Consider the following 1,023,493-nt stretch of genomic DNA (forward strand, 5'->3'; position numbering starts at 1 on the left):
CACACCCCCACTGCTCAGCCAGTGTTACACAACACACAACTGCTTCCATTCAAATCCTCGCCTCAGGGCCAGCTTCTTGGGGGACCCAGTCTAAAACGTCCCGTTCCCACAGTCATGGTGGGAACCTTAGAAGAACTGAAAACCATGTGCTGTTCTTGCGACCATTCAGATTCCCACCACCACACAGTCCCAACGACACACAGGCTTCTGGGATCACTGATGCACCTGGGTCCAGCATGGCCTTTGTTCCACTCTGGCAGGCCAGTCCATTGGAGGAGCTGGAACACAGACTCCAGTACAGCCATATTGGAATCCAGCAATCTGACAAGCTGATTCCAAAATCCATAGATACCTGCAAGGACCCACGCAGCCAATACAGTCTTGGAAAAGAACCCAATTTCAAAACTGGCTACAAAGTAGCAGTAATTGAGAGACTACAGTGCTTGCACAAAAGAAACAGAGTGCAATGGGTGGCAAGAGTTAACCCAAAGTGAATCAAAGACCTACATGGAAGAGCCAAAACTATCACAGTCTTAGAAAACATAGGCTTTGCATGGTGGCCCATGCCTTTAATCCTAGCACTGTGGGGAGATTAAGGTAGGAGGATTTCAATTCTAGGCTAACTTGGGCTATACAGTGAGACCCTATTTCAAAAAATAAAAATAAAAATGAAGACAGACAGACAGACAAGGAAATTAATCTTACTAGTTCTCTCCTGTTATTTTCCTAGGCCCCATCCTGTGGGATAGAGCTGCCATGGGCAGGAAGTTAATCGTCCCTGGGATCATCCTCACAATTGCACCCAGAGATACTTCGCTAACTCTCTTAGGTGCTTCTCAGTCCAATCAAGTCGACAGACACAATTAGCCATCGTATCAGATTTGATTTACAAATATTTTCTCCTATCCTGTAGGAAATAGAGTAGCTGAGATTATAGGCATGAGCCATGGTGTCTTTTTATTTTTATTTTTTTGCCAGTCCTGGGGCTTGAACTGAACTTCTTTTGCTCAAGGCTAGCACTCTACCACTTGAGCCAAAGCACCACTTCTGGCTTTTTCTGTTTATGTGGTACTGAGGAATGGAACCCAGGGCTTCATGCACACTAGGCAAGCACTCTACCACTAGGCCACATTCTCAGTCCCTTTTTATTTTTTGAGATATGATCTCACTCTAGAGCCTAGGCTGGCTTCAAACTCCCCAACTCCCAGTCCTTCTATCTCAGCCTCCCAAATGCTGGGATTACAGACACGCACTACCAGCTGTTTTCTGTTTGTTCTTTTAAATAATGGTTTTGGTTTACATTCTAAATAGAGTTCCCCTTTCTTAGCCTTGGCAGCATTTGTCTTTTTTTTTTAAATCATAGCTGTCCTACATGAGCTAAGCTAACTGGATTGTTGGTCTGGGTTTTGTTTTTATCATTCCCCATCCCCTTTTTTTTTTTTGGTCAGTCATAGGGCTTGAACTCTGGGCCTGGGCACTGTCCCTCAATTCTTCAGCTCAAGGCAAGCACTCTACCACTTGAGCCCCAGTGCCCCTTCTGATTTTCTGGTGGTTTATTGGAGATAAGAGTCTCACGACTTTCCCACCCAGGCCGCTTTGAATTGCAATCCTCAGATCTCAGCCTCTTGAGTAGCTGGGATTACAGGCTTGAGTCACCAGCACCAGCTCATTTGCCCATTTTTAAGTCAGACTGTTTTGTTGTTAGCTGTTGAATTAGCTTGACTTTTTAAAAGCATACTTCAAAGTTAACAATTTTACTGTTGCAATTGATATAATTTGCTACAATCACTAATCTGTTCTAATCATAGAAGTGGTAAACAACAAATTTTTTTTCCAGTTCTCTAAAAAAAAAATCTCTTAATAGCTGGTATTCTTCAGTTTGATTATCATATATCTGTGTATGGACTATGTTTGAGATTGCCAGAATTCTTTAATTTGAGGATTAAAGAAGATTAGTATGGGAGTTTGTTTTTGCAGGGATTGTGCCAGTTCTGGGGTTTGAACTCAGGACCTTGAGGTTTTTTGCTTAAGGCCAGCCCACTGCCACTTGAACCCCAACTCCACTTCTGGCTTTTGTTTTGGTGGTGAATTGAAGATAAGAGTCTCACAGACTTTCCTGCCTGGGCTACTTCAGACCACAATCCTCAAATCTCAGCCTCTTGAGCAGCTAGTATTATAGGTGTGAGCCACAGGCACCCAGCTTATGCTTTTTAATAATCATGGAAAAGGGCTGGGAAGGTGGCTCAGTGGTAGAGCGCTTGCCTTGCATGCATGAGGCCCTGGGTTTGATTCCTCAGCACCACATAAGCAGAATAAAAAAAAAAAAAAGCCGAAAGTGGCGCTGTGGCTCAAGTGGTAGAGTGCTAGCCTTGAGCTGAAGAGCTGAGGGACAGTATCCAAGCCCAGAGTTCAGGCCCCACGACCAGACCCCCCAAAAAAAAAAAAATCATGGAAAATCTTCCACTACTATTACTCTGAATATTTGCCTCCTTTCCATCATTTCTATAATTGCTTAAAAAAAAATCAATTATAGCCAGGTGCCAGTGGCTCACGCCTGTAATCCTAGCTACTCAGGAGGCTGAGATCGGAGGATTGCGGTTCAAAGCCAGCCCAGGCAGGAAAGTCCCTGAAACTCTAATCCCCAATAAACCACCAGAAAACCGGAAATGGTGCTGTAGCTCAAGTGGTAGAGCACTAGCCTTGAGCTGAAGAGCTGAGGGACAGTGTTCAGGCTCAGAGTTCAAGCCCCATGACCGACAAATAAATAAATAAATAAATTATAGTCAGGTAATAGTAGCTCACAGCTATATAGTTACTCAAGAGGCTGACTGGGAGAAGTGCAGTTTGAAGCCAGCCAAGGAGAAAAGTTCAAGAGATCCTTCTCAATAGAGAGCTGCACTGTGGCATATGCCTGCTATTCCAGCCACAACAGAGAACTTAACATAGGTGGATTGCAGCCTAGCTGCACACCTGGACAGGAAAGGAAGACCTTGGCTCAAAAATAACCAGCAGAGGGCTGGGAAGTTGGCTCGTGGTAGAGCGCTTGCCTTGTATGCTCAAGGCCCTGGGTTCGATTCCTCAGCACCACACAAGCAAAAAGAAAAAAGCCGGAAGTGGCGCTGTGGCTCAAGTGGTAGAGTGCTAGCCTTGAGTTGAAGAGCTGAGGGACAGTGCCCAGACCCAGAGTTCAGGCCCCACAACCGGACCCAAAAAAAAAAAAAAAAACCAGCAGAGGGCTGGAAATGGGGCCTAGTGGTAGAGTGCTTGCCCAGCATGCACAAAGCCCTGAGATGGATTCTTCAGTACCATATAAACAGAAAAAGCCAGAAGTAGACTGTGGCTCAAGTGGCAGAGTGCTAGTCTTAAGCAAAAGAAGCTCAGGGACAGTGCCCAGGCCCTGAGTTCAAGCCCCAAGACTGTCAATAGTAACCATCATCATCATCATCAACAGACAAAAGGGCAAGAGGAATAGTTCAGTGGTCAAAGTGCTTCCCTTGCGAGGTCAAGGTCCTGAGCTCAAGCCTTTCATATTTCCCATTTTATGTGTAATTATCCCACTATATATAATTTTTCACATCTGTTTTCTAGTTTACAAATTCTACCTCCAGCTGTGTTTATTCTATTAAACTGTTTCATTGAAAAAATTATATGAAGTGAAGTAAGCCAGGCCCAAAGAAACATAGGTCCCATGGTTTCCCTTATTTGCAATATCTAGTATATGTCTGAGACAAGCAGAAAAGGTCAGATAAGTTGATGTTAGGGAAATGAATCCTAAGATATGTATTCAAATATTTTTTTTTCTTTCATGCAATTGTTTCTAGCACATTTATAAGATTATTTTTTTGTTGCTTTGTATGTCCCTCCCCCACAACCTAACATTTAACCCCTGCTTTCACTGTATTTGATGTCGGTATAATTTGTGGAGGGGAAGGGGAAAAACAAATCATTTAAATGGGATACAGGAGGACCCATTGCAACAATGAGATGTACAAGTCGTTATGTCGAAAAGGAACTTTACAACTTTGGTGGGGGGGGAGGATTAGGTGGGGGGGGATGGGAGGGAGGGAGGCTGGGAAGGGATGGGAAGGGGAAACAAAGGAGGAGGCTGTAATGCTTGATAAGAAATGTACTCATTATCTTGCCCATGTAATTGTGACCCCTCTGTACAGTACTTTCACAATAAAAAATAAAATAAACTGTTTCATTGAGGGTTTTTTTTTTTTTTTTTGGGGGGGGGTCCGGTCCTAGGGCCTGAACTCTGGGCCTGGGCACTGTCCCTCAGCTCTTCAGCTCAAGGCTAGCGCTCTATCACTTGAGCCACAGCGCCACTTCCGGCCATTTTCTTTTTGCTTATGTGGTGCTGAGGAATCGAACCCAGGGCCTCAGGCATGCAAGGCAAGCGCTCTACCACTGAGCCACCTTCCCAGCCTCATTGAGTTTTTCATGTGTAATATGTTAAATTTCTAGAAGTTCTGTTTGGATCTTTATCAGATGTTCCTGGTAATTATCATCTCTTGCTTCTTATGCACAGAGAAGACTCTGGGGCTGGTTTGAAATCTTCAAGATATAAGGTAGTGCTGGGTACCTATAGCTCACACCTGTAATCCTAGCTACTCAGGAGGCTGAGATCTGAGGATCCCGGTTCAAAGTCAGCCCTGGCAAGAAAGTCCATGAGACTCTTACCTCCAATAAGCCACTCAGAAAACCAGAAGTGAGAGCCACAAGGAGATGTTTTTACCTTGTTCCTGGCCTCTGCTGACCTGAAGGAGATTTCAAAAAAAAATTTTTTTCTAGTAGTGTCACATGGTTTCTACTGGACAGGTTTGTAAATGTTTCGTCATCAAATACATAGTTAAAATCCTTTTTTATCTTTGTTCAAGTGTCCATCCTTTGAGCAAGTAACTATTATTCAGCAAATAATACCTACAGTGTTTGGCAGAGGATCCAGGGGAAAGCAAGAATGAGCCTGCCCCTGCTCTTAGGCTACTCATGGTCTCCAGGAAAGCCAGACACTGAGCCTGGCAACGACGCCTCACGGTGATTTTCTGAGGGAGCAACAAGGCATGTGGAGCGCCATGGAATCCAGCAACACTCTCAAATTCAAACTGGTGCTCTTCAAATAAACAGCCAACATTTCTTCAAGGGGAAAGGACATCCCACCAAGCAAAATCCAAGCTCTTTTCCCACTTCAAAAGGGAGCTGGGTGTTGGGAAGATGTGGTTCCCAGCCCAAGCTCTGTAGAGAATCAATAATCTGCCCAACATGGAGTAGCCTCATGGAAGGATTTCCTAGCAAATGTTGTTCATCTCAAGATGATTTTCCACTGGTGCTTTAGCAGCAGACCCAGATTTCCCTGAGTTCTAGTGTCCCAGGTAACCATTAGACAACACTCTCCAAATGATAGCTAACTGCTGAGTTGCACTCAGTCTCTCCCAAAGACATACCTTTATTTTGAGATGTGTTATTAGCATATATTAGTTGTCCAAGGGAGAGGGTTTATTGTGACATTCCTATACATGCATAGCAATGTACTCAATCAAATTCACCCCTGCCACCTCTCTTTCCCATACGCCTCCCTGCTCTTGACAGAACTTCAGCAGGTTTCATTGATCTATTTTCATACAGGCAAAATAAAGTACTTGGACCATATTCTCCTTCATTCACCTTCTGCATTGGCCCTCCTGCTGGTACCTGCCTTTCAACATAGCCTGTTTTATTTTCCTGACATTCTTTTTCATTTTTAGTGTATGTTCATTGTACACAGGAATTTCATCATAGTAATTCACATGTATATGTGCTATAACTTAATCAGGTTAACTTCACCTGTTGGTACCAAAGTTATATTGGAATCCTAAACACCCAGTACTTCAGAACACGGTCTTGAGTAGAAACAGAGTTATTGTAGATATAATCACTAAGATGAGGAGGGGAATAGGGTGCCCTAATACAACATGCTGGGTAATCTTGTAAGAGGGAAAATCTACATGGCCTGCTTTAACCCAACCTCCATGTCACCTGCATCCCTCCCACCATATTGTGTTCAGAAAGCCATCCCAGAGGCTCACCCAGGTTCAAGGCAGTTTTTGTTGGGGGCGGGGAGGGGGGGGCTTTAACTCTGGGCCTCTTCAGCTCAAGGCTTGCACTCTACCATTTAAGCCACAGAGCCACTTCTGGCTTTCTTAGTGGTCTACTGGAGATAAGAGTCTTGTGGACTTTCCTGCCGGGGCTGGCTTTGAACTGGATCCTCAGATCTCAGCCTCCTGAGTAGCTAGGATTACAAGCTTGAGCTATTGGCGCCCAGTAGATCCTGGCACTTTTGTTGTTTCTGTTTTTGGTGCCAGTCCTGAGGCTGGATCTCAAGGCCCGGGCACTGTTCCTGAGTTTTTGTTTTTCTCAAGGCTGATGCTCTACCACTTGAGCCACAGCTCCACTTTCAGCTCTCTCCTGTGTAATTGAGGATAAGACTTTCATGGACTTTCTTTCCCTGGCTGGCTTCAAACTGGAAGTCTCAAACCTCAGCCTCCTGAGTATCTAGGATTACAGCCTCTGGCACCCAGCCTCTGCACAAGTTTCAAAACCACCATGATCATCCGGGGCTGAGTAACCTGCCTGTGGGACTGGGGAGACACCAGGGACAGCCCTCCCCCCTCATGCGGTGTGGGGAGCTGGCTGGGTGGGTGGGTAAGCTCCAGGGGACACAGCCCTGAGCCTCCTGACTAATGCTGGAAAAATGGCCTCCCTCTGTCCTTCCCCCACCAGCTTCCAGGCCTAATGGAGCCACAGCTCAGAAATACTGTCTGAGACACTGGCTTGTGCCAGGCCAGGCGATAGATGACCCAGACTCTGCCATCTTGATCTTGATCTCCCTGGTAGCTGAAATTAGAGGCATGAACCACCATACCCAGCCTGGACTTCTCTGACTTCAGAAGGGTCTACTTAAATCTTCTCCTTGCTCCATTTCACCCTCTCTGTGGATTATGAGAAAAGGCAGAGACCTGCAGCGCCCCAACGTTCGGCTCTGCCCGTGGGCTGATTCCATGTGCACAGGGGTTGAGGGGGGTCAGGGGGCTTCCAGCAGCCCAGGCCACACCACAGGCTTTCCAAGCTGGAAAGACGGGAGAAGAGTCTACCCACTCTCCAACACAGGTGGAGAAACTGAGGCCCAGGGTGCAGTGATTGCATTACACTCCTTCGGCAGAGGCAGGCCAAGGATTAGTAGTCTACATAGCTCTCCACAGAGGCGCTCAGACCTGGACTCTCAGGTGTCTTCACTGGGTCCCTTGAGGCAGTCTGTCCAGGGGGCTTCCTGAAGGGACAGGAAGCGGAGACGGAAGGAGAGGGAGGAACAGGGGAAGGAGAGAGGAGGGGAAGAAGAGGAGCAGGTAAAAATGTGAAGGGGAAGAGGAGGGAGGCAGGGAGGCAGGGAGGACAGGAGGCAGGGAGGGAGGCAGGGAGACAGGGAGAGAGGGAGGCAGGGAGGGAGGGAGTGAGGGAGGCAGGGAAGACAGGAGGCAGGGAGGGAGGGAGGCAGGGAGGCAGGGAGGGAGGCCAGAAAGCTGGGAGGCAGGGAGGCCAGGAGGAGGCAGGGAGGCCGGGAGGCAGGGAGGGAGGGAGGAAGATGGGAGGGAGGGAGGGAGGGAGGAAGGGAGGGAGGGAGGCAGGGAGGCAGGGAGGACAGGAGGCAGGGAGGGAGGCAGGGAGGGAGGAAGGCAGGGAGGCAAGGAGGGAGCGAGGCAGGGAGGGAGGCAGGGGGGAGTCCGGGAGGGAGGGAGGCAGGGAGGAGGCAGGGGGAAGGGAGGCAGGGAGGCAGGGGGGAGGGAGGAGGCAGGAAGGGAGGCAGGGAAGAGGCAGGGAGGCAGGGAGGCAGGGAGGCCGGGAGGGAGGCAGGGAGGGAAGGAGGCAGGAAGGAAGGCAGGGAGGAGGCAGGCAGGAAGGGAGGCAGGGGGGAGGCAGGGAGGGGGCAGGGAGGGAGGGAGGCAGGGAGACAGGGAGGGAGGGAGGCAGGGAGGAAGCAGGGAGGGAGGGAGGCAGGGAGGAGGCAGGGAGGGAGGCAGGGAGGGAGGCAGGGAGGAGGCAGGGAGGCCGGGAGGCAGGGGTAGCAGAACAGGGCCCGGCCGGCCGGGCCAGCCGCGGTCTCGGCTGGAAGCCTGGCACCGGCCGCGGGCCACGCTCCGCCTCTCGCTCCCGGGCTCCTCCCGCATCCCGCCGCATTCCCAGCGCGGGGCCGCCGGGGCCCGGGGACCCAGGCCGGTCCCCGGCGGCCCCGCGTGCCGTGGGGAGGGACAGCTCCCCCCAGTCCCCCCGGCCCCGGGCCCGGCCGTGCCTCCCCGGCCGTGCCTCCCCGGCCGTGCCTCCCCGGCCCCGCCCCCCGGGCCCGGCCCCGCCCCCCGGGCCCGGACCCGCCCCCTTACCCCTGCCCCAGCCCCGGCCCCCGGCCCCGCCTCCCCGGCCGTGCCTCCCCGGCCCCGGCCCCGCCCCCCCCGGGCCAGGCCCCGCCCCCTTACCCCTGCCCCAGCCCCGGCCCCGCCCTCCCCGGCCCCGCCCCCCGGCCGTGCCCCCCCGGGCCCGCCTCCCCGGCCCCGCCCCGGCCCCGCCCTCCCCGGCCCCGCCCTCCCCGGCCGTGCCTCCCCGGGCCCGCCCCCCCGGCCGTGCCTCCCCGGGCCCGCCTCCCCGGCCCCGCCCCGGCCCCGCCCTCCCCGGCCGTGCCTCCCCGGGCCCGCGCGGGAGGAGCCGGAGCCCGGGGGCGGGGAGCAGCCCTGGCCGCGCATGCGCCCTCGCCCGCCGCCCGGCGCGCCCCGGGAGTCCGTATTTCTTCCAAGGTAAGTACCACGGCCACGCCGCGTTGTCAGTAAATTCATTATCCCATTACGGAGGCCTGAATTATTCAGCGCTGCGAGGCCGCTCCGGAGCGCCCGGGCCTCGCCGAGGCCGCGTTAGTGGGATGGATGGAGTCAGGCCCAGCGCATAGCTGGTGCCAGGCTGACAGATCGGGGCTCAGCAGCCTGCCAGGGCACAAGGCCCGAGGGGGTCTGGCCAGTGGTGCCCGGTATCCCTGGACCTGGGCCGGGGGCTATATACAGCAAGCAGACCCCCCCCCCCCCCATCCTCTAGGATATCCTCTCCACTGGATCTACCCATCCGTGTTGTGTGGCCTTGAGCAAGTGGTAGCCCTCTCTGGGCCTTGGTCGTTTCCATTGGTAAAATGTTCCGATAATACTAAATGTGCCCCATAGGCATTCTTCCTTTAACTCTAATGACAGGACTGACGTTCCTTTTGAGCACATCATCACTAGAATTAAAACCCCATTTGTGGCACCCATTGTTCCTACCTGTCATCCTAGCTACTCAGGAGGTTGAGATCTGAAGATCAGAGTTTGAAGTTAGCCTGGGCAGGAAAATCCATGAGATTCCTATCTCCAAATAACCAGCAAAAAAAAAAGCCAGGAGTGGAGCAGTGGCTCAAGTGGTAAGAACTCGAGCCTTGAGCAAGAAAGCTTAGGGACAGTACCCATGCCCTGAGTTCAAGCCCTAGTACTGGTGTGTGTGCACACCACACACACACACACACACACACAAATAACTCATGTGTTAGGTAGTAACTAAGTTTGGGTCAAAGGAATGCAAGAAAAGTGTGTACGCTCTCAGGAAAGTTTTCCAGTTTCCAGAAGGCTGAAAAGAGTAAATCCTGTTTGGTTCTGACCTTTCTCCTGAAAACTGGAATAAGGATGCAGTGACTGGCTATCAAGCAGCCATCTTGCTCAGGGGAAAGCACATGAGGAGGAGGGCATTTCCTCCCACACTGTGTGGCATTTAAGAAACCATAAGCCCTGAAACCAGCAGATCTGGATTCTGTCATTCCAGCTTGAAGAAAAGCCAACCAGGGTTATCAGGCAAGTTCCATCCCCCCAGAGGTGGGCCCACATTGCTTGAGTGTCTGTTTCAGTGTGGGCTGCTTTGAGATTCGAAAGAAAGAAAGAACAAAAGAAGGAAGGAAGGAAAGAAAGAAAGAAAGAAAGACAAGACAGCTAATCCCTGCTGCAACACAAAGAGCTCCATCCACAAAGGGCCTGGGGTGGCTGGAGTGGTTCTGTGGCTTGGCAATGTCTTCAAGGTTCAGCGCCTCACCTTTCCTCTCACCATTCTCACTGTTGTTAGGGTTTTGGTTTTTTGATGCTGGTTCTGGGGCTTGAACTTAGGGTCTGGGCTTTGAACCTAAGCTTTTCTGTTCCAGGCTAGCACTCTATTATTTTAACCACAACTCTACTTCCAGCTTTTTGGTGGTGAATTCAAGATAAGGGTCTCATGGGGCGGGGCTCTGGTGGCTCACGCCTGTAATCCTAGCTTCTCAGGAGGCTGAGATCTAAGGAACACAGTTCAAAGCCAGCCTGGGCAGGAAAGTCCATGAGACTCATCTCCAATTAATCACCAGAAAAGCAGAAGTGGTGCTGTGACTCAAAGTAGTAGAGCACTTGAGTGAAAAAGTTCAGGGTCAGTGCTTAGGCCCTGAGTTCAAGCCCCATGACCACCACCACCAACAACAACAGAAGTCTCATGGACTTTCCTTCTCAGTCTGGCTTTGAACCATGATCCTCAGACCTCAGCCTCCTGAGTAGCTAGGATTACATCAGGGATGAGCCACCAGCACTGACAACTGTTGGTTGTTTACTATTTTTTCTGTTTTTTTTTTTTTATACCCAGTCTAGTTCCCTCATGGCCAAAAGATGACTGCTATGGTTCCAAATATTTCATTTTCATAAAACCTCATCCAAGGTAAGAAGGGGCTAAACAGGAAATGGGAGCTTATCAGAAAACATGCTGAGAAATACCCCATTATCCATGACCAGAAATGAGCCACATGGCCTCCCTTCATGACCCAGTTGAGTAAGACAGCAGATATGTTGGGAAAAGAACAGGAATGATTATGACCATAAGGTGGATCACAGTTCATCCCCCAGAGCTGGGCACACTTGCTGCGTGAGTAACATCACACTCATGCTGAGAACGCAAGAGGGTGGCGTGCTCTGAGGCGGGCAGTAACAGCGTTGGCTAGAGGACCAGGAATCAGAAGCCACACCAAGGACTGTGGGCCAGGCAGGGCTGTTAAACCACAGAAGCCACCTGGTGGCAAACAGCAGGTTCCACTTGATCGGAAACAACTGAACTCACTTTGCTGCCAAGTACTTCTCTACTCTGGCAAAAACAAAGACGACAGAATCAGGCTGAGATGCTGAGGAATAGCAAACAACTCAGCATGGAGTCTTGTCTCTCCGTAGGACTGCTAATAAAATGCAATGACCACTACAGCCCACTGCGTGGTGGAGCTACCACCACAACCACACTTGCTTACCAAATCACCATTCTCCTCCATGGGCTGCTGGTCACATTGTGATTGGCAGAAGCCAACCCCTGGACCTGCAAAGGAGTCTGGGAGAAGAGTTTGTCTTCTTTAGGGAAAGAGGAGACTAGACAAACTATGAAGAGACTTTCTTTGGCAGTTCTCAAAACGGAACAAATAAACCAAAGTCATCACCACCTTGAAGCCTCTTGAGCATCAGCCAAAGTGTCCAAGAAAAGCTTGTTATGACAGCCTTGGTGGTCATCAGTCAGGGAGGAGGACACAGGAAATACCATAAAACCCGTGTCTCAACCGCTGGGACCTGAATTCATGCAGTGAAATCATATCTTGTGTAAAAGACTTGTTCATAGTGGATCCTGCCTGAAGAGCAAAAGGAACTTGTGAAGGATGCTGAAGCTGGATTTGAGCCTAGTGGTGAAATGACAAGCCTCGACATGAGGCTGAGACAGAGGAGGTTCATATGTTGTCTCTGCCAGTTGTTTCCTGACATCTGGATCCTCAGCTTGCACATCTAGATCATAGAGACCACACTAGCTCTTTCAGAAGGTGTGAGACACCTTTCCACCCAGTGACTGGGAATTGAGTATTTAAATATCCAGCACAGATGGGTGCTGGTGGCTCATGCCTGTAATCCTAGTTACTCAGGAAGCTGAGATCCGAGGATCTGGGTTTGCTATCAGCCTGAGCAGACAAATAAGAGAGGCTCTTCGCTCCAATTATACACCAAAGACGCTGGAAGTAGAGCTGTGGCTCTAGTGGTAGAATGACAGCCTTGAGTGAATAAGCTAAGAGCACAAGGCCTTGAGTTCAAGTCCCAGTGCTGGCACAAGTTAATTAATTACACTGTGCTCAAGAATGAGGGCGGGGTCTGGGCAGGGGCTGGGTAATCATTACAGGAGTTCTGAGAGGGCAAAGGCTGTGGCAGGTGGAATTGATCTCCATCGACTGGCTGTTAGCTTAGACAGCAAAGAGGACTTCACAGATGTACCTGAGGTTACTAACCAGCTTCCCTACAATTAGGGAGATTATCCTGGCTTACCCAGGTGGGCCCAGGGTGATTTCATGAGCCATTAAAGGCAAGAAAAGAGTACGGAGCCATTTGAAACAGCCAAAAGATTCTAGGTGCCTTTGTTGGCCTTGCTGGAAACTGCCATGAGAAAGAACCAACTTGTACCAACCACCAGTAAGTCCGGAAGACCCATACACTGAGCTGCAGCCCCTGACTTGAGCCCAGGGAACCTGTCAGAGAACCCAGCTTTTCTCAGCTTTGACTGGCACACTATACGATATCTGGGTACTGTTTTGAGCTAGGATATGCGGGCAAGAGAAAACCAAGAGATGTATCTGTGAGAGGTGCGTTTCCATCACTGACAAAATACCTGAGGAAAAAATTTAAAAAGGAGAAGCAGAGCAGCAGTAATGCCAGCACTCGGGAAACAGAGGCAGGAGGCTCCCAAGTTTGCCACCAGCTTGAGCTGCATAGCAGACTTTCTCAGATAGACACAAAAAGAGAAAAGGTTCTTTGGGCTCATGGTTTTAGAGATTTAGGTCTGCGGTGTACTGGCTTTGGGCCTGGAGCGACTTAGTACCTCACAACCGCGGAAGCCTGAAGGAAGGATTGAGAGGAAGGGGCAGGTATCAACTCCCCTTCAACTTCCTCCTGCCTCTTAAAGTCCCCACCCTTTAAAGGTTCTACCACACTCCAACATTGATTGTCATAGGCTGGCAATCAAGCCTTTTGCTTATGGGCCTTTGTGGAATGTTTAAGATCCAAACCAAAACAGTCCTCACTTTATTGACTTGAGAAACTGTGTACTCATCTAGAACAAACCACCATGGAATCTGTCCACTTGATTGCAGAGCTCATATTGTCACTTTCCCCATTCAGCCCTCCACTGAGGAAACTGAGGCACTAGAGGAATGGCGGTGGGACCAGGCTTGCCCTCAGCCTTGCCAGAGCCCAGGAGCCCAGAAGCCCCTGAATCGTGGTCTTTCTCTTCAGCTTACTGACTTGGATTGGTCCCTGGAGCCCTGATCTTAGATGAAAAGGTCCCTAATGTGGACCCCCCCCAACTAGGGCTGGGAATGTGGCTCAGTGGTAGAGTGCTTGCCTAGCATGCATGGAGCCCTGGGTTCGATTCCCTGGTACTACATAAACAGAAAAAGTCAGAAGTTTCAATAAAACTAGAGTGACTGTTCAATTAAAAAAAAAAAAAAAAGCCAGGGCTGGGAAGGTGGCTTAGTGATAGAGCGCTTACCTTGCATGCATGAGGCCCTGGGTTCGATTTCTCAGCACCACATAAGCAGAAAAATCCAGAAGTGGCGCTGTGGCTCAAGTGGTAGAGTGCTCGTCTTGAGCTGAAGAGCTGAGGGGCAGCGCCCAGGCAGGCCTTAAGTTCAAGCCCCAGGACTGTTCTTTATGAAGAGGCCTAGACCAGGCCATCCCCAAAGAGTGCCAGAGGCACACCCTGGGAGCCTATGGCTGGTGAGGAAAAGCAGATGGAAGGTGTGAAGGAGTATAGGGCTCCAAATCAGGGCATAGTGGGATCAGCTGGGCAATAAAGCCCTTCTGGAACCCCTGAGGCTCCTGTTCATGGCTTAACAATGAGTCCGAAAATTCAAGCCTGCATACCTTTTAAGCCTGCTATCTTTAAATAAAAACACAACAACCACATACTCACTAGTCACTATGTTGAAAATGAACTATACAACTTGTGGATGGGGATGGGAGGGAAAAACTGGAAAAGAGCAAGAGAAAGGGTGACATTGTCCAAAAAGAAATGTACCCATTACCTGACTCATGTAACTATAATTCCTCTGAATATCACCTTTACAATAACAATAAAAAGCAAGCAAGCAAAGAAAAACAAAGGACTGCAAATGTTTATAAGTTACTATCAGGAATCCTACCAAAAGCCGGAATTCCAACTTTGCTTGAGCCAGAAGATGTTTCAGGAGATGGCCACACTGGGTCCATCTTCTTACCACACAGTAAGAGATAAATGGCTGCAATATCCTCTGGAGGGCATAAGATCTAGTACTACAGTCACCACCACCTGCTGGGGCCCTCCCCTCACTTCCCTTACCTGCCTGCAGAGGTTCCACTTCCTGTTCCTTAGGCCCACCCTGATTCTGTGGCCTTCCTGTTCTGCCCACTTATTTATTTTCAATACTGAAATTTGGACAGGGCTTGGTACTTGCTAGGCAGGCCTCTACCACTTGAGTTCTACCCTTAATCTGTAACAGCCATTTTCTTGGCCTTAGTGAACTTGCTGCTTTCCCCGTTCTTTTCTTTTCCTTTCCTTCCTTCCCCCCTCTCTTGCTCTCTTTCTCTCTCTTTCTTTTTTTCTTTGCCTGTACTTTCTTTCTGTGCCTGTACTAGAGCTTGAACTCAGGGTTATCCCTAAGCTTTTGTGCTCAAGACTAGTGCTCTAACACTTCAGCCACAGTTACACTCTGGCTTTTTGGTGGTTAATTGGAGATAAGAGTTTCCCGAGTTTTCCTGGCTTCAAAATTCGATTTTCATATCTCAGCCTTCTGAGTGGCTAGGATGACAGGTGAGAGCTACCAGGCCAGGCTTCGGTTCTGCGGCTTTCTCACATAACAGAGGAGTGCCATTTACGGGAAGAAAAGCAAAGAAAGAAAGAAAGAGAGAGAGAGAGAGGGGAAGGAAGGAAGGAAAAGCAAGCAAGCAGCTGGGTATTGATGGCTCACGCCTATAATCCTAGCTACTAGGAGGCTGAGATCTGAGGATCACAGTTAGAAGCCAGTCTAGGCAGAAAAGTCCCCGTGAGACTCAGAAGAGTGCCATTTATGGGAAGAAAAGGAAAAGAAAGAAAGAGAGAGAGAGAGAGAGAAAGAAAGAGAGAGGAAGGAAGGAAGGAGGAAAGAAAGAAAGGAAGGAAGAAAGAAAGAGGAAGAAAGCAAGCAGGAAGCTGGGCACTGATGGCTCACGCCTATAATTCTAGCTACTAGGAGGCTGAGATCTGAGGATCATAGTTAGAAGCCAATCTAGGCAGAAAAGTCCCCGTGAGACTCAGAAGAGTGCCATTTATGGGAAGAAAAGGAAAGAAAGAAAAAGAGAAAGAAAGAGAGAGGAAGGAAGGAAGGAAGGGGAAGAAAGCAAGCAGGAAGCTGGGCACTGATGGCTCACGCCTATAATCCTAGCTACTAGGAGGCTGAGATCTGAGGATCACAGTTAGAACCCAGTCTAGGCAGAAAAGTCCCCTTGAGACTCTTATCTCCAATTAACCACTCAACAAATACTAGAGGAGCTGTGATTCAAAGGGTAGAACGCTAGCCTTGAGCAAAAGAGCTCCAGGGCAGCACCCAGGCCCTGAGTTCCAGCCCCACAACTGACAAAAAAAAAAAAAAAAAAAAAAAGCAACTGACCACATAACAATGATCCTGCGATGCCCTGGAGCCGCTGCTCAGGGCCACACACTCCCTACCCACATTTTGTCTTTAGCCCTCAGCCTTCAAGGAAAAACTCTAATACATTGGCGACATTTTGCTGTGAGAGAAGAGACAAGAGCAGCACAAGGCAGGGGGAGGTGGAAAAATTAAATTTTGCGTGATCAGCAAGGTTTCAAACAATCGCTCGCCAACTGAAGTGGGTGCCACGTCCATAAGTCATTCTGTTTTATAGACCATTAGGATCTCCAGAGAGAACCTGCATGGAGACCACTGCTTTTTGTTGAAATTAAAATGTCAGAGAAAAAGAAATAGAACAAAACAGGGAATCTGCAATTAATTACCAGGCCATAAAAATTCAATAATCAGGAGGCAGAGCGGCCGCAGGCCCAGAGGTATCAGAGCCAGTGTAACAAGAATGGAATACATTAATCTTTTCAAATTAGTTTTTTAATCTGACGGGGATATATGGTGACATGCCTCCCCTCCCGGCCTGTTCCCTCCACTTCTGTGGAAGCCAGCCTGCAGCGAGGCTGGGGGAGGCAGGCTCTGGCGTGAGAGCAGGGCTTAGAGACAACCAAGACCCCAGGACAGAGGAGAGTGGACCCAGCCGAGCCCCAGGCCCCCTGCCAGCCTTTCTGCCAGAGGCACCCAGAGGTGCCAGGAAAGCCTATTTGGGCTGAGCCGGATGCAAAAGGTGCAGGAGGCCCAAGGGTTTGGGAAAGCCAGACGCCATCTGGGGAGCGAGCTTGGCCAGGTGCCTGGCACAGCTCTGACCTTTCATTTTCTTCCTGGAAAATGGGATGCCAGCATTTGGTACCCAGTAAGGTGCTCCATGAAGTGCTCCTGCTCCACTACTGTCCTTTCTCACTGCTGGCAGCTCCGGCAAGGAGCGTAAGGCACCACCTGGAAGCTATTCAGAGAGTATTTATTTAGCACCTGCTGTGTGCTTAGCCCAGAAGGGAAGACAGCAGCAAAGCAGGAGATGGGGTTCAGAATAAACCTCTAAGCCTGCTCCTGCCCCCACCCTGTCTTGGTCCCTGAGGGCAATCATTGATTGGCTGAGGGGAGGCGGGGAGAGTAAGTCCATCCTGTTTCTGATTGGAGAAGAGAGCCTCAGCTCCAGGAGTCCTGCCCCAAGTCTTGACTCCAGTTGCACATCTGCTTCTGAGGTGCAAGTTTTAGGGTTTTGATCCTTAGTCAAGTCACTCTGTCGCTAAACACCTCTGCCTCCCCCAGGAATGGAGGCTGGTGGAATTCAAGGCCTCACCAGTGTAGTTACTAAACAGTCATTGCTCCTGGATACCTCTACAGGGCAGGCCTTAGGATTTCGACTCCATCGATCCTGCACTTGGATTTTCCCACAGAGGCTCTGCTGTGGGCGGTGGGGACTTCTCATTGTACAGAAGTGGGAATGGCAAGGCTTGGGTTGCCTACCAGTTCTGCTGGTCTTGTTGCCTTGAAACCACAAATCAGTACTGCATGTTTCACCTCTGCCAGAATTCAGCACACAATGTGTTAAGTGGTTATCAGTGTTCTGGCAGAACAGCAATGGATCCTCTCCTGCTGTCCTGTCATTAATGCCCCAAGATGTCTTCCCTCCAACGTAATAGTAGCTGCCATTATTGATCACCTACTATGTGCCAAGTTGTAGAATCTGGCACCTTTTTCAGTAAGATTGGGAGCGCCACTTTACAGAAAGGAAACTGAGGCTCAGAGAGATTTGATAGGCCCAAGATCACTCAGCCATGCCTGACACCCTAAAACAGAATCCCAGCCGCTAGAGAAGATCTGTCAGCACCCTAAGAGCTAGGTCCCATATAAAGCTCCTGAATCCTACCTCCAGTTCCTAACCAATTTTTCACTCCAACCTTGGACTCCTTCCTTAGAGGCACTCTTGATTCTCTGGGGAGAGTATTGGTTCCATGCTCGTTAAATGGACAACACACACACACATACATACACAGCCTAGGTACTTATCGGAAATTGTACCGAAAAGAAAGAAGCCTATCCAGGAGGGGCACTGGATCTGTGAGCTCGCAGCCACAGATGTTTGTCTAGACAGTGGACACAGAGCAAAACAATGCAGACCCGGCTGCAGGGCCCCGGCCCCGGCCCGGCGCAGTTCCACGTCGTGCCACCAGATGGCGCGCGGCGCTCGGGCGGAGCGTGCAGTGTGGCGATGTGGTCACCAGATGGTGTCCTAGGCCAGGACTCTGCCTGCAGAGCCAGGACAAGGTGGAGCCCGACTCGCCCGCGGGTCGGAGTCGAGTCCCCGCGGCTCCGGTGCTCGTGACCCGCCGTCATTTGCCATCCGCACCATGAACCAGCTGGTGCCCCGGCTCTCGGTTCCTGCCGCGCTGGCCCTGGGCTCGGCCGCGCTGGGCGCCGCCTTCGCCACAGGGCTCTTCCTGGGTGAGCAGAGCAGGTCCGGGCGCGCGGTCCCCGCGAGCGGGCGGCTGGGCGGACCGCTGTGGCTGCGGAGCCCCAGGCCCTGACCCTGCGAGCCCGATCTCTGCAGGGAGACGATTCCAGCGACCGCAGCGCCTGCTGCCCGCGGAGGACCACCCTCTGTGGCAGTATCTGCTGAGCCGCTCCATGCGCGAGCACCCAGCGCTGAGGAGCCTGAGACTGGTCAGTAGGGCTGGGAACAGGAACGGGCACCACCTCGGGCTCCGTGGGTCCCACGTGGCTGTGTGACCTTGGGCTGGGCAGTGGCCCTCTCTGGGCTTCCGGGTTTTCCTAGCTCCTTGCTGTGGACCTTCCTTGGGGGCCTGGCCCCTGCCGGCCACGCCCACGGCCGTGCCTGGGTTGGGGGGACTCGGAACCTGGTGGCGAGGATGGGGGGCTGGCAGGGCTGGGGTCACCCTCTCCCCACACACAGCTGACCCTGGAGCAGCCGCAGGGGGAGTCCATGATGACCTGTGAGCAGGCCCAGCTTCTGGCTAACCTGGCGCGGCTCATCAAGGCCAAGAAGGTCCTGGATCTGGGTAGGGGCGCGCAGCCCAGAGCACTGGGGGCCCGGGTCACTGGGGCGCCCGCCCAACCCTGGCTGAACCTGCCCGTGTCCCCGTCCTAGGCACCTTCACGGGCTACTCTGCCGTGGCGCTGGCCCTGGCGCTGCCCCCGGCCGGGCGCGTGGTGACCTGCGAGGTGGACGCCGGGCCCCCGGAGCTGGGCCGGCCGCTGTGGAGGCAGGTGAGTGGCCCGCACACCGGGGCCACGTGGGCGCGCGCGGAGGGGGCGTGTGCCGGCCCTCACCTGGCTCCTTCCCCAGGCCGAGGTGGAGCGCAAGATCGACCTGCGGCTGCGGCCGGCCCTGGAGACCCTGGGTGAGCACCGGCACGGGAAGGGCCTCGCTCCATTCCCAAGCAGGGTCACTGGCCGGAGCCCGCGGCCAGGTCTGCCCGGGGACACTGACGGCGCCCCCAACCGCCCGGCCTCATGGTAGGCGGCCGCGCGCGCCGGGGCCGGCCTGGTCCGGGGCTCCCGGCCTGGGACCGCAGCCTCAGCCGCGTCTGTCCCCGTGTCCCCGGCTAGACGAGCTCCTGGCGGCGGGCGAGGCCGGCACCTTCGACGTGGCGGTAGTGGACGCCGACAAAGAGAACTGCGTCGCCTACTACGAGAGGTGTCTGCAGCTGCTGCGCCCCGGAGGCGTGCTCGCCGTACTCAGAGTAAGGGCGGGACCCCGAGAGCACCCCTAGCCCGGGGCCGGGCCCCGGGGGCTGGGCCCTGCGTACCTGTGACGCCCTCCCGCACGTACGCACACCGCGTAAGCTGCGTCGGCTTCAGTCCCGGGTCTCCAGTGCTTGCCCCGCCCCTTCCCGCCCCGCCCCCGCGACGCCCCGCCCCCGCGACGCCCCGCCCCTCCGCAGGTCCTGTGGCGCGGTGAAGTCCTGCGGCCGCGGCCAGGGGATGCCGAGGCAGAATGCGTGAGAAACCTGAACGAGCGCATCCGGAAGGACGCCCGGGTCTACATTAGTCTCCTGCCTCTGGGCGACGGCCTCACCTTGGCCTTCAAGATCTAGGGCTGGCTGGGAACCCCCAGGCGTTGTCCCTCCAAGTGTGACAATAAAAGCAGAGTGGGGACGCGTGACTCTGTGAGCCTCCCTCCCTGGCGGCGAGTGGGAATGGGGAGGCCCAGGACAGCATTTCTAGTGGGGTGCACGGTGCGCCCCGCCTCCTGGACGTCAGGGCTGCGACCCTGAGGGATCGGTAGACAGGATACTGATTTAATGGACCTAGCCACTGAAGTGAGCCAGAGGCCACAGTTCCGCAGGCTGGTCTCCGCTGGCAGGGCTGAGGACTAGCCCCTGACCAGGCCGCCAAGCACAGCCCTCTTAGTTTCCCTACTAAATCTCTTGGGGTGAGGCACAGGTCTTAGCTCAGTACAGCCTGGGCTTCTCCAAGTGCTGGTCAGTGGCCATCACTAGGAGGGCCTCTACCTACACCTGAGGGCTCAAGGGCGGCTTGGATAGAGATCTGCAGTTCCCCTGAAGGGAAACGAAGTGACTGCAATCCTAGGGGTGAAACCTTCACTATATATTGACACCTTTCCCTGAAGCTACTAGGCTTTGCCCCCAGCTTTTGGAGTGGACTGTAAGCCTGGTACTGTTATTCAAAATTCTCCAATCCCACAGATTTTATCTCCCCAACAAAGGGCAGGTTCTCTCACTAAAACTGCCTCAATCAAGGGGCTGGGAAGGTGGCTCAGTGGTAGAGAGCTTGCCTTGCATGCATGAGGCCCTGGGTTCGATTCCTCAGCACCACATAAGCAGAAGAAAAAAAAAAAGCCGGAAGTGGTGGTGTGGCTCAAGTGGTAGCATGCTAGCCTTGAGCTGAAGAGCTGAGGGACAGTGCCCAGGCCCAGAGTTCAGGCCCCACAACCGGACACACACACAAAAAAAAAATAAATAAATAAATAAAAACCACAGGCAGAAGTGGCACCCCTACCAAATTGGTGGAGTGGAGCAATGCCAGAAAGTGCCAGAACCCTGGCATCAGAGAGCACATACACACATTCACACACACAAACATCCATCCCTACAACACAAGACTTGCCACCACCTGGTGGTAAGAGGTGATGGAAACCCAGCCACAGAAGCTACATGAATCCACAGCAGAGATTTTCACACCCCACTTACCTTGCATTCTTCACAATCCTCAAGGCCCATACTCTGCCCTTTCTCTCTTAACTCCTAAAAGCTTACTGGAGTCTGACTTAATAAAAAGATCTACCTTCATAAAAAGATCCTTGGGGTTTAGAATGCGGCTTAGTGGTAGAGTGCTTGCCTAGCATGCATGAAGCCCTGGGTTCAATTCCTCAGTACCACATAAACAGAACACACCAGAAATGGCACTGTAGCTCAAGTGGTAGAGTGCTAACCCTAAGCATGAGCAGCTCAGGGACAGTGCCCAGGCCGAGTTCAAGCCCCAGGACTGGCAAAAAAAAAATCCTTTCCTGGAGCATATTGGAGTCATCCATTACTCCAGTCCTCCCTTTTTATTTCCTGAGCCTGGCTTGGACCTTGGCATTCCGTTTGAATTCCTTCTTCTAACTGGAACATTTGTGTTGTATCTGTAACACTGGCACTGAAATAAAGACCACGTAGTTAAAGAAAAAAAAAAAATCCTTGACAAAATGAGTCACTTGTGTACTTCACTTGTACACTTGTTTACTAGGAGCAGCAGGCCAGCATGGCTATAGACTTCCAGCCTGCTAGGCACCACCAGTAGTGGTAGATAACTTACACTTATCCACAGGTCTAGGCTACTCTGCCAGCATGAGGTGCTATCTTATATCCTATCTAGCTAACAAGATACTTCTGTATCTCTATACTGGAGGTCCTGACCAAATCCTGACCATTGAGGCATGCATCTGAGACATCTGAGAATCTTCAGATTTATGTAGCCAACACAGCCAATCCCTTTCAGTCTCTGTATAGAGAGTTTTTAGCATATATCTTTATAAGGGCTAAGTCCCAAAGTACTCCCAATTTTTTTCTTTTTTTTGTTGGTCGTAGGGCCTGAACTCTGTCCCTCAGCTCCAGCTCTTCTGCTCAATGCTAGCACTCTACCACTTGAGCTATAACACCACTTCCGGCTTTTTCTGCTTATGTGGTGCTGAGGAATGGAACCCAGGTCCTCAGGCATGCAAGGTAAGCACTCTACCATGGAGCCACCTTCCCAGCCCCACATATTCCCAGTTTCTTACCTGTTCTCTAACTTTCAAATGGAACTTCAGTTCTCATATTCCAGATGTGCTCAATAAAAAAAATCTCCTTTCTCTAAAATTTCATTTTATCCTTCAAACTACCTCTTCCCACCTGAAAACTTGTTTTCCTACCTTTCCAAACAAAGCTATACTTCAATCACTGATATACCTAGATGAAATCCAGGCAAAGGCCATGGGGTTTGCTCCTGGTATGACCTTAGTCCAGCTTTCAATTAGTTATGTCTCTTGAAGGAGATGAGTGCTGTCTTCTCATGCCCCTCCCAGCCCTTCTAGCTAATGACACAGCCAACACTTTACTCCATCCACTTCCCATTCCCCAATCTACCTGGGGCCTACCCAGCTCATTTTCTGCAAAAGCTAACTGGTATACAACACTGTAAGCCCACTTTATCTGTGGGTTACACAGTTTTAACCAAATATGGTCAAAAGGTAATGCCAAGTAATGGGCTTAATTTAAATGATAAAGTGAAAATATTACACTTGCTGAAAGGCAGAGCATTTTTAATGAAAGCTGGGTAGTGTTATAGGAAAAATAAGTAAAAGTTGTATTAAAGATAGAGCACTGAGATCCAAGTTTTTGGTGAGTACTATTAATGGGTACAAGAGTTATTTTGTGAAAGTAATGAAGCCTACTCCATGTGGTTTCAAGTTATGGATGTTCAGACCCAGTGTATGAATGGTATCAGTAATTTTTTTTTTTGGGGTCCGGTTGTGGGGTCTGAACTCTGGGCCTGGGCGCTGTCCCTCAGCTCTTCAGCTCAAGGCTAGCGCTCTACCACTTGTGCCACAGTGCCACTTCCGGCTTTTTTCTTTTTGCTTATGTGGTGCTGAGGAATTGAACCCAGGGCCTCATGCATGCAAGGCAAGTGCTCTACCACTGAGCCACCTTCCCAGCCCAATTTTTTTTTTTTTTTGGGTCATGGGGCCTGAACTCTGGAACTAGGCATTGTCCCTCAGCTCTTCAGCTCAAGGCTAGCACACTACCACTTGAGCCACAGCGCCACTTCCAGCTTTTTCTGCTTATGTGGTGCTGAGGAATCTAACTCAGGGTCTCATGTATGCAAGGCAAACGCTCTACCACTGAGCCACCTTCCCAGCCCCTGAAATAGGTAAATTTCTATAAAAATTTGTAGCAATTTTAGAGCACTGAGTTCTGTCCTTAACATTTAGGTTTTCCTCAATGGCAATCTCCCTGCAATAACATACCCACAGATACTAAGGATCTACTGCACCATACTACGTTTTTCCTTCATCACTTAGTACTTCCCATCTTTGGGGTCATCAATAATTTAATATGTGTACAAGCTTAGAAACTGTAAGACTGTGGAAGCATGTGTCTTAAAAAACTCCATTACTCGAAGGGCACAGGGAACCTTGTGGCACAAATTTACATAAAGAGCAAAAATGCTCACCAGCAAAATAAAGTATGAACTACATACCAGAGAGATTTAACTCTAGCTGGAAAAGTTTTAATTCTGCAAGTACTTGGAGCCATTAATTATGTATACTTGTTTTATTCATAATTTGTAATGTTCTTGTATAGCAAAAGTAATTCTAATGATGGCTGAGTTTAACAAAAAAAAAATCTTTAACCCCATCTTAAAACATCCACTGATCTATTTCATTCAATGGCAATAGTCAATGTTAAAAGAACATAAAAACGAACATGCACACAATTGCACAGTTTTCATAAAGGTCTATTTCATTATTGGTGGGTAGCGCATTTAACAGTTAAATACATTTAAATAATGTATAGATGACTGCACGACTGCAGCATTGGTAACTAGATAACCAATTGAACTAGAAACCAGCTAACAAGTAACTGTCTAATATTTAAAATACAGCTCTTGTTTAGATTATCCTTTGTTTTGATCACCTTCTTGGGGGAAGAAAAAAGCCTGCTGGTCACAATGGAAATTTAAGGCCAAATCTTCTGATATTCATTTCCAGAGGTTTCTTTCAGCTGGATTAAGCCTCCAATTCCAGGGCAAGCCCAAGTTTATGGCCTCCAGCATTAATGCTCTTCCCATCTACCAGAGCAGACAGTGTAAGCTTCACACCTGTATCAAAGCAAATCACCATGATGAGCTGAAACACTTCACTACCAGTGTGAATCTTCTGCTGAGGCCACAAAGAGTGTGGCTTTCCATCACTTCCTCAGCCTGCCAGTTAAATATCCTAGTGCTAGCCACCAGATGGCGCTTGGAAGTAGAAATACCAGGAAGAACTGTTGGTAAGGTACCAAAGTCACATAGCATAAAAAGGTTATCAACAAATAACAAGTTCAAAATACTATCCAGACTAAAAGATATACTGTAGATTCTGAATCTTAACTGGATCCTAGAAAGGACAACCCAGAAAGACCCTTGGGGGAAATGTGACAAACTGACACAGATTACCTATTAATTTTCTTAGATGTATCAGTATATTGTTATTGTAATTTCTTATTCTTAGGCTATGCATACTATGAATATGTATCCATGTCTATGAAACATACATTTCCTAAGCTTGTGTGAAAAAGTTATGTGTAGAGAAAAAGTGAATGTAGACAAAGACTATTAACTAATTATTCTCTCAGTAGGTTTCAAAGTAGTCATAAATAGGGAGGGAGTATTCTATTGAGAGGGAGAAAAATCTCTTGACAGGTTTTTTAGATTTATTTTTGTACCAGTACTGGGACTTGAAGGCCCTCTGGTTTTCACTCAAGGCTGGTGCTCTATACCACTTGCCATACCACCAATTCCAACTTTTATTCATTACTAGAAGACTCAAGATTTTTCAGCCAGGGTTAGCTTTGAACCTTGATCCTTGGTGTTTCAGCCTTCTAAGTAGGATTACAGGTATGAGCCACCAGCATACCCATCATCGCCTGACACTTTAGAACTTTGTCAACAAATGGTTTAAACTGTGAACTGGGGAGCTTACTCAAATTACAAAACTCTCTACACACCTGTTGTATCATGAACAGACTTCCTAGGTGATTTAAAACCCATACTTAACTCTAAAAACTTAACTCCAGAAACCAGTACTAGATACCTGGGGGACAAATGTCATGATAAGCTGCAACTGAAACTTCCAAAAAAAAAAAAGAAATGAAAAAAAGAAGCAACTCTTCTACATGCTTACAATGTTTGCAAAGTAAGTTAAAAATCAAAAAATTTAAAATACTATCTACTTATCAAGAATACTTACCAGGCCTCAGAGTCTGAGTATAGCCCACTCCAATTAAACTAGAGTTGTTTACCTTTGCCTAAAATAAAAAATAAAACACTGTAAGAAAATTTTTTAAATAGACACAGCTACTACATGGTTTGAACAGTAAAACTCTCTTATTCATGTGATAGTTAAGATACAGTAGTATGAACTCAACCAAACAAAAATCAAGTGCCATTTAAAGTTATCCAGCAACTAAGAATTAGTTAGTATGTGTCCACAGGCCCTCAATTTGTCCACCTAGCACAAAAAGCCTACCTATTCACACTGGACTAAAATGGTAGCACTCCGGCCATGATCAAAAAGGCTGAGCAATGGGGCTGGGAAGGTGGCTCAGTGGTAGAGCGCTAGCCTTGAGCTGAAGAGCTGAGGGACAGTGCCCAGGCCCAGAGTTCAGGCCCCACAACTGGACCCCAAAAAAAAGGCTGAGCAAACTACCCTGAGTTCAAGCCACAGTTCCAGTACCCTTTCCCCAAAAGGCCTACCCATTCTCACAAAAATCATTCTTTTTTTTTGGTCAGGTCCTGAGGCCTGAACTCTGGGCTTGGGCGCTGTCCCTCAGCTCTTCAGCCCAAGGCTAGCGCTCTACCACTTGAGCCATACCGCCACTTCAGGCTTTTTTTTCTTTTTGCTTATGTGGTGCTGAGGAATGGAACCCAGGGCCTCAGGCATGCAAGGCAAGCGCTCTACCACTGAGCCACCTTCCCAGCTCAAAAATCATTCTTTTATTTAGTCTAAATATAAAAACAGGCATAAAACATTTTTAAAAAGTACTTGGGGCTTAAGTGGTTAGAGTGCTTGCCTAGCATGCATGAAGCCCTAGGTTTGATTACTCAGTACCACATAAACAGAAAAAGCCAGAGTGGCGCTGGGGCTCAAGTGCTACCCTGAGCAAAAGAAGCAGAGTTCAAGCCCCAGGACTGGCAAAAAAAAAAAAAAAAAAAAAGAGCAATGATTTAACTGTACAAGCCAAAAAAAAAAAAAAAAAATCACACAGCAGTTATAAGTCAACACTATAGCTAAGTCTTCATGAGCTACCCATGACCATGTGAGTCGTCTCAAGAATACCTTCAGTTTTGTTAAATGACAATTCCTTTGTACAACTAACTACTTAACGACAGTAAAAATAAAAGGCAAATGACAAGTTAAGAAATCACTCTATTTTATATTAATGGAAACAAATATTCTACAGTTAGCGATAAAAATCCAAATTTAAAAAAAAAGCCAGGAGGCTGGGAATGTGGCAATAGTGCTTACCTAGCATGCAAACCCTGGGTTTGATTCTTCAGTACCACATGAACAGAAAAGGCCAGAAGTGGTGCTGTGGCTCAAGTGGTAGAGTGCTAGCCTTGAGCAAAAAGCTCAGGGACAGTGCCTAGGCTCTGAGTTCAAGACCCAAGACTAGCAAAACAAAACACCAGGCACCGGTGGCTCACACCTGTAATCCTAGCTACTCAGGGGCTCAGATCCCAGGATTGAGGCTTGAAGCCAGCCTAGGCAAGAAATGCCATGAGACTCTCATCTCCAATACTTAAAAAAGCCAGAAGTTGCACTGTGGCCCATGTGGTAGAGAAGCTCAGGGACAGAGCCCAAGCCCCAGGACCAGAAAACAAAAAAACAACTTCACTAATGACCATCTTCTGCCCAACAAATTAACAGCTAGAAACAGCTGGATACAAGTTCCCATTATTTAACAGCACGAGCCAACCATCATAAAAAAAAACATTAGGCGATGCAAGACTGTTAGTATTAATGGATGAATAGCTGGCTCTACCTAGGTGAGATTCCAAACTAATTTCTCAGCAGTCACTCAATGACATATGAGTACCAAGGCACTTCTGAAGCTTGGCATTAAATCTGTGGTGGTCCACAGACATACATTTAATGAGAACAGCAATGAGAATAGTGGGCTGTGTGAATCCTGAGGTATTTAGTACAGTGAAAAACAGAAGAGGAACAATAAATGAATCAACCTTGCCAATGGGAAAAGTATTCAGGGTACTTCTTGTACAATTAGGGCTAAAACAACTAACTGCCTAGACTACAGAACTCATATGCAGAGCACTGACTTCCCATTTGAAACAGTGAAATATAAGCTTCCAAAGTGTTTGGCAAATGTAGGAAGCACTGTTTGGGGATGATGGGAATTTTGTGTATTTATGGTGGAACTAGCTTATGAATTCACTTCATATTAAAAAACAACTTCCAAAATAATAAAGCATTGTCCTCTTTTGCAACAGAAATTTAACTGTGATGGGTGGCTTAACTTTCATTGCCAGTGTATACAGACCAGGCAGTCCCTGACCTATAAGCAACTGACACATAGGAACAGCTGCTGAAATGGAAGCCAGACCCTCTGCACCCTCACACTGCACTCTCTCCCACTCAACCCACTAAGTACCCTGAATACTTTTCCCATTGGCAAGGTTGATTCATTTATTGTTCCTTTTTGGTTTCTCACTGAGCAGATTAAAGTATGAAGAACCTAGGATAGGACCAGAGTGGCTGACCATCCCACACTGAGAAAGTGGAGGGAGTCCTGAAGATACAGGGCTTTAAAGGACAATACCAGGCACTCCAGACGGACTGAAATCAAGACATGAGTTCACACTGGCTCTGTTCCCTTCCCCACCCAACAGCGCTAGTCTGAAGTCCTTTCTTTGCCAAGCTTCAGCTTTTTGCCTGCAAATCTGTCATTTGTACCAATGAACTCTTAGATCAAATCTGGAGATACTGCATAAACTAAGACAAAGTAAAATTAATCATAAAAGTACTACTATTCCCTAACACTATTATTTCCCCAAAGACATAAAACTTGGCTATATCCAGACTTGGAACTCATGGGTAATATCAACTTAAGAGTTTTTTAAATTAAACACAGAAATCCACTCTCTAACACTGTCTCCATAATAAAGTCAGCATTCCAAATTCTAAACCCAGTCAATCTGCTAATAGGACAATGTGTGTGAATCACAGTTCAAATTTTCAACACAATTTAACATACTCCAAGATTCACTCCCAAAACCAAAACCCCACTGTAAGCCCACAGAAATACTCACAGAAATGGAAGCAGTGGGATCCAACTGATATTTAGCTGCAATGCCAAAACGAGTGCAGTTGGTACCTGATGTCCAAGCAAGGTTTACTGAAGTATCAAGATCTTCACAAACTTTCTGATAAATTGATCCTCCAAATTCTGTCCCATCGTTGCTGTATTTTAAATTGGTAAATTCAAAACAGACAATGTTATCAATTCTAAGATGTGGGCTAACATTGTAGCATTTCTTTTAAATGTAAGTCACTGCCAGCGCTCATTAGTATAAGATTTCATCTCCAGAAGCAGTAGGGGGAAAACTCTTTACTAATGTTGCTCTCTAATGCCCACTGAAATTTTTAGTCTTTCTTTTTCTAACTGTATCTCCAATGCAAGGATTAGAAAAACAAATCACAGTACACTTATCCACTCTACTAATCATGTTCTAAAATGAATACTACTACTAATCAAATTATCAAAATATTCCAAACAAGATGGGCACTGCTATTGAAAAAAAGTAACAGTTTGAAGCCAACCCAGGCAGAAAACCTGAAACTTTTTTTTTTTTTTGGCGATTGTGTGGCTTGAACTCTGGGCCTGGGCGCTGTCCCTCAGCTCTTCAGCTCAAGGCGAGTGCTCTACCACTTGAGCTACAGCACCACTTCCAGTTTTCTGGTGGTTTATTGGAGATAGGAGTCTCACGGTCTCTCCTGCCCGGCTGGCTTTGAACCGTGATCCTCAGATCTCAGCCTCCTCAGTAGCTAGGATTACAGGCGTGAGCCACCGGCGCCCGGCAAACCTGAGATTCTTATCTCCAATAAACTACCAAAAAGCTGGAAGTGGAGCTGTGGCTGAAGTGGTAGAGCACGAGCCTTGAACTTCAAAAGAAGCTCAGGGACAGCGCCTAGAACTTGAGTTCAAGCCTCAGTTCTGGCACAAAAACAAAAAACAAAATTTACCCAATAGAGAAAGTTCTAACCTTTTGAGCATTCACACTCTGGTGAGCTAGGGAAATGGCTCAGTGGTAGAGTGCTTGTCTAGGCTCTGGCTTAATCCCTATTATTAAATATATATGAACAAAAAAAACATCAGATAATTAATCAAAAATTTTATATGCTAGCTGAAAGTTATGGCAAAAGGTTTTTCTAAATGTTTCTCTGGGGGCTGGGAAGGTGGCTCAGTGGTAGAGCGCTTGCCTTGCATGCATGAGGCCCTGGTTTCGATTCCTCAGCACCACATAAGCAAAAAGAAAAAAGCCGGAGGTGGCGCTGTGGCTCAAGCAGTAGAGCACTAGTCTTGAGCTGAAGAGCTGAGGGATAGCGCCCAGGCCCAGAGTTCAGGCCCCACGACCGGACCCAAAACAAAACAAAACTTCATACACTTTAGGCAATCCTACCAAATCCGTATTGAACACAAATACTGGCCAGGCACTGGTGGCACATGACTGTAATCCTAACTATTCTGGAGGCTAATATCTGAGGATCATGGTTCAAAGGTCAGCCAGGGCAAGAAAATTCATGAGATCTCCAATTAAACACACACACACACACACACACACACACACACACACCCCACCCCCACCCCCACCCCCCACCCCCGCAGAAGTGGAGCTGTGGCTCAAGTGGTAAAGCGCTAGTCTTGAGTAAAAAAGCTTGAGGATGGCACCTAGACCCAGAGTTCAAGCCCTAGGACTAGCACACACACATACAAAAGAACACACTGGTAGTTTACCAATGTGTAAATGCCTCTCCTAAAAGCGTATCATAACTCAAGTACAGTGAGTATTTATTCTTTCTGCAACCAAAGTCAAACTAATACTTTTACTACCTACTTCTGACGAACATTCTAGAAATGGCCAAGGGCATTTCCAAACAAACAAATAAAGAGAAATCCTTTGGGCTAAAACTATAGATTAGTAAGAGATGTCCAGAGACAAATCAAATGCCATCCTCTAAGGGTCTGTATCACAATACCCTACAGCAAAACAAATACTTACACATTAGTGTGTAGCTGGAAATCCCCAGTCCTGTAGCCCACTGCAAAATTATTCCTTGTCAGCTTTGATTTGGCGCTGTCAAAGGTCATCTGGTACCCAGCAAGCCAGCCTTCATAACCAAAGACAGCTGAACCATGGATTGCAGGTCCGGCAAAATCAAAGTCAACATCACAACCAAGATTTATACATTCCCTCTTGTAAGAAGACTTGATTTTACCACTTTTCTTTCTGGAAAAAAGAACAAACTCCCTTAATAGTGATACCAGTGACAGATTTACAATATGTAATTTACAATATATAATATACAGTACAAGAGTACATAATTCTATTTAAATAAATTACAGTGTGATTGGAAAGCAACACATTACAAAACAGTCCAATGGTTAAAAGTAAGGGCACAGGAGGTAACTGGACTGCCACTAGCACAGAACTGCTTCTAGAAATAGCAATTGGTGAAACAGAAGCATCTTAGAACAAGTTAATTACTTAAATTAATGCCACAATGAAAAGAGGCATATATCTGAAAGCAAGTCAATGAAATCAGGTTAAAATATCCATGCTTACCCAGTATTTGGTGAGAAGGTAGTATCAAATGTCAGTTTCAAACCTTGACAAATCTATTTTGGAAGGAAAAAAATGTTTATATTCAGCTTTATACACTACATGAAGCCTAAAAGTAAAAATTAATAAAGCACACTTTTGAAATGTTACCTGGTCTTCAATGGCGATTTCTGTTCCCAAAGTGTTATCAGTGTTCCATTTTTCTGTGAAAGTCAGACCATATTCACACCATTTATATTTGGTCTCCAAAGTCCCGGTAACTTTACCAGTGTCTGTATTAGATGAACCAGATGTTGAGAATTCCTAGTAAGGCAATACATAAATTTAATGAACCCTCTCATAATCTTGGAAGAAAGTACTACCTAACTTGTTTAACATCAATAACTTTATGTTATATACAAGAATGATAAAGACTTCATCTAACTGACTGCCACCTTACTTAAGGGCTATTTCCAACCAGTCAATTACAAATTAACCTGTAGCTAATTCAAGGAAACAACAATCTGTACATCTTTTATTAAAACTACTAAGGCAGAATTATCTAGGATAAAAAAAAAAATCAGCCAGGTATTGGTGGTTCAAGCCTGTAATCCTAGCTACCTAACAGGCTGATATCTGAGGACTGAGTTGAAGCAAGCTCACACAGACAAATCCCAGACTCTTATCTCCAATTAACCAGCAAAAAGCAGGAACTGAAGGCACAGCTCAAGTGGTAGAGTGCCAGTCTTCAGTGAAAAAGCCAAGTACAAGCACAAGGCCCAGAGTTCAAACCCTATTACCAGAACCAAAGAAAACTTCAATCAGAAATTGTGACACCTGCAGAATGAGGGGAAACAGGAGTTACTGTTCACTTAGAAAATAGAGTATTTGTCAGAATCTCCTAAAATTAGATGCTTTTGTTAACAAAAATGTAAAATCTAAGCTTGGCATTCAACCCTATAATAAAATACACTCAACTAGATTACGTTAAGAAATAACTCTGTGTATGTGTGTGTGAGCGTGCGCAGGCGCACATCAATCCTGGAGCTTGAACTAAGGGCCTGGTTCTTGTCTCTGAGCTTTGGTGCTCAAGGCTAGTGCTCTACCACTTTGAGTCACAGCTGAGAAAATCTTGTGGCCTTTCTTTGACTGGCTTCAAACCGTGATCCTCAGATCTCTGCCTACTGAGTAGATAGGATAACAGGTGTAGGCCACCAGCACAAAGCAAGGAAATTACTTGTGATCTAAAGTTACACGTTCTGATAGCCAGTTTAGATGTCATTTGCTAAATGTGTAACAATGAGGAACACAAACTTTTCCTATCTGTGGAGGGTTAAATTGAACTAACATTATGAAAGCTGTGCTCATTTGCATGTACTTTACATAAAAGGAAATCACTATTAAAACAGTGAATTTTAAAATGGAAAATATGTACAACTTTTTTTTTTTGGTGGGTTGTAGGGCCTGAACTCTGGGCCTGGGCGCTGTCCCTCAGCTCTTCAGCTCAAGGCTAGTGCTCTACCACTTGAGCCACAGTGCCACTTCTGGCTTTTTCAGCTTATGTGGTGCTTATTGTGAGCCCACAAGCAGTAATTTTTAATCAGCCCGACCTGCTGTCATCCATCAGTCCACAGATCAAGAACCAGTCTACACAGACACACACATATCCCAACACTGTAAAGTCAAAACCTATGTCCATATTACTTTCCCTACTATTACTTTCCCTATCTACAATATGCCTTTCCTTTTCAATGACTTGATTTACCCATCTAGTAATTGATATTACTCAATTCTTGATATATTCCCAGTTTTAAGTTTGTCTCTCTGACTCGAAAGCTTTTAAGAACACAAGCATTGAAATCTTTTTCCATTTTTTTAGGCCTTTGATGTTGAAACACACACACACACACACCCCTACATACATACCCACACAGAGCCAGGTGTCTGTAAGGAGCCTCAACAAATTTAAGTGAGAACATGCACACATACACACGCGCGCGCACACAAACACACATGAAAAACCAAGCTTGGGAAGTAGATGAGTGGTAATCAATCCCCAACAAGAAATGCACTAATTCACAGCTCCATAACCTGTTAACTTTACCAAGCCACTGACCCACAATTAAATGCCAAAGAAATCAAATGACAGAAATCAAATAACAAACACAAAATCCCAGAAACTTAACAAGTCTGGGAACTGGGGAAAAAAAAAAACAACAGGATTAACATATGTCAGTTATATAAACTACAGCAATAATTTGTCAAAACTATCAGTAATATTTCAATTAATGATACATCCACCCATAAAACAATCTCAAAAAATTTTAGAAAATGTAATTACATAAGCTTAAATTTTACTTTAATCCTTTTATAGGAATTTGTGAATTGAAATCTACATAGAAAAATACAAATACTAAACTGTTTAAAGATACTCAAATCAGCCAACTCCATAAACTCTCAAAATCCATGCAGAAATTTTCATGCAGGACTGCTGAAATATGGCACTACATAAATGGTTACTATACTTAACTTATTAGTTATTCACTGAATATTTTTATGCCCACAACTGATGGGCATTAAGAGAAAGTGAGCTATGCACCAGTAGCTCACGTCTGTAATCCTAGGTACTCAAGAGGCTGAGATCTGAGTGAGGATAGCAGTTCAAAGCCAGCCCAGGCTGAAAAGTTAACATGAGACTCTCAAAAACTGGAAGTGGTGCTGTAGCTCAAGTGATAGAGCACTGGCCTTGAGCACAAAGAGGTTCAGGGACAGTAACCCAGGCCCTGAATTCAAGCGCCACACTGAGAAAAAGAAAGAAAGAAAGAAAGAAAGAAAGAAAGAAAGAAAGAAAGAAAGAAAGAAAGAAAGAAAGAAAGAAAGAAAGAAAGAAAGAAAGAAAGAAAGAAAGAAAGAAAGAAAGAAAGAAAGAAAGAGAAAGAAAGAAGAGAAAGAAAGAGAAAGAAAGAAAGGAGAGAAAGAAAGAAAGAAAGGAAAGAAAGAAGAGAGAGAGAAAGAGAGAGAGGGAAGGAAGGGAGGGAGGGAGGGACAGAAAAAGTGCTTCTAAAGAGAATAAGAGAAAGCCGGGCGCTGGTAGCTCAAGCCAGTAATTCTAGCTACTCAGGAGGCTGAGATCTGAGGATCTAGGTTCAAAGTCAGCCCAGGCAGGAAAGACCTTGAGACTCCTATCTCCAATAAACCACCAGAAAACCGGAAGTGATGCTGTAGCTGAAGTGGTAGAGCGTTCACCTTGAGCTGAAGAGCTGAGGGACAGCGCCCAGGCCCAGAGAATAACAAGCTGTCTGCCTGTTATCTGAGTACACAGAGTCCCAAATGACCACTGTCTTTTCCAAGTTCTTTGTACACTTATACACAGTAAAAGGGAAAAGACTTTTTTTTAAAGAAACATCCAGTGCCAAAATAAACCAGGTTACATGTAAATCACTTCAAACAAATTACTATTTGCTCAAACAAATTTCTATTTGCCTCTTCAGGTAAAATAGTTACACATCTTTCAGCTATGACTTTTATGGTTAGAAATACTGCAAAGGATCATCAGATTTTTTAGGTAGCACACTCACCACACCACTGCATGACTTTGTTTTCACATCCAGTTTCACCAATCCAAAGCCTTCAAAAAAAGAGCAGAAAATAATAAAATGCTTTATCTGTACAAAAGATAGTCAAGTGTGTGTGTGTGTGAGTGAGTGTGTGTGTGTGTAATTTTCCCCCAGTCCTGGGGCTTGAACTCAGGGCCTGGGCACTGTCCCTGAGCTTCTCTGTGCTCAAGGCTAGTGCTCTACCACTTGAGCCACAGCACCACTTCCGGCCTTTTCTGTTTATGTGGTACCGAGGAAATCAAGCCCAGGGATTCATGCATGCTAGGCCAGCACTCTACCACTAGGCCAGATTCCCAGCCATGTCGTGTGTGTGTGCATATATATATGTATTTTTGTTTTTGGGGGGGGGGGGGTGTCCAGTCATGGGGCTTGAACTCTAGGCCTGGGTGCTATCCCTGAGCTCTTCTTCTCAAGGCTAGCACTCTACCATTTGAGCCACAGCACCACTTACGGTTTTCTAGTATTTAATTGGAGATAAGAGTCTCACGGACTTTCCTGTCCAGCTGGCTTTGAACTGTGATCCTCAGATCTCAGCCCCCTAAGTAACTAGGATTACAGGTATGACCCACCAGCGCCTGGCTCCTATATATTTTTTTAAATTCCACAAAGGGAAAGTGATCTAGTGGGTGAGATTGGTTGGAATATATTGTAAACAAGTGAGACAATATAATAATGAAATCCCCTTCTGTACTGTTAAGCTAATTAAAGATTTTACAGCCCAGTATTGGTGGCTGGCTCACACCTGCAATCCTAGCCACTCAGGAGGCTGAGATCTGACTATTGCAGTTCAAAGCTAGTTTAGGCAGGAAAGTCCACAAAAAGGCCTTGAGTTCAATTCAAGCCTCAGCACCCCACTCTCCCCTCCACACACATACATGCATGTGGGGGAAAAAAAAAAAAAGAAAAGAAAACCTGTTTGACTTAAATCTTCAGATATCCAACAGTTCATCCTAAATGTTTAGGACATTTATCTAAAAGAGGTGTGGGGAACAAATCTTTGAGAGGCAGGCATTTAGGAGCAACTACACCAAATGTGAAACTGTTATAGATCATAACTCTGTCAACAAAACTTAAGCTATATATAACTAAAGCAAATGAAGCCAGGTACCGGTAGCTCATACCTGTAATCCTATATACTTAGGAATCTAAGATCTGAGGATCATGGTTCAAAGCCAGTCCAAGCAAGAAAATGCAATGAGACTCCTATCACCAATTTACCACAAAAGAACAAAAAATGAAAAATGGAAGCAGAGTTGTGGACCAAGTAGTATAGTATAACGCTAACCTTGAGAGAAAAAGCTCAGGGACAATGGCCAGGCCATGATTTTAAGCCTCAGGACTGGTACGCTTTCGCACAGGAACACACCACACCCACACCCACACCCACTCAGACACATACATGAGCACAGAAACTGTCTTAAGGGTTAAAATGCATAAATGATATATTCTGAAAAAACTTGAGTGGACTGTAATCTACTTGATAGAATTTTAATTTAAAAATGTACCTAACAAAGGGAGGGGGAAGTCAAGAAATGAAGATCCAAGCACATATTTTCATTTTTTATGTAAAATTACAGAAAAACACTAAGTTCTTACCAAATCCTTTGTTGAAAATATCTCTGGCAGCTTTGCCAAGGTCAGCATATGATGGAGGGATACACATTGCTGGGGAAAAAAGAAGAATCCAATGTTAATGTTCCTGTTCTCTTACCTACACTCCAGAGGGAAATAAGCTATGAGACATGCTAACCTTTAAATTAAATTAGTCCAAATTCACTGGAAGCTCAGAAGCTACAATAAAACTACAATGATTCATGAAGGAGTCAGGCCTAACAATGGCTTCTAAAATGGATAACCATGTTGTACAAACTTGGAAAAGACCTTTCAAATAATATTAATAATAAAAACTTTCCACTCCTAAATTTTAACAGTGTCTACACAAACTTCACTGCAAAGAACCAGACTGGAACAAAGAAATATCTACATCTGCCAAGTTCACCAGGATGAGCTAATTCAACTTAGACAAAAAGCAAAACTTAAGAGGCATTTTCGGGGGGGGGGGGGGGGAGGGGGGGGGTATGATGGGGGGGAAATAGGAAGGGGAAACAAAGGAGGAGGCAACAATGCTTGATAAGACATGTATACTCATTACCTTGCTCATGTAATCGTAACCCCTCTGTACGGTATTTTCACAATAAAAAAAAATTAAAAAAGAGGCATTTTTCCCTCTTTAGCACCCTCCTTGAGATCCAAACTAACATTCAGAGGTGAGAAGGGACCCTAACGCTCTGAGTACCTTAGTATTGAGACCTAGAAAAAACTGCGGCCGTCTCTATTTCACTCAAGTGCCTACATCAACTAAATATCAAATGGCACTTTAAATGTATAAATACCACTCCTAACTTGGGCCCAAGCAGTAAGGCTTAAGGGCAAGCAATCTGAGCTCTCCCACTAGCTCATTCATTCTACAAAGGCACGTCCACGCCCTTCGGAGCACAAATAATGACCTTGCGCTCTCCCTAAGCAGATAACTACTTCCTCTCCCAAAGTAACCCCTCCGCTACCCCAAAGGCAGAGAGCCTCACAGTTGCTCAAACTTCTGGCTTCCGAATTTGTCAACCCTACGTCCAGAAACTGTAGGTGAATGCTGCCCCAGACCAACGCCCCCCCGCGGCCCTCTATCTGGCCCCCCCAATCCCGCAGCCCGGCTCCTCCTCTGCAGAGGTGATGGTCCGACGAAGGACCGGAGTGGCCACCGACAGGGACTGAGAGTCCCAGTCCCCCGAGGGGTAAGGGATGGGGTGGGCAAGTCGCGGTCCTCTAGCCGACGGGTTTTGACTCCCGAACCCCGACGCCCCATCCCGCAGAGCTGCCCGCTCCACTTACGCCGCACGCAGGGCTGTACGTAGGTCGCCATGGCGAGGCCGCGGGAAGAGGTGATCTGCGGGAGAAGGGGACAAGAAGTGCGGTCAGCTGGGGGAGGGGGTCAAAGGACCCAAAGAGGGTCTCGGACGGAGAGGGGCAGGGGGCTGTGGGGCCGCGCGGCCATCTTAGGGAGCTAGGGCCAACCCCGAGTTCGGCTCGAGCCTCCCGCTTGGCCGTCGCGGCCTAGGCCCCCCGGGGGTCGGCGTGAGGCGACCAGGGCGGTACCTGGTGGTCTCCTGAGGGCGCCGCTGCCGCCGCTCGGCTCGCAGCTGAGGCCGCTCGGCTCGCTCAAGGTCCGGCTGCAGCTGCCGCGGCTGGAGGGCGAAGTGAAGGAGACACCGTTCCGCCCGCCGCAACCCTGTCCTCCCCCAGCCAGGACCCCGCCGCTGCCCCTCGGGCTGCCCGCCGCGCCTGTCCCCGCACAGCCGCCCGCCGTCCCCTTCAGCCTACACCTGAGCAGCCCCGTGGAGCGAGGGTACCCCTGCCCCCCGGGCGAGCTGCCTCCGTCCGTCGACGGGGGCTGGGGGAACCGAAGCCGTCGGGCCTCGGGTCAGGCAGCGAGCCGGGCAGCCCCCAGAGGCCAGGGGGCGGGGAACGGCGGAAGCAGCGCGACGGCGTCCGCGCGGGCGGGGGGGTGGGGCGGAGGCTCGGCGCGCGTCACGGGAGGGGCGGGGCTTCGGGCGCGCCCCGCGGGTCACGTACGTCTCTCCAACGCCCTCCGGCGCTGGTGCGCAGGTTCCGTGGCCCGGCGTGCTTCTTCCGGGGGGGGGGGGGGCTTCCGGCCCGAAGTTAGCGGGCGTCCTCTGGTCTGCGCGGAACTCGTGCAATGCGCTAGTGAAACACCCTCCCTCAGTATCGGTACGGGAGGTGCCTGCAACCCCAGCCGCGCCGGCTTTGGTCCGTCGCGGTGTCTGGGTCACGGGGCGGAGCTCTGCGGCCTGAGGGGGGTCTCCGGGGCTCCCCCTCACTGAGCACCTTTCAGTCTGCACCTGCCCCTCGGGGTCGCTCTGTGGCCTCCTCCCCACCCAGACATGGGGCTGCTTTACCAGCACGCAGAGGGAGCCCCGGGGAGGACTGCGGGTTAGGCATTATAATGCGGTACCCACCCCAGTGATCTGGGTGTGCAGGAAGCCAAAGGAAGAGGGGGCTGGGGGAGAAGAGCAGTCTTGAGGGGAAAGGTGGGGTTGGGGTAGTTGGGAGGGGGGAGTGTTGCTGAAAGGGGTGACATCTATGCGTTGTACATGCAGATCGATACTTTGAATTGAAGCCCTTTTGTATAATAACTATTTTTAAAATGAACATTCTAATGAAATAGAAATGGCTCATTTAGGGCTTCAAATTAGTCTCCTGCCTCCGTTTTAGCCCATGCACCTCAGTTTCTTTATAAAATAATAAGGTTAAGTGAAATTATTTTTAATAGCCATTCAGCCATACAATTACAGACTGTGCCAAGTCCTCAAACCCTACCACCACCAATTTATTTCTGAAAGCCTCAAATGCCTTCACAGTAATATAATACTCTTCTAACTAGTTGACAAGGTAAGATTTCCATAATCCAAAACTCAAAACTTCAACCTGGTAAATTTTCCCCGTGTGCAAGCCCAGCCAGAAGTCTTGCTGGGTTATAGCTAGGTTTACTAATGTTCTAAAAAGATAGAAGGGAAGTATTTACTTGTAAGAGACTCCAGAAGAATTGATATTTTCCCCCTCATTCAATCATTCTGGCTCCAATAGAAGCTAATCTTCTCCATGTTTGATGCTATTTGCAAGGCTGTTGGGCAGAAACTGGCATCCTCATCACACTTACTCTACAACATACCCACCAAAAAACGCAGCTAAATTACCTCCATTTCCTGCAACACCCCTGTACAAAAGACAAGTTAACAAAAGAGAAACAGATTAATTTGATGATGCTTTTAATGATTTTTGTTGTTTGCTTGATGTCTTTGTATATGTGTGCTGTACTAGATTGGATTCAGGGCATTGAGCTCTTCTTGTTCAGCTTTTTTCCCCCCATCACAACAGGAACTCCATACTTCCATTTCTGGCTTTTTTCTGTAACTGTAGATCAGAGTCTCTTGAATTTGCCTGCCTAAGCTGACTGAACAAAGATCCTGATTGCAGCCCCCTGAGTAGCTAGTATTACAAGTGTGAGCCACCGGCACCCACCTTTTCCATGGTTTTATCATTCTTTTCTTTGTGTTTGGTCCTTGATCTTAAACTTCAGGCCTGGAAGCTGTCTCAGAGCTTTTTTGCTCAAGTTTAGTGCTCTATTACTTGAGTTACAGCTCTACTTCTGGCTTTTTGATAGTTAATTGGAGCTAAGAGTGTCAGACTTGGGGCTGGGAAGGTGGCTCAGTGGTAGAGCGCTTGTCTTGCATGCCTGAGGCCCTGGGTTTGATTCCTCAGCACCACATAAGCAAAAAGAAAAAAGCCAGAAGTGGCGCTGTGGCTCAAGTGGTAGAGCGCTAGCCTTGAGCTGAAGAGCTGAGGGACAGTGCCCAGGCCCAGAGTTCAGGCCCCACGACTGGACTGAAAAAAAAAAAAAGTCTCAGACTTTTCCCTCCTGGGCTGGTTTCCAACTATGATCCTCCTGAGCAGCTAGGATTACAGGCTTGGACCACCAGTGCCTGGCTCATCATGGTTTTAATGAGACAAAGGAGCCTTTGAGTTGAAGACCCCAGATACTCAGAGTATATGAGTTATCTGGGTGTCTGGGGTACATGAGTTTGTATGTTTAGGTTCAAGTAAGCATAGATAGCTGCACAGAAGTAATGTCTGAACAAAACCAGGCCCAGTGGCTCTCACACCTGTAATCCTAGCTACTCAGGAGGCTGAGATCAAGAAGACTGTAGTTCAAGGAAAGAAAAAAGTTCACAAGATCTCACTTCATAAAAGCTGGTCATGGTATCATGCACCTGTCATTCTAGCTACAAAGTTCAAGATTGGGCAAAAGTAAGAACCTATTCAAAAATAAACAAAAAGAGGTGTGGCTCAAGTGGTAGAGCAGCTGCCTAGCAAGCACATGACTGAGTTTAAACTCCACTACTACTAGGTACCAGTGGATCACACCCATAATCCTAGCTACTCAGGAGGCTGAGATAGGACTGAGGTTCAAAACCAGCCCCCACAGAACTCTGACAGATTCTTATCTCCAATTAACCTACAAAAGGCTGAAAGTGGAGGCATTCCTCCAGTAGTAAAGCATCTGATAAAGCATCAGCCTTGAGTGGAAAAGCTAAGGAATAGCAGGAGGCCCTGAGTTAAAGTCCATATAATATATATATGTAGCATATATATTGCTGGCTGCTGGTGGCTCACCTGAAATCCTAGCTACTCAGGAATCTGAGATCTGATTATTATGGTATGAAACCATCTCAGACAGGAAAGTCCATGAGATTTTTTTTCTTTTCTTTTTTTTTTTTTTTTTGCTAGTCGTGGAGCTTGAACTCTGGGCCTGGGCACTGTCCTGAGCTCTTCAGCTCAAGGCTAGCAACTCTACCACTTGAGCCATAGCACCCACTTCCAGCTTTTTCTGCGTATGTGGTGCTGAGGAATCGAACCCAGGGCCTCATGCATGCAAGGCAAGCACTCTACCCCTGAGCCACCTTCCCAGCCCTGAGTCCATGAGATATTTATCTCCAATTAACCAGCAAAAAGCCTGGTAGAGTACAGGCCTTGTTGAAAAAGCCAAGCAAGAGCTAAAGGCCTTGAGTTCAAGCCTTAGTACCAGAAATTTAAAAAAAAAAAAAAATCAGGGAGGGCTGGGAAGGTGGCTCAGTGGTAGAGCGCTTGCCTTGCATGCATGAGGCCCTGGGTTTGATTCCTCAGCACCACATAAGCAAAAAGAAAAAAGCCGGAAGTGACGCTGTGGCTCAAGTGGTAAAGCGCTAGCCTTGAGCTGAAGAGCTGAGGGACAGCGCCCAGGCCCAGAGTTCAGGCCCCACGACTGGACCAAAAAAAAAAAAAAATCAGGGAATGGCTTAGTTGTCTGGCTCTGGCTCTGGCTCAGGGCCTTTCATGAGGCTATTGTCATAGACAGGTTGACACTACTGTCATTTCTGCTTGCTTTGGTTTGCTAGAAGAGATGTGACTAAGCCAAGAACTGGTGGCTCGTGCCTGTCACTGTAGCTACTCAGGAAGCTGAGATCTGATGATCATGGTTCAAAGGCAGCCTAGGAAAGAAAGTCCATGAGACTCTTATCTCCAAGAAACTACTCAGAAAAAGCTGGAAGTAGTGCTGTGGTTTAAGTGGTAGAGTACTAGCCTTGAGCACAGAAGCTCAGGGACAGTGCCCAGGGCCTGGCAAAAAAAAAAGGAGGAGGAGGAGGAATAGGAGGAGAATGACCAAGACCCAACCATACTCAAGGGGAGGTAAATTAGGCTCCATCTTTTGAAAGGAATGTCATAATTTTTGGCTATGTGTGTGTATGGTGAGAAAGAGACAGTGATAGAGATACAGAAGCATGTAAGATTTAGCAGTGGGCCATTATGGGTGGTGAGCAGACACAGAAGTTTGGTGTGAAAGGAATTCTGAAGGTTGAGGTGGTGAGACTAGGATGTTGGCACTGTCTACACCACACAAACTAACATACAACAGTGGGATAAATACAGGGTGTTGACAGCTGAAGTCACCAGGGTGTTACTAGGATGGGAGGTATAGAGAACAACTCTGAGTCAAGTTCCAAAGTCCTCCAGGAACATGAATGAATAACCAGGAAGCTGGTCTTAAGTGATAACAGGCTGGGGGTAGCTCAGTGGTAATGTGTGAGGCCCTGGTTTGGATGCCTACCATGGAGAATGGGAGAAAAGAAGGGGGTAGCAGAGGACAGCAGAGCTGATGGTATGAACCTCCAAGGATGTGATCCTGTAGGAGGATGGGAGCGTAAGCAGAGTGGCAGGCAGCCCTTCCACCTTCAAGCCCAGACCAAGGGATGGACAGGCTAGAGAAAAAGTATATACATTTATCTAATTTGGGGAGGGGAAGGGAAATAAAACAGAATGCTGAAACAAGGATACAGATGACTCATTGCAACAATGATACAAGACACTATGTTGGAAATGAACTTTACAACCTGGGGAGGGAGGAGTGGGGAGTGGGAAAGGTGGGGAGGGAAGGAATAGTAGGGAAAAAACAAAGGAGGGTGTAAACAATGTTGACAAGAAATGTACTCATTACTCATGTAACTGTAACCCCTCTGTACAGCATCTTTAAAAAAAAAAAAAAGCAGTATTCCTAGGCATCCAGGGATCCCAGGGAAAAGGAAGACCATGAAAGTGTTCAGTGGTGCAGCTGAGGACTTGGCAATTTGTTTTCAACAGAACTTGGTTCTAGAGGGCCTTGCGGGATTGGGACAGCAGGGAAAATAGAGTGGGAGTTCAAACCTGGCAGGAGGGAGTACAGACAACTTGGCGATGAAAACGGGGGAGCAGAGAGATTGTGTTTCAGGGAATTACTTCTCATGACCAGCTAGCTGTAAAGGGTAATTGGGCCCAAAAGTTTGTTGGTGGTGGTAGTGGTATTGTTCGTTTGTTTGTTTGTTTTTTGTCTTTTTAGAAGGGTAAAAGGGGTACAGAAATGGAGAGAGAAAGGGTGAACAAATACAGGCATGGTACTCAGTAGACACTATGTGGAAAATGAACTATGTAACTTGTGGGCAGGGACAGTAGGAGGAAATGGGAAAATGAAGGAAGGATGCCATTGTCCAAAAAGAACTGTACTCATTACCTGACTGATGAAATGCTAACACCTCTGTACAACACCTAAATAATAACATAAATTTATATTTATAAAAAAGTTAAACCAGGGCATGGAATGTGAATTATTGGTAGAGTGCTTGCCTAGTATGCACGAGGTCCTGGGTTCAGTTTCTTGGTACCACATAAGCCATAGATAAATAAAATTAATAAAAGGAAAAATAAGCCAGAACATGTGAAGACAAACACTTAAGTTGTACAAGAAAACTAGTGCCCCTGAGTTTGTGGTATACAACCTTGGGCTGCCATTCTTGTATTATTATTTTTTTTTGTCATGACTCAGATTTCAACTCAGGGCCTGGGCACTGTCCCTGAGCTTTTGCACTCAAGACTGGCACTCAACCACTTATTCTACACCTCCACTTCCAACTTTTTTGCTGTTTAATTGGAGATAACAAGTCTCACAGACTTTCCTGCCCAGTCAAACTGTGTTCCTCAGATCTCAGCCTCCTGAATAGCTAGAATTACAGGTGTGAGCCACCAGCACTCAGCTAGGGCTGCCATTCTTAGACACACTAAAGCTTGTAAACCACTGATGAGACTGTCAAGTACCAACAGTGAATGAGGGAAAAAGGTGCATTATGTAGCTTGCCAAATCACATGCAGTGCAGAGCCACACTGATTTACTGTAAGATGATGATTAACAGGACACAAATTAAGTACAAGCTTCATGAAGATCCATGCAATTGATATTCCAGAGTATAGTGATTATAGGCTGATGTGGAAATTGATGTAAAGGGACTTCAGTGTTTACCATCTAGTTAGCAACCTGTAGTCTTGCTCAGATTTACAGGTAGAACATTGACAAAACATTGCTCCTTGAAAAAGTTCAGCCTTTTCTGTGGAAAAGCTGAGAGAAATGTTGAAGACTTCAGCTCAAGAATCTTCAAAATCAGAGTTCAGCCGCGCGCCGGTGGCTCACGCCTGTAATCCTAGCTACTCAGGAGGCTGAGATCTGAGGATCACGGTTCAAAGACAGTCCAGGAAGGAAAAGTCTGTGAGACTCTTATCTCCAATAAACCACTAGAAAACTGGAAATGGCGCTGTGGCTCAAGCTGTAGAGTGCTCACGTTGAGCTGAAGAGCTGAGGGATAGCGCCTAAGCCCAGAGTTCAAGCCCCATGACTGACAAAAAAAAAAAAAAATACCCTGAGCTGGTGCCAGTGGTTAATGCCTGTAATCTACTCCAAGAAACTCATTACCAATTAACCACCAAACATGCTAGAAGTAGAGTGTAGCTCAAGTGGTAGAGTGCCAACCTTGAGTGAAAAAATCTAAACAAAAGCATGGGATCCTGAGTTCAAGCTCTAATACTGAGGCATGCATGCATACATGCATACACACACACACCTCTGCTTTCCCTATTGAACTCTTTTTTTTGGGGGGGGGGTCCAGTCATGGGGCCTGAATTCTGGGCCTGGGCACTGTCCCTCAGCTTTTCAGCTCAAGGCTAGCACTCTACCACTTGAGCCACAGTGCCACTTCACTTCCAGCTTTTTTCTTTTTTGCTTATGTGGTGCTGAGGAATCGAACTCAGGGCCTCAGGCATGCAAGGCAAGTGCTCTACCACTGAGCCACCTTCCCAGCCCCCCTATTGAACTCTTTAATAGTAAAAACTGTTTCTTAATTATCCCATCCACTCATTCACCTACTCAATATTAGTAATGACACTATTTCATGAATAAACATAATCAAAATAATAGTGAGATGCCAGGCACTGCTTTTGTTCCAAGCATTCCTCCAAGCCCCTGACCGACAAAAAAAAAAAAGGATGACACAGGGCTGGGAAGGAAGCTTGGTGGTAAGAGAGCTTGCCTTGCATGCATGAGGCCCTAGGTTCGATTCCTCAGCACCACATAAACAGGAGAAGCCAGAAGTGCACTGTGGCTCAAGTGGTAGAGCACTAGCCTTGAGCTGAAGAACTGAGGGACAGCACCCAGGCCCAGAGTTCAGGCCACACAACTAAAAAAAAAAGGATGACAAAGCTGGGTGTAAATGGCTTATACCTGTAATGCTAGCTACTCAAGAGACAGAGATATGAGGACTGCAGTTTGAATCTAGCCTGGGCAGTAAAGTCTATGAGACTATTATCTCCAATTAACTGCTAAAAGTGGAGTTGTGGTTCAAGTGGTAGAGCACTAGCCTTGAGCAAAAATTCTCAAGCATAGCTCCCAGGCCCAGACACAATCAACTGCTACACCAGCACAATCAACTGCTTTAGTTGATTCTTACATCAACCTACTGAGGTAGTTATTATTGATATAAAACACAGTTAAGGGGGCTGGGAAGGTAGCTCAGTGGTAGAGTGCTTGCCTTGCATGCTTGAGGCCCTGGGTTCCATTCCTCAGCACCACATAAGCAGAAGAAAAAAAAAAAGCCGGAAGTGGCACTGTGGCTCAAGTGGTAGAATGCTAGCCTTGAGCTGAAGAGCTGAGGGACAGCGCCCAGGCCTAAAGTTCAGGCCCCACGACCGGACCCAAAACAACAACAACAAAAAAAACACAGTTAAGTACTGGACTTGGGTATAATAATTAGTTCTTCAGGTAGTAGGGACAGAATTTAAGCCTGGCTTTGTTGGAATCCAAGGCATGTGTTCTCAATCACTGCCTTCCATCATCAAAACTCTATCCACTGAGGATGAATGATAATGAAGGAACAAGAAGTCAAGTATTTGAACCATCACTGTCATGACTTGCATTCACTGACAGTTGCCTTTAAAACTTTTCCCTTCTAAGAAGTTTATGGTGAGGGCTGGGAAGGTGGCTCAGTGGTAGAGCGCTTGCCTTGCATGCCAGAGGCCCTGGGTTTGATTCCTCAGCACCACATAAGCAAAAAGAAAAAAGCCGGAAGTGGTGTTGTGGCTCTAGTGGTAGAGCGCTAGCCTTGAGCTGAAGAGCTGAGGGACAGCGCCCAGTCCCAGAGTTCAGGCCCCACAACCGGACCCCAAAAAACAAAAAAAGAAGGTTTATGGTGAGCCACGAATGACACAAGCTTATAATCTCAGCACCCAGGAGGCTGGTAAGAGATCACAAGTTCCAAGCTAGACGGGACTATCCAAAGAGAGCCTGAATAAAAAATTAACAATAAACTTGTGGTGAGAGCTTAATCCTCCACAATGAAGGTAAGCAAGGAAGGGAAGAGGCTGGATTCTCTGCACATCCATCAGTGGTTGACTGCCAAGAATACCTCGTGACTCACATCCCACGCCTGGCTGCATCTACTATGTGACTGCTCTGTGTCTCTGGAGTGGCTGTGGGAGGCAATGGAAGGAGGGAAGGGAGAGCTCTGAGGCCTAGGAAGTCACCAGGGCATTTTGGCTGCCAGCCGCCTGGACACTCTAGACAGAGGGAAGCTGCTGAGGAAGCTAGAGGGACAATGGCCCATTATTTTTCGCTGTGGGAGGGTTGTCGGTTTGATACTGGATGACCCACCATTCCTCCCCCTCAGCCTTGGCTCTCCTGTAGTTTTGGTTGAATGTGAAGCAACTGGATTTCAAATGAATCATGTCATATGATGAGAGACTAGGAACCCCTCAGGGCTGACTTTGAGGGCCTTCCTCTTCTCCAGTCCCCACTACACGCCACTGTCAAATAGACACAACTCTAGGAACATGACCCCCTGCTTCAGAAACACCAGGAAGCAGTTGACACAACAGGTTAACTACTGGCCAAAACCCTCCATAAAATGGTCTAAACCTAACTTTCTAAGCCAGTTTTGCTGATCAGTAATTACACAAGGCATTCAAAGAATTTACACATACAGAAAGAATTCTGAGCTGGTGGCTCACACCTGGTAATCCTTGTGCTCAGTGATAGAGTGCTTGCCTTGCATGCATGAGGCCTTGGGTTTGATTCCTCAGCACCACATAAACAGAAAAAGCCGGAAGTGGAGCTGTGGCTCAAGTGGTAGAGTGCTAGCCTTGAGCTAAAGAGCCGAGGGACAGGCCCAGAGTTCAGGCCCCATGACTGACAAAAAAAAACAAGTCCAGTGTCTGTGGCTCACGCCTGTAATCCTAACCATTTAGGAGGTTCAAAGCCAGCCTGGACAGGAAACCTGTGAGCCTCTCATCTCAAATAAACCACTCAGAAAACTGGAAGTGCTGGTGTGGCTCAAGTGGTGGAGTGTTTGCCTTGAGCTAAAGAGTTGAGGGATAGCACCCAGAGTTCAAGCCCCACAACCAACCCCCCCCCCAAAAAAAAAAAAAATTCTGAGCACTGAGAAATGAAGTTCAAAGCTAGCCAGGGCAGTTAAGTCCGGTGAGACTCTTATCTCCAATAAACCACCAGAAAACCAGAAGTGGTGCTGTGGCTCAAGTGGTAGAGCACTAGCCTTAAGCTGAAAGCTCAGGGACAGCACCCAGGCTCAGAGTTCAAGCCCCATGACCAACAAAAAAAAGAAAGAGAAAGGAAAGGAAGGAGGGAAGGAAGGAAGGGAGAGAGGGAGGGGAAGGGAAGGAAGAAAGAAAGAAGGAAAGAAAGAAAGAAAGAAAGAAAAAGAATTCTGACCAAATAGCTTGGGGAACTGTGAGATTAAACCAATATTATCCCATTTCTTCAAGTGGCATTTCTCAGTCACATTAAGCTGTATGAGAGATGACCCCACTCTCAAGGCCTACAGAGATGAAAGGAAACATCAAAGCATGAAGCACAGGGCAGATAACAGCAGAAGGCTCACAATCAGTTATTACTATTTGTGTTGTTTTATTTCTACTTTTTTCTATTAGATTATAAACTTTTGAGGGTGGTTAGTGATCTTCATTTATTTAACTACCTGAAGTGCCTGAGATATAGGCCTTTTTCACAATGGGCAAACAATGGGCATGGGGGTGGGGGAGTTACTTGCAGAAGGTCAAGAGTATCTCAGAGAAGATGGACGAGTACTTTTCCAATCAGGAAAATAAGTGATTCAGGGAAATGTAAATACAGTTGGTCATTATATCCATTAGTTCCTCACCCACAGTTTTAGCTAACAACAGATCAAAAATATTCTAGGGGCTGGGAAGATGGCTCAGTGGTAAGAGTGCTTGCCTTACAAGCATTAATGAGGACCTGGGTTCGATTCCTCAGCACCACATAAGCAGAAAAGGCCAGAAGTGGCGCTGTGGCTCAAGTGGTAGAGCGCTAGCCTTGAGCTGAAGAGCTGAGGGACAGTGCCCAGACCCAGAATTCATGCCCCAAGACTGACCAAAAAAAAAAAAAAACTAAAAGAAAATTGCAGGGGTTGAATGATAGCAGAACTGACACTGATTCTCATGCTCTGTACTCCTAAGTTGACGCACGGAACTGAAACTCCTTTGTAAAACTAAATAAATAACTTTGTCAGTCATGGGGCGTAAACTCAGGGTCTGGGTGCTATCATTAAGCACTTTTGGCTCAAGGCTAGCGTTTTACCACTGAGTCACAGCTCCACTTCCAGTTTTCTGGTGGTGAATTGGAGATAAGAGTCTTACGGACTTTTCTGCCTGGGCTGGCTTTGAACCGTGATCCTTAGGTCTCAGCCTACTGAGAAGCTAGGATTATAGGCATGAGCCACCAGCGCCTGGCTATAAAAAAATGATTTAAAAAGGAAATTACATTGTACTGAGCATGGACATTTTTCTTTGTCATTTCTAAAATAATGTCATACAAAAACTATTTACTCGCATTTATACTAAATTAGGTATTTTCTAATTTAGAGATGATTTAAAGCATAACAGAGGAGGTATATAGGCATATCAAGTATTATTACTATTTATGTATGGGACTTTAGCACTCAGATTTTGGTATGGGGAGCTGTACCAATGGATATTGAGGAACAAATATATGATGTTAGATTGTCAGCTTGCTAGGATTAAAAATGCCTAAGGGGGGGGGGAGGGAGGGTGCAAGGTGGGGGGGGGGGGAGGATGGGAAGGGATGAGAAGGGGAAACAAAGGAGGAGGCTACAATGCTTGATAAGAAATGTACTCATTATCTTGCCCATGTAATTGTAACCCCTCTGTACAGTATTTTCACAATAAAAAAAAAAATGCCTAGGGGCTGGGAAGGTGGCTCAGTGGTAGAGCGCTTGCCTTGCATGCATGAGGCCCTGGGTTAGATTCCTCAGCACCACATAAGCAAAAAGAAAAAAGCTGGAAGTGGTGCTGTGGCTCAAGTGGTAGAGCGCTAACCTTGAGCTGAAGAGCTGAGGGACAGCGCCCAGGCCCAGAGTTCAGGCACCACAACAGGACCAAAAAAAAAAAAAAAAATGCCTAAAAGGGCTAGGAAGGTAGCTCAGTGGTAGAGTGCTTGCCTTGCATACATGAGGCCCTGGGTTCTATTCCTCAGCACCACATAAACAGAAAAGCCAGACGTGGCACTGTGGCTAAAATGGTAGATTGCTAGCCTTGAGCAAAAGCAGCTCAGGGACAGCGCCCAGGCCCTGAGTTTAAGCCCCAGGACTGGCAAAAAAAAAAAAAAAAAAAAAAAACCTAGAAGATTAGTAAAGCACACTTCTGGGGGTTGGAGGCATGGCTTATTGGTAGAACACTAATCAGTGAGCAAAGGGCTCAGGTACTGAGTGTGTCCCAGTCTTGGACCAAAAAAAAAGAAAAGAAAGACAGACAGACACTAACCTTAATCAAAAATGCTCAGGGATAGCTCCCAGGCATTGAATTCAAGCCCTACACCCACACAAAGAAAGAAAAGGAAAGGAAAGGAAAGAAGGCACGCAGGCAAGCAGATCTTTGGGTACAATTATGATGTCATTTCCAGGGACTAGATCTTTCTTTAAATTTTCAAGCATTTGATCACAGTAGCAACACAAATAATAAACAGAAACATGTAAATATGAAATTTAGATATATGTACAGATATATGCACATATAGAACACATATATTGAGTATATTAAATATACCCATATGAAAGAACCATGAGTTCAGACATGACAGATAATGCAGGGCTGAGAAGACCACAGCTGTGATCCAGGACCTGTCATAGAGCCAGCCCTGTCTTGGAGCCTAGTCTCTTTAAACCCTATCAATCCACATCCCAGAAAGACAATTTTAGCAGAAGCAGAAGCTCAGCTCAGTGGAGCTAGAAAAAAAAAAAAATGACAGGAAACCAAAGGAAGGACATTACAAAGACTGGTAACCACAAATGTGGCAATACAGGGACACAATTAGGATATCTAGAACCTGGGCTTTCTATCTTTATTCAGTAGTTTCGGGTATCAGGCCACCTTGATTTTAGGGTTTCCCCAGGAGTTTAAGTTGGGAGGGGAAACCACAGCTCTTCAGTGATAGACTCCAAAGTAACCTTTTGAAGGCCTACAGGGAAAACTTACTGGAATTCCTGTGCTTCTTACCTGTTACCCCACTGTACCTCGTCCTCTAGAGAGGCTCAATAAAGGATTTCACCCTATACCAGGAGCCCAATATTGTTCTCTGGTGGAAGGGAGGATTTTCTCAAAGTCTTATTATTCTTTGAATCCATGCTCCAGGCCATATTATCAGCATTATTATTATTACTATTATTATTATTATTACGACTATTTTAAAAGCAAGCCAGGCACAGGTGGCACAGGCCTGTAATCCTAGCCACTCAGGAGGCTGAGATCTGAAGATCACAATTTGAAGCCAGTCTGGGCAGAAAAGTTCCCATGAGACTCTTAACTCCAGCTAACCACTCAAAAACTGGAAATGGCACTCTGTCTCAAGTGGTAGAGTGTTAACCTTGAGTACAACGAGGCTCAGGGACAATACCCAGGCCCTGAGTTCAAACCCCCCAACAGACAAAAAAAAAAAAAGCAGTAATAAAATCTGGGTATAGGGGCTGGGAAGGTGCTCAGTGATAGAATGCTTGCCTTGCATGCATGAGGCCCTGGATTCGATTCCTTAGCACCACATAAGCAGAAAAAAAGCCAGAAGTGGCACTGTAGCTCACGGGGTAGAGTGCTAGCCTTGAGCTGAAGAGCTGAGGGACAGTGCCCAGGCCCAGAGTTCAGGCCCCACAACTGACAATAAATAAATAAATAAATTTAATTTAATTAAATCTGGGTATAATTCAGAGGCCCTAAGTTCAATTCCCAGACATACCCAGGGGTGGGAAAGAGAGACAGAGGGAGGGAAAAAAGGAGAGAGAGAGGGGAAAAGGGACAAAGGAAAGGAGGGAGGAATTCCCAAGGCCCTATGTAGAGGCAGAGCTCAGCACCAATGGCCCCTTTGCTCTCCTGGAGACAAGTGTAGTGGCTGGAGAGCAAAGTCTCCTCCCCTAGGCAGCCCCCTTCTGTTCTCATGGGACCAAATTTATTTTTCTTCACTAAAAGCCTGTATGCTTCAGGAAAGTTCTATGCGTAGTATAAAGAGATGAATGTGGGCTTTTGTTGTGGAATTGCGTTTGTTTGTTTTTGGATGTTGGGAAGCAATACCATTAAGAAGAAATCCACTGAGCTCATGAGGTTCCAAGGTAAAGGCCAAAGTGAAGGCCAAAGTGGGCTAGGGACCTCTCCTTCAAAGCAGTGCCAATTTTCTCTGTTTCCAGCAAGTTTATGAGACAAACGATAGAGACACACTACTTGAATGAATCACTGCTCTCCGCAGTGCCAAGAAATTCACCTATAGTAAGTTTAGAATAATGAGGTCCAGCTGACAAGAGCTGGTTTGACTGAATCAAAATATAATAATAAACTGTGCTTATTACCTTCAGGAATCTAGTGGAACAATGCTAATAGCTCCTTAAAGGACATCTGTTTCAATAAACAGACAAGAATATTTTCTAATTCAGTTCATGAACTGTTGATGTGGAAAGGGTTGACTTGTTAAGCTTACTACACATGCTTGCTGTTGTTTATATTTTAGTTTAACAAACGTTGTTTAAATAAATGATATGCCATGGGTTTAGTTTAACAGACCTTGTTTAAATAAATGATATGCCAGGCGCCAGTGGCTCACACCTGTAATCCTAGCTACTCAGGAGGATGAGATCTGAGGATCGCGGTTCAAAGCCAGCCCAGGCAGAAAAGTCCCTGAGACTCTGATCTCCAATAAACCACTAGAAAACCGGAAGTGGCGCTGTGGCTCAAGAGGCAGAGCACTCGCCTTGAGCTGAAGAGTGCAGGGACAGCACCCAGGCCCAGAGTTCAAGCCCACGACCGACAAAAAAATAAAAAAAACCTCAAAGTGCTGTAGGATAGCTGTATGAAAAAAGTATAACGGGGCTACAAAGGACTCAGCTCATCTGGAAGCATCACAAAAGCTTCAGAGTTAAATAGACTCTTAAAAATGGACGATAGGCTATATATGATGTTGGTATATGTAGAGGGGAAGGGAAAAAACAAATCGTTAAAACAGGGATACAGGAGGACCCATTGCAACAATGAGATGTACAAGTCGTTATGTCAAAAAATGAACTTTATAACTTCGGTGGGGGGACAGGGGAGGATGCGAAGGGATGGGAAGGGGAAAAAAAGGAGGAGGCTACAATGCTTGATAAGAAATGTACTCATTATCTTGCCCATGTAATTGTAACCCCTCTGTACAGTATTTTCACAATTAAAAAATATGTTTATAAAAAAAAAAGGAATGATAGGGGCTCAGTGGCAGAGCGCTTGCCTTGCATGAATGAGGCCCTGGGTTCGATCCCTCAGCGCCCCATAAGCAAAAAGAGAAAAGCCAGATGTGGCGCTGTGGCTCAAGTGGTAGAGTGCTAGCCTTGAGCTGAAGAGCTGAAGGACAGCGCCCAGGCCCAGAGTTCAGGCCCCATGACTGGACCCCCCCCCCCAAAAAAAAAAAAAAAAGGATGATAAAAGCTGGATGCCGGTGGCTCACACCTGTAATCCTAGCTACTCAGGAGGCCGAGATCTAAGGATCAAGGTTCAAAGCTAGCCCAAACAGAAAAGTCCGTGAGACTCATCTCCATTAAACCACTTAGAAAACTGGAAATGGCACTGTGGCTCAAGAGGTAGCAAGCTAGCCTTGAGCTAAAGAGCTAAGGGGCAGCCCCCAGACCCAGAGTTCAAGCTCCACGACCGACCAAGAAAAAAAAAAAGATAATATAGGGCTGGGAAGGTAGCTCGGTGGCAAGAGTGCTTGCCTTGCATGCATGAGGCCCTAGGTTAGATTCCTCAGCACCACATAAGCAGAAAAAGCCAGAAATGGCACTGTGGCTCAAGTGGTAGAGCACTAGCCTTGAGCTGAAGAACTGAGGGACAGCACTCAGGCCCAGAGTTCTGGCCCCACAACTAAAAAAAAAAAAAAAAAAAGGATGACATAGCTGGGTGTAGATGGCTTATACCTGTAATGCTAGCTACTCAAGAGACAGAGATATGAGGACTGCAGTTTGAATCTAGTCTGGGCAGTAAAGTCTATGAGACTATTATCTCCAGTTAACTGCTAAAAGTGGAGTTGTGGTTCAAGTGGTAGAGCACTAGCCTTGAGCAAAAATTCTCAAGCATAGCTCTCAGGCCCAGAGTTCAACCCCAAGAACTGACAAGAACAAACAAACAAACAAAAAAGGATATAAGGTTGGGTGGTAGCTCATGCCTCATGCCTGTAATCCTAGCTACTTCAGAGGCAGAGATTGGGAACAATTCAGTTTGAGACCAAATGGAACAAAAAAGTGACCCCATTTCAACCAATACACTGGCCAAAGTGGCACCTGTAATCCCATCCATATAGGAGGCATAAAAAGGACTTTATTCCAGACCAGTCAGGACAAAACTGTGAAATCCTAAAACTCAATTTGAAAAATAACTAAAGCTGCCTGGGTGTTGGTAGCTTACACCTGTACTCCTAGCTACTCAGGAGGCTGAGATCGGAGGATCTTGGTTCAAAAGACAGCCAGGACAGGAAAGTCTGTGAGATGCTTATCTCCAATAAACCACCAGAAAATGGGAAGTAGTGGTGTGGCTGTGGAGGTAGAGTGCTAGCTTTGAGCTGAAGAGCTGAAGGACAGCACCCAGATCCAGAGTTCAAGCCCCAGGACAGTCTGGAAAAAAAAAAAAAAAGCCAAGTGAAAATGCAACAGTGTCACTAGTAAGACTGCATTTAAAATCCAACAGCCTCAGAGCCAAGGCTACCCTTGTGAAAAGGACTTCAGGGAGGAGTGAGGGTGATAGAATGAGACATACCAAGGCTATCTGGTCTCTAGGCTGGGTGTGAAACAAATCCCTGGGGTGGGGGGGGGGGGGGGTGCAGGAGAGAGGGAAAGCTGCTAGTGGACCATTCGAGGAGTTCTTGCATCTCATCCAAAACACAGAAAATAGAAATACAGCAGAATAGAAAATTGTTCTTCCCTACTTCACTTAGAGGAGTGGGCATCTCCACTAAATGAAAAGTTCTTTTTTTTTATTTTTGGTCCGGTCGTGGGGCCTGAACTCTGGGCCTGGGCGCTGTCCCTCAGCTCTTCAGCTCAAGGCTAGCGCTCTACCACTTGAGCCACAGCGCCACTTCCGGCTTTTTTTCTTTTTGCTCATGTGGTGTTGAGGAATTGAACCCAGGGCCTCAGGCATGCAAGGCAAGCGCTCTTCCACTGAGCCACCTTCCCAGCCCTAAAAAAGTTCTTTGTCACAGAGAGAACATTCTCTCTTACTTTTAGGTGCTGGGAATCAACTCCAGGCCTCCTGCATACTTGGCAAGTGTTCTACCACTAAAATACATTTCTAGCCCTTAGCTGTATTTATATGGTTCCTCAGGAAAAACAAACAAGCAAACAAGATTCTGAGCTCAGGACCTGATTCAAACAAGAGTTTGAATGTAGAAGAATGAAAAGCAATCTCTCTCATGCTCCTGGTCATCAAACAAACTAAAGAGCAGTGTGGCCAAACTTCTTCAGGCCCAACTGGAGCTTTCACTGAATATGATCTGGAAAACAATCTAGAGAAACTTCTAGACAAGGCAACTATAAAGAGAAACTGATGTTAAAGAATTCAGGCCCCACAACCAACTAAAAAAAAAAAAGAAAAAAGCGCCGGGCGCTGGTGGCTCACGCCTGTAATCCTAGCTACTCAGGAGGCTGAGATCTGAGGATCGCGGTTCAAAGCCAGCCCGGGCAGGAGAGACCGTGAGACTCCTATCTCCAATAAACCACCAGAAAACCGGAAGTGGCGCTGTAGCTCAAGTGGTAGAGCGCTCGCCTTGAGCTGAAGGGCTGAGGGACAGCGCCCAGGCCCAGTTCAAGCCCCACGACCCACAAAAAAAAAGAAAAAAGCATAATAGAGAGGAAGAGAGGATCAGGTAGAGTGATGAAGGCCAAGGTACATTTTATGCATATATGGACCTGTCAAATAAAATCCCCTTGTACAACTAATTGATGCTAATAAAACCATGGGAAAAAATAATGGGGGAGGGGGAAGAGCATACTGCTTACCCATATATCATGAATCTTTGTAGAACTCACTTTGAGGTTTTCCTCAAAGAAAAAGTTGATACTGCCAGGCACCGGTGGCTCACACTTGTAATCTAGCTCAGATCTCAGGAGGCTGAGATCTGAGGACCACAGTTCAAACCAGCTGGAGCAGGAAAGTCTGTGAGACTCTTATCTCCAGTAAACCGGAAGTGGTGCTGTTGCTTAAGTGGTAGAGTGCTAGCCTTGACTTGAAGAGCTTAGGGACAGCTCCCAAGCCCAGAGTTCAAGCCCCACAACCGACAAAAAAAAAAAAAAAGTGATACAATTATATATATTATACATACACACATAGATCTCAGCCTCCTGAGTTGCTAGGATTACAGTTATGAGCCACCAGCGATGGCTTTGATCATTATTTTGGAGAGGGAATCTAGAGGATTTTTCTTCCCAGTATTGACTTGAATAGCAATCCTCCAGATCTCAGCCTCCTAAGTAACTAGGATTACAGATGTGAACTACTACTGGCACCTGGCACAAGAACTTTCTTTTTCCTATCTGGGATCTATGAACTCATTGTCCTCTTTCGAAGTACTTATGAAATGAGCAGAACAAAGACTTTTGTTCCTTTAGAGACAATGGCTTGCAGATCACTCTCTAGGGCCCTAGAAGGTTGGCATAAGAACCAGGCTTCTTCCAGGTTCTTTTTTTTTTTTTCCTAGTACTGGGGCTTGAACTTATGGCACTACCCCTTAGCTTTTCCCACTCAAGACTCAAGCCACAGCTCCAATTCTGGCTTTTTGGTAGATAAATGGAAATGAGTCTCACAGATTTAACTGCCTGGGCTGGCTTCAAACCACAATCCTCACATCTCAGCCTCCCAGGTCTTATCCTCACTTTTACTGAGGCTCTCCTAACTAGTTCCTATAGCATTCTCTGGGAAGGTGATGTCTTTAGTTGTTTTTTTTTGGTCCGGTTGTGGGGCCTGAACTCTGGGCCTGGATGCTGTCCTCAGCTCTTCAGCTCAAGGCTAGCACTCTACCACTTGAGCCACGGCACCACTTCGAGCTTTTTTCTTTTTTGCTTATGTGGTGCTGAGGAATCGAACCCAGGGCCTCATGCATGCAAGGCAAGCACTCTACCACTGAGCCCCTTCCCAGCCCATGTCTTTAGTTCTTAATTCAGCAGTATCTTTGGCTCTGTATAAATACTGACTGGGGACTAGTTTGGGGGCCAAGCAATTGCCTAGGCAAGTGTACATTCTCAGGGCTTTGAAAAAGTGAAGCTCAAAAGAGCTCCCCTAAAGCCAAGTGATGGTGTCTCACATCTGTAATCCTAACTACTCAGGAGGCTGAGATCTGTGTTTGAAGCCAGCCTAGTCAGGAAAGTCCATGAGACTCTTATATCCAATTGAGCACTAAAAAGCCTAGAAAGGGAAATATGGCTCAAATGGTAAAGTGCTTGCTTTGAGCAAATAGCCAAGGGACAGCGACCAGGCCTTGAGTTCAAGCCCTAGAATTGGCACAAAAGAATAAAAGCTCCCCTCAGCTAGCTAAGTGTAACTAACTCCAGTGTGAGTCCCTTTGGTAGTAGGGTACTAGCGACAGACAGCTATCAGTTTCATATTATGAATTGAGTAGATTCTTTTCTTTTCTTTTTTTTTTGGGTCCGGTCGTGGGCCTGAACTCTGGACCTGGGCGCTGTCCCTCAGCTCTTCAGCTCAAGGCTAGCACTCTACCACTTGAGCCACAGCGCCACTTCCGGCTTTTTGCTTATGTGGTGCTGAGGAATCGAACTTAGGGCCTCAGGCATGCAAGGCAAGTGCTCTACCACTGAGCCACCTTCCCAGCCCATGAGTGGATTCTTATAATGTAATAGTAAACAATATCTAATATGTTTGAGGTGCCAGGTACTATTTTATATCCTTTGCACATTCAAGTTGAGCACTCCTAATCTGCAAATTCAAAAGTTTTATTTTATTATTTTTTTGGGTCTGGTCGTGGGCCTGAACTCTGGGCCTGGGCGCTGTCCCTCAGCTCTTCAGCTCAAGGCAAGCATTCTACCACTTGAGCCAGAGCACCACTTCCGGCTTTTTTCTTTTTGCTTATGTGGTGCTGAGGAATCAAACCCAGGGCCTCATGCATGCAAGGCAAGCGCTCTACCACTGAGCCACCTTCCCAGCCCCTTAAAAGTTTTAAAGTATGAGTTTCAAATTTTGTAATACTGAGATTTAGGACTTGTAGACTATGCTATTCAACTGGTAAAGTCTATGGAAAATCTGAAGCTATTCTTTCTGGTTACAAGCATTTTGGAATAAGAGATACTCAACATATGTTAACTTACTAACTTTCATAATAAGTACTATTATAACCTCAAAATGGAAGGACAGAAAAGTAATTTCCCCAGGATATACAGCTACATGAAAGACAGGATTGAAGATAGGCACCTGGGTTCCAAAATTCATGTCCTTAGACCACCATGCAGTGCTGCTTTCCAAATGCTGCCATCCCTGATAGCAAGTTAGGAAATGATGATTTGGTGATCTACCTAATACATTATGACTAAGACAGGAACCAGGTCTTTGCCCTAACAGTCAAGCCTTGTTACAGGGTGGCAGTGAATTCCCATTTTAAATGTTTACCTCACAGGAAAGGTTACTGGGAGAGGGAAGTGAGGGAAGGAGGGTTGGTAAGGATGAAGGACAGAGGTTATATCCAAAGTAGGAAGCCCAAAAGCAGTATAAATTTTGAAGCCATTCCAAAACATGCCACCTCAGCTAGGGAAATGAAAACCTAAAATGTTTTAAATATGCTAATATTTCCCTCAAGAATACAATGGCTGGGCTGGGAAGGTGGCTCAGTGGTGGCTCATGACTATAATCTTAGCTACTCAGGAGGCTGAAATCTGAGGATCACAGTTCAAAGCCAGCGTGGGCAGGAAAAGTTATTTTTAAATTATAAGCAGAAGGAAGGATGAAGCTGTGAAAATGGAAGCATCCAAAAGCTAGTCCTAGAATAAGAAGCACCATACAGGGAGAGCCAAGGAAGGTCATGCTCCCAGTAACCCTCTATGAAGGCACCAGCAAGGGGTAGAGAAGCAGCACATACCTTGCTCCTTCGATGTCATCATTTATGCCATTCCAATGCTGCCCAGAAAAATGGATCAACTTACCCTTCCCTGCTCCCTAGAAGCCTAGCCTAATGCTTTCCTTTTGGAACCCTCCAAGAGAACACAACTACCAATTCCCACTGCCATATGGAAGAAGGGCTACTTCCACCTCTATAAACGCTGGTCTGTTTAAGTCAGCCCAAGAGTCCTTCTGATGCCACAAGTTGTATGCCTGACCTGCTCAGAAGCTCCTGGCCCACAGTAGAAGATTGTGTTTATAGATAGAGCCTAAAGTTTCCATCATGAGAAGATGAGGATTCTACTACCTAGCTCTGGACAATGAGAACAAACTATCTCACCAAGGCATGGTTTCCTCTCAGGGCAATACCTGTCACCATTTCCAATGTTTTTCCCGTAAGCATTCTTGGTGGTCTTTGCTGGCTTAAAAGTGCCATCCTGAATATCACAGCAGGATGGGGTCAGTAGCCCTAGTTTTGGCCATCAGAGAAAACAAGGGTTCAAGATTGAAAGGGAGAAAGACCGAACCATAGATGAGGTGATTGTCTAGGATAGGTAGAAGTCTAAAGAATTTACAGAAGACCTCATACAACTATTACACAAATTTGGCAGTATCACGGAACAAAAGGGCAGTACTCAAAAATCTATATTCTTTCTTTATGCTAAACTGTACAACTGGAAACTTAAAAGCCTTGAGCAGAAAAATTCAAGACAGCTCACCGCCCCCAGTACCTCCCTACCCTGAACAAAAATAAAAGCTTGTAATCTGTATAGTGCTTTACAATTTAGAATACATTTATAACAGCCTAAGAGAAAGAAGGAAGTATCTACATTCTCACTCTAGCCTTTCAAAAATGCTCTAAGGGAGATGACTTATGTGTGTATGTTAGAAAGGTGATTGTAGCTATGACCTCCCATTGGAGAAGCACTCTGACAGGATACCTCAGCATCACCTGGAAACCTGTTAGAAGTGAAAATTCCTACCACCTACTGTATTAAACTCAGCACAAAGAGTCTAGCAATGTGTTTTAACAGGCTAGATAATTCCAAATAACTTCATACATCATTCTGTGCCTAAGTGACAAGGGCACCCTCTGCTGGTAGTCATCTGCAAAGACCAAATTTTGACCCCAAACCAAGATTTTCATTACTCCACTTTGCATTTTTTTTTTTTTTAATGAACGAAATTAAAAATCTGCTTCCTCGGGCTGGGAAGGTGGCTCAGTGGTAGAACGCTTGCCTTGTATGCCTGAGGCCCTGGGTTCAATTCCTCTGCACCACATAAGCAAAAAGAAAAAAGCCAGAAGTGGTGCTGTGGCTCAAGTGGTAGAGTGCTAGCCTTGAGCTGAAGAGCTGATGGACAGTGCCCAGGCCCAGAGTTCAGGCCCCACGACCGGAGGGCCCCTCCCCCCCCCCCAAAAATCTGCTTCTTCTTGCTGGCTCCTTCTACTAGTATTTCTGAGTTCTTCTTGCATTTCCATCAGTTCCGCTGTAGCTTCTATTTCCTTGTGTCTCCTTCAGTTCTCCTAGGCCCCTAATAAAGGATCCTCAGGGGCTTCACAAAATTTTCATTGGTAACAAGCTGCAGGGCCTGGCAAGTTGCCCCTTACAGGCGCTGGGTGGAAGCTTTCTCTGCCCCTTTTTAAGTGCAGTATCATTCTAGTTGCAATGGAGAGGTTTGGGATGAGGATGAGTCATGCCCTACACAATCCTCCAATGGCTAGTGTTTACTAAGATCTTCAAGGTCTATACAACTAGAAAGAACCCTAGTTACTTCACTAAGTCATTTCCAACCACCCTTCCCCCATTCTGTTTATACTACAAACAAGGCTGCAATGCCCACAAGGGTGTGCTGTTCAATGTATGCAAGACACAGTACCAAGACACCAGACTTCATAAAAAAAAAAAAAAAGCAGCAAGATTTCTTTGTAGCAAGGCCAACCAGCACAAATGGCAGGAGTAAAAGCTCAAATTTGCCTCCCCTTTAGCTGGTATTGAGGGAATTTATAGGAATAGAGAAGATACTTAATTGAATGGCAAGAAGGGGAAATTTTAGGGTTTTGTGAAGATGTAGATAACCATCCTGCAACTTTACAGTTGTGTCATTTCTTTTCTGGGGTAGTTATCATGGGGGGGGGGAGATTTGGCTTCTGAAGTCAAAAGATAATCAACCAGTTAGGTGGTGGTGGCTCATGCCTGCAGTTCTAACTAATCAGAAAGCTGTGATCTGAGGATTGAGGTTCAGAGTCAGCCAAAAAGTCCACTACACTCTTATCTCCAATTAATCATCCAAAAGCCAGAAGTGGAAGCATGGTTCAAATGGTACAGCCCTAGCCTTGAGTGAAAATGCCAAGTAAGAGTGCAAGGTGCTGAGTTCAAGACACAATACTGGGGCTGAGAAGGTGGCTCAGTGGTAGAGCTCTTGCCTTGCATGCCTGAGGCCCTGGGTTCAATTCCTCAGCACCACATAAGCAAAAAGAAAAAAGCTGGAAGTGGTGCTGTGACTCAAGTGGTAGAGCGCTAGCCTTGAGCTGAAGAGCCGAGGGACAGCGCCCAGGCCCAGAGTTCACCCCATGACCGGACCCCTCCCCCCCAAAAAAAAGACACAATACTGGCACATACACACAAAAAGAAGCTGGGCACCCAAGGCTCACACCTGTAATACTTAGAGGCTGAGATCATGGTTTGAGGGCAGTCAAGGAAGCAAAATCCATCAGATCCTTATCTCCAACAAACTACAGAAAAGCCAGAAGTAGAGCTTTGGCTCAAGTGGTAGAGCACTAACATCGATCAAAAGTGGCTCAGGGACGGAGCCCAGGCCCTGAGTTCAAGTCTCAGGAACTTAAGCACACACATGGACACACACACACACACACACACACACACACACGAATAGGCCAGTCAAAAGGTATTCATTTTTGAAAAAAATCTATCATCCCTGAATAGATTCTGAAAGTACTGCTCAAAAATAAGCAGTTAGTTAAGGAATTTATGACTAGGTGAGTCCAAGCCTACCTGGTTTCAACTACTCAAAACCAGTGTACTTGCCATCTTTCTCCTGTGGTATTTACCTGCCCTTCCTTCTCTTCAGGTATCTGCTTAAATGTCACCTGTGCAGAAGGCCTTGCCTCCTATCAGACAGCAGATGCACCCTGTCACTTTCTTTCCTTTTGCCTGCTTCTTTACTTATGTATTTATTTTTTCACCATAGCACTTTTAGCTACCTAAAAAAATCAATACCAGGCAAAAATTACAGACACACCTTAGTCCAATAAAGTTAGTTTATTAAACTTCCTTCAGCAAGAGAGTAAACACCATGAACTAGAGGGAAGAGGAAAAAAAAAATCTTGATAAGAGAGAATAGGAGAATGTCTCTTTTGCTCTGAGTCTCTCTCCCAAGGTCACCTTGGATATTAAAAATGGCAACAATGATGCCTAACACCTTTATGACAAGGGACTGAACTACCTCCAAGAACAGTGAAGACTGCAGGACAGACCACCCTCCAAAATGAGGACAATAAGGCTATATACTGGAACAGGAGCAGGAGTAATCCTTCCATTGGGACCAGATTGCTCCCCTCAAGTAATTAGAGTAATAACATCTCTTTCTGCCCCAGCCCAGCTAATTTGTGTTTGTGTGTGTGTGAACTGGAATTTGAACTTGGGGCCTCATACCAACTAAGCAGGCACTCCATTATTTGAGTCACTTTTTTTTTTTTTTTTTTTTTTGTCGGTCATGGGGCTTGGACTCGGCCTGAGTGCTGTCCTCAGCTCTTCAGCTCAAGGCAAGCACTCTATCACTTAAGCTATTGCACCACTTCTGGTTTTCTGATGGTTTACTGGAGATAAGAGTTCCAAGGACTTTCCTGCTGGGACTGGCTTTGAACTGTGATCCTCAGATCTCAGCCTCCTGAGTAGCTAGGATTACAGGTGTGAGCCACTGGCGTCCAGCTTTTGAGTCACTTTTTTATAGTGGTTATTTTTCAAGATAGGATCCTGTTTTTATGCTACATGGGCCAGCCTACTCTGTGATCCTATTTGTGCTTCTACGTTGCTGGAATGGTAGGTGCAGGCCACTATGTTTATGTCACTGAACTTCTCCATAGCTTGGGATGACAGACACAGACACTGGTTGAGAGGGGAAGTATCACTCATAAATGTGGCTGGCTTCAAATCCCCAGCCCTACATCTCTGCTTCCAAGTAAGTAGGATTACAGGATTGAGCCACTGTGCCTGACTTGTCCCAGGTTTTTTTTTTGTGTCTGTGTGGTTTTTTTTTTGTTGTTGGTCGTGGAGCTTGAACTCTGGGCCTGGGCACTGTCCCAGTGCTCTCCAGCTCAAGGCAAGAGCTCTACTGCTTGAGCTACAGCGCCATTTCCGGTTTTCTAGTGGTTTATTGGAGATCAGAGTCTCATGGACTTTCCTGCCTGGGCTGGCTTTGAACCACGTTCCTCAGATCTCAGCCTCCAGAGTAGCTAGGATTACAGGCGTGAGCCACTGGCGCCTGGCAGTCCCAGGTTTTGAGTCTCGTGTGTGTTTGTGTGTGTGTGTGTGTGTGTGTGTGTGTGTGTGTGTGTTTCATGATTTTCCCACTAATAAGTTTGATAGTTTTTGGTTAATATTGTGATTTCATTTCAAAGATTAAAATTATTGAAAATTCAGATGAAAAAATTAAATGTTACTAGGTTTTTAACAAAGTATGACAGTTGGGAGTTTAGTTTTCCAGAAAGGTTGGTTGGCATACCACTGAAGTTGTAACAAGTATTTAGAAGCTACTTTAGCTGGAATGCACTGGCTCCTTACTTGAGCCTACCAACATACTAAAAGTAAGAGAAAAGCTTGGCATTCCTGATTCCATTTTATATTTATCTCTGATCTAGGCCATTCACTTTGTGGTCACCTTGGGATATAGGAAGAATAGGACTGATAACATCTTTTTTTTTTTTGTCGGTCGTGGGGCTTGAACTCTGGGCCTGGGCGCTGTCCCTCAGCTCTTCAGTTCAAGGCGAGCGCTCTACCACTTGAGCTACAACGCCACTTCCGGTTTTCTGGTGGTTTATTGGAGATAGGAGTCTCACGGTCTTTCCTGCCCGGGCTGGCTTTGAACCTCGATCCTCAGATCTCAGCCTCCTGAGTAGCTAGGATTACAGGCGTGAGCCACCAGCGCCCGGCAGGACTGATAACATCTTTATAAGGAGGAATGGACAGAACTGCCCACAAGAAAAGAAACTATAGTCTCCTTAGAACCCCACTGCCAGGAAACAATAGCTTGTTTATCCTGGTCAAAATTGCTTCCATCCAGTGACAAGCCATTCTTTTTTTCCATCCATTGAAACTGTTCAATAATTATGCATACCTTTCTTCTACTGTCCCACCACCTTAGTTCTTTTTCTATTTAAACCTAAAGCTCATGTCTGCACCTCAAAGATGGCTGAAGATGGGCCAAACTGCCTGCTTTGCCTCGTCCTATGGTATGTTCTGTCTCTGAGCCCTTTCTGTTCAAGGATAGTGCTCTATCAATTAGCCACAACTCTGCTTCCAGCTTTTGGTGGTTAATTTGGTGGCTGGCTTTGGAAAGAAATCTTCAGATCTCAGCCTCCTGAATAGCTAGAATTACAAGTGTGAGCTACCCACATCTGGTCAATTTTAGCACTTTTAAAATACTGATGCAGCTTACTTTTTTTTTTGCTGGTCGTGGGCCTGAACTCTGGGTCTGGGCGCTGTCCCTAAGTTCTTCAGCTCAAGGCTAGCGCTCTACCACTTGAGCCACAGTGCCATTTCCAGTCTTTTCTGCTTATGTGATGCTGAGGAATCGAACCCAGGGCCTCATACATGCAAGGCAAGCACTCTACCACTGAGCTACCTTCCCAGCCCTGCAACTTACCTTTGTAGAAAAGGAATCAAGATGCCATTCTTGGCAGGGGGTGTATCTCAGTAGTACTTATCTAGCATCCAAGTGTTTGCTGGAAAGGAAACTGCTACATGTTTCAGGCAGAAAAGTTTATTGGAGGGGAGGAGGGGGAGAGCAAACTGCCAGTCTGCCCAAGGTAGAGGTATGTGGAGACAGAGGAGAAGAAGAGAAAAAGAAAGAGAAGGGGAGTCGTGTTGAACCGGATTATATAGGGAAAGGTGGAAGGCAGGACCCCAGCAAATGCAGAAGTGGTCTGAGCCAGGGAACCTCTCACTGTCTGAGAAAGGAATGACCAGGACAGTCCAGGAAATGACCTCAGCAGATGAGGAAGTGACTTCAGAGTCTGGGGTCCTTCCCTGATTCAGTCAGGTGAAGAGGCTGGGGGGAGGGGCTGTTCTCCCAGGCAGACCAAACACCAAGAAGGCCTGGATTTGATCATCAGCACTATACAAAAAAAAAGGGGGAGGGGAGAATGAAACCTAAGAAAGGGAGGGCAGCTGAACACTGTGGTGCATGGTTATAATTCTGCTACTCAGGAGACAAGGAGGTTCTCGAGTTTGAAACCAACTTGGGCTTGTTGTAAGGTGAATCATCCTAGAAGCTACATTTTAAAATATAGAATATTGGAGTCTTTATTCCACAATTAACAGGCTGCAGGCAGCCAGTTGTTACAAAGGCCTGCAGCACACAAATACACATAACACAGATAGGAAACATGCTAAAGAGGAAAGAAATAACAAAAACAATACCAACAAGCCAATTCAGCTCCAATGTCTAGCTGAATTGGGACGCCATGATGACTGGAGATGAGACAGGACACAGGACACAATCACAGAGACACACTGTGGCATTGTGTCCTCAGGGCTAGGCTGGCCAGAGCCTAAATAGGTTGGCACAGGGGGCAGATCCTCAGGAAATTCCCAGTTCCAGGCACTGGACAGATTTGGTAACCCATCAGCCAAGTGCCTGCCCCTGCCTCCAGGAGTCTGGGCATGCCCATTACCTGGGAGGCAGGTAATGGGGGGAAAGGTGCTTTCCTTCTTCCAGCATGAAGATAAGAGGCCAGACCCTACCATCTACCATGTGGTCAATATGGCGCCAGCCAGACGTGACCTCCTTACTTCAGGCTAAATAACAATACCCTATCTAACCTCATTAGACCATTAGAGTTGCTTTGGGACTCAAAGTGTCAGAGTGCTAGCCTTGAGCTGGAGAGCTGAGGGACAGCACTAAGGCCCCGAGTTCAAGTCCAGTGACCAGCTAAGGGAAATGCCAATGAGGCATTTATCCCAGTGTGGAGAAGACACTCCTGGGACAAAAGTAATGGTGGAGCATCCAGAGGCAGTAAGCCACTGCTTGGATGGCAGAAATAATGTCAGGTCCTACAGTCATTTGTGCGTGGCCCTTCAAAAATTGGTCAGTCAGGAGGTCATGGGAAGATAGTTTGTAAGCATGCCTAATGTCCCTGACTGACTACCTTGTAAGGGATAGGAACTTGCCAGTCCTCTGTGATAATAGTAAAAAGCTAAAATTATCAAATGTGGGGGATAGTTTAAATCCCAACCCTGTATGTGCCAAAAGCCCTAACTGTCAGTAACTGAGCTGACACCAGCTACATGAAATCTGTTCAAAAAAAGGGCTTACAAACCTGAGAGTGTGTTTCTATTGACATCTGTCTGAATGCCTGCACTGGGAACTTAGGCATTGTTAGGGTCACTAGAAATCACATTCCTAAGCCATCCAAAGAGATGCTTTTGCAAAACAGAGTGCTAAACAAGCTACACTGCTGAAGCCAGAGAAGAGGTCTGTGCATTTGCCAAAAGTTAAAATATTGTTCTTAATGACATCTAACCCTGGTAACCCCTTTGTAAAATAGGCTAAGGTTATAGGTTCCCAGCTAGGTAGGATCAATGCCCCTGAAGCCAGCTTGAAGAAGTTACAGAAGATAGACCTTCGTCCATCAACCTCCTTTTAAGATCAAGAGTCCAGAGTTAGTTTTGGAAAAATGAGGCAAAATAAATAAAATAATTTTTTTTTTAGTTCGGTCGTGGGCCTGAACTCTGGGCCTGGGCGCTGTCCCTCAGCTCTTCAGCTCAAGGCTAGCGCTCTACCACTTGAGCCACAGCGCCACTTATGGCTTTTTTCTTTTTGCTTATGTGGTGCTGAGGAATCGAACCCAGGGCCTCAGGCATGCAAGGCAAGCGCTCTAGCACTGAGCCACCTTCCCAGCCCCTAAAATAATTTTTTTAAAGGCATAAAGAATAGTGGTAACAAGTGTGCAAGTGTGTACATGCACCTGTTGGAGATGGTTACAAGACCAAGCCTTCTGTTTACAAAAATATCTGGTTAGTAAAAGTTGTCATCTTAGTAAATTGTCCTGGGCTATTGTCTAAACGGTCTTAAAAAAAAAAAATAGGGCCACAGCCTGCCAAGTCTATGTAATGTATCCGTAACCAGTCTGTGTAGGAATTTGCAGCCCAGCATGAGGTATGACAGTCCCTTGGAGCCACTGAAAAGACCCTGCTGCTGCTACAGCAGGAAATCTGGAGGAAATCTACATGTCACCCCTCAACCATGGAAAAAAGCAGACTGAACTGCCTGATTTCATCACCTAAGACTGCTTCCTGGTGGAAAGCTGCTTTGAGTCTACTAAACTAAAATCTTGTGGGACATTCTTTTGGTGATATCCAGTAACCCTCTCTATTCCCACAGTGGATATTGGGGGCAAGGACAACATCACTGGCTTGCCTTAGGCACTTCAGGGCATAGTATAGTCACAGCCTAGTTTAGCTCTGGTATGGTAATAACCTGTTCCTTCTGGGTGTGTGTTAAAGAGCAGTAACCCCACCAGATTAGCCCCTGTCTCATTGGATGTGGGTGAGCTTAGAATATCATACCCCTTATATCTCCTACCTTGTGTTTCCTACCGGGCAGCTACCAACAATGGCTGTGAAGGAGAGATTTTTATCAATTGGAGGTAATAAGAGGAATGAGACCCAGCCCTGCTCTTAGCCTTAAAATCTAGCAAGCTTCTCCACCCCAGTGGTACCTTGAGGCTGTTCTGAGATAACTTGGTTCCACAAGCCAAAGGAAAAATTGGGCAGTTTTAAATTCAAGCCACAAAAGAAATTCAGGGAAAGAAGAGGGTAGTAAAGAAAGCCTTCGGAAAGAAATTGGTGGTCTATGAATAAGAAAGGATTTAAAAAGCATTGTCTTAAAATGTTTGTATCAGAGCGAAAAAGGGAATAAGACAAACCCCAGAAAGTTTAAGTATGTAGCAAATGGAATGAGTGTATCTTCAAATTGGAGCTTATGAGTAAAGCTGGTATAAAATTAGCTGTGACATACATAGAGTCAGGATTGGTGCACTGATGTGGAACATTCTTTATGTCTATCTGTATGGTTGAGGAGGAAGGATGGGCCTACTTCAATCTAGATGCTGGTTTAGTGAGACCAGCCAGGTAGATGCATTGGTAGAGGTAGTTCTCTGAAATCACTGAGTCAATGATTTGACTCAGAAGTGGACCCTGAGATGGGGCTCAAGCTTGTATGATTCCATTTTGAGCTTTGTCTTTGTTTTAGGGATTTTAGACTCCATTTTTGAAGGGTGGTGACTAAAAACCTTTAAACAATGTTCAAACTAGAAAAAACAACCTTAATCACAGGGCCACATCTTGGCTCGAACAGGCCTCCTTCCCAGAATGAAAAAAAAATGCATCTGGTCCTCCTCCCCTTAACAACCTAACTCACCCTTGATTGTTCAGTTAAAGACTGACCAATAAAGTAGATAGGTTGTAATCTTGCTCAACTGGCAGTAACACTGCTAACTGTAAACCTCACCTCTGCCTGCCAAATTTGCATGCCAATTCAAAACAAAATGATAGGACAGTTTAAACAACTAGTATAAGACCGACTGTAACTCCACTGGCCACCTGCGTGTGGCCTAACATGACTATGCAATCCTTTGTGTGTGTTGCGAACCTATTGGTCACCTGCGTGTGGCCAGGCATTTTGCCTTTAAAAACCAAAGAACGAGGGCTGCTCAGGGTCGTAGTATCAGCTCCCAAGCCTGTGCTGTGGCCCTGACCGACCGGCCAGGGTAGGAACCTTCTCAGTAAAGTTGCTTCTGTGTTAACAACTTTGTTGCAGTGGGCTCTGTCACTCTGGACGACTAGGTGGGCATGCCTGCCTGAGTAGGGGTCTTCTAACTACAATACTGGAAGACAGCCTGCATTAATAAGCAAATAGCCTGCACTAATAAGCAAAGAAGCCATCTTTTTTCTTTTTTGGTGACTAACTGGGGCTTGCACTCAGGGCCTCTTGCTTTCACTTTGCTTTTTTGCTCAAGGCTGATGCTTTTATCACTTGAGCCATGCCCCTACTTCTGGATGGCTAATTGGACATGAAAGTCTCGGTTTTGTCTGCTTAGATTGACCTCAAACCTCAATTTTCAAGTTCCAGACTCCCGAATAGCTTGGATTATTCTTGGCTAGTGAGGCAGGCCTATAGTGATAGGAATCTGCTTTGTTCTCATAATTCACTGTTGTTCCATGGCTTGGCCCACTGACTACCCCACCTCCCCAAACACATCCCAACCTGAAATTCTCCAGCCCATTCTCCAATCTTAATTTAAATGTGAAAGCCCACCCTACCCCTACCCCTCAAGCACCTGAGTTCCCCCATTTTAAGCCATTACCACTAACTTCTTGCAATTCTCTGGTTACATTTGACCCCACCCCCACTCATTACTCCTTCACCCTGCCCCCATTATGCCTAATGTCTCCTGACTCTCCTCAGGTCACCAACCATGGTGACCTCTTCAACTTTCACTAAAATTGATCTGGTCTGGCTGGCGCCATATTGGCCACATGGTGGATGGTAGGGTCTAGCATCTTGTCTTCATGCTGGGGGAAGAAAACCCCTCACCCCCTATCACCTGCCTCCCAGGTAATGGGCATGCCCAGACTCCTGGAGGCAGGGGCAGGCACTTGGCTGATGGGTTACCAAATCTGTCAGTCCAGTGCCTGGAACTGGGAATTTCCTGAGGATCTGCCCCCTGTGCCAACCTATTTAGGCTCTGGCCAGCCTAGCCCTGAGGACACAATGCCACAGTGTGTCTCTGTGATTGTGTCCTGTGTCCTGTCTCATCTCGTCATCAAGGCGTCCCAATTCAGCTATCCATTGAATTGGCTTGTTGGTATTGTTTTTGTTATTTCTTTCCTCTTTAGCATGTTTCCTATCTGTGTTATGTGTATTTGTGTGCTGCAGGCCTTTGTAACAACTGGCTGCCTGCAGCCTGTTAACTGTAGAATGAAGACTCCAATATTCTATATTTTAAAATGTGGCTTCTAGGAAGTGGCGCTGTGGCTCAAGTGGTAAAGCAGGGACAGCGCCCAAACCCAGAGTCCAAGCCCCCATGACTGACCAAAAAAAAAAAAAAAGTGGCTTCTAGGATGATTCACCTTACAGCATGCTGAGTTCACTTTCTGTTCTTTATTCTATTACCCTTATAACTCACTTTCCTAACATACTGAACATAAAAAATTCCACAGAGAAAAAAAATTCCACAAAAGCTGGAGCACTGGTGGCTCTTGCCTGTAATCCTAGCTACTCAGGAGGCTGAAATCTGAGGATCACAGTTCAAAGCCAGCCTAGGCAGAAAGTCCGTGAGACTCTTATTTCTAATAAACCACTAGAAAACCGGAAGTGGTGCTGTGGCTCAAGCAGTAGAGCACTCGCCTTGAGCTGAAGAGCCAAGGGACAGTGCCTAAGCCCAGAGTTCAAGCGCCCATGACTGACTAAAAAAAAAAAAATCCCACAGAACAATAGATAAGGAGATTAATGATGAAGATAAGAACAATACTTCTAAGAGGCAAATGCAAACATTATCGAAATCATAATAGGTAGAAGTGATGGTGCACACTAAATTTCTAGTAATAGGGAGTGTAAGAAATGAGAGGCCAGCGAGAGTGACCAATGCAAGCTCAAGGTTTTATTGGGGAACAGACCTGCCAGGCTGCTGCAAGCAGAAATGGAGGCAGCAGCCATGGTCATGTGTAGGCTGAATTTAAACAAAATTTTAGCGGGCAGTCATATTACAGGGACTATGGAAATTCAGGGTAGGGTCAGTTCGAAGAAGAGGTGCTGTGGTGTTATGTGACTACAGAATTGGAGGGAGAATCACATTCTCAGAAGGAGTGTAACAAAACTGTTGCAACTGGGATGGGAGTTTTTTGTTGTTGTTGTTGTTGTTTTGGGTCCGGTCGTAGGGCCTGAACTCTGGGCCTGGGCACTGTCCCTCAGCTCTTCAGCTCAAGGCTAGCGCTCTACCACTTGAGCCACAGCGCCACTTCTGGCTTTTTTCTTTTTGCTTATGTGGTGCTGAGGAATCAAACCCAGGGCCTCAGGCATGCAAGGCAAGTGCTCTACCACTGAGCCACCTTCCTAGCCCATGGGATGGGAATTTTTATGTCACAGTGGAAAAACAGTATAGGGAAATAGTAACATATTTTTGTAAACAAATGGATACAGAATTGAGACTTAGTCATCAGCAAGCTGACTCTGAGACCTTAGAGGGAGGATGAGACCAGAGAATCTCAATTGGAGGCCAGTTTACAGAGCAATCCTGTATTAAAGAGAGAAAATAAATATGGTGGCTTGAGCCTGTAATACTAGCTTCTTGGGAGAGATTGGGGGGTTATGCTTCAAGGCAAGCCTCAGCATAAGAGTTTGAAAGAAGCCGGGCACCGGTGGCTCACGCCTGTAATCCTAGCTACTCAGGAGGCTGAGATCTGAGGATCTCGGTTCAAAGGCAGCCGGGGCAGGAAAGACCATGAGACTCCTATCTCCAATAAACCACTAGAAAACCGGAAGTGGCACTGTAGCTTAAGCGGTATAGCGCTCACCTTGAGCTGAAGAGCTGAGGGACAGTGCCCAGGCCCAGAGTTCAAGCCCCACAACCGACAAAACAAAACAAAAAAAGTTTGAAAGATTCATCTATATCAATGGCTGGGTGCAGTGGTATGAACCTATTAGATGTAGAGGAAACACAATGACTGGGCGGAGTTGCTTGCTTGTCATCCCCAGCAACAAGGGAAAGCATAAATAGAAGAAGCATAGCCCAAGCTTGCCTGGGTATATAATAAGACCCTACCTTGAAAATAACCAAGGTAAAACAGGGACTGAAGGCATGGCTCAAGTAGTACAACATCTGTCTTCATGCACGAGCCTCAAGTTCAGTCTCCAGTACTGCAAAAGAAAAAAGAGAGCAGGAGGCATGGTGATTCATACCTATTATATAATCTCAGCTCTTTGAGAGGTAAAGATAGGAAATTTTTGGTTTGAGACCAGCTGGGCAAAAATAAAGTGATCCCTCCCTCCCCCCAAAAAATGATTTCAAAACCGGTACTCACATCTATAATCAGAGAATCACAGATCACAGTTCAAAGCCATCCTGGGCAGACAAACTAGAGACTCTGTCATCTCCTATTAATGCTGGAACTGGAGATGTAGGTCAGATGTCAGGTCATCAGCCTGGCGGTGAAGCCCCCCCTGCCCTTTCTCTCTGCCCCACACCCACACAAAGACAACAGTGGTTGACTCATAAGCCCAGCTGTGTGGGAGGCATAGATAAAGGAATTATGGTCTGAGGTCAGGCTGAGCAAAAAGTGTGAGACCCTAACTGGAAAATAACTAAAGCAACAGTGTTTGCCTAGTAAGTAGAAGGCCAAGTTCAAACTCTAACATCAAGAAAAACCAAACAAAACACACCACATAAAACAACCAATCATCTCTCTACAGTAGCTAATGAGAGAGTTCCTGATATTTCTTACTAGCTTTATGACTTTCGCTTTTATTCATCCCTCCTGTCTTGGTAAGATTTATTAATCCTTGTACCTATGAGTTTAAGGGCTACGTAATGGGATCTTTTTTCCTTTTTTTTTGGTTCCGGTCGTGGGGCCTGAACTCTGGGCCTGGGCACTGTCCCTCAGCTCTTCAGCTCAAGGCTAGTGCTCTACCACTTGAGCCACAGCGCCATTTCCGGCTTTTTTCTTTTTGCTTATGTGGTGCTGAGGAATCGAACCCAGGGCCTTGAGCATGCAAGGCAAGCGCTCTACCACTGAGCCACCTTCCCAGCCCACGTAATGGTATCTTATCTAAAAAAAAAAGGGGGGGAAAGATTCCTAATCATAGAAATGTCTGCACATTCTGAAATCACCTAATTAGTATAAATCCTTACATCCTTCCTCAGAACTCATGGAACCCAAGCCTTTCTCACATTTCCTACAGAGATAACCTACAATTCCTTATGGTGCTCACTGAAATGATCAATAATTCCAACTCAAGTCATCTAAGATGTGTCTTGGGTCTTTGTTATGTTAAGTGTTATAAATAAGCAAGGTGCAAAACCATGTTTACATGTGCAAATATATGTATATAATTTGTGTGAAACAACTTAAAAAAATACACATTTGCTTTTATATGCACAAATACCTAATTAAAAATGGTGGCCCATCGGAAGAACTAAAGACTAGGCATGAAGGTGAGAGAAAAAATTTTAATATATAGCTTGATATCATGTTCATAAATTACTGGCTTAAAGGTAATAATTTTTGAAAAAAGATAAGGTACCACTGTGGAATCAACAGCAAAGAAAATTTAGAATCTTGCAAGGATATTTGTACTTATTGAATTTCTGCCTGAGATTTCCTCAAATTGCATCACTGCTGCCAAAATCCTCTCCAGCTGGGCCTCCAAAATCAGTCTTCATGGAAGAATAGGTTCTAATTTCATACAATTGCACTACTTCTTAATGAAGGTTGCTTATTAGTCTGTATCAAAAAAACGATTAAGAGGGCTGGGAAGATGGCTCAGTGGTAGAGCTCTTGCCTTGCATGCCTGAGGCCCTGGGTTTGATTCCTCAGCACCACATAAGCAAAAAGAAAAAAGCCAGAAGTAGCACTGTGGCTCAAGTGGTAGAGCTAGCCTTGAGCTGAAGAGCTGAGGGACAGCACCCAGGCCCAGAGTTCAGGTCCCATGACCAGACCCCCCGCCCCCCCCCCCCAAAAAAAAAACAAAACGATTAAGAACAGATATTCTCTTCATACAGATCCAGGGCTCTTAAGGCTAGAATATGAATAGTTCATGGGGATTTTCTGTTTCTGGCTCATGTGAACACTGAGCTGAGATCACACAGCATTTAAATATCAACTCCAGCACAGGCCTCAAAAGTACCATTTCATTATCTTTGAGGTTATAGCCAAGGGACATAGCTGACCTCCTCAGAGGTACTCTCTTACTCCAGCTCTGTCCTCCTAACATTTCTGCCAAGACCAGCTCCCATTCCACTTCATGCCTAGAGCACAGCATTCCAAGGAGGTTAGGTTTATCAAAGATGTCATTCAGAATCCAGAATATATTATATCCTAGATTCATGCTATACCATCCATAGCAGTTGGCAGCTTATTTCTTCAGTGCCTTGATACTCCTTGACTAGAGACAAAGACTTTCCTTCATATAAGCTGTGATTAATCTTGGATTCTTTTTTTTTTTTTTTTGCCGGTTGTGGGGCCTGAACTCTGGGACTGGGCGCTGTCCCTCAGCTCTTCAGCTCAAGGCTAGCGCTCTACCACTTGAGCCACAGTTCCACTTCCGGCTTTTTCTGCTTATGTGGTGCTGAGGAATTGAACCCAGGGCCTCAGGCATGCAAGGCAAGAGCTCTACCACTGAGCCACCTTCCCAGCCCTTGATCTTGGATTTTTTTTTTTGCCAGTCATGGTGCCTGAACTCTGGGCCTGGGCACTGTCTCTCAGCTCTTCAGCTCAAGGCTAGTGCTCTACCACTTGAGCCACAGCACCACTTCCAGATTTTTCTGCTTATGTGGTGCTGAGAAATCGAACCCAGGGCCTCATGCATGCAAGGCAAGGACTCTACCACTGAACCACCTTCCCAGCCCCCCCCCCCTTTTTTTTTTTGTTGGTCGTGGGGCCTGAACTCTGGGCCTGAGCGCTGTCCCTGAGCTCTTCAGCTCAAGGGTACCACTCTACCACTTGAGCCACAGTGCCATTTCCAGCTTTTTCTGCTTATGTGGTGCTGAGGAATTGAACTCAGGGCCTCATGTATGTGAGGCAAGCACTCTACCACTGAGGCACCTTCCCAGCCCCTGATGTTGGATTCTTGACCAGGAGTCTCTAGCCTTTCCTTCATCTTCAGTTTGGTCTTTTTTGTACTTTTACTATCTAACTCCCGATTTTCAACTTTGGACTTTTCCTGCCCAGGCTGGCTTTGAACTGCCATCCTCAGAACTCAGCCTCCTGAGTAGCTAGGATTACAGGCATGAGCCACCAGCGCCTGGCCAAATAAACTTTTTTTTTTTGGTTGGTCGTGGGGCTTGATCTCTGGGCTTCGGTGCTGTCCCTGAGCTCTTCAGCTCAAGGCAAAAGCTCTACCGCTTGAGCCAAAGCACCACCTCCCCAAATAAATTTTTTAAAAAACTTTTTGTGCATTGTAATTATTGCCTTCTAGGCCTTGGATCCTGTGATCAACTTGTCCTTCAAAGAGGGTTCTGTTCAAGTTTCACAAAGTGATCTTGTGGATCTCCCCAGTCCTAAGTGAGCAAGCTACTATTGGATAAGACAGTAAGTTTGTCGTTTCAGTGATTTCCAAACATTTTCTTCCCTGAACCAACCCTTTCTGTAATAAGCCCCATTAGAAAAGTTAAATATGTAAAACATCACCTTCTAAATGAAATGTACCAGCAAATCCAAAGCTCTAATGCCATTCCCCCTGAAGACATTCAGTCAGATAGTCTTAAATACTGCCTGAATTATTCCACTGAAAAGTTGTTTGCTGTATTTTTATGTCATCATCTAGACAGACTATTAATTCTCTGGGGCAGAGGGCTTATTTTATAGACCTAATTCAACTAAAATTTCCATTTTTTTTTTTTTGGGTCCAGTCATGGGGCCTGAACGCTGGGCCTGGGCACTGTCCCTCAGCTCTTCAGCTCAAGGCTAGCGCTCTACCACTTGAGTCACAGCGCCACTTCCGGCTTTTTTCTTTTTGCTTATGTGGTGCTGAGGAATCAAACCCAGGGCCTCATGCATGCAAAGCAAGTGCTCTACCACTGAGCCACCTTCCCAGCCCTAAAATTTCCAAATTTATGTATTCAGTATTATGCTAGCAAGGTTACAGGATTTTAATAATCCAGTCCTTAATACACCTATGAGATGAGGTAGGTAACTCCTCTACATTTTTTTTTTTTTTTTTTTTTTTTTTTTTTTTTATTGTAAAGCTACTATACAGAGGGTTACAGTTACATGAGTGAGGTTATGAGTACACTTCCTCTTGAACATTGTTACCCCCTCCATTGTTTTCCCCCTACCATCCCCTCCCTCCCTCCCTTCCCCGAGGTTCTTTTTTTTTTTTTTTTTTGATTGTGATTAAATGATTACATAATTTCAAAGTCACAAGTTCATTCTAACTTCCCTGGAGCAAATTGTCTACCACAGTCTGTAATATATAACAGTGTTCACATGTTATGTACCATATTTGTGATCAGCAGCATGAGGATATTTAGTAGTGGTTCAACCAGATGAGCGGGAGTTCTTTGTTTCTTAAGTCCTGTTAGTTTTGTCGTATCACCTAACCTTTTGGATTTAGCATCCACTTATGAGGGAGACCATGTACCGTTTGTCTCTTCGTTCTTGGCTTACCTCGCTCAACATGATTCCTTCTAGCTCCATCCATTTCCCTGCAAATGCCATTATTTTGTCATTTCTAATGGCTGCATAATATTCCATTGTGTATAGATACCACAATTTTTGGATCCATTCATCTGTGGTGGGGCACCTAGGTTGTTTCCATATCCTAGCTATTGCGAACAGTGCTGCAATAAACATGGAGGTGCACGTGTCCTTGTATATTGGTTCCTGTTGTTCAGGGTAGATGCCTAGAAGTGGTATGACTGGGTCGTAAGGGAGGTCAATCTTTAGCTTTCTAAGGACCCTCCAGACTGCTTTCCAAAGTGGTTGTATAAGAGTACATTCCCACCAGCAGTGTAATAGGGTTCCTCTTTCTCCACATCCCCTCCAGCATTTGTCGTTGGCTGATTTGTGGATGTGGGACATTCTGACTGGGGTAAGGTGGTATCTCAGGGTTGTCTTTATTTGCATTTCCTTCACCACCAGGGATGATGAACATTTCCTCATGTGTTTCTTTGCCATTTTTATTTCTTCATTTGAGAAGTCCCTCTTTAGTTCCCTTGCCCATTTAGTAATTGGTTTGTTAGGTTTGGGAGGGATTAGTTTCTTGAGTTCCCTGTATATACAGGATGTTAACCCCTTGTCTGATATATTGCTGGTAAATATTTTTTCCCAATTAGTTGGTTGTCTTTCTAGCTTAGTTGCGATAGATTTAGCTGTGCAGAAGCTTTTTATTTTAAGGTAGTCCCATTTGTCGAGTCTCTCTCCAACTTGTTGTGACCCTGGGACTCTGTTCAGGAAGTTCCTTCCTGTGCCTATTAGTTCAAGTGTCTCTCCTACTCTGTCCTGCAGTAGTTTCAGAGATTCAGGTTTAATGTTAAGGTCTTTAATCCATTTTGAGTTGATGTTGGTGCATGGTGATAGGCTGGGGTCCACTTTTAGTTTTCTGCATGTGGCTGCCCAGTTTTCCCAGCACCAGCGGTTGAAGAGGCTGTGTTTCTTCCATTGTATGTCTTTGGCTCCTTTGTCGAATATCAGCTGGCTGTAGGCCTGTGGATTTATATCTGGATCTTCTATTCTGTTCCATTGGTCTTCGGGTCTGTTTTTGTGCCAGTACCATGCTGTCTTTGTGATTATAGCTCTGTAGTAGAGTTTGAAGTTCGGCATGGATAGCCCTCCCATATTGTCTTTATCCCCTAGAATTGTTTTGGCTATTCTAGGTCTTTTGTTGTTCCATATAAATTTTTGGACTGTTTTCTGTATTTCAGTGATGTACGTCATTGGGATTTTAATAGGAATTGCATTGAATTTGTATATTAATTTTGGAAGTATCACCATCTTTACTATATTAAGTCGGCCTATCCAGGAGCATGGGAGGTCTTTCCATTTCCTAGTGTCTTCTGCAATTTCTTTCTTTAACTTTTTATAGTTCTCATTAAATAGTTCTTTTACATCTTTGGTTAGGTTAATTCCTAAATATTTTATTTTTTGGGAGGTTATTGTGAATGGGGTTGCTCCCTTTATTTCCCTCTCTTCCTGTGCGTTATCAGTGTATAGGAAGGCAACTGATTTTTGTGGGTTTATTTTGTATCCTGCTATTTTGCCGAAGTGACTTATGATTTCTAAAAGTTTGGGGATGGAGTTTTTGGGATCGTGGAGGTATAGTATCATGTCGTCTGCAAAAAGGGATAGTTTCACTTCTTCTTTCCCTATGCGGATCCCTTTAATGTCTTTTTCTTGCCTTATTGCCCTGGCTAAGGGTTCTAGGACTATGTTGAAGAGGAGTGGAGACAGTGGACATCCTTGCCTTGTTCCTGTTTTTAGGAGGATTGGTTGTAGCTTTTCCCCATTAAGTATAATATTGGCTATTGGTCTGTCATAAATGGCTTTTATTGTTTTTAGAAATGTTCCTTCTATTCCTATTTTCTCCAGAGCTTTTAGCATGAATGAATGTTGAATTTTATCAAAGGCCTTTTCTGCATCTGTGGCGATAATCATGTGATTCTTGACCTTGGCTCTGTTGATATGCTGGATTACATTTATTGACTTACGTATGTTAAACCATCCCTGTGTCTCTGGGATGAAGCCTACCTGATCATAGTGTATTATTTTTTTTATGTGTTTCTGGATTCTGTTAGCTAGAATCTTGTTAAGGATCTTTGCATCTGTGTTCATCAAGGAGATTGGCCTGTAATTCTCCTTTTTGGTTGGGTCTTTGCCTGGTTTGGGGATGAGTGTGATATTGGCTTCGTAGAATGAGTTTGGGATAGCTCCCTCCTTCTCTGTTTCTCTGAAGAGCTTGAGGAGTATGGGTATTAGTTCTTCTTTAAAGGTCTTATAGAATTCTGCTGTGAATCCATCTGGTCCTGGGCTTTTTTTTGTTGGAAGACTTTTGATAGCTTCCTGTATCTCATTATAGGATATTGGCTTATTTACTTGGTTAACTTCTTCTTTGCTCAGTTTGGGTAACTTGTATTTCTCTAAAAATGCATCCATTTCCGCCAGATTTTCTTCCTTTAGAGAGTATAGCTTTTGAAAGTAGTCTGTTAGAATTGTTTGGATATCTTGTGTGCGTGTTGTGATGTTTCCCGTGGCATCCCTAATCCTATTAATATGGGTTTCCTCTCTTCTTTTTTTAATTAATCTTGCCAACAACTCCTCTACATTTAACATATACAGTTAAAGAAAGCTGAAAGATAAAACCTGATTTTGTTAGTGGCAGGAATGTAACACAGATCCTTGGGAGTCTAAGACCAGTGTGCATTTTCCATACAAATAAGCTTGCTTTTAGATCAGTTCTGGACTTTTTCTACAGTTGCCAAGACAAGGCACTACAAAGGCCACATTATCAGTGGTGATCAAGAAGACATATTCAGATTTGGATAAAGTTTCTGTGGCCCTGTGCCTGTGACAGGCTTAGCATAGCCATGGTTGTAGGCTACTGGGCCCCTAATAACTCTTTTTCCTTTTCCTACTTCATCATCCTTTCCAAAGCTCATCTAACAAGTTGATGCTCTGCTACCCTTCTTGTTTAATCTACAATAACCAAAACCAAACAAAATTACAGGGCTTGGGATGTATTCTTCCACTTAATGGCAGAGCTCTTGCCTACCACATTTGAGGGTTCAATCTTTCAGTTTACAGAAAACCAAAAGGAGAGGGAAATTGTTTATCTAATGGACAATTAAGAATTAGTAGACTCCAAGTATTACATACTATACATTTAAAGATGCAAATATTAAAATTCACTGTATAAAAATTACATGGTGGCCAGGCGCCAGTGGCTCATGCCTGTAATCCTAGCTACTTAGGAGGCTGAGATCTGAGGAGGATCAGGGTTCAAACAAAGTCAGCCTGGACAGGAAAGTCCATGAGACTCTTATCTCCAATTAACTACCAGAAAACCACAAGTGAGGTGTGGCTCAAGTGGTAGAGTGCTTGCCTTGAGCTGAAGAGCTGAGGGACAGCACCCAGGCCCAGAGTTCAAGCCCCATGACTGACAAAAAAAAAAAAAATTACATGGTGGCTCAATGTTGTGGTGCCAGCACTTGGGAAACTAAGACAGGAGTATCTCAACTTAAAGACCAGAGGTTACAATAGCAAATCTGAGTCAAGCGAGGACTATATATAGCAAGACCCTGTCTCAAAAAAAACAAAAAACGGGGCGAGTGAAGGAGAGAAAATATAGACATGCTGCATTAATAATGCAAAGACTTGAAATAAGAAACTGCAAGGCAACTTTCAAATATTTTATTTTTAGTGTTTTTAAACATTTTAATACAACAAAGATATAAAATAATATATTAGTTAAATCTGGATTTAATTTAGAATCAAAATTTACTTATGTACAATACTGTGCTTCAGGTATGGCTACCACAGAAGCTTTCATATCTTCAAGTAATACTAGCTTTTCTGTGGATGGGAGACTTTTAAATAGAATTCTTAAAACTAAACATGCCCAAGCTAACTTTCTTTCCCCACTATGAGTTTCCACTTCCCTTGTTCCATATCAGAAATATTTCACTGCTGTTAACAATCCATAGATTCTCTGAATGAAAAATCATTAAAATGAAACATTTTAAAGATAATCTTACTAACTGATAATATTACTGATAATTATAATATGTCCTGGCTCTGTTGAGTTGTTCAGACATTCTAGTCCAGACTGAAACTATGCTATTTTCTTTGTATTGGGTACAAAACTTCCTTATGCTGAGGCATGGAATACATTGAATAAAAAGTCCTTTGGTTGACTTGGAGCAGAATGTATTCTAAAACCCAACTTATTGAAAGCTTAAGTAATGGCTTATAGATTTCATATATTTGTGTTAAACTTGATACAAGTAATAATTCAGTTACTCAAAATTAGTATGCTAATTTTATCCATGCTAATGTTAGTCATTCAATGTCACTCACAGAGAGGAAACAAAAACCAATTCACTCATCTCTAGAACTATTCTGACCTTTGATGTTATTAACATATCTCCACTATAGAGATACAGGAGAAATTCAGGCTAAATTTTTATTAATAGTATTTCTATAAAATGCCAAGTAAAGCTGGTATTAAAACCTCACCTCGTTACTTTCAAACTAGCTTTCAAACTGCCTAAATGAAATCAACAGTTTAAGAAAGTAAATGTACTAAAGAGCTTTCTTGTCTCAAATGCCTGAATATCTTAAAGAACTGACAAAAAACTGCAGATCATAAGAATGAGATAATTGCAATTGTATAAAATCAATGAGTTTAAATAAAGAATATGATTAACATTCTTAGCTGGGTGTGGTGACTAGCTACTCAAGAGGTGGGGATTGGGAGGATAAAGGTTTAAGGCCAGCCCTGATAAAATAGGGGAACTCATCTTACCCAGTTAGCCGAGTGTGGTGTCATGTGCCTGTCATCACAGTTACGTGGAAAATGTAAATAGGAGGATCAAAGTTCTGGCTGGTTGGGCATAAATACTAGACATTATCCCAAAAATAAACTTTAAAACAAAATAAAGCAAAAAGAGTACAGAGGCATGCCTCAAGTGGTAGAGTGTTTGTCTAGCCAGCTTTTGGCCCCAAGTTCAAGCCCTAATATCACCCAAAACAAAAAAGGAATATGGTTAACATTCTTAAGTATTTTGGATCAAGAACCCTTCAAATGAATGATGAAATTGCCTTTTGCTGAATAGTCAAAGCAAGTTTATGTTATACATATAACTTTGTGAATGTATGAATGATACTTTTAAAACGTATGTTCCTAAAAGACTGTCTTTTTTTTTTAATCAGCTATAAAAGCATTTCCTTCCTCCTCGATTACCCATTTACAAATTATAGAGGCTGTGTTTTCAGCAGCTCTCTCAGGCAGTATGTTTGTTTGGGACTAGTCTACATTTATTTAACTGGCTGGTTCTCAGGCTACCTCATTGCTTTCTCATTTGGAGACACAGGACTATACAGAGCCAGCATTTAGAAGTTGCATTTTATCATTTCTGGTCAGAAAGAATTATGAAGAGCCATGTTGAGAGTGATGTAGCACAGACAAAAAGGCTTTTTCTAAAAAAATCTGGTAATACTGCCAAACTTGCCTTCTTTACAACCTCTTATTCCCCACCAACTTCAATTACCTTTAAGTAATACTATACCCTGTCTGATCTTAAAAAAAAAAAAAAAAGATGGAAAAAGGGGAAAAAAGAAGAGAGGCATCACTGCTCTCAGGAACACAGAAAATGCATGAAAGACTTTCAATGTAACTTCCAGTGTCCATTCCTGAATCCAAAACTTTTGGTTCCTTCTGTAGTAAGGAATCAAAAGATAGTGTTTTTCAAAATATACAAGACTACAACTGCAGAACCAAATAGAACATTAAAAAAAAAAGTAGACCAAAGTCACATAGCTTCTTCACCCAGCCACATCCAAAATGTAAACATAAATTCTACCTTCACTACAATTAACATTTTAACAATAAAAGCAGTAAAAACAAAAATCTGGAAACTTCTGGACAAAGTAAAAAACAACTAAAATGCATGTTTCTCATAAAGATAAACAGCTGAAAATAATTCGGTCTCAAAGGTTTCTAAGAAAGAAATTTCTGTAAACACTGCCTTATAATAATTGTTATAACAATAAGTGATAAGTCTAGCTTACCTTTTTCTCAAAACAGACAGTAGTAGTACAAGGCTGAAAGTTATCTTATAATCCTCACTGCAGTCTGTAGTTAGGCACTCTCAATGTCAATAGCTCTGCAAAGTTAGCTGCATTTATTTTTCTATTTTGTTCTACAATAGAATCCACATGAAGGAAAGAAGACTGATGTTAGGACGTTTACCATCAAGAGCTATTAAACTTCTTAAAATTAATGATGACAGTTTTTGAACATTTTTTCAAAAGCTAACATCAGTCTCTCCCTAGCTAAACTCAATCTTGCTCTGTCATTTGAAGGGGAAAAAATAGTAGTTACCATCTTCCCCCCACTCTGATACTCAGTCTTTAACTCAAGAGATCTCAAGCTCACTCAGGAGCTTTCTTGCTCACAGCAGGTGTCATACCATTTTAACCATGCCTCCAGCCTATTTGCTGGTTAGCTGCAGATGGAATCTATCAGACTTTTGTGCTCAGGCTGGCTTCAAACTGAGATCCTCCAGGTCTCACCTTTGAGCAGCTAGGATTACAAGCATGAGCCACTGGCACCAGGCTGTTAATAGACTTTGACTTCAAAATACTCAGAGTATATGAAACATCCTTTATTCTTTAGCAGTAGCTAAAACGTACTTTCATTATATTTCTTCCCTATCCAATTTATCTAGGCTCTTCGGTAGCATATATAGGAGGGTTAGGACCATTACTCAAAGTGCAAAATTAAAATATTTCACCCAGATAAGGAAGGAGCAGGTTTCTGCTATTGTCTAATTTTAGACCTCAGTCTGCCAGCATCTTCTGCAATTCCATAATTTAAAATGAAATGTAAAAACCACACAATATGTTCACCGTCTAAGTACATCAGTTGGGAAATCAACTTCCAATTCTACAGCCATACTAACACTGCTAGTAATGTAAAAATCCTTAAAATAAAGTGACAAATGTTATCAGAGGTGAAATTACTTACTATACTAAATTTCTGGATTGTAAACAGGAGTTATATAATTTTCTGATTGCCAATTAATACTATAAAAATGTATTTACACATTAAAAAAATAAAAAACAACAAACTTTCTTTTTTGTATCCAACTATGTCTCAGATTATTTACTTCTGACAGTTAAGAATGAGAAATTTCAAAAACAAAAAAAAAATTAACACTATACCTACAATCTTTTCATTTCTTTTCAGAAGACGAAAAAATCTGCATGCAAACTTCCCTTACTGACAAGAACTTTTAACATTTCATAAAACACTCTTATTTGGCTCATTACATAACACCATTAAAAAAGTGTTACATCGTGCTGTCATCTCTCTAACAATTACAGCACAAAGTTATTTCAGGTCCATACACCACCTAAATTACATCAATTTATTATTATGAATGCAGTCATCTTTCCCTCATGAATACTTACTGATGTTCTCACTGAACCTTCAGCACAAAATAGGAATTGCATTTTTTGTTGCATCTTTGGTGGAAAATGCTAGCCCTACATGTGCATTAATGAGAAGGCCAGTGACATCCTCATCAGTGTTTTGTCATTTCATGCGTGGCTACTCGCATTCTCTTGTTTCAGGCTTACTAGTTTGAACTCAGGACCTTGTACCAGTATACTTTGCTTAAAGATGATTCAGAAAGCAAAAAATATTTGTCAATAAAACACTTTCTAGATAGACATAGAGATTAGCTCAAAAAGCAAGTAGTGTTCACTTAGTAAGGTGTTTTCCTTTTGAAGATAATAAAGAGGTTAAAAAAGTATTATTTCTTAACTGAAGTCCTACTAGAAATCAATAAAAACTCTTCAGCCAACAAGCTGTTAAAATTGGTTTGCTTACGTTCATTCATTAAGCAAATACTCAATAAGTAAGAGTAATAGCCTGACAAGAATCAAACATGAGTCTTCCTAAAGTGAAAGGGCAGAAAAACTCTACTTAAACTTTCTGTTCACACAACTAAGTAAGAACTCTTATTCATTCTTTTTTTGTTTGTTTTTTTTCTTTTTCTTTTTTTTAAATAATTACAGGCTTGCTCAGAACTAGCAAATCTGTCAACATGTAAGCCAAGATGCAATACATTCAGACATCCAGGAACAACCTGGGAGAGAAAGCAAAGTTACTCATTTTTAACAACTATGTATTTAACCATGAACTCATTACAAAGAAGATACAGTCTTCATCCAATTAGTCTTTTCATTATTGCTGGTTTTGAAAATGGCCAACAATATTCATTAGGTACTGTGCCATTAACATTGCATTCAAAAAAAGAAAACATGGGAAACCAAATTCTTGCTCTCCTACTCTGCTGATAAGCTCTGGTATTGGCCAGGGTATGGTAGTACAAAAAGAGTCTTGTTGTTATATAAAAGGCAATAAACACATCAATTGAATAATGTTCATGAGCAGCCAAGATGAAGAAGATTCCAAAGAGGTTGAGAACCCAGGATAAAGTATGTAAGAAATTCCAGCTTCTTGGTGTATCTATGGAAAAGACAGAAATATCATTTTAAGACTACATTCCTTCCAGAGCTTTTAAGACACATAATTCTTAGGCTAGGCTGTTTAGCATGCTCTTTATATAGAATTTTAGACCCTCCCCAAGCCTCCCCTATAGTTAATTGTCTACCATGTACAGAATTAAAGAGATACTTACATTCTGTGACAAAGAAATTCAGCATTGTTAGGACAACAGTGTGGCCACTGAACATGTAATCTCCACAAGTATGCACGCCAGTCAGGGTCATACCAAAGCCACTCCAAATGGCAAAGGCCCGGTGTAATTTCTCCCATACACTGCCATATATCTATAAAGAAAGCTGCAGTTTAGTGTTTCAACCACTAAGGGAGATAAAAGTTTCCCAGCATCCATTCCCAGAGAAACTCAAATGAGGAATGACTTAGAAATAATCGAATCAAAAGCAACCAGTGTCCTAACCTAATTAGTCCTAGCCTAATTAATTCCACATTTATTTCAAGAATGAATGGTCAAAATTTGGCTATATCCAGAAAGAAATGTGAGAATTAAGTGGAATCACTGTAATGCAAACTCCTTTATAATAAACAGGTTATTATAACACAAGAATATCTCTAAGTTTTTAGTTCAATATTATTAGAACATTAGTGCTAGACACACTGCATTTTCCAGCATCTCTTGCAGCTAGATGTGGCCAAAATTTTGTAATAAGATGTAAGAATAATTACAAAGGATTTCTTTTTTTTATTGTGAAAATACTGTACAGAGGGGTTACAATTACATGTGCAAGATAATGAGTACATTTCTTATCAAGCATTGTAGCCTCCTCCTTTGTTTCCCCTTCCCATCCCTTCCCATCCTCCCACCGCCCCCCAATTATAAAGGATTTCTCAGAAGAGATTTATAAAGAAATGAGATAATAGCTCAGGAAATCTTTTCTACTATTATGTCTTTCCTTCTTTAGGTCTGTTCCTCAGACATGATAGCTAGAGCTCTAGTAGCTACCCTGGACCACAAGTGGCCTTGAAGATGCAAGCCAATTATTAGGTAGGATAGACTAAAGGTAGAGACTAATAGGTTTCTGATGACTATTCTATAGTTATCATGCTAGGCCTGAACTACCTATATTCAGACTTCATGCTTATTACCAACCAGCCATTTTGAATTTCCAGCTCTCAACTCTTATATATACACTTCAAAAAAAAAACATTTTGAGGAAAGGCTTGAGCTCAGAATAGCTTAAAAAGGGGCTGGGAAGGTGGCTCAGTGGTAGAGTGCTTGCCCTGAATGCCAGAGGCCCTGGGTTCGATTCCTCAGCACCACATAAGCAAAAAGAAAAAAGCCGGAAGTGGCGCTGTAGCTCAAGTGGTAGAGCATTAGCCTTGAGCTGAAGAGCTGAGGGACAGTGCCCAGGCCCAGAGTTCAGGCCCCACGACCGGACCCAAAAAAATAAAAAAAAAAATAAAAAAAAGAATAGCTTAAAAAGAAGAGAGTTACTTTTTAAAATGGACTCAACAGGCTGGGGGGCCGGTGGCTCATGCCTGTAAACTTTGCTACTCAGGAGGCTGAGATCTGAGGATTGCAGTTCAAAGCCAGCCCTGGCAGGAAAGTTCATGAGACTCTTATCTCCAAATAACCACTAGAAAACCGGAAATGGCACTATGGATCAAGTGGTAGAGTGCTCGCCTTGAGCTAAAGAGCTCAGGGACATTGGCCAAACCCAGAGTTCAAGTCCTGCACTGACCAAAAAAAAGGCACTCAACATATAAAAATGTTATGAAAAGCTGCTAAAATTGTATATCCATTTATTACATACAAAGCATACTGATAAATCTTTAATATGCTACTAGACGTAATCTCTGAAAAAGTTCTATAAAGTAATTCAATTTGCAGATGAGCAAAAGGCTATCACACAACTAGGAAGTAACAAAGTCAGGACATGCACTTGGGAATCCAATTCCAAAGCCATTTGTCTTTGCTTGGCAGCACTAAGGTTTCAACTCTCAGGGGCTCATACTTATATACAAGTGTTCTACCATTTGAGCTACACAAAGAACCCTTATTTGCTTTCATTTGTTTTTCAGATAAGAGTCTCATGATTTTGTTAGGCCTGCTTCAGACAACAACCATTCTACTTCCACTTTGCAATATCTGGGATTACAGGCATGAACCACCATATCTAACCCCCCCCCCAAAAGATTCTACTGTGGCTAATACTGCTCCCCTCAAAAACAAAAACAAACAAACAACAACAAAAACAACAACTTTATTAGATGTCATAACCTCATCAGAAATCTTAACTGTTAGGCTGGTGGTGCAACCCAAGTGGCAAAGTGTTTGCCTTACATTTGCAAAGCCCTGAGTTCAGTACCATCACAATCACCATACCATCATGAAAGAGAGAGGGAGGAAAATCTTATTTGCTGATTGTACACTGCTCTGATTTGTTTACCTTTCTGCCTCAGCTGAGTCAGAGAGGTAGCAAATTTTTTACTAGAGAAAAAGAAAGTATTAACAAATATATGTCATTTGGTTTTTTCATGACTGCTATAATCAGTATATAAAAGGTTATACTTGGGGGGCTGGGAAGATGGCTCAGTGGTAGAGCGCTTGCCTTGCATGTCTGAGGTCCTGGGTTCGATTCCTCAGCACCACATAAGCAAAATGAAAAAAGCCGGAGGTGGCGCTGTGGCTCAAGTGGTAGAGCGCTAGACTTGAGCTGAAGAGCTGAGGGACAGCACCCAGGCCCAGAGTTCAGGCCCCATGACCGGACCCAAGGGGAAAAAAAAAAAAAAAGATGTTATACTTGGAAGTGGCGCTGTGGCTCAAATGGTAGAGCGCTTGCCTTGAGCTGAAGGGCACAGGGATAGCGCCCAAGCCCAGAGTTCAAGCCCCATGACCGACAAAAAAAAAAAAAAAGTGCAAAAAGATGTTACACTTAAGAAAGTAAAAATCATGTAGAGAAGAAACTGTTAGGAAACTATCTCACAAGAACAGGGAACAGTGATATCTCAGTAAGTCTCCCATCCTTTTCCATTTAAAATATGTCACATAGGGGCTGGGAAGTTGGCTCAGTGGTAGAGCGCTTGCCTTGCATGCCTGAGGCCCTGGGTTCGATTCCTCAGCACCACATAAGCAAAAAGAAAAAAAGCCGGAAGTGGAGCTGTGGCTCAAGTGGTAGAGCACTAGCCTTGAGCTGAAGAGCTGAGGGACAGCGCTCAGGCCCAGAGTTCAGACCCCACAACCGGACCCCCCTCCAAAAAAAAAAATCTCATATATTTTTATAGAAAATCAAAAGGGAAAAAAGCAGAATGAGTAGGATACTCTAATCAGACAGGCATAGAAATTTGCTTTAGGTATTCCTAAATTTCAGAAAAAGGAATATTGTTGATTCTGTCTTGGTTCTGTGATTTCAAGCAACTTATTAATTACAAAGAAAATTACAAAGTTCAGTTTAAGGAATTTTCATTGCTGGCTGCTATCTCCTTAATTTTCTATTTTTAATGCTTATTGCAAATAATACAGGTCAATAAGTAGGTTATAATATAATCAAAGCAATTAACAGTATTTAGGGCAGATTTGAATAGAAATACCCATATATAAGTGATAATGGAAAAGAGTCACCAGAGACAGAAAAATACTGCTCACACTGCAGAGGAATGGTATCTAATTTACTTTTGTAGCACATTTCAGCCTTACATATACACCCATCCTTCTCTTTCAGTGGCTGCTCTAAAATTACATCCTTCAGTAACAGGAAAATCTCTTGTTTTGTAGAAGAGTAAAATACCTAACTCCAAATATACTTACTTGGGATATTTGGAACTGGTTATTCAGAGAAATTGCAAACAGAAACATAGGGGAAAAAAAATCTTTTCTTTGGTAAAAGAATTTTACAGCTATCAGTAAACATAAGCAACATATACACACCAAGTTGAGATTTTCTCTGAAGTGAGCCTAGGAAAGACCTTCTAGGAAGACGAGATTGGGGATCTGATACCTATCCCAGACAGAAGGAACCACAGGTGGCATCATGAGATAAACTTTATTTGCGACCACCTTTAGCTGAATGTGGTGGCACATGACTACAAACCCAGCATTCAGTTGTCTGAGGAAAGAAAACAAAGTCAAGGCTAGCCTGGGCTACTCAGAGAGCTCAAGGCCACCCTGAAGTACACAGCAAGACCTTGTCTCAAAACCAAAACAAAACCAAGCATACAAAGATAGCCTTTGATGGTCATGTAGTTCCTCTCTCCTGAACCTCCCTCTAGGGCTGCTTCTCGGAGAACCCCAAGTCTTAATTGCTTTGTGTAATGCAAGATGGAAACTTTAATCATCTGGCAAGTCTCATACTTTGTGATAGCTGATGAGCTTCTGTAAGTCTGTATGACTTTTTCTCCTGTTAGTCTATTGCCAACTTATTTCCTGTTCTAGTCTTACTTTCACTCTGCATACAAGAAATACATTCAAAGCAGATTACATATAAATATTTTTTTTATTTTTTATTCTTTATTTTTTTACCCTAACCCTAACCCACATTTAAATATTTTTAAAAGACCATAAAATTATCAGATATAATCTTTTATGTATCAGATAGCAGACAAGGAGTAGGAAAATCCATGTGCACAAAATTAATAGCAGTAAAAAACTGCTCTATTTTGAGTTTTAGATCAACCTTTGTCAAAGGTTGTTTACAGTTGCTGTTTACATTGTTTACAGTGCTTACAGTGTTTGCCTATTTTCTTTTTTTGGGTCCGGTCGTGGGGCCTGAACTCTGGGCCTGGGCGCTGTCCCTCAGCTCTTCAGAAGCTCAAGGCTAGCGCTCTACCACTTGAGCCACAGCGCCACTTCCGGCTTTTTTCTTTTTGCTTATGTGGTGCTGAGGAATAGAACCCAGAGCCTCAGGCATGCAAGGCAAGCGCTCTACCACTGAGCCACCTTCTCAGCCCCTGCCTATTTTCCTTACAGGGAAAAATAGACATAGCCAAAGAATGGGGTCAAGATAAGGTTACACTATCTTCATGGTAAAATACTAAATGTTGCTCTGAACAGTCTCTTTTAATGTAATATATATTCATGTCTACTTTAACGTAATATATATTCATGTTTTATACAAAATATTAAAATAACTAGGTCCTACATTTATTTTCTTTCCTAATCTAATTTCAAAAGCAGAGTTTAAATTTCTTTTCTTTTGTGGTTTCAAAAGAATGAGTTTTAGAAAAAGGCCAGAAATGTCTGACAGAGAAGCCTATAGACATATGTATATATATGAAACAAAACAATATCAGAAGAATGAGTACCACTCTGATGACTGTTTTTGAATGATAAACTCATTATCAATGTATGTGGAACCCAAAGGAAACATACCTGAAGGCTTAATGTCATTCTTCAGAAAAAAGTCAAATTATTTAGAAATGTGAAAGTATCTTTGTCCAAATAAGTGGCCTAGAAACTCAAATGGGCAATTTAGGAATACATATCAGATTTTTTAATGTGCATGCTCTCTAACTCCACAATTTTACTTTCAGTAACTTAAGGAAATATACAAAGTACAAATGAATGTGGATGTTTACTACAGCATTTCTTATAAGTAGTAAAATTTGAAAAACAACTAAAATGTATGCCATCTAGAGACTGGAAAAAAATATTGCACATCTGTTAAGCTAAATATGGTTACATGCATTTCTTCTGAAAAAAGATACTGACATTATTAAATTAAAAACAAGATACTTAGAACAATGCTGTAATAAAATATTTTAAATGGATCTATCTAGCTAAGCTGGACACTAGTGTCTCACACCTGTAATTCTAGCTACTAAGGGAGGTAAGATCTAGAGGATGTAGGTTTGAAGCCAGCCTAAGAAGAAAAGTCAGAGAGACTTCATCTCCAAAAATAGTCAGCCAAAAGCTGGGTGATGGTGGCTCATGTCTATAATCCTAGCTACTTAGGAGGCTGAGATCTGAGGATTGTGGTTCAAAGCCAGCTTGAGCTTGGGCAGGAAAATCCGTGAGACTCTTATCTCCAATTAATCACCAGAAAACTGGAAGTAGAACTGTGGCTCAAAGTAGTAGAGCCTTAACATAGAACAAAAGAGCTAAGGGATAGCACCTAGGCCCTGAGTTCAAGCTCCGGGACTGACAGAAAAAAAAAAGCTGTGTTGGGGGCAGGGCTCATGGCTCAAGTGGTAGAGTGCCAGCCAAGTAAGCTCAGAGCCTTGAGTTCAAATCCCAGTACCAGCAACAACAAAAAGAAAAAAAAAAAGAGGATCTACCTATATAAACTTACATAATCAGTAAGTCTGCTTAATAAATGGTTACCACATTAATAAAAAAAAAAAAGTCTCTATGGGTATACACAATACTGTTAACAGTACTGCTTGTAAAATGAAAAAAACGGATTTTCTTTTTTTCTTTTTCTTTCTTTCTTTTTTTTTTTTGGTGCCAGTCCTGGGCTTGAACTCTGGCCCTGGTTGCTATCCCTGAGCTTTTTTGCTCAAGGCTAGAGCTCTACCACTTGAGCCACAGCTCCACTTCTGGCTTTTTTTTCCCTTTGGTGGTTAATTGGAGTTAAGAGTCTCATGGACTTTCCTGCTCAGGCTGGCTTCAAACCTCGATCCTCAGGTCTCAGCCTTATGAGTAGCTACAATTATAGACATGAGCCACCAGTGCTGGTCTTCTTTTCACTTTTTAATGCATACATTTCTATATAATTTGAATTTTTATAGTAAGCTTATAGAACTTTATATTAGTAAAAAAAAATTTCCATTTTGACGACAAAACCTCCAAACATCTTTTATCTTAAATTTTTTTTTTTTACTTGTCATATTACACCATCTCCTTTTCCTTAGGGCTCAACCTAAGTATTCCTAACACCTGGAGAAGTTTGTTACCTTTTAGCTCAAGGGTATTATTTTTAGTTCTTGATCTCCTTTGGATTCATAATCTTTCTTAGAGGCACATCAGCTATTTATATTACAGTACAGAAACTGATATCTTATTTTGTCTTTCAAACACCATTGAAACATCAACAAGACTGTTGATATATTCATCTAAATATTTGGGAACTAATACATCAAAGTTTAAACACAATAAATTTTTTTCAAATTTAACCAGTCACAATAAACCATTTCACATATCAAAAACAACTGAGACAGAAGCGAAAGTATGACTCAAGTGGCAAAGGACCAACCAGCCTGATCAAAAAATGAACAAGTGAGGGGCTGGTTCCAGTCTTGCACAGGCAATCCTAGTTATTCCCAAGGCTGAGATCTGAGGATGGAAGTTAAAATCCAGCCCGATAGAAAATCCAAGAGACTCCAACCAGCAAAGTGACAGGCAATAGATATGGTTCAAGTGTGAAAAGTGCCAGCTGTGAGAAAAAAAAGCTTCAGGAGAACTACAGGCCCTCATTTCAAGACCCACTGTGTGTGCACGTATACACACAGACACAGACACACACACAGACAACACACACACAGAGGCATGAGATAAGTTTAAAAACTTTTAAAGTAATTCATAACCTTCTTTTTGTGTTCCCATTAGCATAATTTCTCATCTTCTGTTTAACCAGAGACATAATATATCTATAGCACATCACAAGTCACAAAGTACAAAAAATAAAAACTATTATTTTGCATATCCCACAAGGAGTTTAAGTGGAATCAAAGTACAAAAAATAAAAACTATTATTTTGCATATCCCACAAGGAGTTTAAGTGGAATATGCTCAAACTACAACATCTAAAAAATGGGAGTGAAGAAGACAAAGATGGGACCAGAATAAGTCATACGCAGATGCAAAAATGCTGAGAATAATGAGAAAAGAAAATGTAGGAAAAGGAGATAACTGAAACCTTTTTCTTTAGCTCAAAAGCATCAAACTAATGACCATAGATAGAAATAACAGGGGGATAAGTGTCCAGTTTAAGATTGTTACCCGATTATTTCCAAAGGTTTACTAAAGATACTGCAAATACCAGAAAGTATATTTTATAGTAAAAGCATAATCTTAGCACTATTACATATATTGTGCCATCAATTCAAAAAGTAGGTAGCAGGCTACCTTTCCAGTACACTGCAGGTGCTGTCCTGGCACGGAGAGGGAGGTCACAAACATGGTAAAGCAGCGAAGCAAGAATACAGTGCCCATCAGACTACAGAGCCTTCGAAGAAGAATTGACCTGTGAACAAAGTGACCAAAGGGGGAAGATCAGAAGAAACCACACCAAAAACAAAACAAAAAGCGCAGTCATTAAATGCTTGCCTAAAGAGAAAGCAAGCAGAAAAACTACTAGTGTTTTGAAGAGGTCCAGGATGTTAAGAGATAATCAAGCATCATTATCCAACAAAATTCTTCAGTGATAGAAATGTTCTAACTACATTGTCCATTCATAGAGCTGCACTGGCTCTTAAGTACTTAAAATGAGGCTAATATAACTAAGAAATTAAGCCTGAAAATTTTATTTCATTTTAATTAAATCCAATAGCTGTATGTGGCTAGTGTCTGACATGTTGAATTTAAGTTAGATCCTTTATGGTTAAGTGAATTTAAGTAAGAGGTAAAATGCTGCTCAGATTTACTGGCTATCTAATACTCAGTTTTCCTAACTTAAACATAAGCTATAAAATAATAAGCCCTTTTTTAAAAAACATCAAGTTTTTTTTGTTGTTGTTGTTTTGTTTTTTTGGCCAGTCCTGGGCCTTGAACTCATGGCCTGGGCTCTGTCCTTGAGCCTCTCTACACTCAAGCTAGGGCTTTAACCCCTTGAGGCACAGCGCTACTTTTAGCTTTTTCTATTTATGTGGTACTGAGAAATCGAACCCAGGGATTCATGCATGCTAGACAAGCACTCTATCACAAGCCACATTCTCAGCCCTAAAAAGCACCAAGTTTTTTGTTGTTGTTTTTGTCAGTCGTGGGCCTTGAACTCTGGGCCTCAGTGCTGTCCCTCAGCTCTCTCTTCAGCTCAAGGCTAGCACTCTACCACTTGAGTCACAGCGTCACTTCCAGTTTTCTGGTGGTTTATTGGAGATAAGAGTGTCATGGAAGTTTCCTGCCTGGGCTGGCTTTGAACAGTGGTCCTCAGATCTCCTGAGTAGCTAGGATTACAGGCGTGAGCCACAGATGCCCAGCGAAAGTACTAAGTTTTATAGTAAGTATATCTGAAAGAAATTGTTGATTATTGTAATTGGGTAATCATGAACTACACGAACTACACATTGAGACTCTCTCTTCCTTCCCCCCTCCCGTATTTTTTTTTTCATAAAAACAATGTCAATGCATTTATTGTCACCTGATAATAATGTAAGTTATTAAAACTGTATGAACAGTAGTGTCTCAATAACAAGGCTCATCAAAATAATATAAACAGATGTGTTCATTATTTTCCCAGCAAAGAACACTTTATGTATAGGATTCTTTTTTGTATGTGTTCTGGTCCTGGGGCTAGAACTTAGGACCTAGGCTGTCCCCTGGAGCCTTTTTGCTCAAGGCTAGACCTCTATCACTTAAACTGTACTTCTAGCTTTTTTTTTTTTTTTTTTTGCTGGTTGTGGGGCCTGAACTCGGCCTGGGCACTGTTCCTCAGCTCAAGGCTCAAGGCTCGCCCTCTTACCACTTGAGCCACAGTGCTACTTCTAGCTTTTTCTGCTTATGTGGTACTGAGGAATCAAACCCAGGGCCTCATGCATGCAAGGCAAGCACTCTACCACTGAGCCACCTTCCTAGTCTCTACTTCTAGCATTTTTGGTAGTTTATTGACCATAAGAGTCTCCCAGACGGGCTGGGAAGGGGCTCAGTGGTAGAGCACTTACCTTGCATGCATGAGGCCCTGGGTTCGATTCCTCAGCACCACATAAGCAAAAAGAAAAAAGCTGGAAGTGATGCTGTGGCTCAAGTGGTAGAGCGCTCGCCTTGAGCTGAAGAGCTGAGGGACAGTGCCCAGGCCCAGAGTTCAGGCCCCACGACCGGACCCCAAAAAAAAAAAGAGTCTCCCAGACTTTCTTGTCCCAGATGGCTTTGAACTGCGAGCCTCAAATCTTAGCCTCCTTCGTATTAGTAGCCTCCTAGAATTACAGGTAGGAGCCACCAGCACCCAGCCCAGTTGTTTTTTTGAGTTTGTTTTAGACTGAATTTTGTTTGTATCATTTAACATAAGGTTCATATACCCATCAAAACCAGTAATACAGCCCCCTATCCTCATATTCACTTGTTTACAAAGCCACACCTGAATCTGAAATCTGTTTTTGTAAGATCTGAAGATGAGGTTGATGAGCTGCACCATTTGACCCTGGCTGCAGTATGTTCTTTCTCCTAAATTCAAATGAACTGAGATGTGGGGAATCTTTTGCTTTTATATGTTTAAAAATGACCCTCCCCATGGGGCTGGGAAGGTGGCTCAGTAGTAGAGCACTTGCCTTGCATGCCTGAGGCCCTGGGTTCGATTCCTCAGCACCACATAAGAAAAAAGCCGGAAGTGGCGCTATGGCTCAAGTGGTAGAGTGCTAGCCTTGAGCTGAAGAGCTGAGGGACAGTGCCCAGGCCCAGAGTTGAGGCCCCACGACTGGACCCCCCCCAAAAAAAATGACCCTCCCAGGCCAGGCGCCAGTGGCTCATGCCTGTAATCCTAGCTACTCAGGAGGCTGAAATCTGAGGATCAGGGTTCAAAGCTAGCCCAGGCAGGAAAGTCCATGAGACTTTTTTTTTTTTGTCAGTTGTGGGGCTCCACGAGACTCTTTTCTCCAATTCACCATCAGAATACCAGAAGTGGCACTGTGGCTCAAATGGTAGAGCGCTAGCCTTGAGCTGAAGAGCTGAGGGACAGCGCCCAGAGTTCAGGCCCCACGACCGGACCCCCTCCCCTAAAAAAAAATGACCCTCTCTTATTCAAGAAAAAAGTATTGAGAGTTGGGTGTGGTGACACAAGTCTGTAATCTTAGCATTGGGAGACTGAGGCAAAGGATAAAAAGTTCAAGACCAGCCTGCCCAAAAGAAACTCTGCCTTAAAAACAAAACAAATGCATTGAATAAATTCTATGTATGTTTCAAATTTTGTGTGTACATCTGGAATGGAGTCCAGCAATCTGCTTTAACAACTCTAGATATGATTTTTTTTTTTGGGGGGGGGGGGGCCCCGGTCGTGGGGCCTGAACTCTGGGCCTGGGCACTGTCCTTCAGATCTTCAGCTCAAGGCTAGCGTTCTACCACTTGAGCCACAGTGCCACTTCTGGCGTTTTTCTTTTTGCTTATGTGGTGCTGAGGAATCAAACCCAGGGCCTCATGCATGCAAGGCAAGTGCTCTACCACTGAGCCACCTTCCCAGCCCAAGATATGATTCTTATAATACTAAGACCACAAGTAAAAAATACTTTCTTAACTAAGTAAATATTACACTTGTAGTTACCTGTACACTATAATGCTTTGCTGAACCTGCTAAGGATTCCTATAATGTAAGCTCTTTACTTTAAAAAGTGGGTAGTTTAAATGCACTAAATCTTGCGAGATAACAGAAAACAGTAGTGATACATGTATTTTCTTTTTTTGGTACTGGGGATAGAACCCAGGATGTTGCACTTGCTAAGCAAGCACTTTGCCACTGAGCTACATCCCAACCCTGATACACGTGTTTTCTAACCACCTCTAATTTTAAGCTACCCACAATTTAAAAGAGGACAAAATGGGATAGAAAGGCTCAGTATGGCCTCAAAGCACGACAGAAATAGCTATCATCAACCTTTCTGTTCACCTTCAAAGCACTGAAATAGCTGTAGCGTAGAATATCACAGCCATCACTCAGTACCTCCTGGTAAGAACAAAGAACCAAAAACTACAAGTGTCCTTATTCCCTTCCAGAATGTCAGAGACACTGGACAACACAGAATCACAAACTTTACAGTTCTTTAAAAATTGATCACTATGCCTTGGTTTCTACATAAAGAAATAATTCCCATTAAAGTAGGAAAGGAGACTCCCTCCCCGTGTATTTCCCTTATTAAATCAAAAAACTTCCTCTTTATATTCTTTGAGAAAGTGCCAAGAAGCATTCTCCCTATTTACCAACTTCCTATATCATCTGAAGCAAATCACACTTCAGATATACATGCTATGCAAAATAATCTCTCTATCTCTCTCTCTCTTTTGGCAGTAGTGGGGCTGGAACTCTGGGCCTGTGTGCTGACCCTCAGTTCAGCTCAAGGCTAGCGCTCTACTACTTTTGAGCTACACCTCCACTTCCATTTTTCTGGTGGTTAATTGGAGATAAGAGTCCCACAGACTTTCCTGCCAGGCTGTCTTTGAACTGCGATCCTCAGATCTCAGCCTCCTGAATAGCTAGGATTACAGGCGTGTGCCAGCAGTACCCAACTAATAATCTCTTCTTTTATTTTTTATTTTTATTTATTTATTTTTTGGGTCCGATCATGGGGCCTGAACTCTGGGCCTGGGTGCTGTCCCTCAGCTCTTCAGCTCAAGGCTAGCACTCTACCACTTGAGCCACAGCGTCACTTCCGGCTTTTTTCTTTTTGCTTATGTGGTGCTGAGGAATCGAAACCAGGGCCTCATGCATGCAAGGCAAGCGCTCTACCACTGAGCCACCTTCCCAGCCCCTAATCTCTTTTTTTAAATGGGAATTCTTCAAGCAGAGAACAAAACACTGTCTTTGGAGGAAATTTCTATCCTACAGAAAGTAACATCATTTCTGAATGTTTCTTTCATTAAAAAAAAAGAAAAACCGCCAAAGAAATGAAAAAAAAAAAAAAGAAAAACTTGAAAGACTATAACCATGGATGACCACTCCAACTCTCACTTTTTGCTGCAAATATACATTCAGAATATTATTAAAGGTATTTGGAGCTGAATACTAACCAAACACCAAACATTTTCCTTTGTCAAAAACTATGTCACATGGGGCTAGGAAGGTGGCTCAGTGGCAGAGCACTTGCCTTGCATGCTTGATGCCCTGGGTTCGATTCCTCAGCACCACATAAGCAAAAAGAAAAAAGCCAGAAGTTGCGCTGTGGCTCAAGTGGTAGAGCGCTAGCCTTGAGCTGAAGAGCTTATGGACAGCCCCCAGGCCCAGCATTCAGGCCCCACGACTTGATCCCACAAAAAAAAAAAAACTATGTCACACTGACCAGAAAAGGAAATGAAGCAGTAAAATACAAAGGGAGAGATGGAGTATCATGACTTGAGACAGAAGGGTCAAAACGCTTTCAGTCTTTAAGAGTTAAGCGAAGTACCTGTGCTTGTGAAGAAGGAGGACCAGAAGCCAAATATAGCACAGAATCACACCACACACTTCAGTCATCGCAAAGGCCCATGGAATTCTAGGAACACTGAAACACACAAAAAAATTTTTTGAACTGAATAGATGTTATCTTTTTCAATAAGATACTTTTCTAAAATTGTTCTATGTAACTTTTGCCTCTCTTATGGGAAAGATGTTTGGAAAGCATTGTTTCATAAAGTATCCCATCTATCAGAATATGCTGATTTTCTTGATTTCGAATCATGGTTTCCTTTAAAAAGGCACAACACTCTTTCCCATTCTGTAGTAAAGCTGACTTGGACAGAGTCCACAAAATAATGGGAGAAAGAAAAAGGCCTGTTTTCTGAACAATGTATATTTAGATACCTAACAATGAGGACAACTCTTTTTTTTTGTCGGTCATGGGGCTTGAACCCTGGGCTTGGGCGCTGTCCCTCAAGGCAAGCGCTCTACCACTTGAGCAAGAGCACCATTTCTGGTTTTCTGGTGGTTAATTGGAGATAAGAGTCCCACAGATTTTCTTGCCCAGCTGGCTTTGAATTGAGATTCTCAGATCTCAGACTCCTGAGTAGCTAGGATTACAGATATGAGCCACCAGCACCTGGCTCTTAACTCCTTTTGTTTTGGCAGTAATAGGGTCTGAACTCAGGACCTTGAACTTGCTTGGCTATTGCTCTACCACACCATCAGCCTGCTTTTTAGTAGTTATTTTGGAGATGGAATCTTACAGACTTTTCTGACCAAACTGGCTTAAATCTCAAACTTCTGAATCTCAGACTTCTGAATAGCTAGGATTTATAGGCATGGGCCACCAACATCTGGATCTATTTTTTTTTTGGGGGGGGGAGGGATGGGGGATAGTGTTCTGCTAACTTCCCCAGTTGGCCTCAAACTCTGGATCCTGCTGTCTCCAACTATTGAATAGTTGGGATTACATACATACACCACCACCATGTTGTTGAACTAGACCTTTTTTTTTTTTTGGTGCCAATACCAGGGCTTTAAATCAGGGCCTCACATTCTTGCTTGGTTTTCTTTCTTACAGCTGGCACCCAAATACTTTAGCCAACTCCAATCCACTATTTGCTAGTTAACTGGAGACTGAGTCTGGAGAATTTGCTGCCCAGACTGACTTCAAATCTTGATCCTCTAGAGTTCAAACTCTTGAGTGGCTAGGATGTCCAACTAAACTTGAAGTCATTTAAAGGAATCATTATCTGAAAATATCTGTTATGTGAGATAACTATTTTCACAGTAATGAGATAAATTGGCTTTGCTTACAGTCAGAAAATACATTTTTTGTTCCTGTTTTTAACCTACTTTGTCTGTCCTCCCTTAGTTTGCATCTTCTTATCTAATCCACTATGATTACCCACTAGTAAAAGTCAGGTCCAATTTCTTAAGTGAGGGATGGAGAAAGAGAGAGGAGGAGAAAGAAAGGGAGGAGGGAAGACACAACCTTTGGGTCTGGAAAACACTTTCTTTTGGGTCAGTTCTGGGGGATGAAGGGCCTGGGCAGCGTCCTTGAGCTTCTTTTGCTCAAGGCTAGCACTCTACCACTTGAGCCACAGTGCCACTTCTAGCCTTTTCTGTTTATGTGGTACTGAGGAGTCAAACCCAGGGCTTCATACATGCTAGGCAAGTACTCTACCACTAAGCCACATTGCCAGCCCAGAAACATTCTCACATGATACCTTAGATGATATTTCTCTTCTTTTCTCTATGAGTCTTTCTGTACTCCAATCTGATTAATTATTGGGACAAATGAATTGAGCTAACCTTTATTATTTTCCATCTCTTTGTTCTGTGTGCTGAATGATTTCATCAAATCTATATTCTAACTGTCCTATTGGATTTGAATTTTTCCTTCATTATTTTCTGAAAGCGTTTTCCTCTGAATTTTCCTTTTGTTGTTGTTGGTCATGGGGCTTGAACTCTGAACCTGGCCACTGTCCCTGAGCTCTTCAGCTCAAGGCTAGCACTCTACCACTAGAGCCACAGCATCACTTCTGGTTTTCTGGTGGTTTATTGGAGATACAAGTCTCACGGACTTTCTGCCTCGGCTGGCTGTCAAATATATGCTCAATCCTGCATACTAATTTTGGTGCAAAGCTTTCAAAAATGCATTATACATGTATTTGCCTTTTTTCTGTACTGTATGTAATTCTTATGTATGTATGTATTTGCCAGTCCTGGGGCTTGAACTCAGGGCTGGGGCATTTTTGCTCAAGGCTAGCACTCCACCACGTCAGCCACAGCACCTTGGTTTTTTTCTGTTTATGTGCTGAGGAATGGAACTCAGGGCTTCATGCATGCTAGGCAAGCATTCTGTCACTAAATCGTATTCCCAGCCCTCTTTAGTTTTTTTTTAAATCAGTTGTGGGGCTTGAACTCTGGGCTTGAATGTTGTCCCTGAGCTCTTCAGTCAAGGCTAGTGCTCTACCACTTGAACCACAGTGCCACTTCTGGTTTTCTGGAGGTTTATTGGAGATAAGAGTCTCATGGACTTTCCTGCCTGGGCTGGCTTTGAACCATGATCCTCAAATCTCAGCCTCGAGTAGTTAGGATTATAGGCGTGAGCCACCAGGCGATCCTCTTTAGTATTTTAAGGTCATCACTGTCAACATTGATTATATTATACTATATATAATAATGACTTTAGGGGCAACAGAGAAATAAAGGACAGTAAAGTACCAGATTGATGTGACTTTCCATTATTTATTTTTTCCATTATTTATGTTTGTTTTATATAGTGCTTCTGTGACTTCTCTTCCAACTATCAGGTATTCCTCACTGAAGGCTGTTTGGTCTCAAAAATATACCTGTCTCCTAAGTTTCTGCTTATGTGCTAAAGCTCTTAGAACTATGTAAAATAGGCTTCAGAAGCACACATGGGGACAAAGATTGGTGTGAAAAGAGATTTATGAGGAAGGAATTTATGAGGAAGGAAAAAAGCTACAGGGTAGTAAGATATGAGATCTGGAAGGCAGAGAAACAAAGCAAGGGTGAGTCATCAAATAAAACCCTGTGGCTAAGTCCCATGGGCAATTTGGTAGCTTGTAGGTCTAGGCTAACAATTTTATTGTAGTTAAAAAAAAAAAAAAAAAAAAACAGAAATTTGGGCTGGGAAGGTGGCTCAGTGGTAGAGTGCTTGCCTTGCAATGCATGAGGCCCTCCTGGGTTTGATTCCCCAGCACCACATAAGCAAAAAGAAAAAAGCCGGAAGTGGCACTGTGGCTCAAGTGGTAGAGTGCTAGCCTTGAGCTGAAGAGCTGAGGGACAGCACCCAGGCCCAGAGTTCAGGCCCCACAACTGGACCCCCCCAAAAAAACCAGAAATTAAATATTTGGACCCCACTTTATCAGTCTTTGGTTAAGGACTGATCCTGGAAGGATGTAAATTTCCAAGTGTTTTATTTAATTTATTATTATTTTGTTGTTTTAGTTAGGGGGCTTGAACTCAGGGCCTGGGCGCTGTCCCTGAGCTCTTCGGCTCAAGGTTAACGCTCTACCACTTTAGCCACAACTCTACTTCTGGTTTTCTTGTGATTAAATGGAGATAAGAAGGGCTCATGGAATTTCCTGCCCGGCAGGTTCTGAACTGTGATCCTCAGATCTCAGCCTCCTGAGTAGCTAGGATTACAGGTGTGAGCCACTGTTACCCTTCCCAAGTATTTTAGACTCTTCTTATAAGCAGGCATAGTATATTCCAGTAGTTCAAAAGCAGTCCTCTACCATAGTTATATCTAGTGGGTATAGGTATCATGAATATGGAGGAAAATGAGAAAGATAACTGAGGGGATACAGGAAAGAGAACACAGAGCTTCAGAACTGGTCTCTGATAAATGAAATTCAGATGCTTAAGAGTATTAGAGCTTGGGCTAGAAAAAATTCAAGTGGTAGTGTACTAACCTAGCAAGATTTAGGTCCTGAGTTCAATCCCCAGTGCCACCAAAAATATAAGAGCATGTGGCTTTATAATGATGAAAGTAAAGGAAAAATATGGTTTATAATACCTATTGTGAATTGAAAATATATATTTATACGAAAATTTAGACCAATGTTTACAGTAGTGTTACTAACAGCCAAAAGATGGAAACCACTTCACTGTCAATAAACTGATGTATAAACATATTATTTTCTAGTAAAATGATACGTGCTACAGTAAAGATGAATGTTAAAAATATTATACTAAGGGCCGGGAATGTGGTTTAGTGGTAGAATGCTTGCCTAGCAAGCATGAAGCCCTGGGTTCCTCAGTTTTGCATAAACAGAAAAAGCCAGAAGTGGAGATGTGGCTAAAGTGGTAGAGTGCTAGCCTTGAGCCAAAAGAAGCTCAGGGACATTGCTCAGGCCCTGAGTTCAACCCCAAGACAGGCAAAAAATTTAAAAAACAATATATATATATATATTATTCTAAGTAAAAGAAGCCGGACAAAAAGTGCCACATAAGCCTGGAATCAGTGGCTCACGCCTATAATCTGGGCAACTCAGGGGGCTGAGGAATATAGTTCAGAGCCATCCAGGGAAGGAAAGTTTGTGATACTTTTAACTCCAGTTAACTACCCCCAAATAAGCCAGAAATGGATCTGTAGCTCAAAGTGGGAGAGCACTAGCCTTGAGCATAGAACTCAGTGACAGTGCCCAGGCCCTGAGTTCAACCCCAGAATCGCGGGCGCGCGCACGCACGCACGCACGCACGCAGGCACACGCACACGCACACACGCACACACGGCCACATATTGGAAGTGGTGCTGTGGCTTAAGTGGTAGAGCTCTTGCTTTGGGCTGAAGAGCTCAGGGACAGCGCCCCAGTCCAGAGTTCAAGCCCCACAACGGACAAAAGAAAAACAAATAAAACAATAGTTATTGGGGCTGGGAAGGTGGCTCAGTGGTAGAGCGCTTGCCTTGCATGCCTGAGGCCCAGGGTTCCAGCACCACATAAGCAAAAAGAAAAAAGCCGGAAGTGGCGCTGTGGCTCAAGTGGTAGAGCGCTAGCCTTGAGCTGAAGAGCTGAGGGACAGTGCCCAGGCCCAGAGTTCAGGCCCCACGACCGGACCCAAAAAAAAAAAAAAAAAGGCCACATATTATATTATTTCCTTTATGAGCTGTCTAGAACATACTCAGAAACAAAGTAAACTAGTGGCTGTAAGGATATGTGGGAATGAAGTATAATTTTGTTGGGGGGTGGGGTAGGGGACAGGGTCTTGCTTGGTAGCCTAGGCTGACTATGAGTTCATTATCCTACTGTGTCAGTCTGCTCCGAGCAACTACTATTATAACTGGGTAAACTAATATTTTCAATGGGTATGAGTATCTTTTGAGAATGATGAACATGTTCTAGAATTAGTGGTGATGACTGTACAATTTTGAAAATGTACCAAAAACCTCCTGCCCCCCTACTCTGTGGTATTAGAGATTGAAACCATTTATGCCAGGCAAGCACTCTGTTACTTGAGCCACATCCCCTCACTTTTGTCTATATTTTGTTATTGAGACAGAGTTTGCTAATTTTGCCAGGGCTAGCCTTAAACTTACAATCTTCCTGCCTCTGCTAGGGTGTTAGCTATCATGCCTTGCAAACTGTACCATACTATTTATTTTTTGGTGGGGGGGAGCAGTGTTGAATGCAGGGCCTTGCACTTGCTAGGCAGGCACTCTTCCATAATTCACTCCCCATCGTAAATTGTACAGTTGAAAACAAAATCCTCATTGCTCTATTAAACAATGTTCACCTTCTCTTACACCTGGTTATAACCATTCATAGAAGATCAGCATCCATACTCACTTTAAACATTAAAAACTGTTTTGGCCAGGGGCTATAGCTCAAGTGGTTAAAGCACCTTGGTAGCAAGTATAAGGGCCTGAGTTCAAACTCCAATATTACTTTCCCCTCTATGTTTTTTGTTTTATTTTTAGCATTTGGATAACTCTTCTGCTTCTCCAATTTAATTCGTGTTTCTATTCACGTCTATTTTTACTGCTCTTCCTATGATTTTTTTACCCTACTGTTACAATCTAAACTCATGGCTATAATCTAAAACTTGTCCCTCCTAATAAGATCCCTCATAAGCTCAATTTCCAGAATCCTAGTTGTCTAATATTCCTATGTCTTACCCACTTAATATTTTATAGGGTGTTGAGGACTGAAACCAGGGCCTTAAGCATGTTAATAACATGCATTCTACTACTGAGATACATCTCTAGATTACATTTCAAAATTGTTTACTTTAAAAACAAAGACTCAAACAACAACAAAAAAACTCTTTAACTTATTTTTACAGCATGTTCTTTCTAGCTCCAACTTCAATTATCCTGAGACCTAAAATTCACTAATTCTGTAATATTTTCACTGTCTTTCATTACCTACTTCATATCTCATTCCCTTCTATCCACAGTCTCACATCATCATCACTCCCTTCTCTTTCCTTTCCTTTCTCTCTTCCCTTCCCTCCTTCTTTTTTTTAATGCTAGTACTGTACCTTGAACTCAAGACCTAGGTGTTGTCCTTGAACATCTTTGCTTAAAGATGAGGCTCAACCACTGGAGCCACAACTCCACTTGGCTTTTTGGTGGTTAATTGGAGCTAAAAGTCTAATGTACTTTCTTGTCCAGATTGGCTTTTAACTGGGATCCTCAGATTTCAGCCTCTGGAGTAGGAAGGATTGCAGGTGTGAGCCACCAGAGATCCACTCTGGTACCATCTTTTCTACCCATCTGTCTAGAAGAGGATGCCATACTATCACCAGGACAACAAACATGGTACAATAAAATCCATCCAAAACAAATAAACATAACCTCCCCCATCATCTACAAAGTACAACTCCATTTCTTTGTAGCTCATATAGGAAAAATCTGATTGTCTTCAATTTTTTTGCTCCAATTCTGGTCTCAGTCTCTCTTCTCACCCTGCCCCTTTCCTTTCCTCTCTCTCCTTGATTTTCTCTCTCTTTCTCTCTCTCCTCTCTCTCTCCTGCTCCCTCTCTTTTTCTCTCTCTCTTTTTGGTCAATCGTGGGGCCTGAACTCTGAGCGTAGGTGCTGTCCCTCAGTTTTTCAGCTCAAGGCTAGCACTCTACCATTTGAGCCACAGCGCCACTTCTGGCTTTTTCTGCTTATGTGGTGCTGAGGAATCAAACCCAGGGCCTCATGCATGCGAAGCAAGTATTCTACCACTAAGCCACCTTCCCAGCCCTTTCCCTGTCTCATTTAACTGATTAGTTTCTTTATTTTGAGAAAATCTGATTCTACTACAAAATTTCTAAGAATAAACACTTTCATCGAAATCCTTCACATTTTCTCTAAAGATTTTGATGTCTATCTCCAAGAACAAATATATCCTTTTCATAATCCAATATACTAGTATACCCTGGGAAACTGTAACAGTGATCTAGTATAAAATATCCTACATAACATTGTTTTTCCTTGGCATAGAAGCCAATTAAAAAGTTTATATATTGCTCTTAGTTGTCTCTTCAATTTCTCATATAATTTTCTCTGGTTTTGTTTGAAATGACTTTGAAATTTTGGGAGAATCCAAATCATCTGTCATGTAGAATGTTCCATACTTTTTGTCTGATTACTTCATGATTAAAATGAAGTTGAAGGCAGGCACCAGAGGCTGTAACCCTATCTACTTCAGAAACTGAGATCTGAGGATTGCAGCATCCTATTTTTGTTTTAATAAGTTTATTTTTTTATTGTGAAAATACCGTACAGAGGGGTTACAATTACACGAGCAAGGTAATGAGTACATTTCCTATCAAGCATTGTTGCCTCCTCCTTTGTTTCCCCTTACCATCCCTTCCCTCTCATCTCCCCCCACCTCCAACTGCAGCATTCTTAACTCCAATTAATCACCAAAAAGCCAAAAGTGGAGCTCTGGTGCAAATGGTAAAGAATAAGGCTTGAGTGAAAAAATTAAGCAACAGCACCCAGGCTCTAAGTTCAAGCCCTAGTACTGGCACCAACCAAAAAAAGAAAATATTTAGATTAAACATATTTGAAGGGGGCAAGATTATCACAGAGATCAGTGATGTTGCAAACGTCACACCCAATGCATATAGTGCTATTCTGTTGCACTGTGATGCTACTTTTTTTTTTTTAATTGTGAAAATACTGTACAGAGGAGTTACAATTACATGGGCAAGATAATGAGTACATTTCTTATCAAGCATTGTGATGTTACATTTGATCATCTGGAGAAGATGATGTATACCATATCTTGTAAATACCTTATTCTCCCTATGTAAAGTAATATGTAAGATGATTCTTTCAAATCATGTGACTATGTTGCTCTTCAGTGGTCATATACCTAATGTATTTGAATATCCCTAATGACTTGCCTAAATTAATCACATATTAAAAGCTGAAAAAGTCACATCATCCAAATTTACTTGCTCTTGCAGGACTTTTTCTCTCATTTACACAACTTTTTTATAGGATTACTATGGATTCATAGATTATTTATTTTTCTTACCCAAGATATTATAATCCAGTATTATCATTTTTTGATGTCTCAAATGTCTTAATATTATTTGAATTTAATTAAGCTTTTTCTTTTCTTTTCTTTCTTTTTTTTTTTTTTGGTCAGTCGTGGGGCCTGAACTCTGGGCCTGGGCGCTGTCCCTCAACTCAAAGCTCAAGGCTAGCGCTCTGCCACGTGAGACATAGCGCCACTTCCAGCTTTTTCTGCTTATGTGTTGCTGAGGAATCAAACCCAGGGCCTTATGCATGCAAGGCAAGTACTCTACCACTGAGCCACCTTCCCAGCCCATGATCAAGCCCTTTCTAACCAGTTCTTAAGTTCTATTGTCGGTCGTGGGGCTTGAATTCTGGGCCTGCATGCTATCCCTCAGCTCTTCAGCTCAAGGCTAGTGCTCTACCACTTGAGCCTCAGTGCCACTTCTGGTTTTCTGAGTAGGTTTATTGGAGTTTTATGAGTCTCATATACTTTCCTGCCTGGGCTGGCTTTGAGCCATGATCCTCAGATCTCAGCGTCCTGAGTAGCTAGGATTATAGGCATGAACCACCATGCCTGGACAGCTCTTAAGTTCTTTTGACATTTTCCATTGTTTTTGTGCACAAGGTCTTTTTCAGGCTTATTTTATATTTTCGTATACTTGATCCAGACAAAATCAGCCACCTCTTCCAAGGATCCCCAGTCTAGCCTTTAGTGGAGAATTATTATTTAGAAGCCATGAACTATATATTTGTGTTCAATGCTTGCGACTTCTTACAAATGACTTCATACCAATTCATAGAACTTGTCTGCATTCTTTTTTATGGTTGAATAGTGCTTCACTGTATAGATCTGCCATGGTATATTCAGCAGTTTCACAGATTAAAGTATTTAGACTATTTCTAAATTTATAACTACTGCAAATATTGATATAACAGATAAGAGGAAAAAAGAACCTTCAGGTAAATTCTAGTACATTTCATATTTCCTTGAACTCATTACAATTAAACCTTATTAACTATTTTCTTCTCTCTTCATTTCTGCCTCTCTCCCTTGGGCTTCTCTTTCCCTTCTGGTCTTACTCCCAAGAAGACCTAGGTTTACTTATACTGCTAGCTCCCTAATCTTAGGTAAGTCTTTCCCCAAATTCAAGCTCAAATTTCTATCTCTTGACATCTGATTTGTTGTAAAATAAAATCTCAAACATTATATCCAAAATTGAAGCTTGACCTCACCAAATCAGCTCCTTTCACAGTCTTCCCTTCTCTATAAATAGCACTTCCATCATCCTCCCATGTGCTCAGGTAAAAAAAAATCTTAGAGGGGCTGGAAGGTGGCTCAGTGGTAGAGCACTTGCCTTGCAAGCCAGAGGCCCTGGGTTCGATTCCTCAGCACCACATAAGCAAAAAGAAAAAAGCCGGAAGTGGCGCTGTGGCTCAAGTGGTAGAGCGCTAGCCTTGAGCTGAAGAGCTGAGGGACAGCACCCAGACCCAGAGTTCAGGCCCCACGACCAGACCCAAAAAATATATTAAAAAAAAAATCTTGGAATAAAGTTGGGCATGGTGGTACATAACTTTAATTCTAGTACTTGGAAAGCCAAGGTAGAAGGCTCTTGAGTTTAAGGCCAACCTAGGTATATAGTAAGACTGTCTCAACTTCAACCTCTTAAAAAAAAAAAAAAAAGCAAAAAAACAAAAACAAAAAACTTCAAATCCTTGACACATCTCCCCCCACCTCATACATTACTCTCAATTCCACTAACAAATGCTTCTAGCTCTAGAAATTAAAACCATTCTATTACCAGTCTTCTTCAATCCAATATCTTCTCTTTCTATGAATTCAGCTGTTGCTGAACTGATCTTTGCTTCCTCTCTACAGGTTACTTTTAATACAATTACTAGAGCAACTTTTAAAATGGAAGTTAGAATACTCTACTTATCAATGCTTCCTAATTTTTTTTTTGTACTCAGAATAAAAATTAAAGTTCTTTTTTTGGTTGTGGGGCTTGAACTCTGGGCCTGGGTGCTGTCCCTCAACTCTTCAGCTCAAGGCTAGCTCTCTACCACTTTGAGCCACAGACCACTTCTGGTTTTCTGGTGGTTTATTGAAGATAAGAATCTCACGGATTTTCCTGCCAGAGCTGGTTATGAACTGCGATCCTCAGAGCTCATCCTCCTGAGCAAGCCAGGATTACAGATGTGAGCCACTGGTATCTGGCCCAAGTTTGGGATTTTTTATAGCTTGCTGTTTCCCTAGACACTAAATGTTTTCTTTCTTAGTTTCTGAGGATCTTCTGTTTATAGGTGGGAAAACTATAGGATGGTTCTCCATTTTTTCCATTGCTTTATTTTTGTGTTTATGTTGCTGAGGATCAAACCCCAGGCCTTAGCATATGCTAGGCAAAAACTCTATACTGAAGTCTATCCTCAGCCCTTCTCTCCTTGATATTTTAGAATTAGGTTTGTTTAGGTTTGCTAGTCTGCCTTCACATTTACAAATATCTACAGCTGTTTTCTCCTATTGTCCACCCTATCCTTTGGGCTTACAACTTAAAAAACAAAAACACTTAAAAAATAATTTTAGTTGGGGTGTGACAGTAAGAAAAATGTGATATATATGTTATTTTATCATCTTAATATGACATTTTAAAATCATTTATCTTAAAATACATACTGCAAGGCACTTTCAGAAGTACAAAACAAAAATGAACGAACAAGGCACTACAAATTTTACAAAGACTTTAAAAATAGTTCTGAATATCTGTTCATTGTTCTATTCTTATTTAATATATATACAATCCTTGTTTTTTTATTTAGTATATATACAATACATATAGTATATATGTATTACAGGTGTGAGGTGTTTGTTTTTGTATGCTAGTCCTGGGGCTTGAACTTAGGACCTGGGAGCTGTCCTTTAGCTTTTTTTGCTCAAGGATACAGCTCTACCACTTCAACCACAGCTCTACTTTCAGCTTTTTGGTGGTTAATGGGAGGTAAGAGTCTCATAGACTTTGCTGTCCTGAATGGCTTTGAGCCTCCTTAGATCTCAGTCTCCTGAGTAGCAAAACTTATAGGCATGAACCACCAGCACCTGGCAATTTCTATTTCATTTCACTTGGTATTTAATACAACAGAATACTATCATTTATAAGTGGTAACTTTAATTCATCTAGTAATATAAGAGACTACTCATATTTTGGAAGAAGCAGAATCTTATCCATCATTTAAACAAACAAAATTGACCAAGCTCCATTCTTTGCAAAAATCCTTCTAGGAAACCCTTTTAAAATCTGAGGTGTCCAAAGAGTTAAAAACTATAGAAAGTCGAATTAGGCAGTCAGCTTTCTGACTCACCCAGAATTATAATTTACTTCAAGCTAGTTAAATGATTTAAAAACATTGTTTTCTTTTTCCTTTGGTGGTACTGAAGATTGAACACAGGGCTTCACATGCTTGACCAGTTCTACAACTGAATTACAGTCCCATCTCTTTTTATATTTTAAATTTTGAATCACAGAATTGTCTCAAACTTGTGATCCTTCTGACTTAGTCTCCAAAGTAGCTGGGATTACAGGCATGTGCAACGAGCAAAGCATATCCTTTTATACCACAAGATACAGCAAATGTAAAGTATATATTAACTATAATCACAAAAATAACATTATCACACCTATATTATCATTGTTGGTTTTTTTTTTTGTTTTTTTTTTTGATGGGGGGTTGTGTTTCTTTGCCAGTCCTGGGGCTTGAACTCTGGGCTTGGACTCTGTCCCTGAGCTTCTTCTGCTCAAGACTAGTGTTATACCACTTGAGCCACAACACCACTTATGGCTTTTTTCGGAGTAATTTATTGGAGATAAGAGTTTCATGGACTTTCCTGCCTGAGCTGACTTTGAACTGTGATCCTCAGATCTCAGCCTCCTGAGTAGCTTATATTACAGGTATGAGCTACCGATGCCCAGCTATCATTATAATTACAGCAATCTTCTATACACTTAGCAACTAAAAGCAAAACTTACCTGTCTAAGAATATATCTGGGAGTGGTGGGTAGGTCTGCATGTCAGGTACTCGCTCATGGACTATGACCATAATGAAAGATGTAAACCCGAATACTATAAAAACATATATACAACTCAGTATGGTCTTCCAGTACTCTGGATCCAATCTTCGAATACAGTGCTTGTTTTTGCCATTCATGTACTGGTATGGATCAGAATTCAAGTCAGTGATGGGTCCGTCACAGTCTTGTGAAGGCTCTCCATTACAGAGCCAGTCTGTACTCTGAAGAGCACTGATGAATGGGGTCATAGAACCCATGGGACTGTCACTATTATAGCCCATCTCTTCTAAGACATCAATGTGTATTTTCTGTAATTTTCTGACTGACAGCATTAACCTTTTAATGTCCCCTAGGACTTTGATCTCCAAAGGAGGAGATCGAAGATCATACTCAGTCAACGTTAGCAATGTGATTCCATCAAGTCGGTGCTTGTTACATAAAATGTCCACATATTCAAAAAAGCCTTCATCTTTTAGCCACACAGCCACATGCTTAGTAGTCCAGCGGCGAATGCAGAGTTGATTAGGAACCGCCATTTCTTCCTCAACTGCCTGCAGTCAAGGCAAAACAAGAAAGTAAAACAAAACTTTCATGTGTCCAAACCACTTCTTTGAAGACCAAGTTCACATAAACATACCCAAATCAGCAATTTACCTGTATTTTCTTATCTGCCTTTAGAGTCAAAGAAACAAAAGTTATCCAATAATGAGTAATTTTTCAACAGATGCACATTTTAATAATTTTATGCATACAACCCAAAGAAGAAAAGCCAATGATGTAACTCTTTGTTTTCCTCCCTCTTTTTTTGTTGGGCTGGTGCTACAGATTAAACATAAGAATTCACACAGGTTAGGCAAGGCTCACCCACTAAACTATACCACCAGCCCCATAATCTAACATTTTACAGAGTTTTACAAATGGCTTTTCTACAGCATGTCAGCTATAATTAACTTATAGACTACTGTTGAAAACAGTGAAGAAATATCCTACTTTAATACTTTTCATAAAATGAGATCTATCATGGTCTTGTTAAATGCAAAACAAATCTCTGAAATTTTCATTTGTGAAAAATTACCTCTCTACCTAAATATGGAAAAACACAGAAGAAAATAGGTAACCGTAATCCTTGAAAATTTCTTGCTATAACTATATATTTATAAGTATACAAATATATAATATGAATATATTTATACATTATATACCTCGAAATAAATTTAAGTCTTATAAGAATTTAGTTCTTCCTAAATCTTGAATATTATAGAACTAAATAAGGCATTTCTTGGGCTCTAAGTGATAAAATTTCTAAAAGAAAACTGTCATTTCACTTTGCTCACAAATTTGATGAAGCTCAAGAAAATGTGGTATATATACACAATGAAATTCTATGCCTCCATCAGAAAGAATGACATTGCCCCATTTGTTAGGAAATGGAAAGGCTTGGAAAAAATTATATTAAGTGAAGTAAGCCAGGCCCAAAGAAACATAGGTCCCATGGTTTCCCTTATTTGCAATATCTAGTATATGTCTCAGTCAAGCAGAAAAGGTCAGATAAGGTGATGTTAGGGAAATGAACCCTATGATATGTTTTCAAATGTTTTTTTCTTTCATGCAATTGTTTCTAACACATTTATAAGATTATTTCTTTGTTGCTTTGTATGTCCTTCCCCCATGGTATACCCCCTGCTTTCACTGTATTTGATGTCAGTATAATTTGTGGAGGGGAAGGGGAAAAACAAGTCGTTTAAATAAGGATACAGGTGGACCTGTTGCAACAATGAGAAGTACAAGCCGTTATGTCGAAAATGAACTTTACAACTTTGGTGGGGGGGGCAGGGAGGATTGGGTGGGGGGGCCGGGGGGAGGATGGGAAGGGATAGGAAGGGGAAACAAAGGAGGAGGCTACAATGTTTGATAAGAAATGTACTCATTATCTTGCCCATGTAATTGTAACCCCTCTGTACAATATTTTCACAATAAAAATTAAAAAAAAAAAACAAATTTGATGAAGCTTACATCTATCTATCTATCTATCTATTACCGCTATAAAGGGCCAATAATGTGCTATTTTAAAAAATACTTGCAATTTTTACTGCTCTGATCCTATTCAGTTGTTTTTATGTCTTTTTTTTTCTATTGTAAAATTTTGGTACATGTGACTTAATTGGGTTTATAAAGTATACCGGACACATGGATGACAAAAAAAAAAGAACAGAAAAAAAAATCTCTAATGTATTATTCTCTACTACTGAAAGTTTGTGTGTTTTCTGGCACTTTCTGAATCTCTAAATTAGACTATGTTTCCTCCTGAGATTATGGTGTTTAAAAATACAATAGGCAAACTTTAAAACATACAGGGCTAGATGAATGAAGAGGGAGAAAATACAGCCAAGAATCCAATTTATTCTACAAAATTAAGAGTGAGGGAAAGGGTGGGGAGGGGAGGAATGGGTGAGAATGATGAAAGACCTGACATTGACCGATAGAGGTATTCACAAGCTGCTTTTTTAAGTGGCAACCCCCTTTGTACAACTACTTAAAGAAAAAAATAAAATAAAACATACCCAATGTTGAAAAAGATCAGTTCTAATACAAATATCTTCCCTCCCTTCTCTTACATCCCTTTTCCTTTTTTTTCTTTTCTTTTTGAAACAGGGTCTTGATACTTGCCCAAGGCTGACCTGGAACTTGCAATCTTCCTGATTCAATCTCCTGATTGGCAGGATTACAAGTATGCATTACCAGGCCTGCCATGTTCTAACATTTACCATCAATCTGGGTATTTATCAATTAAAATGGATGTGCTCCCTTTTGTGAAAATTCGTCAAACTATATACACTTATAATCTGTACTTTACATTAATTTTTTTAAGAGTTGGCTTTAAAACAAAAGGACAAATGTATATTTTTCTAACCCCATGGACAAGTGAATGTCATTTACAATGTCATGGATAGTATTTTCTTTCTCTTCTCCCAGTAATAATATCTTATTTGGGTATTTATCATAAGCTTATTAACATGAATTTGGGACTATGAAAACCCTCATTTGGGCGGGAGGAGAGTGTAGTTGTGGAGGTGAGAAGAAAAAAAAAAAGAAAACCCTCATATGCTTTCTTAGGCAGCAGAAAGTAAAAGGCAGATACTGTTGTGCATTCCTCCCCTATCCACATGACAACTTATAATCATTCAGAACAAGCAGATAGATATTTTAATGGCCTCCCTATATCACCAAAAGTATTCAGAAAACAAGAAATACTTAATAAAATTTACTCAGAGATGAATACCATGGAAATAACAACTAATCAGTATTTAATTACTAAAATAGCTAGTTATATTTGATTCCAATTCCAAACATAGCTCTTTACATTGCCAATCCACATTGTTTTCAGTCTTAGAAAATTAACATCACATCCATCTATAATGAGTTTGTCTTTTTCTAAATTTTCTGAAAAATTACAAAAATTGTCTTTTTTTGCTACAGTTTATTACAATTTATTACATTTAATTCATTCAGTTTAACACATGTAATTTACACACTGACATTTAATATCATTTATTATATAGTATATAAAATATTCTACTAAAGTATGATTCTGCTATATTTTAGTTCACATATATAGTTACGTTTTATCTTTTTTACCCTATTACATTCATATCATCTTTTCCTTCAGGTATGTCTAACTACCTATGATATCATGGATGCATACATATCAAGAATGATACACCATCCTTGGCTATTCAATGAACATATGCAACAAACTCAGCAGTAGTTACGATATAGCAAATCTGAATAAGAAAAGAATCTCACACAAAACTAGGTCAGATTTTTCCATTTTATATATTTCTAGTCTACTCTCTTTGCCCTGTTTCTAACAGCTTACCACCAAGGGGTTCCAAGTTACTCCCATCCTTGTAGCATTATTCTTTAGTATAGTTTCATCTGGTACTCTGCTCAAAATGATTCTTCTCTTCTTTCATGTCCCCATCCACCTCCAGCTTAACTAATTAGATCTTTACAACGTCAGTAAAGCTATCAGGCTTTGATGCCAATAGTTTAGCTACTAGAAAATATGAGTGATTATAAATAAATGTCGCCTGTAAGTCTTTGAGCTTGTTGTGGGAATGCCCTAAAAGCATGACACACTTGACTGTAAGGCTTCATCAGGTCAGTGCATGTCCTTTAATTGTATGATACTATATAATAGTTAGAGACCTCATTAAATAACTACTCAGTTATTATTGAGAAAGCCTACATTAAAGAGGCATATTGAAAGATGATTTAAAAAAAAAAGCTTTGGAGGGGGTGGGGGATAGGAAGGGCTAGGAAGGGGAAACAAAGGAGGACACAACAATGTTTGATAAGAAATGTGCTCATTATCTTGCCCATGTAATTGTAACCCCTCTATACAGTATTTTCTGAACTGGATCCAATACAAGATAATTCAGCATCTCCATTTCTCCTGTTTGGGGTTGAGACAAACTAAATCACACTATCTCCATGTTTCAGATTTCAATCTAATATGTAATGTGATTAGTTTGCTTTTTAGTTATATCCCTTCTTGAAAACTTAGATGAAATATGACTGTTAAACTTAGATGAAATATGACTGTTCCTAACTTTGCATCTTCCTGTGTATGACTTAAGTGTCTGAGATGGTTGCTCTGCTCTACAAGTGCTTTTCTAATGTTTGGCTCTGACAGCTTTCTTTTTCTTACCCAGTATTATCTTGGGGTGGCTAGGCTAAGGAAGATCAGCTTTGAAATTTCTTCCAGGTCCTGTTCCACTTTCCTACCACTTTCTTTTTTGTTTTTTTTGGGGGTCTGGTTGTGGGGCCTGAACTCTGGGCCTGGGTGCTGTCCCTCAGCTCTTCAGCTCAAGGCTAGCACTCTACCACTTGAGCCACAACGCCACTTCCAGCTTTTTTCGTTTTGCTTATGTGGTGCTGAGGAATTGAACCTAGGGCCTCAGGCATGCAAGGCAAGTGCTCTACCACTGAACCACCTTCCAAGCCCCTCCTACCAGGTTTCTAAGTACCAGATGCTTTCTTCTTCTACCAGCTTCTCACTTAGATCTTCAGGCTGGTTTTTTGTTTGTTTTTGTTTTTTGCTATTAGAGTCTACGAGGATTGACTGATTCTGTTCTAATATATGTCAGGGTTGAGCTTGTTTGTTTTCTGTTAGTTCAAATAAACTTTTCAGGCTTTACTCTCCTGTTTACTCTCTGTGTTCTTATTGTTCCAATCTTTGGAACAGGACTGAATGTCTTCCTTAGACTGCTGCCTCAGACAAAATTTATTCCAACTATAGTTTTCTACCTTTATTAGGGTATATCTTTTGTTGATAGCTTATTGCCTGAATTCAATTAGATGAAAATCCTCATGCCATGAGGGATACTTAGAGAAATGAGTGACTAACATAAGGACAAATAAGGAATCAACTGTCTCAGGAAACCAGATGGCTAGCAGAGGGTGGGTAACAGAAAAGATGGCTGCTCCAATCAAACTTATACTCCCAGAAGTAAGTTGGTTCCAAGGCTGAGTGAGAGGAAATTACATTGGTTTTTTTGACTCATCTATACTCTGAATCTCTGGGAGGCAGGAAAATCTTGAGGTATCTTTTTCTCATCTTGTCTTTTAGATGAGTAACAAAACCACTATGGTGTGTACTCCACTGGACTGCATCATGAAACACTGGATTCCTTTGACTATCTGAACATGAAAAAAATGGCTAACATTTTTCTGGAGGACTCACATTCTTGAGTTGCTTTCTTTTTGGCATGGCCAAATTTACGAACTGCCAAATCAAGAAGTGTGGTCTTACTAGATCTGTGGTCATGGACTCAGCAGAAAAGGAAAGAAAATACCACTGCCATTACAGGGCCATCATGCTTCCTACAGCAGCTGACTCACAATGGCCATCTCTGGTATGACGGTGTTAGAATAGCAGATATAAGATCTGTATCATCTTGTTACCCCACCTCTAGGGAAAATGCTAATCAGCCCATGTCTACACAGTCTATCTGAGAGTACTCTAAATTAATATACTTAATTATAGATGCTATTTTTGTGCATTGGCTTATCAAGCAGTAGCCAAAGACTTCATTTGCCCCTGGAATTCCAGAAAACAAGTGATCAGTTATTATGGTCAGTTTTCATGGTTATTATCTTTCAGTTGTTGTTTTGTTTTTGGTGCTAGGGCTTGAACTCAGGTCTCTATCAGCTTTTTCCACTTATGACTGGTATGCTAATACTTGAACCAGTCCCAGATTTTTCCAGAGTTTCTCAGATTTGTTTTCCCTAGTTGCTTTAGGACCTCAATTCTCAGATCTTAGCCTCCAAGTAGCTAAGATTACAGAGGTGAGATAGTGGTGTCCACTTACATTCAACTTAAGAAAGGAAGGACTTAGTCCATAGGTACTGCTTCACTGCATCTGGCCCATGTGTGGCAAGATCATAAAGGAACCATGTGGTAAAGCAATGTCTTACCTCATGGTGGACAGGAAGCAAAGAGACAGAGGGGAAAGGTTCCAGGAACCAAACAGATCTTTCAAAGGCCAGTCACTAGAGACCTATTTCCTCTAGTAAAGCCCCAACTCCTAATAGCCTATCCAGCTAAGAATTCATCAATGGATTACCTCACTTATCAAATTACTAGTAATCAAATCACCTCTCAACACTACCACCAGCTAGGAACCAAACCTTTTGGGGGACACTTCATATCCAAACCATTATACACTTAAAAAAGTAGAATGTTGGGGGCTGATAATGTGCCTTAGTGGTAGAGTGCTTGCCTAAATGCACAAAGCCCTGGGTTCAATTCCTCAGTAACACATAAACAGAAAAGGCCAGAAGTGGCACTGTGACTTAAATGGTAGAGTGCTAGCCTTGAGCAAAAGCTCAGGGACAGTGCCCAGGCCCTGAGTTCAAGCCTCAGGACTAGCAAAAAAATAAAAGTGGAATGCTGCCAGGCACCAGTAGCTCATACCTATAAATCTGTTAGGGAGGCATAGGGAGGAGGATGGAGGTTCAAGGCAGTTCCTGGGCAAAAGTGAAGACTCTACCAGAAAAAGTAAAGCAAAAAAGGGCTGAAGGGGCTAGGAAGGTGGGTCAGTGGTAGAGTGCTTGCCTTGCAATGCATGAGGCCCTGGGTTCAATTCCTCAACACCACATAAGCAGAAAAAGCCAGAAGTGGCGCTATGGCTCAAGTGGTAGAGTGCTAGCCTTGAGCTAAAGAGCTGAGGGACAATGCCCAAGCCCAGAGTTCAGGCACCACAACTGACCAAAAAAAAGGGCTTGAAAGTGTGGTTCAAATAGTAAAACAAACAAAAAAAAGCAAATAGTAAAGGTGCTTTTAGTAAGGCAAAGTCCTAAAATGGGCACATGGTTCAAGTGGTAGAACTGAATACAAGGCCCTGAGTTCAATCTCCAATAGCAGGGAGGGAAAACAAAGTGAAATATTAAGATAAGAAATATTAAATAATTATATATAGGATCTCTACAATGAATATTAAAAATTCTAATAAAAGAAATCACAGAGTTCAAGCTCCACGACCAAAAAAAAAAAAAAAAAAGAAAGAAAGAAATCACAGACCATTAGAAAGAGATAAATCCATGCTCATGAATTAGCATACAACATAGTAAAGATGTCAATTATCCCACAAATTAATATACAGGCTAAATATGATTCTCACAAGAACACCTGTATTTTGTAAATAAGAAATTCTGTTTATTTGTTTGTTTTTTTTTCTTTTTGGTTGGTCGTGATGCTTGAACTCAGCCTGGGCACTGTCCCTGAGCTTTTTTACTCAAGGCTAAGGCTATACCACTTTTGAGTCACAGCACCACTTCCAGTTTTCTAGTGGTTAATTGGAGATAACAGTCTCTTGAACTTTCTTGAACGGGCTGGCTTTGAACCGAGATTCTCAAATCTCAGCCTCCTGAGTAGCTAGGATTACAGGTGTGAGCCACCAGCGCCTGGCTTGAAAAACTAATTTTGACAAAGACCAAGAAATTTAATATGGATCACTGAAAAATAATGCTACAGAAACTGAATATCCAAAGACAAGAAATAAAGGAGGGGAATAAAGTGGGGGAGAAACCAAATTTCATACCTTATGTATAACTTAATTCAAAATATATCATATTTAAATTTAAAGTATAAAATTACAGAAGGTTTTATACAATGGCATAAAAGAAAACCTTCACAAAACCTTTCACTTCAAGACTGTAAAGAGAATGTAAAGGCCAAGTACAGACTAGGGAAGATATCTACCTCATTTATAAGCAATATGCCTGAAAAAGACTAATATCTAGAATGCATAAAGAATTTTCAAAATTAAACAAGAAACAGAAATCCAATTTAAAAATGGTCAAAAGTGCCAGGCGCTGGTGACTCATGCCTATAATCCTAGCTACTCAGGAGGCTGAGATCTGAGAATCAAGGTTTGAAGCCAGCTGTGGCAGAAAACTGAAAAAGTACCTGTGAGACTCTTATCTCCAATTAACCACCCAAAAATGGGATGCAGTGCTGTGGCTCAAGTGGTAGAATGCTAGCCTTGAGCACAATGAAGCTCAGGGCCTGGGCGCTGAGTTCAAGCCCCACAACCAACAACAAAAAAAGGGACAAAAGTAGTGAAAAGCCTTATCATCAGAACAGCAAGTAAGTTTTTGAATACCACTCACACCTACGGAAATGCAAATAAGACTTTGATGAAGCTGGGCATGGTCTATAATCCTAGCACTCAGGTGGGGTAAGGTAAGAGGATCTATGATCCAGGCCTGCCTAGCTCATGTCTCAAAACTAGAGGATGAGAGAGGAAACAGGAGGGAGGAAAGGAGGAGATAGGAGAAGAGGAGAGATAGAGATGACTATGAACTATGATGAAGCATTATGTACACACCTATTAGAAGAGCTAAAATAAGTTGTGACAATACAAAAATACTATCAAGCCAGATGCCAGTGGCTCACGAATGCAATTCTAGCTACTCAGGAGGCTGAGATCTGAGGATCTCAGTTCAAAGCCAGCCTGAGCAGGAAAGTCCTTGAGACTCTTATCTCCAATAAACCACTAGAAAATAGGAAGTGGCACTGTGGCTCAAGCAGTAGAGAGCTCACCTTGAGCTGAAGAGCTGAGGGATAGCGCCCAAGCCCAAAGTTCAAGCCCCAAGACTGACCAAAAAAAAAAAAAAATACTATCAAGGATGTAGAGACATTAGATCTCTAACACACTGTGGGTAGGAATGCTGGAAAACAGTCTGGCAGTTTCTTAAAAAAACAGAATATACACTTCTAAGTACATTTACAAACATATATTTAAAACCCAGCAATTACATTCCTGGACATTTATTCCAGAGAACTCAAAGTAACAAAGCTCCATAGGAAATGTACTCATTACCTTACTCATGTAACTGTAACCCCTCTGTACACTCTTTTTACAATAAAAAAAGAAATGAAAGTGCATAAAAAAACCTATACACTCTTCACAACAGCATCATTTGTACATTTTTAATGTGTAAAATAATATCTGAAATATCCTACAATATGTGAATAAACCAGTATGTGAAGATGGAATATTATTACTCAGCAGTAAAAATGAACTAAATAAGCCAGGCACCCATGGCTCATGCACGGCCTGTAATCCTAGCTACTCAGGAGGCTGAGATCTGAGGCTTGAACTCTGGGCTTGGGAGCTGTCCCTGAGCTCTTCAGTTCAAGGCTAGAGCTCTACCACTTGAGCCATAGGACCACTTCCAGTTTCCTGGTGGTTAATTGGAGATAGGAGTCTCACAGACTTTCCTGCCCAGGCTGGCACTAAACCATGATCCTCAGCCTCCTGAGTAGTTAGCATTACACGCATAAGCCACTGGCACCCCACTTCTGAGATTCTTATTTTTTAATCAGAGAAAAAGCTGGCAGTGAATCTGTGGCTAAAGTAGTGGAATCTTAGCCTTGACAAAAAGGAGCTCAAGGACAATATCCAGGCTGAGTCTGAGTTTGAATACCAGGACTGGCCAAAACAAAGAAGAAAAAAAGAACTACTGATACACACACTAACTGGGATGTAAGTATCAGGGCATTAGGCTGAGGGAAAAGGGCCAATTTCAAAAGGTCACATATTTTGTGATTCCCTTTTGCAATACTCCCAAAGTGACAAATAGTAGTAAATAAAGATGGAACAGATGAGTGGTTGTCAGGATTAAAGATGGAGTGTGCCTAAGGGTATCTGGTAACTCTAAAGAGATAGCACAGAGAGATCCTCATAGTAATGGAACACTTTGTATCTGAACTGGGGCAATAATTCTATAGATCTACTCATGATAAAATGTTACAGAACTATATGTACACACACACAGTGAACCATAACCAGTTTCTTGGTTTTGATACCATATTATAATTATTTAAGATATATCAGGCTTGGAAGGTGGCTCAGTGGTAGAGTGCTTGCCTTGCATGCATGAGGCCCTGGGTTCAATTCCTCAGCACCACATAAGCAAAAAGAAAAAAGCCAGAAGTGGCACTGTGGCTCAAGTGGTAGAACGCTAGCCTTGAGCTGAAGAGCTGAGGGACAGCACCCAGGCCCAGACTTCAAACCCCATGACCAGACCCCCCCAAAAAAAACAAATAAAAAATAAATAAATAAGATATATTATATATACTATAGGAAACTGAATGAAGGTATATGAGATTTATGTAACACATTGATAATGCCTGTAAATCTAGATTTCAAAAGAAAAAAGAAAAAGACTTCTTTAAAGAAACAGAATATTTTTGTAATCATAGCTAATCTGGAGGCTGAGCTATGAGGAACACAATTTGAAGCCAGCTGGGCAGAAAAGTCCATGAGACTCACATCTCCAACTACAAGAGAAGGCATGAAGTGGAGTTGTAGCTCAAGTGGCCTTGATTGAAAGTTGAAGGAGAGAGCTTGAGGCCCTGAGTTCAACCCCAGTACCAGAGTCTGTCAGTCTGTGTGTCTGTGTCTACACACACACACACACACACACACACACACACACACACACACACACACACACACACACACACACACACACACACACACACACACACACACACACACACACACACACACACACACACACACACGGGTTCACGCCACCAGGAGACAGAGATCTAAGGATTGTGGTTCAAAGCCAGCAGGGAATGAATGTCCATTGAGTCTTATCTCCAAGTAACCACCAGAAAACAGAAAACAGGAAGTAGCACTGTGATTCAAAGTGGTAGAACAATAGGCTTGAGGTGAAGAGTTCGGGGACAGTACCCAGGCCCCAAATTCAAGCCCCAAGACCAACCAAAAAATGTGTGTGTGTGTGTGTGCGTGCGTGCGTGCATGTGTGTATAAAATTTTTGTTGTTGTTGTTGTTGGTCATGGGTCTTGAACTCTGGGCCTGGGCGCTGTCCCTGAGTTCTTCAGCTCAAGGCAAGTGCTCTACCACTTGAGCCTACAGGGTCACTTCCCGTTTTCTGGTGGTTTATTGGAGATAAGAGTCTCACAGACTTTCCTGCCCAGGCTGGCTCTGAATCCAGGTCCTCAGGTCTCAGCCTCAGAGTAGCTACGATTACAGGCATGAGCCACTGGCGACCGGCTATAAAACTTTTAAGTAAATTTTAGCAGTAAGGTACTTCAACTCAGGAGCCTGGCATGCTACCACTTGGGCCATTCATTCCTATCAGCATTTTGCTGACTAACTGGAGATAGAGTCTCAGCTTATCTCAGCCTCTGGAGTAGCTAGGATTACAGGTGTGAGCTATCGCATATGTGTATATTTTTTCTTTAATATATGTACTTTGAATTTAAAAAATTAACCATGATACCTGTCAAAAATGTCCTTAAAAAGGGGGAAGAGGGGCTGGGAAGGTGGCTCAGTGGTAGAACGCTTGCCTTGCATGCATGATGCCCTGGGTTCGATTCCTCAGCATCACATAAGCAAAAAGAAAAAAGCCAGAAGTGGCGCTGTGGCTCAAGTGGTAGAGCACTAGCCTTGAGCTGAAGAGCTGAGGGACAGCGCCCAGGCCCAGAGTTCAGGCCCCACGACCAAAAAAAAACACCAAAAAACAAAAACAAAGTGAGGATTTAAGGGGCTGGGAAGGTGGCTCAGTGGTAGAGCGCTTGCCTTGCATGCCTGAGGCCCTGGGTTCAATTCCTCAGCACCACATAAGCAAAAAGAAAAAAAAAAAGCCGCAAGTGGCGCTGTGGCTCAAGTGGTGGAACGCTAGCCTTTAGCTGAAGAGCTGAGGGACAGTGCCCAGGCCCAGAGTTCAGGCCCCACGACTGGACCCAAAAAAAAAAAGGGGGGGAAGAGGGAAAGAAAAATAGGATTAATATAGATAGGGTAAATTTGTTCAAAGTGCATTATGTGTATGTTGTAAACATATAAACATAATTATATTATAAATATGTATTAATATAATATATAATAGTCATATAATATATAGTAAAATATAAATTTAATTAACTTATGCTCATAAAAATGCCAAAAGAGAAAATAAAGTACCAAAACATTCCCAGATACTTTTGGGGTGGGCTTTTACTCTACATTAAAGATTTCTAAAATCTTATTATACGATGACTACATAATACTAATTAGAAAATGATTTTATTTTTTATTTTTGTCAGTTGTGGGGGCTGAACTCTGGGCCTGGGCACTGTCCCTCAGCTTTTTAGCTCAAGGCTAGCGCCCTGCCACTTGAGCCACAGTGCCCACTTCCACCTTTTTTCTGCTATGTGGTGCTGAGGAATCGAACCCAGGGCCTCATGCATGCAAGGCAAACACTCTACCACTGAGTCACCTTCCCAGCCCTAGAAAACGATTTTTTTTTTTTTGCCTGTCCTGGGCTGGGCTCAGGGCATGGTTGCTGTCCCTGAGCTTCTTTTGCTCCAGGCTAGCACTCTACCACTAGAGCCATAGCACCACTTCTGGCTTTTTCTGCTTATGTGGAGCTGAGGAGTCGAACCCAGGGCCTCATGCATGCAAGGCAAGCATTCTTATCACTGAACCACCTTCCCAGCCCGAGAAAACCATTTTTAAGAAAATGAAAAATATAATTTCTTACTGTTTGAAGTAAATTATCCTTAAATAGATATAAATAGAAAATTTTAAACTTTCACGTTTACACACACTGAACAAAATATAAAAGATATCAAGGTAAAAAACCATGAAGTCCACAAAAAGATCTGATTATAGCTCCAGCTCCATCATCCATTAATAAATGGACTTTGAAAAATGGCTTAACCTTTACACTATAAGGAGTCAAGAGATTATAGTTATCTGCAGTTTTAAGCACATCATGCTTTGTACATCAGTAGGACTGAATTCTTTCACTATCAGAACTGGAAGTGACTTAAGAGATCTAGCACAAGGCTGGGAAGGTGGCTCAGTGGTAGAGCCCTTGCTATGCATTCATGAGGTCCTGAGTTCCATTCCTCAGCACCACATAAGCAAAAAGAAAAAAGCTGGAAATAGTGCTGTGGCTCAAGTGGTAGAGCGCTAGCCTTGGCTCCCAGAGTTCAGGCCCCACAACCAGACCCCCACCCCCCACCCCCCCAAAAAAAAAAGATCTAGTACAATTCTTCAATTTACTAATGAAGAAATCTAGGTTAAAACTTAGGTCACACAGTTGATGTTTAGAGAACTCTTAGTCCGGCTGGGAAGGTGACTCAGTGGTAGAACGCTTGCTTTGCATGCATGAGGCCCTGGGTTCGATTCCTCAGCACCACATAAGCAAAAAGAAAAAAAAAAGCCAGAAGTGGCGCTGTGGCTCAAGTGGTAGAGTGCTAGCCTTGAGCTGAAGAGCTGAGGGACAGTGTTCAGGCCCAGAGTTCAAGACCCCACGACCAGACCCCCCCCTCCCCCCAGAAAAAAGAGAGAACTATTAGTCAACAGAATCCAGTATGAAGCCCAGAAGGCCTAGAAGTTAAAGAGTTCTAGCTCTGGTTTAAAGTGTAGATGTACCAACCTACACACAGCTGTGTCTCCTTTGCAAAAGTTTTGGAATCTACTTGGTCCTCACTTTTCCTTTTTTTTTTTTTGGTCAGTCATGGGGCTTGATTTTGAGTCACCATGCCACTTCTGGTTTTCTGGCGGTTAATTGGAGATAACAGTCTGATGGCTTTTTCTGCCTGGGCTGGCTCTGAACCACGATCCTTAGATCTCAGCCTCCTGAATAGCCAGAATTACAGGTGTGAGCCACCAGCACCTGGCATTTTTTCTTTTACTTTGTTGTCGTTGTTAGAACTCAGGATTTGTGCTTGCTAGTCAGCATTCTACCACCTTAGCCACCCTGACTGCCCTTTTTGTGTTATTTATTTATGCTGATCCCGGGGCTTAAACTCAGGGCCTAGATGCTGTCCCTGATGTTTTTTGCTCAAAGCTAGCACTCTGCCACTTGAACCATAGCTCCACTTCTGACTTTTCTGGAGTAGTTAATTGGAAATAACAGTCTCACAAACTTTCTTGCCCCAACTAGCTTTGAACCACGATTCTCAGATCTCATCTTCCTGAGCAGCTGAGATTACAGGTGTAAGCCACTAGCATCCAGCAGTGTGTTGGTTATTTCTGAGATATAATCTCCCTTTATGCCTGAGCCACAAGTTGGATTGCAATCACTTACCAGTGCTTCCCCAAGAAGTGGCAATGCCAGGTGTAGGACACAGTACTGGAATCTCAAGTACTCTTTTGGCTCAGCTTGGCTGGGCTGGAACCATGATCTCCTGATCTATATCTCCCAAGTAGCTAGGACTACAGGCTTGAGCCACCTATCCTAGTTTGTTCTCATTGGCTTGATCTGTAAAATGAGAATACTAGTGCCTATTTCAAAGGCTTGCTGTGAGTTTTATTTTTATTTATTTATTTGGGTCCGGTCGTGGGGTCTGAACTCTGGGCCTGGGCGCTGTCCCTCAGCTCTTCAGCTCAAGGCTAGCGCTCTACCACTTGAGCCACGGTGCCATTTCTGGCTTTTTTCTTTTTGCTTATGTGGTGCTGAGGAATGGAACCCAGGGCCTCATGCATACAAGGCAAGTGCTCTACAACTGAGCCACCTTCCCAGCCCCTTGCTGTGAGTTTTAAAGGAAATACATCAATGAATTTACAATAATGCTTGGCAACTGGAAACTGCTCAATAACCACAAGCTGGCATTGCCATTGTAATAAACTCCTTTGAGCCAAGAGCTGATGGCTCACTCCTTAGTTGAAGCTTCAGCACTAGCACAAACAAAACTCTTCTGTCTGGGGCTGGGAATGTGGCTTAGTGGTAGAGTGTTTGCCTAGCATGAACAAAGTCCCGGGTGAGATTCCTCAGTACCACACAATCAGAAAATGTCAGAGGGGTGCTGTGGCCCAAGTGGTAGAATGCTAGTAGCCTTGAGCAAAAGCAGCTGAGGGACAGTGCTCAGGCCCTGAGTTCAAGCCCCAGGACTGGCAAAAACAAAATAAAATAAAAAACTCTTCTATCTGCTATACAACATTGCTACAGGCTTGAAATTATAGTCATATATCAATAAACAGTCATAAGGCAAGAGAAGCTAAAAGCCTGATACCTTTAGGCTTATAATAACAAATGTTAAATCACATATAAGTTTTGCCTAAGATTAAATTTCATCAAAATGACTGTAATAAACTAATATAAACTGAAAGGAGAGTAATACATGACTCCAATTATTCAATGTAGAATCCTATACATGGACATGAGTTTCTCATATTATTTATTTACTATAAATTTTAACTGAATAAAAGTATTTCAACAGGTGTATATCACTAATGATCAATTTTTTTTTCCTGTGCTGGGGCCTGAACCTAGGGTCTCATGCATGCTAGGCAAGTATTTCACCACTGAGCTAGATTGCCCAGCCCTCTCCATTTTTAAAACTATGGCACACAGGACCATAAAAGCACAGGCAAAATAGATAACAGGATTTATTAAACCAAGAAGCTTTTCACTACAAAAGGAACAATAAAGTGAAGAGACAATATGAAGAATGGCAAAAAAAAATGTCAAGCTATTTATCTAACAAAAGACTACTTATCTAGGGGTTGGAGACATGACTCAGTTGGTAGAGTGCTAGACAAAGAACAAAAGTGTCAGTTATTGGTGGCTGGGAATGTGGCTTAGTGGTAGAGTGCTTGCCTAGCGAGCATGAACCACTGGGTTCAATTCCTCAGTAGCCATAAACAGAAAAAGCCAAACTGGTGCTGTGGCTCAAGAGCACTACCTTTGAGCACAGAAAGGCTCAGGGACAGGGCTCAGTCCATGAGCTTAAACTCTAGGACCAGCAAAAAAAAAAGTGTCAGGTACCAAGTTTGTTCCATTGCCAACCAATAAAAAAAAGGGGGCTTCTATTCAGAATGAGGAACTAATAGAACAATACAATTCAAATCATCAACTTTGAAAATTGACAAATGACATTAGACTTCACAAAAGGAGAAATTCAAATGCCCAACAAATGTGTGAATAAAATGTTCAACATTATTAGTAAATCAAACTCAGAATGAGGTTATCATCTGATCCCTGTCAAAATGGTTATCAAACCCAGGTAACCAGTGTCTCACACCTAGTAACCCTAGTTACTCAGGAGGCTGAGATATGAAGATAGCAGTTTGAAGCCAGCTATAGCAGAAAAGTGTGTGAGACTCTTCTCTCCAATAAATCAGTAAAAAAACAGAAGTAGAGCTGAGGCTCAAGTGGTAGTGTTAGCCTTGAACACAAAAACTCAGGGGTAGTGTCCAGTCTGAGTTCAAGCCCCAGTAGAGGCATATACGCACAAAAATCAAATAATGTCCATAATCAGGCACACTATTATGTACCTATCATCCTAGCTGCTCAGGAGCCTGTGGCAAGAGGATTGCTTGGATGAAGGAATTTTGGGTTAGTCTGCACAACACAGAGAGACTGGGGGTAAAGGGGTATTCTATCATTTGCAGCAACATGACTGGAACTGGAGACATTATATTACATAAAATAAGTAAGACACAGAAAGCCATCATGTTATTTCTCTTATGTGGATGCCGTAAAAAGTCAATCCAACTGTAGAATAGGATTATCTGAGGCTGATAAACATAGGAGGAAGGGAGGAGAGAAAGAATGGGTACCAATACTAAGTTGGATCAAAGTAGTAAGTTCTGGGGCTAACAGTGTAGCTCAGTAGAGTGTTTGTCCACCATGTGCAAGACCCTGTCCATGAGTTCTGAGGAAGGCTTTAAGGATGTAAGGATTTATACTAATTAGGTGATTTCAGAATGTGCAGACATTTCTATGATTAGGAATCTTTCCCCCCCTTTTTTTTGAGGTAAGATCCCATTACGTGGGCTGGGAAGGTGGCTCAGTGGTAGAGCGCTTGCCTTGCATGCTCAAGGCCCTGGGTTCGATTCCTCAGCACTACATAAGCAAAAAGAAAAAAGCCTGAAGTGGCGCTGTGGCTCAAGTGGTAGAGCGCTAACCTTGAGCTGAAGAGCTGAGGGACAGCGCCCAGGCCCAGAGTTCAGGCCCCACAACTAGACCCCCCCCCAAAAAAAGATAGAAATGCTAACTACTTTGATTTGTTGCACAATATAAAATCATCACTGTACCCCACAAATATGCATAGTTAAGATAACACATTTTAGAAAGAAAAATTAAAAATTAAAGTATAAGTATATATAAAAGTATATTAAAGTATAAAGTATATATAAAGGTATGTACACAAGAGAAACCAATTATATGTTTTCAAACCCATAAAAAGAACATTAGAAATTCTTATGAGGCTGGATGCCAGTGGTTTACACCTGTAATCCTAGCTACTCAGGAGGCCGAGATCTGAGGATCATGAGTTAAAGCGAGCCAGGGTAGTAAAGTCCTTGAGACTCTTTATCTCCAATTAACCACCAGATAACTGGAAGTGGTGCTGTGGCTCAAGTGGTAGAGCGCTCGCCTTTAGCTGAAGAGCTCAGGGACAGCACCCAGGCCCAGAGTTCAAGCCCTACAACCAACCAAAAAAAAAAAAAAAAAATTCTTATAAAATCAAAAAGTAAAAGCCAACCAAAAAAAAAAAAATTCTTATAAAATCAAAAAGTAAAAACTAGCCAGGCACCAGTGGCTCACACCTGTAATCCTAGCTACTCAGGAGGCTTAGATCTGAGGATCATGGTTTAAAGCCAGCCCAGGCAGGAAAGTCTATTAAACTCTTATCTCCAATAAACCACCAGAAAACCAGAAGTGGTCCTGTGGCTCAAAGTGGTAGAGTGCTAGCCTGGGTCAGTGCCCAGGTCCAGAGTTCAAGCCTCACAACTGATCAAAAAATAAAAAAGTAAAAACTACAGGGCCAAGAATATGGTAGAGTGTTTGCCTAGCATGCATGAAGCCCTGGGTTCCATTCCTCAGTACCTGGAAGTGGCATCGTGGCTCAAGCCTTGAGTAAAAGAAGCTCAAGGATAGTGCCCAGGGCCTGAGTTCAAGCCCCAGGACTGACAAGGAAAAACAAAACAAAACAAACCTACAATGTAGTAAGATAAAGCTTTAAGTTGCTGCATCTAAATCTTGTAGTAACTCGGTAGTTTATAGTACTTTGGACTACTTATCTTTTTTTTATTCCATCTAATTTATTTTTTGGCCAATCCTGGGGCCAGAACCCAGGGCCCCAGCACTGTCCTGAGCTTCTTTTGCTCAAGGTTAGCACTCTACCACTTGGGCCACAGAGCCACATCCGACCTTTTCTGTTTATGTGGTACTGCGGAATCGAACCCAGAGCTTTATGCATGCAAGGTAAGCACTCTACCGCTAAGCCACATTCACAGCCCCCATCTAAAAATTTTTTTTTGTTTTTTGTTTTCTCTTTCTGCTTATGTGGTGCTGAGGAATCGAACCCAGGGCCTCATGCATGCAAAGCAAGAGCTCTACCACTGAGCCACCTTCCCAGCCCCCCCCATCTAAAAATTTTTAACCCTAAATGAAAACATGTTTTTGTGAGCAAACATAAAACTATTCTTTCTATATCCAAAGTTCAAAGATAACCTTACTTTTTCCTTACTCAGCACAAGATATTGTTTCAAAAACATTTAAGAAATCTGCAATAACAAATGGTTCCAAAGACTGAGCCAGTTCTGCTATCCATTTCTGACACTCTTTAATACTGATTTCCTACTGTTGCACATTTGAAAATATTAAGTTCCCGTTGCACATTTGAAAATATTAAGTTCCCTCTTCTGTTACATTCTCTTGGCTGTACTTCATTTCTGAGACTTTTTTTTTTTTGCTGTCCTGATCTCTTATGTCTACTACTCAAACACTGCCACCTACATCAAAGAACACAAATCTTTTTTGGCTCCAACTTACCTTCAAACTAAGATGTCCACTATCAGTGGTAATTCCACACAAGAGCCAGAACTGTCTGAACTCAATGAGTAAGAATCTTAACAGATACCAGGCCCTGCTTGCTCACATCTGTATCTTAAACTACTTAGGAGGCTGAGATCTGAGATCAAAATTCAAAAGCCAGCCTGGACAGGAAAATCCCAAGACTCTTATCTCTAATTAACCACCAAAAAGCTGGAAGTGGGCCTGGGACTCAAGTGGTAAAGTACAAGCCTTGAACTAAAAAGCTCAGGGACAGCACCCAGGCCCTAAGTTTAAGCCCTAGAACTGGTGTATGAGCACGTGTACATGCACACACACATGCACATGCACGCGCTCATACACACAACACAAATCTCAGAAATCACTGCTCACTTTATATACTCAGTTATACCGAAAGTTTTCACATGACAATCAAAATTTAGTGATGGCTCCTGGTCTGGTCCCATGCCACAGCACACTAGTAAAAAAGAAGTGTAAGCCAGGTGTCAGTGGCTCACACCTGTAATCCTAGCTACTCAAGAGGCTGAGATCTGAGGATCACAGTTCAAAGCCAGCCCGGGCATGAAAGTCTGTGAGACTCTTATCTCCAATAAACCACTAGAAACCGGAAGTGGCGCTGTAGCTCAAGCAGTAGAGCTCTCCCCTTGGGTTTAAGAGCACGGGGATAGCGCCCAAGCCCAGAGTTCAAGCCCCACGACTAACAAAAAACAAAAACAAAAAACAAAAAAAAAGTCTACAAAATTCTAATGCTTACTTCAATGAGTAGGCTAAGCAGTCTGACATAATGATGGGTAAAATTATTATTTTTAAATAATCTTACATCCCTAAAACCCAATCACATAATGGAAAACTATAAACTGGCTCAAGTCTTCATATTCCATTTCCTACTATGATAATATAGTGGGTTTGAGTTTGGAAGGAAACAAAAGAATGTGTGCTAGATTTTGCTTTCAAGGGTAGAAATGTAAGACAGGAAACACTTCCATCTTTTAGTTAATGACCATGCTAGGTACCCAACTACTAACATTACATTTTACATCAGGCTTGGAAATAAAAACCTTGAACTAAGTTTGAAGCTAGCCTGGGAAAACAAATCTGAAAGACTCTAATCTCCAATTACCCAACAATTAGCTGGATGTATAGCTCAAAAGGTAGAGTGCTAGAGGCAAAAAAAAAAAAAAAAAAATTGTATGAGAGTGGAAGGCCTAGAGTTTCAAGCCCTGGAATTGAGTGCATGAGCACACAGACCCACATCCACAGAATAAAATCTTAAAGTAGTAGCTAGTTAACATACCTCTCCCTCCCCAAGTACTGGAAACAGAACACAGAACCTCTTGCATGCTATTTTACTACTGAGTTACATTCTCAGCCTAATAGAGCATTATTATAAGACAAAGTAATAATATTACAGCCCTGGGGACATGAGAAATTATATAGGACTCTGGACACTCATACACAGTGAAATCAAAGTATATAAAATATTTATCGAAATGAACTCCAGGAAATGGAAACAAGGGTTTTATTTGTATTTCTTTGGTTGGTCATAGGGCTAGAACTCTCTGGGCCTGGGAGCTGTCCATCAGCTCTCCAGTTCAAGGCAAGCACTCTACCACTTAAGCCACAGTGCCACTTATGGTTTTCTGGTGGTTTACTGGAGATAAGAGTCTCACGGATTTTCCTGCCTAGGCTGGCTTTGAACCATGATCCTGAGATTTCAGCCTCCTGAGTAGCTAGGGTTACAGGTTTGAGCCACGGGCGCCTGGCTAGGTTCTTTTTTTTTTTTTTTTGTCGGTTGTGGGGCCTGAACTCTGGGCCTGGGCACTGTCCCCCAGCTCTTTAGCTGTAGACCAGCACTCTACCACCTGAGCCTCAGCCCCACTTCCGGCTTTTTCTGCTTATGTGATGCTGAGGAATCAAACCCAGGGACTCATGCATGCAAGGCAGGCACTCTACCACTGAGCCATCTTCCCAGCCCCGGTTATTTCTTAATTGTTATTTTTCCTTTCTTTTTTGTCTTGTTTGTTCATTGATATGTCTTTGGAGAATAAGAGGGGACACAGAAATGGAAGGACAAAGGGTGAACAAATGCAGCAGTAGTACCCACTAGACACTGTTGAAAATCAACTTTACAACTTGTAAGTAGGACGGGAGGGAAAAACTGGGTGAAAACAAGGGAAGGAGTGATATTGTCCAAAAAGAAATGCAGTCATTGCCTGACTTATGTAAAACCTCTTTATACCTTTATAAAAATTTTTAAAAATATTATTCAAATATTCACGTTTTAAGTTTCTCAAAAACAGTGCTCAAATTCCAATTTAAAAAAAAAACACATGAAAACCAAAAGAAAGGGGTTTACAACCAACTATGGAGTGAATAAGTCTATGCAGACTGAAGAGTATGCTACTGACATCTAAACCAACTTTTGTGTTTCCACAAGTTCTGTCATTATAGTTGTAATAGCTGCTTCTGCCTTACAAAATGTACTTTATAATAATATGGATTATCTTTTTTATTAAGAACCCTTGAAGCCGGGTGTTGGTGGCTCACGCTTGTAGTGCTAGCTACTCAGGAGGCTGAGATCTGAGGATCGAGGTTCAAAGCTAGCCCGGGCAGGAAAGACCAGGAGACTCCTAGCTCCAATAAACCACCATAAAACCGGAAGTGGCGTTGTAGCTCAAATGGTAGAGTGCTCACCTTGAGCTGAAGGACAGCGCCCAAGCCCAGAGTTCAAGCCCCACGACCAACCAAAAAAAAAAAAAAGAACCCTTGAGAACTGACAAAGGGAAATGAAAATATGATAATCATTAGACCTGCTAATCTATTAACAGTTCTGTCTTTAATTTTGCAGTAACACTAAGATGTTACCTTAGTAGAGTCTTAGTATTTCATGCCAACATATAGAGCTAAGTATGGCATTCCAGTGATAAAAAAGCAGAAACATAAGCAGTGATACTACGTGAACTTCTTCAACCAAAGACATTGATTAAGGAAGGGAAGTTAACCTTTTGATAACTTCAAAAAACAAAGCTAAGAAGTCACCTCTCCTCTAACCCAATATCATGATAGTCTAGTTACATAAACTAATAGCTGCTTGCAATCAATATATTATCATCTTATTAAGATTAAACAGTAAATACTTAGATTACAAAGTACTTGATTAAAAGTTTGTTTTGAGATGACCAAATTTATAATGAGATTAAAAAGTTGTAAAAGTTATGAGATGTGGCTGAAGTCTTCATGGAGTCAAGGTATTATAATTCAACAACTACAAAAGGAAATTATCTTCTATTAGTGAACATAAAATTTTGCAATCACTATTTTTCTTGCACACTTACGGTTTGGGTACTGTGTTTTCTATAAAAAGCAACAGTGTACTCATCTGTCCCCATTCTTTTTGCTCCAAACTACATTACTTTACTAAAAATATTCGTATAAAACCTACAAAATAGCACTTGAATACTGTCAATGTCTCTCAAACTTTTGTGTGTGCGCGTGTGTGTGTGTGTGTGTGTGGTGTGTGTGTACGTACTTTTTTTTGTTGTTTGTTGGTCATGGGGACTTGAACTTTTTTTTGTTGTTTGTTGGTCATGGGGACTTGAACTCTGGGCCTGGGCGCTATCCCTCAGCTCTTCAGCTCAAGGCTACCACTTGACAGTGGTGCTGATACCACTGTCAGCTTTTTCTGCTTATGTGGTGCTAAAGAATCAAACCCAGGGCCTCATGCATGCAAGGCAAGCATTCTACTACTGAAAGCCACCTTCCCAGCCCTGTGTATGTACTTTTTAAAATAGGGATTGTAAGGGTGATTACAGAGGGGTTAGAGTTACAGAAGTCAAGAAATGAGTATATTTGTTGTTGGACAACATTACCCTTTCCCTCAGAGGTCTCTCCCGGTTTTTCCCTCTGGTCCCCACCCCCAAGTTGTATAGTTCATTTTCAACATACTGTCTAGTGAGTACCAATACTGCATTTGTTCATCTTGATCTGTGAGAGGAAGTTCTGGCAAACTCCTGGAGGGCAGTGTTTTCCATTCTAGATTTACGTGCCCTCTTAACCCAGCACTGACCATACTTTTACCCAGTGGCTATATATATGTGTCATCTCAAACTGGGAGGGATCACCATCATTTGTATGCCCAAATTCATTTTAATAATTTGAACTTGGGGTTATGGATATATGGATTGGGCTTGCACTTGTTAGGCAGGTGCTCCATTACTTGAATCAGGCTTTTTGTTTTGTTTTCAAATAGACTCTCATTGTTATCCCACACACATACACACTGGCCTGGACTGCAATCCCGTTTTTGCTTCCCAGATGTATCTGGAATGAAAGGGGCATGACACTAGGCCCAGCTTTGCAATTCAGATGGTCTCTTGAACTTTTTGCTTGACTGGACTCAGAGATCCTACAAATCTCTGACTCCCAAGGATTATGGGTGTGAGCCACTGTGCTTGGTCTCCAGTTTAACTTTTAATTTTTTTGCCGGTCCTGGGGCTTGAACTCAGGGCCTGGGCACTGTCCCTGAGCCTATTTGTGCTCAAGGCTAGAGCTCTACCACTTGAGCCACAGTGCCACTTAGGCTTTTTCTGAGTAGTTTATTGGAGATAGGAGTCCCACATACTTTCTTCCCCGGGCTGGCTTCGAACCGGTATCCTCAGAGCTCAGCTCCTGAGCAGCTGGGATTATAGGCCTGAACCACTGGCACCCGGCCTAACTTTTAAAACTTAAAGGAAATTCGTAAGATCTTTTCCAGATTTAAACATGTCTAATACTTAAACTTATTTAAGAAGGCACAACCAAAGAGTACATCCTTAGAAGAAATCTGAATGACATCTTTTATTTTCAAAATCACGCCACCTTCTTCAAATCTCACTTCCTCTGTACTACTCCCCACATTCCTGTAGGCAAATCAGCGATGAACACGGCTCCTCGTACTCCGGATTCTTAAAATGATCCACCGGTTCACGAACAAGAAAGCCTTATAGTCTAAGCACTGAACCCTAGTAATCTATCACGCCTTGAAAATGCCCAAGGTCCTAAATTAGATCCCCAAACGCTCCTTTTCTCTCTTGCCCATATTTCTCTTTTTCATTGCTTCTCAGCCCTTTAGGCAGGCTTCTTCCCATCCCGCAGCCACTCCTCCTTCCAATCACCCCAAATCCTTGCCCACCCCAACCACTACCCATCCCCGGTTCCGGGACGACCCCAAGCCTTGAGGCCAGCACCGGTCCCGGGCCCGCCCTCACTCCCACCGCCACGGCTCGGAGCATTTCCCCGTCAGGGTCCGGACTCCCGTCGACCCCCGACCTTCCTTCTCTGCGCGGCTCGCAAACGCCCCAGGCCGCGTCCGACCCCTCCGTCCCTGCGGACCCCTCGCCCCTCTCCTGCGCCCTCGGCGTCGTCTGTCCCCAGGCCGTCAGCTCAACCACCTCCACAGGCTACAGATTCCGTTCTAAGCGGATTCGGGGCTCCCGCAACCGTCTCCCCCGGCCCGTCTGGCTCCACCCCGGACCCCCCCCCGCCCTCACCCTCGGCGGTCGGCGGACCCCCCCCCCCCCCCGCCTCAGTCCCGGCGCCCGCTCACCTCCGCGGCGGGAGAAGGGCTCCGGGGACCCAGCACAGGGTCCGCGTCCGAGGCGTCCGAGGCGCCGTCGGAGTCGGGGGTCCGGGGCTCCTCGGAGGAGCGCAGCGCCTCCAGCGGCGGGGGCGGAGCCCGGGGCGGGGAGCCCGAGGGCCGGCGGGGGCGGGGACGGAGGCGGCCGCGCGCCGGCATTGCGCCAACGCCGTCAGCGCCGCGCCGGCACCGCTCCAATCCCGTCAGCGCCGCGCCAGGCAGCTGCTGGGGCCGGACCGGAACTGCTTCGGGAGGAGAGGCTTAGGGGCAAAGGGGCGGGGCAAAGACCGGAAGGGACTCGGCTCCAAACTGCCTGAGAGAACTGGGGAAAACCGGGCGGGGGGAGCAACGCGGTGGGGGGGCGGGGGGGGGGGGGGGGGGGAAGGAGAGAAACGTACTAGGGCGCATGCGTCAAACCATATGCCTACCCTGAAGAAGAATAAAGGGGTCACGGAGCCACAGGATTGGTAAATGGTGCTAGGGCCTAGGAAGAGGTTATTCTGATTCCTTCAGAAGGAGCTAGCTTCTCTTCAAGAGCCAATCACCAATGATTATTATTAACATTTGCTGCCCCTTGACCCTACCAGTGCCTATGCTCAATGCTTTGTATCTCTTTCAACCCTACAAAGTAGATAATTCAGTAAGATCAAGAAGCATGCTGCCTGACAGATCACAGTTAATATGTGACCAAGCTAGTATTGCAACCCAACTCTACCGTGAGAACCTAAGGTTTGCATTCTTCAAATCTACCCAACCAGTAAAGATATTCTCCCAACCCAGGCTGGGCACTGGCAGAAACCCAAGTCCACAGCCAGCAGCCCATCCTTGACTATCTCCCTAAGCAGGGCAGGATCAACTTTGGTGGATCTGGATGAGGTGGGAGAAGGTTCTGAGGTAGGTAGGGATGACCTGGGGTCTTTCCCCTCAAGCTGTACTTAAGACCCAAGGGCAGTGGGGAAGCCTGCAGACTGAGGTTCACATCTCTGGGCCCTTTGAAGTGAGAGAACGAGAGTCTTTTTTGCTGATAATGATCTCTGGCAGATTGACTACTCGACCTTTTTTCCTTCAGTTGCTCCTGATAGTGTTAAGTATATTAGAGGTGCTATAGGTCTTTGTGACAAGAGCACCTGTGGTCACTGGCTCTCTAATAAAGACTCCCCCAATTTGACCTCTCAAAATTGGGAGGTGGCTTTTCTGTTTCTCAGGACTGAGTTCCCATGCAACAAGAAGAGAACAAAAGCTTTTATAGGCAGAAGCATCTCCCTCCCACCCTGAAAACATTTCTGATGTCAGGCCTTTGGGATCTCAAATTTTATTTATTTATTTATTTTATTTAATTAATTTTTTTTTGGTCGGTCGTAGGGCTTGAACTCTTGGCCTGGGCGCTGTCCCTGCGCTCTTCAGCTCAAGGTGAGCGCTCTACCGCTTGAGCCACAGCAGCATTTCCGGTTTTCTAGTGGTTTATTGGAGAGTCTCACAGACTTTCCTGCCCGGGCTGGCTTTGAACCGTGATCCTCATATCTCAGCCTCCTGAGTAGCTAGAATTACAGGCATGAGCCACCGGCGCCCAGCTCAAAATTTATTGTCAGTGCTCACCTCTTTTATTTGATATATAAAGCACCTTTAGCCTTCTCTTTTGAGATATAAGACGCCATTATAAGGGCCAATGTTCAAACCTTTCCCTACAAACATATGGAACCTTTTAGATGCTTTCTTCCATGTTACATTTCTCTGGCTTTTAAACTCTGAAAACTTCCCCTGAGCTATGTAATCCAAATATTTATCCAACAAACATCCAGTCCCCATTCTGCCCCCATGAGTTTGTGAAACACCCAGACCTGGCAAGTTTTTTCTGTCATTCATCCTTGGAGCCAGCTACTTCTCCACTCTGGATCTCTGTTTTAACTCAGTCCTCAGAACCAAATTGCCTTTTATTTATTTATTTAGTCGTAGGGCTTGAACTCTGGGCCTGGGCGCTGTCCCTCAGCTCGTCAGCTGAAGGCTAGCTCTCTACCACTTGAGCCACAGCGCCACTTCCAGTTTTCTAGTGGTTTATTGGAGATAAGAGTCTCAAGGACTTTCTTGCCTGGGCTGGCTTTGAACCTTAATCCTCAGATCTCAGCCTTCTAAGTAGCTAGGATTACAGGCTTGAGCCACTGGCGCCCAGCTCCAAATTGCCTTTGTAGGGTCTAAATATAAGAGATACTCAGAAACTACTTTTGTAGAAAGCCATGAATTCCTCTCTTAGACCCAAAAAATAACGGAAAGCAGAAGAAAAGCCTAGCATTTTTCAGTTTTGCTTTTTTTTTTTAATTTTTTTTTGTGATGATCTATTATCACTTGAAATTTGAGCTTTATTTATTTATTTATTGCCAGTCTTGGGGCCTGAACTCTGGGTCTGAGCACTGTCCCTCAGCTCTTCAGCTCAAGGCTAGCTCTCTACCACTGGAGCCACAGAGCCACTTCCGGCTTTTTCTGCTTATGTGGTGCTGAGGAATCGAACCCAGGGCCTCATGCATGCAAGGCAAGCACTCTATCATGAGCCACCTTCCCAGCCCCCAGTTTTGCTTTTTGTTTTGTTTTAATAGTGTACATTAGTTATAAAGAAGGTGATTTCATTGTGATATTTTCACAATGTCATTTTTTTATCTGTCTTTTGCTCTGAACCATTCACCTTGAAATGCAGGAAACACAGGGCTGCTTGGTAACAGCTTTACAATTTAGAATGGAGTAAACTACCCCTAGAAAAAGAATAGCAGAGCCTCTACAAGACAGGAAAAAATGACTTGCTTATCCTGACCAGATTACTTAACAACTTCTCCAAAACACCTACCAGGACTGAGATAATGTACAACCAGTCCACAGTTTGACCCAGGACTGTTTTATAATTACATATCTTTCACTTCAGCCCCCAAATTCTTTGGCTATTTAAACCTAAAGCTCATGCTTGTGCTTGGAAGATGGGTTTGAGTGCTTACTTTGCTTTTACTGTTAGTGGGCCCATGACATATAGTAAACTTCCTTTCTCTGCCCTTCAGGTGATTTGTCTCTTTATTTAGTGTGTTGGGGTGAATGGCTGAACCTGACATGTGGTACCTCTGGAGATAAGCCTGTGGCTGAAAACTCTGGTTTTATAAACCAGAGTTCAACAAATGTTGCAAAGTACCTACTGCCCAGGGCCATTTCGATATTTGTAACATCATTCTCAGAGGTCAATATAGCAAGATGGCTTTGACCAGCCCAAAAGGCAAAAAAGAAAATGATACAAGGCTGTCCAAAGGACCTTATTAGGCCCATGAACCAGAAGTTTCTCACCTTTAACAGACACCAAAAATTCTTTGTTTTGTTAACCCTCACAACAATTCTCAGACAGGTGTTGAGTCAGGATAGATGAGGCAGGAAAATTACATTTTTAACAAATATTGTGAGAAAAAAAAAGTATTCTTTTCTGTCAAACTAAAGTGTAAGTTCATTGATATTTCCTGGTTGCTTTATTTACTTCAATTGTAGTTATTGTCTGTACTGTTTGGTACTAGTTAGCCATGCTAGGAAGAGAAGTTTTGTGTTGAAAAGGTTAAAATAATAAATGGTATTTGCTAAGTGTGTTGCTTGTTACCAGCTACCCATGTTAGTAGATAAAGCTTGCCTTGAAGAAGGTAAAATCATGAACTGTAATTGTTACATAAGAAAAAAACAAACTTTTGATAGGAATTAAGGAATTGGCCCCCTTTCTAACTTTGGTAATCAACTATACTTAGAATGTGAACATAACTCCTTGACAGTTCGGTTTGGGATTAAAAAAAAAACCTAATGAACTGCCCTGCATGGTGTGTTTGCCTAGCTCTGGGTAGAGTAATGGTATTGCACCTTTTTGCATAAAAGGAAATTGCCTTGATGAAATCTCCTATATCTCATGTGTCCATTCATTTCTCAAACTGGAGAGTCGTGCATTTCTAATAATAGCAAAAGAGCCAATGGAATATATGTTAGGCCTGCCCGGGAGAACAGTCACCCCCTCACTCCCCCACCCCCAACATTCCTCTTCCTGAAGAACAGCAGGTAACCTTACCAGAAATCACCTGTAGGAAACCAGTAATCACCTGTAACTGTCAATCACCTGTCAATCACCTGACTGTGAGTCAGCGAAAGGACACTCCCTACCCCTTCCCCTCCCCCCCCTCCCCCCCACCTCTGGCTTTGAGGTTACTTCTTCATCTTCTATAGTTACAGGGCCTTCTCATCCTTCCCTACAACTTACCCTAGAGGGCAGCCCAGAAGTTTGACCCTTCCAATAAACTCACTTCTGCCTTAACTGTGTGGCAGTCTCTTTTCAACAACCCTTATATCTGGTGCTGAAATCCTCAAGGGGATAGTGTCAGGAGTCACTACATCCCATCTGCTTCTGTGAGGGTCAATTCACCTTAAAAACAAAATAAAGATGGGGCTGGGAAGATGGCTCAGTGGTAGAGTGCTTGAAGACAACATATGAAACCTGCCAGTTTTGAGTTTTGAACTCCCGTTTCCTGCATGTAGATCAGTGTATGCAGGAAGTGTCTGTTTCTTCCTACTTGACCCTTTTACACTAAAACAAATCCTTGCCAAAACTTTTCACCTTATGAGACTCTTTCTTGTGTTGGTCATGGGGCTTGAACTCAGGGGCTGGGCACTGAGCTCTTTTTTGCTCAAGGTAAATGCTCTACAACTTTGAGCCATAGCACCACTTCCAGTTTTTGAGATAGGAGTCTCATGGAGACTTTTCTTCCTAGGCTGGCTTCAAACCATGATCCTCAGATCTCAGCCTCCTGAGTAGCTAGGATTACAGATGTGAGCCATGGGCACCTACTGAGACGTTTTTTGTGGGATTCCTTGTTGAAATTCATGTGTGGATCTCAAGGCCCTGTGCTTTTGTGTGGAAATGGGGAAGCTGAGGAACAGCCTCCCTCATCATCTGGTGATGGTATGATTAACCTTACTCTACAGATGAAGAAACTGAGGTTTATCAAGGTAGCAACATTCAAGGTTCTGATTCCAGGTGAAATATGGATACTGGATCTAAGTAACACCATCTTGTCCTCATCATAGTCTTGTCCTGACTACGATCTTGACATCTTCATAGATGATGGTGACTTTCTAAGAACTATAGAGGTGATATAGGTCATTTGTTGAATGGCAGATGTGTCAGTTGTTTAGCTCCAGGAAAGTTTTGCTCCAGAGTGTACTTGCCCTTGGTTGTCTTTGATTGTTCCTTTAGATAACTGGCCCTTGAGTGCCCTAATTGTTCCCTCCAGATAGTTTGCTTTGCTTCTGTAAAATACAATTTTGTTAGGTGTAGTTTCTCATTCCAATCGTGTGAATTTTGCCTTTATAAGCTTTGTATTAACTGCATACAAGGCTGCAAGTTTTAGGGGATATGAGTCCACTTGCAGTTCTTGGCTTTCTAATAAAGACTGCTGATTTGATCTCTCAAGGTATGACTTCTGTGTATCTTGCTGATCAAATTTCTGTATAACACAGGTTCTCAGGGAGTTTGGAGACGGGAACCAGCTTGAGAAAAACAGGTCTTGTCCTCTCGGGAGGCCTCTGGTACTTGCTGAGTCACTTGCTCCTGTCCCACCTGCTCCTGCCAATCTCTGAGAAGGGGAATGACACTGGAGAAGCAGAGAGGAATGACCACAGAGGTAGAGGGGTGAGCAGACTGGCCCATGGCTGAAGCCTCGCTCCCAGAGCCAAGGGAAGACTTGGAAGCCACTCCTTGTCCCAGTGTCCTGCAGCTAGAGGAGCTCTTGAGAGCGGGGAAGGCCTCTTGCAGCCGAGTAAATGAAGTTTGGCCCAATCTTTTCATAGGAGATGCGTGAGTAGTCGCTGGCACTGAGGTAGGGGGTGAGATGAAAGAGAAGTGGCCCTTAAGCTCTTTTCTGGGCATAGGCGTATGTGAGAAGAAGGGATAATTTTTCTATTTAGAGAGTCCCATGGCCAGATTTTCTCCAGGACTCTTACGCCCCAGACTCAATGACCAGGTTCAGCCACTAGGGGGACAGGATTTTTGCAGAACTTCCCCAAAGTCCCTGGAATCTTCTAGCTTATCCAGGACAATGAGCTAATCGGTGGGATAGAGGTTAGGGAATAGTACTTAGGGTAGGAGATGAGGATAGACCAAGATCCATCCCTCCACTTTCTGGTCCTAGCCTTCGTCTTCCTGATAGAGTGGGTGGAGAAGCATGACTGCAGGTGAATCAGAGAAGGTGTTACCTCTAAAATATTTGCAGATTAGAGTCAGGTATGAGGTGGTGACCAGCAGAGGCTGGATGTGGGATATGTGTGGGATGGCATAGGGCAAAAAGGGTGGGGCAGCCATGTCCCAGGGCTGAAACAATCCCTTTTCTCTGGGCTGGAGATAGAGCATCTGAGGGAGCAGAGGGTCTAGAGATAACCCCTTCCCACCAGAAAGCTCTGGGGGTGGAGCTGTGGCCTACAAACCCCAGTTGGGGATTGCCAGATTCTAGCTTCATTTGGACCCTTCCAGTTTCATACTCCCAAAGCAGAGAGAAAGCAAAGCTTCCTTCCTGGACCCTACTGATCAGCCAGCACCCAGCGCCCTTCCTGTCTTCCCCAGGGCCACTGCAAACAACCGCTTTGAGCTGTGGAAGTTGGGTATCACCCATGTGCTGAATGCTGCCCATGGGGGCCTCTATTGTCAGGGGGGCCCTGACTTCTATGGCAGCAGTGTGAGTTACCTGGGGGTGCCAGCTCACGACCTCCCTGACTTCGACATCAGCACCTACTTCTCCTCTGCAGCTGACTTCATCCACCGTGCCCTCAACACACCTGGGGGTAAGATTTGGGGCCAGAACCCATAGCCCATCCTTCTCATTAGTGGGGAAGATGTTCTGTTTTCAGTCAGTCATCCGGGTTCTCCTGTCCCTGGTCCTTAAAGTCCTCCACTCAGTGCTCCAGCTTTGTGTCAATTCTGGGGCTTGAACTCAGGGCCTCATGCACTTGGTTATTTTACTCCAGGCTGATGCTCTACTACTTAAGCCACAGATCCAATTTCTGTTTATATTGCTGGTTAATTGGAGGTAAGAGTCTCTTGGATTTGTCTGTCCAGGTTGGCTTTGAACCACAATACTTGAATATCAGCCTCTTGAGTATTATAGGCATGAACCACCAGCTTTAGACCTATGCTCCAGCTTTTTATTTAATCCTATTGCTTTCCAGTTGTAGAAACAGGCTGAAGTAACATCATAAATTTGGGACAGCCTTGGGACTGGAAGCTAAATCTCCCAAAGAGCAGAGCAATTCTTTCATTGCTTCACTCAGGCTTGCAGAATCACTATTTGATACCCACATGTTTGCCCCAAGGTACTTCCAAATGAAAAAAAGCAAGGAAATTAAATACCCCAGGTACCATCAAGGAGCCAGGGACTCCTGGTTTGTGTTCATCCTGGACGACAACTGTGCCCTTAGTACATGACCTTGGATAAGCCAGTATCCTTCTCTGGACTTGTTTCTTCCTCCATATGATGGAAATAAGAAGACTATAACTCACGTTGCTTCACATCCAAAACAATGTGGCATCTTTTTTGTTCTCATCCATTCAACCATCAGCTATTTATTGAGGATCTTCTTTTTGTTGTTGTTTTTGCTGGTTGTGGGACTTGAATTCAGGGACAGTGCCTTGGCCCTTGAGCATTTTTGCTCAAGCCTAGAGTTCTACCACTTTGAGCCACAGTACCACTTCCTATTTTCTGGTGGTTAATTAGGGATAAGAGTCACATGGGGACTTTCCTGCCTAGGCTGGCTTTGAATTGCAATCCTCAGCTCTCAGCCTCCTAGGTAGCTATGATTACAGGTGTGAGCCATCAGCGTCTGGCTTATTGAGTAGCTTCTGTGTGCCAGGCCACTAAACTAAATTCTAGGAATCCAGACTTAAGCAAGGCAGGTTCCTCATGGAACTTGCCAGTCATATTGTAAAATGGTGGTACTGATATGAGAGAACACATGTGAACACATGTGCTACAGGAACACAGCCCAGAGGGTCAGAGAGACAGGGATACAGGGACTTCCCTCTTAGCAATTTCCACTTAGGCCATATGCAAAAATGAAGAGCTGCTCTGTGATTCAAGTGATACACGAGCGGTGAGGAAAGCCTGTGGGAGGAAGCCATGTCTCAGGCTGATGGATTTCATCCATTTGATGGATTAGTAGTAGAAGTGTTAGTCAGACTAGGGGAAACATTTACCAGATAGTAGGAATAGCATGTGGTAGGACTAGAGGTCAAGGACCATAACAGCTTCAAAGGACCAAAGGCAAATCTGTGTTGCTCATGCCGAAGGCTGGGAGTTCTCTGAGGTGATGATGCTCAGTCATATGCAGAGTCCTGATTGCATCCCAAGATAAGTCAAAACAGGTGATGGTTTACCTATTTGAGAAACTAGGAAACTGAGGCCCATAAAAGCTAAGTGACTTGCTCAGGGTCTCAGAGTGTACCGAAGGCAGAGTCAACCATGGAAGTTGGGTCTCCACCCCAGCCACTGGGTGGGTCTTTCACTGTGATGTCTTCTTCCTCAGCCAAGGTCCTGGTGCACTGTGTAGTAGGCGTGAGCCGCTCTGCCACCCTGGTTCTGGCCTACCTCATGCTGTATCAGCAGCTGTCCCTGCGCCAGGCAGTGGTCACTGTGAGGGAGCACCGATGGATCTTCCCCAACCGTGGCTTTCTCCGACAGCTCTGCCAGCTGGACCAGCAACTGCGGGCCACAGGCCGGAGCTGAGGGGCCAGGTAAGGAGGGACAAGGGGATGTGAAGCTGTGTGCTGCTGGCAGTGAGAAGTTGGCTGAGAACCTGGGCAGGGAATGTGTGATGGGTTTGGCTGGCAGGGTTGAGTGTGGCTGGAGGTGAAGGTAGAAAGGGTTCCTTTCTGGTCCACTCCTCAAGCTGCTGAACTTCTTTAGTCTACCCGAGGTCTCATTTGGGCCTGGTAGGACCCTTGCCTAGTGTCTCTCGAGCCCTCCAGACAGAAGAGGAAAGTGAAGAAGGGTTGAGGTGGGCCTTTCAACCTGCTTTGGGCCACCATCACTTCCTACTAAGGGAAAAGCACAGCCAGGCTGGGTCTGTGGTATAGGTGAGCAAGCTCTATGGTATAATGACCAAGAGGGAACCTGTTCCCATTGGGAACGGTAAGTTCCTAAGCCTGCTCTGTCTCCACAGGACCGGATTAAGAAAGTTGGCAGAGCAGCAGATCTCTGATCATATCTAATCACCCTATTTCCCCAGCCTGGAGCCTAACACACCCTGACCTCTGACTTCAGCATCTTGCCCATCAGGCAACTGGTAATTCATTGGTTGCAGCATTGCACAACCTGTGGAAGTGCCATCCAACCAATTGTGTCATTGGAGCTCCCAAGAGTGGTTCAGTGCACAGCCTATGCAGCTGTACCCAGCAGATGAGGGGGCTGTGGAGGGAGGATCTTTCTCTCCATAAACCATGGACACCAAACTTACCTCATCTCTCCTTGTACCTACATGCCCTTGCTTGACTTTACAAACAGGATTCAAGGCAGAAGCTAATTTAGATTACAGCCAGCCTAGGCCTTTGTTTACGAGCTTATAACAAAAACTCTATCGCTCTTCCAGAGACAGCCCTTACTCCTGGCCATAGGGCTCTGCCACTCTGCCGCCCTGGGACTGGCCCTGCTGATGCTGCTGGAGGCTCTGGCCCCAGTGGATTCCCAGAAGACAGTGAGAGCCTGGCATGGGGCCCATTCTGGAGCCCACTACTCCATCCGCTTCCTGTGTCCTTCCACTCCTCCCAGCCACTGTCTGCAGTCTCCACAGGTGAGAGTCAGCTGACCTCTCAGCCAAGCCCTGAGAACCCTTGGCTAGGGAATCCCCTTGTTCCCTAGAAGGAGCCTTCTAAGTGCTTCTGACAGCCATTGACCACAACCACCTCCCCCACTCTCCTAAACCCGAATCTAAGATCTTTAAGCCACCCTAATCAGCCTTGGGGAGCCCTTAAAGAACAGCTTCCTGGCCCCATGAGAGAGTAGGGCCTTGGCCAGGGATGTCAGGGATCATTCTGGGATTTGGCATCCTTGAGTGGAGAAAGCATGACAGAAAATAAGACTGGTTCTTGGACCAATCTTCTGACTGCAGAATAGCATTGGTCTAAAGTCTGGCTCTGTACCCACTTGTGCCTGGCTGCATTGCCTTCCACCTAAGTCTGACTGATATTGATTTCTGGCCAATCCTGTCATCTTCAGTCCCCAACTAAAGGCCCCTGAGACTGGTGCGGCACCAGTGTTACCCATGCCATCAGTTTGTGCATGCTCTGGACTCGGTGCTTCTCAGTCCCCCTCCATAGATCTATCCAACTCTCACTTTCAACCCTGGCTCTGCACAACCCTCAAAGGCCAAGGGAGAGTTTCTTTTCCTTTCTTTCCTTTTCTCTCTCTTTCTTTCTTTCCTTTTCTCCCTCCTTCCCTCCCTCTCTCTCTCTTTCTTTTTCCTCTCCCTTTCCTCCTTTCCCCTTCCTCCCTTTTCCCCTTCCTTTTCCCATTTCCATTTCCATCTCTTTCTTGTGCCATTACTAGGGCTTGAATTCAAGGCCTAGATGCAGTCCTTGAGTTTTTTTCACTTAAGACTAGCACTCTACCAACTTGATCCATAGCTCTATGTCTTAATCTTTGGTGGTTAATTGGAGATAAGCATCTCATGAACTTTCCTGCCCGGGCTGGCTTTGAACCTTCAGATCTCAGCCTCCTGAGCAGCTGGGTTATAATAGGTGTGAGCCACTGTTGCCTAGACCAAGGGAGATTTTCTTCTTTCTTTCTTTTTTGTTGGACGTGGGGCTTGAATTCTGGGCCTGGGCGCTGTCCCTCAGCTCTTCAGCTCAAGGCGAGCGCTCTACCAATTGAGCTACAGTGCCACTTCCGGTTTTCTAGTGGTTTATTGGAGATAGGAGTCTCATGGTCTTTCCTGCCTGGGCTGGCTTTGAACCACGATCCTCAGATCTCAGCCTCCTGAGTAGCTAGGATTACAGGCTTGAGCCACTGGTGCCCGGCACGGGAGATTTTCTGTTTGTCTGGTTTATGTATTTTTCAATGCTGAGATCAAATCCAAGCTCTTATGGGTGCCAAGTAGGTGCTCTACCACTGAGCTAAAACCCCAGCCTACCAAAAGGGATCTTAAGATGGATTCGTCTTTCTTCTTCCTGCCCAGCTGCCCACATCTAAAGATACACATACCCCTGGCAGACCTCTCTGAGCTGATGCCCAGAAAGACTAGGACTGAAGCCTGGACCTAGGGAAGGTGCTTGGCTGGGCATGGCTCTGACCATGATACGGGACCAGTGGACAAGTTGGGAGTGGCAGGGGGAGGATGAAAAGGGAGAGGGAGCAAACAGCATGCTTTATAATTGAACTCAAATCAAAAAATAGAAACAGCATCAAGAGTGCAGACACAGGCGGCTGGACACTGGCAGCCCAGACTGCTCATCAGAAAAGACCACAGCCTGGGCCAGATACCATCACAGGTGAGTGATTGCTCCTAATTCAGGGGTCCCTGAGCATGTTGGGTAATGGGGTGTGCCTTTAAGTGATGGGCAAGTGAGAAGAATGCGTTGGGGACAAATAACTCAGAGGCAGAGGGACAGATGAAGCACGAGAGTCAGAAAGACCTTGCTGTAAGTCTTAACTCTGATACTGATTGGCCATGTGAACTTGAGCATATTGCTTAATCTCTCTGAGCTTCAATTTCCTCATCTATAAAATGGGGATGATATTACATGCCTCATAAGAGCACTGTGAAAATTCAGAGAGAGGGCTGGAAATGTGGTTTAGTGGTAGAATGCTTGCCCAGCATGCATGAAGCCCTGGGTTCAGTTCCTCAGTACCACATAAATAGAAAAAGCTAGAAATGGTGCTGTGGCTCAAGTGGTAGAGTAGTAGCCTTGAGAACAGACTCTGAATTCAAGCCCCAGGACTGGCAAAAAAAAAAAAAAAACGGCGGCGAGGGGGGGGAAATTCCAAGAGAAAACATAAGCATTGAGCTTTGTCTGACATGTAGTATATATTTTCTCAATAGGTAACAAATATAATTGATTTTTTTTTTTTTTTGGTCGGTCATGGGGCTTTAACTCTGGGCCTGGGTGCTGTCCCTGAGCAATTCAGCTCAAGGCGAGTGCTCTACCACTTGAGCCACAGAACCGCTTCTGGTTTTCTGGTGGTTAATTGGAGATAAGAGTCTCATGGACCAGCACTGGTGGCTCACACCTGTAATCCTAGCTACTCAGGAGGCCGAGACCTGAAGATCACGGTTCAAAGCCAGCTCAGGCATGAAAGTCTGTGAGACTCTTATCTCCAATAAAACACTAGAAAACCAGAAGTGGCACTGTGACTCAAGTGGTAGAGAGCTCAAAAAGAGTCTCATCGACTTTCCTGCCCAGGCTGGCTTTGAACTGTGATCCTCAGATCTCTGCCTCCTGAGTAGCTAGGATTTCAGGGCACCCAGCTAGAATTGATTTATTTTTATTTTTTAGAATTGAATTTTTAAACATGATATTGCGGTTTGAACTCAGGGCCTTGCCCTTACTAGCCTGGCACTCACTCTACCACTTGAGCCATGCCTCCAATCCTGCTTTTTATTACTTAGGAGATGATCCCGACAAACTTTTTTTCCTGGGCTGGCCTTGAATCATGAGTCTCCATATCTCAGCCTTCTAAGTATGAAGCCATGAGCACTCAGCTTGGTGCATGTTGTAATTACTGCTAGAGAAATAAACCTCAATATAACATTGGGAGATACAGACCAAACCTCCTCACCCCATAGGCAAGTGTCCCTTTACCTGGAATATGGCCAAGGCTTGAAAGGGTAAAAGCAATTCTGGTGTTGATAATAATAAAGCGCGCTATTTATCAGGCACTAGTGTGAGGGAGATCATGTAGGTAGCACTTTAAATTTTGAATTTTGGAAGGTAGTAGGTCAGAGAAGGCCACATAGACACAAGCAGAAGACCTGAGAATTTTACTCATACCATTTCCCCTCCAAGGCTGTACCATAGTCCCCACCTGACAGCTGCCTGTCTGTCACTGTTATGGAGATTTCCCCAGAGTCTTCACTACTTACCCTGAGGTCTCTACCCTGGCCTGTTCTGTGTCTCTCTACAAAGAGGGCTGGCAGCTGGGAAAATGTCTCTGGGAGTTGCAGCTGAGGTGGATGGCTAACAGCTACCCTAGAGGCTTGGGGTTGGCCTGAGGATAAAATGGCAGGCAGGAGGTCATGTTTGGGGGTGGAGGGTCGGGGATGGGGAAGACAGGCAAAGGGAGAGCAAGCTAGAGAGGAAACTTATATGGAGACAGAAGGCAAGGGTATGTCCTTATAAGCAACAGCAGTGCAGGGTCAGGGTCAATGAAAGGTAGAGCAGGGAGCAGGCCAGCACCAGAATGAGTGGGAGTATAGCACTCAGGGCCCTAGCCCTGCTGGACATCAAGGTCCAGCTTCACCCTGCTGAGGCTGAGGACATACAAAAGTTTAGACAGGGCCCTCTGCAGGTCAGGGCCAGGGGTGGTAGAAACTAGAGGAGCTGTAGTTGAGAATCCCATTCTCTGAGTGCTGCAGGGTAGGTGGTTCTGATTGACAAGGTGGACTGTGACCCCAATGGGCCAGAGCAGTTGGTTGGGGTGAGCATCTGGAGTGAGACTTGAGGGGGAAATGACCAGGAGTATTCCTAGGTCCAAATAAAAGCTCCATTATCTAGACCAGTGCTAGGTCTTCTAAGAAGCTGAGGCAGCTCCTCATCCCTAACCCCCTGGAAAGAGCAGGATTGGGTACTCAGCCAGAGCCAGGCTGCCCGCTCCCAGGAATAACTGGGATGTAGGGCATCTATTTGGCCACCAGGGGGCGACCTTACCCCATGACAGGCTCAACAAGCCTGAGCTGAAAGCTTGTGTGGCCCTGGCTGAAGCTAAAGCAGCCCCATCTATTGGTTCCAGATGAGACTGCAGGACTTCCCTGGATTCTGTCTTTCCCTGGTTCCCACAGCTCCCCTCTCCCTCACTTCCTCTCACAACATAACTCCATTGCCCTCTGCCTGTCCTTACTTCAAACAGATACTTCTCTCTCTTGCTGGGGACTGAAGCCAAGAGAATGGAAGATCAGGCAAAGCCATGATCTTTATTTAGCTAATCAAGAAAGGGAAACTGGCTTAGCCAGGAACCAAGACCTGCTCCTGGCCACAGAATCAGTTATGGCTGAAATCTCAAGGGACACAACCAGTGTCTCCACCCTCCCTTCAAAGTTCCTCCATCTTCAGGGGGTTACTGGTCAAAAGCCTTCTACCACAGAGACAACAAGGTGAGAGAGGGCCTAGGGTTTGAAAGACCCATTGCTTCAGTCCACAGTAGCCTAGATCTGCTTTTAACATCACCTCCATGGGCACCTCAAACCCTATCAAGTCCCCTACCTCTATGGTCTCCCTATCTCTACAGGCTTCCCACCCCTGTATGTTCCCCACCCCCACAGGGCTCCATAGTCATCACCTGGAATTCTAAGCGCTTCACAGCATCTGTGTTCTAGGTAGAATCTGACTGACCCTGTTCCGCTCATCTGCTAGTCCTGTCCCTGTACCTAGTCCCCCATTCCCAGCCCCTAGACCATGCCCTAATTAGGTGGCAGGCCATTTAGCCTGCCCTGAGAGGTCACAGTGGGGGATGAAGGGAAAATCTGGATCTTCACTTCCACCCTGCTCACCGGCCCCCCGATGCTGGGTGAGCCTGGCCAAGCCGGTGGCTTCCTGGGTACCCATTTCTCTTTCTGGTCCTGGCACTGCCTACCAGAGGGAAAAGATGTTCTTTCCAGTTTGTAGTTTCCCTAGTTACTGGTTGAGGGAACCAGGGACAGTTGGCCAAGACAAGCCTTCCTTCCAGTCTCGGCACCAGACTCAGGTTTTGGTGCCGCTGCCAGCCCAGCCTTGCAAGGTCTCGGATACCCTGAGTCACCTGACTCCAGACATATCCCACCCCACCCGGGTGAGGCCTACGGAGCCACATGGGCCTGAGTCGTGGGGGTAAGAAGGACAAGCCCAGGGCCTGGAGGAAGATGTGTAGCTCAGCTAAGCTGGGGTCCCCTGAGAAGACACACTGGTTAGCGATTGCTTTATGGAATCCCCAAACATGGCAAGTGAAATGTTGGGGCAGGAAATTAGGACTTAGGGGACTGGATTGAAACCCCAGCCCTACTCAGTTACATGATCTTGTGTTGTCACTTAAGAAACCTGGAACTTCAGTGTCCAGCTATAAAGGATACCACAGGGAGGCCTTAGAGAAGGGAGACCAGCTCCTCCAGTATAGAAAAGTTAACAAAGCTCATATGCACTGGCCTGTATCCCGGAGAGGGGCTCTGATCTCATGCACCTGAAAAAGGGAAGTGCTGGGGGCCTGGGTACTAGTCCTGGAAACAGTCGTGGGGGGAAAAGGCTTGAGATAAGTTGCCCAGATTGGGGTAGGGGGACTTTGATATATCGCCTTAGTCATTTGGGGCTTCCATGTCTACAAAGTCCCAACTGACCAGCCACTTAAGGGTTAAGATCTAGACTAGTACTACCACCAGAGAACCCTAAAGTCCCAAAGCCAAAGTTTTCAACATCTGTGGCCCTGGGTAAGGGCTGGAGAGGTATCTGTCCAATGTCATGGCAGTAACAGGGAGTTCTGTTTCCCTTGTTGCTGAGGAGAAGGTTCTAGGTCTTAGCCCAGCTCAGCTAGTGAATAACCTCATCTGAAATCCTTCCCACACCTTCCCAGGGGCCCCTGGGAATAGTTTTCTGGGCCTCCCTGTCAGCAGGACCAGCCCTGGAGTACCTGTCTCCAAGCCACTGCAGTGTCCCCTCTGTTCCAGGATGGAGTCACTGCAGAAGTCGAAGATCCAGGGGGTGAGCCGGGGGACCCTCTACCAGCCGCCCACACTGGCCTCCCTGCAACGCTTACTGTGGGTCCGCCGACCCTCCACACTCAATCACATCAATGAGGTCTGGCCTAACCTCTTCTTGGGAGATGCGTGAGTAGTATCTTGGGGCATGGCGTCTCCATGTGAATGGCAGCATCAGTCTCTACCTTGAAAGACAGAAATGACACCTTCTGCATCCCACCATCTCTTTCCACATTTTCCTTTCCTCTTCTATTATTGGCACTTTTTTTTTTGTCGGTCATGGGGTTTGAACTCTGGGCCTGGGGCGCTGTCCCTCAGCTCTTCAGCTCAAGGCAAGCACTCTACGCTTGAGCCACTTCTGGTTTTCTGGTATTTTATTGGAGATAAGAGTTTCACAGACTTTCTTCCTGCCCGAGCTGGCTTTGAACTATAATCCTCAGATCTCAGCCTCCTGAGTAGCTAGGATCACAAGCATGAGTCACCAGCACCTGGCTATTATTAGCACTTTTAATGGTGGAAATAGAACACAGATGAGGGTGGGCCTGGTGACGTAGGACTGTAATCTTTGCTACTTAAGCCAAGATTGGAAGAATCACAGGTCTGACGTGGTGGTCCTTCTGTAATCCCAGTGACTTATATGTCTTTATTGAAAAAAAGTTTGTAGCAACACGTTCTGTAGCTTGTAGTTTCACAGGTACTTGATAAGCATAATGGTCTTTCTTTGTTTACCTCCATCTACCAACCACATCTTATTGGTTGCAGAGTATTTCTAAATGTAGCTATACAGTGTTCCCTTTTACCTGTGGGAAGTATGTCACAAGGTCTTCATTGGATACCTGAAACGGAAAAGAGTACCAAGTTCTATCTATTCATACATACCTATTAAAAATTTAATTAGCCAGGCACTGGTGGCTCATGCCTGTAATCCTAACTACTCAGGAGGCTGAGATCTGAGGATCACAGTTCAAAGCCAGTCCAGGCAGGAAAGTCCATGAGACTTTTGTGAGTGTGTGTATGTCTATCCTGGGCTTAAAATCAGGGCTTGGGTGTTGTCTCTGAATTCTTTTTGCTTAAGGGTAGAGCTCTACCACTTGAGACATAGCTCTACTTCCAGATTTTTTTGGTGATTAATTGGAGATAAGAGTTTCACAGACTTTCCTGACTGTACTGTGCTTGAAGTGTGATCCTCAGATTTCAGCCACCTGAATAGCTAGGATTATAGAAGACCTGGCTTGTGAGACTTTTATCTCCAATTAACCACTGAAAAAGCTGCAAGTGGAGCTGTGGGCTCAAGTGGTAGAGCACTAACCTTGAGCACAAAAGCTCAGGAACAGTGCCCAGGCCCTTAGTTCAAGCCAAAGGACCATCATCAAAAGAAAAAAAGAATATAATGAACTAAATTAGACAGGGTAAGGGAGTAACAAAATAGAATGATTATTCCGTTCAGTAAGGATCACTTGAACATTGCATTACCATGGCAGTTAAACTGATAGCTAATGGCTTCTAAGTGACTAAAAAATGGAGTAGAATATACATAGTGAACACTATACACAACAGGAAGATTCATATCCTGGGCATGGCTTAGCAGGAGAGTGCAAAATCTAACACATCACTCACAATAGTCAACAATTTTAATTTATGACTTGTTTATTCCTAGAATTTTCCATTTAATATTTTTGGACTATGATTGCTTGAGTTAATGAAACTGTGAAAAACAAAACCTTGGAGAAAGGTTAATATTTTATCGTAGGATACTAACAGGTTCATACTTTATGATTTTTAGCTGTCTTAAATATCACTTGATTCATTTTATGCATGTCTGTGGGCATACTTATTATCATTTTTTAGGCAAGATTGGGGTCTGAACTCAGGGCCTTGGATTTGGCTAGGCAAGTGCTCCACCACTTGAGCCATACCCCCAGCCCTTATTGCTTAGTTATTTCTCAATAATTACATCCAGCTTTTTATTGGTTGAGATGGACATTTTACCCCCACTGGTCTCAAGCCACAGTCCTAATGTTCACCTCCTCAGGAGTTAGGATTACAGGTATGAGCCACTGATCTCAGCCTCATGGGTAGATGTCATGCTTTGATTCTATTCCTTGAGGAATAGTTGGGGCACACAGTACATGTAGTGTTCTATAGCTTTTGGTAAATACAGGCAAACTGCCCTTGAAAACAAATGCTCCTAGAGGAGCCCCTTTATCAGGAGAGTTGACTGGTTCCAATCTCCACCCTTCAAGAGGAACAGTGGGGTGACAGGCAAGGTCCAAGCCAGTCAGAGCTGACCACTGAGATCCTGATAATTCCTCTCATGCCCCTCCTTCAGGTATGCTGCCCGGGACAAGAACCGGCTAGTCCAGCTGGGCATCACTCACATTGTGAATGTCGCTGCAGGCAAGTTTCAAGTGGACACAGGTGCCAAGTTCTACCGTGGGTTGCCCGTGGAGTACTATGGCATTGAAGCTGATGATAACCCCTTCTTCGACCTCAGTGTCTATTTTCTGCCTGCTGCTCAACACATCCGAACTGCCCTCAGCTCTCCCCGAGGTGAGCTGCTGGGAAGGCAGAGGGTGGGTGGGGCCAGAGAATGCTAATAGGCTAGGATGGGTGGGTTGTGTAGAACACCAACCCTGTCAGCAACCCTATGGGGCAAATAGCTTCTGCCATTTAGTGTCTCTTCGGGGACACCCTGGAAACTAACAATGTCAGATGGTCATCAGGAAGAGGGCAGTAGGCAGAAGGCACAAAACCTGGCAAAGACCCCTAGCTGGCTGGCCCAGGATGCAGGGGGAGGGAAGAAGGGGAGCAGTACTAGGGGAAGGTGAAGAAAGGAGGGAAGTAGACATGTAATCTGATGCAAATCTAGGAGGCCCCAGGAGTTCAGGAATCTCCCCTTCAATCTGGTCCCCAATCCCAAAGGATATCAGCTAAAGCAGCCTAGACCAAGAGAAGGGAATTCTGTTTCTCACCTCGATCCTGCTGCTTCTTACTGTCTTTAAGCCAGTCTCCTCTCTGTCCATCTCATTTGCCTACCTGAGTGAGGACAGTGTAGGTTTCCCAAGATGCTGGCTAAAAAAGATGGCTGTAAGCCATGGGTTGGTTGGCTCATTCCTAGCTCACTCAGGAGGCTGAAATCTGAGGGTCACAGTTCAAAGGAAAGTCTGTGAGACTCTTATCCTTAAGTAACTGCCAAAAAAAAAAAGAAAAGAAAAGAAAAAAAGCTGTAAGTAGAGCTGCTGGCTCAAGTGGTAATGCTCTAGCCTTGAGCAAAAACAAAACAAATGTTCAAGGGCAGTGCCCAGGCTGTAAGTTGAAGAATCTATGCATGTGTGTACACGTGCACACGCGTGCACACAAACACACACACATACACAGAGATGGCTACATGTCTCTTTCCCCAAGGCCAAAAGAGGTAGGTGAGGCTGGGGGCTAATGCTGGGTTGGGTCTCCCCACAGGTCGTGTGCTGGTCCACTGTGCCATGGGAGTGAGCCGATCTGCCACAATTGTCCTGGCCTTCCTCATGATCTGCGAGAACATGACGCTCGTAGAGGCCATCCAGACGGTGCAGGCCCACCGAGATATCTGCCCTAACTCAGGCTTCCTTCGTCAGCTTCAGGTTCTGGACAACCGGCTAGGGCGGGGGACAGGGCGGCTGTGACTCAATGAGCAGCCAGGAGCCCTGACCCTCCATCAACACAGTGTGACCCAGTCAGTCTGGTCCTGGGAATGGTTGCCTCTGCTGTTTCCAGAGGCCCTGAGATGTCAACAAGCAGGCTAAGGGGAAGGGAGGGGTTGAGGGACTTAGCTGAGGCAGGGGCAGGGAGAGCCAGCCTGGTAATCTTTAGATGGTGAATCCCCCGACCCAATCCAGAGATTCTTTATGCAAAAGAGAATTCAGTCTGTCTCTATAATAAAAAAAGTTCATCATAATAAACACAGGAGATCGTCTGGTGGTTTGTAAGACAAGGCTTAATATTCCCAAGGGCTGCAACAATCCAGGTTGCTTTGGCAGCCTACCTAAGGAAAATGTCTAAGTCCATGCTAAGCCCTAATGGGGGAAGGAGGTCAGGGGCATATAAGTGATATTGGTTCTGGGTGCAAGAGAGAGGATCTGGGGTTCAGGTACTGAGGATTAAATGATTTCTTCTTCATCTTGTCCTGCGACCCTATCCAAAAGGCAGCTTTGTCTGAGAAAGACCAAAGTTCCACGTGTCACATCTTCTCCATGCCAGTCCTGCCTAAATCCAACTTCAACAACCAAAACTTGTATGTGGAGGCAGCCATTGGCTCACACCTGTAGTCCTCCCTAATCAGGAGGCTGAGATCTGAGGTTCACAGTTCAAAGCCACTACCAAAAAGTTGGAAGTGGAGTTGTGGCTTAAGTGGTAGAGCACTAGCCTTGAGCAAACAATAATAACAACAAGAACGAAAAACCCTCAGGTACAGTGCTCAAGCCCTGAGGTCAAGCCTCAGGACTAGCACCAAAAAGAAAAAAAAAAAGAAAAAGGAAACAACTTGTGCTTGCAGCCAGAGATGTAGCTATGTGCTTGAGTACTTGTTAGCATGCACAAGGCCCTGGGTCCAGCAGCATGACTGCAAAAACCAACAACAAAGCATTTGCTGTGTTCAAATCTTTTGGAGCCAGTCAATGTTTTCATTTACACTGTACTTCTAAAAGGACTGTGCTTCATGTTATACAAACCTCAGAAGTAGAGACATTGATCAAGAGGAAAATGGGGGTGTATCGGGTGGGGAGAAGTAGACATGCTAGAAGTCTTAGGCCAAGGACTGTTCTGTGATAGGCTAAACATTGAACTCAAGTTTTAGTTTCTTCTCTCATAAAATCAGACCAGAAAGCCACTCTCCAAGTTCCTCACACTCAGAGGTTGTGAGGGTGCAAGCTTTCCTCCTTCCCCTCCAGCTGCTCCTGCTTAGCCTTTGTCTCCACTGGTTGACCTGAGAACATCAAGGTTGCTGCTCCATACTTTGTCTCTTGTCTCTGTCAATGTTCCTTCTTTTCTGGGGGACCCTCTGCTCCCACAGCCTTGGTGAGAATTTCTAAGCTGATGGTCCCAGATAGAGTCCAATTCTCTTTGCAAAGCCCCAAACCTCCGTATCTCACTGGCAACTGCCCTTGAACTTCAAAATCAGCAGACCTCGTCATCCTGCAATCCAGACCCATTCCGAATTTCCTTGTTCAATAAAAATTCCCCTAGCCATTGCTCCCAAGCCAGGGACAGAACCATCCTGGACTCCACAGTACTACCCCTAACTTTCTACTTCAATTTTCTCACTTAGCTTCATTTTCCTCATGACTACCCAAGTTCAAGTCCCCCCACCTCTTACCTGGGTTCTCATGACACCCCCACTAACAGTCTCTCTGGCTCCAGCTTGCCCCAGCAAGGCAGAGATCTACTACTAAATTGAAAATCCCATCACATTATCATTCCATTTCTGTACTTTACCGAAGTACAAACACCTTGATAAAGATAAAGGTGCTTCTTTACCCAAGATCATCTCATATCTCCAGCCATATTGTAATTCAGTTCTCCCACATATTGTGCAATTGAGAAATGGTGAGCTGGAGGCTAGTAGCTCAGGCTTGTAATACTACCTACTCAGAAGGTTGAAATCTGGGGGAATATCAATTTAAATTCCTCAGGGGCAGAAAAGTCTGTAAGACTTCCATTTCCAATTAACCAGCAAAAAGCCAGCTGGCAATGTGGCTCATGTGGTAGAGCACCAGATAAGCAAGTGATCAGAGGGAGAACACAAGGCCCTTAGTTCAAATCCGAGTACCAGCACAAAGAGAGAAAGAAGGGGATGGGAAGGTGGCTCAGTGGTAGAGCGCTTGCCTTGCATGCATGAGGCCCTGGGTTCGATTCCTCAGCACCACATAAGCAAAAAGAAAAAAGCTGGAAGTGGTGCTGTGACTCAAGTGGTAGAGCGCTAGCCTTGAGCTGAAGAGCTGAGGGACAGCGCCCAGGCCCCACGTCTGGACCAAAAAAAAGAAAGAAGAGAGAGGAAGAAAGAAAAGAAGAAAAAAGAAATAGTGCAGTTCCCAGAATTCACTTCACTGTCTTACCTTGCCTGTGGAACTGTGCTGGTGGCACCTCTGTCCTCCTCCCCAAGGTGCATAAGGAGCTTTTGCCCCATCTCTTCTGTTCCTGAAAAACAAGTACCCTCCCTCTGTGTATATTTGGAATAGGTGTCTCCTGTGAACAAACCAAATTTTCAGGCATAAGCAGCCCTGGTCAACTAGTAGTTTAGTAAAGAAAAATATGTCCCTTCTTTCCAAGTAGACATAACCCCAGATCAGAGTACCTAGGTGGGACAAGTTGGTGACAGGCAGGGTTTTAGCTTCCTTTCACCCCTTTTGCAATTTATCATCTACATCTGGGGACAGGTTAATGTCCCCATTTTTCAAACTGAAGCTCAGAGGACATGAGAAAGGGCTATGATGTGAACTTTCCCTCATCCCCCCTGCAAAGGTCCAGCATCTCTGGGTTCTGGCTCCTACTGCTCAGCCAGCTCTTCTGCTTACCTGTCTGGGACACCAAGTCCCAATCTCAACCAGCTGAGACTGGCTGTTGGCTGCTTTGGATGTTCTATATGTTCTTCTATAGAGGGTGTGCATATGTCCTAGCTGAAAGTGACAGAAGGCTGGTGCTTCTGTGCCCAGCTTTATCAAAGTCCCAGGCCCAACCTCATAGGGCCTCTGCTCTTCTTGGGATAGAAAGCTGGTCTCAATTCATCCTTGGGTTGGTGGGATCTACAATCTCCAGAGCAGACAAAGCCTGGCCTAGCTCAGCAGACCAACCTGCTCGCCCCCAGTTCTCCAGGATTCTCACCCCTAGCATGATAGTTCAGTCTTTGTTGCTATTTCTTGCGACTGCACCATCAGCAGGACCCAAAATAGTGACTTCATACGCCAGTCTCTAAATTATTACCCTGGTCTCTCATGTGGCAGCTTGCCCCTGACAGCTGGAGCAGGATGTCCTAGAGGCTGGGATAGATTCCCAGTCTGTGCCTGGGGCTTGGATTTCAGCACCTCTTTTGGCTGTGTGAATTAGGCTCAGAATCATGAGCTTCAGGGGGAAGAAAGAGGGAAGCCTTAAGTGGCACACAGCGAGAAAGTCAAGTCCTTGCCCCCAAGGTCCTGAGGAAATAAGAGGTGAGCTCCAAGCCAGCACCTCCTAAGAATGCTTTCCTTCTTGCCACACTAATGGGAAAGTCTGGGTCAATGACTCACTCTTCTCTGGGACAACCTTGTTAAGGAAAACAGTGCTTTATTCAAGGCAATGGAGCCAAACTCCTTGGTTCAAATTTTACCTATGACCCTTACCAGACATGAGACCTGAGTTAATCTATCTATACTTCAGTTTCCCAGTCTATAACATAGGATAATAACACCATGGAAAACTATTAAGCTGGGGGCATAGAAAGTGTTTTACACAGTATTTTCAAAATTGACAACTGTAAACTGGGTGCAGGTGGCTCATGCTGTAATCCTAGTTACTCAGGAGGCTGAGATCTGAGGGTTGTGGTTTGAAGCCAGCCTGAGCAGGAAACTCTGTGACTTAGCTCCAATAAAACTACTAAAAAAAGACAGAGTGGCACTGTGGCTCAAGTGGTAGAGCACTTGCCTTGAGCAAAAGAAGCTCAGGAATAGCACCCAGACCCAGAGTTCAAGCCCCTGGACCAGAACACTGACAAAAAAAACAACAACAAAAAAGGTAATTGTAGTGTCTAAAAGTATAGCTCAGTGTTAGAGTGAATGGTCAAAATTCAAAAGACCCAAGTTCACTAAAAAAAAAAAAAAAAAAAAAAAAGGCCAAGTATCTTAGTGTCTTTAGCCAATGCCTATAATCCCAACTACTCAGGAGGTTGAGATCTGAGTATCAAGGTTTAAAGCCAGCCTGGGAAGGAAAGTCTATGAGATTCTTATCTCCAATTAACCACCTGGAGCCAGAAGTGGAACTCTGGTTCATGGTAGAACACTCACCTTGAGTGAAAAATGAAGGGACGACATTCAGGCCTGAATTCATGCTCCAGGATTGGCCAAAAAATGATGATGATGATGATGATGACGACGACGACAATGATGATGATGGTGATGAAGGAGGAGGAGGAAGAAGAGGAGGAGGAGGAGGAGAAGAAATAATAATACTAATAATATTAGGTATGATTTAAATCATAGCATATAGTACAGAGGGTCCTATAGTCATTTGCTACCCAGAATAAAAAGTTGGCAGTGTGCTCAGCATGGTAAATTAATTGATGAGGGACTAAAAACATACTGGCTTACATGCAACATGGTATTCTGGAACAGCTGAAAGAACTAAGTGGAAAAACCACTGAAATCGGAATAAAGCTGATGCTTTATTAATAGTGTCAAACCAATATGTTCTGATGTTAATATCAGAAAGCCAGGTGAAGGATATACAGTCTATGTCTCTGTTATCTTAATAAGTATTCTCTAAATCTCATAGTACTGTAAAATTTTTAAAATGAGTTGACTGCTTTATATGCCAGGCACTGTACTAAGTGCTTTAGGTACAACTTTCTTCCATTTCTTTAGGAAAAAACAAAAACACCATGCATCAAATATAGCAAAATTGTTAAGATTTGGCCATTTTGAGTTGTGGGAAGGTAGATTTTCTTACACTTTTTCTTGCATTCTTTAAAGTTATATCACAGTTTAATAAACAAAATAAATCCAACCTACTTCTAAATTAGAAACATCTTACTCTATGTATTTAGGTTTTGAAACCCATCAAGTCAAATGGATTTTAGGAAGTATTCCAAATGAAAACAGTACAATCATTGCTGGCTCCAGGCCTGAAACATTACACATGCACATTTTCCTTTTAAAGCCTAGAAGAGGCTTTATTATGAATAATCTTGCTTTAAGAAAAAAGACAAATTTAATGACACATCTAAACCTCCTTGAAAAAGAGCAGCAAGATAAACCCCAATCCAGTAGACGGAAAGAAATAATCAAAATTAAATCAGAATTAAATGAATTAGAATCCAAAAAAACTATAGAAAGAATCAACAAAACAAAGAGTTGGTTCTTCGAAAAACTTAACAAAATTGACAGACCCTTAGCAAATCTTATCAGAAAAAGAAGAGAACACACCCAAATTAATAAACTCAGAGATGAGAATGGAAACATCACCACGGAAACAACCAAGATTCAGAACATTATAAGGGAATACGTCTCAAAACTTTATGCTAATAAGTTTGACAACTTGACAGAAATGGATCTCTTCCTAGCAAATATTGACATGCCAAAACTAAACCAAGATGAGTTAAACTATCTTAACAGGCCCATATCAAGCATTGAAATAGAAACAGCAATAAGAGACCTCCCAGCTAAGAAAAGTCCAGGACCAGATGGTTTTACAGCGGAATTTTACAAGGCCTTCAAAGCAGAGCTCACACCAATTCTCCTCCAACTCTTTAATGAAATTGAAAGAGAAAGCTCACTACCGAACACATTCTATGAAGCCATCATAACCCTCATCCCAAAACCATGCAGGGACTCATCAAAAAAAGAGAACTATAGACCCATTTCTTTGATGAACATTGATGCAAAACTTCTCAACAAAATTTTGGCCAACCGACTTCAACAATTCATCCAAAAAATCATACACCACGATCAAACAGGATTCATTTCAGGGATGCAAAGCTGGTTCAATATACGCAAATCTATTAATATTATTCATCACATCAACAGGAGCAAGAATAAGAACCACATGGTTATCTCAATAGATGCAGAAAAAGCATTCGACAAGATCCAACACCCCTTTATGATGAAGGTTTTGGAAAAATTAGGAATCCATGGAACATTCCTCAATACAATAAAGGCTGTATATGACAAACCTACAGCCAGCATTATACTCAATGGTGAAAAACTAAAGCCATTTCCCCTTGACTCAGGAACAAGACAAGGATGCCCACTCTCTCCACTTCTCTTCAATCTAGTATTAGAATGCCTAGCTACAGCAATAAGACAAGATGCAGACATAAAGGGGATCCAAACAGGGAAAGAAGAAATAAAACTCTCCCTCTTTGCAGATGACATGATCTTGTATTTAAAGAATCCCATAGACTCCACTCCCAAATTACTCAAGCTGATTCAAAACTTTGGCAAAGTAGCAGGTTATAAAATTAACCCCCAGAAATCAATGGCTTTTCTGTATGCCAACAATGAGAAAAGTGTGGCTGAAATTAGGAAAGCAACTCCATTTGTAATAGCCCCACAAAAAATAAAATACCTAGGAATTAACTAAAGAAGTGAAGGACCTCTATGATGAAAACTTTAAAATCTTGAAAAAGGAAATCAACACAGAACTTAAAAAATGGCAAAACCTCCCATGCTCCTGGATTGGAAAGATTAACATCGTGAAAATGGCAATACTTCCCAAGGCTATCTACAAATTCAACGCAATACCTATCAAAATTCCACCCTCATTCTTCAAGGAAATAGAAGAGGCAATCCAAAAATTCATATGGAACAATAAAAGACCCCGAATAGCAAAAACGCTCCTCAACGGAAAGAACACTGCTGGAGGAATATCAATACCAAATTTCAAACTCTACTATAAAGCCATAGTAATCAAAACAGCTTGGTATTGGCATAAGAACAGACCTCAGGACCAATGGAATAGAATTGAAAACCCAGAAATGAACCTACAGACCTATAGCCATCTAATTTTCGATAAGGGAGCTAAAACAATAGAATGGAAGACAGCCAGCCTCTTCAGTAAATGGTGCTGGCAAAACTGGTTAACTACATGTAGAAAACTAAAGCTAGATCCTTATATATCACCCTGCACCAGAATCAACTCCAAATGGATCAAAGACCTTGAACTCAAAGCAGACACTCTGAAAACATTACAGGATGGAATAAGAGAAACCCTGGGTCTCCTTGGCTCAGGCCGAAATTTTCTGAATAGAGACCCGGAAACACAACAAATCAAAGAAAGGTTGGACAAATGGGATTCCATAAGGTTGCAGAGCTTCTGCAGGGCAAATGACATAGCTAGCAAGATCAATAGAAAGCCCACGGATTGGGAGAAGATCTTTACTAGCCATATAACGGACAAGGGTCTCATATCTAAAATATACTTGGAACTCAAAAAATTAAACCACCCAACAACAAATCCTCAAAGAAACAACTGCCCAATAAGTAAGTGGGCGAAAGACTTAAAGAGAAGCTTCTCTGAAGAAGAAAGAAGGATGGCCAATAGACACATGAAGAAATGTTCAACATCCCTAGCCATAAAAGAAATGCAAATCAAAACAACATTGAGATATCACCTCACTCCAGTTAGAACAGCAAAAATCAAGAACTCTAACAACAACAGATGCTGGAGGGGATGTGGACAGAAAGGAACCTTACTTCATTGTTGGTGGGAATGTAAACTTGTTCAACCACTTTGGAAAGCAGTATGGAGGTTCCTCAAAAGACTTCACATAGAACTCCCCTATGACCCAGCAATCCCACTTTTGGGCATTTACCCTAATGTTTACAAAAAAGACCACACTAAAGCTACCAGCACAACTATGTTTATTGCAGCATTATTTACCATAGCTAAGATATGGAACCAACCCAGATGCCCCTCAGTAGATGAATGGATCAAGAAAATGTGGTATATATACACAATGGAATTCTATGCCTCCATCAGAAAGAATGACATTGCCCCATTTGTTAGGAAATGGAAAGGCTTGGAAAAAATTATATTAAGTGAAATAAGCCAGGCCCAAAGAAACATAGGTCCCATGGTTTCCCTTATTTGCAATATCTAGTATAGGTATGAGTCAAGCGGAAAAAGTCAGATAATGTGATGTTAGGAAAATGAACCCTCAAATATGTATTTTAATGTTTTTGTTTCTTCCATGCATGTGTTTCTAACACATTTATAATATTATTTCTTTGTTGCTTTGTATGTCCCTCCCCCACAGTGTAACCCCCGCTTTCACTATATTTGATGTCAGTATAACATGTGGAGGAGACGGGGACAAACAAGTCGTTTAAGGATTCAGGTGGACCTGTTGCAACAATGAGAAGTACAAAATGTCATGTCAAAACCAGCTTTACAATGTCGGAGTGGGGGGGGGGGGTGAGGGGGGGTATGATTGGGTGGAGGGGAGGGGGGAGGCTGGGAAGGGAGGTGAAGGGTAAACAAAGGAGGAGGCTGCAATGCTTGGTAAGAACTGTATGCATTATCCTGCCCATGTAATTGTAACCCCTCTGTACAGTATGTTCTCAAATAAAATAAAATTAAATTAAAAAAAAAGAAAAAAGACAAGCTAGGTGTTGGTGGCTTGTGCTTGTAACCCTACCTAGGTGGAAGGCTGAGATCTGAGGATTGAGGTCCAAAGCCAGCCTGGGCAGGAAAGTCTGTGAGACTCTTACCTCCAATTAATGAGCAAAAAACCAGAAGTGGAGCTGTGGCTCAAATGGTAGAGAGCTAGCCTTGAGTGAAAAAGCTAAGGGACAGTATACACACACATACACATACACACACATGGGGAAAAAAAAGGAAAGGAAAATAAATTAGGTAATGTCTAAAGTATTTAGATGGACTGGCTGTAGTTGAAGAGAAGCTAAGCCAGTGAGTTAAACTATCCATTGTTTCTGTTACTCCTGGTAAGCCTGATATAGGTGTGTGTGTGCAGGGGGGTCCTTTTCTCCCTGTTACTAGGCGAAAACAGGGATAGTGAATTTAGGTGGCCACAAAAGCTGACATTAACTGTGAGCTGTGTAGGAACCAGTGCTAGTGTGTCATGCTAATATCTCTGACAATGCCAGCGCTTAGTTGCTGACAGTTAACCCAGTTCTCCTGTTGATTCACAATCAAAGGAGGGATGGAAGATGGAGAAACTAGAGATAGGACCTCTCAAGTTTGTGGGGTAGATGCCACTTACATGCTCACACCTATAGGGGAGGATGGAAAATATTTTAGGATGTCACTTGGGGAGAAAAAAAGAAATTGTAGGTATTAGCATGAGCAGGCCTTCCACAGTAGGTATTAATATATATAATATACACATAATATATATTCTATATATTATGTAATACACATGTATATATAATGTGTACAATAAATGTAATATATTATGTAGATACAATATATGTCTACTTAATTGTATATAAATTGTGTATATATAAACTATGAGCTTTTGTGTTAAGGCTAGTGCTCTACTTGAGCCACAGCTCTCCTTCCAGCTTTAAATGGTTAATTGAAAACAAGAATCACAAGGATTTTCCTTCCTGGGCTGGCTACAAACCAGGATTCTCGGATCTCAGTCTTCTGAGTAGCTAGGATTTCAGGATAAGCCACCAGCACCGAGCTATACATTTCTTTACACTTACATTGATATAAATTTCTTTAAATATTACATAAGTACATTGGACAAATTATAGTATATACCTAACTCATATGTTTAGTTATTACATAAGTCTTTCCTGACCTTTTTCTTGGAGAACAGGAGTAGGAGACACAGAGTCAAAAGTAGTAGGATAGGTAGGAGGAACCTGGAGAGAAGAAGGAAACAAGAGCCACATGGCAGCAGAAGTCAGAAGTGGACAAGCAGAGGGCATAGGGTGACAGAAAGAGTATCAGAGGCAAGGCAGGGGAGAGCAGAGTCTGTATAAAGCCAGCCAGAGAATGCACAATATCTTAACGTGAGACCCTCCTCACTGCCCTAGTCATCATTGGAGCCAGTATCTCCCAGGACACATTCCTGTTCTTATGAGAGCCCTTTTCTTATGAGATTCTTCCAGTGAACCTGAGGTTACCTGAGTGGGAGTCTATTTTTTTTGGGGGGGGGGGTCCGGTTGTGGGGCCTGAACTCTGGGTCTGGGCGCTGTCCCTCAGCCCTTCAGCTCAAGGCTAGAGCTCTACCACTTGAGCCACAGCGCCACTTCTGGCTTTTTTCTTTTTGCTTATGTGGTGCTGAGGAATTGAACCCAGGGCCTCAGGCATGCAAGGCAAACGCTCTACCACTGAGCCACCTTTCCAGCCCTGGGAGTCTATTTTTTTGGTACCCAAAAGACGCTCTTCAATTCATGTGTTGATCTTCAATCAGATCACAGGCACTATCTGACATGACTGTGTACCTTTGGGTGGACAATGGCTTAGTAGGTTCAGGATGGTTCCAGAAATAGCCACAAGCAGGATTATGCAGCCTGGCCTCCCCCTGCCCCTTTTTTTTTCTTTTTCTTTTTTCTTCGCTGGCATTGGGTTTGCTTGGCTTACTTTCTTATGGCAAGTAAATATATGACACCCTACTTGAGCCGTATCTCCTGCTTTATTTTGCTACTTAATTGAAGATGGCATCTCATGGAATTTTCTGCCCGTGTTGGTTTTGAACCTCAATCCTCAGCCCCTTGAGTAACTAGGGTTATAGGAGTGAGCTAATGGTACTCAGCATGGTCTCTTTCATTCTTGATCCAGCTTTGTCCTTCCAGAGAAGCAGTAATATATCTCTAGACAAGGAGATCATTTACATCTGATCACCCCTACATTGTGACCACCACTACCGCTAAGCTGAGCCAAGCTGTTGTGTGGGGTGGAAATGGAACAGATTCCCTCCACTGTCTAGCCAGCTGTAGAAACCCAAGCAGATGTGAAATTGCATCTATGCTGGATGCATTTTTTTCCTGCCACTTCTTAGACCACTGGGACACAAGAGGGACAAGCAATTGGCTTGTTCCTAAAAGGCCATCAGATGGATTTAATTTTATCTCCTTCTAAATATGTGTGGAAGATTTAGAAACTTTTGCCAAAGTAGTTTTACATGCAGAACTAACTCTGTATTCTGTTGCAGTTTTCTTAAATATGGTTGTAAACTTACATTAGGATGTTAGGCTGTAATGATAAATGCAGTCCTTCTCCGTAAAACCCCAATCCCCCAACTACTAGAGTATTTGCTTTAATGAAAAAGGTCTTACAGGCACTTTGGACTGCCAGCTGATCTTTATTCTGATCCTTAACTTGGGGAAGATGAGAAAAAAGTTAAATATCTTACATTAAAAACCTCCTTATTCTTTCCACAAAAACTCTGATGTGGTCTAGCCAAACACACATACATACGCATGTGTGTGTGTGTGTGTGTGTGTGTGTGTGTGTGTGTATGTATGTGTGTGTGTGCACACAAGGCTGAAGCAGGTTTATGAGAAAAATCTGGAGTGTCTAGGAATTTTTTTTTTTCCTTTTCAATTTCAGCTCAGTAAAAATGTCCTCATAAAAGTAGTAGGTAAGTAATTGCTTGGCCAGTGTGATGAGGCTTCCACACCTCCAGGAAGCCTGCTTGCTGTGGCAGGGGAGGTAGGGGGAGATGCAGGAAGCCAAAGTTGGTTCCCTCCTTGTCCCTCTAATCTTCCCCTTCACACACAACATGCACAATTGGCTCCCCTAAGGCCTGGGAACAGCTTGTGCCAGGAGGTAAGGCGGGTAGCCTTCTTCCTTCTGAAGCCCCTCTATCTAGCTGAGAGAAAGGGTAAGAGCTGTCTGAATCATGCTCATTTTAAAGATATCAAATAGCTGTTTTTTGTTTTTGTTTTTTGTCAGTTGTGGGGCCTGAACTCTGGGCCCTGGGCACCATCCCTTAGCTCTTCAACTCAAGGCAAGCACTCTACCACTTGAGCCACAGTGTCACTTCCAGCTTTTTCTGCTTATGTGGTGCTGAGGAATCGAACACAGGGCCTCATGCATGCAAGGCAAGCACTCTACCACTGAGCCACCTTTCCAACTCCTGGTTTTGTGTGTGTTGGTTTTGTTTTGTTTTTGTGCTAGTCCTATGTAAAAGTCCTTGAGCAGCAGCTCCTTCTCCTCCTCCTCTTTCTCCTCCTCCCCTTCTTCCTCCCCCTCCTCTTCTTCTTCTTCTCCTTCCTCTTCTCCCTCCTCCCCCCCCCCCTCCTTTGCTCAAGACTAGCACTCTACCACTGTGTCATAATACACTTCTGGCTTTTTGGTAGTTAACTTTCCTGGCTGGCTTTGAACAGAAATCCTCAGATCTCAGCCTCCTGAGTAGCTAGGATTACATTTGTGAGATACTGGTGCTCAGCCCCTAAAGAGCTGGGGGGCCGGGCACTGGTGGCTCATTCCTGTAATCCTAGCTACTCAGGAGGCTGAGATCTGAGGATCTCAGTTCAAAGCCAGCCCGGGTAGGAAAGTCTATGAGACTCTTATCTCCAATTAACCACCAGGAAACCAGAAGTAGTGCTGTAGCTCAAGTGGTAGAGCGCTCACCTTGAGCTGAAGTGCTGAGTTCAAGCCCCACCACTGACCAAAAAAAAAAAAAAAAAGAGCTGTTTTTTTTGTTTTTGTTTTTTTTTTGAGTCATGGGGCCTGAACTCTGGACTTGGGCACTGTCCCTCAGCTCTTTAGCTCAAGGTGAGTGCTCTACCACTTAACTTACAGTGCCACTTCTGGCTTTTTCTGCTTATGTGGTGCTGAGGAATTGAACCCAGGGCCTCATGCATTGAAGGCAAGCGCTCTACCACTGAGCCACCTTCCCAGCCCCTAAAGAGCTGTTTTTAATCCTTCTTCCTCATAAGCAAGTTTCCTAGAAGTAGGATTGTCAGGGAAAATATAGGACATCCAATTAGATTTGACTTTTAACACATTTTTTTTGTGAGATTGAAGTTTGAACTCAGGACTTTGCACTGGTTGGCAAATGCTCTACCACTTGTGCCATGCCTCCAGCTCTTTTTGCTTTAGTTATTTTTCATAGAGGTTTCATGTTTTTGCCTGAGTTGGTCTCAGATCACGATCCTCCTATCTATGCCTCCCTCATGGTTGGGATGACAGACATATAACATTTAGGCTTCTCTTGTTTGTTGAAATGGGGCATCTCTTTTGTTTTTGTCTGATCAGGACTCAGACCATGATTGTTTTGATCTCTGTCTTCTGAGTAGCTGAGATTGCAGCTGTGCACTATTACACTCATCCCTAACAAATATTTTCATATATCAATGTCCCAAATATTTCATGGAACATATTTATACTAAAATGTATTTATAAACTGGTTAACTCTTTACCTAGGAGTCACTTCACCACTAACATCCCAGAGAAAGGGGAAAAGAAGTCCAAATCCAGTAGGAATAGACCAAGAGGGTGTTCTGGTAAGGAAAAAAAAAAGAGTAGGTAAGATACTTTAAAAAAGGAGGAAAGGAGCTGGGAATGTGGCTTAGTAGCAGCGTGCTTGCCTAGCATGCATGAAGCTCTGGGTTCAATTCCTCAGTACCACATAAACGGAAGGAAAAAAAAGCTGGAAGTGGTGCTGTGGCTCAAGTGGTAGAGTGTTAACCCTGAGCACAGAGAAGTTCACAGATAGAGCCTAGGCCCTGAGTTCAATCCCCATGATCTGCAAAAAACAAAAACAAAAACCATAAAAAGAGGAAAGGTTAATTTTGGCTGACAGTATTGGAGGTTTTACTCTATGGTAAGTTGACTAAGTTACTTTTGAGCTTGTAGCAAGACAGTTCATTATGGTAGAAGCCTATGGCCAAAGAAGCTGCATACTTTATGACAACCAAGAAACAGAGAGGAAGGGTTCAGAATACCAATATCACCCTCAAGGTCATGTTCTCAGTGACTTAACTTCCTCCAACTAGGCTCCAACCTCCCAAACACACCACAGGCTAGATGGGGACCAAGCCTTTAACACATATGGGCCTAGGGGGACATTTCAGATCCAAACTATCAGCAGTGCATGGTTGAAGAAGATAGGAGTAGAGGAAAAGGCAGCCAGCAGAAAGGCTGATGGGTAATAACCACCACCTCCCTTCTCTAAGACAATGTGTCTGATACAGGTGGAAGAACCACACAGAAAAGGGAAAAACAACAGAGAAGTAGGGATGGGTGCTAGTGGCTCATGCCTGTAATCCTAGCTTCTCAGGAGGCTGAGTTCTGAGGGATGCTGTTCGAAGCCAGCCTGGACAGGAAAGCCCATGAGTCTCTTATCTCCAATAAACTACCCCAAAGCCAAAAGTGGAGCTGCAGTTCAAGTGGTAGAGAGCTAGTCTTTAACAAAACAAGCACAGGGACAGCCAAGCCCCGAGTTAAAGACCCAGGAACGGCACCAGAGAAAAGAAGGAAGGAGAAGGAAGAAACCAATAGTGATGTACTAGGGCCTGTATTGAGTACTTAGTATTAGTTTATTCCTGAACCTACAAACCTACAAAGTCAAATTTATCAGATAATTCTAATTTGCCAATAAAATACATCAAAAATCTTACCCACTTATGATGCCTGCTCCTTCCACCCCTGATCAAGGCAACCCAGCACCTTTTGTCTTGAGATCCCGAAGAGGCTCCTCAATGGCATGGAGGCCCCACACTGGTCCAGACCTTAACTTTTTCTTGCTGTATTCCAGTTTCCACCCACCATACTGTCCTTTTTAAATGTAAACCAGATTAAATAGTCATTCTCCCTAGAATAAAATCCAAACTCTTTGTCCTTATAAAAGCCTGTGGGATCTTAGTCCTCATCTGCTAAAACTTCCTTACTCACCCTATTCTACCCATCATGGCTTGTGAGTGAATTAGGGTACAGGTTGGGTGGCTGTCACAGAATTCAGAGGCTTAAACAGACAGTCACCTATCTCTCTTATGTCCTATACAGAGATAGGCAAGTATCCAGACAGGTGAGGTCACTTGGCTCAAGTTCATACACGAGCCCAGGTTCCTTCCATCTCATTGTTCTGCCACCTCTTGAGAGCTTTAGTCTTAATCTACTGGGCACAGCCACATCTGTATCCCATTGCTTTCTATGGTGGCCACTTTCTGTAGACTTCACCATCCCTTATTTGTTCCTTTAAGCCTATACACCCTTTGCAAGTAGCACCCCATTAATAGTTTTTATTGCTTAAACCATCCCTGCTAGATTCTGATCAATACAGGATCCATGGCACAATGTATCAAAGTCAACTCCTTCCTAAAATTGAGCTCATCCCAACCTATATGTTATCCTTTTTCCTCTTCCAATACCTCTGAAAACTTTGCTTGCTTTACTTTTTTGAGGTGCTGAGGATGGAATCCTTTGCACACGCTAGGCAAAAACTCTGTCACAGAGCTATATTTCTGGCCAACAGCTCTTAAAATTTAACTTGGATTTGCTCAAGGTGTCTGTCATGTCTAAATTACCATAGTTTAGCTAGTGCCTATCCTGGAGCCAAAATATTCACAGGAATTTGGCATAATGTAAGTGTTTGCTGAGTACCTACTGTGTTTATGGGGGAACTACCACGTGATTACCTGTTACTTCCATCTAGATTTCTTCCCCCAATGCCAAGTTGCCCTCCTCCAAAACTTCTTTTCTGAATCTCCTAGCCCTCCCACTTTGTGCACCCGTATTGTAGCCCTGAAGCAAGGCAGGGCCAGTGTGAACTCAGGAAGCTGGCTCCCCACTGAACAGCAACTCCACCTGAGGGCGGCCCTAACATCCTGCCTCCTTCTGCTGTCTGCTAGATCAGGCACTGAATACCAAGTAGGGCCTCATAGTCACTGTCTGAGGGATTCACAGGGAGATCCCAGACCCCATGGACTAGCAATTTAATTCTCTTTAGAGATTTCTTAACCTGTCCAAAGGGTTCTGTGAATTGAAGGAGGAAGAATGCCAACAGCTTGTATGTTTTGGTTGCTTCTTGCAAAGCAGGCCCTTTATTTACTGCAGTATATTATTCAACCATCATGATAACCCTACAATCCCATTCCTTTGTTATTTCCAATGTACAGATAAGGGTGTAACTTGGAGACACTGGGCCTCTTGTATCAATGCAGAGCTGAGTAGCAAATGAAGGATTTGAACTTGGCTCCTTGTATTTTGAGGGCATGTGTCCTTCATTCCTGAGCTTTCCTGCCTGCCCAGGCAAACGGTCCCCCTGTCAAACCTCATCAATGTCACTGTGATGTGCTAACAGGCTGTGAAGAGGAAACAGCCGTCTATCTGTAAAATAAACAAGCCCAGGCACGCACACAGAGGTGCTAATAGAGACGCAATTGACCGATTTGCTGAAAATACTGACAGGCTTGAGGAGAGCTAAAAGGCACTGGTTCCTAAATAAAGGGGGAAATTTGTGGGAGTGGGGGGGAGACTCCCTCCCACAACCTATACCCTGGGACCTAAGGGCTCCAACATCCCCCAGCAGAAGGACAGCAGCAGACATATCCAGTGTTTTGACAGCAGGGTGATAAACAGAGGTATCAATTTCAGGGAAACATTTTCGGTCCTTAGACTTTCTCTCCAAACACATGTCCTCACATAGCTCAGCCATCAAAGTCAAGAGTGACAGCTCCGCAACAGACGTGGCCTGGCCAGCTGCCAGCAAACTCCAGGCAGGCCACAGAAACCTCCAGAGGCACCCACATCACCAGCATTAAGAACTGAGCAGACTAGGCTGGCGGAAAGGAAAGAGTTGTATTTACTTAAGAAGAGCCCTTCTGGTGGGAGGAGGGTGAAACAGGCCTGAGCAGGAGGACAAATGGAAGCCCTCCCTGCCTCGCTGCCCCCCCCCCACCCCCGTCTCCCCCTTCTCTGCCCATGTCCCTGTCACCACACATCCATTGTCACCATTGTTAGTGATCTAGGCCTGGACCACCAGCCCATAGGGCCACTGAATTTTTGCAATGTGGCTGGTATAAATCGAGCTGGATGTCAAAGATTCTAATAGATTTCAAAGACTTAGTATGGAAAGAGGAACAATGCCAAATAGCTCATTAATAATTTTGCATACTCACTACACATTGAAATGATAATATTTGGCTATCGTCAGTGAAATGAAATACATTATTTGAATCAGTTCCACCTGTTTCTCCATAGTCTTTTTAATGTCTCTACTAAAACATTTAAATTACATACATGGCTTACATTATGTTTCTATCAGACAGCTCTGCTCAAAAGAACTAAAAATAAAATGATTCACTGAATTCAAAGTGAAAAAACATGAATATGTTTTCTTTTCCTAGAACACAAATAAGTGAAAACAACAAAAAGCTAAAATTATCCCTTGTATTTTTTCAAGAGTTCTTTTACTTTTTAAATATTCTAAATTTCTTCAAAGGCAAATAGAAGCTAGGGCCAGTGGCTCATGCCTATAATCCTAGCAACTCAGGAGGCTTAGATCTGATACTCATAGTTTAAAACCAGCCAAGGCAGATGATATACAAGACTCTTATATCCAATTAATGAGCAGGAACTGAAGGCATGGCTCAAGTGGTAGAGTACAGACTATGAGTAAAAAAGCCAAATGTGAGTGAGAGGCCCTGAATTCTAGTCCTAGTACCAACAGACACACACACACACACACACACACACACACACACACACACAAATGAGAATATATAATTATTGTATACCAGTGTCAAACCTTCCTATTTTTTTTGAAAATTATCAGAAAAGCCTCATCTCCAGAGAATCCATTCTTGGCCTCTCCCAGCTTTTACAGCTGGCTTGGAGCCCCTTTTTCTTTTCTTTTCTTTTTCTCTTTGTCAGTCATGGGGCTTGAACTCTGGCCCTGGGCACTGTCCTTCAGCTTTTCAGCTCAAGGCTAGTGTTCTACCACTTGAGCCACAGTGCCACTTCCAGTTTTCTGGTGGTTAATTAGAGATAAGAGTCTCACAGACTTTCCTGCCTGGGCTGGCTTTGAACCTCGATCCTCAGATCTAAGCCTCCTGAGTTGCTAGTATTCTATAGTCCCAGCTGGAACTCCTTTTTCTATCTTCAAAGTCAGCAGCAGGGAATTCTGTCCTGTTCATATCTTGTCAGTCTATCCCTTCTATCTTCCTTCCACTTTTAAGAACCTTTGTGATTATAGTGGGCCCATATGCTTAATAGGGACTTAATCAAGATAATCTTCCTATTTTAAGGTCAGATGATCAGTTAGCCTTCATGCCATCTGCAATCTTAATGCCCCTATGCTAGGCAATACAATATACTGGCAGGGGATTAGGAAGTAGGCATCTTTGGAAGTGGAACATTGTTTTGTCTCTCACTCCTTGCCATTGAGCTTTAATGAGCCTCTGATCCAGAGAAGTTGGGACAAAGTACAGTATTTATAACTCTTTGAAATTAGAGAAAAAGGTTTAAGAAAAATGGGATTCTGAGGCAGATGCCAGGAATCCTAGCTACTTAGGAAGCTGTGATGGGGAGAATCATGCCGCAAGGCCAGCCCACAACAAAAACATCTCCTAAGCTACTCCTCACATGGGCATGGTGGTGCATAGGAGGATGAGTTCAAGGGGGTCAAGAGTTGAGGCTATGATAGACAAAAAAGTTCATGAGACCCTATTTCTAAGAAAAAAGAAAAAGCTTGGCATGGTGGCTCACACCTTTCATCCTAGCTACAGCAGGAAGCATGAAATAGGACTATCATGGTCTAGAAATGGACCTGGGCCAAAAGTGAGACCCATCTGAACCTTTGTTCAGATTACTTTTAACCACAACAAAGAGTTAGAGGCAGGGAAGAGATTAGAGTCAAACACTGCTGCAGGTAAGGTCTTAGAAAGCTATGTGAATATAATACTGGCTCAGACTTCTGTACTATAGTAGCTCACTGTTGTATACATCCTGGATAAATCTCCTGGAGTTGGGACTACCTGGATGTACCTCTGAGCCAGCTGATGATGGTTGCCTTTCTTGCTCCCATCCTAACAGAATGATGAATTTGCTTCATTCACAGGAGGCAACTTTTGAGGTATCTACTCATGACTCTGCTCTTAGAGTTATACAGAGAATATTGTTGTTCCTTATAGGCCAGCCCTTCAACCAGTAGAAGATAAACCAGGTGTCCTGTCAACACTGTCACTCTTCTGATAAAATCATTCCTGAAGGGCTGGGAAGGTGGCTCAGTGGTAGAGTGTTTGCCTTGCATGCATGAAGTTCTGGGTTCAATTCCTCAGCACCACATAAGCAAAAAGGAAAAAAGCCAGAAGTGGTGCTGTGGCTCAAGTGGTAGAGTGCTAGCCTTGAGCTGAAGAGCTGAGGGACAGTGCCCAGGCCCAGAGTTCAGGCCCCATGACCAGACCCCCCCAAAAAAAAATCATTCCTGAAGTTCCTCATACAAAATTACATGGGCGGCTGGGAAGGTGGCTCAGTGGTAGAGAGCTTGCCTTGCATGCATGAGGCCCTGAGTTCAATTCCTCAGCACCACATAAGCAGAAAAAGCTGGAAGTAGCCAGGCACTGGTGGCTCACGCCTGTAATCCTAGCTACTCAGGAGGCTGAGATCTGAGGATCGCGGTTCAAAGCCAGCCCGGGCAGGAAAGACCGTGAGACTCCTATCTCCAATAAACCACCAGAAAACTGGAAGTGGCGCTGTAGCTCAAGTGGTAGAGCACTCGCCTTGAGCTGAAGAGCTGAGGGACAGCGCCCAGGCCCAGAGTTCAAGCCCCACGACTGACCAAAAAAAAAAAGCTGGAAGTGGCACTATGGCTCAAGTGGTAGAGCGCTAGCCTTGAGCTGAAGAGCTGAGGGACAGCACCCAGGCCGAGTTCAGGCCCCATGACCGACAAAAAAAATAAATAAATAAAATTAAAATGACATGGTCTTCCACCCTTCTCCATCCTTGCCACTCTATTTTGGGTGCATTTTCATATGATAAGAATTGAGATGGGGCATACAAATGGGGTTCACCATTCCTCTCGTTAACCATATTTAGGGACTACTCTAATAGAAATAACAATACATCACCCTCCAATATTTCTCTTGGCTTTACTTACTTAAGCATCCTCCTAGGTGGTATGAAGCATTATCTCTGTCTCTCTGCTAGGGAAAAAATCTTTACCTAGTATGTCAATTCTATCATCTCTGACTGGTAGATTTTGGGGTAATTGCAGAAATGGTGTGTGTGTGTGTGTGTACCCACATACCACTACTGGAGTTTGCTCAAGGCTAGTGTTTTACCACTTGAGCCACAGTACCACTTCCAGCATTTTGTGGTTTATTGGATATAAAACCAGGTACTGTTGGCTCACACCTGTAATCCCAGCTACTCAGGAGCTAAGATCTGAAAATTGCGATTCAAAGCCAGCCCAGGCAGAAAATTTCCCCTAAGACTTATCTCCAATTAACCAGCAGAAAACTGAAAGTGGAGGTAGCCTTGAGCAAGAGTGCTCAGGGACAGTGCCCAGGCCCTGAGTTCAAGCCCCACAACTGACAAGAAAAAAAGAAAAAAAAAGCATTTCACAGACTTTTCCTGCCACAACTGGCTTCAAACCACCATCCTCAGATCTCAGTCTCCTAAGTAGCTAGGATTACAAGTATGAGCCACCCATACCTAGCTATGTAGAAGAGGTTTTTTTTTTTTTGAGGGGGGGGGGAGGGGGGTCCGGTCATGGGGCCTGAACTCTGGGCTTGGGCGCTGTCCCTCAGCTCTTCAGCTCAAGGCTAGTGCTCTAACACTTGAGCCACAGCGCCACTTCCGGCTTTTTTCTTTTTTCTTATGTGGTGCTGAGGAATCGAACCCAGGGCCTCATGCATGCAAGGCAAGTGCTCTACCACTGAGCCACCTTCCCAGCCCCTGTAGAAGGGTTTTTGACCATGTTATCTCAACCCGAACACTTGACAGCAGGGACATCTGGATCCTGATATTTTGATTTCATTGAATGCTCAAGCTCTGTGTATTTCCTTTATGAATATTCTTTGTACCAAGAAATCAATAAGAGCTAAATTATTCAGCAGGTTCCCAGTGAATAACACTAATATAAACAATTACTTCACATAACAGAAACAGGAAGTTAATCTTGCAGGTTGTGAGGTCTTTAATTTGCTGTATACAGTTGCAAAGGGAAGTATAATGGGCCCTAATGATCCCCTACTGAAAGATGTGGGAGACTGCTGCCCCTTCCTCACAGGCTTTCACACATTAAAGTGTGCCCATAAAGAGGTGACAAGGACAGGTAAGAACGGAAATCTACATCATTCTTTATAAAGCACTGTAGAAAGCCTTAATTTTACTAGAAAATCAGAGGAGATTAGGTAGAACTCTGTTCCTTGATATTTAAAAGGCAATCTATATTTGTAAGGCTTGGGAGGGGGATTATGGAGCAAAAAGAAGCTAGAGCTAATGAAGCAAGAGGTTGGGAAGAAAAATGCAACAAGAGGCTCCTGGGAATGTTGAGTCAGGAATATTTTGTCATACTTGCACCACCTAGCATTTTATTATCATTTATTTTTATTTTTTATTTATTTATTTTTTTTTTGTCGGTCGTGGGGCTTGAACTCTGGGCCTGGGCGCTGTCCCTCAGCTCTTCAGCTCAAGGCGAGCGCTCTACCACTTGAGCTACAGTGCCACTTCCGGTTTTCTGGTGGTTTATTGGAGATAGGAGTCTCACGGTCTCTCCTGCCCGGGCTGGCTTTGAACCACGATCCTCAGATCTCAGCCTCCTGAGTAGCTAGGATTACAGGCGTGAGCCACCAGCACCCGGCCTTATCATTTATTTTTAATTTGGGGGAGGGATGTTGGTACTGGGGCTTGAATTTAGGGCCTTGTGCTCTCAGTTGGCTTTTTCGTTCAAGGCTGGAAACCTACTACTTGAGCCAAACCTCCATTTCTAATGTTTTTGCTGGTTAATTGGAGGCAAAGAGTCTCAATGTACCTTCTGTCCAAGCTGGCTTCAAACTGTGATCTTCAGATCTCTGCTTCCAGAGTAGGTAGGATTACAGGCTTGAGCCACCAGTGCCCAGCACCATCTAACATTTAAAAAATGTTTACCACATGCCAATCCTTGCAGCAACTAAAGAGGATGGGATTATGATCATTATTGTGCCTGAGACTATAAGGTTGAGAACTTTGGGGCATGGCGGAGGTGGGGGACGTCTCACAGAAAATGGCACAATATGATCTATGCTTTCTTTGCGTTTCATTGACTACTACCTTGTATGATACCCAGAGATACCTATACAAACTCTAGAATAAAGCATTCTTCTCTATGCTGGATGTTCCCAGGCCTCCTTTGGATTCTGCCAGCAGACAAACTTCCCCTCTGAGCCATTCTAGGACAAAGCCCGGGGGAGGACCCGAAGACACCTTGTCTTGTCCATCCCAAATAAACAAAGCTAGGAAATTTCCCATTGTTTGTCTCCATCCCACATGTCCTACATCCATGGCTTGGCCAGAGACAAGCATGTGGGTCACAGGTACAGGACTTTTTAAGTCAAGAGTTTCAGGTCACACTGGTGAATATTTTGCAAACAAATGCAACAGATCTGCTCTCAGACTGGACAGCACACAAGGACAGCGTCAGCAGGTCTGACCCTAAAAATAGGAACTCTGATGCCAGTTGGGGAGGCTGGTGTGCAGCTAGCTGCCACATACCCGATGCACAGACCAGGACCTCTTGACTCAGGCAGGTCCCAGCATACACAGGTAAGGCCTTTAAAAGGGGTGGCTGGCACCCCTTGGGTTCAGCTAGGTGTTCTTTGGGGTCCTGGGCATGAACACTGGAAGATCTTTTTCTACCATCTCTGGAGCTGTGGGAAACAGCTGACATCCTTCTATTATGAAAAGTCTGTTGTTACCCCAGCATTCTCTGGAGACACTACTGAACTTTCTCTACTTTCTTCCCACTAAATCTGAGTTTCCAGTTCAAGGACCATTTCTAAAGGATAATGGAGTGGGCTAAAGCTCACTGGGCTTTTCTGGGACATTGGATGTGTTGTATCATATTTCACATTCCAGCAAGGTTCTACATGTGTCTATCTCTTGTTGAGAGGAAAAAGTCTAGAAGCAGGGGAGACGGAGGCATGAGCGTACCCTGGATTGTATGTAGGGCGGCACGAATTACAAATAAGTACTTAGGCAGCAAGGCTAAGAATTCTATGTCCTGGACAAAGTGTGACTCTACAGCTTTTCTAATCTTGGTGGGAGGCTGGGGTTGAAATGGCACTGCCCTGGAAGAGACAGGGAGACTGGGTCACAGATGGATGGGTGACTCAACCAAAAGAGCACTGTGTGCAGGTAGGAAAGAAGAAGGGATCTGTCGTCTCAATCTGAGGGTTTTTATTTAGACCTCAGTATCCTGGTCCTGTGGGCCCAAAGGTTGTTCAGGGCTTGTAATCTAACAGCTTTTGGAACCAGGGGGCTGGCACTATTTAGGTAATCTGAAAATATTCCAAGGGGGATGTTCTATAATAAGATAGATGCTTTTTCTGTTGCCCTGACATTTTTTTTCTTGTGGTTCCTCCTTGTTATCCTCATTTTGGTCCCACCAACAAACTGAGGACTCCCAACATTTATGATCAACTCCTCAAGGGCTTCTGAGCAAGAGCCCTGGGCATGGGGATGGGAGGCAGGAGAGGGTTGAAGATTACAGGCTGACTTGAGGTAAGGCTGCTCTTCAGAGTGAAAGGATGATCTATGCTGAGGATGAGAGACTCCAGGTCCTGTTTAAGGGTGTAATTCTTGTGTCCAATGCCAATCACCCCAGCAGATGGGGGCCACAGGAAAGACACTGAGGCAAGAGGGTTGACTATTACATTTTCTGGCAATCCCACTGAGACCTAGTGGGTTCTATTCAAGGTACAGCAGGCTGACCTCTGCCAGCCTCAGGGTCAGGGCTGGCCTTCCCAGACATTACACAGGCCTGGTCAATCAGCAGCACTTTCTGGAGCTGACTACATGCCCAATTCTAAGAACTCTCATTGAAAATATGTACTCACTTCCTCCACTAGAGATATACATCATCGTCCCCATCTTCAGATGAGGAAACTGAGGCACCAAGAATTTGATGGTATGTTCCAGAGCACACAGCCTAGAAAGTGGTAGATTCTGGAATCCAACATATCTTAGAATCCCATGGCATAACCAATGGGGCCTAATGGTCTTGGTAAGGTTGGGGACACCAATCTGGGTCTGGGAACAGCTGTGCCAAGTGCTGGGGCAAAGGGTCATAGCTCCTCAGTCTGACTGTAGAGTCAGTTGGTGTTTAATTTTTCTCCTTCTAGTGACTCTTGATGGTCTGGGGGCCTCTGTTCCCATAGTAAAGGGGGTGGGTAACAGTTCAGAGGGGCCTGATTCAACCATAAGATATTAACTAGCTGGAGACAGTATTTTCTCTTACTCCCAAAAGCCTTCTTTGTACTTCACATACATCACCCAAAGAAAGGTATTCAGGCTCCTCACAATTGCCCTACTGAATTCTCTGCCCCAGTCAAAATGTTCCACTCTTCCTGTTCTTGGATCAGAACATAGCTCCACTCACTTCTCTGCCGCCTCCATTTATCTGCTTCACACTATATTTGGTGTTTCTTCAATGCCTATGTTGATGTGTCAAGAACTCAGATTATCTCATTCAATCCAGCTACCATTGAGGTGGATTTTATCCTCCAGTTACACATGAGGAAGCTGAATCTGAAGAACATGAGACCTCTTGTCATGACTTCTTCACATCACTCTTCTTCACAATGGGGTAGAGGGCGTACCAAACCGAAAGGCCTCAGGAGCTTATACTGTGTGACCAGGATATAGTGAATTAGGTGCTGACATGGACTGCTTGGACGGATGTACCCCCATTACTAGCTTGATGTTGTTTTTCTTAATCTTGCTGACACCCATTTTCTCACCTGTCTTCATCTAGAAGGTTTAGAGAGTAGATACTCAATACTTAAACTCACACAGTAAAAGCAAGCACCTGGGGCCGGGTACTGGTGCTTATACCTGTAATCCTAGCTACTCAGGAGGCTGAGATCTGAGGATCACTGTTCAAAGCTAGCCCAGGCAGGAAAGTCTGTGAGACTTTCAGTCAATTATCTCCAATTGAGCACCAAAAAGCTGGAAATAGAGCTGTGGCTCAAAGTGGTAGGGTAGAGCATTAGCCTTGAGCAAAAAAAGCTCAGAGACAGCATCCAGGCCCTGAGTTCAAGCCCAGGACCAGCACACACACACACAAAGTAACCACCTCCAGGTGGCCAGATCTATCTGACTTCTCTGAGAACTCAAGTAGTGGTCTTGTCCTGTAGTCTCACAAAGCCCAAAGCCTTCCCTGTGTGGCATCTGAGAGACAAGCTACTATGAAATAGTGGCCTGGATGGGGAAGTGTAGGGGCTCATGTTGCGTGAGGGCTTACCTCAACACAGTCTGAAACCTCTTCTGCCCTTCTCACTCAGTGAGACACAGTTCTTAAGAGGCACAGTGTTTCCATATATTACCAGAGGAGGCAAAGACCCAGCTGCTAGTCAGGAACCACAACTGGCCTATCTCCCTCATCAGTGCTCCCTCTGTCCGGGTAATGTCCACCCTGGCTGGCTCCTCTGTCTGAGAAGGAAACTGAGTGTGGGACTCCAGTCCCTCACATTTCCGGGAGGCCCATTTCTGCCAAACCAAGATTGGGGAAATCAATTAGGAGTTCATAAATTACCATCCCAAAGTACTTAGAAATCATCTGAAGAGTTAATCAAACAAGTTCATGACATCAATACTATTGCAGAAGGAATATTAAATTTCCTTTTAAATGAAGACTTTTCTGTTTTAAGTAGAAGGATGTTATATTAGTTCACTAAATTGCCTATTAGCACACTCGCCAGAATTCAAAAGGAAAAAACCAATCTGTTAAACTTGGATTATGTATGATACATAAGTTAGAGGCAACAAAATAAACTCCTGAATTTTTAAGCCCAAGTTTTAAGTTTTCAAAAATCCATGGCTTGGGGCTGGGAAGGTAGCTCAGTGGTAGAGTGCTTGTCTCACATGCATGAGGGCCCTGGGTTCGATTCCTCAGCACTACATAAGCAGAAAAAAGCCGGAAGTGGAGCTGTGGCTCAAGTGGTAGGCGCTAGTTTTGAGCTGAAGAACGGAGGGACAGAGCCCAGGCCCAGAGTTCAAGCCCAATGACCAAAACAAAAACAAAACAAAACAAAAAAACCATGACTTTAGGCACCGGTGGCTCATGCCTGTAATCCTAGTTACTCAGGAAACAGATTTGAGGATCATGGCTCAAAGTCAGCCCAGCAGGAGACTCTTATCTCCAATAAACTACTCAAAAAAAGGGCATTAGATCTGTGACTCAAGTGGTAGAGTACTAGCCTTGAGCAAAAGAAGAACGGGGACAGTGCCTAGGACCTGAGGTCAAGCCCCATGCCCAGCACCAAATTAAAAAATAAACCCATGACTTTCATTTTCTAGTTGGGATTTTTTTGGTAGATTTAAAGTACATAAAGACAAACACAACTTGTAGCAAATTAAAAATAAGTATATATTTACATAATTCCATGCGCTGGATTGTACCCCAGCAGTAAATATTACTCAACTAGTAGTCATTTACATGACCACAATAACATTTTTACTATCCCCCTTTGTCAAAAGCATACTTCAGGCCCAACTTGGCCCGACTTCTTTCATGGAAGAAATCTTGTAAACACACAATACACTAGGAATACAAATATCCATAGATACAAAATAGAATTTTTTTAAGGCTTTCCAGGCATGAATTACGTATCTGTAGTGTAAGCACAGGTTGGCTGAGGCAGTAGGACTGAGGGTTTCAGGGCAGCCTGGGCTATACAGAATTCTAGTTTAGCCTGGGCTGTGGTAGTGAGACTCTGTCTCAAAACAAATCTATAACAAATAAACCAAAACAAGACCCTTAAAATTAGATTATAAATTGCTTGGCTAAACTAAAACTTCTAGAAGACAGAGATATCTTTGACTCAGCTTGTTCTACCTTTGCCCAATCCCCTCTCACCCTGTCTTGGCTCAACCCTCCTCTGTATTTGACAGAGAAGTAGAGCTTTGGGGACAGGGGCAGGCCCAATGTGAGGTCAAGTCAAGGAGGAAATGATCTGTTTCTATCCCCACTTGTGACTCCACAGACCCTCTGATGCAGCTGACTTAGACTAAACCAAGCCCAGGCTAAAGGGGTCTTTGCCCCAGCCACCCTCACAGGGAAGATATACTCTCTGAATCTGAAATAGGAAGGGGAAGGAGTTTCCCTTAAAGGCATTCCCTGAATGCCCCACTTGCCCTAGACTCTGGCCCTGATCCTTAAGCTTTTTCTTTTTTTTTTTTGGGTCCCATCGTGGGGCCTGAACTCTGGGCCTGGGCGCTGTCCCTCAGCTCTTCAACTCAAGGCTAGCACTCTACCACTTGAGCCACAGCGCCACTTCTGGCTTTTTTTTTCTTCTGCTTATGTGGTGCTGAGGAATCGAACCCAGGACCTCATGCATGCAAGGCAAGTGCTCTACTACTGAGTCACCTTCCCAGCCCGGCTTTTTTCTTCTTAAAGAAACTAGGTGAGCTTCAGGATCCATGTAGCCTAGATTCTCCAGGAAATATGGGGGGTAATTTAGGAAAGATGGTTACTTGAAGGAAGGAAGGAAAGACAAATCATACATAATTTCATTACCCTAAACCAAGCAGACAACCAGAGTTGATAGTTTCATGCCATATATTTTTGTGTAAGAACAGGATTATATTGCATATACAGCTTTAGACAATTCTGATCTATTCTCTTCACTGGCACAAGTCTCTTCTTCTTGATTTTCAAAACCACCATTAACATAGCTATTTTGTGTAATGAATGGTTTTGCTGAAGGTTTGAGAGAACTAACAAGAGAGGGCTGGCAGAGCTATGAAGTTCTCCAAATTGACACTGGCAATCCTATTCTCAGTAGTCTGGTAGTTCACTTCTAAAAATGCCTTTCTCCAACTTCCAGGACCAAAGGATCCTTGGAAACTCAAAACACTCCTGCTTTACTATAGAGCACTTTCTTTAGTTCATTCCAACACATTGAGGGGGAGGGAGGCTATAGGACTTATCCCATCAAAACGATCCTCAGATGATGTGTTTTGTTAAGCAAAAGGCCTATGCTGTGGGTGTAGAGTGAAAATGACCCACAGCATAACATTTTGATGTTTAACAAACAAAAATTTAGCCAGGTATGGCAGCCCACACTTGTAATCCTAGCTTCTCAGGAGGTAGAAGAGTGAGGATACAGGTTAAAGACCAGCCAAGGCAAAAGCCAGAGACCCTATCTGAAAAACAAACTAGCAAGTGAGAGGCCATGAATTCAATTTCCAGCACTGGAAAGAAAAATGTATATGTGTGTACATATGTATATAAGTTTAAAAATACATGTGTGTATAAATATACATATTTCTTTATATATAAATATATATTCATTATGTAAGAAAATAAAATAATATGTCTGTAGCTTTGGTGTATATATATATATATATATATATATATATATATATATATATATTTATTTATTTATTTTTGTTGGTCCTGGGCCTGAACTTGGCCTGGGCGCTGTCCCTCAGCTCTTCAACTCAAAGCTAGTTCTCTACCACTTGACTACAGCTCCACTTGTGGCTTTTTCTGCTTTATGTGGTGCTGAGGAATTGAACTCAGGGCCTCATGCATGCAAAGCAAGAACTCTACCACTGAGCCACCTTCCCAGCCCCATATGTATAATTTTATATGTTTTTATATATAGTTTTATGCATATGTTTATGAGCATGTTTTGTTTTTTGCTATCAGTCAAATCATAGTGGCCAAACTTTAATTTTTAATTATGAAAATGTAATAATGAAAGATATTAAAAATCACTTTAAAATGTGGGGGTTGAGAAAGAGAAGTGAGTTTGATACAAGTATATTGTATATTTGTATGGAAAAACCTTTGTACAACTAATATACATTAAAAAAAGTTTTGAATTCAGATGCCTTTACTCCCTGGGAAAAGGAAAACTTTAGTCACATGTGAACTATACAATCAACCATTCCTGAAAGTAGGTCTCTCAAACCAGGTCTGTTTATGACAGGATTGGTAGGCACTCCAGGCCTCTGGGTCAAGGGCTATTAGCCTCTTACATCCTCTACTATCATAGTATCTTTGTCAGCTTTCCCTTCTTTAATTTTCACTTTTTTTTTTTTTTTTGCCAGTCATGGGGCTTGAACTTGGCCTGGGCACTGTCCCTCAGCTCTTCAGCTCAAGGATAGCATGCTACCACTTGAACCACAGCGCCACTTCTGGCTTTTTCTGTTGATGTGGTGCTGAGGAATCGAACCCAGGGCCTCCTGCATGCAGGGCAAGCACTGTACCACTGAGCCACCTTCCCAGCCCTAATTTTCACTTTTTTGTGTGCTGGTACTGAGGCTTCTATTCAGGGCCTACACACTGTCCATTAGCTTTTTCACTCAAGACTGGTGTTCTATTACTTGAAACACAGCTCCAATTCCAGTTTTTTGGTGATTAATTGGAGATAAGAGTCTTATGGATTTTCTTGCCCAGGCTAGCACTGAACCTCGATCTTCAGATCTCAGCCTCCTGAGTAGTTAGGATTATAGGCATGAGCCATTGACACCCAGCTATAATTTTCACTATTAACTGACAATAAGAATTGCATACATTTACAGGATATATGTAATGTGTTAATATATAAAACCCACATATATGGGCATATTTTTAAATTAACTCTTAATTTAGGTTCCCTGAAATGCAGCCTTCAGGACCACGGTAAGGGTTTAAGCTGTTTATAGGGTTAAACAGGGTGCTCCAGGAAGCAGAGTCCTGGGTGCAAGGGACCTAAGGGGGACAAGGCTAGTGAAAAATGTACAAATGAGGTCATCTCTAGAAGACTTTGTAAGCCAGGCGCCGGTGACTCATGCCTGTAATCCTAGCTACTCAGGAGGCAAGATCTGAGCATTGAGGTTCAAAGCCAGCCTTGGCAGGAAAGTCTGTGAGACTCTTATCTCCAATAAACTACCAGAAAACCAGAAATGACACTGAGGCTCAAGAGGTAGAACGCTACCTTGAGCTGAAGAGCGCAGGGACAGTGCCCAGGCCCAGAGTTCAAGCCCCATGACCGACCAAAAAAAAAAAAAAGAAGAAGAAGTAGAAGACTTTGTAGGACACACTTTAAAACTGATTCTCAGAGTGAAGAAGCTGCCTCTTTTTGGTGATAACTTCTGGGATGTTCCTCTGCTTCTCATCAGCCAAAACCAAAAACATGCCATATAGCAGAAACATAAGTGCTTTAAGTATGAAGCTAGGTGTGGATAAGGGATCTGCCCACTAACATCATGGTGACTTGAGCAAGGAGTGGGAAAATACAAAGATAACGTCTGCGACAGCTGCCTGCATTTAAAAATCAGCACATTGCTTACAAAAAAATCTGGCTTTCTGGATAGTCACAAAAATATCAGAAAATCTGGACTTGTATTCCTACGTGGAATGGCTGCTGTTCCCATGAGAGAGAACGTTTACTTTTAATGTGACACAGTGCCCACCCCTCCATAATGTCTTGCTTAAATTATTGTCCTATTTAACTACTCCTGGGCCCTCCATAAAGGAATCTCAATTGGCTACCCTCTGAGAAGGGTGCTCACATAAGGCCAAGTAGCCTTCAGAACTGGCATTTGATTTCCTAGGACAAAAATCTTTAAATATGAAGCTGTAATAGGAACCTGGAGGCCTTTCTTGACAGCTTGCCCAGCTCTCATTATGACATTTAGCTTGGAATTGATATTGCATGTGTCATGGAGACCTTGGCAGTCAATCTCTGGGTTGAATCTATGGAAACCAAACAGAATAGATTTGTCTTCCCTTTCCATTTTGGCTGTGATCTGGGAAACAGGCTTTTCCTGGCCTGTGTGAGAACGAGAGACTTGGGAGCCATGCAGAGAGGGATGCACACAAGCCGCCTTCAGGATTTGGAAAGATTACAGGTCTGTGGTTTCTGGACAGCTCTGTGCTTTGTTCTCTTCCCCCATCAAATCTGCATTCTGGAGGATAATAGATCCCAGAGCCCCCTCTGCGTGCCAAGTGGCTCTGGGCAGACCGCACTACTTCCTCTTCTGTCTGGAAATCCAGCCGAGGCTTTCAGCGCAGAGGTGGGGCCAGTGATGGCTCCCTCCACAGCATAATGAGGGGGAACAGCCTCATTGAAGGGGGAGGTCAGCTTCAGAGATCAAAGGCAGCAGATGGAGTTGTCAGAATAGAACTGACTCCAGTCTCCCTGAAATCACCTCTTCCAAAAGCAGGCCCCACACCACAACTTTTAGGTATATGGTGCCCAGGTTCCATTCTTGGGGAAACAAAAACAGTGGGAGCCCCTGTGGGTCTGAAGCAAGCAAAGCTATGACTTAGGACACTGGGGGTCTGTGCTGCTCTTGCAAGAGAAGTTTCTGACTATCCTGTGAAATAATTTCTCTCCTTCTATGGAAACACCAGTAGGCAGGCCTCACAGTGAATTTCAGGCCTGACCAAGTTCCCCTGAGGAAGGCACAGTCCATGCTATGTCCTGAACATGCCTCCTCTATCCCTAGCCAGAACCTCAGCCTTGCTTAAGTGGCGCTGGCTTTTGAGTCCCCAAAAAGGCCTCACAGGTTTGCAGTGTTTATTCAATTATTTCCCAGGCCATCCATTCACCAAGTAATTCTCTCACCTAACACAGATACTTTCTCTTTTCTTTTTTCTTTTATATGTTGTAGGACTTGAACTCAGGACTTGGGCACTGTCCTTGAGCTCTTTTGGTCAAGTCTAGTGCTCTACCAACTTTGAGCCACAGTGCCACTTTTGGTTTTCTGGTGGTTAATTGGAGATAAAAGTTTCATGGACTTCCTGTCTGGGCTGGCTTTGAACAGTGATCCTCAGATCTAAGCCTCCTGAGTAGCTAGAATTACAGGTGTGAGCCATCAGCACCTAGCTCCAACACATACTTTCTAAGCACCTCTGCATTTCAGAACTGAGGTTGGACTATACAACAGGCCCTCTCCTCCTTGCTCTGTATTTTCATTTGGAGCAATGATATGTCCCCACCTTAATAAGAAGATGTAAGGTACCTTGGGCATGGTTCTCTGCGAGAAATAGCTCCTTACTGGGTATCAATGGCCAATGCCTTTAATTCTAGTTACTTTAGAAGGCTGAGGTCTGAAGATCCCAGTTTGAAGCCAGCTGAGACTCTTATTTCCAACTAAGCCAAAAGTGGAGGTGTGGCTCCAATGGTAGAGCATCATCCTTGAGCAAAAAAGCTAAGTGAGAGCATAAGACCTGAGTTCAAGCCTCAGGAGTAGTACAAAAACAAAAGAGAAGCTGAGGGCTGGTGGCTTATGTCTATAATCCTAGCTACTCAGCAGAATGAGATCCGAGAATTTCAGTTCAAGTCCAGCTCAGGCAGAAAAGTCCATGAGACCCTTATCTCCAATTAACCACCAAAAAGCCAGAAGTAGAGCTGTGTGGTTCAAGTGGTAGAATGCTAGCCTTGAGCAAATAAGAGTCAGGGACAGCACCCAGGCTTTGAGTTCAAGCCCAGAACCAGCAAAAACAAAACAAAAAATGAAAGTGAAAAAGAGAAAGGGACAGAGAGGAAGTAAAAGAGGAAAAGAAGGGAGGAAGGGAGGGAGGAAAGAGAGAGAAGAAAGAAGAAAAAAAAACCAGCTCCTGACTCTCTAGTCCTTGAGGAGTTATTATCAACCTGTAGTTGAGCTTGTTAAACTACAGACTTCTTCTTTTCTTTATTATCTGGAAAACTTTATCAAAAAGAAATTTTTTCTCATCTACCAGTTGTATAGCTTGTATCAAGAAGGATAAAATAAATACATGATACATTCTTTTCCCTTAACCATCTTCAAAATAACAACTCTCAAGAGATGAAATAAAAAAGACTTGGAACAGTGTCTGGCACAAGTGCAACTTAAATACAATTGTCCCTGTGTCCATGGGGGATTGGTACCACAATCCATCGATGTTCATGTTCCTGATTTAAAAAGCTGTAGAAGCTGAGCACTAGTGGCTTATGATGCTGAGATCTGAGGATCAGAGTTCAAAGCTATCCCAGGCAGGAAAGTCCATGAGACTCTTATCTCCAATTAACCACCAGAAAACCAGAAGTGGTGCTGTGGCTAAAGTGGTAGAGTGCTAGCCTTGAGCACAAAAGCTGGGGGACAGCGTCTAAGCCTTGAGTTCAAAACCCATGACTGACAAAAGTGAAAAATTTTTTAAAAATAAAAAATAAAAGGTTGGGCTGGGAAGATGGCTCAGTGGTAGAGTGCTTGCCTTGCATGCATGAGGCCCTGGGTTTGATTCCTCAGCACCACATAAGCAGTAAAAGCCAGAAGTGGCACTGTGGGTCAAGTGGTAGAGTGCTAGCCTTGAGCTGAAGAGCTGAGGTACAGTGCCCAGGCTGAGTTCAGGCCCCATGACTGACAAAAAACAAAAACAAAACAAAACAAAAAAAGATTGTATAATTTGTTATAACCTAAGTACATCTTACCACATTCTTTTTTTTTTTTTGGTCGGTCGTGGAGCCTGAACTCTGGGCCAGGCTGGCTTTGAACCACGATCCTCAGATCTCAGCCTCCTGAGTAGCTAGGATTATAAGCGTGAGCCACTGGTACCCGGCATCTTACAACATTCTTTACATCATTTCTACATGACTTATACCTAATACTGTGTAAGTAATTGTTATATTGAATTGTTTAGGGAAGAATGTCAAGAGCATTTTATCTTTGTGGGTTATTTTCAACCTTTGGTTGGCTAAATCTGTGGATTTGCAAGAAGTGGCTATAAGAGCTGGTTGTATTTATCGAATAAGTAACACTCCCTCCCCACTGCACACTTCTGTGCTTTCGTCATTCCATCCTTTTCTCCTTCCCACCAGCCACAGGGCCTGAGCACAGCTTCCCTTTTCAGGTGTGATCAAAGCTGTTGTACTCAGCTCAAGGAACACACACTGCCCAATTCCACAGAGAATTCATTTCCTTGGGAACAATGGAAACTCTTCTCCCACATTCTACTCACAGAGCATCACCAAGTTCTGATTCACCAATACATGATTCAATCCGCAGAGCTCTCTAGCTCAGATAAGGTAATATGGCCATAGCCAGCCTTCTAGGGTGAGCCATGAAGGCCTCTGAGCATGGTTGTCCACACTCAGCCCACACCTGCTCTGGACTTAGCCACATGCCCTTTCTACTGGCCACCTTCTCCCTGTGGATGTTGGGAGAACGACCGACCTGAAATGCCAGGAGCCCTCTGGTCTTCTATTTGGGGTCAAAATAGCCCAAACTAACAGGCTAGTAGGAAACTAGCAGGAAAAAGTAGGTTGGAAAGAGGGAACAAAGCAGCCAAGCACTGGTGGCTCACACCTGTAACCCTAGCTAATCGGGGAGGTTGAGATCTGAGGATCGAGGTTCAAAGCCAGCCCAGGCAGGAAAGTCTGTGAGGCTCCTATCTCCAATTAACCACCAGAAAACTAGAAGTGGCTCTGTGGCTCAAAGTGGTAGAGAGCTAGCCTTGAGCCAAAGAACTCAGGGACAGTGCCCAGGCCCAGAGTTCAAACCCCATGACCAGCAATAACAACAAAGAAGGAACAAAGCCTAAAAGAAAGGCGCGAAGGGACTGCCTGCCTGAAGGACTTGTATGCCAAAAGCTGCAAATCTTCCTTAGGAACCAGCACATTTGTTTTGGGACCCTGGAATTCTGGGGAGCATTGTTTTTAACTGTTACCATGGCCTTCTTGGCTTACCTGTGTGGCTTGGGCCCAGCAAGTGGGAACAGAGGAGATGAGGCTAGGGACCTACCAGCATATTTAAGCACTGTTTCTTTCCACATTTTTCTGTAATACCTATTCCCAACCTCAGTGCCTTTCTGCTAACCCCTGTTCTGCTAACCCTCTCTCACAACCAGCTGCAGAAAAGGAAGAATCTTTGGGCTCCAAAATGATATCCGGACGTACAAAGACAAGACTCAAGAATGCTTGCCCGTGTCCCAAAGGGCTGTCCCTGAAAGAAAAGAAAGAGAAAAAGGAGGAGAAGAAGAAGGAGAAGGAGAAGAAGGAGGAGAAGGAGAAGGAGGAAGAGAAGGAGAAGGTGGAGGAGAAGGAGGAGAAGGAAGAGGAGGCAGAGGACTACTGCACACCTGGAGCCTTCGAACTGGAGCGACTCTTTTGGAAGGGCAGTCCCCAGTACACCCATGTCAACGAGGTCTGGCCCAGGCTCCACATCGGAGATGAGTAAGTGCCATGTCCTGCCTCACTCTGGCTTCCTCCCAGGTCACCAGGCATCTCCTCCTAGCCACAGCTTTAGTTTTTTTGGTTAATTGTTCTGTGAGAAGTCTATGAGCAAAGGTTAGGTATTTTACAGAAAACCCAGAAAGGGGTTTTAAGCAAGATAGAGATTTATTTCTCTCATGCACTTAATGTAAATCTGGAGGAAGGTTTGCTGGGGCTGACAGGGTGAACTGCAGGGTCATCAGAAACTCAAGCCCCAGTATTGTGTGTCACCATCCTGAGAGGCTGGCCTCCTTCCTCAAATTGTTTCAGGGTACCAGATTGCTGCTAGGGTCCTGGCCATCAACTGTAGGATCTAGAGAGCAGAAAAGTGGAGAAAAAGAAGACAAAAGGGACAGTCTTCCAAGAGGAAGTCCCACCTAAGTCTGCTTAACTATAAGAGAGTCTGGGAAATGTAGTCTCACATTTTAGCTAGGTATAACAATAACAAGAATAAAATCAGTTCTCTGGTTGACAGCAAAGGAGTCCACCAACCAATGTGTCTGGAAGGATGATAAGCCAAAGTTGAAGTTTTCTAGTTTTGTTTTGTTTTGTTTTTGCCAGTCCTGGGGTTTGAACTCAGGGCTTGGGCACTGTCCCTAAGCTTCTTTTACTCAAAGCTAATGCTATACCACTTGAGCCACAGTTGCATTTTGGCTTTTGGGGGGGCAGGAAGGGGATAATTTATCGGAGATAAGTGTCTTACCAACTTTCCTGCCTGTTCTGGCTTTGAACAACAATCCTCAGATCTTAGCCTCCTGAGTAGCTAGGATTACAGGTGTGAGCTACTGGCGCCCAGTTGTTTTCTAGATTTTTTTTTTTTTTGGATCCGGTCGTGGGGCCTGAACTCTGGGCCTGGGCGCTGACCCTCAGCTCTTCAGCTCAAGGCTAGCACTCTACGACTTGAGCCACAGTGCCACTTCTGGCTTTTTTTCTTTTTTTGCTTGTGGGGTGCTGAGGAATCGAACCCAGGGCCTCATGCATGCAAGGCAAGCGCTCTACCACTGAGCCACCTTCCCAGCCTCTGTTTTCTAGATTTTTATAGCCACATCCCCCAAATAGAAATACCTACTATACATATTATTAGTAAAGTGATAGCTATCATTTATGGAACACTATGCCAAGCATTGTACAAAGTACCCTGTACATGCGAACTTATTTTATCCTCATGTTAACCCAATGAAAAGAGATCACATAATTTCTCCCATTTTAAAGATAAGGAACCAAGGTACAGAACAGTTTAGTAAGTACCCTATAATCCAACAGATTGATGGGTAGGGTTCTATTATGGTTTTGTTCTACCCAGAAACCTTAGTCATAGTTACCATTCCAGCTGCTTCCATATCCTCTGAAATATAGCTATGTTCTGCCTCCCCATGGAGAACCCTGCCATGTGTGATCTTAATCCACACCATGATACTTAATAAGATAAACTGATTTAACCACAGCAGTCACCAAAAGACACTATCCCTTGTCTCATCTTTTTCATTTTTTTAAATGTGACAAATTATAAAAAAAAATTACATGCATTTTAAAATTACTAAATTAAACTGAATAAGGGGTCAGAAAAACTGCCTAACTACTCCTTTTTTTTTTTTTTGTATGTGTGCAGGTACTGGGGCTTGACCTCAGGGCCTCAAGCTTGCTCAGCTTTTTTGTTCATGGCTGACCCTCTACTACTGAGTTATGCTTCCTCTAATTCTTGCATTTTGCTGGTTTAATTGGAGATAGTCTCTAGGGCTTTCCTGCCCAGGCTGGCTTAGAACTTTGATCCTCAGATCTCAGTCTCCTGAGTAGCTAAGATTACAGACATGAACTGCTGTTACCCTGCTAGCTCTTTGCTTCTGTGAATCCTACCACTAAGTAGTACCTAAGTTCATGCAAACTTACTAGTTCATACAGCTATTGTAAACATAAAGAATCATAGTCACACATACAGAGGATTTACATTTCTTTTTAACATTTTTAAAGGAATCATACTATACACACGATCCTGTACTTTTAATATTCCACAGTATAACTGTGGTACAATTAATCCAGTCAATGCCCTGTGGAGAATATTAGGGAGTTGAGGGAGAGGACTGCATAGGAACTTTGTGTTTTTCTCTTTTGCTTTCAGCTTTATTGGGTTATAATTCACGTATCATAAAGTTCATCCTTTTAAAGTACACAATTCAGTGGTTTTATTATATTCAGAGTTATGCAACCATCACAAGTATCTAATTTCAGAACATTTTATCACTTCAAGAGGAAAACCAGAATCCATTAAGCACTCACTTCTTATTCCCCTGCAAGTACAAATCTGCTTTCTGTTTTTAATACATTCTCTTGTTCTGGATATTTCATATATATGGACTCAAGATGATCTGTGATTTTTCTTTCACTTTGCATACTGTTCAAGGTTCATCCAAGTTGTACCAGGTATCAATATTCATTTTAATTATGAAACAATCTTTCTTTTTTTAACCAGTACTGGGGCTCAGGAACTGGCTCCACTTGACTTTCCCACACATGGCTAGTCCTCTACCACTTGAGAGATGACTCCAGCCTGGCATTGTATTTTATTATTTCAATTTAATTATGCTGATACTAAGGCTTGAACTCAAGGCCTCTCAGTCTTGCATAGCATTTTCTCTCAAAGCTGGCATTCTACCATATGAACCATTCCTCCATTTTTAGTTTCTTGTTGGTTAATTGGAGATGAGGATCTCACTGATTTGTCTGACTGGGCTGGCTTTAAGCTATGATCCTTGGCCCCCTGAATAGCGAGGATTACAGGTGAGCCACTGGAGCCTGGCCTATTCTTGAACATGCAGGTTGCTTACATGTTTCCCTCTTTCATAAACAATGCTTAAGTAGACAACCTCATGCATACATTTTTCCCCATATGTAGAATTATTTCTTTTTTGTTGCTGGTAGTGGGGCTTGAACTCTGAGCCTGGTTGCTGTTGTCCCCCAGCCCTTCAGCTCAAGGCAAGCACTCTTCCACTTAAGCCACAGTGCCATTTCCTGTTTTCTGATTGTTTATTGGAGATGAGTCTCTTCCAGGCTGGCTTGAACCATGATCCTCAGATCTCAGCCTCCTGAGTAGCTAGGATTACAGGTGGGAGCCACCGGTGCCCAACAGAATTATTTCTTTAGATCTAATTCAAAAATAGTCCAACTGGGGGAAGAGGGCTTCAGGTTCCAGGCTTACTGTATCTCTATCTCTTTGTTTATGCTATTTCTTTATAGCTTACCACAGTGTCCAGATTCCACACCTTCTTGAAAGTTCACTCAAGTTACTTCAGTCATAAAGCTAGCTTCCTCTAATTCCCACAATAAGAAGTACATTTATCTCTCCATATTATATACTTTATTGACATATAATAATAATAATAATACTAAGTTTTGTTGAATTCTTATCCATGTTCCACATGCTAGATATTACTGAACTCTACAACAACTCTATACAGGCACTACTGTTATTTCCATTTTACAAGTGGACAAACCAAGGCTCCAAGAGTTCATTCATTCAGTCCATCAGTCACTAAATATATACTGGGCACCTTGCTGAGGGGATGGAGGCTACAAAGAAAAGACAGACTTAGGGCTGGGAAGGTAGCTCAGTGGTACAGTGCTTGCCTTGCATGCATGAGGCCCTGGGTTTGATTCCTCAGCACCACATAAGCAGTAAAAGCCAGAAGTGGCATTGTGGCTCAAGTGATAGAGCGCTAGTCTTGAGCTGAAGAGCTGAGGGGCAGTGCCGAGACCCAGAGATCAGGCCCCATGACTGACCAAAAAGAAAGAAAGAAAGGAAGGAAAGAAAGAAAGAGAAAGAAAGAAAAGAAAGAAAGATGGAAAGAAAGAAAGAAAAGAAAAGAAAGAAAGAGGGGCTGGGAAGGTGGCTCAATGGTAGAGCACTTGCCTTGCATGCATGAAGCCCCGGGTTCGATTCCTCAGCACCACATAAGCAAAAAGAAAAAAGCCGGAAGTAGCGCTGTGGCTCAAGTGGTAGAGTGCTAGCGTTGAGCTGAAGAGCTGAGGGACAGCACCCATGCCCAGAGTTCAGGCCCCATAACCGGACCCAAAAAAAAAAAAAGAAAGAAAGAAAGAGAGAGAGAGAGAGAGAGAGAGAGAGAAAGGAAGGAAGGAAGGAAGGAAGGAAGGACAGACTGACTTAGTGGGCATTACCAATAAGTGATGGAATTTGTACTCAAAGCCCAGATCCAAAACCTATAATAAGAGAAAGAAGCTGTTCTCCAGTTGAATAAAGACAAAGATACATGGAGAAATGTAACAAGGAAGTAGAGTGGAAGGAATACTGCCGATTGCCGGTTTGAACTTGAACAAGTTATTTTACTGCTCTTCACTTTATCTCGAAGTGTCACTTGGGGGAAAAAAAGGAATCAATACAAAAGGGGCTGGCAGAGTGGTTCAAGTGGTAGAGCACCTACCTAGCAAGTAGAAGGCCCTGAGTTTAAACTCAATACCATAACTAATGTGCTAGCATGTGATCAAAGTGTATTATATACAGATTTGAAAATGTCATAATAAGACCCATTGTCTTATAAAATATGCTAGTAAAAATGTTAGTGTAACCCTTGAGCAAAAAAGTGCAGAGACAGCATCCAGGCCGAGTTTATGTCCCAGGACTGACTGGCACACACAAACACACAAATGCTTGAGGACTATCTAACCATTGTAAGTATTCAGAAAGCCTGGCATTATAGTGCTGAGATAGATTATAAAAGAGGTAGACTACAAACCTAGTCTTGAAAATGGGCAGGATTTCAGATACTCTACAACAGAGGGAGCAGGATAAAAAAGGCCATGTAGGTGAGAAGAGAGTAATCTATCTGGAACACAGAGGCAAGTGGGGGAGAAAGTTTACTTTCAGGAAGTCTAGGACTAGGGCAAATTCTACCACTCTGGTTATCTTAAATTAACATGGCTAATCTAACAGACTATTCTAATATCTCCATGGTCATCCCAATACTGGTTTATTTCTTACTTATGCTATAGACCACAGTGGGCCAGCTCTGATTGCTCCACTGGAGTGCCCTCTAGAGAGCCTGGCCACAGGGCCCAGGCAGGTGAAGCAGCCCTTATCTGTGATACTGATGAGATTTGCCTTATCCTAGCTACTCAGGAGGCTGAGATCTGAGGATCGCGGTTCAAAGCCAGACCAGACAGGAAAGTCCATGAGACTCTTATCTCCAATAAACCACTAGAAAACTGGAAGTGGTGTTGTGGCACAAGTGGTAGAGCACTCGCCTAGAGCTGAAGAGCTGAGGGACAGTGCTCAAGCCCAGAGTTCAAGCCCCATGACCGACAAAAAAAGAAAACAAAAACAACAACAACAAAAACAATTTTTGAAAGCCAAGTGCCAGGGCTGTGGAAATGAAGGCAGTCTGGGAAAATGTTCTGGGAAAGCCAGGTCATCATCTCTTGATGGAACCCAGGACAGTAACCATGGGACCTACTGGGAACCCAAGACTTGTCCCAAAGGTGGCTCTTTTTTTCTCCTCATTACACAAGGGACAAGAAGAATGGCTGAGTATCTTTTTTTTGGGGGGGTGGGGGGGGAGTCCAGTTGTGGGCCTGAACTCTGGGCCTGGGCGCTGTCCCTCAGCTCTTCAGCTCAAGACTAGCGCTCTACCACTTGAGCCACAGTGCCACTTCCGGCTTTTTCTTTTTGCTTATGTGGTGCTGAGGAATTGAACCCAGGGCCTCATGCATGCAAAGCAAGCACTTTACCACTGAGCCAACTTCCCAGCCCCCTGAGCATCTTTTTGTTCAGTGTCTAGGCCTAATGCTGCTTTCTTTGTGACCTTGGGCAGCTTTAATTTTTTTCACTTAGAAAATGTAGATGTATTACATAGATGTAAAATGTAGATTATTAACATTTATGTACTGTATTAACACCTATCATAATCTCAGAGTAGTGCCTGGCACATTTGAGTGTGAATTCTAGAGAAGAGGCATGTTCTGCAAATTCAACAGTGTGAAAGTAAAGACCAGGCACTCGTTTTTGTTGTTGTTTGGGGGGGGGGGGGTGTCTGGTGGTGGGGCCTGAACTCTGGGCCTGGGCACTGTCCCTCAGCTTTTGAGCCACAGCGCCATTTCCGGCTTTTTTTTTCTTTTTGCTTATGTGGTGCTGAGGAATCAAACCCAGGGCCTCATGCATGCAAGGCAAGCGCTCTACCACTGAGCCACCTTCCCAGCCCCTCAGGCACTAGGTTTTATAGCTTAGATCCTAAAGGCAGCATGGAGACAGAAAATAACCAGGGTCAGATTAGTCCTGTTATCCTGGCATTTCCTATCACAATTTCAAGGCACAGTGTTGGAAGGAAGGTCTGCCTCTTTTCATGGGCCTCTTCAATCCATTCTTTTCTCCACAGACACCATCCTGGCCATACAGAGACTTTATCCCTTAAGGCTATATCAAAGCCTTTTGGGTCTTAAAGTCCTTTCTCAATCCCAGATTATCCCAAAGATATTCACTAAGTGGGATTCTTGGAAGCTCTAAGTCTCCAGACCCAGGAATTGATGACCCCACCACTGCAGCCTGGTGAGAAGAGGTCACAGAAGATTAGTGTAGGGTTGGGAACTGGCCAACAGGCCACCTTCTGGCTATCCCTCTGGGGACACTAACGTTCCATCCATTTCCCAATCTGCTACAGAGGGAGCTGCAGGTGCTATATGAAACAGAGTAAAAGCTCTCATACAAGACTCAGGGCCCTGCATTCTCATTGCATGTGGCCACTACCCTGTGCTGCCTTTCGCAAAAGATTTTGTTGTTCTGCCACTTGATTTCTTTATTTTTAAATAAAGGATGATTCCCCAGGCCTCTTCCAGTTCCAAAATAAAATTCCTTAAGGAGTATCCTATTAAATAAATTAGACATTATTAGGTTCAAGGACATACTTGTTTTATTACTCTTAAGTCATTCAAATTAGATTTAAATTAGGTTAACCAAATGTTGCCCTCCAGAGAACCAGGGACTGGGAGATAAGAATAATCCATCACCTCTTATCAATCAGCAGTTCCTAAATGGGTGCTTCAAAAAATGCTTGAGTATGCTTGAAAGCACTAAGTTTCTGTAATTTAAATATTCTCACTTTAATCTCCTTCACATCTTTCATTTGCTTAGCAATTTTTTTTCTCTTTTTCTACAGTCAGCAGGAAGGGAAATATCCTAGCTACTGCCAAAATGATTGCAAATTCCTAGGCAGGACAGCTGCCAGTGATAACTCTTGAGCTTTAGCAGGGTAATTGAGAAATCTCCCTTCCCTCCCCACACCATGGGTGGCCCTGTGAGCCACATCAGGGTGCTGCTAAGCTGTTCTGCTGCTGGCCCGAAGCAGCTCCCCATTTTTATTGAAACTACAGCCTCCTCCAAAGGCCTGGCTTTGAGGATCATCAACAAACCGCTGCTCTCCCTCACAGAGTCTGATTCTTCCTACCTGTCTCTGGCCAGCCCCTCTACACCCTGTAGCCCCTGCTTGCTCTCTAGGAATCTGTCTTATCTAACTGGCTAACATCTGTCTTTTTCAGCCTCAAAGGTATCTCCAGGGCCTGTGGTTGTACACCTAGACGGCTGTGGACCCCACCCCCCCCGAACAAATGAAGTAATTTGACCTCAAGGAACCAAGCAGAGCTAAAACTTTGGTCTGCTTTTTCAGGGTACAACATGACCTGTTCAGGATGCAACAAACACATCCTGGTTGACATTTTAACAAAAGACCCAGAAAACGTAAGACTCCAAGCCTTCAGCTACTGAAGCTGACTTAGGTATAACTGGGTACCAGTCATGGGCCAGGTGGTCAGGAAGACATGCCTAAGGCTCCATCCTGGCTGGGTTTTCTCAAGCTCGATAAAGTCTTTTCAATCCAGGACTTAGTAATGTCAATGACTTCTTTGCTTAGTGAACCAAATATCTAGTCTTATGATCAACACATCTTTTCTCAAAGACAAACTTCTTGTGTGGAATGGATTTTCTTTCATCCTTTGGCCTCTATCCTTAGAGAACTAGAGATGGAGTGAGTGGGGCTAACAAGTATTTATTTATTCATGTGGTAGAACTGGTAGAACTCAGGACCTCTAGCTCTACCAGCTAAGCGTGGCACCCCAGGTCTTTTTTACTTTTAGTTATTTTTCAGATACAGTCTTGCTTTTGCCAATGGCTGGCCTCAGACCTTGATCTTGGAGATTTCCCTAGCTCCCAAGTAGCTGGAATTACAGGCACAAGCCGTTGTACCCAGCCTAGAAAGAGGTGTTGGGAGGAGGGGGCGGCACGGTATACACGTGTGTGTATGCACCAGTACTGAGTTTTGAACTCAGGACCTTGCACTCTTGCTTGGCTTTTTTGTTCATGCTGCCATTCTACAAGGTATGCCCCAGAAAGAGATTTCTTTTTTTTTTTTTTTCAGTCATGGGCCTGAACTCTGGGCCTGGGCGCTGTCCCTCAGCTCTTCAGCTCAAGGCTAGTGCTCTACCACTTGAGCCACAGTGCCACTCCCAGCTTTTTCTGCTTATGTGGTGCTGAGGAATCGAACCCGGGGCCTCATGCATGCAAGGCAACAAGCGCTCTACCACTGAGCCACCTTCCCAGCCCTTTTTTTTAAAATTGTAAAGATACTGTACAGAGGGGTTACAGTTACATGAATAAGGTAATGAGTACATTTCCTATGGAGCATTGTTACCCTCTTCTTTTATTTTTCCTCTACAATCCCCACCTCCCCAACTCCCCCCTCCCAAAGTTGTAAAGTTCATTTTCAACTTAGTGTCTTGTATATCTCATTGTTACAATGGGTCAACCTGTATCCTTATTTCAGCTTTTTGTTATTCCCCGCCCCCCCCCCCCCCCATTTCCATTAACTGTGAAGAAGCTTGAATATTCTTGTCACAGATCTGTTGGATTCCTGGAGTCCCGCAAGGAAAGCATTACCAGTGTAATTGGCTCTATTCAGCAAGCAAAGCAAACTCAGCCCTCTGAGGCTCATGTTCTAGCTCATATACTAGTTTTAGTTATCAGTCCTGAGCAGCCTTAATACCCAGGAGCTTCACTAACAGCAAGAACAATGAACACAGATGAAACTAGAAGGCAGTGAACTTCCCCTTTACATTATGTGAATTAACTGAGATCAAAAGCTTGGAAGGTGCTATTGATCCAAGGTCTATAGTCAAGACTCCACCAGAAAAGGACACCATTGAGGTCTTGCCCGTGAAATGATCTGTAAACACCACAGCACTTCAAAAAACAGACTGAAAAGATATCAGAGGGCCATAGCCTGGTGAGAAAAATCAACAGGTCCCCTGATGACACCAGAATTGGGAGAATTAGCCTGATAATAAAAAAGGATTTTCCTGAAGCCCAGTGCCACATGGGAGTAGCTCATTTTTTGCTTGAAGGAAGCTGCAGGGAGTTTGCACAAATGTAGATGTTCAGGGCTTCTGTCTCTTCCTCTCCAGCATGAGCATACACCTGGGAAAATGGGCTTGCTGGCAGAGGCAAGGGGATTGGACTGGGATCAAGAAGGAAACAAAGGGTCTTGTCAAATGGATCATCAAGAACACTGCCAAGGAGACTTGTACATAAGGAGTGATCTCAGGATCCTGCCACAGGGGTGGGGGTTGAAGCAAAGGCAACTCCACTGCCAAGCCTGAGGAGGGGGAGAGGGAAGGGGCTCTGACTGGTGAAACTGAGCCTTGTAAGAAGGCTGTCACCTCCTCAGCTCCCCAACTTGGATCAGATTCTAGAGACAAGCCAGAGAAGTGAAGAGAATTGAGTTAGATGAGGAGGGAATATTACAATGTTCTTAAAGAAACTCCAGTAATCTCACAGATCTGTGACAAAATGTCCAGCCTCATTACTAAGACAAATTAGAAGGAGACATCTTTTTGTTTGTGTATTTGCAAAGAATAAACCTGGAATGTAAGCCGGACACCGGTGGCTCACACCTGTAATCCTAGCTACTCTGGGAGGTTGAGATCTAAGGATAGTGGTTCAAAGCCAGCCTGGAAAAGTCTGTGAGACTCTTATTTCCAATAAACCACTAGAAGAACTGGAAGTGGGGCTGTGGCTCAAGAGCTTTGAGCTGAAGAGTTGAAGGACAGTGCCAAGGCCCAGAGTTCAAGCTACATGACTGACAAAAAAAAAAAATGAAATGTAAATTTCAATTTGTTTTCTGGAAGGTGGCTTATTAATGAGTAAAAAAATATTATTTTAAAATATCTATGAATTGGGCTGGGAAGGTGGCTCAGTGGTAGAGCGCTTGCCTTGCATGCCTGAGGCCCTGGGTTCGATTCCTCAGCACCACATAAGCAAAAAGAAAAAAGCCGGAAGTGGCGCTGTGGCTCAAGTGGTAGAGCGTTAGCCTTGAGCTAAAGAGCTGAGGGACAGCACCCAGGCCCAGAGTTCAAGCCCCATGACTGGACCCAAAAAAATACATATATATATCTATCTATATATATATAGATAGATATAGATATCCATGAATCCTCAACTCTACTTTTAAAAGATCTTTTAAGAGCCTGGTACCAGTGGCTCAATACCTATAGTCCTAGCTAATCAAAAGGGTAAGACCTGGAGGATTTAATTTGAAGCCAACCTTGGCAAAGTCTTAGAGACTATCTCCAAAATAGCTAGCAAAATGCCAGGCAGGAGTCATGGTTCAAATGATAGAGGACCAGCCATGAGTACACTAGCTGAGTGAGAGTTTAAGGCTCTGAGTTCAAGCCCCAGAATTGGCACACAAGCACACAAAATCTTTCCTAAGGACATAATCACATGAGCCTAAAGAAATACAGTGAAGTGCTGGATGAGGAAAAATTGTGATTAATCTGTGTAAAAGAACAGAATGCACACACACACACACACACACACACATATACACAAAGAATAGCAGACAGATATTGAAGGCCATACATAGACAGTGGAAGATGTTTACAATATTTACTTAGGAGAACCACAGTTTAAGGCCAGGCTGTGGGTTAAAAGTTATGGAGACGCCGGGTGCTGGTGGCTCACGCCTGTAATCCTAGCTACTCAGGAGGCTGAGATCTGAGGATCGTGGTTCAAAGCCAGCCCGGGAAGGAGAGATCGTGAGACTCCTATCTCCAATAAACCACCAGAAAACCGGAAGTGGCGCTGTAGTTCAAGTGGTAGAGCGCTCGCCTTGAGCTGAAGAGCTGAGGGACAGCGCCCAGGCCCAGAGTTCAAGCCCCACGACCGACAAAAAAAAAAAAGTTATGGAGACCACACTCAACTAATAGCTGGATGGACTGGTACACATTTGTCATCCCAGCCATGGAAGGAAGTGTTAATTGCTGAGCTGGGCATATGGCCTAACTGAGGAATGGATACTGGGTATGTGTGATTTAAAAAGGCATTCTTTTATTTGCAAACACTCCATTCTGCTGTGGATGTTCTTCCAAGGTCTCTTCTGGATTCTGAGTAAACAGGGCTGGGGGAAGTCCCCAGAGTGGCTTCTCCCTGGCCCAGGAGGCAAAGAGTCTTGAAAACCTCACATACCCACTAGGTCTAATGTTCCTTAGAAGCCTCTTCCTCTCAGACATGGTCAGAGCATGCCGAGAAGGGTAAACAGAAGTATCAGACATTACTTGTCATATATCTAGTTTGATTTGTGAACCCCACCCCCAAACAGCAAAGTGCATACTGTTATATATTCAAATTCCTAAGGCTATTTGATTTTGTTGAGATCTAGTTGCTGAACCCAGCTAGAAGGGCCTTCCTTGGTAGGTAGGAGCTTCCTGTCAAGAACAGTTCAATTTTTCCACTGAGCTCAACCTCAAAGCAAGGCTGATTGCTACTCAGCAAGAGGACTGCATTAGGAGGCTTTAATTGAGTGCAGATCTGTGTTCCAAAAGCATGTTTGTTGTATACATTCTTTGGGACTAGAAGAAAAATGAAAAGCAGATTTTTTTCTGAGGAAAAATCGAAAGCAAAATATATTCCATAGTCAGGATGGCAGCACACTGAGCCAACAGGGGGACTCAGTAGAACACCCCAGCTTCCCATATGATAGTTCTCAAATAGCTTGCAAATGTTTCTTTTCTGTGTTTGTATGCTGGTACTGGGGCTTAAACTTGAGTCCTAGCTTTATCGTTCAAGACTGGTGTTCTGACACTTGAGCTACAGCTCTATGTTCAGCTTTTTGCCAGCCCAGGCTGGCTTCAATCTGTGACCCTCAGATCTTAGCCTCCTGAATAGCTAAGAATTAATTATAGGTCTGAGACACTGGTGCCCAGTGCCTACTTGTGTTTTGCCTCTCTCCAATTTATCTTCCCATTTCAACCAGACTGATCTTTTACAGAGTAAACACTGCTCATCCCTTTTCTAAAACACTGGCTTCCCTTGTATTCTTAGCACTTTCTGGTTCTTCTCCCTAGATGAAGCACTCTGGTCCCAGCTCTTCCCCTGCCTCACTCCAATATTGCCTTCCCACAAAGGCCTTCTGGATCACCCTACAAAAGCAGGAGGGAGGTCAGGCTGTATCCACAGGGCTTCAGCTCTCTCTTCTCTCTTCATATCCATTCATTTACTATTTATTCACTATCCTCGTATCCTCTGTACCAACAGTAAAAACAGACCATTACTTGGAGATACATGATTGAAAGTTTAGAACATGCTGAAAGGCCTTCATTATCTTCAGATTCTATACTTTAGGCTGTGCTCTTTCACTGGCTGGGTTTGCTCTTACCTTCTTCAGCTCAGAAACTCAAAGGCCTCTCTTTCCCAAATTCCCTCACTCCAGCCCCCTCCAGAAACAATTCCTATGCCTTCTGATAATCTATCAGGCTGCCTTTTGTGTTCTGAGGCCACCTACCTCAACATAACCATATTCTGGACATTCTTGTCTAGAAAGGTAAGGCTATTTATAACCCAGAGAAACCAGCTCCCTTCAAAACAGTACTTGCCCAACTAGGCAAAGGATCCACAAGCAATCATTTTCATGTTGTGCCTAACAACCAAGTTAACCCAAGATTCTTTTGCTCAATCTCAATGAAATCCGCCCATATAAATACTATCATTAAACCTTTTTTTCTTTTCTTTTCTTTTTTTTTGGAACCAGTGCTGGGGATTGAATTCAGGGCTTGAGTATGTTTTCCCTTAGCTTTTCTACTCAAGGTTGGTGCTCTACCACTTGAGCCACACCTCCACTTCCAGCTTTTTGCTAGTTAATTTGGAGATAAGAGTTTCACAGACTTTCCTGCTCAGGCTGGCAATTTTCAGACCTCAGTCTCTTGAGAAGCCAGAATTATAGGCCTGAGACACCAGTGCGACTCATAAACCATTCTTGGTTCCAGAGAGGCCTATTCAAAGAATCTTATCAGGGCTCTACGCATGGGTTATTCTAGTGGTCTTTTGGGCAATCTGGCAGGTCCAGTCCTGTGAACCACCACAGTGTCCAGTGCTGGACTGGTGGGAAAGGAAAATTTGGAATAGCTCACCTAACCTCTAATCCTCTCTCCTTACAGTGCAGTGCAACAGCAGAAAAGACAAAATGGTCAGTGGCCTAAGGGGTTACTGAGAGCAGATGTATCTTGCAAATGCCTTATTTAGGGAACCAAGACCGATGACAAACCCACATGGAGACACTCCACTCCGTTCCCCTTTTTGTCCGCTGACTGACCTCGCTCCGCTGACTGACCTCCCTCCGCTGACTGACCTCCCTCCGCTGACTGACCTCCCTCCGCTGACTGACCTCCCTCCGCTGACTGACCTCCCCCCCCCGACTGACCTCGCTCAGCTGACTGACCTCCCTCCGCTGACCTTCCCCCCCCCCACTGACCTCGCTCCGCTGACTGACCTCGCTCTGCTGACTGACCTCCCTCGGCTGACTGACCTTCCTCCGCTGACTGACCTCCCTCCGCTGACTGACCTCGCTCCGCTGACTGACCTCCCTCCGCTGACTGACCTCCCTCCGCTGACTGACCTCCCTCCGCTGACTGACCTCGCTCCGCTGACTGACCTCCCTCCGCTGACTGACCTCGCTCCGCTGACTGACCTCCCTCCGCTGACCTCCCCCCCCCGCTGACTGACCTCGCTCCACTGACTGACCTCCCTCCGCTGACTGACCTTGCTCCGCTGACTGAGCTTCCTCCGCTGACTGACCTCGCTCCGCTGACTGACCTCCCTCCGCTAACCTCCCCTCCCCCCGCTGACTGACCTCGCTCCGCTGACTGACCTCCCTCCGCTGACTGACCTCGCTCCGCTGACCTCCCCTCCCGCTGACTGACCTCCCTCCGCTGACTGACCTCGCTCCGCTGACCTCCCCTCCCGCTGACTGACCTCGCTCCGCTGACTGACCTCGCTCCGCTGACTGACCTCGCCCCCCGCTGACTGACCTCGCTCCGCTGACTGACCTCCCTCCGCTGACTGACCTCTCCGCTGACTGACCTCGCCCCCCGCTGACTGACCTCGCTCCGCTGACTGACCTCCCTCCGCTGACCTCCCCCCGCGCTGACTGACCTCGCTCCGCTGACTGACCTCCCTCCGCTGACCTCGCCCCCCGCTGACTGACCTCGCTCCGCTGACTGACCTCGCTCCGCTGACTGACCTCGCCCCCCGCTGACTGACCTCGCTCCGCTGACTGACCTCCCTCCGCTGACTGACCTCTCCGCTGACTGACCTCGCCCCCCGCTGACTGACCTCGCTCCGCTGACTGACCTCCCTCCGCTGACCTCCCCCCGCGCTGACTGACCTCGCTCCGCTGACTGACCTCCCTCCGCTGACCTCGCCCCCCGCTGACTGACCTCGCTCCGCTGACTGACCTCCCTCCGCTGACCTCGCCCCCCGCTGACTGACCTCGCTCCGCTGACTGACCTCGCCCCCCGCTGACTGACCTCGCTCCGCTGACTGACCTCCCTCCGCTGACCTCCCCCCCCCCCCCCCGCTGACTGACCTCGCTCCGCTGACTGACCTCGCTCCGCTGACTGAGCTTCCTCCGCTGACTGACTTCCCTCCGCTGACTGACCTCCCTCGGCTGACCTCCCCTCCCCCCGCTGACTGACCTCGCTCCGCTGACTGACCTCTCTCCGGGGTCCAGGGTGACGGCGCTGGACCGCTACGGGCTGCAGAAGGCCGGCTTCACGCATGTGCTGAACGCCGCCCATGGCCGCTGGAACGTGGACACCGGGCCCGACTTCTACAGTGACTTGGCCATCCAGTACTTCGGCGTCGAGGCTGACGACGTGCCTACCTTCGACCTCAGCATTTTCTTCTACACAGCTGCCTCTTTTATCCACGCGGCCCTCAGCTGCGACCAGAGTAAGAGACACGCCCCCTCATGACCCCGCCCCTTCACAGCCCTGCTCTAGACTCCGCCCCTCATAGCCCCGCCCCTCCCCGGTCAGAGCCCCGCCCCTCAACGTCCAGCCCAGCCTCAGGCCACACCCCCTCCGACGTTCAGGGCCCAACCCTTCACCGCTCAGACCCTGCACCAGCCAGAGTCACCGCCCCAGGCCCCGCCTCAAGGGTGGGACCCTAAAGTCCAGGCCAGAAGCAGGAAATGTGTGTGGTTTTCAAACCCAGTTCTCTGGGTTTTGGTGTGAAAAATGAACGTCTCAATCCCTAGAGATTGTCAGGATTTGGGGTTCTGGCTCACCACATGTGCTTCTAGCGAGATTCTGACCTGGATGGCTATTTGGGTGTGTATGCATGAGAAGAGGGAAAAGTCTTTTGGTGAGTCTTTGTTCCAAAGAATGTAAGACATCTTTAAGAAAGGCAAGGGTGGTCTGGGCGCCCTCCTAGCTAATTGCAGCCAAGATGCTAATTGTGCCTAGGCTCAAACCTGACTATAGCCAAGGACTTCAAAGCCAGAAAACTTTAGAACTGATTTGAGTAGGAATCCAGGGGAAACTTTTAAGCTGTATGGCCTACAGCCTTAAGTCCACAGCCTACCCCTTCCATCTTCCATTTCTCCTCCTATACCCATACTGGGCCTCCCATAGAAAACCTTAGCTAAGAATGTAAGGTGTTAGATTCTGGGTTTTGCACGTACCATGTCCAAGTTTAACAACATTGGTTACCCATCTTTCAAATCACAGTGCTAGTCCTTGTGCTCAAAATGCAGTTTTAGCCACACAAATTCCAAAAAGGCTATTTTGGAGAGAAGAGCATGGCTTAGGTATGTACCAGGGTAAGACAATATGCAGTTAGTGCTACATAGTGGGCTTCAGTACATTCCACAGAGGCCAGAGGGACTTCATCTCCTTGATCTATGCTCTGACTTCAGCCTCATGTGTCAAACTTGTGAGTCATCACATAATTCAGGGTATCCAGTTACTGAAAGCCTTTCTTGACACACGAAGTTGAGATTACAAGGCTCACTGATTGACCCACTGACCTGCTTTGGGAACTTGGAACCTGAAGCTAGGACTAGGATGGTCTGTCAGCTGGTAGACTTAGGTGGCTATCCTGTGGTGCTACCAGTCCCACAGCCAGCCATTGCTACTGACAATTTGTCATGTCCCTCAAAAAATATCACAATGAAAAAGACCCACAGATCCAAACCACTTGTATGTGAGGCTTGTATCATTTCTAAATGGTCTTCTTATGAGTCTATTTATGGGCCGTCTTTTGTATTCTGAACATGCTGGGTTTGCATATAGGATCAAAAAAGCAACTGTACCAGTTCATCTCCATGAGTTTAAATCTGCCTCATAGTATTTGAAGTTAACTGAAAACATTTGACATAAAAAGTCTACAATCTGACCCTTTAGTTTCTGTTTCATGTGCTTACTTATCATTCTTATATCGTAGAACTCTCCTTTAATGGAAGGGGCCTGGCAGGTTTGAAGAAGATAGGGCTGGGTTCAGAGTTCCATCACAGAATGGAAGAAAAATGTGATTTCTTGGAGCCTTGGTGTCTCCGTCTGGTGATAAAAATATTTACCTTGAGAGATTATAATGAGGATCAACTAACACATATAAAGCATTTGGCGTAGAATCTGGTGCACAGCAGGCTCTCGGATGTATTTGATAAAGGGAGGTCATGTACTGTGAAGCATGTAACTACACCAACATGTGCACATCATCATCATAAACCTTCCAGTCCTCAAAGAACAGAAAAGGGAAAAAAGACATTCCAACTTTGAACTCATATCCTATACTCACATGAAAGGTTGGCAAATCAGAAAAAAATCAGGCTCTTGAGTCAGATGCTAGGCCCTGGGAAGATCACAGAGCATCAGTGAAGAGGTGTCAGGTTAGTGTTAGACCAGGTGGGCAAAAACACCTAGCAAAGGAAGGATCAAGAGGAAAGAGTAGATGCAGAGTTCAGAGAACATTCAGGAAACAGAATGGATAGGCAGAGTACAAGGACTAGACCTAATCTAGCCTAGTTGGCTGCTCTAGGGGGAGAAGGACTGACCACACAGTCATGTGGAAGCCCAGGCTGTGTCCTTGGTGTCTTCTACTTTTGGGTGTCTAAAGCCTTCCTCAAGCCAGTGTTTCAAACACCAATGCTTACACCAGGCACAGCATAGCATACGAAGCCAGCTACATGTAAGGTGTCAGCTGCTGCTCAGCTGCAAGCCAGGGGTTCTTATGAGAATCTGTAAAACTGTGGTAGAACTTTGGATTTTCCAGGAAAAGCCTCCAATGTGGATTTCACATTGGAGAAATCACCCATATTTTATGTATTGGCAACAAAATGAAATTTCTTAAAGTACTATAAAGGGCAGAAACAAAAACAAAAAACGACTCAATGGCTATCAACTTGTCACCTGTGCCCAGAGTGAGCGGGTAACAAAACAGAATGCTGATTAGCTCAGAGACAGCATTGCCATCGACTCTAGGCAAAGTGGATAACAGGTGTTTGGCCCGCCTGCCACAGGCAGTATGTAGCCTGTTTATGTCTAGTCATGCACAGGAAAAGCAAGGAACATTACTGTGGCATTTCAGAGTCAGATCCAGTCATAGATTTCTTATTACTCTTGATGTAAGAGATGTTGATGGTCAGGCTGGCCTGAAGGCAGGCCTCTTTCCTGCCTCTCCCTGCCTTTCCTGTCCTTTATTGGGTAGTTTCTGCCAGACCTGTTCTAATTCACACAATCCATCATGGTTCATTCTTATTATTTTTACTTATTTTATTTTATTTTATTGTGGTGCTGAAGATTGAACCTAGGGCCATGTATATGTACATGTGTTCATGTTGTTAATTTGTTTTGAGACAGAGCCTTGCTTCATTGCCTAGGCTGGCTTTGGAACCCAAGATCCTCCTATCTCAGCCTCCTGAGTGCTAGACTCTCAGACATGAACAAAATCAAACCTGGCATCTTTATGAAAAACATCCCTTGCAGTGCTTTGGAGCCTTCCCCTATCCTATGTTGGTTTAACCTTTCAAGGACTTCCTAAGAAGCCTCACTTACACTAGGGGGAAAATTCTGAGTGTTAACTGAATCTGCTGTTCTGGCCTAGAGAAACCAAGTGTTGCAGATCTAATCAGAGGCAATATGGTTATGACACCCACTTGTCAGGGGTTCCTCCTTTTACTCAGTCCTCATGTAAGCATCCCTATTGTGCGCATCTGGTAACTAAGCTGTATGAGGTCACCAAATATCCTAGAAGGCAAGGCATGCCAACTGACTGTAGGATCTGGCACAACTGAACTCATACTTCTTTATCAGAGAACTTGCTGTGCATGCTTTTACTGCTCCTGCTGGGGCCTCCTCCTGCTGAATTAGTGTGGTTTCAGTGTAATGAAATCTAGGAAACTTCAGGTCAGATGTCACAGGGCTTTCTGAAGACTTCATGTCAGTATCACCAGAATCCTTTTTTAAAAATTTAAAACAGTTGATCAACTTGAAATGAATAGTATGCTTTTGTCAGTTTTTTGTTTTGTTTTGACCAATACTGAGAGTTTGAATGAAAGCCTTGCATTCACTTGGCTTGCTTGCTTGGCTGGTGTTCTACCACTTGAATCATGCCTCCAACCTGGCTTGTTGCTCATTATTTTGAAAAGGGAGTCTCATGGGATTTTTCTGCTCAAGCTGTCCCAGAACTTCAGTCTTGATCTCAGCCTTCTGAGTAGCTAGCTAGGATTACAGGCTTGAGACACCAGTACCAAATTCACTAAGCATTTTGAGAGTCCCTTATGGTATTGTTGCACACAAAACCCAGGAGTCCATATACACATTATTCCTTTTCCTGAGGACCATTACATTTCCAGAACAGTTTTGGAAGGAGTAGGAATTCTGTTCCAAAGCAGTGAGTGGATGGCTAAAAAGGGTACCCCCTCCTAAATCTAAGGAGTGAGGTACATGTTAAAGATACACACCTGGCCAGGGACCAGGGTAATATTGGTGGTGAAGAGCTGACTGACAGGTCTGATTTGAATGATCATTGTAAGCAGTAAAGATTCAAACTTGGGTACTCATAAAATATGGAAACTCACTTTTTGGAAAATGGCAGAAGAAAAGATTTCATTGAGTGCAGCATTTTTCAGATAGAGATTAGTGGTTTGTAAGTCAATTTGGTAGGTGTGACAACTATTTCTTTGGGAAAAAAAAGAATAGGAAAAGGTAACTACTAGTACCTATTGCATGAGGCAAAGGTATGTATTATTTTGTAAAACTTTTGTCTGGTATGAACACTGGCAGAGCAGAGCCTAGTTTCTGTTGACTCACTGCTTGGGCTTGGGCCACGGATCTGCTGGCTGTGTGGTTTGGATAAGTGGCTTCTAAGCATTTTAGCTAACTCATCTGTACAACAGGGACAATTTTGTTGATGTCACTGGGGAGTTGAAAATTGACTATGACAAAATACATAAAGTGTCTGGTGGCTGGGTGTAGCTTCTCCTGCCTTTAATGCTAGCATGCAGGAAGAAGAGGCAAGAGGATCTCTAGTTTTAGGCCAGCTTAGGCTATACAGAGAGGCCATGTCTCAAAGTCTACAAAGTACTGAGATGTGCAGGTGGGAAGACACTTTTTTTTTTGGTCAGTTGTGGAACTTGAACTCAGGGCCTTGGGTGCTGTTACTGAGCTTTTTTGCTCAAGGCTCTCTACAACTTTGAGCCACAGCATCACTTCCAGTTTTCTGGTGGTTAATTGGAGATAAGAGTCTTACAGGCTTTCCTGTCCCCACTGGCTTTGAACCATGATCCTCAGATCTTAGCCTCTTGAATGGCTAGGATTATAGGTGTGTGAGCCAGCAACAGATACCACCTATTCTTTAGGTGTGAGTTTTGTCGTTCTGTGTTTTCTGGGGTTGCACAGAACAGTTGTGTGGTTTTTTTTTAACTTATTCTCGTGTGTGTGTGTGTGTGTGTGTGTGTGTGTGTGTGTGTGTGTGTGTGTGTGTGTGTGTGTGTGTGTGTGTGTGTGTACTGGAGTCTCATCGCAGGGCCCTAGGGTGGTGTCCCTTGTCTTTTTTTTCTCAAGGCTGGTGCTCTACCACTTGAGCCACACCTCAACATCCACACAAAACAGTTTAAAAGCCAGCTCTGAATGTTCCCTTTGCTCAGGCCCTACCATGGCTAGTTTCTAATTCACTGAGCCTTGTGGCCTCTCTGTGTGGTCTGTGCTGGGACCTCCCCAACTCCCCAGAGATTATTTCCTATGACCTGACAGTATGGTCCAAAGAGTAGTGCTTGGCAGAGCTACAGAGCCAGGGGGGAATAGGGTGCTGAGGTACTGGCGAAAGGCCCAGGAGGGTGGGGAGGGAAAGGAAGCCCAGGGGCCCAACCAGTACCAGAGGCCCCCAGAGAACAGCAGGCTTTTGCCCTAGGGCAGCCAACCTCACTCACAGGTCTGACAGCATTAATGAAAACCAAACTCAGCTCCAGGAGCTCCTGCCAGAACTGAAGGTCCCCTCCCACCCCCACTTCCCCCAACCTCCTCGTCTCCCTTTCTTTCTCTCTCCCCTTCCCCTCCTCCCACATAAGAGACTTCAAGCTTCCAAAGGCTTAATGAACTACAGCTTTCATCTGGTTCAAGTACTGAATCATGACAGAAAGAATTACCCATTTTGCTGGGAGAGGAAGAAACGCTTTAGTTATCAGCAGAGCTGGCCAGGGGCCAGCCAGCCTCTAGAACAGTCCGTACGGATTAGAATGTCCTGGACCCATCCACATTCCAGGAGCACATCCTACTGGTTGAAAACATGGGACCAGTGTCCCCCCAGATTTATAAAGCAGTCAAGAAGGGGGCCTGCTTCCAGTCCTTTCCTTCGTGAAGGAAGGAAAGGCCTTGGCTGCATTTTTGAGAGCCCAGCAACAGAGTGAGTGGGATGTGAGGCCCATGTGAAGGCCTGTTAGCTGGTCACAATTGTGTTAAGATGAAGAGTTAACTGCTGCCTTGACTTCAGTGTGGGTGTGGTCCCATGAGAAGGAGAGGGTGGAGTAAGAGGGCACAAAAGGCCAAGCCCTTGCAGACAGCTCCTTTCCTCTCCCTGATGCTCCCTTTGTTATCCCCTAGGTGTCTAAGTGTGTCTTGTCACTTGGCTCCCTAGGGCTTAGACTGAGCAGCACTGTGGCCACACAGTTTAAGCTGTCCCAGCAGGGGGATCCCACCAGCCATAGCAGAGAACCGTCATGCAGGTGCAGGGGGAGGGGAGAGAAAGTAGTGTGTTGGACAAAAAGCCAAATCTCTGCTTTCTCCTGTGTCCAGAGTACATTGGCCAGTGGCTAGCACACAACAGGATCTCAAATTATCTTTTGTCCTGGCATCACCTTTGTGAATGACCTCTGGTAAGGCTTTTCCCCTCTTGAGCCTATTCACGTCTGTGAAGCAGAGACGATGCTAATGAAGCCTGAAAAAAGGCAGAAAGGAAGGAATATTTCGGATCATTGTGGACATTCTTTTAGGATGCTACATGAAAACTTGACAAATGATAGCTTCTTAAAGGCCACTGTGATGTGGTCTCTGAAGCCATATTAATGAGCTTCATATTCTGTTACATTAAAATCCTTTTTTTTAGACTGATGTGGTTGTTGTATGCGGGTGATCCCCACGCCTGGGAGACTGAGGCAGGATTGAGAGTTTGAGGCAAGCTTGGGACACATGAAAGAATCTGTTTCAAAAAAAAAAAAAAAGTTTGTGTGCACATGCTGCACACGTGTGCCAGTACTGGGGATTCAGCTCAGGGCCTTGAACTCTTACTTAGCTTATTCACTCAAGGCTGGCACTCTACCACATGGACCATACCTCCATTTTCTGGCTTTCTGTTAATTAAACATAAATAAGAGATCCTGAGACTTTCCTGCCTGGGCTGCCTTGAACTTTGAGCCTCAGATCTAAGCCTTGAGAGTAGCTAGAATTACAGGCATGAGCCACCACTGAACCTTTAATATGCTAAATAATGTACACATGCTTGGAATACAATCACCTTCACAGTATCCCTAAGAAGGAGATAGCATTAGGATACCCATTATAGAAATGAGGAAGGAGCTATATGGCCCAGAGTTAGGCTGTGGGAGAGAATCGAGTGATCCAAGCTTGAGTGAGGTTGTTTGTGGCCTGGGACAAGTCCTTCCCAGCCAAGCCACTGCCCCTTGCATGGGTTTTCTTCCCTCTATTCCATCTGCAGGTAAGATCCTGGTTCACTGTGCCATGGGCCGCAGCAGGTCAGCAACCCTTGTCTTGGCCTACCTGATGATCTACAAGAACATGACTCTGGTGGACGCCATCCAACAAGTGGCCAAGAACCGCTGTGTCCTACCAAACAGGGGATTTCTGAAGCAGCTTCGAGAGTTGGACCAGCAGCTGGTGGAGGAGAGGCGACAGACCCAGCTGGAGGACAGCAAGCTGAAGCTGTAAGGCCTCCTTAGGGCCAAACAGGGACACTGGGAGTGGAGAGGGGAGGGCTGAACATGACAGGCCTTTAACTTCACTGATCTCAAGACAAAGAACAGTGAAATCTAAGTCTGATTTTTTTTCCCAAACAATTTTATTCAATTTCTCTGTGTATATGGGGAACCAGGAGGATTCCCTGTTGCCATGGGTGAGAAGGGCTCCAGACAGAACTGGTGGCAGATGAGCATGACATTGTGCACAAAGTCTGTATTTTTTTCTTTTAAAGATGGAGGAAACAGAAAGAGATTTTTTTTTTTAAATGTGGACATTGTGTTGTGATTAAATGTTTGGAGCTGTCTGAAAGCTAGAGTCTTATAAAAATAATTTAAAAATAGCACTTGGGCAAGCTGTTACAGGAGAGCTTTTATAGCTTACTAGGGAGGGGGAATTCTTGGGTACCCCCTAAGTGGGGGGTCTCCATACATAGATATTGCTTACCTGGCAAGAGTGGGAGATGAGCCTGGAAGTCTCTGCCCTTGGCTTCTGACCTTTCTTAGGGACCTTGGGCTCTTGTGCACCCCCTCTCAGGTTGCCACTACCCAGATAATTGTTTGGTCCAGTAAGAGAGAGAGAGAGAGAGAGGAGAGAGAGAGGGGAGACAGTTTTCGGGAGACTTAGAAAAATCCTTTCATTTTGGTCCTAGTTAGAGCAAGGCCAAGTTGGCTTGTTTGTAAATGTTTTTTTTGCTGTGGAATGAGAAGGTAAAACAGCCAGGTGAGCTCAGGTGTAAGTTCTCCCTGAGAGCTAAACTGATTGCCTTGAGGGTATGCTTTTCACTCTTGAGAAAACAGCAGCAGGAAGCAGGAAAGGAGAAACCTGAACCAGACAGAACCCAGAGGGATACAGCTGATAGAGATGTAATAGTCAGAGACTGGAATTGGAGGCTGCCCAGAGAAGAGAGTGCTCAAGGCCAGCAGGCGCCATGCAAAGGGCCTAACTCTCCAGTTAGGTTGTTCATTCTTGGGGTAGGGAGGATAGAGTATGGCCTTAGCAGCTGTGAACTCTGGTTGCTGCCTTGCTTTTATGCTGAAGAGAGGAGCTGTGGCCAGGGCTCTTGAGCCTGGGCCTGGTATGCTAGGATTTCCCTGAGTATGCTTTGGGAGGGACCCCTGCCCAGAAGGAGTCTGGGTCCTCATAGTGGTATATGCTACCTGAGACTTCCTTTGTGGTAAGAAGCTGGGTGCCATGGGGCTCATGCCTGTAATCCTAGTTACTCAGGAGGCTGAGATAGAAAATCATGGTTCAAAGCCAGCTCAGGCAGGAAAGTCCCAAGACTTTTATATCCAATTAAGCACCAAAAAGCCAGAAGTGGAACCGTGTCTCAAGTGATAGAGCACTAGACTTGAGCACGACAGAACAGGGACAGTGCCCAGGCCCTGAGTTTAAGCCCCAGTACTGGCATACCCATACATACCCATACACCATACACAGCGGCAAAACTAAAATGCAAATATAGTGTGTACTAAATTGGTTTATCTGATGATATGTTGCCACTGAAAATTGGGACAGTATTAAGCTAGACAGATCTACCCATTGTGGTCAACTCTTGTGGTTGTGAGGAAAAGAACATTGTAGGGACAAAATGACCAAAGATGGAATGGCTTAATGACTCAGATCTGGTTGTAGTGGAAGTCATGCATAGGCTCTTGGGAAAGAAGTGCTCACAGGGACCTGAGATGAGTGGTCCCTCCCTATGCCTTCTCATCATGGCATCATGATGGTTCCTGTGAACTTCATTCTCTCTTAGATTCAATCTGTTTTATGTCCAGATAAGCCTATATTTCTATTTTAATAAGGCACTTACATCTAAATGAATTTATGCATAGAAAGAACATGTATAGGCTCACCACTGGCATTTTCTTGAGCCTCTGTCTCTGCATTCCTTCCAGGATGCCATATCTTTGTGAGGCTGAGTGGAGCTGAGGACAGCAGAAGCAAAGAATAAATGTTGGAGGTCTGGACACTTCCTGTGAAGGAACAAAGTTTTGCAGTACTATTTCATGTCTTCAGTATCTATTGAGTTAACACTTACTTATTGAGATTCATCATATGCCAAACACTGGGTTAGGAAGCCAAAATTCAAAACAAAAATATAGATTGTGGCAGGGACTGTGGCTCACACCTATAATCCTAGCTACAGAAGAGGTTGAGGTCTGAAGATCACAGTTCAAAGCCAGCCTGGGCAGGAAAGTCTATGAGACTCATCTCCAATTAACCACTCAAAAGCTGGAAGTGGAGCTCTGTGACTCAAGGGTAGAACACTAGCCTTAAGCACAGGCAGCTTAAGGACAGTGTCCAAGCCCTGAGTTCAAGTCCTAGGACTGGCACAAAAATAAATTAACAGATTGTAATAAATAATGAGGGAAATAGGTCCCAAGGTGGAGAGTGGATGAGAGGGCTAAACCCATGACGGATGGGGTGGTAGAGGATGACTTCTCCAAGAAGATGGGCTTTGACCTGAAGAAATTCTCCTTCCAATTGAGGAGAGTTGCTAGGCTGAGAGAATGCATGTCAGGTGAGGGGAATAGGAGGATATGGGTAAAGAGACCCAAGGGGAACAATGTGAGCTGTTCCCAGTTCATTCCAGAAATCAAATTCATTTTGGAAAGGATGGAGAATAGGTATTAGGGAGTTAAGAAGGAACAAGGCTATTTATTGGCTATTAACAGGAAAGGGAAAGGTGGCCCAGAGAGACAGTACCAGGGGATTAATATTCAAGTAATTTTGGAATTACAGAAGTGGGAAATTAGGAAGGGTCTTCTAAGAGTGGGAGGAGAAATCAAAGATAATGGTTTAGTGATGCTTTAACACTGGAATTGTGTTGACCAGGGCAAGGATGAAGAACTGGAAATCATGGGGCTGGGAAGGTGGCTCAGTGGTAGAGCGCTTGCTTTGCATGCATGAGGCCCTGGGTTCGATTCCTCAGTACCACATAAGCAAAAAGAAAAAAGCCGGAAGTGGTGCTGTGGCTCAAGTGGTAGAGCGCTAGCCTTGAGCTGAAGAGCTGAGGGACAGCTCCCAGGCCCAGAGTTCAGGCCCCATGACCGGACCCAAAACAAAATACAAAAAACTGGAAATCATCATTTCGGTAAGTCATGCTCATGAGACGCAAATAGGTGTTCCAGGTCATTTGACCTGAAATCTAGAGCTTGGAGGAATGTTCACTACTGAGGATAAAAGTTTAGGTGTTGGGCTGGGAAGGTGGCTCAGTGGTAGAGTGCTTGCCTTGCATGCGTGAGGCCCTGGGTTTGATTCCTCAGCACCATAGAAGCAGTAAAAGCCAGAAGTGGCTCTGTGGCTCAAGTGGTAGGGCACTAGCCTTGACTGAAGAGCTGAGGGACAGCACCCAGGCCCAGAGTTCAGGCCCCACGACCAACAACAACAACAAAAAAGCTTAGTTGTTACCTATAGAGAGGTGGAACCACATTGGTTCACTATTTGAGGAGATGTGATGTGTCTAGGTCCAAGGACTGCCCAATGTGAATAAGTAGAGACAGGCCTGGGTAGAGGAAAATCGAGGAAGGGAATGAAGAAGGAATTACGAAAGCCTAGACAAAAACACGTTGAAGACACTGCTCCCTAATACAACAGTGCTTGAAGTTTGGGTATCTTAAGACTGATGGCCATCTTAGGCTTGCTTTGCAAGAGTATTAGTTAGAAATTATTATTTGCCAGTCAGCACATGGCTGGTACTGTACCACTTGAGCCATGCCTCCAGGTTGGCTTTTTTGCTGGTTAATTGGAGGAGTCTCAAGAATTTTCTGCTGGGTGGGCTGGGAATATGGCTCAGTGGTAGAGCGCTTGCCTTGCATGCATGAGGCCCTGGGTTCGATTCCTCAGCACCACATAAGCCAAAAGAAAAAAAAAGCCAGAAGTGGCACTGTGGCTCAAGTGGTAGAGTGTTAGCCTTGAGCTGAAGAACTGAGGGACAGCACCCAGGCCCAGAGTTCAGGCCCCAAAACCGGACCACCCCCCCAAAAAAAAAAATTTTCTGCTGGGGTCAGCCTCCTAACTAGGATTACAAGCATGAACCACCAGCACAGGCTGCACTTAAGTTTTTACAGCATCATATGCTCATTACCTCGCCTTTAAGTCAAAGAGGTGACAAGTTACAGTCTTTTCATTAAGTATAATGTTTTAGGAAAAAGCTGTGATTTGGAGACACTTGGGTCAGTTTCAGCTTACTAATTTCACCTGGGTGGGTTTGGGCACTCAAGTCAGCTTTGTGGCTCCCTATCTTGATCTGTAAATTGCAAGCAACTGCTCCATTTCCCATCATGTGGGATGGGAAGACTGGTCCCCAAAACACTTTGTGGCAATGTTGTCATGATTTCTAAAGCTGCATGCTGATGAAGAGCTGATGCCAGCGCACTTAGGCAGACTCCAGGTGAGCTATTAAGGCCCGTGAGACACCAAACCCTCCCCCCACCCCCCAACACCCAAGGCTCTGATTCTGGTCTGGCAGGTTTGAGGCAGTGACTGGTACTAGTCCCTAAGCACCCTCAAGGCAAACAGGGTGTGATTAGTAGACCCTTGCCAAAGGGGAGAGAGGTAAGTCTCAGCCTCCATAGATTAACTATATGAGGTGGGGACTGTGTGTGTGCATATCATCTGGTGTCTGGGATGTATGATATGTTGCTCAGGGGCCGGCAGATCTGGCCTCTCCTGACTCCTACCAGCAGCACCCAATCACTTGCCACTTGGAAGATGAACTGCGGATCTCCGTTCCCATCAGCATGGAATTCTGCTCTGCCTTTGCCATTGCTTGGCCCTTGCAGCAGTGACTTGGATGCTCTGTCTCTACAGTTAAATTACTGACTTGCAGGTGAAGGAACAAGAGGCTCAAAGGTAAAACGTGAGTACTAACCTCACTGCACTTGTAGCTGTGGAAAAAAAGAACAAGGGGTGAGAACACAAGGCTAAACTTGGTCATGTATCTTCCCTTCCCAGGGCCTTCTGTTCTGTACACTCTCTTGCCCTTTTTATTTGGAGACCACTTCAAGGTCTTTGCCTCTGCTGTGTACAACTTAAGTATTTGTGCCACACTAAGAGTAGTATCCATGTTTGGACACTTTGAGTTTAGTGTGACTGATTCACAGAGGTGCTAAGCACTCATTTCTAAACTTGCTGCTTGAATCAAGAATGTCTTAACTCTTGACATTCTTTGAATGCTACAAAATGTCTGAACACTCACTTAAAAAAAACAGATTGCACGCATGAGGCCCTGGGTTCGATTCCTCAACACCACATAAGCAGAAAAGGCTGGAAGTGGCACTGTGGCTCAAGTGGTAGAGTGTTAGCCTTGAGCTGAAGAGCTGAGGGACAGCGCCCAGGGCCCAAAGTTCAGTGCCACCACCGTCAGAAAAACAAACAAAAAACAAAACCTTTAGGCTCTAAAGAAAACATACAATCATTCACTCCTTTTTTAAAAAAATACCAGTCGAGTATTAAGTGTCCTGACAGCACTCAAATGCTGTCCCTGAACTTTTGTGTTTTAAGGCTGGCACCCTACCTCTTGAGACACAGCTCCACTTCTGGTGTTTTCTGGTCTGAGAGCAGGACTGGAGCTCTGTGTGATACATTCCACTCATTGGCAGTCAACCTACCTCCTGCGCCATGCCTCCAACACCCCATTTCTGGCTTTTTGATGGTTAATTAGTCTCACAGACTTTCCTGCCCTGGCTGGCTTCGAATGGTGACCCTCAGCTCTTAGTCTCCTGAGTAGCTAGAATTATTGGTGTGAGCCACCAGCACCCAGATCATACCTTTTGAAAGGGAATAAACATACAATCCCAAACTGGGTGTTATTTCATATTAATCTTTATAAAAACAAAGTTTACTACCACGGTATAGGTATAGAATAATGAGGTAGCTGTCTGTGTGGGATCTCTTTGCAAATGAAGATAGAAGTCAAAAAGAAAAAAAAATCACTTTATTTTAAAGACAATGATTGGCATACAGAAAGTATGCACTAGCATAAAATAAACTTTCATGAAAAGCATTAAAATCCATTATAAATTAATTTATTAAATAGGTATTTGGTATATGTGATGGTTTATTAGATATTACTCTTAATTATTGCCAACCCCTTCCCCAAAGTCAGAAACAAATCAGAAAACCTTGTAAGTCCAATTTACACTAAATTTATTTTCCCCAAATGTGTATGTGTTCTGAGATGTGACACACATGATACAGTTCAATTGGTCATTCTCTATCAATCATAATATGACAGGACACAGAGGCTAAAAATGGCTCATCATAATTTATTTTATGTTAAAATGTACAGCTTTTTTTTGTTTTTGTTGGTTTTTTTTTTTGAAGTAACTGACTAAAAAGAGAACAGATAAATACAAGAGTGTCGCTGGCTCCTATTTTATACAAGGATTACGCCTCTCCTGCTTGGCCCTTACTGTCACCCTGTACAGGTACAAAGGCTACAAAAAGGAAGCAATATAAACAGACACAAATAACTTTTTTTGCTTTTGTACATGCGATTTGTAAGCTTAGTTGAGCTATTCACAAGCTACTTCTCTATTTTTCCTTAAAAAATAACTCCAATATTTTATAAAGATAGAAAAATCTACAGATGGAATGAAAATGTAAAGTTAGAGGCATTTCCATAAAATAGCAACTTTACACCAAATTCACTATTTTTTTAAATCCTGCCAAGTATTTGGACATATATGAAATGTTTCAAAACCTGACAGATAAACACTGAGATATGCTTCATTCAATAAACAGAAGTCTGCATTTATAAAACAGAAAGCTGCCTTTTTCCCAAAGAAATCTGTCACCAAAATGGAAAAGGGTCTCAACGTTACACCAAATATTTAGCAATAAACCCTTTTGACTAACCAAATGGGAACAGCTTTTATAGCTCTTTACAGTTTTATAATTAACAAAAATATAGTTTTTTTTAAAACCCTCAAATTAGGGCACCCTAATCAAGGCAAAAAACTTAAGAAATGGCTTACTGTTAGCACAACACTTGTACAGTACTACAAAATGCACTGTCACTAACAAAGACATTAGCGGCATGCTGAAGTGTCTCCTTAAACAAAATATACAATAACTGAAATGCTAAAGGCATTTACATGGAGTGGACAGGGAGAGAAAAACAAAAGCTCTAGGCTCAATATTAAAACAGATAATTTGGGGCTTGATATCCATATTGTTTAATAGAAGCAGGCACAACAAGTGGCTGCTCCAACTTGTAGTCCAAGGAGAGGCCTTCTTTTGCAGAGAATTTTATATAAAAGTAACAGAAACAAAGGTACCAAAAAAGAAAAGGAAAGAGAGAGAGGAAAAAAAAAAAGAAAAACAACTTTTATAAGGCTTTCTGCTGCATACAGCTTTTTTTTTTTTTTTTAAATAAATGGTGCCAACAAATGTTTTTGCATTCACACCAATTGCTGGTTTTGAAATCGTACTCTTCAAAGGTATTTGTGCAGATCAATCCAATAGTGACGCCCAGTGGGTTTGGCGGACTGCCTAAGATGTCTACCTTCTCATGTAGGACCCATTGAGAGATTGCTTGGACATGCCCGTGTTCATGTAGCCGTGATGGCTGGGGGCTGTATACATCATGTTACTGTGGGGTGGGGTCTGCATTGGCTGCTGGGCGTATGGCTGGGTTCCCATCATGCCCATTTGCATCTGCATAGGGTATTGGGGCGTTTGGTTCATGTAGCCGTGGTTGCTGTGGTAGCCACTGTTCATCATGGGCTGGGACATGCTGTACCCATTCATGGCATTGAGGGTATTCATGTTCACGTTCACAGAATTGACATTGTAGGCTGGGGCTGGCATCAGGTTCACACTCATGTTCATGCCTCTTTGCATTGTTAAAGTCCGTGCAGGACCCTGCATGGCTACCGTCTGGGAGCGCCCATAGATCTGTGACTGATGGGTGGCAGCTGCTGGTGACAGAGATGCCGACTTGGTTCTCATGGAGACATGGCCCTTGCTGGCAATCTGGGTTTGCAGTCTTTGGCTGTGGGAGATGCCAAGATTTGATGCAGCCATGTTCCGCTGCAAAAGAGGCGGTGGCAGATTCATTGGAGGAGGAGTCAGGTTAGGGGGTGGGGTCATGGTAGCTTGTGCTTGAGGTCCACCTGGGACAGAGTGTGGAGACTGAGAAAGCTGAACAAGCCCTGTGTTACTTAATGGTGTGGACAAAGAGGCACTGTTTGCATAGGAAGTCACAGCAGCGGAATGGCTGTAAGGCAATGAATGATCAATAAGTGTATTAGTTAACTGCTGCAGTTTGGCAAGGCTGAAGGTGGCGGATGGCTGTGGGTAGTGCCCGGCCCCAAAATCACTTTGACCCATTCGCTCATATAAGCCAATGTTGGCGTTGCCCGCCTCGGGGATGTCAGCCAGCTGCATGGGCGGGGTGAAGTTAGCAGCCATGCTGCACTGAGCCAGCTGCTGGCTGCTGCTGGGAGGCCTCTCTACCACACAGCCTTGGGGAGACTTGACACTGCAGGTTGGGGGAGAGCTGATGCTTGTCTGCTGCAGCATGCTGCAGCTCCCACTCATGTTGGACATCTGCTGGGTGACGGCACAGCTGCTCTGTGTAAGATTGCTAGAGGTGAGGTTGCTATAGGAGCAGCTGTTCTGTGAAGAGCCATTTCCACAAATGCTGCCACCCATAGTAGAATCATAGCTGCTTGGGTTTTCGTAGTTCTCTGTTGTACTCTCAATACTGCCCAGGTCACTAAATCCACTGTCTACCACTTGCTGTGAGTGATCTGAAACTGATGGAACATCCATCATTGGACTGGTTTCCATGTTCTGCAAAGATGGCACTGAGATGGCACTCTGATCTGGGCTGATTTGGGCATAGCTGCTCTCCAGGGCAGGGACACTGGGGCTGCTGACAGAACGGACTGACTGGCCAGGATGGGAATGGACAGATGAAACTGGGCTGCTATGGTCTGACTGTTGGCAATCATCCAGCTGGGTGGCGATTTGTGGACTTTGGTCTGCATGAGTGTAGTTCTGTAGGCTTCTACAGGCCTCTTGAGTCTCTGCACAATCCTGAAAGGTGTCATCCTGCTCCCTGTTTTCCTGGGTCAGAGACTGAACTGCCTGCACGGTCTCTGAGTCAATTTCTGTGGTGGCTGTGTTTCCCTCCTTGAACTCAGATTCTGCATTGTCACTGTTCTTTTGGTCCTGCTTCTGGGCCTGTTCCTCTGGAGGCTCCTCATCAGACTCGGCTGCATTTTCAGTGTTCGGGGCAAGCTCCTTTGGCTCACTGTTACATGAAGCTGCAATGTCAACGCCACAGTCCATCAAGACCTCTGGGCTCGAATGACTAGGCTGAACACTAAGGTCTAAAAAAGCCTCCTGGTTTTCTAGCACTTCTTTGAAGGCTTCTCTTGGGAGATCTTCCTTGTCCACTCCCGCAGATTCCATGTGACTGTCATCTTCATCATCTGCATCGTGATCCTCATTGTGAGATGGTTCTTCATCCTCTTCCTCCTCCTCTTCATGATCATCCAAGTGCACAGGGTCTTCTTTGTCTGTGGAAATCTCTGGTTCCTCTTTTTCTTCACTTTTAGCACCATCCTGGTCTTTTTCTACAGTTCCTCCTCCTTCCTCCTCCTCCTCCTCTTCCTCCTCCTCCTCCTCTTGTTCCTCCTCCTCCTCCTCCTCAGGTTTGAGAAGATCTTCCTCCTCCTTTTCACCTGGTGATTTATTTGGACTTTCTGGCTCATTTGTTTCCTCCCTTCGGCTTGCATCCCGAGGCAGCAGGGGTTCCACAGTCTCCTTCACCTCCTGCTCGGTCTCCACGGGAGTAGAACTGATTTTGTCTTCTGAAATCTCCTTCTGTTCCTCCACTGTTCCTGGGTCATCAGGCTCCATGGGAGTTTCTGGCGGGGTGTATAAATTCAGTTTAAATCCAGTCTTCCTCTCTTTGTTTTGCCTCCACTTAGAGAGACCACGCTTTGTTCCTTTTGGCCATACTTGTTTGCACTTTAGAGGTTCAGGATTGTCTTTGCTGCCTTCTTTCAAGTTATTTGCAGTATCATCCATATTGTCTTGGTGAAGAGATAGATAGGGGAAGGAAGAAAAGTAAAGTTTAGAAATCATAACCATGGACATCTTGAATTCTTTCCTCTAATTAATTAGCCAACACTGCTTTCAATTTAGCAATTTTAGAGTTGATAGTAAAGATAATCAAGACTAATCTAGAATAGTATTAAAACATAAACCACATTACGTACCCTATGCCTGGGACAATATTTGAATTTAACATATATAGAAGGAGCATGGAGTTCCACAATATAAAAAACACTGATGTGAACATTTATAAGGGCAAAGGATTAATGCTAGATATATTTAAATCATCAGTGCATTTGGAAATTGACTAGAAGGCCAACTCCTACACCACCCTGAGGCAGTGAGTGACCTTCTGTCTGTGGGCATTTGCTGTTTCAAATAATCTCAATGACATTATTTACTTTGATTTGGATGTTTCTCTGGCATAAAGTAAACTGCATACCTCTGAAACATGAATAAACAAACAAATACACAAACACTAGTACATAGTGTAATCACTATGAAATGACTGAACACTTAAAATACAGATGTCCTTTTTTATCACTAAGTCTGTCCACACTGTATTGTGGATCAGTGTATTGTTCAAAGGTAAGGTCTGAACTATAAAGACAATTAGAAATAACCTTTAACTGTAATCTTTATTTCAGGTCCATTAACCTGACATTTATGTACCTCTATCTACAAGTAAATATAAAGAAATTTTTTAATATAAACATTAGCAAGCAAACATAGGAATAAGTATATACATATAGCACACCAAAGTGTTAACTTCAGAAGATTAAAGACCACACTAATCTACTGGAAACTGCAGTCAATGTAAAAGAGCAGTGCTTTTTATAAAGCACACTTATTGGAAACACTCTTTTGGAGAATAAAAATAATCACGGAAAAGATACCCTTTCCCCCCAAATATAGTGATTTCTAATCCAATCTGCCTAACAAGGTAAGCTCTAGTTCATTTGCATAATAAAAGAATTACACATACACCTGTGAGCGTTCAGTTTAGCTGAAAAGAATGCTTATGTGACATCTATGCTTCTTCAGAGGTTCCAAGTACCTGGCGTGAGTTAAGAGTCATCTAAGATGTTAAAACTGTTCCCTTTCTATTCACAACAGCAGGTAATAGCAATTCTAACAGCTCTAGAATGTATATTCTTATTCTAATATTACTAGTCCTAGCCAGCTTTTGTAGAGAGAGCACAACTCTGAAGATGAGTTTCTGATGATGATGATGGTCTGAACTTGGGCTTTGCCCTTGCTAGGCAAGTATTCTACTGCTTTACTCATTTCTAGCCCTTTGTGCTCTGGTTAGTTTTGAGATAGGATCTTGTGAACTTTCTGTCCAGGTGGACCTAGACTAGAGTCTGCCTGTGTAGTAAACAGGCCTGAGCCACCTTCTCCTGGCTCTGATAATTACTTTTAAGGTGAAGATGCTGTAAGGAATCAGGTATAATATGGCCCCAAAGAATTTCTAAAAGGTGAACATCACAAAGTAGAAAAGAAGGCAGTGATAATTTATCTTTAGGCAGCTTGAGAAGGTAACTTAGAAGCAGAAATAAGTTCTACTTCCACACACATGAAATCTCTCACTGTGGTATGTTAGTGTTATTTGTATGTGTGTTCATGTACACAAATTAAAGGACCAGGCTTGATTTTGTTATACCCAGGGTACAATATCATTCTCTCACAATACTTTATGCGGCAATAACCCTCTACTTACTTCTATAAGGGTCAGCATTCTTAAAACAATGATTGTCTTTTCTTTCCTCTTCTTCTGTTTGTCTTTTCTTCCCAGGCTGATGTTGGAATGCTTTTCTCAGGACTGGCCTCCTGCCATCTTCCTCTACATCAATCTCACAGGTAGGCTCCAGCTGTGGCATTGGCCTCTCCTCATCTGAGTTGTCAAAGGGCTCATTTAGTACTTCTGTTGTTTCAGAAATGGTCTCGGTTGTTACACTGCTGTTGATCCTCCTGCGTTTACGACCTCTTTTCTTCTTTAGTACAAAAGGCCTCTGAAATTAATTCCAAACAATATGTAGTGCTCATGAGAAATTAAATGGCTGAGTCGATATACAGCAAACATATTCTGAATGTGTGCCTGAGAATCTTACATATAAAGACTTCTGTAATGCCTTTGTACTTAACCTTCCATTTGATGTTTAACATCCCTCTCCAGTTCCCAACTACACAGGCAAGTGTTTTCCAAATAAAACAGTTGTTTACTCAAGCAGATGCTTCGAGAGAGAACATACTAGCAACTTGAGTGTATATCTTAAATGCTAAGCTTTGCTTTTCCAGCATATATTTTCTAAATGGCACTATCTGGCTTCAATATCCTCTGCACATGATGCACATTCTATGGTTATTATGGACCTTAGTGTTTCTATAAATGTTGCAATAATTAATTAGCCATCAGGTCATTCATTTATTACTTGATAACTGTTCCACTATATGCAAACATTATGGAAAATATAATGGTATATAAGACTGGTCTATGTGTTCCATTTCATAGGACACCAGAAAAGGGAGGGAAAAAAGGTGTTTATCGAATAAAATATTGCTCTACTGCTTAGAAAGTCAACAGTTATGACTGCTATGATGTAAGCAAAATATGTGATGATTCTACTAAAGTTTGAAATGAAAGACAAAAAGTTACATGTAAAATTGCTCTATGTAAAATATAAAGACTTTTTTTTCCCTCATTTATACTGAAGGCTGGCACAATTTTCCATTATTGCAATGTTAAAATATCCCAAGTGAAGAACTGTCTAATGATACAAAATTCAAATACAGTAATAACAGAGAAGTAGGCTTACTGCTAAAATACAATCTGTCAATAATGAGCTTGTTGAAAATATTGTCCACATAAAGGTTTAAAATATTTGGGTAAGCCAGCCTCCAGGAGTGGGGATGTAGCACAATAGTAGAGTGCTTACCTATCTTACACAAGGCCCTGGATTCCATCCCAGGACGGGGGTGGAAAATAGGGGAGGGTGGAAGTAGTCAACTTCCAGGCAAACTATGTGCAAAAATTACTGAATCATGTATTTTCAAAGTCTGAATATTTTTTTTTTCTTTTTTGTCGGTCGTGGGCCTTGAACTCTGGGCCTGAGCGCTGTCCCTCAGCTCTTCAGCTCAAGGCTAGTGCTCTACCACTCAAACTACAGTGCCACTTCCAGTCTGAATATTCTTAAAGAACACATGTAGGCTTATTAATCATATCCTATAATGTAACTACATCTGTAATTCAACATTTGTCAAATTAAAATTCCTAGTTTACTTGCTCTTCCTAAGATTATAGCATTTTCCCAAACATGAGAGTAGCCAATATGAAATAGTTACTTGGGGCTTGAACTTAGGGCCTAGGTGCATTTTGCTCAATGCCAGTGCTCTATCACCTGAGCCATTCATTTATATGGCCATAGACCATGTTGTGCCTAGATTCTGCCTTTTGATATCTGTAGATTTAAATTTCTCAACTGTATTCTAATAAATGAATATATTTTTTGTCATAAGAAATTAAAATGTTGAAGCCAGGCACCGGTGGCTCACGCCTGTAATCCTAGCTACTCAGGAGGCTGAGATCTGAGGATCCCGGTTTAAAGCCAGCCTGGGCAGGAAAGTCAGTGAGACTCTTATCTCCAATAAACCAGTAGAAAACTAGAAGTGGCACTGTGGCTCAAGTGGTAGAGAGCTCACCTTGAGCTGAAGAGTGCAGGGACAGCACGCAAGCCCAGAGTTCAAGCCCCACAACCGACAAGAAAGAAAGAAAGAAAGAAAGAAAGAAAGAAAAAGAAAGAAAGAAAGAAAGAAAGAAAGAAAGAAAGAAAGAAAGGAAGAAAGAAAGGAAAGAAAAGAAAGAAGTTAAAATGCTGAGAAGCTTAAAATCTACTTCATAGGATATTCCTTTCTGTCATCTTCCCACAGCTCCCCTCCTTCTGACTGCCAATCTTGGCTGAAAGAATTCTGGTTTGTGAACTAGAATGGCAAGTTTCCTGATAGAACTACACAAGGATGATGGCACTTTATACGTCTTGGATACACAAACAAAAAACTTGTCACTGATAGATACTGGGGATGAAGATATTGGATCTGGGAGAGCAATCACCTACAGATAAAAGTGATTGTTCCCTTTCTGTATCACTTTAGGTATGATCTGGAAAAACCACCACATGATGAAGATATGAGGCAGGTCAATAATAAGTAGTTGGTCACAAATGCAAATTATCAGGGTCTAAAATACCACCCCCGCCCCCCAAGTTTATGTCAAGAACAACAGAAAGAAACACTAGTAGAGAACTGAGCTTGGAATTTTGGGTGTTCATCTGGCTCTGGCTCCTGATTCATGTGACCTGGGCTCCTGGCTCCAGTCTCAGGCCTTGAAGGGTAGTTTTGTTTATGTGCTCTCTGGGGCATCCCTTTCAGTCCCCATAACTGCATTTACTCTTCTCCCTCAGACCAGCAGGTGGCAGTGACTACCAAAGTAGGAAACTGGCTCATCCCTGGTTTCCTGCTATTAGTACCAGTAAACCTTATCATGGCCATAAAATAAATGATTATGTTATCTGTTCAGTGGGATTTTGTACATATAAATGCACCTGGAGTACAGAGAAAGAACAGATATTAAGAGATGGAACACTGACTCTGCCAAGTAAGATCTGATTGAAAACAATGGAGAATCTAAACAGACATATACCTTTCTCTTTATGACAACCGACTGTGGTTTAGTCAATCGTGGGGGAGAGCTTAGAATATTTTCTTCTTCCTCCTCTTCTTCCTCTTCTTCTTCCTCCTCCTCCTCCTCATCTTCCTCTTCTTCCTCTTCTTCTTCCTCTTCCTCACTGCTCTCTTTAGATAACTCCATCAGCTGCCCTCGATCCCCTGCTACTGGCCGGTTCTCCGGGGAATTCAAGTATTTATTTTTCGATTGTACTTTTGCAGGTGATTGCCTACTGTTGGCTCTAGATGACACAATTTCTTGTTCTTCCTTTTCCCAGCAGCTAGCTTGTTCCATTAGTCGCTCAGCCTGGGGAGGGGGCAAAGGGAAGGGAGTGAAAATGGTGGCTGGTGAGAGGGCAATTGTGCAGTTAGGCCTCTAAGGATCAATGACAGAGGGTCTCTAAGTGGGTTCTTCTCTGATTAGAACACTTAGCCAGCACAGCAAATTCCAGCTGCATCAACTCAGGACCCCTTTGCATCAGTTAGGATAACAAATCAAAGGAGATTGGGTTTCATGGGATATTTAGCAGTATTAATGATGCAGCGAATTGATTTGAGTCCTTTATCACTACATTACATGCTCACTGGCACGGAGCACTTTAAGCAAGTTCATAAACACAAAGAATCGATTGACACTGCAGCCTTGGAGCTCAGCACCAAATCTGATCTGATTACATACTGTCAGTAGTGAAGAATGCTGCTTTGTGATCAATGATAAATGTTTCATTTTTTCATACTCAATTCAATAAAATTATCATATCTTACCATGCAACCTCAGTTAGGATAAATTAGTGCCATATCATTTCACAAGCTTTCTCTATATAACCAAGCCTTTGACAATGATGTTAATGACTTTCTTAGCTTAAGAGAGCTGTTAAGATTGAAGTCACACAGCTTAGGATGATGAAACCAACCAATCATTACCTCCTTTTCAGCTTCCCGCTCTTCTTCAGAAACTGCAGCATTAGAAATTAAAATTGGGGTCCACCTCAGACTATCTGGATCAAGTTCATTGGCTCGGGAACAGGTTTTCAGCTTTTCCATGTGGTCCAGTATCAACTTTTCCCTTCGAATGATTACAAACCTGTAATGTGGAACGGTAGACAATGTGCAATCAAAAGCTGAAATTTCTTTTCACCTTTATATACTGATACAAAGTAGCATTAGTATTACCTGGGTTAGGAAAAATCAGTACATTACAACTAGCAAGGAAGTATCATTTCATGCTTTTATTTTTATTTTTTATTTTTTTGGGTCTGGTCGTGGGGCCTGAACTCTGGGCCTGGGTGCTGTCCCTCAGCTCTTCAGCTCAAGGCTAGCGCTCTACCACTTGAGCCACAGCGCTACTTCCAGCTTTTTTTCTTTTTGCTTATGTGGTGCTGAGGAATTGAACCCAGGGCTTCAGGCATGCAAGGCAAGCGCTCTACCACTGAGTCACCTTCCCAGCCCCTCATGCTTTTATTATAGGTGAAAGATTGTTTTTTCTTTTTTGGTGTTGCTCCTGGGGCTTGAACTTCACTGACCCCTGAGCTTTTGTGCTCAAGGCTCTACCACTTGAGCCACAGTTCCACTTCTGGGTGGTTAATTGGAGATAAAGAATCTCACAGACTTTTCTGTCCAGGCTGGCTTCAAATCACAATCCTCAGATCTCAGTATCGGGAGTAGCTAGGATTACAAGTGTGAGCCACTAATAACCAGGCTGAAAAGTTTTGATAATACCATCAAGAAACCCAAGCTTAGCCGGGTGCTGGTGGCTCACGCCTGTAATACTAGCTACTCAGAAGGCTGAGATCTGCAGATCGCGGTTCAAAGCCAGCCCGGGCAGGAGAGACCGTGAGACTCCTATCTCCAATAACCACCAGAAAAACCGGAAGTGGCGCTGTAACTCAAGTGGTAGAGCGCTCGCCTTGAGCTGAAGAGCTTGAGGGACAGCGCCCAGGCCCAGAGTTCAAGCCCCACGGCCGACCAAAAAAAAAAAAAAAAAGAAACCCAATCTTGGGCTGGAATGTAGCTCAGTGGCAAAGTGCTTGCCTAGCAGTTGCAACGTGCAATCCCAGTACCAAAAAGGAAAAGACCAAAAAAAAAAAAAAAATACAGTTAAAAAAAAAAACCCAAGGGCTGTGAAGGTGGCTCAGTGGTAGAGTGCTTGCCTTGCATGCCTGAGGCCCTGGGTTTGATTCCTCAGTACCACATAAGCAAAAAAAAAAAAAGCCGGAAGTGGCACTGTGGCTCAAGTGGTAGAGTGCTAACCTTGAGCTGAAGAGCTGAGGGACAGTGCCCAGACCCAGAGTTCAGGCCCCACAACCGGAAACCTGCCCCCCCCAAAAAAAACCCAAACAAAACAAAGAAACCCAATCTTTAACTGGAATACACATGCCTAACTTGCAGGAACCTTTTTTTTTTTTTATTTTAATTTTTATTTTTTGTGAACATACCGTACAGAGGGGCCAGGAACCTTTCTGATGAGAGATGTTTTTAGAGGCTTTTAGATGTTTTTTAGAGACTTGGGGCCTGAAGACTTACCTGCCATCCCTCTTGTCAATCATGTGGAGGTGTTGCAGAGTGGTTGCGATGTCATGTGGGCACATGCCTGTGGCTCTGCTAATTGACTTGATGCTAATATGCCTCTCATGATGGTGATAGAGGTATTCTAAGATGACGCTCTTCCAATAGGCCAAGTAGGAGAGACGGCCCAGATCAGAGAGTGGCTTTTCAGGAGACCCTGCCTGGCCTTCTCTTCTAGAAAGCAAATAGCCTAGGGCAGAAAAAGCAAAAGTTCATTGGGATTTTTCCCAAGCTAGGAACCAGGAGCCACTAGAAATAGCAGCAAGGTAAAAAACAACAACACTACTGGAGTGCATCTTTATATGTATGTAGCTTCTTCCCATTTACAGTGATTCGATCTCAAGGAAGTTTATCCTTCTGAATCTTTTATAGTGGCACTCTAAGTCAATTCATACAGCTAGCAAGCAACATTCCAGGCATACATGGTGGCATATCTAACAAAAAGATGAATGCTAAGACTGAAGACATTACTTCTGGTAAGGCTCCACATCTAATCTCCCACCGGCTTTAAATTCCTTCCAAAGCTCAATGTCAGGCACTTACTCAGAAATCCTGTTGAGAGACCACCCCAAACATTAACCAGCAAGTTGTTTTCCACAGGAAGGACCTAATGACCCTTTGACAGCTGGGTCTTAATAAAAGGGAAGGGCCTTGGTTGACTCAGAGTCTATATTGCCTGTTACATTTAACTAGCTGGGTGATCTAATAAAAGAATGTCTTTCAAGTCGACTGCTGCAACTCACATCTGCTTCACCAGCTCTATTTTCACCTCTTTCATGGAAATTAACTTATAATCCAACCCCAGAACGTTGTTCCTACAGATTAAATAAACAACAACAACAAAAACACCCTCAAACTTTCCTGTATATACTCTGAATCCTTAAGACTGTTAAGCTTTTGAACACATTCTACAACATCACTGCAAAGGTTCCTTGGCAAAGAACACTGAAATGAGAAATACTTTAAATCCACTTGAAAGTAATGAATGAAAGCTGGCGGCTGTCTCAGTAATTAAGAGCCACTTAGGAGCAGAGAAGAAATGGTATAAACTAATGATGTCTACCTTGCTCTAATTATCTTTTTCAACAGTCTCACCTTCATGAACTTCCTGAATTTAAACAAACATCAACCACATACAGTAGGTGGCAGCAATTACAAAAACGTGCTGCTCTATAAACCACCCAAATCTTCGGCATTTTTCTTCTTTATCTACATTTCCAAAATGGCTGCAAGAATTTTAAGGATTTTTTGTTGTTGTTGTTACAAGGGGGAAAAAACCCATCAATGCTTTGAGCATTCCTGTCTCTCAAAAGTCACTGCTGATAATGCAGAAATAGAGAACAAGAGATGTAACCTGAACTCTATAGGATTATAATCATAGCATTTTGCATCTTGATAGCTTTAATCTGAATGCCATTACAAAGAATAGGCAGAAATTTAACAGAGGTTTTCTGGCACCTTCTGACTTAGTTGTTTCTTGAATTCATGTTTAAGTACAAGGTATTTGATTGAATGCAAACAAACATTTTTACAGTCAAACCACTCATCACACAAGACTTTCAATAGCAGTGTTAGGAATGCTAACATCAATGGCCACGGTGTGAAAGCCAGCCCATATCACGTTCTGTCAACATCAGAAAAAGCTCTGCGCCAGAGTGCAGAGGGAGCCCAGACCTCAGAACACAGATAATTGGCACATTCGTCACCCGCCTCCTAAGTGCTTGGCACATGCTGAGAAATTTACTCAGTCAGCTGGAGGCCCCAGCTCGGTAGTCCTGAGGGGAGAACCATAGAACCATGAAAAAGAGCTATCCCCCACCCCCCTTTGCCCATGAGATCTCACAATTTAAAGTCCCCTGAAGTGACTGTGGAAGTCCCCAGGTCATCACTGGTTCTTATCTGAGCCCTACAGATGGGGGACAAGAAGTCCCCCTTTTGGCCTGACAGATTTCTGTACAACCAGAGGGTTCAGAAAGTGTATGTGTGTCCCTCCCCTACTGCAAGAAGCACAGAAGCTGAAAAGCACAGGCTCTTTTTTGTTCTGGCCTACCCTCTCACAGTTCCTGCTCTGGACTAAGGAAACAGCTAGAATTTCCCAAACACCTTCTTACCTAGCTGTTCATGGTTTTGCATCCCAAGGTAGTACAGAAGGTATATACCTTCTGTAGGTATATATATATATATATATATATATATATATATATATAGGTATATACCTATAGGGATCTGACCCTAAAGGGTGGTGAGGCTATTCAAGCTAGTAGGCAACTTGGGGTCTTAGGAACATTTAGACATCTTTCAGCACAACAGACAGCTATTATGTTAAGTGGCAGTCTGCTGAGATTCTCTACTGCACACCAGCTGCAGCCTGAGATTGATCCTGACCATCCCAGAAGTCTAGGGGCCGGGCCAGGCAGGGTGATGAGCATCTTCCCAGCCAACACTCTCCTACTGTGATAGCAAAGGCTAGAGGCAGCTGATGCATGTTAGGAGGAGAGAAACAAGTGAAGTGGATCCCTAAACTACATGAAGAACATTGCAGAGATTTTCAGGGATGCCATGCTCCAAAACTGCACACCACATAACGCCACTGTCCCAAGGTACCCTGCATTGCCTTCAGTGATTGCCTCTTTCTCCTTTGGATTCCCAAGACCCTCAAGGAATTTACAACCAGTACAAAGAAATGACATGCATACCAAGACCTGTTTAGAAGCCCACAAAGTCATCTCTTGGAGGAAGAGGAAGTTTGGGATTTAAATTTCTCAGATCAAGATGAACAACAGATGTATTTTATACTCCTTACTTGTTAATAAAATCAGAATGGCAATCTGAATAGTTAAGAAGGAAAGTGTGTGTCATGTCTGTCCTATCCTATAATGTCACCTGTAGCAAGGAACTAGCCTGTCCAGAAGCTGCAGCTGCCAGGGCTTCACTATTGTGAACTTGATAACATGGGATTTGAAATAAGGAGCTTCTTCCCAGGCCTGATGGCTCATGCCTGTAATCCTACTCAGGAAGCTGAGGTCTGAGGATCATGATTCAAATCCAGCCTGAGTGAGTAAGTACATGAGACTATAGTTAACCACCCAAAAAAAGTCAGAAGTATGTGGCCCAAGTGGTAAAGTGCTAACCTTGAGCTGAAAAAGCTCAGTGACAGTGCCCAGGCCCCAAGTTCAAGGCTGGGGGCGGGGGGGGGGGGGGGGGGAGGGGAAGGGAAGAAGGAGGAGGAGGAGGAAGAAGAAAGGAGCTTCTCACTTTTTGTTTATTCCTACCTTTTCTAGGCTCTTCACAGTATAATTACAATATAATGTACCGACAGAATAATAATTTTTTTAACTTTTTTTTTTTTTTTTGGGTCCGGTCATAGGGCCTGAACTCAGGGCCTGAGCGCTGTCCCTCAGCTCTTCAGCTCAAGGCTAGTGCTCTACCAATTGAGCCACAGCGCCACTTCTGGCTTTTTTTTCTGCTTATGTAGTGCTGAGGAATCGAACCCAGGGCCTTATGCATGCAAGGCAAGCGCTCTACCACTGAGCCACCTTCTCAGCCCCAGAATAATTATTTTTTGTAAGAACATTTTACTTATTAAGGACAGAGATGTGATTGGTTTAGGTTACTGCTCTAAACTTACCAAAAAGAATCCAAATAATTGATCTAAGATGCAGGGAAATAAAAAGCACTTTAACTTGGAAACCGGTATATTATCCTGAAGCATCTGAAATAAGTACAATATGCCCCTGGTGAATAGATTCCCATGGTGTGCTAACACCTCTCCTTAATACAGGATAGTTTCAGTCAGAAAACCTCAACTCCCTGTGGGGAAACCTGGCTGTTTCAAATGGAAACAAAGTGATGTGTGGAGGACAAATCCCAGTAGCTGCTGTAGAATTAATTGCTGGTGAAATTATTCCCTTGAAGTTGCCTGTGAGCCAGAGGTACTGGTGAACAGCACTTACTCCTGAGTGGGAGCCTCATAATTGAAAAGTGAGTGGTCCATAAACCCCTCACCCACGTCAACTCTCCTGGCTTGCTCATTTCCTTCACTGGGACTACTTAACCTGGGGAGGGTGAGGTCTGAGTATTGAAGCAGAGGCTACCACACACTTAATTCAAAAGATTAAGAAGATAGCTGCTTGATGAGAAAAGAAGTATATGTTATTTCTGTTTAGGCAGACTAGTCAATTCTCATTTTAACTAATTCTGGCCCATTGCTTTGAAATGGTAACTCCCTCCCAAGGAGACAGTATAAACTCTGGTGAAGAGTTGTCTTTATGTGGACAGATCCAATATAATACAAAGGACCTTGGCAAAGGTCCTTTTTGTAGATTTAAACTCCCAAATTCATTTAATCTCAGCGTAATAATTGCCAAGCTCACTCTCACATATGTTAAAGCCTCCCTTTTCCATGAGTGATTAAGATTGCAGTGTGGATCAAGAGCAGAATAATGTTCTCAGGAAAGGAAAGGGCAAAGGGGTCTCTTCCTTCTCTCATCCTTGTATCTTCTACTGTGTAAAGCCAAACCATATGAACTTCCTCAAATACTGAAGTGTAAACTTGGGCAAGCTACTCACTGCTGACTCCCATCTGTCTGGATTATGTGGGTTCAGGGTCACCAGATGTTTTTAGGAGAAGATAATCTTCAAGGATTACATATCTTTCATCAGACACCTGTTAAGCTCAACAAACCCCACCAAAAGATCCCCATCAATAGGCAGAAGTGGGTTTGCAAGCCTGGGAACAGACACAAGGCTGGGGGATTTATGGTAGCTCTTGAGCACAGGAAACCTGATGCCTCTGACCATCTAGCTCATGCTTAGAGATGGCAATTTGCTGGTCTGTGCTCATCTATTATTGGTTTCTAGGGGTAAGCAGCACTGTGACTACGAGGATGAATGGCAAATTGACAGCTTAAATACTGATGGATGATCTTGATGGGCTATCTATAGCTCCTTGTTTAAATATAGTGGTGATTTTGAAATTAGTGTAGAAGGAAGTGGAGCCTCAGCTTCCTCACTATTATAAGAGAACAGCAGTACCCTAAATAACCAGTAACCTGCTGACATCTTATGCTTCCCAATTATTAAGATACAAATGCTGCCAGGGGTCAGTAACTCATACCTACCATCCTGGCTAGGCAGAAGGCTGAGATTGGCAGATTGTAGTTTGAAGCCAGCCCAGGCAGATAAGTCTGTGAGACTCTTATTTCCAATAAACCACCGAAAAGCCAGAAGTAGAGTTATGGCTCAAATAGTAGAGCAACTAGCCTTGAGCACAAAAGTTCAAGGACAATGTCCACACACACCGCGCGCGCACGCACGCGCGCGCGCACGCACGCGCACACGCACACACGCGCACACGCACACACGCACACACGCACACACACACACACACACACACACAAAACAAAAGATAGATACCTCCTTGACAAAAAATGAACATTTTGGAACTTTTTGGATGTTTTACATTTTATCAGATTGGTTTTGGAATTGTGTAAGTTTAAGATGCCTTTTAATAGATTTTAGGTAATTTATGTAACAAAGGGATTAAATAGGCTCCTCAAAATCCAGACCCACACAATTAGGAACCTGCTAGAACTGCAGATTCTCAGACTCTATGTCAGACCCCATGAATCCTAGTCTCTTGGGGTTAAGCTTTCACAGACTCCTAAGTGATGCTGATGCACACTAGCTTGAGAACCACTGTTATAAACTGCTCTGGGCCTGAGAATGTGAAAAGCTTGCATATTAGAAAGAATCACTGAATGGCAGTGGGATCAGGAGTCTTAAATAGATCTCACTCAGCTCCTTGCTGATAGAAAACAGAATGGATTCTCCAAATCCCCACCAGCCAGCTCTGTCTTTATGCCTGTGCTTCAGAGCCCCTCATCGTGGAAACAAATCAGCTCCAAATGCTACACAGACCCTAACTCAGTAAGCATCACATTCTTACACTGTGAACAGCAAGGTCTGTACATTAAATCAGTGGTTCTCAGACATCTTGGTCTCAGAACCTCTTAACATTTAAAAATGTTACTTAAGATTTTGAAGAGCTTTTGTTTATAAGAGCTATATCTACTGATTTTATTGAGAAATAAAAAAGTATTTATTAACCCATAAACATATTATGGGTTACCTTTCTTTTTTGGGGTGTGTGTGGGGGGAATGATTAGTTGAGGGGCTTGAACTTGGGGCCTGGGAGCTATCCCTGAGAACGACCACTTTGAGCTACATAGCCACTTGTGAATTTCTGGTGATTAATTGGAGGTTTCCTCACTGGGCTGTTTTTGGACCATGATCCTTAGATCTTAGCCTCCTGAGTAGCTAGGATTACAAGTGTGAGCCACCAGTGCCTGGCTTATTACCTTAATTTTTATGAAAGAAAAAAGAAAAAAAAACCTGACATTTTTGGGCATGGCATGATGGGTCACATGACACAGGAGGCAGAAGTGGGAGGAGCAGTCTCAGACCAATGCCTGGCCAAAAAAAAAATGAGACCCTGCCTAAAACACAAACCAGAGTTGTAAGCATAGCTCAAGTGGTAAAGCACTTGCCTAGCATGCACAAAGCCCTGAGTTCAAACTTCCAAAAAAAATAAACACCTACATTTTTCTTCCAATTAAAAAAAAAATGAAACCCTACATTTTCTAAGTTATAAGTCAAACAATAGAGAAGAGCTTTTTTGCAAATCTTCTCAATGTCTGGCTGAAAAGAAAATAGCTAGATTCTCCTATTAACTGGGTAGCCCAATCTATTGTGACATCATAAGTCATGAACACTTTTGGGAAACTCCCCTATACACTCATGGGAGAATGAGAATGTAAAGGAAAAATAGTATTACTTTAAAGTAGTTATGACCCTGTGGACCACACTTTGGGACCATTTTACGAAACATGGACAATGAGAACATGTAAAGGTAAGGCAACAATGCCACAAGTGTTTTAAAGCAAGGACATAAAAAGAAGGCATTGTATCTGAGAGCTACATCACCTGGAATAGACTCTAAGGCCTATTATGTCCTAGCTATATGACCCTGGAATATGTATTTATTTAACCTCTGTGTTTCAGAATCCTCATTTATAATGTACAGATAATAAACATGCTTATTTGTCACAGATGTTAGCATCACAAGACCTAATAAAAACTTGTGGCACATTTCAGTAACCCTGTATAAATGTTAGCTATTATTATTATTAAACATATTGAGTGAATGAAATCTCAAGGCAATCATCTGTGTGACTAAATACTCTTATGGTAGGGGAAACAAAAGAAAATTTGGAAAGAAAATTGCTCTGTGGAGTCAGAATGATTCCTTTTCTTCCTTTTCCCACCACCTCAAACAGAAGTTCTTTCTCCAAGCCATTCTCCTTTCCTCCCCTCTCCAGCTATCCATCCAAATATAAATTTAATTAAAAGACTATGGAAAAACTTTCCGCCTCAGGAATAGTCTGAAGAAACTTAGCAACTCCAAATTTCCAGCAAGCACAGTTCTGTGCCCTCAAATCCCCTTTGGGCTTCAAGTCTCTCACTTCAAGGATTACCCCAAGAAAACAGCAAGCCAATCACAGCACAAAAACAATGCCTTCTTAGGGCTTCAACAGAACCTTGAGCTAGTCCCAAGACAGATGTAACAAAGACCCACATGTTCTACAAGACTCAAGTGTGTCCTTGGGAAAATGGCCTGAGCCAGTGAAACCCGAGGAATGGAGACAGCAGGTCTTTGGGAAAAGGCTACTGGCTAATCTGGGTCACATCCCAGCCTGTTTCTCTAGGCTACTCTTAGATGTCTCTTCTCAAAGACCTCACAGGCTCCCTGGCAGACAATGCCAGCCAGCATTGAGCTCTTCTTCAATTATGTGTATGAAGGAAGAGGGGAGGGAACATGTTCTAGTCCTTTGCTAAGCATTGCCCACTTCTCCAAATCTGTTCCCGAAAGGTCCTTCAGGTCCTCTCAGTGGAAGGCTTTGTTTGGGAGGGGAATGACTCCCTGGTTCCTCGTGGTATGTATGTGTCGACCATGCTAGGGTTTACTGGAAAGTTTCCATGGTTCCATGGGTGGCTGTGGACTCTCTTGAAGGCAGTAGTAAACTTACATGGTCATCACCCAGAAAAAAATGTAGATGTTTACATAGAAAATGCACTCATAATTAGGGAGAACATCAGGTGATGGGAAAGGGATTCCCCTCCTTTGTGGTACCTGTAGCATACATGGACTGAACATTTGTGAATGTCCTTCTGACTTGAGCGGCTGGGTTGAAGCAGCTGAGGGCCATTGACAAATATATGTGATGGCCAAATACCAAAGGAGAGATGTTATACTCTCAATCTCATTTGTAGCAAAACTAAAGTTATTTGAAAAAGGCAAGATTAAAAAATGCTTACTTAAATATATTTGGAAAATAACCAAATTAATTTTTTTTCTTTCTGGTTGTGGGGCCTGAACTCAGCTCTTCAGCTCAAGGTTAGCGCTCTGCCACTTGAGCCATAGCCCCACTTCTGGCTTTTTCTGCTTATGTGATGCTGAGGAACTGAACCCAGGGCCTCATGCATGCAGACAAGCACTCTACCACTGAGCCACCTTCACAGCCCTGAACCTGGGGTTTCTTTGCCTATATTTTTGTTTGTTTGTTTTGTCAGTCATGTGGCCTGAACTCTGGGCCTGGGCACTGTCTCTCAGCTCTTCAGCTCAAGGCTCGTGCTCTACCACTTGAGCCACAGCACCAGCTTTTTCTGCTTATGTGGTGCTGAGGAATCAAACCCAGGGCCTCATGTATGCAAGGCAAGCACTTTACCACTGAGTCACCTTCCCAGACTCTCTTTTGCCTACTTTTATAGGTCTCTTATAGGTTCTGCAAGAGTAACTTAGACAGTTCAATCTAATATCTAATCACCTGGTTTAATTCTACCCAACAGATATGGGGCATGTTTATACCATGTGAACACGGTCATAGATTTTACAACCAGGCTCTGAAAGACAGGATGGTTTGAAGAGCAGTTTGCTTTTCTGTTCACACTTTCATTAGCTCCCTAAAATACTGTGTGTGTGAGCTGTAATTTTCAGAAACAGGACAAAATGTGTTTTAATTCCAACTCTGGATAACGAGCTTTCGCATGCAAACACAAGCATACAGTAAGACTGAAGGAAAGAGTGAGAACAGAAATCTCTTTAAAAAGTTCCTTTGTCTGGGTGCTGGTTTGCTCATACCTGTGATCCCAGCAATGATAAGTTGCCTAAATGTAGGCCAATCTCAGCTCAGGTTCTCACCCAGATGAGAAGCAAGACTCTATCCTAAAAATAACCAGTGAAAAAAACAGAGCTAGAGGGTTCACTTAGTGGTATTGTGCCAGCTTAGCTGTGTTCAAATTCCTAGTTCCACTAAACAATGAAAACAACAAAACAAAACCAAAAATCAAAAAACAATTATCCTTTGTTATCTGGGTGTGATAGTGCTCGTCTGTAATACTAGCATAGGAGGCTGAGCTAAGAGGATCTTGAGTTCATTGCCAGCCTGGACTATATAGTGAGAGCCTGCCAAATAAAATAAAAATAAATAAACAAATAAATGTAAACAAAGTGTTTTCAAAGGAGATCTCAAAAGTGAATTGACAGTCTTTGAGGTAACTTCCTTGGATCTGACTGACCAATTACTGTTGAAAACTAAAGTCCAGAAACATCTCTAGTTGCCCTCAGGGTGCCTAGACAGACAAACACATCTTACTGGTTTTCTTCATCTCCCAAAATCTTTTGAGCAGGAGATGAATTAAAGCCCATTTTCAAGTTTGCACATATGCAAGCTGGGGATGGGAGCTGAGGATGGGATATTCATAGTGACTGGTTGTCTTGACAGTGGATTTGGTGTCATGTAGGCATATAATGTTAGGTAGAAGGAAAACAAAACCACACGCAATGTCATCACTAACAGTATTTTTAAAAAAATCACTATTCCTCCTTAAGCTATAGACAGTATATATCCTAGAAAGGGTCACTGTGCTATTTAGACTGTTAACATGAATGAAAATTAGAGATGAGATTTCAAAAACTATTACTATGAGCACTGACTCACGACTGTCTGACAGTATTATCCTAGAGTCTTTTATTATGTGGTGACTGTCAAAAATCCCCACCCAATTTTTAAAGGGTTGGAATGGCTTGTAGTATATTTCAATAGTTGAGTGTCTACTGTGTGTTAGGCTCTGTTCTTGTTAGGTTGAAATGAGGGAAAAGTTTTCTGAAGTTTAATTTGTTAACTACTATGCAACTGTTGAACACAAGAACCACAAACTACGTAAGTAACAGGAACTCAAATGGACATGTTCATAGCTAAAGTTCATTTTTAAAAATCAATTCAATATGCTACACTACAAGCAATCAATCACACTGCAGTCATGATTATAAACCAAAATACAACAGATACTCACAGAGTATATACAACTAAGTGGAAGTGTGTGATTATGGACCAGTAGATTGAAACTGTAAATTATGTAACTGTCTCTTGTAATTACCCTGGTTAGGCACAGAAACAAACTTCCTGTATAATTTTGCAGGAGAATGGTGACTGAGATATATAATCACTTTTTAGTTGGGTTTAACCCTTCAACAGCTATTTAATTATGTGTGATGAGGTCAAAGAAAGTTTATGCTTAATTTATGAAAAGCTGGCAAGAAGGTTATTTCAAAGAAAATCCTCTGAAAAGCCGTGGATTATTAATGAAATCTGGTGATTTCTCTCCCTCTTCAAGAAAAGATTTATCTACGTTATTTAGCAAAATAAACAATGTTTAAAACAAATTCACAGGCAACATTCATTTTATCTTCTCTCTAAACATATTTGTTATGGTTTGCAGATTTTTAACTGGAGGCCACTGCAAAGCTGCAGGAGGGGTCAAGAGAAGGCTTTGAGTCCTCAGCTGAGTCTTTTGCTTTGGTAGGAAAACAATCGTATTAACTTTCTTAAATCAGTGGGGAGAAGCACCAGGCAAACCAGGTCAAGGCAGGACTTGACACCTTTGAACAGACAATCAACTTTTCTATGAAGAAGGAAGCCTGAAAAAGAATTTTTTCTTTGTTGTTGTTTTTGTTTTCTTCGTTTATCTGTCTTTGGAGGGTAAGGAGGGGCACAGAAATGGAGGGGCAAAGGGTGAACAAATGCAGCAGTGGTACTTACTAGATACTATGTTGAAAATGAACTATACTACTTGTGGGTGGGGATGGGAGGAAAAAACTCGGGAAGGAAGGGGTGACATTGTCCAAAAGGAAATATACTCTTCACATGATTTATGTAACTGTACAGCACCTTTACAACAAAATAAATTGTTCAAACTTAAAAAAAAAAAAGAAACCTGGTTTTTCAACAAATAATCGACACAGCTTCATTTCAGCACACTTGAAGACATTCTAGCCTTCTGCTTTCCCATTCTTAAATTCTAACTTTTTAGCAGATTCTCTTCTGTAAGCACTACTTCTGAGTGCCTAAATATCTGCCCCAAATTTGAAAATTACATAGGCTTCAACATTCTAGGAGTATTTGCAGCTTCTGCTACACTTGTCCTGTCATTTGGTTCTTAATAAGCACAAAACAAGCTAAATCCTTAAATGCTGTAATAATGTCTCTTCTTCATCTCTTTGTCCTCAGTTACAAATTTTTCTTCACTCACCCCATTCTGTGCAGCCATTCCTTGTTTAAATCTTCCATTTCATCTCCATTCTGTTAACACACAACTCTTCAATTATGTTTCTCTAAGTGTAAGAGTAGAAGCAGAATTTACAGGAAGGCTTTTCTCTAATGGACTAGACTCAACATTTGAGGATATGATTCTAGTATATTTCCTTCATATAAAGTGGCTCTGCAAACACTGCTACAGAGTTGATACCAACAGACCAAATACCTGTGTGCTCACGTTTTCATCTTAAAGCAGTTAAAGTGAAAACCTCTCTCTTTTTGAAACATCACCAATATAATGCTACCAACAAATGTAAAAAGATGCAGTTTTAAGAGCCAAGCACTAGGACAAGATGCTACAATGTGACCTCCCATTTTAAAACAATGGCTTTAAAAACAGCACAGACAAAACAGACTCCAACTCCAATTAACTAGCAAAAATCTGGAAATGAGGCTGTGAAGTATTAGTTGTGGCCAAGAAAGCCAGGGGAGATCAAAGTTATTTAGAAATAGTACCATGAGAGAATAAATTTTTATACTGGAACATCTCAAAGCAAACAGAATGTCTACCCTATATGGCCAAGGAGAATAGTTTCTTTGAAACCAAAATTAGTAATTTCAACCAATCAGAAGAAAACCTACCCCCCCCTGTCTTTTGGTTTCAAGCTGGGGCTTGAACTCAGGGCCTTGGATTCTCACTCACCTTTGTTGCTTATTGCTGATGCTCTGCCTCTTAAGTCATGTCATCACTTTCAGCTTTCTTTTGTTGGAAATAGAAGTCTCTTGGATTTGTTTGTTGAACCTGGCTCCAAACCACTATTCTCAGATCTCAGCCTCTTGATCGTAACTAGGATTATAGGTGTGAGCCACCAGCCGGGCACCGGTGGCTCACGCCTGTAATCCTAGCTACTCAGGAGGCTGAGATCTGAGGATCACAGTTCAAAGCCAGCCCAGGCAGGAAAGATCCTGAGACTCTTATCTCCAATAAACCACTCAGAAAACCTGAAGTGGTACAGTGGCTAAAGTGGTAGAGTACTAGCCTTGAGCTGAAGAGCTCAGGGACAACGCCCAGGCCCAGAGTTCAAGCCCCACGACCAACCAAAAAAATAAATAAATAAATAAAAGGAGTGAGCCACCAGCACCCCAACTCAGCTTATTTTAACTATGTAAAAAGGATTCCTCTGCAGTGCCAGGAATTAAACTGAGGGTCTGTGAATGACTGTGTTATATTCTCAGCCCTCAATTTTTTTAAAAAAATTTTTATTGTAAAAATAGTGTACAGAGGTGTTACATTTACATGAGTAAGGTAATGAGTATATTTCCTATTGAGCATTGTTACCTCCTCGTTTGTTTTTCCCCTACTATCCCTTCCCTCCTCAGCCCTTGATTTTTGAGACAGTCTTACTATGGAGCCAAAGTGGGCTGTTAACTCAGCTATTTGGTTCAGGCTGACCTTGATCTCTCCAATCCTGCTTCTGCTTCCCACTTGCCTTAACTTCCTGGGTGTTGAGATTACAGATGTACTACCCTGCCAGGCTGATCTGGCATATTATCTTAAGTGGAAAAATGGAGAAGAGAGTTGGAAGCACTTCTCTGTATTGACAGGTTCCCTTCACCCTCTGCATTATAGGCTGACATTAGATGAATCTTGTGTGTCTGACTATTTGCTACCATATGGGCCATGGCTAGATTATTCATCCTTATGTGTTGGGCCATCCCTGACATAGCCTATGTAAAACATTTTACAGAAGGAAAGCATAAAGGAATAGTTAACATGGGGGGGGAGGGGAAGGGAAGAACCTAGATCGATCAAGAACTAATTCTGTCAGAAGCTAGCTTTATGTATCTAGTAGCTGCTGACACAAATACAAAAAAAAGAGAATAGCCAGTTTTAGGCATTGACTTACTCATTTATTCCTGAACAAATTTTTATTATGAACCCACTCTTATGTTATACATGGTGCTTATAGCTTGGTTCAACAATGAACAAATCCCTGTCTCATGATAGAGTTGCTAAGGTTCCATTTAATTCTGATGATTAGATCATTTGATTATTACCTGAAGGAAATGCATATAGTAGTGTTTCAACATGAGTCACTGAGAAGACCAATCAATGTTAGAATCTAAACAGACAAAAGATTTTTTTTAAAAATCCACCTGCATGCTAACACTGGAAAAATTTTGAAGTATGTAAAGCAAGCAGTAGCACTCAGAAAAAATGAGACCATATGTTTCATATTTACAATGTTTTCATTGAGGCAATGAATACAAAGTATTCTATAAAGCTATTTATTTGCTTTTATTTATGACAAGCTTAGTTTAAAAAAAAGATACATAAATAAAACTGTTGGCTGTACTGTCGCATGCAACTCATTTCAATGCATTCAGTAAAAGTCAGCCTCTGAATAAATCACAGAGAGCTCAATTCTCAACTCAGATGTTACCTTTAGAATAGTAAAATATATCATACCTGAGCTCTATGTAATAAAAGAGTAATAGCAGAGGTTTTTAGTGAAACATATTATAATGAGAAAATTAGGAGAAATGGCTATTTTTCTAATTATATTACAGACCAGGATCTATTAAAATATATGTCATTATTATAGTTGACTACATAGATGAAAAAAATCTTCTAAGACCTAAAGGACACAGCTGCTGGCCCAGGACCTTCTGGCAAGTGTCAAGGCCAGAGGGCCCTGTTAGAACAGTTTAGGAAAGACTTGAGCATCATTTCAAAAGCACAATTTTAGTTGTGCTGTAGTGATCCTTTAGTGATTGCCTTGACTGCGGGCTGGAGAGCTACAGGAAAAGCTGAGCAGAGCTTTCTCGACAGCTTCTGAGGACTAACCCTGGAATTTCCCTTCCAAAATAAATGCATCAAGAATTGAATTATCTGGTAAGAAAAAAGGAAAAGATAACTGTTTATTCAACCAACCGTCTGTAAATGTGACTTAGTTCACACATTGTTTCCTGCCCAAGGCTGGTAGTGGATAACAACAATCTTGCTTGATGTCAAGATGGAGGCTACATTCCAATAGAACTCTCAGCCTCAAAGGAGGATAGGCACGTCTGTTATCACTCAAAGTAAGCCACCATCCTCATTCATATTCTAAGGAAGTTCTTCCACTGACATTTAGTTAACATCTCTTGAACGAATAGTAGGAGGCAGGCCCTTCCAGGAAGTTAGAATGCACAGCAGAGAATAAGGTACATACATGCCATTAGGAAACTCTGTTTTGCTGACAGACAGGGAAAAATGTATAACAAAACATGTATTCAAGCCCCAGCCCCTGCATGCTCAGGATAGAATCCAGGGTTTCACACATTTCACACAAGTACTTTACAACCAAACTACATTCCCTGCAACACCTACTCCCCTGACTTTCTATCAGTCAAGCCTGAAGTTGCATTTTTAAAAATGTTTCCAGTGGTGTCACTCACTGATCAAGATGCATTTGTATTCATAAATGGATATGTTGAATTGAAACTCCTTTGTACAACTACTTAAAGACAATAAAAATTTATATAAACCGAAAAGGTCACTAAAAAAAGCATTACCAGTAAAAATTTCATTAAGTAGGTAAATACCACATGTCAGATTATAATTCATACATCACTTAACTCCCCACAGGGAGTTTGTATGTTTTCACAGTCATATAACATATCCCTAAGAGACATTATCACAATCCCTTCAATATCAATACTTGTGGCACATTAAGGTTCAAAATGGGGGGAGTAGAATATTTGCCCTGAAGCCTGCTTGGGAAAAGAAGACAGGCTCTGGAGTTCTGGTTCCCTGTAATTGCAGGGAACAGTATGTCTGCCCACATGGAACCCACACTTGGGTCACCTATTAGAAAGTGAAGTTTTAAGTTATCACACGATACAGAGCTGTTTAGAGACCCTGTCTAGAGAAGGACAGTATAGCTCCTGGGGAGTATCTGCTCACTCCAAAACTGCACCTGACTTGCCCTGAGAGAGAACAAGGGGACTCATATACCATCCCTGATTCCTTGGACCTTACCATGAGTCAGGAAAAACCAGTTAAGGGAACCCAAATCCTACTTGGAGAAGTCAAGCCAGTCAGTATCAAAAGTCACTTTCCAGGTAGGATGAAATCACTCTAACCCTCTGCTTAAAAACACTCTTAACTTTCACTTAAATTGCATTTTGGAAAGTCTGTAAATGGAAGCTTTTTTAAACAAAATGGTCTATTGAAAGCAGTGTTAAAACTGGACGTTAATAGCTGGTAACCAGAACTACTATGAACTACATTCCTATATTCAGACATCATATAATAACACATTTAAGCAGTGGACAGTATATAAGAAGTAGAGGAAGAAAGCTGGTTTTTGAGAGACTCCTGGCACCATGCCCTTCTCAGTATACAAGAAGGAAGGACTTTCTTCTCAAGTCTACTCTCTGGACTGAGGAAGGTAAGGAACAGATACATTTCTCTGTGTAATGGAACTTCCTCAAGAAATCAGCTAAGAGCTAAAAAAAGAGATGAATGAAAAAGCCTGGGTATCACTACAGAATTAGGTTTTCAATACCTAAGCAAGAGATCCTGTCATGACGGTATGGACCATTTTACCTGCTAAAGCTCAGATGAGAAAGGAGATAAGGCACTAATTTTACCCCTAAATCAATGTTCTTAAAAAGTTGATTTCCTATTTTAATACTGGGTCATCTGCATGCATCTTCTAGCAGTATACACTAATTAGAGACTCAGTTTTAAGCAGTACACAGACCTCACACAGGAAAAGCAAGGTGAAATCCTCCACATACGAGACCGCAGAAAATGACAGCAAGGGAATTTCCTGAAGGGAGCATCTAATCCCCGCAACCATTCTCCCGTTTTCCATAAAAGATATCATGGACATTGTAAAATATTTCAGTATTGAATAAAGAAAGCCAAGAATTGAATATGTTAACAAGTTTTTTTTTTTTAAGTCTAAGACCAGGACTCAAACTTGGTACCTCAGGGTTTTGCTCATTGGCTACTGCTCTACCAACTAAGCCGTGCCTCTAGCCCTGTAACAAAATTTTATGGCTATTTTCCCAATTTAAAAAATGCTAGCATGTAGAGTTTCTTGGTTTACTTAATTGATGAACTTACCATTCATACAAGAGTATCCAAAAATGAATTAAGTTGTCACCTACACTTTATAGCTTTAGGATATGTACATTCTCATTCCCTCAAGATTAAGCCAAGGCTGCAGGGGGGAAAAAATAACACAGGACTTGGAATTTTTATAATTTGAATTAATAGATTTGTGCTTTAGGCAAGAAGATGAATTTAATCAATGCCTTTTCTGCATTTGTAATATACCATTCTGTGTATTACTTTTGTGTCCAAAGAGAGGAAGGTTGAGTTAATGTGCCTCAGATGACAGTGCCCGACACTCTGCATATGCTTAGAAACATCAGCTGGGATTATGATGACCATTTACCGCTACAGTTAGAGTACTGACCTCCTTTGCTTTCCCAACACCACATACTCCCAACTATCCTCCAGCTTCTGAATCATTTCTAGTATCTATGATGTGTTCCCTAAGGGGTGCCACTTCAAGTACTCAATCCTCAGCTTGTCCTCACCCATATCATGGGGATCTCCCACACTCCCATTCTTTCAGGGAACTTCCTCTTAAGTAGACAGTTGTTGAGCCTCACCCTGACAGGAAGCTGCTTATGGATGTCCAAACTCATAGCCTGGCACATGGGTTGCACATAACGTTCTCATTGTACTCACTTCTAAATAATAATACTTTTCATTGGGTAGACATTCATTGCTCCCTTTTTTGTGGGGGGAAGGGGGAAGGGATGGTCCTGGGGGCTTGAATTCTGGGCCTGGGTGCTATCCCTGAGCTCTTGTGCTAAAGGCTAGTGTTTTACTATTTGAGCCACAGTACAACTTCTGGTGGGTTTGTGTGTGTGTGTGTGTGTGTGTGTGTGTATTTTTGTTTTTGTTTTTTTGCTATGATTAATTGGATATGAGTCTCATGGACTTTCCTGCCCTAGCTGGCTTTGAATTATGATCCTCAGATTTTAGTCTACTGAGTAGCTAGAATTACAAATATAAGCCACAGATGCCTGGTGAAGTTTCACATTTTTATATAGCTATCTGTCTACTTTTTCATCATTTCATTGTCAAGATGTACTGGACTACCCAAAGATGAGATAAGAAATTAAGTCTTTAAAGAAGAAAAAAACATAAAATAAAAAAATAAAAAATTAATTTTTTTCTTTTTTGGTGGCACTAGGATTTCAACTCAAGGCCCCATGGTTGCTGAGCTAGACCTTTCTCTCATTATTATTATTTTTCTCTTTTTTCCTCAGGCTTTTTTCTTTTTTGGGAGGGAGGAAGGGATATAAGTTAACATATATGGGGGGGGGTCTCATGCTTTCTTATTTCCTAGCTTACCTGGGACCATTATCCTTCCACCCCTGTGAAACATTAATATGATATGAAACAATGCTCTTCTGCCTCAGCATCCGCAAGTGCTGGGATGATAAGCATATGGAGCTAAGTGCCAGTAGCTCACGCCTGTAATCCTAGCTACTCAGGAGGCTGAGATCTGAGGATTGCAGTTCGAAACCAGCCTGGGCAGAAAAGTCCCTGTAAGACTCTTTTCTCCAATTAACCACTCAAAAACTGGCTGTGGCTCTAGTGGTAGAACTCTAGCCTTGAGCATAACAATGCTCAGGAACAGTGCACAGGCCATGTTCAAGCCTCACAACTGACCAAACAACAACAACAACAAAAAACATATGGAACATTCCTAGAGCCATTCTAATTATTTAATAAGGTAACAAGGATGGAGAAAAAAAAGCAAAATGGAAAACAAATGGAAACAAATAAGTTTATCTGTATTTCAATGGTCAATCTAATCACACTGAAGGGAAAAAATTTAAAACCTAACCCAGGTTACATATAGACACTGTATTTTGGGCAGATCCCAAAGGCTCTATATACCAACACTATCCTCTAGTTAGGTTAGTTTTTCACAGTAGCATAAACTAACAATTATGAAAATTACTTAATGTGTAGTGTATGTGTGTGTGATATAAATAAATACACTGTGGCTAATGCAAGTCTGAGTAACAGACAAATATCCTATCTCTGTGCTCAAAGGGCATAAAAGCACGTATTGGTGTCTAAACACAGATGAGACTATGGTCTGAGGACTGAGGACTGAGGTCCTCAGGAAAAATAGATAACTCCATGAGTAGGTCAGAGAAGGATAAGAATAAAGTAATCCTGGAATATCATGTTGTACAAGTAAGTAAAGAAATGTTCAAATGATGGGAACATGTCAAATTATAAAAAGTCAACCAGCCTGAAGCAGTTCCCACAAAAGAAAGCTGAAGCAATTTACTGTTAGGGGACAATTGTATTGATGCTCTGGAAATAATCCAAGACAATACTGGAACAAGTTATACAATAAAATAAAAACCTATGAGTTTGTAATTATATAAATAAATGAGGAATTACAAAGAAGGAGATGGCTCTTCCTTACAGAATGCCACCTAATAAGTACAAGGAACAATGGGATTTGAAAACTACTATTTGGTAACTAGCACAGTAATAATTACTTTCAATAAGATCAAAAACTAGCAGATTAAAAAAATGGATGACAAATGGTACTTACATAACCCAAGAGATATTAAGTACAAAGGGGAAGTGGTAATGGTGAAGAAACCTGGCAACTACCATCTTTTTTTCCTCATTTAAAAAAATATTATTTCTTTTTATTTGGTGCCTTTAACCACCTCTGTTATGAAATATATAAGTTGTTGCAAACTAAGGTTCACCTTACTCTTTAACACCCTTGAACTAATTGTTCTTTTCTTCTTTTTTAACATTTTAAAAAATTATTATTATCTTTAAGTAGTTGTACAAAGAAGTTCCCATTCTACAAAACAGTATATGAATACATTGGCAGCTACCATCTTAACTTATGAAGGTAGACAGATCTTGTAATATGTGATCTTGAAAAGATGCACCAAAAAGGCCACAACATAGCTTACCTGGTATTCCTGCATAAAAGCAGATACACTGAATCTCAAAGTGAGAGGCACTGTAAAATAGAAGCCTGTGTGCTTCAAAATGTTAAAGTGCAGGCCCAGAGTTTATTCTCTAGTACTGCTCACTCTAGCCCCCAGCAAAAGTCAAAGTAACTGAAAACAAAATGAAAAACTAACTAGGTACTAATGCACATGAAAGGAAATCCAAGGCATAATAGGTAAATATGATAAAATAACTATATATGACAAGTGATCCTGAACTAGGTCCCTAGCCATCCCTGAGAAAAAACATTAGAGAACAGGCAAAATTCGAAATCTGAGTAAGATGTGTAAAATTAGATAACAGTACTGAATCAACATTAATTTCTTGATTTTGAATTAATTTGTATTTTGGTTATATGAGAGCACCTCTGAGGAAAAAACACCTAGTAATATTTAGGGATAAAAGTGCAATATGCCTTCAATTTTCTCTAAAAATGATTCAGGAAAAAGAATTATATGACAGAGAATGAAGATAATAATGGAAATTATGATAGATCAGAAGTGTGACATGTACAGAGGTACTTACCACAGAAGGGCTGATATGGCCCCAGTTCTAAAGTGTACATTAGAAGTGAGGAGAGGGTGCTGGGAAGTTGGATCAGTGGTAGAGTGCTTGCCTCGCATGCATGAGGCCCTGGGTTCGATTCCTCAGCACCACAAAAGCTGAAAAAACCTGGAAGTGGTGCTGTGGCTCAAGTGGTAGGGCGCTAGCCTTGAGCAGAAGAGCTGAGGGACAGTGCCCAGGCCCGGAGTTCAGCCTCCAAAATGGACCAAAAAAAAAAGAAGTGAGGAGGGTATGAGTTATAAAAGAGCTTCTTAAGGTGGCTCTTATTAATAGAGGAGATTCTGAACAGAGAAGAGGCAGGAAAGAAAGAAGTGGCAATGTTAGGGAAAAGAATGGGGAAATGGCAGCAAGCCCAGACTATTGGAAGAAAAGATTCGAGCCTTAAGGTAGTTGTTGGAAGTTCTTAAATTGTGAACTGAGGAGTTTGCTTATTTTGTAGGCACATAGATACTATCACAGGTTTACACTACAGATCTTAGTATTTACAAACAACTTATGAATGGTGGTTAAAAAAAAACACCTCTAGAACCATGATAGATGGTTTTGCCTGTAGAAATGATCACAGTATGAAATAAAATTGGTAAGCTAATAAGATGGCCCTCCTTGGCATAATTAGAATCCTGAATAACTAGGTCAGGAAGAAATACTAATATAATGAATTAATAATAGGACATGTTATCAAATAATACAAAAATAATGAAAGAAAAAGATTTAATTTTCTTTCAATTGATTAATAACCAGACAAATTGTAATCTATTAATCAATACACATACAGTTTTGCACATGGCCAGAAATGACTACTATCATGAGATACCTGGCCTTCATATTATATGGATATTAAAAATCAATTCTCTAAAGGTAGTTTTAACACTACATTTAGACATCCAATTCTATAAACAAGGAGAAAAAAGAACACCAGTATTTTATCCCATGCATTCAGTTTTAATTGAGGAACTGCAGAAGAGATAGTGGATATAAAACAAATCTTTCTTGGGAAATCTCTTGGATACAAACACTGTAATAACTTCTGTAATAGCAAAGAGAAATGAAGAGAAAACAGGTAAGAGTTATTTTCAACTAGTGCATTCAGGATAGGCCATATAGAGAATTGTTCTCCTAAATGGAAATAGCTGTTCTGCTCTGTACCATACAGGATTATAGACAAAATTTAAGAAAGCTAAAAATCCTTTTAAATAACACTTCCTTTAGCTTTAATCACAAATAATTGCCTCTTTTGGTGCTAATGAATATAAGCACTACAGAACAGAATGCAATTCTGCTGGTTCATTCAGGGTAATGGCTTTGTGAGCTAGTGACACTGAAGAGAGATCTAGTCTCAATTTCCTAGAGTACAATAACTAAGCAGCAGTAAAATTTTCACTTGAGGAAGATTTTCTAACCTATGTAAATAGAAATGGGAACACTCATTATCTATTGATAACAACAACAAAGTAAGTTAAATAAAGTTTTATATGTTACTGTTTCCTGTAACAGCCATCAGCTCCCTGGATCATGAAAGTAAATAAAGCATTTCACTTACTGAAATCAATGAGAAACCGTCCAAATCCTTGCCTTTGGTGCTGGGGCATGATCATTATGCAGGAGACATTATACTTCTGCTGGCAAAGCTTTTCCTAAGGGAAGGAGAAACAGATCAAGTGTGTCAGAGCTCTGCTGAAGTGGGCAATTCCCTGCACCTGCCAGTGTCCTTGCAAACTAGTTCACTAAGGTAAACCAGTGGGCTAGGTCAGATCTAGCAGAATAATCCTTGTGTGGTCATCAATCAAGCCATTACTTAATAACACACCATCTATTCTAGGCATGCTTTTCAATTATAGAATATGAATAATGAATCGAAATATGAGCCAAACAAAATATAGGCAGTATGGAGGAAAAGCTTTTCCAGTTCACAAACCATGGGAGATAGCGAAAGTACCATCTAGAGAGTTACTTAGTGGATAAGATTTAGCTAGCAACCCCGCTAAACAATAATTTACTATTCTTCGGTAGTAACCTGTCTTCTGCCTGTGAGCAAATGCCCCAGTGAAACTAAAATAGTAGGTATGTGGGTAGATATACACAAATACATTTCTCCTGTGAATAAGAAGTCAAAGTGAGAAGCTAGAAAGATAATGAATCTGCATTTCAAAGTAGGAAAACAAAACAAAACAGACAACAAGAAACTCCAAAGCCTCCAAACAAAATTGAGACCAAAAATATTACCAGCAGTTTGAAACCAGGAGAAAAACGGAGTAGAATATGGTGAGAAAAAGTTCTAAGAATCTAAGTTCACAGTTTTCACAGGATGTGGCACCAGGACAGCAATATTTTATTCAGAGTACACAGAAGCTGCCAACCTACACAAAGAAGATCTCGAAAAGGCTTTTGAGGAAGTGAATACTCTGGCTAAATACAAACCACAAATGAGATTGACCACAAATGGACACAACTACATCAAAGAGTTACTTCAGAACACCCAGCTCTGTAATGAACTTACTTGAAAATCATAGGAAATGCTGGTGAAAAAACCCTACAAGGAAGAATTAAATATTTCTTTGTGAAAAAGATGAGCTCCCAACTTTTACATTTTTGTAGCTGTCTGTGGAGCCTATTAAATATATGCAGAGAAGACCCAGGTGCCAGTGAATCATGTCTGTAATCGTAGCTACTTGGGAAGCTAAAACAGGGAAGATTTCCATTTTAGGCCTGGGCATACATGCGAGATTCCAGTAGCTGGGCACAGGTGTATGCATCTGGAAGGCAGAGACTGGGAGAATCACATAAGGCCAATGTGGGCAGACAAGGCTGTGAGAGACTACAACAGAAGCTGGGCATGGTGGCACATAACTGTCATATCAGGAAGCTGAAATAGATGGATCATGGGCTAGGCAGGCACCCTAGGCAAGAAGCAAGAACCAGTGCAGGGGCTGGGAAGGTGGCTCAGTGGTAGAGCGCTTGCCTTGCATGCATGAGACCCTGGGTTCGATTCCTCAGCACCACATAAGCAAAAAGAAAAAAGCCGGAAGTGGCACTGTGGCTCAAGTGGTAGAGCACTAGCCTTGAGCTGAAGAGCTGAGGGACAGCGCCCAGGCCAAGAGTTCAGGCCCCACAACTGGACCGCCCCCCCCCCCCCCCAAAGAAATAAACCAGTGCAAAGGAGAGGAGTGCAGGGTCTAGTCAAGGCGTTGAAACTCAAGAGGTAAATACTAGGCAAGATCAAGGCCTTGAGTTCAAATCCCAGTACTGACCAAAAATGGGGAAGGGGGAAGTGTAAGAATGAGTCCATTTGCTTTCACTGAATGTGCATATCAGATAATCAAAATTGTTTTGTAAGGTTAGACATAAATGTTTATCTAAAACAGAGATGTAAAAAGAATTTATCCTTGATGACATGTTCTTTCTTGTCTAGAATTAATTCCATCTAAGGGGTTTTGAAATCTAATTCAACATCCTCTTAACCTTTCTTTACCACATGTACTAACACTAAATTGCATGTAATGTATCTTTTAAAGATTTTTTTTTCAATACTATACCACTTAAAACTCAAATAGTAAGGAAGGAAAGGACTCCCAGCTATTTAGAAAAAGTTATCGAGACCTTATCTTAAACAAACCAGGTATGCTGGTACACTCTTGTAATCTGTTATGAGGCAGGAAGATGTCTGATGTCAGCCTGAGTAAAAACGTGATACTGCCTAACAAGTAAACTAAAAACTGCCAATATCAAATGTCCTGAATGAATATCCTTCATAAACTGTGATATATAGGCTTTGAAAATAAATGATCAGTTTCTGGGAAAAACAAACAGTAAGGTATGGGAGTATGATTCAATTGGGAGAGCAAGCTTGTGGTCCTGAGTTCAAACTGCAGTACCACTTTATCTAACTCATTCACTCACTCACATCTGATCTTTACAAACTTACATAAAAGCTAAGGTCTTTTTGCAGACTTAATAAATTTCCTATTTACTGTTTTATTCTGTTAATCCTCTGACATTTTTTCAGTCTATACTATCTAGATTAACTTCTTTTCCATTTAGAAGTTTAATTATATATCTATATTAAAACATTGAGGCAGCTTCCCATGAATGCTATTACTGATTTCTGTTTATGGTCTCTTAAATTTAGAGTGACTTTCATTAATACACCCACACACACACAGACACACACACACACACATATCCTATTTTTGATCCTCTGTGAAACTGGCTCTTCTAAAAAGCATTTCATTTACATTATGGAAAAACATTTAATGAATCAATTATGATTTAATAAGTTACTTATCACCTAATATGTAAAACTACATCTTAACATAAATGAAGTACAGGGTTTGGATTATATACCTTGTTCCTAGGAATCTCACAATTACCAGCTCTGTTTATGTAACCACGTCCTCAAGTATCAAGGTCACTATCAGGTAAACATTTCCTAATTCAGTTCTTCTTTTTGCATAAGTTATTGTTTTTGAGCAGAAAGATGTAAGAGAACTGCTCTGAACTGGAAAAAAAGGTAAGTTATTGCCTATAACAAAAGGGCTTCCTCGTGGTACTGAGTATAGATAGATGTTTTCTAAAGCTGAGGCTTCTTTTGAACATAAAACAAAAGCACAGAGAATAAGAGACAAAAGTATAAAACTAGTCTTCCATCAACTTCACTACCCAAACACCAATGTTCTAAACACACTGGAATCTTGCTGACCCCAGGAGGAAGGCCTTGTGGAGAAAGAAGGAACTCATATAGACAAGTACAACATTACACTGAAAGCTTCATGTTGACACCACTTGAGGAGCAGGAGAATAAACTTTAACATTTAGAAAATTGAAGATGCTAGGTGGTCTGCAAGGCAGCAAATACAATGTCATCTGATGCTAACAGTCTGCAAGACACACAGTGCTGAGGTCTTTTACTCTCTTTCTTAGGCATCATGTTTTTTTGTTTTTGTTTTTTTCTTTTTAAAGGAGCTCTGAACAAGAAGATACGCTTTTCAGAAACATGTGCCACTTATTCAAATTATAGCCATACAAAAAAAAAAGCCCTGTTCAAAGAATTGGGCTCCACTAAAAACATTTCAAAAAAGAAAATAAAGGTCATGCTGGCTCTTGTTTTACCTTAGAGAAGTATCCAACCAGATGACAGCCTTTTTCATCATTTTTTGTAAGGACATAAAAAAGGAATGGCTCGACATCATAATACAATGTTTTGTGGTCCAGGAAGAGCTTGGCTAACAAGCAAAGGTTTTGGCAATAAATTTTGCTCATATTCCCATCAACCTGGTAAAAAAAGAAACAGACAACATCATTTAACATAAAAATATCCCTCAATTTAAAATTGTTTCTTCTATATGGCATTGGAGAAAGTACATAATTTTATTTCATAAAGTCTTATATAGAGAGATTAAAACACTACATTAAACAAGGGCAGAGTGAACCAGAACAGCTGTCACTTAGCAAATAAAAATTCTGCTTTTGTCTTAAATTAGGGCAAACTTAAGGCATCTTAAATTTCTTGACAGGCTATCTAAAGAAAGGATAAACTACCAGAGTAGTAATTTTTATTTGTAATTTATTATACCTTAAAATAACCAGTCACATCTTTTCTTTTTCATTTGAACCAAATAAATGTCAATTAAAAATGTAAACAAATCAATTTACTTCTCAAATATGTTATACTTTTATGTTGTTTTCAGAAGAGCTTCAAATAAAAAGATACTGTATTTATTCTGATTCCTCAGAAATGTGGCTTAGCTAAAACAGATTCCATTTTGGTTTTATCCCAAGTATCATTCATTTTAAATATAATTGGAAAAGATACAATTTCTATGTTGGGATTACTTACAGTGGATGTGAGATGAATTTCAACCTACAATGGGTAACGATTACAGTCTACTTCTCTTCAAAATAAAGGAATCAAGCTGTGATACTGATGGCTATAGACAGGAGGCTAGGCACACATGCCAATTTCTTTGATCAAATGTAGTTACTTGTTGAAAACAGAAAGCACAGCAGATTCCCTAGCACTTTTTTTTTTTTAAAGGGGAAATGGGTATTTGCTAACCAGAGCTCTTTAACAGCGAACTTGACCATTCTTGAGTCTCCTGTGGACCATATGGGTTCTCATATTGCACAAATTATTTTTAGACTTCATCTAACCATTTCCCTTAGATGAAACCTAGGTCCCACACATAGCAACATAATCAAATATGGCACCAGGCACAGACAATACAATTCTCTCTTTAATTAAAGGAAGTTGCTATGTATTTGGAAGTATGGTCCTTTTGGAAATAGTAGTATATTACAAAAAAGAAAGATATAAGTAAAATTCTGGCCAGTTATGAAATCTAATATAAGGAAGAGAAAAAGAGAAGATAGGAAAGTAGAAACCTGTGATTTTTCTTTTCTTGTTTTATAAATCACTCTTATTCTAAAAGAAAAGTATTCCTCATGTTATACTCAAAATACTAGCAGTTCTAGCTCCTTTTTATTTTTTTATTTTTATTTTTTAAAGTACCAGTCCTGGGGCTTGAATTCAGGGTCTGGGTGCTTTCCCTGAGCTCAAGGCTAGAGCTCTACCACTTGAGCTCCAGCTCCGGTTATCTAGAATTATAGGCATGAATCCAACTCCTTTATCATATTAGGAAATTGGACAAATCTGTGTCTGAACCCCTCTCACGTGCCCTCCAAGAGCAGCCCATTGTCACACACGTAACAAGATTGTTTTGCTCCTGAGAAGACTACCTGGGTTTATGAAAGCTTCAATCTCACAGGTGACTCATGCTGATTTACTTAATAATTACTTAAGGCGAATAGTATATTTTTTCTTTTAGGAAACAATGAAATAGCTATTTCAATTTAATTTTTGTTAGGAGAATCTAAAATATCAAGGCAGGAGCCAACAGGGAAGTTGACCTTAATTCAGCTTTAACTTAGAAGAACTATATGCCTCAACTAGTTGAGGTGGGCTAACCAGCATTCCATTATTAATAACAGGAAGGTCAGTCAATGTGTATGTAGCTAGCTTTCCCTTGAGCCCAGTGGTTCTCAGAGGAAGTGACTTTGTTCCCCAGGGTACTTCTGATTATGTGTAGTGGAACTTTTGGTTGACATAACTGTAAGCATCTGGTGGGTATAGGATAGGGATGCTGCTATACATCTTACAATGTACCTCATAGCACTTATGATGATCCATTATTCATCTAGAAATGTTAGTAGTCTCCAGGCTGGAAAAACCCTGTGACCAGCCCTTAATAAGAGTGAATCCTTAACCCTCCCACCAAGAAAATGCTTCTTTGTTCAAACTAACCCCTTCACCCAAAGAAGTATGATATAACTACGAGTAGGCATTTACAGAACAAAACAAATACAAAAAACCCACAGCTGGAGTTTTTTGTGTTCTCTGAGCAGTCTTAGGGAAAAGAACCTAGCAGGCCCCAAACTAAGAGAGGGAACCTGGCTCATGTGAGAAACTCAAAACCTTTCTATTATCATCCAAAATGGCAAGGCACAACAAGCCAGAGACAAAGAGAACTGTGGAGCTGAAAAATAAGTTTTAGCTCCAAGAATTCTGAAAAAGAGAACCCTAAGGTAGAACTGTGTTTCAGAGAAAGACAGCATCACATCTATTGTACCAAAATGGGTAATGAAAGGAAAGGAGGACACAATGGAAGTATCCATCTAGAATAAACATTATGAAGGAGAGAAGTAAGATGTCCTGCGAACACACAATAACAGGAAAGAAGACATCATGTATTCAAGGTACAACTGACTCAGCTAAAACTGAATCCTTGAGACTGATAACAGAAACATTATTAAACAATGAAGCTATAGAAGCAAAGACCTTCTGCTACTAAATCAATTCTAAAAACACAAAATATCTTCAAATAAACCTAAAAATGACAGACATATGGCCACAAGGGGTTCCTGTGAACAGCAAGAGTTCTCCAAGGATGGCCAGCCACCTAGATCGGGGGTGGGAGGACAGTCCCAACATCTGCTAGGGTCTCACCAAAAGGATTATCTACCCTGCCAAGAACTGCATGGAAACACAGGTGGTTGTGTACTGAGGAGATATGCACAGCTGCTCAATTCCCTGGAAGAGTGAGCACCTGCCAGACATTGGCTTGAGCTGCTGAACAAAGCTAATTTCTCTTGCCAAAGAAAATGAAATTTACAAACACCAAGGAGATCATAAATTCACTGGTGAATGTATCTGGTGTAGATAGGGACTGGGGAAGACACCCCCACTCCACCCCCAAGTTAATGTAATGAAGTAAGGTCTCTTCCTCAATCTTTTTGAGGAAGATTGAGGCTGCTTGATATGGTTAGACATTCTAAAACATGAAGTGTCAAAATTAAATATTCTTTGTAGTCACAAATCAACAGTATACAGTCAACAACTAGAACTGAGATTAGCTGAGATTTTTGTTTACATATGCTTACCTCGAATACTGAAAGGTCTTTCCTTCGGTAAATTTCATTTGCTGGAGGATGAAACCATCCACACTTCTTTGAGTGTCTTAGCAAAATATTTTTACTTCTCATATATTTAAGACAGAATTCACACAGGTAAAGCTTTGGTAATCTGTTAAAATTTAAAAGTCAAAGGATCTGTGAAATTGATTATAGTGTTCAAGGGAGGAAATTAAATATTATTTGATTTTCCCTAGGACATAAAAGCCTCGGAAAATATTAGAAATAGTTTTAAAAAATAAAAGAAGGAGCTGGGAGCTGGTGGCTCATGCCTGTAATCCTAGCTACTCAGGAGGCTAAGATCTGAGAATCTCAGTTCAAAGCCAGCCTGGGAAGGAAGTCCGTGAGACTCTTCTCTCCAATAAACCACCAGAAAGCCAGGAGTGGTGGTGTGGCTCAAGTGGTAGAGCGCTAGCTTTGAGCTGAAGAGCTCAGGGACAGTGCCCAGGCTTAGAGTTCAAACCCTATGACTGACAAAAAACACACACACCAACCAATAAATAAATAAAGGAAAGGAGCAAAGGGTCTCCTTAGGCTACCTACCTCAGTTACTTTTTTATCTTCTACTTCTGCTAACTTTCCATAAAATACTTGAGAATAAAATGTCAGAAATCAGAAATAAAATTCACAACCTCATTAGAAAAATGGGTGGGAAAAAGGCAAGTACAGAAGAACCCTACCAAGCACTTTATAATAGATATTTTTTATAAGGACTTGGTTTCATAAAACTAACATTTTCCCTATTCACCAAAGACAGCATAATCTGGAAGTTCCAAAGCCAAATTTATAATGCTGTGCAACAAAAGAGTGTAAAAAATTTACACAGAACAAATGCAAGAAATTTACACTATTTTTAAATTTTGAAATGTGTGGCAGCTGGGTGCTGGTGGCTCACACCTGTCATCCTCGCTACTCAGGAGGCCAAGATCTGAGGACTGCTGTTCAAAGCCAGCCCTAGCATGGAAGTCAGTGAGACTCTTATCTCCAATAAACTATTAAAAACCAAAAAAAAAGCCAGAAGTAGAGCTGTGGCTCAAGTGGTAGAGCACTAACACTGCGCAAAAGGAGTTCAGGGACAGTGCCCAGGCCCTGAATTCAAGCCCTAAGATCTTTTATAAAAAACAAGAAAAAAAGTTGGGTAAGATAATCATTTCATAAGTACTTAAAATTGACTACCAAAATGTATGTCCTAGAATTCCTGCTTTAGAATTGAGAATTTTCCTTTCTTACACAGACTGCCAGACTCATTCTATTACCTTGCATATTCCTGTGGGTAAGGCGAGGAGTACCAGGTTTGGATTTCGTATTTCCCAAATTCTATTACAGAAGGGTACCGACCACAGTCTTCCACTCCACTTTCACACTCAATTTTCTGACACACAGAGAAAAGAAATATGATAAAATACAAATATGAAGAGGATATACTTTACTTACACTTAATTAGTAACCTCTTATCAAAATCTATCAAGATCAGAACACTAATCACAATTACGAATTTTCATGTTGAAAACACACTACAGCCGTGTGCCGGTGACTCATACCTGTAATCCTAGCCACTTAGTAGGCTGAGATCTGAGGATTGTGGTTTGAAGCCTGCCTAGGCAGGAAAGTCTTTAAGACTCTACCTCCAATAAACTACTCAGAAAAAGCCTGAAGTGGCATTGTGACTAGCCTTGAGCAAAAGAAGCTCAGGGTCAGAGCCCAGGCCCTGAGTTCAAGCCCCAGGCCAGACAAAAAACAAAACAAAAACTCCAAAACGCCCAAAATACCCTTGTGAAATAATAATTATCGTTGTGTTAGGACATATCCTAACAACATGACAAGGATAAAGTGCGACATCAATTCACATAAATATCTACAGAATGGCATCCCACAATCTGGCACGATGTATTATAAGATCATGTAAAATTTCAGCTCTGGGGGATAGATTCAGCTTGACCATACCACACCAGCCTAGTAAGGTCAAAGCCCTGAGTTCAAACCTGAGTATAGGATGAGGGGAAGATCTTTGATTGCCTGATTCACTGAGTTAGGCCCAGTGTCTACTACAGCACCTTAACACAGAACAAGAAATATTTCTTTTTGTTTTATTTTGTTTTCCTTCCAGTACTGGGACTTGAACTCAGGGCCAGAGTACCTTTCCTTAGCTTTTTCACTAAATGCTAGCAACTCTACCACTTGAGCCACACTTGTACTTTTCTGCAAGGGCTAGTTTGCAACCACAGTCCTCAGAGCTCAGCCTCTTGATTAGCTAGGATTACAGGCATGAGCCACTGGCATCTAGCTAAGAAATAGTTCTTGGGACAAAAAAAAAAAAAAAAAAGAACCTCCAAATCCAGCTTTTTCATGTCAGAATGCAAGGCCTTTGGATATTGAATTATTTCTCATCATCTTTATACATGAAGGTCAGAAGAAAAAAAAAAACAGCATGTTTAAGGACTTTTAGCTCCCAATGGTTGGGAGGAAACCGGTGTTACTCTTAGCTTAAGGGCAATCAATATACACAGTATCTTGTTAGGGCAGAATGATGACTAGAAATACCCAATAGCTCCTAAGATAAAAATCACAAGAAGTTTTTAGCCTAAGTGGATTTAAAAAAAAAAAGAAAGAAATTAATAAATAAAACTTATAAGCCTACTCCAGACAACACTGTCCCCACAAGGCTACTGACATGAGAAATTCACAATCCTAAAAAAATTGCCTTGGAGAAGTCTAATGTTTGGGTGACAACTAAAACAGAGCTGAGAATTTAAATGAGATCATTAAATTACTAGACACTGAAAAATGATTTCAACTGATCAGGAAGCACAATATTGCTTTCATCAATGCCAAAGAGTTAAAAATATCAGACATTTTTCATATGACTGGCCATCTGTGTCTGAAACAGCATCAGTAAAGTGAAAAGTGATGTTCTTTTTGGTAACTATTTTAAGTTGTTTTCTAAGTTCTGGCAAAAATAATCAGAGATTGATTTCTTCTTACCTAAAAATGTTAGGATCTTGGTTATTTTTTGTTTTGTAGTCTCCTTCAGCTAGCATTATCCTGACCCATTTTGTGAGACCAACGGAGTCCTTTTCTACTTTGAGAGCACTCTGATGTTATGGCTTTTAGATGTAGAGTCAACAAAAAATGGGCATGGCAGGGAGGGAGGAGTTGGAAAGGTGGGGAGGGAAGGGATTGTATGGCAAAAACAAAGGAGGAGGTAACAATGCTCCATAGGAAATGTACTCATTACCTTACTCATGTAACTGTAACCCCTCTGTGTACAGTATCTTTACAATAAAAAACATTTTAAAAAAGGGCATAACATAGAACCAGAAAGAACACTGACACAGAGGGGGCATGCTCTGTATTATAACTAGCACAGTAATTTCACACTAACAGTTACAAGCCAACTATTACTCATGTATTATAATGTTCTGGCTAAGCCTTACCTCCCAAGACAGTTCCTGGGCTTGCTTAAAAACATCCAAATCCTCTTCAGTAACGACGTCCTTGTTTCCAATCACATTTACATCTGTACTTTCTTGTTTGATGCTTATTTTAATTTCAGTATCTGTCATTTAAAACCAGCAGAAAGTGCATTCACTGACTTGAATCATGAGTAACCACCATCTTATTACCAAATGGTACCAAATCAGCATAGTGGGCAAGCAGGGATCTCCTCTTCCTTTTAGCTTTATAAGATTCTAAAGCTAAGCACTGCCCAAAAATCCAGCAGTATCATTTCCCTACTATACTCAAACTTGTATTTGAATTTATCACTGTCATCTTTTTTTTTAAAAAATAACTTTAACAAATACATGAGAAAAAGAGCAATACAATGCAAAATAATATTTTCAACCCATATTAGAAGTTACATCAATGTCTATTTACAGTATTCCCATGATCAGTTCTGAAATCATAAAATCTACCAAGTTGTCCAAATGATACATTTTAGTTTTCTGTTGTATAAAGGGGAGCAAATGTAATAGGCCAATTTGTTCAATGAAATTAGTTTCCTCCCTAAGGTGGATACACACACAGATACACACAAATCCAACGCACACTTCACAGAATCACAGATCAGGCTTTGTTGAGACAGAAGCAAGATGAACTTTGTCATGGGAGAGCAATGGAGCAGAGGGAGATGAAGAGCTGTAATACCCCTGTTGAAAGCACTAACAGCACACACCAAAAGGCACTGTGGCCGAAGAGGCAGCATGGGCGAGAACGTGGCAAAAGCATGACAGTGGCTACTCATGCGGGACTACAAAGCCATAAGCAACACTATGAAGGCATCTGGGGGTCCTAGTGTTACTACGAATGGAAATAAATAGTAAAAGGTGGGAGAGTATTAGTTAGAAAAACATTTTAGAGGTTTAGTCAGCATTAGGAAAAGGTCAGTTTCATTGCTTCTGTATGAAAGTGAAGTGAGAACAAGAGAAATAGCTAGAACCTATGTGACAAATAGGAATTGATTGATTGATTGATTTGGGGGGTTGGGGAGAAAGGGACGGGGCGCAGGTTTGGTTGGAGCTTTGACCTTTTGCTTACCATCATCCTGATCAGGTTTAATCCTTCCGTCTGTCAAGCTCCCCTTCCCTGGTGAGGGGGTCCCCATCTGAGGGGTCACTTTATATTTTAATCTGCCTAGTATCCTGTGCTTTTTAAGAAAAGTTGTTCGCTTGAAGTGAGCAATTGCTTTAAAAATACGTCCTCTAGCCATCCCCCAGCTAGAGGAGGAGGAGTGAGAAAGAAACCTACTTCTAATATCTCTTTTTCCAAAGAAATGGGCTTTAGATTTTGCCGTAGAAGAGAATTCAGTTTTACGACGCATACGCTTGGGTGGTGCATAACTTGGGTGTCCCTTTTTTCGAGACTGTCCCTGAGTGGTATAAATATGAGAAAGTCCATCAAAGAGTGCCTTCAGCTGGCTGTTATTAGTGAGACCGCTAAAGGAGGGCACACTGGACTGGCTGGAAGAACTCTGGGGGGAGGTAGAAGAAGTGGAAGTGCTGGATTTTTGCGAATTGGGGCTCTGACCAGAGACAGGGGCGGGGGGTGGAAGTGAAGAAGGTGGAGGTTTTAGCTTTTGTGTGGTACCTGTAGCCAACACATGAGAAGTGCATGACTGTTTCTGAGAGACCTTTTTCCTTGGACGATAGTGCTTGGAAAAGTCTATTATTTCCCCTCGTGATCTGCGACCATCAGGTGATGGTGTAAAAAACTTAGTAAGGCCATCAATGAGCCCTTTGGTTTTCTTGTTAACTTTAAGTGTAGAGGCAGAAATGTAGGTGGAGGTGGTGGTGATTTTGGTGGTGGCACCAGGCCGAGTGGGGTCTGTAACAGCCAATCTGCTGCTTGAGTCCTTCCCAGATGCAGCATGACCAGATGAAGGTGTGGTACAGACTTTAGTCTTTTGACCCCTACCAGGTGACCCCCTTCCTGTGAATGCATTCATGGATCCTTCATCACTGGTTACAGACCTAGGCAAAAATTTAGAGAATAGTATCAGCATTTAATAATAGAATTATAAAGGTATCTAAAAACAAATTTATCGCAACTATATGCATAGTCAATGTGCTTAAACTTCAGAAACTGAATTGTCATTTGAAGAACTGTGTATGTGTGTGTATGTGTATTTGTGCCACCACCTAGATGTTTCTTAGCTGAAAAAGCTAACAGCAACTATATTTGCATGTCATGATACTCCCAGGGACCATCCAACCTTCTAGAAGAATCCATGTGAACCTGAGGGCAGTATAAGGAAGGAACATTTTGGAGAGACTAATAAGAACACTCAATACTTTCATTATAGTTCAAGAAAAGTCAGCTATTCCCTGTGTTGTCACAAGTAATTATGAATTCCTGAAATGTCTTTTTTTAAGTTTTAGAGGAAGTAAGTAATATGTGTTATCCAGAAGCTAAAGACTAAACTTATCTAAATTCTAATTAAAAGAAATTTTGAACTCAATGTGGAATTTATATAAGTAATATTTGGGTATGTCTATAAATTTGTACTTAAAAAGATACTCCTTCTTCTGAACAACTTACGCTTAGACTGACAAGATAGCCTATAATGCTCTTTCAGGAGAGAAGACAATTAATTACAGCATCAAATACTGCTAAAAAAAGGACAACAATAGCAAAAAACTGAAGAAATGATTAAAGAAAAGCTACAGCGGGTCAGACATGACATGGAAAGTCTGGTGAAGAAGCAGCACATTTACCATAGTCATTATCAGACACCTGGCATCAGACTCTTTGCCCAAGGTTCTGACTGATATTTGCCTCTGGATTGTTATGGAGGTCACTCCACTTACATAGCTGCCTGCATGAACTACAGCTGCCGGTCTGCACCTTAGACCAGTGGGAGGGAAGCTTTCTACACTGCAGTAGAATTTTATACAATAGAAACATGGGCATGTGAATTATGACAATGCTGGGACCCAAGAATGCACTTTCAAAATCGTCAGTTTAGCTGAAGACTAATATGGAGAAATGGAAGCCTGAAAATGATATGGTATTGAACCTTTTAAATATCTTAAGTAATCACAAATAGAAGAACACATTTTAGTAGTTATCTCCAATACAAGCTTTAATGAACCAGTTTCTTTGAAGCTCATTTGAGGTGGTTAAACTGCTAGGAAATCGATCTACCATATGACAACTGGATCCCTGAACATGGATCCCTAGTGTCACCAGAAGACACAGTAAGGTTTACCAACAAATATCTCATCTAGGCTAAAATTTTGTATCAGAATGCTACATTCAAACTGTATCTGGAATCCATTGTCTAGAAAGGATAATATGCTTAGAAAGCATGCAAAAGAGAAAACTCCCTAGACTGTCTTAAAAATTCCTAAGTTCAAAGGACAATGTTAGACAAACAAAAAATTAGGATTGGTGCCAGATGCAATTTTCAGCTGTGGCCTTTCTTAGAAAGTTTATATTGTAATTCTTTTTTTTTTTTTAAATTGGGTCCTGTGGATATAGTCTCAATTTAAGAACAATGCTTATATAGGATGAATGTAAAAATACCTAATTTCTACTTCAAATGATACTAATATGAAAAATCCTATGCATAAATGTTTTATGCTTATCTCAAGAAATTAACATTTAAGTTTCACAGAAAAGTCAAGAAAGGAACCTGCATTTCCTCTTTCTCCTTTGGGATATAAAGTATAGGAGAACACTATTTTTCTGAGAACAGCTGAACTAACTACTTCAGATACAACTTGGGGAAAAGAATAAGTAAGTAAGACTCCATAGTGTGCAAGGAGGGTGAAAAACTATTCATTTCTAAAGCACAATGCCTCTTTCACTAAGCGTAAAGTGAGAAAGTGTCAATCGAATGACAGAACTGATAGAAGCATACAAGTTAACTGATTTGATTTCTAAATACCTTTATATACTCTATAAAAGTAAAAATAATAGCAATTTAATTTTTTATCTTTAAACTTTTCCAACTAACTCCTGCTAAATGGGCATCAGTGGCATTTATATATCTACAGCATAGATACAAAAGGCTATCACAGAAGATTTGCAGGCCACTATGAATATATGGCTTTCTGTGTGTCTGTATACATGCACACTTTGCAAATGGCCCTAACTCATCTGCAGGTTTCCCAGACATTACTATTTTGGAAAAGTGGTAAAACTATGAGCATCGGAAAAGAGAGGTATTTTCCAAAATGTTATCTGTATCAAGAAGATTCACTATAGAAATGTATGGACAAATTCGTCTCATTTTAAAATGCCTATGAAAATATTTACATAATTGAGATCTTCTAATACTCAGCCAGTATTAAAGTAGGATGAACGATTCTTTCCAAGTCTTACATTCTGCTTCCATCCTGTTGCTTGAAAAAAATGTCACTCAGTATCACAACTACTACCAAGAGAAGACCCAAAAATGCCAATTGTAAGTAAAAGCAATTTTTCAAAAAAATTTCTACAGCTTATTCAAAAGAAGAAATATTCTTCATTCCTTGAGTTTGGAAAAATGATGTTAAAAGTCTAATGGAATCTAAGGAGCTATTGTTACTTCCATTTTAAACCCAACATAAAAGATTTCTTTTGATAGGATCTCAACCTACAACAATCGTTGCTTTAATTTATTTTTCGGTCGTCCAATGGGTTTTGCATAACGTCGTTTTATTTGTGCAGCTTTCTCATGAAGTAGTTTTCTTCCCTTTTTCTTTGGTCTGCAGACTTGGCAAATCCACATCCCTAAATTAAAATATATATGAGAAAAATACTTTAATGTTTCATTTAGAAGATGTTAAATATAAACTGCAGCTGCACAAGGATACCTATTTGCAGAACTTCACTCTGGAAAATGGCAGAGTGCTGGTGGCTCACCCCTGTAATCCTAGCTACTAAGGAAATTGAGATCTGATGATCATGGTTCAAAGCCAGCTCAGCCAAGAAAATCTGAGACTCTTAATTTCCACTACACTACCAAAAAAGCTGGAAGTGGAGTTCTAGTTCAAGTGGTAGAGCTATAGCTTTGAGCAAAAGAAGCTAATGGACAGCATCCAAGCCGGAGTTCAAGCCTCAGGACTAGTACATGTGCGTATGCACACACACACACACACACACACACACACAAAGAAGCTAATGGACAGCATCCAAGCCTGAGTTCAAGCCTCAGGACTAGTACATGTACGTACACACACACACACACACACACACACACACACACACCCTACCCAAAAAACTCTAAAAAAGTCCTCAAGAAGATATCACTAAAGGTCAATGTTCCCAGGGTCAAGATGTTGAGTGTAAGGGCTGTCCCCATCTCAGAACCCTTCCCTATAGCTATTTCTAATGTGGAATATTCCTACCACCATATAAACACACACGGAAAACATCCTCCTATCTTTTTATTTAGGATAGACATTTTCAAAGCAATTTTTGGAACATGTAGGACAAAATATTTGTTTCATCACTATTCTCTGGAGAGGTGCAATACTGAAATGATTGTCATTTTAAAATTAAAATGTGTAAAGCCGGGCACTGGTGGCTCACACCTGTAATCCTAGCTACTCAGGAGGCTGAGATCTGAGGATCACAGTTCAAAGCCAGCCCAGGTAGGAAAGACCGTGACATTCCTATCTCCAATAAACCACCATAAAACCAGAAGTGGCGCTGTAGCTCAAGTGGTAGAGTGGTCGCCTTGAGCTGAAGAGCTGAGGGACAGTGCCCAAGCCCAGAGTTCAAGCCCCACAACTGACCAAAAAAAAATTAAATTAAATTAAATAAAATTAAATTAAAATTTATAATACTCTGGAATTATAAGAATAATCTGACATAAGAAACTGAGACAATAGAAAAGAATTAAAAGACAACTTTATCAGAAAAAATATATAAATATTTCTATGATCTTGACTAATATTTAAAAACATGAAGTTTCATGTACTTGGCTACATCAAAAAAATAAAAAGGTTATACACATTCTGAAGAAAATGATGAGAAATGTAATTTTAAAAAGTTAGTGGATTAAATCAGGTATTTTATAAATGATATATAAATAGCCAATGATCAAACACTAGAATGTCTGATGTTACTACTAAAAGAAAAGTACTATCAAGCATCTTTTTTTCTATTAACAAGCTGATTGGATTTCAAAATAATGACTATTTTTACAAATCTAGGTAACATTTAATAGAAAATACGTATTTTAAAGGTGTGAAACTTTTAAAAAGTATCTCAGAATCAATGAACACAGTAAATGGCTGTTACTGGTCACAATATAGGTAAATAGGTATTCTCATACACTGGTGGTTGGTCTAAAAATTAAGACAGACTTTCATATATATATATATTCATATATATATAGTCTTTGATCTGACAATTCTTTGCCTAGGGATTTGGCTTAAGAAAATAATTGTTGATGGGGGACAAAAACCTGGCAATATATAAAAAATCCACCATAATGTAATGGTTAATTAAACCAATTACAGTTTATTTATACACAAGGGTACAAAATCAAATTCCTTAAAGGCAGCATTCACATAATGATAATAGGGAGTAGTGAGACTGTGGCAAATTAAAGCCTGCTTGCCCACCTAGAGAACTCAAATTCAAAAAATTTTAAAATACTGTACCAACAAAGCACACCTGTGGCCCACCGTTACCAAGTTTGTAACCCCTGCTTTATACTACAGGGTCTATAGAACTCATTAAAAACTGCATGCAAGAGAACATTTAATGATGTGGCAATGCTTGCAGTCTATTATTGAGAGGGGAAATAAGGTTACAAAAACATTCATGGAATGTTCCATTCCTTTTTAAAGGGTGTGTGGAGGCAAGGAAGGAATTTCAAATGATTTTTCTATTTATTTTCTTTCTGAATTTTCCATACCTACCACATGGTAAGTCTATATAGTTTAGAATAAAAAGGGAAAGTTAGTTTTAAATGTTTACAATATTACAAAACTGAGGGAAGAAAAGACTGAATTAGGCTGATTTACACAATAAACAGAAGAAAATACCTATTTCACTAAATGCAAGATGGTTCAGACACCCATATTCAAAATAGCAATTAATTGCTAGAAAATGGTAATGGTTTCCTATCATGGGACTCTGAATTCATTATTAGCCAACTTTTGAAAAAAAGTTCATTACCTTTAAAATCCTACACTAAAAAATATGGAGTGTATTCAAAACTTTTGACCCACATAATCCAAATTTATGCTAATAGTGGAGTGGTATGGGGCAAGGACAGACTTTTCATCCCTACATGTGAGTCAGTCTTATACATAAATTACCCCCCAAATAAATGCTTTGCTACTCCTCTACCTAGAAACTGCAAGGACATGGAAGGTGGGAGGGATGAAAACAGGATTAAGGAACCTGTATGTTTCTGAACTGTCAGCTATCAAGACAAGGCTATTATGTAATAAGACAGTAATTAGATACATTTTAAATATGGGATAAAGGTTCACCTTTTGGCATTCTGGAAAGTGGTGGGTCACAGCACTCCATATGGAATCCTCTATCACAAGAGTCACAAAAAAGCATATTATCCTGTAATACAGTAGAGAACAATACAGACTGAGACCAACTGTAAAACACCCCCTAAGTTTCCAGATTAATAATAATAAAATAAAATGAAGAAGTATCAACTTCACAGCTGTGGTTTGATGTGACAAATACTTAGGCTTTTTAAAGGCAAATGGTAACACTCTACAAAAAGAAAACCTTAACACTGCAGCTTAGTTTACCTGGCACTGGGCTAAGAAGAGCTATACCTACCGCATTTTTGCCCTGGATTCTACATGCACTGCATGTCTTGCATTCAATGCACTGCCACCTTAAGGCCTTCACGTTTGTTGTTAGCTCAGGACAAAACTTCAAACAGGATGGATGTCCTACAAGAAAAAAAGAACAAATTGCTTTATGGGAATGTTGTCTTCATTAAAAAACAAAAAACAAAAAAGGCCTCTTAGAATCTAAATTTAATAGATAGTCACTAATGCCAATAAGGAGGCATAAAAACAATACAAAGATAAAAGAATCTAAAATTACAGATTTTCCTTTCTGCCTTTCTTTCCCTTTGCCTTCTCTTACTGTATTTAACAGAATGATAGTGAAAAAGTTTCTTTCCCTTAAAAAATTGGGAAATATATACCAGTTCCAGCCAAGTCATTCTCAAGTTCTTAACCGAGAACACCGTGTGCTCCAGTTGGTGTCCTCATTGTAAAATCTCCTGTACTTGCCACCTTAATCAGCACTATCTACCCACAGCTCTTGGTTTGTAACACTCAACTAGGATGAGGTGCAAAATTCAAACAACTCCTGCTCTCTGTGTGTGATGTAATCATATAACTCAACACTGGGGATGGGTGGATATGGTTGGCACATACCTGCAATCCCAGCACCCAGGGGGCCGAGATTGGAAGATGGTGAACTCAAGGCCAACCTGACTTCCTATCAAGTCTATGTCTCAAAATAAAAACAAAAACAAACAAAATAACCCAAAACTTAGGCTATTCACCATAGCATAATTACATTTGCCAAAACAAGCAAATAAATGCATAAATAAACTCAATAGAACACAAAGAATGCTCCCTTGTTGGGACAGATGAAGAATATTCCATTACCATCTTGCCTTTTGGTTACTGATTTTTTAAGTTCTTAAAGTAGAAGAAGCAGTGAATCTGAGAGTGTTAACAAGATGATAAGATTCAGACTAAATGGAACAAGCCAGGAAGCACATTCTTAGCAAATTTCCTCCACTGTCCTGAGCAATGAGCTTCTCCATAAACCTAGCCTTATTGCCTACTTCTGGTGGCAACCAGAGACCCTGACAGGCAATTCCTGGAGGCTGGCTCTTCCTTCCCCCAAGTATGGAGAGCACAAGCCCAGGCTCTACAAGGCAGCTGAATTTCAAATCTAGTGTTTTGGGTATTTTGTTTTTTGGTCCCACAACTCTGAAGAAATCTCCAAACTTTCTTTTAGGTTGGTCTTTTTTTTTTTTTTTTTTAAATCTGGTCTTTAAATAGTAAGAACATTAGTAAATCCCATGTGAAAGAACTTATAACCAAGCTGCAAAGGAAACCTGAGGGGTAATAATAATAATAAAAAAAAAAGCAGATTCTGCAATTTCAAAACTGTTTTATAATTTCCTGACTTTGGCAGCCTTATTGTTTAATATGTACTTTGGGTTGCTGCCAAAAGGTCCTCCTCCCTAAAGCTTAACAGGTGCTTCATAAAATTCCACCCACCAGGAGACTGGGCTTTTTGAAGTAAAAACATTCAAAATCAATCATCGATACTACCACTTAAAAAAAAAGGCATGCAGTTTGAAGGTTTTTTTTTTTTTTTTTTTTTTTTTTGCTCCAAACATCTGTATTTAAGATGTTGAGAAAATAAAATGCTGTCAGAGGATTATGACCTCAAGCAGGAGAAACACCCAGGCCTGTGCATTTAACCTCTCACACTATTCTTAGACAAGGACTTCTCTAATTCAAATAAACAACAGAAAAAGGTTTACCAATCAATACACAAAAATGATATCAATCACTTCTCCATGCTCAGGATTGGCAAAGATAGCCTGCATGTTGCCTTGCATAGCATACTTTGAAGGGGGAGGAGATAAAGAGGGCTTAAATAGTGAGGGAGCTAAGAACTTAACTTTTAAAGAAGGCAATTTAAATTCCACCCTAAAATGGATCCCATCAGCTCAAAAATATACCATTTACTCTCTCCTTTTTTATTACTTCCTGTAAGCCATACATCACTGGCACATATGACCTCAATTTCACACACTACATTTTTCTCTACATTAAAATCTGCTTTGTACTTTGTAGCTTAATATTCAGTAACTAAGGTAATTCACATCATATTACAACTTACTACTTATTTCCACAGATATCCTATGGAAGACTTTTTTTTTCAAATAATTATACATTTTGAAAGTTAATGGATTTTCAGCCATTTTCAATCAAGAGCAAATATTCTTCCTCTTTATGCCTTTCCTCTCTTTTTAAGTAATATTATCTCAAACTACTACTTTTTAAATTACCCTATCAAATTCCAAAATCTTCAGCCTAACTTTCCTTTAGGCAGAAATCTTACCTTGATTTAGCTCAAGAGAATTGGTCATAGATCCCTTCCAGCTCTAATTTCTAGGACACTGAGGGATGAAGAAACATTTCCATTTTATTTTCTCACAGCTAAGTTTTAAAGTAACACTAAAGACTGTAACTGATTCTTGCTTTATTACTACACAAGAGGAAGATGGAAAGTAACAGGATAGTAATAGAATAATGAAAAGGAACAGTATTGATATTGTAACTTTTCACTTTCTGTTTAGCCATTCCATAAATTTAACAATTTTAAAAATTCTTGTTCGCTGCTGACACAATTTATGGTGGGTTTTGTCTTTCTGGAGTTAGTTTTACCATTGCAGTTTGTAATTTGTGTATCTGAGAACCATATTATGCATTCACACATTTTTCATCCTTATACAAACACAAAAGAATATCTCCCTTAGAATGATTTTATATAGTAAAATAAAACAATACTGTTTAAGTACCAACAGAAAAAAAAAAAAACAGTAGAAATGATTTTTGGATGAAGTATGTGAGAGAAAACAAGGATTCTGTGTACACAAAGATGTCTACATCCTAATTCCCATGGCATGTATATATTGCTTTTGTGACGAAAGAAGCATTACAAATGCAAAGATGACTAAGGGCACAGATCTGGAGGTGGAGAATTTATCCTAAGTTATCTAAGAGAACCTTTCTTTTGGCCAGGTTAGTTGAGAAATGGGAAGAGGATATAAGAGGAAGCATGAAAGCCAGGAGCCGGTGACTCACGCCTGTAATCCTAGCTACTCAGGAGGCTGAGATCTGAGGATCATGGTTCAAAGCCAGCCTGGGCAGAAAAGACCATGAGACTCTTATCTCCAATAAACCACTAGAAAACCAGAAGCAGCGCTGTGGCTCCAGTGGTAGAGCGCTCGCCTTGAGCTGAAGAGCACAGGGATAGCATCCAAGCCCAGAGTTCAAGCCCCAGGGCCAACCGGAAAAAAACAAAAAACAAAAAAACCCCAAAAAAACAAAAAAGAGGAAGCATGCAAAGGTATCTACTTGCCATTGCAGGCTTTACAGATGGAAGAAGAAGCCACAAACCATGGCCTTGGAAGTGGCCTTTGAAAGTAGGGAATGGAAAAGGGGGATCTCAATCCTAAAAAAAAAGAAACTGAATCTTATCAACAATTCAAATATGCAAGGACATGGATCCTCTCCTAGAGGCTCCAGGAAGGAACTTGCAGACATCATGATTGTCATCTGGTTAGGCCCATATTGGGTTTTATCCTAGAGCTAGCTCTTAAGATAATACATGTGTGTATACTTGTCTTAAATCACTAAATGTGTAGCAATTTGTTACTTCAATAACAGAAAACTAATAAGGATCTGAACATGGGGTGTCTCAGATACCTATTTGACCATCCATTATTTAATAAGTACTGGAAAGCAGAAAAGAAGAAAATAAACATAGTTCCCATCCTATGAGATCATGTGGTGTAGCAGGAAAGATGGGCATTAACCAGAATTAGCATTCACACCAGGTACAATGACATACACATACACTATTAGTACTCAGGAGGCAGAGCCAAGAGGGTCATAAATTTGAGACCTGTCCCAACCAATGACTAGGGATTCTGCTCAGGGGTATGGCATCTACATAACATACACAAGCCCTGGGTTCAACTCCCCCCAAAATTTAAACTTAAATAAGCACAATTCCTGATGACAGAGTGGTTTAGGGATAGAGGAGAAAGAACTTAGCAGTAGGGTAAAAGAATGCCTCCTTCACCAAAGCATGAATGGGGAGAGATGGGACCAGAAAAGCTGGGCAAAGGTGACATGTGGATAGAATACAGTACATTCAATATAATTAATGTGTAGACTATGAAGGATGTGAGACTTAAGGATCTAATGCAGAATGACTTTCAAGTTATATTAAATAATTGGATTCCCTCCCCTTCCTCCTCCCCAAGAGTGATTGGTAGCCAAGAAAAATTCTGTGATCAGATTTAAAATTTCAAAGGGTAACTTGGGCTATAGGATGAAAAAATAGAGGTGTGGGGGGGTAAGGATTAGATTTAGATTATAATAACAGAGCTGAGTCAGGCTACTGGAAAGTGTGGGTAAATTTAAGAGACATGCACATGTGTGTGTATATATAATCAAAATATGCTAGGGAATTCCTTCGTATGAGAGAACAGGAGAGAGGAGTGAGTGGCCAATAGGAAATAGGAAATCCAATTTGTTGTTAACTGCTGTAGTGTTTTTTTTTGGTGGTTGTTTTATTTTGTTTTGTTTTATGGAGGGTGGGAATCAAGTCTGCTGATCTTTCCTGGATAATAATTTTGAGGTGTCTATGAAGTGGACAAGTGAATCTGTATATATTTGCATATAAGGCAAAGTAAGAAACACAAGGCCAAAGACAGAAGTCTTTAAAAAATATTTTGAGAGAAAATATTAGAAGACATGAAGTTAAAAGATATAGAGGAAAGTGTCAGAAAGAAAACAGAATATGGCATCAAAGAAGCTGAAGAGACCATTTCTCAACAAGGTTATATGTGACAAAGAGGACAGACAGGTGCTCATTAAATTTTAATAGAGACCATTTAAATTTTCTACTTGGAGGTCACACTGTTAAGCCTGAAAAGCACATGTTATAGTTTGAACAGTAAGTGTCCCCCACAGGTTATTATGTTGAATGCTGAGTGCCCAGCTGGTAACGTTATTTCAGGAGGTGGTGTTGTAGGGGCCTGGGAGGAGGAAGCAGGCACTGGGACCATGCCATTGAAGGTTACTCTTGGTCTCTTATTACTTCATCCAGTTCTGCTTTCCACTTGCTGTGAAGTGAACAACCTCCTTTCCACACATTCTCAAAACCCCAAGCTCATGGTGCCAGAGGCCACACACTGAAATCTTTCCTCAATTGTTTCTTTGGGTATTTAGTTACAACATGAAAAAAATCTAACATAGGGCAATTTTAGTGAAATGACAGGCAAGATTCTGCTTCCTGTCATCATTTGAATGGTCAATCCTGCTTTGGGCTACTGGAGGATGGGGCTTTTTCCTCTCATCCCTATTTATTACTCTCTGGGTTCTTTCTGGTCAAGGGCCTCCTTCTCAATTTTAGATTTAATATGTCCAGTCAATGTGGAACTGGATGACTAACCAATCACTCCCTGGGGCATTCCTGTACAATGACCTTAAAACACTAGTGTTCTTTTATTATATCCATTCTGTACCTTACCAGTTCCCTCTGGGAATGCCCCGCCCCCCGCCTTTCAGGGTTAACATACAGATGAACTTAGGACTGACTCCAAAACTCCCAAGGATGAGCTGATACTCTTTCTAAGCTCTATCTCCTTTGTGTATCAAGCATTTTTTTTTCCCTCCCTCTCCCAGCTGCATCACGGCAGCCAGCCCCTTTACTGCCTCCTGTTTCAATGAGCTTCCACTTAGTATGATGCTGTAATTTTGAACTGTACACTTATCTTAGATTTGCTAATTTGAAAACACACATGCACACAACTCATCTGTAAGTAAGATTTAACCACCCAGCAATCTGAGCAGACACAAAATTTCATTTGGTATAATATCTAATACTTATGTGAAGCTAATTAAAGATAATTTGGTCTTAATGAGGCAAAGAGAATATAACAGTGTTAATTTCAAAGTAGGCTGATCCATGAAAGTCAAGTAAAATCACTTCCCAGCCCCAACATTTCCACAGACCTGAAGACTATCTGATAGTTCCTACATTCCTATCAGTGACTACAATCATCCCTCGTGGTTGTCTAATGTTTTATAGTTACCTGTCATCTGCTTACGACTACTTCACTGGGTGCCCATACCAGCTCTGTGGATGCAGGGCACAGACATTACCCTTCAGGTTACACAGCCAGCAAGCACAGGAAGTGAAACGGAACACAGGACTGGAAACACCACATTTAGGGCTCTTTAAACCATTAATCTCATTTCGTACTTTTAATGCATATAAACTTGGATGACTTTTTTTTCTTAGAGTTTATTATGGGGAGAGCAAACTGTGGGCTTGCAAGAGATGGAGGCATAAGGGGAAGGAGGAAGAGAAAAAGAGAAAAGGTGGGGGGTGGATGACTTGTTTTTAAAAAGAACTTCTAACAAGAAAAAAAAAGTTAAAATTATGAGCAACTGTAGCATTGAACCATCTTGAAAATAGAGAAATGTTGGTTTTATGATGCAATCAGAAGGAAACATTTATTGCTCATGTCTATGAAATCTAAGCACAGTTTAAATGTGACATCATACAAATGGTACTTCAGATAGAGATGACTAAAAAGAGTTGCAAACATATGGGAAACACATTTAAGAATGATCTTCCTTATGGGTTGCATCTATATTTCCTTTTTTCTCCCATTTTATATTGCTTTGGGTATTTTTTCACATCAACATCTTGTATTAGTGATCCCTTTGATCATTATAGTCTTCATTCACTCCTAGAACCAATGGATCCTTCTGAGTAAACAGCCATTTCCATAGGGCTAAACAAAGTACCAAAAATCCATATGTTCCACTAGAAGTAATGGACTGGACTGTGACAACAGGGCTCCCATCTTGAGTGGAGAGCTCTGTTGAAGAATATGGACCTTTTCTTTTTTCCTAATAATTACCAAGGTGTCACTGTAGAACATTAAACTAGGATTCCCCCCAAGTTCATTTTCTAAAATGATCTGTAATTTTATCTGGACTCTTCCATTAAAGAGAAATAAAGGGGGCTGGGAAGGTGGCTCAGTGGTAGAGCACTTGCTTTGCATGCATGAGGCCCTGGGTTCGATTCCTCAGCACCACATAAGCAAAAAAAAAGAAAAAAGCCAGAAGTGGCGCTGTGGCTTAAGTGGTAGAGCTCTAGCCTTGAGTTGAAGAGCTGAGGGATAGCGCCCAGGCCCAGAGTTCAGGCCCCACGACCGGACCCCACAAAAAAAAAAAAAAAGAGAGAAATAAAGAACAAAGTCTACTTTGATCTACCAGATAAAATAAATGTTTAGAAAGCATTTTATTGAGTAAGAACAACAGGTTTTTCCCCCCACCTTTACTAAACTAGCCAAACCCAGGCTGGCACAGGGCACTCAAGGAAGATCACGTGAACTTTGACATGTGAGAAGGATCCCATTGTACAGGCCAGGGAGGCACTCTTAGACATTCTCTATGTTGATCAAGGGAAACAGGATGACCCCAGGGCTTAAATTTCTGCCATGACCCCTACCTTGACTCCACAGCTTCTGGCTTTTCACATGAAAATAGAAGAAACTGGCTCACATATGACTCTACTACAGAAACTCTCTAGATAGTATCCTCAAGTCAGTCTTCTCCATTTGTTAGAAGAGAAAACAAGAGGGTTATTTTTGATGAAAGAAAACACTACATTTATATATCCTTGGTCTAGCCCTTATAAAGCATGAATTTCAGAGGAACAAAATGTCAGTGACCTCAAAGTGTAAATGAGATCAGACCTCCCCTTGGCAGGTTTTCAATCTGGAAAAGATGAAGGGAGATTGATTACATCAGAAAGCCTAAGACCTACCTGTTTAGAATTACCTTGATACCCTGTGAATGAGGCCTTGAAGTTATGATCCACAAGATAATGATCTCAGATTCCTTACCCACTCAAGTAAGTGTATCACCAGAGGTAAGGAAATATATAAAGGGAACTTTTCTTTCCACATTTAAGTATGCCTGTAAATCTGCCTAGGTGCCCAGATAAGTAGATACTGAAGAAATGAAACAGTGGAAAGTGTTTTAGAAAGTACAACCTTAAAAATCACAACTTTAGATAAGTAAAAACGACTAGATTGATCAGGCAGTTACAAAAAAAAAAAAAAAGATTCATTCATTCTGAATGAGCCTCGTGAGAAACCCAAAAGATAACTAGAGTCAGAACTGATGAGTGAAGCACTACCTCATTAGCAAAGCATGGGGAGATTGTAGGGTTGCAATATATTAAACTGAATACACAGATAATGTTTCCATGCCCTTTTGTCATTATCCATGATACCATGGCCAGGTAAAAGAATTTTAATGAATCTGGAAAGCCCATCAAACAGACCGTCAGGAAGTATTTTTTCCAAGCAGGGATTTAAATGTCTTATTTCAAAGGGTCTCCCCTCTTACTCAAGTCTTGAAAGCTACTGAACCGCAAAAGGCCTATCAAGTTAAGCCTTCACATCAGAAATAAGAATCATTGTACTATACTGTCAATCCAAAGTATGGAATATTTCCACTATCTAACTATCAGGCCACTGTCATAAATGGTGATAAAAAAAAAATCTTAACTTATTTGCAGCAATCAAGGCCAAACATGCCAAATCACAACAATGGCTGACATTTATGGTATACTTACTGTAGTTCTTGTTGACTCTGTGCTAGGCTATTTACCCATGTTCTCTCACTCAATTCCCCATAAAACCCAAGAGGTAGGTGCTGTCACTATTCCATAATGAGGAAACTGAGGGTTGGAATGGTTAAATATCTAACTCAAGATGGAGGAAATGGCTGTGATGACTCATAAGTTTCCTTTTAACCACCATACTTCATGATTGGCTACCTGAGAGTATGCAATGTTTAAAACGGTTTTTCTTTTCTTTCTTCCTCTCCTCCTAGCCTTCCATTTTTTCTTTATTTTGTAGTACTGCAAATTGAACCCAAGGCTTTATACATGCTAGGCAAGCGTTTTACCTGTGAGTTGTGCTCCTACACCTTGGTTATTAATTTTAACATAACATTCATAAAAAACAGCTTAAAGACAAATGCAAGGATTAATTTTTTTTTAACTTGCAGCTCAAGATAGTGTAATCTTAATATTTGTGAAGCCCTGGGTTGGATCTCTATTATATAGAATTTTTTTTTAATTGAGATAAGTTCTTGCTTCCTATCTAGGCAAATGCCTGGCCCTTGATTTATTGTGGGTTACTACTTATTTTTAGACTTCCTGTCCTGCCTCCATAAAACCAGCATGTTTCATTGAGATGGAGTATTTTTCTTCCCTGAGCTGAACATCTGGGATTCCATAAATTTGCAAAAGGCCCAGGGTTCCTACCTTTGATTCCATGGGGATTCTCAGAGCAGGACAGTAATACTATACTTAGCCAGTCAGTAGGCATCATGATCTAAAACATAGACTCCACATAGAGTATTTCTTATATTGAACTCCACATAGAGTGTTTCTTATATTGAGCCTTTATGGTATAAAAAACAAAAATGATTCTAAGTATACAAGTATTCAAATATTTGAGTTCAGCCTTTGTAACACAGAAAGACCCCATAACAGATGGACAGACAGACAGACAATTGAGCATGTTGGTACCTACCTATAATCCCAGTAAAAGGATGAGAGTTCAAGGCCAGTCTGTGCTACATAGCAAGGCCATTTCTTAAAACAACAAAAAAAAATTCTACCCTGAATTTACCTACAGAACAGGAGTGCCTATACTGAGTTATCAATGTACTATGAAACTGATGGTTAATTCTACTCATATTTAGTATTTTATGAACATAAAATATCTACCACTGCTGTTATATTGTCTACCTGCATTTATTTTTTTACATTAAAACTCTACTGTATTGCCAAATAACTGCTTCAATAAAAAATACCTTGTAGTTTTGAGATAAACAGCAGGAAGTTATTATAGTGGGAAGTCACTATACAAAACCTATAATAGTGGGAAGTCACTGTACAAAACAAAACAAAACAAAAAAAAGTAACTTACCACTACTGCCACAATCTGCACAAGACAGGAGTTCTTCTGGTTTCTTTTCACGATTTGATTCTTTAGTCCCCAAACAGAAGCTACATATTGGAATGGGATCTGCACGGGGCTATGACAAAATTAAAAATTTAAAATATCATTAGCTTCCATTTTAAGATTTAAAATAAAATGTTAAAATCAAAAGCTTTGTACCTACTTCTTGAGTAAAGAAAAACTGCTAAATCAGGTACTCATTTTATCATAAATATCGTCAAGGTGTTTGCTAGTGAAGTATTAGCTGAAGAATAAACATTCAGGCTGGGTGCTGGTGGCTCACGCCTGTAATCCTAGCTACTCAGGAGGCTGAGATCTGAGGATCATGGTTCAAAGCCAGCCCAGGCAGGAAAGTCCATGAGACTCTTATCTTTAATAAACCACCAGAAAACCAAAAGTGGCACTATGGCTCAAACAGTAGAGCGCTTGCCTTGCAAAGAGCGCAGGGACACAAGCCCAAGGGACTTGGGACGCAGCGCCCAAGCCCAGAGTTCAAGCCTCACAACTGACAAAAACATAAAATAAAATAAACCATGATTTTAGGTGACACATTAAACAAAAAAATAAGCAACAACAAAAATTCTGTAGGATTACTTAAAAAGATCAAGAGATCATTACCAAGGCTTTCCGGCACCAGTTCTTCAAAGAAAACCATAGCCTACAAAGAAGACAAACCTTCCATCTCTGACATCCCCAAGTTTTCAAACAAACAACAAAACATTTGTCTGGCCCCTTTGCACCTTTGAACTCTCACTATGGAAATTGCTTTTAACAATGTATAGATTTACATACATTTTAGTGTCTCCTTTGCCAAGCAATGTTATCATTCCCATCCACAGTTGAACTGTGCCTATAGATCTGGCCACATTATTTTCAAGAGTCAAGACTGTACACAAACTAAAATTTTACTGAATATGCCACATCTTCATAAACATCTGCTACCCAACTGATGTTACTAAGTTGTTCTCATATTTGAATCTGATGAATTAAAATATTCAGGCCAAGAAAGCTCAACATAAGAAATGGTTTCTGCTGGGCTCATGCTTGAAATCCTAGCTACTCAGGAGGCTGAGATCTGAGGATCACTGTTCAAAGCCAGCCCAGGCAGGAAAAGTCCATGAGAGTCTTATCTCCAATAAGCCACTCAGAAAAAAAGAAAGTTGGCACTGTAGCTCAAGTATTAGAGTGCTAGCTTTGAGCTGAAGAGCAGAGGGACAGCGCCAGGGCCCATAGTTCAAGCCCCACGACCAACAACAACAAAAAAGCTTTCCTGTTTTGTTTTGTTTTTCTTTGTTCATTTGTATTCTTTTTTTTTTGGGGGGGTGGGTGGGTCCAGTTGTGGGGCCTGAATTCTGGGCCTGGGCGCTGTTCCTCAGCTCTTCAGCTCAAGGCTAGTGCTCTACCACTTGAGCCACAGCGCCACTTCCAGCTTTTTTCTTTTTCTTATGTGGTGCTGAGGAATCGAACCCAGGGCCTCAAGCATGCAAGGCAAAAGTGCTCTACCACTGAGCCACCTTCCCAGCCCCTGTTTCTTGTACTGGACTTGGAACTCTAGCACTTGTGCTTGTTTGGCAGGCACTTTAACACTTGAACCACACCTCTAACCCCTAAGAAAATATCTTTAAGTGTAAATAAAAAACAAGATTTTGCTATGTCTAATTCTCTAAGTATACATCAACACAGAATAAACCTCACTTATCCAACTGTCCAATTCCAAATGCCTCGTACATTACTGGTTCATAGTAAGCAGGCACTCCAAATATTTTTGCTAACTAAATGAGAAGCATATGCTAGTTTGTTTTTAAATCAAACTCATCTTTAAAATATTTCAAATGGTTATCCTGACTCCAATAAATGCCTTGGTTCTCTGTGACAACATGTCATCAAAATCAAGAATTTGTCTATGACCAAGCATTCACAAAATTATTTAATGTGATTATTAATTATATCTTACAATGAGTCTCATTATCTTGCCCTTATTTTTAGGTTAATTTGTTCTATTAATCTGCACAGGCTTTACTTTCTGGGGTAGAAATGCAAATACATTTTTTTAGTCACTGTTAAAAAGCACAGTGTAAAACATTCTGTACTAGAAACACCAAAAAAAGACAAGCTACAACAAATTGGTCACTGACTCCAGCCACTGTTTTTATAAATGCCACATAATCAGCACTGCATAATTATGGATCCGTAGTTATTACTTGCAACTGCTCGACTGCAGTACCTTGGGAACACTTTTGTTCCTTTAAATAGCAATTAAAAGAACAATATGGTTTTAAAGTGACAACATTCCCCTGATAGATTGTAGCTGAAACACAGCCCTTGTACTAATGGGATTCCTGCTTTCATTTGATAGAACAATGTTCAAGCCATTGCCGTCATCCTTGTGGTGATAAATAATTTACAAAATGTCACATATCATTCATGCAATGAAACAAACCCAAATCTCCAGTCCCATTTTTCTTTCCCAGATGAATTTTTAGCTGAAAGAGAGATGTGGCCATCAGCCAGCATCCATGCTCAATTTTCGTTTTTAACTAAAGGTAACACAAAGGACAAAGGTTGCTAGTAGTTCATGGCCAGAAAGACTGATGTCCCACACTCTGCGCCCAATAATAGAAAGCCAAGATGCTATCACTTCCACACTATGTCCAAGTGAACCCCACCATGCTGATGTATGCTCACAGCCATTTATTTAAAGGATAACTATCTCACAATACTCTATAAAACCACTGCATTATACAGAACTGTCTGCCCTGCTGAATTATTGATAATTCAAAGCACTTTTTGCTAACCTCAGTGTAGCTGAGTCTAATTAACTTTAAAAAATTGTCACTTGTATGAAATGAAACTTTTACAGTAATGCATGTAAATGGGTCACAGAATTATTATGATTCACTACTCTCAATCAGACTACATATAAACTGTTCTTTCAAAAAATAATCCCTTGTAATAAAAGCATAATGGATTGCATTCAGAAAGAAGTCTGAGTAAATGGCAATTTGATTCCATACAAATCTACTGTAGACAAGTGATAATTGAGAGATTTGAAAATAGAACCCTGAGTCCCCAAATTCTTAAGTCCTTTCTTTGAAGTCTTACAAAGGCACCTGACCAGTTGATCATATTTTCTCATCAACATGTCTGATGATTTTTAACTAATTCCAAGGACAATAATTACAGACAGGTCTGAAGATAGCCATGAGCAGGCTCTGCTCTGGAAGCAGATCTCTGTCACTCACACTCAGTAATCCTCAGGCAGCTATGAGGCTAGAAGCCCTCTCCTACTATCCCAACGAATCAGTGTAATGTTTTGCCAAGTATGTGTTTTCCCCAATTTAGAAAGGAAACCGAGAATGAGAGGTTTGTAAATTTCTCTCAAGTTGTACAAGTTCAAGTGGAGATTCATTTCTTAACCTTGCTATCTCCCCTCTACTCCTTTTGAGAAAAACAAATGGTGAAGAATCATCTTCCCATCGGGGCAAAAGCTATTTAGTAATTAACATGCCCATAACGGCTTCATCCAATTTCTGCCATGACCAAAGGCGTATGTTTCAAGGACTACTAAACAGATAGCTGATATATACAATATTAGGTTACTAATTAATGACACTAGGAAAAATATACCCCTGTAATAGAGACGTCTAGTGAGCACATCTTAACCAATATGGGACAGCATGGTACAAAAATGCCTCCAAGTGCTGTCTCTTGAAGGAGTTGGAATTTCCTATATGGTATTCTTGGAGATGCCAGCAAATGAGCCAGCAAATCCAAATCAAAGAATATCCTATATAAACAACTTAACTGGGCTCTTCAAATTGTAAGTGTCATGCAGAACTAAATATAGGCAAAACCAATTTAAGTAAATAAAATGGCATAAAAACTAAATACAATTCATGATCCTTGGTTGGATTCCAGACTTTAAAAATAGAACCTTAAGCCGGGTGCCAGTGGCTCACACCTGTAATCCTAGCTACTCAGGAGGCTGAGATCTGAGGATCATGGTTCAAAGCCAGCCTGGACAGGAAAGTCCGTGGGACTCTTATCTCCAATAAACCACTAGAAAAGTAGAAGAGGCGCTGTAGCTCAAGCAGTAGAGCGCTCACCTTGAGCTGAAGAGTGCAAGGACAGCGACCAAGCCCAGAGTTCAACCCCCATGACCGACCAAAAAAAGCTTTAAGCAGGGCACGTGTGGCTCAAACCTACAATCTGAGATACTCAGGGGGCTGAGATTTGAGGATTGAGCCAGCCCAAGCAGGATGAAAGTCAGGAAGAGTTTTACTTCCAGTTAACCAGCTCCTCCTCCTCCAGCTCCAGACTTTAGAAACAAACAAACAAAAAAAGCATAGTTCAAGGCCCTGGGTTCAAGCCCCAACACTAGACTATGCACACACACAAAAATGCCTCAAGTATAAATAATGTTATTGGGATAATTGAGGGAAAATACATTAAACAAGTCAATACATAATATATAATATTAATTTCTCAAGTGACTATGTTGTTGTGTTTATGTAGAACAATGTCTTTATTCTTAGGAGATAAGCATGAAATATTTAGAAGTACGATATCTGTAACTCTCAAATGATTCAAAAAATTAAAAATAACAAAAATAAAAAAACAAATGGAAGTGAATCACTATGAAAAAGAAAATGAAAATGTGCAAAAGTGTGAATGGCTGGTGAATATATGTAAAAGATATATGAATGGGTCAATTTTCCATTTTTCTGTATGTTTACAACTTTTTTTCACACCTCCAGTCCAGCTTTTCGCTGGTTAAGTAGAGATGGATTCTCATGGACTTTTCTGCCTGGGCTAGCTTTGATCCTCGATTCTCAGATCTCAGCTCACTGAGTAACTAGGATTATAGACATGAGCCACCAGCACCTGTCTGACATGTCAAGATCTTTAACTAATTTTTGCTCATAGCAACAGAGTATGATAGTGCCTCTTCCCTATACTTTCACCAGTAATTAATATTTAATAGTGCTTGTATTACTATAGAGTCATGTACTGCTGAAGAGCAAGGATATATTCTGAGAAATAAATTCCTTGGTGATCACACTGTTTGAGCATTGTAGCATACTTATACAAAACTAGATGGAACTGGCCAGTTACATGACGGGGCCTCTTCTTGATACCATCAAGGGTCAGATGAACACAAGATATATGAGGCTGCTGCAAGTGTAAAACAGTATATCAAGTAGTAGTAATCCAGTCTTAAGTAACACAAAAAAAATAGTAAATACATAAGTCAGAAGCAATCATTTATTACTACCAGGTTATGTACTATCCTGTATATGATTACATGTGGTTTACTTACACAATTGGTAGTGTAGAATGTTTGTTTTCATCACTATCATCACAAACACTTGTAAGTTGTACTACAACTTCACAACTGCTATCATGTTACTAGGTGATGCTAATTTTTCAACCCTATGAAATCTGAGGCAACAGTTGTCTGAAATATTGTGTTGGAAGATGATTGTATAATTTATAATTACGTACATTAGTGTTTACAACTTTTCTAAACAAAAGGCTGAGATGGGAAAAGACAAAATAGTACCCCCTCCACTCTCATAGGAGGTCTAGAACAAATTGTTATATATGTGGATTATAAGCATTTACAAAACTAGGTATCTGCATCTAATTACGGATGCACAGTAAATACAAAGGACATATTAGTCTATAGAGCAGAGAGATGCCAGTCCCCAAAGCCCAGAGGACAAATGACCCAGTTTCTTTAACAAATAAATTAAAAGGGAGACAGAAGGAGCAAGCAAGCAAAAAAATAGACAGGAAGAGGCGACAGATTAAGAGGAATTTAAAATACCATACACTCATTATGTATGAACTTTATTTTGATATGATTCAAACAAAGTGTAAAGAAACACATAATGAAAAGCATTATGACAGAGAAGGAACTAGAGCCATTTATCCTTAAAAGGCAGTATGGAAGTGACAAATTGGGTTTCTTTGTCATATCAAGTTGAAAGGGTTAGATTTGTTTTCTGTGGCTCTAGAGCATAAAACCTGGACCAATTCAGTTAAGCAGAGAAAATTTCCAAAAGAGTTGTCCAGGAATAGAATGGATTATCTCCACATAAATCTTTTATTCATTTATTTACTTCAGTGGATTACTATTAAATGTATTGAAATGAATCACTTTAAAAAATTTTAAGGGCATTAAGTATACTCACAATACTGTGGAACCATCTCCATCATCCATTTCCAAGACATTTTCTATCATCTAAACTAAAGAGGTAGTGTACTCACTACCTCTTCAGACTACCTGTTTCTAGCAATGCCTGGCAATCAACACTCACCTCTCTATCTCTATGCAATGGACTACTCTTGGCACCTCCCTCATATTAATGGAGTCAAATGATATTTTTGGGGTTCAGGAAGCCTTTGTATTCAGAAGGGATTGTGGAGAGGCTGGATGGGATTCATCAGCGTGGTGAGGGCAGGGCAGAATAGAGGAGTACATAATGTTTCTCCATGGCCTTTCCTATCTCTTAAACAACAACAACAACAACAACAACAACACACACACACACACACACACACACACACACAACTGAGTTTATTTTATGGAAAAAAGACATGTTAAAAGTTTCCAGGGCCTCTGATCTCAAAATAATAGTCTTTTCTCAGAAAACAGTCTTTAAATTCAAAACAATGCATTTTTGAGAAGCTTTATTTTTGTTAATGGTCACTTTGTTCCTGACCTGAAGGAAACGACATGTTTGTTAGTCTTGTTAGCATACATTGCTGGACAAAAATAAATGGAAGTTCATGAACGGAAGCAGAGCCAAAAGTATCCAGGCTCACATCCTCTTCTTGACAAGGACACAAAAAGGGGTTGTACCAGCTATTTCCATGTCCATGTTCACAATGATCACGGATACAGCCTTGTCTTTCCATAATTCTCCATGGATCTGCTCAAGTCCTCTACAGCTTTCTTGAGATTAGTATTTAAAAAATTTCTTTGGTAATTCCAAGTATTATAAATCAAACAGTACAGGATCTGTTATACATACATTCAGACTAGCATCCTGGAAAGATCTAGATTAAAAATTCTGTTCTTTGAGCCTCAGGCTTCCCTACCTGTGAAAGTATATACTAGTGTTCCTGTGGTCCATCTCTGCGATTGCTAAGGCCCAAATGTCAGTGGATGTGGAAACCATAAAATTTGATTCAAATATTCTTATAATTATTGCAGAATTTACTTTGGCTATAAAAACAAAAGACCAAACAATTTCAAGCTCTTCATAGTACTTGTTACCATCTGACTGGCATGTCCTAGTATCCTTTCTCTTCTCTTATTAACCCATAAGCTCCAAAATGAAGACAGACTGTTCACTGCTGACACCTTACCCTTCAAGAGTGCATTTGTTAAATAAAGGAATCAACAACTGTACAAACTGTTTTTGCAATTAGAAAGTATTCTTGTAATTTGGCAGGTCCCAGTGGGGAAGGGGGGAAGATGGGGGCCGGGGCCGGAATTCCACCACTACCTAAAGCCTTTCTACTTGATTACTTCTTTCCTTATTCTGAGACACATAATGAATGACAAAGCAGGACCAAGCTTTTCAAGATCAACTAGAGGAAAAGTTATCTTCTTGCTGCTATATTCATTATTAAGATTTGCTCAAAAACAGTGACTATAGGACTGGCATGGTAGCTTGCAACTGTAATTGAAGCTATATGAAGGCACAGATTGGAATGATTTCAGGTTCAAAACCAGATGGATAGCTGTCAGTAGGATGATCCAAGTCAGAGGCCACCCTGGGCAATATTAAAGCAAGACAGCTGGAGATGTGGCTCAAGTGGTAGAAGACCTGCCTAAGCAGCATCAAGCACCAAGTTCAAAACCCTAATACAGGGGGGAAAAAGTTTTCTGTTTTTTTTTTTTTTTTTTTTTGGGGGGGGGGGGGTCCGGTCGTGGGGCCTGAACTCTGGGCCTGGGCGCTGTCCCTCAGCTCTTCAGCTCAAGGCTAGCACTCTACCACCTGAGCCACAGCGCCACTCCTGGCTTTTTCTGCTTATGTGGTGCTGAGGAATCGAACCCAGGGCCTCATGCATGCAAGGCCCTGAGCCACCTTCCCAGCCCTAGGGGGAAAAAAGTTAATATAAATTTTTCTTTGTTATTTGTTGTTGTTGTTGTTTTGTTTTTTGCCTGTACTGGGGCTTGAACTCATGTCCTGAGCACTGCCTCTTAGCTGAGCCATGGTGTTTTGGTAGTTAATTGGAGATAAGAGTTTCACAGACTTTCCAGCAGGGATTGTCTCAAACCACAATCCTCAGAGGTCAGCTTCCTGAGTAGCTAAGATTACAGGTATGAGCCACCAGAACCAGACTCACTGTAAGTTTTATAGAAGATAGATTTGGAGCCTTAACTAGTTGCCAGTACCTAGTTATGATATCTTCCCACTCAAGAAAAAACTAAAGTCTTGGGAATCTGGCTTAGTGGTAGAGTGCTTGCCTAGCATGCATGAAGCCCTGGGTTCAGTTCTCAATACCACATAAATAGAAAAAGCTAGAAGTAGTGCTGTGGCTCAAGTGATAGAGTGCTAGCCTTGACCCAAAGCAGCTCAGGGACAGTGCACAGGCCCTGAGTTCAAGCCCCAGGACTGGCAAAAAACAACAACAACAACAACAAAAAACAAACAAACAAAAAAAAAACCCCACAAACGTTGGTGTGTTATTACTGGTAATAAATTATCATGAAAACTTTACAACTGACAACCCTAAGACAGGAGTTGAAAACCACTCTTGTTTTTAGAGTAACTTAGTAGAGTCCTTTTTTGCTACTTCAGCACTCTATTTTAACACTTATCTAATAAAGAGCTAAACTTCATTTTGTGCCACTTAACCACTTACTCAACTGATGTCTATTGAAAGAGATCAGCCCACTCCTAGTTAGGATACAGATCATGCACACTCAGGATTTTCCTTTACAGCAATTCACTTAACAATGGTTCTCAGAAACACAGGAACTCTAAAAGTCAGGACTTACTGTGTTGATCTAAATAATTTTATTTTTTCCTGAGTGTTAGTTATCTTGTTCATGTGGACATCTGCAGTAAGGGTGGTCAGTGCAGGCCCTCCTCAGCAAGGAGGACGGAGCTAGCATCCCTCAGAGCAGCCTCAACTATTTCAGACCCCTTGAGACAGAACAGAACTGCTTATAACATGCCTATCACTATTTTCTCTACGTCCAAATATCATTTTGTTTCACATTCTAAGCCTGTTCTGAAATTGTACCATGAATTTCAACGTGAGTGAATCCTAAGTAATTTGTTCCAGAAAATAATTGGAGATATACTTACCATAAGATGTGACACAGGCAACAATTTAATCATAATTTTACTCTTACTATATAGATTTTCTTTCTACCACCTCCTCTGCTCATTATACTTCTCTGTGGGTAATAGGTTCTGTGAGAGGCACTATATCATCCCCACAGACTCTGTGGATTGAATTTCTGTAGTACTTAGAGCAAAAGAGTTTATTACTGTTAACATATGGAGATCTTGAATGCAATGGTTGTATTTATTTCTTTGTCACAGTGAAAAGGGTTCTCAGTGTTTTTGGAATGTTAAGTAAAATCTAATCAAACAAAAATATTTTAAAGCATTCATATACTACACATACATTCATAAAATGCAGCCCATTTTTTCTAAGGAAATAATTTTAGAACCAACCTAAATAATATCAATGACCACACACCACAATCAAAGCCAATTAAAGAAGTATGGAACAATAAAAGCCTAGCCATAGAGGAATAAGAAGCGAAGAAGAGTCTTTTTAAGAACACCTGTCACTATTATTAACTGAAATTAAAATTGAAACGCTCCCTTATCCTGTAGTCTAGAACTTGTTCTAATTAGGCAGGTGTACATTTATGCTGATTAAGGAAAGTCATTCTATTGGAAGAAAACAAGTCAAATCATGCACACTGCATTTAATAATAGACTTTCCCTCTCTCTCTCCACCTCATTTTTAAAAAAAGGACAATGAAACAATTAGTCTCTTCTTATCTGGACAGGGACTTGGCTTTTAAGATTATATCTTACAGTTTACCCTTGCCATTAAAAACTGTAGATATTGCATTTATCTTCTTAAGAGGAATTTAACTCTGATTTAACACAGCTGGAAATCCAACACATAACAGGAATCTGTTTGAGATTTACAAACTATTCTCTTTGGCAAGCATTTCATAAAATTAGAAGTACAATTCCTATATTTGTTTTATAATAGCAATATAAACTATAGATTCAGAAAGTCTGAAAGTGATTCATGCCTCAGTATTTGAAAAACCTTGACTAAAGCAAGTCCAACCCTTGACAGCATCATCTCTTTGAGAATAAGAAAACTAACAGTCATAAAGAAAAATTCTATCCTAAAAAAATGGCAAAAACAACAAAAGAAGAAAATCATGGTTCTAAATTTTGAAAAAGCACTGGGTGATATAAGTAGAAATTGTGTTGTAGCTCATCTATATGACTTGGAAATTTTTCCCAATTAAGGCCAAGAGCACAGTTGTAGTGGAAAAATCAACACACAAGAAAGGCCAACAATACCCATGCCCAGTGCAATTGCTTATCAGGCAGAGGAAAGGGCCACTGGCTTCTGTGTCTCCCCCCCACAAAAAAAATCATGTTAATCTAAATACAGTCCCCTAGGCACAATGTGAACTCAACACAGACATTCTTGTTACCAGCCCTGCCAAAGAGATGTCTATACCATCTCAGAGGAGACACAAGAAACAAATGAATCAATTCACACAGTCACAGAAAACAAAGATGAGCCACAGGTAGGTGGATATTAAGAAGGCAGAAGCTACATGAGTCACTCTCTCAATAATATTGTCACCAATACCTGACAACTGTTGCAATCCCAAAGGTTTCCATGGCAATTGAGATACTATGAAGTTCTCAATATATTACTGGTATTTACTCAGCACCCAAAGTGTACCAAGCTGAAAGTAACTGGTACTCCCAGGGTTTGTCTCACAGAGCATTACCACACTTAATTCTCAATTGTCCTGTAGGCACACAAACCATCTGGTGTGCAGAATTTCTATACCTCTGACTCTTTTTACCTTTTTCTCATTTCCTGACCCTTTCAATTATATTATTCATAAGCAGGAAGACAGGAGGATTGCTTGGATAATTGGCTTTTCACATGGGTAGCAGATTCATTGCTTATGTTTCTGTAGTGGTGGAAGTTCCAGAACCACTAATGCTGTTGGTCAGGTACATCCTAGGGCCCTTACAAGAAAGTTATCTCAGCTGGATGCCAGTGGCTCACCCCTGTAATCCTAGCTACTCAGGAGGCTGAGATTTGAGGATTGTGTTTCAAAGTCAGCCTGGGCAGGCAAGTCTGTGAGATTCCAGGCCCTGAGTTCAAGGCCCACAACCGATCCCTCCACCCCCAAAAGCTATCTCAGAAATCTTTTCATGGGCAACAGCATCAATTCAAGCAAGTGAGAGCTGAATGAACTAATATGAAGTCCCTCCACTTCCCCAATCCAAGTTACAGCAAGGCCAAGAAGAAAAGCACCAGCAGTGATAGGCTTTCTCCCAAAATAAAGATTATTTAGGTTCAATTTCCTTGAAGTTGAAGAAAGTTTCACTGAAGTTTTGTAAAAGAGAGCTCATTATATATGTAAAATCAGTTACACTTGGGCTATATTAAGTCAGTGCTTAATATCCTGAGGGGTTTTTTTTTTTGAAGGAGATCCTTCTGTGGTTTATATGAACTATCAAATATAGTAGAGAGAACTACATACTGTAGATGCTGAACATTTCCTGATCTTATGAATGTAACAAGCATTATTTCTTTTTTTATTTATTTTTAATTTTTTTTTTTTATTTTTTTGGGTCCGGTCGTGGAGCCTGAACTCTGGGCCTGGGCGCTGTCCCTCAGCTCTTCAGCTCAAGGCTAGAGCTCTAACACGAGCCACAGCACCATTTCTGGCTTTTTTTCTTTTTGCTTATGTGGTGCTGGGGAATCGAACCCAGGGCCTCATGCATGCAAGGCAAGCGCTCTACCACTGAGCCACCTTCCCAGCCCCCAAGCATTATTTCTCATACTTAGCATTTTATCATTGTCTAATCTATGAAAAAGATTTAGATATGTGAGTACACAAATGGTAAGTAAATAATAACAATAAGTAGTTATGGGAAATACATATTTACCCACTCAGACCTTGCAGACATACCCTTTTACATTTCTTGTTCAATCACAGTAAAATATATATAACAACACTTAATATTTTAATTCTTTCCAGTGCTACAGTTCAGTGGCCCTAGGGGCAGGCATACTGTTGAACAACATATCATAAAATGCTAAATGGATATATTTGTAACCCATATTCTTATCACAATGAATACTCCACAACTCGTAAAAGTAATCTTACTCCTCCTCTTTCAAATCTTTCCCACTCCATGTCTCAAGCAACGAATGTACTAAATTCTATCACCATTATTTCATCTGGTCTGTTTTAGAAATTCATATAAATGGAGCCAGGCAACATGCATTGTTTTCTTTTTTGTTTAGGGTTGTTTTTCACTTTTCATAATGTTTTTGAGATGCATGTATATTGAATAGATCAATAATTATTATTACTAAACAGCACTTTTATTTTATTAAAACTATTTACTTTCCCTAAAGGTGATTGGCACTTCTTTTTAGGTTAGGGCTAGATAAAATAAACAAAAAGATTCTTTTTTTTTTGGGGGGTCTGGTCGTGGGGCCTGAACTCTGGGCCTGGGCACTGTCACTCAGCTCTTCAGCTCAAGGCTAGAGCTCTACCCCTTGAGCCACAGCGCCACTTCTGGCTTTTTTTCTTTTTCTTATTGCTTATGTGGTGCTGAGGAATCGAACCCAGGGCCTCATGCATGCAAGACAAGCACTCTACCACTGAGCCACCTTCCCAGCCCCAACAAAAAGATTCTTATATGGGTATTTTGGGGGGATATGTCTTTCACCTCTCTGTTTAAATGCTTGACAGTAGAACTGCTGGAATGAAAAGTGGGATTTATGTTTAACGTATCATTAATTCCTAGACTTATCAAGAAAAAGGAAAAAATGCAAATGGCCAATATTAAGATCTTGAATTCATTCAAATAAAGAAAAATATTATAAGCAACTTTATGTTAATAAATTAGACAATGTAGATGAAATGACAATTTTGCTGGCAGATGAATTAACAAAACACTAAGAAATAAAATATGAATATCCTTAAATCTATTAAAAATGATTCATAATTTAAAACTCCCCTGTAAAGAATTTCAGATCTACATGACATTAGTGGTAAATTCTTTCAAAGATTTAAGAAGAATGTAATATTAAATTTATGACTTAGAGGAAGAAATACTTTTCAATTAATTTTTATGAAGCCAACATAATTCTGAAATCAAAATCAAGCACATATATTCAAGAAAAAAGTTAAAAGAGCAACCAATTCCCTTCATGAAAATAAATTTCATTCCTAAAACTTTATTTTGAGAGGGCTGGGAAGGTGGCTCAGTGGTAGAGTGCTTGCCCCGCATGCATGAGTCCCTGGGTTCGATTCCTCAGCACCAAGTAAACAGAAAAAGTCAGAAGTGGCTCTGTGGTTTAAGTAGTAGAGCATTAGCCTTGAGCTAAAGCACTCAGGGACAGTGCCCAGGCCTAGAGTTCAAGCCACACGACCGACAAAAAAAACAACAAAACAAACTAAAACTTTATTTTGAGAAAATACACTTGCTGAAATGTGATGACACTAGCATGTAATTTATGTTGAGAAAATACAATTTGAGTTTGGACAAATTCATGTATCAGTGTAACAATCACAATTAAGCTGAAGAGCCCTTTTATCACTGCCAAAGTGTGTCCACATACAGACACAGAAAATTCCTTGTCTATTTTTCTAGATATATAGTTGTGTGCTTTATCTATTCTAAAATTTCCTATGACTTCCTTATGTTCAATATGCTTTTGAGATTCATCCATGTTGTTATATGTGTGAGTAGCTCATTTCCCCACCCCCCCTGCCCTTTTTTTGCTGGTCTGGGGGAACTAAACTCAGGGCCTGGGCACTATCTCTCAGCTATTTTGCCTAAAGCCCTACCACTTGAGCCATAGCTCCACTTCTGGCTTTTTTTTTTTTTTTTTGGGAGCGGGGGCGTTGGTTGGAACAAAGAGTCTTAACTGATTTTCCAGCAGGGGCTAGCTTTGAACCACAATTCTGAGATCTCAGCATCTTGAGTAGTTAGCTCCCATCTAATGCATTCCTTTCAACACCACATAGTATCTCAATATATCAATATATCTGTATTTTAAGAAAGCTACTATGTTCATGTAAGTCATTTGTGTATGTTTTCATTGTTGGGTAAAAACCTGGAATGGAATTACAGGGTTATATGGCTAAGTTTATAAGAAACAGTCAAAATGTTCTCCTAATTGCTTATAACTTTACATTCTTACTTGTCTTTTTCATTTTAGTCAACCTACAGTATGCAGGAAATGTCTTATTGTAGTTTTAATTTCCATATACTTGATGGCTAGTGGTGGTATACTTGTTCTATTGTGCTTAAGGGTTATTTGATATAACTTCTGTAGAGTTTCTATTAGAATCTTCTATCCATTACACTGGGCATTGTAATATATTACCACATGCTTTTTCAGTGAAAAACTACTTGCCTCAACTTTTGAGAATTATATAGGAAGTCAGTTTTTAGGCATTACACTCTTCAGACATTGGTTCAGCTACATTCAACTGCATTGCCAAAGGATATGGCCCTTCTTAGGGTGGTGCACATCCATTACTGAGTGCCACAGAAACATAAACATGTGGGTGGTCATGGCCGCTGGAAACTCTGAAGGGCAAGCTAACTTGAGTTATCAGTCCATCAGCCAAGACTGTTGTAGAGTTACATTACTATTCAATATCTCCCATTCACAAGAGATAATATGAAGGACATCTGTCATTAATTATCCTCCTACATTTTTTTGTGCCAGTACCAGAGCTTGAACTCGTGGGGCAGGGGGGTCCTTGCCTTTTCTGCTCACAGCTGGTGTTCTACCATTTAAGCCATAGTCCTGCCAAGTTTTGTGCTGGTTAAAGAGTCTAGCAGATATGTCTGCTTGGGCTGGTTAACTTTTTAAAAATTTACATCAATTAGATGTTTTATTTCTTTGCAGCTACTTTTAAAATTATGAACTATATTTCTTTAACATACATAGGGCTATGCAGTTGTTTGGGTTTTTTTTCCTTCCTGTCACAGTACTTGTGTTAGTTGTGGTGATTTAGACTTTCAAAGGATTTTCCTTCTTTGTGCTGGTGGCTTACCCTGTAATCCTAATTACTCAGGAGGAGACTGAGATCTGAGGATCATGATTCAAAGCCAGCCTGGGCAGGAAAGTCTGGGAGACTCTTATGTCCAATTTAGCTAGAAGTGGAGCAGTGGCTCAAGAGGTAGAGTGCTAGCCTTGAGTAAAAAGGCTAAGTTCAAGTCTCAGTACCAATATAAAAAATAAATAGAATAAATTCCCATTTCTTTTAAGTTGCTCCATTTATTCTATCTGTGAAAAAGATTTATTTTAATAAACCTGATTTCCTGTCATCACTATTACAACATAAAGGACTACGTAAGTATTAAAGTCCATACTCTCTTTTCATTGTGTATATAGGGTATTTAGATTGAACTGTAGTGCCATAAATACAGCACTCCTGGGACCTGAGGTGGGATTGCAAAACTGGTAGTGTTTTAAGGTGAAGAATCTTACCAAGAATTATTATGTAGACAATGGTTCTAAACTAGATGTGAGCATCAACACAATCACTTAATAGTGCTTTAAAAAAGGAAAAAAAAAAAACAAACAGAAAAACAAAAAACAGTGCCTGAGCCTCACCCACAGACTTTGATGCAATAGGTCTAGAATGTCAGTATCTAGAACTAATGTAAACATCTAAAACATTCTGTTGAGGCTTCAAGGAGGCATCTAACAGCACCTCATCTCAAGAATCACAGCTCGGGGCTGAGAAGGTGTCTCAGTGGTAGAGCGCTTGCCTTGCATGCCTGAGGCCCTGGGTTCGATTCCTCAGCACCACATAAGCAAAAAGAAAAAAAGCCGGAAGTGGTGCTGTGGCTCAAGTGGTAGAGCGCTAGCCTTGAGCTGAAGAGCTGAGGGACAGCGCCCAGGCCCAGAGTTCAGGCCCCATGACCGGATCCGCCCCCCCTCCCCCCCCCCAAAAAAAGAATCACAGCTCTGCAAGGTGCCAGTGGCTCATTCAGGTAACTGCAGCTACTCAGGAGGATAAAATCTGAGAACTGAGGTTGAAGCCCGCCCAAGCAGCAAAATCAGAAAAATTCTTTTTTTTTTTTTGGTCGGTTATGGGGATTGAACTCTGGGTTTGGGCGATGTTCCTGCATTCTTCAGCTCAAGGTGAGCGGTCTACAGCTTGAGCCACAGCACCACTTCCAGTTTTCTAGTGGTTTAGTGGAGATAAAGAGTCTCACAGACTTTCTTGCCTGGGCTGGCTTTGAACGGCAATCCTCAGATCTCAGCCCCCTGAGTAGCTACGATTACAGGCATGAGCCATCAGTGCCCAGCTCATTGACAGTTTTTTTTTTTTTTTTTTTTGGGGGGGGGGGGGGGGTCCGGTTGTGGGGCCTGAACTCTGGACCTGGGCGCTGACCCTTAGCTCTTCAGCTCAAGGCTAGCACTCTACCACTTGAGCCACAGCGCCACTTCTGGCTTTTTTTTCTGCTTATGTGGTGCTGAGGAATCGAACCCAGGGCCTCATGCATGCAAGGCAAGCGCTCTACCACTGAGCCACCTTCCCAGCCCAAAATCAGAAAAATTCTTATCTTCAATTAACGAGCAAAAAGATACTCATGTAGTAGAGTGCTAACTGTGAGCAAAAAAGCTGGAAGTTGAGTTAAAACCCAGCTCAGCTCTCAACAAACAAACAATCACAGCCCTGCAGGATTAGGACATTTGGGCCATTTATGCTAAAGACACTATAAGAAGGAGAGACTAAATACAGGTGAGCAAGGCTGCCATGAATCTGTTGTCCATCTTCAATAACAGTGGGTTTGGGAACCTTTGAGAAAAATGGTTTATGAACATAGTTAGAAAGTAAGAAAAACAAAACAAAACATGAGTATAGTTTTGAGTGCACATGAGTTAAATCTGCTCCACTGGGGGCTAATTATTTTACTTCACATACACTCACCCGATAGTACAGAGAAAAGAAATTAGGTATCTTCCATGTATAATTCTGAGACTTTCACAAGATAATGTAGTGAGGCTTGTTGGGACACTTGATTTATTTATTTATCTATCTATCTATTTATTTATTTATTTATGTTGGTCCAGTCATGGGCCTGAACTCTGAGCCTGGGCTCTGTTCCTCAGCTCTTCAGCTCAAGGCTAGCACTCTACCACTTGAGCCACAGCGCCACTTCCAGCTTTTTTCTTTTTGCTTATGTGGTGCTGAGGAATCGAACCCAGGGCCTCAAGCATGCAAGGCAAGCGCTCTACCACTGAGCCACCTTCCCAGCCCTTGTTGGGACATTTTAATTGAACGTTCTAGCACACAATAACAACTTAAAAAATTATGCTGGGGGTGTGGTTCAAATAGTAGAGCACTTGCCTGGCAAGCACAAGACCCTTATTTCAAACCACAGTACTACAGAAATAAAAATAAACTATTTTTAATGTAAACATTGAGAATATAATATATCCATATTATCAGATATGATTTTTATTCTTAGTTCCCTCCCATCTTTTTCCCTCCTTTCTAATTAACTGCCATAGGCCTGTTTTAAGGGTCTGGTTTACATGATATTGTTGGCAGTCCATGGCTGGCGATCATCTCTAAATTATTAAGATGACTCAGGGGATGGCTAAGAAAAATATAATGTAGACCAACTTTAAAGTATGAACAAAAATACCTGGGGGAAAATGCAGATTTCAATTCATCAGTTCTGGTATAGGGCCAGAAATTCTGCATACAGAACAAGCTTCCCAATAATACTGATATTCTTGACTAGTGGCCCACATATATGAGTAGTAAGTATATGGATACTTAATATAACCCCCAAAGAATTAACATTTAACTTTGAGGAGTGTTTTTTCCATTTTAGGACTCACCAAAGAGTAAAAATCCTGGAGGAAGGAGATGGAATAAGAGAAATAGATATTGGTGAGAGCTGTTTCAGGGGTTGGTAGTTATCATGGTAGCATTAACAGTGATTAGCAGCAACAAACATTTAAAGAGCATTTATTAAAATGCCAGATGGTAGATAGTATTATCACCACTTTGTAAGTGAGAAAAGACAGTCAGGTTCTACTGCATTACAGCATGTCTACTTACCAAGTTCACTATTACAACATAGTTACCCTTTGCTTTTGTTTGTGATTGCTTCTAAGATCCTGTTGTAAATATCAAAATCTGTATATGCACAAATCCCATACATAAAATGGTACAGTATATGCTATAATCAATTCACAATCTCCCATATACTTACTTTAACTCATTTCTAGATTACTTCAAATGCCTAACAGAATACAAATGAAATATAAAGAGCTATTATGCTGCATTGCTTAATGGAATAATGAGAAGGAAAGAAAACTGTACATGTTCAGTCCAGATGCAACTTTTTCCCCAAATATTTTCTATCTGCAGTTGGTTGGATCACAGATTCAGAATCTAAGAGCCAAATGTATTGTTAATAATGGATGTCATCATTTTTCAAGTTTACGTCCTAGAGAAGGCAACTGTTTAATATTTGCTTTTAAGCTGGACCATAAAGTAAGTTTAGGTCAAGGTCAGAAAAGAGTTTTAAACTAATATTTGACAATCCAGACAATCTACCCTTGGGTAATCAAGAATGGCTACACTATTGGAGGCGATAGAAATGGATGATGTTGTTTTTAACCTCTTGGCTTTATTTGTTAACTAAAGTATGATATACTGTAGTGGAACAGACTGGCTTTTGAAGTTGTTCTAAGACTAACCTTGTTACAATATGAATTTCAGCATATTTGTCTTGGAAAGCTATATTTCTCACTTCTTAGAAATCAAGCTAAACATACATTTCCCAGTCAAAAAAAGGCCCTATAGAATGACCAGATCTGAGCAGGGTGCTTAAATCCTGCCAAATAAAAAGCATGATCACCTTATTCCACACATACAAATACCCTTGTAGGACAGGCCAATTAATCATGAATATAACTTTTCAGACATTACATAATTTTACATAGACTTACTTCCAATGCCTGCCAAAGAAAACAGCAATTTGTATCACTAGGAATAAATCTGCACTTGAAGAGAAATGAAAGTTACAAACATGAAACAGTGAAACTCTGGTCACCTCTCATGCCGCCCTCCTTTGCAATTTCCCTAATAATTTCATTTTACAAACCCAACATTAATAAAACAACGCAGAATGACATAAGCTGTTAGATCACATAAATAAAGCAAAAATAGGGAAATTCAAGTAAGTTTTAATACCTTCAAGAGTGACAGACTCAAAGATGCAACTAATAATTGTACCAGAAAAATAAGAGTCAGAGTATGCACACTGAACTGCACATTCTTGGGTCTGCAATATCATACATATTGTTGCTATAAAAATTAAGATTCTATTTTCTTCCCTAAATAAGCATTTCACCAATACATCCCTGATAAATCAGGAGTGATTAATTTGAAAGTAATCAACCATAAAATAGAAGGAACTGGAAATCATCATTTGAAATCAGCACAGTTGAAAAAGATATATTCCAAGTTCTCCCTCAAATGCAGAATCTAGACCAAAGAGAGGACAGTGTGGGTAAGGCGAAGTGGGAAGAGGGAAGAGAAGAGGGGAGAAAAGAGAAGGAAGCAGGGAGGAGAGAAAAAAGATGGAGTATAAACAGGAGGACTGTTGTGGGGGCCAGCAGGAGGGAAGAGAGTAAAAGGTGATGTAACTATTAAGTATTTCATAAGCTTTTATGAAAATATAAAAAACTTTTAAAAGGGGGAGGAGGAAGCCGGGCACTGGTGGCTCACGCATGTAATCCTAGCTACTCAGGAGGCTGAGATCTGAGGATCATGGTTCAAAGCCAGCCCGGGCAGGAAAGTCTGTGAGACTCTTATCTCCAATAAACCACTAGAAAACTGGAAGTGGCACTGTGGCTCAAGCAGTAGAGCGCTCGCCTTCGGCTGAAGAGCGCAGGGACAGCGTCCCCCAGAGTTCCTGAGCCCAGAGTTCAAGCCCCACGACTGACCCCCCCCCAAAAAAAGTGGGGGGCGGGGGAGGAGGAATAAGCAATAGTAACAAAGGGACAAATTTGATCAGAGTACATTATATAAATGTATGGAAATAATCCTTTTGTACAATTAATACACACTGAAAAAAAAGCCCATCCTAGAGCTTGAACTCAGGGCCTGGGTATTGTTCCTGAGGTTCCCCCCACCCCCCAAGGATAATGCTTTATCACGAGAGCCACAGCTCCACTTCTGGCGTTTTTGGTAATTAATTGGAGATAAGAGTCACATGGACTTTCTTGCCCAGGGCTGGCTTCCAACTCTAGCCTCAGATCTCAGCCTCCTTGGTTGCTAGGATTACAAGTGTGAGACACTAGCACTCCACACAACACATACAAATTTAAGAAGAAAATATACGCCACTTGTCCAGTTCACATTTTCAAATATAATCAACATAAGCCTGTTAGTGTCTTAATTTAATAAGTAATCAGCATGTTTATAAAATTCTGAAAAATGAAACTAGAAAAATGAAAGTGATAAATCATCCTTCTGCTAAGTAATGTCTAAAGATATACTGGATTTCCAAGACAGTTATTAATCTGAAGTCTCAGTCTACAATTATTTTTAGGATGCTCTTCATCTTATACCTTTAAAACAAAATGAGGAAGTAAATGTACAGTTTAACACATACTAATAAAAATGAAGAAAAAATTTTCTTCACTTACTTAAAATTGAGTGGCTAAGTTCCTGTATTTATAAGACTTGCTCAAGGAAAATCTATCATCCTCATCTACATCATTCAAAACCATGCAGTGGCCACACATTGGCATTGTAATGGGTTTTGTTTTTGTTTTTTGTGTTTCTTTTCTTTTCCTTTTTTTTTTTTTTTTGTCTGTTGTGGGGCTTGAACTCTGGGCTTGGGCACTGTTCTTGTGCTCTTCAGCTAAAGGGGAGCACTCTACGGCTTGAGCCACAGCACCACTTCCGGTTTTCTAGTGGTTTATTGGACATAAGAGTCTCATGAACTTTACTGCCCGGGCTGGCTTTGAACTGTGATCCTCAGATCTCAGCCTCCTGAGTAGCTAGGATTACAGGCGTGAGCCACCAGTGCCTGGCCATTGTAATGTTTTTAATGTCAGATGGCAAGCAGCGGAAACTACTGATACAGTGCTTCCACACTCTGTCCACACCCTAGACTCACTGGCCAGGATTTGTTCAGTGTGTTTACATTTTCTAAAAAAAGATATTAGCTGGGAGTGGTGGTACACAACTGTAATCCCAGAGGTAAGCAAGAGGTTGAGGCAGTAGGATCATGAGTTTGACTGAGGTCAGACTGATGTACACAGCAAGTTACAGGCCCACATAATAGGACTCAATCTCAAAAAGAAAAGAAGGCAAATTATAGTTTAAGACATTTCCCCCAAACGATACAACTATGAAGATGTGTATCCATTCGTATATATGTACATGCACATATATATGTATGAGGGTATGCTCTTCATTCTCTCCCGCAATTGGTGTTTATTCTTTACTGCTTGCTCACTAGGTACTGCATTACACGCTTATATTATGGAATAGATGGTGTCCTTGTTCCATATTACTCTACTAAAGAGTAAGTACAGAAAGGTTAAACAATGGGCCCTGGAGCACAGCTAAAAGCCACATATTCCAACACAGACATCTAAGTTGAAGAACTACTTTCTTCACCTCAGTGACAATGTCTAAATTAGCAACAGTACCTAGAACAAGGACAGAATACTGTCATTCAAAAACTAAGGGTAAGGATCATTTTGGAAGTGGGAAGCTGGAGTAAGTTCATAACTGGGGTGCACATTAGAGGAAGAGGTGATGAGTGGGTGTAGAGAACATGAGCAATTCTTTAAATTCAAAAAGACATTTAGGGAAGATGGGCTTTCAGGAGTTATTTAGAACACAGGAACAAGGCAGTTTGTTGAGAAGAGAGTCTTAAGAAAATGAAGATGCTTAGGAGAGGACTCAAAAACTCAAAAGACTAATGCAGTGAGTCACCAAGAAGATGCTCACAGAGGAACTGAGTGGAGAGAAAAAGCAGGGGGCCTGAACAGCAGGGAAATGAGATCATCCAGAGCTTTGCTGTTGCTGGTGACTGCCTCACCACGGGGGCGAGCCATGAGGGCAAGTGCAAAGGAAATGAGAAGCTCTGCAAATATTTAAGGAAGGGATTGGCATGGTCAGGAAGTGCACACAGCCCATTCTAGAAATTGGGACAGAAACTCCTTAAACATATGAAACGAGGAGAATTTCTTGATTTCATAAAGACTAGTAGTATTCTGGCTAAGTCAGTGTGTAGGGGCATTAAGAATTCAGACAAAAAAAAAATTCTAAATGCAGTAAGGTCTTCAAGGGAAAAAAATGTCACTGCAGAAAACTTCCTAGTGACTCACTCTGCCAGGATAGCTAATTGCTTAGCAATTAACTGCCCATGATTGTCACAGAGATTATAGACATTTCAAAACTCTTACACTGTGGTTGTGATTATGTTTCTAAGCTCTTCAATTTTTTTTATTAGTATTTAGGTGGATGCTGACCAAAGCCCTCTACTTATGTCATGAAAACAAAGATGATTTTCTAAACAGTTATCCCCTCCATTAAGCCAATGTTATCCTCAGCTAAGATGTACATATGAATAATTTATATATACTCACCTAGAATAGTTAACGTATAAGCAATTGTCTGAAAGACACTGCTAGTTTTCTTAATAGCCCAGATCATAGAAATTCCTAATAGCTTTTCTCATTTAGCAAAAGGGATAAAATATAAACATTTATGGGGAGAAAAAACAACTTTAGTAGCTTATTGATTTAGCTTTAGGAGTATTTCACAAGCGAGTCCTTTTTAACAACACACAACCAAAGGCACATGTCTAATCAATACTGAACATCTACCTTGCAGTTGGGGCTCATGAATTAATCAACACTTGCTCGAACCATCAGGAAAAATTCAACAGTGGTGGTCTATTTCTCTTTGAACATTGTAAAACAAAACAAAACAAAAAACAAACAATAGACTGGAACCTTAACAAGGAATGCCAAAACTGGGAATCTTTGCTGATGAGCTGGAGATTTTTTGTTATCTCTTTTTGGCCAGAACAAAAAAAGCTCCTTAGAGGTTAATACTTCCAATAGAGCTGGACTAGCCTCATCATGTAGTGTTACAAACCTAAAACTTAGAAAGGGTAGAAGGTTAGCCCAAGGTCACACAGCAAACTTGGGGCATGGGGAAAATGTGGCTCCCTCCTCTTTATTCAATGGTTGATGATTAGGCTAAGTGACCTGTTTCCTGATCTGCATGTGAAACAACAGGGGAAAATGGTGGGTAAGCAAAGTCTTTTCTCATGAGCTGCAAATCATATAAAGAAGGTTTTATTTCAAAATGTGGTCATATAATTACAGACACTTTAAGGAGAAGAGCCTGTTTGTTCTCCCTGGTGTGAGCAACTCACTGATTCAGGCTCTTTTGAAGCCAGCAGCCAAGAGGCAGTGGCTCAGATCCAGGAGCTCCTGGAGGACAGCAGATGGACAGCCATCCTAAAAGAGAGCTCCCTGATGCCACGCAGCAACAAGATGTGGGAGCTTGGTAAATAAACCATCCTCATTCAGGTGAATAAAACAAAAGGCTTCACAGTATAAGGGATGGTTTTCTCATGGGTAGTACATACTACTATCATTCTCTCTGTGTCCAGTGAGCCTTACCAAGGAATCTCACTTAGCATCTAAGGATTATCTTTCAGTTTTCCATTTCATCTGGTTAACGAAATATTCATATCTCATCTAAGTTTCCAGAACTTGTTATCAGAAGCTTCTGAAAGGTCACTGACTCAGTGTCCTACAGGAACTAAGGGCACAGAATCTGGAATTAGCCCCATAGAGATTGACTGATAGCTTTACCACTCTAGCTGTATCATTCTGGCCAAGTATTTGGTTTCTCTATGATTTCATGTCTATCTCTGTAAAAATCTTGAAGGTGGGGACCAAATGAGATGATATGCAAACAACATGTTGTAGAGCATATGGTAACTAACCAATCACACAGCAGCTGTAAATCCTTACTATTTCCACACAAGCACTTTGGCCAACCCTCATTTTTTGTGGGTTTGCACTTAAGGACATACACGCTACCCCTTGAGCCATGTCCCCGGCCCTTTTTGCTTCAGTTGTCTTTTGGATGGGGTTTTGTACAATCTCAGGCTTTGGTCTACCTACATATGCCTCTCATCTAGATGAGATTACAGACATGTATCACTTTGGCAGGTTGCTGAGATTTAGTTTTGTTAACTTTTTGCCTGGGATGGCCTTAAAAAGAAATCATCCCAAACTCCACCACCCAGGTAACTGGAATTATAGGCATCAACCCCAGTCAACATTTTTTGAGCACCTGCTGCTTTCCTCAACTGTCCAAGGGTACAGACACCTTACAGCATTCATAAATTACATGGAAAAAGAGCAGGTACATACAATTAAAACAGATGCTTTTAGTCAATGTCACTGTACAAATGTGCTTGTTTTCATCAATAAAATACTCTGTGGAAAGTTGGCAAGTTACATTTCAAAGGGCCTGTTTTGCTACTCCTCTTGAAAATTACAAATACCAAGAATTATTCTATTTTTCTTAAGTTTATATAGCTAACAAAATATGTGAACATTTGTTATATATGAGGCCTTTATATTTGACATGAAAATCAGGGCTTTGAAAACTTGTTTATTTAGGTGCCAGTACTGGGACATGAACTTAGGACCTCAGGCTTTTGATCAGCTTTTTTGCTGACAGCTGGCATTCCCACCACTTGAGGCACACCTCAAGTTCCAATTGTTGCTGGTTCATTAAGAGATAAGAGTGTCATGTAGGTATGAGACATCAGCACCTGGCTTGAAATTACATTATTAACAAATTTAAAAGCTAGGTGGAATCCATCCATAGGGCTTTTATAAGGTGAGTACAGATGCAATCCTTAATATAGAGTACAATAAAGACTACACTCCAAATCAAACCACATTGGTAAAGGTAATGAACATGGGTAGCAAGGAGACAGTGATAAGTAAAATACGTGGGTTGCAAACAGGAAAAGAAAGGGGTCTTGAGGGAGAGCTGGCAATGCTTCAAGAAAGAAAACAAAGCCTCTTAACTGACCACCACATAATTGTCTCATCAGTCCGGAGCTCTGCATTTGCCCCCAAAATGCCCAATGCTAGTGGCTAAAAAGCTATTATCCAGAACATTCTGGCTTCTACCTGTTGAGTTCTGTGCCTAACTGAGTTTGTTCTCAAACCTGTTTACGTCAGTTATGCCTGTTACTATAATTAAGTACCTTAATTATTGCTATCCAACATCTAATAAACTATGCACACAAAAAGAGTTGCTGTCTCCAGGAACACTCAGCTGAATCTTTTTTTAAGAAAGACTTGATTAATAGTGGGGGAAAAAAACTGTACAAGAATGGGGAGGAAATTATAATCTAAAAGAATTCTGCTTCAGAATGCTTTACAGTTGCCTTTAAGGAAAACTCAGACTGAGTCTGGAATTGTTAAATTCACTGTAAAAAAGAGGGAGAAGGGAGGGAAGGAGAGAGGGCGAGAGAGAAGAAGGGAGAAAAGAGAAAGGAAAGAAACTTGAGAATGAAAATCTTTTGAAAATAAGGATGGTAAACCATACACAAAGAAAAGCCTACAATATGCATTTAACAACATGACATGTACAGGTTATGAACAAATATTGACCTAAATAATATTACCATAAAGAATGGTGAACATCAACTTCTGTTTGGTATTTTTCTTGAATGGACTAACATACAGCTAAGAGCCAGTGCTAGTGGCTCACACCTCTAAGCCTAGCTTACATACAAGGCTGAGATCTGAGAAATAAGTACAGTTTGAAGCCAGCCAGGGTAAGAAAGTTCCTAAGACTTTTATCTCCAATTAACCACCAAAAAGCTGGAAGTAGAGCTATGGCTCAAGTGGTGGAATGCTAGCAAAAACAGTGCTCAGGCCCTGAGTTCAAACCCCCAAGATACACACAGACATAGACAGACAGACACACAGACACACACACACACACACACAAATAAGCCTAAGATGTATTAAGAATTATTTTATTTAATGTGAAGTATTTTGGATACAAATATACTCCTGAAGCCAGCAGCTCACTATGATTAATTACCCATAGCAGGTTATTAATCATAATTGCAAACCATCTGCCTAAGATGAGTTCTTTAGTTTTTTAGCATGACCATTTCACAGATAATTAGACTAGGAAACCAGTAAGTAGGGATTGTATCTTGGACTATGTCCTATACATAATGATGAATACACTGGTGGCACCCAGTATATGATTAATGATAATATCTCCACTCATTTATTTTTTAAATACATTGTTTGCTATAAATATTTATCACAGAATTTCACTGTATGGAAGAGTATATATAACACAGAATGAACTATTTTCAAAACAAGAGCATCTAGAAACATTAGCCAGAACTCAGGCAGACAATATTTGGGGATTTTGGGGGGGGGGAGGGTGGCGGGGGGAGGGAAAGCAAGCACATAAAATAAGTCAGACATTCTGATTAGAGAATTAAACTCCCTGCAATAAGTCAAATAAACTAATTTCATTCAAGATAGTTATTTCCAAATTCATTAAGAGGGGAAAATTCCCTGGTAAAGAGAGGCATGGAATTATGAAAGTAATGTAAGCAACAGACGAGACCCAAACCAGAACCACCCTGTGTTATGTAGTATCACTTCCCATGGCAGAGCCCAAAAGATTTGCAAATTTCATGTAATCTTAAATTACAAAGCAAATCCTGACAATACTAAGAATGTTACTTATATAAATATACAACAGTTTGAGTAGTTTGATCTCTCTAAGTTGTACAACATTATCAAAGTGAAAAATATTCAGCAGGGGAAAACAAAGAAAGGTTCTTGGCTAAAAGCTCAACTTACATCTTGTACTTATCAAAGTCATCTGAAGAGACATTAATCCAAGTTTATTTTACCATTGTCTACAAACTGAAAAATGTGCATAGAATGGCCCAATGTCAGGGCAATAAATATTAACTTGATGCTTTAATTTTTTAAGAAAAAGCCATAAAAATCTCTAAAGTTTCAACAACCATCTAATGAAACTACAAATTTCTTTTTCCAAGACGTCATGTCAAATGACATAACTAAACTAAGAATTTTAAGGTACAGTCTAAAATACAGGCTTTCCATCAGCTATTAAAGCAGCACTTGAACCTACTCCTAGTGACAATTGAAATCATGTTTATCTTTTCTATAATAGATTTCACTAAATTATTTTTCATTTCTCTTCCTTCATATATGCATCACACTTAAAGCTGTAATGATTTGCTACCTACTTAGAAGTCATCCAAAGTATCTACCATTCTGTTTCACATACAGAACCCTTCCTTTCTTCCCTTCTTCCTACCTTTCTCCTTCCCACCCTCCCTTCCTTTCTCCCTTCTTTCTCTCTCCCCCTCCCTTATCCCCATTCTAGGGTTCAAATCCAGTATCTTAGGCATCCTACCACTGAACTACACCCTCAGTCCCAGTCCCACATCCACAATTCTTATGCACTCATTCACACCAATTCTTTACAAAATACATAACTATGTCTTACATTTTCCTATGTTCTCTTCAGTGTCTAATGTATCATTTACAATGTAACAAATTAAAAATTACTTATGATAATTTATTAACTAGGATGTTTCTAAAGCACAGCCTGCCTTAGAGGTATAGCTAACAATTTCAAGTTTCTATGTTTTATTTTTTCCAGGTGTTTAATTGCCACCTATGTTGTTTGTTTGTTTGTTGGGGCTCAATTGTTTGTTATTGAGATATGAAGATTTTTGAAAACAAGTCTTTTTCAGATATGTGATCTACAAATACTTTTCCAACTTGATGTTTCATACTACAGTTCTTAAATTACATTTTTATTATATTTAAATAGTTGTACAATGGTATTACCATCCAATGTGTTAGTTAATAAGTATAATATATCTTCATCAGTATCACCCCTTTCAAAAAAATTATTTTGTCCAAGACCAGGACTAAAACTGGGTATCTGATGGCAACTCCTCAAAATTTTTGATCAAGGTAAAAAATTGGAAAGCAACAGCTATACAAAATGCAATCCACTTTTCCTTGAGTCTGCATTATACACTGATTACTTGTTACCCCTGATGAAATATAAGGCCACTGGTTAAAAGGAATTACTGAAAAGTGAAATGCGATGTAAAGCATCTCCTGGAGCTGTCTTTGCTCATGAGTTCAGATTGTCTGACTCATAATCTAGGTTATTTAAACTATGAATTAGCTAAGAGGCTCTCCTCTATCTAAGATCCACTGACAAATCACAGCTCATCATGTGGACAGAATAATTCTAGGCTCGGGCAAAAATCACTGACAAAGCTATAAGTCTGGGCTGGGAATGTGGCTTAGTAGTAAAGTGTTTGCCTAGCATTCATGAGGCCCTGGGTTCAATTCCTTGTTGCCACATAAACAAAAAATAAATGAATAAAAATAATTTAAAAAAAAAAAGCTACAAGTCTCCTAACCTCGCTGGAGTGGTAACGTAGGACTATAAATGGCAAAATATATCAACAAAGGCAAATAGATAGAAAAAACAGTATCTACTCAAAGAAAGCCAGTATAAGAAAGAAACCTTAGGAAAAGTGAGGGGTTCTGAGTCAGCAGTCAGCAGTGAGAAGCTAGAGATGGGCTACTGACCCAGCACAGGATGAACCCCTCCCTAACCTTGCCGCTGCCACTGCCACTCTTCCAACTGATAATAGCCCATCCATCACTACTTATTGAGACAGAAAGGATTTCAAATGATCAGTTCCTTTTTCTTTTTTTTCTGGTAAAGATTTTTCAAGTTCCCCATCAAGTGTCAGAACCAAAGAAAGGTTTTTTAAAGTAGGCTCTGGTTGGCTAAGCAAAGGTACTTCCTACTGAGCACTGGTTGCTATACTCAGATTTCTTGAAACTCAAGCTTTCCTGACAGGTTTCTTTATAACTCCAGAAACATAGACTCTTGCAAATTGTTAAATATGACCTTCTAATTCTGTGTGTGTGTGTGTGTGTGTGTGTGTTGGACATGGCCACTATTCCTGAGATTCTTTTGCTCAAAGCTAGCACTCTACCACTTACCTGAGCCACAGCTCCACTTTTGGCTTTTTGGTGATTAACTAGAGATAATGAGTCTCACCAACTTTTCTGCCTAGGCTGTCTTTGAATCAGATCTCAGGTTCCTGAGTAGCAAGGATTAAAGGCTTGATCCACCACCCGGCTTTACTAGCAATCTTCATTATGTACAGCTTGAAAAGGGTCTTTTTAAAGTACCTAAGACAACACACTAATTGGTAGAGAATTACTCATTATATTAGCATCTAGGACAAACCTAGAACACCGGTGTCCTTGGTAAAATTCTATACTCTATATAGATAGGGTATTGTTAAGAGCGGTCTTTTATTTATTACATGGCTTAACTCTTCATTGTTATGTTTGATCCTCCTGATCTGAAAAGAGTAAGTGCCCCACAATGAAGCAATGGAACAAAGACGAAAGACTGATAAAGTTATGAGTAACATGAAGGAAAAATATGGCATTTAGGCTGTTTCTCAAAAGGCAGGTGTGTATTGCTAGATGGACACACTAGAAGGCATGCAAGAGACACATAGGCATACACTAAGAAAGAGCCTAGATAAGGTTACTAAAAACCAGATAGTGTACGAGGCATGGTGGCCATTGCCGGTAATCTCACTCAGGTGATGGGAGCAAAAGGAGTTTGAGGCCATTCTGCACTAGAAGCAAAATTCTGTCTAAATTTATTAAAAAAAAAAAAAAAAAGGACAAAAGAAAAGAAGATCAGGGACAACACCCAGACCCTGAGTTCAAGCCCCATGCAGTATGTGTGCGTGTGTGTGCGCGCGCGTGCATGCGTGCGGGTGCATGCATGCATACACACATACACACACACATCATTCAGTAGGCCTGGGAGTGTAGCTCAGTGGAAGAATATTTGCCTAGAACACTCAAGTTCCTGCATTTGATAACAGAACTACAAAAATAAACAGATACAATAAGTAGCTTCCATTCTTCCCTGTTGGCAATACAGATACAATAGTTTCTTTTTAAAAATAATATTCTATTTTTTTCTACAATTCTAAAACTCTACCTACTTCCAAAGTCTTATTCAATAACTTATTGGCTATTCACATTATACAAATTAATACACATACTATATCCACTGAGGAGTACATATGGGCTACATACCATGTATTGTGTGTATAGAAATTGCATGATATCTATGTGCTTGTTTGCTTGTAGCTCCTTTGCCCTCCACCATACCAGGGGCCAGTTCTACATACTGCTCCGACTCGAGCATACACTATGTCCGGCACATAAAGGGCAGAAGTATATTCTTTCAGGAATGAATTTTGTATATCAGATATTATATTGAATAAGCATCCCCAGTCTACAGTATGATGCCTAAAAGTTAATGAGTTAATAATGACACTCTGATATGAGTTATAAAAGTTAGTGATAAGGAATTCTGAAAGCATAAAAAAAAAGAAGTAAATAGTCTTCCTACACATCAACCTGTGCAGTTTCTGTCACCTAATAATCTGTTCTTATAACAAATACTCACCTAACAGAACTTAAGTTTTTCTGTGAAGAAAGTTCAAGTAATAAAAATGACTCAATTTCCATGTATAGGTTTCACAGAATGTTTTATTCTCTGCCAACCATGGTGATTACCAATGTCTGTGAAGATTATGGAAAAGCAATGTTATTACAAAAAAAAAAAAGGACTAGAGTAAGACTAATCCTAGATCTGCCTAGAAAATTGTCTTCTTGGAAATGGCAATTTTTAACAGAGAGAGGGATGCACGGAATATCTCACAATACAAAATAGACTTAAATATATTTTAAAATAGACGAAGGAAGGGAGGGTTTACATATTAGTTTGGATAGAGCAGTTAAAAGATCTCTCAGTCACCCTGTAAATTCTGATGTTAGACCTTTATTAAGTTTTCAGATTTAAAAATAGAGAGAGGGAAGGGGAGGGGAAAGGAATGGTAAGAAAGAGGAGAGGGGAAGGGAGAAGAGGGGAGAAAACAAAGAGTTTACATTTTGGGTTGGATAGAGAAACTAAAAGATCTTTTAAGTTAGACGTTAGACCTTCTAAGTTTTCAGATGTTAAGAAATAGTTTAGCCAGGTGCTGGTGGCTCATGTCTATAATCCTAGCTACTCAGGAGGCTGAGATATAAGGATCATGGTTCAAAGCCAGCCTAGGCAGAAACTCCATGAGACTCATCTCCAATTCACCAGCAGAAGTGGTGCTGTGGCTCAAAGTGGTAGAGCACTAGTCTTGAGCAAAAGAACTCAGGGACAGTGCCCAGGCCTGGAATTCAAGCCCACGATGGACAAAAATAACAAAAAAAGAAAACGTTTAAGGCCCAAAATCTTGATGAGAACAAAGTTGGGAGAAAAAATTCAATAGAGTGTACTTGGGTGATTCCACTGTCCTATTTCATCATAATGATAGGATGTGTTTGGCTGGCCTATGGAAACATCAGAGGAAGGCAAAAGGAGCGGTGTTCAATCAGTACAGCAAGAAGTAAGCTAAGAAGTTTTACTTGTATACATTTCATGATTAAGACCAGGCATAATAGCTTATGACTGTAATCCTAGCTACTTGGGAGGCAGAAATGGGAAAATCAAAGGCCAAGGCCAACCCAGGCAAAAAAGACCTTACCTGAAAAGAAACTAAAGCAAAATGGTGTATCTCAAGTGGTACAGAAGCAAATTCAAACTATAATACTAAGACTACAAAGTTTCATGGTTAAGAAGTTATGTTTTAGTAGAAACTTCTTCACTTAAAAAACCTAACCAGCCAGGCGCTGGTGGTTCACATCTGTAACACTAGCTACTCAGGAGGCTGAGATCTGAGGATCACAGTGCAAAGCCAGCCCAGGCAGGAAAGTCCGTGAGACTCTTATCTCCAATAAACCACTAGAAAACCGGAAGTGGCGGTATGGCTCAAGTGGTAGAGTGCTTGCCTTGAGCTGAAGAGTGCAGGGACAGCGCCTAACCCAAGAGTTCAAGCTCCACGACCGACCAAAAAAATCAAACAACAACAACAAAAAAAACACAACCTAACCATGAGTGCTCAAGTGGGGAACCACCAACTAAGAGAGTTGTTTTCAAGGGTAAAACATTCTCCCCTTACAGTTAAAACTTATAACATTCACATGGCTTATAATAACATGGCTTTTAGTCACCTCATTTTTGAATCTTTGCCTAATATATCTGGGTGCACCACTCCCACTGATGTTTATAAAAATGTCTTGCTATTAACCTCTAACCCAATTAGTCACCAAATTGGCAACATACATTGCCATAGGGAAGTCAAGGGCTTATGAAGGAAGCTTAAATTTTAAAAAAAACTGAACAAAATGAGCTATATTATGGCCAATTTATTTATAGTTTTAAAATAAGTATTTCTAGGAAATCTATCTACAGTAATAAATTCAAAGTAAAAGCAAGTATCAGGTCCTGTGTGTGCACTGGACTAAAGAGCAAGAGCTGTTTTAAATAAATACAAGTTTCCAAATTTTATTTTATTTTATTTTTTATTTTTTGTTGGTCATGGGGCTTGAACTCTGGGCCTAAGCACTGTCCCTCAGCTCTTCAGCTCAAGGCGAGCGCTCTACCACTTGAGCTACAATGCCACTTCCGGTTTTCTGGTGCTTTATTGGAGATAGGAGTCTCACGGTCTTTCCTGCCTGGACTGGCTTTGAACTGAGATCCTTGGATCTCAGCCTCCTAAGTAGCTAGGATTACAGGTGTGAGCCACCAACCCTGAAATAACATCTTTTCTTGTGTGTACCAGTCCTAGGTACACACTCAAGGCCTGGGTGATGTCCAAGGCTAGCCCTCTACTACTTGAAATAGCTCCACTTCCAGCTTTTTTGGTAGCTAATTGGAGATAAGTCTCACAGACTTTCCTGCCTGGGCTGGCTTTGAACCGCGATCCTCAGATCTCAGCCTCCTGAGTAGCTAGGGTTATAGGCATGAGCCACTGGCGCCGGACTAAGTTTCAGTATTTTAAAGGAACAGCCCACCTTCTGCTGTGTCTCATGAACTTCTCTATGACTTACGCCCATTCATCCATCCTTCTGTGGTATTCAGGCTGATAACCTTGAGAGCCCCCTCTCAAACCCACCAACAAATTCTACTGGATCTATTTCTAAATACACCAAAACTATCCTTTTCTCACACACTTTCCACAATTACGTCTAGGCTGACTAAGCCACCACATCTCCTGCTTGATTTATAGCTACTTTCTTGATACCACTGCATAGCTTATTCTAAACAGAGCTGTTGGAAGTATCTTGTTAAAAAGTTAAGTCATGGGCTGGGAAGGTGGCTCAGTGGTAGAGCGCTTGCCTTGCATGCATGAGGCCCTGGGTTCAATTCCTCAGCACCACATAAGCAAAAAGAAAAAGGCTGGAAGTGGCGCTGTGGCTCAAGTAGTAGAGCTCCAGCCTTGAGCTGAAGAGCTGAGGGACAGCTTCCAGGCCCAGAGTTCAAGCCCCACAACAGGATTTAAAAAAAAAAAAAAAAAACAGTAGCAAAAAGTTAAGTTATTGCCTAGGATATATGAGGCTCAAGGTTCACTCCCCAGCTCTGGAAGGGGGGTGGGGGAGGAAGCGAAATCAGGTTCCTCTTGCTCAAAACCCTGCAGAGGCTCCCCAACTTACTCTAGGGAGCTCAGAGACCTTAAAATGGCTCTGGAGTCAGGAGTACGTGGGCTTTCCTCCCAGTCTTTGCCCTCCTCTCTCTCTCCACTCTAGCCACAGGGGCCTCCTGTCTGTTTTTCAAACGCATCACCATCAGGCCCTTGTGTTTGCTTTTTACCCCTCCCCTGAAGATACTTTTTCTCCATGCAAGGCATGTCACTGAATTATTATTGGCACTGAATTAAATGCCATTTTCTTAGGGGGAGGGGGCTTTCCTATGGATCTATTTAAAAAGTAGAATCCTGTCTCCAATCCCCATCACTCCTTCCCTTCCTCCTTCCCTCTGTCTTTTCTTCTCCGTAGCTTCTTACCACCGTTGACATGCTATATATTTTAGAGGATTATATTTAATATGTGATTAGGAACGACGATGTCTTACAAACGAAAAAGGCATTCTATTGTCAAACTTACTTTAAAACTGAAGGGTATTCTAAATCTGCTGAAGACAACCCATACAATCACAAGTTATTTTAAGAGAAAGAGTCAGACATCTCTACAGAAGCTAAAACTAATGTGCTATTCTTCCAATGAAAAGGTTACTGACCTATCAGTAGGAGTTGTCTTTTCTGTCAGAGATGATAGATTTTCCTGTTCTTATCTACACCCCCTGCTCTGTCCCCATAATGAGCCATAGCATACATGTGCAAGACAGCTGGCAAGAGGGAGTCAGGGTCGGTGGCCATAGGCCAGGAGAAAGCTTTCCAACCCACTCAGCCCGGACCTGTGACCCCTGTCTCATTAGCACCTTGCTCTGAGCAACTGAGCTGCCACAAAAATCAACAATGGCTTAAGCATTTTGTTTACAAGTGATACAAATCAGGTCAATCTGACCATCAACAGTTCAAACAGCCTGCAGAGAACTGCCAAAAGTCCCTAAGAACCACTAGTGAAGAAGAGTTATGAGGGAATTGCCATCCCGGCTTCTGTGGCACCTGCCCAAAGCAAGGTTAAGTGTGGAAGATGAGAATGCAACAGGAAAGTTTATTTCTAATACACTAGGTATTTTAGTGTATGTTTGCAAAAGACAGAGAAAGAGAGAGAGACAGAGAGAGAGAACCATATACATCTCTCTCAGCAATACCCTTTTTACTTTGCTTGATGAATGGCAGATTAACATTAAGGCATTATGGGATCTCAGGGTCACAACAGTAGCAACACGAGTTTAAAAATCACACATTTTAAATACTGCTGTCACAGCGAAATAAATGAATTTTAAATCATCTTTAGAACCTTGGTGAGAGTGGTAATGGGCAATGATACTGGAAGGGTGGATTTGAGTTGATCCACCAGTACATCATAATCTTTGGAAGTTGTTTTTTGAAGGGTAACTAGATAATTACTTATAGAGAAGACTAATGATGAAGGAAATAAACTTTTTTTTCAAGTTATTCTACTGGTATTCACCATACTAGTACGTCAGGAACTGAAGTAGTGTTGGGGATACAGAAACATACCGTTCCTGTTTTACTTAAGTGTATTTACAATGAAGTAATATTAATAAATATGATGATGGTTTGTTAGTCAGAAACAGAAGGCAATGGAAGGTCATAACAAATCAGAAAGCCTCCCAGATTCAAGTTACATTATCACTGCGATGGAAGGGATGAATAAAGAAAGGGAGGTGTGCCAATGGGGCTCTTGCCAGAGAAGGCACTTTTGATGGTGGAAGTTCTGTAAGCACTGAAACATGACATATTGAAGGCAGTGGAAAAAAACATTCAAAATCCTAGAATGTACTATGGGATAAAGGAATGTGTGTATAGCAGCCTGTGACATGATTCTCAACAGAGAATGACATGGATACTTGGAAACAGCAGATTAACTTAAGCTACCTATAGCAATAGTTGATCATTATGGTTACCACTATGAATAAGCATGCATCCAGCAAAGTAAAAGCATGCTTTCATGAAAAGCTGTACTATTAAAAAGTGTTCTTTTTGCTTTTAAGGAATTATTCTTATGAACTCATCTCTGAAAACCAAGCTGAATATGCCCAAAGAGAAAAACAACTTGGACTGAGTGTATACTTGAATTATATTTTAACTATTCAAGCCTTTCAAATTATTGAATCCAATTGTTGCGTGGAGGTATTTTTTATTTATTTTTTATTTATTTATTTAGGGAGGGCAAAAGGGGTGCACAAAAATGGAGGGAGAAAGGTATTCAGCTCTCACTATATAGAAAATGAACTATTCAATTTGTGGACAAGGACAGGAGTAGAAAATTAGGGGAGGGGCCGGGAAGGTGGCTCAGTGGTAGAGTGTTTGCCTTGCATGCATGAGGCCCTGGATTCGATTCTTCAGCACCACATAAGCAGGGGAAAAAAAGCCAGAAGTGGTGCTATGGCTCAAGTGGTAGCATGCTAGCCTTGAGCTGAAGAGCTAAGGGACAGCACCCAGGGCCAGAGTTCAGGCCCCACGACCGGACCCCCCCTCCAAAAAAAAAAAAGAAAGAGGGCTGGGAAGGTGGCTCAGTGGTAGAGCGCTTGCCTTGCATGCTCGAGGCCCTGGGTTCGATTCCTCAGCACCAGATAAGCAAAAAGAAAAAAGCCGGAAGTGGTGCTGTAGCTCAAGTGGTAGAGCGCTAGCCTTGAGCTGAAGAGCTGAGGGACAGCGCCCAGGCCCAGAGTTCAGGCCCCACGACCGGACCCAAAAAAAAAAAAGAAAGAAAGAAAAGAAAATTAGAGGAAAGCAAAGGAAGGGGGTGACATTGTCCAAAAATAATTATACTCATTACCTAACTTATGAAATGGTAAACCCTCTGTATAACACCTTAATAATAAAAACTAAATTACATTTTTTAGAATAAATTCCTAAACTGTTGAGCTGCTGCTTGAAAAAGTTATCAATTTTGCTCTAAAAATCTTAAAATTTGCCAGGAGGAATAAATTGCTTTAACTTTCCCAGTAAATAAGAATTATATGTCATAAATTCATTTTTAATTAAATCCAAATTAATTCTAAGCATCTAATTTTGGAGAAAAAAATCATGTTGAAAGCTACCCACATAACAAGTCTTCGATTTAAAAAGAATTCATTTAAATAATAAATAACATTGTATTTTCTTTCTCACGTTTTATGAGACTAACATCTGTTTTCTGTTATAAGACTTTTAATTTCTGGATTAACTAATTATACTTTGAAGCAAGAATAAAGCACAGTAATACACTGTGTGGACAAAATGCTGAAGATCCATTACATAAATAACACAGCATCAGGCTAAGCAGGGGATGCAGGCATTAGGAGTTTGCTCTCTGCAAGTGGGTGATGGGTCTCCTGAAGATAAGGTTACTTCCTATTTCCAGAGCCACAGCTGTTACAAAGTTAATATGGTTTAAGTAGGGCTTAACTATTTCCCCCACAGGCTCATGTATTGCTCCCCAGTGATGTGATGTGATGTGATGTGATGTGATGTGATGTGATGTGATGTGATGTGATGTGATGTGATGTGATGTGATGTGATGTGATGTGATGTGATGTGATGTGATGTGATGTGATGTGATGTGATGTGATGTGATGTGATGTGATGTGATGTGATGTGATGTGATGTGAAGAGTGGTAAGACCAAGCAGGTGGCTCACGCCTGTAAATACTAGCTACTCAGGATGCTGAGATCTGAGGATCACAGTTCAAAGCCAGTCTGGGCAGGAAAGTCCATGAGACTCTTATCTCCAATAAACCACTCAGGAAACCAGAAGTGGCTCCAGTAGCTCAAGAGGTAGAGCACTCGCCTTGAGCTGAAGAACTGAGGGACAGCGCCCAGGCCAGGCCCAGAGTTCAAGCTCCACACAGCTGACAAAAAAAAAAAAAGAGTGGTGAGATCTTGGAAAAGAAGGGCCCTACTGGAAGTCACCAGGAGAGCTGCCTTTGGAATACATTCATCTCAAATTCTCTCTTAGCTTCCTGTCTCATCATGCAATGGTTCCCTCTTGTGCAACTCCTGCCCTAATACCATGGACCAATAGGCCTTCCTCAAAGACCAAACTGAGCTGCCCAATCTTTTGACTTCCAGCCTCTAAACTGTGAGCTAAATAAACCTCTTTTCTTTATAGTAGCTACTTAGCCATAGGGATTTCATTGTAGTACCAGAAAAAAAAGGACTAATACACAGGCCTTAGGCATATAAGCTTTCTTTAGTGTCTGAACATTCTCTTTCTAAGGGGCAAATTCCCAAATTACAAATATTGCTAGACTAATGTCAAATTAATGTGCTTCTTTATAAAGACAAGTCTAATTCAATCCTTACAAAGTCTAGAAGCAATTAACATTATGAGAACATTTTAAAATCTACCATCAAAGTTTAGCATTGGAATGACACCTTCAGATTTCCCTAACAGAAAACCTTTATAGAGTTACTTAAACATACAAAATAAATATGGTGAATAGCCTGTTATATTAAACCTCTCTCTCCTATATTCATACCCCTTTCCTTCTCTTCAAGTCCCACATTCAAGTAATACTTCACGTGATATTTATCTCCAGGATTATTACATAACTACCACATACAATCAGATTCACCTTTTTTCCCCAGTTGACTGAGTAACTCCATCAATAGCAAGAAGGATATGGCTTCCAGAAACCAAGGATGTGCTCCAGCTGCTGGCTCCCCTGGGGCTGATGTTGGAGAAGCAGGTTAAAGAGCACTCACCAGGCCAGCATGAGTACTGTGCTCCATCTCAGGAATGCAGTCATCGAGTACAACACTAAATCTGTATGGGTCATTAACTGAACTTGACTGTAATTAGGTAGGGTCAAGGAATAAAAAAAATGAAGTAAACTGTCCCAACCTGTGTCCAAAATACAAGACTGTGTATAAAATCCTCCTTTTCACTGGTGAGTGCCTAAGAATGACACTACATTCTCAGTGTTACAACTTGACAATAGAGAAGGAAGAGAAATACAAGGAAGCAAAATGTTCCCATAATAAGTACCTTTTTTACAATACAGGCTAAAGAAATGCTTAGAAGGAAGCCAGTCAAAAAGTCATTTATTTATTTATTTTGCTAGTCCTGGGGCTTGAACTCAGGGTCTGGCAACTGTCTATGAGTTTCTTTTACTCAAGACTAGCACTCTACCACCTGAGCCACAGTGCCACTTCTGGCTTTTTCTGTTTATGTGGTACTGATGAATCGAACCCAGGGCTTCAAGCATGGTAGGCAAGTACTCCACCACTAAGACACATTCCCAGTAACCAAAAAGTCTTTTAAAATATAGAAACTGCCTTTTAAAAAAATCGTACTTCTAAAATAATCATAGTCATTCTAGAAAACTTATAAAATATCTTAAAGAGCTGGGTGTTGGTGGCTCACGCCTGTAATCCTAGCTACTTAGGAGGCTGAGATCTGAGGATCTCGGTTCAAAGCCAGCCTGGGCAGGAAAGTCCGTGAGACTCTTATCTCCAATAAACCACTAGAAAACCAGAAGTGGTGCTGGGGCTCAAGTGGTAGAGTGCTTGCCTTGAGCTGAAGAGCGCAGGGACAGCGAAGGCCCAAGCCCAGAGTTCAAGCCCCACGACCGACCAAAAAAACATATATTTTTTTTTAAAGAAATAATGCAATGGATACAAGGTTCTTAAATATTAAAAACTTGTAATTTAAAAAATCATGATAAAGCTAGGCACCAATGGCTCAGCCTGTAGTAGCATCCTAGCTACTCAGGAGTCTAGGATTGAAATTCGAAGCCAGCCTGGGCAGTAAAGTCTGTGAGATTCAGATCTCTATCACTAAAAGTTGAAGTGAAGCTGTGGCGCAAGTAGTAGAACATTCATTAGCCTTGAGTAAAAAAGCTCAGGGACAGCACTCTGGAACACACACAAAAAATCATATGGGAGGGCAGGGATGGTAAGGGGAAACAAAGGAGCAGGCAATGTACTCATTACCTTGCTCATGTAATTATAACCCCTCTGTAAGGTATTTTCACAGTAAAAAAATTATTAATAAAAAAATCATAATGAGAAGACACTTTGAGAAATCAACAGCATGCTTCAATGGCATGGAACTATAAAAACAGAAGGTCTAAAAAGTCTAAAGTCAGTGAAGAGAGCAAAACTGTGTTTATTAGTAACTTTCTTAAAAACTGGTCTTAAAAAGTGATAGAGGACTTGTCTAGAATACTAGCACCCAGATTTGCGTCCCAGCACTACAGAAGTACGTACACACACACATATACACACAGTCATTTAAGAGGAGGAAATCAAAGCTAGCCCTGATTTATCAAATACCCCAAAGCATATCATTCTCTGCTGGGCTTTCCATAGAAATCAAAGAACTGGGTTACTTTAACGATATTATAGCAAAGAGGTTTCACAAAATAAAGCCATAAATCTCAAATTATATTAAATACACAAATTTAAAAAGGAAGAAAAATACATAATTCTTTGCTACAGTAGCCAGCACATTTGAAAATTCCAGGGTAACTTAGAGTAAGTAAACAATCTTGTCAAGCTCAAGGAAGAAACGTTATCCTCTCTGTATGTACATTTACTCCATGTCTTTTTTTGGGGGGGAAATGGGGCCTGAACTCTGAGCCTGGGCGCTGTCCCTCCGCTCTTCAGCTCAAGGCTAGCACTCTACCACTTGAGTCACAGCGCCACTTCTGGCTTTTTTCTTTTTGCTTATGTGGTGCTGAGGAATCGAACCCAGGGCCTCATGCATGCAAGGCAAGTGCTCTACCACTGAGCCACCTTTCCAGCCCCTCCATGTCTTCTTACAATACGAATAATGATATTGGTTTTATTTAAGCTCAAATGTGCAGGCCTAGACCAACTTTCTCTCAAAACCAATTGGACTTATAAGGGAGACTTATAGATCTAATTCTTGAGGTTTGAAAAGGTAAGAAGAATGAGAGATGCCAAACAACTGAACACAGGCAAATGCCTACAAAAAGAGAAGAAAAAAGTAAAGAAATTCAGAAAACTAAGATTTTTTTTTTTAATTATTGCATTTACCTCAGCAAAAATACCTTTAAAATAATTAAATTATTTTTCAGTATTCCCAAGTGATCTGTAGAAGCCAAGATGGATATTTTTTTTTGGTCGGTTGTGGGGCTTGAACTCTGGGCCTGGGTGCTGTCCCTGCGCTCTTCAGATCAAGGCAAGCTCTCTACCACTTGAGCTACAGTGCCACTTCCAGTTATCTAGTGGTTTATTGGAGATAAGGGTCTCAAGGACTTTCCTGCCCGGGTTGGCTTTGAACTGCATGCAATCCTCAGATCTCAGCCTCCTGAGTAGCTAGGATTACAGGCGTGAGCCACCAGCGCTTGGCTCCAAGATGGAATTATTAAGTACTAAATCTCAAAACTTAAAACACTTGATAAGACTGTTGGATGCTTTAACACATAAAATGTCTATAATCCCAGCACTCTGGAGGCTGAAGCCTCAACCTGTGAGTTCAAGTTCAGCCTGGGCTATATGGCAAGACCCTGCTTCAAAGTAAAATAAAATAAAAGCACAAGTGGTGTGTGTGTGTGAGAGAGAGATGGGGCTTGAACCCTGGGTGTGTGTGTGTGTGTGTGTGTGTGTGTGTGTGTGTGAGATGGGGCTTGAACTCTTCAAAGTAAAATAAAAGCACAAGTGGTGTGTGTGTGTGTGTGTGTGTGTGTGTGTGTGTGTGTGATGGGGCTTGAACCCTGTGTGTGTGTGTGTGTGTGTGTGTGTGATGGGGCTTGAACTCTGGGCCTGGGCACCGTCCCTGCACTCTTTAGATCAAGGTGAGCACTCTACCACTTGAACCACAGTACCACTTCCAGTTTTCTAGTGATTTTTTTTTTAAAGGTAAGAGTCTCATTGATTTTCGTTCCCGGGGTGGCTTTGAACCTGATCCTCAGATCTCAGCCTCCTGAGTAGCAAGGATTACAGGCGTGAGCCACCAGCACCTGGCTACAAGTGCTATTTAATAGGGAAAAAAAGTGAATTTTAGGGGGAAAGCAGCGGCTGGATTCAAAAGTGTGCTTACTTCTTCCCCTTAAGCCACTATGAGAGATCTACATCATTTAAGATTGGGCTTAGAACTGGGCAGTCTGCTTTTCCAATAAACACTCTAAGTACACTACAAAATTTCCTATGAAATGAAGACAGGTAAAAAGCATCAAGTGAGTCAGGCACCGGTGGCTCACGCCTGTAATCCTAGCTACTCAGGAGGCTGAGATCTGAGGATCGCGGTTCAAAGCCAGCCCAGTCAGAAAAGTCAGTGAGACTCTTATCTCCAATTAACCACAAGAAAACCGGAACTGGCGCTGTGGCTCAAGTGGTAGAGTGTTAACCTTGAGCTGAAGATTGCTGATCCGCCCAGGCCCAGAGTTCAAGCCCCATGACCAATTGGAAAAACAAAACAAAACAAAAAAAAAACATCAAGTGTATGACTTAAAGTACCCAAAGAACTTTTTTTTTTTTTGGGGGGGGGGGGAGTGACTAAGTTTGTTGTAGAACCCAAGTAGGTCTACTTAAACCAAAATTATCTTTGGCCACAATATCTCCTTGTCAACCCAGAAGGCCTGGGTCCAGGCAGAACCCAAATTGGGCTAAGCGAGAGCAGCATACAGCTTCAAGGCAGAGGGGATGCGCAGGGAGCCCATGAGGGGGAGCTCCTGAAGGGGAGATTATCCAGAAGATGTCTGTGTCCAGTAACTGCAGTGCTAACCTAGAATCTTTACATGCAGATATCTATATCTCTATACATAGATATAGATATTTATATATAGTAACTAAGAAACCTTGGTTCAGATACTAGAAAGACGAAAAGTTGGGGAAAGAATCAAAGTATGTTTAAGAAAAAGAAATCAAGGCAGAATTTAAGCCACAATAAGCCAAGTTCCTGGGGGGGGGGGGGGGGTGCCTATCAGAGTAAAGATAAATGAAAATGATAAAAAAAATATATAAAAGAAAAAGAGAACTATGAACTTACTATTAGGACTTTTGATAGATTAAATTGCAAATATAGACTGGAAATGTTGGTCCATGTAAACTGCCATTTTTAAAGGTCACAAGCAGTCAAGTATCATTAATTTTTCAAAGTCCAAACAAATAAGTAACTATTTGCACTGGAAAGGCCACCATGAAGCAATTGACTTACTCAGTGTGGGGCCTGTTGGCCCCTGATGGAACAGAAGTTTTAGACTCAATTGGAAGGATGCACCTGTGACAGAGTAGCCAAACTGAGACTCAGAGGTGTGCAGGAAGAATGGGTAAGTACCCTCCCAAGAGAATTCTATACTGGATGGTCCTTAAGATCAATTTCAAAATGTACTCAAATGTCTTGTCCATTAAATTTATACAAATCTGGATAAGTAGAAGTGAAAGAAATGTGTCCTGAGAGAGGAAGGAACAAAAGAAATTCAGGATGGTAAGAAAATGATCATCTCATATCACTTGCAGCCCACCTTATGGAGAGCCAAGAGGCATCTGACTTAATCACAGTGGAACCCCAGCTAACATCTGTAGGCTGGAGCAATGAGCCCTGTGAGCAAATGTGTAAATGTAAAGGAAGGATTTACAGTGGCTCTGGTGTGTAGCAGTGGGGATCTGGGAAGGGAACCTTGAGTGAGCTAAAGGGACTTAGGGACTGCTAACTATAGCCAGGTGGGTATGTGGGATGGGCAAAGTGGGGCATTCCAGAGACTGAAGCTCCAGATAAGCCCAACAAGAGCAGGAGGCTGTAAACAGCTGGAACAGAGTCTGTGAAAGTGGGCTGAAGCCAAAACCATGAAGTATTCTGCTCATGGAGCTCAGTTTTATACTAACAAGTTTGTTTAGGTAGTCTTTTAAGAACAGCTAGAAATGGTAAGTCCTCTGTACAACAAACAATAAAATTATATATGTATGGTTTAAAAAAAAGAACAGTTGCTAAGTACAAACAAGAATCCAATGTCCATCCTACAAAATTAAGGACAGAGGGGCTGGGAAGGTGGCTCAGTGGTAGAGCGCTTGCCTTGCATGCATGAGGCCCTGGGTTCGATTCCTCAGCACCACATAAGCAGAAAAAAAAGCCCGAAGTGGCGCTGTGGCTCAAGCGGTAGAGTGCTAGCCTTGAGCTGAAGAGCTGAGGGACAGCGCCCAGACCCAGAGTTCAGGCCCCACGACTGGACCCAAAAAAAACCCAAAAAACAAAACAAAAAAAAAAAAAACAAAATTAAAGACAGAGAAGGAAGAAGTGAGTAGAGGAGGGATGGGTGAGAATGTTGAAAGGGATGATATGGATCAAGAAACATTTTATTCATAAACTGTTAAATATAACTCCTTTGTACAACTACTTAAAAATAGTAATTTTTAAAAAGAAGGGGGAAAAAAAGAACAGTTGATAGATGAATTGAAATGCCAAAGTATGCCAAGGTACAACTTGAAAATAAAGGATGGAAATGGATGTTTTTGTTGCCCTCCCTCCCCTTTCCCTCCCTTTCTCTTTCTCTCTCTCTCCTCTTCCTTCCTTCCTTCCACCCCCTCTCTCTTTCTTTTTCTTTTCTCTCTCTCTTTCTCTCTCTTTCTTTCCTTCTTTCTTTCTTTCCTTCCTGCCTTCCTCCCTCCCTCCCCCTCTCTCTTTCTTTCCTTTCTTTCTTTCTTTCCTTCCTTCCTTCTTTCTTTCGTTGTCTTTTCTCTTTGCAGAGATCTCAACCTCCTCAGTAGTTAGGATTACAGGCATGAGCTCCCAGTACCTAGAGTCTCATAGACTTTTCTGCCAGAGCTGGCTTCAAACTGCAATCCTCAGATCTCAGCCTCCTGAGTAGCTAGAGTTACAAGTGAGAACCTTTACCACTGACTCAAAATGTATTTCTTTTCTACTTTCATTACAGAAAGAGCTTCCAGAATTGGCACAGAGTAATTGGTATATGTTTGAAACAGTACAATATTTAGTATCCAGGAAGAAAAATAGATTCGTCTGCTTTTTATTATTATTACTCTGTTTTTACTTTGGGTTTTGTTTTGTTTTTTCTGGTCCTGGGGCTTGACCTTTCTTTGGTGGGTGTGGGCACCGTCCTTGAGTCTCTTTGTTCTCAAGACTAGTGCTCTACTACTTGAGCCACAGTGCCACTTTCGGCTTTTTTTGAGTAGTTTAGTAGAGGTAAGAATTTCATGGACTTTCCTGCCTGGGCTAGCTTTGAACTGCAATCCTCAGGTCTCAGCTTCCTGAGTAGTTAAGATTATAGGCATGAGCCACCAGCACCCAGCTGTTTTGTTGTTGTTGCTACTGCTTCCTATTTCTCACACCATATTTTGCTAGGTTATACTCAATGGTCTCCAACTATAGTAAAACATCTCACTATTTTTATTAAGCCAATTTTTCTCTATAACCCTCTACCACAATGCTGTTAGACCATGTCAATCTGGCATTCTTGCTATAATAAAAATATAAACCTCAGACTCAAATATGAGAAAAGCAACAGCAGTATACATGCTTGAAAGCTTATGTGTGGACCTAGGATTGCAGGCAAGATGGGAGAACCCTGTATGTAGAGGATTTAAACATAGAAATAAACTAACTAAGAGCCTGAATTTTATTATCAACTTGTGCCAGAAATTCTAAATAATTCTAACTCTGGCCCTCTGGGGCTGACAACTCCCACAAAAGACAGCTTCTCCTGGTCCACTACTATTGTTTAAAGTTGTATCAAATGCTTTACAGAAACTTAACTTTCAACAGGAAATAGAGACTTTGGGAAATTAAGTTAAACAAAGGCTTATCCTGGGCAACCTAATTTCCATGTCTGCATGTTTAACCTATAAGCTAGTTTTATTCAGGAATATGAGCAAAAGCCAGCAGAAACCCTGGCTCAGCTCAGCTGAGTCAACAACTGAGTTTGGATGTCATCTTCCATTAGCCTACCTCCTACTTTTAAATCAGTCAATCAACAACTGACTGCCTATAGCTCAGAGAACCACTTTTTACATGATTAATTTATTGCCCATTTCTTGACAGTTTCCCCAGAGTGCAGGCAGGTTAACTCTGCCACACAGCTAGTCACTGTGGCCTGAGGCAATGATCTCTCACAACCGACAGGCAACTATAAAATTCTACCTTATGAAAACTCTGGGCTCCTTGGAGTTCATTTTAATGAGGAAGAACATCTTTTCATATACTGTCAAAACCGCCAAAACAGAACGATTTTTCTTAATTGCTTTAACTTTATGCTTTTGACTGGAAGGCATTATATTAAAAGAACACAGAATATAAATAAATAATTAAGACACAAACATTTATTCATCTGCTAACAATTTATCTGTGCAAATAACAGCCCCCTCCCTGCTCCTGGTTTCTACATGTATTGAGTATAATTTTAAGTTAACAATCCTCAAACTTCCAGTGAAAGTAGAGTTTCTCTAGTAACAAAATTCTTAGACAATAAAAGTGTAAAGAGAGGGCATAGATGTGAGGACCTTGGAGATTTACAATGGAGAATCTCTCTTATTCCATCCCTACACATGAAAAGTCGAAGAAGAATACAAAAATGAAATTGCCTCCAGAAATTTAAATGTTTAAATCAATATATGGTGAATAGTATATAGTCACTATGGAGGTATAAAACACCTTTCACACCTGGAGGATGTATATCTGGACTGGCAGTACTGATTTAACTAAAGAAAGAATGTTCTATATGGATGGAGTGGCACCTTGTAATGAATGATGGAAAGGGGCATAGAGGGGAGAGGATAAGACGCTAGGCCTCTAGAATATATAAACACTGCTTAATATCCTCCTTTGGGGTGAGAAGGACCAGGCTTTTAAAAAGGTGTCAGAGGCTGGAAAGACAACAAGTGTGCAAGAGATTCTCCAGTACATCTTGTAGAAGCAAAATGCTATGCTGCAAAGAGGGCTCTGTGGAAGGGTGGCTTCTGGGAGGGAACTAATTCTTTACAACTTCAAGGCACTGAATTCTGCCAACAGCCAGTGGGCTTGGAAGAGAACCTTGAGTCACAAATGAGACTGTAACCCTAGCTAACACTTTGATTTCATCCTGAACTGGAACTAACTGTATCAACATGTACAGTATTCACAGAATACCAGGTTTCATAAAAATTAAGCAAAAGGCATAAACCAAATATTTACTGAACATTTACTTTAGTGAGACATTATGATAAGTAATTTGAAAAATGGAAATAGTATTAACTCTTCCCAAAGGAGTTGATAAATAATGCAAGACAAAGAGAAGATAATATAAAATGATTAATGATCTACATTCACTATTAGTTAAAAGGCAAAAAATGAAATATTCATACCAAATTGCACAGTTTTAAATACAAGTATCATAGCCAAAAAATTTCTTCAGAAGGGCTCAGTGGAAGAGTGTTGCCTTGCATGCATGAGGCCCTGGGTTCGATTTCTCAGCACCACATAAGCAGAAAGAGCCAGAAGTAGTGCTGTGGCTCAAGTGGTAGAGCGCTAGCCTTGAGCTAAACAGCTGAGGGACAGCGCCCAGGCCCCAGAGTTCAGGCCCTACGATTGACAATAAAAAAAAAAAAAAAAAATTGCAGAAAGTCTCAGCTACCAAGTAAACTCAAAAAGCTCTAAACAATTATTGCTAGGATTAAAAAATTGGGGAGGGAGGTTAGTGTATATATTTTTAGATTAAATAAAAATGTAAAAGTAGGGCCAGGCCCCAGTGACTCACACCTGAAATCCTAACTACTCAGAAGGCTGAGATCTGAGGATCGTGGTTCAAAGCCAGTCCAGGAAGAAAAGTCTGACACTCTCATTTCCAACAAACTATTCAGAAAAGGCTGGAAGTGGTAGAGCACAAGAGAGCCTCAGGGACAGAGCCTAGGCCCTAAATTCAAGCACCAGGACCTGGGAGAGGATGGAGGGTGGGGGTGGAGGGAAGGGTAGAGAAAATACGTAAAAGTAATTAACTATTTGAATAGTGGAATTACAGAGGATTCTTGATTTTCAATTAATTTTTAACTTTCTCATTTGTTTCCAAGTAAATTTAGACAAGCTATTGACCCAACCAATCTTTTTTCTAATCCCAAAACTGTGTTGTCAATGGCCCCATGCTCTAGAAGGCACAGGCTGTCTTAACAGAAACAAAATAAAACAAACAAAAAAAGCCAAACAACAACAAAAATAATAGAATTTAAATTAGGAAACAGTCCTGTTTCACTAGAGCTGAAAAAACACAATAAGGATGATACTAATAAAGGGCCTAATAAGAAGAGAGCCAACCACAGAGGAGTTTATGTTCAGAGGAAGGCAAAGACAAGGACAGCCAGTGGGGCAGTGTGAAGAAGGATGGAGGAGCAGTGTTGGTATCCAGTCCTCTGCTTCCAGGCAGATCATTGTGCTGATCATGGGGCTTGAACTCAGGCCCTGGGCACTGTCCCTGAACTTTCTCACAAGTCTGGCATTCTACCACTTGATCCACGGCTCTATTATTTCCTGCTCTTTGGTAGTTTTTGGAGATTAAGAGTCTCAAGAACTGGCGTGACAGGGCTGACTTTGAATTTTGATTCTCAGATCTCAGCCTCCTGAGTAGCTAGGATTAGAGGCATGAGCCACTGACGCCCAACTTCCAGTCCCACTTTTATTTCTGCCAGTCCTAGGGCTTGAGCTCAGGGCCTGGGCACTATCTCTGAACTTCTTTTGCTCAAGGCTAGTGCTCTACCACTTGAACCACAGCACCACTTCTGGCTTTTTCTGTGGTTCTGAGGAATCGAACCCAGGGCATGCATGAGCATGCTAGGCAAGCACTCTACCACTAAGACACATTCCCAGCCCTAGTCCTACTTTTTAACAAATAATTTTCCATGCTTTTAAACAAAAATTACATTAACTAAAGAGATATTACAAACAATATATTCATAAGGCTAAAATGAAAACAAAAGACAAGGTTTAAAAAGTCTACTATGACAATTGCTTTACACACTTTTCTTTCTTCTTCAAATTTCTTCTTCAAATCCCACAAAGTGGTGGGAATCACTGAATTGCTCCACCCCCAGCACGCACAAACAGAACAATCCCAGGCAGAAAAGGATTTGCCCATTAGCTACACTATCTCCACCAAGACAGCAGCCTTATTAAATTACAACTGTTTGAACAAGGTCAAGCACTTGGAGTTTAATTCAAAGTGTTTCCAGGTATAATGCTGTCAGGTCAACTTAAACAAGCCAACAGAGGCTTAGAGACTGATTAAATATTAAAACAGAATCTTTCACATCTGTTTTTACCCAAGGATGAAATTACTGTACATCATTTCAACCAGCTCATTAATATACTGCACACACATCTTGCCTCAAAGGTTACAGGAATATCAGTGCTTCAGAGGCCTGCAGTGAAACCTGCCCACACAGCCAGAAGTGAGGTCACTGAATACTTTATAGAACGTCAATATTTCTTTGTAAAATGTGAGAGATAATCAGTTAGACATAGATACATTTTAAATTAAAGGATGGAAATCTCCATGAAGATCGCCTTTGATCTGAACCTTTTAATCATTCATTCAGTTGGCTTTGATAGGTAACTGGATAGCATACATTGAGCAAAATTTTTGATTCAATAGTAATTATTTTATAAAATGGAGGGCTTTCACATTCAAATAGTCAGCCGTGGCAATTCCATTCTTCAACTTCCAAAAGCACAAATGTAAAATACAAAAGATACACATAAATACTCAACGTGCATTAGGTAAAAGCAGTTAAAGATTTGCTGTTTTAAAAACTCCTATTAAGCCAGGCACTGGTGGGTTATGCCTATAATCCTAGTTACTCTGGAGGCTGAGATCTAAGGATCAAGGTTTGAAGCCAGCTCCTGGCAAGAAAGTCCTTGAGGTTCTTATCTCCAATTAACACAAGAAAACCAGAAGTAGTGCTGTGGCTTAAAGTGCTAGAACACTAGCTTTCAGTGAAAAAGCTCAGGGACAGCTCCCAGGCCTTGAGTTCAAGCCCCACAACAAAATGAACCCAAAAAACTCCTAATAAAACCAGGTGCTGGGGGCTGGGAAGGTGGCTCAGTGGTAGGTAGAGAGCTTGCCTTGCATGCATGAGGCTCTGGGTTGCATTCCTCAGAACCACATAAACAGAAAAGGCTGAAGTGGTGCTGTGGCTCAAGTGATGGTGCCCAGGCCTAGAGTTCAAGCCCCATGACTGACTCCGCTCCTCCCCCCACTACAAAAAAAAAAAAAAAAAAGAGGCGCTCATGACTCACGCCTGTAATCCTAGCTACTCAGGAGGCTGAAATCTGAGGATCACAGTTCAAAGTCAGCCCAGGCAGTGAAGTCCATAAGACTCTGATTTCCAATAAACTACTCAGAAAAGGTTGGAAGTGGTATAGTGCTGTGCCTTAAATTGGTAGAGTGTTAGCCTTAAGCTAAAAAACTCAGGAACAACACCCCATCCCTGAGTTCAAGCCCAGGACCAGAACAAAACAGAACCACAAAAAAACTCCTATAACAAAATGGTCCCTGGACAAACATGTAGAATTACTGAGAATGTTTCTGTGTTTAATATTGGGCACCCAGTGAGATGGTTTCTGTTGGAACATGTACTTCATGTTATCTGATAGCTACTATTTAGGGCTACCAAGCAGTTTTCCTATACTCTTCTCTTTTTATCTGTGGAGCCCCATTAGTCCTTGAGAACCACTGAGCACAGTGGCCAAGTAACTTGGGTAAACATATCCTTCGAAGCACAGCTCCATGCCCTCAGTGACAGTAGCTGATCTCAGTGGTGAGAACATGCAAGAAGGTTGAAAAGTCTTTAGGGGTGAAATTGCTCACCATGCAGGATACAGAGGCACCACTTTCTTATTCTCAATGAGACAGCCAGTATGCAAACTGATGGCAAACAAGAGAAACAACCTGACTGTATCCTCCTAGAACTGAAGCCAGCTGAGCCTAATCCACCTCTACTTTCTGTTTTTAACATTAGATGCTGAAATCAGATGGGTAAGTCTGGCATTAATTAATGTGAACATGATCTGCTTACATATTAACACTAAAATAATCAGAAAATTACCGATTCTGATCCAAGGTGGGGGTGGGGAAGTGGGGGGGGGGGTGTTCATTCACATTCCTGCTAACAATCTGACAGAGCTCTCTTTTCTGAAGTCCTCAGAACTTCTACAGGATACTACTAGCTAGAGATTTTAATCATGCATTCCTTTGTTACTGCTTCCTATGTGTAAGTGATACATTTTTGATAATCCTGTTGCTAATACTGAAAAAAATAAAGTCTACCTCCATAAAATATATTTTAAATTACTTCAGTATACAGTAGGATAGCAATTTTTAACTACATATCATCAAATCAAAAGTAATGATGTATTAATGATATTTGTACAATCTCTTTCATCATGATATGGCCATATTTTATATCAAACCTTCAAGTTATTAAAGACTTACACCCCAATTTAAACATTTCAGGCTTGGGAAATATTTCTGAAGAACCATTTTTTAGTAGTGATGGAGTTTTTAAAAAGTCCTTTTAGGATGACAATTCTATTTTCATTTTTTCACAGAAATAGCAGTTGCTTCCATAAATACATAGAGACATCACCTAATAGCCTTATGAAAATAAGTCAATGCACAAAGCTCTTGACCTGTTTTCTTGGCTGCATTGTGACTAATGATCCCCACAGAATATACCATACAAACAGGTAGTAAAGACTCTCTGAAATTATGTTGAATAAGATAAATAATATAAAAATATAAACAAGTAAGTTACTATTTGTCTAGAGAAAAGTAAGCTGATACCATGTGCTGTATGCAAAGATGATTTTACTTAATCCTCTTTCAACTTTATAAATGAGAAAACAAACCTCAGCAAGGTTAATCCTAACTTGTGCAAAGTCACAGCATGGGTGACAGAGCCCAGTCAAGCCAAATCTGCATCAATATACCTCTTCTGCATTTGCAAAGCTGCCTTTACTGAGCAGAATACTCTACTAGACACCTTGACTAATGCAGAATTCAAGTTTTAGGTGATTTTGCTCTTAAAAGACAAAATACTGCAGTTTAGATTTGTTGAATAATTTCTACAATAAGTACTTTTTCTTCTTACTTCTTACTTTTTTGACAAAAAGTATGGCAAATATTGGTACAGGCCTGTTTCTGGGTTCCTAGTGCTTATTTACTAAATTTAAACTGTGATGATTACTTTTGCATCTTTAATAGGATGTACTTGGCAAGGAGGAATAGGGGGGTAGAGTGGGGTGGGGGAGGGGGGACAGTACTGGGGCTCGAACTCAGGGCCTGGGCACTGCCCTTTAGATTTTTTTGCTCAAGTGGTCTTCTACCACTTGAGTCACAGCTCTACCTCTGGCTTTTTGATGTTTAACTGGAGATTAGAGTTTCAGAGACTGTCATACCTGGGATGGCTTTGAACTGAACTGTGATCTCCATTTAAATCCTAGAGATTTAAACGATCCAAGTTGAAAGCATTTAAACATCTTGAATGAAGTTGCTCTCTCAGACACAAAATAGATGCTGGCCTAATCTTTTATTTTCTATAGACTGCAAGTAACATGGTTGCTCAAGGTAGCATAAAAAGAAAAGTCTCCTGGTGGTGATTATTTATTTTCTCTACATGACTTAATGAAGGTAAAAGGAACTGCCTAAATAATGAGACTGAAGGGTAAGGGTGAGCTTACCTTAGTCGGGAGGGGTAGCTGCAATACAGGGAAGGACCACTAGACTTGAGCTATTGCTCTAGGTACGTTAGTGTGTTCTATACAGGACAGAAAAAAGCATGAAGCTAGAGACATAATCAAAGTGCTTCTGGGGGAACATTTCTTGTCCTGTGAGAGCAGAAAGGAAGGGAGGACAAGCTGTCAGGAGTCTGTGTTAGGGTATGTCTGTACCTGTGTCTGTTTCGAGGGTAGGAAGACTAGGTTAGACTCCGGATTTTTTAAAGAAATTTTACTTATTTAGTTTTTTTTATGCCAGTCCTGGGGCTTTTGAGTATTTACAAAAAAGGCTCTGAAATTTTAAACCATTAAATTTAAACACCAGTAATTAATGAAACACCAAGCAATTTGTTTTAACAGAATATAGAATTCCAATACAGCAGTTTCCACCATATATAAAGTCACACCTGAATGATATAATCAAGTGAAATAAACCATACTAAATGTAAAGTCAATAACTGACAAATGTTTTTGACTCCTCCATATATACACACCAAAAAAAAAAAAAACTAAAGGAATTGAATGGAAGGAAATTAATCATCCTAACATTTTGATTCAATACTAATCTACAGTGAAATAATATACGCATTATTACAGTTTACTTGAAGATTTAAAGCAAAACATTTAAAAGAAGTAGAGTTCAAGAAACAACCCCTCAAAAGGATCATTTCCTGTAATTATTGCTTTTGTAACACAAGACAAGGATGAACCAATGCAAGTCGATAAAATATACAATTAGCTGCCAAAATCTTATCAGAAGAGAAGGCATAATTGGAAGCATAATTTGATTAAAAGTTCTGATTCCTTATTTCTTAAGAGCTATAATTATGTAAAGTACATAAATAGTATGGGCTAGATCTTGTGCTAAGTTCATGAAAATAATGGAATAAAAAGATAAAACTGTGCTGGGGACACCAGAAGTTTACAATACTCCTATAGAAGACTCCCAGCCAGTTTAGAAAGCTATGGGAGCTGGAAGTCACTGGCTCATGACTGTAATCCTAGCTATTCAGTAGGCTGAGATCTGAAGATGGCAGTTCAAAGCCAACCCCGGCAACAAAGTCTGTAAGATCTTTATCTCCAATAAACTACCCATAAAGGGCAAGAAGTGGAGCTGTGGCTCAAGTGATAGAGCACCAGCCTTTAGAAAAAGAAGTTCAGAGACAATTCCCGGGCCCTGAGTTCAAGATGCAGAATCAAGGCACTCACCCAAACCAAACCAAATAAAAACAAAGATGAGGGAGTGTAGGAGAAAGAGAGAACAGGTGTCTAAATGACTAGGAAATCACCAAGACTGGGGCTGCCTTAAAGGAAGAGAAGAAGTAGCCTAAAAAATAAGATCAGGCAAGAGGGAAAGAAGAAAGTATATATTCTAAACAAAATAACTGTGTGCTGGGTACCAAAGGATATGCCTGACTACTTTATGAAATCTTGGGACAAAGGACAATGAGGAGTGGGAACAAGAAGTTGTTGATGAGAAGATTATGGAAGAAAAAGCTTTCAGCCAAATTACAGAATTCAAGCTTTATGCCTTACACAATAGAACCTATTAGGAAGATAGTTAAGTCTCAGGCAAGTTAAGAAAATCAATATAAAGAGCTGGGAATGTGGCTCAGTGGTAGAGCGCTTGCCTTGCATGCATGAAGCCCTGGGTTCGATTCCTCAGCACCACATAAGCAGAAAAAGCTGGAAGTGAGGCTGTGGCTCAAGTGGTAAGGTATTAGCCTTGAGCTGAAGGGCTGAAGGACAGCACCCAGGCCCCGAGTTCAGGCCCCACAACCATCAAAAAAAAAAAAAAAAAAATTAAAAAGAAAGAAAGAAAATCAATATAAAAGTAAATACAACAATAATGGCATTTGCAGGGAAATGGATGGAGCTAGAAGGAATCATGTTGAGCAAGGTAAGCCAAGAGCAAAGAGACAAATGGTACATGGTCTCCCTGATAAGTGGATGCTACATCCAAAATGTTAGGTGATAAGACAAAATTAACAGGACTTAAGAAACAAAGAACTCCCGCTCATCTGGTCGAACCACTACTAAATATCCCCATGCTGCTGATCACATGTATGGTGTATATGTGTACACCGTTATATGTTATAGACTGTGATAGACAATTATATGTTATAGACTGTGATAGACAATTTGCTCCAGGAAAGTTAGAATGAACTTGTGACTTTAAATGAGCATCATTATTCCACAATACTGTGAAACTTGGGAAACTATGTAATCACTTAACCACAATTAAAAAAAAAAAAAAAAAAAAGAACCTCGGAGAAGGTAGGGAGGGAAGGGATGGTAGGAGGAAAACAATGGAGGGGGTAACAATGCTCAATAGGAAGTGTACTCATTACCTTGCTCATGTAACTGTAACCCTCTGTATAGTATCTTTACAATAAAAAATTAAAAAGAAAAAAAAGACTGAACCCAGGACTTTGTGGATGCTAAACAAATATACTACCACAAAGTGACAGCCAATAAATTTCATTTTGCCTTTCCCACAATGAACAAATAAAAACAAACCAAAAACATGATCAAAAGAAATATAATTAAAAATTGCAAAGCTTCAGGCTAACTCCTAATGAATCCTTAATACCAAAATGAGAACATGATCTTTATTATTATTAACTGCCTATTACTAGCATATTTAGTGTTCAGGTTGTTGTGAATTTCAAAGTTTCTGAGCCAACAAACAAAGGCTGGCAAGTTATAATTTCAAATCCACAGGAAATAAAATATGAAAGTACACTAAATTATAAACTCAGCTCTTGTCTACCCATGCTGAGATCGTTGATTGTTCTACCATGGAAGGTCATTTCAGGGTCAGTAACTTATCAGAACCACTAATTTCTAGCCAGACTTTTAAAAAGAAATCATTATCTTAAACAAAGCCAAAGTACCGGGCACTGGTGGCTCACGCCTGTAATCCTAGCTACTCAGGAGGCTGAGATCTGAGGATCGCGGTTCAAAGCCAGCCCCGGCAGGAGAGACCTTGAGACTCCTATCTCCAATAAACCACCAGAAAACCGGAAGTGGCACTGTAGCTCAAGTGGTAGAGCGCTCGCCTTGAGCTGAAGAGCTGAGGGACAGCACCCAGGCCCAGAGTTCAAGCCCCACGACCGACCAAAAAAAAAAAAAAAAAAAAAAAAAGCCAAAGTTTCTGAATTAAAAAATTCAGTCTAAACCAGGCACTGGTGGCTCATGCCTGTAATCCTAGATACTCAGGAGGCTGAGATCTGAGGATCGCGGTTCAAAGCCAGCCCAGGAGGAACCTCTGTGAGACTCTTACCTCCAACTAACCACCAGAAAACCGGAAGTGGTGCTGTGGCTCAAGTGGCACAGCGCTAGCCTTGAGCTGAAGCGCTTAAGGACAGTGCCCAAGCCCAGAGTTCAAAGCCCCACAACTGACCAAAAAAAATTTTTTTTAAATAAAATAAAATAAAAAGTCAAAACTAATGTCTATTTTATTCAATGGGATAAAATCCCTGAAACCAGCAGTGAGAAAAAGAGTGGAAAACAAGTATAAGGAACAGGAATATCTGTCCATTTATCTGTGGTCCTCCTGGTAGAAAGTATCTTCTGCCTCTTTCTTTAGTCCATGGACCATTTTCAGTGAGAGTTAGACCTTCCATGTTGCCTGATACAGGCAATGGTGCTGGCTTAGCTCTCAGTTTTAGCTCCTTTCTTTGGGCTCACCCACAACCTCTTCTTGCTGGGGTCCAATACCTGGCATGTAGCCAGCTGCCCTCTGTGCAGACCACCTGGCCCACAGGAAGTGTCAAGCATTATTGATGTACTCTCTCACACAGTGCCCAGTGGCAGGTCCAGCCACATGGTGCTTCCAGATGAGAGAAAGACACCAGTCTCCCTTATGCACATCCCATACTCCATACAGCAAAGACATACCACAGTCTCAAGAACTTAATGGAGATTCCTTTCTAATGCTAGAGTGGCATCTGGCTGGTGACTCCCCCTGCAGCTCATTTCAGTCTACCCTCGTGTATTCAAGACCTTGTTATTCTCAAGGCTTCTGTAAAGTAGTCATGGGAAGGACTGAGAGAGAAATTATGCCAGGAACAATCCACTCCTACAAGTTCCATGCAGAAAATCCAATTTTAGTCTTCTCTTGCAGATTGGGTTATGGAATTGAAGATGCAAGATATGACAACTAGACCTACATGGCTACCTCTTGGTGAATTCCTCAATGGATGTTCTAGACGCTGAAAGCTTGTGCATATGCTTAAACCCTATTACCTACAGTTTTGGGGCTTTAGCCAAAATGTAAGATAACAGAAAAACTCACATTTAATCTCTCTCTCTCTCTCTCTCTCTCACACACACACACACATATTTATACATTAGTAGAATAGAAAGTAACAAGGACCAGGCACTGGTAGTTCATGCCTATAAAGTCCTAGCCATTCAGGAGGCTGAGATCTGACCATTACAGCTCAAAACCAGCTCAGGTAGACAAATCCATGAGACGTTTTCTCCAATTAACCAACAAGAAAAACTGGAAGTGCAAGTGTGGATCAAGTGGTAGAGTATAGCGTATCAGCCATGAGTGAAAAAACAAAGCAACAGCATAAGACCCTGACTCCAGTACTAGTACATATGTATGTACGTTCACACATACACACACACACAGAAAATTAAACAACTAAACAAAAATAATTGCAAAAATAAGCACCGTTGCATGGAAAAAGATATCAACACTACTAAACCCAAACTGTTAAGTTGACAGACAGGGAAATATGTATACAAGAATATAAGCTAAAAGCCGGGTGCTGGTGGTTCCCGCCTGTAATCCTAGCTACTCAGGAGGCTGAGATCTGAAGATCGCGGTTCAAAGCCAGCCCGGGCAGGAGAGACCGTGAGACTCCTATCTTCAATAAAACCACCAGAAAACCGGAACTGGCACTGTAGCTCAAGTGGTAGAGCGCTCGCCTTGAGCTGAAGAGCTGAGGGACAGCGTCCAAGCCCAGAGTTCAAGCTCCATGACCGACCAAAAAAAAAAGAATATAAGCTAAAGTAAAGCCCATCTGTACTAACACTGATGGTACCAGTGGGAATGACACTATTACCTGTTCTTGCCTATTCTAACACTGTCTAGATTCAAACTCCAGAGTGGATGAAGTCTATGTACTACCTCTTATAACACAAAAGGCAGTTATATAGAGTGCTCATGTGGGCTTTACTGACTTCCAGAGATACAGACTATCATGGCTCACCAGGGGACAACCTGAAGTGAAGAGCAAATGTCTATTACATATATCCTCTATCTTCTTCCTTAAAGAACTCAAAACATATGCCAAAACACTAGTAACAATAAACAATTTACACCTGCCAGTCCATATTATGTACTAATATTGTTACATTTAAAAGATAATTAGTATGGGGCTGGGAAGGTGGCTCAGTGGTAGAGTGCTTGCCTTGTATGCATGAGGTCCTGGGTTTAATTCCTCGGCACCACATAAGCAGAAAAGCTGGAAGTGGTACTGTGGCTCAAGTGGTAGAGTGCTCACCTTGAGCTGAAGAGCTGAGGGACAGCGCCCAGGCCCAGAGTTCAGGCCCCATAACCAGCCAAAAAAAAAAAAATTAATAAAAGCATAGCTAAGATCACTGCCACAGTTCCATCTTAGTCAGAGTCAACAAACCACTAAAGCTCCCAGAAAGGCTGTAAGGTTTATGACAAAGACATTTAATTTTCTTAATGTCAGATGGTGTTGATGACTACATCAATTTATAAACTAATGCTTTTACTAAAATGATAAATACATGGGTAAAACTCTGAACTTTTCTGGAGGGGAGGGCAAGATGACTGTGGTTTGAATGCTTGTGATATTCTACCCACATGAGCCACACATCCCACATACTGGTGCCTTCATTGTTTCTGAGATAGGGTCTTATGCTCAGGCCAATAATCCTCACATTTATACTTCCCACATAGCTGGGATGACAGGTCCATGCCACATCCAGCTTTTATTGATTAAGATGGGGGGGTGTGGGGGGGGGGGGAATTCTCAAATATTTTACCTTAGCTGGCCGTGAACCTCAATCCTATTGATATCCACCTCCTAAGTAATTAGGATCAATGAGACCCCAGCCTGAAATTGTTTTATTGTTGTCTTTTTAAAGTATCACTGATCCAAAATGAATAATCCTTTGTACCATCTGGAGAACAACAGAAGGACTAGATGAGTTGCAGGACAGGGAGGTTGGGGGGGGGGGGGGAGGGAGGGAAGATAGTTCCTATTCCTTTACCCCAAACTGACACCTGACATTTCAAATTCCTGAGGTCAGTTCAGCTCAGCAAGGTAATCAGAGGAGCCAAACCAAGAATCCAGGAAGTTGACTGGAGGCTGCCTGCCAACTGCCAGCCTTGAAGCAGTAACACCAGTTAACACCACGGTTAGGCTGGAAATAGAAAAATGTCCAGGTTTAAGGGAAAGACTATGAGGAACTGCCGGGAAGAGAAACTGTACCAGGTCGCAGTACAACAAAGGTAACAGGGATCACAGCTCTCCCTAAATCATGCTCACCTATTTACCCTCCACTAATCCTGCTCATGAAAACTTTCATGTTCCACCTCACCTCTTCTTCATAGAAAGCTCTGCTCTTTGTTTTTATTGAATGAGATAAAAACAATAACGTTCCTTGAAGTGGCTATTTGCAAACGCTGGAAGGCAGAGGGTGAAAGAACAAAGAATGTTTGTAGAACAAATATGATTTTGAAATTCAACCAACCCTGCAACTGTGCTCTACTATATCTTAACAGAAGATTTAAGCTTATAGCATGAAATCCTTAGAAAATAAATCTGAAGTAACTGTATTTTAACAAACTAATGGTGGTTTAAAAAAAAAAAAAGACTTGGTAACCAAAAGATTAAGTGCAAACTATAAACCTACTGAAACAAGGATGAAACAAACTGCTAACCCAGCATGCAAAGCACTTCAGTCTGGCACTAACCTACCATTTTCAATCATCCCATTGCTTTCCTTTTATAAAGCTGGTCTCAAGATAACAGTCCTACTCACTGTTTCTCATATTTGCCTTTATGCAGTGCTGAGTCTACCATCCTTCCCTTCTAAATCCTTCCTTAGAAATCACACATTCAGGCACATTTGCTCACAGCTATAATCCCAGCCATTTGGGAGGCAGACATCACAAGATTGTGGTTCCAGGCCAGCCCAGGCAAAAATCTAGCAAGACTCCATTTCAATAAATAAACTAGGCATGGTGGTGCATGACTGCACTACCAGTTATGCAGGGGATTATGCAGTTATGTAGAACCTGGATCCAGGCTGGGGGAAAAATTAAAACACGCAAGCCCCTATCCAAAAAGTAAACTGGCTAGAGACTATAGCTTAAGTGGCAGAGAGCTTCCCTAGAAAGCACAAGGTCCCAAGTTCAAAACCCTAGCACCTTGAAGAAAAAAAAGAAAGGTATACCACACATCCAGCCAGGCCTGGTGACATTCAAGAGGGAGAAGCAAGAAGACAAGAGGTCAAGGCCAACCTGGGCTATCTAGATAGCTACACACGGTCTTTAAAAATATAAGGGTCATGGTGGAGCGGGGAGGCTACCATGCTTGATAAGAAATGTACTCATTATCTTGCCCATGTAATTGTAACTCCTCTGTACAGTATTTTCACAATAAAAAGAATAAAATAAAATAAAATAAAAATACAAGGGTCAGGAGCAGCTTTTCTCTATTATGCCCTGCCCACTATGATGCCAGGGCTTGGTGATGATGCCAAGCAAACGCAAACATGGGCCAAAACCTAAGAAACTGTAAGCCAAAATAAATGTCTTCCTTAATAAAAGAATGCAAGTATCAGCAGGGCACTGGTGGCTCTTTCCTATAATCCTGGGTACTCAGGTAACTGAGATTTACATGGTCATAGGTCAAAGCCTGTCCTGGCAGAAAAGTACATAAGATACCTTCTGCAAAATAACCACTAAAAAGCTGGACTCGATATATGGTTCAAGTGGTAGAGTATTAGCCAAGCAAGCCAGCCACACAAGGCCATGAGTTCAAACTCTAGTACAAATTAAAAAACAAAACAAAACAAAACTCACAAAACTTAAGGACTGAGGATATGGTCAATGGCAGCGCACTTGCCTAGCATGCACTAGGCCCTGAGATTTCATCCATAGAATTGCAAATAATAATAATAATAATAATAGCAAAAGCAATGTTACCCATCCAACAGTTTTTCTTCCAATGGCCACTCCAAATGACCAAGGAGGCCAAGAAGCCTCCCCTGTGGAATACACTCTTTCTTTCTCTGCCTCTCACAGCCCTGGGTGTCCTATAAGAAGCCACATTCTATGTTATTTATGTTTTTGTTGGTTGTGGGACTTGAACTCAGGGCCTGAGCACTGTCCCCGAGATTTCTGGGTTTTTTTTTCTCCCTTGTTGGTCGTAGGGCTTGAACTCTGGGCCTGGGCACTGTCCATCAGTTCTTCAGCTCAAGGCAAGCCCTCTACTACTTGAGCCACAGCACCACTTCCAATTTTCTGGTGGTTTATTGGAGACAAGAGTCTCACAGAACTTCCTGCACAGGCTGGCTTTGAACTGCAATCCTCAGATCTCAGCCCCTGAGTAGGTAGGATTACAGGCGTGAGCCACCGGTGCCCAGCATCCCTGAGCTTTATTGCTCAAAGCTAGCACTCTACCATTTGAGCCACAGCTCCAATTCCAGGTTTTGGATAGTAAATTGAAGGAGGCGAGACTCCCGGACTTTCCTACCAGGGCTGGCTTTGAACTGTGACCCTCAGATCTCAGCCTCCTGAGTAGCCAGGATTACAGGAATGAGCCACCGGTGCCAGGCTACACTACACCATTTTTGTAGTAACTTTGTTTCTAGTGTCACTAGAAAACAATCTCTCCCACTGTTTCTTTACAATGCAGCTCTACTAAAGATGCACCCATACCATGATCTGTTTGCATACAAAGATCCCCTGGATAGACCTCTAAGAGCCAGGCGGGCTGAGCCTCCCTCTAACCCATGGCAAGCCATCACTTAAGGTCCTCTGATTTAAAGCCTCACTGACTCCTTTGGCTCTTTCCACTAGAGCTTAGTTCTCCGCTGAAACAATGGCATTGGGTAATAGTCTTGGTTTGACCTATTTTCTGCCTCAACATACAATTCACTAATCAAAACAGTACAAGGCCACCTGACTAGGTTTACCCAAGAGAAATGGCAAAGGTTCCCATGGAGCAACTGGCCCCAGGCTCTACAGTGCTGACATTTCCTTGGACCTAAATCCTCAATTCTCTCCCATAGTATCTTCACAGCTACTTAACTTCTTAATGAAGCTGAACAATCTCTCAGCCATCCAGGCCTTAAAAGTTTTCAGAGATAGCTGATTATCAAGCATAACAGCCAAAACTGATACCAAAAAAAAAAAGACACAGATAACATGAAGCAGCCAGGCAACTTCATCTTTTCTAATATAAATTACATTTAAAACTTGGTTCATTAATATAAAAATTAAATATATTTTCACTATAAAAGTAATTCAGATTATATTACAATGCAGATGAAGTCAATTTCCCACTGACACTTCCTCAGTCCCAAACCTTCCCTTCTTTCCCTTATCAATGTGTTCATGCCACCTTTCATCAAATCTAACATCTGATCACTTAGAGCTCCCATCATGCTTCATCAAGACAGAGAGATTAACTATGCAACCAATTGTTAGGATCTGTAATTTCAGTAATTTCTGAAAGGCAACCATGAAATAAAATATGCATAGTCTAAAAGAATTTTATACACAGATTTCCCATGCATAATACATACAGTATCTATAAAATACAATATGTATGGAAATAAATCTTGTTTTAAGGAGTTACTTTACATATATTTTATTTTTTCACTAAAAATGTATCTGAGAGAGCTTCTATATAAGCTGCACATGCTTGGAGGCTACATAATATTCCCTATGCTGGTTATATCACTGTGTATATAAGTACTTCAGAACCTTGCCTTTAATAAATGCTGGAAAGAGCATATGTTTGTTTGTATTTCACTAAATGTGAAATTATCAAATCAAAGGTGTGTGATTTTATTTTCACAGATACTGTCGAACATTTTCCTAAAAGATCTGAACAATTACCATGTCCACTCATGTTTCCTCATCCACTGCTGCTAATACAGAATGTAATTCTGATGGGAGAAAACCTAATTGCTTTAATGTATAATTCCCCAACTATCAATTAACCTAACCATCTCTTTGTAATTATAGGACTTTTAACTAAATGCCTTTTAGATCTTTTTCCAGTTTTTATAGTTTTATTCTTAATAATTTTCAGAAAGTTCTTTACATTCTTTATATGGCCTATTTTCTCATTGCTTTTCATCACTTGTCTTTTTTTTTTTTTTTCTGGTGCCAGTCCTAGGCACTGTGCCTGAGCCATAGCTCCACTTCTGGCTTTTTGGTGATTATGGTTTTTTGGTCCTGTGATTAAGAGAGTCTCATGGAAGGCTGGGAATGAATGTAGCTTAGTGGTAGAGTGCTTGCCTTGTATGCATGAAACCCTGGGTTTGATTTCTCAGTACCACATAAACACAAAAAGCAGGAAGTGGTGCTGTGACTCAAGTGGTAGAGTACTAGCCTTGAGCAAAAGAAGCTTGGGGGAGGATGGGGGGGTGGGGGGGAAGGAGGTAAGAGTAAGGGATGGGAAGGGGAAACAAAGGAGGAGGCAACAATGCTTGATAAGAAATGTACTAGTGCCGGGCGCTGGTGGCTCACGCCTGTAATCCTAGCTACTCAGGAGGCTGAGATCTGAGGATCGCGGTTCAAAGCCAGCCCGGGCAAGAAAGACTGTGAGACTCCTATCTCCAATAAACCACCAGAAAACCGGAAGTGGCACTGTAGCTCAAGTGGTAGAGCACTCGCCTTGAGCTGAAGAGCTGAGGGACAGGCCCAGGCCCAGAGTTCAAGCCCCACGACCGACAAAAAAAAAAAAAGAAAAAGAAAAAGAAATGTACTAGTTATCTTGCCCATGTAATTGTAACCCCTCTGTACGGTATTTTCACAATAAAAAATAAAAGAAGCTTGGGGACCGTGCCAAGGCCCTGAGTTCAAGTCCCAGGACTGGGAGGGGAAAAAAAAGTCTCTTGGACGTTCTTGCCAGAGTTGGCTTGGAATGGAAATAAGATCACCACCAGCACCTGGCTTTTAATTGTAGTGTTGTCTTTGGTGATATAAACAACTGTAATCTTAAAAAAAAAAAAATCACCTTTTTCCCATTTGTACCCAAAATTAATTACATGCAAGCGATATTTTCTCCTTAACATGAAATCTATTCTTTGCAAACTCCTCTGGGTCCTGGCCCAGCAGTGCTTAAAGCAATTCAGAATACACTCTGCAACCCACATGCTGGAGGCTTTCCTTACTGCTATTCTGACACCACCTCTCAATCGAACAGGTGCTAGTCAGTACTCTGCCAGCCTATGAGCAACATTTCAGGAAGGACTGGTCAGGTCCCTTTCTTAATTTTGAGGGCAAAAGCTTAACAACCCATTCTAGACAACCTACCTGTGCCAACCTAGTCAGACTAACACTGTAGCTAAAAAACCAGCCACAGAGAGAGAGAAGCCAGGTCTTACTATCATGGCACAGTTCCTGAGCCAGGAATGTCTATAAGAAGATGGCCACCCTCACTGCTCCCTTAGATCAGATGTGATATACTCTCCATAGAACTGTATCCCAACTGGGTGCTGGTAGCTCACACCTGCAATCCTAGCTACTCAGGAGTCTGGGATCTGAAGACCTGTTTTGAAGCTAGCCCCAGCTGGAAAGCCCATGAGACTCTATTAATCACACAAAATGGATGCAAGTGGTGGAGTGCTAGCCTTGAGCAAAAAGGAGGTCAGGGACAGTGCTCAGGCCCAGAGTTCAAGCCCCGGGACTGGCAAAAAAAAAAAAAAGAACTGCATTTCTGATTTGGCAAAAGCAAATGCTGGGACATTTGAAGAACTGCAGTAATTAGATCCTGGTGAAATAGGCACAGCTGCCGAGACAGAGTCAGTGTGAAATGGACTCCGTCCTAGGGAACCAAGAAAGAAGCTGACTCTCCTTCCTCCATATCTGCATGGCGAGAATGGAACACTGATTCCTCCCCAGGCCGTTACCTCCTGCTTACACAGCCTCTTACAAGATATCCAGAAGTGTCTCTTCCCTGTGGATCTGAGCTGCACAGGCTGGGCCCTCAGACTCACCTAACTGCCAGAAAGGTGGTCCAGGACAGTTAGGTTCCGAGTTCTGTGGAACTTAGAAGTGTTATCCAATACAGCAGCCACTAACCAAACATGATTATTTAATACACATTTTAAACAGAATTAAAAATTTAGTTTCTTGATCTTACAAGTCACATATCCCTGGAGGCTACCCTACTAAGTGATGTAGAGAACATCTCCGTTGAAGTGTTTCTTTTGGACAACACTGTTGTAGATGCACTGTAAATCTTGAGTGAAGAATCCTTACTTGTAGCTGGTAGCACATCATCCAAGTGTCATAATTATTTTAAGCACTGCCCCTTCCATTAAGGTAATAGAAACACCCTTATATAGAATAGAGCTTTAATAATAAATTTGTCAGGGCTGGGAAGGTGGCTCAGTGGTAGAGCACTTGCCTTGCATGCCTGAGGCCTGGGTTCGATTCCTCAGCACCACATAAGCAAAAAGAAAAAAGCTGGAAGTGGCGCTGTGGCTCAAGTGATAGAGCGCTAGCCTTGAGCTGAAGAGCTGAGGGACAGTGCCCAGGCCCAAAGTTCAGGCCCCACGACCAGACGCAAAAAAAAAAAAATAATAATAATAATAATAAATTTGTCTCATCACAATAAAAAATTTAAACACAGTGTAAGTCCGTTTATTTCCAGCTGCCAAAATTAATATGTTCTGCAGAAGGCAATGAATTCTTGGAGCTGCATGAATCCTTTTTCCTGAGAAATAAAATTTCTAGTTAATGGTCACTTAAAACACTAATCTTTATATAACCTCTAAGGTCCAGGAGAGAATACAGTATACAGATATCTGGAAAATTCCAACTCAGGGATTTAAAATGGTGTGCATATAAAAACAAAGTCTTCTGAGAGTTCAGAGTTCGATGTTAAGCAAAAGGTAATCATGAATACGTGAGAATGTAAATTAGAACAAATCAAAAATATATGTAGGGTGTGTCTTTCTCTCTCTGTATTAAATGCCAACATTCCTGAACAGATAAAATACATACATAAGGAAGATAAAGGATTGTCTATTCTTTTTATAAACTTCTAGGAACATTGAGACTCATCCAAAAGCATGTGTGTGTAAAACTCCCAGGCAAAAAAGCTACAGCTCAGTATAAAAGCTTTCTCCTTCACAGTGAAGTTAATAAGTGCATAATTGAATTAAAAAACAACAACAACACAGAACTAGACACTGATTGGCAAAAGAGCAGGCCTGGGGGAGGAAAACAGGATAAAGGAAAAAAAAATACTGCATCAGTCTCAATTCTATACACTCAGAGTAGCTATTTGTGAAATCCGGTTGGCTATCACACTACATAATAAAGACAGCTTAAATTTGTCCAAAGTCATTAGCCAGTCCTAACAAGTGCTCTACCTGAAGGACTACTCAAGAGGGCCTATGATTCCTGAGTAAAGACAGGGTAAAGGAAATACATCCCTAAAATACTGTCAGACAAACGTAGCAGGAGGTGGTGGAACAACTTTAGTGACATCAACTTTACTATATCACCCTTTCCTCTTCAAACCATCTCTCAGTGCTAAAATAATGGTAATCTACTTACACTTGGCCTTATTGCCTTGAACAGCTGTTTTCTATCCTGAAACAAACCCTATTTTTTTCCCTTTTGAAAGACAGGAAATTTTCAGACATAGCAGGTATAAACTGGGAGATCAGACACTAGTCTCGAGTCTACCCAAAAAAAAAAAAAAAAGATGGTATAACTGTCATTAAGAACAAGAGGAGCGGGGCTGGGAAGGTGGCTCAGTGGTAGAGTGCTTTCCTTGCATGCATAAGGCCCTGGATTCAATTCCTCCAGCACCATATAAGCAGAAAATGCTGGAAGTGGCGCTGTGGCTTAAGTGCTAGCCTTAAGCTGAAGAGCTAAGGGGCAGTGCCCAGGCCCAGAGTTCAGGCCCACAACAGACAAAAAAAAAAAAAAAAAAGAACAAAAGGAGCATCCTCTGTCTTCCATTTTACATGTGCATTATTTCACTTCCACTGAAAACTGTTCGTCATTGCTCTGTAAACTCTCAGGAACTCAAAAGAAAGCAGCACATGAGTCACTCTCCTAAAATAGTCTGTAAATGATGAGGAATACATTCTCACATGCACATGACATTCCCTGATTTTATTTAGCTGTTTGTAATAAAGAAAATCCATATGGTCACTGAAAGATGTGTGTGTGTGGTGTGTGTGTGTACACACGCGTGTGTGTGCATGTGTGTGTGTGTGCGCGCGTGTGCGCACGGGGCGCGCGCGCAGGTCCTGAGGCTTGAACTCAGGGTCTAGGCACTATCCCTGAGCAGCTTCCAGTTGTGGATATTTCTGTGACTAAGTGGAGATAAGAGTCTCATATCTGATTTCAAGCCCCAGGACTAGTTTTTTTAAAAAAAACAAAAACAAAGAGGCTCACAGACTTTCCTGCTTTGGCTGTCTTCAAACTGCGATCTTCAGATCTCAACCATCTGAGTAGCTAGAAATACAGGTGTGAGCCACCAGCGAACAGCTCATGGAAAATATTTTATAATGGGCGGGAGGCATGATAACATGGTAGCACGCCTCTCTGGAAAGCTCCAGTCTCTGAGTTCAAACCCTAGTGCAGCTTTCTCAAAAAAGTATATCATAGGTATGCTACTGATTCTGATACATACTTCTTAAAATCCAAATGAAAATATGTGGAACAAACATTACATTACCTTAGAAAAGATACCTAACACAATGCTTTGATTAGAATTTACTGAGACATTAGGGAAGAAATGAAGTTTCAAATGAAGATAATTTTCAAAAGGGAGCAATTTCACAAAATATTAACCTAACAGAATCCAGGTATGTTGGCTGTGATCTCAACTGACATACCTAAAAACGACTATGGAATAGGTCTGGAAATATGGGGCCGACATAGCAAATGTCTTTAACAAAGTAAGGCTTCTTTCTAAATTACATTAGTATTCTCAAAGTGGAACAACTTGTTACTGATGCACAGCACTGGTCTCCTATCCAGCAATACCTTTACTAATAAGAGGATATGTCTGAAAGTCACACTTCTTTTTTACGAAAGTTAATTATCACAGACTAAAACTGAGAAGCACAGGGATGACTTCCAGGGATCAGAAGAGAGGATAACTACAGAATGAAATTAATGTTAAATATTAATGAAAAGGCAAACATGCAAGAAAATATAAAATATGCATCAGACAGTTTTAGAATGAGGTTAAGAAAAAGAGGCAGTAAGCCAGATGAATATTAACAGTACGAGGAAAGATTGGAAGAATCTGTTTAAGCAGGAGAGTAGGAGAGGAGAAGAAATCCTGAAGAAGGGGCAAAGAAATTGAAAAGAAAGAGGAGACTCTAGAAGCACCTGCAGACACCTCCAGTACAGGTCTCAGTTCTGAATGGAAAGGGAAGAGAAGCTTCCTGCTGGCCAGATTTCCTCATCCCACCCAGGGTCTACTTTAAGGAAGATTTCAATGAAGGTAGCCTGGTGTGACAGTGGTATCTGAAATGCCACTCCAAGCTGTATGCTAACTGTTGGCATCCTAACAACAGTTTAACTTGTTAATAGTGCAAAAGATAAACACAATTGTTTTATGTAGAATCAATCAAAAAGTATTAATAGTGAAAGAATGAGTATATGCTATAATCCTAGCACTTGAGAGGCTAAGGCAAGCGCATTGTCTCAGCAAGTTCACAAGGCATGTCTCAAACAAGTATTGGTGAGTTAAATCAAATTCCTGTGTCTTGATTGTGAGTAAGGAGGCAGGTGACAGAAGACAAAAGGTGCTTGAAGGGACCAAAGGTAAATGTAGGAGGTTCAGAGAAGCGGCAGCCACCCAAGGGATGTGCAGGCTTTAGGCAATGCCTCACTTTACAGATTCTATCAATGAAGCCTCACAGTAACTCCATGACTAGATAGAGGGAGTCCACTGGGAGCAACTCAATGTATAATGCAAGCCTGTGCAAGTCTAACCATAAAACCAACAGGCATATCAGAAATACACAGTTGGACACAGTGGTTTATGCCTATAATCCAAATGCTTAGGAAGTTGAGATTGAGAAGATCACTGTTTGAAGCCAGCCCAGGGAATGAGTTGGTAAAGTACCATATTTCACTTAATGAAGCTAAAGTGGGAGCTGGATGCTGGTCACTCACGCCTATAATCCTAGCTACTCAGGTTGAGCTCTAAATTCAAAGCCAAACCAGGCAGCAAAGTCTGTGAGATACTTATCTTCACTTAACCACCAAAAAGTCAAAAGTAGAGCTGTGGCTCTAGAAGCAGAGCACTAACTAGCCTTGAGCAAAAAAGCTCAGGGATAACACCCAGGCCCTGAGTTCAAGTCCCAGGACACAGACACACAGACACAGACACACAGACACACACACACACACAGACACACACACAGACACACACACACACACACACACACACACACACACGCAAACTGAAGTATGGTAGTACAAACCTATCATCCAGCTATGGAGGAGAGCATAAATAAGAAAATGACAATCCAGGCTGGCAAAAAAAGTGAGACCCTATCTCAAAAATAATGCAAAAAGGACTGGAAGAATGGATCAAATGGTAGGGTACCTGCCTACAAGTACTGAGTTCAAACTTCAGTCATAGAAAAAAAACAAAAAAGAAGGAAAACAACATCAAGAATCTCAAGGAAGCCGGTGGCTCATGCCTGTTATCTAGGCTGATATCTGAGGATCACAGTTCAAAGCCAGCCCAGGCAGGAAAGTCCATGAGACTCTTATCTCCAATAAGCCACCAGAAAACTGGAAGTGATGTTGTGGCTCACACCATAGAGCCCTCAACTTGAGCTGAAGAGCTCAGGGACAGCACCTAGGCCCAGAGTTCAAGCCCCACAAATGACAAAAAAAACAGTGACATTTGTCTAAAAGTCAAGCAATTAGGCTTCTAGGCACACGTCCAATAGAAAGGACATCATGCATCCACAGAAATACCTAGCCAGTTGTAGTGATCTAGGACTATAATCCCAGCAATCAGGATGCTAAAGCAGGAAGATCTCAAGTTTGAGGTCAGCCTGGGCTACAGAGTTACACTGTCTTAATTTTTGAAAACAAAACAAAACAAAACCCTCCACAAAATGTTTATAGCAGTACTACAATAGCTAGAATAGAAAACGGAGGGGGGGGGGGAATCCATCAATAAATGAGTAAATAAATAAAATGTGGGAACTTCGTATAGTTAAGAGGAATGAAGTATTAATACATGCTGCAATTTAGATGAACTGAAAAACACTGTCTGCTGAAAGAAACCAGTTTTTCAAAAGGGCCATTTACTATACGATTCCATCTATATGATATATCTAAAATAGGCAAATCCTTAGAGACAAAGTAGATTAGTGGTTGCCAGGGGCTGAGGGAAGCTGGGAATGGGCAGTGACTGCAAATGAGCACAGGATTTCATTGAAGTAATGAAATAGTGATGGTTACATGATTTCATACACATACGTGTGCACACACACACACACATAACCACTGAATTATACACTTTAAAGGTGTAAATTTTATGGTATGTGTTATACTTCAATAACAACAACAATGAAAATATTTGCCTGAAGACAACACACTCCAAAGACTGTCTACCAGAAGGGGAGAGACTAGTTGGCCAGAGAAACTTAGAAATGGGGAAAAGCAAACACTATACTATCCATGGAAGAAGTTTCTTTAGAAGCAGGACTAGAAACACAATTGTTTCCACTGAAAAGGGTCCTTTGTGCAGAATGCATCCAGGTTGCTGGTAATGTAAAGAGAGCCCCTGAAGCTGGGTGGCAAAAGTCCTAAAATGTGTCCAAATCTCATAGGCACTATGGTGCTCCCAGGGAGTTCTGCCTCCAGCTTGATTCCTTGTTCTAATATCACTTATTTCTCGGGGTAAATTAAGCTACTTTTTTAGTCTTTTTAAAGCCAAGCCAAGGTTGTACCAACTCTCTCTCCATTATTTTTGGAACACAGATCATCTGAGAAAAGTTAAGAATGAACCATCATTCTGCTGTTTTCTGTGTGTGTGTCTGTATGTGTCTTTGTGCGTGTACACGCGTATGCCAGTGTTGGGCTTGAGGTCATGGCCTCACACTCCCCCTTAGCCTTTTTACCCAACACTGGCACTTTACCACTTGAACCATACATTTGCTTCCAGCTTTTGGCCAGTTACTTGGAAATAAGAATCTTGGGGATTTCTGCATGGGCTGTCTTTGGATCTGTGATCCTGAGAGGTCAGCCTCTTGAGTGGCTGGGTGTAAGCCATCAACACCCAGCTTCAAGCTAGTGATGAAAATCCCACTCCTAGAAAGCCCCAAGGTTCTCAGGGAACAAGGACGATTGGGCACCTGAACAGACCTTGAACTTTCTACTACCATGTAGTCTGAATGATGCAACTCCATTCCCACTACTTTTGCCCTTGCCTACTAACCAAAGACACTGATAAACTAGATTCTTGACTTCCTAGACTATTTGCACATGACTCTGCCCAAACCAATGAGATATAAGTAGAAGCCCCAGGGAGTGCCTCATTTTCTAAATTAAAAGGAAACAGTTTTTACTGTTAGCCTCCGACCTTTCTGCCTTTCCCCTAGAGGAACAAACCAGCAAAGCCTGGATATGAAAAATCCTACTTGGTGAGAATGAGAGACCTCTGCAGTAAAAAGAACAAAGCAAGAAGTTGTGAAGACTGTGGTAACCCAAGCAGTTGGTTGCATCAATTAGAACACCTACCTGCAACTGCTGGCTTCAAGAGACAAAGAATCCTACCTGTTTAATATACCATTACCAGTGCTCTATATGTTGAGTTAAACATACCTAACTCATACACCTTTGACATTTCCTAAGAAAATGAAAACCAGAGCCATAATCAGGCTTAAGTGTAGTTAGCACAGCAGTTTAATCTGAGAAGGCTGAAGCCCAGAGATGAAGTAAAAGGCCCAGACACATAGAAGGTTAAAAGAGCCAATATTCACAACCATGTCAAGCTCTGGCCCAGCCTCTGCCTCTGCCTCTGCTTCAGGGACGTGGGGGTGGACATAGTAATACACGAACCATTTTGCATAACTAAGGAGAGAACAAGAGAGGGCTCTCACATACGCGGTCCTCCAGACTCCTCTAAGAAACAAGCCAATATGTTAGCACAAGTCTATAATCCCAACACTCAGGAGGTAGGGGCAGGAAGAACTCCAGTTTCAGTTCAGCCTGGGCTTTATAGTAAGCACTCCGTTCTCAAAAAACAAGCAAACAAAAAACAGCAACAGGAATATTTTAAAACAAGTCTGATGTTCTTGTGAAAAGTCTTTACTCTTAAACATTCAAAGATGTTTATATATTACATAGTAAAGTACCTTTTTGTAAAAATAAATTGTCTGATAAAGTATTTACTAGGATGATTATTATTTACAGGGAACAAAATGAGAACTATAATTGCTCAAAATAATCAGTAAGAATATGAAGAACTGGCCCAGCTTCCTGAGCTGACTCCAAGAACAATAGTACTCCTAGAGGCCTATCCTCACATCTGTAACCATTATCTCTCATCTCATACAACTTGAAATAGAAATGTCTATAAATCAGAAGGCTAAGAAAACAAACGTCTATACATCAACATGCACAGACAGGACTCAGTACCACAGATCCCAGATCTCTCTTCCCTCAGTTAGTATACTATCTGCTTCCACCATACCTGCTCAAAAGCCTACTTAGCAAGCAATATCTGTAGTCCTTTACAAGGACTTTGTAGCCCAGGCTACTCTCAAATTCTCACTACTCCTACCTCCATTTTGGGAATGCTAGTACTATAGACGTGTACCACAACGCGTTGCTCACAACTCTATAATCTATATTTTTCATCACACTTGCCCTGCCTTGAGTCATGTATTCCAGCCAAACGCAACTCACATCACACAAATATGCATCTAGATCATATATCATAACTCCTTGCAAAGTGTCCCCACTAGGCTGTCATTTAACACACTATCCTTCCTGAGGGCTAAGAATGAGTGGTAGCTACTTGGATAGGAGTTTACTGCCATTGGGGAAGAGTTTACTTCGATACATGTTATTTACTTCAAATACTGTTTGAATTTTCCTTTGTGTTGCCAGCATGCACTATTTTTACAAATATTTTCCCTTTAATGGGGAGGAAGGACTGTCAATATTATTACTCATTGATAAGGTTATAGGATTAGAATCCCAAATGGATTATCCCTATATTCTGAAGAAAAAAAAAAGAATAAAATTCTCTCTGCTTCAGCTTCTAGGCATCCTTAATTGGCATTATTAATTTTATAAGCCAATATCTTTTTCTTTTCTTCTTAGCATCTAGGATGTTTACAAATAAATTATTCATTCTAGACATGGTTTATCTGTTCTTTCATCTTAATTATTTTTGAGGCTTAAAAAAGATTAGCCTCTTAAGCATATTTTATAACCTAAGTGACCTAAAATGATTTTTGAATGCAGGCTTAGTGTAATCACCACCCACAATAGCTGAAATTAGGCAGGGGCTAAAAAAAAAAAAAAAGAAGAAGAAGAAGAAGAAGAAGGGAGCTGGAAATGTGGCTTAGTGATAGAGTGCTTGCCTAGCCCGCACTGGGTTCCATTCCTCAGCACTACATAAACAGAAAAGGTAAGAAGTGGCACTGTGTAACATGCTAGCCTTGAGCAAAAAAGAAGCTCAGAAACAGTACCCAGGCCCTGAGTTCAAGCCCCAGAACTGCCAAAAAGGGGAAAAGAAAAAAGAAATAGAAAAAAAAACTGCAGTAAAACCTTGAAAAGTACAACATATCTTCCAAATTTTGGCAAAAATCAATCCTCTTTGTTTCTAAATGGTTTTTGTTTTCTTTTTTTGGTGGGGGGAAGAGGGTCAGTTGTGGGGCCTGAACTCTGGACCTGGGCGCTGCCCCTCAGCTCTTCAGCTCAAGGCTAGCACTCTACCTCTTGAGCCAAAGCGCCACTTCTGGCTTTTTCTGCTTATGCGGGGCTGAGGAATTGAACCCAGGACTTCATGCATACAAGGCAAGCACTCTACCACTCAGCCAACTTCCCAGCCCCTCTAAATTATTTTAATACAATCAACCACCTTTTTTTTTAAAGGCATCTATTAGGATTTTTAAACTATTATATACTTAAGCATTTTAAAGGTTTCTTTTCTCAGGAATAAATTGCCTACACTGACACAAAAACCCAGCTCTTTGCTATTTTGTTCCTAGAAACCCTGTGGTTGGCTTAATTTTACCTTGGAATAAAAGTTCTATGTAAATTGATATGTAATTCTGAATGATAACTATCAGAGCAATAACGTGTCAAAATAAAATGTTGAGTAAGTACTTAAAGATGCTGTTGCAGAAATAACATTAGAAAAAGCATCAAGAGGTGGACACTGGTGGCTCACACCTGTAATCCTAGCTACTCAGGAAGCTGAGCTCTGAGGATGGTGGTTCAAAACCAGCCTGGGGAGAAAAGTCCATGAGACTCATCTCCAATTAACCACAAAAAAGAGATGTAAAGTTGTGGCTCAAGTGCACTAGCCTTGAGCATAAAAGTTCAGAGACATTGCCCAGATCCAGAGTTCAAGCCCCAAGATCGGGGGGGGGGGGGGGGGGGGGGGGGGGGAGGGGGGGGGGAGGATGGGGAGAATCAAGAAAATAAAAGAACGGCTTCTGAAGTTTCTGTTCAAACAGAAAGAAAGCAATGCCAGTCCCCAAGAAAGAATACTTTATATGTATCATCCACATTCCCTATTTAATAGAGCAGATGTGCTCCTAGGAAAAGTAAGTTGAAATCTATTTTCCACTGCTGTGGTTTAAAAGGCGGAGGGGGGCGATACATTTATATATTCCGAGCTTTTCAAATAGTGGACAATGTTGACATGAAGCCACACGGGCAAATATTTGTCCATTTTTTGGTTTATAAATGTCATGATGATAAAATTCTGCATATAAAGCCACTAATTAAAAAGAATCTATTTGCCTTGTAGAATGTTTGAGGGTGTGTATTTATTCAAGATGAATAAATGGTACACCAGAGAAACAAAACAAAACAGGAATTAGATTTTTGAACTTCACTGGTTTAATAAGTTCCTTTTGGGAATAAATAAAGAAGTTTCATTTGTCAAATCTAAGGTCTTTAATATGATGTTTGTGTGAAGACAGCAGTATAGTAAAAATTATTCTCTCTCTGACCTTGAGAGTAAGGAAGGATGACATGTGATCAAGAAAAAGCAAATTAAGCTGGGCACCGGTGGCTCACGCCTGTAATCCTAGCTATTCAGGAGGCTGAGATCTGAAGATCGCAATTCAAAGCCTGTCCAACAGGAAAGTCCATGAGACTCTTATCTCTAACTAACCACTTGAAAACCAGAAGTGGCACTGTGGTTTAAGTGGGAGAGAGCTCACCTTGAGTTGAAGAGCTCAGAGACAGTGCCCAGGCCCAGAGTTCAAGCCCTACAACTGAAAAAACAAAAACAAAAAACCCACAAATTAAATGTTTGAGGAAAAGGAAGACAATTTTCCATTACATTGATTTAGGGTTACTTGACATGACCATTTAATGGTAATCCAGTAACAAGGTTCCCTCGTGTTCAAGATTGCTTTAATAAACTACTCAATGGAAGTAGTTAAAAAAAATTACCATATAGAACATACAGATGACTGCCAGTACTGCTACTCCTTACTTCTATACTAATCTGGAATCCACATCTAGATTGATTCCTTATAGCAGTATACTGTAAGCCTAGATTGATTTCTTATAACAGTTACATTACCATCACAAACATTCAAAGTGTTGTATTTTTTTATTCCTCTTTAAGACAGTGTTTCACTAATAATCCAGACTTCCCTCAAACTCATGATCCTCCTCCCTCCACCTCCCAAGTGCTGGGATTACAGGCGTGTACCCATTACCTCGTATTTACTTAGTGAATATTTAGTTCTATGAAATGAATACTATCACCCCCAATTTAACAAAAAAATTAAAAGTTAGAGGTATGGTCTGCTTAGCAAGATCTTGAGTCAAAATCCTACTACCAAAAATTAAAACTAAAAACTTAAAAAACATGCAACATGAAGAATGAAATCTCATATCCAGATTAGGGCTTTCAGTTCAACAGTTGTAACAAACATACTGCTCGGGTGGGGATCTGATAATGGGAGAGACTACACACATGTAGAAGGCAGGTGGAATATGAAAATTTTCTGCCCCTTCTAAGAACTAAGTTTTGCAGTGAACCTAAAAAGTTTCTAAACAGGAAACAACTTCTCAAGATACTGCTGACTACAAAGACAGAAATGGAGGGTGATTTAAGAAAACCTGATTTACAGCTTTTCAATAACTGATGAACTGTACAACACAGAACAACCAAAGGCAGCCGCCCAAGCAAGCTCTTCCTTTGCTTTCTCCTTCTTTTACTTTTTCTGGTCAGTCATGGGGCTTGAACTGTCCCTGAACTTTTGTGCTCAAGCCTGGCACTCTACCACTTGGAGCCACTATTGGTTTTTTGGTGGCTGATTGGAGATAAGAGTCTCATGGACTTTCCTGTCCAGACTGGATTTAAACTGTGATACTCAGATCTCAGCCTTCTGTTGTAGCTAGGCTTGCTGGCATGAGCCACCAGTTCCTGGCTTGCTTTCTCATTCTTGTGGGGATAGTAGGACCTTTTAACAATGCAAGCAGCGTATAGATTTAGTCATACTTGCTCACTTCACTCTTCATTTTTCATTTTTCTTTTCTTTTTTTTTTTTCCCTCCCCGTCGGTCATGGGGCTTGAACTCTGGGCCTGGGCACTGTCCCTGAGCTCTTCAGCTCAAGGTGAGCGCTCTATCACTTGAGCCACAGAGCCACTTCCAGCCTTTTCTGTTTATGTGGTGCTGAGTAATCAAATCCAGGGTCTCATGTATGTGAAGCAAGCACTCTACCACTGAGCCACCTTCCCAGCCCCATGTTATCTCTTAACATGGTCCTAATAACTGCCTTAATTTACTTATCACACAAACCCATTGAAATTATTACATGAAAGCAATTGGCACAGAGTAGAAACTCAATAAATATTTTTGAATAAGTAAAGAATTAATCAACTACTTTTTACAAAAGTTAGCCAAGGGCATGATGGGTAACGCCTATAATCCCAGCTACTCAGGAGGCTGAGGGCTGAGGATAAAAGTTCAAAACCAGCCTGGGCAGGAAAGTCCATGAGACTCTTATCTTCAATTAAGTAGCAAAAAAGCTGAAAGTGAGTTGTGGCCCAAGTGATAGAGTGCTAGCTTTGAGCACAAACTCTCAGTATAGCGCCAAGGCCCAGTGTTCAAGCCCCAGAACTGGCACTGGCACACACACACACACACATGCATGCACGTACACATACACACACACAAGTGGAGTGGGGGTGGAGTGGGAGAGAAATTCATGTGTAGGACTCACATCTATAATCCTAGCTACTTAGAAAGTAAAGATAAAGTTAAATCCAGTCCTGACAGATTCCATATAAAAATATAAAGTTTAAAACAAAATAGCCCTACAGATAAAATGTTATATAGATGGAATGAAATCTAAGTGATGGTATTATTAACTCCACTAGTCCAATATGATCCTCGAACACTGACTGCCAGGAGCTGATAGCTCATGCCTGCTTCCAACATAAAAATGTTGTAAAAGCTTATTGTCTTGAACTTAAAGTATTAGATAACGAAAAAGTTGAAGCATTCAGGGAAACATTCAACAAACCATTGTTTTTCATCATTTAATTAATTTAGCAAATAAAGTAAAAATATTTTTGCTCACTTACTTCCATCAGAACAGAAAACTGTCAAAAGTGGAAGAGGCTTTCAGTTATTACTTTGTTAATACCTGGATTAGACTGACCACCCTTTAAGACCGTCTTTGTGTACTTCAAAATCCAAACCAAGCCACAAGAGCAGCTGTTCACTGACCAACTGGTCTGCAGGATTCAGTGGACAACAAAAGGGTACCTTAATTCAATAAGATAATCAGCACATATTCAACCACCACCCAGAGCCTAACCATCTGCAAAGCGGCAGAGCCAAATGCCTATAAAACAACTGGCAATATGCAGACATGTCCTCGTGTCCCTCATGTCAATGAAATTTCTCCCTTAGCAACAGCTAAAAAGAAGCTGAACTTTCAGAAAAATCTCAAGATATCATGATCCAACAACTTGTTAGTAAGTTATTTTAAGTGCCACTGAGATTTCCAGGCCAGATGGGTAATATGTTTTATTCAATTGAGTCTTGAATGAGGGTAACAAAATGTGAGACAGACCCAATCTGGACCCTTTCATTGTTCAAGAGGCAAAGCCTCCTATACAGCTTCCAAGTCACAGTAGGAACAATGTAGCAAAGAACGAACACACACACAGAGAAAGAGAGAAAAAGAGAAAGAGAAAGACAGAGAGAGCACAAAAAAAAATCCAACCACAAGAGCAATTTCAAAGCAAGAAACCAATAATGATTGAGACCGTAATGTCTAACATCTGCTCCATGCCAGGACACCACTAAACCAAAACTTGCATCCATCTATAGTTTTCAAAATAACAATGATGTTGATGATGATGATGACGACAATGATGATGATGATGATTCAACACAGAAAACTAAAAAGATACAACAGGCACTATGAACAAAATTCCTTCTAACACTAACATCCCAATCACCTGATATATAATTTCCCAAGGAATGGAATACCATCACCAGTAGTCAAGATGCTTTGAAGTGAGACTGGAAATGATCTGAACCAGAGTGAACAAGTTGTTCTCTGTTCAATTTTCTTTCATACTCTCCCATTAATAGAAAGCTAATATGTCTTCAACATCTTTGTAATACTTGCTAATCTTCTTCTGAGAGAGGAGGTCTCAGATTTAGAGCCCTGGTTGCCAATAACCAACTATGCTAAAATGTTTTAAGTAACAGTCACAATTACCTTCCATTTGTGGCAAAGAAGGCCATTTAAAATTATGATAGAGATTCTTTTTTTAGTAACTCTATATAAAGAAAGGGGTCTGGGGATGTGGCTCAGTGGTAGAGAGCTCGCCTAGCATGCATGAAGCCCTCAATATCACATACACAGAAAAAGCTGAAGTGGTGCTGTAGCTCAAGTGGTAGAGTACTAGCCTTGAGCAAAAAGCTCAGTGACTGCATCCAGACTCTTAGCTCAAGCTCCAGGACTGGCAAAAAAAAAAAGAAAAGAAAAGAAAGAAAGGGAGGCAATTAAGTCTTGAATGAATATTCTAGTTATATATATATAGTTATGTACTTTTTTCAAATTTGCATCTTGAAAAAAATGTCTACTCTGCAGAAAACTTATTAGTTTAATGAACCGTTTATCTACTTTCACAAATCATTCACATCTTGACCTCCTATCTTTATATGTATATATCTTTTTAATTTTATTTATTTTTGGTCAGTCGTGGGGCCCAAACTCTGGGCCTGGGTGCTGTCCCTCAGCTCTTCAGCTCAAGGCTGGCACTTTACCACTTGAGCCACAGCACCACTTCCAGCTTTTTCTGCTTCTGTGATGCTGAGGAATGGAACTCAGGGCCTCATGCATGCGAAGCAAGAGATCTACCACTGAGCCACCTTCTCAGGCCATATCTTTATATATATATATATAATATATATATATATAATATATATATTATATATACTCAGACCCATATATTTATACACATACACACACACACTTTTGTTGTATTTTTAGCTCAAACATTTAGAAGTATCCTATCAACATCATGACACTTCAATATGAAATAATTTCAAAAGTAGCTTCTAACTCATAATATACCATTATCATACTCAAGAACACTAATTCTGGGCTGGAAATGTGGCTTAGTGGTAGAGTGCTTGCTTAGCATGTATGAAGCCCTGGGTTAGATTCTTCAGTGCTACATAAACAGAAAAAGCCAAAAGTGGCGCTGTGGCTCAAGTGGTAGAGTGCTTAGCCTTGAGCAAAAGAAGCTCAGGGACAGCGCCCAGGTCCTGAGTCCCTGAGTTTTAACCCCAGAACTGGGGGAGAGGGGGGAGGGAGGAAGGAAACACTAATACTTTTTAATATTTGGCTCAAATACAATTATTATCCCCAAGACAGTTTTATGCTTTTTTTTCTTACATAAAAGATAGTTGTGATGCCTCCGCAGTGGGTTCATGTGAAGAAAATATTAAGAAAATAATTACTATAAACAGTACACTAATTTTTTTTTGGGGGGGGGGGGGGTGTCCATCGTGGGGCCTGAACTCTGGGCCTGGGCGCTGTCCCTCAGCCCTTCAACTCAAGACTAGCGCTCTACCACTTGAGCCACAGCACCACTTCCGGTTTTTTTCTTTTTGCTTATGTGGTACTGAGGAATCGAACCCAGGGCCTCATGCATGCAAGGCAAGCACTCTACCACTAAGCCACCTTCCCAGCCCCTACACTAAAATTTTTAAAGCTGTGATCAAGGCATACTCTGGTTGAGAGAGTGATAGTTGAAAAGGTTCAGGGAAGAAGCAATCTAAAGAATTATTCTTTTTAATCTATTATACTAAACTCATATGTACAGCACTAAAGTTATTAAGGAAAATATTTAATACTATTGTTTTATTTTTTTCTAAAAGATGTCCTTGAAAGAGGAATGAACAAATAAAAAGATCATTGTCATGGAAGCCATATAGTTGTATGCCAAAATGTTCTTCATTAAAACTTTCAGAGCTGAGGGCTGGGAAGGTGGCTCAGTGGTAGAGCGCTTGCCTGGCATGCATGAGGACCTGAGTTCGATTCCTCAGCACCACATAAGCAGAAAAAAAAAGCCAGAAGTGGCGCTGTGGCTCATGTGGTAGAGTGCTAGCCTTGAGCTGAAGAGCTGAGGGACAGCACCCAGGCCCAAAGTTCAGGCCCCACGACCGGACCCCCCCCCCCCAAAAAAAAACTTTCAGAGCTGATATGCACTCAAATAACATAATCACAGGACTAGGCACTGGTAATTCACATCTATAATCCTAGCTACTCAGGAGAGCTGAGGATAAAAGCTCAAAGCCAGCCCAGGCAGAAAAGTCAGGCAGGAAAGTTGGTGAGATTCTTATCTCCAATTAACCACTAGAAAACCAGAAGTATCACTGTGGCTCAAGTTGTAGAGCGCTCATCTTGAGCTAAAGAATTGAGGGACAACGCCCAGGCCCAGCTCATCTTGAGCTAAAGAATTGAGGGACAACGCCCAGGCCCAAAGTTCAAGCCACATGTCTGACCAAAAAGAATAATAATTAAAAAATATAAATATATATGTATAAACACATATAGTATCTCATTAAATCTTAATTAACAAGCTCCATGGAGAACATATTACCTAGGCAGAAAAGGCCTGCATCTCCAATTAACTAGCAAAATGTCAGACTGGAGGTGTCTAAAAGCTCTTATAGAGGTGACTCAAGTGGTAGAGTGTATGCCTAGCATATGCAAGATCCGGGTTAGATCCTAGCATCACAAAAAATTATTAACTAATTAGTTAAAAATAAAACATGCTGGGTACCAATGGCTCACGCCTATAATCCAGCTACTCAGGAGATCTGAAGATCACAGTTCAAAGCCAGCCCAGGCAGGAAAGTCCATGAGACTGTTATCTCTAATAAACCAGAAAACCCAGAAGTGGCGCTGTGAATCAAGTGGTAGAGCACTTGCCTTGAACTGAAGAGCTAAGGGACAGTGCCCAGGCCCAGCGTACAAGCCCCATGACCAACAAAAATAATAAATAAATAAACATAAAATATTTTTAAGCAAGAACATGGACTTTGCCCGATTAGCACTTCTAAATTATTTCCTTACCACATAAGCAGACCCTGTTCACCCAAAAGACTAATTCTCAAACAGTGTGGTCCTCAATTTTGGGCATGCTGGCATTTTTCAGGGATCTTCAAAAGTTTTATTTGTGTCTGTGCCAGTATTGGTCTTGAATTCAATACTTCATACTCTTAACTTGGCTTTTATACTCAAGACTAGCTCTCTATCATTTGAGCTACAACTCTACTTACCGCTTTTTGCTGGTTTATAGATAAGAGTCTCACAAATTTTTGTGCCTGATTTCAAATATTGATTCTCAGATCTCAGCCTCATAAGTAGCCATGGACACCCAGTTCAAGAAGCTTTAAAGATTGGCTCCCTCCCAACTTTCGGAGTGTTACCTGGGCAGCTAAATGTTATAAGCTCTCCAGGTGATCCTAATATGCAGCAAAGCTGAGTAGCCAGTGATCTAAGCCAAATGTTCTGATGAGAAGGGGGAAGGGAACAGGCTTCAAAACATAATTTTAAAAAACATACACACAATATTTCACATACAATTTCAGAGCCCACAAACCTCCTAAGACAGATCCAACCAGTAATGAAGTGGCTAACTACACCAGGGTTGAAACAATAGCTCCATTATTTCCTGTGTACTCTTGGGCAAGTCACCTTCCGTGGCCAGCTAATAACAGTATTCATCTCTCAGGGTTCATTAAATTATTTTGTACATTTTACATGCTTAAAGTGCAATGTGTTTACTATGAATATCATGTTTCCTAAAGTCTTCAAGTACAATATACATGTTTTAACCATAGCAACTGGGTTTTGTTGTGTTATAACACACAGACACACAAAATGGATTTCAAGAGAATCGAGGCACTTTTCACAGGATGCATATTAGAGATTTTTTAAAAAGACAATAATAGCTATTTATTTCATTTTCCTCAGAAACTTTTAGAAGCTAGAAAAATACACACAATTTGTACCTGATCAATGTTCTCCAAATTGCCTGCAGGCTTATGTTCATACACTAGCAAGATTTATTGTTAGCCAACATGCCATGCTAAATTGAAATCAAGATATTACATGATTTTCCAATAAGAGGTGATTTTATAAGTTGGTATAAATGCTTTGTGAGGATGTAATTGTTGGCATGTTGTTATATTTCAGTAGCTAGTGAAAAATGAGATAAGCTAGAAGGTTTACAGAAGGTCAAGGCTCATCAGATGAAAGATCATCTTTTTATCAGCTCTAGAAAGCACATTTATAGGCTGATAACTAAACAGTTATTCTTTAACAACTGGCAACAGTCGGTATTTCCAAAGCATTCAAGCTAACTGCAGCTACTGAAGAAGACTGTGCTAAAACACTGAAACAAAGGGAAAATAAGAACCCCCTGCTTTAATTTGATGTTCATTTTTGTGAATTTTTCCTTTAAAAAAAAAATATATATATATATATATCACATACATCTACCTGCATGTTTTTTGGTAGATTTGTGTGTAAGTGTGTGTTTAAGTAATTCAGCTTCTTTTGAAGCCTATTTAGAGTTCTCTAATTGAGGTTATATACTTTAAATAACACACACAAAATTCTTCAGATGTTATTCAGTCGTTAAAATAGTACTAAAGAGTCTGTCTTATTAAACAGCCTTATTGCTGGGCATGGTGGCTCATGCCTATAATCTTAGCTACTCAGGAGGCTGAGATCTGAGGATCGCGCTGTGGCTCAAGTGGTAGAGCGCTAGCCTCAAGCTGAAAAGTTGAGAGACAGCGCCCAGGCCCAAAGTTCAAGCCCCACAACTGACAAAAAAAACAAACAAACAGCCTTATTTACTCTTTGCATACATTCTGTGGTTATTTAAATGAAAGATCCTTTCCTACAACTTGTCAAAAAAAAAACATACTTGTCAAAAAAAAAACAACAAATTAAAAAAAAAAACCACATTTTGAGTATGTTGGCACATGCCTATAATAATAGTACTTGGGAGACTGTTTCAGGCCAAAACCAGGTGCAAGGGCTCACATCTATAAATCCTAACTAGTGATTACCAAGATTTAAGGATTTCCAGCAAGATGCAAGAATGGAGGCATGGCTCAAATAGTACAGCACCAGCTTTGGGTGAAAAAGCCAAGCAAAAGTGCAAAGCCTGGATTTCAAGCCAGAATTGGCACAATAAATAAATAAATAAAGGAAAGGAGAAATAGGGAGAGGAATGGAGTTAGTTCCAGATCAGCCTGGCTGGATCACATAGAAAGACTGTGGGTTGGGTGAGGGGGGAGAAAGGACAACTAAAGGATGGAGGAAAAAATAACAAAACACTGCCAAACGCCTAAAGCCATACTAGCAGATCTAATCTTAATTTGGAGGAGTAAATAGGAGAAAATGGTGGCAGACGTCGTCCTCTGCTCCAGCCTTTAGAAATGATTCAGAATGTAACCCGGCGCCAGTGGCCATTCATGCCTGAAATCCTAACTACTCAGGAGGCTGAGATCTGAGGATCTAGGTTTAAAGCCAGCCTGGGCATGAAAGTCTGTGATAGTCTCATCTCCAATAAACCACTAGAAAATCAGAAGTGGCACTGTGTCTCAAGTGGTAGAGCACTAGTCTTGAGCTGAAGAGATGAGGGACAGTGCCCAGGCCTACAGTTCAATTCCCATGAGACACAAAAAAAGAAAGAGAGAGAGAGAGAGACAGAGAGAGAGGAAGGAAGGAAGGAAGGAAGGTAGGAAGGAAGGAAGGAAGGAAGGAAGGAAGGAAGGAAGGAAGGAAGGAAGGAAGGAAGGAAGGATTTAGAACGTATCATCATGGGCTGGGAATGTGGCTTAGTGGTAAAGTGCTTGCCTAGCATGCATGAAGCCATGGGTTTGATTCCTCAGTACCACATAAACAGAAAAAGCCAGAAGTGACATTGTGTCTCATTTGGTAGACTGCTAGCCTTGAGCAAAAGAAGCTCAGGGATAGCACCCAGGCCCTGAGTTAAAGCCCCAGGACTGGCCAAAAAAAGAAAGTATCATCAGACCTAGAACTCAGGCTTGTTGGACCAGTCTCAGGCAGTGTTACTCCCATAAAACTACAATCCACTCCTTTCTAAGCTGATTCAGCCTATGGTACACCATAACTCAAAACTTTCACAGATTTTCAACTTTAAACACAAAATTTGACTTAAAGGCTACAGAAACCATGTGTTCCAGGCAGCATAATGTCACTCCCACCCCATCCTGTTTCCCCAAAAGTGTTCATACTTCCTAATGCCTAGAACTTGTATGTTGGACTAGGGAGTAACTCAAACATTAGACTCCTTTCCTAGCATGCACAAGGCCCTGGGTTCAATCCCAGTACCACAAACAAAAACAAAGGAGGCAAACACCAAACGGAATGCATGAACTTTACTAGGTCCTAGATCAAAAGTCAAAATTCATAAATGACATTTGGGAGGCATTTAAGGTTGTAATATATAAAGTCTGCCACTCATTCTCTAATAGTTTGTCTAAAAATTGTGAATACATATGTGTATGTTTGTATACACATACACATGACACACATAAACATACATACATATACAAATACATACCGGAAGAGAAAGAATGTGTAAAATTTTAACGAATGGTGAATCCAACTGAAAGAAATATAGTATTTGTTATACCGCTCTTTCAACTTTTCCAAAACAAAATAATTCTAAATTTCAAAGTTAAGGGAGAAAGAGAACCTTGCCTCCCTCCACTGCTTACCTTTCCCAAGTCCCTTCCATACACTGGTAGTTCAATGAAAACCTGACTTTATTTAAACAGTCCACACCCTTCCACTAACACATCTTACTTTCTGCAGCTTCACTCACAATTCAAGGCTCAATAGCTGGTTGTATTCTGTTATATAGGATAGAGGCATATATATGATATCAAAATACCATTTTAGAAACAGGTCAAACATCAAATGGGAATCACCTTTTGATGTGTGTTCATATTACTGGATTTAGTTTGTGCATTTTGTCTCCTCTTACTATTGTCTCTCTTACTTATAATCCTTACACTGTTTCTTGAACTTCATCATTCCTCCTTATGATTGGAGGGTAACAAGCATGGCAGGAAACCTATAAAAATCAGGACTGGTGGCATCAGAAACTACCAGAGAAATCACAGAGTGTTGCCTCTGGCACCCAGCCCACACTGCTCTGAACATCACAGGCAGCCCAGACCAGGTTCACCTCCTTCCTGTAGGCCTCACTGCTCTCCATATGGCAGCTAGCTCACATCAAAGAAGATGGAAGAAATTATCTAAATTCACCAGGCTATTCCCACTCCTTCCCTTGAACTGTAGAAGAGTCACTGACATCTCAATTATCTCTCCTGCAATACCTTTTTTCCCTGCATGCTAAGATTTTGCAATGCTTAAAAAAAAAAGTGGGTGAGGGAAGTGTACTAGACTAACAGATGGAGGAGGATTAACAACAAAAGACCTTCCTGATGAGGGGAACAAGAGCTAAGATGTCTGTATACCTATAAGAATAATACTGAGGAATTAAAACTGAACTTGTAAATGAAATTAAGTTGCTCTTCTGAACTGCCAGTCTAGCTACAGACAGGAAACAGCACAGCATGGTTTTTATGTATGCCTATGCTGTTTCTAATAGAAAGGACACAATCAAGCCAAAATGAACATCTGTTAACCAGTTAAGTTTGCTAATGAAACAAAATTGCAGCTGGTTTATCAAAGATCAAAAGTGAAGCAAATTAGAGAAAGGATGTATGAACAAAGGTGGTTTCCAGAAAATAGTGGCTAAAAGAACTTTAAACCCACTTGTCAAATTAACACAAATCCTTCCTGGAGTTTCCTTAGACCAGTGATTACTATTTATTTTATTTCTTTATAGAGAACAGTCTCATAGTTTAAAATATCATTTACTCCAGAACTCTGACACTCATTTCCACATTTTCCAAGGCATTACCTTTCATAAAATGAAGCAAAAGAATGTATGTTCTACACCACATTCTGCTAATTGAAAGGTTCACTTGTATAATGAAAAACATTAATGTAAAATCTGCCACTCCTAAAGACTTTTTTGGGAAATGATCCAGTCCCAAAGTGAAGCACAAGAGCCTTTAGTATTTTACAATATATAAACCCCAACACCACCTGAAGATGGCAAGATATGAGCACCCACATACCCACAAATAAAAACATACTTCCCTCTGGCCCCACTAACTCAAAATGTCACCAGTAAATTACATGGCTGATTCATTCACTAATTTTAATTTGGTAAGCTAATTGTTGTTTATATACTTAGAAACATTAATGGATGAGATGAAAGTTCCTAAGATCAAATTCACATTTTAAATATTGGTGTGGCTACAGAACAATTTTATCAAATATGTGGTATTTATTTAAATAAAACAGAAAACTATAAATGTATAAACAAAGTCAAATTCTACAAACAAAATCAAAATGTGCTAGCCAGGCGCTGGTGGCTCACGCCTGTAATCCTAGCTACTCAGGAGGCTGAGATATGAGGATCTCGGTTCAAAGCCAGCCCGAGCAGGAAAGACTGTGAGACTCCTATCTCCAATAAACCACCAGAAAACCGGAAGTGGCGCTGTAGCTCAAGTGGTAGAGTGCTAGCCTTGAGCTGAAGAGCTAAGGGACAGCGCCCAGGCCCAGAGTTCAAGCCCCAAGACCGACCAAAAAAAAAAAAAAAAAAGTGCTGCTACAATGATAAAACAATCCCATTTCCCATAGATGAGAAATAATACAAAATATATATATCTAGATCTCTAGATATATAAAGAATATGGGAAAACAGATCTGTGGCTCAAGTGGCAGAGTGCCAGTCTTGAGAAGAAAAATACTAAGGGACAACACCTTGGCCCTGAGTGCAAGCCTTAATACTGGCATGCTCATGCCACACACATACACACATTTAAAAAAAGTCTGTATTATATGATTAAATATACTATTATATTTTTATTTTATTTTTTTGTTCTGGTCCTGGGGCTTGAAGTCAGGGCACTGGGCACTGTCCCTGAACTTTTTTCATCAAGGCTAGCACTCTACCACTTGAGCCACAATTCCACTTCTGGCTTTTGGTGATTAATTGGAGATAAAGAGTCCCACCAACTTTCCTGCCCAGGCTGACTTTGAGCTGAGACCTTTAAATCTAAACCTCCTAAGTATCTGGGATTACCAGGTATGAGCCACTGGTGCCCAGTGTGGACATCTATTTTAAGAAACATTTAAAATGTACCATTTTAAGTTTGAAGGAAATGCGCAAGTAAAATTTACCATTTAAGATAAGGTCAGAATAAATGAGAAAATAGTACTTAGCTGTTAATAACTTCAAAGCTACAAAATACAGGTTATCTTCACACTGAAATGTCACAGGGCTAGTGATGTGACTCAGTGGTAGAGCATGAAGCCCTGGGTTCAATTCCCAGCAGTACAAAAAAAAAAAAAACTAAGGTAATCACATGTTGCTCTTACAAACCAAATATATATTTCAACACAAGATTAGAGTTGTGCAAAATGTATCGAAAGTATCAAATACTCTACATTTAAGATCCAAAGATTTAACACTCACTTGAACAATCAAAAGTCCTCCACTTAGCAGTAGGTGCTTTACCTCAAGCCTATCTTATTAAAAGGCTAGACAAGTCCTATCTTGATAAAAGCTCAAATGTGGAACAAGCAGTCATGCCTCAGGAGCAATGAAAAGAGTCTATTCATTTTTATCTTCCAGGTGACCCAACTAAGTAGTTGGGGACAATCGGAGTGTCCTCCCTCTCCATAATGCCTTGACAACTGGAACTACCTGCTTACCAAAAGCAACCCTCACTCTGCGATCCCTTTAAGAACTTCTGAAGCTTAATTAATTACAAGAACAAGAAGAACTATATACAATCATCTCCTTCCCTGATCCTGGAACAGCAAGTACTTAATCCACCTGATCTTTCACATCATAATAGGCTCTTGTCAGACTTTAGTGATTCTAAAATTCCAAAATTAAGCTTGAAGTTTGTAATATTTCAGGATGTTACAAAACTTTCAGTTAATGACTTAACTAACTCTTTGGGAAATGTAACACCTTCAAAGGAAAACTAAGGTCAACAGAGGAAAGGACATTGGGGTGCTCTAATAGCATAAAAAACTATGGATATTTCTGCCAAAAAAAATCCAGATTGCCAATTATTCCTTTAGGATTAGAAACTAGCACTGGGAGCTGGGAAGGTAGCTCAGTGGTAGAGCGCTTGCCTCACATAAAAAACTATGGATATTTCTGCCAAAAAAATCCGTATTACCAATTATTCCTTTAGGATTAGAAACTAGTACTGGGGGTGCTGGGAAGGTGGCTCAGTGGTAGAGCGCTTGCCTTGCATGCTTGAGGCTCTGGGTTCGATTCCTTAGCACCACATAAGCAAAAAGAAAAAAGCCGGAAGTGATGCTGTGGCTCAAGTGATAGAGTACTAGCCTTGAGCTGAAGAGCTGAGGGACAGCACCCAGGACCAGAGTTCAGGCCCCACGACCAGACCCAAAAAAAAATTAATTAGTACTGGGGAAATCCAAGTGACATGAGGGAATATGCAGTAGGGCAGGGATAATGGGATTGCATAAGGGAAAAAAAGAGCAGAGAACAATCAAAGAAAGGAAAATCTAAAAATTATGTTATTTAATTTATGTCATTTACTCAAGAAATTCATGTAGGGTGTGCATGTATATTCAGTTAATGTACATGTATATTCAGTTAATACTTTATATTGGCTATATTGACAAGATTTCTAATAAAATGCTCTCTTTTTAGGCTAGGGAGCTGGGCATAGTGGTTCAAAGTTGTAATTTCAGCACTCAGCACTCAAGAGATAGGAGACTGCAAGTTTAAGAAAAACCTGGGCTCTACAGTAAGCACTGTCTCAAAAATAAATAAGTAAACAAACAAACAGGACAAAAAGTGTATGGACAAGTAACTAGACTCTGTCTCTCAGCTTCATTTCTAATCATCTGTGTTCCTTTAAAAAACAATATTTTCTGAAAATCTCATTACTCTTCTAATTATGAAGGTTTTTGTAAGATTCTCATAGTACATTTCTTCAAGAAAAAAACCCTACTTGGTAATGATACCAGCTCAGAATGAGAATTTGCAGAAACATTATAAGATTTGACACTTACTAAATTTGGGGGATAGTCTCAATAAAGTTAAATACCCAGGAATCCATTTAAAATTGAACTAAACTGACTTTATAAAAATAGTAAAGGCTAAATGTTCAAATGGAATCTTACTGCTACAAAGTGCCTGGTGATAACTGAAGTCTTTCTTAGAATATTTGACTTTCTATAGTCCTCATAATCCAACCTAATTGAGCTTTACCACTTTTAATGAGAAACACTAATACTATCCTTTAGGAGTTTCCTCACGAAGTCAAAGATAAAGTTTTATCTTCAGTAGTTTAATTCATTTCCATATCACCTCACCAGAGAGAGCTTTCTTAAATAAATACAAAGAATTTGTGCTAAGAAGCCAGTGTTGTAATACCCAATTTGAATTCTAGACTATCAGAAGATGTGCAATTACATTTTAGAAAGAAGTTCTTCTATTTTAACTTACATTGTATTCCTTCTAGTAGTCATGCATAGGAATAATGATGATGTTAAATCTAATTAGACAAAGATTTACTGCTTTCCCTACTGTATTCCCCTACTGCTAATATTATAAATAGCATCTGCTTAAAAAAATAAAAAACTATAATAAGCTCATTCCAACTATGTTATTTACAAAGAGAAATCTATGGGAAAATTGCTTCTAATCATTTGAAGAGCTGAAAGAGACTTTTACTATTAATAAAAAAAAAAACAGGTGGTTTACTACTGTAATCCTTGGATGCAGGAAGATCATGAGTTTGAAGCCAGCTAGGGCTATTTAGTGAGATCCTGTCTCAAAAAGAAAAAGAAAGGAAGAAATTTATAAAGGGCAAAAGCCTAGCAGCCTGACTCTGTGAAGTAAGACTATCTCTTTGGAATCTTGACTTGATCATTTACTAGCTCTGTAAGTGACCTTGGGCAAACTGCTTAAGATTGGATCCTCAGATTTTAATCTATAAAGTCAGGATAATAATCTACTTCCCTCAGTTACCGTGATGAGTCAAGGAGATAAAAAAAAAAAATGAAGCACTTGGAATAGTGCCAGTACTTAACACTTATAAAACACCAGCTATTATCTTACTATTTTTATTTTCTGTTTTATAATTAAATTCAACTGCTCAAAAACAACAAAAAGGATGACAGCTTCTTTGAAAGATATTATTTGACTAAATTGTACATGAGATCACACCATCTCTGAAAAGTTTTTTCTATGTATAGCTTAAGTTTCCTCCCACAGAGCAATTTCTACAAACTCTGAGAATATCAAGAATGATAATCTAAACTGGGCACTAGTGGCTCACAACTGTTACCCTAGCTACTTGAATGGGAGGATCATGGTTTTCTAGGCCAGTCCATGCAGAAGTGCTCAAAACCCCTTTTCTCAAATCACAGGTAGGTACAGTAGTGAATGCTTGTCATCCCAAGCAACATTGGAGGCTGAGATTGAGAAGATGGCAGGGCCAGACAGAAAAGTTCACAAGAATCCATCTCCAGGGAGGGAGGGTAAATGTGGTGACTTGACCTGTAATGGCTCAGGTGCATACCCAGACAGGAAAAATTCTATGTGAACAAAACTATAGTACAACCAATATGCACAGAGATTAAACAGTCTGTATAATCAAGCGTCATAGCCACATGTGATGGTGCTTTGCTCAATCTCAGCATTTGAGAGGCTAAGGCCAATCTAAGCTATTCAGAGACCCTGCTTCCAAATATACATATATATATATATATATATATATATATATATATATAATAGGCTAATCATATTATGATTTTAGGATAAAAAAATAAACTATTTCTAGCAGTACAAAAAAATGTTCACATTGGCTATATGTCATTTTGGAGCCCTTAAAAAATCTGATAAAGCTACAGACCATGTGCCTAAAAAATGCTGGGAAGGCTAGAGGCATGGCTCTAGTAGTAGAGCTCCTTACTAGCAATCATAAGACCCAGTCTTGCCAAAAAGGAAAAAAAATGGGGTGAAAGGTATATTTATATCATTTGGGAGTGTTTATGGACTAATCTACTTACCTACGCACATTTATTCATTTGTGGATCTCAGGTTAAGAGTTTCTAATATATCTCTAGAGTGTGTGTAAGTATGTGTGTATCTGTGTGTATGTGTGTGTGTGTATTTGTGTGGTGTGTGCATTTAGCAAGGTTACATGGTTTTAAACTCTTTACCACTTCTAAGTTCAAAAGGCAATACATTATATGTAATTGAACTAAAATTTTCAAGGAAAAAAAAATGCTATCATTATATGCAAAAGAAACATGTTGCCAAATTGTCTGGAAGCAGTTTTTATTTTTTATTTGCTCAAGAATTAGCTTATGGTTACTTGAAAGAACTAATCCCCAAATGTCATTAAGTAAGAACTGTAGGACACATTTTCTTAGCTTCTCTTGTTAATGATGATGCTAACTGGACAATTCAGAGATCTGTGTCATAAAAAGAACAGTAGCAATTGCATGCTAAGCAATAAATTACTCTTTTCTCAATCCTAGACACTTTCAGACATGAATTTTCCTTTAGACTAAAAATACTTCCACACAGATGCTGCCTGAAAAAAAATATAGTAAAGTTAGCAAGAAACGACAAGCAAGGTTAAAGTGAAGGATAGAATAAGGACTACGGAAAATTTATGGAGACTGTACTACCACAAGTAAAAATATCCCCTAGATCATAAAATTAGAAAACCATACTGCTAAATTAACTAAAGATGCCTGCATTATTCTACATACCTGCTAACTATAAAGCCTTGCATATTTTAGAAAAATACATACCACGATACCCAAATCTATTAATAAATGGTTCTATATTCCTTTAAGGAATTTTATCATAAATATTTATATATAAACACTAATAAAAATATCTTAAGGAGAAATAGAGGTGCCTAAAGGAGCTGTGTCAGACACAAAAATTAGGATGAGTCACTTTCATATTTTTTCAACAAATATTATTAAGAAGAAAGTGTCAGAGTTCACTCATCTTTATTAGTGGTTGGTTTAAAAAAATACCATCAACAGATAAAATAAATATTGTAGAAGGCTAAGGTACAAATATAGAAGGGAAATAAATTCTAGGCTTCAAATGTTCTAAACCTAGTCAAGTTCTACCAGCTAAAACCCAGAGGGAAAAAAAAGGTACATGGCATTCAAGAAATTAACTAGCTTTTGCAACAGTTAGGTTTCAACCCTTTCAAAATACATAGCTTAAATATATAACCACTATCTCTGTTAACAATGGTTAAAGGTTTAGAGAAGGTAAAATTAACTGAGAGCAAGCAACAAGCCCCAAAACTGAGGGACTAGACTTACAAACATCTCATTGGTGTTAGATTTTGGTTCTAGTTTGGTTGATTACTTGAGAAGTTTTGAACAACAAAGGAAAATCATATTAAACTGAAGACTTAGTCATAGCAGTAATGGAAGGAGAAACCAAACATTCATAATGCTACAAAAATAACGGAAGGCCTAGAGAAATAAAAGTGGGTGAGGCAATGGAGTGCATGACTGTAATTCCAGCATTCAGGAGATGAAAGAAGGATGGTGAGTTCAAGGCAAGCCCGTGCCAATGGAAACCATGTCAAAAAAAAAGACACACTGAGAATTAGACAATAAAAAAGTGAAAGCAGGAATATTGGGTATTAGGTCACATATTAAAACAATTCAGGCGTGCAAAGGTTACCAGTATTAAAATAAGAAGTCTGGCTGGGCACCAGACTGGGCTACTTTAAAAGCTAAGATTATGGTTCGAAGACAGGCCAGGCAAGAATATCTGTAAGACTCTTTTCTCCAATTAAGCACTAAAAAAGCCAGAAGTAGAGCTGTGATTCACTCAAGTGGTAGAATGCTCAAGAGCAACAAACCTCAGAATAGAAACCAGGCCCTGAGTTCAAGCCCAACGGCTGGCACACGCACACAAAATTATTTTTCGACAGAAGTTTGTAATTCTTAAAAATCACGCTGAAAGATAAACAAATAATGTTGCTTAGGAGTCTAAACTATATATGACCCTTTTTCTTTTCTTTCCTGGTTTTTTGAGACAAGATCTGGCTTCAAACTTACATTGTTCTTGTCTTAGTCTCCCAAGTACAAGGATTACAGTTATGTACCACCACACCCAGTTAAGATGCTGTCATGAGGAAGATTAAAGTACCTTGTAATATTCATTGATTAGCAATTCGTGAATAAAAGTAAATCACAAGGACTAGGGAGTGTGGGTTCAAGTGGTAGAAGAACATCTGCCTAGCTATCACAAAGGTGAGTATAAGTTACACCCCAGTACCAGGAGAAAAAAAAAAGGTCATCATGTTAAATTCTTGGCCAGTGAATAAGAAAAGCTTAACATTTTCTAAAACAATTTTTAACCCAATATATGTTGTGGAACAATTATAAATCTTAAAATATAAAAGCCTGTTCTAAAGTAAAACATTTGATTTTATAATACCTCACTAGAAGAGTCTTTGTCCATGTAAAACTTAATGAAAGTGTAAGAGTAAAAAAAATTAACATTGAGATTAGAAAAATCTGAGGATATTAGAAACTCTCCTCCTTCACTTACCTGGTCTTTCTCATGGGGTAAAAGGCTGACAGGTGGGAGTGAGGACGGGAAAGCACTGGGATACTGGAGTGCTCCTTTGCCATCTAGGCTCCCGTAATTGACCCTGTACTGTGGTCCATCTTTCAGCAATCTCCCATTGTTCACGGCACGTTTGGCCCCCAGTCGCAGCCGCTGCTGAAAGGCTGGGTTGTTGGTGGTACTTGTGAGATCATTCTGGCTCCTCAGATACTTCTCTATGTTCTTCAAGGAGGAGCCATTTGGCTCCTCCAGTCCTTCAATTGCTCTCCTTAAAAGTTTATTCCAATCTACATTGCGGAGATCATTACATGATCCTCTAGACCCCTTGGTTGACTTAGGAAAAGTGCCTGGTTTAACTGATGAAAACCGCCCAGGGTTGTCTGGGTCCTTGTATGAAGCAAGGCCTTTATTGGTGACTTTGAGAACTGAGCCATCCTGAACACTGAGTTCCAGCTGTTCAGAGACTGTCTTCTTATCCAATCCATGGGATGTGCTGACTGCATGGCAGATTCTCTCTTCAGAAGGCCTTTGCTTTTGCTTTTTTATTTTCTGTATAGCTTCAAGAATCCACTCTGTATAAAGTGGGTTTGCAAGTTTTACCATGGTTGACAAGTGACTTCAACACAAAAGTTACCCATAGAGGTTTTCTTTGTATTTAACAGAACTTGAAAGTCAGTTACAATTCAACAAATAGGCAGACCACATTAAGGAACATCTTACAAACATCCATCTTTAAGATATTTAAAAGAGGACAAAAAGGCAATGTTGATAGCTCTCTTATTTTACCAACAGGACAGATTGCATTCAAGTGAAGAACATCTTTAACTGGGAGACCTTCAAAGACAAAAAGGAGAAAAAAATGAGTCTTAACACTATAATATTTAAAAATAAATTAAAATATTCTATAATATTACATTTTTAGATACAAACTGAACACAGGAGTTAATGATAAGGAAATGCTGAACAAGAGACAGTGACTACATTTTCCAGTCACAAATTAAGTCACAGTCTGACAAAGATTTTGTTTTCTCAGAATTTTTTCCTCTTATTTATATGAAGTCACATAGTATAGCCATCACAGCTTGGATGGCAGTGTGGCTTAAGTGATAGACACTTGGCTAGGAAGCACAAGGTTCAATCCCCAGTATTACAAAAGAAAGAGAGAGAACATCTAAGTCATTAATATTAATGGATTACCAGCCAGACGCCAGTGGCTCATGCCTGTAATCCTAGCTACTCAGGAGGCTGAGATCTGAGGACCTCGGTTCAAAGCCAGCCCGGGCAGGAAAGACCATGAGACTCCTATCTCCAATAAACCACCAGAAAACCGGAAGTGGCGCTGTAGCTTAAATGGTAGAGCACTCGCCTTGAGCTGAAGAGCTGAGGGACAGCACCCAGGCCCAGAATTCAAGCCCCATGACTGATAAAAATTAATGGATTACCTTTACTAAAATAAAATTATATGAAAATAATCTGAATTACATTTATTGCAAACATAAAATCAATATCCAAAAAAAATCTGCTGGATGCTGGTGGTTCATGCCTGTCATCCTAGCTACTCAGAGGCTGAGATCTGAGGGCAGTAGTTCAAAGCCAGCCCAGGGAATAAAGTCCATGATCTCCAATTAATCAGCAAAAAGCCAAAAGTAGAACTGTGACTCAAGTAGTAGAATACTAGCCTAGAGGGGAAAAAAGCACTCAGAAAAAGAAAACACACACACACTCACAGCCAAGCATGATGGCATTATAACTGCACACAATCACAACCGTCAATAGTTGGAATATCTTAGCCAGGCGCCAATGGCTCACACCTGTAATCCTAGCTACTCAGGAGGCTGAGATCTGAGGATCATGGTTCAAAAGCATCCTGGGCAGGAAAGTCAGTGAGACTCTTATCTCCAATAAACCACTAGAAAACTGGAAGAGGTGCTGTGGCTCAAGTGGTAGAGCACCTACCTTGAGCTGAAGAGCTGAGGGACAGCGCCCAGGCCCAGAGTTCAAGCCCTATGACTGACAAAAAAAAAAAAGGACTGATTCCAGCTAGGTACTACATATATTTCAAAGTCTCACACATAAGAAAATTTCCCACTAACTACTATGAACCAAATCCTCTCATTACTCTGTATAGGATCCATAATACTCTATCCCACTAGTTGGAAGACTGAAACTAATATAATAACTCTTTGCTTTTAAAATAAATACTATTCTAGTTGACCTTAATACACAGAAACAGGGTTGGGTGTAGCTCAAGTGGTAAGAGTGCTTGCTCTTAGCATAAGTGAGGCACTGGATTCCATTCCAAATATCACACACACAAAAAGTTGGAACTATTAAACATCTCAATACAAGAGAGGTTCCTACAGATCTGATTCCAGCTGGACAGTAGTAAAGCTTTCTGAGAGAGTCCTAGCATAGATGGTCCATTCTTCATCTCCAATCTGGTACTAAAGAAATCTGCCAAGAGCATCAGGAGAAAGAATCTGGGTCTAGGAACTGGGCCAGACTTGGGTTGAATCTTGTTCTCCAATAACACCTACATCTTACCTCTTTTTATAGTTTAAAGTTTACAGTGTGCTCACATGTAAATTTGCCATTTAATCTTTCTATACAATTCTAAAAGTAAGCAGGCTCACAGGAAGATGAAACTTGCTCAATGTAACAACTTCAGGCTTAAGACTCAAATGCCATTATTTTAGCATCCAAGTCCAATACTGTTCTTGCCTGGGCCATAACTGTCTTCTCTAGCAGCCCTGCCTCTGCAGAGACACTTTCATCACTCTACATCCTAGTTCTACCAAAGTCTAGCAGGGAAACCTCGAGAACTAACTTAAGCTTCAATCATGTTGCCACGTAGGTTATTTAGATAAAGTATATCAAATAGGATATAATATACCTTTAGGATTTCTAGAAACTTTAACAAGATATATACTGAAGAATAGAACACAAAGACTCTGCAGTATTACTGAAAAACAACTGGGCCAAAACAATTGTTCCAACAGCTTGAAAGAGACAATTTAAGGAGGTAGTTGTCCTCTTTTCAGATCAAGGAAGTATATGTTCCCTTCATTTTTGTCTTCTTATATTCAAAAACCCAGGGCCAAAGAGATCTTCAAAATCATCCAGTCCAACACTTAGTTGTCCAACAAAGAAAACTTTGTCCAACATCCTCAAAAAGGAGCCATCACATCTTTACCTAAAACATTTGCAGTTAATGAAAATTAGTCACTTTTAAAGGCAGCTCATGTCACTGTTGCACACCTCTACTTGTAATATGTTTCTTGCTCATGGGGGAAAGGGGGGGCGGTAAGCTGCCTCCCACCAGGTACCAGTGGCTCATGCCTTTAATCATAGCTACTCAAGAAGCTGAGATCTAAAGATCATGGTTTGAAGCCAGGGAAGAAAAATCCATGAGACTCTTATCTCCAAACTAACCACCAAAAAGCCAGAAGTAGAGTTGTGGCTAAAGCAGTATAGAGCTAGCCTTGAGCAAAAAATCTAAGAAACAGCACCTAGCCCTTAGTTCAAACCTCAGACTGGCACGTGAGCACGCATGCACATGCACACACGCGCACACATACACAGCTGCCTCCCTGTGACTTCTAGTCCTAACAATCACATTTGTTTTTATTTGCTATTCCTTCAATATGACAGACCTTCAAACTCTTGAAAACAAAAATGGAAGAGACTAATGTAAGAGGTGACATTGATCAAGAAGCACTGTACTTATAATTTAGGGAATTGTAACCTCTTTATACAACTATTTAATAACTTTTTTTTTTTTTTTAAATCACAAGCCAGGTGCTGGTAGCTCACTTCGGTACTCCTAGCTACTTCAGAAGGCTGAGATCTGAAGATCATGAATTGAAAACAGCTGGGATAGAAAAGTCCATGAGACTCTTATCTCCAATTAATCCAGCAAATAGCCAGAAGTAGAGCTGTGGCTCAAGCGGTAGAGTCCCAGCTTTAAGTGAAAAGGCCACGTGACAGCGTGAGACCCTAAGTTCAAACCCCAATAACACCATCCACCCCCACCCCCTCCACAGAAATGAAACTAAAGTCACTTTCCTTCAGCCCCACCTTAATAAACCACTCACATCTCATTCCTTGACCCCCACCAACTGTTATGTTGCTCACTATTTTTAACTAATGTCTATCTTAAAATCTGACATTCCATACCTTATTCAATTAGAAATAGAGAAATTCCCTCAACAGCCCTGCCATACTAGCCATACTGAGCATGAAGTCCAACTAAAATGCCAAATCTTGAAAAATGCTGTCAAACGGAATCTTTCGTTACAGCTCATGCCTGTAATCCTAGCTACTTAGGAGGCTGAGATCTGAGGATCACATTTCAAAGACAGACTCTTATCTCTAATAAACCACTAGAAAACCGGAAGTGGTGCTGTAGCTCAAGCGGTAGAGTGCTTGCCTTGAACTGAAGAGCTGAGGGATAGCTCCCAAGCCCAGAGTTCAAGCCCCATGACCAACCCCCCCCCAAAAAAAAGTTTACTACAGATTCATCCTGTTGGTTTGAGTCTATCTTCCAACTTCCTAAAGATTTGTTTTGAATCTTGACTCTGTCCTATCTACCATCTGCAAATCTAATAAGCACTGCCTTTTGTGCCATTATAAAAATCACTGACATAAAACTTGGAATATGGCATGCTTAGGAATGAAATCACTGGCTTTTCAGTGTAACCAATTTCAGCACAGAACACAGGAATCATTCTGTGTCAGTAAGTTTAGAACAGGAAACTGATCTTTCCAAAGTAAAATGGTTTGGGGCAAAATTTCATTACAAGACATTTCACTAGATCCAAGTAATTATTCCATCTTTCACCATTTATCCAAGATGAATCACAATTAACTTAACTCAACTGTATAAAACACAACTGCAGAAAGCAGAAGAGATCACAGGAAAGTGTCCAATATTGCAAAGTTGCTTTTAGGCATTTTGGTTACATAGGAGCATATATTAAAACAAAATACACTTCATAACTAATAAGTACACTAAATATGTCCTCATGACAAACTTTTACCACAATCTGTATCCACAATTGAAATAATCGTTCATATCCATTACCATTACATTTCAGTAATACTAACATAACTTAAAAATGTAATAAAATAAAGGAAAATACCGGAACTTGAACTCCACACACTTTAAAAACAGTCCATAACAAAAATGAAGATTGTCCAGGTCTTCAGGCCAATCTGTCAAAAGAAAAAAAATCAAATGATCACTTGAGCATAAGGACATCTCTTAAATTCAGCAACAAAACTATTACAAACTAATAACAAACACAACTCCACAACCATACATATACTCCAACTGGCAATATATCTCAAGGATATGTGACCAGGAAATACAGCACCAAGGAAAGTATCTAAAGAAGTAATTTCATTTGGGGGTGGGGGGGTGGGCACACTGCTTCTCCCAATTGTTTCCCCACAAAATCATTGGCATTAAAATATGAACACATCACAAATGTGCAGGCCAACCATCCTTGCTCAGAGGCCATGATAATCTCTACATCATCTTAATTTCTGTACAAGCACTTCCCAAGTGAGCACATGTTCTCAAAACACTGAAAATTAGATTTTCCGATCAAGTGCTGGTGGCTCAGTCCTATAATGCTAACTACTCAGAAGGCTGACATGTGAGGAAACCAGCCCAGGCAAGACAGTCTATATAAGATCTTATCTCCAATTAAGCACCAAAAAAGCTGAAAGTGGAGCTGTGGCTCAAGTGGTAGATCAAAAAAACTCAAGGACAGTGCCCAGGCAAGTTCAAGCACGTGCGGGCACGCACACATGCGTGCGCATGAACACACACACACACACACACACACACACACACACACACACACACACACACACAGAGTTTCCCATTATGAGAAAAAAAAACAAACACCATTACTCACATAGCTATACAAATGTAACATTTGGGGGGAATGTGGGAAAGTCAAAATTTGTTTTAACATCAGTTTCGCTTTCCTGGACAGCATTCACTATTTGTCCCAAAGACTACTTGGCACCTAGGTACTGACTACACTACCAAGATATGACCAAGAACTTCACCTAAGAGAAGGACCTATCAATTTTCACAATAGTAAACACGTACTCACAAAGGTGACATCTTAGGACACAGTGGTATTTACTTCAAAAGCAAAAAAATAAATTTAAAACCAGCTGTGAATAACTATTTTGATCCAACACAAAACAACCAACCTTATATCCTTCTCCCTTCCCCCAGCTACCAGCATACACACCCCACTCCTCAATTTAATCTCAAAATTAGCTCTCATCTGACACCAACCAACAGAGTTAATGAGGCAGAAGCAGATGTAACTCAGCAGCTCTTTTCTACAAGCAGAATCAGTGTTTAAAAAAAAAAATCCACACTAGGAGAGGAACAAAATCAGAAGTCTCTTATCTGTAGCCAATTCTCAACTAAACACATGTATATTATCCACTTTGTATATTATCCACTACAAATTTTTTAATCTTAGCCTGATTTGTTTCCAACATCCCACTGGTCCCACTGTAAATTGATATAAGCTAAGAGAATAGATTGAAAACCAATTTCATTTTAGCCTAAGCAGTATCTAACTAGAAAGCCAAATCCACAGGAAAAAAATGCATAATTCATTCAAATTCCAAATAGAAATGATTTTTTTTTCCTGATTAGAATTATCCATACCACTTCTCTCTTTCTGAGCACTGGGACTTGTTTTACACATAGACAGACATTCAGCCACAAGCTTAAACACAAAAATCATTATTCCTGTGTCATTCTTTTTTCCTAGAAAAACTTTAAAGTTGGATAAAGCAAATCATTCTAAATTAATTCAAGAAGTTCCATGCTATATCACATTAAATGACTGTTTTCAAGTTTGTAAAGAATTTTACTTCCAGCTTTAAAAAAAAAAATCAGCAAATTATATGGCTGTACCATACAGTCTTATAAAACTGTTTATATCATTCATTACATACTATTCTAAACAGAGCTAGAGAAATGCTTAGTCCAAAATTGAGCCTTAAGCTTCAGTGGAATTATATAAACATCAACACTATTCAGAAATATTCATGTCAGCAAAAGAAGAGTCGAAATATCCTGGGTCATAAGTACTATGTAGGCCTCCTCTAAGCTTTTACTAAACCCGTGTGTTATTTCAAAATCAATGTCATAACATTTGAGTCATGAGATTATAGACGTGCCAAAAAGAGTGGTAGAAAAAAAATAAAGATTAATAATACAGTTTACTCTTTTGTCATCCTGAGTTTTACTTACTATATTATTTTTAGCTCTCTTTTATAAGCTCCTGAATTTTTTTCAAAGCCCATTGTATAACCGAGTGAGCATGCACAAATCGTAACAATATCTTCTAAAATATAATATACACTGTTAAGGGAGGGAACTTTGACTTTGTTTTCCTCTGTCACCACCCTGCACAACCTGGAGGCACAGTAGCTTAAAATAGCACCCTTGGTTTACTTAGATCTGCTGTCTCACATCAAACGTCACCCATATGTAAAACTTTCAAGTCCTGGACGTGTCTACTCCTTCTAAAATTAATGCTTAAGGTGCAAAACACATCAATTGGTTATAAACACTAATCAAAGAACCAACAAATACAAAGAGAAATAATGTTCCCTGAACATAGCCCCCTGTAAGGCCTCCTCTAAGTGCTTTGGGCAAGAAAAAGAAAAACTAGAAATAAAAGCACGGTTCCAGGCAGGCACCGGTGGATCTTGCCTATAATCCTAGCTACTCAGGAGGCTAAGATTTGAGGATTGTGGTTCAAAGCCAGCCCAATAAACCACTCAGAAAACTGGAAGTGGCGATATGGCTCAAGTGCTAGAACACTAGCCTTGAGCTGAAGAACTGAGGAATAACACCAGGGCTCAGAGTTCAAGCCCCATGACCAAGAAAAAAAAAAGGGGGGGGGGCGAGGGGGGAGGAAGGAGGGAAGGAAGGAAAGAAAAGGAGAGGCCATGGTCAGATAACTGTGAATGTATTGAATACCATTGAATTGCTTGCCTTATTGACATTCTTTTTGATTTTGGGGTTTTGGTAGTAGAGAGGTTAGAACTGAGGCCCTGTGCTTGCTAGCCACTTGAGCCATGTCCCCAGCAAATTGTTCACTTTAAAATTATTCATTTTGAGCTGGGCGCTGGTGGCTCACGCCTGTAATCCTAGCTACTCAGGAGGCTGAGATCTGAGGATCGAGGTTCAAAGCCAGCCCAGGCAGGAGAGACCGTGAGACTCCTATCTCCAATAAACCACCAGAAAACCGGAAGTGGTGCTGTAGCTCAAGTGGTAGAGCGCTCGCCTTGAGCTGAAGAGCTGAGGGACAGTGCCCAGGCCCAGAGTTCAAGCCCCACGACCAACAAAAAAAAAAAAATTATTCATTTTGTGTTATATGAATTTTACCTTCAGAAATAATGGAGGAGGTGTTAATTTAAAAAATAAGTAACAAGCTGGATGTGTTAACTCTTACCTGTAATCCCAGAACTGGGTAGCTAAGGAGGATGACAGGTCAATGCCATTCTAGGCTACATATGATGAAGACTTGTATTTATGAGTCTAATTCAGGCACTCAATAAATGTTAGTTGGACTGAATATTTAATTCTCCATCTTTTTAGAGTAATATTAAGTTCTTTCCCACTACTCATTAACATAGTTTTCAATTCATAAGCTAATAATGTGTTCCAAGGATTTCTAAGAGGCTAAATCACCATGAAAATTAGCATTTCAACTAATACATATTATATTAATTGGAAGTTTAATTTTTCATGTCATGCTCTCCTAGTTGACAATATTCTTGTTATGTCATTAAACTATAATTGTGTAAATCTGCTTCAACAAACAATAACTGAACCATCAATAAACTATTATGGCTTCCATAATCCCTAGCAAAGATTAGTTTCAACATCATCACCATAAATTAGTAGAGACATGTCCCAAAACTCCGGATGAAACCCATGAATTAGGTTTGCATAGTCATTCCTGCATTTAAGTGCTCAATAGTTTCAGTCTCTAAAATTTAATCACACTGTTAGGAACCTCACAGGAAATTTGATCCCTTGTAAAACAGAGGATCTTAGAGACAAGATGAAAAGTCATTTGAAGTCATCAGGCCTTTGGAGCCAGGGTACACTGATTAGTAATAATGATAACTAAACACTTGCACTTAAAGAACAATCAAATAACTGTAGAGTGTGGGTTTTTTGGCATTTAAAATTTTCTATTCAATCCTAGGTTTCTCCCTAATCACGAATTAGCTTAGCCAGTTTCTAATGACAAAGACTAAGAACAATGTATTAGGAAATAACTTGATATCTGAATTTTTTTAAGATTATTTTGGAAAGACAGCACATCAGAATGCTATGTTAGACGTCTTTTATATCCAGTGCACAAAAACAAAATTAGGATTGCCTTTTAAGAGCCAAGCAATTTTTAGGTCTATCTTTTTTTTTTTTTTTTTTTTTGGGTCCGGTAGTGGGGCCTGAACTCTGGGCCTGGGCGCTGTCCCTCAGCTCTTCAGCTCAAGGCTAGCGCTCTACCACTTGAGCCACAGCGCCACTTCCGGCTTTTTTCTTTTTGCTTATGTGGTGCTGAGGAATCGAACCCAGGGCCTCGAGCATGCAAGGCAAGCGCTTTACCACTGAGCCACCTTCCCAGCCCTCTATCTTTAATATATATATATGTGTGTGTGTATGTATGTATATATATATATATACACACACATATGGATTTACAGAAAATTTTTTCTACTTTTTTTGTGTTTTTTTGTTTTGTTTTGTTTTTGGACACAGCCTTACTGTGGAGCAAGTTTTACTATGAAGCCAAGGCAACCTTAGGCACTCCACTCTCCAACCTTTTGCCTCAGCCTCCCAAGTGCTAGGTTATAGTCAAGCACCACCATGCACAGCTGGTTTATCACCCATACATCTAAAGTCTACTGGACACTACTTATTTTAACAATGTTTTTTCCAGTTTCACAGTATATATTTTCATATGCTTTAACTGGTACATGTTACTTTAAAAGTAAGGCTGATGAGTACAAGGCATGGCATGGTGTTGCATATCCATAATCCCAGCACTCAGGAGGCTGAGCCAAGAGGATTCCTGAATTGCAGGACATTCTAGTTACACAGTGGGACCATGTCCCAAAGAGAGGGAGGACAGAGTAAGTTGGGGCTAGCAGTATATAGCTCAGTGACAGAGCACTTAAGCTAGCCAGAAAGAGGCTTCAACCCTCAGCACTACAACAGTAAAAGTAAAAACAATTTTAAATCAGGCTATAGTCTTTGATTGTGATATTATCGAAAACCAGGATTCAGAAATCTTACTCAATAAGTAGGTGTCATGTGCTGAGACATATCCCACTAAATTTTGGAATGTTGGACACGCATTAAATCAATTTAACTCTCAATTTTTTTCATCTATAAAAATGAGAATACAATCCTGTTTTACAGAACTCTTAAAAAGAATCATTGCAATAACAAATACGAAAAAAACAAGGATGGTGGCAGACACACATTAGGAACACAATAAAATGCTAGCTAATAAAAGGGAAAAGGGTAATACTGTCAGCTGGAGACCTGTAAAATCTAATCTGACTGAACTTCTGTCTATATGACCATTTTCTCCTAAGAGACGAAAGTCAGCACCTGGCTTTTAGTTGTAGTTGCAGAAAAGTAAAACTTCAAGACACAGAATAGAATAAACTGAAGAAAAGGTACAATAGATTTGTAACTGTGAGGCTGAGGGCCAGAAAAATGTATTTTACTCAGTTATACATCTTTTTAAGGTCAATAAAGCTTTGAGGAAATAATACTGTATAGGAGTATCTTCTTGACCTAAGGGTAGAAAACGTCTCTAAAATAAGACACAAAAAGCACTAACCATAAGGAAAGACCAATAAATTTGACTCCATTAAAATTAAGAACTTCTGTTCATTAAAGACACCATAAAGGCAAACCACAGAACAGAAGAAGGTATTTGCAACATATACACAGGACAAAGGACTTGTATTCACAGTAAATAAAAAAAACTTCTAAATAGCAATAAAAACCCCAAAGCCCAATTAAATAAGTGGAAGTGGGGAGAGAATGTTCTTGAACAGGACTTTTACAAATGAGTGAGTCCAAATGGGTAATAAATACATGAAAAGCTGTTCAACCTGATTACTAACTGGGTAAAGGCAAAATTTATTAAATTGGCTAAAAATTTTTTTTTGGGTCTGGTCATGGGGCCTGAACTCTGGGCCTGGGCGCTGTCCCTCAGCTCTTCAGCTCAAGGCTAGCGCTCTACCACTTGAGCCATAGCGCCACTTCCGGCTTTTTGCTTTTTGCTTTATGTGGTGCTGAGGAATCGAACCCAGGGCCTCCCGCATGCAAGGCAAGCGCTCTACCACTGAGCCATCTTCCCAGCCCCTAAATCGGCTAAATTTTAAAAAGCTAATAAGCCAGAGAATTAGAACAAGAAGCAATGGGAACTCTCTTACTGCTAGAAGGAATATAACCTGGTATTTCACTTTGGAAGCTTAGTAGTAAAGACAAGCACATAATATGACTAAGGTGATCATATAATTCATCATCCAAATCCAGATACTTTTGACAACTTAAAAGTACTGTAATTACATTGAGACAACAGAATAAGATGGGATAGATGGTCACCATGACTATGAACCAACAATTCCATTCTCAGATGTATACTTTAGGGAAAGTTGTACACATGGGCACCAGATGACATGTATGGGATTGCTCAAAGTAGCTTTTTTCACTATGAACCCAATCAGAAATGACTAAAATATCCAGCAACTGCTAGAATAGATGACACACAAAGATAATGGTGGATTTTCTTTCTTTTTTTTTTTTTTCTTTTGTTGGTCATGGGGTTTGAACTCTGAACCTAGGTACAGTCCCTGAGTTCTTCAGCTCAAGGCGAGCACTCTATCACTTAAGCCACAGTCGCACTTTTGGTTTTCTGGTGGTTTATTGGAGGTAAGAGTTTCATGGACGCACTTTTGGTTTTCTGGTGGTTTATTGGAGGTAAGAGTTTCATGGACTTTCCTGCCCAAGCTGTCTTTGAGCCACAATCCTCAGATCTCAGCCTCCTGAGCAGCTAGGATGACAGGTGTGAGCCAGTGGTGCCTGGCCTAAAGATGGATTTTCATACTCAGGTTTACTAGAGAACCACTATTATGGAGGGGCCGGGGGGGGGGGGGGGGGGACCACTGTATAAGGTGCTTTGGAAATGATCACACATACACTTACTTGTATAAAACAATTTTTTCTCTAGATGTAAATTCAGGAGTGTCTATGCACATGGAAAAACAAAGGCATATTGCAGAAAACTAAAGAAGTAGAGAACCAGATCACTTAGTTGTCTTTTTCTAATTGATATAGGAAAGTCAAAGAACAGCTATTTTAATAAAGCACATTAAATATCCTCTACCTTCCATTCACATTATGCCATACATTTGACAGTTTCCAACTTATTTTCACAAGAAGTTACAGAAATTAAACATACAGTGTCACAGCAATGACATACTATCTCCTCTACTCAAAGGTGCAGGTCCAATCAGTATACAAAAACTTCCGTTCACACCATCTCATCACCATCAGCCAGTTACCCTCTGGCCCCCAAGTTTCCCTTTAATGTTACAATCTTCCTCAGAGCAGGGCACCTGTGGCTCACCTATTATCCTAGCTACTCAGGAGGTTAACGTGATGAGGATCATCGTTAGAAGCCAGCCTAGACAGGAAAATCTTACTAGAGATTCTTATCTCCAACTAACCACCAAAAAGCCAGGATTGGAGCTGTGGTTCAAATGGTAAGAGTGCTGACAACACTCAGGCTGAATTTACTCCCTAGGACAAGCATACCACACACACACACACACACACACACACACACACACACACACGTAAATAACCTTCTTATGTCTCTTTAAAAAAAAATTACTTTGCCTTCCCAACTTTTTTTCTTTTGGGGGGGTGTCCGGTCGTGGGGCCTGAACTCTGTCCCTCAGCTCTTCAGCTCAAGGCTAGTGCTCTACCACTTAAGCCACAGCACCACTTCTGGCTTTTTTCTTTTTGCTTATGTGGTGTTGAGGAATCGAACCCAGGGCCTCATGCATGAAAGGCAAGCGCTCTACCACTGACTGAGCCATCTTCCCAGCTCCAGCCTTCCCAACCTTTAATCAACCTCTATTGGAAGCTTCTTGGGGCTGGGTCCCGGTGGCTCATGCCTGTCATCCTAGCTACTCAGGAGGCTGAAATCTGAGGATCTTAGTTCAAAGCCAGCCCAGGCAGGAAAGTCCATGAGACTCTTATCTCCAACTAACCACTGAAAACTGGAAGTGGCACTGTGGCTCAAAGTGGTAGAGCACTAGCCTTGAGATAAAAGAGCTCAGGGACAGTGCCCAGGCTGAGTTCAAGCACCACAACCAACAACAAAAAAGAAGCTTCTTGGGTAAGAATCATCCAATATTATTATATTTGCCTTCCTAAAAAAAAAAATTAAAGCTCAAATTAATTTTGATCTATGTGTAAAGAGTATGAGTATACAAATAGTGTTTTATTTTAGTGCTCTATCAGAAAATGTACAGTACACAAGTAAGACAGGGAGAATTTTTTAAAAATATAGAACCTGGGAGCTAGTGGCTCAGGCCTGTAATTCTAGCTACTCAGGAGGCTGAGATCTGAAGCTCTTGGATCCCAAGCAGGGAAGTCCAAGAGACTCTCACTTCCAATTAACCACAATTAACAACGGCCAGATAACTGAAGTGGCACTTCAGTTCAAAGTGAGAGAGCACTAGCCTTGAGCTGAAGAGCTGAGGGACAGTGCCTAAGCCCAGAGTTCAAGCCCCACGACTGACAAAATAAATTAATAAATAAAACAGAAGCAAGCAAGAAAACAAACATAAAGCAAGAATATACTTCACACTTCACTGGAATACCACAGAAACAATATCTCAGCACAACTAATAGCCACTTGTTACTACCATCTCCTGGCCATCCTTGAAGCTTGAAGAGTCTGAGTGAACTCTTTATACTCTTTATCTTGAATTTCCTGGTAGCTCCACCCCAAATACAATTGGGTTCATTGTTCCCAAATCTGTTTGTTTTTTAAGTGCTGGTCTAGGGGCTAGAACTCAGGCCCAGGGCACTATTCCTGAGCTTTCTGCTCAAGGCTAGAACTCTACAACTTGAGCAAAGCCTCCACTTAAGACTTAAGAGATAAAACTTTCCAGCTGTGGGCTGGGCCTGTATCAAGCTGTCTCCTGAATAGCTAGGATTACAGTTGTGAGCCCCCAGCACAAATCTGCAATTCTTTAACACTATCTTCTCATAATCACTAATACTCTATCATATTCAATACCCTCTTTTAAATTTTTTTTACTATTTTTAAAATAGATGTACAAAGAGGTTCCAATTCAACACATCAATTTATGTGTACAGTGCCATCTTGATCAGTATCATCCCTTCCATCATTCTCCCAGCAGCACCACCATCACCAACACCCTCTCCAAACTGCAAGACTTAAAACTCCTTCATAGTGCCAGGGAGGCCATTTGTAATCTGGCCTACATCTTAATTTTGTCATCCCCCCGCCATTCCCTGAGCCTTGCCCATACCAAAGTACTACTAGAAGATTCGAAACTATCAAATGTCTTTACTCAAGTTAACCTACATGATTTCCTCCAACAGCTGTACCCCCACTACCTACCCCACCTTCAAGACTTGAACTCCTGTCACCCAGAAATCTAGCCCATTTATCTACCCAAATGGGTTGTCTCCCAAATTAATACCTTTCTTGGCCTATCTCCTCGCTCTGGGCACAGTCTATCAAATTACATCCACCTAGACCTGTTGCCCAGTCCTACCCACTTCACACCGGCAACTTTGCCCATCCTTCTGAATCGCCTCTCCCCATATGATTTTCTGCTACAGATATAATCTGTAGATTGGCCCTCTTCTTTGCCCCTTTCACCTAAATCTGCTCTGCTGTCTGAGTATTCTCCTTCAGAAATTCTTCCAAGCATAACCATACCATGCTTCCATGTTTGTTTGTTTTCTTAATGCCTCATATATCCCTGGGCTGGCAAGTCTCATTCCTATCCCAGTATGAGAATTCACCTTGATACCTCTTTGCCATCACAGCAACTGTACCTGCCACACCGATGTATACTCATCCAATCCCTACTCTGCAATGCTTTCTTTCTCTCAACTCTACTCATGTCCACCACACCCAAATTCTTCCTTAGTCTGTCCTCATATAACTGCAATCTCGTCCTCCTACATCTTCATCACCTGCCTTCAGTCTCCTTTCCTATCCCTCCAAAATTGCATCCTTCACTGGTACCCCTTCGACACCTGTTTCCACACCTCCAATTCCCCCTCCCATCTACCCCTAGAGAATCTTGCACCTTCGCTGCCCCCCTCCAAGCACCTACCAGGTCTCTCCTACTCAGAAATCCCCTCCCAGCACCCGCCTCCCGCCTCCTCAGGCCCCGCCCCCATCGCGACTTAGCCCCGCCCTCTCACCATCAAAACCCCGCCCCTGCCCTGGAGGCCCAGAGGCGGGGCGGGGCCTGTTCCTCCTCCCTTTTCCCCCGCCCCCTACCGTCACGCTCGGGGGCAGCCTGACCCCGAGTGGCCCCGCGGTGACCCCTGCGCAGAGGCCTGTGGGAGGGGCGTCGCAGCCCCCAAGCCTGCCCCCCTCCCCCGTCTTCCCCCTCTCGCTCAGTCTCCTCCCCCTGGGAACGCGCGAGGTGGGTGACAGACCTGGACGCGCGCCACCACCACCACGCCTGCCGGGGGCGCTGCCGCTGCCTGAGAAAGAAACCGCAGCTGCCGCCTGGAGGAGGTACCGCCGCCTCCGCCACCGCTGCCGCCGCCGCCAGGGGTAGGAGCTAAGCCGCCGCCATTTTGTGTCCCCCTGTTGTTGTCGTTGACATGAATCCGACATGACACTGATTACAGCCCAATGGAGTCTCATTAAACCCGAGCCACGGCCCCGCCCCAGCGCTGCTCCATTGGGCGAGACTGCGGACACTTAAAGCCACCCGTTGGCCCACAGGGCTGTCCGTCACCCTCTCACTAACCACTCTGCAGCCCATTGGGGTAAGTTCCTGCCGGTCATCTCGCCTCCACATAGGAACACCTCTCGACCCATCATTCCCCCCCCTCCGGCACCACCCCGGGGGAGGTTCCACTGCCAGTACCAATCAACAGACCGCTGAGCCCGCCCCTTCCGGGCACCTATTGGTCCAGGCCTTTTTCTCCTTCCCAGACACCGCGCCACCTCTACTTCCACCTACCCGCCCCTTCTACCTTCAGAAATGGATTGGGTCTACAGGCAGAAGACACGCTCGGCCTCATTGGCTGCGCGCAACGCCAATCAGGAGTCTTTTTCCCTCACCCTTCCCCCACTCAACCCCAAAGCCCCTAGCCCGCAGCTAAAGTTTGTGTGAGAGCTGATCGCTGGCGGCGGCCGCAGGATTTAGGGGTGGGCGCGGGCGGGCACGCGCGGGCGGGCACGCGAAGTTAAAATTCGAGGTTCTCAGTCGCCAGCTCCCGCGGCGGAGCGCGCGGACGGGCGCGCCGCCCGGAGCGTTCCATCCCGCCCCCTCCTCCACCCTCTCTCCCGTCCCGTCCCGGGCGACTACTCGCCCGCCCCCTGGCTCGCATCCTTCCCCCCCGAACACACACACCCCTACCCTGCAAGCCCCAGGCCAGGTGCAGGCAGAAGACTGTCGCTGCAGCCTCCTCGCCATCCCATGCCGAGGGGGAGCAAACCCCTGCCCGCCGGGCGTGCACCCCCCGGCTCCACACTCGCCCGTGTCTGCAAGCACGTGCACCGTTCGCCGCTGCCTCGGGCCACCCCGATCCCCGGCTAACCTCTCCAGCATCCCGGCCAATCGCTCGCTGCCCTTTGTTGCTGCAGCCCGGGTCTCCCCGCTGCCTTCCTCAGCCTCCGCCTCGTCCTTTGCCAGCCGCCCGGGTCCGCAGCGCCGCGCTCCCCCCGCCCGGGACCCACCGCCGCCGCCTCCTTCTCCTCCTCCGCCTCCTCCTCCTTCTCGGCTCCGGGCTGCAGCGCACAGAGCCCGAGGCAGCGCCGCCCAGCCCCGCTCCCCCCGCGCCGCCCGCTAGCCCGCCTGGCCCGGCCAGGGGCGCAGCCCGGACCCCGCCCGCCCCAGTCTCCGCCCCGGGGGTACCTGCCTCCGCCCCGGGGGGCTCCGCTCACCGCCCTCTGGGGAGGGCGGGGATGCCAGTGTCCACGGGAGGATGGGGACGCCTGGGCCGTTTGGGGCGGCGAGTGTGCCCGCCGGGTCTGGGACTGAGGTTCGGTTCTCGCCAACGCGCCCCCCTCCCGCTGCAGTGGGCCCCAAACTTCGTCCCTCGCCCGGGCCTAGCGCCCTCGGCGAGCGCGGCAGTGTTGGGGTGGGGGACGCCTCAGGAGCTGTGTCTACCCTGATCTGGAGAAGGAGGGAGCAGTGACATTCAGCGACTGCGGACAGGGCACGACGGCGGCATCCTGGGGTGGAAGTGGGGGATGTCCGACGCGGGCTAGAGTGGGAAGCTGCCCCTCAAGATGCCCTCTCCCGCCTGCGACGGGCTGGCGAGGTCGCAGCTGCGTTCCGGGCTGTGCAGCTGGATGGCAGCGGCTGCAGGGAAGGCGGGGAAGACCGCTGGGGGGCTCTTCTTCCCTCACACACACCCCTCCTCTAGCCAGCGCTCTAAGGAAGGCTGATGGCAAAGTTCGGTTTTCCAGGCTTCCCCTGGGCCCCCCTAGTTCCTGAGGCCCACGTGAGGGGGCGGTGGGGGATCCTCTGCCGGGTGAGGCACCTCATGCCTCCCAGCACCCTCCGGACTCTGAAGAGAGGGTCCCTGACTCTTCTATGAGATGTCTGGGATCCTAGCACCCCAGACTTGAGAATATAGAAAGGTAGACTAAGAAAAGGTTACTCGAGTTTGAACATAAAAGTTTCCCTTTCCAGGCGCCATTTCTTCAGGAGGGGGGAGGAGAACTATGGCTCTGAAAAAGAACCAAAGTTCAGCCTTGGTGGCCTAGGTGGAAAACCACCTGTTGACTGAAGCCTGTCCCTAAAAAGACAGGTCAGTCACAGGCCTCGACGGAGGGCTGCGGGATTCAGGGAGAGGAGCGCCCAGCCTCGGGCCCTGACTTAGTTCTCACGCCACTGCGAAGGAGCATCTTCAACTCCTCATTTGAAGCCACAGGGCACGCAGAGCAACTTATCTCTGTCCTTATCTCAGACTGACAAAGCAAACAGCACAACCCTGTTGTCACGGGCAGACCACAATACACTTCACTTTATAAACATAACTACTTTGGGGTGTGAGCTCCCCCCATTTCTCTGGGTTTTGGCAGAGAAGTGAGAAAGGAGCCAAGATAGGGCCCAGAGTAGCATGAAAGGATAGAAGAGGGAGGAGGGGCAGAAGAGCTGTAATACTACACTCAAAACTGTCACAGGCTCCATTATAAACCCCTTTTATAGGTGTTTTATTACTTGGTTGTTAGTTTTTAAAACACAAACCTCTTTAGATTAAATCTGGGCATTCACAGGCTTAGTCCAGGGAAACAAAACAGAGAGAAAGGGAAAGCTCCCCCAGCCATCTGCTTGGCTACTTTTGAGTTACATTGCTGATAAAACAAACAAAACAGTAGGTTGTGTTTCCTAAGCCTCTCCCTATCCCTTTTCATTTAGTATCTTCAGTAACTTTGCTCTAGGTGAATTTTTACAAGCTATTAGTTCATAATTCAGTCTAGTTCATTTAGATATTTCAAAAAGGAAGCATTTATACGCGTGCTTTTACAATGCAGGTGCTGTGGAGTTTTTACTCTCAGAAAAGTTACCAAACTTACACTCTTTAGCCTATAGGTTTTGTTTTTGTTTTGTTCGTTTTCATATGATCTGTCCAGATGCACTTTATTTTGTAAATTACATTTGAGCCTCTCAGACTGCATTTTATCTCAAGCAATAAAAATAAATTATGTCTTAATTAAAAAGAAGTTTCAAAACCCCAAGTCTGTACAGTCAAGGTAAAGAATGTTAAAGCAACAACTAAGGACAAGAAAAGCCAAATGTCCACCTATAAGATGTCTTCAGCCAATGAATTGTGGGAGAGTTAAGAGCATCTAACTCATTATCACTAATGAGTTTGGGGTTTTTTTGTTTTTTGGATTTTTTTTTTCTGCCCCAGCTGGCTTCAAACCAGGATCCTCAGATCTCAGCCTCCTGAGCAGCTAGGATTTAGGTGTGAGCCACTGGCGCTGAGCTTAGTGAGTTGTTTTATTGTGGTTGTGTTGAGAATCCAACACAGGACCTGTACTTGCTCCTGCACAATGATTTCCAGTGCACTTAAGAGTAAAGGAAAACAGCTGGAGAGAAATGGGGTTGCCCGGCACTGCAGGGAGCAGGTGACTCACGCCTATAATCCTAGCTACTCAGGAAGAGATCTGAGGATCACGGTTCAAAGCCAGCTGGTGCAGGAAAGTCTTAGAGACTCTTATCTCCAATAAGCCACCAGAAAACTGGAAGTGGCGCTGTGGCTCAAGTGGTAGAGCGCTAGCCTTGAACTGAAGAGCTGAGGGACAGGCCCAGAGTTCAAGCCACACGACTGACAAAAAAAGAGAGAGAAATGAGCTTGGGGGGAGGGGGGTACTTGCTCTTGTTTGGAGCCCTGAAACAAGGAGGAGGAGGACAGGGGAGGGGGAGAAAGAAGTGGGGAGGAAGGGAGCGGGAGAGAGGAAGGAGAGAGCACACACCAGATTTAAACTTGTACTACTGTAACCTCCAAGAGCTGAGAACACAGAAGACAGAAATCTCTTTATCCAACATCTTGATTTTTTTTTTTTTTTTGAGGTTCTTTTCTTCACAAAATTCTCTAACGGGTGTGGCATGGAAAGAGAATCTGGCCTTCCCATTGATAGTCCCCTCTAGGGTTACTTGTCCTTTGAGAAATCTGGCTCTTCAGATAAGTGGGACTGAAAGGATAACAGAAACACAGCCTAAGATACTTAATGCTCAGTCCTAAACCTCTATCTGTGGCATCTCAGGTCTCTGCTGAGTGAAATAGCTCAATTAAGAAGTTAACCTAGAAATAGCTTGAATTGAAAACCAAGCATGGTGCAAATTTTACAAGATGACTGGGTTGCAAGATTATGAATTAAGCAGCTCCTCTGACCTGTCTCCCACCCCATCCGAAGACAGCTGCCACCAGCTACCATTGGGCACAACTAATGACAGCTAGCTATACTGTTCCGTGTGGTCTGCAGATCACTGGAATCAGAATGATCTGGACATTAATGTTCTGCATACAGCTCCCCCTGCCCAACCCCAGAGATAATAATTCAATAGGCCTGGAGTGAAGCTTCTAAATCTACATTTTTAATCTGTGATTTGTCTTAAAGCTTATGTTCCTTGAATATGAGAGAATTGCTTACCTAGGCTGAATAATTCCTCAACTGGGAAAGAGGATTTCTTTTGGTAGTATCTTCTACTGAGAGGAGTACAATTGGGAGGATTCCATAATGTGCCCTATTTGTCCTTGAGTTCTGAAAGAGGATAAGAGAGATTTTTTGGCTTTACTTACTAGCCCTAAAGCCAGTCAGAAGTACCACAATCACACAATTAAGTCCATATGCAGGAAATTGGGTAAGGAAGCAGCTGAATTTATCGGCCCTTGGTGAACTTTATTTACATTCAGCTTGTCCTTTAAAACAAAAATTAGCCTATACCTCCCATCCATTTGCCACATGAAACCCTCTCCCAACACTGTGGAAACAGTCCATAAAAGGTCACAATGTCTAATTACATTAGTCAAGGAGGTGATACAACAGTAAATTCAAGTTGTAGTTCCATATATGAACAGCCTGAATTTTCTCAAATATCAGTCTGCTCTCACTCCCATTTTGTGCATTGTTGCTTTAAAAGCTGCCTTTTAAATACATTCTGGATCAGTCTAAACTCCTTAGTCTGCCTCTAAGTGTATGCACATCTGTACTCAACCAGTATCTCATCTCTAGTTTCTCCCAGTCTCCTACTTTCATCCCAGGCCAGCCCTGGCTGTTTTCCCTGTTCTCTGTGGCCCTCACTCCCTACTTTATCTAGGACCTTGAAGGACTCCACCAAATCCCATCTTAGCTAGGGCCTCCTCTCCCATTATTCTTGCCAGAGCACTTGTTAAGTACCTACAATTGTTGAATTGTAAATAATAATAATAACATTAAATAAATAACAAATTAAATAACATTTAAATAAGAAGTCACCTGAGGAGCTTTTACCTACCACCAAAGGTTAATTAAGTTTGAGTAGAGGGGCGGTTTCCATTATTCATCCCAATCTTTTCAAAATACCAGAACAGTCAGGGTGGAGACTACAGATTTCAACACACCAGGAATTTGCCTCAGCCCCAAAGGAGATACTCTGAAGTGCTGAGAGTGGTAAGAGATTGTAAAACAGGATAAATGTTTCAGAGAAGACAGAGTTCTAAGGTTTTTTGTTTTTTTTCTGTTTTGAGACTCAAAGGTGAGAAAGCCTTTTGCTAAACATCACAAAAAAAGTCTTGAGAAAGACTCAATTTTATTGTACATGGTGACTCAAGCCTAGAAACCCAGCACTGGAAAGGCTGAGACAGGAAGACCTCAGTTCCAGACCACCCAATTTGTTTTGAGCATTAGGCTACACCAAAGAAAAGGTTAACTACCCAGGTGTTGGGGAAGGGAAGGGAAGAGAGGAGAGTTGGGCTGCAAGACTAAAGTCCAGTTAGGAATAATTTGAACAATTTTATACTCTTTCAGGGATAAAGAAGCACAGGTCAAGTTCAATCTAATCCTTAAGAGTTATTTCCACAACGCACAATCCAATGTGCTCAATTAATTAAGAACTCTTTTTTTCCCCTCTTATTCTGTCCTTAATCCTGAAGGAAAATATTCATCTCCAGGACTCAGTGGTAAAGGAGTGTGGAAAAGAACACTGAATAAACAATAGACACCCATTTATTATTATTCATCTCTATCACTAACTAGTATCCAGGACAAACCACTAAGTGGTTTGGTCTTAAAACTTAGGATTTTAGGAAGGCTTAACAAGCCTTACATAAGCAGTGATATCCCCAGACCTTAACACAGTGCCTGGGATAATGTATTTACTTGATATATACTTGTTAATGTATAGCTTTAGTCAAAAAAATGTATTTCACATCATTACTAAAGCCTTAGCCAAGTCTAATCTTGCAACTTAAATATGCAATTACCAGGCACTGGTAACTCTCCCTCTTAGCTACTCGGGAGGCTGAGACTTGGAGGATTGAGGTCCAAAGTTAGCGTAGGCACAAAAGTCTGCAAGACTCCATGTACCAGCAAAATGCTGGGCTGGAGGCAAGGCTCAAACAGTATAGCACCATCATGAGCAAGAAAGCCAAGCAAGTAGCCCTTTGGTTCATGCATTTCAGGATGCTGAAATGTGATGATCGAAGTTTTAAGCCAGTTCATGAGACAAGACAAACCCAGAGGGAACAGTGTTTAAAAAGAAATGTATTGATGTTGGTATAATTTGGGAAGAGTAAGGGAAAAAAACAAATTGGTTAAATAGGAATACAGGTTGACCCATTGCAACAATGGGATGTACAAGACACTATGTCGAAAAACGAACTTTACAATTTAGGCGGGGGGGGGGGGGGGGGGGGGGAAGGGGGGGGAGTAGTTGTGGAGATAGATGGGAGGGGAAAAAAAAAGAAAATGTGGTGTGTGTGTGTATGAATATATATATTGGAATTCAATGCCTCCATCAGAAAGAATGGCACTGCCTCATTTGTTAGGAAATGGAAAGACTTGGAAAAATTATATTAAGTGGTCCAAAAGAAACAGGTCCCATGGTTTCCCTTATCTGCAATACCAGTATAGGTCTAGGACAAGCAGAAGTGGTCAAAAGCTACGTACATATGACCATATAACCTGATGCTAAGTGAAATGAACCTCAAGATAGGGACACAAGAGATTTTACCTTTCTTGTTCTTCTTTTTAATGTACTTATAATGTACTATGTGATTTTTTTTTGTTTCTTTGTATGTTCTTCCCCCATGGTACAACCCCTGTTGTCACTGTATTTAATTCCAGTGTCCTGTATCTTGTATATATATTTTTCGAATTTGGGGAGGAAAAGGGAAATAACAAAATGCTGAAATACAGGATGACCTATTGTAACAATGAGATGTACAAAACACTATGTAGAAAATGATCTTTATAACTTTTTTTTTGGGGTGGGGTTGGGGGGGAGTTGGGGAGGTGAGGAGGGAAGGGATGGTAGGGGAAAAACAAAGGAGGGAGTAACAATGCTCCATAGGAAATGGATTCATTATCTTGCTCATGTAACTGTAACCTCTCAGTACAGTATCTTTACAATAAAAAATATATATTAAAAAAAGAAATAAAAAGAAATGTACTCATTACCTGTTCGTCACCTTTACAATAATTTTTTTAAGAGATAAGACAGACTCTTATCTCCAGTTAACCAACAAAAAGCTAGAAGTGAAGGTGTGACTCATGACTCAAGTGGTAGAGCACCGGCCTTGAGTAAAAAAGCTAAGCAATAGCTCAAGGCCTAATTTAAGTCCTAATACTGGCACACACACACACACACACACACACACACACACACACACACACACACACACACACACACACACACACACACACACACACACACACACACACACACACACACACACACACACACACACACACACACACAGAAATGAAATGAGCCAAGCAAATATGAAGTCTGGTATCAGCACAAACTAAAATAAAATGTACTTAAATAAATAAATTACAAGTACCTATTACCTTACCCGTGTTCTCGTATGTGAGATATCTAAGATGATAAAAGAGTAAAACTTTTTTTTTTTTTTGGGTTCTGGGGCTTGATCTGGGCCTGGACCCTGCCCCAGAGTTTTTTTGCTCTAGGCTAGTACTCTACCACTTAAGACCCAGCTCCACTTCCAGCTTTTTTTTTTTTTTTTGTAGAGATAAGAGCCTCAAGGATTTTCCTATCAAGGTTGGCATCAAGCCTCCATACTCTTATATCTCAGCCTTTGGGGTTTTTGTTGTTGTTGTTGTTTTGTTTTGTTTTGTTTGTCAGTTGTGGGACTTGATTTCCCAGTCTAGGCACAGTCCAACACTTTGAGCCACTTCCAATGTACTGGATAACTAAAGATAAGTCTCTTGGCCTTTCCTGCCCCAAATGGCTTCAAACCACAATCCTCAGCTTCTCAAGTAGCTAGGATTATTAGGCTTGAGCCACCAGTGTCTGGAAAACTTTTTTTTTTTTTGGGGGGTAGATGTTTCTTTCTTTTTTTGTTGGTCATGGGGCTTGAACTCTGGGCTTGGACGCTATCTCTGTACTCTTCAGCTCAAGGCGATCGCTCTACTGCTTGAGCCACAGCGTCACTTCTAGTTTTCTGGTGGTTTATTGGAGATAAGAGTCTCAGGGACTTTCCTTCCCGGGCTGGCTTTGAACAGTAATCCTCAGATCTCAGCCTCATGAGTAGCTAGGATTATAGGCATGAGCAACTGGATGTTTCTTTTTTTTTTTTTTTGAGACAGGGTCTAAATGCTAACAATAGTCTAGGCCTTGAACTTGAGATCCTTCAGCATCAGGACTTTCTTTATGTCCACTGAATATGTTAACTAATTTTTTATTTTTTAATTGGCATATATTTGCAGTAAGAGGGGGTTTCACTGTGATATTCTAACACATGCTTAACTATAATAGTTTTACAGTATAGGGGTATACACATAGGATGCCAATGCTTGGAGATAGTAGGATCTGGAGTTCAAGACTAGCCTGAATGCGTAACAAGGCTTAGGTCTTAAAAAACATAAAGTTAGCTAGGCACTGGTGCTCAGACCTAGCTACTGAAGCAACTGAGATCTGAGAATTGCAATTCAAAGCCAGTCAGAGCAGGAAAGTCTATGAGACTCTTATCTCAAATTAACTACAAAAAGCCTGAAGAAAAGCGCTATGGCTCGGGGCTGGGAAGGTGGCTCAGTGGTAGAGCACTTGCCTTGCATGCATGAGGCCCTGGGTTCGATTCCTCAGCATCCCATAAGCAAAAAGAAAAAAGCTGGAAGTGGAGCTGCGGCTCAAGTGGTAGAGCGCTAGCCTTGAGCTGAAGAGCTGAGGGACAGCGCCCAGGCCCCACGACCGGATCCCACCCCCCACTAAAAAAAAAAAAAAAAGTAGTAGAGTGCTAGCCTTGAGCAAAAAAGCTTAGGGACAGCACGTAGGCCCTGAATTCAAGACCAGTAGCGTGCCCCATCCCCCTCCAACAGTCTTATTTATTAAAAGAGAAAAACAGATAGTTGTAGGTACTAACACAGAAAGTTAATATTGTCACATGGAGCCTTTGTTTTGTTTTAACCTGTCAATATTCCTATTGCAACTGAAGGTTTGTCAGTTTTTCAGGAAAGGAACTAGAGTAGTAAAAAAAGCAAAACAAAAAACTTACTAGAACTTTTTAGAATGTCAAGCCTTCTGGGATGGTGTACATATATCATAATCATTCCACATCTGGAAATGTTTGACTTTTTCAACAGAACTGCAGACAAGGGGAGTCTAAATTTGCCTTCCCAACCATTCAGTCAGCAACACATCCTTCAAATAAGCAAGTTCATCATTGAACTTCAAGTTGAAGTTCATCTTTCAAGTTTCATCCCATGAAAACACAATGGGATCAAGCTGGTGAGCCATTCCACCAACTTGCCACTTCTCTAGGTATTAGTAACAAGAGACTGCTTGTAGGAGGTCATAGTTCAGCTTCATATAACAAGTTCATCCTTAAACTCTTTCAGGGGCCGGGGGTGTAGCCACTGGTAGAGCATGTGCATAATGGGTTCAAATCTCTGGGTTTGAAAACCTAGCATGGCTAAAAAACAAAAGTAAGTATGCTTATCAAAACTTATCCTTTTTAATTCACAACTTAGTCTGTAGAGCTCATAAGCATAAACATTTCATATGTGGTGTCTTACATCTCATAAACATTCATTAAATATAGGAAGGCTGGATGAATACATTTCCTAACCACTGTAAAGAAGGGCTTCTATTACTCAATCTTTTAATAAGCTGAGCTCAGGAAGTGTCTTTAAACACCTAACATTTTAGCATCTGAACAATGAGTGTTCTATTTGTATTATATAGCTAGGCTACATTTTCTGTTTTGCTATTATAGTACATATTGCTATTAGAGTACATATGTATGTACACAAACTTGGAACTGTTCCCATCGCTGCAGTTCCCTTGTGAGATGAAGAATACTGTATTTTGAGGATCTTCTTTCTACTTCCACAATTATTTCCACTGCTCCTTGTGGAGTTTGTTTTTGTTTGGTCAGTCATGGGGCTTGAACTTGGGGCTAGGAGCTGTCCCTGAGCTATTTTGCTCAAGGTTAGTGCTTTACCACTTTGAGCCATATCACCACTTCTAGTTTTCTGGTAGTTAATTGGAGATAAGAGTCTCATGGACTTTCCTGCCTGGGCTGGCTTTGAACCATGATCCTTATATCTCAGCCTCTTGACTAGCCAGGATTATAGGGATGAACTACTGGCACCCAGCTTATATGTCTGCTTTTGTGTCCCCTTCCCCCCTTTTTTTTGACTGTTAATGACTCGGCCAATATACTAGTTAAGACTGTGATTTTTTGTTTTCTTTCCATTCCAATGCCACATTTGGAGAAACTACCCTAAGTAAACAGTCTGTAATAGTTTATAGCATTTGTTTCCTTAATCGGCACCAATGACCTGAAATAATAATTCAGTCTAGTTTATTTGTAGTTTATTTATTTGTAGTTTCTTTGTATTTCATGTGGCAGAAAGACAACTATCCACCAAATATTCCCTGTACTGTCTTATTTGTTAAAACCTTCCTTTCCGTACGTTAGGACTATGTGGCCAATTTCAGCCCATGGATATTAAGCCAAAGTGATGTGAGTTACTGCTGGGTCAAGAAGTTAAGAACCAAAACCTGGTCCTGGTGGCTCCCACTGGCAATCCTAGCTACTCAGGAGGCTGAGATCATTTCCCACTATAAATGGAATGACAGGTGCCCAGTTACTGACTGAGAACTTCTCTGCCTGATCTAGCCTTGAACTACAATCTCCTCTTTTTTTTTTTTTTTTTTTTTTTTTGGGGTCCGGTCGTGGGCCTGAACTCTGGGCCTGGGCGCTGTCCCTCAGCTCTTCAGCTCAAGGCTAGCGCTCTACCACTTGAGCCACAGCGCCACTTCCGGCTTTTTTCTTTTTGCTTATGTGGTGCTGAGGAATCGAACCCAGGGCCTCAGGCATGCAAGGCAAGCGCTCTACCACTGAGCCACCTTCCCAGCCCCAATCTCCTCTTTTTAGCCTGCCAAGATAGTAGGGTTACAGGTATGAACCATTGGCCCTAGCACTCATTTGGTCAGTACTGCAGTTTGAACTTGGCTTGCTTGATCAGCTCTACCCCTTAAGCTATGCCTGCAGCACCAGCATTCTGCTGATTATTTTGGAGTTGGAGTCCCTTATACTTTTCTGTCCAATCTGGCTTCCAACTGTAATCCTCTGAATTTCAGCCTCCAGAGTCACTAGTATTATAGCCACTGTCATCCTATCTGCAAATACTTACCTTTCTCTCTCTGCCACACACACATGCCAGTACGGGGTCCTGAACTCAGGACATTCACTCTGGCTGGTGCTCTATCACTTGGGCCATCCCTGTAGTTCCAGCTTTTTTTGGGGGGTGGGGGTGGAAGGAGCTTGAACTCAGAACCTGGGCACTATCCCCAAGTTGCTTTTGCTCAAGGCAAGTACTCTACCACTTGAGCCACAGCACCACTTCTAGCTTTTTCTGCTTATGTGGTACAGCAGAACTGAACCCAGGGCTTCATTATATGCTAGGCAAGCACTCTACCACTAAGCCACCTTCCCAGCCAGTTCCAGCTTTTTGCTAGTTAGCTAAAGATAAAACTATTGCAGATATATCTGCCTGAGCTGCCTTTGAACCAAGGTCCTCAGATCTCAGCCTCCTGAGTAACTAGGATTACAAGTTCCTTAAAGCCACACATGAGGCTCCTTCTGCCTTCTGCCAGGTAGACACAGCATTCCAGGCACTATCTTAGAATCAGAACACAATCACCTTGATCTTGAGCTTTCTATCACCCAGAAACCTTATGAAATAAATTTTTCTTCCTTATTAACTATAGCCCATTGTTTTGTTTGCAGCACTAACTGGACTCTGGAAGAAACTGGTTGACAATTAAGTGTTTCAGAAACATGGATATTTCTTAGGAATATGGCTCCATTTAAAGGAAAAGATATTCTGCCTTCTTGGCAGTTTCTCAGTGTAGTCTTAGAGCTCTAAGAAATGGCTAATGATCTAGGAGCTGATTTACAAGGTGGCTAAAGGAAGCACCCTTTATTCTTGTCAATTAATGGCACTAGAGGAATGACGTTGGCATGGTGTTGTGTATTTCTGTGGTTCCACTCAAAACCTCTGAGGGTAAATAGTGTGGGAACTCAGGATGTTGAAGTGGACTAAGGAAGCATGTTTGCAGAACATGGTTTTAAAGTGTTTGGTATAACAATGTTATTAATAATGGCTAACACTTAGAGAGTACTTACAATGCTAAGTGATTTCCCTGAATTGGCTCATTTGATCCTCACAACAATTCTGTTTAAATACTCCATTATCCCTTATTTTACAGACAAGGAATTGCGGCCCTGAGGAGCTAAGGCACTTGGCCTGAGTCAAATTCCTAGCCAGACTATTCATCATTACATTCTGTTACATTCAAAGACCAGGCCTGAAGCCCTGGCTTTGTGAGTTACCTAGATAAAATGTTCAGGCATTTAGTCCAGCATTGCCAAGCCCCCTCCTGTTGACAGAAGCAGCCCTGAGGCACCTGTGACCTCTAAGCACCAAGACCTTTGGTGGAAGAGAAAGTTGCCATGAAGATGAGACTCAGGGAGGGAAAACGGGAATTGGAGAATAGAAGACAGGAGTCTTGGCACTTCAGGAGAGAAGGAGAAGGTATTATTGTCAGCCACTAAGAAAAGAACCCTCCAATGGGGCTAGGAAGGTGGCTCAGTGGTAGAGTGCTTGCCTTGCATGCATGAGGCCCTGGGTTTGATTCCTCAGCACCACATAAGCAGAACAAGCCAGAAGCAGTGCTGTGGCTCAAGTGGCTCAGCTTGAGCTGAAGAGCTGAGGGACAGCGCCCAGGCCCAGAGTTCAGGCCCCACGATTGACAAAAAGAAAAAGAAAAAAGAACCTTCCCAAACCAGGCCAATAGCCTCTAGACAGCAAGGATACAAGAAGCACCCCCTTTTTTAATGTGTGAACAAAAGCCTTACACTTAATTCTACAAGAATTATTTTACTTAGGGAGCAGAGTGAGCAAGGACCTCAACTACTGTTTTTTAGGCAGCTGCTGGAGTGGCACAAGCTCCTGGCTTGCCACATACCCTCCCCCACAATCCCTTGCTATCCCCCAACCACCAGGCTGCCCATGCTCCTGCCTTTGTCATTCTGTATCCCACAGTGCTAGTGAAGTCACAGTGAGGCCTGGAACTGCAGATACAAAGTAACTCAGTGAGAGACCTCCCTGGGGCAGGGTCCTAAAGGCCAGGCCTTTCCTTGTCCAAAAAGCACCAGCTCTATCTCCCAAGTTGCTAAATTAGCTGGGCTGTTATTTTTCTTTTAATTTCTGTGTGAATTCAAGAATAGGTCTTAAGTGTCTTGGCAACATGTGAATGAGACCCTTACTGAAGAATTCACTTTGCTGCAGGGCTGCTGTCATGAACACAAAACTGGAAGTGAAGCAGGCTTTGCCCTATGCCTCCTATTTACCCTCCTGGGGTGCCTGGTCCTCAGCCTCCCTTATCAGGAACCCCCACCAAACCTCCCTCCTGCTCATCCTGCAGGAGGAGGCAGGGATAGGTCTGTAGGACAGAAGCTTATGCAAACTGACAAACCCATTCCTGGCCATCCCAGCTGGTAGGCCCTGAGGCTATCCCCCAGCCTGGCCTCAACAATGGAGGGTCCTTCCAGCAATGGTGACCCCAGACAATCATTACTCTTACAGAAAGTAATAACTGGACGTTGTGCATTAATGTTGCTTTTGTTTAAAAGCCATATACAACCTTGTTGTCATGGTTCACAACTTGGGCCCACAGAGGCCCCTTAGTCTGGGGCCTGCAGTGTAAAGCCAAAGACCTGGGGGCTGCAAGGGCCTTTGATTGCCTTGGTTAGTGCTTTGGCCTACATGATCTGGTATCTTTATGAAACTGGCTAATAAGAACATTTTTGTGAAAAATTTTAATGTGTTCTTAAAACATATAGGCTAGGATACAGAGGGACACACCTATAATCCCAGCTACCCAAAGGCTGAGGCAAGAGGATTCCTTGAGTCCAGGAGTTCAAGGTCAGCCTGGGCCATATAACAAGACCATTGCCCACATAAACCAATGAAATTCAACTAAATATATAGTCTACCATGAGTAATCAACCAAAGAAGTACAAATAGCTAATAAACATTAAAAAAAAAAAAAAAGTAGCCGGGCGCTGGTGGCTCACGCCTGTAATCCTAGCTACTCAGGAGGCTGAGATCTGAGGATCGCGGTTCAAAGCCAGCCCGGGCAGGAAAGACTGTGAGACTCACATCTCCAATAAACCACCAGAAAACCGGAAGTGGCGCTGTAGCTCAAGTGGTAGAGTGCTCCTTGAGCTGAAGAGCTGAAGGACAGCGCCCAGGCCCAGAGTTCAAGCCCCACAGCCGACAAAAAAAAAAGTGTTTGGATTCACTAGTTAATGGAGACATGACAATCAACCTATTACAGGCTATTTTTTTCCCCTGTTAGATTAATAAAATGAAAATATTTCAGCTGGGCACTGGCGATTCACACCTGTAATCCTAGCTACTCAGGAGGCTGAAATCTGAGGATCTTGGCTTAAAGCCTGCCCAGGCTGGAAAGCCTGTGATACCCTAATCTCCAAATTAACTACCAAAAAAACCAAAGTGGAGTTGTGGCTCAAGTGATAAAAGTGCTAACGTTGAGCAGAAAAGCTCAGGGACAGCATTCAGGCCCTGAGTTAAACCCCAGGATCAGTGTACACAAATATACACACACACACAAATTATTTCAGAGACAGAGTCTCAGTTACCCATGTTCTTCTATCACTCTCCAGCCCCAGTGATATAAATTAGTAGAAAAACAGGCAATCAAAGAATTGCAGGGTAAAGAGCTGCAGATGTCAGGCTCCTAACTGATAAACCAACCCACGCCAGACAAGGAAATGGGGCAGGGGGCTACACTAGAATGAGGAAGCAAGGACCAAAGAATGAGGAAATAGGGATGAAACCATCAATCACCTTAGGGGAGACGGAAAGGAGACCGCAAACCCAAAAGCCATCTTTAAGGACTGATTCTACTTAACCTAAAGCCAAGCTTTGTAAGAAAGAAGATGAATGAGATTGGCTAAAGTGCTGTCTTCCCCAAGGCATATCTTTGCCATATGCTCTTTCTCTGCCCGTTTTTTTTTCTGTAGTGAACTTTCTTTTTACTTATTTTATTTTTTTTATGTGAAAATACTGTACAGAGGGGTTACAATTACATGGGCAAGATAATGAGTACATTTCTTATCAAGCATTGTAGCCTCCTCCTTTGTTTCCCCTTCCCATCCCTTCCCATCCTCCTCCCCAACCCCCCACCCAATCCTCCCTGCTCCCCTCCCCCACCAAAGTTGTAAAGTTCGTTTTTGACATAAGGACTTGTACATCTCATTGTTGCAATGGGTCCACCTGTATCCCTATTTCTAGTGAACTTTCTTATCACCTTTACAATATTCAAATCTTGCCTGAATTCTTCTCATGCCAGAACAAGGTTGTTTAGTTGCTCTAAACTTTCTGGTACCATATTTGGTGCAGTAGCTGGGAAGTTAGGGATTAAGTATGGCTTTTTCTGATTTGGACTCATCAGAAAGGTTATACCCATGTACTTCCGTGGTGGTTGTGGTGGCTGTTTTGTTTGGGTTGTTTGTGACAGGGTCTATGACCCTATTGTTCTAGTTTTGTAAATAAAGGCCACCTGATCCTGGCAAAGCAGACTTCCACGGAAATAGGCTCCCAAAGGGTCATCAGTCTTTTGTTCTTGGTTCTCCTAAAAGTGGTGGTCCTTTGAAATTCCAAGTTGAATGTCTCTTGCTAGAGAGTAAAGTTCCACTCCTTTTCATATGTTCAACAGTCAAAAATCTACTCTGGGACAACCCTCTCCCCCCCAATTTCTAAAATACCTCTTTTAATATTGACTTAGCCCTTTGGGTAACAAATATGTAAATATTTTCCTCACTTTATCCTTCTAGCTTTTGTAATTTTTTCTATTGAACCTTACTAAGTAAAGAAAGAGTCGGGGGCTGGGAAGGTGGCTCAGTGGTAGAGCGCTTGCCTTGCATGCATGAGGCCCTGGGTTCAATTCCTCAGCACCACATAAGAAAAAAGAAAAAAGCCGGAAGTGGCACTATGGCTCAAGTGGTAGAGCGCTAGTCTTGAGCTGGAGAGCTGAGGGACAGCCCCCAGGCCCAGAGTTCAGGCCCCACAACCGGACCCAAAAAAAAAAAGAAAGAAAGAAAGAAAGAGTCGGTGCTGGTGGCTCATGCCTGTAATCCTAGCTACTCTGGAGGCTGAGATCTGAGATCATGGTTCAGGGCCAGTCTGGGCAGGAAAGCCCATGAGACTCTTATCTTCCATTAGCCACCAGAAAAGCAGAAGTAGCACTGTGGTTCAAGTGGTAGAGAGCCAGCCTTGAGCTGAAGAGCTAAGGACAGTGCCCAGGTCAAATTCAAGCCCCATAACCGACAAAAAGAAAGAATAGGAAGAAAAGAAGAAAGGAAGAAAGGAAGGAAGAAAGAAAGAAAGAAAAGAAAAGAAAGAAAGGTTGCAGGAAAGGCCATGAGACTCTTATCTTTAATAAACCACTAGAAAACCAGAAGTGGCCGCGTGGCTCAAGCGGTAGTGGGCTCACCTTAAGCTGAAGAGCTCAGAGACAGCGCCCAAGCCCAGAGTTCAAGCCCCATGACCAACAAAAAAAAAAAAAAAAAGAAATTTAATTCCAAATACTTATAGCCTGGGTTGTTCATTATTTCTGTGTGTGCTCTTATACAGCAGCTCGGTTGGGACCCTGACTTCACATTCTCTTGAGTTCCTGGAAGGCAGGGGCTAGTTTACCATGACCCCCAAGTAGATACCCAACACGTATTTAGCTGTGACTGAACTTCCATTTTGTGAGGAGTGCCAAGAACTCAGCGTCTCCCAGACAAATACACATAGTACACAAGGAAGAACCATGCTTGGATGGTTCTATCAAGTCCTACCAGGTTGTGAATTTTTAAGATATGACCCAAGCCTCACAGTCAGCAATTTCAACAGACACTTGAGGGCTCAGAAGGTGGCTCAGTGGTAGAGTGCTTGCCTTGCATGCATGAGGCCCTGGGTTTAATTCCTTAGCACCACATAAGCAGAAAAAGCTGGAAGTGGTGCTGTGGCTCAAGTGGTAGAATGCTAGCCTTGAGCTGAAGAGCTGAGGGACAGTGCCCAGGCCCAGAGTTCAGGCCCCATGATCAATGGGGGGGGGGGGGGGGGAGGGAACAAAACAAAAAACAGAGATACAAGTATGGACAAGTTTACCGTAGCTTTGGCTGGCACTACCCCATTCCCAATCCCAACCCTAACACACTCCCCAGTCCAGTCAGACTAAATTCCAACCTCCTCAGGCTGGGCTAACAGGCACCCCCACCCTGCCCCCATGCACAGAGCCTGGAGCAACTCCAGAAGACTCTCCGCTTATCTTCCCAGGGGCCAAGGAGGAAAAGGAAGGCTCTCTTTTGAGAAGGAAAGAATAAGGTGGTCCAGATTGTGTTATGAAAATGATTAACTCTAATTTGTGGATCTGTGAGATCATTCCTGGCTCTCACCCAAGAGGAACCAACAACCAAAAAAAGCCAGGTTTGGTTGAGGACCAAGGTTCAAGGTCACCCTGAACAAAAAGTTAAGGAGACTTCATCTCAACCAATAAGCTGAGAATACTAGCTCCTGCCTGGGATCACAGGTATGTAGGAAGTACCAGGTAGAGGACTATACTCTGAGTCCAGGCCCCAGCAAAAATGTAAAACCCTACCCAAAAAATAACTAAAGCAAAAAAGAGTTGCTTGTATGGCCCAAGAGGTAAACCAGAAAAAGAAATGACAGGAAAAGCAGAGGATAACTGCAGCCTCTAACTGAGATGGGCTCAGTTTCCAGGGTCACAGACATTGCCTGCTGTTCAGGGGCAGATCTGGAGAGAGGTACAGAATGAAGCTTTGTCACCCATCACTCACATGCCCTGGCCCTAGGCAACTTGTAAGAGGCACATTCAGTGAGGAAAGGACTGGATGTGTCACCAGGGACACAAGAGCAAGGCCATCTGTGTGGTACTTGGAGACTGAGTCACTGACCAATTGCCCTGCTACTTGTTTCTTTGTCTTTAAAAGATTTTAACTTCTTGGAAGTGGCGCTGTAGCTCAAGTGGTAGAGCACTAGCCTTGAGCTGAAGAGCTGAGGGACAGCGCCCAGGCCCAGAGTTCAAGCCGCACGACCGACCAAAAAAAAAAAGATTTTAACTTCCTATCTGAAAGAACCTATTAATGTACAGAAAAGTTGCAAAAACATTTCAGTGAAGACATTCCTCACCAAGATGTACATTGTTCACATTTTTGCTGCATTTATTTTATCATTCTATATATGGTCCATGCTATTATTATCTTAGTAATGAACTGAGAGCAAATTGTAGACATTTACAAATTGGTCCTCCTTCCACTAACATTAAGGACGTCCTCTTAAATAATCACAGTACAATTATCAAGTTCAGAAAATGTAACAATGTGACATTGCTGTGATCTAATCTGAAATTCCCATTCCCACTCAACTAACTGACCCAATAAAGGTCTTTATAGCGTTTTCTTTCTGGAGCAGGAGCAAGCCCACAATCTTATGTTGCATTTAGTTGTATTATTGCCTTAATTTCCTCCACTCTGGAAGACTTCCTCCAGCTTTCATTCATGACCTTGATGTTTATAAAGGCTTTATGTCCACTGATTTTGAGAACTTTCCTTTAGTTTGAATCTGGGACATGCTTTAAGTGGGAAGAGTGTCTACCTACTTTGCATTTGTTCAATATTTCTACATTAATGAATGTAGTGGCCAAACACTGGGAATTTTATTTTCTTGTGTGTGTGTTGGGGGGTGTTGGTCCAGGGCCTGGGGGCTGTCCCTGAACTTTTTTATTATTGAGGAGCTAGCTACTAAGAAGGCTAAGATCTGACGATAGAGGTGCAAAGCCAGATTGGTTAGAAAAGTCCCTAAGACTTTATTTCCAATTAACCAGAACAAAATCAAAAGTAGAGCTGTGGCTCAAGAGTGCCAGCATTGAGTGGAAAAAGCTAATCATGAGCACAAGGCTCTGAGTTTAAGTTGCAGTACTGTAGCTCAAGTGGTAGAGTGCTAGTCCTGAGCAAAATGAAGCTCAGGGACAAGTCCTGAGTTCAAGACAAGGACAAGCACAAAAAATAAATTGAATAAAGTAAAAGGCAGTCATTCTTCAATCTGATGAACTGTGTTGTCCATCTTGCAGTATGGTCCAGCCAGGCCAGCCAGAACTTCAGTGTGCTGCTGGTCAACCCCCTGTAGACAGACACTTCCTCTCCCACTGAATTTGACTTTCCCTACCCTCATCTGCAGTTGTTTGATGATTGGTGAATAGATAGAAAGAGGCTCAAACACAGAATTAAGCAAATATGACTTATAACAAAATATCAGCTTCCTTTGACCAGAATGGCAAAGCTATAGTAGCTTAATTGCACCCAGGAATATGACAAAGAAGTCTTTTACATGTGATGCTTTTACTGTATCTACTCTTAAGGTGTCTATGCCTGTGGACCACAAAGTTCTATTTCTGAGATCTTCTCCAATAGAAATACTTGCATAGTGCAAAAAATACAAAAAAGGTGCAAAATATAACTTTACTCGTCAAAAAATGAGGAACTATTCATTCATGTCTACCAGTGGGGCTAAATAGGTTTTGGCACAGCACACTAAAGAATGAAATGTTAAAAAGATCAAGGTAGGGCTGGGAAGGTGGCTCAGTGGTAGAGTGCTTGCTTTGCATGCATGAGGCCCTGAGTTCAACTCCTCAGCATCACATAAGCAGAAAAAAGCCAGAACTATTGCTGTGGCTCGAGTGGTAGAGCACTAGCCTGGATCTGAAGGGCTAAGGGACAGCGCCCAGGCCCAGAGTTCAAGCCCCAGGACCAACAACAAAAACAAAAAATCAAGGTAGGGGCTGGGAATGTGGCTTAGTGGTAGAGTTTTTGCCTAGTATGAATGAAGCTCTGGATTCGATTCTCAGTACCATATAAACAGAAGAAGCCAAAAGTGGTGCTGTGGCTGAAGTGGTAGAGTGTTAGCCTTGAGCAGGGACAGGGCCTAGACCCTGAGTTCAAGTCCCAGGACTGGCCAAAAAAAAAAAAAAGATTAAGGTAAACAAGGCACCAGTGGCTCATGCTTATAATCCTAGCTACTCAGGAAGCTGAGAGATCTGTGGATCACAGTTCAAAGCCAGCCTGGACAGGAAAGTCTGTGACATTCTTTTTTTTTTTTTTTTTTGGGGGTCCGGTCGTGGGGCCTGAACTCTGGGTCTGGGCGCTGTCCCTCAGCTCTTCAGATCAAGGCTAGCGCTCTACCACTTGAGCCACAGCGCCACTTCCGGCTTTTTTCTTTTTGCTTATGTGGTGCTGAGGAATCGAACCCAGGGCCTCGAGCATTCAAGGCAAGCGCTCTACCACTGAGCCACCTTCCCAGCCCCAGTCTGTGACATTCTTATCTCCAATTAACCACCAACAAACCAGAAGTGGCACTGTGGCTCAAGTGGTAGAGTGCTAGCCTTGAGCTGAAGAGCTGAGTGTTCAAGTCCCATGACCGACAATAAAAAAAAAAAAAAGGCAGGGGCTGGAAATGTGGCTTAGTGGTAGAGTGCTTGCCTAGCATGCATGAAGCCCTGGGTTCAATTCCTCTGTACCACAGAAAAAAAATGGAAGTGGTGCTGTGGCTCAAGTGGTAGAGCTCTAGCCTTGAGCTCAAGCCCCAGGACCTGCAAAAAAAAAAAAGGAAAGAAAAAGAATAAAGGCTAGGCGCTGGTGGCTCACGCCTGTAATCCTAGCTACTCAGGAGGCTGAGATCTGAGGATCGCGGTTCAAAGTCACCCGAGCAGGAAAGTCTGTGAGACTCTTATCAACAATAAACCACTAGAAAACCGGAAGTGGTACTGGGAGCCAAGTGGTAGAGCACTTGCCTTGAGCCGAAGAGTACAAGACAGCACCCAAGCCCAGAGTTCAAGCCCCACAACCGACAAAAAAAAAAAAAAAAAGAAAAGAAAACAAGGTAGATCTGGTCCAACTAATGTGGAACATGTCTAAGATAGGCTGTGGAACATGTCTAAGATAGGCTGTTAAATAGGAAAAAAGTAATTTGCAAAACAGGTGAAATACAATTATTAGCATTGGGAAAATATTAGTTTACATGTAAACATATACACATCACAAAATCAGAAAGAGCCCACATGAAACTATAAACGATGTCTATCTCAGGAAGATAGGATAATGGGAAGTTTTTACAACTTTTGTTCAAATATTTGTTATATTTGACTTTTCTAAGGAACAATATTTGAGGAATGAAGTTCAGTGGTCGAGTACTTGGCTGGCATGTATTAGGCCCTGAGTTTGATCCTCAGTACCAAAAGAAGGAGGAAGAAAAAAGGCATTACTTGCATATAAGAAAAAGCCAGGATTTTGGGCTGGGAAGGTGGCTCAGTGGTAGAGTGCTTGCCTTGCATGCCTGAAGCCCTGGGTTCGATTCCTCAGCACCACATCAGCAAAAAGAAAAAAGCTGGAAGTGGCGCTGTGGCTCAAGTGGTACAGTGCTTAGCCGTGAGCTGAAGAGCTGAGGGACAGCGCCCAGGCCCAGACTTCAGGCCCCACGATGGACTCAAAAAAAAAACAACAACAAAAAAAAGAAAAAGCCAGGATTTTAAAAAGCTCTTCTATCCAAAATAGTAGTGGTATGTGATGGGGGGGGGGGGGGGGGGGCTGCAGGAGATCTAAATGTAACAAGAATGACCACATGTTGACACCTGCTTAAGACAGGAAACAGGATATAGGTGCTGGCTGTATGTCTCTGCATTGTTCCATAATAAAAAGTTTTTTTAAACAAGCAGGTTGAAAAGGATGTTCTACAGAGTCGTGTGTGTGTGTGTGTGTGTGTGTGCGCGCGCGCGTGCACGTGCTCGTGTGCACCAGTATTTCTACTGGCATTCTAGTATGTGAGCCAAATTTTAGCCTAGCTTTTTGCTGGTAAATTGGATATGGAGTTTTACAGTATTTCTTGCCCAGGCTCGCTCTGAATGTTGATCCTTCAAGTCTCAGCCTCCTGAGTACCTAGGATTACAACTGTGAGCCACTAGTGACCAGCTTTTTTTTTTTTTTTTGGGGGGGGGGCTCGGTCGTGGGGCCTGAACTCTGGGCCTGGGCGCTGTCCCTCAGCTCTTCAGCTCAAGGCTAGTGCTCTACCACTTGAGCCACAGCGCCAATTCCGGCTTTTTTCTTTTTGCTTATGTGGTGCTGAGGAATCGAACCCAGGGCCTCAGGCACGCAAGGCAAGTGCTCTACCACTGAGCCAGCCCATGACCAGCTTTTTATATATGTATTTTATTAAATTGCTTTTGGTAGTAGTCAGGTTTGAGCACAGAGCCTCACACTTGCTTAGGCTGGCACGCAATCACTTGAGCAATGCCTCTAACCTCTGCAGAGTTCTTTAAATAAGTTCAGGTTTCAGTAGGTAGAGAATGGGACTCATTTATCAACTTTTTCAGCTATAAAAATGGATTTTTAGAATGGTTACTCTGTGTAAGATAAGTAGGAGGTGGGACTGGAGACCCAGGTGATGCTTCACTCCTTTTTTTTTTTTTTTGTCGGTCATGGGCTTGACTTCTGGGCCTGGGCACTGTCCCTCAGCTCTTCAGCTCAAGGCCAGCGCTCTGCCACTTGAGCCACAGCACCACTTCCGGTTTTCTAGTGGTTTATTGGAGATAAGAGTTTCACAGACTTTCATGCCCGGGCTGGCTTTGAACCATGATCCTCAGACCTCAGCCTCCTGAGTAGCTAGGATTACAGGTGTGAGCCACTGGCACTTGGTTTGTGAGAGGATTTTTTAAACATCCATTCAGTCATTTGTTCATCCACTGTTTCTAACCACCTGCAAGTCCAGTGTCTACAATTGTGGAGCACATGGGCAGCAAAGATGGCGCTGGGAGGCGGTTGAGTGGGCAGAGCCCAACTGACCTTCCGATCAGTGCCTAACCAGCCCGTGAAGGCTCAGGTGCATGATAGGGTGTGACCTTGACAGTGATTGGTTCCTCTTCCTCCCTTGCCATGCCACCCGCCCTTTTTGGCTTTAAAAAGGGCTGCTCTCTGTTAATAAACGAGTTTTCTACCTGCTGGATTTGGCTCCCAGCTGTGTCTGATTGTTTCCCGGACTGAGGGAGGCTGGGGAACAGGCGAGCGCCGCACTTACCTTTCCTTGGACCCCGTGGGATGGACCAAGACCCAACATACAATTACGAGCAGAATAGACAAGTCACTGTTCTTAAACCTTGTCCCAATGTTACATGAGTAATTCGTTTAATTTTCTCCTTTTAAAATATGTTTCTGGGCTGGGAAGGTGGCTCAGTGGTAGAGCGCTTGCCTCACATGCATGGGGTCCTGGGTTTGATTCCTTAGCACCACATAAGCAGAAAATGCTGGAAATGGTGCTGTGACTCAAGCGGTAGAGCACTAGCCTTGAGCTGAAGAGCTGAGGGACAGCGCCCAGGCCGAGTTCAGGCCCATGACCAGACCCCCCCCCCCCCAAAAAAAAAAAGAATCTTGAACTTGCTTTGTAAGCACTCTACCACTTGATTCACACTTTTTTTTTCTTTCTTCCTATCAGTCATGGGACTTGAACTCTGGGCCTGGGCGCTGTCCCTCAGCTCTTCAGCTCAAGGTGAGTGCTCTACCACTTGAGCCACAGCACCACTTCCAGTTTTCTGGTGGTTAATTGGAGAGAAGAGTGTTTTGGACTTCCCTGCCCAGGCTGGCTTTGAATTGTGATCCTCAGATCTCAGCCTCCTGAGTAGGTAGGATTACAGGCGTGAGCCACCAGTGCCTGGCAACACACTTCCTTTCTTTAGTTTTTACTTTGTTTTGCTGATAAGGTCTTGAGTTCACTTTTCTGGTCTCAAATCTTGGTCTTCCTATCTCCTCCTTCTGAATAGCTGGGATTATGACAGACACAATCATCACAGTCTGCTCTGTAGAGACAGAGTCTAGCTAACTTTCCCTGGGACTGGCATCCAACTGTTATCCTCCTACCAGTACCTCCCAAGTAATTGGGACAACAAATGTTTGCCATCACACCTGCGGCCCCTTTTACATTCGGTAAAAGACATACATACGGTATGTCTTTTATTTCTTTCTAGGTTCTACATATGAGAAAAAACGTAAGTAAAAAAGTTTATTTTAAACCAGAGTTTTAAGTTCATTCCTATAATATAGACTCTTGTCCTATTAAAGCCAAATGTTACTATTGCTTTCTTTTATTTTCTTCTTTGTTGGAATTTTGCTTTCCAGGACTCCTTTATGTTTACCGACTAGTTATAGTCTTTCTTAGCAGGTCACAGATTAGGTTTTAAGTTCCTTTTTTTTACTGCATCTATGGCAATGTTAGTTACCTGTTGAACCTCTGCTACACAGAAAAATAAACCTATTCACACTTACCTTGGTTTAAAGAAGTTGATATTCAGTAGACTTTTAACTTCAGTTGAAAATGCTTTTATGTTTGTAAGTTTACATATTTTTTCCAATTAACTTTTGTTTTGTTTTGTTTTTTTGCCAGACCTGGGGCTTGAACTCAAGGCCTGTGCACTGTCCCTAAGCTTCTTTTACTCAGGGCTAGTGCTCTACCACTTGAGCCACAGCACCATTCCCGGCTTTTTCTGTTTATGTGGAACTGAGGAATTGCACCCAGGGCTTCATGCATGCGGAGCAGGCACTCTACCACGAAGTCACATTCCCAGCCCCCAAGTAAGTTTTAAAACAATAATTTGGTCCCATTTACTCATTCAGTTAAATACCTCCCATTATTTAAGGCTACATGTATAAAAATAATGTATTTTATTTCCTTTTTAAAATTTTTATTTTAAATTTATTTAGAGTGTGTATGTGTGTGTCTGTGTACTAGTCCTGGACTTAAACTCAGTGCCTGGACACTGAGTTTTACTGCTCAAAGCTAGCACGAGCTTTCAGCTTTTTGGTGGTTAATTTGAGAAAATGTGGCTGGCTTCAATGATCTTCAGATCTCAGCTTCCTGAGTAGCTAGGATTACACGCATGAGCAGCCAATACATGGCTTTCTATTTCGTTTTTAAAGTACTTCAATTGTTTGTCAGACCCTCTCAGATACCTCCGTAATTTTTTAAAATATATTAAACATAGAACAAATAAGATATCTCTTAATCAACTTTTGTGTGTTTGCCAATATTGGGGCTTGGGGCCTCAACTCAGGTTCTTTTATTCATGCTTAGCTTTTTCTGTTAAAGCAGGCAATTCTACCACTTGAGCTACAACTCCAGTTCTGGCTTTTCATTGGTTAATTCTAGATAAGAGACTCTGGGATGGCAAGCTGGGATGGCTTCAAACTGAGTGAGATCTTTTATCTCAGCCCTCTGGCTAGCTATGATTATAGGAATGAACCCAGGGTTCCCAGCTTTTGTTTGTAAACTTAGTATGATTCTTACTTTAAAATTACAAAGGAAAATAGGTTATATGACTATAGGTTTTTATTTATTTATTTATTTTTAATCCCTGGGCACCACAAATATTTGACTGAAATACAAACAGAAAAGTATAGGCCAGGCACTGGTGGCTCATGCCTATAATCCTAGCTATTTAGGAGGCTGAGATATGAAGTTCAAAGCCAGCCGGGACTGTAAAATCTGTGAGACTCTTCTCTTCAAAAAGTTGGAAGTAGAGTTGTGGCTTAAGTGGTAGAGTGCTAGCCTTGAACACAAAAGCCTGACCCCAAGTTCAGGCCCCAAGACCAGCACATAAAGAACAACCAAGCCCGCCAGTCCTGTGCCAGGAACTCAGTAGGCTCTTGAACTCCCTGTGATCCTGCCCCGACCATGGCCCCAGCTCAGCTGCCACTTTGCGCCAGGCCTCATGTGTCTCCTGACTCTGCTCGGGTCACCATGGCGTCCCACCTCAGCTCTCCATTGCAGCTGATCTGGCTTGTTAGGATTATTTTTCCATACTTTCTTTGCTTTATTACTGTCATGGCTCAGTTTTCTAACAGTATTAAGTATATTTGCGGCTTCAAGTTTTGGGAAGATGTGTCCTCCTGCTATTTCTGGCTTTCTAATAAAAACTCCCGATTCAATATCTCAAAAAGAAAGAGAAAGAGAAAGAAAGGAAGGAAGGAAGGGAGGGAGGGAGGGAGGGAGGGAGGAAAGACAAGGGAAGAAAAGGGAAGACAGGAGGGGAGGGGAGGGGAGGGAAGGGAAGGAAAGGGAATGTGGCTTAGTGGTAGAGTGCTTGTCTAGCATGCATGAAGCCCTGGGTTCAACTCCTTAGTACCACATAAACAGGAAAAAGCCAGAAGTGGTGCTGTGGCTCAAGTGGTAGAGTGGTAGCCTGGAGCAAAAGAAGCTCAGGGACAGTGCTGAGGTCCTGAGTTAAGCCACAGGGCTAACCCCCCTACCCCACCCCCACCCCCCCAAAAAAAAGCAAAAAAGGAAGGCAATAAGGAATGGAAAGGAGGAAAGGAGGAGGAGAAAAACTTTTGATCTCAACTTTGAGAGTAAAAGTTGTCAACTGAATGCTCCATCACTTCTGAATATTTGAGTGTGTGTTTCCCTACAAATAAGAGCAATGTCCTGTAAGCACAACATGGCCATTAGCAGCAGCAATAACACTGCTAGGTTGCTACTGTTAAATCTCATATTCTGTCAAGTTTTGCCAGGAGTCTTCACAGTGTCATTTAGAGCAGACACGTGCAGGTCCTAGCCGTGCTCTGCATTCAACTGTCATGTCCCTTTACTCCTTCAGTCTGCAATAGCTCCTCACGTCCTTGATATTTTTGAAGGTTACAAGCCAATTATTTTGTGGAATATTCCTTGGCTTGACTATGTCTGATTCTTATGATTAAATTCAAGTTATAGATCTCAACAGAAATGTCATAGAAATGATGCTGTGTTTTTCTTTCCCCTCTGCCACGTCTGTCTGTCTCTTTCTGTCTCTTCCCCATCCTTGAGGGGTTGGGGTTCAAACCTAGGACCCGTGGATGCTAGGCAAGCAACTCTGCCACTGAGCTGCATGCTGCCCCATCTCCCTTTTGATGTTTTATGTCACGCATACCTCTATCAGTAATTAATTCCCATCTGAACTGCCACTGCCTTTCCCTGTGGAACCCTGAATCCCCTCCTCACTAGGATCTGACCCTCTATTCCGGCCTAGGGCCCACTTTTTTGCCAGTCATAGGGCTTGAACTCAGGGCCTGGGTGCTGTCTCTGAACTCTTTTTTTGCTCAATACCTGTGTTTTACCTCTTTGAGCCAGCACCACTTCCAGTTTTTGAGTAGTTAATTGGTTCAAAGCCCAAGCTGGCTTTGAACTGCCATCCTCAGATCTCAGCCTCCAGAGTAGCTTGGATTACAGGCGTGAGCCACTGGCGCTCAGCCAGCCCTTTCTTTCCTCTGCATAGACACTCCATTCTCACTATTTAAAATAATTAATTGATGAAGTCACCATTAGCTCTGAATCAGTGAGGGGCTGACTCGGGACTCTGAGGAGACACAGTCAGGTTCTGAGAACCTCTGATGGAAACACTTGGTCAACGGATCAATTACCCTATTGTAGGTCTACTTCTGAAACTCACCCTATTAACATACATACTGATTCCATACGGGAATTCACAGCCAGCAGTGCTTACAAGTTGGGTCTGCTCTCTTTCCTTACAGTGTGTTTGTGCCATCCGGCTGTCATAGCCTCTCATGAAGCATGACACAGCACCTGAGCACCCCACGCCACGCGGGCCATTCAAACACCAGGATCACTAAGTGCAAAGTCATGACCTCAAACTGATGTGTGGAAGGACATTCTCCTGGAACTGAGCGGAAGCAGGAAGACTGGCTTCTCTTTCAGCTCGCTGTGTGGACTCCTTTCTTTTAGCACAGTTACTTGTTAGTGAAGGACTGCGAAATCAGGACAGGAGCATTGTTTTGGGGTGACAAATTCTAGCAAGTCAGAAATGGGAATCATCTGTGTTTACTTTGCTCTGCCTCAGCTTTTGTGTTACTGGGACAAATACCTGAGATAAACAACTTAAAGGAGCAAAAACATATTTGGCTTACAGTTTCAGTCCAGGGTCACTTGGGCCTTCAGTGGATCAGTACATCCAGGCAGGCGTACTCCAAGAAGAGGCAGGCGTACTCCAAGAAGAGGTCGGTGCTCCTCAGGGCCAGACAGGAAGCAGAGAGGCAGGAAGGGGCGGGAATCCCAGTATCCCCCTCCAGGGCATACCTTCCCAGAGCTGCAAGCCCCTCCCACTCGGCTAGCTGAGCTCTAAAAGGTTCCACCTTCTCCCAGGAACTTGGGTGGTGAGCAGCACTTTGAGTTCCCCAGACAGGGAAGTAAAGAGAAAAAGTCAGAGATGGTCTGTCTGGGGCCAAACACCCTATATGTGCCTGAGCTCATCTGTCTTAGAAGCTAAGTGGAGTCAGGCCTTCTTAGCTCAGTATTAGAACAAAAGGCAAAGATGGAAGCAGAACTCAACTGAATGTTTTGAAAGGGAAATTATGAGACTAAGCTGTTTTTCGAATAGGCCAGATTCTTTGAAGCATCCTAAGTCCCTAAAGAGACAACTATGTACAGCTGTTACATATACCTTAACACACAAATATCAGTGCTCTGAGGGTTTTTGTTGGTGGTGGTAGTTGGCTATATATCTAATATTCACACATATGTGTACGTGTGTGTGTGTTTAGAGACAAGAGGATCTCATTATATAGTTTATTATTTTTTTTCTTTCCTTTTTTTTTTTTTTTGGTCAGTCATGGGGCTTGAACTCTGGGCCTGGAGGTATAGATCAGTAGGTGGCCTGAGTGAGGGTCTGAGTTTTGTTTTTTTTTTTGGTCCAGTTGTGGGGCCTGAACTCTGGGCCTGGGCGCTGTCCCTCAGCTCTTCAGCTCAAGGCTAGTGCTCTACCACTTGAGCCACAGCGCCACTTCCGGCTTTTTTCTTTTTGCTTATGTGGTGCTGAGGAATCGAACCCAGGGCCTCAGGCATGCAAGGCAAGTGCTTTACCACTGAGCCACCTTCCCAGCCCTGAGGTTCTGAGTTTGATCAACAGCACACACATATTTCCATTGTTAGCAGAAAATCCATGCAGCTCCTCAACCTCATTCCCCAAGTCTAGAAAGAGATCTCAGACAAGATGCAAACAAAGAGAAAGTGATAAAAAAAAATATTACTGGGAAAGAACAGAACAGAGAAAGATCATGTGGCCCACTAACGACCATGGGAAAATGACACATCGCTTCATCTTCAACCATCTTCAAGTTTAAATAGAGATACAATAAAAGGAAGCTAAGCAGGGTCAGGCCTGGTTAGTACTTGGATGGGAGATACAATAAAAGGTAGGTGACAAAGCGCATGCATAATTTAAGAGTCCCTGTTACAGGTGTGGCTTGACTGGTCACTACCACACTTGTGGTTCCTGCAGGTTCTGGAGAGGCTGTTATTGCTGCCATGCCTTGAGGGGAGCAGCCTGGCTCCAGTAAGATGACTTCTCCAGCTCCCTGGTGCAGCCTGATCATCATTGGTAATTATCCTCTCATGCGGGGGTGATTTGTCCTGCAAGGCTCTGCTGTTCCTTAGGAATAATTTTAGTTCTTATAAAAATGTTATTGATCTGTCCTGTCTTTCCTGGAACCCTAGGTGACTGCAAAGTGACTGTGGAGAGAATGGCCTAGAACAATGACAAACACAAAATGGAGGCAGAGGTGCCAGGCTTGTCTCCTGCTTCTAGTTAATTGGTGGCAGTAAAAACAGTTTAACCTGTTACAAATGTACTTTCAATAGACTGAAAGAGGGTTGTTTAAACCATGAGAACAGCAGCATTCGCCCTTGGGGTTTTGTACTTCCTGGGATTGCCTGTGAAAATGCCTGTCTACAGGGTAAGGTTCAGTCTGCAGGGCTGAGGTGACCTGTGAGGAAGGCAGTGTTAATTACAGTATTTTCTCTTAGGGCCCTTGTCATCTCCACTTCCATTTTGGTTCCCTTTGCATTTTTCCCATTGCTCATGGCCAACTGCTACCTATCATCCATTAAGGAAATTATTATATTATCTCACTGATTGTGTGTGTGTATGTGTGTGTGTGTGAGAAAGAGAAAGAGAGGGGGGGGTACTGCTACATAGCCCAGGTTGACCTCAAACTCTTTTTTTGTTTCTTTTGTTGTGGTGGGGCTTGAACTCTGGGCCTGGGCGCTGTCCCTCAGCTCTTCAGCTCAAGGCGAACACTCAACCATTGAGCTACAGCGCCACTTCCCATTTTCTGGTGGTTGATTGGAGATAAGAGTCTCATGGACTTTCCTGCCCTGGCTGGCTTTGAACCATGATCCTCAGATCTCAGCCTTCTGAGTAGCTAGGATTACAGGTGTGAGCCACCAGCGCTCAGCAACCTTAAACTCTTACTAAACTACCGACTCAGCCTAGGTGCTGAGTGCTAAGGTTTCCTCATTGACTCACTTGAGATGGGCGGCGACCTGAGAAGGGGGCTCATTGGCTGATTTCTTGCTGGTGGTCCTTGACAAGCAGTAGGGGAACCAGCGTATGCGGAACCAGAGCCAGCCTGCCTGTAGTCCCAGCCACTAGGAAGTTGATTTGAGTGCATGATTCCAGACCACGCTGAGCAACATAGCAAGTCAAAAAAGTGGAAAAAACAAAGAGAAAAAACGAAACAAAAGCAACCTACAAAAAACTCAGTGAGGGGCTGGGAAGGTGGCTCAGTGGTAGAGCACTTGCCTTGCATGCCTGAGGTCCTGGGTTCGATTCCTCAGCACCACATAAACAAAAAGAAAAAAGCCAGAAGTGGTGCTGTGGCTCAAGTGGTAGAGCGCTAGCCTTGAGCTGAAGAGCTGAGGGACAGTGCCCAGGCCCAGAGTTCAGGCCCCACAACTGGACCCCAAAAAAAAGAAAAAAAGAAAAGAAATCAAATGCTACACAATGGAGTTTTTTGGTGGTTTTTCTTTTTCTTTTTGTTTTTAGAACAGTTTTTTGGTGGTACTTCTTTTTCTTTTTTTTGTTTTGTTTTTAGAAGTGTTTGCTAAACCACGAGGAACATGCCACAGTCATGGGCTCTGTATTTATACTCCTGTACCAATGACTACATAACCCAAAAAGGGAATAACTGCTCTGGGAGCGCAGACCCTTAACCTCTCCTCAGAGAAGTCTCAGCCCTTGCATCACTTGTTTGGATACTGCATTTCTTTGTCTGTTAAGATATGTAACCCCAACTCCAAAGTCTTAAATGTGATGGAATCTTGCATTCTTCTTAGGACCACACAGCGCTTAGAGCTAAAAGAAATTCTGACTGACTTTAGGTCCTCTCTGTCAGGCATGACCTTCTTGAAGGCTCTTTTCCCACCTCCAACCTCAACCTCCAGCCTAGCACACATCTCCCTCAGCATCAGCCCAGGTCCTCATGTGTGATAAACTTATCTCCCCCCACCCCCTTCCACTCTCCCTCTTTTCTCCTCTTTTCCCTTCCCTCTCCTCCCTTTTCTCTCCATCTTAAGAGGTTTCATTGGGTGCCAATGGCTCATGCCTGTAATCCTACCTACCTCAGGAGGCCAAGATGTGAGGACTTAAAAAACTCTGGGCCTGGGCACTGTCCCTCAGCTCTTCAGCTCAAGACAAGTGCTCTACCGCTTGAGCCACAGCACCACTTCCGGTTTTCTGGTGGTTTATTGGAGAAAAGAGTCTCACAGACTTTCCTGCCCAGGCTGGCTTTGAACTGTGATCCTCAGATCTCATCTTCCTAAGTAGCTAGGATTACAGGCGTGAGCCATCGGCGCCAGGCAGTGAAACTTTTATCTCCAATAAACCACTAAAAAGCTGGAAGTGGAGCTGTGGCTCAAGTGGGAGAGCACTAATGAGCAAACAAAGCTCAGGGTCAGTGCCCAGAGTTCAAGCCCTACAACCAGAACCAGAACAACAACAACAACAAAAAGGAGGGAATAGGTTTCCCAGTGCTCCCAGGCTGGCACCATACTCCTGGACCCAAGCAATTTTCCTACCTGAGCAGCACCCCAAGTAGCTGGAATTACAGACTCATGCCACAGTGCCCAGCTACTTTTTTTTTTTCTTGTTCCAGATCCAGGGAGCAAACATTCTTTGGCAGACAAGTCCCCTGGCCTTGCTCCTAGGGTGTAGACCTCCCCTTCCCCACCCGCAGGGCTCCTCCAGTGAGTGAGTCACCTCACGGCCAGTTCCCTCACAGCTGGCACCAGCATGTGGACAAAGAACTCATGCTGCTGTGCTGAGCCTGGTGATTCATGCTGTAAAACTGCAGGCCAAGTTGTTAAACCCAGATTCAGGTAGACAGCCAACCAGGGCCAAGGCTGCCCTGAATTTGGGTTTTGGCAGACAGAGTAGTTTCCCATCTGTGGGGCCTTGGTGTGGCCTCTCTCTCCAGGAGGCAAGGCCAGTATAATTTATTGGGCCATAATTGTTGAAAGGAACAGTCCTTTAGGCCATTCATTCAAGCCTAAAATGCTGCTTTATTGAGCATTCTCAGTGTTCTCAGCTTTGTGCTACATGGTGGTGGTGACGGTGGTGGTGGTGGTGGTGGTGGTGGCAGCAGAGTGTGTGTGTGGGGTTGTGTATGTGTTGAAGGGAGAGTTACAAAAATGACCTAGACCCCCTCAACAATAGGAATTGGAACATGCTAGAGTAGAATGGGACAATAGAACAATAGAAACAGAAAATGCTAAACAATTTCAAAGGCAGCACTTCTTACAGTGACCTTGACTTTCACCAAGGCTTTGTGCATCTAGGCAAAGCATCAACCACTGAGCTACAAGCCCAGCCTTTCACAGGAGTGTATGTATGTGTGCATGAGCTGGAGCTTGAACTCAGAGCCTGGGTACTGTCCCTTAGCTTTTGTGCTCAAGGCTAGCACTCTACTGCTTGACCCACAGATCCATTTCCAGCTTGTTGGTGGTTAATTGGACTTTTCCTGGCCAGCCTGGCTTTGAACTATAATCCTCAGATTTCAGCTTTTTGAGTAGCTAGGATTATAGGAATGAGCTTCTGGCCACAAAGTTGGCTTTGTTTTTGTTTTGTTTTTTTTGGTTGGTCATGGGGCTTGAACTCTGGGCTTGGGCTTGGGCGCTGTCCCTCAGCTCTTCAGCTCAAGGTGAGCACTCTACTGCTTGAGTCACAGCGCTACTTCAATTTTCTAGTGGTTTGTTGAAGATAAGAGTCTCATGTAGGGGCTGGGAAGGTGGCTCAGTGGTAGAGCACTTGCCTTGCATGCTCGAGGCCCTGGGTTCGATTCCTCAGTACCATATAAGAAAAAAGCCAGAAGTGATGCTGTGGCTCAAGTGGTAGAGTGCTAGCCTTGAGCTGAAGAGCTGAGGGACAGCGCCCAGGCTCAGAGTTCAGGCCCCACGACCGGACCCCCCCCCCCAAAAAAAAAAGAGTCTCATGGACTTTCCTGCCTGAACTGGCTTTGAACCATGATCCTCAGATCTCAGCCTCCTGAGTAGCTAGGATTACACCAGTGCCTGGCTGGCCACAAAGTTGTTTTTTTGTTTTGTTTTTGTTTTGTTTTGCCAGTCTTGGTCTGAACTAGGCCTGGGAGCTATCCCTGAGCTCTTTAGCTCAAGCTAGCACTCTACCACTTGAGCCACAGCGCCACTTCTGACTTTTTCTGCTTATGTGGTGCTGAGGAATCGAACCCAGGGCCTCAGGCATGCAAGGCAAGCGCTCTACCACTGAGCCACCTACCCAGGTCCCTGGCCACAAAGTTTTGAAGGGTGAAAAGGATTCACGCAGTGGAATCATGCAAAGCCCCACCTGGAAGAAGTGATGCCCAGAGTGGGGACACACATTCTTGGCATATCCAAGGAATGGCAAGTCAGGAAGGGTAAGACACCCTGGAGAGGTCTCAGAGAGGATGTGGGCAAAAGGTCCCATGGGAAGGGACCTTGAATAAAAGGTGAAGGTGTTAAGAAGTTCTGTACAGAGTTATTCTGTAAGAGAAAGAGAGGTGTGACATGACCTGGCCTGTGCTCCCAAAAAGAAATGGTACCTTCTCTTCTCACTGCAGGTGGCATCTCTGCTGGGGGCGGGGAGGGGAGGATGGGCGATATGCTGCTGGTAACAGGCCTCCAGGCTCATGAATGAGGGAAGAGGGCTTAGGATGTTCCCAAGGAATGTCCTCTGTCTTCACCGAACATTTCTCATTGCCCAGTCACTGTGTCGCTATCACAATAATTCTTTTTTTTTTTTGGGTCCGGTCGTGGGGCCTGAACTCTGGGCCTGGGCGCTGTCCCTCAGCTCTTCAGCTCAAGGCTAGCGCTCTACCACTTGAGCCACAGCGCCACTTCTGGTTTTACTTCTGGTTTTTTTCTTTTGCTTATGTGGTGCTGGGGAATCGAACCCAGGGCCTCATGCATGCAAGGCAAGCACTCTACGACTGAGCCACCTTCCCAGCCCCCGATATAATTCTTAATAATAATAAAAATAACAATAATGATGGGCTGGGATGTAGTTCAGTCATATGGCATTTGCCAAGCTGGCTTAGGTTCCTGGCTTCAATGTATCCTCAGCACTGAAAAATAGTGATAATAGCCACAAAAATAATGGGTTTAGGTGAAATTTGTTAAGGGTGATTTGTAAAATATTTGCATCAACAAAAAGAAGTAGATATTATTATCTCCATTTTTATAGATGGGAACCAAAGTACAGAAATGCGAATGCCGGGCTGGGAAGGTGGCTCAGTGATAGAGCGCTTGCCTTGCATGCATGAGGCCCTGGGTTCGATTCCTCAGCACCACATAAGCAGAAAAAAACAAAAGAAAAAAGCCGGAAGTGGCGCTGTGGCTCAAGTGGTAGAGCGCTAGCCTTGAGCTGAAGAGCGGAGGGACAGCGCCCAGGCCCAGAGTTCAGGCCCCACGACCGGACCCAAGAAATGAGAATGCCTCTCTTCTAGATCACACAGCCAGGAAGTGGCAGAAGGAATAGAGACTATAGCTGACTCTTGGACTCCAGGAGTGCCTTGAAGAGCTGCGTCCTCCATAAAGCACACCCATGTGTGTGAGCACCCCCCATGGGGGACGTAGTAAATGAAAGGTTCTAACTACAGAGTGCTGGAGAAGGCTATACCCTGCGCTGAAGGCTGGTATCTGGTGTCAGTATAGCCTCTGCCTACTGTGTTTAATGAAGGCCTGAATAAAGCGATTATTTTATGTGCCAGAACTGGGGCTTGAACTCAGGACCTTGAGCTCTTATTGGCCTTTTTTTGTCAAGGCAGGTGCTCTACCACTGAGCCACATGGCTACTTCTGGCATTTTCGCTGGCTAATTGGTCTCAGGAATTTTCTGCCCAGGTGCCTTTGAATCTTTCTCTTCAGACCTGTCTCCTGAGCAGCTAAGATTACAGGCATGAGCTTTCAGTAGCTAGCTATGAATAAAGTGAATGTTAACCGATGGTCCACATTTTTTTTTTTATTGTGAAAATACTGTACAGAGGGGTTACAATTACATGGGCAAGATAATGAGTACATTTCTTATCAAGCACTGTTAAAAAAAAATGAGTCTGCCAGGCGCCAGTGGCTCACGCCTGTAATCCTAGCTACTCAGGAGGCTGAGATCTGAGGATTGTGGTTCAAAGCCAGCCCGGGCAGGAAAGACTGAGACTCCTATCTCCAGTAAACCACTAGAAAACCGGAAGTGGTGCTGTAGCTCAAGTGGTAGAGTGCTCGCCTTGAGCTGAAGAGCCCGGGGACAGCACCTAGGCCCAGAGTTCAAGCCCCAGGACCAAAAAAAAAAAAAAAAAAAAGTTTCACAGCCTGGCGTCAGTGGCTCATGCTTGTAATTCTAGCTACTCAGGAGGCTGAGATCTAAGGATCATGGTTCAAAGCCAGCCCAGGCAGGAAAGTCCATGAGACTCTTTTCTTTCTTTCTTTTTTTTTTTTGGGTCCGGTCTGGGGCCTGAACTCGGCCTGGGCACTGTCCCTCAGCTCTTCAGCTCAAGGCTAGCGCTCTACCACTTGAGCCACAGCACCACTTCTGGCTTGTTTTCTTTTTGCTTATGTGGTGCTGGGGAATCTAACCCAGGGCCTCAGGCATGCAAGGCAAGCGCTCTACCACTGAGACACCTTCCCAGCCCTCCGTGAGACTCTTATCTCCAATAAACAGCTAGAAAACTGGAAGTGGTGTTGTGGCTGAAGTGGTAAAGTGCTCGCCTTGAGCTGAAGAGCACAGGGACAGTGCCCAAGCCCAGAGTTCAAGCCCCATGACTGACAAAAAAAAAAAAAAGTCATAGAATTTCTTGCGGGACTGGCTTTGAACCGTGATCCTCATAGCTCAGCCTCCTGAGTAGCTAGGATTACAGATGTGAGCCACAGGTGCCTGGCCAAGTCAGTGTTTAGAAATCAGATGACTTAACTTAAAAGTCCAGAAATGTGGAAGTAGGCTACTTATGTTAATAGAAGTCTATAGCAACTGTTTCCGTGTATTTGTTTTTTTTTTTAGTCGGTCGTGGGGCTTGCACTCTGGGCTTGGGTGCTGTCCCTGCGCTCTTCAGCTCAAGGCAAGTGCTCTACCACTTGAGCCACAGCACCACTTCCTGTTTTCTAGTGGTTTATTGGAGATAAGAGTCTCACAGACTTCCTGCCTGGGCTGGCTTTGAACCTTGATCCTCAGATCTCAGTTTCCTGAATAGCTAGGATTACAGTCATGAGCCACCAGCGCCTGGCATTTCTGTGTATTTGTTTGTTCGTTACCTGATTGCCTCCTGGAAGTAGGGCTCCAGGAGAACACGACTGGCTTTCCAGCAAAGCTCCTTCCCCAGGGCTCTGAACATGATAGGGTTCGGGAGACACCTTTGGATTATGTGGTTTACCCTGGTTTTCTGGATGGATTTATTGCCTCCCAGAAATAAAGGAGAAAAGAAAAAAAATCCTAGGGCTGGGCATGTGGCTTAGCAGTAGAGTGCTTGCCTAACATGCATGAAGCCCTGCGTTCGATTCCCTAGTACCAACATAAACACAAAAAGATAGAAGTGGCCCTATGGCTCACGTGGTAGAGTGATATCCTTGAACAAAGAGCAGCTTGTGGCCAGGGCCTGAGTTCAAGCCCCAGGACTGGCAAACAAACATAAACACAAAAACAAAAAACATACCCCCAGACCATCCTGCAGAGTAATAGCTCTGTGGCCCAGCGCAATTTGTGGAGAGAGGTATAGCCCGGATCTCCTGTGCCTTGGAATGGGCTCCTATATGGCTATTTCCCTCTGCCTTGGTTTTCTCAATTCTAATAGCAGCTAAACAATAGCAGCAAGGCACTGAGAGTAGGAACAGGGGCGCCTCTAAGAAAAGGACATTTACTCACATAAAGGAGAAACAGGACAAAGCACCCTACTTCTGAGACGCACGGAGTAATCCCTGGAAGTAGGGAGCACTTGCAGGCTTGTCTTTCAATGGTGCAATTGTCTGGCACCACAGAGCTGTTAAAGCTGTTTATAGACGGGCTTTCACACTTGAGCAAGGAAAGAGTCTCCTCCTGACTGTGCTGCTGACAGTAAACCCTTAATGGGTCTCATCTATACACAACCCTTGCGTTTTATTCACATGGACAATCATGTTTACTCCTTTGGCCCTTACTGAGCTGATCCTGTTGAAGCAATTATTCACCAGCAGTTCACATGCTGTCTAAACCTGCATTTCAAAGCCATGTTTAGGGGTGAGATATAATGCTGATCGGCTTGGAGGGTTTCTCTGCACTGGCATTTGGCCTTGTTGGTGGGAGCTCTTGAGCTGACACGCTAGCAGTATCTTCTGATGAAAATGGACCAGATGGACTTGGCTGTTGGTCTTCCACAAGCGAACATTTTTGGATTACTGTGTGACCCTGACTTAAACAAACCTAAGGGATAAAAGTATACAATTCACAAGGTGGAGGGAGGAGACCAGATGACAAGATAAGGTAAGATAGGTAAGGTAAGATGACAAGGTAAGATAATTAATTTGGCAGTTAGCTGAGTCTTTTACTCTGTTCTTCATAACATGAAGCAGTTACCTTATGGCCAGTTTTCCTTAAGCGGATTTTTGCCACATACTAAGGCCAGAGGCCCCTCCTTGAAACAAAGCCAGTTTCTCCAGGGCAAGGAGTGACAACATGGTGAGGTATGCTTGGTGAGTGCTGGCACATATATTGCCCAGTTAATGAAAATGGTGAACCAGATGAGAGGTAGAGGACACCGCCTTGTGCTGAGGATCTTCACATGATATTCACAAACTGGAAAAGAAGTGCAGGGGCCGGGCGCTGGTGGCTCACGCCTGTAATCCTAGCTACTCAGGAGGCTGAGATCTGAGGATCGCAGTTCAAAGCCAGCCCGGGCAGGAGAGACCGTGAGACTCCTATCTCCAATAAACCACCAGAAAACCGGAAGTGGCGCTATAGCTCAAGTGGTAGAGCGCTCGCCTTGAGCTGAAGAGCTGAGGGACAGCGCCCAGGCCCAGAGTTCAAGCCCCATGACCGACAAAAACAAGAAGTGCAAGCTCATTTCCAACCTGTCTTTTCATTCATTTACAGTGAGATGCTAGAGCTCTAACTAGGTCAATGGACCATTTTCTTTGTAGGCCTGACCTGGAAAGGGTCTAGTACAGTATGCTCAGTGAGTGTTGAATGGAATGGGATGATGGGAGAGCAGAACTTTAGAAATGGATAGACTTTAGAGATCATCAAGATCAGAAGCCTGAGAAGTCACCTGCCTTAGACCCTGTAAGGCTGTCCGTTACCAACCACCAAGGCTGCTGCTACCTTGCCAGACTTTTGTCCACTAGAGACATGTTTATGAATAGGAAGTGCCTTTGGTATCTATGAAAGTGCCTCAGTTTGTGTGTGTGTGTGTGTGTGTGTGTGTGTGTGTGTGTGTGTGTGTGTGTGTGTGTGTGTGTGTGTGTGTGTGTGTGTGTGTGTGTATGTGTACTGGGCCATAACCACTCAGTGGTAGAAGTACTAGCTTTGATTTAAAATAACAACAAAAAACAAAAAAACAACAACAAACCCTGCACCTAGGGATAGCACCTAGGTTCTGAGTCCAAGATGGAGTATCAACACATAGAAGGAAAAAAGTCTCAACCATGTCATATAAACCCTTTAACTTAGCTCTTCTTTTGTAAAGTTTGGCTACTCTAAGTCCTGTCCATTTGTTTTAGAATTCACATGTGAATTCCCACACATGAAAAAAGTTTGACACTATCACATAAATTTTGACACTATCATATAAGCATAAGCTTTGGACTGGGAATGTGGCTTAGTGGTAGAGTGCTTGCCTAGCATGCATGAAGTCCTGGGTTCAATTCCCCAGTGCCACATAAACAGAAAAAGCCAGAATGGTGCTGTGACTCAAGTGGTAGAGCACTAACCTTGAGCAAAAGCAGCTCAGGGACAGTGCCCAGGCTCTGAGTACAAGCCCCAGGACTGGCAAAATTAGATTTAAAAATTTTTGTTTTTGTGAGTGCTTTACACTCTTGATTGGCTTTTTTCTCATGGCTGGCATTCTACCACTTGAGCCACATCTCCACTTTTTTTTGCCAGTCCTGGGGCTTGAACTCAGGGCCTGTGCACTGCCCCTGAGCTTCTTTTGCTCAAGGCTAGCACTCTACCACTTGAGCCACAGGGCCACTTCTGGCTTTTTCTGTTTATGTGGTACTGAGGAATCGAACCCAGGGCTTCATGCATGCAAGGCAAGTACTCTATCACTAAAGTTATATTCCCAGCCACATCTGTACTTCTACAGATCAATATGGGGATATTTATATTTTAATATTAAGTCTTATATTTATATCTTTAATTTCACAGCAGTTTTCTTTTTCTTTTCTTGTTTCTTTTGTTGTGTTGGTTGTGGGGCTTGAATTCTGGGCCTGGGCGCTGTCCCTCAGCTCTTCAGCTCAAGGCAAGTGCTCTACCACTGAGCTACAGTGCCACTTCCGGTTTTCTGGTGGTTAATTGGAGATAAAGAGTCTCATGGACTTTCTAGTCTCGGTTGGCTTTGAACTATGATCCTCAGATGTCAGTCTCCTGAGTAGCTAGGATTATAGATGTGAATCACAGGCACCTGGCTTCAGCAGTGTTTTTGATAGTTTCCAGTGCAGTGGACTTCCAGAACCTTTTTCAGTTTTATTTATTGATTGATCAATTATGCTGGTCTTGGGGCTTGAACTCAGGGCCTGGGCATTGTCCTTGGGCTTTTTTTTGCTCATGGCTAGTGCTCTAGCCTTGATCCACAGCTCTAGTTCTGGCATTTTGGTAGTTAACTGAAGATGAGTCTCACAGACTTCTTGCCTAGGCTGGCTTCAAATTGCAATCCTCAGATTTTGGCCTCCTAAGTAGCTAAGATTATAGACATGACCTACCAGTGACCAGTGCCCATATATATTTTGCTGGTCCTAGGCCTTGAACTCTGGGCCTGGTTGCTGTCGCTGAGCTCCTTTTCCCCAAAGCTAACACTCTGCTACTTGAGCCACAGCACCACTTGCAACTTTTTCTATAATTAATTGGAGAGAAGAGTCTCATGGACTTTGCTGCCAGGTTGTCTTTCAACCACAATCCTCAGATCTCAGCGTCCTTGAGTAGCTAGGATTACAAGTGTGAGCCAGCTCTGATATTTTCTATATCATCACTTACATCCTCCTCTTGTTGAGATATCATGCTCCCCTTCTTTAAACAGTTTTTAAAAGCTGTTTGAACAAAATTAAAACAAGTGATTTAAGTATTTGTTTAGTAACTAGAATGTCTGTGCTTTCCCCCAAGATGAATCCACACTTTCTTGTTTCTTGTATTCCTGGGGGGGTAGGTGATGGGCCAGGGACAAAAGCTAACATGCTACAAAAAGCTCTTGGGTTTTGTTTACTTTTTCCTTGCTGTGTTGACCAGGCTGTCTGGCCTTGAACTCCTGGGTTCAACATCAAGGCTTAGTACTGTATAATCATCTTCTTTCTTTTGTTTTATTAAGTACAGGACAAAGACAAAAAACAATCCCATAGGAGAAAGTTTTATTTGTATCAAATTTACAGAGTACCATAAGTAAGCATAAGGTCATAATTTGAATATTGTAATATAACATGATATTTGGCAAATTATTCAATTACCAATGTGTATCACATATTTGAGTGCACATTGAAAAGATTATTTGGAGTAATTTGGCACGATAAATATTTTTGTACATTATTTTGTACATTATTTCATGTATATATGTGGTATTTACTTATGTGTGTGTATGTGTATACACACATTCCTAAATTAAATATATTTATATAAAAAGCTAAAGATTGATGTATTAGGATTAATTTCTTTAAAAAGTCTATCATATTAAATTGCATCTGCATTCAAAGCAGAAGTGTAAAAAAACTGATCAACTTACACACTTGAATTTACAAAGTAACTGAAAATGAAATTAAAATTTCTCTTGAGCCAGGTGCTGGTGGCTCACAACTGTAATCCTAGCTACTCAGGAGGCTGTTCAAAGCCAGTCAGGGCAGGAAAGATCATGAGACTCTTATCTCCAATAAACCACTCAGAAAACTGTAAGAGGCTCTGTGGCTCAAGTGGTAGAGCTCCGAAGAGCTGAGGGACAGCGTCCAGGCCCAGAGTTCAAGCCCCATGACTGACAAAAAAAAAAAAAAAAATTCTATTGAAATGTTATATTTCTGTTTAATTGACATTGAAGAGGCACTAGAAGACATTGGAAATCAACATTTCAGGTTGCAGAAAGGCTAAAGATTCTAAGAGCATTACCGTACCCTCTAAATTAAGACTGACCAGATTATAGTAGGAAAAGATGGCAGAAAACATTTTTTTCTTCATTAATGTGGAAATTCTCAGGAGGCAACCAGGACATTGTTCTCCCAGGCCTGGGTTTTGTGCTCTTCCATCAGTGGAAATCTGGCTTCTCAGGAAAAGTGCAACCCGTTTGCCTAATTATGACACTTGCTGCATAGTGGCCAGCCCGGATGCATTCAGTCAGAGGCTTGTCAGAGACCAGTTGAGAAAGAAAACCTAGAACACACACAAAGGAAGAGCATGAGTACTGGGTAACAGCAGTGGATGTCACTGGGTCAGAACAGAATATGACTTCAGCTCCTAGTACTTCCTTCAGCCATGGCAATAAACAAAGTCCCCCCGGGTTGGAGCAGTCTTGCTCCTCACAGAGCTCAAGGTGGGCCATGGACGACTTGCCAGCAAGGAAATCCAGCTGTTCTACTTATGCCTCACTCATGGCGCTTTCCTTTCACTTTGAGATAAAAAAGTTTCAAGAAATGCTGGTCAAATGGTAACCTGGGGTCCTCATGGCTGGTAGGTTATGCTCCCTTACTCTTGCGCTCTGGACTTCAGTCTACCACTGAGCCACCTTCCCAGCCCCTGGACTTCTTTTTTTATTGTGAAAATACTGTACAGAGGGGTTACAATTATATGGGCAAGATAATGAGTACATTTCTTATCAAGCATTGTAGCCTCCTCCTTTGTTTCCCCTTCCCATCCCATCCTCCCCCAGCCCCCCCACCCAACCCCCCCCCCCCCTGCACCAAGTTGTAAAGTTCGTTTTCGACATAACGACTTGTACATCTCATTGTTGCAATGGGTCCACCTGTATCCCTATTTAAACGATTTGTTTTTTTCCCTTCCCCTCCACAAATTATACCGATATCAAATACAGTGAAAGCAGGGGTTATACTGTGGGGGAGGGACATACAAAGCAACAAAGAAATAATCTTATAAATGTGTTAGAAATAATCGCATGAAAGAAAAAAAAATTTGAATACCCTGGACTTCTTTGTTTTTTTTTTGGGGTCCGGTTGTGGGGCCTGAACTCTGGGCCTGGGCGCTGCCCCTCAGCTCTTCAGCTCAAGGCTAGTGCTCTACCACTTGAGCCACAGCGCCACTTCCGGCTTTTTTCATTTTGCATATGTGGTGCTGAGGAATCGAACCCAGGGCCTCAGGCATGCAAGGCAAGCACTCTACCACTGAGCCATCTTCCCAGCCCTACCCTGGACTTCTTTAGTATGGTTGTTGTTCAAAATATTCTGTACTTTGAGCCGGGAGCTGGTGGCTCACGCCTGTAATCCTAGCTACTCAGGAGGCTGAGATCTGAGGATCGCGGTTCAAAGCCAGCCCGAGCAGGAGAGACCGTGAGACTCCTATCTCCAATAAACCACCAGAAAACCGGAAGTGGCGCTGTGGCTCAAGTGGTAGAGCGCTCGCCTTGAGCTGAAGAGCTGAAGGACAGCGCCCAGGCCCAGAGTTCAAGCCCCACGACCGACAAAAAAAAAAAAAAATTCTGTACTTTGGATAGGATTCTATCATCTGGATATCTCTAAGTACAGCTTTGAGGGGGAAAATGTTCTAAAAGACCCCATTATCTCTGTTTCTTTCCAAGGAATATCAGTGAAACACTATAAAGGAATAGCAGTGCAACAGTCTATCTAGTTAGCACCATGGACCAGGTTGACATTAAGAATACTATTGGTAAGTGTTCAGGAATAATGAAGGTGTTAGGAATAACAAAGGTAGTATCACAATAGTTTATATGTATCAGGATGATAATAGGAAACATTAATAATTTAAGGTAACACATATGACAAGTTTGGTGAATAGGGCAAATTCCTTGAAAGACATAAGCTTTCAGATCTTTTTGATAATTTGATTAGAGGGAATCTATTGAAGAGATTATTGTTATTTGTCAGTTGTGAGGCTTGAACTCTGGGCCTTGGTACTGTTTCTGAGCTTTTTTAAAAAAAATTTTTTTGGGGAGGTCCGGTCATGGGGCCTGAACTCTGGGCCTGGGCGCTGTCCCTCAGCTCTTCAGCTCAAGGCTAGCACTCTACCACTTGAGCCACAGCGCCACTTCCGGCTTTTTTTCTTTTTGCTTATGTGGTGCTGAGGAATCGAACCCAGTGCCTCATGCATGCAAGGCAAGCGCTCTACCACTGAGCCACCTTCCCAGCCCTCTGAGCTTTTTTTGGTCAAGACTAGTGAGTTAATTAGAGATAAGAGTCTCACAGATTTTCCTACCTAGGCTGGCTTTGAACTAGGATCCTCAGATCTCAGCCTCCTACATAGCTAGGATTATAGGCATGAGCCACCAGTTCCTGGCCTATTTTGTAGTTTAAAAACTTTCTTATAAATAAGTTCCAGGTCCAGATGATCTCAAGGGTGAATTCTACCAAAGGTTTTAGAGAAGTAAGACCTATGGCATGATAGCTCTTCAGAAAACTGAAACTATGTCCTGCCTTTCCCTCTGGTGGCAGTATTACTCTAATACCACAACTCTAAAAAGATTTATTCTGATCCCTAGTATTCTTAAGAACATTTTACCAAGTCAAATCCAAAAATATTTAGAAGACTATATATCATATAAAGTGGAGTTTCTTTTTTTTCTTTTTTTTTGTCGGTCATGGGGCTTGAACTCTGGGTCTGTGCGCTGTTCCTCAGCTCTTCAGCTCAAGGCTAGTGCTCTACCACTAGTGAGCTACAGCGCCACTTGCAGTTTTCTGGTGGTTTATTGGAGATAACAGTCTCACGGACTTCCTTGCCTGAGCTGGCTTTGAACCGTGATCCTCAGATCTCAACCTCCTGAGTAGTTAGGATTATAGGTGTGAGCCACCAACACCCAGCAAAGTGGAGTTTCTTTCTTTTTTTTTTTTAATTTTTTTTTTTTTTTTTGGGGGTCCGGTTGTGGGGCCTGAACTCTGGGCCTGGGCGCTGTCCCTCAGCGCTTCAGCTCAAGCTAGAGCTCTACCACTAGAGCCACAGCACCACTTCTGGCCTTTTCTGCTTATGTGGTGCTGAGGAATTGAACCCAGGGCTCAGCCACATTCCCAGCCCCAGATAGATCTATTTTTATTTTTAATTTTTGGTGCCTATACTGGGGCTTGAACTCAGAGCCTAGGTGCTTTCCCTGAACTTTGGTGCTCAAGACTAGCACTTTACTACTTGAGCCACAGCTCTACTTCTGGTTCTTTGGTGGCTAATTGGAGGTAAGTCTTATGGGTGTTTTCCCTAGGTGGGCTTTGAACCGTGATCCTCTGATCTTAGCCTTCTGAGTAGTTGGATTAAAGGCACATGTCACTGGTGCCCAGCTATTTTCAGTTTTTTTTTTTAAATGAACCTCCCTCCATACTTACTTTCCTAACAGTTATGCTAGTTTACATTACCACCAACAGTGTTTCAGTGTTCCTTTTGTTTCCATCCTTGTCAGTATTTTTTGTTTGTTTCTTGATGTTTGCTATTCTGACTGGGGTGAGATGGGATCTTCGTGTAATTTTGATTTGCCTTTCCTTTATGGCTGAGGAAGTCGAACGTTTCTTCATGTGTTTGTTGCACATTTGTGCTTCCTTCTCTCGGGCCTGGCTGCTCAATTCAGTGCACGTTGATCACTGGGTTATCTGCTCACTAGCTGTTTCAGCTCTTTGTGTATTTACCCTCTGCTGAATGCCTCATGAAGATTTTCTCCCATTCAGGAGGGTGTTTCCTTCTTTTCTTTCCTTTCTTTCTTTCCTCTCTCTCTCTCTCTTTCTCAGAATTTTTCCTATGTTTTCCTGTAGTAGATTTAGTTTCAGGTCTTACTTTGAGTACAAAATGAGAGCTAGTGGTCTAGTTTCAGTTCCTTGCATGTTTTCCCAATACCATTTGTTGAAGAGGCTGTCTTTTTTCTAGTGTATGCTTTTAGCTCCTCTGTAAAAGATAAGATGTCTATAGTTGTATGATTTAATTTTTTTCTTTCTTTCTTCCTTCCTTTCTCTTTCTTTTCCTTTCTTTCTTTCTCTCTCTCTTTCTTCCTTTCTCTTTCTTTTCCTTTCTTTCTTTCTCTCTCTCTCTCTCTCTCTCCCTCCCTCCCTCCCTCCCTTCCTTCCTTTTGTTGATTGAGAGGCTTGAACTAAGGGCCTGAGGCACTGTCCCTGAGCTTTTCTGCTCAAGTGCTTTACCACCTTGAGCCACAGTTTCATTTCTGTTTTTCTGGTGACTAATTGGAGACAAGAATCTCATGGACTTTCCTGCCCACACTGGATTCAAACTGTGATCCTTAGATCTCAGCCCCCTAAGTAACTAGTGCCCGGCTTGTATTTTCTTTTTGTATTTTTGCCTATGTAGTTTAATTTCTACATTTTCTATTCTATTCTTTTGGTCTTTGAATCTGTTTTTGTGTCTGTACCATGCTGTTTTTGGTATTATAATTCTGCAGTACAATTTGAAGTCTGGACTTGTGATACTTCCAACATGGCTCTTTTTGCTCAGAATTTGTGTAAAAATGTTGTCAATTCAATACAATTCTAGCAGGCTTTTTTTTTTTCTTTTCTTTTTTTTTTTTTTTTGCCAGTCTTGGGGCTTGAACTCAGGGCCTAGGGTCTCTCTGTTCCTGAGCTTCTTTGTCTCAAGGCTAGCGCTCTACCACTTGAACCACAGCGCTACTTCTGGCTTTTTTTGTGTATGTGGTACTAAGGAACCGAACCCAGAGCTTCATGCATGTGAGGTGAGCACTCTACCACTGAGCCACATTCCCAGCTCCCCCCACTTTCTTTTTGAACAGACACTGATAAGCTGATTCTCAAAATTATATGAAGGGCTGGGAATGTGGCTGAGTGGTAGAGTGCTTGCCTAGCATGCATGAAGCCCTGCGTTTGACTCATCAACACCACATACACAGAAAAAGCCAGAGGTGGTTGTGGCTCAAGTGGTAGAGTGCTAGCCTTGAACAAAAGAAGCTCAGGGACAGTGCCCAAGCTCTGAGTTCAAGTCCCAGGACTGGCAAAACAACAACAAAAAAAAAAACTATATGAAAATGCAAGAGCTCTAGATTAGCTGAAACATAACTCTGAAAAAGAATAAAACCAGAGAACTTAGGCTATTTGTTGTAAAAGATCATTATAGAACTATAATAATTAAAATTCTATGGTTTAGGCCTAAGATAGATAAACACATCAATGGAACTCAACAGAGCCCAGAAATATATCAACTTCTTTTTTTTTTTTTTTGGGTCCAGACGTAGGGCCTGAACTCTGGGCCTTGGGCGCTGTCCTTCAGCTCTTCAGCTCAAGGCTAGCGCTCTACTACTTGAGCCACAGCGCCACTTCCGGCTTTTTTCTTATGTGGTGCTGAGGAAACGAACCCAGTGCCTCAGGCATGCAAGGCAAGCGCTCTACCACTGAGCCACCTTCCCAGCCCCAAATATATCAACTTCTATAAGAACAATTGATAATTATAATTTATTTTTGTTAGTTGTAGGGCTTGAAAATGTGGGACCTAAGAACTGTCCATGAGCTCTTTTGCTCAAGGTGAGTGCTCTACCACTTAAGCAACAGTGCCACTTTCAGTTTTCTGGTGGCTAATTAGAAATAAGAATCTCAGGGACTTTCCTTCCTGGGCTGGCTTTGAACCATAATCCTCAGATCTCAGCTTCTTGAGTAGCTAGGATTATAGGCATGAGCCATCAGTGCTGGGCTCCAATTGATTTTTTTTTTTTTTGACCTTTACCTGCCTGGCATCTCTGCCTTTTTTTTTTTTGTCGGTCGTGGGCCTTGAACTCTGGGCCTGGGCGCTGTCCCTCAGCTCTTCAGCTCAAGGCGAGCGCTCTACCACTTGAGCTACAGCGCCACTTCCGGTTTTCTGGTGGTTTATTGGAGATAGGAGTCTCACGGTCTTTCCTGCCCGGGCTGGCTTTGAACCACGATCCTCAGATCTCAGCCTCCTGAGTAGCTAGGATTACAGGCGTGAGCCACCAGCGCCCGGCATCTCTGCCTTTTTATTTATTTTATTTTTATTTATTTTTTTTTTGGGGGGGGGGTATGGTCGTAGGGCCTGAACTCTAGGCCTGGGCGCTGTCCCTCAGCTCTAGGGCTCTACTACTTGAGCCACAGCGCCACTTCTGGCTTTTTTCTTTTTTTGCTTATGTGGTGCTGAGGAATCGAACCCAGGGCCTCAGGCATGCAAGGCAAGCGCTCTACCACTGAGCCACCTTCCCAGCCCCTCCAATTGATTTTTTAAATAAAAGTATCAAGCAATAACAAAATCAGATTCCATATATGAATAGACTCTTTACTTCATACCATCTACAATTAACTCGAAGTGTTTGAGACCTTAATGTAAGAAATAAAATTATGATAATCTGAGAAGAAAACATAGGTGAAAAATTTTAGTGATTTTGAGTCTGCTAGATTACTTGGTAATATTTAAAAAGTATAACTATTCTATTGTGCTATATCTCTTGGTCCAAACAGACTTTTATTAGAAAAAGAATAACTGGGATGTCATCAAAATTAAGTACTTTTGAATCCCAGATACTCAGGAGTTGGAGATAGAACAATGAATGCTTGAAGCCAGCTGGAACAAAAGCAACACAATATTTATTTTATTTTATTTTTTTTGCCAGTCCTGGGCTTGAACTCTGGGCCTGGGTGCTGTCCCTCAGCTCTTCAGCTCAAGGCTAGCGCTCTACCACTTGAGCCACAGTGCCACTTCTGGCTTTTTCTGCTTATGTGGTGCTGAGGAATCAAACCCAGGGCCTCATACATGCAAGGCAAGCACGCTACCACTGAGCCACCTTCCCAGCCCCTACAATATTTATTTTAAAAAGAAGCCACCTGGGCTTCAGTAGCTCACTCCACCTAGCTACTAAGAAGGCTGAGATCTAAGGATCACAGTTCAAAGCCAGCTTGGGCAGGAAAGTCTGTAAAACTCTAAGCTCCAAAAAGCCAGAGTAGAGGTATCTCTCAGATGGCAGAGTCCTAGCCTTAGCAGAACAGCTCAGGGACAATGGCCTGGCCAAGTTCAAGCCTTAGGAACAAAACAAACAAAAATCAACAACCAAAACAAAAACAAAAAAAAAGAAGCCAGCATGGTGCATATAGGTGGTTCCAGACACATAGAAGGCAGAGATAGGATCAAAATCCAAGGCCAGTGTGGGCAATAGTTCAAGATTCTAACAAAAATTAAAAGCAAAACGGATGGGAAGTATGGCTGGAGTGGCAAGTATAAGGCTTTCAGTTGAATCCTCAGTACCATCGCCAAAAAGCCCCCCACTCTCCTCAAGAAAAATCCAAACCCCTTTTGCATCTTGGTAACATGAAATAATAAAAATGGGCAAAAGTGTTGACTATGTCAAAGAAGAGAAACAGATGCCAAGTGTGCATGTAATGCTCAACATCTTTATAGCTTTCCCCCTTCCTGCCCCCAAGCTGAGGACCAACTCAGGGCCTTGTACTTGGCAGGCAAGTGCTCTTCCACTGAGCTAAATCCCCAACCTCTCAAAATCTTTAGTTATTAAAGAAATGAAAATTAAAATCATCGCCGGGCACTGGTGGCTCACGCCTGTAATCCTAGCTACTCAGGAGGCTGAGATCTGAGGATCACGGTTCAAAGCCAGCCCGGGCAGGAGAGACCGTGAGATTCCTATCTCCAATAAACCACCAGAAAACCAGAAGTGGCGCTGTGGCTCAAGTGGTAGAGCGCTCGCCTTGAGCTGAAGAGCTGAGGGACAGCGCCCAGGCCCAGAGTTCAAGCCCCACGACTGGACCCAAAAAAAAAAAAAGAAAGAAAATTAAAATCACCATTAGATAGATCACTATATACTCATTAGAATGGCTAAAATTGTCAAAACAGACTCTGTGTTGTCACTCTCATACACTGATTGTGCAAAAGTAAAATAAAACCATTTTGGAAAACCCTAATGCTATAAATATATAAAACACAGCCATGACATGGCCCAAGGTAAACTAAAGCATCTATTTACAGAAGACTTGAAAATGCAGATTCTCAGCAGCTCCAAAGAAGAAGCAAGCCAAACAGATGAGAAGGGGCAGGAAGGCAGGGATACACAAGGGCACAGGAGCAGTGGCTTTACAGACAAGCATGTGCATATGTCTACATTTATCAACTGGTACACTTTAAATGTGTGCAGTTGATTGTCCTCCAATTATACTTCAACAAAATTTACAAAAAGAAAAAAAACATGTTGTTACAAATAAGACAGGTCAAGAATAGAGAAATCTGGGCTGCTTTCCCCTTAGGGAAGCTTGAGCTGCTATAGCAGGGCTCAAATACTGGGAAAAGCAGATAATGAGAAACTGTTCTGGAACTGGACTTTTGGGCCTTAGGCCTGGCCGCCAGGGCAGGAGGGAGGTTAATTGAGAAGCTGTGGTACAGTGACCTATAGAGAACATTACAAGAGATTTATGTCCTTCCTCTTCTACTATTCTCATCACACAGGCTTCCGAGTCAGAAGTAGGGAGCATTCTGCATTTGCTAGAACAAGTATACTCATTCAAAGAATAAAATTAATTTGGTTAGTAGAATAATGAATTTTGAGGACATTTACTTAGATTGTGAAATAATTCTCTCAAGAGATTTAGGATTTAGTAAGGGTATTTTTTTATCACTGACTTTTCAGGTAAGAGTCAAAGGTCAATAGTAACTTTCTGCCAAACTGTAAGTGCAAGTACTCAGCCCACACAGTGAATGGAGCAGATGCCAAATTCAGAGCCAGATCAGCTTACAATGGAAACACGTCTATTAGAAGCCTTCTAAGCAACATCTGTTTCCCTTATTCCTCCTGCTAGCTAGCATCTCTGTGAGAAAAAGAAAGCTTATGTTTATGGAATGCTTTTGTGAAGCCTAAGTACCAGCATCCTCTTTAGAAGAGAAGAATCCCAATGAATGAGCCAAGCACTTAGGAGTCAGCTGCTTTGACAAGTGGAAAACCTGGACACTGGAAAACACTAAGACCTTTGCCTGGGAGCATATCTGCTTTTCAATAACCTATTTGGGAAAAAAAATCAACTCCAGTGGATTATGGATATAGCAGCATCGATTATAAGCACTACCTTCAAAAAGTAGTTGATATGAATCTTAACAGTTGTATAAAGTTAAACACGCACAGAGTTTCTTCTTAAAGACTTGCTTGCAGAGGATCCTTTTATAATAAGAATAAGCAAACAATGTCAAAGTGATTTTTATCTTCTAAAAGTCTATGTAACATAAAATATATTATTTTAAGAATTTAAAATGTACAATTCAGTGGCTGTCAGTACATTTATAATATTGTGTATCTATCAAAATGACCCCCACAGAAACTTCCAGGACTGGACATGGCTCAGTGGTGGACAGCTTGAACTAGCATATGTTCCACTGTCTGCACTGCTAATAAATATTAAAAACAAAAAACACAACCACCTCTCATTAGGTGTGGTGGTGCATACCTGTAATATTAGCACATGAGAAGAGGATTGTGATTTTGAGGTCACCCTAGGCTACATAGCAAGACCCTGCCTCAGAACAGAGGACTTCCCATTCCTCTTTGCCTCAGATCCTACTGACTATTGTTGTTGTTTTTTTTTTTTTGCCAGTCCTGGGGCTTGAACTCAGGGCCTGGGCACTGTCCTTGAGCTTCTTTTGCTAAAGGCTAGTACTCTACCATTTGAGCCACAGGCCATTTCTGGCTTTTTCTGTGTATGTGGTATTGAGGAACTGAACCCAGGGCTTCATGCCTGATAGGTAAACACTCTACCACTAAGCATATTCCCAGCCCCTGTTATTTATTATTTTTTGTCATTTGTGGGGCTTGAACTCTGGGCCTAAGCACTATCCCTCAGCTCTTCAGCTCAAAGTTTGTGCTCTACCACTTGAGCCACAGTGCCACTTCTGGTTTTCTGGTAGTTAATTGGAGATAAGAGTCTCACGGACTTTCCTGCCCTGGCTGGCTTTCAACCAGCCTCCTGAGTAGCTAGGATTACAGGTGTGATGCTAAGTTGCTTGTTTTTTGTTTTTGTTTTTTTTGGGGAGGTGGGACTAAGTTTGAACTCAGGGCCTTGTGAAAGGCCCTAGGTTTAATCTCTGTCAAACATGCCAATACATACAAGCTCCTTGTCACACTTCTATTTATGTGTTTTTGTATGTGTGTGTGTGTGTGTGTGTGTGTGTGTTTGGTTGTTGTTGCTCTTTTTGTGCTTCTATTGGGGCTTAAACTGGGCTTCACCATTTTTTGCTTACCATCTACCACTTGAGCCATACCTCCACTTTCAGCTTCATGCTGGTCAGCCTCCAGAGTATTAGGATTACGGGCATGAACCATCAGGGCTCTATTGGTGTGGCTCCATGCTCCTCAGACCTGAGCCTTTTGGGTAGGTAGGATTATAGGTATTGGTCCCTGGCTACTGGCAAGAGATTCTTTTTTAAATCAGTTATGAAAGACTTGTAATTCTTTACAGCCCTTGAGTCTCCAAAATGCCCAGTTATTATTAATGGGAGGCCTTCAGGTTGGCTCCTGGTCTTAGAGCTGCCTTCATCTTATTTCTGAGCATGTTCTTCTTACTTTCTAGAACAATATACTGAGCTTAGAAGGCTTGTATATTGAAAATCTCCTAGCAACTCAGGAGGCTAAGATTTGAAAACAAGTTCAAAGCCAGCATGGGCAGAAAAGACCAATTAATCACCAAAAAGCTGAAAGTGGACCTGTGGCTCAAGTGCTAGAGTCCTAGTCTTGAGCAAAAGAACTCAGCAACCAGGCCCTGAGTTCAACCCCAGGACTAGCAACAAAAAGAAAAAAAAAGTAATTTGGTAGCATATACAAAAAAGTAATAGAAAGCATACCAGTCTCTGTAACCCCTCTGTACAGTATTTTCAAAATAAAAACAAAATTGATTTAAAAAAAAAAGCATACCAGTCTCTAGTGAAGAGAATTGTAGGACTTAATGAAAGACATTACAAAACACTACATGGAGGGCTACACCAGGATATAAGTTAAGACAACATAGGCAATGCAAATTTAGTTGCAGACTCAACGAAGTTTTAGGAAACTGACAAAAATTGACTTTTAAATTTATGTGCAAAGACAAGGGATAATTGCCAAGTATGCCTCCAGAAGATAAACCAGATAAAAGAGGCTTGTCTGTCTGTCCAGAGTCAAACATATGTATAAATCTATAGAAGGAAATACAGGATTTAATGGCATACATCAGATAAATAGTGCAAAGGAAAAGAATGAGCCCTAAAACAAACAAATGAAAATATAAAGATTCGAGGTACAAAAGAGTTCCTGTTGCTTTTTAGAAAAGTAATGTTTGGGCTGGGAATGTGGCTCAGTGATAGAGTGCTTGCCTAGCATGCATGAGGCCCTGTGTTCAATTCCTCACTACCACATAAACAGAAAAAGTCAGAAGTGGCACTGTGGCTCAAATGGTAGAGTGCTAGCTTTGAGCAAAAGAAGCTTAGGGACAGTGCCCAGGCCCTGAGTTCAGGCCCAAGACTGGCAAAAACAAAAACAAATACAAAAGTAGTATTTAAAACCAGTCATGGGACTGGGAATGTGACTTAGCGATAGAATGCTGGTCTAGCATACATGAAGTCCTGGGTTTTATTCCTCAGTACCACATAAACAGAAAAAGCCAGCAGTGGTGCTGTGGCTCAAGTAGTAGAGCTCTAGTCTTGAGCAGAGAGACTTGGACAGAGCAAGGGTCCTGAGTTCAAGCCCCAGGACTGACAAAGAAGAAAAAAGTAGGACACACATCTACAATTCCAGTACTAGGCTGGCAGGAGGATTGAGTTCAAGGCAAGCCTGGGCTATCTATATAGCAAGGCCCTTTTACAGAGAAGAAAAAGAAAATAAACAAAAACTTTGCTGATAAAGGATTAGTATCTATACTATAAGAATAAAGGGGGGGGGGGGGGACTGGGAAGGTGGCTCAGTGGTAGAGCGCTTGCCTTTCATGCATGAGGCCCTGGGTTCAATTCCTCAGCACCACATAAGCAGAAAAAAAAAAAACAAACCGGAAGTGGTGCTATGGCTCAAGTGGTAGAGTGCTAGCCTTGAGCAAAAGAATCTCAGGAGCAGTGCACAGTCCCTGAGTTCAAGCCCCAGGACTGATACAAAAAAAAAAAAAAAGGCCAGAAATTGAGAAAAAAAAAAAAACACATTAGAAAAATAGGCAAGCATCTTGAAAAAGCATTTATTCATAGAAAACAAAAGATGCTAAACCTAAGGGGGAAATGCAAATTAAAAACAACAATGAGAACCTAAGAATTTGCTGGGTTAGCAAACATTTATATATCTGACAAAGGCACTTGATGAGGAAGATGCTTTGTAATCTTTCTACAGCTAGTAGGAATTTAAAGTGCTACAGTGAATTGCAAAAATGATTTTGTACTACCTAGCACACTAAGCACTTATTTTCATAACTAAGTATAAATTCTAAAGAAACTCTTCTAATAGCAGGACACATGCATTACAATGTTTATTAATAATGCAAAAAGCCAAGAATCAGCCTAAGCCACAAGCTGGATCAGCGGGCCTATTTGTACAAAAGAACAGAGAAAATGATAGTTGTATGCAGTGACATGGATGGGTTCTCCTATTGTTTAGGAATATATTAAATGTGTGGTGCATTTAAAAGAAAAGTAAATAAGCAGGACTTAGGAAATAGTTACTTTTAGTGCAGGGAAATATAACTGAAGTAGGTCTGACACATTCTTTTTTTTTTGGTCGGTTGTGGGGCTTGAACTTGAAGTAGTATTTACAAGGGTTTCAAAGAGATCTTTAATGTGGGTTTTGGGTCTAGAACTGCTCATTTTATCAATATCAGTATTTAATAATATATTATCCAAATTCTATTCTTTAGGTTTTTCTACCACTTATATTTGTGTGTATAGACACATTTATAATTCTGTATATAAATATGTTCTAGATTTTTCTAAATAATATGTATATTGTATACATAAATTTGTATATATATAATACACTATACATATCTAGTAGGCTGCTTTACTTAATATTATTTAAACATGTAACATTTTTCACTTAAAGTATTACCAAAAACCAAAAATATATAACACATTGAATTACTAAAGAGAACTTGGCATTCTTTTATTTTAGAGTGCAAATTAGTACCTCCCCCTCACCCTGTTTGGCCAATACTAGGCTTGAATTTAGGCCCTTACACTTTTTTTTTTTTTGGTCGGTCATGGGACCTAAACTCTGGGCCTGGGTGCTGTTCCTCAGCTCTTCAGCTCAAGGCTAGGGCTTTAACACTTGGGCCACAGCACCCACTTCCGGCTTTTTCTGCTTACCTGGTGCTGAGGAATTGAAACCTAGGGCCTCATGCATGCGAGGCAAACACTCTACCACTGAGCCACCTTCCCAGCCTGCCCTTATATTAAAAAAAAAAAAGCATCTTATTTTAGTTATTATAAAGGTGATATACAGAGGGTTATATTTACATAAGTCAGGTACAGTACACTTCCTTTTGGACAATAATGCCTTCCCTTCCCTCGCTCTCTCCCAGTTTCCCCTTCTCATGGCCAACCACAAGTAGTGTCTAGGGGGTGCCATACCTCGAACTCCAGCTTTTTGCTGGTTAATTGGAAATAAGCCTCTTTCCGATATGTCTGTTCCACCTGGCTTTGAACCATGATCCTCAGATCTCAGCCTCCTGAGTAAGCTAGGGTTACAGACTTGAGCCACTGTCACTAGGCAAATCAGCACTATTTAAAAAAATTTTCTTTCCTTCCTTCCTTCCCTCCCTCCCTCCCCCTTTCTTTCTTTCTTTCTTTCTTTCTTCTTTCCTTCCCTTCCTTCCTTCTCTCTCTCCCTCCCTCCCTCCCTTCCTTCCGTTGTGGGACTTGAACTCTGGAACTGGAGCTGTCTCTGAGCTCTTCAGCTCAAGACCAGTGCTCTACCACTTGAGCCACAGCACCACTTCTGGTTTTCTGGTGGTTTATTGGAGATAAGAATCTCATCAACTTTCCTGCCTAGGCTGGCCTTGAACCCTGATCCTCAGATCTCAGCCTCTTAAGTGGCTAGGATTACAGGCATGAGCCACCGGTACCCTGCTAAATTTCTTTATTGAAATTAAGTGGCTACATACATTTTACAATATTGTGGGATAGTGATACTTAGATAAACACATTTTAACCTTCACAAGGTGAATTCTCATTATTATGGTCTGTAAAGCTTGTAAACTCTACAAACTTTGACAAACAACTATTTCTTCCAAATCGGGTGATATATACATTTCTTTCCTTTTGCTTAGTGTCAGCTGTTTCCTTGAGTTGCTTAGTTCACTTTCATCAATGTCCACTGCATCAGCACTATTTTTGAAGGGCACTTTGGTAGTATCTATCAAAAATTTAAATGAATAACAGCGTTGAGCCCAGTAATTCCACTTCTAAGACACTATCATACAGAGATTTACAAGTGTTCAAAGGTATATGGAGAAGAACATTCTTTGCAGCTTTGCTTGGAATAAAAGAAGACCACCTTACTATCATTACTATTATTTAATATATAGCCCATATTAAAATACCTGGTATCCTAGGAATACCCCTAACATATTCTTTTTTTTTTTTGGTCCAGTCGTGGGGCCTGAAATCTGGGCCTGGGTGCTGTCCCTCAGCTCTTTAGCTCAAGGCTAGTGCTCTACCACTTGAGCCACAGCGCCACTTCTGGCTTTTTTCTTTTTGCTTATGTGGTGCTGAGGAATCGAACGCAGAGCCTCATGCATGCAAGGCAAGCGCTCTACCACTGAGCCACCTCCCCAGCCTCTAGAAACATAAATTTTTTAAAAAAATATTTTTGTTGGTCGTGGGGGGTCTTCAGCTCTTCAGCCTAAGGCTATCACTTGAGCCACAGTACCACAGTACCACATCTGGCTTTTTTCTGCTTATGTGGTACTGAGGAATTGAACCAAGGCCTCATGCGTGCAAGGCAAGCACTCTACCTCTGAGCCAACTTCCCAGACCTAACTAGAAACTTTTAATAGTTTGATACACACACACACACACACACACACACACACACACATTTTTTTTTGCTCTTCAGCTCAAGGAGAGTGCTCTAAAGCTTGAGCCACAGTGCCACTTCCGGTTTTCTAGTGGTTTATTGGATTCCTGCCCGGGCTGGCTTTGAACTGCGATCCTCAGATCTCAGCCTCCTAAGTAGCTAGGATTACAGGCATGAGCCACCAGTGCCTGGCTTTAGTTTGATATTTTTAAAGAGACCAGGTAAATTGTGTTGAATGTACTCAGTTTGGGTTGTCTGATGTTTCTTATGATGAGATTCAGCTTTAATACTTGCTGGGAATAACACAAAAGTAATGCCTGCTCTGTTCCTAGGGTGTCCTTATCAGGGGGTATTTAGCGATGTTTGATTGGTTGGTTGGAGTAATAGCTGCCTCATTTCCCCTTATAAAAATTATGATTAGGCTGGGAAGGTGGCTCAGTGGTAGAGCGCTTGCCTTGCATGCATGAGGCCCTGGGTTCGATTCCTCAGCACCACATAAGCAGAAAAAGCTGGAAGTGGTGCTGTGGCTCAAGTGGTAGAGCGCTATCCTTGAGCTGAAGAGCTGAGGGACAGCGCCCAGGCCCAGAGTTCAGGCCCCATGACTGACCAAAAAAAAAAAAAAAATTATGATTATGTGAAACAAAATAAAAGTAAACAACCCAACAGTATTGGACCAGTGAAATCTATAAATGGAATAGTAAGTTAGATCAATATTGCTTCTGTAAAACAAATTCTAAGACGAGGATAAGTAAAATTCAAGGGCAGAGCAAGTAAGTACAGGAAGCTGTCATTTCATGAAGAACTGGAATATGTTCTCCTACACAAACTTACAGGGAGAGGATTTCTGGATCAGCAGAATTAAGCAGCCAAAGAGGTACAATAGTTACTATGCATTTTTTTGTTTTTGGTTATTTTCTGTAACTTATAGATATTTTAAAGAAAGAAATAAATTTCTGGTTATAAAAGTAATGTTGCAGGTGGGGAATGTGGCTTAGTGGTAGAGTGCTTGCTTGCCTAGCAAGCCCTGGGTTTGATTCCTTAGTACCACATAAACAGAAAAAACCAAACATGGTGCTATGAATCAAGTGGTAGGGTGCTAGCCTTGAGCAGAAGAGCTGAGGGACAGCACCCAGGCCCAGAGTTCAAGCCCCATGACTGACAAAACCAAAACCAAAACAAAACAAACCCACCACCACCACAACAAAAACAACATGGGAAATTTAAGAAAAATGGTTATTAAGAGCAATGGATTCAAGAGTTTCAGCAGAAAGTTCTGTTTAACAGTTTTCTATGCATGCCTTTGAAGTTTATTAGTATTTATAGCCAATGGGGACAGAGCTTTTCATAGAGTAAATCAGCTCAAGTATCAGTGGAAGTACAATGAAATTGGTCACTCTACTTAGAAGATTCCTTAAGGTTATAAACAAAATTACTATTTTCTGTATTCTACTGTTAAGTTTAAGGAAATATAGGCAGTTTTAGTCAAGGCAATTTAGAAAGTTTTTGAAGGAATCTTTGTACAATTTTTTCTTCCCCCAATCATCTTGCTATATAAATCTGTACACATCTTGTGAGGTAGAAACTTAAGGATCAATGCTTTTCTCAGAGGGATTGCTAGAGAACAGAATTAAGCAGAGTAAGCAGAGAGGATTCACTGCACTTGGACAAAGTGTCTATCACAAGATATAAATGAAAACAGGTGTTTGGGGAAAAAAATAAGTGAAGCTTCACTGGCCGTAGGAAAACAAGCCTCAGCACCCTAGAGTAGCGTAACTGAGGAAGTTGGGAGATTGTACACACTATTATAACAAACCAGTGATGTCAGTTGCATCAGATGAAAGGATTTCCTTTAAAAGTTTTTATTATCAACAGAATATATGTACTGGAGCATTTGTGGATTCACACAAAAGTCATGCAGAAAAGTAGCTGAAAGTTCCCATATTCCTAAGCAAGCCCCAGTTTCCTATATATTACTATCTTGTATTAGTGTAGATCACTTGTTACAATTGATAAGCCAATATTGATAATGTGTTTACACATTTAGGTTTACTCTTGTGTTGTATTTTCTGTGGTATTTCACAAATCTGTACCATTAAAATGTAACAGAGAATCATTGTACTTCACTAAGACTCCTCTGTGTTTACTGCCCTCTTCTCTTCTAGCTTCTGTCCACCACAACTTTGTGTGTGTGTGTGTGCGCGCGTGCACATGCACGCGCATGTGCACGCTGCTCCTGAGGCTTAAACTCAGGGCCTGGGCACTGTCCTCAGTGTTTGCACACAAGGCTAGGGATCTACCACTGGAGACACAGTTCTACTTCTAGCTCTAGGTGGAAATAAGAGTCTCATAGACTTATTTTTTTAGCCAGTTCTGGGGCTTGAACTCAGGGCCTGGGCCCTGAGCTGTTTCTGCTCAAGGCTAGCACTCTACCACTTGAGCCACAGCACCACTTCTGGCATTTTCTGAGTAGTTTACTGGAGATAAGAGTCTCATGGACTTTCCTGCCTAGGCTGACTTCGAACGGTGATCCTCAGGTCTCAGCATCCTGAGTAACTATAGATGTGAGCGATTGGTACCTAGCAATTTCTTTTTTTAAAGTCTTATGTAGCTCTGGTTGGCCTCAAATTCACAATCCCCTCACTTCTGCTTCCCAAGGGCTGGGATTTACACCATGCTTGGCCAAACAACTTATTTGCTTACCATCATCTTTTCCAGAATGTCAGATAGTTAGAATCATATAATTTGTAGCTTTTAAAGAATATCTTGTTTCCAAGTCTTCTCAATTATGAATAAAATTGCTATAATGCAAACATTAAGTGCACAGGTTTTGGTGAAGATCTATGATCAGTTAAACAAGAAACACAATTGTTGGGTCATATGGTAAGCATATGTTTAGTTTTGTAAGAAATTGACAGACTAGGGCTGGGAAGGTGGCTCAGTGGTAGAACGCTTGCCTTGCATGCATGAGGCCCTGGGTTCGATTCCTCATATTCAGCACCACATAAGCAAAAAAGAAAAAAACCGGAAGTGGCGCTGTGGCTCAAGTGGTAGAGCACTATCCTTGAGCTGAAGAGCTGAGGGATAGCGCCCAGGCCCAGAGTTCAGGCCTCACAATCGGACCAAAAAAAAAAAAAAAAGAAATGGATAGACTAGCCAGGCATCCACTATAGTTCATGCCTGTAATCCTAAGTACTCAGGAGGCTGAGATCTGAGGAAAATGGTTCAAAGCCAGCCAGGCAGGTAAGTCCATGAGACTCATCTCAAACTACTAACAAAAATCATAGAAGTGGAATTATGGCTCAAGTGGTAGAGCACTAGCTTTCAGCAAAAGAAACTCAGGAACAGCACTTAGGCCCTGAATTCAGGCCCCACGACTGGCACAAAACAAGAAGAAAAAGAAAAAAGAAAGAGAGAGCGAGGCGTGGGAGTCGGGGCCAGCGGTGAGCTCTTGGTGCTACACATCCTTTTCCAGAGATGCCACACATACAAACTCAAGATGTTGGTAATGAGAGAAGAAAGAAGTTTTTTCATGATACAAAGACATGGAGGATTAAAGTCTGAAACCAGACTGAGTAGAAAATTCAGACTCCACTGCCAGTTAACTAGCAAAAAAGCCAGACTGGAGGTGTAGCTCAAGTGGTAAGAGGATGAGCCGCAAACAAGAATGACGAGAGAGCATAAGTCCAATATCAGCACCTGTCCTCCACCAAAAAAATTCTTGAGCCAGGAACTATGATGTAATCTTTGTGCTCAGGAGGTTGAGGTAGAAAGATTTTGTGGTCAAGATTTGGGAAATAAATTTGAGACTCTGTTTCAAGAAAACAAAACATCTTCATATTCACATAAAAAGAAAATTCTTCCAAAATACAATGGACTGTTGAAAAGCATGTGCATTATTTACATATGTCAAATTCATCCATTCCAGCATTTGCTGAGCGTATTTGTTCTGCTGTATGTCTGCTGTCTTCAGAACGTTTCTTGATTCACCTCAGACTGCTGGCCTTTTCTTCAGATTTGGTTCCAGTCCTAGAAGACTGGGTACAGTGATCTAATTATGTGCTTTCCTGATTGCTATAATGCTGTGATTTCTCTGCTGCCTCCATCCCTGCCTTACTCCAGCTCATTCATTTAAGTTAACATGCTCTTTATACATGAGTAATATCGAACTTCACAATGTACAGTGGTGACAAGTTAATTACATACTTTTTAAGAGATAATACTGAAGTAGTAACACAAGTTATCATGTAATTACCATTGTTTTTAAAGGCATTACCATGTAATTAAAGGAAACCTGATATAATACTTTACCAAGCAACAGTATGGAACTCTGTTTTCCCTGCCTTTCTTTTCATAAAAAAATTGGTTTTGAGTACTTTGGGGATCAATTTCATTTTCAACCTTTGTGTATTTTCCATGTTTCTTAGTTATCTACCCTTTAGTGATGATTTGCATGCTCTCTTAAGCTAGCCTGCTGGAAACTTCTCTCCTCTGTATTAACAGTCAACAGATGTGTGCTCTCACATGGCCCATGAAGAAGTGAACACACAGGCTCTATTTTTATATCTATAGATGGTTTAGGAAAGGGAGTGAGATACAACTTATTAATAATTTGTATAATAATAATAATAAAATTCTCAATTTACCAGACTTAAGCTATATCACTTCTTTATATTTATTTATATTTTATTTATTTACTTGTTTTGTCAGTTCTGAGGGCTTGTACTCAGGGACTGGGTGCTGTCCCTGAGCTTTTGCCCTCAAAGCTAGTGTTCTAACACTTGATCCACAGCACCACTTCCAGTTTTCTGATGGTTAATTGGAGATGAGTCTCAAGGACTTTTTCTGCCCAGGCTGGCTTCAAACCATGATTCTCAGATCTCAGCCTTCTGACTAGCTAGGATCACAGGTGCAAAGCCACCAGTGAGAGGCCTATTTATTTATTGGCCAGTTCTGGGGCTTGAACTCAGGGCCTGGGCACTGTTCCTGAGCTTCTTTTGCTCAAGGTTAACACTCTACCATTTGAGCCACTTCTGGCCTTTTCTGTTTATGTGGTACTCAGGAATCATACCCATGGCTTCATGCATGGTAGGCAAGCACTCTACCACTAAGCCATATTCCCAGGCCCTTATTTTTATTTTATTTTATTTTTTAAATTTAATTTTATTTTATTTGTGAACATACTGTACAGAGGGGTTACAATTACATGGGCAGGATAATGCGTACATTTCTTACCAAGCATTGCAGCCTCCTCCTTTGTTTACCCTTCACCTCCCTTCCCAGCCTCCCCCCCCAATCCCAATCCTTCTCCTTCCCCACCCTTCCCCCCCACCTTATTTTTATTTTTTGATTTCGAAGTATTTCCACTGTGGGGATAGAGTGCCTTTAGTTAGGTATTCAAATAAAATATTTCAAGTGATTAATTTTTTTCCAAGTTAATCTAATTTTTCTACCAATAGGATCAATATTATTATTTTTGGGTTTGTTGTTGGTTGTGGGGCTTGAACTCTGGGCTTGGGCACTGTCCTTCAGCTCTTCAGCTAAGGGCTAGTGCTCTATCGCTTGAGCCACAGCACCACTTCCAGTTTTCTAGTGGTTTACTGGAGATAAGAGTTGCATGGACTTTTCTACCCGGGCTGGCTTTGAACTGCAATCCTCAGATCTTAGCCTCCTGAGTAGCTAGGATTACAGGCATGAGCCACCAGTGCCTGGCAAATAATATTATTCTAATCTTTATTTTAGAATGCTTGTTTCTGAGCAAGAAAGCATTTATCCAAGGTTATATACCACTGCAGTTAAATTAACGTGAGAACAGAGTTCCTTCTTTTTTGGGGGTCAGTTGTGGGGCTTGAACTCTGGGCTTGGGCGCTATCCCTCAGCTCTTCAGCTCAAGGCGAGCGCTCTACTGCTTGAGCCACAGTGCCACTGCTGGTTTTCTAGTGGTTTATTGGAGATAAGAGTCTCATGGACTTTCCTTGCCTGGGCTGGCTTTGAACCGTGATCCGTAGATCTCAGCCTCCTAAGTAGCTAGGATTACAGGTGTGAACCACCGGCACCTGGCTTTTTTTTTTTCTTTCTATTACTAAGTAGTTGTACAAAGAGGTTGCAATTCTACAAGTTAGGTTATGAGTATAATGCATCTTGATCAATGTCATCTCTTCCACCGTTCTCCCCCATTTTGCCTTCCCATCCCTGCCCTCAAGTTGAACATTATCACATCCACTCACCCTCACTCCATTTTTGTGCCCCCCCACATGTTTCTATTTCCTGATACTCATTTTGTTAAGCAGTTTGTTTGTTGTTTAGGAATTATACCATTGGACTCCTACCCTGAGCATACTGTACTATCCTTTGGTTGGTTTGTTGTGTATATATGCATAGAACCCTGTATAGGTTATTATGTTTGTATTTCAGCTCTAGCGTCCACATATGAGAGAAAACAAGCACTGTTTTTCTCTCTGGGCCTGAAGTACTTCATGTAACATAATTTTTTCACCAGATGCAGATGGCTCACGTCTATAATCCTAGCTACTCAAGAGGCTAAGATTGGAGGATCACAGTTCAAAGCCTGTTCAGGCAGGAAAACTCTGTGATACTCTTGTCTCTAGTTAACCACAAAAGGCTAGAGCACTAGTCTTGAGCAAAAGAAGCTCAGGGACAGTGTTCAGGCCCTGAGTTCAATCCTCAGGAGATAAATGCACATGCACATGATACACGCACGAGTGTGTACACACAGATAACACACACACTAATAATAATAATAATAACACTCTTTTCTAGGTCCATCCATTTCCTGCAAATGACATATTACTATTCTTTCTGGTAGATGAGTAAAATTCTATTGTCTAATTCTTTCTGGTAGATGAGTAAAATTCTATTGTCTACATGTACTACATTTTATTGATCCACTAATACTCTATAGTGCATCTAGACTGATTCCATAACTTGGTTATTTTGAATAGTGCAGCTATGAAGATGGATGTGTTTGTACCTTTACTGTATCTTGACTTGTAATATTCCAGATAGATGCCCAAGAGTGGTATCACAGGGTAGTTCTATGTTCACTTTCTTTGAGGAATCTCCAAACTGCTTTCTGGAATAGTTGTACCCACAGTTTTCTCTCAGGAGGCAGAGTAGAAAGCCAAGACAGGCCAGGAAGTTGACCCCGTAGTTGAGAAAGGCAGACATGCATGGCAACTAGGTAACATTAGTGAATGAAGTATTGGCATGAAGATCCATAATACTCTAGAAATGACTTGGATCTAGAATTACCAACTGGCTCTACCCTTTTGAAAACTTGTCAAGTTTTAGCTCTTGTTGGAGATTCCATTGAGATTCCTCCTGCAACAAGTAGCACTTAGTGAATCCTTACTGTGGGTTAGCAACTGTATGTGATATAAACCTTGTTTTATTTAACTTTCTATTATAAATGAGAAGACAGAAGCTTAGACATGCTAAGTCCATAGTCCCTGTTATTTTCTTTTTTTTTGTGTTGTTTGCCTGAATACTTGAGACTGGATCACGGAAAAAGAACTGAAATTTGTCTTGTTTAATAAAGTAAATGAGAAGTTCAAGCTCAAGGCACTAGCAATTTGGTGTGTGGCGAGGGCCTTCTTATTTTCACGTGGTAGAAGATAGAAGGAAGCAAGAAAAGCACAAGCTAGCCAAATCTTGTTTCAAACCTTAATAGGCTGTAAATCCCATTAATTAGGGAGGAGCCCTGGAAGTCTACTCAGCTCTTAAAAGGCTCCTACCTCTTAATTTCATCACGCTGGCAACATAAATATAGAGGGGACACTTTCTTTCTTTTTTTTTTTTTTGTCGGTCATGGGGCTTGAACTCTGGGCCTGGGCGCTGTCCCTCAGCTCTTCAGCTCAAGGCGAGCGCTCTACCACTTGAGCTACAGCGCCACTTCCGGTTTTCTGGTGGTTTATTGGAGATAGGAGTCTCAGGGTCTCTCCTGCCTGGGCTGGCTTTGAACCGCGATCCTCAGATCTCAGCCTCCTGAGTAGCTAGGATTACAGGCGTGAGCCACCAGCGCCCGGCTAGAGGGGACACTTTCTAACTATAACATTCCCAAATAAGTTAACTAAAGCACCAAGACATAAACTCATGTCTTTTGACTACTTGTCTTATCATTATGGCATGATGTCTTTCTTTTCTTTTCTTTTTCTTTTTTACCAGTCCTGGGGCTTGAACTCAGGGCCTGGGCACTGTCCCTGAGCTTCTTTTGCTCAAGGCCAGCACCCTACCTTTGAGCCACAGCACCACTTTTTGCCTTTTCTGTTTATGTGATACTACATGAATCCAGAGCTTCATGCATGCTAGACAAACACTCTACCACTAAACCACATTCCCAGCCCCCTAATGTCTTTCTTAGAACGCATGAACTAGGTAAAAATGTGTCATTATTGCTTTTGACTGAGTCAATGAAACAGTGCCCAATGCTAACATTATAGGGCCTACTGTCATACCCAGGACAACAAGGATCCTCACCTACTTTTTGTTCTCTGGAAACCTAAACAGAATGAAATACTGTATTGTGGGGAGTTTGAAATGTACATTTAAAAAAAGATAAGGTAACAATGCAGTTATAAATCCACATCTTTTCTTTCTCTTCTTTGAATATTTTACCACAGACTATATACAACAGTGAAAAGCCTCTATCTTTTGAAACAAATGTTTACACAATATGATTTATATACAAAACATGTCATTTGTATATAAGATATGAAGTATGTAAATATATAAATTCATATTATATATGAATAGATATGAACATATATGAAGAGTTTTTAGGGGCATCTTTTTTTTTTTTTTTTTTTTTTTGGTCGTGGGGCTTGAACTCTGGGCCTGGGCGCTGTCCCTCAGCTTTTCAGCTCAAGGCTAGCACTCTACCACTTGAGCAACAGTGCCACTTCTGGTTTTTTTCTGCTTATGTGGTGCTAAGGAATCGAACCCAGGGCCTCATGCATGCAAGGCAAGCACTCTACCACTGAGCCACCTTCCCAGCCCTGGCATCCTTTTTATATAATAACATTTAACATGCTTACTTCATGGCAGAGATTTAACTATGGGAAGAATTTGAATTAGAACTACATGTACCGATAAACACAAGACAGCATTTCAAAGACAAAGAATCTCAACATCTTTTGCTATCTTTTTGACAGATAAAGTGCATTTCCCTAGGTTTTAGAACTGGTTGACTCCCAGAGACCATAATGTTTTATTAGTCATTTAGGCAAGCTGAGGCAGTGATGTAAGAAAGGCATGAGAGACTTACTGTAACGCATTGAATAAACTATTGTAGATATGGGAAGACACATTAAATATAGTGGTCAAACTTAATAAATTTTCATTTTATGTTCATCATCATCAGTGAGTGATCTTTCTCTCAATCATGATTTTTTTTGGCAATTTGCAAGAGGAAGGTAGAATGTTTATATGAAAACCTTTCATCAAGTTCAATGCTTAACGCAGCTTCTATAGAAGATAGGCAACTCTTTACTCTGAAGCAAATTAGAGTACTTTAGTACCCTGTCTAATGAAAGTATTTACAAAACAAGACAGTTTATATATCTAGGTCATATAAGTATACTAAAGATGCTAACAATTTTTTTTTCCTACAAAGGCACGTTTTAAGTTACTTAAAATTACTTTATTGTTTAAAGTTGATTTTTTTTTTTTCAGAGAACATGCATTTCTTCTGCTGGCATGAACATGGCTCACTGTCTCTCTTACACTGCTTATGGCTGTCTCTACTGGTAGTGTAATTATTAGAATGAGAAAAAGTCTAAAAACCTTTAGCCATTAAATTCATATATTTAATAAGTCACAACCTTGAAATGTTGCTCTACCTGAAGACACTGTTAACAGTGCTCAGCTATTATTGCTAGGAGAAAGTTTTAATAAAAGCTAATTAAACTACAAAATTCCCAAGTGGATAACTGATTTTAGGGGCTAAATTTCTGGTACTTCTAATTATTCTCTGATGGCTTTACTTAGAATTTCACAAGCATGAGAGATGACAATGAAAAATAGCAGTGAAATTCATCCACTCTGACACTGTGCTAAGCATCAGCTTCTCCCTCTCCAAGTAAAATCAATACTCTGTTTGAGTAAACACGTTTACAGCTTTATTAGGATGTCTTGCTTGTTCTGTAACAGCTACTTGAAGCTGTGGTAACAAATCGACTCAACTCAGTTAAACCTAGAGAGCTGGGTAAGAGGCCCATCGATAAGGTTGTTATAAAAATAAACTGCAGGAGATCAGAAAGCTGGAGCAAACAGTCTGGCAAATGTCAATATTTTCCCTTAGAGAGGATGACAAAAACAGTGAGATCATGTGGAAAGTCTTTTTTCCTTCCTCAGAAATGGTTCTGTTTTCAATTGGATAAAGCATTTCTACTTTCTGTACATAGCTCTTCTGAATGAAATTTTCACTTCCTAATTCCCATGTGAATCTGGAAGAGGAAGTTGATACAAATACTTGGCATTTTTTCATACCATTTCAGATTCTTTATTTTCCTTTACTATTTAGAGACATAATTTGGACTTTGCTATCCTTATAAAATGCCTATAACTTATTTATTTGATATACTTGTGGCAGTTTAGTTTTACTTGTTTTTATTAGTGGAACAAAACTTTTGTTCTCCACATTTGGGAGATCATTTCAACAGAGTGCTCTGTCTTACAGTAACTGTGAGACTGATTTGTGCCTTCAAAATTAGGCCTTTTATGTCTTTGTAGCTAACAAGAGCAAATAGTTTTGGCTTTACGCAGGTTGTACAACCTGCTGAGTAGTAGTAGGTATATAACAAGTCTGCTATCTATTAGGAGCAAGCACCCACCATAGCTACCAAACAAGGACTCATAACCCCTCATTTAGATGTCCACAGGTTGCTCAAAGAACTAACATCTGGCAGGAAATTCCCACTTCAGCTTGGCTAGTTTAGACTAGCCAGATGTGACAAAGTAATGATTTCCCTCTTGCTGAATAGTGCTCTAATGTAAACTTTTCTATATTCATGTAGTCTAGTTAGTAAAGTTTTGTTTTGTTTTGACTTCCCATTGACTATCACTACCAACCAGTCATTAAACTCATAAAGTAAAAGTAACTTGTGGCCCATATGTAAGAAAGCAGACTTACTTCCTGGGTAAAAAGTAACACAATAAACATTAATTCTGAAATAACAGAAAAAGCTACAGTGCCTAGTAGAGTAAGTTCTGACCTAGCAGGTATTTACATAATGGAAACCAAAGCTTAAGTGGTGTCAGATGGTGCAGTGGCTGACTGTACAGGAAGTCAACTCAAAGCAAAAGCTCCTTGATGACAGCTCAGCCCAATGCAATTCCCAGTATAAAGCACACAGCTAAGATGTATGTAATCATGCTTATAATAAATAGCCAGAAGAGTAACTAGTGACTGTAGCTTTATCCATGAGGATAACTTACTATCTCTTTGTGATAGCTGGAAATGGGAACTTGCTTTAGTTCTATTGGCCTGCTTTAATTCTATTAATTTGCATTAAAAACAAAGCCCCAAGGTCTTCCATTTTTCAAACTGCCCATTGGGGTGGGCTACGTAGATCAGCAACTGCCTTTGAGCATGCACAAGGGCCTAGTGTCAATCCCAGCACCAAGCATAGAGCAAGAACCTCTCTGGAATAAGATGACCACAAGCTGTAAGGCTACACTTAAGCCCTTCATTCACAAACGTATAATTAAATTTACATATTTTTTGGTAGTGAGATTGAATCTAGGGCTTTGTTCGTGCTACACTCTTAGTCCCTCTCCTCTTTTTATGCAGCACTGGGGGTTTGAACTTAAGGCTTTGAGGTTGCTAGGCAGGTGCTCTCATCACCTGAACCATGCTTCCACCTCTTTTTGCTTTTGTTATTTTTCGTATACATTGTCACATTTATGGTGGGGCCAGCCTGAACCTTGATACTCATATTTGTTCTCTGTATAGCTAGGATGACAGGTATGTACCACGATGCCCAGCTTTACTTGTTGATATGGAGATCTTATTTATTTATTGGCCTGGACTGGCTTTGAACTATGATATTCCTAATCTCAGTTTAATGAGTAGCAAGGATTACAGACATGAGCCCATGCTCAGCTTAGCAAAAAAACTTTTAACCAAGATCCTTTTATAACATGAATTTGAAATGAAATTAATATTCTTCCTAATTAGATTGGAAGGAGGGTAATTACTTAGAAAGTGATTGCTACGTGGTCTTAACAGTCATTTATATATCATAGGTAATGTTTTGTAGGATAATATATTTCCTCTGCTAGGACTCTACTAATTTTGAAGTGAAAGGTGCTCAAAGGCAGTAGTTAGTTTAGCAGCACCTAAAATAAATGTTCTAAGCTATAAATGGCTCGTAACCACGCTGGATGAAGGTTTTTGTCTGTTTTTTTTGTTTTGTTTTTTGGTCGGTTGTGGGGCTTGAACTCTGCGCTCTTATGCTTGAGCCACAGCACTACTTCCAGTTTTCTAGTGGTTTATTAGAGATCAGAGTCTCACAGACTTTCCTGCCCGGGCTGGCTTTGAACTGAGATCCTCATATCTCAGCCTCCTGAGTAGCTAGGATTACAGGCGTGAACCACTGGTGCCCAGCTGGATGAAGGTTTTTAATCTGAACAATGTTGACCCTCAGGAGAGGTCTTTAGCCTTTTACCTGAGAGTTGTGTATGTTTATGTAGCTGGACACAATCTGCCAGAACTCACTTTCAGTGTAATGGTAATGTGTAGGTTCATTCCAAACACGTATAGTTTCCATAAAGCATATGACTATATTCTATTTGATTAACATAGGCTGGTATTGACAGCCTGAGGGGAACATATTGATTAGGCCCCTTTCATGTTATTTGTTATGATTTTTCTTCTCAGTTTCATTTACTGGGAAGACACAGGCGAAGAGATTTCACCGGGAACAATGACAGTGCCTGTCACAAAATGTTCTCAGTGTTGCCATTTGTTACTATGGCAGTGACAAAGAGGGTTCCAAATGAAAAGGCAGACCTGCTGTGACAAAGCACAGCAGGACAACAGAAGAAATTTTCTACTGACCTGGGAAATTAGGAAATCATACTTAGAGATTATAGACCTGTCTGTACTTCAAAAGGTACAATCCTGGCACTTGGATTTGAGGGAAGAATGTGAAGAGCGTTCCATCAGTGACAAATAAAGAGCAAAGGTGACAAAGTGCTTACGATCTCTAAGCAGAACAAGGAGGAATGCTTGTCAGGGCGAGAGGAATTTGCCACTGTCACTAGAGCCTTGTGATTGAACTAATAATTTAATTCATGTCCATTTGGGGTAAAATTACCCATGAATAACCATGATGTACTTGTATGCCCCTTAATTGGCTAAAAGTAACCCAGGACACTCTTGTACTGAGCTATGTGAGCAGTACATGGTGGCTGAAGCCATGCTTTATTTATTTCTTGCTTTCTTACTTAGTGCCCATCCTGGGGCTTGAATTCAGAGCCTGGGTGCTGTCACTGAGCTTCTGTGTTTAAGGCTAGGATTCTACCACTTCCTGCTTTTTCTGAGTTAGTGTATTAGAGATAAGCATCTCATCAATTTCCTGCTTGGGCTACCTTTGAACCATGATCCCCAGAATTTGGCATGAGCAACCGATGCCTAGCCATGATGCTTCATCTAAAATCATGAAATTCAAAAAAAGAAAATTATTGTTCTTCACCATAAAGTTGACTGGAATACAGATAGGCAAAGTTACAACTAAGACTGCAATACCCTTAGACCAGAAAAACTTGAAAGTTAATAGATGAATATACTATCTATCTAAAGATGGACTGTGTCAATTAGAAAGGAGATATGTTAATCAGGCAATGAAGCAGAAAAAAATGTAGAAAAGGAAAAGAGTAAAGAAGCTAAAAGTTTCCATTGTTTCTCCGTTTATGTTCAGGATAGAGTGAATGAATGAATTTAATCCTGGAAGGTTTTTATTTTTGGTGGTAGTCCTGGGGTTTGAACTCAGGGCCTGAGCATTGTCCCTGAGCTTTTGTGTTCAAGGCCAGCACTCTATTTCTGGCATTTTTGGTGTTTTATTGGAGATAAGAGTCTTAGGAACTTTCCTGTTTGGGCTGGCTTTGAAGTGAGATCCTCAGATCTCAGCCTCTGAGTAATACCCAGCTTGCTGAAATAATTTTTAATCCTAGTAGAAAGGCTCTTGCTGGTGTGCAGATGGGAGTAGGCTTACAGGTTAAAATTCCATTTTAACCAATAGATCTCTTAAAAAAAAAAAGAAGTATTTCCAATCCAGTAGACTGTTTCTGCTGGAAGAGGGTATTAGGTAGCTTAGATCAATGCCATTAAACAGCTGAGTCATACAACTTTTATTATTTGGATTTCATGCTAATCAAGCAAGTTTATAATCTCTGTTTATTTATCTCTGTAGTGTAATAGCTTCTAAAACTTAGTGAAGAGTTCTTGGTTCAAATTTACCAGGTAATGCAGACTTTGGATTCTATCTTTTCAGTTTCTTCCACTCTCTCCCTCCTTTCTATAACCTGAGCTCCATAAAAAAATTTTTGTCTTGAAAAATCGCAGGCTGGCGATTAAGCTCAGTGATAGGGTGCTTGACTGGCATTTGTAAGGCCCCTGGATTCCATACCAAGTACCAAAGCAAAGCAAATCCATTTTAAGAAGTTTATAGAAACATTAAATTACTTAATATATGTAAAATGGTTAGCCAGTGGTATAATATAAACATTATCTACTGCTATTACTAGATAGCTTGAGTTACCCAGAATACACTGGATCCTCTAACTAAAGTAACTAACAATAGGCTGTTATCTCATTGCATGACCTAGTCATTTCAGGGTTGATTATCCTGGGAATTGCACAGAGGAGGTTTAAAGTGAGAAACTACTAATGGATACTAATTCAGTAATTACCATCAAAGTTTGCCTAGTTTCAACCTGTCTTCTACTTTTTCTTTTTCTTTTCTTTTTTTTGTTTTCCAACAGGACCTTGTTAGATATCTATATAGCCTGGGCTGGTCTTAATCTCTTGATCCTACTTAGCTTCTAGAGTACTGTGATTACATTGCACACTGTGTTCAGCATACTTTCTCCATTCTGATTTTAACAGAGTGAGTAAAATCCAGTTGTGAGTCTGGATAAATTAGAAATAATGCTGTCAATGCTCACATGGGGCCAGTGAACTGTAGTCTGTGTCAAATCTGGGCATGGCTTGTTTTTTTTAGAAAGCTAGAATGTTAAGAAAGTTTTATTTGTTTTTTTTTTGTTTGTTTTAATAATTACAAAGTGTTAATTTAAAAAAAAAAGTGGTATCTGGGCGTCGGTGGCTCACACCTGTAATCCTAGCTGCTCAGGAGGCTGAGATCTGAGGATCTCGGTTCAAAGCCAGCCTGGCAGGAAAGTCCATGAGATTCTTATCTCCAATAAACCACCAGAAAACTGGAAGTAGCATTGGGGCTCGAGTGGTAGCGTACTCACCTTGAGCTGAGCTCAGGGACAGGGCCCAGCCCAGAGTTCAACCCCCAAAACAATAGCAACAAAAAAACCAAAAACCAAAGCAAAACAACAACAACCAAAAATCCCAAGGAAGCAAGCAAGCAAGCAAATATTCAAGACAGCCTATATGTGGCTTGCAAAGCTTGAACTATTACAATCTGACCTATCACACATACATAAAAGGTTGTTCCACAGTTTCTTTTCTCTTTACTTAACTGTACCCCGGTAATAAATATAACTAGACTAGGTAAGTAGTGTGGGACAAAAGAGGTTTAAAATCTTCTAGCTAAAATTCCAACTGCTTTGCTAGAGATCATATCATATCTATGATAACTTCATTGTATGGCTTTCTGAATGTCACAGAAATAGAATACTTACAGCTGGACAGATTCTTTTCTTTAAGTATCTTTAAAAATTAATATATATTTTTTATTGTGAAGATACTGTACAGAGGGGTTACAGTTACATTTCCTATTGAGCAGTTACCCACTCCTTTGTTTTCCCCTAGCACCACTTCCCTCCCCAGCTCCCCAACTTCTCCCTCCCCTCCCCCCAAGTTGTAGAGTTCGTTTTCAACATAGTGTCTTGTACATCTCATTGTTACAATAGGTCAATCTGTATCTTCATTTCAGGAAAAGCTGGAGAGGTTCTAAAGTAGTGAGTAATTCATATACAGGGTACCAGGGTACAATTTTTTTGGAATAAGATTCTTGTCTAAGCAGTTTCTAACCAAAAAATTCCATGTTTCCTTAGTGCATTATTCAATACAGATTAATTCTGAGTAAAATATTTTTACCTAACAGGTATATACTCTGAAGAGGATGGAATAAGAAAATTGACAGCCATGTTATATTTTCAGTGATGAAGATTTGCAGAGGAAGGAAACCAAAAAACAAATATAATGGTGAAATAGGATATTGTCTGTGTAATGAACTCTTGCCAAAGAATATAGGGCATGTAGTATTCTATCTGATACCAGTTCACTGAAAACTGGCTATGGAAAATTTTGGAGAAGGAAAGTAAAAATTTATGTTGGTGAAAAGACCATTAAAATAAAAGGATATTTTATAAAGAATATTAAGTTTAAACTGTCACATAAATTTAAATGTTTCTCATGATTCATATTGTTCCTTTAAGGGAATTGGGTAGTGGTCAAGCAATAATGTGTATTGCTTGATGTTATGAGAAAGAAATAATGATTAGGATATAGCCCTTTGGACTATATTTCAAGACCAACTTAACTACAATGAACTGTAAGGAGTTTAGACCTATCACAAGAAACTTTGAATCAGATTTTAGTTTTGTCTAAGTCATCAAGCCACAAATTTTCTAGTTGTCTTAAATTTATTTGAGTAAATACATTAGTCCTTATAAAATTTGCCAGTTCTTACTGAGACCAAATTAGGGAAAATTTTAACTTTTTCTAGTATAATATACACCCATTATTGTGTTAGAAACAGATGTTATAACCAAGGGATATAATCCAGAGACACTATGAGGTTATTAGCATGCTGCTTAATATTCACTATGACTTATTGGAAGAAACATGTTAACATTAGGCCTGAAGGGCTATGAGTATACTATCTACTGTACTTAATGCAGCTTGTTTATGCAATACTCTGATAGATAGAATTAATCTTGTGAAAATGACTAGGGTATAACAAATTATCTTTACCAAATATATATTTTTCCTGTAGTAAAATCCCTTTGTAATACTCCCCTTGTAAAGAATATTATTAATTATTAATTTTGGTGTGCTACTCTTAGAACTAGAACTCAGGGCCTTGATGTTGTCCCTGGGCTTTTGGGATAAAAGCTAGCACTCTACCACTTGAGCCACAGCTCTATTTCTGGCTTTTCTGATGCTTTATTTGAGATGTCTTATGGACTTTCCCTCTAGGCTAGCTTCAAACAGCAATTCTCAGATCTCAACCTTCTGACTAGCTAGGATTACAGATCTGGGCCACAAATGCTCAGTTTATTAACTGTTTTTATTTTTAAAGTAATTTTATTTTTATTTTTTAATTTTTTGCCAGTCCTGGGGCTGGCCTCAGGTCCTAGAAACTGTCCCTGAGCTTCTTTTGCTCAAGGCTAGCATTCTACCACTTGAGTCACAGTGCCATTTCTGGCTTTTTCTGTGTATGTGGTACTGAGGATCAAACCCAAGGCTTCATGAATGCCAGGCAAGCACTCTACCCACTAAGACACATTCTCAGCCCTTACTTTTGTTTTTTTTTCAATACCATTGATGTTCATTGATACGATGGATAAAGAAAGACAGATTGAGAAACATACTTGACAGAAAAGTATCAAACAGAGCCATATATATGCAACATATATGCAACATATTTCATTACTTAAAAATATAATGAGTCTGTACCTCCAACAAATGCATCTCCAGCTCCAATGGTGTCAATAATTTCTTTCTGGTCCTGATCCAGGACAGGAAAAGCAGTGACTTCATTTTCTGCAATTAGAGACAACAAGGCAAACTGACTTCTCTTCCCTTCTTCTTTTGTTTTGTTGGTCATGTGGCTTGAACTCAAGGCCTGGGCTCTGTCTCTGAGCTTATTCATTCAAGGCTAGCACTCTACGACTTAAAGCCACAGGACCACTTCCAGTTTTCTGGTGGTCAACTGGAGATAAGAGTCTCAGGGATATTCCTGTCTGGGCTGGCTTCAAACCACCATCCTCAGATTTCAGCCTCCTAAGTAGCTAGGATTGCAGGTGTGAGCCACAGTTGCCTGGCTTTGACTTCTTCCTTACTGGTTTCAAGGGCAGAAGCAGGACATTAGTTCTGTATTTTGTATTTGAGCTCTTGGGAACCGAGGTGCAATCATCTACATATAATAGTTCTTTTGTTAAATTTCAGGACATAGGTGGTGTATATGTCTTGTGAGTTATACCGAGGTAATTCACATTTTAAGTGTAACAATTATAAAGAGCAGCAGTGTATTTCCTGGACAGTACAAGTAGTTAAATAGAAACTATGTGCTAAAGGAAATATTCGTATGGATTAGATAATGGTCTCTCACAAAGACCATGTTCCTTCAGTGAAATCTTGGATGAAGTTACAAATACAAAGCTATAAATTTAGAAATACAAATAATGAGTCTTGAGAGCTTCTCTACAGAAACCCGTAAATAGCACAATAAAATTATTACTGTTTTGTTATAACAACGTCAATGTCAAGGATTGTTGATTTTCCTTGGCTTATCATAAACAAGCTCATCTGGTCAGCTAACAAAAGGGAGACAGACCACTGAATGTAAGTATAATGTACACAGTGCAATGGGAAGGGTGGGAGAGAGAGGGAAGGAGGCAGAGGAAGGGAAAAGGAAGGAAAGGGAGGGGAGAGGAGAGATATTTAAGTGGGTTTTATTAGAAATAATTGGAAAAGGGCTGCAGTCTGATTTAAGAAAAGGTCTGTATCATAAATATTTATAAAGTAATCTAGTTTTATTACTTCCAAATATAAGTTATATTCTTAAGGGAACTAACAACTATAAAATAGAACAAATAGGCACTAAATAAGGAAAATGAGCTAAGCTAATGACACCATTACTATTAATACTAGGGTTGAATTGTATAATAATACAAAATGTCTATAAAATACTCAGTAATATAAGAATTAAGTACCAGATTTATATATTTTGAAATAATTATTTTAAATGGAAAGGGAAGCACAATTAGGTGTAATTCTTAAAGTTTCCTGTTTGAAAAAGTTATTTTGTCTCTTAATGCCAGTCCTGGGCTTGAACTCAAGAGTCTGGTCAGTTCCCTGAGCTTTGTGTTCAAGGCTAGTACTCTACTACTTGAGCCATAGTTCTACTGTGGCTTTTTTTTTGTGGTTAAGTGGAGCTAAGAGCCTTCCAGTCTTTTATGCCCAGGCTGGCTTTGAACTTTGATCCTCCGATCTGAGACTCCTGAATAGCTAAGATTACAGATGTGAGATACCAGAGCCTGGGTAACTGGACAAATTTTTCCTTATGAGCTGGGCACCTGTGGCTCATGCCTGTAATCCTGGCTACTCAAGAGGCTGAGATCTGAGGACTGAGCAGGCAAGAAAGTCTGAGACTCTTATCTCCAATTACCAACTGGAAAACTGAAAGTGGTACTATGGCTCAAAAAGGTAGAGCAGAGCCAGGCGCTGGTAGCTCACGCCTGTAATCCTAGCTACTCAAGAGGCTGAGATCTGAGGATCACGGTTCAAAGCCAGCCTGGGCAGGAAAGTCTGTGAGACTCTTATCTCCAATAAACCACTAGAAAACCGGAAGTGGCACTGTGGCTTAATCGGTAAAGCACTGGCCTTGAGCTGAAGAGCACAGGGACAGCGTCCCCAGCTCAGAGTTCAAGCCCCACGACCGACAAAAAAAAAAAAAAAAAAAAAGAGCAGGGACAGTGCCCAAGCCCTAAGTTCAAGCCCCTCAACTGACTAAAAAAAATTTTTTTTAACTTATGAGTAAAACCTAATTGAAAGTGGAAGAGAGTATTTTGAACCATGGTTCTTACTCTAGACAGCTGAAAACTCTATATGAGGTTTGATTATACTGTTTTTATGGATATATACATAGATTGTTGCTGTATTTTATTTTTTGTTGTTGTTGTTGGTCATGGGACTTGAACTCTGGGCCTGAGCACTGTCCCTGCTGAGCTCTTCAGCTCAAGGTTAGCGCCCTACCACTTGAGCCACAGCACCAATTCTGGGTTTTTTTTCTAATGCATGTGAGGCAAGCATTCTACCACTGAGCCAACTTCCCAGCCCTAGTGGTATAAATTATATACAAGAATATTAAAGGGCTGGATGGCCACACATACAGGGCTAGTGGCTCACATCTGTAAACTTAGCTACTCAGGAGGCTGAGAGCTGATTGCGGTTCAAAGCCAGCTTGGGCAGGAAAGTCTATAAGACTTTTAGCTCCAATTAGCCATCTTAGAAGTAGCACTGTGGCTCAAAGTGCTAGAGTGCTAGCCCTGAGCAAAAAAGGTCAAGGACATTGCCCAGACTCCAAGTTCAAGCTCTATGACTTACAGAAAAGACAACCAAAAACAAAAGAATATTACAGGACTGGAGATTTAGCTCACTGATATAGCATGCACAAGGCCAAACAAAAAAATATTATATATATCTATATATAGATATATATCATAATTTAACATAGATACAATGCAGTCTCCATTATTTTCTGCATTTAGACAACTAGGAGACCCCCTTTCAAGACAATGACCCTGGAAATCTGCAAGATCTTGAAATGTGTTCTGAGTCATGGAAGGTAGATTAAGTAATGTTTAATCATATTAAAATTCAAATGACCAGCACAACCTACTTCACAGCTATACTAGACAATTTATCATGAGCATCACCTGAAGAACATTCACTAAATCTCAAGACATACTGTGAAGCTCAACTCACATGATTCAATTGGGTACAGTTTTTTGCTTTTCTTCTTCCCAGTATTGGGGATTGAATTCCAAGCCCAGTACTGGTTCTCAACCACTTTAGCCATCCCTACCTCCAAGCCCAGGTGGGGTCTTGATTTTTTTTTTCTGTTGGTTATGGGCCTTGAACTCTGGGCCTGAGCATGTCCCTCCGCTCTTCAGCTCAAGGCTAGTACTCTACCACCTGAGCCACAGCGCCACTTCCGGTTTTCTGGTGGTTAACTGGAGATAAGAATCTCATTGACTTTCCTGACCAGGCTGGCTTTGAACTGAGATCCTCAGATCTTAGCCTCCTGAGTAGCTAGGTGTGAGCTACCAGCACTCGCCCCCTTGCCCCCCCCCCTTTTTTTTAATCAGTCGTGGGGCTTGAACTCTGGGCCTGGGCGCTGTCCCTCAGCTCTTCAGCTCAAGGCGAGCACTCTACCACTTGAGCTACAGCGCCACTTCCGGTTTTCTGGTGGAGTCTCCCAGTCTCTCCTGCCCGGGCTGGCTTTGAACCGCGATCCTCAGATCTCAGCCTCCTGAATAGCTAGGATTACAGGCGTGAGCCACCAGCGCCCGGCTCGCCCCCTTTTTTTAAGACTAAAGATATTACTTGATATTATAGGGGAAGGCTTTATAACACTGGCCTAGACAATGAGTTTTTGGAATAAGAACTCAAAAGTAGATAAATGAGATTTTATATATATATACACACACATATATATATACACGTATATATAAAGCTTCTGTACAGCAATGGAAATAGAATGAAGAGATAATGTATAGAATAGGAAAAAATATTCACAAACTACATCTGATAAGTAGTTACTATCAAAATATACAAGGAACACAAACTCATTAGCAAGGAAACAAGTGGCATTATTTAAAGTATACAAATAGACATTAAAAAAAAAAGACATACAGATTTTTTTTTTTGTCTCCTTTGTATGTTCTTCCCGCTATGGTATATCCCCTGTTGTCACTGTACTTGATTTTGGTACCCTTCATCTTGTATCTACATTAGTGTAATTTGGGGAGGGTAAAGGAACTAACAGAATGCTAAAACAAGGAAACAGACACCCATTGCAACAATGATACCCACAAGACAGTATATTGGAAATGAACTTTACAACTTTGGAGATGGGGGGGGGAGCAGTAAAAGAGGTGGGGGAGGGAAAGGATAGTGGGAGAACAACAAGGAAAGGGGTAACAATGCTCGACAAGAAATGTACTCATTGCGTTACTCTAGTAACTGTAGCCCCTCTGTATAGCAGCTTTATAATAAAAATACATACATACACACATACATACACACATACATACATACATACATACATACATACAAATAGCCAATAGGTACAGGAAAAATTCTCAACATTACTAATCCTCAGGCATTGCAAGTCAAAACTGTAAGTTATTACCTCACATTTGTAAGAATGGTTATTATCAAAAAGACCATCCAAATAACATCACCAAATGATGTGGAGAAAAGAACTCATATACACTTGGTGACTTGATAAGTTAGTACAGACATTATGGAAAATAGTACAACAGTTCTACTACTGGGCCCACAGCCAAAGGAAATGAAATCAGTATTTTCAAGATGTATGCACTCCCTCATTCACTGCAGCACTATTAACAATTGTTAAGACAGAATCAACCTAAGTGTCCACCAACAGATACATGAGTAAAAAGTTGTAGTATATACACAAAATGGAGTACTATTGAGCTATAATTTGCAAAAACCTGGATGAAACTGAACAACATATTAAAGCAAAATAAACTAGGCACAGAAAGACAACTATCACATGATCTCACCCATATGTAGAATATTAAAAAACTGATGTCATAGAAGGATAAAAAATGGTGGTAACTAGAGGCACGGGGCTTAGAAACTCCATCAGACTTGCTTTCTTGGGTAATGGAAAAAATGTTCTAAAATCTATTAAGGTAGGGGCTGGGAAGGAGGCTCAGTGGTAGAGCATTTGCCTTGCATGCTCGAGGCCCTGGGTTCGATTCCTCAGCCCCACATAAGCAAAAAGAAAAAAGCTGGAAGTGGCTCTGTGGCTCAAGTGGTAGAGTGCTAGCCTTGAGCTGAAGAGCTGAGGGACAGCGCCCAGGCCCAGAGTTCAGGGCCCAGGACCGGACCAAAAAAAAAAAAATATCTATTCAGGTAATGATTGCACAGCTCTAAACATACTCAAAATTAGATCATATACTCTGAGTGAATTGTGAGGTATATGCATAACATTTTATTAAACTGTTAACAAAAGATACACTATCCAGGCTGCTCTGAATATTTTTTTTTCCACTTGGAGAACTTTCAGTACTAGTAAACAAGAGCATCTCCCTGTTATGTTTTATTGCTGAATAATAGTCCAGTATATGGATATACTCTAATTTATTTAACCAGTCTTCTGATGATGGGCTTTAGGTTATTTTCAATCTTACCCACCACAGACATTATTGTAAAGCATTAAAGCTCTTATTTTTAAATAGATTTCAAATTTAATTACTGTGCTTAAGAGCCAGGTCAATAATATCCTCCCTACTTTATGCAGAGACTGGACACCGGAAACTAAGTTGTATTAATGGCGTGAAATATGTCTAGGTCACAGGACAGCGAAAAAACCAGAATCCAGGATCTTTTCACTAGGACACACAAACCAGGATATGAGCAAAAACACCATTGCTCAGACTGCCCTAATAAACAGGGTAATGAAACAGATGACAAACTTTGCTAATAATAGAAATTTATAGAACATTCCTAATTGCCAAGGACTTTTAGGGAATGAAGAGCTCTGGATTAGTTTAATTTTCTGGTTAACTAAAGAAAAAGCAGAAAGTCTTTTTTAGTTGGAATTTTTTATAAATATATTAACATAATATATTAATATACCATGCCATTCCTGCTTTAATTAGTTTAGTTTATTAAACTGCATGAAATTTTTCTTTGCTAATAGAGAATCCTATAGCACATCTTAATGTCATTATCCTGAGCATCATTTTTTACTGTAGTTCCAAAAGTAGAAGTGATTTGAAGAATAGGAGGCTAAGTGAAATGGTGGTAGTACACTGGATTACAAGTAAAAAAAGGCATGGCTTAAGTTTGCTTTTGGTTTGGCTAATTTATACAACATGGATTTATTAAGAACATATCCTGTTAGGTACTCCATTAGGGACTAATAGTGACTAGTGTAGATTGAAATCCTGCTTTTTGGGGGACTACTTTCTAGTGGGAATAGGCAAGAAGCAAGTAATAACTAAGTAAATAAGATAATTGAGATATTAATAAATGCCACAGAAAAAGCAGGAGAATGTGATGAAGTGATGGGAGTGGAGCATCAATGGCAAGAAAGAGCAAGCAGGTGAAGATTCAGTAGAGCCTCCAAAGCACTATGCTTGGTGAGCTAAGGGCATTTAGGGTAAAGAAGGTCATGGAACCACAACATAATGAATGTGTAGGTTTAATGGCATTTCATTCTTTGTAAATGGGAAAGATAAAAAGATTACTCTGGAGGGACTGGGAATATGGCTTAGTGGTAGAGTGCTTGCCTAGCATTCATGAAGCCCTCAGTTCCATTCCTCAGTACCACATGAAGAGAAAAAGTGGTGCTCTGCCTCAAGGGGTAGTGCTAGTCTTGAGCAAAAGAAAGTGAAGGAAATTGCCCAGGCCCTGAGTTAAAGCCCCAGGATTAGCATGGTGAAGGCTGGGATTGGGGTCAATGAAGCTAATTAAATAAGTAATTTTGGGAAATTCATAATGTACCTTAAACTCAGTGACTGCTTAAAAAAATAAAGATAATATTTGCTCTACCTACTCTACCTATTTCTGTGACCATTTTATATATATATATATATATATATATATATGTGTGTGTGTATATATATATATATGTATATGTATATATATATATATATATATATATATACATAAAGTGTTAACAGGATGAAAGACTTTGTCAAATATAAAACCCAATACAATTTATAAGATAGTCTTAGGAGCTTATTTCCTTCAATCAGGCAGCAAGTTTTTGTTGAACAAGAGCTATGAACTCTTCATACTTTGTTGGATTCTTTGGCAGAAGAAGAGAAACAGGAGGAATACTAAGACATGATTTGTCTTCTAAAGCCACTTAGAACTTAGATGCAAGGAGAAATCTGGCATGTGTCACAGATTAAGGAAACATCATACCGTAACAACTATTAGAACTTCAATAAACATTCAAAGGAGAGATGGAACAACAGGACTTTGGTTAACTGGATGATTTGATGGAGAAAACTGAACCTAAATTAGGTTTTAAAGATATGGTTAATGAAACCTAGCATTAATGGCATGAGCCATTAATGTAATCCTAGCTGTTCAGGAGGCTGAGATCTGATGATTGAGGTTCAAGGCCAGCCTGGTCAGGAAAGTCTGTGAGACTCTTATCTTCAATTAACCACAGTTGGAAGTGTAGCTGTGGCTCAAGAGGTAAAGAGTATGAGCCAAGTTGCAAGGGGGTTCATATTCCAACTTTACCCTCTGGTAACCAAGTTAAATTCTCTGTCTCCAGGGCATTTATGAACATTTAGTTAACACATGTAAAGCACTTAAGTTAGAAGGAAGCATTCTAATTTTTTTCATGATAATGGACAAGAATATTCTATTAAAATGAAAATTTACATATAGGGATATAGGTCTCACTTAAATCTCTGCTTCTGAAGGCATGGCTTTGAACTTGAAGGACACTGGCTATATAGTGTTAGTATTTATTTTATTGTGCCAGTCCTGAGGCTTGAACTCAGGCCTGGGAGGTGACCCTGAGCTTCTATTGCTCAAGACTAGCATTCTACCACTTGAACCACAGTGCCACTTCTGGCTTTTTTGAGTAGTTTTTGGAGGTAAGAGTCTCACAGAGTCTCATCCCTTTTCTTTCTGGGCTGGCTTTGAGCCACAATCCTTGATTTCAGCCTCCCAAGTAGCTCCCAAGTAGCTCCTGCTGCAGCAATGATCAGTCCAGCTGCTACTACTGTACTGGCAATGGCTCCATGCACGGCTTCCCAGCCTCCACCAGGAGTGCATCTCATCCCTACTAGGAGGCCTTGGCCTTCACTATAGCACCTGGAAGCTATATATTATTGTTTGTGGTAAACTCTGTTAGTTTTTTTTCTTACTTTCTATAAATGTTTTAAATTAATGCTAAACTATTCAGTTTATGCAGAGATAAATGAGTGCAAAAATAAGTTTTCAAAGGCTAGGAAGGCTGGTGTACAACACTTGCATTGCAAGCAAGATGTCTAGCATTGAAACCCCAGAATCACAAAAAGGAATGAAAAAGTTTTCCATAGAAAAATGACCAAGAAAATAATTACAGGTAGAATTACTGCTCTCTTTTGTTTGGCATGCATTTTTTTTCTCAGGAGGTTTCTGATAGTTTTAATATTAGGATTTTCTAAATGAAGCATGTCACTTTTAATATCATTATACAAAGTTCTCTTCAACTTCTTTCTTCTTTATAGGTCTATAATCAATTCTCTTACCCCTAAAAACTGGTTTTCCCTGCTGTCTTAGCAATAACTTACTGGACATATATGGATTGTCTAAGTTTGGTAAGGTTCCTAGCTCTGATTCAATCGGCTATATCCAGGGAAGGAACTAATGGCACAAAACGTGGCTGTCTAAGTAAGAAAATCTATAGAAAAGATAATAATTCATCTGATGATCCCTCCACCCAGAACTCTGCTGAAGCACATTCCAGGTGCTTTGTACATACTTGTGATTTTTTTCATAAATACCAATCTAATTGCTTTATTACCTTGTTAAAATGTTTTATTTATTATTATTATTATTATTTTTTGCCAGTCCTGGGGCTTGAACTTTAGGCCTAGGCACTGTCCCTGAGCTTCTTTTGCTCAAGGCTAGCATTCTACCAGTTGAACCACAGAGCCACTTCTATCTCAAAGCCCAATTCCCAGCCCCCTCCCCATTTTTTTGCTAAATAAGTAACTGTATTCAAGTGGTATACACCTGTCATTATTGAATACTAGCTCCAAATACTATAATATTCTTAATGTTCTCAAGTTAAAATCTACCAAAGCTTTGATTTATCTTGTTTGTGCTGAATAATTTCAAAAAACTTTATATTTGAGGCATTTAATTATAAAAAGTTGGTACTCATAAATTTATATGAACTTAAAATTCATCATACATTTACCTTTTTTTTTTGTTTTGGTTGTAGGACTTGAACTCTGAGCCTTGGCATTGTCCCTGAGCTCTGTAGTTCAAGGTGAGTACTCTACCACTTGAGCCACAGTGACACTTTTTGGTTTTCAGGTGGTTAACTGGAGAAGAGTCTCACTGACTTTTCTGCTCTGGCTAGCCTCCTGAGTAGCTAGGATTACAGGCATGAGCCACTGGCACCCAGTTTACTTTGTTGTGGGGCCTGAACTCTGGGCCTTGGCACTGTCCCTGAGCTGCTTCTGCTCAAGGCTAGCACTCTACCACTTGAGCCACAGCGCCACTTCTGGCTCCCTCCTCCCTGCACCCCTCCCCTCCCGTCCCCTTTATGTGATGTTGAGGAATCAAACCCATGCCTCATGCATGCAAAGCAAGCACTCCACCAATGAGCCACCCCCTCCTAGCCCCTGGTTGAGTTAATTTTTTAGCCTGACCTTCTAGTAAATCTTTAGCTCCACTGATTTTGACTGCTATGTAAAGAGATCCTCTTTTGTATGAGTGATTTAAGAGCATAATTCAGCTACTCAGGAAGCTGAGATCTGAGGATCACGGTTCAAAGCCAGCCCAGGCAGGAAAGACCGTGAGACTCCTATCTCCAATAAACCACCAGAAAACCGGAAGTGGCGATGTAGCTCAAGTGGTAGAGGGCTCCCTTGAGCTGAAGAGCTGAGGGACAGTGCCCAGGCCCAGAGTTCAAAGCCCCATGACCAACAACAACAACAACAACAAAAAAGAGCATAATATATTGATGAGCATCTTTTATCTTTCCTTTATTGGCAGTAGGGCTTATGCCTAGTATTAATGCTGCTTCCCGTTTTGTCATTTTGGGTTCAAATCTACGTCTGTAATAGCCACCACTGAAGGCAGATTTTGGTAGGCTTTGAAAAACTTGTTTCACTTGAGGCTCCATATGCTTCATGGCTGTAAAACATAATGGCCTGCAAATCCTAATGCAGCAATGATCAGTCCAGCTGCTACCACTGTACTGGCAATGGCTCTGCACACGGCTTCTCAGCCTTCACCAGGATTGCATCTCATCCCCACTAGGAGGCCTTGGCCTTAACTACAGGTACAACAGGGTGGCCTCCAGCTCTCTGTCTCAGGATCCTGGCTGCCCAGCCCCCTTTAAAAACAAACAAACAAACAACAAACAAACCCCCCCCCCCCCTCAGGGTTTCACTGCATAGCACAAGCCGGCCTCTAACTTACAATCCATACCTAGTCATTGGTAGAGTCTCTAAAACTTTGTTTTAGGTATCTCTTAATACAGCAGGATTTTCAAGCCAGGTGCTGGTGGCTCATGCCTGTAATCCTAGCTACTCAGGAGATCTGAGGATCATGGTTCAAAACCAGCCTAGGCAGGAAAGTGTGAAACTCTTATCTCCAACTACCTACCAGAAAACTGGAAATGGTACTGGGGCTCAAAGTGGCAGAGTGCTAGCCTTGAGCTGAAGAGCTGAGGGGCAGTGCCCAGGCCAACCTCAAGCCCCAAAACAGGCCCCTCAAAAAAGTTTTCCTGTATTCTTTTTTGGTAGTACTGGGTTTTGAACTCAGGGCCTTGTACTTTTTGAGATGGGCTCTTATGATTAGGCAAGACTGGACTGTGATCTTCCTATCTTCTTCTCTACATTGCTGGTATGCAGAAACATGCTACCATGCCATAGTAGAATCAAGTGAACATTTTTTTTGCCCAGTTTTACCTCCCAAATAAATTAGCATTACAGGCTTCAAGCTACTGTTTTTGTTGTCGTTGTTAGGAGCTTGAACTCAAGGTCTTGCACTCACTCAACTTACTTGCTAGATTGACTCTCTACTACTTATATAAGCCACACCTCAGTTCCTTGTTTTCCTAGATAACTGGGATGGCTTTAAACAACAATCAGTTCCTTGTTTTCCTAGATAACTGGGATGGCTTTAAACAACAATCCGCTGGTTTTCATCCTGTTGAGTATCTAAGATTGCAGGTAGAAACCATGGGAGTCCAGCTGAATCTACTACTTTAATCATGTATTTTCCATCAGTAAAATTCCTATCTGAACTGTTTGATTTTGGCAATGAGAAATATTTACAAAGCTAACAGAGGAAAAACTGTGTTAGCTATAATGGACCAATGGCTCTTTTCTTCTTTATGCAGTAGAAGAATTCTCACACCAAGAAATATGGTTGCAGAAGCACAAATTTTCTGCAATCTGGTTTGTAGAGATGATACTTGCTACAAGGTAATTTCATGAGTTTATACTTAAGAAAGTTTTTTCAAATATTTTGTACTGGATTATGAAATTTAAGTTTTTCAAGACCTGGAATTAATATTAATCAAACATTGACTTATTTACTCTCCAACAAACTAAACTATAATTCACAAATCATGTCTATTTGGAATACAAGAATAAACACTATTCTTTGGTATAAGTAATTCACATTTCCTTTTTGGATCAAACAGGTTTATGTAAGTAATTTAAACAAATTGTATGTATAGGCCAAAATAAAATTTTAAGTATTACTTAAAAAAAAAGAGGGCTGAGAAGTTGGCTCAGTGGTAGAGTGCTTGCCTCGCATGCATAAGGCCCTGGATTTGATTCCTCAGCACCACATAAGCAGAAAAAAGCCATTTGTGGTGCTGTGGCTCAAGTGGTAGGGCGCTAGCCTTGAGCTAAAGAGCTGAGGGACAGCACCCAGGACCAGAGTTCAGGCCCCATGACTGACAAAAAAGAAAAAGAAAAAGAACAAACAATAGTAAAAATCATTTTACCCAATTTAAGCAGAACATTTTGCTTACTCATCTACCAATATCTCTTGTACTTAAACCTAGATTAAAATGCATAAATATATGATTAATTATAAAGCAAACTAAACTTTTTTTCCCCCCCTGTGGTCATGGGCTTGAACTATGGGCCTGAGTGCTGTCCCTGAGCTCTTCAGCTCAAGGCAAGTGCTCTACCACTTGAGCTCAGTGCCACTTCTGGTTTTCTGGTTGTTAATTGGAGATAACAGTCTCACTGAATTTCCTGCCCGGGCTGGTTTTGTTTGAACTGCAATCCTCAGATCTCAGCTTCCATAGTAGCTAAGATTATAGGTGTGAGCTGCCGGTGCCGGGCTAATAAACTTAAGTACAAAACTTTACATTGTTTTTAAAGGTTGGATATAATTTGCCTTTTTAAAATTTTTTAATTTTTTCTTTTCTTCTCTTTTCTATTCTTTTTTTTTTTGTTGTTGGTTTTGGGACTTGAACTTTGGGCTTGAGTGCGGTCCCTCAGCTCTTCAGCTCAAGACAAACGCTCTACCACTTGAGCCACAATGCCACTTCCAGTTTTCTGGTGGTTAACTGGAGATAAGAGTCTCAATGAACTTTTCTGCCCTGGCTGGCTTTGAACCGTGATCCTCAGATCTCAGCCTCCTGAGTAGCTAGGATTACAGTTGTGAGCCACTGGCTCAGGGTCTTGCTATATAGCCCTAGATTAGGCTCATAACCCCTCTGCATCCAAAGGGCTGGGATTATAGGTGCACTATCATGCTTCACACTCTTATTATTCTTTATGAGTATCAACTGTGGCATTAGGTTGTTTGAAAAACTTGTGGGAGCCATTGGTGGTTCATGCCTGTAATTCTAGCTAATCAGGAGACTGAGATCTGAGATCTAGGCTTCAAGCCAGACCAGGACAGGAAAGTTTCTGAGACTTATCTGCAATTAACCACCAGAATACTGGAAGTGGTGTGGTGGCTCAAAGTGGTAGAGTGCTAGCTTTAAGCAAAGAGCTCAGGGACAGTGCCCAGGCCCTGAGTTCAAGCCTCACAACTGCCAAACAAAGCAAAAACCAAAGGGCTGGGAATATGACTTAGGGGTAGAGTGCTTGCCTCACATGCATGAAGCCCTGGGTACTATTCCTCAGTACCACAACCATAGAAAGAGCCGGAAGTGGCACTGTGGCTCAAGTGGTAGAGAGCTAGCCTTGAGCAAAAGAAGCTCAGGGACAGTGCTAGGTCCAGAGTTCAAGTCCCAGGACTGGCAAAAATAAATAAATAAAAATAAAAACAAAAACTTGTGGGACAGTGCAAGGATCATGTCATAGTTCTGCTGCTATGAAAAGACCTGGAGTTGAGCTATAATTTAGCTAGACATATCTGAGGTTCAGTTAAGTCAAAATTGTACACAAAAATGGAAAGAACTAAACCAAAACTAAGAAAGATTGGTAGGAGCAATTTAGAAACTAAGTTTACATTGGCTTATATGAGTTGACTTTGACTTTTCTTCATAGCTCTTCACCTTGATATTTTGGATGTGGCAACATGTGGGTATATTTGCATTATGGAAATAGGAAAACACAACAACTGGGGCTTGGTTTGATGGTTATTATATATATATATATATATTGACATACCACGGATTGGGTTTCATCTTTATTACTCTGCTATCTTCAGATCACTATATTTATTAAGTACAGACTGAAAGGACAATTATTACAATGTTGCATTGATACAGTTCACTATTTCTATCCCAGCAATAAACAATAATGAGACCCTTTTGTAATATCAGCTGAAAAGTAAATCATCATTCCCCATTTGTCCCTCATTCAGTTCTCTAAGTGATCTGTACTTGATTTAGAAATTTTTGAATTAGAAGAACACTTGGATGAAAAGAGAGCCAGTCTAGACAGCAGTTTCCTAAATCTGCTGTCATATTCATCAGAGATCAGGCCTGTTTCTCTAAAAGGCACCCATCCCTTCTTTCTTGGGAATGCCATATTCCCTTGTTTCTATTTTAACAGCTCTAACACATTTTTATGTTTATGATTAGAGTTCCTGGCCACAGGCCTAGAGAAGCCGGTTGTTTTGTTTCTTTGTTCTCATTGCTCAAGTTCTTGCTGAGTTTTTCTTTTCTTTCTGAATCTTTTAAAGACAGTGTCTTATTATGTAGCCTAGTCCTGTTTAAAATTCTCCTATGTCAGCCTTGTGAGAGCTGGGGTGCCACCAAGCCTGGCTTGCTGTTTTAAGTGGTTTCAACTGAACCTTTCTATTTAACTTCTATTCTCTCTTAAATTGAGGTCTAACTTATGTACTGACAAATGGATAACTCTTAAGTGAATAGTCTGAGAAACCCTGTCACATGCATATGCTTGTGTAGTCCACATACCTTTCAATCTATAGAACTGAACTGTGATTCAATATTTTTGTTTTGTTTTGTGTTGGTACTGAGACTTGAACATAGGGCCTTTCATTTTTGTTCAGCTTTTTCACTCAAGGCTGGTACTCTACCATTTGAGTCATGCCTCCAGTTCCAGCACGGTGAGTATGTAGCAGCTATCAGCCATGATAGGTTATTTAAAATTAAATTCAGTGATACTAAGTAAAATTAAAAATTAAGCTGGGATGTAATTCAGTGGCAAAGTGCTTGCCTAGCAAGTGCAACATCCTGGGTTTGATCCCTAGTACCAAAAAAGAAAAGACAAAAAAAATTAAAATCAAAATTCTTAGTTGTATTAGCCCAATATGAAGTTATTATATAACCACAGCTATATATCTACTATATAGCTTTATCTGGCTGTATAGTAAAAATTTTCCCTCTTTGGTTTAAAAATCTAGATTAAAGTGTTGATAATTTTCCAAATAAGAGTAGCATATCCTTTCTGGAATTTTTCAACTGATTTATCTTACTCAGAATTCTATCAAAGAATGTTAAAGGCTACAAGACAAAAAAGACCCTGCCAATGCCTGTCAAGGGATTTTAAGAATAGTACAAGCATATAAAGATATCATGATATGGTAGGGGAAATAAACCAGTATTTGTTATCCAATGCTTGGTCCACTGCTGGCCATTCTTCTCAGAACGAGGCTATTATCACAGGTTAGGGCATCCATTTTCCTCCTGAAGTATCATTCTAAATGTCTGCAACTTTTCCTAAGTCACCAACTAGTTCTTTAGAATGGAGAAACCATTAGGTGTGTTAGTTATGCTCAACTACTAATTAGTTTTTCATTAAATGATGCAAGAGTCAGTATCTCTGTTCCTGAGTCTAGAAGGAGATGGGAGAAAATTTCGGAACACTATGTAATATAATGGTAGAGGATTCTATTACTATATGTGCTGTAGTCTATGCAAATGGCAATGCTAGAAGTGGCTTGTTCAAAAATCACAGACTAGGGCTGGGAAGGTGGCTCAGTGGTAGAGTGCTTGCCTTGCATGCCTGAGGCCCTGGGTTCGGTTCCTCAGCGCCACATAAGCAAAAAGAAAAAAGCTGGAAGTGGTGCTGTGGCTCAAGTGGTAGAGCGCTAGCCTTGAGCTGAAGAGCTGAGGGACAGCGCCCAGGCCCAGAGTTCAGGCCTCACAACTGGACCCCCCCCCCAAAAAAAAAAAAAATCACAGACTATTTATACTTCCTCAGATGACCAGACACCATATACAAATTGTCCAGACTGTCATAATAGTATAGAATGGCTCTCATCATTAATTTGTGGTATGTAAATTCTCATCACTGATTACATCTGGACAGAAAAAAATTGTGTCATGATAGTAAATTCTTGCAAATAAAATAATGCAAAAAGAAAAAACCTTTTTTTTTTTCCATTGTAGGGCTTGAACTCTGGGCCTAGGCGCTGTCCCTCAGCTCTTCAGCCCAAGGTTGAGGGCTCTACCACTTAAGCCACAGCACCACTTCTGGTTTTCTGGTAGTTAACTGGAGATAAGTCTCCAGACTTTCCTGCCTGGGCTGGCTTTGAACTGCAATGCTTAGATCTCAGCCTCCTGAGTAGCTATGATTATAGGTGTGAGCCACCAGCACCTGAGAAAAATCTTATGTTTTTAATGTACAAACAAACTGTGCTAGTAATATCCTAAAGAAATGAAAGAGAAACAAGTGTCACATAGCCTAGATGTTGGTTCATCAATTTTGCTACTTGATTGTAGGCAAAATGAGTAAATATTCTTTTTTTTGGTCCGGTCATGGGGCCTGACCTCTGGGCCTGGGCGCTGTCCCTCAGCTCTTCAGCTCAAGGCTAGCGCTCTACCACTTGAGCCACAGCGCCACTTCCGGCTTTTTTTGTCTTTTTGCTTATGTGGTGCTAAGGAATCGAACCCAGGGCCTCAGGTATGCAAGGCAAGTGCTCTACCACTGAGCCACCTTCCCAGCCCTGTTTTTTTTTTTTTTTTTGAGTCCGGTCGTGGGGCCTGAATTCAGCTCAAGGCTAGCGCTCTACCACTTGAGCCACAGCGCCACTTCCGGCTTTTTTCTTTTTGCTTATGTGGTGCTGAGGAATCGAACCCAGGGCCTTGAGCATGCAAGGCAAGCGCTCTACCGCTGAGCCACCTTCCCAGCCCCTTGAGTAAATATTCTTTAACTGAGCTGTGAATTACAGTATTGGCCATTATTTCCCACATTACCACAGTGGCTGCTAGTAAGGAAGGGGAATAAACATCTCATGTTCTGTTTAGTTGGATTTGGGATCCGAGAATTTTAGTGTCTTTAAGGGTGAGGTCCCACATTTCATGACAGCAATGACAAATCTGTCCTACTTTAAGAGTGAAGTGAACATAAGAATTTTTAAAGACATGGAGACAGAAACATCTTTGTAGACCTACATGGAAAATCATGAGTACAAGCTTTCCATTTTTTTTTTTTTTTTTGGGGGGGGGGGGGGTCAGTCATGGGGCTTGAACTCAGGGCTCATGTGCTGTCCCTGAGCTCTTCTGTTCAGGGCTAGCGCTCTACCACTCTGAGCCATAGCTCCACTTCTAATTTTTTGGTGATTAATTGGAGATATGAGACTCATGTAGGCTGGAAATATGGCTTATTTGTAGAGTGCTTGCCTAGCATGCATGAAGTCCCGGATTCAATTCCTCAGTACCACATAAACAGAAAAAGCCAGAAGTAGCACTGTGGCTCAAGTTGTACAGTGCTAGGTTTGAGCACTGCCCAGGCCCTGAGTTCAAGTGCCAGGACTGGTGAAAGAACAAAAGGAAGAACAAAAGAAGGAAGGAAGGAGAGAGAGAGAGATGAAAGAGGGAAGGAAGGAAGAAAAGAATGGATGGAAGGGAAAGAATGGCAGGGAAGGAAGGAACTTGTTAAAACCTAGGAGGAAGTGTGCTGTATTATGAGGCACCCTATAAATATACACAGAATGACAGAATTTAGGGACTTTTTTTGTCCCTATCTTGGGGCTAGAACTAAGAGCCTGAGTGCTGTTGCTGAGCTTTTTTGCTCAAAAACTAGTGCTCTACCACTTGAGTGCTCTACTCTGGACTTTCTTGCCTGGACTGGCTTTCAATCACAATATTCAGCTCTCAGCCTCCCGATTGGCTAGGATTACAGAAGTGTACCACTGGAGCCCACCTGAAGGACTTTTTAAATCAGACAATCACACTTTCATGTACTGGCATTTATTTAGTTATTTACTTATTTATGAGACAGTGTTTCACTCTGTGGCTTTGAACTAGAGATCTTCCTGCCTCAATCTCCCCAAATCTGAGACTACAGGTATGAATTACCATATTAGGAATAAATTCCTTTAGATTTATTTGGCTATCTTAATATTTTTTTCATTTCTGAAGAATAGTTTTGCCATTATTTAAGTTCTGAAGTCACTTGCTTTAAGCAAGTCAACTCATTAAGTATATTCTCCACAATCCATAATGCATCCAAATCGAAGATACAAGACAATAAAAATATAGTGTGGGCAGAGATAAATGTTGAGTTCCAGATAGGAAAGCTTTTTGGAAATTAGTTGCTGATTGTACTTTGATATATTTTTTTTCTTTTTTTGGGTCCGGTCGTGGGGCCTGAACTCTGGGCCTGGGCACTGTCCCTCAGCTCTTCAGCTCAAGGCTAGTGCTTTACCTCTTGAGCCACAGCGCCACTTTCAGCTTTTTTTCTTTTTGCTTATGTGGTGCTGAGGAATCAAACCCAGGGCCTCATGCATGCAAGGCAAGCGCTCTACCACTGAGCCACCTTCCCAGCCCTGTACTTTGATATTTAAAATACAAACTTGTGATCCTTTTAGGCTCATCTAATTAGTATCAAATGAGATAACTTAATTATAGCTGTTAAATGTATAGGGTTTGCTTCATCTTAAAATAATTAATTATATATGCATTGTAATATAAATTACAGAACATTAATTTGTATGTTATCTTTTACTTTTTAAACAGAGAGTGTCTTTATGAGCAAGTTATTATCATAGTAGTTTTGATAAATATCTTCTATAAATGGTTCTTGATTAGTTGAGTGGGAGCCACCGTCATTCTAGTTACTTTGCAGGCTGAGATCTGAGGATCAAGGTTTGAAGTCAGCTCTGGTAGAAAATATTTTTTTTTTTTGTCGGTCGTGGGGTTTGAACTCTGGGCCTGGGCGCTGTCCCTCAGCTCTTCAGCTCAAGGCGAGCACTCTACCACTTGAGCTACAGCGCCACTTCCGGTTTTCTGGTGGTTTATTGGAGATAGGAGTCTCACGGTCTCTCCTGCCCAGGCTGGCTTTGAACCGCGATCCTCAGATCTCAGCCTCCTGAGTAGCTAGGATTACAGGCGTGAGCCACCAGCGCCTGGCTTGGTAGAAAATATTTTATTCCCAATTAATCAAGCAAAATGTTAGAATGAAGGTATGGTTCAAGTAGCAGAATGCCAATTGTGACCAAAAGAGCTGAGAGTACAAGGTTCTGAGTTCAAGGCTCAGTACCTGCAAACACACACAAAAAGGTTCCTGAATGTTTGCATATATAGGCTTTAAAGGACAAGGATATCTGTTTCAGAATTTGTAAGGCAGACATTTATTGTAAAATGTGTTCCCTAAGGTGTTCTGGTAATAAGCATATATGTATATATGTATATATGTATGTATATATAGAATATCTACATCCTCATTCTGCTAAAAGCTAGAACTTTTTGGATTTATAGTAAATGCCATAATATTTTTTTAAAGAAGATTTTAGCACAATGTCAAATAACTACAGGTCAAACTATATTGCACCAGTAGCATACTTTAAATGGAGAAAATTAAGGAAAATTAAGAAAAACGTGTGTGTGTGTGTGTGTGTGTGTGTATGAGAGAGAGAGAGAGAGACAGACAGACAGACAGACAGAGACAGAGACAGAGAGACAGAGAGAGATAGAGAGTTCTAGGATTTGAACTCAGGGGCTGAGCACTGACACTAAGCTTTTGTGCTCAAGGCTAGCACTCTACCACTTGAGCTACAGATTTAGTTTTAATTTTTTTTTTTTTGCCAGTACTGGGACTTGAACTCAGGGCCTGGGCACTGTCCCTGAGCTTCTTTTGTTCAAGCCTAACATTCTACCACTTGAGCTAAGTGCCACTTCTAGCTTTTTCTGTTTAATATGGTACTGAGGAATCAAACCCAGGACTTCATGATTACTAGGCAAGCACTCTACCACTAAGCCATGTTCCCAGCCCTACTTCCAACTTTTTTGTGGTTAACTGGAGATTTGAGTCTCATGGACTTTTCTGCGGGGGCTGGTTCTGAACCCCAATTCTCAGACTTCAGCCTCCTGAGTAGTTAGGATTACAGGCATGAGCCAATGGCACCTGGCTAGAGCCTAACTTTATGTAAGCTTTTTAATTAAAAATAAGGCAAAACTACATCTTCCTTCTAGTCTGTGGATACTTTGCTATGGCAGCTGTTGCTTTTCCTCCATTTCTTTCAGTGATTTTCAAAACATAGAAACAAACAGAAAATAGAGGCTGAGGATGTAGCTTAGCCAGCCATAGAGCTAGCCAAGGATGTACAAAGTCCTTAGGTTCAATCCCCAGCAACTCCCCTCCCATTGTAAAGATCAGGATAAACCAGGAATGGTGCCCAACAGCATTATTACATGGCTTAGGGATTCCAGACTGGTCTGGTCAATAATGAGGCTCTGATCTCTTGAAAATATAACAAAACAACAAACAAACAAATGACTATGAGAAGAAACATCTGTTGCCACAAGAGTAGAAAATTATCAAAAGAAAGTAATAAAAATAAGAAAACAAAAGAAAACTGTAGAGATTTTCTTTCCTTCTTTTTTCTTTTTTGCCAGTCCTGGGGCTTGAGCTCTGGGCCTAGGCCCTATCCCTGAGCTTCATTTGCTCAAGGCTGGCACTCTACCATTTGAGCCATAGCGCCACTTCCAGCTTTTAATGTGTATGTGGTACTGAAGAATCAAACCCAGGACTTTATGCATGCTAGCTAGGCAAGTACCCTACCACTAAGCCACATTCCCAGCCCAAAGTTTTCTTGTAAGGAAATGACTATGATGATAATTGGGAAGAAACAGCTCAGTTCAAATTGGATTCACTTATTTTATAATTTATGTTTTGGGGGGAAAGGAGAAGGAGACTAACCACAAATTAAAGTATTTCAAATGCAATCTTATAATAGGCCTTCTTAGAGCTCTGTCATTGAAACAGAAAATAAACTGAAAATGTAAGATTTTCATGCATAAAAAAAGTTCAGACTCCTTGTCTTAGATGCTTTAAATGTACCCACTGTTTTCATATTTTCCTTTCTCCCCCTCATGAGACAACTCTCACTGACCACACCAGTAACTGTGACTGAGCTTACATTGTTTCCCTTCATTTTTTCTTCAATCTTTTGCACCGTGTGCCAAAAAAATTTGCTTCCACAGAGCCTGGAGACCTCACTTGGCTGCTTATTGTAGACACTAACATTTGCTGGTTAGGAGCAAGGGTACTATCTGGTTTCAAGACCCATAGCAGTAAAGGTTGAACAGGTATGCCAAGGTTTTCTTCTGAACTTGACATTTCTAATTTTGATCAAATAGCTCTTATCTCACTACATTTGTATTTCTGCCACTTTCTCCCTTTAAATACAGATTGAGGGGAAGACCTCAGTATAATAATCCTGTTTTAATTAAGCCCAATTTTGGCCTAAAGCAAACATCTAATTACTTGTGATTCATTCTAAAGAACATAACCTACTCCTGTATTCAGTGGGTCTATGTTTTAATCTAACTAGTGGCTTCCCCTCATCTTTCACTGCCTTTCAGTCTTCCTAATCCCCCAAGTGACTGAAGAATCATAAACTGCCATTCTCCTACTACACAAAATATCTGTATTATGCAACTCACATTTCAAGGAGTTTATATTAGCCCTGAATAATGTGTTGAAATTCAGATTAAATTCAGACCACTCTGTAATAAATGACAAGATGTATGAGGGCACTATAATCTAGGCAGCCATAATTATGCAATTATTGATGAAGTTCCTGTTGATAAACAATGCAAACATTAGGAAATACTATTTTGCAATTAAATGATGAAGGAAGCTGTTTATTGCCTTCCATTCCATCCTCTGTTAATAAGATTGAAGTTGCAGATGTTCATGTATGCTGCATTGATGTTAAATGGTGCATGATGCTCTAGGTGGTTCCCATAACCTTGCTTTGTCTCCTATGAACTGACTCAATTGATATGATAATAGAGAAAAGAGCTGGGCTGAACTGGCACAATTTGCATAGCCTTGAAATTTGCCATTGTTGGATAGCCAACTGTTCCTAAAAAGTTCTGTTCAGTTGTCATTGACAACAATGTGCTAGACAAACAATATTTTGAAATTAACCACACAGGTGGGAACATCACTTATTGAAGCTTTTATCCCATCAAAGAAGGTACTCATCAGTGCATTTGTAAAGCTAACAACGGAGACTTTGTGATCTTTTTTTTTTTTTTGCTTCAATTACTCTTAAAGCAAATATAAAGAAGGCAGATATTATTCAGAGGTCAGAAAGCTATGGAAGCACTTGCATCTTTTTGACACAGGTATAACAGAGAATACCTTTCTTTTACAAAATCTTTATTTCCATCTCTAGTTAAGTAATGGTCTATTGTATTATAGGTAAAGAAATAATAAACTATCCAACTTTTCCAATATTATGTTTTATTCATGAAAAAAATTGTATAAGAAATCCTACCAAAAAATGTCAGGGATTGCTTTAATACGTGAAAATAAAGTGACATGACAGAAAACGTCAAACCACGCGTAAAACAAAGTAACTTTCAAAAACATACAGTAATAGGAGAACTAGAAAAATACCATAAATGTAAAAAAGAGGCAGGAATCTTTGAGTTTAGAATTTATAGGCACAGATAATGAAGAAAACGATAGAGCTGGGTGTTGGTGGCTTACTTCTGTAATCCTAGAGCCAACCCAGGCAGAAAAATCTGTGAGACTGAAATCACCAAAAATAACCATCAAAAAGCAAGGTTGGAGATGGAGCTTATGTAGAATAAAAATAAAAACAGGCAAGCAAGCTAAGCAAGTGTGAGGACCTGAGTTCAAACCCCAGTACTGACAGAAAAAAAAAAAAAAGAGTAATAGCAACTGTATCTTGACTGTGTATGTATAGCAAACAAGTAGGAAAAGAGAGAACTTCACATAAATGAGATTGATAATTTTGAAATAAAAATCCTAGAAAAGCTGATATAGAAAACTTAATGCTACTGAAGGTCAGTGCAAAATAGAAACCAGAACTATGCTGTCTTTTGCTACCTAGAGGTCAGTAATTAACTCCTTGAAGAGAAAATTCCCAAGGACTAGTTTGTTAAGAGACAGGATAAAATAATTTGGAGAAGTAGCAGAGGCTGTATAAACATGTAATTAATGCTTTTAAGGAAGAGCAACAATTTTAAAGACAAATTCAATTCTTTAGCTGAAATCAGGGATTGAACAATATTAGCTTGTTTGCATTTTTATTTTGGTTGCTTTTTGGGTGGTACTGCCAGGTTGGCATCAGGGCTTCTACCTGCCAGGTAAGTGCTCTACTACTAAGCCATGTTTTCAGCTTCCACTGTATTTTTTGTTTTGGTTGAATTAAATAGTAATGAGATCTTTCATGTTGAACATTAGCTTTATTAGAAGAGGAGTAGAGGGGCTGGGAAGGTGGCTCAGTGGTAGAGCACTTGCCTTGCATGCCTGAGGCCCTGGGTTCGATTCCTCAGCACCACATAAGCAAAAAGAAAAAAAGCCGGAAGTGGCACTGTGGCTCAAGTGGTAGAGCACTAGCCTTGAGCTGAAGAGCTGAGGGACAGTGCCCAGGCCCACAGTTCAGGCCCCATGAACGGACCCCCCCCACCAAAAAAAAGAAGAGGAGTAGAATGTAAATGTGAAAGAAAATGGGGCCACTGTACACTATATTCATTGTTCCTCTTTACTGGGCCTATCCCTGGGGGAGGGTGGTAATCTGGGCAGGCTAGCAACATAACTTGTTTCTGCTAATGAAATGTAGGTAGTAATGGAACAAGAACTTCACCAACTACTGCTTGCTTAGTTGTTTGGCCAGTTCTTTTCCCATCTGAGATGACTGACATGTTCTGGGTAGGGCTGCCTTTCAGTGTCAGTCCTAGAATGATATGAAGTTGTATACAAGTGTACACAAATATATTAACCAAAGTACAGTATTTGTAGGGGAGAATTCAAATAGTTTTAATTCCTTAAAAAACAAACTCAAGTCAATAAAATAACAGGGAACTGGCACTTGAGAGATATTGGGAAGGGGCCAAAGAAAGGTAGAAAGACAAATAAGAGAGGAAGGGTGGAGAATGCAGTGGTAATATTCAATGCATATCTTATAAAATAAGCAAATTTGAGGGAATGGGTTGAGTTGGGAGAGATGGGAAAAGTGATGAAAGGGGTGATCAAGACACAGTATACTTATAAACTGATTTATTGAATAGCAACCCCTTTGAGCATCTACTTAAAGATAATAAAAATATAAATAAAAAAAGATGGAGTAATGTTTCAGCTATTTTGTGAAAGACAAGAATATTTCTATTGTTGTAAGTCAACAAGATTTTGAGGGTTGTTAACTAATACCTTAGCCTAATCTAGTTAATAAACAAAGGCAGTACTGTTTTTGTTCCCTAACCATTCAAAACTATGAGATCAAAGACAGAATAACTGTTTACTTGAATTTGATAGTATTCTCAGTTCATTTGAGAAAAAACTTGTATAAGATTAAACATTTAAGAGGTGCTCTTAAAGATGAATGTAGTAGATGACAAAACAAATCTACCAACAACACTGCTTTGCCCTGTTCTCTAGCAGATTCCCAAATAACCCAGGAGCACAGAGGAATATTAATATAAATCAAGAACTTTTACCAATGACAGCCTACCTAAGGAAATTAGAGCAAACCGTCTTAATCAAAATATCTGGATAAATTCTCTTAAAGAGAAAAGTCCTGTTAAAATTTAAGTTGAGTGCTGAAAAGATTAAGGGTGGGCAAATAGGAAGTAGGAAGGATGAATTTCCAATTATTTAAATTTCTAAACTTATATTAAGATGACTCCAGTGTGCTAGTGTTCCCAAATCTGTCCAAAACAAATGTGAATTATTTCTACAAACAGGTTTTGCAAATCCAATGTCTTACCTACAATAAAAAATAGAGAATAAGGGTTGGGAATGTGGCTTAGTGGTAGAGTGCTTGCCTAGCAGGCATGAAGCTCTGTGTTTGAGTGCTCAGTACCACATAAACAGAAAAAGCCAGAAGTGGTGCTGTGGCTCAAGGGATAGTGTGCTATGCTTGAGCAAAGGCAGCTCAGAGACAGTGCCCAAGTCCTGAGTTCAAGCCCCCAGGATTGGCAAAAAAAAAAAAAAAGAGAGAGAGAGAATAATATGAAGATGTAAGAAATTAAAACCATGCTAAAAGTTAAATTAAAAACATGACAGAAACTAGCTAAAGGTATTATTCATGTTGAATTTGAAATAAGTGTCCTTACTGGTTAAGAGTTTTAAAAAAGACAGAAGCCGGGCGCCGGTGGCTCACACCTGAAATCTTAGCTATTCAGGAGGCTGAGATCTGAGGATCATAGTTCAAAGCCAGCCTGTGCAGGAAAGTCCATGAGACTCTTATCTCCAATAAACCACTCAGAAAACCAGAAGTGGTGCTGTGGCTCAAGTGGTAGAGCACTCACTTTGAGATGAAGAGCTCAGGGACAGCACCCAGGCAGGAGTTGAAGCCCCATGACTAATTAAAAAAAGAAAAAAGACAGAAAATGACAAGAGGTGATTAGAAACAATAAAAAGGAAATTGAAAGCAAGAGCAAACTTGATAGGTTTAAATGAAAATTGAAAAGAAAGAATTCAATGGATAAGTGTACAGAAGCTTCAATTAAACTTAGAAAATTAGTGAACTAGAAGTCAGTTCAGAAAAAAATACCCAGAATAAAACAGAGTAAAGATGGATAAGATATACTCTACTGTGCTCCAAACAGAGGTAGGATGGATAGATCAATTTTTGTATAGAAGAATTTCTGCCCAACATAAGGAAAGAATTTCTAACAATTTAGTATTTATACAACTGAAATGAATAAATTACAAGATTATAAGTACTTTATAGAGAATTCCTGAATAGAACTGGGAATGAGATAAGATGATCCCTTTGTCTTTTCAACTTTTATATCCTAAGATTTTGTAAGAAGTCAAAGAGCGAACAGGGGGAAAAACCCCAAGAAACTGGTGAGGTATCTCAGGACAAAAAAGTTTGTAAGAGTATAGTATGATCCTATAGTATGATCCTAAATCTCTAAAATTATGTAATTATGTGTGCATTCAAGAACTCAGTAGACGGGGGCTGGGAAGGTGTCTCAGTGGTAGAGCACTTGCCTTGCATGCCTGAGGCCTTGGGTTCGATTCTCAGCACCACATAAGCAAAAAGAAAAAAAAAGCTGGAAGTGGCGCTGTGGCTCAAGTGGTAGAGCGCTAGCCTTGAGCTGAAGAGCTGAGGGACAGCGCCCAGGCCCAGAGTTCAGGCCCCACAACCGGACTCCCCTCCCCCCCCCCCCCAAAAAAAAGAACTCAGTAGAAAGATGTCTGGGAGGATAATCACTAAATTGTTAACATTTCTTTCTTCTGGGGAAATTTTAGTAGATATCTTATATGAGGGAATATGCTATCAGTAACTATGAGATCCATGCGTAGCAACTAAGGGTATTTCATTAGAATAGGGGTTTTCAATCTTTTTAGCCTCAGGTTCTTATAATAATCTTAAAAGTTACTGAGGGTCCTCACATAGCTTTTATCCATTAATATTTATCACATGGTAAATTAAAATAGACAACTTAAAATGTTAAACCTACTACATTTAAACATAACATTTTTCTTAGACAACTTAAAACCTACTACATTTAAACATAACATTTTTCTAAGAGGTAAGAATAGATTGCAAACAAAGATACTATTCAACAACGTGGCATTTGTATTTTTGTTAATCTTTTTTTTTTTTGGTCGGTTGTAGGGCTTGAACTCTGGGCCTGGGCACTGGCCTTCAGCCCTTCAGCTCAAGGGGAGCACTCTACCACTAGAGCCACAGTGCCACTTCCGGTTTTCTGAGTGGTTTATTGGAGATAAGAGTCTCCCAGACTTTTTCTGCCTGGGTTGGCTTTGAATCCCAATCCTCAGATCTCAGCCTCTTGAGTATTATAGGCGTGAGCCACCAGGCCACTTTGCTAATCTTTTTAATGTCTGGTTTAAGAGAGGACAGTTGGGATTCTTTTTTCTTTAATATTCAATCTATTGCCACATCACAGGTCATAGAACATCTGAGAGTGCAGCTGAGAGTCAAAAGGTAAGTAATATCTTCGAATTATTACAAAATAGTTCATTTGTTTTTTTATTTTAGAGGTGAGATTATACTATATAGCCCGCTTGCCTGTATCTTGCTATGTACCAGGCTGAATTTCCAGCATGAAGTCAGAAACAAGTATGTCAGTTGTGTGTTCATAACTGTGGCTAGTGGATAAGCTGATAAGGAATTCATGTTCTCCACCTTAAAAAGTGGATCCTATGCTGATCCCTTTATATAGTATTAGGCTTGAATTAATTATCCCACCCTATAACTGTTCTTTCATTGTTGAAAACAGAAGTAAACTTTGATATTAAGTGCCTAGACTAAGCTGGGAAGGTGGCTCAGTGGTAGAGTTCTTGCCTTGCATGCATGAGGCCCTGGGTTCGATTCCTCAGCACCACATAAGCAGAAAAAGCTGGAAGTGGTTCTGTGGCTCAAAGTGGTAGAGTACTAGCCTTCAGCTGAAGAGCTTAGAGACTGTGCCCAGGCCAGAGCTCAGGCTCCATGACCAATGACACACGTATACACACACACACACACACACACACACACACACACACACACACACACACACACACACACACACACACACACACACACACAAAGTGCCTGGACTATAAACTACACTAGTGCAGGTCAGATATGGGAAAACTAACAAAGGTCATGAAAGAGAAGACATCTGATTTCTATATTAGGTACAGAGATATGGAGATTTGAAACTTGGTATCAAGCATGACAGTTGTCCCTTTCTGGAAAAACAAAACCAACCAACCAAACAACAAACACAAAGAAGGAATGAAGGGAGGGAGGGATGGGAGAGAAAAGGATGGGAAGAAAGCAAAAGATTCAGAGACCATGCACAATTAGTGCATTTTCTCAGAAAGAATAGTAGACTTTATTTTTGTTTATTTATTTATTTTTTGTGGGTTGCGGGGCCTGGGTGGTATCCTTCAGCTCTTAAAGGCTAACGCTCTACCACTTGAGCTAAATCTGGCTATCTGCATATTTTGTAAATGAAGTTTTATTGGACCATAGTCACACTCATTTGCCTACATATTGTTAAGTATTCATATTTTCACAGTATAGAGCACAGTTGAAAACATGTGATAGAGATCTCATGTCCTGCAAAGCAGGTAATAGTTACATCTTACCCTTTACAGGAAGTTTTGCCTACATACACCATATTAGAACTCAAAGACACATTAGACATTTTCTTGCTAGTTCTTTCATTTTATAGTTGAGTAAAACAAGACCCACAGAAGTGAAAAAGCAGCATACTAAGTATAGAGAAGATAAGCAGAAGCTTCCTAGCACATGGGATTCCCTCTGTGATTTTCTAGCACACTCATTCCACACAAGGAATGCTCTGCCTAAAGCAAGAGTCCTGCCGTGTCTCTTAAAAGCCACATATGGTCTTGGTACAGAAATTGTTTTTTCAACACCTGGGTAACCAGGCTGTGTAGGTCCCAGGAGAACAGCAGTGCCCTCAGCTTCAGCTCTAGCCAACCCCTGAGGAGTTAGATCTGAGGGAGCGCCACTTTCAAGGCCCTGCCTCATTAGTCCCTGCTGCCACCAATCTAGCTCAGAGAAAATTGATCCTTCCTCTATGCCTGCTGCACCAAAACTAGGCTTGGGTATAAAAGGTTTTGTTCAGAGAAAATTTGTTAATTAAGCCATCACTGTATAATGAAACCCCAGAGCTTCAGCCACTAGAAATCTAAGTTACTTTAGGGTAGCTAGATTTGCACATTAGTAATTAAAAAAAAAAGATTATTTGAGAAACAATAGATAAGTTTTAAAATGTGAAAATAAGATATAGAAAATACATAGTTTTATCATATAATACCCTGATGCAATCATTCTTACTCATTGTAATGGCAGGTAACTTTTACATGATGACTTGTTTATGTTTACAGAAAAGTATTCAAATCCTAAGTGATGAAGCTACACAATGTTAATAAACCACTGGGCCCATTTTTCACTTAATATATAAAGACATGCTCAAGTTGCTGCATTAGTTTTAATGTTAACAGCGAATTAGCATATCTTACCTATTTAGGTTGGTTTTATTTTCCCTATTACATATAAAAATGACATGAATGTCTTCATTTAGTAGATTATGCCATATTTTTAATAGACATTTAGATTAAATTCCAAGAGCTGAAAATATTATATAATAGAATGAGCAGTTCATCAATATCACAGAAGCTTCTGACTGAATATATCTCAAGTAATAAACAACAGTTCCTTTAAGATTCCCTTGACTCACATGTTCCAATTTGAACTTCCTTATAAAAGTTGCTATATTAGCCAGGTGTTGTTGGCTCACACCTGTGATCCTAGCTACTCAGGAGACTGAGATCTGAGGATTTCAATTCAAAGCCAGCCTGGGCAGGGAAGTCCAAAACACTCTTCTCTCCAATTAACCACCAGAAAACTGGAAGTGGTGCTGTGGCTCAAGTGGTAGAGCACTCACCTTGAGCTGAAGAGCTGAGGGACAGTGCCCAGGCCCAGAGTTCAAGCCCCATGACTCACAAAAACAAACAAACAAACAAACAAAGAAACAAACAAACTATATGGGCTGGTAAGGTGGTTCAGTGGTAGAGTGCTTGCCTCTCATGAATGAGGCCCAGGGTTCGATTCCTCAGTACAACATAAACAGAAAAAGCCAGAAGTGGCACTATGGCTCAAGTGGTAGAGAGAGTGCTAGCCTTGAGCTGAAGAGCTGAGGGACAGCACCCAGGCCCAGTTTCGGCCCCACGACCACCACCAACGGAACAACAAAAAGTTGCTATGTCTTCTAACATATCTATATTTAACCTACAGAATTAATTCTACAACAACTAACTAGGGTTTCAACCCCAGCTAGGAAGACTTTGCCAAAAAGTTATGAATAGATTCGAAAAAATAAGCTAATTAATAAAAGTGAGAATGTACAAAGTTTTAAAAAAAGTCTTATGAAAGGTACCTGTTATAATATTGAGCACCGGAGACACTGATCTTTCTGTATCTCTTATAAGAAAAAGAATCAAGTTAATGTGGAATTGACATTTTATAAAACCTTCTTAAAATCTAGGTTAGTCTCTAGTCTCAAGAAAAATAACTCAAGAAAAAGAATCATTTACACTAGTACAAATTCACAAATCTCTATATTAGCTACTTCAACTAGTGTTAAAAATAATCAGAATTCATTATAACTCATGCAGCCTAGACTGTATATATTTCTTTAAATGGCCAACTCCTTTTTTTTCACCTAGTCTCTCTTTTTCTTTTTCTTTTCTGTCTGAGGCAGGTGTTGCCCAGGCTGGTCTCCAACTCATAAGCTCAATTAATCCTCCCAGTTCAGTCTCCCAAGTAGCTGAGACTGAAGGTAGGTGGCATTGTGCCTGGTGCAGGACTAAAAACATTATACGTACATATTTTAAGATGAATTTTCTTTTTAATTTTGGTGCCAGTCTTAGGGCTTGAACTCAGGGCCTGGGCATTGTCCCTGAGTTTTTTTTTCCTTCCTCAAGGCTAGCCCTCTAACATGTGAGCAACTGCTACACTACTGGCTTTTTTGGTGTTAATTCAAATCTCATAATGTTTCTAGTCCAGGCTGGGTTTAAATTGCGATCCCAGGTATCAACCTTCTGAGTAGCTAGGATTACAGGCATGAGCCAGAAGCACCTGGTTTGAATTTCCTTTCTTTTATTACATCTTTATTAAGGCATGGATGACATATAATAAGCTGCATATATTTAAAGTGTACATTTTTGTTGTTGTCGTTGTTTGTGAGGCTTCAACTCAGGGCCTGGGCACTGTCCCTGAGCTCTTTTGCTCAAGGCTACTTCTCTACAACTTTGAACCACAGTATCACTTCTGGTGTTTTGGTGGTTAATTAGAGATAAGAATCTCATGGTGACTTTTCAGCCGCTTTGAATCACAATTCTCAGATCTCAGCCTCTTGAGTAGCTAGGATTACAGGTGTGAGCCACCACTGCCTGGCTAAAGTGAACAAATTGATAAATATGAATATGTAAACACCCATGAAGCCATCATCATAATTAAAATAGCCCTTATTTTAGAAAGTTTCCATGTTTCCTACCCCTTCTCTCTTTTCTGTTCTAGATGTACAGCATTTGGATCTCTAATCAATCACCTTTTATTTTTTTTTAATTTTTAATTTTTGGGTCCAGTCGTGGGGCCTGAACTCTGGGCTTGGGCACTGTCCCTCAGCTCTTCAGCTCAAGGTGAGCGCTCTACCACTTGAGCCACCTTCCCAGACCCTCTAGGAAATTTTCTGAGCTACAGTTTCACTAGACCAATAGCATTCTGCTAAGTACTAGATTTCCAGTGAAACTGACAGCCTTGTCATATATGAATGCATAATTACAGACTTAAAGCATTCATTCATGATCGGTGGTTCTTCAAACAGCAATAGTTTAAGACAAGTGAAAGAGCAATTAGCTGGGCCCCGGTGGCTCACCCCTGTAATCCTAGCTACTCAGGAGGCTGAGATCTGAGGATCACGGTTCAAAGCCAGCCCGGGCAAGAAAGTCCAATAAACCACTAGAAAACTGGAAGTGGTGCTGTGGCTTAAGCAGTAGAGTGCTCGACTTGAGCTGAAGAGCTGAGGCACCTAAGCCCAGAGTTCAAGCCCCACGACTGACCAAAAAAAAAAATAAAGAGCAATTAATTTTATTATTTAGAATCAGGCCTTTGGAACATTCACAGAAACTGTTTTTTTCTTCAGTTACTATATATGTATATATATATATGTATATATATATATAATGTATATATATATTTATAGTTTATAGTGTTAAATAAGTATCAATAATCTAGTTTATAGTGTTAAATAAGTATCAATAATCAATTCTAGGTTGTTAATTGCCTTTAAGAACCTAGGATAAGTATCTGATATTTGGAATTCCATGGACAGAAACAGAATTAGTGTTAATTTAGTGTCATTATTCACACACACATACACACACACATACATACTCCTAGTATTTCATGACTACACAGATGATAAATGCCTGTAAACTACAAAACTCTTTTCTTTTTTTGGTCAGTTGTGGGGCCTGAACTCTTGACCTGGGCGCTGTCCCTCAGCTCTTCAGCTCAAGGCTAGCACTCTACCATTTGAGCTATAGTGACACTTCCAGCCTTTTCTGCTTATATGGTGCTGAGGAATCAAACCCAGGGCTTCATGCATGTAAGGCAAGTACTCTACCACTGAGCCACCTTCCCAGTCCCTAAGCTACAAAATTCTTAATACTGACTTTCTATTTCTTTGTATTTTTCTTTTTTCTAGTCACTTAAGTTCAAAAGATTAAGGTTATCTCTTACGTAGTCACTAAATCCTGTTAAATCTTTCATGATGTCTTTTGCCTTTATTGAGATGCTTCTTTGTCTTTTTTTAGCTTCTAGTACTTATACTTAACTTGCACATGTAGACATATTCAATTATATCTAGTGCATGGTACTTAACCCTTTTTTCGCGAACTAAAATGATTTTTTGCCTTTGGCTAACTTAACTACTCATCTAATATTAAGTCTTGTATAAAGCATTTCTTAAACTGGTATTTAGTATTAGTTTCTCCTCATTTTTGCCATTAACACCTTAAATACTAGAACTCATAGTGTAACAGGTTATCTTTTATTTCTTCACACCTCTCTGTATTTCACATATCCTGAGTTCCCCAGATAGATATATCATCATCTATAAAATAACTAAATTAGTTTCTGGAACATAGTAGGCCCACAATCTGAGGAAATGAAATGAATTATATTACCATGTTTTCATTAGCTTGCCACAATTCAAACTCAAGTTTCTATTGTTATATATCTACATCATTGCTTCCAAATCAGTCTGCCTGGGCTGGGAAGGTGGCTCAGTGGTAGAGCGCTTGCCTTGCATTCCTGAGGCCCTGGGTTCCATTCCTCGGCACCACATAAGCAAGAAGAAAAAAGCCAGAAGTGGTGCTGTGGCTCAAGAGGTAGAGCGCTAGCCTTGAGCTAAAGAGATGAGGGACAACACCCAGGCCCAGAGTTCAGGCCCCACAACTGGACCCCCAAAAAAACAAACAAACAAACAAAAAAGCGCTTGCCAAATCAGTCTGCCTGATTATCTCTTCTTCCTCTACTCTAGTTTATATACTAGCACAGAATTCTATCCCCTAGTGTTCTGAACATATTATACCTCTGTTCTAAACCCTTTAATATTTTCTCACATGTTTCTACTAAGGACCAATTTGTTAGCTAAGCACTCAACTCTCAATTAAATCGACCTATAAGTTAGATTTATCACTTGTTACTTTCAGATCAATCATTAGATGGTATACTTAGCATAAGATGGAGATGTAGTAGGGCAGGTTGTTTTCATGGAATGGGGCTATGGCAATTTGTCTTTGGGTGCTATAAGTAGTTACAACAGAAAACAGATTGCTGGTGGGCCTAAACTATTTATTTTCTGGTTCTTTAAGATAAAATTGCTGACCCCTGTTGGAGAGAATAATTAACTGTTTTCATGAAGATTACCTCCCCATCCCCACCCCCACAAAAGGTAGGCAGGTAAACAGCAGCACCCCAGTAATAAATAATAAAATCTCTGTGGAATTCTTTTAGTTTTAGCTTTGCTATCCTGCAAAATTCAGGGTTCATCTACAGACTTGGATAGGCTATTTATCTTGAATTTAGGGTCACATTTGGTTAAGGAGAATTTCCTCAGTTATTTTCTACTTAATGTGGTCATTCTAAACTCTTCTTCTGACCTCACATGCTAAGAAGATTGCATGTTTCTATCAAGTTTTCAGCTATGTCATTTGGTGCCAATTTGTGTTTGCCCTAGAGAAAGACAACGGAAATACAGGAAACTTACTAACGGCTATATTCTACCAACTACACACTTCTCTTGAAGGTACTTGCCTGATTTTCATTATTCTCCATTGTTTCCAGATAGTTGGTTTAAAAATATCCAGAATTTGCCAGCAATGGTGGCTCATACTTACAATCCTAGCTACTCAGGAGGCTGAGATCTAAGGATCACGGTTCGAAGCCAGCCCAGGCAGGAAAGTCCGTGAGACTCTTATCTCCAATTAACTACCAGAAAACTAGAAGTGGCACTGTGGCTCAAGTGGTAGAGCACTTGCCTTGAGCTGAAGAGCTCAGGGGTCAGTGCCCAGGCCCAGAGTTCCAAGCCCCAGGATGACAAAAAACAAACAAACAAATAAAATAAATAAATAAAAGAAAATCTAGAATTTAAATTTCTATTGATCTCATGGGAGTTATCCCTATCCTGTCTAGGGTGGAAGTAAGTTTATACTCTTTTGAGTCTGACTTTGCTCAATATTATGTATGCTATATTGGTTTTTTTGGTCAGTTGTGGAGCCTGAATTCTAGGCCTGGGTGCTGTCCCTCAACTCTTCAGCTCAAGGTTAACTCTCTACCACTGAGTGCCACTTCTGACTTTTTCTGCTTATGTGGTGCTAAGGAATTGAACCCAGGGCCTCATATTTGCAAGGCAAGCACTCTACCATTGAGCCACCTTCCCAGCCCCACTATATTGTTGAGTGAAGTGGTAGTTCATTTATTGTTTCATTGCGTAATATTCTACTTTATAAACATAATTTATTCATTTTTATTATTCATGGGATTTTAAGAATAATTATTTTGGCTACTATAAATTGTGCTGTAATAATAGCAAAAGACTTGAAATACCAAAATGCACATTAGAAGAGGAATAGTAAACTATGATGCATTAATAAAATATTTTAAACCAAAACAATGTACATAATATATTTAAGCAATAAGTCCAGGTATGGAGTGGTATGTAAAGATGACTTTTAGTGGAAGCACTGACTGACACTGAGAAGGTAGTAAATACATGGAGAACAGGATTAGAGAGAAAAATTTCATATTTCATACTATATTAATATATTATATTATGCAAACTACATTAAAGGACTTGTAGATATAATATACACACGCATATATACATATATATACACATATTTTTCTGTTAATAAAAATCCTTTTATGACTAAGTCAATTCTTGCGTTATAGCTATATTAATACAATTCTTTATAACTGAACATTTGGATTAGAACATTTAGATTTCGCTATGAAATGCTATGAAGATAGTTCCACAATATATAACAAAGTGAAAAAAAAAAAAGCAAAAGAACATAAGGAGTCTCCACTTTTTAAACAAAAAGAAAGGGCTGGGAAAGTGGCTCATTGGTAGAGTCCTTGCCTTGCATGCATGAGGCTCTGGGATTGATTCCTTAGCACCACATAAGCATAAGAAGCCGGAAGTGGTGCTGTGGCTCAAGTGGTAGAGTGCTAACCTTGAGCTGAAGAGCTGAGGGACAGCGCCCGGGCCTGGAGTTCAGGCCCCACAACTGACAAAAAAAAAAAGGGAATGATAAAGAAAAGGAAGAAGTAAGAAATTACAAATCTGTTCATATGAATGTGGGAAAAACCCCACAAGAATACAAATGCTGAATAGGTAAATAAAAGCATACCTACATATACCTACATATACTGGATTGATTGGTATACCCTCAAAATCCATGCCTTCCTGGAATCTTGGTATGTGAACTTATTTGTAAATAAGTCTTTTGTGGGGATAGTAGTTAAGATGAGGTACTATTAGATTAGAATAAACTCCACGTCCAATTATTGATGTCTTGTTAAGGGAGAACTGAAACAATGATTGAAGTGATTCAAAGATAGAAATTGCAGTGCTACAATTATAAGCTAAAAAATGTCACAAATTGATTTCTAGGAGCTGCCAGAAGCTAGGAAGAGACCAGGAAGGATTGCCTAAAATTTCTTGAGGGAAAATGGCTCTGTTGATACCTGTTATTTTGCATGTCTGACCTACAAAAACAATGTGAGCATACATTTCTGTGAAGTCAATCGAACTGTGCCAAATCTGTTATGGAAGCTAGGAAACTGGTATTCTGTGCAATGAGACATTATAAGGCAATATAAAGAAATAAATACTGATGTACATGCTATAACATGCAAACATGTTAAATAAAATAAACTGGTACAAGCCAGGCATTGGTGGTTCACACCTGTAATCCTAGCTAGGAGGCTGAGATCTGAGGATCTCCATTCAAAGCCAGCCCAGGCAGGAAAGTCTGTGAGATTCTTATCTCCAATTAGCTACCAGAAAACTGGAAGTGGCGCTGTGGTTCAAGTGGTAGAGCACTCACCTTGAGTTGAAGAGGTGAGGGACAGCGCCTAGGTCCAGAGCTCAAGCCCCATGGCCAACCAAAAAAAAAAAAAAAGCACAAGCCAGAAGTGGCGCTGTTGCTCAGGTAGTAGAGTGATAGCCTTGCAGAAAAAGAGGATCAGGGACAGCAGCAAAATTTAAAAAAAAAAAAAAAAAAAAAAAAAAAGCTGGGTACCGGTGGCTAATGCCTATAATTCTAGCTACTCAGGAGGCTGAGATCTGAGGATCACGGTTCAAAGGCTAGACCAGACAGGAAAGTTCATGAGACTGATCTCCAATTAACTACCAGAAAACCAGAAGTGGCACTGTGGCACAAGTGGTAGAGTCTTTGCTTTGAGCTGAAGAGCTGAGAGACAGTGCCCAGGCCCAGAGTTCAAGCCCCACAACTGACAAAAAAACAACAACAAAAAACTAAAACCTGGTATGTAAAAAAACCCAACACAGTGCTTGCTTCGGCAGCACATATACTAAAACTGGAATGATACAGAGAAGATTAGCATGGCCTCTGTGCAAAGATGACATGCAAATTCGTGAAGCGTTCCATATTTTTATTTAAGTGGGGTTAGGGAGAGTGTAGTTGTGGAAGTGGGAGGGAAGGGATGGTAGGGGAAAAACAAAGGAGGAGACAACAATACTTGATAAGAAATGTACTCATAGGGCTGGGAAGGTTGCTCAGTGGTAGAGCGCTTGCCTTGCATGCCTGAGGCCCTGGGTTCGATTCCTCAGCACCACATAAGCAAAAAGAAAAAAGCTGGAAGTGGCACTGTGGCTCAAGTGGTAGTGCACTAGCATTGAGCTGAAGAGTTGAAGGACAGCGCCCAGGCCCAGAGTTCAGGCCCCACGACTAGACCAAGAAAAAAAAAAAAAAAAGAAATGTACTCATTACCTTGCTCATGTAACTGTAACCCCTCTGTGCAGTATTTTCACAATAAAAAACTTATTTTTTTAAAAAAACCCAACACACAAAACCACATATTGTAAGATTCCATTTTTATGAGATTTTTCAGAACAGGAAAATGCAGAGAGAAAAAAAAATCCAGAAACTAACTGGACAGTTTCTTTTTGGGATGATAATGTTCCGAAATTAATTGTGGTGATGGTTGAAAGCCATAAATACAATGAAGTATACACTAAGTAGAGAACTGAATAATACAATAAGACAAAAATAAAATAAAAACAATGAATTGCACAATTTAGATGGGTAAATTCTTTGTGAATATATCTCAATGACAGTGTTAGGAAAAAAAATACAAGAAGGCCAAACAGAAACTGAGATAGATTACCTACAAAAGCTGGGTAGGAACAGGATGGGAAGAGCAGAAAAACGGGAGGGGAAATGGTATGAAAGGGAAGTAACATTTCTGTTAGTACAGTTTTGAGAATGGTTCCTGAGGGGGTGGTGTAGCTCATATTTATTTATCATGTGAAAGCTCCTACATTCAATCCCTTGCACCAAGAAAAACCAACCAGCTAACAACAACAACAACAATAACAACAAAAAGCAGAAAAAAAAGCTCTTCTAATTGATAAATGTATAAAGAATAGTAAAAAGTCATTATTTGGTTAACAACACAGTAATAATTACTACATGCAAGATTAATTAATGGATATATGCAACACACATACTTGCAAAAAGTATTTCCTCATGAGACATTTATTCATTCAAAAGGCAAAAATACTAACTTCACAAAGTAGAAACCTGGCAGGGACCACTTTTACCAAGTGAAGTGAATCAAAGTTAACATCACCACTAATGAGGCTAATTGATATCATATGTCTCTGGATATGATACACTGGGAACAGAATACTATTTCTGTCATCTCCTTGCCAAAAAATGCATAACTTGGAACTTAATCATGGGGAAAAATTAGTCAAACACAAACTGAGAGACATTCTACAAAATGGCTGGGGAGAACTCTTCAAGAATGTCAAAATTATGAAAAGACAAAGACTGAAACCCCAGACTTCATGAGAATAAGAGAACACGACTACTTAGAAGGTGCACTGTAGGATCCTGGATTCTATCTTAGACCACAGAAAGAACATTAGTGGGATAACGGGAAACATCTGAATAAGGTCTGTAGTTTTGTTAATATTACATCAATTAACTTACTCATTTTAAACTTCAGCTTCCAGTGTCAAGCCTCCTACTTGAGTAGCTGAGGTAGCATGTGGCAGCATAGGAATGTGCCACTATGCCAAACTTGGACTTACAATAGGACCTTGCTAACCTTTTCCCAGGCTGGCCTTAGTATGGGGAATCTCTTATCTCTGCCTTTTGAGTTATAAGTGTCAGCCACTGCATGTGGCATTGTTTATATTTACATTTTGAGAGTTGACAAAAATCATGTGCTCATATATATGTATATATAGACCAAAATTTCTCCAAATAAGGAATCAATATTCTTTCATATTTCTAAGATGTACAGATAACAAATAAGATCATTTTTAGTTCTTATTTGCATCAAACTATGATTATATCCCAACTTATGGGTTATTTAAAAAATACATTGCTTCTATCATCATTAGTGTAATGTAAGCTCATACTAGCATTATTTTATGGCATGTTTTGGGAGGAAATCCATATAATCCTTTCTATGTATTGTCTTGAATTTGCAACTAGTTGCCTTCTGAAGATACTCAAATACTTAAACTGCGGGCAGTTCAAATCATCCATGCTTGCGAGTGCCTGCCTATATCTTTTACCCAGGTCCTCATAGCTAAGACTACACTTAAGGGATTTGGGTATCAGTGATAAGCTAGTTTCCATGAGGGCAGGTTAAATGAAGAGTACGGTGTTAAATAACTCATCCACATAAAAAGCTGTGGTGCCTGTGACTACAGTGCTGCTGTAAATTGTCTTTGACTAATCAGTCCTAGGAAATGGGACAAGTTTATGTTCCTTATACTGAACTCTGATTATCACCCCTAAAATTCTACTACTTACCTTCAAAATTATACTGCTCTAAGATTGGTGCTGTGGTTCAGTGGTAGAGCCCCTGCCTAGCAAGCACTAGGTTCTGAGTTCAAATCCCAGTACTGCAAGAGACCAAAACAAATATCAACAACTCAAAAAAAAAAATTAAAAAACCCACCATTGTTTGGTTACAACTAGACTGCTCCAACCCCAAAGTATTCATTAGGCATTTCAGTGCTTGTCAGCTTTTGTAACTTTTCTTCTTCTTCTTATTTATTTATTTGTCTGTCGTGGGGCTTGAACTCTGGGCCTGGGTTAATTGGAGATAAGAGTCTCATGGATTTTCCTGCCCAGACTGGCCTTGAATGGCCAACCTCAGATCTCAGCCTCCTTACCAGCTAGGATTACAGGTGTGAGCCACCAGTGCCCGGCATAACTTTTCTTTTTAGAAGACCAATATAGATCTTTTTATTTAATAGACCTCTCTGAATGGCACTGATTATATCCTAGGAAAAACCTTTTTCCATTTTTCATCTACTACTCTAAGGTCACATAATATCTAATCGGTGTTCAATGTACACTTGGGGAGGCTGTTGTATGCACTGGAATTAGATAAGTAGTTCAGGAAGGGGACATGGTAGTTCAACTAAATAGGAAAGTAAGGGAAGGATAGGTCAGCAGCCTTAGAACCCTAGGTGAGGCAGGTACTGAGATAAGATGTTCTAGATACAGCAAATCTGACATTATGTCAGTATATCAAGAAAACTTGATATAATTTCATTTCTCAAAGCATTGGTTTGTGAACCAGGCCCAGAGTTCAAGCGCCATGGCTGACCAAAAAAAAAAAAAAAATGTAAAGGCAAAATATAAAATAACTAGAAGGAAAAAGTTGGCTATATTTTGAAGCTGAATTGAAACTACCAAATACAAAGTAGTAAATGGAAGGTTGAGTTGCAAACAGATCCAGATTAAATGTCAGGACTGCCATGGTGACAAATACCTTTCTGCTTTATAGATAAGCTAACACAACTGGCATGCTGAGCTGAGATCTTACTGTCATTCCCATTATGATCTACTTCATATGCTCAAATACCAAAAGTAGGCTTTTAAAGGTATACTGCAGCCAATAGTCTAGTTAAAGAAAATGATTTTCCTTTTTCACCTAAATAGTTCTATGTACTTAAAACATACCTTATAAAAAAATTGAGTATACAGAGTAATATCAAGAGAAATCTACAAACCTGAGGCCATTAAAAAAAAGGTATTTTGATTTCTTCATGTGCCAATTCTCTAAGCTGCTAAAAGTTAAGGCCCTAAAATGCTTTAGTATTTATGATTTACTAAAAGGTTCAAGGCTTAAATCTTTTAACAGATCCCAGATTAGCCAACTGCAAAAATACTACTTATTTGATCATAGCAATATTGATCCTTTAAAATACTCATACCAATTTCTAAATTATAGTTGAAATAAAATGGTAAACCAACTGTCACTGTTTATATTCCACAACTCATGGGCATATTTAAATATAAGAACAGGACAGACAGTAATATGAACCGGGTGAAGAATCCATGTAACTTCCAGGAAATGAGCCATTGTTCTTTTGGCTTCCATCCACTGTTTCTCATCCAATCTTCCTTAGGACCTAGATACAGAAGTTTCAGTAACATTCACAGTATGTAAGATGAATTAAAGTAATTCCTTTACTAAAACGAAGGGACAATATTCCATAGAAAATTCAAAGTAATTTTTTTGTGGGAGTCAGTTGGGCTTAAACTCTAGGCCTGGGTGCTATCCTTAAGCAATTCAGCTCAAGGCAAGTGTTCTACCACTTGAGCCACAGAGCCACTTCTGGTTTTCTGGTCGTTAATTGGAGATAAGAATCTCATGGATTTTCCTGTCCAGGCTGGTTTTGAACTGTGATCCTCAGATCTCAGCCTCCTGAGTAGCAAGGATTACAGGTGTGAGCCACAGGTACCCAGCTAAAATTTTTTTTCCAATAATTTATTTATTTATTTTTATTGTGAAAATACTGTACAGAGGGGTTACAATTACATGGGCAAGATAATGAGTGCATTTCTTATCAAGCATTGTAGCCTCCTCCTTTGTTTCCCCTTCCCATTTCTTCGTAACCTCCCCCCCACCCTAACCCCCCCACCAAAGTTGTAAAGTTCGTCTTTCAACATAACAACTTGTACATCTCATTGTTGCAATGGGTCCTCCTGTATTCCTGTTTTAACGATTTGTTTTTTCCCTTCCCTTCCACATATACCAACATCATATATAGTGAAAGCAGGGGTTATATCATGGGAGAGGGACATACAACCAACTAAAATTTTTTAAAAATAAAATTTGTTTTGAGCTGAGTGCCAATGGTTCACACCTATAATTCTAGCTACTCAGGAGGCTGAGATCTAAGAGTGATGGTTTGAAGCCAGTTGGGGCAGGAAGGCCAGTTGGGGCAGGAAAGAGGCTCAGGGACAGCACTCAGACCCTGAGTTCAAGCCTCAAGACCAGAAAACAAAGATCATTTTGAGGGGTTGGGTTGGGGGAGAATAATCAAAGCTATGATACTGATCAATATGCATTATACTTATAAACTGACATGTACAACCACTTACAGATAATAAAAATATAATAGAAAATAAGTTTGAACTTTTGAATGTAATGGCACTATATGCCATTACATAGACTATATGCCACTATAGACTACCTAGCAAACACATTTTTGTTGTTCCAAATTTTAGGTAGTGTATCTTTCCTTTTTTATCTTATTTTGTTTATTGTATTTTCCTTCTTGATATGCCAGTACTGGGCCTTGAACTCAGGGTCTCACATTCTCATTTGGCTTTTTCACTCAAGGCTGGTGTTATACCACTTGAGAGGTACCTTGACTTCCGGCTTTATTCTGGTTAATTGAAGGTAATAGTCTCAGGGAATTTTCTACCAAGGCTGGTTTTGAACCATTATCTTCAGATCCCAGCCTCCGGAGCAGTAGGATTACAAGCATGATCCACTGGCAACTGGCATCCTTTCTTGACCACCCCCAAACTAGGTATATCTACTGGAAATGGAAACATTTTTCTAATTTTAACTGCTACTTAATATGGGGATTTAAAAAAATGGCTGGGAGTTCCAGGGTTAATATGATGAATTAGAAGTTTCATCCATGTGACCCCTTGAATGAGGAGATTAAGATAACCAAGAAGAGACAACATTCCAAGGAGACAAAGACATGAAGAATATCAGGAATCAGCTGGGCACCAGTGACTCACATCTGTAATCCTAGAGCTGAAGAGCTTAGGTACAGCACCCCGGCCCATGACCAAAAAAAAAAAAAAAAAAAAAGAGTATCAGGGATCAAAAATATGGAGACAAGAATTAAATAGCATACTGAAACAGGAAGGAGTTTGAAACACTAATCCTAGTTCTATCCAAAGAAGAGAACCTAAAACTACAACCACAAGCTTTCTCCTTGTCCTGATGGTGATCTGAAAGCACTAGGTCTCCAGGTCCGTGTCCAATTCCTTGGGTTTCCCCACTCCAGTGCATAATCCATGCTCTGTTGATTTTCTCAACTCTGGACACACAAGGGACAACTCTTAGACTGGACATTAGACTGGGAACCTGCCTGGTGCACAGAATGCAAAGTTGGTAGGGCTAGCAGTGGCTCGAACATAGAAAAGAGAAGCATTAATATACTTATATGCTATATAAATAAGTAGACATGATTGAGCATTTACCTAAAAAAATAATCTTTCAATAATAATCCTAAATATAAATGATCTTAATTTGTCATTTTAAAGAACACCTCAACTGGCAAAGCCACATGTATAGAAAGTGAAAGGATGGAGAATGATATTACAAGAAAACAAAACTTGGAAGCTAGTATGAGTAGCTATACTCACCTCTAACCAGGTTGACTGAGGCAAGATACAGAGTGGTAAAGAGGCTCACTGTATATTAATAATATAGGGAATATATGACAATTGAATATTTAAATGTATTAGTTGTTGGCTCACTTAATTTCACAAAACAAACACTACTGGACATAAAGGGATAGATAAGTCCAGATATAATAACAGAAGGTTACTTCAGGATCTTACTTTCATCAGTAGATTTTCCAAACAAAAAATCAAAAAAGGAACTTCGCAGTTGAACTGCACCGGAGAACAAATGGACTTAACAGGTAGAATACCAGCTAAGCAAATATGCTAACTGAGCACAAAGTCTTCAGTTCAAATTCTAATTCTGTCAAAAACAGCAAGGTCACAGAGAAAGCATAGTGACTAAAAACTTGGTAATACTAGCATTTGGAAAGCTGAGGAAAGTTCAAGGCCAGCCTGGACTACAGAGGGAGATCCTGTCTTGAAAAATAAAAAAGATACCCAGGAAGAAAGTGAAAAAGCAAGCCACAGACTGGTAAATCTCTTCAATATATTTATCTCACAAAAGATTTAATTGCACACTATAACAATAAGATCAACTCAATATAGGCATAAGATTTCAGAACAAATATCACAAAAGAGGTATCTAGACGAAAAGGTGCTCTGCTACATTACACATCAGAAAATTCCAATGAAAATCCTGAGGTACAATCACATTACATACTCATCAAACTGGCTAAATTTTTTAAATGATAGAAGAAAATGTGGGTAAAGATGTGGAACCATTCCATATGCTGATGAGAGTATAACCCTTTAGAAATCTGGGTCTGAAAAATATAACATCTATATCCTAACTACGGTCATGATTACTAGACCTGATGTATTGGCCAACATCACTATTTGATGAGTGATTTTTGTTTGTTGAAAAAAATCCAATCTGAATACATACGCTAATGGAGGTACTTTCACATACAAATGAATAATATAACCACATTAAGGTAGATGGAATAAAGGAACTACTAAATTATTCTGGATAAAGTGTTTTTGACTGTACATTGTATGGCTATGGAAAAAATAACTGTAAACATATACTACCCTAAATATATTTTTCATAGGGGTATGAGTTTACAATTTAGAACAAATTCAAGATGGAACAAATAGTAAATACATTTTAGATAATAGAGCCAGAAATTTTAATGTAAAGGAAAAAGTTATAAACAAGGCAAGGGCAAAGGCTAGAATAAACCTTGTGTTGTTTAATTGGAATAAAGTATATAATGGCTTAAAGATAAACAGATATAGAAATAAATATAATTGGGTTTATACATAGCTTGTTATATATACTCATACTACTGAGATATGTTTATTGAGAGGGTCTAGAAGCAATGATATTCATGGAGCAAAAAGGATATCCAATACCCAGATCTGGGTTTCTTTTTTTTTTTTTTTATTTTAATACATTTTTTTTTTTTTTTTGGTCGGCCGTGGGGCTTGAACTCTGGGCCTGGGCGCTGTCCCTCAGCTCTTCAGCTCAAGGTGAGCGCTCTACTACTTGAGCTACAGCACCACTTCTGGTTTTCTGGTGGTTTATTGGAGATGGGAGTCTCACAGTCTCTCCTGCCCGGGCTGGCTTTGAACCGTGATCCTCAGATCTCAGCCTCCCGAGTAGCTAGGATTACAGGCATGAGCCACCAGTGCCCGGCTTCCAGATCTGGGTTTCTGAATAATATATATGAATAAAAGGAACCTGGGTTCTTTGCTTGATTTTTTTTTTCAGATACTGTACTGAGTTATTTTATGGCTGGCCTTGAACTGCAAGTAGGAGAATTGAAATAGGGAGGGAGGAGAACTATACCTTCTATGTTACACTTATGTATCACCCAGCCCAGCTTGTTTTTTGAGACAGGGTCTCAATAACAGTTTTGCTAGTCTGGCCATGGACCATGATCCTTTTATCTGTCTCCAGGTGGGATCACAGGTGTGACCTATCCTTGTTTTTTTCTTTTGTATTTTTTTTGGGGGGGTCAGTCATGGGGCTTGAACTCTGGGCCTGGGCACTGTCCCTCAGCTCTTCAGCTCAAGGCTAGCCCTCTACCACTTGAGCCACTGAGTATGCAAATTATGGTGATGTTAATGATAACAATAATAATTATTATTGTGCTGGTTCTAGGGCTTGAACTGAGGGCCTAGGCACTGGGTACTGAGCTTTTAGGCTCAAGGCAAGCTCTCTACTACTTGAGCCACAGTTCCACATCCAGCTTTTCTGGTAGTTAATTGGAAAATAAGAGTATCACAGATTTGCTTGCCTAGCTGGCTTTGAACCTCAATCCTCAGATCTCAGTCTCCTAAATGGCAAGGATTATTAATGTGAACCCTTGAAACCTGGATGTGTATGAACATTTATTTCAATAGAAAAGATCTTAGGTGTTCTATGTTTAAATGCGTATCTCAAGTATTCTCAAGTTTCTGTGTGGTTGTTAAAATATTTTTTAGGGAAAAATGCTGTGAATTTTAATTATATAATCGATCTCAATAAGCATGACTTAAAAGTCAATGCTATCTAACTAAGAGTGTCTCCCATTTTGCCTTATGTAGTATGATCTATCTGATAGAAAGGCAGAGCTGAGAATTCTTTATCCAAATAGTTCTGGATTGAGACATTAAACCATAGATGTTCCAAATATACTATTTTTGTCAGAAATACGACAGTTCCATATTGTATTCCAAATTATTTTTGACCTCTTGGCTAATTAGAGAATTTTAAAGGACTCTGTCTTTTGTTGTTACAATATTAAAAAAAAAAATGTAACCAGTCGTTGATATTTACATGTTTTCTTTACAGTCTCACCTGGTAAGAACATTTTTCTATAAATGCCATTCCCAGACATTCCAAAAGAGAATGCTACTTAATTTGTCCTATCCTTATTGCTGCCAACCTATGCCAACAAGATCATCATTTATAACTGGTTTGGCTACAGTAAAGATAGTATTTTCAAAATGATTTATGTTAATATTTTGTAGGACTAGGCTTGGGATGGTGAGCTATCATTACTCTTCCAACTGTTGTGACTATTTTTCTTTAGAGTCTGCATTTTCTATTGCACAATTTCTGTGCTCTATGCCTACCAGAATTGCAAATCACACTGACCTTTTCTTTCAGAGGAATGGAGAGCATGAGTGTTTTCACAGAACATGAAAACTTAACTAGCAGATAAGCAACAAGAACCAGAAACATGAAGATAAGTAATTTGGATTCCACCATTTACTAATAATGAAATGACACAGAGTACAGTGATATAACTATCTAAAGTTATAAGCATCTCAAAGGTGAGAGGTGATTTAATCTATAGAGTCATTGAGTCTCGATGCTTTTTGATGAATCAAGAAAGGGAAGCAAGCTGGGTACAGATGGCTCACATCTGCAATCCTAGCTACTCAGGAGGTTGAGATCTGATGATCATGGTTCAAAGCCAGCTCAGTGGAAAAACTCCCTGTGAGAACTGTGAGAATCTTTTTTTTTTTTGGTCAGTCATGGGGCCTGAGCGCTGTTCCTCAGCTCTTCAGCTCAAGGCTAGCACTCTACCACTGTGCCACTCCTTGTTTTCTGATGGTTTATTGTTGATAAGAATCTCACTAGGGCTGGGAAGGTGGCTCAGTGGTAGAGCACTTGCCTCGCATGCATGAGGCCCTGGGTTCGATTCTTCAGCACCACATAAGCAAAAAGGAAAAAAAGCCGGAAGTGGCACTGTGGCTCAAGTGGTAGAGCGCTAGCCTTGAGCTGAAGAGCTGCGGGACAGCGCCCAGGCCCAGAGTTCAGGCTCCACGAAAGGAACCAACAAAAAAAAAAAAAAAAAAAGAATCTCACTGATTTTCCTGTCTGGGCTGGCTTTGAACCGAGATCCTCAGGTCTCAGCCTCCTGAGTAGCTAGGATTGCAAGTGTGAGCCACCAGTGCTCAGCCCTGTGAGAATCTTATCTCCAATTAACCACTCAAAAAACCAGAAAGTGGAGCTGTGGCTCAAAGTGGTATAGTGCCAGCCTTGATCAAAAGAGCCCAGGGGTAGCATTCACCACCACCACCAACAAAAAAGTCCTGACAAATTGAAAAAGTGTTTAGTTATTTAGTTATTCTGTTGCCATCATTCCACAGAATCATATGGCATGGTAACATCATCAAATCACTTAATCCAACGATTCTCACAGTGAGAGGTAAGGACAGATAGCAATGCTGTATCACCAGGGGAACTTCAATGCTGTATTTTCATTATACAATGCTATATTTTCCTTCCTCTAAATTCTAAACTCTCATATATCTCCTGGAGGACTGATCACAATGCTTACAGTGATTGGCACATTGAGGGGAAACTGCTCTTAAGAAGGCAGGGATGGATTTGCCAAAAATTCAGTTTGATATGACAGTATAAGGCTTCCAGTTAAAACAATTGACCTAATATATTTTCCACTTTTATGCACAACTGCAATTCTAATAGCCTAAAAAAGATTATAAAAATATTTTAAAAAGGAAGTCTAGAACGTGTTCTTCAGTGGGCCTATTTCATTAAGACCACTTTGGAAATTATTTTCAATAGTTTACAATAAAAGAAGTCACAGAATAAGTCAATGCTTTTCTGATTATTAGTGAAATACTTAATACATGAACTTAAGAACATTTAAACTGTCTATAAAATACTACATATGTACATACATACATACAATTTCACTATAATACGATGGTGTTAATATATTAGTAGTTTCTGCACACTAGGTAAAGAACATTAGTTGTTGTAAGGTTCATAGATACTTAAATGAGTTCCTAGACTTGGCTTCCATGGCACTAAACAAGATTGTTCAACATGTATTAAAGTGATCAAAAGAAATAGTATCTTTTCGTTTTTGCACTATTCATACCTCTTATTTTTATTTGCTTTTTCAATAGGTTTATTTTTTATAGTGTGGTAAAATGGGCCTAATATAAATCTACCCTTTTCTTTTTGGCTGGTTCTGAGTTAGAACTCAGGGCCTCTCATAAGCTAGGCAGGTACTCCAACATTTGAGCCATGCCTTCAGCTCCAAAATGACCATTTAAACAGCCTCAAGTAAATCGTTCTATGTCATGGAATACAAATGCACTATTCAACCATCAACTATAGTCCATCTCTAAACTTTTTTCATCTTTCCAAACTGAAATACTGTAATCATCGAACACTATCTTCTTCTTTCTTCTCTTCCTCCTCCTTCTTCTTCCCAGTATTGGGGCTTGAACTCAGGGCCTGGGCACTGTTCCTGAGCTTCTTTTGCTCAAGCCTAGCACTGTACCACTTGAGCCACAGTGCTTCTGGCCTTTTCTGTTTATATGGTACTGTGGAACTGAACCCAGGGCTTTATGCATGCTAGGCAAACACTCTACCACTAAGCCACATTCCCAACCCCAAACAATAACTTCTTAATCCTCTCCATCCCAGTTTATGGCTCCCCTCTATTCTACTTCTGTATCTGTAAGTTTTCAAAATATCTCATATAAGTGGAATCGTACAATATTAGAACATTTTGAGGAAACCCTGTTTTGAACCTTCTGGCTACTATGAATAATGCTACTATGAAACACAGAAACACACATATTTGTTTAAGTTCGTGTGTTCAATTCCAATGGGCATAAAAGTAGAAGTGGAATTACCCACTGTGCTACTGTTAATACTCTTCAATGCCCAATCCTCCCTCAAAAAATGTCTTGTGAACTCAATTAGTCTGTAAGCACTGAAACCATGACTGATATATGACAGACTCTTTGAACTGAATGGAAAACAATCTGACAGAGAGGACCAATAAATCTGGGAAAGACTAGACTTCCTGGCAACTTAAATAAGAATCTGAAGAATTAAATTTACAAAGGAAACTGGTTTAGAGATATCATATCTCAAAAGGAGATAGGTTGCCAGAATAAAATACCAACAAAATTGATTTTGTTAACATTATTGCTACATTCTACAAACTTCACAGTGTGATCATTTAAAAATACTCTGCAGTGTGAGGTTTCAGGCACAATAACTCCTAATTAGTGTTTTAATAAGTATGTTAGCACTGCCTTGTGCCATTCTGGAATGTCAGTTATGGTAAATTAAGGGACACTTTCCCTCCTATCTTCCATTAGTGCTTTAATGCTTAGAGGTGGGAAAAACTGGATCCATATTCAAGAGGAAAGGAGGGAAAACAATAACAAATTGGCATCTCTTCTGTGAATTGCCCCACAGGCCAAGCATTTTTATGTTCTTAATCATTATTAAATGACTTAACATGACACCCAGAGCCTGGCGAATGATTGCATCCTGACATGAGAACGAATTACAAATGAAATGAAAGATCAAGCCGTATTAGAGGACTGCCTCTGGGAAATGAAAATCTTTAATTCTCTTTTATTATTGACATTTATTTGGCTGCCATGAATAACAACATAGCAAAGAGATTCAGCTATGCTTGTGCACTGAATAGCTTATCCCAGGGCTCAAAATTGCATTAACATTTATCATGTTTGCTTTTGTAGCTGACACCACTGAACAGATTCTCTATCCATCTTGTATTTATCATGCATTGCAGATATAGTGCATCTTCTAATTTGAGTTCATTTTCATATGGTAGCAAAGATTAACCAGGGTCTTTCCTCAAATACAGTCCCATTTGTAAGCTTTCTTAAGAATGGTTTAGTAGATTTAATACAAAATAAATTTTTAAAATTCCAATCACAACATAAAGAAGTTAATTTTCAGCTTTGGGAAAACTGTACAAATTCACAAAGAGGAAGATACTCATGTGACATGTTTCTAGAATATAGAAAGCCTTAAAATGAACATCTCCACAAAGAGCAGCTAAATAGCATTTTATGAATCTGAAGGTAGGATTTTATTTTCTATTTGAGAAGTCAGCATGTTTTTCACTTTTTTAAACTGTCAACTGCTAAGATAGGAATTGACTACACATTATAGGGAGATAGCAATTTAGTTTGCATCAATGCAGTGATATCCTTTCCTGTTTTATTTTGTTTCTTTCAAAGAAATTAACAATATCCCTTTCCCTGACATAGGAGTTATCTGGTACTTGGTACGTTTGCTTAAGTGATCCTCTTGGACTGGATTGCCTTCTTTTTGTTAAATTCCTCCTAGAATTCAAGGCAATCTATCTTAAGAAAGTCACTCTGAATCTTATTTGAAAAAAATGTGTGTGGGTCTGAACTCAGGGTCTTGTGCTTTCTAGAAAAGAACTTAATCATGTGAGCCACACTTCCAAACTTTTTTAATTAGTTAATTTTTCAAATATGTACTTGTGCTTTTAGTCCAGCTTGTTACAGACGGTGATCTGTCTATCTCCATCTCCTAATTAGCTGGAGGACTACAGGGGTATATCACTTCATTCCGCTGATTTTTTTTTTCTTCTTTGCGGGTTTGAACTCAGGTCTTAGGGTTAGTTCAGCTGTCACTCTACCACTTGAGCCATTTTCTTCTTTGGGGGTTTGAACTCAGGTCCTAGGGTTAGTTCAGCTGTCACTCTACCACTTGAGCCAACCTGAGCCACACTTCCAGCCTGGCTTCTTGTTATTTTGGAGATAAGAGTCTTTCAAACTTTTCTGCTCTTGCTGGCCTTAGCCTCCTGACTAGATAGGATTACAGGTGTGACTAGCTACTTCGTTTCAGTCCTGAGGCTTGAACCTAGGTAATGTCTATCAGCTCTTTTGCTCAACTGCTAGTGCTCTACCACTTTGAGCCATAGCTCCAGTTCTGGTTTTCTGGTGGTTAATTGGAGATAAGAACCTCACAGAATTTCTTGCCCTGGCTGGCTTTGAATCAAGATCCTAAGATCTCAACCTGAGTGGCTAGGATTGCAGGCATAAGCCACCAGCGCATGGCTATTTTTGTTTTTGGAAAGTTGAAATTATGAAAAATTTCAGACACATACACAAGTAGACTTAACAGCACAATGTCCAGCTTCAAAAATTTTATCAGGACTAGCCGGGCGCTGGTGGCTCACGCCTGTAATCCTAGCTACTGAGGAGGCTGAGATCTGAGGATCGTGGTTCAAAGCCAGCCCGGGCAAGAGAGACCGTGAGACTCCTATCTCCAATAAACCACCAGAAAACCGGAAGTGGCACTGAGCTCAAGTGGTAGAGTGCTCGCCTTGAGCTGAAGAGCTGAGGGACAGCGCCCAGGCCCAGAGTTCAAGCCTCACGACCGACCAAAAAAAAAAAAAATTTATCAGGACTAGTTTGATATTTTTTTTTGGCTGGTCACAGGGCTTGAACTCAAGAACCTAGGTGCTGTTCCTGAGCTCTTTTTTGCTTAAGACTAGTGCTCTACCACTTTGAGCCATGCCCCACTTCTGGGTTTTTTTGGTGGTTAACTGGGTAAGAGTCTCATGAACTTTCCTGCCCCAAATGGGTTTGAAACATGATCCTGAGCTCTCAGCTTCCTGAGTGGCTATGATCACAGCTGTGAGCCACTTGTGCCCAGCAGGACTAGTCTCGTTTCACAGATGCCCCAACTCCACTCACTCAATAATTTTTGTTTTTTTTTGTCTGTCGTGGGCTCTGGGCTCTCGTTGAACTCTGGGCTTGGGCTCTGTCCTTGCGCTCTTCAGCTCAAGGTGAGTGTTCTACTGCTTGAGCCACAGCGCCACTTCCTCACTCAATAAAAGTTGAAGTAAATCTCTGAATCTTACTTTTGATACCTATTAAATTCCATAGTAAGAAAGTTGGACAAACATAAACAAATTGAACAAGCACAAAGGTTATAACTGTTACTGTTTACAAAAATCATTAAATGATTTTAATCTAAAGAGTTTAGATAGGTAATTTAATTATATTAAATCATCTTAGTAGGTAGTATCATGTTGACAATCAATCATTTTAGCTAAATGTTTATTTACTAGATGAAATTCCTGTTTAATTTCTATGGATGCTATAAAATGAATGGTTGAATAAAAATAGAAATGAGATTTTCTTTTTGAAGAAAAATCTGAGTAAACAACATTTCTACACTTACTTGTTTATGATTAAGTGAATCTATGCTAGTGCAAATATTTAAAAGATGTGTTCCTTTATTTAAGGAAAGACATTTCTGGACTAATAAAATCTGTGAAAATTCAAAAGTGAAGTAAATGTTTTTTGTTTATTGGTTTTTTTTTTGCCAGTCTTGGGGCTTGAACTCAGAGTCTGGCCTGGGTACTGTCACTGAGCTTCTTTTGCTCAAGGCTAGCACTCTACTACTTGAGCCATAGCACCACTTCTGGTGGTTACCTGGAGATAAGATTTTCATAGACTTTCCTGCCCAGGCTGGCTTTGAACCACAATTCTCAGATCTCAGCCTCCTGAGTAAAAAATGAAGTATTTTTGATAGAGTAGGAATATTTACTAAAATAACTGTAAAAGGTACATTACTGTGGAAAACCTAATGTAATTTTGTCCTGATTGATTGTCTTTGTAATATGGATTTGTCACACAGCTCCCACACATACCTGTAGCCATTATGGTGTCACCACTCCCTTGGGTGAAGATCACAATTCGCTGTCTCTTCAAGTTCACCTTAGGAAGAACTTGTGTCTTCCTGGCTATCTCCTTAATGTCTTTAGTCTATTAAAAGAAAGGAAGAAAACGTTTTTTGTTTTTATAACCAGTAGAGTAACATAAAACTTTATTAGTGGGTTAACAATATTGCTTCATTCCTTTTTTTGATTTGGTCAGTTGTGGGGCTTGAACTCTGGGCCTGGGCACTGTCCCTCAGCTCTTCAGCTCAAGGCTAGGACTCACCACTTCAGCCACAGTGCCACTTCCAACAATATTGCTTCAGATGAGACCTATTTCTGCAAGGTAGTGACTTAAACATAACCACAAAATTATAATAAATTAAAAAATTAATTACTTAAATAAAAAATAGGAATAATTCCTTAACCTTAGCAAATATCTGGTCAATTTACAAATTTCCAGTTAAAGAGAGGATTGTTTGCTTAAATAGGATCTCATCATGTATCCCACGCTGACCTTGAACTCATATTTCTCCTGCCTATATGATTAGGCCTTAGGATAGTTGTATTCCATACTCAGGGCTAGAATTATAGGCATGTACCAACATGTCTAGAAAAAAGAGATTTTAATTATTTAATTTAAAGAAGGAATAGTTCATTATTTTAGAGATTTACAGAATATAATTAGGCTGAGTTTAGGAATAGTACAATTGCTATACTGACAGATTTTTCACAGGACTGAATGAGAGCAAGAAATTAAGTCTTATGTAAAGACTTAATTTTTTTAAGACTTAATTTTTTAAAGAAAGATTAAGTTAGAAAATTACAAATTAAAAGTGGGTACAGATGGCTTACACCTGTAATCCCAGCTACTTAGGAGGTTGAGATCTATGCATCGTGGTTCAAAGCCAGCCTATGCAGGAAAGTCCGTGAGATTCTTACTCATTTTTTTTTTTTTTTTGGGTCCAGTTGTAGGGCCTGAACTCTGGGCCTGGGCGCTGTCCCTCAGCTCTTCAGCTCAAGGCTAGCACTCTACCACTTGAGCCACAGTGCCACTTCCAGCTTTTTTTTTCTTATGTGGTACTGAGGAATCGAACCCAGGGCCTCAGGCATGCAAGGCAAGCACTCTACCACTGAGCCAACTTCCCAGCCCGATTCTTATTTCCAATTAACCACCAGAAAACCAGAAGTGCTTCTGTGGCTCAAAGTGGTAGAGCACTAGCCTTGAGCAAAAGGACAGTGCCCATGCCCTGAGTTCAAGCCCCACAACAATAACAACAAAATTACAAATTAACTCTCAAACCCCTGGTACTATTTTTCATAGCACACAGGCTTTATTCCACAAATACTTTATACCACAAATACTCGAATTTAATTCTTGAGTTAAAGGCAAGTTTTAGAGCCTGGCATGGAGGCACAAACTTGTATTCTTAGCACTGGGGAGGCTATGACAGAAGGATCACAGTTTGAACCCAGCCTGGATTCCCTAGCAAGACTATGTCTCAGAAATAAAACAAATAAGTAAATAAATCACTAAGTAAATAAACACATAAATAAAACAATTCAACCATCTTAGGTAACTTAAAAATCTATGTATGAGCCGGGCACTGGTAGCTCATGCCTGGGCACTGGTGGCTCAGACCTATAATCTTAGCTACTCAGGAGGCTGAGATATGGGTATTGTGGTTCAAAGCCAGCCCAGGCAGGAAAGTCCTTGGAACTCTTATCTCCAATAAACCACCAGAAAATTGGAAGTTGAGCTGTGGCTCAAGTGGTAGAGCGCTCGCCTTGAGCTGAAGAGCTGAGGGACAGCACCCAGGCCCAGAGTTCAAGCCTCATGACTGACAAAAAATAAAAATAAAAATAAATTATGTCTGTAAAACTCCTATGGATTGAATGTTGTTGATAGCTTGTTATATCACTGTGTTTCACAAAGCTGTACCAGAGAAATATATAAGCAACAGAGCAGGAGTCATAAGGCTTATCATAAATGACTGCAAAAAATATAGAAGCTTCTATATTTAAGAAGTTGTGACAGAGCTGGGCAGGTGGCTCAGTGCTAAAAGTGCTTATCTTGTATGTATGAAGTCCTGGGTTCGATTCCTCAGCAACATATAAGCAGAAAAAGCTGAGTGACACTGTGGCTCAAGTCGTAGGGTGCTAGCCTTGAGCTGAAGAGCTGAGGGACAGTGCCCAGGCCCAGAGTTCAGGCCCCACGACTGACCAAAAACAAACAACCTAAAACCTTTTCCCAAAAGCTTACTTTTTATCTTCTCATAGCTAAATATTTTAAGTTCTAAGATATTTTCCCTTTTCTTAGATTCTTTTCTCTCATAGATAAATCTCACACATCTTACCAGAATGATGAAATTACAAGGAAGTTTAGAATATGATAGACCCTAGATTTATTATTTGTATGACCTTGAGCAGGTAAATAAACTCTCTAAGGGTCTATTTTAATTGATAAAAGTAAGAATATATTTGATAAAAGATGTTGTATAGCTCTGTGGTAGAGCACAGGCTTGGCATACGTATGGTCCAATTTCTAGCTCCAATCTTCTTTAAGATACTTATTATAGTATAGAAAACTGACAGACATCATCTTTATCATTGGTCAATTATGTGATGTTAAAATTTGTGAACAGGGCTGGGAATGTGGCTTAGCAGTAGAGTGCTTGCTTAGCATGCATGAAGCCCTGGGTTTGATTTCTCAGCACCACAGAAACAGAAAAAGCGAGAAGTGGCATTGTGGCTCAAGTTATAGAATGTTAGCCTTGAGCCAAAGCAGCTCAGGAACAGTGCCCAGATCCTGAGTTCAAGCCCCAGGACTGGCACACAAAAAAACTGTGAACAAAGTAGGGTATTTATACAGTTCCCCAAAACTATTATTACTAGTTACAAAGCCAAAGGAGCTCCAGTAGTAACAGGAAAAAAACCAAAATGAGTCAAGGTCCTGAGAGTGAGAAAATGTCATGGACTGAAAAAGACTAAGGGCACAAGATAAGTAAATGCAATCTGAACCCATATAATAGTGGAAGCCAGTAGTTCTAGGTACATGGAAGTAGAAATCAGGAGGATTGTGGTTCAAGGCGAGTCAGGGCAAAAAAGTTCAGAAGGCTGAGTGCTAGTAGCTCATACCTGTCATCCTAGATACACAGGAGGCTGAAGATCTGAAGGTTTGCTTAGAAGACCGGCTGGGCAGAAAAATCCATGAGAATCATCTCTAATTAACCACCAAAACCCTAGAAGTGGAGGTGTGGCTCAAGAGGTAGAGTACTAGCCTTGATCACAAAAGCTCAGGGACAGTGACAAGGAACCAGCATTTAAGCTCCTGGGCCAGAGCACACACACAAAGAAGTTTAAGAGACTCCATTTTACCAATGAAAGAGATGAGTGTGGTGGCATATATCTAACATTTTAGCTACATGGAAAACACAAACAGAAGAATCATGGCATGGGCATAAATGTGAGGTTTTAGTTGAAACAAAAGCAAAACAGTCTCAAGTAGCAAGTGCAAGCCCCTGAATTCAAACCCCAGTGCTACAAAAAGAAAAAGTAAGTAGTGTAGAAACTGGACTCTATTTTGGAAAAAAAAAATACAAATTAAGAGGAAAACTGAAGCTGGGTGCTGATAGCTCACATCTGGAATCCTAGCTACTCAGGAGGCTAAGATCTGAGGATTATGGTTTGAAGCAGATGAAGCAGGAAAAAAACATGAGACTCATACCCAACTAACCACTGAAATCGGGGGGAAGCCATTAGTAGAGCTGTGGCTCAAGTGGTAGACATTAGCCTTAAGCAAAGAAGCTCAGGGCCAGAATCAGGCCCTGAGTTCAAGCTCCAGTATTGGCAGAAGGCGGGGGGAAAAAAAGAAATAAACTTAGGTAATTAGTTTTTGGCAATGTGCGAATGTTAATTCATTATAATATGGTTATATAAGACATTAACATTAGGTGAAGGTATATAAAAGGAATATGGAAATTTCTGTACTATTTTCTTTTTTTTTTTTTGGGGGGGGGGGGGGGCGGTCGTGGGCCTGAACTCTGGGCCTGGGCGCTGTCCCTCAGCTCTTCAGCTCAAAGCTAGTGCTCTACCACTTGAGCCACAGCGCCACTTCTGGCTTTTTTCTTTTTGCTTATGTGGTGCTGAGGAATCGAACCCAAGGCCTCATGCATGCAAGGCAAGCGCTCTACCACTGAGCCACCTTCCCAGCCCTTCTGTACTATTTTCATATTTTTTTCTAAGACTAACATAATTTTGAAATAAAAACTTACAGCCATGCCCTGGTAGTCATGCTTGTAATCTCAGCACTTGAAAGGCTAAAATAGAAGGCTTCCAAATTTGAGACCAGCATGGGCTACATATAGTAAGATTTTTTTAAAAAAAATTAAAAATAATTGTTGCAAGAATGAAACTAGATTAAGTGAAAGAGTACAATGCTGTATTTTCTGCTTGGCTTATTTTTAAAATCTCTATGAATGTCCATTCCTTCTGTTGTCCCATAATCTCTACAAAGAGCTCAAGAGTTTTGACTAATGAGAATTCAATTAGAATATCACACAAGCAAAGTGAAAAATGCAGAGGGAGAAGATCCTCACCTGACTGAGCATGAGCTATTATGGAACTCTAAAGTGGTCATTAAATCTCAGCTTCTCTATGTAGTAGTACTTAGAGAAATATAGTTATCTTTTTTTTTTTTTTTTTTTTTTTTTTGCTAGTCCTGGGACTCAGGGCTTGGGCTCTATCCCTGAGCCTCTCTGTGCTCAAGGCCAGCGCTCTACCACTTGCTACCACTTGAGCCACACTGAGATGAGTCATATGGACTTTCCTGTCCAGGCTAACTTTAAACTTTGACCCTAAGATCTCAGCCACTTGAGCAGCTAGGATTATAGGCAAGAGCTACCAGCGCCAGGCCAATTATCCTTATTTTATAGACAAAAAGAATTAAGAACCATGCTTGTAACTCTAAAGTATTCATTACCTAAAGGTAGTAGGTACTATTGCTTATCTCATTTTACATGTGAAGAAATTAAGTTACAGAGATTAAGTACTTTGTTTAAAGCCATAAATACAAGTAGAAGAGCCAGGATTAGCATCTCAGTCTTTTCTCCAGGGATTACAGTACTCTTAACCAGTGTTGCATACTACCCATATGCTTCTATCATTTCTGCCAATGTGCTTTTTACTGTTATTGACACAATTTTAGAATCTTCTCCTAAATCATTTTTACAAGCCATTTCTGATCTTCCATTTAAATTGGCTATTTTTTCCTAATTATTGCCTTGCATATACCAATACATTTCAATTTTTTCATGTCAAAATATTCCTCATTTTTCAAGGTCATTTTGAGGTCTAATCTCTTCTTCTACAATGTTAGATCATGATCAAGGAAGCAGAGCAGTCTACAGTAAAGGACACCAGGCTTAAAGGAGAGTGAAACTCTACATCTGGTTAGCTATGTGGCCTTGAACAAGTAAGTACAGCCTCATTTTCATCAGCTGACTGTGACAATATATTTCCTATCTGTCTCAAGGCTTAAATATATTAACTATATGTTGGAAATGTTGGAAGAGGTTTTATAAACTGGGAAGAATTTTATACTGTAAAATTTTGCTTTCATTGTTACTGGTGATTCACACACTTTAAATTTAGAATTGTCTTCTAACCTAAAGAATAAATATAAAAATCTTCATTTATTTTATTTTTTTTCTTCATTCCTCTTCCCCTACTCCCAACCCCTGCCTTTTTTTTTTTTTTTTGTTATCAGTCCTGAGACCTGAAATCAGGGCCTGCCTGTGCATGGTCCCTAAGACTTTTTGCTGAAGACTGATGTTGAGAAACAGCTTGAGCCACAGTACTATTTCTGGCTTGTTGGTGGATAATTGAAGGGACTCAAAGACTTTCCTGCTGGGGATGGCTTTGAACCCTGATCCTCAGATCTCAGCCTTCTAAGTAGCTAGGATTAGAGGCTTGAGCTACTGGCACTGGCTTCCTCATTCCATTTTTAACTAGCTGGTGATAGCAAATTGTTAAGCAATCCTGTCCCAATAAATCCACTTTTACAGAATTCCAGTTGTGGTGTTTCTACACATTGCTTCACATTATTATTTTCTTTTTGTTCTGTAAACAGAAACTTCTGTAACAGTTATGGTGCTATGCCCTGTTTCCATCACTAGTCTGATTCCCATGGTGCCTCTCCCCACCCACTCCAATATGACCACATTGGCCTTTTCAGTTCCCAGAGCTAATAGTACATTATGCTCTTTCTTCTTTAGAAGCCTTTGTGCTCTTGTTCCCTTTCTTTGTAATTTGTTTCCATTTGATTGTTCAGTTTTTTCTGTCATTGCTAGATACTCATTTTTCAGGTTTTACTTTTGCAGAGAATCATTCCATGGCCATTATATCTCTATTTCCTTCATAACACTGGTCAATTCTTTCTGGTTGTCAAGGTCTATCAGAGTGTGTGAAGCACACAATAAGTTCTCAGTAAATATATATAATAAATGATAAATGAGGAGAATGATAAGATCAATCTCATTGTTTCTTAATCTTTTTTTTTTTTTTTGCTAACCTTGGGGCTTGAACTCAGGGACTGTGCTGTCTCTGAGCCTCTCTGTGCTCAAGGCTAGCGCTCTACCACGTGAGTGCTACTTTTCGCTTTTTCTGTGTATGTGGTACTGAGGAATTGAACCCAGGGCTTCAGCCGTCTTAATTTGTCTGTAAACTGTCCTTGTTTTTATAGGTGCCAGGAGATACCAGGCACCTATGAAAGTATTAGTCCACTTTCTTAGCAGCAGTACCTTAGTTTTTATTTTCAGAAACTGAATAACTGTTCATTTCAGTCTCTTTATGTGAATACAACATAGGAATCTTACAACCACCTTAGAGAATTATTTGGAGAAACCATACCTCTTGAATATGCTCTGCAGACTTTCTATTAGTCGAGTTTAATGGAACTTTCTGAGATGATAACATGCTTGACACTCCCACTGTCCAATAAAGTAGTCATGAGCTATACAGACTACAGAGCATTTGGAAGATGGACAGGCCATATGAAGGATTATATTTTAACAGTTGAGTATGGCCTCTATCAAGTACCTCTATGGAGCTTTCTGCCTCAGCTTCTAGAGTAGCTAGACTTTACAACACTTGGCTTTAATTTTCCAACTTTATTTATTTATTTTTTTGGGTTGGTCATGAGGTCTGAACTCTGGGCCTGGGTGCTGTCCCTAAACTTTTCAGCTCAAGGCTAGTGCTCTACCACTTGAGCCACAGTGCCACTTCCGGCCTTTTCTGCTTATGTGGTATGCTGAGGAATCGAACCCAGGGTCTCATGCATGTGAGGCAAGCACTCTACCACTGAGCCACTTTCTAAGCCCCAACTTTATTTAATTTTAGTTAACCTTAATTTAAATGGCCACATTTGGATAATGAATGCAGTATTATATAACATAATTCTATACTCTTTTAGAGAAATTTTCAGAATTTTCAATTCTAAATTCAATAAGAAGATGATAAAAATCTTCCTTGGTCACAGAAAAACTACAAGCCTAGGATTGAACAGAGCCAGAGGCTGTTAGAGAAGCAAGACAGAAATTTTTGTTGTTGTTGTTGGCCAGTTCTGGTGCTTGAACTCAGGACCTGAATGCTGTCCCTGAGCTTTTGCTCAAGGCTAGCACTCTACCACTTAAACCACAGCACTACTTCCGGCCTTTTCTGTTTATGTGGTGCTGAGGAATCAAAACCAGGGCTTCATGCATGCTAGGCAAGTACTCTACCACTAAGCTACATTCCCAGCCCCAGACAGAAGTATTGTATATCTAAGCCTTGTACAACAAGAAAATTAAAAACTGGAGTAATGCTGAATAAATGATTCAACAGAGAAGATATGATTTCTCTTTATCATTTGGCATATACTCTGTTGCAGACAATGCAACTATGGATATCATCTTATATTTAGATTTGAGGTTATCTTCTTCATTTTATTTAGTTTAAATTAATTTCCAATAGATTTTAAATGGCTTCGTAATGAAAAATACTTTTAAGTATTTATTTTTATTTAGGTTCTAAATTAAGTAACCTTTAATTGGTTCCACTCAAGGTAGATTTAAACACATACTGCAGTCTGAACTGATTTTCTAGAATAATGGGAGGCTGTGAAACTTTTTACCCCAAGAACTGTCATTTAAAATTCTTAGCAGGTCTGTCATTTAAATCAAGCACTATGTAATTTAACGTCATATATATATATATATATATTTGTGTATATATATATATGTGTATCTTCTCTTCTGCTTTTTTCTCTGCTCAGATCTAGTTTTTATCTTTCTCCAGGTCCCTTTTAAACAGCTGCTTCTCATTGAAAATTGCCAAATTCATTTGAAATATTAAAGATTCATTTAAAAAAAGAATGACAGATTATCTAAAGGTTGCAGAGAAGCTAAGAATCAAAAACAATGTCTCTGTGGCGATTTTCTGATGAATAAACACTTACTTTCAGAGGCATCTGTACTCGTTCATCAGCAGAAAGATCACTAGTGGTAGTGCTCACTGGCTTTGGGATTTATAATAGAGAATGAGGTAGGGCAACAGTGCTAGTGAGAAGACAAAAAGCACCTTTCCTTTCTTTTAATCATTTCTCTTTTTTCCCAGCTTTTTTTTTTGTTTGTTTGTTTGTTTTTGGGTCCAGTCCTGAGGCTTGAACTCTGGGCCTGGGCACTGTCCCTCAGCTCTTCAGCTCAAGGCTAGCGCTCTACCACTTGAGCCACAGCACCAGTTCCGGCTTTTTTTGATTATGTGGTGCTGAGGAATCGAACCCATGGCCTCAGGCATGCAAGGCAAGCGTTCTACCACTGAGCTACCTTCCCAGCCCTCTTTCCCCAGTTTTGTTCTCAATTTATAGGCAATATTAAGCTGGTAGAGATAAAATAGATTTTTATCTAGTTTCTCACATTAGATTTCAGAGTATTTACGCACTTCATAGATAGAAAACTGTGAAGTGGTTTGTTTTTGTTTTATTTTTTAAGAACACTAAGTTCCAAATCTATGCTTTCTTATTGTTACCTAATGAACTAAACTTTCGGGGCATTATAAAAATCACTGAATTTTCTCAAGAGAGTGTTCTATTGTTTATTAACAATGCTTTCCTGAGGCAATTCTACTCATGGCTCATATATATTCTGTCATGCTTGGAATGTTTTTGGGAATCCATAAAGGGAAACTTCAAGATACTATACTCTTTACCCAATCTAACACATCACTGTCAACATCTTTGACAGAGCAGTTCTGTTATGTCAGGAGGTAATATGGTATGTGATTGTAATCACTACTTTGCCTATGTGCTTTAATCAATGATGGCAGATTTATGGCAAAAAGAAACAATTCTGAAAGCAGTAAGAACTAATAAAATATTAGAAAACATAGTTTGTTGCTAAGATTGAATGTAAACTAGGAGTATTCAAAGCAAGGAGCTCAAGGAAGAAGTAGCAATATGAAGTAGTCAGGTCTACCGAACCATTTAAACAAATATTATATTGGTACCATAGATCATTTGTTATAAAACATTTTATATTTCTAAGTATCTGTGAAAAGCTATATAACTAAAATAATCTTTTTTTTTTTTTTTTTTGTCAGTCATGGGGCCTAAGCTCTGGGGCCTATACACTGTCCCTCAGCTCTTCAGCTCAAGGCTAGCACTCTACCACTTGAGCCACAGCGCCTCTTCCAGTTCTTTCTGTTTATGTGGGACTGAGGAATCGAACCCAGGGCCTCATGCATGCAAGGCAAGCACTCTACCACTGAGCTACCTTCCCAGCCTAAAATAATCTTTATGGTAATATAGTAAACTGACAAGATACAAATTTATGTTTTATAGAGTTTTATCTATGAAGAATTTATGTTTGAGCTTTCTTCTTCTTTTTTGGTTATAGGGTTTGAATTCTGGGCTTGGGCACTGTCCCTGAGCTCTTCAGCTCAAGGCTAGCGCTCTACCACTTGAGCTAAAGAGCGACTTCCAGTTTTCTGGTGGTTAATTGGAGATAAGAGTCTCACGGACTTTCCTGCGTGGGCTGGCTTTGAATTGCAATTCTCAGATCTTAGCCTCCTGAGTAGCTAGAATTACAGGTGTGAGTCAGTGGCATCTGGCTTTTTTTTTTTTGGGGGGGGGGGGAGGGGGAGGTCCGGTCATGGGGCCTGAACTCTGGGCCTGGGCACTGTCCCTCAGCTCTTCTAGCACTCAAGGCTAGCACTCTACCACTTGAACCACAGTGCCACTTCTGGCTTTTTTTCCCCTGCTTTTGTGGTGCTGAGGAATCGAACCCAGGGCCTCATGCATGCAAGGCAAGTGCTCTACCACTGAGCCACCTTCCCAGCCCTACTTTTTATTTTAATATTCATCCTGTGGCTTGAACTCAGGGTCTAGGCACTGTCCCTGAGCTTCTTTTGGTCAAGGCTACCGCATGAGCCACAGCACTAACTACAGCTTTTTCTGTTTATGTGGTACTGAGGAATTGAACCTAGGGCTTCCTGCATGCTAGGCAAGCACTCTACCACTAAGCTATATTCCCAGCCCGAGTGAGCATTTTGATCAAATGTTTGGTTTGTGAATTTGATTACATTTTGTTCTATATATCAATTCTAGTTTGGAAAGAAAAAGAGGAAAGAAACCAAAATCCTTTTTGTAGATGAATTAATTCTATATGACTAGAATATGGAAAAAAAAAAGCAACTCGCCCAAAATTAAGTAATCGAGTATCCTGAGGCTTTCCTGCTGAAGTAGTTCTTGCATAGGATCTTGAGGGAATACTTATATGCTCACTGTCTTCCTTTATGAAACAAAGCTCTATTTAGGGCTCATCAACTCCTACAACATAGACAATACATGTGTGTTTACTTTGTTGCTCGGTAATGAATCTACCTTTAATATATTTAAGTTACAGTTCCATATCTTTTTTTCTTCTTTTTGTTTTTGACACACCTTTCAAGAGTTCCAAGTAAGCTTACCAGTATTATCTAAGTAATGCTCACAGCTTCTCTAAATGTTAGACAATCTTTAGCATGCAAATAAGGAAGGGTTCTATATCCTAGTTCTAGTCACATTACATTTTTTTTTTTTTTGGGTCGGTCGTAGGGCTTGAACTCTGGGCTTGGTCCCTGCACTCTTCAGCGCAAGGCAAGCGCTCTATCGCTTGAGCCACAGCACCACTTCTGGTTTTCTAGCGGTTTATTGGAGATAAGAGTCTCGCGGACTTTCTGCCCAGGCTGGCTTTGAACCGCAATCCTCAGATCTCAGCCTCCTGAGTAGCTAGGATTACAGGTGTGAGCCACCAGCGCCCGGCACATTACAATTTAAGAAAATTACAAAAAAAAAAAAAAAGAAAAGAAGAGAAAATTACTATCATGTAGTATTTCAAGTTGTTGTACAAGACATTCTACATAGTTCTGGCTCAATTAAATACCATAGTCATAAAAGACTCATAAACTCAGTTAATTCTGTGTCAATTAACCCAGGTTCATATTGGAGTCAGTGTTTTCTAACAATTAATTGAAGGATGGATATTGCACAGATAAAAACATAGTCTTGACTATTATCTTAATTTGGCCAACAACCACTTCATGGAATTTTGAGTCTTGAGAGCATAATTCTTCTGTTAGGAAAACAGAATCAAAGCCTGGAAATTAAAGCTAATAATCAATATTTTGTTTCATAAAATTTATATATATTTTATGTTATCTAAAAGAAAAGAGAGAGCCAGAGGTAGAGATAGAAAAATAAGGATTCTAGTGGTAAGTTCATATAAGCAGGATTTAAATTAATCAGTTCCTAACAACTGTTAAGTACAACCTTTAGGAAGTTAATTTGCATAATGATAATCTACATGTGATAGGGTTGAAATTATTTAAGCGACATTATATCTCACTATTTAGTCTTGCTCCACCACTGCTTTAGCAGTGAATCCTTGTGAAATGTAATGCAGCTAATGAGGTAGCTTTTTAACTGAACAAACTGACAGGCCCCATATCTGCAGAGGCAGCTTGAAACCGTGCCCAACCTCTTGGCTTCCCAAGAGGCTTTTCAAAATTCAATAAATAACATCTGTAGGCGATGTTGGGTGCAGACCTAGCAGAGTGCGTCATAACACTGTGCTGGCAGAACAAAGAAACCATGACGACTGCCAAGTTTCCATGGCAACTGCTGCGAGGCTCTGAGAGTATAATAGCACATCAATCACTGTCCAAAAGAACTTCATTATCAGCTAGAAAAAAAACCTTTAGGATCTGTTTAGTGTGCAATTGTGGGTTAACTCACCTCAAAGCCTTGCTCTCTAGCAAAAGCGTCAGCTTCCTGGAAAAAAAAGAACAGTTAATTATAAAGTGCTAGGTAATGAAGAAATAATCCATTTTGAAACTCATTCAAACAATCTTCTTCTTACACAATTATCTCAATATAACCACATAGTTCAATTTTTATTCTTACACAAAAAAGATTTCCTTTTTCTCTTGGCATAATAAAAAAGAAGGCAGCATAATGTCAACACACTTCACAAGTTACAATAAAGAAGATGTAGTACATGTTTTTACTGTAGCTGCCACAGAGAGTTCAGGTGTACTGACCTCAGCAAAGAAAGACAATCATTTGAAACCTAAAGGAACATACTAGTGGATATATTTCTAATTAAAACAATACCTCTCAGAAAGTTCTTCTGTTGAGGAGAAAGAGGATTCCTAATAGATGTACAGACAAAGAAAAAAATCACCATTTTACAATTACCATGAAGATATTTGTATATTTAAGGATCAGCAACGGTTGGTAAATTTATTGGGTAAAAAGATGGGTCCTTCTTTTAGAGTGTACAGATTATAGACTGGTCACAGGGAGCAAAGTATAACTTTATAATGGAAGGATCAAGCTGTCATCACTTTAGCTCAGCAATCGATCCTATCATCTATCATCAGTAATAGTGGGATCACCACATACCTGTGCCTTCAGTTATGATGCAGTATGAGGTTCACAATATTGCCTATAAAGTATTCTGACCAAAACTGTTTAACACAAATTCATGGAAACTACAGCACAATAACCTATAGTCACCAAGAAAGAGAGGAAAGGGAACAAGTTAAAGGATCTAGTAAGGAAGGAAATGGACAAATATAAGGTTGGATATCTATAGCGTAACTAGTTTAGTCTCTTTAACAAGTCACTGTCAATGATGAAGTGGAGGAGAGGAAAGTGAGTAAGAGCAATGCATGAACCTTGACAGGATTGTATTTTAGAAAATACAAAATGGGGGAGGGAGGGGGAGAGAAAGAAAAATAGAGAACAGAAATTTGGAGGCTAGAAAATATTAGGAATGGGCTGGGAAGGTGGCTCAGTGGTAGAGCGCTTGCCTTGCATGCATGAGGCCCTGGGTTCGATTCCTCAGCACCACATAAGCAAAAAGAAAAAAGCCAGAAGTGGCGCTGTGGCTTAAGTGGTAGAGCGCTAGCCTTGAGCTGAAGAGCTGAGGGACAGTGCTCAGGCCCAGAGTTCAGGCCCCACAACCAGACCCCCCAAAAATAAAAAAAAAGTAAAAAAGAAAATATTAGGAATTACTAGTTTAATAAAAAATGCCCTTCGTTTTTATAGATGTATCCTCAAATAATTAGGGATAAAATGTTATAGAATAAGTAATTCACTTTATGATACTGCATAAAAAATACAAGTGATGTAAAACTGGCAAAATATTAATACGTTTTTATATATATCCCAACCGATTGAAAATTTTCATAATGAATCATCAAAAAAACCCAAAATCCACCCTTGAAATTTCTTTTTTTTTTTTTTTTTGGGGGGGGGGGGGTCCGGTCGTGGGGCCTGAGTGCTGTCCCTCAGCTCTTTAGCTCAAGCAAGGCTAGCACTCTACCACTTGAGCCACAGTGCCACTTCGGCGTTTTTTTTTTCTTTTTTTCTTATGTAGTGCTGAGGAATTGAACCCAGGGCCTCATGCATGCAAGGCAAACACTCTACCACTGAGCCACCTTCCCAGCCCCTGAAATTTCTTTTATATGTAAGATGACAGGGTAATAAAAGCTGAACATTAAAAAAATGGTTAAAACTGAAATACACAAAGTTCTTCTAGATTTTAAATAAATATCTGAAGAACACAGCCGAATTAACAGTATATAACCTAATGCATTGTTGCAGGCAGGCTATCAAATGAAAAAAACACAACTGTGTAACCAAATCTTTTCCTTTGACTCTTTGGTTTGTACATTTTAATTTTGGTATAGATATAAAATGGAGGCAATATTACTTTTCAATTCTACTTCCCTCTTGAAAGTGAAAAAAAATTGCAGACAACTGTCAAGAGCCTCTACATCTTAACTCACATTCTTCCAAAATTATCTTTGCCAAGAGATATTAATAGTAGGATGGGATTTGAGCCGAGTAGTGAGAAGATCCAACTCAACTAAGCGACTGCTGCACCAAACCATGTAAGGCAGAAAGTAGTCAGTGTCTCCAGCACTGATTTGGTTACTACCTACACATTGAAGAAAAACACTAAGAAAAAAATATGTATGTACTTATGATCCCATATTCTAATAATAACAGGTAGACTTAAGAACCACTTTGAGGACTTGAAAAGATCAGAATGCATAATTATAGCTGAATGCTGAAGTAACACAATGTGGTAAGCTGAGAGTGTAACTTTTAAGGCCACTCATTGGAGAAACACTGGCTGACCATGTAGGCAGAAGTTGATGTACACAAAAAGGAAAAAAAAATCCATTATGATCTTGGTGATTGTCTCAAAAAACATGAAACTCTAGAAGATTTAATTACAACAAAACTTTGGTCATTACATAGTTAATAATGTTTACTGATTGGGATATCAAGGCAAAGGATACGGTTCAACAGATGTAAATGTAGTATTTTCCAAGCTGTCACAATTGCCTAAATTAATTCCTATATGAATAAGGCAATTGAAAAACTCTATTAGAACTACTTCTTAAAATGAAACTATTATTGGAGCTATGAAAAAAACATGAAGAGTCAGTAGAACTAAGACATAAAAGTTTAAAAATCCACATACAGTAGATTGAGAAAAAAAAAAAGAGGGTACTGTTTGGAGCACACCTAGGGTTTCACAATTGTGAGGAAAGTACCCTACCATTGAACAAAAAACACATGCATATGTATATACATGTATGTGTGTGTGTGTGTGTGTTAGCCTGTGTGTTAGTACTGAGGTTTGAACTCAGCATTGTGCTTGTTTGACTTCTAGTTCAGCTTTTTGCTAATTATTTGGGATACAAAAGTTTCTGGACTTCTCTGCCTGGGCTGGCTTTGAATGGTGACCTATTGGATCTTTTTTTTTTTTTTGTCGGTCGTGGGGCTTGAACTCTGGGCCTGGGCGCTGTCCCTCAGCTCTTCAGCTCAAGGCGAGCGCTCTACCACTTGAGCTACAGCGCCACTTCCGGTTTTCTGGTGGTTTATTGGAGATAGGAGTCTCACAGTCTCTCCTGCCCGGGCTGGCTTTGAACCGCGATTCTCAGATCTCAGCCTCCTGAGTAGCTAGGATTACAGGCGTGAGCCACCAGCGCCCGGCTTGACCTACTGGATCTTAGACTCCTAATAAGTAGGTAAGATTACAGGAGGGAGCCACTAGCATATGGGCTCACATGCTTGTTTGTTTTAATGCCAGTTTTACTTGTATAAGTAATTATAATATGGCATGGTACAGAAATAATCACAAGATACATATATAGATGCCAAATCATTATTATAAGAGGAAATTGGATCCTAGGATATTTTTGTGTCTATAAACAATTCCTTGAACCAACACAATTGTTGCTGAGGAAGGATATATTTAAGAAAAAGCAACTCAATTTTCTGTCTTGGTGCTCCCTCATACATGTTTGTTGAGCTGTGCCTTATCACTGGGAAAGCTAAGCTCTTGTTCTGTGGCTTAAAATGATCTTATCTTCTAACTTCCTCCCACCTACCTTCCTTTGATCTTGGGCTGGTGCCCCAAGTCACACCATTAGAGAAGGGAGCTGGCTCACATCACTGCAGACTGTTGCTAACCTCTGATCTGAATGTGTTTATAGATACAATGATGGAACATTTATTTTTCCCTTTCAGCAAAACAAACAAAACAATGCAGGGGAACAGTTTGACCCAGTAAGAATTTTAAGCATTATCTTACTTCTCAGATTAACTGTGTGAACAGACAGAAATAAGGGAAGAAAGAATATGAGTATGGTGGGCAGAAGAGCAAGAGAGGCTCCAAATATCAAGGGTAATTCCAAGTAAAATGATCACACTAAATTGAAAAGGACTTTTTAGTGTGCCATGGAAGAAGTGAGAAAAGAAAACAAGCAAGTCCCCATCTGTGCTGCCCCAGGGCGCCTCGTACTGAGTTTCACAAATCTAATGAAGCAGTCAGGTTAAAATCCAACCACAGAGTAGATGTGACATGTGGAGAACAGCTAGAGTAGAATAGAGAAGCAGGGCAGTTCCGAATGCAGGTGATTATCCATGTGATAATCATTATATTTACAGGCTTTCCATTTTAGATCTGACACCAAAAATCACAAAGGAGGAGGAATTAAGGAAACAAACAACCGACACAGAGGCTTTCCTGCTTCCCAAGAGAGTAGAACACTTTCATTCATGCATGACAAGCAACAAAAGCAAAACTAAACAGGCCAGGAAAGAGCATTTCTGAGAAGGCTGCATTTCACATTAACACTTCTTTCCATTTTGATGACTTTCACTATTATTCAATTTCCCAGACAGGACTCATTGCAAGAATCAGGTCCCATTGTTGCTTATGCTATAATACAGTATCATTTTTGGTTTACAATGAATGATACTCACATAATATGTCTTTTTCCAACAACAGAGTCATTTTCTCTTCCTGGAGTTGAGTGTGTGAATAAAATGACATATAATTAAAGTCTTAGACTCTCATCTATACCAGCCACTTAGGATTTGCAGTAGGCTTGCTGCCTCACCATCCAGGCTAAAAGAGTACTGATGAAACAATCAGCAAATATGGGTTTTGAATTGAGGTTAAAAAAAGGTTGAAATCCATGGTTAATGAAAACTCTGGAATCCTTACATTAAGAGCTATTTAAAGGGATTAGTAGTTGCTATTAAAAATCACAATCCTCAGATTATACAGGAAAGGAAATTCAAGGATATGCTTGTAGGCATGAAAGACAACTATTTCCTTTATAATCAATTGAGGAAAAAATTATTTCTTTTATTGTGTTTGATAATATCCAAGTTCTTATTTATAAAGTGGAATTACTACAATCAATATTAAACCAAAGTCACAAATTGTTCATGCTCTAATTTTATTGCCAAGAATTTGTAAGTAGTTATATACAAGTCACTTTCTGTAAAATGACCTTATATTGTCAGACTTTATCAAATTCATTTTTTAATTATAGTTTTTTGAGATTATCTAGGATTTTCTACATGGTTGATTGTGTACACTGTCTATGAAGATAATTTTCCATCTTCTAATAACCATTCCCCAAAGATATTTTGCAAAGTGAATGCCTTTAAAGACAAAGATTTACTTTTTTGCTACAGGGTGATAGATGAGTATGACCACTATCATCACTGTGACAGCCATGGCTCCTAACCGTGCCTTCCACTTCTGCTCTGCACTTCAAGAACCCAGTTTAGAACTATTATCTGTCTGCTCATGATTCCACCTTGCTTTTGGATTCCAGACACAAAGGGGCCCAGTTATAGGTTAAAAATGAATATATTGAAACAAAAGGGAGGAGAGGTCCAAATCAGAATCAGGGAAAAATAAACTCAAGGCTGTCAGAAGCAGCGCACCTACCCAAATCATACTACTTTGTTGCTCCAATACAAGTAGGAAAGAGAAGACTTTAAAGAGTATGGTGGTATGGTTCTCACTGGTGGGTGTTTCTTACAATCCTTACTCAAGTCCAGAGCACTGGAAAAAGCCAAGGAAAGATGGAACCAAAAGACCACTTTTAACTTACTTTATTTACCTCTAATTTGACAAAATTTTAACCCTGAAATATACTTTAGAATAACAACATAGCCCAGAGGCGTATCTCTGGTACACAGCAGTTTCAGACCATAAAATGACATTAAAGGGCTAGGTGTGCTGGTGCATGCTTGTAATCTAGCTACAGGAACAGAGATGGGAAGTGATTCGAGGTCAGCCTGGGCAAAAGTTAGCAAAACCTATCTTAAAAAGAAACTTGAATATGGTGGTTCATCCCTAACAAGGCAGTGGGTGAAGGTACAGGACTTCCACCCAAGGCTGGACCATGTAAAGTTGAGACCTTACCCAAAAATATGTTCAAAAAAGGGCTGGAAGTGTAACCAACTGGTATAGTGTTTGCCTAGCATGTACAAAGCTGAGTTCAAACCTGAGTATCGGGCTGGGAAGGTGGCTCAGTGGTAGAGCACTTGCCTTGCATGCCTGAGGCCCTGAGTTTGATTCCTCAGCACCACATAAGCAAAAAGAAAAAAAACCGGAAGTGGCGCTGTGGCTCAAGTGGTAGAGCGCTAGCCTTGAGCTGAAGAGCTGAGGGACAGCGCCCAAGCCCAGAGTTCAGGCCCCACGACCAGACCCAAAAAATAAAAAAATAAAAAAAAGAACAAACCTAAATATCAACAACAACAACAACAACAAAAGATATTAAGCTGGGCTGGGAAGGTAGCTCAGTGGTAAAGCGCTTGCCTTGCATGCATGAGGCCCTGGGTTCGATTCCTCAGCACCACATAAACAGAAAAAGCCAGAAGTGGTGCTGTGGCTCAAGCGGTAGAGCGCTCTCCTTGAGCTGAAGAGCTGAGGAACAGCGCCCAGGCCCAGAGTTCAGGTCCATGACTGGCCAAAAAAAAAAAAAGATATTAAGCAGGGCTGGGAAGGTGGCTCAGTGGTAGAGTGCTTGCTTCCCATGCATGAAGCCCTGGGTTTGATTCCTCAGCACCACATAAGCAGAAAAAGCTGGAAGTGGCACTGTGGCTCAAGTGGTAGAGCACTAGCCTTGAGCGGAAGAGCTGAGGGATAGTACCCAGGCCCAGAGTTTAGGCCCCACAACCGACAGAAAGGAAAGGAAAGAAAGGAAAGGAAAGCCGGGCGCCAGTGGCTTACACCCTGTAATCCTAGCTATTCAGGAGGCTGAGATCTGAGGATCACGATTCAAAGCCAACCTTTTGGAAAGGCTGTGAGACTCTTATCTCCAATAAACCACTAGAAAACCAGAAGTGGCCCAGTGGTAGATTGCTCACTTTGGGCTGAAGAGTGCAGGGACAGTGCCCAGGCCCAGATTTCACGCCCCATGACCAACAACAACAAAAAAAGAATATGTCTATATAATTAATGAAATGAGGTGTATTGGTCAGGAGGCAGTAATAATAAAATAGAAAGCTTATTTACTATATTATACTGAGTAAATCATGTATTTATCAGTCTTAATTGATAAATTTGGGATTAACAATACCTATATTTCATTAGATTGTTAGGAAAAAAATAAACTGTAAAGTCATTATGTAAGTCCTTGGCAAGAGCTCAATGCAGTTTAAAGTTCTGGAGTATATTCAGTGATTTTTCCTACTCATTTTTAGCATTGAGGGTTTCAATTTTCTATGTCATTTGTTATTCTATGGCAATGATTGTCTCACTGAGACTGTCTCACTGAGTCCTGGGGCTTGAACTCAGGGCCTGAGCACTGTCCCTGAGCTTCTTTTGCTCAAGGCTAGCACTCTACCACTTGAGCCTCAAAGCTCCACTTCCTGCCTTTTCTGTTTACGTGGTACTGAGGAATCTAACCCAGGGCTTCATGCATGCAAGGCAAGCACTCTATCACTGAGCCACCTTCCCAGCCCAAAGGTATGTTATTTTGTGCACATGTCTGCATCTGAATTCTTTTATGTAAGATTGGAGATTAGTATCTTTATTTAATAAATGTGACATACAGGTAATATATTAAAGACATATCATAATTAGTAGAAGCTTTTGCCAATTCAAAAATAACCCAAAACAGAATGCAAACAATGGATGGATCTTATTTATTTCTTTTTGTCAGTTGTGGAGCTTGAATTCTGGGCCTGAGTATATCCCTGAGCTCTTTAGCTCAAGGCAAGCACTTTACCACTTGAGCTACAACGCCACTTTCAGATTTCTGGTGGTTAATTGGAGATTTCTGGTGGTTAATTGGAGTCTCACAGATGGGGCTGGGAAGGTGGCTCAGTGGTAGAGTACTTGTCTTGCATGCAAGAGGCCCTGAGTTCGATTCCTCAGCACCACATAAGCAGAAAAAACTGGAAGTGGCGCTGTGGCTCAAGTGGTACAGTGCTAGCCTTGAGCTGAAGAGCTGAGGGACAGCGCCCAAGCCCAGAGTTCAGGCCCCATGACGGATAAAACAAAAAACATTATTTAACTACAGTTGTCCACATATCAACAATACACTGGGACTTGAAAGTAATAGAACATGGAGGTCATTATAATATTCTGGCATTTCTATTGTAATGAGCATTATAAAATGATTAGAATATTAGCTAAGATGTTAACAACCATTTTGATTTTTGTATATACGATTACAAACTGGTTTCCAGCATAGCCAACTCAAGAAACTGTTTTCATTAACCTCAGCCTTTATTCTTGGCTATTAATAGTATGACAATCTCTTTTGGTTAGGAAAGAAGAGCTTCTGTAGATTCTAACACTTAGAATATTTATTTTAAGAAATAAATACTAATTTCCATCTATTCTTTCAGAGATATGACTTTAAATACTCTTCAAATTTCTTTGTTCCTTCAATTATTCTTCACATCCTCGGTAAATATTGGTCCTCCTTCAGGTCTGTGATCAGTTTCCTCCACTTTCTCCCTATTTCAGCCTTTTGATTTGGATTTTGTCCACTCTAAGGGATAATTTCATAGTGTAAAGTAAGATTTCATTGATGTTTTAGGATTCAAATTTTTCTTAAGACAAGCATTCTACCAGTTGGGCTACATCCCTAACTCTCCTTTCTATTTTTCTACTGCATCTCTGCTTTCTTATTCTCTCTCCTATTTCTGTTGCTTAACTTCTTCCTATGGTTCCAAGAATTTGCTAAATTCTGAAGTCTTTCTAGTGAGCTGTCTTCTAATATTTTCTCTTTACTTTTGGAAAGGGGTGAAGTTCCCTTATTACTCACATTTAATATCAGGAACACAAATCCTGCCTCACTTCCTGAGTCATTTTGATTCTTTCTTTTTGCATCTGGTAAATACCAAATTCTGCCAAGTCTATTTTACAAGCATACATGGGATCATGTTTCTCATCTAATTTGCCTCAAAACTAGGTTAAATACTCTTACATTTATAATCAAAAAAAGTCTATTAACCAGTCTCTAGTACCAGTTTCACCCAGTCTCAGTGTATACTTGGATATGACCATTGGTTTTACTGTCTTAAATATCAAGTATGATTTGCCTCAGCTTAAAAAGCTACCTACTATTTCCTGACAAAAGTCCCAGTTCCATAGTCTGACTTTCAAAGGACCTCCACACTGTGCCCCTACTTTTCTTTCTAGCCTGATCTTTTACTCTTCTCTTATACACATATCAGGTGCCAATCAAACTAGAATATTTGCTATTCTCTGAACATGCCCCAGGCTTTTTTGCCTTCATGCTACCTTGCACATGTAGGCCCTAAATGAATTAGAATACCTTCAACAACACTTGTCAAAATCCTACCCATCCCTCCAGGGTTAGTTCAGCCATCTTTCTCATAATAGAAAGCCTTCTTGAATTGTTCATGGCTTTGCCTTTCTCTGCCTCCATTAAGTGGCTTCCTGTGTTGCACAAGAATTTTGCTCAAATTGAAAAAGATTGTCTTATTAGCAATTATGGAAACAATTATTTGTATAGATAGTTTATCTACCCTACTGGAGAAATTGTTAGTGTAGAAAGTTTTTCACTTTGTATATTCAAAATGTCTTACTATGCATAAAGAGATAATTAATTCCAGTCCATTTACCAAATGATCAAGACAACCTCCTCAAATACTTCTAAATTACACTGATGTTACCTTGATTTCTTGCAGCTTGTACTTTATTTTTGGGATCAGAGCTGAGTGACTTTAGTATTCTGTAGATTCATATATTATGCTATTACTTATGTTGCCTTGTGGTTCACTTCTAATCTGTTTTCTCCTCTAATTTATCAGCATAAGAATAAAGCTTCCTACTATACTTCCTAGAATTTTACTTCACACATAGTACAAATTATACAAAAAGTATGTTAGAATTTAACCTGATTAATTCAATAGAATCAATAAACAATATCTTTAACTGATATGCATTGAAGTTTATAGGGTTTGTCAAAAATCCCTCCAGGGTTAGACCTGGTTAGATTTGGCTAAAACCTTGGGAATTTCTGGTTTGATGTGTTGTGAGAATATTTATATAATTCTTTTTTTACCATACCTATAGTCCTGGTCTGAATTATGAAGTTTATCTAATTTATAAGTATCATAAAGATAATCAGGTAATAGATTTCCCTGGAAGAATTTTGTGTGTGTGTGTGTGTCAGTCGGGGGCTTGAACTCTGGGCCTGAGCACGGTCCCTCTGCTCTTCAGCTCAAGGCTAGTGCTCTACCACTTGAGCTACAGCGCCACTTCTGGTTTTCTGGTGGTTTATTGGAGATAAGAGTTTCACGGACTTTCCTGCCTGGGCTGGCTTTGCACTGTGATCCTCAGATCTCAGCCTCCTGAGTAGCTAGGATTACAGGCGTGAGCCACCAGCGCCTGGCTGGAAGAATGTTTTGTTCTGAATTTGTATTATCACACACACACACACACACACACACACACACACACACACACACACACACACATTTATTTATTTATTTTTTTATATTTTTGGTCAGTTGTGAGGCTTGAACTCTGGGCCTGAGCGCTGTCCCTCAGCTCTTCAGCTCAAGGCAAGCATTCTACCCCTTGTGCTACAGCACAACTTCCAGTTTTCTGGTGATTTTTATTGGAGATAAGAGTTTCATGGACTTTCCTGCCCAGGCTGACTTTGAACTGCAATTCTCAGATCTCAGCCTCCTGAGTAGCTAGCGCCCGGCTTATCATCATATATTAAAAGATATATGCAGTTTAAACATTACTGTAGATATTGAATATCAATACTACAGTTTAGCAATCACTACAACCACCCCAGAAATAACTAAACAAACTATAAAACAACTGTTCATAAACACAAATAATAGAGATAAATGTTCTGACTTATATCAACAAATATAATTTTATGGCAAGCTACTATTTTACTTTGCAGACATATAATACTAATAAGAAAATTTACAGGTGGCACAGCAGTAGAGTGCTTGCATTGCATGCATGAGGCCCCGGGTTCGATTCCTCAGCAACACATAAGCAGAAAAAGCCGGAAGTGGCGCTGTGGCTCCAGTGGTAGAGTGCTAGCCTTGAGCTAAAGAGCTGAGAGACAGAGCCCAGGCCCAGAGTTCAGGCCCCATGACTGGCAAAAAAAAAAAAAGGAAATTTACATTATGTGGGATAGAAATATAAGTGTAAATGAGCTTCTAACCAGGAACAACTTGCTAAGAAATACTTCTTAGGCTTTAAAATGAGCTTTTCCTCATCTAATAAAGAAATGCTAGCCGGGCGCTGGTGGCTCACGCCTGTCATCCCAGCTACTCAGGAGGCTGAGATCTGAGGATCGAGGTTCAAAGCCAGCCTGGGCAGGAGAGACCGTGCGACTCCTATCTCCAATAAACCACCAGAAAACCGGAAGTGGCGCTGTAGCTCAAGTGGTAGAGCGCTCGCCTTGAGCTGAAGAGCTGAGGGACAGCGCCCAGGCCCAGAGTTCAGGCCCCACGACCGACCCAAAAAAAAAAAAAAAAAAAAAAATTTAAAAAATAAATCTTGTTCTGAAAGGAATCATGAGTTACATTTCTAATTAGCATGCCCTTTGCCTCACAAAATAGAGAAAATTTATCCCTTCCTTCTCCCAACCCCACCCCACTCCCTTGAGGTATTGGAATTTGAAATCAGGGTCATATACTTGCTAGGCAGGTACTCTACCACTTCAGTCATTTTCATCCCTGAAAAATGAATTCTTTTTTTTTTTTTTTTTTTTTTTTGATTGGTAAGCTTCATCTGGTTTATTTCAATCTGTATCCATGACATCCTACCCCACACACATGCACACACATACACACACAACTTCATTCAACTGAATTACTCTTTCCTTTTGTGTCTTAGGGACAAAGCCATACCTGGCAGTCCCTGTGTTGCAAGTTACGACAGTTAGATTTGGTCTTTTTCAGAAACAATACATGTCCCTAACACTGAACCCTTGGCCAAAGAAGAGTCCCAGAGCCAAAAGCCGCAGCTAGAAATAACATGCAGACCCACTTCCAGGGGGTCTAGACTCTCTCCCCCTTTCCCCCAAAACTGTTAAGTTCTACATTTCAGTGATGGGGCTTGTGCCCCCATCCCCTGCAACAGGCCTTTCCCAGAGGCTGGAGAAACCCATCTCCTTCCTATGGAGCACACTGAAATAAGCCCGGCTGGTGCGGTCTCCTTAGTGAAGCAGACACAGCTCATATCATCCTCAGAAGTCCCAGCCCATCCAGAGAGGGGAGGCGGGGCTGGAACAGGCAATGGCTAATCTGGTATCCGAGGAAAAGACAGACAAGCTAGTGGGAAGCAGGGAGGTTTTGATGTTTACAGGAAGGAATGATTTTCCTGGGTTTAAATTGCAACTAGATCTGTACATTTGAAGCAGCTCCTAAGGCTGAAGGTCAGCCAGTCACAGCCAAACAATCTCACTCCCAAACTGGTTGAGACCAGAGGATTAACTTGAGCCAGCCATGTCCTCACACCCTGCCCACTTCATCCCCCCAAGCAGCTGTGGGACAGCACACTGTGCCTTTGATGACTGAGACTCTCAGGAGCTTCCAGTCCCCAGTCCTCTCCAACTTAAGGTTCTGAAAAGACAGCCTGAAGATTCCTGCCCAGTGTGGGGCCAAGCCAGACCTCCCAGTACTGTAGAGCCATCACCCCTACTTCCCAACAATTCATTTGTCTGGGGAATCTGACTTGTGCCACTAGACTTGAATCCCATGAATCTGTCTGGCTTATGGCAGGCACTTAATACATTTCAATGAGTGAGCACCTCTGAGTCCTGAGTCCACATCAGGGTAAAGGACTCTTGAGGTTCCTGCTCAGCCCAGATGTGGGCAAGTTGGACACCTTCCCGTATGAGCTCTGAGAAGCTGGTCTCCATCAAGGCTTTCGCTTCAGAAGCTACAGAGAAGGCACATTACAGAGGCACGGACCTAACGTTGTCTCGGGAGCACTGGGAAAGTGAGTCCATGCCCAGGGCCTTCAGAGTACAGGATCCCTTCCCGGGAGACTGCCCCTCCGGTTCTCACCACTGATTTAATTAAGGCAGGGGAGAGATGAGGTGCAGGTGGGGTATCTGACCACGTGGCTCCAGTCCTGGGTCTTCCATCTCCACATTAACCACCTGACCCTGGAAGGCCCTGCCTGGATCCCTCCAGACCAACACAGCGGAAACAGAAAGCCTGGCCTAGCCAACTTCCAGCGCAGAGCTCCTAAATCCTGTGAGGCTGGAAGAAAGGACACAGATGACCTCCATCCAACCTCTAAGTCAAGCTTTTGAGCAACAGGGGAAAGGAGAGATGAGAAAACACCGTGGACACATCACAGTCAGGACAAAGTGGGAGGACTTAAAGCTTGTAAGAGGTTCTCAATAAATATCTGTGGACTGTGAGGATGAATGAGTAAATGCATGGAAGGTAGGAGTAGGGTAGGAAGGCAAATAGAAGCAGCAGACTGCGATCGGAAAGGCAGCCTACTGCTCAGGGCCCAGCTGCCCCAGGGAGCTCATCGTGCCAAGAACGTCGGATTCATTCTCTCATCCTAGTCCCGCCTCTGCCTCAGAGGTCCTTCAGGGTCCTGGCAAGTGACAGCAGCTACACGGTTCCCCTGAGCTGCCTTTAAAGGTGTGACCACAAGGCCACAGAGTGCCTTGTGAAAGGGCTCCAGTGTTCAACCACCTTTCCTCCCCCTCCTTCTGTCATGTCCCTGAGCCTGAGCAGAGGCGAAGCACAACGGGGCATCTGTTGGGACGGTAGGGCACTGAGTGCCCGCATCCTGGGTAGAGAGAAATGCCGAAAGCCTGGAACTGTCCAAGGACACCCTGCAACCTTCCTACTCCAGTCTTCTGAGTGGGAGCCGGGGTCCTTGCCAAGGCCAAGCTGCAGCCTGAACTTGGCTTCAGAGGCCTTCTAGAAAGATGGACAGGACAGTCTCATAGCATGGGAATATACTTCCAACCCCGCTACCCTGGTTGATTTTTGGTTTGCTGTCAGTCCTTCTGCATAGGGAAAGGCGAGAGAAGAGGCAGGGAGAAATGAGGAAGGGGTCCCAAGGCTGTGTCCCAGCCCAGACCCTTCCCCCCCTTTAAGGCAGATAAGTTGTGCTTTACAAAGAGTTGAATCAAACAAACACACAACAACCAAACAAGACCAATCAAGAAGGGCAGTGAGGAGCGAGGGCAGGAATGAGAGGCGGAGCGGTGCCCACAGGTCCTCACGGCAGGCTGGCAATGTCTCTCTCTGGCGGTGGCCCTACTGGCTTAGGGCTGTTCTCATTGGCTTTTCCTTCGAACATCATGACTAGTTTCAGGACAGCTGACCTTTTGCCCAGCATCATATTCACAAAGTCTCTGTAGGAGATGGTGTCGCTGACCCCACCTGTCACTTCTGAAATCATCTTCTTCATCTCCAGGTGAGTCTTCGGGACCCCCAGCTTCTCCATCATCCTCTTTAAAGACATCAGGTCAATCTCGCCTTCGTTGTTCAGATCAAACTCCATGTACTTCTCTTTGAAGGCAGCGAGCTTTTCTGGTAGGTTCTCTTCATCGCTGTACTTCTGGTCACAGAGGAACTCCCGGTTGATCTCCGCCAGCCTCCGCTCCTGCTGGGCCTTGAGCAAACCAAACGCCTTCCCTCCTTGGAACCTGTTGCTGACGGCGACCGACATGGTGCGCGCCGGGCTCCCGCCGCTCGGGGCTTCGCGGCCAGCGCCGGGGAAAAGCTGCGCCGACCGCCGGCTCCGAGCGCGCGCGCGGCGTGTCGAAAAATGAATTCTTGATTAGCCATAGAAGGTTAGAGATGGTTGAGAAGTGGGGAACCTTTTTCTGCCAAAGGCCATTTGGCATGATATTAATGTTTATGTTGCTATGGAAAGGCTCCTAGCTTTATGGAATTTCATGTTCCATCTACCATTGTTGCCTTGACAGGATCAGACCAAATAATTTCAAGGGCCTTTTATAATCTGCAGTCTGTCATTTCCAATGGACCCATGATGGTCTCATCATTCTAGTAGATCTAAGAATTAATGCATAATTGGGTTAGCATTAGCAGAGTTGAAGGAAAGAATATGGATTTAGGGCAACGATGCCATCTCCACTTGAAACAGCCATTCAAACTTATCCAATCAGACAACTATTAACATTGGCTTTGTTACTGTAGATATTTACCTTTATTCTCTCCTAATCAATGGGTGATGGTAACCTGTATTTCTTACTTAGAAAGGGCAACAAAGAGAGTCTCAAGAAAGCTATGATATATTCTTGAGAAGAAAATTATAAATCATGTATGTCAACAGTCTCAATATTAATTCTTACCAAGACTTTTGGAAGCACGTTAAATCACAGAGTGTGTCATTTGCCGTGTCTGAAAATGACCAGCAAAAAATGGAGTAATTTTGTGTGCAATGTGGGAGGAAATATGTAATCCCATTATTCCTCAAGCAAAATATATAAATCTAAATTATAAGACTTGGTAACAGATTCAGAACAGGTGTTTATTTGATGAATATCTAGGGTCTCCATGTTACCACTGTGAAAATGCAAGATTTTATTTAGTGATGGATAGGCATGATAGATACATGTAATCTCTCTTGGGTGTGACAAATTGGGTAGACTTTTTATTTTCTGCTTTAGGAATAAGAAAAGGTTAACAATAACTACATTCTATCTGCCTTAAGAATTTTAATAACACATGAACACATTAGATATCATTTATTTGTACACTAAGAGCCAGGTTCCAGTAGCTCATGCCTATAATTCTAGCTACTCAGAAGACTGAGATCTGGAAGATTAAGGTTTGAAACCAGCCTGGGCAGAAAAGTCTGTTAGACTCCACCTCTAAAATAACCAGTAAAACCAGACTGCTTGTATAAAAGGTCTAAATGGTAGAGTACCAGATATAAGCAAGCAAGAGCAAAAGCATGAGACCCTGAGTTCATATCCTCGTATGAAAAAACAAACAAGCATACATATGTATTATATATATAAAATATGTACACATCATATATATATCTATATATATAAGCAAAGACAAATAGAATCAAGATGAAAATAAAATTCAAGTCAGGATATAGTATGTCCAGTTGAAATTAAAGAAAAAAATAAGAAAGAAATGGAATTTGAACTGTCTAAAACATTAGGCAAGGATGTTTCTAAGAAAGGATACAGCAATTTGAACTGAGAAAAGTGTGTCCTGAGAACAGCCAGTTGTCCCACTTGGCTAGATCATAAAAAAGATTAACAGAAATGTGGAAAGACTTGGGAGGCAGATTGAGTTGTAATGGGTTAAAAGAATAGATTTAATTTATTAACTATGTGGTGGAAGGGGTGACATATTTTAAGGTTTTTGAGGTCTGTGATACAATTAGTTATATTGTAAAAAATGGCTTATCTTAAGAAGGTATGTAGCATGAAAATTCCATATAAAGTGGAAAAAAAATCTTAGATGGCAGAGGAAAAAGCTGATGCCAAACACTAAGTAATTTAAATAGTACAAAAATGACAAATTTTATGGTATAAACAATAAAATAAATTTCAGGTGAGCAATCAGCTTCCTTTTGGGTTTTATACAGTATAATACTGTAATAAAAAGGAGGGGTCATGGACTGGAAATTAAGGAACCTGGATTCTTTTTCTTCTTCTTTGCCTCTCCTGTGACTGGGCAAGATACAAACTTTCAGATTCCTCATCTCAAGAGTGAGAGGCACTTCCTAGAAGCCCTTTCTAACTCTAAAATGTAGTGATCATGAAAAAGAGTTTTTAGGAGTTTACTAGGAAGTGCTCCTTAAGTCAAAAGTCCAGAAACTCTATTAAGAAAGGACTGGCCTAGATCCGTGAGCAGATTTAAATACCTGTCTCTACTGCTGATGTCTTTCTGTTAAAGGTAAAGTGCCATTTGAAAATGACAGGAAAAGATTCATTACTTCCTTTTATAACCAAAATTCAAGAGATTATTCTCCTTATACATGGATACTTGAAACAAGTTCTTGCCAGGAAAAAATAACCAAATTATAAAATACAGAAGTCAGAAAATATGAATCATCACTAGTATTAAAACATACATTTAATAATTATGTTGCACTTTCATACTTATGGCTGAATCCCATTAGGCTTAAACACAAATTAAGTAAGAATTTCTGATTTTATAAATAGCATTTAAATGTAGTCAGAACTAGAAACAAGAACCATCTGATATAGGCATCATTGTGATTAAAATGAAAAGGAGAAAATACAGACATAAGGAGGGCAGAAGGTAAAAGAGGAAGAACACAGGAACAGGCTGGACATAAATGTATCACCAAATAATTCTGAGCCATTAAAAATTTACATTTTAGCCGGGCGCTGGTGGCTCACGCCTGTAATCCTAGCTACTCAGGAGGCTGAGATCTGAGGATCGCGGTTCAAAGCCAGCCCGGGCAGGAGAGACCGTGAGACTCCTATCTCCAATAAACCACCACAAAACCGGAAGTGGCGCTATAGCTCAAGTGGTAGAGCGCTGGCCTTGAGCTGAAGAGCTGAGGAACAGCGCCCAAGCCCAGAGTTCAAGCCCCACGACCGACAAAAAAAAAAAAAAAAAAAAAATTACATTTTATATCATATGTTTTCTGATACAATGATATTGTTAACTAATTTTGCAATAAAAGATGAGGCACCTGTCATTTAAAAGACAGAACTTAGTATCACGTTCTTAAGGAATTTTAGGACATAAGGAAATACATATCACATGACTAAAAATAACAATTTGGCCTTTATTCCATAATAAATTTGGACTTTATTTAACTGTCTTTTAACAAATTTTTGCATCATTTAAATTTTATTCCTATTCACTCATCAGAGAAATAGAACTGTAAGCGGGGTCTTATTATATTGGTCTACTTTTTTAAAGCCCAGGTTTACACATTTTTTCCTGGCATGATCATTTGTTTAAAAATCACCAGCATGATAGACAGCAATATTAAATACTTAAACTATGTAAGTTCCTTTACATTTAATTGTTACAAGATCATCTATGCAAATATTGTCTCATCTATTTAACTAGCACATGTAGTAGACTGAATTAAAAAACTTGTGATCTGATTCTTCACACTCCCATCTACTTTCTTTTTTTGGGGGGGAGGGGGTCTGGTTGTGGAGCCTGAACTCTGGGCCTAGGGACTGTCTCTCAGCTCTTCAGCTCAGGGCTAGCACTGTACCACTTGAGCCACAGAGTCACTTCCGGGTTTTTTTATTTTTTTCTTATGTGGTGCTGAGGAATCGAACCCAGGGCCTCATGCATGCAAGACAAGTGCTCTACCACTGAGCCACCTTCCCAGCCCTCCCATCTACTTTCTGAGACCTCTTTATTTTATTTTGCCAGTCATGGGGCTTAAACTTTGGGTCTGAGCATGTCCTTGAACACTTTAGCTCAAGGCTAGCACTCTACCACTTTGAGCCACAGTGCTACTTCTGGTATTCTAGTGATTGATTGGAGATAAAAGTCTTACTAACTTTCCTGCCCAGGCTGGCTTTGAACCATGATCCTCAGATCTCAGCCTCCTGAGTAGCTAAGGTTACAGGCAGGAGCCACTGGTGCCCAGCCTGGACTTTATTTTTATCTGTTCTTCTGGCACTCAGGGTTTGAAAACCATTCTATTACATAATTTAGAGTTCTACAGGTCTATATCCCTCCACTCCTTTTTTTCCCCCATCTTACTAATACTTAGCAGTTTTCTCAGGGCCCTTGTTTATAGAGTGGGGAAGGAGAAGTATAGTATGTCAATCAGGAGGGGCCGACAAAAAATAACAATACAAGAAGCTACTGAAACTACTAGCTATAATCAATTTGCTCATGTTCTAAGAAGCAGCCAGCCCCTGACCATTAAGGGATCACACAGTTTAGCACTGGAGGCCTCAGTATAGACAATGTGGACAAAACATGGGGACACGGGAATAATAATTCCCTGGATATTTTGCTTTGTGTAAGAGCACAGGGGAAACAAAATAAAAACGCCTCAAAATGACATATTTAATTTCTCAGGATTGGAATTTAAAATAGTATTTCATTTAAGAAAAATAAGATTTAAGTGTTTGTATGTATGTGTGAGTCCTGGGATTTGAACTCAGGGCATTGTCCCAGAGCTGTTACATCCAAAGCTACCTTTCTATTTGAGCCCCAGCTCTACTTTTAGCTTTTTGGTGTTTTTAATTGGAGATATCTGTCTTACAGACTTTCCTGCTCAGGCTGTCTTTGAACCATGATCTTCAGATCTCAGCCTCCTGAGAAACTAGGATTACAGACCTGAGTGTAGATTTTTGCATACTTTAACATACAAAATAATATTCATATGCTCAAGTATATTTTATACAAACACTAATATACAAATGTTGAAAAATATAGTCCATTATGATGAGAAAATTCAAAGAATTTTAAAAATGGAATAAGATTAATCAGGAATGGTTTCTTGGCAATGAGGAGGGTTATTTTGGTAGAGGGAGGCATTGGGAAAAAATTAATAAAAATATAAAAAGCAAAATACAGGATACTAAAAAAAATAATAGGACCAGGACACATGGACCATCAAAAACAATGAAACAGTATTAAGTTTTCCTGGGCATTAAAAGGTTTTCAAATTTTGAAAATTAAAGGTAGAATATAATGCAAGTGCTTTATTTTTTCAAGTGGCATTCTTCCAAAAGCTGATGGCTTCATTTAACTTAAATGGCTTTTCTGGGAGATTTCTGAGATTCTGGTATTTGACACTAAGCAAAGAACTCTTAGAAGTCAAAGCTGCAGACAATAGAGAGATGCTTGGGGAAATTGGTAAGTGAGAGGTTACTTTCTAGAACATGCTTGTTAGAAAATTGTTACACCATAGTATTCACTAAAGCAGTGGCTATCAAGAATTATACTAGAAACCATAGTAAAATGTTCACTTAGCCAGGCACTGGTGGCTCACGCCTGTAATCAATCCTAGCTAATCAGGAGGCTGAGATCTGAGGATCACGGTTCAAAGCCAGCCTGGGCAGGAAAGGCCATGAGGCTCTTACCTCCAATAAACCACTCAGAAAACTGGAAGTGGTACTATGGGCTCAAGTGGTAGAGCCCTAGCCTGGAGTTGAAGAGCTGAGGGACAGCGCCCAGGCCCAGAATTCAAGCCCCGCGACCAACAATAAACAAACAAACAAACAAGTAAATAAATGTTCACTTTTCAACTTTTCATACACAGATATCTATATGCATAGAAATATATATACAAACATACAAATACACATGTTCATATAATGCACATTATATTTTATTCCTTTCCATTAAAATACTAATATGTCTCCTAAAGTGAAACTAAGAATCTTATTCATCAAATAATATTGCTCTATGGAACTTAAGTTGGCTTGAGTGCATCTTACAATAACTAGAGAGAGCATACTGAGTGCTCAATATGTCACCCTATCTTTTTACTAATGTATCAGGATTAACAATGCAAAGATTATGGTATAAAGAAGTAATGCAGAAGGCATTAAGGGAGAGTAAACTGAGAATTGGTGGTGTGGATGAAAAAAGAATATATGAAAATGATGTTGAAGTTCTGATGGGAAGAATAAGTGAAAATTAGCAGGAAACATTAATACCAGGGTAAAAATAGTCAAGGCTGAGGAAAGAGCATGTGTTAAGCACCTGAAGGGACATGAAAGAGCTCATTTGTTTTAAATAAAACAGAAGTAGTAGTGTGGCTAGAGAATAGTCAGTTGAGAGGCAGTGTTAGGAATTCTAAGTTTGTTCCAGGTGAAAAAAGAAAACAACAACAACAACAACAAAGAACCAAAACCGAGCAAATATTCCCAGTACACCACCAAAGAAAATATAACATTTGTTGAATGTAAATGTAAATATAGAAATCTAATTTAATCTTGCCCTTGACCTAGTTCACAAAGACCATTTTAAAGTTACAGAATATAAAATTTAATGCAAGTGTATTTGACACAAAAAGCATTGATTCAATTTCTTGCCAAAGAAGGCATTTATTAAAAGCACATGTACTATATTAAAAAGGACCCTAAAATTTTATGTGCCAGATTTGATAAGGGATCTAATTTATATTCTGGCATTTAGCTGGAAGTCTAGATTTGTGATGCTATAACACAATAGGGACTTGATTTTCCCTGTTCTTAAATAGATAAGTCTATTTATTTGGACACTGGCGATTCTACTAGTTGAAACTGCTTGCAAAAATTCCCAAGAAAGATTGAAGGTTAAGGACAAAGAAAGTAAGATCATCTTGGAAGGAAATGATATAAACTGCTAATCAATGAAAGTGTGTTTGCAACTATTACTATATTCTATGCAAGTTGTTGAATCTATTCCTCATCAGAACCTCCCTCCTCCCTCCTCCTCCTCCTATTCCTCCCCCCCTTCTCCCCACCCCCTTCCTCCTCTGTCAGTCCTGGGGCTTGAACTCTCTAGGCTTGGGCGCTGTCCCTCAGTTCTTCAGCTCAAGGTGAGCACTCTACCACTTGAGCCACAGTGCCACTTCTGGTTATCTGGTGGTTAACTGGATATGAGTCTCACTGAAGCCCCGTGCAGGTGCCTCATGCCTGTGATCCTAGCTACTCAGGAGGCTGAGATCTGAGGACTGTGGTTCAAAGCCAATGGGGGCAGGAAATTCTGTGAGACTCTTATCTCCAATAAACCACTCAAGAGGTTAGAGCGCTCACCTTGAGCTGAAGAGCTGAGGGACAGCACCCAGGCCCAGAGCATGACAGGGAAAAAAAAAAAGAATAAATAGTCATATGACCAGTGCTAAACACTGATTCTCAGAGTATGACTAACGAACTATGATTAAATTAATTGGAAAGTGTTTTGTAAGGTTATCACTTGCAGGGAATGTTTTTCCTCCTTTATGGTCAATGAGAGTTAAGAAAAAAATTCTTATTTAAATTGTGTCTAAATTATGGTGGGTTTCATTGTTGCTATTTGTCAACTTGGAGGTGAACTATTTGTTTCTATGACAGACTTTTGCAGATCTAATTAAGAGTCCCTTATCAGTTGGCTTTAAGTTAATCAAAAGGGGTAAGATCTTAGGTAAGGCTAATGTATTAGGGTAAGCCTTGTAAAAGAAAGCTTGCTTGAGACTACACACTTGAAACAGTTTCTGGGTTACAGCCTGCTTGTGATTATTCCTTCCTGACAGGACTCTGGAGTTGCTTAGCCAGTCTCTATTATTGCTTAGACAAATTCAACGAAATGGTTCACTGTCTCTACATATTCTACTAGTTGCTTCTCTCATTTAACATTGATTCACGTGATGAGAAATACAGTGAATATTTTAACTGTCCCTACTGGAAATATTCATCATTTCAATGGAGTGAATGGGTTTGGGGTAGGAATACATATAGATGTAGATGAAGCCTATATTCAGATGATGCCCTATCGCTTAATTCATACACTTCATTAGTTCCCCTGACCTCAGGCTAATAATTAGTCTCTCCTTGTCTTTTATTTTATTTTTTGCTGGTCGTGGGGCCTGAACTCTGGGCCTGGATGCTGTCCTTCAGCTCTACCACTTGAGCCACGGTGCCACTTCTGGCTTTTTCTGCTTATGTGGTGCTAAGGAATCAAACCCAGGGCCTCATGCATGCAACGCTAACACTCTATCACTTAGCCACCTTCCCAGCACCTCTAATTGTCTTTTTAATTTAAAAAATGATTTATTTATTGCCAATCCTGGGGCTTGAACTTTGGGCCTGGGCTCTGTCCCTGAGCCTCTTTGTGTTCAAGGTTAGTGCTCTACCTCTTGAGCCACAGCACCACTTCCAGCTTTTTCTGTTTATGTGGTACTGAAGAATCAAACCCAGGGCTTCATGGCATGATAGGCAAGCACTCTACCACTAAGCCACAATCCCAGCCCCTCTCATTGTCTTTTTTCCTTCTTAATACAAAAACAAACAACAGACTTTTCAAGTTAGTTACACTGTAGTAACAAAGGTGTGACAACATTTAGCATAAGATTTCCAAGAAACACTTCTGTTGAATAAGGTGAGAACTTTAACACAAAGAAGAAACTGGCAATAGTGAAATAGGCAGGAAGATAAGTATATCCTGGCAGACTTAAATGGGCAAAATCACAAATGGTCAAAATGGGTTATTTTCAGGTTTTTTGAGAGGGGATGATTCCTTCATTTTATATTGTAGAAATGACTGAAACTGAAGTGTCTCCCTTTTCATAAAAGCCAGTATTGCTACAAAAGCAATCTGTACTTTGGTTCTAATTTTGGTTCGGAGAGAAGACAGTCTTTGTACACAGTTGAGTAATTATTTAAGTTTTGGTGTATTCATGACAAGTCAGACTGAATTATGACTGGTTCATATTACTAAGGTAAATGACAGAAGAAATAAACAATGAGCTTAATAAACAAGCTAAATATAAACTAAAAACTTCCTTATGTGAAAAACACCAAATGGAATAAATATTTACTGTGTATTTATTCCCATAAAAAACAAAGAGGAGGAAAACTAAGAAAAAGTAGCAAAAACCTGAACAACCCAAAAGAAAAATAAAGTTGGGCAAAGAAGTAAGGCATTGACAGGAGAAGAAAATACAAATGACCTATCATATTAAAAACTTTAGAAACAATAACCTTAGAAATGCAAATTAAAATAATGAAATGTCTTAAATGTATCGGCTTGGCAAAACTTAAGCAGACATTTAACGAGACACATGTTTGGTAGAATTTGTCTGGATGGCAATTTGGCAAAATTTATCCGAAGTTAAATCTTTCACTTACTAGAATTGGCATTTCAATTCTAGAGACTGAATCTAAAGAAATATTTACACAGAAGTATATAAGACATATATTCATTGCAATACTATTTACAATAAAAACCAGAAAACAACTCAATAGCCTTCATTAGGAGAACAAATTATGGTGTATTTATTGAATAATACAACTCATTAAAAGAAAAACAAACCTAAAGTAAGGGCATAAGAGTGGAGGTTCACCTGGCAGAGCTTGGTTCAATCCACAGTGTAACAAACAAATACCAATACATACCCAAAAAGGACAAAAGAGGTAGATTTAGTACTATCAGGAAAAGAAGTCTACTTATTTTGTTATATAAAATAGAATTATGGCACAATTTTATTAAAATGAATTTTTATATAATTTTTAATTAATGTGTGTGTGTTGGTCCTGGGGCTTGTACAGAGCCTGGGTGGTGTCCCTGAAATTTTGTGCTTAACCTTAGTGCTTTATCACTTGAGCCAACTCTTATTTCCAGCTTTTTGGTGGTTAATTGGAGATGAGAGTTTCACAGGACTTCCTTCACCAGGCTGGCTTTGAACTGAGTTCCTTAGATCTCAGTTTCCTCAGTAGCTAGGATTGCAGGTGTGAGCTTCTGACACCCAGCTAAAACAAATACTTTAAAAATAACTTTTACAATAAAATACAAATTCAGGAAAGAAAGATTATTTCACATGGAGGAACTACAAAAGAATTTTCTCTTTGCACTACCCATTTCTGTAATGTTCAAATTTTAAACAAGAACCAAGAAAAAAGCAATATGGTTCAAGTACAACACTATATTGTCTCTGATTTTTATTCTACTTTGCTGATGTATAGAGATAGAAACATTAATTATTGAATAGTTTATTATATTCCAGTTATAACTGGAACAAAAGGGCAAAACCAAATATCCAATGGACATATTTTCCTATCAGATATGTCTTTTTTTTTGTTGGTCGTGGGGTGTGAACTCTGGGCCTGTGTGCTGTCCCTCAGCTCTTCAGCTCAAGGCTAGCACTCTACCACTTGAGCCTCAGCGCCACTTCTGTCCTTTTCAGCTTATGTGGGGAGGAGGAATTGAACCCAGGGCCACATGCATGCAAGGCAAGCATTTTACTACTGAGCCATCTGCCCAGACCCCAGATATGTCTTTTTGAGCTACGTAAATTTACTGATTTGTATTGAAAGTCAGGAAAATTACAAGTTCTATAAAGAATGTACAGTAATGACAGAATAAAGCCCTGGCTTCTTCTTCTTTTTTTTTTTTTTTTGGCTGTATGTAGAGTTGTTCTTAGTAGTTTCTTTTTTTGACAGTCCTGGGATTTCAACACAAGGCCTTATGCTAGCAAACACTCTATCACTTGGGCCATATCCCAGGTAGTTTTTATTTGAGTTATTTTTTTCAGTAGTGTCTTAGGTATTTGGCTCAGTGTTAGCCTTTTACCATGATCTTCTTATCTATGTGCCATACTATATTGGATGCCTAGCCAGTTGGTTGAGATAGGACCTTGTTAACATTTTTTGTCTGGGTTGGCATACAATCCTTTTAATCTCATACTCTTTTAATCACAGCTTTTGGAGTAGCTAGAGTTATAGGTGTAAGCCACTGCACCTAGCATTCCTAGTATTTTCAATAAAGAAATGAAAAAACTTATTTTTGCTTAGGTATGGTGGTTCATGCCTATAAACTTGGGAGGATTAGGCAGAAGAACTGCAAATTAGTGTCCAGGCTGAGTTACACAGTGATATTCTGTCTCAAAACAAACAAACAAATTAAAAATAATATTTAAATTTGATTTGGAATTCCACAAAGTAGGAATGGTATAGCCAGTAGCTCAAACCGAAACTTTTGCTTAATTTGTGGGTAGTTAGTCACATAATAACACCATTCCCTAAAATGCCATAGCATATGTACTGCTTCAAGTAGTTAATTAGATCCTTAGATAGCGGAGTATGCTCTTCTTTTACTTCTTCTTCTTCTTCTTTTTTTTTGTGTATCGGTCATGAGGCTTGAACTCTGGGCCTAGTATAGTCCCTCAGCTCTTCAGCTCAAGGCTAGCATTCTACCACTTGAGCCACAGAGCCACTTCCGGTTTTCTGGTGGTTAATTGGAGATGAGTTTCACTGCTTTTCCAGTCTGGGCTGGCTTTGAACCACGATCCTCAGATCTCGGCCTCCTGAGTAACTAAGATTACAGGCGTGAGCCACTGGCACCTGGCCTCTTTTACTTCTTGAAGTCTGGCATCCTACTACATACACAATGCAAGAATAAGGACTAAGTGTGTACTGACAGCACCGATCATGAAAACCTCAATTTTCCTATGGTTGCATTGCTATAGAACCTATGCTTACATCTTACAGAGCAATAATAGCCCTAAATGGAAGTGACTATCTAGGCCTCCAGCTGCTCTTGGCACCTTCTCCTCTATTTCTAAGACTCTTATATATCTTTATTTTCACATATAAAGGGAGACAGTAAAAGAAAACTAAGGATTGTTCAATAAGACAGAAAATGATTTTAAAAATGTTGCATATGCCCCTCCCATCAAATCTTTTAAGCAGCACTGACATTCCATAGGAAATATTTGGTTAAACATACAGTAGCAGAGTCCCTGCTGTCAAAGCTAGTAAAGCTGCTCTTTTAGCTCAGTGGCAAAGAATACGTATCACACAGTACAGGAGAGGCTAGGGACTGGAATATATTCTTACCAACTGCATTTTACTTTTAACGTTTTCTAAATCAGTGATAAGCTAGCTGTCTATAATAAGAAGGGTATGGAATAGCCACAAGTTGTATATCTAGGCCTTATGTAGAAAATAAGCAGAGCTCATATGGCATATTGCTGTTCTCTATTTTAGAACTAGAACAGGAACCATGTGATACACTTATTGCTATGGTAACTACATTTCAGTAGTGAACAGGAGAGCAAACAGGCATGTAAAACATGTATAAGTTGTCAATATATAAAGTAATTGCTGCCCTGGAGTGGCAATAAATGTCATTGGTGCATGACTTCTTAGAATAAAAATTTACGCTTTCTATATTCTTTGAATAAAGTTAATAAACCTTTACTCCCCATAATGCCTCCTCCAATTCAAAAAAAACAAATGGTCATTTATCTCTAGAATTTTAGTTGCTTCTAAAAAAGAATTACTATTATTACGAGAAAGCATGTACTATATTCTACATGATACAAAGGAATGGAGTTTCAGCTTTGACCAATGGGGAAAAATGCTTCTCTAAATATCTAAGTCATAATTTTGAGGATGACTATAGAGAAGGAATTCTGACTTGGCCTTATTTATTTATTAATTGTTTGATATTCTAATGCTTTCTATCCAGAGTAGCCAACGAATAAGTTATTACCAAGTCCTGATCATCCTTAAATATATACAGAGCAGCCTCTGATAATCTTGTATTTTTTTTGTTTGTGTGTGTGCCAGTCCTGGGGCTTGAACTCAGGGCCTGGGCACTGTCTCTGAGCGTCTTTTGGTCAAGGCTAGCACTCTACCACTTGAGCCACAGTACCACTTCTAGCTTTTCTGTTTAGGTGGTACTGAGGAACCAAAACCAGAGCTTCATGCATGCTAGGCAAGCACTCTACCATGAAGCCATTCCCAGCCCTCATTTTGTATTTTATTTTATTTTTTTGTCAGTTGTGGGACTTGAACTTGGGGCTTGGGCGCTGTCTCTGAGCTCTTCAGCTCAAGGCTAGCACACTACCACTTGGACCACATTGCCACTTCCAGTTCTCTAGTGGTTTATTGGAGATGAGAGTCTCATGGACTTTGCTACTTGGGCTGGCTTTGAACTGTGATACTCAGATCTCAGCCTCCTAAGTAGCTATGATTACAGGTGTGAGCCACCAGTAGTGTACATTTATTTTTAAACCTTCTGTAGGATGTTATTTAGGTGTTTTATGCTAACGAAAACAGAACTCTTTAGTTTCTCTGACAGTTTTTTCGCCTTTCCTCCATAATTTTGGCTTATGGGGTAGTTAACTGACAATGACTTAAAAGGTATACTGAATGAGCTTAAAAAAATACGAAGAGAATCCACATGCTGGTGGCTCACACCTGTAATCCTAGCTACTCACGAGGCTGAGATCTGAGATCATTGTTCATGGCCAGCCTGGGCAGGAAAGTCCATGAGACTCTTATCTCCAATTAACTACCAGAAAACCAGAAGTGGTGCTGTGGCTCAAGTGGTAGAGTGCTAGTGCCCAGGCCCAGAGTTCAATCCCCACAACCAAAAAATAAAATAACATAAAATAAAAATATGAAGAGAAATATATATATGGGTAGAGTCTTGCTACCTGGAACTTGCTAGCCTCCACAGCCTTCTGAAGTACCGGGATTAAAGGTGTGTGCATGGTTATTAACATATTTTAAAGTGAAAATTTGTATCCAATTTCATACTATCTTAAGCATCCAGTCACATTACCCAAGTTCCTTACTACACAGACTATCACACAATGGTGTGTGTGTGTGTGTGTGTGTGTGTGTGTGTGTGTGTGTGCAAAGTGCCATTCTTGCATAATGAAGACTTTGAGATTGTTATAAAAGACTATTTTATGTGAAATGAAATGTTACTTAAATATAAAAATATTAAAACTAAAATATTAGTGAAAAATAAAACCACAAACAGAATAATGGCTATTGATAGTACATGCTAGCATGTAGAGCTTTACTATTCTTCTAAATTGGTGTTAACTGACCTGAAAAGTCTTTTCTTATAATTGCCTCCTAATTTAGAAGATATCTTATCATTGTATTGGAACTTAGAGGGAAATTACACATTGAATAAAGCAGGCTATCTTTATACTTTATATATACAAGCACTCATGTAGTAACTAAGATGAAAAAGCTGTACATTTGTATTTGTGTGCTAAAAAGTAACTTACACTTTTGGCTGCTTCAGCAAGAGTAGTATTTTCTTTAAACTTATTGGTGCAGTGGCGCCATATGGAGTCTGCTAATCTTCAGATATCAAGAACGTCTCCAAGATACATTTCATTCTAGTTTGTTATAACTTTCTACCCTGCAGCTGTCATTATAACTATATAATTCTATAATTCATTTCCTATAATAAAAATGCATATTACATAGCTTACTGTACTCATAGAGATTTCCAGTGATACCTATTTTCAAGTCATAACTTCACTTTGTTAGAAGCATTCCACATATGTGAAGCTACTAATCACTTTGCTGGTTTATCTACTGCTATAGTAATGAGGACAGAATGAGAAACAGGACATGCACCAAAAGGGGTATATGTCAACAATAAAATATTGTGGAGCCCTGTATATTAAGGAACTTCAGTTACATAAACAATATCAATGGATCTTGGAGATATATTAGTGACTGAAAAGAGAAAATCTAGGAGATTAGATTCTGTAATATACCATATCTAAAATGTTAAAAAAGAAGCATGAAGGGGCTGGGAAGGTGGCTCAGTGGTAGAGTGCTTGCCTTGCAAGCATGATGCCCTGGGTTCTTTAGCACCACAAGCAGAAAAAGCTGGAAGTGGTGCTGTGGCTTAAGTGGTAGAATGCTAGCCTTGAGCTGAAGAGCTGAGGGACAGTGCCCAGGCCCAGAGTCCAGGCCCCATGACAGGCAAAAAAAACAAAAACAAAAACAAAAAAAAACATGAAAGCAACACGTTGATAAGGCCATATGCCTGGGCACATACAACATGCATGTGCATACAGTTTAACTTATGTTAGAGAGATCACACATAAGGGATGAGTGTGCACATGTGTGTATTTCAGTGGTATGAAAACACAGAAGCCAGAAAGGCACTGACTCTGTAGAAGACTGGCAGGAGCTACAAATAGAGGAGGTAGAAGCATGTGCTTTCTAACACACATATGTCACAATATTCTTTAATATGTATTAAATATTTTAGAATAGGAGAAAAAAGCAAAGAGAAAAAAAAGAGGAAGGACATTGATGTATAATTACCCTTTTATGGGCAAAATGTCAGACAGCCCATATTACAAAGAAGGGAATCACCTGTGCTTTCCTCAGCATATGTAGAAGGCAACAGTCACATTTTCAATGGAGGTTTTTTTAGTCAACTTGTATAGGAAACCTTTGAAGTTTGTATTTCACATATAAGCATATGTTAATTAATATTAAATACAATTTTATGCTATCTTACTTTTTCTAGAAAAAGAGGTAGGACTGTTATTTTAAAATTAGTGAAACTTATTAGAAGACATGTTACAATGGTTTAGAATAGGCTGTTATTTAATAGATTTTTTTTTTTTTTTTTTGGTCATGGGGCTTGAACTCTGGGCCTGGACACTGTCCCTTAGCTCTTCAGCTCAAGGCTAGCACTCTACCACTTGCCACAGCGCCACTTCCGGCTTTTTCTGCTTATGTGGTGCTGAGGAATTAAATCCAGGGCCTCATGCATGCAAGGCAAGCCACCACTGAGCCACCTTCCCAGCTCCGTAAAAGAATTTTTTTATTTTTTAGAATTACATCAGACATTTCAGAAATTTCTACACAATCCTTTACCAGTCAATCCCTATGCTTATACAACATTTTCTGTAGACATATGTTTTTCTATTCATAGGTAAATAATTTCTGGGACATGGGGAAGATGCTTGGTTTTATTTAAAAAACAAAAACAAAAACAAGCCAGGCAGTGGTGGCTTATGTCTATAATCCTAGCTACTAAGGAAGATCAGAGTTTGAACCCAGCCTGGGCAAGAAAGTCTATGAGAATCTGATCTCCAATTAACCACCCCAAAATGCCAGAAGTACAGCTGTGACTCATGTAGTAAGAGCACTAGCCTTGAGCAAAAAAACTCAGGGACAGCATCCAGGTTCAAGCCCCAGGACTGCATGCAAGCACACACACAAACTCCCATACATTATTCCAAATATCCACACCACTATATGGGCCTGCCAACAAAGAATTATATAGAGTGATAATGCTAATTGTCTTACATATTTGTGGACAATTGGCAGTGTTTTCAATTTTAACAACTAGCAATGGACTTCACTGTGGTACTAATTTGTAGCTCCTAGTGACTAATGATGAGGGTTTTAAAAAATTTTTTATTTTATTGTAAAGATGCTGTACAAAGGGGTTACAGTTACATGAGAGTAAGGTAATGAGAACATTTCCTTCTTTTTTGTTGTTGGTTGTGAGGCTTGAACTCTGGGCCTGGGCATTGTCCTTCAGCTCTTCAGCTCAAGGTGAGCTCTCTACCACTTGAGCCACAGCACCACTTTTGGTTTTCTTATAGTTAATTGGAGATAAGAGTCTCACAGACTTTCCTGCCCAGGCTGGCTTTGAACCGCAATCCTCAGATCTCAGCCTCCTTAGTAGCTAAGATTATGGGCGTGAGCCACCAGTGCCTGGAGGTGAGTACATTTCTTGTTGAACATTGTTACCCTCTCCTTTGTTTTTCTCCTACTATCTTTTCCCTCCAGCTTCCCCCCTGAAGTTGTAAAGTTCATTTCCAACATAGTGTTTTGTGAGTATCATTGTTGCAATGGGTCATCCTGTGTCTTGTTTCAGCATTTTGTTATTCCCCTTCCACTCTCCAAATTAGATAAATGTAGATACAAGATGCAGGGTACCAAAATCAAATACAGTGACAACAGGGGATATAGCATAGGGGGAAGAACATATAAAACAAACAAACAAAAATCACATAGTACATTAAAAACAACAACAACAATAAAGAAAAACCTCTTGTATCCATATCTTGAGGTTTATATCATTTAGGATCATCTTATATGGTCATATGTATATAGCTTTTAAACTTTTCTGTTCATCTGATAAGATTATCCTAGACATATATTAACTATTGCAAATAAGGGAAACCATGGGGATATTAAGGTTTTTTTCTTGGGGGGGGGGGGGGGGGGAAGGAATGTCAGTTGTGGGGCCTGAACTATGGTCTGGGCACTGTCCCTCAGCTCTTCAGCTAAAGGCTGGTGCTCTACCACTTGAGGTACAGTGCCAATTCTGGTTTTCTGGTGGTTAATTGGAGATAAGAGTCACAGACTTTCCTGCCCTGGCTGGCTTTGAACTACAATCCTCAAATCTCAGCCTCATGAGTAGGTAGGATTACAGGTGTGAGCTACCGGCATCCAGCTAGAAATAAATTTTGAAAATGTAAAACAGAAAGGCAAAAATACAGAAGTACAAAGTACTTTAAAATCCCACCTAAGCCCAGTGCCAGTGGCTCACACCTGTAATCCTAGCTACTCAAGAGGCTGAGAGCTGAGGATCACGGTTCAAAGCCAGCCCCGGCAGGAAAGTCTGTGAGACTCTTATCTACAATTAACTACCAGAAAACTGGAATTGAAACTGTGGCAAGTGGTGGAGTGCTTGCCTTGAGCTGAAGAGTTCAGGGACAACATCCAGGCCCAGAGTTCAAGCCCCCTATAACCAAACCAAACCAAACCAACCTCACCTAAGTGTCAATGGTAATGATTTATGTATACAACCTTTTAGTTAGGATAAGCTACCATTTTAACTATTCTCTAAAGCTTTACCAATATTAAAAAATCAGTAGGGCAAAGACATTTTACTTTTTAATCAGGACCAATATGGTATATATTTAGGGTAATTAATAAAAAGAGTTGGGAGAAACCAAGATTTCCTACCCATTAAAACCATTTCAAGGGCTAGAGAGATAGCTCAGTAGTAGAGTGCTGGCCTTGCATGCATGAGGCCCTGGGTTCAATTCCTCAGCACCACATAAGCAAAAAAAGCCGGAAGTGGTGCTGTGGCTCAAGTAGTAGAGTGCTAGCCTTGAGCTGAAGAGCTGAGGGACAGCACCCAGACCCAGAGTTTAGGTTTCACGACTGACAAAAAATAAATAAATAGTTTCAAGTCAGGCATGAAGAGCGATCACCTGTAATCCTAGCTACTCAGAGTTTGATATAGAGAATGGAGGTTTAGAGCCAGTCTGAAAAGTGAGCCTGGAAGGAAAATCTGTGAGACTTTTATCTCTAATTAAAAGCAAAAAGTTCAAAGTGGAACTGTGGCTTAAGTGGTAGAGTATTACCCTTGTGCAAAAACAGCTAAGGGGCAGCAACCAGGCTCTGAATTTAAGTGCCAACATTAGTGAGCATGTGTGTGTACACATGTACACACACATGCATGCACACACACACAGAGTTTTCAAACTGTATCTATATTTTGTGCATAAAGTTGAAGGTCTAACCCAATGCTGGTGGCTCACATCCTAGCAATTTGGGAGGCTGAAATCTGAGGATTGCAATTCAAAGACAGCCCAAGCAGGAAAGGAAGCAAGACTCAAAGTGGCACTGTGGCTCAAAGTGGCTAGCTTTGAGCAAAAAAGCTCAGGACAGTACCCAGGCCCTGAGTTCAGCCCCCACATCAGAAAAAAAGAAAAAAGAAAAAAAAAAAGAAAAAGTAAGTTGAAGGTCTAAAGTTCATGGGATAAAATCAGAAACAGTAGGATCTGAAAATATTTTCTGCCTTTAGTTAAATGTAGGATTCTATCTTTAATATTGGTTATGGTATCAGAAAAAGTATGCACAACCCTATTTGGTTATGTTAGTCTAATTAAACTTTTCATGAATTTTAAGTCCAATTTTTATCTTGCCTTTTCATCTTCTTAATGATGTCTGTTGATGAAAAGAAGTCCTTAATTTTTAACATATCCAATGTATTTTTGTGATTGTTAGCACTTTTTGTGCTCTTCATACGATATTGATGTTATCCTCCCTATGTTTCCTAGAAGCTTTGCTCTACATTTCACATCTGAATAAAATACAGAATTATTTTAGGAGTTTTTAAAATTTTTTTTATTTTTTTTTTATTTTTGGGACCAGTCATGGGGCCTGAACTCTGGGCCTGGGCGCTGTCCCTCAGCTCTTCAGCTCAAGGCTAGCACTCTACCACTTGAGCCACAGCACCACTTCCGGCTTTTTTCTTTTTGCTTATGTGGTGCTGAGGAATCGAGCCCAGGGCCTCATGCATGCAAGGCGAGCGCTCTACCACTCAGCCACCTTCCCAGCCCTCCTTGAGCACTTTTGCTCCAGGTTAGGCCTCTACCTCTTTGAGCCACAGCTCCACTTCCATTTTTTTGGTAGTTAATTGTAGATAAGAGACTTTTGGGCTTTCTTTCTTTTTTTTTTTTTTTGTCGGTTGTGGGGCTTGAACTCTGGGCCTGGGCGCTGTCCCTCAGCTCTTCAGCTCAAGGCGAGCGCTCTACCACTTGAGCTACAGCACCACTTCCAGTTTTCTGGTGGTTTATTGGAGATAGGAGTCTCATGGTCTCTCCTGCCCGGGCTGGCTTTGAACCGCGATCCTCAGACCTCAGCCTCCTGAGTAGCTAGGATTACAGGCATGAGCCACCAGCGCCATGTACTGGGCTTTCTTTCTTACCTGGCTAGCTTTGAGCTGTGATCCTCAGACCTCAGCCTCCTGAGTAGCTAGGATTACAGGGGTGAACCACCAATGCCCAGCTTGGACCTCATGTCTTATACAAAACTCCTAAAATGGGGGCTGGGAAGGTGGCTCAGGCCCAGAGTTCAGGCCCCACGACTGGACCCATTAAAAAAAAAAAGTGCTCAAGGACAGCACCTAGGCCCTGAGTTCAAGTCATATGACTGACAAAAAAAAAAATAACGTCCATGTTAATTTTTTTCTCCATTAATGGATAACGGACACTAGCATTATCCTTTCCATATTCTAGAGGTGCTTTTGCTGTAAATCAAATGACTACATGTGTGGGCTCTGTGTGATATTATTCTATATATCGTTTGGTTCTGGGTTCCTGGCTCAAAATTCCTTCCCCAAGGCTAGCCAGAAACAAATTATTTTGATAGATTATAGGAGCCTAATTTCACAAAGGATCCTGCTCCAGGGGCTGGGAAGGTAGCTCAGTGGTAGAGTGCTTGCCTTGCATGCATGAGGCCCTTGGTTTGATTCCTCAGCACCACATAAGCAGAAAAAGCTGGAAGTGATGCTATGGCTCAAGTGGTAGAGTGCTAGCCTTGAGCTGAAGAGCTGAGGGACAGCACCCAGGTCCAGAGTTCAGGTCCCACAACTGACCAAAAAAAAAAAAAAAGGATCCTGCCACATACCTGGGAGGAATAAAAGGTACACTGAGATACCAGGAAGAAACTTAAGCAACAAGCCTCGTTACATCTCCACACTCAGTCTGCTAGCATTAGATGCTAACCTTTTGGGCCAATCATATTTCTGTGCATAGACATATTTCTGCGTATAGACATACTTCAATCATGTCTATACAAAGAAGTCTCATAAAAATTCAAGAAGACAGGGACTATAGATCTTCTGAATATCTGGACACATGGAGATTTGCTGGAGATGAAGGGAAGCCTGTACCCTTTCCTTTATACCTATCCTATGCAATGTGTTTCTCTGTGTCCTGTAAGCTGGTCAAACAAACTGAACCCAAGGAAAGTTGTAGTCGCAAAGGTAAAACAATTTGGGGCTTGTGACTGGCATCTGAAGAGAGTGAAGGTAGAAACCTACAACCTGTGGGTCTTTAGTAAAGTCAAAGGAGGAAGAACGGGGGACTTCTTCCCCCTCACTCTTTTTATTTTAAAATTTTTTGGGGAGTGGTGGTGGTACAAGTCCTGGGACTTGAACTCAGGGCCTAGGTTCTGTCCCTGAGCTTTATTGCTCAAGGCTAGCATTCTACCACTTGAGCCACAGCTCTGCTTCCAGCTTTTTGCTGATTAATTGGAGATTAGAATGTCAGACTTTCCTGCCTGTGCTGGTTTCAAATCATGATCCTCAGGTTTCAGCCTCCCGAGTAGCTAGGATTACAGGCATTAGCCATTGGCATATGGCTAAACTTTCCTCTTTCTTAATGATTTTAGAAGTACTTTCTCCTCATTATAGTCATCTGATTGTAATTATAAATTGAGTGTCCTAATTGAATGTCTTCCTCTCACACAGAAGGCAAACCCCATGAAGTGAGGGTCCATGTCTGCATCAGTTGTAATTACTCGATAAATCAGCATGAAATTAATGAATCAAGAAAGATAGAAAATCCAAGTTTTTTTCTGTCAAGTTTTCCAGACTTATAGAAATTTGATCCTCACCTACTTAGGAAACCATTGCTCCCAAAGGTCTGGTTTTACTTATAGTGCAAACTCATGCATTCATTCATTTATTAAATGACTACCCCCCCCCCCACACACACACACTGTTTAAGGGATCAAAGCTATAACTACAAGAGAGATGCAAAGTCTTTATGCTTCTGAGGCATACTTCACACACACTGCTCATTCTTGCTCAGTGGCAAACTCAAGCTATTCCTCTGGTGTGCAGTATATCTTCTTTACCCCACTTTACTGCCGCCTTGTCACCTCTAATATGAGCATTTCCTGAACACTCAAACTTCCGGTATGTTTGCCAGATAAAACACAAGACACTCAGTTAAAACCTGAATTTCAGATTTGTTAGTTAAGTATGTCCCAAATATTGTGTATCCCATCTGAAATTCAAATGTAAATGGGCATCCTGCACTTTTATTTGCTAAATCTGGCAATCTCATTATCCAGCAATGTTCCCCCTTTCCAAATTTCCATCCTCATTATATTCAGAATCATAGAGATTAACATTTAATTATCCTCTTCTGCTGGACTTTTGTTTTGCTGCTCCATGTTTTAAGTACTTAACAAACACTTGATAGATGGATTCAGAAATTAAAATTATAATGTTTATTTACAAAGATATTCTACCCAACTATATCTATAATATTTGAAAAACACAAACTGTAAAAATGTCCAACAATATAAGACTAATGAAAATAAATGATATTATATACAGCCATCCTAAATGATAATTAAAAGAATTGAAGACATAGGAAATTGCTGAAAATAGCATTAGGAAAAAGTGATATAATTTTTTTTTTTTTGCCAGTCCTGGGGCTTGAACTCAGGACCTGGGCACTGTCCCTGAGCTTCTTTTGCTCAAGGCTCTCACTCTACCACTGGAGCTACAATGCCACTTCCGGCCTTTTCTATGTATGTGGTACTGAGGAATTGAACCCAGTGCTTCATGCATACAAGGCAAGCAACTCTGCCACTAAGCCACATTCCTAGCTCAAAAGTGATATATTTTTTAAAGACAGGATCTCACTGTGTTGCTCAAACTGCCACCAAACTCCTACACTTAAGTGATCCTCCTTTCTCAGCCTGCCAAGTAGCTGAGGTAACAGTTGTGTGCTACCATGACCTGTAAAATTACTATCGTGTGTGTGTGTGTGTGCTGCTTATGGGGCTTTAACTCAGGGCCTGGGTGCTATCCCTGAGCTTTTTTGCTTGAACCAGGATCCTCAGATCTCAGCCTCCTGAGTAACTAGGATTATAGATGGGAGCCACCAGAGGCCAGCTCTAAAATTACTTTTATATTTGTATATTTATAATACCAGCTATTCACGAGGCTGAAATCTGGAGGATACCAGCCCAGGAAGAAAAGTTCACCAGACTCCAACTCCAGAATAACAGCACAAAGAAGGTCTACAGATGTTGCTCAAGTGCGAGAATACTAGTCTAGTGAGTTCAAACCCCAGTATTGCCAAAAAAGAAATAAAAGTAGGCATGAAAAAACCATGCAAAAAAATGAACACAAGATTTTAGTATAGTTAAAGCTAGGTGATTTAGTGAGTGTTGGTTTATTTTTCTTCTTTACATGATTTTGTATTTTTATGTTCTTAACAATGAACATGCATCATTGTTATTGAAAAAATTAAAAATCACTTAAAGATACTTAGATAAAGTTTATAATTGGGGCTTGTAATGGGCTTAGTGGTAGAGTGCTTGCTTAAGCATGCATGAAACCCTGAGTCCAATTCCTTAGTACCACATAGAAAAAATTGAAGTGGTGCTGTGGCTCAAGTGTAGAGTGCTAACCTTGAACAAAAAGAAGCTCAGAGACAGTGCCCAGGCCCTGAGTTAAAGCCCTAGGACAGGCAAAAAAAAAAAAAAATTGATAAAGTTTATAATCTATGACTAAGCTGTCACATTTATTTACTTAAGTGTGTTTTAATAGTTTACTAAATGATGACTATAAAATAAATTCATATTGTTTTCTCAGTTATTTCCAGAGAATGAAAGGTATCAGCAGTGTATCAGACAAAAGGACTAATATCCAATATATACAAGGATCTCAAGAAATTAACCTCTCCCAAACTTAATAAACCAGTCACTAAATGGGCAAGGGAGCTAAGGAGAGACTGCTCAGAAGAGGTAAGAATGGCAAAGAAACACTTGAGGAAATGTTCATCATCCCTGGCCATTAATGAAATTCAAATCAAAACAACTTTTGAGATTCAATCTTACCTTAGTAAGTTTGGCCAACAATGTGAATTCAAACAACTAATATTAATGGGGATGTGGAGAAAAAGGAGCCTAATGCACTGTAATGTGCATTAGGTGGAAATGTAAACTAGTACAACCTCTCTGAATAGCAGTCTAGTGGTTCCTTAAAAATCTAAACATAGACCTTCTGTATGACCCAACCATAGCACTCCTAAGCATCTACCCTGACTATCATGAGCCAGGACATGATAAGGTTACCTTCACACCCATGTTCATTGCCACACTATTCACAATAGCCCAGATGCCCCACAATGGATAAGTAGATCCAGAAAATGTGGTACCTATACACAATGGAATTTTATACAGCCATTAGAAAGAATAAAATGTCTTTTGCAGGGAAATGGAACAAATCATGTTAAATGATGTACATCAAGCTCAGAGAGACACACAGCATGTGTTCTCTCTGATACACAGAAGTTAGATCTAAAATGCACTGATATATGACAAATTATACAGGATTCTAGATACTCACATATAGTGAGACCAAAAGAGGATACTCTTAAGAGACAAATGCCTAAATGCCTCTTCATATTTACCTAAAGTAATATACATACTGAAATGAACTCCAGGATATGGAAACAAAACACTTTTTTTTAGGTTTTAATGATTCTTTCTTCTCACCTTATATATGGTGTATTCACATGTGTATCTTCGGAAGGGTGATGGAGAGGGAAAAAGAGTAAAAAAGTACAGTAATGGAGCTCACTGAACATTGATGAAGTTAGCTCGGCTAGGCACTGGTGGCTCATTCCTGTAATCTTAGCTATTCAGGAGGCTGAGATCTGAGGATCCTTGTTCAAAGGTAACTTGGGCAGAAAAGTCCCCATGAGACTCTTATCTCCAATTAACAACTCAAAAACCAGAAGTGGCGCTGTGGCTTATGTGGCAGTATACAAGCCTTGAGCAAAAAGAGATTCAGGGATAGAACCCAGGCCCTAAGTTCAAGCCCCACAACCAAACAACCAAACAACAAAAAAGTTAACTCATCTCACAGATCTTCTGCTTCTTCCTTTTGCTACTTGAGAAACAGTACTAAGAACCATTTGGTTTTGACAACATTCTTTGGGTATCTTTTCATCCACTTTGTAGCCATCAGTGTCCTTGAAAGCAAGGGCTTCATGCATGCTAGGCAAGCACTCTACCACTAAACCATATTCTCAGTCTTGAGAAGTCTTTTTTGTTGTTGTTGTTGTTGGTCGTGGGTTACTATTGCTATTTTTTTGTTGTTGTTGTTGTTGGTCGTGGGGCCTGAACTCTGGGCCTGGGTGCTGTCCCTCAGAAATTCAGTTCAAGGCTAGCGCTCTACCACTTGAGCCACAGCGCCACTTCCGGCTTTTTCTGCTTATGTGGTGCTAAGGAATTGAACCCAAGGCCTCATGCAGACAAGGCAAGTACTCTACCACTGAGCCACCTTCCCAGCTGAGAAGTCTTATTTTTGACTGAACATTTAATAACCCTTTCAAGAAAAAGTAACTAAACACTGGAAGGGAGTTTAGCATGTGCAAACTTCAATCTCCAGCACTGCAAAACAAATAAACAAACAACAAAACAACCATGAAGAACCAATCAACACATACACCATGTTCCAGGAAATACTGACCCAGAATGACCAATGATCTACTAAAATCAACCTGAAAGGGGGAAAAAAAAATCTGTGGATGTAGGGAAGGAGAGCAACTGATGAGGAAAGAGACCTAGATTACCATCAGATTTTCTTTTCTCTTTTATGCCAGACTGGGGTTTGGCTTTTCTGCTCAACAATGGCAATCTACTACTTGACACATGTCACTTCCAGATTTTGCTGGTAAATTGGAGATATCTGCCTGAGCTGGCTTTAAACTAAATTCCTCAGATCTCAGCCTCTTAAGTATCTAGGACTACAGGAGTGAGCCCACCAGCCATGTTTACAGCAACATTTTACTAATAGGAAAGAAAATGGAAAAAAGCAAAACTATGTTTCAAGTATAAACACCATAAACTAACCAACACAGAAGAACTCAAGGAATCTTCCCATGAGTTTTTCCTGCAGAAGCCATTATATACAAACTTCAGAAAGTCAAATAAACTAAATAAACACCAAAATAAGATTTGTACCAGGAATTAAATACACAGTCATGAGCTTCAGATGACATTTTAGTCAAAGAGAGACTACATATCTGATGTTGTTCTCATACAATTATAACAGAGCTGGTAAATACCTACTTCCTATTTCACAATATAACCAAAGCTATCTAACATTGCAGTACAGTATGTTAATTCATGTGGTAATGATTACAAGGTACTACATTATTGTTTATGTATTAATAATAATGTCTATGGAGATCGCAGTACAAACTCCAGACAATTGAGGCCTGGTGAGTTTTCTAGGCTGGACAATGAGTTGGTTTGCTTGGAATGACATGCCCTGATTCCATAGGGAGGACACCAATGCTGTATATGCAAGATCCTCCCAGATCATGTCTTATGAATCTTTTCACTTAGCTTTTCCTAAGATGGGTCCTTCCCAATGAAATTATAATTGTTGTTCAGAAAAGTGGATGGCCTAAAGTTCCCTTTAGTGTTTTGAGTCTGAAGCTACTATCTCTAGGTTGTTACTACAGAATTGAATGCAGCCCCCTAGTTGGGGTAGAAATAGAACAAAGAAAAAAAGCAATAGAACTAAAAAAACAACAAAAAAAGCGAACTATACAAACATATATTATGCATACTGTCACCCAATGATATAGCTGAGGGGATTGGAACTGTATGAATTTTTATAAAAAAAAGGCAAAACTCACAGGAGTGAGTATTTTCTAAGTGCTGCTTTAAGCCTATAGTGGATCATGATGTTCCAAAGGTTACACATTTTACGGTTGTTATTTAAATTCATTAATCTCTCCAATAGCCTATCTAATGTACAATTTTCTAATTTATAAGAGGAAAAAGAAGATATAGTTCCATAGTGAACAGAACATTCAAAGCTTATTTAGCTATAGGTTAAATTTTATTTTGCCTTATATACTATATAAACCTGTCAAAACATAAATCTGTAATTTATTACCTGAAATACTTTAAATATTTCATAGTAGTCTAATGTAAATATAAATATTTTAAAAATAAAATCTTAAGAAATATGTATTACTAAAATTAAAAGTGGTGATCAAGTGATAATCCTATTTGTAATGGTAAGTAATCTATACAATTTGCAAAAGTTGAAAAAAAATCTACCAAAGGTAAAATTCATCCATTCATTTCCTGGTTTTTTTCCCTTCCTTCCTTCTTTCTTTTTGGTGATATTTGCTAGGCAAGCACTCTACCACTTGAGCCATATACCCAGATCATTTTTCAGATAGGATCTCATGTTTTGCCCAGGGCTGGCTGCAACTGTGATCTTTGTACCTTTGCCCCTTATGTACTGCATACAAAACAACTGACCAAATGAATCTGAGTAAAAAGAGCAGGGGAAGGAGAAGAAAAGGAGGCAGGAAATATCTGAAGGAAGTCATGATGATGAGTAGGATTTCTGCCAGATGAACTAAAGAAAGTTAGGATAGATAGAAGAATTGGCATATGAAAAGAAAAAAAATGAGCATGGTATAATCATGGGAAGAAGTGGAAGATAAAAATAAAAATGTAGGGCTAGAAAAATAAAACTAAAACATATATAATGGCTATTCATTTATGTTCTTGAATCTTTCCAATGAATGACGCTAAAAGGAAATGGATGAGTTCTTAAAATCTATACTTTAGACAATGATCACATTTTATTTCTTGAATTATTTTTACTTTGCTAAAATGAATTAAGTGGTAGGGATTAAAAGCTATAGTCCTATTATAGTTGAATTCTTGCAGCAGCTAAGGTTTTGAAATAAAGCCATTATAATGAATTCTATTTAATGGCAATATCTTATGAGTGGATAACTGAATATTAAACCATTAAACCACGTGAGGGCCGGGACTCACGCCTGTAATACTAGCTACTCAGGAGGCTGAGATCTGAGAATCACGGTTCAAAGCTAGCCGTGGCAGGAAAGTCCATGAGACTCTTATCTCCAATAAACCACTAGAAAACCGGAAGTGGCACTGTGGCTCAAGCAGTAGAGTGCTCGCCTTGAGATGAAGAGCGCAGGGACAGAGCCCAGGCCCAGAGTTCAAGCCCCACGACCGGCCCCCCACCACCAAAAAAAAAAAAAAAAAAAAAATCACGTGAGGCGCTGGTGACTCACTCAAGAGGCTGAGGTCCAGAAATGGAGCTGTGATTCAATCAAAGTGGTAGAACCCTAGCCTTGAGCAAAAAAGCTCAAGGATAGTTCCCAGGCCTGGAGTTCAAGCCCTAGGACCAACAAAAAAAAAAACAACAAAAAACATTAAAAACCAATTCTGTAGAGGAGACAGGGGTGTAGCTCAGTGAAAAGTGCTTGCCTGGTAGGTGCAAGGCCCTGGGTACTATTTTCAAGCACTGGAAAAAAAATTAGAAGCAGACATTCTATATACATTGCTGCTGGGAATGAAAACATTTATGACTCTTTTGGAGAGGAATTTGGCAATATCCAACAAAACTATATACATAAAACTTTCCTTTGACCCGACATTCTTATAGAAATTTATCCTTAAGAAATACCTCCAATGACAAAAACATGCATAATATTTTGAATACTGAATGCTTGCTTTTAACTGAAAAATTCTGGGAACAACATAAATGCCTACACATAGTGGCTAAACTACATTACATTCACACAATTCAGAGCCATCCAGCTATTAAAAAATGAAGAGTGCACTATGAGATGTTATGAAATGATTTTTAAGATGTACTTAATTAAAATAAAACTAAGAAGAAAGCTTATAGCATGTTGTCTTTCATGAAATAAAGAATATAGATGAGAATTTAATACAAATGAGATTAAGAAACAAGAATGAGAGAATGAGAGAATAGAGAAAAGGGTAGATGAATGAAGAGGGCACAATACCTCTAAACCTTTTAGCATTCATGATATTTAGAACCATAGAATATTTCTCACAGTAAAAAAGTAGTAGTATGAGTGACAAAAAAAAAAAAAAAAAAAAGTAGGGGCTGGGAAGGTGGCTCAGTGGTAGAGTGCTTGCCTTGCATGCATGAGGCCCTGGGTTCGATTCCTCAGCACTACATAAGCAGAAAAAAAAAAAAGCCAGAAGTGGCGCTGTGGCTCAAGTGGTAGAGTGCTAGCCTTGAGCTGAAGAGCTGAGGGACAGCACCTAGTCCCAGAGTTCAGGCCCCACGACTGCACCCAAAAAAAAAAAAAAAAAAAGATAAAGTAACAAGAACATTATTTTAACAATATAGTCCAATGCTAAAGACAAAAAGAAATACCAAAAACAATTGAAATCTGATTAGCAAATTTCTTTTCTATAGTACATTTAGTTATACTGTGTGTGTGTGTGTGTGTGTGTGTGTGTGTGTGTGTGTGTGTGTGTGTGTGTGTGTGTGTGTGTGTGTGTGTGTGTGTGTGTGTGTGTGTGTGTGTGTGTATGTTGCAGGGCTGGGAGCTGTCCCTCAGCTTTGTTGTTCAAGGCTACCATATTACCACTTGAACCACAGCTCCACGTTAGTCCATGAAAGTCTCATGGAGTTTCCTGCCCAGGCTGGCTTTGAACTGTGATCCTCAGATCTCATCAGCCTTCTGGGTAACTAGGATCACAGGCATGAGCCATGGGTACCCATAAGAGACACATTTTTCTATGACAAATTACCCTAAAAGTGAGTGACTTAAAAACTATACACAGACTTATCACCTACTTTATGTAAGTAAAAATCAAGGCAGAGCTTAGCTGGGTGATTGAAGATCTCTCACAAAGCCGAGGTCAAGGTACAGGCTGAGCTGAAGGCACCTCATGTGTGACAAAGGAGCACTGGTGTAGATGTTGCAACCCTCACGGCTTCAGCTACTAACTGGGGGCCTTCAGTTCTTTGCTATTTGGGTCTCATCAATGGGCTGCTCAAGACAAGGAAAATGGCTTCCTTCAGAGCAAGGACTCCAAGAAAGACAAAGAAAAGGCAAATGAAACATATAGTATTTTTTGTAATTTTTTGATTTTGGGAATGACATTATTTTTGTTGTATATTATATATTACAAGAAAAGTTACTATATTCAGCTGATGACTCCGGAAGGAGTACTACAAAACAGCATGGAGGAAGAGATTATCGGACGTCATTTTAGAGGCTACCTACCACAGACTATGCTCTAGCTGCTAATAATTTATGGCCACTAATAATTTATGTTCTCCTCACATGTAAAGAACACACACATTTCTCCCCAAGGACAGTTTCAATGCTGGAACTATTTATATGTATTTCAGATTTGAACAAATGTTTGTCTATATTAAAAACCTTGTGGGTTCTATAGAGATGTATATATAGAATAATACATTTATTTCTTCCCTCCTTCTTGTATTATCTTATTGTGTTGTCCAGGCTGGCCTTGAATTCCTGGACTCATGAAGATCTTTTTGTCTTTCCTTTTATTTTGGCCATGGGTCTTGAACTCAAGAGCCTGTCCCTGAGCTTTTCTGCTCAAAATTAGCTCTACCACTTTGAGCCACAGCTCCACTTCCAGTTTTCTGGTGGCTGACTGGAGATAAGTCTCATGTACTTTCCTGCCTCAGCTGGTTTTGAACTGTGATCCTCAGATCTCAGCCTCCTGAGTTGCTAGGATTACAGGTGTGAGCCACCAGTGTCCAACTCTGTCTCTCCTTTTGAGTAGCTGAGATATAAGCAAGTATCACAGCCAGAAAGAACAACCTTATAGTGAAAAAAATTGAGCCAATTTCTTAACCAGGTAATTTTAGCTAATATCAACAGAATTGAGACACATTGAAATACTAATATAATGCATAAAAAGACAAATATTTCTCTGGATTTTTTTGAGTGGAGGGGTCAGTTGTGGGGCTTGAACTCTGGGCCTGGGTACTGTGCCTCAGCTCTTCAGCTCAAGGTTAGCACTCTAACACTTGAGCCACAGTGCCACTTCAGGTTTTCTGGTCATCTCAGCCTCTGAGTAGCTAGGATTACAGGCATGAGCCACCGGCACCTGGACATTTCTCTGGTATTCTTATAAAAATACATTAATCAATGAGGAAATATTAGTCAATCCTATGGTAAAGAACATTCTACAAACACCAACCACATATGCTTCAAAATTGTGAAGTCAAAAAAGAAAAAAATACTAAGGAACTGTCCCAGGTTAATGAGACTGAAGAAACAACTCATAACTAAATGCACTATGGGATTCTAGACTGGATCTTGATCAGAAAGAGAAGAAGCTTTTTCTAAATGTCAACATTTTATATGATCCTAATAAAAAAAAAAACAAGACTAAGAATTTCATGTTAATATACTTAACTATAAAACCTACTTAATGTATTTTCAATTATCTCCCTACTGTTCATGAATTTCAGCTTCTTGGCTCCCATTTTCAGTGTTTTGAAAGTCATCAAGAAATCCAAAACCAAACCCCAAAACAAGGTTCCAAAAATTGTACTCTTCCTACTGAAATATAAATGTGCAGTTTTTGCTTATCAGTAGCCAGGTATAGTGGTTCACACCTGTAATCTTAGGAGGCAGAGATTGGTAAAATAGAGGTTTAAGACCAGCCTGGATGAAAGCCTAATCTCAACAATAAAAACTTGAGTGTCAAGGTACTCAGATGAGTATCTCTTGCTCCAGGTACAGGAGAAGTGTAAGTAGGAGGATCATTGTCTAAGCCAGTTTGGACATATAATTAAGAACCTATCTCAAGTTTCTTGAATTTGGAGAAATTTTAGGAATCCGCACATCTGGAGGATAACCTTTGTCCCGGGAAAACCACCTTCATGATTATGTACCTCCTTTATCAGGCCATAAATTAAATAGCAAACGAGGGGCTGGGAATGTCGCTTGGTGGTAGAGTATGCATGAAGCCCTGAGTTTGATTTCTCAGTACCACATAAGCAGTAAAAGCCAGAAGTGGACAGTGTCCAGGCTCTGAGGTCAAGTCCCAGGACTGGCAAAAACAAACAAACAAACAAATGATTTCTATTTACCAGAGTATAGAAACTGAAATATCACTTCAATAATGTTTAAGTGCAGAACAAACTGCTTTTCTAAATTGGCAACTCATAATCCAAGGCAAAATCAGTATAACCAGTAAAACAAAGGTCTGGAGGTATGGCTCAGTGGTAGACTGACTAGCAAGTGTGAGGCCTTGAGACAAAACAACACTACCATTAAAAAACAAAACAAAAACCACAAATTAAAAAAAATTCTCCCAACTGTAGTAGAATATGTAGGAGAAGAAAAAGTCAGCATATTCCAATTGGTTTTGTTTACAAAAAAGAATGTAAGAACTTATGAATCAATACAGTCCATTATTCAGGCTTAAAAGACATGCATTAAAATTCCTAAATCCAGTTTTATATTTCTTTCACCATGTTCTGATGCGCAGGGTACTGTGGGTGGCTCACACCTGTAACTAGCTACTTAGGACACTGAGATCTAAGGATCATTACTGAAGGCCACAAAAAAGCCAGAAGCAGAGATGTGGCTCAAGTGGTAAAGTATTATTCCTGAGAAAACAAAATAACAAAATAACAATGCCCCGGCCTGCAGCTCAAGCCCCAGAACTGGTCTATATAATGTGTCAAGCAACATTCTTGTTTTTGGCCATTTTATATTCATCACTACATAAATATGACTGAGTAGCTATTCAACAGAAATAACCACAATAAGCTGCAGAAATCTGTTTATTGGTAAACCAGACATATTTAAAACTATTAAATGGCCACTTCGGAAAGAAAAGCATTTTCAATTTTCCTGAAGTAGAAATTTTTAATGTACTGAATACAGTGTGAAGTCAATGGGTTTAAAATGGGCTTTCCTAAAGGGAAATGTGTATATAGCTATCAAAAGAATTGATAAAGCAGAGCATATGGATTATCTTCCTAAATTGAAATGATCTGGGAGATTCAAAACACTAGGTATTTGAGGGGAGTTTTATTCAAAATGTATCATTCACAATTCACATGAAATAATTTGGCTGAAGTATTTTATTAAACCCACGTACACTGTATAGGTGATGTGACCCCTCACTGTGGAATTATTAACTCTTGACAAAGCATGAGATAATTGACCTTATTTGAGAGTTAAACATCCTAAGGCAAAGTTGAGTATACTTAATCCTTCCAGGTTAATTATGAAGCGATTAGGAGTGTAATGAGAATAGTTTTACATGGTATATCAAGAGTAACTCCATTTAGTGGTTCTACATGCCAGGCAGCAGCAAAACAAAATGATCCTCCCTATGGTAAAACCCTGCTGAGATCAGCAGAATCCCTGATATAAGTAAGGACAGAGTACATTCAAACATCTTTCCCACAGTCTGGTTTTATCTGTGCCTTAATTTTCTGAACTTGTAGTCACTTCTCAAAGCTGGGGAACATCCATCCCTAAGACTGTATAAGGCCAATGAAATTATTTGACACATGATAGGACAGACACAGATGTTTTTCATAAGCTGCCTGCACCAATCATTTGTATGGCTTTGTATTTTTTTTTGTATGTTACAAATAACAAATGGCATAAAATATGAGATTCTGTCCCAAAAATAAAGCAAAAAAGGCATAAGTGCTGAGTGTCAGCACAGAAAGCATAAGGTCCTGAGTTCAAATCCCATTACTGCAAAAAAAAAAGAAAAGAAAAGAAAAGAAAAAAGTGAGGAAAGGAACAACGTTTTGTTTTGTTTTTTGGTTAGTTGTGGGGTTTAAACTCTTGGCCTGGCCACTGTTCATAAGTTCTTCAGCTCAAGGCTAGCGCTCTACCACTTGAGCCACAGAGCCACTTCTGGTTTTTTGATGGTTAACTGGAGAAAAGAGTCTCACAAACTTTCCTGCCTGGGCTGGCTTTGAACTGCAATCCTCAGATCTCAGCCTGCTGAGAAGCTAGGATTACAGGTGTGAGCCACTGACGCCTGGCTAAGGAAAATTTTTCAAAGTAACATTTTTGCAAAAACTTCTTAAGTTAGCAAAAATTTAAAAAAAAACCACAAGAATAATCAAGTTACTTATATCTGACTATCAAGTCTTTTGCATTAGGAGGTATTAATGGATGTAATGTATATACCTATATGCAGATGTCTGTTATTAAGCTGACTCCACGGAAGTTCACCTAGCAAATAGTTATTGAAGAGAAATGGTTTAAACTTTGAATCTGCCAGAAACAAATTTAAATCACAATGTAACTTTTATATACAGTATAAGGTTTCGTATAGTGGCAAAACCGAAGGTGGGTAGTTCAAGAGGTAGGGCAGCTACCTAGTAAGTAGCAGGGTCCGAATTAAAACTCTAGTATTTATAAAGGAAAAACAAGTTCATATGCTGTAGAAAATTTAAAACTACGTAAGTAAGGATTACTGATGAGGTAAAATGTATAATAAAACATGTAACAAGGTTAGCAAAGGATTGTTTTCTTTTGTGATGCTAGGATTTGAACAGGTGCTTGCTAGGTAAGTGCTCTAAGACTTGAGCTATACCTCTAGCTCTTTCAAGTTTCTTTCCCAGATATGGTCTTGTATCTTTGTCACCACTTGGTCTCACTATCTTTTGCCCATGTTAGCCTTGAACTTCGATCCTACTATCTCTATGTCCCAAATTCTTGGATTACAGGTATCAACCATTATGCTTGGCTTACCAAAGATTTTTAATTAAGGAAACAGAAATTTGCCATATATGCAAGTCTGAATTTCAGTTAAAAGCTAACCATGTAGGACTTAGGGTATACCTCATTGGTAGAGAACTTGCCTAGCAGATACAAGGCCCTGGTTTATTCTCAGCGACCCTGCCTCCCACAAAAGACACCAATAAAAGCCACACAGATTCACCTGCCAATTAGGATTGTTATTATATATGTGTGTTTGACACACAGGGAGAAGTTAGAATCCATGTTTATTACCGATAGAGAAGTACAATAATAGAGTTGCTGTAGAAAACAATTTATTATTTAAGAACGTTTGTATCTATATTTATGAAGGATATTGGTCTATAGCTTTCTTGTAATACTTTGGTTGTAGTATTCAGGTAAGGCTGATCTCTAGAATAAGTTGGGTAGTGTGTCCCCCTTCAATTTTGTAGGCAATTTGTATAGAACTGGAATTAGGTCTTTTAAAAATGTGTGGCCAAAATAAACACTGAAGCAACTGGGCCCTGAGTTTTCTTTGTGGGAAGAGTTTTAAATACAAAACTGAATAGCTCATTTTTACTTGTTCTTAAGCATTCCTTAATATTTCATGTCTTTCATGGGCTGGGAAGGAGGCTCAGTGGTAGAGTGCTTGCCTTGCAAGCATGAGTCTCTGGGTTCGATTCCTCAGCACCATATAAGCAGAAAAAGCCAGAAGTGGCACTGTGGCTCAAGTGGTAGAGTGCTAGCCTTGAGCTGAAGAGCTGAGGGAGAGCACCCAGGCTCCAGAGGTCAGGTCCCATGACTGCAAAAAATAAAAAATAAAAATAAAATAAAAAAATTCATGTGTTTCAAGAAATTTGCCCATTTCATAAAAGTTGTCAATTATGTTAGAATATTATTGATAAGAAGGAAGAGAACTGCTTCTAAGATTGGAATTTTGGGGGCTGGGAAGGTGGCTCAGTGGTAGAGCGCTTGCCTTGCATGCATGAAGCCCTGAGTTCAATTCCTCAGCACCACATAAGCAAAAAGAAAAAAGCTGTAAGTGGCACTGTGGCTCAAGTGGTAGAGCGCTAGCCTTGAGCTGAAGACCTGAGGGACAGTGCCCAGGCCCAGAGTTCAGGCCCCACGACTGGAACCAAAAAAAAAGATTGGAATTTTGTCTCATTAATGGGACAAAACTGTTCCCAATACTCTCTTAACTTCCAGGAATTACTACACTATTAACTGTAGCTACTGGAACAGGAATGGTGACATGTCTCATTTGCTCTCTGAAGATTCAAATCAATCATATGGTTCTTTTGTCTATATTAGTTTCTTGATAAATATATAACTATTAGTAGTTAATGAAGATGTAAATGGGATTCTCTAGAAATCTGTGTTCTATGGAGCTCCTCTGGTTCTTTTTTGCTTTTTTAACTTCTTAAGAGTCTGAACTTTTAGCTCTATCTCCTCAATTCAAAGACTTTTAGGCTCTACTTGGGTTATCCTTCTTATACTGTGGCATGGTTTCTCTAAGCAGTTAAATGGGAGGGAAGTAACCTCTGGTTTAATTTATTTCTTTCCCTCCTCTCCCCCTCCCCTTCTTCCTCTTCTTTCTTCTTCCTCTTCCTTTTCCTCCTCCTCTTCTCCTTGTTGTACGTAGGGCCCGAACTCAGAGCAGACACTGTCCCTGAGCTTTTCACTCAAGGCTAGTACTCTACCACTTTGAGCCACAGCACCACTTCTGGTTTTTGGATAGTAAGGAGATGAGAATCTCATGGATTTTTCTGCCCAGGCTGGCTTTGAACCACTATCCTCAGATCTCAGCCTCCTGAGTAGCCAGGATTACAGGTGTGAGCCCTCAGTGCCTGGCTTAAGTTATTCATTATCTCACAGGATTCACTGATCAAGGAGTGTGTTTGTGAAACTAAGTATTAGTATGTAGACTACGAGAGATTTTAAACCTCAATCTTGTTGCCTAGTCTCCCAAATACGGCTCAATGATTTATTTTTGTATGTGCTGGTGATTAAACTCAGGGTTTGGGTGCTGTCTCTGGTTTTTTGCTCAAGGTTAGAGCTTTACCACTTGAGCCACAGCTCTACACAGGGCCTGGACACTGTCCCTGAGCTTTTATTTTTTTGTTTAAGGCTATCACTCTACCAGTTGAGCCACAGTACCACTTCTGGCTTTTTCTTTTTATGTGGTATTGAGGAATTGACCCCAGGGTTTCATACAGGCTAGGCAAGCACTCTACCACTAAGCCAAATTCCCAGCCCAACTTCTAGCTTTTCTGATGGTAAATTAGAGATAAGCCTCTAGCAGACTTTCTTACCTGAGGTGGCTTTGATCACAATCCTCAAATCTCAGCTTCTAAGTAGCTAGCATTATAGGCATGAGCCACTAGGGCTTGATGAGGGTTTTTATTTTTTAAATACTGAGGCTATGAGAACAGATTGAAGTCATCATTAGTAGTATACAATACTCTGAAAAGGGAAGGTAGATAAAGTGGAAAATAAATTCAAATGTGCTTGATGTCAACTGTTGACACTTTGTAAACACTAAACACAAGATCTGAACTCATTTTTGAGGGGGAAAGTAGAAGATAAACTAAACAGAATCTAGCTGGGTGCCAGTGGCTCATGCCTGTAATCTTAGCTACTCAGAAGGCTTACACTTGAAGATCACTGTTGGAAGCCAGCCCAGGCAGGCAAATCTGCAAGAATCTATCTCCAATTAACCAAGAAAGTGGGAACTGGAAGCATGGCTCAAGTGGTAGAGTACCAGCTGTAAGTGGAAAAAGCCTAATGAGAGCCGGACGTCAATGGCTCATGCCTGTAATCCTAGCTACTCAGGAGGCTGAGATCTAAGGATTGTGGTTAAAAGCCAGCCTGGGGAAAGAAAGTTTGTGAGACTCATCTCCAATTAACCACCAGAAGTGGCGCTGAGGCTCAAGTGGTAGAGTGGTAGAGTGCTAGCCTCGAGTAGAAGTTCTGAGGGACAGCACCAGAATTCAAGCCCCATGAATGACAAAACGAACAAACAAAAAAAAGCAACAAAGCCTGAGCTTAAGCGCCAGTATGAGCACAAAAACAACTCCCCCAGTCATATGAACAGTATAAAATTAGAACTGTTTGGGAGAGGATTCATGGAGAAGATGAGGTGTGTGTCTGATTGATCCAAGTACTTTATATGCATTTATGAAAAGAATGTAACTCATTAAAATTGCTTAAAAAAAAAAAAAAGAGCAAATGGGGGAGTAGCTAAAGCTGTAGAACACTAGCCTTAAGCAAAAAAGCCAAGTGAGAGCATAAGGTCCTGAGTTCAAGTCCTTGTGCATGCACACACACACACACACACACACACACACACACACACACACACACACACACACACGGAGTGACAAGGGCACAAGAAAGAACACAAGGTGTGAATTTATCCAAAGTAAATTATATGCATGTATGGAAATATAATAAGGTACCTTTGTGTAATTAATATGTTAATAAAAATCAGATAAATAAATATACATTTCCTGAGAAATATATTTTACACTTCATTGCCTTTGAGAATTAAAATGGCTCTTTTTTCCCTGAAGTACTGAAGACAAATTATTAGTATTACTGTAGTGAGAAAAACAATGGACAATGTATTTAAAGATGTAACACATATTAACCTATCTTTTCTTGAAATTAAATTCGTATCATTTTTGTTATTCATATTAATTTACATCACTTCAACAGATATTTCCAGTCTGTTAACATTAAAAAGATTCTGATTCTGACATCCAACCTTGACATTTATCAAGGTATTGTATATTTGCCTTTGCATTATATGCAAATATAGTCTAATCTCAATCATTGGTAGATCACTTGAATAAAGCTCAGGATAAACACTAAGTTATTCCAGTAGAATGCTACAAATTAGTATCAGCAGACCTTTTGAGGCTGGCTAAATAAAATACATCCAATGGGGCTGGGAAGGTGGGGCTCAGTGGTAGAGTGCTTGTCTTGCATGCATGAGGCCCTGGGTTCAATTCCTCACCACCACATAAGCTGGAAATGGCGCTGTGGCTCAAGTGGCAGAATGCTAGCCTTGAGCTGAAAAGCTGAGGGACAGCGCCCACGCCCAGAGTTTGGGCCCCACGACCGACTAAAAAAAAAACAAAAACAAAAAACAAAAAATCCAATTTTCCCAGTAGTGAATTTTCATTATTCTATATGAACATTAATCTCAAGTGCAATATACTCCACTATTTCTTGGTTTGCCATAATAAGTACTACATGCATATCTGTTTACATGAATTCAAATGAATAGTAATCAAACCAAAGCTCTTCTGACATACACTCTCCTCTAGACCTAAACAAACTTTAACTGATTTACAGAATGATTTTTTGATTAATAGAGTGAACTACATATAAAAGTGGCCATTTTAAATATTCACATCAGTGTCACGATTATTCACAATGTTGTGTAACTATCAGCATTATCCATTTTCAGAATTTCATCTCAACGAGAAGCTTTACCCCATTGGTAATCACTATTCTATTGTCTGTCTGTAAATTTACCCATTGTAATTACCTTTTTTTGTTGTCATTCTTGTTTGTTTCTTTTGTGATACTGCGGCTATAGCCTAGGACCTCACAAAAACCAAGCAGTTACTCTACCTCTTGGTTACTCTCCCAGTCCATGAAGTAGATTATTATAGGAAAATTCAATAGTTGTATGATGTGTCTGTTTTTTTCCTTACCATATTGTTTTCAAGATTCATTCATAGTAAAGCACAACTCAGATTTTGATTTCCTTATGACTGAATATTCCATATAAGAAAATGTGTTTATTAAAAATTTGATTGGTTCCTAAGTTCAGCTATTGTGAATAATACTGCTATAAAGACCATTATATAAGCATTCAAGTTCCTGCATTCAGTTTTTTTCCTTTTGGAATGGATCTAGAAGTGGCACTGCTAAACCAACCAAAGGTTTTCTAAAGCAGTTGCATTACTTTTTTTTTTTTTTTAATTGTGAAAATACTGTACAGAGGGGTTACAATTACATGGGCAAGATAATGAGTACATTTCTTAACAAGCATTGTAGCCTCCTCCTTTGTTTCCCCTTCCCATCCTCCTCCCGCCCCCCCCCCCCCATTACTTATATACTCACCACAATACATAGGGTTCCAATTACCTTGATGATGGGTGTGAAATAGTGTTTAATTTTGGTTTCACTTAACTTTTATAATGATTAGAAATGTCCAGAATATTTTCATGTATTTAATGGCCATTTGTATAACTTCTTAAGTCCTCTGACCATGTTATTAATTTGGTTGTTTTATTTGCTCACTGTTGAATTGTCCCTTAGTTCAATATTCTGGATATTAACTCCATATCAGACATATAAATTATAAATACTATCTCCTATTTTCTGTTTTATTCATTATTATTAGTTTGGTACATAAAATGTTGAGACAAAAATATTAATAATAAATTATACTGAATAATATTTCATTGTATCTATATAAGGAATAGTGTTTAATGAAAAATTAATTTGTTTCTACTTTGGGCTACTGTGAATAAAAAAAGGTAACTTACCATCTCATTTCCAAAAAGTATGTCAACGTAGGGCATAACTTTCATTAAGGATTCCTTGTAGAATTGGCATATAAATGGTGCAGAGAGATTCAAAGTGAAAATCCTGTTGTTGTCAGAAGCATGGTGAGCCACTTTTAATACAGACTCCGGGGAAACTGTAAGGAAAAAACCCTGCATAAAAAAGAAAGAAAAGAAGGGAAAAAATTAAAAGCATCATCTCCATAGTCACTCCCACTGAGAATAAAAGAAGCCTATAGCAAGTGGGGCTCACGCCTGTAATCCTAGCTACTCAGGAAGCTAAGATCTGAGGAACGAAAGTTCACAGCCAGCCCAGGCAGGAAAGTCTGTGAAATCTTATCTCCAATAAACTACTAGAATACTGAAAGTGGCACTACAGCTCAAGTGGTAGAGTGCTACCCCTGAGCTGAAGAGCAGAAGGACAGCACCCAGGCCCAGAATTCAAGCCCTATGACCAACCAACCAAACAAACAAACAAAAACCTATATAACAATAAAAAAGCCCACATCAAATGCAATTACAAAACACCAGGGTGACTGTGGCTACATTTAGCTAGGAAAAATATGAGCATGAAATGCTTGATACATACCATTACTTCAGATATTAAACAGTTCTTATTTCATATTAGATTTATATGCTTAATACCAAAAGAATACTGAGTCCACAAAAGATAAAATATTTAAAAGGTTTCATTTAAGACAATAGACATTAAAATTTTGTTTTCAGGTCCTGAGGTTTGAACTCAGTACCTGTGTTTGCTAGGCAAGTCTCCTACCACTTAAGCCAGGCTTCCCTCCCTGAAACACAGTAATGCTTTTTAGATGGCATAGATACATATGTAGGAAATTGGTTTCCATGGTATTGTGCAATGAGCAGATATAAATATTTAGAAACGCAAAGCACAGCCAATGAAAATGAACCTGCAAAGGTGATTTAAGTAAAAAAGGGCATTAAGTGGCAAGTTAAAAAGTAGATTTGGAGCTGGGAGCCAGTGGCTTATGCCTGTAATTTGTATAAACTTCTACAAGTTTACACAAACCATTAAGAAATATTCTTGAAAATATTCAAGAAATTTCTTTGAAAGCTGCGCATGTAGCTGGGCATAGGTGGCTCACGCCTGTAATCCTAGCTACTGAGGAGGCTGAGATCTGAGGACTGTGGTTCAAAACCAGCCTGGGCAGGAAAGTCTGTGAAACTCTTATCTCCAATATACTACCAGAAAACCAGAAGTGGCACTATGGCGCAAATGGTAGAGTGCTAGCCTTGAGCTGAAGAGCTGAGGGACAGCGCCCAGGCCCAGAGTTCAAGCCACACGACCAACCAAACAACAACAACAACAAAAACAACAACAAAAAACCCCCAAAGCTGCACATGTAACCAGTGTGGCAAACACCTAGAATCCCAGCACTGAGGAAGCTGTGGTAAGAGAATTACAAGCTTGAGGCCAGCTTGGGCTACATAGTGAGACCTTATTTAAACAAGCTAACAAGCAAAATATAGTTGCACAACTACTACTGTAACTGAGGGCCTAACCATTTACATCCATGCAAGGTTATGTTTAAAAAGAAAAATAGATCTTTTTCAATCATTTTCATATTTTGAATTGAATGATGATCATTTCTGAAGGCTCCCATGTCACATAAAACTGTGTTAAATTTGTTGTGCTTTTCTCTTACTAATCTGTTTTATGTTATAGGAGTATCAGTCTCAACCCCTACAATGGATTTTCTTTCCTTTGTCTCTTTATCACATTAAATATTATAAAAATTATATTGAAATTCCAATAAAAATGACATTTTCCTATATAAAATAGGTTTTTCATTTAAAAAATTCGAACCCATCAATTCCTTATTAACATTGTTATTTTAAAATGTGTCAAGTTTTAGGTGTCATATAGTATTTTCGTTTTTATTTTTGGCAGTAATCAACACTTCTGAGTACTGCCTTGGTTTTCCTGTCAGGCTTTTGGTGCTTTACCACCTGAGCCCAACATTTTGCTGGTTAATTGGAGATAAAAGTCTTGCAGAGCCGGGCGCTGGTGGCTCACGCCTGTAATCCTAGCTACTCAGGAGGCTGAGATCTGAGGATCGCGGTTCAAAGCCAGCCCGGGCAGGAGAGACCGTGAGACTCCTATCTCCAATAAACCACCAGAAAACCGGAAGTGGCGCTGTAGCTTAAGTGGTAGAGCGCTCGCCTTGAGCTGAAGAGCTGAGGGACAGCGCCCAGGCCCAGAGTTCAAGCCCCACGACCGACAAAAAAAAAAAAAAAAAAGTCTTGAAGACTTTTCTGTCCAGGCTACCTATAAATCAGGTCTCAGCATCCTGAGTGGCTAGGATTACAGGTTGAAGCCTCCAGTATCCAGCCCAGTATCACTGTTTTTAGAAATGTTTTAGCCTTTCTTTTTCAGACAAATATCATGAAACCTGCAAACTATGAATATCCAAGCTACTTTCTTTTGCTATTTCTATCATTTGGGGAATTAAAAAGGAACAGTTTACACAAATGTCTTGTTTCCATATTAGCATGTATGTATTTGCTTTTTTAGTTCTTTGTGTAATAGGGAGAATTTAAAGTTTTCCCTCTTTATTTCCCTCTTCCAAATATTGTAGCATGAAATAGAAACCTCCCAGAGCTAGCATTTTGCCAGCTGTGGATTAACCACAGACAGCCACAGAATGGTCTACATAAATAGTAACCTGGTCAAATAATTAAGCTCTCACCAACTTCAAACTGAAAATTTGATCTGTGCTCAAATACATCTGATTGTAATTTAAGGTACAGAACAGTATACCTCTGGAGACTAAATTTGGCCTTATTCCAAATGTGTGCATGTTGTGTGTTTTACTTTGAAATGTAATACAAGAATATTGTAATGGGGATAATATAACCTCAAATTTGTTAATTTTATAAAGAAAGGTAGGCAAAAGCCTATTAGCTTTTAAATAAGGGGTAAATTCACAATTCAAATTAATTATTTTCTTAGAATGCTTATTTTTTAAGTAAATATTTAGAATTCAAATAATTTGGGAATTTTGCTCTGTTAGATTGCAAAGTCTGTTAATATTGATGCCAACCATAATTTTGCTCCTAGATTTATAGCTGTTGCTAGGCCTCATGAGTCAGATTACAGTATCACCCAAAGTAAAAACAGTGTCATTATAAAAGAATTTTTTCACATGTCAGGTTTACAATAAAGACAAGTTAACAGTTTACATGTATATAAGTTTGGAAAAGTATACTATTAAGAAAACCTTGCCATTTTCTAATTATGGATTTTTGCCTACAAAGCAGTTTATCCTGTTAGTGTCTGTCTAATAAACAGCCAAATACAAAGTATACTTCAACACTCATAGGATAAGTAATATTAATCAGAATTAAGAATGTAGTGGGACATTTTTATTTACTACACTGGAGAACAAAATAAAAAAGCAGAGATAAGAGTGACAGGGAAAGATTAAGGTCGAGCCAAAGACTATTAACCCAGTACTTAGAAATCTCAACCCCTCTAAGAAATTGTAAGAGGGTTTATACACAGGGGAATAAATGTTAGGAATAGAATTTTTTTTATTGAACTTAAAGAGAAGGATCAAAATTGCTACTTTTAAGTGTTTACCTTAATTCAGGGTGATCACTGAGAATGTTTTATAATTATCTTTACCAAAGTACAAAAACTCTTATTTCTATTAACAATTATATGAAGAATAGACATGAACATGTACACATATACAGCTTTGTAAACTTAAGGGGATATTAACCTTTGAAGTGTAAGGCTTTATTGACTCAAAAGAAAATAAAACTATGTGAACTAACCATGAGTATAATTATAAGTAGTGGATACACCATGTGATAGAGAAAAAAATCGAGCTTGGCCTTTGTTTAGGAAAATATCCAGGCAGAAACAGATGTTATTAGGATTTGAACATTTCTGAGTTCATCCACTTTTCATTGAATACACTAGTGGATAATTTTTTATGCGTAGAGTAGAAAATGTCTATGCCATACCAATGTTCAATGAAATAAGACATAAAAATAATATATAAGCAGCATAATTATAACCTATGTTTATAATCATAACATATTAGTATGATTAAATCAATGGCTTAAAAAGGACTAAAAGGGACAAAATAAAAATGGAAAGTGTTATAATTGGGCAGATTAATTATGGAAACTGCTATTTGTTTTTAAATTTGGTGAGATGGTTGAATACTGTTCTGATAAAATATTTTGTGCATTTGAAGTAAATGTCTGTATAAACAGGAGATGTTTATATAAATAATGATAAGCTTAATTGAATAAATAAGAGTAGCCAGGCACCGGTGGCTCATGCTTGTAATCCTAGCTACTCAGGAGACTGAGATCTGAGGATCGTGGTTCAAAGCCAGCCAGGGCAGGAAAGGCCATGAGACTTTTATCTCCAATAGACCACTCAGAAAACGGAAGTGGAGCTGTGGTACAAGTGGTAGAGCACTCACCTTGAGCTGAATGAAGAGCTGAGGGACAATGCCCAGAGTTCAAGCCCCAGGACCAACAAAAAAGTATTAAAAATAAATAAATAAGAGTAATAACAGAGGGGGCTGGGAAGGTGGCTCAGTGGTAGAGTGCTTGCCTTGCAAGCATGAGGCCCTGGGTTCGATTCCTCAGCACCACATAAGCAAAAAGAAAAAGGCCGGAAGTGGTGCTGTGGCTCAAGTGGTAGAGTGCTAGCCTTGAGCTGAAGAGCTGAGGGACAGCGCCCAGGCCCAGAGTTCAGGCCCCACAACTGGACCCAAAAAAAAGAGTAATAATAGATACACAGCTGGGATTGAATCTATGAAACTTTGATGAGTAAGTCTCAGACAAGAACAAATTAAATATGAAATTAGGGATTATGGATAAATCACTATTTAAAGAAGTTAAAGAAGGATGTGTGGTTAAAAGAGCATAGTCAGCCTGCCTTCAGTGCTGCAACTCAGGTGCGTTAGTAGAAAATGAATAAATCAGAGGTTAAAAAAAAGAAATATAACAACCATATACCGTGTTTCCTCATCTTAATGTGTCTTACATATTTTGTGAATCTCCCAGAGAATGTAAAATCTATTTCCTTGTAGGAGTAGCAGAATCAAAATGAATTATGACAACAGTTTATAACTGCTTCTAAGGAAAATACTGGCTTTGACAACCATTAAGATAATGTATAAATCATTTACAATATCAATATTATGATATGCACTATTTCATATGAATGACAACAGAATTACTAAAACAAATCCAGACCAAATATACTAGTGAATGATGTAAAGTTATATCTTTGACTGAATGTAATGTAATGCATCAAAGAAATAGAAGGGAATAATTCACTTAGATCTTCCTGCCTTACATGTCTCTTTTTGGAAGCAAGAATGCAACCATGTATTCCACATGCTTGTTTTTTTAAGAATTAAAATACTCCCAACTGAGTGTGGTATGCAACTCCCTCTAAGCTATTTAGGAGATGGAGATTGGGAAGACCATACTTTGAGGCCACTTGAGGTAAGAAATAAAAATCCAATCTCAATCAATATCCTTGTGCTGCCTGGATTAATAGGCAGCAGAAACATAGTCCCATGGCTTGCATCAGGTGAAAACACCATACAAAAAAACAGCTACAGTGAAAATGGGCTGGGACCATGTTTCAAGTGACAGACTACCAGTCCACCAAGCGTAAGGCCATTAAGCTCAAACCTCAGGACCACCAAAACAAAAACAAAAAATTAAAGAAGCTCATGTATTTATTTATTTTTACCTAGCTCATATTACTCCCTCAAAATCAATCATAAAACAAAAGAGCATGGGTTGGACAGGGCTTGGTGGTACAATGCTTGCATTGGTACAATGCTAGCATGCATGAGGCCCTGAGTTGGATTCCTTGGTACCACATAAATGTAAAATCAATAAAATAAAAAGGAAAAATAACCAAAGTTAAAAGAAAGCTGGGCACTGGTGGCTCATGCTGGTAATCCTAGCTACTCAGGAGGCTGAGATCTGAGGATCACCCAGTCAGGAAAGTCCATGAGACTCATCCCCAAATAACCACCAGAAAACTGGAAGTGGCACTATGGCTCAAGTGGTAGAGCACAAGCCTTGAGCTGAATTGCTCAGGGAAAGCACCCAGGCCCAGAGTTCAAGTCCCACAATTCACACACAGATATCCAGATACAGACACAGACACAGACACACAGACACACACACACAAAGAGCATGGGGCCAGGCATTGTTGGCTCATGCCTATAATCCAGAGACTGAGATCTGAGGATCTCAGTTTGAAGCTAGCTGGGGCAGGCAAATCTGTGAAACTCTTGTCTCCTACTGGAGACTACTCAGAAACTACTCAGAAAAAAGCTGGAAGTGGTGCTGTGGATCAACTGGTACATTGCTGGTTTTGAGCAAAAGAAGCTCAGAGACATAGCCCAGGCCAAGAGTTCAAGCTCTAGGACTGGCAAAACAAAAAAAACAAAACAAAACAAAACAAAACATAGGTTGTAAAAGCATGCATAGGAGGATATCCATCAGGTTTGCTGAAAACTATAAAATAGAATATAGACATCCTAGAAGTATATTTCTAGCAGGAAAGCTATGGAGAATGCAGTGAATGCAAATTATTGTACAGAGATTACAAACTGGATAAAATGGATAGCTTGTACTTATAAATATAGTATAATCAGGAAACATCAAAATGTATGAACATAGGTCATCTTCTGTTCGAAGAGGTTAGTATTAGGGATTGGGAATGATATGAAAAAAAACCCACTAAGAATAGATATAACTAAGTCAAATGTTGACAGTCCGATAGGATATAAAAAAGATTAATTCAATTCTCTGAAATGTAAACAAACAAGTATACTTGTCTGTCTTGTTTTTACTATATCATTAAGTCTTGCTATATACTTCCCTGGCTAGATGCTAGTTCCTTTGCTCAGCTTTCCCAGGAGCTGGAAATAAATGCCTGTTTATTTATTTTTGGTATTATTTTGGGGCTTGAACGCGCAGGGCCTCTACTTGAGTTTTTTTTGGCTCAATCTTGTCACTTTACCATTTGAGCTATACCTCCAAAACTAGCTTTTTGCTAGTTAACTGACAATAAATGTTTCCAAGATTTGTTTGCATAGGCTGGTTTTGAAGGGCAATCTTCAGAACTCAGCCCCACAAGTTGTAAGGATTATAGGAGTGAGTTACCAGTCCACAGCTGTACACATAATTTTTTAAATACGTGTGCCAATCTGTCTAATTGCTAACTATGTGACTTGGGCAACTTCTTTAGGTGTTATTGTTCTCATCTGCAAATTGAGGTAATAAAATCTCAAGATTTTGCTGTGTGAATTAAAAGGGTTCTATTACAGTGCTAGGAATGTAGTATACATTCTATACATCTCTTTGTTAGAATATTATTACTATAGAAATATCAGGAATAAGCTGGGTGCTACCGGCTCACACCTATAATCCTAGCTACTCAGAAGACTGAGATCTGAGGATCACAGTTCAAAGCCAGCTCAAGCAGGCTTAAATCCAATTAATCACCAGGAAACCAGAAGTGGTGTTATGGCTCAAGTGGCAGAGAGCTCACCTTGAGCTGAAGCGCTGAGGGACAGCACCCAGGGCATGAGGGGGATGGGGGGGGGGGGGCAGGGATACCAAGAATATTAGAAAGTCCCTTTCTGCTCCAGGAATGGCAAGTTCTATATTACAGCTGTTAGTTTACAATGATGAACAAAAATGTGCTTAACTTTGATCCTTTGAAATATAAATACATAAAACAAAATCCATCATTCTCTTTTCCAAAAGCTCTCCCAGTCTCCTCTCTCCATGATTTAATCATCCTATATCCTGCTGACAGATTAATCACCCTAATCATTCTTTTCCTTGTAAATTAAATCCAAATGCCTCACACCCCGGCATTCAAAGCGCCACAAAGCACTCCAACTTGCACAGTAAACCAGCTGTAAGCTCCATTTCTCCATAACATATGTCCTTGCTTCAATCACAGAAATGATTTGTTTCTCCCAAAATAAATCTTCTGAGTTGTTAGGCTGTTTCTTCTATCTGACACATCTTCTACTACTATACTGCCTGCCTTACAAATGCAAGGCCCTGAGTGTGCTTTCTTCATTGCCACCAAGAATGTACTCATTCTTTTATGACTTTCCCTAACAGGTAATATTATAAAGTACATAACCTAAAGTATTTAATTTACTTAACAACACAAGCAACCTGAATGTGTCTTACCATTCTCACTTGACTAAACTTAAGGGCAAGGCATTTCTTATTTTGTTGTTGTTGGCTACAGCATAAAGTATTAGTGTACAGCTAATTGAAAAACATTTGAGCAAATAAAAGCCAGACATCAGTCGCTCATGCCTGTCCCAGCATCCAGGACAGCTGGGACAGAAGAGTATGCTAGATTCGATTTCTAAAATAACCAGGAAAAATCAGGCCTAGAGGCCTCAACTGGTAGAGCACAAGCTGATCAAACAAACTCAGTAAGTATATGGCCCTGAGTTCAAAACCTCCATACTACCAAAAGAATTTTTGAACTAATAAAGTTTTACTGAGACTCTATATAAATTCTCATGTTACTGAAATGCTATTCAGAAAAATGGAAAAAGGAAAACTGCTACATTTTCACATGCTCATGAAAGAATATATTCATTTTAGAGTTAGACAACCCTCTTTGGCTCACAGGACCTGAAACTTTCTCAATTCACAGAACGTTTGCAGTTTTTCAGTGTCCAACAAATGCCTAACACTTCTGCTTTTGAACAAGTAGGTCCAAGCAACTTAATAAGTACCATCTTTATTAAGTGATACCAAGTTTGAAAAAAATATATACCGACATATAAAAAAAGTTTGAACCTGGGGCTGGGAAGGTGGCTCAGTGGTAGAGCGCTTGCCTTGCATGCATGAGGCCCTGGGTTCGATTCCTCAACACCACATAAGCAAAAAGAAAAAACCTGGAAGTGGCGCTGTGGCTCAAGTGGTAGAGTGCTAGCCTTGAGCTGAAGAGCTGAGGGACAGCGCCCAGGCCCAGAGTTCAGGTCTCATGACCGGACCCCAAAAACAAAACAAACAAACAAAAAAAACCCAAAAAGTTTGAACCTGGAAGTGACGCTGTGCTCAAGTGGTAAAGTGCTTGTCTTTAACTGAAGAGCTCAGGGGCAGTGCCCAGGCCCAGAGTTCAGGCCCTACAACTGACAAAAACAAAAAACAAAAAAAAACACCACTTTAAACCTTTAAATTCAAAAGTTACCACAATACATGCTAATGGGATTTGTGTGCTCTTGCACAACAATGCAAGCTTTGCATTCCAACTGAACTCAGTTTTATTGTTTTTTAGTAGGGATACTTTTATCATTCCCCCCAAATGACATCATATCAGAAAAATGTAGCACAGTCTAGGGTTGAAACTCATGTAAAAAAAAAATACATCCTTAGGCTGGGAAGGTGGCTCAGTGGTAGAGCGCTTGCCTTGTATGCATGAGGCCCTGGGTGATTCCCCAGCACCACATAAGCCAAAAGGAAAAAAAAAGCCGGAAGTGGCGCTGTGGCTCAAGTGGTAGAGCGCTAGACTTGGACTAAAGAGCTGAGGGACAGTGCCCAGGTCCAGAGTTCAGGCCCCACGACTGGACCCTCCCCTCCCCCCCGCAAAATACATCCTTTAGCAATTTGATAATTTTACTGAACTATCTTGGAGTATCTCCAAGTACAGTTTGGAAAATGTGAAGCTATTTGAAAAGAAATACCTTGAGGTAAACCTTTTGTAATTTGAAAAAGAGACTCATGACTTAGTGTTGCTCAACCACTTGAGCTATACCTCCAACCATGTTTTTTTGCTGCTAATTTGGAGATAAAGTCTAAAGCAAATGTTTCTGGCCAGGAGACATCAAATCATAACCCTCCAGATCTCAGCCTACTGAGTAGCTAGAATTATAGGTCTTAGCTACTAGGTCCCAGCTTTCATTTATATAAATTTTATACAATCTAAGGAGTCTCTTCTATTGGAAAAAAAAAAAAAGGTAAGTTGTAGAATGTGCTAACCAATTTCTTTAAAATATTTTTTTAGTTTTAAAATTAAATTATGAGCCTGGGATGATGGCTCATGGCTGCAATCCTAGCACTCAAGAGACTGAGGCAGGAAAATAGTGAGTTTTGTAACCACCCTGGGATATCTATCCACCTACCTAACATAGAAGTTTGAGTTTTATAAACCAGGTCAATGTGAGGAGCAGGGCTAGGGGTACAGCTCAGTATAGTGTATGTTTAGCATGTGTATACATAAATATAAACATACACATATATGCTTTCTTTGATTGTGATGTTAAAGGTAATAAAATTATTTAAATTCAAACTCTGGCTTATTTTTTGTCAAATTATTGCAATAAATATTCCTTGTGCTCATCTTTAAAAAATAATTAGGGCAAATAAAGCTAATTCTTTTCTTTTTTTTTGTCAGTTGTGGGGCTTGAACTCTGGGCTTAGGCACTGTCCCTGAACTCGTCAGCTCAAGGCTAGCACTCTTACCAGTTGCGCCACAGCACCACTTTTGGTTTTCTGGTAGTTTATTGGAGACAAGAGTCTCATAGACTTCGCTGCCTGGGCTGGCTTTGAACCATGATCCTCAGATCTCAGCCTGCTGAGTAGCTAGGATTACAGGTGTGAGCCACCAACACCTGGCTAAATAAAGCTTTCTTTGTCTATACTTTCAATTAAAAATAATATTTTTAGTATGCAAAAAAAGCACTACATATAATAAACTATCATGTGATATAGCACCTACATTAACAGAAATGCTATTTTGGCCATTTTTTTTTTTGGGGGGGGGGGTCCAGTCTAGTAGGCTAGAGTGCTCTACCACTTGAGCCACAGCGCCACTTCTGGCTTTTTTCTTTTTGCTTATGTGGTGCTGAGGAATCGAACCCAGGGCCTTATACATGCAAAGCAAGCACTTTACCACTGAGCCACCTTCCCAAATTTTGGCCATATTTTATTGAAACTATCTTAAGTAGTTTTACTTAATGAGACACAAAACAGTTCTACTAGACATAATTGTTTTAAGCCTGAGATCAAAAATGGCCAAAATGCAACTATTTTTCTGGGTAATTGTTTTGATTTTCTGTAGTTTTCATTATTTTTATGAACGTATCCCTTTATAAATGGAAAATGACTAAGCTGAAAGCGATTCTTTTATCATTCTAAGTGGCCAGTGTTTCTGTTTTTGATAAAACCAATTTCAAATCATTTTCTACAACATAGGAAAGGAGTAGATTGTCAGTAAATGTACTATATTGACTCTGACATTTTCTTCTTAGATGCTGCCAGCATGTCAAAAAGAGAGGATTGTTTTTAGACATGAAAAATTTCGTTCTTGCTGAAACAAACCCTGATTGCTACTGGATTAGTATCAGTATACTCACAACAGTAGCACAAGAAGCCAAAAGATACAGATAGCCCTTGACACATTGGAAACCTCTCAAACCAGTTTCATACTATACTTCAAGACACTGAAAGGTGTGTATGTCAACTAAATATTATCTTTAATGTTTTATATTATATAGATACTGTTTTCTAAGCAATATGATTTGATATCACTTTTAAAATAAAAATGATTAAACAAATCTTTTACAGTGATATAGGATAGTAGTTCTTAAAGAATAATTCCTGAGTCATCTGAAACTTGTTTAAAAGGCAAATTATTGGTCTTATCCTGGACCTACTGAATCAGAAACATGTGTGAGTAGGTCACAGCAATCTGGATTATCATTAAGTCCTTGAGGTGATTTCGTAAACCACTGATTAAAAAAAAATAAAAATATGTGGGACTGGGAAGGTAGCTCAGTGGTAGAGCACTTGTCTTGCATGCATGAGGCCCTTGGTTTGATTCTGCGGCACCACATAATAGAAAAAGCTGGAAGTGAGGCTGAGGCTCAAGTTGTAGAGCGCTAGTCTACAGCTGAAGAGCTGAGAGACAGCGGTCAGGCCCAGAGTTCAGGCCTCACGACCGACCAAAAAAAAAAAAAAAAAAAAAGATTAAAACTCCATTCATTATCCTCAAGACTTTTATCCATTATAGAGAAACTTAAAATTTTCATGAAGATAGCAAAAAAAAAATTTAAATGGAAGGCCCACTATAAAATATAAAACTGTGTAGGAATAGAAAAAGTGGTACAGTCAGGTTGGGTTTGTTTCTAGAGAAAGTGCTAATGTTTTCTGGATAAAAAATTCAACAGTTTCTCTACAAATATGGCACAGGCCCAAACACAGCAGTTCTACTATAATTTGGGGATATTCACTGGACTTCCAATTTATTTCCCATGAAAACAGTGTTCTACAGCTAAAAATATTTGATTTGTCAACCATGTCATTCTGCAGATGAAGTTAAAGCTTAGAAAGATTGCCCAATTTGCCCAAGGTCAAATAACTGAAGTCTTGACTAGAGTTCTAGGACCACAGATTGCTAGGCTTACTCATTTATACACACCCTAATCATTGTTCCACAATCAACTAGACAAGTTGGGGGAAAAACACTAGAAAAACAGAACTGAGAATAGGATAACATGATATAGCAGTTTCAAGCAGCTCTTAATTTAGTTCTACATTCCTTGACAGAGAAAGCAAAAAGACATGTTCAGTAGCTAGCTACTGTCCTATGATAAACAACTTGCTTCTCATATAAACTTGTCAAATAGTGTTTACCAATCTAAATAGTAGTTAATACAGAAGCCTACTCTGTCCTCAACCATGTCTCAAAATCAAGTTCATTCATTTATTACAGTATTTACCAATGAAGTCTTAAAACCTTAAAATTAAAATGATTTCATGAAAGAATGTAGATGGGAGTAAAGACCAAGAAAATAGCTATCTGATGGTATCAGCATAAAATGTGGAGTTTATAGAGAGAATAAAAGTATACATTGTTCATATAACCAATCAAGATCTAGTCTCTAAACTAGATAAGAGTTGATCAGCAGTAAAACTAAGGCTGCACTTTCTTTATTCTTTTCCTTTTTTTGTCAGTTGTGGGGCCTGAATCTGGGCTTGGGCACTGTCCCTGAGCTCTTCAGCTCAAAGCGACCACTCTACCATTTGAGACACAACGCCACTTCCGGTTTTCTGGTGGTTAACTGGACATAAGAGTCTCGTGGACTTTCTTGCCTGGGCTGGCTTTGAACCATGATCCTAAGATCTCAGCCTCCTGAGTAGCTAGGATTACAAGGGTGAGCCACCAGCAGCTGGCTGCACTTTCTATTTTTTTTTTTTTTGGTCCGGTCGTGGGGCCTGAACTCTGCTCTTGGGTGCTGTCCCTCGGCTCTTCAGCCCAAGGCTAGCGCTCTACCACTTGAGCTACAGCGCCACTTCCGGCTTTTTTTCTTTTAGCTTATGTGGTGCTGAGGAATCGAACCCAGGGCCTTAGGCATGCAAGGCAAGCGCTCTACCACTGAGCCACCTTCCCAGCCCCATGGCAGCACTTTCTAAAAGAGTATTGTCATTTGAAATTTATTCCATAACATTATACTGCCCAATGTATTATAGGTTTTACAAATGACCAATTTATTTCTCCTGTATAACCCAATTAGTGGTAAACCTTTTGTGATCTACACATAAGTTAAATGCTATTATAGAGATGTTACTACTATCTTGTAACAAATTTTAATCAGATAATACTTTCTGAGCTATGATGAGAATTATTAAACCACTTCAATCCTATTTCCATAGGTTTTTGTTTGCTCAGGGCTAGCACTCTACCAAGTAAGCCACAGACAAAATTTTAGCTTTTTCTGTGATTAATTGGAGATTAAGAGACTCAAGGAGTTTTCTGCCTAGGCTGGCTTTGAAACACAATCTTCAGATTTTAGCTTCTTGATTAGCTATAATTACAGGCACGAGCCATCATTATATCAAGCTATTTATTTTACTTTGTCTCTACTACTGTAATCTTATGTCTGAGGGGACATCTATTTGATTCATTACTGTTAGATTAACTCCTGCACTTTTTAAGGCTCATTAAGTATTCTTTGTTTTACTTTTTTTTTTATTGTTACTATAAACGTGATATACTGAGGGGCTACAGTTACATAAGTCTGGTAATGAGTACATTTCTTTTTTTGTACATGTCACCCTTTCCCCCTTCCCTCATTCTCTCCCAGATTTTCTCCCCATTCTCTCACACAAGTTGTATAGTTCATTTTCAACATCATTAAACATTCTTTTTTTGGTCATGGGCTTGAACTCTGGACCTGGGCATTTTCCTTGAGCTCTTTAGCTCAAGGAGAAAGTTCTATCATTTGAGCCACAGTGCCACTTCGGGTTTTCTGGTGGTTAATTGGAGATAAGTCCTGCCCTGGCTGGCTTTGACCCATTATTCTCAGATCTCAGCCTCCAGAGTAGCTAGGATTACAGGCATGAGTCACCAGTGCCCACCTAATGAATCAGTCTGTTGAGAGAAGTGGAAGAAAGGCAATGTGTATAAAGTTAAGTCATGTGAAGCAATAGTTGTTACTTAAGTACTATTATTTATTATGAGATCTTAGGAAAAAGTAGACCACTTACAAAAGCTTAGGAAAGAAAAAAAAAAAAGGGCTGGGAAGGTGACTCAGTGGTAGAGCCCTGGCCTTGCGTGCTTGAGGCCCTGGGTTCGATTCCTCAGCACCACAGAAGCAGAAAAAAAAAAGCCGGAAGTGGCGCTGTGGCTCAAGTGGTAGAGTGCTAGCCTTGAGCTGAAGAGCTGAGGGACAGCACCCAGGCCCAGAGTTCAAGCCCCACGACTGGACCCCCCAAAACAAACAAACAAAAACCCCCAACATAATCAGACATCAGACTTCTTAAAAACATTTGAGATGGCTGGAAAGGTGGCTTAGTGGTAGAGTTATTGCCTCAAATGCATGAGACCCTGGGTTCAATTCCTTAGCACCACATAAGCAGAAGAAGCCAGAAGTGATGCTATGGCTCAGGTGGTAGAGCGCTAGCCTTGAGCTGAAGAGCTGAGGGACAGTGCCCAGGACCAGAGATTATAATGCAATACCAAAGTCTTCAAGATTCTAAAGGAAATAATTTTTTTCCCTAGAATTCAATACGCAGCCAAACTACTGCTCTAGAGTAAGGACACGTTAAGTTTCAAGAGTATTTGTCTCCCTGCACTCTTTATCAGAAAGTTAAGAGAAAATGTAAGCCACTCAAATAAAAAATTTTGAGAAGTACTTGTGGGACTTGAGATTGAAAAATGTAAAATCCCTGAAGTAAAGAGAATTTCAGGATGCGGTGAAGGAAAGTCCAGCGTCAAAATTTAGAGCAAAGAAATGAAGGGTACTTGGAATAAGTCTGAAAGAAAAAAAAAAAAAGAAGCTAGCTAGTGATAGGTTTAACTGATGACAGGTTTACCTATTCACAAAATAAATGAGAAGTTACTACTATTTATGTAAGAAGTCTTTGGTTAGTTAATGCAAAAAATATCTGTCTTAGGTTAATATTACTTCTAACCACAATAAAAATGAAATAGTGGTAGATATAAAACATTTGACACATTAATAATTCCAATGATCTTTCAAACATTGTGAAAGATATTTCTATACCTGTCATGTAAAGCAGTTTCAAAAGAAAATTATTTTTGAGAGCTTATTATATGCTTAGAATTGTACTAAAATATCTTATACACACTCTATTAGTAGGATACTATCCTCATTTTACATTAATTAGGTTCATTTTACAAATGGAGAAATGAGACTGAATGTAACATAACACACACAGGAAAAAAGTGAGTGTGAAAAAAGAAATGACTGCTTGGCAACCACAATAGTAACTTCCCAGCAAGAATTAAGAATGGATGTAAAAAATAGTATGTGAACATATGATGAGAAATAAGGTATTTACACATTCTCAAAGTATTTTCCCACAAGATATTTATTTATTTATTTATTTATTTTTGGTCGTGGGGCTTGAACTCTGGGCCTGGGGGCTGTCCCTCAGCTCTTCAGCTCAAGGCGAGCGCTCTACCACTTGAGCTACAGCGCCACTTCCGGTTTTCTGGTGGTTTATTGGAGATAAGAGTCTCACGGTCTCTCCTGCCCGGGCTGGCTTTGAACCGCGATCCTCAGATCTCAGCCTCCTGAGCCACCAGCGCCTGGCATCCACAAGATATTTATTATGAAGGGGAAATGATGACATTATGGTAGAGAAAGTTGACAATATCATTTTACAGTCAAAAGTAATATCAATGAAGGACAAAAACAGGCATTATTTATTTCCTCATAAAAAACATAAAGGGATATTCCTCAATCTATCAAAAAGGTATAATGTAAATTTAATCAGATAGAAACACAAATATAGCTGGGTGCCAGTGGCTCACGCCTGTAATCCTAGCTACTCAGAAGGCTGCAAAGCCAGCCTGGGCAGGTAAGTCCATGAGACTCTTTTCTCCAATAAACCACTAGAAAACCAGAAGTGTCGTTGTGGCGCAGGCAGTAGCACCCTCCCCTTGAGCTGAAGAGATTAGGGATAGCACCCAAGCCCAGAGTTCAAGCCCCACAACTGACCCCTCCCTCCAAAAAAAAGAAACACAAATATAATCTATAAACTAAGCTATTACTTTTCTAAAATACCAGTTATAAAAAACAGTAATTAAAAGACATTAAAGAGATGTGCAAAAAATGTTAATCATAACAGAAGAAAAATCAAGTCAAAGATCAACTGACTTAAACATTAAACCACAAGCCTGGGCACTGTTGGCTCATTCCTGTAATCCTTAGCTACTCGGGAGGCTGAGATCGAGGAAAGTCATGTAATCCTAGCTACTCAGGAGGCTGAGATCTGAGGAAGCCAGGCTCGGCAGGAAAGTCCATGAGTCTCTTATCTCCAATAAACCATTAGAAAAACCCATAAAAATCGAAGTGGCACTGTAGCTCAAGTGGTAGAGCACTAGCCTTGAGCTGAAGAGCTCAGGGACAGTGCACAGGCCCAGAGTTCAAGCCAGAAGACCTCAAAAAAAAAAAAAAAAAGCTCCAATACTTCGTAATAATTGTGTTGTAATAAACGTATTCTGGGTGAAATATAGTATATTAGAATATGAAATGTCACATGACATCTAGATATAAAAAAAAATGAATGTAAAAATACAAAAGACTGCAGAGTGCTAGCCTTGAGCTGAAGAGCTGAGAGGCTGAGGGACAGCACCCAGAGTTCAGGCCCCATGACTGACAAAAAAAAAGTACAATTTCCTTCTGTATAATTTAATTTGTGGTTGTTGGTAAATCTCTGCCAATATTGTGCGGGTTATAATAGCTCTACACCATCATTAATTATATAACATATGCCATATGCTGAATATATTCTAGGTTATATTTATTTTTACAGAAAGACTGATAAAATCAATACTGCAATGAATGCATAAAGAAGGTTTCATTTCCTTAAGCATTTTATCTAATTTGGAATTTTCGTTGTTGTTGTTGTTGGTTGTGGGGCCTGAACTCTAGGCTCAGGGGCAGTGCCCAAGGTCTGAGTTCAAGCCCCAGGACTGGCAAAAATAAATAAATAAATAAAAATATACACACACACATACACACACACATATATATATACATAAAATAAACAAAAAAAACTGCTATTTATGCATCTTTATCTGAAATCTGCCTTTTACACTATAGACCTCAAAATCTGCAAAGAAAGCTAAGCGTTTTATAAGTGTTCCACATAAAATATCTTTTAATATAAAATGTGTTAATTATTGAATTGTTCAATACCTGTCCACTCTTTTTTTTTTTTGGGTCCAGTCGTGGGGCCTGAACTCTGGGCCTGGGCGCTGTCCCTCAGCTCTTCAGCTCAAGGCTAGCGCTCTACCACTTGAGCCACAGCGCCACTTCCAGCTTTTTTGTTTTTGCTTATATGGTGCTGAGGAATCGAACCCAGGGCCTCAGGCATGCAAGGCAAGTGCTCTACCACTGAGCCACCTTCCCAGCCCTACCTGTCCATTCTTAAAATCTTAGTCACCCTTCCTCTGCAAACATCCAGGTAATAATGACAACAGCAGTACCTATAGAGTTCATGGTGTTATCACATACCAGGCTCTTTCCCTAAATGTTAAAATATGTTAACTCACTCACATTAAAACTCTAAGAGATACTACTACATTAGGTATGTGGGGGACATTGAAGCAGAAGAGAAATGAATTCTTCAAGATTAAACAGTTATTAGTAAAGTATCAGGTTCTAAACTGGGACAATCTCATTAGGGAAATTTAATTCAATGTTTATATAATTAGAGATCAGCTGTTCTACCACACTACCTACATTTTCAAAATATATGTGTTGAACCAAGGAAAACACGGAACCATAGATCCAAGGAAGGGGTGACATTGTCCAAAAAAAATGTATTCATTACCTGACTTAGAAAATGTAACCCCTCTGAGAACGCTAGCCTTGAGCTGAAGAGCTGAGGGACAGTGCCCAGGCCCAGAACCAAAAAGCAAAAAAAAAAAAAAAAAAGAAGAAGAAGGAAAAGAAAATTTAACCCCTCTGTACATCACTTTTATAATATTTTTGTTGTTGTTGTTGTTGGTTGTGGGGCTTGAACTCTGGGCCTGAGTAGGATTCCTGAGCTCTTCAGCTCAAGGTTAGTGCTCTACCACTTAAGTCACAGTGCAACTTCCTGTTTTCTATTGGTTTATTAAGATTAAGAGTCTCAAGGACTTTCCTGGCTGGGCTGGCTCTGAAATGTGATCCTGAGAACTCAGCCTCCTGAGTAGCTAGGATTACAGGCACTGGCACCTGACTGAAAACTGGACTTTTAAATTTAAAAACTTTTAACTTAATGCCAGGCACTTGTGGCTCATGCCTGTAATTCTCACTACTCAGGAGGCTTGAAATCTGAGGATCAAGGTTCAAAGCCAGCCCAGGCAGGAATCTCCAATAAATCACTGAGAAAATCAGAAGTGGCACTGTGGCTCAAATTGTAGAGCACTAGCCTTGAGCTGAAGAGCTGAGGGACTGCACCCAGAGTTCAAGACCCATAACTGACAAAAGAAGAAAAAGTTTTCATTTAGAAATAAAATGGAAGCTAGGTGCTGGTTATCCTACTTATTTCATAGGCTGAGATCTGATGATTGAGGTTTAAGGCTAACACAGGCAGACAAATCTGAGACAATCTTATCTGCAGTTATTAGCAAAAAGATAAAAACAAGTGATGAGTGCCAACCATGAGAGAAAAAACCAAGTGAGAGTGTAATTTCAAGCATCTAGTATCAGCACACATACACACAGAGAAAGAAATGAAACTGGAAAATCATTTGGACATTTTGTTTCTAATATCTGAAAATTATTTAAAGTGGGGAGACCTCTTCCTACCTAAATAAATGTAATTCTCTAGAGGAGGGGGAATGGCTCTAATGCCTAGCATGTACAAGGCCATAGGTTCAATCCCAAGTTTTGCAAAGGAAAAGGAAAGGAGGAAGAGTTATAACTCATGAAAGTTATATAAAGTATATCATGCTTTAAACTATTATTGCCGCCATTACTTAAAAAATCTTTTTCCTGTATATTTTTCCACGACTTAGTATAAAAAAAAAAACTAAAGAAAAAATTTCATCGTGTAATGAACTCTCTCAAGCCATTTATCAATTGCAATTTGCAATATCACACACATTCTCTCTCTCTCTCTCTCTCTCTCTCTCCCCTCCTGTTAAGGAACTGTTGAAAAATTAGTTACAGATACATTTATCACTTATCTCTCCTAAGATCAAGGACATACATTTTCATTTATAAATAAAAGCCATTGTAAGTGACACAATATTTTATAACATGCAATTCTTATCTAAAATTTCTCAACTATCTAAAACGTTCTTTTATAGCAAGTCTCCTCTGCTTAAAGAATTTTTGGATGCAGTTCTGAGGAAGGATGTACATGCACTTGTAAGTCTCTACTCTCTCTTAATTGGAAATAATCTCCTCCTACCCTGCTTTTTCCTTTCATAAAAGCAGCATCAAAGTTTGTATGCCACTGTTTTTCCTTTGAAATGTTTCACAGTGAAGTTTGATATATACCTTCCTTATGATTAGACTCAAGTTGAGTATCTTAAACAAGAATGAATAAAGATAATGTTTTGTTGTTTTCTTAAAATCAGTCTCGTGGGGCTTGAACTTCTGGTTTTCTAGTGGTTTATTGGAGATAAGAATCCCACAGACTTTCCTGCCCCAGCTGGCTTTGAACCGTAATCCTCAGATCTCAGCCTCCTCAGTAGTTAGGATTACAGGTGTGAGCCACCAGTGCCCGACTTATTTTTGTATTTTGTATTCTTATTGTACATCATAAGGAATCATATGAAGTCATTCAATATTTGCTGGGTGCTAATCTATATAGATAATGTCTCATTAGTATAAGTCATGTTTAGGTGAAAATATATGATTGATAGATAGATATACCAAATAATACATTGATGTGAAAGATAATTACCTATTTGGGTTTCAATTTGCTCACTATGTAGACTAGGCTAGTCTCAAACACCCTATCCCCAGCAACAATCTCCTGAGTGCTGGGAAGCTTCATGTATAATCACACTTTCTGTTGAGATGGATTCTCATGAACTTTTTGCCAAGGATGGCATCAAACATGATCCTTCTGATCTTGACTTCTCAAGCAGCTAGGATTATAAGCATGAACCACTGCATCTAGCTCAATGACAAAATTATTGAGTGTTCTGGTACTGGGACTTGAACTCGGGACCTTATTCTTTTCCTTAGTTTTTTTCATTAAAGGCTGGCACTCTACCACTTGTTCTCTATATCCACGTCTAGGCATCCCCCCACCCCCTACCCAGTTTGGGGGCTTGAACTCAGGGCCTTAGCATTGTCCTTGACCTTTTCTTTAGCTCAGACTAAAGCAATCCTACTTGAGCCACAGTTCCACTCCAGCTTTTGGGAGGTACAAGTCCCATGGACTTTCCTGCCTAGGATGGCTTCGATCCATGATCCTCAGATCTCAGTCTCCCAAGAAACTAGTATTATAGGCATAAGCTACCAGCACCTAGCTTATTTACTGCTTGGTAATTAGAGGTAAGAGTTCGGTGGAATTGTCTGCCTGGGTTGACTTTGAACCACAACCCTCAGATCTCAACCTTCTGAATAGCTAGGAATTCTGGCTTGAGTAACTGATGCCTGGCTTACAATTTAAAAAATATTTTTTATTATCTTTAAGTAGTTGTACAAAGGATGTGCCATCTTACAAAGCAGTATATGAATACAATGCAACTTGATCAATGTCACCCCTTCAATATTCCAACCTATCTTTCACAATCCACCTCCTTCTATCATTTTTCTTAATTTTGTAGGATATACATTGAATTCTTGATTGCATTCTCCTCTTTATTCATCTGCCTCTCTTTCCATGACTGCATTTCCCATTTTAAGTACCTGTTTCCTGGTGATTATTTTGTTAACTTTTTTTTTTTTTTTTTGCCAGTCATGGGGCTTGAACTCTGGTCCTGGGCACTATTCTTCAGCTCTTCAGCTCAAGGCTAGCACTCTACCACTTGAGCCATTTTTAATAGTAAATGTTACCTAATTAGTATGAACAAAAATTAGGCCTGATTAGTTTAATAGCTACAAGATTTATCATTCAATATTTATAGCTAATCCTTTTTTTTTTTTTTTTTGGATCCAGTCATGGGGCCTGAACTCTGGGTCTGGGCACTGTTCTTCAGCTCTTCAGCTCAAGGCTAGCACTCTACCACTTGAGCCACAGTGCCACTTCTGGCTTTTTTCTTTTTGCTTATGTGGTGCTGAGGAATCGAACCCAGGGCCTCATGCATGCAAGGCAAGCGCTCTACCACTGAGCCATCTTCCCAGGCCCATAGCTAATCCTTTTCTATATTTGAATACATTTTAAAGAATTCCAATAATTTTGGAGCTATCTATCTATCTCTCTCTCTCTCTAGATAGAGAGAGAGAGAGATACTGCTTTGATAGTCCATGTTCATAAGGCCTTCTCATGATTACTGAGGAACTATGAGGTTCTTCTAAAGCCACAAAAAATTATCATTGTTAGGAAGCCACTCTGAATAAGGAGTGAACACAATACAAAAATAAAAGACCTAATGGCAACTGAGAAATAGTATAATTGCCTAAGCCTTAATATAATGCCTTGTACATAGAGATCTGTCAAACACAAATCAATCTCAAGAATAGCAAGAAGTTTATGTTCCTGAAACCAAAACAAATTTCAGTTATCCTAGATGTGCCAGCAGAGTTACCTTTGCTATATCTAATTCTCATCATATTCCTGAGAGGTAGTTAAACTCCCTCAGACAAATTGCTGACAAATATGTGAAAAAACTCGGTTAGGGTTGGTCTTTCTGGATTATTTATTTTGATTCATTACTTATCACTGGACCAATATTATGTTTATATTCTTGGAATTTTATAAGACAACTCAATATCCAGCAAATTAAATCTTCACATCACATTTTACTTGTCTTCAAGAAACTCCTGGCTACAATTGATCCTTTGAATTTCTGAAAGCATTTAAGAATTAGCTTCTCAATTTACACTACTTAATAGATTTGTAATTAGAATTACACTGAATCTACAGGTTACTTTGAAAACTGACAAAATTGATTCATTATAATAGTGTGTTTTCTAATCAAGAGACATTTATTTCAATTTTCAGTTCCTTCAATTATGTTTATAATTTCCTAAGTAGAAACTCCATTTGAAATTTGTTAGATTGAGATCTACATACCAAATATAGTGTTTAAAAGCAACAAAATCTTCTGCATAGTGGGGAATTCATACATTTAACTTTAATCAATAATACCAAATTGAGTGTTATTAATCCTAATCTGGAACAACATTTAAATTTTTATCAACTAGTGGTTGTAAAATGACATTTGATTGTAGATTTCATTTGCATTTAACCGATTCATAATGAAGAATAAGGAATAGTAACTTTTCATTAATTTATTAGACATGCAATTTTTCTTTTAATGTAAAATTTCGGTCATTTTATTACTCATTTAATTCTGTGTACATTTTCCATACTGATCTCTAAAATTACTTTTTGTTTTGGTGCTAGTCCTGGGGTTTGAACTCATGGCATGGATGCTTTTCTTGAGATTCTGTGCTCAAGGCTAGTGCTGTACCATTTGAGGTACTTCCACTTTCAGGTTTGTTTTTTGTTTCTTTTTTTGGTGGTTAATTGGAGATAAGAGTCTCCAGTTCTTTCCTGCCTCCTCTGGTTTCAAGCCCTGATCCTAAAATCTTAGCTTGTGAATAGCAAGGATTACAGGCAAGAGACACTAGTGCCCTGCAGAAGAAAAGACCCTACTAGGAGCTAAACCCAGTATCTTCTTTAAAAAACAGGCACTTTAACCAACTGAGCTATAAAGTCACTGGAAATTCTTTATCTATTGTAGATACTAATTCTTTCCTACTTGTGTTATGTACATTCTCTACTCAGTAGCTTGGCTTTTCTGTCTTAAAGGATATAATTTGTTAAACAAAAGGAAGGTTCTTAACTATATTATGGTACAACTTAGCAGTCTTTGCCAGTGTTCAATCCCATGACCATACAAATATTTTTCAAACTTACAGTCTAGAAGTGTCATTATTTTAAATTTCAGTTAGTTGAGTTATCTTCCTAAAACTAAATTTAGTGTGTAGATATAGAGTCAATGTTTTGGTTATGATTTGTTCCATAAGAGTTCATGTGTCGATGGAAGTAGTGCAGTGGCTCAAGTGGCAGAGCGCTCGCCTTGAGTTGAAGAGCAGAGGGACAGCATTCAGGCCCAAAGTTCAAGCCCCATGCCCGACCAAAAAAAAAAAAAAAGAGTTCATGTGTTGAAGGCTTTTTCCTTGTTATGGTAATGCTGAGAAGGGGTGTAGACATCAAAAAGGGAAGGCTTAGAAGGTAAGCTTTGAGATGACTGATGGTTTGATATTTATAACATTATGGTAGTTCTTACAAAATCCTGAATTAGTTCTGGTGAGAGGGAGCTGTTTTATAAACGAAAGCCCAACTTCTGAGTCTGTCTTCCTATCTCACAACAGGCTCTGGCCATTCTATGCCACCCACTATGAGATTCTCACCAGAGCTGAGAATGCCTTAGTACTGAGCTACAAACTGAGCTAAAAAGCTTCTTAGCCAGTTTGAAGTATTCATTATAATAACAAAAACCAGACCAATACATTGTAAAACAGGTATTTGGTTTCTTTCTTTCTTTTATAATGGAAATTTTTTTTTTTTACCAGACCCATGTATTGAATAAACAGCCATTTCCTCACTGAGTTGCAATATAGCTCTTTCACAAATTAAATTACTATGTATGAGGAGCCTTTCTCTGTCTTATTACACTGGTCTACAACTGGGCATATTGTCTTAATTAAAAAATTGCTTATTTGAAGCTGGGCGTGGTGGCTCAAGACTGTAATCATAGCTATTCAAAAGGCTGAGATCTGAGGATCGCGGTTCAAAGCCAGCCTTGGCAGGAAAGTCCATGAGATTCTTATCTCCAAAAAACTACTCAGAAAACCGACGTGGCGCTGTGGCTCAAGTGTTAGAGTGCTAGCCTTGAGCTGAAGAGCTGAGGGACAGAGCCCAGGCCCAGAGTTCAAGCCCCAAAACCAACAACAACAACAAAAAGTTGCTTATTTTGACTTATGGAAGGACAGTTCCCATTGGGCCGGAGACCACTGTAAAACTTTTCCTAAAGCTATGTTTGCTAGAGTTATTGCTTAACCACAAAGCCAATTGTCAGCTCATAACATATTAACGAATTTTGTAACAGACCTCCCTGTGGCTTAGTATCATAAAGATAGATACTCATCTTTTACTTACCCCACCCACCTGCATTCCATTTTTTGGGTAAAAAACTATGTTACCAATATGTTGCAACCACTTTCTCCTTCATTTATAGTATATAAGCCTGCTTGTAAGTTCAATAAACAGACCTTGATCAGAACCCTGTCTTGGTCTCCTTCCTCGTGTCTGGTTTGTCTCTCATTCAGGTCAGTTCCTCTTTGAGCCCTTGTTGACCGACCGTGGGCCGGGGCACCATTGTTGTTCTTCACCAGAAATGTCTGGATTATTCTCCCTTCTTTACTGTTATGGTAATATTTTCCAAAAGTCTTGTTTACATTTTTACTAGAATGGTATTGATGTGTCACCACATTTAGCCAAGAGACATTTTTAGTGATGTTAAAATTTTTGATTTATGGACTGAGAATGTGGCTTAGTGGTAGAGTGCTTGCCTAGCATGCATGAAGCCCTGGGTTCAATTCCTCAGTACCATATATACAGAAAAAGCTGGAAGTGGCGCTGTAGCTCAAGTAGAGCACTAGCCTTGGCACAGAGTGGCTAAGGGGCAGATTCAAGCCCCAGGACCAGAAAAAAAATTTTTAAACAATAGTTTCAATTTTTTTTAATAACCCAAAAGAAGGCTATGTTTTTAATATCTGAATGTGGTTCAAATCTATGGTGAATTTCCCCTCAAATGACACTAATGACTAAAGAAAGGAAATTTGATTATATGGTGCATATGAATAGTGGTAATAAGCTAGGCACTGGTGGCTCACGCCTGTAATCCTAGCTACTCAGGAGGCTGAGATCTGAGTATTGCGGTTCAATGCCAGACTGGGCAGGAAAAAGCCAGACTGGGCAGGAAAGGCCGTGAGACTCTTATCTCCAATAAGCCACCAGAAAACCAGAAGTGGCACTGTGGCTTAAGTGGTAAAGCTCTTGTCTTGAGCTGAATAGCTGAGGGACAGTGCCCAGGCCCAGAGTTCAAGCCTTATGACCAACAAAAAGAAAAAGAATCAATAAACCACTCAGAAAATGGGAAGTGGACCCTGAGATGGGGCCCAAGCTGGTATGATTCCATTTTGAGCTTTGCTTTTGTTTTAGGGATTTTAGACTTGATGGGCCTAGTTCCTGTAATGAAAAAAAATGCATCTGGTCCCCCTCCCCTTAACAACCTAACCCATCCTTGATTGTTGTGTTAAAGACTGACCCATAAAACAGATAGGTTGTAATATGGTGACACCAATGGTAAATCCGGCCTTTTACACACATGCTTATGGTAAACTCCACCTTTTGCCCACCAAAAGGTAGGCCTCGCCTTACCCACTAAATTTATGTGCCATTTTAAACCAAGGTGATAGGCTGGTTTAAACAGCCACTACAGACAAACTGTAACCTCACTGGCCACCTGTCTGTGGTCCGGTATGACTGTATAATCCTTTGTGTGTGTTATGATCCCATTGGTCACCTGCACGTGAACAGGCTCCACCTCATGGATTTTGCCTTTTAAAACCAAAGAATGGGGGCTGCTTGGGGCTGCAGTATCAGCTCCCAAGCCTGTGTTGCAGCCCTGCCTGGTCAGTGTAGGAACCTTCTCAATAAAGTTGCTTCTTTGTTAACAACTTTGTTGCAGTGGGCTCTGTCACTCCGGATGACTAGGTGGGCTTGCCTGCCTGAGTAGGGGTCTTCCTACTACAACCTGAGAGATAGTGTTCAGGCAGAGAGTTCAAGCCCCACGACCAACAACAACAAAAAAGAATAGTGGTAATAAAAAGTAAAATCATCTTCTATTGTATTCTTATGGATCATAAGGCAATTTCCTGGTATTATGAAATAGATTTATAGCCCCCTTCCTTATTTGAATCTACTATAAGATAGCTGGCACAGAAAATTATCTTACTCAAATATGAGAAATCAAAATGAACAAGCCAAAAATAAAATCAAAACAAAAAATGAACATAACTAGAATCTGTACAGAATAGAAAAATAATCTAGAAAAGTATGAAACACATAAAGCATTTAAAAGAAATATACAGCAATAAATGACATAAAATTGAATTAAATGCAGGGATCAATTTTATGAACGATGATCCATACTAAGCCAATATACCAAAGCATGGGGGAAGCTACGATGAAATATTAGTAGAAGGTTAAAATATAAGCTGGCTGGGCTGAGTATAAAAGGTAAAAAACATTATAGAAATGGAGATAACATACTGATAAAAATATAGTAAAGAGGGGCTGGGAAGGTCATTCAGTGGTAGAGCGCTTGCCTTGCATGCGTGAGGCCCTGGGTTTGATTCCTCAGCACCACATAAGCAAAAAGAAAAAAGCTGGAAATGGCGCTGTGGCTCAAGTGGTAGAGTGCTAGCATTGAGCTGAAGAGCTGAGGGACTGCGCCCAGGCCCAGAGTTCAGGCCCCACAACTGGACCCCCCGCCCAAAAAAAAAAAAATACAGTAAAGATATGGTGATCAGGTCTATATAAAGTAAGTCAAACAAAATAGCAACTAATAAAAATTTATAAGAAAATGATAAAAACAGTAGAAAAAATAAATGTTTGTAAATTACAGTAGCTGAGAAGAAATGCAATAGAAAGATAAAGCAGTATCAAAAATACAAAGCACTGAAATGAAAACATCCAAATGAAAATCAATTATGTGACTACAAAGAAATGAAATGAGATTAGAAAAAAGTGACAGAATTGTTAGTTTTTTCCCCTCTCCATGTGAATGAAAAAGAAGATAAATGAAGATGATACAACACATACACAATCAGAAACACTGAGGAAGAAAACTGAAAAAAGTAATGTTTAAAATATAATCTAGGAAGTGGTGCTGGGTCCCAAGTGGTAGAGTGCTTGCCTTGAAGGTGGCGCAGTGGTAGAGTGCCTACCTTGCATGCATGAGGCCCTGGGTTCAATTCCTTAGCACCACATAAATAGAAAAAGCTAGAAGTGGTGCTGTGGTTCAAGTGGTAGAGCGCTAACCTTGAGCTGAAGAGTTAAGGGACAGTGCCCGGGCGCAGACTTCAAGCCCCACAACCAACAAAACAAAACAAAATGCCAGTGGCTTCTCAGGAGGCTGAGATCTGAGTATCACAGTTTGAAGCCAGTCTGGGGAGAAAACTCCCTGTGAGACTTATCTACAATTAATTATGTAAAAACCCTGAAGTGGTACTGTGGCTCTAGTGGTAGTGTGCTAGCCTTGAGCAAAAAGTGGGTCCGAGACAGCGGCCAGACTCTGAGTTCAAGCCCCAGGACCAACAAAAACAAAAACAAAACAAAAAACTTAAAACAAAAAGACACAGCAAAATAATTATTGAGACAGCTTTTTATCATTATAGTATCATAATCCCTAGTTCTTAATAGGGATTGAAAAATAGCATTTATAACAGAAATGTCATAAGGAAATAGGTGACTAAGGCCTTATATCTAATTGTATATTACATATAATTTATATATAATATAAAATGTATAATACATATGCCAAAGCTACACAAACCTTCCAAAATAATAGAAAACATTTAAACAGCAAAGAAAATATATCACAAAGAGATGAAAACAGTATATATAATAGCCGGGCGCTGGTGGCTCACACCTGTAATCTTAGCTACTCAGGAGGCTGAGATCTGAGGATCGCGGTTCAAAGCCAGCCCGGGCAGGAGGGCAGGAGAGACCGTGAGACTCCTATCTCCAATAAACCACCAGAAAACCGGAAGTGGCGCTGTAGCTCAAGTGGTAGAGCACTCGCCTTGAGCTGAAGAGCTGAGGGACAGCGCCCAGGCCCAGAGTTCAAGCCCCACGACCGACAAAAAAAAAACAAAAACAGTATATATACAGGAGAACATTCTAGAGTTGAGGCTAAATATGACATCTAGTAAATGTACATTCAAATCACCTTGGGAAACAGAACAGCAGTACAGCAAAGAAATTCTACACCAATGATTTGAAGTAACTAAAAGGGATACAGAAAGAAAACCAGGCCAGAAATTCCAATCTTGATATAGATAGATATGTGAGAAATTTCTAGAAATAATACCTATATCTGTAGTTGGAAAGAACACAGCATTCTAGTAAAGATATAAAAAATTCAGAATTAAAAACAAATCTGTTGGTGACCCAGCAAAACGATCAAAGGAAAGAATAAGGAAGGAAACTAGAATACAATTGGTCTCACCCCATTAAGTTTCAACAAATGTTTATTAGATATATACTAATTATATTAAGTTCTAATTTATAGGCCCTTGGAAATCATCATGTAACAAATCAGACCAAATCCCTTTACTATAGATCCTTGTATACTCTGAGATAGAGGCAGAAAACACAAATAAACAAAGGAATATATATATATGCCAGATGGCAGAAACATAAAGCTAGATAAGAGAACTGAGAGTTGCCAGTGAAGCTGGATATGTGAGTGCTGGGACTCTTCAAAGCCTCATTTGAAATGGTAAGACAATGGAATGATGCCTATTTTCTCAAGAAAGCCTAGCTAAGAATTTTATTATCTGTCCAAACCATCATGTAAGCATAATTAAGAGACACAAAACTGAACATAAAAGAATTTGGAAATTATAGTTTATGATTTTATGAATATACTACACTATGAACAAACTTCAGCAAACTATTAGGAAGTTTGGCTGTGAAAATTGATTCTGGTTTTATTGTTGAACTCTCAACATGAGTATACTAGTACATGATGGGTCCTGGTGGCTCAAACCTGTAATCCTAGCTACTCATGAGGCTAAGGCAGGAGAATCAAGGTTCAAAACCAGCTTAGATAGAAAACTCTGAGGCTATTAGGTACAATTAGCTAGCAACAAGCTGGAAGTGTGGGTGTGGCTCAAGTAGTAGAGCATAGCTTTGACCAAAGGGGAAAACAAAAGGCTGAGTGAAGGAGGGAGAGGAAGGAGAAGGGCAGGCTCAAGCATGGGGGGCGGGGGTGGGGGGTGGGGAACCGCAACAAAAAATACTTGGGAAAAAGTATGGAGAGTTAGAGAACAGAATACAAATGTATCTAGAAACTTAAGAGAATCTGACTTTAAATAAGATTTCTTCATGTTATATAAGCCAAGGGTCACAGAAATGCTAAAGTTATGAGAAATCATGTGACTGAGGTCTAGGTATACTTCAAAACACAAATGGAAGAAAATACTTTCCAAGAAAAGGAAACAAGGAAATACTAACGAGAATTAGTGAGAATTACAGATGTAAAGGTAATCCCTATAATAAAGGCTTCACAAACACACAGAGAACAGTACAGATTAAAATAAACTAAAAACCCTCAAAAGGCAGAAAGTGTGTCATATGAAGACGCATAATTTCTACTTTTTTTTTTTGTTGTTAGTTTTGGGGCTTGAGTTCAGGGCCTGGGTGCTGTCCCTCAGCTCTTCAGCTCAAAGCTAACAATCTACCACTTGAGCCAAAGTGCCACTTTCTGCTTTTTCTGCTTATGTGGTGCTGAGGAATCAAACCCAGGGTTTCATGCATGCAAAGCAAGCATTCTATCACTGAGCCACCTTACCAGCCTCTCTACTTTAAACTGTAAGTTTATATAACAAAAATGAACAACTGATTCACATAAGACTAGATCTTGTGAAAGAAGCCAGAAACCACAGGCTATAATCATATGATTTCATTTATGTAACATTTTAGAAAATATAAAATGATAAAGCTATAAACAGTGATATTTCCTAGGACATGTAAGTGTGGAGAGGGGTTAACTATAAAAAAGCAACACTTTTGAATTCTTAGGATGCTAGAACTGTTTAGAACAGGTAGAAATACATTCTTGATTCTGTGTCAAAATGTCACTGTATACCACAGTGAATTACTTTTAGTGAAGAAACACAAATTTTAAAGTATTAATATTGATGTTTGAGAAACTCAAAATAGAAAATGAACTGTGATAAATTAGTCAATGTTAAATGTGTATGTTGTAACTTACTACAAGTACTGGAAAGGAACAGAAAATAACTGTAGCAAACAATATTTTATTTAGATACTATGAGCTTAATATGTCTTAAATATGCCATTTCCAGTAAAGTTGTTTATCACAGGTAAGATTTAGCAATTTCCAAACTGCTTTACCAGTATACTAAAATTGGGAAAATAAGTAAATATATACCAAATAATGACAACTAACTTTCCCAATATCAGAGAAGTTACTAATAAGGAAGAGGGAAATGCTAACACTCTGTGGAGCTAGACAAGTCAAGAGACACTATTATAAACTTGGATTTGTATACAAAGTTATATCTATCTATATACAGCATTATTTTGCTTTGTAGATATTTGGTTTTCTTTTGCAAATTGACATTTGGTGGCACCTCTGCAATGAGCAGTGCAATTGGTACCACATTTTTCTTATGACATGTGCATGCTTTGTCTCAGAATATTTTGGAAATTCTTGAATATTCCATACCCTTTTGTTATTATTATAACAGTTATGATAATTTATTATCTTTTGTTATTTTTATAATCATTTTGATGTACCACAAAATGTGCCCATATAAATCACAAACTTAATAAACATGTATGCTGACTGACCATTACTGTATCTCTTCCTGTAGCTCTCTTGGAGCCATTCTGTTCTCTGAGTAACAGCAACATTCAAATTAGTCTGATTCATAATTTCATAATGGCCTCTAAGTGTTCAAATGAAAGATGAGCCAAATGTCTCAGCTTTAAATAAGAAGTTAGAAATGATTAAGCTTGGAGAGAAAAGCATGTCAAAAGCTGCTTAACAATCAACTTGCAAATACAAAGAAAAAATTATTGAAGCAAATTAAAATGCTACTTCTATATATGTGTGGATAAGACAGCAAAACATCCTTATTACTGATCAGGGCAAAGTTGTAATGGTCCAGGTAAAAGACTAAACCAGTTTCAATGTTTCCTGGGGCCCAATTCTAGTTCACTACAAGGACCTAACTTGTACTTTAATTCTATGGACCTAACAATGTCTTTATTTCTGTGAAGATTGAAGAAGCTGCAGAAGAAAATTAGGAAGCTATGGAAGTTCCTTCATGAAATTCAAGGGGAAAAAAAATCTATACTATAAAAGTGCAAGATGAAGTAGTAAGAGCTGATATAGAAGCTGCAACAAATTAATCAGTTGGAGGTAATTATTGCAGGGCCCATTGTCCACAAAGGATTTTCAATGCACATGCAAAAGCCTTGTATTGAAAAAGGAGGACTTCAGAGCTAGAGGGAAGTCAATGCTTGGTTTCAAAGCTTCAAAGGATAGCTTAATGAGCTAGCAAACTTAAGTAAAAGGTAACGCATCTTTACCATTCTGAATACTATTAGGGTCCGTAAGAATTATATTAAAACAGTCTATATGTGCTTTATAAAAGGACAACAAAGCCTGAAAGACAGCACATCTGCTTACAACATGGTTTTCTGAATTATTTTAAGCAGACTGTGGAAATCTACTGCTCAGGCCAAAACATTCCATTTAAAAATATTACGGTTCATTGACACCCTGGTCACCCAAGAACTCTAATGGAGATGTATAGTAAGATTAATGTTGTTGCTGAGCACCCATGGCTGGCACCTATAATCCTAGCTACTCAGTAGGCTGAGATCTTAAGAGTTCTGACTTGCAGCCAGCCCAGGCAGACAATTCCTTTTTTCTGGCCAGTCTTGGGGCTTGAACTCTGAGCATGGGTACTGCCTCTGAGCAAAAGATTTTGCTCAAGTCTAGCACTCTATGACTTGAGCCACAGTACCACTTCTGGCCTTTTCTGAGTAGTTCATTGGAGATAAGAGTCTCACAGACTTTCCTGCCCAGTCTGGCTTCAAACTGTGGTCCTCAGATGTCAGCTTCCTGAATAGCTAGGCTTACAGGTTTGAGCCATCAGTGCCTGGTCAGGCACCAAGACTATTTCCAAGTAATCATATATAAAATATATTATATAAATATATATTACATTTATAAATCAGTATTTGTCTGTCTGTCTATCATTGATAGTGATATCTCTGATAACCAAGGAAAATTATATATGTGTGTATTTATATATAATCAGCATCTATCTATCTATCTATCTATCTATCTATCTATCTATCTATCTATCTATCTATCTATCTATCTATCTATCTAAGATAGTGATATCTGTGATAGAGACAAAGCATATTGAAAGTCTTCTGAAAAGAAGTGACCATTCTAGAAGCCATTAAGTCCATTCACTTTTCAAAAGAAAAAGTAAAAATGTCAACATTAACAGAAGTTTGGAGTACATTGTTCTAACTCTGAAGGATGTCTTTGAAGCTAATGCTCCTCGACCATTCTGGATATCATTAGGGTCCTTAAGAATTATACTAAATCTAGTACAGATTTTCAAGACTTTGGTGGGGGAAGTACATACAGATGTACTAGAAATACCAAGAGAGAGGGAGAGAAATAGAATGGAGCCTGAAGATGTGAATAAACTGATTCAATCTCATGATAAAACTTAAAGTCAACTCCTAATATAGATGCTGTTAACATTAGTGAGATGACAAGAAATGTTGGTAGAGATAATACATAGGAAACATTTGAGATTGATGTCAAATTTGAAATAAGTTCTGTGGGTAAGCTGCTATTGAACAGCACCACCACGTGTCACAGAAAACCTTTTTGTAAAGAAAGAATCAACCAGTGAGGTAAACTTCTTTGCTGGCTAATTTTAAGAAACTGACACAGCCACTCCAACTTTTAGCAGTTAAAGAAGGAGAATAGGGCAGGAGAGAGGTGAAAAGGGAGGAAGATAGGATAGGTTAGGAGAGAGCAGGAAAGAAGGAAAGAAGACTAGAGAAGGGAACCAAATTAGAAAGGAAGAAGTATCATTACCGCTAAAGACAGTATGATCTTATATGTAAATCTCTAAAGACTACATGAAAAACTTGCTGGAGCTAATTAATGAATTCATCAAAATTACAAGGCACAAAATGAACTATAAACACTGATTAATCAAAAAGAAAAGGGAAATTAAATGAGGCAACAAGCTTTGTGGTTATAGTTCCAGTTACTGAAGATGCCCAGAATTTGAGGACAGCCCGGGCAAAACAATGAGACAACAGCAAGGTGATTAAGGTAACAAAGTGCACTTGCAATAGCATCAAAAGGAGTAAAATATTTAGGACAAAACTTAACCAGGGAGGTCAAAGAGTTGTACACTGAAAACTATAAAACATTCCTAAGAGAAATTAAAGATGATACAAATAGATGAAAAGAAATGATGTGTTCACTGAATGAAGACTTAATATGGTTAAAAAAAATCTAAGTTTTCCCATTTGTAAACATATGTTTTTGATGTAGCAATACAATTACTTTCTTTTTTTTTTTTTAGGTCAATCATGGTCTTGAACTCTTGGCCTGGGCGCTATCCCTGTGCTCCTAGGCTCAAAGCTGGTGATCTCCCACTTGAGCTACAGTGCCATTTCTGTTTTTTCTGGCAGTTAATTGGAGATAAGAGTCTCACACATACATGTTCCTGCCTAGACTGGCTTTGAACCATGATCCTCAGATCTCAGCCTCCTGAGTTGCTAGGATTACAGGGTGTCAGCCACTGACACCCAGCAATACAATTACTTTTTTCTATTATTTTATCTATGATATTACTTACAGTGATGTTTAATATTTTGAGTGATATTTTAATTTTCTCAAAAGCAATGTGAGGATTCAGTACAATTCCTCTTAAAATTCTATAATGACAGTCCTTTTGAAGAAATAGAAAAAAACTACTTAAAACTTCATATAGAATTTCAAAGGATCTCAACTAGCTAAAACAATAGAAAAAAAGATAAAGGTCTCCTGTATTCTTATTTCAAAACATATTTCAGCTGAGTATAAGTGGCTCATGCCTACAAACAGAAAGCTGAGATCTGAAGACTAGGATTTAAAGCCAGCCCAGGAAGGAAAGTCCATGAAAGTTTTACATCCACTAACCACAAAAAGCCAGAAGTGGAGCTGTGGGACTAACATTGAAAAAAAGCTCAGATACAGCTGGGCATCAGTGGCTCACACCTATAATCCTAGCTACTCAGGAGGCTGAGATCTGAGAATCATGGTTCAAGTCAATCCAGGGCAAGAAAGTCCATGACACTCTTATCTCCAATAAGCCACTGAGAAAATTGGAAGTGGTACTGTGGTTCAAGTGGTAGAGCGCTAGCCTTGAGCTGAAAAGCTGAGGGACAGTACCCAGGCCCAGAGTTCAAGCACCATGACTGACAAAAAACAAAACAAAACAAAATCAACCCCCCCACCCCCCCAAAAAAACAAAAGGAAGAAACAAGGACAGGTCACACCTCTGATCCCACCTGGAGACAGAGATAAAAGGATCTTGGTCCATGGCCAGACTGGCAAAACTGTTAATGAGACCCTGTCTCAAAGAACAAGCTGGGCTGGGTGATGCACAACTGTAACATAGAAAGTAGTTTTCCTCCCTCCTTATTTCAATTCTCCTACTTGCAGTTCAAGGCCAGCCCATGAAATAATTCAATACCATAACTGAAAAAAATCAAGCAAAGACCGACAAAATCAAACAAAAAACAAAACAAAAAGCTCAGGCACAGCGCCGAAGTCCTGGGTTCAAGTCCCAGGACTGGCACAAAATAAAAAGTAGCAGTAATCAAAACAGCATGATAATGGTACAAAGCCAGGAAACAAAAATGATTATGCCAGGCACCAATGGCTCATGCCTGTAATCCTAGCTACTCAGGAAGCTGAGATCTGGGGATTATGGTTTGAAGCCATCCAGGGCAGGAAAGTCCATGAGACTCTCATCTCAAACTACTCAGAAAACACCACAAGTGGTAGAGCACTAACCTTGAGCAAAAGATGCTGAGGGATAGCGCTTAGGCCCTAAGTTCAAACCCCAGGAGCAGCAAAAAAAGAAAAAACAATAAGAAGGAAAAACCTATAAACAAGTCCACATGTATTTGATCAAAAGATTTTCAAAGAGCCAAGCACTGGTGGGTTATACCAGTTATGCTATTCAGAAGGTGGAGATCTGAGGATATGATTTAAAGCCAGCCTGAGCATAAAGTCTAACTCTTTGTTAAATTAATCAGAAAAAAAAAAAGTGGCACTGAAGTGGCTCAAATGGTAGAGCACTAGCCATCAGTGAAAAACTGAGTGAGAGCATGAGGCTCTGAGTTCACACCACGTACCACCACTTTTTCTCATGTTTCAATAAACATGCTAAAGATATAAAGTGGATGAAAGATAGTTTCTTCAACAGGTAGTAATGGAAAAAGTGGATATCCACATAGAAAAGAATGATATTGAAAAGATCTTGAACAGAATGATAAGAATGATAAGGGTTTTTATCACTGCATATACAAAAATTAACTCAGGATGGATTAAAAACTCCTATAAGAAAATACGGATAAGGGGTTGGGAAGGTGGCTCAGTGGAAGAGTGCTTGCCTTGCATGCATGAGGCCCTGGGTTCGATTCCTCAGCACCACATAAGCAAAAAGAAGAACGACGGAAGTGGTGCTGTGGCTCAACTGGTAGAGCACTAGCCTTGAGCTGAAGAGCTGAGGGACAGCGCCCAGGCCCCGAGTTCAGGCCCCACGACCGGACCCCCCCCCAAAAAAAGAAAATATTTTCCCAAAGAATTAAGAAGAAAATTACAATATTACTCAGTAATCTCACATCTGGAAATAAATGTGATATATAGAATGGAACATTATTTAGATTTAAAAGAATATAAAACCTTATTACATGTTACAGCATGAATAGACCTAGAGACATTATGCTAAGTGGAATATGACAGACACAAAAATATAAATACAGTGTGGTTGCAACTAATGTAAGGTTACCAAAATAGCTGAATTCATAAGCAAAGAGTGGAGTGACAGTACCGTAGGACTTTGTGAAGGGGGAAAGCAAACACTTTGTTTTTATAATACATACAGCTTCAGTTTTGAAAGAGATCTATTGTAACACACTGTGCATATATATTATTGTTGTTTCCATACTTTAAAATGGTTAAAGAGGTAAACTTTATGTATTTTAATTACATTAAAAAACAACTATATAACGAACATAGTACTATGCCTATATACATTATGATTTGAAAAAAATAACAAATAACAACTATTTTTATCGAGTTGACAGGGACAATTTTAATATGGATTATGTATAGTAAGATTACAATAAAAACAAGTATATTTAATATTGATAACATGCAGATGGATAGTTGAACGTTGATGTTTATTGTGCTATTGATTTTCATCTTATTTTGTGTATGATTCTAAGAACATAAATAATGTTCAAAAAATTATAGTCAGTCATAGAACTTCCACGCTGGAATAGTATTTAAAGATAATGCTAGTTGTATTTCAGTTTTAGAAGAGGAAAACTGTAAGTTCATAAGTTATTAAACGAACATATAATACAAATGAACGGCAAAATTATTCCTGATAATATTCAGAATCTAATGTCATCTAATGCTCTATCCACTCAGTGGAATAAATTAACTCCTTCACAAAGGCTTTCTTGATAAGCATAAAGTATATATACTAACTTTTATGGACTGTGGCTAGCTACAATGTTAAAATAACCATTAACATCTCTTTTCTTTTCTTTCTTTTTTTTTTTTTTTTGGTGTTGGGGGGGGGGGCTTGAACTCTGGGTCTGGGTACTTTCCCTGAGCTCTTCAGCTCAAGGCTACTGCTCTACCACTTGAGCCACAGTACTACTTCTGGTTTTCTGGTGGTTTATTGGAGACAGGCATTTCATGGACTTTCCTCAGATCTCAGCCTCCTGAGTAGCTAGGATTAGAGGTATGAGCCAAGGGTACCGGGCTCATTAGTATTTCTTAATAGATGGCATGACAGCAAGTCATATCTGAAAGAATTCTTAAACACTGCTTATGGAAATTTTGAAATAACAAACTTACTGACTTTAAAAAGCACAGGAGCTTTTGGTTTCTTTCTTTTTGAGATCCTCACCTCTAAAATATCAAAAACAACCCCAAAAGACACTTCTTTCAGGCAGCCTGGAGGGTAAGAATGGTAATAAAATAATCTTGAAGAAGATGGTAAGAAGGAAGATTCTCCTTAAGATACATACCTATGAGCCATTTGATATCACTAGCTACATTACAATGCCATTATCTCCCTCTTCTCCAATCAGAATCATTGTCCACATGAGACTCTTGAATAGAAAAAGTACCAAATGGAAAAGGACACTTGGAAAGAGAAGAATAGATGTATTTTAATAGTGCAATAAAATGCAAAGGTTAAGAGGAGTAAATTGTCTATACAGTACAGTGAGAACAAACGAGAAAATGTGGAATGCAGGGAAAACATAAAATACCTGGGTCTGACAATAGGCTGATAGTAACTACTGAGCTATGTGATATCCCTCTCTACTGAATTCTCCTCATCCCCATCCCAGTGCTGGTGACTGGGCCCAAGACTTTAGGCATGCCAGGCAAACCCTTTTCCACTAACCATGGTTAGTAGAAATGAAGTGAAATTGTAAAAATCAATTACAATACAAACTAACATTTTATATTCCATGATTACACAGCAAAAGAGAGCATTTAATGTTTTTGGTTAAACAAAAAAATGAATACAAAAAATTGATATTTTCCTCATGCAAAGTTTTCTTGGAAAATTTAGAGAAAAACAAATTATGAGTAATTCATAAACCTATCTTGTAGAGATAAAATGAGTATTTTTAATAAGAATTGTTAGCTAACATAAAAACCTAAGTTCATTTCACATATTCTTATTTTACTGTGAAATCATCTAGGCAATTTTCATGAAGGATTTTTTTACTATAGCAGTGAATATAATAAATCATAATTTTTATCTCATTCTTTTGGACTCTAAGTCTAACCAGGACTGTGAAATCAAGGGCAGAGGAGAATCTTGAAGATATAAATAATATATAACTTCAGGTTAACAATATGTTGTAGCTTTCTGTGCTATCAACTCAAGTTGCAGAAGTCCAGAAATAGCAGTTCATTGTTTTCCACTGAACCAAGCACCCTAGTAACTCACAGCTTGAAACAGGTTCACAATGGCAATACAGTGGTAAAAGGTTGTTCTGAAGGTAGAGACCAATAAAAGTATCCATGTATTTTGTTTTAATACTAAAAGACACTACTTTCCCTTTTATGAAGTCATTTACCATCAACTGTAAAATGATAACATAACTGAAAAAAAATTACATTGGTGTATCAACAATATGTTAAAGAAAAATTGATTTTTATTGCATCCTTATCTGTGATCAAAATTATCTACAGTGAATCACTTAAAATAAATACATACTTACAGTAATGCAAATGCATACATATTTATGAATGTATAATGTTGTTGTTCTTCAGAAAATTTGTTACTTTTTAAAATTAGACTTATTGGAGGATTTTATTTATTGTATGTAAATACCACTAAATCACCAAATGCCTCAAGTAACAGATACTAATTGAAGGCATGGCATTTCAGCTAACAAAGCAAACCCATTTATCTTAAAATTTTCTTGCTACTGAAAGAGAAACCTTTAAAAGTGGCCTTAAGTTTGCAAAAATCAGCAACTTTAATCTATCCACTTTCTTTTGACCTTTATACTGAACCTCAAAAAAATGTTCACCAACATAAATTTGATCTCAAAAGGCTGCTGCAGATCTCATTTTCTGCTGTTTTTCCATTAGGTATTTATGGGACTTGCTAGTGTTACAAGGGACTAGTAAAACACCAAAGTAATCCTGCAGTTCCTGTGTATGAATTCAGCTTTTCCCTTTGAGATGATAACTTCCCCCACCCTCTTGCCAAGGCCTTTTCAGATTTGAGTATAAACTAAGACCATAGGTGTAATGTTTTATTTTAAGAGGCAGAATGGCTGACTTAGGGCAGGAGTAAAGAAAAGTAATATTTAGCAAAATAATTTTTGCTAAATGTTAATTGAAACAAAATAATTTTAAGCCATTAAAGTAGTATGATTCATATTTGTACTAACTGAAGTCACAGCATGTTTATGCAGAAAAGAAAAGGAATCCAAAGAGTTTTGAATTTTGGGAATCTCAGCTGTGTGCATGCCTTCTCTTAACTGTACAGGAAACCAGCTGCTTCCATTTATGAACTGTATTGAACACATGTGCTATAGTATACCCATGACATAACTTGTAACACTATACTTTCAAACAAGTTTGCCAAAATGGGGGGAGGGGACAGGGTACAAATATGTTACTGAGACAAAAAACATACACTTTAAAATGTTCAGTCAAGACAATAACTATGCTTTCATTAATGGGTTTTATAACCCATTATAAAATATAAACACTGGAATCTATGCACTTGAAAATAGTTCATTTTTACAAATGTAACAGTTTATCAAAGTAAAAGTCAAGTCTCAAATAAAAACAGTCAATAATATGTATTATTTATCCATTATGGACAAGGCTATGTATTAGCCAGGAACAGTAGACTTTACTGGACTATGAAATTAAATCTTTCCATAATTTTTAAAACTAGATCTAATTATCCCCACCTGCCCATTGGAGTTAATGGAAGTTCCATCCTTGCTTCATTTCTTCTCTCTTGTAACTACTTCCAATCCAGTTTCAAACTCTATTGTATCTATCTGTGAATGACATCCAGAACCTGACTGATTCTCATCACCTCTATTGCCAGTACTCTAGTCTAAACCATCATACTCTCACCCAGATGAATATAATGATCTAGTTGATGTCCCTGCTTTTATCAGTGCCCCACATTCAGTTTCTTGTCCACATAGCAGCCAGAGTAACTCTACTGAAATATAAACCAGGTAATGTTTCTGCTCTGTGAAAAACTCTCCAAAGGCTTTTTATCTCTTTCAGATTTAAAAAACAAATGAACAACAAAAACCCCCCAAAAAACAAAAAACTACCCACAAAGTCTTTACATTTCCTACTACTTTCTCTCCATTGCATACTCTACTTTAGCCATATTCACTGCCTTACCTTGCTCGTTTTTGTTTTGTTTTGTTTTTAACATGTTGTTATGCTCCTAGCACACTTTGTACTTGTTATCTATTCTGTGTCTAAATTGCTGTTTTCCCTAATAGATGCATGATTTGGTCACTAATTTTTATTTAGATGTAACTTTGTTCAGTGAGACTCTCACTAATGATCTAATTTAAAATTCTAACCTCTCTAGGCCTGAACACTCTTTCTCCAGCTTTTCTGTTTTATTCTTTTCCATAGTTCATATCACTACCTAATACACTATTTTCTTTTTCTTTTTTGTCAGCCGTAAGGCCTGAACTCTGGGCCTGGGCACTGTCCCTCATTTCTTTAGCTCAAGGCTAGCACTCTATCACTTGAGCCACAGCATCACTTCCAGCTTTTTCTGCTTATGTGGTGCTAGGAATTGAACTCAGGGCCTCATGCATGCAAGGCAAACACTATACCACTAAGCCACCTTCCCAGCCCCACTATTTTCTTTAAAGTACATAAAAAAAGTACTTCTAAGGCCACTATTTCTATTGGTTTTGGTCACTGTTGCAATTTCAGCATACAGAAAAGTGACAAGGCTTTAACGACTTAAACATGAAAAACAATGTTTAAATTTAAGAACATTTATGCAGGTATCTTTTGAACTTCTGCCTCTGAATATCTTAAGAATAACTAGAAGTGTATGAAAAACCCTTTCAGCTTGTGACAGGAACAAATACAGAATAAAACTCTAATATCATCCCTAAAGTATAAATTAGATTCTTATTTTAACAAACCTAGCCTAGAACACATAGTTCTTACAGTGACAAAAATATCCAGAACTAGAACACAAAGAACACAGAAATGAGTATCATATATAAAATGTATCTTAGATATATTGCTAGTATTTCTCTTGGTGGCTTTTCTTCATGTGCAATTTTGAAAAAAGACAAGTAATGCGTGTCTATAAGAACACATCAATTTTAGTTTAATCATGAAAGTAGTAGTACTTCGTAGTTGAGTAAAACTCTCAGTAAGAAATTTTATTTATAAATATTTCCTATATTTTTAGGCTTTTTAAGTTTTCAGATAACAATCTAATTTCTTTTTTTTCTTTCTTTTTTTTTGGTCAGTTGTGGGGCTTGAACTCCGGGCCTGGATGCTGTCCCTCAGCTCTTTAGCTCAAAGCGAGCAGTCTACCACTTGAGCCACAGTACTACTTCTGGTTTTCTGGTGGTTAATTGGAGATAAGAGTCTCACAGACTTTGCTGCCTGGGCTGACTTTGAACCGCAATCCTCAGACCTCAGCCTCCTTTGTAGCTTGGATTACAGGCGTGAGCCACTGTTGCCCGGCAACAATCTAATTTCTAAGAACATTTCTTTGAGTTTTGAATCTAGTCAACAGCAGATAAAACATCTCTGTTCAAAAAAACCAAGATTAACATTAGAGAAATTTCAAGACTTTAGATTCGGTTTTCCATGTTTATTGATGAAAACTGAGTCATCATTATTTTTGAACTTCCAGAAGACAGCTTTGAGAATTATACAAATCCTTACATCCAGAGATGTTAAATTTGTTTTTTTCTAAATTTGAGTGTGAATTTTTTCTTCTACGCATTATCAGCAAACCTTATCCTTATTGTAGTTTGCTCATTTAAAGGTTGTTTTTCACAGAAACCTAAGTCTCTATTTCAGAAGGGGAACTGTGTATTTGATGTTAAAGATAACAAAAAAGTAGGTCACAGCAGATACATGGCAGTTTAAACTCATTCACAATCAAAGATTAGAGCGAAAGAGTTAAACTATGAATATTAAATTTGTGAAAACCAATAGAACTATGCTTTCTTTCTTTTGGTGGCGCTGGGGTTTGAATTTAGCTCCAGAGCTTGCTAGGCAAGGGCTCTAACTCATGAGCCTCTGTCTTTATTAGCCCTGTCTTTATATTTTGAAGTCAGATGATTAAATTGTGACTAAACTTTAAAACTTCCACTTCATAAAAAAAAAAAATCACCTAGATTTTAAATATGAGATATGAAGCTACTTGTTACTCATTCAATTAATTTTAGAAACTTCAATAATGGGTTCTGGGAGAAAATTAATTTATACTGAAAATTTCCAATATATTATTTTCCATACTTTTCATCATAATTAGTCTACAGAGTTTCAGAAATGCTCTTCAAATATAACCTAAAGACAAGTTTTAGTTTTCCTGGGAAACTAGAATAAAATAATTGTTTTCTGGATATGCTATATAACTTCTGACATTTTTTCCAAATTACTGAAAATTTACCTATTACCCACAATAGGTCAATGATTGAAAGAGATTTTTCTAAATAAAATTTATTAATGGTATCTTAAAACTATCCAAAACAATGTTCTAAATCTGTTGCTGTTAAGAACTCTTTATTGTGGTGAAAACAAACAACAAACAAACAAAAAAGACAAACAGAAAGGGGATTAGGCTGCTCAAAAACCTGTAAGGAATTTGTGTAAGATTTAAAACAGACATATGCTTTTAAAGTCAAGAACTTTCAAATGCAACAGTTAATCCACATAATAATTCAACAATGAACATAGACTCAAAGTTCTAACAGATACCAGATGCAACCTGTAATAAAACTGAGTTAAGATATTTCAGGCAACAGGATAATTTCATTTTCCATTTAAAATACCCATTTATTTTTAGTTAACAGGCTATAATACAGTACATGAAAAAGCTGTTATTGTACAATAAAACTCTAGTACAGATATTTTATTATTTGTTAGGAAACAAAGATTTAGGGACTAATCATAGAAAACCATCTTCCCCTAGTTTCCAATGTTCTTATATTTCAAATATGCATGCTGAATTTACCATTAATTGTACGAAGTCTGATACCTGTCAAAATTAATTTGGTTAAAGAATCAGAAGGAACAGCAAACGAGTTTAGTCAATAAAATGTATAATTTCTAAATAAACAACTATATTGGATATCTACTATGTATGTATAAAGCTCTAAGTCAGTTATAACATTAATATGTTTGCCTGACATTATGCTCTTATATTTGGGTAATTTTAAAAAAGTATTAGTGCTAAGCCAGTGAAAAACCAGGTATCTAAAAGATCCCACACTTTAAATCAGAATGAAACAATTAGTTGAAAAGTAACACTGCCAGAACATTTTCCTTACCAAAGTAACCAAAGGCACTTTTAACATAAGCAATTCAGACTAGGAAGTTGAGAAGTTTCTAAACAGAATGGATGAGCAGATAAATTCAGATGTTAACTACTAAAAGCAAGAGGGGGTATATATATTTTTTCTTCACAATGTCTGAGACAAAGGAACAAGTGTTTAGCAGTGGAACCAAGAAAAGTTGGAAACTTAAATAGCATTGCTAAAGGAAATACTACTTTCTATTTCTGGTTTCTCAAGTTCAGGGTTGTTTTACTCTAAGGATTTACTCTAAGTATTCCTTACTTTAATCACAGAAGATGTCCTGTAAATTTAAAGACAGAAATCTGGCAAGCTCTACCAGCAGTATTTCAGCATTACAATAGTGTCTTTTATTAGAAACTCAGAACTCCTTTTCATTCATCTGTTAGACAGAACTTCCTGGCTAACAATCCATTGTGATGACATAATTTCTGACAAAGACATTCTCAGTAAAATGGAGACTACCAGGATTATCATTAGAGTATTAATTCAAATATTTTCTTAAGCTGTTTTTAATTCACAGAATAAAAGGGACATTTTATTAGTTCATTTTCAGCATGCACTATCAGAGTGAAATGACAACTTCACAGAGGAAAAGATACAAAAATAAAAAACTTTGCAGATTTCAAGTTAGATATGATTTTGCTATTTGAGTGTCTTCAACAGAGTGACTAAATTGTACAGAGGGAATAACAGGATAAATTAGATGATCTGACATCTAGTAAGATGAAATCACTTACACTGAACATAAAATAATAACTGTGAAGTATCCTAACGTCTGGGGGCCAGTAGGATTCGAACCCATGATGGGCGAAAGTAGTCACCAACACTCAGTCAATCAGGCTAGGAATCTATATTAGCCATGGCGAGTGACATCCACAATACCAAGAAAGTGAAGAACAAGCAATAAAGTCAAATAGCTCCGGGTATATAGACACAAGATCCATGGGGGAAGAGGGGCTACTTGTAGGTTGCCAGTGGTAGTTGCACAATCAGCAGGCAAAGAAGCAAGTTACAGAAGGAGAGTTAGCAGTTAGTGATTACAAAATGGTGATTATAGCTGGGCACTGGTCTGTAATCCTAGCTACTCAGGAGGCTGAGGTCTGAGGATCACAGTTCAAAGCCAGTCCAAGCAGGAAAAGTATGAGAATATTATCTCCAATAATCCACTAGAAAACTGGAAGTGACACTGTGGCTCAAGTGGTAGAGCACTGTTGAGAGCTGATGAGCTCAGGGACAATGCCCAGGCCCAGAGTTAGAGACCCATGACCAACAAAAAAAGAAAAAAAAAAGGCAATTGATTATAATTCCAGTCATTCCAATAACCAAGGCCATTAGTCACAAAGCAAACTCCTTATCCCAAATCTTCCCATCAAAGAAGCAAGTTAGTGAAACAGCAATTACAGTTTCTATAAGCAAAGAAATAAGTCCTCAAAGCAAAAACCACATCCCAAATTTCTTTTTTTTTTTTTTGTCAGTTGTGGGCTTGAACTCTGGGCCTGGGTGCTGTCCCTCAGCTCTTCAGTTCAAACTGAGTGCTCTACCGCTTGAGCCACAGCACCACTTCCGGTTTTCTAGTGGTTTATTGGAGATAAGAGTCTCCCCGACTTTCCTACCCTGGCTGACTTTGAACAGTGATCCTCAGATCTCAGCCTCCTGAGTTGCTAGGATTACAGGAGTGAGCCACCAGCGCCTGGCGATTTTCTTTTTTGTTGTTGTTGGTCATGGGGCTTGAACTCTGGGCCCAAATTTCTTACTTATCACATCCAAAGACCAAACTATTTTCCAGATTTTCTGGTTCTTTCTGAGTTTCACTGTCATTTACCAAATTCCAGTAACCTGGTGTTTAACTTCAAGCCTTCATCTTTGGAATTTTTTTCTTTTAATTACTAGCCTGGAGGGTTTTTGTTGTTGTTGTTTTCCTACAGGGAAATCCTGCCTTTCAAGTTTGCCCTATTCTTTTTTTTTTTTGTCGGTCATGGGGCTTGAACTCTGGGCCTGGGCGCTGTCCCTCAGCTTTTCAGCTCAAGGCGAGCGCTCTACCACTGAGCTTCAGCGCTGCTTCCGGTTTTCTGGTGGTTTATTGGAGATAGGAGTCTCATGGTCTCTCCTGCCCGGGCTGGCTTTGAACCGCGATCCTCAGATCTCAGCCTCCTGAGTAGCTAGGATTACAGGCGTGAGCCACCAGCGCCCAGCTTAACCTATTCTTAATAATCAATAATTTTGTTGTTCCAGCCTGGCGCTGGTGGCTCACGCCTGTAATCCTAGCTACTCAGGAGGCTGAGATCCTCAGATCGAGGTTCAAAGCCAGCCCGGGCAGGAGAGACCGGTTCAAAGCCAGCCCGGGCAGGAGAGACCGTGAGACTCCTATCTCCAATAAACCACCAGAAAACCGGAAGTGGCGCTGTAGCTCAAGTGGTAGAGCGCTAGCCTTGAGCTGAAGAGCTGAGGGACAGCGCCCAGGCCCAGAGTTCAAGCCCCACGGCCGACAAAAAAAAAAAAAAAAAAATTGTTGTTCCTAATTTCACATTTTATATTCTTTTTGGGGGGATCATCACAAACTGAAATTTCAAAAAATGTCTTTCAGTAGGAATCTTTCCACAGTTTATATTATAAAAAAACATCTAGGGCTGGGAAGGTGGCTCAGTGGTAAGAGTGCTTGCCTTGCATGCATGAGGCCCTGGGTTTGATTCTTCAGCACCACGTAAGCAGAAAAAGTCAGAAGTGACTCAGTGGCTCAAGTGGTAGAGCGCTAGCCTTGAGCTGAAGAGTTGAGGGCCAGCATTCAGGCCCAGAGTTCAAGCGCCATGACCGGCAAAATAAATAAATACATAAATATAAAAATCTAATGAAGTTAATGAATAGATAAAACTACAATCATTTCACACTTTTATTTTTATTTAAAGCAACAATACTGTGTGCACAAAAAAGTCAAACCCACAAATTACATACTCTAATGACTGTTTTACAGATGCATAATAATACTCAATAAATAAATAAATAAAAAGTTCCATACTTCCAAATAATCAAAATGAAGTGTGTGTGTGTGCGCGTGCGTGCGTGCGTGTGTTTGTGTGTGTGTGTGTATCACAAAGTTTACATAAAAAGCAACTTTTGGCACACAGAGACACAGAGATATAACGAGGTTTTTTTCCCCATTAAAAACTGTTTTGTGATGAACAAACAAGTGTCCTCTCAGTCGTTTCCTTGGAAATAAAGGAACAGTTAGATAGCCAGAGACAAGAAATAATCTTCTAACCCAAATCTCTTTCACCTGTTTCCTAAGATATGAGCTTAATTATGGGGGGAAATACTTGTAAAGCTAAAAACCGTGATCATAGGAAGAAGTGGGATCAGCAATGCTGTTTGATAGTAGGAGTTGAACTCAGGGCCTGGAAGCTTTTATTCTCAAGGCTAAATAAAGCTCCATTACTTAAGCTACAGCTCCACTTTCAGTTTGTTTTTTGTTTGTTTGTTTGTTTTGGTATTGGGACTTGAACTTTGGGCCTGGGTTCTGTCCCTCAGCTCTTCAGCTCAAGGCTAGCACTTGAGCCACAGTGCCACTTCTGGTTATTGGAGATAAGAGTGTCACAAACTTTCCTGCCTAGGCTGGCTTTGAACCATAATTCTCAGATCTCAACCTTTTGAGTAGCTAGGATTACAGGCGTGAGCCACTGGCGCCCAGAAAGATTCTCATGAACTTTACTACCTTGCTGGTTCAAACTGCAATCCTCAAATCTCAGCCTCCTAAGTGTAAGATCCGCTCCTGGATGGCGAGAAGACTCCACCCTCCTCACAGCAAAGTCTTCACCCAGTACCTGCGTTCCCTAGGCAAATGGCACATCTGGAAGAGGTCACATCTGCATCCACTGAGGTCACATCTGAATTTGATGTGGCCACACCTTTCTCTGCCCATACCCTAGATAAGGCCTAGCCCAGGCCCAGACGCTCTTTCTCCTCTTTTCTAGCTCTCTTAGCTCTTTTTCCCAGCTCTCTCTCTTTCCCAACTCTCTCTTTCTCAGCTCTCTTCCCCAGGTCTTTCCCAGGTCTTTTGCCAGCTGCGTGGAGTGCCAACCTTGCCTGGTCCCAGCAGGTCTATTGAATAAACCTACCCCTTACCTGAATACCACATGTGTGGTGCTGTTCTTACTCGGCTACCTCTTTTTAAAAACCTGACACTAAGTAGCAAGGATTATAGGTGTGAGCCATGAGTGCCTGGCTAATTTTCATTTTTTTCTAAGACACTGACACAAGAAAACAATGAAGGCTGACATGAAAGCTAAACATGGAGACAATAATGTCTTATTTTAGCAGTGAAAATGTCTGTTGAATACTCAGAGATGATTTTTTGTGTCCTACTACTTCCCACTCTATGTCTAACTAAACTTGTGTCTTGAAATATAATCTGATTTCTATGAATAAAGAGTTTTGTCCAACAGTACTCTCACAATTTTTGTCTAGTCTTTTGTATTTTAACTGATTTAGAAATAAAACTTTTTTCGTGCAATATAATTATCATAGTATGTTAAGATAGAGTATATATGTGTACAAATATATGATCAAATGAAATATTTTAATCAAATTTTGATTGTTTTTCCTCTTACTGAACCATAGTAGATCAAAGCAACTCCATGGTTAGGACAGAACCACTGGTTTTGTCTGTGGGCTACACAGATAAATATTTCAGCAAGTAATATGGAAAAAAAGCTATTCATTTATTAAGCTAATTATATAGATGTGGTGCATAGAAAGATCTGTACCAAACTGGATCTGTACTACTTCAGTACAAGTACAGGCAACAATAAAGTTTCAAAGCCAGATTGAATGGTATTATTCAACTTTTCTTTGGAGTAAGTGTCAGAGAACCCATTCATGAATGATAGAAAAGAGTTAACTTCAAATGGGATGGTAGTGAAGCCAGATAGACAAGGGAAAATGAAGAATGGTCAGCTTACAGTAAATACAGGAGATACTCCTTTGTTTACTTCCTTTAAGATTAAGGGAACTAAGTCATTTTAGGGGAAATGAAGCAGGAGAACTTAAGAAAACTGAGGTCTGGTGAAGGCAACTCAGAAATGTGGTATTTAGAAACTTAGAAATGCTATCTTTCTTTGCTTCAGAGAAAGCAGGATGCATTCATTCCTGAAGGATGCATTTATGCATGCCTTCCTGAGAAAAATGCTTTCCCTAACTTAAGCCACCTGCCCCAAAATACAGATAGCAGGGTGCCTCCTACTCTCAAGGACAAAGGATTTGCTTTGTGGCAGGATGCATTCTCACCTTCAAACTCAGAAAGAAAAACTAGATGTGATTAGAGCAAAGACAAAGCACCTATCTTTGCATAACACTGAAGCCAAACCCCTGCCTTTGCCCTATAAATACCCTAACCACCCAAGAAGCCGTGTGTCTTCCGACATGTGTGTCTCTCTCTCTGTCTCTAGCTCCCCCTATGAGAGCACCCACACTCTGCTAAATGTATGCCCCTGCCCTTCTCTGTGTTTTTTGTCTGCTTGCCTGCTTGTTTACTTACTCAAAAAAGCTCTGACAAGTTTTCTTACCACTGTAACTTGTCTAGAAATTCTTATTCTGCAATCAAAGTCAAGGACTTACGTTTAAAGGGAAACTTCACTAAATCTCACCTCTTCTGGTGACAGTACTAATGGTAAACATGAGAGGTCTAAGGGACAAATCTAAACTTAAAAATTTCTTAGACATTTATTTTAAAAGACCATGGAAATTCTGCATTGAAGTGCTATGAAAATATTAAAAAAGTAGTATCAATTTTACATGCAAGAAGATGTGAAATGCCACTGATATTTTTCAATGTGATATAAAATAGGCAGGAACATAGGTCAAGTGTCTGCTTTTGCCAACAAAACAATGGAATGATCAGGGCAATGTTTCACATATTTAGTTATTCAAAAAATACTAATTGTCAGTTATATGTTCACTACTGTTTCAGTACACACACATACTCATTCCTTATTCTCCAGTCACAAAGCCTCCAAATGCTCAAACATGGAGCTTGCTGTCCTCTGTATCTCTATTCATCCAGCCTAAAACAACGGTATCTTAAGATACTTATCTGACTTGCTGCTTCACTTAATTTCTCTCTTCCAATAGTCTTTTCCTTAAATACATATTCAGTGAGTACCTTTTGAAAGGAAGTACACCACAGCTTTTGCAAGTAGTCTTCTTAGAGACTCCCCCTGTTCATTCTTCTAGAAAGCACTTACTGCTATTTGGCACACTGTAAGTTTGTTTTTTGTATGTCACAGACATGATGAAAGGTTCCTGAAACAGGGACCTTGTTTCTGTGGTATTTTCTTATTTATTTATTTAGGTCGGTTCTGGGGCTTAAACACTGGGCTTGGGCGCTATCCCTGCGCTCTTCAGCTGAAGGTGAGTGTTCTACCACTTGGGCCACAGCGCGACTGCCAGTTTTCTAGTGGTTTATTGGAGATCAGAGTCTCATGGAGTTTCTTGCCCAGGCTGGCTTTGAACCGTGATCCGCAGATCTCAGCCTCCTTAGTAGCTAGGATTACTGGTGCCCAGCTCTGTGGTATTTTCTAATATCTATTATATACTAAAGACTCATGTAATATTGGTGTTCAGCTTGTAGATGGTATATAGATGGAACTATCCAAGTCAGGAAACAATGACTGAGATGAAATCTAGATGAAATTGCGAATCAGGTACAGAAAAGTGAGAATATGATCGAATTACCCTAAAAATAGATGACTTTATTAGACACTCCTACAATGTGTTAGAGAAGTGTTCATTCACTGAAAACTTATTAAATTGATTGGTAAAATGGTTGTTAAAATTTTTTTCAGTAAAATTATATAGCTAGGAAGGGGTAGAAAAAAGAACGAATAGAAATAATAATAAAATGAAGATTTTTTTTCTTTGGTCTGTCATGGGGCCTGAACTATGGGCCTGGGCGCTGTCCCTCAGCTCTTTAGCTCAAGATTAGTGTTTTACCACTTGAGCCACAGCACCCACTTCCAGCTTTTTGTTTATGTGGTGCTGAGGAATTGAACCCAGGGCCTCATGCATAGGAGGCAAGCACTCTACCACTGAACCACCTTCCCAGTCCCAAAATGAAGAATTTTTAAAAGGCAACTTACTGAAAATCTACTGATAACTTCAAGTTAAATATCACATAAAAGCTTTTAATTGCCTTAAATTTGTGAAAAACTAACCATGAGATCAACAAATTCACATCAATGAACTACATTATACTAAAAAGAGACCCCTGGCCACAAGCCAAGGAGAACAAGCAAAATGAACCATTCTCACATGGCTGAAAATTTTCCAAAAGGAGGAGGAAATAAACCCCAAAAAAACCCAAAGCCAAAGTAATAGTTTGCGTGGTGGGAAACAGATAAAATATTGATCAGTCCAAGCTGAGATAATTATAGGCATTGTCATGGAAATTGGATGTACTTTCTTTGTCTTACTGAAATGTATCTTTGTCTTAAATGCAGGCAGGTTAGACATTTGCTAGTTTGACGTCTATTAAAAATAAATCAATAAAACATCTGGATAGTACCAGGGGTTTATACGTTTAACAGGTAAGAAACTATCTCATCTGTGAGATTTTTCAGGAAGATTTTTGAAGTTTTGCAAAAGTTAAACATCTCTATCATTAAGAAATTAACCATATACTAAACTTGGCTTGCTCACAGATGAAATCACTGCCAAATGAGAATAACTGAAAACTTTATATATCAGATTGACTGACTCTGTGTATGTATAAAGTATGAAACTTCTAGAAGTTACTCTAAATTTTACTACAATAAAGCCCATCCACATCTTTCTTCAGAATTATGATCACCAGTTACTGTTGAAAGATTTAAAGATTAGAATAACATTTAAAAAGTGGGAAAAGTTTTAGCAGTAGGCAGGATACAAATCAGAAATTTGCTATTACTTGCTCCTACTTCTTAAGGAAATAGTCTACTTGTAACCACTAAATCCACATGGCAACCTAATATAGAAATGTTCTACCGGAATAACTTGCCTTGAAAGAGTTTCTGAAACCACCTCAATACTTATCACTATTGGTTACTATTTAGAAATTTCCTGAGACATATCTCAAGAAAATATCTATGTATAGTCATGGTGTTATACTATCTAAATTAAAAAGCTTAAATGTTTAATTTCATTTTTCTATATCCAAGTGTGTTGATTATAGACCGACTTAAATTTTTTTTTGGTGAGAAACAGCAAATCATTGAGAGCTGTGAAGAAGGCAGCACTACAAAGTTTTTAATCATCATATTTGAATGACTGGTTTTTAACCATTCATTTTTTCTTTATGTCAAATTGTGCCAAATTCGTTATTCCAATGAGTTTTTCACAGATGAGATGAAATACTCAAGTAGTCCCTTTAGTAGCTTTGCTGGGAATCAGTTCTCCCACTCCCACCTTATTTTCTGAATTGCTGACAAAAATGAATCCAGTTATCAGAAAAAAATGAACTAAAAATCTGGGTATTACCTCAGAAAAAATGGTTTCATTTCTAACTTTTAAGTCATATTTGAAAGAATAGAACTTATATTTAGCTTTCATGGTTAGCATTTTACACAATATCCATAATCATCTAATAGAAGCTATCAGTACTCCTCAGGAAAGAAGGCAGTTAGCAAATTGTTCCACTGGAATCCTGATTTTATTGTGTTTATGGGAAAAACATGGAAAAGAAAACAATTGTATTGTTACCTATATGGAGACAATTTTACTACCTAAAAAAAAAAATAACACTATTTATCTTTCTAGTAATAACATGACTAAAATGCCATGAGGGTAGAATATTCCTTGGGTTCCTTTTTTAAAAAAAATTTTTGTTGGTCATGAGGCTTGAACTCTGAGCCTGGACCCTGTCCCTAAGCTTTTCAGCTCAAGGCTAGTGCTCTACACTTGAGCCACAGCGCCACTTCCAGTTTTCTGGTGATTTATTAGGGATTAGAGTCTCATGGACTTTCCTGCCTGGGCTGGCTTTGAACCATGATCCTCAGATCTCAGCCTCCTTAGTAGTTTGGGTTACAGGTATGAGCCACTAGTGCCTGGCCCTTGGTCTCCTTTATATAAAGAAATCTCTGCAAATTATTTGTTGGTTACATGTTATAAAAGCAGGAGACACAAAAAATATGAAATGAGAACTATTTTTGTTTTGGTAAAAATTCTAGGCAAAATCCATTTAACTATGAAAAAAAACAGAATTAAAATGCATATAAATTTTAAAACCAAGAGAAGAGAAAGAAGTACAATTATTACTCCTTTTACGTTTTTTCTATTACTTAGTTACAAGTAGAAGTGGGCAATGAAGCAAACTATGTGTACTAACAGACCACTAGCCTGACAGTTAAGATAGAAAGCTAAAAAGAGGGCTGGGAAGGTGGCTCAGTGGTAGAGTTGCTTGCCTTGCATGCATGAGGCCCGGGGTTCAATTCCTCAGCACCACATAAGCAGAAAAAAAAAAAAAAAAGCCAGAAGTGGCGCTGTGGCTCAAGTGGTAGAGCGCTAGCCTTGAGCTGAAGAGCTGAGGGACAGCGCCCAGGCCCAGAGTTCAGGCCCATGACTGGACCAAAAAAAAAAAGAAAGCTAAAAAGATAGCACAGTTAATATTTAAGCTACTTATTTAATAAACCTTTATTTCCTAAGCACCTGAACTCAACAGGATAAAAATGATAGCCATGTTTTTATATTTAATTGTTTTGCCATATTTCAATAAAAGCAATTAAAGTTTCTGGATGCAGGTGGATTATGCATGTAATACTAGCTACCTGAAAGGCTGATATCTGAGGATGGTAGTTCAAAGCCAGCTTAGGCAGGAAAGTTCATGAAACTCTTTTTATTTTTTAATTTTTTTTTGGGGGGGGGGGTCCGTTCGTGGGGCCTGAACTCTCGGCCTGGGCGCTGTCCCTCAGCAGTTCAGCTCAAGGCTAGCGCTCTACCACTTGAGCCATAGCACCACTTCCGTTTTTTTTATTTTCTGCTCATGGTGCTGAGGAATCGAACCCAGGGCCTCATGCATGCAAGGCAAGCGCTCTACCACTGAGCCACCTTCCCAGCCCAGTTCATGAAACTCTTATTTCCAACTAACCACCAAAAAGCCAGAAGTAGAGAGGTGGTGCAAATAGTCAAGTGTTAGCCTTGAACAAAAAAACTCAGTGCATACGCTTTAGGATTGTCACAAAAAGCTTGTTTTTTGCTCAGAAAGATACCAAAGCTGAGAAAATTTTACAATTATTTCAGGTAAAACAACAACAACAACAACAACAAAAATCCAATAACTTCACACAAAAACTGGAACACAGAAAAAGCTTACTGTTCTTTGTTCAATTATATATTTCCACATTTTTATTTTATTTTTCTTACTTTTTGTCAATTGTGGGATCTGAACTCTGGGCCTGGGCACTGTCTCTCAGCTCTTCAACTCAAAGCTAGCACTCTACCACTTGAGCCACAGTGCCACTTCCACTTTTCTGCTTATGTGGTGCTGAGGAATCGAACCCAGGGCCTCATGCATGCAAGGCAAGTACTCTACCACTGAGCCACCTTCCCAGCCCTTCAACATTTTTAAATTCTAAGAAATATATTAAAGAACTAATTCTGGATTTGTTTTGCATAATTTTCAATTTATCAAAACATATTTATTAAATATTTTCTTATCCTCAAAGGGTTTACATGCTTGTAGAAGGGAGAAGAATGTGGTAGACAATGATTTCCTCCAGTTTAGGAATTTGGACTATACTGATTTACTTGAGATAGGGTCTCTCAATGAAGCTCAAGCTTAGCTCTCCTTGAACTTAGGCTCCTCTTGCCTCACGTAACAAAGACTGTTATTATATGCATGTGCCTTATATGCATGTGCCACTACACCTAGCAAGAGACTATACTAATACTAAATGCTAAGTTAGATAATGATACTTTGGCCTCCAGGTGCAATCAGGCCAAATGCATACAATAAATCTTCTATAGAGCTGGGGTGCTGGTGGCTGATACCTACAATCTTAACTGCTCAGGAGGCTGAGATCTGAGGATCATGGTTCAAAGCCAGCCCAGGCAGGAAAGTCTGTGAGACTCTTTATCTTCAATAAACCACCAGAAAACCAAAAGTGGAGCTGTGGCTCAAGCGGTAGAGTGTTCTCCTTGAGCTGAAGAGCACAGGGACATCCCTTAAGCCCAGAGTTCAAGCCCCACAACCAAAAAAAAAAAAAGCTTTTATAGAGGTTAGTTTTAGGTTATAAGTTATGCTTCATTACTTAAAAATGAAAAAAACTGTAGAACATTTTTACAGGTACCATGCAGGCATGGGTAAACAAGGACAAATCACATACAACATCAGCTTTTAGAAAGTTCCCGGTCTATTTGTACTCTTGCAGTCTAGATGTAAACCATCATTTGTTATCATCTTAGTCATCATATACATTCCTGTCTACAGCTATGCTTGATCACACACAACAGATCACTGTATTCCAATCACTCTAAGTCATATTTGTCATTGAAGTCCCTGTGTACTATAAATTCTTTGATTTTGGGGTTTGTGTGTGTGTGCTCAGGATTAAACTCAGTGTCTTGCATTTACTAGGCACTCATTCTACCATATGAGCCATTTCTCAGATTTCAGCTATCAATTCTTAACGTAGATTTCAGGCAAAATGTTTGAATGAACACTAATACTGGAACAAAACAACTAGTATTGTTTCCTTTATTTCACTTATTAAACTACTTACTACTCTTCTTTGTATTTATCTATATGCCCATCTGTTTGTCTATAGTTGACTTGTAGTTAGTAGTAGTAGTAGTAGTAGTAGTAGTAGCAGCAGCAGCAGCAGCAGCAGCAAAGATAATCAAATGTCCCAACTTACACTTCCTGGGCTGGGAAGGTGGCTCAGTGGTAGAGCGCTTGCCTTGCATGCTTGAAGCCCTGGGTTTGATTCCTCAGCACCACATAAGCAAAAAGCCGGAAGTGGCGCTGTGGCTCAAGTGGTAGAGCGCTAGCCTTGAGCTGAAGAGCTGAGGGACAGCGCCCAGGCCCAGAGTTCAGGCCCCATAACCGGACCCAAAAAAAAAAAACCCAACTTATACTTCCTATGGATGATAGCTCTGCCCACATCTATTAAGATCAAGCTTGCTAGTGACCTTCCCTCCTGAATAACTGCTCTACAATTTGGACTGCTTTGTCAGTCTCCTGTGCCTGCCTGCCTGCCTGCCTCTACGTGGTCCCCTGGCATAGATGTGATGGATCCTTTCAGAGTCAATTTAGGACTCTACTATCAAAGAGCAATCCTCAGCAAAGGGGATCAGAATATATCATTTGGCATTAGGATTATTTAAAGCTGAAGGCAAGTAAGAAATAGCAAACACAGAAGGAATTCTTTGAAGTCTTAAATTTTTAAAAGTCCTAAAAAACATAGGTCATAAGTCCCCCCACTCCCTATTTTATTTTTTGGTTGTGGCAGGGAGTGAACTCAGGGTCTCTGTACCTCTTAAACCATGCCTCCATCTCTTTTTGATTTAGCTGTTTTACAGGTAGAGTCTTACACTTTTTGCCAGAGTTGGCCTCAAAGCAAGATTGTCCTACTGATTGATGGCTTCCAAGTAGCTGAAATGAATAGGCACAAGCCAACATGTCCAACTTGTCCTTTGAGACTCTGTCTTACTAACTTCTTCAATTTTTATCTTTTCCTGAGCTGACCTCCAACCTCTGCATTCCAAGGAACTAGGACAACAGGTATAAGCAGCCATGTTCTGCTCTAAATTTCTCTTCTGTAAAGAAAAGTTACAGTTGTATAGAAGTCCTCTTCTTGGGTTATAGAAATAGCTCAGTGTAAGAGTGTCATGCACAAGGACCTACGTTCTACTTCCAAAGCAGGAAAAGAGGTAGAGTTACAGTGAGAGTAAGAAATAGTATTCTCTTCAGTACCAGTAAGGGAAGAAAAATCTTCCTGTTGAATCTTTATAAGAATTCTTACTACCTCTTAACTTATCATACACTAGTGACCTTTAAGCATCCAGTTATCTCCACTCTGCTTTGTCACATCTATCATCTATCACCAATCTATCTATCCTAATCCTACTGGCATTTGAATTCAGGGCCTCTAGCCTGCTGGCATTCTCAGCTAGTACTTACTCAGCTAGCATTCTACTCTTCCCTATAGTAACAATTTTATCCTTCTTAAGCAAGTGTGGTAGAGAAATATTTATGTAAATGCAGCAAACAGTAGAGTTATTAATTTAACAATAAGTAAGTAGATGTCAAAAGATTTTATTATTTGGTAGTAGGGGTTAAACCCAGAGCTCCACATATACTAAGCACACATTTTGTCACTAAGCTATATGACCAAACCCAATAGATTGGTGAGGCTTTGGATAAAGCATTAAAAAAACAAATAAAATGCTAAATAAAAATGATCAAGAGAGGAACATGAAGGAGATGTTTTAAAGACTCATCATACATACTTAGTCTTAGAAAACAAACGTGAGTAAGCTGGTAGAGTACATCTGTAATACGATCATGAGTTCAAAGCTAGCCTGGGCAACTTAGCAAGAACTCTGTCTCAAAATAAAAATTTTAAATGTATAAGTTCGCTCAAAATCATTGTACTTCATGAATTAGAGCAAATGTAATTGATGAAGCTAGTTTACATGCCTCTTAACATACTGCCAAGCTCTGAAATGACAAGAAACTGAAGATGAGCCGGATATTTGTCATATATGTGTCATATATCCTTCACTATATATACACCTAGAAATCACTAGCAAAGAATAAAAAGCAAAGGTACAATTATCTACCCTCTCAAATGACAGATCACTGCCTTATACCACACTTCTGAAAAGGATTTTAGTTTACAACTGCTTAGAGAATAGTTTATACCCCTAAATACAGGACGCGGGGCCCTTCTTTCCCCTGTCTACTTTCCTACCTTCCTCCCCCAGCAGTTTTTCACATGCTACCAACCTTAGTGTGTCATGATTTGATCCACAAGACAGGTTAATAAGCTCTCTTTGAAAAACAGCTTGATTGGCAAATAGATTTTTAAAAGCTGCATATTATAGCTCCCTCTTGAAAATTGAAAATGAGCAACAGCTTATTATGGTGTGAGAGAGAACACTCTGGAAATATTGCTATGAAATTAATTAAATAGGGGCCACACAATTAGAATAAGTAAGAAGATAAATTATCAATCTTGAGCCCATATTAACACTAGAAATTTAAAGCTCTCTAAAGTATATTTCAACCCATTTCTTCATTTGTTAGGTTTTTGTCTACCAAATATTTTATCTGTCTAACTTTCTAAAATTTAAATGTGATAAAAAATGTTTTGACTATTCACATCAACTAATTCTAAATCATAACTGAAGGAACTCAAATAAAAATCTTACAGGGTGGGAAGTATAGTTGTGGAGGTGGGAGGGAAGGGATGTTAGGGGAAAAACAAAGGAGGAGACAACAATGCTTGATAAGAAATGTACTCATTATCTTGCTCATGTAACTGTAACCCCTTTGTACAGTATTTTCACAATAAAACACTTATTTAAAAAAAATCTTATATATATTCATGGATTCATTTACATTAGAAGTTTTTTTTAAAAAGATAAATTCATGTTAGAGGTTCAATGTGTGAACTAAAATTTCCCTGAGGGATGAGAGCAGTTATAACTCTTTCATTTATACTGACATTTTCCATTAGCCCTTCTTAGAAGTCTCAGTAAACAATTACTCTCACTCACTTTATGATTTAGGCAAAGCTCAACAGCCACTTCCTCTAAATAGGAAACCAAGGTTAAGTGAGGTTAAATGCCTCAGAGCAGATCAGAGGCGGACCTTGCTATAGAACTATGAGGTTCTTAAAAAATAATTTACTTTTCCCTTCAAGCAGGTGTAAACATACTAAGATGTGATAGTACAGACATTCCAAGTAGCTTCTTTTATATTACAACCACTTTCTTCATTCAAAGGCATTTAAAAAGTGTAACAGCATGGAAATATACACATATATACACATATACGCACATATACACACATATATAAAAGAATTAGTGTTAAAGGATGTTATAAAAACATGTCAGATATACAGTCTACACCATAAGCAATTTAATTTCATTAAATAAAATTATATAATCACTACAGTTATAGACTAGAAAAACTAAAGGAATGACCCCCTCCAAGAAAAACATGATGTATAAAACATCTGTGTACTTTATTGCACACACTTTTCTTTGAGAGGGGGTTCTATTACATAGTCTAGGCTATTCTTGAACTCACCATGTAACCTCAAACTTACATATCTTTTGCCTCGACCTACTACATGCTGAGTGAGATTATATGTGTGTACTACCTCCCTGGCCCAAAAAATAAAGAAATAATAATGATTAAAAAAAAACCCTATCAGGGCAAATAGGGGAAAAAGCATTCATATAATAAGTAATCTATTTACAACCCAGTGTTTATATTTATTTTTCTAAATTAGTAATTGTAACATTAAAAATAAATTCTATCAAAAGAATCCCAAACATTCTACCAATGTTTTTTCTTATTTTCTTGTTTTTATTTCTAACCTGTATCTTCAATATTCTGTAGATATGTGGCACAATAATCAGATGTTGTGAAAATTATTATACTGTCATAGAAAATGGATTTTGTGAGTCCTGGTGGGAAATAAAGCAGGCAGACAAATGAACCATTACAGGAAAAAAGTCTTATCTTTTCTGAAAAGTAATGGATCAAGATATTAATGATCATCACCCTTGAACTCACTGCTGGATGCAGAAGACAAAGAATTTAAATCCTCTACACTGAAATAAAAAGGAAATAGCTTCTTTAAAAGCCAAACTAGCTTTTACACATTATAAATTGCATATGCATTCTACAATCGTAGGAAAGAAAATATTAGTAGAGGGAGAAGCTACTCTAAACTTCCCAAGCTCTTAGTACAAAACTTATTATCCATAGCTACTTATTTCAGTAGATACTCAAAAAATTTCCAGAAGTAAGATCCATTTAATTTTTACCCAAGATATCTAGAGAAAAATTTAAAGATAGTTTTAAAAGAAAAGGTTTCAAATTATGCACAAGGTCAGAATCCAGTAGGAGATACTAACTCCCAAATACGTATTTCACCATACAAATGGTCAATTCTACCCCCATTCAGAATCTAAAATCTTGGGCCAGAATTTATCCTTGGAAATGAGCCTTTGCTTCCTTTTCTTTTACTAGAGGTACTAGGCTTCTTACCTAATTAATGCTTTCCTTTAACTTCATACAGTGTTAAAACATTTACAGAACAATGTGGGAAACTAAGCTGCATGTGTACAGGGAGTAAATTTCTGCAGAAAAGTGCATAAGACACAGTGATGAAAATTAGAAATAAAATTGCAGTAACATCACTTTGGTACATTTTTTTTTTTTTTTGGGTCCAGTTATGGGGCCTGAACTCTGGGCCTGGGCACTGTCCCTCAGCTCTTCAGCTCAAAGCTAGCGCTCTACCACTTGAGCCATAGCGCCACTTCCGGCTTTTTTCTTTTTGCTTATGTGGTGCTTGGGAATCAAACCCAGGGCCTCAGGCATGCAAGGCAAGCACTCTACCACTGAGCCACCTTCCCATCCCTTTTGTACATTTTTTAAGGTATATATGCTCCTTACTCTTTAGATTTGCGTCTTTAATATTACAGATGAATATCCATCTAATTATAAACCTCTGTATATTTTGTTCTTTGGTATACCAAGAAATCTAAAAGGCCTACAAGGTCTAAAATGGTCTAAATGGTCTAAATCTAAAATGTTCTAAAAATTAAGCCTTTATTTTTTAGAAAATAACTGCTTTATTGAGATCTAATTGGCAAATTATACAATATATATATTTAAAGAATATAATCCAATATTTTTCAGTATACAAAAACACTATACCAATGCATATCTATTCTGGATTTTTCTATCTCTTTTAACTTAGTAAAATAATGCCAATCTGGGTACTGTGGCTTAAATCTGTAATCCTAGCTACTCAGGAGTCTGAGATCTGAAGACTGGGGTTGGAAGCCAGCCTGCGCAGGGAAGGCCATGAGACTATTCTCTCTAACCACCTAAAAACCTGAAGTGGAGATGTGGCTCAAGGTGGAAGAGTGCTAGCCTTGAGGTGGGGAAGGGGGAAAGCCCAGGGATAATTAATGCCCAGGCCCTGAGCTCAATTCCCACTACCTAATTAAAAAAAGAAACCCAAAACAAAAAACATTGCCAGTCAAGGTTTATATATATTGCTGAATGCATCTGTAATTAAAATAATTCTTTTAAATACTAAATAATTTAGCAATTCCTTTCACCTTTTCTAAAGTTTAATGGACAAAAAATACATATATTTATGGTGAGCCATAAATATGGCATATATATATATATATAGGCGCTGACCGTAATCCTAGCTACTCAAGAGGCTGAGCTTTGAGGACCATGGTTTGAAGCTAGCTGGGGCAGGAAAGTCTGTGAAACTCTTATTTCCAGTTAACTACAAAAAGCCAGAGGTGAAGCTGTGGCTCACATAGTAGAGCTCTAAAGCTTAGACATCATCCAGGCCTAGAGTTCAAGCCCCAAGACAGGCAAAAAAAGTAAAAGTAAAGTTTTGATATACGTATACTTGTTAAATGATCAGGTACACAAGACAGTTATCCTACTCATGATTTCAAATTTATCATTTTTTCATGTAGTAAGAATATTTAAGACCTACTCAACATTTTGCATGTATATAATACATAATTGTTAACAACAGTTATCATGCTTTCTTTTAAGTATCCTTAGGTATCCTTACACTAGATAGCTTTTGGCACATTGATTTCATTTTTTCAGTTATATTCACAAATGAGACTGATAAGATCATACGGTATTTCTATTTTTAATTTGAGGCAATCACATGCTGTTTTTCTTAACTGTTATACAATTACATCCCACCAACAATGTATGAGAAGGATTCCGTTTACATGACTATCTTTTTGTAAACAAGTTATCTTAACAAGTATAAGACAGATGAAACATTTCATTGTGGTTATGATTACAATTTTTCTTTCTTTTTTTTTTTTTTGGGTCCGGTCGTGGGGCCTGAACTCTGGGCCTGGGCGCTGTCCCTCAGCTCTTCAGCTCAAGGCTAGTGCTCTACCACTTGAGCCACAGCGCCACTTCCGGGTTTTTTTTTCTTTTTTGCTTATGTGGTGCTGAGGAATGGAACCCAGGGCCTCTGGCATGCAAGGCAAGCGCTCTACCACTGAGCCACCTTCCCAGCCCCTATGATTACATTTTCTTGATGATTAGTATCTTTATTGTAATTCTTGACAAACTGCCTTCATTATAAATTTTTTATTCAAATCCCAGACTCACTTTTACAAATTGGACTATTATTATTTGCTACTGAAGGACTTCCTTATCCATTTGGATAACTAACCCTTTATCAGATATTCAGTACAAATGCCTTGGAGCTTTTCTCATATGCTTTCTTCTTGCAGTGTCACAGTATCGGGTTTTATGTTTAAGTCTATAATTTAACTTGAGTTGAATAGCTAATAATGAAAACTCAATTATAAAAACCGCTTTTCTTTGGGAGGGGAGTAGCAGATGAAGATCTAGTTTGATATACATTTGAATAATTTCTGCCTTTGTGTTATTATAAATAATTTTGTACATTTTTCTGACAATATTACCAATAATAGTAAACAAAAGATTTCAGATTGTTTACATGCTAGACAACACTTATTATTATAGCCATCTTAGGGTATAATAAGTTGAAACTAGTGGTTTTCATAGGCATGTCTTTTTTTTTTGGGTCCGGTCGTGGGGCCTGAACTCTGGGCCTGGGCGCTGTCCCTCAGCTCTTCAGCTCAAGGCTAGCACTCTACCACTTGAGCCACAGCGCCACTTCCGGCTTTTTTCTTTTTGCTTATGTGGTGCTGAGGAATTGAACCCAGGGCCTCATGCATGCAAGGCAAGCACTCTACCACTGAGCCACCTTCCCAGCCCCTCATAGGCATGTCTTATGCTAATGTTTATCATCTTTTTTTTTTTTTTTTTTTTTGGGTCCAGTCGTGGGGCCTGAACTCTGGGCCTGGGTGCTGTCCCTCAGCTCTTCAGCTCAAGGATAGCGCTCTACCACTTGAGCCACAGCGCCACTTCCGGCTTTTTTTCTTTTTGCTTATGTGGTGCTGGGGAATCGAACCCAGGGCCTCAGGCATGCAAGGCAAGTGCTCTACCACTGAGCCACCTTCCCAGCCCTCATCTTTTTTTTTTTTTAGGGGAGGAGCGTTGGTCATGGGGGGCTGAACACTAGGCCTGGGCCTGGGCACTGTCCCTCAGCTCTTTAGCTCAAGGGTAGTGTTCTACCACTTGAGCCACAGAACCACTTCCAGCTTTTTCTTTTTATGTGGTGCTGAGGAATCGAACCCAGGGCCTCATGCATGCAAGGCAAGCATTCTACCACCAAGCCACCTTCCCAGCCCGTATTTAGCATCTTTCTATGTGCTTATGAATAATTTTTTGGTACTGAGGCTCAAACCCAGAGCCTTGCCCATAATTAAGCATGCACATCTTTAGATGTGATTTACATGAGGTAGAGGTAAAGTCTTGAGTGTCTAAGACTGCTACTACAATAAAGAAACAGGAGTTAACTTGTGATCTTTGCAACCTTAGCTGTAGTTATGCACAATAAATCTAAGTTATGCAATATAAATCTTATTCTTCATAGAAGTCTGGTAGTGCAATAAAGATAATGCCTATGTTTTCTTCATTTCTTTCTTTACTTATCACACTACTTTACAGGCTACAAAGACTCAAGGCATGAGTTAATGAATAAATTTTGTAACTGATCTTATATTATTCACATTGCTTCTCTAAGAAAATAGATTGAGATTATTCAATAGTCTTTGAAAATGATGAATATACATATATTATGTCTTGAATTAGTAGGGCCATGACAAAACTGTAAATTTTCTAATCTCAAATTTAGTTCTCAAAGAGCTTTTGATTAGGCAAGATATTTTTCATGTTGAGATAATCAAGTTTTCAAATATTAACATCTATAATAATAATCATCATTATTTTGACTAAACAAAACTAGGCATCACATTATTAGTTAACAGTAATGCCAAAATAATTTTCATTATGAGGCAAACATTCAGAAAAGTATTTTGTTCTCAAGAATAATATGCAGAATAAGACATAACTTTCTGTATATCTATGAGTTACGAATATGAGCTCTGGTACTACAGGGTCTGAGCTGCAGTTCAAATCAGTTACTCACAAGTTATGTAAACTTGAACCACTTATTTAGCCTCTCTGAGCTTCAGTTTCTGCATTTTCAAATGTATAGCACAGCATAATTTAACTCAGAAGGCAACTGAAAGAAACTAAATACATAATATTCTAGCATGTAGAAGGCATGCATGAAAGTAAGCTGTTATTATTCAAGGAAACACTATAAATATGTCCAATGTGGAATCAATTTTCATATAAAAGTTCTTTAACCAATACCAAGCCAGAAGAATTAATCTAAAAGTTTTAGCATGGTAGGGAACTAGGAGATAGAGAGTAAAAGCTATGAAACTAAGAAAAAGATGAACTTGTAAGTATGTATATTTTGAATTACATTGTATTTGCATGTACTGTATATTCACAGTAAACAAAACCACAACTAACAAGTTTTTGTTTTTTTTTTTTTTTAGTTGGTGATGGGCCTTGAACTCTGGGCCTGGGCGCTGTCCCTAAGCCTCCTGAGTAGCTAGGATTACAGGCGTGAGCCACTGGCACCCAGCTTAACCAGTTTTAACTTTATATTATAAGAAATATCTTGTTAAATGAATATTACTTCTACATTGTATTTGCCAGCAGAAATTATATGACCTAATAACATGAGCTACCAATACCAACAGTATTGCATGTCTATTTACTGAAATTTGTAGGTTGAATTAAAAAGCAATTCATATAACATTATAAAGTTGACTTGTGATTACTTCATTTTGGGACAATAGTTTAGTATCAAATTGAACACAAAACTTTAATTGAACAGATTCAATTGTGTGATATCTCAGTATGTTTGCTTGACTTCTACATTACAAATCATATAAACAAGAAAATATTTACTGACTAAACTTACTGATGTAAACTTTTTTTGAAAGCCATGACAGATTACAATCCATTAATATATCTTTCAACAGGGAAGATGAAATCTTCCACTGGTTAAGTTGATAAACTCTTTCGTGTCAAAACTAAGCCTCTTTATCATGATAACCCAGAATAATGGTCGGCTGCTCTAGGCATTTTATCTACTTTACAGATGAAAAATCAGTTCTACTTTCATGGAATTAGATTAATACTATAACAGGAAATACTTCTGGGGCTGAACTTGCTTCATGCCTTCAAAGCTGCCAGTAAATTTAAAGTACTTCCTGAACTCAAAAGATAAGAGAGGAGAAGGAAAAAGAAAAACAGTACAGTGACCCTTTTGCTGAAGGAAAATATTGTTTCCTGAAAAAGCTGTTGAAAGCTACTTGCTAAGGGCATTATGCTCTAGACAGCCTAGGGCAAGTCTGTTTTAGTTGAACATGAGGATTCTGGTCATATATCAAACAGCTGCTATAAATCTGTTCTTTCCAAAGTCCTTTTTGATAAAGTTCCTTTCAGTCTTCCTGGTGAAACCTAATGTCATAACTTTCTCTCAGCTTTTAGAACATATAAAATTGCCCATGCTCACTATTTTACATATTAAGATCACAATTTAGCAAGCTCTAGAATTAAATTTTGGGTCAGAATGTACATCTAAGGGAGCAAATGCAGTTGAGTCCATATGAGGCAATCTAATCTAACATAACAGAATAAGAGGTGTTATCTGGAAGAAGTTTCAAAAATCATGATCATGATATAAAGATGGTATAGAGCTTAGTGGTAGAGTGCTTGCTTATCATGCATGAAGCCCTAGGTTTGATTCCTCAGTACCACATGAACAGAAAAAGCCAGAAGTGGTACTGTGGCTAAAGTGGTAGGTAGAGTGCTAGCCTTCAGAAAAGAAGCTCAGGGCCTTAGTTCAAGCTCCAGGTCTGGCAAAAAAAAAAAAGAAAAAGAAAAAAAAAAAGATGCTATATAGAAAGAACAGATACATTTATAGAGAAAAGAATACAGGCTGTGAGCATGCATTTGAATGTGCTCATATTGAACTGAAAATCCAAAAAAGAACATAATAAAGGAAATGGGTCCACCACGTTTAAAACAAAAAAAAAAGAAATACTGTACTTATTAATTTATATTCTTGGATTGCTTGCAATGTGCTCATCAAAAGAACAGAAATAGTGGATTCAACAGATGCATATTGAGAATATGTACTATGTTAGGTGCCAGAGGTAATGCCAGAAATTATTTGGAGATGGGCAACAACCTTACTTTTCATCATCCAGCACTGGATGGATTAAGCAAATTAATTACCCACTGAGATAAGCACAATAAAGGACATAAGTATGCTTATATGGGGGAAGGGGTTTGGAGAAGTGCAAAATTAGCTCAATGAAGAGCAAGGCAAATCGTACATAGCTGATCAGAAAAAAATCTCTATGAGGATAACATGTGAGTTGAAAGCTGATATTTATGAATGAGTCAGCCCTTAGAAGAAATGGTCAGGCCCCTGTGGTGGCACACACTTGTAATCCCATCACTCAGGTGATTGGGACAGGATTGCTAGCTAGAAACTAGGTTGAAAAGACTAAGACAGTAAGGAGAATGACAAAGAAGACAAATAGGGCATTACATACCGTACTCAGCAGGGATTTTGAAATTTACTCTATGATTAATTGGCAGCCATGGTTAAAAACTTAAATTGCGTTATTAAAAGAGCAGTCTGGGCAAGGTAGCCTGTGGTAGAGTACATACCTAGACATATAGAAAGCCCTGGTTAAATTCCCAGCATTAAAAACCAAACAAAAACAATTATTCTGTACAACTTAATTTGGAAGTGGTAAAAAAGTAAAAGGAGACTAGGTAGTAGGCAGTTTTGGTTGGAGAGAACTGTAATAAAAGGTAACTGTGGATAATGGTAACTGTTGTAATGGTTCATTATGTAGCCTAGGCTAGCCCTGAACTCATTATTCTCTCACTCAGCTGCTAGAATGCTGGGATCACTAGGGTGCATCATACAGCTTAACATTATACAGGAACAAAGCCGGGTGCCAGTGGCTCCCGCCTCAAAACCAGCTAGGGCAGAAAAGTCCGTGAGACTCTTATCTCCAATAAATACCAGAAAACTAGAAGTGGCACTGTGGCACAAGTGGTAGAGTGCTAGTCTTGAGCTGAAGAGCTAAAGGACAGAGCCCAGGCCCAGAGTTCAAGCTCCGCCACTGACAAAAAAAAAAGGACAGGAACAGTAAAGAATGACTCCTAGATTTGGCTGGAGAGCTTGGGTCAAACCCTATTCTAGTACCACATACAGACATACATTAGACATAAGGGAGAAGAGTCAAAGTGTACACCAAGATTTCTGTTTGTATATAATAAATAAACAAGTTGAACATTAAGTTTGGAGAACAGAAAAGAGGTACACACCAAAGCAGCCCACATCTGCAAATCCTCACCTTGTGAATGTTATTCATAGTCAGAGGGTTTGGCTAAGACAGCTATGATACCATTAAACAAGTACAGACACAAAATAAACACATCAACAAATTGAAATGTTCAGGTTTTTTTTTTTCAAAGTTTAAATGTATTGGTCTAAAATTGCTCATAAATTAAACATTGCTTTTCATTTATAATATTGCCACTTTTACTTTTTTTCTCACTTGATTAATTTTACCACACTGTTTATCTTAAAAAGTCAGATTCTATTACTTATTGCCAATTAGATCTTGTACTACACTTTTCTCTAGCAAATTAACTAGTAATTAATGTCATCAGTTGTATTATCAAATTCCATTAGTCATTTTATTCAGTGATAAGCTACTATTTTCAGAACCTTGTCTGCCTATTTCTTCTGTTGATTTTAATTTTTTTCACGATTTAGGGAACATTCAATATAATGGTGCTTATAGCATTCTTCTTTCTATATTCAAACTCCTTGTGCATAGAGTAGATAATTTCTACCCTCTCAATTCATCTGAGAGGGTAACTCAATTTTTTAAACCTCTGTCACATAAAATGTTCCTTTGCAATAGCTCTTCCATCCTCTATTTTTTTACTTGTATCTTAGTTAAGAATCTTTTAGCTTCTTCCATCAATCCAGACGAAAGCAATACCTGCCTAATGAATGTCTCACCATCATTTTAAGACACCCAACAAGACTATATCCAGCTAAATTCTGATCATAGTTCTTCTTGCCTACTAAAAAAACTTTCAATAGTACTTCATTGCTTTAGTGATCCTTACCAATTTAAATTTAAAACCATTTGTTAATCTGGTATTGACTAATTTTGACATGTCAACCATTCTTTTAAGTTACTTAGCAATTATAAGCATCAAGAATAATGGAATGACTTAAATAATTATCTTGCTTAAATAATTTAGAGAAAATTCCCCATAGTGCATGTATCACAATTATAAACTTTTATATTGCTTTTTATCTTTTAGTACAACTACCCCATAACCAATGGTATTTTCAAGTCTGATAATATTGTTGCTGGTTTAATTCTTGGATGAAGTACAATCTAGCCTCCTGCTGTTACTGAGAAATGCACTAAAGCAGGTCACATGGTTTTTCTCATGTCAACAAATGATGGTTCAATTAGGCAGATAAGTATCTACAGCCCTCAGCAGAATCTTCAGTCCATTCTTAGCAGTTTAGAAAAGCTTTTTGGTTAGCATTAGAGCTAAGGAAAGGAACACTTGTAATTCTTTAAGCATTCAATTAAAGTTTTAATTCAAGACTGGCTATTGAATGTTTCCAAACACAAACTGTGTGGAAGTAGATGTTCATCATGAATGAGCACTCTAAAATCTGGTGTGTATGTAAATTTCTTAATGAAATGAGATGATGACATTTTTGATGCACTGTTTGCAGTATAAACACTTATGGAAGATCCATTTTGGTAATTCTGTCATCAACAGATGATTCTATGTTGGGTTGCTAATTACTGGGCAGTGTTTGCTTTCACAGAGCCAAAGAATTTCCAACTAAAAAGATATAGGGGTATTGCTGAGTCACCTTGTGAAGTGAAACCTTATAATTAATGAAATGAAACTGCAGGAATGCAGAATACAAAAGAGATCAGGGGTCCAAAATGGTTCCAGAAGAGTCACATACCTAAGAATTTAGTCTACAGTTTACCTTTCTAAAAACTTTTCCTGGGGCTGGGAAGGTGGCTCAGTGATAAAGCGCTTGCCTTGCATGCCTGAGGCCCTGGGTTCGATTCCTCAGCACCACATAAGCAAAAAGAAAAAAGCCAGAAGTGGCGATGTGGCTCAAGTGGTAGAGCGCAGCCTTGAGCTGAAGAGCTGAGGGACAGCGTTCAGGCCCCACGACCGGACCCCCCCCCCCCAAAAAAAAAAACAAAAAACTTTTCCTAATTATATTTTGTATATCCTAAGAAATTCAAGATAATAAAAAAGGTTGCTTAAGGATGACATACTAGTAGCTCTAGAAATAGTAGAATTTTTTTTTTTTTGTCGGCCGTGGGGCTTGAACTCTGGGCCTGGGCGCTGTCCCTCAGCTCTTCAGCTCAAGGCTAGCGCTCTACCACTTGAGCTACAGCGCCACTTCCGGTTTTCTGGTGGTTTATTAGAGATAGGAGTCTCACGGTCTCTCCTGCCCGGGCTGGCTTTGAACCGCGATCCTCAGATCTCAGCCTCCTGAGTAGCTAGGATTACAGGCGTGAGCCACCAGCGCCCGGCTAGAAATAGTAGAATTATTTAAAGATACATAGAGAAGCTAGATGTGTAGATCAGTGGTGGAGTGCTTGCCTAGCATGGATGAGAACATAGCTTCAGTCCCTAACAGTGAAAAAAACCCCATCGGATACATACATATTATGTATCACATATGTACACATATTATTTATATATTTATGTATAAATGATCCAAATATATTAAGTTTGGAATCACTTAAAATAAAACCAAAGAAATATGTATATACATTTAGAGAATCACAGACTAGATTAATAAATTACAGATACTATATGATAATCCTAAATCACAAAACTGAAAATTAAATTATATTAATAGACTCCATGAAGATTGTGAATTAGACACATCTGCTTACAAGTACCTCTCTAGTGAATGAATTAAATGTAACATGTCTACTTCTGCCCTCAACAATTCTGGACAAATGATATACCATTAAACTAAATATCAATAATATGGTGCTGGGGCTGGAAAGGTGGCTCAGTGGTAGAGTGCTTGCCTTGCATGCATGAGGCCCTGGGTTCGATTCCTCTGCACCACATAAGCAGTAAAAGCAGGAAGTGGCACTGTAGCTCAAATAGTAGAGCACTAGCCTTGAGCTTAAGAGCTGAGGGACAGTACCCAGGCCCAGAGTTCAGGCCCACTACCAACAACAACAACACAATAATAATATGGTGCTAAAATTATCCAAATGAAAAAAGTCTATAATCATTTATCACTATTGCTAATAGAAGGATGTGACATATCTGTTAAAAACATGAAAATAAAGGTTATTCTTACTGTCTTTTAGTTAGTCATAAAAAAAAAAAAAACAGGAACAGGTAGTGTAATATGGCTCATTTGAATATATAAACAAAGTGAAAAGATTATGTTAGGAGTAGGGATGATGTTGATATGTTTTAAAAGAATAACAAAAGCAAGGACTAACAAGAGGATTTTGTGCTTGGATTTTATTTTGCTATATTCTTATCCTAAAAGATAAATCTATAAACCTGTTATTAAAGATTAATTTATTCACATTCCCTCATCTTGAATTTTATGTTCATTACAGAGAAAATATTTTCATCCTAATTTAAGTCTGCCTACAGATGGAGAATATGCAGATGAAGCACATACAAAACATTTGAGTCCATGTGCCAAATTTCTTACTATAAAGGAGTAAGGTAGCCCAACTCATTTCCATATATCATTCTCCTAAATTTGTAAATACGTGGAGGAGAGTTCTTAAGGAGACATGGCAAGAACAAATTACCAGGGGCTAAGTGGAATAAACAAGTGTGGGCTATGCCACCAAATATTACTTAGCTGGAAATTTAAACAAAAAAAAAAAAAGAAAATAGGGGCTTAATGTTAAATGTTTCCACTACTGAAATTCATACTATGATCCTAGCAGGGAACAGTAAGTCAACATGGCTCCAAAAAGGCAGTCAAATAACTCCAAGTAACCAAAACCAAGGCACAACAACCATCAACAAACCTTCATTTAAGGGGGCGGGAGGGCTGGGAAGGTGGCTCAGTGGTAGAGTGCTTGCCTTGCATGTATGAGGCCCTGGGTTCGATTCCTCAGCACCACATAAGCAGAAAAAGCAGGAAGTGGTGGCTATGGATCAAGTGGTAGAGTTCGCCTTGAGCTGAAGAGCTAAGGCACAGCACCCAAGCCGAGAGGTTAGGCCCCATGACCGGCAAACAAAACAAAACAAAAACCTACATTTGGGATGGTTATACTTCCTTGTTTAGTAGCCTGCAGTTTCTTTAACTACATTTTAAAGCTTTGCTTCTCATATTGTTCTATCTATCATAAGTTCTTTCACCAAACTTAAGGGATTTTTTTGGTTTTGTATTTTGCCAGTCCTGGGGTTTGAACTTAGGGCCTGGGCACTATCCCTGAGCTGCTTCTGCTCAAGAATAGCACTCTACCACTTGAGCCACAACGCCATTTTTGGCTTTTCCTGCTTATGTGGTGCTGAGGAATCGAACCCAGGGCCTCATGCATGCAAGGCAAGCGCTCTACTACTGAGCCACCTTCTCAGCCCCATCTCTTCTGTATTCTGAAGATAAACTAGTCATCTTATTTTAGAGTACTTCCTTATTTTCTAACTTTGCATAATGTTTCAGATATATCTGGTACCTACCTGTCTGAGACTTGGAGCAAGCTATCTCAATAAGCCTTGGTTTATTGTTCCACAATAAAGAAGTAGTCAAGTCCAAATTCCTGGTATCTTTAAATATGAGCTTATCTAGAAATAGGTTAGGGTGGATCATAACCCAATGAAAAGAAGAGATGAGTTATGCTGCCACAAAGCAAGGAAATTCAAGGATTTCAGACAATCTCAGAAGCTAAAAGAAGCCAACCTACGCTAACTCCCCATAAAAATAAACTCTAACATTGGGCATGTCTGGATCATCTCTCAAATTCTAGCTATTTAAGAGGCAGGAATATGAGGATCAAAGTTTAAAGCCAGTCCAGGCAGAAAAGTCAGTGAAATAGATTTCTCTTTAATCAGCAAAAAGCTGGAAATGGTGGTGTGGCTCAAATGGGAGAGTTTCACTCTTGGACAAAAAAAGTTAAGCGTTATTAGTACCTTGACCTGGAATTCAAGCTCCACTACTGGAACAAAACAACAACAACATACACAAAAAAGAAATGAACCTTGACAATACTTCAAGTTTAGATATTGGGTCTATAGAACTATAAGAAAATAAATTTCCACTGTTTCAAGTTTGTGGTAAGTATGGCAGCTTTAGGAAACAAATGAAGTGGGAATCATGCTAGATTATTATTATTTATATGACTTTATGCCTTTGCATTTTCAGAAACAAAATTCTGAAATATATGAATGTGCCAAGAATAGCATTCAGGAGGCTGAGGAAGAAAGATCAAATATTGGAGACCATCCTGGGCTACAAAGAAGACCTGATATCAAGAAACAAAAATCAAAATAAAGTAAGGACTTTCAGTAAGACTCTCTACCTCCTGAAGTTCTACAGCATAGTGCAATCTAGGACTGAAGTGGACCCTGAAATGGGGCCCAAGCTGGTATGATTCCATTTTGAGCTTTGCCTTTGTTTTAGAGATTTTAGACTTGATGGGCTTAGTTCCAGGAATGAAAAGAAATGCATCTGGTCCCCCTTCCCAACCTAACCCATCCTTGGTTGTTGTGTTAAAGACTGATCCATAAAACAGATAGGTTGTAATCTGGCTCCAACTGGCAACACCACTTGCTTAAGGTAAACCCTGCCTTTTGCACATGCTTACAGTAAACTCCTTTTGCCCACCAAAAGGTAGACCTCGCATTACCCACTAAATTTGTGTGCCATTTTAAACCAAGGTGATAGGCTGGTTTAAACAGCCATTACAGACAAACTGTAACCTCATTGGCCACATGCATATGGTCTGTATGACTGTACAATTCTTTGTGTGTGTTACGATCCCATGTGACCAGGCTCAACCTCATGGATTTTGCTTTTAAAAACCAAAGAAAGGGGGCTGCTTGGGGGTTGCAGTATCAACCCCAAGCCTGTGCTGCCACCCTGGCGGGTCAGTGTAGGAACCTTCTCAATAAAGTTGCTTCTTTGTTAACAACTTTGTTGCGGTGGGCTCTGTCACTCCAGATGAGTAGGTAGGCTTACCTGTCTGAGTAGGGGTCTTCGACTACAGGACTATACCCTTAATACATGAATCTTTGGGAGATAACAAATATCTAAACTGTAGCAACATATTTACACATATAGCTCCATTCTATCCATCTATATAAGACAAATTTATCTTATTTTGCTTGCAATTTTAGGTACTCCATCCTACCAGTATAATTTTTATTTAACCCACTGAATATATAGAATTTTAAACTTTCAAAGTTTAAAAATGTACAAAAAAATTACCCCAAAGGTATCTCTTCTCTCTTACTTCCCCCTTCAACTTCTTGTAAATAACTGTATTATTTTCTGTTGTACAGTTCTGGATATACATGTTTTATTTTATTTTTTTCCTATGTGACAGGTAGTACTATATTATAGTTTTTAAAACCTTTATTATAACCTAGAATTCCATATCTGTTTATAAAAATAATTTGTGTAAACATAACAGGACTTTGTTTGCATGTACCATAATTTATTCTTGTATTACTGTGCATTTTATACTTAAATATTTTACAGTTCTCAATAATGCTCAAGTTGGCGACTTGGACCAAATCATTTTCAAATGCATTAAGGATTGGATTCCTGGATTATATACTGATTTGTATGTGTGCAGATTTTTTGTTTACACTTACACATATGCAAATTGGTCAGGGGTAATGTACAGGAAGAAATACTTAATGACCCAAGCAAAAAATTATATCAAATAATAGATACGATATAAATTGTATAAGCAAAAAGACATACCCATGCATATAAAATAAATATGTGATAGTACAGGCTATTTACTATCCTATGCTATTCTACAGTTCTCAAAAATTAGATTTGCAATAAATAAATAAATAAATAAAGATGGACTTCTGTTTCTGGTATAAAATAGGTCAGAAACCCTAACACAGCTCTATTGCTTAAAATAAATAATGCAGGGTTAAAGAAAATCAAAGACTTAAAAAATACCCTCAGAGAAGCATAACAAAGTAAAAATGGAAATCTAGGGAGCTAAGTAAATGCTTAAATGTCTTTCATTCTAGAGATTATGCCAAGCCATGGGAATTAACATTGGTTTTCACAGCCATATACAAAATTGGCAATAGTGAGCTGGAAAAGGCCTGAGAAAGCTAATTGTACATATCTTTCCCTAACTTCATAGTAAATGGCTTTGTATTGGTAGCATGACATCAGTCATAATGTGAAATTGGAAAATACAACAAATGAAGGCTTTTTGTTTTTCTTCTTACAGAGTCCATTTAAAAATATTTGCTAGTACATCATTAAGCCCACGGTTTAAGAGGTAAGCACAAGGGTATACTGAAGATGGAAAGACCCGTAAGCGATACTCACATAAGGATGAGACAATAAAGACCTGTATCCTCAATACGAGAATACAATAGAACTATGTTTGCCCCACAAGAAGTAATGAACAAGAGAATTAGTTTCAAATCTGATCTGTATTAAGGTAAAAACGCCTGCCCTGAAAACTGCCACAAGCCTACCCTCATGGAAGTTTATGGATTTGGAAATCATACTACCTATGTAGCCCATAAAACTATCAGCCTAAAATTTATTTGAATGTGTTCCCAGGTTGATAGTATCCTCAGGCTTTTGGCAGATTCAAATACAAATGTCCTCTGGAAATGTATCTTCATATTAGACTCAGAAATGATATAGTGAATATGGACAAAAACAAGGAAGCTTGAGTAAGAGCCAGTAGACAACAGAGAACAAAATCAGAACTTTAAGTTTTACATACCAGAATAGGATAAAAAGGAAGTTTAATATGTCTAAAGAATAAAGGAGGATTGCAAAATGAATAACTGATAAACTATCAAAATGATAAAGTGAGAAAACAATTTGAGAAAGAAATGAAAATAATAAACATTAAAATTCAATAGAAAGACCTGAGAATATTGCTTATTGGTAGAGTGCCTGCCTAGTATGCATGAAGCCCTAGGTTTGATTCTTCAGTAGCACATAACTCAGAAAAAGCTGGAAGTGGTGCCTTGGCAGAAGAAGCTTAGGGACAGGGCCAAGGCCCTGGGTTCAAGACCCAGGACTGGCCAACAACAAAGAAAAACCCAGAAAACAAAAAACAACACGGGCTGGGAAGGTGGCTCAGTGGTAGAGTGCTTGCCTTGCATGCATGAGGCCTTGGGTTCGATTCCTCAGCACCACATAAGCAAAAAGAAAAAAGCCGGAAGTGGCGATGTGGCTCAAGTGGTAGAGCGCTAGCCTTGAGCTGAAGAGCTGAGGGACAGTGCCCAGGCCCAGAGTTCAGGCCCTGCGACCGGACCCAAAAAAAAAAAAAAAAAAAAAAAACAAAAAAAAAAACACAAGCCTCAATGGACAAATAAAATAGGATAATGGATACTATGAAATACAAAATAGTAACATTAGAAGACAGATACAAAGAAATTATATCAACCTAACAATGATGACAAAGGGAAATTAAAAGCTAAAGAGGTGTGGTAAAATTAAAGATAATTATTACCACTGGGGCAGAGCAATATGTGGTATCATGAGGAATACATAGAGCTTGAGAAATTCCGGTAATATTTCATATCAGTGGTAGATACACAGATTATTTTATTTTTAAAAATTTGTGTGTGTGTGTGTTGGTGCTAGTCCTGAGCCTTGAACTAAGAGCTTAGGTGCCATTCCTTAGCCTTTTCACTCAAATTTGGTGCACCTGAATCACAGTTCCACTTCTAGTGTTTCTGGTGGTTAATTGGAGGTAAAAGTCTCATGGACTTTCCTGCCTACACTGATTTGAACTGAAGATCTTCTGGGGCAGCTAGGTTTGCTGGAGTCAGTCACAAGGACGCTTTATTCATCTTTGAAGCAATTTTTGTTATTTAGGAATAATTTTGGCTCAACAGATACACAATATAAATATAATGGACAGAATTCATATGTACACCTTATATCATCTTACATCAAATCAATACTGGTACATTACTATGAATTTGCAAATTTGATTGGATCTGTTTTTACACTTTTCAGGATCCAATCCGGGAAACCCTATGATTCAGTTGTCACATTTCTGCAATATCCTTTTATCAGTGACAAGCTCTTCCATTTCTTCATATCTATACAGTTTTGAGGATTCTATATTTTTGTGGATTTGGTTTTTTGTTTTTTGTTTTTTTTTGAGATTGGGTCTTGTAGAAGACAGATACAATGATTCCCCTATATGCCACTGTGTTGTTTTCATTTTCCATTTCCATTCTGCTAAATGTGTTCCCATTTCTGCCACTGAGAAGTATGTTTATTATTATTTTTGTTGGTTGTGGGGCTTGAATTCTGGGCCTGGGTACTGTCCCCACACTCTTCAGCTTAAGGCTTAGTGCTTTACCACTTAAGCGACTGCACCACTTCTGGATTTTTTTTTTCTTTTTTCTTTTCTGGTTGGTCATGGGGCTGGAACTCTGGGCCTAAATGCTGTCCCTCAGCTCTTCAGCTCAAGGTGAATACTCTACCGCTTAAGCCACAGCACCATTTCTGGTTTTAGGGTTAATTGGAGGTAAGAGTCTCACAGACTTTCCTGCACCGGCTGGCTTTGAACCGCAATCCTCACATCTCAGCCTCCTGAGTAGCTAGGATTACAGATGTGAGCCTCTGGCATCCGGCAACTTGATAAGTATTTTTAAGTCCTTTTATAAAAGGCTCATAAATTTGGCATTTGATGACTCTCCCAATCCCATGATTAGGTTAAAGAATCTTGGGAAAATCCTTGAGGAAAGAATATCAGAGAGGTAAATAGTCCTCTTTATCATCCCAACATTATCCATTGGTGATATTAACTTTCATAATATTTACATTTATTAACTGGAGAATAAACATCTAACTTCCTTAGATAGCTTTCCTATGATTTATCATGTAATAGTAAAAATTATAGGCCAGGTGCTGTGGCTCACGCCTGTAATCCTAGCTACTAGCTGAGGTCCGAGGATCATAGTTCAAAGCCAGTCAGGGCAGGAAAGTCCGTGAGACTCTTAGCTCCAATTAACCATCAGAAAACTGGAAGTGGTGCAGTAACTCAAGTAGTAGAGTGCTAGCCTTGAGCTGAAGAGCTGAGGACAGCACTCAGGCCCAGAGTTCAAGCCCCATGACGACAAAGAAAAAAAAAATTATAAGGACAACTTTGATATTGCTCATGGTAACAGAATTGGGTTTTAGTTGCCAACATTATTTTCTATACTTATAAAATAATTTCCAAGACAAAAACCTACAAACATTGGTTTTAAAAGTTTGGAATTTGGGAAAGATGGCTCAGTGGTAGAGTGCTTGCCTTGCATACATGAGGCCCTGGGTTCCAACCCTCAGCATCACATAAGCAGAAAAAGTCAGAAGTGGCTCTATACCTCAAAGTGGTAGAATACTACTAGCCTTGAGCTGAAGAGATGAGGGACAGTGCTCAGGCCGAGTTCAGGCCCCACGACCGGCAAAAAAAAAAGTCTGGAATTTGCTAGGCACTGTGGCTCATGCTTATAATTGTAGCTTCACAGGAGGCTGATATTTGTGGATTACGGTTTGAGGCCAGCCTAGGCAGAAAATTTCATGAAATTCATTTCCTCCAATTAACCATCAAAAAGCTAGAAGTAGAGGCTGGAAGTGGTATTGTGGCTCAAATGGTAGAGTGCTAGCACAACAGCTCAGGAATGCTACCCAGACCCCTGAGGTCAAGCTCCAGGACTGGCGTGTGTGCACACACATGCATGCACACACACACACATACGCGTGCGCGCACACACTCGCCTGAAATTCACACCTGTAATCCTAGGTATGCAAGAGACTGAGGTCTTAGGATCATCGTTCACAGCCTGAGTAAGTTCAAGAGATACCCTAATTAAGCAGCAAAAAAGCTGGTCTAGAGGTGTGGTTCCACTAGCTGCAAGCTAGAAAAAGCTGAGCTACATAGTATGATTCTGAATTCAAGCCCCAGTGTAGGTCTAAGCCACCCACACATGCACATGCCTGGATCTGATTAATTTTTGGGCTAAGAGCACAGCTCCTAGGTGGAGCACCTGTCTAGCAAGTGTGAGACCTCAAGTTCAAATGCCAGTATTATCAGAAAAGTTATTAATTTTTAGAAAAGAAATATTAAGAGCAAAACATTACTGTAGTGACACAAAAACTATGTAACTATCTTAGATGGTATTCAATTGGCTTTATAAATTATCTGATCATTTGGTGTTAAAAATGTGTTACAATACGAGCCCACTTTCACAGCTCAATGCATTCGATTTCAGAATAGCTCCAAGTATACTGACAAATGAGAGAAAAATAATTTTGAAGTTGCTTATTTGCACTCCCTTCAGACCTCTACCATATATCACTAGAATATAGAAGTCTCCATTTTATTTATGTTTAGTTGTATGTTGTCTACAGGTTCCCATGCAATTTTGGAATTATGTATTAAAAGTCTGTCATATGGAAGATAGGATTAACCATGTACACCTGAACAGTACAGTCTACTTGCTACCAGAATCACATCATTAAAGACTAAAAAATTTTGCTTCCTCCCCCTGGTGGTAGTGTCTGTGCTGATAACTTAAAAAAAAAAAATCATGTGGCATTTGAAAGTTGATGGGTGCTACAGTCAATTATAGGAAGGCAATTTTGGAATAGAGTAGATTTAAATGAAATAAAAGCAGATTTCAAAACTCCTCTAATGGAACCACTTGCCTCCTATAGTTCTCTTTTTTCCAAAATGCAATTACAACCATTACATCATTGTAAATTACATGCTGGGGTTATCTCAGTAGGTATCTGCCAAATGTAAAACTTACAGAAGGTTTTCAATGTAATAATGATGTTTTATCATTTTAATTACAAACTCTTTAAAAAAAACTCCCTAAAGTGTACCAATTGGGGTGGTCTAAATTAACAGTATCTTGGTAGCCCAAGGGTAGCAAAAATAGATTGAACTACCAAATTTCATCATACTTATAGCAGCTGTCTTCCTGCCTCTAGGAAGCTAAGTATTTAACAATGCAGACAGCTTGGCACTGGCACTGATTAGCAGTGTGTGTGTTGTCAGATAGAATGTGCTTCGCTCTTTTGTTCCAGGGTTTGATTAGAAATCTGGAAGCAGAGGCATCATATAACTGTATTCTTAAAGCTTCTAAAAAGTAAATAAGGTTGATGCTTCCTCTGGTATTGTAACTGAAAAATTGATTGATGCTATTCTAGTTATATGTTTTATTGAACCCTAAAAAATTTAAATAAAGGACATTTAATGTAACAGTACAACACTGAAACAGGTCAGTCTTAAGGCCATTTTAAGTATTTTATGTATCAAAGTATTTTTGCAATTGAGTAGTTTGAGCTATATTGAGATTTATAATTCAAATACTGTGAGGCAGGATGAATTACTATTTAAGAGTATATAAATAGAAGGCTCTATTCCTAAAAATATCAATTCTATATTAAGATGCAGATTTTTTTTCTAAACTCAGATGAAAAGCTACCTGAAAATATAATACTATTTTGTAAGAATAATATTATTTTGATGCAGGTCACCAAACACTAAACTATAGTGACTTTCATTACCTTTCCCTAACAAATCTCTTTGAAATTTTATTGTAAGTGATGTGCTTATTGGCAGATTTCAAAATCAGTAAAATCCACGCAAACAATCTACTTCAATGAGAAGTACATTCTTTTACTCTATCAAATCCATCGGAGGTAATCAGACTGGATGTTTTATTCAACAGGGCTGAAGAAAATTGTTCTACAATAGGTTAATTCAAAATGGCAGCATAGAAAATGCATCTGTCAGTGGGGATCAAATTACAGGGCAAGCTCCTCTCAATGCTTAGAAAAACAAGTCTGCAGTTCTACAGATTATGTGCCTGTGTGTGTTTAAAGGGGTGGGAAAGGAGCTAAATATCTGAGCTAACCTCCAATTAAAGTCAATCATAAAAACAGCCAATTTAATGAGTGCAGATTTCTTTGGGTAATTATAACACCAACCACTTTTTTCTCTTTTAAATCTGTAATTCTGCCTTCTTGTTATTGCTTGCTTTGTCATTAATCGCCTCAGGACCTTGATTTCCTAGCAACAGACTGCCACCAAACATTTGGCTCCTGTTCAACATTTTCTTTGTGAAAAATGGCACTGCTGTTGCCGCCTGGGCTGCTGCAGCTAGACTGACTGTGTAAGTGCTCTAATAATGTATTCCACTGGAAAAAAAAAAATCACATGATACAGGGTGCAATGACTGAGCTCAGTTAATTACTGAGCTGGGAAGTTTATCTATAATCTAAAAGCTGTGTTGGGGGGGAGGGGATACAGTATTAAAAAAGGTGTCCCTTCCATTATTGATAATTTGAGGTGAGAGTTCACAAATAAATACTTTATTTTAGAGTATACACATTTCTGTTTAAGTTTACTTAGGATAGGGTACAAAAGGCCAATGTCCCCAAAATGTTGCTTAACAATTTCTTTCTCTACAAAATAGCCCTAATTACACAAAAGAATCACAGATCCTTGCAATTTAAGAAAGCAAATTAACCTATGTATCTGTCAGCTGTGTCTTTGCTACTTAAGGCAAAATCATTTGTATATGTAAATACAGCATAAAATGGTAGATGGAGGTTTTCATTCACAATATGAATAACATACTGAGAAAATAATTTGAAACACTGTATTTGATATGTTAGAAACAGAAGTAAATATTTAATAATTCATAATAAGAGATAAGATGCGTCTCCTTTATCTTTGAAATGATTCAAGTCAGACTTAAGGGAATTAGACCAAATGATTGAAAATTCAGTGATAAGGTTAAGATATTTTGCTATGATTTTACTGGTGTTTCCAATTTTAAGACATTTTGTTATATTTTTACTGACTTTTCAGATTTCTATTCCTTAGAAATATTACCATCCAAAGTAATAATAGTTATGGAAATTCACATGGCATGTCAGATATGGTTCACTGATTTCTTACCTTAGTTCTCTAAATTATGGCTTTATAAGACTGGCATGTTTCAGGACACGCTGTCAGGACATGATAATTTAATATACTCAAGAGTACACTAAGTATTATGGAAGCATCTGTGAAACTAATAAGCCAAAGGACAATCTAATTCTTACCAGTGTCTACATAATATATAACAAACTTCCTACAAAGTATAGACCCAATTTAGCACATCAGATGATTTTAAATGACTCTTGTTTAAAAATCAAGATCACCACCACCTTGACAAAATTAAAATGAAATTGAACATCTATATAAGTTCATTAATCACTAATAATGTCTATACAGATAGCTAAATTACATACTTTTTTTAGATGTTGACCAAGCTGGTCTTTTGAATTCCCAGGTTCTAATAATCTTCCCATTTGGGCCTTCAAGAGTACTGGAATTATAGGCACACATTACTATGACCTGTTTATTCCTTTTATACTTGGTGGTGGTGGTGGTGGTACCAGTCCTAGAGCCTGAACTCAGAACTGAGCTTTTTCATTCAAGGCTAGTCCTCTACATACAACTTGACAGCTCAACTTGTAGCTTTTTTGGTGGTTAATTAAAGATAAGATTCTCACAGATTTTCCTACCTGGGCTGGCTTTGAACCAAACCTCAATCCTCATATCTCAGCCACCTGAGTAGCTAGGATTACAGGCATGAGCGACCAACTCTTGGCTTCCCTTACTCCTTTAATTTTTAAATTCAATACACTTTAAAATGTCCTTTAAGGACATTTGCAGATAAAGCTTAACAATACATGGTTAATCCCTAGTGAAGTCAATGAAATAGTCCAGAAAAGGACAGAACTGGAGCTAAAAATGCAGGAATAAACCAATGTGGTAATCACTGATTTGACAAATGTAATATAAGTTTTAGTGAGCAGAAGTTCAAAAAATGCATTTGTAACAATGATAAAATAAAAGGCCAAGGGTAATTCAAGGGTATTCAAAAGATTATAATAAAGATTAATTTCTAAATTCCTAAATTGCTTCTAAGTATATTTAAATGTTGTATATAAAGAACTGTGGCTTATTATTTTATCAGTTTGCATTTACTAATTTAATTTCATGCCTTTAAAAAAACAAACCCTACATTAGGGAGGAAGTCAAGGTGAGGGAGAGCAGATAAATAGAGAGAAGGAAGGAAGGGTTGAAACAGTCATAATGATCAATGTACAAATAGGAAAAGGTAACTTGAGAGAAGAACAATGACATGGGTACATTGGTCAATAAGAATTGTACTCATAAATGGACACACTGAATTAAAAAATCTTTTTTTTTTTTGGGGGGGGGGGGTCCAGTCGTGGGGCCTGAACTCTGGGCCTGGGAGCTATCCTTCAGCTCTTCAGCTCAAGGGTAGCACCCTACCACTTGAGCCACAGCACCACTTCCGGCTTTTTTCCCCCTGCTTATGTGGTGCTGAGGAATTGAACCCAGGGCCTCATGCATGCAAGGCAAGCGCTCTACCACTGAGCCACCTTCCCAGCCTCATTAAAACCTTTTGTACAACTACTTAAAGATAATTTAAAAAATATTTAAAAATAAGCTGAGCACTGGTGGCTGACACTTGCGATACTAGCTATCAAGACTTGAGATCTTCACTAAACTACCAGAAAAGCCAGAAGTGGAACTGAGGTTCAAGTGGTAGAGTGCCAGCTAGCCTTGAGTAAAAAGAGGTGAGGGAGAGCACCCAGACCCTGAGTTCAAGCCCTAGGACTAACAATGAAATTTTTTTTTTTAAATTAAAAATTAGATCTATGGCTGGAAAGGTGGCTCAGTAATAAAGTGCTTGCTTCACATGCATGAAGCCCTGGGTTCAATTCCTCAGCACCACATAAATAGAAAAAGCCAGAAGTGGGGCTGTGGCTCAAGTAGTAGGGTACTAGCCTTGAGCTGAAGAGCTGAGGGACAGAGTTGAAGCCCCACAACCGGCAAAATAAATAAATAAATAAATAAACCTATTGGTTCATTATCTCTGCCAAGATAAATTTATTACAGCTATAATACTATAGCCTTGAAAAGATATTACAAAGGTTTTTTTCTATAATCTAAAAATTTAAAACAAGCTTTTATTAACAAAACTTTTATCTATTCAGATATTTCAAACATATTAAAATAATAACTCATTTTTCTTTTTAGTACATCGTTTCTTTCTTTTTTTTGTCTGTCATGGGGCTTAAACTCTGGGCTTGGGCGCTGTCCTCAGCTCTTCAGCTCAAGGCATGTTCGCTATCGCTTGAGCCACAGCACCACTTCTGGTTTTCTTCTCTTTCTATTTTTTGTCAGTCGCGGGGCTTGAACTCTGGGTTTGCGCGCTATCCCTGTGCTCTTCAGCTCAAGGCGAATGCTTTACCACTTGAGCCACAGCGCCACCTCTGGTTGGCTAGTGGTTTATTGGAGATAAGAGTCTCTCGGGGGCTGGGAAGGTGGCTCAGTGGTAGAGCGCTTGCCTTGCATGCCTGAGGCCCTGGGTTCCATTCCTCAGCACCACATAAGCAAAAAGAAAAAAGCCGGAAGTGGCACTGTGGCTCAAGTGGTAGAGCGCTAGCCTTGGGCTGAAGAGCTGAGGGACAGTGCCCAGGCCCAGAGTTCAGGCCCCCAAGACCGGACCAAAAAAAAAGAGTCTCTAGGAGTTTCCTGCCCGGGTTGGCTTTGAATCGTGATCCTCAGATCTCAGCCTCCTCAGTAGCTAAGATTACAGGCGTGAGCCACTAGTGCCGCAGTACTTTGTTTCTTTAGGTTGTTATTACCACAAAAATCCATTCACTTTCTTTTTTTGTGTCTGGTCGTGGGGCCTGAACTCTGGGCCTGGGCGCTGTCCCTCAGCTCTTCAGCTCAAGGCTAGTGCTCTACCACTTGAACCACAGCGCCACTTCCGGCTTTTTTCTTTTTGCTTATGTGGTGCTGAGGAATTGAACTCAGGGCCTCTGGCATGCAAGGCAAGCGCTCTACCACTGAGCCACCTTCCCAGCCCCTCCATTCACTTTCACTGGAACCTTTCTCAAATCTTTTCATGAAAGAAAGAATATTAGAGGACAAATTCTTGATTTTGATGTTTTTCAATTTACAATCATGGTTTAGAGTAAATCTATGTTGTAGACAATATTATCAAAAGATAAGTAAATGCTAAGATAACAATTACATATTTCATTATATATTCATTCAATTTTGTTCTTTAATATTGAGAGACCACATTGCTGGCACAAAATTTCAAACATGATTTTTTTAAATGTTTTAAAATGCTTTATCATATCACCTTATTGTGATTGCTTCCAAATCACTTACAAAGTTATTTAGAGTGCTCATCTTCCCTATTTAAAGTCTTGTATTCAATAATGAATTCTCCAATCCACTCTAAAAACTTAATTAAAATCCAATGTAAGTAAATATTCTCTCTCTTCCCTACTTCCCTTGACATACTGAAGCTTGATTTAGGGCCTTGCACTTGCAAGACCAGGGTCTTCCAATAAGTCTGTTTGCCCAGGCTAATATCAGATTGTGATCTTCCTACCAAATCCTCTTGAGTATCTGGGATTACATGAATGTGTTACACATTGCTCTATCCTCAATAAATGGTCTAATAATATAAATTAATACTCATGAAATAATTATAAATTTTAGTAGAAAATTTATGAAAACTAAAAGCAAAAGCTATAAAAACGAAAACATGTTATGATTACTATTTGTTTACAGGCAAAACTCTTTTTTCAAGTATAGGCTCTATTCTTCCACTCAACAGTTGTATATTTCTCATAATTATGTTTCTCTACAGGTATAACAATCCAGCCCTAACCTCACAAAAATCTACGTGTAATATGGATAAAATTCCACAAAATAGTTATAAAATAAATGTACAGAGGGAAAATAATCTACATTTTCCATTGCAATAGAAAAGCAGACAAAAGGAAATATGCATTTGTTCCAAAGGAAAATTCATTTACTAATTTTATATTCTCAAAAAATTATTGACAAGGTAGGGTTTATTATACTTTCACTTATTATTATTGGCAGTTTTAATTTATTATTACTTATTATTATTGACATTATTTTCACAGGGTTTTAAGTGAGGGTCTCCCATTTGCTAGGTAGGCACTCTATCTCTTGAACCATATCTCCAGAATGTTTTGCTCTGGTAACACTGGGGATAAGGTCTTACTTTTTGTTCAGGCTGGCCTGAATGCCATCCCCCTACTTATACTTTCTGCTATAGCTGAGATGACAAATGACTGTTAAGATGGAATCTTGTAAACATTTTGACATGAGTGACCTAAAGCCTTGATTTTCCTAATCTCAGTCTTCCAAATAGCTAGAATAGGTACATTTCACAGTGCTAAGCTCTCTCTAAAGTTTAAAACAGGAATCTAGACATTCATATAATGTTACCAAAGGAGAATGTTCTTAGGAGAGGATCACAAACGCTCAATAGTTTTGTGCATATGATCATATAAAATGATGTTTATTGAAATGAACTCCAAGAAATGGGAACAATTTTGTTTCTTCTTTTTTTTTTTTTTGTTTCTTCTTTTAAAAAAATTTTCGCCTTTGTTGCTGTTTTTGATTTCTGTACCTCTGTCTTTTTATAAGTTTATCTGTTTTGGGGAGGACAAAGAACAGAGAAAGAGTGGGAGAAGTATAAACAAATGCAGCACTGATACTCACTAGACACTGTTGAAAATGAACTATACAACATATAGAGGAGAAGGGGTGGGAGGGAAAAACTGGGAGAAAATAAGGGAAGAGGGTTCAAAAAGAAATGTACATGACATGTAATTGTATATCACTTTTACAATAACAATTTAAATATAAACTCTCTCTACAAGCCTAAACTTACAAGCTGATTCTTTCTTTATAGTGTTTTTGCAACTTGGAATCTTTCCTCCCATAAAAATAAGCCATTAGGAATAATATATAGATCTCTAAACAAAAATCTTATGAAGCTATATTCCCAGCTATAGACAAAGGTTTCTTAATGTTGGCTCTACTCCTATTCTTAAATAGAAAATTGTTTGTTGTGGGATGCTATGCCATGCATTTGTAAGATGCTTTGCAACAACCTTGGTCCTGTTTCAATCAATCCATCTATCAGTTATCACAATGCAAAACCCAAATTTCCAGAAGGGACAAAAATCATTGCTGGTTGAGAATCATTGTTGGTTGGTCAGTACTATAGTGACCCATATAACAAATCATAATCCTCCATACTTGTTACACACAAATTCATCCCAGAATAAATCTCAATAAGATTTGTAACAATAGAAAAATATTCAGCACTGGTGGCTGGTAGCTCATGCCAGTAATCCTAGCTATTCAGAAGGCTGAGATCTGAGGATCACAGTTCAAAGACAGCAGGGGCAGGAAAGTCTGTGAGATTCTTATCTCCAATTGACTAACAGAAAACCAGAAGTGGTACAGTGGCTCAAAGGAGTAGAGCTCTAGCCTTGAGCAAAAAAGCTCAGGGACACCACCATGCCTGAGTCCAAGCTCCAAGACAAAAAAAAAAAAAAAAGTATTCAGCATGACATAAAGAAAATTCAACACATTTTTTTTTAGGCATACAGAAAGACAGAAATATACAGCCTCTATTAGAAAAAACAAACATCAAGTGTTTCTCCAATCAATTTTGCTTCAGTTTAGGTGCCTTTAGGCATCAGGAAACAAATTCAAGGAATAACTGAGAACACTCCAAACATAATTAGAATTAAAATCCCACAGCTCTAAGAAGTTAAACAAATCCAGAGTAAAAGAAACATAGAGAAAAATATACTAAGGCATATACTAATAAATTCTTGTAAGAAAATTTTAAAAAAGACAAAAACACCAACATGGTCCAGGGAGGTGTAGCAGAGCATTAAATACAGAGGGAGGGGCAGGGAGGGTGGCTCAGTGGTAAAGTGCTTGCCTTGCATGCATAAGGCCATGGGTTCGATTCCTCAGCACAACATAAGCAGAAAAAGCTGGAAGTGGCACTGTGGCTCAAGTGGTAGAGCACTAGCCTTGAGCTGAAGAGCTGAGGGACAGTGCCCAGGCCCAGAGTTCAGGCCCCATGACCGGCCAAACAAACAAACAAACAAACACAATACAGAGGGAAAAGAGTAAGGATGATAGATTTCTCACCAAGAGAAATTCTTATCAACGCCATCAAATTATGTCATTTGAAAGAAAACGAATAGAACTGGAGACCATCATGCTGATAATCCAAACTCAAAAAGTCAAATATCTGGGCTGGGAAGGTAGCTCAGTGGTAGAGTGCTTGCCTGAGGCCCTGGGTTCAATTCCTTAGCACCACATTAGCAGAAAAGGCCAAAGGGGCACTGTGGATCAAGTGGTAGAGTGCTATCCTTGAGCTGAAAATCTGAAGGACAGTGCCCTGGCTCCAGAGTTCAGGCCCCATGACTGACTGACTGACTAAATAAATAAATAAAGTCAAATGTCACATGTACTTCCTTATTTATGGGATACAGACCTATAATAACAATGACAATGATGATGATAGTAAGAATAGCAATAATAATAATGAGATATGAATATAAAAGGAGGACTCTGTTAAGGTGATCATTAGAAAGAGTAGAAAAGGAAAAGTAAGATCAAAGGGCTACACACACACACACACACACACACACACACACACACACACAGAAAGAGTAGAAAAGGAAAAGTAAGATCAAAGGGCTACACACACACACACACACACACACACACACACACACACACACACACACACACACACACACACACACACACACACACACACTATAATGAAATCTACCCACCAAACACTGCTTGAAAAAAAAGAGAAGAGGGAGGGAGGAAAGGAAATGAAGATCCTTAGTATTACTAATGTATTCAAAAATAAAATTAAAGCAAGAAAAATTTAAAAAGGATAAAAGAGAGCTGGGAAAGCGGCTCAGTGGTAGAGCGCTTGCCTTGCATGCCTGAGGCCCTGGGTTCGATTCCTCAGTACTACATAAGCAGAAAAGGCTGGAAATGGCACTGTGGTTCAAGTGGTAGAGTGCTAGCCTTGAGCAAAAGAAGCTCAGAAACAGTGCCCAGGACCAGAGTTCAGGCCCCACACCAACTCCTTCCCCCCTCAAAAAAGGACAAAAGAAGCAAGAAGACAGTGAGCAACATCTTTCCTAATAAAAGGAAAAGAAAGCCAAACCTAAACTACATACTTAACAAAATGTCTTTCAAAAAGTAAGGGGATACTCACAACACAGTATGTTTGAAATAAAATGTACAACTTGGAGGGCAGGAAAGTGAGAGAAAAATGAGGGAAGGGGTTAACAGGTTTTGACAAGAAATGTACCCACTACCTTTCATATGTCATTGTAACCCCTCTATACATCACCTAGACAATAAAATTAAAAATATTAACAAACTAAAGGGAAATAAAGATGTTTATAGACACACAAATAGTGAAGAATTTATCCTCAATAGATCCCAAAACAAGAAATGATGATTGCCTTTTTTTTTTGGTTGGTCATGGGGCTTGAATTCTGGGGTTGGGTGCTGACCCTGTGCTCTTCAGCTCAAGGCCAACAGTACCACTTGAGCCACAGTGCCACTTCCAGTTTTCTAGACTTTCCGGCCTGGTCTGGCTTTGAACTGTGATCCTTAGATCTCAGGGTCCTGAGTAGCTAGGATTACAGGTGTGAACCACTGGCGCCTGGTTTTGATGATTGCCTTTTAGACAGAAGGAAAAAAGATACTAGATGGAAAACTTACTCTAACTAAAAGGAAACCGCAATTCTACATAAAATATATACGTTTTGTTGCCATTATTTAGGTATTTTTAATGAAAAGTATGCTTTTTCATATTACATAAGTCATTTATAAAGATATGTAACAATTTAAACAAAATGACGTGTTACAGCATCTATAAAATATGTACATTAAGGGGGCTGGGAAGATGGCTCAGTGGTAGAGCGCATAAGCAAAAAGAAAAAAGCCGGAAGTGGTGCTGTGGCTCAAGTGGTAGAGCGCTAGCCTTGAGCTGAAGAGCTGAGGGACAGCGCCCAGGCCCAGAGTTCAGGCCCCATGACCGGACCCCCCCCCCCCCAAAAAAAAAAAGTACATTAAAAAAAAGTAAAGGCCAGGTACTGGTGGCTCACCACTGTAATACTATGTACCCACAAGGCTGAGATCTAAGGATCATGGCGGGAAGGCAGCCCTGGTAGGAAAGTGTGAGATTCTTAATTTCAATTAATTACCAGAAAACTGGAAGTGAAGCAGTGGCTCAAAGTTGTAGAGCATAAGCCTTGAGCAAAACAGCTCAGAGATGTGCTCAGGCTCTGAGTTCAAGCCTCACAACTGACCAAAAAATAATTGAATAAACAAATAAATAAACACAAGTATGTGTTGTGTGTCATTTGACAAATGAAAAAAAAAAATTTTTTTTTTTGGTCCTGGGGTCTGAACTCTGGGCCTGGGCGCTGTCCCTCAGCTCTTCAGCTCAAGGCGAGTGCTCTACCACTTGAGCCACAGTGCCACTTCCTAAATGAAAATTTTTTTTTTTTTTTTTTTTTTGGGTCCGGTCGTGGGGCCTGAACTCTGGGCCGGGGTGCTGTCCCTCAGCTCTTCATCTCAAGGCTAGCACTCTACCACTTGAGCCACAGCGCCACTTCCGACTTTTTTCTTATGTGGTGCTGAGGAATCGAACCCAGGGCCTCGAGCATGCAAGGCAAGTGCTCTACCACTGAGCCACCTTCCCAGCCCCTAAATGAAAATTTTTAAAATCGTACAGTTACATTTTATAAGACCTACTAGGACTGAAATAGAATCAAACCATTACTAGGTTACTTAATTTGAAGTCACATAGAATCATTTGAAGATCAACTGTGATGAATGAAGACATGTACTACAATGTCTAAAATAAAAACAAAAAAGAGATTGTCAACAAAAGAGATATTACTGAATTAACTGGAAAGAAATTAACAGAAAAGTGTTACTGAAAGCTGGGTGCTGGTAACGCCTGCCGACAACCCCAAACCATCTATGAGGCTGAGACCTGAGGATTGAACTTTAAAGTCAGCCTAGGCAGAAAAGTTCATGCGACTCTAACACCAATTAACCAGCAAATAAACAAAAAAAACAAACAACAAAAGAACCTGGACTTTGGGGCTGGGAAGGTGGCTCAATGGTAGAGTGCTTGCCTTGCATACATGAGGCCTTGGGTTCGATTCCTCAGCACCACATGAACAGAAAAAAGCTGGAAGTGGAGCTGTGGCTCAAGTGATAGAGCACCATCCTTGAGTGAAAAAGCTAAGAAACAGTGCCCAGGCCTTGAGTTCAAGCCCCAGTACTGGTACACACACACACACACACACACACACACACAAACAGATTCTGAACTAGAGAGGTGGCTCAAGTTGTAGAGTCTCTGCCATGAAAAAATTGAGTTCTCAAGCCTCAATATTGGCACACACAAAAAAGGACATTATGAGCCCATAGGGAGAAAAGGAGAGGAGAGACAGATTGGAAGGGAGAAAGAGAGACAGACAGACAGACAGACAGAGACAGAGACAAACAAACAGAAAGGATTAAATAATAAACAAAATAAATACAAAGAGGATGCACTTAATCTTACCAATTTCACTGATACATTAAATATGAGTGTATAAATATTCAAATTAAAAGGTAGGCATTACCATGGTAGGCCAACTATTTGATCTAAATATATGGTGTGTATAATAAATGTACTTTGAAGACATAAATAAGTTAGAATTGAAAAGGAGGAATAAAGATTCCATGCTATCAATAATCAAAAGGGATCAGTATATATTATTTCAAGACACATTGGATCTCAGGGTAAAGTATACTCCTAGGGACAAACATTTCATGCTAATAAATGGTCAAAAATTTAATTCTAAACTTTAAATATTTGTTGAATGGTCACCAAAAATAGAAAACACCTTAGACATCCAAAATGAGTCTTTTCTTCCAAGAACAAGTCAGGCTCTGAGCAAAATACAGATTTGCCTGGCAATGTAAGAGATGATTCTTTTTATAGAAGCACTGAAACAGATGAAAGCTAACAACTACTATCAGAGATATCAACTGGAATCCATTTGAATATTTCTTTTGGCCAAACATACCACACAATTCCAAAAAAAAAAAAAATTCCATGTTTCTTTTGAATTTAACCAGAGTTGATCATTTATGATTCATACAAATTTGCACTTTGGCAGGAATAGTTAAAATAAAAATTCCATTCATCAAATTTAGCTAGATGTGTTGTAGTATATATTTGTTTACAAGTTGCGTCTATTCTTCTATAAAACTTCCATTTACACAGAGATGAATTATACTGTATAATTTTTACATTGTACCCTCGTTAAATCATTGTAAGTTGTTTGCAATTTGGCATGTAATTCAGGATTCAACTACTATCTACTGAAATACAGAGAACTGTAATTGTCAAATTAAAAATAGTTTTGAATCCAAATGTATGGTCATTATCTATCATAGTTAATTTAAATTATATAGTATAAATCTTGCCAATGTTCAACCACGTGCTTATTCAAAAATCTGACATTTCAAACTATGATGGTTTAAAATACTACATATATTTCACTTGAAATATCACACTCCAATGCAGAATAGTGATTCTCAGGAGGCTGAAGCAACAGGATCATCTATTTAACACCAGACACAACTACACAGTTTAAGGCCAGTCTGAGTACAAAAGAAGACAAGCAAACTAAGTAACAATGTGAAGAATTACTATAAAAGCATATTACGAGACTGTAACTAAATTAAACTATTTTAAGAAAAAATATAAAATACAAGTAAGAAAGGGGGAACAAATCTTCAATTCTTGAAAAAAAAATTTTAGCTATTGACAGAGGGAGCATGACTTTTCATTACATAATCTTTTCAATGTAGGCATTTATTGGATGTTATGAAGGGGTAGAATCTGTGACACAGCAGAATCAAGAATAATATTTAAAGTCTACAGCAGTGCATGTAGACATGTTTATAGGAGACATTGTTTTCAATAAACACATTAATATTGGATAATTACTACATGTCTTACCAGCTGTTTCATACAACTCACGTAAAGGAATGACAGCAGCTGTTATACCAAAACTATATATTATATGCAATGTTTTTAGTTTTTGTTAGAATCCACTGATATGTGAGTGATCATGGGGTGATTAGTTTAGGATAATATTTGGCATAGTTCTATTTTTGAAATAAACTTTTGTTTTTGTTTTTTAGGTCTGGTTGTGGGGCCTGAACTCTGGGCCTAGGCGCTGTCCCTCAGCTCTTCAGCTCAAGGCTAGTGCTCTACCACGTGAACCACAGCACCACTTCCAGCTTTTTTTTTTTCTGCTTATGTGGTGCTGAGGAATCGAACCCAGGGCCTCATGCACGCAAGGCAAGCACTCTACCACTGAGCCACCTTCCCAGCCCTGAAATAAATTTTTAAACAATTTCTTTTTTTGGTCATGGGGCCTGAACTCTGGGCACTGTCCCTCAGCTCTTCAGTTCAAGGCTAGCACTCTACCACTTGATCCATAGCACCACTTCCGGCCTTTTCTGCTTATGTGGTACTGAGGAATCGAACCCAGGGCCTCATGCATGCAAGGCATCACTCTACCACTGAGCCACATTCCCAGCCCCAACAATTATTTTCATGTCAATTCAAATTACATGCTGCCCTTATGCCTAGATTAAAAAATTTTGTCATGACCAATGCTTTTGAAATATTAAATTAAAAGGTGTCATGATTAATTACTATGGAATAAATAGCAATTAAGATTTTTTTTTAGGCAAATGAGCTCAAACTGTTGTAGTGATTATATTCCTAATATTTTACTACACAATTCTCACATTATTAATAAGTTACCTAAAAGTCTAAAATGTAAGTTTCTAAAATTACCTCAAAAAATATTAGGAAACTGATTTAATAGTTCAAGATTCTGTGCATGTTAGACAAGTATCTCTCTATGTAATGTATGAAAAAGGGTAGACTTGATGGTAAGCAGCACAAATTATGCACTAAAGACAAATATTAGCCAGTGCCAGTGGCTCATGCCTGTAATCTTAGCTGCTCAGGAGGCTGAGATCTGAGGATCACGGTTCAAAGCCAGCCTGGGCAGTAAAGTTCCTAAGACTCTAATCTCCCATAAACCACCAGAAAACCGGAAGTGGCGCTGTGGCTCAAGTGGTAGAGCACTTTATTTGCCTTGAGATAAAGAGCTATGGGACAGGGCCCAGGCCAAGAATTCAAGCCCCAGGACCAAAAAAAAAAAGGACAAAGATTCTATTTCTGTTTGGTACTTGTAATAGTGAACCAACCTATGTTTTGAGATAGGTAAACAACTGGTGGTACTGATAAAGGCAATTGTTTTAAAATGTTTATCAGCCAACAATCATGTTATTTCATATAAATATGGCCTCAACAAGCAAATAAAATAAATACTTACAGCTATATAGTAAACTCTTGCTTTTTCTACCAACATCCAGTTTTTTTCCAGGTCAAGATGTTTTTCCTTTTTGTAACAATTGGCAGCAGCAAGATTAGCTATAAGCGACCTAAACCAGCCAAAAAAAAGTAAAGAGTTTACTTATGTCATAGTTAATTCAGTCAGATATTTCTGTACAGTTAATTATTTTTGTAATTATAGTTATTTCTTAAATCTTCAAAGCTGACAGATTTTTGAATAAATACAAATAAAATCAATTTTGTTCTGAAAACTTTCAGAGATTTCTATACTTGTCCCTGAGACAAAATGACACAAGATAAACCTTCTAAACATCAACAAGTTAATTAAGAAACTGGCATCTAACTTTCCTAAGGCCTACTTTTTCATTAAATTCATAGTTCAAAATGGAATTAAAAAATAAAGCTACTAAATCATCCTGCAAAAGAAAATAGTATGTAACCAAAACTAAATTTTTATGTCAGAAAACTAGTTTCATAAAAATAAGATCAACAGACCATAAATGACTATTTAAGATTAATGCTTTAAAAGCCAAGTATGGGATTGATTTCATAAAACACATATAAATGTAGACCATATTTACTATGAGGAATAAATTTGCAAACTATTACATTTTAGGAACTGGAATCAATTAGAATTAGATTCTAGAGGAGAAAACTCTGTAGGCTGGAGCCAGTTTTACAGCTAGAAAAGCTAAGCAGTATGTGGCATTAAAACTCTTGCTATAAATGCCACCAAGATAGCGTCATTATAATCCAACAATTAAAATTAGTAAAATAAAGAAATTAGTTTTTTTCCTCATTTACACATGGAATTAATAAAAATATTTTATTATTATTCTATTAATAAACTTATTTACTAATAAAATTATTTTACTTTAAAAATTAAATAGTAACAATATATGTTATCAAAAAAACTATCACATGAAACTTTGGTAATTTTCACTTACTTTCTTTAAGAGAAAGAAAAAAAAATTTTCCTCTAAAACATATTTTTCACTCATCCATATGACAATTTAGTATTTCACAATACCTATGTGTATGCTCAATTAACTGAAGGAGAAACATGCATCATCATATACATATGCAAAAATATATTATAAACTTATAAACTAATTAAAAACTGCATTATAAACTTAGTTAAAATGAATTCTTTTTTGATTGGTAGATGAGATTTAATTTACAAAAATATTCTGGTAGGGACTGGGAAGGTGGCTCAGTGGTAGAGCGCTTGCCTTATATGCATGAGGCCCTGGATGTGATTCCTCAGCACCACATTAGCAGAAAAAAAAAAAGCCAGAAGTGGCGCTGTGGCTCAAGTGGTAGAGCGCTAGCCTTGAGCTGAAGAGCTGAGGGACAGCGCCCAGGCCCAGAGTTCAGGCTCAACGACGGGACCCCAAAAAAACAAACAAACAAACAAACAAACAAAAACAAAAGTATTCTGGTAATCTTGACTTTAAGAATATTTTGAGGAAGTGGCACTGTGGCTCAAGTGGTAGAGAACTGAGCTGAAGAGCACCTAGACAGCACCAAGGCCCAGAGTTCAAATCCCACAACCGCCAAAAAAATAAAAATAAAGAAATTATTGCCGGGCACCAGTAGCTAACGCCTGTAATCCTAGCTACTCAGGAGGCTGAGATATGAGAATCACGGTTCAAAGCCAGCCCAAGCAAGAAAGTCCGTGAGACTTTTTTTTTAATTTTATTTTTTTTTAATTGTGAAAATACTGTACAGAGGGGTTACAATTACATGGGCAAGATAATGAGTACATTTCCCATCAAGCATTGTAGCCTCCTCCTTTGTTTCCCCTTCCCATCCCTTCCCATTCTCCCCTGCCCCCCCATCCTCCCCGCCCCCCCCCCCTCCCCCATGAAACTTATCTCTAATTAACCACCAGAAACCCCAGAAGTGGTGCTATGGCTCTAGTGGCAGAGTGCTCGCCTTGAGCTGAAGAGCTTAGGGACAGTGCCCAGGCCCAGAGTTTAAGCCCCAGGACCCCTCCACTCCCAAATATTTTGACACTGCTGGACACTGGTGGCTTACACTTATAACCCTAGCTACTTAGGAAGAAGAGATCTTGAGGACTGCAGTTCAAAGGCAGCCCCGGAAGAAAGTCCGTGAGACTCTTATCTCCAATTAAATCACAGAAAAAGCCAGAATCAGGGATACCATCTAGGCCTAGAGTTCTAGCCTTAGGATCAGCAATAAATAAATAAATAAATAAATAAATTTGACAAAAGTAGCTGCTAAATAAAAGCAAACACTTCTGTTATCAGCTCCTAAACTGCAATAACGAAACCACTTTTTCAATTCTGTTATGTTCCAGAATTTGGATGAGTTGGATACTGTTCTTTCTTCCCAGTTTCGGCCATTTCATGCAATCTGAACACCATAACCACAAAATTGTTATATCTTTTAAGGTTTTGACATTTGGAGAACTAATACTATCATATCTACTTATTAAAATAGCAATTGAACATATGAGATAGTTGAGCCCTGTTATGTCTGCGTAAAGGCGCTGGGAAGGTGGCTCAGTGGTAGAGTGCTTGCCTTGCATGCATGAGGCCCTGGGTTCGATCCCTCAGCACCACATAAGCAGAAAAAGCTGGAAGTGGCGTAGCCCTAGTGGTAGAGAGCTAGCCTTGAGCTGAAGAGCTAAGGGACAGCACCCAGGTCTCAGGCCCCACAACTGGACAAAAAACAAAAACAAAAACACACTGGGATGCTATCTACTAGCTGAGGGTGCTGGTTTATTGTTTTGATTTGGAAATGTGAGGTTTAATAACCTAGAGGCCTATTACTTCTTTCCATTGTTTTCCTCCTGTCTCTTTTCCTAAGCATCTTTTCCTTTCACTTGTTCCTGAGAACAGCAGCATATATTCATAAACTATAGAATAACCTTGGTGACTCAGTTTCACTGTAGTGTGATTTCATTCTGCTATTGTGAACAACTTAAAGACTTTTATAATTCTTGGTTAATTCATTCATGTTTTGAGATTAGATCTCAAAAGCCCACCTCTAAGAATCAATCTTTCTTTCTTTCCTTTCCTTCTTTCCTTCCTTCCTTCCTTCCTTCCTTCCTTCCTTCCTTCCTTCCTTCCTTCCTTCCTTCCTTCTTTTCTGGTCCTGAGCTTTGAACCCTTGGGACTTGGCACTGTTCCTGAGTTTCTTTTTGCTCAAGGCTAGCACTTTACCACTGGAGCCGCAGAACTATTTCTGGCTTTTTCTGTTTATGTGGTACTGAGAAATTGAACACAGTGCTTGGCAAGCACTCTACTACTAAGGCCTGAATTTTTATTTCTTAAGCATAATTACAAAAGGTAAAGACTAGAGTGAATAATCTCAAACTTTCATTCCGTTACGCTTCATGAATTCAACAGCAGGTTGATACGTTAAATATGAAACTTAAATTCCAAATTCTGATTTGGAATTCAGATTTCATCAGCCAATTAGTATAGTGCTTTCCTGGTTTACCCTTACCTGTTGTCACCAGTGATACAGGCAGCACAAGTTCCTGTCGGCTGCTCATTCTGCTCATAGTAATGAGCATCCACATGGGCTTCAGCAGCTTTACTCTTCAGGATCTCCCCAAATTTATCTATCCCAATGCATCCAAAAAAGGTTGCTGCTTTGTGTGGCTGCTGAATCATCCACTGAAAAACAGGGACATAAATAATTTAATGGGTCAGAAAAATGGGACACATAGTTCAGTATTCTGCCATGAATAATGGCATGACAGGGATGCTTTTCAGAAACTGTTAATGGAATTTCAATTCTGTACTATCACTTAGGATAATCAAGTTGATGCTAGCCATGCAAAATCTTAAAATATGACTTCAAAGAAGAGAAATGAAATAAAGTGGTTAAGAATGGAAAGGATAAGTTCCTAAATCCAATGTTGGATAGAAACAGGAAAATAAGAGGGAGTGCCAATAGAAGTAATTACAGCAATTTCATTAAAAGCATAGACTCTATATTGAAGATTGACTGGGTTCCAATCTTGCCTCCAGTACTTATGAACTAGGTCACTAAAAGTTTTTAGGCCTCAGTTTTCTCATTTGCAAAGAGGGGATATATCATAAAAACATTTCATAAGGGTCTTGAAGATTCATTGAGATAATTAAGGCTGAGTATCGCAAAGAACAGTAAGTACATAGTAAGTAAGACAAATTAACTGTGGTTGTCTCAATTATTGTACACCTTGAAAGACTTTATATATAAATTTAAATATAAAAGTGCATAAGTTATGCTAAAATAAGTTCAGCTAAGTACTAGTATTAATTGGAAGTTATTGCTGTAAAACACAAATTAATTTACATAAATAAGTTAAAATATGGAAGTTTAAAAACAGAATAAATTAAAAGGAAGCATAAGAAACCCACTGATTACATATACCTGATCCCTTCATTAGTACGAATTTCATTTACTTAATTTTTTTGCTATAATAATGAATTTAAGATGCACATTTTTCACTGATTTGAACTCTTTCATAATTAGTTCAAATGTCCAATGGCTCTCATGTTTTGTTAGTGATTCTAAAAACCATCTATTTCTGTTTTAAATATAATTGCAAAATATTCTTCATACAAAGTCAATAACAAAGACTTTATGAAGTCTACATTCAAATATTTGGAGTGTAAAATAATTATTTGTCTATGTGAGGTTAGGAAAGAATAAAAAAGCCAGAGAAAGCTGTAGGACGAAGACACTGTAATTGTCTGATGATCAGCAGCCACACTTCTAGACATCTACCTTAAAGACACACATCCACATATATAAAATAATACAAGCTTAAGTATTCGTTGAGATGCTAATGTATAATGGCAAAAGGTTGCATACAACCTCAAAGTCTATCCATATTTCCAATTGAAAGTAAACATATAATGAGAGGTTAAGAATCTGTAAGAAACAATAAACAAATAATCTGATTCAAAAGTGAACAAAGGATTTGAACATAAATAAAGTTCTCCAAAAGATGATCTACAAATGGCCAAAATATACCTGAAAAGATGTTTAACATCATTAGCATGTGAAGAATGTAAGTGAAAATTAAAATCCACCATTACACACTGATAATGATGGCCACTCTGACGAATACAAAATTAGGAGTGGTAGGGGTATTAGTTGTTATGTGCTGTAGCAACTATATAAAACATTATGAAAACTTTTTTCTTTTTTTTTCCGGTCATGGGGCTTGAACTCTGGGACTGGGTGCTTGCTGTCCCTCAGCTCTTCAGCTCAAGGTTAGTGCTCTACCACTTGAGCCACAGCATCACTTCTGGCTTTTTCTGCTTATGTGGTGCTGAGGAATTGAACCCAGGGCCTCATGCATGTGAGGCAAGCACTCTACCACTGAGCCACCTTCCCAGCCCGACATTTTTTTTTTTTTGGTCCGGTCATGGGGCCTGAACTCTGGGCCTGGGCACTGTCCCTCAGGTCTTCAGCCCAAGGCTAGCACTCTACCACTTGAGCCACAATGCCACTTCCGGCTTTTTTTTCTGCTTATGTGGTGCTGAGGAATTGAACCCAGGGCCTCATGCATGTGAGGCAAGCACTCTACCACTGAGCCACCTTCCTGGCCCCATGAAAATTCTTAAAACATCAAAAACAAATTAATATATGATCACACTATTCTACTTAAGGGATGTGTAGCCAAAGGAATGCAAAGAAAGATCTAAAAAAAAAAAAAGCCATGTTTATTCCAATATTTTTCAGAATAACGAATAGAAACAGATGAATAGTTTGCTACTGGTTTTCTTTTTTTTTTCCCATCATGGGGCCTGAACTCTGGGGCCTGGGTGCTGTCCCTCAGCTCTTCAGCTCAAGGCTAGTACTCTACCATTTGAGCCACAGAGCCACTTCTGGCTTTTTTCTTTTTGCTTATGTGGTGCTGAGGATGAGGAATCGAACCCAGGGCCTCAGGCATGCAAGGCAAGCGCTCTACCACTGAGCCACCTTCCCAGCCCGAAACAGACGAATAGTAAAGAAAATGTGATGGGGGTGGGAGGAGGGGGAGATGGGAAGGGATGGTAAGGGAAAACAAAGGAGGAGGCAACAATGCTTGATAAGAAATGTACTCAATACCTTGCCCATGTAATTGTAACCCCTCTGTATGGTATTTTCACAATTAAAAAAATGCAAATAAAAAAATGTGATACATACAATGGAATATTATGCAGCTTTAGAAAAAAAGAATCCTGCCCCTTGTAATAACAGGAATGAACTTTAACAACATTACAGTAAGTAAAACAAGGTCAGTAGTAAAAGGACACACTTTATAAACAGAAAAAAGAAAGGTGACTGTCAACAACTAGTAGATAATGTATCTAGGGAACAGAATTTCCAAATGAAAATGTTCTACAGATCTGCTGTTGTACAACAATGTGAATAAACATCATACCATGTGCATTCTTAAGTACCTAAAATAATTATTTATTCCAGAAAAAACAATGTGTAAGTTTTGCTATTTTTAAATCATTTTTGGGGAATAGTGTTTCACAAAGTGGTCCAAGCTGGCCTGGAACTCCCAATCCTCCCACTACAGCTTCCAATGTTACAGGATTATGGGACTATTCCACTATGTCCATTTGTAAGGTTTTTTTTTCCCCCTTCTTTTTGTGTTTTGTTTTTGTCGGGCGTGGGGCTTGAACTCTGGGCTTGGGTGCTGTCCCTGCGCTCTTCAGCTCAAGGGGAACGCTCTACTGCTTGAGCCATAGCACCACTTCTGGTTTTCTAGTGGTTTACTGGAGATAAGTCTCACGGACTTTCCTACCTGGCTGGCTTTGAACTGTGATCCTCAGATCTCAGCCTCCTGAGTAGCTAGGATTATAGGCGTGAGCCACCAGCGCCTGGCCCATTTATAAGTTTTAAAGAGATCATACATGGTTTTACCCCCTGGCCTGGCTCTTTCCCACTCATCCCCAAAAATATATGAATTATTCCTTTCTCTATGATATCCATACTGTACACTTAAATGGCAATTAGTCATTTAATAGTCAACTTGGTTATCAAATTGTCCATTTTGGTATATCAGTGTTTGTATCCAGGTCATAGTAATTTTGAGGGCAAGAGAGTGATACTGGCAATTGCTTATAGCTATTCAGTTTTATTATTAGTTAATATTGCCCATCACTTGCTGTAGTGAATTTATAAATTAAATATTATCATGTGTATGTATCTATCAGAAAAAGTACATATAGTGTTTCAGTGACTGGTGAAGAAAGGAGTAAATGGGGAGAAAATGATAGAAGGCATGATTCTGATCAATATGCACTATAAACAAATGGATAAACTTCTTATATAACCATCTACAGATAAAAATAAATTAAATTTTTTAAAAAATGATTTCAAACATCTACTGAGTTTTAGAATATAGCCTTTACAGATAAGGGAGAATATTAATGTAGTAAAAATCAAAACAAGACCAAACGACTTATACTATGACTTGATTATTTAAACAATATAATATACCATTAATCTGTTCTGCCAAAGTGAAATCATAATAATATAATTCTACAGTTAGTCTACAGTGAAGGATTTAAATGAATTGAAATGTCTCAATTACAATAAACTCAAAAATTTTGGCTATTTTTTTTGGGGGGGGGTCCGGTCATAGGGCCTGAACTCTGGGCCTTGGCACTGTCCTTCAACTCTTCAACTCAAGGCTAGCACTGTACCACTTGGGCCACAGAGCCACTTCCAGCTTTTTCTGCTGATGTGGTGCTGAGGAATCGAACCCAGGGCCCTTTGCATGCAAGGCAAGCACTCTACCACTGAACCACCTTCCCAGCCCCAAGTTTGGCTATTTTTTACATGAGGACATCAACATGGTATGGACTTCACTTTTGATCATTTCCATTGAAAAGTCAATCTAAAGTCTAAGTTCAATAAGTAAAAAAATTAATTTCTATTAGAGACATAAAATACTTCAAAACACTTAATCTAGATGAGTAAAGATGATTTAGAATTCCAAAGATACAGAAATTAGTTAAGATTTCTAAGATTTGTAAGTTGTAAATCTTCAACCTTATCTCAAACACAATGATTACTGCCATCCAACCAAACTCTTTTCTACCATTTGGCATTCAATAAGCATTTAATGTATAACCACTAAGGGATAAAAAGATAAAAATGTGAGTCCAGCCTGGTGGCTCACATCTATAATCCTAGCTGCTCAGGAGACTGAGATCTGAGGATCACAGAGGTTCAAAGCCAGCACCAGCATGAAAGTCTGGTGTTCCAATTAACCACCAGAAAACTGGACATGGTGCTGTGGCTCAAAGCAGTAAAACACTAGCTTTGAGCAAAAACAGTACTTTGAGCTCAGACACAGCACCAGTGCCCTCAGCTGAAGCCCCAAGAACACCACAACCAACAACAAAAATATTAAAATGTAATTTTAATTGGTCACCACCACTACATTTTCAGATTCTCCAGATAACTTCAATTATGTTACAATAACCTGACTAGCTTTTCTTAAAACTAGCTTTTCTTAAAACTGCTTTCACTTCTAGACTTACTCTGTTGTTAATCATGGTACAGACTTACCTACCCATCTGCTATAAACCACTAGAAAACAAAATCCAAAGGAGACAACCAGAGTTTTCAGGCATGGCCAGCCTGTGATCTCTGCTATGAAGGAAAAAAGTGAGCCCTGACATCCTGCAGGCTCTGTGTCAGGAGGCAATTTCCAGAAAATGGTGTAGGGAGGAAGGAGCCAAATAGAGCCTGGAATTCTCGCTGGCATTAAGGAACAGATATAAGTGCTCCAAGAGAGCCTGGAGAATAGAAATGGTGGAAAAAAATTTCAGGGATGTGAGTTAGGAGTTGCTCTTAAAATTCTGTCTGGCTACAATAGGTGTATGCTTAGAGGCATATGAAATAATAAGATTAGAAAGTTAATATTTAAATGTTTCTTTCACCAATCTTCCCTCCTTCCCACACTATTCTAGAATTGACTACATACCTCAGGCTGGCCTTGAGTTCACTTCAGCTACAGCTTCCAAATTCTGGGATTATAGATATGTAGCACCACTATGCCTGGCGATAAATATAAATCTATCTATCTATCTTAATTTTATTGTAAACTTGGTATACAGATGAGTTACAGTTACATAAGTAAGGAAATGAGTACAAAAATGCTGTATTTTTTTATTTTTCTTGACAAATAGTACTTGTACTAATTTATGGACTCAAATTTATCCATAGACTCAATGCAGTTTTAATCAAGATCTCAGTAGGATTTCTGAGGATATTGAAAAGGTGATAATAGAAAAAGGGAAAAGAGAATAGCTCAAAGTTGGAGATAGGTCATTATGAAAAAAACTAACACTATTAAATCCCCAATTTCTTCAGATATAAGTTGTGGTCAATAAAATCTATAATTTATTTTTTAAAGATGTTTTCAAATAAAAAACAGCCAGGTGCCGGTGGCTCACACCTGTAATCCTAGCTACTCAGGAGACTGAGATCTGAGGATTGCAGTTCAAAGCCAGGTTGGGCAGTAAGTCCGTGAGACTCTTCTTTCCAATAAACCACCAGAAAATTGGAAGTGGCATTGTGGCTCAAGTGGTAGAGTACTAGCCTTGAGCTGAAGAGCTGACGGCCAGCGCCCAGGTCCAGAGTTCAAGCCTCACAACCGACAATAAAAAATAAAAGAAAAAACAGTCTAACAAGACATTTACTTCAGTTCAGTTGATCATAGTGAATGAAAAGGATTCTCACTATATATAACTAAAGTTAATTACAAACAGGAAAACCACTTAGTTGATAATTTGAAATAAATATTTGAATTAGGTTAATCAACTTAAATCAAAATAGTAAAGGCAAAATATGATTAGAAAATACCCAGAAAAGGGCTACGAAGGTTGCTCAGTGTTAGAGTGCTTACCTAGCATGCATGAGGCCCTGGGTTCAATTCCTCAGCACCACATAAACAGAAAAAGCTGGAAGTGGCACTGTGGCTCAAGGGGTAGAGCGCTAGCCTTGAACTGAAGAGCTCAGGGACAGCGCCCAGGCCTAGAGATCAAGCCCCCTGACCAACAACAACAAAAGTTTAGAAAAGGGCTGGGAAGGTGGCTCAGTGGTAGAGCACTTTCCTTGCATGCATGAGGCCCTGGGTTCAATTCCTCAGCACCACATAAGCAAAAAGAAAAAAGTCAGAAGTGGCGCTGTGACACAAGAGGTAGAGCGCTGACCTTGAGCTGAAGAGCTGAGGGACAGCACCCAGGCCCAGAGTTCAGGCCCCATGACCGGACCTAAAAAAACAGTTAAAAAAAAAAAAGGAGGAAGAGGAGGAAGAGCAGGAGAACAAGGAGGAGAAAAAGAAAAGGCTTTGAGAGATGTGATATCACTAACTGGCTTTTTGAAAGACAGAAATAATTTTTTTAAATGGTTACAAACTAGAAAATGGAGGCACACAGTATAACATATGCCCCCTTTCCTCCTTTATGATTTTAATCATGATGTTCACAGGACAAAAAAAATTCTATTTATTAAATAATTTGTGATGAAGTTAGGTATTTCCTAATAATTTAGTACTTCTTTAGTCCAAAAAATTGGAACCAGCCTGGTCATCAAAACTCTAATTTACTGTTTTTATTTTTTGTACTTCTTACTGATGTCACTCTGTTTCATTTGAAAAGTAAATTTATTCTGAAGACTGGGTGGATATGCTACAGCATGGTTTGGAAAACCATGTATATATTAAACATAATGAAAAAGAGAAGTAGTGAATATTAGGAGTATAATGACAAAGCAATTATATGCAAGAGGGAAAAATCTAATGCAAAAGGCCAAGGCAAGTTAAGACTGCATTCTATAAATAGAAGACAGCACAAAAAAGCGATTTTTTGTTTTTAATGCAAATGAATCAGATAAGAGCTGATGCCATACTAAAGTATGAAGCAAGCAAGAAAAAAATGTACACGTGAACTTAAATAACTGCTGAAAAGTGACATATCAAGCTTCACATTATGGAAAGATTTCTATTATTATTAACTTCAACTTTCAATTGAATTTCCTCTTCATCACCTAAATGCAATATTTAGGAAAATATAACTCTGAATGATGCCCAAGATCTAGTCATTTTTAGGATAATGGGATACACTTTAATCCAATTCATAATTGAATGATGAGGAATAACATAAGACACTAAAATAGTTGCAAAGATAAGCCACAGACAGGAAATTTCATACCAGAAAAACTAATGAGGACTTTCAGGGAAGCTTCAAAGCATAACTAAAGAAATGAAATGTCAAAACTGTGAAATAGCAACAAGACACTGCAAAAGATGAGGAGGAATAAAAATGGATGTAGACTGACCAGAAAAACTGTATATCCCATTGTTCATAGGACTAATAGTCAGGTCCTACTGTGTGAGACAAAGTAACACACAATATTTTCTGAAGTATTGGGAATCACAACTGTTTACTGGTATGGTACGTTCTATTCCTGACAAAACTGTTCTACTTCCCTTGTTAGAAAGCATCCTACCAAGCTGGTGCTGGTGGCTCACACCTGTAATCCTAGCTACTCAGGAGGCTGAGATCTGAGGATCACGGTTCAAAGCTAGCCCAGGGATTAAAGTCCATGAGACTCTTATCTCCAATAAACCACAAGAAAACCAGAAGTGGTGCAGTGGCTCAAGCAATAGAGCACTTGCTTTGAGATGAAGAGCGCAAGGATAACGCTCAAGCCTAGAGGTTCAAACCCCATGACTGACCAAAAAAAAAAAAGCATCCCACCAATAAAAACCAATTTCTAATAAACCTAATACTGTCTCCAAGTATGGTTCTTATTCTTTATTCATAAATTCTTATTAACATCTTTTTCCCAGAATAGATCCTACAAAACTTTGGCTTACCAGGAAATAATATAAGCTTTAGACTCAGATACATATAAATGCTAGCAACGTGATGATAACATACTCTTATTAGGGTCTTAATTTCCAAATTATAGGGAAGACTTAAGATAAGGCAGTCCTGATTATCAAGTAGTATTGATGGTGATTATAACAGGATGTTGAGATATGACAAGAAAACATTTTAATCTGTTACTCTCCTTCCTTCTAAGAATATGTTTTGATAACTTTTAGCCTGTTCCTCAGGCCAGGATCCAAGCATTACCTATTCTTCTCATTCTGTAGCACTTCCATTGGATAAAATCTAATCTATCTTGGACCCCTTCACCTCTATTTTCAGTTTAGACTTGTCTTCAAATGATTGATAGAAACATCCAAATATCTACTGAACCTTATTTTGTTTATTAAGCTGATTAACTATTTGTATCTCAATTATAATTCTCTTGGTTTATTAAAATATATTCATTTAGCCGAATATTCACTACTTTCAATTGTACAATTCAAGATAGGTGTAGTGGTGCATATCTATAATACCAGTACTTGCAAGGCTGAGACAGGAAGATTTTGATTTCCTTTCCAGTCTGGGCTACATAGTAGTTTGAGGCTATTTACGGCCATAATGTGAGACTCATTTAAAAATAAATGAAAGAGAGAGGGTGTGGGAGACAAAAAGAAAAAATAAAGTATGCTGGGCCCATGGATCATACCTACAATCCTACCTACTTTAACGTCACAATCAGGAAGATCACAGTTAGGAGACCCAGTTTTCAAGTAACCCATCTCATGCAATAGTTGAGAACAGTAGTAGGCATCTGCCAGTCAGCTAGGTAGAAGGCTGATATTAGGAGGATTGAGGTTCCAAGCCAGTGTGGATACAAGGAAAAACCCATCTTAGCAGATAAACCTGGGTGTAGGGCATGCACCTGCCATTCCTGCTTCAGCAATAGGTAGTTAGATCACAATTCAAGCTGGCCCAGGCAAAAATTGACACCCTCTATCTCAAAAAATAGCCAGAACATAAAGGACTATGGATGAGTCAAGTGAGCAAGTGTTGCCCAAAGCCCTAAATTCAAATCCCACTATTGCTAACATTTTTAAAAAAGGACACTTGGTTTGTTTCCAGAAGCTTCTGTAACCACTGTTATTATCTTAATACCAAGACATCTTCATTATATCAGATAGAAACTTGTGTCCATTAACTGTTACTCCTCATTCTCCTCCTCCCTCCAAGACCTTGCTCATCCTAAGCAAGTGCTTTAGTACTCTCTGGAGCTACATCTTCAGGTTCACATAAAACTAAGTTTTCCCAATTCATCTCTAGGACTACAGTTTTGTTTTCTTTCAACCCACAGTTATCTTCTTTAAATAATCTTCCTTTTCCGCTGCTGCCGCCTCCTCCTCCTCCTCTTCTTCTTCCTCCTCCTTCTTTTTCTCTACTTCCCCCTTTTCTTCTTCCTCCTCCTCCTCCCTCAGCTCTTCAGCTCAAGGCTAGCACTCTACTACTTTAGTCACAGTGCCCACTTTTGGCTTTTTTTGCTGAGGCAAGCACTCTATCACTGAGCCACCTTCCCAGCCCTTCTTTAAATATTCTTTAACCTAAAATCTCTTAAATAATGCTCAGACATAAACAACTTCCTGAGTGAACTAAACAATCTGTTTCTTTGAGTTCATCTATGACACTCAGACTCTTGACAGACATGCTCTAGTATTTAAAAATCTAAGAATGCCTGACTTTACTCTATGTACTTAAAAAGTATTTACCAAATGAACAAATAGGAAAACAAAGGTTATCGCTTTAAAAAGTTTACAGTTTAAGGATATATAAAAATTAAGAAAAAGTATGCTACCAGTTATTATACATAAACTATGTATAGAATATATATTTGTATGTATATGTACATGCATACATACGTAAATGTATATCTGTATCTATCTATCTATCTACCTATATACCTACCTATCTATCTATCTGAGTTTTTGCAGAATAGTATCTACTCAGACCTAAATTGCCAAAAAAAGACTAAGAGAAATATGAGAAACTGTGCCTAAGCTGACACATAGCTATGACAAGGTTAGGATATACTTGGCCAAAATAAGGCATTTGGCATAGAGAATACTTTAAATTCAAGAGAAATGACTATGGCAGGAAAGCACAGAGAATATTTTTTTTTCCAAGAAATTTCAGTAATATATAAATACTGCCTAAGATATAATGATTAAAATCCACTAACATCTGAAATTTTCAATGAATTAATTTTTAAGATAAACAAAAATAAGTACGCAGGATGTATTTTTTTATAGTCTCTGAAGGTAATACAAAACAGCACAACATCTGGACTGGTGGTAAGCAGTCTTCAAGTTTTTATTAAATCTGATTTCGGTCAGAGCTGGCAGCTCACATTTGTAAACCTACACTAGGGGCTGGGAATGTGCTGTTTGGTAGAGTATTTGCCTACCATGCATGAAGCACTAAGTTTGATTCCTCAGTACCATAAACAGAAAAAGCTGGAAGTGGCACTGTGGCTTATATGGTAGAGTGCTAGCCTTGAGCAAAAAGCTCAGGAACAGTGCCTAGTCCCTGAGTTCAAGCCCCAGGATTGGCAATAAATTAAAAACAAAACAAAACAATACTAGGGAGGCAGAGGAACACAACCATGAGTTCAAGAACAGCTTGGGGTATCAATACCAAGCAAGATTTTGTCTTAAAAAAGTTAAAATAGGGGCTGGGAAGGTGGCTTAGTGGTAGAGTGCTTGCCTTGCAAGCCTGAGGCCCTGGGTTCGATTCCTCAGCACCATATAAGCAAAAAAGAAAAAAGCCAGAAAGTAGCGCTGTGGCTCAAGTGGTAGAGTGCTAGCCTTGAGCTGAAGAGCTGAGGGACAGCGCCCAGGCCCAGAGTTCAGGCCCCACAACCGGACCCAAAAAAAAAAAAAAGTTAAAATAAAAAATTAAAATTAAAAATGAGGAATGAAGATTCTATCTCTACTGTCTTAGTTAATACTACTACTATTTTGTGCTTTTTCGTGTTTTTTTGTATTATTTTGTGTGTTTTTGTCTTTTCTTGTACATTTTAATCTGGTTTTTATTGTTGTTTTGTTTTGGGCCACGGGGCTTGAACTCTGGGCACTCACTGTCCCTGAGCTCTTCAGCTCAAGGCTAGCACTCTTCCACTTGAGCCACAGCGCCACTTCCAGTTTTCTGGTGGTTAATTGGCAATAATAGTCTCACGGAGTTTCCTTGCTCAGGTTGGCTTTGAACCAGGATCCTCAGATGTCAGGCTCCTGAGTAGGTAGGATTATAGGCGTGAGCCACCTATTTTAATAATCCTAATAAGCAATTAGATCGTTATTAAAGCAAAAGACTTCACAACGTAAATACAGTTCAGACCACACATCAGAATTGAAATACATTTCAGGCCATATTAATCAATATATTTTCAAGTTCCTAAAACCACTAAAATGATGCTTTCAATTCTTATGGTAATATATTCCAGTAAGTGCAAATAAAAAGATGGCAGCAAAAAGTATACTGAGACTTAAAGTACTCTTTTATTCATCCACATCTTATAATTTAGCAAAAGAAAATTTTCTCCTTATATTTCAGATGCTTTCTTTAGATAACAAGAAAAATTGTGCTGAAAGCAAATATAAACCAAACAATCAGTTAAAAAATACTATGATTAATCAAATACAAGTTTCAAAGATCAGTATGATTTTAGTAAAATTAGTATGTGCTGGGCTGTAGATGTAGCTCAGTGAGGTATAGTGCTTGCCTAAAAAGCTGAGGTGCTTGGTTCAATCCCTAACAGGAAAATAAGCAAACAAAAAATGAATAAAATTACTGAGTACCTGCTGTATGCTGGACCTCATATTAGTGTTTTTATGTTATCTCATTTCACCTTAGTCATCCACTTTACTAGTCCTACTATGTAGGTTTATTTACAGATGCAGATTAGAAGACCATAGGTTGGCAGCAAAGCAAGTAGGTCTGATTTCAGAAAGTATCTTTTTTTTTTTTTTTTAAGATGATGCCTTCTTAAGTCTTACTGTAGAAATGAAGATGAAGAATAAAAGGCAAATAAAAGTCTCAAGGAGAATGTTATCAGACTTAGGTTATGGAAGTATCCTGGAGAGGAGTTACTAGGTGATTTATACAAGTAACTTAATCTCTTTAACTATCACTATCCTTAATTGTTTACATCAGGAATGTCCCAAGGAATCGATCACTTTCAATTAAAAAAAAAAAAAACAGAAAAATATGCTGCTTTATTTTATTTATTTATTTTTTGGGTCCAGTCATGGGACCTGAACTCTGGGTTTGGGCGCTGTCCCTCAGCTCTTCAGCTCAAGGCTAGCGATCTACCACTTGAACCACAGCGCCACTTCTGGCTTTTTTCTTTTTGCTTATGTGGTGCTGAGGAATCGAACCCAGGGCCTCGGACATGCAAGGCAAGCGCTCTACCACTGAGCCACCTTCCCAGCCCATATGCTGCTTTATATGAAAGAAAAAAATTAATCATAAAAACTTATTGTCACAAATTAAAAGTGTGACTAAACGGTAAAGTAAGAAAAAAATCTTTTGAGGGGCTGGGAAGGTGGCTCAGTGGTAGAGCACTTGCCTTGCATGCATAAGGCCCTGGGTTCAAAATTCCTCAGCACCACATAAGCAAAAAAAGAAAAAAGCCAGAAGTGGCGCTGTGGCTCAAGTGGTAGAGCACTAGCCTTGAGCTGAAGAGCTGGGGGACAGAGTTCAGGTCCCACGACCAGACACCCCCCCCCAAAAAAAAATCTTTTGAGAAAAAAAACAAAACTAATTTTTTAAAAAGGAAAATCTGCTAACTCAGATGCATCTGTGTAGAGAAATTCTACAAACTCCATAATGAATCATGTCCACTACTAATGAAAGAGCAAGAAAAGAATGCAGAATCATCCTTATCCTTTACCATTTCTAGCATGCATTTTTTTTTTTTTTTTGCCAGTCATGGGGCCTGAACTCTGGGCCTGGGCGCTGTCCCTCAGCTCTTTGGCTCAAGGCTAGCACTCTACCACTTGAGCCACAGTGGCACTTCTGGCCTTTTCTGCTTATGTGGTGCTGAGGAATTGAACCCAGAGCCTCATGCATGCAAGACAAGCACTCTACCACTGAGCTACCTTCCCAGTCCCTAGCACACACTTTATAAAAAGCAAAAATCCCTGAAGGCAGTAAACATCAACACTTATCAACAGCAACATCAAAAACATAAGGCAAAGGTCAAGTCAAAGTTTATTGACAATGATGAACTATGACAGTCTCTATTAAATTACCCCTTCCTTCAAGGTGTATGTGATCAAAGCAGCAAAAGATATTTTCACTCAGTCACATAACAAGCTATTTGTTGAGATTGAAACATCTGGTCAATATCTCCTAACACTGCAATTTCATGCACAGTTAGCATTAGGGCACATTTCTTTTTCTCTTCTTTCAGGGTCCATAAGAGTGGCACATATGGCTGATCATTTCATTCAAAAAGGATTCAATTCAAGGCATTACACACAATCAGCTGTGCTTTATGGTGTTTTAAGTCTACCTGCCATCGTTTTCCATCATCATTGCTGACTGCTGTTCTCTTCTACTATAAAAACTGGCAAATATGACAGAGCACTTAAAGCTTAACAGCTTTTCTCTACTGGAGTTAGAAAGCATTTAAGGAAAAGGAATATATAAAGTGGCAGGTTGTTGTCTATTGTCAAGAACTCCCAATATATTAAACTATTTATCTTTTTGTTTAGTATTTAGCAAAGAGCTAGTACATATTAGAAAAGTACTTTTTAATGTCAAATCAAATGCTTACTTTTCTGCCTGGCAGATCTGTGAAAAGTATATTTTTTGGGCTATAATTTTAAGCAATAATAAACAATTTCAAAACAGCATCATAGAAATACTTAAAAAACTAATTTGGGGTTTTTCAGATTATTTTCTTAAACTGACAAACAGCAATTTTATAGTACAGCAAACAGGGATGTAACAGTTTTATCAGTCTCACATACTAAAAAATTTCCATTTAAAATTCATACATTGTTGTCATGGTAACAGGGCCCTTTCTTAACACAGTAGTAGACCTGAACTCACACCATACACTTCTCTTTTCTCTTTTATTCCTTTGGAATAATACCTTCAAGGGAAAATGAAGTAAGAATGAGAATATCTTTAAAGCAACAGTTTCATATTTATTTTGACATATGTCTGATGTTGTAACTAAATCTAAATGAGTATAATAATCTACTAAAATTTAAGGTTATGTCTAGCCATTAATAATGAAGTGGAATTTGATGAAAAGCATTCTTGTGATAAACTACCACAGGTGATCAGCTACATTTGATATAATGTAACTGTTTGTTTGCCCATTTGTTCATTAAGTTAGTACCTTCTAATGATACTGACTGAAACATTTCCATGGGTTAGTCACACTGCTGTCATAGGAACAGAAACTTAAAACCAGTGAAGTATATGTAGTATTTATATCATGGGGAATCTAAATACAACAATAGACAAAACACAAAGCAAATGAAACAAAAACATGCTATTTAAAGGGAAAAAAACCAGATTGCTGAGGATTATGATTGGGAAGAGGATCAAGAAAGGACTTTAAATAGACTTAAAGTCATTAAGCTGACGTAAATTAAAATTCCTTAAGGAGAGAAAGATGAGTTTGTAATTTGCAAAGTTCCCAAATCAAAGAAAGAGCAAATCTAACACTTCAGAGGCAAAAGACTTTGACATAATAAAACAATTGAACCTAACCAGGCACCAGAGGCTCATGGCTGTAATCCTAGCTAATCAGGAGGCTGAGATCTGAGGATTGCAGGTTGAAGCCAGCCCAGGCAGGAAAGTCGGTGAAATGGCTATCTCCAACTAACCACCAAAAACCCAGAAGTGATGTTGTGGCTCAAAGTGGTAGAGCTCTAGCTTTGTGCCAAAAAGCTCAGGGACAGCATTGGGGCTCTGAGTTTAAGCTCCATGACCAACAATAAACAAACAAACAAACAAATAATTGAACCACTACAGCTGAAGCTCAATTAGAGAAATGGAAATAAATCAGAAAAACATATAGGTTCTAGATTATGCAGGTCTCACTGGTAAAAAAAAAAAAAGTATTTTATTCACAGTATAGTAACATGGCACTGAAGGATTTTATACAAGAAATAAAGTTATGAAATGTAAATAAGGATATCTTTTAATTCTGAGTAAATGAAATTAGAGAGGCAATAAGAGCAGGTCTTATTCACATTCTATATCCAGTCCATTGGAAAAGTGTATTAGTTGTATTCAAACCATTTCCAGACTGTTCACTCCACTGCTTCTACTCATCCAAGTAACCATATCTTGGGGTAGTTGCAAAAGTTCCCTAATCATCTTGCTTCCATCCTGACTCCATTCACAGACATTTTCATTTAAAAGTCAAGCCAGAGCCAGGTGCTCATGGCTCCCACCTGTAATCCTACCTACTCAAGAGACTTGAGATCTGAGGATTGCAGTTCAAAGCTAGCCTGGCTAGAAAAATACATGAAACTCTTACCTCCAATAAACTACTCAGAGAGCCAGAGTGGCACTGTGGCTCAAGTGGTAGAACATAAGCCTTGTGCAAAAGAAGCTCAGGAACAAAGCCCAGATCCTGAGTTCAAGCTCTAAGACCATAACAACAACAACAAAAGTTAAGCTAGAGCGCATCACACTCCTTTGCCCAAAAAAACTGTATCTCACTAACAAATCTACAAGGAGAAATTATATGATTATCTCAATAGGCAACAAAATATTTTTGATGATATCCCTCAGAACTAAAATATCAGTTTTATAATGTAAGAATTTCATACTACTAATAAATATTAGCTAATAAAAGCTATTAGCTTACTGAAAAATTAAGGTTATTACTAACATTTAGAAAGAAAGCACTAGGACTGGGAAGTTGGCTCAGTGATAGAGTGCTTGCCTCGCATACATGAGGCCCCAGGTCCCATTCCTCAGCACCACATAAGCAGAAAAATCCTGAAGTGGCGCTACAGCTCCATTGGTAGAACACTAACCTTGAGCTGAAGAGCTGAGGGACAGCGCCCAGGCCCAGAGTTCAGGCCTCAGGACAGATAACCAAAAAAAAAAAAAAAAAAAAAAAAAAAGGGCTAATGACTTAAAAGAGACTAAAGACAAAAAAAGGGGAAACAATAAAAGTACTAAAAAATACAGTTGTCAAATGGGGTATTTGAATTCTTTAGCTCTAAATCATCATAAATTTATAAAGCAATTATGAAAATGTGAATTTACATTGAGTCATCAAAAATTATCTTTTCTGATTAAAGTATCTTACATACATGTTTTAAATATCACAATGATTCCCTTTGTACATTAATTTGTTAGTAAAGATAAATACAAAATTAATATGATTATACATTTAAAACTTTTGAATCCCGGCAATGAACATGAAACATTGAGCATTTAAGAAGAATATGCCAAGAGTAAAACAACAAGGAGTTAGAAGAATAATAAAAAGGTCAAAGAGAAAATGACAGTATGCTGATTCTGGAAGGTTGAAGATTTTACCAGGCTGAGAACAGGAAAAATAGGGTAAGGAGAGTTATGCCACATTGAAACTTACATACAAAAGCACAGAGGGCTACTCTGGTTATGACTTACTCAGGAAATTATTCAAACTGAGGATCTATAACAGCGTATCTTATGAAGGACTATGGTGTGTGACCCTGAGAAGTAGGCTAAGATTATGAGTCACAAATAAATCTGTATCTAAGAAACATAATTCAGCAACAATGTACAGAGGAAAATGCTGGGAGATAATTCTCCATGTCTCTTACATCTCTGCAAGACTTGTATCATTTTTTGTTCTAGGCTATCTTAAAGAGATTTATGCAGTCCAAAGCCTTACAAGATGAGGATACTTTCACAGAGTAAAGAGGTCAGGTTTTCAAGAACTCTTTTAATACTGAGGTGTTTGGGAAAAGGGGCGGGGGGGGGGGGGAGGGCAGTGTTCCAAAATTCAAGATTCCTCAGTTACAACATATGCTGTACATAAGCACAACTTCTGCATAGACTCAGCTCTCCATTTCTCATTGTGGCTATGGAGTCATGAAGAACCAATAAGATATTGAAGCTTATGTGTCAGCCATGCCTCTAGTAAGAAATTCCTTTATCTTTGAACCAGGAAGTTATGTCTTTTGTTAGGAACATGAAACTTGCAGGTAAATTTATTAGCTTTTGAAGCAGGTTTCATTTTCATAGATACTGACAAGAAGAGAAGGACACAGGAGGGTATTCACTATTAGAGGAAAGAGAAAGAAATTCAGCTTAAGAAATCAAAGAAAAAGAGGAAACAGATTTAAGAATTTTTTTTTGCACACAAAATTGACAAGTTCTAGAACTGAGTAGGTGTGTTAAGAAGGTGAAGGTTGAAGGTAACTGCAATATGTCTAATTGGATGAATCATTGGTGATTATGCCATTAATGGGAAAGGGTACATAAGAACACAGGAGCGGTACATTGTGGAAAGCCAAGAAAAGGTCAAATGGGTTCAAATAAAATTAGGAGAATATTAATATGGAGACTGAACACTGCAAATAAGAGTATGTAGTTACATATAAAAATGTGAAATATACAAAAAGCATTGGGAAACACTGATACTCAAAGAAGACTATGAACACTTCTGAAATACCATGAGAAGTTACTGGGAAGTCCCCATGGTTAAATGAATTTTCACAATAATGCTAAGATGTTATTTGCACTTCCCCACTGTGTTGACATTTGCTTTCATAGCACAAATTCAATGGTGGATAAAAGTGTTCTGGCCAAAAAAAAGAATAAAGGCAATGGAATCAACTCACAGTAAAACTCAATTCTTCAAAACCCTGGGCTTGTAATAAAATGACACTAATTTTTTCAAGAAACAGAATCCTTTTTATTAAATACTGACCCTCAAATACATATCATATGTGTAAAAAATGGGATGCATGAATGAAGCACAATAGTTTTCTGAGGAAAAGCATTTGTGCAACTGACTTTTTACAGGAGCTACTTTTTTTCATCAAAACCATTTTTACTTAAAATAATGACTGACAGATAAATGATAGTTATTCAGATTTAGACATTTGGCAGACATTTTCTTGAAAATGAAAAAAGTAAGCTTGTCAAAAAAAACCTGTCAGGATTTATTGCTAATAATAAAATTTGAGCTTTCAACTGAAAATTATAATCATGTAAAACTCACATCCACCACATTCAGATTCTTCACACTTCAAGATTATTTCCTTGAGACTGGTAGTGATATGGACAAAGGACTTATTTTACAATATTTTCAAGATATACATAATTTAATGAGTGAAAACTTTGCAAGCAATTAATAAAGTATTATTGTAAAAACTCTTTGAATGATTTATCTGTACATCAACAATATATAATTGTGTGTGCACACAAATCAATAGCTTTGTTAATCAAGGTTAATCTCTATTCTATTTCTATAAAAATGCTTATTCAAAACATTTCACAAAAGTCAGGCACTGTTGGCTCATACCTGTAATCCTAGTTACTCAGGAGGCTGAGATCTGAGGAGCATGGCTCAAAGGCCAGTCCAGGTAGGAACGTCAATGAGACTCTTATGTCCCTTAACCACCAGAAAACTGGAAATGGCATTGTGGCTCAAGAGGTAGAGCGCTTGCCTTGAGCTGAAGAGCTGAGGGACAGCACCCAGACCCAGAGTTCAAGCCCCATTACCAAAAAAAAATTTCACAGTAAAAAATTATATGTGTACTTTGTGAGTTGCTTTTTTTCATTTAATGTAATACTTTCAAAACTTCATCCATGTACAATGTATCAAAACTTTTTTTTATACTTTTATTATCTTCAGTTGTACAAAAGAGCTGTCATTTAAACAAAGCAGTCTGAGAATACAATGCATCATGATTCTTTTTAACTTACAAATAATATTTTACTGTATGAGTACTCCAAACTTTTAGGTTATTCATCAGTTGACAGGCAAGCAGGGCCTTGGAAGAAAATTAGGACACTTCAGGGTGCTCTGGAGGGGGATTTGGGGACCCTAGCCCCACTTCTCCCTATTTGCATTCCAGTTTTTTTTCCAAACTCTTAGTTTCTTCATCACAAGCTCCTACCATAATATACTGTGATGCTATAGCCAAAACGAAACAAGGCCAAATCATGATGGACTGAAACCCCTCCAATTATCCTAAAAATTTCTCCACTTTAAGTTGATTGCTTGAGGCAGTTTGCCATATTAATGAAAAGCTACTAACATAGTCAACCAAAACAAACAAAATAATGGAAGAGAAGATGAAGACGAACTCAATATAGCAAATAGTATTTTGCCTGTGTGCCAACCAGCATGATATCATGAAAATAATAGCTCCTACTACTCATTTAAGTCATGATTTGAGGCCAGATAGAGCATACCCTTCTCAATCAATAGCTAGATAATCTGGCATGTAGTTTGATTCTTAGCAATGTTTAAGGATGTAATTACAATGCTCAGGGTTCCAGGCAAGCCTGGAAGAAAAATTCAGGAGACTTCATCCCAATAGAAGAGGCTCAGTGTAGTAGTGTGCTCCTGACATCCCAGCTATAGCAGGAAAAGTAAGGATGACTGTACTGTGCGTGTGTACACTAGCATAGGAAATAAGACTCTATTTCAAAAACAGCCAGTGCAAAAATGGCTAGGGACATGGCTCAGTAACAGAGTACCTGCCTAGTAAACAAACAGCCTTGAATTCAAATTCACCTATTGCAAAAAAAACCCAACTAATTATAATATAACTATTAGATCTTAGTCTCAGTCTATAATCATTTTAATTTAACACATTAAAATGGGGAAAAAGTATTCAGGCTGTTCCTGGATAATAAATCATAAATATGTAAGCAAAATATTTATTTTACTTGCTTATAAAAAATACTAGACATTACCATTATGTTTTCTACTTATTTGTCTATCTATATATGAAAAAAGGCACACCAAGAGTTACGGTTTTACAACAAAACTAAATTTCAAATTTTAGTGTTAAGCCAGAAACTAAAAAGGGTCTGGTACTTAACACTATTTGAAAGCTAAGGAAGTATGTGTCTGTTAATTCATTTCCTCTTACAACTGACAGAAAAACCTGAAATATGGATCAGAACAACAATAATACATTGCTTGTGGTACAGTCAAAACAAATGTCTTCAGAAAGATACCCTGAGCTCCAACCCCAATAAGGCAATGCAGTAAAAGTTGGACATTAGTGTAGGTGCTACTCAGACACAAAGTAGACAGCTTTACAAGAGAGTAATCTCAAATTAATGAATGGACATACTGGGATGCTACTGTGCCCTGCTTCACAGGAAAAGATTACTCATTCCTCTAGAATGTAAGTGAATCTTCTTTGGAAAGGAAAAGAGAAGGTCTTTTATTTTTATTACCTTAGATGTCTCCAGAGAGGGATATGTAACTAACTTTACTATTCTGGCATTTTTCATTACACAAACGTTGGCATTGTAAATGCCTTGTAGAGGGATCAGACTATAAAGAAACATGAAAAGCCCATGATTCCCAATCAGTGACTACAATGATAGAAACACTAAAGTTATATGAAGTATTACAAAGTAAGATGTAAGGTTTCTAACAACATGACTAATATATAGGAAAATTAACCATGTGAAATTACAGCAATTAGAAAGTCTTGTTAGAATAGGGGAGGTTTTGATTTACTTTGTACAATTTTTTTTAAAACCTCATTTTATTGTTATAATTATATATTTAATATATATCCATCCTGCGAAATAGGTATTTTATAAAATAATCTAGTAACATTGATTATATAACCAGAATAAGCATACTTTCATTTATTCTAATGATTATCCTCCAGTTACTTTCAAGCTGTAGAGTATAACCTATAGTTACCCTGGTAGCTATTCACAAAAATTATACTTTGTTTTATTCTCCCTATGTAGATCAGGCTGGCCCCAAACATGAAGTAAGCCCATATCAATTGGTAGGGACAAAGGAATATTTTAATTTTCAAGCGGAGAAAACTGAGTATCAGTGATGTGACTGTCTAAGGTTGGACAAAAAAGTAGGAGTCATTATATACACCCAATTCTCTGTAATTTTTGTGGTTTTAGTGTATTTCAACAGAATGACCTTGAATGTTTTCTCAAGACAAGCCTCATGTGTCCTTTCCCAACTCCTTCACTTGAAGAAATGAGAGAACTGATTAGAAGTTAGGTTGGTGTCTTATACATGGGTTGATCTCCTTGTGCCTATATAAACTTAACAAGGATGACAAATTACCTAAACTGGCTCCTAATAAACTAATTAAAAATATAATAACGTAAGCCATTGGAGCTTAAGGAATTTTCCTGAAGGTAATGGTTTTGATTGTGTCACAAGTAATGCATTATCTTTGTTTAGATTCATATTTTGATTCATATTTCATATGATTCATATTTCATATGTCCTGTCAGTGGTAAGAGGAGGTAAGGTAATAAACACATACTAGCTAAGGAAAGTTAATAAAAAAAAAACCATTTGTGGATCTAGTTATAATAATCTATCTACCAGACATAATGGATTTATATATTTTTGGCCCACAACAAAAATGCAGCTTCTTGGAATAAAAACAAAAATAACCTAATAAGACCAAAAAAATCAAGTGCACTGTCAGTATTGATCATGAGTTAATGAAAAGTTTGTTATACACACACACACACACACACACACACACACACACACACAGAGGCATCCTTGAAAACAATACAACTTGTATCTCTTTTATAGCTTTGTAGATATACTTATTTGGTTATATGATAAAAATAGGTAAGTAACACTTCATCTAAAAATTCAGAATTTAAAATAGTACCTAAAAATTATCAATAAACTAATAACTAAGAAGATAATATAAACGGAATCTGACTTTTAAGTATAATGAAAATTGGAAAAAGGGATAATCATACATATCAGTGGTAGAGGCCTTGCTTACATGAGGCCCTGTATGGACCACCAGAGCCACACAAACATACACAAACAGATACTACAGGAAGGAAGGAAGGAAGGAAGGAAGGAAAGAAGGAAGGAAGGAAGGAAGGAAGGAAGGAAGGAAGGAAGGAAGGAAGGAAGGAAGGAAGGAAGGAAGGAAGGAAGGAAGGAAGGAAGGAAGGAAACAGTGAAAGACAGGTTATCAACAAGATGAATTACTTTTCATCAACTGGTTTTTCCCAGTTTCATATGTGTACTTACTAAATAGATTTCCATTGCCATTTGTATTTATTTCTTTACTGTGTGCCCCTGAAGTGTCAATCTATCCATATAGCTAAATGTATGTGCTGAAATGTATGTATCTTAAATCTTCCAGAACAGTGTATATGTCTGCCTTCATAAAGTAAATGCTAAATATTTCATTTTCATAAAAGATCAATTTGTTTACAGTTTTGAGTAGTACCATTCAGAGTTCCTATATTAGGAACCGCAGAATATCATTTGAAAACTAGTTTAGAAAACATTTTATAAGTGAAAACTTACTAGCCAATAAATGAAGACTGTAAGTATATCAAAACTATGTATAAAAACTTCTATAAAATTCAGGGAAACACCTGAGATTTTTTCATAGAACATGAGGAAAGCAAAATGCAGACACATGATGAAACATTGAACACAGCTCCTTGAATTTTTCACTGGCATTTTTACACTGTTTCCTTCCTTTCAATTTACCTATTCATATCAACAGCACCAAAATATCAAATTAATTAAATATAAGTCAATACTCCTTTTTTACCTCTAATAAACCACTCAGAAAACTGGAAATGGCACTGTAGCTCAAGTGGTAGAGCGCTAGGCTTGAGCTGAAGAGCTGAAGAGCTCCCATGCCTGGAGCTCAAGTCCCATGACTGACAAAAAAAATAGAAAAAAAAAAACTGATTTAAAAATAACAATGAAATAAAGAACACCACAGATAGGACTTTAGGCCTCTAGCTTTCTTCACTGTAGAGCTATTATAAAGGGAAGTAATTCTGCACTGATACAATGAAACAGACTGTACTTTTATAATTTTTTTTTCCAGGAAAAGGAGAAGTCTGCAAAATCTGCAAAAGTAATTTATCTTTAGGTGAGTAAAATGAACAGCAATTGATCTTGTACCTAGGGAGTGATTCTTCTTCTATCAGATACAAATATATCTCTGTAAAATATCACTAGAACAGGTTAGATATCCTCATATCTTGAATAATTTATTTGTATATTTAGGATTTGAGATTTGTTGCGAACTTTTATACTCAAAGCTACAGTTTCCAATGGACTTGCTCTTCATTTGACATTTTTTTGCATCTAAAAAATGAATCAAGTATAATATGGGCACATCATAGAAACGGCATCATGCACAGACTTAAAGGGAGAAGATATATCAGAAATCAGACCTCCATGTGAAAATGATATTTACACTGGAAGGCATAAAACAAATACATCTTAGTCAAGGAAGTGACAGAATGGTATATGAGCAAGAAAATAAAGCTTATGTTAATGAGAATGGTGATAATGTAAAGTTTCCATTAAAGCAGAAAATTCTGGAGAAAATCTAACTCTCATATCCTTTTCACTTACAAAGAGGATCATTTTGAAAATAAAATGTATTTTATTTCTATTTGTAATTCTGAAAATTCTGTGAAGAGGATTATAAGTTAATAAAGGAAAAATACTTCATGGAATTTATTTTCATGCAACTAATTTAATGGTTGTTGGGGCTCTGCCTTCCCCTTCCTCCCCCCTTCTCCTCCGTCCCCACCCCCACCTTCTTTCCTCCTTTCTTCCCTCCCTCTCTCTCCTTTCTTTCTTTCTTCTTTCTTTTCTCTTTTCTCTCTTCTTTCTTTCTTTCTTTCCTTCCTTTCTTTCTCTTTCTTGCTTTTTTGCTTAGAGATAGCACTCTACCACCCATTCTGGCTTTTTGGTGGTTTTTATTGGTGTAAGAGTCTCATGGATTTTCCTGCCTGGGCTTGCCTTTTAAGACTGATCCTTACATTTTAGTCTCCTAAGTAGCTAAAATTACAGATATGAGCCACCAGTGCCCTATCTTAAAAGGACTATTTAAAAGCACATATTGTGGAAATAGGACCTTAGAATAAAAGCTTCCTCCATGTTACTCCATCAAGAAGAGTTATGGTGACAAAGCACAGAATTTATTCCAAGAGGTAAATTTATTCCAAGAGGTGAAAGAGAAAAAGACACTGGAAAAGCAAAGGAGAAAGAAAGACCAATGTGACATAAAAGTACAAAGCAGCCCACAGCACCAATCCTAGGTAAATGCACTGAGAAGTGTGGGCAGTAAGGAGGTTGATTTGTGAAGAGCACAGGAGCTGGTTGCATCACCATCTGTGCTGAAGAAATGGCTTCATCACCTATGTATCACTGCCAAGACTATGGAAATACAACTGGAAGACCAAATCGATATACAAATTATAATCTAGAAACATAAGAAATAGAAATAAACAACGTAGATGCTCCTCCAAAAGCTCATAACTCATGAATAACAGAATCAAAAGATACTGAAATGGCAGAAATGCCAAAGAATTAAAACAGCTAATTTAAATTTTTTTTAAGACCCCCCCCCCCATCTCAATCAATAAAAGCCGAGTGTGGTGGAATGTATCTGTCATTACAACTATATGAAAATAGTAAGTAGGTTTGCAGTGCAGGCATAAATATAATACCCTATTCAAAATGCAAAGACCAAAAAGGGCTAATTGAGTGGCTCAAGTGATTCACCTGCCGAGCATGTGCAAAGCTCTGAGTTCCAATCTCATACCACCAAAACCAAATCAACCAAAAAAACCAATTAGAAACAAAATCAATAATGTTAAAGAGTAGTCAAATAAATAGCTAACTGAAGTAATGAAGTTAATTAAAGATCTCAATAAGAAAGTGACCACATGCATAGGAAATTCAGCATAGATATTGAGAAGGGGGGGGAGGACAGAAGATAAGCATGCACCATTAATAGACTCAGTCAGCAGAGGAAAGAAAACTAAATAAAGCTACTATTAGAAAAGCTGCTATAAATATTTCTATAACAGGTTTTCATAGAAACAAATTTCCACTTTTCTATGGAACATACCCAGGAATTTGATTGCTAAGTCATATAAAAGTTTAGTTTTATAAGAAACGTCACACTGTTTTCCAGAGTACTCGTATCATTTCAAAGTCCTACCAATAATCCTGGGCACTGCCCTTCAGCTTTTCAGCTCAAGGCTAGCATTCTACCACTTGAGCCACAGCACCATTTCCGGCTTTTTCTGTATACATGGTGCGGAAGCATGAAAGACAGGACCTCATGCATGCTAGACAAGTGCTCTACCACTGAGCCACCTTCCCAGCCCATCACTCACACTTGTTATCATCATTACATTTTTATTCCAGCTACTTGTGTATTCAGTGGTACTTAAGAGTTTTAATTTGTATTTCTCAAAAGTTTAATGTAATTAAAAATATTTTATGCTGTATTAGCTATCTTATTTATATTCTATAATCACTTAAGATTTTAAAATAAACAATCTCAAGAGGAAATATATAATAGTATCATCAAATGTACAGTTAGTCTCTTTTGTAGGAAATTTAATAGTAAGACAATAGGGATAAAGCACAACAAGTTTAAGAAACTAGATGTATGAATAAAAAGTACAGACAAGCAGAAGCTGAGAAAAGTTAACCTAATGCACTAAGAAAAACCTAAGAGAGGATATAATTAAATATATAAAACATTCTACCACCAATCAATATCAATATGTTCACTTGTGAGTTAGTCTGCCCAGTAGAATACACACACGATTCAAGTCCTATCTAACTTATTGGGCTTGATGTCAAACCAGAATTAGCCAAGTAGACATTTTCTAATTTTATCACCAACAGAAGTTATGTAAAATGATTTTTTTGTTTTGCCACTACATTTTGCAATGACATACAACTAATAATGTGTAAAGTTCAAAACAAACTGACTGTGTATCTTTTAAGTATGAAGTTAATCATATAGTTGGTGGTGGTGGTTGTGGTGGTGGTCAGTCATGGGTCTTGAACTCTGGGCCTGAGCACTGTGCCTTGGCGCTTCAGCTTGAGGAGAGCACTGTACCATTTGCGCTATAGCCCCGTGGTTTATTGGAGATAAGAGTCTCACAGACATTCCTGCCCAGGCTGGCTTTGAACTGTGATCCTCAGATCTTAGCCTCCTGAGTAGCAAGGATTATAGGTGTGAGCCACCGGTGGCAGGCTATCATATTGTTTTTTCACCAATATCTTTTAATAGCGTGAGCCACTGGCGCCTGGCTACAATTCCATTTGAATGAAGAAAGTTGGAAGGAACTAAGCTGACAGGTTTGGGCATAGTCAAAAAGCAAAAATAAAAGTAGTAAGGCTTAGCTGGGCGCTGGTGGCTTATGCCTGTAATACTAGCTAATCAGGAGGCTGAGATCTGAGGATCGCAGTTCAGCCAGTCCAGGCTGGAAAGTCTGTGAGACTCTTATCTCCAATTAACCACCAGAAAACTGGAAGTGGCACTGTGGCCCAAGAGGTAGAGTGCTCTCCTTGAGCTGAAGAGCTGAGGAACAGCAAACAGGCCCAGAGTTCAAGCCCCAGGACCACCACCACCACCACCACCACCATCAACAACAACAACAACAACAACTACAAAGTAATAAGTCTTTAACACTTACTGTGAAGATACAAGAAAAAAGGCTAAGCTGGATAAAGTGTCAGCTAACCACTTGTTCTATAGTTCCCCAGCAGAGCTGTGGGGACAATATTACCAAGAAACCCCAATAAAAGAAAGGGCTCGGCAGTTTTCTAAACCTGAGGGTCTGATGTAGGCTAAAGAGGGCATGGTTAGGAGTAAAAAAAGTACTAAATCACAGCGTCTCTAAGTTATCCCTCTTTTCCCAAAATGGTTTTGAGAGAGGCAAGAATGAGGTAGGAATCAGTCACATGGTAAAAGTATTCCTGGGTTCTTGAAGGACAGTCCCTTAGAGACTGTACAAAACTACACACAAAATCTCATTTAGGAAAAGCAGTCTTCCCCCCATAAAGTCTGTCGAGAAAATAAAACTGCAATAGTTTATGATTAGGCCTGACAAATCACACAAAAGACTTGGCCAAAAGTAAGTATCTCCAGTATGAAGCACTGGATAAGGAGAAACAATATCAACAGAAGACATTGTAAGTTAAAATTTTACTTCACCTGAAAGTAGATATCAGTATATTTGCACCCATTCCCTACATTCAAGTCCTATTAAGTGCTATGATATGGCTCAGACAGATGTTATGCATGTAGTGGGTTTATGTTGGCAGGTAAGGAACTCTAAACTTGGGGAATTCACCAATTTTATGGTAAGCAGTAACTGAATTTGCTCTTTTTTGGGAAGAGATGTTACTGCATATGTCTCAAGTTTACCAGCTGCATATAACAACCTAGAAAAAAGGTCTTAGGAAAGATAGCAATAAGAACCTTATAGTTCTGGGAACACAAGCAAAGAGAACTGTCAACAAAAACAGAGTTGCAGTTCTAAGAGCTGAGGTGGGGGAAGAAGATTATTGTGAATGAATATGAGGAAGTTTTTGTAGTAATGTTAACTATTTTATACTTTACTTCTTTTGATAGTGGTGGCATGACTACACACATACTGACCTTAATTTACCCTACATAAGTGTATAAGGTACACTTAATTTCAAAATAGCACAAAAATTGTTGAAGGAAAAGCATACTTATAACATATTTAACATCCATTATATTCTTTTTTGCACAGGTAACCTAATGTTTGCAGCAATAGATTCAAATTAATTAGTTACACTATTAGGCATAAACACTCTTTCAAACTTATTAAATCAGGACTATAATTTCTAAAGCTTTTCTTCTGACAAGTTTTAGAGCAAGAATATTTAATTTGTAAGATACAATAACTTAAAATAGGATAATTTACCATAAACTTTCACTTTTCTAAGTTACCAAGAATACAGTAACATTTGATAGACAGGTATCCCTTTACCTTTCCAACTGCTAATATTAACTCACGATCAAGATAAATCCTGAAAATTATTTCATTGCCATTGTTCACATTTCTCCTATTGACCACTGATCTAAACACTCATTTTTAGTAGGAAGGTTTTTAATGGAATGGAACATCTGTTTTATGTTACACGAGAGACAGAAAAATTCTTCCTTTCTGACTGGATTATTAATGTTCATGCCTTCTACAGCATTATACTCTTCATTCGTATCCCCATACTAGCTCTCTAAAATGCAACATACCCCCTGATGTAATATATTTTCTTATTAACTGTACAATAGTATAGATACCATAATTTTAATGTGACATGCTGGTATTTCTTTTTTTAAACCACAAATGTATTTCTTATATTCAATCACAAATTTAAATTTCTTGTATATCACCAGCTCAGCAGGCATTTTTATTTTCAAACAGCTGAAAAGAAATAGATGACTTCGATTTTTTGATATGTCATCCCATTTTTTATAGAATTCTCTCCAACTAACTCAGAATGCAAAACTGAAAAATCACTTGGGTTTTTGTCTGTTTACTACTAAAAAAAAAAATAAATCTGAGCTTCAAAAACAATATGAATTCCTTCTGCTTAAGGATAGAAATATACTCATAACACACTCAAAATTGTTTAAACTAATAGATTTATTAAACATAAGATAAATAACAATGGCATTCAAACATTGTTTAAATCTAGAAACTTGTTAGAAAATTTTGAGGACTTTTTAAAAGTCCTTAAAATTTAACACATATTCCCTACTTTGTTACTGAGATTGATGTCAAAATAAAGCCAAGGTTATCTCACATTTTATTTCTTAAAAAAAAAGACATAATAACTTTTTAAAGGGAGTAACTGAATTTCACATTTCTTCAGGTTTTCTTGAAAAATATCTTATTCATTATAAGCACCTTATGACAAAATTAAGACAAACCACATCAAAATTGAAGTCTTTCAATTAGTTATTCAATTTACTTCCTTTATCTAACTTTAAGAAAAATATATAAGGATAAAACCTGTGGTATTTTTTTACTTTCTGTCAATGTACAAACCATGCTGTGTATATGTGTGTGTGTGTATGTGTGTGTGTTGAAAACATTTCTACAAATAATTATACTAGCTTCAAAAGAGAGCAGATGGCAATATATTCTACAGATTTGGAAACTATTCATAAATTTACCTTTTCATAGTTTCACTATCATACAACAATTCTTAGTGCTGTGCTATTAAAAGATATTGGTGAAAAAACAATTTGATAGCCTGCCACCAGTGGCTCACACCTATAATCCTTGCTACTCAGGAGGCTAAGATCTGAGGATCACAGTTCAAAGCCAGCCTGGGCAGGAATGTCTGTGAGACTCTTATCTCCAATAAACCACGGGGCTATAGCTCAAATGGTACAGTGCTCTCCTCGAGCTGAAGAGCCAAGGCACAGTGCTCAGGCCCAGAGTTCAAGACCCATGACTGACCACCACCACAACCACCACCACCAACTTATATGATTAACTGCATACTTAAAAGATACACAGTCATAGTTTGTTTTGAACTTTACACATTATTAGTTGTCAATGCAAAATGTAGTGGCAAAACAAAAAAAATCATTTTATATAACTTTTGTTGGTGATAAAATTAGAAAATGTCTACTTGGCTAATTCTGGTTTGACATCAAGCCCAATAAGTTAAGACTTGAATCGTGTGCATATTCTACTGGGCAGACTAACTCACAAGTGAACATGTTGGTACTAATTGGTGGTAGAATGTTTCAGTTCCTCCCCATGTATAACTATTCATAGGCCAAATGAATGTCCTATTTTTTTTGTTGTTGTTGTTGGTTGGATGCCAGTCCTGGGGCTTGAACTCAGGGCCTGGCCTCTGTTCCTGAGCTTCTTTTGCTCAAAGCTAGCACTCTACCAATTGAGCCATAGCACCACTTCTGGCTTTTTCTGTTTTTATGTGGTACTGAGGAATCGAACCCAGGGCTTCATGAATCTAGGCAAGCACTCTATCATGAAGCCACATAACCAGCCCATGAATGTTCTCTTGACAGTGTCTTTCTGGTGACTCACTTCCCTTTATCAGTGTTCCATGAGAAAATAATGTGGAAGCAACATAGTATTAATACTCAAGCCATAGAAATATAATATATCACTGCCACATATTTTACTTATTAGAAGGAAATCACTAAGTTTTAATAGTACTTAAGAGCAATTAGTTGCTACCTTTTAAAAAGACACATCAGAAAATTTGAATACATTGTTTTATAACTAAACTGTGATTATTATATTTTGGAATATATAAAGTGAATAATTTCATAATATTAAGTCATTTAAAATTCAAACTATAATGTATAATTCTGAAACCCAAGCCATAATACGGTGATTCATTCACAGTAGGTAGAAGAGCAATTAAGGAATATATAGCTAAAATTAACTTTGTAAGTATCCGGGAATAGTTTTAAACTGGCTTTTCAAATGTAATTTATCAATATGAATCACCTAGTTCACACTCATACATAGCAAGTAAGAAGTCTGCCATGTATTTCTAAATTTAAGCATGATACTCATGAAATGTCTACTCCATTCATTTTCCTTGATTTAGTATTTATTTGTATTATTTTCCCAAAGATTGTATTTTGTGGTTTTAAGAAACTACATGACACAAAGAAAAACACAAACCAAAATGTTTTTACTTAGAAATATAAAATTTAACACGTTGTGTAAGTACATAAGCTCACAACTTGAAACCTAAAGATGGTTTAAAACGGATCCTTTAGCCGGGCGCCGGTGGCTCACGCCTGCCTGTAATCCTAGCTACCGAGGAGGCTGAGATCTGAGGATCACAGTTCAAAGCCAGCCCAGGCGGAAAGTCCGTGAGACTCTTCAATAAACCACAGAAAACGGGAAGTGGCGCTGGGGCTCAAGCGGTAGAGCGCTCACCTTGAGCTGAAGAGCTGAGGGACAGCGCCCAAGCACGGAGTTCAAACCCCATGACCAAAAAAAAAAAAAAAAAAAAATACTCTGGGGCTGGGAAGGTGGCTCAGTGGTAGAGTGCTTGTCTTGCATGCACGAGGCCCTGGGTTCGATTCCTCAGCACCACCTAAGTAGGAAAAAAAAAGGCCAGAAGTGGCATTGTGGCTCAAGTGTTAGAGCACTAGCATGGAGCTGAAGAGCTGAGGGACTGCGCCCAGGCCCGGAGTTCAGACCCCACAACCGGACCCCCTCCCCCTAAAAAAGGAAAAAAGAAAAGAAAAGAAAAAACAGATTTAAAACTAATTTAAGGATTAAAATAAAGATTATTCTATATAGAAGTTTTCATAATTAAGGCATATGACACATTTATATAAATGTTTCCAAAAAATACTATCTTTCAGTTTCTTTTTCCCTTTTGCTTGGGGGGGTGGGGGAGATGAGAGTAGTTTTAGTTATTTTTGTTGTTGTTGTTGTTGTTTTTGTTTTTTTGGGTCTGGTTGTGGGGCCTGAACTCTGGGCCTGGGCACTGTCCCTCAGCTCTTCAGCTGAAGGCGAGTGCTCTACCACTTGAGCCACAGTGCCACTTCCGGCCTTTTTTTTTCTGCTTATGTGGTGCTGAGGAATCGAACCCAGGGCCTCATGTATGCAAGGCAAGCGCTCTACCACTGAGCCACCTTCACCTTCCTAATTCTAGTTATTTTGGAGATAGGATTTCACACTTATGTACAGGCCAGACTCAACCATGAATGATCATACTATTTACAATTCTCACATAGATAGAATAGTAGATGCCTACCACCATGCACACCTAGTAGTTAATATAAGGGTTCAGCAACTGTGCTAGGATTGGCCTAAATCATGATCCTCTTGATATCTGCCTCCTAAGTAATTGCAATTACAGCTGTCAGCCACCAACACCATGACAGGCATCCAATATCTTTAAAACTCCTATTTCAAATATTAGTTTTTCTATGTCACTTGTAACAAACTGAGAACATTTAGATTTTTAATATAGGAGTAAGTGGCAAATATGACATAAAAACAGAAACCTACAATACTCAATAAATATGACATTATCTAGAAAAGAAACACAAAGTAATCTAACCCAAACTACAGACAGTAAATGAGGAAGCTCTTCAATTCACTTTTTTTTTTTGGTCAGTCATGGGCTTGAACTCTGCACCCGGGCACTGTCCCTCAGCTCTTCAGCTCAAGGCGAGCACTCTACCACACGAGCCACAGCACCACTTCCAGCTTTTTCTGTTTATATGGTGCTGAGGAATCGAACGCAGGACCGTATGCATGCAAAGCAAGCACTCTACCACTGAGCCACCTTCCCAGTCCTTCAATTCACTTCTGGCAGCCTCCACTACAGAGTTTCTCAGGGGACAAGAAACACCCAATCATGTAAATAGACTTCTTCTTTGTTTGAAATAAGTGCTGTATAACTGCTAATTTTTATATAGGGATTTATGAGAAGAACAAAATTTCTGCTTTATTATCAGGTGATCAGTGATTAGTACACCAAGGCAGGCATATGAAAACCAAGCCAGACTGGGCTTTACACAGTAACTTACACAGAGGTTTTAGCCCTGAAGTATATACTAATAATCCTACACAGGAATATTTAAATGTTATATTTATATGTTGTTATATTTATGTGTTATATTTATATAGTTAAATTATGTTATATTATCTTGAAAGGATCATTAGTAAGATGAGATTGCTAACTACTAATGGAGTGATATTACAAAATACAAGGTAAATTTGGCTAAATGGAATAAACCAAAAGAAACCCTCTCAGACAGAAAAGGAAGATAAGAAATGGATGCAGTGTTCCTGAGCTTTAGGTCATACATAAGTGCATCGCACAAAGAAACAAACCTTTTTGCTTACTTTCTCACAATTTGGACCTGAGCATCAGACCAAGCAATAGAAACTATGGAGTAATATTTCATACTTCATTAGATAATTCATGATTCTAGACTGAAAAATTTTTAGCTTTTTGTTACTGTAACCAGTTTACATTTATGAAGTATGAGAGCAATTTCCTAACATTTAAGATAAACTAAATATTTTAACTATTCACAATTTATATAGTCATTTATAATTTTTATTAGTAAGCTGCCATATTCAAAAGCCTAATCAGTAAAGTCTAAATAAGGCAAAAAACAAAAATATTCTGCTCATGAGGGACACAACAAAATGATAGGATCTGAGAGGCTGAAAGTAGAAGAATAGAAAATACAATCAGTACAAACTCAGACCAGAAGAAAGATGAATAACTATGCTTTTACCAGGAGCAAGTGACATTATATCACAAAGTATCACTAAAGAGAAAGAGAAATGTAGGACATACAAAAAATTTCTATTCATGGGGATCCAGGGATAAGCCTCAAAATCCAGAAAGCAAACACAGAACTAAAAAGAGAACTAAAAACAAAATAGAAAATATAAAATCATAGAGATTTTAAAAAGATGTGCCCATTTCTCTCACAGTATCTATGAGTGTACACACAAAATCTATGAGGATATATAAATTCTGAAAAGGTGATGAGCCTGTGGATCTACATTTCAAGAAAAATAAACATGAAAGTAGAAGGGGACTATTTGGGAAGCGAAAGAGGAACACTGGGTAGGTGGAAGAAAAATAAAACTACTTAGAAAATTTAGAATTGAAAAGTCACTTGCAGGCCAGGAGCAGTGGTGAACATCTCTGGATTATGTGATTCTATAGGCTTTACACCTTTGATCATCACTGAGCTACATAAGAGTCTGTAAGATGTATATTATAAATACCAAATTTTGTCCACACTTCAGCAAATGAAATTTAGCATAGTAAAGGGACACTGGAAACCTGTAATGGTGGCACACACCTATATCCAGGTACTAGGGACACAGACACAGCAGAATCAAGAATTTAAAGCCAGCTTGACATTCACGGTGAGACTGTCTAAAAAGAAAGTCAATTTTGTTATATTTGCAGATTGGCTTCAGTGCCAATCTATGTGCTTCAGTAGGCACATAGATTTCTGGTCTGAGTTTAAGTTAGTAATAACATCTTTCCATTTCACTCATTAATTATGAATTAAAGTCTTTGACAGTTGTTTATTTTATACATGAGAGCCTTGATTTTATCCTGATTTGAAAATTATTCTGTAAAAGGACTATGACTATTATTATTTTTCAAAAAAGGAAACTGAGGGCTGGGAAGGTGGCTCAGTGGTAGAGCTCTTGCCGTGCATGCATGAGGCCCTGGGTTCAATTCCTCAGCACCACATAAGCAAAAAGAAAAAAGCCGGAAGTGGTGCTGTGGCTCAAGTGGTAGAGCGCTAGCCTTGAGCTGAAGAGCTGAGGGACAGCTCCCAAGCCCAGAGTTCAGGCCCCACGACCAGACCAAAAAAAAAGGAAACTGAAACTTGAAAAGTGCTTTGTCCACATTTACATTTGCCCTGCTTGCATTAACACTACTGCACAACCTTTTAGTTTCCAATTATGCTATATTATACCTTATACTTCTTACTTTTTATCTCATGTAACTCATTAGCAAAAGAACCATACAATAATATTTTAAAGTTTTTATTTAAAAATATAGTTACACATTTTAAAATTCATCTTAATTCTTTATTGGTTGACTGATTTATTAATTGCTTGACTGCTTGCTTGAGAATTAAATTCAGTATATCCTGCTTGCTAGACAATCACTCTGCCACCTGTGTCATACCTCTAGCCCCACCTCTATATAGTGGGGATTTTCAGATAGCATTTTTCCCCTTATGCTGGGACCATCCTAGGTTGTGATCCTTCTTGTTCTTCCCTATGTCAATGACAATGACAGGAATGTACCTCTGTGACCAACCATCGTTTCTGCCATAGATGGGATGATAAGCCCCCATCACTGTTCCCAGCTATTTATTTAGATAAAGATTCATGTCTAGGCTAGTCTCAAACCATTATCTTCCAATCTCCACCTCCCAATAGCTAGTAGCTACATTTTCAAATTTAATTAACAAAGAACGTCTTTGTCTAATCAATTAACAAATGAAGACTTTGATCAGAAAAAAAACTGATTTAATTTTCAATTCAAATAAATCAATGTATGATTCCTTAGGAAGAAATGTTTCTGAATTCTAACTTTAAAATGAAATAAAAAGGAATAGGTTCTGGGAAGGTGGCTCAGTGGTAGAGCACTTGCCTTGCATGCATGAGACCCTGGGTTCGATTCCCCAGCACCACATAAGCAAAAAGAAAAAAAGCCGGAAGTGACGCTGTGGCTCAAGTGGTAGAGCGCTAGCCTTGAGCTGAAGAGCTGAGGGACAGCGCCCAGGCCCAGAGTTCAGGCCCCATGACTGGACCCCCCCCCCCAAAAAAAGGAATAGGTATAAAAATGAACTCCAGAAAATGGAAATGAAGTTTCATTGTTGTTGTTTTTGTTTTCTTTTTGTCTTGTTTGTTTATCTGTCTTTGAGAGGGTAAGGAGGACACAGAAATGGAGGGACAAAGAGTAAACAAATGCAGCAGTGGTACCCACTAGACATTATGTTGAAAATGAACCATACAACTCTTAAATAAGGACAAAAGGGAAACACTAAGAGAAAGCAAGGGGTAACAACATGTTTGACAAAAAATGTATTCTTTACCTGATTTATGTAATTGTAAACCCTGTATACATGACTTTTATAATAACAATAAAAAATAATAGGATCTTGGAAAAATTTTAATCTCTTGATACAAGGTTTAGTTTTTTGCAGTATTCATGACTAAAGTCCTGTTTGTTTCTGCAGAAAAAAGAGGTCTGAGGTTGAGGATCAAGTTGTGGAGGTCTTGCTTAGCGAAGGCAAGCCATATTCAAACTCCAATACCCTATTCCTACACGAAAAAGATGCAACCTCAAGCAAACTATATTCACATTTAATGTCATACACTGGGTCATTGTACTATACTGTATGCTCTTCTTTTATGAAGTGAATAATTATGAGATGCATGTATATATTTATACCACACAATGTTATAGTATAAACATTGTTGAAAAAAAACTTAATGGATGTTTTTACTACTAGTGATAAAATAACTTAATATAAGATAAAATATAATCTTAAGAACAAAATAAAACTAGGTTGGAGGTGAAACTCAAGTAGAAGAGAACCGGTCTAGCAAATACAAGGCCATACATTCAAACTGCCATGCTATGGAAGTGAGGGAAGGAGGGAATGAAAGGAAAGAAAGAAAAATGTAGAGGACACTAAAGACAAAAACAAAAGGAGAGGGCTGGGAAGGTGGCTCAGTGGTAGAGGGTTTGCCTTGCATGCATGAGGCCCTGGGTTCGATTCCTCAGCACCACATAAGCAAAAAGAAAAAAAAAGCCGGAAGTGGCACTGTGGCTCAAGTGGTAGAGCGCTAGCCCTGAGGTGAAGAGCTGAGGGACAGTGCCCAGGCCCAGAGTTCAGGCCCCACGACCTGACACCCTTCCCCCCCAATAAAGGCAGAGGAAAGAAGGGATAAAAACATGAAAAAAAACAGACCTATTTTACATTAAATAATCTGAAACAGATGAAAGAAATTCACAAATACACCAACAATATAAATCAGGACAACAAAACTCAAAATTTTACAACATAATTCAACAGGGACAAAGTTCACTAAAGAAAGGAGGTAGTCATTCATATTAAAACTTTATAAACTATGAGGAGAAATCACAATTTAGGATTTTTAATTCAGGAGAATCCATGTTATGTAACATTATTCATTAATCTTAAAAACCACATTAACTAGAACCTACTTTTTATTGACAGGAAGGCTTGACAAGACTGTGTTGTATCACCATCTGCCATAACCTGCTGGGATATTTATAAATACCGATGTGCTACTGACATTTCTACAACTATTCCAGGTGTAATGCATTAGAACAGAGCCTTCTCTTAGATCACTGAGATGCCATTTCTTCTTTTATAATCTAAGTAGTCTAGACTGCTCCTAGATTTACAGGTGTATGTCTGTTAAAAAGCTTTTTAAATCCCTAGGTCAGATAGGTCACAAAAGGGATTATCAAAAATATAATTTCTACTTCTAAATTTAACTTCTACACAGTATTACTCGTTTGGAAATGCTAAATAGTTTTTGCAATGCTAGCTTTATAAGTTTTGGTTCAATGCTATTCTAGCTTACTTAAACCATTTCTGAATTTTAAGGTACCAAGGATTGAAGTGGCTACTATGTGAAATATGCTACTACGTGAGCCAAAAACTTATTAAGGAAAAAACAAAAACTGGTTAAAATTTCACTATACATTAAAGACTATGGAAGATTGTCTAAGAAAGTTAAGAAATGAAGACTGAAAAATCAGTGGCTAAACACAAGGTGAAGAATTATATGAGTGAAAAAGGGATCTAATAATTCAAGAGATAAACCTCAGTCTTTAATGTTGGAGAAATAAAATTCAAATCCATTATTGGTGGTGATAAATATTTGATTAAGGAAGAAAATCTGGAGGCCAGGCATGTGACTTGCACCTGTAATTCTAGTTACTCAGAAGTCTGAGATCTGAGAGTCAGAGTTAGAAGCCAGCGTGGGCAGGAAAGTAGATTCGATTCTTTCCTCAAAGTGGTGGAGCTTTGAGCAAAAAAGCTAAGAGGCAATGCCTAGGCCCAATACTTACCAAAAAACAAAACAAAAAAAAACGAACTCCCCGCCAAAAAAAAAACTCTGGACTTGGAGATATTGATCAAGTGGTACAATGCCTATCTATCAAGTGCATGGAGCTGAGCTTAAATCCACATACTGTCAAAATGGAAAGAAGGCAAGAGAAGAAGAGAAGGAGAGAAGAAAGAAGAAAGAGTTCAGTACTTGCAGCTCAAAGTTGGAGATCGGGAAGATTTTGGTTCAAGGCTAGTCTAATAAAAAGTTCACAAGACCTATCTCAATTAATAGCCAAGCACACCGGGGATACACATCTTGGCTATGTAGGAGGCTGACATCAAAAGGATCATAGTTGTATAGTTCTAGGAGACAATTCTTTGTGAAACCAAACTTCAACTCAAAAAGCGGGGCATAGTGATATACCCTTTTCATCTCAGCTATGGTGAAAGGGTAAATAGGAAGATTACATTTCAAGTTGGCTTGGGAAAAAAGCTAGACCCTATCTCACAAATAACCAGAGGCAAAAGGGCTGTGACATGAAACATTTGGTAGAGTTGGCCTAGCAAGTTCAAGGCTGTAAGATCAAATCAAGTACTATCAAAAAATAAAGGAAGGAAAGGAGATAGGGAGGGCAGGAGGAAGAGAGGGAGAAGAAAGGGAGAAAGGGAAGGAGAGGAGAACTACCGGAAAGGGAAAAAAGAGTCAAAATAACATACTATCAAAACTCTAGACTAGGAAGGTGGCTCAGTGGTAGAGTGCTTGCTTCGAATGAATGAGGCCCTGGGTTCAATTCCTCAGCACCATAAAAACAGAAAAAACCAGAAGTGGCGCTGTGACTCAAGTGGTAGAGCACTAGCTTTGAGCTGAAGAGCTGAGGGACAGCACCCAGGCCCAGAGTTCAAGTCCTAACAACCAACAAAAAAAAAACCCCAAAACACCAAACACCCCAAAACAAATGTAGAGATAGGCATTTAGCAGGATAATTAAATTAATGATGACATAATGGATCTTAATCCAATTAGATACACAGAAAGACTCAGGGAATGCACATGCACAGAGAATCAACTATGTGAACATCAGTAAGAAAGTAGCCATCTGTAGGCCAAGATAAGAGGCTTCCCCAAGAAATCGAAGCAGCTGACACTATTCCTGGACTTCATTTCTAGTTTCCAGAATTGTAATAAAATACATCTGGTTTCTTTTTTTCGTAATATCTGTTGTTCAAGACCTATGTCTCCAGTATGTTGTTATGACAGCCCTAGCAAACTAGTGCAGAATTTATTTATAATTATATTACTCTACATTATTTACTTGTTATATAAATGCTATTATTTAGTTAAAAGAATAGGACTAGCTATTAGTGGAAATAAGTAGTAATAGAATAAAAGAAACCAGTATGTGTGAGAAAATAAAATAATGTTTATGTTTCTTTCATTAAAATAAACACTGTAACATATTAACATTTCTTAACTCTTTATTTGATAATTATATTTTAAGGATCATATTAGATATTTTTAAAATAAATTGAAATATTTTAAGAGCATAAGTATGGTTGATTGTGGTAAATAGATTTTAGAATTATTTAATTTTTAAAATTCCTCCTCCCCTACTTTGTTTTCATTTTTTTCTTCAGTACTGAGTAGGAACTGAACTCAGTGCTTGGAACTTGCTGGAGAAGTACTCTAACATCTACCCAACTAAAGTGTTTCTGTTTTATACTGTTTTATTACTGTTTCCTTTCCAATAATAATTATCTGACTAGAACCATTTGGTTATTCTTCTCTTACATGTGGTAAAAGTCAATGTAATCAAAAGTAAAACAACAATTTGTGGGCTGGGAAGGTGGCTCAGTGGTAGAGCACTTGCCTTGCACGCATGGGTTCGATTCCTCAGCACCACATAAGCAAAAAGAAAAAAGCTGGAAGTGGCCCTGTGGCTCAAGTGGTAGAGCACTAGCCTTGAGCTGAAGAGCTGAGGGACAGCGCCCAGGCCCAGAGTTCAGGCCCCACAACCGGACCCAAAACACAAAAAAACCACAACAATTTGTAATTGTGATATATCAAATTCACATTGTTGGTATCAGTCCATTATGATATTAATCTAAATATTCTCTGGTTGAAAGCAAGTAACCAGGGAATACACAAGATTCTACTTAATAGCAACACTGCTGCTTAGGAACATTTTGGAAGTTGTTTTTAGCTCTAAAAGCCATCCGTGTACTTTGTGCCTTTTTCTTATTTTGACTATATGAATTATGTTCTTTGTATTTAAAGATTGATTATATAAGTTTATTCATACTTAAATGTCCATCATTTAAAAACAGTGGACATCATCCTAAGTTAAACTACTTTTATCACAGAAATGATTTTAAAGCACAAAGGTAATGAAAATTTGTGATGCCAACAAGTAGATTGCAAACAAACTACAGTTTAGTTAAAAGAACTGAGAAAATTCTTTATGACTTTTCTTGGCTTTTGAAGCAGTCTTCTGGCATAAAAATGAAGATGTTGTTGTTGTTGTATATCTTCTAGCTTTTCACAGCCTCTTCAAATATTATCAAATACTTGGGAAGAAACAGCATGTAAATCTCTACTTTTTATTGTATTCCCATTAGAATCCTCATTGTATTAAGTAGAGAATATCTTTCTTTTGCTCCAAGTTTTGATAATATTTTGTTGCAAGGAATTTTTATACAGCAATAATGATAATCATCTCTTAGTAATATACCCAACCAAGGCAATATTTTTCTTTCCAGAAAAAAATTTTACCTTAAAATGACTGTACATTTGATAAAAACTGGAAATTGACCAAAAAATGTTTATTCTGAAAGCATCAATATTACAAGCAAACAAATCAATCCCCCTTTTAGTAGTGTTATATGCAAGGTATTCAGGTTCCTTAACAAATAAAGTCACTTTTTTACATTAGTAGGAAGTGTAGACAAAACAGAATTTGTGAAAATTTGTTTCTCTACTGTCTGTCAAATACATGTTTATTGGACATATAGGCCCATGGTTTTGTTAAAATTTTCAAGATTCAACAAATTAAAATACCTAGGTGCTTTGGAAAAACCTTTCTTCATTTGAGTCCATTATTTGATATATATGTTTAATTACTGGTAATATATTACAGATTGGATTCTATATTATAAAGTCTACATTTACTATCAAAAAATTCCCATTGGTTTTTCCACAGGAGAACCTTCTGTGAAAGTTCTGATTCATGAAATGTAATTTCATGTAATAATTTATATGTAACTTAGTTACATAGAGCAATCAAAGGCACAATATAAGGCTGCTATATGTTCATTTGTGATATGACTAAGCTAATAAGGAGATAATTATTTACAATAAAAACTTTTGGGAGAAAAGTAAACAACCATTGACACACAATGAGTAAACATTTCTAATTTATGAATAATTTATAAGATAATTTATAAGCTAATAATATATGAAGAATTTCTACAAAATAACATGTAAAAATTATAAAATAAGTAAATGAATACAGGAAATAAAGAAATGTAAATTATCTTCTTAAAAGATACTGAAGGGCTGGGAAGGTGGCTGGCTCAGTGGTAGAGTGCTTGTATTGCATGCATTAGGCCCTGGGCTCGATTCCTCAGTACCACATAAGCAGAAAAAGGCAGAAGTGGCGCTGTGGCTCAAGTGGTAGAGCACTAGCCTTGAGCTGAAGAGCTGAGGGACAGCGGCCAGGCCCAGAGTTCATGCCCATAACCGACAAAAAGAAAAAGAAAGATACTGAAACTTAATAATGATGAATTAAAATAATTTTTGTTTACTAGATAGCTAATGACTTAATTCCCAATCCGAAATGAAAAAACATTTTCCTACAGCAATAAAATGCAGATTGAAACAATTACATTTATAAAATTAATACAAGTTTAGAATCATTTTAAATCTTTTTCTTGTTAATTTAAAAAATATTAACCAACCTGAGCCACTTTAATTGAATTCTGGGTAGAGCCACCAGCATGATACTCAACTTGGAATTTTTTTACAAGTTCGTCAAACCTGTAAGAAAATCACAGTATTAAAAAAACTAAGTTAGTTTTTGACTGCTGTCACAATGCAAGTTTTTTTTCTAATTAGAAGCATATAAAATATGACTGGTAGAACTTTTAGTTTATGTAATTATGTTAAATAAATGAATTAAAGTACTATATAACTAGTGTGCTAACTGTCCATATTAATTTTTTCTATAAATGAACAATAAGAATTTAAGCTATGAACAATTACATTAAACAAGGTCATATGTGGCAAACTGGTTACTCAAAATCAGAACGACAATGTCAAAATTACATTTACCAGCAAACATACTGAAACCAGTGTCTTCTTTCTCATTTCAAGTAACTAAGTTTTCTACAGAAAACTGCTGCTTATTATTGTAATGCTCAAAATCAGTGTAAGAAGCATTAAAATAATAACCCATGCTTGAAGACAAACGATGAAGTACATATATACTTCCTCTTCCCCATCCTACTAAATATCAAAAATTACATTTTATACATATTAGAAGTGAACAAAAGTAAAGAACTTTGCAAAATAAGCATAGTAACACATAATACATTCTAATTTAATAAAACCAGCCAATAAAACAATTTGAAACACTATGTAAAATAACCAGAGTAGGAGCTCATCAACTTCCACTTTACTGGAAGTTGCTGAATACCCCCCTTTTTTACAACAACCCTTTTCTCCCTCTCTCCTCTTTTCTCCCATCCCCCTTTATTCAATTCTTTTTTTTCTTCCTTCTTTTCTATTTTTATTCTAATAGCTTCAAAACATAATTTACAAACCATATAATTCATCCACTTAAAAAGTATGTAACGGGGGATGGGAAGGTGGCTCAGTGGTAGAGTACGTGCCTCACATGCATGAGGCCCTGGGTTCAATTCCTCAGCACCATATAAGCAGAAAAAGCTGGAAGTGGCACTGTGGCTCAAGTGGTGGAGCCCTAGCCTTGAGCTGAAGAGCTGAAGGACAGTGCCCAGGCCGAGTTCAGGCCCCACAACACACAAAAAAAAGATTGTTTCAAATATATTTATAGGTCAAGTTTAGAACAAAACACAGAACACAAGCTGGCAATGATGGCTTATGCCAGTAATCCTAGATATTCAGTTCAGGAGGCTGAGATTTAAGGATGGTGGTTAAAAGCAAACCTAAGGAGACAATTCTGGAACTGTTGTTATGAGTGAACCAGCAAAAAAGCTAAACTAGAAGCATGGCTCAAATGGTATCAACTAGCTAGGAGCAAAATACCTAAGCAAGAGATCAAATCCTTGAGTTCAAATCCTAGTACTGACCCAAGATGGGGGAAAAAAGCATTGTACCATAATACACAGGCAAACACATTAAATTGAAATTCCCTGTACAACTATGTGAAAAAGAAAAAAAAATTAAGGCTTAAAGCTGGGCATGGTAGCACAGACATAATAGCATACTATGAAACTGAGGTAGAGTATCTCAAGTCTGGACTGCCTAGCATGTCCTAGGAAAAATTGAACCCTGGCAAGATACTATCTTAAAAACAAGAAAAAAAAAAGTCTCAGGAAAAGTGACAAATAAACAATGAAGAAAAAACTTATGATACACAAATGGTGAAAAGTAATGACCCCCACTTATTAGTAGTCAAACTCATAAAAAGAGAGCAGTTTCATCTAAAAATTATAATGCTCAGGATATCCAGGGATGTGAGAAAGGTGACACAATTACACATTATCAGTGAGGGAAGTCTTTTAAAACATAATTTGACAATATTTACCACAAGTCACATTGCTTATATCTTATTATTGTAAACTTCTATTTTGGGAACATGATCCTAGAAAGTAATCCAAATGATAAGAACTGTTACATGAATATTGTTCATACTATCAGAAAATGTAAAAAAAATTGAAACAACATAAATATCCCTAAAAATAATTAAGCAGGGTAGGAATGTGGCTTAGTGGTAGAATGCATGCATAGCCTGTATGAAGCCCTGGCTTTGAATCCTCCATACCACATAAACAGAAAAGGCCAGAAGTGGCACTGTGGCTCAAGTGGTAGAGTGTTAGCCTTGAGCAAAAGAGGCTCAGGGACTGTGCTCAGACCCTGATTTGAAGCCCCAGGACTGGCCAAAAAGTAATAATTAAGTAAATTAAGGTAATTATAACTGTAATATTTTTAATATTACAAGTACTTACACATATTATTATATGAAAAATGACAACTGACCAATAGGTTAAAATGTATTAAAATGATACTAAAAACAAGAATAAAATCAAAACAAAAAATTCACACCATAAGCATTTCTTCTAGTTCATGAAATCTAAACTATATGACATGTTATGTATTTAAATATTAATACAATTATCAGAATAACTGTCAATATGAATTGGATTTATGCTTTACATATTAAGAAAAATAATTAGAAAGGTAATACATGAACATACAATGATGCTTTCACATTTCCTACAGTTTGATCATGTTTATATTCATTTTATAATAAAAGCATTTTTTATTAAAAAACACAAAATTCATATCACTGAAATGTAAATCAGAATTTCCGTTATTGGAGAAAAGTAAAAAAAAAAAAAAAAACTTTCTAAGATGGTTTTAATACATGTTTCATCAGGGTACAGAGGAACTTTAATTCTGAAAAATGCTTTCCATTCTCATATCACATATTATGAAATACTTTCATATAAACTTGTATCTTGGATCTTTGTTGGTTTTGCAGGGAAAAAAGTATGTAGTATAAGGAAGTACAAAAACAGTGAAAGATTAGTCAATAATGTGGAAAAAAAAGGTCGTCACTAAACACTTACCTTTCAGATCTGGTTTAGTATTAAATCTCTAGAGATATACCAGGTGAATATGGTACTATATACAAGAAAAGGTATGAACTGATCTAATAAAAATTTAAATTCTACTGAAAAACAGAACTGACTTCTTGTGAAAATTAAAATAATGTTGATGGATCATCAACACGTCACTGGCTACAGCAAAGAGCTAGCTGGGCAGTGACTAAATGACCAAAGTAAACACAGGAGAGCAAATAGAATAGGCATAGAAAAAAGGCTTTTTGACATTGAAATCTAGACACAAGTATTAACAAAAAATGCAAGATGGTACATTAAAGAGACTCACCTTTTCAAAAGTATTAATCATTATACTATGACATTACAGGAAGGTTATATGAAGGTTACTCAGAAAATTAATAAAAGATAATTATGATGCTACAGTGAAGACATAGTAAGTAACTTGTTGATTGTCATATAAATAAATTTGTCATTTTATAAAATTTCCAAATAATTTCTACTTTTGTAAAATCTAAGTGTAGAACAGTAAAATGATCTTCCTGTAAGTTTTGAGAAGTTGCATAATAGAAACACAACCACAGGATAAAAGACAGTATGTACATATCTATGTATGTATTAATGTATGTAATATGAATGAATGAATGTAATCTTATGCTAATACAACTGGAGTCATGCTTCAAGTATTGTAATGGTTACCTAGCATGTACCAGGCCCTGAACTCAATTTCCAGTATTACAGGGGTGGGAGGGCAAAGAGAGGCTGAGATCTGGAGTACTGATGTTTAGGGCCATCTACAGTAGAAAAGTTCAGAAATGCTGATACAACTACAGAAATTCACTCTATCTTATAAAACAATCACAGAATTCCACTGACATTGCGATCCAAGAATGATCAGAATGAGAATGTAAATTTTATACAATATTCTGAGGATGCGATACAGTACAGTACAATTGATAAGGTTAAAAAATTTATTTTGAGGGCTGGGAAGGTGGCTCAGTGGTAGAGCGCTTGCCTTGCATGCATGAGGCCCTGGGTTCGATTCCAGAGCACCACATAAGCAGAAAAAAAAAGCCGGAAGTGGCGTTGTGGCTCAAGTGGTAGAGCGCTAGCCTTGAGGTGAAGAGCTGAGGGACAGTGCCCAGGCCCAGAGATCAGGCCCATGACTGGACCCCTCCCCCCAAAAAAAGAAAAATTTAACTTGGGCCGGGTGTCACACACACTCTTCATCATTCCTTTTGAGTATCAACTGTGGCATCAGGTTGTTTGAAAAACTTGTGGGAGCCGTTGGTGGCTCATGCCTATTATAATCATAGCTACTCAAGAAGCTGAGATCTGAGAATTACGGTTCAAATCCAGCCCGAGCAATAAAGTCCGTAAGACTCTTATCTCCAATTAACCACTAGAAAATTGGAAGTGGTGCTGTAACTCAAGTGGTAGAGCACTCAAGAGCTGAAGGACAGCACCAAGGTCCAGAGTGCAAGCCCTACAACTGACCAAAAGATTGCACAGTAGTACCACATAAACAGAAAAAGCCAGAAATGGTACTGTGGCTCAAATGATAGAGTGCTAGCTTTGAGGAAGGGACGTGTTCATGCATTCATGCCCCAGAACTGGTTTAAAAAAAAAAAAAAGATGGTAATAATTTGGAGCATTTTAATCTTTTTTTTTTTTGGGGGGGGGGAGAAGGGGCTGGTCCTGGGGCTTGAACTCTGGGCCTGGGCACTGTCCCTGAGCAATTTTTGCTCAAGGCTGACACTCTATCACTTGCGCCACAGTGCCATTTTTGGCTTTTTCTGTGATTAGTTGATGATAATAAGAGTTTCATGGACTTTCCTTCTTAGGTTGGTTTCCAACTGTGATCCCCAGATCTCAGCTTCCCTGGGTAGCTAGGGTAACAGGTGTGAGCCATATCAGCACTCAGCCTAAATTTTTAATTTTTACTGAAATTTAGTCTAATAAATGACTCCACAAATACCTTTTTAAATTTTAAACTACCGTACCAATGATGTAAGTTGACAAGACAATTGACAAAGCTATATAAATGTAAGGAAGGTAATGAAAAATTTAGAAATATTTTCTATTTTTACATTCCTAAAAAGAATACAGTAGACCAAAGTATTTTTCGCACTACATAAAATTGATTCCTGGCAACCTAACAACCTATTTTACATTGAATATTCTATAGTAAGTGTCAGTTATTTAATTAAAAATTGACATAAAATTGACCAATTATTTAAAAATACATTATAGAAATTTTTTTCTTATTTATGAAAATGATTAACCGTGAAAAGGCCCCATGTATGCCAGATAAACATGGTGCCTAGCTATTGAAGGAGGCATAGATATGGGGAGACACAATTCAAAGCCAGTCTAAAGAAACAAATTCTGGAAACTACTATTTCCAGTTGACCAGTAAAAGTCAGACTTAAGGGATAACTCAAGTGGAAGAGGGCCAGTCTTGAGCAAAAAAAAAAAAGTCAAGTTGATGAACTGAAATAAATTGAGATATTGAAATAAATAAATGTGTATATATGTGTGTGTATATATGTAAATACATATATATGTACGTATATATTCTTAATATGTCCTGTCTCCAACCAGTGTGTGTGTGTATGTGTGTGTGTGGGTGGTGGTGGTGGTGGTGGTTATGGTACTTGGAATTTGTTCTTGCCGGGCAATGCAGCCCGAATTGTCTTTATTTTTAGAATAAGGTCTTGATGATATACCTGGTCCATTCAAGACTGCAATCTTCCTATTTACATTTTCCACATAGTTAGAATGACAGGTGCCACTACAAACAGCTATTGATGGGGATGGGGTCTTGTATTTATGACCAAGCTGTTCTTAAACTTCAAGTCTTCCGATCTTTACCTCTGGAATAACTAGGATTACAGAAATAAGCCACAAATATCTAGCCTCACAGAATAATCTATTTGAATGCTATATAAAACTCTATTTGTACCCTTCTTTATAGAAGACTGAGGAAATCTGACTTCATTTATTACTAAAATGAATGACTTTGATTTTAAGTGACAGATTTAGAAGTGGGAACTCCATCCAATAACAAAAAAATATATTAAAATAATTCAAAACAAAAAAGAATGCTTAGGACACAATTTTTTTTTGACCATCAACAAAGTAGAAATTTACTGTTATCTCATGTAATCACGGTCTGAAGGTAGGCTTTCTGGAAGATCCATGGTTATCAAGGACTTAGACTCTTCCAAATTCACTGCTCTGTGACATCCATCACTTTGTAGTCCTTGAAGGCTGCTGTAGTTTCAGCCATCATATCTTTTTTTTTTGATATGTACATTTCTTTTGTTTTGCATAGCATCAGCTGTTCCCTCTTTCCCACTTGTTCCCTCACTCCCATTGCTGCCATTGTGTTGCTTAGTTCATTTTGGTCAATGTAGGACACAATATCTAGAGATATGAAATTAAAAAATTTTTTTTTGGTTAGCCAGGGGACCTGAACTCTGGGCCTGGGTGCTGTCCCTCAGCTCTACAGCTCAAGGCTAGCACTCTACCACTTGAACCACAGTGCCACTTCCAGCCTTTCCTGCTTATGTGGTGCTGAGGAATCGAACCCAGGGCCTCATGCATGCAAGGCAAGCACACTACCACTGAGCCACCCTCCCAGCCCTGAAATTAAATATTTTTTTAAAAATTTAAATAATTTTTAAGTGGTACCTTAAAAATTCTTGGGATATAAATAAATATTTCAGAAAAAAGAGAATGATAAAGATGATAAAAGGTGAAAGAAAAAAATTAAAGAACAGAAAAAGCTCTTTAATTTTTAACACATAATATTTCTACTAATCTATAACAAAACAAACACTACCTGAAATAAGAGTTTATAATCATATTCAATAATGTAGTGTCAACGGAAATCAAGTTTGGAAACCAGTGTAAGCAAAAAAGTCAGCAAAGCATCAATCTAATCAATAAGGCTGTTAGGGGTATGTGTATCTGTTATCTCAGCTTTACAGAATGTGAAATAGGAGGTAGACCCAGGCATAAATGCAACAGCTTATTTAAAAAGCAATTAGAAAGTCAGGGTCTGGTGACTCATTCCTGTAATCCTAGCTAGTTAAGAGGCTGAGATCTGAGCATCACAGTTGGAAGCCAGTCCAGGCAGGAAAATCTTTAAGAGTCTTATCTCCAATTAAACACCAAAAAGTCATAAATGAAGGTGAGCTGCAGCTTAAGTGGTAGATCACAAGTTTTGTGCACCTAGTCCAGTGCCCAGGCACACAGAACCAGAGTGTGCTCGTGCTCGTGCGCTCTCTCTCTCTCTCTCTCTCTCTCTCTCTCTCTCACCCACCCCCTCCCCACACACACTGCAATTAAGGCTGGTAGTATGGCTCAAAGGGTAGAGTGTCTGCCCAGTAAATAAAAGGTCTTTCCAAAAATGGAGGAGGGGGAGTAGGGAGGAATGTCTACAAAATTACATTTCACAATCTCTAATTCTATCTCAGTGTACCTGGTTTACATTTTTACAGACATTAAAGCTACTATGGCATCCCAAACTCAAGGTAAAGAATAAGAATATGGGAGACTGACAGACAGACAGAAGAGTGCACATATGTGCATGCCCAAGAAAGATCTGAAGACCTCATATTGTGCTAACATTACCAGAGCACAGAAATAAACATCAATCATTTTAAACATCTCATAAGGCTAGACATGCAGGGGATAAGATATTTAATTAAAATCTTACAGAAAAAAATACAAAATTTTCAACTTCCTTAACAAAGTGTTCGTAACTGCCAAGCAGGATTTTTGATGGAGTTCTTTTCTAAACTTCTCATCTAAACAAATAATGAGTTTAAAACACCAGTAATTGTAAACAGGTTGTACTTATTAAGACCAAATGTTAATAGAATAACAGGGGGGTAATCCATAGGCAAATTGTAGGATTCAAAGCTTTGAAATCTTTACCACAAATGTTTAGTGAGCTTGAAAAAAACTCAGTTAAATGTCACTTTGATAAAAGCCAAAAGAACATGTGTTTATATTTAAGGATATTTTTTAAAGATGGAAAAAAGTAATAGTCATTCAAAACTAAAGTTAAACTATTAGTTTATAAAAATTATATATTTTTTTGTGGAGGGTGCCAGTCCTGGGGCTTGAACACATGGCCTGGGTACTCCCCTGGGCATTTTGGTTCAAGGCAAGCACTCTGCCACTTGAGCCAAGAGTTCAATTTCCAGCTTTTTTGGTGCTTTGTTGGAGATAAGAGTCTCACAGACTTTAATGCCCAGGATCCTCAGATTTTAGCCTCTTGAGTAGCTAGAATTACATGAGAAAGCCTTGGGTGCCCAACCAAAGAACCATAGTTTAAAGGTATTTCTCTAACCTCTATTTTTATTTTCTTTGGTAAGAAAAGTTTTAAGCATTGTTGCTTAGAAAAGGTCATATTCAACTCCAAAATGTTTAATAGTTTAATTGTTCTCATTTATAATTCTGAAGATGAAGTTTTCTGCACATGATAATCAACTGTACTATTAAAAGATACTTTGTATAAGACTAGATGATTAAACAAAATGACTGTTCTTAAATGCGTAAGGGCAATGTTTTTTACCCATTATAAAAGACAACAAAATTCACACCGAGTCAATTTACAAATATCTGCTGTTACATCTATTTAAGGCCATAGTTTTTAAGAGGCTTGAGTTTCTCAGATCATGGGAAAGTCCTAGAAATATATGCAATAGACACGAAGAGGAAAATAGTAAAGGAATAAGTAATTATTTTGTTCTATGAAACTTTCAAAAAGCCATTCATCAAAAAACTTATTCATCCAAGAACTGGGAACAAGAAGTTTTTTCTTTGTTGAAGAAAGACAGAAAGACAGAAAGACAGACAGACAGACAGACAGACAGAAAGAAAGAAAGAAAGAAAGAAAGAAAGAAAGAAAGAAAGAAAGAAAGAAAGAAAGAAAGAAAGAAAGAAAGAAAGAAAGAAAGAAAGAAAGAAAGAAAAGAGCCAGGTGCCAGTGGCTCACACCTGTAATCCTAGCTACTCAGGAGGCTAAGATCTGTAGATTGAGATTCCAAGACAGCCAAAAGTCCATGAGACTCTTATCTCCTAAACCTCACACACACATCTGCTGATTCTGAAGCTCAGGATAACCTCAAAATTCCCAGTGTGGGAGAACTAACAGAACAAATAGACCAGGATGAATTTTAAAAAACATTGTTAAGCAAGGAATGAAAAAAGCTAGAAGGTGTGAAGAATAAACTACTTAAAAACTGTTCAGACTGTATCATCTACCAAGGTGTTTAGCCTTTTTTCTCTGAGGCTGATCACAGCCTGGCAGAGAGCTGATCATTTTAAGAATAAAATCAAAGCTTATGTTAGGTCAAAGTTTTACTCTAGGGTGTGGGGAAGAACATATATCAAAACTAATCACATAGGGAAGCTCAAAATTCAGACTGATTTAATAAGACAGGACTGTGAAAGAGGGCAACAGGGGAAAAACAGTAGGTACTTTAACAATTATAAAACCAAACGATAAAAATGGAAACTGAGGGTAATTTTCCCTTAAGATCTTTGATGAACTTTAAATATTTGTAAGCAGATGGATAAAGAGTACACCTGATATCTCCAAGGCAGTTTGGAAAAGTGGGAAACTATTTCAGAGCTTTGGGAACAAAAATATCTCACTTAAAAGTTACAGAGGTCCAGGGTGCCAATAAAACCCTCATTGAATTAAGTAATAAGCCCTTCCCTCTCTATTAGACTCATAGAGAAAAGGGTGAAAACTGATAGAAAACACAATCTAAAATATTTACAGTTCTTATTTAAATAGTGTCTGGCAAATAATAAGCAACAGGAAGCAATATCAAGAGGTAAAATATTCTGGTTAAATATAGTTACATAAAAACTAAAAGAATAGGCCGGGCGCTGGTGGCTCACGCCTGTAATCCTAGCTACTCAGGAGGCTGAGATCTGAGGATCGTGGTTCAAAGCCAGCCCGGGCAGGAGAGACCTTGAGACTCCTATCTCCAATAAACCACCAGAAAACCGGAAGTGGCGCTGTAGCTCAAGTGGTAGAGCACTCGCCTTGAGCTGAAGAGCTGAGGAACAGCGCCCAGGCCCAGAGTTCAAGCCCCACGACCAACAAACAAACAAACAAAAAACTAAAAGAATAAATTAAAAAAATAAAAGAATGAAACTCAGCAATGTTTCAGACACTAAAATTAAGGAAAGCAACCTCAGACTAATTATGAGGAATATTTACAAGGAACCAAAACTATGCACACAAAAATGAAAGAAACAAATGAATAACTATTTCTTTAGTGAATTCAAATTTATTTTTAAAAGTTGGGCCAGGTGCTGGTAACTCATGCCTATAATGCTATAACTACTGAGAACTAAGGATCATGGTTCAATGCCAGCCTTAGCCAGAAGTCCATGAGACTCTTACATCCAATTAATCATCTAAAAGCCAGAAGCAGAGTTGTAGCTTAAGTGGTAGAAGGCTAGCCTGAATTTTAAAAAGCTCAGGGACAGCACCCAGGCCCTAAGTTCAAACCTCAAGGTGGACACTCAAAAAATTTAATAGTTGAATATGTGAATTAAAAATTAGTAAGGATACGGGTTGAACCATTATAATAATGAGACACTTTCAACAAGACACTGTTGAAAACACTTTACAGCTTGGGGGAGAGGGGAGTTGGGGACGGAGGGAAAAACAAAGGAGGGGGTAACATTGCTCAATAGGAAGTATACTCATTATCTTACTCATGTAACTATAATCCCTTTGTACAATTATCTTTACAATAAACATATATATATAAAAAAAATATAGTGGGGTGGAAAGGTGGCTCAGTCAGTGGTAGAGTGCTTGTCTTGCATGCATGAAGCCCCGGGTTCGATTCCTCAGCACCACATACACAGAAAAGGCCGGAAGTGGCGCTGTGGCTCAAGTGGTAGAGCACTAGTCTTGAGTTCGAAGAGCTGAGGGACAGAGCCCAGGCCCAGAGATCAGGCCCTACAACTAACAAAACAAAACAAAAAGTCTGTGAAAGCCGGGCGCCAGTGGCTCACGCCTGTAGTCCTAGCTATTCAGGAGCTTGAGATCTGAGGATCACGGTTCAAAGCAAGCCACGAAAAGTCCAAGCACTCTTATCTCCAATAAACTACCAGAAAACCGGAAGTGTCGCTGTGGCTCAACTGGTAGAGCACTGGTCTTGAGTTGAAGAACTGAGGGAGAGCGCTCAGGCCCAGAGTTCGAGGCTCACGACTAACAAAAACAAAAAAACCTATGATATTCTATGTTAAATTAACAAGCAAAATGTTGGGCTGGAAGCATGGTCCAGTGGTAGAATATCAGCTGTCAGGGAAAAATAACACAAGTTATTGAGTTCAGGCCTTTGAACACAAAAAAGGATATGCTGAATAGGATCAAAATAAAATGATACTCTATACCTGCCATACCAAGATTCAAAGATGGGTACAGTTACAGACATGCAGCAGAAGTGGAAAAATAAAACCCCAATTCTCTGCAATAGTTTAAATTTCTAATAGGGCTTGTAAAACCGTATCTTCATTGTAAAAGTAAAGTTCACTTTTGATACTACTGGTTCAATAATAAGCAACAGGGCTGGGAAGGTGGCTCAGTGGTAGAGCGCTTGCCTTGCAATGCATGAGACCCTGGGTTCGATTCCTCAGCACCACATAAGTAAAAAGAAAAAAGCCGGAAGTGGCGCTGTGGCTCAAGTGGTAGAGCGCTAGCCTTGAGCTGAAGAGCTGAGGGACAGCACCCAGGCCAAGTTCAGGCCCCACAACCGGATCCAAAAATAATAATAAGCAATAGATTCAAACATTTTGTATACTATAGCTGCTAATAAATAAAACAGTGAATAATCACAGGATTTAAAACCAATGTGTAGATTTTTCTAATTGAATCTTCTTTCTGCTCCACAAAAAATTTTGCTACTACCACACATCTTTGTGATTCTACTTCAGATTATATTGAATTCATATTTTCTCAAGTTTCTTTGAAAATATTTTTTCTGTAGATATTCCACATAGGGTTTTCATGAAGGGTAGTTAATTCTTCAGTCACTAACTTCAAACACATCAATGACTGAAATAAATATTGAATAAATGTTCGAAACATCCATTGACTCATCAAAAGCCAAAGAACACTACTTTAAACCATTATCCTCTTTAACTGATTATTGTTGGTCCTCAGTTCCATCAATAATCAGTTAATAGTTAACCCTAAGACCTAATGTCCTCAGATATCAGCATGAACTATTACCACGAAGATACTATATTTTTATATATTCTTATACAAATTTAATTTCATAAACACAATTGTTATAAGAAAACCATAACTGAAGCAGATTATCATTCTCCTTCCTTGACTAATTAGCCATTCAAAATCTTACTTTGTGCATGATCTTATTTTCATTTTGTGTATGTATACAAATAAATTTATATACATATAAAAATTCTGCTGTGGTGAAACACTGTGCTTACAATTTTTAGGAGAGTTGTTTTCCTGTCAAACTGGAATACTGCAGTTTCTCAAATCTGGTAGCAGACATTAATATATATATATTATATATATATATATATATATATGACATAACATATATAGCATGTATATAACATAAATAAAACTTTATAACATATATATATATGCTAGTTATATGTTTTTGGATAGAGAATAAAGCTATCTACTTTGACTTAACCAGGATATTCTCTCCTTTTCTTGTTTTACTATAAGTAATTAGTAATAATCTTTAAACATAAACATTGCTCAAATTCAGCAATTGAATGTTGTTCAATCATAACTACATCACTGAGGTTTGTTAAAACATCAAGTAGTAGCGTGAACCAATGAGAATGTCACCTGCAAGCTCTGTTATAACTATTCACCTATGCCACAGTATGTAGAAACGAGTCATCAATAACATCTAAAGGAATGTGTCTTTTAGTGAACATTAAATATTGAGACTGCAATATGAATTTCATATAATATTCAAAGGTCATGGACTATTCACATACACACATATTATTTTAAAAATTGAAAATCTTCTCTTGTGTCCAAGCTATAAAAATCAAGTGAAGGGACCTATTTACCTCAGATAAGTGAGTTCATTACTTGGTTCAGTTTACTCCCCTCTAACAGGAGCATAAAATTATTATTGTTGTTGTATCTATCTACGATAGAGGATTATGACAGAACTCATCAAAGATAACTCATCAAAGATAACAAACAGTTCAAGCCCCTCAACTCACAAGAAGAAAGATACAAAATAACTAATGTTTTAAGTTCATTTTATTTCTTCAAAAAAATATTGACTGTAACATACTCAAGGTACTCTTGTAGGTATTTGGAGCAAAATAATGATGCAGGAAACACAGGCTACATATTTTATTTCCTATGAGACTATAATATAAATGAAAAAAATAGCAACAAAAAGCAATGTTAAATAACTTGTTTTAAATTCAAACTTAAGTAATTTCAACCCAATATCATAAACACAAGGAATACTAAGTAAGCATTTGCCACGTTATACCTAAAATTAGGCACTTAAGATATTTATTGTGCATTCACAAAATTCAAATACTTTGTCAAGGGGGCTGGGAAGGTGGCTCAGTGGTAGAGCGCTTGCCTTGCATGCCTGAGGCCCTGGGTTCGATTCTCAGCACCACATAAACAAAAACAAAAAAAAGCCAGAAGTGGCACTATGGCTCAAGTGGTAGAGTGTTAGCCTTGAGTTGAAGAGCTGAGGGACAGCGCCCAGGCCCAGAGTTCAGGCCCCATGACCAGACCCCCCCAAATGCTTTGTCAAGAATTTAATTCCTCTTGTAAAGGATGAAGATCCTGATTTCACATGAATTAATGATACAAATATTAAGTTTTCTAATTATTGCCTATTGACAAATATTGCTCATTTTTATTATCTAATTTTCACTCTTTACATAGTAAATAAACTTGTACTGTCACTAATGGGCAATTATTTTTATTATTTAATTAATTACTTTGATTTCCTCATGCAAACTTTCTCATGAACAAAAACAATTTATGGGTCAAGCATCCATCTCAAGAATGTGTGTGTATGTGTGTGTGAGTGTGTGTGTGTGAGCATGTACTTGAACTCAGAACCTGAGGTCTCACTTGGCTTTTCACTAAAAGTTAACACTTTACCACTGGAATTATACCTCTACTTCTGGCTTTTTGGTGGTTAACTGAATCCTTACATCTTATCCTCCTGAATAAGGCTATAGGTATAAGTCACCAGCACTGGGCTTCAAGAATATTTTTAAAATGTATACAGTGAATCCAAGGAATGTAGAAACAAGAACATAATATAGAGGAGAGCTACATAAATAAAAATAGACATGTATGTTGTATGGATAAAAAAACTAAATCAAAGTTGGTTCTCTGAACAAGATAACACTTATGAATTATTACAAAGGTATTAGGAGAAATGAATAAGAATATGTAAACAAATTTTAACATTTAGTCAGTTTAATTAAAATGTATAACTATTAAGAAAACAAAATTTACCTAAGCTTATTTAAGAAATAAAAAGAAAAGTCTGAAAATCTTTTAACTACTTTCAACACAACATTTCATCAAAGAAAAACATAGTTCTAGATAGCATTACCAATAAATCCCACTAAACATTTAAGGTTATGGCCAAGAAAATACAATTAAAACTATAATGAGATAACAGCCCCACTCGTCAGTTCAGTGAAATTCTTTAAAAACAAAAAAAAACCAACTGAAAATAACTGGAAAAATTCAGAACTCTACGGGTAGATGAAATGTAACACTTTTAAAACTTTTTGGTAGTATTCCGTAAGACAATATTACTCAATAACCCAGTATTTCCATTTCTACAAATAATCATAGCAGAAATATATACACAAGAGAATCCTACAAGGCACATACAAGAACATTTAAAAACTAATATTTATAATCTCAAACGCAATCAAAATACTGGTAAACAGTACACTATAGTGTAAGTTGAGATGAATTCAGTGAACTAAGACAAAAAAACAAAAACAAAAACAAAGCAGTACTACATGTAACAAATACAAAAACATCACAAAAAAGTCAGAATTTTAAAAATAAAAGACACTATTCCCTTTATTAAAAATTATAAAACCGCAGTTAGTTTCTAGTGATAGAAGTCAAGATACAGGAAGAGAACCAACGATATTTCTGAGCTGCCAGGTAGTTTCTAGAAATGGATGCTAGTCAAACATGTAGGTTTACTCAGGGCCTGGGCACTTCCCCTAAACCTCTGTGTGCTCAAGGCTAATGCTCTACCACTTGAGCCACAGCATCACTTCCGGCTTTTTTTTTCTTGTTTATGTGGTACTGAGGAATCAAACCCATAGCTTCATGCATGCTAGGCAAACATTCAACCACCATGCCACATTCCCAGCCCCAAGTAGCTTTACTTTGAGGTAATTCTTTCAGCCATATACGTTAATAGCTTGTATAATTTCCTATGTGCATTATACTTTAATTCATGGAAGTTAAAAGAATGAATAACAAATGGCATCAATGCTTTTCTAACACCTATGAAATGTGTTATTAAGTACAAAATATCTATGAAATAACAGCTATAAAATACATAATAACATCTATGAAATATAGCAATATAAAATCCATTAATAAATTAGGTTGGTCTGTGTCCAATCAAAAGAGATAAACTACAAAAAAATTAAATGGGAAGTTTAGCATAAAGAAATATTAACAACATTAAAAGAGTAACTATAAGATACAAGGAAACTCTATATGGTATCCTAAGCTGACTGAAAAGTACCCAATGAAAGCAAAAACATGAGAAGGACCAGATTTCATTGGATAAGTTGTGGTTCAGCTACCAGACAACAGAGAAGTTCACTGGTTTAACTGATCTGGAGAGGCTAAGCAAATAACAGAAAGCCTTGGGGAAACAGATGGTAGAGACTGGCAAATTATATTAATAGATACCCTAATTAGAACAATTCTTTCTTTTTGGAATAAATCTCACCTATAGTAGTTTCCTAATATATGTCTGTATTTTGTTTAAACTACTATTAACTTACATTTTATTTGTAGCTTATGAATATAGAAAAGTAGTAGATATAATTTTGTATATTCATTCTGTAACAATCACACATTATTGTTTTTGTTTCTGATTATTTTCAGTTGAAGTTTGTGGTTAAACTTTTTTGGGGGGAAGCAGGTTCAGTTTTAGACAAAGTGAGTTTAAGATGCCATAAACACGAACACAGTTATTAGGCAAATACTAAAAGAACAGGTCAACTGATTTCTCAAACAGTAGTAGTAGTAGTAGTAGTACAATTTTTAAAAACACAGAATACATCATAGGACACATACTACTACAACAAAATGATTTCTTGACTTAAAAATTGGATAGATTTGACAACAAAGTGTTGCATTTCTATGGCAGAAACAAAGCTACAAAATGATTGCCAGGTGTAGGAAGGCACAAAATCAAGCCTGTTCTAACTCATTTTTCTCTAATATATTCCATAGATTCTTTGTAATGGACAAAGTAAACAAAGTACAGGTCTTCATGTAGCAAATAACACTGTACAAACAACTATTCCATGATAAGCTGGTAAATAAATGGAATGATAGTAAAGATGAGTTAATGTTAAATAGATAAAATTGAGAAAAAGAAAATAATCTCAGAGTTCATGATTCTTGGATTTAGTCTGAACTGCAGGACCTTAAAATTTTCTTATTTTCAAGTGTTGCATATTTTTAAAGAAAAGTAAGTATGCCACACTATCTCCTTACAGGTTTGCAAGGAAAGTCATGAGAAGAAAATCTTCACAAATGAGAAAACTAAAGTATACTACCAGTGTGACACACATAATATAATGGCAAACAAAATTAGAATCAGTATTTCCCACATGCTTTGCTAACTAGCCCTCATAGAATTCTTAATATAAACAAGCTATCATAAGGTAATATATATGTAAGAAAATAAAAGGTTTTTAAGTGACATATGATACCAAACAGAATACTTGAGAAAAAATCAATACATCAGTAATCACAGTGCTATATCCAGCTAGGGCCACTTATCAAGATTGGTCACTGCTATCAATCTTACATACAAATTAATTCCACAGAGCATTGTGCCTGGCTTTCCACATGTTAGAATGCTTTCCCTTTTCTATATGAATGACATAGGATATGAGTGTGTTTTTATCAGCTAAAGATAATAATGAGCAAGATGCTTCTATATCATTTACATATGGGCAATAAAATGTATTAACAAACATTTTCCATTTTAACTTTATTTGACAGAAAATCTCCCACAGAGCTTAACTTAATATTATTTGCTACAGACTCTTCCTAAAAGCAAGAGGCAGCCCATTTTCTCCAGATGACTCATTAACTAAAGGCACAGTAGAATAAAGTGTTCCAACTTCAAATACCAACAGCTAAATATAACCTCTTCCACATTAGAAAATTCAGCCTCTTTTTGGTCAAATAGCTATCTTAAAGGGTCACCTTAACAAAATATATTTAGTACGTAGGGTGATCAGCCAAAAGAATAACCTGGAATACAAAAAAGAAACTTGTTTTTCAAACTTTAATAAAAGGAAAAAAATTCATAAGTCATATAAAATTATTTTTTCATTTAGGTAAATAAAATGCTGGGTAAAAGCATGTAACACTATTGGTCAGAAATATCAAATTGTATCTACTAGCCTCTAGTGTAAAATGATTCTTCCAGTCTAGCATTGGAAGAACAGTGAAATAGTTTTTAAAACTTATAGCTGTTTATTTTACATATAAAACATAAAACAATAGCTAAAATTACTAGCTAACTAGAAGTATTGATAGTCTGTTGAATGAGCAAGAAGGTATTGTGAGACCATTACAAACACAGTAACCAAAGCAAGAAAAGAGAATAGTAGTATGACAAGGTGAAGCTAACTCTCAGGGACAGTGGAAAGACATGAAGAAAAATATCTGACAGCTTGAATCCTTAATTCTCATAGCTAACTGCCCAACTCAACTGACTGTGTGTGTGTGTGTGTGTGTGTGTGTGTGTGTGTGTGTAAACACTTGAATAACTAAACTCATTTTTAACCTATAATAACTCTAGTTATACTTCCTGTCACTTGGAACTAAGAATGGAAAAATATTATTTTTACAAAGGGGAAAAAAATCAACAAAATGGATTTTAACAGTTTCACTATGTAGGCCTCAAACATGAGAACCTCCTGCCTCAGCCTCTCAAGGACTGCAATTATAGGCATGTATCACCATAGATAGTACCAACTTAAAGTACACTGAGTGAGACACTTATACTCCTACCTACTCTAAATACTAAAATCTGAGAACTGACGTTCTCAGCCAGCTGGGGCAGACAAATTGGAGAGACTTTTATCTCCATTAACCAGAAAAAAAAAAAAAAAAAGGAACAGGAGGTATGCTCAGGAAGAGGTTGAGAGGCAGGAAGGAATGAGAGCAACTTTTCTCAAGTACTAACTTATTTAAAATGTGGAATACATTTTCAAAAGAAGAAAATACAAAATACAAATAGAAGTATTAAAGTCATGGTAAGCTTTGTTGGTGAGTATTTTTTATTTTTATGCATTTTCCAAATCTTCAACAAAATGAAAGCAATGCAAACCAGAAGGAAATATGCTAGTTTTAATAAATAAAGATACAGCCAAGTATTGTGGCTTATGTTTGTAATCCTAACTACTCAGGAGGCTGAGATCTCAAGACCATGGTTAGAAGCCAGCCTGGGAAGGAAATTCCATGAAATTTTCTCTAATTAACCACCAAAAAGCCAGATGTAGAACTGTGGCTCAAGTGGTAAAGCTCTAACCTTAAGCAAAAAAGCTCAGAGATAGCATCCAGGCCCTGAGTTCAAGCCCCAGGGATGGTACACACAAATAAAATAAACAACTAAATTGGTTGCAGAACTGGGGCTGTGGCTCAGTAGTAGAGTGCTGGCCTAGCATGTATGAACTATTCCATCCACAGTACCACAAAAATAAAACAAAATAAAAATAAAGATACAGTTTAAATAAGTCACTCCCATCATGGGTTCAAATGTTAAAATTGCTCTGGCTATATAAGCCACATAGGTTTGAGAGGTGTAATGTTCATCTAATTCAAATACTCATTAAAAATCTAGTACATTTAAAGTAGAGTTTCATGTCAAAAATGTGGTTCATAGATAAGACCACATGAATATATTTGTTTGTATAGGTTACAGAGTACATTTTCATGTGATGTTTGAGTTGCAACAAAGCTTAAAGTAGACTTTATGCCACAACAGTATGACTTAATTCCACAATTTTGACAATAATTCTAAAATTAATATAATAGATGCTGCAATTTGATACTTTAATTTTCTACCTGACATAATTTTGAAGTATTCACCACTTCCTGTTAATTGTAATAGTGGCTTATAAAACTCTATTTTAGTTTTCCTTAACTTCGAAAAACAATTTCAGTCAATATAAATTCCATGACTATTTAAGAAACAAAAGTCAGATAAAGATGGCACTCCTTTAGTTTTTTTTTTTTTTTACAATTTTAAAAATTTATGTGTAAGGGGCTGGGAAGGTAGGTCAGTGGTAGAGCGCTTGCCTTGCATGCATGAGGCCCTGGGTTCGATTCCTCAGCACCACATAAGAAAAAAGAAAAAAGCTGGAAGTGGTGTTGTGGCTCAAGTGGTAGAGTGCTAGCTTTGAGCTGAAGAGCTGAGGGACAGCACCCAGGCCCAGAGTTCAGGCTCCATGACTGGACCACCCCCCCAAAAAAATTTATATGTAAGTAGTTATACAAGGTTTCAATTCAGCATGTCAGCTTATGAGTACTCTTCACCAATGTCATCCCTTTCATCATTATTCCCCATCTCTCTCAATCCCATCTACCCCCTCAATTAAGATCTAAAGGATCTTAATTTCTGCTATATTAGTTATCGAGGTTCTACTCTAGAAATATATTAAAGAGACTCTTATGTTACTCAACTGCAGTAGTAAAATTTGTAGTTTATTTTTTTTGAGGGGGGGGGGGAATGAGACAGTAAAATGACTGTAGTAATTTTTTTTTTTTGGTCAGTCGTGGGGCTTGAACCTAGAGGCCTGGGTGCTGTCCCTGAGCTCTTCAACTCAAGACTAGTGCTCTACCACAGCACCAACTTCCTGTTTTCTGGTGGTTAATTGGAGATGCGTCTCACAGACTTACCTTGCCTGGGCTGTGAACCGTGATCCTCAGATCTCAGCCTCCTGAGTAGCTAGGATTACAGGAATAAGTCACAGGCACCCGGTGGTAATATTTTTTTTTAAAGCTTACTTTTGTATATTATAGTTAGTTTTCTTTTTCACTACCAAAACACAGATTTACATGATCTTTAATAAAAGCATCATTTAGGGATTCAATAAGAAACTAAAAGGAAAAAAGATGATTTCAGTAAGAAGTCTTGTCTCATCACACATTTTCTATTAGCCATATTTTACTGTATCATGAGTTAATTTAACAGTGTCAATATTGAATTTATTTTAATAAGATCACCTCTCAAAATAATGCAGATGAAAACTTTCCATGTGGGGCTGGGAAGGTGGCTCAGTGGTAGAGCGCTTGCTTTGCATGCCTGAGGCCCTGGGTTCGATTCCTCAGCACCACATAAGCAAAAAAAAGAAAAAAGCCGGAAGTGGCTCTGTGGTTCAAGTGCTAGCTAGCCTTGAGCTGAAGAGCTGAGGGACAGCGCCCAGGCCTAGAGTTCAGGCCCCACGACCGGACCCAAAAAAAAAAAAGAAAGAAAGGAAGGAAGAAAACTTTGCATGTAAAATTTTATTCTTGGATGATCTAAAAATTACCTCAGGTATTCTTTATGTTCATATCAAGTAATTCTGAAAACAAACTCCCTTTACCCAAAAGTACAGAATATAAGTAGACATGAATGCTTAAATTCTTAAATATTTAATTATATTATTAAATATATAATTATAACAGAATCTGTATCTTGAGCTTCAGAATAAATGGGAGTTCTTCCACTCAAATATCACCTTTTCAGTTTCTAACTATGAAAGCATGAACATGTCATGTCTCTATCTCAGTTTTCTCATCTGTAAAACAATAATAGTAATTAACTTATGTTAACACTTTCTGAGCATTATTTTCTGGTCATATATGCAAACTACTTGACAAAATCTTAAATGAGTAGCATAGCAAACTTGCCTTCGTATGAACTAGGTGGGCTAATTTAAAATATCATTGGCCACCAGAATGAAAAATTTCTTCTTATAGTTTAAGTCTGGCAAGATTAACAATTTGTTTTCAACATTGGAGAATATGAAAACAGGGCATTAGAAGCCATTAAAACTCAAGTGATTCAAGTAGGTAGGCAAGTCCAGAAATACCACTTTGTTCTCATATAGGAAAAAAATGTGCTTGGGCCTTTGGTCATAAAGTCTTGATAAATTAAAAAAAAAAAAAAAAAAACCCACAACTGGCCAAGGTGTTTAAAGAATGTCAATTAAAAAAAAAACCTTAGAAACCAAGTTATATGAATTATTTCTTCAGAGCCTAAAGGCCTTAAAGATATCCTATACAATGCACTAGATATTATCATTAAGATCTCCAACTGATAAAATTGCCCAACTGCAACCCACTGTAATCCAAGCAACCCACTATAATCGTTGAAATCATTCCTCTTTTTCATTTTTTTTCCCCAAGAAGCCATTTATTGCACCTCCCTAGATAGCCTTTATTTTCCATCTTTCTTCTCAAACTCATTGCCATGTTTCAAGGCTTTATTTTTTATTTAGGCTATTTTAACTGTCCAATCTGTTCTCCACACTATATAACCAACTCTTTTCTACTTAAGAGTCATTCTCATAGCTTATTGAAAACTATTCTAAACATCCTAGTAGTATATATGTATATTTAGCTTAATGCCTTTGTATCTACTAAGAGCAGTCTCAATTCTTATGCACTATGTTTCATTCACACTGAAGTATTCTCATAAAATGCTCTCATGTCTTCATACTTTTGTAAAGACTGTTTACAAGTGTAGGCATGCCACACACATACCTTCCTATCAATTTCGCCTAAGTTCCTAATTTTCTTTAAATACTTAGCTTAAAGACATCATGGTTTCTATGAAGCCTACATTAATTTTCTAAACCTGCAGTAGGTAACTCTCCTCTCTGCTCTCAGAGGTCTCTGTCAAGTATCCTAATGATTATTACTTGCTTATTGAATTCTGTATGACTATTCAGAAGTATCTGAGACTGGCTACTAATCTGTACAGTAGTTAATACCATCTATATGGGGAGCTTTTATAAAGATAAATACATGAAGTGCCTGGCACTTAATAAAAGTCCAGTAAATTACAGCTGTATTGTGTCATTAGTATTTTTCTCAAAGGCAAACATCTTAACTCATCTTCCTAACTTCTATAGCTATTCCAGTACAACATAAAAAATAAGTCATTACATATTCGTGAAAGGAATGAATCTGTGTTTCTGAAAGATGACTCTGATAGCACTACAGAAGATGGATTTGAGGAGGTGCTGTGAAAGATACTTTAAGATCTCAGAAGGAAGAGAATCACTCACCTCGAGAATTACTACAAAAGGAAGCTTTATTTATGTGGTAGGAGTGAGAGGGGAGGGTAAAATGGGAAGTTGAAAGGGTAGCCAACCCATTATGTGTTAGTGAGGTAGTATACTAGCAGAGTGTCATTGAAGAAACAGAGCCAGACAGGAAAATGCAAACTCACTTTATAAAAGATTTGAAGATCAAAGCACCAAAGATGCAAAAAGAGGGGAAATATCTGAGAGTCATTTTAGTTGGTAGTAGGAGCTGGTAAACAATCTAATAGTGAAGATTTAACTAGGAGGGATCACAGATGGTTAAAAAATGACTTAGCATGACAAAGGAAGTTAGCTATAATATTATATCAAGAAGTAAGCAATTCACACAACTGATCCAGGCCTATAAGTTGGCAAGGTTAAAAAAAGGAGAGAGAGAGAGAAAGAGAACTAATGTATCTGAAATAAGTGATCATATCACTCTGGGTAAATAGAATAAAAATGAAGCAAGGAACGTACAGAACAAGAAGCCAACAGCATTTGGGGTAGGTGGAGTTTTGTTTGGCTTTGTTTTTGTGAGACAGGGTCTCGCTATATAGACCTGACTGGGACCCTCCTGCCTCAGCCTCCCAAGAGCTAGTATTACAGCTGTGCACCACTACGCTATCACCTTCAATTATCTTCTTAAAGCAGTTTGGGAGGGCCTAATACTGGTTGTAGTTATTTAAAAAAGAATTGTTCAAATGCAGTGGAGCTGGGAGAAGCAAGGGAAAGGTGACATTGTCCAAAAAGAAATGTACTCTTTACCTAACATGTAACTGTAAACCCTCTGTATATTATAATAACAATAAAACTACCTTTGAAAACAAAAAAAAATGCAATGGAGATTAAGGTAGTTATGGCAGAAGAGTTCAAGGAAGTAGAATAATTGGTACCAGAAATATCTTAATGAGAACAACTAAGAAGGTAACTGGAAAGGGTATTTGCAAAACAGAAACCTAGGTTTTCTATTTCATTAATATTTTTTACTTCTACTATCTTAAAGAGTAGTACAAAGGGGTTAACATTCCACATGTGGAACCTAAGTTTTCTAAGAGTCAAGAGAGACTAAAAAGGTGACAAACATCAAAATTCTGAAAGCCTTCCAATAACCTTTCCTTAGTTTTTGCATTATTGACTAACAAGGCTAACTAAAGTTTCCTTTTTTTCAGTAACTTAGAACAGACCACAATCTTCCAAAACAATCCCCTATCTATTTTCTGGGCTTTTTGTTTTTGTTTTTAATAGATACTTGCTGGGCGCCAGTGGCTCACGCCTGTAATCCTAGTTACTCAGGAAGCTGAGACCTGAGGATTGTGGTTCAAAGCCAGCCTGGCTTTGAAGAGTCCATGAGACTCTTATCTCCAATAAGTCACCAGAAAACAGGAAGTAGTGCTATGGCTCAAGTGGTAGAGTGCCCACCTCGAGCTGAAGTGGCCTAGAGGTTCCAGCCACACAACTGACAAAAAAAAAAGAGATACTCAACAGTTGGTCATGGCCAGAAGACTACATCCATCAGGTAATTTTCATACATTGCAAATTGAAAGAAAAAAATCTGACTCATACCAAGCTATTGTCATTTAATAATCTTATATTATAAGCTATCACAGAACAATTTTCTTTCTTCTTTTCTTTTTTTGGTTGGTCACAGGACTTGAACTCTGGGCCTGGGTGCTGTCTGTCCCTCAGCTCTTTAGCTCAAGGCAAGCACTATACCACTTGAGCCACAGCACCACTTCTGGTTATCTGGTGGTTTATTGGAGAGAAGACTCTCACAGACTTTCCTGCCCAGGATGGCTCTGAACTGCAATCCTTAGATCTCAGCCTCCTGAGTAACTAGGATTGCAGGCATGAGCCACCTGCATCCAGTCACAGAACAACTTTCATCATAAAGATTCTGATATGAAAAAGCCTCAAAATGAAAAAGAAAATTCTCTGTATGTACAACTATGAACATTTCTGTAAAAAATGTTTTCTGCAAAATTTCAGCTGCTCTCATCATTATGTCAATGGTTATTATTACTATGCACAGCTTTAAAAACAACAAAACAATTTCTTTATTAAAGTGGTTAGATCCAACAAAGGAATAAAACTAAATCTTGTAACTCTTAAAAGCTTAAGGGAATTATTACATTTTATGGCTATTCATAATATTTTAGTACATTTTAAGTGATCCAACTACAGTGTCTTTTCATAAGCACTTTAGTATCACCATGCAATTTTAATCCATATGCTTAAGCCCCTTTCACAGTTTACAGGAACAAAGCAGTTCTGATTCACAAACAATGCCCTGCAGTCAAATACGCTCATGAGGTATTAATTTACAACTTCATCTGTGATCAGTTAAACTGCATGTGAAATCTTAAACATCCTTAAAAAGCTCACCACAAATAGTTCAATAAGAGATTTTTTGGTAACATTACTTTAACAAAAAACATGTAAGATTAAATTCTATTGCAAAATAAAACCAAATGCCACTTGCTTTAAGGATAACTCACAAAACAATCTTTTAAACTGTCACCTTTTGCATCTAAAATACTAATTAAAACTGTAACTAGCATCAAAAGCATGTGCTCTCTTAAGATTTGGCAAGACATGTCACAGATAAAAAGAAAATCATTTTTGTGACAAAATGTGCAACTTCCAAAAATAAAATGTTTATTTAATTAGCCCTAGAAGTCAGCTTTATTAAAATGTCAAGTCAACATGAATTTCACGACACAAAAGTTTAAAATTATCAGTTTACCAAACAACTAAAATGTCAGATCCAGAGAAGTTATGGATAAGGACAAGCAATAACATAACAACAATAAAAAATATAAATGCCTATTTTATCTTATTTTAATGAAAAACAAGTTACTAAGTTTTCAAACACTTGTACTCTTGAATTTCACAGTGATATAATTTGAACCTTATCATATTTATGTATTTATTCAGCATTTTCCTGGCTATGAATAACAACAATTGCTACAATTTTTTTTTTGGTGGGGGCGGGGGGAGTAATAAGGGAAGTCAGTCATGGGGCTTAACTCAGGGCCTGAATTCTTTTTGCTCAAAGCTAGCAATCTACCACTTTAAGCCACTTTCAATTTTCTGGTGGTTAATCAGAGATAAGAATCTCACAGACTTTCCTGCCCTGGCTGGCTTTGAACCGGGATCCTCAGATCTCAACATCTCTGAGTCACTAGGATTGCAGGCATGAGCCACCAGTGTCTGGCTTTGAATGTTTTTTTTTTTTTTAAAGACGAATAGAGTGCTTATTACCTCACCTAACAGAATGTCCAGAGCTAGAGCAGCTCAACAGTTATTTTACAGCTCACCATCATCTTCAGAGACCTAGTTCCCTTCCATGTTTTTCGTGACATCTGTAGTATACTTTTGTGACATAATGGCTTAAAAATTGCTACACAAGCTAAAAATGTAACATTATTTAATGTCAAAAATCAAAAGAGAGACTACTTTCCCCTTCGTTATGCCTCTACTAAAAGACGGTAAGTTTCTCAATGAATTTCCTCAAATCTTATGGGCAACTTATTATTAAATCACTGACCTGAGTAATAAATAACCATGACATGTGTGGATGAATACAGACTGAGCCACTAAAGGAAAAGAAGAGCCAGCATATCATAAAGCACATGAACATCTGATAAGTGTTCAAATCTAAGGTATTAAAGACTTTGTTTAAAAAACATTAAAGTGACAAAAGAATTAACACTGTCTTGAAGGGATATAGATAATAATTTTCAACAATATTCAATGATTATTTTTCTTTATCAGCTTCAAATGCAAAATACAATTCATAATATCAATGTGGCAGGCCTCTTTATAGCTCTTAACATCTCAATTTTGATTACCTGAGTATCTACAGAAAATGTGATTTCCTTACTAAAACAAAATATAAACTGTAATTCAAGATTCCTACCAGCCAGGTGTTGGTGGCTCGCACCTGTAATCCGAGCTACTAAGGAGGCTGAGATCTGAGGATCTTAGTTAAAGCCAGCCTGGGCAGGAAAGTCCAGGAGACTCTTATCTCCAATAAAACACCAGAAAACTGGAAGTGGTGCTGTGGCTCAAGTGGTAGAATGGTCACCTTGAGCTGAAGGATAGAACCTAGGCCCAAGAGTTCAAGCCCCACAACTGACCAAAAAAAAAAAAAAAAAAGATTCATACCAGACATTTAGTAAAGAATTTAATACATGTACGAGTTTCTGTCTCCTCTTGAATCCTCACTACTCTTAAGAGGCGGGTTCTCTAGAGGCTCATGCCTGTAATCCTACACTGGAGGCTGGGATCTGAGGTTTATGGTTTGAAGGCAGCCCGGGCCAGAAAGTCTGAGAGACTCTTATCTCCAATAAACTACCAAAAAATCTGAAAGTGGAGCTGTGGCTCAAGTGGGAGAGCACTAACTTTGAGTAATAGAAACTTGGGGACAACACTCAGGCCCTGAGTTCAAGTTCCTGGACCTGCACAAAAACAAAACAAAATACTCTCAAGAACAAAATAATGCTAGCTACTTGGGAGGTGGAGATAGAGGACTAGCCCAGGAAAAATAGCTGGTTACAGCCTATCTTAAAGAACAAGCAGGGTCAGGTGTGGTAGCTTAAGTCTATAATCCTGAAAAGTGGAGATTGAAGGGTCATGGTTTGAGGGAAGCCTAGGAATCGAAGTACAAAAGACTCCTTCTCACCAATGACTGGGACAGTGGTACATGCCTGTTTTCTCTAGCAATACAAGAAGAGATCACATCCCAGGCTACCCAGGACATGGGTACCGGTGGCTCATGCTTGTAATCCTAGCCATTCAAGAGGGAGAGATCTGAGGACCATGGTTTGAAGCCAGCTCGAGCAAGAAAGTCTGTGAGACTCTTATCTCCAATAAACTAATCAGAAAAAGTTGGAAGTGGTGCTGTGGCTCAAGTGGTGGAGTGCTAGATTTCAGCACTAAGAGGCTCAAGGACAATGACCAGCCCCCGAATTCAAACCCCAGGACTGGCGCACGCACGCACACACACACACACACACACACACACACACACACACACACACACACACACACACACACACACACACACACACACACACACACACACACACACTTAAAAAAAAGCTGGAGGTATGGCTCAAGTAGGAGAGGTATGTGAGGCACTTAGCTCAATCTCCAGTACTGGGGAAAAGAAAACAGGCTGAGCATGATGGCACACTTGTAATTCCAGCTAGATTACACAGGAAATCACAGTCCAAGGCGAACACAGGAAGAAAGTATGAAATCTAACTTGAAAAATTATTAAAGCAAAAAGTGCTAGAAACATGGTCTTAATAGAAGAAAGCTTGCCCAGCAAACATGAGACCCTGAACAACTCCACCTTACTCACTCCCACAAAGAAAAAAAAAATAGCAAAAAGAAACCCTGGTTACTTGGTAGCAAAGGAAAAGGCCATGATTAAAGAGACTCAGAAAGTTGAATCCTTATGAAACAGTAGAGAGAGAGGGGGAATTGTGAAGCAAATAAACTAACAGGACACTGGTGGCATTCAGGCCCTCTGGGAATAGGAGTGGAAGTTTAAAAAGTTTAAACCTTTAAGGCTAGAGACTATGTGATCCCCTGTTATACTCTGCATATTATGTGTCTCTTTCCCATCTAGGCAGAGAATGGAGTGTTATTTCCCACAGAAGATAAATGAGAAACAGAAAAAGTATAATGATAATATGGGAATTAAAAAAAAAAAAGGTGAAAACTAAAATTGGTGGCTTCTAGTTTTATTGTCTTTCTTGGCTTCCTTAATATAATCAACCTGGTATAAACCACAACCATCATGGAGCACATGATGACTACAAAAAACAGAAATTTTAAATGGCAACCTATAGAAAAAGGAGACAAAGAAAAAAGTGTAAGAAAAAAAAATTAGATTGCCACCCTGAATGCAATCTATTCTGTGTTACTTTGAAAGCCAACCAGCGTCAAGTCTAGTTGGTACTTGGATGGAACTTAAAAAATCATGACTGAGAGAACATTCATGAGACAAGAACTAATGCTGTCTTTGTGTTTTTAATTGTCAGAGAATAAACTGTACTTCTTTGTATTGTTTTGTATACATATATGTATGAGACAGTCAAAGAGATAGGTACAATGGTATGTGCCTGTAATCTAAAGCTGACAAGGGAGTAATGAGAGTTTGAGGTAAGCCTGGAGGGGAGGGGAAATAGTAAGGATTTAGGTTGAGGTAAGTCAGCTGAGCAAAAAGTTAGTGATCCCACTCAACTGAAAACCAGGGAGTCACAGAATGCCCCACCAATTGCAGGTATGCACTAAATAGAAGGATCAAGAAAAATAACGAAAGCAAAGTAAGCTTGGAAGTGTGCCTGAAATTGTGAAGCACTTATAAGAGCATTGAGACCCAGAATTAAACCCTAGTACACCAAACAAACAAACAAACACAAAAAAGTAGAGGACATACACTTGACTAGGCCAACACAGCCAGGATCATCAATATTGCTGTCTTCTACCTAGACATTTTGTCCCAGGGCAATAACATGGAGCTGCGCCATTCTATTGTGACAATGTCTCCTAAGGGACCTAGGTGCCTGGGTTTCTTCTTGACAATATGTCACTCTTTGAAGAAACATGCCCATGATGGTGTCTTTGGCTTCTTTTTTCAGCATACACTTGCTTCTAAGTTGGCAATTATACCATGGATCTATTGCTCTCTATTAATAACAACTTTTCAGTAGTGGGTTCCATGGTTTCCAACTTTTGAGGTCTACAAGAAGTTATCCAAACTCTTCATTGTAAATTTTCTTTAGGTTCTTTGTCTTCTACAGTTTATTATTTTCTTGTGTCTTAACAATGTATTCACTAGGCAATCACAACTTTTCACTTCTATTATATTCTTAGAGTCACTGTTATCATATGGATGTATATGGCCTGTGCTTGACTGAAACATTAGGTGACACAAGACTGTACAGTTTTACCCTGAGTTTAAGTCAATGTTAAAAGTCAAATGTCAATGTCTTTTTTTCTTAAGTCCTTAACAAGAAAGGCTTATTATTTACCAAGTCTTATCTTCAAGAATACTAAAGATGTACACTAGCACTGAGCTACATCCCTCACGTTTCCCTAGCCCTGTTTACTTCTGTTTGGTCTCAGGCAAAAGCACAAGTCTGCTCCATGGATGTTATTGTCCTGAATGAGAACCTTCCAGTAGGATAAAATGTCGAGGTGGGAGACAGCAATATTGATGATCTTGGCTGCGTTAGTCTATGCAAATGTATTTCCTACATTTTTAAAATTCAGGGCCTCACACTTACTCTCATAGTAAAGACCTTACTCAATGTACACTATAAACCACAAGCAGACTGATCCTCAGTAGGGGTAAGAAGAAACCCTATGCTGGGAAGGTGGCTCAGTGGTAGAGCACTTGCCTTGCATGCTCGAGGCCCTGGGTTCGATTCCTCAGCGCCACATAAGAAAAGAGCTGGAAGTGGCGCTGTGGCTCAAGTGGTAGAGTGCTAGCCTTGAGCTGAAGAGCTGAGGGACAGCGCCCAGGCCCAGAGTTCAGGCCCCATGACCGGGCCCAAAAAAAAAAAAAAAAAAGAAGAAGAAACCCCATTCAGATCCATAAGAATTCCTAGTGAGTTACAGTAAATTGCTGGCCAGAACTGTAAATAAAATAAGCAATACAGAATATCTAATGAAAGGATCTAACAGCAAATTTCTCTAAGTAGAAGTCTTTCTACCAAACCCATACAACTTACCTATCACAATAAGGAGTGATAAAATATTACCATGGGAGGTATAAAATTAAGCATTCATAATACTATTTTTAAATTATACTTCAAATAGGAAAATAAAGGATATCTAAAGTGTTTTCATTAAGCAGTATTTAAATACACTCCTCCTTTCTCTATTTATGTGATGATATTTAAATTCTTTCTGTGTGTCAGCCACATGGATCCCCACTAGATATAAAGGGAAATAAGATAGAGCAACAACCTTAAAGTAATAATATTCCAGTTAAAGAAAGTAACAAGCAAAGAAACAAAGACAGTGATAAGTACTATTGAGAAGATTTCTTTTGAGCTGAGAAAGAAGTGCATCTTTAAAAAGAACTATTTAAAGGCTGGGAAGGTGGCTCAGTGATAGAGCGCTTGCCTTGCATGCTCGAGGCCCTGGGTTCGATTCCTCAGCACCACATAAGCAAAAAGAAAAAAGCCGGAAGTGGTGCTGTGGCTCAAGTGGCAGAGCGCCAGCCTTGAGCTGAAGAGCTGAGGGACAGCGCCCAGGCCCAGAGTTCAGGCCCCACGACTGGACCAAAAAAAAAAAAAGAACTATTTAAGGGGAAAAAGCAAATACAATGGCTCAGGGTAGGCATAAGGGTCTGTTCAACAGTGACAACAGAAACCCAAAGAAGTGTGTCACTAAAACACTGTGAGCAAGAGTACTCTTACATGAGGTCAACATGTCAATAATTATCATCAATCTTCCATAGTAAAGCTGCTTTTGATGGGTAGAGAGTGACATAAATAATACTTATGATAAGTAAAAACGTGCGGCTTCATATCATTTGTTTTGCTCTAGCCCTTACTTTTTTTTTTTTGGTCATTCATGGGGCCTGAACTCTGGGCCTGGGCGCTGTTCCTCAGTTCTTCAGCTCAAGGCTAGCGCTCTACCACTTGAGCCACAGCGCCACTTCCGGCCATTTCTGCTTATGTGGGGCTGAGGAATCAAACCCAGGGCCTCATGCATGCAAGGCAAGCACTCTACCACTGAGCCACCTTCCCAGCTCCAGCCCTCACATTAAAAAAAAAAATTAAGGGGCTGGGAAGGTGGCTCAGTGGTAGAGCACTTGCCTTGCATGCAATGAGGCCCTGGGTTCGATTCCTCAGCACCACAGAAGCAAAAAGAAAAAAGCTGGAAGTGGCGCTGTGGCTCAAGTGGTAGAGCGCTAGCCTTGAGCTGAAGAGCTGAGGGACAGCACCCAGGCCCAGAGTTCAGGCCCCACGACCAGACCCAAAAAATATATTAAAAAAAAAAATTAAACCTACAAATTCTAGCAATTGATAACAACAGAAATTGTGAAAAAAAATCCTGTTTTCTCTTACAAGGAAAATCAATTTTATATGTAACATTCAGTAAAGCTATTAGCAACATTTCCCCTTTATGCAAATATCTGCTTATATTTTGACTCAGTCGCATTAAAGACAGTAAACAAATCATCTACACATCATAATGTAAGTATATTCAGAATAGTTAAGGTTTCCCTTAATGCTCAATTCCTACAAATAATCTAGTATCAGTGGATTTGCAGTGTAATTGGTTTCTACTCAGAAAATAGAAGTACTTGGCATGTCAATGAGAAGTTCAAACTAATACAAAAGTTTAAGATGGTTTTGTTGTACAAATCACTATAATTTTGATTAAACACTATTAGAAAGAAATTATGTATTTAAAGCAAAAATTATCTTAAACTTGAGTAAAAATGCAGAATAGATATGTTTTTGAATCTCCAAGCATGAAAACAAATGGCTTAAGTGCTTAATCAATAGTGTTGGAGCTAAAATTTTCAACATTAGAACTGACAATTACTGCCAAATACTGAGGTCTGTTCTGTCTCCAAGCCTCAGTTGAACAACTGCCAATTGGGAGGTACCAAAACCCCTACAAGTTGGTACTGAGATAAATATGGTATACTAAGAAAATATGTCAATATCTATTTATAGGTATAGTTTTATCAGTTTGTTAATTGAAAGTGACCAGTCTATACAAATTCCTGCCAAGGGGCTAGGAAGGTGGCTCAGTGGTAGAGCGCTCGCCTTGCATGCTTGAGGCCCTGGGTTCAATTCTTCAGCACCACATAAGCAGGAAAAAAAAAGCTGGAAGTGACACTGTGGCTCAAGTGGTAGAATGCTAGCCTTGAGCTGAAGAGCTAAGGGACAGCACTCAGGCTCAGAGTTCAGGCCCCACGACCGGACCCAAAAATGAAAAAAAATAAAATCCCTGCTAAATCAAAGACTATATTGTTGTCCTATGCTCCTAATTTACTTTTTTATGGATTGAATTATGTTTTTGTTCCCAAATATTCCAATTTTGTCTATACTAAAAATTGGCTGTGAGAAACTTTTGACTTCTAAATGATATCTGCACAAATATGATTAAGAAATTTTTAGTTACTATATTCCAAAATTGCTGACTTGCCACCAACTTGGATATTGTCACATTTAAATGGTCATAAGCCTGAAAAACTATCTTTGGCCATGACAATTCAAATAGACAGCATATACATTCTGTTTATACCTTTATTTCTCTTATTGTTTTGTTTTTCATTTGATTTGTTTTCTTTTGGTAAGGTTTGGTTTTGAAGACAAGCTCTTGCTATGTTGCATAGATCTTATTATTCAGCCTTGCCTGGCCTAGAACTTCTTTATATTTTACACTGATACTTCTCAATTCTGAAAGTACAGTCCAGATCTGACTATGTAATAAGTATATGTAAGTTCATCATAAATACTGACAAACTATTATATTGATTTAAGGAAAATGATTGATCCAATCCCATTGATATGACAGATTTCATTATACTGTTACTTATTTAAAATGTAGATTACTAAATCTACAATATCCAAGTAGTTTTAAAGTCATTATCTGGGCTCTTTTCTTAAGGCTGCATACTGTTAACCTAAATGGAGTATGAAAGTCTCACAGTTAGTGGGAAATTTTATGATAAATAAGCAATATATTCTAAAGAAATGACTAATAATTGAAAAATTAATGTTAATTTTCAAATACATCTCTGGATGTTGTAAGCAGCAATGAAGCACTTTAATTAAAAACCAACAATAAAATGACTGAATATATCAGTTGTACCACCTTTTGTCCTCATGTTGCTTTGTGTTTACAAGATATTATTTGGCAACAATTAGTTTTTTAAAAAAAATTCTTTATATTTTACAATGAAATGGTTTAATGATATAGTTTTTTTTTTTTGTTTTGTCAGCCGTGGGGCCTGAACTCTGGGCCTGGGTGCTATCACTCAGCTCTTCAGCTCAAGGCTAGTGCTCTACCACTTGAGCCACAGCACCACTTCCGGCTTTTTTCTTTTTGTTTATGTGGTGCTGAGGAATCAAACCCAGGGCCTCATGCATGCAAGGCAAGCACTCTACCACTGAGCCACCTCCCAGCCCTAATGATATAGTTTTAACCATACTTACTCATCTTTCTTCTTTTCCACCAACTTCCCTATATTTTTCAAACACTTAAAGCATTTTATATTATTTCCCCAAACAATAAAACCATTTCTCATAAAACACATCATTTATTACTAGTCTTTAAAGATGGTTTATATTTCTTAATTTAAATTCGTCACAACCATCTTGGAAAAGCTAAATTTGCACATTTAACATGAGTCAGACATGAAATAAAACAGTATCTCTCACTTGTCTACTTCATCAATGGTAACAGTAATTAGTAAATTAAACTGACAGCCTTTTTTTCAATTTACCATTATGTTTCCATTTTTTATATTCAGAATGTAGATTAATACATATTAAGACATGTAATTAAGACATAGCTAATTAGATAAATGGCAAGGTTCAACAAAACCCAACGCATCTAGCTAATAATCATTCTTATAAGTGAACTACCATGTCTCAAACATCTAATAAAACTAGGCACTAGGCTAGCTACTTCATACACATTTTTAATCTTCACTGATGATATCAGCAAGTGCTATATCCCAAATTATGCTAGTGAATTAATGATCTCTAAGAAGTCAGACAATTCATTAGTAGCAGGCATATTACAAGAAAAAAATGCTAATGCAATAAATTTGAAGATGTCATAAGTTTTAAGATGACTTTCCTAATGAAATGACTAGTGGTTTCCAACTATTCTTTATTCTCATACCAATATCCAAATGTGCCTTTGGGAATCAACCACTCCAATACTATTTTTTCAGTACACATTTGAACTCAGGGCCTTATACTTGTAGACAGGTATTCCACCACTTGAGCCTTCACTCTTGATTTGTAAGTTTCTATAAGTACTATCTTCAGTTGCGGAACTGCAGACCTAGCCAAGCCAGACCTAATATGTTATAATACTATGTTCATTTGGAACCACTAGGACAAATATATGTATACATATATATATAAAATATGTGTATATATTATATATAATATGTATATGCATATAACATATATATTATAATATATTATAACATACATTATGATAATGTAATATGTACATATGTAGGCCTATTAACTGATGACAGCCACTCGATTAACAAATGGAACCAATAATAAATTTACAGGATTAAACTACAGCAAGCTTCACCTGAAATTAGCCATGCCATGGTCTTTTTACTTATGCAACTAAATAAAAATCCCAACTACTTAAACCACTTTGAGGTTTCTGTAAACATAAACAATGTATCTATCAATAAAAACCTAATGGTATGCATAATCTCCAAAATTAATCTGGAAACAAAAATGAATAAAACATTTTTAGCATTTAATAAAGATAAATAGAATTTTACATTGACCTAAAATAAAGGCACTAAAGATTATCAAACATCAAGTTCCTTCTGACTGAATTATTTCAGTATGTTAATTACTATAATCATTTTATGAGTTCCAAATGGAAATATATTCCCCATATAATCTTTAATTTAAAATTAGAAAGAAATGGGTCATTACTTTTACAAGATAACTATTTGCTGGAAAAGTTGTTTTACAATACAAATATAAATGGAAATTTTCAAAATGATCACTGGAAACGAAAGTATTAAAAATAACAGTATTACTTTTAAATATTCTCAACAAAAGATAATTCGCGCTTTAGTATACATGAGCTCTTGACCAACACCTTAATTTGGGACTGCCTATCTTTTGTACCTTAAGGCTATTGAGCATCTTAGAAGCATTCTAGGCTGACAGCGCCACCTAGTGTCCTACACTGGTCATACTGTCTGACTCTCCCACTTCCTTTTGCTAAGTGACATAGGCTGATCTCTTCTATTGTTCTGTCTTGAATAATTCTTCCAGTTCCACTTATTTCTAACTTACTTATACATGTACACCATCGTAAGACTCCCTCTCTCATTCCTGTACGGCAATTGTCCAGCTAATTCAGGAATAACTACTCTTAAAGACTAGGTCTCTGGCCAGGTAAGGTCCCTCTAACCTACAATATCATTGCAAAAGGACTTTGTATAGCTATCCCTATTCACTAGTCCCATAGCTAAAATAAATGGACAGGCAGTGTCACTCTAAAGCCTGTTTAATTAATCGCTATCTATATGGCTATGCTGCTTTAAAAAAATTCATTATAACCAAACCATAAATATAATTTACAAAATTCATGGGAAATAAATGTCATTAAAGTACAAATTCACCCTATCCTTGTGATTTTTTTTTTTTTTTTTTTTTTTGGGGTCCGGTCGTGGGGCCTGAACTCTGGGCCTGGGCGCTGTCCCTCAGCTCTTTAGCTCAAGGCTGGCGCTCTACCACTTGAGCCACAGCGCCACTTCCGGCTTTTTTCTTTTTGCTTATGTGGTGCTGAGGAATCGAACCCAGGGCCTCGAGCATGCAAGGCAAGCGCTCTACCACTGAGCCACCTTCCCAGCCCCTATCCTTGTGATTTTTAGGTGTGGTAGTTGTAATAAATTTTAAAGATTGTGTGAACTAAAACTCTGCAAAGGTAACAACAAACCCTGACTGTGGACACATTCAACAAAAATAAATACTAGTTTCAAAAACACACAAAGAAATCCTACAAATAGGTAATTTAAAGTATTTCTACATAATTAAAAAATAGGCAAAGGGCATTAATAGGCCACAAGAAACTAGGAACCCTAAATGACAATCCACAATAAGAAAATATGTTTATCCTCACTAGATTTTTTTGTTGTTGTTGTTAGTGGTAGGTCTTGAATTCTGGGCCTAGGTGCTGTCCCTAAGCTCTTCACCTCAAGGCTAGCGCTTTACCACCTGAGCCACAGCACCACTTCCAGTTTTCTGGTGGTTAATTGGAGATAAGAGTCTCACAGACTTTCCTGCCTGGCTAGCTTTGAACCATGATCCTCAGATTTCAGCCTCCTGAGTAGCTAGGATTACAGGCAGATGCCACCAGTGCCTGGCCTCACTAGATATTTTAAAGGTACACATTTAAACCACTGAGATACATATCCCACCTACCATAACAGAAAGCAATATTGTCATTGACACCAATTCTTAAAGACAATTAAGAAAGGTAACTCTTTTAGTAATATTTAGTACAACAAAGTTGGGCATATTTCACAGTCAAGCAATTATACACAAAAGTATAAGCACAGTCAGCACTATCCTGTAGAACTTTCTGCCATAATGGAATGTTTCTGTGCACAAAACTCCCAATAAATTAACCACTACTTATATGTGCCCAACTGAAATATTGCTAGCAAAGTTGAAGAAATAAAATAATCTTTTACTCTTAACTAACTGAAATTTAAAGACCTGTGACTTGTGACTAGTACAAACCTAGAGACCCTTCCTCATATATAAACATATAAATATAAAAACTGTAAATGCAACAATATGCTCTTCTGTGTGGTGCTGGTACCAAAGCTTGAACTCAAGGCGTGGAGTTCTTGTTTGGCTTTCTTTCTCACACCTGGCACTCTACTACTTAAACCACACCTCCAATCCAGCATTTTGGTAGTTCACTGGAAATGGAGACTCTTCTGCTTCTTTAATAGGTATAGCCTCCTAAGTAGGTAGAATTGGAGAAATAAGTCACAAGTGGCCAACAGCAATGTCCTTAATACAGAAAAAGTAAAAATCCTCAACCAAAGAATAAATGACATATTCACACCATACTACTAGAAAAATAAGTTACAAATATGTAAGTTATGTGAATTAACATGAGTAATACAATGTTTATGCAAAATATAATACTGCATTAAATCACACAGTAAATAAGTTTTCAACCCATAAATCAATGCCTAATACTTAATAAATATATCAAACAATACATATGTACTTTAAGCACTAAGAAAAGTATTACAGCTAGAAACATCTATTAGAATAACAATGATCTATTGGATAAAGGGAGAATGGACTGTAGAGTGATAAAGAGGATGCAACAAAACCTGTAATATTTCATTTCCCCTTTCCTTTTTGGGTGGAAAATTATACCCATCCAAATCTTCAACAAATACAGAAATATTAAGACAAATGAGTATATAAGTGTTTTAGGATTCTTAAATTTTCCCTATGTGCTTTAAGCTTTTTAAGTAAAAAGCAAAAAGCCAAATGTGGTGGTATGTACCTATAACCTATGCTCCTTGGGAGCCACCCAAACACAAAGATCACCTGAGCCCAGTAGTTTGAGTCAGCCTGAGGAATACAAAAACCTGTCTCAAAGGTGGATACAAACACACGCATGCGTGCACACACACGCGCGCACACACACACACACACACACACACACTCTAAAAAGCTGGAAACAAGAAAAAATCCCTGCTGCAACACCAGATCACAGCCACTGTCAAGTATGAAATTCCTTTGTATTCTTTAATGTTTTTCCACCTCACATCTTACTCACATTCATCACTCCATTACTAAACAAAATGAAACCATATTTGTGAAAGCCTAAAATATCCAATTTGTACTTTCACAATAAAGTAATACTGTCACCAAAAACGTTTTCTTCCTGGTAAAAGTAAAAACAAAAAGGCAAGATTACCTTTTTCTTATGCCTTTTTGATGTCTTATTTCACTGTCCAGTATTTGTAGAAATCAAATATTTCAGTGAGAGAAGAAAGGTGGAAGGGACTTTGGGACAATTCATGTATTCCTAAACCAGGCTATTTATTTAGTCATGAGGTTCACATGCATGAGGTACAGCATGCATTTTAAAGAATGTTTAATCTAAGTTGCTAAATTCTTTATTAAATGTTTGTATTGTAACCACTGAAGAATGTGTAAAATCACTTATTCTTTTTGCCAAATAAAACAATCTACTCTCTACTTTTCAAAATCAAAAGCTGATATATACATAAAAACAGAAACAAATTTGAACAAAGCCTGTATCTAAATTCTAAAAATTTCTTGGATAAGGCAATATTTCTCTTATCCAATACTACAAATAAATTTTTATCAAATAAACTCTTACTAATTCTAGGGTTGTAAGTTCCATGGGAGCAAGAATCAGATAGGTAAGATATTGATGCTCTTTGTAGCATTACTCACAACAGCCAAGACATGTAATCAACCTAAGTGTTAGTCAGTGGAAAACTAGATAAAGAAAATGTAATAGATATACTGAATAGAATACTATTTGACCATATGAAAATGCTGTCACTTACAATAAGATGGACCAATCTATAGAACATTATTAAATGAAATAATCCAGGAATAAGAAGACAAATATGCATGATCTCACTTATATTTAGAATCTAAAAAAGGATGCTGACAGAGCAGAATAAAATCCTAGTATCAATCTCTGAGCAGACAGCAGGTCAATGTAGGGAAGGTATTGGTAAAAGGATCCAAAATCTCAGTGAAAGCAGTTAGGTTTAAGAAAACACAAATCACAAAAATGTTTCTTATATTATTTAAAATCACATAATAATCAATTTAAGAACTAAAATAGTGATTTAACCTGGGAAGGGAAAAGAAAAAGTATTATAGTGATATGAAACAGACTCACCTAACCATTGAACATGTAGGGGGAGAAAGAATATATAATATCAAGGAATAATACATAATCCTACTATAGGTTGAGACAACTATAATCAGTACTCAAAACAGACTTAATTAAAAATGATTGCCTTTGGGATAGTAGAGATAGAGAAATGTGAGGCAGGAACTCTTGTTTTTCATTAAAAGACCATCTGCTATATTCGGTTTTTAACCATCTGCATATATTACCTTTGAACTCATAAAAGGTTGCCCTGAGATATAATGGATCAAAGACTCAGGAGGCTTTCTTGAAACTTATAACCCAAACTGATTTTTTCTAAAAGCTAAGAACCCAAAACCTAGAAAATCTCCATTCAGAAAAATTTTTATAAAGAAATACAACGTAATTGATGGGGAAATAAACCTTAATTTATAAGAAATGAAATTTGGGCAGAACAGAATGCTCCTAATAATACAAATGTGCATAGATAGAATGAGTAATAATAATATTCAAACAGAATCATTTAATTCAAAGAGCACACATTAAGAAAAAGTATTATATTGAGTTTGTAACTCATTCCTAAGAATTCTGAGGCAAACCACCTCAAATGTCAATTAATTATATCTACTCATCTTATTTCTCTAAGATAACTCTGAAACAAAAACATATATTTGTGCACATGCTTTCATGTTCAAAACAAGCTACTAATATTCTATGTGCACTACGACATAGAGTAGTAAATTAAATTTAAAATTTCTTACAAGTGAACACTAGTGGCTCATACTTGTAATCCTAGCTACTCAGGAGACTGAGACTTGGAGGATCTCAGTTCAAAACCAGTAATGACAAAAAAGTCTCAGAAACTGTCTCCAATTAACCAGCAACATACCAGATTAGAGAAATGGCTCAAATGGTAAAGTGCCAGCAATGAGCAAGAAAATGGAAGAAGAGCACTTGAGTTTGTTTTGGTAAAAACAAAAAAAATCTTATGAAATCACTGGCAAGTTACACAATTTAAAAAATGTTTAATTACAAAAAAATGAAATGAAGTATATCTATATATTATTTATGACAATCATGCACTAGAAAACCATTTAGCAATATGAGAAATTAATGATAAAAGTTTAAGGGGAAGGTAGAATTTTAAAGCCATACTATATTATTGAAACCTAAAGATATAACAATCACTTTCACCCAATAGTCAACAAAAAACATAAATGGTTGCTGTACTCCTTCAGTTTTTAGTGATAAACCTCAGAGTTCATAAGTCAATACATGAATCACTAGACATTATGATTCTTCATTTTTTTCCCAGCTAATAGTATGCTTCAAATTTTGATTACTTCTAAATCTGTTGTATTAACTCTGAAACCAATTAATTATGTACTGTATCCTACTAAGTAGAATTAAATTAGTGTATAATTGATTAGTGTATAATTGAAGCAGTTGTAGATTTATCAACTTAATTAGGATGGCTTATTACAGATAATTTATATTATAATATAAGAGAGAAAATAGAAACAAGAAGTTCATCAAAACCTCAAATTAAAATCAGAAACATAATATTAAAGATTAGAAAGGGCTACACACTAAATATCAAGTTCCTCACAAGTAAATCATTTTAGTCCAAATCGTTTTAGAGGAGAAAACTGATCATTAACCTTTTAGCCTAGATTTTTAAAGTAATTATAATATTTATGGCACTCTAGGTGATGCTAACTGGTGTGAGTGAAGGAATACATACCATTAACATCTCATTTACCTACACAACACTAAAAATAATGATAAAATTCAAATATTTCTTATAACTCCATTAAAAAAGAAGAAATATAAGCAAAAAAACAAGTAAGTAGAAAAATTATGTCATCAACAGAATACAGAGTAGTAAGAAGCCCAAATAGTTATCTCAATACCCTGGTAGATGGTAACTACAGCCCCGAAAGTTCCACACATAAATTGCTAACTCCCCTGAGTTTAAAACCATGGTAATTAAGTTCATTATCTTATATGTTAATGATACAGATAAGTTTGCAGTGAATAATTCATATATTACCAGCTCTCATAGTGATGTTCATTGCTAACAGTTTATTTACAAGTTACACTACATTTTTTTAGTTTAATTTTATTGCCTAAATACACAGGAATCATTTAATGTTGAAATCTAATTTACAACCAGTAAATGATAATAATCCTAGGCAAATATTGATTTGTATATTTATATAACTCTTTTTTTTGTCAGTCATGGAGCTTGAACTCTGGGCCTGGGCAAAGCAAGCGCTCTACCACTTGAGCCATAGTGCCACTTCCAGTTTCCTAGCGGTTTATTGACGATGAGAGTCTCACAGACATTCCTGCCCAGGCTGGCTTTGAACTGCGATGCACAAATTTCAGCTTCCTGAGTAGCTAGGATTACAGACATGAGCCACTGGCATGCAGCCTTATAATTTTTATTTATTATTTACAATGAGAATAAACTGGCATATGAAAGTCTTATAGAAAGATTAAGGTATCTAAATTAAAATTTAAGAATATGTTGGGGCTGGGAAGGTGGCTCAGTGGTAGAGGGCTTGCCTTGCATGCCTGAGACCCTGGGTTCGATTCCTCAGCACCACATAAGCAAAAAGAAAAAAAATCCGGAAGTGGCGCTGTGGCTCAAGTGGTAGAGCGCTAGCCTTGAGCTGAAGAGCTGAGGGACAGCGCCCAGGTCCAGAGTTCAGGCCCCACTACTGGACCCAAAAAAAGAAAAAAAGAAGAAGAAAAAAAATTTAAGAATATGTTGAACTGATGCCAATAAGTTCCAAATTGCTTTAGTAACTAGCATTTTTAAATACTAATATTGTACTCCTGACTTAAAACATACTTAACAAGCTATTTTGGAACATAGGATAGCTCAGTGTCCATCCTATACATCTATATCTAAGTGTTCCTGGCCTACACTGCTATTGTCTTTAACTTTTTTTTTTTTTTTTTTTGGGTCCAGTTGTGGGGCCTGAACTCTGGGCCTGGGCGCTGTCCCTCAGCTCTTCAGCTCAAGGCTAGTGCTCTACCACTTGAGCCACAGCGCCACTTCCGGCTTTTTTCTTTTTGCTTATGTGGGGCTGGGGAATCGAACCCAGGGCCTCATGCATTGCAAGGCAAGCGCTCTGCCACTGAGCCACCTTCCCAGCCCCTGTCTTTAACTTTTATACAGCTTTATAATGGTGTTAATATCAAACTTTTTATATTCATATTTTTTAAAACAAGGTAGTTTTAATCTTTTTCAAAATGGCTTTCTTAGATAATTCATTTCATAGTTTACATGTAATTTGAAAATGTTTATGCTATTATTGTGTGTCTAAATTGTGGTGATTTTAACTTTCTATAAAACAGGTTAAAAGTTTTCCATAATCTTAGTATTTCTATAAAGATTCCTTCTAAAATAATTTCATTTACAAGCTAAAACTGTCTTAACATGTAAGTTGTATTAGTGAATACAGGTTAGGCAGGTTTAGGTAACATTTATCAAATAACTTCAAAATCTCAACAGCTTAATAATAAAGACTTCTTATTTAACATTAGCTGTTAACCATGGGTCATCTGAGAGTTCTTCTATATGTCTTCTCTATGTCCAGGACCCAAGATGATGAATGAATCACCATCTCAAATCCTACCAACCATCATGGCAGATAGAAAGAGTGCTCAGGACAATGTTGCACAGGTAATTATAGTTCAAAAAAACATATTTTACTTCTACACATAACTGAACACAATTATGTAAAAAAGTTAAGCCTTTGGAAAATGTTTTATCTTTAAAATTTCAAAAGAACACTTCAACAAGGCATCTATCCCTCTAAGCAAAACATAAATAAAGGATAATGTTCATAAAGGTCTTACAATACAAACAGTATTCCAAATTCCTTTTTGTGTTAAATAAGTACTATAACAATCAGTTCTTACAAAATATTCTAACCATGTAATCAGGATAACATTAAGTATCCATTCAAAACTGTAAATTTGAACACATCACCTTCTTAGAATCCTTTAGTCTTCTCAGCATGGCATTCCATGTAAAGGTTCCTATCTTTTTTTTTGGGGGGGGAGGGGGGGTCCGGTTGTGGGGCCTGAACTCTGGACCTGGGTGCTGTCCCTCAGCTCTTCAGCTCAAGGCTAGCACTCTACTACTTGAGCCACAGCGCCACTTCGGGCTTTTTGTTTTTTCTGCTGATGTGGTGCTGAGGAATTGAACCCAGGGCCTCAAGCATGCAAGGCAAGCACTCTACCACTGAGCCACCTGCCCAGCCTGGATCCTGTCTTTTTTGAATACTCAATACCATTTATAAAACGCTCCAGGGAGACAAAAACTAGTAAATATGCTGCACTCAGGCTTTCCTGACTTTTAAAAGTCCATCCCTGACAAAATTATTCTTCTGCCAAATCCACTTGATGAAATTTTTTCTCCCTTCACTTAAGTTTAAGCACCTGATTCTGATGAATACCACAAAACAGTTTTGTATGCCTTTAACATTGACTCCATATCACCACTGTAGTTGTTCACTAAAAATAGATGCTATTACTTTTAGATCTCTATCGTGTAGCATTTAGTGGCTAATAAATAAGTCTAGAAAAATAACTAGTTTCCATAGTATGAAATAAATGATATTGAAAGGAAAGGAGTATGTATGATAAATAATTATGATTACTGTCTCAGAAACAAAACTACAAAAAGCAATTGTTCATTGAATTTTAAATATCTAAATAATAGAATCAAGTTGTGGGTAACTTGTTACAATTCTAGTAAAAAATCTTAAAATTTATAGACATTCAGTTAATTTTTTTTCACTGATTCCTAGACTTTTATCTATTCATTTCAGATTTACTGAATGCCAGGAAGTATGCAGGGTTTTTGGTACAGCATTAAGTAAACACAGTAGAGGTATTGTTATTAACATATGTATCTGACAAAAAACAGTATTTGTATACCTAATTTTTTCTTATGAGATAGGGTCCTATTTCTTATGAGATAGCCTCAAACATCTGGACTCAAGCCATCTCCTTGCCTCAAATTCCTAAGTAGTTGGGACTATAGACGTGCATCCACACATTTGGCTTGTTCACCAACTTTCTGGTGTTTGATTTTCACTTTCCTTAATGGAAGATTTAATATTGATTCTATACAAATCAATTTACTGCAGCTATGAAAATGTTAGAATTATTATCTAGGGCCTTTTAAATTGCCAACAATGTTTTAGTTTCAAAACACTTTTCAAAGTAAGTTACAGAAAAATTGTTTTAGGAAAAAACTGTTTTATTCTAAAAATAAAACCTATTTTCATGTCAATGTGCTTTTGTTTAAAATATTTCATATTAAATTGTAAACATGAAAAACAATTCTGAAAACTTATTTTCTAGTAATGGCTAATAAATAGAAAACTTTATATTTTGCTAACCATACCAGTTTTAGTACATAACCTCTATAGCATTACACTAACATCAAGAACCAGCATTCATTATTTAGTATTAATGAGGCATAAGTTAAAATTTGTGTTAAATATACAAACTTGTATAAGGTTTTTGTATTGTAGAAATGTGAACCTTAGCTACATCAAATATATAAAAATATGAAGTACAGTGCTGATGAATGTAAATTAAACTAAAAAATGTACAATAACTAAGTGCTGATTAGCAAACAGGCAGAAACAAGAGCAGAATTGTTCTTAAAAATTAGGACACTAGTCAAGCAAATAATTTGTTGAATTTACTGTACAGCTTGAGTATAAGAAATATACAAAATCTCAGGCTGGGAATGCAGCTCAGTAATAGAGTGCTTGCACAAGAGCCTAGGTACAGTGCCCAGCACTATTACTGTCATGAAAAGAGACTTTATTAAATAGCAAACTTCCCAAAATATTTTAATCAGAGATGAGAACTAACCACATCTATAGTTTTGTTCAAATCTGTCTTTTAAGTGCTGGTTTACAGGTAAGGTTTATACTTAAGTATTTTATCTTGTTCTCACTTTCTTAATTCTTGTACTAAGCTATTTTTATTTTTGAGTCTGAAGTATTCAGGGACATTCTTGTCATCTGAAGTTTCACTTGTTTTTAAGTTCTTATGCCTCTTTGCTCTCATCAAACTGCACTGCTTTTAACCTCCTACATGATGATGTCCAGCATGTATTCCCAATCTTAAGGTATGGAATGTTTCCCTTGACATGAGAGTTTGGCTTTAGAACTCAGGTTGAGATATTTTATCATTGTAAAAAAAAAAGTATCCAATCATTCCTATTCTCAAGAGTTTGCTTTTTTAGAAATAGGTGTTAGAATTTTTGTCAAAAGTATTTTCAGCCAGGCTCCGGTCTATAATCCTAAACTTCTCAGAAGGCTGAGATCTGAGGATCACTGTTCAAAGTCAGCACAGACAAGAAAGCCCTCGAGACCTTATCTCAAATTAACTACCAAAACAACTGGAAATGCAGCTATGGCTCAAGTGGTAGAGCACTAGTGCTGAGAAAAGACGTTGAGGAACTGGCACACAAAAAAGTATTTTCAACAGCTAAGCATCCAAATATCTATCAGATTTTTCTCTGTTGGTCTATAAATATGGTGAACTATATTAAAAGATTTGTGATTACTGGTCCATACTTGAATTCTCTATATAATCGCCACATGGTTATGGTATATTGTTTTCTTAATGTGACATCAGTCTTTTGCTAATAAAAAGATCTGGGTTAGTAATCCGAAATGATTTTGATCTCAAACTTTCATTTGGTGCTATTATTAGTATCAGACCTAGCTATCAATGATAATACTTAATACATTAAAAAAATGATGAAAGTTTTCTTTTCCAGGCCACATACATGCTAGGCAAAAACTCTACCACATAGCTAGCCCAATTCCTTAATTTTATGTTAAGACCCAGTCTTGAGCCAGACTTTAGGACTTCATAATAGGCAGCTCATCATATAATCCAAGTTCTTAATAAAGGGTTAAAGTTTTGAGGCAGCGACCACTTGTTGCTTGTTTCTAGCAGAGCAACACATGGTGGTAATCCAAACACCTGGTTGGTTGTGTACCTTTACAACCTCTGCAAATCTTTAGCTCGGGGCTCTCCTCCTAGGCTCCGCTGTGTCGGAGTGTAGGACAAGGCCCGAGCTGCAGCCCGTTTAAATAAAACCTTAAAACAGCTATAAAGTCTGACTCTTGGTCTTCTTGGTGGATGTCCTGCGACCTAGGCACAACATTTACCACCTTTTCATTTTCACTCTGTAATCCAGTGTTTTCGTTTAATCCAGAACAAATCCCTATTAGTTCCCCTATTAGCACCCATCTAATTACAAATATCTAGAAATGGGAGCTAAGAAATCTTTCACAGGAGCCCTTCATAAAACCTCCTCATGTCATTTTTATCATGAGTTATTGCCCAAAAAAGTTATATGCTTATGTCTAATGACTAGCAAGAAAATGGGATACTCATGATTGGCCTAAACTAAAGAGGATTTATCAAGTCACATGATAGCAGGGTAAATTCACAAAATAAAGGATCTGCAATAAGGACAATTATAGTAATGAAAGGTTGGTGGGTAAGCTTTTTTTCTAAGTAAATTAGATAGCTAAACTTGACATTAATTACAGATTTTGGCTATGGCAGATATCTGATTATAGGGCAAGTTAGATGAAGTATTTAGATCCATTACATCTTTTCTGTTCCACATGACAGGCAAATACTATAGTGGTTTTAAAGTAACACTGACCTGAGTTTCAATATCCAACACTTACTTGTACAATCTTGGTCAATATAGTCTCTCCTCTGAAAACTCCACTTAGTAACATTATTTAACTCACGCAGATCCAAGAATTAAGTGAAATGAACACAAATGGTTTGGCAATCTACCTAAACTTGACAGGAAATGCTTAATATTGTTATTAACCTATACACATGTAAAATTCTAATTATTGTAATTCTGTATCACTAGTTTAAAACCTGTGACAAATGTAAAACTGTTGATTTTGAAACTAGAAAAGTTACTAATTCCACTCTCCCATATTTTGTAAGTAACAAACTGAGGAGTTTCTTAATGACACCTAAAAGCTGTCTCTCCCCTAATTTTCTTCCTCTCACTTTCTAGGCCATTTCCTATCCACTTACAAACCTCAAACATTTTATTAGGCTTACTTCTGCAAACTGCAAATTAATTTATTTCCCTCAAGTTATCAGAAAGAATATTTCTCCACAGAAGCCAAAGTCAAAACATCACAATCTCCCAGAATGCCCTCTCAGCATCAATTTTACTTCTGAATCTTATTTTTAATCCATCTTCTCTGGACTTGAGTCATTATTACTCCTAAGAAAATCACACTAAGCTGGGTGCCAGTGGCTCATGCCTACTGAATTCCTACCTACTCAGGAGGCTGATATCTGAGGATCATAATTTGAAGCCAGCTAGGCAAGAAAATCCATCAGACTCGAGGTGTGTGTGTGTGTGTGTGTGTGTGTGTGTGTGTGTGTGTGTGTGTGTGTGTGTGTGTGTGTGTGTGTGTGTGTGTGTGTGTGTGTGTGTGTGTGTGTGTGTGTGTGTGTGTGTGTGTGTGGTCACTTATGGGCCTTGAACTCTGGGCCTAGACCCTGTGTGTATGTGGGGGGGGGGGGTCACTTATGGGGCTTGAACTCTGGGCCTAGACCCTGTCTCTGAGCTCTTCAGCTCAAGGCAAGTGCTCTACCACTTGTGTGTGTGTGTGTGTGTGTGTGTGTGTGTGTGTGTGTGGTCACTTATGGGCCTTGAACTCTGGGCCTAGACCCTGTGTGTATGTGGGGGGGGGGGTCACTTATGGGGCTTGAACTCTGGGCCTAGACCCTGTCTCTGAGCTCTTCAGCTCAAGGCAAGTGCTCTACCACTTGAGCTTCACTTCCAGTTTCCTGGTGATTAATTGGAGATTAGAATCTCTCTGACTTTCCTGCCTGGGCTGGCTTTGAACTGCGACCCTCAGATCTCAGCCACCTTACTAGCTAGGATTACAGGCATGAGCCACCGGGCTGGCTAGACTCTTATCTACATTTAACCACCAGAAAAACCAGAAGTGGCATTGTGGCTCAAAGTGGTGGAATGCTAGCCTTGAGGGAAAAAGCTCAGGGACAGTGCCCAGGCTCTGAGTGCAAGCCCCATGACCAATTCTATCACAGAAGTTGTCACACTATATGAGGTAGCAATTATATATCATCAGTCTACAACCCCAGGTAGATCGGAATTTTTCAGACACCTGTTTTTCAGGTATATATAATTAACAATTGTTAATTAGACAGAGGCATAATAAGAACTCAAGTTATCAGATTCCTTAAGTATTACAGTAAATATTTATTGAATTAAATTTTAGAGTTCAAGTCTGTGTTCTCTATTACACTGTAAACTTTAGGGGAAAAAATCAGTCTGTCACTTTTTATTCAGTGTCTAAAGTAGGACTTTTGCACAGAAAAAGGCAATAAGAAGCAATTTTTTTTAATTTTATTTTTTGGTGGTTGTGGGGCTTGAACTCAGGGCCTGGGCACTGTCCCTGAGCTTCTTCACTCAAGGCTAACGATCTACTACCAGTTTGAGACTACAGCACCACTTCTGGTTTTCTGAAGGTTAATTGTAAAAGTCTGTCAAAATAACAAACTTTACAATTGGGGTGGGGAGAGAGGGATGTAGTTATGGAGATAGGAGGGAAAGGATAGCAGGGGGAAAACAAAGGAGGAGGCAACAATGCTTGATAAGAAATGTACTCATTATCTTGCTCTTGTGATTGTAACCCCTCTGCATAGTATTTTCACAATAAAAAACATTTAAAAATTTTTAAAAAGTCTCACAGATTTTCCTGCCTGGGCTGGCTTTAAACAGTGATCCTCAGATCTCAGCCCCCTGAGTAGCAAAGATTATAGGTGTGAGCCATCAAAGCCTAGCTCAGAAAATACTTCTGAACAAAAATAAATTAGAAAAGGCAATCAAGTATGTTTACATCTTCAAAAGTATGCCTTTACGGTATGTGTCATAGAATCTATGAAAAATTCCATTCACACTTTTGAGAGAAAGAGAAAGGGGAAATAATTGCTTAGAATTATTTTAAAGATAATGCAATCTTCACTGTACTCCTGAAAAGGTTGCTGTAACATCCTACATTCAGGGCCCCTGAAATGTACACTGAGAACTGATAGACAAGCCAATTTCTACTTCTCAAGATTCACATAAATCAGGATGATGTGATTTTTTTTCTTTTTAAAGTTGAAAAACCTGAAAATGAGTCTACATTATATATTATAATTCTGAGATTGCAGTATAATAATCCTCATTAAATCAACTACAAAATTTATTTCAGAAAAGTATAAGATAAAAAACTAGCTGGAAACAGGTGACACTCATCTATAATTCCAACAAGGTAGAAGGCAGACAGGAGGATTCAAAGCCAGCCTGGAAAAAGTTAGCAAAATCCCATCTCAACCAAGCCAAGCATAATGGTACATAATAGTGGTATCTGAAAGAAAACTAAAGCAATATAAAGCAGGGGATAGCCATAGGTAGCTAAAGTGGTAGAATGCCTGCCTAGCAGGTGTGGGCAGAAAGTTCAAGCCCTGTACCATCAAAGGAAAAATAAAATTGAGAAATACAAGGAAACTTACTGCCTTAAAGAGATATGTTTCATCCTGTTATAAATAACTGAGCATAAAGTTATACTTTCCATAGGAAAATGCAAACATCATAGAGATTTAAAGAAAGTTTAATCTCTAACTTCACTTATCTCAATAAAAATTTTTGGCACAGAAAACAATGTTTTCAACAGCATTTACAGACTCTAGGCTTCAATTTCATAATTCATACACAAATACATTTCATAATTTATACACAAATAACTCATGGGAAAAAAATGTGCAGCCTGGTGGCTCATGCTACTCAGGAGGGTGAGATCTGAGGTTTGTGGGTCAAAGCCAGCAGAGGCAGGAAAGTCCTTGATACTCTTTATCTCCACTTAACCAGCAGAAAAGTGGAAGTGGTTCAAAGACACTAAGTGGTAGAGCATATGCCTTGAGCAAAAAGAGCTCAGGGACAACGCCCAGGCCAGGAATTCAAGCTCCAGGACCAACACCAGCAACAACAAAAAAAAGTGCTACGTTAAAATCCTAGAAATTGGGCTGGGAAGGTGTCTCAGTGGTGGAGCGCTTGCCTTGCATACATGAGGCCCTGGGTCCGATTCCTCAGCACATAAGCAGGAAAAAAAAAGGCCGGAAGCGGCACTGTGGCTCAAGTGGTCGATCTCTAGCCTTGAGCTCAAGAGCTGAGGGACAGTGCCCAGGCCCAGAGTTCAGGCCCCACAACCGGACCACCCCCCGCCCCAAAAAAATCCTAGAAATAGCCTTTTTGTTTGTACATTTGTTTTATGTTTTGAGACAGGATATTACTATACAGCTTAAGCTGGCCTGAAACTCTTAATCCTGCCTTATTATCCCAAGTGCTGGGAGACAAGCACCAACTACCATTCTAAAATCCTAGAACCATTCTTAAGGTCTGACTAAATCTTTCAAACTTCAATGAAAAGTATATTTTATTAGCTAGTGATTGCAATTCTGTTGAATGGTTAGTTGTTAGATTGCAACCATCTTAATGAATACTGTACCACATGGTTGCTTTGTACACAATATATAAATTTAAATTAACTACAAAACTCAATTTTTTTCTTTGTGAAAATAGAGAAATCAATCCTAATTTTATCTTTCTTTTGGAAAATAAGTATACAATCAAGATGTTTCCCTTAATTTCTAAACAGCTATGTAAGTCAGGTAAAATTATAATTACTTGAAAATTAAAAAAAACTTGAAACATAAGTGTTGATAACATTCTTAATTTAACAATTTCATTTTCATTTTGATACATGATAGTTATGGTAATCAATATAATTTGCATGTGTCAACCTTTAAAAATAGATATTTATTATTTTTAGGTTAAGAGGATTTTCTGAGCTAGATATGTTTGCAAAAACCTGTAATCGCAACATTTAGGAGGGTGAGGCAGGAGGTTTGAAAGTTTGAGGTCAGACTAAGCTACACAGTCTAAAAGAAAAAAGGGGGAGGAGGGGAGCACCTATAGTTTGTTTCAAATGCCACAATACAGTAATACAGAAAAGGTGACTTAAAAAATGAGATTCTTTGTCAGATTAACTCTGGAAATTCCTCTTTGCCATTATTGACATAAACATATAGTAACAAACATACAAGTTTTTGCTACTGGAATACTCCTTTCACTAAGCTGATATACAACTAACATGTTACACTCAAATAGATCTAGGAGATCATTCAAAGACTTTGAGAAAGTTCTTCATTTAGCCTACACAGTATCAGAGACACAACAGGTAAAACAGCACCATCTGGTGGGTAACATCTTAACTTTAAAATAATTTTTCACATTTACCTTATTAATGGTTATTAGAGGAAATCTCATAATGAAGGAAACAATTCATAAAGTACTAGAAACAGAAAATGGCAAAATATTCACAAAGTACTACAAATAAATAATGAAAAGTAGCTTGATTAAACAAACAAAAATGCACTTAAAACCAGACTAAGATGGCAGGATTGTTCTGCATTTTAATTAGTGAGAAGGTAATCTAATACTGCAATGACATAAAAAAAAAAATCTTCCCAAAACTTAATCCATGGCCTTAGCTTTAAAGGAGAAAAAAGTACTAATTCTTAATACAAAAATACTTTTTTATAAAATACATCCATAATTTTAATGAGAATGGGATGTGAACATAATCCTATGCACAAAAGATAATGTTATTTGCTACTTGTTTATTTGGGAATTGATTTTTTAATAATTGGGATATTTAAGCAACTGAAATTATTAAAAATGATCAAGGTTTATTAACAATAATAGCTTTTTATGTGCAAACTATTGTAATTAGTATTAGGCATTAGGTAATTAGTCATGATTTTAAAGGTAAATAAACATGTAATACCAATGAAAAGGAATATAGACAAACTACAAATAAAATCAGAAATAAGGCACTGATATAGTATTTGATAAATTTCATGTCAGGGCTTTCAACGTTGAAGAGAGCAGGATCAAATACAAAAGGTAAGCAAATAGCATGTTTCTTAGACATATTTTACATTAGCTACAATAATGAATTTAAATGTATTTTCCAACAACTATTGGTTTAAGTACACACTGTGTGACCTTATGCTGAATATTCAGTGAAAAGAAAACGAAGATACAAACTCATTTCCTCATGGAGCTTATGATGTACTTGTTGTATTTTCTCACTAAGCACTTTCTAGTCTCAGCATTTGTTTTAGTTATTGTTTTCTTCCTTATGTGAAGAATTAAACACCTCAATTTTATAACAAATTTGTATTTGCATAATTTACAAAAAATTCCGATGTTAACACCAAGTATTTAATACAAATTTTACTTCTGCTTCTTGTACTAAAAGGCAATAAACTCAAGAAGGTAAGTTTTTGTGAAAAATGACAATAGCCTTAAGGTGTTAAAGCAAAACAAAAAAGATGAAAGCTAACAGAGTATATCAGAAAATAACCTCAGGAAGAGAAAGGGAAGGTACAAGCAAAAAAACAAAGTGACTGATTTGTTGAATTACACCAAAAACCTAGTAATTTCTTGAGACAAGGTTCTTCCATATCTTAAAGAGAGACAGACAGAGACAGAGAAGAGACAGAGACAGAGACAGAGAGAGAGCGCGCGAGCCCGAGCGCGAGCGCAGGCCCGAGCCCGAGCCAGAGCTTCACACTAATACTTAAGAGGCTGAGATGTGGAGAAACAAGGTTTGAAGCCAAAGTCCTTAAAACCCAACTCCAAAACAACCAGATAAAGGCTAAGCTTTTATGGCTCAAGTGGTAGAGCATAAGCTGAACAAGCTTGAGACACTAAGTTCAAACCCCAGTACCACCAGATCAGAGAAACTACGTTATAATATGCACAATTGTCAAAAGTATGTTGAAAAACAAAAGTCCACAGCATTTAAGATTTATACATATGTACTTAGGTACATAGGTACTAGTTTCTTGTGGTTAGAACAGGAATGGAACTTTAATTGCATTTCTAATGGTTTACTTCTTAAAACTGGGGGTGAGAAATGTTTTCTATACTCTATATTTTATTTGAAAGTCAAAATATTATACATTAAAACAAGAAACTTTGAGTAAGAATACTTTAATGTCATTTTGGGGTGTTCTCTTCTATGTTCTAAGGAGATTAACTGTTCAGAGAAATCACTAACAAGGCCTGGGGCTGGTGGCTCATGCCTACAATCCTAGCTACTCAGGAGGCACAGTCCTGAGAACTGCCATTCAAAGCCAGTACCTATTGCAAAGTCTGAGAGACTTATTTATAATTAACCACCAGAAAACCAGAAGTGGCAGGCTGTGACTCAAAGTGGTAGAGTGCTAGCCTTGAGCAAAAAAGCTAAAGGACAGCACCCAGGCCCTGAGTTCAAGCGTCATGACCAGCCCCCCCCGCCCAAAAAAAAATAGGAAAGAAAAATAAAATATATTTAAATCATGTACACAGTGGCAAAACTAGCAATCTAGTCTATGAAAAAGGAGACCTAGATTCTTCTAGTCCATGTATTGCTACTGGCCCACCAGTGTAACCCACAGCATTTTAATAATTTACATACAAGTCAGTTTATCTCAAATAAGGAAAATCAATTAAAATTCTCTAAGAGACTGCATTGGATTCTATAGTGTAAATTATGGGTTTTCATCTTACCCTAATAGCTGATACCTTGTGAACTTGAAAATTTTATGTAAAATACAAAACAACTTTGAAGTTCTGCAAAAGAGGTCACACTGCTGAAATAGACTATCTTCTACACCTGGTATGGTTGTTCAATCCCCAACATTGCAAAAAAAAATTTTTAAGGTTTTATTTATTTTTAAGTAAAGTTAGATGGCAGTGTCTCACACCTGTAATCCTAGCTAAACAGCAGATGCATAGAGGTTCAAGGACAGCTTAGGCAAGTTAATGAGACCCCCTTTCTCAATCAATAGAGTGAGACAGGGAACAGAAGAAAGATTGTTAGGATTATGGCTCAAGAACAGCTGAGTCCAAAAAGTTCGCAAGATCTTTATATATAAAAAGTGGAGCAGAGCTGGGCACCGGTGGCTCACACCTGTTATTCTAGCTGCTCAAGAGGCTGAGATCTGAGGATTGCGGTTCAAAGCCAGCCCAGGAAGAAAAGTCCATGAGACTGATCTCCAATAAACCACTAGAAAACCGGAAGTGGCGCTGTGGCTCAAGAGGTAGAGCCTCGCCTTGAGCTGAAGAGCTGAGGGACAGTGCGCAGGCCCAGAGTTCAAGCCCCACGACCGACCAAAAAAAAAAAAAAAAAAAAAAGTAGGGCATGATAGTGTGCACCTGCCATCATTCCAGCTGTAGCAGAAAACATTAAAAGAACTGCAGTCCTCCCATATTCTCTGGGCAAAAAGTGAAATGATGTCTACCAAAATAACCAGACCAAGCCAAGCACAGGCTCACATCTGTAATCCTAGCTACTAAGGAGGCTGAGATTTGAGGATCACGGTTCAAAGCCAGGAAACTTGGTGAGACTCTTATCTCCAACCCCCCCCCCCCTAAGAAAACGGGAAGTGGCGCTGTGGCTTAAGTGGTAGTGTGCTAGCCTTGAGCTAAAGAGCTAAGGACCCAGGCCCAGAGTTCATGTCCCATGAGTGACCAACAAAATATAATAAAAAATAACCAGACCAAAAGGAGTTCTAGAGGCACAGATCAAGTGGCAGGGTGCCTACCTAGCAAATACAAAATTCTGAGTTCTAATTGTATTATGGCAGAGAGACACAGGCTGATTATGTAGCTTATGCTGCAACCCTAGCCCACTTGTGCTGAAGATCATAGTACACTTTCATGCACGGAAACTGGAAGCAGAGTCTGACAACAAAGCATTTACCTACAAGGGCTTAAGTTCTTGAAAATTAAATATATGTGCAATTGTGTCTGCACTTACTTGTTACCTTTAGGAATCCTTTTGAAGTATTTTTCTTTGTTCTTTCTGACACAGAAAAAAAATTTATATCTCTTCTTTGCAAAACAAAATAAAATCTCAAATTCAACAACAGGATCCAGCTAAACTCTCAAAACTTTCCTTCACTAGATCTTCCATTAGGCTTTTTTTCCCCTGGCTCCTATTCTCTAAACAAAAAGAGAACTACAGATCTGAAAACCACATTTTTCTCTGGGTTTCTCAAGCAAAACAGTATTGAAGTAGAAGAATACATTGTGCATATGCTATTAAAACTATATATAAAGGGTTGTTGTTGTTTTTGTTTTTGAGGGGGTGTTTTTTTTGGGGGGGTAGGGGTGGTCCTAAGCTTGAACTCAGGGCCTGGGCACTATTCCTGAGCCTCTTTCTGCTAAAGGCAAACACTCTACCACTTGAGCCACGGTGCCACTTCCAGCTTTTTCTGAGTAGTTTATAGGAGATAAGAGTCCCATGGACTGTCCTGCCCAGGCTGGCTTTGAACAGCAATCCTTGGCTCTCAGCCTCCTGAGTAGGATTTATAGGCATGAGCCACCGATACCCAGCTCTAAAGGTATTTTTATAAAGATAATTACACCTAAAAACTTGAAAATGGTTGGCAACAAAATAAAAATTTATAAGGAAATTTTATATAGATCAATTTTTAATTATTGCTAAATTATTGAAACTCAAGTTGCAATCTTAATGAAGTTCTACAGAGGGAGCTAGCATCACAAAAAGTCATAATAGAACAAATTTCAGGAAAAACCTTATGTGTTAGAAATTGTGAATTATCATTCTTCAATCAGAGCTCATCTTATCTCTTAAGATTTTCTCATAATGATTAGCCAACTAAAAGTACTACCAGTATGTTACATTCAGTTTCATTCCAATTCCAAGAAGTTATAGCATAGAAATCCATTTACTGTTTTGTAACTACCAGGGGCTTTGTTTAGTTTTGTTTTAAAATTTCTTAGGTGATATGCTTAAAATGAAAATAATCACTTGATCTTTTGGAAAATGGAACTAGTCCACATATCTTAGCTTCAATGACAAAAATAGGATTCCAAACTCTTAATGTGGGCAAAATTCCCATGAGAAGATAAGCAATGAGAATCTCTTCACTAATATAAAACAAGTACATATTCATTTCAAGGAGTTATCACTGGGAAATTTAGAACATTTGCAAATTTTTTTTTTTTTTGGGTCCGGTCGTGGGGTCTGAACTCTGGGCCTGGGCACTGTCCCTCAGCTCTTCAGCTCAAGGCTAGCGCTCTACCACTTGAGCCACAGCGCCACTTCCAGCTTTTTTTCTTTTTGCTTATGTGGTGCTGAGGAATCGAACCCAGGGCCTCATGCTTGCAAGGCAAGCGCTCTACCACTGAGCCACCTTCTCAGTCCCAACATTTGCAAATTTTGAATAGCATTAAAAGCTGAACTTTGAACATTAATAATTAATTATTGCATATTTCTTTACCTTTTCTGTGTGTAGAGAGAAAAACTGTATCATCTCCCTCTAAGTGCTGTTACTGTTGCAAATATACTAGAGATGACTAAAATATTCTGTCTCTCAGGAAAAAAATGAGGTGCAGGAAGAGTCTGGTCAGTTTCTTCATTCAAGAGATAAGGAAAGTTACGAATAACAAAATTCTCATTCTAAGTTAATTTTATACTGCTGGTACTGACACTGGTACCTTCTACTTGGAGTAATGTGGAAGAAGTTTTGAGACTTTACTAAATTCTCCCTAGATGATTTAGCCATGAATTAGAGTTTATATATAAGCTGTACCTGAGACTATAACCATGTCATATCATGATTCAATACCTCTCTATTAAGAAATAAGTAATTTATTATAGGAATTAAGGCTTATTCAAATGTAGGAAAAACTAGAACTAGAGAAACTAAAGTTCCAGAAAGGATCAAAGAAAAAGCAGCTTTGATGTAGGCAAAAAATTTGGATCGTTCAAGAAGCACATAAGCACATCAGCTGAAATAAACTGCAAAGGGAGCTGGTAGGCAATTTGCAGCTCCCTGAAGTAAGAGTTGCAGGCAAGTAGCTGGTTATGGGCTTGGGAGGAGAGGGACAGTGAGAATGTGTAAGGACAATCTAGAATTCTGCCCAAAGTTCTGTGTTTGCCACTACAGCTAACTTTCTTTTGTGTGTTGAAAGAAAAACTGTATCATCACCCTCTAAGTGCTGTTACAGTTGCAAATGATGCTAGAGATGACTAAAATATTTCCTCTCTCAGGAAAAAATGACTACACACTACAGACTTCCCTTGGAATGAATTGGCTATTTTACTCCATTTTGTTTCTCCCAATACTATTATACAAACTTGTCTTGTGACTAAATTTTACGAGTATATAGAGGAACAAACTCTAGAAAAACACAGTTATAGTGAACCTTAATTTGGGTAAGGAAGCCTTCTGAATTTGTAAAATGGTGAGGATCCCAGTTAGCCTAAAAGGTTAATGAAGATTTGGTGAAATTATTTGATGAAACTGCTGAAACCGTTTTTGATCTATACTCACATAAAAGTATAGTCAGTTTTGAGAATACAGTCATATTTATGAAAGCACTCTTTTTTTAGACAAGGTCTATGCAGCCCAAGCTGACCTGGAGATTCTCTTGCCTAGGCTTCCTGAGCGCCTTTTGAACTTCTACACTGTAAGAAGCTCTGCAGAAAATACCATTTTGAGTTTAGATTAGTGCTTTACTGCTGTGTCTCTTCGTGACATGGTGGCACAATCCCAGCACACAGGAAGCTGCAGCAGGAGCATCACCACTTCCAGCCTCAGCTACCCAGTGAGATTCTATCTTAAAACAACAGCGGCAAACACTAAACTAAAATATCTGAAAGCTAATTTTTCTTTTGTGTTTGAGTGCGCATGCCGTGCACTAGTACTAAGGCTTGAATTCAGCCTCACACTCTCTCATTTAACTTTTTGTTCGAGGCTAATGCTTTGCCACTTGAGCCGCAAGTCCACATTCAGCATTTTGGTGGTTAACTGGAGATAAGAATATCAGGTGGGGGGGGGGGGGGGGGGGGAGTGCGGGGGAGGCTGGGAAGGGATGTGAAGGGTAAACAAAGGAGGAGGCTGCAATGCTTGATAAGAAATGTACTCATTATCTTGCCCATGTAATTGTAACCCCTCTGTACAGTATGTTCACAAAAAAATAAAAATCAAAATTTAAAAAAAATAAAATAAAATGGGAAATACGTCCTATGAGGTTATGAACTTTCAATTGGTTATCATGAAGTTCTTTTCACCCTGGGCAAAAGTAATTATCCAATAAATGATTATTAGTCTGAAAAAAACAAACAACAAAAAAAAGAATATCAAGTAGGGGCTGGGAAGGTGGCTCAGTGGTAGAGCACTTGCCTTGCATGCATGAGCCCCTGGGTTCAATTCCTCAGCACCACATAAGCAAAAAGAAAAAAGCCAGAAGTGGCCCTGTGGCTCAAGTGGTAGAGCGCCAGTCTTGAGCTGAAGAGCTGAGGGACAGCGCCCAGGCCCAGAGTTCAGGCCCCACAATCGGACCCCCCCCCCCCCCCCCGCAAAAAAAAAGAATTTCAAGGACTTCTTTAAGTTGGCTTCGAACAGTGATTCTCCAGATCTCAGCCCTTTAAATAGCTAGGATTACAGACCTGAATCACTGGTGTGTGGCGTAGCTATTTCCCTTTTAGTTTACTCAATATGACTGAGTGTCCAGCATAAAATTCCTTAGAAAAAATGGGCTTTGGGCTGGGAAGGTGGCTAAGTGGTAGAGCGCTTGCATTGCATGCATGAGGCCCTGAGTTCGATTCCTCAGACCACATAAGCGAAAAAGAAAAAAAACAGAAGGGGCGCTGTGGCTCAAGTGGTAAAGCGCTAGCCTTGAGCTGAAGAGCTGAGGGACAGCGCCCAGGCCCAGAGTTCAGGCCCCACGAACGGACCAAAAAAAAAAAAGGGGGGGGGGGGGGCTTTAACTAATTAAGAACCATGTCTGGAATATGTGTAAGCATGAAATTATCCACACTTCTAAGTTTGGAATATCGAAAACTGGCATCTGATGATGTTAGCTTAAAAAGTTGCTAAGAAACCTATACATTTACTATTTAATCCTGGAAAAGCAGACTTTTCCAGAATTGTCAGGGACATAGGTTAAACAAAAGCAGCAAAGATACCCACTGGACACTATGTTGAAAATGAATTATACAACTTGTGGGTGGTATGGGAGGGAAAAATTGCGAGACAGCTAGGGTAAGGGTGATATTGTACAAAAGAAAATTTACTCTTTGCCTGACTTGTAACTGTAACTCCTCTGTTTTTAGCATTTTCTAATAATATTAAAGATTCTTCTATCACAGCAGACCTTTACCTTTTCAAGAGGAACTCAATATTGGTTAAGTCTCCATTCACAAATGGAAGTTAATTTCTATTGTTTTTTTAAACCATTTAATTTAAAAAATAAGCCATTTAATGTGATGTTTAATATATATATTTAAAAAGCTGCACTATATCTTTTTAAAAAGCAGTGCCTAGCATTATTACAGTTTGCATATGAAATGCGTCTCCCCAAAAAACCATGTGTTGAAAGAGTTAGTCTTCAATGTAATGTTCAGAAATAGAGCTTTGGGGAAATGATTACATCACTGGGCTCTGACTCCATAATTATGTGGTCTCACCCACCTCAAGCTCTTTTTCTATTCCTGGGCTACCAAGAATTGAGCAGCCTTCCTCCATGTCAACTTTGTACTATGACATTCTGCCATGTCACAGGGCTACAGTATGTGGCCAAGCAACTGTGCACTAAAACCTCTGAAGCCATGAGCCAAAATAAACATCTGCTGCATTAAGTTGATTTTCTCAGGTATTTATCCCAATACACGGTGACAAACAAGTAAGCAAAATCCACCTTACTAGCCCACTTCCTGAAAAAGTGCCATAATTATATAAACCAATCTGAGCTACCAATACAAAGATAGTGCTAATAATCTTGATACTGCTTTAAAAGAAGTAACTATGTTTTCATTTAAAACATTCTCAGTTCCAAAAATCTGGTGATTCAGACATACACTTAGTCACTGATGCTTCACAAATATGCTCGTTATTCCTTGGGGGAAGACTAACATGCAAAAAAGAGGGAAAAAATGACTTGTTTCTCTAAGCCAATCTTTTTTCTCAAGTTTCTGTCTTATATTATTCTATATACCAAAGACTGTAGGGGATGATTTTAAATAGAAAAAACAGAACCATGGGGTTTACACTTTGCTCTTTGCATAAGTTCATTGTCAATTAGTTAATTGGTCTTCTATAGATGTTTTTTAGTCAAAATTTTAATTCTGTAAGTGGAATAGCTTAAAATAAATTTCAAAAACATCCATTTTTTAGCAAGGCTATTATTAATCTAAAGAAGTAATCTATAAGAGAAAATTATTCCTTATACAGATAAGTACAAATGAAGATTATATTAAGAACCTAAGTTAGATGTTAAAATAAAATGTATTTAATGCTAGAAAATATCAAACACATTAAGGTAACTTTCAAGGAAGATTATAAAATTCACTAATATACCTATAAATAGGATAGAATCTTAAGTGTTAGAAGATAAAACTGTATAAAATTTTTCTAAAGCTTCCTTCCGTGAATAATTCTAAAATGCTCAAAAGACTGAAATAAAATGTAAATTTCCAAAACCTATCATTTTCTTTTAACAAAGATCCTGACAGTTCTTGTCAGGTAGTAATCTTTTAAATACTATGTTAGGGCAGAAAAATGTCAAAGAAAATATCCCAGAATTCCATATGCAGCTGTTCTTTTTAACAAAAGTTTAAAAAAGAACTTTAAAAAGTATATTCAAAATTTGAGGGCTGGGAAGGTAGTTCAGTGGTAGAGTACTTGCCTTGCATGCATGAGGCCCTGGGTTCGATTCCTCAGCACCACATAAGCAGAAAAAGCCAGAAGTGGCACTGTGGCTCAAGTGGTAGAGCACTAGTCTTGAGCTGAAGAGCTGAGGGACAGCGCCCAGGCCCAGAGTTCAAGCCCCACAACCGACAAAAAAAAAAATAAATGAATAAAAAATTTGAAAGTAAAAATATTTTATGTGCAAACTTTATGAAGTATACTACACAATCTTTACACATTCACTTTTTCATAAAGCAACAAAAGTATGTATTTCTACATCTTCAGCATGATATTAGAGGAAGCATTTGAGTGGTATTCCAAAATTAGCAATAATTTTAAATTTCATATATTATCAAATATAAATGTTTTACATTGTATCTTTGAAAAGAAAATGCAATATTTCCAAATATTAGTCAAATATTATACAATGCTATATATTTTAATGTGCATACAGGAATAATAATTCCCTGTATTAATTTTCTTTTGTTGTTGTTGTTGTTCGTCATGGGGCTTGAACTCTGGGCCTGGGCTCTGTCCCTCAACTCTTGAGCTCAAGGTGAGCACTCTACCACTTGAGCCACAGTGCCACTTCTAGTTTTCTGGTGGTTTATTGGAGATAAGAGTATCACAGACTTTGCTTCCCAGGCTGGCTTTGAACCGCGATCCTCAGATCTCAACCTCCTGAGTAGCTAGGATTACAGGCATGAGCCACTGATGCCTGGCCCCCTGTATTAATCTTACATAGCATAAATTATTCTAATCCCACTAAGATCATGGCAATAAGTGTGCATTACATCTTTGTATTTTATGTAATTTTAAAAATCTGATTGATTACTAATGTGTACACAACCTACAAATTAATTAACTTACAGTTCCTTGTGTTTGTCTTCAGCCAAGATTTGGTCATTTGGTTTCAAAGAATACCTATAACACAGAAACAAAAATAGACTATAATCATATAAACATAGAAATACATTTGCCTCAGCAGACATCCAATTGTAATATGAACATACAGTCAATTAAATTCTATCAAACAAGCACTACTTCATTGACAAAACACCAAGAATGGCCAAGCACCTGCTTCTTTACTGGTCTTAATCATTGCTGATACTACTACTCCAGGACTGAAGGAGAATCCAACTGACCATGCTTTGAAACACAAGTACCTTTAATAATCCTCTTATATGAGTCATATGCAATATTACTCTCATCTAGCCATTCAAAATTCTACTTAGTGTTAAGTCTAAGTGTTCACAAACAATACACAATGATTCAATAAATACATTCTTAGCATGTACTATATGCCAGATTTTATACTAAACACAGAAAAAGGAATTAGAAAAAAAAAAGGTTTTTGTTCTATTTTTTATTTCTTTTGAGAAAAAGTATACACATACACACACAAACACACATCACATCACATTACAGGTAGCTACACAGCCACTGGTGTCATAGGCTGGCTACTTTATCTGGTGTCAAATTCAGAATGATTCTGCCTTAGCCATACCCATGTGGAGGTTTTAACTCAATCATTTACTAACTTACTGACTACAGGCAAGTACTTCACTTCTTTGTCTCAGCTTCCCTGTCTATAAAATAGAGGTTGCCTCTAAATAATGAAAAAAATAAAAATAAAATAAAAATAGAGGTTGCTATAATCATATGATTTTTTCCCAGGTTCATCTATTTCCCTGAAAATGACCTATTATTCTTCCTAATAGATGAATACAATTCCACCATTCATTCATACACACTCTACATTTCTAAGTTACTGTAGGGCATCTAGGTTGCTCACACAACTTGCCTATTGTGAATAGTATTGTAATGAACATGGGTATTAGGTGCCTTTACTGTGTCTTAACTTGTAATGTTTTAGATAAATGCTCAAGAGTGGTACCAATACATTTTGGATTATGGAGTAGTTCCATTTTTACTTTTTTAAGGAATCTCCATTCTGACTTCCATAGTAGTTGAACTAATTTACATTCTCATCAACAATGTATCAGGGCTCCTTTTACTCTACTCACTTGCCAGCATTTGTTGTTCATATTCTTGACAATGGCCATTCTAAGTTTAAATGGAATCTCCATGTTTTCCGATTTGTATTTCCTATATGACCAAGGATGTTGAACTTTTCCTCATGTATTTATTGACCTTTTTTACTTCTCCCTCTGACAAGTGTATTTAGTTACTCTACCCATTTATTAATTAGGTTTTTGAATCTCTGAGGATTTTTTCCCCTTCGGTTGTGGGGCCTGAACTCTGGGCCTGGGCACTGTCCTTCAGCTCTTCAGCTCAAGGCTAGCACTCTCCCACTTGAGCCACAGCGCCACTTCCAGTTTTCTGTGGTTTACTGGAGATAAGAGTCTCACGGACTTTCTTGCCGGGGCTGGCTTTGAACCACAATCCTCAGATCTCAGCCTCCTGAGTAGCTAAGATTACAGGCATGAGCCACTCTGTGCCAGGCTGAAGGTTTTTTGTTTTTTTGTTTTGTTTTTAGCTCTTTCTATATTCCAGTTACTAGGCACTTATAGCTAGCTAATCTCTCCGATTCTATAGGCTCTCTTTTTAGCTTAGTGACTTATCTACTTTGTTATACAGAAACTTTTTAGCTTAATCAATACCTCTTGCCAATTTTCTCTCATATTTGCTAAACCCCTGGAATTCTATTCAGGAAGCTCCTGCATATGCAATACGTTCTACTGTTTCCCTCCTCTTTTCTGCAGTAGTTTAAAGGTTCCAGGTTTTATATTGAGGTCTTTGATTTACTTTGAATTGATACTAGGACATAGTGATAGATCCAGTGTCAGTCTTCTGCATAGTGATATCCAATTTACCATTTGTTGAAGAGGCTTTTTTCTAATATACAGTATTTTGGGAACTTCTGTCAAAGTCAGATGGCAATGTGTGTGTGTGCAGGCTCATTTCTGGATCTTCTAGTCTGTTCCATTGGTCTTCTGATCTGCTTTTTGTCCCAGTACCAAGCTGATTTTTGTTACTATGGCTCTATAATATAGTTTGAAGTATAGAATTGTGATAACTGCCAGCAATGCTTTATTTTGCAAGAATTGCTTGTGCTTGCTTGTGCTTACTTGGGACTTTAGCATTTCAATATGGATTTTTGGAATTCTCTAAAGATCTTCATAAAATTTATACCTCTAGTGTTGGAAATGATATGAACATGAAATACATAGTACAATTAATTACAAAAATACTGCTGACAATTTTTTTTTTTTGGTCATTGGTGGGGCTTGAACTCTGGGCTTGGGGCACTGTCCCTGAGCTCTTCAGCTCAAGACAAGTGCTCTACTGTTTGAGTCACAGCGCCACTTCCGGTTTTTTCTAGTGGTTTATTGGAGATAAGAGTCTCACAGACTTTCCTGCCCCAGCTGGCTTTGAACCGCGATCCTCAGATCTCAGCCTCCTGAGTAGCTAGGATTATAGGCGTGAGCCACCGGCACCCCACTCTGCTGACAATTTTTTCAAGTGAGGAATCATTTTCCAAATTCCAGTAAGCCAGTACCAGGACCTGGAAATCACAAATATCCTAGCTACTCAAGAGGCTGAGATCTGACAACTGAGGACTGAAGCCAGAAGTCCCCATGAAACACTAAACTCCAATAAACTACTCAAAAAAGCCAGATGTGGCTCTGTGGCTCAAATAGTAGAGCGCTAGCCTTGAACATTAAAGAGGCTCAGAGACAGGGCCCAGGCAGAGTTCAAGCCCCAGAACCAACAACAACAACAAAAAAAACAATCCTCTGTATGTACAATGTATTATTATTCAACCATAAAGAATAAAATTATGTCATCTGCAGGAAAACGGATGGAACTGAAGAACATCATATTTTACAAAACAAGCCAGAGACATCATTGACAGGCCTCTGGAGGGCAGAGGCAGCTGAGAAAAGCCACTTCCTCATACACCACCTGTCCCAATTATATACCACCTGTCCCAATCATCCTGTCCTTTGGGGGCACTAGCCTGAAACTGTTCAAACTCGCACAACAAATTACATGCGGGGCTGGGAAGGTAGCTCAGTGGTAGGGTAGCTCAGTGGTAGAGCACTTGTCTTGCATGCCCGAGGCCCTGGGTTCGATTCCTCAGCACCACATAAGCAAAAAAAACAAAAAGCCGGAAGTGGCGCTGTGGCTCAAGTGGTAGAATGCTAGCCTTGAGCTGAAGAGCTGAGGGACAGCACCCAAGCCCAGAGTTCAGGTCCCACAAAACGACCAAAAAAACAAGTTACATGCTAAAAGTTCCTGATAATCCCAGCCATATAAACCCTGCTACAACCAGACTCTGTGTGACCTCTCTGATCCCGACCAGGGAGTTTGCCCAGGAACATACCCCAATAAGCTTTTCTTTCTTCACCTTTACCTCCTCCTGCATATTCTTTCCTTGCCTAAAAACTTTCATCTGGTGCAGAACCCGAGAAGGTGGTAGTACTTTGCTTTACTCTAGGGCTCTCCTTCCTTCCTCCTTTTTTGTATTCATTTATCTGTCTGATGAGCACCTTGGCTAATTTCATATCTTTGCTATTGTGAATAGTATACAGTGTACAGGCATCTCCTTTGAATGCTGATTTCATTTCCTTCAGATGTATACCCAGAAATTAATTAGCTCTGTCATATGGGAGCTTCACTTTCAGTTTTTTGAGGACCTTCCATACTGTTCTCCGTAGGACTACACATTTGCATTGTTTTGTTTAATTTTGCCAGTTCTGGTGGGCACTCTCCCGGAGTCTTTTTTCGTTGTTGTTGTTCAAGGCTAGCACTCTATCATTTGAGCCACAGCACCACTTCCAGCTTTTTCTGTTTATGTGGTACTGAGGAATTGAACGAGGGTTTCATGCATGCTAGGTACTAAGACACATTCCCAGCCCTACAAATTTACATTAGATATAAGCGTATAATGGTTTGATTTTTTTTTTTCACCTCGTCAGCATTTGTTATTTTTCAGCTTTTTTTTTGCATGCTTGCTGGTCTTGGGGCTTGAACTCAGGGCCTGGGTGCTGTCCCTGAGCATTTTTGCTCAAAGCTAATTCTCTATCACTTAGCCACAAGTCCACTTCCAGTTCCTGGGGGTTGATTGGAGATAAGAGTCTCATAGATTTTCCAGCTTGGGCTGGCTTCAGATCCTTGATCCTCAGATCTCAGCTTTCTGAATAGCTAGGATTACAGATATTTGCCACTGCCACTGGTTGCACTCAACAACTTTGAGCCTCAGCTCCACTTCCAGTTTTCTGGAGTTAACTGAAGGTAAGAGTTTCATAGACTTTCCTGCCCCAGCTGGCTTTCAACCACAATCCTTAGATCTCAACCTCTTCACAGAGCTAGAATTTTACAGGCATGAGTCACTAGAGCCTAGGTTTATTTCCCTCTAGTCCTAGGGCTAGACTTAGGTGCTGTCCCTGGGCTCCTTTTGCTCAAGCACTTGAGCCACAGCACCACTTCCAGCTTTTTCTATGATTAATTGGATTTCAGAGTTTCACAGACTTTCCTGCCCCAGCTGGCTTTGAACCACAATCTTCAGATCTTAAGACTCCTGAGTAGCTAGGATTATAGGCATAAGCCACCAGCACCCAGCTAGGAGTTACAAACTTTACACATTTTTTAAACTTTATTTTTTATTTTTTGGGGTCCGGTCATGGGGCTTGAACTCTGGGCCTGGGTGCTGTCCCTTAGCTCTTCAGCTCAAGGCTAGCACTCTACCACTTGAGCCACAGCACCACTTCCGGCTTTTTCCTTTTTGCTTATGTGGTGCTGAGGAATCAAACCCAGGGCCTCAGGCATGCAAGGCAAGCCTCTACCACTGAGCCACCTTCCCAGCCCCACATTTTTTTTTTTGGTCCGGTCATAGGGCCTGAACTCTGGGCCTGGGCGCTGTCCCTCAGCTCTTCAGCTCAAGACTAGCGCTCTACCACTTGAGCCACAGCGCCACTTCTGGCTTTTTTCTTTCTTTTGCTTATGTGGTGCTGAGGAATCGAACCCAGGGCCTCAGGCATGCAAGGCAAGCGCTCTACCACTGAGCCACCTTCCCAGCCCAGCCCCACATTTTTTAAACTTTATGAATATGTAAACAAAACTAAAAAGGTGTACTAATTCCTACTTGGATTTCTTGTTTTGTGATAGTAAGACCTGATTGAGCTAGGAGGCTCAGACCTGCAAAGCAGGCAGCCTCTAACGCTTGAGCCACACTCTTAGTCCTTTTTGCTCTTATTTTTTGGAAGAGTCTCACATTTTTATCTAGGACCAGCCACAGATCACAACCTGTGCCTCCAAGTTTCTGGGATTGTAGACGGGGCTTGTTAGTTGATATGGAATCTTATTAAATTAATGCACAGGCTGGCCTTGAAATGGAACTCTCAGGGTCTCTGCCTCATGAGTAACTAGGATTACAAGTTTATGCCACCACACTCTTACGTTGTAATTATTGAGCATGGAAGATATTTAAATATGGAAGGTTTTTTGTTACAATCTGAGTATTGCATTAGTGAGAAACAAATGTAACTCATTCAAAATTGATTATGTCTGAGTTGTATATATTGTTACTGAAGCATACTAATTTTTCTCTTTTTTAAAAAAATATAATTTTATTGTTATTATTGAAGTGTTGTACTGAGGGGCTATGATTTTTCATAAGTCATATAATGAGTATGTTTCTGGCCTTTCTTTCACTTTTCCCCAGTTTCCCACTCCCTCATCTGATTTTTTTTTTCTTGGAAAAGAAAAAAAATCACTCATACATACACATACCACTTCTGAAAGTTTTACAGTTCAAATGTCTGTAAAGCTGGGGTTCTGATGCCCCAGCCAAAAGAAAACTGTCTCATCTCTCAGAGACCAACTATCTTCAGTATTCACTCCAGACCTGGAGCTAATCTGATGTCCTGGCCCACAATAAAGACAGACCTTCCCCACCTGGCTCATTGAAACTCACATACTAATCTTCTCTAGTAACAGCCTAATGGATACATCCTCAAATAGTGTTTCATCAGTTTTAAAGGCATTTGTGTCACCAATCTGATGCAAATATTCTGCATACAACCAAAAGTGTCCTTATCCACTGAATCTGGCTTTCTTATATAATCTGACCTCTTATATAGGTCTTTACTTTTCAGTGGGCATTGCAGTTCTTGAGATAATAACTTTCAAATTTTCAACATCTGAGATTTTATCTTTCAACATTATACTTTGGGGCTTTTTTGGACTTTAGGAATTTTAACCTTTGAGATCTCAACACTCAGGATTATAGCATTACAGCATTCATATGATCAGTACCACTAGAAAAAAAAAATCTAACAAATATATTCTTCCATGAAGAAAAATTTTTTTAATTGCAATAAATTCAAGGTTGCACTATTTGGTATTGTACTGACATATGACTAAGATTAAAATAAAATGTTAAATTTATCAGTTGCATAAGCTATGCTTCAAATGTTCACAGACAAATGTAAGTAATGGTTACCATGCTGTACAGCACATAATATACATTCATATTCTCACATTTTATTATAGATTTCATTTCTACTGTAATCACTCTTTAATTGTTTTTTTTTTCCCAAAAGCTACTTATTTTTTGTAATTTTGGAGGGCTAACAAGTTCTATAATGATCAATATCACAAAATGTATATATCTAAAGAAAACATAGCCACATATTAATCTTTTTTTTTTTTGATAGTTCACAAGGTTTGAACTCAGAACCTTAAACTTAATTGCCTTACTTGCTCAACTGGCACTCTAATATTTGAACCATGTATTCAGCCCACTTTTTACTGGTTATTTGGGAGATGGAGATTTGTGACTTCTCTGTCCAGGCTGTCATAGAACCACAATCCTCCAAATATATGCTTATACTATTAAAGACTTAGATTTGCAGCCCAGTGTGTAGTGGCTCATGCCAGTAACCTTAGCTACTCAGGAGGCTGATATCTGGGGATCAAGATTTGAAGCCAGCCTAAGCAAGACTCTCATCTCCAATTAGCCACCAAAAAGCTGGAAGTGGGGCCATGGACCAATAGTAGAATGATAGCCTTCAGCAAAAAGGCTCAGGGATAGCACCCAAACCCTGAGTTCAAGGCAGAAAAAAAAATTATTTGGGAATTTTATATATTTCCTCAACTAACCTACTTTATTTTCATAAAACAGTATTTGTTACTTCTTATGATTTTTTTTTTCTTTTTCAATAGCCATTTCTTCATTCCTCTAGTGTCAGGAAAAACCAAGGCAAACCTCTCATACTTCTCTTCCTGCTCCACTCCTATTAACACATATCTCTTCTTTTCTCTGTATAACTCAACCAATGTTCACATGGAAGTACATATATATTCCACATTTCCTAAGTACATATATATTCCACATTTTCTACTCCCTTCACATCCACTGTATCTTTCAATATACTAGAAAAGATTCTTTACAATAGCTTACTCTTCCACCATTGTTCCTAATTTTCCATTATTATATTCTACCTAATTGAATGCATCAAAATTAACTAATTTAATTCTGCTTTTCTCTCAATTAGATAAATATCCTAATTTCTCTTATTTTAGGGGAAAACTAGCTTCATAATCTTCAAGGAAACAATGAGGATGTTTCAGAAGGAATTTAATTTTTATATCAAGTATGTAAATATCTCATTTATATTCCTATAAACACAATCATGGTCATTCTATTCTGGAAATGGGTCAGTATTGTTAGATAACCTTCCAACATTCTGATACAAGAACTGCACTGTTTGAAAATCTACTCAAGAAGAGAACTGCTGAGCCTCATTTACTCACAAAGAACTGACCAATCTATCATAACATTAATTTTTTAAAATGGGGGGAGGGGCAAATTACACACCCTATACTAACCTATACTATACTTGTAAATGGATGAAAATAGAATTTCATTAAGATTATAACCTTTGCATATCTACCATAATTTATAACGAACAATAGATATGTGATTGAGTTTTTCAATTTCAAACTAACACTTCCATAAGGTCATAGCAAAATAAAGAATACAGTTTACATAATTAGTGTGTATGTATGTATGTATGTGTGTGTGTGTGTGTGTGTGTGTGTGTGTGTGTGTTTGCTAGATTTAGAATCCATAGCCAAGCTTTATCATTAAGACTAGCCTATATTCCAAATCTCTACACTATTCATTCATTTGTTCATGTGGCCATGAACAAATAATTTCAGCTCAATTTTTCCTTTGGGGGAATACTTCCTTCACAAACCTTCTTTAAGAAATAAACTAACACTATATAAAGCAAACCTATTACATGCTCAATAAATGGTAGGTAACTGTCAAAATTGTTACATTCTCTTTTTAATCTTTAAAATTTTTCTAATTGGTTCTCCAAGACCTTTCTTTAGACTCAATACTTTGTGGATCATCATTCCAATGTGCAAAGTCCATCAGCATATGAAGGCTCATTTTTAAAATCTGCTCCATAAAATTAAAATGCTTAACATGTGAAATATAAAAGGAATTACCAGTATCTTCGTCAACTTTAAAACTAGAAAACTCAGCCAGGCACCAGTGGCTGGGATTACGCCTGTGATCCTAGCTACTCAGAGGGCTGAGATTTGAGGATCATGGTTCAAAGCCAGCCAAGGCAGAGATAAGAGATTCTTATATCCAATTAATCAAAGAAAAAGCTGGAAGTGACACTATGGCTCAAGAGGCAGAGGGCTAGCCTTGAGTAAAGAGGAGCTCAGGGATAGCACCCAAGCCTAGAGTTCTAGCTCTAGAACTGGCGAACAAACAAACTAGGAAACTCCATTTTAAAAAGGCCTCCCACTAAATTTCTTTCACTCACAAATATTTAAGTTCCTAACATGAGCATTATAAGAAGCAAAAGTATAATGTAATTTCTTTGCGCAAAGATTCTACTACATATGAATGATTTATTAAAGTTATGGACTTTGCTTACTTGTATTCCTACATTGCTAAACTCAACAAAGCTTATATTATGATTTTTATTATAAACCCTGTGCAGAAAATACTGTGCTTCTTTTCAATAAGACATTAGAAAGTGGAAGATAGTAAGGAAGAAAGCCAAGACGCCTCAAGGAAATTGTCAATATTAATAATTCATAACCTTCAATTGCTTGGTTGCTTGGTAGTCTGGCTGGAGCTTTTAGTTTCTTCCTTTGGGGCAGTTTCACCCTTTCTCACAGATAAGAAGGCACTGCCAGGCTGAGGGGCAGTCTGCCTTGTGTTACAAAATGTTTATCAGTAAATTCTGCCCTGCCTGGAGCCAAGGATGAGTACAAAATGACTGTAGGAAAGGATGGCTCAGACCAAAGAGTACAAATGCAAAGAGGGGCCTGGGTCCCCACTCTGTCCCAGCAAAAGCAGCTTTTAAACATGTCTTACAATATCTCATCCTCCTCATCGCTGGCATTATAGGCATGTAACATACTATCTGGCTGTCATTTAATTTTTTGAGCTTTTTATGCATGCTGGATATATTAATTCCTTGTTAAACAAATAGTTGCCAAGGATTTTCTCCCATTCTGTAGACTGTCTCTTTGTTAATTGTTTTTTTGTAGAAGCCTTTTAATGTAATATCATTTATACTTCAAAAACAAAATAACCAAGGATATGCTGGACATCTAAATGAAAACAATAAAGCGAAGAAAAATTATAGAGGATACTAAAAGATGAAAAGAACCTTCCATGTTTATGAGCAGAAGAATAATACTCTGATAATATTATGTAATCTATAGATCCAATGCAAAATTCCAATATTACTCACAGAAATTAGAAAAAAAACCATAAAAGTCACCAAAGGAATCCTGAGAAAAGAACACAATGTTAGAAGATTAAAACTAGGTTTTTACATCAAAGTCCAGGAATACTACATTAAGCCCAGGGCATCTTATGCCAAATTAAGAGACAGGGTGAAGGCAAGCTGAGAAAGATTTATCACATGGCAGTCATGGAAAGTACATTTTCAGTTGTCTTCAGATATACAGACACTGGCCTCTACTTAAATTCAGAGAATTGAGGGTAGGGTAGGAAGAAAGATATGCATAGTTAAAACAATCAAGGTATGGTGCCATACCTTGATTGTTTGGTCTCTGTCTCTAGAGAAATTTTAAGTTTACCGCTGGAATGGAACATGAACAAGATTCCTGGCAGTTCATTTCTGGAGCTTTGGCTATTTATTCTAAGATGATAAGAACATGGCATTGCTCTCTCTCACAATATGCTTATCCTGTTCTTTCTGGGGTTCAAGGTGATTGTAAAATGCATGCAGCAGAAAATAGCTCACATCAAGGAGTACAGATGCTGCCGAGGACCAAGCCTGAGATCTGCAGATTGTGGTTCAAATCCAATCCAGGCAGGACTCTATCTCCAATTAAGCACCAAAAAGCTGGAAGTGGAGATGTGGCTCAAGTAGTAGAACACCAGCCTTCAGCATAAAAGTTAAGGGACAGCACCAAGACCCCGAGTTCAAGCTCTAGTACCAACACACACACAAACACACACACACACACACACACACCGTAAAAAAAAAAAAAGAGCATAGATGATAAGGGGAGAGAGAAATCTGAGTGTCCAGCTTTTCATTAATTTACAAGGCCAAGCAAAAGAATCTTTGAAGTTGCCTCCTACAGTGTCACCATACCTAATTTCAGCCAGACCTAGCAACTCACACCCAGCTACTTGGGAGGCAGAGATTGGGAAGCTAGCCAGTTCAAGGCCAGCCCAGCCCCTCCCTGCTAAATCAGCAAGACCCTATCTCAACCCACAAGGGGGGAATGGTGGTATGTGCTGTCATAACTATGTGGAGATACATGTAGAAGGACTGTAGTCCAACTGGCCTAGGCAAAAATTAGAGGCCCTATATAAAAAAATAATTAAAACAAAAAGAGCTAGAGTGCATAGCTCACGTGGTAACACATGCCTACCAAGCAAGAAGTCCTAACTAAACCATATTATTGCAAGAGAGAGAGAGAGAGAGAGAGAGAGAGAGAGAGAGAGAGATTGCGATTTTAAATTATATTACAAAGCCACAGCAACAAAAACAATATGTTACTGGCACAAAAATACACACATAAATCAGTGAAATAGAAGACCTAGAAATAAGCCTACCTGATTATAGCCCTCTGATTCCCAATGAAGATGGGAAAAACACTGGTGAAAGACAACCTCTTTCCCAACAGTACTGGGAAAACTAGAGATCCATGTAAGACAGAAACTGGAACCTATTTTTCACCCTATATAAAAATCAACTCAAAATGGATAAAGACCTAAATGTAAGGACCCGAAACTTTGAAAATGCCAGGAGGCAGTTTATCTATTGATGAAGATATAGACACAGGCAGAATTTTTTTTTAAACAGGACTCTAATAGTTCAAGAAATAATGGTGAGTTTGTAAAACAAATGGTTTAAATAGGGATACAGATGGACCCATTGCAACAATGGGATGTACAAGATATTATGTCGAAAAAACGAACTTTACAACTTTGATGTGCGGCGGGGGGGGGGGGGGGGGGGGGAGGATGATAAGGGGAAACAAAGGAGGAGGGTAACAATGCTTGATAAGAAATGTACTCATTACCTTACCCATGTAATTGTAACCCCTCTGCACAGTATTTTCACAATTAAAAAAATAATAATAATGGTGAGTTTGTATACAATGCTGAGAAGGCTTAATTATATAGACTACAGAGTGAAAACATCAACCTTCATAAGTAAGTAACACAGTTAATAGAACTTAGGAAAATGAAAGAGAGAAGTATCAAAGAGAAGTTGAAAGGTAGTAAAACTTCTCATATAATGAGAAGTCAAGAGATTCTACTAAAAGATGATAGAACAAGAAATACTAAGTATTTCCTATTACTTAAAATCATACAGATTCAGTAGCATGTGCCTTTAGACCCAGCTACTTGGGTGGCTGAAGCAGGAATATCACTTATTTCCAGTGATTCAAGGTCAGCTTGTGAAATATTATAAGAACTTGTATAAAGTACAAAATAATCAGAAGAACTAAAATTATTAATATTACTATGTGTGTTTGCTGACTGGGAAAGAGTATTTTTGGAATGTGTTTGAATGTCCAAACTTTCCTACTGTTTACAATTGGCCAAGTTTACACATTTATAAATTCTTGCCTGACTCTTTTGCATACAATTTGATTCAAATGCAGAATTATAGGGGTTAATGTCTATATCTCTAAAAGTGGAATTTATTAAGTTATCTTCCAAATCAATAATATTTGAATATACAGCAATGAAAAATCTAAAAAAAAATAAGAATTCCATTTAAAATTACAAAAAATAGGACATTAGGATAAAGTTTAATCAGAGAAAGATATAATAGATAAACTAAAAACTCTCCATTATAGTTTCAATGTGTCTCCCAAAAAAGATGAGGGAAGGGGAAGCCAAGGAAGGAAATTAAGGGAAGGGAAGAGGAGGGGAGAAAGAGAGAAAGAGGAATGAAAGCAGGCAAGCAAGCAGGCAGGCAGTCCACAGAATGGGAAAAACATTTGCAAATTATGTACTCCATATCCATCAGGATAACTGTAATTAAGAAAATGCAAGGTCGTTTTGGCAATATGGAGAAATTAGATGTATCGTACCTTGCAGACAAGAATGTAAAATGGTATAGCTGCTATAGAAAAAAGGTGGGTAGTCCCTCAAAGTTGAAACACTGAATTGATCCAGCAATTCTACTCTTTGCACTCCTCTGTGTATATCTGAGAAGTAAAAACCTATGACCACACAAAAGCCTGTAGATGAACGCTAATGAGCATCATTGTTCAAAACACTAGACATTAATGATTTATGGAAACAATCCAAGTATTTATCAACCAATAACTATTTAAACAAAATGTGGCATAGGTACCCTGGAATGTTGTTACACTTAAAAAAAAAAAAAGGGGATGAAGACAAGCTACAACACAGATGAACCTTGAAAGCATTACGCTAAATTAAATAAACCAATATACATATTATTACATGTAGAAGGGATACCAAGGAACAGGCAAATTGGTAGAAACTGACAGATTACTGGTGATGCGCAAGAGACTGAAGCAAAGGAGGGAACAGTGAATGACTGCTTATAGGGTATTCTGTTACCGTTTATGGAGATGAAAATATCTGAATGAGATAGTAAGGATAGCTTCATTGTGACTGTACTGGCAGTTATTGACTTGTATACTCCCAAATGGCTAAAATGAATCATTTTATATTATTCAAATTTTACTTCAATTTTACTTCAATTACAAAGAAGGAAAGTTTCCTTTCCATTACTAATTATTTTCTACAACCTAATTTTTCCATGCTAAACTAGGTAAATAAATATACTGCCTTCTTAACTAATTTAATAACACTAAGAGTTACTATTAAAAAGAAAACAGATTAGTAGACTTTTTTTTGGGGGGGAGAGTCAATCCTGGGGCTTGAACTTAGACCTTGGAACACCATCCCTGAGCTGCTTTTTGCTCAAGGCTAGCATTCTACCACTTCAGCCATAGTGCTGGCTTTCAGCTTTTTCTGTTTATGTGGTACTGAAGAAACAAACCCAGGGCTTCATGCATGATAGGCAAGCAATCTACCATTAAGCCATATTGCCAGCCCAGATTAGTAGACTTTAATTATACTTTATATATAAGTCTTGTCCACCCTAATCATCTTTCTTTCTTCACTCATTTATGTTATAGTTCCATTATAGATATAGTTTGGTGCTCATTAGCATGAATAAAAATTTAAGAAGCTGGCAATGGTGGCTCACACCTTAATCTTAGCTACTCATGTGGCTGAGATCAGACCACAGTTCAAAGCCAGGGCAGGAAAGTCCTTGAGTCTTATTAATTAACCACCAAAAACAACCAGAAGTGGGAGCTGTGACTAAAGTAGCAGAGTTCTAGGCTTGAACAGTACCCACACCCTAAGTTCAAGTCCCAGGATCAGCACACACACAAAAAGTGACTAAGTCCTACATACTTCTAACTTCTGAATAATAATAGATTTTTAAGTAAAAACATAAATAAACAAAATATGTAAGTTGTTTCAGGGAAAATTGTGGCCAATTACTAAACAACAACAGTGCACTTGATAGAGGTTTTTAATTTGTAGTGTTTTCCTCCAATTGAAGGTGTTAAATGGTAAATTCAATTCCTCAGTTTCTATTATTTTATTGTTCAGATGTTTCACATTATACTTATGAAGAATACTTACTTATCAAGGAAGTCTTTGTCCACTATCGCAGAGATGTCAAGAAGAGGATTTCCCATACCAAAGAGGATATTTTCACTAAAAAATACAAAAGCAAATAACTTAGAAATACTTATAGAAGTCAGTTGTTATGTAAAATGAACAAAAATGTAAAAATAAAATCCATGCTGCAAATAAACATAACATTTTCGTTGCTTAAACTTTTTTTTTTTTTTGGGTCCGGTCCTGGGGCCTGAACTCTGGGCCTGGGCACTGTCCCTCAGCTCTTCAGCTCAAGGCTAGCACTCTACCACTTGAGCCACAGCGCCACTTCCGGCTTTTTTCTTTTTGCTTATGTAGTGTTGAGGAATCGAACCCAGGGCCTCAGGCATGCAAGGCAAGCGCTCTACCACTGAGCCACCTTCCCAGCCCTTGTTGCTTAAACTTTTATCAATTACATGCAAAAGTATATTTTAGAGATAATACAAAGATATTTAGCAAAAAAGATGATTTTTTTTTTTTTTTGTCTGTCATGGGGGCTGAACTCTGGGCCAGGGCGCTGTCCCTCAGCTCTTCAGCTCAAGGCTAGTGCCCTACCACTTGAACCACAGCGCTACTTCCGGCTTTTTTCTGCTTATGTGGTGCTGAGGAATCAAACCCAGGGCCTCATGCATGAGAGGCAAGCACTCTACCTCTGAGCCAACTTCCCAGACCAAAAGATGATGATTTTTAAATTGGATGAAAAAATATAAAAACAAAAGAAACTAGATGAGGGCTTAAAAAATAGTTATTCAAGCTAATGATTAAAATGAATTTCAATATTTATTTAAAATGACTATTACATGCCTGGTTCACATCTGTAATCTTAGCTGCTTGGGAGGCTGAAAATGCTGAGATTTCAGTTTGAGGCCAGCCTAGGTACAGAAAAAAACCTCAAGAGACCCCTCCTACTCAATAAAGATCTGGACAAGGAGATGCATGCTTATGATCTGAACTACCAAGAAGCCTAACACAGGGGGATCATACTCAAGCAAAAGGCCAAGCAGAAAACCAAACCATATCTCAAAATAAGCAAAAAATCAGGGATAGAAACATGGCTCAGCATTAAGCATGTGTGCTAAACAAGTTTAAGGTCCTGAGTTCAAACTCCAGTACTGAAAAAAACCAAAAACAAAAACAAGGGATATGGTAATAAATGCCTATAATCCCAGCTACCCAGGAGACAAGGACTGTCGTCTCAGGCCAGCCTATATGAAAAACAACTAAAGCAAAAAGACTGATTGATTGCTTGAAGACAGGATCTTGCTATCTAGCTCCAACTGGCGATATCATTATGTAAGCATAGTTAGCCTGAAATTTAAGATCTTGCTGAGATTACAGGTGTGTGTCACTGTGTCCAGCTCTAAATGTCCCATGATAAGACATTATAACTAATTTTAAGAGTTGCTTTGTACATTAACTTCATCAGCTGATGTCAATCATCAATCAGTTAAGACAATAAATAGTATAGGTGACATATTTTATGATTTCATGTATAAAACACTCTCAAAGTGACAAAGTAATAGATCAGTAAATGCCTGATAAAGGCATTTGTGAGGAACCAGAAACTCTTGACTTGGCATCCTGAGTGTGATAATAGTTATACAAATCTGGACATGATCAAATTTATAAAACTGTATACCACCACCATTTCCATAAAACAGGGCATACAAAAACTAGTGAAATTCTAGTAAGATCTATAGTCATCTTATAGTGCTATACAACATTAATTCCCTGGTTTTCATAACATCCTATGGCTATATAATTCATTGGGGAAAATAAGTAATTCGTGTAGAGGAACTCTGTATTTCTTGTCACTTCATTTGAAATACTTCAAAAGAAAGAGAGAAAGATATAAAAAAATTAGAGATCCAGATAATAATTTAGTGGTACAGCATGTAGTTAGCATGCAAAAGGCCTAAGTTCAATCCCCAGCACTGCCAAAAAAAACCATTAGGATGACATCATTTGGACTGACAGAACAAGAACTTCCAAAACAACCACTCTTCCATAAAAACAACAATAGTACTCGCCAATTTTTTCTTCTTTTTTAGAACTCTAAAATATTAACCAAAGGCTTACAATAATTTGAAGACCTCTAATTCAAAAAAAGAGAGGGGAATTATTCCAAACTAAGGAATAAAACGTAAGATGGTTTACATCTCAAATGGACAAACAATGGACAGTCAATCAGTTCCCATGAGATTATGAGATTATCTTTCATGACAGATTTCTTCTTTTGAGGGAAGAATAACTGAGTTTATGGTTTTGTTTTTCAAAACTCTCTTTCAGCCAGATGTGGAGAAAAAGAAAGAAGAAACAAAAACCCATCTGATTCCAGATCTGATGATTTTGAAGAAGGCAGCAGGCTACCAGGAAATCTTCCCCACAGAATGGGCTCAATCAATCATTTGCATGGCCTTAGAATTCCTACATGTTAGGTAGATGAGGAAAGTAAAAGTCTGCTCTAAGAAGTCCATTACTGGATGCACACTTTGATAGAAGAAAGCCACCAAGAAATGGAGGGCTGACAGTGGACAAGCAGATGAAAGCGTACATATAAACAATGATCTGGTTCTTCACAAATAAATGAAGTCATGCTGAGAAATACCTCTGCAAGGATCTGGAATGACTGAACTACAGTCTTATAAATGACATTTGTCTCTTTACTACATAATTAAACATTAATATAGTTTAACAAGTAAGTAACATTTAAGCTGAAAAACTGACTTATATTTCCATAATATGAAGAAAATAAATAGAAGGCTATGTAAAGCCCACTGAATCTCAGTAAAAACAGCAAGTTTTGTGATATTTTTAATTTGCTCTATTTCCACTCCTCTTCCTCCATATCCACAGTGGTCTTCACAGTAGAATCCAGGTGCCAAGCAGCTAGTAGAGGGGTGAGAACTGGGTTGGCGCTCTTTCAAAGCCCCATTTGAGAAGTGCTATTATTTCAGCTAACTGGCAGTTCTCTGAGAAGTCTCACTCCTGAGGCTTCCTGTTATTTGACCTGATTCTGAGCTTGCCTAGTGCTTACAATCTTTAACTCAAGGGTATTTGTCATAAGCAACCAACTCCAATTGTTTAACATCCCTGATGCCTAAAGTAGTTGGGGCAAACAACAGCTATCCAAAAATAGAAAAGGAGAATAAACAACCATAGGAGTTTTGAAAGGTTCTGAAAATCCCTAAGAATCCTGAAGGCCATTAGCATATGTTCAGGGCTGTGGGCATTCTCAAAAAAAAATCTGAGAAGACCTGAACTGAGCGCTAGGTTCTACAGGAAGGGCAATGCAAAGCTTCAAGGCAGTTTGAGAGTTAAAAGCATGTCCCAACAAGCACATAGTGCCGCTCAGAAAAGACTGGTAACAGTAACAAATATGGACAAGGATGTGAAGAATAGTAATCTGTACACATTGATTTGGGGAGTGCAAAATGAGGTCACTTTGGGAAACAGTTTGGCAGTTCCTTAAAAAAGTAAACAATTGCTTTGTGGACTTTGGGCTTATGTGCCTCTACTAAATGGATTTTTGAAGCAAGGACACAGAATAGAAGCTAACTGGCCTATTCCACACATTGGCCAGGTAGTCTAGTACCTCCAAGAACAGTGAGTAAACAAATAAACACCATATAACCTAGAAAGTCCACACTTAGTAAAAATAAATATCGCAATACAAAACTTGTATGTGAATGGTATTATTTATAGAGGCTAAACTAAAAATTATCCAAATGCCTATAATTGAGAAATGAACAAACATCCATATAATAAAATATTACTTAACCATAAGAAGGAATGAAATCCTCATGCTACAAACAAAATGAGCCTTAAAAATACTACTCAAAAAAAAAAAGCCAGGAGCTAAAAACCAAATATTGTATGATCCTACTCATGAAATGTGCAGAATAGCAAATTCAAGAGGCAGAAAACAGATTAGTGGATTGGGGGGGCGGGGAGAGGACTGCTAATGCATATGAAGTTTCACTTAGAAGTGATGAAAATGTTCTGAAATTAGATAGTGATGATAGTTGTACAACCTTGTGAGTATAACAAAAACTACTACACCGTCCACTTTAAAACAGTGATTTTATAGTCTATGAGTCATACTTCAACTAAATACCTAAATAAAAAAAAAAAACAATTTGACTGCCAGGAGCCAGTGCTTAACAACTGTAATCCTTGCTACTCAAGAGGTTGAGATCTGAAGATCTCAGTTCAAAGCCAGCCTGTCAGAAAAGTCTCCAGGAGACTCTTATCTCTCCAATTAATCACCAGAAAACAGGAAGAAAAACTGTGGCTCAAAGTGGTAGAGCACCTGCCTTGAGCAAAAGAAGCTCAGAGACAGTACCTAGGCCCTGAGTTCAAGCCCTACAACCAACCAAACACACACACACACACACACACACACACACACACACACACAAATTTGACTTAGTATTTTTAAATCACTAAACTCAATTGCAGTATGAGGTTTTTTCTTAAAATATTGCTGAATGGACTTCATAAATACAAAAATACAGAAACAGATATAAAACTAACCTGTAACACTAATCTCAGTCACTATCAAAGTACTGAAACTAAATAATACATTCTCTGTATATGTGTTTCTAATATGTAAGAATACAATCCCTGGATACCATGACATTCAAACTATACAGACACACAAATTAGGACAGTTGTGTTAGCAGCAAGAATGTAATCCTAGTACCTCGAGGCAAATTGTAGGCCAAACTGGGCTATGAAGCAATGACCTGTACCAAAACAATCCACCTTTAACTACAAAAATTAAATAACAAACTTTACAATTTAAACTAAATTTAGAACATCAAAATTTTATGATGCTATTAAAGAAGAGTAGAGAATATTTTTGTATAGGAAATGCATATTAGAAAACAAGAAAGGCATATATACAATCAGTAATATAAATTTCTAGTTCAAAAAAAGAGAACAGTCAATTGACTAAAAAGAGTAAAAGAAAGAAAATAAAAAGATGAGAGCAGGAAGAAATAAAATACGAAATATATCACCAAAACAAATTCAACAAAATCAAAATATGCATTTTAATTACCAAGCCACTCACAAGCTGATCCAAAAATAAAAAGACATACTAATGTTAGGACCACAAGGTGAGCTATAAAGCAATTCCTATAAGAACAGGACATTAAGAAAACTTTATGAACAAATTCATAACAGCACCAAATGGAAGTAAGTTCCTTCAAAAACAAAAAACTTCTAACACTAACAAAGGAAAAAAAACAAAAAATATGAATAATTATACTTCAGTTTTTAAAAAATGACCTAATGCCTGACATCAGTGTCTCATGCCTATAATTCCTAGATATTCAGAATGGTAAGGTCTGAAGACTGCAGAGCAAAGCCAGCTGGAGCAGAAAAGTCCTACTTTCATCTTCAATTAACCAGCAAATGCTGAAACACCAGACTTCAGTGAAAAACTCAAGTAAGAACACAAGGCCTGAGTTCAAGCCCCAGAACTGGCGTGTACACACACAAATACACAATACACAAAATAATAACCATAATGTAAAACTTTTCGCCCTTTGCCCACAATACTTCAAATCCAGATGGTTTAACACTGATGAGTTTTATCAAATATTTAAAGTTACAAAAACGATCTTACAAAGCTATAACAACTAAACAATGTGTTACTTTTGTACACTTAGACAAATAGGTCAACAGAAGAGAATCGTAGACCCAGGAAAAGAACTGTTTTGAGAAACTTCTCCATCACATTAAAAAATAGGCTTAAAGCTGGGTGCTAGTGGCTCACATTATAATCCTAGCTATTCAGAAGGCTGAGATGTGAAGGCTAGCAGCATGGGTAGTAATCCAGAACACCCTACCTCCAAAATAACTAACAACAAGACCAGCTGGAAAGTGAGGCTGAAGTGGCAGATCACCAGCTGAGCAAGTTCAAGTCCCAGAATTCAAATTCTAGTATCAGAAGATAAAGGGAGGAGGAGGAGGGAATTAAAAGTTAAGATGAATCATAGACCCAAATGTGAAAGATACAACTCTAAATCTAGGGACAAAAGGATTTTAAAAAAATCTTGCACAGAACTAAGGGAATTTAAAACAAAAATAAATTCACAAATTCAACTTTCACACAATGCAAAATGTATACTTATGTTTTGAAATTAAGAAAATTAAAAAGGAATACTTCAGAAGAAAAAATATTTGTTCTGTGTGTGCATGCACATGTGTGTAAAATCTAACAAATTGTATATATAACTAGTACCCAAACTATAAAAAGAACTCCAAAAGCCTGGGTATGGGTGGTAGTACAGGCCTATATTCCCAGCTCTCAGGAGACTGAGTCAGGGGTTCAAGGCCAGCCTAGCCTACATAGCAAGACCCTGTTTTAAAAAAAAATCAAAATATAGATGCTCCTTGACCCTACAATGGAGTTATAGCTGAATAAACCCACTGCAAGTTAAAAGTGTCTTAAACTGAAAATGTATTTTAATACCTAACCTACAAATATTATAGCCTCGAACAAAACAAACTATAGTTGTTTACCCTAGTTCACATGACTGACTTGAAGCTTCAGTTTATTGACACAGCTCAGAACCAAGAGAGAATTGCAACACAATTCTAGCCCAAGAAAAGTTCAAAATTCAAAGTACAATTTCTACTAAATGCATATTACTTTGGCACTATCCTGAAGTTGAAAAATCATTAAGTCAAATTATCCAAAATCAGTGCTCTCAGATAAGTAAAAGACTAGAACTGACAAAAAAAAAAAAGATAAACAGCCAATAATCACATCATTAGCTTTGATAGAAATGCAAGCTAAAGCCACAATAAAATATAGTAACTCACTCACTAGAATGACTACTATAAACTTTAAAATCGCCATTTTCCAAGAGTCCAATAGTTTCGAAAGTTAAATACAAGCTGGAAACTAGTGCCTGTAATCTTAGGTATTCAGGAGGCTGAGATATGAGGATGACATTTCAAAATTAACCACCAAAAAGGCAGCAGCAGAGCTATGGGTCAAGTAGTAAAGCACTAGACTTGAATGAAAAAAGCTAAAGGGTAGCTCCCAAGCCTTGATTTCAAGCCCCTGTATCAGCATACACACAAACAGTTAAAACACAATAAATCTACCATAGGACACAACATTATGCATTTGCCTAAGTCCACACAAAGACTTAAATAACAATGTTCATAGTAGCTTTATTCATAGTAGCCCAAAACTGAGCTTAGTCCATCAAGAGAAGAATTGCTGTTATATAGAAATAATGTGGTAATACTCGGCAATGTTAAAGGGATAAATTACTAACACACAAACTGAAATGGGTAAACCTCAAAATTACTACAGTGAAAAAAAGTAATCAAACACAAATAGTCCTTACTGTATGATTCCATTTACATCATGTTCTATAGCAAGCAAACTAATCAATGGTAACAGAAGTCAGGAAACAGGAAAGAGAACAGCTCAGTGGCACTTGCCTAATATGTGTGATACCTTGGCTTCAATTTCTAGCACCACAAAAACAAAAACAAAACAAAAGCCACAGAGCTTAAGATCTTTGGTTTTACTGTGTAAATTATATCCTCGGGATTTAAAAAAAAAAAAAAGGTAATGTGTGTGTCTCTTAACTATGTAAGGCCAATCCATCAGTAAGTATTCTAAATCCTACCTCTTCAAGTATATTCAAGAATATCTGATTTTTGCGGGCTGGGATGTAGCTCAGTGGCAAAGCGCTTGCCTAGCAAGTGCAATGTCCTGGGTTCGATCCCCAGTACCAAAAAAAAAGAAAAGAATATCTGATTTTTCTCTAACCAGTGTTATCTCTTTCTTTACTTCCTACTGGGTCATTCTTTTGAACATACAAATACTTTAAAATTTCAATACATGCCCCAGAAAAAATCTTCAATCCAGTATATATTTCTAACTATCGTTATTTCTCTGCTGTCCTTTACAAAAAAACACTTCCAAAAAACTTTTAAGTGGCTAACATAACAAATATAGTAGATAAAATTATTCCATTTTAAATTCAAGTTTTCAGGAACATATTTAACACATAATGACTGGCACATTGCAATTTTCAACTTATACTGTACTTGTTTATACGTATAATCTTTTAAATCCTCGCCATAATAATAGGGATGGTACTGCTAGTATCTCTGATTAATAGGAGGAAATAAGGGGTTCACTAAAAGTCAGACAGTAGAAAACTGGAGGTGTGGTTCAAATGGTACAGCACCAGACAAAGGAGGAAAAAGCCATGCCAGAGTTAGAAGCCCAGATTAAACCCCAATACTGGCATTAAAAAAAAAAAAAAGCCAGCAAAAAAAAAAAAAAAAGATTCCAGACATCATGTGCTCTTGTTCAATATACTACATTTGGACACTCAGGACTCTCCTAATAAAAAAATGTCTGACCAATGAGAAATCTCCAAATATAGAAAAATGAGGCCAATATTCTATTACCAAATGGGCTTATTTCAAATACTAGTTTACTAACTACAACCTATTATAACAACATGCTTATTCTGCTTAAGTAAATAATCAGATAATTTATCCAAATGAGACACTTTTGATAATAAAAAGTTGTTATAATTATATATGGACAACAGGCACAATCCAAGAATATTCTGGGAAAACTGGGACATTTGGTTATCCCATTTAGAAGCTAGCTTTACTACTTAAAAAAAAATCCACACTTAAATGTTATTACAGTATTTTAGAAACAGCAATTTAAAACCATGACTGCTAACAAATGTTGAAGAGAGGGTTAACATACTGTCTAGACGGTCATTTAGGTTCCAGTTTTATCTTTGACAGCTCTGCTTAATGTATCAATTCTGTGGTTGGAATGATTTGGAGTCTTCTGAAAACCCTGTATGTTTTTCTCAAACAAAGATGACCCATTTATAAAAATGAGCATTAACAGCTGACACATTGCACATAGAAAGGATTGCTGTTTTAGTCCTTCAAAGTCTTCCATAAGAATGAAACAATTTCACCTCATTTTATTTTTTATTTATTTTTTACCTCATTTTAAAAGTTTATTGGTCTAAGAAAAAGTTTACACAGAAATCTGAAATTTACAATTCTTAAAAGAAAAGTCTTGAAATTGTTTGAAAAACCCATTTAAATTCCTTAACAAAACTAACCAACAAAGTAAGACAGTTTCAATCTTAGCTTGGTTTTAGTCTCCATATGAATGTTCTCCATCTGAATATCTTGGCAGATTCTATTGGACACACCTCAAAGTCTTCAGTGTTGGGAGAAAAATACCCCAGGACCCCACCCACTGCCCACATAAATTTTCCAGTGTAGGCCTAAACCACACAAGTGGTTCCAGAATCATCATGTAGGACACAGTCATAACCAGAGTCCCAGAATAGTCTTAGACCAACCTAACTGTCGGAATGGGCCAAAGAATAGGGTTCTTTTAACTCTACAGCAAGCACTCTCCTTGTCTCCCTAACTCATTTGCCCAATAGTCACAGCATAAACCCAAGCTGTAAACAACACCCCCAAACCAGGTTAGACACTGACATTAGAAAAATAAGGCAATATTCAAAGGAGTATTTTTAAATAGCGTTGCTCAGCCAGACACCAGTGTCCCAAGCCTGTAATCCTAGCCAGTACTAAGAAGGCTGTGAGTTCAAAGCCAGACAGGATACTGTGGTTCAAAGTTAGTCTCAGGGCAGAAAAGAAGTCCTCTAGACTTCATGTTCAAAAATAATAAACAAAAATCAAGGCTGGAGGCCTAGGCTCGAATGGAACAGTGCTGAATGAGCAAGCCAAGCAATGTGCAAAGTGAGTTGAAACCCTACAGTACCTTTAGATAGTATAGATAAGATAGATTAGCATAGTGTTTACTAATTGAAAAGTCCACAAATTGGGGTTCTAAATTCTATGGTAGGCCAAACTACTGTCTAAAAAGGAAGTATACAATTTAATATACAATAAAATTATACAATAAAAAGGAAGATACAATTTAGATACAAGGTCCAGTAACAAGAAAGAAAAATTTGAAACTCTTTGAGATGTTCTACTGCATTTTCTGTCTCCCAATTTAACTCAGGTATCAACTTTCTGATTGGGCCAATTAAAAATAAAAGCATCAACTTATCAAATGTTTTCTATCATTTCTCAAATAAAAGGCCAGTTGGAATCTGATATACACAATGAAGAATCAAAATTTTTCTCCAAGGATAATTAGTTTTAGAAGCTGTAAATTTAGACTCTTCTTCAGTAATGATCTAGTAAAATAGAATACAAATGATGACAGACTCATCTCTAGCCAAAACATTCAAAGACCTTAAGTTTTGTTGTTTTTTTTTAAAGTTTTTGTTTGAAGTCATTACTTAGGAAGTTCTAATCGATGAATGCTATACTAGAAGGGTACTGAGTGAGGTATCTAGGTTCTATCTAGTTCAAGAGAGATAATTACATGAATTTAAACAAGTCACATTCATATCCAGAATTTAAGTGTCTTCAACTTTAAAATGAAGGAATTAAGTAAGTTCGTTTTCTGTTTAAAATTTGAAGATTTAAAAATGACTTTTCAGACGAAAACATTCCCCCGGGACCTGATGCTTTTAAAAAGACCGTACTGCATTTATAAAAGGCTTTAAAATTTAAAATTGCTAGGTGTGGTAAAACATGCCTAAAATTTCAGCACTCTAGAGGCTGAGGCAGAAGGTTGGAGTACAGTCTGAGCCACAGAGCAAGTTCTAGGGTAACCTGTAAACCTGTACTAACTATATAGCAAAACCCTGTCTTAAAAAAAAATATTTTTTTTTACATTTATTCAGTAACATTGCAGGATACATGTTAGCATCAACACTATTGTGTTATTTCACTAAACAAACATATGTCCAGAGCAGAACTAGAAACAGTTCTCAATTAGATTCCACTTATGGTGACCTTGGTCTGATTTCTAATCTTATATTCTCTCATTTGTTGCAAGCACTATGTTTAGCAACAATTATTTTAAGTGTGAGGTAAAAGCAATAACACTGGACATTTAAGTCAGATTTTGATAACTTGTAATCACTCTTTTCAACAGTAAAAGATACAATAATACCTATCTTTGGGGCTATTGTTAGACTGGGCATGAAGGGGGAACATGCCAAAAGCAACATTTTTGAAAAGTCTACAGATATGACATCACTGCATTAACTGAAGTCCTTAATGGAACTGTCAGAGCCGCCAACCATATAAAGCTCCTTTACCTTCTGTGGGTCTACCTTTGGACTTGAAGTACTACAGATATATTTTATAATTTTTGTCCATATAAGCAGCTTTTTCAGGGAATTGTAAATGTGTCTTGTTCCTATAAAAACAACATGGGAAGGGGCTGGGAAGGCTCAGTGGTAGAGTGCTTGCCTTGCATGTATGAGGCCCTGGGTTCAATTCCTTAGCACCACATAAGCAGAAAAAGCCAGAAGTGGTGCTGTGGCTCAAGTGGTAGAGCATTAGCCTTGAGCTGAAGAGCTGAGGGACAGTACCCAAGCCCAGAGTCCAGGCCCCACAACCGGCAAAAAAAAAAAAAAAAAGCATGCACTACTACATCACGGAGATCTGGAATTCCTAATCTATGTACATGCACCTGTGCACATGTGTGTATGTGTATGCCAGTCCTGGGGCTTGAATTAAGAGCCTGAGTGTTTTTGCTCAACCATTTGAACCACAAGTCTACTCCCAGCTTTTTGTTAGAGATAAGAGTCTCACAGATTTTCCTGCCAGGGAGGCTTTGAACTATAATCCTCAGATTTCAGCCTCCTGAGTAACTAGAATTACTGGCGTGAGCCACCAGTGCCCAGATTAAATTCCTAAGTTTGCCACTGATTTTGCACAAAGCTATTTTCTTGATTCTACTTCCTCAGTCCAAAAAAAAAAAAAAAATGTAGCTTCTGCTTTTGATAATGCTTGAAATTTTTGTTTTTTGAGCTATGTCACTGTAGCTCAAGACTCTAATGCCTGGAGACAAAAATGAATTTACTTCACTATTAGTCATGTACCCTTGCAAAGTATGGCCAAAGTTTGCGTCAACTTTTAAATAAACAATCACTCAACCCCCACATTAAAAGACAAGTTCTGTTGCCACATGTTTAATAGCAGAAGCTTTAGATTTGGAAGTAGACAGAAAATGATAGCCAATGAAAACTGAATGCATACAGAGAATGTGTTTAGCATACACAGGGCACTGGTTCAATCCTGAAGAGACATACACACAAATCTGAATCCATAAAAGAACACATTCTTAAGATAGAAAACTTTTACTATGCTGGATATGGTGGTTCAAGCCTGTATAATCTTAGTTACTTGGGGAGTTTATGGTTCAACATTGAAAAACTCCATCTCAACCAATGTCTGGGCGTGGTCATACGTGCCTGTAATCTTAGCTAAGAAGAAAGCACGATGTCTAGGCAAAATGGGGCTTGCCATGTTTGGCAACATCTAGAAACACAAAGAGGAGGATCACACGCCATGTTGGCCTACATCAAAAACAGGCAATACAAAAGAGACTGGGAGTGGTAGAGTGCCCAGAGTGAGGCCCTGAGGTCAAGTCCAAGTACCATCACCACCAAAAAAAAAAAAAAGGAAGAAAAACACACTTGACCAACACACTTAATTAGCAGTAGTCTGTGAGGACGGGAATGAAAATAGGAATGAAAAAAGGAGGCATTAATTTTTGACATAACACCATCATCCTCACACATCCTAAAATACCACTAACTTTAAAAGCTAGATTTATATTCCTCACAGTAATTTACTGTGAAACTTTCCCATGTGAGTCCCCTTATTTCAGCACCTGAGTTTCTCCTTCTGCATAATAAGACAAGCACAGACAAGTACAGAATTATGCTATTTAAGAGAAATTGAGTAAGCTCAGCACCCCTGCATCTTACATCAACTGAAGGGTTATTTGTGAAGCTATCTCTTAAATGTGTCAGAATTGCCCCTAAGAAGCTGTTAAATTACCAGAACTTAGTCCTCTGGAGTTCAGTGCCAACTTTCTCTTCATATGAAGAATAAGGTCTAATTTAAAAGAACCATCCCAAAATACAGGATAAATACAGCAATGCATCTCTTCACAAATAAATCTGCATAATGTAAATGTCCAATGGAGGGTACATGCAGAAAGTAGGCAAGCCCATTACCTTAACACCATGAGCCAATAACTGAATAAATAAATACCCTTCAAAACCCTGGATGTAGGACTGGGGGAGCACCTTGTTTTATTGTTTTCATTAGACATCTGCTATCTTACCTATTTCATCTCAGTTAGACTCTCAGATACAAGTGGGTAAACAGATGGTACCTTCCAGAACCAGAGTACTAATTCCGGTTACAGGCAAACATTTTAGGGACACACAATTTCACAACTCGGGGCAATCAACATGCACATCAAGGGAGGAACCAACTTCACCCGTCTGCTCATGTCCAATAATGAAGTTCTCTCAGAAGGCACGGCACGCAAGCAGGGACACACACTGTGCGTGTGTCCCTGGGGACCAGAGTCTGTAGGTGGGATGGAGGAAGCAGGGGGAGGATGCGTTTTTCATAGGAAATCTGCTACACACACACACACACAGGCTTCAAACCCTACAAGCCGGAGCGAGGGTCACCTCAACCAAGCAGTGACTATCAGGGCAGCGCCATGTGCCACCGACCCCAAAACTTCCGAGAAATGTAGAAATGCCCTAATTAAAAAAAAAAAAAGTGTAGTGCGGACCTCCAACAAGAGGGGGGCAAGTGGCAAAGGGGGGCTTCCCAACCACCCAAGAGACGGGCGACAGTCCTTGCGGCGTTCCAAACGCTCATATCCAGGCGAGGGTGCAGGGTGAGCGGGCGCCGGCTCCTTACCTGACAGACGTCATGGCTTCACCTTCCGGCCACCGATGCTCCGCGTCAGCCCGGTCAGCGGCAGGTACCACAGCAACTGCTGCTCCGCACAGGCTCTCGGCGGCGGCCGGGAGCGCGTCCTCACACACCCCGCGCGCGCGGGCGGCCCCTGGCGAGCGGGCTCCGCGCGCTGATTGGCGGCGGCCGGAGGGAGGGAGGACGCCCCGCCCCCGGCCGACGGCCAGAGTTCGGCCCGCGCGTTCCTCCCTGCACTCAGGGCCCTCGGCATGTAGCCTGAGCGAGGCTCGTGCGGCTCGGGACTGATGAGCGGGGTAGCGGACGAGCCGGCGGGCGCGGTGGCCATCTTGAATCCCGGTGACCGCATCTCCCTCCCCCCAACTCCGACCCCCAAATCCAGGCTCCCCGGGGCACGAGGTCTGGGTGCCCGCCTCAAAAATGGCCGCGCCGCTGGCAACGGGTTTCGTAGTCACGTGGCCATGGTCTGCCAGGGACAGAGCTCAGGTCTCTTCAACGGCACTCGGGAGAGGGACGCTGTCAAGGCAAATCCCGGATGGGGTTTAATGGGCTGCAATTTAAAAACCCATTGCTGAGGAAAAGCCGCCGCCTGGGAGAAACAGCCGGCGCGTGGCCGCGGCGCGGACGGGCGGCTTTCCTGCGTGTCTGGGAGTCGGCCGCAGGGTGGAGGGTCCCAAATTGGCTTGAACTTGCCAAACACCTGAAGCAGCTCATTCAACGTGGCGCTGCCCGGGGTCCGCGCCAGGCAGTCTAGGTAGGTGAGGCCCGGTCATTGCAGTTTTAGGGTGCTGCCGTGTGTTCAGAGGACACATACAAAGTTTTACACTCCCAAGTCCAAAACTGCACTACTCCACTGTCCTGTTTGCACACTTGTCAAAATGCCTCCCTCGAAATATGCAAGCTAGTCAGGCGATGCCTGTAATCCTAGCTACTCAGAAGGCTGAGACCTGTGAGTGTCGCGGGTTCAAGGCCAAAAAAGCCAGAAGTGGAGTTGTGACTCAAGTAGTAGGGAACTAGTCTGGGGCAAAAGAAGCTCAAGGATAGTGCCCAGATCCCGAGTTCAAGCCCCAGGGCTGGGCATGCAGACATGCAGATATGCAAAGTATGAAACAAGGGTTTAAGACTAGAGGAAAAAGATTGGAAGGTACCCTTAAACCTCTAACTAAATCTGACAGGTAAGTGGGCTACAGGGCTAAGAAATCAATAATGAACCAGTAAATAAAAATGGAATTAAGAATTTAACTTCGAAAGTGTGGGAGAACTGGAAGGGAAATGAGTAAATGCATTATGTCCCAAATAACTTTTCTTTATCCTTCCTGTAATCTCTGTATAATAGTATTTATATAAGCAGACAACCTCAAGGGCCATTCTTTTACTGACATTTAGGATGGTGATTAATTTCATAGATCTCAAATACATCAAAAACCTATACAATAACATTAAAAAGTGGCTGATGGGCCTACAGAATTGAACTTCCTTTTTTTTTGAATGTTAAAACTGAAGCAAAGAGAAGGACACGGCCAGTTTCTTTTTGTCATGTCCTTCATCCCACCTTCCCCACCACCAGGAAGGTCACTGAAACTAGACATTTTCTTCCTTCCAAAAAGTCACAATAACTAAAGACACCTTTGCCTTGTGGAGCTGATCATAAAGTTCTCTGACCTACTTTTATTTGGACATCATTAAGACTTTCAGAAATAGTCTTAACCCATACTAGGAAGGAAGGAATGCTGAGAGAGGACAAGAAAGAATCCAAACAAACACATCTTCCTGAATTTCCCCAGTCTGTTAGCATTGGATCATACACTTTTGTCCAATCACCCTCCTTTATAGCTTATTTGAACAGAAGAACTGAAAATAGCTCACCCTGAGTCTTTGGTCTTCATTCTGAAGGCCTCGTTATCTAAAACTGATCAAATAAATATATTATACTTTCTCTTGTTAACCTATGTTTTGTTGTAGGAGTATTGGTCTTGACCCTAAGCAGGAACGGGATATCCCCCTTTTCCTCTCCTATGTGCCATTAAAGACAATGTTATTGTTTCATTTGGGCTACAATTTCACTTTTTGTTTTTTGGTTTGGTTTTGTAATGCTGAGGATTGAACCCAGGGCTTCCCACATGCTAAGTACCCACTTTACTACTGAATTACATCCCAGCTACATTTTTTGTAGGGAAGGGCTGTATTGGGGTTTGAATTAAGGGACTTGACTTGCTATGAAAACACTTTACTACTTAAGCCAAGCCCCCAGCCCTAGATTTCACTAAATATTTATTTATTTATTTGTCAGTCATGGGCTTAAACTCTGGGCCTGGTCACTGTCCCTCTGCTAGCACTCTAGCACTTGAGCCACTGTACCACTTCTGGTTTTCTGGTGGTTTATTGAAGAGTCTTAAGGACTTTCCTGCCTGGGCTGGTTTTGAACCGTGATCCTCATATCTCAGCCTCCTGAGTAGCTAGGATTATAGACATCAGCCACCTATGCCCGGCCATTTCACTAAATTTTTAACCATTGATAATTTAGTATCCAAACTAATACAATGTATGTGTAAAATTAATAGACTTTTCTGAACCTATACAAAAAATATAGATAGTATCTCAGTAAAAATTTTATATTGAGTATATGTTGAAATGATATTTTAAATATACTGAGTTAGAATTTTTTTAATTAAAATTAATTTCATCTGTTACTTTCCTAATGTAACTGCTAGAAAATTTTAAATTATATGAGTACTGCATTACATTTCTATACACTGGACTGTATCATTGCCTCTGTGACAGAAAGCCACACCATCATATTCAAATATGAAATTAGTAAGAAAGCCAGTTTGTACAAGTCTTTTCCTTGTCCAAAACTCTAATTCAAGATTTCAACTTTCCTTATGAATTGTTACTTTTAGCCTCCTCTTTTTTAGAGGGAGGGTTTTGTTGTTGTTTAGATATTATGGATTTAACTTGCATGCTAGACAAATGCTGACCTACATCAGTAGCCCATTCTTGTTCTCTTTAATTTGGTAAGTACCTAACTAGAATGAAGCCATGTACTCAGACCATGAGTAAAAGGCTGTTAAAAACACTGAGCTAATGGACTAGGAATGTGGCTTAGTGGTAGAGTGCTTGCCTAGCATGCATGAGGCCCTGAGTTCGATTCCTCAGTACCACATAAAAACAGAAAAGGCTGGAAGTGGCTCAAGTGATAAGCACAGAGAAGCTCAGGGACAGTGTCCAGGCCCTGAGTTCAAACCCTAAGACTAGCAAAAAAACAACACTCAGCTCAGTCACATGCCAGTGGCTCACGCCTGTAATCCTAGCTATCTAAAGATCGCTGTTCAAATCCAGGCTGGGCAGGAAAGTCCATGAGATCTTATCTCCAATAAACCACCAGAAGTGGCACTGTAGCTCAAGTGGTACAACACTTGCCTTGAGCTGAAGAGCTCAGGGACAGCGCCAGTCCCAGAGTTCAAGCCCCATGACCAGCAAAAAAAAAAACCTCACTGAGCTCTAGAGCTGGTGTACTGAGATTCTCACTGACCACCAGCAGCATTAGTCAACTGTTCCTCTGGGTTAAAATGAATCCAAAACAAAGAAGCAGCTGGATAGCAAGTTAGTGTGGTAGAAACTCTGACTAATTCAAGTTTCCCTCTTGTTGAGAAAATATGAATAATCTAGATGGACTAAAATCAAACCAATGTTTACAATTTAGAATTTAATATAATTTTTAGTAAAGGAGCAGAGTATAGTGTAAAGCAGAACTTTTCAGGCTTTCATATGCATAAATGAATTGTGGGAATCTTTGTTTAAAGGACAGTTTTGACTCAGTAGTTCTCAGTGGCCAAAATTGTGTGCTTATTTATGTTCCCAGATTTCACCACTTCCTTCTCATCTGTGTTCTTGAGTAGCAAGGTTGTAAAGGTAGGAAGACAGACCTGATTTGAGATTCCTGCTTTACTTCATAATGGTTGTGACTGTGAGCTAGTTCATAACTTGTCTGTCCCCAAATTTAACCAGCTTTTAACGTACTTTTCAGAGCATGGTGAAGGTTAAAATTCAATGAATTGTAGTAAAGTGTCTGTGTAAAGGACACAATATCAACTAGTTTAAATTATATCTCTGGGAATCATGACACTAACATTCATATAAACTTGGTGCCAAAATGAAGTATGCTTTTGTTCACACTTAACATATTTTGGTGAAATAATTAACCATTTATTTATTTATGCCAGTTCTGAGGCTTGAACTCAGGACTTCACTCTCTCACTGGGCTTGCTTGTTCATGGCTGGTGCTCTACCACTTGAGCAAAACCTCTCACCCAGCATTTTTGCTAGTTAATAGGAGATGGAGTCTCTAGGATTTTTCTGCCCAGTTTGGTTCCAAACCTTGATCCTAGATCTCAGCTTCTGTATAAATAGGATAAGCATGAACCACCAGTACCCATCTATAGTATTAGGTTTTAGAATTAAGATTTTTCTTTAAAGAAAGACTCAAGATACATACATATATATATATATATATATATATATATACACACACACACATATATATATATATATGAATATGATGATAGAGCATTTGCTGAGGCTGTGTAAAGCCCTGGGTCTCAGCCCTAGCACTGTAAAAATAAATGCATATTTTTAAATCCTAATTTTAATACCAAGCAACTATGCTTATTATTTTTAGTAAATGCACTATATTTCATATCATGAGTAAACATATGGCTCTACATTATTCAAATAGTGAACTTAAGGCCACACCATCATATTTAAAAATTAAAAGAAAAATTATTGGTGACACAGCATCAAACCTAATCAAAACTTTAAAGAAAAAACAAAAAATAAAAACTTAGCCAGGCACAGGTGGCTCATGCCTATAATCCCAACTACTCAAGAGGCTGAGACCTGAGGAAAATGGTTCAAAGCCAGCCCAGGCAGGAAAGTCCATCAAGGCTCTTATCTCCCAATTATCCAACCAAAAGCCAGAAATAGAGCTGTGACTCAAGTGGTAGAGTGCTAGTCTTGAATAAAAAAGCTCAGACACTGTGCTCAGGCCCTGAATTCAACCCCTTAAGATTTATTTACGTACAGAAATTCTTAAAATTTGTCTCCTTGAATTGAATTCAGGAACCCTGAAATATGGAGATGAGAACTGTAATCTTTTACCTAACAATAACTTTCTGACCCAAAAAAAATCATTACCTCTTTGACAAATAGCTTCCATAATTATATGAAACACAGTGGAGTTAGTTACATGCGCTCTCTGAAGTCTGTTTCAGATCTTATTAGGTAATGGAAGAAAAACTAATTTGCTTCAATAAAAACTGGATTGTAGCCGGGCATTCGTGGCTCATGCCTGTAATACTAGTACTCAGCAGGCTGAGATCTGAGGATCAAGGTTCAAAGCCAGCCCGGGCAAGAAAGTCCATGAGACTCTTATCTCCAATAAACCACCAGAAAACCGGAAGTGGCACTGTGGCTCAAGTGGTAGAGCGCTAGCCCTGAGCTGAAGAGCTAAGGGACAGCGCCCAGGCCCAGAGTTCAAGCCCCACAGCCGAAAAAAAAAATTTGGGGGGGGATTGTGCCAGGCACCAGTGGCTCATACCTTCAATCCTAGCTACTCAGGAGGTTAAAACCTGAGGGTTGTGGTTCAAAGCAAGCCAGAGCAGGAAAGTCCTGATACTCTTATCTCCAATTAACCACCAGAAAACCAGAAGCAGCACTGTGGCTCAAAGTGGTACCTCTACCACTTGAGCAAAAAAAAAAAAAAAAAACTCAAGAGACAGCACCCAGACCTTGAGCTTAAGCCCCAAACTCACACACACACACACACACACACACACACACACACACACACACACACACACACTCTCTCTCTCTCTCTCTCTCACACACACACACACACAAAATGGTTTGTACTTTAAAGACCTGGTCAATGTTAATGAGTTTTAATTATATACAAGGTTATTCAAAGAAACACTGGTATTATGTATTACCTCTGCTCCCAAGAGATATTTCAAGAAGTCTATTATTTAATTACTATCTGTATATTTTTAGGTCCTTTTTCATTTTAACATCACATATTTAAACAGAATACAACAATCTTCAAATGGAAACTGATGATTTATTTCCCTGGAGAATTTGAACAGTACACTAATATTTGAGTGACTGAACTTTATTTAGTTAAGAATTTTTAGCAAACTCCATTCCAGGCATACCTAGTGCTTCTTTATTTCCAGTGAACTAAAATGTCTCAAACTCAAAGAAAACTTCCAATCTAAAATTGCGTATGGGGGCTGGGAAGGTGGCTCAGCGGTAGAGTGCTTGCCTTGCATGCATAAGATCCTGGGTTCGATTCGTCAGCACCACATAAGCAAAAAGAAAAAAAAACGGAAGTGGCGCTGTGGCTCAAATGGTAGAGCACTAGCCTTGAGCTGAAGAGATGAGGGACAGTGCCCAGGCCCAGAGTTCAGGCCCCACGACCAGACCCAAAAATAAATAAATAAATAATAAAATAAAATAAAATTACAGTATGACAATGCTTAGTTTTTATTGATGGTGGAAATAATATTTTTAACTACATAACTCAGTATCATTATTATTGTATAAAATAAAGGGCATTTTAAACAAAAATGTTGAAAAAAACAAATAAAAGATAACCCTTACCAAAGGACTGCTGGTAATCTTCCATAATATATTTTATATAATTTATCATCTTGCCATAGATCTAACCTATGCTATTTCACAAAAAATATTTTTATTTGTTTTTGCTTGTTTTTTGAGACAAGAGCTCACCATGTAGTACAAGCTGGACTCAAAAGTCTCCTGCCTCAGCCTCCACAAAGCTAGGATACAAGCAAGCTTTTACACATCATTCATTCATTGAATACTTCACTAGTACTAGTACTACTGGATGAATGTAAAGAAGGTATTAGTTTGTATTAGTCAAGTTTTTGCATCACTTCAACCAAAATGCCTGAGAGAAACAACTTAGAGGAAGAAAGATTTAGTTTGGCATATGTCTCAAAGGGTTTAGTCTTTCATGGCTGTGAGGGAATGGTGAAGCATATTTCACATCTTTGCTGGAGGCAGAGATATAGGAGCCCAGGAAGGGACCAAGGCAAGATATAGCCCTCAAGGACATATTCCTTCTGAGACTACTTCTTCCATCTAGGTTCTACCACCTCCCCCTCACCAGTTCCCAATAATGTCATAATAAAAATCTATAAAGGTATTAATCTGTTGATTAGATCAGAGCAGTCTAGATTTAATTATCTCTGGAAGTAACCTTACAGACATGGTGGGGGGGGGTGGCATTTACTAATCTCTTAGGCATTTCTTAATTCAATCAAGTTGACAGTCAAGATTAACCATCGGTTTCCTTTATATTAGGTTGTAATCAAAGTTATCTTCCTAACAGTAGAGAACTAAATAACAAGAGCTGTGTGGGAAAGGACATTCCAGACAAAACAGTGTTAAACAGAATACTACATCACCACAGGTTTTTGTTTTGTTTTGTTTGGAGAAAAAAAAGGCAAGGATGAAAAGACAGTATTTGGCATGGACAGAGTTTATTAGACTCCGTGACCTCATAAGTTGGGATTTTTGCTATGACCAACTAGTCACTGTTATCCATTTTAAACAGAGGAATGGTATGATCTCATTTTGTTTAAAAATCACCCTGGACTACCTTAAAATAAAAAGTTTCTGCACAGCTAAAGTCATAGCAACTGAGCTAGAAAGACAACCAACCAACTGGGAAAAAATATTTACCAGCAATATATCAGACAAGGGGTTAATACCCAGTATATACAGGGGGTTCAAGAACCAAATCCCTCCCAAAAACTAAATCCCTCCCTAAAAAACTAATTACTAAATGGGAAAGGGAACTAAAGAGAAGCTTCTCAGAAGAAGATATAAAAATGGCAAAGACACATTTACCATCCCTCGTTGTAAAGGAAATGCAAATAAAGACAATCCTAAGATACCACCTTACCCCAGTCAGAACAGCCTACATCCTAAAGTCAGCCAACGACAAATGCTGGAGGGGATGTGGAGAAAGAAGAACCCTATTACAATGCTGGTGGGAATGTACACTTATACAACCACTTTGGAAAGCAGTCTGGAGGGTCCTCATACCACTTCTAGGCATCTATCCTGAACAACAGGAACCAGTATACAAGGATACATGCACCTCCATGTTTATTGCAGCACTGTTAACAATAGCTAGGATATGGAAACAACCCAGATGTCCCACCAGAGATGAATGGATCCAAAAATGTGGTATCTATACACAATGAAAGGACAAAATAATGGCATTTGCAGGGAAATGGATGGAACTAGAAGAAATCATGTTGAGTGAGGTAAGCCAAGAGCAAAGAGACAAATGGCACACATGATCTTCCTGATAAGTTGATGGTAAGTCCAAAATGTAAGGTAATACAATGAAGTCAACAAGACTTAAAAAACAAAGGACTTCCACCGGGCGCTGGTAGCTCACGCCTGTAATCCTAGCTACTCAGGAGGCTGAGATCTGAGGATCGCGGTTCAAAGCCAGCCCGGGCAGGAGAGACCAATGAGACTCCTATCTCCAATAAACCACCAGAAAAACGGAAGTGGCGATGTAGCTCAAGTGGTAGAGCGCTCGCCTTGAGCTGAAGAGCTGAGGGACAGCGCCCAGGCCCAGAGTTCAAGCCCCACGACCGACAAAAAAAAAAAACAAAGGACTTCCATTCATCTGATCAAATCACTACTAAATAACCCCATGCTGCTGATCACATGTATGGTATATATGTGCACACCAGAGGGAAACCAGGAGGAGGACACAGAACTAGAGGGAATCAGGGAAAAACATACAACAGCGGGACCCATCAGCTGCACTGGACATTGATCAAAACAAACTAAGCAACTCAATGGCAGCAATGGGAGAGAGGGAACAGCTGACGCTATGAAAAGGAAAGAAATGTACGTACCACCTGATGTGGAAGAAATAACTGTACTGTCAAAGCTCATAGAACTCATAAATGTTATAGACCACGATAGACAATTTGCTCCATGAAAGTTAGAATGTGTTTGTGACTTTAACTAAGCATCACTATCCCACAATACTATGAAATGTGGGAAATTATGTAGCCACTTAATCACAATAAAGAATTTGAAAAAAAAAAATCACCTTGGTTGTATGTGTTAGGTCTGCCCTGGAGAACAGCCGCTCCCCTTACTTCCTCTACACCTGCCTGAAACGAGTAATAATCTGACTATCAATCACCTGTGAGTCAGCAAAGGGCCCCAGACTCTGAGGTCACTTCTTCATCCGCTTAGGTCACTTCCTGAAGCACTCTAGTCATGACTCCTTCAGATAGTGAGAGGTTCCCCAGGCTCTGAGATCACTTCGGCATCTGCTGTAGTCCCACCTCCCATCTTTTCCTATATAATCCTGATAGAGGCAAGTCCCTCTCTCTTTTTCCTTCCCTTTTCTCTCCCCACGTCTCCATTTCCTGTGAAATGACAGTTGCTCTCCTCCCAATAGACTCTTTTCTGCCTGAACCATGTGGTGGTCTCCTTTCACTGAACCTTACAGTATGTAGTAGAGAAAGCAGAAAAACCAGATTAGAGGCCTAGTACAGCAATCCAGGCAACAAGTATTAGTGGTATGAACCACGAAGATAATGATGGAGATGGAGAGAAATAGATGGATATCCAGGAGACATTTTGGTCTGCTGGCAGACTAGATATAGGATATTAAGGACAAGAAATCAACATTAACCTCTAGATTTGGTACTTGAGAAACTGGATGAATGCTGCTGCTATTTACTGAAATAGAGAAGATAGGGAGAAGCTTAGAAGAGTAGTATTGCAGGAAGACAGAGACAATAGATCTACTAGTAGCTATAAGTATGCACATAACAGGAATAGAAGATAAAACTTACTTAGGGTTTAGATATGCTAGCCACTCTGCATATACTATCCCATCCAAATTTATAGCCACATCATCAGGGGATACTTTATTTCCACATTTTACAGAAGAAATCAAAATTCAAAGGGGTTAATTCGCTCAATACCATACTATACAGATGAAAATCCAAGCTATGGCAGTTTGATATCAGAACTGAGGTTCCTTATACATACACAAAACAGTCTCATTGGAATAAACTCAAGATATTTTGACTGAGATTTTTATAAATATGTAAATTTCATTTGAAATTTAGTCTTCTGATTAGCTAGAGCACCATACAACACACTTTTCAGACATTGCTCCGACTTTTAAAACTTTAACCACAATTTCATTTCCATCAAAATCACAAAAAAAGATAACTGGCAAAAAAAAGTTTTCCCACTGTGAAATATTGTAGGGATAAATAATGAACAGCAAAAGTTACTTAAGCTAAGCAAATCCCCCATTCTAGCTATGCAACTTGTATAAATAAAATGCAGAGTAAGTACAATTACAAAATTGTAGTTTTTTCTTTTTTTCTTATTTGAGGTGGAACAATATCTCACTATGCAGCCTAGACTGTCATGGAGCTTATTATATAGCCCAGGCTGGCCTCAAACTAGAATTATTCCTGTTTCCCAAGTGCTGGAATTACAGGTATCTAACACCACATATGGCTACTACTGACAAATTGTTTCAACTTTTTGGTGGTATTTTTTGCAGAGCTAGCATTAAACCAGAGGCTTATGCTAGACAAGTGTCTTCCATTTGCTACATCCCTAACCCTTAAGATGTTTTGAGACTGAGAAGTAGAAACTACAGGGATTGACAAAAGGATCCAATGTTGGGCTGGAAAGGTGGCTCAGTGTAGAGTGTGCTTGCCTTGCATGCATGATGTTCCATTTCTCAGCACCACATAAGCAGAAAAAGCCAGAAGTGGCGCTGTGGCTCAAGTAGTAGAGTGCTAGCCTTGAGCTGAAGAGCTGAGGGACAGCGCCTAGGCCCCAGAGTTCAGGCCCTACGACCAAAAAAAAAAAAAAAAGGATCCAATGTTAAAATAATATGTAATTCTTAGCCAGGTGTTGGAAGCTCATGTCTGTAATCCTAGTTACTTAGGATCTGAGCATCCCAGTTCAAAGCCAGCCTGGACAGGAGAGTCCAATTCACCACCAAAAAAAAACAGAAGTGGAACTGTGACTAGAAATGCTCAGGCCCCAAGTTCAAGCCAAGTTCAAGTAAAAGAGCTCTAATAGCAAAAACAATCCTTAGCAGAAACAACAGTGCTGGAGGAATATCAATACCAAACTTCAAACTCTGTTACAAAGCTATAGTAATCAACAGCTTGGTACTGGCACAAGAACAGACCTGAGGACCAATGGAAAGAACTGAAGACCTAGAAGACCTAGAAACAACACACAGACCTATAGTGACCTAATCTTTGATAAGGGAGCCAAAAAAATAGGATGGAAGAAAGACAGCCTCCTCAGTAAATGGTGCTGGCAAAATTAGTTAAACAGCTGTAGAAAACTAAAGTTAGATCCTTATATATGCACCAGAATCAACTCCAAATGGATCAAAGACTTTGAAGTAAGAGCAGATACCCTGAAAACAGTACAGGAAAGAACAGGAGAAACTGTAGACGAAATTTTCTTAATAAAGACCCAGAAACACAACAAATCAAAGAAAGATTGGACAAATTGGATTGTGTTAAACTGCAGAGCTTCTGCATGGCAAAGGACATAGCTAACAAGATCAATAGAAAGCCCACAGATTGGGAACAGATTTTCACTAGCCATACAACAGACAAGGGCCTCATATCTAAAATATACTTAGAACTTAAAAGATTAAATCCCCCAAAAACAAATCCTCCAAGCAAACAACCACCCTATTAATAAACGAGCTAAAGACTTAAAGAGAAGCTGGGTGCAGGTGGCTCACACCTGTAATCCTAGCTACTCAGGAGGCTGAAATCTGAGGATCACTATTCAAAGCTAGCCTAGGCAGAGAAGTCCATGAGACTCATGTCCAATAAACCACCCAGAAAACCAGAAGTGGAGCTATGGCTCAAGTAGTAGAGTGCTCTCCTTGAGCTGAAGAGCTGACAGACAGTGCCCCGACACAGGGTTCAAGCCCCATGACCTAAAAAAAAAAAAAAAAAAAACTTAAAGAGATTTATCTGAAGAGGAAATAAAGATGGCCAATAGACACATGAAAAATGCTCAACATCCCTGGCCATAAAAGAAATGCAAATCAAAACAACATTGAAAGCCAGGTACCGGTGGTTCATGCCCATAATCCTAGCTACTCAGGAGGCTGAGATCTGAGGATCCCCGTTCAAAGCCAGCCCAGGGAAAAAAGTCTGTGAGACTCTTATCTCCAATAAACCACTAGAAAACCGGAAGTGACATTGTGGTTCAAGCGGTAGAACGCAGGCCCAAATTTCAAGCCCCACAACCGGAAAACACACACACAGACACACACACACAACATTGAGATTCCCACCTCACCCCAGTTAGAATGGCTATAATCAAGAAATCTAATAACAACAGATGCTGGATGGGATGTGGCCAAAAGGGAATGCTACTGCACTGTTGGTGGGAGTATAAACTTGTTCAAACACTCTGGAAAGCAGTATCAAAGTTCCTCAAAAGACTAAACATAGAGCTCCCCTGTGACCCGGCAATCCTACTTCTGGGCATTTACCCAAATGACCTCAAACAAGGTAAAAGCTACCAGCATAATTATGTTTATCACAGTACTATTCACCGTAACTAAGATATGGAACCAACCCAGATGCCCCTTGAATGGATCAAGAAACTCTGGTGTATACACACACACACACACACACACACACACACACACACACTGGAATTCTATGCTTCCATCAGAAAAAATGACACTGCCCCATTTGTAAGAAAATGGAAAGTCTTGGAAAAAATCATATTAAGTGAAGTAAACCAGACCCAAACAAAGTCCCATGATTTCCTTTCTTTGCAATCAATAGTATACATCTAGGATAATTTTAGCAGACAAGCAGAATAGCTCAATAAATATGTACATATGACCATATAAGATGATGCTAAGCGAAATGAAGACATGGACAGAAGAGATTTTTTCTTTGTTTTGTTATTGTTTTCATGTACTATATGTGGTATATTCCCTGTTGTCATTGTATTTGAATTTGATATCCTGGTATTGTATATACATTTATCTGAATTAGGGAAGGAAACAGGAACAACAGAATGGTGAGACAAAGGACAAGGGGGGAACTAATGCAACAGCCATATTCACAAGACAGTATGTTGGAAATAATCCGTACAACTTGGAGGGGGAGGTTGTGTGGGTTGGGAAGGAGAAAATTGAGGGAAGGGTAACAAGTTTGATAAGAAATTACTTATTACCTTACTTATGTAACTAACACATCTGTACATCACTTTGACAATAAAAAAATTTATTATTATGTCTAACTCCTAATACTTACCATTTCCACATAAGGGTAAAAATAAATGTATTCTCTAACAAAATATACCATTTTAATTTTAATTTTTTAAAAAAAAATTCACTTCTACTTGATTGTTTTCACATAACAGAACCATTATCTAAAAAGTTTTCCTTAGTGTGGTATGGTGGAACACACATGTAATCCAGCATACTGAGGCAGGAGATAGAGAGTTTATTAAGGTCAATCTGGGCTACATAGTAGCATAATATCATTTTTTTAAAAAGAAGGAGTTTGTGGAGGAGGGAGCATAGAGAGAATAGATTTCTCACTTTTTTCAAGAGTTTTTTTATTTTATTTTTTTGGTAGTACTACAGTTTGAATTTGTTAAACAGGTGCCATACCACTTGAGCCATCCCTTTAGCCCAAGTTTCTTTCAAATTTCAACAAAAATTTAACAGTCTGATTGAATGGCAATTAAGAGAGGAACTAAGACCAAATGTAGTCTTCAGGCACTGTAAGGCAGCTCCAATTGTATGCTATACTGTATAGACTTTTTAGGTAGTGACAGGGAGCAAATTTAAGACATTACAGAACCTTCAAGCTTTAAACCATTTCTTCAACAACATAAAGTTACCAATATTGTACAGGAAAATATAGTACCTAAACTGAAATTTAAACTAAAAATAGATCTATTTCCCAAAGTAGGGGGAAAACACTATTAAAAGTAATCCACTTTCAGAGGTTAGAGGTATAGTAGCCCAGTGTTATGCCCTACATTTGATCCTACACATGCACGTGCACGCGCGTGCGCACACACTCACACACATACACACACACAAAATCATCTTTCAAAGGGCAATAACAGAATTAAAAGTTTGGAAATCTAATTCAGTTCATTTCTGTAACAACTAAATCACAAAATTGTGAAATCTAACAAAATAATTGCATTAAGCTGCTAAATTTGAGGACAGGACATCAAATTCACTGTGAAAAGTCTATTTTACATTGCCATTCAACTCTGTATCCAGTACATATAGCTAGCTCAAAGCATTCTTACTTATATTGGTATTTTTTATTCTCTATCCCTCCCCCCCCCCTCCACTCCTCCTTTCCTTCTTTCCCTCCTGTCCCTCTCTCTTCTCTGCCCTCTTTTCTTAAGTAGGATCTCACTATATAGACTGGCCTCAAACTTCTGATCCTCCTGCCTCAGCCTCAGTGTAAACACACACGCACGCACACACGCACGCACACACATACACACACACACATGATCTATTTCTCTATTTCTATTTTACGTTGTATAACACAAATTAATTCACAATCTAGTTTGAAAAAATAGTCTATACTATATACTAGACAAAAAAGTTAATTAGAATCTAGGTATTCCTAATCTAAAACTCTTTCCTTTTACCATGCTAACAGCCAGCAGGTATTAAAGTTCATAATCAGAAGTTTCTCATAAGGTCATAGACTTAAGAGCTAAGTGAACACTGAAAAGGTACATGAGAAATGAAGAAATCACATCAGCCAAGAGGAAATGACTTTTCTCTATTTTTAACCATATGTTGTATTTCCCCATTCTGTATACAAATCTACACTTCCCTTCCTCTACTTCCTTTTTTTCCTAAGCTTAGCTATATAAAATTGAGGTTTAGAATATCAGATATATTTAAAGAAATGTTACAATCCTATTCTTAACAACAGGCTAACTAAACATCCCATCATATCACAGCTGATTTTTTAGTTATTTAATTCATTATTTAATTAGGTAGATTTGTTTGTTATTTGTATGGAGACAGACCCTCATTTTGTACCCAAGGCTGGCCTTACACTGGAAATAGTCCTGCTACAGCCTCCTTAATGCTGGGATTACAGGTGTGTAACCACCTACTGACAAAGGTTACTTTCTATAAACTATATGAGGTTCAAAGCTAACTGTTGATATGGTCATTTCAATTGAAAAAAGCCTTCCCATTGCTGCCATCTCAGACTTGGTAGAATGTTTTTTATAGGATTTAAAGTATTAATAGTATTAAAAGATTAAAAGCTTTTTAGACGATTACTAGTAATTATTCCATGTATAATATAGGAATACTTCTTGAAGAAAAGAGCCTGTTTAATTTTTTTACTACAAATCACTGAATTTTGTTTGATTTGTGAAAATTGCAAAATATTGCTAAAAATATTAAAATGAGACAACTAGTCTGAACCTTATCTCATCATTTACTATGAGAACTTGGGCATATTAAACCCTCCAAGCCTGAGTTTTTCATCTGCAAAATAGTAATGATGATCTTGTATTTTTTTAACAGTAACTCCAAAGTCATAAGACTCAAATTGTTTGTATCAAGGAAATCTCTAAAGTAAATTAAAACTTATTAAGAATTGTCCCTTAAATAGAACATTTTTACTCTAAAACATAAGCAAAATTAGTTTGCACAATATTTGTTAATAAAAAAGTCTGCTCAAATTTCAAGCTCAATGAATGAGTCCATTTATAAAGTATATAATTAAATATATTTCACAAGAGAATGTTTATTCTTAGGGAAGGAGACTACAAATATGTAAGAAAAAAGGTAAAAATCTAAACACACATTGCCACAGGACTTCCTTAAATAGTGTGCTTATCTAGCACTTGTAGAATTCACACAACTTCTCAGTTTGTATATTCATAGTGTAATGTCAAGGCTGAGTCAGAAGTTCTAAATGTGAAAGGTGCTCCACTGTGGGACTTTTCACCTTCTTATTTCCTCAGCTAAAATAAGTCATCTGGTGGCCTTATAGAGATCAGTAAGAAAATGTAAGTAAAGTACTTATCATCTTTGATTATTCTCACCTTTAAATGCTCCTAGGAAAACTGATACTTCATTTTGTGCTCCAGAGTCTAGAACAAGGTATAAGGCCCGTAATCAAAATGTACAAGGTGGGCTGGGAAGGTGGCTCAGTGGTAGAGTGCTTCCCTTGCATGCATGAGGCCCTGGGTTCAATTCCTCAGCACCACATAAGCAGAAAAAGCCAGAAGTGGTGCTGTGGCTCAGGTGGTAGAGCGCTAGCCTTGAGCTGAAAGCTGAGGGACAGCACCCAGACCCAGAGTTCAGGACCCACGACCAGCACACACAAAAAAAAGTACAAGGTAGCAGGCCACCAATGGTTCACGCCTGTAATCCTAGCTACTCAGAAGGCTGAAATCTGATGATCATAGTTCAAAGCCAGCCCCAGCAGAAAAGTCTATGAGACTCTTATCTCCAATAAACCACAATAGAAAACCGGAAGTGACACTGCAGCTCAAGTGGTAGAGCACTCCCCTTGAGCTGAAGAGCTGAGGGACAGTGCCCAGGTCCAGAGTTCAAGCCCCCAATGGACAAAAAAAAAACTACTCAGAAGGTACTAAGTAAGTAGATGTGTTCCCCTACTGATATAACTTAACCTTTCTGGGAATCAATTCTCTGAACTGCATGACATAAACATTAGACTCTAACTTTACTCTAATTAGACACTAACAATCTGACTCTAAAATACGTTTCAAAAAAAAAGTCACATGAAACTGAACCATCATCTTTTTTTTCTTTTTTATGTTTTTTTTTTCTCCTTTTAATTCTAGGGTTTAAATTCAGTACCTTGCTCCTGCTAGGGAGGCACCCTTAACCACTGGATCCTTTCCACCAGACTCTAGAACCATTTCAATTCACATCTGGAAGATCTTGAGATCAGCTTGCTGTTTTCATACTCAACACCCACTGTGATATGCAGGAACTAAGCTCTAGAAGGGAACATTTCCCACCCTCCTTTAGGAATTTTCACTCAGCCATCTCCCACATCCTTCCCTATGCTCATTCCCAAGCAGTCTTTGAAAATATCAAAGCAGCTTCTAGAAAAAGCTGAGAATCTGCCCCAACATGTTTTCTGAGTTAAAAAAGCAACATCTTGGCCAACTTTTCAAGAAAACAGTCTACTACTTCTACAGGACACTAAAAGCCATCTCATGAATGTAATCATGCGTCACCAAGAACAGAGGTCAGAGGTATCAGGTCTCTATGTTTTTTGTTTGTTTTTGTTTTTCCCCAGTAGTGGAAAAATGTACTCCTCTTATTTGTACTGAATACAGGGGAAGAATGCTACATAGGGAGGAGATTAAGTAATGACAAGTATCTGTAACTGCCAATATAGAAATCTTCGTATTTCTCTGTAGAAAGGTTCAAAATAAGGATAAACACACCCAAAGTCTATTTTACAACATGAAGACCCTATACTCCACCACAATCCAAGGTATCTAACCCTACTATTTTAATACTAAACATGTAATTACTGCTTGTTGATTTATAATGTAACCATGTTCTATTATAACTCAAATTTAATATTCTAATTTCATACATTTGGATGAGCAAGTTCTAAGTAAAACAGATAAGACAAAGTATGTTGTTAGCATATATTAACATATGCCTCAATATGCCTTATCCAGGTTGCCATGCTAAAAAGACAAAGACAAAACCCCAAGTATAATCTGGCAATCTTCCTATGACTTTATGGCCAAACTAAGAATTAAAAATGATAACTAAGGTCTCAGTTCTACTAAAGAAAAGCAGTTTCACAAGCCAGGCACAAAGGTTCACTCCTTTTATTCCAGCTACTCTACAAGCAGATATTGGGAAGTAGAAGTGTTCAAGCCAGCCCAGGACAAAAAAAAAAGTAAGATGCCAACTGAACAAATAAGGCAGGCTGTGGTACATAGGCAGAATTGTGATCCAAAGCCAGCTATGGGCAAAACAACAAGATCTTATCTGAAAAATAAAGTATAAAAGGTTGGGATGTAGCTCAAGTGGCAGAGCATCTGCCTGACAAGTGCAAGGTCCAAGTTCAAACCCCGATGGGATGGGAGGGAAGGGCTGGGGAGGGGAGGGAAGGGAAGGTGAGCCATAAACTAAAGAACAAGTTTATTAACCAGTCATGCTATAAACCAAGAACACGTTAAAATCTCTAATGTGGCTAACTTCAAAGACAAAACACATGTGGACTGTTTATTTGTAAAGGGGATAATCTTCTTGTATTTCTATCAGATGGTTCTTCAGACTTCAGTTTCATGGGTTAGAGAGTAAAACAGTTTATTTTAGTTTATCAAGATTAAAGGAATTTGAGAAAATTTCAAACATTTTTATATGATTCATTTGCTCCATCCTGTTTTCAAGTGAACCTTTCTGCATAAGTCAGTAGTCTTTTAAAAGACTATTTGTGGCCAGGAATGGTGGTGCATTATCTATAATCTCAGCATTCTGAAGATTGAGGCAAGAGGATGGAGAGCTGAGGCCAGCCTGAGCTCTATATATAGCAAGATCCTATCTCAGGGGGGAAAAAGAGAAAAGGAATGGAGGAAGAGAGGGAGGAAAAGAAGATAGAAGGGAGGGAAGGAAGGAGGAAGAAAGGAAGGGAGGGAGGGAGGGAAAGTGGGAGGGAAAGGTGGGAAAAGATCAGACCACTTATAGCTAATACTAAGTTATTAGTTACATAACACATTGTGTTACACAGTATACTAAATTCAGAACACTGCTGACCATCATTGCTTTCCGAAGTTCTAATTAACTCAGAGGAAAGAGACTTATCGTTTTGACCAGTCACTAAGATCTTTGTAAATCCACTCTTCTAGAAAATCCACTCCACCAAATAAGCAGCTCTACTACATTGAAAAACAAAACACTGGCCAGAGGGCTTTAACAAAATGTTACTGTTTGCCTGGCTCAGACTTTTAATCCTAGCTGAAATCAGCAGACAGAGGTTCAAGGACAGCAGGGCAAAATGTTCAAGAAACACTATCTCAATGGAAAAAGCTAGGTGTGGCAGTATGCAACTGTCATCCCAGCTATAGCACAAACATAAATCAAGGATTTCATTCCAAGCCAACCCAGACAAAAATGGAGCCAAAAAAGGCCTAGCAGCGTGGCTGGAGCCAAAGAGTGAGTTTTTGCATAGTAAACACAAAGCCAAAGGGACGGGGATGGGGTGAGAACTAGGAAAAGTAGATTTGATCTGAGGGGTTTTCCCCAAAGACATTACAAAACTGCTCACCCTAGTCATTAATAGCTCTTTGTAGTCACCATAAAGAACAGATATGCAACCTAGAACTGTTTTCCTCTTGCCTGTACTGTCCTCCAATACCAGTTTGATTTTTGTACACAGACTCACTCTGTATAACACAGAAAACAAATGGTCAAAGAACCATGAAATATTTAAGGTAAGGTCATAAAGAGCTAAGTTTTTACAGCAAATATACAAATCTATTTTGCACCACTAAGTGCTATAAATATAACATTAAGATGTCTTTAAGGTCTTAAGAATTCATTAATTCAACCAAACATTAGAGCCTGTTATATTGAAATGATCAGTTACAAGGCACAAAGCATTATTCAACCAGTTTCCTTACTTTAGGTAGAACAGGTTCATACTGCATACTGCATACTGCATACTGCATACTGCAACGTGAAGTAGAGAGTACAAACAGCACAGAAGCCATTTCCAGGCTGAATAAGAATTTTATCAAGATGAAAGACCTCACCTAGACCTTGAGGAACAAAACTTTGTGTTTGATTTATTTGAAGGAGAAGGGAGTTGGAAAGAAGGAAGGTTGTAACTTTGGGTGGGGTGAGGAGGTAATTGGCAGGAATAGGATTTGAACTCAGGGCCACTTTAGCCATGCTTCTCTCCCCCCAAGTCCTCGAAGGCTGTTTTAAAATATATTTTCCACAATATATTTATCGATTATATATTATATGACACCATGTGCCTCCTCATTCTACAAGGTCTAGGTAGAGATGCTGATTACAGTGCCTCTCTCAAATCTCATCAAGTTTCCCCACATATATGAACACTGCCTATACTCTGGTCCCCCAGATACACAAACACTTACATTACACACTATCACCACAACAGACTGAGGAGAGTGAGTGATAATGTTGCAAAATTGGCCAAAATTGTAACCTTTGATACAGCAAATGGTTCAATGGTAGGTATGTAATCTAAGTAGGACTGCTCAGGATTCTCTCAAAACTGATGAGGGTGGAAAAAGTGCCTTTGGACTTACGAGATTTTTTTCCTCTTACTGAAACAGTATATTGAGAAATAAATCCAGTACCAGAACAAAATATAAGCAAGATATGCACTCCCATAGAACCATACTTATAGATGGACTTCCCAATTAGGTGAGTCAACAGAATCAGAAACACGAAAGGCCACTACAAGAATGGAACAAAGCCCAGCCTCAACCTCTAAAAGACAAGTAGTCATCTTACCACTCAAATAAAATTTTTGATAATTCCCTAATTTGGTGAATGACTAAAGATCACAAGTTACCTTCATATCTGTAATCCTGTGCCTTCAGGTAACAGCAAAATTTCAGAGTTTAAATATAGCCTGCTGACAGAATGGATCTCATTAATCTAGTTACCAAAATGAAGTGCTTGAGAAGGCAACAATTTCTTACATAGTAATTGCTATACATAGCATCTTCATTCTAGAGACAATATGGAAATCGGCATGCATGCAACCAAAGCCAAAATGCAAATGAAATTCATATGTTCTCATGTTGAAAGCTAGTTGTTTTCTAGATCAGAACTTTATGAACCAATTTTAAGAGAAACCAAAGAATAAAAGAAAAAAACCCAAAAGAATAAAAGAAAACATCAGAAATAATACATACACAGGGCAACAACTCAAAATCAGCTTTGGGAAGTATTCAGAAAAGTTATTTTCTCAAGTACTATGTGAAACATCAGTTACTATCACTTCTGTAAAGCAGACTTCCAAAGTTCAGAGGCTTAAGAACAGTCTTCTCCGTAATCACTTACTATTAAGGAGAAAAAAATGCCAAATAACCCAATGAATATGGTAAAGTGCACCAAAAAAATCATTGAAATAAACATCTATTTTGTTTTTACAAAGTGCAGACTAGAAAATGGAAGGAAAAAAAATCTAACAATTGACTGGTGAGAAATCATTGTTTCTGCTAATACCAAACTTTCTAAACTGACCATATATAAATATTTAATAAAGGGCTACAATCTCTCTTGGATCTGAAGCCAGGTATGTTTTAGAATTTAGAACGTTTCAGGCTATAGGAAGGCTGACAATGTGTGTGTGTTAACATATTTTCCAAAATGCTCAGGCAGAATTCAAGTAGCATGCCATTGACACTTCCATATTTCTACAGCAGAGTATATGTATGTCAGACAAATAACTAATACAGCTCATTTCATTGCCAAATAATTCATTTCAAACTTCAAAAAAAGAAAAACAACCTTCCAGTTTCTAGAGCTCTGAGATTACAACCTGATGTCATAAGAATTCCCTTACAAAGTTTTAGATGTACAAGGTATCCCAGAGATTCATTCTACAAAGGTGATACTTAGCCAGCCACTCAGCACTTAGCTGTTGACATATTCAAGGCACATGAAGTTTCTCCAGGCTATGTTCAATGAGGCAAAGTTACAAAAAAAAAAAAACAAAACAGTAATTTAAAAAGTACCAAAAATTCACAATCTTTCCCCTAAATATAATCAATATTAATATTATTACTTGTACAAGGTGGGAGGGTCTCACTATGTTACAGGCTGGCTCTGAACTCCTAGGCTCAAGCAATCCTTCTGCCTCAGCTATCTGAGTAACATAACACTGGCACACGGGACAGTCAGCTATCACTATTAAATTTTTGGTGACCAAATTTTCACTCTTTCTACACACATTAATATCAATCCTCTACAGTTTTAGTATGGTTTTTTTTTTTCATCTTTATGTTTCTGGCAATCACACACAGGACCTCACATATATTAAATAAGTGCTCTACCACTCCCAAGCCCAATACTTTGTTCCAGTTCATTTGTTTTCCCTTCAAACACATCTGATCTAGAAGTTAAGCCAGCAGCCTATCTTGTTTTATTGTTTTAACTTCAAAAACTCTGACTTTATTTTATGTAACTATTATATACCTATTTTTTATTCATACCATGTTGGGTTTCAGGGGGGAGTTTTGTGGGTTTTTTAAATGCATCTTCAATTTTAATACAAAAATGCATACACAATGGAGACTGTCATTAACAGCATGTTTTTATGACCAGTTGTTTTTTGAACGATTTTTTAAAATATGGTCATTTTAAACTCTAGGGCTTATTTTTGTTTGTTTTTTGGTGCTAGTCCAAGATGCTATACCCTGAGCTTCTTTTGCTCAAGGTTAGTGCTCTACTACCTGAGCTACAGCTCCACTTCCAGCTTTTTTATAGTTTATTGGAGATAAAACTCTTTCAGACTTTCCTGCCTGAGCTGGCTTTGAACTTATCTCAACCTTTGAACAGATCTCAACCTTCTGAGTAACTAGGGTTATAGGCATGAGCCACCGGCACCAGCTTCTCTCTAATACTTCTATTAAATTTTGAGTGATTCTATATCCTATGGCTTAAAAAAAAAAACACCTATTTTTCTAAGTAAGGGAACTTCTTGTGTTCTTACAGACCCAGACTCTCTCCTCTTTTACGAGTAGTTTTGAGGTGGGCCACACCTACTTACACAGCCCATGACCTCTAAGCCTGGCTGGTGCTCTTGTACTAGGTGATAGCAGGAAATTTACAGTTCCTGAGTCTGAGCCATCTGGCAAATTGGCTACTTCTGTCCTCACTTCAGGTCCAAAGCTTTTAAAAGCAACAGCAGGGAGCAGATGAGTTCAGCCTTCTTTCATCCAACTGCAGACCTGCTCCTAGTCTCATCCAGTGTATCTGGCTTCCATTCCTTGTGTAGTTATTTCTACCAGCTCTGGAATCCAGAATCTAACTACATGTTCTGTCTCCATTGTTAGTATCTGGAGATGTTTTACCTTGAGTATTACTATTCTACTCTTTGTTTTTTTAATTGAGGGGGCAGGGGACAGGGTAGTTGAGACAGGTTTATTTAGTCAAACAAAACCATAATAACAACTAGCATTCATTCAGCACATATATTTTATATTTATTTATTAAGACTTTCACAGCAATCTTATGAAGTACTTACTGTTATTAAATTCATTTTATGGGGCTGGGAAGGTGGCTTACTGGTAGAGCACTTGCCTTGTATGCGTGAAGCCCTGGGTTCGATTCCTCAGTACCACATAAACAGAAAAAGCCAGAAGTGATACTGTGGCTCAAGTAGCAGAGAGTTAGCCTTGGGCAAAAGAAACTCAGGGACAGTGCCCAGGCCCAGGACAGCCAAAAAAAAAAAAAAGAAGCATTTTATGGTCATGAAAGCAGAGGCCTAGGGCAAATAGACAATTTTCCCAAGATCACCAACTAATAAGAACCAAGAGTCCATCCATATGTCTAATTTGAGAAATCATGTTCTTAACTTCCATCCTTACCAGAAAACTCTTTATAATTTTGGTTCTCTTATCCTCCTACTTAACTGTGAACATTCTGTACACAGGCAGGATTTTCATCAACAAAATGAAAATGGAGCCATATTCTGGACCCATGTTTTATTTAGTGCTACTCAATCTAGGCCTATACCTGTCAGAAACACACTCTTCAATACTCAATTTTTTTCTTAGAGCCTTAGCTCCAAGAACCTCCATGCTTGTCCCTGGGTTCCCAGAACCATCCATGCAAGCTCTCTCCTCTGCCCTCATATGTAATGCCCAGAAAAAGACATTCTTAAGGCATTCATACAAAGTGTCTCAGAGAGTCTTGTTTTTCCATTCTTTCATAGCCCAAAACCTAAATCTTAAAGGATTAAATACAAATTTAATATAAGCAAAAGGCATGCAATAATCCCAAAATAGTCAAACCCAATTTTAGGCTCCACTAATAAAAGCATAGGGTTTTGAAAAGTGAAGGTTATCAGCCCATCTATATGTAAAAAAAAATAGTTTAATAGCTACTAAGGACCAGGCAATATGTAATAGACTAGGAACCCATTTGTTTTCATTTTTTTCTAGTTGCATATATTTTTCTCCTTTAATCCTCATTGCAGACCGCTCTGAGAATCAGAAATACAGTTTAAAAAAATAAAAGTACTCTTCAGAAAGTTTAGTAAAGGAGGAAAAAAGTGATATGGAAGAGACTGTTGATGCTTGATCACCTAAAGTCCTTACAGACTGTTGTTCCTAGGTTTACTACCCAATTTTAAAACACAGGGTCGGTCCACTGTGAAGTAGAGAATAGAAGAAAAGAATAAAAAGGGTCTACAGAACTTAAATGCCTAGGAAGCAGTATTTGGGAAGAGCTCAATATTTGCTGATTAGAAAATTGCAGCTGTTTCCCTCTTAATATAACTTAAAACCATGAACCTTAAACAACCTGTAATTGCTATGTCAGAGGAAGTTATAGGCTTTTTGAACTCAGTGCTTTCTGAAATCAATTCTAGAGCTTACAATTATTTGCTATAATGAATAAGCAGAGCTGTGCCTAAAGAAAATAAAAAGAACATGAAAGTGGAGGCGGAGCTACTAGTTAGGAAGCCAATTCAAAATCTAAACATTTTGTGTGAAAATGGAGCAATGAAGCTTGTTGAGATCGGTTTGGGGATAGGGAAAGGGAATGAGGGAGTATAACAGAGGGTGAATCTGATCAAGGTACATTGTATGCATAAATGAAATCTTGTACAACTAATCGATGCCAATTACAAAATATATTTTCAAAAAATCTAAACAAAAGAGACAGTAAAGTCACAAACAGTGAGGTTCCAGCTATCATTAACAGGTGCAGGAGCCATGGGGAATATGCAAATTTAAGCAACAGATAATTTGACTTGGTATATGTGATTTTCAAGGTCAGCAAGTCATTCAGATGGTGATACATAATAGACAGTTAAAATGAGGCTCTGAGTATGTAAAAGTGTTCAATAAGAAGCCTGGACCCCTACACCCTCAGCTCCAGTCACCAAGCCAATCACCAGGCAGCTCACCAACAGAGGGTCTCTGCCTCCAAATGATCCTTCAAAGGCAGATATCCTACTTCACTCTTGCTTAACTTCTAGTCATCTGTAAGAATTCTCAGGTATCATTTTTCCAAACCCCACTTAGTTCTCACCAGGAAAATGGTACCAGGAGAATGGGTCCTACCTTCCACTCTATATATACCCAGTTTTTAACACCTCACCTAAAATAGCATGTACTTGAAAGACATAGAGAGAACAGACATGGCATGTGCTCACCACGACTTGGAAAGCACAGTATTCTCTTAGAGGTGACCGCTGTAGAAATGAACTTGGATAAGATTTCCAAAGGAAAGACAACTAAGTAGTCCTAAATATAGGTAGTCATCATGGAAGGACTTCAACTAGGGAACAGTTCCCAAAATGTTTCCTGAATTCTTTCAGCCCTAAATACCTCACCTGTAACATAATGACCATTATTCCTATCTCATATGGTGCTGAGAAGCTTAAATGAGGTAGCACATATAAAGCAACTATTATAGACATATAGCACTAATTTACTATTCCCTTCTTCCTAAACCCACCTAAAAACATGATAAAACCTGACCCAATTTCTTTCTTTTTTCCTTTCTCTTTCTTTTTTCTTTTCTTTTCTCTCCTCTCTCTACCTCCCTCCCTACCCTATATTCCTCCCTTTCCTTCTTTCCAGGATCTTACTATATAGTTCAGATTGGCTTTGAACGCTCAACCCTGATAAAGAACTACTGCCCTAGAGCTAGGCACCTATAATCCTGGCTATTCAGAAGGCTGAGACCTAAGGACTTAAGATCAAAGCCAGCCCAGTCAGGAAAGTCTGTGACTCTTAGCTCCAGAAAGCCACAACTGGAGCTGTGGATGGATGCTACCCTTGAGCAAAAGGCTAAGACAGTGGCCAGGCCTTGAGTTCAAAAACAAAAAAACTTCTGGTGACATACTAAAACCATAAAAAGAAAGTTGGGGATATAGTTCGGTAATAAAAAGATTGCAGTTGCCTAGCATACTTAAGTCTGCAAAAATAAATACATAAAAGTAAGTTAAATTTTAAAAGATTAAAAAAAAGAACTACTACACAGAGCTGAAATGATAAAAATTCTAAATTCTTTCATTAATATCTACAAAGACAGCTCAATAATTTACTTGTTCCCAATGGACTGTTTTCTGTTCTATACAATAAATGTATAATGTATAAAGCATTCTTCTTAACAGGTAACCAAAACTGATAGCTACCCTTTGCTATCAAGCAAGTCATCCCAGATCAGCTTAACTAAGTCCAACCCAATAAAATATCATGCTGAAACTCTGAAAATCAAACTATTACAGTGTAATAAAAATAGAAACAGCCAATCCCAAGAGTCTACAATTAAGATTTGTCCCAGTAATCAAAATATCTACTCCATTGACTTTGAGTCCGAAGGCAACACTATGTTAACAGTGTATGTATAAAATGAATTTTGATTGCATAAGGAATTTTATAAGTTTTAAACAGACACTAAAGACAAATCTGTGCCTTTCTCCTTGTTGGTAAAATGGAGATAATTATGGCATTAGCCTTATAGGATAGTTAAGGGGTAAGTTATATTATGTGAAATGCTGAAATAGTGTCTGGCATATACATATCTGAGTAGTAAACAGTAGTAGTTATTCTTTTAAAGGATGCATAAGCAAACAGAAGCATGGCTGGGTAGAGTCAAATAATGAACATGCACTCAGATGCCTTGAGTTCATGTTCCTATTTCTTTAATGCTTTTGGTTTGGACTTCAGTGTTTGTTGCCCTTTTTAAATCATAGAGCTGTCTAATATGATAGGAAAGCATTGTGAAGATAAACCACCAGCATTGCATTTTTAATTAAGAGAAAATACAAGGTCTGTGTTTTAGAAGCATAGTAGGGAAAAGTTGAATCATGCAATTTGGTGGAAGCCTCTCAAAGGATATACTTTTTTAAGGATAAGTACATGCCTTGAACTCTGGTAGGTCTGATTTAAAAGCCCTGAATGCCATCATACCTTATTGCCCCCACATCTTTGCAATCCCAGCACTTGGGAGGCTGAGGCAGTAAGATTGCACTGGAGGCCAGCTTAGACTTTGTAGCAAGACTGCTTGTTGTTGTTGTTGTTTAAAGCCCTGGCTTTTTTCTAAATTTGAAGGCTTAAAAAATAACTACCTGAGAGGCAGAGATTAGGAGAATGGTAGTTTAAACCCATACAGTGCAAAAATGTTCACAAAACTCCATCACAAAACAATAGTAGTGCCCCTCGCCGTGACTCACACCTGTAATCCTAGCTACTCAGGAGATCTGAGGATCGTGGTACAAAGCCAGCCCAGGCAATAAAGTCTGTGAGACTCTTACCTCCAATTAACCACCAGAAAACCAGAAGTGGCTCAGTGGCTCAAGTGGTAGAGCTGAAGAGCTCAGGGACAACTCCCAGGCCCAGAGTTCAAGCCCCACAACAGACAACAACAACAACAAAAAATTGTAAATAAATAAAAGTTGGGTGAGAGTCATTCTAACTTCAGGAAGCATAAACGGGAGGATCAAAGTTTAAGCCTGCCAGGGCTTAACTAGGGTCTACTGGAAAAACAATTCAAACAGAAAGGTTTAGCTAGAAATGTGGCTCAAGTGGTAGGGAACACCTTTCTAGCAAGCACATGGCATACGTTTAAACCACAGGACCACTACCAAAAACAACAACAACAAAAAAGAGTAAATAAAAATAAGACATCTGAGGGGCTGGGAAAGTGGCTCAGTGGTAGAGCGCTTGCCTTGCATGCAAGAGGCCCTGGGTTCGATTCCTCAGCACCACATAAGCAAAAAGAAAAAAGCCGGAAGTGGTGTTGTGGCCCAAGTGGTAGAGTGCTAGCCTTGAGCTGAAGAGCTGAGGGACGGTGCCCAGGCCCAGAGTTCAGGCCCCACGACCGGACCCCCCCCCCCCCCCGCAAAAAAAAAAAAAAAAGACATCTGAGTTACTTTTTTTTTTTAATATTCTTGGTACTAGAGAGGCACAGTAACACTTTGGGGGCAGTATTAAAGACACTGGAAGAGATTTGGTCCTTCTCCACTCAAAACAGCATTAATGCCAGGTGCCGGTGGCTCATGCCTGTAATCCTAGCTACTCAGGAGGCTGAGATCTGAGGATCGCGGTTCAAAGCCAGCCCCGGGCAGAAAAGTCCCTGTGGGACTCTTACCGCCAATTAACCACCAGAAAATCGGAAGTGGCGCTGTGGCTAAAGTGGTAGAGCGCTCGCCTAGAGCTGAAGAGCGCAGGGACAGCGCCCAGGCCCAGAGTTCAAGCTCCGTAACGGACCCAAAAAAAAAAAAAAAGCATGAACACACTATCCAGCCCCAAAAATTCTCAATTGCCTTATTTATTTTTTGTTGGCAGTACTGGAGTATAAATTCAGTGACTCCAGCTTGCTAGGTAGAGGCTCTACCAAATGAAGCCATGTCTCCAGTCATAATTCATTCTTTTGGAGGAAGAGTGATGTTAGAAGAAATGAGATTTGTCTTGCATAATCAGAGTCGCCAGTTTTAAATCACTTTTATCTATTCTTAGTAAGAAAAATCATTGCTTCCAATGAACATTACAAAATCATTAAAGATGGTGTATACTGTACTTTATACTTAATAGGAAGGAATGTTTTAACAAACGACGTTCTAAAGGTAAAAAGAAACATCAACTTATAAGCAAAATCAATTACATAGGACAGCGGTTGGGGCAGAACTGTCTCCGCTGCTATCAAATGCGCAAATTAAGAACAAAAACAAAATCAGTCTTTCCTATTCATTCAAGAAAATGCTGCCCCCAATCTACACCCGCCACCCGCCGAGCCTCGGAGCGGAAGTCTGAATCTCAGGCCGAGGATTTTTCCCAGGGGATGGCTTGTCAGAGTCCACGCGCCCTTCAGCAACACTTCCCAAAAGATATATCTTGCCCCAGGGTACAACAGGTAGTGGCCTCCTTCCAGCTGGAAGGTGAGAGCACCTGGACGCTGCTTGGGACAGGTCTCCACCCGACGCGCCAACCCAGCCAGGGTGGACGCGCACGTGGCGCCCCTTGCAGACTCGGCTCCCTGGCAGGCTGCTGTGATTGGTCAAGAGCTGCCAGAGCCCGAGCTGCATTGGAACAGGAGACGACTGGGCAAAACTGAAAGGCGCCAAGGCGAGATCGTGGCCACGCCGGCAACGCTGCAGGTCCCGCGTTTTTGGTCCCATGTAGGCAGAGGGGCACCATCCAGCGTCGGGGCTGCGTAACCCCACCTGGCCCTGACTTGCTGCAAGCGTCTTTACCCTCCTCCCCACGTCGCGCAGCGCTCACCTCAGCGCTGGCGGCGCCTCCACCTTCAGCTTTTTGGGCTTCGGTTCTTCCTCAGAAGCTGCCATCTTCACACTCCCGCCCGACTTTGGCTCAAGCACGGGCTCCGCCCCTTGACTTTATTGCTCCGCCCTCCCGCACGCGCGCACCGCCTTCTTTCCCATAAGCCCCGCCCCTCTGTGCCCTGCCCATTACACAACTCTACTCCACAACCATTGGTTCTACCGTTTGCCTGCACAGCTATTGCCCCGCCTCCTCATGAACACGCCTCACAGTTAGGGACCCCGTAATAAGTTAGGCGGTGGAGGAGCGCCTGTATGCAGATAGTGCTGGACTCCTTATTCTTCTAGGTGCCGGGTGATGTCGAAGATTTGGATCGTTCAGCTTAAAGGAGCATCTTCCCCCTTATTCAACGTCTTTCTACTTAATCTTTCTAGTACTGTCAACCTGACTGGTGTTTTTAAGGCTGTCAATCAGGCAGTTTTCTGGACACTCCTAGGTGAGGGGTCCTCGCCGCTTTCTCTGCTGCCTCAGCTTCGGTCCGGAGAGGACCCGGCGCCGAATCACTGACTCTTCTAGGTGTCGGGGTGAGTCTGAGGGGTGTGGAGTCCGCTGACTGAGGATCACACGCACACACACACAATAAAACTGGGAGTAGGCTTCATAGCTGGAGCTTGGGACTCATCCGGGCCTTGGGAGCGTTTGCTCCTGTGGGCCTCACGCCCGGCCTTCCGGGTTCTCACGCCAGCTGGGCCGGAAGGGAGCTATGCACCTGCACCGGTGTTCCCGAACCGTGGGACTCCAGTAGGTCCTCGTGATCACTGGGATGTCTCGCTGTGCTCCAGCGCGCGGTAACAACAACAACAAAAGGTCTTGTCTTCCCCCCCCCCCCCCCCCCGGGAACTGGAGAAGTCCCACAAGGCTTCTGCCTTGCAGGACAGATGGCTTGATGGACCTGAGAGACAGGCCTGCTAGAGGATGGCGTCTGGACAAGCGTGGGGTGGGAAAACAATGAGGAATGTGTTGTAGTTCTTCCAAAGAACTGACTCTAAACTGAGAATGTAGTTTTGCTCGTGAAAGCGTGATGGGTCTGATTGTAGTGGATTTGTTTAAATTCCTGTCTGCATGGGTGAGAAGGTGCTACCGTTATTTGATTAGGAGCTCGCAGGAGGAAGGAGGAATTTTGTGGAATTTGAGAGCTATCAGATTTAACAGTGATGTAGAATAGAAATAAGTAGAAACACGTGTGTGTGTATGTTGGTATTGAACTCAGGGCCTGGGCGCTGTCCATGCTCAAGACTCAGGCTCTCACTGGAGCCGCACCTCCACTTCTGGTTTTTTATTGGTTAACTGGAGATCAGAGTCTAAAATTTGTCAGCCCAATCTAACTTCAAACCATGAGCCTCATCTCAGACTCCCGAATAGGTAGGATTACCGGCGTGAGCCACGGGCTCTAGGCGGACATAAAAACTTTTTTTTTTTGGTCGGTCATGGGGCATCAATTCCAGGCCTGGGAGCTGTCCCTCAGCTCTTCAGGTCAAGGCTAGCGCTCTACTACACTTGAGCCATAGCGCCACTTGCGGTTTTCTGGTGGTTAATTGGAAATAGGAGTCTCGCAGACTTTCCTACCCCGGCTGGCTTTGTATCTCGATCCTCAGATCTCAGCCTCATGAGTAGCTAGGATTACAGGCGTGAGCCACCAGCACCCGGCGAAAACTTTTTTTTTTTAAGCTATGATAATTAAGCTATGTGAGAGCTGAAAGAATGACGTTTCATACACTGGGGTAAGAAACATGTGTGGGAAGGGGTGTTTTTGTTTTGGTGCAGATCCTGGGACTTGAACTCAAGGCCTAAGCGTTGTCCTTTTTTACTCAAGGCCAGCGCTCTACCACTTAAACCACACCTCCACTTCCGGTTTTTTAGTAATTACTTAGAAATAAGACTCTCAGAGACCTTCCGGCTGGCCTGGCTTCAGCCCACAATCCTCAGATCTCACCTTCCTGAATAGCTAAGATTGCATGTGTGAAACACCTGTGATCAGCTGTGTGTTTTGTTTTGTAAAACGCTATCGTTGACACAAAATTCTGCCAAGATCAAAGAAGGAAGTTGAAATCCGAATAGTTACATCTAATAATTACAAAGTTAATTGGACCATTTGAGAGAACTACTTCTAGTGCTGAATGAGGAAAGATTACATGGCATGAAGTAATAATACTGAAGAGACGAGAAAATACTTCAAATCTGTGATCCCACCGTGAGGATTGTTAATCTGAGATCAGCCTCGTATACCTGTGGAGGCCCTATCTTAAAGAGAGTAAAAGAAGTATGTTGGGGCCGGGGGGTAGGCAAGTAAACAATGTACAAAAGATGCTACAAGAAAAGGAAGGGGAAGGAAACTGGACAAAATTACCAAGGATTAGTTTAAGGAGTGAGGGGGGAGTACATTTCCAGTTGAGATCATAGGAAAAGCGGAGCCACTGAGGTGAATGATATATTGTCTGAAACTTAACTTCTCCTAACTAAAAAAAACAAAAACTGTCTTGACAAGCTTAGTTCCTCTTATAGAATCTTAAAGTTTTTTTTAACGTTTCTAACCATTCAACTTAATATACTATTAAAGTATTTAAAGAATATGTTCAATATCTCAATTCATTGAGTAGCAAATAGTATTGTAGAGAAGAGGAAATCTACCTGTACAGTTAACCTTCCCTGTTACAGAGAGGAAAAAAAAAAAATAGAAGCCATTCCTACACACCCCTCACCAATCTCCCACCCACTTAATTCCCCACCCTAACAGACAAATATAAAAAATTTCTCTTCCCCTCTCCCTCTCCTCCTTCTCCCTGTCCCTCTCCCTCCCTCCCTGCCCCCCCTCCCCCTTTCCGTCTTTCCCCATACTGGGACCCCAGGGACTGGCACTTGCTAGGCAAACATTCTGCTTGAGATGCCCCCCAGCCCTAACCATCTTCCCCTCTGTTTGAAGAGGAAAATATGTCCCTTCTTCAATTCCTTTCATAGTCTCCCTCTTTTTCTTTTTCTTCTTTGCTCTTATATCAGCTTTCTCTGGACTCTTTGTGCCTTCCTTTCAGCATTTATACATGTCTTTTTTTTTTTTTTTCTGGTTGTGGGGCTTGAACTCTGGGCTTGGGCGCTGTCCCTGCACTCTTCAGGCGAGCTCTCTACCACTTGAGCCACAGCGCCACTTCCAGTTTTCTAGTGGTTTATTGGAGATAAGAGTCTCATGGACTTTCCTGCCTGGGCTGGCTTTGAACTGTGATCCTCAGATCTCAGCCTCCTTAGTAGCTAGGATTACAGGCGTGAGCCACCAGCACCCGGCTAAAATGTCTTTTTGTTAGGAATTGTTCCATTTAATTTCTTTTCATCTCCTTTCCAGCTAGCCTTGACTCTACTTATTTCTGGTTGTTTGTTTTTTGTTTTTTTTTCTACTTGTGACTTACTTCTCAGTCCACTGTCATGTCTTGTTTCCTGCATCCTAATAAACTACCACTGAAAGTGCCTTTACCTGTTATCACCAGTGTCCGCTGTTTGGTTAAACTATGCATTTTCAATATGCACAAATGTGCTTCCTGTAATAAAAAAAACTATTCTTTTTATGTATAAAACACAAAGAAATTTAGAGTATGTAAATACATACACAGTGTATTGCCATATTAGTTTTTTGGGGATATATTAATTAATTTGATTTAATTTCCGCATTTTATTCATAATTGTATAACTTTGTACATCATATATACATGCAACTATAGTGTTCCTTTTTTTTTTTTTTGGTGGGCCGTGGGGCCTGAACTCTGGGCCTAGATGCCGTCCCTCAGCTCTTGAGCCACAATGCCATTTCCGGCTTTTTTTTGCTTACGTGGTGCTGAGGAATTCAACCCAGGGCCTCATACATGCAAGGCAAGCACTCTACCACTGAGCCAACTTCCCGGCCCTCCATTTATAATTTTTAAAAATAATTATTTTTTAAAGTTTTGGAGGAAGGTGTTTGACTGGTAGTGTTCTAAAAAGGTCCTCAAGCTGTAATCTCAGCAGTGGGGAGGCAGAGGCAAGAGGACCATTCAAGATCAGGCTGGCCTACATATTGAGACTGTCTCAAAAATAAAAAAATAAAAGTAAAAGAACACTTTTTAGACACCTTCCAAGGATGTTTTGACTACTGTAATTGCATTGTTTATGAAACATTAGGATCAGTGTATAATGTTTAGTAAAAGAATCCATGATGTATTTAATCAGTAGTTAAAGCTATGGTGAAACTGTCTTTGGGGGGAAAAAAATCTATTTTGTAACTCAAAAAACTCACAGGAGCTGTGTCCTGATAGGTCTTACATGTAGTCCTAGTTACTTAGGAGGCTGAGATCCAAGGATTGCAGTTCACAGTCAGCCTACAGAGAAAAGCTCAAGAGACCTCTTCTTAATCTGTAGTTAGGTCCAATGGCATGCACCTGTCATCTTAACGTACATGAGAAGCCAAGATTGTAGTTCCAGGCCAGCCTAGACATAACAAGTCCCTGAGAGTCCATCTCCATGTAGGAAACCTGGACTTAGTGATACATGCTGGTGATCCCAGCAACAATGGGAAGCCTAATAGAAGGTGTATCATGGCACAAGCTGAAGCAGGGAGCTGAGACTATCCTAAAAACAACCAGTAAAAAACAGGGCATGAGGTATGGATTATTTGTACTGTGCCAAGCCAACCATGTGTAAGGCCCTGAGTTCAAACCTCCATACTTCCCCCTGCCCCCCCCCCAAAAAAAAAACCTGGTTGTGGTGATGGTGTATAACTTTTCTAATTTATATTACTCCATGTGGTATTTATATGTATTAGTCGATTGCTCATTATATCAGAAAAAAATAAAGTCTCTTTTCCTATTATAGAAAGTTAAGATGGACTTTAAAGCTCAGCATTGTTGAGAGCTGCAAGTGTTACTCTTTCATCTCAACACTAAGGATAACAACAATAAATCCAGTGGGCTGGTTTAACTTATTATATTCCTCTGAAAGTTGAACTGCTGCCAATAAAAACAACTTTGGTGGAAACTTTCCTGGAAATAATTTTTCCACCAGCTAGAAAGGATGAAAAAGAGCTCAGGCTCTAAAATAAGGGAACTGTACCAAGTTACTTGCTTCAAGAACAAGCAACTCTTTCAGGGTATATTATGGCCATAGAAATACATGAACTCTATTTGTAATAGGGTGAATGGTTGAGATAAACTATATAAAGTCTTTTAAATATATAATTTCTACTCTACTTCATTAAACTTTTTATATAAGTTGTTAGATTTGGTTTGCTAGTATCTTGTCAAGGAATTTATATTGGTGGGAGGAAGGTAGACTGGTGGATTGTGGGTTTGGCTTGGGTTATTGGCTTGGGTTTGGCTGGTCTTGAATTCATTATCCTCTTGTCTAATCCTCTTGAGTTTTAGGGTTACAAGCTTGCAGCATCATTCAGGCTTTTTTTTTTTTTCAAGTTTTGGGGTTTCAACTCAGCCTTGCCCTTGCTAGACAGATGCTCATCACTTGTGTCCCTAGCCCTTCAGATCTCACTTTTTTTTCCCCCTGAGCAGGTGTGGACTGTGATCCTATTTGTGCTTTCCAGATAGCAAGATGATAACTGTGCACCACCACATCTATCTTTTTATGGGTTTAGAGGAGAATCTCACTAACTTGTTGCCCAGGCTGGCCTTGAACCATGATTCTCTCCATCCTGGCCTCACAAATGACTAGGATAAAAGGAACGGATACAAATATATGTACTGATGTGTAGTAAATTTAATCTTCTTTCTCCACAGAAAATGATCCACAGTCTCTTTCTCATAAATTGCTCTGGAGACATATTTCTAGAGAAGCATTGGAAAAGTGTTGTGAGCCAATCTGTGTGTGATTATTTCTTTGAAGCTCAAGAGAAAGCTGCTGATGTTGAAAATGTACCACCTGTCATTTCAACACCTCACCACTACCTCATCAGTATCTACCGGGATAAGCTCTTCTTTGTGTCTGTCATCCAGACTGAAGTGCCACCACTCTTTGTAATTGAGTTCCTACATCGAGTTGCTGACACTTTTCAGGTTTGTTTTCATGAAACTTTTATAACTTAAATTACCTGGGTCAGTTGGAGGGAGACACATAATCATTTGTAATTTCCAACTTTTAATGTGTACTGTTTGTCTCTGTCTCTTTTCTGTTTTACATATTTCTAACATCTTAAACAGTGACTTATGCTTACAGGAAATTTCAGAACCATTTCTAGGAAGCCTTTCTGTATACTTTTTGTTGTTCAGTGTTATAAATATTTTGTTAGGACTACTTTGGTGAGTGTTCGGAGGCTGCAATTAAGGATAATGTCGTCATAGTATATGAGCTATTGGAAGAAATGTTAGACAATGGATTTCCTCTGGCTACTGAATCTAACATTTTGAAAGAACTGATTAAACCACCAACAATTCTACGTTCTGTCGTCAACTCTATTACAGGTATGAAAGTTGGACACAGTTTACTGGGAACCAAACAACTAAAATTTTATTGTTGCTTAGGGTCTGACATACTACAAGGTGATCTGATTTGACCAAAATTTAAATTAGTGGCAATGTTAAAATGATATGTTCTTTAAATTATGAATTTTATTTTTACCAAAAAAGGCTAGGCTGCAGCTCAATGATAGGTAGAATACCTAGCATTCACTAAGCCCTGAGCTTTTATCCTCAGTACTGAGAGAGGTGTCGGGGGTGGGGGGTGGGGGGAAGGTAGAATGAAGAGAAGGGAAGAAGGAAAGAAGGGAACAGAAAAAATAATAAGAAATGAGCCCATTTGTGGTATCTCAATCAAGCAAACTTCCAATTGGGTTTTGTTCTCGAGTATAATGAAAAGTTAAGTATATCAAGTATATCCAAATGAAAATACTCTTAAATTTTTGTGTCCACTATACTGTCTATCTTTGTAAATCTATCATCTTCAATTTATTGAACTAAAAATGGGATAAAAAAGACATACCAAAAAGTAAATCATTCAGCAACTTTTTTTTTTTTTGGTCGGTCATGGGGCTTGAACTCTGGGCTTGGGCGCTGTCTCTGTGCTCTTCAGCTCAAGGCGAGCGCTCTACTGCTTGAGCCACAGCACAACTTCCCGTTTTCAAAGCCCGGGCTGGCTTTGAACCTCGATCCTCCTGAGTAGCTAGGATTACAGGCCTGAGCCACTAGTGCCCAGCTCATTCAGCAACTTTTTTGTAATACTTTGTGAAAGCTGAGTTTTAGGAGAACTCAGAAGTTTTAGGTAAATTCAAAGACACATAAAGTATCCGTGCTCTTAAAACTAATACTTTAGATGAGAGACTGAGAAAAAAGTTTAAATGCTTAATTAGCAGTTTAATATTTTAAAAAGCAATTCCATACTTCATAGACAATGCAGGGTAATATTGGAAAGTATATATGATATAATACTAACTGGGGGAAAAAACAAAATCATAAGAAGTTACTTATAGTTTTATATAAATACATGTGTAAACAAAAGTTCTGATATGTTTAGAGTAGCTGTCACCAGGTAAAGAAATATGTTATTTTTTTAAAAACTTTTTTGGTGTGTGTGTGTGTGTGTGTGTGTGTGTGTGTGTGTGTGTGTGTGTGTGTGTGTGTGTGTGTGTGTGTGTGTGTGTGTGTGTGTGTGTGTGTGTGTGTGTGTGTGTGTGTGTGTGTGTGTGTGTGTGTGTGTGTGTGTGTGTTGTGTGTGTGTGTGTGTGTGTGTGTGTGTCTCCTGTCCTTTGGCTTGAACTCAAAGCCTAGGCATGTTATCTTTTTAAAAAATTTTTGCTCTGTGCGTGCGTGTGTGTGTGTGTGTGTGTGTGTGTGTGTGTCCAGTCCTGGGGCTTGAACTCAGAGCCTAGGCACTATCCTTGAGCTTCTTTTGCTCAAGGCTAGCATTCTACCACTTGAGCCACAGCACCACTTCCAACTTTTTCTGTGTATGTGGTACTGAGGAATCAGCCCAGGGCTTCATGCATACTAGGAAAGCACTCTACCACTAAGCCACATTCCAAGCCTTGCTCTATATTTATTCATTTTCTAAAAGAAAATGTATTTGTTAGGAAAATGTTACTAAAATATGTAAAAATATTTAGCAACAGAGATTGCTAAGATAACATCTTACGAAGTTCAGAAGACTGCTCCAGTGAAGTACTGACCTGTAGTACTAGTGAGGTGGCTCTTACGTAGGGCCTAGAGACTCAGTAGAATGCAGTAGAATATAGGGTGGAGGAATAAGAGCATTCTTTACAGATGGAACACTGACCAAAAAAAAAAAGCTGAATTTTAAAAGTGACATCAGGCCAGGTGTAGGGATTTGTGTCTGTAGTCTCAGCTATATGGGAAGCTGAGGCAGGAGGATTACTTGAGCTCAGGAGTTCAAGACTAGCCTAAACAACATAACAAGACCCCGTCTCAGAGGGAAAAAAAGGTTGGGAGATCTTTGAATACTAGGCAAACTATTGTCATGGACATGTAGGGGAGGGGAGTCTCTCCTAACCCTTATCATAAGGCAAATGGATAAAGAGTGAAGCCTTTCCATTTTGTGGGAAGATAACATGAGGAAAAATTTTTTCAAAAATTCTTTCGGAAGTCAACAGGTTGGAGGGACGAACACTACCGCAAGTGAACTACAAAATTGTTAGCCTTGGAATGGTGGTAAATGCCTATAATCTCAGTGCTTTGGAGGGGATGGCAGGAGGGTCTCAAGTTTGAGGCCAGCCAAGAAGTATATACATAGCAAAAAAAAAAAAAAATTATAAGCATGTAATGGTTGCAACTGGTTTCTTTTTTTGTTTGTTTGTTTTGGGGGGGTCCGGTCATGGGGCCTGAACTCTGGGCCTGGGCACTGTCCCTCAGCTCTTCAGCTCAAGGCAAGCGCTCTATCACTTGAGCCACAGTGCTACTTCCGGCTTTTTTGTTTTCTGCTTATGTGGTGCTGAGGAATCAAACCCAGGCCCTCATGCATGCAAGGCAAGTGCTGTACCACTGAGCCGCCTTCCCAGCCCTTTTCTTTGTTTTTGTTTTTGTTTTTTGTACAAGTCCTAGGGCTTGAACTCAGAGCCTGGGTACTATTTAAGCTTTTTTGCTCAAGGCTAGAGCTCTACTACTTGAGCCACACCTCCACTTCCAATGTTTTGGTAATTAATTGGAGATAACAGTCTTACAGACTTTCTTTTTTTTTTTAATATATATTTTTCATTGTAAAGATACTATACAGAGGAGTGACAGTTAACATAAGGTAATGAGTACATTTCCTATCGACCGTTGTTACCCCCTCCTCTTATAGACTTTCTTGCCCTTGGTTTTGAACCATGATCCTCAGATTTCATTCTCCTGAATAGCTAGGATTACAGATGTGAGACACCAGCACTCAGCTGTACTGTTTTTTGTATGTTGTTTTTGTTTTAATACAAATTCTACTATATGGCCCAGGATTGCCTCAGTCTCAGATTCTTCTATCCTCCTAAGGGCTGACAGGTGTACCAGGCTTTCATCTGTATTTTTGTATATATTTTATTTAGGCAATACTAGGTTTGAACTGAGGACCTAGGAGTACTCTCCACTTGAGCATGTCCTCTTTTTGCTTTTAGTTTTTTTTTCAAGAAAGGTCTTATTTTTTTCATGACCAGCCTCACTCAGACCATGATTCTCTTGCCCCTGCCTCCTGAGTAGCTGGGCTTACACATAGGACCACCATGGTGGTCGTATGTGTAACTGTTATTTTGTAATAGAGTCTCAAATAACCCTTTTGCCCAGTCTGGCTTCAAACTTCTATTGTCCCATCTCTACCCCCAAGTAATCAGGATTACAGACATGTATCACCATATCTAACTCAAGTACAATCCAAAACTAAAATTATTAGAATAGAAAAATAATAATAATAATAAATACTATTTATGGGGGGAAGTAGTTAAAGAAATATTCCAAAATGTGTATTTTGGTAAGAAAACAGGTTTGTTAAATCTAAGCGCTTTTTTTCTCTCTCATTTTCATGGCTCAACATGTACTACTTTTGCATTGGAAATGTAAATTAACCAAAATATTAAGTCCTAGTTCAAGTATGTGTGTTTTAGATAATGAAACATATTATTTACCAGGAAATTAGCTAGATAGTTGAATACTAGCTATATTGAAGCCAAATGAGTACACTGACCTTTAATGAGAAAAGCTAAAATTATGTCCCTTTTTTCATTACTCCACTGAGGTCTTCTTGGCAGCATTTTATGTAGAATTCCACTTAATACCAAGAGCCAAGCGCTCTCTGTTCTCAGTGGAGACATTTTTCTATAGAAAGTTTTAAAACAGCCAACCTTTGTTTTTGTTTTTGTTTTTTTTAAGTCACTGGCAGCCGAGTGAGATGCTATTGTTGAGCCACTAGAATTAGCTTAGGTTACAGCTAATAAGAAACAGAAGATAAGTAAATGCATTTATACTGGTTTGGCAGGTAAAGAGGAGCACATGGCCTGTTTCTGCCTCTAGAAATTTGATCATGTTGGTATGGTTATGTCTCCAACAATTCTAGAGACTATCTGCAACTTTAACGAGGAAAAGTCCAAACATTGAAGAAGCAACTAAAGCATTCCTTTTTTCTTCCCCCTGATAAGAGCTTTTCTGGTGGCCATACTACACATCAGCTTTACTTTCTTCTTTTCCAAATTCTAGGCAGTAGTAATGTTGGGGACACACTCCCCACCGGGCAGCTTTCCAATATCCCATGGCGCCGGGCTGGAGTAAAGTACACAAACAACGAAGCCTATTTTGACGTCGTTGAAGAAATAGATGCAATTATAGATAAATCAGGTAATTGTGTGCATGTAGTCTTATGGAGGAAGAAGAAACAGTTAAACTGACAACTGAGGAGAAAATTGAAATCCCTTGGCAGTGTAGTTTCAGTGGCTAGGCATTCATTTCTAATGATTTTTAAATCTATTTATTTTGCCCAGATGTTACATATAATTATCATAACTACTAGTTGAGATCTGCCAAACATTTGTAAATTGGAACTTGAGATGCCTTACTTAAAGCCAGTTATTTCCCTGTATATCTCTGCCTCTTGCTGTGTGTTCACTCTGAAAGTTATGTATAATTACCATATTTTTCCTACTATATTGCATGCTCATTTCTAGTGAAAGCTCCTGTTTTTTGGCAGCACTAGAGTTTGAACTTAGAGTTTCATACTTATGGACAGAAACTCTACCATTTGATTTATACCTTCAGCCTGTTGTAGTCTTATTTTTGAGATTGGGTTTCATTTATTTGTCCCAGCCAGCCTAGACCAAGATCACACTTCCCATAGTAACCAGAATTACAGACACACACCACCACACTTTTTTTTATTGAGAGGGGAAGATTTTTTTAATTTGGGCTGGCCTGAAATATTCCTCTTGTCTCAGGCTCCTGTGTAGGTCGGATAACAGGTACAAGGCATATTACAACACTCTTGGTAAACTTTTTGCCCAAGTTGCCTTGAATTGTGATTGCCCTCAGTTTCCCAAGTAGCTAAGATTACAGGTTTAAGATACCAATGCCAGATCCTCACCGGGGTTTAAACTCAGGCCCTTGGGCTTGCCTGACTTGCTTGCTTAGCTTACTTGCTGAGATAATGTTCTACCATTTGAGCCACATGTCGAGCCCTGCTTTTTGCTGGTTATTTTGGAGATAGAGCTTTGTGAACTTTTCTGCTAGCTTTGAACCACAATTATCTGGATATCAGCCTTCTAAGTAATTAGGATTACAAAAGTAAGCTATGAAAGCCTAGCCCCCTGTTTTAAAAAAGAATCATAAAATATCTTATTAAAACATCTACTCTTCACATCTTCACATTTTATACATAAGAAAGCTGAGGGGCTGGGAAGGTGGCTCAGTGGTAGAGCGCTTGCCTTGCATGCATGCGCCCCTGGGTTCAATTCCTCAGCAACACATAAGCAAAAAGAAAAAAGCCGGAAGTAGCGCTGTGGCTCAAGTGGTAGAGCGCTAGCCTTGAGCTGAAGAGCTGAGGGACAGCGCCCAGGCCCAGAGTTCAGGCCCCACAACCGGACCCAAAAAAAAAAAAGAAAAGAAAGCTGACAAGGATTAAGTGACCTGCTTAAGTTCTCACAAGTTAGTTGATACATGGTGATGATTTATTATGAATTATGGCTAATATTTTGTCTTAAGTAAAAGCCAGGCCCATTGTAAGATTCCAGCTTATAAAATAATAGATCATAACTCCTATTTCTTAAAAACTAACCATTAGCATAATCCATTTCATAAGCAACCATCATATTTAAATTATTTTTAAAAAAACTAGTAGTTTCAGTGTTGTTTCTATAAAGAAGACAAGTTTGATTTTCATAGAATTATATTTCAACCAGTTAGACACTAGCCTAGCTCTCAGCTATCTGAACTGGACTAATGGATTCTCTGTCCACTGACCTATTAGTAGAGGTATAAAGCTTAAGTCTTAACACTCACGGTGTATCTGTTACTCTGAATAGAGTGTAAGCTCTAGTCAGGACCTAAAGTCCATTGATATTTCCTTAGGATAATACCCCTTGTTATCTCTTTAGGATCTACAGTGTTTGCAGAAATTCAGGGGGTCATTGATGCTTGCATTAAGCTATCTGGAATGCCTGATCTCTCTCTCTCTTTCATGGTAGGTTTTGTTCTCCTGTTTTATTGATATTTCTATATCTAACATATATGATATACTAAATAAAATAACCTCTGAGATAAGATTATAACTTAGATCACAAAGGATTATCTCAGAAATACTAATGTCTAGCACAGCCTCCCAAAGCAGTACCTCATACAATGTGCCTAGTCTTTATGGAAAAGTTTTGCTTAAGAGTGCTAGCACTGAGTGGTAGAGTGCTTGCCTCGCATGCATTAAGCCCCTGGGTTTGATTATATGTGGTATAAGCAGAAAAAGCCGGAAATGGTGCTGTGGCTCAATGGTAGAGTGCTAGCCTTGAGCTGAAGAGCTGAGGGACTGTGTCCAGACCCAGAGTTCAGGTCCTACAACCCAACAACAACAAAATAAAAGAGTGCTAGCAGTGGCTTTAAATTGGCTTGCTGGCTTCTGTAAATCCCTGATGTCACTTTCACTAAGTAATTACTTGCTTTGCTTATATGGGAGGACATTTGTGTTTCCTATCATTTTAGACCCAGTATAACACACTGCTGAAAATAGTTTAAGAAAATGTAGTTCTGGTCGTGTGGTGTCTTTGTCAGTTTCTGACTTTAAACTTAAGCTATGGAATGAAAATAGTATTTCTTGCTTTTGCTCCCCATACTTACTAAATTTCAAATAATAGTTATGTAAAATACGTGCAAGCTTTAAAGCATTGTGAAACCTTATGCTGTTACAATGTGATAATAATAAACATTATGTGTCTAGTTGCTTTTTCCTTAAGGAGCATATTAATTTCTCCTAATACCTGATCAGTGTGGCCATACTCATTATTTTCTATGAATGTAGTTGTCTTTTGTATTTCTGACAGAACCCAAGGCTTCTGGATGATGTCAGCTTCCACCCGTGCATTCGGTTTAAACGTTGGGAATCTGAAAGAGTTTTGTCATTTATTCCTCCAGATGGAAATTTCCGACTCATATCGTATCGTGTCAGCTCACAAAAGTATGTTGATGCATTAGGCAGAATCTGCCTTTGCCCTTTTCCCTTATTTTGATAGTTTAGTACTTGAGTTTAACCATGGCTTACCTGGAGATCTAGTGAGAACTGGTGAAAAATACGTGCTGAAAATAATCAGTTACTTAGAATCTCATAGTGTGGAGTATGTAGTTAAAAGTGTCTTTGACAATGCTTACATACCATGCATCTGGCATCTTATTTCATGGTGAAATACTATGAATCTGGTAATCTTTTACTATGGTCTATGGATTTTGTGGCTAACAGGAGATAGACCTATCCTAGGACATTTCCTTAAATTATCCACTTCAAGACACTCTTCTCTGCACTAAATTTTGGAGGTTTTTGTTTGGGGCTTGAATTTAGGGCCTCAGAACTGTCCCTGAGCTTTTTTGCTCAAGGCTAGTGCTCTACCACTTGAGCCATAGCTCTACTTTCAGGTTTTTGGTGGTTAATTGGAGGTAAGAGTCTCACAGACATTCCTTGCACAAGCTGTCTTTGAACTGTGATCTTCAGATCTCAGCCTTCTGAGTAACTAGGATTAAAGATAAAAGCTACCTACATCTAGCACATTTGTTTCTGAGACAGGGTCTCAGTATGTAATCCAAGCTAGCCTTCAACTTGTCATATACCATAGGCTAGCTTTTAACTCTAGATCTTACAGTATCAGCCTCCCAAGTCCTGGAATTACAGTAATAAGCTACAACTGGCTTGTATTGAGGTTTGTTTTTTATTTTGCTTTGCATTGAGATTTAAACTCAGGTTCTTGTGCCTACTAGACAAGTAACCATGGAACCATGTCTAGTCTATTTTCCTTTAGTTATTTTTCAGGTAGGGTCAGTTATTTTTGGTCAAGCCAGCTTCAGACAGGATCCTCCTAGTTAGACCTCTCAAATAAATGGGATTACTGGGTGACTCAAGCCCAATTTATTCTTTGAGATTAGGCCTCTAACATTTTACCACATCAGACCTGAAACCATAATCCTATCTCTTCCTCCCAAGTAGGTAGGATTACAGGTGTGAGCTGCCATACCCAGCAACCCAGATTGTCTAATGTGACTAAACTAGAATTTTTATTCTTGTTGCAATGAATTCTTGTAGTTCCTAACTCACTGGTACCAGATATTTTGTTATACTCAACTGTCCCCTGTGCAAATACTGAATCTTTAGTTCTAGAGGTTTAGAACACTTCATAGAGTTGGCAGTAGCACAGGATATTCAGGGCTGTTTGCAGACCACCTTGGGAGATGTTTCATGTCATTCATGGTGTATATATGTGCTTTTGTGTCTTTCTCTTTGTTTCTAGTCTAGTAGCAATACCAGTGTATGTGAAACATAGTATCAGCTTTAAGGAGAACAGTTCCTGTGGCAGATTTGATATAACAATTGGACCAAAGCAGAATATGGGGAAAACTATTGAAGGAATCACAGTGACGGTTCACATGCCAAAAGTTGTGCTGAATATGAACCTGACACCAACACAAGGCAGCTATACATTTGATCCAGTCACCAAGGTACAGCCACTTCAAATCAAGAGTGAGCAGTGTTTCTGTAATCTATTTTCAGATTAGGGGGAGGAGAGGTTGTTGTTATGGTTTTTGAGGAGTTAGTGTTTTAAAGTAAAGCTCCTCTAAACCCCATGAGCAGACTACTCTGCTGTGTGTGGACTTAGAAGAAATCCTGTTGAGTAGATGAACAGAAGACCCACTTAACAGATGAGTTAAGAGTGGGTCTTAACTCATCTGTTAATAATCCAGCCACTCCAGTTAAAAGGCAAGGCTAGGGAGTTTCATGTGTAATACTCATAAGGCTCTGAGGTCCATCTCCTGCACTGCAAAAATTAGTGAGTAAAAGCTTTATGAAAATGTGGATACAGAAAATATAATAAATTTAAATTACTAGATTCCTATAGATATTCATCATTGTAACTTGGTCCTTTTTTATTTATTTGTTTGTTTGTTTGTTTATTTAGTCAGTCATAAGGCTTGAACTCTGGGCCTAAGCACTGTCCCTCAGCTCCCTCAGCTCTTCAGCTCAATGCTAGCGCTTTACCTCTTGAGCCACAGCGCCACTTCCAGTTTTCTGGTGGTTAATTGGAGATAAGAGTGTCACAACTTTCCTGCCCAGGCTGGCTTTGAACCATGATCCTCAGATCTCAGCCTCCTGAGTAGCTAGGATTATAGGCATGTTAAACATATCATTTCAGTACTCTTCCACAGGGATAATGGTTAGGAGAAGCTGGTTCCTCACCCTTACACTTGCCTCTAACAGAAAGCTTTCAAATAACTACAAAAGAAGATTTTTCTCTTAACTTCCTGCTTGGTGGGAAGTATTGAGAAGTCTGATTAAAGCATATTTTTAAATAGTCATAAAATGTTCCCTAGTTTCCAAGACACTACTTCACTTTGTATAAAGTGCATAGTGTCTTTGAACCTTGTCTTTAACAAATGGTTCAGATTTTGATTTTATATCTTTTTAAGGTACTAACATGGGATGTGGGGAAAATTACACCACAAAAGCTCCCAAGTCTTAAAGGACTGGTAAATTTACAGTCTGGAGCACCCAAGCCAGAAGAGAATCCAAGCCTCAACATACAGTTCAAGATCCAGCAACTTGCTATTTCAGGTAAGGATAATCTGATGTTGAAGGATAATTGAGCTTTGGAGTTTGGGAGTTTTTGTTAAAGAGTACTGATGTTTAAATTCAGGGCCTCACACTTGGTAGGCAGGTGCTCTAGGAAGAAGAGCTGCACCACACCATCAAGCCCAGATAACTGAGTTTTGCTGAGCCCAGTTATTAGGACTAACAAACATTCCCATCAGGAAAGAGAAACTGTTTGCCTTTACATGGTGCTAAGAGATACCATGGATTTGGGAGAGACCTTGTTTCACACAGCATTTCTTCACCTCCATACTCACTTCATTTACGCACCAAAGAGGGGGATAGTGATATTCATAGGAAATAGAATTAGCCTACATGGACATCTTTTTTGGGGGGGGGGGGGGGGGGAGGTCCAGTCGTGCGGCCTGAACTCTGGGCCTGGGCGCTGTCCCTCGGCTCTTCAGCTCAAGGCTAGCACTATACCACTTGAGCCACAGTGCCACTTCCGGCTTTTTTCTTTTTTGCTTATGTGGCGCTGAGGAATCGAACCCAGGGCCTCAGGCATGCAAGGCAAGCGCTCTACCACTGAGCCATCTTCCCAGCCCCTACACAGACATTTTAATGAAAACATCCCTACAATATAATAATTCATAAATGGTAATAAGGACATTGCTTCTAAATGGTAGAAAAGATTTGATATTTAGGATTTAGTATTCAGTATTCATTGCTAAATCAATTGTTTTATATGGGGATAGTAATTTGTGTTTCATTATTTTTAACACAGGCTTAAAAGTAAACCGTTTGGACATGTATGGAGAGAAATATAAGCCATTTAAAGGAGTCAAATATGTCACAAAAGCTGGAAAGTTCCAAGTGAGAACATGAGAAAAGGCCAAAATTCCTCAAGATCAGTTTGTTTTCCAAGTGTCATTACAATCTATTACTATTAGGTACCAATTGGGTGGGAATACATATTCTAGTTGAAGCATTTGTCAAGCGACACACCACTAACAAAATTGCTTAGTAACTGATGTAGTGTTCTTAAGGAGCTTTAAGCTAAGGGAAGTTTTCTAATAACTTAGCTGACTTTCTATCTTTTCACTTATGAAGATTTTGGAGGTGATTTTTCACACAGAGGGCCACCAGTTGGGTATTGCACACTGAAACAGTAAAGGTGGAAGGCTACAGTGATGACCTCTGCCACAGCAAGTGAACTGGCTCATCCAGCAAAACTATCACTCTGTTATGTGATGTCAGGTGCAGCCGAATGTTATGCCTTCTGATCTTAGTTATCTCAAATCAGTATCTGTCCTAACAGGAAATTTTCCCCACCCCCAAGAAGTTTACAGAAAACTGCCTCTTCAAGTGTTTGCCTTATTCAGCTTTTCACTTGTGCCATTAAGCAAGCACTGTAGCAAAAGCCACTTACACATGGCCCGGCAGGGAGCTGAGCTGCTCCACGCTCCATTCTCACTGTACTTGGTAGTATATTTTTTATAAATAAGATTTTTATGTAAAGCTCAGATTTTGATTTACAAGAACATTGCTGCAGTAATATACCATCTCAATTTTGTGCCACTGGTTCAGCTGTTAGAGAGCACAATATTAAAAAAAATCATTTGTATCAAAGGGGCAAGTGCTTTTTAAGGTAATAAAAGGAAACACTATTTCTGCTTTTAGGAAGTTGTTGCAAGCACAAATATTTGCACTTTGAAGCAAATTAAGGCAGTAAAAGAGAAATTTAAGTGAGCCCTTTGCCATTTTCATGTCTTGTAAAACTTTATCCAATAGACTAAAAGCCTCATGCCCTACAGCAAAGGGAGGAAAATGTGTCTGCCTCACTATTGTCAGTGGTTTCTTTTTAATCTTCATCTTTTTTGTTGTTCTTAAAGGGTTGAATTTGCCTGTATCCCTTGTCTTTAGGGACAATTCCTTTCCATATTATGTACTTGCCAAGGCTTCCTCTATCCATACTGTTGTCAGAATGGTCAATGAGTACTTCAATATTTCTCCTGTACTGAGTACATGGAAGAACATTTATCAATTCTATTGGCTTGGCAGTCACAGCCTACTTATTTTAATCACTAGATATAAAGAAATGAAGGAGGCTGAACATTAAAACACAAGCCTTCTTGTTTATACTTAATACTACTAGTTGTTTTTTTTATCTTTATTTCCTTGTGGCTCCATTATTTTCCTTCACTCTTCTCAGCTTATAACTGTGTCCCTTATGCTAAGGCTATTTTTTACATTCATCCTATTTATTCTGGTAAGTTCTAGTAGTTGGCTCACCATTGTATAGTATCATTCTTTGCATTTCCTGCCTGGGGCATCCAACCTACCTTTCTTCTAGTGAGAAAGGCCACTTTTTCAGAATGTTTTTGTGGTGGTGTTTTTTGTGCTAGTCCTGGGGCTTAAACTTGGCCTAGGCTTTTGTGCTCTATCACTTTTGTGCTTTGAGCCACAGTGCCATTTCCAGCTTTTTGGTAGTTAATTAGATGGAGATAAGAGTCTCATCGACTTTCCTGCCTGGGCTGGCTTTGAACTGTGATCCTCAGATCTCAGTCTCCTGAGTAGCTAGCATTACAGGAATGAGTCACCAACAGCCAATACAACCTTTAAATTTCTAAAGTAACCAATATATTGGGCAGCTAAAGTAAAAATGTTGCTAAGTATTTATTATTTATTCCCTTTGCTTAAGATTGGTTAGCCAATTCAATTGAGTGAGTGTGTGTGTGTGTGTGTGTGTGTGTGTGTGTGTGTGTGTGTGTGTGTGTGTGTGTGTGTGTTTGTTGCTGGGGCTTGCACATGCAACGCAAATATTTTACCACTGAGCTACATCCCTAAATCCTTCTTCAGAGTTCTTACCTTAGTAGAGCAATCACATTTGCTTTTCTTTCTACAGAATCCCTGATCTCAGTTATCCATAATCTGGACTGTCCAATTTATTTTCTTCCTGTGCTGTATCTTCTCTTATACCCAAGAATGTATACCAATAGTCCCTTGCCTCCAGCAATTTCTTCTAAAACTTCCAAGTAGACACAGTTTCCTTTTACAATTAAGTTATTGTATTTATTATATAATCCAGTAAGTCCTTTCCCTAGTTCTGGCTATACTGTCAATAAAATAGATCAAAATAACAAATTGATTTTTTTAGCTTGATTTTTGATTGAACAGTTTTAAACCTCAGTGTTAGTGCATGCTGAACAGTTATCAGATTCCTCTGTGCTACCATAAGAAATGAGAGCTTCTTCAAAGCTTGTCCAATTGCTTTTCTCCTCAAATTGGTGTGTTCACAGCCATTTATACTTTAAACATCACTTGTCTGGCCACAGTTGAATTGGTAAGTGACCAAAACTACTATTTTTACTACCACCTACCAATATGGGTCCAAGAATAGTCATTAGAATATTTTTCAAGTACAGAATTCTAGTTAATCTCAGAATAGTCCCTTTAGTCTAACTAAATTCTTAAAGAGATTTTAAGAACAAATGAAATGTTTTTCTGCATGAAAGAGTCCCCATCATTTTATCCAAAGGGAAAGTTCGCCTGATAGGTTCAATCCTTAAATGATTCTGTTGAAAACCTTGAAATATGCTAGCCTTGTCCTTAGAAACAAATGATTTGAGGAAGTACTGTAACACAACAGGAAGGAAGCACCATTTAACACAAATGGGATAAATAGAAAAAAAAAAAAAAAAAGCAGCCTCAAGTTGCTGAGCTAATTCAGTAGCCTTAGACACAGGTGGCAATTTTTCTAAGCAAAATACTAGTAGTTGCAGTTGACAACACCTTCAATGATATCTTTTCAGATCTAGAAAATCAGGCAAAAACAATGCTTTCCCACTTTATCCAAAAACCTGTTCCTAATGTGTTACTTGGTGCTTCCTTAAACAAGAAGAGGAATATATCCCCCAAAGCAACCTCTGTCTCAAAACCCTGGTAATTTCTTAACAACCTTATTGCTCTGTACTGTGTTTTGGAATAATAATAATAATATTAACAATAAAATGGTCTTCTAATGGTCTTCCACATTTCACAGCTTAAGCTTTTAGAAGACAATGATGCTCTCCAATATTAGCTAGAATCTTGTAAGATGAAAGACTTCTTCAACCAGGATGATCAGCTGCTTTCTGCCCACTGAACCTGTGTCACCTCTACTCTTAGTGTATAATCCCCAAAGCTGTCCTTTATAACATAGTTCCATTTGGTCTTCTAATTAGATAAAATAAAAATCTTTAGTTGCAGATCTTGAGAATTAGTTTCATTGGTTAATCTTTAAAAGCAAAGGAAAAATAGGCTTAAGAGGTCTTGCTAAAATAATACCCATTTAGAGCATTATTTATATAAATGCATTTTATTGTTTTAAACAGAACAAAAGAAGAGGCAGAAAATATTTTCATATAACAAATCCTAGGTTATACATATAGTTCTTTTTAGTGGTGATATCTCAAAGTCATCATTCAGGGGCTTTTTTTTTTTTTTTTTGCTTCACTGTGTCTTGAGCACTGTTATTGGAGAAAGCACATCTGGCATAAAGTGTAAACCAGTGTTTTAAAACACTGGAAGAACATGGAGAGCAAATGATTTCCTTATTTCCTCTAAGTAATCTTTAGTAAAACAAAAGGTGATCTTTGGCATAGATTCATACTTTAAAGGCATTAATATTGCATTTATGTCAGGTAAGCAACTATAAACATATGCTGAGGGCCTTGGAAAAAAATAGTTAAAAGAAAATAGAGGATGCCCAAGTGTATAGGACCAACTTAAGACAGGATTTACACATTCAGTGTTGGAATCTTAACACATTGGGCAGAGGAAGGAACCATTTGGTTCTGAGTTTGGGAATAAATACGATTTTATGTGCTAGGGAATGCTTAGACAGCACTGATAGTGCAAGAAAAGGAAAAGTTGCCTTCTATCTGATGTTGCCTAATAGGAAACTACTATAGTGATAATTAAAATGAACTCATTATCCTCTTGAACACTTGTTTTTAGGAGAAAAACTCATTCTCTTGAACAATCATATTTAGGGGCTCAGCTTTTAGTTGGTTGAAGGGAGGTAGGAGCTAAGGAGAGCATTTCCCATTATCTACAGGAGCACCAGAATTCTAGTCTGCAAATACCACTGTCTCTTAGATAGGAAGTGTCCTTCAAAAAAAGGTTGCATTTCCATTAAATACTCTTGGAGACCAAGCACTAATTCTTAGGGCTGAATTTCAAAAAGAGAAAGAATCTTTTAAATTACAAAGCTAGGAATGGGTAGTGTGAACCTGTAGTCCCAGTTATTTGGGAGGCTGACTCAGGAGAATCACTTGGGTACAAGAGTGCAAGATCCACACAGGCAACATGTAAGACCCCCATCTCAAAAAAAAATAAAAAAAAAAAACAAGCACACACCTATGTGTCCTTAAAAGCTTATTTAGTAAGGGATAGTGGAAGACAACAACAAAGGCCTAAGATATATACCATGATTTGGTTAAAAATTAAATGCAGCATTTCAGCTCAGGAAAAAGGGGGTGGAAAAAGTTAAGAGCTAAGAATGAATGGTAAGGCCTCAGCTCAGGCCTCTGCAGGCAGTGACAAAGCATGGAGCACCGGGAGTGGCCCTCTGGGAGGATGGGCACAACCATACCCTTAGCTCCTCTGCCCCTCCAGTGGCAGAGAGCACCAGAAACAAAGTGTTTGTGAGACAGTTACCTTGGAAGGAGATGGGACTGGAAATTTCCCTAATACAGACATTGCTCACAGACTTGGTAAAAAACAGAATCCTGTGATTCTGGGATTTCCTCCTGACAGTGAAATCAGGTATTATTCTAGTGGGAAACTAAAAGGATTAAATTTGGAAGAATAGGCAATGAATCCAGGCCATATATGCCAGACTCCCCAGAGGCCACCTTTTCCTGTAGCTGTGAAGCTTACTTTTGAAAAGGAAGAAGGTAGCACAGCCTAAGGAAAACAGGCAAGGTCGGCAACAACATAGAAAACCTAAAACAATTTCTGGAGGCACAGTGATTTTCTTAACTGACTTGCTGTTCCCTTGCTTGGAAACTTAGGAAAATGAGAGCCGGTGAATGGGAAACAGAAGGAAATGTCCCATAATGAGTAGGGATAGAACAGAGTTTCTGGCTAGTGTTCATCTGAGGTTCCTAGTTTACATAAAGTTCATGGGCTTTCTAGAATAGTTTGCCTATTGGGAGAGTGTGTGTACAACTATAACTGTGTTTGGGAATACAGGGTATACATGGAAACCTGCTTCAAAGTGTGCCTGACAAAAGTATATAAATGTTTTCTAATATAAAGAGGGCCCCCATTTCTTTCTGGCTAGGATGTGGCTTTTGATCCCCAGCAATTCATTATGACATCTGGAATTCAGATTATTCTCCTGTTTAGTTGGGGTTTCTGTACAGCCAGGTTTGGCTAGGTGCCTACTGGTACCAAGGAGTCTTTCTGACCCAGCGCAGTGTAAATCCAGCATCTGTTCGGATTTTGATTGAAGCAGCCTCTGCCTCTCGCACAGTCTCTTTCACAGACTGCATAAGGTTCTGGGCATTGTGAACCAGCATCTCCGTGGCCTGCAATGCAAGAAGCGCTGTTATAGTAATCTCTGATGCAACCTTGCCTCCAAAATAGGATTGAGCAACGAGTAGATTGTACTTATTTGCATCACTGGAGGTTATCCCAAACCTGATTCACTGATTGTAAACTCTGCCCTCTACTGGCCTATAGGGTGAACTCTTCATCTTCAAATATGTTGCTTCCTCAGGACTTGCTATTCCTTCTACTTGGAATGCTTTTCTCCCAGGTAATATATGGCTTTACCTATCATATCCTTCAGATCTTTGCTTATCTATCATTTGCCAAGCCTTCCCTTCTTCGATTATTTTAAATCACAAACCATGTTCTAACTACCAGCATTAAATTCTCCTTTTTTCTCTACAGAAACCATCCTAACTGATTTACTATATATTTTACCTATGTTCTTTGGGGGGTGTTGTCCACATGTAATAACTCTCCTAAGGTGGACAGTTTTGTCAGTTTTATTAGTTGACTGGCACATAGGAGGTATTTAAGAAAGATTTCATTAATGAATGAAAAATACAACCAATAAACCAGGCAACTTACAAATTCATAAAAATCTAATTTTCCAAACATCCAGCTTTTAGAGCTAGGATTTTATTTGTATATTCAGAAATTCAGAGAATGTAATGAATCTCTAGCTCAGTAATTCTTAACTATTTTTGAGTCATAGGTTCTTTTGAGAATTTAATGAAGGCTATGAGTTCACTCCCCAAAATGCCAATGTGAATAAAGTTATGTACATGAAATTTCAGAGGGTTCGCAGAAATAACTTTGAGCTAAAATTCCTGTTCAATCATCTTTTCACTTGTCAATAAAGTTTAGAATCTTGCCAGCCAAACTCACAAAACAGAGCCAGGATGGGAACTCAGAACTAACTACACACTTGCAGTCCTGGTTTTGTACCATTCTCCAACGGTTAGTTTCTACCTTTTTTTTCTTAACTGTACTGAATATTCCCAAGATACATTCTTGTTGGTTAAATGACATACTACATGATTAAGCCTTTAGGCTGAATCTGAGTCTTTTTCTTCTATCTCTATTTTTCCCCCTAAGGCAGAAGACATGACAGGAAAATAGACTAGTGCCTAGACTCTGCTTGGGATAAAAATTAAGCTTCCCTTATTTGGAGAAGGGTTAGGTGAGAAAGGTTAGATTAGCACATGGTGAAAAGCAAGCAAAGAACACACCAAGAATAGCCTCCTTGTCTACTCTGTAATGTGCTAGCCTCTGTCTCCTGCCAGAAATAATTGTCTCCAAAATTACTTGTGGCTTCCTCAAGGGAAGGACTGGTCAGTTTAACAAGGGTGTGCTCACTACCATAAGAAGAAAATGGAAGCCGGGTGCTGGTGGCTCACACCTGTAATCTTAGCTACTGAGGAGGCTGAGATCTGAGGATCACAGTTCAAAGCCAGCCCGGGTAGAAAAGTCCATGAGATTCTTATCTCCAATTAACCACTAGAAAGCCAGAAGTGGTGCTGTGGCTCAAGCGGTAGAGCACTCACCTTGAGCTGAAGAGCGCAGGGACAGCGCCCATGCCCAGAGTTCAAGCCCCACAACCAACCCCCCCCCCCCCCCCAAAAAAAATGGAGTTCAGAGTAAAGCCTACCAGAGGGATGAGAGAAAGGTTACTTGAAGGTTTTCTGAAAAATCTGGGCCACAATTCAAGGAGGAAAAGAATAGGAAAATTATAGTTGATAAGGTATATCCAAAAAGTATCACTTAAGGGCTGGGAAGGTGGCTCAGTGTTAGTGTTTGCCTTGCATGCATGAGGCCCTGAGTTCGATTCCTCAGCACCACATAAGCAGAAAAAGTCAGAAGTGGTGCTGTGGCTCAAGAGGTAGATTGCTTGCTTTGAGCTGAAGGACAGCACCCAGGCCCAGAGTTCAGGCCCCACGACCAAAAAAAAGAAAAAAAAAGTATCACTTAATAGGCCCAGTATAATGTTGCAAGCTGTAATCCCAGCTACAGGGGAGGAAGAGATCGGAACAACTGTATTTCAAGGCCATCTCAGGCAATAAGTTCATGAAGTCTCCATGCATCTCAAAAAAAAAAGCAGAACATGGTAAGGCATACCTACAGAGGAGGCAGAGGCAGGCAGGCAAAAATGGGAGACCCTATCCAAAACACAACTAAAGCAAAAAGGGCTGTGGATATAATGTAAGTGGTAGAGCACCTGCCTAGAGAGTGTGAGGCCCCCAGTTCTAACTCTAATACTAAATTACTAGCTGCTAAGAAACCTAAACAATGTAAGGGAAGCACCTTCTTGAACTGCTAATCTCAGCAGTTGGTCTCAAGCACTTCATGCCTTTGAAAAGCCTGTTCATCTCCCTGGAAAGTCACCTAGAAAGCAGGAAAGAAAAGATTCTCTGGTTGAAAGGACACTGAGTGGGAGTGAATAGGCACCGGAAACCTCAAAAGAGCCAAACTATTATAGAGGGAAAAGAACTGAGTAGATTGCTGTCACTGATTCATGGTGTTACTTTGACACTCTTGATTACTCATCTGTAAAATGGCAGAAGTTACACAAGAGCTTCACTTCCAATCCCAGATTTCTGATGAGTCTCCAACACACACTCCTGAATGCCTAAATCCAAGAGTCCATCCCACATACTAAATACTTGAATTCAGTGGCACACTCTTAAAGTTGCTGGCAAGGAAGCAAAAGCAGTAGACACATACCTGTTCAGATTCCTCATCACTGATGTTGGTCCGGCCCAGCATGGTGGCCTTCACTGTAGACAGGATTTTCAGCTGGGTACTTATAGTTGGGATTCGCTCACATACCTAAATAGAAAGTTTCATTTAGAGTATATCCATGTTTGTCTTGCCTACAAGCTCCTTGACAATAGGACATCCACCTTTATTCTCACTGGCTGGCATGTAGAAGATACTCTACATTAGCAGCATGAATACATATCCCTAAGCTCAGTCCCATCCCCTAGTCTGAAAGTAGAAGACCTCTTTCATTTGATTCTTCCATATGATTAGGAAATATAAGTCCTTGAGCCTTTCCCAAATGTACATGTATGCCTCTTTGCTGCTTTTCTCCCTCACATCCCTCCCACACACACACACACAACCTCTCATCCCAAGTACCTGCAAGAGATTGGTTCTAATCCGCTTATCTGTGCACTGCTTGGCAACCTCCTTGGCCAACCGAGTGACCTCATCTGAGGCCTTGGCGATGTCCTTGGCACACTGAATAAGTGCCCGCTTGGTACCACTGCCCCCTCTCACAAGCCGAGACATCTCAGCCATCAGTAGAGCCATGCGCTTGGCTGCTGCAATGATGTCATTGCCCTAGAGAGAAGCAGACACCATGTGAGCTCTGCCCACACACACTGGCCAAATCAAGGAAAGTAGAAAAACAAGAGAGAGGAGGCAGCCTGCTGCTCTGGCAGCTCTCTGGAAGAATGAGAAAAGGATAAAAAGACTGTTCTGGAATGATATGGACAAACTGGAGAAAGAAAAGAGTGACCACAGCACTTGATGAGAGACAGAATCTTCTGACCAAAACAAAAAGAAACCTAGATATTAGTCTGAAAGGGCAACATGTGGCCCCAAGCACAGCACAGAACAAGCACTTCAGCACCTTCAGGTTAATTGTGTCAATAACATGGGCACAGAACCAAGGAGGCAGTTAATCAGGCATTTTCATTTCTATGACAGGAGAAAGCAGAGCTGGGCAGAGAGGAAAAATACAGAGGAGCCTTTCCAGATGCTGTGATCTTCTTTATCTTCACCCTATTGTAGAGAGCAGCCAAAGACTCACTAGAATTTAATCTGAGTGGAGATGGGGAGGATGCTATTTCCTGATCTAAACTACTCTAGCCCTTCCTCTTCTGTCTCCTATATCCTGTCATCCTAAAAGAACATGTCCTTTTTAATTTTTCACATGTAAAGGTCAAGAGTCAATTCTTCAGTCCCACATCTAAGAGGCCCCCAATGAAAGGAACGTGCAGCTAGGAGGATGCCAAGGGAGGAATCAGAAAAGTAAGTCCTTTACAAATAGAACCCCCACTCACTAGCAAGAGATTATCTTACATTTGGCATTTAGTTCACTAAAATTCTCAAGAGTCATAATAAATCTCCAAGCACTTTATTTATTTATTTTGTGTGTATACCAGTCTTGGGGCTTGAACTCAGGGCCTGGGAACTATCCCTGAATGTTTTTGTGCTCAAAGCTGGTACTCTACCACTTGAGCCACAACTCCACTTCTAGCTTTTGATGGCTAATTGGGGATAAGAGTCTCATGGACTTTCCTGCCTAGGCTGGTTTTGAATCATGATCCTCAGGCCTCAGCCTCTTATTGGCATGGACCACCAGCACCTGGCTTCCAATCACTTTGTTTTATGCCCATAACAATATAAAAGTATAGCAACTGCAATGTGTAGCAACTACCTAAATGGTCAGGCCCCACTCATTTTTCCCCTCATGCTTTTCAGTTTCTGTACAGTGCAGTGAGGCACTGCTGGAAGATGCATAATGTCTCAGGCAATAAATTTAGGCTGAAACCAGAACACAGGTTTGGGAGGAAGTCATGAGGCAAGGGGTGGGTTACATGAGGCCCTCTGGAACCACCTCTTCCAGAACTGGGATCACGTAGGATTTCATGATTTTAGTTAGAAGACAGCAGTGCCAGCGTTAGTTATTACAATCACCTTCAAACTTCCTTGCAACATGCAACCTTCAAAGGAAAAAAGTGATCCCCCATTCTCCCCAAAATTATTCTGGTTCAGTCCCCCAGGCCAAAGTTGATTTGTCTATCTTGTACCCTTAACCTCTTTATTTTTCACTTACATCTCCTCCCACCCAGACACCTGAACAAGCAGTGAAGCCCCTTCCCTGTGTGTTCCTGTCAAGTCCAGCATCTGCCACACAGCCAAGTGCAGGGCAGCAAGCAGTCCTTCCCAGAGTCTCTGCCAAGAAAGCTGCTCATACTGATCAACACTGCCTAAGCCGTAAGTGATAGGTCAGTGGAGCCAGGCAAAGCTCAGTGGTTAGGCCAAAGACCTCTTAATGGTCTATCATGGCTCCTGACCTAGAAGTCATTGCTTCCCAAAGACTTTTAAGTTCCAACAATGGCTACAAAGTTGGTAAGCCTTAATTTGATAAGGAATCATTTTAAACAGTGGCCCAATTTCTCTTTGTCCCCCAAACATAAACACAGTCCAAATAATCGGGCACTAGCAGACCTATGAAACTTGTGAAGCCAGTCCTAATAACATGGTGCAGACAGACAGATGCCCGCCCTGCTCAGACTCACAGGACCCGCACAGACATGAGTGATGCAAGGTGTCAAGGCTGCACATGGCCGGATGCATTGGGAGCAGCCCCCAACTGGGGCTGCCAGTCAGTACCTTACTAGACCACTTGGTAGCTTCCCGATGCAAGGACTGAGCCGCGGCCAGAATGGGCTGGTTGACTGGCTGATTAGATGGCATTAACAGCAGCTCAGGTTCGTAATCATCTTCCATGTCAGAGGGGACAGGGAACCCAACAGCATCAGCCACATCTGCCTCAGCTACAACTCCTATACCCACCTTAGTGGCTGGGACACCCGGCTTTGTCGATGGTGAAAAGGACGAGAAACAGGGACAGTGTTAGTAAGAACAGTAGGACTTGGGAACTGAACTTCAGCTGACTTAGTAACCAAAGCCTGCCTAGGACTGGAGAAAAAAAAATTATATATACTCCAATAGCCAAATGAACCACAGAAGGTCCACAGAAGGAGGAACTCAACCCCCAGCACCACTCAGCTCAGAAGGCAAAAAAAGGACTTGCTCCAATGGAAAAAGTTCCACATACATATTTATACCTAGAAAGCACGTGCTATACACTAACTAAATTTGACAAGAATAACTCTAACATCAGAGGAACCAGCCAACCAAACCATAGTTCATTGCTTTTTAAAGGAATCCAGAAAGTGAGAAAAAAACAAATGCAGCCACACAAGTTGCTTTAAACAGAAAAAGTGAACACCCTGCTGGACCATATGGTCACTGTCCTAATCATCCCAGGACAGCTTCAGATAGCTTCCAAATACAAATTATTTCCTTCAGAAGTTAAAAATCCTTGCTTTAAAACTACATTGATGATAACAAATACCAAACCTGGAAAGAAGCAGGGAAATAATGGAGCAGAGGTAAAATTTATCAAGTAATCCAGCTCTAACCACAGTGAAAACGGACATCTCAAACCAGCTTTCTTCTCCTTGAAGTCTTGAGGCAAAGTTCCCAGTGTTTTATTATTCTGTTGGTAAAACAAACTCTCTGAAAATGTCTGAATACAACCTAAATCTACTGTTGCAAAATAGATTCACACTAACCCTTGACTTACTAGTTCCAAGATGGGAAAATACTTAGACCTTGCAACTGAGACTGAGCTCAAAGGGACCCCTTCATAGAAGTGCAAAATGGGTTCATAAAAGAATAGAAAGAGCTGGGCACCAGTGGCTCACATTTGTAATCCTAGCTACTCAGGAGGCTGAGATCCGAGGAGCGCAGTTCAAAGCCAGCCCAGGCAGGAACGTCCATGAGACTATCTCCAGTTAACCACCAGAAAACCAGAAGTGGCACTGTAGCTCAAGTGGTAGAGCGCTAGCCTTGAGCTGAAGAGCTGAGGGACAGCGCCCAGGCCAAAGTTCAGGCCCCACGACCGGACCCAAAAAAAAAAAAAAAGGGATGGAAAAAAAGAGGTGAGAGGGAAATGGTCTTACCCTTAACACAAAACTTGACTTTAAGAGGTGGCAATGAAAATGGAGAATTCAGGACCAACAAGGGTATAGCTACCATCTAAATCTTTTTCCTAAAACTGTCTCATCTCCATGCCTAAGAGAAAAGACTAGCTGATAGATGCTAGTCTTTTTGGATGACAAAGCATACAAAACGAAATGGCACAAGTAAAAACATTTTCCTTCCCCCATCACATATAATACAAGTAGTTTCTGGCTTCATATAACCTAAAGTCAGCATATCTCTGATTCTCTGAACCTCAGGAGACAATCAGCTCTAAAGACTGGCCACACAGGACAGAGTGAGACAAATACACAGGATAATGCTGTCTGTTCCTTTTAAGTTTTATCTTTATTATTCACGTATATTTTGTGTTCTGCACAATATCTGTGTTATTATAATGAAACTTAAATATTATAATGAAACTTAAATTTTCTGTGAGTAAAACCAACCCTCCTGAGTCTTCATGGACAGTAGGACTCTGCCAAGAATATGCACACCCTAGTTGAAAAATACCATTGTAAATACTTCCACAGGTCAGGTCCAACACCAGCAATGTCCCTGTTCCTCCTTAGAATCTGTTTAGAAAAGCACAGGTAAATTTCCCAGCCTGAAAAAGATCCAAGATTATGGGAAGTTCCTGGGGAACTACATTCAGTGCAAGAGCTTAGAGGTATTGATGTAAATAAATAAAAGCAAATAGATGGCAGGAATGAAGACCCAGGGTTGAAGTAGAACCAATTTAGAACTGAGAACTACATTTCACTGCAAGGTAAGCAACAAGATTTTGCACTTAGCAGACAAGCTACCACGCAATTTTTATTACTTAGGGGAAAATAGGCCAAAGTTACCAATGGGGCATAACTGCTACAACATCTAAATTTACACTCTACATTAAGAATCACACTTTCAAATTAGCTGTGTTAACTTGCAGCTTTTAAGAAGTAGAATGATTCTGGAAAGGGACAGCTACATGGCTTCTAAGATACCAGTCTTCTGGCTTCTTAATGAAAAAATAGAAGGAAAATGCAAAAATTCCATCTAGCTATAGCTTAACCCACAAAAGACAGTTTCATATTTGAAATTCAGACAATTAGCAAAGGAATAATCTAAAGCACTCAAAAATCCAAAAGAAAATAGAGGAAAGGAACTTTCTTCTCTAACCACAGGCATCCCAGCTTTCACTGTTGCTACACGAAGGAGAAACAACTATTAATCACCAGATTAATAGTTAATCACAGGTAGGAAGAGAAATCTGCTACTAGCAACACAAGAACCAAAGAAAAGTGATGGAGTCTGTATAGACTCTTCTTCCTGGGCTGTGTACAAGGTTCTTCATCTTTCTGAGAAGACATCCTTTCTCAAAATGAGAAGCCTCAATACTTACCTTGCTGGACCATTTGCGAGCTTCATCATGGAGCTGCCTGGCAGCCATCATCATTGGCTGGTTAATCACCTCCCCGGCTTTCTGCTCAGGGAACTCTTCATCCTTTTCCTCTGGAGGTGGGGGCCTGGGTGGAGGGACCTCACCCTCAGGCAGTGGTGGTTTGGGAGGAGCAAGCTCATCTGTTAGCTAAGAAAGCAAATAAATAGATTATAAATCAAGCCCAGGAGCTATTCCCCCTCCTCCACCTAGAATTTTTGCCTTTCCTCCAAGGAATATGTAGAAAAGCCACCCACATTCACTCCATATAAAACCACCCACACTGAGTCACAAGGACCACCTGCTGCAATCTCAACAGAAGCACATCTTTTTCTCTCCACAAAATGCTAGTAGGTATTGGTCATAATCCAGGATGATGTACGTGTACACACACACACACACACACACACACACACACACACACACACAGGATCAAGGACCACCAAAGATGATCCCCTCACACAAGATTTAGGTATTGGTCATAATCCAGGATGATACACACACACACACACACACACACACACACACACACACACACACACACACACACACACACACACACACACACACACACACACACACACACACACAGGATCAAGGACTACCAAAGATGATCCCCTCACACAAGATTTAAGTTCTTTCTGGTTCCCTCAAAGGTCAACTGAAAGACAAATAGCTTCTAATTGAGGCATAGGTTCCTTACCTGCTAAATGACCTCTAAGATCATGATTGTAAGTGTCATGACTCTATGAATGACCTAAGAAGCCACTCTCCAGAAATAGCTTTCTAGAACCCTTGGCTCTAATCCACCAAGAGTCCAAGTAGAAAGAATCAAGAAATACTGCAGGTTTGGGGAGCAATATTTTTTATCTGTACATACAATGTATCTGATTAATTTGGTTTCTTGACTGGTAATTTTTGAGTGAGGGTCTCTCTTGTCCAGGCTGGTCTGATTCACAATCCTATTGATGCTTCCAACTGTAGCTGGAATGACAAGCACATACCACTGTGCCCAGCTGTTGTTTGTGATGGGATCTTGTGAACTTTTTGCCCTGCTCTTGAACAGTGATCCCCTGCTCTCAGCCTCAAGAGTAGTGAGGATTACAGGTGTGAGCCACCATACCTACCTCTTCACACCTTTTATTGACATTAAAAATGAGAAAATATGAAAAAGAATAAATGAAATTATTGCCTTGATAAGCTATCTCCTATGAATTCTTCCAATTCTGTTAAGAGTAAACATTTAAATATAATAACTATTTCTGTTTCTAGGATTTATATCTGCAAAGTATTGCCCCCAGCTAGACTGTTCCTAAACTATTGAAAAATATGTTCATAGTACTTTGTTGAGTAAGAAATATCAAAAGGCTTGAAATTACAGTTGGGTTAAAAAAAAAAAAAAAGTATCGGGGCTGGGAAGATGACTCAGTGGTAGAGCGCTTGCCTTGCATGCATGAGGCCCTGGGTTCGATTCCTCAGCACCATATAAGCAAAAAGAAAAAAAGCCATAAGTGGCGCTGTGGCTCAAGTGATAGAGCACTAGCCTTGAGCTGAAGAGCTGAGGGACAGCGCCCAGGCCCAGAATTCAGGCCCCATGACCGGACCCCCCCCCAGAAAAAAAAAAGTATCTTCTGCTTTTAAAAGGGGGAGATGGGGAATCAAGTGAAGAAACAAGATTCTAATCACTTTCACAATTACTAGGAACACAAAATTTTGTCACCACATGCAGCCCCAATGATTTTATCACCATTCACTACCTCATGATCATTCATTGCAACCACACTCACCAAAGCCAGCTCCTCTGCTCCAGGTACATCCTAATAGGCTGATAGATGCCACAGATACCACCAACCCAAGTATATACACTAGGTGACATGAGAATTAGGAATGGAAATCAAGATCTCCTCTGATCATCAAGGAATATCAAGTAGAAGTTTATTTGTTTTAGCTGCCTGGTCCTTGAGGCTCTAAAACAATCCACCTCTCTCTTGGTACAGTCTCATCACCTTGCTGCTCTATCTTCCCCATCTGTCTGAATTTACTTACACGGAGCTGTTCAAGGTCTGGTGGAGGCGGCGGGAAGTCAGGCTCCTGAGGTTGGAAAGCTTCTCTGACCTTGGCCACAGCTCCCAGGATCCGATATCCTGAGTCCAGGAAGCTCTTTTGCAGGCCTGAACACAAGACATTCTCACTTTCAGCTGAGCAGGTCAGTGCCCCAAAGCACTGTCTGTCCTGCAGAAGAACTGGTTTCCATTAACAAAAGATGGATGTGAAGCTGCCAGTAAGCATCATGGCGAGAGAAGGAAAGTAGGCAAGTCAGATGCCTTAAGGCCTGCACAGAAGAGCCATGTGCTGGGCTGGGAAAGTGGCTCAGTAGTAGAGCGCTTGCCTTGCATGCCTGAGGCCCTGGGTTTGATTCCTCAGCACTGCATAAGCAAAAAGAAAAAAGCCGGAAGTGGCGCTGTGGCTCAAGTGGTAGAGCTCTAGCCTTGAGTTGAAGGACAGCGCCCAGATCCAGAGTTCAGGCCCCACGACCGGATCCAGAAAAAAAAAAAAAAAAAAAAAAGAGCCATGTGTCACAAATCAGTTGTTCCATGGTTAGGTGCCTTCTGGCTACAAAACTCAAAAGTACTAAGAAGATCCTGGTGTAAACACTGACCTCAGGTGGATCCCATCACCTCCCTTACGATAAAGCAATCTCGAAGGTAAGTCTACCCAGTACAGGACATGGGAGATGTTAGTTTCAGACTGCACATAGATTCCCTGAAGTACTTCTCACCTTTCACCATACCCCTGTGCTCTACTTGGCATTCAGCATGGTAACCATTATGCTGAACCCACTAGTGTGTCACCGCAATCTACTCAAAAATTAGGAATCTACTCAAAATATTAGAAACTCCAAATAGAAAACGAAGCACACCCTTAGTGATAGGATACAATAATGAATAAGGCAGCCCCTCATTCTGACTCCTCTTATTGGATTCTACTTACAGATAAGAGCAGAAAGACAGACTGCTCAAACAACAACAATAACAAAATGCAGATGATTACAATCAAAGGAATAATTCCAATATGCTCTCCTTTAGTGGTACTAGAAATGTGATCAAAATGCAGCTTAAAAGCCGAGCAACTGGTAGAGCACACCTGTAATCCTAGCTACTCAGGAGGCTGAGATCTGAGGATTACAATTCAAAGCCAGCCCAGACAGGAAAGTCCGTAAGACTCTTATCTCCAATTAATCGCCAGAAAACCAAAAATGGCACTGTGGCTCAAAGTGGTAGAGCACTTGAGCAAAAATTGCTCAGGGACAGCACCCAGGTCCATAGTTCAAGCTTCATGACCAATCAAAAAAAAAAAAAAATGCAGCTTAAGAAAACCCAGATTCTTTAGAATAAAGCCCAGAAGACTTGGGTCACAGGCCTTTAGATTTGACAGAAATAGAAATTGCTTTACAGAGCAAAGTGTAAGGGAAGTTACATAAGCTAAATGGTTGATAATTGGTCATCATGCATATTTGGAGACATTTCTAAAATAAAATAATGACTCAAAAGGCTAGGATCTATTTAGTCAGAAATGATCAATAACACACAGGGAAGTTTATCCAGAGATCAACAAGCCTACCAATATTACAGAAAAAGATGAATATAACACTCCCAAATTGTCTATAGCTTTTGCTCCCAGATTATATATGTGGTGGCTGTGGATGCATACTCCCTCACCATCTTTCCTAAGTTATGCTTTCAGCTGAGGTGAACCCCGCCATGCCCTGTTGCTTACCAGGGTCAGAGATGTTTCCAGCCACAGCCTTTGCATCCAGCACCATCGGGGAGATGGTTTTGCTCAGTTCATCAGAGGCGGCTTTGACAGCCTCACGGAACTTGGGATCTTCAGAGTTCTCTACCTCCCTCTTAGCAACCAGCAGGATTCGGTTGGCCCGACGAGCGATACTGGTTGCTCCAGCGACCAGCATCTGCGGCTGAATGTTGGCCATAGCTACCTTACACTTGTCCAGGTCCTTTTTGATTGCTTCTTCAGAAGCATCCAAGAGAGATTTGGTATCAATTGCTTCGTCCACCAGCCCTACCCAGAGAACAGAAATGGAATGTAGCTTCTTTAGAGACTCCAAAACACTGTTGTCCATTTGTTTCTCATGAAAAAGTACAGCACTCAGAATTCCCTCCTTCCACTCACAGTTCTTCCTACACAATCAGGTTTGCACCTAAAGACAGTAGTTCCTTCTCCCCACTTAAAAAAAGTGAAGACAAAGCCCAGAAAGTCATATGGATTTTCCAAAATTATACTAACCGTGGTCACTCGCCAGCCAGAAATACAATGACATCGGGAAGAAACCAGGATTGCGTTTGAAACCTCACCACATCACTACCACATTATCTGTTAATAGCATTTTCTCTCTTCCCTTCTCACTCCCAGCCATCTGTTGAGTGTTGGCAGCTTGCAGCGCCCAAGATGAGCCACACAGAGGATTCCAGTAACCCTAACAGCCTGCTTCTTGTTTCTGTTACCTCTCTTCAGACACTTCGAGAGCTCCACTTTCATCTCTGGCTGCTACAGACCCCTGTCAGCAGGTTGTACAGGGACAGCAAAGAGCCTATATGCCTAGCTTCTTCCCTCTAAGCCTGCCCATCAGAGAGCAGAGGAATTCAGAGATGCTGCTTTAGCCACACAGACCCAGGTTTGTTGGTGATTGGTTTCTCCTTGTTTTTGTTTTTGTTTTCTGGGGTTTTTTTTTTAGAACTACGCAGTTGATAAGTTGGAGGAAACTCTGAGACAAGTTGCATTAAATGGTAGCTATTGTGGTTCCTTGAAATGTGAGCCCTCTGAAAATGACAGGGACACTTACTGTATCCAAAAACACCGCCTCCCAGCCTCTGAAACCAAATCTCTAGCTCAGACTGGCTGACTGGGCAAAGACACTATTCAAAAAGAAGATAGGAGCTGTAACAATAAACATCACACGGGAAGGGCAGAATTCTAAAAGAGGTTCAGTCTCTCTTCAGACAAAGTTGCAAAGCTTGAATGAGAAGCCGCTGCTGCTCAGCAGCCTTAATCAGGGCCAAGTACACTGTCAAGCACATGACCACCCCCTTATCCAATTGCAACTGAGAAATATAACCTGCACTGCTTGAATTTCCCAAAACTCACAGACTAGACAACAAGAACTTGACACAAAATGTTACCTGTCATTTTTTCAACATTATCAATCCACTGGTTCTTCATAGTCTCAAAATGTTCATAAGCAGCTTGATTTCCAGGGTTCCTAAGTAAGATGCGAGCAGCAGATACAACCTAGCAAATGATTATTTACAAAAAAAAAAAAAAAACGATTTAAACACCAGCATACCTACATCAAATCTACAAAGAAGCTTTTCTCCTCTTCGCCTACAGATGGCAGCATAAAGCCAAAAATTGGCAAGTTACTTTTCAGACTGAATACTTTTGGATTTAGAATCACAGCTTGATTTTAAGAAATATGCATTCATTTAATACCTCAAAAGAGTATACACCAAAACTGACATATATTTAAACTCTAAATGTCAACTCTTTGATCTTAATTAGACAGGTGTGGTATATGTCTGTAATCCCAGCACAAACACATCTAATTTATGAATGAAAGGTGGGATGCCTATGAGGTTTCAAGAAAATATGATTTGGACTGGTAGTGTAGCATGAGGTGTTTACTTGCTTAGCATGGTCAAGGCCCTGAGTTCTACCTCTAGTACTACAAAAGAGAGAATCTAATTTGGTTTCTTTCTTTTTTTGTTGATCATGGGGCTTGAATTTAGGTCCTAGGTGCTGACCCTGAGCTATTTTGTTCTACCACTTTAAGCCATGGCTCCACTTCCAGTTTTCTGGTGGTTAATTGAAGATAAGAGTCTCACAGATATTCCTGCCCAGGTTGGCTTCGAACCATCATCCTCAGATCTCAGCCTCCTGAATAGCTAGGATTACAAGTATGAGACACCAGTGCTTGGCCCTAATTCATATTCATGTTGGTGTTACTTTCTTTTGTTTTTTATTGTTGACTTAAGGCTAAATCTAGTTTATTACATGCCACATAGGCAAAATTGGACCAATTAATAAGACATGTTTATTTTCCCACAAGTTCTCAGGAAAGCCAGTATTATATTATTATATAATATATAATGATATATTATTATACATAATTATAACATTTTATTATTATATATTATGTATATTATATATTTATAATGCCTAGTACAGTGCCCACCATACTAGTTACTTAATAAGTATCCACTGAAAAGGTGGATTTTTATCATCTAAGCAGAAGGAAAATTACATAAACATCACATATTAAGATATTTAAGAAAACTAGCTATGCATGGTGATACATGCCTATATTCCCAACATTCAGGATTCTGAGGCAGAAAGCACAAAGCAAATCCCATCTCAATTTTTTTTTTTTTTTTTTGAAGCAGGCCGGGAGCCGGCGGCTCACGCCTATAATCCTAGCTACTCAGGAGGCTGAGATCTGAGGATCCAGATTCAAAGCCAGCCCAAGCAGGAAGTCTATGAGACTCTTATCTCCAATAAATCACTCAGAAAACCAGAAGTGGCACTGTGGCTCAAGTGGTAGACTGCTTGCCTTGAGCTGAGAGCTAAGGGACAGTGCCCAGGCCCAGAGTTCAAGCCCCACGACTGACAAAAAGAAAACTTAGCATCTGTTAAAATGCCTTTATACATTGAATTCTTTTGTTTTTTATCTACTTTTGCTCCCAAAATTATTAGCTATACTTTGGACCTTGAGAGCTTGTTTGGAGGTCCTAGCAGGGGAGCGCAACTACTAGTATATCCTGGACCAAAGACTGGTCCTCTATCAGGAGCGCGCAGCTTTGGGAGGGATGCACATGGAGCAGTGAGGAAGGAAGAGAACACTCACCTAGTCAGCTAGATCAGCCAAATCAACCCTAGCGATCAGTGGGGTGACCCATGTCACAGCTGGATTGCCCTCACATCCTATTAGCTATACTTTGGTTATACAGTTGTTTGGTGGTATTACTAGAGTTTGAACTCAGGGCTTCACACTTGCTAGGAAGTTACTCTACCACTTGAGCTATGCCTCTCAAATAGGATTACAGTCTTGACTTCCCAGCTGATTCTTCTCCCTCCCACCCCCCACCACCCCAATCCTCTCAGAGATGCTAGGGAAAGCTATAAACTATAAAATGAAAACTAACCTCTCAACATTAGCCAAATATTGTTACTGTCTGAAGTGTGTGTGCATGTGTGTGTGTATATGATGGAACAAGATTGTTTTCTTACTTTCACAACTAATATATGGTTATTCAAAAAAAAAAAGAAGAAGCAATATAAAAAATGTATAAAGCTAAAAGTCCTGCATAATCCTAACTCTAGAAATCACCAAGTTTGAGATTACATGTTTTTTAAAGTGATGTTAGAGTAAGTGCTTAAGGATGTACATAAAGTTTTTGTTATTGAATATTATATGCAGAACTTAAAACCAAGGAATGAGCAAAACCTCACCTGGGGTGTGAGTTCTCGGGCCGTCTTCACTGACGCCTGAATGCCTTCCACTGTTGATTTGTTAGCAGTACCAACAGCAGCCGCCTTCTCTGCTGTGGCTCCAAGCCTTCCTGAATGGTTCTCAAAGTTTGCTGCTCTCTCATCAAATACCTTAGTTGAAAACAGAGACATAGAACATTTATTTTTTTTTAAAAAAAAAAAGGAGGGGGAGGGGGGTCAGACAAAGAAAAAAAATCTATATTTAGGCAGGTACAGCATATGCTCAGTCTTCAGAGGAAACATCAAACCTTTCCTAGAATAACATGTACATGTGTGCAAGCACACACACATACACTCATACAACACATACACACACATATACATACATGTATCCCTATTTTAGTTCAAAATTCTTACACCAAAGGCAAGCAGGATACATAGCATTATATACTCTACAAATTCACAGACATTAAAGTCTATATAATCCTCATTTCCAAAAGGTTTCTTGTCTAGTTTGAAGATGACAGATAGACCTACTCCAGGCTCTACCTTGGGTAGGTGACTACATTACAAGCCCTAAATATCCACAGAGAGTACTAGACTAAGTACTTGTATTCAGCCTCTCTCACATACTCTTTTTTTTTTTTTGGTCAGTCATGGAGGCTGAACTCTGGGCCTGGGCACTGCCCCTCAGCTCTTCAGCTCAAGGCTAGTGCCCTACCATTTGAGCCACAGCACCACTTCCAGCTTTTTCCTGCTTATGTGGTGCTGAGGAATCGAACCCAGGACCTCATGCATGCGAGGCAAGCACTCTACCACCGAGCCACCTTCCCAGCCCTCTCTCACATACTCTATTACTGTTATTGTTGTAAAAACACTGCCCTTAACCTCTATGGAAAACTGATAGCTTGTGCTCATTCTTGGGCCTGACACAGGGCAAGAATGAGTAAAAAAACTACGTAACTATTCATTTCTCAAATTTTATAAATTAATTCTTCATTCATCATGAAATACTGCACAAGGGAACACCATGAAAGAAACTATTTATTTGCTTGATATGACAAAATGTTTGGATAACATTCATGCCTAGGACTCATCACTGAAAAAGCAAGGTATGCTAAACAGTACCAAGTCAGGTTTGTGTTCTGCACAAAGAATGTCAGGAACTGCCTGTCCAAATGCATCTGCATTTTTTCATCTCCTCCTGAGGTTCTGCCTGCCCATACTTGGTGCCCAGTACTGACTTAAGACAGAAAATGTCAAAGGTGTCTTGGCTCAACAGCAAACTCCAGTTTCACTGCCAGTGTTCTGTGTCTATCCCCTTACGTCTCTTCTACCTCCCTGACCTTTTGCTGGATTTACCTTCTTAGGATCAGCCATTCATGCTCAGAATCTCTATCTAACAACTCTGCTCTCCTTGTCCTGGCCTTGGTCCTTGTTTCTTTTTTTTTTTTTTTTTTGGGGGGGGGGGGGGGTCCGGTCATGGGGCCTGAACTCTGGGCCTGAGCACTGTCCCTCAGCTCTTCAGCTCAAGGCTAGCATTCTACCACTTAAGCCACAGCACCACTTCTGGCTTTTTTCTTTTTGCTTATGTGGTGCTGAGGAATCGAACCCAGGGCCTCAGGCATGCAAGGCAAGCGCTCTACCACTGAGCCAACTTCCCAGCCTGGGTCCTTGTTTCTTACTATGGCTTGTGTCCTATACTCTACAGCAACAGATCTTTTGTACTTCTTGGCTTGCCTCTCAATCCAAAACCATGTCTACCGCTCCGTCTAATTTAGCTGAAGGATTAGCTAGCTTTACTTGACATCCAATCCAAATTTACTGACTACCCACTATACGCTCAACCCTGATGTAGGTGCTGAAGATATAAAATGAAGAAGACAAAATATTTGTTTCTCAAGGGGCTAACAGCCTAATGGAAGAAAAGGAGTTCATAAACATTTCTATGTTACTTGTGCAATAATAGAGTTGTCCATTGATATTATGGGAATAAAAGGAAAAGATAACCTATCTAGGAAGCAAAGGATAAAAGGATCAAGAAGAATTCCATACGGGAAAAAAATGGAAAAGATAATTAGGAAGAGAGAAAAAGAAAGAACAAAGATATGGGAAGGGCACAAAATGCAAGAAATCATAAGCAACTAAGTATTGCTGGAGTATAACTAAGAGGCAGAAGGTTTTAAGAAGTTGATAAAGGGAAGGTGGCTAAGTGGTAGCGTGCTTGCCTCGAATGCATGAGGGCCTGGGTTCAATTCCTCAGCGCCATATAAACAGAAAAAGCCGGAAATGGAGCTGTGGCTCAAGTGGTAGAGCACTAGCCTTGATCGGAAGAGCTGAGGGACAGTGCCTAGGCCGAGTTCAAGCCCTACTGACCAAAAAAAAAAAAAAAAAAAAGTCCCCTAAGAAGTTGATAAAGTGTATGAAAAGCCAGAACAAATAGTTCTAGATCCTAAATCTCACTAAAAGTTTAACTGGAGCCAGGCATGTATGGCCCATGCATATAATCCAGCTATTCAGGAGGCTGAGACCTGGAGGATAACAGTTTAAAGCCAGACTCCTATCTTCAATCAACCACAAAAAAGCTGGACTGGAGGCATGGCTCAAGTAGAAGAGTGCTAGCAAAAAGAAAAGCAAGAACATGAAGCCTTGAATTCAAGCCCTAGTACTGGCATACATGCATTAAAAAAAAAAAAAAAAAAAAAAAAGTTTAGCTGAAACAGATCAGATTTGCTTTTTTTTGCTTTTTTTTTTCTTTTTATTAGTAGCTTTCTGAGAGATTTAAAGAGACAAGTCAGACCTATGTAGGCATACAAGAAACAAGCATCAGGGCTGGGAATGTGGCTCAGTGGTAGAGTGCTTTCCTAGCATTCATGAGGCCCTGGGCTTAATTCCTCAGTATCACATAGACAGAAGCAATAAATTATAACAAAAAAAAATTTAAGAAAGAAAGAAACCAGAATCAGAATTAAAAAAAAAAAAAAAGAGCCAGGCGCCGGTAGCTCAGGTAGCTGAGCTCAGGAGGCTGAGATCTGATGATTGCAGTTCAAAGCCAGCCTGGGCAGGAAATCCATGAGACTCTTATCTCCAATAAACCACTAGAAAAAAAAAAAAAAACCAGAAGTGGCGCTGTGGCTCAAGTGGTAGAGTGCTCACCTTGAATGAAGAACGCAGGGACAGTGCCCAGGCCCAGAGTTCAAACCCCACAACCACAAAAAAAAAAAAAAAAAGAATCAGAATTAAAGCTTTGGCAACATCAATGGAAAATGGAAAGCCAGCAATATTTTTTAGGTCAAATTAACATATTTGAGTTAGTTACTGGTTTGAGAAGATGAGAAGGCAAAAGTCAATAAAGACACATATTTCCAAAGAGAACAGAAGTCAACATATGTTGAGGAAACTATGAAGCCCTAGGAGGAGAGAATGAATAGGGATCCCTAGTCTAAAACTCAAAAGAATGAAATGAAAAAGTGGCAAATCATCCCAACTGAAGGTGAACATGATCTGAACTGCTTAGTGACCACAGCAAGAGAAAAGAATGGAGGTGAACAGATAAGAATAGCACAAACCTTCACCCACAAGTTCTTTGTTGTCTTGAATGGCTAACCTAAACCCCTTGGAGCCAAATACTTGTTCCCAGATTTCTTTGCAGCTATGGTAGCCATGTCACAGAGTTCTACTCTACACAATGAGATACAAGCAAATGTCTCCTGGAGGAGTTCTGTACCCACAAAGTACAAGGCTAGAACTTGTTCTAGGAACCAGGATTACATCAATTGCAGACTAAGAAATCCCTAGAGTTGGGTTATGGTGCTATTTTAAGTAATCACACAAAAGTGACATTCTGGAGAGAAAAAAAATAATCTGTGGGAAGGATGCCAAATACCAAGAGCTGAGATTATGACACAGTGACATACACAAGGAACACTAGGAGTGTAATTCAAGGTTATTGTAAAGAGAGGAGCATGAAGGAAAAGAATAAGTACCAACGTAAGATCAGAGAAGTAGGGGACCAAACTCAGTGATATTCTGAAGCCATTTTCACCAACTCAACCAGCTGACAAGGGTCAAATATGAGCCTTTCTTCCCAACTCAGTGACTTTAGGTTAAAACATCCATAACAGAAGTATTTACATCATAGAAATCAATCAGTATTACAAATCAGGATTTTGGTGTTTTTATTTCCTGGAGAGTTAATTTACAGCACATGTTAGCCATTACTGTTCATTTTAAGGACTCTCCGGCTTCCGTTTAGAACAGGAAATAGTTATTGGAAGGATCTGAGCTGAAGAATAATATCAAATAATTTAAAAGGATTGTCCTGAGCTGGGCACCAGGGGCTCATGCCTATAATCCTAGCTACTCAAGAGGCTGAGATCTGAGTATCACATTCCAATCCAGCCCAGGGGAAAAAAATCCATGAGATTCTTATCTCTAATAAAATATTCAGAAAAAGTCAGAAGTTGCACTGTGGCTCAAGTGGTAGAGCCTTTGAGCATAAAGAGGCTCAGGGACAGTGCCCAGGTCCTGAGTTTAAGCTCCAGGATCTACACACACACACACACACACACACACACACACACACACACACACACACACGATTGTCCTGATTTCACACACACACACACACACACACACACACACACACACACACACACGATTGTCCTGATTTCACACACACACACACACACACACACACACACACACACACACACGATTGTCCTGATTTCACACACACACACACACACACACACACACACACACACACACACACACACACACACACACACGATTGTCCTGATTTCCATGTTGAGAATAAAGTACCCTAATAGTGACTGGATCACTACTATCCCTTCATTTCTTTCTGCTTTGAACAATGATGCCCAGGGAGCAAAGGTCATCCTGTACTATGAGGAAAAAAGATTTTTAGCTCCTGACTCAGTGCCAGAGCTGCCAAATTCCATGTTTCTTGATATGTAATGACAATATATTCCATTTTTGTCAACTCTGATGGTCAAATCTTCTACTACTTGCAATTAAAGACATTCATAACTGATACACTTAGTGAACTAAAAGCCCCCCTTCCCAAACTCCCACATTTCTTCCACAATTTCCCAACTATTGCTGCTGGTGTACACTATAACCACAGTTTACCTGTACAAATATAAATAAATTAATTATATAAATATATGGCTGGCCAACAAAAGAACTGGAAGACCTCAGTTACCTACCTCCTCCCTATTGGGAGTATCAGGAGGGGCAGTGGCCGCCACTGCCAATAGCTTGATGGGAGTCGTGGTATCACTGAAAACATCTGACACCTCCTGAGTCATGGCTTCTTGCATCTGGGCTTTCAGATCCTTAAAAATATTATTATAAATAAAAATCAACAACAACATTCCAAAATCCTGTCTGTTAATGTCCTTAATTCAATGACACATTCACTTATTCATTCATTTAGCTTTACTTAATAAATATTTCTTGAATGTCAAATGTGTTTACAACACTGAGTTAGCCCAGGTCAAAGTTATGCCTCCTATCCTCAAAAGAAATTAGTGCCTAGTAGAAAGCATAGTTATGACATTCATGTCCCTATTCTATCCAATCAAGGAAGTAAACTTCCTTTCTTGGTGTTCTCTACGAAATGACACTGAGAATCACAGGGTTGAGCCCAAAGAAGACCCTAGGATGCGGCAGAGATCTCACTGCTGAAGAGACATGGTGATAAGCACTAAAACTGGTAGATGCTGTGCCAAAATGCTAAGCAATTAGTTATCTTAAGAGGAAAGAACCCAAGAATGGGGATTAGGTTTCTAGAACTCAGTAACTAATAAATGTACTGTTTTCTGAACATGAGTCTAAAAGAGAAGATACTTAGAAATCACAAGTTCTTTTTCAAAGTTATTGCATTTAGTCCAATTTAAGTTTTCTGAGTTTCTAAGAAGAAATCTCCATGCCCGCTATTGTTCTCAAGGTGGATGGTGTACACTGGGCAATGATACTGGAGATGATTATACAGGCTACACAGACAAATGACTATAATAATTTTGTATCTTTTTTTAAATATTAGAAAAAAATTCAAGTAGGTTATCAAATACATAATTTTGGGGTTATTCCTTTTAAATAATTATTTTGTTTTCTTTTATATAAATGTAAAGGTGATTCTTTTTTTTTTTTTGTCAGTTGTGGAGCTTGAACTCTGGGTCTGGGAGCTCTTCAGCTCAAGGTGAGTGCTCTACCCTACTTGAGCCACAGCACCACTTCTGGTTTCCTATGGTTAATTGGAGATAAGAGTCTCACAGACTTTTCTGCCCAGGCATGCTTTGAACCCTGATCCTCAGCTCTCAGCCTCCTGAGTAGCTAGGATTACAGGCATGAGCCACCAGTGCCCAGCATGAGGCAATTCTTAATAAAAAAATAATTGACTATGACTCTATGACTCTATGACTATGACAAGGGGCATATGGATAGAGCCAAAATCATGAATAAAACTTGGGAAAATCAACATTAGTTGCTACAAAACATGGGTGACCTTTTTCCTAGTAAACTCTCATTTCCTAATGTCCTTGGTCATACTCTTTTTATTTTCTTTAAAGCCAAAAAGATATATTTTAATTTTAATTCTCTCTTCCATCATCCTTTTTCAATGATAGCATGAAAAGCTTAATGATCTGTGTTCCTGAGTTTACCTTTAAGGAGTCTTGAAGCTGTGATGCAAGTGCTCTGGCCTGAGGACTCTCCCCTTCCCCTCGGGCAGCCAGGTCAGCCAACTGAGCTGTCAGCTGATCCACACGGTCACACTTAGCCAGAAGATCTTGCCGATAAGGTCCCATCATAACATTAGCCAGACGATGTCCTTCAGCTACAAGCCCCCGGATGGCAGCCTGGCCTAGACCAAGAGAAAAATCACTAAAATTCACACTGACCCAGAGAAGGCAACAGCAATGTTACTCTATAAGTCTGCCATTTTTTTCACAAAAAGTATAATGAGACAGAGTTCCCTGACGAAAGAAAATACTTTCGGAATATAGAAAAGTATAAATAAGAATAGACTAACAACAACAAAAAAGAGTAGACATACTATATATTAACTTTTCTTTATGTATGTACTGGAGATTTAGGCCAAGTCTTCATTCATGCTAAGCTACTCATCCAGCCCAACTTTTATTCTTTATTTTTCTTGACCATGTGCATTTTTCCATTTCATTATGGTTTTTTTATCTACTTGCTTTTTTGTGTCAGTCCTAGGGCTTGAATGTCCCTAGCTTTTGTGCTCAAAGCCAGCACTTTTACCACTTGAGCCTCAGCCCCATTTCAGTCTTTTTTGGAGGGGGGTGGGGCAGAGGGTAGATAATTGGAGATAAGAATGTTACATACTGTCCTGAGCAGGCTGGCTTCAAACCACAATCCTCAGATCTCAGCCTCCTGACTAGCTAGGATTACAAGTGTGAGCCACAAGTATCCCGCTAAATATCTTTTTAACACATGGCCCAGGGTGTAAGGGGCACAGCACATGTCTCACAGATACAAATTCCTAGATTTGATCCCTAGCACTATAAAAACAGCAGCAGTAACCAAAACATGACCTATGTAGCATCTTACCATAGGAACTATAATTATTTTACTACTTAGTACTGTTTACATACATTTTTGTGTTAATTCCTCAAAATAAATTGTATCTTAGAAAAAAATTCCTAAAAGTCAAATAATGGAATCAAAAACACCACATTCAAAACATTTCTATCAGTTTATTCCTACATCAATAAGTTATACAATGGGCCAGTTGTAACAGAAGAGTCCTTGCAGCTAAAATAACCTAGTTTTTTGGTTTTGTTTTGTTTGCTTTTTTTAAAATTTTTTGGGGGTCCTTGGTCATGAACTCAGGGCCTGCGTGATAACTGTGAGCATTTTTGCTCAAGGCTAGCATTCTACCACTTGAGCCAAACCTCCATTTCCAGCTTTTTAGTGGTTCATTGGAGATAAGAGTCTAATATACTTTCCTGCCCAGGCTAGCTTCAAACATCAATTCTCAGATCTCAGATACATAGGACTGGCAGTAAGTCATTCAGAGTTTCAGTTCTGAGCTGAAGCTCTATTTGTATAGATCATTTATTCTCTAGTACTACTGGAATAAACCACTAGATTTCATTAGCTATAAACAGAAGTAGAATTACTCTACAAAAACATAACTCACAAGTGGCTTAAGTACCCTTTTGGCACTTCATTAGACATGTTACAGGACATCAACAACCTGTTTATTTGCACTGAGACCAGTGCAAGGAGTGTTCAATGCACTGACACCCTTACCTACTCCCCGGTCGTCCACTGTGGGATTGTCAATCCACCGCTGAGCTTGCTCAATCTTGCCCTCCAGGTGGACAGCTGCCTTGGCAGGTCTGCTGTTGGCCACAGCCCTGTTGGTTTTGGACTGCAGGTTCTGCAAGGCAGTGGCTACCTGTTTGGCCAGTGCTCGAGCCTCTGGGGAATCTCCTTTACCCCTAGGAGAAGAAAAACAGCCATCGTGTCACAATTTACAATTTACACTGTAGACATAATTCACATTGACATGACCCATCAATGACAAATAATAATGACAACAAATTCCTAATAATTAGTAATTTGGAAAGGAGTAGTTTAATTAACCTTTGATTGAGAAAACAGTTTAAGTTTAGACTATTTTATCCTAGTTAAGACACTAAATATGAGTTTGAGGCAGTGAAGCTCACAAAGTTCAATAATTGGGTGAGCTGAGTTCAATCAGTCATCACCCGCACCCTCAGCCTGCCACCAGTAAAAATACTAGTTCTCTGTGGAACGTAGTATGCCTGGACAGCAATGGCAGTGGTGACAGTAGTAGAGGCTGAGATCTGAGGATCACAGTTCAAAGCCAGCAGGAAAATCCATGAGACGCTTATCTCCAATTAACCACCAGAAAACCGGAAGTGGCACTGTGGCTCAAGTGGTAGAGTGCTCACCTTGAGTTGAAGAGCCCAAGGACAGCACCCAGGCCCAAAGTACAAGACCCATGACCAATCAAAAACAAAAAACAAAAAAATCCAGAAGTGGAGCTGTGGCTCAAGTGGTAGAGCACCACCAGCCTTAAGTGAAAAAGCAAAATGAGAATATAAAGCCCTGAGTTCAAGCAGCAGTAACAGCTAACACATGCATAAATACATATATATACAAACACATACACAAAGCTTTAAACCCACTGATGGGTACAAAAAGGGAAAATACTATTTTAGGAATTATAAAAATATAACTTAGAGGAGTTCATAGCATCCTAAATACATTAATTTAAAACTGTGTGATCAACCATATATTATTAAGTCTCATGTCACTCATACAACAGAGGTGATATCTGACCCAACCTTATCACAAAGAAGCCATAAGAACGTAGTAGAGGGACATGATACATGTATTTACCATGCATTCAACTACACCTTCCTAGAGTCAATGAAGAGGAGTGGAAGGGAGATAGGAGAAAGAGAGCTATTAAAGGGACTAAATACATACTGTCTTCTTAAATCTGCTAATTTCGAAGTCAGAGCAGCTATTTCTCCAAGGGAACGCAGAATGTCATCTCTCTCTTTTGGATCATCACACAATTCTGCTATTTTCCGAGCTTCAGCCAAAGCCCCTCGAATCTGTTCTTCCCCTTCAGGTCCACCATTTGGATCTGCAAGCCAATTCTATACCAAGAAATGGACAACGATGTGAGCTACTACTATTCATGAACCACATTTAATTTAACTTAGACAGCCATCAGAAATAAGTTAATATATGTAACACTAATAATTATTCTTAAAGTGCTCCTCTGGTCCTGGGCTTGAACTCAGGACCTGGGTACTGTCCTTAAGCTTCTTTTACTTAAGGCTAGCACTCCACCATTTGAGCCACAGTACCACTTCCAGCTTTTTTCTATGTAATTTATTGAATATAAGAGTCTCACAGACTTTCTTGCCCAGGCCAACTTTGAACTGAGATCCTCAGATCTCAGCCTCCTGAGTAGCTTGAGTACTAATTCTTATTGTTTTACACAGGAATCTGTGTAAAACAGGTTTTAGGTAAGACCTAATTAATCCCTCCCTTTTTTGGATATCTATGTTGTTTGGAGATTTGAACCCAGAGCCTCATATACACTAAGCGCTTGCTTTACCACTAATGCTATATCCCCCGTTCATTTCCATTAGAATTAATCACAGCCTTTTTAAATTTGTGTAAGTGTTCACAAATAATTTTACATAAAATATAAAAAGAAAGTTCTAACCTTTTAAAACTTCTATGACCAAATACAGTTGTGAATTCTAAGATAAGGGATCATTTCGATTTACCGTCATCTCTACCAGGAACTCCTGGTATTCAGAGTGCTGTCTTTTAGCTAGGTGATACATTCAAAATTAACACCTTTATTTCAAAATATAAATGAACATTAGTCTAAACCTGTAAAAGTAGGGAAGGTGTTAATACTGGAAACTTGTAGGAAACAATCCATCAGTCTTCACTTAGAAACACCCAATATCTACCCACAGTAAATGACAAGGGACAGAGAGAAAAAGGAGTGGAGAAAGAGATATTTATAGGATATTTATAGAGCACTTCTTTTTTCTTTTCTTTCCTACCACCCTTGAAAAAAATCACCATCACTACCTGAGCAGCATCGATCTTCTTCGCAATACTCTGCTTTGAGTTTGTCATGGCTTCCAGCTTGCGAGCTGCATTTTCTACCTTCGCTGTAAGCACATCCAGTCCTTGAGATACCTGCTGGGCTTTCTGCATGGCCACAGGTGAGGCTCCTTGTCCTCTACTCAAACAGACAAAAGCTGTCATTGTCCCCTCTCAGATACTTCATAACAGAATCTTCTTAAAATCACAGTACATGTCATGTTTGTGAACACACTTGGCTTTTTCCTTTTCCCCAGTAATTTTGGATAGCACAAGAAAACAGAACTAAAGAAAGCAAAACACCAAAACCATCTACTTTCCCTTTTGCTTTTAGGAATACACTTTAGCTTTATGGGACTACATAACCACTTTGAAACCAGGACAGCAAATTTTGATAGTAATTATTCTCCTCTCGGTGATGATTACATAACCAAATCTAAACTTCAGTGGGAAAATGTGCTGGGGGTATTATTGCTATGGGAGGCTTTGTTACCATAGTAATGTGTGCTTTAGAAATAAGTAGCCCATTAACTTGTCTTATTTATGGGCAAGGGTACACTGAAAATGTTTGAGGAGACATCACAGTGATACTGAAATTCTATCACACTGAAACCAATTAGATCCTGACTTTTAGTATCTGTGGGACTTTGTTTATGATGTTTAACCCATTTGGGCTTCAGCTGTTTCTTATAAAAGTAACATGTAGGACTGGAGGTACGGTAGCATGCCAGCCATGAGTAAAATAAGTAATGTAGAGTAGAACATGGTGGCTCATCAATACAATCTCAGCTACTCAGGAGGCAGAGATCAGGAAGATCATAGTTCAAGGCCAGACCAGGAAAAATGTTAGCAAGATCCTAGCTCTATGTCTATCTCATTGGGTATAGTTGCCCACATCTGTAATCCCAGCTATGTAGAAGGTATAGGTAGAAGGATTACAGTTTGAGGCCATCCTAGTCCAAAAGTATTACTTATCTGAAAAAGGGATAAAGCTATGTCTTAAGTGGTAGAGTACTTGCTTCACAAATGCAAGGCCCTCAGTTCAAACCCCAATACTGGATGGAGGGAAATAATATACTTGAGGGCTTGCAATATGGTAGACTGCTTCCCTAGCATTCATGAGGCCCTAGGTTCAATCCCCAGCACCACTAAAGAAATAAAAAAGTATTATAACTATTATTATCTATTATTATAACTAAATTAACATCATTATTACAGTGAACATAAGGACGATCTTAAATAGTTACCTTCCATTTCTAGGCAATCAATAAACAGCAAATTAGTACTGAGGGACTAGTACCAGTTAGGACTTTCCGTCAAGCTCATAAAGAACCAATTTTACTATCTTCCTCTCTCAGAGATGGTAGGCTACTTACAAAAAGAAAAAATGTTTAGTAGGAATTTGTTTTCCTGGGGCTGGGAAGGTGGCTCAGTGGTAGAGCGCTTGCCTTGCATGCCTGAGGCCCTGAGTTCCATTCCTCAGCACCACATAAGCAAAAAAGAAAAAAGCCAGAAGTGGTGCTGTGGCTCAAGCGGTAGAGCGATAGCCTTGAGCTGAAGAGCTGAGGGACAGCGCCCAGGCCCAGAGTTCAGGCCCCACAACCGGACCAAAACAAAAAAAAAAGGAATTCGTTTTCCTTAACAGACTTTACAAATCATAAAGAAAGATTTGCCACTTCTTTTTACAAGCTCAGATCTTTTTTTTTTTTAAACCCATGCAGCCTGCAGCCTGGTAAATTCAATCACAGAAATGGCAAATTTACCATTTGGTAGAATGGCCTGGCTCATCTTAATCTGAGCTTCTAACTTTAAAATAATATGAATCACTTCATCTATCTATCTTCTTTCTTAAATTCATCTGTTTTTCATCTATACCAACATTTGAGATAATAAACTCCTAAGTCTATTGCTATTTTTTGGTCACTTGTAGGGCTAGAACTCTGAGCCTGCTCACTGTCCCTGAGCTCTTCAACTCAAGACTAGTGCTCTATCACTTCAAGTATAGCACCACTTCCCGTTTTCTGGTGGATAATTGGATATAAGAGTCACACAGACTTTCCTGACTGGCTTTGAACCATGATCCTCAGATCTCAGCTTCCTGGGTAGCTAGGATTACAGGCATGAGCCACTAGGGCCTGGCTCTATTTCTATTCTTTACCTAGAAGAAGGGCATAATACTTTTAGGAAACATAATGTTTATAATTTAATTTGTTTTGTTCCCCCTTCACATCTAGTAATTCATAATAAGGAATATGAATCTCATTGAAAAAGTAGAAATAAATATATCAGCTACAATCAAAGTAAGAGATTTACCGAGTCCCATGATGACTAAAAAATATACTTTTGTAGACAGAGAAATGTTCAGGAGTAGAATATCAATGAAGAAATTGTTACTGTGTTTCAGCCATTGAAACAATAAATGATTGGCTATCTTTAAGAAAGGACAACAGGAAGACAGCCTCACAGTCTTTCATCATGAAAGGGTTTTGTAGACTACACTGCGAAGTAGGCCCACAGCTACTCATCACTGTTCGAGCTCTTTCTCTCTACAGATTAATGGTTGATCCCTCACAACAACTGCTTCATTCTCTTGCTCATATTCACTCCCTCTAAACACATACAACTGTGTGTTTGAGAATTACAAGTGAAAGTGTCTACCACACTGTGAAAAGGCTACAAACAAAAGAGCCAGAAATGAGAAATTCAAAGAGCCAAGAACCCTGACAGGCTGCACTGGCATTTCTCCGAATAAGAACAAAACTTCTTTTTGTCCGTTCTGCAAAGTTTTTGTGATATCCATGACAAGGGAGATGCCTTCTCAGCAAGAGAAAGCTTGCTAAGCTCAGGAGGAAGGATTACATTCATTTAAACTATTCCTCCTCACCTTCAAGATAAGAGACCCAACCTGGAGGGACTTCTAGGGCTACAGTGCAACCACAAACTCAAGAAATTTCACAGAATATTGTATGGGCTTGTTTATTACATTGCTCCAAAAGAGAGCTGTAGGTTCCCTAACCCCACAAGAGAGAACCGTAACAGGGCTTGACCTTAGAGCCTGTCACTCTCTCTAGACTTTTTTTGGCCAGTTGTGGGGCTTGAACTCTGGGCTTGGACACTGTCCCTGTGCCCTTCAGCTCAAGGCAAGCTTGAGCCACAGCACCACTTCCAGTTTTCTAGTGGTTTATTGGAGATAAGAGTTTCACAGACTTTCCTATCTGGGCTGCCTCTGAACCATGATCCTCAGATCTCAGCCTCCTGAGTAGCTAGGCTTACAGGCATGAGCCACCGGCACCGGGCATCACTGGGCTTTCTTATTTACCACTGGCACTCTATCACTTGAGGCACACTTCCAGCCAGCATTTTGCTGGTTAATTAGATATGGAGACTTTTTCTCCGTGAATTGACTTAAACCAAGATCCTCCAGATCTCAGCTTCCTGAGCAGACAGGATTACAGTGAGCCACCAGTGCCCAGCTGGATCTGTGTTCTTAAGTGTGAATACTTGAGACCAGGTATAATGGTATACATCATGTTGAGGGACTTCTGGGTCTTATTTGTATGGAAATCCTGTGTATCCCAACGACCTCAAAGAAAATTAAATTCTATCTACATTAGCATCTGGACACGCTTCAATTTTCTTCAATGTCTTTATCATCAAATTCCATAAAAATAAAAATCTTATAGAATTTAGTCAATCCGTGGATGAATTCCAAGTAACTCTGTATCTGAGTTTTCTCAATAGCAAATTAAGTATATTTAAGAATATTAAGTTATTTAAGCCAAGATTTTAAAAAGTACAAAAATAAGGTGAAAGAATTAGGAAACCAAGTAAGTAATAATTAAACAGAAACACAAAAGAGCCCAGAAATGACTTAGAGGACCATCTTTTAATTGATTTTACAAGGGATGTATGAAATATTCCAGTGTGCTCTTTATGTTTCTTTCTACCTTCCTTCATAAAAAATATATAACCAACCAAGGTTTCAACATTGCCTCTTACTTTTTATAAGCCTATGGCTAGAATTTAAAAGACAAATGCCTTTTTTTCATTGCTAAGAGTTGTATAGTTGTACATTTCCACGTTTATAATATATTCTAATCAATCTCACCCCCTCTTATCATTCTCCCTTAAAAAAATAAATTTCTATTTCAAATACAGTTCTAACTTAATTATTAGGCAGATGCAGCATATTTTAAATTTGGAAAAGAGAAAAATCTACTCAATCTAGAAGAATTAATACCATGCCTATGTTATGTATTAGTCAAAGATGACTCAATAAAATTACCATGGACTTACTTTCTGAATCACCCTATTAGAAGAGCAAGTGACTCACTAGTGGTCTATTAAGAGTGGAGGCTATTTACCTGGCTCGGAGGTCAGCCACTTGATCAGTCATCTGCCCCAGCATCTTGCAGGTTCCCAGGATCTCCCTGCGTTCCTTGCCTGCACAAAGTTCACCAACTTTGCCAGCTTCATCTAAGATCTGCCTGATGGCTTGCTCACCAGCATCCCCTAAAATAGGGAGATATTCAATATCTACATTGGAGACACATCAATTATTTAGTAAGGAAACCTTACAGTCATTTCATTCATGAGGGAATAGAACACTTTAAATGACAAATGAATAGAAGGCAATCCATCTGATAGTTGCTAACATCCAAACAGTGCCCTTACAACTATGGGTGAGGTTTTAACCACAGATATTGCTAGAAAAGATACTTGGAACCATATCCTCTTGGAGATACCAAGAAGCTGGTGATAAAATATGGATGATAAAAATCTGGCTCTAACAATTTAATAGTGCTTAGCACCTCCAAACTCCATTCAAATATTAATCTAAAATGGAATAGATATTATATTAGACAATCTATAAAGCCAAGTTCAATAACTACTTCAGTCTTTATATAGTTAGCTTTGCTTTCTAATTCTTATTGGCATCACTGTTTAATCTACTTAATTAAGTACTGACATAAATGGAAGTCTGTTTGATGGGAACTAGAAGAGAAGAAGCTTTATTCAAAATATTTAACTTTCAGCCGGGCACCAGTGGCTCATGCTTGTAATCCTAGCTACTCAGGAGGCTGAGATCTGAGGATCACTATTCTAAGCCAGCTCAGAAAGTCATAAGAGTCTTATCTCCAATAAACCACTAGAAAACCGGAATTGGCGCCATAGCTCAAGCAGTAGAGCGCACACCTTGAGCTGAAGAGCTGAGGGACAGCACTCAGGCCCAGAGTTCAAGCCCCACAACTGACCCTCTCCCCCCACACACACCCCCACCAAAAAAAAATTAACTTTCTAGCCAAATGCTGGTGGTTCACACCTGTAATCCTAGCTACTCAGGAGACTGAGATTTGAGGATTGTAGTTTGAAGCCAAACAGGGCAGAAACTCATATTTCCAATTAACCTCCAAAAAAAGAGAAAAAAGCCAGAAGTGGAGCTATGATTCAAGTGATAAAGCATTAGCCTTGAGCTAAAACAAAGTTCAGGGACACCACTCAGGCCCTGAGTTCAAGCCCCAGGACTGGCACAAAAAATAATAACAACAATTAACTTTCTGATTCAGTGATGGCTTTGCATAGAATGCACAGCTCAGCTTAATTTAGTCCTCCATGATGAGATAATATGGTCAGTGCCCTTCATCCTTTTATGACCCAGTAATACTTTCATTAGCCAGAACTATCAGAAAACAGTATATGCTCAAAATGTTACGGAAATTAGAATTATGAGCTTATGGAAAGATCTCTTTCCTTCCCCCATGGCTTAAATTTTAGCTTTTGGTTTTACATATCAAAAAACAAGCAGAGGTATAGGGTTACCTGGGTTGGCATTGGGGTCCCGAAGCCAACCTTTGGCCTGGTTCAGTTTAGAGTCTATGGAGGCTAGTGCTCTCTTCATGGCTTCAGTGTCCTTTAGAGGAGAAATCCCACAATTATTTTATTTGAAAAAATTGAGAGACCATGATACAAAACAGATAGGGAAGTTGTTATGGCACTAACATACAATAGCTAAGGTAATCCTACAATAGTCTTAAAAACAATCCCATCACACTGCAAATTTTTTATTTCTGCCAAAATGCAGCACCCTGCATGCAAATCTTCCGTTAATTCTATTCTGTTTCCTGGTGTCTCTATTGCTAAAACTGAAAAGTGGCACAATTGCTCAAGCAAAAAGATGGTTCATGTCTTCAGCGGGGAACAGCCCTGCTGTCACATGCCTCACTACCAGCTTTTCCACTAGCCAACACCCACCTACGGCAGCCCTGCCAGAGCCCCCCAGCTTCCAAAAACCCTCACTAGTATGTGGTGCCACAGATCACACCATTCTTTCACATCTTTGTGCATTTGGAAATACACTGGATGAGATTTCACTCAATATTTAATCTGAAAAACTTGAAATTACTGGTTGGGAAACAAAAATGAAAATGTAATGCAACAAATCTTGTTTCAGTTCTCCAAATAAACCACTAAGTGTTATGCAAAAAGTGAGCATTTTCTGTCCTTTCCTGCTCCTCCTATCTCTAACATAACAAGAAAAGACAGGACCTAACATACAGGTCTTGACTTATGCCTTATAACCAAGATTCATGATGAGGAGCTACAGCTAACTTAAAACCTCCAAAGATACACTGGGAGATAACAAGTTAATCCCTTTAAATTACATTCTAATTTTTTTAATATAGGAAAATGCAGAGAATGAGTTTAGCATGGTAGAACAAGCTTGTATGTAAACCAGACACTCTGGTTCCAGGCCAGCCTAGGCAAGATTTATGCAAGACCCTCCCTGAAAAACAAACTAAAAGAAAAAGGACTGGGGGCATGGCTCAAGTGGTAGAATGCTTTGCCTAGCAAGTGCGATGCCCTGACTTCAAAACTCAGTAGCATAGGGAGGGAGGGATTCTACGCAATTGGAATCCTACAGAACTAGGGTTCTCTTAATGTGCTAGTCCATCAGTTTTCCACACGGGGGCACCAGAAGAATTTCTAGTTCAATTCAAAGAGCCAGGGCTAGCCCAAGTTAAACACTGTCTGCATTCACACCCTGTGGTCAACAGTCCTGAGCCCAGCTTTTCCAAAGTACCTATTCAGATGATAAGACTCTCCACTTTAGAATTTCCTCCTCCAACAAGATAGAACTGTTCTTTCTCCAAGCCTAACCTTAATTTTTAACCACAGTAACAAAAAAGAAGTGGCCTACATTACTGGGGAAATGGAACTAAAATACTTTTATTATCAACTTATATAGAATTATGGTAGACATCAAAAGGCAGCATCTTAAGATCTATTTCAAAGGCCTCTTGTAACTGGTATAAGTAGATATGTAGTATTTTTTAATGGTTTCTCACATAATTTAAACCTCTGTTCCTCCCACTCTGTTTTATACCAATTTATGCAGCAAACCCAACCTCCAAAAGTAATACAAATCTTAAAAGAATATCACAGGCAAACTCTAACCCTCGGGAAGTTGGACAGCCTTCCAGGGTTAACACAAGTTATAAAGTATAACAGAAGTTGTCAATATAGGTATTTTTTTATTTCACAAACTCTTACAAAGTATATGCTACCCTTGATAAGATTATGTCAATGTAAATGTCAATTATGTCAATGTAAAATTATTTAATTTAAAATCTATTAATAATCTTCTCCTTAACACACTTTTAAACCTAAGAAATAAAACCAATAGATAACTTGCTAGATTTCAAAAATGCAAATTCAAAAATATTTTACTGTCTGGTCAAGCAATAAAGGCTCTTAGGAACCTGACTAGGAATAACCTGTAGTAAAGTTCTCTTGTAGCCATTTCCCACCCAACCTCACCCCCACCCCACACCTCCCCACCCCCGTCAATGACCTCACTAAATCTCAAATTTATGTAAAGGTTAACAGAGCTAGGTAGGAAAATAGCTACAGTGGCAGAGCTCTTACCTAACAAACAGAAGGCCCTGAGTTTAAACCCCAGTATTTAAAAGAAATAGGAAAAAATATGTTTACAGTATTTCCCAGGAACTAACATTTTCCTAAAATTCAACAAATCTGTGAGGGCTTACGAACCCCTGTGAATACTGAGCTCCTCCTATAGACAGTCAAGAGGAACTATAGTTAGAAAAGCCTTGCAATTCTAGTAGTCTTAAACTGAAAACCGTAAATAAAGAATAAGAACTCTTCACTATCCAATTGCTTTTCTTTCTTCTACTGACACCTTCCTTCCCACTTCATTTCATTTCTGACCACATTTCTACCACTACCATTCCAGTGGGGTTTTTTGTTTGTTGGTCAGTTGTGGGGCTTAAACTCGGGGTCTGGGAGCTGTTCCCAAGCTCTTTGTGCTCAAGGTTAGCACTCTACCGCTTTGAGTCAGAGCTCCACTTCCAATTTTCTGGTGAAGATATGAATCTCCTGGACTTTCCTGTTGGAACTGACTTTGAACTGCGATCCTCAGATCTCAGCCTCCTTTGTTGCTAGGATTACTAGCATCAGCCACCAGCACCCAATCACTCCAGTGTTTTGAACAAAGATATTTCTGAGAAGAACAGGTTGGACAAGAGAAAGCAGCCTAGATGTCAGATATCAAGTAAGTCACTTTCTCTGGGCTTCAGTTCATCATCTCTAATAATACCTTCTAAAATTCTGTAACTGTTGTGAGCATTTAAAGAGATATCGTTGCTGGAGATAAATTAAATGAGAAACATCCAACCCCCTTAACATTTGCTGACTTTCTCTTATGCATTTGAGGAGTGGGGATAAAGCACCAGAAATGATTGTGTGACCTATCCTAACTGAACTCATTAGAGATAAATCTCTCAGTCCAAATTGGTTGCAAAAACATAATACTAGAACAACACTCAGAAGAAGGCCACAACCAACCTTATTATTTTAAATAAATAAAATTGAACTATTAAATCCCAAAGGTTGGCAGTAAGGACTAGTATTACAGGATTGCTTGTTCCAACCAGTATTTCCTTCTTTGGTAAAGTAAAGTGATCTTCCAGCAGGAGCTCTGAGTCAGTCTCTGCGTTTACTCATCCCCAGGCTAGAGCCATAGTGGGAGGGAACTCACCACAACTGACTAGCATCTAATGAATCAAACTGCAAAAGCCACTTCTGTAAAAATGTGCTTAGAATTGTTCTTATACTCCCTCTTAATTCCTATCATGCATCAAGATATAAGTTCCTAAATTTAAGAAAAAACAAGATTAAGAACTGAGCGTGGAATTTACAGACTAGGATTAGAATTGTGTTTAACTCAAAATTCTTTGGATTCATAGTATATTCTTAGAAAAACTGCTAACTTGATTTTTAATGATCACTGAAAGAAGAGGATGAAATTATTTTCAAAAGAAAGTGTTTAAGGTCAAAGTTACTTTTAAATTTGTAAATGTGTGTATGAATGTAGGTATGAAAGGTAAGACAAATACCTACTGAATTGTCTCTTTAGGTATACTTTTACCAAGAATTTGTTTCACTTACTTTCTTCCCCCACTTTTTTAGAGGAACCATCACTTTCCAGAAGAATACTGCACCAGTGGGGAAGCATGAAACAAGTATGGTAAGACAAAGTTAATTGGCTTATTGGTAGGGATGAGAAGTGAAAATCACTGTATGCATGAAACAGGATGGGACAAGGATACAGGGTCTGACTGATTCTATCATTGCCCACAGTTGAGCAATAAAAGATGCCTTCCAGTTAATCCTATTGAACTGAAAAACAGACAAAATGCCACCTTTAAGAAAAAAGCTTCCCATTGCAAATATTCGTATGACTAATAAATATTTGATGTGTAATTAAAGGTAGAGTAGATAGGAACAGGACTGGGAATGAAATGTCATGTTATCTTTCCAAAAAGCAAACAGGTTAAAAATAAACATCTGGTTCATTCTAAGTCATTGTGTATTTGAATTTCTTTTGGCTGAGCTAACTGAATTCACATTTGTTCCTGATAAAGTTAGTTTTGCAACATCCTAACAAACTAGCTTCTTCTCAGATAAGCATGTAACTGGGAAAGTTACTGCCAGGTGTAGTGGTGCACACCTGCAATCCCAGCTACTCTGGAGTTAGAGATCAGGAAGTTAGAGATCATGGGTGTGAGGCCATCCTGAGCCAAAAAGTTAGCAAGAACTCAACCAACAAACTGGGCATGATGACATGCAATTGCAATCCCAACTATGTTGAGAGGCTGGAGATAAGATGAACAAAATCACAGGCCAGCCACAGGCAAAAACTAAAGACTCTATCCAGATAATAACTAAAGCAAAAAGGGCTGGGGGTATGGTTCAAGCAATAAAGCGCCTGCCTAAAAAAATAAGATAAATGAATAAATAAACAAACCTGGGGAAGTTATCATGTAAATTGTAAATAAACCTGGTAAGAACTTGGCCAGTTCCTCATCTAGCCTACCAAGTACCTAATCCTTATCCATTGAAAAATCCCAACTGACTTTTTGTTTTGTCTTGTTGTTTTGTTTTGTAAAGAAGCAGCTCTTGATGGCCCCTGAATGAAATAAAGCTGAATAACACAGTCACACTTAGTCACTAAATGATGGGTAACTTTTTATCCTCCAAAACTAGAGACACATTAAAGTTAAATGCTTCTTCCTTACTACTTGTCATTTGCTAGAAGCAAAGGAAAGATTGAAATTAGGAAAACAGGAGATCATAGAAAAATGACAGGTGATTTGCAGCTTAGGCAGCAGACATGCAGTAAGCTATGGACTTAAGTTAGAAAACCACCAGCAACCCGTCTTGTCCTTTTGGTTTTGACTGCTAGGATTATTATGCAATGAAAAAGCTCTTGAGACTGTCCATTTTCTTTTCTTTTCTTTTTTTTTTTTTTTGAGACTGTCCATTTTTGTTGTTGCTTAAAACCTCCAAGCCAGCTGGGCGTCGGTGGCTCATGCCTGTAATCCTAGCTACTCAGGAGGTTGAAATCTAAGGATCACGGTTCAAAGCCAACTCAGGCAGGAAAGTCCGCAAGACTCTTATCTCCAATAAACCGGAAGTGGCTCTGTGGCTCAAGTGATAGAGCACTTGCTTTGAGCTGAAGAGCTAAGAGATAGCGCCCAGGCCCAATGTTCAAGGCCTACAACCAACCAAAAAAAAAAAAAAAACCTCCAAGCCACATATCCAAAAACAACATTTCAGAGCCTGCAAAGACTGGCAGGAGAGGTATTTTCAGGAATGGTATCACCTGGCAGTCTCCTTACCAAAGAGCAGAGTCTACAGGCAATTTACAGGCCACCTAGCTTCCTAAGGAAACTTGCCCCTCAAATGAAGCTGGAGCAATGACCAGGCCAAAAAAAAAAAAAAGTCAAGAACCTGAACAAAAAGATTTTTTTTAGGGGCTGGGAAGGTGGCTCAGTGGTAGAGCGCTTGCCTTGCATGCCAGAGGCCCTGAGTTCGATTCCTCAGCACCACATAAGCAAAAAAAGCTGGAAGTGGCATTGTGGCTCAAGTGGTAGAGTGCTAGCCTAGAGCTGAGGGACAGCTCCCAGGCCCAGAGTTCAGGCCCCGGGACCGGACCCAAAAAAAAAAAAAAGATTTTTTTAAAAAAAAAAAAAGCAAAAAAAATAGCTCAATATGAGCCAGAGTCAAAGAGTCATCCCACCATAGCCTGAAGTCCCATATTAAATCACATTCTGACACATATTGGAGCACAGTGTTACACCGGCAAACAATAAGGCATGGCACACAGCACAAGAAAACCCCACAGACATGCGTTTGTCTCTTAAAGCAAAAAAGAAATTAGAGGGCAAGAGGAAGCTTACCTTCTAAGTGGGAGAAAAAGAATAAAACAAACAAGAGAACAACAACAACAAAAACAAAAGATGCATAAAGAAGTCATAACAGGGAAGTGAAAACTGTCAAATATGCAAAAGTAAGTATTAAAGACTTAAAATGATTATAGCATATAGATTTTAAATATAATCTTAAAAATCCATTGAACTCCACATCAATGTAAACAAAGCCATAGTTAAAGTAAAATAATTTATTATGAACAGTTATAGCTTACTGAGTGACGAGAGAGGACTGGTCATTTAAGGCCCCAACCTGACCTTACCTTATAGGTGGGTCCTCCACCCAAATGGGGCCACTAACAAAAACCTCTTTTTTAGTGGGCTAACAGTCTGCTAGGTGGCCCTGAAGCCAACCTTGGGTTGTCTCCATACATGGAAAAGCTAGATTTTGGAGACAATGTGTTTCCCCTGACTATTTACTCTATAAGGAAAGTATAAACCAAAACAGCCCTGGTTCCTGGAGAGCTGATTCACATCCATAGTGTTCACAGCCACTACACAGGGAGAAGCAGACAAAAGCAACAGCATACAAAGTGCTACAGGAAATCCACCAAACTCCTTTAGAGCCAAGAAAAATTTCTACAAAGAGTAAAGAGATCTCCAAAACTAACTCGAAAATGTGAAGACTAATATTTTAAATAATCATTTCTTCAGGAAAATAGAATAATCAAAAACACAGCTAGAAATGCTGTTTCCTCTATTATTTCTCTGGGCTTATTTAGTATCTTAGTGACCTAGAATCAACTACCTACATAAAAAGCAAAAATCCCACCCAGAGGAGTCAGTATGCACACTAGACATCCTCCAATAGCCCCGCCAATGAGAATCTAACAGGAAGAAAAGGATACAGAGTACCTCAGTCTCCTATCAATATTCAACCATGCTTACTGTTTTCCTTGGAAAAAAGAAAATTCACAAAGCTAGCAAGTAACCCAGGAAACAAAAGAAAAAAGTACTTTCACAATTGGAGTACTCTTATGCTACAATTACAAGATAAAAATGTGAGACAGGGGATAATCAAAATCCCCAGGAGGAGAAAACTTGGCATTCTTTTCGTATACCTCATCCATGGTAACACCAACCTTGCTGGCCCAGGCATCTTCATCCCAAGAAGTGAGTTGTAAGACACGAATGATCTCATTAATTTCAGCACTCATCTTTTCTACAGTAAAATTGCGATTTTTCAAAGCTTCTTCTATTCCTTGGTTTTTTGAGTTTTTAGTTGTTACAAAAATCTTCATAGCTATAAAAAACAATCAGAAAATTGGAAACTAAGTTTGGATTTTTATTTTGTTGTATAATATTCACATGGGGCAGGCACTGGGGGCTCTCACCTAGATCCTAGATGAAATCTGAAGATTGTGGTTCAAAGCTAGCATGAGCAGCAAAATCCATGAGACTCTTATCTCCAATTAACCAGCAAAAGGCTAGAAATGAGCTGGGCACCAAGGTGACTCATGCCTATAATCCTAGCTACTCAGAAGGCAGAGATCTAAAGATCATGGTTTAAAGCCGAAGTCTGTGAGACTCTTATCTCCAGTAAACTATTCAGAAAAAGCCAGAAGTGGCCTTGATCACAGAGACACTCAGGACAGAGCCCTGAATTCAAGCCCCAGGACTGGCAAAAAATAAAGCCAGAAATGGAGCTATGGCTCAAGAGGTAGAGCACCATCCAGCCTTGAGTGAAAAAAGCTAAGGGATAGCACCAACGACCTGAGTTCAAGTCCCAGTACTGGCACCAAAAAGAAATTCACATGGTTGCTGGCACATACTGACACTTCACAAGTACAAATCCCTTTTGCTAGTTAAATGAGCAGAGGGAGAAGGACAGCATTAGAGAAGATGAATCCTGGTCTCTTAGCCAACAGCCAACATTTAACATTCAGTCAACAGATGTCATCTTCCCCCCTGGTAAAAATAACGCATCTAGCCTGGCACTGTAGTCCTAATGACTCAGGAGGCTGAGATCTGAGGATCATGACTCAAAGTCAATCCAGGAAAATCCATGAGAGTCTTATCTCCAATTAACCACCAGAAAACCGGAAATAGAACTGTGGCTCAAAGTGGTAGAGCTCTAGTAAAAGCAGCAAAAGAAAATGAACCTCCGAGTTTAAAACATACTACCTTCCCCCATCAATAGGAAGAGGAAATACCTGAAATGAGAACTGGAAGCAACTCTTTCACAGTATTCATCGAGTTCACCAGCATCACTCGATGCTCCTGGTGAGTCAGCTCCTGCTGTCTCTCATCAATCATCTTGGCCATCTTAGTCATTCCTGGACCAAGGATACACAGGATGAGGATGAATTAGTAGGAAAAAGGCCAAACTGACTGTCTATGTATTTAAACAACAAACAGTCTCACTAAACCATTATATACAATTTTATTCTTTTCAAAAGTAATTCATTAAGGGCTGGGAAGGTGGCTCAGTGGTAGAGCGCTTGCTTGCATGCCTGAGGCCCTGGGTTCAATTCCTCAGCACCACATAAGCAAAAAGAAAAAAAAAGCTGGAACTGGCGCTGTGGCTCAAGTGGTAGAGCGCTAGCCTTGAGCTGAAGAGCTGAGAGACAGCGCCCAGGCCCAGAGTTCAGGCCCCACGACCGGACCCAAAAGTAATTCATTAAAAACCCCATTAAGTAGCTTTCACAGCTGACTTATATGTGTGTATATATATATGTATATGTATATATGTATGTATATATATATATATATATATATATACTGATAAATACTTTTTAAAAACAATTTTAATATATATTTGGGAAAAAATTAATTCACAAGTGGGGGAAAATATTTTGCCAGGCTACTATGCATACAGGTTTCATGCAACACTTCTGCCTGCTCTGCACTCTTGTGTGAGCTCAGTACTGAATGCCAACACTGAAAACAGTTCTAAGAATGGCAGTGATGTTCTTTATTTATATCTTTATTTTTTTCTCTGCGGTCCAAATTTGGCCCAAAATTAGCTAAACTGCATTTAAAATTAGAAACAAGTAGAAGTATTATTTTAAAAAAAATAATTACAGTAACGGTAGTATATGCAAGCATCTGGTATGTTGGAATCAATCTGCTAGCACTTTTTGTTTACTTTGGTAATTATTCAAAGGTCCTACATGACTTTCTAAAGTTCTGATTTTTCAAATTGCTCCTAGAATTTCTTAGTTTTTTCCCACAGAACATTAAGACTAAAGGCTTGGTTTGATGTGGGGCTGCTTCTTCACAAAGAGTAGCTTCATTTTGTTTTTATGTGTTGGAATTCTGCCAGCAAAATTCCATTTGGGAAATTAATTTTTTCCAGTGCTATGAGAAATTTTGAAGTGTTTGGATCACAGCTGGGGGTGTAGCTCAGTAGTATTACACTTGACTAACATGCAGAATGCCTGGGTTCAATCCCCAACAAACATATACAAAAAGTATACCACTGCAGACATCAAAGAAAGCCATTCTAGTAATGAGATTTATTAACTTTATAATCAACTACACTGAACCCTCATAAATGTATTGTTAAGGCAGGGAGAGTGACAGAGGGGATGAGATTGAGTGGAATATATTGTAAACATATGGAAAGGTAAAAATGAAATCAACCCCTCCTCCCATCCGTATATAAGTTAATTAGAAAAAGAAATACTGTTATGTAAAAGTCAAAATTTCACATAAAAAAAATACTTCATGATAAACCTCAAGTTAAATGCCTAGTATATTTATTCTGTTGGTCTAGTTTGCTTTGAGGACACTCAAGGTCATGTTATAACTCTATAAGATCAGAAGCTGGAATCTCCTGTGTATTTTGAATATTCAATATTCAGATGCCTAAATAATTATCTCCAAATGAAATTTAACCACAACAGCTCTCTATCCTTCCAGGTCTGATTATATTATGCAGCCTTGGGCTAGGCATAAATCCATAATAGTAGGCAGGCTAATTAGCAAGCTAAGAAGTCATAAAGAGCCAGCTGGCAGACACTGAAGGAATGCTGTGTAATGTGGAAGAGAGAGGTCAGGATTGAGGGTGGCCTTCAGCATTACAGTAATCGAAAAGTATTTTCTACATTCTCCAGCAGTATTTTCAATGTCTGGTGTAATTCATTTGCCAGGGCCAGGATTTGTACAAAGCAAATTCAGATTGCAGAGAGAATGACATCTCAGCAGAAGCCCAGGGTCAGTTCCATTGATAGAGACACCCAAAAGTATCATCTATCTTTTGCACAATTTAGAGATCCCACACTGACAAATCATTACAAGTTGTGTTATAAAAGCTGGATATGACAAACCTGGCCCAAGATTCTTTGTATAAGTGACCAAATCTTCCATAGTCTCCACTACCTCTGCCACTGTAAGATATTCCAAGATGCCTTTGCAAACACGAATGATTTTCCGAACCTAAAAATAAGAATTCAGGGTTCAAATGAATGCACAACACATCGCAAATATGACCATGCTTAGCTCTTTAATACTTTTGTCATCCTAAATAATCATTCAATGTTCCAATATCTTTAAAAAAATGCCTTTTTTTTTTTGGTATAGGAGATGTCTGCATGGGACTCAGGTGGCCTACCTCAGCCTCATCAAAGGTAAGAAGCAGGTCTGATGTGCCAGAAAGGATGCCCCTTGACCCATCGATGAGATAATCTCGAGCAGGCACTGAGTAAGGGTCTGACTGAAGCATCTGCGCTGCCTGAACAAGCTTGGTGCAAGCATTCTCGACCCTGGGGGAGGAAAACAGTCAACTCTCAGGCTGAGCCAAATAAAAAAAAACATCATATGCAAATGCAAAGAATGTAAATTCACATTTTTTTCTAACATGGAAACCAGACAAAAACAACTGATAATTTTACATAAGTTTTTTGTTGTTATTGTTGTTTTGTTGGTTGTGGGGCTTGAACTCAGGGCCTAGGCACTGTTCCTGACCCTCTTTATGCTCTACCACTTGATCCACAGAGCTACTTCTGTTTTTCTGAGTTGTTAATTGGAGGTAAGAGCTTCACGGGTCCTTTTCTGCCCAGGCTGCCTTCAAACCATAATCCTCAGATCTCAGCTTTATGAGTAGCCAGGATTATAGCTGTGAGCCACCAGCACCCAGCTAACATGTAAGTTTTCAGATTTTAAAATCTGCCATTTGTAACAGTACATTCCTTTATTTGTTTGGTGCACTAAGCTTGTGAATAACATTTTATGGTTGCTACTGGCAACAACCACCACAAAAAAAAAGAAAAGGATACAATCTGGGCGCCAGTGGCTCATGCCTGTAATCCTAGCTACTCAGGAGGCTGAGATCTGAGGATATGGGTTTGAAGCCCGCCCGGGCAGGAAAGTCCGTGAGACTCTTATCTCCAATAAACCACTAGAAAACTGGAAATGGCGCTGTGGCTCAAGCGGTAGAGCTCACCTTGAGCTGAAGAGCACAGGGACAGTGCTCAAGCCCAGAGTTCAAGCCCCACCACCGGCCAAAAAAAAAAGAAAGAATACACTTGGGACCTTTTATTTTTATTTAGCTTGAGCACTGATAGCTCACACCTGTAATCTTAACTACTCAGGAAGCTGAGGTCTGGTGGATTGTAGGTGGAGAACAACTAAGGAAAATGCGCATGAATCTTCAACTCCAAAATAATCACCAAAAGACAAGTTGGGCATATGGCTCAAGTTCTAGAGGGCCAAGCAAGCAAGCAAGCTGAGGGAGTATGAGTTCCTGAGCTCAAGCTCCTGTACAGCCAAATAAATAAATAAATAAGTAATAGGATCAGTGAATTATGAGATGACCCCAAGGAAACTAATGTCTGTGTAATTGAAGTCCCCAAAGGAGAGAAGATGACAGAGACAAGGAGAAGTATTTAAAGAAATAATTATAAAATTTGTCCAAGTTTGATTAAATTTATAAAGCCAAGCATAAAAACATCAAGAAAACTGCATTAAAAAGATGAATGCTGAGCTGGGTGCTGGCGGCTCACACCTGTAATCCTAGCTACTCAGGAGGCTGAGATCTGAGGATCACGATTCAAAGCCAGCCCGGGCAGGAAATTCTGTGAGACTCTTATCTCCAATAAACCACTAGAAAACCAGAAGTGGTGCTGTGGCTCAAGTGGTAGAGTGCTCGCCTTGAGCTGAAGAGCACAGGGAAAGCACCCAGCCCCAGAGTTCAAGCCCCACAACCGACAAAAAAAAAAAAAAAAAAAGATGAGTGCGAAAAAAGATGAGTGCTTATTTATGTGTACAAAAATAGAAAAATGAAACCTGCTGAAATTATTTTAAGAAGTGGGAATGGGATGAGAGAAAACAATAGGATTAGGTTGATCAGAATATACTATAAATATGTGCAAATAATACAGTAAAACCTTTCTTACACAACTAATGTATGCTAGCAAAAAAAGAACTGAATTAGGCAAATCATAATGAAGTTACTTAAAAGCAACAATAAAGAGAAAAATATTTGAAACAAACAAAAATAAAACATCCAGAAAAATGTAACCCTTCTATAAAGAAGATCAAAGGTAAGAATTTCAGCAGACTACTCACTGGAAACAATATAAACCAGAAGAAAATAGAGCTGTATCTCATAACTACTAAAAAAAAAAAAAAAGAGTAACAGGAAGCTAAGGGTATAAACACCTGCCTAGCAAATATGAAATGTTGAGCTCAATCCTAAACACTGCCTTTAGCAAAGAAATCAAAAGGAGAGGACACCAATGGCTCACACCTGTAATCCTAGCTATTCAAGAGGGCGAGATCTGAGTATTGTGGTTCAAAGCAACCCCAAGCAGGGAAGTCCATGAAACTCTTACCTCCAATTATCAGCAAAGGCTCAAAGTGGAACTTCAAGTGATAAAGTGCTAGCCTTGAGCACAAAAGCTCAGGGGCAGCACCCAGTCCCACAGTTCAAGCCCCAGGACCAGCAAAAAAAAAAAAAGTCAAAAGAGAACAAGGTAGGGGCTGGGAAGGTGGCTTAGTGCTAGAGCCTTGCATGCATGAGGCCCTGGGTTCAATTCTTCAGCACCATGTAAGCAGAAAAAGCCAGAAGTGGTGTGTGGCTCAAGTGGTAGAGCACAAACCTTGAACTGAAGAGCTGAAGGCAGTGCCCAGGCCTAGAGATCAGGCCCCACAACTGACCAAAAAACAAAAGAAAGAAAGAAAAGAAAAGAAAATGAGGTGCCACATTACCAGCACATTCTCACATACAAAAATGGAATCCCTTCTATGTTGTTACTTAATATTCGCAGAGAACACAATGACTGACACAAAATAAATGCTCAAAGCTATTTGTTGAATTAATTTTTGTTTTGTTTTGGTTTTTTGGGGCGTCTGGTCGTGGGGCCTGGACTCTGGGCCTGGGCGCTGTCCCTCAGCTCTTCAGCTCAAGGCTAGCACTCTACCACTTGAGCCACAATGCCACTTCCAGCTTTTTTTTTTTCTGCTTATGTGGTGCTGAGGAATCGAACCCAGGGCCTCATGCATGCAAGGCAAGTGCTCTACCACTGAGCCACCTTCCCAGCCCCTTGTTGAATTAATTTTTGAAGTAAGGAGACTGGGACTGTGCTTCCCCTAGATAAGTGGCCCTTGATTTTCCCCTGATTTGTTTTCCTACATGGTTTGCTTTTATTTAACACTTCTATTAGGCTTAAGTGTCCTCAACTGTCAGGTTTAATTCCTCACACCTTATGTAGTTTTGGCCTATATAAACTTTGTGCTAACTGCATTTGCTGCTGTTGGTCTTTGTGACAAGAGACCACCAGCAGTCCTCTGGCTCTCCAATAAGGATTCATAATTTGGCCTCTTAGTGGTGGCTTCTCTGTTTCTCCCAACTGAGTTTCCTCACAACATTTTCACCTCACAGAGGCAAATCCTGACAAAATTATGGCAAGCAAACATATCATCATAGAACTCCAGTGCTACATCTATTAGCAAGGACCCAGTTACTATGGAAGTTTTTCAGTTCAAAAAAAATGCTAGGAATAATCATTATGGAGAAAGGAAACTGAAAAAAAAAACTCAAATGGAAAAAGTTGGGAGGAATCAAATTGATTTTCCACTAATGGTTCCCTTGTGTGGTAAAATGATAGGGCCAGAACAGACACTGCACCATTTTTTTCTGCAATAAAACATCTGATCTGTACATTAAAATTTAATAGCATTCATAAAAGCCAAACAAATCCCACTATGACTAACCAGCAAGTAGAAACAGGAAGGAGTCCATCTTGTCTGTGGAAAATGTGATTTTATTTAAACATTCAAGTTGCCTATTCTTAAAGTGATTACTTTAAAGTAGAAATCAGAATTTTAGGTAATAACTAAGGATAAGATCAAAATTTTTCCTAAATAATAATATGCCTTGACTATATACAATGATATCAACTTAGATACTTTATTTCAATCAACTAGTACAGGTCAGGCTTCCTCTACTTTTGAGTCTTCAACCTAAAGTAACAGAAAATTCTTATGCTTCAGATTAAGTGATCAATAATGACAGCCTCATGGAATCATAAATATGCTCAGTCTTTACTTATAATCCATTCTTTCCACAATTACCACTTGATATAACTTGAAACAATGTAAGAAGTATTCCTCAACTCTAGGTAATTTTAATTATAATTAATCAAGAGATTTACCCTTAAGCTGATTTTTTAGTGGGATAGTGAGGATCAAACCACAGCCTTGTGCATGCTAGACAAGTACTCTACCATTGTGCTGTTCTTGCATTCACAAAATCTAAGTTCTTTTTCTCATCATTGCTCACCTCTCCCTTCCTGGTCTCCTTCTCCTCTGCCCCCCCCCCCCCCACATACAGACACATACAGATGCATATATAAGTGTGGTTCGAATATGGAAAAAAGTATACTATCACAAACTACAGCTACTCCCCAACTCTGAAGCCAATCTCTGTCCATTTCTGTAAGAATCAGCCATCATATCCCACTCACTGGTTTAGCCTTGGAAAGGAAGGAGAAGATTCAGTCAAAACAACATAAAAGAGCCAGGCAGTGACGGCTCATACCTATAATCCTGGCTACTCAGGAGTCTGAGATTTGAGAATTGGGGTTTGCCAGCCAAGGCAGACATATCCCCCCAACTCTTTATCACCAATTAATCTGCAAAAGCAGGAACTACAAGCATGGCTCTACTACTAGAAAGCTAGATGTGAGCAAAAATGACAAGAGGCCCTGAGTTCAAGACCCAGTACTACCACAAAATAAATTATACATATAGATAATATACATATATATTATGAGATAGTTTAATGAGTCTATTGAGACATATTTTGATCCACAATTTAAAACAGAAACTTTGAACAAGTTAAATCATGTCAGGGAGGGGTGGGGAAAACACATCCTGTATTAAATTTATTGTTTTAATAAAAGCATAAAAGTAAAAATTGACCTTAGTATAGACACTTAGGTTATAAATACTTTCACTCACACATAGACTCTTTCTCTTTCTCTTCTTCTGTCTCTGTCTCTTTGTTTCTCTCTGTCTCTCTCTGTCTCTGTCTGCCTGTCTGTCTCTCTCTCTCTCTCTCTGCTCTGTTTTCTAAAGACTGAAGTACTATGGAGCAAACACCTAAAACTATGATTTCATGGACTTCAGAGTCCCCTAATGCACCAAAAAAAAACAGGTATTTACATCTGCTTGGAGAAAGACTACAAACATAGCACCAACAGCATTGGAGGAAAAGGAAATAGGTGTGAGGAAGGACATTAAGGGACAAATAGCTCATCAGTAAGGCCTTCTCCACCGTGGCCACTGAACCCAGCACCTCCCTCACTGCTATTTTCTTCCTTTCTTCCTTTCTTTTTTTGGGTCCGGTCGTGGGGCCTGAACTCTGGGCCTGGGTGCTGTCCCTCAGCTCTTCAGCTCAAGGCTAGCGCTCTACCACTTGAGCCACAGCACCACTTTCGGCTTTTTTCTTTTTGCTTATGTGGTGCTGAGGAATCGAACCCAGGGGCTCATGCATGCAAGGCAAGTGCTCTGCCACTGAGCCACCTTCCCAGCCCCCCTCACTGCTATTTTCAACCAACCTGGAACTGGCATAATTATTTGGCAAATAGAATTAATCATTAGAGCTATTTTATTTTGTCTGATTATGTTTTGTTTTTCTGAGATCAGGGTCTCATTATGTAGCTTAGGCTGACGTGGAGCTCTCCAGCCTCTTGCCTCAGCCTCTCAAGTACTGGGTCTACTCTTCAATTTCTTCCTCTTTATCCTCCTCCTCTTCTTTATCGTGATTCTGAAGATAAAGCTTAGAGCTTTGCCAGTGTGCTACATCCCTAGCCCCCCTTGTGTTCTTTTTTTCCTTTTTCATATATATATATGTAAAAATAATGTGCAGAGGGGTTACAGTTACTTGAGTAGAGTAATGAGTACATTTCCTATCAAGTGTTGTTACCTCCTCCTTTGATTTTCCCCTACCATCACTTCTCTCCCCACCTCCCCAATTCCTCCCCCCTGACATTGTAAAGTTCGTTTTCAACATAGTGTCCTGTATATCTCATCATCACAATGGGTCAACCTGCATCCCCATTTAAGCATTCCACTATACCCCATCCCCTCCCCAAATTACAAAAATATACATACAAGATTCAGAACACCAGAATCAAATACAAAAACAGGGGTTATATCACGGGGGAAGAACTTACAAAAGAAACAAAAGAATCACTTAGTGCATTATAAGTACATTAAAAACAATAGCAAGAAAGAAAAAAAATCCTGTGTCCCTGTCTTGGGGTACATTTTGGTTAACTTCATCTCATATGGCCATATGTGTGTGCATAGCCTTTGACCTTCTCTGCTTGTCATAGACAGGCACTAGTTATTGCAAACAAGGGAAACCATGGGACCTATGTTTCTTTGGGCCTGGCTTACTTCACTTAATATAATTTTTTCCAAGTCTTTCCATTTCCTAACAAATGGGGCAATGTCATTCTTTCTGATGGAGGTAAAAATTCCATTGTGATACATATATATATCACATTTTCTTGATCCATTCATCTACTGAGGGGCATCTGGGTTGGTTCCCTATCTTAGCTATGGTGAATAATGCTGAGATAAATATAGTTGTGCTGGTAGCTTTGGTATGACCTTGTTTGTGATCGTTTGGGTAAATGCCCAAAAGTGGGATTGATGGGTCATAGGGGAGCTCTATGTGGAGTCTTTTGAGGCACCTCCATAGTGCTTTCCAAAGTGGTTGAACAAGTTTACACTCCCACCAACAATGAAGTAGGGTTCCCTTTTGGCCACATCCCCTCCAGCATCTGTTGTTACTAGATTTCTTGATTATAACCATTCTAACTGGGGTGAGATAGAATCTCAACATTGTCTTGATTTGCATTTCTTTTATGGCTAGAGAAGTTGAACATTTCTTCATGTGTCTATTGGCCAGTCTTATTTCCTCTTCAGAGAATTCTCTTTAAGTCTTTAGCCCACTTATTAATCAGGCAGTTGTGTCTGAGGATTTGTTGTTGGGGGATTTATTTTTTTGAGTTCTAAGTATATTTTAGATATGAGACCCTTGTCTGTTGTGTGGCTAGTGAAGATCTTCTCCCAGTCCCTGGGCTTTCTACTGATCTTGCTAAGCTATGTTGTTTGCCTTGCAGAAGCTCTGCAGTTTTATGCAATCCCATTTGTCCAACCTTTCTTTGATTTGTTGTTTCTGGGTCTCTACTAAGAAAATTTCGGGCTGTGTCAAGGAGCCCTAGATATCAATCAGGATTCATTTCAGGGATGCAAAGCTGGTTCAATATACACAAATCAATTAATATAATTCATCACATCAGCAAGAGCAAGGATAAGAACTACATGGTTATCTCCATAGATGCAGAAAAAGCACCTTTATGATGAAAGCTCTGGAAAAACTAGGAATCCATGGAACATTCCTCAATATAATAAAGGCAGTGTATGACAAGCCTACACCAGCATTATACTTAATGGTGAAAAATTAAAGGCATTTCCTCTTAATTCAGGAACAAGACAAGGATGTCCACTTTCTCCATTCCTCTTCAACCTAGTATTAGAGTGTCTAGGTAGGGCAATAAGATGCAAACATAAAGGGATCCTAATTGGGAAAGAAGAAATAAAACTCTCCCTTTTTGCAGATGACACGATTTTGTATTTAAAGAACCCGATGGACTCCACTCCCAAGTTACTTGAGCTGATCAGAAACTTTGGCAAAGTAGCAGGATATAAAATTAACCCTCAGAAATCAATGGCTTTCCTCTATGCCAATAACAAGAGTACAGCTGAAATCAGGAAAACAACCCCTTTTGTAATAGCCCCACGAAAAATAAAACTTAACAAAAGAGGTGAAGGACCTCTATGACGAAAACTTTAAAAACCTGAAAAAGGAAATTAAAGTAGAGCTAAGCAAGTGGAAAAACCTCCCATGCTCCTGGATTGGGAGGATTAACATCATGAAGATGGCAATACTGTCAAAGGCTACCTACAAATTCAATGCGATACCTATCAACACCCAACCTCATTCTTCAATGAAATAGAAGAAGCAATCCAAAAATTCATATGGAACAATAAAAGACCCCAAATAGTGAAAACAATCCTTAGAAAAAAGAACAGCACTGAAGGAATACCAATTCCAAATTTCAAACTCTACTATAAAACCATAGTAATCAAAACAGCTAGGTACTGGCACAAGAACAGACCTGAGGACCAATGGAATAGGACTGAAGAGCCAGAAATGAACCTAATCTTTGACAAGGAAGCTAAAGAAATAGAATGGAAGAAAAACAACCTTTTCAGTAAATGGTGCTGGCAAAATTGGTTAAACACTTGTAGAAAACTAAATCCGTACATATCACCCTGCACCAGAATCAACTCCAAATGGATCAAAGACCTTGAAATAAAAGCATACTCCCTTGTGCTCTTCTTAATCCTTGAGATCTTCCTTTCCTTTCCACTTGAGTAGGGTCTTTCAGAAATCAGGAAAGGCCCAGATCACCGCCAATGAAGAAACACTGAGATTGAAGTGTGGGTGTGGCACCAGTGATAGCTTGCTTGGCTAGCAATTGCAAAGGTACCACTTCAAGACCTCAATATGAAAAGAAAAAAAGGGAGGGAAGGGAAGGGGAAAGGAAGAGAAGGGAGAAGAGAGGAGGGGCAAGGGTAGGAAGGAGACACTGAGATTCATAAAAAGATGTGGTATGTTCAGATGCTTACATTTAATCCTTTTGATTATGTGATAAATATTTTCTTAAATTTTAAGACATTCTTTTTTTGTGTGTGACTGCATACACTTGAAGATTATACTGCAGTCTAAGGCCTTCATGATATAAGGTCTGAGTAAAAAGCTTTTCCTTGATATCAGAGTCTACGTCAGCTAAAGGTTATGTGAAAATGAGTATTAAATCTTAAAAACCTCTCCCTTGACTAGGTATGTAAGTTTTAAACTGTTGACTCAATGAATGATATTTCAGGAAATAGAAACCGAAGTTCAGCTATTCTAGTACCCTTAGATACAAAGTACCATCTCTCTAATCCCTCCTCAGATCTTTTTGCATACATACAAAAATAAATATGAACATAGCAACACTCAGGGAGAGGTACGAATATCAAATTTCCTTTTAATTACAAGCTATTTGGTACAATTTTTTAAACTTAAAAAAAAAGCAGAAAAACTCCTGTGTTATCTCAGTAATAACTCTTATGCTTTGTATTTGGAGTTGCCATTTTGAAAGGTCAAGGATCCTCAGCCATTAGTCATCTGAGCGAAGGTCCAGGGCATAGTTACAGTGTTTAGAATGGGAGTAGGGAACACAGGGTACAATGACATGCTTTAATCTAATTCAAGTAGCAAGTGCACACTGCACCAACTCACCCTATCACGGTGCATGATAAAGCAAAAACATGCTGTTCCAGCCCTGTGTTCCCAGCTAGATGATCTTACAGACCTTACCTACAAAGTATCCCCTTCCCTGTCCCAACTTCTTTAAAATGTAGCAGTGCAGAGTGACCTTCTTATTCTTGGCAAGGCCAGTGACAGTACAAGACACTGCATGTGAACACACAAAACAAAAATTGTAAAAGCAATGCTACATCTTAGATGGTAGAACTGAATACAATTTACATGTTTTTCATGTCAATTATACCTCATTAGAACTGAGAAGAAAAAAAATTTGAACACTGTGAGTCATACTGAAAACAATTAAAACCCCTTAAGGGTAACACCAAACCCTTCTTTGCTAGAACATGTACATTAACAAAAGCTAAACTATATGTGCACTCATATACACACGCTCCATATTCCTCATAAAGTACATCTGTATTAATTCCTTCTGTGGGAAGCACTTAAGGAAAGGGTAAGTTATCATCTAAGGGTGGAACAGAGTACTGGCTGAAGGATGAGGGGAACAGTATACTTTCTTTTGGAAAGTCACATTATAGCAAAAACACACTGGGAAAGCCATGAGCTCACCAATGGCCAGGTCCTGCCACTTACCTAGACCTTGACTGAGTCAAAGGTCATCAAACCTTAATCTTTCCAGCTATAAAATGGGTTTAAATGGGTTGTATCTTAAAACTGGTATTCTCAGAATTGCATGAGAAAATGAAAATATATATGCACCATGCTCAATAATCAGCATCCAACTGAGTTCTTAAAAATCATATGGGTTTTATTTGCCTCTGAATAATGGAAACATAATATCACACGTTTGAACTTTTAAATTTAGGGCCTCAAGCTTGATAGGCATGCTCAACAACCTGAGCCACACTGATAGCCATGTAAGTTTATTTTATTTTATTTTTTATTGTGAAAATACTGTACAGAGGGGTTACAATTACATGGGCAAGATAATGAGTACATTAATATCAAGCATTGTAGCCTCCTCCTTTGTTTCCCCTTCCCATCCCTTCCCATCCTCTCCCAAGCCATGTAAGTTTAAAGAGCACTTTTAGTTTCTCAATCTTGAAGGGTATAGAAAGTAAACCAAAAGTTTAATCTCTGTGAAGCTGTTTAGAACTCCTGGGCAAATCAGTAAAATGAATCCACTCATTATTGAGAAGATTCCAAACTTCACAAATCATTTTGTTTTCAGTAAGTCAGTGCAGAACAGTAGCACACAACTAAGTTTAATGTATTGAGTCCAAAGGTGATCTATTTAAAGTTTGAGTATTTGTTCCAGGTCAAAAATGCAGCGAGACAGCTGGCAGATGTGAATGATTATCTCAGAGAAATTTGGTCATCCATGACAAAGGTCAAAAATCTCTTATAGTAGCAATGGAAAGGATCACAAAACAATTTAAAAACTAAAATGTTAGATGGGCACTGGTGGCTCACGCCTGTAATCCTAGCTACTCAGGAGGCTGAGATCTGAGGATCGCAGTCAAAGCCAGCCTGGGCAGGAAACTCCGTGAGTCTCTTATCTCCAATAAACCACTAGAAAAAACCGGAAGTGGCGTTGAGGTTCAAGCAGTAGAGCTCGCCTTGAGCTGAAGAGCTGAGGGATAGCGCCTCAAGCCCAGAGTTCAAGCCCCACAATCAAAAAAAAACAAAACCTGAAATGTTAGAAACACATATTAGCCCCAGACAATCAAAGGAAACTAAATGGTATGATTAAAGCATTAATTCTTAACTTAAAAAAAAAAAAAGAAAGATAATTCTGGTCACTTTCACCTACAAGTGTGTTTAAAAATACAAATTACATCACAAATTGGTTTGAGTGATAGTGATCTAAAAACTTGACACTATTGCTTCAGGCCAAAGAAATCTAAATTAAGTATAAGCATACTTAATCTCTTTAAAATTCTTCTTTGTACCTGAATACAAATTGTGTTTTAAAAAAAAAAAAAAAAAAAAACCTTTCAGGCAGCTATCATAATTGTGCTTAACTAATTAGCTTAAGGGTTACAGCAAGGCAATTCTCCAAGAACATGATTAATGGCAAACATATGGCACTAGGACACCCTTTTACATAGTATTTTTGGAACATTCATTCATTCGATAGGCCTAGACATTACAAGAAGTTTCAAAAATAATCCTGGCTGGAAAATCAATTTTAGTTTTGATGATTCAGAGCAGCACTGAGGCAGAACATGACAACAATTCACAGTTCTAAGTGCAAGTGTCATTTGCCTGCCAACAACAGGAGTTCATATCACAAGACCACTACAGAAGTGACACCTTTTAATGCATTTAGATATAGCACACTCTTGGATAAGAACCAAGAACTGCCTTCCTCATTCATATCTGCTCCATTACAGGAATTACAATGCTATTCTCTGAATACTACAAAAGCAATTTTTCCAAAGCAAATAAAGTGAAATGCCATAAACATATTTCACCAATAAGGAATAATCTGAAGCAAATTTACACAAACCAGAAAATGAATCTTGGAAGCATGACATGTACCTTATTCTCCTTTATTACAAGACTAGCATCTATTATCAAGTCTCTACAAATTTTCTGAAAAACCACTGACAACGCTCTCAAGACTTTCATCACTTGACCAAAACTCTCCCCATTGAGCTTTGTTACCCTACCATGATGGCGACCCTCCTCCCAGATCTTATGAGTTACTTACAGGATTCCTTATTACAGTGAGAACTCGCCTTCTCTGCATTCCTTTTATAAAATAAACCTTCACTGCAGCTCTTGAACCTGAAACTCCTTCAAATATTTTTAAATATCTCTAGTAGTTTCCACCTTTGTGTCTCCATGATACATAGAAAAATAAAACATATAAAAGTAAACACAATAAAAAGCAAAAATAATATATTCTACTTTAATGAGAGGTTTGGGTTTGTTGGGGTTTTTTTTTTTTTAATGGTAAGCAGAAACAAGAGGGACAGATCTGACTTTGAATATTCTCAATATTTTTTTCAGTCATGGGGGTTGAAGTCTAGGCCTAAGCATTGTCTCTGAGTTCAGCTCAAGGTGAGTGCTCTACCTCTTAAGCCACTTGGAGATAAGAAGTCTCACAGACTTTCCTGCCAGGGCTGGCTTTGAACCACGATCCTTAGATCTCATCCTCCTGAGTAGCTAGAATACAGGTGTGAGCCACCGGTGCCTGGCTATTAGTAAACTTCAGTACTTTATTAATAAAAAAAAAAACTAGCCGGGCGCTGGTGGCTCACGCCTGTAATCCTAGCTACTCAGAAGGCTGAGATCTGAGGATCGTGGTTCAAAGCCAGCCCGGGCAGGAGAGAACGTGAGACTCCTATCTCCAATAAATCACCAGAAAAAACCGGAAGTGGAGCTGTAGCTCAAGTGGTAGGGCGCTCCCCTTGAGCTGAAGAGCTGAGGGACAGCACCCAGGCCCAGAGTTCAAGCCCCACAACCGACAAAAAAAAAAAAAAAACTACTAATGAAAGACTTTGATACATCCCACAAGTGATCATTCATTGTACACTGGTGAAACTGCAATATACTATGCAACACTGAGCATGCTAGACAAACAGAAGTCAATCAATAAATGCTTAATTAAGTAATGACTGTGTCTAGACTAACAGTCAACCAATTATATGTAAGTATGAATTACTACTACAGCTGGCTAATGATGACAATAATGATGAGTGATAATGATACAAAATACTAATATGGAACACAGGAGCTGACCCTGCTGCTGGCAGTTTGTTAAGGGAATAAATGACTTCCAGTGGGGCAAGTCTAACCAAGAGCTTCATAAAACATCATTGCTGCTATTTTATGTATAGTGTGTGACTATCAGGGCAGTTTCCATGGCAATCATGCAATTGTATGCCTCTCACATAACAGTGTGGCTTCTAACTGCAATCTTGGGCAAACAGTAAATTATAAATTTTATCTGCCAATATAGTCACAAAGCAGTTAACTTTTCCTCCACCCATGAAAAAGTGTTCATGTGACAATGCAAATCTCATTCAAAATTAAAGTGGTTCTTCTTTACAATCCCTTCAGCGCCGGAAGTCCCTTATGGAAGAATTCAAATACAAGTTGAATAGCCTTTATCTAAAATGCTTGGAGATTTTTTTATTTTGAATTTTCAGATTAGGGATGCTCTATCTATACATCACTTCTCATATTAAACCCACTTTGCAATATGCCTTTAACTACAGTCACACAAATAGTTCATGATTCTAACAATATCATATCCTCCCAGAGAAATCATTAAATATATATCACATGTTCATGTCAGAATTACACACAGGCCAATAATCATGATTTTCTCTAGCCTTGCCATGCTAATGTTTTTAGGAGACTGATCCACTAATAAATTTCTAAAACTTATTATCTTGCTTAGGGCTGCCTAAGCAGTTACTATTTAGAAATCCTGTAAAAGTTAAGACTACAGAGGAAGCTTAGATCAGTCATGCCCTGGAAACTTCTAAACATCAACCAAACAGCCCAAAAGAATGTCCTACTCAACAATTCCAAGGATGTCATTAATTGCTTCCATCTGTTTCCCTCTCTGTCCCCTCCCCATCCAAGACAAGGCATCTAGTATTTTCTGCTTCAGTTAGAAAAGTCAGAAAACATAAAGAATGACCATCCAGCTTCACATTGTGGAGTTATTTATTCGTCTCCAAATTTGGTTGACAACCACAGTCATATTGTTGTTTATACTAGAGGCTAAAGTAAAGTTTCAGATGTGGCTAATTAGGTGACATAGTTTTAAAATAAACTTCCCAGTAAATTTTTCAGATGGTCCTAATACATTGTTCCTCCCCAAATCCCCATGGAGACCAATGGTTTCATCCATGATGACCCTTACATAAACCAACTGTCACTGAAAGTTACACAGTGGTGATTTTTTCATTCTGCCTGTCATTCCTTCCACATTTATTGGCTAAAACACTCCTCATCAGCTAGGGATTACTCAACTACTCTGAAATAAAGTTTAGATAGCAAAGCCAGCCAAATTCTTCCTCTTAAATTACTAATTTGGTGCCCCAGTAACCAAGTTTGGGTTTTTAAGTAATATAATTTGGAAATACAAGGAAGCCTGTGAGAACACATAGTATATTTCAAAGATTTATCTGTAGAAATGAGTAGAAATGAATTTCCAGACAAAAATCTATTTCTTATCAAATGATCTTTGTACATTAGGCTGTAAGGGCCGAAGGAAATTTTTTGAAAGATCATAAAGCCCAACTGCCTCCCTGATATTGAAAATCCCTGCTGTCTCATGCTCTGTACCTACCAGGTTAAGGACAACCTGATACACGCTTGGGCTGAGCTTTTACTTGTCCATTGTTTTTTTGGAAACAGGGTCTCCTCATGTTTCCCAGGCTGTCTTGAATTTCTAGGCTCAAGAGACTCTCCTGGGGCTAGGAAGGTGGCTCAATGGTAGAGTGCTTGCCTTACAGGTTCCATTCCTCAGCACCACATAAGCAGAAAAAGCTGGAAGTCATGACTCAAGTGGTAGAGTGCTAGCCTTGAGCTGAAGAGCTCATGGACAGAGCCCAGGCCCAGAGTTCAGGCCCCACGATGGACAGAAAAAAAAAAAAAAAGATCCTCCTGCATTAGCCTCCCAACCAGCTGAGAATACAGTCCTAGTGCACCTGGCTTAAAGATATGTTTTTAATTTAAGATAAATGCAAGTTTAATAACACTTAACTGACAGATACATAAACTAAGCAGATTTGTACTGTTTAAAGCTGGAAGAAACCTTGGAGGTCATCAGTATAATGAAGGTAAGACAAAAGAAGATACATAATAGGCTTCACAAAAACAAAAACAAAAACAAAAACAAAACATGCTTTTAGCCAGGCTCATACCTGTAATCCTAACTACTTACGAGGCTGAGATCTAAAGATTGCTGTTCAAAGCCAGATAAGCAGGAAAGTCCGTGAGATTCTTTTTTTTTTTTTTCATGAGATTCTTATCTCCGAATTAACTGCCAAAAAACCAGAAATGGTGCTGTGGCTCTAAGTAGTACAGTGCTAGCTTTGATCAAAAAAGCTCAGGGACGGGCTGGGAAGGAGGCTCAGTGGTAGAGCACTTGCCTTGCATGCCTGAGGCCCTGGGTTCGATTCCTCAGCACCACATAAGCAAAAGGAAAAAAGCTGGAAGTGGCTCTGTGGCAGAACACTAGCCTTGAGCTGAAGAGCTGAGGGACAGCACCCAGGCCCAGAGTTCAGGCCCCACAACCAGACCCAAAAAAAAAAAAGCTCAGGGACAGCACCCATGCCCTGAGTTCAAGCCCCATGACCAACCAAAAAAAAAAAAAAAAAAAGTGCTTCCATTACCTTATTCCCATATACAAAAAGCACACCTAGTTCAGTGGAACTACTCACTCAAGTATTTTAGAAATAAATGTCTATATCTGCATCTGTGCAATAAAAATAAGAAAACAAGGAAGATAAAAATATATGAACACCTGTAATCCTACTCAAGAGGCTGAGATCGGAGGATATCAGTACAAAGTCCAAAAGAACAAAAGCAAAAAGGTTTGAGGCTGTGGTTCAAGTTGTTTGCCTAGCAGACACAAGGCCAAACTCCAGTACTGCCAAAAAATTAATTAAAATAAAATAAAAATTAAGGTGAAATTCATATAAGACTTAGACATTCAAAGTGAAAAATTATTGTTCCTTTTTATGATTTATAGTCAACAATTTATGTGTATACAACGATTATTTTCCTCCATTTTACATAGATCAGAGGGGTCATCATGAGCAAAGTTGATATAAATATTTTAGTATGCATGTGTGAAGAGCGAGCATCTCTAAATAATATTCTTAGGAATAAAACTATCTTCTAGCTAGGTGCTGGTGGCTCACACCTGTAATCCTAGCTACTCAGGAGGCTAAGATCTGAGGATCACAATTCGAAGCCAGCCCAGGCAGGAAAGTCCATGAGACTCTTATCTCCAAGAAACCACTAGAAAACCGGAAGTGGCACTGTAGCTCAAGCAGTAGAGTGCTTGCCTTGAGCTAAAGAGCTGAGGGATAGCGCCCAGGCCCAGAGTTCAAACCCCACAACCAACCAAAAAAAAAAAAAAGCCTGTCTTCTTTACCAATACAAAGCTATTTTCCAAAATGGTTTTACCAATTTGCATTCCCAGAAATTGTAGTTCCATTTGCTTGTTTCACATACTTACAAATTGCCGATTGCATCACAATAATAACTTGCAGTTCCCTGATAACTAATGAGAAGTGTACTTTCTTGTGTGTTTATTGGACACTGGATTTCCTGTCTTTTGAAGTGTCTATTCAAATTCTTGTTTATTTTTAATAGTATCCTTGAGTATTTATTTTTAATAGTCTTACCTCATCTTTACTGGCTTCTAGAAGTTCTACTTCTACTTCTTTTATTTATTTGGGGGTGGGGGGGGTGGGAGAGGGTCTCTTGTATTACCCTTTACGTTTCCTTAGGACTTGCTTAATATGTCCAATACCAAAAAAATAAAATCAACATAGTAAGAAAAATATGTACTGAAAGAAAGTTGACCATTTCAACTGTAAACTTAAGTTTTATATTAAAGAAAAAAAAAACAGAAGGTGTCATGGAATCAGGTATTTTTTTTTTTCTACCACTAGGATTATTCTGTTTAACAATAGACTATTTAAATTACTCACTTAATAAATGCCGGTGGCATATCTCTCTTCAAAATCTGATCCTCGGTGGTCTGAACAGTCTCTTTTCCAACCTGTAAGAGGATATTCAAAATCCATATGTAAATTCTCAGACTTGCATAAACTACTAATTAAGCATATTGAAACATACCTTTAAAAAATCTATCATTGAAGTTCTAGATTCAAAGGAAATTTTTGGATTTTTTTAAATTCTTAAGACTGCTTCCATAACATGCTCCCACAAAACACTTGTATAACAATATAGACTACAAATACAATGCTATGTTACATTTTTTTAAAGTAATTTGAAGGCATCACTGAGAACAGTGAGAGACAGCAAGATATAGTGGTGCATGCCTATAATCCCAGCACTCACTCAGAAGGCTGAGACAGGGGGATCAAAACTTCAAGGCCAGCTGGGCACCAGTGGCTCCCACCCATAATCCTAGCTACTCAGGAGGTTAAGATCTGAGGATTGTGGGTCAAAGCCAGCGAGACTCTTATCTCCAATTAACCACCAGAAAATCACAAGTGGAGCTGTGGCTCAAGTGGTAGAACACTAGCCTTGAGCTGAAAAGCTTGGGGACAGCACCCAGGCACAGAGTTCAAGACTCATGAACAACCGCCCCCCCCCCCCCCAAATTCAATGTCACGTTGGACTTCACTGAGAGACTTTGTCTTAAATAAAAAAAAAAAGAAAGAAAGAAAATGGCGTGGGGCGGGGCAAGGAGAAAGGAGAAGAAGGGGAGGAAAGAGGAAGTAATAGAGACTACATATGTATAATTTTTTTGCAAATTTTTATTGTAATTACATAATTTCACAAATTTCACAGTATTGTGGGATAGTGATGCTTAAAGTCACAGACACATTCTAACCTTCATGGGGCAAATTGTCTATAAAAATATATATGTATAATTTTTGTAATTAAAAACTGCTGCCAGTTGCTGGTGGCTCACACATATAATCCAAGCTACTCAGGAGGCTGAGATCTGAGAATACCGGTTCAAAGCCAGCCCGGGAAGGAAAGTCCTTGAGACTCTTATCTCCAATAAACCACCAGAAAACCAGAAGAGGCATTGTGGCTCGTGGTAGAGCACTAGCCTTGAGCTGAAGAGCTGAGGGACAGTGCCCAGGCCCAGAGTTCAAGCCCTACAACCAACAACAACCAAAAAAAACAAAAACAAAAACAAAAAACCTACTATATCTCTAAAATGTTACATGAAGCACAGGAATCAAGTTGGGTAGACTGAAAAAAGAAAAAGAAAAAGTTACTGGGCCTGAGAAAAACATTCTAATTAATTATGACTGACCCTAGAAATGAAATATGAAAATCTGCAACTTCACTAGTAACCCAGGAAACTGAAATTAGAACATGTCGTCCTATGTTACTGAGCAATTTAAAAAGAAATAATATATAATGCAGAATACAACAATGAAATAGCTTTATAGCCTGCAGGTGGCAATGTAAACAATACAGGTTCTTTGGAAAATCATCTGTAGTATTTATGAGGAAATAGAAAATGTCATGGGGCTGGGAAGGTGGCTCTGATAGAGCGTTTGCCTTGCATGCCTGCAGCCCTGGGTTCGATTCCTCAGCACCACATAAGCAAAAAGAAAAAAGCCGAAAGTGGTGCTGTGGCTCAAGTGGTAGAGCGCTAGCCTTGAGCTGAAGAGCTGAGGGACAGCACCCGGGCCCAGAGTTCAGGACCCAAAAAAAAAAAAAAAAATTATGACATTTTTTTTTTCTTTTTTTTGGGGGGGAGGGGGGTCCAGTCGTGGGGCCTGAGCTCTGGGCTTGGGCGCTGTCCCTCAGCTCTTCAGCTCAAGGCTAGCGCTCTACCACTTGAGCCACAGCGCCACTTCCGGCTTTTTTCTTTTTGCTTATGTGGTGCTGAGGAATCGAACCCAGGGCCTCAGGCATGCAAGGTAAGCGCTCTACCACTGAGCCACCTTCCTAGCCCCAAAATGTCATAATTTTTAAAATCCACTTTTGAGAATACATTCTATAAGTAATAATGCCAAATGTGAATAACAATATTCACAAAAGTACTCACTAAAGTATTAGTCACAGTGGTGAAAATGTTTTTGAAATGCTAATATTATAATATTTGTAATTTAGGGCTGGATATGTAGCTTAATGGTAGAATGCTTGTCTAGCAAACAAAAGGTCCTGGGGGTAATTCCTAGACACCAATTAAAACAAAGATATTAACATCTAATTCTTATAATTTAAAAAAATCTTAAAATGTTATTCAAAATTACGTAGGTACAATTATTTCCTACTTAATGTGGCTGAATGTGGCTTAGTGGTAGATTGCTTGCCTAGTATGCATGAAGCCCAGGGTTCAATTCCTCAGTACCACATAAACAGAAAAAGCCGGAAATGGCACTGTGGCTCAAGTGATGAGTACTAACCTTGAGCAAATAAAGGCCAGGGACAGTGCCCAGGCCCTGAGTTCATGCCCCAGGACCAGGGGGTTAGAGGGGGGATAATTACCTGTCATTTTTTACTTTCAAAATAATAATAGTCAACTTTTTTTTTTTGGTTGGTCCAGGGACTTGAAGTCCGGGTTTGGGCACCATCTCAGAGCTTCTTTTACTCTGCCACTTAAGGCACAGCACCACTTCCAGATTTTTTTTTTTAAATCGTTTATTAGAGATAAGATTACGTGGGCATATTATACCCAGAAATGGTAATGTATCTTCACCTTCATAAAAATTACTCCTATGCAAGAGTTGGATGTTTATTTTCTTCTGTGATATTGTGATTATAAAAGTACTGCCCAAGAAGTAAACTTTATTCCAGTGAATCATATACATAAAGCTACAAAGAAGTGCTGAATCATAAGTTAAACCACCTATTATTAAAAAAGCCTGAGAAAATTTTAAAACTCAGATTGGAAAGCCTCTCCATCTTATTTTGCCATTTAACTTTTGATTTCTGCTTAAAGAAGAAAAAAAAAGGGAAAAAACCCTAAAATGCACAATAAATAAGCTAAAGAAAATGACACAATAACCCATTCAGGAAATGTAAGTCATGCATAAATTAGTGGATACAAATTTTTTTCTCAAGTTAATAGCTCAAAAAAGGCAACACACATACTACTGTGTAAAGCCAGCACTTTGGTAGACAATAGATGGTCTGTATCATAATAAAACCATTTCACATCAGCAGCTGGTTCTCTAGAGTTTCTCAGATAAAACATGACAGAATATTTCCAGATGGATTGTTCACTGTATTTTCCAGCTAAAAGCCTTTCCATTCAAAAGGCTGCAAGCCATGATTTCATGAAGGAAAAGATGAAGTTCAGCCTCCAAGTCAGTGGTTCATAGTAAGTACTAGAACAAGAAGCACAGCCACATTTAAGAAACATGGATTCCTTGCCTGTGTGTATGAGGACACTGAGAACATGAGAGGGATCCTCCTAAGCCTCTTTACAGAGTAGTTGGTTGCTCAGTGTTATTAAACATGTACTGAGCACAACTACATGTAACAGGCACTGTTCTAGGTACTGAGGCTAGAAGCAGAACATAAAAACAAGTTTTTATTTTAGTAGGAGTAGACAGTATGCAAATTAACAGTATAATTCCACGTCAGTGAGTGATGCTATGAAAAGTATGGGTGGGGGAATGCAGAGAAAGAGGAACCCTGTTACACTGCTGGTGGGAATGTACACTTATACAACCACTTTGGAAAGCAGTCTGGAGGGTCCTCAGAAAGGTAAATATTGGCCTCTCTTATAACCCAGTCATACCACTTCTAGGCATCTATCCTGAACAACAGGAACCAGTATACAAGGACACATGCACCTCCATATTTATTGCAGCACTGTTCACAATTGCCAGGATATGGAAACAACCCAGATGCCCCACTACAGATGAATGGATCCAAAAATTGTGGTATTTATACACAATGGAATGTTACGCAGCCATTAGAAAGGACAAAATAATGGCATTTGCAGGGAAATGGATGGAGCTAGAAGAAATCATGTTGAGCGAGGTAAGCCAAGAGCAAAGAGACAAAAGGCACATGGTCTCCCTGATAAGTGGATGCTAAATCCAAAATACAAGGTGATAGGACAAAATTAGTAAGACTTAAGAAACAAAGGACTTCCACTCATGTGGTCGAATCACTACTAAATAACCCCATGCTGCTGATCACGTATATGGTATATATGTGCACACCAGAGGGAAACCAGGAGGATGACACAGAATTAGAGGGAAACATACAACAGCGGGACCCATCAGCTGCACTGGACATTGACCAAAATGAACTAAGCAACTCAATGGCAGTGATGGGAGGGAGGGCACAAGTGCGACAGAGGGAACAGCTGATGCTATGCAAAACAAAAGAAATATCATATCACCCAATGTGGAAGAAATAACTGTATTGCAAAGCTCATAGAACTCATAAATGCTATAGACCATGATAGACAATTTGCTCCATGAAAGTTAGAATGTGTTTGTGACTTTAACTAAGCATCCCTATCCCACAATACTGTGAAATTATGTAACCACTTAATCACAATAAAAAAAATTGAAGAAAAAAAAAAAGTATAGGTGGAAGTAGTGGGTGCCTACTTTAGAAAGAGTAGACAGATAGTCCTTCCTAAAGAAAGGATATCAGAGTTGATTGTGAAGCTAAGAAAGGGCTAAGAAAGAGCAATGCAGAGAAAATAGCCAGAAAAAAAGCCCACTGCAAGAGAGAGGTGTGCTTAAAGGAACATGATCAGAGAGGCTAAAAGCTCAGGGAGAGCAGGAAGCCTACCTGGTGTGGCTATGTGAAGTAAGGCAAGAAGACAAGATACCCTTTCAAGTCAGGTTGAAGGTGTTTCAAGAATCCTTTATAAATACAATAGGAAGCAAGAGTCCTAAACAAAAGATTGATATGATATGATTTTTCTTTTTGACAGATCCTTTTGCCTATTATGTTCAGAACTTAGGGGAAAACTAGTGAAGTGCCATCTGCAATCATGGAAAGATGTGAAAATGGAAATGGAAGCCAGGCACTGGTGGCCCATGCCTGTAAAAATCCTATCTACTGAGGAGGCTAAAATTTGAAGATCACCATTTGAAGCCAGCACAGGCAGATAAATCCAAGAAACTCATCTCCAATTAACCGACAAAAAGCCAGAGTGGAAAATGGAGGAAAGAAGGGAATTATGATATATTTGGTCAAAGAACTTCAAAGGTAGTCTTAATGGCAGAGTTATCATTAAAAGGTAAGGTGCTCACCAGTGGCTCACAACTATAACCCTAGCTACTCAGGAGGCTGAAATCTGAGGATCTCAGTTCAAAACCAGCCCCAGCAGACAAATCTAGGAGACTCTCATCTCCAATTAACCAGCAGAAAGCCAAAGGTGGAGGTGGAGCTCAAGTGGCAGACTGCCAGCCATGAGCAAAAATTAAGAAAACACTCATGACTACACTAGGCAAAACCATTAAGACAGTTTTGTAACTAGCAAGTATAGTATCCAGAGGAGAGGTTTTCTTAAAAAAACAATTGTAGGGGGATTGGGGTGTAGTTGAAGAGGTTGAGAGGGAGGGGATGGTAGGGGAAAAACAAAGGAGGAGGCAACAATGCTGAATAAGAAATGTACTCATTACCTTGCTCATGTAACTGTAACCCCTCTGTACAGTATTTTCACAATAAAAAAACCTATTTTTTTAAAAAAATGGCATTCCTGAAGAAGAAAAAAGAATTGTATTTGATTAGTCTGTGCCCCTTTCACAGAGTAGGAGTGGATGAGTAAAGAGAAATAGATAAAGTATAACTGAGACACTAAATTTGATTTTGTTATTCTAAGCTGTATTCATACTCACAATGATTATACCCACAATTACTCTGGTTCTCAATGCACAGCCTAGAAATAGAGAGGGGAGGTACACTGAGCAGCCTAGTTTTGAAAGTTCAACAAGTAAGACATAACTGTGTAGAATGAATACCATTTTTACTTGAAAATTGTGTTCTGGCAGTGCTGTCCAACAGAATTTTCTGTTAGGATGGAAATGTTTTCACTTTGAACTGCCTAATACAGTGGCCATTAGCCACAGGTGACTACTGAGCACTGGAAATTGGGGCTGGTACAGATGGGAATTGAAGTTTAATTTTTACTTAATTTTAATTGATATTGGATCTCTACTGTCTTGTTTCCAGACTCTACCTTCTTCTAAATCATTCTTTTTGTTTGTCAATCAACCTTTCTTTAACGCCTTTGCAGAAAAGCAATATATGGTCTCTTCAGAAAAGAAAGGAACTAGTCCTAGAACAATAAATAGATTGTATCAATAGATGGAGAAGAAAAAGGTCCAAACCATCCAACGAGAAAGAAGAGTAGAGAGGGACTCAGTAAGATGTGTTTGAGTACATAGTTTACTAGACAAGATAGATAGGCTGGAGTGACTTCAGCAAAGAAATGAGCTAGAAAAGAAAAGTTCACTGTGGACACAGGCAATTATGTTACCTTGATCTGCCCATTTATTGAAGGGTAGTCATTCTCTGCTCTAGATCTTGCAAATCCAGTGTTATATCACTGCATTAGCACATCCAGAACTTCCAAGAGCCAGTTTCTAAAGATACACAGGCCTAGAAAGACATCAGATTTGCCAACAACTGGTAAAGCCTGTCAAGGAAAATCAAAGACAAAGCTTCAGAGTTGTGAAGTCCCATCTGAATGACAGGAACTCTATTTCTTCCTCTCTCTCCCTCTGCCATTAAAACAGAAACAGTTTCTACATCAAGACCAACTACAAGTGGGATGAATCACAAAATACCCAGTGTTAACTAGCAGTTAATCTGCATGGTATGTGGGAAGATATTAGACCTAAAAGTTATCTTACTATGATTACGTATATGATTTCCAACACAGGTTACAACAAACAGGTCAAGTAATAGTCTTTTTTTTAATGGGGAGTGGAACTGGAATTTGAACTCAGGGCCTCATGCTACCTGGGCTTGCCTTTTTGGCTGACACTCTTGCTCCATGCCTCCAACCCAACTTTTTGCTGGTTATTTTACAGGAGTCTCACAGACTTTTCTGTGAAGGCTAACTTTGATCCCCTGGATTTGTCTCCTGAGTAGTGTGAACCACCTGTACCTAGCCGGGTCAGTAATAATTTTCATTAATCCCTCAAACCTGTGCATCACATGGTAATCAAAAACACTTGGTCTGTGAAGCCAAATGTTTATACATTTTAGGACTAGGCATCTTGCTGTCTTGTCCAGGAGCTAATAAATGCCTATGTGACCTCAAATAAGTCATTTACTTATTCAAGTATTTCATCTTCCACTGTGTTCTCTCTACCACTGTGTGGCCTATCTTTACTTATTATGGGTTAGCCAAACTCCCTTTTAGACAATAATAAATATACCTTTTAATTTATCCATCTCAAATCCCATTGGTTGCTTCCAATCCCTTTTGAAGTTGGTTATTTTCTAGATAGGGTCTCATTTTATCCCTAATCGGGCCTGAAATGAAATCCTCCATCTGTGCTTCCCCATAATACAACTGTAACAGGCACATACCACCACATCCAGCTATTAGCAGAGACAGAATCTCATAACCTTTTTGCATGGCCTGGCTTTTAACCACAACCCCCTAGTCTCCACCTCTCAAACATCTAGGATTATAGGCTTGAGCCACTATGCCTCGCTCAAATCTTTTAAAAAACAAAGCAATGGTGGCTGGGAATGTGACTTAGTGGTAAAGTGCTTGCCTAGAATGCATGAAGCCCTGAGTTCAATTCCTCAGTAGCACATACACAGAAAAAGATGGAAGTAGTGTTGTGTCTCCAGTGGTAGAGAGCTAGCCTTGAGCAGAAGTAGCTCAGACACAATGCTCAAGCCATGTGTTCAGGCCCCAGGACTGGCAAAAAAAAAAAAAAGTATAAATTAATGTACATGGCAAGAATATACAGCTCAATGGTAGAATGCTTTCCTAACACTAGGTTCTATTCTCAGCACAAGCCCTAGGTTCAATTGCCAGCACCCCAAAATAAAATAGATAACATGAGGAATAAATCAATTTAAGTAATAAATTTTTAAAAATTAAATTCCCAGATATTTTATATGTGCATTTCATGATTATGTGATTCAACTGAAGTCAATGCCTCTGTTTTTTAAAATAAATCTTATTCCCTCTGCTAAAAAAAAGAAAGAAAGAAAGAAAAGAAAAGGCTCTGAAATTAAAGGGCTAAAAAATGTAGAGATTGGGGCTGGGAAGGTGGCTCAGTGGTAGAGCACTTGCCTTGCATGCATAAGGCCCTGGGTTCGATTCCTCAGCACCACATAAGCAAAAAGAAAAAAGCCGGAAGTGAAGCTGTGGCTCAAGTGGTAGAGCGCTAGCCTTGAGCTGAAGAGCTGAGGGACAGCACCCAGGCCCATAGTTCAGGCCCCATGACCGGTCCCAAAACAAAACAAAACAAAAAAAATGTAGAGATTAAAAAAAATCCAATCCTGAGGTGGTAGTTTAAGCCTATAATCCAAGCTACTTGGGAAGCAGCGGTCTGGGGGTCATGATTTGAGGCCAGCCCAGGGAAAAAAAAGAAAAAAGTTCTAGAGCCTTCATCTCAAACAGTGACTGAACATGGTGGTATACTATACACCTGTCATCTCCAATGAAAGGGGACACACAAATAGGAGGATATAAACTCAAGTCATCCCATGCAAAAGTGAGATCTTACCTCAAAAATAACCAACATAAAAAGGGGCTAGAAGCATGGCTCAAATAGCAGAGTGCCTAGTAGAGCTAGACAGCTATAATCCTAGCTACTCACAAGGCTGAAATTTAGAGAATCACCATTCAAGGCAATCCAGGGCAGAAAATACTCACTAGCCTTCATCTCCAAATAACCAGCAAAAAATAGGGCTGGAAGGCATGGCTCAAGAGTGGTAGAGCAACCAGCCTAGCAAGCATGAGACCCTGAGTTCAAATCTCAGTACTGTGAAAATTAAAAACTTAAAAAAATAAAGAATTTAATTAAGATAATGATGACTATCATTGTGACTTTAAAAATAAATATTTTTAAAAAAAGAATTCACAAGCTGGGCACCGGTGGCTCACACCTGTAATCCTAGCTACTCAGGAGGCTGAGATCTGAGGATCACGGTTCAAAGCCAGGCCGGGCAGGAAAGACCATGAGATTCCTATCTCCAATACACCACTAGAAAACCGGAAGTGGCGCTGTAGCTCAAGCGGTAGAACGCTCACCTTGAGCTGAAGAGCTGAGGGACAGTGTCCAGGCCCAGAGTTTAAGCCCCACAACCAACAAAAAAAAAAAAAGAATTCACAGTCAAAGGTCTGAGCAAGCAGTCCAAGGCACTTTCTTAAAAATGACTCAAGAAGTAATAGGAGAAAAACAAAGGAGGGGTTAACAATGTTCAACAAGAAATGTACTCATTACCTCATTCATGTAACTGTAACCCCTCTGTACAGCATCTTTACAATAAATTAAATTTTTAAAAAAAAAACTCAAGTTGGGGATAGAATTCTTACCTAGGCATAGGTGAGGCCCTGGGCTTGATTCCAGCATAGGGAGCTAAAAAAAAAATCTCTTTAAGGGAAATCTAACTTTAGAAGGGAAAAAGAACTGTGATGTGGGGGGTGGGGGGGAAGAATATGATCAAGGCATATTATATAGAGAGAGAGACAAGTCAAAATGTAAAACTGATGTGATTAAAAGTATTTTTTAAACATGAAAAATGGCATAATAAATATATGTTATCGCTTCCAAATTAGTTTCATTGATGAGAGGAAATTCAGATTTTTTTTTGGGGGGGGGGGTTGTTTTGTTTTGTCGGTTATGGGGCTTGAACTCTGGGCCTGAGCCCTTTGCCTGAGCTCTTCAGCTCAAGGCTAGTGCACTACCACTTTGAGCCATTGCACCAGTTCCAATTTTCTGGTGGTTAGTTAGAGATAAAGAGTCTCACAGAATTTTCCTGCCTGGGCTGGTTATGAACCACAATCCTCAGATCTCAGCCTCTTGAGTAGTTAGGATTACAGGTGTAAACCGCCAGTGCCTGGCAGATTTGTTATTTCTATTCATTGCTAAAATTTCTCTTTTATTTTCCTCTTCAGAGCACGGACTTTAGCTTTGAGGTCAACCTTCCTTCACTATCATCATAGGTACTTTGTGCCAACCACGTGGCCAGTAGTAGGTGGTGGGGGAGAATGAGATAAGCAATAACTCCCTCATACAGATAAAGAATAGCAGTGAGTTAGAAAAATGTCTGGGAGGCATTTTCAGGAAACTTGGCAGGAAGCCCTGTTTCTTTTGAAGAGCTCTTACTTTGTTCAGTAGTTAATTTCAATATCTTTTGTTCAAAATGCTACAGTAGGAGGACTTTTGTCTTCTGCTGTTATTATTACTCCTCTCATCAAAAGCCACTCAGTTTGATTTAAAATGTAGATTTTGTTAAGAGAAATAACTACCTAGTTCAAAATTATGTTGATGTTTCCCTTTAAAAGTATGTCAATGTAGAGCTGGGAAGATGGCTCACTGGTAGAGTGCTTGCCTTGCATGCATGAGGCCCTGGGTTCAATTCCTCAGCACCATATAAGCAGAAAAAGTTGGAAGTGGCACTGTGGCTCAAGTGGTAGAGCACTAGCCTTGAGCTGAAGAGCTGAGGGACAGCGCCCAGGCCCAGAGTTCAAGCCCCACACCGAAAAAAAAAAAAAAAAAAAAGTTAATGTAGATATCTCCTTTTAGCTAGACTAAATATTAAAAAAAATAGTGAGACAAAAAAACACAGCAGAGAGAAGTTGTGATACAATTTGCACAGCACCAATGGTTCACACCTGTAATCCTAGCTACTCAGGAGGCTGAGATTTAAGGATCCTGGTTCGATGCCAGCCCGAGCAGAAAAGGTCCTGGAAGACTCTTATCTCCGATTAACCACTCAAAAACCAGAGGTAGGGCTGGGAAGGTGTCTCAGTGGTACAGTGTTTGCTTTGCATACCTGAGGCCATGGGTTTGATTCCTCAGCACCACATAAGCAGAAAAACCCGGAAGTGGTGTTATGGCTCAAGTGGTAAAGTGCTAGGCATTGAGCTGAATAGCTGAGGGACAGCGCCCAGACCCAGAGTTCAGACCCCACAACTGACAAAAAGCAAACAAACACAGAGGTAGCACTGTAGGTCAAAGTGGTAGAGCACTAGACGAGCATGAAGAGGCTGAATTCAAGCCCTACAACTGGGGGGGGGAGAGGCTTGGGGAGAGGGGGAGAGAGCATGCCTGTAATGCTAGCACCTCAGGAAGCTGAAGTAGGAGGACCAAGAGTTTAAGGCCAGCCTAGGCTACATGGCAAGACCCTGACTCAAAAAAAAGGCAACAGGGAAGGTTCCTCTTGTATTTAGATGAGAGAATACATGTGATGAAAATATAAGCTCCCTCAGTACCACAATCTAGGTAACAAATTAGCTATGACCAATTGGTTGTTACGAGACAGGAGAATGTGCTCTCATGGGCTAGTTACTTTGGCTCAAATCAGGGTCTTATGATATAAATGTTAGGCAGACCAATCCATTATCTGAACAGCCATTCAGATATGCAGCTTGTCCTGTGCCAGGCCAAGGTCATTTAGGATAATAATAATTGATGTTGACTTATCATCAGCATGTTTTCCTGTCCATGGGATATTTGCAACCCCTTCTTGATATCTTTGTGTGTCATTGACAGCTAGCGGGGCAGTCAGGTGTTTAAAAGGCCAGGCATACATCAAAAAACCAGGGCTCTCTAACACACTCTGATTTTCAACTCAGTCATTCGTTGACTCAACACTTAGTACTTTCTGTATGGTAGGCATTGTGTACATCATTGCCAGGGAAAAGGAAGTGGGAATGACCTTGTCCTACAAAGAGAAGACGAATGAGAGTCAAGTATAAGCTCTTTATCAGTGAAGTAAAGATAAAGAAACCAGGAAGTCTGAATGGGGAATCTCCAGAAATAGCAGGATAAAGGTATAAAGAAGGCCTTCAACTGGACACCAGTGGCTACTCAGGAGGCTGAGATCTGAGGATCTGCCAGCCTGGGCAGATAAAAGTCCTCCAGGGACTCTTATCTCCAATTAACCTCTCAAAAACTGGAAGTGGAGCTTTGACTCAAAGTGGTAGAGCCTTGAGCTAAAGAGCTCAGGGAAAGTGCCTAAGTTCAAGCCCCACAACCCACAAAAAAAGAAAGGCTTTCCACCAGTGGGGTGGATATGTGGCAGCATGGTCACTTTAAAGAACATTAGGTCCACATATGAGATTGGTTGGAGAGGAAGTGTGGAAAAGCTAGGAAGGTGGAGAAGAAAGGAGCATAAATATTACTGGCTAAGCAAAGGGAAATTGAGTCTAAGCAAAGAACATCTTTAGGTTTATATTTCAAATAGACAATTTCAGCTCCAAGAATGGAACAGAATGAAGAAAAATATAAGAAGGCAAATTCATGTAAGAGTTCACTCACTCAACCAACAATAATGTAACATACTATTAACCAGGTAGTAAAGACAGGGATGAGGAACATATACATGGTCCCTGACCTCACGGAGCTTAGATGCTTAGTGAAAGATAAAGATGAACTAAAATATTTGCAGTACAGACAGAGGTAAAAGGCAGAATAAGAGCTGCAGGCACACATCATACACAGATCTTCCATGTGGAGGTGAAAATGGAATTTACTATAGAATGACTATCCAGCTCAAGGGAGAAGGTTAACAGATAACAGAAAGATCTGGAAGGGGAGCAATTAGCACTGCAGGACTCAGATGGAGATGTCTAATAAGCAAGTGAATTGGTGATTCCTCAGTTCATTTACCTTCACTAGAGAAATGGATTCAAAATTAAAAACCAGGTAAGTTAAGACCCAGAAACACTAACAGGAAAGCAGCTGGTTAGAAAACACGCTGGTGAAAAGCTCTGAAGCAGAAGTAGCTGAGACAGAAGCAGGGGAAAGGGAGAATGTTCTGAAAGCAAAAGGAATAGAGAGTTTCAAGAACAGTCAATAATGTAAATGGCCAGAGAAAGGTTAATGGTCTCTAGCATATTCAGTTATGCAATCGCCATATTCGATTTTTTAATATTTCCTCACCCCAAAAAGAAACCCAGTAACCATTACCAGTCATTATGTCTCTCATTTGGCTTCCTTCCCAAACCAGCCTGAAGTGATCATTAATCGACTTTCTGTCTAGACAGAGTTGCCTGTTCTAAATATCTGATTTGGGAATCACACAATATATGCTGCTTTTTTCATGTTGTAGCATCTACCACTACTTCATTTCTTTTTGTTGCCAAATAATATTCTATCGCATGGTTATACCACAGTGTCTATCTATTCACCAGTTGTTAGACAACTGAATTGTTTTCACTTTTTGGTCACTATGAATATGCTCACATGGATATTAGTGAAATGTTTATGTAAAAACAATGTTTTTATTTCTCGTAGTTATATACTTAAGTGTTGAATTGATGGCTGTGATGGTTTGGATGTGGTTTGTCCCTCAAAGTTTCATGTTTTAGAAGCACAGTATAGCAATGGGAGATAGCATGGATGTGGGGGAGGGAGGGCTAATGGAAATTGAACAGAGGGTTTCACACATGCTAAGCTAGTAGCTTGCCATATATGCACTGCAATTCCTGATGGAATGAAATCTTTAGGAGGTAGGACCTAGTGGAAGGTCCTTAGAGCATTGAAGACACTGACCTCTGAGGACAATGTTGGTCTCCTAGAGTAAGATCTTTCTAGTCTGAAACCAAGTGTGGTAGGCAAATGCCTGTAATCCCCAGCATTAGAGAATAGGGAAAAAGAGTTTCAAGGCCAGACTAGACTACAGAACAAGTTCTGAACCAGTCTCATCTATATCTATATAGAATGTATAACTGTATTCATGCATGAATGAATGAATTCAATCCTGAGCTTGACCAAAGTCTTTCTCTTTCTGTATAGAAATGCTATTTGGCCATGATGTCCCCACTGGAAGCTAAACCAATGAAGCCACCCAATCTTAGACTTTTAGTTCCCAAGATTGTAAGCTAAATAAACCTCATTTTTGGGCTAGGAAGGTGGCTCAGTGGTAGAGCTCTTGCCTTGCATGCATGAAGCCCTGGGTTCGATTCCTCAGCACCACATAAGCAAAAAGAAAAAAGCCGGAAGTGGCATTGTGGCTCAAGTGGTAGAGCGCTAGCCTTGAGCTGAAGAGCTGAGGGATATCGCCCAGGCCCAGAGTTCAGGCCCCACGCCCGGACCCAAAAATAAATAAATAAATAAAAATAAACCTCATTTTCTTTGTAAGTGATCTCCTTCAAGTATTGCATTATAACAACACAAAGCTACTATACTTTCCACGTTTACTTGTTTAAGGGAAGGCCAGGCTGTTTTCCAAAGATGCTTCACCATTTTTTTTTTTTTTTGGTTGGTTGTGGGGCCTGAACTCTGGGCCTGGGCGCTGTCCCTCAGCTCTTTCACTATTTTATACCTCACCTCTTCAACAACACTGTCTTACTCATTATAGCCAATCTAGTGAAGTGACCTTGATTCAAATACCCCTAACAGCTGAGCATTTTTTATGAGCTTTGACCACTTGTATTTGGAAAAATGTCTACTCAGATCTTTTGCCTCTCTCTATATATATATATTTTTTTTTGGGGGGGGGGTCCGGTCATGGGCTTGAACTCTGGGCCTGGGCGCTGTCCCTCAAGGCTAGTGCTCTACCACTTGAGCCACAGCACCACTTCCAGCTTTTTTTTTCTGCTTATGTGGTGCTGAGGAATCGAACCCAGGGCCTCATGCATGCAAGGCAAGCGCTCTACCACTGAGCCATCTTCCCAGCCCTGCCTCTATATTTTAATCAAGTTGTCTTTTTATAAATATTTCCTCAGGTTATCAGCTGTCATTTTACTTTCTTTGTGCTGTCCTTAACAACAAAAAAGTTTTTAATTTATCTAATTTTTATTTTGTCATTGATGCCTTTAATGTAGTATTTAATGTTTTGTCTTACCCAAGGTCATGAACTTACTCCTGTGTTTTATTCTAAGAAGAGTATAGTCCAAGCTCTTACATTTAGGCCTATGATCCATTCAGAACTGACCTTAGTGTACTGAATGAGAAATGCTAAATATTTTGTTTCAAAGCAAAAAAAAAAAAAGCACATAGATAAGGTTAATGAAAGGAGGTAATAAACCAGAGATTAGTCCTGAAGCAAGGACTCAGAAGAGGCAGAGATAGAGACTGGAGAGCAGGTACTGAGACTATTCTATACCAGAGGAAAGTCCCTTCTACTCCAGTGACAAAAGAGACAATGGAGAAAAAGAACAGAGACAGAAAAGAAACTACAACTAGGGTACTGGGCTGTATCTTCTTAGGAATTTACAAGATACATTAGCTTATTGAAGGTTCTAAGATAACCTTCAGCCAAGAAATCTCTTCGATTTTAATTTACCATTTCCGAATTAAGTGGACCAAGAATTCTTCATTCCTAGCACTTATTAGCCTATCATGGAACTAATATTTGTAATATTTGCAATATTTCCATACTTGGAAAGTAGTGATGTAGGCCAGAAATTACAAATTCCTGGCCTCTGAGCAGAACTTGGAACAAGAATAGTTTTTGTTTGGGTCTGGGCTGTTCTTTGTTTTGCTGTGCAGCAGATTGAACCAGGCCATGAACATGCTACTCAAGTGCTTGGCCACTGGGCTATACAGCCCAGCCTTTGGACTGTTCTGAAAAGATCAAGAAATTTTAGGTTGAAGGCATAGGTCTGGTGGCAGAGCGCCAGGCAATGGATAAAAGCCAGCACCTGGGCTATGGGCCTGCTAGACAGATGCTCTACCATGTAAGCCTTGCCCCACTCCAGCCGCTTCTTTAGTTGAGGCCTACACTTTTCAATTTACTACAGTCTCCACCACTCCCCAATATACTACAACTGTCTCACTATACTTGTTCGCTATTTGGATAACAGTTTCTTCCACAAAAAGTGGTGTTAAGTAAAATATTTGTTTCACTATTGACAGAACATCCTATCCTAATCCTAAATAAACATCCATATTAAAAAAAAAAAAAAGACAGGAAGAAAACAGATTTTTATTTTCTTCTAAACCCTTTTCCATATTTTTTAGGGTTTGGGTGTTTTTTTTAATAAGTATGTATTATCTCCACAATCAGAAAAATATAGTGGAAGTTACAAAATATGGGCCAGGGATGGTAGTACAAACCTATAATCCCAGCACTTGGAAAACTAAGGGAGGAAGACTGCAAAGCCAGCCAGCAGTACATAGTAAAAACTTGTCAGAAAAAAAAAAAAGGAAAAGAGGGAGGAAGGAAGGAGGGAAGAAAAAGGAAGGGAGAAAAGAAGAAAGGAACGGAGGGAGTGAAAGATTCCAAAATGTAGCAATCGCTCGGAACAACAGTGTATGAACCATGTCTGCGGCAAGTTCTAATGTCAAACAAACTCATCCAAAGCCCCATCATTTCCTCAAAGCTAAAGTTAGGCTGACTTGACAGCAGCCATTTGTTCTAAGCCAACATTGAGATTGAGGGTATCAATTAAGACTAAACAAATTTTAGCAGAGCAGCCATGGTCACTAGACCCCTATTTAGGAAGACACTGTGAATAGGTTTCCGACATGCAAATATGTCCTGCTCTCCCTTAACTCAGGATGCTTCCATAGACTTTGCAATCACTTACTGGAGAATCACCAAATTAACCAGAAAACAGGATACCAGCACAAGGCGTATCTCCTCACCACCCACTCACTTCTCCCCATCTTCCCCAGAGAAACCAAAGCACTGTAAAGTAAAACAAGCACTGGTAGCTCAAGCCTGTAATTCTAACACCTCAAGAGGCTGAAATCTGAGGATCGAGGTTCAAAGCCAGCACAGGCAGAAAAGTTTGTGTATCTCTTATCTCCAATTAACTACCAAAAAGCCAAAAGTCAAGCTGTGGCTCAAGTAGTAGAGCATTCGCCTCAGGAGCGGTAGCCAGACCCTGAGTTCAAACCCCAGTACACACACACACACACACACACACACACACACACACACACATTACACACAAATTACGTAAGTGAGAATGTAGTATTATTCCCTCTACTAACCACTGTATATTCATAAATACTGATAGGGAGAAAATTATTATTGGATGACAACATAATCCTTAGTAAATGATTTTATTTTTTTTATTTTTTTTTTTTTAGTAAATGATTTTAATAGACAGCCAATACCTTAGGGAATTTGTGACTTCAGGTCTGAGAATGTTTTTCCCCTCATACCCATGACACAGTGCTTGGTACATGTGAAGTGACCAGAAATGAGGACAGACAAGTAGCAGCTACACAGGTTAATACTCAGTTCTATCCTTTACTCCTCCATCCTACACAAGTAAGTAACTCCAGTACATCTTTTTATCTTTTTGGACACTCATCTCCCCTTCCCTCACTCTCTCTCAGGTTTTCCTTCCCATCCTCACTAACAAGTTTTGGTTTTTTTGTTTTTGTTTTGTTTTTTTGTCAGTCGTGGGGCTTGAACTCTGGGCCTGGGCGCTGTCCCTGAGCTCTTCAGCCCAAGGCGAGCACTCTACCACTTGAGCCACAGCACCACTTCCAGCTTTTTCTGTGTATGTGGTGCTGAGGAATCGAACTCATAGCCTCATGCATGCAAGGCAAGCACTCTACCACTGAGCCACCTTCCCAGCCCCTCACTGACAAGTTTTATAGTTCACTTTCAACAAAACAGTGTCTAGTGACTACCACTGTTGCCTTTGCCTGAGCTTGTTTTCTTGCTCAAGATTAGCACTCTACCCTACCACTTGACCACAGCTCCACATCTGGCTTTTTTGGTAGTTTAATAGAGATAAGAGTCTCACAGACTTTCCTGCCTGAGCTGGCTTCAAACAGTGATCCCCAAATTTCAGCTTCCTGAGTACCTAGGATTACAGGCATGAGCCACCAAGTGCCTGGCCAAACACAGTTGTTTTGTCTTTGTTTTTGTTTAACATTTTAAGTTTACAAATGTGTAGAATTTCAATTACATTGTAACCTTTACAGACAGGCCTGGACATGAAACTATCACTTATAATATTGTCTCTATGAAAAAATAACTCCAAACAATCAATGTGTAAATGAATGCTTGAAAGGCAATCTATTTTCTTTTTTCTTTTCTTTTTGCCAGTCATGGGGCCTGAACTCTGGGCTTGGGCACTGTCTCTCAGTTCTTCAGCTTAAGGCTAGCACTCTACCACAGCACCACTTCTGGCTTTTTCTGCTTATGTGGTGCTGAGCACCCAGGGCCTCATGCATGCAAGGCAAACACTCTGCCACTAAGCCACCTTCCCAGCCCTGGCAATCTATTTTCAAGAAACACAGGTCCTATTCCCCATACTGGAAGGTAACATGACGTAGGGGAAAAAGAATTGGAGTTTTGGCATGAGAAGTCTGAATCTCACCTCCATGTCCTTAGCCAAGGAACTTACTGTCTTGGAGCCTCAGTCTCCTGATCAGTAAAATCAGAACAGTAAGTTCTCTCTCAAGGTTTTAACAATGTAATTTATACCCAAATCATTCAAATTAGGAACTGGTCATTAATGCCAAATAAACAATAGTCCCTTTTTCTTTCTTTTTACTTTTTTCTTTCTACCTTTCTCTTTTTACCTTCCTTCCTACCTTTTCCTCCTTAAAAAAAAATTGTAGAGTATGCAGTACAAGTTAAAAGTTCTTTATTACCTTATTAAATCCTCCTGGCAATTTCACAAGGTAGCTACCACTTAGTTATCCCATTTTACAGATGAGGCGCAAGGATTTACAGATTTGCCTATAAGCACTCAGATTATGGTGTTTCTCTCGGCTCTAATATTAAACTGGAAACAGCCCTAGCAGAATTAAAGCTGCTCACTATACTCTACCTCCTTTGTAAATGAAGGAGTGGAATTTAAAGAAGTCTAATGTTTCCTGCCATTATTTCATATGATCTCATAATTCTACATATCTGTCAGATGGCAAAAAGAACATGAAAAGTTCAAGTTCACATTGGGCAAAATGGACCCAGGATCAGGACACAACTGATGTGCAACACTCCTGGGTTTGCCTTCCCAGAAGTTGGAATACCAGGCTCACTAATGTTTGAGCTTCTGAACTGTTACTTTCTTTGGGAACATCAACTGAGTAGACTTAGCCTCAACTGGCTTCTAAAGGTAAACCATGACTTGGGATGTGGCGCAAGAGTACCTGCCTAGCAAGGTGAGGCCTTGAATTAAAACTCCAGCACCAGGGCTGGGAATGTGGCTCAGTGGGCGAGTACTTGCCTATCATGCATAGAACCCTGGGTTCAATTCCTCAGTATCACATAAGCAGAAGAAGAAAAAAAAAAAAAACAGAAATGGCACTGTGGCTCAAGTGGTTTAAAAAAAAAAACCTCAGGGACAGTGCCCAGGCCCTGGCCCTGAGTACAATCTTTAGGACTGGCAAAAGAAAGAAAAAGAAAAAGAGAGAATGGGGGGGAGAGGAAGGTAGGGAGAAAAAAAGAAAGAAGAAAACTCCAGCACCACCAAAAACAAAAAAGAAGAAAAGAAGTAACCAACAATGTTGCTCTTTTAAAAAAAAAATATGGATGTTGAAATTTGAAATAGTGTCCCAACACCAAAAGTCTTCGATGTCTTTTGCTATGACTGGGAGCCATTCTGCTCACTAATTGGGGATTATTCAATCTCTTTTACAATATTATAATTGAATTTGACTCCAGGCCATAATAAACACTCTGATCCATTAACTTAGGGCCACAAGCAACATTCTGCTATTTCTTTGTAGTGAAATAACACTCAAAGTACCAAAACTGCCTGTGGGCAGGCAGAGTTGAAAATACTACTTTGTCATATGCATGCATCAAATGGTAAGGCTGCCAATTAAAATGCTCACAGAAAGGAGTTCTTTTATGGTTCTTATACTACAAAAACTTGCAAATTGTACCTTTAGGCTTTTCTTCTGGATATTTTTATCTTTTCAATAACTGCAAACACAATTTAGTGTGACTACATATGGGTACAACACAGACTGGCTTGTAAACTTGTTGAAAAGTGAAATAAGAGAACAGCTACTTCACCTCTAGAACAAACTGGCCAAGATGTACTGATAGAAAAAACACTGTAACCCATCCCCAGCAATACTATTTGTGTTTGTGCCTTTTGCAGATTGTATTTCATCTCTGTTCTTTATGTAACATTAATAGACAAGACATAGCATCAGTTTAAACCAACAGAAAGACTTGGACAGGAATACTAACTGTATTTCTTTTTGTTTTACTTTGTTTCAAGTATCAACACTATAGTCCCTATTGCCACACATAATTAAATCCATGAAAAATTTCTAGCCCTATGGTTTCAGAAAACTTATTCCCAGCTGGGCAAGAAGAAAGAATTAGGTAGAGTCGAGAGAATCACGTTTTAATGAATAACAACCATTAGCCTATCTAGGTGGTTGTTATTTAAAATATATGTATGAGGGATAATTAACAAAGCACCTATACGCTAAACTATAATCCTTTAACTAGCCAGTTCAATCTTTTTTTTTTTTTTTTTGTGGGCCACTGGGCTTGAACTTGGGGACTGGGTGCTGTCCCTTGAGGGACACCACTCTACCACTTTGAGCCACAGAGTCACTTCTGGTTTTTTAGTGGTTAATTGGAGGTAAAAGGCTCACAGGGACTTTTCTGCCCAGGCTGGCTTCGAACTTTGGTCCTCAGATCTCAGCCTCCTGAGTAGCCAGGATTAGAGGTGTGAGAGCCACCAGCACCTGGCTCAGCTCAATCCTTATGAAACATCCAGTTCACTCCTAATGGCTTACTGAAGAACATTGTGCTATATTCCATTCATAAATGGAAACATTTTCAAGCTGAGTGTAAGTAGAAGATTTAACAGCAAAGGCTCTGGAGATCAAAAGCGAATGTGGCAAGTCTTCATTATTGAATTTGATTTTAGCGTGAATTTCTACCTTAGCTAGCAAGTTTTTATAAGGCTGGTAAAATCAATAAATACACTAAAGGCCTAAATAATCATCACACAATAGACTAATCCTCTTTAGGTCAAATGCAAGTTCTCTCTCCCAAGTACACATACTTCATCAATTGCTAAGTAGATGCAATGAAGATGACACTGAATTCTCCTAAATAACTGATTGCATTAACACCAGCAAACCACAAGTGTGATACCACACTTCCTCTTCTTCTCTACTTCCTTCTCCTCCTCTTCCTCCTGCTTCACCTCCTCTTCTTTTACTGGAGTTCAAACTCAGGGCCTTTCACTTGCTAGACTAGCACTTTAACCACTTGAGCCATGCCCCACCCTCTTTATTTAATTATCTTTTAAATAGTGTCTAATGTTTTTTACCAAGGCTGGCTTCAGATCAGGATCTACCTACAGCCTCCCATGCAGCTGGGATAAACAAGTGCCTTGCCACCATGGCTAACTTTTTATTGGTTAAAATGGGAATCAATTTTTTGCCTAGGCTGGCCTCAAACTGTTCTTCTCCTGATCTCTGCCGCTGGAGTAGTTGGGATTACAGATATGAACCACTGCACCAGGTCCTTTTTTTTTTTTTTTAAACAGAAGAGAATCAGAGATGTCTAAGGTACATTATATAACCAATTAGGGGGATGTGTGTGTGTGTGTGTGTTCCTACCTAGACTAACTACAAACCACAATCCTCAGATCCCAGCCTTTTGAATTATAGCACATGGCTGCTAGTTAGTTTTAGATTAATCAATTCTTTATGTCCTGAAAGCTGTATATGTAAGGCCCTATTAGGATGACACTCAGAATGATACAAAGATATACTGTTAAGGAGCCAACAGCCTAGAACATTAGTAGGATTACTGCAGTGAACTAGTGATTGGGAAAAGGAAGGTCTGAACAGCACCAAGGGTCAGTAATAGCATAAGATGCCTTGTTGGAGTGAACAAGCCTTAAATCACAGGCATTCTCTGAAAGGTCAAATCCACCTTAGATGCAAGGATGTGCCATGTGTGCTCCGAAATGAGGCATTCTGGAGTCTGTTGGTAAAATGCCCAGTGTCTCAATTAGCTAGTCCAGACTTCACAGTAGGCACACAAGGTGGGGCAGGACCAGCATGGACTCTGAATTTGGCTTCTCCGTTGTCAAAGGAACGTGCTTTAGACACACCGTTGATTATGCCTAACAAGTGTTCTCATTTTTAAAATGGTAGTGTTGTATTAGAACATCTCTCAGGTCTACTTACAATACTGTAAATATGTCTCTAGGTTGTGAGTTGGCAAGTTTTTTTCTATAAAGGGCCAAACAGTAAATATTTTTAGGCCATATGGTCTCTGTCACAACCTCTCAACAATCATACAAAATAATAAATTCATGGGTATGGCTATGCACCAATAGAACTTCATGGGTAATAAAATGTTAATTTTAAATAATTTCTTTTTTTCCAAATATTAAAAAATCTAAACATTATTCTTAGCTCCTGGACAGTACAAAATTTGGCACAGAGGCTCTTGCTTGCTGAATCCTACTCTCCACAGAGAAATAAGATCAGAAAGAGCATAGGGAAGATCATCCTTAAAAACCAGAATAAGAAACTTTAACACAAAGCTAATGTACAGGAGGTCTAGAAAGTTTCTGAGAAACAAGATGTTGAGATCAGAGCTACACTTAAGGGGAATTTACTGGGCAGTAATGGATGGCAGGGAGGGATTAGGAGATAAGCCTTACATGGACTGGTGGCTTTGAGTAAGGAAAAGAAGAAAAAAGAGGGATGGGAAGATCAACAAAACATGACTTAAGACAAAGGAAAAGAGAAAGGGTTATTTATCTATTAAGCACCATTTTGAAACTAACAATTTCCAGACAAGAAGGGAATACAAAGAAAAGTTTTACATTCTCTTTCTCCAGTGCTCTAAGATATGACTGCAGAAGGCTAAGGAATCTGCCTTTTCATGGAGGCTGCAGAACAGCCCAAGTTACATATCAAGAAAATGTAACATGAAAGTTTGGGTTTCAGAGATGCTAAGAGAGTATGTCAATTTTAGAGATGATGCTTATTTATAGTTCCTTTTACTACGGAGCCATGTCAAATTAAGAAAGAGTATCTGGTTTACAAAGACAAACTATTGCCTTTGGAATTTTCAAAGTCATTCTGCTGACTGTGACTCAGAATTTTTAGCTGTCTTTTCTTGCTCAGTGGGGAAAAAATACTTCAGTGCTACAATTGCAACCAGCTATATATTATTACTGTGTAAAACAGAACATGTGGTCTAAAATTAGTAATCATGATTAATTTTTTTTAATAAACTATGTGACCAATGACACAGTGCTATCAAGTGACACCAACAGTACTTGGCAAATTAATGCCAATGAAATTGGTATAACTTGCAAATATGTCACTATTCAGTAATTCTGACATTGTTGGAAAATATAAGCATGTCTGTCTCAATATTTGTTGCTATGTAAGTGATCCCACTAAATGGGGTTCCTAGATGCCTCTAGAACTAGAATTTAGAAGGTGGGTGGGGGCTGGAAGAAAGAGGGAGTATTGGACACAGATAAGCACCAGTAGTTCTAATTCCTAAGACAGTTTGACAAGAAACTAGAACACAGCAAAGGGTGATTAATTTCAACTCAGCACAGTGGCCTGTGTGCTGGGCCACTCAACAAGAAGAAAAGGGAGCTCCAGGCATTGGGAGGAAGAAAGTAACAAAGAGATCACAGTCATATAACTTTTATTAAATATTTTAAAATTGTTTCTATTTTATCATTAATTACTGTTAATCTCTTATTGTGCCTTTTTCATAGATATGTATGTGCTGTGTAGGAAAAACAATATATTTATGGTTTACACTCTCTGGTTTTAGGCATCCATTGGAGATCTTAGAATATACTTAGTATGAATACTTACAATTAAACTGGGAGTCAGATATTATCCTGAGTTTTGTTTTACAGAGTAGGATCATGAGAAGCAAGGATTAAGAGGTTAGGCTTCAGTAGTTAATGACTACAATCCTAGCTACTTGGGAGGTCTGATATGAAAAGGATCAAGGTTTGAGGCCAGATTGGGCAAACACAAGACCCTGGTTTCAATCCCTAGTATGACAAAAAAAAAAGGGGGGGGGGGGGAGAGGGGTGTTCATGCTCCATGTTCTCAAAAAAAAAAAAAAAAATTAAGCTGATGGCTGTCTTTATTCAAGGGAAACTGGCAATCAAAGGTTCAGACATCTAAAATTCTGAGTGATATTTTCCCCAAGTTGGTAAAACTGTATATTCCACAACATATGGAGTTCTACTGAAAGCTTTCATTGGAATTTTGCCTTGTTGAGAAAAAGAAGCTATGCCTAGACATTTTTTAAAATCAACACTGCCTTTTCTTTACCTTAACATTTAAAATGTCTTTAAAACTATGGGGGAAAGTATAAGCAATAAAATCTAATACACAGTGAGCTCTTAATTATATATGAGGAATCATTCTAACATTTTAATGAACTTACTTCATACAATTACTCTGAGATTCGGTTTTATCTTGAATTTTGTTTTACAGAGTGGAACCATGAGAAACAAGGATTAAAAGTCAGGTGCCAGTAGCTCATGACAATAATCCTAGCTACTTGAGAGGGATCATGGCCAGCCTGGGTAGAAAAGTTTACAAGATCCTTTTCAACCCATAGCTGAGCTCAGTGGTATAAACACCTGTCATCCCAAGCTATGTAGGGGGGCTGACATTGGGAGGATCAAAGATCCAAAGTAGCACAAGCAGAAAAGCCCAGGAGCCTCGGCACCTGTGACCCCAATAACAATGAGAAACCTGAAGTAGGTGGACTGCCCTCAGTGGGAAGCAAGACTCTATCCTAAAAAATAATAATAACCATGCCGGGCGCTGGTGGCTCACGCCTGTAATCCTAGCTACTCAGGAGGCTGAGATCTGAGGATCGCGGTTCAAAGCCAGCCCGGGCAGGAGAGACTGTGAGACTCCTATCTCCAATAAACCACCAGAAAACCGGAAGTGGCGCTGTAGCTCAAGTGGTAGAGCGCTCGCCTTGAGCTGAAGAGCTAAGGGACAGCGCCCAGGCCCAGAGTTCAAGCCCCATGACCGACAAAAAAAAAAAAAAAATAAAAATAATAATAACCAATGAGGTATGGTTCAGTGGGCAGAGCAAGCAAGAGGCTCTGAGTCTAAACCCTAGTACCACCATCAACCAATCAATCATTAATAGAAATGAGAACTAAATACCTTTCCCAAGGATACCATTCTTAGGTGTCATCGATGGGATTTGAACCTAAGGAGTTTATCTCTTACCCATTAAACTCCAGTGCCTCTTCAGATTCTTATTATATTTCTATGCTGATTCATCTGGTATCTATATCTAAAAACTGACTTTGGTATTTGTTAACTCATACAAGATACATTTTACCAAAGCAGACTGTTTTCTTCATTTGCAAAGGATCAAAACTAATAAAGAATTCCAAGTCCATGTTCCATTTGTATTTAAACTTACATATTCTCTATAATTCTGTATTAGGTTGGGCAGGATTGTCCTCATATGCACATCAATACTGTACATGGGCTTATTCAACATGAATTGGATAATCCATATATGCTATGCTTTATAGCTATTTTCCTAATTGACAGTTAAATTTCACTCATAGCATAATATATGCTGTATTCTTTGAATACAGCAAATGGCCTTCCTTTCATTTTTTACTCTGTATTTCTCAAGAACCTTACTATGATACAGGCATACTAAAACTTCAGAAGTAAACACAGCAGAATCAATATTTGACAGAGAGAAGATGTTAAAGAAATATTAACCACACAAATAATTACAAGTGTGAAATCACAATAAGGAAAAACACAGATAGCACATGTTAGTTTAAAGGTAGTCTAGGAAAACACTCCATTTTTTAAAAAATGGACAGTTGGGGTTGGAAGTAGAGCTCAAGCGGTAGAGCCCCAGCCAAAGAGCAAAAGCTTCAGATACTAAGTTCAAGTCCCAGTCTCAGGGAGGGAAAAAATGGTTAGTAGGACATGAGGATCAGTAGAAATTATCCGAGTAGAAGAGAGAAGTATAGGCAGAGGGAACAGCACAGAGAAAAGTCCACAGGAAGCACTGTGCTTTGGAAGAAATGAAAGCGCAGTGAGCCTGAAGAGAGCAGTTGAAGGCAATGCTTGAAGGTCTTTAGGTTACCATGGAGACCACTAACCACTCACTCCTCTCTACTACTACGTGCCTACTATGTGCTCATCGTTCCAACATCAGCAGCATTTGACACTTTCTCTATAACTACAAAGAATAAAAACTACTGTACTTACAGTACTAACACATAATCCTTTCAGAGGAATAACAAATTCTACAATGATTTCATTGCTGGAGTGTAAGTGGCTAAATCAATTATTAAATCCATCTGTATTTGTATCAACTTGAGACTAGAATCCTTGTCTTGTAACCCTGGTATTGTTCATAACATGTAACCATGTGCATAGATAGGGTCGAGAAATATAAGCGTTGCTGGCATGGATTTTTATTTTCTATATAAGCTTCACCAGCCATTCATATATATTTATGTTAATTGCAATGAACAAAACCATGCTGTCTACCCAGTAGATAAATAATGGGCCAGTTCCCCAGAATTGGGGTCGGGACAGAGCTAGAAGGCTAGAAAGAAACACTAGGAAACTAGATAATAGAGGTCTTCAACTCAGCTCTAAGAACAAACGTGCCATTTCTTTCTTCACAGTGAGCTTACTTGTGGGAATAACTTAAGCCTTATTTCAAAAGAGGAATGACTTTAACTTGGCTTATGACCAGCTGTGGTAAGAACAGCAGCGAAATTTAGCCACTTTCCCCTCAAAAGTCATTCTACTGGAAATTTTATCAGTGAGAAAAACTCTAAGGGCCAAAAGACTCTATTTTCTGCAACTTAGCAATATCTGTCAGCCATGTTTAGTTTTAGGATGCAACATTCCTCATCCTCTATACCTGCACACCACACTCACATAACTAGTCTACTGGGCTGGCTAATGAGAGAAGGGACAAATTGTGTCTTGAAATCTAAAAGTCAAATATAAATAACCAATGCAATAAATGTTATATATGAATTTTTGTTTCTCTTGGTTATATAAATTAGCTGTGTAGACCAGACCAGACACAGACTCATTATCCTTTTACCTCATCCTCCTGAGTGGCTGGGATTATAGGTATGAACCACAACACCAGGTTATTTATAACTTCTTAAGAAGAAAAAGATTTAAAAAAAAAAAGCTCTTCTCTCCATATTCATTCCCAAAATGGAAACAAAATAAATACTAAAATTGGCTTTTAAAAATTAAGTGGCAGGGCTAGGAAGGTAGCTCAGTAGTAGAGTGCTTGCCTTGCATGCATGAGGCCCTGGGTTTGATTCTTCAGCACCACATAAGCAGAAAAAGCAGGAAGTGGTGCTGTGGCGCAAGTAGTAGAGTGTTAGCCTTGAGCTGAAGGTGAAGAGCTGAGGGACCGCGTCCAGACCCAGAGTTCAGGCCCCATGACAGACAAAAAAAAAAAAACAACAACAACTGAGTGGCAGACACCTGATAATCAAAAACTTATCTGAACTTACATAGCTCAATATAAATAAATGCATATTGCAAAAATTCTCCAAGTCCAGGGTACAAGGAATAGAAAGACAGATGAAAGCTTTTTTTTTTTTTTGTCGGTCGTGGGGCTTGAACTCTGGGCCTGGGCGCTGTCCCTCAGCTCTTCAGCTCAAGGCGAGCGCTCTACCACTTGAGCTACAGCGCCACTTCCGGTTTTCTGGTGGCTTATTGGAGATAGGAGTCTCACGGTCTCTCCTGCCCGGGCTGGCTTTGAACCGCGATCCTCGGATCTCAGCCTCCTGAGTAGCTAGGATTACAGGCGTGAGCCACCAGCGCCCGGCTCAGATGAAAGCTTTCAATGGAAAAATCCTTTATTTTCTTTTAGCATTCTAGAAACTTATTACAGATTTAGTTTCCTCTTAAAAGCTCACTCTGAAGGAATGTATTCTATCTAGTCTTGAAGGTTGTTGAAGCCTTAAAATGTCATGGCAGAAGTTTATTTTCTTCTTCTAGTCCCAGCCATATGAGAATGTTTAAGGTTTTCAGACTTAACTGAAAACAAGAAGACTGAACAACCTTTCTCATCATGAGTCCTGGCCTTGCTAAGTTGAAAGAGGAACATTGTAAATACAAGGCCTTCTGGGCTATGCAGCAAAACTTTTTTTTTTTTTTTTAAACTCAGTACTTTGCACTTGCTAGGCAGATATGCTATTGTTTGAGCCAGACCTCCAGTCCAGCAAGACCTTAGGAAAAAAATAGTCTTGGCCATTCATGATGGCATACAACTGCAATTCCAGCTACTCAGGAGGCAGAGGTAGAAGAATACAAGTGCAAGGCTAGCACCAAGCAAAAGCTTAAGATCCTATCTGGGAAAAAAAAAAAAAAGAAGAAAGAAAAAACTTAAATGGGAAAAGGGCTGTGGGCATGACTCAAGGGGTAGAGCACCTGCCTAGCAAGATTGAGGCAGTGAGTTCAATTCCTGATATGACAGAAAGAAAGAAAGAAAGAAAGAAAGAAAGAAAGAAAGAAAGAAAGAAAGAAAGAAAGAAAGAAAGAAAGAAAGAAAGAAAGAAAGAAAGGAAGGAAGGAAGGAAGGAAGGAAGGAAGGAAGGAAGGAAGGAAGGAAGGAAGGAAGAGAAACCTTAAAAGGAACACATAGATAGATCCTTGCTCATTAAGGACTGCTCCTTTGTTTCATAGTGTCCTAATGCTGTTTTATTTGTAAATCCCCCACTATCATGACCATGACATATAGTTTAACAAAAAGAATGAGTCCAACTCAGCCAGAAGGCAAAAAAAAAAAAAAAAAGCAGCAGATCAACTTTACACTACCTTTGTTTCTTGCCATATGGCTCAAGGAAATAAAAGATGTTTGATGAAGAATTCATGACTCATAGTATGAAGCTACACTCTAACAGGAAGGCTCCAAATAAAATATCAACACCTGGCCTAAATCCGTAAATTTTTAAAAGGCACTCCCAAAAAGAGAATGCAAAATCCAAATGCCAGATAGCAGTCACAGAGTCACATCTTATGAATTTAGTAAGTGGCCTGCATAGTTGAAATAACTCTGAAACAGAGAAATCACCACTCAAAATAGCCTGAACACTTTTGTTATCTCAAACAATGGGCTGTTAGCCAGTCATTCCTCCCTCTCAGCATATACTCTATTTATTTTCAAAGTCCTTTATAAATTTGATGAGATTTTAAATTTGGCTAGTCCAGATGTTTCCAAGCTGAGGATGAGAAATATTGGTTACATAATAACTTCTAATGAATACTATGCATATATTTGTTCAATTTTAAAATGAGTACTGCAAATCTATGACCACAATAGACATGGTCCCTGCCATCAATGAACTTAAAATCTCATTGCAGAAGACATGCCAAACAAGTGTGGTAAGCGGCACATGCAAACATGTGTTCTAGTGACTGGGAAGATGGACATGACAGGATATTCTTATCTACCCTTGTTTCCTAAGGGGTTCTAGAAAGACCAGGAAGTCAACAGAAAATTTGTTAAATGATTATCCTTTCTATAACATATATAAAACATTTTATACCCATATAAATGACCAATAACTAAATATGTAAAAAAAACATAAAAAACAAACATAGAAGAAATATTAAAACCTAAATGAGTTCTATGTCCAAAAGTAGTTTTTACCTAGTGCTATCCTTACATGGTGCCTGAAACAGGAGGGGTGAAGCAAAGCAACTGTCAATGACTCCTCCTTAATCCATTTAGAATTATACCAATGTTATTTGTTTAAAAAACAAACAAACTTTTCACTGTATAACTAACTATAAGCAAACATTTAAGTTGCTTACGTTAAATATAAACATGGCTGTGGAAACATACGCTATTTCAAAATAATCTGTTCTCTCCGTCACTTGTTAAATATTACTGAAATAAAATTCACATCTGTCCAAATTCTTCAATCTTTTCAATGTAAGGACAAAATTTTTCATAGGAAAAACGTAGATTCCACAAAGAGCCTACAAATATATTTCAAATACTATTTCACTGTAACAGACTTCGAGCTAAGCAATCATATATATTATTTTTTCAGAACAACCCCTGCCTGGAGTTGATAGTGCATGTCTGTAATCTTAGCTACTTGGGAGGGTAAAATCAGAAGAATCCCTGTTCAAGGCCAGTCTAGGCAAACACTTGAGACCCCCCCTTCTCAACTAATACTCTGGATGTTTGTCTGTCATTCCAGCTTCAACGGAGCCTGAGATCAAGAAGATTATGGTTCCAGGGCTGCCTAAGCAGAAACGTTTGCAAGATTTCATCTCAGAGAATAGAAACTAGGCACGTTGGTATGCACCTGCCACCCAGATACAGACAGAAGCACTGCACAAAATAGACAAATTGTGGTCCAGGTGCACCCCAGAGTCAATAAGCAAAACTCAAATATCTCAAAAATGACCAGTCTAAAAAAGTTGCAAGTTAGGTTCAGTGATAGTGCCTGCCAAGTTGAAACTCTAGCACCACGAAAAAAATAATAATCCTTGATCTGCTTTTTCAAGCTTAGGTGCTTTGGGACTCATTTGTATCACCCCCTTTTTTTTTTTTTTAGAGGAGAATAGTAAGAAAAAGAAAGGAATAGGAAAGAAAAAGAAAAGAGGAGTGAGAGAAATGGAGGGTAGGGATTAAGGGAAGGGAAAAGGGAGTGAGAAAGGAAGAAAGAAAAGAAAGAAGATAAAAAGGAGGAAGGGAAGAAGAGAGGGAAGTTGATTAGGGCAGGCAACAGAATGCTGTGAAACTGATGTGTAGCTATGAAACAAACCTACTTTCACATCATTTTCACAGGTCCTTCAAACAGGTTCTGTTGCCAGTCCCATGGCAAATGGGAATTTATGACTAACAACAGTTTTGTTGCTTCTGAGTCAAGGTAGAGAACCTTCACTGATATTTAACGACTTTGGCTCAAAGGTGGAGATCCATTTTTCTGCCAAGGGCCATTTGGATATTTATAACATCATTTGCAGGCCATACAAAATTATCAACAGAGAGATAGCCAGGGAAGCCAACAAAAAGCATTTGTGAAACATAAATTTGTCCATCCAATCATGTATCAAATGATTTTATGGGCCTCATGTCACCCAAAAGCTAGATGTTCCCTCCACTAGATGGAACAATGGAGTGAAAAATGCAGAGAATCTTGACTAGGAGAGCCTGAATTTGAGTCCAAGCTATAAGAGAAGCTATAAGAGAAGCTATTTAATTTCTCTAAATGGCAGTTTCCTCATCTATAAAATGGGGACCCCACAATAGCTACCTACAGGACTGCTTTAAAATCACCAACGTGACAGTATTCCATGAACTGTAAAAGGTTATATAAACATTCCTATTTACTTTACTAATTTTTGCTTAATACATGAATTATATAATTTTGAAAATTAGAAAAAAATAGAAAAATGAAATTATGTTCTTGTTGAAAAAAATACATGGAACTGTAGATTATCATTTTATGTGAAATAAACCCATCCTACAAAAATATAAGAAAATATAGAAAAGTATTAAGAAAAGAAATACTCACAAATCTATCATTGTTGTTACTTGTTTTTAACTAAAATAGTCTAACACCAATCAAAAGAAATGAAAGCAAAAAGTAACTTCAGTTTAAAACTGATTGTTACAAAGTGACAAAATTAATTGCTAAACTCTCTTTTAAGAGCAGTATACCCTTTCCCATCTATCAGCCCAAAGTGAAGACAATGCTACTATTTGTCCCAGCACTGGTCCCAAGTGCCTAAGATATATGGGTGAGGCCCATAAAAGTCAAGGCCACAAAAACTCCCCAAATAAATATTTCATGAGCCTAAGGAATAGTTACAACACTTGCCCTCAGATGCCATGTGAAAGGCAAATTATCTGAAGCCCCATTAATAAAACTGACATGACTGTAATGGACACATCAAAGACTGACAGTTTTCTATAGGCCAGAAAAGAAAATTTATAAACGATGCTGTACATACATTGAGCAGACAAAGATTTCTGACTTCTTCACACTGCTTACTGAAGCCTATTCTTGGAACTTTTGTGTATTTTCTCTGTTCCATCTTCCACTTCACTCCTCCTTTATTATTGTATAGAACTTGCTCTCTGTGTTTAAAGTTGCCTTACTGTATACAATAGAGTCTAATTTAGGAAAAACAAAAAAGAATGAAGTTTTATCCATGAAGAAAGTAAAACATTAAGTGAAGGATACCAGACACAAAGCCTATATAGTGTATGATCCCACTTACATGAAATGTCCAGAACACGTAAATCCTACAGTATACAGGAAGTAAACTGCTGGCTGCCAGGCTTGGGAAACAAGGTGGGGGAAAACAATGAATGACTGTTAATGAGTATGGGGTTTCTTTTGGAAGAGTCAAAATGTTCTAAAATTAGACTGTAGTGATTATTGCACAACCTGGAAAACATATCCAAAAATAATGACTTGTACACTTTAAATAAGCGGTATGGTATGCAAATTCTTTCTCAACAAAACTGTTCCCAAAATGGTATTATTCGTGTGTGTATACATATACATATATTCTTTGACATTCAAAGAGGTCTTAAAAATACCTGTCTTGTAAATGAATGAATGGCCATGCTCCAACAATTGAAAAGCTCATCTTCACTTAGTAACTTTTTGCTGTTTGAGGGCCTTGAACTCAGGCCTGGCACTGTCTCTGAGCTTTTTGGCTCAAGGATAGTGCTCTACCATTTTAAGCCACAGCTCCACTTCTGGTTTTCTGGGGGTTAATTAAAGATAAGATTCTCATAAACTTTCCTGTCCAGGCTGGCTCTGAATCGTGATCCTGAGATCTCAGCCTTCTGAGTAGCAAGAATTACAGGCATGAGCCACGGGCACCAGGCTCATCTAGTAAATGTTGTTGTTGTTGTTCGCCATGGGGCTTGAACTTAAGGCCTGAACTCTTTTTGCTCAAGGCTAGTGCTCTACCACTTTGAGTCACAATTCCACTTCCAGTTTAGAGGGATGGCTAATGGGAAATAAAAAGTCTCACAGATTTTCCTATCCAAACTAGCTCTGAACAGCAATCTTCAGATCTCAGCCTCCTGAGTAGCTAACATTACAGGAGAAGCCACTAACACCCAGCTCATCTAGTAATTTTTTATTTTACAAATATCCAAAAGTCATGTAGAACAAGAATGTTAAATAATAAATAGTAAATGAAGTAGGTGGGTTCACTAATGCCCCACCAGTCAAAATATACATTTTCTGAACCCCAAAAAACAAATTTGGGAGCCGGAGGCTGAGATCTGAGTAGCAAACATCACAGGTATATACCATACCAACTGGCAAATTTCAGATTATTTGCTCAAAAATTAGTCATTATTTTATAGTAATACCATATATTTCTCCCAAACAAGGTGAGGAGTCCATTATAGAGATATTATGTCTTCTACTACATTTCTGGTTAATTCCTTCTCCATTTTCCTTGCATCATCTAAAGCCTTCATTTTCTTCATAATCAACCAACTTATAAGGTCTTCTCATTTTTCATCCTTCCCATAGTTCCTTTTTCTCCAACAATATTTACTAAGCCACCTGTGGCTCAATGTGGAGGTTAGAAACTGGAAAATTATATACATATATAAATTATATAAAAATTATATATATAAAGGCCTGCTCTCTAGACACAATCTAGTTAAGACTTGAGGCACATATGGGACCCATATATTCAAAAGCCACAATTGGCACTGAGAAATCAAAGTAATAGCTAGATCTTCTGGCCTCCCCAGAGCCAACCCACAGTCTTCCTCACACACCATTCTTATGCTCCCCCTCCCACTCTCTTTGTTCATCCAGATGGATAAGGTCTTCGGTTAAACTTCCCATATGCCATGCACTGACTTCATCTCTAATTTTTCTCAACTTTCCTCCAGAATTACGATCAAGACAATCTATTTGCTAAAACCTGGAGGTGACTTAGAAGAACCTCTGCTCATGACTGTCAGTACAAACCTTTCCACTTTCTCTACTAATTCATATGGACTTCAAATTTCAAAACCCTTCTTTTGATTGTGTTGTAAAGTTTGTAACTAGATGAGATTTTTTTTCAACCTATGACTAGCCTTACTTCTTTTGAATTTGTCTCCATGCCTATTACAGTATTTTCTAACTCAAGTTGCTTATGACAATCACATATGGAGCTTCCTAAAAATATAAAGGCCTTCACCTCACCCCTGGAGAGCTCTCCACGATGTCTGGGGTGGGAGCTGGACATTTTTATATCTGAAAAGCCCCACTGGTGATTCTCATGCATATGAGAACCACTAATTTATTGCAATGTTCTTCATATAGTATTAATTCAATGCTTATTAATTCATAGCATAGAAGCTCATAAATAACTTTTCTCTAAATAGCCTAACCAGATATCAACCCCTTGACTGCACTAACTGTGCTCCAAGTGCAACATGTGGTTTTTAAGATTTCATTTCCTGAAGTACAACATAGAGACTCTATTACCTTGTCTCTTTACATTGTTTCCTACTTGATGAAAAATGGAGGCCTGGAATGCAGCCATGTTAGACAGCACTACATTAAGAATGTACTCTGAAATCAGAGTGAAATGAATTTTAAAGAGAATGAGAACAATGTAAAAACGGACATTCTGAGTCAATACAGTATTCTTATTGAGTAGATCTTTACTGAGTCTCTAAAGAAGAACAAGAATTTGGTGCGTGGTGTTTCTCTGTCCTCTAGATTTCATAAAACCCAGGGAGACCTTCAACTACTGAAGTTCCTCTCTAAGTGCACTACTCAAATCAGATAAATTGTCCAAGCCCCACCCAGACCCACAGTTACCTACCAACTATCCTAACACACACTGTTTACATAGCTCTGTAAGGGCGAGGTATAAACTTTTTCCACCGTTGCTCATCCTAAGCAACAGTGGTCTGAGTCAACCACCCAGAGTGAGTTTAGTGAGTGACATTAGCCAGAGGACTGTTAACAGACTGCTATCTCTTTTCCCCATTCCAGAAGGTTTCATCTCCAGTAGGAATCACTTCAGTTATTTGTCACAACTGTGGGCTACATTGACCTGTAGGGCCAGTGGCCACCAGGAAGTATGACCGAGGGAGGGGACCTCCCAGCTTTCTTTTGGGCAGGGGGCTAGAGATCTTAGATTCCACAGGCCTCTCCTGGCAGCTCCATCTTGCTTCCTGCCAGAAGGAGGGGCAGAGCAGGACTTCCCCCGAGTCAGGAAAAGCCCCAGTGGGATGAAACCCTTTGACAGAAGGTAAAGCCAGGTGGAAATCTACGAGGAGGAAATAAATTGAAAGGCAGTAGTTCAAGAGGGAGAATAAACGGGTCTCCTGCGTAAAGGTATGAATACAAGATACCCTGCGGAGAAGGAGTGGATATAGACCAGAGATCTCCAAGATCAATGGGGATAAAAGGATCCGAAATGCGACTGCGGGAAGAGGTGGGCTGGTGGAGTCAGGCAGGTCTCGGAATGCCAGGCATTAGAAAGCATTAGAAAGGAGAACAGCGGCTTTCAAAGCAGAGTCCCTGGGAGGAAAACCCACTCCCTACTCACAGGCCTAAAAAGGAGTGGAGAGCAAGGCGGTCTCCGTGGGGAACCACAGCCAGCCCAGGGGGGACTGCCTAACAATTATCATTTGTAGGCGCCAGCGACAGGCAAAATGCCACGCTAACACCTCGCAGAATCTTCACAACACACCCGCAAGGCAGGCTTCATTATGGTTGCCCCCATTTTATAGACGGGGAAACTGAGACCTCCCTTCTCCCTCCCAGAGGCTCGGGGGCTTTGCGCAAGGTCATCGGGCGGGTTAATCAACATTCGAATCCGAATCATCTTGGTACTGAGACTGCCAGCCGGCCCGCGAATGGAAGCTGCTAGACAGACCTGGACCTGGGGGCTGTCTCCCGCCCCCGGCCCCGCCCCCGCCACGGCCTCGGCCCCAGCCCCGACCCAGGCCTAGGCCCAGAGCGCTTACCCGGACTAGGTTGCTGACCGCCGCTTGCACCGCAGCCACGGGCGCCGTGAGGTCAGGAATGGCTTTGCCGTCCACCTCGCCCTCCTCGTGCATAATCACCAGGTGCGAGATCTGCTGCGCCACCGGCTCCAAGATGCTCTCAATCGTGCGTGTATGAAACACCGGCATCGCGGCGACTTAGCGGGGCGGCGAACCGCGAGCGACCGAGAACAAGATCTGCGGGGAAAGGAACCCGCGGAGAGACAGACTCCCAACAGCGACTCCGGGCTTCCCTCGGCGTAACTAACCTCACGGGGCGCCCCGCCCTTTCGTGTCGCAGCGTCCAATTGCCTCGCCGCTCAAGGCCGGAGCTGCTACTCCTATTGGCTCCTTTTCGAGAGGCTCAACCTCCACCCCCCCCCCCCACACACCACCGGCGCCGCCAAAGTCCCGCCCCGCCCCCATTCCCAAGGGAGGGGCCTAGGATTGGGGCTGCGCCGCAGGGATTGCAACCGGATTCCCGAGCCCCAGCGCGCGGCGCTCCTTATAAGGGCATAGTGGGAGCGGAGCAGGCGGCCGGACACGGATGGCCCCGCCCCCCTGGCGGCCTCCCGCCTCGGATCTGCAGAATCACCTCAGCGGGGCGGGGTCTCCTCACCTCAGCCGGTGGTAGAGTCTGAGGAAACTTAGTAACCAAAACTCCTCAGCTTTTCCCTTCACACAAGGCCGTCAAACTACCCTTTCCATCTCCTCTTAGTAAAACATGAAAACCTAAAAGATCCAAAGGACAGAACTGCACCGAGAAACGTGAGTGTCCCATTGATTAACACAGACTGCTCCCCCAGCCCTCCTCAGAACTATGCAGCTTAGCAGTTGGGTGTGTAATCTACTCCTTTGTCTATGCAAGTCACTTCTAAGTATGTATTTTCTAAGTAAATGAGAGTAAACAGTTTTCTGGAGCTGAGGAAGGCCTTTTCATTCCTCATATAAAATTACCTTTTTATCTTTCAGTTTATCGACCTCATTCTTTTTAATGGCTGCATCATATTCCATTGCATGAAATAAAACTTTTTTCTGTAGCCAGTTTCCTAATAATTGTCTCCCATTGGGTTCTATTTTTCATTGTTTAAAAAAAAAAATCCTGAAGCCAGGCCTGGATGTGAACCTCTGTAGCTCTGTAGTCCTATCTCTCTAGAAGTAGAGGAAGGAGAAATCACTTGCACCCCAGAGTTCAAGGCCAGCCTGGACAGCATAGCAAGACAAAACAAAAAACGTGCATGAACGTTATTGTATCTCTGTGCTGTTCACCTACAAGTGAAGTGAAAATGTGTAAGCATGCACCTTTTACAGGTCAATAGGTGAGACCTAATTGCCTAATCTTCTCAGAGCATGCTTTAAGACATCTTTTGCATGTTGTTCTAACCTCAAGTTCCGTTTACCCAAACTTACTCTTCTTTTTATTTATTTTTTTTTTTTTTTGGGTTGGTCGTGGGGCTTGAACATTGAGTCTGGGCGCTGTCGTCAGCTCTTCAGCTCAAGGCTAACATCTACCACTTGAGCTATAGCGGCCACTTCCAGTTTTCTGAGTGATTTATTTGAGATAAGAGTCTTATGGACTTTCCTGCTTGGGCTGGCTTTGAACCTCGATCCTCATAGTTCAACCTCCTGAGTAGCTAAGATGACAGGAGTGAGCCACTGGCGCCCAGCCTTCCTCATTTTTTGGCGGAAGGATTTTTATTAAAGTCGCCAAGCAAAAGATCCTCAAGCGGCTAGGAAGGTGGCTCAGTGGTAGAGTTCTTGCCTTGCAAGCGTGAGGCCCTAGGTTTGATTCCTCAGCACCACATAAACAAAAAAAGCCAGAACTGGTGTTGTGGTTCAAGTGATAGAGTGCTAGCCTTGAGCTGAAGAGCTCAGGGACGGCCCAGGCCTAGAGTTCAAGCCCCACGACCTACAAATAAATAAGTAAATACCAGAAAAAAATATTTGGTATTATGAGTTCCTCTCCCTTATCTCTGCTGTATATATTAATAAATCCTTAACTATTCCCTTGTCATGCCTACCCTTTGTGTATGTGTATGTCTGTGCGTTGGTACTTGGGGCTTGAAGTCAGATGTTGGACTCTTGTCTAATAGCTTTTTCCCTCAAGGCTAGGACTCTCCGAATTGAGCCACGCCTCCACTTCTGTTTTTTTGCTGCTTAGCTGGACATAGAGTTTCATGCACTTTCCTGCTCGGACTGTCTTTGAACCTTGATTCTCAGATCTTAACCTCCTGAGTAGCTAGAATTACAGGCATGAATGACCAGTACCAGCTTATATTTTCCCTTTAGTTTACTATGAACTTATATCTATATCTATTTTAAGTTAACAAGTACTTGGCACATCCAAAGTTCTGGACACTGGGATAGGCCTTTATTTAAATTCAGGAATATGCAGCATTTAGTTTTTATCACCCCATTTTATAGATGATAAACTCAAGTTCTGAAATTTATATTAGTTTACACATAGAGCCAGTTACTCATTATATGGAGCCCATCACAAAATGAAAATCTAAGACCCTTGTTCAAAAATAAGGAATGGCCAGGCACTAGTGGCTCTCACCTATAATCCTAGCTACTCAGGAAGCTGAGATCTGAGTATCGTGGTTCAAAGGTAGCCTGGGCAGAAAAGTCCCCATGATACTCTTTTTTTTTTTTTGGGTCCAGCCATGGGGCCTGCACTCTGGGCCTGGGCACTGTCCCTCAGCTCTTCAGCTCAAGGCTAGCACTGTACCACTTGAGCCACAGCGCCACTTCCAGCTTTTTTCTTTTTGCTTATGTGGTGCTGAAGAATCGAACCCAGGGCCTCTGGCATGCAAGGCAAGCACTCTACCACTGAGCCACCTTCCCAGCCCCCACGATACTCTTATCTTGAATTAACTACTCAAAAACTGGAAGTGGTAGAGCGCTAACCTTGAGCACAAAGAGGCTCAGGGACAGCACCCACGCCCTGAGTTCAAGCCCCACAACCAACAAAAAATAATAATTATAATAATAAGGAAAAGTACTGTAAGAGATACTGAAATACTTTATTTCCTTCAGTGATCTTCAACTTGCTCTTGTGACTTTTTACTCATTATTCTATTTCCAGTTCCTGGACCTTTAGAATAAGTACAGACCCTCACAGAAAGCTGCCAGGATCCTCCTGCCAACTGCTAGATTAATTCTTTGTTCCCCAGCTCTCAAAAAAAGGAAAGCAAGTCAAGCATCTCCTCTTCCCACAGGCTTGCCTACTCAGACTACAGCAGATGGGTAGCCTTCAAAGATACAGCAACTTCCTCTGAAACTTGCCCAATAATTTATCCCCACTGAGTTAAGCACTAAGCATATTGTGGCACTGTTAGCTCCAGCTGGAAATGACTACCACCGTGCCTCAACCCTAGATCCCTAAGGGACAACACAGTGAACCTTGACCAAGGTCGGGCAGAGGGCAGTGATTACTAGGTAGGAATAGGGGGAGTTAGGGTACGGGAGGTGAGGAGAGAGAGAGAAAGAGAGACAGAGAGAGAGAAAGTGGGAGAGAAAGAGAGAGCTACCTTCTTTGCTGATTTATATACTTAAGAGCAATTTAACATCTTCTTTTGTTCTATATATTTCCTGCGAGTTGGCAGCAAGTTTCAGAGGGTTGCTCATGTCCTAGTCTTTTAAGTGTAACATATCATCCCTGTCTCCAATTTTGTCATCCAGGCTCCTCATTATTGGCCATAATAACCTCTAAAATACTATTTTATTCTCCAAGACTAATCTATACCCATTTCTGTTTCTTTTCTCCCCCAGATTCACATACACCCTCTAAAAACTTGTTTTTTTTCCCACTTAGTGCATTTTTTTAATATAGGATCTTGTGATTTTACCTGGAGCTGGATTATGGCCTAGGATTATGATCCTTCTACCTCTCCTTGCTGTCTAGATGGGATTACGGACCTGCACTACAATGCCTGGCCCTCTACTATTTTTTTTGACACATGTTAGAAGTGCCCTCCACAATCTGGGCCAGGATCAACCTTCCTGCCTTCTGCTTCTCTATTGAAACCAGAGACAGATGGGTTAAATGGTATAAAGAACACAAACCTTGCCGGGCGCTGGTGGCTCACGCCTGTAATCCTAGCTACTCAGGAGGCTGAGATCTGAGGATCACGGTTCAAAGCCAGCCCGGGCAGAAGAGACCGTGAGACTCCTATCTCCAATAAACCACCAGAAAACCGGAAGTGGCACTGTAGCTCAAGTGGTAGAGCGCTCGCCTTGAGCTGAAGAGCTGAGGGACAGCGCTCAGGCCCAGAGTTCAAGCCCCACGACCGACAAAAAAAAAAAAAAAAAAAAAAGAACACAAACCTGGAATCATCACTGTTCAATCTATATCCCAGCTTTTCAGTTCAATTGAGATATAAATCTTGCAAGTGGTTTTTCTTCTCTCTGCCTCAATTTCTTTCCTTGAACAAGTAGTATAACACCATTTTTGTAGACTTAATGTAAGGACTGAGGAATGATTTTATGTAAAAATATCTTCAAAACCTTTGGTTAAAAAGGAGGCATTGTTATTATTGGGATGGTAACAAATAAATTAATTCAGTCTCCAAAAACTCCTAGTGGAGTTTCTCTTTTGAGAGATTTTCAAAAATTATTTTAAGTAGTTGTACAAAGGAGTCACTTTTGAGGGATTTTTTTGTTTGTTTTTTGTCGGTCGTGGGGCTTGAACTCTGGGCCTGGGCACTGTCCCTCAGCCCTTCAGCTCAAGGCGAGCACTCTACCACTTGAACTACAGCGCCACTTCCGGTTTTCTGGTGGTTTATTGGAGATGGGAGTCTCACAGTCTCTCCTGCCCAGGCTGGCTTTGAACCGCGATCCTCAGATCTCAGCCTCCTGAGTAGCTAGGATTACAGGTGTGAGCCACCAGCGCCCGGCACTTTTGAGGTTTTAAAGCATGTTTCTTTCCCATCTACAAAGCTCCTTGTACTTGTACAAGTCTTACCCCATCTAAAAAGCTCCTTGTGCTTGTACAAGTCTTACCAATTGTGGTAGGCAAAATTCTAAGTTGTCCCCCCAAGACTGCCCAGCTCTGGTATATATAACAGTCTGCATAATCCCAAGCATATGGATGTAATAGGTTTTACTAGCATAATTAGTTTGTTATGTAATATACTTTACCTTAAAATAGGGAGATTCTCTAGATGGGCCTAATCTAATCATATGAGCCCTTTTAAAGCAGTTTTCTCTAGCTGGTCACAGAAACTTGCATTCTGCTCAGATTCCAAGCAGGAGATTATCAAGGACCTAAGGATAAGGAAGAGTCAATAGAACAGTAGAACTAAATCTGCCCTCAAAGGAAGAATAATGTTTGGTTAGGCAGGCAATAGAGCAGACATTCCAGAATGAGCAGGTCTGGAGGTGGGTACATGTGTCGGGTCAGTTACTTTAGTCAGACTGAAGTGAATGTTCATGCAACTCAAAGATAAGGATGAAAAAGTAAATTTCCACAAAATTATAACCTACAGTCATTTAGGACTGTGTGACATTTGCTCTCATTTGTGACTAGCTCAACATTACTCCTGGCTATATAATTAGTTTAAAGACCACTAATGACAGGGCCTATTGTTAGATATGTAGAAATTTAGCATTTTCTAAGTTACAAATAATTAGGAATGAGTTTTTACGCTGGCAATGGGGGACATGGAATTCTTTGAAGTCTATACCAGTTCTTTGAAGTCTATACCAGTTCTGAGGTTGGTAGAAAATGAGAAATACCCTCCTTTTCATATAGAGAGTGAGAAATTAAGACTTAGTAACAGTTGAGTTGTGATTACAGTTCTTGGAAATTTTAGTCAAGGACCAAACTCAATGTGAAATTTGAGCCTTCTGTATTTAGTTAAGATGCTCAGTTTCTCTCCAGGGTTTTATGCTTTGCTCTTTATTAAATTCTGAACTCTTTATATTAGTTGTGTGTCTAAGGATTTACTTAGATTTTCTCAATCTTCTCCTATATGTTTGTGTCCACCTGAGTGTGCCTACAGTACACACACACACACACACACACACACACACACACACACACACACACACACACACACACACACACACCTCTTCTACTGTAGATTACTCATCAGCCCTTTCCCTACACGTCCCCACATCTAAACCTCATGGCGGCTTGCTTGGTTAGCAGCACTTCCTTCCACTCCCCAAACTGACAAGTACTTCAAGTTTTACCCTCTAACCCCACCCAAAACCACAAACATTTTCTCCATCATTTTAAAAACAATGTGGCTTTCTTCTCTTTTTTCTTTTCTTTTCTGTCTGTCCTTCCTCTCCTCTCTCTCTCCTCTCTCCCCCTCCCTCTCTCTCTCTTTCCTTTTCATTGGTTATAGATCTTGAACTCAGGGCCTGAGCTCTTTTGTTTAAGGCTAGCACTCTAGTACTTAGAGTCAAAGCTCCACTTCCAGTTGCTGAGTGGTTAACTGAAGATAAGAGCCTAACAAGAACTTTTTTTTTTACCCAGGCTGGCTTTGAACTGTGATCCTCAAATCTCAGCCTCCTGAAGTAGCTAGGATTATAGGCATGAGCCACTGGCACCTGGCTGGCTTTTCTTTTCTCTTGACCAACTGTTTTTTAAGTTCACTGTGGATTTAAGTCATTTTCAGTTGTACATATTTTCCAATTTTCACCATTTTTATAACCCTTCATTCTTATGTATTATATGAGAAAGCTACCAAGTAAGCTATTAATGTACATAACAGTTCTTAGAGTTAACTGCTTATAACATTTTAATATATGTTGCTTTACACTTTTTTCTATTCATGTATATTTTATATGTATGTTAAATTTTTCCTCATACAAATATTTTCTTGAGGTCATTTACACATCATAAAGTCTACATCTTTTAAGTGGAACACTATAGTTCCAAGAGGGATGAGGAGCAGGACTGAGGTTTGAATTAAGGGCCTGGCTTGGTAGACAGGGAGTCTATCACTCAAGCCATGCCTCTAGCTCTAGTGTTCAACATTTATTTTTATGTTAATATTATTATATCAAGAATATATGTCCATGCCATTTGATAGTCTTCAAAACATTATTTTATAGACATACAATATTCAAAATTACATAAACTATATTTAAACATCTTCCTACTATTGGACATTATGTTGTCTCCAACTTTTCAATGTTGTAAATAATGCTTTAAAAATACCTTTTTTTTTTTTTTGTAGGTCATGGGGCTTGAACTCGGCCTGAGCATTGTCTCTCAGCTCTTCAACTCAAAGCTAGTGCTCTACCACTTGAGCCACTGCACCACTTTCTGTTTTCTGGGTGGTTTATTGGAGATAAGAGTCTCAGGGACGTTCCTGCCACAATACTCAGATATCAGCCTCCTGAGTAGCTAGGATTACAGGCATGGGCCACCAGCTACCTTTTTTTTATTTTTTCAAATTTTTTATTGTGATTAAGTGGTTACATAATCCCCCAAATTTCACAGTATTGTGTGATAGTGATGCTTAGTTAAAGTCACAAACACATTCTAAATTTCATGGAGCAAATTGTCTATCATGGTCTATAACATTTATGAGTTCTACGAGCTTTGCAATACAGTTATTTCTTCCACATTGGGTGATATGTGCATTTCTTTTGTTTTGCATAGCATCAGCTGTTCCCTCTTTCCCACTTGTTCCCTCCCTCCCATCTCCCATCGCTGCCATTGAGTTGCTTAGTTCATTTTGGTCAATGTCCAGTGCAGCTGATGGGTCCTGCTGTTTTCCCCTGATTCCCTCTAGTTCTGTGTCATCCTCCTGCTTTCCCTCTGGTGTGCACATATATACCATATATGTGATCAGCCCAGCTAACTTTTTTGTTTTTGTTCACATATAATTGTTTTAACACACTTATTATGATAAAAGGGGCAAATATTTTAGGGTGCCTAACCAGTAGGCATTCTCTCCATCTTTACCTTATAGAATCCACTATTGTGTGGAGGTGCATTCGATTGCTGCATATAAAACAGTCCAAAAATTGCTGGGCACAGTGGCACGCGTCTGTAATCCCAGCTATTCGGAAAGCTGAACCCTGAGAATCGCTTGAGTACAGGAGTTCTGGGCTGCAGTGCGCTATGCGATCCGGTGTTGGCACTAAGTTGGGCATCAATGTGGTGACCTCCCGGGAGCGAAGTTGGGGGGCAGGGGGGGTGGGGCGGAGCGGGACACCAGGTTGCCTAAGGAGGGGTAAACCCGCGCAGGTCTGAAAAGGAACAGGTCTTATCTCCAGTAAACCACCAGAAAACTAGAAGTGATGCTGTGGCGCAAGTGGTAGAGCGCTCGCCCTGAGCTGAAGAACTGAGGGACAGCACCCAGGCCCAGAGTTCAAGCCCCATAACTGACAAAAAGAGAAAAGAAAAAAAAATTCCAGGCATCATAGTAAGACAAGAAAATGAAAATTTAGGAGCATGTAGTCTTTCAGATATATAGGTAAGTAGTTCTAAAGTTCAGTGTATCTCAGAATCAACTAATTTGCATTTGAAAAATACAAATTTCTGTGACAGTCTGATTCAGAAAGTTGTATTATTAGTGTGGGTCCTTTTGGATCCTGTTGCAAATCAATTCAAGACCTAGCATCTGGTGAATAACAGCCTATCAGTTCCATCTCTAGATAAATTCTTGGTATAGTGTACATTTTTATATCTCTCTAAAGAAAGCTTCTTTGGTTGGTATGGGAATGTCATAATTTTCAGAAATCAGTTTGAGTTCTCTGATCTTAAACTGAAATGTATAAATCTAGTAAAATACTCTCACAAAGTATAGCACCCATTTACTTCACATCCCCTTTCAGCCTAGATTATTAGGAGTTCCTCAATAATCTTCAACTTGTTTCTTGTCTACAGCCTGTTTTTTGTTTGTTTTGTTGGCAGTACTGGGGATTGAATACAAAGCCTCAGATGTCCTAGGCAACTTAACCACTTGAGCCAATCCCCACCCTACCAAGCCCATGTCCACAGTTTTTGCCAACTAACTTGTTAACTGTATGTGTCACACAGCCTGACTCTTCTCAGCCTTTGGCAACTCAGCTTCTTGCCAACTCCTACAGTAGACATCATTCACATGTGCTGACAACTACTGAAGAACACATCAAATTAACACCACTGGATTGGGAACCAAAGAAATATCTAGGAAACCCAGGCACAACTCTCTTTTCTTCCTTCCCCTTATTTTCCTTTCATTTCCTTTCCTTCTTCTCTCCCTTTCTTCCTACCTCCTTTCTTTCTTTTTTCCTTTCTTTTCTTTATTTTTGTTCATTCACCACCTCACCCCCCTTTCTTTCTCAGTGCTAGGGATCAAACCCAGGGCCTCAGGCATGCTAAGCAAGCGCCTTGCCACTGAATTCACATCTTTCTCTAGGCACAACTTTTAACAAACTGATCATTGTCATATCTTAGCTGAAGAGTTTTGTGGTTAAGTGAATCTTGAAAAAAAAATCTCAAAGATCCCTTTCTTGGAAATACTTAGAAATGGTATTTCCAAATATAGATTGTGCATATGGTAATTAAGGTTTTAATTAAAATAAATAAAATTAATAAAAATGTTATTTTTCGCTCAAGATATATCTATCTTATTAAACCTATTTCTAGGTAGTCACAATTGTTAATAACTTCAATAAACTTCTTTCCTTACCCTTCCCAAGACATTACTTATGATTTAAAGAAAATGTACTTTTAAGTTAACCATAAGTGAATTTTATTACTAATTATAAATAAAATTTACATTTGGTTGATTCTCTTCAGTTTTCTGTCATGAAGTTATAGCATTTGAAAAATCAAACTTATTTTGCCTCCTTATTTCCAATATTTATTCCTGTGTTTTGTTTTCTTATCTGATTATATTAGTTACATCTTTACTAGGCCAAAACTCTTGATGACAGTCATCTCCATTTTTACTGATGATTTAATATAGCAATTAAATTTTTTTTCTTTCTTTTGATGAATAGTGAAGATTAGCCAGGCATGGTAGTACATGCCTGTAATCACAACACTCAGGAAGATCAGGCATTTAAAGCTAACATGGCTATATAGCAAGACTCTCAATTAATTAGTTTAACTATGTTTTAGTCAATATATATATGAACCATGTAAGTGATTGAAAAAACAGAATATTTCTATTAAGAATGCCTTTGGCTCCTGGGCACCAGAGACTGAGATCTGAGAATAGTGTTTCAAAGCTAGCCCAGGCAGACAAATCCAAGACTCTTGTCTCCAATTAACTGGCAAAATATTGGAAGTGAAGGTATGGCTGAAGCAGTAGAGTACTAGAAAAGCTGAGTAATAACTCAAGACCTGGAATTCAATGCTGACAATGGCTCAAAAAAAAGTATTATTATATTAGTATGAGTTCTGCAGATACAGAAGAGAGACGGGGATAGTGGGAGAGAAGGGAGAGATTATGAGAATTGACTCAGCTGATTTTGAAACCCAAAAAAAGACTTCTCATTGGAAAGAATGAAAGCCAGAAGTTAGGAGAGTAAGATCTTTAAAGTATTGAAAAAACAAAAACTGTCCATCTAGAATTCTGTGCCTAGGGAAACACCTTTCAAAAATGAAGGCAAACAGACACTGGTAGCTCACATCTTTAATCCTAGCCCTAGCTATTCAGAGAGATCAACATTCCAAGCCAGCCTAGGGAAGGAAAGTCCGTGAGTTCTTTATCTCCAAAACCACCATAAAGCTGGAAGTGGAGTTGTGGCTCAAGTGGTAGAGCACAAGTCTTAAGCAGAAAATGCTAAGGGAGAATACCCTGAGTTCAAGCCCCAGTACTATCACCAAAAAAAGAAAGAAAGAAAGAAAGAAAAGGACAAAATGAAAACTTTTTGAGACATAGGTAAAAAACGTTGTCACCAGTGGACATGCATCATAAGAAATATTAAAGTAAGTCTTTTACTTATAAAACTGTAACCCTTTCTATATCATCTTTATAATACCAATATAAAAATTGAAAAAGTATTTTACTAAGAAGGAAAATGATGTCTACACAAAGGAATGAAGAATACTATAAATGGTCAATGTGTAGAGAAGTATACACTATTAAGGATTTATTTTCCTTACATAACAAAGAAGTTGTAGTTCAGTAATGGATGACTTTAGTTCAATTTATCAATCTTCAAGGGTTCCAGCTCTTTTGGACCTTAACCCTCACAAGTTGGGTTTTTATTTTATTGTAAAGATGCTGTACAGAGGGGTTACAGTTACATGAGTACGGTAATGAGTATATTTCTTGTTGAGCATTGTTACCCCCTCCATTGTTTTTCTCCTACTACAAGTTGGGTTTTTATTCACAACTTTTTTTTTTCTCTCCAGTCATGAGGCTTGAATTCACAGTCTGGGCACTGTCTCTGGGCTCTTTTGCTCAAGGCTAGCACTCTACCACTTTGAGCCACAGCTCCACTTCTGGTTTTCTGGTGGTTAATTCCAATTAAGAGTTTCACTAAGACCTTGCCTGGGCTGGCTTTGAGCCATGATCCTCAGCCACCAATGCCAGCTCAAAGTTTTTTTTTTGTTGTTGTTGTTTGTTTTCCTCAGATAGGCTGCTGTGACTGATGCGGTTTGTCCCCAGCAAAACTCATATTGAAGTTTGTAATGGTATTGAAAGATACCCAGGTCTCTGATAGGACTCAGTAGGAAGTGGTTGAGTACTGACTGTCTTTATGAAAGGATTAATGCTTATCTTCAGGAATGAATTTGGTCTTATAGAAAAACAAAGTATGCCTGTAACCTTAGCTATTCAAGAGGTTGAGACCTCAAGATCATACTTTGAAGGCAGCGCAGACAGAAATTTTATGCGTTTCTTATTTCCAACTAACCACCAAAAAGCTAGAGGTGGAGCTATTGGCTCAAGTGGTAGAATACCAGCCTTGAGCAAAAATAACAAAGGGGCATTGCTCAGGCTCTGAGTTCAAGCCCCAATATCAGCACACACACACACACACACACACACACACACACACACACACACACACACACACACAGAGCAACACTCCCTGCTCTCTGGCTTTCTCTCTTGCTATGTGATCTTTCTCACATTGACATTTGCCATGTGATGCTATCTATCATGTTATGTAGCCAGAATGTCTTTATAAATGATCCAACAAGCCATCAAATCTGGGATGGTCAGTCCCCAAACTGTAAGATAAGTAAGCATTTCTACTTTATAAAGTATTCAGCCTCTGATGTTTTATGATAACAACACAAAATGGTCTAAGGGGCTTGATCTTCCATTTTCTTTTACATGTGAGTATATGTGTAAATATTTGTGTATAAATATTACTTAGCACACAGGTTTATAAAGAAAGTAGTAAATATAACTGCTGTGGGAAGAAAAAAGAAAGAAAATATTATCATGTAATTTGGAGCTAACAAAGAGAAAAAAAATCCCATTAGTTGAAACAAACTGTAGCTATTAGAGGAAGAAAAAAAAAAAAGAAACCTGATACATGAAGAAAACCAAAGGTAGAAAATTCTAAATTGAGCTTTGTTTCACTCTCTCATTAACATTTAACACTGAGTTTGTTTCTTCTATTGTTTTGTCAACACATACACACATTTGGGGCTGTATTTTGGAGAACTCCTCTTTCTTGTGGGACTCTTAATTACAGTAATCTTTTTTCTCTAACCACCTCCCTGCTCCATTACCAAAGTGGAATGACTATGACCCAGAATTAGCAAATTATCATATCCCACCTCCTTTAACAGTCAGCCATTCAACAGCAGACATATAACCCTAGCAGTAACTACTACTAGTAGTAATACTACTACCCTGAAATTGTTATGAGAGAATTAATTCTCTGTTGGAGATGCTAAACTTGAAAGATTTTAAATTGGAACTGCTGATGCCATTTTTACCAGTCTATCTAGAGTAGGAAAAATGAGCCCAAGCCACTGAACTAGGGTACAGAGTTAGGCAAACAGGTTTAGATTTAACCTATTGTTTGAACTTATGAGCCCAATTATGCTTAAAGCTTAAACCTTGCAGGGCATCCATGGCTTATACCTGTAATCCTAGCTGTAATCCCAGATCTCAGAAGGCTGAGATCTGAGGATTATGGTTCAAAGCTGGCCCAAGCAGGAAAGTTCATGAGACTCTTATCTCCAATTAACCACCAATAGACCAGAAGTGGAGCTGTGGCTCAAGTGATAGGGTATAGGCCTTGAGCAAAAATGGTCAGGGACAGCTACCAGGCCCCCCAGTTCAAGCCCCAGAATCAACACACACACACACACACACACACACACACAGAGTCAGAGCTTTCCCTGAACCACTCAAACATAGGAACCAGTATATTTTCTTTGGCTTCTACTAGCTGAGTTAGCTATTTCCATCTGCTGTTGAAAGAATTCAAGTTAATACCCATTGCTGTTCCCTCATCTTATTTATGTCACAAGCCTAAGGGAGGAAAATAGTTATATTACATGTTTTCTGCCAGGTTAGGGAGAAGATATTAAAAATACCCAAAGAAGAGAGACATTGAACACTGCATCCTCTTATTCACCACCCCTAAGCATATTCCTTCCAGCATTTTGTGTTTGATTTTGTATGTGGTGATTAAGATTGAACCCAGGACCTCAACCATATTAAGCAAGTTTTCTACTATTGAGCCACACATTCCCTAGCCCACACTTAGTAGGGACTGATTTCTGTAACAACGTAATACTGTCATTAGAGTATTGTTGGTAATTATATTAGAATATTTTCTAGGGGAGTTCTTGTTTCCTCTCTAGTATTTAAGTGTCATTCAAACCTTGCTTTAAGACAGAGGTTTTGGGGGCTGGGAAGGTGGCTCAGTGGTAAAGTGCTTGCCTTGCATGCATGAGGCCCTGGGTTCAATTCCTCAGCACCACATAGCAGAAAAAGCTGGAAGTGGCACTGTGGCTCAAGTGGTAGAGCACTAGCCTTGAGCTGAAGAGCTGAGGGACAGCGCCCAGGCCCAGAGTTCAGGCCCCACAACTGGCAAAAAAAAAAAAAAAAGACAGAGGTTTTGCCTAGCTCCAGTGGCTCATGCCTGTAATCCTAGCTACTCAGGAGGCTGAAATCTGAGGATCACAGTTCAAAGCCAGCCCGGGCAGGAAAGTCCTTGAGATTCTTATCTCCAATAAACCACCAGAAAACTGGGAGTGACCCTATGGCTCAAGTGGTAGAGCGCTAGCCTTAAGCTGAAGAGCTCAGGGACAGCGCCCAGGCCCAGAGTTCAAGCCCCACAATTGACAAAAATAAAATAAAAAGAAGAGTGAGAGAGGTTTTAAGATGGGCACAGTGGCTCTCGTGCCCCCCAAAGACCACCAAGGAGCCAATTACGATGTAAGCATATGGGAGTCATTTATTACAAGCTCGAGCCTGGACTCACAACCATCACCCACACAGCGGGCCAGAGTTGAGAGCCCTGACCCTTCCTCTAGCAGAGTTTTTAAAGAGTTTTTAGGGACTTCTATGCATCATTGCAATACTTAACAAATCATATTACACCTCGAGAAAAATCATAAAATAATTGTAAAAATGGTTAGCGTGGCAGGAACCGACCAGGTACTGGAGATTGGCTGGTTCATGGGGTTGATGCTCTTTAAAATGAGTGGCTAAAGCAGATGGTCTGAGCCACCACGGAGTGTCTTTACCTTGCAGGAACATCTGGAAATTTGGGTTTTTCCTGTTATCTGCTGATTAGTTGTAGTTAGTGGAATTTACCATAAAGGGAGTTGTTTCTGGAATTTGGACTCAAGGGGATCAAGGGAGTTGCTGACACAGTTCCCCGACAAAATGGAATCCAAACCTAAAATTGCTATATTTTGTTCAGGCTTCACAGCTCAAGCTTGTAATCCTAGCTATTTGAGTGGTAGAGATCAGGGGATCATGGTTTGAGGCCAGCCTGGGCAAAAAGGAGTTTGCACAATTCCATCTTAGCTATGGCTGGGACATGTCTGTGCTTATATCATCCCAGTGACATTGGGAAGCACAAGTAGGAGAAGCCCAGGCCAACCAGTAAGACTGTACATGGAAAATAGCCAATGAAATAAGGGACTGGGGCTAGGAATGTGGCTTAGTTGTAGAGTGTTTGCCTAGCATGCATGAAGCCCTGGATTCAATTCCTTAGTACCACATTCACAGAAAAAGCCAGAAGTAGTGCTGTGGCTCAAGTGGTAGAGTGCTAGCCTCAGGGACAGTGCCCAAGCCCTGAGTTCAAGCCCCAGGACTGGAAAAAAGAAAGAAAGAAAGAAAGAAAGAGAGAGAGAGAGAGAGAGAAAGAAAGAAAGAAGGAAGGAAGGAAGGAAGGAAGGAAGGAAGGGATTGGAGGTCTGGCCAAAGTGGCAGAGCACCTGCCTAGCAAACTCAAGGCCCTGAGTTCAATCTAATATAAACCACAGAGAAAATTTCCTAAAATGCAATTTATTTTTCTAAGCAGAGAGGACTTTCCACTAGTCCTTCTGTGCTTTGACAGTGATTGCTCCAGAAATTAGAGTGAACTCATAAATAAGGCAACCTTGGAGCATGGTATTTTGTAGAATTACAGAAAATCATGGAAAGTGAGTAAGAATTCATGTCAAGTGTAGGTTTATTGTGAAGCAATCATTCTACCTGGTTAGCTCTAATGCCTGAACCTTGCTAGCCTAGCACTATAAATTTCAATCCTGTTTTCAGTAATACTAAAACAAAATCTCAAAGCTAATTCCTCTGATTCTCAAGTCAGCTTTCAGTGTGACCTGGTGGGAGAAGCCATCTGTCAGGTTGTCAGGAACAGATCTGGAATACCCTACTGTTCCAGCCTCTTCAGCGGTGACCTCCCTCAGGAATGATCATGGGACCATTGCAGAGACCACCACTGTTTCTCCCGATTCTGTCCAGTTACCTACACTCCAGTGTGCGGGAATGTACTGTACTTCCCTTTGCAATTCTAGCCCCATGTGTGGTCACCATAAAAATCAAGTGATTTGGCTGGGAAGGTGGCTCAGTGGTAGAGTGCTTACCTTGCATGCATGAGGCCATGGGTTCAATTCCTTAGTACCACATAAGCAGGAAGTGGTGATGTGGCGCAAGTGGTAGAGTGCTAGCCTTGAGCTGAAGAGCTGAGGGACAGCGCCCAGGCCCAGAGTTCAGGCCCCACAACCGACAAAAAAAAATCAAGTGACTTTGCACAAAAACAGCATGTATTGCACGCAGAAGAATGTCTTATGTAATGTCTTACATAAGAGTTGTGGCTAGGTCTTACAAGAGAGAACAAAACAAATTAGGAAGAAGTGGTCAAGTACTAAGGCAGATAAGGTAACTTTTTTGTCCATCTCAGGGCCTGAACTCTGGGTCTGGGCGTTGTCCCTCAGCTCTTTAGCTCAAGGCTTGCACTCTACCACTTGAGCCACAACACCACTTTGGCTTTTTCTGCTTATGTGGTGCTGAGGAATGGAACCCAAGGCCTCATTCATGGAAGGCAAGCACTCTACCACTGAGCCACCTTCTCAGATAACTTCTGTTTTTGTATCTTTTTCCTGGGGCCTCTTAGTCTCATGGGCATTTGCTCCATTCGTTTTTCTATAGTATGAATTTCTTTACTTTTTTATCCAAAACCTGAAAAAATTGACTGTCAGATCTCTTTTGGCTTCATCTTTATTTTATCTAACAGGCATATTTGTGTGAGTGTATGTGTGAATGAGCGTGCACACGTGCCCATGCCCAGCCTTCCTGCATCCACTTCCCAAATGAAATATTTAATTTTTTGATCTAAAACAATTATAAGGCTGGGTGCTGGTGGCTCACACCTGTAATCCTAGCTACTCAGGAGGCTGAGATCTGAGGATCATGGTTCAAAGCCAGCCCAGGCAGGAAAGTCCTTGAGACTCTTATCTCCAAGTAACCACCAGAAAACCAGAAGTGGCACTGTGGCTCAAGTGGTAGAGCACTAGCCTTGAGCTGAAGAGCTCAGGAACAGCTCCCAGGCCCAGAGTTCAATACCAGGACCGACAAAAAGGAAAAACAAAAACAAAAAAAATTATATTTACTGGATTCAATTCTTCTCCCAAGAACAATGGGTCAGTACTTCTTATGCCTTTTCATAGTTTAAATACAGTGATGGCCTTTCCATGGTAGAGAACAGTCCCTCCTCAATATATATCCAAAATGTTACTTCTTGGCAAGCAAGAACTGCTTGTAACTTTTAAGTAACAATTTATACTACTTAAAAATCTCAAGGTCCAGTCTCTAACAAAACAATCCACTGCTCATAAATTGTCTCACCCCATCCTAAAATCAATAATGTCTCTCACTTTGTCTCACTTTACATTTCAGAGAAATTAGGAAATTTATCCAAGGTTGCTACCCATTGGTGTTGACTTCAATCTAAGAGAATATTACTCAACACTGTATCCTGGGAAGTATAAGCCTGCACAATGTAATGTATTTGTGGGAATAGAGAGGGACATGGAATATTTTCAGAAAAAGGAAAAAATTCAATTATTTACTGATTGTGGGTGGATGGGGGAAGGTGGCTCAGTGGTAAAGTGCTTGCCTTGAGTACATGGGTTTGATTCCTCAGCACCACATAAGCAGAAAAAGCCGGAAGTGGTGCTGTGGCTCAAGTGGTAAAGTGTTAGCCTTGAGCTGAAGAGCTGAGGGACAGTGCTCCAGCCCCAGAGTTCAGGCTCCACAACTGTCAAAAAAAAAAAAAAAAGCTAAGTTTGAATGTTAATAGTATATTAATAGCATATTAAAACAATTTCTCTACTAAAAAGAAAAAGTTAGGAAGACTCCCATCTCAACAAACAAGCAAAGTATAGTGGCTCATTTCTGTAAACTCAGCTATATAGGAAGGTTGCAGTCCAGGTCAGTCCAGGCAAAAAGTGCAAGATCTTATCTGAAAAAATAACTAAAGCAGAAAGGGTTGGGAATGTGGTTCAAATGGATAGAGTACTTGCCTAACATGCATGTGCCATTGAGTTCAAAACCTCAGTACTGCCTTTCCCTTCCCTCTATACGCAAAAAGCAAATGAATATTGAAGTATTAGAGGTAATAATGAGGGAACAGCAGGTCACCTCTACTTTTTCTCAAATGATTCAAAAATGATATAAGTGGGGACTGGGAAGGTGGCTCAGTGGTAGAGCGTTTGCCTTGCATGCATGAGGCCCTGGGTTCAATTCCTCAGCACCACATAAGCAGAAAAAGCCAGAAGTGGTGCTGTGTGGCTCAAGTGGTAGAGTGCTAGCCTTGAGCTGAAGAGCTGAGGACAGTGCCCAGGCCCAGAGTTCAGGCCCCATGACCGGACCAAAAAAATAAAAAAATAAAAAACTATTTGCAAATTTAAAAAGTTTTAAGAAGGAAAAACTAGAGCTAAGCTCTAGGAATAACAAAGCCCACAGATACCTGTGGGATACTAGATTTAGAGAAAATAAAACATTCACTTCAGTTATTTATGGCAGCATAACAAACCATTCCAAAATCAAGTGACTTAAAAATAACACAATTTCTTATCTTTCATGAGTCCACAGATTGTTAGGTTCAGTTGGGCAATGTTTCTGCCCCATGTGATGTCAGTGAGGTGTGGCTACAGGCTTTGAAAGAACATGCAATATGGTACACTCACGTGCCTCCTACCCTAGTGAGGATGGCTGGAAGGCCTAGCTCAGTAGAGCTAGGCCTGGAATTTCAGTTCTCTTCATCTCCACTTCCTGAGTGTTAGGATTACAATCATGAGCCACTGATACTGTTAGGTTTTTAAAGAAGAAGCTGAGTAAGAAGTACACCACACACATGGTATTCAGGTAAGGGGTAGAAGCGGACCTTACAGGTACCACAGTTAAAACAAATTTTTTATTTATAATGAGTTTATCAGAATATAACACCATCATAAGTCAAGGATCATATATACTAAAATATTAAGTATGGAGTCTACAAAAAGTTACTCTCCGCTGGGGGCTGGGGGCTCACGCCTGTAATCCTAGCTACTCAGGAGGCTGAGATCTGAGGATCACGGTTCAAAGCCAGCCCGGGCAGGAGAGACCATGAGACTCCTATCTCCAATAAACCACCAGAAAACCGGAAGTGGCGCTGTAGCTCAAGTGGTAGAGCGCTCGCCTTGAGCTGAAGAGCTGAGGGACAGCGCCCAGGCCCAGAGTTCAAGCCCCACGACCGACAAAAAAAAAGTTACTCTCTCCCCATATGGAGTTGGGTGGCAGGGAACTTGTACATCTTAGGTGAGTACTATGTACTGAGTTGTATTCCTAGCCTGAAGAGTTACTTCTATTTTTCCATTAATAATTTAGATCTTTGAAGGAAAGCAATTCTAACTAAGTTTAAGTTTTTTGTTTCAGTGCAAATACACACACATATATATACACACACACACATACTTACCGTCTTGCTGAAAATCTTGTCTCAACTCTCTATAACTGATTTGGTAATGTATTTTAATTCATTGCTTATAGAATTAGTAATTATATGATTTCTCTAATGATTCCAATCTTAAATAAGAATATCCCTCTAATATGGCTATTCTTCCTATAGAGCATAAAGAGAAATTCAATTTTTAAGAAAAAAATAAAAGAAATACTAGCAGTAACTGTCAATGTAGTCTAGAAGGCATATTCTGACTGTTTTTCTCCTGCTATATTCATATTCTGGTAAGATGACCAGGAATACAGAATTATAAACATGTAATTATAGTCCTTGCTCAGGCCCCACCCACCCATCCTTACACTCAACACATCACTAACTAGGAGCTAGGATGCCAGGACCATTGCCAGACCCTAAAAAACCTAAAGCCTTTTAACTAATCAACTTTCAAGTCTACAAGATAATTAATACTGTACTCAAGACTATCTTTGTGTGTCTGTTTGTGTAGAAGTAGTAGTAGTAGTAGTAGTTTTGACTTATAGTTTATATGCTACACAAATGATTTTTAGTATATTCAGAGGTGAGCAACCATCACCACAGTTTTAGATCCTTTTCATCACCCCAAACAGAAACTCTTTACAATTAGCAGTTACTGTTTTTTCTCACCAGGATCTGGCAACCACTAATCTATTTGTTCTCTGTCAGTTTGCCTGCAATGGACATTTCCTGTAAATGGCATTATATAACATGTGGTCTTTGGTATTGAACTTCTCTTACTTAGTATAAGTTCTCAACATTCATTCATGTTATAGTATGTAACCGATACTTAATTTCTTCTTATGGCTGAATAATATTTGTTGTATGGATAGATAACATGTTTATCCATTCATCAATTGATGGACATTTGGATGTTTTTGTTGTTGTTGTTGTTTTGTGTGTGTGTGTGTGTGTGTGTGTGTGTGTGTGTATGTGCACCTGCCAGTACTTAGGGCTTCAACTTAGGATCTAGGGGCTTGCTTTCACTCAAGGCTACCACTCTACCAATTGGGTCACTCTTCCACTTCTGGCTTTTTGCTGGTTAATTGGAGGGATAAAAGTCTCCCAGATTTGTCTGCCTGTACTTACTTTGAACTAGGATCCTCCAATCTCAGCTTCCTGAGTAGCTAGGATTACAGATGTGAATCACCAGCTCCTGGCTTGCCTTATACATTTTTATTGTAGTCACTCACACATTAGCACAAATTACTTTAATAATCATTATTTTCTCCTGATTCTAAAGTTGGCTCTAAATAAGGTGCTTGAATAGTAGAAGAGATCCTTAAGAAAAAGTTGGAAAATGAGTGAGTTAGAATTCAGTACATTTTCCCCAATTCTTGGAAGAAGAAAAAAAACCCTACAGTTCATTCAACACACTTATTTGAAAGTAAGGAAAAGTTCAAACTGAAGGCTATTCAACAGATGGCAGTTGGAATGGGAGCTAAAATTCTAACCCAAATCTACTTGATTCCTAAAGAATCAGAGATCTTGCTCCCTTCTGAAATGAGAGGAGACAGTAGTGAAACCCTGGGACTGGGACATAGGGCATGGAGAGAGCAGGGAAGAGTGTGTGTCGAGGCCAAGCTGTCTTCTCGACAATAATTTTTCATATTTCTGGTTGTCACAGCCACCTGCTATAGCACTCTCACCCCCAGAGATTCAGCTGTGCTGACCTGCTAAGGGCATCCTGAGTCCTGCAGGACTCCAGTAACTGCTGCTGGTTGGGCAACGCACATCCCAGCAAGACTTCCTTATTTGGAAAAATGTTTTCCATTCTGTTTGGTCAGAAAGACTACAATCTCATATTTTAAAAAAATGACTTGACACATATCAGAAAGAGCGCTTGAAAACACTAAAACACAAACACCCAGGGAAAAAAAAAATCAAGCTACTTTGCTTCAAGAGGAAGGTAGTAGAGATGAAGAATACTTCATTTGAGAGTTAAGAGTATGTATTAGTTAGCAAAATGTTTCGATTCTGTTATCCATTTAAATTATCCATTTTTTGGCTAGAGTTAGGAAAATATACATGTGTGGTGATGCATGCTTGAAATGGCAACACACAGGAGACTAAGAGAGCAAGACTTAGAGAGAAAGAGTCAGAGAGCAAAAGCAAAAAGAGAAAATAACACATCCATTTTTTAAAAGATGAGACAAAGGCAGTATTTTCAGGTCAGGCCAATGAGATCAACTTGAGTAGGTTCCTCTCACCACTGGAAAATATACCAGGAACAATGTGGTGAAAGGAAGAGGAAGGCTGGAAATGGTGGCATATACCTATAATCCCAGCACCTGACAGTTGGAGATAGATCTTGAGTCTGAAGGTAGCCTAGGTTATATAGTGAGTTCTAGGCCACCCTGGACTACAGAGGGAGACCTGTCTCAGAAAAAATTGTTCTGGACATATGGCTCCAGTGGAAAATGAAAAGGGCCTGGAAATTGAAAGGGCTTGTGCTCAAACTATAATGCCCATTTTATATTATTTTATTTTTTGCCAGTCTTGGGCTTGAACTCAGTGCCTGGGCACTGTCACTGAGCTTCTTTTGCTCAAGACTAGCATTCTACCACTTGAACCACAGCACCATTTGCAGCTTTTTCTGTTTATGTGGTACTGAGGAATTGAGCCCAGGGCTTCACACATGCTAGGCAAGCACTCTACCACTAAGCCACATTCCCAGACCCATTGTACCCATCTTATAAATACACACACACAAACACACATATACACACAAGAATGGTGACACATACCTGTCATCCTAGCCACTCAAGAGAGGGAAGCAAGAGGATCTTGAATTCAAGGCCAGCCCAAGCAAAGTTATCACAAAAACAAACTACAGCCAGCTTCATGCCTATAATCCTAGTTACTTGGGATGCCAAGAATAGGAAGGTTCAAACCAGCCCTAGAGGACAGAAAAGTCATTGAGACTCCATCTCAATAGTTCTAGCTTGGGTCTGGGAAGGTGGCTCAGTGGTAGAGTGCTTGCCTTGCATGCATGAGGCCCTGGGTTCGATTCCTCAGCACCACATAAGCAGGGAAAAAAAAAGCCGGAAGTGGCGCTGTGGCTCAAGTGGTAGAGTGCCTGCCTTGAGCTGAAGAGCCGAGGGACAGCGCCCAGGTCCAGAGAGTTCAGGCCCCACAACTGGACCCCCCCAAAAAATATATATAGTTCTTGCTTGGTGTGGCAATACATACCTGTCATGGTAACTGTGACAGGAAGCCTGGCAAGAGCGAAACTCTATCTTTAAAAAAACACACAAAAAAAACACAAAAACCCTCAAAGGCCCTAATATTTGCAATTCTTCATTTAAGTGGAAAGATACTGTAAATTAAAGGGGTTTCCTACACCTCTTAAATTGCATGAAGATTGGGTTGACTTCTCTGATCAGGGAGACCCAGAGAAGTTGGGTTATCTTGGCAGGAATACTGTAAACTCAAGATGGAGATTTTGTTTCTCTCTGCATTAATCTGCAGCTAATGCCAGGGAACATTATCCTTGTTTAATTACATTCACTAACCAACTGACACAACTTCCCCTGGGAAGGAGCTTATCCGACTCTGACTCATGCTTTACAGCATGTTGGATTTGAGGAAATGGATAATATACGCCCCGCTGGCTCTGGAATTTTAAACAGAAACCCACATGCTGCTGAGTCTCCCGGCTTACTCCCAAATATGGGAGAATGTGTGCCTCAGCCACGGTTGCAGGAGGCATGCTCAGTGTGACAAAGGCAAAACCCACGGTGTGTGCAGAGTGCCAGGCAGGGAGGGCCCTGGCCAGCATCCACTTAAAGGAGAAGGAATAACTAACTCCAAGAGAGGTGAAGGCTGATAGCCCCAAATACTGTACCCTTTTCTAGTTATCTTGATGATAACTCATCATGAATCTGAATGACTTATTGAAAGGCATGTGAAACGAATCACCAGCATCAGGATCTGAAGAGGTACCAACCTTTAAAAGGCTCTTATAACAATGTTCACAGACAGAGCATGTCATGTCAGGAGATGAAATGACAAGAAGTCTTGTGCTGACCTAGTTGGGTCACACTGGTCCCAGGTCATGGTGAAATGCACTTTGGTAGCCATTGTGCCCCAGGGTGCTCTGAAAGATAGAGATAGCCTTAGGGCAAAACAATCTGAGTAAAGGCTCTTGTGTCTGAGCAAAAGGTGGAGGGGTCATCCCCAGAGCAGGGGATGAGAGATGATCAGCTTGGAGGTGAAACAAAGCTCATCATGACCCACTTCTACACTGACCCACTTAACTGAACCCCCATCCCTCATGCCCTTAAACACCTCATGCCCTCAAACAAACTCTCTTTCCTGGGATTCTTTTTTTTTTTTTTTTGGCATTTGTGGGGCCTGAACTCTGGGCCTGGACCCTGTCCCTCAGCATTTCAGCCCAAAGCTAGCACTCTAACACTTGAGCCACAGCACCACTTCTGGATTTTCTGCTTCTGTGGTGCCGAGGGATAGAACCAAGGGCCTTATGCATGCAAGGCAAACACTCTAACACTGAGTCACCTTCCTAGCCCTCTGAGATTCTTTTTGTTTGTTTTTGTGCTGGTCCTGGGGCCACTGTCCCTGAGCTTTTTTTTTTTCCGCCCTCAAGGTTAGCTTTCTACTTCTTGAGCCATAGCTCACTTTCAGCTTTTTGGTAGTTTTGAAGATGAGTCTCCTGAACTTTCCTGTCTAGGCTGGCTTTCAATAGCATTATTCAAATCCCAGCATCCTGAGTATCTGGGATCACAGGCATGAGCCACCAGTGCCCAGCTGTCCCTAAGTTCTAAAGACAACAACAACAACTTCCTTTTTTTGGGGGGAGGGGTTGGTCGTGGGGCTTGAACTCTGGGCTTGGGCGCTGTCCCTGAGCTCTTCAGCTCAAGACAAGCACTCTACCGTAGAGACACAGTGCCACACGGTTTTCTGGTGGTTTATTGGAGATAAGAGTTTCACAGACTTTTCTGCCTGGGGTTGGCTTTGAACCTCAATCCTCAGATCTCAGCCTCCTGAATAGCTAGGATTACAGGCATGAGCCACTGATGCCCCGCAAAACTTCCATTTTTTTATATGTGCTTATTGAAAACCAAACAGAAATATAATGATATATAATAACATATAGTATATAATTGTAGAATAAGGAATATAACAATATGTAGGAATATAACAATAACAGCTCCTATTTGGAGCATTTTCTTTGCCTAAGGGACTGTATTAATGCACTTAATGTCCATCTGTTTCAGACTTTCCAATATCCCTATGAAGTGTATTATCATTCATTCCTATTTATAGTTCAGAATATTAAAGTTCCTACATGTTAAATAATGGCATGTAGACAGAACATTATATTGTGCTTCCTGACTTCTTTTTCATGTGTGATGTTTATTTTATCTTCATTTCAGTAGAGTAAAATCTAGGGTTTGCTGGACTTACAGGAAGAGGAATAGGTCACCCAGTACTATGTACCAATTTCTCTTCCCCTTAAAAAGTTCTAACTCATTTGACTGAATCCTGCTCTCCTAATCTTAAGATGCTCCAGGGGTCTTGCTGGATGTGTGCCAAACACACAGTAAGCACTCAATAAATTCTCTCCAGTGGGTATCAGGGCCAGGTTCTTTTGTGGTTGTAGGCTCTGCTCCCACATAGATATTTACAAGCTATGGGTTTTCTCCTCTCTGGATGGGGCTGATGTTGGAACTAAATAGAGAACCACTTTCCTCAGTCCACCTAGAAAATGGCATGTCATTACTCTGGGAAGCAATACTGATGTAACTACTGCTGTTCCAGGACTGCTATGTAAAACCCTTACTGCATTTATAAAGGTTTTTACTGCCTTTCTCATGGCTGCCAATAAGGGGAAAAGCTTTAAGGAAAGAGATTGTTAAAGGCCAGGATGCATGCATGTGTTCTGGAAGTTCTGGGGCATGTGGAGTTACTACAGCAGGGCCTTACTTTAATGGTACTTGTGGAGCTCACATGGCCTTTTGTCATGTGGAATAGCCTGGTTTCAGGAGGTTGGAGACTCTCCTGTAGCCAAGCAATGGCTGAGTTCAGGGCCAGTAACAGTTCCCTGTTTGGCTATGAGATCTGTGTGTGTGTGTGTGTGTGTGTGTGTGTGTGTGTGTGTGTGTGTGTGTGTGTGTGTGTGTGTGTGTGTGTGTGAATACTGGGGCTTAAACTCAGGCCCTCAAGCTCTTGCTAAGCTTTTTTACTCATGACCAGTGTTCTACTACTTTATACACATTTCTAGCCTAACATTTTGCTTATTACTTAGAGATACAATTTTGAGGACTTCTTTATTTTTATTTATTTTTATTCTGAAAATACCATACAGAGGGGTTACAATTACATGGGCAAGGTAATGAATACATTTCTTTTTTCTTTTTTTTTTTTTTGGTGGGTCGTGGGGCTTGAACTCTGGGCTTGGGCGCTGTCCTTGCGCTCTTCAGCTCAAGGCGAGCGCTCTACCGCTTGAGCCACAGCACCACTTCTGGTTTTCTAGTGATTTTATTGGAGATAAGAGTCTCACCGAGTTTCCTACCCGGGCTGGCTTTGAACCGAGATCCTCAGATCTCAGCCTCATGAGTAGCTAGGATTACAGGCGTAAGCTACCAGCACCTAGCAGTATGTATTCTTTTTATCTGACTTCTTCCAGCTAAGATTATGTTTGATTCATCATATATGTAGTTATAGATTATTTATTATGATTGCTCTATAATACTCTATTGTATGAATTTGTTTTGTTGATGAATATTTGTATTGTCTTTTAATTACTATGAATAGTGTTATTATGAACATTCTTTTTTTTTTTTTTTTTTGGGTCCGTCGTGGGGCCTGAACTCTGGGCCTGGGCGCTGTCCCTCAGCAGTTCATCTCAAGGCTAGCGCTCTACCACTTGAGTCACAGCGCCACTTCTGGCTTTTTTCTTTTTGCTTATGTGGTGCTGAGGAATCGAACCCAGGACCTCAGGCATGCAAGGCAAGCGCTCTACCACTGAGCCACCTTCCCAGCCCATTATGAACATTCTTATATATACATGAACATTGATATTTTTAGAACTGTAATTGCTTATCACATTATAGTCATACATTCAATTTTCCAAAGTGGTTGTACACTCCCACCATTAACACATGAGTTCCTCATTGAGTATCCTCATTGATACTTTAGTCTTTTTTTTTTTACATTTTTATTATTATATCTTTAAGTAGTTGTACAAAGAAGTTCCCATTCTACAAAATAGTATATGAATACAAGGTGTCTGACAACATTGTCATCCATCACTCCTAACCCATCCCTTCTCTCACTTTTTTTTAAAATTGAGATTAGGTGATTACATAAATTTCACATATTTCACAGTATTGTGGAATAGTGATACTCAGATAAAGTCACAAACACATTTTAACCTTCACAAGGCGAATTGTCATTATCATGGTCTATAAAGTTTGTGAATTCTATGAGCTTTGACAATGCAAATTATTTCTTCCACATCAGGTGATGATTACATTTCTTTCTTTTTGCTTAGTGTAGGCTGTTCCCTCTTTTCCTCTCATTAGTTTGTTATCTTTTTCATAAAGCCTCTCTGGAGTGATTAGGATGTCCTATTGTGTCTTTAATTTGCATTTTCCTGCTGAGTGATGACTTGAGTACATTTTCATATAGTTATCCATCATTTGGATATTCTAAATGAATATCACACCTGTAACCCTAGCTACATCAGGTACTGAGATTGGGAGAATTTTGGTTTGTGTTCAGCTCAAGCAAAGTTCACAAGACCCTTTTTCCACCAATAGCTGAGCACAGTGGCTTAGAACTGCCATCCTGGTCAATAAGGAGGCTGAGATTAGTCAGATCTCTGTTCTAGGTCAGCCCTCAAGCAGAAAAGTCTGTAAGATTCCATATCAATGGAAAGAATCTGGGCATGGTGATACATGTTTGTCATTCCATCTATGATAAATGCATAAAGCTGGTATTCTCTTTCTAGGTATATGCCCAGGAAGGAAGTGAGCTCCTATATCAAAAGTAACCAGAAAAAAAAAGGGGGGGGCTTCAGGTATGGCCTAACAAATATGAGGCCTTGAGTTGAAACCCCAGAATCAAACAAAAAAGAAAGAAAAAGAAAAGGTTCTTTTTTTGGCTATTGAAGTAATACATACTGAGCAAGGTACAATGGTTCATGTTTATAGTCCCAGCTACTCCGAAGGCTGATGCAGGAGGATCTCACCCAAGCCTAGGAATTCAAAGCCAGCCTGAGAAAAACTGTAGACTGTGAAATTCTTTTTTTTTTTTTTTGGTTGGTTATGGGTCTTCAACTCTGGGCCTGGGCACTGTCCCTCAGATCTTCAGCTCAAGGCTAGCACTCTACCACTTGAGCCACAGTGCTACTTCCTGTTTTCTGGTAGTTTATTGGAGATAAAAGTCTCACAGAGTTTCCTGCCCAGGCTGGCTTTGAACCATGATCCTCAGATCTCAGCCTCTTGAGTAGCTAGGGTTACAGGCGTGAGCCACTGGCACCTGGTGACTGTGCGACTCTTATCTCCAATAAACCACCAGGAAACCAGAAATAGTGCTGTGACTCAAGTGGTAGAATGATAGCCTTGAGCTGAAGAGCTGAGGACAGCACCCAGATCTGGAGTTCAAGCCCCACAACCACCACCACCAACAACAAAAAAAGAGTAACCACAAAACACACACTAGTGGAAGAGGATTTAGAAACAGAAGATAATTTTGGCAGCTTCATACTACTTCAAGTTAGCTGAACTATAGATGAATGTTTCAGATTCCTTCTGCATGTTTCTATGGTAGGGCTGGCCACAAGAAAACCTACACAAGATTTGGAGGGCCTAAGTGTAGCTTGTGGTGATGCTCAGGTTGGTATGGTCAGGCATATTGTAACTCACAGTGTATTAGACCTGCTGGCTTACCTTACCTTGTCACCATGGGACAGCAGTTAGGCCTATGACTCTTTTCAATTCCTGATTCAGATATGTGTTTATTTCTGTGGCAAAGGGCCCAGAAACTTCTGTACCCAGGTCATAGAAGTAGGAGGTTTTAGCGGCAATGGGAGACTGGTGGAGATTCTGGTGCATTTATGTAGCTGCCTCCTTTTCTTTCACATTCCGGTTTACCTTTCCTCTTCCACACTTAGCAACCATGTTATTCTTCCTGACTTGAGGCCCAGCTGTAGAAACAGAAGCAACAGTTGCACACAAACTGTTTAACCAGTTCCCACAATTGTATCCATTAACCCTCAGAATGAATCTTTTTTTTTTTTGGGTCCGGTCCTGAGACCTGAACTCTGGACCTGGGCCCTGTCCCTCAGCTCTTCAGCTCAAGGGTAGCACTCTACCACTTGAGCCACAGCGCCACTTCCGGCTTTTTTTTCTGCTTATGTGGTGCTGAGGAATCGAACCCAGGGCCTCATGCATGCAAGGCAAGTGTTCTACACTGAGCCACCTTCCCAGCCCCTCAGAATGAATCTTATGCTGCTGTTCCTACCAGTTCTGCTTTTTCTGATTAAACCCCAACTAATAACAGGCATTGTAAAGACAACTAAATCACCCGTAATGCACCCACTGGGTGCATGTATTTTTCCTGCCTGAGATATTTGAATTAAAGAGAAGGAGGCTCAGACACATTAAGGAATTGCTCAGGATGTGACCAGCTGGCTGCAGAGCTGGACCAGGAGATGGGTTCATCCTGGCTAAGCAAGGTGCTACTTCCACTGTACCTCAGTGGCCCCTTCATTCCTCCGACCTTGTAGAGCCTTCCCTGCTCTGAACTTGAGGCATGTAAGAGCAGCTCTTCAACATTTATTTTCCTAAGCTTTGTAGCCACCGGCTTTTACAACTTCCCTATTTCATTTCATCTTCCTGTACCTTCTCAGAAAAGAGGAAGAAAGAAAGAAAAAAACAACAACAAGAAATTGTTAAAAGTAGACTCAGGGAGAGGGTAACAATGCTAGATAGGAAATGTACTCATTACCTTACTCATGTAACTATAACCCCTCTGTACAGTGTGTTTACAATAAAAATATATATTAAAAAAAGTAGACTCATGCTGTGTCATCTACATCTAGAGCACTAACCTAGAAGGGGTCATCAGAGACCGAGTCAACGAGCCTTCCCCTCCTTGCCAGATACTGCAAGGTATCTGGTATAAATCAGAAGTCCCTAATTTCACCATTACTACCTCAGGGTTTCTCTTTTAAGAAGGAGTATATGGAGTCCTTAATTCTTCAGATGCAGGACGTGATAGGGTATCTTAAAGCTTTGGTAGAGTTGGGCATGGCACTACATACCTATAATCCCAGCCCTTGGAAGGCTGAGGCACAGGGATAACAAATTCAAGGCCAGCCAGAGCTACAGACTTTATCTGAAAACAAAGCAGAACAGCAATAATAATGAGGAGGGAAGGGGAGAATCCTTCTATAGAAAACCATCAGGGAATGGCCAGGAGAAGAAAAAACCTCCTTTGCAACTCAGCTGAGAACAAGACTTAGCAGGATATTTCTGCTCAAACCTGGGTCCTGGCTGGGCTGTGATCCTCACCTAAAGGGTGAACACACTAGCAAGATAGATTTGCTTTCCTGGGCAACTGGGAATGGAGTGTAACTTAGAAACTAGCAAATATGAGAAGGGGGGGGGGAGGTCAGTTACATACTCCCTCTCAGAGTATCAGTTCTGCTGGGCTGGCTTCTTAAAAAGGAACAAAAAGTGACACTGAGTTTGTTTCTTGCTTTCTTTTCCAAGAGCTGCAAATATTCCTGGCCTCTTTCTCTATCTACTCCTGTCAGTGTCCCCTGAGTGAAGGGGACAGTTGCCCCACAGATTGTCTGTTGAGCTGGAGCTTCTGGCTGGCAGAGAGGCCATGTCTCAAAGCACAGGAGCACCCAGGGGTAACATTATCCTGCCAGAGCTGAACAAGTAATGGGAGTGTTTAGAATAACTTCAAGAAAGTCGTGGGCGTTTCCTCTGTCAGGGAAACAAAAAACCACAGTGAGATAATGGATAGCTATATTCAGGTCACAGATTATCAGCTGCCACTGCTGCTTCCTGTTCAGAATTCGATGAAACTTCTTTCTAGTCACTGGAGCTTCATAGATTCCGAGTGCATGACAGCATTTAGAGATGTGTAGCTTGGGAGTTCTGCCTGAGGATCTAATAGAACCTGGAGGTGGGAACTACTCTTTCTGGGTGAGTGTGCTTCCGAGGACCAGTCCCTGCTGGGAAATGGTGGGTAAGGAACCAACAGCAAAAATTAATTTTAGTGTTGTTTGGGCTCTTAGGCCAAAAGATTTTCACGTATTATTTCCTTTGAGTCTCAAAAGCACCCTATGAGAAACTTATCAACCCATTTCATAGCTGAGGAAAGGACTCAGAAATGTTAATTGCCCAGTGTTCACAACAGTACAACTAAGAACCAGAACCATGACTCCACCTTCCTTCCTTCCTTCCTTTCTTCCTGTCTTCCTTCTCTTCCTCCCTCTTCTCCTTCCTTCCTACTTTCTTCCCTTCCTCCCTTTCCTTCCTTCCTTTCCTCCTAAACTCCCGCTCTTCTTTCTTCTTTCCTTGTTTTCTCTCCCATTCTCATACAATACTTTGTTGACAATAACTTGTATACACTTTATATGTGTGTGTGGGTGTGTGTGTAGAGCCACACATCTAATATCCAAGCAATATTGATCATTTTCACTACTACCCAAAGTTTCTTCATGCCCTTTCTCAACAAATACCTATTCCCCTAATCCTTAAAGTAACCAGTGGAGTGGAGGGGCACGTGTGCTAGTCCTGGGGCTTGAACTTAGGGCCTGGGTGTATTCTTGAACTTGGCTCAAGCTAGTACTCTACTACTTGAGCCACAGTTCTGCTTCTGGCTTTTTGGTGATTAAGGAAATAAGGGTCATATAGACCTTCCTGCCTCAGCTGACTTTATACCATAATCTTCAAATCTCAACCTCCTGCATAGTTAGGATTACAGGCATGAGCCATAGCACCTGATTTAAATAATCAATATTTTGACTTATGTTCTTCTTTTTTCTTTTTTTTGGGGGGGAGGGGGGTCCGGTCGTGGGGCCTGAACTCTAGGCCTGGGTGCTGTCCCTCAGCTCTTCAGCTCAAGGCTAGTGCTCTACCACTTGAGCCACAGCGCCACTTCCGGCTTTTTTCTTTTTTGTTTATGTGGTGCTGAGGAATTGAACCCAGGGCCTCAGGCATGCAAGGCAAGCGCTCTACCACTGAGCCACCTTCCCAGCCCCTTGACTTATGTTCTTACAGATTTGTTTTACCTATTCTGGAACTCCCTATGAGAGGTGTCATATTCTCATGTCTGTTTTGTTTTATTCCACAGAATGTCTGGGTTTTGTCCTCACTGTTCTGTGTATCAGCAATTTGTTTACTGCTGATATATTAATACACTGCCTAATTTATCTATCTATCCCCTGTTGATGAATAATTGGATTTTTTCCAGATTTAGGCTATTTTGAATAACACTGCCATGAACATTCCTGTTAGGTATGACGATATAGTGATTGGACCATTTTATACTTCCAGCAAAACTGCATGAGGTTTATTTGGTTCTTTTTTTTTTTTTTTTTTTTTAGTCCTGGGGCTTGAATTCAGGACCTGGGTGCTGTCCCTGAGCTCTTGTGCTCAAAGCTTGTACTCTACCACTTGAACCACAGCTCTAGCTGTGTGTGTGTGTGTGTGTGTGTGTGTGTGTGTGTGTGTGTGTGTGTGTGTGTGTGTGTGTGTGTGTGAATAATTAGAGATTAGAGTAAAACAGACTTTCCTGCCAGGGTTGGCTTTGAACCACAGTCCTCAGATCTCAGCCTCCTGCGTAGCTAGGATTACAGTCATGAGCCACTAGCAACCAGCCTCTACTCTTCCTTCTTAAAACAATATCAACAGGTTTCCTTGTTCCAGTGTTCTCCAACAGGTAGAAATGTCAATCTTCTCATTTCACATTGGGATGAGTGTGAGAATTAGGTCTTTTTCTTTCTGCCCTCATGTTTGTCTATTTTATTAATCAGCTACTAGAAAAAGCCCCTTACCTCCAAAAACCCCTCAAATTATTTTAGTTGTTTTATATGGCCAATAAAGAGAATGGTTCTGATTCCAAAGCCTGTGTAAAATCATAAAATACTAGGAGGAAGCTCCTGCTACATCCGTGACTCCCTATCTTGAGAGACTTAAAAACTGGCACCTAGCCTGGCATCTGCCTCTTCCATCATTTTTGAGGGGTGTCCACCAACTTCATGACTGGGTTGCATACATGCCATTTTCTTGGGAAAGCTCTCTTGGAGAAAGCTGTCTTGTGGCTTCTGGTATAAGGATGTGCCAAGTATGTGGCAAGTGTGGTCAGAGACTAGAGTGGGGTCATTCCTATTCTTTCCTCACAGCTTAAAGTGCTTCAAGCCAGAACATCAGAGGACTGTCAAGGACGAGGCCTTGCCCAGAAGGCACGGTGGTCCAAAGGATAAAAACACTCCAACTGTGTTCTAGATTGACTCCTTCCTCTAATGAGACCTTGGGAGAATCTCTGACTCCGTTTTCTTAATTATTGTGTGTGGGCAACAATGCCTATACCCTGTCTTACACAGGGTTCTTCACTGGCTGCATATTGTTTCTAGAATGCCTGTTTCTGCAGCTCTTCTATGTCCCCTATGCTTCTGTCACACTGACTTATTGACTGCTCATAAGCAGGATATTCTCTCTCACTCCTCTATGTTATTATAAAAGGTGTTTATATCCAATGATATGTAACATAATGTACAACAAATAAAATGTAATACATGTATATATCATATAATATAGTGTACTACATAATAAATTTAACATGCAATATTTAAAATAATAAAAATGATTTTATCCCACAATATTAATATTTTAGACATCTTCTATATCAACAAGTACATATTTACCCCATTCTTTTTTTTTTTTTCAGTCGTGAGGCATGGACTCTGGATCTGGGTGCTGTCCCTCAGCTCTTCAGCTCAAGGTGAGAACTCTACCACTTGAGCCACATGCCACTTCTGGTTTTCTGGTGGTTAATTAGAGAGAAGAGTCTCATGGACTTTGCTGCCCAGGCTGGCTTTGAACCACCATCCTCAGATCTCAGCCTCCTGAGTAGCTAGGATGACAGGCATGAGCCACTGGTGTCCGGCCTTACCCTCTTCTTTTTAATAATTGCCTAGTAGTCCATCAAATGTTTTTAAGCCTAAGCTAATATCATATATTCATTCAACAAATATATCTATGGAACACTAATAAAATTTTTTAAGACTGTGAGATTTGAGTTACTGTGAAATTCCAGAGAAGACCCAGCTTAGAACGTCTTGACAGCACCTACCTGCACCATCAAGGCTGGAATAGAAAGATGTGAATCTGAAAAACCACCTTCCCAGTACTCTCCTCATGACTCTTTTTCATTGGCTAGATTGAAACAGAATCCAGGACCCTAAAGAACGCATCTAGGAACATGAGCTGAAGAAGCAAGCATAGTTTGCTTTCCATGAGCAACTTGCAAAAACAGGAAATTTCTCTCATATTTTAAGTCCAAAAATAGAAGAAATATTCTGGATGCATGGGGATTTGGGGAATTTGGCTTACATCATGAAGAAAATTTATGTGCCTTTTGAATCTGATAATCCCAACATCAGCTTTACATGCTTCTCAGAACAGCTTTGATTGAAAATCAAGCAATGTTCACATGGAATTGAGGAAGAAAACTCCTCAATTGCTATTCTCAAAGATATGAGAAATAGAACCCTTTAATTCAGCAAACTAAATCAGCAGAGGCCAAGCATGGCCTGACCTCGCCTTCCTCTTCATCCTGGCTTCCTAGGTTCATTCCTTACACATTGGCCCACGCACTCTCCACGCCATGCTCTGTTCTACCTCAGAGCCTCCACCCAGGCCTTTGCCTTGTCTGGAAAATTTTCTCCTTTACACATTAGCTTCTACTGTCTACATTCCATGGCAATCTTGTTCTTTTCTTTCAGAGTAGTTGCCACAATTACATGCCATATTGACTTCTGTGGTTATTTGTTCAGTGATAATGACTTACACTCGGGACCGTGTCTGTTTATTTCATCACTATAGCAGAGGCTTAGAAAATGGTACATCATTCAATGGAATTCTATGTAACCATTAAAAAGAATGACAGAAGGCTGGAGTTGGGCATGGTGACTTATGCCGGCAATCTTAGCTGCTAAAGAGAAAGAGACTGAAGAATTGCAGCTTGAGGACAACAAGGACAAAGGTTTTCCATAACTCATCTCAACCAATAAGAACTGGGTGTGGTGGCATATACCTGTTATCCCAGCTATGCAGGAAATACAAAAAGGAGATCAGAGGTCCAGGCCAGCCTGGGTGTAAATGTAAGACCTTATTTGAAAAATAAGGAAATCAGGACTGGAGGGTGGCTCAAGTGATAGAGCTTCTGCATAGCAAGCACGAGGCCTTGAATTCAAGCCCCAGTATTGAAGAAAAAATAAAAGACTAAAGATTAAAAAGAAAGGAGCATACTGTCGTTTCATAATACAGTTCCATTCGCTACACCCAAATGAATGCATAGTAGCAGATCTTTAACGTGCTTATAGTTCCCTGGCCAATGATAGCATATGTGCTTTCCTCTGAATATGTAGAAGTTGAGATGTTTTTATTAACTTGTAGGCCTCTTAGAGAGACAAGAAATTAGTTATCTCCAAGAGATTTGTCTCTGGGAGAAGATGAACCTGGGATCAGCTAGAGGTAAGAATCTGCAAGACATTAGGAGATGTCTTCAGAGGATGATACTCTAGTCTTTATCTTTTCTTTTTCTTCAGTACTGAAGTTTGAATTCAGGGATTTGCACTTACTAGGTACTTTGATCAATGCCTCCAGTACTTTTTTTGCTTTAGTCATTTTTTTAGGTAAGGTCTCACATTTATTGCTGGCCAGCGTGGACAACAATCCTACTGTTTGCACTTTCCATGTAGCTGAAATGACAGGTGCATGCTACTACACTCAGCTTATTGACTGACATAGAGTCTCACTAATATTTTGCCTGGACTGGCCTCAAACTGAGATCCTCCAAGTCTCTACCTCCCAAGTAGCTATGATTTTTATTCTTTCAGGCAGGATCTAAGTATTTTTCCTAATTATTATAAATGTTACAAGTTTTTATTGAAGAATATTCAAGCAATATATAAATATTCACACAATAAATAGAAAAGTATAAAGGAGAGAATCAATCACTTATAGCCTCACATCCTTGTAATGATATGACATAGAGATAATAGCATTTGGTACAAATTATTACATAAAAATTCTCACATATAGCTAGGCACCAGTGGCTCAGGCCTATAATTGTAGCAATTCAGGAGGCTGAGATCTGAGAATCAAGATTCGAAGTTAATCCAGGCAGGAAGGTTCTTGAGATTCTTATCCCCAGTTAACCACCAAAAAAACAGAAGTGGAACAGCTGTTCAAGTGGTAGAACAACAGCATTGAGTGAAAAAATGAAGGGACAGCACCCAGGCCCTGAGTTCAAGCTCCATGACCTGCACAACAAAAAAATTTTCACACAGAAGTCTTGCCACGTGTGTCTGCCTAGTCGATTCCTGCCTCCTGTCTCATCTCTGGCCATCATGCCATTGTAATTCAGATCTCCATGGAAGCTGAATTGCCTTGTTGGTCCTGTGGATTCCTTGGGGAGTGAGTGTAGAGATCTTCTTGGAGCTTCAGGTGCCTTGGATAGAATGAAAGCCTGCTGCTTTGCCAGTTTCCAATCAGCTCAAGTAAATTGGGAGAGGAATCTATGACATAGTTTCTTTCAATGCAAGATCATGTCATCTGTTCCTGAGAAGAATGTATATTCTTATGCTGCACGAAGAATATCACTGAGCAAGAACATAAGCAGTCCCTGCAGCTTACATTCTGTTCACTGTGCACATATTTTAGTGAAAAAGACCCAGGTGGCCTTCTACTTTTACCTGAGTGACCTTGTTGGCATGAACATTGGTGAAGTCCTAGCTGTCATGAATACCCTCCGTTCTGTGCCTGCTCAAGAGTGTGAGCTGTTGATGCTTAGTGAGGCACCAGGGGAAGTTGGCTCTGTGGTCTTTTCTCTGTTCTGGTCTATGCAAGGTAACCTGCTCTCCCAGTGCAATCTGCAACTGAAGAGCACAGACTCTGGAGCCAAAGATCTTGCTGTGTACCTTATAGAAAAACTGTCATCTTTCTCCTAGACTTCTGTTCTTTGGACATTCCACACTGTACTCTCTTGAGAAAGTTGAAGAAGCTGTTGAAGAAGCTCTGCAATGACCCTGAAGGAGGACTGAGCAAGCTGGATGCTGAGACCCGGCAGCAGGAACAGCCTGTGGTACTACATACATGGACCAAGGAATCTGCCCATAACTATGAAAATAACTGCCATGAATTATCTGTCTTTGTTAACCCAGGAGCAACCTATTTTGAAATGGAATTTGATGAGAGGTGTGAAACTGAAAAGCGGGATGATTATCTGGAATTTACAGACTCTAGAGTTGGGAAGACACTCTATGACACAAAAGTTAGTACTAACAAGTGGCCTAAGATTAAGAAAATTCCTGATGATCCCTGCTGGCGTTTACTCCTTGATTTTGCTGAGTCAGAGCCTGCTCAGAACTTCTGTGGGCCAAATTCAGAACTGTTCAACCGATTCATACAGGCATGTAGAAAACAGGCCCCAAAGACAGATATAGTTGCTGGTTCCACTATAGATCAATCTGTGAACTCCACCTTTGCTGCTCTGGTGTATCACACTCCAGATTTATATGAGAAGCTGAAAAAATATGGTAACATAGTACAGGGAATATGTTTGATCTGAGGACTAATTGCTAAGGTTTAAGAAGGCCTAACAAGTGAAGATTTATAAAAAATGAACAGATTACTATACGTTCTTCTTGTTAGTTGTACTTGGTGGAGAAGGGATTGAGGGCCAATTGATGGTTAGCGGATTGTAGTGTACAGCAAATAGCCTTGACTTTAAGAATTAGTAGATGCTTTATCCTTATCCAGAATTCTCATGGGAAACTGCTAAGTAGTTGAATTGAAAGAAAAATTAATGTGGTTTGTAATGCAACCTCAGAAACTCCAGGTTGTTCAGCTGTAGGTTAACCAAAAACATTTGTGCCCTTTGATGTTGTCCTCTGTAAAATTAGGTTAGTATTGATTACTCCTAAAAATCTAAGAAATTCTGATTAGAACCTACAATGTTATTGACTGTGCTAATAACATGTAAAAGGAAGAAGATGTAGGTATTAACTCTTACCTTTGGACTTGCAGCTTCTTTATGGCATATCCCACTAGGCTTCCTTTGGGTTAGCCTTGTTCTCACTACTTTCTTTCCTTGTGTCCCCCAGGGTAGCATCTTTGTGAAATGAATACATACACCCACACAAACACATATGTGTGTGTGCGTGTGCATGTGTGTGTGTGTAACCTGCAGCCTAGTAGAACCTACAAAAAAAGAAAATATCTCCCTGTATACTTATGTACATTGAAGGGAAAAGCATTTCAAGCCCTATCTAAAGATAAGGAATGGATTTTCAGAGCACTTTTGCAGGACATGTTCTTTCCAGTGCAGAAGAAATAAGAACAAATGCCTTTTCAGAGTAAAAAAAAAAAAAATTTCACACATATATAAACATTTTTGTACACATACCTTTCAGTATTATCTATAATAAATATATCTTCTATAAAACACACCTGATGGGTATATTTGCCATTTTAATTTAGCTTGTATACTGTTTGGCTGGAGCTTTAACATTTAAAAAAATACTGTTACATTTATAGAATAGATACAAAAATAGTCTATAGAATTGCTGGCATATCCTTCACTCAGTTTGCCTTAATAGTAACACCTTACCAATAGTAAAGTACAGTTTTCAAAAGTTAAGAAATTAACATTAGTGTAGTATGTTAGCTAAACTACAGACTTCAATTAGATCCTACCAGTTTTTCCACTTATGTCCAAAATATCACTTTACATTTAGATAAATAGGCATGGACAAATTTCAACTGCTTCTTAAATTGTTGCCTTTCTTTTCTTATCATGTGTAACACTAGCAAGGTCAGGGTGCATCCCTACATTTTTCTGTCACCATGCTTGTAGGCCAAACATTTGCTTTCCTTCTACAACTCTCCATTTGTGGAATGCTAGATATCCCCTAGTCAAACAAATCCTATTCACTGTCTTTGCTCTGAGGAGGGCCATTCCAGCCACTATCAGGAGACAGTTTACTGTCTGGATCCATTGAATTCTAGCTTCCCTTCAGTGCATGCTTTCTACTGTAACTCCAGGCCAAGATTCCCCTAGCATGCCCCCTGGGAGACTAAGACTTTACCTCTTTTCTCACAGAAATCCCCATGTCATCTTAAACTGTCCCTGAAAGTCTCAAAACATTTAATGATGACTTTTGAATTCCTCCCTTTGAAATACCTTTTACATTGCCATCAACTATCCCAGTCATGAAGAGAAAGCTTCTGATGCCCTTATTATTGACTATCTGTGTGACTATCTGTGATTTTTCCCCTCTGTTACAGAGAGTTGTTCAGGTCTCTTTAATTCATAATACATCATTGTCCATCATTAGAAAGTAGCTACCCTTGCTTATTCCCAAAATTTGCCTTCCTATTCACTTATCTTCTCTCCACCACATAGGGGGCACTCATTATAATGTGGTTAATGATAGTCCATGGGTATATAGGCATTTCTAAAAGATGCACAGTACAAGCCGGGCACCAGTGCTCCACACCTCTAATCCTAGCTACTCAGGAGACTGAAATCTAAGGATCATTGTTCAAAGCCAGCCAGGGCAGAAGGCCACTTTTATCTTCAATTAAACATCAAAAATCCAGAAGAAGTAGAGCTGTGGCTCAAGTGGTAGAGTGCCAGCCTTGAGCAAAAAACCCCTAAGAGGTAGCATCCAGGTCTTGAGTTCAAGTTCCAATACTGGCACATGTGCATGCACTCAGTGTGTGCATACACGCACACATACATAGTAGAGTTTCGTGAAAAGATGTGACTCTAGCCTATACAAGAGCCATTATACCATAGATTTTACTGTGTTTTGTCCTCAGGTAATATATTCTTAAGACTGTTAGGGAGTTCAAAACACATCTAGTTCACTCAAGCTGACAGTTGCATGACACTACAAAGTATGCATTTCATACATTTTATGTCTCCACTTCTCTAGTGATAAACACTAAGTTGTCTCCACACACAAGCCTCTAATAATATGCTTGTTTATGTTCCATTAGGGAGACAAAATTGCTGGCTCGTTGGGAGTATGCATCCTTAAATTCATGAAATATACTCAGATATCCAGACCAGCTCTCCAAGTTTATACTCCCACCAACAGGGGTTCTCTTTTTTCACATTTTTGCCAATGTTTCGGTAGCTGTTGTCTGACTGCTATTGCCATTCTAATTAACACAGAGTGATGTTAGTTTATGGGAATTGTTTTGCTGGGGATTGAACCAAGGGTTTCACACATGCTAAGCATGTGCTGTACCATTGAGCCATACACTGACGCCTCATATATTAATTTGCATTGTTTAAACTGCTCTAGCATTGAGCGTCTATCTTCATAGACCTGTCATAGACTTCTGGTTCTGTGTGGCTTTCTACTTTATTCATTGCTCAATTTTCATTGGGTTTCTAGCCTTTTACTTGTTGATGTACAGAGATTTTCTTGTACAAACCAAATGCTCACCCTGGCAAACATCTCCTCTTACTTTGGGGGAGGGGCGTCTATTTAACAAGGTCTGAGCTCACTCTGAGGAAATCAGTGTAATTCAGTCTCTAAGATCCAGTTTCTGCTCCTCTGCTAAACTTATTGAACCCCACTCACCCCTCCATTCAAAAATAAGGTCATTTCTTTCACCAAGCCATTTGTCAAAAGTAGTTCATTGGGTGTTAACTGTCTAGCCAGTCCTTCAAAATGCCCATATCAATGCCTGCAAAATTCAAGATAATGGTGGATTATAGGAGGAGGGAGGATGTTATGAATGGGGTAGAATATATGAAGGGTCTTTTGGGAATGCTGACAAAGATTTTTTTTATTTTTTTATTATCAAGCAGCGTTCTGCTGCTTGAGCCACAGCGCCACTTCCAAAGATTTATTTTATTTATTTATTTTTTTTGTCGGTCATGGGTTTGAACTCTGGGCCTGGGCTCTGTCCCTCAGCTCTTCAGCTCAAGGCTAATGCTGTACTACTTGAGCCACAGCACCACTTCCAGATTTATTTTTTAATCAATGTGATTTGTACCTGAGAAAAATGAATTAAGCTATATGACTTGAATGGTTTTCTTTTCTTTTATTTCTCATAGGAAGATTAAGAAAGTAGGGACATAGTTCAGTGGTAAAATGCTTTTCTAACATTTGTGGGGACTTTGCTTTGATCCCCAATAGTGAAAAAAGTACAATATATCTTTTTTTTTTTTTTTTTTTCACTATCTACTTGTAAGATAAAAGTTCATTTCCCAGGGGCTGGGAAGGTAGTGCAGTGGTAGAGTGCTTGCCTAGCATGCATGAGGCCCTCGGTTCGATTCCTCAGCACCACATAAGCAGAAAAAGCCAGAAGTGGTGCTGTGGCTCTAGTGGTAGAGCACTAGCCTTGAGCTGAAGAGCTGAGGGATAGTTCCCAGGCCCAGAGTTCAGGCTCCACAACAGACAAAATAAATAAATAAATAAATTCATTTCCCAGACAAATCTATTTGTTTAACCCTAAGAGCAAACTTAGTTCCAATACATAAACTTCTCTAGAGATGGTTTTTTTCTCCCCCAATTATTAGTAATCTGCTTTTCCTCTTCATGACCCATTGACAAAACCATCCACACCCCTGTGGTCAAAGTCACAACTATGACAAGAGCCTACAAAGTCAACTCTTGTAAGACTAGGCATATAAGGAGAGGAAAGCAAGATGGCAGGAACCTCTGAATCTGCCTCATAAACCTAAAAAGTCAGTTCTGCCACTGTTGCTTACTGGCTTAGAGAAATGAACAAAACAAAACAACAACAACAAAAAGAAGATGGAATCTGGGGGCTGGGAAGGTGGCTCAGTGGTAGAGCGCTTGCCTTGCATGCCTGAGGCCCTGGGTTCGATTCCCCAGCACCACATAAGCAAAAAAGAAAAAAAGCCAGAAGTGGCGCTGTGGCTCAAGTGGTAGAGCGCTCGCCTTGAGCTGAAGAGCTGAGGGACAGCGCCCAGGCCCAGAGTTCAGGCCCCACGACCGGACCAAAAAAAAAAAGAAGAAGAAGATGGAATCTGGGAGGCTGTTACTCACATTCCTAAACTGGGCAAACTAAGGGCCCCAAACTTCACATATAACTATTCTTTAGCTGGGCATCATTGCCTGTAATCCTAGCTACTTAGAAGGCAGAGATTTGAGGATTATGGTTCAAAGCCAGCCCAGGCAGGAAAGTCGTGTGACTTTTATCTCCAATTAACTACTAAAAAGCCAGAAATGGGGCTGTAGCTCAAAGTGGTAGAATGCTAGCCTTGAGCACAAAAGCTCGGGACAATGCCCAGCCCTGAGTTCAAACCCTAGGACTATCACCAAAAATAAATAAGTGACAAGTAAATAAGTAAATAAATAAATACATGCTATTTAACCACACAAAACTCAGCTGTGCTCAAAGCCACCTGGGTTTGAGCCCCAGTAACACAGACAAACAACCAAAGAAAAAAAAAACTGAAGGTGCCTTTTCTATTCTGTGCAATACTAGATGAGTTTCAAGGTGAAGAGAAAAGCAAGCTCTAGTGACATAAACTGCTTTCTTTGTTGTGACTAAAACCTTTGTCTTTTTGTTGTTGTTGTTGTTTTTTGTCAGTCATGGGGCTTGAACTCTAGGCCTGGGCACTGTCCCTCAGCTCTTCAGCTCAAGGCTAGTACTCTACCACTTAAGCCACAGCACCACTTCTGGCTTTTTCTGCTTATGTGGTGCTGAGGAATCAAACCCAGGGGACTCATGCATTTGAGGCAAGCACTCTACCACTGAGCCACCTTCCCAGCCCCACTTGGTTTTTTTGAAGTGAGACTTTACCAGACCTAAAGGACTCTTTTCTCAATAACCTGATACTAGTATTGGTCGAGTCACTAACCACAGCAGCTGCACTAAGCCACGAGCTCCTGTGTGTTATTTTTATCTGAAATCCTCAAAGGTCCCACTTGGTCACCCATATGCTGTGGGAAAGTTTTGAAGGCTTGAATCCTCAGTGATAAATGCCACATGAACAGTGAAGAAGCATTTTGTTGAATGGCTGATTAAAAGCTTTTGTCTGTCCTCTGAACAAGGTCTAACTTTACTATAAAGCTGGCCTGAGAACTCATCTTTGGCCAGGAGGCCTCAGCAAGAATTCCTGCTTGCTCTCTCTCTCTCTCTCTCCCTCCCTCCTAACCTCCTTCCCTCTTTCCATTTCCTCTCTCTCTCTCTCTCTCTCTCTCTCTCTCTAAATCTGAAAGTTCATGACCCAACCAGCTGCATGGAGAAGGACGATTGCCCTGCTTAGAGATTCCAGGCCTTTTATTGTCACCATATGGAGTCAGAAAACAAAAGGAAAAAACATGAGTCCTTAATTGCCACCCAGCATTAGAACAATGTTCTCATCCTCAGACCTGCACTTGCCCTGTCCCTCCACAGCACCATTGTCAGAAGAATTTCATAAAGCCTTAGTGTGGCATAAACAACCTTGAAGAAACAGATCTCATCTTCTTTGAGTCTTTCATGACTCCCTGTATCCTCAGTTGCCCATGAGACTATCCCACTCAGCCCCTCTCTCCTTTCCTAACTAGAGTTCTGTTGCCTTCCACCACCAGCCCAGCAGAGGCCGCCAGAGTGATGTAAATGAAGCCAGAGTTGGCAGGAACAGTTTTCGAAAGGCTCCATGTATGGCGGGGAGGAGGGGTGGTTAACAGAACATCCTGGGCTTCAGACATTCTCAGCCCTGGCACTCAGCTAAGACAGACACTGAGTCTCCTGGTTAGAGTTCTCTTTTTCCTTCTTAGAAGTGAAGAAAGGGACAGACTACTTGCATTTTTTTTTAATGTTTTGCTACTTCCGTTTTTAAGACTCCTGATAAATACATATGTATATTTTGTGTTGGTCCTGGGGCTTGAGAGCCTGGGCGCTATCCCTGAGTTTTTCTGCTCCACCACTTGAGCCCCAGCTCCACTCTGGCTTTCTTTTGGAGATAAAAGTCTCATAGACTTTGCTGCCCAGCAGGATCCTAATATTTCAGCCTTCTGAGTAGCTACAATTATAGGCGTGAGCCACCAGCGCCTAGCTTCCTGATACATTCTTAATGCAAAAATATTACTAAAATTTTGGTATATTTTAACTGTTAATACTTAATAAATGAAAAGTATGACAGCCCCCACACACATACCTAATTATATACACACATGCATTTATAGTATATGTGTGAATATAAACTCAATGCTACAATTAAAATAATACGAATTTACAACACAGTATCCACACACCTATAGTATACATACACCTACACACACACACACATACACACACACACACATATACTTTATTTTTTTTCTTGAGGGTCCTGGGGCTTGAACGCGAGGCCTGTCTCTGAGCTTCTTTTGTTCAAGGCTAGTACTCTACTACTTGAGCCACTGTGCCACTTCCAATCTTTTCTGAATAGATTTTTGGAGGTAAGAGTCTCACAGACTTTCCTGCTCAGGCTGGCTTTGAACCACGATCCTCATATCTCAGCCTCCTGAGTAGCTAGGATTACAGGCTTGATCCACCAGCACCCGGCTAGTATATTTTTTGTTATTAAGACTGGGTGTCTTCTGCTGATCCCACTAGGTAAAGCTGGGTATAGCTCTGTGATTGGGTTTAATCTCACATTATATGGTCTTATTTGATGCCCTACATTTAGGGCATTTAGCCCTTGCCAAATGGCCCTCCTCCCCATTCCCGTAATCCAGGCCATCATAAGATATTATATTACATATAGAGTGGAAAAAAAGAATGGGGATTCAAAAGTTATTAGAGCTTCTAGCTCTTCTAGCCCTCACCCTTGTTACCACAATGGGAAAATGCTCTTTTGTTTGTTCTTTGTTTCATGAGACTGGGTCTCAACTTAGTTGCTTAGACTGGTCTCAAACTCCTAGGCTCAAGTGATCCACCCACCTCATCCTCCCTAGTAGCTTGGACTATGGAATTGTGCTACTGTGCTGAGCCTGGAAAAATACTCTTAGCTGGCTTGAGAAAGATAAGACAAGAGGGACAATTTTGTGTTCCACGTGAGACACTTTGATCCATTATCCCCTATTTTATTTTTTCCCCCTTAGGTCTGAAACTGGGACTTGAGTTAGTACCTGCAGCCGCTTTTGGTCACTGGCTAATGCTCTACCAACTGAGCCACACCTCCAACCCTGATTATCTCCTATTGTTAAGCACAAGAGCTTTTTTTTCCTGTGTTTGCATTATTTTTGTTAGAACAGGAAGTCTTCCTGGAAATCTTCCAGAAATGCAACATCCTTCTCCTGATCCAGGAGACACTGACCTTAAGCATACACCCCACCCCACTCAACCTCAGCTCTGGGCCAGAACAACAGGAAGTTATCTTCCTAGGAACCCCTGGGACTTGCCCTTGGAGTAAGCATCAGCCCAAGCCTGCCTTCCCTCCCCAGCAACATAAACAACAACTTCTTGCAATAGAAAGCTAATGGAAAAATAATATGGGAGAAAAGGCTTGGCATTTAAAAAAATTCCCAAACTGCAGAAGAGAAAAAAGAAGAATGAACTGTCACACATATTTTCATACAGCTGCTCTTTGCTGTACACCTCATTTTTGCCTTGATAAAGACTGGTTCCACTGCTGGTTCCACTTTGTCTACTTGTTCAACTATTACTGTCTTCAGCTCATCTAGTAATGATGGGACAGGAAAGGGCTAATGTTACTTTTTGTGTTCACTACACTAAGAAGGCTATATTATAAGCTAGTAACAAGTGTCTTCCAGTGTCTGTGAAACACTAGTCCTGCTAGATGCTCTTGAAAAAGGTGGTTCTGAGGTCAAATATGTTTGTAAAATATCATATTCAAGTCTATTGTCCTCCAACCACAGTATTGAAGTCCAAAAATCACTGAAGACAGAGTATATATGTGTAACTCAGTCAGGTAAAACCTGACTTAATGTGAGGCTTTTCAGATTTTTAAAAACCCACTTAGTTAAATATCCATGTTTCACTACAGAAGTATGCATTTGACTACAGGACCTGTCCCCACTCTGCTGGGCGCTATGGAATTAATAAGTATGTTCTCCATATTACCTTATTAAAATCTGAAAAAGAGTCTAATTCCAATAACATCTGGCTCTAAGGATTTTATGTAATGATCATGAACTGTATAAATTCTTCTTCTGGACATTTAGTTTATCCATAAGCCTTTTACAGGCAAGAAACTAACCTCACAAAGTATTCCTCAAATTAATTTTGTTACAGAGTCTTTGGTTCCACTTGCTACCTATTGATAGACCAGAGAATTTCTGTGTTGTTAGTTTTATGTTGTTGTGATCAAATACCTTAGCAAAACAACTTAAGGGAATAATAGATTTTGGGGGGTTCATGGTTCCAGATGTCTCAGTCTATCATGCTTGGGACGGCAAAGAAGAGAAGAATAGTTCACCTCATGGTAGCCAGGAAGCACAGAAAAAAGACAAGGTATGTATTTCAAGCTTTTTTCTTTTCCCTCTATTATTTCATCCATAGCTATTAGATAGTTTCACCTTTATTCAGGGCAGTTCTTCTCTCCACCTTAGTTAGTCCTCACAGGAATTGCCTCCACAGAGACACCTAGAAGTGGGTTTTACTAATTTCCTAGGCGTTTCTCAATCCAAGTTGACAAACAAAATTAACTGTTAGAGTCATAACCAGGTGTAGTACAATACTTATAATCCTAGCACTTAGGAGGCTGAGGCAGGAAGACTATATGTTTAAGGGCAGCTTGGGCTATATAGTGAGACTTTGTCTCAAAACAACAAAAATGAGCTATCACAAATTCACCCCTTTTTAAATTTGATACCTAAACAGATATACTTAAACCATAGCATTCCACCCTTGTCCCCTAAAAGGTTCATGTCCACATCTAATTATGCAAAAATATAGTTTATTTCAAGATTCCTCATAATCGCAACAGTTCTAGCATTGCTCAAAAGTCCAAGTCTAAAGTCTCCTAAGAGATTCAAGGCAAACTCTCATCTGTTAGTTTCTGTAAAATACAAATAAGTTATCTACTCCCAATATACAATGACACAAAGTAGAGATTTTTCTTTTCAAAAGGAATGAATGGGGCATAGAAAAGAAGGATGAGATCAAAGCAAGACCAAAACTTAGCAGAGCAAATGTTAAATCCTTTAGTTCTATCTTTAGCCTCCAGGGCACATGGTGGCATGATCTAAGCTCCCAAGATCTTAGGCTACCTATGGCTTTGCTGGTTGGAACTCATATACCCTTTCTCTTGGGTTGGCTCCACTTGCTGCCTATAGACTTCCCCAGCAGAAGTTACAAATTCCTGGAACTTAGTATCTCTAAATTCTTGAAGTTTTCATTGAAACTTCACCCTCATAGGTTCACACATCTCCTCTCAGGGGATGCCTTCGGGGACTCCAACTCTCACTACCTATTCTCCTAGGCTTTCCTTTGAAATATGAGTAGAAGCCACCATATCACCTACAACTCTTACATCCTGCATAGTGGATAAAACATCATCACATGAATAATACCAGCATCTGATGTCAGCTCTATTAGTATCCAGTACCCTTGAACAACTTTAGTAGTTGCCTCTGAGCACCTAAATGGCTGGACTTTGGTAATTGTTTCCTAAATAGCCCTGTGCAAGCAGAGTATTGCAGAGCTCTTTTGTCAAAGTAATTGAGTTATAAACTTTGCATCTTCGGGCCTGGGATGGGATACAGCCTGGCCAATTCCTTAGACACCCTGAAGGAATCTTTCCTGTTGTCCTGATACTTGTCCTTTTTTTAAAGGTACAAATCAACAGCTATAACTTTCCAGGGGTGCTTCTTCCTTAGCCAGACTGCATGTTTTTCAAGATCTTCAGCTCTGCTTTTTTTTCTCACAATTCTATTAGCTAAAAGCAGTCAACAATATTCATACTACAGCCTGAAAACTGTGTTGCCTTGAAATTTTCTCTGCCATATTGACAAATCCATTACTCTTAAATTACCTTTACTCAAAGCATTAGAGCATGGACAAAATGTAGCAAAGTTCTGGGCTGGGATGTAGCTCAGTGGCAAAGCGCTTGCCTAGCAAGTGCAACGTCCTGGGTTCGATCCCCAGTACCAAAAAAGAAAAGACAAAAAAAAAAAAAAAAAAAAAAAAATGTAGCAAAGTTCTTTGCCAAAATGTAATATAGGAGGTCTTTAGTCTAATTTCCAGTAGAGCCCTTGCTCCCATTTGAAACTTCATGAGCACAGTCTTTTCTGTTTAGCATTCTAATCTGTTCTCAAACCAAAATAACACATTAAACTGTTTTCATGTTTCCAGGACTTCTCTAGCCCCCATTTCCACTATTTCCAAATATCTTTCCCAAACTCTACTAAATTTCTCTCACAATCCAGTTCTAAAGATCTAGGAACTGAGGCAAGGTAAATCAGGGAAAATGAGGCATAAGAAAAAGCAGCCAGGAATTCAGTGACAAACACTGTATTAATGAATAGCTCTATTAGAAGCACAGAGCACTATTTTCTTTGGTTTAAACCTTACACTCCCTCACTGGCTACAGAATTAGTGAAAAGAAAAAAAAAAAAAAAAGAACAGCTCTCTCCCACTGACTTTGCTTGCTTGTCCAAAATAATTAGTGTTCTCTGTAAATGGAGCAAAGATATCTTAGAGAGGCACTCATCCTGGAAAAACAAACACGGGAAAATTACTTCTCTTGGCACAAAATGTACTTAAATGTTTTATTTATTTCAAGGATGGACACTTGTCTTGAAAGGAGTATGTGGCAAAATCCATACTTTCTTGGTTGCCTAGATATCAATGACCAAAGTTTGAGGAGCAGGTCAATTGTAAAATCTGAGGAATGGATTAATGAAAATGTAACAAGAATGATTAAATAAATATGCCAGGTGTGAGAACAATGAGGAACATTTAGCCTAAGGTGAATTTGAGCCAACCCTCAACATACTTCTTCACCATAAATAATGATGTTAAACACTCATTGCATGTCATCAAATGTGCCCACACCCATGTCTTTCCTTTACTCTTGAACTCTTGAACTCTACCCCAATGTATCCTCCAAGATGTGCATCCAAGAGCTTAGTATCCCAGGGCCAGGCAGAGGTCTCTTCTCTTCTGGAGACATCCCCGGAGACTTCACATTTAGGTAGTCACAGCAATGACCCCATTTCTCTGGTGCCAATTGTCTGTAGTAATCAAACTTTACACTGCTTTGACAAGATACTTGAGCAAAACAATTTTTAAAAAGAAGTATGAAAGGGAGAAGGAAAGAAGATATCATCATTGCGTGGTGCCAGTGCCTCACACCTATAATCCTAGCTACTCAGGAGGCTGAGATCTGAGGAAACCAGCCTAGGCAGGAAAGTTCGTGAGACTCTTATCTGCAATGAACCACTCAAACACTGGAAGTGGTATTGTGGCTCAAGTGGTAGAGAGTGGTAGCCTTGAGCAAAAGAGCCCAGGGACAGTACCTAGGCCCTGAGTTCAAGCCCCACAACTGACCCCCCCAAAAAAGTATCATCATATCTAGCCTAATGAAATGACACTAACCTAATGAAAGCCACAAAATGCAGTTTGAAAAGGGGCACAGAAAGAAGAGGAATAGGAATATAGTGATGATAGCAGTTTTTTACTATTATGGTGGGCAGATCCCATTTTGTGTCACAACTCTTTTCCCACAACAGGCCACAGCCAATTCCATCTTGGATTCTTCTCACTTGAACTCAATAGAATGAAATCTATGGACATGGAAGGGGGAAGGGGAAATTATAGAATTTACTGAAGTGGGAAGACAGAGCTCTCATCAGGCAAAAGGGGATCTTTAAGGGGTTGCAAAAAAGTGGCTTTGTCTAGGAGGTTTTTTTATTATACAAGAGCTATATTTTGATTAGTCTTACCTTATGCAAATGATGTACAAAACGTTCAACCTGAGAACTCACAACTAAGGGAAAGACAAAACATTCTGTCCCCTATGGATGGGAATTTTAAAACAAACTTGGAACTTGGGTGATCTGGTCTTCCTTTGTTAGGTCAGAAATGCTTTTCCATTGCAAGTGTTTTCACCAGGTTCCAGTGGCTCATTCCTATAAGCCTAGCTATCCAGAAAGCTGGGCAGACAAATTTGAGAGACCCTTATCTCCAAAAGGATAGAACTGGAGGTATGACTCAAATAATAGAGCGAGGAAAAGCTGAGCAACAGTGCAAGGCCCTGAGTTCAATCTCAAGCATGGTCACATTAAAAAAGGGTATTGCTAAGCAACAGTAGTTCATGCCTGTAATACTAGCTATTCACAAGGCTGAGATCTAAAGACCGTGATTTGAAGCCCACTTAGGCAGGAAACTGTGAGACTCTTATCCAGAATAAACTATTTCAAAAAAAAAAGCCAGAAGTAGTGCTGTGGCTCAAGTGATAGAGCCCTTGCCTTGAGCAAAAGAAGGCCAGGGATAGCACCCAGGCCCAGACTTTAAGCCTCAGGACTAGCAAAAAAACTGGGTGGTTTTTTTTTTTTTTTCTTCAAAATTAACCATCACAATTCTTATATATACACTTGGAAAACAGGTTGTTTAGAAGAATTAAATTCTTTGTCAGTCAATTCTTAGATTTAGAAGGAAGATGCATTTCTCTGACAGCTCTTAGATCCCAGATGCTACCATCAGTTTGCTTTTACACTCATGGCTAAGACTGTGAGCAAAAATGAGAAACTGGAATAGGGATGACCAAGTCAAGACTTGGCTGGCTCATATCAAGGGAAATAGGGCAAGGGAGTGCTGGGAATATCCAACTAGGATATATTAATATGTTGAGTATCAAGCTAAAAAGACAAACAAGATCAGAAAGGAAACACTTAAAAGTTGAGCTACGTTTCTTTGGGCCTGGCTTACTTCACTTAATATGATTTTTTCCAAGTCTTTTCATTTCCTAACAAATGAGGTGGTGTCATTCTTTCTGATGGAGGCATATATATGTGATTTTCTTGATCCATTCATCTACTGAGGGACATCGGGGTTGGTTCCATATCTTAGCTATGGTGAATAATGCCACAATAAACATAGTTGTGCTGGTAGCTTTAGTATGGCCTTGTTTGTAATCCTTTGGATAAAGGGGAGGTCTATGTGTAGTCTTTTGAGGAACCTCCATACTGCTTTCCAAAGTGGTTGAAGAAGTTTACACTCCCACCAACAATGCAGTAGGGTTCCATTTTGGCCACATCCCCTCCAGCATCTGTTATAAAGTCAGAGATAAGATATGTGCAGGTACAAAGCACTCAGGAACTCAAGTATCCAACAACAAAGAACACTGAAACTGAAGCAACTTTTGTCTCATCTATAAAGGCCTGTATCCATTTTGAAGTTTACAAGTATAGAAGGATAGCAAGAGCTTGTAGCTGGCTTATAATATTAGTGAACAAACAGCTGAGACTACCTAATGTCCTTGCAAAAGTTATTACACTATATTAGGAGACTTGTGAGAACAGCAGATTCCAGAGTGAGGGTTGTATATATGTCTTGATTCTCTGGTCTCTAGGCTGGTGAACGTTACAATTCTTAAAAATTATGCATGGAAGCCAGGAGCTGGTGGCTCACGCCTTAATCCTAGCTACTCAGGAGGCTGAGATCTGAGGATCACGGTTCAAAGCCAGCCCAGCAGGAAAGTCTGTGAGACTCTTATCTCCAATAAACCTCTCAGAAAACAGGAAGTGTCACTGTGGCTCCACTGATAGAGCGCTAGCCTTGAGCTGAAGAGCTGGGGGACAGTGCCCAGACCCAGAGTTCAAGCCCCATGACCAACAAAAAAAAATTATGCATGGGTTAAAAATGCTGGGCTTAGATACAATGTCTCAACAGAATTAAAACTCAGAAGAATAGGTGGTGTTTATCAAAACATGCTTGTAGTCATATTGGCTAGTACCTTTGTACAGTCCTAGACTTGTTAGATGGCAAGAAAGCTATTAGAGCTAGCTCTGGATAATATTAGGATAATTCATTAACACTTTCTCTGAGCTCTTAAGACTGATCTTGAGGGCATCAGAAATATATTGGGAAATGATGTACAGAGTCCATCCAACACTTTGCAATTGTTGACCTCTGTTTCTTGCTGCCATAAGTATTATATATGCAAGGCTGGGGTGTTGTTGTTGTTGTTGTTTTGTCAGTTGTGGGGCCTGAACTCTGGGCCTGGGCGCTGTCCCTCAACTCTTCAGCTCAAGGCTAGCACTCTACCACTTGAGCCACAGCGCCATTTCCGGCTTTCTCTGCTTATGTGGTGCTGAGGAATCGAACCCAGGACCTCATGCATTCAAGGAAAGCACTCTACCACTGAGCCACCTTCCCAGCCCTGTTTTTGTTTTTGTTTAAGCCCTTCCAGAACTCTCACACTCACAGCTTGGCTACCTCCCTAAGCCTTCCTTCTGCACTCATTCCATGTCTATCTCAAGATTTCTCATCCTTGACACTACTGACATCTTAAGCCAGATAATTCTTTGCTATGTGTAGTTGTCTCATGCATCGTAGGATGTTAGTCACCCACTAGATGTCAGCAATATATCCCCACAGTGGTGACACCAAAACTGTCTGCAGACTCTGCCAAATGTCTCAGAGGAGCAATGCCCTAAGCCCCACTGGGAATCACTGCTCTCTCAGATGGGGAGATCACAAGGCATACCTTACAAATGTCTTCTGACTGTCTGGGTGAGAGCTCTAGCTCTGCCTGGACTACCAAAGTCTAGTCAACAGTACTATTTTCTATGTGATCATGTTAGATGTAACAAATGTCTCTGAGACCCTGTTACCTCACCCATAAAGTAGATAAAAACGGTGAACTCAGGATTCTGTTGAAAGGATTAAATGAGCTATGTAAAAATACTCAGTTGGCATAAAGGAAAATTCCAGTACTTGTGGATTGTTATTAATCCTTGTGCCTCAGGGTTCCATACCTGATATCAAGGTGACTTCTAACTGCCCTTAAACAAGCTTGTAAAGCATGTGACCACTCCCCGCCCCCACTGCATCCACCCCACCCCCGCAACTGAAATGTGACAGTCTAGTCCGGTTGGCTGCTTGTTATTTTAGGGAAGAAGCCAAGATTTTTATGGCCCCTACAGTTCTATACACATGTTACGTTGTTCCCTGACTGGAATTCTCTTCCTTTCTCCCAACCTAATCCCACATACCCTTCAGGTCTTAGACTGGACATCACCAAGTCCAGTCAGGCTTTGCCTCCTCCAATTTGAACAGAAAAAAAACTCTTTTATGGCTCCCTGATGTCTGCCCTTCCCATCATCGTGCGTCTGACACTGTGCGGTCATTACTTGGTTATGTCTGAATCACTGCTGCCTGGGATCTTGGAGGCAAAGGATGCTGTCTTACACAATGCTGAGTCTCTAGAACCTAGCAAAATTTGGAACATCCAATAAGCTCTCCAAAATATTTGTCCAATACATAACTAAATTTCTAAATTGCTTTAGCACTAATATGGAAAAAGACTGTCTTTTCCCCTTCCTTCCCAGCTAACTATGTATTTTTATTCCTTCTATTTGGAGATGTAGCCTTCAAATGGAACACTTAAAAGTTACCAAAAGAGCCAGGTGCTAATAGCTCATATCTGTCATCCTAGATATTCAGGAGGCTGAGACCTAAGGATCCTGCTTCAAAACCAGCCCAGGCAGAAAAGTCAGTGAGACTTTATCTCCAATTAACCAGCAAAACGCCAGACTAGATGCATAACTCAAGTGGTAGAGCATCAGCTAAGCAGCAAGCCAAGAGAGAGCCAAGTGAGAACTAGGCCTGAGTTCAAATGACAACACTGGCAAAAAGAAGGAGGAGGAGGAAGAGGAAGGAAGGAAGAAGAAAAAAATATATTGACCTTCTAGACACCCAATTTCTGGAGGTAACTATTACCAGTTCTCCAGTTCTTGTGCAAATTCCAGAGCTAGTCCAACTGTTTTTTTCAGTTTGTTTCATTTTGTTGTTTTTGTTCTGTTGTGCCAGTACTGAGGTTTGAACTCAAGACCTGGGCGCTGTCTCAACTTTTTTGCTTAAGGTTAGAGCTCTACCCCTTGAGCCACCTCTGGCTTTTTGGTATTTAATTGGAGATAAGTCTCAGATTTTCCTACTCAGGCTGGCTTTGAACCACAATCTTCAGATCTCAACCTCCTGAGTAGCTGAGATTATAGGCATAGCCAACAGCACCTAGCTCGAACCATGCATTTTGAAGGAGTCTTTGTAATTTAATTTGAGTTTTCCTACATGGCATACTACTGTCAGGATCCCAGTCAGCGAAAGTCCTCCTATTGTCCAAATCAACTTTTCCTAGTTAACAGGATGGATGCATTGAAGCAAAAAAACAAACTTTGACTCTCCTTACAGAGCAGTAAAACAGCAGAGGCTGAGGTGTCAGCAAGGGAGAAGTTGAGTGGATTTCAGCCTGCCCTCCCTTAATTCACTCAGTATGGAGAGACAGAAAGAGAGAAATAAGAGACAGAGAGAAAGCAGAAGTTGTAGAGACAGGATCCTCTAGGGACACCCTGAGGAGCACTGTCACCTGCAAAGCCCCACCCTTTCCCTCACTACCCGATTTCAAGCTTCCTCCCTCCTCAATAAGGAAGACAACTTCAATGCTTAGTCATTTCCCATCAGGTTGGACTTTACCTGGGAGTCTGAGTCAGGTGCCCAAGAAGGAGAGGTGCTGCCCAACATGACACACACACCTGCTTACCCAGGAAAGAGATTAGCCCCTGGAGGGAAGGTGTTGGGGTTCCCAGGACCACTACAAGTCTAATCCTGGAATGCTAAGAACCCCTGCTGCTCTGTGATCTGGGAATCCCAGGCCATGCATGATGCTGAGTCCAGGGCTCTATTTTCCTTTCTTTCCCATTCTTCCCCTCTCCCATTCACAGGGAACAGCCTCCTGGTTTGAAATATCTCAGCAGCACCACAACTCTCCTGAGAGAGTTTGAGTAAATGGCTTCACAGTCCCAGGTACTAAGTTTATTTCCCTTATCCTCTGTCCAGGTTAAGAACAAAGCATCAATGACAGTGCTTAATTCCAACTCGATCTCAATTGCTGACGGAAACTTCCAGCCATGACAGGGCTTTCTGCAGCTGGCCAGAGGCAACCAGCCCAACCTTGGGAGGAGCTGGGCTCTAGACTGGGGATTTCCACCTCTGCAATGGTTTTCACTTCTATTAAGCTGTACTAACTGTGGTAGGCTGAATAATATCTTCTCAGAGACTATTCAGAAAGATGAGGGTAAGGAGCAAGGGATAGGGGGGTGAGTAATTTTGAAATGAAAACTGTTGATCAATAGAGCATTAGGGAATGGGGAAAGAGAATCCAATAGAGAGGGTTATTCTGAGCAAAATAGAATACATGCACATATGAAATACTATAGTGAAACCCCTTAGAGTAATAAACATACACTAAAAAAATGATAGAAGCCAGGCACCAGTGGCTCCCGCCTGTAATCCTAGCTACTCAGGGGGCTGAGATCTGAGGATCTCAGTTCAAAGCCAGCCCGGGCAAGAATGTCCGTGAAACTCTTATCTCCAATAAACTACCAGAAAACAGGAAGTAGCTCTGTAGCTCAAGTTGTAGAGCACTAGCCTTGAGCTGAAGAGCCGAGGGATAGTGCCTAGGCCTGGAGTTGAAGCCCCATGACTGACAAAAAGAAAAAAAAAGATAGAAAATATGCTGTTTTGTGAAGGGTGGGAGACCGGTTGGAAGGGAGAACGCTAACAAAGTGATAAACAAGGATAAATGCAGCCAAAGTAATGTGAATATTTGAAAATAGAACAATGAAACTTGTTGAAATTGTTTTAAGAATAGGGGGAGAGAGAGGCTAGAGGTGTGGCTCAGTTGGTAGAGCACCACTCAATGAACCAAAGCAACGTGAGGTACCAAATTCAAGTCCCAATTAGGGACCTAGAGAAAAAAGATGATTAGGGAGGAGGGTGGGAAAAGGAAGCATTATAGAGGGGGGTGAGATTGGCTATGACATAATGTATATATGTGTAGAAATGTTACAATGAAATTTCCCTTGAACAACTAATGTATACTTAATTATTTTGTCAGTTATGGGGCTTGAACTCAGGGCCTGGGCATTGTCCTTGAGCTCTTTTGCTCAAGGTTAGCACTCTACCACTTTGAGCCACAGCGCCATTTCCAGATTTTTCTGCTTATGTGATGCTGAGGAATCGAACCCAGGGCCTCATGCTTGCAAGGCAAGTATTCTACCACTAAGCCACCTTCCCAACCCCCACTTTTAGTTTTTGAGAGGTTAATTGGAGATAAGAGTCTCACAGAGACTTTTCTGCTCGGGGCTGGCTTTGAACCGTAATCCTCAGATCTTAGCCTCCTGAGTAGTTAGGATTACAGGCGTCCAGCTGTATACTTAATTTTAAAGGTTATTTTAAAGATGTCTGGGGCTCAAGTGATTGAGTAACAGTTCTGAGCAAACAAGCTGAGCAAGCTCAAGGCCCCTGAGTTCAAGTCCTGGTGCCAGAAGAAAAAAAAAAAGAAGATATCTATGTCCTAATCCCTGAGACTTGTGACTATGTTGCCTCCCACGATAAAGGAAACTGCAGATATTTCAACTTTGAGTTAATAATATATTATATTATAATGGATTGATACTTAGAAAGATGTTGGGGTAAGTAAGGTAAGCATATTGTGTATATGACATAAATATGAATCTTCAGAGGATAGACGGTAGACTGATTGGCTATCTCCATAATATCCATCTCCTAATACCTGAAATCTGTGGATGTATTAGATTGTGTGGCAAAAGGGACTTTTCAGATGTGTTTATGTAGGGGGGGAAGGGTCTCCTAGACTGTTAAGGCCCTAGACTATGTGAGAAAATGAAGCCAGGAAATTGACCCTTTACTAAAAACAAAGAGAGGCCATAAAGGGAGACCTTAACTGGGCCCCATCTCATATCCTTCCTAATTAGAACGGCGCCTGCTGTGTGACTTGTGCATCCTACCCATGATAGATTGCCTCCTGCTTCAAGGGTGTAGATGTCTCTGTGTACACGTTGTGTATCCTCCTGTAGTTATCTTTGTAATAATTCTTCTGTAACTATCTTCGTAACAACCCCCCCTTCAAGGATGCAGGGGCATATGTCATTATGTTTCTGGAATGTACAACCCCACTTGCTTCGTGGTTTGTACCTTTATAAACTAAGCCCTATCACTGGTTCAGTGTCACAGTTACAGCTCCCGAGTCTGTGTTGTGTCCCTGGCTGCACTCTAATAAAGCTCCCTGCTCCCAACTTCGCTCTCCGTGCTAGATTCTTTCTGCCCTTACACTTACAGATCTTAAGATCAGGAGATTATCCTAGATTACTGAATGGAACAAATGTAGTCACAATGTATATAAAAAGATAGTTATAAAAAGAGATGATGGGCCAGAGTGAGAAGTAGAAGATATGAGAAAGGCAAAGATCAAAGTGATGAACAGTCCTTAGCCAAGGAATGAAGGCAACCTCTAAAAGCTGGAAAAGGGAAGGAATCAGATCTCCCCTAGAGCCTTCCAGAAGGAACTTAGACCTGCTGTCCTATATTGGATTTTAGAATTTGAGAAGTAGAAAATAAGACACTTGTCTCATCTTAAGTCATTAAGTTTAGGGTAATTTGTTACAGCAGAAATAAAAAAACAAACACAATGTCAAACTCCATATTATCCAAGCCAACCTACACACTCTCCCATTCAAAACTCCTTTTTCCTTTCTATGTCCTCTGTATTTCCAACAGGAAAATCCTTAAATAACCTCTCTTATAGGCGTCCACCAATTATTTCCTTGGCACTTTTCACTTTTCTCTTTCCCAACTCTTTCCAGATGTGTATCTCCTTTTAATAGTTTTTAACTCTGTGCAATTAAAAAAAAAAATTGAAGTGGCAGCTCAGACCCAATTAAGCCAGACTCTCCAAAGGTGAAGTTTGAGTTATCAGGTAATTTTTTTAAACTTCCCTAGGAAATTCTACTGTGCATCCAGCATTGAGAACACCTGTCAACTTGTTGCTCAGTGGTTATGCAACTTTAGCATGCCAAAGAATTACCTAGAGAATTAATTCTGAATGTAGATACTAGGGTCTCAAGGCCAAGAGTCTGGTTCAATATATCTCATGCAAGCTTAGAAGACTACTCTTCTAACAAGTTCCGCAGAGGTTCAAATCAGATGACTATTGGAACACTGAGAGACAGTTCCATAGTCCTTCTGTCTTCTTCCTCCCCAGGAGACTGCTAATTGCTAATATAAATGATTAGATCAGTGATAGCCTTTGAGTGGGGAGGGAGTGTTACTGGGGACTAGTTACTATTCATGAACTATTTTGCTCAAGGCTGGTGTTCTACCACTTGAACCACAGCTCTGCTTCTGGCTTCTTGACAGTTAATTGGAGATAAGAGTTTCACAGCCGGGCACTGGTGGCTCACGCCTGTAATCCTAGCTACTCAGAAGGCTGAGATATGAGGATCTCGGTTCAAAGCCAGCTGGGCAGGAAAGACCGTGAGACTCCTATCTCCAATAAAACCACCAGAAAACCAGAAGTGGTGCTGTAGCTCAAGTGGTAGAGCCCTCGCCTTGAGCTAAAGAGCTGAGGGACAGCGCCCAGTCCCAGAGTTCAAACCCCATGATCGACAAAAAAAAAAAAAAGTGTCACAGACTTTCCGCCTAGACTGGCTTCAAAACACAATCCTCAGATCTCAGCATCCTGAGTAGCTAGGATTACAGGCATGAGCCACCAACACTTGGCTTTGATTCTCAATCTTTGATGACTATCAGAACTGCCTTACCAAAAATATACTTGCCCAGACACCAATCCCAATTGTTGTTTTTTGAATCAAGTTAAGCATAACAAGTTTCCCAAGTGGTTTTGATACATACTGAAATCTGAGAATCAATACTTACAACAATGGCTTTTAAATTTGATCTTGCAACAAAATTCCTGTTAAAATACAGGTTGCTGGGCCCCACCTCTAGAGTTTCTGATTTAGGAGTTCTGGGATGGGACCTGATAATTTGTAAGACTAACAAATATGAGATGATGCACAAGTTGCTGACTTGAGCCCGTACTTGAAGAACTTCTGCTTATAGTTGATGTTTTAAGCACTGTGTTTATCCTAACTTGTGGCTCCATTTAATCATTTATCCTTATTTTGTCAGCCATGGGAGAGTTCAGGACAGAAAAATGGCTGAGGGGTTGGGAAGGTGGCTCAATGGTAGAACACTTGCCTTGCATGCATGAGACCCTAGGTTCAATTCCTCAGCACCACATAAGCAGGGAAAAAAAAGCCAGAAGTGGCACTCTGGTAGAGCACTAGCCTTAAGCTGAAGAGCTGAGGGACAGCGCCCAGGCCCAGAGCTAAGGCCCACAACCGGACCCAAAAAAAAAAAAAGAAAAGAAAAAAAGAAAAATGGCTGAGGAAAGTATTGGTGAGGGTCTTTACCTGTGAGGACTATAAGAAAGGAATGTGAGAGAATGACTTCTAATAAGCTCATACTATGTTATCCTGTAGTAAGTTTTAGTAGTGCTCAGGAATGATGGTTAAATTCCAATGGGGAATAAAAAATGATTTGATCAAAAGCTTTTAACTCCATCTGTCCAACCCCAATGGGGTTCAAAGGCTAGAACTTTCTAGGCAGAATCTCTCAGCATATGGTACTGAGGTGGATATGAATGCAATAAGCAACAAAAGAAAAATCTGAGATTATCACAATATAATTAAGGGAGAAATGGAGCTGGTGCTTCAGAATACAGCTCTCCAAGTTTATTAGTCATTTCCTTTTCCTTATATGAAGAAAAGTGAGAACTGCAACTCAACTATCAGACCACAGAACAAAGGATATAGGAATTGAGTTGTGCACACCAATCTTTTTCCTTGTGTACCCATGTCCTTCTGTGAGGATACACCTAAAGTGGATATCTGATACGTGCATTGGATTTATTAAAACACTAGGAGTCTCCAGGCACCAGTGGCTCCTGCCTGTAATCTCAGGAGGCTGAGATATGAGGATCGCAGTTCAAAGCCAGCTTGGGTAAGAAAGGCCATGAAACACTTATCTCCAATAAACCACCAGGAACCGGAAGTGGCGCTGTGGCTCAAGTGGTAGAGCACTAGCCTTGAGCTGAAGAACTGAGGGACAGCACTCAAGCCTAGAGTTCAAGCCCCATGACTGACAAAACACACACACACACACACATTAGAAGTCACATCTTATTTTTCAGAAGTCGAAAACAAACAGCCAGATCCAGTGTTTTCTGATCACCTTATACCTGCCACAAATCCATCCCCTAATTCAGTTCAGGTCAGGAGCTTTTGGAGAAGTTCTAGGAATGAGAACCACAGTCACAGGGCTGAGCAGTATGGGACTATTTGAGGAACAAGCATCAACCCACACAGGCTTGGATGTCATCAGTGTTTGATGATTATGGTGATGAGGAATTTCTCCAATTGAATGGGCAGTCATTAACAGGACTAATGGCCCTGAGATATCAATCCTCAAAAGTCCACCAATGGTAATTCTAGGTAGACCAACCACCTATGAGACTTGGCTCTAAGGAAGTCACTCATAGTGAAACTTCAGTTTCTTATCTGTGAAAGTATACAATTACCTTATGTAAAGGCAGGAGAACAAACCAAATTAACACCTCTTCCTTCTCTTACTCACCAGTCACCAAGTCTACTCTATCAACACAAAAGCCTTCATATCTGTGTTCTTCCCTCATAACCCATATATCATGGTTCACACACTCTCCACATTAGATCCCACGTGGCTAACTGAAGTAGTCTCCAAACTGGTTTTCCCTGTTCATAATCTGCCTTAGGCCCAAGAATTTTCCTTCCTTCGTTCCTCTGTTCCCTCCTCCCTCTCTGTCTCTGTCTCTCTCCATCTCTCTTCCTTTCTTTCCTTCCTTCCTTCCCCCCTCCCTCCCTCCTGTCTTTCCTTTCTTTCTTCCTTCTCTCTTTCTCTCTTTCCTTTCTTTCTTTCTCTCCTTCCTTCCTTTCTCTTTCTTTTCTTTCTTTCTTTCTTTCTTTCTTTCTTTCTTTCTTTCTTTCTTTCTTTCTTTCTTTCTTTCTTTCTTTCTTTCTTTCTTTCTTTCTTTCTTTCTTTCTTTCCCAGTACCAGGGCTTGAACTCAAAGGCTC

General features: G+C 40.1%; 10 protein-coding genes, 1 long non-coding RNA gene, 1 other non-coding gene and 1 pseudogene across 22 annotated transcripts; 6 read left to right on the top strand and 7 right to left on the bottom strand.

The window, feature by feature from the left end:
- The first annotated feature begins 17,973 nt into the window (after window positions 1-17,973).
- On the top strand, window positions 17,974-19,851 carry Comtd1 (catechol-O-methyltransferase domain containing 1). Its single transcript, XM_042690204.1, has 7 exons — window positions 17,974-18,184; window positions 18,291-18,403; window positions 18,654-18,759; window positions 18,849-18,967; window positions 19,047-19,101; window positions 19,310-19,443; window positions 19,645-19,851. Exons 1-7 carry the CDS (start codon window positions 18,091-18,093, stop codon window positions 19,795-19,797), a joined length of 774 nt encoding a protein of 257 aa, XP_042546138.1. The 5' UTR covers window positions 17,974-18,090; the 3' UTR covers window positions 19,798-19,851.
- A 3,834-nt stretch (window positions 19,852-23,685) lies between these two features.
- Window positions 23,686-37,690, bottom strand: Vdac2 (voltage dependent anion channel 2). The gene is made up of 10 exons (XM_042690203.1): window positions 37,555-37,690; window positions 37,291-37,345; window positions 36,001-36,069; window positions 34,366-34,415; window positions 30,959-31,111; window positions 30,812-30,864; window positions 30,248-30,475; window positions 28,277-28,427; window positions 25,197-25,254; window positions 23,686-24,064 (listed from the first exon to the last, which is right to left on the bottom strand). Exons 2-10 carry the CDS (start codon window positions 37,319-37,321, stop codon window positions 23,973-23,975), a joined length of 885 nt encoding a protein of 294 aa, XP_042546137.1. The 5' UTR covers window positions 37,322-37,345; window positions 37,555-37,690; the 3' UTR covers window positions 23,686-23,972.
- Window positions 37,691-80,305: 42,615 nt separating this feature from the next.
- LOC122116575 lies at window positions 80,306-95,343 on the top strand. Its single transcript, XR_006148992.1, has 3 exons — window positions 80,306-80,372; window positions 83,239-83,240; window positions 95,310-95,343. It is a non-coding gene; the product is annotated as an uncharacterized LOC122116575 (long non-coding RNA).
- Window positions 83,296-135,535, bottom strand: Samd8 (sterile alpha motif domain containing 8). 2 transcript variants are annotated; one of them, XM_042690328.1, is made up of 6 exons: window positions 135,420-135,535; window positions 110,458-111,050; window positions 97,951-98,046; window positions 92,777-92,894; window positions 84,893-85,043; window positions 83,296-84,720 (listed from the first exon to the last, which is right to left on the bottom strand). In XM_042690328.1, the coding sequence occupies exons 2-6, from the start codon at window positions 111,033-111,035 to the stop codon at window positions 84,416-84,418; spliced, it is 1,248 nt and encodes a 415-aa protein (XP_042546262.1). In that variant the 5' UTR covers window positions 111,036-111,050; window positions 135,420-135,535; the 3' UTR covers window positions 83,296-84,415. The 2 variants fall into 2 exon arrangements, with proteins under 2 accessions (XP_042546262.1, XP_042546263.1); XM_042690329.1 differs by lacking the exon at window positions 97,951-98,046 and having other exon boundaries at window positions 135,420-135,490.
- Window positions 135,536-141,069: 5,534 nt separating this feature from the next.
- Window positions 141,070-155,235, top strand: Dusp13 (dual specificity phosphatase 13). 2 transcript variants are annotated; one of them, XM_042690333.1, is made up of 8 exons: window positions 141,070-141,300; window positions 142,063-142,280; window positions 144,023-144,225; window positions 145,080-145,280; window positions 146,882-146,976; window positions 151,335-151,493; window positions 153,694-153,914; window positions 154,824-155,235. In XM_042690333.1, the coding sequence occupies exons 1-8, from the start codon at window positions 141,152-141,154 to the stop codon at window positions 155,024-155,026; spliced, it is 1,449 nt and encodes a 482-aa protein (XP_042546267.1). In that variant the 5' UTR covers window positions 141,070-141,151; the 3' UTR covers window positions 155,027-155,235. The 2 variants fall into 2 exon arrangements, with proteins under 2 accessions (XP_042546267.1, XP_042546268.1); XM_042690334.1 differs by lacking the exons at window positions 146,882-146,976; window positions 151,335-151,493; window positions 153,694-153,914; window positions 154,824-155,235 and having other exon boundaries at window positions 144,018-144,225; window positions 145,080-145,160.
- Window positions 155,236-190,043: 34,808 nt separating this feature from the next.
- Dusp29 (dual specificity phosphatase 29) lies at window positions 190,044-213,139 on the top strand. The gene is made up of 4 exons (XM_042690177.1): window positions 190,044-190,108; window positions 190,205-190,336; window positions 205,429-205,649; window positions 212,910-213,139. Exons 1-4 carry the CDS (start codon window positions 190,044-190,046, stop codon window positions 213,137-213,139), a joined length of 648 nt encoding a protein of 215 aa, XP_042546111.1.
- A 5,948-nt stretch (window positions 213,140-219,087) lies between these two features.
- Kat6b (lysine acetyltransferase 6B) lies at window positions 219,088-392,007 on the bottom strand. 6 transcript variants are annotated; one of them, XM_042690157.1, is made up of 18 exons: window positions 391,917-392,007; window positions 380,137-380,209; window positions 374,978-375,829; window positions 280,548-280,656; window positions 270,524-270,639; window positions 270,214-270,295; window positions 267,361-267,493; window positions 263,816-264,747; window positions 262,714-262,835; window positions 260,536-260,651; window positions 259,250-259,391; window positions 255,923-256,084; window positions 252,357-252,450; window positions 230,486-230,717; window positions 228,887-229,046; window positions 227,940-228,269; window positions 224,964-225,255; window positions 219,088-223,221 (listed from the first exon to the last, which is right to left on the bottom strand). In XM_042690157.1, the coding sequence occupies exons 3-18, from the start codon at window positions 375,596-375,598 to the stop codon at window positions 220,676-220,678; spliced, it is 6,189 nt and encodes a 2,062-aa protein (XP_042546091.1). In that variant the 5' UTR covers window positions 375,599-375,829; window positions 380,137-380,209; window positions 391,917-392,007; the 3' UTR covers window positions 219,088-220,675. The 6 variants fall into 6 exon arrangements, with proteins under 6 accessions (XP_042546091.1, XP_042546090.1, XP_042546094.1 ...); XM_042690156.1 differs by lacking the exon at window positions 391,917-392,007 and adding an exon at window positions 390,801-391,109; XM_042690160.1 differs by lacking the exon at window positions 391,917-392,007 and adding an exon at window positions 390,801-391,107 and having other exon boundaries at window positions 264,365-264,747.
- Window positions 392,008-433,156: 41,149 nt separating this feature from the next.
- Window positions 433,157-844,356, bottom strand: Adk (adenosine kinase). 2 transcript variants are annotated; one of them, XM_042690120.1, is made up of 11 exons: window positions 844,246-844,356; window positions 800,764-800,838; window positions 786,441-786,494; window positions 724,554-724,632; window positions 682,572-682,744; window positions 679,075-679,183; window positions 585,275-585,445; window positions 530,846-530,881; window positions 518,533-518,647; window positions 466,185-466,271; window positions 433,157-433,530 (listed from the first exon to the last, which is right to left on the bottom strand). In XM_042690120.1, the coding sequence occupies exons 1-11, from the start codon at window positions 844,308-844,310 to the stop codon at window positions 433,406-433,408; spliced, it is 1,089 nt and encodes a 362-aa protein (XP_042546054.1). In that variant the 5' UTR covers window positions 844,311-844,356; the 3' UTR covers window positions 433,157-433,405. The 2 variants fall into 2 exon arrangements, with proteins under 2 accessions (XP_042546054.1, XP_042546055.1); XM_042690121.1 differs by lacking the exon at window positions 844,246-844,356 and adding an exon at window positions 814,633-814,773.
- On the bottom strand, window positions 475,803-476,408 carry LOC122116604 (annotated as a pseudogene).
- LOC122116621 lies at window positions 502,677-502,783 on the top strand. Its single transcript, XR_006149003.1, has one exon. It is a non-coding gene; the product is annotated as a U6 spliceosomal RNA (small nuclear RNA).
- Window positions 542,675-545,673, bottom strand: LOC122116479 (allograft inflammatory factor 1-like). The gene has a single exon (XM_042690122.1). It carries the CDS (start codon window positions 545,598-545,600, stop codon window positions 545,148-545,150), a length of 453 nt encoding a protein of 150 aa, XP_042546056.1. The 5' UTR covers window positions 545,601-545,673; the 3' UTR covers window positions 542,675-545,147.
- A 274-nt stretch (window positions 844,357-844,630) lies between the features above and the next one.
- Window positions 844,631-862,347, top strand: Ap3m1 (adaptor related protein complex 3 subunit mu 1). 2 transcript variants are annotated; one of them, XM_042690118.1, is made up of 9 exons: window positions 844,655-844,829; window positions 850,050-850,325; window positions 850,559-850,730; window positions 854,937-855,074; window positions 856,823-856,908; window positions 857,756-857,889; window positions 859,208-859,415; window positions 860,382-860,526; window positions 861,287-862,347. In XM_042690118.1, exons 2-9 carry the CDS (start codon window positions 850,053-850,055, stop codon window positions 861,385-861,387), a joined length of 1,257 nt encoding a protein of 418 aa, XP_042546052.1. In that variant the 5' UTR covers window positions 844,655-844,829; window positions 850,050-850,052; the 3' UTR covers window positions 861,388-862,347. The 2 variants fall into 2 exon arrangements, with proteins under 2 accessions (XP_042546053.1, XP_042546052.1); XM_042690119.1 differs by lacking the exon at window positions 861,287-862,347 and having other exon boundaries at window positions 844,631-844,829; window positions 859,208-859,437; window positions 860,382-860,517.
- A 1,040-nt stretch (window positions 862,348-863,387) lies between these two features.
- Window positions 863,388-963,006, bottom strand: Vcl (vinculin). 2 transcript variants are annotated; one of them, XM_042690117.1, is made up of 22 exons: window positions 962,723-962,989; window positions 926,692-926,762; window positions 909,758-909,908; window positions 909,474-909,582; window positions 907,356-907,478; window positions 906,285-906,445; window positions 899,231-899,321; window positions 897,775-897,922; window positions 893,396-893,549; window positions 892,262-892,437; window positions 891,053-891,243; window positions 889,435-889,634; window positions 887,977-888,105; window positions 882,767-882,916; window positions 880,441-880,549; window positions 879,020-879,322; window positions 877,289-877,413; window positions 875,207-875,392; window positions 872,446-872,649; window positions 870,181-870,384; window positions 869,764-869,868; window positions 863,388-867,077 (listed from the first exon to the last, which is right to left on the bottom strand). In XM_042690117.1, exons 1-22 carry the CDS (start codon window positions 962,888-962,890, stop codon window positions 866,931-866,933), a joined length of 3,405 nt encoding a protein of 1,134 aa, XP_042546051.1. In that variant the 5' UTR covers window positions 962,891-962,989; the 3' UTR covers window positions 863,388-866,930. The 2 variants fall into 2 exon arrangements, with proteins under 2 accessions (XP_042546051.1, XP_042546050.1); XM_042690116.1 differs by lacking the exon at window positions 872,446-872,649 and having other exon boundaries at window positions 962,723-963,006.
- Between the last annotated feature and the right edge of the window lie 60,487 nt (window positions 963,007-1,023,493).

Source organism: Dipodomys spectabilis, unplaced genomic scaffold, assembly GCF_019054845.1.
Source record: "Dipodomys spectabilis isolate Male_0828 unplaced genomic scaffold, ASM1905484v1 ptg000136l, whole genome shotgun sequence".
NCBI classification, from domain to species: Eukaryota; Metazoa; Chordata; class Mammalia; order Rodentia; family Heteromyidae; genus Dipodomys; species Dipodomys spectabilis.

Coding starts and splice junctions, on each gene's coding strand:
- Samd8 (XM_042690328.1), bottom strand. CDS start 111,035: ATGGCGGTTCCTAATCAACTCTGCATTCGCCGCTGGACTACTAAGCAT. Junction 92,895..97,950: donor CTCCTTCTTCACAAGCACAG/GTACTTCGCTTA, acceptor CTTTGTTCACAG/GTCAATTCTTCTTCGAAGGC. Junction 84,721..84,892: donor GAATTTCTTTGTCACAGAAT/GTAAGTATCTCT, acceptor TCTTTTCCATAG/ATACACCAAGAAGCTGGAAT.
- Adk (XM_042690120.1), bottom strand. CDS start 844,310: ATGGCAGCTTCTGAGGAAGAACCGAAGCCCAAAAAGCTGAAGGTGGAG. Junction 800,839..844,245: donor GAGGCGCCGCCAGCGCTGAG/GTGAGCGCTGCG, acceptor TGTATTTTTTAG/TGAAAATATCCTCTTTGGTA. Junction 786,495..800,763: donor GACAAAGACTTCCTTGATAA/GTAAGTATTCTT, acceptor TCTGTGTTATAG/GTATTCTTTGAAACCAAATG.
- Ap3m1 (XM_042690118.1), top strand. CDS start 850,053: ATGATCCACAGTCTCTTTCTCATAAATTGCTCTGGAGACATATTTCTA. Junction 857,890..859,207: donor TATCGTGTCAGCTCACAAAA/GTATGTTGATGC, acceptor CTTTGTTTCTAG/TCTAGTAGCAATACCAGTGT. Junction 859,416..860,381: donor CATTTGATCCAGTCACCAAG/GTACAGCCACTT, acceptor TATCTTTTTAAG/GTACTAACATGGGATGTGGG.
- Dusp13 (XM_042690333.1), top strand. CDS start 141,152: ATGGCTGAAGCCTCGCTCCCAGAGCCAAGGGAAGACTTGGAAGCCACT. Junction 141,301..142,062: donor AATCTTTTCATAGGAGATGC/GTGAGTAGTCGC, acceptor TGTCTTCCCCAG/GGCCACTGCAAACAACCGCT. Junction 151,494..153,693: donor AACCTCTTCTTGGGAGATGC/GTGAGTAGTATC, acceptor CCCCTCCTTCAG/GTATGCTGCCCGGGACAAGA.
- Dusp29 (XM_042690177.1), top strand. CDS start 190,044: ATGATATCCGGACGTACAAAGACAAGACTCAAGAATGCTTGCCCGTGT. Junction 190,337..205,428: donor AGGCTCCACATCGGAGATGA/GTAAGTGCCATG, acceptor TCCGGGGTCCAG/GGTGACGGCGCTGGACCGCT. Junction 205,650..212,909: donor GGCCCTCAGCTGCGACCAGA/GTAAGAGACACG, acceptor TTCCATCTGCAG/GTAAGATCCTGGTTCACTGT.
- Vdac2 (XM_042690203.1), bottom strand. CDS start 37,321: ATGGCGACCTACGTACAGCCCTGCGTGCGGC. Junction 28,428..30,247: donor TTCCAGCTACACACTAATGT/GTAAGTATTTGT, acceptor TTTAAAATACAG/CAACGATGGGACAGAATTTG. Junction 24,065..25,196: donor TACTCAGACTCTGAGGCCTG/GTAAGTATTCTT, acceptor GCTTTGATACAG/GTGTGAAGCTTACACTGTCT.
- Comtd1 (XM_042690204.1), top strand. CDS start 18,091: ATGAACCAGCTGGTGCCCCGGCTCTCGGTTCCTGCCGCGCTGGCCCTG. Junction 18,760..18,848: donor CAAGAAGGTCCTGGATCTGG/GTAGGGGCGCGC, acceptor TCCCCGTCCTAG/GCACCTTCACGGGCTACTCT. Junction 19,102..19,309: donor GCCGGCCCTGGAGACCCTGG/GTGAGCACCGGC, acceptor GTCCCCGGCTAG/ACGAGCTCCTGGCGGCGGGC.
- LOC122116479 (XM_042690122.1), bottom strand. CDS start 545,600: ATGTCGGTCGCCGTCAGCAACAGGTTCCAAGGAGGGAAGGCGTTTGGT.
- Kat6b (XM_042690157.1), bottom strand. CDS start 375,598: ATGGTAAAACTTGCAAACCCACTTTATACAGAGTGGATTCTTGAAGCT. Junction 267,494..270,213: donor ACTTTCCAGAATGCCAAAAG/GTGAACCTTTAT, acceptor ATTTTAATTTAG/GGATGTGGATTTGCCAAGTC. Junction 229,047..230,485: donor ATTGACAAGAGGGATGGCAG/GTAAGTCTTCAG, acceptor TCCACATTACAG/GTTTGTAATCATTCGAAGGG.
- Vcl (XM_042690117.1), bottom strand. CDS start 962,890: ATGCCGGTGTTTCATACACGCACGATTGAGAGCATCTTGGAGCCGGTG. Junction 906,446..907,355: donor GCTTCCAGTTCTCATTTCAG/GTATTTCCTCTT, acceptor TGTTTTTTATAG/CTATGAAGATTTTTGTAACA. Junction 867,078..869,763: donor GTGATGAGGAATCTGAACAG/GTATGTGTCTAC, acceptor CTTGCATTGCAG/GCCACGGAGATGCTGGTTCA.